At 34.3% G+C, this 1,153,433-nt stretch overlaps 2 protein-coding genes and 2 pseudogenes across 2 annotated transcripts; 2 read left to right on the plus strand and 2 right to left on the minus strand.

Moving 5' to 3' along the window:
- Nucleotides 1-84,958: 84,958 nt before the first annotated feature.
- On the minus strand, nucleotides 84,959-138,901 carry LOC114085461 (ADP-ribosylation factor-like protein 2-binding protein pseudogene; annotated as a pseudogene).
- Nucleotides 138,902-150,031: 11,130 nt separating this feature from the next.
- On the plus strand, nucleotides 150,032-717,614 carry Stpg2 (sperm tail PG-rich repeat containing 2). The gene is made up of 13 exons (XM_034636578.2): nucleotides 150,032-150,140; nucleotides 159,477-159,589; nucleotides 160,908-161,051; nucleotides 165,528-165,692; nucleotides 174,373-174,485; nucleotides 179,552-179,663; nucleotides 295,976-296,083; nucleotides 300,541-300,700; nucleotides 309,016-309,167; nucleotides 318,771-318,863; nucleotides 405,846-406,005; nucleotides 500,447-500,562; nucleotides 717,444-717,614. The coding sequence occupies exons 1-13, from the start codon at nucleotides 150,032-150,034 to the stop codon at nucleotides 717,612-717,614; spliced, it is 1,716 nt and encodes a 571-aa protein (XP_034492469.2).
- Nucleotides 180,734-187,276, plus strand: LOC139706438 (endogenous retrovirus group K member 10 Gag polyprotein-like). Its single transcript, XM_071614528.1, has 2 exons — nucleotides 180,734-185,300; nucleotides 186,839-187,276. The coding sequence occupies exon 1, from the start codon at nucleotides 181,337-181,339 to the stop codon at nucleotides 183,209-183,211; it is 1,875 nt and encodes a 624-aa protein (XP_071470629.1). The 5' UTR covers nucleotides 180,734-181,336; the 3' UTR covers nucleotides 183,212-185,300; nucleotides 186,839-187,276.
- A 230,759-nt stretch (nucleotides 717,615-948,373) lies between the features above and the next one.
- LOC114085459 (poly(rC)-binding protein 2 pseudogene) lies at nucleotides 948,374-949,391 on the minus strand (annotated as a pseudogene).
- Between the last annotated feature and the right edge of the window lie 204,042 nt (nucleotides 949,392-1,153,433).

Consider the following 1,153,433-nt stretch of genomic DNA (forward strand, 5'->3'; position numbering starts at 1 on the left):
TTCTAAGTTGCTAGTTCCAAGTAATCACTTATTCAATGACTATTACTTGCCTACTATGACTTAAGCATTGAGGATACAATGGTAAACAAGAAAAACACATGTCTTTATTAGATACATTCAACTGAGGATGACAAACAATAAGTAAATAAATAACACATGAAGAAGTGATGTTTACTTTGAGAGATGCAGATAAGGAACTGTGACAGAACAAAATTGCAGTGGACAAACAATCTTTTTTTTTTTGCAGTGCTGGGAATCAAACCCAGGACCTCCCACATGCTAGGCAAGTACTGTACCACTGAGCAACATCCCCAGCCCTAGGGAAGCAATTTTATGTAACATTGTGTAGGAAGGCTACTCTTAGAATGTGATAATTAATCTAAATCCTGAAGATAAGAAAGAGCCAATCATGTAAAAAGCCTGAGGAGCAAATTTTCAGACAGAGATGCAAGTATGAAGTGCAGCAGGAAAATTATGGCTCTTTTATGAAATGGAAGAAGGCCAGAGTGATTGAAGCCTCCTCAACAGGGAATAGTAGCAAAAATGAAGTTGCAGAATTAGTGAGAGTTTAATAATGTAGAAGTTGGGACTTTAGTGGGTGCCAATAAATAAAAGCCCTCTACGTTACTTCAGAATTTAAGACCAAGTGGGTGATAGGATTCAGGAGTCAGTAGACAGAGATCAAAATAGCAGCTTCGTTACTGATTCTGCTGACTGGAGAACTGCAGCCAAATGGCCTTCCCAGTGCCTCCCCCCACTTGCATAACCCTGATACATTTACTTCCTCTAGTGTCCCAGGCAGAAATGAACTTCAGGCTTTCACCCCAGGGACAGGCGAGTTACTGAGTAGCCTAGGAGAATTAAGTCTTTTGAAAGAACCCACAAATCCTGTGAGCCACACATGCTCAGTTTCTCTTCCTGTTTCTCCAATGAGAGAATTCTCTCTCCCCTCCTCAGGGGAATAGAGGAGTACTGAGGAATGAGAATAGAGGAGGCAGATGCTGAGAGAGGAGAATTTCTATGATTTTCTTCCTGTGGAGAGAATGTTGTCTCCTCTCTATGACATGTGTGGAGTGGGGGGATAAATATTACCCTGACACTCCCATCAGATGGATCTTATAGGCTCTGAGACACAGTTTGAATTTCATTCTAAGTACAAACAGGAAGCATTGAGAGAGTCTCAGCAGTGGAGCTTCATAGGCTGATTGATGATTTGGAAAGATCACTCTGGCTGCTTCAGAAACAAGTGGGGAAAAGCGACTTCTAGGAGTCTGTTGCAGTGGCTAGGATGAGAGGGAGATGTGGTGTTATGGTTTGGATGTAAACCCCCTCACCCTTACCCAGGGAGATGTGGTGTTATGGTTTGGATGTAAACCCCCTCACCCTTACCCAGAAGCTTCTGTGTTAAGGTAGAAATGTTCAGAGGCGAAATGATTGGATTGTGAAAGCTGTAACCTAATTAATCCATTTTAGTTTGAACAGACTATCTGGGTAATAATGGTAGGCAGGTGGGGTGTTGTTAGAAGGGGTGGGTCAGTGGGGGCATGCCCTGGAAGAGTGCATCTTCCCTGTAGCCCTGTGGAGAGGAGAGCAGGTTGTACCCTGCTCAGAGTTACAGCAGATGTATAGAACAGCAATCTTCAGGTTATGCCAGTACCTGTATTATGCCATTTTGTAAAGCAGTAATTTGCCATAGGCTACTCCATTTTGAGTTTAAGCACTGAAGTGGGGTGACTCTATCTTGTTTGTACAAGTAAACAAACACCATCTGCCTGGCACAACCATAAGGCACAAATTGATAAATAAATTAATATGCTAATAAAAATGACCACCTGTGGACTTATCGAATCAATCAGAAGTATGTGAATGCATGGCAAATCAACTCATATTAGAAAAGCCAGGCCCATAAGCTTATTGAATACACTAAACCACTGGATGAATCAACTGCTTTAAAAAAAGAAGCACCGCAAGACTGGACTTGGTAGTACCCTGATCCTTTCACCTGGTCACTCCTTATGAGCCTTACCCAGGAAAATTGCCAAAGCAATGAACTTCTGATTTTCTTTCCCACTGGACTTTAGCGGAGTGCAGTTTCTCCTGTCTATAATGACCAGTCATGGCCCACTCCAACTGATATCTCAAGGTGATACTCCAAGCTAATGCTCTGAAACTGTCAGCACCTTTGGCAACTCTATGCCTCTTTGGTTGGTTTATAATCTTATCTGACTCCCACAGTGACTCTTTGTCTTTGTTCTCAGTTCAGCCTTCTGAACCCTTGGGGCTTCCCTTAGCCTCTCTGTTACATGTATATGTACGTGTGCACACACACATACACACACACACACAGAGAAAGAGACAGGTGTAAAGTGTGATGTGTGACTTGAGTATTATAAGCATCAGAAATTAAGATTAGAATAAAAGAACTTGAATTTGCCTGGCTTGTTACTACCAGGTGGCCCACAAGTATTTGGTGAACTGCCAGTGATAAAAGTAGTGTAGCATGTGAATTTATTGTTATTCAGTAAATTCTAAAATTATGGAAAGACACACACATGTTTGGTCCATGTTAATGGCACAGATCATTCATGACAGGCTCTTTCCCTTCTCTCTCTTCCTCTATCCATCTCCCTCTCCCTCTCTCCCTACACCTCTCCCTCTCCCTCTCCCTCTCTCTGCTTCCTGGCTGCCATAAATGGAGTATCACTCCTCCACTGATGTTCTGCTTCACCTTAGGCTCACAGCAATGGAGCCAGCACATTCTGGACTAAATCTTTGAAACCATGAGTCAAAATAAACCTTTCCTTCTGTAAGTTGTTCTTTTTGAGTATTTTAGTCACAGTGACAAAAAACTAACACATTATGGAAATGAAGAAAAGCAAAAGGTGGAGAGGCCTAGAGGAGATGGCTGGATTTGCTGACAAATTGGATTTAGGGAAGCACATCAAGGAGGAATTCAGAATTCAGGAATATGGGACTTCTGGTGGACTAATGCCATGTATTGAAATGAAGAGAACTGAGAGAAAAATAAAATGGTAATACTCCTTAGATTTGGGGACATGAAGATTGTTGGTGATTCAGCAAGAAGAGTTTTGGGGAAGGGAAGGGAAGCCACATTTAGAATTTGAAGAAGGACCAACAGGTGATTGCTTTTTTTTTTTTTTTTTGGTGTTGGGGATTGAACCCACGGCCTTGTACATGCAACGCAAGCACTCTACCAACTGAACTATATCCCCAGCCCCAGGTGTTTGCTTCTATTCATTTTTAAAAGAAGTTTTTCTGTGGAAATAAGCAAAGAAATGGCATGATAAACGACTTTAAATCTTTAAATGTTTGTTTTGTTTTGTTTTTCCATTGAATGGAGAAAAGAAAGTGATACATTGATTAAAACAAAAAGGTAGACAAAATAACTGGAGGTACAAAACTTTTGGACAGGCCAGAGGGGATGTGACCTAAGCTTGTAGTGTGAAGGGCCTGAGAGAAGGAATCTTGATGTGAGTTTTTGTCACAGGAGAGAAGGTTAAACAGCTACAGATGGGCTGGTAGATTTGATGATAGAGAGAATTGAAAGTCCCCACTGAATAGCATCTTCTTTATTTCTGAAGCTTGAGGGACTATCATTCATGGAAGTAAAAAAAATATAAGGTGAGGGAGAAAGGAGATTTGAAGAGAGAAGAGAGCATGAAGTAGTCATGTTTAAAAATATGAAGGTAAAACTAAAGTAGAAATTAAGTACTATCACTGGGCTACGTTTGAGATTTATATCTCTTTCTCTTTTTCTTTCTTTTCTTTTTTTTTTTTTTTTAGTACAGAGGATTGAACTCAGGGGTACTCTGCCCCTGAATTACACTCCAGCCTTTTTTATTTTTTTAATATTCATTTTTTTGTTGTTTTAGATGGACACAATGTTTATTTTTATGTGGTGCTGAGTATCAAACCCAGTGCCTCTCGCATGCCAGGCCAGTGTGCTACCACTTGAGCCACATCCCCAGCCCCTTTATTTTTATTTTGAGACAGGACTCACTAAGTTGCTTAGGGCCTTGCAAAGCTTCCAAGGCTGGCCTAGAACTTGAGATCCTCCTGCCTCAGGCTCCCAATTCGCTGAGATTACAGGCATATGCCACTGTGCCCAGCTGAGGTTTGTAATTATTGATGAGAAAAGTGTAATGTGTCAGTCTGATTGTGTTTTCTTCAAAGATATTTTATTGCTTGTTGGAAATCCTGATGGGATCCAAGAATTGTGGCAATGCAGGTAATAGCAAAATGTCAAGAAAGGATGAAAGGTTTAACATTTGTATTTTGGAGGTGGATCAATTTATACTTTCTAGGGTATGACTACAAAAGCAGGTGGCTTAAGAGAGCAGAGCAGCACTTAAGAAGTCAAGGAACCCAAAGAAAGGGTATAGGCTGAGTCATCCACATGAAATGTTGAAATCACAGAGTGTGATGAAAAAGGTAGGAATGGAACATGAGCCAGGACTAGGCTATCTGTGAGCAAAGAGGAGTGGCCAAGAGATCAACTAATGGCAGCAACAAGATTTAGAGAAAGAGGTAGTCAGATGGTGTGAATTTCAAAAATGCAGAGGTCTCTGCAAGAAGACAATGGGGAACAAGGAGAAAACCTACTCTCTTCACTGTAATAGGTGAACTGTGAGGGGGAAAAGGAGATATTACTTAAGAGAGCTATAAAATATTGTTCTCCAGTGAAAGTTACTTTACAGTCAAAAGCTGGGAGGGCAACGTCCCAAAAGGTTTTGTTATTTATTGATTTTCAATAAACCACACCAAAACTTGATGTCTTAACAATTTTTATTATCTTTCAAAATACCATAGATTGACTGGGTCCAACTGGGTGATTCTTCTGATTCACAGGATACCAGATGGGACTGACATCATCTGGGGCTTTGAATGGGTTGGAACATTCAAGGTGACTCATTTCCATATCTGGTGTCCTTGTGGAGGTGGCTAGAAAGCTGGGTTCAGCCAGCAGGGCTAGGTCAGTCTGTCTGTCTCTGTCTCTGTCTCTGTCTCTCTCTCTCTCTCTCTCTCTCACACACACACACACACACCCTGTTTTTACCTCCTTTCTCAGGGTTTCTCCCTCTCCACATGAACTTTCCTGAACTGTAGCTCAAGCAGTTCAGGATTCCTAAAAGTGCAAAAGTGGAAACTGCCAGGACTTCTTGAGGCTTAGACCTAGAATTGGCACAGTATGGCTTTTGCTGCATTCTCTTTATTGAAGTAGGTTACAGGGCCAGTCCAGATTCAAGGGAGGGGACTCACAATGATCTCCATGCCTGTAGGTGTGAATCATGGGAAACATCTAAGGAGATCAAAACAAACGAAAGTTTATTGATACCAGATTCAGAACTTTTTGAGGGTAGAGAAGAAAGGTGGACTTGGGAGTGGGGATTCAGTCAGTTTAAATTACAGAGCAGTATGGAAATGGAAGAGCAGGTGAAGTAGATAACAAGAGGGACTTGTACTTCCAAAGATGACTAAAGTAAGCAAGAATTTGAGGCAAGTTTGGACTGGTTCTACTAAAACATCACTTCGAATTTCTTTTTGATCATGCACCCCTAACTAAAAACTTGTGAACATTCCTCAAGTTTAATAACTACATAATTATTAATTCTATATTTAATAATGCTTCACTATAATCCATACCCTGTAAGACAAATATAAAAATAAAGGCTAAAGAGGATGAGATAAAATTTAAATAATAATCTTTAAATTGTTTTATTTTATCAATAGTTTAATGACCTTTTTGTTCTGATTAGAACAATTCTGTTAAAAATGACTCACCAGTTTAAAAATCTTGGTTTAAAACCTTGTGATATAATGCACAGAGGTCTGGTTCTAAGTTCAGTGTATTCCCATGTCTGTTTTAAGGGCTGTTTCAGCTCAAAGAAAGATCTCACAAAAATAAGTACAGCCAGATGGAAGAAGTGCACCATTGATTGTGCTTGCTAAATCATAACACTCCATTTTGAATCCCATCCCCAATTATGCAAAGGACTTCATTGAAATTCTGCTGGCAAATATAAACCACTCCCAGTATCAGTTGTACTTGCAAACTTTCAGAAATTTTTGCATTTTAAAGAAATGTCTTCAAAGCACACTGAAATTACTTCCTTGAAAGATTTCTTGAAACATTTTTAAAACTCTATTTCCATGTTTTTAAGTGGGCAGATATTAAGAGTTTTTACTTTTAAATTGTTTTCAGTAACAAAATTACATATTAATGGAACATTTCCAAGTATCTATTTTTAATATGCTCTTTATGTAGCACAAATGTCCCGAAGAATAGTCACTTTCTCCTTCATTATTAGAAATATTACTTTTACCTTGAAGGAAAGATAAGATTATTATTTTTTCTTAATCTGATAATCACTTGTATTCATAGAAATGGTCAGCACATTGGAAACATCTGTCAATTTATTAAAAAGATAAGTATTACCCAGCTTTTAGTTTGTGAATTCTTTCTATAAGACCAACAGTGAATGGGTCAATATAGACCTCCATGGACAGCCCTTGTCTTATTGCAAAGACTCTGTTATTATTTTGAAAATCTTGTTTTAAAAAACCAACTACTTGGACAACATCCTACAGCACATAAACTATGGTACAATGGAGTTCAGGGAAAATGATTGAATTTAGGAGGGTCTCACTGCCAACCCCTACTGGGGCTTGTTTACAAGTTTGAATATGGGAGCAAGTAAAGACAGCAGTGTTAGCACATCAAATAGTATTAGAACCACATCACTGTATTTATTTATTTACTTCTAGTACCAGGGATCGAACCCAATGGCACTTAACCACTGAAACATATCCCTAATCCTGTTTTTTTTTTTTTAGACAGTGCCTCATTAAGTTGCTTAAGGCCTTGCTAAGTTGCTGAGGCTGCCTTAAACTTGTGATCATCCTTCCTCAGCCTCTCAAACGGCTGGGATTAAAGGTGTGCACTACCATGCCCAGCTCTTTTCATATTTTTAAACACAAAATGGATATAAGTGTGAAATCTACTACTTTTCTCTGATCACTGTTGTTTTGTTTTGCACACTGCCCTTTGGAGCCACCCATGTTCCTGGAGGAGGATGAGGAGGGAGTGGGACACTTTGCTCCAGGAACATGTCTTTGAGTAAAACAGCAAAACAGAAACTTCAGGGTACCCTCTGGAAATACCTAGAGTAAAGGATTCATGCCAAAAAGTGTCACTGCAGCACAATTATTAGGTTCCAACTATATGCAGACAAAGGTTTTAGCAGTGCCTTACATTGAGAGAAAGGACTCGGGAGGAGTAAGAAGGATGAATAGATTAATACTAGTAGCTTATTTTTTTCACACAAAATTCTTAACTACCAAATCAGAGAGAAGAAAACCCAATAATGTTGGACCAGACTCCAGATGATAAAGAGATCTGATACAACCTATAGCCTTTGGGAACATATCAAATACATTTATGAATGCACTCATGCACTTAACATTTTTTAAAACTTTTGACATACATTTTAGATGCAAGGAAAATGGGTTTCACACATTAATGGCTAGTAGTAAACACTGAGCTAAGTGCCCAGGTTTTCTATCTAAAACATTCTTCTCAAGCACTTCAGTTACTGAGATAGAATTTAATCAGGCATGAAATGCTAAAAACAAAAAGAGAAAACATACATCTCTCCCCAAACAAAGGGCACAGCAGGACTTATGCCATCAGAGAAAAGCATGAACATCCAGATGCTGACGTCAGATAACAGTATGCTGAGTTCAGAAATGACTGGTGGGTGGTTCACTGGACGAGAAGTACCAGTCAAAAGAAGGAAGTGGTTAGAAACATTTGTCTTTTTAAGACAAATAAGCACATTGGACCAGTGGCTCTCAGGCAAATCCTGAGTAATATAGGAAAAGAAGATTTTTGCTGGCTGTTTCAGAAGGATCATGAAGTGGGCAATGGATGCAGCAGTCCAGCTCAGTGGAGAAGAATTTGTACTTGGCATCTCCTCATAGCTCAGAGGCTTCTCCTCTGCTGACCTCTAAATAACTGTAGACGCTCCCCCACACTTTTTTTTTCTTTTCTCTCCTCTGCACTCTCTCCCTGAATGTCTTTATTTACTCCCAAGACTATAAGTCATGTTTGGTCCAGATGTGTATCAGCTACTATAATTATAACTACTAATATAACTCAGGGGCACTCAACCACTGAGCCACATCCCCAGTGCTTTTTTCTATTTTATTTATAGACAGGGTTTCACTGAGTTGCTTAGTGTCTTGCTTTTGCTGAAGCTGGCTTTGAACTCGTGATCTTCCTGCCTCAGCCTCCCAAGCTGCTGGGATTACAGTCATGTACCACCACGCCTGACACAAAATGAATTCTGATTGTGTTTCCATCCCTAGGCTCCTTTCCCAGTCTTTACTATCTCTTCATTTTGTTTAAACCAAACACCTGGAAGTCATGTTGATTCTTTTCTTTGCCTGTCACCTCCATCCTACCCCTGCATCCTGTCCATCTATGTCTTCCTTCTTTCAACACATTTTTTACACCTGTCCACTTCTATTGCTACACCACCCTTGTCCAAGCCACCATCATCTCATTCTAGACTTCTTCAAGATCGTCCTAGCTGTTAGGCCCTAATTTCTCACTTGCTCCCTTATAATTTAATCTCCACACAACAGCCAGAATCATTACAAAATGTAAATCAGACACACCACTCTTGTGCTTAAAAACTTCCAGATATTTCCTGCTTCACTTAGAAGGAAACCAAAACTCCTTACCCTGCTTATAAGACCTCAAGTGATCTATCCCCCTTGCATTTACTCCATCTTTTTAAACCTTTTCTCTCTTATATTGCCTTTCTTTCTGTTTCCTGAACATGTCAAATTCATTCCTGCTTTACAGCCACTAAAATCGCTGTTCCTTCAGCTGGGAATGCTCTTTCCTCAGATATTTCCATAACAACCTCCTTGTCATTCAGGTCACAGATGGAGTATCTCAGAAGAACTAAGTTGCCTCACTTCTGTAATGTACACAAATAAATCTAAAATACTCACTCTACCACAGCACTCTGTTTTATTATTTTTTCCCCATAGCTTCACTGTTACCTGATATTTTCTTGTTCTATTTATTTGTTTTCTCCCTGTACTGGATGTAACAACAATGAGAACAAGGATTTTTTGTCTTTCTTGTTAACTAGTCTTGTAAGGACAGTCTCTGGCATGATTTTCTTTTAAAAAGCCATTGCATATCCGAATTGACTGCTGTGGAAGAGAGAGCTTTAAAGATAGAATAGCATGAGCCTCATTAAAATGTGTCATATCTAATACTATTTAATGGGTGAAGGGGTCATGTCCAACAACGGTTTTGTTTTGTTTTTGTTGACACAAGAGATGTCTAACAGAATAACCATTTCCTAAAGAGTCTTAATTAGCTTTAGACTTCTGATCAGGGAATGAATAGGTTCAAGGAGCTCTTCTGAACATGTGCTATGCTAGTGACAGTGATAGAATTATACAGGAGATAAGACTGGGGAAGGGTGCCAGCTCATTTGTTCAGCTGGTTGTACTGTGAGGGGTTGGGAGAATAGAATGAAAGATAGCAATAATAGGAGAAGTAGAGGATAAACCTGGGTAGGATTCAAATCATTTGCATAAACAGATCAGTTACTATGAAATATGATCATGCTTTCAAGGAAATTTTCAATATAAAGGTGGAGGTAAACATATACATAGTTAAATGGAATCCAATTCTTAAATTCACTTCATATACACCTCTGGGCCAGATCATTCAACTTTATCCCTTACGTAAATCTAACTCTGAGAGTATTGCTGAGAAATATAGACTTATAAAGGTGTAAGTGGAAAACAGAGGAAGGAGTCATTTTAAAATATAGCCTAGAACTCTGTTCTGTCTGCAAAGTTTTTCCTCACATAAATTGTTTTATTCCTTCTGGTTCTTGCTCAGAATATCCTCAGAAGGTTTTCTAACTATGCTGTTTAGGTCTCCTTTTCAAAAGCCAGTCACCTTGCATGAGTTTCTCTGCAAAGCCAGGTCTAATCTTCTGCCAAACTGTGACCATTTATTGTCCCTCCAGTGCATCATAGGATGGACAGCATAGTGGTGTGTGTGTGTGGGGGGGGGAATAACTCAACTATTCTGCCACAAATGTGTTGGAAAATAGAAAACAATCCAATTTATTAGAGTTTCAGTTTCATGATGGGGTTTTAGTTGAGAAAAATCTGAACAGGTAGCTCAGGCATAATTAAATTTGAATGCCACTCCTAACATTTTTGTTTTGCAGGTCTTGAAGATTTTCGAGGAATAATGTTTAATGATCAGATTTGTGTTATAGGAAGATAACTCTGAGAACAACTTGAGAGCTAAATTAGAGAAATAACCAATTAAGATCAGAACACAGGTTCTAGGCATTCTAAAGGTATTCAGTGATAAGGATTTAAAATAGTGTATTGGAAATGAAATGGCAGAGGTAATTTCTAAATATAGTGCAAACTCAAGCATATTCAGAATTTTAAGTTTGGTTGAATGTAGATGGTGAGAGTTTCCCTTTCTGGCTTTAGCAACCAGTGGGGGAGTAATACAATTAACAGAGTTAGGAATGTAAACAATGAATAGCTGAGCTATTTTAGTACACATTTTATGATTTGTTTTTGTGGGCAGAAAAAACGATTTAGATGTCAAACCAGACAAGTGTGAGTAGGAATATAACAAGCCCACATGAAGACGTACAGTATTTGGAAATGCAGGTATGAGGTTTTAAAAAGGTTAAAGCAAAAGGGAATTAGTTGTACAGAATGATGGTAAAAACTTTGGAAGCAGATAAATGATGCATGAATAAGTTTGAGCCATAAGAAAATATTGCTTAGATCAGGTACACTTTTTTATTTAAGAAAATTGTGGAAAAAAGAAGAGCAGAGAAGCAGATCAACTATGTGTTGTCAGAAGAAGGGTTATCAAGAAAAAAGAGACCATTATTTTTGAAAAAGTGAGAACTATGTGAGAATTTAGGAAAAATAATTGGGATAAGTTACAAGTGGATATGGAATTTCAACATGCTATATAGGCTGTCAATCACAAAGTTTAATTACCATAAACTGTTCGTCATAAGCCCTGATTACAGTGAAATTGTGGGAGGGCAAGAAGATAAGGGAGACTTTTTAGCTCTGAGAGTGGGAAAGAAAGAACAAAAGAACTCCTATTTCGGAACCTTTTTGTACAAGTCTAGCCATCTAAATTAGACCTTTCTGCTTTCTCTGTATCTGCTTGGCTAGGAGTCAGCAAACTCTTTATGTGAAGAGTCATACTAAATATTTTCGGCTCTTTGTGTCTGTGTCACTGCTATTCAACTCTACCTTTGTAGAGCAAAAGCAGCCATAGATGTTACAGATGGGCACAGCTGTGTTCCAATAATACTGTATTTATAAAAACAGATGATGGGCTGGGGTGGTGGCTCAGAGGTAGAGTGCTCACCTGGCATGCGTGGGGCACTGGGTTCGATCCTCAGCACCACATAAAAATAAAATAAAGGTATTGTGTCCACCTACAATTAAAAGAAAATGCTTTTTAAAAAAGATGATGGGCTAGATTTGGTCCACTGGCTGAAGATCTGTGACCCCTGTTCCTGATCAAGCAATGCCTGTGAGACAGCTATCTGACCAGGTAGAAGCATATTTGATCTTGATATAAATATTATTTAACTATAAATCTCCTGCAGAGCTGAGTCAGTTTTGTCCAGGTGAAACTCACTTTTATAATTTCAGATTCTGGTCTAGGTATGGTAAACATTAAGCTGGTGAACCTTGATGGTACATAAAAGTGAGACAATACTGTTAAACCAACAAGGGGACTTTTAATGTTGCTGAGGTAAAGACTGGTACAGTTAACTGAATATACACAGGACTTTCAGTGTTCTTTGGGCTGTTGACAGCTACATGCAGTTTCTAGCTCCTTCATTATCTTTTTATCCTCTAATTTAATAGATAAATCAAAATGTTAACAAACAGGTCAATCCCATTGATGTGTTTAAGTTATAAAACAATTAGTTGTCTTATTTGTATGCAGTAATCAATATGATTTGCTTATATGCATGCCATTATTAATCATTATAATTAAAATAGGCTCATAACACTCAACTGGATTATTGTCACTTTTTCATTATTCAACTAATATTTCCTGTGTGCTTTATTCAATTAAGCTTTCTTCTTTAGTCATAATTAAAAATACAAATGTATTAATTCATTTATTCATTGAAATCTCATTGAGTGCCATGTCTTAGGCAAAATGCAATGTGATAATAAAAAGACAATCCTGATCAATCTTTGCCCTCAAGATGTTCTCCAATGTCATATATGGCAGAAAGTTTAACCTTGGGAAGTAGACAGAGGTCATTAGATTTAGCAGGAAGAAAATCAGGAGGGAAACTCAGAGAGAACAGTTTCAGTATAAGTGGGCATAACTCTTTGATTTTTCACACTTTCCATAATGGCACCCTGTTGAGATTCCCAACCGTACATACAGCACAAGGGCATAGTCTTTGTTTCTTCACAGAGCTTCTATGTTGAACCCTTTATTTACTTTCCTGGTGGGTTGGACCTCAGAGCTTTCTCAGTTAAAGACTTTTATTTGTAACCAATAGAAATCAGCTCTGCTTAGCATAAGCTGAAACAGAATTTAGTAAAGGAGATTGGCTAGTTCTCAGAATCTCAAGAAGGACGTTGGACCTTAGCTTGGAAGCTACATGGATAACTGAATTTGAACTTGGAAGCCAAGCTATACCCATGATGTCACCATTGCCCATACATTGCATCTTGAATAGCTGTCAATACTGATAAGAAATATTAGATATGGTAACAGGACTACTATCACTAAGGCTTCTGGGTTATACGCTACACAGTCCCTGCTTCCTTATGTTACTAACTCCTGAATCAAGTGAAGCCTGGTACATTTTATCCTACCTGTAAAGGAGACTAGAAAGGAGAGCACCCAGCTTCTACATTGGGCAGGGAGGCATGTTCTCCCATCAAGATTTATAAAGAGTAGAATTCCCCAAATCCAGGAAAGGGCTCAAATGCTGAGCAGACAAAAGAAGTACCTACAAAAATTCAGAGAGGCATATCCTGGTATCCTTACTTCTTTGATTTAAACCTAAATTAAGTCTAAGTTTCAGAATCAATCCTGAACAATTAGTTCTCTACTTTTTCCATCCTTGCATCTTTAAGAAAACAGAATTCTTCAGTCCAAAAGATACAAAATAGTCCCCAAGTCTCAAAGGTCCCAAAAGACTCCAAAGTCCAAAGGATAAAACCCTAAAAGCACACAGATTAAATGATTAAAAGATACAAAAGTGAAAAGATTTTTTAAAAAAATCCCTTTCTTCTTCAGTCTCCTTTAATTCTCCTATAAATGTGTATTGTTTGGATCTTGAATGTCCCCCAAAGTCCCTTGTGTTGAAGATTTGGTTCCCAGCCCATGGTGCCATTAAGAGATTAGAACCTTTAGGAGGTAGGGCCTAATAGAAAGGAGTTAGGTCACTTGGGGCATCCCCTTGGAGAGGATATTAAGACCTTGGCCCCTTCCTGTCTCCTGTTTTTGCTTCCCAACTGCCTTGAGGTCAACAGACCTCATCAGTCACATACTGCCCATCATGATATACTGTGCTGCCTCAGGCCCAAAGCAACAGGTCCAACTAACCAAGAACTGAAACTTCTAAAGCCATGAGCCAAAATAAACCTTTTATCTTTTTAACTTGATTTTCTCAGGTATTTTGTCATAGTAAAAGAGCTGATTAACATAAAAGTTTTAATATAGTCATATATTTAATTTATGTTCCAGAGATATAAAGGGAGAGGAAAAAAATCTTCTTTTCTCTTGTTCTCTTCCTTCTTCCTGTACCTTGAAAGAAGAGTAGCTTGCATATGAGTCAAGGATAAAAACAGCACTGGATTGGAGCCCATCTCTCAGCTCTCTCCTCATCTTCTACCCTCCTGGCTCCTCCTTTGTGCCTACCTTTCTTCCTGTCATATCATTGGAATGTATGCACCCCCATCTTTTTAGAATGTTTCCCTGTTTTTAAAACTTCACTTTTAGCATTGTTCCAGGTTTGGAATATTTTTATGATGGCTCCATGTTCTTCTCTTCATACCTTCTCCTACTGTGTATTTGTAATACCTCTTTTCTTCATCTTTCTCTGAAGTTAATGCAAGAGGGTCAGGATGTGGAATGAATAGCAACCATGATTTTTAACAACACCAATATTTATGTTTTTTGAAAAAGGTAGATAGCATTTATTTTCCCAGATCCTTATCCACTTGTGGTACAAAGCGAATTAGATTGGGTTGATAGGATCTTTTCCTTTGTTTCATGTTGTACATAGCTAATCTGTAGATGGGAGTTCATCATTGCTTTGTATAAATAGGTTCCAAAATTACATCCCTTGGGTCAAATTCTGCCTGCAGATTTGTTTTGCACAGCACACATGGTTTTTAACATTTTAAAATTTGAATACTCTCATTCTCTGCAGGCTGCACCATTCTCTACTATTTATATGCTTATATTTTCTGACTTGATCTTTGAAAACATTTGCATTAAGTCCCTTGCTAATGCTAATCTACACTGATCAGATCTTACTTCCACATTTTTGCAGTTAGATTCAATTGCCTTTAGATGTTAGTCTATGGACAACTTAATTTTTTTTCATTACCCTTCTCCTCCTTGGAATAATTTGGCAATGAGTATATATAGCGGTTATTTTTTTTTTTAACTAACAGTTGATTAACTTTGGATTTTTTATTCCCTTTACATTGAATCCCAACAGTTCCAACTCTGAATTGTATAAAAATTCTTTTTATTTGTTCTAATTGGATATCTCTTCCTTTCTGTCTGGTAGCTATTTCTATCCCTAGATGAATTGCAGATAATGTGATGTATCAGTTGCTATCAATTCCTCCTGTACAACAGGGAGAGGCCCAGACCCATCCGAACAGAGGATCCACCTGTTTCTAGAGCCTGTGCTTCTTCCACACCTCTGCTTCCTGCAGGCATCTTGTGAGCACTTGTGATCACATCTGCCAGCTTTGCCACCTATCTTTAGATTTCCAATGAATTCTTCCTGTTGGCAAGAATCAAATAAGCTGTTCAGAAAGCCTTCTTAAAATGTAGATAATCTATGGTTATTTTAATTGATTTCAGAGAAGATATTTTAGGAGTAAATATATTTTGTCTTTACTAATGATTCAAATAAATCATATTCTTCTTTTTTCCTTGTCTCCTCGATGAGGAGGAGCTTGCATACAGGTAAAGGATATAAACAGGTCTGGATTGGAGCCCATCTTGTCCTGTCTATTTTCTGCATCTTCTACCCTCTGGCTCTCCTTTGTGCCTACCTTTCTTCCTGTCAAGTCACTGGGGTAGTAAGGTGGAGGCTGGAGGAATTTTCAGGCCTCCCTTACCTTGGGAAGCTATGTGGACCAGATGGTGGCCTAATTCTGATATAGACCTTAAGATAAAGGGGTCAAAAAGTCCTTGAGGCTTTTGTGTGAGTTCAGACAGATTCACAGTTTCATCAGAGTGAGAAACAAAATAGTAAACACAGCAGAGAGTGCTTTTGCCTGAAATGCACCTTGTGATTTGAACATGGCAGCTGGCTAGGAATTAGGGCTCAGAATGCTGACCATATGTCTTTCTTCAGAGACGCATTAAAAACATACTCTACTTTCTGGACTTTAAGTCACGGTTGATTTGCTTGCTATAAAAGACTCATTTTGTCCTATTATTTTAGATTTTCTACTCTGCATTTCTAATTTCTATTATCAAATGATAAGTTAACTTCACCTTAATTCTCATAGTGTCCTATGTTATTCAGCATAATTTTTGGATCTGCTATGCTGGCCTTGCTCCAAGCTCTCAGAGAGGTACAGAATATTACTTTTATTTTCCCTTTGTTGCCTTTGCCTACATTTTTTTTTCTTTTTTAAAATTGTAAAAGTAAAACATGCTATTAACATTTTTTAAGCATCTTACTATAATTTCTCTCTCAATATTAGACTTTGGATTTTCTTCCAATGCATGTTTTATGATAATCCGTCTCTATGAAATCTAGGATAGGGTTCTTTTCACTTCCTTCTTTAACTAGCCATTGTATATGAAGCAATTTGGTTTTGGAAATAATTATTAGGTACATATAACTAGATTTTTTTATTGTAGAAGACTCCTGGTTTTCTTTTCTTTACTTCTTTTTTCACTTTAAATTCTTCAAAGATAAGAGTCCCCATGGGACTGGGGAAACTATAATAGCACCATCTAATAGAAGTTTTTACAGCGATCGAAATGTTCTATGGTTATGTTGTCAAACATAATAAACACCAGCCACCAGGCTATTGAGCATTAAGATGTGGTCAGTGCAACTAAATAACTAAAAATTTAATTTAATTTGAATTTCAATAGTCATATCTAGCTAGTGGCTTATTACTGGATAGCACTAACTGGAACATATTTTCTAAAATTAGTTTGTTTAGTATATGCCTTCTATTTCATTCCTTAACATTTTAGACTTGATGTATCAACAACATATTAACATTTTATTACCCTTGAGTCTGTGTAGACAATGAAAGCAAAGCTCTAAGATACTTTGAGATTAAAGACTGTAGTCTAAAAGAAAAAGTTCAAGTCTGAATAGATTCTTCTGTCTCTCTGTATCCCCAGGAACATTCAGCTCCAATTGAATTCAAAAGCATGAATAACCTCATTTCAAAGTTGAGTGATACAATCATGGTTTCAATTTTCCTATCAAACCAGCATATATTTCACTCTTGTGCATGAGGTAGTGGAAAGAATACTGGTTTAGCATTATAAAATTCATGTTCTACTTAAAGCTCTGCTATCTAGTAAATGAAAGGCTTTGGCCAGATCACTCACTCAACTGAGTTTCAGTTTTCTTATCTGTAGCATGAGGATAATGATCCTTTTCCGCCACAATAAGAAGCTTGGTGAACTATTAAATGCTAAATAAATATAAGATATTATAAACACTCTTTATCATTACTTTTATAGTTATCATATTAAATAAATAAGTCTAGGAATTTTGGGGCTCCTAATTCATAGTTACTGGATTTTTTTGGCTATTAACTGTGGGGAAACCAGATTTTTGTTGTTGTTGTTTGCACTGGGGATTCAACCCAAGGGCCTTTTACCACTGAGCTACATTCCCAGTTCTTTTTATGTTTTCATTTTATATTGATACAGGGTTTTGCTGAATTGCTGAGGCTGACCTGGAATGTGTGATCCTCCTGCCATAGTCTCCCGAGTTGCTGGGATTATAGTTATGTACTACCTCTCCTAGCAACAACCAGGTTTTTAAATTTTCAAGCAGTTGTGGACCAATCGAAATACAACAGAAATGGACTGCCAGAGAAGATAATAAACATGATGTTTCTTTTTAAATTCTGTAGACAAAAAATTATGGTCAAATGCTATAAAAGATTCCTAAGGTATATTCTTGATTCCCGAACTTAAGAAACCACAGATCACAAACAGTTTTTGAATTAGTCCCAGTCTTTAGAAATTTGAGCAGAACTGTCCTAAGCAATCCAGAGCTACATAATTAATAAGATATTTAATATAATATTTGCATTAAATAACCCACTACACCTAAGACACCATATTAATAACACAGTAAAACAAGTAAATAAGTGAATTAAGAATTTTTAATCCTTTTCTTATAAAAATCAACTTTTTTTTTCTTTTCAGTGTTGGGAATTGAATCCATGGCCTTGTGCGTGCTAAACACATGTTGGCCCAGAGTCTTAATGATTTATTTGTGTGGAATTTGTCATTGAAATAGGACCATATTCATTCTTATATAAAATGAATAAAAATGAAATCAATAGAACTATTGAAGCATATAGATACTAAATATATGGTCTACCTGTCGACTATTTATTTAAAATCACACAATACTATATTCAATACTATGCTTAGTTACACAGATATTTATATGCTCAATTCATAAGTTTGGGCAATTGTTTGTGGAATAGTGCTTAACACAGATTCTATTGGTTTATTAAACAGGTTTAGGAAATTCTAACAATTTAGCAGATATGTATTCATTATTTTTTAAACATTACATTTAAAGCTTCCTGTCTATCCTTCTTCATCTCTTTTCCTTCTCTTTTTTCCTAGAGATAAACACTTTTTTTTTCCATTTTAGCTCTGTTTTGGCAGAGATAGCTGATGGGGTCCCAGTACATTATTTTCTCTAACAGTGCATTCTATCTGGGCATGTGGCCACATAAATGAACCACATTTCCAAGCCTCTCATGCAGCAAGGCATGACTAAATTAAGGACAGTTGCAACTTTCAGGTAAATTCCTTAAAGACGCTTGCCCTCTAAATTTTCCTCCTTCCCACTGGCTGGAAATGTGGTAACTGAAACAACTTTGGCACAATCTAAGAAGCCAGAGCTACCCTGCTCATTGGCATTCTTGGAGGAACCTCATGAAGCAAAGCATCTACCTATCCTGGAAGGCTGTGTAGACAAATAATCCTTAGTCGTCTTCTTGAGGACACTTAGTTTCTAAAATGTTTATTATCTGCAAACTGATATATTTATATGGATTTATGTAATACAGCCAATGCGTCACATTTATAATGGTGGTCCCATAAAATTACAATGGTACTGAACAATCCCTATTGCCTGTGAACACATAGCTGAAAAAGAGGAAAGAGAAAAGGAAACTGCAGGAAAAGAAAAAGAAGAACCCTAAGAAAATCCACAATGAAAGGTTTAGCAGAAGGTTTTGCTGATCTCAATGACCTGCACCTAATGCCAAAAGGTTCTCATTAATAGAGAGACATGTTTATGGTACATTATCTTCTCACAAGCAAAATTATGATTAAAAAAAGAAGAAGAAGAAAGAAATCAAGGAGAGAATCACGGATATATCTCTACAAAGAGCAATACTTCCTCCGGAAGATCCTTAGGCAGGTTCTTCAAGAGGTATTACAGAGGAGACACTGTTCTCATGGGAGACAACAGTTCTTCAATAACAGTGTGTTATTGAAGAACTTCCAGTGGGACAAGATGTGGAGATGGAAGACATTGATATACTGATGATCCTGACTCTGGGTAGACCTAGGCTAATGTGTGCTGTCTTAGTTTTTTTTTTTTTTTTTTTAGCAAAATAGCTTAAAAATAAAAGAAATTTTAAAAACAGAATAAGGATGTAAAGATTTTTCTTTAGTGGAGCTGTGCAATATGTTTGTGATTTAACCTAAATATTACAAAAGAGTAAAAAAGTTAAAAATTTTTAAAGTTTATAAAGTAAAAAAAAAGATATAGTAAGGTAAATTTATTATTGATGGAAGAAATTTTTAGAATAAATTTAGTGTAGCCTAAATGTACAATGTTTATAAGGTTTATAGTAGTGGATGGTAATATCCTAAGCTTTACATTAACTCACCACTCACTGAGTCACCCCAAGCAACTTGCATTCCTACATGGTAAGTGCCTTCTATGGAATGCCAATTTTTAAAATCTTTTAGACCTTATTTTTACTGTACCTTTCTATGTTTAGATACTCAGATATTTACCAGTGTGTAACAACTGTATGCAGTATTCAGCATGGGAATATGCTGAACAGGACCGTAGACTAAGAGCAGTGGGCTACACCCTATTGCCTGGGTGTGCAGTAGGCTACACCATCTAGGTTTATATGAGCACAATCTATGATGTTAGCACAGTGAATGAAATTGTTTAACAATGCAGCTGTCAGAGTGTATCCTGTTGTTAACCAATATATGACTTTATACATATGATTTTATATATATATGTGTGTCCATAAGCAATGTTATAGAAATATTTTGCATATTTAAAACTTTATGTAAATTGTTTCTTTAGTGCTATTCTGCATTTTCACCCCACAATAGATTTTTAAAATATTTATTTACAATTTTTTACATGTCAGTAGAGTATATTTTGAGATATTATACATACATAGAATAAGTATAACTTATTCGAATTAGGTTCCCATTATTGTGGTTGTACATGATGTGGAATTACATTGGTGTGTAATCATATATGTGGATAGGAAAGCTATGTCCAGTTCATTCTACTGTCTTTTCTATTCCCAATCCTGCTCCCTTTCCTTCATTCCCCTTTGTCTAGTTCAATGAATTCCTAATCTTCTCCTACCTTGTTGTGGGTTAGCCTCCACATATCAGAGCAAACATTCTGCCTTTGGTTTTTGGGGACTGTCTTATTTCATTTAGTATAATTTCTACAGTTCCATCCATTTACTGGCAAATGCCATAATTTCATTCTTCCTTAAGGCTGAATATTCCCCTCTATATATATGCCAGAGTTTCTTTATCCATTCACCTGTTGAAAGACATCTAGGTTGGTTCCATAGCTTGGCTCTTGTGAATGGAGCTGATATAAACATGGAAGTGGCTGTGTCATAGTACTGATTGTAAGTCCTTTGGATATAAACCAAGGAGTGGGATAAGTGGGTCAAATGTGTTTCTATACTGCTTCCCATAGTGGTTACACCAACTTGCAATCCCACCAACAATGTATGAAGGATCTTTTCCCCTACATCCTTGTCAGCATTTATTGTTGCTCATATTCTTGATAATTGCCATACTTCTAACTGCAGTGAGATGGAATCTCAGTGTAATTTTGACTTGCATTTCTCTAATTGCTAGAGATGTTGAACATTTTTTTCATGTATTTGTTGACAGATCTCATTTCTTCTTTTGTAAAGTGCCTTAGCCCATTTATTGACTATGTTATTTGTTTTTGTTTGTTTGGTGTTAAGTTTTTTGAGTTCTTTATATATTCTGGAGATTAATGCTCTGTTTGAGGTGCCAGTAGTAAAGATTTTCTCCCATTCTGTAGGCTCTCTCTTCACATTCTTGAATGTTTCCTTTGCTGTTAAGAAGATTTTTAGTTTGATGCCACCTCATTTGATTCTTGATTTTACTTCTTGAGCTTTAGGAGTCTTGTTGAGGAAGTCAGTTCCTAAGCTGACATAGTGGAAAGTTGGGCCTACTTTTTCTTCTAGTAGGTGCCCTATCTGGTCTAATGCCTAAATACTTGATCCACTTTGAGTTGACTTTTGTGCAGGGTGAGAGTTAAAAAGGTTTAGATTTTTAAAAGTTACCTATGTTAACTTATGTAACCTTAGTCATTCAACTTGACGTGGTATTGCATTATTAGGATATGCATTTGATGTTTTTATTTTGCCTTTCTGGCTCTACTTCTGTGCTCATCCCTGTGTGTCTCATGGTTTTGTGGTTGTCTCAAATTCCCTGGATCCAAGGGAAAAATCAGGTTTTATCATATTATTTGGAATCCTTGCTATATGCTGAATTAACAATAGTGCAGATCAAGCCAACTGGTACTTCATAGTCAAAGACCTGTACCTATTTTCTCCCTGTCTAAGCCTGAAGCTTCATGTGCACCGGGGCCAGAGCAGCAGATATAATAATTTTTGTTGTTTGTTTTATTTTAGGAGGTGAGTTCCCCCTCAGACCCTAGCTCTGTGTGGTGGTTGTCGTTTCAGTCCTCCACCTTGAGTGATATGTTTTCTGTCCCAGTTAGTCTTTAGAAAGTGAATTTCAGCCGTTAGTATTTATTTTTGGATTTAAAGTCCAGCAAAGCTTGTGGCTTTTCTCATCTTCTTCCTATCCCTGGATATGTATCTCTTTGAATCTGACTAGGTCTTTTTGGTTTTCTTTCTTAATGTTTTTATCTATTACTGTTACATTTTTGGTTCTGTGTGAATACATGAAAGTCTAAATTTACAGTGCCATCTTCACTATAAATCTCTCAACAGTCTTCTCAGGGCTAATACATCATATTTCCTCTGCACCAGATGAAATGAGAAAGACAGAACATTTAGAAAGAATCTCTCTGCTTACACTACAGAAACTATGAAAACTATGCTTTTTGTTGGTATGTGAGCTTACTTTGCCCAACCTTCATGTGGAAGGGAAATCATACTTTCGTTAAAAGATAAAATTATATAATCTACTCTCATAGCTTCTCATGAGTAGAAGTTTATTTTAATGTAATATTTTTGTGACCACTCATTTGTGTGGCCCCAGAAATTCTAAAAATGTCAGATACACCCATATGCCACTATATTCTGACTATCTAATCCTTAAGATAATCTACTATAACTCTCCAAAATACTGTGGAATTCCACAGTAGTTGCCTCCTATCTTTTAATAATTATTTATAGTTTAATTATTTATGTTATTTTTTGAAGTTTATCTTTGTACTCATTCCTTTATTGTATTTTGTCATTTATAAATTAAGAGGCTTAACAATAAATACGTAAATTTAAGGGTAAAGATCTCTTCAGATTAGCCAAAATTTGCCATTAATCAGCAAATTAATGTCACTTTAACTTGATATTTCTTTGTATCTGAAAGAAGGCTTTCAATTGCTCCCATAACAAACTATCACAAACTTTCTGGCTTACACCAATACAAACCTGTTATCTTACAGTCCTGGAGGACAGAAGACCCAAACAGTTCTCAGCTAAAATTGAGATAGTGGCAATAGTGTGTTCCTTCTGGAAGTCTAGGGGAGAACCTATCCTTTCCAGCTTCTTGAGGCTTCTGGGGGTTGTAGCCCCTCTTCTGCCTTCAAAACCCGGTGCAGAGCATCTTCAAATTTCTCACTGGCTCTGACTTTTTTTTTTCCTCTTCTGCTTATAAGCACACTTGTGATTTTACTAGGCCCACCTGGATAATCCAGGGTCCGCTTCACATCACAAGTCCATTTGATTAGGAATCTTAATTTTATCTACAACCTCAATTTGCTTTTGTTAATGTCACCCAACATATTCACACGTCCTGGGAATCAGGACATGGACATCTGTGAGAGAATCATGATTCTATCTACTATAGAGATATTAGCATCTTATGTCAGAGGGGGAAAGTCAATATAAATGATAGTGAAATAAGCAGCTAGCCACTTGGAAATTAAAAATAGGGATATCTACTTTAATCTCAATAACATAATCAAAATAGTTGAATTAAACAAAATCATAAATATATAAGAAGGAAAATTCAAAGATGGCCAAAGAGAGTTGTCCAGCACTCATCTCCTTCTCCACAAGGAAGAGTGAGAGCAACAGGTAAATAGCTGTATTTTGAGGTAAAGGACCATGATAGAACACTGGAACTCATCAAGGGAGAGACTGGAACCAAGACTTGGAGACTTGAAATGGCAGCATAGGAAGAAGAATAAGATACAAAGGCAACTCCTATCTCAGTTCTCCAGCCACAAAGGAGAGACTTTTCTTTGCAGGGGAAAGGGCAAGAGGAGGAGTCCCAGCAAACCTTATCAATACAGATGCTGGCAATTCTAGCTACTGGAAAGTTTTGTAATCATCACAGGCTTGCAGCCCAGGTAGGGGAGCAACTTGGAGTCTGCATACCAGCCTTGCTTTGGAGAAGGAATTACCTTATTCCCCCATTAACCTCAGATGCCAGGCTGCTGTAGCTTGATGCCTTCTTGAGAAAGGAGCTATTGACTGAATTCATACTATCTCAAGGGTCAGAAAGCTCCATATATCCCAATCCCTGGAACCCCACAGATATTCCACCACACTAACACAGAGGACTATGCCTCACAAGCCCAACTTGATCCAGCAAAGTATCTGTGACCCCAATGCCCAAGCCTGTGCAATGCCCTACAAGAGATATGTGTTTTATCACAGAAGGGGATGACAGTGCCACTCTCAAGAAGTGAGAAATAAAATGCTTGTCCTCTGAGACCTAAGGTGTGGCAGCCCATGGACTGAAAGCCAGCATGATCAATGTTCCTTGCTGCTGTCTACCCCTGTAGGTGGCTGGATGGGGCCTGTTCCACTACCAGGTCTGGGACTGAGACAGTGTTTAGTGCCAAGGACATCTGATGCTGCCTCCCTTCACACACATGTAAAGAAAGAAAGTAAGACAGAAGTCAGCCTCTGGGACTGTTGGAACATGATTAAAAAAACAATTACTCTTGTTTTGGGAGTACCTGAAGGGGAAAGAAAGGGAAGACAGAGAAAACCTATTCAATGACATATTATCTGCAAATTTACCCAACCTTAAGAAAGATATGGACATCCAAGTACAGGAGGCTCATAGGCCTCAAATAAATTGACTAATGTAAGAGTGGTAAGGGTGGACATACTTTATCATATCATGCTCTAGATCTTAGAAGAAAAGTAAAACCTTTAGCTTTATGATATGATGCTGGCTGTGAGTTTGAAATATATGTATATAATGTTGAGGTATGTTCCTTCTAAATTTAATTTGTTCAGATTTTTTTTTGGGGGGTGGGGTTACTGGGGATTGAATTCAGGAATGCTTTACCACTGAGATATCTTTTTATTTTGAGACAGGGTCTTCCTAAGTTTCGAAGCCTGGCCTCCAACTTGCTATCCTCTTGCCTCAGCCTCCCAAGTCACTGTGATTATTGCCATGTGCTACTGCCTGACCAGAATTTGTATCAAAAAGGGATGTTGGATTTTTTTTTAACCAAATGCTTTATTCTGCGCCCATTTCTAAAATTTCTTTTGTTGTTTATTTCTAATTTTATTCTATTGTGGTCAGAAAAGCACAATTAGGCAAGAAAAATAAAAGGCATGCAAATAGTAAAGGGAGGAGTCAAATTATCCCTGTTTGCAGATGACATGATTCTATACACAGAAAAGTCTAAAGACATCTTCAAAAGTCTATTAGAACTGATAATGAATTCAGTAAATTTGCATAAAATCAACATAAAAATGAGTAGAAATTTTGTACATTAATTATGTGACTTCTGAGATAGAAATCATGAAAGGAATTCTATTCAAAATAACTAACAAAAATAAAATAAAATCCCTAGAATAAATTTAACCAGGAATATGAAAGAAAAATCTCTAAAACAACAACAAAAACTATAAATATCTCCCATGTTCATGGAGTAGAAGAATTAATATTATTAAAATGTCCATAATAACCAGAACAATCTACAGGTTTAATTCAATCCTCATAAAAATATCAATGACCTTCTTTATATAACTAGGGAAAAAATCCTAAAATTCACACGGAAGCACAAAAGACCCAAAAATAGCCAAAGTGATCTTCAGCAAAAAGAGCAAAGCTAAAAATACCAATCTCTTCCCTTCAAAACATACTACAAAGCAAGAGTCACAAAAAAACAGCACTGGATTGGCATAAAACAGACACAAAGACCCGTGGAATGAAACAATTCCTAGTGGCTTTGACCGTAGGTCAACAGTAGAGTACTTACTTAGCAATATGCAAGGCTAATGGGTTCATTTCCAGTCACTAACGCACAAACTCTCTCTCTCTCTCACACACACACACACACAAAAAAAAAAAAAAAAAAAAAAAAAAGAAAGAAAAGAAAAAAGAAAGTAGAATGCCAGAAAATAACTCCATACATCACAGTCAAAATTATACATAGGAGAATAGTTGCTTCCATAAATGGTGCTGGAAAACTGGTTATCCCACATTCAGAAGACTGAACTTGACTCCTCTCTCTCACCCTGTGCAAAAATCAACTCAAAATGATCAAAGACCTAAATGTAAGACCTGAACTACTAAAATAAAATACAGGGGAAACACTTGAAGATATCAGCATATGCAATCAATTTTTTTTTTTGATAAGATCCCAAAGCACAGAAACAAAAGCAAAAATAGACAAATAGGATTATATCAAATTAAGAACAATTAATAGAGTGAAGATACAACCTAAAAAATTGCAAATGATTCATCTGATAAAAAATAATATCCACAATACACAAGGAATGTAAAAAATTCAATAACAAAACCCAAATAATCCAGTGTAAAATGGTCCAAGCGCAGTGGCACACACCTGTAATCCCAGTGGCTTGGGAGGCTGAGGCAGGAGGATCGTGAGTTCAAAGCCAGCATCAGCAAAAATGAGGTGCTAAGCAACTCAGTGAGACCCTGTTTCTAAATAAAATACAAAAAAGGACTGGGGATGTGGCTCAGTGATAGAGTGCTCCTGAGTTAAATCCCCTGTTCCCCCACTCCAGAAAAGAATAAATTCAAATGGCTAAACTTTTTTGAAAAAAATGCTCAACTTTGGTTAAAATCACAATGAGTTATCACTTCATCCTAGTTAGAATGGCTATTATTGAAAAATGAAAAAATAAATGCTATCAAGGGTGTGGAGAAAAGGCAACCCTTCTACACTGTTGATGAGAATGCAAATTAGTGTACCTATTATAAAGAACACTATGGAGGTTCTTCAAAAAAAATGAAAAATAGAACTATCACATAATCTAGCTATTCCTATGGATATATATCCACAGGAAAAGAAATCAACATATGAAAGAAACTTGTACACCATGATTTTTATAGCACTATTCACTAAAGTTAATAGATGTCCATCATTGGATGCACGGATAAAGACAATGTAGCATATTACACAATGGAATATTATTCAGCCATAGAAAAGAATAATATCCTATCATTTGCCACAAAACAAATGGAACTAGAGGTCATTATGTTTAGTGAAATAAATTAGATAGTTGTTGCAAAGATAACTATTGCAATTTCTCTCTCATATGTGCATGTTTAAAAATTGATTAGAATATATACCATAGTAATTACTAGGGGTTAAAAAGTGTGAGGGGGTGAGGAGACAGGGAGATTAGATAATAGGTACCAAGACAGAGAAATAATAAGTTCTACAGCACAGTAGGGTGTTTATAGTTCACAATATTATATATTTTATTAATAACTAGAAGAGAGAGCCTTGAAGACTCCAAATATAAAGTAATGATAAGGAGACAACAAAACTATTAATTGCTTGGATTTGAAATATTAATTATCAGATTACAGTACATATTCTATACATGTATTGAAATATCACAGTATACTTCATAAATATGTATAGTTATTACATATTAATCAAAATATTAAAAAATGTTTTCAAAGAAGAAAAATGTTAACTACTTTAATTTGTTTATTATACACTATATAAACATATCAAATCGACAGTGTACCCAAACATTTGTACAATTAAAATTTTAAAATTCAATATATAAGACGAAAATGTCAGTAAATAAAGTTGATATTTAAAAGAATATCATGAAAATTAGAAGTCATTAAATAATTCTGAAGTCAGTATAAAAAAAGTTATATGTAAAAATCAGCTGAAGTATAGCAAACAGGAATCAACAAACCACAAACTAGAAAAAAATTTGCCACACAGTTGTTAAACAAATGACTTATATCTACAATAAACAAAGAGCTCTTAAAATCAATAAGAAATGAAATTATGGTATTTGCTGGTAAATGGATGGAACTAAGGACTATAATTCTAAGTGAAATAAGCAATCCCCCCCAAACCAAAGGCCAAATAGACTCCTTGATATGTGGATATGCTAACACACAATAAGGGGAGGAGATGGATAGAAGTTCATTGGATTAGACAAAGGGAAATGAAGGGAAGGGAGGAGGGAGGTGAATAGGAAAGACAGTGGAATGAATCAGACATAACTTTCCTATGTTCGCATATGAATACACCACCAATGTAACGCCACATCATGTACAACCATAAGAATGGGAAGTTAGGGGCTGGGGTTGTGGCTCAGTGGTAGAGGGCTTGCCTAGCAAGTGTGAGGCACTGGGTTCGATTCTCAGCACCACATATGAATAAATAAAATAAAGGTCCGTTGACAACTAAAAAGTATTTTTAAGAAGAATGGGAAGTTATATGTATAATATACCAAAATACATTCTACTTTCATGTATAATTAAAAAAAACAAACAAAAAAAATCAGTAGGAAAGAGGCAAATAACTCAATAGAAAAATAAAGGTGGACAAAGACAATCAAAGAAGTCTGAATGGGCACCAACCATATAATACTTTTACTTTTAGCATGATAGATTTCATATTTCAGAACAAGTTTTTAATGTAGATTTAATGGTAAGTATATTAAGAGTTCTTCCTGTTGTGGCAAGGCTTCTAAATTTTTTAAGTACTCTGTGAGATTGCTATTTGTACCAATGTAAGATGACAGTATATTAGTACTGAATAATGCATAAGGTTTTAACTACAGAAATCATCACAAGTTTTTACATCTTGCTAAATTCATAGAGCTAAATTTTTTATTTGGTACATTAAAAGTAAAAAACAAATATCAGGGAGATTATTTGTACTGGTAATTCAGAAGATAATCTAATTATTGCATATTAACATTTTAAACTGTAAACTAAAGTTAAGGAGATAATTCTTTATACTTCTGGAAAACTACTTAAAATTAAAAATTAAAAACATTTTTTTTCCATGTTAACTAGTCAATGAGAACATTATCATAATGGTTTGGTTGGTATTCAAGCATTACAATTTGGTGAAATGTTTTAAATTATCTCTACCTTATTTACAATTTTGAGTTGTGTTTTATGCAGTGACAAAATGTAAATGTGTTATAGAAACTTAATATTCAAACTCATAAAAATATTCTCACATCCTGTGGGATTTATTATGAACATTAATCTTTCCTTAATCTTTTTAGATGTCTGCATCCAAAATGGGAGTTATTTAAATAATATCAAAGTTTTTGGTGAGTTTTTCATTTTACTACTTTTATTATGCTAAAAGCTATCATAAAAACAATACTATTTTTTTAAACTAAGGTAGACAAAAAAAAATACTACAGCTTTCAAGTTTCAGATAAGAGTTGTATTCTTGTAATTACTCTAAACAGAGAGGATGATTTAATGTGATAATGTGAAATAATTTTACTTTTATGATCTAGTATTGCTTTTAGCTTTAACATTTTGGTTTAAATTCTTGAACACAATTCATTTGATATGCTTGTTTTGTAGATGTTCTTTTCCCTAGAGGATTTTTCAGAATATTGCATCAGCTTATGCTGCCCAATTCCCCTATCTGAGAATTTGAATAAAACCTTCCAAAGAGATTATAGCTAAGAGGGACCTCATTATCTAAGTACATTTGGTTTGAATATAGGCCTTAGGTTTGAATCAATTTATTGTCATCCCTTTTCTGACCCCAATTATCAAGATAGTTTTATACTTTTCACAGTCACCATTTTTTGTAATAGAAATAATATTTTTTTAAAACAGCACACCTATCATACCAGAAATACAACTAATTCTAATTTCATTGTAATTGTAATTGAAATAGAATAATGACGACTTGTGCTTATTTATTTGTACAATCAAATATACTATTAACTAAAAACACTTGCAGTTTGGTGGGTGCAGTTGTACACAACTGTAATCCCAGTGATTTGGGAGGCAAAAGCAGGAGGATTGAAAACTCAAGGCCAGCCTCAGCAACTTAGTGAGACCCTGTCTCAAAATTAAAAATAAAAGCTGGGGATGTAGCTTAGTGGTAAAGCACCCCTGAGTTTCATCCATAATATCACTGCTTATAAGAAATACTCAGAAATGGATGTGGTGGCAAATGCCTGTGATCTCAGCAATTTGGGAAGCCAAGGCATGAAGACTGCAAGTTTGAGGCCAGTTTGAGCAATTTAGTGAGACCCTGTCTCAAAACAAACAAACAAAAAAGGTGGGGGTGGGGCTGGGGATGTACCTCAGGGGTAGAGCAATTTCCTACCATGTGTGAAGCTCTGGGTTCAATTCCCAGTACCACTAAAACCAAAACAAAAAAAAAATGATTTGGAGTATTTTAATACATAATTTCCACTATTTTCTAATTAGACATCAAAACAAATTAATTACTCCAATTCTTTAGGTATTTGATAGACACATCGGCTGTATGAAGACATGCAGGTATCTTTAGTTTTCAAATGGTCAATGATGATAGGAAAATATTACAAATGCAAAACAGTCCTCTTATTCTCTGGGAGCATCCTTATTCAAGATTCCCAAATCTTTTAATCACTTAGGTTTTCTTAACAGAACTACCATATGTTTACAGGATGGTTGGGGGCTTTATTAATTTATGATCTTTTAGCTCTAAAAAGATGTTTTTAAAAGGTGATAGATGTTAAACTTTTTTTCTACTCTAGCTTAAATTATATTTTATATAAATTTTTTCTATTAAGTAAAATATGGTGTATGTGTTAGCTACAGTCTGGGTCTATGGGCAAAATTCAGAAGTTCATACAAATGCTGTTTGTTTCAAACTGAGAAAGTAGTAGTAACCTATTTATTAAATTATGTTTAAAGTACAGTTTTGCAGTGAGAATCACATTTCTCCTTATGTCGATACTATGATTCTTGTCCAGTTCAATATTGAATGATTTAAAAATAGATGATGTTAACATTAGTTTGCCAGATTATAGGAAGAGAAACTTCGTTTATCCACAAGAGTCGTCTAACTCCTTAAAGTCCACTTTATGCAGTGCTCTCCCTTTTGTTCCAAAAAGATTTGACTTTATCTTTGAGAAATTGCTACACCAGCTTTTCTTCACAAGGTTTAAGTGAGGAGGGAGGAATTCCCTTGGGATACAACCTCCTTTGGGGCCTTGGGGAGTATTAGGTAATCGAAAGAATTCTAGCTAAGGACCTGCTAATTTTACTGGAAATGTTTTGCAATTTTATTATACTGGCCTGTCTGGTTTTCCAATCTTATAAATGTTGCTGTTCTCATACAATTTCTGAGAGAACCAGTTTCTCATTGGCTGCCTATATTAATCAGGAAAATAGAGTTTACGGGGATAGTGGGAGATGTGTCATTCAGATGCAGGTCCTAACAAATTCTCTGGCATAGGGAAACAGGTATGAGAAGCTGGTTCCAGGGTTGGACCTGAAACTTAAAAAGGTCACTTTCCTTCATGACCCTATAAAGAGTTAGGGGTGTTTTGTAATAAAACATTTGAATTTCAAGAGGAAAAAAATATTGTTTTACTCCCCCACCCCCCGTAGTGAGTTTAAGTTGTGTCTACTATGTAGTTATAGAATAGATAGCAACTTCCTTCTCACATGAAAGAACTATGGATCATAATGTTACAGGCCTGGGTTAGAGGCCACAAGACAATAGCTGAGGATATATCATGTTTTTTCAACCAGTGTCATACCCTACCAGTAAAGTGGGATGTAAAGAAATGTGGTTGAGAGACTGGAAAGCATAAAAGTTGCTGGCACCTGCCAGGCAGGGATCATTTCTTTACTGCCCACACTAATTAGTTCAGCCTTCCAATGGATGTCTATCTCTTTATTGCACCCATCACAAGTCCACTGTAAGTATGTGCACAATTAGTTGGAAATCTTTCTCTCTCATTAGAGAGAAAGGTAGGGAGCATGACTCTCCTATGCTCTGCTACAGTGTTGGTACCAGGGAAATAGCTGATAATAAATAGTTTTTGAATGAATTAATGGTAGTAAATTGGGTAAATTCAAAATTAACCTGTAATTCTTTCAAGCTATATATGCATGAGATTGAATTTAACGTATCTTCTACCTCCTTGTCTTTCAAATCTGCTTTTCTTCCTCTAGTCATTAATATTATTAATTTATCATTGGCATTATCATTTATCTGGTCTCCCAAATTAGAAAGCTCAGAGCCATCCTGAATTCCTGTCTCCTCTCCAATCTATGTCTAATGGTCTGGAAATTTTTTCATTTTGCTTCACATTGTCTCTAGGTTTTTATTCTTCTCTCTCTTTATAATGACATGATTTTAATCTAGCTATTATTATCTATCATCTGAAACATTGCAACAGCCACTGAATGGGACTGTAATTTCTACTCACTTCAATGTATGTGCACAATTGGTTACATATTCCAAAGCAATGATATATGGGCAACACTCTGCTTATCATTTTATTCCATTGACTTCCTGTTAACTAAAAAAGAGTCTTACATCACTTAAAGAGTGGGCCTCAACAGAATTGGTGCTGTTCCTTAGGGAACATGTGCAAATTTGTGGATGTACTTTAACCCAGGGATTGACAGTATTACTGGCTCTTATTGGGCAGAGTACTGGGAAATTAGAAGTCTTACAATATGTGGGCAGTCTGTCTCAATGAAAAATTGATTCATATCATGCACAACTTTCAAATATCTCCTCATAAATTAATGTAAGTGATAAACTTGTTTGAGCACTTAAATACAGTTTTCCAGGAATGGAAGTATTGTGTAAATTGAGGGGAGCTGTACCTCATTTTTTTTTTCAGAATGGTACAAAAGTTGTTTGCCATTTTGGGAAACCATGTCACTGATGGTATATCCTACTTGGGGTATTTGAGTTGCCAAAAATATATCTACATTTGTGGCTGACACATTCTGGTGAGTTTATATATAGATGCAGGCATCTGACTACTTCATGTTTCCCAGTGTAGTTGTACTCAAGCAGTGATATATTGAAATGTACATTATTTTATTGTAAATTACTTTTCTTTCTTATATATGACATTAAGTATTACATTGATTCTTTTTAAAACCACATTAGGTCATTATTATCTATAAATTTCATTTCAGGAGAGTAATAGAAGCAAATATTTAATAACAGTAACGATTGCTGGGCTTAAAATAATATATATAAGACTGGCATATATTCAGGTAAGCAAAGAAAATGAAATTCTTTTATTTTCTCTAGGGCAGACTTGGTATTTCCCATAAGTCCTGATTTATTATGTAGTGGATAAAATAAAACCTAATTTTTATCCATATCTGAAGACATAGTCCAATAAGATAATTTAAAATATCCCTTTGGCTATATGTATAGTCACTTGAGGTATAGGGTTCAGTTCCTCAGGTTTCTTTTCCCTCCACTATTCCTAAAAGTCTCTGAAGTGGGAGGAGAAGGTTGTGCTGCTCACACAACCTCATTCCCCCATCAAGATTATCAAGATTACCTCGTCAGAAGTGACATTTGGCATTAAATAAGATCTTTATTCTACAGATGACCTATAACTAATTTCATATCTCCAACACTCAATTCTCCTTCTCTGAACTTGTACATCTATGTCCAACTTGATATATCTACTTGGATATCTAACTCGTACTTCAAACTTGACATGATCAAAACAGAACACTTGATTCTACTTCTTCCCCAATCCATTCATCTCCCACCAAACCTCCCCCATGTCAGGAAAGTCACTATACCCTATTGTTCATACCAACGCCTAAATCCAACATTATCTATTCCTCTTTTACCTCACACCCCAATCAGATCCATCAGTAAGACCTACTGGCTGTCTTTGAGAATATATGTGCAATTCCAACAGCATTCACTATCTCCACTGTTACAACTTGTTCTAAGCCTCCATTATCCCTCATTTAGAGCACTACAGTAGCTTCCTAATTGGCCTCCCTCTTTTCACGTTTGTCTCTTACAATCTATCCTTCACACAGCACCCAGAATTATCTTGACTATGTCATTCCCCTTCAGAAAACCCCTCATTGACTCCTATTGTAATCAGAATAAAATACAAACCCTTTACCATGGTTTACAAGGCCTTATGTCTTCCAGGCACTGCCTACCTCTCTCACTTCATCGTGGGTCACTATCCTCATTCACAATGCTCTATTCCACTCCAGATCTTTCCCCAGTTCTTCACCTGTTGACTGTTTATGGGACTCGACTAAATAATCACTTCATCAGAAAGCTCTGCCTGTCTTGTTCATCTCTAATATTTCCATATCACATTATCTGATCTCAGCTGGCCAGATCTTGTGTTGTAAAAATGATGGATGAATGTGTACACTCCTCAGATTGGTGACCATCAGCAATTTTGGTGGTGATACAGTGATGCCTTTTGCTGAAGCCTGGCCATTTGCTGTGAACCTTACAGTACTCTCATAGACTGTCCTTTTGAGTAACCCCAGGCTATCCTGGCCTGCTAGCACTCTCCCTTCCTAAAACATTCAGGAGCTTCTGGGATCCCTATAGGACATTCATTAGCCATGAAGGGCCAGGAGCTATGCCTCAGGTAGCCTCCATACCCTGATTCCCAAGCCACTTTGGACACTGCACTGAGAAAACAGGTATCTTTTGGCCTGAGGCCTCCCCAAAACTGCTCCTAAGGAGTGAGTCCCTATATTCATAGTCCTTGGTCTTTGCCATTTTTGTTTTGATTTTTCCAAGTCCCCTTTTCTTTCACACTTAACCCTCCACTTCCAGTCCTTCTCTGTCTCAAAGCACAAACTGGGAGGAAAGCGGAGACAGGTTCCTGATGTTTGCCCTCTTCTCTCTTCCTGTTTCTCTTCCTTCTACTTGAACCCACAAAGATCAAAAGAGGAAGTTTTCTCCAATTTAACTTTCCTGCCTAGATCTCCCTTACAAAAACTATATAGGCTAGCTTTTGAAATATTAAGGGGAGAGATCAAGGAATTTCATAAATCCTTTAATCTCTCTTATGGAACTTGGATGTCTCAACTACTATCTTCCTAATGAGGTAGAAAAGTCTGCTTTGAGATTCAAAGCTACTCAAAAGTTGCTCTATATCTTATAGTATTTTCTCTTCCCTGGGAAGATAAACCCAGTAGCTTGACTTTGGAAGTGGAAGAATGCAAAGAAACACATTTAAACAGAGACTTACAAAGCATTAGTTTAGTATTTAAAAAGTATTATCCCTGCTATTTATACAAAGCACATCATAACCTGATTTCAATCTACCTTACCATCTTATACTCAATTCATACTATGTTCCATCTGTGGTACAAGCCCTATTCTTTAGGTACAATAAATTTCTTACATTTTCTGAACAGAGCATGAGTCCATGAATTAACACAGCTGTTTGTTTTGCCTAGAATATCCTTTTCCCACTTATCCTTTGCTTGGCGAAGCCTGTCTTATCCTTTCAGATTTAGCTCAAATGTCAATTCCCAGTGAAGCCTTCCTCAACCAACTTGTCTCCTATAATGTCATAGCAATATATAAATAGAACCATCGTAGCATGGATCACATTATGCTCTTTGTAATTATTTGTTTATCACTAGTTTGTTCAGCACTTTAATAGCAGGGACCAAGTTTTACCCATCTTTTTACCATTAGACCCAGGATTCTAGATAAACATGTCTTCTCTGTTCTTATTATTTAACTCTGACAGTGGAACAAATTTGATCTTACTTAAGAAAAGGTTACTGAATTTCTACAATGATGTAATTCTTCTTTTTATTTGCTACATGAAAATGTGAAAGCAACAAAGAGTAAGAAGGTAGATTTATAAATCCAAAATCCTTTCTCCTATTAACTCCCTTCTTATGCAAAGGATAAAGAATTCATGTTAGGAAAATATTGTGATGAATTTTTTAAAACCCATCATTTTATAAAAACTTCAAAAAGAATTATAAACAAAAATTTTAAAAGTCCCACACATTCTAGTCTACATTAATAAACAATCAGAACGTTTCAGATAAAATAAAATATTTCAATCAAGCCTGAATATGCTAAACTAGAAAAAGAAGGAAAGATCAAGATAATAACTAATTGTACAATTTTAAACATCAATTAACAACAAAATAAAAGGTTTTTGTTTTATGAAAAGAGTTAGATAACATGCCTGTGGAATTGTAGCCTATCTTTTTTCTTTTTATTCTTTCATAATGAAATAAAAACAGAACTCATCTATCACAAGTAGGCAAAGGCATGTAAGAAGAATGCATGTACCAGGCATTACTCAAGGGAAGACTGGGTTCTCAAGAGGTTAAAGGAGGAGAGATGGAAGACCTTGATTGTTCTTTAATGCCCTGAGCTGCTCTGCCCCTGTTGTAGCCTTGTGGCTGTTATTTTCCTATTTGAGCTTCAGAATCAGAACACATTGCTTCTTTACCTTTGCAAGACTCAGCCACTATAAGTTTATAGCATTTGCTTTGAGAGACATGACAGCCTGGCTGTGAAATCTTGAGGTTTTTCACATAGACACATAGATATACGTAGTGGATTGGGTGGTGTTCCCAACATAAACCCATGCCCACCTGGAATATCCTAATGTAGTCTCATTGGAAATAGTCTTTGTAGATGCAATTAGTAAAGGAGATTGAGATAGATTCATTCTAGATTCTGGTAGGCCCTGTGTACAATGACAGCTGTTTTCACAAGAAGAGGAGATACGCAGAGAGACACAGAGAAGAAGACTATGTAAAGATGGAGTCAGAGACTGGGACAGTACAGGACAAGCCAAGGAATATCATGGATTGCTGAAAAGCATCAAAACTGGGAGAGGATAGCAGTGATTATTTGTTTCCATATTTTTCTTGTACATAATGGTAGGATTTGTTGCTACATATTCACACATGTACATGATATAACAATATAATTTGGTCAATGTCACTCCCCAGTATTTCCTGTTTCCCTCTTCTCCTTCCTCTCCCTAGTTACTTTCCTCTACTTACTGATCTCTCTTGGATTTTCATGAGATCCTCCTCCCCCATCTTCCCCCATCGTTCACTTTTTCCTCTCCAGCTTCTACATGAGAGTAAACATATGACCCTTGACTTTCCTAACTTGGCTTATTTTTGCTTAATGTAAAGTTCTCAAGTTCTATTCATTTTTCTGCAAATGACATACTATCATTCTTTGTGGTTGAATAAAACTCCACCGTGTCTATATATTACATTTTCTTTATCTGTTCATCATTCTAGGCTGATTCTATAGTTGAACTATTGTGAACTATATGGCTATAAATATGGGTATGCATGTATCACTGTAGTATGAGGACTTTAATCTTTAAGATAAATAGATTAAAGAAATGGTACATCTAGGTCACATGGTTGTTCCATGCCTAGTCCTTTGAGGAATGTCTATATTGATTTCCATAGTGGTTGCAATAATCTACAACCCCACCAACAAATGTAAAATTATTTCTTTTTCTCCACATCTTCTTCAGAATTTATTGTTTTCTTTATGACTGCCATTCTGACTTAAGTGAGATAATATCTTAATATAGTATTAATTTGCATTTCCCTAGTTGCTAAAGTTGTTGGATTTTTAAAATATATTTTTTGGCCATTTGTATTTCTACTTTTGAGAATTATCATATTAGCTTATTTTCCCATTATTAATTGTATTTATTTTGGTCTTTGTAGGTGTTAAGTTTTTGAGTTCTTTATATATTCTGGATTTTAATCATTTGTCAGAAGAATAACTAGCAAATATTTTCTTCTATTCTGTAGGTTCTTTCTTTATATTCCTTGCTATGCAGAAGCTTTTTAACTTGGTACCATCCCATTTGTTAATTCTTGGCATTATTTCCTGATTTTTAGGGGTCCTATTGAGAAAGTTGTTGCTTCTACTTATATGTTGGAATGTTGACCCTATGTTTTCTTCTAGAAGTTGCATAGTTTCTGGTCTAATTCCTAGGTCTTTGATCCATTTGGGGTTGACTTTTGTGAAGGGTGTGAGATAGGAATTTAGTCTCACTCTTCCACCTATGGACAACCAGTTTCCCCAGCACTGCTTGTTAAAAAGACTATCTTTCCTCCAAGGTATGCTTTTGACATCTTTGTTAAGAATCAGATAACTGTATCTGTGTGGGTTTATCTCCGTATATTCTATTCTGTACCATTGGTCCATGTGTCAGTTTTTATGCCTGAACCAAGTAATTTTTGCTACTGTAAGTTTGTAGTATAAGTTGAAGTCAGTCAGGTATTATGATATCTCCAACAATGCATTTTTGGCTTAGAATTGCTTTGACTATTCTGAGTCTTTTGTTTTTTCAAATGAATTTTAGGATTTTTTTTAAAAAAGTGCTAAAAATGTCACTGGGTATTTTGATGGGAGAGTGCATTTAATCTGTATATTACTTTTAGTAGTTTACCATTGTAACAATATGAACTCTGCCTAATCATGAGCATCTAAGTTCATCAGAGATATTGATTTGCCATTCTTTTCTTGATGTGTCCTTACCTGGTTTGTATATGAATGTGATACTGGTTCATAGAATAAATTTGGAAGTGATCCACCCCTTTTTATTTCATGGAATAATTTGAGTAGCTTTGGTATTAGTTCTTCTTTAAAGATCTGGCAGAATTAAGCTGAAAATCAATCTGGTCCTAAGCTTTTCTTTGTTGGAAGCCTTTTTAAAAAAAAATAGTGCTTATATCTCATTACTAGTTATTGGTCTGTTTGTGTTTTCTATGTCCTCTTGATTCAACTTTTGGGGGTTGTATGTATCTAGAAATATATCTATTTCTTCTAGATTTTCCAATTTATTGGAGCGTAAGTTTTCAAAATAGTCCCTAATGATCTTCTGGGTTTGTGATATCTGTGATGATTTCTCCTTTTTCATTTCTAATTTTATTAATTTGGGTCTTCTCTCTTCTTCTTTTGGTTAGTGTGGCTAAGGGCTTATTAATGTCATTTATCTTTTCAAAGAACCAGCTCTTCATTTCATTGATCCTCTGTATTTTTTTTAAATCTTCAATTTCATTGATTTTGGCTCTGATCTTAATTATTTTCTTCTTTCTACTAGTTTTTAAATTGGTTTGTCCTTCTTTTTCAAAGGCCTTGAGATACATCATTAAATTGTTTATTTAGGATCTTTCTGATATTCTTATGTAGGCACTTACAGCTGCAAACTTTGAATTGCCTTCATTGTTGTCCCACACATTCTGGTATGGTGTCTCATTATTCTTGTTTGATTGTAAGAATTTTTAAATTTCTCTCCTGATTTCTTCTACCACCCATTTGTCATTCTAAAGTGTATTGTTAAAACTCCATATATTTATATATTGTCTGTAGGGTTTTTGTCCTCGCCTTCTAATTTTATTCCCTTATAACCTGATAAGACATAAGAAATTATGCCCTTTTTTTTTTTGCATTTGCTAAGAGTTGCTTTGTTTCATAAAATGTGGTCTATTTTGGAGAAGGTTCTATGAGCCCCCGAGAAGAAAGTATATTTAGATGTTGTTAGATGAAATATTTATAGATGACTGTTAAGTTCATTTGATATAGTATTTTCAAGCGCAAATATTATTCACTGAGTTTATGTCTGCATGGCCTATCTATTGGTGAGAGAGGCATGTTGAAATCACCAGTATTATTGTACTGGGGTCAATCTGAGGTTTTAATTCAAGTAGTGTCTCTTTCATGTAATTGGATGCATCAATATTTGAGGTATGAATATTTACTATTGTTATAGCTTCTTGTTGGGTTGTTCTGTTTTTTATGAAGTGAATTTCTTTGTTTCTTCTGATTAATTTTGGTTTGAAATGTGCTTTGTTGAATATGAGAGTAGCTATCCTTGCTTGTTTGGGGGTTCATTTGCATGATATATCAATTTCCATCTTTTTACTTTCAGTCTGTGGCCATCTTTAACTATAGGGTGGGTCTTTTTCAAACAATATAGTTTTTTTTTTAATCTATACTGTCAGCCTATGGCTTTTAACTGGAGAGGTGAGGCTATTTACATTCAATGTTATTATGGAGAGATGTTTACAAATTCCTGCCATTTTGATTTATGTCTAATGTTTAATTTGGTCCTATTTCTCATTTGCTTACATACTCTTTAAATGAGATTTGTTCATTAGTGAGCTTTGGAGTTTGTTTTTTATTTCTTCTGTGTGGAGTATTTCTTTGAGTAAATTCTGTAGTGCTAACTGAGTAGTCTTATCTGAAGGTTTTAAAAATTTCTTATTGATTTTGAAGGATAGCTTTTCTGAATATAACAGTCTTGGTTGACAGTCATTTTCTTTCAGGATTTGGAACACATCATTCCAAGTCATCCTGGCTTGTAGAATTTGTGCTAAGAAATCATAAAGTGATTCTGATAGGCTTGCCTCTAAATGTGATCTGATGTTTTTCCAAAAAAAATTTGATTTTTTTAGTTGTAGATGGACACAATACCTTTGTTTTATTTACTTATTTTTATGTGGTGCTGAGGATCAAACCCAGTTCCTTATACATGCTAAGCAAGTGCTCTACCTCTGAGCTACAATCGCAGCCCTTCTCTTGAGGTTTTAAAAAGTCTATCTTTGTTCTGTATGTTAGGCATTTTAATTATAATGTGTTCTGGAGTGTTTTTCTTTTGATCTTGTGTATTTGGATTCTGAATGTCTCCTGTGTCTGGATGTCCATCTTATTCCCAATGTTTGGAATTTTTTTCCTGTTTTTATTTCCCTGAAGAGATTATCCATTCCATTAACCTCCATCTCACAACCCTCCTTAATTACAATGATTCTTAATATTTGGTCTCAAAATATCTCAGAGTTCTTATATATTCTGATCATGAATATTTATTTTCTTTTCTTTAATATTGTTGAATATTTAATGCTGACCACTTTGTCTTCCAACTTTGAGATTCTGTCTTCAGTATGGTCTACCACATTAAAGAGACTTTCATTAAAGAGAAATGATTTATTTGATTGTTGTGTCTTTCATTTCCAAAATTTCTGTTTGGTTATTTTTCAATATTTTTATCTCCTTATTGAAGTTCTTATTTGTATCCTATACTCACTTCCTTATCGGAATTCATTGATTTATATAATCGTCCTTTTGAATTCTTTATCTGGCATTTCATCCATTTCAATATCTTTGAAATCAGTTGCTGGTGAAATATGAACTTTATAAAATGTATTTTTAAACATTTATTTTTTTAGAAGTAGTTGGACAAAATACCTTTATTTTATTTATTTATTTTTATTTGGTGATGAGGATCGAAACTAGGACCTCGCACGTGTTAGACAAGTGCTCTACTGCTGAGCCACAATCCCAGCCCTGGTGAAATATGAACTTTAAGAGGCATTGTGTTAACTTGGTTTTTCATATTTCGTATATTCATGTGTTCAGTTTTAGGCATTTATTGGGATGGATTTATCTTCTACTCTTGTATGTGGGCCATTTTAGGGCATGACATTTGCTTGCCAAAGTATCTTTGAATGATCTAGATTGAGATCCTCTTGTAGGTGTAGTATCCATAGGCATTGTTTTAATTCTTTCTATTTTTATTTTAGGAGTGGATATCTGTGAATGGGACCTGAGAGCCCATACCTAGCCATTCCTATTTTTATTTAGTTTGAGTTTTTGTCTCTTCTATTCTTTATATTAAAGTATAGCTGAAGTTTGAGTGTCATTAACTTGTGCACGGAGCAAGGTATACTGTCTTTTGGCTGGATTTAATTCAGTAGCAGAATCGCTACCCTTTGAACTTGTAGTGTACCTGTTTATCCAGCACCTCACAGAAAATGGGGAAATAAACAATTGCAACAACTGAAGCAAACAATATACAGCATTAAAATAAATACCTGCTGCCTACTATTACATCTACAACACTAATTACCACAAAAACAGGGATGGTAGGGTCAGCAATTGGCAACAACAACAAAAATAAATAAATAACTGTGAGGTGGATCTGGTGTTAAAGTAAACAGCAGGGGTCAACTATGTCACCCACAGCACTAATAAGTGCAACACTATAAATGGGGGGGGGGGCAGGAGTTATATAAACTAAATAGTTGTAAAAGATGGAAAAAATACCATTCATTAAGAGAACAGAAAATGGAAGGTAGAAGAAAGTTTAGAATGTTCAAAATGTGAACCGAGAAAGCAGAAGAGATGTAGCAAGTGATGGTTATAAAGAAGGAGGATTAAAACTAGGAAAAGCAAAGTAAAGGGAAAGAGAGAGAACAAGAGAATTTGATTGTTAGGAGAAGAAAGCAGAGAAAGAGAAACAAACAAAACCAAAATAAACAAACCCCAAACCCTATCCCTCAAAAGATGAGACAAGGTAAAATAATGATAAAAATGCTAAAATGAGGGAGAATATGTATATATGTTCATGAACCAACCAGCACAGCAAGAAACTACCTCTCTACCCCCCCCCCCCAAAAAAAAAGAGGGAAAAAATAGATTCTTAATGAAAAATGAAAGAATTGTTTTCACTGAGGTGGTCAGAACAGTTGACAAAAATGAATGGTCATTGCCTCTGCCCAACTGTCCTTCCTTCTGTTTCTCTGAGGGAGGGAGAGTAAGACAGAGAGAGAGAAAAAAAACAGACAGACAGACAGACAGCCATGCCACATGCGCAAGGGCTGGGGACTGTTAACTCCTTCTCCTTTTGTTTTGCTCACCAAGCTGCCATTTGGTGGTCTAAAACTAAAATTAGTTGAAATTGCTCTTAGCTTCCCTTTTCACCAGCATAAGGTGGGATAGAATGGGAAGTACAGCCGAAATGGAGTTTTATCTGCACAATTTTGATCAATCCTCTACCAGGGTGGGGCTGCTGCAGAGTTCTAGGAGCATTCTAGTGGCTGGGGCTTATGTCTAATAAGGCCATAGGGACTTTGCTCAGTGGTTTCTGCTCTGAAGAGGTTAGATCAGCACACCCATAAGACCAGGCAGATGCTAGTCTCTGCTGGGAGTCTGGATCTCAGGAGCCTCCAAAGAATTCTGAGTAGGAAAGGGAAGCCAATCCTCCACACACTCTGCTGCCTAAAAATACAGCCTTTCCAGGCTTAGTCCCTGAGTGTATTCACACCTGCCTGTATGTCAGATTCCTTACCCTCTTCAGTGGTTGTATGAGCTGCTAGACTCAAAGGGAAAACAGTTGGACTCCTCTTCATTTTTCTGTCTTGAATTCCCCTGGGTAAAATCTCCGTGCTTATTTCACTCACATTCTGTAAAGTACACCCTAAGCCACATGTTAGGTGCTTTCCATGGCAGTAGGACAATGTTTGCTATGATCTCCTGGGCTCCCACAGCAGCAAGAAGCAGCCTGGAATCTTCAAGATGGCTACTGCCTCAGATCTCCACTTGACAGTTGAGAAATACTGAACACTTTCAACCACCAGTTTGCTATGCAGCCTCTGGATTCACTAAATTCAGGCTGCTTTTCTGATGTACAAGTTTTTCCATGCCAAATATGTCCATTGTGTTTCTCTGTGTTATCCTTCCCCTCTGTGGTGAACCAACACCACAGTTGCTGCCACAACTGGCTTGGCTCCAATGTACTCTTTCTTGTTCTTTGTTAAATGAACCCAAATTTCTGGATCTCTAAGACACTCTGACTGATCAATATTGAATTTTAGTTAAGTCCCTCTTTGACACTGAGAAACAGTACTCCTGCTGCTTGAATCCTGAGCCATGAAGTTGCTAGAAATGCAGCCTTCCTTTAATACACCATTTTATACCTCTCAGGCTAGTAATGATCCTTCTTAGAGCCATCAGAGAAGCTATGGCCTTATTGACATCTTAATTTTGGACTGTAGACTTCAAAATTGTGAGTAAATAAATTTCTGTTATTTTAATAGACCAGGTTTTTGATAATTTGTTATAGCAGCCCTAGGAAACTAATAGTAAAATTATTCCTTCTATAATCATTCTCATCACTGTTCACAGCAATATCATATTTTTCCTCCTCTTATTGATATGGATGACTATTCCCTGGGAAATGAGAGTCCTTGCATATCATCCCTGGAGGCATTTTGAATGTTATAGTATTTGAGAACTGAATAAATGGAGTTTCCTTAACTGTTTCCAAAGGTATGTAGAAGCTATAGTCATGGCCACTGTGTACAGTTGGATATGTTATGCATTGTAGAACTCCAAGGGTAGCTTTAATATGAATGTCAATATGTAGAAGAGTCAATGCTCAATGTAAACAGACCTATAGCTGTTGAGATTCATAAAATAGAATTTCACTTAAAGGCATTATTGAATTAAAGGCAGTCATTTGTTTTGTATTTGTCTCCATTATTGGATTTTTAAATTATAAATGCTATTTTCAAGGAAACTATGACTTTCTTCAAAACATGTCTTTACACACACACAAAAAAAATATTGTTAACTTTGCTGTACTAATAATGCCAGAGACTAGAAGTCTCTTATTTTTCCTTCTTATATGTGACCCATACCAATCAGTCCTAAAGCATGGTCCATTCCTCCTCCTCCTCCTTCTCTTCCTTCTTCTTTTTTTTTTTCTTTTAGAGAAGGAAAAGCCTATTTTGGCTCACAGTTTCAGATGTTCAGTCTATGGTCAGATGTTTCCATAGCTCCAGGTCCAAAGCAAGGCAGAACATCTGCTAGAAGGGCATGGTGGAAGAAAGTTGCTCAGTTCATAATAGCCAGGAAGCAAAGAGAAATGCGGGGGGTAGTAGTGCTTGAAACTGTTCTACTCAGTAGGAATAAAGCCATAATTTACCTGCCTACAATTACCACCCAGTTAGTCCATATCAGTGGATCAATTCACCAATTAGGTTTATGACTCTTATAATTTAATCATCTCACCTCTGAACATTCTTGCACTGTCTCACACATGAGATTTTGGGTGACATCTTATTTCTATACCACAATAGTCTTCCCCTGGACCCCCAAAGCCATGCCCATCTCATAATGCAAAATGTATTTAATCAATTTCCAAAAGTTTCCATAGTCATAACAGTTCCAATATTGCCCAAAAATCAAGTCCAAAATCTCATCTGAGACTCAAAGCAAACTCTTGGATGTTTTCTCCTGTAAAGATCAAAACCAAGTTACATATATCCAATATATAAGAACACAGAGTAAACATATCCATTCCAAAAGGGGCATAGAAAGACAGCATGGAACCGAAGCAAGACCAAAATCCTGCTGGTCAAACAAGTTCTATAGCTTTAAATCCACCATTTGGGGCACATGGCATTGTGATGTCCTCTCCAAAAGGTTCATGTAACTCTACCCCTAATGTCCTTGCTAGTATCAGTCCATATTGCCTCTCTCTTGGCTTGTTCCTGTTCAATTTATGCACCTTTCCTCAGCAGATGTCCCACAGTACTGGCATCTCTTAATTTTAGGAGTCTGTACTACAGCTTTGGCTTCCTTCTCATTTCTTCATATATCACCTTCTCAGGGTCTGCCTGCCAGACTCTGACCCTGAACATTTTGCCTGGTCCCTTTCCCCAGGCCTTCCTTTGAAATCTCAATGGAAGCCTACATGATCTCCTAACCCTAGGATCCTACAATCCTGTAGAATGAAACACCACATCATCTCAACACCAGTCCTCTAACAGCAGCCTCTAGTTCCAGGTCAGCTGAGCACAGCAAAATAACTTTCTAGGCTCCCCTGTGCAAGCAGAGTGCCCCCATTGTCTTTTTTTTTCAAAGAAACTTTTCCCTTGACACTTTTGAGCTTGAGATGGGTATGGTCTTGCCAATTCCTAAAATGCCCTCAAACCAACTTTCCTACTGCTCCTGGCTAAGTATTTAGCATCTCTTTAGTGGCTATACTTTGTTTAATGACTACAACTTCCTTAGCCTCTATTTTACTTGCAGTTTTCTGGCCCAAGTGCAAGTTTTCCAAATATTTCTACTCTGCTTTTTGCTCCCGATTATCACAGTAAACTTGGTTTAAAGCTGCCAGCAATATTCATGCCATTTACTGACTGCCTTGCTGCCTTGAAATGTTATCTACCAGATTAATTAGTCCATCATCTTTAAATTCAGTCTCACACAAAGTCTTAGGACATGAGCACAATGTAGACAACTTCTTTGACAGAATGTAACATGAAAGGCCTCTGAAACCTTAAAAGCCAGTCTTTACTGTGCATAGCCCTATTGACATTCTGATCTTCTGAACTCCCCCCAGAATCACCCATTAGCCCCTGCTTACAACATTCAAAAGCTTTTCCAGCTTGCTTTTCTTTTCTTTTTTCTTTCTTTTTTTTTTAAATTTTATAACCAATGTGATCCTGCAATCTGTACACGTGGTAAAAATAAGAATTCATAACCCACTTGAATCAAATGTATGAAATATGATATGTCAAGATCATTGTAATGTTTTGAGCATCCAGCTTGCTTTTCTAATCTTCAAAACTTCTTCAGAAACGACTCCAAAGACTTTAGAACTACATGGTCAGTTTAATCACAGCAACGACTCCACTTCTCAGTACCAAATTCTGTTTTAGTGCCACTGGGACAAAACAAACAAACAAAAACAAAAAAACACCTGTTAAGAACAACTTAGAGGAGGAAAAAATTATTTTGGCTCATGGTTTCAGAGGTTCCATCAATGGTTGGCCAACTAACAGTTCCAGACTCAAGGTGAAGCAAAATATCACGGCAGAGGAACATCATTTCTTGTGGTGGGGGAAAGCTGCTCAGTTCATGACAGCCAGAAAGCAGAGCCCATTTCTTAAATACTATTTGCCTTGTTTATTATAACCACTTTAGTCCCAGCATTCAGGACTTGTGGCTACAGTGATTTTAACCAGATTCCTATACATTTGGTTTCCTATCTCCTGACTTCTATGTGTGACAGAGTTGCAGATTAATTTTTGCAAAACAAACTTCTTATTATGTCAATCCCCCGATGAGGAACTTATTTACTTTCTTTTACATGTAAAATTCAATCCAAGTTCCTCAATCTTTCATTCAAACCTGTTTACTTATTTAGTAGTTTTTTCTCACTACTTCCTATGACTATCCTTTTGAAGTTGGTGAATTCACTTTACAACACTAAAGTTGCAGCAGCAAAATTTTGATTCCCCCCGCTATTGCTTATCATTTCTATCTTTTGGCCTGTCACCACTTCAAAGGGATTTCTAGAAAGATACATGAAGCATATAGAGGAAGAAGATCTGGTTCAAATTATTTATTCACTGATAGCTTTAGATATTCTTCTTTATAAAGGCATTTGAAAAGAAAAGCCAAATGTAACTGGTTGTTCTTAGAAATGTTAAGGTCATATAGCTAGTAAAGAAGCAAAAAGTTGACATTTATTAGTAATTATCAATTATTATATTTGATCATAAAAATACAGCTAACAAATCAGTTAATTAAAAGTGAATTTCAAGAAACTGTCCATCTATATTGAAATGCATTTTTCTCAATTTTAAGTACCTATTTTTAAAAACAATATAAGCATTTTAATTTATTATTCAATCATATTTTTAAAAAACTTTAGAAAGACAATGGCATTGTTATCACTTCCCAATATTATACTAATGTGAAATTGTCAATCTTTTCCTTTTATATCTCAGATAAAATAGATCTTCACATAAAAATTAATAGTAAAAAAGAATTAAAGCCATCATCCTATACTGATACATGCATACCCATGTTTATCACAGTATAATTCACAGTAGCCAAGTTATAAAATCAGCATAGGTACCCATCATCAGATGAATGGATAAAGATAATAACCTGGGGTGTGTGTGTGTGTGTGTGTGTGTGTGTGTGTGTGTGTGTGTATTAGAGAACTGGAGACTATAATTTTGAGCAAAATAAATCAGAATCAGAGAGAAAAATTTTGTTATGTGTTCTCTCTAATATGTGGAAGCTAAGCGCGGGGGGAAACAATAACAGAAAAAAAAGGGACTCCATGAAAGTAGGGAGACCTTTAGGGTAGAGAGGAAAGAAGTTTAGGGGATGGGGCGGGTAGAAGGGAGTGCAACTGATCAGATTAAGTTTTTATGTATATGCAACAATAAAACCTAACATTCTGTATAAATGATATGTACCAAAAAAATAAGTAAATAAGTAAAATGGCTTTAAAACAGAAACACATTAAAAACAAACAAACAATAGTAGCATCCCTTCTAACACTAGGTTGAATGTTAAAGTTCTCTTGCTAATATTTCATACTTTACATATTAATAGGTTTGTCATATGTGAAATGTTATTTATAGTAGATGTCATTCATTTACTTAATATATAAAACTTCAAATTTGCAAAGTTGATAAAATAGGGAACTAACAGATTGTAGGAGGGTAAGAAATTTTCCAGTACAATCATCTTTCTATTCATGCCTATTAGTATATTTTGAAAGTGTAGGAGATAGGAGGAAAATTCTATATAGAATCTGAATGTACTCAGGCAACACAGAGATTCCTAGGGTTTTTCAATGAAAGATAATAATGAAAAGGTAGATCATGAAGTAGGGAAGGCATTGCTAAGATCTTTCCAAATGTTCAAAAACTGAAGGCAAGATTGCTGATCCCTAGGTGTAATGGCGATCTGGAAAGCTTTTATCTGACAACACCCAACAAATCACAATAATGATCACCATAGCAATAGTTTCTTTCTGAAAGCTGTTGACTCAACCAATTGCAAAATTTGTTTGCCATGGCAATATCTTGCCTATTCTAGGATTTCATCAAATTAACTTTTCAGACAGTTTCATAGGATCCCATTAGTCCTTAAATAATAGGGTACCGAGAGCTATTTTTGATACTCTCTTAATATAATTAGCAAAACAATAACTGTGTTTTGGCAGCAGCAATCCACATTTATTAATTGTAGCTGCAATTCTACTACTGACGTTGGCAGAATAGATGAAAAAATATGTTATTTAGATTGGTTCTGAGTATCTGGTTTTTCCTCTTTAGTGTTTATTCACTTTGAGCTGAAGAAAGTATAAAGGCCAAATGGGAATCTGACAGTTACTCTGCCAGGAAATGCCAACAAATCAGTATTTTTTTTTTAAATCTAGAAAATTACTCAGAAAAGGATGTTAGAAATAAAGGCAAAAAATAAAGTTTAGAAAAACATGAAGCGTGGTTGAACATCAAAAAATTGACAGGTACACCTATGTACATTGTTTTATTCCTTGTGAAAATGTCAGGAATGCCATCATTTATTATTGGCTACATGTTAACAACTCAGGGTGACCTATCACAGTAGCAGAGATGAAAAATACTCAGCTGAGACTTGGGAGGTGGGTGTATTGGACAGGAAAATGGTATTTAAGAAGAAGCCAACCAGTGGGTAGCTTAGAATAGGAAATTCTTCCTTGAAAACTATATATGGCCCGAGGTCAATTTAAAACAATATTCTAATAGATTCTCTGACCCACATGGCACAAAAAATGGGCCCATTGAAGGCCAGTAACAAAAATATTACCAACTTCATCTACTATTTTTCAGTTATGTTTGTTGTATGTCATGAGTGAAGATGAAAGACTTAAGCATGCATCTTCTTGCACAGATCTCAACCATTATAAAATCCACAATAAATATATAATTTCACAATTAAAACATGAGGGTTACCACCTAAAGGTTACCACCTTTAACTCTAAATAGGATGCAATACAATTATTGAACATCTTAATGAAGTCTATTTCTATTAAACACTACAATAACATTGCCTACATGATAGCATTATTTACCTATAATTGTCAATTTTATGAACTTTCCCCTTTACCCCTCTTGTAGAAGACCAGGTTGGGGGTTAGGTAGGAGATGGACCATAGGTTGATTACATGAGGTGGTTACCTGGAATACTAAGAAGAATAGGGGCCTATGTGAATGCAGATGGAGTTTTAGAAAATTAAGAATAAAAATTGAGAAAACCAAATGTCTTCCCAAGAAGTAATCCTGCCAGGAATAGGAAACAGGCCAAGAGGATAGGAATTTAGAATCATTGATTTAGGGACTGCCCATGGAATGGCACTGGATATTTAAAAAGATTCTCATTTTAACTTAAATTACTAATATAATGAAAAGTAGACACATAATAAAAAAAATCAAACAACATAAAGGTATAAAATGAAATGTAAAATCTCCTAGCACCCCTTGCTTCTAATTCCACTCTCCAGAGAAAACCATTCTTAACAGTTTCTTATACATATTTCCAGGAATTTTCTATCCATATAGAAACATAGAATTTTTACTTTAAAATTATCTTTATTTAAAATTATACTAAAATATGAGGTATTTTGTAATACCTCACAAAAGCAGAATTTTCAAATGTAAATCTACAAAATAAGCAAAGTTCTAAAAATCAAACATCTAAGCAAAAGAAACCATTCATTAGTAAGCACTTTTTAAAATTATATTCAATGAAAATCATAGGGAACAACCAGTTAATTGGAACCAGATACAAAGAAAATGAATATCCTGAAGGCAATGTGCCTTTCAAATTCTTTTTAAAATGATGGAATTATATGAAGAGTTTTTTGTTGTTGTTTGTTTGTTTGTACTTAGATTTATTTTTCTTAGACTATATTTTTGGAGATATTGCCATATTGATCTACCTTAATTTTTTTTATTACTGTGCAGTTACTATTATTGGATTTGCTGTAATTTTTATAACTAGCCCAATATTAGTGAACCTATAAGTGTCAGTTTTATGAACTTTCCCCTTTACCCCTCTTGTAGAAGACCAGGTTGGGGGTTAGGTAGGCAGATGGACCATAGGTTGATTACATGAGGTGGTTACCTGGAATATTAAGAAGAATAGGAGCCTATGTGAATGCAGATGGAGTTTTAGAGAATTAAGAATAAAAATTGAGAAAACCAAATGTCTTCCCAAGAAGTAATCCTGCAAAATAGTGTTTTTCTTATTTCAAACAATACTGCAATAATAATTTTCATATGTTTTTACACAAATGTGTGTAGATCTATATGTTAAGTTCCTTTCAACCATAACTACTACATCAATTTTTAAATTTTAATAGATGTTGACAAATTGTCCTCCAAAGAAGTTGTGCCATTTTACATCCATTAAAAGCAGAGGAATATGCCTATCTCTCCAGAGATTCACCATCACTGTATATTTCAATTTTCTAATCTTTGCTAAAGTCCCAAGTGAAAAGAGAGGTATATCAATTTTTTAAAGTCTTTTGAATTAATTACAACTGTAGTTGATTATTTTTTCATAAGAATCTATTTTTGTTCCTTTTCTTTATTCTGTTAACATCAGTCTTCTCTCAAAAACCTCCTAAGGGTTTTTAATTTTATCTAAAATAATACTCAAAAGTTCTTACTGTGGTGTGTAAGACCCAAAAAGATCTAGCTCCTGGTTTCCTCTCTGACCTTATTTATAATCCTTTTCTTTCTCTCTCTGCTCCAAAATACTGGTTTTCTCACTAATCCTCCAGCTTGCCAGATATACTCATTTTTCAGGGTCTTTGTTCTTGCTGTTTTCTTTATATAGAATTCTGTGTCCTTCAAAGCAGCATTACTCATACATTTGCCTTTGCAGAGAGCTGTTACCTTACCACTGAACTGAAGGTAGTACATGCCTCCCTCCATTCTCCCTCTCCTCGTCCAATTTTATTTTTCCTTTTAACATTCCATAACATTCCACCACAAGTATATAAATAAATAAATATCTCAGTAATTGTCAACAGAGGGTCAGATATTTAGCAAGGTCTAGAAACATTTTTGATTGTCATGATTCGGGAGGGAGGATTGCTTCTAGTGGGTAGAGGTCAGACATTCTGTTAAACATTCCACAGGGTTCCAGGAAGCCCCCCACACAAATAATTATCTGGTAGAGTATGTTAATTCTGCAGAGATGATAAACTATGATGCCATTCAGTCAATCTTGTGTCTCAGCATTTTTTTCCAGTTAGCCAAGTCCCTAGTATTCAGCTGAACACTTTAATATTTTTTAAAAAGCTATTTTTTATTAAAAATATTATTTTCTGATTAAATTTGGTAATACTTTCAAACATTTTGAGTGATGCAATTTAAAAAACAAATTTATCAACTATATTTTTCTGCTTAATTTTTACATTCCCATTAGAACTGTGGCCTAAGTTTTACAATCTGTGGCTTATACTCATGGACATAATCTATGTAGCTTATACACAGAGACATGGGAAAAGAGGGGAGCTGCCAAAACACTAAAAGTGAGCAGAGTTGGAAACCACAATTTACTTTATTGGCTTGGCATGTGTCTATCAGCAACCTCCTTCTCATATTTGCAGCAATGCTAATATCTGTCTTTTGTGGTCTCCCCGCATGTATGAAAGAATTCCCCACGCAAAGACACTTCGCTGGGAGAATTCCAATTTTATTGCAAAAAGCAGTGTGCTTATATAGAACTAAGGGGGAGATGGTAGGGTTTAGATAAATGGCAGGCAACCCGTTTATTGGCAAGTTCTTTCAGATATCAGCTCCGGAGCCCAGGAATTAGTTCTCATTGGGGCTAAGGTTCCCCGCCAGCGAGATTTGAAATTGGCGCCGGCGGGAGAGTTCACACGGGCGGGAACTTTTCGCGCCACTGCAGAAAAGAAGAAGGTAGGAAGAAGAGGTGCTTAGGCGCCATGTTGGGGTTTTTTTCTCTGGGGTATGGCTGCCGTTTATACTTTTCCCAACATTCCTCCCTTTTTGTTTTCTTAGGAAGTGGGACGTCGTTGGTCAGATCCGGCTGCTTCCTGCTGTGTGGGGGCGCTGTGGGGCCTAGAAAGGGAAGTGGAGGAATGCTCGGGGGGCAGGTCTGGGGATATCATGGCAGCCAGAAATAAAACCCAGTGGCTATAGACAGCTACTTCCGTAGGGGTGAAGTCTGTGAAAGTTCCCTGAAGCCACAAGTCGTCGATGGCAAAAACCAGTCCTGGATGGAGGAGATTGTTGGTATCAGCCACTGGTCCTATAACAGAGACTCTAGGAAATACTGGAAGCGTTGCCTGGACATGGCGTCACCAGCACCTGAAGAAGATCAGAGCGAATAAAAACAGAATGAAGATAAAAATTAAAGCAAAGGTCAATTTTTTGCAGAAGTTCCATGTTGGGGGACTGACAGAGAAGAGGCCAAGGGCCATGAGGAAGCTTAGAAGGACATAAAGACTCATGAATCCAGGATGGCAGATTAAGAGGTTCTCCGAGCTCGTTGTCTCCCGCTGTCTGATGTCCGTTGCATTCCATCGTGCCTGGTAGTGAGCTTCAGCACTGAGTGAACTGTTCTCTTGGAGATGTTGGGGGTTCATCGGTCATCAGAGGCTGGTAGTGCCTAAGCAGAAGCTGGTTGAAAGTTTGATTAGAAATTTTTTGCAATTGGGTTTGAAGGAACTTCATTATACAGGGCAAGAGAGCACAAAAAAGGAGCATCCCAATAAGGGGCCCCAAGATAGGTAGTAAGTACGTGGCAAGAGAGGATTGGAAGAACCCCATTATGGGATTAGAGGAGGTGGGTTTGAGCAGTTGGGTCGATAATTCCTGCAATTTAACAACATTTTTTTCTATTAGCCCAGACTCATTAACATAGTAGCAACATTCCTCTCTGAGGAACAGGCATGTACCCCCTTTTTCTGCAGTGAGAAGATCAATCGCCCTTCGGTTTTGTAAAGCCACTTGTGCCAATGAAGTAACCTGTCGCTGCAAGGAGCCCAGAGACTCAGCAGTGGTATCGAGTGCTTCCTGCAGTTTTTGTTGCAGGTCATTGGATGCCCATAGAGCATGACCTATAGCTCCACCAGAGAGTCCGAGACTTGCCACTGAGGTTGTTAAAGTGAGGCCTACCAGAACCAGCAGAAAGACTGCCCTACGGGTGCGGGAAGGTAGGGCCAGCTGCCGGAATTCGGTGGGAGTATACAAAGACAGCTGAGGAACTACAGTAACCAAGAAACAGGTGCCAGAGACATTGATTGTTGAGGTACTTAAAGACCCGTTACACCAGAGGAAATGTCCAGGTTGCATAAACGCAGGGCTCAATGGGGTGCTATAGCTCAAGGAACAAATGGGTAAAGGATTCATTGTTGGCAGGTGGAAACAGATGAAAGGAAATGAAGTATTGGTGGAATAACTTTCCCACAGTGGGATACGTGTCACATGTAGGGGTTGTCCTTTCTTAGAGAAATTGTAGGTTTTTGCTGAAATATTTCCTGCCGCTAATGGGACTGCTGCTAGAAGTGGACGACTAAGTGAAGCACAGAGAAAGCACTGAGAAGTAGGCACAGAAAGAGGGGTGGAGTTTAATAATCGAAGAGTTTGGTGTAGCAAATTGAGCCATGTGGGAGGGGGGCCTAAGGGGGTTGAAGGCTCTGAATCTTCTTTGGATGGGCTATGGATAAGATCTCGAAGTTTTGATTCTGACTCCTTGATGTGTTTGACTACTTGGATGGTTGCTTTAGGTGGCGTAATCAGGGTGCGGCCAACAGTCATCCACCCTGTGGGTCTGGCTGAGGTTGTCCGAGTATAGACAGCAAACTCAACATAGTCCCAACGTTTGGCCTTGGGGTCAGGTATATCTAAAGTATACCATCCATTGTTATCGGATGAAGAGCCTTTATGTCACTTTAGGTAACTAGAAGTCCACCCTTCAGGGTAACCAAGTGAGTGGTAAGAATAGCTACCACGTTCATCATGGAACCTGCATGACCAATAGGGGCACCCATTATATATCTCAGGCCACCAATGACAATAGTCTTTGGTTTGATCAAAAAGGAAGCAAATGAAAGGCCAGTTCCAGCTACCAGGGACGAAGGTCCTTGAAGGTGACAATTTTAGGGAAATAGAGGTGCAGTTGTGGATGAAGCAAGTAGTTGCATCCACTGCGCGGAACTTCTGCATGCCATGTTCTGAGTATCGTTCCCGAAGAGTGAATAAATACATGGTAGGAGAGGAGGGTAAAGGCCAGTCCCGACAGAGCACAGAAAATAAGCAGAGCACAAAAAACAAGCAGAGAGAGAAGACTAGGGTGTTGGGAGAGCTCATTGTGCCTTCTTTAAGAGGAATTGGGCTGTGGAGAACACCGTGTGAGCCGCAACTTAAAGGGGTGAGATGGGTGTGGAGAGCAGGAGTAAAGGGGAGGTTCAGGAGGTGATTCTTAGAGTTCCTCTGGGGTGGTCCTGTCGTCAGCAGGTGGGGCCTCCTGGTGATATGGCTTCAACCTAGAAATGTGAATCCAGGGAGTGAGACGGTTGTCTGGTAAGGAGAGTTTGGCAGCGGTGGGGGTACAGAGAATGACAGGATAGGGGCCTTCCCATTTTGGGGCAAGAGGCCCTTTCTCCTCTGGGGTGTTATAATAGACTAGACTCCCAGGTGTTAAGGGAGGAGTGTTTGGAGAGGAGACTGGGTCCAGAAGAAGCCAGTCCTGATATTTCCAGAGTTCTGAGCGGAGATGAAACAAGAGAGGCAAAGACAAATCTTGGGTGAGAGGTCCTTGTGAAACGACCAGCCCAGGGGGTATAAGAGGTCTTCCATATATTATCTCAAAGGGAGACAGTAAAGATGTTTCTTAGGGAGAGCTCTGATTCGAAGCAAAGTCAAGGGAAGGAGTTTGACCCAGTCTAAGTTTAATTCCATTGTCAATTTGGTAAGGACTTCCTTTAGAGTACGATTTACCCTTTCTACTTTCCCTGAAGCCTGGGGGCGATATGGACAGTGGAAATGCCACTTGAAGGAGAGGGCTTGAGAGACCTTTTGTGTGATCCTAGAAATAAACTCAGGGCCATTGTCAGATTGTAAGGAAGTGGGCATACCAAACCTGGGGATAATGTCTGTCAGTAAGATTGAAGCTACAGTGGAAGCCTTTTTATTGGAAGTGGGAAATGCCTCAACCCAACCAGAGAAAGTGTCCACAAAGACAAGGAGGTATTTAGTGCGCCGTACTGTGGGCATGTTGGTGAAGTCTACCTGCCAGTCAGCAGCGGGAATGTGTCCCCGGGCTTGGTGGGAAGGGAAAGGTTTGGGCCTTAAAGGAGTATGAGGGTTGGTCCGCTGACAGATCTGACAATTAGAGGCTATATTTTGGAGCATGGCTTTGTCAGAGGGGGTGAGGGAGAAGAAGCTCTGTAAAAAGAGGGTTAAAGACTGAGAATTGGAATGGAATAGAGTATGAAGGAACTTGAAAAGATCCTTGTTCTTACTGGAAGAAGTAGGGGCTTCAGATGAGCTGTCTAAAGTGGCCATTATATGTCCCCCAGGGGGGCCATAATTGGAAGTGGTAGCAGCCATTCGTGCCGCCTGGTCAGCTTTGGCATTGCCCTCAGTGATGAGAGAGCCGTCCTTCTGATGGGACCTACAATGGACAACTCCCAACTGGGTGGGTAAGTGGGAGGCCTCTATCAGATTGGTTATAAGAGCCGAATTAGTGATCGCATTACCTTTGGTGGTAAGTAGGCCTCGCTCCTTCCATATTGCAGCATGGGATAATAAGATATGGAAGACATATTTTGAGTCAGTATAAAGGGTGAGGGATTTGCCTTGTGCTAGAAGGCAGGCACGAGTGGCTGCTATAAGTTCAGCCTGCTGGTTGGTAGTTCCTGAAGGCAGAGCTTTGGCCTCTATAATCTCAGTGGCTAAAACTACAGCGTATCCAGAGTAATGAGTGCCGTTCTGCCTAAAGGAACTGCCGTCAGTGAACCAGATAAGGTCAGGCTTGGTGAGTGGTCCCTCAGAAATGGAAGAATGACAGGGGAGGAAATCATCTAAGGTTTCCAAGCAATTATGAGTTGGTGTGTTAGACATGGGAGTCATTGGGAGCAGTGAGGCAGGGTTCAGTGCAGAGCAGGGGAGGAAAGTAATATTAGGGTTTTCCAGAAAGGAAGTGAGGAGGGACAGAACTCTGGATGGAGGAAGGGTTTGAAGGCCCTTATAAGCTAAAAGATCCTTCAAGTGATGTGGGGAGTGGATAGTTAAAGGGGCCCCAAAAGTCAGCTTAGAGTCTTCTTTGTGTAAAATTTGTCCAGCAGCCAGAGCTCTTAAGCAAGGGGCCCACCCACGGATGGTAGGGTCTAGTTGTTTGGACAAATTTGCCACAGGTGCAAATGTAGGCCCATAGTTTTGACCTAAGACCCCAAGTGCTTGTCCCCCTTTTTCATGAACATATAGATGAAATGGTCTTGAAAGATCAGGAAGGTAAAGGGCGGGTGCCTTTAGGAGGAGTTGCTGAAGCCTGCTGAAGTGGTAGTTGGGGGAGGAGGCAAGAGATTCACTAGGGGGTCCCTTTGCTAGGTCATACAGGGGTTTGGCTAGAAGAGAATAATTTGGGATCCAGGCCCTAAAATAACCTGCTAGTCCTAGGAATGATAGTATTTCGGCTTTCGTATGGGGCACTGGAAGATTAGAGAGGAGTTGCCTCCTATCCAGTGTTATTTCCTTTTTCCCAGGTGTAAGACGAAAACCAAGATAGGTGACAGAAGACTGGGAAACCTGGGCCTTGTGGGGAGACACCCTATATCCCTTATCTGCTAGGAAATTGAGAAGCTGGGCGGTGTGGGATTGAGAGTGTTCCCAAGAGGGACTACATAGAAGAAGGTCATCGACATATTGAAGGAGAGTAGAGTCAGGACAGGTGGGGTGAAAGGATGTGAGGTCCTGGGCAAGAACTTGGCCAAAGAGATGGGGGCTATCCCTGAATCCCTGTGGGAGGACAGTCCAGGTAAGCTGACGAGAATGGTGGGTGTGAGGGTCAGTCCACGTAAAAGCAAAGATATCCTGAGATTCTGAGGACAAGGGAATAGAAAAGAATGCATCTTTTAAATCTAGGACCGAGAAGTGGGTAGTAGTGGCAGGGATCTGAGAGAGGAGGGTGTAAGGGTTGGGCACTAGTGGGTGGATGGGGACCACAGAGGAGTTGACAAGGCGAAGGTCTTGAACCAGCCTGTAGGACCCGTTAGGTTTCTTAACTGCCAGAATGGGGGTGTTGAAAGGAGAGTGTGTAGGCCTAAGATACCCCTTTCGTAATAAATCCTGGATGATGGGTTCTAATCCGAGGAGGGCTGTGGTTGTGAGTGGATATTGTGGTTGACTAATATATCTTGAAGGGTCCCGTAAGACAATATGAATAGGACTGCATTTAGCCATAGAGTGTGTAGTTGTGTCCCAAACCTCAGGGTTAACTGGTTTAGATAGTTGTGGAAGAGTGCGTGAAGGAGGTGTATCTGCCCCTAGGAACATCATGAGGAAATGAGAGGTAGGAGAGGTGTGGGGTGATATGTGAATGGTGACTTTCAATAGTGAGAGTATGTCCCTTCCCAGAAGGGGAATGGGGCAATGGCTCATAATGAGAAAGGAGTGTGTGAAGGACAAAAGGGATCCCTGCATATAACATGATGGGGGGTGGGTTTCGAGGGAAAATCTGTTTACCTCCTACCCCGACAATAGAAGTTTTTGAGGGTGTGGTAGGACCCCAATACTCCCTCAAGACCGAAAAAGCAGCACCAGTATCCAAGAGGAAGGTAATGAAGCGTCCATCCACCAGGAAGGTGACCCTAGGCTCTTGCTTCTTGATGGTAATAGTCGGGAGGGAAGGCCCAGGGCTCCGTCAATCCTCCTCTGCCAAGCCCAGGAGAGGCTGGGGTTGCCGGGAAGCTGACCAACCTCCCTTCCCGGTTGTTGGGCAGTCTGCCCCCCAGTGTCCCCTTTGATGGCATTTTGGGCAGGGGTTGGAGGGTGTCCTCGGCGAAGGACAATCCCTGGCCCAATGTCCCTCCTTACCACATTTGAAGCAAGCTCCAGGGGTGTCTTATTAGGACGGCGTGGTGATGACCTTCTCTGAATGACCTGGGCCAACATTTGGAATTTGGCATTTTCAGCCCTCTGCCTATGGCGTTCACTTTCATCTTCTCTACCATGAAAGACCTTGAAAGCGACAGCAAGGATTTCGGTCTGAGGAGTAGCAGGGCCCTGTTCAAGCTTTTTAAGCTTGGCTTTAATGTCAGGGTAGCTTTGGGCCAGAAAATATGTCATTAAGACATGACGACCATCAGGGGTTTCTGGGTCGAGGTTTGTGTACTGTTGAAGGGCCTTGGTTAGTCTATCCAGGAATTCTGAAGGTGTTTCCTCCTTCCTTTGAATGACCTCCTGCACCTTTTGAAAGTTAACAGCCTTGCGGGTGGCCTTTTTTAGGCCCGCCAAGAGGCAGGATGTAAAAAGGTCACGAGACTGTAAGCCTTCAGGGGTGTTGTAATCCCATAGGGGATCCTGCTCTGGGACAGCATGAGGGGCCCGTGGGGTGGTTAGGATTGGTCCTATGATTTTCATCAGCATGGGCTTGGGCTAGCTCCCAGACCCGTCGCCTTTCCTTGGGGAGAAGTGTATTGGCCAAGAGCATGTAGATGTCATGATGAGTGAGGCTATATGCTTGTAGGACCCATTGAAACTCCCGAATGTAAGTGGTGGGGTCAGTGGTGAATGAGCCTAACTTCCTCTCTAGCTGAGTAATGTCCGATATGGAGAAGGGCACGTGGACTCTGATGACACCCTAGGGACCAGCTACCTCACGAAGGGGTGCGATTGTCTTGGGGGTGGGAAGGAGTCCCTTAGACCTGGTAACAGGAGGACTGAAAGAGGCAGGCGGCAGACAGGAAGGAGAGGGAGGGGAAGGGAGTGTCTCTGTGGAGGAGGAGGAGGTGGAGCAGGCAGAATAGGGCGGAGAGGAGGGGGATGAAACGGAAGGCTGAGGATCTGTGGAATCAGGCAGAGGAAGAGGAGGGTATAGTGGGAGAGAAGGGGCAGATGGGGCTGGGGGATAAGGTGGGGGTTCATCTGCTGGGTCAAATGAGGAAGAATCTGCGAAGTCAGGAGTAGAAGTAGGGAAAGAGAGGGGTTTGCAAGCAAGGAGGACCTGAGAGGGAGGGCAGGAGGAGCAGAGAGCAGGGTGCTGTGCGAGAAGGCTAAAACCTTCAACGCAGGGACTCTCCTTCCACTTTTTCAGACGCTGGCAATAGTTAAAATGGTCCCGGAGGAGGTTTGGATCTAAGGAGCCTTCTGGAGGCCAATGATTGCCATTATCCAGTGGATATGTAGGCCAATCTTGGGTACAGAATTTGATTAGAAGTTTGGGCTTGATGTCTGGTGTGAGGGAGAGTGTGGCCAGATTTTTTATTAAACATTTGAGAGGTGAGGCTTCAGGTATAGACGAAGAGGTGCCCATAGTCACAGGGAAAGATGGAAGAGAGAGAGAGAGAGAGAGAGAATAAGAGTAAGCAAGAGAGACAAAGAGAAAACCCAGGCTGGACCAGCTTTCAGGAAGCCCAGGGCGAACGGGGGTCAGGTGGGCGTCCCCAAAATGACCAGCCGTCGTGAGGAAATACAGAGGGCACTACCTGGTCGTCACCAGTGAAGTGCGATCTGTGAGACCCAATGGGGTCGGAGCCACGGGCAACCTGACGTCAGGAGAGTTTTTGACCGCAGTGGAAGAAGTCAGTAATGAAAACAGAACTCCGGCTCCGGCAGAATGCAGTTCCAGGCCGGGAGTTCAGTTTTCCGCGAGCAGAGAGTCAGCTTCAGCCAGACACAGCAGCCCCGCAGGAAACAGCAACTCTTAGCTGGCAGCGGCAGCGGCAGCGGAGGAGGGAAAAAAACCACAGAGCCTCTTGTGTAAATTCAGAAGCCTCACGCCCCAAAGGGAAACGGATCACTAGAGGGTCCACTTCAACCAGTAAAGGTCTTAGTGGGGTGGATTCCCTCCCCCCCACCGGGCGTCTGGAGTGTGCCGGACGATCATGGTCACAAATCCAGCGATAGCCCAAAGGGAGTTGGCGAGCCGGGGTCAGGGGATCCTTACCACGCAGATCAGTGTTGAGTGCAGGCAGCCGGAGTCTGAAAAGAGCGGACCAGGGTCGGCGGAGCGGGGGACGGGGCTCTTGTTGGAAAGAGCTCCCCCGTATCCAAGTCACGGCACCAGAATGAAAGAATTCCCCACTCAAAGACACTTCGTCGGGAGAATTCCAATTTTATTGCAAAAAGCAGTGTGCTTATATAGAACTAAGGGGGAGATGGTAGGGTTTAGATAAATGGCAGGCAACCCGTTTATTGGCAAGTTCTTTCAGATATCAGCTCCGGAGCCCAGGAATTAGTTCTCATTGGGGCTAAGGTTCCCCGCCAGCGAGATTTGAAATTGGCGCCGGCGGGAGAGTTCACACGGGAACTTTTCGCGCCACTGCAGAAAAGAAGAAGGTAGGAAGAAGAGGTGCTTAGGCGCCATGTTGGGGTTTTTTTCTCTGGGGTATGGCTGCCGTTTATACTTTTCCCAACAATGTATAGTCCACAATGGTCAGTTCAGCTTCCAAAAAGAAGGGAGGAGAGAGAATTAGTATGTCTGTAGAAGCCTTTGGCATGAGAGATGTTCTGCCATTGCCCTTGATGTCTCTATTGGACAGTCATTCTACCTAAGGAACAGCTATTTAATACTGCTCCAAATATCCTTTATTGTACAGATGTCTCTAGCACTAGAGAGTTATACCACAGTTAGGCTTCAAGTTTATGCTTATACAAACACCCAGCTATTGGCTCCTCAGCTGACAAGATGCTTGGTGGTTAGGAACTGAAGTAGCATCCTATTTCTTACATGTACTTTGACCAAAGTTGTTTCTGGAGGCTAGATTCTTGAATTGGCTACATCTGAAGCCTACATCACTAAGGAAGAAGTCTACTTCATAACTCTTGGTTCTATTTTCCAATTAAAAATCTTGGGCAGGGCTGGGGATGTGGCTCAAGCAGTAGCGTGCTTGCCTGGCATGCATGCGGCCCAGGTTCGATCCTAAGCACCACATACAAAGATGTTGTGTCCGCCGAAAACTGAAAAATAAATATTAAAAAAATTCTCTCTCTCTCTTTAAAAAAATAAAAAAATCTTGGGCAAGGGGCTGGGGTTGTGGCTCAGTGGTAGAGCACTTGCCTAGCACATGCGAGGCCCTGGGTTCAATTCTGAGCACCACATAAAAATAAATAAAATAAAGATTGTGTTCAACTACAACTAAAAAATGAATATTTAAAAACAAATGTTGGGCAAAACCATTTCAAATCATTAGATTTTTTTTAAAACAATGTTAAACCTCAAGAAGTTGTTTAGAAAAAAAAAAAGAAGTTGTTTAGATCCTGATTCATTTTTTCCTCAAGAGACTACTTCATTAGTATGCAAATTTCCCCTCACCTTACCCCAGAGGCAAGCTCTGTGTACAAAGACTTGAGGAAAAACATCAGGCTATGAGACTTTTGCCCCAAGAGAACAGGTGCCTGAAAATCTTACACAACTAAGAGCAAAACAGAGATCTTCAAGAGAACCAGAATGGGGAGACCAGTACCTAAATCAAGAAGTACTGCCAGCTTATCACTCATGTTCTAAATTCAGCTTCACCAGGAACTCTGTTACACATGCATGCATCAAAAATGAAAGCAGGGCAGAAGGGGGTGTGAGAGTTAAGGGGAAAAGAAGTGTGAAGGTAGGAGGTAATTGTCTAAAACTTGAAAACTTCTCTTGGTGCTTTCAGTGTGACTTCATGGTATGTGGGTGGATTAGCCAGGTGTTAAAGACTATAGACAGAAGAGACACTATATAAATCTGAGTGTAGTATGGAAGTTGTTAAAACAGTCCACATGAGCTCTGTTATGATTAGAATACAAATATCATCTCTCTTAAACATTAATAAAATTATATTCTATCCCCATACATTGCTTTAGGCTTCTCATTTACCAATACACTTGGACATCAGACAGGCATAAATTCAAGTAAATAATTTATAGTGCATAAAAATCACAGAAATGCTTATTGATTCCTAAATTAGGATAATATATTTTAGCTGGTGCAGTCTTTTATCAATAAATCTTAATTGAATTTTCAGTTAGAGCCTGCAGGGAAAATGTACTCTAGTTTTTTTTTTTTTTTTTTAAGTTTCCTAAATGCTGTGAATATTCCCTGACTAAATGTAACTAGATCACTTTGCAACAAAGATGAGTCAATTCTCTTAATTTTCTCAAATGAAAATCATTCACATATTCTAGGCATAAGGTTTTCATCTACTCTGTAAAAGTAATTAGCTTTTCTTGTAAACTACATTCCAAGCACTAGAATATTATTAAATCTTCTTCCTTTAAAAGCATTCTGAAATTTCAGCACTATTTTCAGTGCAATCACACATTAAAACTTTACCTCTGGGATAAACAAAAAAAGATGAATTGATATATTAAAAAGACAATTTCCTTTAGGGAATTTTGCCAACTCTTTTTGGAAATAAATAATGTATATCAAATACATTAATGGCATAGGAAATCATGGGAATAATTCCACAATTTAAAATATAATATTTAGTATTTTAGCACTTTGACTTTAAGAAAGCAATGGTTGAAACATTGCTTTGGAATTTTAGTTTTAAATGGGTCTTCTTATGGGAAATGTTCAAAGTTAATGTGTACTATTGTCTTAAAATTGAGCTTCCATCAATATGGTATGTCTTTACTAGGCTCCCTTAGGAGCAGATGTAGTTAGTGTATTTAGAAGAAGATCCTATGTAGCAGGCAAGTAGAGGAAGCCAAATTGAGACAGGGAAAGAAGAAAGCCAATAAAGATAGCATTAATGAGCAAAGTGCAGCAGCAGGCTACTGGGAATTAATTGTATTGGGACTCCCGGAGAAATTATGTCTGCCATGTTTGGAAATAAATGAAGACAAACCAAAGGAGAGCAGACAAAGGTTACATTCGGAGCTTACCATAGCAACAGACTCAGGCATCCTCACTTGGTTTTGGTAGACTCATCACTTATAGCTGGAAAAGGCAGGCAGAGGAGTGGGAAAACTTTATACTGGGAAAAAGGGGGAAAGTTTCAGATATGCTCTGATTGGGGGTTGTTGGTAAGTGGAGGCTGTAGGATGTAACTGAGGCACCTGTGTGATTGGTTAGTGGTGCACATTTGGCTATCTCTGGTTGGAAGCGGGGAATAAAACTTAAGAAAGTTGTCAATTATTATCCTGGCCATTTGGGGCTAATTGTTATAGGAATTATTGTTTGACTTCATGGATTGTTTGATAGGGCTAGTAGTCTGACTTCTTACAAGTCTGACTTACAGAGAGTAGTCCAGCTTTCCATAGGCAATGGGTTGGTTTCCTGGGCTGTTTGCTGCTTATTGTAGGTCAGAGCTCTATTTTTATATATGGTCTGGTCACCGTCTATATGTTCAGTGTCTTATATGCTATAGAATTATCTTGCTGCGGGCTAGGAAGCTTGGGAGCACTTATCTACCTATTTCTAGCAGTCATTGGTGTTGCTTTAGAACTCTCAGTCTAAGAGAAAATCCTTAGGAAAGGAAGAGATACATGTGCTTGAGGTGGGACACTGTCAGAGTGTTGGAACTGTCTTCCGCAGTTGGCCTCATTATAACATGATTACATACAACCCTATTTTCAAGTAAGGAAATATTCTGAAGTCCCAGGTAGAAATGGATTTGGGAGAGACACTATTCAATCCTTACCAAGAGGTAAGAACGAGCTTGCCTAAAATGGATTCTCTGCAGACTAGTTACAAGAAAAAGGAGTTGGTTTTCTGCAGAACTCCATAAAAACAGGCCACAACCAAATCTTAAGGTAGTCAATCCTGGTCAACTATAAGGTCTGCACTTGAGCTCCTGATCATATCAGGTTAAAGGCTCATGGTATCTATAAATATAAAATCTGGGTTCAGAGAATAGGGCTGGAGTCAATAATTTGCCTTGCCATCTTGTTATAGCATTCTGTTCCCTGACCACCTGCTTCCTTGATGATGGATTTTAAAAAATCTATAAATAATGGGTTGGGTGTCCCCCTCTGAGAGTGTGACCATTCTAGCACTCTTTTCTTATTTACAATGCAACAGGTTTCTTGCATGCCTGTTACTGCTCCTGTCTCCACAAATTTTCCCCAATAAACTTCACTTTAGCAGGTCTTGAATATATGCTGATTGGCCATTAGCCCTTTTTTTGGCGGGGGGGGTGGTGGGGGGTGCAGGTAGTAGGGATTGAACTCAGGAGTCCTTAACCGCTAAGCCATATACCCAACCCTTTTTTATTTTTTATTTTGAGACAGTCTCCCTGAGTTGCTTAGGGATTCACTAGATTGTTGAGACTGGCATTGTGATCTCCTGCCTCAGTCTCCTGGAATTACAGATGTACACCACTATGCTCAGTTCCATTAGTACTTTTTTTCAGGACAATATAACATTTTATTGAATTCTAACACCAACTCTCTAAGGTAGATATGTAGTCATTGCCTGTAATTTCAAGCGACTGAACATAACTATCTTTAGCAAATTAAACAGAAAAGGGATTTTTTTTTAAGCACATTGATTAGCTCACAGAAATGTTTGGAATCCTGGACAAACAGACTTGAAATTAAGCTCCTGGGAATAACCCTGAAACCATATGGCAGAGTTGCCCAAAGGGGAAATTGTCCTACAGAGCACTAGGGTAGGCAGTGCCAACTCACAGCTTTCTACCTTGGCCACTTCTGTGCCAGGAACTTGACCTTGAAACCACTGAGAAAATGCATACCCCATCGCAGCTCCTACTAAAGGAAGCAGTATTGCTGCCCAGCCCCCATCATGCCAGAAAATGGATTCTGAGTGGGGCCTCCTTTCTCTTGTTGCCCATTTACTGCTCAAACTCTCATGCATAAGAGTCTGATTGGAAAAGCCAAAGCCACTTTCATCTCTAGGCCTGGTTGCAAGAGAGACTGCAAACTTGGTTTTCTCTGCATTGTCCTTTGTGGAAGCAAGACTCTCAAGGCTGGGAATTTTCCAACAGAGTAACAATGTTTTGAAACATGCTGGGTAGTAACCAGCATGACAAATATCCACCACAGCTACTGTGGTAAACAACCTTATCCTATCAATGAGGAAACTGAAAATCAGGAAATTTCAATAATATGAGATTTTTGTATTCTGGCTATTCTGACTGTCACTGTACTGTCAGAAGGGGTAGAATCATTCCATAAAATGCAAGTCTGTCTGATTTTACATCTTACACCCTATTCATTGCTTATTTTTTTCTTTGTCAAAAATAAAAAACAGAAACAAGTACATACTATAATATATGGAGTTCTTAAAGAAGAACAGTCCTGTTTATGATCACTGAAGAATGTCAACAGCACGATTCAAATGGGCATCTCTCCTGTTTTTGCATTTTGTTGTTGTTGTTGCTGTTTTCTTCTGCTCCTATAGTAACAGCTCTTCCTCTGGATACCTATCCCTCTCCACACACATATGGACCTGTTGGGAACATTGTCATAATTTTCTTTTCCATCTCTGAGGAGTGGGCATGAAAATTTGTCTGACGAGTCCTTGACCTCATGCCTTTGGCCATAGTGGTTGGATTGGGGATATGTCTGTTACTCAAGCTGGATGTTTAAGAGATTTGCCCAGGAGACCTATGCTGGAGCTCAGACCCTGGGCCCAGGACTGCCCCTGCCACCTCTGGGGAGCCCAGGCCCAAGGTAGGCCCAGGTCAGTGCCCCATCCACTCCTCTTGGAGTCCAGGCCTCCATAATGGGATACCTACCTCCATAATGGGATACTTCAGCCATCACCATAGCCCTCCCCATGCAGTAGCTTTCACCTTGCACCCAAAGACAGGGCCTTGCATCTTGTTACAGGCATCCCACAGCCAGTGTAAGGCCCACCCTTTCAGCCCCATCTCTGAAAGAGGTTGCATCCATCTTGGGTAACTCCCACTGCTATTTCGAGTCACCTCCACTATTGCTGCTGCCACCTATAGTTGCACTAGCATCCATCACAGGACACTGGCAGGGTTTGGAAGCCCAACACTAAGGTGAGGCACAGATAATCTGTACAGATACTACAAGATTTTGGGGTAGAAACTGTAATACCTCAGATCCACACTGCAAGAAAGAAAGACACATAGACAACATGAAAAAACAACGGAAGAAAGTGCCTCAAACAAACCAGGATACTATAGTAACAGAACCCATGAATAGCACATTTGATGAAATGTCAGAGAAAGAGTTCAGAATGTACATAATTAAAATGATCTGTGAATTGAAGAATGACCTAAATGATCAAATACATGTAACCATTGATCACATCAATCAAGAAATAAGAGAGCAAATACAGGTAGCTAAAGATTACTTAAAGAAAGAGATAGAGATTCTGAAAAAAAAATCAGAAATCCTTGAAATGAAGGAAATAATAAACCAAATAAAAAACTCAGTAGAAAGCATCACCAACAGACTAGATCACTTGGAAGACAGAACATCAGATAATGAAGAAAAAGTATAAAATCTGGAAAATAAAGCTGACCACACAGTGATGATAGTAAGAAACCAGGAACAGAACATCCAAGAATTATAGGATAGCATCAAAAGACCAAATCTAAGAGTTATTGGGATAGAGGAAGGCATAGAGACTCAATCCAAAGGAATGCACAATCTCTTCAATGAAATAATTTCAGAAAATTTCCCAAACATGAAGAATGAATTGGAAAATCAAATACAAGAGGCTTACAGGACACCAAATGTAGAAAATACAACAAATCTACCCAAGGTACATTATAATGAAAATACTTAGCATATAAAATAAGGATAGAATCTTAAAGGCCACAAGAGAGAGGAATCAAATAACATATAGGGGGAGACCAATTCATATCTCAGCAGATATTTCAACCCAGACCCTCAAAGCCAGGAGATCGTGGAACAACATTTACCAAGCTCTGAAAGAAAATAGATGCCAACCAAGAATCTTATACCAACAAAATTAAGCTTCAGAATTGATGATGATAAGCAAAAGTTAAAATAATTTACAGTAAGAAAACCCCCATTACAGAGCATTCTCAGCAAATTATTTCAGGAGGAGTAAATGAAAAACAACAATGAAAATTAGCAAAGGTAAGAACTACACCAAAGAAAAGGCCAATCAAAGGAGAAACCAAGTCACATTAAAAACCAAACGTAAACGAAAATGTCCAGGAATATAAATCACATTTCAACAATAATCCTGAAAGTGACTGGCCTAAATTTGTCAATTAAAAGACATAGACTGACAGATTGGCTTTAAAAAAAAAAGACCCAAAAGGGTCAATAATTTGGACTTAATACACATATATAGAATATTCCATCCATCAATGAGCAAATTCACTTTCTTATCAGCAGCACATGGGTCCTTCTCCAAAATAGACTATATGTTATGCCACAAAGCGAGTAATAGCAAATACCAAAAAAAATTAAAAATAAATAAATAAATAAAATAAAGAGAGATACTACCGTGCATTCTTTTTTTAAAAAAATCTGACCTTAATGGAATGAAATTAGAATTCAATGATAAAATCAAAAAGAGATGTTACTGCAACAACTGGAGACAAAACAATATGCTATTGAATGATACATGGATAACAGAAGACAGGAGGGAGGAGACAAAAAAAATCTTAGAGGTAAATGAGAACTCAGATACAGCTTATCAAAATCTCTGGGACACTATGAAGGCAGTGCTAAGAGGAAAGTTCATTGCATGGAGTTCATTCCTTGAAAGAAGAAAAAGTCAACAAATAAATGACCTGACATTACAGCTCAAAGCCCTAGAAAAAGAAGAACAAATCAACACCCAAAGCAGCAGAAGAAAGGAAATAATTAAAATCAGAGCTGAAATCAATGAAGTTGAAACTAAAGAAACAATTGAAAAACTTGACAAAACACAAAGCTTGTTCTTTGAAAAACTAAATAAAATTGACAAATCCACTCAAATTACTAAAATTTGTGGTAAAAAATGAAATATCACAATAGACACTATTGAAATACAGAAGACAATTAGAAACTATTTTGAAATTTATACTCCAGTAAAATAGAAAACCTCAAAGACACCAACAAATTTCTAGAGGCATTTAATCAACCCAAACTGAGTCAAGAGGACATTCACAATTTAAATAGATCAGTTTCAAGCAAGGAAATAGAAGACACCATCAAAAGACTGCCAACAAAGAAAAGCCCTGGACCAGACAGATTCACAGCTGAGTTCTACAAGACCTACAAAGAAGAGTTAATACCAATACTCCTCAAATTATTCCATGAAATAGAAAAGGAAGGAAGCCTTCCAAACTCATTATATGAAGCTAGTATCATCCTAATACCAAAACCAGGCACAGACCCATTAAAGAAAGAAAATTTCAGACCAATATCCCTGATGAACATTGATGCAAAAATTCTCAATAAAATTCTGGCAAATTGCATACAAAAACATATTTAAAAAATGCTAAACCATGATCAAGTGGGATTCATTCCAGGGATGCAAGGTTGGTTCAACATACAGAAATCAATAAATATAATTCATCACATCAGTAGACTTAAAGATAAGAATCATACTATCATATCAACTGATGCAGAGAAATCATTTGACAAAATACAGCAAACTTTCATGTTCAAAACACTAGAAAAACTGGGAATAGTAGGAACATACCCCAACATCGTAAAACCTATCTATTCTAAACCCAAAGCCAACATCATTCTAAATGGAGAAAAATTGGAAGCATTCCTTCTAAAACCAGAAAAAGACAAGGATGCTCTCTTTCTCCACTTCTAGTCAACATAGTCCCTGAAACTCTAGCCAGAACAATTAGACAAACAAAAGAAATGAAAGGGATTCAGATATGAAAAGAAGAACTCGAACTATCATTATTTGCTTACAACATGATTCTATACTTAGAGGATCCAAAAAACTCCATCAGAAAACTTCTAGAATTAAATAATTAATTCAGCAAAGTAACAGGATATAAAATCAATACCCATAAATCAAATGCATTTCTATACATTAGTGATGAATCCTCTGAAAGTGAAATTAGGAAAACTACTCCATTCACAGTAGCCTCAATCAATCAATCAATCAATCAATCAATAAAACACTTGGGAATCAACTTAACAAAAGAGTTGAAAGATCTCTACAATGAAAACTACAGAACACTAAAGAAAGAAATTGAAGAAGACCTTAGAAGATGGAAAGATCTCCCATGCTCTTGGATAGGCAAAATTAATATTGTCAAAATGGCCATACTATCCAAAGAGCTATGCAGATTAAAATCCCACATTATTCCTTATAGAAATAGAAAAAGCAATCATGAAATTCATTTGGAAAAATAAGAGATCCAAAATAGCCAAAGCAGGGACTGGGGATGTGGCTCAAGCGGTAGTGCGCTCGCCTGGCATGCGTGTGGCCCGGGTTCAATCCTCAGCACCACATACAAACAAAGATGTGTGTCTGCCGAAAACTAAAAAAATAAATATTAAAAAATTCTCTCTCTCTCTCAAAAAAAATAGCTAAAGCAATTCTTGGCAAGAAGAGTGAAGCAAAGACCTTAAACTATACTACAAAGCTATACTCATAAAAACATCATGGTATTGGCACCAAAATAGACATGTAGACCAATGGTACAGAATAGAAGACACAGAGATAAACCCACATAAATACAGTTACCTCATACTAGACAAAGATGCCCAAAACATACATTGGAGAAAAGATAGCCTCTTCTACAAATGGTGCAGGAAAACAGGAAATCCATATGCAACAAAATGAAATTAAACCCCTATCTCTCACCATGCACAAAACTCAACTCAAAGTGGATCAAGGACTTAGGAATTAAACCAGAGACCCTGTGCCAAATAGAGAAAAAAGTAGGCCCAAACCTTCATCACATCGGACTAGGCCCTGACTTCCTTAACCAGACGCCTAAAGCACAAGAAATAAAACCAAGAATTAATAAGTGGGATGTTCTCAAACTAAAAAGCTTCTTTTCAGCAAAAGAAACAATCAATGAGGTGAACAGACAGCTTACATTTTGGGAGCAAATTTTTACTCCTCACACATCAGATGGAGCACTAATTTCCAGGATATATAAAGAACTCAAAAAACTTAATACCAAAAAAACAAACAAACAAACAAAAAAAAACAAAAACAAAAACCGAAACAACTCAATCAATAAATGGGCTAAGGAGCTGAACAGACACATCTCAGAAGATATACATTTGATCAACAAATACATGGAAAAAATGTTCAACATCGCTAGCAATTAGAGACATGCAAATCAAAACGCCCAGTCGGAATGGTAGTTATCAAGAATAGGCAACAATAAATGTTGGCAAGGATGTGGTGGAAAAGGCACACTCATACATTGCTGGCAGGACTGCAAATTGGTACAACCAATCTGGAAAGCAGTATGGAGATTCCTTAGAAAACTTGGAATGGAACCACCATTTGACCCAGCTATCTCAGTCCTTGGTCTATACCCAAAGGACTTAAAATCAGTATACTATAGTGACGCAGCCACATCAATGTTCATAGCAGCTCAATTACAATAGCTAAACTGTGTAAGCAAGCTAGATACCCTTCAACAGATGAATGGATAAAGAAATGTGGTATATATACAAATGGAATATTACTTAGCATTGAAAGAGAATAAAATTATGGCATTTGCAGGTAAGTGGATGGAGTTGGAGAATATCATGCTAAGTGAAGTAAGCTAATCCCAAAATACCAAAGGCCGATTGTTCTCTCTGATAAGTTGATGTTGATCCATAATAGGGATGCGGGAATCATGAGGAAAATGGAGGAACTGTGATTGGGCAAAGGGGAGGGAGGGAAGGTGGGGAGGTGCATGGGGGCAGGAAAGATGGTGGAATGAGATGAATATCATTACCCTAGGTACATGTATAACTGCACATATGGTGTGATTCTATGTCATGCAAACTAGAGAAATGAAAAGTTGTGCTGCAATTGTGTATAATGAATCAAAATGTATTCTGGTGTCTTATATTCCTAATTAAAATAAATAAATTAATAAAATTTTGCCTAATATATTTTTCTATAGTTAGAGTAAGAGACACCATCTGTGGTTGACTGATAATGGAGCCCCAAAGATGTTGACATCAGAATCTCTAGAATGGTGAATGAATGGTACCTTATACCATAAAAGAGATTTGGTAGAAAGGATCAAATTGAGGATTTTGAGATGAAAAGCCTATCCTGGATTATCTAGCAATTTCATTTTAGGAGAACTTGATGTAATCTTAAGACTTACTTGAAGAGGTATTCAGGAAAACAGAAAGAGTATAAGGCAATGTGACTGTGGAAGCAGAGATTGTAATCATGTATCCACAAGCCAAGGAATTCTGGTAGCTTCTAGAAGCTGGAATAGACATGGAACAAACTCTCCCCTGAAAACTTTAGAAGAAAGCTTTGCCCCCATCTTCAGTGTTAGCCCTAGAAGATGCATTTTGAACTTCTGACTTGCAGAACGTCAAAAGAATAAATTTGTATTGTTTTAAGCCGCTAAAATTGTGGCCATTTGTTAAAGCAACAAGAAGAGAACCAATGGCTCATCTTTCCAGAGAGATAAAAGAGAAGAATGAGAGACACAGAAAGAACAATGAAGTAAAGATGGTAGTGATTAGGTAGTTTGGTTCAGGTGTGTCTAAGCACCATCTCTGCACATTGCAATTACTTGGCAATTCAAGATTTTGAGGCCCAGATAATTTATATTGCATTTTTACTACCTCTAACTGAAAGATACTTTAATGACACAGGATAGTTGTCTCATTTTAAAATTTTCCAATTTGTAAAAGATAAGGAAAGTGAGAGTATAAAGCAAAAAAATTCCTTTTTTTCTCATGCACATTGGTAAAATGGGTTAGCTGAACAAAGAAGAATGTTTTTAGAACAACCAATAATAGAATTGCTCCCATGAGCAAGTGAAAACACATGTCTTAGAATTCCAACTAACAAAAGGATCCTTAAAAAATTAAAATAAAGTAAATCATAAATTTAATTGTGAAAGTTAAAATGATAAAATTTCTGGACTAAGTAATAACAAGAAACTCTTGTAACAGTCTCAGGGTAAACAATTATTTTTTAAACAAAATATTATAACAATAACAGATAATATTGAAAATTTAGACTTGATTAAATTAAGAATATATGTTCATCAAAAGACACATTAGGGGCTGGGGATATAGCTCAGTTCATAGAGTGCTTGCCTTGAATGCACAAAGCCCTGGGTTCAATCCCCAGCTCACAAGAAAAAAAAAAGACAGTATTAAGGAGAAAAAAGGAAATCAAAGATCAGAAGAATGAAATTGCTGGGTTACATAGTAGACTCTTTGATATATAGGGCCAAACAAATATCCAAATTGGTTGTACCCGCTAATATAAACGTTAACAAAACTACTTTAATATATTTCACAAGATGTAGATCCCCCAAAAGATTGTTATCCACCAGACAGGCTAAGAATAAAAGACCCACTATAGCAAAGTTAGAATGTGGAGAAACTGAAACTCTCATACATTGATAATGGGAATGTTAATTTGTATAACCAGTTTGGAAATTTATTTGGCAGTATATATTAAAGGATTTACCATAAATAATGCTACTTTTACCATATGTATTTAAAAGAATGTCCATAGCAAGTTTATTCATAATTTCAAACATTTGGAAACAACCCAAGCTTATGTCAACATAATAATGGAGAAACTAACTGTAGTAAATTGATACCATGTAATATTCAGAAAAGTGCTCTGAGCAACAAAGTGAATGACTCCCACACACACAATGTTACACAAAATAAACTAGGGACAAACAGAGTCAATTTATATAAAGAACAAGAAGAGGCAAATCTAATTTATGGTCATAAAAGTAAGAACAGTTTTAAGTTTGATGAGGAGAGGCAAAACAGAGTGCTAGAAATGTTTGTAGTGCTAGAAATGTTTCATCACTTGATTCGGTTGTGATTATAAGTATATTTACAAATACAAGTATTTGTGTTAGCTTTCCATTTCTGTGACAAAATACCTGAGATAAATGACTTAAAGGAAGAAAGGTTTATTTTACCTAATGGTTTAAGAGGTTTCAGCCCAAGGTCAAATGGCTCTGTTGCTTTTGGGTCTGTGGCAAGGCAGTGCATCATGGCAGGGAGTGCATGGTGGCCAAAGCTGCTAATCTCATGGTGGCTGGGAAACAAACAGAGAGAGGAAGGGGCTGAGGTCCCAATATCACATTCCAGAGCATGCCTCCATGACATAACTTCCTTCCACTAGACCCCACTTCCTAAAGTTTATACCGCCTCCTAATAGTGTCATCAGCTGGGGACTGAACCTTTAACACACACACCTTTGAGGGAGACTTAAGATCCAAACCTTACCAGTATTCATATGTAAAACTACATTTGATTATAGAAAAAAGCCTTTCAGAAGAGCAAAAATTAATCTTTTAGTAGACATGCATTAAGAGAAATAACAGAAAAAGTTATTTAGTGAGAAATATAATGATTCCATGGAAATGCAGGAGCAACAGAAAAAGTCAAATGTGGGCAAAATTAGCTGTATAAAATAATAATAGTAATCTCAAGTAATGTTTATTAAAATACTTGGCAACAGTAACAGAATAATGGAAAGAGTAATTAATAGTAGTTAAAATGTTATGAAGATCTGTTTATTTTTTTAAAATTATATCCAGTTTTTACAATCTGGCAACTATTTACCCTTTACAGCATAAATCCATTTACACTAGCCACATTTCAAGTGCTCACAAGTGGCTACTAGCTAGTAATGCACTGGATAGCCCAGCTCTTGAGCAGGGTTCTCATGAAGGAGGATTTTTTCCTTAAGGAAATATTTGGCAATATCTGAGGACACTTTGATTGTCACAATTCAGGAAGCAAGGATGGTGCTAGTGGTATCTGACAAGTAGAGATATTATTATCTCTGCTGTGGGTGCTGCTGAATATCGAATATATATATATATATATATATATATATATATATATATATATATATATATATTCACACACATATATATACACACATATCAATAATAGCCTTCCTCAATTCCAATAAAGCATTACTAAGTCCAAAATATCAGTTGTAACACAGTTAAGAGAATTTGCTATAGAGTAATCCCTAAAATAATAGTTAAAATTATATATATATACTAAGCAAATGGTCGGAAAGGAAAGTATAAATAGTAAAAATCATTTGACTAACAAAAAAGAGTAAAAGAATGGAAAGAAAACAACATAGAATAGATGGGACAAATAAAACCAAGAGTAATTTAGTGACATTACATTAAATATTAGTGGATAAATATTCCAATTAAAAAACAAAGTTGTCAGAGAAAAAGTCTCCAACTGTATGTTGCAAAGGAAACATTTTAAATATAAGGCTATTGAAAAGTTGAAAGTAAATGATTAAAAAGTCCAGACCATATAAACTCTAACCAAAACAAGACTGGTATAGCTATCTTAATATCAAAATGGATTTTAATGCAAGCTGTATTACTACCAGGGAGATATTTCATATCAATACAAGGGTCTTTCATTAATGTGATGAAAGTGGTTGACTTAAGATGCCAGATGACCATATTACTTTGCTGATGTAAATCTTTCAGTGTCTTCTGTTAACCTCGGATAAAGCTCAAATTGCAATTATGGCAGACAAGATTCTTCAAGAATCACTTCCTTCACTTCTAACATCTCATAGCTTTTCTTTCCTCAAAATTTGAGTGCCGAAGAATATGCAATTACTCAAAATCATCCAATTGTTTTATACTCTGTGCTTTTGTTCCCATCAGCCCCTCTGCCTGGAATGCTTTTCTTTGTAGAAATCATTTATCTTTTAAAGGTGTATTCTACTATATCCTACTTAAAGTTTTTTTTTTTTTTACCTCCACAGATAATCCTTCACTCCTCTGTATATCTCATCTCTCATAAACTCTTTGAAAGAATCACTTTTTGTACCAAATTTATTTCTAAATTCTGTCTTTTCAGCTAACCAGTTGGTAGATGTCAGGCATTCTTTAGCTTTTACTGAAATTCATTTATTTGTGTTGGTAAATGCAAATGGTTAGAGAGATACTTGCTATAAAGTAGCCTAAATTTTTTGCTAGTATATTTTCCCAATATAGTCCTTTTATGTTCAGTTAACTTATAAATTATTTATATGATTTTAATTACCATTTTCAAAACTAAAATCTCATTATTTTTTCCTCATTTTATTAACTGTATACTTGTGAATGGATTCATAGGAACAATTACATCATTGGTTAGGCTAGTACAATATCTGAGAAAGATTACCTACTTATATTTCTTTCAAGCTACAGGTTACTTGATTTTTTTCATAGCATTGTTAGTTTTCTAGGCTAACCTAACCAAATTATAATGAATCATAAATTAACTTGAAAACACTTCATTTTTATAAAATTATCAATCCATATTTTTTGAAAATTTGGAGTAGAATTTCCAGAAATTGTTCAACACAGGGTGCTGTCATTAGGGAAATCTGCAATAACAATATTTGAATTTCTGGATGTGATTCAAAAGGTATTCAGCTCATTCTATAGTTCTTTTTTTCTAGACTTGCAAATAGTCAAAAGTAATTTACATTGAACTGATTTGCAACTGGGTTTATGATGCTTTCATAATTTCAATAAAGGAATTTCATGTTTGGGCTATAATACACTGGCTAAAAATTAAAACCTTTAGGTCAAATTGCCTGTATCAGAATTCAAGCTTTGCTGCACATTACTATATAATTTTGGACAATTTTCTTAATTTCCCTAAGCCTTGGTTTTTCATCTGTAAAATCCAGATAGTAATATAACCTGTTTCATAGATTATTTTGAGCTTTAAATGACTTATTATAGATTAGATACCCAGTATAGTTCTGTTATATAGCAAATGCTCAATAAAAGTGAGCCAAAATAAGAAACAGTGTTAGGTAAAATTCATAAATCATATAGTTAATTAAAAGGGCTATTTCACTGGGTGCAGTTGTGCACACCTGTAATCCCAGTGGCTCTGGAGGCTGAGGCAGGAGGATCACAAATTCAAAGCCACCTCAGCAAAAAGCGAGGCGCTAAACAACTCAGTGAGATCCTGTCTCTAAATAAAATACAGAATAGGGCTGGGGATGTGGCTCAGTGGTGCAGTGCCCCTGAGTTCAATCCCGGGTATGCCCACCCCAAATTAAAGGTCTATTTCACATGTTCCATGTATCTATGTACTACTAATAACAGTTACCATTTAGTGAGCAGTGTGCTAAATATTTTTTTATACATTGTTTTATTTAAGGTAACCTCATTTTTAATACCTTTGGGAGTTGGGTATAATGTCCTTATTTTGCATATACAAGTTAACTGAGGCTCAGAGAGTTTGCACCTGAAGTTATATATTCATAAGAATATTTGACATGATCATTTGAAGCAGACTTTTAATGTCAATAATATTTTGGTGAAACCTATAAAAGCAAATCTGCAAACTTTCTGTTTTCCTCTGCAAAGTAAAAAAATAGTTTTATTATGCTCTTTTCAACTTAAAAAAAAAGGGTTGAAAACAATTCAAGAAGACATAAGAATCATTCAATTTCACCACTCAAAGGCAGCCCTTGTTAATGTATTTGGTAAACCTAAGCAGCAGACGCTGCTAATTGTCTAACAAATATCCATTGTCACCCTTTTTCTTATTAGCAGATTCAAAGTTTTGCTGGGATGAAGTTAAAGTACTCAATTCCCCAGATAAACAGTAGCACTCTTCACTAGGTCCAGTCAAAGATTTGTCAGCATAGATAGGTAGACAGGCATTGTTTGAGAGTGGCAGTCTTGTTTGGTAATCGCCTTCTGCCTTTCCCGGTTTCCTTCTGTTTCCTACATGGAGTACAAATGTACTAGGTGTGAAGCAGCCACTGTGTGGCTCAAAGGAAGAAAACTGCACAGATCTGGCATAAAGAACCCTGGGTCCCTGGTGGCTTCACGGGTCATTTGGTTGGTTCTGAACTGCCTACTTTTGTGCATTTTTGTTATAAGGGGGAAATTAAAAACTCTGTGATCAATCATAGATTGAAACGCCTTATTTTCTGTTATATATAACTAAATACAACCTTAATTGATGTACTATTTTTTCTGAAATAAAAGTAACCTTATTGTAACCTTATTATAGTGCTTACTGTAAAAAGGTAACCTTATCATATAATTATAATTTTGCAGTAAACTATTTAATATGTCATCCAGGTGGGCATGATTAACTCCATACCCAACCATTTCTTCTAATTCTTTAACAGAGTTCCAATTTTGTTTAGATGGCACTTTGTCCAGTCCCTAGGATGAATCTTGATTGGTGGGTATGTTAATGTTAGCTATCTATTCTGTTTTGTCCATAACTTGCCTAGAAATGAAAATGCAATTCCATTCTGGCTATTTTAGTCAGATTTTTTGCTACTCTGATCAAAAGACCTGACAAGCACAATTAGGGGAGGAAAGATTAATTAGGAGAGGAAAGGTTTATTTGGGGGCTCATGGTTTCAGAGGTCTCAGTGCACAGAAAGCCAGCTCCATTCCTTGGGGCTTGAGGTGAGGCAGAACATCATGAAGAAAAGTATGGCAGAGGGAAGCAGCTCAAGACATTACACCAGGAAGCAGAGAGAGAACTTCTCTTAACAAGGACAAAATATATACCCCAAAGGCAGCCCCCTGGAGGCCCATCTCCTCCAGCCACAGTTACCACCCAGTCAATCCCTATCAGGGGATTAATTCACTGATTGGGTTAAGGATCTCATAACCCAACCATTTTACCCAACCATTGTCTCACACATGAGCTTTTGGGAACCATAATACTGACCAATGAGACCTAAGACTAGGTCTACTCTAGCATCCTGAAAAGAGACATGTGAGAAGACACTTTTCCCCTCCTTCACAGTTTCTTCTATTACAGATTCTATTGTATGAAAACAACGTGTCTGGCACTATAACAGCCACTTGCAAAACTAAGGGGATACATCCCTGGAACTCCCATGAAGAAACAATGCAGAACATCTTTGATACTAACCAGGATTTCTTACAACAAACCATAAGTGTATATGTTTTAAGGTTCTGTTATTTTTTATTCATAGACTCAAGCATTCCTAATGATGTATCTATTTAAAAACATTATTATGCTCCTTCTGTATGTTAGGTGCTGCACTGGGAAAGTACTGGCAAACAAAACAGATTCTTTTCCCTTCAGAGCTTACCTTTGGAAATAAATATATGAAAATAAATAAATTATACCATAAGTAATTAAGTTATATTGTATATTAGAAAGCAATCCAGGCTAAGGAAAATGATAAAACAGGAAAGGTACTAAGGCAGTGTGAGAATATTGGGTAGTCAGGGAAGGTTCATTGAGAAAGACACATCTGAGCAAATACTCAGAGTTGAAAAGAGAATGAGCTTTGTGGATTTCAAGAGAGATTCATGCATAGAGAATGGCAAATGCAAAGTCCTTATGGTAGGGCAGTGCCTGGGATAGTCAAAGAGTGCCAAACAAGCCCCTCAGGATAGAAGAGAGTGAATGGGAAGAGAGACTGGGTTAAAGAGATAAGGGAGGACAAGGTTGTATAGATCCATGTTAAGATCTGGGCTTTTGCTCTGAATGAGATGAATTCATTTGAGAATTTTGTAGAAAGAAATAACATGATCCAACTGACATCTTTTCAGGAGGCTGAGAGGATAGTTCAGTGGTGAAGCACATGGTTAGTATGCGTGAGGTCCTGGGTTCAATCCCTAGCACAACTAAGGGGAAGAAAAAAGAAAGAATTTTGTGGTCTGCTGTTTTGAGAAGACATGAAGGAGAATGTAGTAGTTATGGTAAAGGATTAGCTGCTCAAAGACAAATATAGAATATTAAATGAGGTTATGGAGGTAGTTGTAGTATGGCTGTGTTCCATGTGCTCAATCAGAAAACACAGTCCATTTATTTTGTTTACCCTCATAGTTAGACATTGTCCAAATCTTGCTTGTGTTTACAGGATCATGACATCTTACAGAATGGGAAAAGAGAGTTTCTAGGGCAAATTTCTTGCTGTTTAATAGATGAACCCAAGATCAACACAATGTCTAATTACTTCCTTAAGCTACATTCTCAATACAAAAATTGCTGCACATTTTCAGTCTGATATATAATACTGATCTACTACCCACAATGTTGCTATATTTAGCCTTTAAAATTTTTACATAGTGGGTAAAAAATGGAATATTTTTGTTGTTTTAATTCCTATTTTTAAACTTTTATCTGAAATCTTTTTCTTATGTTTATTAATCATTTATTTATTTTTAGCAAAGAAACATACTTTTTTCGTTTATGTTGTATTCAAAACTATAATTAAAAACTTTAATCCTGCTATGTAGTCTAATTTTTTTCCTTAAAGCTACTTAAGAATCCCCAAAGTCAGAAGTCATTGAATTCTTTAAAATATGCCCCCCTTTTTGTCTATGTATTTTTTATTTAAGAACTAAATGGTAGAGATTCAAGACAAGGGGGAAATTTAGAATCTTCTGATTGTTAACTTTATGTTGAGGAGAGAAAAGCTACACATTGATTTCATTTGTTACAGTGCAGAGACCCACCATGAAACTGAGGCAGTGTGGAGACCCTCTCTTCAGACTTTGATTCTTTCAATCATGCCAGAGATTTAAGGCCTCACTTAGAGCAACAGGCATAAGTTTATTAGAAGGGTAGGAAAAGTAGAAGGGGGTACTCTCAAGGAAGAGAGTGGGTCTTCTCAGATAAGAGAGGGGCAATGCCTCTTTCTGGCTTCTGCCCCCAGAAGTTCCCAGAAATGTTTTCAGAAAGTCCCACCCAGGTTCATATCTTGACTTTTAACTGACAGCAGAATGACATCAGACTTTGAAGTCCCCAATGCCACAACTCTAGGTCACTTGGGCACTTGCTGAGCAGTTCTAATTGGAACCTGTTCTTAGAGATTTTATGGTTAGGGGAAATTACATTTACAAAACTGCATTCTGGGACCTGATCTGTGTAAAGGTCACAAAGTCCTCTCCCCCTTCAGAGTAATTTGTGCGGTTTTTATTAGCATTTTGGATTTGTATTTCTTTGCATATAATAGGCAGTTTGCTGAGGAATTTAACATACCCTGTTGACTTCAGCCAGGCAGGGCTGCAGGTAAACTGGTTTTTTTTTTTTTTAAATGTGGGGTTCAGCACAGTGGGCCCAGTTTATGGAATTATTCCCTGAACCTCATGTTCCCACCACTCTGTCTGTTCCCTATCAGACTTGAACAATTTTCTGTGCATCTGGACAGTTGAAAAGGCATGGGCATGTACTTTCAAAATTCCAAGTGAAAGAGATAATGGAAATGCTTCATCTTGGGGCAGTTTCCCAAAATTTTATTGCTCCAATAGTTGCAAAGTGGGAAGGAATATACAGAAGTTTGAACTATTTGTTACAGTTTTTAAAGTCTTTGCTCATGGTGAGAGGATTAGTCTGATCTATTGAGAATACTCAGTTCTTCAACATGTTTTCCCTTCCTCAATTCTCCCATATAAAAAAATGGAGAACATAACAACAACAACAACAACAAATGGGCAGGGATCAGAGTAAACAGGCTCAATCCCTTTTCTCGGTAATCTCTTTCTGAGTCCTTTTTCTGATTTGGCTTGCTTTATTGTGGTAGAAGTTTGTTCTCTGCCTAGCCTGCTCTTGTTTTACCTGGACAGTTTATTTCTCAGTGACAACCTCCTACCCCTCCTCAAAGTCCAGACTCCTAACTGTTCCTGGCTGCAAAAGAAAAACTTTTTTTCCACTTCTTCTAAGAACTGCCTTTTAAGCCTTTTTTGTTTGTTTGTCATGAAGTTCTGTTCCTAGGAAAATTAACACTGGCAATGTGATGCAGTCTCATCAAAGTAAACCCCATCCTCTAAGATGTGGTCTTATCCTTTGGTTCTCCCAAATAGGAATGCTCTGTGGTACACAAGGCAGTGCATGTCCCAAATTTGGCTTATTCAGTCTTTATAAATGCCAAGTGTGGGTCACAAAATACATGACACTGATAGAGGTCAAGCCCAATCTGGCTGCTTTACAGCCACTTGATGTAAACCAACCTGCACAAATGGCCAATTCTTGCTTTGTCTTCCTGCTTTATTTGAGCAACATAAGCTCACACACACATGCGCGCACACACACACACACCACTAGCAATAATATCCTGTGTATAAATTTATCTCATTGGAAACTTAATTTGTGGTAGACATAGATTTGGTAAAACATATACCTCGGTTACATTTTAAACAGAACTTCTAATATCTCAGTATGAGGAGTTTAACTATCTACCTTTTAGTAGGTGGAAACTTGTAAGTTTAAGAGTAAGAGAGAAATACTGGGGAATAATGTTGAAAAATTTATATTGTTAAATCGTGTATATATGAATATGTAACAACAAACCCCACAGTTATGTATAATTATAAGGCACCAATAAAAATATGGAAAATACAATAAAATTCAAACCATTCAGATATTCAAAAGAGAAAGAAACTTGTAAGTTGCAATGCAGCAGTTCTCAAAGGGGACTCTCTTAGAAAGGGTTTGGAATTTGTGAGGTGCTTTTTAGTCACAATGATTGGGTTGCACTACTGGTATTCAGTGATTGGGAGCAAGGCATGTTGGATATGCTGAACTGTGAAAGACAGTCTCATATAACAAAGAACTGCCCTGTCTTTTGCATCACTCTTAAATGTTCCACTGCATATTCATGAGTTGGAAAGCCTGCTTATAATTTTCTAAGCCTGAAATCCAATACCATTTTACATACAAACAAAAGTCTTTTCAGAGGTTTTTATGCTTGGATTTTTTCAGGAATGCAACTACTGGGCAAATTGAGGGAAAACTACATTTTTTTCTCCCTTGTAAACCTCACCCAGAATTGTTTATTATTGTGGAAAATCATGTCACTGACATTCCATACTCTTCATGCATTTAAATTGCTAGTATAACTTACTCTGATAGGTTTGCATTTGTTCTTTCCATGGTGATTTCAAATGTCAAGCAAAAGTAAAGAAAGGCGTCAACAGTATTCATCTGAATATTTCTTTTTGTTTTTTAGTGGCAAATTATTCAGTGTAAGTAGGTACAAGCATTTACCTACATTCCATGTATTCTTGTCTAGTTGTGTTCATACATTTATAACAGTAAAACATGCATTATTTTTAATTAAATTCCTTTTACTGCTTTCTTGGTGAAATGATATATTTGTTGGTTATGCAACCAATGGATTGCATTTCAGATGATGATAAAGTGTTTATTTCAAAGTACTTGTTCTTAAGAAAGTCTGTTCTGACAGGCCTAATGAGTTCTGAATCACTGACTTGAGGTTTTAGCTCAATGGTACAGTGTTAATCTAGCATGCATTAGGACCCTGGGTTCCATGCATAGCATTGCAAAAAAAAAAAGTTCTAAATAGTCTAGATATCCATTCTCAGTTTAGGATTACTTCATCACAATATATTTAAAGCATCTTAAGAAATTTGCAATCTAGTTGGGGTGATAAAACAAATACATAGGAATATCAGAGAACAATGAAGTACTCATTGATGCTGACCAATGCTTTCTCCAGATTTTTATTTCAGAACTATAGGAGATGACTATGCAATATGACCAAAAAAAAAAAAAAATTCTTGACAACTAAGATTTCTGAACTAAGCCCCCATGGAATTTACAAAGGTAAATTTGGCTCAGACTTCATCATAATGTATAATTGTTATTGCCCAAGAGTGATAATTAGGAATCGTGGTAAGCAATTTTTAAAAAGCTGACTGTAATTATATTACTGTTACAGAGTCAAACTATTTTTTCCCTATCTCCATTTTTTTTTCATGGTACAAATTATTTAAAGACCCACATCTGTACAGAAAAACACATAGCTTGTAGCTCATGCTTTATAACCAGAATAGCCAAGTGGAAGTCAATACAGATTATTTTTACTTAAGAAAAAGAAAATACATACATTGGAATTGAAGAACTGTGCTATGCTTTTTTCCTTCTTTTTAGAAATGTGACATATACATGTTTTCTGGTCAGTAATATTTTACCAAACATTGATCCTAAACCATGAAACAGACAAATGACCAATAAAACTTTTCACTAGCTTCTACTCATGCTGAGCTACCCCAGGGGAATGCCATTTTGGCAGGATTTTTTGTAGGAAAAAGAAATTATAGACTCCTTACCTATCCTAATGGAAAATCAAATAAACTGTTTCATACAAAGTGGATTTTAAGCAAATGTACACAAACACACTTAATATGCTATGAGATCTGGACAGCTTTCAGTCTGTGTCTAGGCCATAATATAGCCTAGCACTAATAACTAAAAAGCACACAACATATAATACTTTTATCTTTAAGTGGCATGTTCATTTTCCATATTTAGTAGAACTAATACCTGAGATAATAAACTTATAAAAAGAAAAGATTTGTTTTGGCTCACATTTTTGCAGATTTCAGCCCATAATCAGTTGTTGCTGTTGCTTTTGGGACCTATGCTGAGGAACATCATGATGGGCAGCTCATGGCAGAGCAAAACCACTCACCTCATGACTGGGAAGCAAAGAAAGGAAGAGAAATGGACTGAGGTGCCACAATTTTCTTCACAGGGTGCCCACAGTGACTTCAACACCTCCTACTAGACTCCACTTCTTAAAGGTTCCACTGTTTCCCTATAGTATCACCCTAGGGTCAAGCCTTTAGCAAAGGCTTTGGGGGAACATTTAAGTTCTGACTATAGCAAATGGGTAATCATGAAAGTTCCAAGATCATATCTATCAAGTTAGCCTGAGTATCATATAATATAAATATATATATGTACATGTATATACATATTTTAATAAGGCTTAAAGCTGAGCACAGTGGCACATGTCTGCAATCCCAGCTAATAGAGATTCTGAGCCAGGAGGATGACAAAATCAAGGCCAGCCTTAACAACTTAATGAGACCCAGTCTCCAAATAAAATAAAAAGGCCTGGGGATGTAGCTCAGTGGTAGAGTGCTTGCCTAACGTGTGAGATCCTAGGTTCAATCCCTAGTAACACACACACACACACATGATTAAAGAGATTTCTAGAAATAGTAGGACTACATCAAGACCAGCAGAAGACACAGTGATATAAGGACTGTGGTTGTAAGACTAAGAGATAATTTTCAAATTTAGCTTTTAGGTAACAGACATCTCTCTCTTTCAGTTGATTCCTACAGCTAAGAGAAGCTATGATTATAGGAGATTCAGAAATCTTAGGACAAGCATCCACTTTGAGTGAGTGACTCCCTAGATAAATACTCACAACACAAACCCCATTGAGGTTGATAAAATAAAACTCTAACCCAGATGTAAAAGGAGCTGTGAATTTCAAAAGATTCATATAGAGCCAATGGAAAAAAGAGGGATTATGGTGGTGGGTTATTCTACATTGTTGATGCTCTAATGTGTACACTGGGGGAAAGGAACCCAGGTAGAGTGCTTGACACGGTTTTCTCCAGAGGAGTCTGCCTCAGAGTCCCTATTTAGGGAGGAGAGGAACACTGGGATTACTTATACAAGAAGGTGTTTCAGGAAAAACAGTTCTAGGGAATCCAGGTCATTTTGGTTCAGGCCTATCAATATTTAACATGAAGGGGCTGATGATGTAATTCAGTGACAGAGCACTTGCCTACCATGTGCAAGGCCTTGGGTTCAATCTCCAGCACTACAAAGTTAAAAATCAAACTTAATGTGAATGAAGAGTTGTAGAACAGAGTCAGTCTTTTCAAGATGTGTTCTCTCATTAGCTGAAGCCTCTCTGAGCCTACTTGGATCGTAACATTCAAAATGATTCTATTCATTGCTTGGAGGTGGGACTTAGTGTCACAGATAGTTCTGGGAAGCTGGTATAGAAGATGATTTGCACAGTGAAATCGCTAGTAAACCACCGCTAAAGCCCAGTCCCCAGTCTTATTTTTCTGCCCTGAAGTCCAGAAACTTTTCTTTAAAAGCCAGAAAATCTATAGATGTGAGCAGCTTGTCAAATATGTCTTCAACTATCTACCTCATCTTTCTGGTGTTGTGATGTTGCTGTGAAAGCCACCATGTTAAATCTGGAAATCCACTCCAGGTTTCCAATGTACTTTTCTACCAAAAATACATATTGATTAAAAATAGGCATGTAGGGGTTGGGGGGTGGGGGATCTGGCCTAGCATACTTGAGCTCCCGGGTTTCCACTCCAAACACCAGATTTAAAAAAAAAAAAAAATGGGTGGGGCGGGGAGGCATGTAGGTGACTTTATTAAATTCTGTATCTTCAAAATCCTGAGAATACTTGTCCATTAAATTTATTTTTTATAACTAGAATTTGTTTTCCACGACAAGGTCTCCTATATATCTAACCAAATTCTGCATCAGAGGCAGGGGACAGACAGAAGCTCTCTCCCTCGGAGGCTTCTAAGGGAGCCTGCCACTTCTACAGAGTGGGCCAGCTGGTGAGGAGACCTTCTACCCTGCCGGTAGCCCCTCCCAGTTGGTTGTGGTCAGCAAGCCCCCATCCTCATGCAGGCAACCAAGGTCGATTGACTGACTTTCAGGCTTGGAGGTGACCTCGCCACGCAGCTGAGTCAGCGAATGTGAGACCTGGCTCAGGCTGAGGCCTCCAGGTGCTGCCCAGCTGCTTTGTGTCAGTGGCTGCAGCCCCTGCCACTACCATCATGGATCCCAACGTTGGTTTCCCTCTCTTTTAAAATCAATTTTCCTGAGATTTTTGAATAAAAAAAAAGTATTAAAAGTTTATCTGACCCTATAAGTGATTTAAACTTGATCACACTCACACTAATATTTCAAAATCTAAGATCTTGGATTCCTAATTTACAGACTATGAGCATTAAATGGGCCAACATCTCATCTGTTTTAGAGTCATGTCTCAGGGCAGACAAAATGACATTGCTCTTACAGGTATCTGCTGATATAAAGAAAAGGAATGAATGAAAAGAATAGCTTACAGAGAAAGACCAGGGCTGGGATACAAAGCATCAGGATTTTCATTCATCCTTTCATTCACAAGTATTTGTGGGCCCTTCTTAGTGCTAGTGTTCAAGCATTTAGACATGTATATTCTTTCTTTCCTACAAAGCAGCACAGATGGGGCGTGGAAGCTGTGGGTATACACCCAGAGTTAAAATATAGGTCTTACTCAACTTTTCAAAAATACAAGTGCCAGCATTTTTTTTTTTTTTTTGCTGCCAAGTACATTGACCAAACCACTGGCCAACTCCAGATCCTTCTCTGGGGATGTGGCTTAGACTAGATTAATGAGGATACTTTTTCCTCTGGTGAGATAGGTCATGTGCCCCTATTCACGTTATTTCATCAGGATTATTATAGAAGGAGCTAGCAAGGAGGGCCTTGCTTCGAATACCAGAATTAGAAGTTTATGATACATAGATGCTAGTGGTCCTATTTCTAGGTTTTAAGGAGAATGCTTGTTTGCAGTAGGAGATAATAAAGCTACCAGAGATGGCAGAGATTAGAGAAGAGAGGTGTTAGATGCTGTTTCCAGGTCTCAGGTTCTAAAAGCTAACAACATTCCTCAGGAGTGTTAGTTGATGAAAGATTCTGGGCAGAGGAAGCTGCCTCCTCAACTCTGCATGACACTTCACCATCTGGAGCTCAAAGCAGCATTGTTCCTGCCCAGGGCTCAGAATGTGTCTTATATAAAAGTTCCTTCAACCTCTGGTCCCAGGTCCTTATCTTCTACCAGCCATGTCCTTAATACACCTCCTGAGAAAAGCAACTACATTCAGGCATAGAGAGTCTTAATCTCTGGGGAGATGTTCCCTCAAAGGAACCAAATCTGTGGAAATGTGACTCTTGCCTACAAAGTAAATAACCTTTCATATCATTAAACAAAACCATTGTTCTTTTTCTAACTATAATTTTTCTGTATGTTTACATAACAAAAACATAAGAGGTTTAATCAGAACAAGGAGTAATTTGTCCCAAATCTGTTTTCATGTTTTTGTGGAAAAAAAAGAAAAGAAAACCAAAACTGTTGGCAGCTTTGCCACTTGACTGAATTTTTTCAGCTCCCACTCTTCTAAACCTGGGTGCTAAGATTCAGTGCAAGCTCAAGCGCAAGCTCAAGGTACCCTGTACCTTCCTTCCTCCTAGTACTCTGTGTGAAAAGCTCTTCACAGTTAATTCCCCACAAATGGGAACTGAGCCCACAGGGATGGCAGTGCAGGTGACTTTCTTTTCCATTTTGATCCAGATATCACCATAGTATTTCTGGGAGGATCATAAATATCGGAGTGGAGTTATTGTGTGAGTAATTAGAAATGTAAGACTGAAACTAGTGAAATGCCAAGGAAAGAAACAGAAATTTAGGAGCAGCTCCAGTGGAGTTAAGAGTTGAATTAATCTGTCATGTGGTAGGTTCAGAATACTGTGACTTCAAGTACAACTGTGGCATGTTCTTGAGGGTAGGGCCAGAAGCCTTCAAAAGGGACCAGGTTAGAGCCTACTGTAGTCAAAATAGCTCTATTTGATTGTACCTCAAATTCCTTGCCCACCTCTTCACTTCATTGCTAAATAACAGCTGCAATGTCCATCAGCCCCCTTCAACTTGAGTTTTCATTATAGCCCTCTCCTTAGTGACAGTGTTTTTGCCACTTGACTGGATTCCTGAACTGACCTTACTCTTTGTTCTGCTTTTGGTATCAATAGAATAAAGGGACTTTGACTTAATATATGACATGATAAATGACTTGAGACTGTTTAAATTTGTTTCTGTGGTAAAAGTGGGCATTTTAAAAGAAAGTTCCATAATACCTACAATTAAGATTGGATTGGAAAGTTCCTTAGTTACTTAGTGGGAAGCTTGGCTGCAATTGGAGAGTGTGAATGGTCAGATTGGCTCAGTCTTCCTCTGGTATGGTGGTGTTGTTCAGTAAAAGGCTAGAAGCACACACTAGGGAAGTCTCGGGGTTGAGTGTATAGCAGAGGTACCTTGCATGGTTAGGAGAGTCTAGGGTGTCAAACTGTTAGAGATGGCTATATTCAGTATTGTCGTCTGGGATTCTAGCTGTATCAGATACTATTTTGGGCTCACATAATGCCCATTCTATTCTCTCCACTCACCATCTGCATTTGTTCTTTACCTATTATTGTGGCTGGAAACCTAAAAATCCCTTTTCCTAGCCTCTTAAAGTTAAGGTAGCCATGTGATATGATCCAGGGCGAGAAAGTATGAGCAGATGTGATTTGGTGCCACTTCTTCCTCTTCTTTTTGCCTGGTTTGTGATTTTGAGTACTAGAGACATTGATGCCATTTGATTCCATATTAGTTGGTACCAGGTAAGAAAACAAGTGAGAGTAGGATAAAGATGGCAGACCAAAAAGGTAGAAAGTGTCCAGGTGCCCAGTGGCATTTTAAGGGCCAACTCAGGACTGCCTTAACCTGGACTTATGAAATGTGAGGACCTCAAGTCCTTTAAGCCAGTGCTTCTGGTCCTTTTCCAAGTTTCAGCACATGTATTCATATGTTGTACTGTAGATAATCTCCCATAACTCAAGTGGTTCCCCCCAAGACTACATGATCAATGTCTAAGCTTTTAATCACTGCAGCACTCAGATAATTCTGACTTAAGCACCTTTAAAAAGTTATTTGTTCTTTTTAGTTATACATGACAGTAGAATGTATTTTAACATACATGGAGTATAACTTCCTGTTTTTATGGTTGTTCATGATGTGGAGTTACACTGGTCATGTATTCATATAAAAGCATAGGAAAGTTATGTTCAATTTATTCTACAGTCTTTTCTATTTTCATCCCTCCTTTTCCTCCCTTTATTATCCTTTGTCTAATCCAGTGAACTTCTACTCTATCTTCTCCCAACCCCAAAATGCATTATTGTGAGTTAGCATCCACTTATCAGAGAAAACATTCCGCATTTGTTCTTTAGTTTTGGTTTATTTCACTTAGCATGATAGTCTCCAGGTATATCCATTTACCAGAAAATGGCATAATTTCATTCTTCTTTATGGCTGAGTAATATTCTACTGTGCATATAAACCACATTTTCTTTATCCACTCATCTGTTGTAGGGCATCTAGGTTGCTTCCACAGTTTAGCTATTGTGAATTGAGCTGCTATAAACATTAATGTGGCTGTATCACTATAGTATGCTGATTTTAAGTCCCCCGGGTATATACCAAGGAGTGGGATACTTGGGTCAAATGGTGGTTCCATTCCAAGTTTTATGAGGACTTTCCATACTGCTTTCCAGAGTGATTGCACCAACTTGCAGTCAAACCCACCAGGAATGTGTGAGTGTGCCTTGGGTAGTAATGATCATCACATTTCACCATCAATAATGACCCCATGCTCCCTCTCTTCCCCTCCCACCCCTCTGACCTATGTAAAGTTAGTCTATTCCTCCCATGCTTCCTATCCCACTATGAATCAGCATCCTTATATCAAAGAAAACATTCGGCATTTGGTTTTTTGGGATTGGCTAACTTCACTTAGCATTATCTTCTCTAATTCCTCCATTCATGGCATTATAAAATGCCATGATTTTATTCTCTTTTAATGCTAAAAAATTCAATTGTGTATATATACCACATTTTCTTTATTCATTCATCTACTGAAGGGCATCTAGGTTGGCTCCACAGTTTAGCTATTGTGAATTGTGCTGCTATAAACATTGATGTGGCTGTGTAATATGCTATTTTTAAGTCCTTTGGGCATAGACTGAGGAATGGGATAGCTGGGTTAAACGGCAGTTCCATCCCCAGTTTTCCAAGGAATCTCCATACTGCTTTCTATATTGGCTGCACCAATTTACAGTCCCACCAGAAATGTATGAGAATGCCTTTTCTCCACATTCTTGCCAACATTTATTGTTGTTTGTATTCTTGGTAGCTGCCATTCTGATTGGAGTGAGATGAAATCTGAGAGTAGTTTTGATTTGTATTTCTCTAATTGCTAGTGATGATGAACATTTTTTCATATATTTGTTGATTGAGTGTATATCCTGTTCTGAGAAGCATCTGTTCAGTTCCTTGGCCCATTTATTGATTGGGTTATTTTTTTTTATGGTGTTAAGATTTTTGAGTTCTTTATATGTCCTAGAGATTAGTGCTCTATCTGTTGTGTATGTGGTAAAAATTTGTTCCCAAAAAATATAGGCTTTCTCTTCACCTGATTGTTTCTTTTGCTGAAAAGATGCTTTTTAGTTTGAATTCATCTTATTTATTGATTCTTGATATTAATTCTTACACTATAGGAGTCTTATTAAGGAAGTTGGGGTATAATCTGACATGATTATGCCTACTTTTTCTTCTAGTAGACACAGGGTCTCTGATTTAATTCCTAGGCCCTTGATCCACTTTGAGTTGAGTTTTGTGCATGGTGAGAGATAGGGGTTTAATTTCATTTTGTTGCATATGGATTTCCAGTTTTCCTAGCACCATTTGTTGAAGAGACTATCTTTTCTCCAATGTATGTTTTTTTGGTGCCTTTGTCTAATATAACTGTAATGATGTAGGTTATTCTCTGTGTCATCTATTCTGTACCATTGGTCTACCAGTCTATTTCAGTGCCAATACCATGCTGCTACTGTTACTATTGCTCTGTAGTACAGTTTAAGGTGTGGTACAGTGATGCCAGTTTCTTCACTCTTCCTGCTAAAGATTGCTTTAGCTATTTTTGGCTCTCTTATTTTCCCAGATGAATTTTATTTCATGACTGCTTTTTCTATTTCTATAAGGAATGTCATTGGAATTTTGATTGGAATTGCATTAAATCTGTATAGTGCTTTTGGTAGTATGGTTATTTTGACAATATTAATTCTGCCTATCAAAGAACAAAGGAGATCTTTCCATCTTCTAAGGTCTTCTTTGATTTCTTTCTTTAGGGTTCTGTAGTTTTCACTGTATAGATCTTTCAACTCTTTCATTGATTCCCAAGTATTTTATTTTATTTTTGAGGCTATTTTAAATGGGTTAGTTTTCCTCATTTCTCTTTCTGAGGATTTTTCACTGATATACATAAATGTTTTTGATTTATGGATGTTGATTTTGTATCCTGCTACTTTTCTAAATTCATTTACTAGTTCTAGAAGTTGTCTGGTGGAACTTTTTGGGTCTTTTAGGTTTAGAATCATATCATCAGCAAATAGTGCTAATTTTAGTTCTTCTTTTCCCATCTGTGTCCCTTTAATTTCTTTAGTCTGTCTAATTGCTTTGGCCAGTGTTTCAAGAACTATGTTAAATAGAAATGGTGAAAGAGAGCATCCCTATCTTGTTCCAGGTTTTTAGAGGGAATGTCTTAAATTTTTCTCCATTTAGAATGATGTTGGCCTGGGGCTTAGCATAGATAGCTTTAACAGTGTTGAGATATGCTCCTGTTATCCCTAATTTTTCTAATGTTTTGAACATGAAGAGGTGCTGTATTTTGTCAAATGCTTTTTCTGCATCTATTTAGATGATCAGATGATTCTTATCTTTCTGTCTATTGATGTGATGAATGACATTTATTGATTTCTGTATCTTGAACCAAACTTGCATCCCTGGGATTAATCCCACTTGATCATGGTGCACTCTCTTTTTGATATGTTTGTATTGGATTTGCCAGAATTTTATTGATAATTTTTGCGTCTATATTCATTAGAGATACTGGTCTGAAGTTCTCTTTCTTTGATGTGTCTTTGCCTGATTTTTAAATCAGGGTGATATTGGTCTCATAGAATGAATTTGGAAGTGCTCCCTCTTTTTCTGTTTCCTGAAATAAATTGAAGAGTATTGGTATTAGTTCTTCTTTAAAGGTCTTGTAGAACTCGGCTGTGTATCTCTCTGGTCCTGGGCTTTTTGTGGTTCCTATGCTTCTGATAGCATCTTCTATTTCATCACTTGATATTGGTCTATTTAAATTGTGTATATCATCCTGATTCAATTTGGGCAAATCATATAACTTAAGAAATTTGTCAATGCCTTCAATATTTTCTACTTTATTGGAGTACAAGTTTTCAAAATAATTTCTAATTATCTTCTGCATTTCTGTAGTGTTTATTGTGATATTTCCCTTTTCATCATATATGTTAGTAAATTGGGTTTTCTCTCCTTCTCTTTGTTAGCATGACTAAGGGTTTGTCAGTTTTATTTATTTTTTCAAAGAAACAAATTTTTGTTCTCTCACTTTTTTCAATTGTTTGTTTAGTATCAATATCATTGATTTCAGCTCCAATTTCAATTATTTCCTGTCTTCTACTGCTTTTGTTGTTGATTTGTTCATCCTTTTCTAGGCCTTTGAGATGTAATGTTAAGTCATTTATTTGTTGACTTTTTCTTCTTTTAAGGAATGAGGTCCATGCAATGAACTTTCCTCATAGTACTGCTTTCATAGTGTCCCAGAGATTTCTATATGTTGTATCTGTGTTCTCATTCACCTCTAAGAATTTTTAATCTCTTCCTTGATGTCTTTTGCAACCCATTGTTCATTCATTAGCCTATTATTTAGTGTCCAGGTGTTGGAGTAGTTTTATTTCTAATTTTATCATTGATTTGCAATTTCATTCCATTATGATCTGATAGAATGCAGGGTAGTATCTCTATTTTTGTGAATTTGCTAAGAGTTGCTGTGGGAGACGAACCTCACATGTGACTAATTTAACTCCCTGCTGGGCGATGTGACGTCAGGCACCCATGCTGCTAGACTGCCTGCTGGTCTAGGGTTCTAGTGACTGTGTCTTTGTGCTCAGGCATGTCTTGCTACAGCCCCTTGGGTGGAGCTACGCTCACCTGTTTCTTTGTAATATTACCCCTTGCCCTGTTTAAGTTAGAATGTTCCTTGGAAGTGCCTTGTGTTGTTTCCTTCTCTTACTGTGCCCTTGGGTGTGGCCTACCTAGATGTCAGTCAACCTGCTGACAGTGGACATCATGAAGATAGACTCAGCCCCATGAAACCTGACCTCTTGCCTCATTTGAATAGCTTATCCTCAATAAAAAGGGTCAGGGCATGCTTTCTCTCTCTCTCTCTTCCTGTCGACCCTTAAGGTCAGAGGAGCCATCATAGCGATCCCAAAGAAAAAGGTATTTGTGTCTCTTGTGTAGTTATTTTGTGCAGCCCAGTTATCCCAATTTACCTGGAGTGACCCCTGAGCCTTTTAGTCATGAACAGAAACCCGGCAAGTTGCTTTGTGGCATAATATATGGTCTATTTTAGAGAAGAATCCATGTGCTGCTGAGAAGAAAGTGTATTCATTCATTGAAGGATGAAATATTCTATATATGTCAGTTAAGTCTAAGTATTATTGAGTTCTATAGTTTCTTAGTTCAGCTTTGGTTTGGAAGATCTATCCAATGGTGAAAGATGTGTGTTAAAGTCATCTAGAATTATTGTGTTGTGGTCTATTTGACTCTTGAACTTGAAAATAGTTTGTTTGATGAATGTAGATGCTCCATTGTTTGGGGCATATCAATTTATTATTGCTATGTCTTGTTGATAAATGATTTCCTTAAGCAGTATGAAGTGTCCTTCTTTATCCTTTTTGTTTAACTTTGGCTTGACGTGTACTTTATTTGATATGAGAATGGAAACCCCTGCTTGCTTCCAAAGTCCATGGAAATGATGTGATTCTTCCCAACCTTTCTCCTTTAGTCTGTGGATGTCTTTTCCTTTGAGATGAGTCTCTTGGAGGCAGCATATTGTTGGGTCTTTTTTTAAATCCAATCTGCCAGTTCATGTCTTTTAATTGGTGAGTTTAGGCCATTAACATTCAGGGTTATTAATAAGACATGATTTGTATTCCCAGTCATATTTGTTTATTTTTGGTATTTAACTTGATTTGGTTTATTCTTTGGGTTTTCCTTTAGTGTAATATCTCCCTTTGCTGATTTTCATTGTTGTTTTTTGTTTTCTCCTCATGGAGTATTTGGCCAAGGATGTTCTGTAGTGCAGGCTTTCTAGTTGTAAATTCTTTTAACTTTTGTCTATCCTGCAAGGTTTTTATTTCATTATCAAATTTAAAATTTAATTTTGCTGCATATAAGGTTCTTTGTTGGCATCCATTTTCTTTCAGAGCTTGGTATATGTTATTCTAGGATCTTCTAACTTTCATGGTCTGGGTTGAAAAATATGCAGATATCCTAATTGGTTCCCCCTTTTATGTAATCTGATTTCTTTCTCTTGTGGCTTTTAAAATTCTCTCCTAATTCTGTATGCTAGACATTTTCATTATAATGTTCTTTGGTGTGGATCTGTTGTGATTTTGTACATTTGGTGTCCTGTAAGCCTCTTGTGTTTAATTTTCTAATTCATTCTTCATTTTGGGGAAATTTTCTGATATTATCTCATTGAACAGATTGTGCATTCCTTTGGTTTGAAACTCTATGCCTTCCTCTATTGCAATAACTCTTATATTTGGTCTTTTGATGTTATCCCATAATTCTTGGATGTTCTGCTCATGGTTTCTTACAATCTTCACTGTGTGGTCTACTTTATTTTTCAGATTGTACACTTTGGCTTCATTATCTGACATTCTGTCTTCCAAGTGATCCAATCTGTTGGTGATGCTTTCTACTGAGTTTTTTTTTTAATTTATTTTTTTGTTTCCTTCATTTCAAGGATTTCTGATTGTTTTTTTAGTTTTTCCCCAGAATCTCTATCTCTTTCTCGAAGTAATTCTTTGCTACCTGTATTTGCTCTCTTAATTCTTGGTTAATGTGATCAATGATTGTATGTATTTGCTCATATAGGTCATTCTTTAATTCACAGATCATTATAATTATGTACATTCTGAACTACTTCTCTGACATTTCATCAACTGTGCTGTCCATGAGTTCTGTTATTATGGTATCCTGGTTTGTTTGGGGCACTTTCATCCCTTGTGTTTTCATGTTGTTTATGTGATTTTCTTTTTTGCAGTGTGGATCTGCAGTATTACAGTTTCTACCCTATAATCTTGTAGTATCTGTGTAGATTATCTGTATGTCACCTTAGTGTTGGGCTTGCAGACCCTTCCATGTCTCATGATGGATGCTCCTGCAACTATAGGATGTCATGGCAATAGCAGCAGATAATTCCAGTTAACAGTGGAGGTGCCCCAAAATGGATGCAACGTCTTTCAGAGATGGGGCTGAATGTGTAGGCCTTACACTGTTTGGGATGCCTGCTCCAAGATGCAGCTGATTCTAGGTTGTGTCTGTTGGTGCAAGGTGGAGGCTACTTTCCATTTATTGATTCTTGATTTCACTTCTTGTGCTGTAGGGGGTCTTCTTGAGGTATTCAGTTCCTAAGCTGACATGATGGAGATTTGGGCCTACTTTTTCTCATAGGAGGTGCAGGGACTCTGGTCTAATTTAAGCCATCTTTAGTTATGGTTTCTCTTCTGTGAGGTTGAACACCTCATGAACCCTTTGGAGTTTTAACAGAGTCTTGGGAGGCAAGGAAGTAACAACCTGAAAAAGAGAAAATGATCTGGTAACCGAAAGTCACAATAAAAGCACAAAGCAAGTCAGTCTTTGTGAGATTAAAGTGGGAAATGTGGCAATTAAAAAATAAATTCTGTTAAAGCAGGGGTTTCCAAGTTAAAAAAATCTGAGAATTGAGCATTATGATGAGAAGATCTAAAGGCTCTGCAGGCACCTAGCTAATGGAATGGAGAGGGAGGCCTACAGTCAAGGAAGGAAAGCAACATGAACTAAAGGAACTGGAGCTGTGAAATTCTCTAAGCATGTAGATGGCGTGTCAGCTTTTTGTCACTTGTGACAAATGCCTGAGAAGAATAACTTAGAGAAGGAAAGATGTATTTTGGTTTACTCTTTAGGAGGTTTCAGGGCATGGTGTAGGAAAGCTGCTCCCTTCGTGGCAGATGGAAGGATGGGGAGAAAGAATAAGAAATACCTTTCCAAGTCATGCCCACAGTGACCTACTTCTTCCAACCAGGCTCTAGCTTCAACAGTTTTCACCACCTCCCACTAATGTCATCCAATTATTAATCCACTTATGGATTGATATATTCATGAGGTAAGAGCCCTCAGGGTCCAATTATTTTCCAAAGGCCCGTTTCTGAACATTGCTGTATTGAGGACCAACACTTCAACACATGTACCTTTGGAGGATATTCCAGATTCAAACCATAAGAGGTATTGGTGTACAGAAAAAAATGTTCTATTGTAAGTTGAAGGTATTAAAGGAGAAGAAATTGGCTTCTACTAGATGAGAACTACAACACTGTGAAGTGGAGGAAAGGATTCAGACTAAGGATGTACAGTTCAAATGATGAGACTTGAAGGGAGGTTGCTGGCTGTATTCTCTATAAGCAGCATTGCAAGTCTAGAATAAAACAGTTTTGAGGAATGGATCATATCTTTTTGCCTTTTCTCACCCTTATTATATCTCTAGTTCTTCTCTCACCCTTGTTATGTCCCTAGTCCTTCCCACTTGTCATTTTCCGGCTCCTTCTTCTCTGATCAGATTATAGCACTACAAACAAAATTGAATACAGCTAAAATAAAATAGACTCTATAAAATATATAGAATATCCCACATCTCTGAAACATTTTCCCTGATTACAAATTAATAAAAATTTAAAATAAGAATTATTGCTTTAAAGTATAATATAGATATATTACATAATATATTATATATAATATATTATGCAATACACAGATAATATAGGTCTCTTCCAGAGGCAAGGAGTCCACTTTCTTTCCATTCTTGTTTGGGGCTGATTTCAAATGGGGTCAGTAGTGGACTGGATCAAGATAGTATTGGCAGGCCAGAATTTTAACAGGGCCATAGATTACCGGGAGATGAATAGCAGGTCCACATAGGATCCTTTATGGCTGAAATTGGTTTTGTCAGGTTTCATTCTGCATCTGGTTTCACGAACACCTCAGAGGTCCCAGATCTTTGCATGACTAGCTAGATGGGGGTCTAGTATGGAACAGAACACTGGTTGGCAGAAAGGATTGTTTCTCAGGATTTGAGAGTGCATTTGCCTGATGACACAGATAATTACATTGTTGAATACATAATAGGTTTCTGACACCATCCAAAGTGTTAAATGTGTATAAACTCATTTAATCCTCACAAAAACCTAATCAATTTTGCATTAAAGAGGCATCAAGTATTATAATTTGTTGTGTGAAGGACAAAATGCTCTGGACAATTGAGATGATTTTATTTGGGCATTTGCAATGGGAAAAAATATTAATGAGGAATGTCAAACAGCTCAAAGAATAGAGAGGAGCTGTGGGCTTATAGTGGCAGATAAAGAAAAGAGCCATGGGGGCGGGGCTAAAGTGGGAAATGAGGAAGGATGGAGCCACCTTGGAACACTGGAGGTCAGATTGTGCTTTGCAATTAGCCATTTCCCTGAACACAAAAGATTACAGGAATTTCTTAACAATTGCTGCTCAGAACACAGGGATAAGATAAAAGTTTAACACTGTCAGGCCACAGAAGACTGAGAGGAGCATGACAACTTTCAAAATATGTACCCCTAATTCAAACCTTTGACATGAATTAAGTGCAAGGTCTATTATTCTACAAGTCATCTAAAGTTTTCTACTATTAAATTTCTGGGAACTGAAAACTTAAGATCATCCTCAGTGCTCCTTCTCTTTTTTTCTTTCTTCCCTTTTGCAGTACTGGGGATCGAACCCAGAGCCTCCAACCACGCTAAGCACTCACTGTACCACTGGGTTACATGTGCCCAGCCTTTCGTGCTACCTTTGAAGAAATGTCAAGTATTTGATAGATAATTGAGAAGTGATTATTTATGATACAAAGTGATTGAAGTTATGAGAAAGCCTCCCACTGATATATTTTTGGTGTCAACAGTGAGAGGCCACCAAGAACTTAACAAGAAGAAAATAAACATTGTACCAGGTGCAGTGGCACATGCCTGTAATCCCAGTGGCTCAGGACACTGAGGCAGGATGATCACGAATTCAAAGCCAGCCTCAGCAAAAAGGCAAGACACTAAGTAACTCAGTGTGACCCTGTCTCTAAATAAAATACAGAATAGGACTGGGGATGTGGCTCAGTGGTTGAGAGGCCCTGAGTTCAATCCCTGGTAAGCCCCACCCCACTCCCAAGTCCCCCCAAAAGAAAAGAAACATTGCCCTCAGGGAAAGCTACTCTCTCTTTCTGATTTTATGGTACTGCAGATTCTGGGGTACTTTTACTAAGACACCCAGGCTTCCCCAAGACTTGTCATCCTCTTGCCTCAGCCTCCCAAATTGCTGGAAATACAAGCATGTGCCAGAGTGCTAGATAAAAACTATTCTTAATAGCTTAAAACAACAACAATGAGAGACAAGAACTGTGCCTGCCTAGGTCATAGGTTATATCCTGAGCAACAAATCATGCTTCATATAGAATAGGTAATCAGCTATTTGTTTAAATTAGTGACTTTGCTGAAACTTGGAGACTACATAGAACAGCAGGACGAAAGTAATTCAGAATATCCTGAATTTCATTCAAAATAACTTGAGTGTAGGCAGGTCTGAAATGTGATCACAATTTAATAAGTAAAGCTCCATGCAGTGGTTTTGTGCCTTAGTTAGAAAGACTATGTAAACAAAAAAGGTAAGTTCTATTCAGAGTAGAGAAAATGGAAACCCAAAATGAACAGTTGCTAACAGCCCTCCAAGGATTGTCAAGGTAGGAATATTCAGACAGATGAAAATGGCCTGGGGAGGTGAAAGCTCCCAGCCTTAACCTGATTCCATTAACCATTTGAATTGTATAACTAATGTTCCTATTCTAATTCCATGCTTATTAAGCATTATTGTAATTCTAATTCAGCTTCCTGTGGATGTCAGAGGAACAAATCTCGGATGTAGTGAGATTTGTATTGTCTGTACTAACCATAGCAGAATTGAGCTGCAACCATGCATTTAGCTATTTCTTTACAGATATATCATTAACTACTCTACCTCGGAAACTGAGCAGCTGAGAAACCCAAGTGGTAATTTGACTAGAATTATATTTTAGAAATATATCACAGGCTTTAGTGTGAAGACAGGATTTAAGAAATACAAGACTGGAATCAGGCAAACAAGGTAGAAGTGAATTGCTGAAATTGTCCAAGCAGGAGATAATGAGGACCTGAATTAGGGGTGTATAGGGCTGTAAGAATGTGGAATAGAAATAGGAAACATTTCTCTGCACCCTTACCAGAACTGGGTATTGTTTTTTAAATCTTCATCTTATAGGTGAACAATGTAATGTCATTGAGATCTTAATATCTCTCATTACTAAAAGATGATGAAAATGTATTAGTTCGTTAATTCTTTGTTTAACTATTGTTTATATTATTATTATTTCTGTGTGTTGTGTGTGTGTGTGTGTGTGTGTGTGTCTAGGGATTGAACCCTGAGCTTCACATGTTAAGCACATGTTCTTTCACTGAGTTATATCCCCAGGCCCCTGTTTAATTTTTTGAATTTAAATTTTATTTCATAAACTTTTTAGACCTTAAATTTATAAGAGGTTGAAAGTACCAAGAATAATCAATACTGGCAATAGCAGCATTTAAACATGCAAAACCAAATAGAACAAATTGAAATTCAAAACAATTATATTTTACTATAATGTAATGCATTAACTTTGGTGTGACCTTCAGCTTTGATTTACACAAAGTTGCCAGGGAGACAGAATTTACTAATTCAGCATACAGTAAGGGACTTGTGTTGTAAGAGTCCAAAAAAAAATTAATTCTAAGAAATGGAGTATGTTCTTCCATACAGTTTTAAAGCTCAGGGGAAAAAATTATCCAATGAGACTAGAAGAGCAATCCATAAGCGAATTCCAATGTAATATTCTTCCTGGTGTTTATTTATTGCAAACATATTAGCAATACTCAAAGCAAAGATAATAGCAATAAAGGACTTTTTTTTTGACAAAAAATTAAATCATCCACAATCCCATAACCATAATTCATGGTTCATTTTAACTTTCTTATATTGTAGCTTTTGTGTTTGTGTAGCTGGTGTGAGTTGGAGGCCTTTAACAGTGTTTGAGAGTTCCGTCAAATGGATTTCTTCCCTCTTAAATGCCTCCTAAATGCCTACCTCTACAGAAGCTGCTGGGTTTTCTGGAGCAATTATACCCCCTATTCCATTATAACTATAATGGTATGCTGAACAATTTCTTTCCATGGACCAAAGATTTTTACAACCAGAATTTAAATTTGAAAGATGTGCAAATAACATCTTTTAATCACATTACAAATCGTTTTGCCCTTAGTCATTTCTTTTTCTTCTGTAGCTCTCAATACTTGTTATTATGAAAGTAATGGAGTAAGCACTATAGCACTGTGAAAATGTTGCAGAGGAGACCTGTCTGCAGAGGCAAAGCAACCATGGGGATCCACAGTCACTAGTCCTCACGATCCTTCCTGCTGGAAGAATCCCAAACAAGTCACAGAGTATATATAGGAAGAAGAGTTTCCGACAAATGAGAAATGAGGATAACATACAGTATAGGCACTGCACAGACCGCTGATGGAAAGAATGGTAAGGCTCTTACAGAGTCTGGGGTTTTATAAGGATTTTGGGTCCCTTGGTTCTTGTCATATTGTCTCATACACCCTTAAGTTTCTTACCCCTTTATTTAGAGGGTCATGGTAACCTAGTCACAAGGGATGGATGTGAATGGTTTCAATGACCACCCTTCACAAGAGAGAGACTGTGAAAACATGGTCACAAGGGATGGGAATGACATGAATTCCCTTAAGGGTTATAATTAACTATGGCTGGGAAAGGTCTAACACATCAGTTCCCATTTTCCAGATGTTCTTCTGTTTCAATGAGATTCCCTGTGACTCCCAGTCCTGTGACCTGTGGGCACTCTTTGATGAATATGTCTGATGTTCTTTGTTGAATATGTCCAGTAAGTTACTGCCTTCATTGTCCTTCCTCCACCCATTTGCTCATGGCTGACTTACCTAACAAAATGTACTCTGGTATCAGATCTTAACCACAGGATTTATAAAGCACACACTTGGAGCAATATTTTTAACTTGTTTTCTCTTCAGTTAATAAAAAATTTTGCAAGATTTTTCTGAGGATTAGATACTGCCAAAGGATAGATTATATACTTAGTGAAATTTAATTTACTTTTAATTATGAGTTATTTTAAAATATGATGCTGTTTGATACTGGATTATGAATAGACTTTATGGGTGTAATGAAAAAAGATCAATGAAGAAAAAACCATGCATATTTTGGCTTTCCTGATTACATGTAAGACTTGTCTTTGATTAATGGCTATATTGATATTTGAAATACTTTTACCTAATTTTTCAGTACTGCCTCCAATTCTTAAGATTCCTTGATCAACTGCAAATACAAAAAAACAAAACAAAACAAATTTAAGGCCTATAACAAAGAAAAATTTATGAAATTATAAAAATTCTTGAAAATTATGAATACAATACTGATTATATTTAAAATTTCTTAAAGTCTTCTCATTTATGTCATCTTTTTGTTGTAAATATTACTCCTCCACCCTTGCTTTGGTACTAGGGATTGAACCCAGGGGCACTTTACCACTGAGCTACATCCCCAGTTCTTTATTTTATTTTATTTTTAAGATAGGATCTTGCTAAGTATAGGGTATTGATTTAACATCTGAGAAACCATCTTAAATGTTAGCTGCCATCTTATGAGATAAGCTTCACTTTCCTGTACTGCCTCTTACTCGCACTTCCCCCACCCCTATTAGTGACCTACTTCATGGTACCATACCCTAAGCCAATCCCATGAGGATAGGACCCCTTGACTCTGGAAAGCCCCATGGTGCCATAGACCTAAGCCAATCCCGTGCTATTCCTGCCGCCTAGCTCTGATGAAAGCACCCTGAGCCTATCCCACAACTCCACAGCCTCAACTCCAAACCCCTACCCTACAAAAGCTCAACACCCCAATATCTCGGGGCCACTCTACACTCTATAGAGAGATGGCCTTTATTTGTCAGCTTTGACAAATAAACCTTTGTGTGGGTCTTTGCCTGGTCTCTGTCCTTCATTTCTTGCTTGCCCATCTCTCTCTTTCTCAATTTCCTTTTACTATGTTGCTTAGGGTCTTGCTAAATTGCTGAGGCTGGCCTCAAACTTGTGATCTTCCTGCCTCAGTCTCCTGAGTTGCTGGAATTACAGGCATGTGCCACTGTGTCCAGTCATACTGGATATAGCTTGAAGGAGCCCCATATATATGCTGCCCATCTTATGGAGGGAAAGGGAAATAAACATCAAGCATTATCTGTAAAACTAGGTTCTGGTAAGCTGAGATGGATTTTGGTTCTTATGCCTTGTCCTTTGCAAACATTCTCTTTTCTTTTCTTCATTTTTGTAAATTTTAATTTGTTATATATGAAAGCAGAATGCATTATAATTCATATTACACATATAGGACACAATTTTTCATATCTCTGGTTGTATACAAAGTAAAGTCACACCATTTGTGTCTTCATACATGTACTTAGGGTAATGATGTCCATCTCATTCCACCATCTTTCCTATCCTCATGTCCCCTTTTTCTCCTCTCCCCCCATCCTACAAAAATATCAGTGTCATGAAAGGTTAATGAATTTTTCTAGATTAAAGATGGAAAAAGAGACATAAAAATCAAACATAGAGTATAACCTAGGGCTGAGCATATGTCTCAGTGGTGTTCTTGCCTAGCATGTGGAAGGCCCTGGATGTAGATCCCCATCCCAGAAAAAAAAATTAGACACAATAAAATAAACATGCACACACACACGTGGAAAAGCATTCAGCAGTAAAGGGAATGCTGTCTACACCCTTCTCTCAAGAAGAAGGGTGTATATATGTATACATGTTTATATATATATATATATATATATATATATATATATATATATTGAGAAAGCAAATATGTCAAAATATTAAAAATTATATATCTGAGTAAAGATTATATGTGAGATTTTTGTAGTGCTAATAACTTTTTTGTATATTTAATATTTTCTGAAAACTTAAAAATATTTTACTAATGCTTAATAACATTAATTAAAAAAATAAATTAACAGAAATAATTTCCATTATGTAAGCATGGAAGCAGGAAGGTATTAAACCAGGAATGAGCAGGCTTTGTGTGTGTGTGTGTGTGTGTGTGTGTGTATGCGTGAAAAGCTAAATAGTATATTTTAGACTTTGCAGGCACTGTGGTCTCTGTTGTTGCTCTTTAACTGGCTACAGTCACTGGGAAGTCATCATTGACAATACAAAAACTAATGAGTGTGATTGTGTTACAATGAGATGTTAGATAAAACAGGTCATCAAATGGATTTGTCCCATTGTCTGCTATTTGCCTACCCCTGTACTATACTATAATATCTTTGAAACTATCATTGCTTCTTCAGTGCCCTACTAAGACCTAGCACTCAGGAAGTCCTCAATAAGTTTGTCAGTTAAATGAAGATTGTCCCTCTCTATCTTAGTTCCAGGTCTTTGATTCTCACAGATAGTAAGACCTTATTCAAATTGCTTTCTTTTTATGATTGAAAGATCTTACCCTTAAGTATGACAGAAATGAAGTAGGATAGAAGAAATATAAGATAGGTAGAAAAAAGATATACAGGAACTGGGGATATAGCTCAATTGGTAGAATGCTTACCTTACATGTCCAAGGCCCTGGGTTCAATCCCCAGCACCACCACCACCACCAAAAAAAAAGACAAGAAAATAGGATTTTTGTTGTTGTTGTTGTTGGGGGGGGTGGTACTCAGAAGCACTTGACCACTGAGCCACATCACCAGCCTTATTTTGTATTTTATTTACACTCAGGGTCTCACAGAGTTGCTTAGGACCTCACTTTTGCTGAAGCTGGCTTTGAACTCACAATTCTCCTGCCTCAGGCCCCCATGCCGCTGTGATTATAGGCGTGTGCCACTGTGCCTGGCAAGAAAATAGGATTTTTTGTTTGTTTGTTTTTAGGTGGACACAATATCTTTATTATTATTATTATTTTCTAATGTGATGCTGAGGATAGAACCCAGTGCCCTATGCTTGCTAGGTGAGGGCTCTACCTCTGAGCCACAACCTCAGCCTGAAAAGAGGATTTTTTAATTCGGAAGTTCCACACACTTTTCCAGGCTTCTCACTCTCTATGTCTGTTTGCTTTCTGGGCCTTCTATTTCCAAATTTGAGGGAAATCTATAAATCTACCTGTGCACTGTTTACTAAACCCCCAATAAATTAAGTAATTTGCAATATTTTTGAGAAACTTATAATCTAGGAGATGTTTCAGTATGATATACTGATCAGAAAATGAAGATCCCATCAACCTGAGGATCCAGAGATTGTCCAAACCACCAGAAACCATCTTGAGAACACAAGATTTCTATTCTTACATACCTTCCCACACCTACCTCTCACCAAGTTTCCTTTAAAAGAAAAGCAGAGAATGCGCCAAAACACATCTGTCACTCTCAAGATGACTAGGATTCTCCCTTGAATGCATATCCCTTGCTTTACCCTCATAGGCATCTCTCTCTCTCCCTCTCCCTCTCACCAGTATTCTCCCTTCACTAAATAAACATCTCTAATTGTTGCCTGCTGAGATTCTTTTTCATCACATAGCCAAGGACCCTGCTGGTCCTGGGTTGAGTTCCCCCTTTCCTCCAGGAACTCCTTGGACCTTTCTCTGAAGACACTTCTCTCATGACTATAATATGGTATCAACTGTGTCTACCTTTAAGGCTGCTGGAAGAAAACAGTATACTATTCTTGTGAAGGAACAAATTGATCATGGGAACAGGTGTATTCTACCTATTTTCTGGTAAACCTCTTGGAGTTGAGTTGTAATCCCTCTTCAGAGCAAGTGATGTTGAGATTTTCTTTTTCTTTATAATGTTACTATGGGTTCCTTACCAGAAGGAATTTGGTAATCTTGTTGGAGGACAAAATACAGATAGAGATGAAAAAATTATAGAGCAGTAGGAAATTCTTCCAAATACCTGATTTTAATTTTCTTCCTTCTTGCCTCAAGGTTAATATGTTATTGACTAATTAGAAGTCATTTCCATTTTCTCTTAATAGTACTCATTTTCTATGGATTGAATTGTGTTTCTTCAAAATTCATAAATTAATATCCTAATTTCTAATGTGCTTGTGTTTGGAGACAGGACTTTTAGGTAGTAATAAATGTTAAATGAGGCCTTAAGCAATTCAGTGAGACCCTGTCTCTAAATAAAATATAAAAAGGGCTGGGATGTTTTCTTCCTTGACCCTACCATTTATAAGGATTCAGTAAAAAGGTAACTGTCTACAAGATGAAATGAGAACCTTCCTCACCAAGAACAGGATCAGCTGGCACATTTTTTGTTTTTGTTTTTCCTTTTTGCAGTACTAGGGTTGAACCTAGGGGTGCTCTTCCACTGAACTACATCCTCAGACCTTCTTATTTTTTATTTTAAGATAGTCTCATAAAGTTGTCTAGTCAGACCTTGAACTTTTGATTCTCTTGCTTCAGCCTCTTGAGTTGCTGGGATTAAAGGTGTGTACCACTGTGCCCAGTTGGCACCTTGTTCTTGACTTTCCAGTGTTTAGAACAGTGAAAAAAAAAATTTCCCACTGAGTTTAATATATTTTGTTACGGCATTCTGAGCAGACTAATACATCTGTCTATACCTTGAGTTATACAATTGTCCTCCTTTATCCAGAGGAATTAATTCTAAGACCCTCAGTAGATGCCTGAAACTGCAGATTGTACTGTACTCTATACATACTATGTTTTTTCCCCATACATACATACTTATAATAAAGTTTAACTTATAAATTAGACACAATAAGAGATTAACAACTAATAATTGAACAATTATTACAATGTTCTGTAATAAAATATATGTGAATGTGGGCACTCTGTCTCTCTCTGTAATTTTCCATGTAATTATTTTAGATTATAGTTGACCTCAAGTAACTGAAACAGAAGGAAGTATAACCTTGGGGATTACTCTAATAATTTTTGTGCACATATGTTCTCTGTTGATTCTTGTGATAATTTTATGTGTCAGCTTACTTATGCCATGGTAACCAGATATTTGATCCAATATTATTCTAGATGCTTCTAAAAAGATTAGACTAACATTAAATCAGTAGACTTTGAGTTAAGCAGATTATCCGCATAATCTGAATGGGCCTCATTCAATCCATTGCAGGCTTTAAGAGAAAAATTCTATGGTCCCCTGAAGTGGGAATTTTGCCAGCAGATTCAAACCTTTTTCCCACGGTCTGTGTTTTAGTCAGCTTTTTCGCTGCTTGGCTAAAAGACTTGACAACAACAACTTTAGAGGAGGAAAAATTTATTTGAGGGCTCATGGTTTCAGAGGTCTCAGTTCATAGACCGCTGGCTCCATTCCTCAGGCTTGAATAAGGTAGAACATCATGGTGGAAGAGTGTGGTGGAGGGAAGCAGCTCACATGATGATCAGAAAACAGGGAGAGACTCCACTATCCAGATACAAAATATATACCCCAAAGGCACAGCCCCAGTGCCCACCTTCTCCACCTTACAGCCTTCAGTCACCACTCAGTTAATGCCATCAAGGGATTAATTCACTAATTGGGTTAAGATTCTCATAACCCAATAACTTCTCTAAACTTTCTTGCATTGTCTCACACATGAGGTTTTGGGGGACATCTCATATCTAAACCATAACAGTCTGTGATCTACCTGGCAGATGTTGGACATGCCTGACCACACAATTTATTAAAACAAATCTCTATGAACAGATCTTGTTGGTCTTCTTTCTCTGGAGACACTAATATAGTTCTTTTAACTAGCAGAACAGGTATACTTACCCTTGTGCGTGGGTGGGCTTTTACAAGTGATTTTTCTTTCACTCTACCTCAATAGCAGATCAACACCTTTTTCTTCTTTTTATGGATACATTTGATTATTGCCTATGCTGATATATACAATAATGTACAGTAAGATCTTGCTGACCTGACTTGGCAAGAACTCTGTTTTTCAAGCAACTTTGCCTATAAATCAATCACATATATGAAAGTACACAGTTTAAATTTTGGAGGACAATCTTATTTACCCAATATTCACATTCTTGTGAAACCACCCACTGCATCTCTCTGTACTGACAAATGTATAAAGTAAATTAATGTTTATTTATAGCTGCACTTGAAGTTTGGGAATCAGCCATTTCCTGGACATCAACAGCTATTCTGATTGTGTAAGATAGTGTTTTAGGAAATCTCTTATGCATTGTTCTTCCTTATAATTATTTCACTTGAGCTTAGGTACCCTGCTGTTGTATTATTTCCATGTGCCCACATTTGCATATTTCCATTGTGATAAACATCTGCATGCATCCTTACTTCCTTCTTCCCTGTCTCATAAGATGAAGTGTCCCTCCTACTGCTCAACCCACCGCAATCTGGCTTTTGCCTATTCCCCACCTGCTTCACCCTAAGACTGAAATTATCTTTACTGAAATAAAATAATACATTATGCTGGCCAAATTCAGTACAGCCATTTAAAATCCTTGTCTTACCGAATCACTCTTCTGCTTCTGATTGTTGGATAAGCATTTCTCAAAATTCTATCTTCTCTACTCTTGGCTTCCCTGATATTATTTATTTTAATTCTAATCACATATGTCCATATCCTAACCAATTTTATTTTTTCCTATATAGGCTCCTCCTCTTTTGCCTACAAATATCTTGTAGGCAAAATCTTTGTTTGTTTTTGTCTTCAGGCTTTGCTTTTTCTTTCATTATCTCCTCATGTTGAGTGATCACTGAAATGGTTTTACTGCCTTTTGTATGTTGAATTCCAACACTTCCTGTACTCTGCCTTAGATTCCTAACCAGAGTCAAATTCCTAGTATGGATAATAGAAATGAGGTCATAGTTGGGATAAGGTCTCACCAGAGATTGCATTGTGTTCTCAGGTCTTATATCTTGGCTTGGGAAGCTTTCAAGCAAGATATGAGACTTAGTAAAAGTGCTGAGAGCCATGGCCAAGTCTGTATGGCCCTTGGCATTTTGCCAACAGTATTGATTGACAGGCGAGGCATCACTAATCCGCCTCTGCCGCTATTTTTGAGTTCTCGCACTATTTTAGAGTTCTCGTGGGGATTTCCGCGGATTCCCCGAGAGTTCCCATTGGTTGGGGAAGTGCAGGAGGAGGGATTTCTGGGAGAGATATTTCCGGCTGGGGGTTCCTGGACGAGCCGCGTGGTGTTCGGGAGGATTCCCCGGGAGCTGTGTGAAGTGTTTTCCTGCAGTTCAAAAATAAAGTTTGTTCCTGCTTCAGTGGTTCGTGATTTGTGCCCAGCCAGACTGCGGCATTTGGCGGCCCGTGCGGGGAACGTCTGAAGCTTCGGGGTAAGTGAAATTGCTTGCCCCTAAGGGAAGGCGAGAGAATGGGTGACCATTTTAAAAAACAATGTGTTCTTGTTTTGATTTGTTCTGTGTTTGTTTCAAGCTGCCTATCCCTAGAATTTTCTCAGGCAGATTGGGAAAAATGGTTGGCTCAAGGTTTGAAGTTGTTCGCCCCTGAGGAAGAGATAGAAATAGACCACAAATGCACATGTCAAGAAAATAGGAAAATTGATACAACAATTTTTTGTTCCGTTTTTGTTTCATTCTGTTTTGGTTTTGTTTTGTGTTATCTTATTGGGTTGCGTTATCTTTATAACAGATTAGAAATTAGTAAAAAACAAACTGAAAGAGTGTTAAGTAAATTGTTAGAGGTTCAGACCATGGAGAAAGACATTTTAGATCAAGCAAAAGAGAAGGTCTCTCAAGCTAGTCAGACAGAGGAAGAACATTTAAAGGAAGAAAGCTTAGAGGAGAAACAGCTATTAGGGAAAAAGCTACAACAGGAGGCTGCTACTAACACCATTCTATCACCAGAGGGCGTAATTCAACCAACAGCTCCACCTATGGAGATAGCTGAGTGGCCCTCAACCCCCGTAGTTGATCGATGGGATCCTGAGACAGGACCTCAAAGATTAGCATGCCCTGTACTTGAGCAGGCAGGAGGGCAGCGAATTCACTGTGCTTTAGATTTCAAAACAGTGAAGCAGTTAAAGGAGGCTGTAACAACCTATGGTCCTCAAGCACCGTTCACTGTAAGCATGGTTGAATCCATTACCAACTTGGACATGACGCCAGCAGATTGGGCTAGTATGTGTAAATCTGTGCTAAATGGAGGACAATATTTGTTATGGAAGGTTGCCAATGAGGAATTTTGCAGGGAGACAGCTAGGCGAAATGCAGCAGCCGGTTACCCTCAAAGAAATCTAGATATGCTGTTAGGAAAAGGACCTTATGAGGGTCAACGGCAACAAATTGAATATGATCCTGGCGTATACGCACAAATTGCTGTAGATGCGGTTAGGGCATGGAAAACTTTACAGGGGCATGGAGATTTACAAGGTCAATTATCTAAGGTAATACAAGGAACTAATGAACCTTACGCTGAATTTGTAGATAGGCTTATTCAAGCAGCTTCCAGAATTTTTGGGGATACAGAACAAGCAATGCCATTTATAAAACAACTGGCTTATGACCAAGCAAATCGTTGCTGCAGAGAGGTCATTAGACCATGGAGACATGAAGATTTAAACACATATATTAAATTATGTAGAGACATTAATGAACAAGGACAAGTCTTGGCAGCAGTACAACAGGCTTTAGATGCCAGGCCAAAAACATGCTACAATTGTGAACAAACAGGACATTTTAAAAGGAGTTGCCCCATAGGAGGAGGTTTTAACAAAGCTAGGTATCAAAGGAATAGAATACCGGGTATTTGCCCACGATGCCATAGAGGGAGACATTGGGCTAATGAATGCCGTTCTCAAACCACCATAGAGGGTACTCCATTATCAAAAAATGGACAAGGACCAGGTGTGTACCCACGATATCGTGGAGAAAGGCATCGGGCTCCATTGCCAAAAAACGGACAGGGGGGCCCAATGCTCCGGGGCCCACGACCACAAATGTACGGGGCACTGGAGGAACCCAGAAACACCATGGAGGAACCCAGCAACACCATCAGGGTAGTGCCCAGGACACATTATCCATCAGATCTCTCATCAGACGAACCAGAGGGAGCACAGGGTTGGACATCTGCGCCTCCGCCAGAGCAGTACTAACTCCAGAGATGGGAGTTCAAATCATTCCCACAGGAGTAAAAGGACCTCTTCCCCAAGGAACAGTAGGCTTATTGTTAGGACGCAGTTCTATGCTAAAAGGACTTATGATAAGTCCCGGGGTAATTGATCCCGATTATGAAGGTGAAATAAAAATTATAGCTAGTTCTCCAAAGGGTATATCAGTAATTTCACCAGGAGATAGAATAGCACAATTATTAATAATACCCAGCCTACATGATAAATTTTCCAGTAATAGTATAGAAAGAGGTTCCAGGGGATTAGGCTCCACAGGTGTAGATTGGGCTATGCTGTCTTTAAATTTAGATTCTCACCCAATGCTAAAACTAAATATTCAAGGACATGAATTTAATGGGTTACTGGATACAGGTGCAGACCTTAGCATCATATCTCGTCAAGAATGGCCAAAACATTGGCTGTTACAACAAGCCACTCAAACGCTTCGAGGCCTAGGAGTGGCAACTAATCCCCATAGAAGTGCAATGGTATTAGATTGGAAGGATCCTGAAGGATGTGAAGGAACTATACAGCCATATGTATTGGATCATCTTCCTATAAATTTATGGGGACGAGATGTCCTAGATCAGTTAGGTTTGACATTAACAAATAACATCAATCCAAATGCGCCCACTATTAGGGCTAGACAAGGTTTCAGGAAAGAAAAAAGATTAGGAGAACAAAGTATAGCAGCACCAATTCAAATAGATCAAGGAATAAATAGACATGGACTGGGTTTTCAGAAGGGGTCACTGAGGCAATAAAAATTACTTGGAAATCAGATAGACCAGTATGGGTTCCTCAGTGGCCCCTGACTAAAGAAAAGATACAAGCAGTCCATGACCTGGTCAAACAACAATTAGCGGAGGGACATATACAACCTTCCGTATCTCCCTACAATACTCCCATTTTTGTCATTAAAAAGAAATCTGGTAGGGGCTGGGGATGTGGCTCAAGCAGTAGCGCGCTCCTCTGGCATGCGAGCAGCCCGGGTTCGATCCTCAGCACCACATACAAACAAAGATGTTGTGTCCGCCAAAAGCTAAAAAATAAATATTAAAAAAATTCTCTCTCTCTTTCTCTCTCCTCTCTCACTCTCTCTTTAAAAAAAAAGAAATCTGGTAAATGGAGATTATTGTAAGATTTAAGAGCCATTAATAATGAGATGGTTATTATGGGACCTGCTCAATCGGGGATTCCTCAATTGTCTGGTTTGCCAAAAACCTGGTATGTTTTAGTTATAGATATTAAAGATTGGTTTTTTTCAATTCCAATTCATCCTGAGGACAGTCCACGTTTTGCATTTACTATCCCTGCACTGAATCATGAAGGTCCTGATCAGAGATATGAATGGAAAGTACTCCCTCAAGGGATGGCTAACAGCCCAACTATGTGTCAAATTTATGTTAACAAAGCAATCTAGCCACTTAGAAATCAAAATCCTGAACTACAAATATTTCACTATGTGGATGATGTATTGTTAGCACACAAAGATAAAAACACATTGCTAGAATCTTATGCCACACTTACAAATTTATTAAAAAATTATAATCTAGAGATAGCAATAGATAAAGTACAATTAAATTTTCCAATTAATTATTTAGGAGTTCTATTATCCTCAACCATGGTCCGTCCACCAAAAATTCAAATACGAGTAGATCAACTCAAATCACTTAACGAGTTTCAAAAGTTATTAGGAGACATAAATTGGATAAGGCCTTATCTAGGCATACCAACAGGAGAGTTGGGACCTTTATTTGATATCCTAAAAGGTCCATCAGATCCAAATTCACCCCGCATGTTAACGCCTGAAGCAAGAAAGGCATTAAAAATTATTGAAACATATATGGAAAATATGCATTTGGATAGAATTGATATAAGTTTGCCTTTATTATTTATTGTACTACCAAAAAAATATTCCTACAGGAGTATTTTGGCAAGAAGGTCCATTATTGTGGATACATTTATCTTATTCTCCTAACACTATTCTTACTAGGTATCCTGAGGCTGTAGGACAATTAATATTCAAAGGAATAAAAGCAGCAAAGGGAGTGTTCGGAATTTCTCCCAATAAAATTATTACTCCATATACTATGGATCAAATTGATGAGTTAGCTAATGAGTTAAATACTTGGGCAATAATCATGTGTAAATCTAATGTTTCATTTGATAATCACTTACCATCTAATCCTTTGTTGTCTTTTTGGTCTTCGCATCCTGTACTTTTTCCAAAAATGACAAGAAAAACCCCTATCATGAATGCTCCAAATGTATTCACTGATGGGTCAAATAATGGTACAGCAGCAGTAGTTACCCCTGATCAAACTTTTACATTTTTAGTACCCAAACAATCAGCTCAAAAGGTAGAGCTTAATGCAGTTTTACAAGCTTTTGTGATGTTTAAAGATTCTGTATTTAATTTATTTTCTGATAGTCAGTACATAGTTAATGCTATAGTATCCCTTGAAGATGCTGGTAGGATTTCCCCTTCCTCTACTGTTTTCTCTTTGTTTTCTGCTATACAAAGTCTAATCTGGGACAGAAAAGATCCATTCTTTATAGGACATATCAGAGCACATACAGGATTGCCTGGAGCCCTTAGTTTGGGCAACGATTTAGCAGATAAAACTACACATGACATACATATTTTCTCTACACTAGAAGAAGCTACAAATTTTCATAAAAGGTTCCATGTCAATGCTAATACTTTACAAAAGCGTTTTAAAATAACTAAGGAACAAGCTAGGCAAATAATAAAACAATGTCAAAATTGTGTGACCTTTTTACCACAAGTTAATCTTGGAGTCAATCCTAGAGGACTGATACCTAACCATATTTGGCAGATGGACGTCACACACTTGCCAGAATTTGGAAAGTTAAAATATTTGCATGTTACAGTTGATACTTCTTCCTGATTTTTGATGGGCTCCCTTCATTCCGGAGAAAAAACTAAAGATGTTATAGCTCATTGCTTACAAAATTTTGCCACTGTGGGCATTCCAAAACAGTTAAAAACAGATAATGGTCCTGGTTATACTTCTACCTCTTTTAAACAATTTTGCTCATCATTTGGCATTACTCATATAACAGGAATCCCATACAATCCTCAGGGACAAGGCATAGTTGAAAGAGCTCATCAAACTATTAAAATGTACTTATTAAAGCAAAAAGAGGGAATTGGAAAGGGGTATATATCACCCAAAGATAAACTTAAAATAACCCTTTTTACTCTAAACTTTTTAAATTTGGATTCATCAGGGCTTAGTGCTGCAGAAAGGCATATGTGTCCAAAAAATGTACATAAGCCTAAGGTACTTTGGAAGGATATTCTAACAGGACAATGGAAAGGTCCTGACCCAGTGATTGTCTGGAGTCGGGGTTCTGTTTGTTTGTTTCCACAGGGAGAACAACAGCCGATTTGGATTCCAGAGAAACTAACCAAAGCGAATTCTACGGACAAAAAAAAAAAAAAAAGGTGATTTGACTCAAATACATAACAGCTGATATCCAGAGCTCCAGTTTGGCTATTCTTACATCTGTGACAGTGATTAACCAGGATGCTTTTTTCAATATTTATTTTATTATTGCCTTTTCGAACATCATAAAGTTCTATTTTATTTTTGAGCTCATACAGACCTAGGTTAATGTTTTTCTGATCAGTTTTATTTTTTGACTGTGGAGTTTTTAAACATTGCAATGGAGATTTCACCTAGGTAAAGCTACAAGGCCTTTACTATTGTCTTATGTGTTGTATGTTATGTGTGCACACTTCTGTTTTGTGTTGTATGTCTGTATGTGTATATGTCCACCATATATCACATATGAGGAGCGCTCATGAATAAATGGATCCGAATTTTTTTTTTATTCATGTGATTTTAATGGTTTAATTTAGATTGGGTAAACAACTGTTGAAAATTGTTTTAATATGTGAACAAATAAGGAGGCTAACAGATCTGTTTGTTTACTTTCACCTTTCCTTCTCATTATATTTAATAATTCTGTTCAGGATAATGTAAATTGTTCAAAAATTGTTTTCTTAGTGCCTGTTGGAATGTTACATAATTTTTTTCTTAGCATCATTGCCAGAATTCCTATCTTCATCCCAGTGCCGGTGAAGACAAAGATAAAACCAAACTACAGCTTCTTCGATAGTTATCACAACAAACTGTATAAACTGATGCATCAATGAATAATAACTCAACAAGTAATGCTCAATCAAGGAGTCGATTTACTTTGGGAGGAAATGGACATATTGACAGATTCCTCTGCTTTGAACTGCTTGCAGAACTTGCCTGGACTATGTATCACTTGTATGCATTGTGAACTATCTGTTGGTGCAGCGAATTGTGGTAGTGCTAGAGTATTTTTGCTGATGGTGTCACCGGTGGTACAATTTTTCAAAGGAGCCCTAAATTGGCTTAGTGTCATGGCATTTTGCATCCTCCTCCCTTCTACTAGTGATGGTCTAAAATTTTGGGGCCAACAGAGGTGAGGTAAAGAACCTCACCCCCCCCACTGGCACCAAGGCCAAATTTGGGGGCCAACAGAGGTGAGGCAAAGAACCTCACCGCCCCACTGGTGCAAAGGCCTATCCACAAGTATGGCTGTATGCTGGACCGGTAGTCAGTGACAGGTATGATCCAATTGCAGTGGTACCAGCCTAAGACAGGAGGCTGACACCTAGAGGTCAGTTCATCCGATGACGGGTAAGGACCATATGTTGAATTGGACTACCTAACAGGCACGGTCCCTAAGCCACATTGCTTGTTGTTTAATTAAACAGAAGGGGGGAGATGCTGAGAGCCATGGCCGAGTCTGTATGGCCCCTGGCATTTTGCCAACAGTATTGATTGACAGGCGAGGCATTACTATCCGCCTCTGCCGCTACTTTTGAGTTCTCGCACTATTTTAGAGTTCTCGTGGGGATTTCCGCAGATTCCCCGAGAGTTCCCATTGGTCGGGGAAGTGCAGGAGGAGGGATTTCTGGGAGAGATATTTCCAGCTGGGGGTTCATGGAAGAGCCGCGAGGCGTTTGGGAGGATTCCCCGGGAGCTGTGTGAAGTGTTTTCCTGCAGTTCAGAAATAAAGTTTGTTCCTGCTTCAGTGGTTCGTGATTTGTGCCCAGCCAGACTGCGGCATAAAAGTATAGCAAAATTTATTAGAAGACAAAAAAGGAGAAGGAGAAAACACCCTCAAGGGAGAGAGTGGGTCCTCTCAGAGAAGGGAGTGACAATTTTCTCCTTGTGTCCCAGGTTTTATTGGGGTAGGAGGGAGAGTTTTAGAAGATCCAACCCAAGTATCATCTCTTGGCTCTATATTGACAGATTACATAAGCTAATAATCTAAGCACAACTTTTGGTCATCTTGGCTTGGTTGACAGGTCCTAATTGGAATTGGTTTTATAGAATTTATGATCAGTCATCTCCAGTCTAAATCATCCTGCTTTCCTAGTCTGGGAATCTGATCCGTATTGTTTGTATAGGGTTTTGTTTAAGACATCTTAGCATATTAGCCAGGTATGGTAGTCAGGCTTCTAATATTAGCATTTTGGGAGGCTGAGGTAGGAAGATTAAGAATTTGAGATAAGTCTTAGCAATTTAGTGAGGCCCTAAGTAACTTAATGAGATCCTTTGTCCAAAAAAAAAAAAAAAAAAAAAGATTAAAGAGGATAGTAGGCAATGCATGTTAGTTGTAAAGCATCCCTGGGTTCAAGCCTCAGTACAAAAAAAAAAAAAAGATGTTTTTGCAATTAGGCCCTTCAGAGTACCTTAGTACTCCCCTAAACTTGCCTATCTTTCTCCTATTGTGAGAGGACTAGTTTATAAGACTGAGATAGGCAAGGGTCCTGAAATAGCTATCTTGTCAGACCTGGATATACTACTGAGGCAGGGCTGATTTACTGATTTACTCTGTATTAAGGATTTTCTCCTGACCCATTGCTCATGTTTAATGGCTACATAACAATATTGAAAATATTTTGATATTTCATACTATAATAATAACATATCACTTTTTAAAAATATTTTTGTAGTTGTAGATGGACACAATGCCTTTATTTATTTATTTATTTTTATGTGGTGCTGAGGATCAAACCCAGTGCCTCACACACATGAGACAGGTGCTCTGTCACCAAGCCACAATCCTAGCCCCAACATATCACTTTTGTTGAAAAAAATTTTTAAATTTTCAACCATATGCATTGACATTAGGTAGAAATTTTTCATGTCATCATAAAGTTATCTTCTATATAACCTTATCTTGAATTTGTTCAATTTATTTAGGTATGTGGATTGAAAAGGAAAGAAAATAAGATACTGTCTTTTTTTCAGTACTGGGGATTGAATCCAGTGGTGCTCTGAGCTACATCCCCAACCCTTTCTAATTTTAATTTTTAGGAAGGGTCTCACTATGTTACAGCAATCTTCCTGCTTCAACCTCCCAAGTAGTTGGGATTGTAGTGTGCACCATCATGCCTTGTCTAGATGTTTTCTTAAATTTGTGAGAAATAAAATATATAACCAGGGTTGGATGTATTTAGATTAAAATACAATTACTAAGATAAAATGAATAATAATTTAATTCAAGCATTTACTGAGATTTGTGTTTAAGTTTATTATTTTTGGAAAGTATCAATCTGATATTGTATCAAATACACCAGAGAAACAATTGATAAAATGTGACTAATTAACATTGTCATTATTACAAAAGCAACTTTTTCTTTTCTCTTAAATGAAATGTTTATTAAATATAAGAAATAGAATAAATTTATATAACTTTATTTATATAATTTTATAATAACTTATATTCTCTGCCTAAGGGCAGAGAATGTGTCTTCAGAAGTGTTACGTGTTGAGTTGTGTCCTTCTCAATTTTGTACATTGAATTCTTCATTTTCAGTACTTCAAAATATGACTTTATTTGGAGAGAGGACCTTTATAGAGGTAAACAAGTTATAATAAGGTCATTAGGGTGATCCCTAATTCAATAATTGTGGTAGTTATAAGAAGAGTAACTTTGGACACACAGAAGAAAGATGATGTGAAGAACCCTATGAAGAAGATGACCATCCCTAAATGAAGGACAAAGGACTGGTCAATGGGCTTTCTTCATAGACCTCAGAAGGAATCAACCCTGCTGGCTCCTTGATTTTGGACTTTAAGTCTCCAGAACTGTGAAACAATACATTTCTGTTGCATAAGTCACCCAGTTGTGGTAATTTGTTATAGTATTCCTAGGAAAGTAAACAGTTGGAGTATCTACTGACTGGATTTGGTTCTTGAAGCACAACAATTACTTCATAACTGGTTATTTTAAAGTTGAAACATCTCTTTTTGTTCTCCAAACAACCAGTGGCTTCTTTAAAAAATTAAGTAAAGCAATCAGAGAAGATAATGAAGAAAAATAATCTGTCAATTTAATTTTTTTTGGTACTGTATATTTAAGCTGGGGTTGGGGGGCTTTACCACTGAGCTACATCCCCAGCCCTCTTAATTTTTTTTTTAATTTCCATATAGAGTCTTACAGGATTGCTTAGGGCATCATTATGTTTCTGAGGCTGGCCTGAAAATTGTGATCCTCCTGCCTTAGCCTACCGAGTAGCTGGGATGACAGACATGCACCACTATGCCCAGCTTAATTTGTTCTATCAGTTGCTTTGACTGCAAGCTCAATTTTTTTTTAGAGAGAGAGAGAGAGAGAGAGAGAGAGAGAGAGAGAGAGAGAGAGAGACAAAGAGAGTTTTTTAATATTTATTTTTTTTAGTTTTCGACGGACACAACATCTTTATTTGTATGTGGTGCTGAAGATTGAACCCGGCACCGCACACATGCCAGGCGAGCACGCTATGGCTTGAGCCACATTCCCAGCCCAATAAGCTCAATTTTTGACTTAGGAAATTATTTTATCTTTCTCTTAATGTTGAAATTTGGTTCCTAACATAGCTAAGGCATAATACTTTAAAAAATTCTCTTTTTGACACTTTTGCGTACATTAAAGTTGAACCATTTTAGCTAGTAATGTAACAATACAATTCTATTATTTGGTTCTAATATTCAACATTTTCAACACTTATTCTTTACTACCTTTAAAAAAAGCTTTCCATTTTTCTTGATTAACAATTTTCTTCCTGAACTTTGCTTCTTTGCTTTTTATTTTATGAGGGTAATATTCTCTTATTGAATAATTATTATATCTCGTATACTATGTAATTTGTAGTATAATTTCACATTTTGCATCATATTTAGTCTTTACAATAATCCAGTGAACTGGTTATTTCTTCCAACATTTAATTGAGGAAATAGAGGCAATGCTCAAATATTGAGCTACATCCATGATTGTGATTTCTAATCTCTGAATTCACTATCTAGTGTTCTTTCAACTAAAATGTATTTCTAGATGTAATTTACTAGTTTTAAATAAAAAGGTCCATCAGTTCAAACATATTACCTATAAATAACAGCAACCCTGACTCAAACAGGTTTAGAAATAAAGACAGTTATCATCTCACTTATCAGTAATTCCAGAGGTAGGCTGGGCTTCAGAATTAATTTCTTCATTGGCTTATGAACATGTGTATTTGCTCCAATGTCTAATAGCTCCAACTTTTAATTTATATATGTCCCAAACATTATTACCATGTAGGTTTTATTTTATGATTTGTAAAGGTGATTTAGTTTCCAAAAATCCATCAACACAATCCTTTACATTATAAATCAGCTCTAGCCATAAAATCTAAACACAGCAACACCCAAAGAGAGAAGTGACACCATTTTATCCTGGGGCTTTTTCTCAGAATTAAGCAAAATTTCTTTATAATCCCTAGCAGATTACATATTTTATTTTATTTTTAAGTTGTTATAAACAGTTTACTCATGACAGTAGAATGCATTTTAACACACTGTACACAAATTGAGCACAACTTCTCCTTCCTCTGGCTGAACATGGTGCAGAATTGCACCAGTTGTGTAATCATACACGTATATAGGGTAATAATGTATTTAGTTCCACTGTCCTTCCCATCCCCACAACCCCTCCCCTCCCTTCACTCCTGTCTGCACAATCCAAAGTCCCTTCCTTATCCCTCTCCCTCACTATGAATCAGTTTCCTCTTATCAGAGAAAACATTTGGCCTTTGGTTTTTTGGGTTGGGCCTATTTCACTTAGCATGATATTCTCCTGCTCCATCCATTTATCTGCAAATGCAATCATTTCATTCTTCTTTACATCTGAGTAATATTCTGTTGTATGTGTGTGTATATAAATTATATATATATATATTTTTATCCATTCATCTGTTGAAGGGCACCTAGATTAGTTCCATAGTTTAGCTATTGTGAATTGAGCTAGCAGGTTATATTTTGCAACTCTTTGGTCACTGTATTAGTATTAGTTTCCTATTGCTGACATAACAAATTGCCAAAGGTTTAGTAATTTAAAATAATACATTTCTTATTTCACAGTTCTTGTAGGTTGGAAGTGCATGCAGGCTCTCTTGGGTTCTTTTCACAAGGCTGAAGTCAAAGTAGAAGTGAGACTGGCCTAGACTTCTATCTGCAGGATTTGAGGAAGAATCTACTTCCTAGCTCAACCAGGTCACTGACAAAATCAAGTTCTGGGTGGTTCTAAGACCAATGATGTCCCTGTTTCCTTGCTGACTATTAGTCAGGTGTTACAGGAGGTAACTTCACAGGGTTTCCTGCATTCTTCATCAAATGGTCCCCTTGAATTCTTCTTGTGCTCACATCTCTCTGGATTTACCTTACTTCTGCATTTAGTTAAATAAATCTCTGCTTTCTAGTGCTTGTGTGATCAGATTAACCCACTCAGACATTCTCCCTGTTTTAAGATAAACTGTTCCTTTTAACATAATCTAATCATGGGAATGACATCTCTTTGATGACAGTATTGAAGGATTAGTGTGTGATGGGGGTGTGTGACATGCATTTTAGAATTATCCCTACCACAGCTGCAGTTGGATCACATGTCCTTTTCTGAACTAATTGCTGGCAAGGGGAATTAATTATTGTAATTTGCTCAGATAGTCTTCTGGGATGGAATAGAAACACTGAGGAATAAGCCATAATGTTCATTATGTATCCACATTAAAATGCTTCTCTTAAAGAATGCTGGCTTCTGGATATAGAATACTATTTTCCCATTATTTTTATAATGCATAGTACATGTTGCTTAGGGTATTGGTTAACCATTATTCTAGGGGAAACATTAAAGACTTTTGATGTTAAACCTAGTGTTTTAGAATTAAAAAAGTATTTTTCCTACCCTATCCTGGTCAATTATCTTAAAAAGAGAGAGAGTTGATTAATTGTTGTGGCTACAATTTAAGTTTTCTTATAGGTCTTAAAACTTGTAGCAGAATTATGGCAGATATAGAGAATATTGGTCCAGATGTTATATAGGTAAGATACATGGCAAGGAGATATATAGTAAGGAGATGTCTGGAAACCACTTCCAATAAGAAACCACTGTCTACTTAGCATTTCTAGAGAAGCATTTACAGACTGATTAATCTTCAATGGTCTCCAGTACTGATTTCAGAGTTCCTCTGCAGGAATCATCCAACTTCTCTATTCCCTCCCTCCCTGTCATTCACCAACCTGCTATGTCTAGCTTGTTGAAGTGTAAGGAAAATAAGGCTGTATCATTTCACTCCCAGTGTGGCTTGGGAAGTATAGCTACCAAGGAAGATGTCATTTTCCCTATTCCTCTCTTCATATATGACCTTTCAGAAACTGTTCCTTTGCCTGAGATGATGACTTTCTTCATCAGCCCAGAGTATCTTTTCATCAGCCAAGACTCTCTAAGCTTGGGCATTTCCCTCTAGAATATAGTTCTACCACTATTTTTTCCCCCTTACCACTGTTAATTGTACCATCTGACAGGAGAGTCCACCAAAAATGGTTAGGCAGGACAGCTTTGAGATTCTGAACCAAGGGCAGAATTTAGTACAGGGGAATTGTACATTCTGCTTGTTGTGTTGATGTGCTATGACTTATGCCGAAAGGTTGCTCAAGGGCTGATAAACATTTTTTGTTTGTTTTTTTCAGGGGCTGAACTCAGGGGTACTTGACCACTGAGCCATATCCACAGCCCTGTTTTTTTTATTTAGAGACAGGGTCTCACTGAGTTGCTTAGTGCCTCTCTTTTGTTGAGGCTGGCTTTGAACTCTGAATCCTCCTGCCTCAGCCTCCCGAGCCGCTGGGATTAAAGGTGTGTGCCACTATGCCAGGCTAAACTTTTTGAAGTATGAGTAATTCCAGGATATTATGTGAAAATGAAAAAATTAGAAAGATCTGGAACTTTGGCTATAATCATGGGACTTTTAACAAATAAAAAGGGTCAACTGAATGCTAAATCTGGTAGATCATCATCATTTCCTATTGTTTTTAGATTTTTCATTTAAGTTTTTGATTTGGGTTATTTAAATTATTCATCCAGTGTTGGAACTGTCATTACTCTGTTTGCAAATAAGGACATAAAAGATAGTATATTAGAAATATTACATTCTAGCTGGGTGCTGTCGTGTACCTGTAATCCCAGTGACTCAGGAAGCTGAAGCAGGGTGATGGCAAGTTAGAGGCCAGCTTCAACAATTTAGAGAGAATCTCAGCAACTTAGTGAGACCCTGTGTTAAAATAAATAATCAGCTGGGCTTGGTGGTGCACATATGTAATCCCAGTGGCAGGAGGAGGGTGAGGCAGGAGGATTGTGAGTTCAAAGCCAGCCTTTGCAAATGTGAGGTGCTCAGTGAGACCCTGTCTCTAAATAAAATACAAAATAGAGTTGGGGATGTGTCTCAATTGTTGAGTGCCCCTGAATTCAATTCCCAGTACAATAAATAAATAAATAAAATAAAATAAAAATAAAAAATGACTGTGGATGTAGCTCACTGATAAAGTACCCTGGGTTCAATCCCTAGTACCAAACAAACACACACAAGAAAGAGAGAGAGAGAGAGAGAGAGAGAGAGAGAGAGAGAGAAATATATTCTAAAGAATGCTTTTATTTATTGTTATGTAGGATTCCTGTTGAATTATTTAGCTCTAAGTATAAGGCTAAATTATTTTTTATGTGAAGTAATAGGAGGATGAATATACTTTATTAGCATAAATTGGTGAAATTGTGCCATCTAGTGCCCTTTACTAAAACAAGTATTTTCTTAAGATTTGTTTTTCTGTTGCTAGAATCTTAAACATAACAGATTAAAATGTGTCTAGAAATCTATTTGTTTGATACCTAATGTTATAGATAAAGAATATGAGTACAAAAATGAAAATAAAATTAGGTCATACATTTCTGGAAGAGTATATTCCGGGGACAGGAGAAAATCCAGCCAATCCCTGAGAATTAATGTGGTCATTCTAAAGCACTTACCAAGATTTGTTTACCATCGAGTATAACATTCTCTGTGGATTGTTTGTGTTAGTGAGGAGTGAGAAGATGTGATGAGACTGGATAATGAGATTCACCGTGGTTGGTGGTAGAAGGGAAGGAAGATCTCCTGGACGCTGAGGTTTCTTCTCCCTTCTCACCTTTCCTCTGACAAGTGTGTTGCCACTCAAGCTCTATCCTGAGATCTAGGGGAAATAGAGTTGTGCTGGGTTTTGATAGGAGGAGAAAGAGAGGAGTTACAGGCTGCATTAGTATAAATGGGGGAATGTGAGGAAGAGTGTGGATAACAATGATTTTTTTTTTTTTTTTTTTTTTTTTTTTTTGCGCTGGTAGCTGTGTTGCTTGATACAACTTTATTCATTTATCCAGGTTTGGCTTTGTGTGAATTTGAAATTACTTAATTACTTTTGGAGACCTGTTTTAATTTATGTGTTAACAAAAAGTCTATGTGGAAGATAAAAGGGTAAATCTGGTACCTTATAAAATAATTATGCATAGGGCTGGGGTTGTGGCTCATAGGTAGAGTGTTTGCCTAGCATGCATGAGGCACTGAGTTCAATTCTCAGCACCACATAAAAATAAAGATATTGTGTCTAATTATAACTAAAAAATAAATATTTAAAAAATAGTTGTATATGAACAGAATGAATTCTTTGTAACCATAAATGTGTTAAAAATTCCTGGAGCTAACTACCTTTCTATATAGGATATATGAACATCATTTCTGTTAGCCATTGTGCCTATTCAATTAGGCTGATTAGGAGTAATCTTCACTTAAAAATTAATCATATATTGTGACTTGTTATTTTTTAACATTGAATTATATAACTTATGTTTTGGGGATTTGCATCAAAAATTATATATTCATATCTCCAGATCTAGAAAAATGTTTTCAATGTCTTGTTGATAGTAGGTAAGTGATAAATACCTGCTATTTACTGGATTTCAGTAGAATTTGCCTTTATCTGTGTAAAGATAGATTGTCAACAAATGCTTTACATTATAATCATGAAAAGAAAGTATGCTTTGTGTCAAACACCTCTGAGATTTCACATAGCACTCATGTGATTTAAGGTAATTTTTAATTGTAATAGAAAACACAACACAAAAGTTAATGTCTTAATCTTTTTAAGTATACAGCCCAGTGGTTCAGCATATTTACATGGCAGTGACTCTCCAGAACCTTTTCATCTTGCAAAACTGAAACTCTATTCTCCTCAAACAGCTAGTCTCCATTTTCTTCTCCTCAGCCCTTGGCAACCACAATTCTACTTTCTGTTTCTATGAATTTGACTCCTTTGGATACCTCATATAATACAGTCCTTGTCTTTTTGTGACTTATTTAATTTAGTTTGATTTTCTTAGGATTTGTTCATGTTATATTTTGTGACAATATTTCCTTCCCTTGTAAAGCTGAACAATACACAGGCAATTCTTTTTAAAGTACTGAAGTTGCAGTTGGAAGACTTATTTAATCAATGAGAACTATAAATCAATTTAACATTGTGCCCATACATAACAGAAAAATACAGCTACCTTTATTTACTAGAACTTAGCACAAAGCTGAGATAGAATTCCAAAAACTGATAATATAAAACTGTAATAAGCTCCTTTGGTACCATTATGCAAGACAATCATTTTTTAAATGCTGTGAAAATATGTTGTTAAAATTTTTATTAACACTTTTTAATCTATAAAATTGGAGTCACATGAGATTTGTTCTCAATACCCATGTAGTTTCCAATTCACCAATTTTTAAAGTTTTTAAAAGTACATGACATATTTTCAAAAGTGCTTTCTTTGTATAACTCCTTAGAAGGAAAATTAAAATGCTGTACACTTTCAAAAAGAATTTTACTTTACCAATATATTGCATTTTATAATGTAATACCAATACATTTTGTATTGCAATACCAATACTTTTGATATTGCTTCCCTTGTATTCATATCATAAAAAGTAAAAAACTAGTAAACTATGAATTAGAATTACCCATCCTAGGAAGACCTAATCCATAAGAAGGACAGAATGTACAACCAGTGGATAAAGCTGTGCATTTGCCTTGATTTCAAACCCAGTTTCCACAGGGCACCAGAAGAACAGCAGCTGCCATTTCTCTCAGGTAGATGATTTACTATCTGCATTGATTTTGATGAGTTAGTAAAAGAAACATTAGATCTGGCCTTTTCTGAGGTCCTCCTAAGTGTACAAACTTCAGTAAACTTACTGTTTCATAACTTCTGTTATTCACTTCTTGACCCTACACTTTGTAGCAAAAGCTCTCCCAACTGCCTCTCTACATCTTCTGCCATGATGGATTACGTGTGGTTTTGCCTACAATTACTGTTTTCTTTATTTGACTTTGATTTTTTTCTCACTGTAGTGTCACTTGACTCAGTGTGAGACCTTATTTCCCAAATTAACCCATATATGTTTATATGGTACAACATTTATTGCAAACTCTACCTGATTTAACTCTTGCTGTGTTCTTGCTTTATCTCACTCATGGCAAGGAATTAACATTTCATAGCTATACCTGCTTTCTTTCCCTGTATTGTCCCTTTAAACCAAGGTTTCACACATTATATTTTATTAATCATAAAATATTTTATAAACAGCATGTAAATGTGATTATTTATTCTTTCCTCAGTGTGTCTTCCCCACCTCTACCCACTGTTTATGCATACATTCTGTACTTTTTTCCATTCTTCCTAATAATAACTATATATGTACAATACATTTGACATGTGGGGTTTGCTTTCTTTGTAATTCCTTGATTCTAAAATACTGTATCATATACACTTTTCTGAATCTTGCTTTTCTCAACCATACCTCATAGAAACCATGCTCATTAACTGGAATGATGAATCTTTAAAATGTCTAGGACTACCTAGATATTTTTGTGTTGAGTCATTCCCCTTATTAATAGGCAATTCGTTTGTTTCTCTCTCTTTTTTTCTGGGTAATTTTATTTTATTTTAATTTTTATTCTAATTTGTTATATATGACAGCAGAATGCATTACAATTCATATTACACATATAGAGCACATTTTTCATATTTCTGGTTGTACACAAACTAGAGTCACACCATTCATGTCTTCATACATGTACTTAGGGTAATGATGTCCATCTCATTCCATCATCTTTACTATTTCCATGCCCCCTCCATTCCCCTTCCTCCCATTGTTTTCTTTGCCCTCTCTAGAGTTTATCTAATCCTCCCACGCACCCCCACTACCACATTATGAAGCAGCAAACTTAAATCAGAGAAAACATTTGGCATTTGGTTTTTTGGGATTGGCTAATTTCACTTAGCATTATATTTTCCAGCTTCTTCTATTTACCTGCAAATGCCAAGATTTTATTCTCTTTTAAAGCTGAATAAATTTCATTGTGTATATAAGCCACATTTTCTTCATCCATTCATTCATTGAAGGGCATCAAGTTTGGTTCCACAGATTAGCTATTGTGAATTATGCTGCTATAAACATTGATGTGGCTGTGTCCCAGTAATATGCCATTTTTAAGTCCTTTGAGCATAGACCAGGGAGTAAGATAGCTAGGTCAAATGGCAGTTCCAGTCCCAGTTTTGCAAGGATTCTCTATACTGCTTTCCATATTGGCCACACCAATTTACAGTCCCACCAGCAATGTATGAGTATGCCTTTTCCCCCATATTCTTGCTAACACTTATTGTTGTTTTTATTCTTAATAGGTGCCGTTCTGACTGGAGTGAGATAAAATTTTAGAGTAGTTTTGATTTGCATTTCTCTAATTGCTAGCAATGATGAACATTTTTTCATACATTTGTTGATTGATTGTATATGCTCTTCTAAGAAGTGTCTTTTCAGGTCCTTGGCCCATTTATTGATTGGATTATTTGTTCTTTTGGTGTTAAGATTTTTGAGTTCTTTATATGTCCTAGAGATTACTGTTGTATCTGTTATGCATGTGGTAAAAATTTGTTCCCAAATTGTAGAATTTCTCTTCACCTTGCTGATTGTTTCTTTTGCTGAAAAGAAGCTTTTTAGTTTGAATCCATCCCATTTATTGATTCTTGATTTTAATTCTTGCACTACAGGAGTCTCATTAAGGAAGTTGGGGCATAATCTGAACATGATGGAGATTTGGGCCTACTTTTTCTTCTAGTAGACACAGGGTCTCTAGTTTAATTCCTAGGCCCTTGATCCACTTTGAGTTGATTTTTTGTGTGCATGGTGAGAGAAAAGGGTTTAATTTTATTTTGTTGCATAAGGATTTCCAGTTCTCCCAGCACCATTTGTTGAAGAGGCTATCTTTTCTTCAATGTATATATTTTTGGTGCCTTTGTCTAATATAAGATAACTGTAATGATGTAGGTTATTCTCTGTGTCATCTATTCTGTACCATTGGTCTACATGACTATTTTGGTGCCAATATCATGCTATTTTTGTTACTATTGCTCTGTAGTACAGTTTAAGGTGTGGTACAGTGATGCCAGTTGCTTCACTCTTTCTGCAAAGGATTGTTTTAGCTATTTTGGCTCTCTTATTTTCCCAGATGTATTTTATTTTATGACTGCCTTTTCTATTTCTATAAGGAATGTCATTGGGATTTTGATTGGAATTGCATTAAATCTGTATAGTGCTTTTGATAGTATGGTCATTTTGACAATATTAATTCTGCCTATCCAAGAACAAGGGAGATCTTTCCATCTTCTAAGGTCTTCTTTGATTTCTTTCTTTAGGGTTCTGTAGTTTTCACTGTATAGATCTTTCACCTCTTTCATTGATTCCCAAGTATTTTATTTTATTTTTTGAGGCTATTTTAAATGGGTTAGTTTTCCTCATTTCCCTTTCTGAGGATTTTTCACTGATATACAGAAATGCTTTTGATTTATGGGTGTTGATTTTGTATCCTGCTACTTTTCTGAATTCATTTACTAGTTCTAGAAGTTTTCTGGTGGAACTTTTGGATCTTCTAGGTATAGAATCATGTCATCAGCAAATAGTGCTAATTTGAGTTCTTCTTTTCCTATCTCTGTCCCTTTAATTTCGTTAGTCTAATTGCTTTGGCCAGTGTTTCAAGAATTGTGTTAAATAGAAGTGGTGAAAGAGGGCATCTCTGTATTGTCCCAGTTTTTAGAAGGAATACTTTCAATTTTTCTCCATTTAGAATGATGTTAGTTTGGGCATAGCATAGATAGCTTTTACAATGTTGAGATATGTTCCTATTATCCCTAATTTTTCTAGTGTTTTGAACATGAAGGAGTGCTGTATTTTGTCAAACGCTTTTTCTGTGTCTATTAAGATGATCATATAGTTCTTAGCTTTAAGTCTATTGATGTCATGAATTACATTTGTTGATTTCTGTATGTTGAACCAACCTTGCATTCCTTGGATGAACCCCACTTGATCGTGGTGCATGATCTTTTTGATATGTGTTTGTACTAGATTGGCCAGAATTTTATTGAGGATTTTTAATCTATGTTTATTAGGGATATTGATGTAAAGTTTTCTTTCTTTGATGTGTCTTTGCCTGGTTTTGGTATCAGAGTGATATTGACCTCATAGAATGAGTTTGGAAGTGCTGTCTCTTTTTGTATTTTCTGAAATAAATTGAAAAGTATTGGTATTAATTCTTCTTTAAAGGTCTTGTAGAACTTGGCTGTGTATCCATCTGGTCCTGGGCTTTTCTTGGTTGGTAGGCTTCTGATGGCATCTTGTATTTCACTGCTTGATATTGATCTGTTTAACTTGTGTGTATCATGCTGATTCAATTTGGGCAAATCATATGACTTAAGAAATTTGTCAATGCCTTCAACATTTTTTATTTTATTGGAGTAAAAGTTTTCAAAATAATTTCTAATTATCTTCTGTATTTCTGTAGTGTCTGTTTTGATATTTCCTTTTAATCACGTATGTTAGTAATATGAATTTTCTCTCTCCTTTTCTTCATTAGCATGGCTAAGGGTCTGTCAATTTTATTTATTTTTTTCAAAGAATCAACTTTTTGTTCTGTCAATTTTTTCAATTGTGTCTTTTGTTTTGATTTCATGGATTTCAGCTCTGATTTTAATTATTTCCTGTCTTCTACTGCTTTTGGTGTTGATTTGTTCTTCCTTTTCTAGGACTTTGAGATGTAATGTTAAGTCATTTATTTGTTGACTTTTTCTTCTTTTAAGGAATGAAGTCCATGCAATGAACTTTCCTCTTAGTACTGCCTTCATAGTGTCCCAGAGATTTTGATATGTTGTATCTGTGTTCTCATTCACCTCTCAGAATTTTTTAATCTCCCCTGTCTTTTGCAACTCATTGATCATTCATTAGCCTATTATTTAGTGTCCAGGTGTTGTAGTAGCTTTTATTTTTTTATTTTATCATTGATTTGAAATTTCATTTCATTATGATCTGATAGAATGCAGGGTAGTATCTCTACTTTTGTGTATCTGCTAAGAGTTGCTTTGTGGCATAATATATGGTCTATTTTAGAGAAGGATCCATGTGCTACTGAGATGAATGCATATTAATTCACTGAAGGATGAAATATTCTTTATATGTCAGTTAAGTCTAAGTTACTGATTGCATTATTGAGTTATATAGTTTCTTTGTTCAGCTTTTGTTTGGATGATCCATCCAATGGTGTAAGAAGTGTGGTTAAAGTCACCCAGAATTATTATGGTGTGGTCTATTTGACTCTTGTACTTGAGAAGTTTGTTTGATGTACGTAGATGCTCCATGTTTGGGGCATATCAATTTATTATTATGCCTTGTTGATGAATGGTTCCCTTAAGCAGTATGAAATGTCCTTCTTTATCCTTTTTGTTTAACTTTGGCTTGAAGTCTATTTTATTTAATATGAGGATGGAAACTCCTGCTTGCTTCCACTGTCCATCGGAGTGGTATGATTTTTCCCAAACTTTCACCTTCATTCTGTGGATGTGTTTTCATATGAGATGAGTCTCTTGGAGGCAGCATATTGTTGGATCTTTTTTTCTAACCCAATATGCCAGTCTATGTCTTTTGACTGGTAAGTTTAGGCCATTAACATTCAGGGTTATTATTGAGCCATTTTTGTTTATTTTTGGTATTTAACTTGACTTTGTTTCTCCTTTGATTAGTCTTTTGTTTAGTGTCATACCTCCCTTTGCTGATTTTCATTGTTATTTTTTAATTCTTATTCATATAATATTTTGCCAAGGATGTTCTGTAGTGCAGGCTTTTGAGTTGTACATTCTTTTAACTTTTGTTTATCATGGAACATTTTTATTTCATCTCCAATCTAAAGCTTTATTTTGCTTTATATAATATTCTTGGTTCGCATCCATTTTCTTTCAGAGCTTGGTGTATGTCATTTCTAGGATCTTCTAGCTTTCAGGGTCTGGGTTAAAAAAATCTGCACATAATCTAATTGGTTTCCCCTAATGGTAATCTGATTCCTTTCTCTCATGGCTTTTAATATTCTCTCCTTATGTTAGGCATTTTCAGTACAATGTGCCTTGGTGTGGATCTGTTGTGATTTTGTACATTTGGTGTCCTATAAGCCTCTTGAATTTGTTTTTCCAATTCATTCTTCATGTTTGGAAAATTTTCTGATATTATTTCATTGAATAGATTTCTCATTCCTTTTGTTTCAAATTCTATTCCTTACTCTATCCCAATAACTCTTAAATTTGGTCTTTTTATGCTCTCCCATATTTCTTGAATGTTCTGTTTATTTTTTTTTTTTTTACCATTTTCACTGTGTTGTCTATATACTCTTTAAGATTATATATTTTGTCTTCATTGTCTGCTGTTTTCCAAGTAAGTAGTCTAATCTGTTGGTGATGCTTTCAATTGAACTTTTAATTTGGTTTATTGTTTCTTTCATTTCAAGGATTTCTGTTTTTTTTTTTTTTTTGGAACCTCTATCTACCTAATTATTTCCTGTGTTTGTTTTTGTAGCTCTTTGTCAAAATGACCTTTTGCTGTCTCTATTGTCATTTATATCTTCCTTTAATTCACAGAACATTTTAATCACGTACATCCTGAACTCCTTCTCTGTAATTGCTTGTGCTGTTGTGGCCATGGATTCTAATAATGTTGTATCTTGATATGTTTGGGGAACTTTCTTCCCTTGACTTTTCATATTGCCTTTGTGTCTTCCCTTATAGCACTGTGGATCCAAAATATTGCCGTTTTTACCTTATAGGCTTATAGTGCCCCTGTTTGGATCCAATACCACTCCTTTGAAGTGAAGGACAATGTTATCAGATCCCATTATAAACAGTATACACCCTAATATACTATTCAGATGTCCCAGTCCTCAAAATCCTAATTTATGCAAAGTACTTGGTTTCACATATGTTGGGAATGTGAGGGTGGGAGAATGGAGAGGGAGAGGGAAAGAAAAAATCTTGAAGGAAGAAACAGGATTGTTTTTGATGGAGATCAGTATTGCTTCTGCTTTCCTTCTCATCCAATAGGTGGGGTCATCTGTTAGCTGGTATCTCCACCCTGAAGATGGTGAAGGTAACCAGGGTGTCACTGTGCCAGGGCAGCAGCTGCTTTGAAGAGGGGGGAGTTAGAAACTGGGTAACCAGCCAGCTGGAGTTCCAAACTGGGTGTTGCCCCCCACTGAAGATGGTGATGAAGGTGACCCAAGATGGATGTACCCTCTTTCAGTGGTGGCCTGTCCGATTGTGTGGGGGGAGCCAAGTGATGGCATTGGATGATGAATTCAGAGATGAGCTCTGTGACATGCAGTATGTGGCTATCAGCTGACCTCAGAGCCTGTGTAAAGTTCTCAGGTGCAGGCAGGCCACTGAGCCCAGTATCTCTGCTGCTGCTGAGTCCCAAGATGGTACCAATGGGGGAGCCCCAAGTTGGGAGCTGGAGGTCAACATGGGAATGGAGGCTGGAATTCTGCATGTTGGGAAACTGCTGGGTGTCCTTCGTGGGCGCGGCGTTAGTGATTTCTGCTCAAGTGTGTGGCCAAAATTTCCTGGTCCTGCTCAGATACCTGATAGTCCTGCGTGGGCACCTGATAGTCCTACGTGGGTGAGTAGTTGGGAGACCTATTCTGATGCTGAGGCCTGAAGCCTTGGATAGGCACGGGACTGTGATTCCTGTGTGGGAGCAGGAATATCATTGGCAGAGAATCAGAATTCTCACTACTTGAGTCCCAGGTCATGAACAGAATGCTGCCTCACTCTGGCCCACCATCTTGGATCCATCTCTCATTTATTTCTCTTTTTGACATTTGACATGAGAAGAAATTAAAAATTATGTTTAAATATATGTGTTTTTTATACCACTGTATGATAGAGCCCTGTTAATGTGTGTGTGTGTGTGTGTGTGTGTGTGTGTGTGTATGTGGGTGTACACACACATACATATATACTTTAAGAGTATCTCTATTAATCTATATATCTATATAGATATATATCACATATAACTTTCAAAACTGAAAGCAAATAAAAGGGAAAATAAAAGAAATGGAGACAAATCTCAATGGATCAGCAATGCTTTATTAAGCAGCAGAGGGGCACATTTTCAAGAGGAAAATGGCAACTCGTTACAGTAGGGGTCTGAGTTTTATAGGGTTCAGTGAAACTGGGTCATAGCAGAATGCATTGGTTGGGCAGATAGGGGGAATGATTGTAGAAACAGGAAATTGTTAAAGTTCAGAGCCAATTGTTTTCCTTTTCTCCTTGAGGGTTGTTGTTTTTCATATCGTTCAAAAACAGTAATAACTCATGTTTCTGTCATGTATAACTATGAAATTATAATTTCCTGCGTTCTCCCCAGAAAACAGATTTTATTGGTATTTTAAATCTTTGCAATTTTGTTGGATAAAAAAGTGATATTTCATTGTGACCCAGATAGAAATTTCCTCACTACTAGTGGGTCAAATATATATTTTAGGTTATTTCACTTAGATCCTCTGTAAATACCTCTGTATATCCTTTTCCATTTCTCTACTGGGTTTTCTTTCTTTTTCTCATACTTTGTGAGAACTGTGTGATTACCATGGCTTGTATGTGATTTGAGTGCATGCCTCAAAGATACATGTACTGAAAGATTGGCCCCCAGTATGGCAGTGTTGAGGTGGCAGAAACTTTAAGAAGGTGGGGCTCAGTGGGAGGTCTAACCAGACCACTGGGGACTAGCCTTGAAAGGAATTAATAGTTAATAGTTAATAATTAATAGTTCTAATAGGATCCTAGTTAGTTTCCGCAAGTGTGGATTGTTATAAAAAGAGCAAGTCCAGCCCCTGTTTCTTTTTTGCTTTCTATCTTTGCATGTGACTGCTTTCTTTCTTGCTTGCATTCTCACTATGGTGTCATATACCATGTTGTGACAGTCAAGAAGATGTATGCTGGGAACCTGCTTTTAAATATCTAGAATTGAGAGCTAATGAAATCTCTTTTCTTTATAAAGTACTGACCTCATGTATTTTGCTCTAACAATAGAAAACAGATTAAGACAATGATAGTACAGATATTAAACTTCTTTCTGCACACTGCATTGTACATAATTTTTCCAAATTTGCTGTTTATCTATTGATGTTCATTTATAGCATTTACATAATGTAAAATTTAAAATTTTTTATATCGTCATACCTTTTTTTCTTGAAGCTTCTAAGTTTTAAGAGTTAAGAAGCCCTTCCTTGCCCATACATATGATTTTCTAGATTTATTTTTGTGTGTGTTGTTGAGAGCCACAGCCAAGTCGGGATGGCGCCTGGCATTGCCAGAAGGAGTGGTTGAGAGGTGACACCAGTGAACCATTAAGATGATGATAAGTAAGTGAAGCTGTGTAGAATTGCTGTGACTGGATGATGCTGGATTGAAACAGATTGTGTATTCAGTTGTATATGGACCCCTGCTGTCCGGCAATAGGGTGGCTCCTGCTGCCTGGGCACCCACTACTTTTGAGTTCTCGCGGAGTTTCCCCTTGAGTTCCCGTTGAGTTCTCACGGGGTTCCTGTAGAGTTCGCAGGGAGCCCTGTGGAGAGCTGAGGGAGTTCCTGGGGAGTGTGCATGGAGTGAAAGGAGTTCCTGTTTGAACCTACAAGTGCCTTGTGGCGGCTCAGTTATTTTGTGCCCAGCCAGACAGCAGCATGTGTGGTACTGAAGATTGAACTCTAAGATACTTTACCATTAAGCTACATCTCCAGCACATTTTATTTTTCATTTTAAGATAGTGTCTTCATAAATTGCCAATATGGCTTCAAATTTGGGATCCTTTCTCAGCCTCCTGAATCACTAGGATTATAGACATGTGCTACCAAGCCTGTCTTAATGTTTTATTTATGCATGAATTTTATTGTTTCATTTATTGTATTTCAGCCTTAAAATATTTGGAAATTATTTTTCTAAATGTTCAAAATTTGGATTAATTCTATTTTCTTATAAATGTGCAATCAGTTATGCCAGCAGAGTTATGAGACTGCCTCCTTTTCTAATGTAATAAAAATACTATCTTTGTCTTATGTTAAATGTTTACATATATTGGGAAACATTCTGGATTCTTTCTTTAGTTCTCCTGATCAATTTGTCTATTTTTCTGTTAGCAGTGTATTGATTTTATTATAGTTGCTTTATTATTTATTACTTTTTATTATAGTCTCTCTTCTGATTTTTTGGGAGTGGGAGTTATTCCTCACCATCCTACTTTTTCATAATTATTTTCCTATACTTATTATAACAAAAACCAACTGAGATTTTAACTGAAATTATATAATATTGTATACTGATTCTAACTGGAATTTTATAAGATTACATTAAGAATTTTTTTGAAAATTAATATTTTATTATATTGTTTTACTCTTTAACTTTGGTGTGTCTCCACTTTTTTATATCTTATTTATATTTTGTGTCTTTCATATTGCATAATTCTATGTAATTATTTTTATTATAAATGAAATATTTTTCCAATTTCATTTTTGAAGTACATGTTTGGATAGATAAAATGACTGGTTTTTATATGTCTAAGCTAAATTTAGTCACTTCATTTAATTTTCTTATTCATTCTAGGGTAATTTTTAATACATTTTCTTGTGCTCTTTTGGTATTCAATCACATCATAGACAAGAAGATAAATTTTTTAATCTCTTTGTTTCCAGTTCAGCACCAATTATTCTATTTTGTTACCTCCAACGGTTACATTATTATTAAATTTGCTTTTTAAAAAATTCTGTAAGTATTCTTTATTAAATAGTACCCTTCAATTTCCTTTATAAGTAGAATTCTTGTTAAGAATACTCTTTTATTATATCATGCCTTTTCTGCATCTGTTGATATGAACATATATGATTTTCTCTGACAATTTGTTAATGTAGAAGATTATGCTAATAGTCTTCTAAAATGTAATCATCCTTCTAATTAAAGAATATGACTGTTTAATTTTAATGTATTATACTATAAAAGCATTGTTGGATTGTTTGCTATTATTTCATTAGAATTTTTCCATATGTACTTATGATACAGATCAATACTTTGGTAATATTTATTATGTTTTAGTATTAAAATGTTATAAATTAGTATTAGTATTAAAGTTATATAGATTCATGAAATAAAATGGAAGTAATCTATCTTTGTGATATGGAATATTTTTATTTTGTTATACTGGAACCACTGTTTTCCTCTTTTAGGTTATCTAAGACTTAGTTGTGGTTTTTATTTGGTATTTATATCTGCTTTTAAAATAATTTTTAAAAATTTAAAAATAGTTTTAGATTTCCAGAAAGGTTGTGAAATACAGAGAAACCCCATCCATACCCCAAGCTCAGTTTCCCCTATGGTTAACAACTTATATTAGCAGAGTGTATTTGCTATAATTAGTGAACCCATGTTGATACCTTTTTTATTAACTAAAGTCCAAACTATTTGGATTTCTTTATTTTTTATTCTATAATTCTTTTTCTTTTCCCATCCAGTATACCACATTAGATTTTATGTTGTGTCTACTTAGCTACTTTAGGTTGTGATAGTTTTTCATACTTTGCATGTTTTAGATGATCTTGACAGTTTTGAGGAATCCTGCTCAGATATTTTGTAGGATGCCCTTCAATTTACAAATGTCTAATGAGTTCTTCATGATCAGATGTGTTAATAGATTCTGGGGAAGAAGATCTAGGGGTAAAGTGCCATTTTCATCATTTCATATGAATGGCACATTCTATCAACATAACTTATCACTTTGACGTTAATCTTGATCAACCACAGTTGTAGAGGGCTTATCAAGTTTTCTACTATAAAGTTACTTTTTTCCTATTTCAAAAATGTATTCTTTGGGAGTAAGTCACTTTGTACAACTGAACTTATGCAGAGGAGAACTATTCTTTCTTCCTTTATGGAGTGTGACTACCTAAATTATTTGGTGTTTGTAATAATTTTATGTTTTAAAATTTCTTAAGGTTTCTTTATGATCAATGAAAAAATTTTAAGTATAAAGTTTAATAATTTTATTATTTAATAGTTATTTTCATTCTATCTGATCTATCAGTTCTGGAAGAAGTACACTGAAATATCCAGAAATATCTATTATATTTGCCTGTTAATCAAGTTTTTGTATTTGTATTAGACTTTGCTTTATGTATTCATTTGTTTTGTCATTTGATGCATAAAATTTTATCATTGTTTTATCATCTTTATAGACTTGTATATGACTAGGTATCTCTCTTACTCTTGCTTACTTCTTTTATCCTTAAATTCCCTATTGTCTTCTACCTTGTTTCAATTTTGTTGGCATTTTCCTGATATAATTTGGTCTGATCCTTTATTTTCAACTGTCATCAAAGTATTTTAGTGACTGTTGTGAAGAGCATCTAAGATTTTAAAAAGAACTCAGTCTGGTAATCTCTTAGGCTTTACTAGTAATTATTATTAATTTTATTTTTTCTCCTTGTCAATGTAGAAGTTCTACTCTAAGGTTTTCATTCTATGGGTTACTTCTTTTCCTGTGCTTAAAATCAGAAACATATTTCTTTACTATTACTTGAAACTAAGACATTATTTCTCTTAATAAGATATTTTATTTCTTACTTAATCTTCTAAGCATCTTTAGAATATTTTCATTTTCTGCATTCTTATCTCTTCTCTTCCTAATCAGCCATTATGTTTGGGACATGCTGTGTCATGTCTTTCTGCAACTCCTCAATTCCTAGTTTTTATCCAATATTATTTATTATATTATTATTAATTTTTTAATTAGTTCTTTATAGACTATAGTTTTTTCACGTCTTTTAAGTTTTTTGAATCCTTACTTAGACATATTTATATAGTTTTGGTCCATCTGTTATCATATATTTGTATTTAAATATTTAGTAATCTGTAATCTGTATATGTCATTCCTTTGCCTACTATAGGGTTGAAGTTGAGGACTCTGATTTCATTCTGATCTTTTCACTTTATAGGTAACTTATTCTGTCAGCTTCTATATAAATTTTTCAGATATGTTCAATGTATGTCACCTATCAATAATCTCAACTCAATCTTGGTCACTTTAGCCTGAAGTTATAGATTTTGCTCTCCAAGACTATTTTTTTCCTTCCTTCCTTCCTTCCTTCCTTCCTTCCTTCCTTCCTTCCTTCCTTCCTTCCCTCCTTCCCTCCTTCCCTCCTTTCCCTCTGCCTGCTTATCTTTTCTGCTTTTATCTTGCCTATTATTTGCATATTACTTCTTCTGGACTCATCTGCCAAGTCTGCTATTTCGTCCTTTAGATTTCTGTGTTTTTATATTTATTGCTCTCCATTTTGACATATTCATTTTATTTGGTCTTCCAAGATAATGTGGGTCACAACAATAACTAATCTTCCTTCTTGACTAACTTTCCTTCTCTAATCTACATAGTTGTTTATCTGGGGAATCATGTTTAGCTCTAGAATCTCTTTCCTCTGTATTGCACTAAATTTCTTTTTCTTTTCTTTCTACCAGTGATTGAACCTTGGGGCACTTAACCACTGAGCCACATCCCCACCCTTTTTTATTTTTTATTTTGAGACAGGGTCTCACTAAATTGCTTCAGACTTTACTAAGTTGCTGAGGCTGACATTGAACTAACTCCTGCCTCAGCCTTCCAAGTTGCTAGGATTACAGGAGTGTGCCACTGTGCCTGGCCAGCTGCACTGAAATTTCTTAAGTGCTCTTCTTATTTTGCTAGTTGCCATCTATCTCCTCTAGCAACTTAATTTCATGTTCTGAATTTTATTTGACAAAAATCTTCCTCTCTTTGGAAATGACCTTTATTTATTAGTAACGGGGTCAGACATGCTGGTTGACACTCTCAGTGGCAATAGTTTTGAAAATGGTGGAAGGTAAGTATCCCATGTGAAAGGAAGCCTTTCTTTCATTGCATCTATTGGAACATTTTGAGAACTTAAGGCTTCATGGCTTCAAAAGGCCTTAGAAACAGTTTTAGATACATTAAAGTTGGTAGTGGAGGGGAGAGAAGGCACATTTAGATTATTATATTCCCAGATTCCCTGTGTAAAACTCACTTTTCAATTACTTTTTAAACCATAGGATTTCAGAAATTCAATTTAATAAACATTTATTAAGCTTTCTATTACACTTGTAAGACTCATAATGATAGCATGATAAGGTAAATTGGTATCATCATCTGATTCTCTAATACATTTTTACTTAGACTTATGACCTTATATATCTTCTTATTAATAATCAGTAGTTAACTGGTACATATGTACTTATTGGTATAGACATATTTGATGTGGCCGGACAAGTAGAAAACTGATTCTTCATGCTATTTATAAAAATCTGGCTTCCTAAATTCCCAAACTTTTCTTCTTGGCCTCTTTGTTTTCTTTCATCTAACAGAACAGTATTTTTAAAAAAGCTATCAGAAAACATGGATGATTATGAAGACTTTTGGGAGATGAATTAATTACTGTAATTGTAATTTATTTTATTTTGAAGGAATAGCTACTTATTTGATTGTTCTATAACATTTTCCCTTTTATTCTGCAGTGCTGGAGCAATAGAACCCAGGCCATGGCCTTGTGCATACTACACTGTCGCGACCCCCTCGCCAGCAAGGAAGACATGACACAGGATCCTTCTTTCAACGGTTTATTCAGGCCTTAACTCTAGTCTTCTCTCAAGCGCGCGCTCCTTCCGCACCCCCACACAGCCTAATAAAGCTTACTCCAGTCCAATCCAAAGCTGCCACGCGGCGTTTTCTCATAGGGTATTGAGAGACAGCGCGCCAACTCTCCCAAATAAGGAGTTGTTTACCAAGATCCACAACGGAGACCGGCGCCATCTTCTAATGGCGGCAACGGTCTACAAACACGGCTCACCACAGTTCCCCCTTATCTCTTAAAAAACAATGCAGGCGAAAGTAGAGGTCCTATCCCACTGTGCAAACATGGCTGCAATGTATGGCTCAGTCCTAAGGAGGCGCCTTCCCTAGATCTGACACCATATCAGCTGACGCCTTTTTTCGTGGGACGGGGCGTGGACGCCAAACCCGTATGCTATAGGACATGCTTCCCTTGAGGTCCGGCAACCGGATCACTCAAGTGCAGTGCCTTGCCTCGCATCCTGCATCGTGATGACGGTGAAAAAGAAAGGGGATTTTACAAGTAGCCGGTCAGTGACTATGAGGTTGGAAGTGGCAACACCATCCCTCAGCCCCTGAGAAAACGAAGGGTCCAAAGCATAAAGTGCAGCACCAGCATGGAAGCCCACCTGCGTGCAATGGCAACAAGGCCTGCAGAGTGCATGGGCCTTCCAAAACTGGGAAGGCAGGAAGAGGAGGGCATGCCAAACCCAGTGCAATGTCAAAGATGACTTGGGGTGCAATGGCCAAAACCCAGGAAATGATTGCTTAAGTTGCGCAAGCCAAACTTGTGGAGAGATACCATTCTCTAGGGCTGCAAAAGCCTGGACGATCATAGCCTTTTCTTGGCTATGGCGAGCTCTTAGGCGACAGAAAAGCCACAGACAAAGGACAACCCCAAAACAACATATCGCTCCAAAAATGCCTACTCCCACCCATTCCTTAAAGAAAGAAAAGGCAGAAGACAGCCAATTCGTAAATTGGCCCAATGTCACAGGTTCCACACGAGTGTTGTTCAACATGGCAATTTGTGTCAGTTGGGTCTGGATCAACTTCTCTGCTTCCATGGACCAGTTTCCGGCCAGGTACTGTCCAATGATTTGAGAGGTATTTCTGGAATCATTAAATCTGAGAGATGTTATACATAGATGTGCACGATGATCAACACAACCCAAATGTACTAGGTCTGACAATTCCTCAATCTGAGCTTGGAGGAGATCCACCCTTTGATTAATGGCCAAAATTCCTGATAAAATATGTTGATTGATTTTACTTTGAGACTCTAAAATGCTGGAAGTTTGTTGGATGACCTGATTAACCGTGGCCGCAGTCTGCACTTGACTAGCCATGGCCACTCCGGCAGTGACCGCTGCAGCAGCAGACACGGCAACCGCTGTCACAATAGCTGCCGCGATTCCAAAATCCCTACGGCTCCTGAGCACCTCAATAATAGGGAAGGAGTCCGGATCCGCAGTAACCGGAATCGGGACGAAAGTCGGGACCTTCATAACAACTGCCGTGCTCCAGGATCCAGTCCAACACTCAGACAAGACACATGTACAATTAGAACAGTCAATCATATCCGATTCTGTAGTATTGGTATCATTGATCAAAAGGAACAGAAACGGAGAATGAAGACAGACTGCTGCAGGGGGCAGTGTAGCATTGGACACCTGAGAATTGTATGAAATGTTTTTAAGCCTCCTACCATTAACAGTGTCCTGTACAGAGCCAGACACATTAAACAGCCAACTCTGGACTCCTCTCAATTGAGCCAGAGCAGAGACATCGGCTGTGGCCCCCTTTTCATTGGAAATCAACCATTGAAACCAAGACCAGCCTGTTCCTGTAGTGGAATTAGCCTTGGAAGAGTTATACAAATACCTTTTAAGAGAAGGGGAAAGAGAGAAACCCACAGCAACTTGGCGCTTCTCCCAAGAATGATCTTGACAAGGCGTGAATGTAGGGGGGAAAGAATAGTATGGGGTACAATAAGGAGAGGCCTTAAAATAAGTGGCATTACTAGCGTTAGAAAAAGCCACCGGGAGTGACACCTGGGAAATCATAGCCAAAGTGGTGATATTCATTTCGGTCGAATTTGTAGTCTCTCCTGAGCCCTCCTGTACCCCACTACTCACTTGGCTAAGCACCGCAGACAAGGTTCCCAGTGAGACCCTACTGTTCTGTAAGGGGTCCTCCCAATTGGTCAAATTGTTGCGCTGTAAGCGAATACAACGGGTTCTCAAGAAACTGAAGCAGAAAGTTCCCGTGATATTAACACGAGAAAGGTTGAAAACCTGTTCCCCGTCTCCTCTAGGGGAGACACAAGGGGCAGACATCTCACATGAAGTAGAAAAAAGAGTGGGGAGGACACTAGAATTTTTATGGACCGGCATCGGCATCGGCCATGTCCGAGCTACCGCCCACCACTGCATCGGTAACATCTGGACCATCATCGTCTGTGATAGGGCCAGGATACTCAGCAGAATGAAGGGTCTCATCGTTGGACTCTTGTAGGGTCCCCCGTTGTTGGTCAGTTGTCTTCGAGACTTTTCTCGTTAGTCGTTCAGGGATCCACACCGGTTCCGCTCGGTCCTGTGGGAAAACACAGACAGAACCTCGTGCCCATGCCAGCATGGGATCAGGCCCATACCATTGTCCGGAAAGGACATCTTTCCACTTAACATACCCAAAATTCGGGGCAGAGGGCGAACAATGCCTATCTGCAGCAGAGCGCCCTTGGATGTCCAGATTTAAAAAATTGATAGTAAATAGAGCCAGGGAGAGGCGCTCTTTTGGGGAGTGGCCTAAGCCAATTCCCCCTTTTTGTTTTAGTAACATCTCTTTTAGAGTCTTATGAGCGCGCTCTACAATGCCCTGGCCTTGTGGATTGTAAGGTAAACCATGGACAAGTTGGATACCCATCTTGCTGCAAAAGGAAGAAAATTGTCGCCCAGTATATGCTGGACCATTGTCCGTCTTAATGGACTGTGGTAAGCCCCAGGCTGCCCAAGCTTCCAAGCAATGTGTGATAACATTTCCAGCTTTTTCCCCAGACAAAGCGGAAGCATAGATAATGCCAGAACAAGTATCTACAGATACATGGACATATTTAAGTTTACCAAAGTCAGGAACATGAGTAACATCCATTTGCCATATAGTTAAAGGCCGTAAACCACGAGGATTTACGCCTATAGAGGGAGGATGATGTAAAATCACACAATTAGGACAATCCAACACAATCTGTCGAGCATCAGCACGGGAGATGGTAAAACGTTTCTGAAGTGCTCATGCATTAATATGAAACTTACTATGAAAGTTTCTAGCTTGATCTAAGGAGGAAATAGGGAACACCCAAGAAGGACGAGTAGCAAGATCTGCCTGGGCATTGCCCGCAGAAAGAGCACCCGGTAAACCTGTGTGGGCTCGAATATGCAAGGGGTAAAAACAGGCGGAACGATTCCAAATCAATGTTTGAAGATGGAGAAAAAGGGAAGACATTACTCCTGATGTGTGTATGGGACCCACTGCTTCCAACACCTTTAAAGCTTGAACTACATAGACAGAATCTGAGATTAAATTAAAAGGAAATGGACATTGTTCAAAAACTTTTATGACAATTTGCAGCTCCACCCATTGTGGATTACCAGGAGCAAACTGATGTTGGATAGGAGGTTGATCATTTATCACATAAGCTCCAATACCAGTCTTAGATCCATCTGTAAAGATATTTGCAGCTCCTGGAATAGGCGTGGAAGAAGTGATTTTAGGGAAAATGACAGGATGTTCCTTAATAAATGTAATAAGAGGATGTGATGGATAGTGATTATCTATCTCTCCTGGAAAAGAGCATCGTAATATAGCCCAATTATCCAAGTTAGCACATAAGACCAGAATTTGTTGACATGTATAAGGAACAATCACAAACGTTGGAGAGAAACCAAAAAATTGTACACTTTGTTGTATCCCTAACATAGCTAAGGAAGCAACTGCATCAGGATAATACTCAAGGGATTTTCCAGGGGACATACGTGGATGTATCCACAGTAAAGGACCATCTTGCCATAAAACTCCAGTAGGTTGTCGCACAGTGGCGAGCACACATAGTTGGAGAGGTTTATCCTCTTGAAACCTACAAAGGCTAGCATGTTGTATAGCCTCTTCCACTTTAAGCAACACTGACCTGGCTTCCTCAGTAAGATGTCGAGGGGAAGTAAGATCTGAATCGCCTTTAAGAATTTCATACAAAGGTTTTAATTCAACATTGGGAATATGTAGGTAGCTTCTAATCCAATTTATATCACCCAATAATTTTTGGAAATCATTTAGTGTCTGTAATTTATCAGTCCTCAGAGTTATCTTTTGGGGTGTGATAGCTTTACAAGAGATAGTAGCACCAAGATAATTAATGGAGTCCCCTATCTGTACCTTATCAGGTGAAATAAGCAAGCCTTTTAACTGTAGCAAATGTACTAAGTCAGTATAAGCAGCCTCCAACATACATTGGGTCTTTGCTGCTAACAAAATATCATCCATATAATGTACACACCTTAATGTTGGATATTTTTGTCTGATTGGAGCAATAGTCGCACCGACAAACATTTGACACATGGTAGGACTATTTGCCATGCCCTGCGGCAGAACCACCCACTCAAACCTCTGATCAGGCTCCTCGTGATTACACGAAGGCAAGGTGAAGGCAAAACGTTCTGAATCTAGAGGATGTAATGGGATGGAAAAGAAACAATCCTTAATATCTATACATATCACTGGCCAATTATTAGGGATAGTAGAAAGCAAAGGCAACCCTCTCTGAATAGATCCCATGAGTTGCATTTGAGCATTAATAGCCCGTAAATCGTGCAGCAACCGCCATTTTCCAGTCTTTTTTTTAATGACAAATATGGGTGTATTCCAAGGAGAAGTGGATGGCCTTATATGTCCTAACTTTAACTGTTCTTGAATTAAAACATGTGCTGCAGTCAGTTTCTCAGAGGAGAGTGGCCACTGAGGCACCCATACTGGCTCCCCTGATTTCCAGGTAATGGGCACCTGATCCTCAGCGGCCCCTAAGAAAAACCCAACCCATGTCTGTTAAGGTTTGGTATTGATTGTATGGGACGTCTATGTCCCTGTAAATTTTTACCTAATCCAAGACCTGGTCTATATCCCATGTCTTGCATTATCTTTTGGGCAACAGCTGAGTATTCATTACTAAGTTGAAACCCCATGGCCTTCATAAGATCACGTCCCCATAGGGAGATTGGAAGATCAAGTACATATGGTTGAAAAATGCCAGAATGTCCTTCAGAATCTTTCCATGATAGATGTCTACAGCTGACTTGTGGAGCTTGAGCATATCCTAAACCCCTCAGCGATTGATCCGAGAGTTGCACCGGCCACCCCTTTGACCAGTCCTTCATTGCTATTATGCTACGATCTGCTCCAGTATCCAGTAATCCTAAAATTGATTTGCCTTCTATAGTTAATTTTAATGTGGGACGGTCATCCATTTCTAAGGACAAAAATACACAATTTCCCCCCCCGTTGCTCCAATCTTATCGTTTAATCTCAAATGGGAGCCAGAAGGAAAATGGGTATGTAGACTGGGTAAAATTAACAATTGAGCAATCCGGTCTCCTGGGGAGATGGACACAATACCTTTTGGAGCTTCTACCATAACCTTTACTGTTCCTATTGTATCCAGATTAATAATTCCAGGGAAGATGTAAAGGCCTTGTAAAGCGGAAGAAGCACGCCCCACTAGCAACCCTACAGTACCAGGTGGCAAAGGTCCTTTAAAGTCAGTTTCCACCAATTGGACTCCCATTTTAGGTGTTAATACGAGTCGGGAGGCGGAACAGAGGTCCAGCCCCATGGCACCTGTAGTGGTTCTCCGCGATCTTTGGGATGTCGTAGAGATGGCCATGTTTCGCTCTCCATGGTCCCATTCTCCATTGCCCCATATATTTGCGGGCCCTGAGGTCGAGGGCCCTTCCGGCCATTTTTTGGCACCTGTCTATCTGATATTGGCTGTCCATGGATATCCTTGACTGATCTGCATTCATTAGCCCAATGTTTACCCTTCTTGCAACGAGGACATAGTCCCGGCTGTCGAACAATTGAGGATGACCCTTTTTTGTCCTGTAACTGACATGTTCGGGGACAATCACGCTTAAAATGTCCCTCCTGGCCACATCTAAAGCACTTTCCTGTATGAGGTGGTGGTTTTCGGGTTAGCTGGAGAACGGCAGCAGCCAACCCTGCATTAGTAAGTGGCCCACCTATTTCCCTACAGACTTTCATCCATGCCTCTATTCCTTTATTTTTATATGGGGTTATAGCTGCTTTGCATTCCTTAGTACATTGTTCAAAAACAAGTTGTTTGATCAAAGGCATAGCTCTATCGGGGTCCCCAAATATCTTCCCTGCTGCATCCACCATCCGAGCCACAAAGTCAGAAAAAGGCTCTGTGGGGCCTTGGATGATCTTAGTTAGATTACCAGATACTTCCCCTCTGTTAGGCAAGGACTTCCAGGCTAGGATGCAGATGTTGTTGATTTGCTCATATACTTCAGGTGGGTACCCTGTTTGTTGATTGGCAAATCTGCCCTGTCCCAAAAGCATGTCCTTATCCCAGGCAGGGCGTCCCGCCGCATGGTTTTGGGCCGCCTGCTCTACTGCCCCCTCTAACATAAATGCTCTCCAATCCAGATACTTTCCTGGAGAAACACAGGCGCGCACTAGGCTCGCCCAATCAGACGGAGTCATACAAAAGCGAGAAAGGCCCTCCACCTGGGTAAGTGTAAATGCAGCATCCACACCATAGGTTCGGACTGATTCAGCCAATGTCTTGACAATTTTAAAGTCAAGGGGTTCATGATATCGCCCCCGATTGGCATCTTGAAACACAGGGAATGCTAGACCCATGTCTGAATGAACCTTTCTCCATGTTTGTGCATGAAACGTCCTATTGAGTCCTGGGTTAGGATAGGGTGGAGGGTCAGGAGGAATCTCCAAAGCATCCTCCCCCTCTTCCTCATATCCCACATCTGTCTTTGGGTACTTATGTTCTGTGTAGACAGCCTTGCGGGGATCACTTCGCCCTTTAGTTTCACCTTTTCCCCTTTTCTCTCTAGCTTGCCGTGATAGCAATTCCAATACTTCCTCATTGTCTGAACTACTGTCTTCCTCAACGGCTTTCAATTCAGTCAAATCTGGATAAAGTCTAGTCTTTGGCTGACTTGAACGTTTATTATCTCTATCACTTCCCCCACTATTAATACTTTCAGCTCCCTCGGACCTCTCCTCATGCAATTGTTCAAGAACCTCCTGTCCTTTGGTTAGGGCATCCTGACATCTACTGTCAGATAAACAACCCCTTACTAACTTCCATAAAGGGATCACCCCACCTTCGAGGGTCCCTTGTTCGTATGCAAAATCTAAATCCTTACCTAGTTTTTCCCAGCTGGGGGTCGTGAGACTGCCCGAGTAAGCAAACCACGGGGCCGCTAGATCTACTTGTTTTAAAAACATCTGCAAAGTACTCTGTTTAACTTTTAAACCTTTAGATCGTAGCAGTCCATCCAGGGCTAACAGAATAGGGCTAGAAGCAGAAGCGCCCATGGCGTTAATGCCGAAAGCGAAAGCAAAGAAATAAAGCGAAAGTCCAAAAAAAAATCCCCGCTCTCTCTTTTTACAGAGGAGCGACCCGCTAATTTTTCTGCGGATTCCCACTTACCTGGGAACTTACCGGTGCACCACCCTGACCGCTGAAAGTTCTGGATCCTGGGATTGAGAGGTATTCGGTTCCCCGTCCGGGCCACCAATTGTCGCGACCCCCTCGCCAGCAAGGAAGACACGACACAGGATCCTTCTTTCAACGGTTTATTCAGGCCTTAACTCTAGTCTTCTCTCAAGCGCGCGCTCCTTCCGCACCCCCACACAGCCTAATAAAGCTTACTCCAGTCCAATCCAAAGCTGCCAAGCGGCGTTTTCTCATAGGGTATTGAGAGACAGCGCGCCAACTCTCCCAAATAAGGAGTTGTTTACCAAGATCCACAACGGAGACCGGCGCCATCTTCTAATGGCGGCAACGGTCTACAAACACGGCTCACCACACTACACAAACACTCTACCATCGAATTACATTTCCAGCTCTGTTTCATACTATTTTAAAGAGTTTTCTACTCTCATAACATTTAAACTACTAAACTGGCATCAAAAGTAATATTATTTGGCTTATATTTCATTATATATTTTGCTGTGCTTCTAATCATAAGTTCAATAAACATAACAATATACTCTTTAAAATGTGCTATGCTAAATGCTGTAAGGAATCAAAAAAATAAATATTCTACACAGTTTAGCATTAATAGCTGAAGAAGAAAAAAACAGTATTTCCAAGCAGAGATAAGCCTTGGACAAAAGTACCTGTATGGGAAATGCAAGGTTTACTTGACCAATATGTAACTTGTGTGACAGTGGAATAGTGAAAAATACAGAATAGAATGTATATTGGCTTCCTTGATAAACTTACTTAGTGAGCAACAGGAGATTTGGTTGACCCTAGTACCTCCTTTTCCTCAACAAATGTTCATTCTGAAGAGAACCAGCAGGTAGAAATGAAAATAACTCCAATTTTGAAGTCAAATAAAATCTTAGTTCAAATTTAAGTTTCATCTCTTATTAATACTGTAGAAATGGTCGGCTAATGTGTGGCTAATTAGCATTAAACATGTTTTGCAGGAATTATGAAGTAGTGAGCCAAAATCTTGTGTTTGTAGATAATTATAATTTTGTGCTAATGTATTTATTTTGTTTTTTAGCATATACTCATTCCAGACTATCCAAGAGATGTTTACCACAATGTAAGACAATGGAAATTATTTACTTTTCTCATTTAAAAATATTTGCCAAACCTGAAACATGTGTATCATTCTGGTTGCTGAGCCATAAGAAATAAATAACAGCTGGGAAATATGAAGAAGAGCAACCACAGTAATAAGTAAGTGGTTGTTTTCATACTATAAAATATATACGTATTTCATGCTAAATATATAAAAATATATATTATATATACATATTTTATATCTACCAATCTATCTATCAATATATATATATATATCGATAGATAGACTGGGGATTGAAACCAGGTCTTGCTAAATTGCTAAAATGTGGAGGCTGGCTTTGAACTTGTAATCCTCTGCTTTGGCCTCCCAAGTCACTCAGATTATAGGCATGTGCCACCATGCCTGGCTTTCAAATTTTTTAAAAGACTTTTTGTTAAAATTCTTAGAATTCTATATTCTTAAGAGACTCTGATTGATCAAGTATTACAAATTAGATGTGTCTGCAGGTGGTACAATACCTCAGTGGTGTGATATTCAGATAGAATTTGCCTTGGGAATCCAAAATCACTGAAGTTCTGCCATTGATAAGTTACGCATTCCTGTGAAGTCCTTGAGGAAAGAACATTGACCCAGGAGGCATGGCAGTAAGATGTAAAGAACCACTGTATTTCCAGTTGGCACGTCAGACACAATTTCCTTTTAGAGGTCTATGAATGAGCTAGGAGAGATTCTATAAAGAACTTCCTTTGTCTAAGTTAGTTTAGACTCAATGGCCCAAAAAACCAAATTAGACAGAAAGCAGATAAAGCATTACAACTACCATTTCAAATTTTTAAACCTAAATATATCAAAGGGAAGAGTAGTCTAGGTTGCTGAGCAGCCAGAGAAGGGTATGAGTCTGCACCAGTGTTTATAGCAATTGTCTTGGCATGCATTTGCTCTCTGAGTTAACAGTCTGGTTTGAGTCATCAAGGGTAAATGAGGTCCTAAGGAATGTCTAATAGTATTAAAACAAGCACCAGTGGATCATCCTCTGAAGCATATGGATTTTTCTCCTTTAACCTCTGTGACATTTTTCCTCATATATCATTGTAAATACTAGATTTTCTCAGTGGGAATCTGGGGCAGCTTGGGAAAATAAGTTTAAAATAACATGCAGAGAACTATGAGGGTTTCTGTAAGAATGAAAGAAGAACCAAAGTCAGTCACAAAGGATTACTGATCATTACCTATTCTTTAATAGGAAGAGGTTTCTAAAATACTGCAATACTGGATCTCTTACTATTTTATATACCTCGCTTGTTACCTGGTCTTTAGGATTATTTCATGGGTTTTTCCACATACAAGGACTTTCCTATATCTTTGTGACCCTATAACTTAGCAGGGTATTGAACTTATGGAATACACCAACAAGCATTTTAAAATGAGTAAATAAATTACTCAGGTAGCTACTGATTAGGAAAAAAGGGATTAAGAGACACATCATTTAGAAGCACATAGCCTTATATATATTCTAATATATGAAGAATATTCTATATAATTGTGGCACAATTAAGCCAAAGTAAATAGTGCACAGAATTGAGAAGTGAATTAGGTATCACTGAGTATAAATGCATTAAAATTTTTAGTAGGGACAAATTCAAATACTATAGCTCTTTGGGTGGCAAGGCATGGTCAAGGTAGGATTTGTCTAAATCTTTAAGGATGTTTAGAATCTAGATAAGATTTTTTTTTTTTTTTTTTGACGGGCAAACTGTTTGAGACAGAACTGGATTCTGACATTAACTTCTTAAGCCCTTTGCAGAAACCAGATTAGTTTTGCTTATGGTTGGGTGATTCATCAGTTTAGTGCGGGTGGATTGGGATTTTTCTCATGGCTTCGCTTTCTTTTATAAACAGAGATAAATCAATGTTGCTGTTGCCTGGCATTTGACAGTAGAAACAACTTTCAGTCACTTGCACTTGCCTTGGTTCAGTTGGTGAACTTTTTTTCTGGTTCCTGATTTCTTGTCACCTCACTTCCCCGATCGACCCCCGATGGGTTTCTCTTAGCAGTTTGGATTACCTAAGGGTCAAGATCATAGGTGATCTTTCTCTGTGGATGCGAGTAGCGCCACAGAGTCGGCCCCCAAACTTCCGGGGCAGAGAGAAGTGGGCGAGGCCAAGTCCGGAAGCTCCCTGTAGAGAGTTTAAACTCAGGAGTTGTTCCTCCTCGAAGGAGTGTCTTGAGTTCTTAGCTGGTTAACATGATGGTGTGGGAAGTTTAATCTGTGGTTGCTCTCCCTTCAACTTGACCATGGGGCTAGAAATCCACTTTGGGGAAATCTGACACCAATAAGCGGGTCTGGAGATAGTTCCTTTGCTAGCTTCTAGGTTTGAGTGATTTTTCCGCAGGCCTCCGATTAGTGCTTGCCTCCATTTGCTCCGCACACCTTTAGCCAACTTGTTTTCACCTTCCACAGTCCTGTCCACCCTCGTTATGTATGACCGGGCTCCCCGTTTGCTCAGATTGGCTGAAGGTGGCAGCACTGAGGAGCATGTGGGTCCTGGATCCTACCAGGTACTTACCTTGAAGCGGCAGGCAACAGGTAAGATATAGGAAAGGCCAGTTTTCCGGCGTCAAACAACTAACAGCCTGCTCGGCTTCTGTGTGCTTGGGAGTTAAATAAAGTGAAATGATGCCACTTAATAAATGAAAGAAAACTTAAAGTAACTAGGGAAAATGCTACATCTAGAAGATTGGTTTTCTGTCTCTGTTGACCATATAATCCAAATCCTGTGTACTCTGTCTCTTGTGTCTCTGTCTCTCTCAGTCTCAGTCTTTCATTTTTTGTAGTCCTGTGTGCCTTACACACTTTCCCTTCAATTAATCAGATATTTATTTACAAAGATGTAACTTTTATATTCTTATTTCACAGTATCACTTAAAGATAGTCCTATCAATTTTTTTTTTTTAAATTATCTGACCATCCTCTCTAGAAACACGTTTCACAAGAGGGTCTTTTCCTGCATTCTGTAAAGACGTTACATTCTTGAGCGGTGGAGTGGGGCTGGATAATTTAAATAGCTACTTGTTTGCAGTTAGTGACTTAGGCCAAACTTTTAACAAATATTTCCAACTTACTTTCTACTTTTTCTATTCTGATGATTTTGGGGAGCCTAATACCATCCAAATAATTTTTTCCTTGGTTGACCCACATTTTCCCCTATAAATTCACTACATCTGTATTCTTTAACAGATGTCAGAATCATTTTTTCTGTTAACATGAGTTGATCAGCTTTGGGTTGGTTTAGGTTTCTTTGGGTGCAGTAAAACTTGTCAGCTGTCGATATTTTAAATCTTGAAATTTTCTGCTTTTTAGTACCCAATTTCAGTATTTTGGAAGTTTGTTATGCATATATTTTAATGCAGTTGAAGTATTAGAAACATTTACTCCCCAACAACCTACTGGTGACTAATAACTGCCCCAAATGCTCACAGCTATGATACTTTGTGATCCTAATTGATACAATTGACCATTTTCTTCCTAGAAACACTTCTTCCCAGGTATCTTTAACAGCATCATTTCTCTTGATCTCCCTGCCCCACATTTTTTTTTTTTTTACTGTGCCAATAATTAACTTACTGTCCCTTGGCTTTAAATCTGTGGTTCACTACTTTGCTTGTAATAATGATGCTGGACCCTGTAAACATTTCTCCTTTGCCAGTTGTAGGAGGTTCCACTTAGTAGAAGTTCCTGGAGGAAGGGTCTTTTCCTCCTGGTTCCAGTGTGCTTTCTATTTTCTTGCTTCCAAGTTGCTCTTATGCGAAGAACACCCAACAATGCTCACCCCAACAAGTTTTAGTGGACACTCCAGTGGGCACCTTCCCAGACAAGGTCTTGCTGTGCCCCCAAATGGATTGCTCGTAACTTAGTAGCATCTCTATACATGGCTTCCTGTTTGTCTACCTTGACCTGCAGCGACTTGCCAAACATCTTCAGCATTCAGTGGAGACCTCTCTGTTATTCCCTTTTATTTTATGGTCACCATTGGCTAGCACAGTCATTTTAGAAGATGGAGTACCTTCAACCTGGGTGGTATCTGAGCATAGTTTCTTTTTTGACTCAGAATTCCCAGTTTTATCATCCACATCTAGGAGAAAAATATAGTCTGTTTTTCTAACAGTTTTCTCCACAACATTATCAAAGTCCTTTGCCTCCAGTGTGGTAATGAAGTCTCACTTTATTTCTTCCTTAATTTCTGGAGTTGGCTCTTATTGCAAGACTGAGGTGAGCCATTCTATACTGCTGCAACTGCCCAAGATAAGTTACTACTGTTCACTTTTTTCCTTCACATTTCTGGGAAGGATTTGTCCTTTGTATTAATAAGTAAGATTAAGTATAGAAAATCATCATCTTATTCAAAGTTACAGCTGGTAAGATTCAAATTGAGATTTTTTTATTTCAAGTCATGCACTCTTTTAACTATCCCATACATCTTAATTTTAAGATCATGTCCCAGAATAGTTTTTGAAAGAATATATTAAAAGAGGTCAGAATAATTCTCATAAAAAGATATTATTATCAGGCAAATGAAATCACCTGACTGAAGATTGAGTACTGCTTCCATCAATCACTTGGAAATAGCTCTGTCAACTAAACTACAACATTTAGCACTGCTGGCATGAAAAATACAGACATATTCCCTGAATTAGGTAGGGAAGGTGGCCACATGGATTCCCATATTTATAGAATACCACACTCTTAATTTTAAACATAATCTGAAGTTAAGAAGTGTAACTGACTATAGGCAAAACTACTGGTGACTAGCCTAGAAAATATAAAAATCATGTGAAAGGAGCCAACAGGCCCACAATAAGCTAAATGCCTACTACTTGGAGAATCTAAAAGTGTTCAGAGTACTAACCCTGATTTCAAAGAGTTTAATAGAAGCTCCAAGACACTCATAAGGATAAGTTGACATATGAGCTATGCTGTTGGCTAGGTAAATGTAAGTCAAACATCAATCCTTTGTTGCATTGTGTAGCTTCCCTTATTGTTTTGGAAAAGTATCTAACACATGGTTAAATAGTGAATCAGGAAATCATTTTTCCCGCTCTTGTACCAATCCTTCACAGTCTTCTTTAAAGATTTTATTTTTTCTAAATACCTTTAAAATATTTATATACTGGGCATTCCATCTTTTGCTTGTTGCTTTTCTCATATCTAGAAACTCAACTGCTTCTAGAAACTCAACTGCTGAATGATTCTGATCATTCAGGTGAAAATTGAGATTTAGATCTCCAAGATGAGCTTTCTTTTGATATTAAGGCCTTTAGCATTGTTAGTTACTTTTTTGGACATATCAATCTGGATGGTCTCTGGCACCTGAAATTCCAAGTGTTTGAACTCATTATTTTCCCCACCAATAGTGGCCCCTTTACAAAAGTTCCCTATCTATTCATCTGTTGTACACTTCAAGCTTTGGAACCATTCCAGCCTCCTCTGCCTAATCATTCCTGTTGATCATTAAGACCTATCCATTCTATTTTCACAGTCTTTCTGAAATTGGTTCCCTCTTTCCATTTAACTGACTCTTAGTTCAAGTCCTCATTATTTTATTTTGAACCAAACCAATAAAATATTATGTATTTTCTTTTATTTCAGTCTCCAGTCCATCTTCTTGTTGTGGCTAGAGTGATCTTTCTATGATATACTTATTTATTTGTTAAAAAGAAAACAACTTTTGAAACACCAAGTTTAAAAATATAAATTCTTTAATATGATAAATAATGTTCTTCTTCCTAACTTGGTCTCCCACTTAACCTGATATTTCCAGGCATCCACAATTCCTCCTATACTTGAATTACATTTCAGAAGTTCCAACTTTGCAATTTTCATAAGTTCATGCATGCTCATGTTTCTGTTTTTGTACCTGTTAATACATATTCTCAGTATACTCTGTCTTCTTCACCTGGCTAATTCCTATTATTATCATTGTAAACATTTCAATATTCTTTTATTTTTACTTGTGCTCAGTATTTCATATGTACTTTCAGTTTATTGACAGAAGTCTATGTAATTAATTTTGTAATACTAGAATGAGGGTGTTATGAATGTTGGCTTTATTGATTCTTTGTTTCCCACTTATGTATATAGAGTATATTTATTTTGTCATTGACATAATATATTGGATACATGAGGTTGTGTGCTTGCTTTTAACATTTTTAAATGAATTTTAGTACTTTCCCATTATTTTTACAATTATTGGGTAGATTCAGTTAGGTGCTCTGCCATGTTCTGATGACAACTGCCTCAGAACTAGCCTTGAATTTAGCTTTCTTAGTTTTCATATTTGTTTATCTTATACTACAATAATGAATGTATGACCTTAAAAATACACCTTTGTGAGGTGTAATAATGTTTGTATAGAAATTTGCACAAAATATAAATATAGACTTTTTTTGGTGAAAGGTCAATTCAAGAAATGGAACATTGTCAAACTTTCCTTTTTAGTCATAATCCTTTTACCTGCAGGTAAGCACTATTCCACAGATAAGCACTTCAGGTAAGCACTATCTTGATTTTTATAGTATTGCTTCCTTGCTTTTCTTTACGAATTATTAAACCCTTTTATTATTATGAATCATTTTTCTTTTTCCTGATACTCCTTGTTCTAAAATCTGCTTTGTTGAGTTTTAATATAGTCACTCTAGCTTTCATTGAGTGTTGGATGCATGATGTATCTTTCCCATCATTTTATTATTTAATTTTAATTTTATTTTTGAAGTACTGGTTATTGAGCATAGGGCCTTGTACATGCTAGGTAAGTGCTCTACCACCAAGCTACATCCTACTCCCCATGTCTAAATTTTATTTTGAGATGAGAGCTTGCTTAGACAGGCTGGCCTTGAATTTGATATTCTTCTGCTTTAGCCTCTTGAATAGCTGAGATCACAGGTGTGTGCCACCACACCTGGCTTTCATCCTTTTATATTTTAAGAAACTCTGTGTCTTTATGTTTTGAAAGGGTTTCTTAATTAACATTATCTAGCAGATAATGTTAGGTCTTGGTTATCCTATGTGATAATCTCTGCCTCTCAATTTAAGTGTTTAGAACTTTTACCTTTAATTTCATTATCAATATCACTGGGTTTACATTAACTCTTTTGCTATTTGTTTTCTTATTTATTTCATTTGTTCTTTTTCTACCTTTGTTGTATTAATTGAGTTTTTAAACAAGTGATTCTCTTCTTACTCCATTATTGGCTTATTTGCTACCTTTTTCTTTCTTTCTTTGTTTTAAAGTGGATAATATATTTCAATTCACCCATTTCAATCAAAGGAAGGAAACATCCATAATTGAATTAATGATCAATGGACATATAGTAACCAAGTTTTATTTGTAGAAAAAATTTCATTCAGTTTATGTGCACACAGCACAAACATATTTTTGAGGTGCCTTTTCCCCCATTAGTCCACTTTGCTTTATATTTAAGTAGTTTCCTAGGGTTTACAATATATGTTTCTTATTCCATCTTCAAATAATGTTTCACTGCTTTGCACACAGCACATGAGCTTTTCAACAATACACTTCCCTTTTCTCCATCTCATCCTTTGGACTATTGTGATTGTACATTTACTTTTACATACACTATAATGTATATGTAATAATATGCATATGTGAAATTCAGATTATTTTAGTTTCAAACATTTATATTCAAAGTGATTAAAGGGCTGAGAAAAACATGTTGCTAACCTACCTAAAATTTTTTGTTAATCTCCAGTGTATGTTTCACTCCAGAAGTGTGATGAGTCCTTTTTATATCTTTTCATCATGTTTCTCTTTCCTCTGCCTTGTTGAATATATGAAGCGTATTTATAATAGAAACTTTTTTGTCTTCTAATTCCACCTTCAATTTTTAATCTATTTTATTAACTTTTCTTGTGTATGGGTCATCTTTTTTTGGACGCTGATAGTTTGTATGATTCACTTTATATAATCTGTTTTGGTTTGTGGATACATAAGTGTGTATTTATGTGTGCATATTGGAATGAAATCTCTATCTTGACCTCTGATTATTTACCCTGATTTGGAATGTTCCACTAGTATGCTGGGGTTCTCAGCTCTACCAGAAATTGGTGGCCTTTTCAAAATGAACCTTGGCTTACTTTAAATAATTTTTGTTCTTGTGGTCTTTGTTACTTAAGTATCTTTTTGCCTCCACTCTCTTGTTCTTTCTTTCATTTTCTTCCTTTTCTGCTGCTTTGGGACAGTTAACACCCAGAGGGCTTTGTGTACATGTGTGTGTGCTTGTGTGCTTGTGCTGAGATTTGAAACTAAAGGCCTTACATACCCTTAGTACATGCTGTACTACTGAGCCACACATTTGGCCTTAAATTAACACTTGAATTTTTTTCCCCTCTTCCCTTCAATATTGAGGATTAAACCCAGACCTTATGCAGGCTAAGCAACCTCTCTATCATTGTGGTATATCCCCAGCCCTTTTTATTTTGTTTTATTTTATTTTTATTTTGTTTTGAGACAGTGTCTAACTGAGTTGCTTAGGCTGGATACTAGTTTGTGATCTTCCTGCCTCAGTCTCCTCAATATCTGGGTTTACAGGCATGTACCACTGACCCAGGCAACACCCACTATCATCGTTCATGAAACTTTCCTAATCACCTCAATGTGGACAAAGAATTCCCTTCTTTTTAAGTTTCTGGGAATATGTTTTGTGATGCTTATCTTTGTTTTAAGTTATTTTAATATTTTTTTAATGCTTGCAAGAAATTATTATTTTTTTTTAAAGGAATGATGTCTGTAGAGTAGAGGAAGGGGACTAGTGAAAAGGAGGAAGTGAGGATTTAGGGGAAGTAGTAGGAATTAAAATGGAGCAAATTATGTTAGATGCATTTATAAATATGTCAAAATGATTTCCACTATTATATATAGCTGTATTACACTAATTAAAACATAAAAAAGATAAAAAGAAGACATCTGTATTTTTCTTTCATCTTTTATACTGTAACAATATGATCTTTTATGCCAATAGTATGATTCTATACCTAGAAGACCCAAAAAATTCCACCAGAAAACTTCTAGAACTGGTAAATGAATTAAGCAAATTAGCAGAATACAAAATCAATACCCATAAATCAAAAGCATTTCCGTATACCAGTGACAAATCCTCTGAAAGGGAAATGAGGAAAACAAACTACCCCATTTACAATAGCCTCAAAAAAAAAAAACAGTGAAAGACCTCTACAATGAAAACTACAGAATGCTAAAGAAAGAAATTAAAGAAGACCTCAGAAGATGGAAAGATCTCCATTGTTCTTAGATAGGCAGAACTAATATTGTCAAAATGACCATACTACCAAAAGCACTATGTAGATTTAATGCCAATCAAAATCCCAAAGACATTCCTCATAGAAATAGAAAAAGCAGTCATGAAATGAAATTCATTTGGGAAAATAAGAGACCCAGAATAGCTAAAGCAATTCTTAGTAGGAAGAGTGAAGCAGGTAGCATCACTATTTCAGATCTTAAACTATACTATAGAGCAATAGTAACAAAAACAGCATGGTATTGGCACCAAAATAGACTGGTAGACCAATGGTACAGAACAGAGGACACAGAGAATAACCTACATCATTACAGTTATCTTATATTAGACAAAGGCACCAAAAACATGCATTGGAGAAAAGATAGCCTCTTCAACAAGTGGTGCTGGGAAAACTGAAAATCCATACACAACAAAATGAAATTAAACCCTATCTCTCACCATGCACAAAAACTCAACTCAAAGTGGATCAAGGACCTAGCAATTAAACCAGAGACTCTGCATCTACTAGAAGAAAAAGTAGGGCCAAATCTCCATCATGTTGGAATAGGCTCCTACTTCCTTAATAATACTCCTATAGTGCCAGAATTAATATCAAGAATCAATAAATGGGATGGATTCAAACTAAAAAGTTTCTTAGCAAAAGAAACAATCAGTGAGGTGAATACAGACCCTACAATTTGGGAACAAATTTTTACCACATGCATGTCAGAGCACTAATCTCTAGGATATATAAAGAACTCAAAATTCTTAACACCAAAAAACCAAACAACCCAATCAATAAATGGGTTAAGAAACTGAACTCTTCTTAGAAGAAGTTATACAATTAATCAATAAAATATATGAAAAAATGTTCAACATCTCTAGCAATTAGAGAAATGCAAATCAAAACTACTCTAAGATTTCATCTCCAGTCAGAATAGCAGCTATTAAGAATACAAACAACAATAAGTGTTGGTGAGAATGTGGGGAAAAAAGGCACACTCATACAGTGCTGGTGAGATTAAAAATGGTGTAGCCAATATGGGAAGCAGTATGGAGAATCCTGGAAAACAGGGAATGAAACCACCATTTGACCTAGCTATCCTACTCCTCGGTCTATATTCAAAGGGCTTTAAATAGCATACTACAGGGACATAGCCACATCAATGTTTATAGTAGCACAATTCACAATAGCTAAACTGTGGAACGAACCTAGATGCCCTTCAATAGATGAATGGATAAAGAAAATGTGGTGTATATATACACATGGAATATTACTCAACTTTAAAAGAGACTAAAATAATAGCATTTGCAGGTAAATGGATAGAGATGGAGAATATAATGCTAAGTGAAATTAGCCCATCCCAAAAAACCAAATGCCAAATGTTTTCTCTGATTTAAGGCTGCTGATTCATAATGTGGTGGTGGAGGTGCATGGGAGCATTAGATGAACTCTAGATAGGGCAAAGGGGAAAATGGGAGGGGGGTTCATGGAGGTAGGAAAGACAGTGGAATGAGATGGACATCATTACCCTAAGTACATGTATGAATGGTGTGACTCTAGTTTGTGTACAACTGGAGATATGAAAAATTGTGCTGTATATGTGTAATATGAATTGTAATGCATTCTGCTGTCATATATAACAAATTAAAATTAAAAATGAAAAAAGCAAACAAAATCCCCTAAAATAAACAAATAATTCTTGATTCATTTGCATCTCAATACATGTGGGCCTCAAAAATGTTTAAAATAAGGTATCATCTACTATTAATTGAGATTAGTAAGATTTTATATAACTAATTATCATGATAAATTTTTAATGTAGCACACGTTTTTCTTTAGGGTACCAGATTTAGTGTTCAAGTTATGAGTGCTCACTGTTAAATATAGCTGTTCTATTCTTTCCCATCTGTTTCAATGTACGTATTAATTAAGTGATATTAGTTCTCTATATAGTTTATAAATTTTTTATAAATTAGTTTTTCAGTAGACTACACAAATTTGTCTGATTTTATGATTCTTTGTTCCAATGAAGTTTGCATCTTGGGTTTGTAAATCTTTGTTTAAAGTCCAGGAATCAAGAATTATTTACTGAGTACCAACTAGGTGCTAAGGCAAGGAAACAATATCAGTGCATGTGTTGAAATTCTGCTTGCATCTACTTGAAATTCTCTTTGTATAGGCTGTTTATATATGTTTATGAATATATAAGTTTATATATGCTGTATATATGTTTATATATGCTATTTTATATAAATAATATATTCTATTTCAAATAGTAAAGCAGTGGTCTTCTGAGGGTAAAAATGTTTTATCAGTTAAATATAAATACCACTTTCATGCCAAACAAATATGATTAGAAGACAAAAGTCTTTTGTATTTTATTTTCTTTAGGCATTTTTTTCTATTGTTCAGTAAGTCCACTCCTTTAGGTTCTTATTTTAATATATTAATAAAATCTGATATTATAATAATAACTTCTGTGGTACCCATTAATTCTAAAAATATAGTCTTAATGTTAAGAGTACTAAATGATTATATGCTTCTGTTTTTTTTCTCCAAAATCTTTGGAATCCTATTGAATCGGCCAGTGATGCAATTTTTTTTTAATAGGTGGCTGTGCACCATTTCTTTCTTCAAGTACCAGAGAAAGTACTTTTACTATTGCTTCTGACACTGAAAAAGCTGTTCCAGGTCCAGGGCAGTATAATGTTTCAGAAGCTCAGGTACATTTATATTGTTATTGTCTTGTTTAATAAAGGCTCATGATTTTTTCCTCTGGTAGTCTAAAATATCATTGACATATTTTATCCTTATAATAATCTTATTTTTCTTTTCAATCTATATTTTATGATTAAAATAAAATAAAATAAATGCATTTGATGTTGATTGCCTGATTGGGTAGTATTCATTGTTCCATGTCTTCTATAAGACACAAAACATGATTACATGCTATGTGGTCCATGAGATTAGGAGATTAATAAGAGTCTTGAGTGGATTATGGTTCCTTGACACTATCCTGGTCAGGCTCTTGAGATTGTACAGAAACAAGAGACAGATGAGACAATGGCAATGACTTTAGCTTTGGAGTACGATACAAAAATCAATTTTTGGTCAAGTCACGTAGAAGAGGGATGGCAGTAGAGTGAAGAGGTTAGTTTTAGTGCCATATTCTAAAGCTATAGTCATGCCATTGTCTCATCTGTCTTCTGTTTTTTACAGTCTTGAGTCTATAATCAGAATATCTTCAAGGGTCTCCATTCATGTTCATAAGTGGTGGCTATAACTCCAGTATCCTCATAATCATGAATATCAACTTTTACCCTTTTGAAATTTTATTTGAATTAGCTGGCTATTAGTTGATAATTTTCTAATTCTGGAGAATGCACATATGTTCCATAATGAGCTATGTAAGATTCCTCCAGAGTGTTCTATGCATTAAACAATGTTTAAAACTAATGTAAGCATAAAATAAAACTTTGCCAATAAGTGACATAAATCTTGCTGAAAATTATCAATATGTTATTTATGAAAATAACTGATCCTAAGCAAACTTGAAAGGTTTGCCTTTTCACTGCAATATGAATGCCAACATTTAAAAAGCTCATATCAGAAAAACGTTTCCAATAGCCTGGAAAGCATATATTCTATTCCTTCTTCACAACTTTGGAAATTCCTCTTTGATTTCTGTTCTTAAACTGCATTTTCATGTATTGTCTTAGAGTGCTCTAAGTACAGTATATTTTAGTTTGAGTTCAAAGTTAAAACTTGACAACTCATTGTCCTCTTTTATTAGAACTGTGTTTTTAATCAAAAGTCTTAACTTTTTGGGTTTTTTTTTTTTTGGTGCTACTAGGGATTGAACTCAGGGCCTTGCACATGCTAGGTAAGCACTCTACCTCTGACCTATATCCCTAGGCTCTCCCCTTTTTTTCAGGTTGTGTTTAAAGCTGTTTGTTTATAATATTTAATACTTGTCAAATAGAAATTAATTGTAAAACATTTCTTTTAATTATTCAATAAATAATTTTCTTTCCAAATTAGTATAATATAAAAGGAGGCCGTAGTCTACAAAACCGAGAGAAACGTTTTAAGAAGTTTATTTCAGACAATCCGGGACCTGCAAGCTATGATCAGTCTTATCCTAGAACATTAAAGATCCTGAACAGAAAAGGACTAGAAACTAAAGTGAGTCTTCAATCAGTATGTTGCTGTTTTATGTTATGCTTCTAATGACATTTCTTTTATTTAAAATGAAATAGAAAAGGTTTAAGTGATGTTAAGTACACTTAAAATGACATACTATAACCAGGTGCAGTAACTCACGCTTGTATCCCAGTAGCTTAGGAGGCTGAGACAGGAGGATCCTGAGTTCAAAGATAGCCTCAGCAAAATCAAGGCACTAAGAAGCTCAGTGAGACCCTGTCTGTAAAATATAAAATACGGCTGGGGATGTGGCTCAGTGGTCGAGTGCCTCTGAGTCAAATCCCCTGTAACAAAAACAAAAAAGACATTATAAAAATTAGTAAATTTGCTCATATCCATATTATAGTTTATAATTTAATGTTCAATGATGTTTATAAAGTTCAGTTTTTAAGAGTTTTATCATCTGACTTCATTTTTGCTCTTGATAAATCTGTAATCACTTCCAATGTCTTTGTTGAATTAGTAAGGTAATATTAAATACCATCTATTTAACTATATATAGAGTATTTATATAGAAAGTATTTACCTGTATATAAAGGAGACTGTGTTCAAAGTACTGTTAATAATACAGAGAAATTAAGAACATCATTTCTGAATTAAAAAACCTTCAGGTTTAGATGGGTAGCTTCTAATTCAAGGCTAAATGAATGATCATGTCAGTAAATGTCATAGGAATTTAGAGAAGGGAGGGAATAGGAAAAGAATTGAAATTGACTTTAAAGAATGATTCACTAAGGGACATAAGACCTGCCCAAATTGAACCAGGATGATGTAGAAAATTTAAACAGATGAATTTTCAGTAATTAAATTGAAGATGCCATCAAAAGCCTTCCAACAAAGAAAAGCCCAGGATCAGATGAATTCTCAGCCAAGTTCTACCAGACCTATAGAGAAGAACTAACACTACTAATACCATTCTTCTTCAAATTATTCCATGAAATAGAAAAGGAGGGAACCATTCCAAACTCATTCTATGAAGCTAGTATTACCCTGGTACCAACACCAGACAAAGATACATCAAGCAAAGAAAACTTTAGACCAATATTCTTGATAAACATAGATATAAAAATTCTTAATAAAATATTAGCAAACCACATACCAAAACACATTAAAAAGATAGTGCACCATGATCAAGTGGGTTTTATCACAGGAATGCAAGTTTGGTTCAACATATGGAAATCAATAAATGTAATTCACCACACAAATAGATTTGAAGACAAAAATTACATGGTTATCCCAATAGATGCAGAAAAAGCATTTGACAAAATATAGCATCCATTTATGTTTAATACACAAGAAAAACTAGGGATGGTAAGAACATACCTCAATATTGTAAAAGTTACATATGACAAACCAAAGGCCAACATCATTTAAAAGGAAAAAAATTGAAAGCATTCCATCTAAAAACTGGAATAAGACAGGGATACCCACTTTTACCACTTCTATTCAACATAGTCCTTGAAACTCTAGCCAAAGCAATTAAAATGAAAGAAATTAAAGGGATACAAATAGGAAAAGAAGAGCTCAAACTATCTGTTTGCTAATGACATGATCCTATATTTAGAAGACCAAAAACAACAAACTTCACTATAAAATTTGTAGAACTCATAAATGAATTCAGCAAATTAGGATACAAAATTAACACCCATACATCATTGCATTCCTATATACCAATGATGAATCAGCTGAAAGAGAAATTAGGAAAACTATCCCATTCACAATAGCCTCAACAAAATAAAACAAAACTTGGGAATCTGGGAATCGATTTAACAAACGAGGTAAAAGACCACTACAATGAAAACTACAGGCCACTAAAGAAACAAATTGAAGAAGACCTTAGAAGAAGGAAAGATCTCCCATGTTCTTGGATAGGCTGAGTTAATATTGTCAAAATGGCCATACTAACAAAAGTGTTATACAGATTTAATGCAATTCCTATTAAAATTCCAATGACATTCTTTATAGAAATAGAAAAAGCAGTCATAAAATTTATTTGGAAAAAATAAGAGGCCCAAAATAGGCAAAAAATGAAGCAAGAGGCATCACAATACTAGACCTTAAGTTATGCTACAGAGCTATAGTATTTGCACCAAAACAGGCATGAAGACCAATGCAATAGAACAGCCACAAAAATACAGTTATCTCATACTAGACAAAAGTGCCAAAAACATACACTGGATAAAAGATAGCCTCTTCAATAAATGGTGCTGGGAAAACTGAGATTCCATATGTAGTAGAATGAAATTTAATCCCTATTTCTTACTCTGCACAAAACTCAAAGTGGATCAAAGACTTTGGTATTAGATCAGAAACCCTGCACCTACAGATTGTATAGACCCAACACTCCAATATGTTGGCTTAGGAACTGACTTCCTTAATTGGATTCCTAAGCATGAGAAGTAAAATAAAAAAATCAGTAATTGGAATGGCATCAAACTAAAAAGCTTCTTTCTAGCAAAGGATACAAGAGCAGGAAGAGAGAGCCTACAGAATGGGGGAAAATCTTTGCTACTTGCACCACAGATAGAGCATTAATATCCAGGATATATAAAGAACTCAAAAAACTTAACACCAAAAATAAATAAAAGAACAAATGAGCAAAGGAACTAAACAGACACTTCTCAAAAGAAGACATATGAATGGTCAACAAATATATAAAAAAGTTAAACATCTCTAGCAGTTAGAGAAATGTAAATTAAAACTACACTGAGATTTCATCTCACTCCAACCAGAATGGCAATTATCAAGAATACAAGTTATAATATATGTTGGTGAGGATGTAGGGAAAATTGCTAGTGGGGCTGCAAATTGGTGCAACTCTGGAAAACAATATGGAGATTTCTCAAAAAAAACCAAAAACCAAAAAACTAGGAATGAAACCACCATTTCACCCAGTTATCCCATTACTTGGTGTATATCCAAAGGAGTTAAAATGTGCATACTACAGTGACAGAGCCATATCAGTGTTTATAGCAGCACAGTTCACAATAGGTAATATATGGAACCAACCTAGATGCCCATCAACAGGTGAATGGATAAAGAAATTGTGGTATATATACACAATGAATATTACTATTTCATAAAGAAGAATGAGCTCGTGCAGTGGTGCACTCTTTTAATCTCAGTGGCTTAGGACACTGAGGCAGGAGGATTGCGAGTTTAAAGCCAGCCTCAGCAACTTAGTCCCTAAGCAACTTACCAAGACCCTCTTTAAATAAAATGTAAAAATGGCTGGGGATGTGGCTCAGTGGTTAAGTGTTCCTGAGTTCAATCCCTGGTGTTAAAATAAATAAATAAATAAAAGAAGGAAATTTTATGACATTTTTTTGGTAAATGGAAGGATTTGGAAACTACTGTGCTAAGTGAAATAAGCTAATCCAAAACAAACAAACAAATAAATAAATAAATAGCAAATATTTTCTCTGATAGTGCAACTAAACCAAAGGGGAAGAATAGAAGTTCATTAGATTAGACCAAGGGGAATGAATGGAAGAGAGGGGGGATAGGAATAAAATATTCAATGAAAAGAATCTGACATAATTTTCCTATGTACATATATGAATATACCACAATCAATCTTACCATTGTGTGCATCTACAGGAATAGGGCCCTAATTAGAATAAGATATATTGCGTGCATTTATAATTTTATCAAATGGATTCTACTGTCATATATAACTAAAAAGAACCAGTAAAAAAAAAAAAAGGAAAAAGAAAAAAGCGTGATTCACTAAGTAGTTAAAAACATTAAGATTGATAAATCCACATGAATGAAGATATTGAGGTGTTTAGTAGCATGATATGTTCAGAACAGTACAGAGTTCTTTGGAATATTTGTAGTACAGGATTTAAGGGAAAGCAGCAGGAGGATGGGATGAGGAAGGAGATAAGGGCTGTATTTTGGAAAGCCTTGACATGCCAAAAACACTATTTGAAAGTACAACTTGGTAATTAATGTCAAAGTATCATTAAAATCACTTTTTTTGTTTCTATTTCCATGCAATATTATATTGTAGACATTTTCCTGCTATGTAGCCTTCATAATTAGTGTATTTATACAAAACAACAGTAATATGGAGATAAATCAGGAGTTTCAAGGAATGAAGTCAGGAAATATTATTGAAAAATAAAAAGTTTGTTTTTCTATGGCAGGTACTATAATAGTGTTTGTGTGGCATTTTTTTTTTCTTTTTGAATTAATAATTTTTGCTTTACTAAGCAAGTTGCAAATGAGAGAGAATCCTCTTATGATAGCTTCAATAATAATAGTATATATTCTCATTGTTTATAATGGAGACTTGAATTCACTCCTTTAAGTTACTTTTATTAAGCAAACATTTTTGGCTTTATTTATTTATTAGGTTAATATTTAATAGTTGCCTTTTTAGAAATTTAGTATTTTTTTTATTCCCTTTGTGCTTGCCTTGGAATAAAAAATCATAAAATGTTTTCCTTAAAGAAAATTTCAAGAGCACCTACAATTAATAAAAGTATTGATGTTCCTTCAATTCCTTCTTGTGGACAGTCATATGGTTATAATATTAATGAGGATGGAAGTATTATAAAACGTTTTCCACCTGCTAGTGACCCCACACTTGGGCCAGCATACTACAAACCTCAATTTGTAAGTATAATGCATTTCAGAATGAAAGTTTGGAAATTAGTTTATAATTGTATATGTTTCAATTCATGTAACACTAATTGCAGTAGAAATAGACTTCAAATTTCAGTGGCTTCATACAGTTGAATTTCTTTTTATCATGCATATGAGAATCTACATTCAACTAGCAGAAGTGTATGAAGGATTACGAGTGAGAGGTTTCTGTAAGCAAGGCTAAATCTCAGTCACATGGCTGTATTTTACTAACAAAGAGACTAACAATCTCACTGTGGCAGAGTGCTTGCCTAGCATGTGTAAGGCACTGGGTTCGATCCTCAGCACCACATAAAAATAAACAGATAAGTTTTGGGGTATGATATCCTTCAAATTGTTAACAGCTTTTTTCTTAAAATATTTTTATTATAATTTATGTAATATATGAAAAACAGATGATGCAACAAAAAATGACATCAATGGGTACACGTGGCAGAGAATACAGAATTTAGAGAAGGAGTACAGGCAAAACATTAAAACAAACAACAAATTCTGAGGAAGGATGGATTTCTGATTTTCATAGTTGACACATTATATTATAAAACAGGACTGTTTTCAACAAAAATTTATGAAACACTGAGATTTAAAATATGGCTTATATACCGTAAGAGAAACTGTTATTGAGGAGGCCAGGACGTTGGACTTACTAAACCAAGTGTTTAAATCAACTATTTAAAATATGTTCAAAGAACTAAAAGAAACTATGTCTAAAGAACTAAATGAAAGTGTAAAAACAGTATATACCAAATAGTATCATTAAAGAAGAGATTGACATTATAGAGAAAGAAAACAAGTAGAAATTTTAGAATTGAAAAGATCATAATGGAAATGAAAAATTTGATACAGGAATCCAACAGCAGATTTGAACTAGTAGAGGAAATAATCAATCAACTTGAAGACAAGTAAGTTGATATTATGCAATTTGATGAACAGAAAGAAAATAGGATGAAGAAGAATATACATAGTTTTAGAGACCTGTGGTTGACGTCGAACATATCAACATAGGCATAATGGGAATTCTAAGGAGAGGAGAAAGAGAGGAAAGGGAATAAAGAATATTGAAAAAATAATGCTTGAAAGCATTTTCAATATGATGAAAAACATTAATCTACTCATACAAGAAACTCAACAAACTCCTACTAGGATAAATACAAAGAGATGTGATTAGTGATTAACATTGGGAGCTACTGATGGCTGTAGTGTGTTATCTTTTTGTGACTGTGAATAAAATACTTGACAAAGAACAACTTAGAGGTGAAAAATTTTATTTTGAGTTCTCTGTTTCAGAGGTTCAATCCATGGTCAGCCATCTCCATTACGCTGGGCTTGAGGTGGTGCAGAACATCCTGGCAGAAGGGAAATGCTGGAGGAAAACTACTCACCCCATGGTAGCCAGGAAGCAGAGAAAAGGAGGAGCTGGGGATAAGAAATAATCCTCAAGGGATTATTGATCCTCATTGACCCACCTCCTTCAGGCAGGCCCCACCTGCATGCAGTTACCACACAGTAAAGTAGTCCTTTCAAGTGTTTAACCAACCAAATGGTTTAATCCACTGATTAGGTTATAGCTCTCATAATCTAATCATTTGTGCTGAACATTCTTGCATTAACACAGGAGCTTTTGGGGATACCTCATATCCAGACTACAACATGTGGGATGATATAACAAGAGAGAGAAATGAATTACAGTAGATGGGGTAGAGAGTGAAGATGGGAGGGGAGGGGAGAGGGGATAGTAGAGGATAGGAAGGGCAGCAGAATACAACAGACACTAGTATGGCAGTATGTAAAAAAGTGGATGTGGAACCGATGTGAATCTGCAATATGTATACGGGGTAAAAATGGGAGTTCATAATCTGCTTGAATCAAATGTATGAAATATGATATGTCAAGAGCTTTGTAATGTTTTGAACAAGTAATAATAAATAAAAAAGAAAAAAAAAACAAAGTGAGGGAAAATACTGTCAATCATGAATTTTATTATAACTAAAACTATTCTATGAAAATTAATGAAAACTAAGACATTCCCAAATAAGTGGAAATGGAAAGAGTTTTTTTATTTACAAGAAATACTAAAAAGTGTAGGCTGAAATGAAAAGTTATTAGCTAGTAAAGAATTAAAGAATGGTAAGATAAATACATAAGACGAAATTATTTAACTTTTGTAATGCTTTGATTCCTATTATGTAAAAAATTAGAAATGATATATTTTTTGTTCAAATATAAGTAGTAGGCGAATATTTTAAGACCTAGTGAACTTTCTACACTATGAAACTTTTGAAGAAACTGGTTACTTCTGGTAAAATAGAGTAAGGGATCTTATAAATTGTATAATAATTTTTTTCTTCCTCCTGAGAGTTCCTACTCCTTTCTGGTAATGAGACTTTAGTCTCAAGAATATTTCACATTCCCTTTTTATGCCAGACCTGTTCTTTCAGGCCTTGACAAGCCTATCACCTGTTAATAATAACTAATTATTAGTTCTCATCAATAGACAGTGGCAAGTATCTTAGATGTTTGATTAAGATATGCCTAAGAGAACAACAGAGATCATTTTTGTAAAAATTACAGTGAACTCAATAAAAGTGCAGTGGTCCTGATATCAGGATATTCTCTACAAGGTGAAAGACAAGTTATGAGCAGCAGTGTAATGGAGCCAGGCTGCCTATGTTTGTTTCTTGAGTCCATTACCTAATAGTTAATGGCTCATTGTCAAATTATTTAGCCTCTTTTTGCTTAATTGCCTTATCAGAAATATTCTTGAGAAAAACTGTAGTCTGATATACTCAAATTAGTATTTAGTTTTCACAATAGCCATAAATATTTGGCTTTAACTTAATTACTTAATTCCCTGATTCCTCTTTTTTTTTATTGGTTATTCAAAACATTACAAAGCTTCTCGGACTATTCCCTGATTCCTCTTAACTTAAATATCAAAATATAGTTCTTGCTCTAAAATTATATTTTCTATATAAATGATTTCTTTGATTTGGAATAATGTATCATTAATTAGAAGGCCTAAATAATGCCTCCAAGCTTCTTTAGATATATAAAACTTTTTCCCCATATGACTAAGCATTACTTTGATATATAAACTAGATTTCTTTCTGGACGAATTATTCAGACAGAAAGAAGAAGAAAATTTATTACATAACATTAATATTAATAGGGCCAATTTATTAGATAACCTGTTTTAGTAATTTTGTGTCAATCTAGCTTATACTTCCTAGAATAAAAATCCAAATTTAATTTTAAAAAACACATAAAACATAGATTAACATACAAATTAAAGGAAGTTTTTAATATTCAGGAAGATTCAGTAAAGTTTAATTGGAATTGAACTTTGATGTTTTGTGAAATCCCCATCTTGAACTTGAGAGAGAAATAAGAGGGTGGGTGTCGGAGCTTAGTGGCTAACAGCTTTATTTTCTTCTGTAGAATAACAGGTTTTCACAGACTGCTGCATAAGTAATACCTTAGTAATGTTAAATCTTATTCACATTTCTGATAATTCTGTGGAGCCCTTTATGTGCATTTTGAGATAATACTATATGTGGGCTCAGTTTCCAGATGTAAATTATTAGTAGAAAATAAAGAAAATAATCTAAAAGATGAGTATTTATTGTGGTTCTTCTTTAACTGGTGAGTCACATCTACTGAAGGAATCTGATAAATCTTAAATATAGAATCAAGTGTTTTACAAAAACTTTAGCAAAATTTAATTTGTAAAGATACATTGTTTTGTATAATATTTTAAGTGATAAAATTTAGTTTTTATCATTTTTCAGAAAAACCCAGGAAACTGTTAGATGTAAATTTTTTCAGGGGTGGATTTCACAAGCAAGGTTGGCAGTTAGAATTATGATACTGACATTTAGTAATGATAGCATGCTGTGAGCTACCTGTGCACGGCCTAACTGAAAAGCAGTCCATTAGTGTTTAAATTGATGCTCTTTGGGACTTCTAATTTTTCACAAATCCTACTTTCATATATAATTATGAAAGGATTGGGGGTAAAAGTTACAAAGTCCCTTCTTCATTCATTTAATTGTCAATGAGAATGGCAGTTAGTAATTCTTCTTCAAATTTTATTATAGCGTTCATTTAAAATAATGCAGCTCCATGCTGAGTTTGCTTCAATTAAGTCATATTTTATTTGCTAATGACTTTCCAAGTTGACAGTGACCTTGAAGTGAGCACCGTCAACACTTCTTGATGTAATAGAGAGTGTGATTTAGAATTGAGTGTATCAATTTGTTTTGCAGTTTTGTCTATATTTTTAAGAGGTTTTTAAATTAAATTTCATTTACTTGAGTACTATAGAGGTTAGTGAGTTAAGTAGTCATCAGCTCACATGGTTTAAATGAGATTAATTTTATTGTATACAAAGAAAGGATTTTGCTAAAGTCTTGAGTTTTTATGTGTGCATTTATGCACATATACATATATGCGTACATATGTGTTCTTTCCTTTGACTCTATTAATTTTATAATTGTTCAATTGCTGACCCATAAAATCTCAATAATGTAAATTCAACTGAAAAAAGCTTCTCTGACACAATTCTCCTCAAGGTCCTGAATTGCTGTGGTAAAATAGTTACTATAAAAGGTTTCCATGGGCCTGGGGGTATAGTTCAGTGTTAGAGTACTTGCTTAGCATGAAGAAAGCCTTTGATTTGATCCTTAGCACTGGGGGAAAATAGGCTTAACTTGATGTTTTAGGCTAAAAAAAAAAAGATAGAAAAGGTGACTTAACACAATGCTCTTTTAAAATACTGACTTTTTTGACAAATCTGTAGACTACAGTAAATATATTAGGTATGTAGAACAATTAATGAAATTCTGCTTTATTTCTAAGTAAAAATAAAGTACAATATAAATGGCAAAAATTTTCTTTCTATCATCAAAACATCCTGTGTAGTTTTAGCAAAAAGAAAGGGTTGTGTGGTGAGGTACTGTGTCTTCAAGTTCTATTGAATGTAATAGTCTGAACGCAGCACTGACCTTATAGCAACAAGCTGCTTTTCAGCTGCTCCAATGGATGCCCTGGTTTGTGTTAGTATATGTCTACTAGTATCTGCTTCTGTGCTAAATATGTCAGGCTCTGCCACTTTTGTGTGCCATTCAGCTATGTGTTACAGCATTTGCGTCTCCAACCCTAGACCCTTTGGATGTTCATCTATCTTATTTCATTCATCATGGTTATTATTAGGATTCCCAAAACTGTGTGGTTTGTGTGTGTGTGTGTATGTGTGTGTGTGTGTGTGTGTGTGTGTGTGTATGTATAAATGTCTTACAGAGTTTGGTGGGATAGTTCTTTGAATTATTCAAGTTTTTATTCATAGCCATAGTCTTTCAAGGATCTGACAGGGAAGGGGTTAAGCTTCAGAATCATGTATTAATTAGAATCCCTACTTACAATAATAATAACAACAACAATATCTTACTTTGATATAGTGATTTATAGGACTAAATCATCCATCACTCATGGTGTTAAAACTAAATGTCCATAGTAAGGAGGGGAAAATACCTCTCTGTTCTTTATGTTATAATGCAGTAGAAGAAATCTGTAGATAATAATCTAAGCACACTGAGACCATGTACAATGCTGGAAATATTTCTAAAAGAAATAAGGATTCATCCTTTTTATTTATATAACACATCTTTCATGCTTCATTGGATTACAAGTAATGAATAAAATAATAACAACAAACAATAATGTTTGTTTATTGGTCAAGCATCAGGGTTTACCAATGTAGAGGACCTCAAGCCTTCCACACAGTTCCCTTTCCCAAGTATTTCTAGAAGTCCTCAGGGGCTGTCCCAGCCATGCTCTTGAGTAAGTCTGTTTGCACTGAGTACAGCGGTAGCTCCATCAGGCTTTTCAGTCTCTTGCTAGATGGTGCTCTCTGCTGGGCATTTCCATCAGTGTTCTCTAGCACAGTTAAAACTGCAGGATGAGCTGGGGTGAAGTGAGGAGGATAATACCCTTCTTTCCTCATACTCTAATAGAAGGGTTTAAAAGTAGCAATGCTTTTAATGAAACAGTTCTTTTAGATTTTTCTTCATAGCATAATTGCATACTGCAAGAATACAGGCATAAATCCAGTCTGTGTTAGGAGGTAAATTCAGTCAACAGAAAATTCTTAGTGTTTGGTGTTGCCACTCTTTTGACACAAATATTTTCTCACTGGGTGAAAGTCATCATGATTAACAGTGGATTAGTTTTCACATTCACCTTCTGATTGGTTTGCTCTTAGTTCCAAAACATCCCAATGTATGTCTGAATCCTACCTGGACATAGCTGGTGACTCTGTGTTTCTTTACCTTTAGCTCTAACATCCAGCTGTGCCAGCTTCTGTTTGTATTTTGTTGTTGAATCCCATAGCATTTAGAGTGGTGTATCTCTAACTAGAAATTGCTACCTACTCACAGTCCAGGAGTCTATCATTTTCTCCAGTTTCTGTCTTTCTGGGGATGTTAATAAGAGTTCCACTGAGGTTCCTTTCACATGTAGTAGATTTCTTTTCTGGTTCCAGTTTCTATTGTTCTGCATCTTATAGAAATTCCTTAAAGTGTCTCTCATGTGAATGATATTTTCTATTTTTAAATTGATTTTATTTTTTTAAATACATGACAGCAGAATGTATTACAATTTTTATTACATATATAGAGCACAATTTTTCATATCTTTGTATAAAGTATGTTCATGCCAATTCATGTATTTATACATGTACTTGTTTTTTTTGCATTACAATTCTTATTACACATATATACCACAATTTTTTATATCTATGTTTGTATATAAAGTAGGTTGACACCCAATTATTGTCTTTATACATGTACTTTGGATAATGATGTCCATCACATTCATTCTACTATCCTTGCTAATCCCCTGCCTTCTTCCTTTCCCTCCCTCCACTCTTCCCTATCTAGAATTCATCTTTTCCTCCCATGTTCCTCCTCCCTACCCCACTATGAGTCAGCTTCCTTATATCAGAGAAAACATTCAGCATTTTTTTTTTTTTGGATTGGCTATCTTCACTTACCATTATCTTCTCCAATGCCATCTATTAAACTGCAAATGCCATGATTTTATTCTCTTTTATTGCTGAGTAAAATTTCATTGTGTATATATGCCACATTTTTTTTTTTATCCATTCATCCACTGAAGGGCATCTAGGTTGGCTCCACAGTTTAGCTATTGTGAATTGTGCTGCTATAAGCATTGATGTGGCTGTGTCCCTGTAGTATGCTGTTTTTAAGCCCTTTGGGTATAGTTCGAGGAGATGGATAGCTGGGTCAAATGTTGGTTTTATTCCCTGATTTCCAAGGAATCTCCATACTGCTTCCATATTAGCTGCACCAATTTGCAGTCCCACCAGCAATGTATGAGTGTACCTTTTTTCCCACATCCTCACCAACGCTTATTGTTGTTTGTCTTCATAATAGCTGCCATTCTGAACAAATATATGAAAAAATGTTCATCATCTCTAGCAATAAGAAAAATACAAATTAGTACTACTCTATGATATTTTCTATTTTTAAGCCTGATAATTTGTGCTTATTTTATGTACTTTTGAAATGTGGGGTTGAGGTGAAGGGGTATGAATTTGAACTGAATTTATGCTTTTTATCACTAATATTTGCCATTTACTTCATTAATATTATTTATAATGATAATTGACAGAAGTTGATTCTACTGCCTTAAAATAATCAACCAGAATACTTGACACTATACATTATGTTAATTTTATTCAATATATACTGTTTTACTAATCCAAGCTTGTTTTAATGCTGTATTTTTATAAACATAGTTTTTCAAATGCATTGAAAAAAATAAACTAGAGTTTCTTCTACTATTAGTTAAAAATGAGTTGTTTTTTTTAAAAAAAATTCTTATGGTTGCTTAATGAAGTAAGTATTAGTTCAAGAGAATTCCTTCAAGAGATGCTACTATTATTGCATTGTACTTCATTATTTTAGTTTCTGTAGAAACCAGTTACTTTAATTTTTATGGTTCATGCATAATTTTGGCATTTATTATAGTGGAAGTAAAGGAAAAATAATGGTTGATTTCTCATGTTACAAATTATTTGGTATTAAAAAGACTGATTCTGTCCTCAAACATTAGTATAAAATGAACTAGCTATTATTTTAACTTATTGTTTACTATTTGTTACTCTTTGAAAAGTTTACATGAACATATTTTAAAATACCAGTTAGTTAGAAATTGTCTAATATCAGTTGGTAACGTTTGCATTTTCTCTGTTTAATTAAAGTAATTTTCAATAGGCTTTTTCTTTCTCTAAATAATACAATTCTTTCCCTTCCTTTTATTAAAGATGGGAAGCTAATTTCATTGACCTCTGTTATTTAGAGTATTGACTCTACTTCCAAGAGCACAGCTATTCAAATTGGTTGGGGATATATGTTTGAGGCATTTCTCTGAGAATTCTGGCTGATGCAGGAATGGGATGGGGCACCTTAGTGACAACTGAGCTTGGGATCTGTCAAAGAACATAGCATTTACCAATGGAACCCTTTTGACCAAGACTACCCTTGCTTTAGATTTAGACTTAAGTAAAATTTGAACCTTGTTTCAGAACATATTTAAACTATGTCTCATCTTTACTTTTATTTTTTTTTAGGGTGTTTCCAATGCAACTTTGAAATACAAAGGCATACATTTTGGCAACTCTACAGGAAGACTAGAGTTCCCTAAAGTGTCTGGTCCTGGCCCTGGAGAGTATGATATAATCCAGTAAGTATATGTGTAAAAAATGTGTGTCTTTAATGTAGTTCTTGAGTATAAATTGATCTAATTTAGACTAGGCTATTTGGTTTAGAAAGGTAAATTAATATGAAGAACTCAAAGAAATATTATATATTGGAATAACCTATTTAAAACTGTTGATTTTTTTAATGAGTCAGATCCTGTGCCACTTATTTTATGTGTATTACCTCATTTAATCTTAACAAGTCTCTGTGGTTACTATTGTTATATGTATATTTTGTCAGTGAAAAATCCAGGGATCAGAGAGGATAAAGAACATATTCAAGATCATGTGGCCATTTACATGATAGAGCTGGATTTAAGTGAGGCCAGTTTGATTACACAGCTCATGTTATATCTAAGTACTAAGATATACTGTGCTTAATTTTAAATTAGATGAAAAGTCAGATGATGACCCAGGGATTCCCCATGTTATCCCTAGCTCTGATCTTCATTCTTTTGACTATAAGATGGTTTTAAAAAGCATTTTCATTCACTGTGAATCAGATCTATAACATTAAGTTCAGGGTTTACAAAGATTAATTATTAAATTTCTGGTAAAATAACTTTATCTTTGTTTTATACTAGGAAGGCAAAATGATCAACCATCATATTGTTCTCATATTCTGTTATTTCTTCCTGTGATTAATTTTTAAAATGGATTCCAACTTGATTTTTGCTTACTTCTTTCTCTGAGAGCACAAGTTTTCTCCTGAAAAGACCCATAATGATTACCTATTCAATTATTTTGCTTGAAACAGTCAGACATCTCTGTGTCCCAGGAATGGACATAGCTATTTCTTTAGACTCCCCTGCTATAGTTCATTCATTGAACAAATATAGTTTGAATATTTATTGTGCATCATACTGAACCTAATAATTAAGAATAAAAGGAATAAAACAACACCTTTGTTTTTGGGAATTTATACTCTAGCCCATTGTCCTTTTTAGTTTTTTACTTTCCTAACATGAATGGGGTACATCTATATTATTTATTTATTTATTTTTTAGTAATAACAGTGGAAACTGCTTCATTCTTCTTGCTAAGGATTGCTTTAGCTATTCTGGGTCTCTTATTTTTCCAGCTGAATTTCATGATTGCTTTTTCTATTTCTATGAAGAATGCCATTGGTATTTTGATTTGAATTGCATTAAATCTGTATAATGCTTTTGGAAGTATGGTCATCTTGATAATATTAATTCTGCCTATTCAAGAGCAACATAGATCTTTCCATCTTCTAAGGTCTTTTTTGACTTCTTTATTTAGAGTTCTGTAATTTTCATTTTATAGATATTTCACCTCTTTTGTTAAGTTGATTCCCAAGTATTTTTTTGAGGCTATTTTAAATGGGGTAGTTTTCCTTTCTGAGGATTTGTCACTGATATACAGAAATGCTTTTGATTTATGGGTGTTGATCTTATATCCTGCTGCTTTGCTGAATTCATTTACTAGTTCTAGAAGTTTTCTGGTGGAACTTTTAGGGTCTTCTAGGTATAGAATCATATTATCAGCAAATAGTACCAATTTGATTTCTTCTATTTCTATGTGTATCCCTTTCATTTCTTTCATCTGTCTAATTGCTCTGGCCAGTGTTTTAAGAACTATGTTAAATAGAAGTGGTGAAAGAGAGTGTACCTGTCTTGTTCCAGTTTTTAGAGGGAATGCCTTCAATTTTTCTCCATTTAGAATGATGTTGGCCTGTGGCTTAGCATAGGTAGCCTTGAGATATGTTCCTGTTATCCCTAGTTTTTCTAGTGCTTTGAACTTAAAGGGTACTGTATTTTGTCAAATGCTTTTTCTGCGTCTATTGAGATGATCATATGATTTTTATCTTTAAGTTTATTGATACTACAGAGCAATAGTAACAAAAACAGCATGGTATTGGCAGCAAAATAAACTGGTAAACCAATGGTACAGAATAGAGGACACAGAGAATAACCCACAAAATTACAATTATATTAGACAAATGTGTCAAAAACATGCATTGGAGAAAAGATAGCCTCTTCAACAAATGGTGCTGGGTAAACTGGAAATCCATATGCAACAAAATGAAATTAAGCCCCTATCTCTCACAATGCACAAAACTCAACTCAAAATGGATCAAGGACTTAGGAATAAAACTAGAGACCCTGCGTCTAATGGAAGAAAAAGTAGACCCTAATCTCCATCATGTGGGATCAGGCCCCAACTTCCTTAATAAGACTCCTTTGATGCAAGAATTAAAATAAAGAATTAATAAATGGGATGGACTCAAACTAAAAAGTTTCTTCTCAGCAAAAGAAACAATATGTGAGGTGAATAGAGAGCCTACATCTCAGGAGCAAATTTTTACTCCTCACACATCAGATAGAGCACTAATCTCTAGGGTATATAAAAAACTCAAAAAGCTAAGCACCACAAAAACAAATAACTCAATGAATAAATGGGCCAAGGACCTGAACAGACACTTCTCAGAAGATGATATACAATCAATCAACAAACATATGAAAACATGTCCATCATCACTAGCAATTGGAGAAATGAAAATCAAAACCACTCAAAGATTTCATTTCACTCCAGTCAGAATGGTAGCTATTATAAAGACAAACAACAATAAGTGTTAGTGAGGATGTGGGGAAAAAGGTACATTTATACACTGCTGGTGAGACTGCAAATTGGTGCAGCCAATATGGAAAGCAGCATGGAGATTTCTTGGAAAATTGGGAATGGAACCACCATTGGACCCAGCTATCCCTCTCCTTGGTCTATACCCAAAGGACTTAAAAACAGCATACTACAGGGAGACAGTCATATCCATGTTTATAGCAGCACAATTCACAATAGCTAAACTTTGGAACCAACCTAGATGCTCTTCAATAGATATATGTATAAAAAAGTGGCCTATATACAGAATGGAATATTACTCAGAAATGAAAGAGAATAAAATCATGGCATTTGCAGGTAAATGGATGGAGTTAGAGAAGATAATGCTAAGTGAAGTTAGCTAATCCCAAAAATCCAAATGCCCAATGTTTTTTTTTTTTTATATAGGAGGTTGATTCACAGTGGGATAGGGAGTGGGAGCAGGGGAAGAATAGAGAAACGCTATCCAGGGCAGAGGGGTTGGAGGGGAAGTGAGGGGGCATGGGGTTAGAAATGATGGTGGCATGTGATGATCATTGTTATCCAAAGTACATGTATGAAGACAGGAATTGGTGTGAATGTACTTTGTATACAACCAGAAATATGAAAAATTGTGCCCTATATGTGTAATAAGAATTGTAACACATTCTGCTGCCATATATAAATTAAAAAAATAAAATTAAAAAAAACACTGGAAACTAAGCATGCATATTTGGCTTACTGTAGTTTAACTTTATTTTCATTCTTCTAAACAAGATTAGGTCTACAGAATATTTTAATTCTGATCATTCCATTTTTAACATAAACTTTTGTTGTTGGATATTTTCATCATATCCTTTTCTTCTCCCAGATTGGCTGGTTTGCCCTTTCTTCCTTCCCTGCTCTCTCATTGAGGTTTAAAGCAACACTAAAAACTGTATGAAATATTTCTGCTTGAACACTTCTTGTTATAAGGAACTCAACTACTGCTAAGTTTTTTTTGTTGTTGTTTCAGTAGTAGACAACTCTTTTTTCTTAAAATGTCCTTCTTAAATGGACCTTTGCTTAAAAGTTTTCCCTGCCAGTTCTTTTCCCCAACCTTGTCCCATTTCTATTCTCCCTGTTTTGTGATATTTCTTTCTTTGATCTTTTTTCTCTATTTCTCCTCTTCTTACATTTGTGTTTTTTTTTTTACTTCTGCTTACATGCATGAATTCTTGTACATTGCATTCCTACTGCTTCAGTTATTTCATTATTTTCATAATTTGCTTGCCTTCACTGTATCTTTTTATTTGGAGTTGTCTTTGTTCCATTCTGGCAATTTACATTTTCTACTTTTTTTTTGGTTGAGTCAGAATTATTATGAAAGACTTGATAGAGAACCAAAGAGGAAATAATAAGGAGATAATAAGGAGTCACCTAAATGGAAAGATAAGCCTATAGGTTTCATTTTGGGAAACACACAGACCTAAATGGTATCTGACAATTCTGATATCCCGAGTTTATATTTGTGATTGATAAACACAACTTGAGGTTTTGAAAACAAGTTCTTATGTTGAATTTTGAGCAAATAAAAATCATTGAAAAAGTGAGTATTTAATAGTGAGCTGGGTTGGTAAATGAACATTTAAATTAACACTGCTGAACAAAGAAAATAATGACAAGTATTATGAAATTTTAACTTTGTTTTATGTTTCTCTGTTATCTAATTTTAATCTTTATATGTTTAGTATAGTTTGTTAGAAATTTTGGATATCATATTCTTTTAAAATTCTATTTAAGAAATAGAAAAACCAGTATAGTCAGTATAGCCTGTTTTAATATAACTTTCATTCATGAGAATTGGCTATTAGTATTTCAAATTACAGATGAAGAATATGAAGCTTAGAAAAGTTAGGTGATTTACATAAGGTAATACAGCTAACAGGTGGCAATGCTAGGATTTCTATCAGACTGTCAGACTCCAAGGCTTGAACTATTATTAATCACTCCTTAGTACATTCTTGAGGTTGTTTAATTTTCAATGAAAATAAACTTCTATTTCATTCTCAAAGGTCTTTAAGTCACTTTCTAGATTGTTGTATGATATAAATATTATTTTAGAAGTAATTGAAATCCCTAGGAATTTGGAATTTTAAAGACTTTTTATGATAAATAGAATATAGGAAACTTTTGTTGATAGCTTTGTATTTTAAGTCATGATGCAACTCACATCTCATTTTGTTTTTGGAATCATTGAAACAGGTTTATAATAATGTTTTGAAATGGAAAAAGCAGAACAAACATAAAAGTACATTTTTTTTACAAAATTTTAAATATGTTAGTCTAATCTAACCTATTGGTCTTATCACATACTTCTAACCTAGGAAATGTTACTGTATTCTTTTTGCTTATATAAATGTTTATATGTTTAAAACTGAGAATTATAATTTTCTATCTGAATTTTCGAAAGGGAAAAGACATTATATTGTGAAAATATTAATATCAAGAAAGATCAACAGGAAAATTATTGTTCATTTATCCCAAGATTTTATGAAGTAATAATGTTGCAGGAGGAAAAAAAGGTAAGTTGAAAAGTGGCTATTTTATCTCTTTTCCAGGTTTTAATGTCACTGAACCCATTGTTGTAAGGTTAAAGTTCTCTTAGATCTACTGTGTCCTATAGCTTTATTGCTGAGTGAATATTGTAGAAAAAAAGTGTATTAAATATTTCTGCTTGAACACTTCTTGTTATGAGGAACTCAACTACTGCTAAGTTTTTTTTTTTTGTTTGTTTCAGTAGTAGACAACTCTTTTTTCTTAAAATGTCCTGTCTTCTGCCTACTTATTATTTTCCCTTTCACTATGATTTCTTTTTAGTTTTTCTTGCTTTTATTGTAAGGATGAATGTTCTAGGTGTGTTTGGATTTTATTTACCTTCATGGTTACTACTGTCCTTTGAAGTTACATAGGAACTACCTTCTATTTGTGAATTTATTTCATAGTATTTGTTTCTGTATCTAAAACTAAACATACTATTCTGCTTGTAGGCTTTATAGTATATAGTGAAATTTTTATCTTCTTTGTTCTGGATAGTGTGTACTTATTAACACAAGGTCATTTAGATCTACATTCCATTTTTTATAGCTATAATTCAGTTTATTCATTTGAAACATAGTAAAATAAGTCTCTGGATTTTTTCAATTTACAATTAAAGTTTAAAGATTATAGTATAAAATTTTAAAAATGTATACATTTAGACTAAAGATAAATGATTCTCTTGAAAAATCAGTAATTATTTTTATAAGAAATTTCTTCAAAATTTCCTTGGTCTTCTCTTGAATTTTAATCAGTAATGAAAAATATTGTGTATCAGAAACAAGACATAATACTAGAAAAAGATGTATCAACAAAGTAGCAATATAATCGTTTTTTTTTGTGTGTATAAGTTTTATTTATTTATTTATTTATTTATTGGTTGTTCAAAACATTATAAAGCTATTGACATATCATATTTCATACATTAGATTCAAGTTGGTTATGAACTCCCAATTTTACCCCAAATACAGATTGCAGAATCACATCGGTTACACATCCACATTTTTACATAATGCCCTATTAGTAACTGTTGTATTCTGCTACCTTTCCTATCTGTGGGAAGCCATCCTGACACGTGACTGGGCGACTCCCGTTAAGGGTCTGAGGCTTCTGGCTGTGTCGGAATTTTCCCGGCCCTTTCCTGATGAGAGAACCCGTCCGTGTGGGGGTGTGACTGACCACTGACCCCGGGGGCCCAATCACTGACCCTGACCTTGGAGTGCAGTCCCCCCTCAACCTTCATTGGATGGAATTATCCCCTGAATTTCTTGTTCCCCAATAAAAGGCTACTCCCTGGCGTGTTCACTCTCTCTCTCTCCTGCTAGCCCTGAGTAATCCTTGCTGCCCTGCTGGGCGGTTAGAGGTCGGAGCCAGAGAGGGGAGCCGTCTCGGACCTAGCAATAGAAATAAGGTAACTGTGTCTGTGTGTTTTATTTCGATCTCTTCTAACTAACTTTATGCCTAGAACCTCATTAATGAAACCATTGCGCAGGCCGCGTGGTAGAATTGGCGCCCACGAGGGGGGCATTCTAGATTAGTTAGATTGAGTGGGAGCGCGCTATAAAGATAAGGATAAAGATAAAGATAAAGGAAGAGGTGACAATTTGGGTCACAAAAGTACCTGGAGCTATTGAAGGAAAGAGACGTTAAATTAATTAAAATGGGAAATTCAACTTCTACGGATAAGGAAATGTATCTGAGTATTTTAGACAGTATAATTAATCAGAAAGGAAAACAGATAAAGAAAGCTCAGTTATTACAATTCTTAAAGATTGTAGGTGAATATTGTCCTTGGTTTTGTGAACAAGAGTCTCCAAATTTATCTACTTGGGAGAAATTAGGAAGAAAGTTACAAAAGGTTTATTTTTCTAATGAACTACCTGGAGGCATAGAAAGTATTCAGAAAACTTGGACAGCTCTAGAAATTTGTCTTTTTGAATATATGGGTCAAAGTTCGTGGCCCCCTGAAGACCTGTTAAAAGGCTTGCAAAGGGCTATTAAGTCTATTCAAATGGAAAATTCGCCTGAGGCTAAGTTAATTCCTTTTCCCTTAGGCCGTTTAAAAACAAAGACAACGCTAAAAGCCAAACCCAAGGTTAGGAATGTGACTTTAAACTCGCAGGACTATACTAGCCCGCAGGGAGATTCTAGGGACGAATATCATAGAGGACAAACCTCCGAGATCTTAGAAAGCCCTCAGGAAGAGGTAGAGGATCTTCCTACAGAGGAAAATCCGGAAGAGATTCCTAGAGGGGCTCAGAGTTCTTCTCCGCCACGTGGTTTAGAAACCCAAATTCAAAATGACGATAGTACAGAGTCTGACCATGACTTGCAATCTGAGGGAGAAGAATCAGACATGGAAATTCAGGACTTACAGAGGAATCTTAACAGGCTGCGTTTAACACCGCCTGTCCAGACTATTCGAATTCAGCCGGTACCTGCTAAAAGGACAAAAATTAACAGGTGCGCTGGGTTAACAATGACTTTTCTTACCCCGTTCCAGCGAGGTATTAAGAAAGCACAGGAAGATGGGGAGGATACTAGCGGTTTTCAACTTTTTCCAGTTTTTGAGCAAGTTAATGAACAAGATCAGAGAGTTAGAGTTCATGCTGTAATCCCATTTAAAACCATTAAGGAACTAAAAAGTGCATGTGAGACGTATGGTCCCAATTCGCCTTTTGTACAGAGCCTGATAGAAAATATTTGCTCACAACCCCTTCCTCCTAGCGATTGGATTTCTTTAGCCAGATCTTGTCTGAGCGGGGGAGATTTCTTACTTTGGAGGACTTACTGGACTGATTTCTGTACTGAACAGGCAGAAAAGAACAAAAGACAGGATATAGAAACGCCAGTAGAAATGTTTCTAGGGACAGGTGAATTTACTGACCTAGAAAGACAGTTAAATTATGATTTTGTAGTGTACAATCAAATAACTAATTGTGCAAAACGGGCCTGGAGGCAGATTGTCTCCAAGGACCAGTCCAATTTAGTTCTTAGCAAAATCAGGCAAGGTGCGAGTGAACCTTACTCAGATTTCGTAGCCCGGTTGTACCAGGCTGCAAACAGGTCAATCGGGGACTCGGGAGCGAGTGAGTTCATTGTTAGGCAATTGGCATTCGAAAACGCAAATAAATACTGTCAGGATATTCTTAGACCGCACCGTAAAAAAGGGACAGTTTCTGAGTTTATTCGCTTATGTTCTGACATAGACTCTACTCATTTACAAACAGTGGCCCTAGCTGCAGCAATAAAAGAAACTTTGAAACCACAGGATTTAGTACGAAAACCCCGCGGAAAATGTTACATTTGCGGGAGAAATAATCATTTTGCGCGGGAGTGTCGCATGCGCAATTTTAAGTTCAGGGCTCCATCTACTGGCGATAATAGATATTGCAAGGCTCAGCCCCATGCGGCGGATCAAGATGGCGCGGATGAGCCCGCCTTCTTGTCATCATTTCCGCCTGGCCGGAACACAAACTTCCGGTCGGCCCGCCCCCGGGCCGAAAATGAGGAAGTAGGTGGTCGCGCAATGTGACGTCATCGCGCCGACCATGGGGGCCGCCATCTTTAATTTTACCGGAGCGAAACGAACAGTTTCCGTACAAACCCCTAATGATTTTCAAGGCTTTTAAGAGATACTAATCGGCTGAAGCCATCTTTAAAACTAACTACTTCTAATTTAAGTCCCTTATTTCAGATATTACAAGGAAATCCCTCTCCAACCTCTCCACGTCAGCTAACCTTAGAGGCTAGAATGGCTTTAAGGAGAGTTGAACATGCAATTAAAAATGCACAGCTTACTAGAGTTGATCCTAAAGAAATAGTGTATTTATTAATATTTCCAACTGAACATACCCCAACAGGAGCCATATGGCAAAGATTAGGAGTTATTGAGTGGATTTATTTATCCCACTCTCCTCAAAAGACATTAATTCCTTTTCATGATTCTATAGCTCAATTAGTAATTAAAGGTAGAACTAGGATTTTACAATTAATTGGATCTGAGCCTGATATCATAATTATTCCATTTTCTATTCAACAGACTAATTGGCTTTTTCAAACTTCTAGCTCATGGCAGATAGCTTTTGCTGATTTTCCTGGCCAGATAGATAGCCATTATCCTCGTGATAAGATTATACAATTTGCATCATTAACGTCACTTATTTTTCCAAAGATTGTACGTGCACATCCTATAGATGAAGCTTTATCAGTGTTCACGGATGGTTCTAACTCAGGTAAAGCAGGTTTTTATAGTCGTGTTCACACAGAGGTAATACAAACTTCTTATACTTCTGCCCAAAGAGCAGAGCTTCAAGCTCTGATTTGTGCCTTAAATTACTTTTCAAATGAGCCTATTAATGTTTATTCTGACAGCTTATATGCAGTCGGAGTTACTAAAAATATTGAAACTTCAGTTATTGGGTATACTTCATCACAAGAGTTATTTGAGTTATTTCATAATTTACAAAAGACAGTGCTAATGCGAAAGTACCCATGTTTCATAGGGCACATACGGGCTCATACTAATCTTCCAGGACCCTTAGTTTCTGGTAATGACAAGATTGATAAATTAGTAGCTTTTTGTCAACAGATGTCTTCATATGACTGTGCACTAGCTTCCCATTCCTTACATCATCAAAATGCTTCTAGCTTACGTAAAAAATTTAATATTACTAGAGAACAAGCTCGTCAGATTGTAAGCCAATGCCCTAAGTGTGTTATTCACACTCCATCTCTGCCATCAGGGGTAAATCCCCGTGGATTAAAACCAAATCAAATATGGCAAATGGATGTAACTCATATTCCTCAATTTGGTAAGCAATGTTATGTACATGTCATAGTGGACACTTATTCTAGATTTATTTTTGCCACAGCACGTACTAAGGAAAATACTCAACATGTAATTTCTCATTGCCTAGCAGCTTTTTCTGTTTTAGGGTGCCCTATGCAGATTAAAACAGATAATGCTCCAGCTTATGTAAGCTCTTCTTTTCAACAATTTTGCCAAGAGTTTAAAATTAATCATAAAACAGGAATTCCTTATAACCCTCAAGGCCAAGCCATTGTGGAACGAGCTCATTTATCTATTAAGCTTCAATTACAAAAATTAAAGGGGGGGAATAGGTTTATGACTCCCCAAAATAGCCTTAATCATGCCTTGTTTGTTTTAAATTTTTTAAACTGTGACGCAGAAGGTCACACTGCTGCTGAGAGACAAATGTCTCCCTCAGTAACAGGCCCTTTAGGCAGAATTTTGTGGAAAGATTTACAGACTGGTCAGTGGAAGGGCCCAGACCCAGTGATAATGTGGGGTAGAGGTCATGCTTGTATTTTCCCAGAAGGTGCATTCCGTCCTATTTGGGTACCTGAACGTGCTATCAGACATGGAAGAGATAGAACCCAGATTCAAGCGACTGAGGATTGACCAGGAGGAGGCCCTATCCAGAAGGAGGAGATATCGGAAAAGGATGAAGAAAGACCAGATTGACCCAGCCGAAAAGCTGATTTCATGGGAAGACTTGAAGAAGCTAACAACCCAGGCTTCCCGAATACTTCGACACCTAGGAGAGAACAGGACCCCAGTGATGATGGTAGCAACAGTAATTGCCCTGTTGGGCTGTCAGGTAAAGGGGGATCAAGTAGACACTTACTGGACATATTTCCCAGATCCACCCCTGGTACACCCAGCTGTGTGGACTGGAGAATCTATTCCAGTATTTACTAATGACTCATTCATGATGGGAGGATTTACAGATACCCATATTACTCCCAATCATGTGACTAGATTTAATTATTCTGGCTACAGTGCCCAATTACCTTTGTGTTGGTCACATGATAAACATGCTGGCTGTCTAAAAGTATCATTCGAAGAAAAGACAGCGATTGGTAGACATAGACTGACAAATAATTCTTTTTATGGGGACTTAAGACCTTATACTAGATCAGTAATTTAAGATGGGACTTTCCCATAACAAGCCAGTCATTTCTGCAAAACCTCCACGGATGCCCCACTGTCCAAATAGTTCTACAATTGAGATTGGCACCTTTCCTAGATGGATGGATTGTGTAAATACCTTTCCTGTACAACATAAGGTGTCTAAAGATAGTGGGTATATTTTAGACTGGTCTCCAAAAATTGATAAAAGACAATTACGAAGAAATTCTGCTATGACACCTGCAGGATTTGTTAGTAATATTTTGACTTATAGTAAAGGAGGTGTTCAGAAAGATGTTTGGCGTTTAATTGCTGCCTCAGAATTCTTACATTTTACAGACAAACCTTTACCAAAATTTGTTGGCAAGAACTGTAAAGAGGGATCATGCTATGGCTTACGAGCCTGTGTCCAATCTCCTTATGTTTTAATTATTGGAAATGTAAAAGTTAAATGGATAGATGACAGATATATTGTTACTTGTAATAAATGCAACCTAACCAATTGTATTACTAGGTATAATGGAGGAAAAGGAGTGCTGATACTTCATCAGCCCTCTTTTGTTTTATTACCTGCTAATATTTCAGAGCCATGGTATGCTGATACTGGTTTACAAGTCTTACAGCAAATTCATGCCCAGTTAGCAAGACCAAAACGTGCTATTGGAGTTATAATTGTTGGTGTTTTGGCGCTAGTCTCCTTTATTGCCTCAACTGTCTCTGCGTCTCTGACATTGTCTCAAAATATTCAGCATGCCAAATTTCTTAATAATTTAGCTCAAAATACTTCCAAGGCTCTGCGTAATCAAGTAAATATTGATGAAAGGATTGAGACTAAATTAAACGCCTTAGAGGCGACTGTTATAGACATAGGTAATGAACTTTCAGCCTTAAAATTTAAGGAAAGGCTTAAATGCCATGCCAATTATAAGTATGTTTGTGTTACAGCTGCCAAGTACAATGCTTCTCTCTGGGATTGGGAGAAGGTTAAAAACCATTTATTAGGTATTTGGCAAAATAGTAATAATAGCTTGGATATTCTGGAACTTCATCACCATATCCAAGACATTCAAAATAATAAAGCTGATTTTTCAGATCCTTCTTCTCTGGCAAACCAAATATTGAAGGAGTTAAATGGATTCAACCCTGGAAATATTCTTAAACACTCGGCCTGGTACATTATTGGATTATTCTCTTTGCTGTTAATTCTCTTTTGTGTTATAATTATAGGATGGCGAGTCTTCGGAACAAGAATACAGAAACTCCAAAGAGTGAACCGCCGCCTCATTTTTAAGAATAGAAAGGGGGAATATGTGGGAAGCCATCCTGACACGTGACTGGGCGACTCCCGTTAAGGGTCTGAGGCTTCTGGCTGTGTCGGAATTTTCCCGGCCCTTTCCTGATGAGAGAACCCGTCCGTGTGGGGGTGTGACTGACCACTGACCCCGGGGGCCCAATCACTGACCCTGACCTTGGAGTGCAGTCCCCCCTCAACCTTCATTGGATGGAATTATCCCCTGAATTTCTTGTTCCCCAATAAAAGGCTACTCCCTGGCGTGTTCACTCTCTCTCTCTCCTGCTAGCCCTGAGTAATCCTTGCTGCCCTGCTGGGCGGTTAGAGGTCGGAGCCAGAGAGGGGAGCCGTCTCGGACCTAGCAATAGAAATAAGGTAACTGTGTCTGTGTGTTTTATTTCGATCTCTTCTAACTAACTTTATGCCTAGAACCTCATTAATGAAACCATTGCGCAGGCCGCGTGGTAGACCTATCCTCTACTATCCCCCCTCCCTCCCCTCCCATCTTCTCTCACTACCCCATCCACTGTAATTCATTTCTCTCCTTGTTTATTTTCCCATTCCCCTCACAACCTCTTATATGTAATTTTGTATAACAATGAGGGTCTCCCTCCATTACCATGCAATTTCCCTTTCTCTCCCTTTCCATCCCACTTCATGTATCTGTTTAATGTTAATCTTTTCTTCCTGCTCTTCCTCCCTGCTCTGTTCTTAGTTGCTCTCATTATATCAAAGAAGACATTTGGTATTTGTTTTTTAGGGATTGGCTAGCTTCACTAAGCATAATCTGCTCTAGCGCCATCCATTTCCCTGCAAATTCTATGATTTTGTCATTTTTTAGTGCTGCGTAATACTCCATGGTGTATAAATGCCACATTTTTTTTTATCCATTCATCAATATAATCGTTTTTATAAAATCATTTTTATAAAATAACAATTATAAATTTAAAAGCAGATAAAATATCAGTTTTAACTCAGTAGAATTTAATGAACATAATAAAAAAGGAAAAGGTGAAAAAGGTTTTGGTTTCACATTAGGATTTTATTCCTAAATAGAACTTATGTGTAATATGCTTTGAATATCAGTAAAATGTCAGTAAAAATACACAAAAATTAAAGTAAAACAATTGTTTTCTGTTATAAATTGATGTTTAATGGAAACCTTATTTATTTAGATATCTTACTGTTATATATTTTAAGAGCCTTTTTTCATAGTGGTACCCTGCATTTTTTGAAAGGAGGAGTTTTTATTAGATGATTTTCAAATTAATATTAGTGTGCCTGTACCATTGTAACCATTGCATTGTTTACTGTATTGTTAGATTTCTGTAATCTGAGATAATTTTCTTTTGAAATTGTAGAATGGTAAATTTAAACATGAAGAATTATAATTGGTAAGAATGAAGTAAACTGGAATTATTTTTAAATATTAGCATCTGTGTGTTTTTTCTCATTCTTTTTATATTAACTATAAAATCTCTACTTGATTACATTTCCTGAGCAGGGAGATTTTGCTTCTATTGTTTAGCATAGTGCCTAGAACATGAAAAGGGCTTAATCAGTATTTAATAAATGCATCATTTTTCAAACACTAACATTGTTTTATATTTAATAGTAACAAATGTTTTTAAACCATAAATATTATTTTCTGTATTTGTATAAAGATTTTTAATGTCTTAATATTTTAGTTCATTTTCAAAAAAGGAATCTCTGAATTTGATAGTCCTTTCTCATATTCAGGTACTACTCCCACTACCATTTTACTTTCCTCTTGAATTCTTTTCCATTTATAATTATTGTAAGTCAGGTCAAAATATTATCTCATTATTATCCTAGTGTATATCATTGTTATTTGCTACACATGGTAAAATGCTAGAAGATATGGATGGTAATACTAGAAATCTTGGTTTGTTGGGTGAATGGATGTGAGAAGATGTGAATGTTCTAAAGTTAGGATTTTATTGCTTCTTGGTGTGTTCTTTTCTATTGAGATCTAACATACAGCTAGATTTGACTATATTTAAGGGTAATTTACCTCCAATTATTTGTATTGAAATACATTTTTTTTAAAAATGTGACTTTTCCCAGGAGTTTATGTATCTTTTTAAATTATATGTAATGTGTCTCTTACTCTAAAGATCAAATCTGTGGAAATAATTCTGACAAAATCAGAATATTGAGGTACTAAAAGGTGTTTGCAATTAAAACAGACATATAAAGTATTATTATTTTCTGCATATTTGATATAAAACTAATAAATGTTTTGTTCAAGATGATTTGTGCAACCACTTTTTTTTTTTTTAAAAAAAGAACGTCCTGAAACTAGAAAAATAAAATAGAAAGAATCACTTTTTCTGTAATTCCAGCTAGTCAGGATGCTGAGGCAGGATGATTACAAGTTAGAGGCTAGCCAGGGCAACTTAGTGAGACCCTGGCTCAAACTAAAAATAAATAAATAAATAAATAGACACAGGGTCTCTGGTTTAATTCCTAGGTCCTTGATCCACTTTGAGTTAAGTTTTGTGTATGATGAGAGATAGGGGTTTAATTTCATTTTGTTGCATATGGATTTCTAGTTCTCCCAGCACCATTTGTTGAAGAGGCTGTCTTTTTTCCCAATGTATGTTTTTGGCACCTTTGTCTAATATAACATTACTGTAATTATGTGGGTTAGTCTCTGTGTCCTCTGTTCTGTACCATTGTCCTACCAGTCTATTTTGGTGCCAATACCATGCTGTTTTATTACTATTGCTATGTAATATAGTTTAAAGTCTGGTATAGTGATGCCACCTACTTCACTCTTCTTGCTAAGAATTGATTTAGCTATTCTGGGTCTCTTATTTTTCCAGATGAATTTCATTTCATGACTGCTTTTTCTATTTCTGTGAGGAATGCTATTGGGATTTTGATTGGCATTACATTAAATCTGTATAGTGCTTTTGGTAGTGTGGTCATTTTGGCACTATTAATTCTGCCTACCCAAGACCAATGGAAATATTTCTATCTTCTAAGGTCTTCTTTAATTTATTTCTCTAGTGTTCTTTAGTTTTTGCTGCAAAGATCTTTCACCTTCATTGTATCAGATTAGGCCACTACTTCCTTAATAAGACTCCTATAGTGCAAGAATTAAAATAAAGAATTCATAAATGGGATGGATTCAAATTAAAAAGATTCTTTTCAGCATAATAAATAGTCAGTGAGGTGAATAGAGAGCCTATAAATTTTTGCCACTTGCACATCAGATAGAGAACTAATCTCTAGGGTATATAAAGAACTAAAAATGCTAAACACCAAAATAACAAATAACCCAATCAATAAATGGGTCAAGGAACTGAACAGACACTTCTCAGAAGAGGATACACAATCAATCAACAAATATATGAAAAAATGCTCATCATCTCTAGCAATCAGAGAAATGCAAATCAAAACCACTCTCAGATACTATCTCACTCCAGTCAGAATGGCAGCTATTATGAAGACAAATAACAAGTGTTGGCGAGGATGTGGGGAAAAAGGCACACTCATACAATGCTTGTGGGACTGCAAAATGGTGCAGCCAATATGGAAAGCAGTATGGAGATTCCTTGGAAAACTGGGAATGGAACCACCATTTGAACCAGCTATCCCACCCCTTGGTCTACACCCAATGGACTTAAAAATAACATACTACGGGAGCACAGCCACATCAATGTTTACAGCAACACAATTCACCACAGCTAAACTGTGGAACCAACTTAGATGCCCTTCAATAGATGAATGGATAAAAAATGTTGCATATATACACAATGGAATATTACTCAGCAATAAAAGAGAATAAAATCATGGCATTTTCACGTAAATGGATGGAGTTGGAGAAGATAATTCTAAATGTAGTTAGCCAATCTCCAAAATACAAATGCTGAATATTTTCTCTGATACAAGGAGACTGATTCATAGTGGGGTAGGGAGGTGGAGCATGGGAGGAATAGACAAGCTCTAGATAGGGCACAGGGGTGGGAGGGAAGGGAGGGGGGACGTGTGGTTAGAAATGATGGTGGAATGTGATGGACATCATTATCCAAAGTACAAGTGTGAAGACATGAATTGGTATGAATATACTTTATATATAACCAGATATATGAAAAAATGAACTCTATTAGTATAATATGAATAGTAATGCATTTTGCTGTCATATATTAAAAAATCAATAATTAAAATAAAGGAAAAAAAAGATTCTGGAATGAGATGGATGTCATTATCCTAAGTACATGTATGAAGACATGAATGATGTGAATATACTTTGTATACAACCAGAGATATGAAAAATTGTGCTCTTTCTATATATATGAATTGTAATGCCTTCTGCTGTCTTATATAACAAATTAGAATAAATAAGTAAATAAATAAGTAAATAAATAAAAATTAATGAATTAAAAGGGCTGGGCATCTAGCTCAGTGGTACAGTTCTTGCCTAGCAGGTCCAATGGCCTGGATTCAGTCCACAGTACATGAAAAAAAAAGCAAATACCCTTTTATTTCTTTGCCCTATAAGTATAAAAAGAACAAGAATTTGATTGGGGTACTTGAAATAATAGGGATTTTAATGTATGTGTCATTTCTGAATGTTTTATTGACATTCAGAAATCATAATCTGTAAATTTGGATTTGAATTTTAAGGTAATGAGGGAAGATGAACTCTGCTTTTTCATAAACTACAGATTTCTTGGCTCATATAATGCTAAATGAATGTGTAATCCCAATGATTATTATGACATGGGATTACTAAACTTTCTGTTATTTTGTTATGTTCACAACCAATTCTGACTCTGTATTTTTAAGTGTAAGTAAGCAAGTAGGAAAAATCTGCTTACTAGAGATGACTTACAAGTGTTGAGTTTGAATGACTGTTGTCATTATCGGAAGTGGTTATCACAGACATTGCTCACTGTGATGAGCAGATGATGAGTTCAGTTTTAGACAGTTGAATTTGGAGAAAAATTACTAATAGTGTCAATTTTAAAATAGAATTTATAATACAAATTTGGAATAGAGATACACATTTTTCAGTCTGTTCCATGAAGGTGATAATTGAAGTGATGAAATGGCTACAGAAGAGAATGTAGAGATGAGAGGAAATTTCAGAATGAACCTTTGAGAAACAAGCACAAAAGGGAGTGAGTGAGGCATGATAGATATGCCAGAGGAGAAATAATTAATGAAGTAAGAAGTGAGTTGGGGAATTTAGATACCAAATGATAGAGTTTCAAAAAAGAGAGGGTATAGAAATATACTTATTTTTATAGGACAATGATTCTGGTAAATCATTAAACAAAAAAGCAGATTATAAAATGGCATACATATTGTCATTTTTAAAATTTTATGAGTATATTTCCTTGCATTCATAGTCAAATATTTGTATTGATTAACTCAGAGTGGTGAGGTTATGAGTGATTTTTCTGGTCAACTTTTATTTTCCTCTACTATTTAGTTTTGTTTTTGGTGCTGGTAGTGATCAAAATCAGGGCCTTGTGCCCACAAGTGCTATACCAATAAACTATACCCCTAGCTTTATGATTGATTTTAATTTACCCTCCTTGCATGGTTGAATTTTCTATTGTTCTAAAGGCACATGTAATATAATTTAAAAGAAATAATGAAGCTGCAAGAAAGGTTTTAAGAGGAAGAAATAGATGCTGGAGAAGGTGCAGATCAAGAACAGGCTTTGTTAATAAAAGAAATTTGGAGAGTAAATATTTTAAGGCTTGTTGAGTATTGAGAGAGAAGTTCTGATGGCAGATGCAAGTTAGATTCCATGCAGTGAGTTAAATGGGGTCAGGCAGTAGAAGCACTGAATATATATTAATACTACACTTTCCAGAATTTTGCTGTTAAAGAGAAGAAGAAAAACTGGAGTAGATTAAGAAGATAGCACAATAGAGGACAATTTATTTTTAGATGGATGTATATTCTTAGAATAGTTGAAGGATACTGTAGAAATAGAGGAGTGGCAAAAATACATAGATGAGATAATTAGTATAGTAAGGTTCTATATAGAAACAGGTAATAAGCAAAGGAATTCAATGCATAAACAGTTGGTTTACATTAGAGAGGAAGAGAAACCTCTTTATGAAAAAGGAGAAAGAATGAATGATGAAATAAGTAAGGGGTCAGGCATCTTTTTCTATAAAGGGCCAGATAGTAAATATTTAGTTAGGACTATATAGTCTCTTTCACGCATATTCAACTCTGTTGTTGTAGTATGAAAGAGCCATAGACAATGTATAAACCAATTATGTTCCAGTAAAATTTTCACTTATAAAAGCAGACAGTAGGTTAGATTTGACTCATAGGATATAGTTTGCTGACCCCTGAAAGAGACATATTGATGTGTATAGGAGATACATTAAATAATTTTATTTTGGATGGCCTATGTTATTTTGTTGACATAGACAGCAAGGTCTTTTTTTTTTACCTTTTAAATTTTTTAATTTTTTTTTATTGGTTGTTCAAAACATTACAAAGCTCTTGACATATCATATTTCATACATTAGATTCAAGTTGGTTATGAACTCCCAATTTTACCCCAAATACAGATTGCAGAATCACATCGGTTACACATCCACATTTTTACATAATGCCCTATTAGTAACTGTTGTATTCTGCTACCTTTCCTATCCTCTACTATCCCCCCTCCCCTCCCCTCCCCTCCCATCTTCTCTCTCTACCCCATGTACTGTAATTCATTTCTCTCCTTGTTTATTTTCCCATTCCCCTCACAACCTCTTATATGTAATTTTGTATAACAATGAGGGTCTCCCTCCATTACCATGCAATTTCCCTTTTCTCTCCCTTTCCCTCCCACCTCATGTCTCTGTTTAATGTTAATCTTTTCTTCCTGCTCTTCCTCCCTGCTCTGTTCTTAGTTGCTCTCATTATATCAAAGAAGACATTTGGTATTTGTTTTTTAGGGATTGGCTAGCTTCACTAAGCATAATCTGCTCTAGTGCCATCCATTTCCCTGCAAATTCCATGATTTTGTCATTTTTTAGTGCTGCGTAATACTCCATGGTGTATAAATGCCACATTTTTTAAAACCATTCATCTATTGAAGGGCATCTGGGTTGGTTCCACAGTCTAGCAATTGTGAATTGTGCTGCTATGAACATCGATGTAGCAGTATCCCTGTAGTACGCTCTTTTAAGGTCTTCAGGGAATAGTCCGAGAAGGGCAATAGCTGGGTCAAATGGTGGTTCCATTCCCAGCTTTCCCAGGAATCTCCATATTGCTTTCCAAATTGGCCGCACCAGTTTGCAGTCCCACCAGCAATGTGCAAGAGTACCCTTTTCCCCACATCCTCTCCAGCACTTGTTGTTGTTTGACTTCATAATGGCTGCCAATCTTACTGGAGTGAGATGGTATCTTAGGGTGGTTTTGATTTGCATTTCTCTGGCTGCTAGAGATGGTGAGCATTTTTTCATGTACTTGTTGATTGATTGTATGTCCTCCTCTGAGAAGTGTCTGTTCAGGTCCTGAATCCCCTCCTCTCGCCATGCACAAAAGTTAACTCAAAGTGGATCAAGGAGCTAGATATCAAATCAGAGACTCTGCGTCTGATAGAAGAAAAAGTTGGCTCCAATCTACATATTGTGTGGTTGGTTTCCAAATTCCTTAATAGGACACCCATAGCACAAGAGTTAATAACAAGAATCAACAAATGGGACTTACTTAAACTGAAAAGTTTTTTCTCAGCAAGAGAAACAATAAGAGAGGTAAATAGGGAGCCTACATCATGGGAACAAATTTTTACTCTTCACACTTCAGATAGAGCCCTAATATCCAGAGTATACAAAGAACTCAAAAAATTAGACAATAAGATAACAAATAACCCAATCAACAAATGGGCCAAGCAAGGTCTTCTTGAGAGCACCTGGAGATCAAGGTCCATTAAGAGGAGCAGAATTAGTTACTGCTTAGGAAGTATGAGCTGGTAAATTTGATGTGGGGAGGCTGAATATCTTTGCTTCAGTTCTTGGTTTTTAAGATTCAGGTGATGCACTGACTTCTACAATAGATGGCATATAAAAATTAGTTATAGGCAGTGATATCTTGAAATTGTCTTATATCAAGCCAGTTGCTTTTTCCTTATTTTCCAGAATTTCAGATTTCTGACTTGTATTTGCCCTTATATATTCCTCCTTTTGGGCTTAGAAAGTTTCTCTTTCTCTTGGTAACTCAGAACTTTCTGGGCTTGGCAAATCCAGGGTATTTGTGTCTTACTGTCTGTAAATGGAAAATAACTACATGGTAGAAGAGGGAATTTAGTTTTTTCAAATTATTTTCTTAACATGTTTATCTTTGTTTCCTATATCTTTCCAAGTTTTCCTTAAAATTCATTTCTTTTTAAATTAGAAATTTGCTTTACTTTTTAAAAAATAGCTTTATTGAGATCTACTTCACATATCATACAGTTTATTCATTTAAAGTATACAATTCAATGGTTTAATATATTCACAAAATTGTGTAACCATCATCATAATCAATTGCACAATGTTTAATTTACTCTAATTGCAAATCATTCCTTGTTCTCCTCAACCTTGCTAACTATAAGCAATCACCAGTTTACTTTCTATTTTTGTAGATTTTTCTATTCTAGACATTTCAAAAACAAAATTGTGCTATATTTGTGCTTTGTGACTGGCTTCTTTCACTTGTCATAATGTTTTCTATGTTTTACCGTGTATTAGTTAATAATTAATTTCTTTATATGACTAACTAGTATTCATTCTGTGGCTATGCTGTATCTTGTTTATCCATTCATCAGGTGATGAACTTTTGGGCTATTTCTACTTTATGGGCAAGAACAAAAATAGTAAGTATAATTACTAAATGAAAGTATAATAATAATACACATAAAACTAAAGCTGCTGTAAACATTTGTGTACAAGTCTTTGGCTGTAGGTTTTCATTTACCTTGAATCTGTACCTGTAGGTGGGTGGAATTGTTAGATAATATGTGTTTCTAGGGCTGGAGTTGTGGCTCAGCTGTAGAGTGCTTGCCTAGCACATGTGAGGCCCTGGGTTGGATCTTCAGCAGTACATAAAAATAAATAAATAAAATAAAGTTATTGTGTCCAACTACAACTAAAAAATAAATATTTAAAAAATATTGTGGTTCTATGTTTATCTTATTGTGGAACTGTCTTATAAATCGGTAGCATTTACATTATGTTCAGCAAAGTATGAAAGTTACAATTTCTTTAATACTTGATATTATTGTTGGTATTTTTATTATAGGCATCCAAGGGTACATGAATAGTGTCTCATTGTGGTTTCAATTTTCATTTTCCTAAGGACTGATGATATTAAATATCTTCCATGTATTTGCTTGACATATTTATATCTTCTTAAGAAAAATGTCTAGTTAGATCTTTGCCCATTTTTACATTGAATTATTTGTCCTTTTATTATTAATTTAAGAGTTCTATTGGTTTGCTTTTGTCTGAATTTACAATTAATAATATTAAATAACATTTCTTGTAGATGTAATCTTTTATGGATGTTTATGTTCCCAATTCAAACATAGTTGTTAGAGTGTAAGATTCTTGCATTATATTGTATACCTATAGTTAGCAAAATACATACATTTAATAATCCTTTCTTGAATGAATTTATTGCAGTTATGAAAAATGGGCATATTTATTTTCAAGTTACAATTAGGAAAAGAATTCTTAGGATTTCTCTTTCCTCCCATTTATACTATTTACTTAGCAATGTAGGTGTTAAATCAATAAGATGATTTTATTTTTATTTATTTATTTATTTTTATTGTTGGTTGTTCAAAACATTACATAGTTCTTGATATATCATCTTTCACACTTTGCTTCAAGTGGGTTATGAACTCCCATTTTTAGCCCATATACAGATTGCAGAATCACATCAATTACACATCCATTGATTTACATATTGCCATACTAGTGACTGTCATGTTCTGCTACCTTTCCTATCCTCTACTATCCCCCCTCCCCTCCCCTCCCCTCCCCTCCCCACCCCTCTTCTCTCTCTACCCCCTCTACTGACCTTCATTTCTCCCCCTTGTATTATTTTTCCCTTTCTCCTCATTTCCTCTTGTATGTTCTTTTGTAACCCTGAGGGTCTCCTTCCATTTCCATGCAATTTCCCTTCTCTCTCCCTTTCCCTCCCACCTCTCATCTCTGTTTAATGTTAATCTTCTTCTCATGCTCTTCGTCCCTACTCTGTTCTTAGTTACTCTCCTTATATCAAAGTAGACATTTGGCATTTGTTTTTTAGGGATTGGCTAGCTTCACTTAGCATAATCTGCTCTAGTGCCATCCATTTCCCTTCAAATTCTATGATTTTGTCATTTTTTAATGCAGAGTAATACTCCATTGTGTATAAATGCCACATTTTTTTTAATCCATTCGTCTATTGAAGGGCATCTGGGTTGGTTCCACAGTCTTGCTATTGTGAATTGAGCTGCTATGAACATCGATGTAGCAGTGTCCCTGTAGCATGCTCTTTTTAGGTCTTTAGGGAATAGACCAAGAAGGGGAATAGCTGGGTCAAATGGTGGCTCCATTCCCAGCTTCCCAGGAAATCTCCATACTGCTTTCCAAATTGGCTGCACCAATTTGCAGTGCCACCAGCAATGTACAAGTGTACCCTTTTCCCCACATCCTCGCCAGCACTTGTTGTTGTTTGACTTCATAATGGCTGCCAATCTTACTGGAGTGAGATGGTATCTTAGGGTGGTTTTGATTTGCATTTCTCTGACTGCTAGAGATGGTGAGCATTTTTTCATGTACTTGTGGATTGATTGTATGTCCTCCTCTGAGAAGTGTCTGTTCAGGTCCTTGGCCCATTTGTTGATTGGGTTGTTTGTTCTCTTATTGTCTAATTTTTGGAGTTCTTTGTATACTCTGGATATTAGGGCTCTATCTGAAGTGTGAGGAGTAAAGATTTGTTCCCAGGATGTAGGCTCTCTATTTACCTCTCTTATTGTTTCTTTTGCTGAGAAAAAACTTTTTCGTTTGAGTAAGTCCCATTTGTGGATTCTAGTTATTAACTTTTGTGCTATGGGTGTCCTATTGAGGAATTTGGAGCCCGACCCCACAGAATGTAGATCGTAGCCAACTTTTTCTTCTATCAGACGGCGTGTCTCTGATTTGATATCAAGCTCCTTGATCCATTTTGAATTAACTTTTGTGCATGGCAAGAGAAAGGGATTCAGTTTCATTTTGTTGCATATGGATTTCCAGTTTTCCCAGCACCATTTGTTGAAGATGCTATCCTTCCTCCATTGCATGCTTTTAGCCCCTTTATCAAATATAAGATAGTTGTAGTTTTGTGGATTGGTTTCTGTGTCCTCTATTCTGTACCATTGGTCCACCCGCCTGTTTTGGTACCAGTACCATGCTGTTTTTGTTACTATTGCTCTGTAGTATAGTTTGAAGTCTGGTATCGCTATACCGCCTGATTCACACTTCCTGCTTAGCATTGTTTTTGCTATTCTGGGTCTTTTATTTTTCCATATGAATTTCATGATTGCTTTCTCTATTTCTACAAGAAATGCCGTTGGGATTTTGATTGGCATTGCATTAAACCTATAGAGAACTTTTTGTAATATCGCCATTTTGATGATGTTAGTTCTGCCTATCCATGAACAGGGTATATTTTTCCATCTTCTAAGATCTTCTTCTATTTCTCTCTTTAGGGTTCTGTAGTTTTCATTGTATAAGTCTTTCACCTCTTTTGTTAGGTTGATTCCCAAGTATTTTATTTTTTTTGAAGATATTGTGAATGGAGTGGTTGTCCTCATTTCCATTTCAGAGGATTTGTTGCTGATATACAGGAATGCCTTTGATTTATGCGTGTTGATTTTATATCCTGCCACTTTGCTGAATTCATTTATTAGCTCTAATAGTTTCTTTGTAGAGCCTTTTGGGTCTGCTAGGTATAGAATCATATCATCTGCAAATAGTGATAATTTAAGTTCTTCTTTTCCTATTTTGATGCCTTTAATTTCTTTCGTCTGTCTAATTGCTCTGGCCAGTGTTTCGAGAACTATGTTGAACAGAAGTGGTGATAGAGGGCATCCCTGTCTTGTTCCAGATTTTAGAGGGAATGCCTTCAATTTTTCTCCATTCAGAATGATGCTAGCCTGAGGCTTAGCATAGATTGCTTTTACAAAATTGAGGTATGTTCCTGTTATCCCTAGTTTTTCTAGAGTTTTGAACATAAAGGGATGCTGTACTTTGTCGAATGCTTTTTCCGCATCTATCGAGATGGTCATATGGTTCTTATTTTTAAGTCTATTGATGTGGAGAATAACATTTATTGATTTCCATATATTGAACCAGCCTTGCATCCCAGGGATGAATCCTACTTGATCATGGTGCACTATTTTTTTGATATGTTTTTGTATCCAATTCGCCAGAATTTTATTGAGGATTTTTGCATCTAGGTTCATTAGAGATATTGGTCTGTAGTTTTCTTTCTTTGAAGTGTCTTTGTCTGGTTTAGGAATCAGGGTGATGTTGGCCTCGTAGAATGAATTTGGAAGTTCTCCCTCTTTTTCTATTTCCTGAAGTAGCTTGAAAAGTATTGGTATTAGTTCCTCTTTAAAGGTTTTGTAAAATTCTGCTGTATACCCATCCGGTCCTGGGCTTTTCTTAGTTGGTAGTCTTTTGATGGTTTCTTCTATTTCCTCAATTGATATTGGTCTGTTTAGGTTGTCTATATCCTCCTGACTCAATCTGGGCAGATCATATGACTTCAGAAATTTATCGATGCCTTCACTATCTTCTAATTTATTGGAGTATAAGGATTCAAAATAATTTTTGATTATCTTCTGTATTTCTGAAGTGTCTGTTATGATATTGCCTTTTTCATCCCGTATGCTAGTAATTTGAGTTCTCTCTCTTCTTCTCTTCGCTAGTATGGCTAAGGGTCTGTCGATTTTGTTTATTTTTTCAAAGAACCCAACTTTTAGTTTTGTCAATTTTTTCAATTGTTTCTTTTGTTTTGATTTCATTAATTTCAGCTCTGATTTTAATTATTTCTTGCCTTCTACTTCTTTTGCTGTTGTTTTGCTCTTCTTTTTCTAGGATTTTGAGATGAAGTATGAGATCATTTATTTGTTGGTTTTTTTTGTTTTTTTAAGGAATAAACTCCGAGCAATGAATTTTCCTCTTAGAACTGCTTTCAATGTGTCCCATAGATTCCGATATGTTGTGTCTGTGTTTTCATTAATCTCTAAGAATTTTTTAATTTCCTCCTTGATGTCTTCTATAACCCATTGATCATTCAGTAACCTATTGTTCATTCTCCAAGTGATGTATGCTTTTTCCTTCCTTCTTTTATCGTTGATTTTCAGTTTCATTCCATTATGATCAGATAGGATGCATGGTATTATCTCTACTCCTTTATATTGTCTAAGAGTTGCCCTGTGACATAATATATGATCTATTTTTGAGAAGGATCCATGTGCTGCTGAGAAAAAAGTGTAACTGCTTGATGTTGGGTGGTATATTCTATATATGTCAATTAAGTCTAGGTTATTAATTGTGTTATTGAGTTCTATAGTTTCCTTATTCAACTTTTGTTTGGAAGATCTGTCCAGTGGCGAGAGAGGTGTGTTGAAGTCTCCCATGATTATTGTATGGTGGTCTATTAGACTCTTGAACTTGAGAAGAGTTTGTTTGATGAACATAGCTGCACCATTGTTTGGGGCATATATATTTATGATTGTTATGTCTTGTTGGTGTATGGTTCCCTTAAGCAGTATGTAGTGTCCCTCTTTATCCCTTTTGATTAACTTTGGCTTGAAATCTATTTTATTTGATATGAGTATGGATACTCCTGCTTGTTTCCGAAGTCCATATGAGTGATATGATTTTTTCCAACCTTTCACCTTCAGCCTATGTATGTCTTTTCCTATCAAATGCGTCTCCTGTAGGCAGCATATTGTTGGGTCTTGTTTTGAGATCCATTCTACTAGCCTGTGTCTCTTGATTGGTGAGTTTAAGCCATTAACATTTAGGGTTATTATTGAGATATGGGTTGTTGTTCCAGCCATATTTGTTTATTTATGTTAATAAACATGGTTTGTTTTCCTCTTTGATTATTCCCCCCCCCCTCTTTACTGTCCTACCTCCCACTGTTGGTTTTCATTGTTATTTTCCATTTCCTCTTCCTGTAATGTTTTGCCAAGGATGTTTTGAAGAGATGGTTTTCTAGCTGCATATTCTTTTAACTTTTGTTTGTCGTGGAAGGTTTTAATTTCATCTTCCATCCTGAAGCTTAATTTTGCTGGATACACAATTCTTGGTTGGAACCCATTTTCTTTCAGTGTTTGAAATATGTTATTCCAGGATCTTCTAGCTTTCAGAGTCTGTGTTGAAAGATCAGCTGTTATCCTGATTGGCTTGCCCCTAAATGTAATCTGCTTCCTTTCTCTTGTAGCTTTTAAAATTCTCTCCTTATTCTGTATGTTGGGCATCTTCATTATAATGTGTCTAGGTGTTGATCTCTTATAATTTTGCACATTCGGCGTCCTGTAGGCTTCTAGAATTTGGGATTCTGTCTCATTCTTCAAGTCTGGGAAGTTTTCTCGTATTATTTCATTGAATAAATTGCTCATTCCTTTGATATGGAGTTCTATACCTTCCTGTATCCCAATGACTCTTAAGTTTGGTCTCTTAATGTTATCCCATATTTCTTGGATGTTCTGCTCATGGTTTCTTAAGAGTCTTGCTGAGCTGTCTATGTTCTTTTCCAGTTGAAATACTTTGTCTTCATTGTCTGATGTTCTATCTTCTAAGTGTTCTACTCTGCTGGTAGTACTCTCAATTGAGTTTTTAAGTTGGTTTATTGCTTCCTGCATTTCTAGGATTTCTGTTTGTTTGTTTTTTATAACCTCTATCTCCCTGTGTAGTTGATCCTTTGCTTCCTGGATTTGTTTGTGTAATTCCTTGTCGAAGTGATCTTTCATTGTCTGATTTTGCTGTCTAATGTCTTCCTTGATACTCCAGATCATCTGAAGCATATATATCCTGAATTCTTTATCTGACATTCCATCTGCTGCAGCTGTTACCTCTTCTAAAGTTGAGCTGAGCTGCATTGCTTGTAGTCCTTTCTTTCCTTGTCTCTTCATACTGCTTGCGTTTCTTTCTTCTTGGTGAAACTGTTGTGTTTTTGAAATTTTCCCCCCCTATATATTTATATTGCTCTTGTATAGTTGAAAAGTCTCCCTTGCAGGTGCGGGCGGGGCCTCTGCTCTGCCCCTCCTCCAATTGGTGTGAGGTGTCTACCACGCCCGCTGACCCCTGGGCCTGATCCGCCGTTCTGTCGCAGGTCTGCCTACCTTGCAGGTGGGGGCGAAGGCTCTGCCCTGCCCCTCCTACCATGCCCGGGGACCGCTAGGCCTGATCTGCAGGTTGGTCGCAGGTCTGCCCACCTTGCGGGCACGGGTGTCAGTTCCGCTCTGCCCCCACTCGAATTGGGGTCACTTGCCCACCACACAGGCGGGCCGCTGGGCCTGATCTGGGCGCGGGCGAAGGCTCTGCTCTGCCCCGCCCCTACTCCAGTTGGGGTGAAGTGTGTACCACGCTGGCAGGCCACTGGGCCTGATCCGCCGGTCTGTCGCTGGTCTGCTTACCTTGCCGGCGCGGGTGGTGGCTCTGCCCTGCCCCTCCTACCACGCCTGAGGACCGCTGGGCCTGATCTGCAGGTTGGTCGCAGGTCTGCCTACCTTGTGGGCGCAGGTGGCGGCCCCGCTCCTCCCCTCTGGCTCGACGACAAAGCGAGAGAGACTCAGGTATCTGTGACTCACCCTCCCTACCAGGGGACCAACTGTTTCCGTTGCCGCTGGCACCGATGAAGTTTTCTCCTCGGCCGCTCTCCGATGACATCAGATCTCTGCCATGCTGGTATCCCCTGTTCAATGGCTGAATCCCATTTTCTTCTCTTCCAATAGGCGGAGCTGTGCCCTCTGAGCCGAGCTTCTGCCCTCTATGTGCTGACAGAAATCCCTGCATGGTGGCTCCTGGGAGTCTCTCAATCCTGTTAGTCCAGAGCCCTTTCACTTATCCGGCCCCTCCCCCTGTTCCTCCTCCCAGCCAGCCAGCCAGGTCCTGTTCACCAGAGGTGGTTCCCCAAGGATCTGATTACACTTGCAGCCCCACCGCGTGTCCTATATCCCGAACGATGAACACCCTGTCATTCATCTAAGCCCCAGTGCTGTGGTGGGGTGATCTGGGAACCAACAGTTTAATTTTTCCTGACCCCTTTGGTGGGCACGCTCCCAGAAACTGGCGGCTAAGATCTTGGGTGTCGCCGCTGGTGTTAAGGGGAGGTGGGGATCTGGAATCCCCTCTGCTTCCCTACAGACACGCCCCCGGTGGTTTCCTGGCTGCTTGTATCTGGAGGGGGTGGGAGTCACACACCTGCTAATGTGGATTCCGCTGGGAAGGAATTCTGTCGGTGGAACTCTGGTGATGTCACCACTCTGCTATGGCGGGCCCCAGGCTCCTTGCCAGAGTGTCCAAAGGGAGGGGTGGGACTGGTCTGTTTCTGGTTGGTTTCAGCTCCTGGTTTACTATTTCATGAAGGCTTGGCGAGAGACCTCTTCCTAGAGTCCCTGCACCGCTCCTGCTGCGCTGCGCCTCGGAGGCTATTCGCCCTGACGCGGGGGCCGGTGCAGGCAGCCGACAGTCGCCAAGTCGCACGGGCAGCGGCTGGCGGGTCTGGACCTCTGTGCTGCGTGGCGGAGATTCACTCGTCTAGCGCAGACTGTCACCTCCAAAAATCCTACCGATTCCCGGCCGATCTCTCTTTAGTGGAATTTTGCTAGGAGTTTCTCAGCAGGTCGTATCTAAGCGTATCCATGCGTCTCTCTGACCCCATTGTTGAGGAGGTACTGAAAGCGCTGCCTCCCCTCTCGCCGCCATGTTCTCACAATAAGATGATTTTAAAAGGGCTGTTTTATCTTTGGATTTAAACATTTTTCTGATTTACAACCATAAAATAATAAAAATATAATTTAATGAATGTGTTTTTTATCATCATAACTATCCTTAAGATCTATTTTATTCTGTTACATACATAATGTTTTTCAACACATATTTTGAAAATCAATGGTATTCTGATTCTCCAAGAATTTCTGTTAAAAACACAAATATTAACTTTCATTCAACCTGAATATTTTCTTTAGGAGTTTGTTTTGCCTTTGGTAATAAAAAAATCATCTTAACATTTTAATTAATATAAATCTCTAAGAAAATTCTCTACTTTGCAAAACACTTAACAGTTGCATCTATTGAAGTGCTTTGATTTGGTAATACAAAGTGCATGAAGTTGTATTGACTTTTTAATAAAAAAAATTCAAAAAACAGTAAAATTTCACTAGGTGGCGCCAATACTTTGGATCTTTACTAACATAAAACCTTATTTATCCATTAATTTCTCATATTTATTAAAACAAACATTTAAAAATGACATGGCAAGGGCTGGGGTTGTGGTTCAGTGGTAGAGCACTTGCCTAGCACTACAGTATGTTGGCACTGGGTTCAATCCTCAGAACCACATAAAAATGAAATAAAGATATTGTATGTCCACCTACAGCTAAAAAATAAATATTAAAATAAATAAATAAATAAAAATGATATGGCAAGATATAAAACTTTCCTTTGTAATTCATTTGAGCAAATTTATATTGGAAATTTTATCTCTTTTGTTAATTCTGTCTCATGGAAATAACCCAGACTATTCATTTAAAATTTTTATTAATATTCCATGTTACAGTTTAGATATGAGGTGTCCCCCAAAAGCTCATGTGTGATATAATGCAAGAAAGTTTAGAGATGAAATGATTGGGTTATGATAACCTTACCTATCAGTGCATTAATCCATGGATATGGATTATTGTAGTGGTTACTGTAGATAGGTAGGGTGTAACTGGAGGTGGTGGGTCATTGGGACTGTGACTTTGGGGTATATATTTTGTCCTTGATGAAGGAGTGTCTCTCTCTGTTTCCTGGTTCCACGTTCTGGGCTGCTTTCTTTCACAGTGCTCTTCCAGCATGATGTGGTGCCTTATCTTGGGCCCAGAGCAACGGAGCTGGACATCTATGGACTGAGACCTCTGAAACTGTGATCTCCCCGAAAACTTTTTCTCCTCTAGTGTTTTTGTCAGGTCTTTTGGTCACAGCAGCAAGAAAGCTTACTAAAATATTCTACTTGCAAACAAACTTTTTCCTACTTATTTTTTGTAAAAATTTATAAAAATTGTTAGTTTTAAAAGCTTTATTTTAAGATGTAATTAATAACCTAGTGTTTTCCTAGGATTAGTATAAGATCACCTAAAAATAATTTATTAATATTAAGTAGATTTTAGGAAGTTGTAATTCTAAATGATTTTAAATTATGATTTTTTAAAAAACTTTAGTCATGAGGACATAAAAGGCAGAAAAGCTTGTAGTCTTTTTAAAAATATTTTTGGTTTCTATTATAAGTGGATTATGCCATCATTAATGATGTGAAATTTTTACTTTTTTGATTATCATTATTAGTCTTTAATACTTATTGAATTACCTGATTGCTTGGCTTTATAATAGACACTTAGCAATTTATTGCATTTAGAAGTAGTTGTGGCCCTGGTAGAGCTTGTTTTGAGAATCAACAGAGATTTAAGAAGACTTGCACACAATTAACTATATTTTCCTCCCAACACATATTAGTTGTTCATGTTAGAGTTACTGCCTCCAAAAGCTTTGAGTGTTTACTTTTCTCATTATCTAAAAAAACTTTTATAGTGTATAAGTTGGATTTCAAAGAGGAAAAAACAGATGGGACGAAAGATTCGAATCATTGAAAGAAAAGGGGACAAAATTATGAGTGGGTAAAGAATGAAGAAAAGATTAAAATATTTAGTTATTGATTAAACAGATATTCAATACCCTTTGTAAGAGTACTCAATGTCTTTTAAGTCTAACTGTAAAATAGTTTGTACTATCACTGATGAATTTAACACAGTGAGGTCATGTTCATTCATGGTAAAATGTTAGGAGCTATATAAAATAAGTAAAGCTTTGGACTTATGGTTTAGTGGTGAAGAGTTCAGGTTTTAGAATCACATAGCATTCAATTACTTCCTCTGTTACACACTAGCTGGGTAACTAGCCATTCCTGCCATTCTGAGCCTCAATATTTTCCTTTCAAATCTCTACATGTAAGTAATAATATATATGAAGAAGTTATTGTGAGAATTTACTGAACTCTGATTACATACAAACACACACACATAGGCACATATACTCATACTACCTAATAGTATCTGAGTTATTAAAGCTAAGTAAATGATATTAATTTTCATTTAATGAACAATGGATTAAGCATTTACTGTGTACTGTAAGATAGGAAGATGATGAATAGGGCAAAGTTTCTTTTTTTCTTTTTTCTTTTCTTGATGGGCAAAGCTTCTTGAATTGAAGAATTCATATTCTTTGTTGGAAGATAGAATTTTGTAAACAATTAGCAATGAAATACAAATAAGTTTTAGTGGGACTTTTAGGGTAGAACCAGTTTGATCCTGCTTGAGGGATGACAGAAGTCAATAAAGAATTCCAAAGTATGTTTGGGTTATATTTTGAAGGACAAGTAGGGATTTATCATATGGAGTGTAACTTTCCAGGCAATGAGGATGTATGTGTAAAGCCATGAAAGTGTGAGAAGGCAATTTTAAGTTTACTTATCGATGGTGATGATCCAGTAAATGTTTTCAGCAGGTGATTCATGAACAGATTTGTAATTTCAGAAAGAGGACAATCAACTGGATGGGATTTTGGGAAATGGGACAGAGAGCTCATGACATGAAGAACAGAGATTCACATAGTGGATGGCTGTACTAACAGTGAAATGAGGGAGAAGTGACACAAATTTTGTTGTTAGCATTGATTTTATCTAATGATTAATTCTATGTCTGAGGATAAATGAAAAGGAAGTATTAATGATTTGTTATAGATTTTTCACTTAGAATACTGGGTGAGTGGTGTTGTAAAGAATTGGAGAGAGAGAATATAGAAAGTATATCATATTGTGTGCATATGTGTGTGTACACCACTGGGTAATCAATATTTTAAGCATATTTTTGTTATATAGGCAGAAATATCAGGAAGGCAGTTAGAAAACTGGAAAAATCTGGACAAGAGGTTTATGGAATCAGTCTTTGCAATAAATTATATAATCCATAGGGAGTGAGCATTCAATATAGGTGAAAGAAGGTTAAGCTAGGAAAGAAGTGAAGGATAAAATTATGGCAGGATTAGAAAGAGGAGGCATGATCTCACAGAGCCAGAGGAGGATTGAATTTTAAGAAAGTTGCTGCCACCTGTATTATATACTTTGGGTAGGTTAATAAGAATGAGAGTTGAAAATTATCCAATGAGTTTTGAAGAATTAAAAAATTTTTCTTAGTTATAGATGGATACAATATCCTTATTTATTTATTTTTTTATGGTGCTGAGAATAGAACCTAGTGCCTCACGCATGTGAGTCAAGCACTCTACCACTGAGCTACAGCCCCAGCCCCAATTTTGAAGAATTTTGAGATCATCGGTTACTTTAGCAAAGTACATCTGATGGCCAGATGGAAGTAGACTGAAAAAAGAATGAATGATAACAAAGATAATTCTAGGACTATAGATATATATTCATATATTTCAGAGATCTCTCCTGGAATGAGGGCAGGGAATAAGCTCTTAAATGTCTAGTCATCAGTCCTTCTCCTGGAACACCCATTTCTGATCATGTGGCTGACTCCCATTCATCCTTTGAGATTCCATTTTCTGGTGGTCAATGTATACTTCAGTTGTGGCATTTATAATGTTGTAATATTATCATCTATTTCTTTGTTCCTGCCAGGAGACCATTGCCATTCTTGAGGTCAGAGATTGTGTTTTAACTGATTATTAATCCTTAACATATGGTGGATTAAAAGAATTTTTGAATGAAGGAATAAAATTATATTGAGCTGATTTTTAAGGGAAATATTGGATTGGTGGAAAGTAGATAAGGAAATTTTGAGTAGAAGTTGAAAACAAAAGATATGTATAGCTAGCAGACTAATGACTTGGTGAGTGTGAATAATGTAAGCTGGAGAGGTCCAGAGTACATATGAAATTATATTAGTCATTCTTAAGCAGAAAAATATGAAGAAGTTATTCATATTGTTTATTGTGATAGGGTTTGCTTTAAAAAACTTCTTTATTGTTTATATCTAACTCATTCCTGAAGATATGTTGGAAAGCAAATATTGGGGTAGCAGGACCCTGTATTATATTGAAAAAATAATAATATATCTGGCCCATGCAAAATTCTAGATGAATTTCTCAAATAAAATACCTATGCTCATCTATATTACAGTTGCCCAAAGATTTCTTCTAAGTATATAAAATATTATTTACTTAATTTTTAAAGAAACCTCTAGAGCTCACTTGTATATGTGTAGAACAGTGATATTGTTCTGAATCAGATATTACTTTTTAATTTGAAAAAAAACATGTCCTGTAATATAAATAAACAATGAAATAGAATGCTACAGATTCTAAAAGTATGTAAAATGTCCCAGTTGCTTCTTTCCTCAGCCACCTGGAAGAAGCAAAAACTGAAACCAGTGAAGTGCTAAATCTGGAGCAGGTGAGAATGGGAGGAGGTGGAAGATAATAATTGCAGCAATGTGTACTGTACTTTAAACAAAACCATACAGTAGTGCTTTTATCAGGAAAAAAGCCAAGATGAAGCTTCAAACCACTCTATATCCCTTATAAACCACATATATCCTTATTTATATAAGGTCAGTGTTTTGCTGGCATGAGTCTATAGATTCATTATAGTATATTGAATTTTGGGTAAGTTTGGCAAGTTATTATTTAAATATTTGGATTCAGGTAGTGATAGTTTGAGTAATGATGGAAATCTATATTTAATTATGTTATTTTAAAAATAAAATGAAATGTTTTTTTTGGTGAAGTTGTGTGTTTTTTAAAAAAATTGTCAAATCTTATTATTCTGAAAATATAAAAAGGCAGAATTATTTCTTACTATTGTGTATTTTTAAAAATTCTATTTATGCCTCTTTTTGATATAAAGTCATAAATAATGAAAAATTATAGCATGAACTTTATAGAAGTCAGATTTCAGTTTGAGTTTTACTCTAATGTTTGCTAGTCATGGGCCCCTGTACAAATTACTTAACTTTTTTTTTTTTTTTTTAAATCAGGGAATGAATCCAGGGGCCCTTAACCACTGAGTCACTTTCCCATATCTTTTTTATTTTTTTGTTATTACTCTTTTTTTATTTTTTATTTTTTTTCATTTTTTTAAAAATTTTTATTGTTGGTTGTTCAAAACATTACATAGTTCTTGACATATCATATTTCACACTTTGATTCAAGTGGGTTATGAACTCCCATTTTTACCCCGAATACAGATTGCAGAATCACATCGGTTACACATCCACTGATTTACATACTGCCATACTAGTGTCTGTTGTATTCTGCTGCCTGTCCTATCCTCTACCGTCCCCCCTTCCCTCCCCTCCCCTCCCCTCTTCTCTCTCTACCCCATCTACTGTTATTCATTTCTCACCCTTGTTTTTTTTTTCCCTTTCCCCTCACTCCTCTTGTATGTAATTTTGTATAACCCTGAGGGTCTCCTTCCATTTCCATGCAATTTCCCTTCTCTCTCCCTTTCCCTCCCACCTCTCTTCCCTGTTTAATGTTAATGAAGATTAATGCTCTCATGCTCTTCGTCCCTACTCTGTTCTTAGTTACTCTCCTTATATCAAAGAAGACATTTGGCATTTGTTTTTTAGGGATTGGCTAGCTTCAGTTAGCATAATCTGCTCTAATGCCATCCATTTCCCTGCAAATTCTATGATTTTGTCATTTTTTAATGCAGAGTAATACTCCATTGTGTATAAATGCCACATTTTTTTTTATCCATTCGTCTATTGAAGGACATCTAGGTTGGTTCCACAGTCTTGCTATTGTGAATTGTGCTGCTATGAACATCGATGTAGCAGTATCTTTTTATTTTTTATTTTGAGAGAGAGTCTCAATGAGGGTCTCAATAAGTTGCTTAGGGTCTCACTAAATTGTGGGGGTGGCTTTGAACTTGAGATCATTCTACCTCAGCCTTCTGAGCTACTGGGCTACTGGTATTACAGGTTTGTGCCATCATGTCTACCAAATTACTTTACTTTTTTTTTTTTTTTTTTTTTTTAAAGAGAGAGAAAGGGGGGGAGGGAGGAGAGGAGAGAGAGAGAGAGAATTTTTAAAAATATTTATTTTTCATTTTTCAGTGGACACAACATCTTTATTTTTATTTTATGTGGTGCTGAGGATCAAACCCAGCGCCCTGTGCATGCCAGGCAAGCACGTTACCGCTTAAGCTACATCCCCAGCCCCCAATTACTTCACTTTTGTAAGGCTTTCCTGTAACATGTAGAGTAGCTTATAACTTGTTATAAGAATTTAAGAATGCAGGGAGATGTACATACAGTAGTGCTTATTTTAGTGATAAATATGCTGCTAAAATTTTATTGTTTTCTATAATACCAAAATATAGTGAGTTTAAAGACAGAATGTGTCAAATTTTCTTTTGGATTGTACCTACTGATATGCATTCATTTAATTTAACTGAATCAAGGTAGTATACTTGTATTTTTGTTTTCAGTTCTTAATTTTTTTTCCTGTGTTCATCTGGTCTATTGACCAATCCTGACATAAATCTGTTATATTTTTATGCTGGAACAAACATTTTAAAAAGGAAGATTAGAACTGTCATGCCCCTGATCATGCCACACACAACAATTATTTGTAAATTAATCATAGACCAAAATGTAAAAACTAAATTATAGAACTTCTGGAAGGAAAAATATGGGATAAATCTTTACAGCTTTGGAGAAGGAATATATTTTTAGACCACACAGAAAATATAAAAGGAAAAAATTGATAAATGAACTTCAGAATTAAATACTTTCGCTCATTGAGTCACTGTCAGAATAATGGAAAGACTGGTTGAGAGTGGGAGAAAGTATTCGAAAAACATCTATCTGACAAAATAATTGTACCTAGAATAAAAAAGAACTCTTACAACTCAATAATACTAAGACCAAAATATCAGCAAAAGATTTTGCACTGACATCTTATAAAAGAGAACAGAAAAATGTCAAATAAGCACAAGAAAAGTTGCTCTGAATTATTAGTTACTAGGGAAATGCAAATTTAAACCACAATGACATGCCAAATGCCCCCTTATTTGAATGGCTATAATTAAAAACACTGGCAATGTCAAGTGCTTATGCCTAATATGCAACTGGAAATCTTCATACATTGCTGTGGGAATATAGAATAATAATCCTACTTTGGACAATATTTGACAGTTTCTTAAAAGTTAAAATATACATACTATATGGTGTAGCTACTCCATTCCTAAATATTTATGTAACAAAACAAAAATTCACCAAATACTTGTGTAAGTATTTTTATGGTAACCTTTATTTGTTAATATGGATGTTTTAGAAAACTGGAAACAACTCAAATGTCATCACTAGGTGAATGGATAAATAATTTGTGTGATATTCATACAATGTAATGCTATTAGGCACTGGAAAGAACTAGCCATAGAGTGACTCATTCACAAAACCATATGGTCAATCTCAAGAACATCTTCCTGAGGAAAAGAAACCAGATATTAAAAAAACACATTATATGATTCCATTTATGTAAAACTCTAGAAAAAACTAATCTATAGGGCTGGGGATGTGGCTCAAGTGGCATGCGCAGGGCGCTGGGTTTGATCCTCAGCACCACATAAAAATAAAATAAAGATGTTGTGTCCACCGAAAACTAAAATAAATAAATAAATAAATAAATAAATAAACATTAAAAAATTTTTTCTCTCTCCCTCTTTCTTTGAAAGAAAAACATAACTAATCTATATTAACATAAAACAATTTAACTGTTGCCTGTGGTCTATGTGAAAGAATTATTTGAAAAGTAGCACAAGCAAACTTTTTGGGGTAGTGGAAACTTTCTATGTCTTGGTTTTGATGGTGATTACCAAAGCTATGGATTTGTCAAAATTCTATATATTGTTTTTAGTTACATCATTGGGTATGCAGATTGTATGATATATACGGTTTACTAGAATGTAAGCTGTGAGAGGGCATAGATTTCTGTATTTTTAATTCACTGTTGTATCCTTACTTCCCAGACTAGTCATTCTGTGCTTACCATATTTTATATATGAAGAATGAATTGGTAAATTCGATAGTATTTGACTTGAATAACCTATAAACACTTATTTTTCAGTACTATTTTTGTGTGATCTTTTTAACTTGTCAATCTTGCATATTTTTCCCATTAGGAAAAATTATTATTATATACTAAAAATTATTTTTGATGTGCTAGTTAATACTTTATAAGAATTCCTATGAATAAAAGAGTTAAACTTCCCTAATGATTGCTTGGCCTATTCACACTAAAAGGAAATTGGTATCATTGTGATATTTATATCAATTTTTTGGAAAGGAATAATTCTGATATTCCTAAATACTTATTTAATAGTGAATTATAAAGTAATCTTTTCACCATAATTTAAATTCACAGGAGATTTACTATTTATTTTTCAGAATTTTAGCTTAAGGACCATTATTGAATGTGTGGGTTTCTGAGATGGAGATGTACAAGATTAAAAGACCAGCGGGACTGGTGTTCAGTGAGGAAGTGGAATGGTATGGGATGACACAGGTAGGGAGAGACCAAATTAGGCAGGTTTTATTGGCCTTGGTAAGAAGTTTTAATTTTATTCTTAGGGTAATAAAATGTTTTGCATAGGGGAATAACATGACATTTCTGCTGTAGGGATACTAGAATGGAAGGGATAGAAGTAGAAAGAAAATTATGGCAATAGTGGCATTAGAGGTGAACAGATTTATTCAGGGTACAATTTGAATTGTGATGAGGGCTTTGTGTGCCAATGTAAGGACTTTGCACTTTATTGCATTGTCAAAAGGGAGTCAGTGAAGAGTTTATCAAGGGAGTGACATGATTAGATTTGTCATTTTGAAAATGTCTAAAGTGAACTTGCGTAGGGATGAGATGGGGAGAAGGAAGGCCAGGTACAAATTTCTTTTAGTCCATATAAGAAATGTTGTAGCTCTGAAGTCTTAGGTATGAAAGTAGTTCTGATCTTTTCATAAGAATAAATTAGGTCTAAAGGCATTTATCTGTGCAGTGGTTACAAAGTGGGTAAGACCTAACGGAGACTAACCTTGTTTCTAGTGCTATGATGGGAGTAGGTATCCCTTATATATTAAGTAGATTCAAAATAAAGGATAGCAAGTAGAAGCTGGAGAAATTCCCTGAGGCAGTAGAGTAGGATATAGTTATATACTTGCATTGTGTTCAGTGGCCTCATTGGTAAGTGAGAAGTGTGCTGGTAAGGATAGCTCAACTGTCTTCATAAATTTTTCATAATCTTACTTCCTCCTATTTGATAGAGCTTCACAGTTCTTAATGCTTGACTATGTCTCTCAGTAATGTCTTGTAGTACTTAGTATACTTAAACTTTTATCATAGCCTCTATTGAACTAAACTATTTACCATGAATCTTGTTTTAGCTTTCTGTGCTATTTCTATCAAGATCAAGTTTTGATTTTGGCCTCCTATATTTTTATTCTGCATTGGAAGATTTGGCAGCATGCTAGCTATTCTCAAGATTGAAATATTTTCAAGGATTGGAAATAGTGACTCAGGACAGAGAATCTAGACTTTCTGGCAAAGATACAGGGGAACTTGACCTATGAATATAAGCCATGCCCCTAGAAAAAATTGCTTAACCAAATCTTTAACTTTTAATAAAATTTGATGCTTTATCAGAATAGTAGAATCAAAGGAATCCAGAAATTCTTATTATTTTGAGATTCTTGGAATGATGGTCCTTTTTTAGATTTTTTTTTTTAGAATTTAATTTTGAAGAAAGATTGATCATGATCTGTTTTAGTTAGCTTTTTTTTTTGCTGCTAAGACCTGACCAGAATAATTATAGAGGATGAAAAGTTTATTTGGAGGTTCTTGGGTCTCAATTCAGCTGGCTCCATTCCCTGGGGCTCAAGGTGAGGCAGAACTTCTCAGAGAAGACATGGCAGAGGGAAATAGTTCACATAATTATCAGGAAGCAGAGAGAGACTCCACTCCCCACATACCAAATATATACTCCAAAGGCATTGCCCCCTAGGGACTTACCTGCTCCAGCCACACCCTACCTGCCTTCAGTTAGCACTCAGAATTCATCCACTGATTGGGTAAAGCTCTCGGGACCCAATCATTCTCCTCTGAACCTTCTCGCATTGTCTCACACAGGAGATTTTGGGGAACATCTCACATCCAAATCATAACATGATCTCATAAATTACTTGATTACTTTGTAACTCTTGTTTTACCTTGCCCCAGGTATCCAGGAAGGGGGAGGTCAATGGAAAATGACTACCTTGTGTTGGGGAAAAAAAAATAAAGGCACATTTTCTGACTTTGAAGAAACTGTAGTTTCATGAGGTGGTTCAGTACCCATTGATATTCAAATCTGATGTCACAGATAAAAGGATTGACAAGAGAATTAGACTTTGAGCAGTATGGTAATTCCTTTTTTAAAACTTTGATGCTTTCAGCTTTTATTGTAGAACCCCTAATTCCAAGCTGTCTCAGCTTATAGAGTACTCTGAATTTCACAGAACACCACTCATTTCAATGGATACTCTGATCTGAGAACTTGGCTTATTTGGTACAGCTCTCAGAGCTAAAGGGATATGGCAGAGGGCAGCATTTCTTTGAAGGCCAGGGCAAAGGCATTAACATAGCAAAGGTAGCATCTAAAATATAGATATGGAGGGAACGGAAAGTCCAAAGTATACTACTGGTTCTGACGAATGAAATTAAATTAGAAGTAGATAGGTAAGTATCTAGTAATTTAGTATCTTTGAAGATCAATAATTAGTTGGTAAATATAGTATTTTATGATAAATTAGGTGGTAAACATAGAGATGTTGGAAGATGGCCGCTGCGTACGGGGGTTGCTGAAGTGCTGAGCGTGGTGCTCAGAACAGCGGCTTTAATAGAGATTTCGCACAGTCTGTTAGAGCTCCTTTCACCGTTAATCTGTAGCGGACCACTTTGCCAAGCAGCAGAAAAAACAAAGAAATCGAAAAAGAGACGCTTGGCTCCCGGACGCTTGGCTGCTCAGAGCCGCGGGCGCTTTGCTCCCATCTGCTTCCTCTTTCGCTTCACTCCGGGCAGAGAAGCTGAATGTGTAATCAGCAGTGGATTGTAAGTACCCGAGGCAAAGAAAGCTCAGTGCGCCCCGCCTTTTTTTCTTTTTTTTTTTTTTGAATATTTTTTATACAGGGAGAGTTTGTGGATTGGGATTGTTGGCGGGGCTGTGGTTTCTGTGCCGAAAATCCACTCTGCAGGAGCCGCCATTTGCTTTCTGCTTGCTGTCTTGATGGCTCTGTATACATTGTCCGGCAGCCGCACCTAGAGGTTGGAGCTGGGCTGCGTGCCGAGCCCTGTCCTCCGAATGCTGGACTGCAGCCTCGAGCGCCTCGGTGGCCTGTTCGCCGCTGCACCTTCGGGCAGAGCCTGCTCTGGGGTCGTTCTGCACCCCCCTGCCAGGGGACCCGTGCTCCGGAGGAGGGGGACGGAGAGCCGCGGCGGCAGCCACTTGGGCCCCAGGGGCCGGGCACCGGGCTGAAGAGCTGTGGAGGCCAGGGCGGCTCTGCTACGGTCACAGACGAGCGCAGTGCCCGTGAGCACGGCCCAGAGACGGCGGCGACGGCGGCAGGGTTTCATTTCTAGAAATCTGGACTGGAAACAGAAGCAGCAGTTTGTATAATCCCAAGAACTTGCTTATGCCAGGAAGCTGTAAGGGCAACATGAATATCATTGAGGAGATCTAACATGGTGGCAGGTGCAGAGAGATCAAGTCTCTGACATCTTCAACTGCGCGGGCATAGAGAGCCATAAACTGTCTAAATGCTGTTTGCTCAGGATCACTAGGCAATGCTGAGCTGACATGGATCTGGGGTGTACAGGCTGGGCCCCTCAGAACACACACACAGAGCCCGAATCGGAGGCAATTAAGCTCCGGTTCACCTGCTTCGTGTGACTCAGCACTAACGATCCCACTGAAATAATTGGTCGGCCCTTAGGAACTTGCAGAGGTAAAAGCCAACCGAGCCTTCATAGGCAGTGGCCACAGGACTGAAACAGGGATTGGGAGAGACAGTCAGGACCCACCCGTTGCATTGGTCACCCGGCAAAGGGAACGAACGGTCACCATTTGCATGGGATACCACCATGGCAGAGAAATGGTGTCACGGGCGGAGGAGATAACTGCATTGAAACCAGCGCGACAGGTGTGTAATCCCCTAGTCATCTCTCTCCACACAGCGGGGAAACCCTAAGGGCCACTCCCAGCTCTCCTGTGAACGCAATAACCAGACCGAGGGAATCAGGAGTGGCGCGGGACTCGCGGCGCCAAACTCCCGGCTACCGCTCCCACCAGTGCTGACAACTGAGGTCTCTTGCACCAGCTACTGGGGGCGTGGCTACAGGAGGGCAAGCAAATTCGCTGGGGGATCTCAGCCCCAAGCTCTACAAACTTAGGGTCTGAGGGAGGCAAACAGGGAGAGTGAGCCCAGGTGTTCATGAAAACAGGGCTCCCAGGAGCAGCAGACCTGGCGTGTAGCCAGTACTGTGGTGAGCGCCACAGGTGAGCACGGCCTGGCTTGAGGAAACACAAGACAAGGCCCTAGACACTCAGGATTGGAGACCCGCCCAGTCTAGGAGAAAGAGCTGCTGCACAGTGAATGGTTCCCACCTATTGAGAGGAGAAGCTTGGCCCAGTGGGCACAGCTCCACCTACTGGAAGAGAAGTTAATAGAACTCTAGGACTGCATTTATTATTATTATTATTATCATTTTTTTCTTTTTCTTTTTTTTTCTTCTTTTTCTTTCATTTTCAATTTTTATTTGTTGTTGTTCTTTAACTTTTTTCAATGTTTCTAATTTTTATTTATTTTATTATTATTATTATTTTTTAAATTTTAATTTTCATTTTTTATTATCATTATTATTTTTGTTAAAATTTTTTTTCTCGTCTTTTCTTTCTTTCTTTATTATCTAATCTTTGTTATTTTTGTTTCTTTTGTCTTTTCATTTCTTTTCAATTTTCTTATTCCCCCTTCCTTGAATTCTACCTGCCTACTCTCATTTTCTTTAGTGACTTCTTCCCTTCCCTTCTAATATCTTTCCTCCCAAGCATCAAATAAATCTATAAGAGTAAACAGAAACTCAGCAGTCAAACAGAACAAGAAGTAACATGAGCAGCATAAAAAAGCAAGGAAGAAAAGGAGTACAAACAATGAAGGACAGCCTAAATATTCAGGAGGACCTAGAGTCAGCAGAAAAATGGTCATATAAAGAACTCAAGGAATACCTTAGACAGATGGAATGGAACCTTAAAGAGGATACGAGACAGCAAATCCAAACAGTGAAAGAACACTTTGAAAATGAATTACATAAACAGATAAAAGAAGAAGTTAAGCATCTTTATCAGGAGATAGAGATTATAAAAAAAAAAACCAAACACTAATTCTAGAAATGAAGGAAACGATAAACCAAATTAAAAACTCAATTGAGAGTATCACCAACAGAGTGGAGCAAGTAGAAGCCAGAACATCAGATAATGAAGACAAAATATATCATCTTGAAAAGAGCCTAGCCAACTCAGAAAGGCTGGTTAAAAACCACGAGAAAAACATCCAAGAGATATGGGATAACATAAAAAAACCAAACCTACGAGTCATCGGGATAGAAGAAGGTACAGAGATTCAAACCAAGGGAATGAGTAGCCTGCTGAATGAAATAATTACAGAAAACTTTCCAGAAATAAAAAAGGAAATGGATATACAAGTTGTAGATGCATACAGGACACCGAGCACACAAAATCACAGTAGACCAACGCCAAGACACATTGTTATGAAGATATCCAATATACAGAACAAAGAGAAAATATTAAAAGCTACAAGAGAAAGGAGGCAGATTACATTCAGGGGTAAACCAATAAGGTTAACAACGGATTTTTCATCACAGACGCTGAAAGCGAGAAGATCCTGGAACAACGTATTTCAAACACTGAAAGACAATGGATGCCAACCAAGAATTCTGTATCCAGCAAAATTAAGCTTCAGGTACGACAACGAAATAAAAATCTTTCATGATAAACAAAAGCTAAAAGAATTTGCAGCCAGAAAACCAGCATTGCAAAGCATCTTGAGCAAAACACTACACGAGGAAGAAATGAAAAACAATAACCAAAACCATCAGTGGGAAGTGCCTCTATAAAGACAGAGGGCGGGGGGAAAGCTAACCATGGAGAAACAAACTAAATTAAAAAAAAAGAAGAAGATAAATAATCAAACATGGCTGGAAGTACAAACCATATATCAATAGTAACTCTAAACGTTAATGGCTTAAACTCTCCAATAAAGCGACATAGGCTGGTAACATGGATTAGAAAAACAAATCCAACAATATGCTGCCTCCAGGAGACACATCTGATTGGAAAAGACATACACAGGCTGAAGGTGAAAGGTTGGGAAAAAATATACCACGCACACGGTCCTCGTAAGCAAGCAGGGGTGGCCATCCGCATATCGAATAAAATTGACTTCAAGACTAAATTAATCAAAAGGGATAAGGAAGGACATTATATACTGTTAAAAGGAACCATTCACCAACAAGACATAACAATTATCAATATTTATGCACCAAATAATGGTGCTGCGACATTCATAAAACAAATTCTCCTCAAGTTCAAGAATCAAATAGACCACAACACAATAATTATGGGTGACTTCAACACACCTCTCTCACAATTGGACAGATCCTCCAAACAAAAGCTGAATAAAGAAACTATAGAACTCAATATCACAATCAACAACCTAGACTTAACTGACATATATAGAATATATCAACCATCATCAAGTGGATATACTTTTTTCTCAGCAGCACATGGATCCTTCTCAAAAATAGACCATATATTATGCCATAGGGCAACCCTCAGTAAATATACAGGGGTGGAGATAATACCATGCATTTTATCTGATCATAATGGAATGAAACTGGAAATCAATGATAAAAGAAGGAAGGAAAAATCCTACATCACATGGAAAATGAACAATATGTTACTGAATGATCAATGGGTTACAGAAGACATAAAGGAGGAAATCAAAAAATTCTTAGAGATAAATGAAAATACAGACACAACATATCAGAATCTATGGGACACAATGAAAGCAGTTTTAAGAGGGAAATTCATCGCTTGGAGATCATTCCTCAAAAAAAGGAAAAACCAACAAATAAATGAGCTCATACTTCATCTCAAAGCCCTAGAAAAGGAAGAGCAAAACAACAGCAAATGTAGCAGAAGGCAAGAAATAATTAAAATCAGAGCGGAAATCAACGAAATTGAAACAAAAGAAACCATTGAAAAAGTTAACAAAACTGAAAGTTGGTTCTTTGAAAAAATAAATAAGATTGACAGAGCCTTAGCCATGCTAACGAAGAGAAGAAGAGAGAGAACTCAAATTACTAAAATACGGGATGAAAAAGGCAATATCACAACAGACGCTACAGAAATACAGAAGACAATTAGAAATTATTTTGAAAACCTATATTCCAATAAAATAGAAGATAGTGAAGACATCAATAAATTCCTTAAGTCATATGATTTGCCCAGACTGAGTCAGGAGGATACTCACAACTTAAACAGACCAATAACAATAGATGAAATAGAAGAAGCAATCAAAAGACTTCCAACCAAGAAAAGCCCAGGACCGGATGGGTATACAGCGGAGTTTTACAAAACCTTTAAGGAAGAATTAATACCAATACTTTTCAAGTTATTTCAGGAAATAGGAAAAGAAGGAGCTCTGCCAAATTCATTCTATGAGGCCAACATCACCCTGATTCCGAAACCAGACAAAGACACCTCAAAGAAAGAAAACTACAGACCAATATCTCTGATGAACCTAGATGCAAAAATCCTCAATAAAATTCTGGCGAATCGGATACAAAGGCACATCAAAAAAATTGTGCACCATGATCAAGTAGGATTCATCCCTGGGATGCAAGGCTGGTTCAGTATACGGAAATCAATAAATGTTATTCACCACATCAATAGACTTAAAAATAAGAACCATATGATCATCTCAATAGACGCAGAAAAAGCATTCGACAAAGTACAGCATCCCTTTATGTTCAAAACATTAGAAAAACTAGGGATAACAGGAACTTACCTCGACATTGTAAAAGCTATCTATGCTAAGCCTCAGGCTAGCATCATTCTCAATGGAGAAAAATTGAAGGCATTCCCCCTAAAATCTGGAACAAGACAGGGATGCCCTCTATCACCACTTCTATTCAATATAGTTCTCGAAACACTGGCCAGAGCAATTAGACAGACAAAAGAAATTAAAGGCATAAAAATAGGAATGGAAGAACTTAAATTATCACTATTTGCAGATGACATGATTCTATACCTAGAAGACCCAAAAGGGTCTACAAAAAAACTACTGGAACTAATAAATGAATTCAGCAAAGTGGCAGGATATAAAATCAACACGCATAAATCAAAGGCATTTCTGTATATCAGCGACAAAACTTCTGAAATGGAAATGAGGAAAAACACTCCATTCACAATATCCTCAAAAAAAATAAAATACTTGGGAATCAACCTAACAAAAGAGGTGAAAGATTTATACAATGAAAACTACAAAACTCTAAAAAGAGAAGTAGAAGAAGATCTTAGAAGATGGAAAAATATACCCTGTTCTCGGATAGGCAGAACTAACATCATCAAAATGGCGATATTACCAAAAGTTCTCTATAGGTTTAATGCAATGCCAATCAAAATCCCAATGGCATTTCTTGTAGAAATAGAGAAAGCAGTCATGAAATTCATATGGAAAAATAAAAGACCTAGAATAGCAAAAACAATGCTAAGCAGGAAGTGTGAATCAGGCGGTATAGCGATACCAGACTTCAAACTATATTACAGAGCAATAGTAACAAAAACAGCATGGTACTGGTACCAACACAGGAGGGTGGACCAATGGTACAGAATAGAGGACACAGAGACTAATCCACAAAACTACAACTATCTTATATTTGATAAAGGAGCTAAAAGCATGCAATGGAGGGAGGATAGCATCTTCAACAAATGGTGCTGGGAAAACTGGAAATCCATATGCAACAAAATGAAACTGAATCCCCTCCTCTCGCCATGCACAAAAGTTAACTCAAAGTGGATCAAGGAGCTAGATATCAAATCAGAGACTCTGTGTCTGATAGAAGAAAAAGTTGGCGCCGATCTACATATTGTAGGGTCGGGCTCCAAATTCCTTAATAGGACACCCATAGCACAAAAGATGATAACAAGAATCAACAAATGGGACTTACTTAAACTGAAAAGTTTTCTCTCAGCAAGAGAAACAATAAAAGAGGTAAATAGGGAGCCTACATCATGGGAACAAATTTTTACTCCTCACACTTCAGATAGAGCCCTAATATTCAGAGTATACAAAGAACTCAAAAAATTAAACAATAAGAAAACAAATAACCCAATCAACAAATGGGCCAAAGACCTGAACAGACACTTCTCAGAGGAGGACATACAATCAATCAACAAGTACATGAAAAAATGCTCACCATCTCTAGCAGTCAGAGAAATGCAAATCAAAACCACCCTAAGATACCATCTCACTCCAGTAAGATTGGCAACCATTATGAAGTCAAACAACAACAAGTGCTGGAGAGGATGTGGGGAAATGGATACTCTTGTACATTGCTGGTGGGACTGCAAACTGGTGCGGCCAATCTGGAAAGCAGTATGGAGATTCCTGGGAAAGCTGGGAATGGAACCACCATTTGACCCAGCTATTGCCCTTCTCGGACTATTCCCTGAAGACCTTAAAAGAGCGTACTACAGGGATACTGCTACATCGATGTTCATAGCAGCACAATTCACAATTGCTAGACTGTGGAACCAACCCAGATGCCCTTCAATAGATGAATGGTTTTAAAAAATGTGGCATTTATACACCATGGAGTATTACGCAGCACTAAAAAATGACAAAATCATGGAATTTGCAGGGAAATGGATGGCACTAGAGCAGATTATGCTTAGTGAAGCTAGCCAATCCCTAAAAAACAAATACCAAATGTCTTCTTTGATATAATGAGAGCAACTAAGAACAGAGCAGGGAGGAAGAGCAGGAAGAAAAGATTAACATTAAACAGAGACATGAGGTGGGAGGGAAAGGGAGAGAAAAGGGAAATTGCATGGTAATGGAGGGAGACCCTCATTGTTATACAAAATTACATATAAGAGGTTGTGAGGGGAATGGGAAAATAAACAAGGAGAGAAATGAATTACAGTGGATGGGGTAGAGAGAGAAGATGGGAGGGGAGGGAGGGGGGATAGTAGAGGATAGGAAAGGTAGCAGAATACAACAGTTACTAATAGGGCATTATGTAAAAATGTGGATGTGTAACCGATGTGATTCTGCAATCTGTATTTGGGGTAAAATTGGGAGTTCATAACCAACTTGAATCTAATGTATGAAATATGATATGTCAATAGCTTTATAATGTTTTGAACAACCAATAAAAAAATAAATTAAAAAAAAAACAAGCAATCTAAAAAAAAAATAAAAAAAATAAAGGTTTAAAATTGAGTGGGAAGAAATCAGCTAAAAAAGGGTCGAGATGCATTCATTTTGCTAAGCAGAATCTTTGTTTTGTGTAGTTGTAACAATCACAAATTTATTTTACCAGAAAATTGGCTTTTGAAAATGCACATAAATTGAGATTAAAGGATAATTCACCTACCTTCATGAAAAATTCATAGCATTTCCTATATTTTTCATATTTCATTTTTTTCGTGAATATTTTGTCATGGACCAGGTCTAGTCTTAGGCTATTCTTCCAGAATACTACCTCATCTGACAAGTTGGTACAATGTGTTGGATTGTTCTTTTCATCTTTTATTTAATAGTTTCTAGATGATAATGTGTATTTTTCCTTATCTGTATTTGGACATACATACCCAACTATATCTTTGCATTTTATGTTTTACTGGGGAAGAGACTCATCAAAAGCTCTTTGTTATATGTATCAACAATCAAACATTTAGAGCATGCAATTATTCTTAATTTTGCATGAAAATATCTTTGTACCATTTTTCTTATAAAGATTTAGAATTATTAATAATGTCCCTACTGTAATAAGTAAGTACTTACAAGAAGAATTAAACAATTGACTTTATATCAATTATGAATATGAAAAGTACTAAAATAACTATTTGGCAATTAATACACAATTGATAGAAACTGAAATCACAAGAAAGCCATTTAAAATGTCAGTGCATATGGTCCTTAAATAATAGGTTGTTCAAAAAAAATTTCTCTAATTCATAAGAGTTAATATGCCATATTACAGCTTAATGTGATATAAAACCTTAAATTATCAGTATTGATAAATAAAAATGATACCTGTTTACTTAAAAAAAAACACAGAGATGTTTTAGGTAGAGTCAGACTAGAGAACATAAATAATATAAATATTACCACTGTTTACTGGTGACAAGTTCTTGCTTCCCCAAATGCTGAATTATAACACCAGAGAAGCACACTGAGGCAAGTGTAGAGTGGAAAGTGGAAGGCTTCATTAAAGAATCACAGAAAAGACTCCCCCCACCCAGGAAGGAAAAGGTGGAATCAGTAGAAAGGGAAGGTGTTCTCTTTTTTATCTCTAAGGTCTTCTTTTAGTTCTCGCACATTCCTTGTCCTTTGTTTTCCTCTATCCAGCAGTGATAGAATGCAGGGGGGAAGACCAAAAGGTGGGAAATAGGTAGATCAATGGGGCAGGGAGGAGTAATCTGGGCAGGAAGGGCCTGGGGTGGTTTGATTAGCACCTCCCTGTTTGCTGAGAGCTATTTCATTAATAATTCTTTAGGTTGGGCCTTGGGAACATTAACATTTAATTTCCCCAGGTATTGTTCTGGTTTCCCAGGCTCAGATCAGACTCCATCTTCTTTATGGACTCCATTCTCTATATTGTCTCCATTTTCTTTATCATACTGGATATTAGACCCGATTTACCTAACTACACTAACTACCTGTCTTTAAATTTGGTTTCATAAATATTGTGAGATTCATTTTAGTGCAGTACTGGCTCTATGTTTTGAAGATTGGCAAATTGTCTTAAAGGCTACAATAGAAATCATTCCACTGAGCTTGTACTACACCTTCTCCTTTCTAAAAGCATGAACACACCAATCTGTTTTCCAGTGTTTTCACCTTAGTTTATTATTTGTAATGGGTCTTCTTTGTTGATAGCCTGCTATATGTACATGAACCCCAGTACTTGTAATTGATCTATGCCATGCTATATACTTTTTACTAGAAGATATTGAACACTTTCAAGGTGTCTTGAGCTTGAATAGTCTCCAATTTTCAGTAAAAAAATTATCTTTAAATAATTATTTTGACTTGAGCCTAGGAAGAATGCTGGTTTCAATTGTCTTGACATTATAAAAGCTAAATGAAAATTTCTGCAACTCTTCTGTGTTCTAAAACTAATGGCTTTCTATCACCAGTGTCAAGAAAGTATACTTTCTTGGCCAGTGAATTCATCAAGGAGTCTATAACCTTAAGTCAACTTCAGAAGTAATAAAACAGAATATTTAATCTTTTGTTTCTCTACCCTTAGGACCTTGCTCCTTCTCCATATTAATTTAATGAGATCTTTAGAAAGGACCTATTGAACAATTTGGTTCCAGTTGATGCTTATCTCAAGGAATGTCATTTATTACTAAGACAAAATTCATGAATTTAACTTCATTAGCTGTCCTTCCTTCCTTTCTCCCCTTTCTTCTTTTCTCCTTCTATCCTTCTTCAAATTGACGAATAATGATATCTATAAATGGTGTTCCACATGATGTTTTGATATATATATTTTATATGTATATACACATACATACAAATATCAATTAAGAAATGTTTTATCTCATATACCTTTTTATTGGTATATTTAGCAATTTCAAGTACATGATGTATTGTTATTAACCAAAGTCACCATGCTCTACAATTCAGCTTGTGAACTATTTCTTTTGTCCAGCTAAAATGTTTTATCCTTTGACCAACATTGTTTCCCAACTCCGTATTACCTCTAGTAACCAATGTTCTATTTTCTGCTTCTGTGAATTTCATTTTTAGATTCCACATAAAAGTAAGGCCATGTGCTATTTGTCTCTCTGTACCTGGCTAGTTTCACTTAACATAATATCTTCCAAGTTTATCCATGTTGTTGTGAATGACACGGTTTCCTCCTTTTTTATCTCATCTTAATTAAACGGGAATTCCACATACATTAGGAGGGACCTTTATTACTCGAAAGTCTCTGACATTGTAGGCACATTCTCTGAAAGTCCAAGAAATTCAAACCTAGTTAGAGAAGAGGGCAGGGGTTGTGGCACAGGGGGCATAGTCAAATATTAGGAGGCACAGTCAAATATTAGGAGGCACCATAAAGAAACTACAGAACAAAAGCCATGTCAAGCCTAGGTGGACAATTTAAAGCAGCTTTGAACCAGAAAGAGATTCTTAGAAGAATTAGATTGCTCTTAGAAGAATTAGATTGCTCTGAGATCTGTTCTTTTGTAATTATTTCCCAATACTTTGACTGACAGTTTCTGATACCATGCTCTCTCTATACTTTCTTTACCTGCCCAGATCATAACCTTGTCTATATATTACACACTGAATCTGCTATTAAAATTTTAATCTTTAGTAGAGACCCTACAGTCTCTTTTTTCATTTTTGGAAGAATTATATGTGGGCTTGGAATACTAAAACTTTGTGAGATTTGGAAATACAATATAAGCAAATATGATTTGAATGAAAATTGTTGGTATTTAACTGAAAAATAAATAAAACCTTATTTTTTTTTGCCTATCAGATATTTCTTATACTTACTCAGAGTTGTTTTGCTCTTTGTCTGATATTTGGACTGTTTCATGTATAAAACTAACTGAATAAATGGCCATTAAGTAAGTAAAGTGTTGCTGTAAAACAAGGCACAATTATGGTATAAATCAAATGGATCTCACATGGTGATTATAAATTAGAAAAAAATTTGCATCATTTCTGATTTATAGGTATGAATGTTGAAAAGTAACTTATTTTCTCTGAGTTTCTTAAATTTATAAAATGGGAGTTATGATACTTCCTTTTTTTCTTTTTAAAAATCTTTTAATTGACTTTTTAAAAATAAATGACAGCAGAATGCATTATAATTCTTATTACACATATACAGCACAGTTTTTCATATCTCTGGTTGTATATAAAGTAAGTTGCTTCCTACTTCACAGGATTATGAAAAATGAGATAAAGCATATGAAATCACTCATTGTAGTTAAGGCATTACGTGGATATTAATTTTTGCTATTTGGAAAAAATCCATGTCTACTATTCTAACTGTAATATCCTAGTGTTATTTGAGTGACATGAGCAATCTTGTATAATTTATCTTTGTTCATTATTTTTAAAGATAGAAGTTGTGAGAGCAACTTGATTGCCTTTATACAAATAATGATGTTACTACTGCATTTCATAATGTTATTATTTTGTTGCTGTGTTTAGGATTATACTTCGAATTTGCCAGACTTTAAATTGAGTGGTCTAATTCTTTTTTCCTCTTCAGAATATTTACATTCAGTTTCCTTATTGAGTAGTTTAGATTTATTAGCCTAAAAGGATACCTTTCTCTCTAAAAATAGTTTGTGTCTATGTGTGTCTCTCTGTGTGTGCATCTTTTCATATGAATTGTTACTGTTAAGGATTGTAAAATAATATCAGTGAAGTTCAGTAAGTTACCCACTCTAGTAAACTGATTTGCTATAAGAATAAATCACCTGTTTGTGACAAGCAAAAGTTAACTTTAAATCTCTGTATAGAAAGTTAAATTTGTAGCAATATAGTTTAGAAACTCCTTCAAACTTAAAAATATTTTTACATTAAACAATATTTCTCATAGTTTTATTTATACATAAATGTGCATATATTTAAAATATACATTTTCTTTTTTTGATAATATATTTTTACTTTTCATATATAGTAATTTTTCTAAGAACTAGTTTTAACAGGGTCATATTTTCTTTAAGAACTTTGGTATAATGTAATACAGATTTTATTCTGAAAAATAACTGCATAGTTTTTATAACTATGAAAATATTTCATAAATTGGTTCCTGTAAGTGAATTTTCTTTTTGGAATCTGGAATGAATTGATAACTATTTCAAAGAAGCTAGTGACATTTAATAATATTTCAATAGTAACATTTTAGAGAAATTGATATTATAAAATGACATGTAAGTGTACCTAAGAGTTTTATGACAAGAAAATATTACCTTTTGTGTTTCATATATACAGTACTGCTGTATCATAATATGTAATTCATAGTTTGTGAGTTAGTCCATGGAGAAATTTAGGAGAAATTAGTTTCACAAAAGTGCTAGCAAGGTTATTTTAGAATACTTAGTCTAATAATATTTTTCTAAGGATTGATAAAGACAGGTAGTGTAGAGTGAGTATGCAAGAGAAAGTGAGAACAGTGTCATGGTAAGACTAATGAGTGCCTGAAATACTCGTCTTTGCTTTTCAAACTAAACCTTTTAGGCCATCAATCAGTCAAGAGTGGCAGATAGTGACCATTAGGTGGATTCATTAACACCCTGCAGTCTGTTTGTATGGGGTGACCCACATCTGTCTTCATTAGAAGTTTTCTAGTTGCCGGTAGTGAACAGATGGGTCATTATTGCCAACACTACCCTCTGGGCCTACCTGGAGGACATGCAAAGTCATCCCATCCAGAACACATATCCACATTTACCTACTCTGATGTTAGAACAATATTTTGAGTACTGGTGATTAAGATATTTTAGTTCTTAGGCTGCTTATGTAGATTCATATTTGTAAATAGTTTGTAAAAATATTATTTTGGAGGAGAGGGAAATTATTTGATGTATATTATATATTATAGATATTCAGAAAAGCTAGGCTGTACTTGAATTGTAAATTGGGAGTACTTTGATTATATATTTTTATTTATATTTCTAGAATTTAATAATAAAATTGAAAGACTTTAGTAGAGACCAAATATATAATGAGTATGGTTTTTATTGGTGACATGTCTACATCAAAAATACCTTGTATTTCGTGATTTCCTTCATTGATCTAATGGACTTTAAGTAGGACTATACCATTTAATGTGATAAAATTTAAAATTCATGCTATTAAAAGCATGCATATATATATATAACTAGTCGGTTTTAAATAAAAGGCAAATCATGCTTATAGCCTTAAAACATGCACTTTTAGCATTGAATTATATCTTTTTTTTAAAAAAAGAGAGAGAATTTTTTAATATTTGTATTTTTTTTTTTTTTTAGTTTTTGGTGGACACAACATCTTTATTTTACCTTTATGTGGTGCTGAGGATCAAACCCAGCACCCCGCACATGCCAGGAGAGCACGCTACCACTTGAGCCACATCCCCAGCCCTTGAATTATATCTTTAAAAAGACTCTCAGTGACAGCAAGCACTTTTGTAAGAATAGATTAAGTATAGTCATTGTAACATCCTGAGTGTAAATGATGAGAAGATATTGACTGTGCACATTTATCATTGAACTCCTGCTTCTCTTTCTCTCTCTTTTAATCTACTGAGAGATTTTGTTCTTTAATCCTCAGGGTCACCACAAGTGCAGTATATACTTAGAACACTGAACAATGAAACGGTGCCACTCTTCTCATAGTACTGTAGAGCAATGTTTTAAATCTAGTATTCTTTATTTAGAAATTTGGAGGCTAGGTTTCTGGGAAATTGTATTAAGAAATATTAGACATTTTTAGAAAAGATATGACTAGTGATTTTATTTTCTTTCATGTAGATTCTGAGAGAAATATATCATGTCTCTCAAATAATAATAATAATACCAAAGGGCTAGATTAGCCTTTCTATTTTCTTAGGTGCAGGTATTCTTTGCCCAAGGAGTCTAATAAAGAAAATTATGTCCCCTTTTTGTTAAAATGTATTTTTTTGTAGTGATGAACTCATGTTAGAATAGGAAGAGAAATGAAGATTTTTAAGAATCATAACATTCAAATTCTGTGGTGATTTCATGCATTGATTTTCAAGTTATGGAAAAAAGCAAAGAAAATAAAAGAATAGGAACGTGTATGGGGGGGCACTTGCACAATACTTTACTTATACCATCAGGATTCTCACTGAAGCAACTGAAAATGACAAAAGATCATATCAATCACATGAAAATATTTCATTCTGAGAGTAGGAATTTCAATATTGGTGAACTTTGCTTTTTGATTTAGCTTATTATATTTTATTGGTATTTGATTTTTAGGATTTATCATTACATGTGACATGTGACAGTCTTTTACTGTTTTTATCTTGTGTGATATTTAAAATAGTACCATATATAGTAACATTTCTTTGTTTTATCATTTTATCTCTTAATTTATCTTACATGTTGGCCTCAAGATCTCTTTATACTCTTAAAAACATTAAGAACACAAAATAACTTTTATGTTAGTTATATCTATTGATACTCATTATTAGAAATTAAAACTGAAAAAAACTTAAAACACAAGAAGAGTACTCAAGTATCTCTAAGAGGACAAAATTCAAATAGATAAATAGTCTTAATATTATGAAAATAATCTTGGGCTTGAAAGTTCTCTGAAGGGATAGCAGGAACTCCCCAGGGGTCACTGTAGCAAACTTTGATAATCATGACTGTAATATGTTTGAAGTTGGAGGTAGCATCATTTTTTTTTTTTGTTTGTTGACTAAATGCCTATACCAGAGGAGAGTCCTCAATGTGTATATTAGCTAATAGCAGCACAGATTATATTACCACATATATTATAAAATTGTGTTTTAATATATATAGTTTTTAATATAACTATTTTTTAGTTTAAAAGTAAAATTGTATCTTTTCCCCAAATATACAGTGAAAGAGTAATTTAGAATGAGTATATATTTCCTAACTATACCTGTTGGAATTATAGTGACCTTTAGATATATTGCTGACATTTGCAACTCTTATATCAAATGTCTTCTAACATTATACTGTCAGCAGGTAATATGAGAATTGACTAGTTTGAAATGGCAGTCTTAGGGAAAGTCATAAACTTTGAAACACCCATAACTACTTTTAATGTCAAAAATCACACATGGTCAACTTCAATATTTATTTTAATTCTTCTAATATCTCTACAAAATTTCAAAATTATTACTTTAAAGAGTAACATCTTTTTTTCTGTTAATTTATTTAAAATTGGCATATAAAATTGTACTTATTTAAAAAACAATATCCTGAAGAGAGAGAGAGAGAGAGAGAGAGAAAGAGAGAGAGTGTGTGTATATATATATATATATATATACACACACACACACACACATATATTTATATTTATATCTTGTACAGTGGTTAAATATAAATAATTAATAATTACATCACCTTGTAGTTTTTATTTTGAGGACAAAAACTTAATATTCACTCTCTTGGCATTTTTCAAGAATATATTGTTATTAACTATAGTCACTACACTTTACAAAAGATTTCTTGAAGGCACTCATCCTATCTAACTGAAAACATACATCTTTTGACTAATATCCTCCCACCCCGAACACCTTTGATAACTACTGTTATGCACTCTTTTATTTGTCATCTTTTTAGATTCTCACATGAGTGAGATCATCCAGTATTTGTCCTTTGTGTCTGGCTTATTTCACTTAACAATGTTGTCCAGGTTCATCTATTATTGTAAACAACAGCATTTCATTCTTTTTAATGGCTGAATAACATTCCATTTACTTACACAGTTCTTCTTTAGAAGAATCCTTGTGCAAAGTGCCTATTAATGTCTGCATGTATGTGGAAATGTGAGAGATTTGTGGAGAATTGCTTTGTTCTCCAAACACCAAATTTTTTTAGCCACCAAATTTCATTCTAGAAAATATGACAAGTTATTCTTCTTCTTTAGACATCTGTTATCAAACTTTCTATTATGATACTTAAGACCACAGAAAATTGAGAGCTGACTAGGGGCACACTGACTACCACAGGTTGTGATTATGGATAGGGAGAAGGTAAAACTTTATAAATGATATGCAGGAATTAAAAATAACTTCTCAAAAGAAGTTATGTGTCTCTTCAACAAATGGTTCTGGAAAAACTGGAAGTCCATATGTAGGCAAAATGAAATTAATCCCCTACCTCTCACTCTGCATAAACCTCAACTCAAAGTGTGGGTCAAGGACTTAGACACTAGAACAGAGACTGTGTGCCTAATATAAGAAAAAATGGGCCCAAATCTTTAGCATGCCGGCTTGGGAAATGACTTTCTTAACAAGACCCCTAAAGCACAAGAAGTAAAACCAAGAATTGATAAATGGGATGGTATCAAATTAAAAAGCTTCTTCAGAGAAAGGAAACAATAACGTGAAGAGAAAGACTATAGAATGGGAGAAAATCTTTACCACCTGCACCTCAGAGCATTAATCTCCAGGATATATAAAGAACTCTAAAAACTTAACACCAAAAAATAACCTAATCAATAAATGGGCTAAGGAACTGGACACTTCAGAGATGAAGAAATACAAATATATGAAAAAAATGTTCATCTCTAGTAATCAGAGGAATGAAAATTAAAACTGCACTGAGATTTCATCTCACTCCAGTCAGAATGGCAATTACCAAGAATATAAGTAACAATAAATGTTGGTGAGGATGTGGGAAAAAAAATACATTGAAAACAGTATGGAGATTATTCAGAAAACTTAGGATGGAGCCACCATTTTACTCAGTTATCTCACTTCTCAGTTTATACCCAAAGGACTAAAAATCAGCATACTACAGAGACAAAGCCACATCAATGTTTATAGCAGCTCAATTCACAATAGGTAAGTAATGGAACCAACCTACGTGCCCTTCAACAGATGAATGGATAAAGAAAATGTGATACATATACACAATGAAATAGTACTCAGCCTTAAAGAAGACTGAAATCATGACATCGGCTGGAATATCATGCTAAGCAAAATAAACCAATCCAAAGAATCAAAAGTCGAATGTTTTCTTTGATAGGTGGATTCTAATTCACAATAAAGGGGGTGGCTAGGGATGAGTAGAGGTACTTTGGATTACACAGAGAGGAGTGAGGGAAGAGGAGGGAGTATGGGAGTAGGAAGGCTAGGTTAATGAATTGGACATTATTAACCTATGTGCATATATGAATTCATGACTGGTGTAACTACACCCATGTACAAGGAGAAGAATGAGAAGCTATACTGCATTTAGGTATGATGTATCAAAATACATTGTACTGTCATGTATAACTAATTAGAACAAATAAAAAATAATATAAAAATAAATAAAAAATAACTTCTCAGAGCTATTTATTGTGGTGTTGGGCTCATATACCAGTCATTTCTATGATATTTACTGACCAATATCTATAACTACTTAAGTAAAAAAGTCAATTATTTTAAGATTACTTTTTAATTATCTAGAAAATATATGTGAATGGAATACCAAATTATCCAGTGATGAAAAGTAAAGTATACATTACAGTGCAAATGTTTTAAAAAAATGGTGATAAATACACTTACAAATGTTCAAGTAGAGTAAAATGAACAAACATTCATATCTTTGAACATAATTTCAAAAAAATTCAAAGATGTTTGGTGCTCATCCATATTCAGAAAAACAGTAGCATATAGTGGTTGTCACTTAACACAATTTTTGGAACTAATTGTGAGTCCAGACTCAGAGAGCCCATAAACTTAGATAGTTTTTTTTAACCTTGATTTTGGTTCATTTTAATATTTTCATGAAACTTGGAAGCCATTTAGATTAGTGGCCACTTTCAAATATTTGTGCGTCATTCACAGATTTATTAAACAGATATTGAATAAGTTTTTATTAAATTCCAGGTACTGTGCTAACCTGCATAGATACAATGGTGAGCAAAAAAGCATGTGTAGTCTCTGTCCTCCAAGATTTTATAGTCAGTCAGTTTAGCAAAAAAGTAAGTTTTTGTGGAAACAAATCTAAGGAGAAAAGTTACCTAGAATTTTGAGAGTTTAGCTAAAGAAATTTGGTCTAGTCATGGATATGAGCATACAAATTGCTGTCCATTAGAAGTGAGGTTTAGAGCTTTGATTTGGGAGAACATAAAATGAAGAGGTCAGGAAAGTATATTTCAGGTAGAGGAAACATCAAAGTTCCCAAGGTGTCAAAAAGCATAGGATAGTCAAAGGAACACAGTCTCTGTGTTTCTTGGTATACATAATAAGATATCCAATATCAATAAGATATATCCTGCATGGATAGGGAGTAGGTAACCCTTGGAGGTGTGGGCAGGCTGGAAATAAAAGCTAGGAAAGCAGTATTAAGAAATAAACACAAAAGATGAGAAATATATTATTCAAAGGGGGGTGGGGAGTGCATTTACCTGTGGAAGAGACCTGATAGGTCTGGTCCTATCAAAGGGAAAAGCCTGAGAACTCTTTATTTATAGTGAAACACATCAAAGCAATTCCATGAGGAGCTTCTTCAGGAAAACAGGGTGAAAATGAGGAAAACAAGTTGTTTGGAGCTTCTCAGGTTATGCCAATCTCTGGGCAGATGCATTTGAAGCTAGGATTGTGAGCTAAGGCAGGGCACTAGCATGATCTAGGCTTTCTCAGACCACGGAATTTCACCCAGGAGTTCCTAGAAAAGCAATCTTCCTGCCTTATGATGGCTCAAACAAACCCATAATTCAAACATGACTTCCAACAATGCATTACTTGTGAAAGTGACACTTTGCAAAATAACAGGGTTAGGCAATCTGGGTCTTCTGGAGCACGTCTTGGAGAAAACTTATCAAAGAAGTGAACAAAACAAAACAAAAACAAAAACCCTGTATTTGTTTTCTTCTAACAAATGACTGATGAGATTCTGGATGATGATAGGGAAAAAAATATGGGTTTAAGAAGAAAAAGATTCTTATACATAATAACCAACAAACTGTAATAATAGCAAGGGTTCAAGTATCAAAACTAAGTTGAATGTGCTCATTGTTAAAAACCTTTCTAAAATGCATTAGCCTTACTCTCCATCTGTTTTTAAGTATATACCTAATAATTTAGTACAAATAAGTATTTGAGTGTGGATTCTTTATATAAAATGAGATATCAGACATATTCTACATTTTGATATTTATCTTCTTTTCTGCTCCAAAAACTTTGCGAAGGTGAAATCTTTTTGATATTATTGGCTTGAATACTATAAAGACAACCTATTTTAATATCAGAAGCATAGGCTTTCTGGCTTCTCGATGTATAATAATAAGCAATAGCATTAAAAATGATGGATCAAATGTTTATTTTTAATAGCTAGATAACCCTAATTGGCTCATTGGATTTATTTTTTTAAAATTGAATATTATAGGATCTATATTAATAATTCTTTCAGGCTCATGTAATTTCTATGGTGTTTTGCATTGTAGAATTTCAAATTTTTATCAAGCACTTATTTCAAAGAACAGTTTCAGAATTGCTTTCTGTTAAAAGCACCTTCCCCTGATAATTGAATGTATAATTTTGTCTCCCATTGTATAATTATTTTCACCTGAGGAGAATGATCACCTCTTTGTAAACTAGACTGATTGCTTAGATTCCTTAAAAGGAGAGAGGTGGGGAGGAAACATTTCATTAATGCCTTATTAATATATTGTTACAATTAATGAGGCTATGTTTGAATATTGAATCTTTTGACATCCATAAATGCTAACCTCTTAGAAAATGTAGTGGTTTTCTTCATGTTTCTAAATGTATATTACATTTAATAAAAATAACTATACTCATATTGATTGTCAGAAATAATAAACTTGTGAATAAATAAAGAAGTCATTTATGCTTACAGGTACAGAGAATGAGTTAGGTGATTTGAGAACATGTGATACACTTAATGCTGAAAGTGATTTATGGATATTACATCTTCCTGACTCATGGATGGAAACATTAATAGTTGGTCTGGTAGAAAAAAGTGTATATTTGCTGCCATTTCTGCTGTCTCTTATCAGTATTCCTACAGATGAAGATATATTTTTCTTGTTAGATATGGGTAAGGGAATGTGATATCATATTTACCCCAAATGGAGTAAATATTAAATCATAATTTTCTCTATAGATTTTTGACAAGTAACTTCTGCATTAATGCGTACTGTATGCCATACTAGATTTGCCCTTTCTCAAGAGTCATATTGGGTTGAATTTTCCACCAAATGTGCAATTTTGTAAAATCTTTACCCAATAAAGTAATTTACATATTTAGGTTTACATATTTAGGTAGATTACATATTTAAATATAAACATTGTACTTTTGACATGTGAAATAAACTTCTCTCTGCTTTGATATGTTCTGATTCATATATTTTTGCTTCAAAAAATCTGAACTCTGATGCATCAGAATTTTTTTTTATTGAGCGACATTTCTAGCCCTTTTTAATATTTATTTAGAGATAGAGTCTCACTGAGTTACTTAGGGCATTGCTAAATTGCTGAGGCTGCCTTTGAACTTGTGGTCCTCCTGCCTCAGCCTCCCAAGTTTTGGGAATTACAGGTGGGTGCAACTGCACCCAAATCTAATGCATCAGATTATTGAGTTATGTTCAAGTCAGCATAATCCAATAAAAGACATTAAATAAAATTAAAAAATATTAATTTCTTGTCTTTGCTCATTAATGAACTGCAGAGAGATATACAGATTGAATATTGGTACATACATTAGCAAAGTTATTACTACCAAGTAAGTAAGTTGTAGTCATAAAAACATGCAGTTTAAAACACTGTCATCATCATAATTAAAAGTGACCTTCTCAATGCATTCCTTTTCTTAGTTGTTATGATTAAATACCAGAAACAGGCTAGAGATGGGGGCAGTTCTTTAAGCAAAGTAGCTCTGTGTTTTTGAAATTAAGTATTGGTGGTAAGAGAATTCCTAATTTATCTGTATTATTGGATAGAATTACTCAAATATGTAATTTCTACTTTACATGTTCCTTATAAATATATACTTTTCTTGGTAGGTATATTAAGTGACAGTAACTCACTCACTGACCGAGTGAACACAGTATCTTAAATAGAAAGGGAATTTATTGGTAAGGTTTAGAAATTGGGTTGGCTCTGGCATTGTTTCAGGCCCCAGTGATGTCATCAGGATCTGGTTTCTTATTTTCACTTCTGGAAATCACTTCTATGGTTTTATTCACAGATAGGATTTTCCATTATAGTTGCATATTTTTATAGCCTCGTTTTCCCTTTATAGTTGGAAAATAGTGACTTTAACTTCTGGGTAAGTAAAATAAAAGTTCATTTTGAATAATCTCATATCCCATAGGTTTATGTTATTGATTTTTCATATGTTAGATTCTTATATAAATAGGAACCATTTTCCATGCTATTTAGATTATTCACATAGGAAGAAATATTTTTTTTTTAATTTTTTTAACTGTTAGAATTTCTAGCTGGAATAAATGGCAGAGAAAAAATATTTATTTTATATAGTTATCCAGTAATTAGACTGAACACAACTCTTAATTTTGAGAGATTTTCAAGTTAGATTTTCTATATATGTTGCCCCTATTTGAGTTAGTATTATTTTTGGTTTTCTAGGGAAGAAGTTGTAGGACAATGTTAAATTATGGTGATGTCTAATATTTATTCTGTGTTTAATGAGAATTCCTTTAGTTTCCCGCATTAAGCATAAGATAGACTTCTAGTTTAAGATGAATATCATGTATCAATTGGAAATATCTTTTATTCTTGGTTTTATAAGATTTTTCAATTTGGAGCATGTTTGTGGTGCTTTTTTTTTTCCTTTTAAATCTAAAAATGTCATCATGTGGTGAATCTCACTAAACCTACTAATATAATAGATATGTTTAGAGATTTTCTGATATTGAGCCATTCTTGAATTCCTGAAATAAGATAGACAATTCTCTAACTATACTTCTTGATGAATCAGTTTTGCATGCATGCAGCTGCCTCTAAGAAGATCTTCTAGGTAAACATTTTCACAGTAGAAAAAGCCTATTTCTTATGAATATACTAATGTCATAGAATATATAGCCTTCAAATCCAATTGAGTAGTTTTAAGCAAAATATATACAGGGAAAGTCTGGAGGTACATTCTAAATATAATTTTGGTAGAAAAGCAAATTCATCTATAGTGATTTCGAAAAGTGAGCTGAGTAATTGGAGCAGTTGTGACAGAAAAGAAGCCTGTGTTATATGAAATGGTTTGATATTTCTCATCACTTGAATTCTATATACACGTTACTTTTCTATATCCAGGAGTGTAAGAATCCTCATTATTTGTTCTCCAAGGTCATTTCCTTATGGGATTTCTTTTTGGAAAACGTTGTGACCCCATGATCTACCATTCCTCTTTAGCAAGCAAAGGAGTAGGGAAGACTGGTGGTGATGGTATTTACTGCTTAATGTAGCCACTTGTAATTTTCAGCTACTTGACATCTGAGCCAGTGTTTTCTGACCTATATCATGATACTGTCATAGAAAACAATCTGATCTATTTCAAAATACTTACTGTGAGAAGCTAAGGTGTTTCATTATTTTCTCTAAGTACAGATGATGCATTTTACTCATCAGAGTTCATTTTACTTTAATTAATCTTGCCTAATAAACTACTAAGCAATTTCTCTTTTCAGATTATCATGGAAATAAAGCTAGCAAAGGTGAAAAGGTATTTTTAATTTTTTTTTGCCCACAGTTTGCTCCCTATCCTTTAGTGAACAATTTTCACAAAGAAAAAGAAAATCAGCAATTTTATGATCAGCAGTATTTCTTTTTTTATTTTATTATTTATTTATTTTTATGTGGTGCTGAGGATTGAACCCAGTGCCTCACATGTATGAGGCAAGTGCTCTATCACTGAGCTATAGCCCCAGCCCCACCAGTATTTCTTTCTTTATAATCACCTCATTTATTTATTCAATGAGGCATTAGTGTTAGCTCTCTACCCTAATCAATTGAATTAGTCTTTTGGCCAATTGATTTTATGGATCCCAACATATCTTTTTATTTTGTGGATAATAGGTAAATTTATAATAGGAAACAATACATAATAAGGTTTAGTAAAACAAAGTGGCATAATGATTTAAAACTATTATTTTATCAAAAATTTCCATTTCAATGTCTATGTCATTTTTGGTAAAGTATTTCAAAAAGATACTATCAGTACATCTGAGAGTCTAGGTAGTCAGAGATAATAGTCAAAGTTTTACTTAATTTTTCTTTGCCTGGGCTTTTAAAACACTGTACAAGTTACTTTATGAAATTTCTTTATTTTTATTGATATCACAGCAAGCAGCACTGTATATTGATCAACTAAGAATGCCTTGTATTCCTGTCTGGCTTTGTTGGCTGATATACATGGAGGCATAAGGGGTCACCAACTGGTGACCCACACCCCTTATTAGAATAGTTACAAATATGGATTCTGCAGACTTGTGTGCTTACTTTTACTCTTAAGCTAGGTGTCATTAAACCCAGCTAGAGTTTAATTGGTCATTAGTCATCATTCCTACCACTCCACCTATGTCTGGATTCTTGACTAGATACATCTCACAGATCTCTGTAGGAGGGAGGAGGGAGTTTTTCTTCTTGGCACAAGTTCAGACTCACTCCAACCTTTAATTGTTCCTACAAGCAGACAAATTATCTTCTATTATGTGTCATAGAACTTTTTTTATCACTAAGAGTATATTCTATTATGTGTCATAGAACTTTTGTTATCACTAAGAATAAATGAGATTCTCCCATCCAGACACCAATATTAGCATCTCCTTCCTTATTTACAAAAACAAAAACAAAAACAACTCTTCTCCTTCCCAATCTTTTTTTCTCTCATATTTGCCTTGGACATTTGGGTCCAAGGTCTGAAAGTCTAGTCTACATTGTCATGCCTTAAACTAGTCTACTCAGAAGAATGTAGCACAGAAACCTTAGCTTGGCAGCAGGGCATCATGAGACCTTTGTCTTCTTAGAGAATTACAGTCTCACAGCAATACAACGCAGGTGCAAGAAAAACAAATCCACATTGCATGGGTATAGGAGTTCTGACTTAAAGGCCTTATGTCCAGTTGAAGCCAGTATCTCTTGAACAACTTCATAGGCATGGCTTCTGAGATCATCATAAGGGACATATCACTCATAAGAATTATCATACTCTGGGAAGACCAAAACAATGGTATCCCCATTAAGTATTTGTAATTCTCATTCCAGATACAATGTATATCAGGTATCATTTTTACTCCAGGTAATATTGCCTGAAACACAGTTGACTAATTATTCTTATCACATTACCCATGCATCAGAGCCTGACTTCTGCCATATTTGCACTTACCAATAATCCTATGGTAATTAATTAAATAATAATTTAATTAAATAATAATATTTCATTTATCCTAACATTCCAGAATTCATTATACTACTTGTCATGAAATAAGTACCTATATTAATTTAAGTATAATTAAATTTTAAAGAGGATTTCCTGGACCTTCTCAATCACAGTAATAATTATGTATTATATTACCATTTCTTTTGTCTCTTCAGTCATTCATTTCACTCTTTATTTTTTTGTTCAGCTTGTTTTGAAATGCCTTTTCTCTACACCGGTACATTTCATAGTAAAGATCTTATTCATTTTCATGGATTTAGATACCATTTATGTGCTGGCTACTTGCAAATTTCTATTTGATACCTTCACTCTCTCTCTCTCTCTATATATATTTAATTGCACATTAAACATCTCTGCTTGGATAGACATACCATATCATCCATGTCCAAAGTAGAATTCTTTTCCTTGTATTTGTCTTTCTTACCCAATTCTGCAAGTCTGTCATGAAATAATACCAATATATTTTTCTAAAACACTTAAGAGTTTTAATTGGTCTCTCGCTATAGAATCTGTTACTGTATTCTTTCAACCTCTCTGTTTTTATAATATACCTTTAACATGCTCTTATCAATTTTATAACTGTTATCCTGGTTGAAATCATATAATCATTTCTTTTTCAGATAGGCTTATAAATTGCCCCCAGTTCCACACTATACCCTCTTATGTATTCTACATAGAGCATTTATAGATCTTTTAAAACAACATCAGATCATGTGTTTTCCTTACTCTAAACCCTCTTAATTCTTAAGATAAAGTCCATATATTTTATTATGTTTATTAGGTTTTCAGTTTCATCATTTGCTACTTTTTTCCTACTTCTTATGTATTCCACTGAGCTTTTTTTCATTTTCTTTGAATATGACAAGCTGATTCCTGTTTCCAGCTATTTTGAATTTATTATTTCTTCTGATGGAGTGCCTTTGCTGTTGAAAGGTTTACCCCTGATTTTATTCAGATTTATGCTGAAATATTATTCCTTTTGACAGGCCTTCTCTGACCACTCACTCTAGTCACCCATCACTATGTAACATTTTCCATTATTCAACATTATATGTACTATTATGCATTATATATTCATATGTTTGTTTAACATTCCAGGTCCAAGAAAGAAGATTGTTTACTTTGTTAATTTTATTTAGAGACCTTAGGAAAGAGCTTGGCCTATAGTAGATTTTTAAGTAAGATTTGTTAAATGAATCAAACAATGATCAAGGATAGGGGGTTGAGATATACTGTAAGATGCCTGGAGACCTTGTGGCACTGAAACCAATTTTACTGGATAACATAGTGAGGGGAGAGGAGTGCAGTATGGCAGTATTAGGTATTTCATAAGGTAAGGGTATGGTAGGTGATCTTTGCTGTATATCTAGTAATTTTTTAAATGCAGGGTTTTAATACTCTCTAGCTCTTTACAGATTTAGTTTTGAGCTACTTAATGAGACCTGCTGTGCTGTTATGGTTTTCATTTGGAATGTCTTCCAAAGTTTCATGTGTTGAAAGCTTGGTCCCCAATACAGCAGTATTTAGAGGTGGGACTTTTGGGAAGTGATTGGATCTTGAGGACTCTGATATGATCAGTGGATTATTCTGTTGATAGCTGAGTGGACTACAGGGAGGTAGTGGCAACTGTATGTGGTTGGGCATGGCTCGAACAAGTAGGTTACAGGGGATGTGTCCTGGAAAGGGATTTCTTTTCTCTGGCTCCTTCCTTTCTCTGTCTCTGCTTCTTAGCTCATGAGCTAAGCAGGTGATGATATTTCTTTGTTGGAACTAGTCTACTATGGATTGAAACCTGTGAAGCTATGAGCCCAAATAAAATCTTCATCCTTTAAATTATCTATGCCAGGTATTTTGGTCCTAGTGATGAAAAGCTAATACATACGTATAATAAACTCTTCATTCTCCTATTCATAGGCTTAGCATGTCTCTTTTTAAAAATTTTTTTTTTAGTTGTCAATGTACCTTTATTTATTTATTTATATGCGGTGCTGATATTTGAACCCAGTGCCTCACACGTGCTGGGCAAGTGCTCTACCACTGAGCTACAACCCAACCCCTACCATGTCTCTTTATGCTCAGAAAAAACTTCATGAGTGTCAACCAGTGTGGTTTCACAGAGCCCCATATTGAGAAGGGTACCATATGTGGTTTAATTCTCTACCATTGTTGCCTTGAAATGATTTGTGAAAAAAATCTAAATGATTTTTGAACAAAAATCTCACATTTTCATTTTTAAACTTATTAAGATTGGTTAAAAATTTAATATTACATTAAGACTTTTTTAGGGAAATAAAATAGATCATTTGCCAAGGAATTTTGAACTTCAGATATCTAGAGAGGACACATTAAATAGCCCTTAACAAAAGACACCTTTTATGTAAGATTTCTTTTGCTCATAGTAATGCAAAGATCATTTTCCCTCACATTCATAATTGTTTAAGGTATTTCTTTTAAAGAAAAACTTTTCTAATTTATATTTTGGCTCTTTGGAGTAAATTATAAAAAAACATGAAGTATGAAATTAAATATTATATGGAGTAACATCTGTGCTTTTTGTACCCTATTCCATGGGGTTATGCATTTTAATTTGATTTCTTGCTAAATATCAGCTGTTTTACATGAAAGTTATAAAAACATAATGATCATGAAAGGATGGTGAAAAGCAATAATTAGGACATAATCTAATCTGTATCTTTAAAAATTTATGTTCTGGAACTATAATATTTCTCCCCTATATCATACAATTTTAGTTTGTTTATAAGGAATATATCTTACATAGATCAGAGAAAGAATTTGGCTACATTTTAGAGGCTTTAGGATGAACTAAACAAGTAGATAATAAATTTGATGTGAATCAAGATCAAAGCCCCAAATTGAAGACTAATTAAAAAATCATTAATACTTCATAAACTGGAAGCATATCATCCAACAAATGAATTTTCAGATTAAAGAATCTGAAAAATCAGATATATATCTATCATTTCTTATTTTTAAAAATAAGATATATGTGTAGGATTTATAGATCTTTAGCATTCATGGAAATGCACAAAATATTTCTCTCATAATGATGTCAAAAGAAGCTAATCAATACCTTTATAATTATGTCTCAAGACAATTTATATGTCTTGTGAAGGACAGATAAAAGTATTTATTTGCCATCTAAGGTGATATAAGAATAAAATTGGAGAATGAAGTTCATTACGACACTGGTACTTAAATTCTAAAGTCAGGAACTATATTTACTTATACTACAATTTTTATTTTTAATTATATGCTTATACAGGTATTTGGGGATTGATTTTTAAAGATTTTATATGTTTAATTTGTGGCTCTTTCACAATTGGTACCTGTAAATGTTTCTACAGAAACCAGAATGTTAAAAGATATGAGATGCTGTGTACCTGTACTTTAAGCAAGGGTTTACCAAAGTATGATCAACAAGAGATGGGTTCTCATAAAGCTGATCTCCAATTACCTGTTCTCTTTTGGTTCTTATCAAAATCAATGACGTTCTAGAGAGGCTTATGATATTGTAGGGAAGGAGGTTAATTGAAAATAAATCCTATTCTATGGTCAACAAATATATGAAAAAAATGTTCAACATCAGTAACAATTAGAAATATAAATTAAAACTACACTGAGATTCCATCTTGTTCCAACCAGAATGGCAATTATCAAGAATACAAGTAATAATAAATATTGGTGAGGGTGTGGGGGAAAAGGTACACTCAAACATTACTAGTGGGACTGCAAATTGGTGCAACCACTCTGGAAAGCAGTATGGAGATTCCTTGGAAAACTAGGAATGGAGCCACCTTTTGACCCAGTTATCCTACTTCTTTGCATATACCCAAAGGACTTAAAATCAGCATATTATAGTGATGTGGATGCATCAATGTTCATAGCAGTTTAGTTCAAAGTAGCTAAACCATGGAACTAACCTAGGTGTCCTTCCATAGATGAATGGATAAAGAAAATATATACACAGTGGAATATTAGTCATAAAGAAGAATGAAATTATTTTTTGGTAGATGGGTGGAAATGGAGACTATCATGCTAAGTGAAATATACCAATCCCCCCAAATCAAAGGCCAGATATTCTCTCTGATAGGCAGATGCTGACTCACAATAGGCTGTGGGGAGGTAGGTTTGGAGGTTCACTGGATTGTACAGGGGGCAAAGGGGGAAATGGAAGGGGGAGGGGAATGAGAAAGACAGTAGAATGAATTGGACTTAACTTTCCTATGTTCATATATGACTATATGACCAGTGTGACTCCATATCATGTTCAACCACAAGAATGAGAAGTTTTACTGCATGTATGTATGATTTGTCAATACATTCTATTGTCATGTATAACTAAAAATAACAAATAAATTAAAAGAAGAATCTATTTGGCATAAATTTGGTGATTTTTCTCTTTATATAAAAATTGAGAGTAAGGTGAATAATGAGGACAATGTATTTTAATTTTCTTTTTAGTTACACACAACATTAGGATTTATTTTGACAAAATTATAAAAGCATGTAATATAATTTCTTCTAATTCAAAAAGTACTTCCTGTTTGCCTCCCCTACTACCTCCCCCTGTTTCCTTCCCTCTACTCTACTAATCTTACTTAGTTTTAAAAAATATCCTTTTATTTTTGTCTTCACAGATTTATCTCTACTGGTACTTTCTTCTCATCATAATAAATATTTAATACTCTTCCTTTTAACACACAACCAACCCCAAATCTTTTGACCCTTTAACAGTCCAATGTTTCTGCTTTCCTTTTCTACATTTTGCATACCAAAGGTATACCTGTATGAAAGTGTCTTTCTGAATATCCTGTGATCATTGATTTTTTCCCTTATTAGACTCTTAGCTTCATTAAATCTTAGTTACCATAGAATAATGTTTGGCATATGGTAGATAGCCATTAAAAGTTATTAAGTTAATGAATGAATGGATGTTTTGTATTAGAGTCAATATAATTCTAGGTTAAAGAAGATAAATAAACATGCCATTATTAAATTAAAAAATTGTATTCTGATATGCTTAGATTTTTCTATTACTTATTTTTTCCAGTTATTTGTAATCACTTTGTTATAAGAAATTGGGAATGTTTAGTTTAAGTGGGCCTTAGATCTTTTATCAAGCTTAACAAATTGTTAAGGAAACTAATCAACCAAAAAAAAAAAAAACCCTTTGAAAACTGCTGTCTTTGATGTTGCATTAGTCCTTATGTTTTCCCAAAACTGAGGAGGTAAAGTATACCTTGAAATATTTTCTTTCTGATAAAAACATTATGTTATCCCTTCTTCATTGAGGATATGAATGGAAAGGATTGGATTCAGTTCCTGAATTTACTAGCTACCTCTTAGTAGGTGATGCCTTTAAATGAATGTATAGCTATTCTTGATTCTTTTCCAGAATGGGTCATTAGTTCAATGTCTACTAAGTGATAACCTCTGTGTTAAGCATTTAAAATATGTGATCTTATTTAATTATTTGAGATATCACCTCTATTAATTATCTTAATTACAATGTAAGGTATTTATTGTTAGCCTTTCTTATTTCCACTATCCATATATCTTTTTATTAAATGAAGTCAAGAACATAGTATTAAATTTTTAAATGGGCAAAAGAACTAAACAGACAGTTCTCAAAAGAAGAAATATGAATGGTCAACAAATATATAAAAAAGTTCAACATCTCTACCAATTAGAGAAATGCAAATTAAAACTACAATGAGATTCCATCTCACTTCAACCAGAATGGCAATTATGAAGAACACAAGTTACAATAAATGTTGGTGAGGATGTGGGGAAAAAGGTATACTCATACATTACTGGTGGGGCTGTAAATTGCTGCAGCCACTCCTCATAAAACTAGGAATGGACTCACCATTTGACCCAGTTATCCCACAACTTGGTATATATCCAAAGGAGTTAAAATATGCATACTATAGTGATGTAGCCACATCAATGTTTATAGTGGCATAATTCACAATGGTTAAGCTATAGAACCAACCTAGATACCCATCAACACATAGATGGATAAAGAAAATGTGGACTATATACACAATAGAATATTATTCAGCCATATAAATGGATAGATTTGTGGACAGTCGCACAAAGTAAAATAGGCCAATTCCTAAAACCACTGTCAAATTTTTTAATATGTGGATGCTAATCCACAATAAGGATTGGGGAGAGGAAGAACAGAATTTCAGTGGGTTAGCCAAAGGGGAATGAAGGGAAGGGAGGGGGGATAGAAATAAGAAAGACAGTGTAATGAATTTGATGTAACTTTCCTATATACATATATGAATACATCACAGTGAATCTCACCATTGTGTACATCCATGAGAGTTAGAATAAGATATTCCAAGCTTCTATAAATATATCAAAACAGATTCTACTGTCATGTGTAACTGAGAAGAACCAATAAAAAGAACATAGTATTGAGTTTTTAAAAAGTTATAATAGAGCAAAACTATTTGATTAAAAACTCATATACATTTATATGTATGTATATGCCTATACACACACACATAAAAACACATATGTGTTTAGATAGAGGTCTGGAAGGATATTTACTAAAATTCTAACTGTTAACAATGGTAAATTATTTGTGATGGGGTGGTGGAAGGTATGGGAATTCAATGAACTGTTAATATTAAGAAAAAACTAATAAGCAATTTTAATTTTAATACAAAAGATTAAGGCCAGTGAACCCAAGTTTTATTTGAGAAGTTCAAGGATATTTAAATTCCTTCTCATATCAAGAGATAAATAATAGGAACAAAAGGAAAATTTTCTCCAAAAAATACATCAAGCATAAGTTACATGCACATCCAAAAAGAAGAGCTTCCTGAGAAGAGAGGATCTTTATCAGTTTATTCTCTTTTACCCAAGGAATTTTAGGAAGAGGGTAGATTTTATACACCATTTTATAGTTAATTGTGAATTTGTTTCTCTTTTATATATAACAAAGAGCTCCTGTACCTCTATGATGGTATAAAGCCATTTCTTCTCTATTCTATTCCTTAATATCTTCACAATCTCCAAAACCATTGTCTTGTATTTACTTTTCTTACATTATAAAACTTTTTCTAAAGAAAGCTAAAGTGACATCTATATAGAAGATCATTTAGACTACAGTTTTGATAGAATCATCTTTATATTTGATAGAATGCCTTTTAACTTTGTCAGGTTAGAGAACTTTCTCAACATCTTAGCCATCTAACTATGGTCGGATATGTCATGTTAGTAAATGATAGACTTGAACAGAATTCAGTAGTTGTTTGAATCTTTTAAGAATCTTCACAATCAATATCTATTCTTTTGCATTGTCTAAAGAAAGACCTGAAGGAGGTTTGTATAAGAAGGAGGACATGGGACCATCATTTTGCATGGGCCAAATGGTCAGTAATTATTACTGGTTAGTAATAATTCATGTTCCATTGCCTTGCAGTATAGTACATTGTAAACTTGGCACTAACAGAGATGTTTTTTCCAGCCCTGGTAAATCTTAACTAAACTATATGCATCTTTGATGAAATCCTTTCTAACTAGTTGCCTGTATTGTATATTATAGTTATTGGTTAATGTTTGCAGGCTTTACACTTGCAAATTTTATAGGCCATCTTTAACAGGTGGCAAACTGTTGTCCATGGACCAAACCATGGCCCATGGGTCTGCTCTTTGTTCAAGTCTGTAAACTAACAATTAATTTTATTATTTATCTAGGGTTGTAAAATAATACAGAAGACTATTCAACAGAGGCATGCAAAGCCTTAAATACTTTTTGGTCATTTACAGAAAAGTTTTTTCCATTTCTGATCCATGTAGTAGGACCCTGGTTATACATCTCTGAGAATGATACATATGGTTCTCAGGACACTTAAAATGTTTCCTGTTCTGAATGGTCTTGAATGTTTCAGTCCAATCTTTTCTTCTTTTTCCTTCTCCCTTTTCTCCTCCTTCTCCTTCTTCAACAGTACATAAGATGAGGTTCTTACATGGAATGATGGCCACAAAATGTTGATACTAGATTTATTTTGTGTCAGCTCCACCTTGTCAAATATTTTTGTCTGTTATTTTTGCATAGTAAACTCATTGTCAATGTTCAATTGTCTTTCTACTTGTTTTAGTCTGTGTTTTCTGCTATAATAGGATGTCACATACTAGATAAGTTATAAAAAATAGTAGTTTGTTTGGCTCACAGTTTCTGGAGACTGGGAAGTCTGGGTGGTACCTTCCTGCTGATGGTGAGAGAACTTGTAAGAGCAAGAAAATGAGGGCTAAGTTTATTGTTTATCATAAACTCATTCCCATGATAACTAATCTACTCTTATCAAAACAGCTCTGGGGTGTGTGTGGAGAAGATGGCAGAATGGAGGGAGACAGTGATTCCCAACCTTCTCACAACATAGAAAGGAGGCAATGAAGGAAAAGAATTGAGAGATGGGTGACAAAACAAATTCTCTAAGACTCAATATTGTAAAGTTTGATATCTAGAGAGACTTGAAGATTGGTTATCATAGTAGAAAATAAGTGTTGAGTTCCCTAACCCTGAATTCAAACCAGGGTGGGGGAAGTGGGGAGGAGAAACAGAGAGAGAGAAAGAGGAGTGGAAAAACTCTGAAGTTCACCTACTTAAAAACATTTGGTTTTATGTCTTGTGCTTTAGTAGTCTTGTTAAGGAAGTCAGGGCCTAATCTGGCATGATGAAGATTTGGGCCTACTTTTTCCTCTATTAGGTGCAGGGTCTCTAGTCTAATTCCTAGGTCCTTGATCCACTTTGAGTTGAGTCTTGTACATGATGAGAGATATGGGTTTAGTTTTGTTTTGCTGCATATGGATTTCCAGTTTTCCCAGCACAATTTGTTGAAGAGGCCATATTTGCTCCAATATATGTTTTTGGTACCTTTGTCTAGTATGAGATAACTGTATTTATGTGGGGTTGTCTCTGTGTCTTCTATTCTGTACCATTAATCGACATGAGTATTTTGGTATCAATACTATGCTGTTTTTGATACTATAGTTTTCTAGTAATAGTTTAAGTTCTGATATTTTGATGCCTCCTGTTTCACTCTTCTTGCTAAGGATTGCTTTGGCTATTCTGGGTTTCTTATTTTTCCAAATAAATTTCATGATTGCTTTTTCTATTTCTATAAGGAATGATATTGAGATTTTAATTGGAATCACATTGAATCTGTAAATTGCTTTGGGTAGTATGGCCATTTTGACAATATTAATTTTGCCTTTCCAGGAGCATGGGAGATATTTCCATTTTCTACTTCACAATAGTTAGACTATGGAATTAACCTAGATGCTCTTCAGTAGATGAATGGATAAAGAAACTGGTATATAGACACAATAGAATATTACTCAGCATTAAAAGAGAATAAAATTATGGCATTAGCAGGAAAATGGATGGAATTGGAGGCTATCGTGCTAAGTGAAGTAAGCCAATCCCCCAAACCAAAGGCTAAATGTTCTCTCTGATAAGTGGATGGTGATCCATATGGAGAAGCATGGGAAAAATGCAGAAAGTTTGATTGGGCAAAGGGGAGGGAGTGGAAAGGAGGAGCATGGGGACAGGAAAGATGGTGGAGTGAGATGGACATGATTACCCAAGGTACATGTATGACTGCACACATGGTGTGACTGTACATCATGTATAACCAGAGAAATGAAAAGTTGTACTGCAGCTGTGTACAATAAATCAAAATGCATTCTGTCATCATATATACCTAATTAAAATAAATAAATTAATTAATTTAAAAATAAAAAAATGAAAAAAAAGAAAATTAAAAAAGAAAGGCATTTGGGAAGGCAGACAAAAGTAAAGTGTAAATTGAACAGCACTTGCTTTGAGGCAGAGCAGTTTAAAACGAAATCATGAATAGAAAGCTGTGCTGGGGACTGCAGCCATTTTCTGGAATCCTCTGCCAATTAGTCACCCCTTATATCAACATGGCATCTTCCCATGCCCACAAAGTTGCAAATTAAACCAGAGGAATGTCCCCTGCAGTGAGATCTCTTAAGAATCTGGCTAGAAAGAACTTCTAGAGGGATTGGTTAGCTGGAAATTGCTGAAACCCATTCCCCTGAATAAGGGGAGTGGATGGAGCAGACCTGTGCAGGTAAGTATAGCAACCCAGGCAGAGGCACAGTGTTCAGTGCAGCCACCCTGGACCCATGCAGAGGTGGAATGGCAAGGCAGCTTTAGCTCTGAGTAGAGGAAAGCAGGACCACACCAGCCCTGACCACTGACATTGGGGGAAGGCACCATGCAAAATAAGTCCTAAGTCTGAGTCCTAAGAAGCCTAGAGGGACTGTCCTCTTGATCGCGGGGCCCATACCATAGGGAAGCTGCCTGAATATATAGTGACATAGAGGTCCAGTTCCCAGATGGTGGCAGCCAGCAGAAGATGGCTAGGACAAGTTGCCTGAGTATCCAAGGAAATTTAAGGGAAAGGCACCTAGATTGCTACTATAGCCAGAGGAAGGTCTGTCAAGGTGGAAAGTTACCTCGTCCAAGGTAGCAGTGAGTGACTGCTCCCAGCCTGATGCATGGTCACAACTGGTGAGTGAAAGGAAATTGTTTGGATACTGACATCAATCAAAACCAACAGAGGGGAATTTGCACATGCCATTCACAACCTGGTCTGGTCAGTAGAAATTAGAACCCAAGTGAACCACCTGAGTTCATATACTAAGTAGTCTAGAGAGTGGCATTGGCTAGGGAAACACTGCACTATAGAACACCTGTGGAAAATTCACAACCAGAGGATCTGTGCTTATAGACCCCACCAGATTCTACATCACCATGAAAAGAGTCCTGTAGAGCACAGCAGATACATGGTGACTCACATCAATTGTAGGGACACTCCAGAACCCTGCATCCTGAACTCCTATATACAATAGAAATAATCAAGACACAACACTGCCCACTTGGAGCAGTCAGCCACAGGCTCCTGAGCTGACAGGCCAGAACTGACAAGTGGATCATCCTTAGCAGCTAGGGAAAGTGGCTCCTGTGTTCTAGTAACTCTGGAGAGATCCACAGCCAAAGAAGATGGACTTCTGCTAAATATCCCAAACAATAATGAAATCCAAACCAAGATTAAACAAGAATTTTCTTCACCCTGGCATGATTTACTATAAATAACTCTAACATCAATGTTGATCATAAAAATCACTCTTTGACTTGATTGATAGTTGTTACCCTAATAGCCAATATTAGTGTATCTTCAATATTCCAAGGGTTTAAAACATTAATTGGAATAATTTTTTCCTATCTATAGTTTATACTTACTACTTTTATCCCTTGTTTACCATCTTACATTATCTGCTACTACCCAAAATATCCACCATCCTTTTCTTCTTTCTTGGTGCATATTATTCTTTTCTTTCTCTCTTTTACCCAATATTTCTTCTTCCCCCCCTTTAGCTCTTTTTTAATATTATAGCAAGTTTACTAATTTTTGACATATTCTAAATTGTTGCTACAAGCTTATATCTGGATTTAAAGAACTGTGGAGAACAATATCAGCAGGTTTTTTGTTTTTCATAAGGTTGAATAGTTGAGGTTTGGCTCTGAAGTAATTCTAGTGAACAAGGTTGGAACTCTCAAAGTGGTGCTGTTACAGGGATTAGCAGAGGACACACATTAAGTTAGAGTATCAGTATCTGGATATTTGCCCAACACATAGGGCTCTTAGGAGAAAGCAATTTGCAAAATACTCCCTTCCTTAAAAGAAGAAGTGATACTTATGGGTAGACATATAAACAATGAAAAATCAAGGGAACAAAGAACCCTAAACAGCTTATAATACTTTAATAACTGACTTCATTGACACTACAGTTGAAGAAGTGTCAGAAAATTTAGAAAGTTGAAAGTTACAATATTCTAAGAACAAAACAGATGCAAGGAGTGAAATTACAGAGAAAATACAGGAGGTGAATATAACTTTAATAAAGAGATTGAAATTCTGAAAAAGAACAAAGCAGAAATTTTCAAAATGAAAATCTCAGTAAACCAAATTAAAAATTCAATGGGAAGCATCACCAATAGATCAGACTATGTTGAAGGTAGATATTCATGCCTTCATGAAATAGTATATAATCTTGAAAATAAAGTTGACCATAAAGAAAAGATGTTAAAAACACCACAAACAGAATATTCAAGAAATCTGAGATAACTTCAAGAGACAAAATCTAGAAATCATTGGGGTAGGTGAAGAAACTGAAATAAAAACTAAATGGATGAACAATATTTTCAATGAAATAATATTAGAAAAATGTTCATATCTTAGAAATGAGGTGGAAATTCAAATATGAGAGGTCTATAGGACCCCAAATAGAATAAAAGCAGATCTATTCCAAGACCCATTATAATGAAAATGCCTAACATACAGAATAAGGATAGAATTTTAAAAACTGTAAGGGGAAAATAACTGGTCACATTTAGAGGCAAACCAATCTGGATTTCAACTGATTTCTCAACCCAGATACTAAAATCCAGGAGGGCTTGGAATAATATATACCAAGCACTGAAAGAAAATGGATACCAACTAAGATTACTGTACCCAGCAAGATGAAGCTTTAAGATTAAAAACAAAATAAAAATCTTCCAGGATAAACAGAAGCTAAAAAGAAATTCATAACCAGAAAGCTTGCACTACAAACATATTCAACAAAATATTTAATGCAGAGTAAATGAAAAATAAAAATGAAAATCAGCATAGGAATGAATTTTTCTAGCACTCTACCAACTGAGCTATATCCCCAGCCCAAGGAGAAGCAAGTCTGATTTACATATTAGGCATACATCAAAATGGCACAACATAAGGAGCATCTCTCTATAATAAGATTCAATGGAAATCATCTAAACACTTTAATCAAAAGACATATGTTGATAGGTTGGAAGATTGGATTATAAAAAAACCTAATAATATATGGTCTGCAAGAGACTTACCTCACAGGTGAAAATATCCACAGACTGAAGGTGAAAGGATGGGGATGCCATACAATGCAAATGTTACTTGTAAGAAGCAGGGGAAGCTATTTCTGTATCAGGTAAAGTGGAGTTCAAACCAAAATTAATCAGAAGAGAAAAGAAGGTCACTTCATACTGATTAAGGGAACCATGCAATGAGAAGATATAAATATTATAAATATTTATGCCCCAAACAGTGGTTCACCTATGTACATAAAAAAACCCTTCTCAATATTAAGAATCAAATAGACCACAGTGCAATAATACTGGGTGACTTTAATATACCACTCACAACTAGATAGTTTATCCAGACATAAACTAAGTGAAGCTTCTACAGAACTAAAAAATACAATTAATACTATGGGCCTAACAGATGTATAAAGTATTCATTCATTAATGACTGAATTTACTTTCTTGTCAGTAGCACATGGAACATTTTCAAAAACAGACCATATATTATGTCTCAAAGGAAATATTAGCAAACACAAAAAATAGAGATAACAGCTTGCATTCTATCAGATCACAATAAAATAAAATTAGAAATCAACAATAAGAAAAAAACAGAAACTAACATCTGAAGATTAAATAATACACTTTTTATTGATGAGTGGATATCAGAAGAAAACAGGGGTGAAATTAAAAAACTACTTAAAGAAAAATGAGAATAATGATACAATATATTAAAATCTCTGGGACAGTATGAAGAAGTTCTGAGAGGAAACTTTATACCACTAAATTCATACATTAAAGAAAAGATTCAAAATAAATGATCTATTCAAATTATAACTCAAGACCCTATAAAAAGAACAACAAATGAATACTGAAATCAGTGAAATTCAGGAAATAATTGAAATTGAGTCAAAGTCAATGAAATTTAGATAAAAAATTACCAAAGATCAATAAAACAAAGATTTTGGTTTTTGAAAGGATAAAGGAGATTGATAACCTGTTAGCCAAATTAAGCAAACGAAAGAGTACACTCAAATAAACAAAATTAGAGATGCAAAAGGAAATATCAACAAGGATAGAATCTTAAAAGCTGTAAGATAGAGGATTCAGATTACATATAGGGGAAAACAAATTTGTATCTCAGCAGATTTTTCAACCCAGACCCTCAAAGCCGGGAGATTGTAGAACAACATATACCAAACTCTGAAACAAAATGGATGCCAATCAAGAATCTTATATTCACTAAAACTAAGCTTTAGATTTGAGATAAAATAAAAACCTTCCATTATAAATAAAAGTTAAAAGAATTTACAACTAGAAATCCTGCACTACAGAACATCTTCAGCAAACTATGCCAAGAAGAGAAAATGAAAAACAATGATGAAAATCAGCAGAGGGGAGGTATTATACTAAAGGAAAATCTAGTCAGAGGAGAAACCAAGTCACATTAAAATACCAAAAATAAACAAAAATGGTTGGGAGTACAAATCATGTTTCAATAATCCTGAATGTTAATGGCCTAAACTCACCACTCAAAAAACATACAGTAGCAGATTGGATTAAAAAAAAAAGACCCAATATGCTGCCTCCAAGAGACTCATCTCATAGGAAAAGACATCCACACTGAAGGTGAAATGTTGGGAAAAAAATACCACTCACATGGACTGCAGAAGCAAGCAGGGGTTTCCATACTCATATCAAATAAAGTAGACTTCAAACTAAAGTCAATCAAAAAGGATAAAGAAGGACACTACATACTGCTCAAGGGAAACATACACCAACAAGACTTAAAAATTATAAATATATATGCCCAAACAATGAAGCATCTACATACATCAAAAAAACTCTTCTCAAGTTCAAGAGTCAAATAGAGCACAAAATAATAATTTGGGGTGACTTTACCACACCTCTTTCATCACTAGATAGATCTTCCATACAAAAGCTGAACAAAAGAACTATACAAATCAATAATGCAATCAATAACTTAGACATAACTGACATATATAGAATATTTTATTCTTCAATGAGAGAACACACTTTCTTCTCATCAGCACATGGATTCTTCTCTAAAATAGACCATATACTATGCCACAAAGCAACTCAGCAAATATAAAAAAGTAGAGATACTACCCTGCATTCTATCAGATCATAATGGAATGAAATTACAAATCAATGATAAAATAAGAAATAAAGTTCATTCCAACACTTGAAGACTACATAATATGCTACTGAATGAACAATGGGTTGCAGAAGACATCAAGGAGGAGATTAAAAATTTTTAGATGTGAATGAGAACACAGATAGAACATATCAAAACTCTGGGACACTATGAAGGCAGTGCTAAGAGGAAAGTTCATTGAATGGAGTTTATTCCTTAAAATAAGACAAAGTCAACAAATAAATGAGTTAACATTACAGAAAAAGAAGAACAAATCAATGCCAAAAGCAGCAAAGAAGGAAATAATTAAAATCAGAGCTGAAATCAATAAAATTGAAACAAAATAAACAATTGAAAAAATAGAACAAAAAGTTGGTTCTTTGAAAAAATAAATAAAATTGATAGACCCTAAGCCATGCTAACAAAGAGAAGAAGAAATAAAACTTGAATCAATAACATATGTGATGAAAAGGAAATATCAAAACAGACACTACAGATATGCAGAAGACAATTAGACATTATTTTGAAAACTTGTACTTCAATAAAATAGAAAATATTGAAGGCATTGACAAATTTCTAGAGTCATATAATTTGCCCCAATTGAATCAGGATGCTATACACGATTTAAACAGATCAATTTCAAGTGACAAAATAGCAGATGCCAGATAGATAAACAGCTGAGTTCTACAATACCTTTAAAGATGAACTAATACCAATACTCTTCAATTTATTTCATGAAATAAAAAAGAGGCAACAGTTCCAAACTCATTCTTTGAGGCTAATATCACTGTGATCCCCAAACCAGGCAAAGACACATCAAAAAAAAAAATAAAAGAAAACTTCAGACCAATATCTTTAATGAACATAGATGCAAAAAATTCTCAATAAAATTCTGGTAAATCAAATACAAAAACATATCAAAAAGATCATGCACCTTGATCAAGTGGGATTCATCCCAGGGATGCAAGGTTGGTTCAACCTACAGAAATCAATAAATGTAATTCATCACATCAATAGACTGAAAGATAAGAATCATATGATAATTTCAATAGATGCAGAAAAAGCATTTGACAAAATACAGCACCCCTTTATGTTCAAAACACTAGAAAAACTATGAATAACAGGAACATATCTCAACATCATAAAGGCTATCTATGCTAAGCCCCAGGCCAACATCATTCTAAATGGAGAAAAATTGAAGACATTTCCTCTAAAAACTGGAATAAGACAGGGATGTTCTCTTTTACCATTTCTATTTAACATAATTCTTGAAACACTGGCTGAGCAATTAGACAGATGAAAGAAACGAAAGGGATACACATAGGAAAAGAAGAACTCAAATTGGCACTATTTACTGATGGTATGATTCTATACCTAGAAGACCCTAAAAGTTCCACCAAAAAACTTCTAGAACTAGTAAATGAATTTATCAAAGTAGCAGGATATAAAATCAACACCCATAAATCAAAGACATTTCTGTAAATCAGTGACAAATCCTCAGAAGGGGAAACAAGGAAAACTACTCCATTTACAATAGCCTAAAAAAATACTTGGGAATCAATTTAATGAAAGAGGTGAAAGATCTATATAATGAAAATTACACAACCCTAAAGAAAGAAGTCAAAGAAGACCTTAGAAGATGGAAAGATCTACCTTGCTCTTGGAGAGGCAGAAGTAATATTTTCAAAATGAACATACTTCCAAAAGCACTGTACAGATTTAATACAATTCCAATCAAAATTCCAATGTCATTCCTCATGGAAATAGAAAAAGTAGTCATGAAATTCATCTGGAAAAATAAGAGACCCAGAATAGCTAAATGAATCCTTAGCAGGAAGACTGAAGCAGACCTTAAACTATGCTACAGAGCACTAGTAAGAAAACCAGCATGGTTTGGCACCAAAACAGACTGGTAGACCAATGGTACAGAATTGAGGACACAGAGACTAATCCACAAAATTACAATTATCTTATATTAGACAAATTAGCCAAAAATATGTATTGGAGAAAAGATAGCCTCTTCAACAAATGGTGCTGGGAAAACTGGAAATCCATATGCAACAAAATAAAATTAAACCCCTATCTCTCACCATGCACAAATCTCAACTCAAAATGGATCAAGAGTTAGGAATAAAACCAGAGACCCTGTGTATAATAGAAGAAAAGTAGGCCCTAATCTCCATCATGTGGGATGAGGCCCCAAGTTTCTTAATAAGACTCCTGTGGTGCAATAATTAAAATCAAGAATGAATAATTGGGATGGGCTCAAACTAAAAGTTTCTTCTCAGCAAAAAAAAACAATCTGTGAGGTAAATAGAGAGCCTACATCTCAGAAGCATATCTTTATCCCTCACACATCAGATAGAGCACTAATCTCTAGGATATATAAAGAACTCAAAAAGCTAAGCACCACAAAAATAAATAAATGAATAAATGGGCCAAGGACCTGAACAGACACTTCTCAGAATATGATATTCACTCAATCAACAAATATATGAAAAAATGTTCATCATCACTAGCAATTAGAGAAATGCAAATCAAAATCACTCTAAGATTTCATTTCACTCCAGTCAGAATGGCAGCTATCATGAAGACAAACAACAATAAATGTTGGCGAGGATGTGGAGAAAACGGTACACTCATACACTGGTGGTGGGACTGCAAATTGGTGCAGCCAATATGGAAAGCAGTATGAAGATATCTTGGAAAATTGGGAATGAAACCACCATTAGACCCAGCTATTCCTCTCCTCGGTCTATACCCAAAGGATTTAAAAACAGCATACTACAAGGACACAGCCACAACTATGTTTATAGCAGCACAATTCACAATAGCTAAACTGTGGAACCAACCTACATGCCCTTCAATAGATGAATGGATCAAAAAAATGTGGCATTTATCATAATAGAATATTACTCAGCAATAAAAGAAAATAAAATCATGGCATTTGCAGGTAAATGGATGAAGTTAGAGAAGATAATGCTAAGTGAAGTTAGCCAATCCCCCCAAACCAAATGCTGAATGTTTTCTTTTGGTATAAGGAGGCTGATTCATAGTTGGATAGGGAGAGGGAGCATGGGAGGAATAGATGAACTCTAGATAGGTCACAGGGATTGGAGGGGGAGGGAGGGAACATGGTGTTATAAATGATGGCAGAATGTGATGATCATTTATTGTTTAAAGTACATGTATGAAGACACAAATTGGTGTGAATATACTTTGTATACAACTAGAGATATGAAAAATTTTGCTGTACAGGTATAACAAGAATTTTAATGCAAAAAAAAATTTTAAAAGGAAATATTTCCACAGGTACTATTGAAATCCATAGGGTCATCAGAAAGTATTTTGAAAATTTATACTCCAAATAAGGTAGAAAATCTTAAAGATATTGATAAATCCCTAGAGATATTTGCCTACCCAAATTGAACCATGAGAATATATAACATGTATACAAATCAATATCAATATCATTAAATAAATTTCAGCACCTATCAAAAAACTTCTAACAATGAAAAGCCCAGGACTGGACAGATTCTCAGCAAAGTTCTCCAGACCTTTAAAGAAGAACTGATAACAATCTCTTCAAATTATTTTATGCAATAGAAAAGGAGGGAACACTGCCAAACTCATTCTACTAAGCCAGGATTCCCTGATACCAATGCAGACAAAGACGTATCAAGGAAAGAAAACTTCAGTCTAGTATCTTTGATGAACAAAGAAAAGTCTGAATAAAATATTTACAAACCACATACTACAACACATTAAAAAGATTGCACATCATGAATGAGTAGATTTTAATTTATTTATTTATTCTAATTTGTTTTACATGATAGCAGAATGCATTTCAATTTATAGTGTACATATAGACACAATTTTCTATATCTCTGGTTATTCCAAACTAGAGTCACATTATTTGTGTCTTCATACATTTACTAAGGGTAATGATAGCCATCTCATTCCACCATCTTAAGTAAATGAATGTCATGATTCTATTCTTTTTTTAAGGCTGAGTAATATTCAATTGTGTACATACACCACAATGTCTTTATCCATTTATCTACTTAAGGGCATGTAGTTTGGTTTCACAATTTAGCTATTGTGAATTGTGCTGCTATAAACATTGATGTGGCTGTGTCCCTGTAGTATGGTGTTATGACTTAACATTACATCTCAAAGCCCTAGAAAAAGAAGAACAAATCAACACCAACTATTTAATAAAATAATTTCAGAAGTATTGGTATTAGTTCTTCTCTGAAGGTGTTTTAGAACTCAGCTATGTATCCATCTCTGATGCTGGGTTTTTCTTCGTAGGCTTCTGATGGCATCTTCTATTTCATTGCTTGAAATTGTTCTGTTTAACTTGTAAATATCATCCTGATTCAGTTTGGGCAAATCATTGACTCTAGAAATTTGTCAATGCCATTGATATTTTCTATTTTATTGGAATACAAATTTTCAAAATAATTTATATTTCTCTTCTGTATTTCTGTAGTGTCCATGGTGATATTGTCTTTTTCATCATGTATGTTAGTTATTTGAGTTTCTTTCTCATTCTTTTTGTTAATATGGCTAAATGTTTATCAATTTATTTATTTTTTCAAAGAAATAATTTTTTGTTTTGTCAATCTTTTCAATTGTTTCTTTTGTTTCAATTTCATTGATTTCAGCCCTGATTTTAGTTATTTCTTGTCTTCTACTGCTTTTGGTGTTGATTTGTTCTTCTTTTTCTAGGGCTTTGAGATGTAATGTTAAGTCACTTATTTGTTGACTCTTTCTTTTAACGAATGAATTTTTGCATGCAATGAACTTTTCTCTTTGTACTGCTTTCATAGTTTCTGAGAGATTTTGATATGTTGTATCATTATACCATTTGTTGAAGAGGCTTTTAAAAAATATCCTCTTTGATGTGTTTTGCAACACATTGTTCATTTAATAGCATATTATTTAGTCTTCAGATATTGGTGTAGCTTCTATTTATTATTTTCTCATTTTTAATTTTATCCCATTACTATCTGATAGAATGCAGGATAGTATCTGTATTTTTTTTTGTATTTGCTAAAAGTTGCTTTGTAGCATAATATATGGTCTATTTTAATTTTTTTTAAAGATAGAGAGAGAGGGAGAGAAAGAGAGAGAATTTTAATATTTATTTTTTAGTTTTTGGCGGACACAACATCTTTGTTTGTATGTGGTGCTGAGGATCGAACCCGGGCCGCACGCATGCCAGGCGAGCGCGCTACCGCTTGAGCCACATCCCCAGCCCCAAATATGGTCTATTTTAGAGAAGTGTTCATGTGCTGCTGAAAAGAAAGTGTATTCACTTATTGATGGATGAAATATTCTGTATATGTCTGTTAAGTCTAATTATTGATTATATTCTTAAGTGCTGTAGTTTCTTTGTTTAGCTTTTATTTGGAAGATTTATCCAGTGGTGAAAGAGGTATGTTAAGCTCACCCAGAATTATTGTGTTGTGGTCTGTTTAACTCTTGAACTTGAGAAGAGTTTGTTTGATGAATGTGTATGCATCCAAGTGGGGCATAAATATTTATAATTGTTATGTCTTGTTGATGTATATTTCCCATAAGCAATATGAAATGTTCTTCTTTATCCCTTTTGATTAACTTTTGCTTGAAGTCTACTTTATTTGATATGAGGATGGAAACCCCTGCTTGCTCTGCAGTCCATGTGAGTGGTATGTTTTTTCCCAACCTTTCACCTTCAGTCTGTGGATATCTCTTCCTATGAGATGAGTCTCTCGAAGGCAGCATATTGTTGCATCTTTTTTTTTTTTTAACCCAATCTGCCAGTCTATGTCTTTTGATTTTGAGTTTAGGCTAGTAACATTCAGGATTATTTTTGAGACAGAATTTGTATTCCCAGTCATATTTGTTTATTTATGATAGTTAACTTGACTTGGTTTCTTCTTTGGTTTTTCCTTTAGTGTAGTACCTCCCTTTGCTGATTTTTATTGTTATTTTTTCTCCTCATGGAATATTTTGCAAAGGATGTTCTGTAGTGCAGGCTTTCTAGTTGTAAATTCTTTTAATGTTTATTTATCATGTAAGGTTTTTATTTCATCATCAAATCTGAAGCTTAATTTTGCTGGATATAAGATTCTTGGTTGGAATCCATTTGTTTTCAGAGCATGGTATATGTTGTTCTAGGATCTTCTAGCTTTTAGGGTCTGGGTTGAAAAACCTGCAAATATAGTAATTTGTTTCCCCCTATATGTAATCTGATTCCTTTTCTTCTGGCTTTTAAAATTTTGTCCTTATCCTGTATGGTAGGCATTTTCATTATAATGTTTCTTGGTTTGAATCTGTTGTGATTTTGTATATTTGGTGTCCCGTGGGCCTCTTTTATTTATTTGATTTTCCAATTCATTCTTCATGTTTGGAAATTTTTCTGTTATTATGTCATTTAATAGATTGTTTATTTCTTCAGTTTGGAACTCCATGCCTTCCTCTAACCCAATGATTCTTATATTTGGTCTTTTTACAGTATCACATAATTCTTGAATGTTTGCTCTTGGTTTCTTACAATCTTCACTGTGTGGGCAACATCCTTTTCAAGATTATATATTTTGTCTTAATTGTCTGAGGTCATGTCTTCCAAATGATCTAATCTATTGGTGACACTTTCTATTGAGTTTTTAATTTGGTTTATTGTTTCCTTCATTTCAATGATTTCTATTTGTTTGTTTTCTTTTTTATTCAGAATCTCTCTTTATTGAAGTAATCTTTTGCTTCCTATATTTGCTTATGTAGCTCTTTATCAAAATGATCTTTTGCTACCACTATTTGCTCTCTTATATCATTCTTTAATTCACATAATATTTTAATTATGTCCATCCTGAACTCCTTCTCTGTCATTTCTTCTATTATGCTAGCTATGGATTCTAATAAAGTAGTATCTTGGTTTGTTTGGGGTACTTTCTCACCTTGTTTTTTATGTTGTTCTTGTGTCTTCCCTTCTGCACTTGATATTGCTTCTAAGCCCCAGCTGGTGTTCCAAGGTGAGGGTTGCCCCCACTAAAAATGGCTATGAAGGTGTCCCAAGATGGAGGCAGCTGCTTTCAGTGATGGGGAGTTGGATTGGGTGGGGTTGGGTGGTACCCCAGGTGGTGGACATTGTGTTTCAGAGATATAGCTCTGTGGTGTGTTGTGTGTTGCTGGTGGCTGTCTCCAGACCCTGTGTGGTGTCCCCAGATACAGGTTACCATGTATAGTGGATAATGGAAGTGGTTGCAGTGTCCCAAGATGGAGGCAACCTGGAAAGCCCCACATTGGTAGATGGGGGTCCACATGGGTGTGGTAGCTGGAGATCTTGTGCATGGGTAGCAGCCAGGAACACTGCATGTGTGCTGATGCTGGTGGTCCTGCGAAGGCACCCAGAGGCCCTGTGTGTGTGAGTGGCCCTGAGTTTTGTGCTTAAGCTGAGGTCTGGAGACCTGTGTGGGCATTGTTGTCCTGATTCCTGCATGGCAGCAGCTGTCAGGGGTCCTCTGATAACTCACAGAGAAACAGTGTTTACTACTTGAATTCCAGGTCATGGAGCAACACGGAATGCAGCCTCCCTCTAGCCTATCATCTTGGATCTCTCTAGAGTGGATTTCATCCTAGGGATGCAAGGTTGGTTCAACATACAAAAAGCAATAAATGTAATTCACTACATTAAACAGACTTATGGACAAGAACATCTCAATAGATGCAGAAAAAGCATTTGATGAAATGCAATACATTTATATTTAAAACACTTGAGAAACTAGTATATATAGTTTAAAAAATCAATAAAAACTAACAGCTGTTCCCTCATGACCTAATCACCTTTTAAAAGTCCCACCTCTTCAGACTGTTACAATGGCAATTATATTTTGAAATGAATTTTGGAGGGGACATTCAAAGTATAATGATATCTCCCTGGAACCCTACCCCCCGTTTTTTAAAAATAAAATCTTTGGTATGGATTTTTTTTTTGTTTCATTAACATCATGTTGTGATGATTATCTTTTATCTCTGCTGTCTCAAGGTGTAAACCTTATAGATGGACTTCTACAGGAACCTAGACTCATCCTTGAGTTGGTCATCTGTCAACTGCCCTGAGAATGGTAGAGGATACAAGGAGTCCTCTGATGGGTGCCTTTTCATTGGCAAGACTTGCTGGGGGGTGGGTGTGGGGAACAGGTGTAGATCCCTATTTCTAAAAATGTGATTTTTAAAAATTATATGTATTGAATGTACATAGTAATAGGATTCAAGGTGATATTTTAAAACATGAATACAGCATGCATTGATCAAACCAGTATAATTAGCATTTGCCTCTTCTTTTCATTTTTTTAATGTTTGTAGCCTTCCAGATGCTCTTTTCCAGATCTTTAATTAATATCTATGTATATATGTATACATATTATATATGTTATATTATTAATCATATACATATTATACATATATATATATTATGTATAATTTATATATGTGTGTGTGTACAGTTATTTTTTTAAATCCTATTTATATATAACAGATGAACTATAGTCATCTTATTGTGCTGTGGAACACAAGAAGTTGTTCCTTTTATCTCACTGTGTTTAGAACCTGTTAAATGATGTCCCTATTTTAGTCAAACTCTTCTTTGATGTGACCAAAAATATGACAAAAAATGTAGAGAAGAAAAAGTTTATTTTGGCTCATGTTCCAAAGGTTTAGTGCATGGTTGACTGACTCTGTATCTCTGTCCCCAAGATGAGGCAGAATATCATGGCAGAAGTGTATGGTGGGATCAATGTTAATAGTAGCTCAATTCACCACAGCTAAACTATGCAACCAACCTAGGCGCCTTTCAACAGATCACTGGATAAAGGAAATGTGGTGTATATGCATAAGAATATTAGTCTTAAAGAATGTAGCTGGCATTTGCTTGTAAATGAATGAAACTGGTGAATATTATGCTAAGCCAGTCCCAAAGAAGCTAAGGCTGAATGTTTTCTTCATAATGTGAATTATGCAGATGCTAATTCACAATAAAGGGTTGGGGAGAATAGAAGTACTTTGGATTAGACAGAGGGGAGTGAAGGGAGGAAAGGGAGTAAGGGGATAGGACTAATAATAGGATGCATCAGACATTACTACCCTATGTGCATATATGATTGTATGACCAGTGTAATTCTACATCATGTACAACCAGAAGAATGAGAAGTTATACTCCATTTATGTATGATGTGTCAAGATACATTCTTCTATCATGTATTAGAACAAATAAAATTAGAACAAATTAAAAAAAAAAAAAGATTGCATGGTGGAGAAAAGCAAGTAGCTCAGGATATGGCAACCAGCAAGGAGAGAGAGAGGGAGAGGGCTCCACTTACCAGTGAAAAATTATAACTCACAAAAGCATACCCCTAGTGACTTACCTCCTTCAGCCCCTCACACATGTCAACAGTTACCACTCAATTAATCCATATGAGTGGATTTATCCATTGATTATGTTGCAGCTCTCACAATCCAACCATTTGACCTCTAAACATTCTTACATTGTCTCACAGGTGAGCTTTTCAGGTACATATCATTCCAACTCATAACACCCCTTTACCCACTCTTAGCCTGATCCTTATTTTTTATTAAAAAGCTTAATGTGAATGATACAAGTATACAAAAGTGGGGAGACAAAAATAATGAATATTTCATGTATCCATCACCGAGCAATTTTCAAATTATGGTTAATCATATTTTATTTCTTTATTCTCCCTTCTGAATTATTTTGATGTAGATACTAGATATCATATTGTCAATATGTAAACATTTCAATATGTATATCTGAAATATTACAATTCCACTATCACAGCTACAAAATGAAAATAATATTCTCAGCTAGGCATTGGTGTTTACATTTTCCAAATTGTCTCATATTTTTAAAAAGTTTGTTTCAATCATAATTCAAATAATATCTATGCATTGTAATTGGTTGATATGTTTCTTTCATTTCTTTTAATATATAGGGTCCCTATCCATCTTTATATATTTATAGAAAAAAACCAAGTTGTTCTTTTTTTGAATTTCCCACAATCTGGCTTTGATGAGTTTAAATATTCATCAAAATGATGGGTCTGATATTTTGATCCATACCTAATGTATTCCCAATCTTTATGTATTCATTACAGACTTTTGTAGCTCCCACATAAATTTATTCTTTTTTTTTTAATTTTTTATTGTTGGCTGTTCAAAACATTACATAGTTCTTGATATATCATATTTCACAATTTGATTCAAGTGGGTTATGAGCTCCCATTTTTTCCCCATATACAGATTGCAGAATCACATCAGTTACACATCCATTGATTTACATATTGCCATACTAGTGTCTGTTGTATTCTGCTGCCTTTCCTATCCTCTACTATCACCCCTCCCCTCCCCTCCCCTCCCCTCTTCTCTCTCTGCCCCCTCTACTGACATTCGTTTGTCCCCCTTGTATTATTTTTCCCCTTCCCCTCACTTCCTCTTGTATGTACTTTTGTATAACTCTGAGGGTCTCCTTCCGTTTCCATGCATTTTCCCTTCTCTCTCCCTTTCCCTCCCACCTCTCATCCCTGTTTAATGTTAATCTTCTTCTCATGCTCTTCGACCCTACTCTGTTCTTAGTTACTCTCCTTATATCAAAGAAGACATTTGGCATTTGTTTTTTAGGGATTGGCTAGCTTCACTTAGCATAATCTGCTCTAATGCCATCCATTTCCCTGTAAATTCTATGATTTTGTCATTTTTTAATGCAGAGTAATACTCCATTGTGTATAAATGCCACATTTTTTTTATCCATTCATCCACTGAAGGGCATCTAGGTTGGTTCCACAGTCTAGCTATTGTGAATTGTGCTGCTATGAACATCGATGTAGCAGTGTCCCTGTAGCATGCTCTTTTTAGGTCTTTAGGGAATAGACCGAGAAGGGGAATAGCTGGGTCAAATGGTGGCTCCATAACCAGCTTTCCAAGAAATCTCCATACTGCTTTCCAAATTGGCTGCACCAATTTGCAGTCCCACCAGCAATGTACAAGTGTACCCTTTCCCCCACATCCTCGCCAGCACTTGTTGTTGTTTGACTTCATAATGGCTGCCAATCTAACTGGAGTGAGATGGTATCTTAGGGTGGTTTTGATTTGCATTTCTCTGACTGCTAGAGATGGTGAGCATTTTTTCATGTACTTGTTGATTGATTGTATGTCCTCCTCTGAGAAGTGTCTGTTCAGGTCCTTGGCCCATTTGTTGATTGGGTTGTTTGTTCTCTTATTGTCTAATTTTTGGAGTTCTTTGTATACTCTGGATATTAGGGCTCTATCTGAAGTGTGAGGAGTAAAGATTTGTTCCCAGAATGTAGGCTCTCTATTTACCTCTCTTATTGTATCTTTTGCTGAGAAAAAACTTTTTAGTTTGAGTAAGTCCCATTTGTTGATTCTAGTTATTAACTTTTGTGCTATGGGTGTCCTATTGAGGAATTTGGAGCCCGACCCCACAGTATGTAGATCATAGCCAACTTTTTCTTCTATCAGACGGCGTGTCTCTGATTTGATATCAAGCTCCTTGATCCATTTTGAATTAACTTTTGTGCATGGCAAGAGAAAGGGATTCAGTTTCATTTTGTTGCATATGGATTTCCAGTTTTCCCAGCACCATTTGTTGAAGATGCTATCCTTCCTCCATTGCATGCTTTTAGCCCCTTTATCAAATATAAGATAGTTGTAGTTTTGTGGATTGGTTTCTGTGTCCTCTATTCTGTACCATTGGTCCACCCGCCTGTTTTGGTACCAGTACCATGCTGTTTTTGTTACTATTGCTCTGTAATATAGTTTGAAGTCTGGTATCGCTATACCGCCTGATTCACACTTCCTGCTTAGCATTGTTTTTGCTATTCTGGGTCTTTTATTTTTCCATATGAATTTCATGATTGCTTTCTCTATTTCTACAAGAAATGCCGTTGGGATTTTGATTGGCATTGCATTAAACCTATAGAGAACTTTTGGTAATATCGCCATTTTGATGATGTTAGTTCTGCCTATCCATGAACAGGGTATATTTTTCCATCTTCTAAGATCTTCTTCTATTTCTCTCTTTAGGGTTCTGTAGTTTTCATTGTATAAGTCTTTCACCTCTTTTGTTAGGTTGATTCCCAAGTATTTTATTTTTTTTGAAGATATTGTGAATGGAGTGGTTGTCCTCATTTCCATTTCAGAGGATTTGTCGCTGATATACAGGAATGCCTTTGATTTATGCGTGTTGATTTTATATCCTGCCACTTTGCTGAATTCATTTATTAGCTCTAATAGTTTCTTTGTAGACCCTTTTGGGTCTGCTAGGTATAGAATCATGTCATCTGCAAATAGTGATAATTTAAGTTCTTCTTTTCCTATTTTGATGCCTTTAATTTCTTTCATCTGTCTAATTGCTCTGGCCAGTGTTTCGAGAACTATGTTGAACAGAAGTGGTGAGAGAGGGCATCCCTGTCTTGTTCCAGATTTTAGAGGGAATGCCTTCGATTTTTCTCCATTCAGAATGATGCTAGCCTGAGGCTTAGCATAGATTGCTTTTACAAAATTGAGGTATGTTCCTGTTATCCCTAGTTTTTCTAGAGTTTTGAACATAAAGGGATGCTGTACTTTGTCGAATGCTTTTTCCGCATCTATCGAGATGATCATATGGTTCTTATTTTTAAGTCTATTGATGTGGTGAATAACATTTATTGATTTCCGTATATTGAACCAGCCTTGCATCCCAGGGATGAATCCTACTTGATCATGGTGCACAATTTTTTTGATATGTTTTTGTATCCGAGTGGCCAGAATTTTATTGAGGATTTTTGCATCTAGGTTCATTAGAGATATTGGTCTGTAGTTTTCTTTCTTTGAAGTGTCTTTGTCTGGTTTAGGTATCAGGGTGATGTTGGCCTCGTAGAATGAATTTGGAAGTTCTCCCTCTTTTTCTATTTCCCGAAGTAGCTTGAAAAGTATTGGTATTAGTTCCTCTTTAAAGGTTTTGTAAAACTCTGCTGTATACCCATCCGGTCCTGGGCTTTTCTTAGTTGGTAGTCTTTTGATGGTTTCTTCTATTTCCTCAATTGATATTGGTCTGTTTAGGTTGTCTATATCCTCCTGACTCAATCTGGGCAGATCATATGACTTCAGAAATTTATCGATGCCTTCACTATCTTCTAATTTATTGGAGTATAAGGATTCAAAATAATTTTTGATTATCTTCTGTATTTCTGAAGTGTCTGTTGTGATATTGCCTCTTTCATCCCGTATGTTAGTGATTTGAGTTCTCTCTCTTCTTCTCTTCGCTAGCATGGCTAAGGGTCTGTCGATTTTGTTTATTTTTTCAAAGAACCAACTTTTAGTTTTGTCAATTTTTTCAATTGTTTCTTTTGTTTCGATTTCATTAATTTCAGCTCTGATTTTAATTATTTCTTGCCTTCTACTTCTTTTGCTGTTGTTTTGCTCTTCTTTTTCTAGGATTTTGAGATGAAGTATGAGATCATTTATTTGTTGGTTTTTTCTTTTTTTAAGGAATGAACTCCAAGCAATGAATTTTCCTCTTAGAACTGCTTTCAATGTGTCCCATAGATTCCGATATGTTGTGTCTGTGTTTTCATTAATCTCTAAGAATTTTTTAATTTCCTCCTTGATGTCTTCTATAACCCATTGATCATTCAGTAACCTATTGTTCATTCTCCAAGTGATGTATTCTTTTTCCTTCCTTCTTTTATCGTTGATTTTCAGTTCCATTCCATTATGATCAGATAGGATGCATGGTATTATCTCTACTCCTTTGTATTGTCTAAGAGTTTCCCTGTGACATAATATATGATCTATTTTTGAGAAGGATCCATGTGCTGCTGAGAAAAAAGTGTAACTGCTTGATGTTGGGTGGTATATTCTATATATGTCAATTAAGTCTAGGTTATTAATTGTGTTATTGAGTTCTATAGCTTCCTTATTCAACTTTTGTTTGGAAGATCTGTCCAGTGGTGATAGAGGTGTGTTGAAGTCTCCCATGATTATTGTATGGTGGTCTATTAGACTCTTGAACTTGAGAAGAGTTTGTTTGATGAACATAGCTGCACCATTGTTTGGGGCATATATATTTATGATTGTTATGTCTTGTTGGTGTATGGTTCCCTTGAGCAGTATGTAGTGTCCCTCTTTATCCCTTTTGATTAACTTTGGCTTAAAATGTATTTTATTTGATATGAGTATGGATACTCCTGCTTGTTTCCGAAGTCCATATGAGTGATATGATTTTTCCCAACCTTTCACCTTCAGCCTATGTATGTCTTTTCCTATCAAATGCGTCTCCTGTAGGCAGCATATTGTTGGGTCTTGTTTTGTGATCCATTCTACTAGCCTGTGTCTCTTGATTGGTGAGTTTAAGCCATTAACATTTAGGGTTATTATTGAGATATGGGTTGTTCTTCCAGCCATATTTGTTTATTTATGTTACTAAACATGGTTTGTTTTCCACTTTGATTATTTTCCCCCCCTTTAGTGTCCTACCTCCCACTGTTGGTTTTCATTGTTATTTTCCATTTCCTCTTCCTGTAATGTTTTGCCAAGGATGTTTTGAAGAGATGGTTTTCTAGCTGCAAATTCTTTTAACTTTTGTTTATCGTGGAAGGTTTTAATTTCATCTTCCATCCTGAAGCTTAATTTCGCTGGTAACACAATTCTTGGTTGGAACCCATTTTCTTTCAGTGTTTGAAATATGTTATTCCAGGATCTTCTAGCTTTCAGAGTCTGTGTTGAAAGATCAGCTGTTATCCTGATTGGCTTACCCCTAAATGTGATCTGCTTCCTTTCTCTTGTAGCTTTTAAAATTCTCTCCTTATTCTGTATGTTGGGCATCTTCATTATAATGTGTCTAGGTGTGGGTCTCTTATGATTTTGCACACTCGGTGTCCTGTAGGCTTCTAGGATTTGGGGTTCTGTCTCCTTCTTCAAGTCTGGGAAGTTTTCTCGGATTATTTCATTGAATAGATTGCTCATTCCTTTGGTTTGAAACTCTGTTCCTTCCTGTATCCCAATGACTCTTAAATTTGGTCTCTTGATGTTATCCCATATTTCTTGGATGTTCTGCTCATGGTTTCTTAACAGTCTTGCTGAGCTGTCTATGTTCTTTTCAAGTTGAAATACTTTATCTTCATTGTCTGATGTTCTGTCTTCTAAGTGTTCTACTCTGCTGGTAGTATTCTCAATTGAGTTTTTAAGTTGGCTTATTGCTTCCTGCATTTCTAGGATTTCTGTTTGTTTGTTTTTTATAACCTCTATTTCCCTGTATAGTTGATCTTTTGCTTCTTGGATTTGTTTATGTAATTCATTGTTGAAGTGATCTTTCATTGTCTGATTTTGCTGTCTGATGTCTTCCTTGAGACTCCAGATCATCTGAAGCATGTATATCCTGAATTCTTTATCTGACATTCCATCAGCTGCAGCTATTACCTCTTCTAACGTTGAGTTGACCTGCAATGCTTGTGGTCCTTTCTTTCCTTGTCTCTTCATACTGTTCGCGTTCCTTTCTTCTTGGTGAAACTGTTGTGCTATTGAATTTTCCCCCTATATATTTATATTGGTCTTGTATAGTTGCAAAGTCTCCCTCGCAGGCGCGGGCGGCGGCTCTGCACCTCCTCCAATTTAGGCAATGTGCCTACCACGCCGGCAGGCCGCTGGGCCTGCTCTGCCAGTCGGTAGCAGGTCCGCCGACCTTGCAGGCGCGGGCGGCGGCTCTGTCCCTCTGCGGGCCGCTAGGCTTGTTCTGTCGGTGGTCGCAGTTCTGTCTACTTTGCAGGCGCAGGCAGCGGCACTGCCCCTCTGCAGGCCTCTGGGGCTGTACTGCCAGTGGGTCGCAGGTCCGCCTACTTTGCAGGCGTGTGTGGGGGGGGGCGGCTCTACCCTTCCTCAGGCCACTGGGCCTGTTCTGTCTCTCGGTTGCAGGTCTGACCTGTTCTGATGGTGGTCTCAGTTCCGACTACCTTGCAGGCGCGGGGGGGAGGGGGCGGCTCTGCCTCTCAGCAGGCCGCTGCTCTTCTTCTGCCGGTGGGTCGCAGGCCCGCCTACCTTGCAGGAGTGATTGGAAGCTCTGTCCCGCCGCGGGCCACTGGGCCTTTTCTGTCGGTGGTCACCCTTCCCCTACCTGGCAGGCGAGGGGGGTGGGGGGCGGCTCTGCCCCTCAGCAGGCCGCTGGGCCTGCTCTGTGTTTGGTCCCAGTTCCCTCTACTATGCCGGCGCAGGGGGAGGGGGCGGCTCAGCCTCTCAGCAGGCGGCTGCTCCTCTTCTGCATGTGGGTCGCAGGCCCGCCTACCTTGCAGGAGTGATTGGAAGCTCTGTCCCGCCGCGGGCCACTGGGCCTTTTCTGTTGGTGGTCACCCTTCCCCTACCTGGCAGGCGAGGGGGGGTGGGGGGCGGCTCTGCCCCTCAGCAGGCCGCTGGGCCTGCTCTGTGTTTGGTCCCAGTTCCCTCTACTATGCCGGCGCAGGGGGAGGGGGCGGCTCAGCCTCTTAGCAGGCGGCTGCTCCTCTTCTGCAGGTGGGTCGCAGGCCCGCCTACCTTGCAGGAGTGATTGGAAGCTCTGTCCCGCCGCGGGCCACTGGGCCTTTTCTGTCGGTGGTCACCCTTCCCCTACCTGGCAGGCGAGGGGGGTGGGGGGCGGCTCTGCCCCTCAGCAGGCCGCTGGGCCTGCTCTGTGTTTGGTCCCAGTTCCCTCTACTATGCCGGCGCAGGGGGAGGGGGCGGCTCAGCCTCTCAGCAGGCGGCTGCTCCTCTTCTGCTGGTGGGTCCCAGGCCCGCCTACCTTGCAGGAGTGATTGGAAGCTCTGTCCCGCCGCGGGCCACTGGGCCTTTTCTGTCGGTGGTCACCCTTCCCCTACCTGGCAGGCGAGGGGGGTGGGGGGCGGCTCTGCCCCTCAGCAGGCCGCTGGGCCTGCTCTGTGTTTGGTCCCAGTTCCCTCTACTATGCCGGCGCAGGGGGAGGGGGCGGCTCAGCCTCTCAGCAGGCGGCTGCTCCTCTTCTGCTGGTGGGTCCCAGGCCCGCCTACCTTGCAGGAGTGATTGGAAGCTCTGTCCCGCCGCGGGCCACTGGGCCTTTTCTGTCGGTGGTCACCCTTCCCCTCCCTGGCAGGCGAGGGGGGTGGGGGGCGGCTCTGCCCCTCAGCAGGCCGCTGGGCCTCATCAATTTATTCTTGTTTAACTAATTTAAGTTTTGAAAAATTGCACTTTAACATAGAAAGTAAGTTGAAACTTTTTACATGTACTTTCTTTTGCTTTGTATACCAAAAGCTTACATACAAATTGCCTGCTCTTTCAATTTTTAGTTTAATATAAACTTCGTTATTCAGGCAGGATAAATTGCTTTGCTGCTATCTCTAATTACACCAAATTTTATCCAGGATAGTGTCTTTTTATTTTTTAGAATCTAGAGTTTCTCTGTACACTCTTGTACCTATTTTATCTTGTGGGTTAAAATAGAAAGCCAAGAGAAATGGGGCCAGAATATAATATATTGTTTCATCCTTTCTAGCCTTGAAAATTATTCCTTCTGCCTCCTTGCTCTGAACATTCTTGGGTGCCCTTGTTGTTTTATACAGTGGAAGTGCATTAGAATAATACTTTTCAACAACTATATATGCTTTTGTCACTAGCTTCTGGATCGGTAGGATTGGTAGATGGACTTGTGTAATTTTAGAGAATTTTTCTGGTGACACTGATAACCATATTTAATTGAGAACCAATGTTGAAGGGGCTTTGTAATATTTATGAGAGTTTCTTCCTCACCAGGAATAACTTTAAGCTACAATTATATATCACATGTCCATTCACCTTTGAGATCATGCTTAAAACATACTTCATTAATATTTTAAATTCTCAGAATAATTTTTTTGAAATACTTTTATAATGCAGAAAAATATAAAAAATAATGTAACAAAATCTGTGTAGTCAAAATACAGAATTTTTCTTTGGTTATTTTTCAAAAAACAAGTAATAACTTCTATCCCTGGCTGGTTTCAGTAATAAAACTGGGATTCCAGTTTCTCCCTGAAAGGAGTTTGTTTCCATATCAAATATTGCCACTTTTATAGCCCCTACCTGAATGACTGGCTCCTAAATCATGTAGATTTGGAATCTGACAAGATGCAGAGAACAATTAGGTGTGTTTAAACAGGGTTATGAGCACTTTCAGCAGCTATTCCCCAGGTACACAGCACATACAGTGAACAAACATAAACTCCCAGATCCTGATTTCTCTCTGGAAAGGATTTGTCTGCACACTTCCCTAGTTGCTGCCCAAGGATTGGACTTCTTAACTAGCCTATATCTGGGAGGTGATGGTGGAGGTAATGAGTAGACCACTAGGATGCATAAATTGATGTGTAGGTACTTCTTATTTCATCTACTCCCAGTTTCCTCCAGTGATAAAATCAGGTCTACAGTTTCTCCCTGGAAGGAGTTTATTCATACAAGAGTACTCTGGTTAGTACTTTTAGACCTCCGGAGTACTTTCAGACCTCCTGTGTAAGGTCTGGTTCCTGAAGAAGCTAGCCTGATGAACAAAATGAGGCTTGGCATTCATGAATCCCCTGTAACCAAGGAGAATGAAGAGGAAGGTTTAAACTGGTATGTGATCACTTCCAGTAGCTATTCCCCTAGCTCAGCACAGAAAAACAAACAAAACAACAAGCAAACAAAAAACAGGAAAACTCCTTGGAGGGGGCTTGACTACACATCTAATGTTCTGATAACCCCAGCTGCTTCTATTGATTCAGCATTTAATTTGGCAGCTGGCAGGGCAGTCAATCAATACTTCTTTCAGAGCCCATATGTGTGTGTGGGTATTTCCTATAGCTTTACCCCTGGCTTACTCCAGATATAGAAACAAGCCTTTTAGTTAACCCACCTGTCTCCTAAGTGCTGATGCAATCTGAGTGGTGATAAGGGAATAGAAGCTTGGCTGTGGCAAAGAAAAAAGCAACAGATTGAAAGAATGTGAGTTCTGAATCAAATTGCAGGGTATTTCACAGATTCCTTCTCCAGTATAGTGCAGAATGACTGGAAGATAAACCAGCTACTGCTTTTCCCTGAGAAGAGAAGGAACTGAGGCACAAATCTAATACCCTAACATTTCCAGCTGCATCTTGAGGACCTGGCTTCTATCTTGCCTGTTTTGGGCAGTGATAATATTCATCACACCCTACTCTCCTGGGTCCACTAAGAATAGACTCAACAGTTTAGACAAACACTAAGATTTGAGAGGCACTCAGAATCTCTGGTCAGGCTAATTGGTGACGTTCATCTGCTACACACTTCCTGTCAGATAAAACTGAGATTGTGGCTATCTAATCTGATAGGTAGAAATCAACAAAAAGAGACAAAGATGATGAAGAAAAAGGGAAGTATGTTTCCGGTAAAGAACAGGACAAATCTCCAGAAACTGGCCCTAATGAAATTGAGATAAGTGATTTACTTGACAAAGAATTTATTAGTCATCAAGATACTCAGGTCAGGAGAGCATTGCATGAACAAAGTTAAAATTTCAGCAGAGATAGAAAAAATAAAGAACCAAAGAGAAACCACAGAGCTGAGGAATATAATAATTAAACTGAAAAATTCAATAAAGGGGTTCAGCAGCAGGCTAACTCAAACAGAAGAAATGATCAGCAAACTCAAAGACATATCATTGGAAAATGTCCAGTCAGGGAAGCAAAGAAAATAATGAATGAAAAAAGAGTGAAGATTGCTTCGAGGACTGTGATACCACAAAGAGAATCCATATACACAGTGGAACTTTAGAAGAAGAGAGATAAAGAGACAAAAACTTACCCAAAGAAATAATGGCTGAAAACTTTTCAAAGCTGAGGAAGGAGATGGAAATCTAGATCCAGGAAGACCAAATGACAACAATTAAAATGAATTTAAGGAGACCCACACTGTAAAACATTTTAATAAAATGGACAAAAGTTAAAAACAATTCTGAAAGCAGCAAGAGAAGAGCAACTTGTTTAAAAGGACTATCAGTGAATACATATGACTCTCAGTGGGTTTTTCAGCAGAAAAATTTTGCCTAAGTAATCTTCAGAAAGAAGAACAAAGTCGTAGGTTTCACATTTTTCTGATTTCAAATTATACTACAAAGATGTGATAGTTCAAAATGGTATGGTACTGGCATAAAAATGGAAATGTAGACCAATGGAACAGAATGGAGAGTCTAGAAATAAACTGAAGCATATAGTCAGCTAATTTTCAACAAAGGAACTAAGAGGTCTTGATGGTGTTGGGAAATCACAAGTCTACTTGCAGAAAAATAATATTGGATGTTCATTTTACATAGTACACAAGCATTAATCCCCTAAGTAAGTTAAAGGCTTACACAAACCGCAAACTTTCAAACCCTTAAAAGAAAACATAGGGGTAAATCTCCTTGACATTGACTTTGGCAATAATGTTTTGGATATGATCCCCAAAGATGGGGCAACAAAAGCTAAAGTAAACAAATCAGACTGTAACACATTAAAAAAATTCTTTCACAGCAAAGGAAACAACGGGAAGAAAAAGCAAACTATGGATGGGGATAAAATATTTACAAGCCATATATCTGATAAGACAATAATGTTCAAGTATATAAAAAACTCAAAATTCAATAGTAAAAAGCAACCTGATTAAAAAATGTACAAAGGATCTGAATGGACATTTTTCTAAAGAAGACATGCAAATATCAATGGGTATGTGAGATGATGCACAACATCATTAGTAATTAGGGGAATACAAATTAAAAACAAAATGAAATATCTGTTATAATGGTAGTTATTAAAAAGATAATAGATAAGTGTTGGCAAGTATGCAGAGAAAAGAGAAAACTTAAATACTATTGATTGGATTGTAAATTCATGCAACCACATAGAAACAGTTTTGAAGGTCTTAATTAAAATTGCAACACCCTGAAAGGATCAAATACCATGATCATGTAGGACTTATGTTGGAATGTAATGATACTTCAGCATATCAAATCAATAAATGTGTTACTATATTACCAGAACAAAAGATTAAAACCACCTCAAAAGATGCAGAAAAAGCATTTTTTTTTCTACAAAATTCAACATCAATTGATTAAAAAATCCTAAATTAAGTCTGGAAGAAGTGAACCTCAGCTTAATAAAAACCATGTATGGCAAGTGTACTGCTAACATCAAAGTTAGTGGTGAATATTGCTAAAACTTTTTCCTTTAAGATCAAGAGCAAGGCAAAGATGCCCACTCTCCTACTTCTATTCAATATAAGTATTTAAAGAGTATGGAAAAAGAATAAGTGAGTAATTGACAACACAGTTTGACCACATTAATAAAAGAAATTTTGATGAAGAGCAGATGATCAGATGAGCTATTGGAATTAAGCATAAAGCCAATGCCGATAAAGGTCATTAAGATTTCTTGTGGTCTTTTCATATGATGTATTAGTGTCTTTAGTGGCCTGAACTAATTGCCTGGGTTTTAATATTGAAGATATTAAACAATTAGGTTTTAATATTGAAGATATTTTCTCAACATTTTTGAAGATAATCAAACGGCACTCCAACTAGCTTGCATCTGAAATTTGGACTTTTTCTTAGTTCAATGTCTTCTTGGGTCTTTGAAGAAAGAAACTTAAATGTATTATTTAATTAACATATATATGACTTCCGAATGTTGCAACAGAGCATGAGGAAATAATTTCCAGGACTGAAAGCCATTTAAGAGTGGATTAGAAATCCACTCAATTGTTGTTTTACAAGTTGAAATACCCACCCTTCCAACTTTTGCTTATAAAATGTTGTAACTTATTATCTGTTAGAGTGCTGACAGTAGTCTTCAGTGAGCCATCTCTCCATAATTTCTGGCCTATTTGTGTTTAATATGAATATTGAGCCATATCTGACAGCCACTAAACTCTTTGTACCATTCATAATGATATATAATTGTAAATCTAAAATTTAAGATTTAATAGAAGCTAGCATGATAAATCAACTGAAAATATAATCTAAATTATGAATTAGGCTATCCATCATCATGTTGCATACAGCCTTGAATAAAGAGTGCAAATAATATTATCCCTCACATTGAAATAAAACATTTCATTACTAATTTAAAAGGTGTATGCTTGATTTTTATAATCAAGAAAATTAAAAATATATTTTAAAAACATTACCTAAAATTGATGACATTAATGTGCACTGATTGATCATTAAGGAGTGCGAAGGTTCGAAACTTTAAGAAGCATTATTACTGAAGGTATAGACAAGGAATTTCCACATCTTAAATATTAAATGCCATCTTAGTCCATTTTCTTTTTGCATAAATAATACATAAGTTTGGATAATTTATAAAGAAAAGAAGTTTTTTGTTTTGGCACATAGTTAAAGAGACTGGAAAGTCCAAGATTGAGCAGCCACATCTAGTAAGGGCCTCAGAGTGCTTCAACTCATAGCAGAAAGTGAAAGGGCAAGTGTCCATGTGCAGAAGAGAGAAACAGGGCCAAATTCCCATGATAGCTAACTCCTTCCAGTGAGAAAGACATCTTGAAGGGATCCTCACCCAGGATCTCCACCCTCCAACCCAATAGACACTACCTCCTAACATTGCTGCATTGAGGAATTTAAATTCTAATACATGAACTTTTGGGGTATACTCTCAAATCATAGCAAATAGCTTATTTGTTTCAATGATCTTAAATAATTATATGTAGCCTCAGTTTAGGAAATGAGAATTTTCTTAACATCTTTTTGATTCTACATTCTTAGGAAATTGATGTGGAGATTTCATCAGAGTTAGAAAGTTCTTATTCTGGTGTGTTCATGAATTTATGACTTGATCTGCTATCTTATTCATCTGGTAAATAAATCTGGTCATCTGAGCCTATATTCATACTACATTTTTTGATTGATACCAACCCTTCCTTCATAATTTCTGAGGACTGGAGCACAGGAAATTCTAATTTACTGATTCACTAACTTGTGCATATAATAGGAAGTTCTATATTCTGTCTCATAATGATGAGAATTATGAAGAAAAAATCATTCTCTTTATACAACGAGGCAATGTTTGATGTGACTCAGTAGTCTTATCACTGCACAATAATCTAGTGAAAGTAAACATTAGTAATTGGATCCCTTTATTTCACAGTTTCAGAGATTATTTCAGCCCTAGAAAATCCTAGTTATAATAACTATCAGTATCTATAAAGATCATGAGTCCTTGCTGACCACTTATAATTATAAACATTATAATTTCACTGATAATACTATAGGCATAAAAATTGAAATTCATTTGTCAAACCTCTTTTAGACTTTAATTTTGCAAAATCTAGAGCTATATGAAGGAATTTATATTTAATTTAGACATATTTAGAGATATGTTTTCAAAATATTTTTACTTAAATATTAAAAAGAAGAATGTGGTGGAACTTTTACGGTCTTCTAGGTATAGAATCATATTATCAGCAAATAGTGCCAATTTGAGTTCTTCTTTTCCTATGTGTATCCCTTTCATTTCTTTCATCTATCTGATTGCTTGGCCAATGTTTCAAGAACTATGTTAATTAAAAGTGGTGAAAGAGGACATCCCTGTTTTGTTCCAGTTTTTAGGGGGAATGCCTTCATTATTTCTACATCTAGAATAATGTTGGCCCGGGACTTAGCATAGATAGCCTTTATGACGTTGGGATATGTTCCTGTTATCCCTAATTTTTCTAGTGTTTTGAACATAAAGGGGTGCTGTATTTTGTCAAATGCTTTTTCTGCATCTATTGAGATGATCATATGATTCTTATCTTTCAGTCTATTGATGTAATTTAATTACATTTATTGATTTCTGTATGTTGAGCCAACCTTAAATCCCTGGGATGAATCCCACTGGATCAAGGTGCATGATCTTTTTGATATGTTTTTGTATTCGATTTGCCAGAATTTTATTGAGAATTTTTGCATCTATGTTCATTAAACATATTGGTCTAAAGTCTTCTTTTTCTTTTTCTTTTTTTTGATGTGTCTTTGCCTGGTTTTGGGATGAGGGTGATATTAGCCTCATAGAATGAGTTTGGAAGTGTTCCCTCTTTTTTATTTCATGAAATAAATTGAAGAGTATTGGTATTAGTTCTTCTTTAAAGGTCTTGTAGAACTTGGCTGTGTATCCATCTGGTCCTGGGCTTTTCTTGGTTGCTAGACTTTTGATGGCTTCTGCTATCTCATCACTTGAAATTGATCTGTTTATGAATTCAGCAAAGTAGCAGGATATAAAATAAACACCACAAATCAAAGGCATTTCTGTATATCAGTGATAAATCCACAGAAATGGAAATTAGGAAAACTACCCCATTTACAATAGCCTCAAAAAATAAAATACTCAGGAATCAACTTAACAAAAAGGTGAAAGATCTATATAATGAAAATTACAGAACCCTAAAGAAAGAAGTCAAAGAAGATTTTAGAAGATGGAAAGATCTACCTTGTTCTTGGAGAGGCAGAAGTAATATTCTCAAAATGAACATACTTCCAAAAGCACTATACAGATTCAATGCAATTCTGATCAAAATTCCAATGACATTCCTCATAGAAATAGAAAAAGCAATCATGAAATTCATCTGGAAAAATAAGAGACCCAGAATAGCTAAATGAATCCTTAACAGGAAGACTGAAGCAGGTGGCATCACTATACCAGAACTTAAACTTTACTACAGAGAAATAGTAACAAAAACAGCATGGTTTGGCACCAAAACAGACTGGTAGACCAATGGTATAGAACAGAGGACACAGAGACTAACTCACAAAATTACACTTATATTAGACAAAGGGGAGCCAAAAACATGCATTAGAGAAAAGATAGTGTCTTCAACAAATGGTGCTGGGAAAACTGGAAATCCATATGCAACAAAATAAAATTAAAACCCTATCTCTTACCATGCACAAATCTCAACTCAAAATGGATCAAGAGTTAGGAATAAAACCAGAGACCCTGTGTATAATAGAAGAAAAGTAGGCCCTAATCTCCATCATGTGGGATGAGGCCCCAAGTTTCTTAATAAGACTCCTGTGGTGCAATAATTAAAATCAAGAATGAATAAATGGGATGGGCTCAAACTAAAAAGTTTCTTCTCAGCAAAAGAAACAATCTTTGAAGTAAATAGAGAGCGTACATCTCAGAAGCAAATTTTTACCCCTCACACATCAGATAGAGCACTAATCTCTAGGGTATATAAAGAACTCAAAAAGCTAAGCACCACAAAAACAAATAACCCAATGAATAAATGGGCCAAGGACCTGAGCAGACACTTCTCAGAAGATGATATACACTCAATCAACAAATATATGAAAAATGTTCATCATTAGATAAATGCAAATCAAAACTACTCTAAGATTTCATTTCACTCCAGTCAGAATGGTAGCTATTATGAAGACAAACAACAATAAATGTTGGTGAGGATGTGGGGAAAAAAGTACACTCATACACTGGTGGTGGGACTGCGAATTGGTGTAGCCAATATGGAAAGCAGTATGGAGATTCCTTGGAAATCTGGAATAGAATCCCCATTTGACCCAACTATTCCTCTCCTCGTTCTGTACCCAAAGGACTTAAAAACAGCATGCTACAGGGACACAGCCACATCCATGTTTATAGCAGCACAATTCACAATAGCTAAACTGTGAAACCAACCTATATGCCCTTCAATAGATGAATGGATAAAAAGAATATCGCATATATACACAATGGAATATTACTCAGCACTAAAAGACGATAAAATCATGGCATTTGCAAGTAAATTGATGGAGTTAGAGAAGACAATTCTAAATAAAGTTAGCTAATCCCAAAAAACCAAATGCTGAATGTTTTCTTTGATATAAGGAGGCTGATTCATAGTGGGATAGGGAGAGGGAGCATGGGAGGAATAGATGAACTCTTGATAGGGCAGAGGGGTTGGAAGGGAAGGGAGAGAGCATGGTGTTATAAATGATGGCAGAATGTGATGATCATTTATTGTTTAAAGTACATGTATGAAGACACGAATTGGTGTGAATATACTTTGTATACAACCAGAGTTATGAAAAATTGTGCTCTATATGTGTAATAAGAATTTTAATGCATTCTGCTATCAATATAAATAAAAAAGAGAGAAGAATGTGGAATCCATTGGCCTATGAACTGAATTTAATTCATAGGTGTATTTTATGGACAATTTATAATTGTTAAAAATTGAGTGAATTTGGCAACACTTGTGGCTTGTGGCATTTCCTATACAAATCCAGATTTTCACTTTTTTTCCATGAAAAAAATTAACAATATTCAATTGGGGTTGATTAAATGTTGCCCTTGGGGATAAAGATGAATGGTATGATTTTCACTATACCATTTTCCATTCAACACTTGTTTACCATCCTGGCCCTAGTAGGCATTTGAATTCTCTTTGTGACTATAATATTAATTAATCTTATATGGGTTCTCCAATTTCAAGATTTATAACACTTAATATTATTTCATTTAGATGTATTCACTTGTCTGCACATATTAATTAAATGTTAGCATTACTCTCCCCTTAAAAAGAAGAATTTGGGTTATTTATTTTTGCGGTATAAGGGATTGAAATCAAGGGAATCGACCACTGAGCTACTCCCAGTCCTTTTTATTGTTTATTTTGAGACAGGTTCTTGATAAGTTGCTGAGGGTCTCACTGAGTTTCTGAGGCTGGCCTTATCCTCATGCCTTAGCCTTCTGAATTGCCTGGATTATAGTCATGCGCTTACTATGCCTGGTAGAATTCAGGTTTTGAAAAGCAGATTATGCTCACACATGGATGTTCTTGTTTCATTGTATAGTAATAAATGTTAATGAACTGTAAATATTTACTTAGCACTAATTTACCAAAATAGATGTTATAAATATTGACTACTACTAGAAAACCCACCACATTTGTGATATAATAATTACAGCAAAATATTTGTATATGGTTCTTCTTGGTAAAAAAAAAAAGCACAAAAAACTTCTGTAATTCTTTAATATCATAATGAGATATCCAGGATGGCCACATCTACTCATATTTACTTCATCTTAGAACTTGGTAGTATGGCTTCAGACTTGCTGTATTAAATATTTCACTCAGTCAAATTGCTAATACCAGTGTTGACATGGTTGTTATTATGTAATCTAAATAACTTTTCATCAGCATTATTTGATTTCTTTTTTATTTGGTTGTTACTGCCTATTACAGCTCTCTATTCCAAACAATAATACATAGTCAAACTTTTAGTTTACCTTTGAATTTTGACTCTTCTAATTTACTTGCCTAGATTTACATAGAAAAGCTACTTCCTGCAATCTGTACACATGGAAAAATAAGATTACGCATCCCATTTGAATCAAATGTATGATATGTCAAGATCATTGTAATGTTTTGAGCAACTAATAAAAAAATTAAAAAAAGAAAAGCTACTTTTGTTTTCTATTTCTGTTACTGAACATAACCTTCAGCTAACTAGTATGTGATTTATCCTACAAAGCACTTCCTGTCACTAATTTTTTGATTTGAATGACATATACTTGTTTTTAGTGAATTTATGCAAACACATGTAATAGACACATGTTCTTTTCTTTAGTCTCAGATCAAAGTTATTTATTACTGTTTAATAATGATGAGGGTTGGGGTCACTTAAAATTGTCAACTATACATGGGGCGTATTTTAAAAATATATTTCATTTACAATTACAAGGCTGTTTTTTATGAATGTAATATTGAGAATCATATAAATATGACATAATATTCTTAGCCTTTTTCTCTTTCTCTATGTTGTTTCCCCAGAAACCACATTTAGTTTCATGGTTTCACATACTATTTATATATACTTACCACTTCCAAACACAAAGATCACTTCCAATGTGTATTTTACAGCCCTGACTGTCCACTGAGACTTAGTCCTCTATGAATTATTGTCTGTATGATATTTTCACTTTGATGTTTTACAGGAACTACAAAACTAACATTTTGAAATTGAACTAATCTTCCATCAACTTTTCTCATGCCTCTAGTTTCTCCACCTGAAAATAGTTTACGATTGTTAGGACGTTTTCACATAGTCACCCCTATCTGGAAGTTGGCCAGGAAAGGGAAAATGGGGAATTGGGATTGTGCTGGTAACTAATAATATCTGGCTCAACCACCTACAAGCTATGATACTTTTGGAAAAATTTAATGTCTTTGTGTCATGTTTTTCTTATCTGTGAATCAAAATAGTGCCTACAAATAGTAGGTGCTTAGTAAATATTAGTGATTGTTTTGTTGCTACATAGCCAGTAACTCCAAAACATAGTGCCTTAAAATAACAATCTGTCATTTTTCAGGATTACACTAGTATTGGCAGACAAGGTTTTGTTACTAAAGCAAAATGACAATCTGAATATCTGTAGTTCATTGCACAAAAATAATCAAATAGCAACAGCATTAATTAAATTAATTAAATAAAAGCTATTCTTTATAGTCAAAGGCTGCAAAGGTTCCAGAGAGGACAGGAGTGATTTCTAGTTGTCTTCCCTTTTCTGAGTATACCAGAACTTTCTTTTGCATCAGAAATGACAGATATGCGCATAGAACACCTTAGAACTAAGGAGTACAAAGTGGAGTCTTGCCAAAATTTCTTATATTGTAAGCATATTGTTAGAAAACCAGCACCAACAGTAAAAACCTTCTTGAGTCTCACTAACAGCATATATAAATCATCCATTTCACTGTTGTCAATTAACAATGCTTATAAATGGATACAAACCACTCCAAAACTTACTGGACTCACAATTACAAAACAAGGCTATTAATAATTTCATGCCTTAACCAGGGACCAATATTTTGTAGATAGTTTTACTAATTCTAAGCCAACTGGACTTTCACAATAAACTGATTCTCTGTGTCCAATGGGCTCAGTTAGGTAGTTTTGTAATCATGTGGTATCAGCTGGAGTGACTCATTTGGCATTCATTTGGGGTTAGAGCTGGAATATCCCAGATATTTACATGTGTCGCACTTCAGATGGGTTTACTGTAGCAACTGGGAGCTGACTGGGCTTTGGTTTCCTTCCAGATAGTTGGACTTACTAGATGGAGGCTCAGGGCTCTGAGAATATGAATGTGGAATATATAATGCCTATTAAGCCCTAAGCTCAAAAGAGGGACTGTAATTTCCAATGTATTGTCTGTCATGTCAAGTCATAAGCCTGCTTCAATTCAAAGGGAAATGGACACCATCTTTTGATGGGATATGTCATGGGGATATGTCATGAAATTACAAGGTTATGAGGAATTTTGGGTGGCCATCTTTGTAGACAATCTATCATGACTTCTTGTTGTTATAATTATTGTTTTATCTTTACTACAACTACTCTATAGTCAAATAATTTAGTGCCCCTTTCCTGGATTTTTGAAGTATCCTTTTAATTGGTATCTCTACTTCCAATCTTACTCCATTATTCTTCATAGGTGTTTAGATTTATCTTCTTAAAATGAAGCCTGACAACTCCTCCCCCAAATAGGCAAAGGTTGTGAATCAGTATTCTTTAAGGAAGTATGCAAATGGCCAATAAACACATGAAAATATTCCCCAAATTATTTATCATTAGGGAAATGAAAATAAAAGTCATGGTCATTTATTATCTTACATCTACTAAGATGTTATTGTTAGTTAGCTTTTCATAGCTGTGACCAAAAAACCTGAGATAATCAACTTATATGGACAAAAGGTTTATTTTGGTTCATGATCTCAGAGGTTCTCATGGTTCTTTGCCCTATTGCTTTGGACCTGTGGCAGCCTTGTACATCATGGGTAGGAATATGTGGTCAAGGAGGCCTGTTACCTCATGGTAGAAGGGAAGCAAAGAGAGAAGAGACAGAAAGGGTCAGGGTCCTACTGTCCCCTTTAGGGTTATATCTCCCATGACCTTTTCCCACTAGGCTCTATATCCTAAAGGTTCCAACAACCCCCAATAGTGTCCCAGGCTGGCAAAAAAGCCATTGACATGTGGGTCTTTAAGGGACATATAAAATCCGAATTATAGCAAGTGGCTTTAACAAAAAAGTTTTTAAAATGGAAAATAGCAAGTGTTGGTGAGGATGTGGAGAAACTGGAATCTTCATTCCATTGGAATTTATATTGCTGGTGGGAATGTAAAATGGTGTAATCTGTATGGAAAACAAAAGGTTACTTTAAAAAAAATTTTTTGATGGTTCTTCAGGCAGCTAAGTGTAGAATTATTATATGACCCAGTAATTTTACTCCTAGGCATAAACTTCTTCTTCAGGACCTTTGAACATTCTTTTTATTTTTGGAACTGGGGATTGAACCCAGGGGGGCTTTGCTAGTAAGCTATATCCCCAGGCTTTTTTATTTTTTAAATTTTGAGATAAAATGTCACTAAGTTGCTGAGGCTGGCCTGGAACTTGCTATACATTTGCTTCAACTTCCCAAGTGACTGAGATTATAGGTGTATGCCACCATGCCTGGCTGCACATACACATGCTTTTTATTCTACCAGGAATGTGATTCTGACCAATTTTCCCATGGCCTTTGCATATGCTTCCATAATAGAAATGCTAATCCTTCCATTCATTTTAAAAGAATCTCCTTGTGTTTGGTTTCAGCATAAATCATCTTTCCTGTCCATATTCTAGTATTATTTTCTATTTCAGCAATTTATATCCTTTGTGGCACTAATTATAGTTTGCAATTTGTTTTTATGTGATTAGTTATTATTTGTCTGTCTTTTTACCTGGAATTTTCATTTTATGAAGGCAGATCTCTATCTTGTTACCCATCTAAAGCTAGCTTGTGCCTGACACATTAGATAGTTCAATAAATACCTTTAAAAGAATAAATATACAACCAAAGAAATTTTGCTCTGAAATATAAAGCAGGATGTATTTTTATTAATAGGCCAATGAACATTTAATATATTTTTTAATTAGTCTTTTCATAATTTCTGTAGTATTGCACTTTTGTAATACTCATTGAAAAAGAGGAGGGGCTTGGTAATTAGTCAGATCTTAGTTTGATTTCTGTCCCTACTGATTGTGTATAAGTTACTTAATTTCTAGTAATCTTATTTTTTCCACTGGGAAAATTTATGACTAGTATTGTCTACCTTGCACGATTTTTAAGGATGAACTATCACATAAAAATTGTATCAAGTATAGTGCTGGCCACAGGGTGGTGCTCAGTAACTACAGGGAATAATGTTTCTACATCTCATTTGACAGAAGGATCATCAATAGGAAGAACTTAAAACATTATCTGAGTGTTGATTGCAGAGAATTTTATAGACCAATAGAAAACTCTAAGCTAAAACAAAACCTTTTTTTGGTAACACCTAAATTGATGCTATTAAAAAAATAAATTTTTTTCCTTTTCTATGCCCTTCTGTAACATTATTCCATTATACTTTGGATATCAGCTAAATTATACTTGAGACATCCACAAGTTAGATACGAAACTATAACATGTAGAAATAAATGAAAATCTTAAAATTAGAATTCCTTCTGTATCTTACTGTACCAAATCACATTTGGTAATTATTACAATTTCCTTAGTTTTAGTATTTTTTATTTAGTTCAGTATTTGAATAATCACAGGTAAAGTTTACTGCATAGTTTTAGGTGCTATATAATTTTATGATGTTCCTGTGCAAATATCAAATCTTGAAAAGTATCTTCTGCATTTGAAATAGAGAAGCAGAAAAGTCAAGAGTTATGGAGCTAGAGAGCCATGGTATAGGTTCAGTCTGAGTCTGAAGACCTGAGAACTTGGAGTACTAAGGACAGAAGATTGATGTTCCAGCTTTAGCAGTCCAAAGGGAGACAGAGAAAATACACAAGCACTTTTCTTTATTCCACTTTTGCCTTTTAAATGACTAGCTTGAAATCTCTTAGTCTACTAGAAAACAAAAAAGTATGAAAGACTATTGAGATCATTTGAAAAGAATTGAGACATATTAAAATATTTATTCACTGGTCAAAATGGGATAATGTTAGCATAAATGAGCAACACAACTCCAATAGATTAATTAAAATATTGAAATCCATGAATTTAAAATTTAAAAAATTAAAATGCTCACTTATGAGTATTGGAGAATGCAAATGGGAAAAACCATTTATTTTACTTTTCCTATATGAACTGTTCTTTGAGGTAAATAGAACTGATGAAGTAAGTCAATCTTTATAAAAGTATTTCACCCAACAGATGAGAAGTTATAATGGAATTATAATTTCTCCATTTTGTAACCCAAAAGTGATTGTACTGAGTGAGGACAGCAGTTTTAAGTCTCAATCCTGGTTGTGCATTAGAATCAACTGGGGAGCGCTTTCCCCCAGATAACTCTTGTGCAGAGAGTGGATTGAAAACCAGTAATTTAGTGTGAGCTTTTTAAAAGCATAGCTCATGCTTTATATATTAATTTATACCAGTGCTTTGCACAAAGTAAGGTTTTAGTATTTTAAAAGCTGAAAATCATAATCATCACTGATGATGGCTCCATGTTAGAGGAATCAAGGTAAAGCCGTTTGGGGCTTTCCCTACTCCCAGATTGCCAGCACAACATCTGATCCAATGGACGATTATACTTCAGATTTTAAAGAAAGAAGGCCATTCTTATTATATTGCAGATGAAAAATGCCATAAACTTGTTTCCATAATTTTAACCCTGTGTTTCCTTGGCAAAATACTCTTAAGATCTGGGCCTTCTTTGGAAATGATGCTGTGGTAGCAACTCCTTTGGGCTTGGCTATGATTCTTTATTGTGCACAAGAATCAACTGTGGGGCTTATTTAAAGTAGATTCATGGGCATAATAAAATGCTGATTCACCAGATCTCAGGGTGGTGGGTGGCAATGTCTTAAATAGGCCAATTTCAATACAGGTGATTTGTTGACCACAGTTTGAAAAAGCAGGGTAAGCTCCCCAGCATTTTCAGCCTGTGCCAAGGGCTTGGTCTTCTCAAGGTCTTGATGCCTTCTTTATAATGGTGTACAGAGACCTACCCTTCAGTGGTCAGTTTTCACAAAGCCTATTTTGGAGCTTGTTTCAGATTTTCTTATTAAATTCTAAAGTTAAACTGTTTTGAAGAAAATACCTAATTATATTGTTCTATCTTATTTTAACAAAGCAAAGTTCAGTAACTTCAGGAAAAAGCAGAAGATAAGGAAAAGGAAGTATTTGTTGAAGGATTCATGATTTCATTTGTTCAATCCCCAGGACCACCAAAAAAAAAAAAAGCTGGGGCAGGCGGTGGGGGCCTGGCTTAGTTGGTAGAGTACTTGCTTCTCATTTTTACTTTTATGTGAAATATTTTCCCTAAGACTAACTATGGTCACTTATCCTATTATTAAATTTTAATATTTTCTTTATGATTCATAGTAATGACCACTTACACAACTGTTGAAGACAGTGGGAACATAATCTTTGTTTATTTGTTTCTGATTATTTGTAACCATATCTGTCTGCATAGGTAAAAGACAGCCATTCCTTATGTGTAATATTCCACAAAAATAAGTTAACAGTGTATATTTTAAGTTATGCTCTCTATATTTCTATATTTGATGCATATTTAATAGGTTTATATATAATAAAATTATTTTTCTACATAGAATTATGTAGAATTTTCTTCCAAACTTACTTTATTAAAAGTTGATAGATAAAACTATACAAATTTGCTTAACCAAGGCAAGGCAAAGAAGCCTGTTGCTATACCAACTGTTATCAAAGCAAAAACCTCCCCCTTCAACCTTGGTAAAGGGCCAGTATAGCCAACCTGCCATTGTGTTAAGTGGATGAATATACTCATTACCTGGCCATCTGTGAATCCAAGGCACTGGAGGTGTGGCTACTCCAGAGTACAAGCCACACATGCCTAGTAGGCCTCTCCTGGGGCACTCTATGTTAAAGGTATACCCCATTGTTTGACTATATTCCACATAGGTTTCACATATGCATGTTATAGGCAATGGTGCAACCAAGTCACCAGGTCAGTGGGAGACGTCTGCTTTAACCACCCCTTTCTAGCCAAATATCTGCTTTGTCATTCATTGGGGTAGTCAGCTGACCCCTGCCAACTCCTAGCACATTTTTTTTCTTTCTGGTCATGGCCAGTAACATGCCCTATAGTTGTCACTTGTTGCTGGTGGCCTAGCACCCAGAACTCTTACTAAAGAACTTGCCCCCTATACATCACACAACTGTTGTACATATCACTATGGGGGTTACTTCATTTGGTTTCATTTCCAGACAGTGTATAGCTCAGCTATTTTGTCTTGTAAAAATATCAAACCAGACAGTGTCTATCTGTGACTCCACAGTTACCCCTGTCTACATATGTGGTTGTTCATGACTGGAGACATTAGTGTACCAAACACTGAACAGAATAGGTGTCTTGCCTTCAAGGTATAGGCTTGTTTCTGGTTTTCCTACATAGGTAACAAGTCCTACAACATCCTGAAGTGTCTTGTCCCTGTTGACTGCTAGCACACTTGAGCTCTCTTGGCCCCTGCCAGTTCCTAGCACATTTGGGTGTTCCTTTGGCCTTTGCCCAGATCCTGGAACACTTGGGATCTCTCTGTTGGCTTGTGCTGGCTTCTAGCATATCTGGGTTTTCTTGGCTCTTGTTGATTCCTAGTACAGGACCAATAACATATAGCACATGGGGCTCCCAGAAGCCTTGACTTTTACAGGCATAATAAGAAAGCAGTTGGGAGCTTTGTTGGCCTCTGTCTGAATTATTTTCCCAAGTCTACCAACTCTGCCTGACAGGTAGAAAGTGATGAACTTGATTACCTGAGCTGGCCCTGCCAGTAGCTGCCTATTGGAGCCATAAGCTGCTGCTCTTTCATTTTCTGCATTACCATTGGCCAGGATTGTATTCTTCCTTGTCCTTTTCAGATTCCATCAGCACTATGAGGGAGGCCAAGGGGCATTTTCAAGGCATAAAGATCCTCCTCTAGCAACCATATGCTGCCTTCCAAGATTTCTTTTTTTTTTATCTTGCCACTCCTTCATCTTGGCAGTCTCTGGTAAAGCTACATCAGTTTTTGCTCTCAAAACTAAAAGAATCATTTATGTCATGGCCCCAATGGCCATGCATGCTGCGCATCAGTCCATCTCCATCTTGTCTGCACTGCTGTTGTGGAGTGTCTATCTTTGACACAGATGTGTGGAGAGCTGTGACAGAGAATGGGAGAGCAGTGTCTGAGATTGGGGTCTCTGATGATCTCATGGCTGTGGCATGCTTGGTACCTGGGGATATTTCTGTGCAAAGTTGCAGGATGCCTAGTTGCTGTGGTAATGCCCAGCATGAGGAGACTCTGTGCTAGAGTCTTATTAGCCTGGACCTTGATCTCAGGCACATAGCTCCTGGGAATAGAGAAACTCTCCTGCTAGACAACCACAATGTTTCACAAGTTCTGCTATTCCTGAAACTGCTCCCCTAACAGTAACTTTAAACAATGGACTTTCTTGAGAACTACACAAAACTTCTAACATTGCACAACGCAACTGTAGAATGTAACTGCAGAATAAGCTGCATAATGTTGCTAGCCCTGAAACTTCTCCTGAATACAAAGAATAATGCATAGTTTTTAATCTGTTAATGAGACATATATAAATAAAGATTCCTGGCATAACTCTTTCCACATGCTTCTCCATTGGCTCCACCTGAACACAGCTGTATCTTCAAAAGCATCTATACGTGTTTGAGTCTTTATTTTTCTTATCCCCCTTTGCCCCTTGCTGGAACCTGCTTGATTGACTACTCTGGTCATGGCAGTCATCTTTCTCCTTCACTCCAGGCCACTACTTGGGATCTGCCACTCCATTTACAGTCTGACTTGTTGGTTCCTTGTTCACTTTCAGGGCAATCAGAGGTCTTTTCCATGCTCACAGGGAATCCATCCATTGTATCCCAACTCTCCAGAGGAGTCTATGCTAATAGGACCTCCTTAACGAAGTGCTTATGTTGGTTGGTGGCCATAGGTCTCTCCTGTCTGCCAGGGTTGAGGTATTGCTCACTCTTATGGGATTCAGCCAACTACGTCAATTGTCAGGGAACAGATTCAGGATCCCAGGAGGTGGAAGAAGATGCAAGGTGCAGTTGAGAGAGTAGATGTTCTTTATTTAAAGGTGGCAGCAGCCCCTAGTCTCCAGTTCTATCTTTATTTAGCCCCAGCCAGTTTCATTTAGCTCCCTGAACCATTTAATAGTTTTTTAAAATATGCAAGCCATATGAAGAATGCATATTGCCAACAGGTGCATGCTCAAAAGCAAATGTTTCTGACGTTGAGTACATATACTGAATCAGGGTGTTCATGACCTTGGCTGTAGACTAAAAACATAACCTGTTGGAAACCTTAGGGATCCTAAATATAACCATTTTGGGATGCCCTACACTGCACTTTCCAATTGCTCTATGGTTTGGATTCAACAGTCAGAGTACTGCTTCTTAGTGAGGCGGTGACAGAATAACTTCACTGAAATTCAATATTGGACAATTAGAGAATCATAAAGACACAGAAATCTGGGTGCTTTGAACAGAGGACTCTGGAACCAAGCTGGTGGTGGCAGTAGTGTAACACAAACTGAAATAGAAAAACAGTGGACAAATTTGGTATGGGGAAAACTTATAGAACACAAGAATAATTGGAACTTAGTTTAACTAGAGGCTGCATAGAGAACTGATATTCAAAAATTGCTCTGTGTTTCTGAATTGGCAAGCAGAGAGCTAAAGTTTGGAAACATTTTGAGTCTGCACTACAGCTTGCTGCTGCAGGAGCCCAGAAGATTATGGCAAATACTGCTATACTTTCCAGGCAGTTGCATATCAGGTGGCCTAGTGCTTACCTAGCAGAACATGGTGGAAACAGGTACTAAGAAAATTGTACCCAGAGGGATTCAGGTCAGAGATATGTAGGGGAGTGCCACTCTCTTTCCCTCTGCAATTTGCAGCTCACATGACCAGCTAAAGAAGGTCCAGAAACTGAAAAGGTGGTTGCAATTACACTTAGAGTCTATTCCTGGGAAAGCTAGATTTATGGTGGATTGTGCAAGAATGGTGGAGGGTTAGTTTGTTTTGCCCTATAACTAGAGTTCTTGCAGTGAGGTGAGGCACTGAGGTCCACCAGAGATTGGAATCTGTACAGCCCTACTGATATGTTGATCTATTCTCTCTGTAGCAGATACCACCCAACAAAGTTCCAAAGGTCTGACCAGAGCCAAATCCCAGCTGCCAAAGCTTCTCATTTAGAATTCTGTAACAGAGTTCATCAATTTAGTTTCTGGACAAAACTCCAAGTGTCAGTTCTTCCCATTATATCATACCTGTTCTGCTGAAGAGAGAAACTGAGAGCTCTCAACCAGCTTCTGTTACAGGGTACTCCAGGTGGCAGCTCAATGAGCAACACAAAAAGCAGAAGAGTTTCTCATCCCCAGTCCTTGCTCTTTCTAAGGAATAAATAGCCCAAGAAGAAATGAAAAGAAGAACAATCTTTCAAAGGCAATGAATATCCAAAGGTTTTGACTACCTCAGTAGAGACAATATTTTAATTTTGCATTAAGAATTGCCTCCTTTTTTTTTTTTTTTTTGGTGTTCTTGTACTGATTGTTTTGTAGTTATACATGCATAGAACTTGTTTCTTTTTCATTACCTTTATTTTGTTTCTTTTAACTATTTTTTCTCCTCCTTTATAGCTGTCACCTGCTACCTATACTCTTCTGATATTCAAAAATTGCTATACTCTTCTATTTGTATTTTGAATATTCTAAACTTTCTTTTGTCTTCCAACTCCTTTTCTTTTCCTTTAGTGAACTATAATTTTATCATCTTTCAGAACTATTCCTGTCCTCAACATTTATGTTGTTGTAGTTATTAGTACTGTGGAAGGCATAGTTGATACCTGCTGTATTATGTATTGTGGGTGTAATAATTAACACCTGCTGTTTACTTCAGTGGATCTAATTCATGGCTATTTATTATTGCTACTGTTAATTTCTGACACTGCCATTTCTCTTTTTTATGGTAATTAGTGTTGTAGATGTGATAGTAGGCACTGGTATTTACTTTACTGTTTTATATTATTCATTTCTCTTGTTTGTTACCTGTTTTCCTGAGAGGTGCTAGGGATTTACTGGGATATATTAGTCAGCTTTTTATTGCTGTGACCAAAATACCTTAAGAAATTTAGAAATTTAAGACCCCTAAAAACATGGGAAAACAGGCAAACAAGCCTCCACCCCAATCCAAATTTACAGTTCTACAAAAAGAATCCACAGATATTGAAGGGAATGAAATTCCAGAGAAAGACTACAAAAATTGATTATTAAAATAATTAATTAACTAAAAGGTGATCTGAGCAATGAATTAAGGGTGAAAATATAGGAGGTAAAATACTATTTCAACATAGATATTCTGAATAGAAATTAATCAGAACTCCTGGATATGAAAGACACAATAAATAAAGTTAAAAAAATCAGTTGAAAGCATTAACAAGAGATTATATTTTTCAGAAAAGAGAACTGCAGTCCTCAAAGGGTCTATGAACTTGAGCACTCTTTTATACAGTAAAGAAAAAAATAATAAAAGACTATGATAAGAATGTACAAGAACCATGGGAAAACATTAAGAGACCAACTTTAAGAGTCATTAGGATTGAAGAGGGCATGGAGATACAGAGTCATGGAATTAAGAATCTTTTCAGTGATGTAAAAGACAAATTTCCAAAGCTTAGGAATGAGATGGACATCTACCTACAGGAGTGGAATAGAACCTCACATAGATAAGATCAAAAAAGAACCTCTCTAAGACACATCATAATCAAAATGTCTAAAAGAGAATAAGGATAGAATATTAAAAGCTGCAAGAGAAAAATATCAGGTCACATTTAGAGGTAACCAATCAGGTTATATTTAGAATTTCAGTTCAGACTCTGAAATCCAGGAGGGCTATCAATGAGATAATCCAAGCTCTGAAAGAAAACAATTGCCAGCCAAGATTGCTGTATTCCAAAAGCTATCATTTAGAATCAAAGAAGAAATAAATATTTTCCAAGATAAAGATGAATAAAAATAATTCCTAACCAATAAGCAAGCACTACAGCAAATACTTAAAAGAAACCCCAGAGCTTCAGAAATAATGAAGCTTACTAGAACAATTTAAAAAATGAAAATTGAGATCACATTAAATATATGAAGGAAGTAAAAATGGCAAGTAATAAAACATCTCTTCATAATAACTCTGAATGCAAATGATTTCAATTCTCCAATTAAAAGACATAGAGTGGCAGAGTGATTAAAAACATGACTTGGTTGTGTGTGGTGATACATACTTGTAATCCCAGATACTTAAGAGACTAAGGCATGAGTATTTCAAGTTTGAGGCCAGCTGGTACAACTTAGGAAGACTGTCTTGTAAAATAAGGGCTGAGGATGTAGCTCAGTGGTAGAGCACCCCTGGGTTTAATCCATAGTACCACAAATAAAACAAAACACACATCAAAAACAACAAAAAACCATGACCCAACCCTATGCTGTTTGCAAGAGATTGATAGACAAATAAATTTACAGACTGAAAGTAAACAGGTAGAAAAATATATTTTATGCAAATAGAGTCAGAAAATAAGCAGGAATCACTATTGTTATACCAGATAATGCATGCAGATTTCAAGCAAAAATCAATCAGAAGAGACAAGAAATGTCATAATACTGGTAAAGGGAACAATTCAACAAGAAGATATAATGATAGTAAATATTTATTCCCTAAATATTGGTTCACCTCACTACATAAGACAATACTTCTTAATACATACCCTTTTTCTCATCCTGCACAAAAATCAATTCGAAGTGTTTCAAGGACCTAGAAGTTAGAGCAAAAACACTGCAACGGCCCATAGAAAATGTAGAGTTAACACTTTAACATACTTCTGCAAGCTGACTTTCTTAATAAGATTCTCAAAGCTCAAGACGTAAAGTCAAGTATCTATGAGTGGGACAGAATCATATTAAAAAGTGTCTGAGCAGCAAAAGGAACAAGTACGAGCATTAAAAGAATGCCTGAAGAATGGGATAAATCTTTGCTAGATACTCCTTTACAGGGTATTAATATCCAGAACTCAAAAAACTTGACATGTGCACACACACACACACACACAAAAAAAAAAAAACAACAAAAATGAAACCAAAGCATTTAATAAATGGACAAATGATGTAGACACTTATTTTTCAAAAGAAGAAATACAATTGGCCAATAAATATACGAAAAAAAATCAGCATCCTTAGCAATCAGGGAAATGTAAATCAAAACTATAGAGATTAAATTTCACTCCAGTTACATGGCAAACCTCAAGAATACAGATAACAATAATTGCTGGCAAGATATATAAAGTATAATAATAATAAAAGGGAGATCTGCAGAGTTGAGTAAGTGGGCCAGGAAGAAGATAGGGATTGGAAGGGAAAGAATGGTACTGGGGATTGAGATTGATCAAATTATGTGTATGTATGAATATGGCATAGTGAATTCTATAATTATAATGCACCAATAAAAAAATAAGAAATAATAAAGAACTTAGTCTCAGGATTTACAGAATTAATTGTTCATCTATTTTAAGGTATTTACTTAAAAGCTCAATGTGGTACATCAAACATTTGTGCTTAAAATGTTTCATAAAGCTAATGTGTTGGAAAAAAACTGCAGGCTATTGATTAATGGAAATTGAAAAGAGCAAAATTTTTGTTGTTGCTGAGGATTGAACCCAGGGCCTTGGACATGCTGAGCCGGAATTCTCCACTTAGCCCTAACCAGACAGTAAATTTTTTATGAGGAATCTAATTGTGTACTTTTACGTGGAAGAATTATAGAAGTCATTTAAAAATATTTCTTCATTTTAATATTTAATCATTTAAAGAGGTGAATAATTTTTTTCTGAGCTTTATCAGTAGAGGGCAGCAAAGTTTCAGGTAGTGTTTCAGATTCAAGGGTAGCTTTGCTAAGGAAAATTTTCTTTTTTGTTGCTCTTAAGAAGTTTGTTCTGGCTTAGCTTTTAATGAAGTGCTTTGGTAATATCATATAGGAATTTGCTTAAAAACTCTGTTGCTTTGGTTCAGATATTTATTCAACTCTTCCCTTAGGTGCTATATAGATCCTTTCTTAATGAGAACATGTATTTCTTTCTTTCTGTAATTTAGGGAGTACCAGGGCCTGGAAGATATGACATTAAAAGTCAATTTCAGAAGACTGAAAGTGTGACACCGAGTGTAAATGATACATCCCTTGCTTTTCTTTCTCAATCCCAGGTAATGGTCTGTAGCCATTTTCATATATAGAGTCTAATAGGCATAATGTGAGGCCAGCAACAAATTCAGTGGTGTTTAAGAAGATTATGAAAGTAAAAGTGGTCTTTAAGCAAATTGGAAGTGGACATGGTCTGGGCAAAACATAATGCCTAAAAACGTGGGTAAAATGAAGTAAAATAAGATTAGAAGGTGAATATTTGAATTAAGCAAATTTGCATATGTAAGCATTCAATTCAGATTATAAGAAAGGTCTATTTTACTCTGAATTTTAAAATGTACTTTGCTGATGAATATGTAACCTATGAGGTCATGCATATTTTTCAGAGTAAGTTCTGTGGAACCTGGCCATAGGTCATATCTACAACTGCCTCTGGGACCTCCTTAATGATGCTGCAGTTATATCATATATTCTGCAGTAACCATTTTATATTCTCCAAGGAATATACTAAGGGATCTTGAAGGTTGATAAGATATTTCTTAGGCAAGACTGTTAAAATACTGGCAACATTTTTAATGTTCCAGCCTCCAGACCAAGGTAATTGTGATACTTATATCTGTGTAGAGTTCTGATTATGTTATTTAACTTGAGAAGGTTATTAACCTTCAGCTGAGTATAGATGACTGCTTTGGTTTTATTTTACTTAAGAGACATCTCTTGGGAGAAAAGTATATGGATTGCAGGTATATTTTGTAGATATAATTAAGATGTCTTTTTAATGGGTTAGATGTTATAGTGTGGGACAGGGAAGAATCAAGAATGAACATTAGGTTTCTGCCTTGAGCAACTTAATGGTACTTAAGGAACTACACGCGATGGGTCTGTGGGGGACAGGGTTTTTTTGTTGTTGTTATTGTTGTTTCTGTGTGTATATGTGTTCTTGATTTTTTTAAAAAATACAGTTTTGTAGCTAGAACTCTGTATTTAAGTTATTTTTGTTTATCACATATATCCCTAATTTTTTATCAATTGGCAACTATCATATTTTAAATATATTTTCAGAAATGGAAAAGAAAAAAAATGATATCAGTATTGTTTAAGAAGATATGTAGAAACAAATAATGGTTAGGTGAAAGATGTGGAGAAGTTAATACCAATCATGACTATCTGATAGAGATAACGTTAGTGTTTAATTGAACATGAGCAGCTAAATAATGCCATTAACAATGTAGACTTAGGACACAGAATTTCTGGTTATAGGAATAAAGACAGATATGTTTCTGGGACAATTTAATCATTGATTAAGGAATTTGTTCAATATTTTACATTAATGCATTAAATTACATTGCTTCTTCAAGTATTAAGTTTTCAAACATACTTTTATAACACTGGTTCTCAGATCTGGATGTGCATTAGAAATACCTGGGGGGATTTTAATACATTCACATGACCAGGTGCTAACCTGCCTTTCTACTCTTTCTCATAGAGAATGATTCAGTTGGTCTAAGATAGGGCCCAGTTACCAATATTTAATGCCTCAAGTGATTCTAGTATGCATCTGGGGTTTGGGATGATAATTTTTAAACATTATATTTTACATATGAATAGTAAGATGGTATTTAGAAAAAATTTAAATAGCTCTTTTTGATACTTACAGTAATAAATTATTTTTGATAATGTTAATATTTACTTGTTTTACAAAGTAAAAAAGAGCACATTTGAAATACTTACCTTTTGTAAGTAAGAAGGAAGAATAGGAAGGCATACTAATAACCACTTTTCATATATATATATATATATATATATATATATATATATATATATATATATATATATATAAAATAAATCAGAAATCATTGACATTGATTACTTATAAGGGGTGGTAAGGAGATATAGTGGAAACACTGGTGTGCTGTAGCTTACTTGTACTGTTTCAGAAGCCAATTGTTAATTTTCTATGACTTTTGTAAATTGGTTGCTGTTATGTTGGTAGTATGAAATTAGCCATTGCTTTGGGCATAATTACTTCATGGAAATCAGAAAATGTTACAAATTGAGGCACTTTTTTTGTCAGTGGTTCAGCATCCCATGGGACAGAATAGAAATGGAAGAAAGCAATACTTCTTTTTTATATTTTTATCTTTTATGAATATATATTTTGTCTTTTGGAGGCATGTCAATGTTTCATACATTAAAAATGAAAATGAATCAGTAAGAATAGACAAGGATTAAAAAACCCCTCTGGAACTGAAAGAAAATGGAAGCAAATGAGTGATTGTATTCCAAATGAATTCCTTTAACCAAATTGAAAAAGGGGAGGGTTGGGGGAAGAAGGAATAATCCAGCTATCCACAGTATTTGACTATATCAGTCTTGGATGGGATTGGAGGGATGGGTAGTGAGTTTAGCATTGAAGACAAATTCTGAACTATTTTCAGTAGGTTGGTGTATTGGAATGGTATGGATAAAACAATCATTATAGAGGTAGCACAGTTTTAAGCAAAATAATTGTTATTGTGAACTAGGATTTTTAATGCAGAAAAGGTGTGTACAAATATGGATTGGGGGAATGTGGAAAAAGAACCTGTGGGATAGATATGAATGGAAGATTTTGATGTGAATTTATGATTTCTAATATATATGTACATATATATATGCATGCACTTATATGTGTATGCATGTATCTATGTGCACATGTATATGTAGGTATCTATATTTTTGTAGCTTGGTCTGATAAATGAATCAAGGAACAGAGACACCCCAGTATCAAGGAGAATTTCTAATGCCTGGATCTTGGTCACTAATTATATTCCCCATTAAACAGAACAGGATTCTTCTGAAAAATGACTGATTTTAATGTAGAAAGAAGGTGAATCTGTAATATCTTATTGTATCAGAAAGTGAGTTTTAAGAAACAAATAAAAAATGAGAGTATATCATAGGTACATAGGAACTAACTTGAAACCTTCCTCATCCCCACCACTGTTCCAAAGTTCAGCAATGAGTTATAAATCATTAAAATGGCATCCTTGAGACAATTTGGACAATAAATAGATAAGTAAATAGATTAAATAATGAAAAAATAATTGAAGAAGAAAGCAGATCTCTTGCTTACAGTAGAATACTGAGTGCTTGCTGATAAATGTAGAGGGAATATTGGATTTGATCAAAACTAAAATCAATGGTGAGGATCAGAGACTATCATGTACCTCCAAATATGATACCCTTAGAAAGCCATATCATCTATTTCCTGTTCTTCTCAAGAATACATAATACGGATATAATCATGGGGAACCCTAGGATAAATTCCAAATAAGAAAGGTTTATTGTACCAAAGGGGAACACAATGTTCTCCCAAGATGTTAAAAGTCTCAAAACACAAAGAAAAGCTGTGGAAATATCTTTGTATTAAAAGAGGCTAAAAAGACATGATGTCTAAGAGCAATATCTGATGCCATATGAGATCATGTATCTCATGGTAAAAATCAGTATAGTCATTTTAGACCAGTTTGGATTATGAATGGTAGATCATATGTATTATATCATTGATATGTTTACTGAATTTAATAACTGTACTATAATATATAAGGAAACATTCCTATTTTTCATTTATATATATAAAAGTGTTTAGAGGTGAAGGATCAATGCATATATATTTTTCATGTATGTGAATATACACACATACGTGTATGTGTATGTGTATATATATGTGTGTGTGTGTATATATGTATGTATGTATATATATATATATATATATATATATATATATATATATATATATATATATGGAGGGAAGCTGGTAGACAAAAAGAGAGAGGATACGTAAATAAAAAAAAGCAAATGGTGTAACATGTTAGAATTAGGTGAAACTAGGTAAACTTCCTACAGTTATTTTCTGTATTTTTTAATTTTTAAAACCTTTTTGTGAAACTCAAAGTTATTTTAAAATAAAAAGTTAAAAAGTAATATACAATATATTATGAGTTCATAGTTACACACATATGTATATATTTAATGTTAGTAAATTTATTAGTTAAGCTGAATTTATAAACCACTTGAATCTAAGATTTTATTTTTCTTAAGATGCTTAATAATATTGTTGTGTTAATTGAATATGTGTGTTGAGAAACATTGCTAATATAGTGTAATTTGTTTACTTAAAGCAATCATATTAGATCATATAGTTTTTATTTATGATCTTAATTTTCAGAATATTTTAAATGTTGAAATTGTTCATATGCTATCATTTAGAATATCATATTGAGATTATTCCTTTCTAGAAGTTTATATGCCTTGGTAAGGCATTTAATATATTACTATATTAGTATATAGGAATTTGATTAAAAGCTATATATTTTGTTTTGATGTGTGTAAGATCTTAATTCATCTACATTTTCTTCACTCCATTAAGAAATAAATTAAACTCTGATGTTATATACTCAGTAGCTTAGCTTTTAACTTGTGAAGTATCAAAATGTTCTATAGTTTCTCAATGGCATGTTTTCCTGTTCTTCACTAGAGATTTGTACCTATTAAATCAATCACCCCAGCTCCTGGCACATATAATGAAATTAGAACAGCTCTCAAGTACTCAAAGAAAACATCAGGACAGAAACACACCCCATTTGGTCAAAGAGCTGCCCGATTCATAGAGGACTGCAAGGCAGCGGAAATGCCAGGTTAGTAATTAATCCAAATATTTCTACTCTTTACTTTTATGTAGCTTAATATTCTTAACAAGATGGAAGCACCAGAGAGTACGATTGATGGTTATCATTTTAAGTTAACATTTTTTTAAGCATCAACTATGCACTAAACACATATAAGTCAAAATAAAGTACAGTTTTATTTAGATTTCACTTTTAATGTGTCGCACACCTTAATTGTAATTTGAAACTGTTTTTCTTTACTCAGTAAATCTCCTAATTTCCTCTTGGTAGATTAATAGATATAGATATAATTCATAACATTCATTTTTGTTAAAACATTTGTTTATATCAAATCACATTTTCTGATTTTTTTTTTATTGATTTTTAAAAAATAAACAGTGGGGCTGGGGATGTGGCTCAAGCGGTAGCACGCTCACCTGGCATGCGTGTGGCCCGGGTTCGATCCTCAGCACCACATACAAAGAAAGATGTTGTGTCTGCCGAAAACTAAAACATAAATAAAAAAAAATTCTCTCTCTCTCTTAAAAAAAAATAAATGACAGTGGAATGCATTACAATTCTTGTTACACATAATGAGCACAATTTTTCATATCTCTGGTTGTATACAAAGTATGTTCATCATACATGTACTTTGGATAATGGTGTTCATCACATTCCACCATCCTTGCTAACCCCCGGCCCCCTCCCTTCCCTTCCCAACCCTTTACCCTATGTAGAGTTCATCTATTCCTCCCATGCTCACCCTCCCTACTCGACTATAAGTCAGTCACCTTATATAAGAGAAAACATTCGGCATTTGTTTTTTTCTGGAATTGGCTAACTTTACATAGCATTATCTTCTTTAATGCCAACCTTTACCTGAAAATGCCATGATTTTATTCTCTTTTATTACTGAGTAATATTTTATTGTGTATATATGCCACATTTTTTTTATCCATTCATCTATTGAAGGGCATCTAGATTGGTTCCACAGTTTAGCTGTTGTGAATTTTGCTGCTATAAACATTGATGTGGCTGTGTCCCTGTAGTATGCTGTTTTTTAAGTCCTTTGGGTATAGACCAAGGAGAGGGATAGCTGGGTCAAATGGTGGTTTTATTACCAGATTTCCAAGGAATCTCCATATTTCTTTCCATATTGGCTGCACCAATTTGCAGTCCCACCAGCAGTGCATGAATGTACCTTATTCCCCACATCCTCTCCAACACTTATTGTTGTTTGTCTTCATGATAGCTGCCATTCTCACTGGAGTGAGATAATATCTTAGAGTAATTTTGATTTGCATTTCTTTAATTGCTAGAGATGATGAACATTTTTTCATATATTTTTTGATTGAATGTATATCATCTTCTGGGAAGTCTCTGTTCAGGTCTTGTCTCATTTATTGATTCTATTATTTGTTTTGTTGGTGTTTGGCTTTAAATTCATATGGAAAAATAAGAGACCCAGAATAGCTAAAGCAATCCTTAGCAGGAAGAGTGAAGCAGGTGGCATCACTATACCAGATCTTAAACTATACTAAAAAGCAATAGTAACAAAAACAGCATGGTATTGGCACCAAAACAGAGTAGTAGACCAATGGTACAGAATAGAGGACACCAGAGACTAACCCACAAAATTACAATTATCTTATATTAGACAAAGGAGCCAAAAACATGCATTGGAGAAAAGATAGCCTCTTCAACAAATGGTGCTGGGAAAACTGAAAATCCATATGCAACAAAATGAAATTAAACCCCTATCTCTCACCATGCACAAAACTCAACTCAAAGTGGATCAATGACCTAGGAATTAAACCAGAGACTCTGCGTCTAATAGAATAAAAAGTAGGTCCTTATCTTCATCATGTGGGATTAGGCCCCAACTTCTTTAGTAAGACACCTTTAGTGCAAGACTTAAAACCAAGAATCAATAAATGGGTGGGATCAAACTAAAAAGTTTCTTCTCAGCAAAAGAAAGAATCATATAGACAGCCTACATTTTGGGAGCAAATTTTTACCCCTCAAACACATCAGATAGAGCACATTTTCTGATATTTTCAATGGTTATTCTAGTATCTAGAGCTAAGAATATAGAACTAACATAACATATACTATTTTTATCCTATAGTTCTAATTATCTACTGCTGTATTAAAGAATGGCTTAAAAATAAATCATTTGTATTATATCTCATTTTTTGAGAAGACTAGAATGCAGGGCTCCAGTGGGACTGTCATAGCTTCATCATGTCTGACTTTTAAATGGTGTCATGGCCCCACAATACATGGCTAGAGCCAGGCATTGTGGCACATGCCTGTAATCCCAGTGATTCAGGAGGATGAGGCTGGAGGATGACAACTTTGGGGCTATCCTTAGCAACTTGGTCACTAAGTAGTTTAGTAAGATCCTGTCTCAAAATTTATATATATATATATATATATATGCCTGAGGATGTAGCTCAGTGATAAAGTACCCCCTAAGTTCACCTGAGTGAATCCCCCTCCCCCCAAAAAAGCCTTGACTAGATGCTGCAAGGCTTTTATTGACTCAACCATAGCACACCCATGATATCCCCTCTTCTGCATTCTATTAGTCAATGAGATCACTCAGTACAGCACATACTAAAGGCAAAGATGTGAAACTTTATCTCTCAGTGACAGGAGTAGCAAACAAATTATAGCTATATTTAATCTACTATATAGTCTACTCTCTGACCACAAAGTATGTGAATTCTTCCTATATGCTTCCATCCCTTCTTCTCAAGGACTCTAGAGCCCTATGCGATTATGGCCTGATCTTGGATTCTGGGATCTTGTCATCTAAATCAGGTGTAGCTGAGGATCTTAAGTATAGCTTAGTATGCCTCATTTTGAGTATGTCTCCTCTCTGTCAGAAGAGTTATAAAACAAGAAATGTGTTGTTTCATCTAACATACAAGGGTGAGGGAGAGAGAGAGAGAGAGAGAGAGAAATTGTTCCAGATACACCTATGTAAAAAGGAGAAAACTGTAAGTCCACAGCAGTCACATCACAATTCTGAAATACAACCAGATACAGATTGCTATTTTCTTCATTTGAGCTGAGGTAGACCAGAGAGGAAAAGTTTTCCATGGTTTCTAGTTTTACCTTTTGGGCTCTTGTTTGTATCCCCTAATTCATCCTTCATTTCTATGAGAAATAGGCTGTATTCACAGCTAGAACTTTCTCAGTCTTCTTCCTACCTGTAGATGAATAAGCTACTTTACATTTTGTCCAGTTAATATATCTTTCTTAAACCTGGTTGAATTGCTTATAAAATTTTTGTGAGTTTTTTATTGTATTAAATTATAATAAAATCTATTAGACAAAGTCACACATATATTTTATTGTAAAAGTCTTTTTCTACTTTGAGGCAGCTTGTTTGAACATCCTTAAATTCTTAGAAGCTCTATTGTCATAGTCAAGTGGGCCTAAGATTCTCATAAGCTCTTTTATTTAGTTGAATGATTCTATAAAGCACCACCCTAAATCTTTCTGAAACTGTAACAAAGAGTTTTACAGACACATCCTGCTTTTGGTCTTTTCCCTCAAACTACTTGTTCCTTTAAGAGATTTTTGTTGTCTAGAGAGGCTAGGAATGAAAAACATTATTTTAAAATTCAGAAAATCCTTATTCCTTTTTATTTTCTATAAATTCTTCTTGAAAAGTAAAAAGTTAAAGTGTTTAACTTTAAATTCAATTTGTTCTATCCATGTCTTCTCATATGTGGATAAAAGCAACTACTGACATATTTACATTCAGCCTGGAAATTTTTCTAGTTAGAATTTACTTGTTCATTAGGTATTTTCTTTATTATATCAAGTATGAGTTTTGCTAAATTTCTACTTTTATATGAGCAATTTTTTCTCCAGCCTCCCATAACATTTTTGTCAAGTCATCAACATCAGTATCCTCAAGGCCATTTTGAGAAGTCTTGAGGTTGCTCTGGCTTTGCATCCATTGTCAGGTTGTAAAGTCATTGCTACTATTATTTTTGGCTTTGTTATGGCATTACTCCATTTCTTGTTTAACTATTTGTTATTCATTTCATTGAGAAGTTGAATCTCACTCTTCTCCCTTTCAATCCTGGCTAGCCTTGGTGACTTTCTTGACCAGTGCAAAGTGATATATATATATATATATATATCAATCAGTGGAAGTGATATTCTAAATTTCCTGCAATTCTGATCAAAATCCCAATGGAATTCCTCATAGAAATAGAAAAAGCAATCATGAAATTCATCTGGAAAAATAAAAGACCCAGAATAGCCAAAGCAATCCTTAGCAAGAAGAGTGAAATAGGAGGCATCAGAATACCAGACCTTAAACTATACTACAGAGCAATAGTAACAAAAATGTCATGGTATTGGCACCAAAATAGAAATGTCGACCAGTGATACAGAATTGAAGACACAGAGATAAACCCACATAAATAGAGTTATCTCACACTAGACAAAGGCGCCAAAAACACATATTGGAGAAAAGATGGCCTCTTCACTGATTGGTGCTGGGAAAACTGGAAATCCATATGCAACAAAATGAAATTAAACTCCTGTCTCTGACCATGCGCAGAACTCAACTCAAAGTGGATCAAGGATCTAGGAATTAGAAGAGACCCTGCACCTAATATAAGAAAAAGTAGGACCAAATCCATATCATGGTGGATTAGGTCCTGACTTCCTTAACCAAACTCTTAAAGCTAGTGAAATAAAATCAAGAATTAACATATGGGATGGATTCAAACTAAAAAGCTTCTTCTCAGCAAAGGAAACAATCAATAATGTGAAGAGAGAGCCCACAAGTGGGAGAACATCTTCATTTCATGCACATCAGATAGAGCACTAATTTCCAGGATATATAAAGAACTCAAAAAGCTAACAGCAAAAAAAAATAAATAACCCAATCAATAAATGGGCTAAGGAACTGAACAGACACTTCCCAGAAGAAGATATACAATTCAGTCATCAAATATATGAAACAATGTTCAACATCTCTAGCAATTAGAGAAATGCAAATCAAAACTAAGATTTCACCTCACTCTAGTCAGAATAGCAGTTATCAAGAATACAAGCAATAATAAGTATTGGCGATGATGTGGGGAAAAGGGTAAACTGCCACATCAGTGTTCATAGCAGCTCAATTCACAATAGCTAAATTGTGGCACCAACCTAGATGCCCTTAAACAGATGAATGGATAAAGAAACTGTGGTATATGTACACAATGGAATATCACTCAGCATTAAAATAGAATAAAATTATGGCATTTGCAGGTAAAGGGATGGAGTTGGAGAATATTGTGCTAAGTGAATTTACTCAATGCCAAAATACAAAGGTTGAATGTTCTCTCTGATAAGTGGATGCTGATCCATAATGATGGGGTATTGTGGGGAAATTTAAGGAACTTTGATTGCAAAGGGGAGGGGACATAGGTGGGTAGGAAAAATGATGGAATGAGATGGGCGTCATTACCCTAGGAACAGATGGTGCGATTCTACATCATGTACAATCAGAGAATGAAAAGTTGTGCTCCATTTGTGTATAATGAATCGAAATGCATTCTGCTGTCATGTATAACTAATTAAAAACAAATAAAAAATGATCATATGGAAATTTGGCTTCTTTCAATGTAGCTATTAGAGTACAGTAATGCATTAGACCTGTCAAGAAGTTATGGGGCAAATTTGACTACTTATTGGATAGCTGCAATTTACTGCTAGAAGTCCTCCCCTAAACTTTCTAACTCTCCATTAGCAGATCTGATCAAGGATTCCTGGGCATTTCCTTACTTAATGATTAGAAAATGAATATGTAAAACTTTGATTTGAGTGAATCATATAATCATAATGACTTTTTATGCCAGAAGCTTAAAAATATAGTACCTGTGATGTATAGGCCATGGATATCCTGAGTCCTGAGGTCAGGCTATGGTTAATTACTTAAGCTTACCTACAGAATGTTATGTTGTGCTCTTGCACCAGAGTGATTATAGATCTGACATACTTTTCTTTTATGTACCTTAAATGGTTGTACAAATAGTTTTTATTATACTTTGTTTTTATCTTCCTAAACATTACTAGTAGAAGAAATATTGGAAGACACCAAGAATAATATAATTAACACTTAGGTTTTCTAAGAATTGATACAACAGAATTTTGGTAGGGACATTTGGTGTATAGATTTTGAAATTGGAATATTTTAAAAATTGGGGAGTTTGCTGCTTCAGACAAACTTGAATGTATCAAGAATATGAAGGATTTGCTTATATGGGATGATTTGATCACTTTAACATCTAGAATTAACCAAAGGATCATTTAGCAACTCAAAGACTCCTTTGTCTATTGTTTGTTTCTTGCCCATGATAAGAAAAGAGATTACACAGAGTATATAGCAATGCAATGATTTCTTCATCAAGGAGTTGTTGCAGAGTGCTTGGTGAAATGGTAAATTTGCAATTAGTTGTAAACTCTTTATCTTGTAGATTCATTTTGGAGAGTCAGTAGTCCACAGATCAGATTTTGAATAGTTTGATTTAGTCAATCCCTATTATTTCTAGATGATGAACTTGAAGCCCAGAAAAATAAGATTTAAGTGTGGTCTCATACCTGTCAATTTGCAGAGCTAATTTAGTAAAATCAACATGAGTACAACCAAGTTTAGTGTTGACTTTCAAGTATATCATATTTTATATAGTAGATATTACTGCTCACAGCAATAACTTTTTTTTAAAAAAAAGGGAGGAAGGGGCAAGGGGGGGCATAGGGTTAGTGAGAAATGATGGTGGAATGTGGTGGATATTATTATCCAAAGTGCATGTATAAAGACATGAATGGTGTGACTGTACTTTGTGAAGACAAGAGACATGAAAAAAATGTGCTCTATATGTGTGTTATAAATTGAAATGCATTCTGCTGTCATGTATAATAAATTAAAATGAATAAAATAAAAACAAGAAAAATTGAATTATAAAGAACAAACTCAAATATTTGCTTAAAATATTTGTATTAATAAAATTTTTTTGATAGCAAAGAATGTTGTTTGTATTTTTTGAATGAAAAATATTATGAATCTTTATTCATACTGTCACTGTAGAAAATATTACAGTTTATAATTATGTGCTCAAAGGTAAAGGGCAAAAATTAAAATAACTGCCATGATAAGGAGATCCGACGATAATGATTTTAATTTTTATTGTTTTTATGAAATTCAATTTACTTGCTATGTCAACCTTTGAACACTTTTTAGCTTTGAGATTTTTTTTCTGTTCTATTAAAGTATAATTTTCACAAAATAATGACTATTCATTTTGAGAGTACAGTTTGATAATTTTTTAGTAAATGTATGTAGTCAACTGTCATCCAAAGAGACTCAAATGCTATGTTAAGCAAAAAAGACATTTATATGGAATCTTAAATAGAAATTCATGGAATACAGATTCTAGTAAAGACCAGGGTGTGTTTCATTAGGTATAGTGTTAGAGGATTTTTTTGAAAATAAAGAGATATTTTAAGTGAGTGACTTAAGTTGCTTGTCAGGAATTTATGACTGGGATAAATTTACTTCTATTGCTCATTGTTCTAGCACAGAGCAGCTCAGAGGATATCATTGTTATTGGGGAAAAGTTCATTTTATACAATTATTAGGATCTTCCTTTTCAGCAAATAATTTTCTTTTGGTATGTTCAACAAGTTGACAAAGTAGTTGGCATAGCATTATGAGGTGTATAGTCACAAAAATGGAGTCATAGGTGTCAACTTTCTTTCAGACAGGCAACAACCATTAAAGTCAAGTTTTCAGAACATTTCCATAATTTCTAAAAAGTTCCCTCATGCTTCTTTGTATGATTTCTACCCTTACTCCTGACCTCAGGCAACTGTTTCTGATTCTGTGAATTTTGTTTTTATAAAATTTTATATAAGTGGAATAATGTATTATTCAGGAGTTTGTGACTGCCTTCTTTTACTTGGCATCAAATGTTTTTGAGATTCATTCCCATCATTGCATTTATCTTTTATTTTTTATTGCTGAGCTATATTTCATTATTTGAGTATAGTATTCCTATTCCATTATTTTCTTTACCTATTCATCAGCTGATGGACATTAGGTTGTTTTATTTTTGGAAATGCCTAGGAGTAAAATTTCTGGGTCATATGGTAAGAATATTTTTAATTTTATATGAACTTGACAAATATTTTAAAAGGGTTTATACCATTTTTGTATACCAATCAAAATATGAGAGCTTTTTCTAAAAAAAAGTTTCTTAATTTATTCAATTTGAAAAAGTAATTATCTGTATATTTATTCTTATGTATAATATTCTTTATAATTTTAGGTCCTGGGTTTTATAATATCCGAAACAAAACTGTAATCACCAATGTCAGCTTAGAGAATAAAAAGAAAAGTGCATTTGGTTCTTCTGTCCCTAGAACCTCGTTCCTGGTTCAGGAAAATGCTTGCACTACTCCTGGGCCTTCTCATTACCAGGTAACATGTTAATACAAAAATAATATTTTTATATCTAATGTCAAGCCCTTAGTGGTCTCTTAAAATCATGTCTGATAATAGAACTTGTAGATAGGACATTAATTATTATGACTATATTCCATATGTTAAGTAAAGATTGAGCATATTTTAGGAAAATGGCAGAAATAAGAAGATACAAATTTAGATGTATCTAGAGATGACAAATGTAACATTTGAAAAAATGTGCACTGGAGATTTCTTTTCTATGTAAACATCACACCCAAAAATTTGTTTTCTATAAAAATATCTATTTTTATTTTTTTATAAGACTCAATTCTCTTTTATTTTATTTATTTATTTATTTATTTATTTATTTATTTATTTATTTATTTATTTATTTATTTATTTATTTATTTTTATTGGTTGTTCAAAACATTACAAATCTCATGACATATCATCTTTCATGCATTTGATTCAAGTGGGTTATGAACTCCCATTTTTACCCCAAATACAAGTTGCAGAATCACATCGGTTACACATCCACATTTTTACATAATGCCATATTAGTGACTGTTGTATTCTGCTACCTTTCCTAGCCCCTACTATCCCCCCTCCCCTTCCCTCTCATCTTCCCTCTCTACCCCATCTGCTGTTATTCAATTCTCTCCCTTGTTTTCTTTTCCCCTTTCCCCTTACAAACTCTTATATGTAATTTTGTGTAACAATGAGGATCTCCTTCCATTTCCATACAGTTTCCCTTCTCTCTCCCTTTCTCTCCCCCCACTCGTCTCTGTTTAATGTTAATCTTTTCCTCATGCTCTTCCTCCCTGTTCTGTTCTTAGTTGCTCTCTTTATATCAAAGAAGACATTTGGCATTTGTTTTTTAAGGATTGGCTAGCTTCACTTAGCATAATCTGCTCTAATACCATCCATTTCCCTGCAAATTCCATGATTTTGTCATTTTTTAGTGCTGCGTAATACTCCATTGTGTATAAATGCCACATTTTTTTTATCCATTCATCTATTGAAGGGCATCTAGGTTGATTCCAGAGTCTAGCTATTGTGAATTGTGCTGCTATGATCATTGATGTGGCAGTATCCCTATAGTATGCTCTTTTAAGGTCCTCAGGGAATAGACCGAGAAGGGCGATAGCTGGGTCAAATGGAGGTTCCATTCCCAGCTTTCCCAGGAATCTCCATACTGCTTTCCAAATTGGCCGCACCAATTTGCAGTCCCACTAGCAATGTACAAGTGTACCCTTTTCCCCACATCCTCGCCAGCACTTATTGTTGTTTGACTTCATAATGGCTGCCAATCTTACAGGAGTGAGATGGTATCTTAGGGTGGTTTTGATTTGCATTTCTCTGACTGCTAGAGATGGTGAGCATTTTTTCATGTACTTATTGATTGATTGTATGTCCTCCTCTGAGAAGTGTCTGTTCAGGTCCTTGGCCCATTTGTTGATATGGTTATTTGTTATCTTATTGTTTAATTTTTTGAGTTCTTTGTATATTCTGGATATTAGGGCTCTATCTGAAGTGTGAGGAGTAAAAATTTGTTCCCAGGATGTAGGTTCCCTATTTACCTCTCTTATTGTTTCTCTTGCTGAGAAAAAACTTTTTAGTTTAAGTAAGTCCCATTTGTTTATTCTTGTATTTAACTCTTGGGCTATGGGCGTCATATTAAGGAATTTGGAGCCCGACCCCACAATATGTAGATCGGAGCCAACTTTTTCTTTTATCAGGCTTAGAGTCTCTGATTTGATATCAAGCTCTTTGATCCATTTTGAATTAACTTTTGTGCATGGCGAGAGAAAGGGGTTCAGCTTCATTTTGTTGCATATGGATTTCCAGTTTTCCCAGCACCATTTGTTGAAGATGCTATCCTTTCTCCATTGCATGCTTTTAGCCCCTTTATCAAATATAAGAAAGTTGTAATTTTGTGGATTGGTCTCTGTGTCCTCTATTCTGTACCATTGGTCCACCTGCCTGTTTTGGTACCAGTACCATGCTGTTTTTGTTACTGTTGCTCTGTAGTACAGTTTGAAATCTGGTATCGCTATACCTCCAGATTCACACTTCCTGCTTAGAATTGCTTTTGCTATTCTGGGTCTTTTATTTTTCCATATGAATTTCATGATAGCTTTATCTATTTCTACAAGAAATGCCGTTGGGATTTTGATTGGCATTGCGTTGAACCTGTAGAGAACTTTGGGTAATATCGCCATTTTGATGATGTTGTTTCTACCTATCCATGAACAGGGTACATTTTTTCCATCTTCTAAGATCTTCTATCTCTCTCTTTAGGATTCTTTAGTTTTCATTGTATAAATCTTTCACCTCTTTTGTTAGGTTGATTCCCAAGTATTTTATTTTTTTTGAGGATATTGTGAATGGGGTGGTTTTCCTCATTTCCATTTCAGAAGTTTTGTTGCTGATATACAGGAATGCCTTTGATTTATGTGTGTTGATTTTATATCCTGCCACTTTGCTGAATTCATTTATTAGCTCTAATAGTTTCTTTGTAGAGCCTTTTGGGTCTGCTAGGTATAGAATCATGTCATCGGCAAATAGTGATATTTTAAGTTCTTCTTTTCCTATTTTTATGCCTTTAATTTCTTTTGTCTGTCTAATTGCTCTGGGTAGTATTTCAAGGACTAAATTAAATAGAAGTGGTGAGAGAGGGCATCCCTGTCTCGTTCCAGATTTTAGCGGGAATGCCTTCAGTTTTTCTCCATTTAGAATGATGCTAGCCTGAGGCTTAGCATATATAGCTTTTACAATGTCGAGGTAAGTTCCTGTTATCCCTAGTTTTTCTAGTGTTTTGAACATAAAGGGATGCTGTACTTTGTCGAATGCTTTTTCTGTATCTATCGAGACGATCATATGGTTCCTATCTTTAAGTCTATTGATGTGGTGAATAACATTTATTGATTTCCGTATATTGAACCAACCTTGCATCCCAGGGATGAATCCTACTTGATCATGGTGCACAATTTTTTTTATATGCTTTTGTATTCGATTCGCCAGGATTTTATTGAGAATTTTTGCATCTATGTTCATTAGAGATATTGGTCTGTAGTTTTCTTTCTTTGAAGTGTCTTTGTCTGGTTTCGGGATCAGGGTAACGTTGGCCTCATAGAATGAATTTGGAAGAGCTCCTTATTTTTCTATTTCTTGAAATAGCTTGAAAAGTGTTGGTATTAATTCTTCTTTGAAGGTTTTGTAAAACTCCGCTGTATACCCATCCGGTCCAGGGCTTTTCTTGGTTGGTAGTCTTTTGATGGCTTCTTCTATTTCTTCCTTTGTTATTGGTCTGTTTAAATTGTGTGTGTCTTCCTGACTGAATCTGGGCAGATCATATGACTTAAGAAATTTATCGATATCTTCACTGTCTTCTATTTTATTAGAATATAGGGTTTCAAAATACTTTCTAATTATCTTCTGTATTTCTGTAGTGTCTGTTGTGATATTGCCTTTTTCATCCTGTATGTTAGTAATTTGACTCTCTTCTTCTCTTCGTTAGCATGGCTAAGGGTCTGTCGATCTTATTTATTTTTTCAAAGAACCAACTTTTAGTTTTATCAATTTTTTCAATGGTTTTTTTTGTTTCAATTTCATTGATTTCCGCTCTGATTTTAATTATTTCTTGTCTTCTGCTATATTTGCTGTTGCTTCCTTTTCTAGGGTTTTGAGATGTAGTGTGAGTTCATTTATTTGTTGGTTTTTTCTTTTTTTGAGGAATGAACTCCAGGAAATGTCAATTCTCTATATTTTGTTTTCTGCAGAATTTTTTTTGTTGTTGTTTTTCAGAACTACCTTTTCAAGGATGATTATATACCAAATATCTTTCAAGGATCTATTATCTTTCTCCCAAGCAAAGAATATTGTTCTTACCCATTATAAAAGATATTTTTTGTAGTGCTTGGTGGGGATTGAACTGAGGGCCTTGTTCATGTGAGGCAAGCACTCTACCAACTGAGTCATATCCCTTGCCCCATAGGTATCCATTTTTTACCATCTATCTTGCCTTCATTAGGGTTTGAGGGTAAGGAGGACTGACTAAGTGTTTGTTTGTTTATTTATTTATTTATTTAATGTGGTGCTGAGTATTGAGCCCAGGGCCTAATGCATGTGAGGCAAGTGCTCTACCACTGAGCTACAACCCCAGCCCTCATTTATTCTTTTTTTTAATTTTTTTTTTTAGTTGTAGTTGGACACAATACCTTTATTGCATTCATTTATTTTTATGTGGTGCTGAGGATCAAACTCAGGGTCCTGTGCATGCTAGGCAAGCCCTCTGCCACTGATCCACAATCCCAGCCCACATTTATTATTTTTTTAATATTATGTTTTAAATGTCTGTATTAGTGCTTTATAATTGTACAGAATCGTGAGGTTCTTTGTGATATAATCATATATGCATACAACATAATTTGCTCTATTTCAGTCCCTATTACTACTTCTTTCCCTTTCTTCTTCCCTCCTCTCATTCCTAGTATTCTACTGATATTCCTTCTATTGGTTATTTTTTAAATTGGTGCTTTATAGATATACATAAAGGTGAAATTCACCATGGTACATTCAAATATGTATCTAGCATAATTTGGTCAATTTCATTCTGCATTTCCTCCCTTTTCCTCTCTTTCCTCACTCTTCTCAATCCCCTTATATTTCACTAATCTTCCTTCTATTTTCATAAGTTCATCCCCTTTTCTCCCCCCCCTTATTTTGCTGTAGCTTCTGCATATGAGAGAAGACATTCAACTCTTGACAAAACTGAGTCTGTCTTATTTCACTTGACATGATGTTCTCCAGTTCCATAAATTTATCAGCAAATGCCATAATTTTATTCTTCTTTATGGCTGAGTAAAACTCTTTGTATATACATACCACATTTTCTTTATCTATTCATCTGTTTACAGGTACCTAAATTGGTTCCATATTGTGGCTACTGTGAATTGTGCTGCTACAAAATTTGATGTGCTTATATCACTATAATTTTCTGATTTTAGGAACTAAATACCAAGGAGTGTGATAACTGGGTCATATGGGAATTGTCTTCCTAGTCTTTTGAGGAATTTTCATACTGCTTTCCAAAGTTGTTGTACTAATTTACAGTCCTACCACCAATGTGTGAGTGGACCCTTTCCTCCGTTTCCTCACCCATTTATTATTATTTGTATTCCTGATAATTGCCATTCTGAGTGGAGTAAGATGAAATTTCAGTATAGTTTTGATTTGTAGTTCCCTGATTTCTAGGGATATTAAACATTTTTTCATATATTTATTGGCCAATGTATTTCATCTTTTGAGAAATGACTATTTAGTTCTTTTGCCCATTTATTGATTGGGTTATTTGAATTTTTGATGTTAAGTTGTTTGAATCCTTTGCATATTCTAGCCATCAATCCAGTGTCAGAGGGCAGCTGGCAAAGATTTTCTTTCGTTCTGTAGGCTGTCTTTATGTTTCCTTTTCTGTGCAGAAATTTTTAATTTGATGCTGTGCCATTCATTGATTCTTGGTTTTATTTTTTTAGCACTAGGGATCTGGTTAAGAAAGTCAGTTCCAATGCCAATATGTTGTAATGTTGAGCCTATGTTTTCTTCCAACATCTGCTAAGTTTCTGGTCTAAATACTAGGTTTTTGATCCACTTTGACTTGACTTTTGTGCAAGGCCAAAGACAGGGATCTAGCTTCATTCTTCTACATATGGATATGTACTTTCCTAATACCATTTGTTAAAAAGTATATCTTCTGTAATGTATGTTTTTCCACCCTTTTCGAGTATCAGATGACTGCCTGTATATAAACGGGTTTCTTTCTGTGTCTTTTGTTCTGTTTCACTGGTCTTTATGTCTATTTCAGTGCTATTACCATGCTGCTTTTTGTTACTGTAGCTCTGTTGTATTTGGCATTCAGTATTGTGATGCCTATTTTTATTGAAGTACCTATGGTTGTAACTCAGACTCTGGTAGATTACAGAAAATTTGACAAACTCTATAGTCAAGAGTGAAAGATCATAAACATGTCTAAATTTAAAAAATTCAGTCTGATATCTTTGTGTTTAGTTGTAATATTAATCCATTCATGCTTAATTTGATTATTTTTTATTAGTATTGTGTATACACAGACACCTCCCCTCACCCCGTATTAAGGAGATACCATATAGGCCAGTTTATTTTGACATACTGGTCTCAAAATTTTTTTCTGATTAATAAAATATTTATTTTATTCTATTATAGCTACCTCTATTACATTTTTAGTTATGCATTGTTTTACTATTTTTAATGCTTGTCATTAAACTATGAGGCATCCATTAATTACTGCAGTTTGATGAAAAGATAAGTTTTACCACTTCCTCAATAATGCTTAGAACATTTTAACTCCATTTTGCTATATCCTGTTTTTGTTTAATTATTGTCACACATTTTAAATTTATATCTTAAAAGCCATTTGAATATTATTGTTTTGTATTCATTTATATGTATCCACATGTTTACACTTTGTGTTGTGCTTCTTTGTTTTCTGCATTTCCATGTTTTAATGTGGAATCATTTATCTTCTGTCTGAAAAACTCCCTATCCTGTTGATTCAGGTCTGCTGTTGCTGAATTATTGTTAAGTTTGGTTTGTATGACAATGTCATTATTTTGCAATTTTTGAATGATTTTCTTAGATATAGACTTTTTAGGTAATTACTTCCAGCCCTTTAATGGTGTCATCCCATTTTTTTTTTTTTTTGGCTTTTATTTCCATTGAGAAGTAAATTATTGGGTATAATTTTCTTCTTTGAAAGAAATTGACTTTTGTTTTTGGTCTTTTTTCTTTGTCTTTGATATATTTTATTTTTAATACATTTGCCTGATGTTTACAGACACTTTAAGTCTCTGGATTGATGTCTTTTATCAGTTTGGAAGAATTCTTGACTGTTACTTCATACTTTTTTTGTCCTATCCTTTGTTACTGTCTTTCTGTATATGTTAGACCTACACAGCATGCCCCAAACATATCTTAGAATGACTCTGTATTAAGCCTTCTTTTTCCTCTTCATGCTTTGGTTTAGATATTTTCTACAGGGTTAGCTTTCAATTTACTAATCTTTTATTCAACTGTGTTTCAACTGCTGTTTAGTCACTCTATTGAATTTTAATCTCAGATATTCTATTTTTTAGTTCTAGCATTATTTATTAATGGGTTCAATTCTCAGGTAAAATTCTCCATGTTTAAGTCTTTTTATCTATTTTCCCTTTGTTTTGTTGAACACAGATTAATCATAGTTATTTAAAAATTCTATTTATTTATTTATTTATATATTTAGATACCAGGATTGAACCCAGAGGTGCTTAATTACTGAGCCACATCCCAAACACTTTTTATTTTATGTTTTTTATTTTGAGACAGGGTCTCCTTGCTTAGTGTCTTGCTAAGTTGCTGAGGTTGGCTTTGATCTTGTGATCCTCCTGCCTCAGGCTCCCAAACTGCTGGGATTATAGGCATGTGCCTCCACGCCTGAGCAATCATAGTTATTTTAAAGTCCTTGTTTAGTATTATATCTGTGTCACCTTATTGGTTTATTGTTGAATTCTGTTAATTGTTTTCTGTTGATATTTAACCATACATTATAACTTTTGGAAAGCCCTGTACTTTTTAATATAATGACATGTATTATGTATAAAACATAGTCCAGATTCTAAATTGTGTTTTTATCTACTCAATAGGCTTCATGCTTTCCTCTGTAAGGCATATAAGGGTGAGAGATCAGCTTAATACAATCATGTGTAGTACTGATTACATTTTTGCCAGTGCTTTGTTTACCTTTGGTTGTTTCATTTTCTTAAGTATAATCCCTCTGGGACCTCCAAGGTGAACCTGATGTATTTAGGGTCCTTCTTTCTGGCAGGTCCTGAACTACATCTTCGATGCTTTTGTGTTTCAGTATTTTGGCTTACATTTTTAACTTTGCCCTGCTTTTACCTCTCACAGATATTCTGATGAGAAAACAGACCAGGTGTTTTTAGGTACTTCAAGTCTGCAATTTTGTCATTTTGTCCCAATAAAAGACAATAAGATAATTTCTCAGTTCCTTAGCAGCAGCAGCCTTGCGCTAGGCCTAAGCCCAGATTCCTATTGTATTATCTAGTCTATTATCAGCACATGCTCCAGTGAGAAAGCACCTGCTGATTGACAGTTCACCACTCAGAGGCTCTACCCTTTTCAGAATTTTAGCCCTCTGATCTGTGTTACTTCTATTACTCTATGAGGCCTTTCAAAATAAGACTTTGTTATATTTTATCTGGATTAATTGTAAATTGTTCATGGTTGGAAATGTGGTGTGCTACAAACTACTTATTCCCTTTAAAGTCAAAATCATCCAAAGAGGAATTCACTTATTATTATTTAAGCTTGGATACTTCTACTCCTTAAATAGTAAAAATTGCAGAATGCTTTAGAAATTTCTTATAGCATAACTTCTAGTACCACGTACATGACATTGATAATACATTGATAAAAAAATTATTTTTCAATTGAAAAAATTTAAAAGCTACACAATAATGATATTAGCTTATATATTCTTTATTTGAAGGCGTTTGCATTTTTAAAAAATGTGACTGTGATTGTTCTGTTTTCTTTTGAGTGACTACATAGAAATACCATGAAAAAACGAGTGGAAAAGTTACATTTTAGCATTTACGCTAAAGAACTGATACAGTGTCACAGATACAGTATATGGGGATGGACTTTTTCCCCCACTGAATTAATGTTAAAAATGTGAAAAGTGGAAGAGAGAAACCTCTAACTATTTTCTACTATGTGTCAAAATCTGAAATATTAAAGATGAATAAAAAGTGTGAATACACAAAAACATTGTGAATATACAAAAACAAATATGAGAATGGAAAATAAATCCTATCCCTTTTGTATAAACAAATAGTATTGTTACTATTATACAGTTTAAATTATTAAATGAATGCAAATGAATAAATTATGATAAGTCAGAGAAAGTATAATATCACAAAGGTTAATTAATTGCTAATTAAAGTTTTAGATTACCAGCTTCCTCTAGCCTATTAATTTATATCTTCAATGCATATTAGGGATTATGGTATTTAAGAGCATTGATTACTTTGCATAGGAAATGTATTAATACATTACCACATAATTTAGTTATAGCTAATACATTTTATTTTATGCATTAATAATAAATCATTAGCAGATAATACTACATAAATGTATAAATACATTATACTCATATATTATTGAGATTAAAACCCTCTGGTTGTAAAATGGAACAAGAATTGATGTCTGAATTAGATATCAGAATATATCTAGAAATTCACCCCTAATATTTTTAAATAATGTATACAGATCCATCATACTTACCTACAAGTTCATATAATCAACTGTTTCCATTGTAATATTTCACTGAATTAAATCTTTTTAAATTCTATATCCTATTTAAAATTATAGTTTTTTATGAGTACATGTCTATTTCTATTTAGTGACAAAGCATTATTGATGATCTTCATTGCAAACAATTTTTAGAGTGCTACATATATTGATAAAAATAAATGGTATACTAGTTTTAACCACTTCTTTCAACATGCCTTTTTGAATTCATAGGTTTGTGGACTTTGTGATGCATTACCTAACTTGACTAGCCAATATGCTGCCTTCTTATCAAGAACAGAAAGAACTACTAAAGTATTAGATACGGTAAGCAGACTTTTATAATTAAACTTATTTGTAATCTAGGAAACAAGGAGGAGACTGCATAACATAAATATTATATTATTAATTGATAGATGTACCTGAACACCTGTTGTGAAATCTTTGCTAACTGATAATTCCATATTTTTAAAGTTGAACAAAATTATTGAAACTCAGAGTAAATTGTTTTTCTACGAGGGAATCACTTGTAGTTGAGGTCTTACCAGAAATTTTATTCATAGAATAGATGTGAAAGTTAAACTTAAGTGTGTTGAATATGGAATAGAAAGTTTACCCATAGTATAATTTATTTCCCTCTACAATTTAAATTCATCTTGAACCCTAAACCTCTTCAGTTATTTTTCACTCCTGTTAACTACATTATAAACTCTGTTTATGTGATTTTTTAAACTGAAGTATCATTATTTTACAAATAGTTAAAATTGAGTAGATTGAAAATTATAAAGCAGACTAAATTTAAAAATGAATAGTGACTATTTCAGATTGAATTTGCAAGAAGATCAAGGTAAAATTTACAGTTAAAAAGTTATATCCACAGATAATGCTACTATAGTTTGAATGTTTACCTCATTATCCCTAATTCATATGTTGAAATTAATACCCAAGGTGATAGTATTAGGAGGTAAGACCTTCTGGGAAGTAATTAGATCATGAGGACAGATCTCTTTCAAATAGGATTAGTGGCCTTATGAAATAGGCCCAAGGGAGCTGCTCCCTGTGAGGTCATAGGGAAAAGGAAGGAGACACTGAATCTGCTTGTTCTTTGATCTTAAACTTTCCAGCCTCCAGAACTATGAGAAATAAATTTTTGTCATTAATAAGCTACCTAGTTTATGTTATTTCATTATAGTGGCCGAAACAAATTAAGACAAATGTCACAGTTTAGTCCTGTGTTTATGAAGTACAAGACTATCTTTACAAGATATTATTAATAACAAATGATCAAGACAGGATCATTAAACAGAGTTTAAAATGCAGCTAAACATCTATATCAGAGCATTGCTTAGTAAAATAAATACTGCTAAATGAGACAATGCCAAGAATTTATCTATAATGTTTTTAATAGTAAAATCAGCAGTATGAAATCAGGGTGCACTGATTTAAGGAAATGATAAATGCACTGCTAATTAATATAACTATATGAAATGTAAGGGATTAGATTAATTTAGTGAGGCATTCAGGAATGGATTTGTTTTTTTTCTGAGGCACTAACTGAATTTGAGATAGGGTCAAAATTAGTATCAGGTTCTATGAGTTTTTTTTTTTTTTGCTTTGTTTATTTTGTAGCTCTTAATTCAAAAGACAGATTAAAATCATCTAGCAGTCTTTCTTTCCTTCCTTCCTTCCTTTCTTCCTTCCTTCCTTTCTCCTTCCTTCCTTTCTCCCTCCCTCCCTCCCTCCCTCCCTTCCTTTCTTCCTTCCTCCCTTCCTTCCTTCCTTCCTTCCTTTCCTCGGGATTGAATCCAGGGGCACTTAACTGAGCCACATCCCCAGTCCTTTTTTTGTTTTTTAATTTTAGCCTGGTGCAGTGGTACATGCCTTTAATTTCAGTGGCTTGGGCTGAGAAAGGAGGATCACAAGTTCAAAGCCAACCTCAGCAATGGCAAGGCACTAAGCAACTCAGGGAAACCTTGTCTCTACATAAAAATACAAAATAGGGCTGGGACCAGTGGCTGAGTGCCTCTGAGTTCAATCCCCAGCATCCACCCCTAAATAAAAATAAAATAAATTTTTATTTAGAGATAGGGTCTTGCTATGTTGCTTAGGGCCTTCTAAATTGCTAAGGCTGGCTTTGTATTTGTGATCCTCCTACTTAGCCTCTCCAGCTGCTGGATTACAGGCATGTGCCACTGCTCTTGGCATCTAGCAATATTCTTAACATATAATATTGTTAAATAAGTGTGTTATTTCAGTAAATTATTTCTTCATGCCAGGGAATTTTGGATTTGGTTGTATGTCTGATTTACATATCTCAGGGTCTGTGACATAAATCATTAAGTGTTTTAATACTAATAAAATTATTTTAAATTTATGAATATTTAGATTACAAAGTCTTTTTTTAAAGAAAGAGAGAGAGAGAGAAATTTTTTTTAATATTTATTTTTTAGTTTCAGTGGACACAACATCTTTATTTTATTTGTATGTGGTGCTGAGGATCAAACCCAGCACCCTGTGCATGCCAGGCAAGTGCGCTACCGCATGAGCCAAATCCCCAGCCCTTAAAGTCATTTTTATCATAAAATTATGGGTACTAGGAAAGAAAAATGGAAATCTCTGATGGCATCTAGAGGAGTACATATGTATATTATACTTTATGTTTATAGTAGAAAAAGATAGTATAGATTTATTAAAAAGAAGAGTTGTTCCACCAATTTCTTTGACCTAATTTAAATTTTTTATCTTGCAACTTAATCTGTCTTTGGATATGCAATCTACTTTTTGGTGATCTCTCTCTTTTCACAAAAACATTTGCAATTAAAACTATTGGGTAGGAATCTGATTTCCCAAGAAGCAAAATAGTTTAATCATATAGAAAACCTGGATTTTTGAATCCCTTCTGCAAATGAAAATGCTATTTGAGCAGGTAAGTGCATATGTAGATGATGAAAAATCCAAATGATGACCTCAAAACAAAATTGAAATAATTTTTCAAATAATGGAATTTTATAAGTTTCATTTAACATGAAACTACTAGAAAATTTATGTCCTAGATATTTTAGGTATTCCATATATGTGGATATGTATACTGCAACCTTAAAGGAGGTTATACTATTCAAATTATTAAGTTTTTTTTTATATAAAAACATAAAAATCTCTTTGACCTCTGGTTTAATATGAGCCAATTTTTATACCCCTCTTCCTTTTTAAGGTCCCAATATAATATTTTTTTATTTCAAATAAACTAAAACATAAGCATTATGTGAATAAAAATTGAAAATATAAGAAATGGAGGATGGATACAAAACAATTATCTATTTATTATGTGCTCTAGAAGCAGAATGTTGAGAAAATCGTTGAGAGTATAGGATATAAAAACCAATCATCCTAAGTTGAGCAAAGACATTAGTTTTATTTGAGGAGCTCCACAAAATACCAAGGAGAATGAATTTTAAGAGTTATACATTTTTTTCACATTCTTTTACATTTCTAGAAGACCATAAATAAGGAGAATATTCTTGAAGCTTCCACAGAGAAATGTAAATAGGTATCCTACAAATGGAGGACAAATATAAGTAATATCAGCCACTTGCTTAGCAGCATTACCAATAGTAAAGAGCTAGGAGGTAATGGAATAATATTTTGTCAAATTTCTCAGAGGAAATAATTTTTGATGTAGAATTCTGTCTGTGTCCCAAGATGAATCAAGAAATTTCTGGCATGCAAGAGCTCAGAATGTTTCATAAGCTTACATCCCCATGTAAAGAATTGCTTTAGCAAAGTAAATAAATACAAATAAAAAGAGGACACTGAAGAATGCTGACATAAATACAGAGAATAGAAACTTAGTATTTCCTGTTTGAAATAACAAAAAGTAAAAAAAAATTAATAAGGAATGTATTTCAGCTCATGCTTGAAATATTCAAGAGGCAGGGATTTGGTAACAGAATATCATTTATTTTTCTCTGTGTTTGGTTATATTATGTGGTTATATAGTGAATAATAATGATAATTTAAATCTCTTTTATAATTTAAACAACATAAAATAATCTTGTTTATAATTAAAACAACATATAAAAATCCCAAGAGGTCTTATTATAAGAAAGACTTTAATTATTAGTAATAATAAAAAATAAAATCAAGAGGTTAAGAGGTGGTTTGTGTGCCAAATTTCACATTTCATAGTTAACAGATATAAATAAAACCCTGAAAGATCAGTATTACTCCTTATATTAAATTTGTGATGGTAAATACAACAAACACACAAAACGAAAGGTGGGACATGTCTGTAATCTCGGCTATTCAGGAGGCTAAGGCAGGAGGATTGCAAGTTGGATCCACCCTGAGCAACTTAGTAAGACCTTGTCTCAAAATTAAAACAAGCAAACAAACAAAATAGGCTGGGGATGTGGTTCAGTGTTAGAACACTTGCCTAGTATGCATGGAAGCCCTGGGTTTGATCTCTGATACTGAAAAAGAAAAAGAAACAAAAAGATTCTGTCATTTGTTTAAAGGAATTATTTTCTAGAATGGAACCAGGGAAAGGTTAAAGGTAGATAATTGTTCTGTTTATTTTAAAACACTGAATATGATTTGATTTTTATTTGTGAAATGAAGATATTTTAAAAGAAAAGTAAAAAACAGTACTTAAATGATTTAATATGATAAACCTATGCTTGTACTGACCAACTCTCTGAAAATAATAAAAAATTTTTTAAAAAACATATTCATGAATATTTTTGAGTATAGATTTCCACAGTATACAGACTAAAGGCTAAAGGAGGGAGAGTTCTATTGGAGTGGCAAGTAGAATGCTGAAGCGAGCTTTCTCCTTAAGGGTGTTTGCGAACCATTTGAGTTTGAGTTAATTTTTATACCTTCAGAAACCTCCTGGGGGTGAGATAAAGCCTAAGACTTTCTCACAGTAGGTAGTCCTAAAGAAAAAAATGTTAAAACTAAAGAAAAAAATGTTAAAACTCTAATGGACAAACTACACAGATTAAGAGTAAAATGCAAAAAAAAAAAAAAAAAAAAAAAAAAATTACCTTCCCTATATCACCAGAGGATTTAATGGAATATTGCCTGTGAATTTTGGTTTTGAACCTGTGAGAAAGAAATTACCCCTGAGTATATGTCATATTTCACCTTCATTTAATGAGATGAATTATTAGAAACCACAAAACACTTCTATAGACATTAATGAAATTAATTTTATTAATATACATAAGAGCCAGTGCTTTTATAGTGCTTATTCTATGCCAGGTACTATTTCAAATGCATATTAACTCATTTGAGTACCGTAATTATGATTATTTTTAAATTTTTTTTTAAATACACAATAATAGTGGAATGCATTACACTCATTATTATACATAAACAGCACAATTTTTCATAACTCTGTATATAAAGTATGTTCACGCCAAATTATGCCATTATACGTGTACTCTTTTTTTTGCATTACAATTCTTAATACATATATATACCACAATTTTCATATCTCTGTTTGTATATAAGGTAAGTTGACAGCAAATTCAAATCCTCATACATGTATTTTGTATAATGATGACCATCACATTCCATCATCCGTGCTAATCCTCTTCCCCATCTCTTTCCCTCCCACCCCTCTTCCCTATCTAGAAATAATCTTCCTCCCATGCTCTCCCTCTCTACCCGACTTTGAGTCATCCCCCCCTTATATCAGAGAAAACATTCGGCATTTGTTTTTTTCAGATTGGCTAACTTCACTTAGTGTTATCTTTTCTAATGCCATCCATTTACCTGCAAATGCCATGATTTTGTTCTTTTTTTAGTGTTGAGTAATATTCCAATGTGTATAAATGCCACATTTTTTTTTTTTATGCATTCATCCACTGAAGGACATCTAGGTTGGCTCCACAGTTTATCTATTGAGGAAATTGAAGCATAGAATTTGAGGCTTAAAGGGCAGAGCCAGCATTCAAACTGAGGCAGTGCAGCAATAGAAGTTACTCTTAAGCATATTTTTTATGGCATTCCTCTCTGGCTTGAAAAATTTGGCTCAACTAGAATAAATATTATAGTATTATCACTGATTTTTTTTGTAATTTAAAATAAAAAATAAATGAATGTCAAGGTCTTAGACATTTTATAAGTTACAGAACTTTTTTTTTTTTTTTCTAAATTGCTGTCATTTAGCAGAAACAGAGAGGATTCAGTATTAGGAATAACATTGTTGAAAGTTAATTTTCTTCCAGTTATTGAGAGATTAAAATTAAGTAATGGCTATGACTTTAAAGGGGAAGTCATTGGAAGAGTTTGATATACTTTCTTAGGTTAATTAAGGGTTCATAAAAGGCTATCATTTGGCTAGTGCCAACTGGTATCTAAACATATTACAAAAAATTGTGCTTTCTATTGAGCTTTTTTATTTGGTTTATTGTTTCTTTCATTTCAAGGATTTCTGACTGGATTTTTTTGGAGTCTCTATTTCTTGAAGTAATCTTTTGCTACCTGTATTTGCTGTCTTATCTCTTTGTTGGAGTGATCAATTTTTGCCTGTATTTGCTCTTTTAGGTCATTCTTTAATTTGCAGATCATTTTGATTATGAATCTTCTGAACTCCTTCTCTGACATTTCATCAACTTTACTGTCCATGGGTTCTATTATTGTAGTATCCTTGTTGGTTTGGGGCACTTTCCTCCCTTGTTTTTTCATGTTGTCTATGTGTCTTCCTTTCTTACAGTGTTGATCTTGGGTATTACACTTTCTTGTAATATCTGTGCAGATTATCTGTATCTCACCTTGATGTTGGGCTTCAAGACTCTGCTGATGTTCCTCCATCTATGCTACTGCAACTAAAGGTGGTGGCAGCAATAGCCGAGGTAACTCTAGATAATAGTGGAGGTGCTCCAAGATGAATGCAATATCTCACAGGGTAGGGCTGAAAGGATGCACCTTTCACTGTTTTGGGGATGCCTGCTCTGAGATGCAGCTGCTTCTAGGCCATGTCTGTTGTCAAAAGGTAGGGGCTACTGCATGGGGAAGGCTATGGCGATGTCTGCAGTGTCCCAAGATGGAAGGGGGTTAGGCTTGGGCTCCCAGGTGGGGTGGGGTGGCGGACTTGAACATACCCTGAGCCTGTATCCTGCTTATGTCAGTGTGGGCTGGGCCTGAGCTCCCAAGGTGGTCTGTTGATCAGAAGAGGCAGTCCTGTGCCTGAGCATGAGTGGACCCGGGCCTACTGTTGAGGCTCCTGTCTTATAGATTGGGATAGTTGCCGCAGTCTGGCTGGGCACAAAATCACGAGCCACTCAAGCAGGAACAAACTTTATTTTTGAAACTGCCGCCAATGCCCTGTATGCTCCTGGGAAAATTGCCTACCGACACACGCGGCATTCTCCCGGACCCCAACAGGAAGTCCCTCCTCCGAATTCCCTCCTACCGCACTTCCCCAACCAATGGGAACTCTCCAGGAGCCCCTTAGCAGGCCTAGGTAGACAGCAGGGGCCTAATATCCATAAGAATGCAGATCTTAACATAATCATATCATCTCAATGGCTTGCTGACTTCACTTATCAACCAAAAATGCCATACATCTTACTACTTGGCTATGGCTCTTAGCAGATAGTAATGTCAGAAATGCAAAGGAATGGAAAGAAAACGTTTTCAGTTTTGATTTTGGAAATCTTGACGCCATTGCAGAGATGGGAGTTTTGGGTGTGTGTGTGTGAGATATTGGACCTTTATGTAAAGAGTAGAAAGGGTTTTCTAATTTCAAAAGTTTTCTTTCATATTCTCAAACCAGAGTTTGTCTAAAAATTCCAACTTCTGTGTTAAATTATCTATTTCTGAAAAGTGAACAAACTCAAACACTTAGTAGCACACAACAAAAAGATATTTACTATTTATTCTTAAGTTTGCGGATCAACAGGAGACTCTCATTATATTAGGCTGCAGCTTTGCTATGGAAGGTCTGCTTCATATTGCTCTTTGACTGGGTGGGCTCTTGAGACTAGCAGGATAACTGAGACATGTTCTTCTCACGGTAATGGCAGAAAACAACAGCTTTACTATAAGAAAGAAAGTAGGGAAATTTCACAATAGAAGAAGTCTCCTGTCACACTGAAAGAAAGTCATTCCTGAACTGAAAAGACAGGGATGGAGGGGGCAGAAGAACTAGGGCTTTTGAGATCTAAGTATGAGGACTGGTTCATTTTCTCCTACCTTGTGGGCAACTCTGGTTAAGATTGAGGCTTTGGTGGTAGTGGTAGCTATAATCAGAGACTCTGGTGTAGAAATCCTAAGAATTTCTATAGTATCCCTTCATTTCATATGATGTATGAACTCCATTTCATATTTGACAGTCTAGGAGAATATTAGAGTAATATCCTCCTTCCCTCATAATGATGACTCCTACAGATAGAAATGCTATAATGGTAATTTTAGGCAGAGAGGGCCTGTATCAGTCAGGGACTAGTCATAAGACAGAACTTTAGAAGTTATTTGAGATAAAGTAATATAGGAAGTGATAGAAATTAGAGAACTGAAAAGGCAAAGAGGAACCACTAAGATATCAAGGAGATAGTAACCAGAAGAGAGTGCCATTGCTAGGCTTTGGGGGAACCAAAGGAATAGGTTAGAATTATGAAAGTTTGGAGAGAATTTATGGAGGTGAGATTCACAGTTAAGGCTTCTGAAGAGGGGTCACAGCTTGTAATAGTGTCTCAGGAGCTCAAAATAAAGACCCCCTGGGCAGATTGTTAGGATCTTGAGGACAGTGCAAATATATTAGGAATGATTTCAGTTGAATTGTAAGAATCCAAGTTACTCTGTTTAAAAACTACATTCTATTGCTCTCTTTCTTCCATTATACCTTCTTGCTAGTATGTTTACGTATAATTATTTGATTTTGGCATAGTTTTTAAAGTTTCCTTTACTGCTTGGTTAGTTTGTTGGTATCTTATATATCTATTCTTTGGTGGAGAACATATTACAAAAAGTTTTGTTACTGCCTGATCGTTAATGCAAGTAAAGGATTTTAGGTAAACAATTTTTTACATTGAAGAGTAAATTGGCCTGCATTTCCATTATACTTTAAAGCCTATAAATTTTTCATTTAATTATCTAACTTTATTAGTTCAGAAAATAACTTTGATGAGCAAACAACAAGAAAAAGTGTTGGTGGTTGGTCTGTTCATCAAGGAGAAATAGTATGAAGACAATTGAGGGGCAGGATACACTGGGATAAATCAGATTCTAACAGCATAATATTCAAATGGGCATTATTGCCATTCAGTAGATAAATAGATTGTGAAAAGAATGAAATTCTTTCCTAGATTAGTGATCTGAAATGTATTTTTAGTTATTTTTATCCTATGTAAATTTCAGAAATAAATAATTTTCATAAAGAAATGGTTATATTCTTACCCCTTGGTTGATAAAAACTTTTATAGTTTCATGTTTTTTTTTTGTTGTTGTTGTTATTGTTTGTTTTATACCAGGGATTGAATCTGGGGTTGCTTAATCACTGAGACACATCCCCAGCCCTTTTTATTTTTATTTTGAGACAGGGTCTCAGTAAGTTGGTTGGGGACCTCACTAAGTTGCTGAGCCTGGCTTTGAATTTGTGATCCTCCTGCTTCAGCCTCCCTAGTTGCTGGAATTGTAGGCATGTATCACCATTCCCAGCCACTTTAACATGTTTTTAGAATGAAATCTGTTTTCATTTTGAAGGTGACATACTAATTCAAAATGAACAAAAGCAAAATGATTTATTCTCCACATGCTATCTGAGGCTTAAATTATGCTGCATTTATGGCATCCATCCCAATCTGGTTCCTACATCTTATACTAACCATCTGTTGTTTTGTAGAACATGTGGAAGTTAAAAGAAGAACAGTATGTTAAAAATTATTTGGAGATGATTAGTTAAGACCTTTGACTTAATCATTTAAGTTCCTTGATGGCAACATGTTTATATTTGTCACCCTTCCATATTATATAAGATAGTATTAATACTGTTAAAACCTCTTTATAAAAAATTCATGACTGATGAAACATGACATTTAAAAATTGACTTAAAATGCTTAATTACTTAGATGAACACATTTATGAGGAGTGAACTTTGTTTCAGTATATTTAAATATTTGGGATTTCATATATCTTTCTGAAATTACCTCTACTGTGGAACAAAGCTGTTGTCTGCAATGCTGGATGTGTGTACAGCAACCTGGCCCCTGAAATGGTTAACACTACCATTTTTTTAAAACAATTCAGGCCATAAAACTTTGGGCATTATATATAAAGTATGTGCTAATAACCTTTCTGTTGAGAGTTTTTAAGAGCAATACATTGTATTGTTACAACATGTCTAGGGGAAGAGACATTTTTTTCCATTAAATATTTTGAAATGTTTGTACTAAGTAGCATTGTATTAGTATTACTAACACAAGTATACAGGAAACAAATGTGGAAACTAACAGTTTAAAATGATACTGGCAGAAAATGAACATGACATAGGTAGAGAAAAGAGAGGAAGGTTAAAGGCCAGGAATGTGACAAGGAGTATAAAGAAGGGAAATAATAAGTCTTATTAGAAAGTTTGAGAGGGAAAATAATGATGTAAGAAAACATGCAGAAGAATTTTGGAAAAACTTCATATGGATTCGGAAAAATTACAACTATGGGAAGGAAATACTGCTTCTGGAATAAAGAAGTTAGAAAGAGGGAAGCCCCTTTTTTCTCTAGCCTTGCATATATACTCTCTAGCACCTCCTACTGGCAGGGCTCAACAAGGAGCCCTCTGGCAAAGTGGAAATTTGTTTGGAGCTGAGAAATAGTAGTTTAAAATCTAGCATATTTCCTTCTTTATATATATATTTGGATTTTCACGTAGCATTGTAAGCAATTTGGTGTATGCCTAATTGTAACCTTCCTTTTTACAATAAAAGTACTCTCATTCTCTAAAATGAAGAGAGACATGTTTTCACCAATTATTTTGTTTATCTCTTGAATAAATTATAAATTATACAATTTTAATTGTTGCCTAAATACTAAATTAGTTTGTTCTGTGCTATTATATAAGAATACTAATACTGGGTAATTTAAAAAGGACAAGGGATTTATTTATTATGGTTCTTGGAGACTCAGAATTTCAAGATTGAGAATATCACATCTGGCAAGAATTTTTCTGCAGTGCCATCATGTGCTAAAGGCAGAAAGGCAAGAGGACATGAACATGAGAGAGTGGGAAGGGGTCCAAATTAATCAGAAATCTACTCCAGAGAACTAATCCATTCCTGTGATAACAGAATTAGTTAATTCTTAAATTAAAAGGTTTTTACCTCTCAAAATGGTTGCATGAGGGATTAACTATTTAACACATGAATTTTGGGGGATATGCGAATTGTACCATGTACATTATTAATATATTCCCCTCAGCTTCATTAAGGTATAATTTATAAAGTACTATATATTTACAGTTATAATATGTTTTGATAAATGTAAATATTATGAAACCATTACATCAAGCTTATTAACATTTATCATTTCACATTTTTTTGGTGTTGAGAATATTTAAGATCTACTCTCTTAGCAATAATAGTATATAATATATTATTGTAAACTATAGTCACATGCTGAACAGTAAATCTCTAGAAGCCATTCATCTTGTCTAACACAAATTTTGTACCCTTTTCCTCACATTTCTTCATTTCATCCCTGCCCCACATCTGCTATTTTCCTGCAACCACTAGTTTCTTCTTTGAATTTTATGAGTTCAGCTTCTACATATGAGTGAGACTATGTAGTAATTGCCTTGCTGTGACTTGTTTATTTTTATATATTTATTTAATTTTATTGTTTTTTTATTTATATATGACAGTAGAATACATTTTGATATAATTATAGAAGCAAGGACTACATCTTATTCTAATTAGGTTCCCATGCTTGTGGATATATATGATGGTGGGATTCACTCTGCTGTATTCATATATGTACATAAGAAGGTTATTTCAGATTAATTCCACTATTTTTACTTTTCCTATCTCCCCTCCTTTCCTTTCAGTCCCCTTTGTCTACTGAATTTCTATTCTTTCCCTCTCCTTATTTATTGTAGCTTAGCTTCCACATATCAGCAAAAACATTTGACCTTTGGCTTTTGGGACTGGCTTCTTTTACTTAGCATAATAGTCTCAAGATCCATTCCTTTGCTGGAAAATTGTTCTAAAGTCATTATTTTTTAATGGTTGACTAATATTCAATTTATTTAACATAATATTCTGCAGTTTTTTCCATGTTTTTGCAAATGACAATTTCCTTGTTTTTATTTTAAGGTTGAATAGTATTCCATGGTATGTACCTATACTGTATTTTCTTTATTAAATAATTTGTCATTAGATAGGTTGTTTATATACCTTAGCTATTGTAAATAATATGCATGAACATGAGAGATTAGATTTTTCTTTGATATGCTGATTTTATTATATGAATTATATATTTTAATTTAATTATATATAGTTATATATTTAATTATAAATTATAAATTTTTGATTTATAATTGTTGCTTAAATACTAAATTAGTTTATTCTGTGCTACTATAGCAGAATACCTAATCCTGGGTAATTTATAAAGAACAAGAGAAGAGATATATAAAGAGAAGACATATACATACATACACACTCAGGAGTGGGATTTCTAGATCCCATGGTAGTTCTAGTTTTAAGTTTTAAAAACTTTTAAAATTTTTATTTATTAATTTTTATTGGTGCTTATTAATTATACAGAATGGCAGATTTTATCATAGCATATTCCTACACGCATAACAGTTTGATTAAATACATTTCCCATATCCTCCCCTTCCTCTATACTAATAGTCTCCCTTTTATATTCATGATGCCCTCCACTTTTCTTTCTCTAGATTTCTCATGAGAAAAACATGATACTTGTTTGAGATTTATTTATTTTGCTTAACATGATATGGTGTTCTCATGTTCCATGCATTTTCCTCTGAATGACATGGTTTTATTCTTAGCTGAATAAAGCTAAATATGTATATATGTGTATATGTACCGTATTTTTTATACATTCATCTGTATGGGAGCACCTAAGGTGATTATGTAACAAGGCTGTTGCAAATTGTGCTGGGATAAATGTGGTCATACATGTATCACTAAAAAATGCTCACTTTAATTCTTCTGGGTGAATACCAAGGAGTGGAGTTGCTCAAATATATTTTAGTTCTACTTTTTTTTTTTTAAGGATCTCCATTTACTTATTTCCAAAGTGACTGTACTAATTTACATTCCAACCAATGTATAAGAGTTCCTTTCTCTCTGCATCCTTGTAAGAATTTGTTGTTATTTGTGTTCCTGATAATTATGATGATTACCATTCTGATTGGAATGAGATAGAACCTTGGATTTCCCTGATGGCTTGATGTTGAACATTGGTACTTCTTTTTAGAAGTGTCTTTTCATTTCATCTGCCCATTTTATTGAATGTATTATTTTTTAAATTGGTGTTGAGTTTTTTGAGTACTTTATATATTCTGGATAATAGTTCTCTGTCAAAGAGTAGCTGGCAACTACTTTTTTCCCATTATGTAGTGTACTGTTAATTATTTCCTTGACAGTGTGGAAGATTTTAAATTTGATGTCATCTCATTTATTGAGTTTTGCTATTCATTCCTAGGAGTCCTATTTAGGAAATTATTGTCTCTGCCTGTACATTGAAGTGTTTTCCCTATGTAGTCTTCTAGCAATTGCAAAGTTTTCAGTCTTACACCTTTGTCTTTGTGACTCAAAGATGCATGAAATTATGTCTTTTTTCTTTCTTTCTTTTATATTTGGCCAAGATATACTTTGTGTCCTAATATATGATTAATTTTGGAAAAAGCACCATGAGTGGCTGAGAAGAAATTGAACTTAGCTTCTGTTAGATGCATACTCTGTAGATGTTTGTTAAGTCCAGTTGATCTATAGTATAGATTAAATTGTTTTTGTTGATTTTTTTTTTTGCCTGGGTATTTGTCTGTTAATTAGAGTGGCATTTTGAAATTCTTCACTCTTACTGTGTTGATGCCTATTTCTCCCTTTAGGTCAAGTAATATTTGTCTTATGAAATCGGATATATATCAATATTTGTGGCATGCATGTTTATAATTGTTATATTTTTTTTTGTTAGATTATTCCATTACCTCTATGTAAGTATCTTTTTTTGTCTGTTCTGGATGATTTTGGCTTGAATTGTGTTTTGTAAGATATGAGAGTAGCTACTTCTATTTGCTGTTGGATTCCATTTGCATGGAATATAATTTTCCTTCCTTTTGTTTTTAGTCTGTGAACGTCTCCCTGTGTGGTATGTTTCCTAGTGGCAACACACAGCATCATCTTGTGTTCAATCCAATCTGCCAGTTTGTATCTTTTAACTGGAAAATGAAGACCATTTAAATTCATTGCTTTTATAGAGAAATATGCATTACTTCCTATTATTTTGTTTTATTTCTAATATTTGACTTGTTGCTATTTCTCATATGCTTATGTATTCTTCTAATGAGATTCTAATACTTTCTTGATGATTTTTATCTTCTGTTTTTGGAATTTCTTTAAGTATCTTATGCAGTGTTAGATTTGTGGTCATGAATTTGTTTAGTTTACCTTTGGAGGTTTTTATTTCTTTTTTGATTCTGAAGGATAGCTTTGTTGGATATAGTAGTCTAGGTTTACTATGAGTGTCTTTCAGGGCTTAAAATATATCATTCCATGCCTTCCTGGCTTTTAGAGGTTCTGTGGAAAACTCTACTGTTATTCTGATAGGTGTGCCTTTATATGTGACCTGGAATCTAATTTCTGACTCATAAAATTTCTTATTTGTTTTGAATTTTTTGGCATTTTAAATATAATATGTTATTGAGGGATTTCTTTTATGATCCTGTCTTCAGAGTTTTAAATGCTTCCAGTACCTGCATATCCGTCTCTTTCTTAAGAATGGGATTTTTTTTTGCTATTATTTCCTTTAATGAATTTTCTCTTCCATTTTTTGTATCTCTTCTTCTTTAAGACCTATGAAATAATCCCCCCAACCCCCTCTTTTGTACTGCAGTTTGGATCCAGGGGCACATAATCACTAAGTCACATCCCCAACCCTTTTATTTTTATTTTGAGGCAAGAGGCAGGGCCTTATTGATTTTTTTAGGGCCTCACTAAGTTGCTGAGGCTGGCTTCAAACTTGTAATCTTCCTGCCTCAGCCTCAAGAGTTCCTGGGATTCCAGGTATGTGCCACCACACCTTCTGAGACAAATTATGTTTGTCTTCTTAATGTCATCCTGGAGCTCTTATACGTTCTGTTCATAGTTTTGTTATTTTTTCTTTACTATTGTCTGAATGTTCCATTATCCACCTTGTCTTTGAGCCCTGATATTCTTTCTTCTGCTTTATCTAGTCTATTGCTGAGACTCTTGATTTTAAAATAGTTTCCTGATTTCCTTCTCAGAAGATTTATTACTGAAATATAGGAAAGATTTTGGCTTTTGTATGTTGATCTTTTGTCCTGATGCTTTGTTGAATTTGCTTATCTGCTTTAGAACTCTTCTGATGGAGTTTTTTGGGTATTCTAGGATCATGTCAATAGCAAGCAGAGATAAGATGACTTCTTTTCCTATTTGTATCCCTTTAATTTCCTTTTCTTGCCTGCTTGCTCTGCCTAGTTTCAAGAACTTTGCTGAACTGAAGTGGTGAAATTGGACATCTTGTCTTGTTCCTGATTTTAGAGGACATGCTTGCAGTCTTTCTCTGTTTAGTATGATATTGGGTTTGGGTTTGTCATATATAGCCTTTATAATGTTGAAGTAAGTTCCTTTTAGTCCTAGTTTCTCTAGCATTTTTAACATGAATGCATGCTTTAACTTTCATTAAAGTATTTTTTTTTAATTTTTTTCTACATCTATTAAGATGATCATGTGATTCTTGTCCTTAATTCTATTTATGTGGTAAATTGTACTGATTTGTAAATGTGGAACCAACCCTGCATTACTGGGATGAAACCTGCTTGATCATGGCGTGTTGTCTTCTTAATGTGTTTTCACAATATTTTACTAAAATTTTTGCATATGTGTTTGTCAGGGACATTGGTATGTAGGTTTCTTTCCTTAATGTGTCTTTATCTGGTTTTGATATCAAGGTAAAACTGGCTTTATAGAGTGAATTTGGGAGTGTTTTATTTCTTTCTATTTTATGGAAGAATTTGAGTAGGATTGGCATTATTTCATTGAAGGTCCAACCTGTATAGAATATTTTACCCATCAATAACTGAATTATTTTCTTATTAGTGGCACATGGGACCTACTTTAAAATAGACCAAGTCTGACACAAAGCAAGTATTACTAAATACAAAAATAGACATAATATCTTGCATCCTATCAGATAATAGTGGGATGAAATTAGAAATCAAGATTAAAAAATAAATAATTTTAACATCTGGAGATCAAATAATATAGTTTCAACAAGGATTGGATCATGGGAGAAAGAGGGAAGAAATAAATTCAGAAACAAATGAGAACAGAGAACAAAATCTCTGGGACCATATGGACACATTTCTAAGAGGAAAATTTACAGTATTGATTGCCTCCCATGAGAAAAATAGAAAGATCTCAAATAAATAATCTGATGTTAACCTCAATGCCCTAGACAAAGAAGAACAAACTAATTCCAAATTCAGAAGAAGACAGGAAATAAATTGAATTAGAGTCAAAATAAATGAAATTGAGAATAAAAAATATAAAGAGTCAAAGGAACAAAGAATTCTTAGAAAAGACAAACAAGATTGATAAACTCTTAGCCAAAGTAACCAAAAAAAATCAAACCCAAAAAATTAGAGATGAAAAAGGAGATATCATCGCAGACACTTCTGAAATCCAGAGGATCATTAGAAACTACTTTGGTAATTTACACTCCAGTAAACTGGAACATCTAGAACACACTGACAAACTTCTAGATACATGTGACTTTCCCCAATTGAAACTTGAGGATATAAAAAATATAAATAGAGCAACATTAAGCAAGAAGATTGAAGTAATAATTAAAAGTCTTAAAACAAAGAATAATTCAGAATGGATTCTCAGCTGAGTTATTTTGCAAAATTTTGTAGTGAGGGCAGGCCATTATTACAGTGTTTCTAATTAGGCTTTATAGATTAGTTGTTAGCTTTCAAAGGAATTTCCAGGAATTTATACTTAGCATCAGTTTAATTGAGATAAGAATTTGCTCTCAATGATTAGCCTTTATAGAGGAAAGCTTTATAGAAAGAGGTATGTTTTATTTTGGTTTTTGTTTTTGTCAGTAGCAAACATTATGTATATCTAGTTCAGATAATTCATTTCAAAGATTTGATTATCTTGCATGTGTCATGTGTATGTCTGTATTTCATAACATTTATTTTAGAAATTTTATGCTAGTATCTTGTTCTAAAAATACAGCTTTGATTTGAACTTGAATGTTCTCAGGATTTGCAATTATAATTTTGTTATTTCTGATTAAAATAAACACTGAAAATCTGGAAATAACCTAAAAATCATATCATTGTAAATGTTAAAATTTTTCTTTAACTAACTCATTTTAATTTCCTTATTAAATTTAAAATATTCACACTTCAGTTTTAAATTTAGCATCAAAGTTTATAGAACATTTTAGGGTTTATGTATGTAATAGGAAATTTTGATTTTGAAACCCTTTGATTCTGTATGTCACTTGTTATATTTAGCAAGGTGATGAAACACTTATGTAGAATAAGATATTATTTATTACATCGTATTTAGGTGGAAGTTCCAATATTAATGACTTTTGGCAATATTGCAAAATTTGGAATTATTTATCACCATGTTATATTAGTTGAAAATTCAAAAGTATACTTTCATCATTACATCCAGAAGGATTAGGAGATTTTTCTATACAAGAACTCAGTAGATCATCCCTTGACTTTATATACATGTGTCCAACTGCCTATTTGACATTTGTACCTGGATTTCTAATTTGTTATGTCTAATTTTAATGCATCTCAAACCAGAAGTTACACATTTTAGCTCTTGTAACTTCTGAATTTTTTCTAATTCCAGAAAAGTAGCATATAATTATTGTAAAACACAACTCAAATGATAGGTTTATGCAGAGAAAGTTTTTGAATGAAGTGAACTTTAAGATGATTCTTAGAGTTAATACAGGTTGATCATCCTAATCTGAAAATCTGAAATCTGAAATGCTCCCAAATTATAACTCTTTGAATGTTAACACATTTTCCCAAGTGGGAAATTCAACACCTGATCTCATGTGGTGGGTTGTGGTCAAAATACAGGTGTGGTAAAAATATCATATGAAATTACCTTCAGGCTATGTAAGTGGATTGTGAATGAAACATAAATATTTAATTTTGTTTAAACTTGAGTCTCATCCTCAGTATAGCTCATCATATATACCTAAATAATCTGAAACCTCAAAAACTTCTGTTCCCAATCATTTTACATAATGGATACTCCACTTTTATAGTAATTGATAGAGATGAATAAAACTAGAATCATTTGTTTACTTACAAGGGCAGATATTTATTTTCCCTTTCTTGTTCCTGTTTCTTTCAAGGCTGTCTAGGTTTTCCTTGAATCTTAAATTGTAAAAAGTTCCTTCAAGATGAAGCCATTTTAGCATCATTATAACACATGTGTTGTATTTTCAGTATTCTTAGAATACTAATAACAGTATTAATTTATTTTGCTAATTTGCAGGTAAATAGATGCAGTTGGAGAAGATAATGCTAAGTGAAGTTAGCCAGTCCCATAAAAACAAATGGTGAATGTTTTCTCTGATATAAGGTGACTGACTCATATTGGGGTAGGGAGATGGAGCATGGGAGGAATAGAGGAACTCTAGATAGGGCAGAAGGGTAGGAGGGGATGGGAGAGGTCAGGGGGTTAGCAATGATGGTGGAATGTGATGGACATCATTATCCAAAGTACATGTATCAAGGCATGAATTGGTGTGAACATACTTTATATACAAACAGAGATGAAAAATTGTGCTCTATATGTGTAATAAGAATTGTGATGCATTCCACTGTCATGTGTTTAAAAAATAAAAACAATTAAAAAGCAAAACAAAAAAAGTTTATTTTGTTAAAAGAGATTTTTACCAGGTATTATCAACTCATTCCAAACTTCATAATAAAGGCACCCCTCTTCTCTTTAGAATTGTATTATTAGATCACTATTAGAACTAGTTTCTCCATTTGATGGTAGAGAAAACAGTGTTTCTCACTACTGCCTTAAAATGTTTCTTAGAACCTTTTATGGAGTTCTGTATCACACCAGTGCCAAGTGTCTCACTCTAGATATTGTGAATTAATTGTTGTGGGATATGGATCTAAATATCTGTATTTTTAAAGCTCTCAGAATTGCCTCTAAGGCAGGTAAATATTGAAAATTACTATCAGAATATGCTATAACTTACAGTAAACTTCATTGAATATTAGCCATCTCCTCTATTAACCTCTGATTAATTTTAAACATTGCTCCATTTATTCATTTTATTAATTCATCACTCAGTAGGTACCTGTTGAAAGTTAACTATGAGTAATTCTAAGTATTAGGAAAGTAAAAGTGAATAAAACATATATTTGCCCTCATAGAACTATCTTTTTAATGGAGAGGGGAAAGGAGACCACAAATGAAAAACAAAATAAAATAGTGAATTTAAAAAAAATTTTGGTGTTAAAAGTCAGGAAAAAAATTAAGGAATTTTGAAAGCAATGGGTGACAGATATATGGGTTGGATTGATAGTTTTGAGGGGAAATTCAGTAAGTTTTCTCAAAGAAATAATGTTTGAGTTAAAACATTAAGAAGAAACAGCACCAATGATGAGAAGAAAATATGAAAATTGATCCAGATGTGAGGAGCATGTACCATCAGAGCCCTGAAGAGGAAAAGACATAGTAGAAACCAAATGAAAAATTTAAGTTGAAAAAAAAAAAATCAGTTCTGATTTGAAATGCTGTTTCTCTAAATGTAATGTGTTATTTTTTTCTGTCTGTTTTGAAGATTATTTTGGGACTTTAGCTTTCATAAAATTTCTTTTGAAATATGGATTTATTAGGTTTTAATTTTTAAAATGTATTCTAATTTGTTCTATATGAGAGCAGAATGCATTTCAATTCATAGTAGACTTATAGAGCACAATTTTTCATATCTCTGGTTGTACACAATCTAGCGTTACACCATTTGTGTCTTCATACATGTCTTAGGGTAATGCTGTCCATCTCATTCCACCATCTTTCCTACTCCACCCCATCCCTTCCCCTTCCTCTCCTTTGCCCTATCCAAATTTTGTCCATTCCTCCAGTGCTTCCTCCCATCACCATTATGGATCAGCATCCTCATGTTAGAGAAAACATTTGGCATTTGGTTTTGGGGATTGGCTTACTTCACTTAGCATAATATTTTCTAACTCCATGCACTTCCCTGCAAATGCCATGATTTTATTATATTTTAATGCTGAGTGATATTCCATTGTACATATATACCACAGTTTCTTTATCCATTCATCTATTGCAGGGCATCTAGGTTGGTTCTACAGTTTAGCTATTGTGAATTGTTCTGCTAAAAACATTGATGTGGCTGTGTCCCTATAGTATGCTGTGTTTTGTCCTTTGGGTATAGACTGAGGAGTGGGATAGTTGGGGCAAATCGTGGTTCCATTTCCAGTTTTCCAAGGATTCTCCATACTGTTTTCCATATTGGCTGTACCAATTTGCAGCCAATATATGAATGTGCATTTTTCCCCACATCCTCGCCAATACTTATTGTTGTTTGTATTCTTAATAGCTGCCATTCTGACTGCAGTGATATGAAATCTTAGAGTAGTTTTGATTTGCATTTCTCTAATTACTAGAGATATTGAACTTTTTAATATATTTATTTATTGATGTGTCTCATTTTCTGAGAAGTGTCTGTTCATTTCCTTGGCCTATTTATTGATTGGGTCATTTTTTTGGTGTTAAGATTTTTGAATTCTTTATATAACCTATATATTAGTGCTCTATCTGTTGTGCATGTGGTAAAAGTTTGCTGCCATTCTGTAGGCTCTCTATTCACCTCACTGATTGTTTCCTTTGTTGAGAAGAAACTTTTTAGTTTGAGTCCATCCCATTTATTCATTCTTAATTTTATTTCTTGTGCTATAGGAGTCTTATTAAGTAGGTGGGGGCCTAATTCAACATGATGAAGGTTGGGACTTACTTTTTATTTGATTAGGTACAGGGTCTCTGGTATAATTCTTAGGTCCTTGATTCACTTTGAGTTGAATTTTTGTGCATGGTGAGAGATAGGGGCTTAATTTCATTTTGTTGTATATGGATTTCCAGTTTTCCCAGCACCATTTGTTGAAGAGGCTATCTTTTCTCCAATATATGTTTTTGGCACTTTTGTCTAATATAAGATAACTGTATTTATGTAGGTTAGTCTCTGTGTCCTCTATTCTGTACCATTGGTCTGCATCTCTATTTTGGTGCCAATACCGCACTATTTTGTTACTATTGCTCTGTAATATAGTTTAAGATCTGGTGTCGTGATGCCACCTGCTTCACTCTTCTTTCTAAGGATCACTTAACTATTCTGGTTCTCTTATTTTTCCAGATGAATTTCATGACTGCTTTGTCTATTTCTATGAGGAGTGTCATTGGGATTTTGATTGGAATTGCATTAAATTTGTGTAATGGCCATTTTGACTATATTAATCCTGCTTACCCAAGAACAAAATAGATCTTTCCATCTTCGAAGGTTGTCTTTAATTACTTTCTTTATTTTTTTAAATTTTTATTTTATTTTTTTATTGTTGGTTGTTCAAAACATTACATAGTTCTTGATATATCATATTTCACACTTTGATTCAAGTGGGTTATGAACTCCCATTTTTAGCCCATATACAGATTGCAGAATCACATCAAATACACATCCATTGATTTACATATTGCCATACTAGTGTCTGTTGTGTTATGCTACATTTCCTATCCTCTACTATCCCCGCTCCCCTCCCCTCCCCTCCCCTCTTCTCTCTCTACCCTCTCTACTGTCCTTCATTTCTCCCCCTTGTATTATTTTTCCCTTTCCCCTCATTTCCTCTTGTATGTTCTTTTGTATAACCCTGAGGGTCTCCTTCCATTTCCATGCAATTTCCCTTTTCTCTCCCTTTCCCTCCCACCTCTCATCTCTGTTTAATGTTAATCTTCTTCTCATGCTCTTCGTCCCTACTCTGTTCTTAGTTACTCTCCTTATATCAAAGAAGACATTTGGCATTTGTTTTTTAGGGATTGGCTAGCTTCACTTAGCATAATCTGCTCTAATGCCATCCATTTCCCTGCAAATTCCATGATTTTGTCATTTTTTAATGCAGAGTAGTACTCCATTGTGTATAAATGCCACATTTTTTTAATCCATTCGTCTATTGAAGGGCATCTGGGTTGGTTCCACAGTCTTGCTATTGTGAATTGAGCTGCTATGAACATCGATGTAGCAGTGTCCCTGTAGCATGCTCTTTTTAGGTCTTTAGGGAATAGACCAAGAAGGGGAATAGCTGGGTCAAATGGTGGCTCCATTCCCAGCTTTCCAAGAAATCTCCATACTGCTTTCCAAATTGGCTGCACCAATTTGCAGTCCCACCAGCAATGTACAAGTGTACCCTTTTCCCCACATCCTCGCCAGCACTTGTTGTTGTTTGACTTCATAATGTCTGCCAATCTAACTGGAGTGAGATGGTATCTTAGGGTGGTTTTGATTTGCATTTCTCTGACTGCTAGAGATGGTGAGCATTTTTTCATGTACTTGTTGATTGATTGTATGTCCTCCTCTGAGAAGTGTCTGTTCAGGTCCTTGGCCCATTTGTTGATTGGGTTGTTTGTTCTCTTATTGTCTAATTTTTGGAGTTCTTTGTATACTCTGGATATTAGGGCTCTATCTGAAGTGTGAGGAGTAAAGATTTGTTCCCAGGATGTAGGCTCCCTATTTACCTCTCTTATTGTTTCTTTTGCTGAGAAAAAACTTTTTAGTTTGAGTAAGTCCCATTTGTTGATTCTAGTTATTAACTTTTGTGCTATGGGTGTCCTATTGAGGAATTTGGAGCCCGACCCCACCATATGTAGATCGTAGCCAACTTTTTCTTCTATCAGACGGCGTGTCTCTGATTTGATATCAAGCTCCTTGATCCATTTTGAATTAACTTTTGTGCATGGCGAGATAAAGGGATTCAGTTTCATTTTGTTGCATATGGATTTCCAGTTTTCCCAGCACCATTTGTTGAAGATGCTATCCTTCCTCCATTGGATGCTTTTAGCCCCTTTATCAAATATAAGATAGTTGTAGTTTTGTGGATTAGTTTCTGTGTCCTCTATTCTGTACCATTGGTCCACCCGCCTGTTTTGGTACCAGTACCATGCTGTTTTTGTTACTATTGCTCTGTAGTATAGTTTGAAGTCTGGTATCGCTATACCGCCTGATTCACACTTCCTGCTTAGCATTGTTTTTGCTATTCTGGGTCTTTTATTTTTCCATATGAATTTCATGATTGCTTTCTCTATTTCTACAAGAAATGCCGTTGGGATTTTGATTGGCATTGCATTAAACCTATAGAGAACTTTTGGTAATATCGCCATTTTGATGATGTTAGTTCTGCCTATCCATGAACAGGGTATATTTTTCCATCTTCTAAGATCTTCTTCTATTTCTCTCTTTAGGGTTCTGTAGTTTTCATTGTATAAGTCTTTCACCTCTTTTGTTAGGTTGATTCCCAAGTATTTTATTTTTTTTGAAGATATTTTGAATGGAGTGGTTGTCCTCATTTCCATTTCAGAGGATTTGTCACTGATATACAGGAATGCCTTTGATTTATGCATGTTGATTTTATATCCTGCCACTTTGCTGAATTCATTTATTAGCTCTAATAGTTTCTTTGTAGAGCCTTTTGGGTCTGCTAGGTATAGAATCATGTCATCTGCAAATAGTGATAATTTAAGTTCTTCTTTTCCTATTTTTATGCCTTTAATTTCTTTCGTCTGTCTAATTGCTCTGGCCAGCGTTTCGAGAACTATGTTGAACAGAAGTGGTGAGAGAGGGCATCCCTGTCTTGTTCCAGATTTTAGAGGGAATGCCTTCAATTTTTCTCCATTCAGAATGATGCTAGCCTGAGGCTTAGCATAGATTGCTTTTACAAAATTGAGGTATGTTCCTGTTATCCCTAGTTTTTCTAGAGTTTTGAACATAAAGGGATGCTGTACTTTGTCGAGTGCTTTTTCCGCATCTATCGAGATGATCATATGGTTCTTATTTTTAAGTCTATTGATGTGGTGAATAACATTTATTGATTTCCGTATATTGAACCAGCCTTGCATCCCAGGGATGAATCCTACTTGATCATGGTGCACTATTTTTTTGATATGTTTTTGTATCCGATTCGCCAGAATTTTATTGAGGATTTTTGCATCTAGGTTCATTAGAGATATTGGTCTGTAGTTTTCTTTCTTTGAAGTGTCTTTGTCTGGTTTAGGTATCAGGGTGATGTTGGCCTCGTAGAATGAATTTGGAAGTTCTCCCTCTTTTTCTATTTCCTGAAGTAGCTTGAAAAGTATTGTTATTAGTTCGTCTTTAAAGGTTTTGTAAAACTCTGCTGTATACCCATCCGGTCCTGGGCTTTTCTTAGTTGGTAGTCTTTTGATGGTTTCTTCTATTTCCTCAATTGATATTGGTCTGTTTAGGTTGTCTATATCCTCCTGACTCAATCTGGGCAGATCATATGACTTAAGAAATTTATCGATGCCTTCACTATCTTCTAATTTATTGGAGTATAAGGATTCAAAATAATTTTTGATTATCTTCTGTATTTCTGAAGTGTCTGTTGTGATATTGCCTTTTTCATCCCGTATGCTAGTAATTTGAGTTCTCTCTCTTCTTCTCTTCGCTAGCATGGCTAAGGGTCTGTCGATTTTGTTTATTTTTTCAAAGAACCAACTTTTAGTTTTGTCAATTTTTTCTTTTGTTTCAATTTCATTAATTTCAGCTCTGATTTTAATTATTTCTTGCCTTCTACTTCTTTTGCTGTTGTTTTGCTCTTCTTTTTCTAGGATTTTGAGATGATGTATGAGATCATTTATTTGTTGGTTTTTTCTTTTTTTAAGGAATGAATTTTCCTCTTAGAACTGCTTTCAATGTGTCCCATAGATTGCGATATGTTGTGTCTGTGTTTTCATTAATCTCTAAGAATTTTTTAATTTCCTCCTTGATGTCTTCTATAACCCATTGATCATTCAGTAACCTATTGTTCATTCTCCAAGTGATGTATGCTTTTTCCTTCCTTCTTTTATCGTTGATTTTTCAGTTTCATTCCATTATGATCAGATAGGATGCATGGTATTATCTCTACTCCTTTATATTGTCTAAGAGTTGCCCTGTGACATAATATATGATCTATTTTTGAGAAGGATCCATGTGCTGCTGAGAAAAAAGTGTAACTGCTTGATGTTGGATGGTATATTCTATATATGTCAATTAAGTCTAGGTTATTAATTGTGTTATTGAGTTCTATAGTTTCCTTATTCAACTTTTGCTTGGAAGATCTGTCCAGTGGCGAGAGAGGTGTGTTGAAGTCTCCCATGATTATTGTATGGTGGTCTATTAGACTCTTGAACTTGAAAAGAGTTTGTTTGATGAACATAGCTGCACCATTGTTTGGGGCATATATATTTATGATTGTTATGTCTTGTTGGTGTATGGTTCCCTTAAGCAGTATGTAGTGTCCCTCTTTATCCCTTTTGATTAACTTTGGCTTGAAATCTATTTTATTTGATATGAGTATGGACACTCCTGCTTGTTTCCGAAGTCCATATGAGTGATATGATTTTTCCCAACCTTTCACCTTCAGCCTATGTATGTCTTTTCCTATCAAATGCGTCTCCTGTAGGCAGCATATTGTTGGGTCTTGTTTTGTGATCCATTCTACTAGCCTGTGTCTCTTAATTGGTGAGTTTAAGCCATTAACATTTAGGGTTATTATTGAGATATGGGTTGTTGTTCCAGCCATATTTGTTTATTTATGTTAATAAACATGGTTTGTTTTCCTCTTTGATTATCCCCCCCCCCTTTTACTGTCCTACCTCCCACTGTTGGTTTTCATTGTTATTTTCCATTTCCTCTTCCTGTAATGTTTTGCCAAGGATGTTTTGAAGAGATGGTTTTCTAGCTGCATATTCTTTTAACTTTTGTTTGTCGTGGAAGGTTTTAATTTCATCTTCCATCCTGAAGATTAATTTTGCTGGATACACAATTATTGGTTGGAACCCATTTTCTTTCAGTGTTTGAAATATGTTATTCCAGGATCTTCTAGCTTTCAGAGTCTGTGTTGAAAGATCAGCTGTTATCCTGATTGGCTTACCCCTAAATGTAATCTGCTTCGTTTCTCTTGTAGCTTTTAAAATTCTCTCCTTATTCTGTATGTTGGGCATCTTCATTATAATGTGTCTAGGTGTGGATCTCTTATAATTTTGCACATTCGGCGTCCTGTAGGCTTCTAGGATTTGGGATTCTGTCTCATTCTTCAAGTCTGGGAATTTTCTCGTATTATTTCATTGAATAAATTGCTCATTCCTTTGGTATGGAGTTCTATACCTTCCTGTATCCCAATGACTCTTAAGTTTGGTCTCTTAATGTTATCCCATATTTCTTGGATGTTCTGCTCATGGTTTCTTAAGAGTCTTGCTGAGCTGTCTGTGTTCTTTTCAAGTTGAAAAACTTTGTCTTCATTGTCTGATGTTCTATCTTCTAAGTGTTCTACTCTGCTGGTAGTATTCTCAATTGAGTTTTTAAGTTGGTTTATTGCTTCCTGCATTTCTAGGATTTCTGTTTGTTTGTTTTTTATAACCTCTATCTCCCTGTGTAGTTGATCCTTTGCTTCCTGGATTTGTTTGTGTAATTCCTTGTCGAAGTGATCTTTCATTGTCTGATTTTGCTGTCTAATATCTTCCCTGATACTCCAGATCATCTGAAGCATGTATATCCTGAATTCTTTATCTGACATTCCATCTGCTGCAGCTGTTACCTCTTCTAAAGTTGAGTTGACCTGCATTGCTTGTGGTCCTTTCTTTCCTCGTCTTTTCATACTGCTTGCGTTTCTTTCTGCTTGGTGAAACTGTTGTGTTTTTGAAAATTTTCCCCCCCTATATATTTATATTGCTATTGTATAGTTGAAAAGTCTCCCTTGCAGGCACAGGCGGGGGCTCTGCTCTGCCCCTCCTCCAATTGGTGAGAGGTGTCTACCACGCCCGCGGACCCCTGGGCCTGATCCGCCAGTCTGTCGCAAGTCTGCCTACCTTGCCGGCGCGGGCGAAGGCTCTGCCCTGCCCCTCCTACCACGCCCGCGGACCGCTGGGCCTGATCTTCAGGTTGGTTGCCGGTCTGCCCACCCTGCGGGCACGGGTGGCAGTTCCGCTCTGCCCCGCCCCCACTCCAATTTTAGTCACTTGACCACCACACAGGCGGGCCGCTGGGCCTGATCTGGGCGCGGGCGAAGGCTCTGCTCCGCCCCTACTCCAGTTGGGGTGAAGTGTGTACCACGCTGGCAGGCCGCTGGGCCTGATCCGCTGGTCTGTCGCAGGTCTGCTTACCTTGCAGGCGCGGGCGGCGGCTCTGCCCTGCCCCTCCTACCACGCCAGCAGACCGCTGGGCCTGATCTGAAGGTTGGTCGCAGGTCTGCCTACCTTGTGGGCGCGGGCGGCGGCCCCGCTCCTCCCCTCTGGCTCCATGACAAATCGAGAGAGACTCGGGTATCTGTGACTCACCCTCCCTACCAGGAGACCAACTGTTTCCGTCGCCGCTGGCACCGATGAAGTTCTCTCCTCGGCCGCTCTCCGATGACATCAGATCTCTGCCATGCTGCATCCCCTGCGAACAGCGGCATCTCGTTCCCTCTGCTAACGTGGATTCCGCTGGGAAGGAATTCCCTCGGCAGAACTCCGGTGATGTCACCTCTCTGCTATATTGGGCCCCAGGCTCCTTGCCGGAGTGTCTGAAGGGAGGGGTGGGACTGGTCTGTCTCTGGTTGGTTTCAGCTCCCGGTTCGCTATTTCATGAAGGCTTGGCAAGAGACCTCTTCCTAGAGTCCCTGCACTGCTCCTGCTGTGCTGCGCCTCGGATGCTATCCGCCCAGACGCGGGGGCCGCGTGCAGGCATCCGACAGTCACCGAGTTGCGTGGGCAGCGGCTGGCGGGTCTGGACCTCTGCGCTGCGTGGCAGAGATTCACTCGTCTGGGGCAAACTGTCACCTCAAAAAATCCTATCAATTCCCGGCCAGTCTCTCTTTAGTGGAATTTTGCTAGGAGTTTCTCAGCAGGTCGAATCTAAGCGTATCAATGCGTCTCTCTGACCCCGTTATTGAGGAGGTACTGAAAGCGCTGCCTCCCCACTCACCGCCATGTTGGATCCCCCTAATTTCTTTATTTAATGTTGTATAATTTTCATTGTAGAGGTCTTTCATTAAGTTTATTCCCAAGGTTTTTTTTTTTTTTTTTTTTAAGGCTATTGTAAATGGGGCAGTGGGGTAGTTTTTCTAGTTTCTCTTTGAGAGGATTTGTCATTGATGTACAGAAATGTCTTTGATTTATAGGTGTTGAATTTATAACCAGCTACTTTGCTGAATTTATTAGTTTTAGAAGTTTTCTGGTAGAATTTTTTGGATCTTCTAGGTATAGAATCATATTGTTGGCACATAGTGATCATTTGAGTTCTTTCTTTTTTTTGTCTAATTGTTCTGACTAGAATTTCAAGAACTATGTTAAATAGCAGTGGTGAAAGAGGGCATCCTTGTCTTGATGCAATTTTTAGAGGGAATGCTTTCAGTTTTTCTCCATTCATAATGATGTTGGCCTTGCGTCTAGCATAGATAGCTTTTACAATGTTGAGATGTTCCTGTTATCCCTAGTTTTTCTAGTGTTTAGAACATAAAGGGTTGCTGTATTTTGTTGAGAGCTTTTTATCCATCTATTGAGATGATTATACTATTCTTATCTTTAAGTCTATTTATGTAATGTATTACATTTATTGATTTCTGTATGTTGAACCACATTTGCATTTGAGATAAACCTCACTATCACGGTACACTATCTTTTTGATATGTTTTTGTATTTGATTTATCAGAATTTTGTTGAGAATTTTTGCATATATGTTCATTAGAGATATTGGTCTGAGGTTTTCTTCTTTGATGTGTCTTTGTCTGGTTTTGGAATCAGGGTGATATTGGCCTCATAGAATGAGTTTGGAAGTGTTCCCTCTTTTTATATTTTATGAAATAATTTGAGGAGTACTGGTATTAGTTCTTCTTTGAAAGTCTTGTAGAACTCAGTTGTGTATCCACCTGGTCCTGTGCTTTTCTTGGTTGGTAGGATTCTGATGGTTTCTTCTATTTCTTGCTTGACATTGATCTGTTTAACTTGTGTATATCATCCAGATTCAATTTTGTCAAATATATGACTCTAGAAATTTGTTGATGCCTTCAATATTTTCTATTTTATTAGAGTAAAAATTTTCAAAATAATTTCTAATTTTCTTCTGTGTTTCTGTAGTGTCCATCAGACTTATCCAGTGGCGAAAGAGGTATGCTAAAGTCACCCAGAATTTTTGTGTTGTGGTCTATTTGACTCTTGAACTTGAGAAGAGTTTGTTTGATGACATATATGCTCCATTGTTTGGGGCACATATATTTATAATTATTATGTCTTGTTGATGTATGGTTCCCTTAATCAGTATGAAATGTCCTTTTTCATCCCTTTTGATTAACTTTGATTTGAAGTCTACTTTATTTGATATAAAGATGGAAGCCCCTGGTCTTTTCCATAGTACACATGAGTAGTATGTTTTTTCTCAAACTTTTATCTTCCATCTGTGGATATCTTTTTCTAGGAGATGAGTCTCTTGAAAGCAGCATATTGCTGGGTCTCTTCCTCCTCCCTCCTCCTCCTCCTCCTCCTCCTCCTCCTCCTCCTCCCCCCCCTCCTCCTCCTCCTCCTCCTCCTTCTTCTTCTCCTTCATCAAATCTGCCAGTCTATGTTTTTTGATTTTGAGTTTAAGCCATTAACATTCAGGATTATTATTGAGACATGATTTGTATTTCCAGTCATGTTTGTTTATTTTTGGTATTTAACTTGACTTGGTTTCTCCTTTGGTTTGTCCTTTAGTGTAATACCTCCTTTTGTTGACTTTCATTGTTGTTTTTCATTTTCTCTTCCTGGAATATTTTACCAAGGATGTTCTATAGTGCAGGCTTTCTAGTTGTAAATTCTTTTAATGTTTGTTTATCATGGAAGGCTTTTACTTTGTCATCAAATATAAAGTTTAATTTTTCTGGATATAAGATTCTTGGTCAGCATCCATTTTATTTCAGAGCTTCATATATGTTGTTCCAGGATTTTCTAGCTTTCAGCGTCTAGGTTGAAAAGTCTGCAGATATCCTAATTGGTTTCCCCCTATATGTGGTTTCCTTTCTTTGTGGGTTTCAAAATATCTCTCCTTAAAATGCTAGGCATTTTCATTATAAAGTGCCTTCGTGTGGTTTCTGTTGTGATTTTGTATATTTGGTGTCCTATAAGCCTCTTGTGTTTGATTTTCCAATTCATTCTTCATGTTTGGAAAATTTTCTTATATCATTGAATAGATTGTTCATTCCTTTGATTTGGAATTCTGTTTTCCTCTATCCTCATAATTCTTAAATTTGGTCTTTTTATGGTATCTCATAATTCTTGAATGTTCTGCTCATGGTTGTTTACCATCTATACTGTGTGGTCAACATTCTTTTCAAGATTATATATTTTGTGTTTATTGTCTTAGGTCATGTCTTTTAAGTGATATAATCTTTTGTTGATGCTTTCTATTGAGCTTTTAATTTGGTTTTTTGTTTCTTTCATTTCAAAGTTTTCTGTTTTTTTTTTCCAGAACCTCCATCTCCTTATTGAACTAATCTTTTGCTTCCTGTATTTGCTTATGTAGCTGTTTATTGAAATGATCTTTTTCTCCCTGTATATACTCTCTTATATCATCCTTTAATTCACAGAAGAATATTTTAATTATGTACATCTTGAACTCCTTCTCTGTCATTTCTTCTGTTGTGCTGGTCATAGATTTTAATAATGTAATATCCTTGTTTGTTGGGGGCACTTTTTTCCCTTGTTTTTTTCATGTTGTTCTTGTATCTTCCTTTCTAGCACTGTGGATTCAATGTGCTATAGTTTTTACCCTATAGGCTTATAGTGTCCTTGTAGTTTTCCAATATCTCTCTTTTAAGGGGAAAATAATGTGAACAGATCCCAATACAAGCAACATAAAAACTTAAATGAAATAGCTGCTAATAAGATGTTTATGGTTTTGTCAGAATATATAGAAATGGTAAGTTCAATTATTATCTACAATATAAACAGTAGATTTGCGAAAGGGCCTACAGTTTCTGATGGTGGACAAAGAATCAGGGGCGAGGTGTAGGATGACATGTTAAGGCAGTAGGAGGTGAGGATACAGAGTTATTAATTCTTAGAAAGTGTAAAAGAGGAAACTAAAGAGGTTGGTTAGTAGCAGAAGAGAGAGAAAGTGATATGAGGGTGACAAGTAAGTGGGAAGACAGTAGAGTATAAAGAACAAACATAAATATTAAGAAAAAGAAAAAATGGGCCAAGGATCTGAACAGACACTTCTCAGAGGAGGATATACAATCAATCAACAATTACATGAAAAAATGCTCACCATCTCTAGCAATCAGAGAAATGCAAATTAAAACCACTCCAAGATACCATCTCACTCCAGTAAGAGTGGCAGCCATTATGAAGTCAAACAATAACAAGTGCTGGCGAGGATGTGGGGAAAAAGGTACAGTTGTACACTGTTGGTGGGACTGCAAATTGGTGCAGCCAATTTGGAGGGCAGTATGGAGATTCCTTGGAAAACTGGGAATATAACCACCATTTGACCCAGCTATTCCCCTTCTTGGACTATTCCCAAAATACCTAAAAAGAGAATACTACAGGGACACAGCTACATCAATGTTTATAGCAGCACAATTCACAATAGCTAGACTGTGGAACCAACCTAGATGCCCTTCAATAGATGAATGGATTAAAAAAATGTGGCATTTATACACAATGGAATATTATGCAGCACTAAAAATAACAAGATTATGGCATTTGCAGGGAAATGGATGGCATTAGATTGTGGATTGACAGATTATGCTAAGCGAAGTTAGCCAATCCCTAAAAAACAAATGCTGAATGTCTTCTCTGATATAAGGGAGGTGACTCAAAACAGAGTAGGGAGGAAGAGCATGAGAAAAAGATTACCACTAAACAAGGAAGAGAGATGGGAGGGAATGAGAGGGAGAAAAGGAATTGCACGGAAGGTGGAAGGAGACCCTCACTGTTACACAAAATACATATATGACAGTGTGAGGGGGAAGGGAAAGAGAGAGAGAGAGAAAAGAGTCACAGTAGATTGGGTGATGGGAGGGGAGGGGAAGGGAGGGGAAAATAGGGAGAGCAGCAGAATACAACTGACACTAGTATTGCAGTATGTATATACATGACTGTATAACCAATGTGATCCTGCAATCTGTACGTGTGGAAAAATGAGAATTCATACCCTATTTGAATCAAATGTACGATATGTCAAGATCATTGTATTGTCTTGAGCAACTAATTTAAAAAATAAATATTTTCCTTTATAAATTACTCAATCTCTGTTATCCTGTTATAGAAACACAAAACAGACTTAGGCACATTCTAACAGGTGTGAAGTGATGTGTCATTGTGGTTTTAATTTTCATTTTTCTGATGATTAGAGATATTGAATATTTTTTATGTATCCATTAACCATTCTTATCTCCTCTTTTGAGAAATATCTGTTTAGATCCTTTGCTCATTTTTCAATCAAGTTATTCATATTCTTGTCATTAAGAACTTTGTTTCTGATAGTGATTTCTTAGGGAAGATGGGTAGGAGAAAGGAGTAGGAATGGAGAAAGGGAAGCTATTGATCAAATAATATAAATTTTCAGTTAGACTAAAGAAAAAAGTTTTAATGATCTAAATTGCATCTTGTTGATTATAGTTCATAATAATGCATTGTATGTTACAAAAATTCTAAAAAATAGACTTTTAACATTCTCACCACAAAATTAGGTTGGTAAAGTGATAGATATGTTTATCAGTTTGTTTGAATCTTTTTATGTACATATGTTGATCAAAACATTACCTCTTTCTCCAATAACATGCATAATTGTTACTTGTCAATTAGAAACAAATAAAAAGATCTTTCATGAAACATTTTATTGTTTTATTATTTACTTTTTATCTGTTCTTTTTACATGTATATACATGATAGTAGAGTGTATCTTGATGTATTATACATAAATAGACTATAACTTTTCTAAGTAGGATCACATTTTTGTGATTGTATATTATGTGAATTTCACTGGTGTTATATTAATATATGAACATAGGAATGTTATGTCCAATCCATTCTATTGTCTTTCCCATTCCCATCTCTCCTCCCTTCCTTTAATTCCCCTTTGTCTAATCCACTAAACTTTTATTCTTTCCCTCTCCCCTATTGTGTGTTAGCATCATCATATTGGAGAAAATATTCAACCTTTGGTTTTTGGGATTGGTTTATTTCACTTAGCATGACTATCTCTGGATCCATCCATTTACCAGCAGAAGTATAAAATAATTCTTTTTGATGGCTAATACTCCATTGTGTACATATACACATTTTCTTTATTGATCTGTTGAGAGACCCTCAGTTGCTTCCATACCTTAGCTATTGTGAATTGAGGGGCTATAAACATTAATGTGGCTGCCTCATGGTAGTATGCTGATTTTAAGTCCTTTGGGTATATACTGAGGAATGGGATTGCTTGATATACTGGTGGTTCCATTCCTAGTTTTCTGAGGATCTCCATACTGCCTTCCAGAGTGGTGCACCAATTTTCAGTGCCCTTAGCAATGTACATTTCTCCCACATCTTTGCCAACATTTATTGTTACTTGTATTCTTGATAATTGCTATTCTAGCTGGAGTGAGGTAGAATCTTGGTGTAGGTTTTTTTTAAAAATAGTTTTTAGTTGTTGTTATTTAATTAATTGATTGATACATATGCGGTGCTGAGACTTGAACCCAGTGCTTCACACATGCTAGGCAAGTGCTCTGCCACTGAGCCACAACCTCAGCCCTTGGTGTAGTTTTCATTTGCATTTCCCTAATTGCTAGAGTTGTTGAACGTTTTTTCATATGCTTTTTGATCATTTATATTTCTTCTTCTGTGAAGTGCTTGTTTATTTCCTTTGCCCCATTATTTATTGGCTTTTTTTTTTTTTTTTGGTGTTTTTTGAGTTCTCTATATATCCTAGAGATGAATGCTCTATCTTAGGTGCACATTTTCTCTCATTCTATAGGTGAACATTTTCTCTTATTCTATAGGCTCTCTCCTCATGTTCTTGATTGTTTCCTTTGCTATGAAGAAAATTTTTAGTTTGATACCACCCCATTTATTGAGTCATGAAATATTTTATACATATTTTAAATCCTGGTGTGTCTTAGTCCAAAATTTTCTGTTCTTTTTTTCATGCTTATTTCTAGACTAAGAACAGTTATTTTTTACAAAAAATAATTTGGAATTCGTGTTTATATAAAATGCAAACTTTTATGAAATCTTGTTTATATAGTAATAATAAAAGGAAAAATATATTTTATGATTTTTATTCTATTTTATGTTTCCTTAAAAACTTTCAAAAATACTTTTAAAAAAGCATTTTAAAATTTATATATTAAACTATTCTCAACTTACAAATTTATATTATAATTATTATGGAAAGATGTTCAAATAAAAGTAAAGCAGTTCCCTAACCACTAGAAAACAAAGGAAGCATCATGTAATTTAATGATAGATCTCTCAGAAGGCTTTCTAATTACCTTCTAATATGGCATTTATATTTAGAAAATTAATTTATCCATTTTTATGGTCCCACATTCAATTCCAGAAATATGATTTTAAGACACTATTGCTTAGTTGTAAAAGAAACACTAACAGAATAGATTTTGAAAACCCTAATTTGCATATTTGAGCCTTTCCAGTAGGGTTTAAGACATTTTCTAGACTTTGATTTGCTGTATATAAAAAAAATATGTATACACATTTCTCACATATTATGCATTTGCCAACAATTTGCTAATGTGCATTGTAAGTACATGATTATATCTGTTTCTTCATATGAGTCTCATAGTGCACACTTAGGGGGCTTTTCTTCTACTGATATTCAGTTGATTTAATTAAGCAAGTCCTACTAATGTGCTAATTGGAAGACAGACTTTTTAGCATTCACTTGAGATTAGATCCCACTCATGGAATCATAATTATTTTGATGGCTTGCCACAGTGAAATAGATGAACTGTGTACCAGCTAAATTTTAATGAAGTTAACCTTTCAATATCATTCCTATGTAATTTCTCTTTTTATCTTGCATTCAGGGTTGTTTTTCAAAGTGTCCTTTGTTTTTAATTTTCATTCAGTTATTGCTGTTCTAATATTTCATTTTTCAAATTGTTAATAATAAGAATAAGAAATGAATAAAGACAATGTTGATGCAAAGACTGAACATTGAGAAATTGCAGTATAAAACTATATTAGAACCTGATTATGGAATAAAATATTTCACCTTAAAATTTTATGTACATACTGATTTTATAATTTATGTTTACTTAAACTTTATATTAGTTTATGTATATTTAATATTCCACAAATCACTGTTATGACTTTTCTATGTTCTAATCACTGTGATAACATTTGGGATACAGAGGTAACTGTAATCTATTCTCTGGAAGAACTTCAGACAAAAATGAAGTTAGTATCTTAAACGAAAGATTCTTTGTAACATTACAAATTTTTTACAGTATCTAGGATATTCTTTTTTCAATTATATGTAGATTCTACTTATAAAGTCACAATGAATTAACAATGACTTTCATCTATTTTTTTTTTCTTAAAAGTCATTAAATTCTAATTTTTTTCTCATCCTAGCATTGGACCTCTAGAGAAAAATACATAAAAAATATTGATGTAATTATATAAAAATATAATCCTGTACAGCCATATTGGAAAAAATTTTCCCCCAAATCTAATAGTTAATTCACCTATTATAGACTTAGATATTCCAGTCCTAGGACATTACTCAAGAGACATAAAAGTAACTATTCATTCAAAGAGACAGATATAAATGTTTATGGCAGCATTATTAAGTTAAACCTTTCCTATTTTTTGTGGGGTGTGTGTGTACTGGGGATTGAGCTCAGGTACACTTGAACACCGATTCACATCCCCAGCTCTATTTTGTTTTTTGTTTAGAGACAGGGTCTCACTGAATTGCTTAGCACATAGCTGTTGCTGAGACTGGTTTGAACTCTTGCCTCTGACTCTGGAGCTGCTGGGATTACAAGAGTGTACCGTGATACCCAGCAACTCAAACCATTATTAAATTCAAACTAGAAACAACCCAAATGTTCCTTAGCTAGTTAATGAACAACAAACTAGTTTATTAACATTATGGAATATTTCTCAACAATTAAAACCAATGAAATACAGTGCCTTAAGTCAGGCCACTATAACAAATTGTCATAGATTATGTGGCTTAATCAATAGGCATTTATTTCTCAATAGGTTTAGAGGATGAGAAGTCCAATGTTAAGGAGTCTTCTTGATATATCCATACCATACGTAAGATCTCTCTCAGTTCACATCTTTTAAGGTGTCACTAATCCTGTTGTGAGAGGCCCAACTTTGTGACATAATTATCTCCTAAAATCCCAGCTTCAAGAACCATCACATCAAGAATTAAGTCTAAATAGAATAAGATATATTCCATGCTTGTATAATTATATCAAAATGGATTCTACTGTCCTGTGTAACTAAAAAGAACCAATAAAATACAAAAAAGAATTAGGGCTACAACATATGAATTTGGGGGGACACATTGCTCTAGCATGTGGATATACATAAAGACATAGATGAATCTGAAAATCAAGTGAAGGAAGCTAGAAACAGAATATTACTTTAATATATGATTCCATTTATATAAAACTCCAGAAAATTGAAACTATGTAGAATTTGAGAGAACAGATCAGTTTACATCTGATAATCTGTGGTGGGTAGAATGGCTTATAAAGGAATTCAAAAACTAAAATTATATAAAAATGTTTATTATCTTGATTATTGTGAATGTTTTTTGCATATGACATTTCAAAACTAAACAAATTGTACACTTTAGATATATGATGTTTATTACCAGTCAATTATACATGAACAACGTTTCAAAATCTACTTAGTGTGATAAGACAAATTGGTATGTCATAAAAGAGAAAACTTCATCAATGGCAAACAAAAAACAAGTCATTAAGATGATCATGGACATGAATTGGCAACTGCAGGGAATAATGGATTTCATAAAGTGCTTCCAGCAGAGTTTTAAATGACTAATTTCCCTTTCAAAATTTCAAAGTTATAAAATTACCCTTCATTTTGATTTATAAGAGAATAGAACTTACTTTTGTTATTCTGCATTTATTCTTTTTTGTTCTGATGTAAAGTTGTACACAAAAGATTGATTAAGCTCTTTTTTATTATTTCAATTTCTGCTTATCCATTATTTCAACTACATAATTTGATGAAAATATAAGAAATACTCCCCTCACTTTAAAAATTTTTTTTTTTTACAATTTTATGAGTATGCTATAGAACAAAAATTTTCAAAGGCACTTTTAATTTAATAGAACCCAATCAATTCTAAGGGTAAATATGTGTAATGGAATTAATATATTAAGCTACTATCTTAATTATTTTATTTTAAAAGAAATTAAATATCTGTAATTCAAGCATGATAATGGTACTCAAGTAGAATGATTTAACTTTTTGGTTCTCTCCTTGGCAAAATAAGTTAAATATAAGGATTTTGGTAATAGGATACTTTTGAATATTTTGAAATGAAATTATATGACATATTGTGTCTTTTGTATGGCATGAAATTTTTGTAGTGTTGTGTAACACCACTCCTTAAAATTAGAAGAAACGGATGAGAAATATTTTATGTTTAAGAGTGCTATTGTAATTACCTGCGATTTAACAAATATTATAAATAAGAATCTGTGTAAGGTTTAAATACAATGCTTTGACTATAGACAAAAGGAACTGTAAAAAAATATTCAATTGTATTTAGTAGGTCCGGTTTCACAGTGTCTTAAGTTAACAAATTTTTAACTGCATTTTTTGTGGGAGCATATTGAAAATAATGGAAACTAACATTCTTACTGTTGGAGAAGGAATTTATAAACATGGAAAGTAGAAAGTCCAAAATTAATGCTGTGGAATTAATTTGAAGTTGGTGGCTTCATGTATATATGAATGTGTATATTCTTTTCCTTATTATCTTAGCTAACAGGGCCCTGGTAGAAATGAACATCCTACTTTTCTAAAAACTATGTATCACTGAAAGGTTTCAGAACTCTATAGAGAAATCACTACTTCCAGGGCACAGACATGGATATTTTGCTGAATTAATAATTAACACACACTATAAAACAAATGGAACATGACAGAATAAGAACTAGCTTGAAGGTTCTCTCACTGGCTAAATCTAGAATAATTTGAGCATCAAAATTACGTAATTATAGTAATGCTTTATAATACTTAGAATAAAAAGAGAATATAGAGTCGGCCTATCTAAATTCGTAAAAATTTTTGTGCTTTTTTCATTACATTCATAAATTAACTTAAGGATATCTGTCATCTTTACAGTGTTGATCATTTTATATAGATGAGAGATATCTTTTCATATTTTGAAATTTGATTTTATAACATCCAGAGTGTTTTAAAGTGTTTTTTCATGTTTGCATATTTTTGTTGAGTTTATTTTTAACATTTTGTTCCTTTTTACTATTGTAAATAGGGGTTTTCTCTACATACTATGTCTTCTAAATGGTAATTGCTTGGATATTTGAACCATATTGATTTCTCTGTAATTATATCCTCTACCTTACTACCATGTTTTATTCCTATTGAGTCTCTGGTATTTTCTGTTTTATTCTACTATTTGAAAATAGAGATAATTTTGCTTCTTTAAACATTTTTATTTCTCTAGTTGTTTCTCTTGTTGTTATCGAATAGCCTGATATTTTCAGCACAATATTTAATATTAGTGGAGATGTTCCTTGCCTTTTCCCCACTGATGTTAGTAGAAATACTCTTAATGTTTCCTTAGAAAGTGGAATGGGTAGTGTAAAATTTAAAAAAATATTATTGCTGCAACCTGCATGCAAGTGAATAATTCTTTGAACACAGGCAGTTGGTGGATTGGGAAAATAAGAAGTTATTTGAAATAAAGGCAAAGACTCAATTATAGGTAAAATGTGGGACTTGATGGGTGAATCAGCCCTGGTGGGATCTGATCCAACAATGAGTGAGGCTCCCCATGTGTATTATATAGGTTTTAAACATCAAAGGAATTCAATGTAAAAAGGCTTCTTGAAATAAACGAGAGGAAGTCAGCAAAACAGCTTAGTTGGGGTTATCAGTTTAGGCCCTTCTTTTCTTCTCTTCTACCTTAGGGCAATTGGGATTTGAATTCAAGGACTTTGAACTAGTAAATTTGATGACAGGCATGGAATTTTCTCTACCAATAGGAGTCACCTGCAAATGGGTGTTTTCCTTAGATGCCCTCTTGGGAAGTATTCTCAGGAGAAGTATATCACTGTCTAGTGTTAACATAATTCAAAGCAATGATTCATTTGCAGCTGCTGGTATTTATAATATAAAAAAGTACCCATTAATTTTTATTTATTGGGTGCCTTAAAAAGTGTGAGATCTGCTTGTTCTCTTAGATATATTAATATCATTTTATTTATTTTAATTTGTTATATATGACAGCAGAATGCATTACAATTCATATTACATATATACAGCATAATATTTCATATCTCTTGTACACAAAGTAGAGTCACACCATTCATGTCTTCATACATGTACTTAGGGTAATGATGTCCATCTCATTCCACTGTCTTTGCTACCCCCATTCCCCCTCTCTTTTCCTGCCTCCCCTTTATCCTATCTAAACTTATTCTAATCCTGCTCCCCCCACTCCCAACCACATTATGAATCAGGATCCTTAAATTTTGCCTTTGGTCTTTTGGGATTGTCTAACTTTACTAGCATTATATTCTCCAACTCCATTAATTAACGTGCAAATACAATGATTTTATTCTCTTTTAATGCTGGATAATATTCCTTTGTGCATATATACCACATTTATGTATCACAATTAACTTCCTAATCAGGAACAAATATTACATTCCTAGAATACATCCTATTTCTCACATGGTGTAATATTTTATTAATATGGTTTGGGATTCTGTTCACCATTATTTTATTTAGTATTTTTGCAAAATTTTCACAAGTATGATTGATCCATAATTTTCTTTTTAATAGTATCCCCATCAGATTTAAGAATGTTATACTTTTGTGAAAATAATTTGAAAGTTTGTTCTTCATTTTTATATGCTCTAAAACAGTTTTGAAACTAGGTTGAACAACTTTGTAGTTAGAATTCCTCTATGACATCTGGGCATGATTTTGATAATTATGTTAACTTTTAGTTTTCTACAAAAATTACCATATTTAGTTTTGCATTTCTAACACCATTGATTTCAGTAAACTATTTTTAAAAGAGCTTACCCATTTTATTGAAATTTTCAGACTTGAATAGAGGTCTGAAAGTAGACTAGTATGATTTCTTTTATTTCTTCTGATTTAATGGTTATTTCTCTTATCAGTTTCCTATTTTTTTAAAAAATTTTCTAGTTGTTGATGTACCTTTATTATTTATTTATTTATATGGTGCTGAGGATTTAACCTGGTGCCTCACACATATTAGGCAAGTGCTCTGCCACTGAGCCATAACACCAGCCCCAGTTTTCAATTTTTAATTAAAAAAGTTTGTTTCACTTATTTTGTTGATAAATTAATTACTGGTGCATGTATTTTGTTAGTTCTTTCAAAGAATCAAAAGTTTGATATTTTTAAAATTAGATTTATTATTTTCCTATTCTCTGCCTCCTAAGTTCCTGATTTTTTCTTTGATGTTTTCTTTATTGTTTGCTCTTTCTTTGTTTGGTTGTTGTTTTCCTAGATCCTTTATGTGGGAATTTAGCTTATTTTTATGGTTTCACATTCACATTGGGTGATTAAGATCCAATCACTTCTTTTAGCATACTTGTCCTTATTTTTTTCAGAAACTCTGTAATTCAAGATATTTTTTGGTCTGGGGACTAAAACTAGGATCTTGCACATGCTAAGGACATTCTCTACCCACTGAGCTTTTCTTCTGCCTATTTTGCATTTAAGACATGTTCACTAGGAAGTTCTTTACATTTTTTATAGAAAGGTTTTATTTTTATTTTTTCTATTTTGCTACTTCTTGTTTTATTTGGTTGTGATTAGGGAGTATTTACAGTAATATTTATATTTCATGAACTTTATTGGCACATTCTTTATGACATAAATATTATGATTTTGGGTGGAATGAATTTTCCATGTGGTATTTGAGAAGTTGTATTTGTCATTATTAGTTTGTAAAGGTCAATGTGTATCCTTAAGATTCATATTACTAAGATTTATATTATTAATTATATTGTTTAGGTCTCCTACATTTTTCTTTGTTTTCTAGTTATATGAACTATCTTGAACTGACATTGATATTTTAATGTCTGTTATTAGTGTGCTTCCACTTATTTATTTTCATGTTTCTTGTAGTTTTTGCTTTATAATTGTTATTATTTTGTTATTTATTGCACATATAGTCATGACTTTTATATCTTCAAATAAATCTTGTCTTTTGCAACTAAAAGTGATCTTCATTATAATTAATACTGTTTGGCTTCAATTATAATTTTTCTGATATTGTGATCAGAACTTTATAATTTTGTTTAATTTGTGTGGTATGTCTTCATCTTTCCCATCCTTTTATTTTTTTGACTTTTGAATCACTTTATTTCATATTTGATTCTTATATTTTCTTCCATATAGTTGTTTGTTGGTCATTTTTTTAACCCAGTTTGAAAATCATTTTATTTTACTAAGTACATTCATATTTGTTACTACGAACAACATGTATAGATTCTATTTTGTTCTAATATATAATTATTTATATATTATATACAATATATTATATATTATGTGTGTGTGTGTGTGTGTGTGTGTGTGTATATATATATATATATATATATATATATATATATATATATATATATATATATTTTTTTTTTTTTTTTTTTTTGTACTGGGGATTGATCTCAGGGGCATTGGACCACTGAACCACATCCCCAGGCCTATTTGGTATTTTGTTTAGAGACAGGGTCTCGTTGAGTTGGTTAGGGACGTGCTAAGTTGCTGAAGCTGGCTTTGAACTTGTCATATCCTGCCTCAGCTGCCTGAGCTGCTGGGTGTTATAATATTTTTTATAATTAGTACATATTACATTTATTGAAGTTTTTTTAATCAATATTACATTTTTCTTATGGTCTTTAATGATTTCTGTTTATTGAGAAATATTTCTTTTTTTGCATTTGTTACTTTTGTACTTAGACCTTTTGAATTCTTAGTTCCACTATTTTATTAAAATTTTTAGGATCTAGTTTGTCATTTTTAACAATATCCATTGACTACCTACCATCTATAGCCTGTATAGCAATCAATGTGATTCTTCTGTTTTGTACCTGTCACTTTTTTATTATTTTTCATTTTGCAATATTTCTACATTTTGTCAACTATTGCTTATAGTAAATATGATTTTAAGTCATTTTTCCAATGTTTTGCCTGTTGTTTCTGGAATGACTGAAATTATTATCTTGCAGATTTCTCAACAATGCAATATTACTTGAGTTCTCATGTTTAGTATTGGTTTTCTATGATATTGATACTTTAAGGACAGCTTGGTTTGATATATTAGTTGATAAATTCTGTGTGTGTATGTATGTGTGTGTGTGTGTGTGTGTGTGTGTGTTTATGGAACATACTACTCAGTATTACATTGATACATTATTCTTCAGAAATCTGCAGCCAGCCTAATTTTATTATCTTTGTAAGTTTTAGGTCCTTGGTACTTTGCTTAAAGATCTTAAGAGATTTTTCTTTAAATAATTAAAGTATAGTAGATTTACTTGTATGTTTCCAGTATGTAATTTGGTTCCCTTTCAATGAGTATATTCAAAAAATTTTTTAATCTCAAGAGATTTCCCCCTTCATTATAGTTTTAAACAATAGGTTCTTAAATTTATTTTTAATTTTCAGGGATTATTTACACTTAAATTGTATCTTCTCTGCCTATCTTCTATTTCAAACTACTTTCTTCTGTCTTTATCCTAAATCTTGTTCTTGATTTCCTAATATACTTCAATACTTCTTATGAAATTTGTATGTGAACCCATTTTTATTTCATGAGAATTAGTTTGTATAACTAATTTAGTTCGTCATTAGCTTGTCTTTTGAAAACTATTTTCTCTTCTATACTTAGTCATATAGGTGAAGACTGATCTTATGATCTTATGTTTTAATTTTGTGGTTAAAAATATCTCAGAAGGAATAAAAATGGTTTATGCTGTACACATTAGTCTTTTTTCTTCATTTAATGCATATGAGTCTCATTTTTTTTGAAAATGAGTAGGAAAGAATTTATTGTTTTCTTTTTTTTTAATTTTTTATTGTTGGCTGTTCAAAACATTACATAATTCTTGATATATCATATTTGAATTTATTGTTTTCTTGTCAATGTCAGTTGATTTAGTTACACAGTGAGCTATGAGCATTTAAACAAGGATATACACATTAAGCTTTCTGGAGGAATTCATTCTAATCTTTTGGGATATGACATAATGATCTTAGAAGAGAGTATTTTGCAGAAGATATTGTGCACAGTGATCAGAAATTATTGTATGCTGGTTGAATGAAATACCTGAACAGTGTTTCAAATGATTGAGAAAGATGTAATTTATCGGGCACTGAATTACAAATGGAAGACTTGGGTTGTTGTCTTGACTTTGCCAAGCAGTGATATGAAACAAAGTCATATTATTGGTAGACAGAATGGTCTACAACTTGGAGATAAATATTTAAGGCCTTAATCCATTCATAGACATGAAAATAAATTATCTGAAATTCTTTCAGGAAATTACTGAAATACTACTTGATTAGCTTCTGGAATTAGATGGCAGGGCAATACTTTTAAGGGTTGTGTTTGAGTAATAATAGAAAGTAAGTGACAGAACTGCATTCTAAAGTGGCAGCATATGCTTAATGATAGGAGTTTGGCTCCTGAGTGGATTTGTGCAAATTTAGGACCACATATATGTTATCTGTATGAAAAGGAATGACTGAATAGCACTAATACAGTGCTATCTTTTCTAATCCTTGCATACTGTGTTCAATCCCTCATATAATTAAATATTTTTAAAGTATCTAAATGATTTAAAAATATCAAAAGCTTATCTGTTTAGAAGTGTATTCAGGGGTTACTAAACAGTCTATGTGGGCTTTGTGCAATTCTCAGCCTAGTTCTGATCTGGAACAAATAATTTAACCTTTTACTCTTAGTTTTAATGCTAGGCAAATTAGAGTTAATTTTAGTTTTAAGATCCTACACTAATTTAATAAGAGAATTTGATTGTTCAGCCCATCCTAATTTACTACCCATCAAAATTTTGAAAATAGTACTAAGGTGTTTTTATTTATAAACTGAGAGTATCTAGTACTCAGCAATTTAACTAAACAAATAATTAAACAGAACTCTTTATGCTGTTTTGTTTCCTATTCATTAGATTTTTCTCATCATAGTCATATTTTTCAAAATAATCATGTGGTTAAGACAAAAAAATCCCAAAGCTGACATTGCAAACTTTATCAAAGTACTTCTAGTTCTGTAATAATATTAGATTATATAACTCAAAAATGCTCTTACCACAAATGTTTTGAAATGCTAGGTAAATTATAAAAAACAACTTAAGAATGATCTTTTAAGAAAATGAGGGTGCTTCCAGGGATCAGAAAGAATAGGCAACTAAAATCTGATTGATAAACATATAATTTTATAGTTTGTATATTCTGGTCTTTGGAGAGGGTAGGAGAGTTATTCAATACATATCTCATATGCGTTTCAATATCTGTATGGGGGGAAATAATGTGGACTAAGAGCTGTATGAGATGGGAAATTTTAAGTGTCATAGAACCAAATCAGATAATTTAAAGGAAAACACTCTATGTGAAAGTGGATCCAGAGAATTTACTAGCATACACAAAAATTTGACAAAAAAGCTTTTTGCTGGCATTTAAGCTCTAAGAATTAAAAAATTAAAATTACATAAACTTCCTTGAGAATTCTAATTGTGGGTCTATGTATAACACAGGTTTGTGGTCCTAATTTCTACTATTTCCAATGTCTGGGAATTTATATTCTAAGAAATTGACATAAAAATTCCCCTGTAATGGAGTTTTTTGAGAAAAATATAAATTATTCTGAAAGGATATGACTGCAGGACTGGATGTCCAAAATATCCACAAATAAACCTTTGACAAAAATGAACGACAAGCCAAAATTACAGTGTCAGTTAGGGAATAATCCGGGATGAATGTGATTCAGACAGTACAACAAATATCAGGCACAGGCACCAGTGAACTTCGATAGTAGAATGATCAGATAAAAACTGTAGAAAACTTTTGAATGGGTAATAACATAAATGAAGAAATTAAAACATAAGGTAATAGACTGAAAAAAATGGGTATATGAAAAGTAATCAAATAGAATTTGAGAACTAAATTATTTAGAAATTAGAATAATATTTTTTTAAAAATTAAAAGCTCAAGGGATGTGTGTGGCAGGAATGTAAGTTACTTTCTCAATATCCATTTCACCCTTTCTTCTTTATTTATTGAGGATAATTTACATTTAATAAGATATACAAATCCTTAGTGTACTCCTATAGAACTTTGGCCTATGTCTATAACCTGGTAACTATTACCCATTCGGAGATACAGAATGTTTCCAGCAACCCTGAAGGTTACCTCAGGCCCCTTCTCAGTTAATACCCCCATGAATATTCTTCAACTTTTCATTTCTTTTTCAAACTATTTGTAATAAAATACATAAAAAATAAAAAAAGAAAAAAAAAGAATACCCACATAATTTGCTTTTTGAAAAAAATTGACAACTGTACATAATAACATGGGGCACAGTGTGATAATTAGACAATGTATACAATATATAATGATCAAATCAGGATAATTATAATTTTTGTTGCCTCAAACTTTAAAAATTTCTTTGAGTTGAGAAGCTTTGAACACCTCTTTTCTAGTTATTTTTAAAATAAAATATATAATAAACTAGTATGAACTATAGTCACCCCCCTATTCCTGGCTATAGAACACTAGAACTTATTCCTCCTACATGAGTATAATTTAGTGTTCATTATCTAACCTCACTCTATACCTCATTCCTAACTTTTAGCTATCACTATGATACTATCTACTTCTATGAAATCAACTTTTTTAGGCTTCACATGAGTGAGAACATGTGGCATATGTCTTTCTGTATTATTTCACTTAACATAATGTCCTCTTGTTCTATCCAAGTTGCTGACAATGACAGGATTTCATGTTTTTTTTTTAATGGCTGATTAATATTTTATTCTCTCTCCCCCCATATATTTTTACCTATATATCTCTATCTATTTATCTATCTAATAATGCTGCAAGAAACAGGTGTGCAATTCTCTTTGATATAATTCTTTGATTTTCTTTGGATATAATTCAGTAGTGGGATAACTGTATCAGGAAATAGTTTCATTTTTAATTTTCTAAGCAACCACTATACTTTTTTTTTCTTTCTCAACCTCCTTGCCAGCATTTGTCATTTTTATTATTATCATTTTAACCGGGGTGAGTGATATCTCATATGGTTTTGGTTTGTATTTCCCTGAAGTTTACTAATTTTAAGCATTTTTTCATATAAATATTGTTCTTTTGTATACCTTCTTTTGTGAAATATTTATCCAAATAATTTATTTATTTTAAAATTGGATTATTTTTGGATGTTCAGTTTTTTATTTGAGTTCCATTTTCATTCTAAATATTAATCACTTGTTGGATGAATACTTTGCAAATATTTTCTTTAAATCTTTAGATTGTCTCTTTGTTGATTGTTTCATTTACTCTGCAGAAGCTCCTTAGTTTAACCCTATTCGTTTTTTTTTTTTTTTTTTTTTTGGTTTTTTTTGCCTTTACTTGTGGGTTTTATCAAAAATACCATTGTCTGTAAAGATGTCTTTAAGTGTTTCCTTTTGTTTTCTTTTAGTACTTTAATAAGAGTTTCAGGGCTTACATTTAGGTTTTTGCTCCATTTTAAGTTAGGTTTTTTTTTTGTGTGTGTGTGTGTGTGATAACAGCTAGGGATTAGTTTCATTCTTCTGCATATGGATATCCAGTTTCCCAAAAACCACTTATTAAAAGAATAGATCTCTATTCTCTTCCACTGTACTTTGGGTCACTTTTAAATTCCAGTATCATGCTGTTTTAGAGACTACAGTTTTGTAGTCACATATTGTGATGCCTTCAACTCTATTATTGTTGGTTAAGAATTCTTTGGCTATTTGGAGGACTTCTGTGGTTCCAAATGAATTTCAATTTTTTTTCTACTTTTACAAAGAATGCCCTTTGTATTTTGATGGGAATTGTATTGAATCTATAGTGTCTTTTCTCTTCCAGATGATACCTTTGTTCTTATTGATGTCTGTGTAAGAGAATCCAATGCTGACTTAATAGTTGAAGTTTTGTCAATTTTATTTATCTTTCCAAATCAATCAATCATCTCCATTTTGTTGATCTTTTGCATTTTTTTAGTTTATCTTTTGTTTATGTCTTCTCTGTTCTGTGTTGCCTCTTTTTGTTCTACTAATTTTGGTTTCCTTTTGATTTTTCTTTTACCTGACTTGTGTCTTTGGATGATTTAAATGAAATTTTTCTTTCTTTCTTTCTTTTTGATGTAGGCACTTATTGTGATAATCTTCCCCGTTAATTATGCTTTTGTGTTTGTATGTCATATTTCCATTTTCAGTTGTTTCAATACATTTAAAAATTTCTCTTTTGATTTCTTCATTGATTGAAGGATGTTGGATAGCGCTATCTGTGTGCTTCTGAGACTACAGGTGTGTAGGTAGCTCTTCCCAGATGCATCCCAGTGCCTGGGCAGGCTGATCTGATCTGGGTACCCTGTAGAGTTTCTTCTTCAAGTGAAGGGTGAGTTGATAGGTCCACCCAGCTACTTCTAATAGCTTTGGCCAGCCAAAGCACTGAGGGTGAGATACTTAGTACTCTGTGGGGCCTTGCTGGTTGAGCCTGAGTAGATTTCTACCTGTTTCTCAGAGCTAAGAATAGGTTGTCAAGGACATCTGGCAGCTTCCTATAGTCTCATTGGGATAATCTACTCTTCACAGACTCCTGGCTGCTTCCCAGGGCTGTAAGAGGGTAGATGAGGCCACCAGGCATTGCATGGGGCTATGGGAGAGTGAGCAGGACCACCTGATAGTTTTGCATGGTAATGAGACCAGTTGGCTTGTTCAGAAAGTCTAATGGCCAAGCTGCTGGAGGTAGCCACTTGAATGCTTCACAGGAAGGTAGATGGGCAGGTCTTAAGATGGCTCTGTGAAGCAGAAGCCTGGGTGAGAGTAGCAGATAAGTAGGCTTATTTTTCTAGGGCAATACAGCAATGTAGATTACTCAGCTGTTCTTCAAACTGGACTATTAAGGTCTGTCAAGCAGACTTCTCCAGCAACAAATAATTCAGTGTCCGTGTTAGTATGGTCTCCTGGATATTTTTGCTTACTCTTTCCCTGCTATACTCTATATATACCCTCTTGGTTTAGGTTTGATCTTGATTGAAGAGGTGGGTTAGTAGAAGCTTTGTATTTAGTAGCCCTCTTTTTCTTTTTGTGATGTCAGGGGTGCTTTATCACTGAGATTCATCCTCAGTACATTTTTTTTAATCCTTAGACAGGGTCTCACCAAGTTGCCAAGGCTGGCCACAAAGTTGCAGAGGCTGGCCTCAAACTATTGATTCTCTTGCCTCTGCCTCCCGAGTCACTGGGATTATAGGCACTGTGCCCAGCAAGTTTCCTTTTTTATGACTGTTCTGTCTCCATGGTATGCAACATCTCTGTCATATCCTCACTGTATGCACTCTGGTGTTCTACCTCAAACACTCCACTGGAATAGTAATTCCTTTTGTTTGTTTTTGGGGAGGGAAGTGTGTCATAAACTTCTAGTCAGCCATCTTGTTGACGTTACTCCCTTTCTTAGTAAAATGCCTCATTTTGCTTGAGTTGGCAATGTAATCCTTATAAAAAATACTACATTTCTCAGCATCCTTGTAGTCATGGATAAATCATGTGATATTGTTCTGGCCAAAGAGCTATTGGTGATTCTTTGCCTCTTTGTCATTTTCTTCTTTTTGTTTCCTGAAAAGCAAAGAGAATGAATGAAATAAAGTTTTCCTTTTTCCATTATAAGGCAATTATAAGGATAAATCACATGTTAGGGTTTGCAGAATAGAAAATAGGAAATGTTGGACCAAGATCCTCAATAACTCTTAGACCACACAGTCTCATTCCAATTAAGCCTTTATTGCTGGCCAGTGGCAGACACTTTGTTCTCTAAAGAACAAGATGGTCAGAGTAGCGCAACCGCCTTCATTTGACCCCATATTTAAGCCCCCAAACCACAAAAGGGACATTTAGGGGTTCAGCCAATGCAAGCAAGACAAGTTACAGAAGCAGGATTTGTGGTGAGATAGTTCCATGTTCTTGGGGGATTTCCATGAACAAAAGAAGAACAACTTGCCCCAGCCATGATCTTTCTGTCTGTCATGGTGGAATTCATAAAATGGAGTCACTGTACAAATTGGAGTTACTATAGTTAAGATTTCTGTCATATCACAGAATAGCTTGGGCATTGATGTTATAGTGGAGCTGCTGCATCAATCTTGAGCCCAATTTTCAGAAGTAATGATATATGTTAAACATGTTCAGATGTCACATTACATGTTAATAGTTAAACTGGTAAAGTAAAGAGCTTAGGAGAAAATTATTATACTGGAACATAAGTCTGAAAAAATTTCTCAAAATGTGTTAAAGAGATAACAAGTTGTTGATTGAGTTATTTGTGGTTTTTGTGCTTAGCTTTTTGAGTTCTTTAACCTAGAGGTTAGTGCTCTATTTGATGTGTGAGGGGTAAAACTTTACGCCCAGGATGTAGTCTCTCTGTTTACCTCACAGATTGTTTCTTTTGCTGAGAAGAAATATTTTAGTTTGATTTCATTTCATTTATTGATCCTTGGTTTTAATTCTTGTGCTATAGGTGTCTTATTAAAGAAGCTTTGGCCTAATCCCACATGATAGAGATTAGGGCCTACTTTTTCTTCTATTAGACGCAGAGTCTCTGGTTTAATTCCTAGGTCCTTGATCCACTTTGAGTTGAATTTTGTGCATGGTGAGAGATAGGGACTTTTTTTTTCATTTTGTTGCATATGGATTTCCAGTTTTCTTAGCACCATTTGTTGAAGATGCTATCCACTATTATGAAGACAAACAACAATAAGTGTTGGCGAGGATGTGGGGTAAAAGATACACTCAAACATTGCTGGTGGGAGTGGAAATTGGTGCAGCCAATATGGAAAGCAGTATGGAGATTCCTTGGAAATCTGGGAATGGAATCACCATTTGACCCAGCTATCCCTGTCCTCAGTCTATACCTAAAGGACTTAAAAACAGCATACTATAGGGACACAGCCACATTAATGTTTATAGCAGCAAAATTCACAAAAGCTAAACTGTAGAGCCAACCTAGATGTCCTTCAGTGGATGAATGGATAAACAAAATGTGGTATATATACACAATGGAATATTCATGAGCAATAAAAGAGAATAAAATCATGGCACTTGCAGGTAAAGAATGGCACTGGAGTAGATAATGCTAAATGAAATTAGCCAATTCCCAAAAAAACAAATGCCAAATGTTTTATCTTATATAAAGAGGCAGACTCATAGTAGGGTAAGGAGGGGGAGCATGAGAGGAATAGATGAATACTAAATAGGGCAGAAGGCTAAGAGGGAAGAGAAAGGGAGGGGACAGGGGATTAGCAAGGATGGTGGAATGTGATAAACATCATTATCCAAAGTACATGTATGAAGACATGAATTAGTGTCAACATATTTTATATGCAACCAGAGATATGAAAAATTGTGCTGTATATGTGTAACAAGAATTGTAATGCATCCCGCTGTCATTTATTTTTCTAAAAAATCAGTAAAAAAAAGAAATAAACACACACATACACACACACACAGATAACCAGTTGGAAAATTCAATAGAGATACTAGGAGAAAAGAATGGGAATTGCCAGAATGTATCTGATAGTAATTCTAGAAGGAGTTCATTGAGAGAATTTGGTAGAGAAAAAAGAGGGGTCATGACTGAGATTTTTTTTAATATAATTGAAAGTTTGAATCCACAGATTTATGCAACTTTTCAGTTCTAAGGTTAGGTGAAAAATAAGTACATATCTAGATGTATCATAGCAGGATACCAAAAGTAAAGAAGATTGTCAAAAAACAAAAAAGCAGTTTAGATAAAAGGTAATAAATAATTTTAGATTGAATATTAAATTCTAGAAGGTTTAAACAAAAATTGTTTTATTACAGCATGTTAGTAGCATATTTCAAAAGTGCTACCAGTAAACAGAACTGGGACTAACTTGTAGGATTGTATCCAAAGTTATAACTGAGCACAGCTACCATGGAAATTATTTTTTGCCCTTGTGCATTAGGAACTTACTTGTCTAAATGTGAAGTTGCCACTGTAGCTGCTGGCTTCAGAATTTTTCCACTGCTACTTGATCAGAAAGAAAGCTGCATGAAAAAATTATTTTATCTTGTCAGTTTGAGTCACATTGTATTTTCCTCAGAAAGGATTTACTCATGGCTTGCCTCCTCTTTCATAACTCAGTTCTAAATTTAAACTTACACAAATATATTTGAGGAAATACAGTTATCAGTTTTATAGTTTCTAAAATACAGCAAGGCAGAGTAGAAGGAAGTTGAAAAAGATGCTAACAAGCCAATCCATAGTCAATGTTATATATATATGAAAGAAAGATAACCAGTCAACAGCATAATTATTAGTATCAAAATGAAGCCAGAAAACAATGGGATAATACCCTCAAAGTGCTGAATAACACAAGTAGATTTTTCAAAAATAAGGAATTTACCTTAAGAGTTTCTTTCTGGAAGAGCTATGAAACAGTGTCTTTCACTAAGTTAAGAATATATTAATCCTAGAGAAAAGGAATAATATGCAAGGATAAATGATTTTCTTTGATAAGTTCATTTCACTTTTTAATATTTATTTTTTAGTTGTAGTTGGACACAATACCTTTATTTATTTATTTTTATGTGATGCTGAGGATTGAACCAGGGCCTCACACGTGCTAGTCAAGTGCTCTGCTGATGAGCCATAACCCCAGCCCTCATTTTACTTTTATCATAAGAAAATATTACCCTTAAAATAAACATCAAAGTAGGAAATGCATTTCATTTAGTAGTTGAAGGAAATAATGCCGATATCCAAAAAGAACCATACATGAGGTCTCCTTTTAATTTTAATGTAATTGTAACTTGGTAGATTTTGTAAACCTATTCCCCCAGGGCCCTGAACAAACAGATCTACCATCATTGCATATACACTTAGGAAAAATGGAAAGTAGGATTGTAGGTGCTCTACATTTTTACCCAAGCACTGATGGTAAACAATATTTTTATAATTTCAAATCTCTTCATGCCCATGAATATAAGAATGACAATAGCATAATTTTACATGATAATAGGTTTTCAATGAATACTTTGTTAAACTACTAGAAACATAAAATACTATCTGCATGTTAATAAGCCCATTATTAAGTGGCAGACTTAACATAGTTTTAGCTCAATATTTCAACATTTAATTTTTCTAGCTCTAGGGCTCAAGATATATTGACTATTAACAGTGGTTGTTGTGGGTTGTTCTCATTTTGTAAGCAATCCTTTATTTGTGAAATAATAAAACTTTATTTGTTAGTGATGGCAGGCAGAATTTCTAAAATGTCTCCCAAAGATAATGCATCCTAATTCCTAGAATATGAGTATGGTGAGTTGTTCTTCTATGATTAAATCACGATACATGATTATTCTGGATTATCTGGATATGCCCATTATAATCATATAACTCATTAGAAACAGGTCTTTCTCCAGTGGGAGCAGTAGACAGATATATTAGGATTATGAGAACTCAAGAATTTGCTTCTTTTATATATATATATATATATATATATATATATATATATATATATTTAACATGACATTTATTCTAAGAAAAATAAGTAAATTACTACAAGGTAGATCCAGTAAGTGCATTGTAAAGTCTAGAATGTCCCAGGATAAAACACGTGGATGCAGTTCAGTGAAGCTTTACTTTCCCATCCTGGATCCAATCACTATTATTTATTTATTTATTTATTTTAAACTTTTTTATTAGCTACACATGACATTACAATGATCTTGGCAATTCATACATTTGAATCAATTGGGGTATAATTTCTCATTTTTCTGATTGTACAGGTTGCAGAATCACACTGGTCATACAGTCACCTATATACATACAGCAATCATAATGTCTATTCTATTCTGCTGCTCTTCCTTTCCCCCCTTCCCCTTCCCTCCCCTCCCATAACTTCTCTCTATCCAATCTAATGTGACACTCTTTTTTCTTTTTCTCCTTACAACATCATACATGTATTCTGTATAACGATGAGGGTCTCCTTCCATCTTCCGTGCAACTCCCCTTCTCCCTCCTTTTCCCTCCCACCTCTCTTTCCTATTTAGTGGTAATCTTCTTCTCATGCTCTTTCTCCCTATTCCATTTTGAGTCACCCACCTTATATCAGAGAAGACATTCGGCATTTGTTTTTTAGGGATTGACTAACTTCACTTAGCATAATCTGCTCTAATGCCATCCATTTCCCTGCAAATGCCATGATCTTGTTATTTTTTAGTGCTGAGTAATATACCATTGTGTATAAATGCCACATTTTTTAATCCATTCATCTATTGAAGAGCATCTAGGTTGGTTCCACAGTCTAGTTATTGTGAATTGCGCTGCTATAAATATCGATGTGGCTGTGTCCCTGTAGTATGCTCTTTTTAGGTCTTTTGGGTATAGTCCAAGAAGGGGAATAGCTGAGTCAAATGGTGGTTCCATTCCCAGTTTTCCAAGGAATCTCCATACTGCTTTCCAAATTGGCTGCACCAATTTGCAGTCCCACCAGCAATGTATGAGTGTACCTTTTTCCCTGCATCCTCGCCAGCACTTATTGTTGTTTGACATCATAATGGCTGCCATTCTTATTGGAGGGAGATGGTATCTTGGAGTGGTTTTAATTTGCATTTCTCTGATTGCTAGAGATGGTGAGCATTTTTTCATGTATTTGTTGATTGCTTGTATATCCTCTTCTGAGAAGTGTCTGTTCACGTCCTTGGCCCATTTGTTGATTGGGTTATTTTTGTTGTTGTTGTTTAACTTTGAGTTCTTTGTATACTCTAGAGATTACAGCTCTATCTGATGTTTGAGGGGTAAAAAATTGTTCCCAGGATGTAGGCTCCCTATTCATCTCACATATTATTTCTCTTGCTGAGAAAAAAACATTTTAGTTTGAATTCGTCCCATTTGTTGATTCTTGGTTTTAATTCTTGTGCTATAGGTGTCTTATTAATGAATTTGGGGCCTGCCCCCACATGATGTAGATTAGGAACAACTTTATCTTCTATTAGACACAGAGTCTCTGGTTTGATTCCTTGCTGCATGATCCATTTTGAGTTGACTTTTGTGCATGGTGAGAAAAAGGGATTCAATTTCATTTTGTTGCATATGGATTTCCAGTTTTCCCAGCACTATTTGTTGAAGATGCTATCCTTTCTCCATTGCATGTTTTTAGCACCTTTGTCTAATATAAGGTAGTTGTAATTTTGTGGATTTGTCTCTGTGTCCTCTATTCTGTACCATTGGTCTACCAGCCTGTTTTGGTGCCAGTACCATGCTGTTTTTGTTACTATTGCTCTATAGTATAGTTTAAAATCTGGAATCGCGATAACACCAGTTTCACTCTTCCTGCTTAGAATTACTTTAGCTATTCTGGGTCTCTTATTTTTCCAGATGAATTTCATGATTGATTTTTCTATTTCTATGAGGAATGCCATTGGGATTTTGATGGGAATTGCATTGAATCTGTAAAGTGCTTTTGGTAATATGGCCATTTTAATAATATTAATTCTATCTATCCATGAGCAAGGTATATCCTTCCATCTTCTAAGGTCTTCTTCTATTTCTTTCTTTAGGGTTCTGTAGTTTTCATTATATAGATCTTTCACCTCTTTTGTTAGGTTGATTCCCAGGTATTTTTTTGAGGATATTGTGAGTGGGGTAGTTGTTCTCATTTCCATTTCAGAGAATTTGTCAATGATATACAGGAATGCCTTTGATGTATGGATATTGATTTTATATCCTGCCATCTTGCTGAATTCATTTAGTAGTTCTAGAAGTTTCTTGGTTGAAATTTTTGGGTCTGCTAGGTATAGGATCATGTCATCAGGAAATAGTGCTAATTTAAATTCTTCTTTTCCTATATTTATGCCTTTAATTTCTTTCGTCTGTCTAATTGCTCTGGCTAGTGTTTCAAGAACTAAATTGAATAGAAGTGGTGAGAGAGGGCATCCCTGTCTTGTTCCAGTTTTTAGAGGGAATGCCTTCAATTTTTCTCCATTTAGAATGATTCTGGCCTGAGGCTTAGCATATATAGCTTTTACCATGTTGAGGTAATTTAGTGTTATCCCTAATTTTTCTAATGTTTTGAACATAAAGAGACGCTGTATTTGTCAAATGCTTTTTCTGCATCTATCGAGATGATCATATGGTTCTTATCTTTAAGTCTATCGATGTGGTCAATTGCATTTATTGATTTCCATATATTGAACCAGCCTTGCATCCTGGGGATGAATCCCACTTGGTCATGGTGCATGATCTTTTTGATATGTTTTTGTATCCAATTTGCCAGAATTTTATTGAGGATTTTTGCATCTATATTCATTAGGGATATTGGTCTGAAGTTTTCTTTCTTTGAAGTGGCTTTATCTGGTTTTGGAATCAGGGTGATGTTGGCCTTGTAGAATTAATTTGGAAGTACTCCCTCTTTTTCTATTTCCTGAAATAGATTGAAGAATATTGGTATTAGTTCTTCTTTAAAGTTCTTGTAAACCTCTGCTGTATATCTGTCCAGTCCTGGTCTTTTCTTGGTTGGTAATCTTTTTATGGCTTCTTCTATTTCCTCACTTGATATTGGCCTGTTTAGGTTGTTTATATCATCTTGACTCAATCTGGGTAGCTCATATGCCTTAAGGAATTTATTGATGCCTTCACTATCCTCTATTTTATTAGAGTATAGGGTTTCAAAATAATTTCTAATTATCTTCTGTATTTCTGAAGTGTCTATTGTGATGTTGCCTTTTTCATCCCGTAAGCTAGTAATTTGAGTTCTCTCTCTTCTTCTCTTTGTTAGAATGGCTAATGGTCTATCAATCTTATTTATTTTTTCAAAGAATAAACTTTTAGTTTGATCTATTTTTTCGATTGTTTCTTTTGTTTCGATTTCATTGATATCAGCTCTGATTTTAATTATTTCTTGCCTTCTACTGTATTTGCTGCTGATTTGTTCTTCTTTTTCTAGGGCTTCGAGATGTAGTGTGAGGTCATTTATTTGTTGGCTTTTCCTTCTTTTAAGGAATGAACTCCATGAGATGAATTTTCCTCTTAGTACTGCTTTCATAGTGTCCCAGAGATTTCAATGTTGTGTCTGAGTTTTCATTTACCTCTAAGAATTTTTTAATTTCCTCTTTGATGTCTTCTGTAACCCTTTGTTCATTCAGCAGCATATTGTTTATTCTCCATGTGATGTAGGAATTTTTCTTCCTTATTTTATCATTGATTTCCAATTTCATTGCATTATGATCAGATAAAATGCATGGTAGTATCTCTACTCCTTTGTATTTGCTAAGATTTGCCCTGTGACATAATATATGGTCTATTTTTAAGAAGGATCCATGTGCTGCTGAGAAAAAAGTGTATCTGCTTGATGTTGGGTGGTATATTCTGTATATACCAATTAAGTCTAAGTTATTAATTGTATTATTGAGCTCTATAGTTTCTTTATTCAACTTTTGTTTGGAAGATCTCTCCAGTGGTGAGAGAGGTGTGTTAAAATCTCCCATGATTATTGTGTTGTGGTCTATTTGACTCTTGAACTTGAGAAGAGTTTGTTTGAGGAATGTAGCTGCACCATTGTTTGGGGCATATATATTAATGATCATTAAGTCTTGTTGGTGTATGGTTCCCTTGAGCAGTATGTAGTGTCCTTCTTTATCCCTTTTGATTAACTTTGGCTTGAAGTCTATTTTATTTGATATGAGTATGGACACTCCTGCTTGCTTCCGAGGTCCATGTGAGTAGTATGATTTTTCCCAACCTTTCACCTTCAGTCTGTGTATGTCTTTTCCTATCAGATGAGTCTCCTGTAGGCAGCATATTGTTGGATCTTGGATCTTTTTTTTAATCCAGTCTACTAGCCTATGTCTTTTTATTGGTGCATTTAAGCCATTAACATTTAGGGTTACTGTTGAGATATGGTTTGTACTTCCAGCCATATTTGTTTATTTATTTTACTTAACATGATTTGTTTTTCCTCTTTGATTAGTTTTTCTTTTACTGTACTACTTCCCACTGTTGGTTTTCATTGTTATTTTTCATTTCCTCTTCCTGTAATGTTTTGCCAAGGATGTTTTGAAGTGCTGGTTTTCTAGTTGCAAATTCCTTTAACATTTGTTTATCATGGAAGATTTTTATTTCATCTTCAATCCTGAAGCTTAATTTCACTGGATACCCAATTCTTGGTTGGAACCCATTTTCTTTCAGCATTTGAAATATGTTGTTCCAGGATCTTCTAGCTTTCAGAGTCTATGTTGAAAGATCAGCCATTATCCTGATTGGTTTACCCCTAAGTGTAATCTTCTTCCTTTCTCTTGTGGCTTTTAAGATTCTCTCCTTATTCTGTATGTAGGGCATCTTCATTATAATGAGTCTTGGTGTAGATCTCTTATGATTTTGACATTCAGTGTCCTATAGGCTTCTAGGATTTGGATTTCTGTTTTATTTTTCAAGTCTGGGAAGTTTCCTAGTATTATTTCATTGAACAGATTGCTCATTCTTTTGGTTTGGACCTCGATACCCTCCTGTATCCCAATAACTCTTAAGTTTGGTCTCTTTATGTTATCCCATATTTCTTGGATGTTCTGCTCATGGTTTCTTAACATTCTTACTGAGCTGTATATGTTCTTTTCAAGTAGAAATACTTTGTCTTCGTTGTCTGATGTTCTATTCTCTAAGTGTTCTTCCTCTTCCAGTAATACTCTCATTTGAGTTTTTAATTTGGTTTATTGTTTCCTTCATTTCCAGGATTTCTGTTTGTTTGTTTGTTTTATAACCTCTATCTCCCTGTAGAGTTGATCTTTTGCTTCTTGAATTTGTTTATGTAATTCATTGTCAAAGTGATCTTTCATTGATTTTGCTGTCTAATGTCTTCCTTGAGACTCCAGATCATCTTAAGCATGTATATCCTGAACTCTTTTTCTGACATTCCATCTGCTGCAGATATTACCCTCTTCTAATATTGAATTGACCTGCATTGTTTGTGGTCCTTTCTTTCCTGTCTTCTCATACTGCTCATGTTTCTTTCCAGCTTTGTGAAACTGTTGTGTTAATGATTTTCCCCTTATATATTTATATCGCTCTTGTATAGCTCCAAAATCTCTCTTTTATGGAGAAAGACAATGTTAACAGTTCCCAATATCAATAGTACATCATCTAAGCACAAGTTTTCATTATTAATACATTTATAGTAAGATCCTAGGTCCGCAGATATTGGCTTTAATTATTATTTAAAATATAGTTATTAGTTTTATAAAAGGCATACCATTTGTGGTGGCATATAGAAAACTGAATTTCAGACGATGGATGTTATGCTTAGGGGGAAAGGAGTGAGGGTATGAGATTAATCTAACTTATTAACTTTGGAGAACTCTAACCAATAGACTGGTAATTTATGGAAGAATGTATAGATCCAACCTCCTATCTGTATTTAGAAAGTTAACGTACATACAGATAGTAAAAGTTAGGGGGTTGAAAGTGGGATAGAGGAAGTAAGAATGAAGAAAAAAAATAACAAGGAAAAAAAGAGAAAAAAAGAGAGAGGGAAAAAGAAAATAAGGAAGAAAAAAGGAGGGGAGGTGGGGCATATGCAATTCCTCTATATTATATTATTTTGGTGATTCAGTTGTTAAAGTCCTATTTTTTTTTTTTTTTGATTTTTTTTTTTTTTTATTGTTGGCTGTTCAAAACATTGCATAGTTCTTGATATATCATATTTCACAATTTGATTCAAGTGGGTTATGAGCTCCTATTTCATGCACAGTTCTTTGTTTCAAATATGTTGAGGTTGTGAAAAAGAGAGAAGATAGAAAAAAAAGTCTCTCAGAACTGTTTTCCTTTCTTCCAGTAGGTGGCGTTGTCTATTCCTAGCTTGAGCCCACAGGGTGGTGGATGTAGTCAGAGTGAAAGGACATGAGCTTCCACCTGTAGCCTCCCTACTCTAGTCTCTTAGGTGGAAACCAGGTGCTTGTACAGTTGTTGTTTTGCGTTGATAGCTACACCCCCCAAAAGCTTGTGTGAAAATTTTTGAGTTATTGCAGCTGAGGATGGGGGAGTTGGAAACTGGGTACCTGGATCAGCTGCAGAACTGTGCTGGTAGCCACACCCTGGTTGATGGGTTTTAAGGGTTGATGGGCTTCCTCCCGTCTGGCTCGCGGGGCCGCAAAGGGCTTCCTCCCCCAGTCTGGCAAAGTGGGGGCCGAGCCAGACTTCCTCCTCCAGTCTGGCCAAGAAGTTGCTTCTTTAAAGATGAAGAGAATTATGTGAAAAGAAACATGAGCTTCTAGGAATAGAGAGCAGTCCCAGCGAATTGAATGGATATATAGACTTTGGACCTATAACCCAAATATTCCTGTATGAAGAATTTCCCCTGAGTTTCCAGGTTAAGAGTAAGCTTAGCTGACAACTTGATTTTGGGCTTAGAGTAGAACCCATATGTGCCTACCCAGACTTCTGTCTGTCTATAGGACTGTGATCTAAAAATAAACAGACATCATTTTAAGCCACAAAGTTTGTTGGTATTTTGTTATAAAGCACCAGTCTACTAAATGAAACATATAACCCTTATTTTTTTCATATTAAATTATTTTTGTGTACTTAAGAAATAAACTGACTTGATCTGTTCAAATATGTTTGAAATCTAATAAGAGAACAGGAGCATGTGTTTTGATTCCAATTCAGACTTATAATTCCCTACTCATCTAAAATATCCTTTAATTTTTTCTTATATTTTATATGTTGAAAAATATCAATGTATAATAGTATCATGGATATTTTTGATACTTAGGAACATCATCAAAAGATGATATAATCACTGATTAATATAACAATACCATTTGAACTAGATGAGTGCTAAAAGTGCAGAAATTATAAGGAAATGCAGATACTGAAATATAGATGTCTCTATTAACATTATTCATTTGAAAAAATTATACCAGAAGCATTTTTAATAATATGTTTGAAATCTAATAAGAGAACAGGAGCATATGTTCAAAAATAGCATGTGTTCAAAATGTATTCAAAAACTCAGGGGAAATTCTTCATATTGGCATATTTCAGGTATAGTCCAAAGTCCATGTTTCCATTCTATTAGCGGGGACTGCTTTCTATTCCTAGAAGCTCATGTTCCTTTTGAAAATAATAAAACATATTCACAAAATCAAGGATAGGGAATATAATGTATTATTAGCTTTTCATCATTTACAAGTAATATATAAGAATGCCACATTGTGCTGTTGTTTGCTTAGAACTTTTCTACATTTTCAAGTGGCACTGTATATTAATTTATACGGTATAGGTTTTAATGTTATACTTTGAAAATGATTGGTATGAAAATATTATTTGTCTTCAAATAATCAAATTTTCAGAGATCCTAGGTAATATATAGTTTAGCTTAAAACCTTTTGAGTGTTATGTTTTATTATTAGGTTAAATATTTTCTTGGAAAAAGGGAGAGGTATACACAGTTATTTTGTTACCTTTGGAAGGGAGTCAAGATGAATGAAGGAATAATAGAATACTAAGAATATTAAAAATTATGCCACTTCTTTTTATTTTGAAAAACATAATCATTTTGGTTTGCTAAAATTAAACCTTTAGAATTGTTTTGAAAACCTAATACTGAAATCCAATGTCTAATTTGTAAATATATTAGGATTAATCAAGTACTGAATGGAATCAGAATTATACTTGAAGATTTTAAAAATTCATATATGTTTTTTAATTATTTTATATTTTCTAATTAGGTATATGTGACAACAGAATAAATTTTGATTCATTGTAAACAATTGCAGCACAACTTTTCATTTCTTTGGTTGTACATAATGTAATGTTGCACCATATGTGCAGTCATATATGTACTAGAGTGATGATGTCGATCTAATTCTACCATCTTTCCTGCCCCTATGTCCCCTCCCCTCCCATTCCCCCCTTTGCCAAGTCACAGTTCATTAGTATTTTTAGTAATGCATTCTGACAATAGATCGACCAGGAATTTTAGAGTATATAATTTTTATTTTGAAGTGATAATAATTTCTAAAAAGAATGAATCAATTTTTTTCTTATTTAATGAAATAAGAGAGGCAAAACAATGCTTTGTTCACTCATACCTCAGGAATATATTTTAACTAGAATTCTTTGCTTTTAGAATTTATATTTATCTAATAATCAGAAACATGTCAAATGTAGATTATTCTGATAATCTGTTTATCCACCAAACCTCTGAAATGGCAGTACATTTTTCATTAAGGAAAACTTTGGAAGAATTTAAAGGACTCAAAGGAAATGAAGAAATGAAAAAGCGTGTGTGAATATATGTGTGTGTGTGTGTGTGTGTATCTATCTGCCTCCTTGGAAATTATAAACTGAAAACATTGTGCAAATATACTCTATGCATAGAATGTATCTTTTTCATTGTTTGGTATTGTCAGAAATTCTGATGATATATAATAACTTGCTAACTATTTGTGGGCTGTTTTCATAAACTAAAGATCACTACTCTCCAGCCTCCCTAACTAACCCTACCCCCACCCCCACTAAACTTCTATAGTCATTCTCTTTTTAACCTGTGAAACTCCTCTTCTCACAGTTTTATTTTGGGGATCTTATTACAACCTTGGATTTTAATGTTTACTTTAGTTGTATTATTTGAAGGAGAGAGCATATCCAGCTAGCACGAATCTTACTGCTCTGGTAGTAACATACTAATTTCTTCATGAGTTTATATTATTATAAATATTTAGTACATATTATTATTTTTGGTAGAAAGTTGGTTTTATTAGAGCATTACAATTATTTATAGTATTTGTATTCATTTTAAAAAACTTATACATAAAAGGAACTTAATTTTGGTCCCCATTTCCCCCATTTCCTCTGCTCCTCCCTCCTGTATTCTACTGATCTTCCCTTTTCTTCTATTTACCTTTAACTGGTACTTTCTACATATACATAAAGGTGAAATACCCTTTGGTACATTTATATACCTATATATAACATGATCTTGTAAAATTGATTCCTTATCTTTTTCCCTTTCCCTTCCTTCTGCCCTCCCTCTCCTTCACCTATTTCTTCTTCACCAATCTTCCCTATATCTTTATGATATCTAATCTCCTCCCCCATCATCTTCTCTAGCATCCACAAACACATAACAGAGAACATTTGAAACTTCTCTTTCTGTCTGGCTTATTTCACTTAATATGTTTTTTTCATTTCTATTGATTTACAAGTAAACACCACTTTACAAGCAAACATTTCTTTGTGGCTAAGTAAAACTCCATTGTGTATATATACTACATTTTCTTCTTTTCCCACTGTCTTTTCTATTCCTATTCTTCCTCCCTTCCCTTTGTCTAATCTGCTGAATTTCTATTCTCCCCCACTCCTTGTTGGGTGTTAGCATCCACATAGAACATTTGACCTTTGTTTTTCTTTCTTTGGAAGTGGCTTATTATACTTAGTCTGATAGTCTCCAGATCCATCCATTTACTCGCAAATGTCACCAGTTTTTTTTTTTTTTTTTTTTTTTTTTTAGGAATCTTCATTCTGCTTTCCAGAGTAGTTGAGTAGTTGCACCAATTTGCAGTCCAACTAGCAATGTTTGTATTTTTTCCCCATATACTCACCAACATTTATTATTACTAGTATTCTTGATAATTCCATTTCAGACTGGAGTGAGGTGAAATCTCAGTGTAGTTTTAGTTTGCATTTCTGTAATTGATAGAGATGTTGAACATTTTTTAATATATTTGTTGACCATTTGCATTTCTCTTTCTGTGAAGTGCCTGTTCAGTTTCTTTACCAATTTATTGATTTTTTGTGTGATTTTGGTGTTTTTTGAGTTCATCTAGATCTCTTCATCTATTGACGGACATCTGGGTTGATTCCATAATTTTACTATTGTGAATTGAGCTACTATAAACATTGTAGTGGCTGTATTAGTATAGTAGGATAATTTTAGATCATTGGATAAATACCTAATCATGAGATAGGAGAGTCATATGGTGGTTCCATTGCCAGTTTTTTGAGGAATCTCCACACTGCTTTCCAAAGTGATTGTACTAATTTGCAGTCCTACCAACAATGTGTGAGTATTTGGTTCAAAGTTTTGAATACTCCTAAATACAACTTTGAATACATACATACCCCTAAATTCAGGGAAAAGGTTGAAACTAGGGGAAAAGAGTTTTAATAAAATGATTATGGAAAGAGGTTTTGGTAGCAAAAATAATGAGGGCCAAAGGAAAGGAGAGATCTGTGGTCTTTTTTGGTATCAATGTTAGTCAGTTCTTATTTGACCTCAAAATAAGGGAGTCAGAGAATGATGAAGAATTGAGAACCACTAAAATAATTTTTAACATCTTATTCTCCTTCTCCTGTTAAATCATTTTTAGATTGAGTAAGTAGATTGACACATTGAAATATTATTTTGCTTTGTGTCTCTGGTAGAATGTGTAGAAGATGTTAAGATTTTCTCCATTTTATTTTCATTAGATTATACTAAATAAAAACATAAACCTTGTAGTCTAACAGCAAAGGGTGCCTAATGAACCCAGTAAATGTAATGTTTTTGTGTGTGTGTGTGTGTGTGTGATGTGATATAATATATACCTTGTGTTAATTTATGTTAAAATTTAGCAAAAGGGAAAGATTAATATCTTTGCTTCATCTACAATACTTCATTGAGGAATAAGCATTAAATAAACTGTAAAGTGTAAGATTGAATGGTACAAGAGGGGTTAGGGGGTTGTTCTGTAGATGAAGAGAGATATCATTGTGCTTAAAAGCACAGGAATGAACTTGGCATGGATGAGAGAAAGATTAGAGTCCAACCTAATTAGACAAGGAGACCATAGAGAATGGGGCAAGTTTATAGAAGTCCTTCAACTTCAAACTGACCCTTTTAGATGTTATTTCTTCTGAATGATATTTTAGGCTGACGAAATAAAGTGTAAAGTGTAACATATTGAAATAAGAATATGTTTATCTAAAAATAGGACTGGCTAAAATGGGCTAAACACCCTGTTAGAAAAGCTCCACATTCCTGTGTTACTAATGAAGTCATTAAGATGCAGACTGTGGAATAGGAAGTCTGGTTCTTAACACTTGTTGTGACAGGTATTCCCTAGGTGACATTAAACAACATAGTTAATCTCTCTATGCTTCTGTTCCTTTTATTTTTGTAAAAAAAGGTATAATGATTATATTTAGAGCTGATAGAATTAAATGACTTTACAGTTGCAAATATTTAGAAAAACCCCAAAGAGACTAAGCACTCATAAATACTAACCATTATTATTGTATATATAAAAACATGCATTTGCACACATATATACTTATGTGCACAGACATCTAAAAAACTGAATTTTCTATTTTTAACTTTTTGGCTTGTGACAGTAAATACATGAAGAAAATTTTTATATTTCAGCAATTCTTAATATTGCTTCTGAGTGATGACTTGATATAGAAATTTAGGATACGAAAATTTGAACTTTTAAGATATAGTACTTATTACTAAAGGCTCTATAGTTCTCTATGGAAGTATAAGTGTAATAATATTGTTTCAACTTTTATTATTTTTCTTCTTAATTGTTTTTATGGTTACTAATTTTATTTGTTTTGAAAATTACTCACTCATGTCATCTTCCATTAATCTATTGCAAAGCATAGGTTTCCTTGAGGTATTCATTTATTACAGAGAAAAAAAAAAACACTAACCACAGCTGTAACTAATAATAATAGCTATTAATTGACATTTTTTGTCTTCAATTTATTTTTCAATGTTGTTGGCATGTGAAAGTCTTATGTTTTTATTTAGACATTCATTGATTTTTTTCCCTTTAGGTTTATTCTACTTGTTTTGCATTTACAGGGAGCTTTTTGTCTTGAAATTAGCTAATTAAATGTTTGCATTAGTTTTTATTTTGTCCCCTTTTCACCACCTTTTTAAATATGGGTTAGGAAATATTCCAGACATATGAAAAAATACAGAATAACTTAATAAAGACTTTCACAGTCAGCCTCCTGCTTCATCTAACTTTTGTACATTGCCATGCATTTTAATCACCCTCAGCCAGTAATGGTGGCATACACATGTAATCCTAGTAACTTTGGAGGCTATGGTAGGAGGATCACAACTTTGAGGCCAGCTTCAGCAATTTAGTGAGACCCTTAGCAACTTAGCAAGGTCCTGTCTCAAAATTAAAAAAAACAAAACAAAATTTTAAAAAAATGACTGGTGATGTAGTTTGGTGGTAAAGTGTCCCTGAGTTTAATAACCAGCACCAAATTGGGGGAAAAAAATCATCATCATCAACAACAACCCTCCACTGAGTATAAAGCAATCTAAACCCATTATCTGTCGACCTTTCTTTTCTAACCCTTCTTACTATGGGCAAAACTATGAAATATTATGGGTTCATCTCCAGAGCAAATGCCAAAATAAAGTTATGTATATTAACTTTTTGGTTTTCTAGTTCATATAAAAATTATATTTATACTATACTGTAGTCTGTTAAGTGTGTAATAGGATTATGTAAAAAAACAATATATATATACTTTAATAAAAATTGCTTATCGCTCAAAAATGCTAACAATCATCTGAATAATTAGTGAATTGTAATCTTTGATGGTATAGAGTCTTTTCTAGATGTTAATAGTTGAGCTGATTAAGGCACAGGTTGCTGAAAGTTGGGGAGGCTCTGGCAATTTTGATGAATAAGACAACAGTGGAGTTTTCCATGGCCACTGGATTGCCTCTTCCTTTTGTGAAATTTTTCTGTGTAGCATGCATTTTTGTTTGATAGCATTTTACCCACAGTAGAATACTTTCAAAATTGGAGTCAATTTGAACTGTATTCACAGTATCCTGACCAGGATTAGGTCACATCTCAAGTAATGATGTTCATTGCTCATCCAGAAGAAATAATTTCACATCCGTTAGTGTTTACCATGAGATTTCAGAAATTCAGCCCCATCTTTAGGCTTCACTTTTAATTCTAGTTATCTTGCAATTCCCACCATATTTGCAATTACTTCACCCACTCAAGTATTAAACCTCTTTAAGTCATCCATTAAGGTCTCAATCAACTTCTTTCAAACTCCTGTCAGGGTTAATATTTTTACCTTTCATGAACTACAAACATTCTTAATGTCATTATCATGGGAATGTTAGGAATAGTGAGAATGGATATATTATAAAAGTGTGTTGGGTCCTCTCTGGCTTGCTTACTCTTGCCTTCTCTTGCCCTTCTGCCTTTTACAATGGGATAATGCAGAAAAAGTCTCTCTCCAGAAGCAGACCCTTGATTTTAAACTTCCTAGATTGCAGAAGCACAAGCCAAATAAATTTATGTCCACAATAAAATATTTAAATATTCTATTATAGCAGCAGAAAATAGAGTAAAACAATAATAGAGTAGACTAATATAGTGATATCAGCAAGATGATGGGCTAGGAAAACCTCCCATTCATATCCTCCCACAGCAACAATAATTTGGCAGTTTTCCATAGGCTTGCTTTAAGTCTTGTTCATCCAGGGACCTAGAAATGGCCATCCATGCTCTTGTTGCCCAGCCTACTGACTAATCTATGCCAGTTTTGTACCCAATAGACTGTAATGACCCTGAGACTCAGTTTTTTAGCTATAATCCAAATACATTCTTGCTGTCCAGTGGGGAATATGCACATCTGAACTCAGTGATAAGCTTGTTCTTTCCCAGGTGTAGACCCCAAAGTAACCATATAATCCATTCCAGCACTTCTCTTATATGGTTCTAGAAATAATCCTGCCTATTTGGGGACCTGCACAGGGATAAAAAAATGAACCCATTCAGGCATCTGACAAAGATATATTCTCTGTTCTTGATAATAGACCTGTTGTATGCTAATTTGTCTGTGGACCTATAAGCAGACATATGACCTGACTCTGGTCCTCTTTGACCATAGTCCAGGACCCAGTCCCATTTGCCTGAAGAGTTCAGCAGGAATCAAACCTGCCCATGTTCTCAATAAAAAGCCTTCCAACTATGCACCCAGCTGCGCAGTTGGCAACAATCACATGACTAGGCTTCAGCTCTGTTTGACTTCATAAGAGAGAAAGTTCTATTGGTGTAGGAACACAGCAGGGAAAGATCTTTGTTTGATGAAATCAATTTATAAAGATCAGAAGGGATATTGCTCCTGTCAAATATTTAGACATTAACCAAGGCAAGATAAATCAGAAGGAATCAAGCAAACCTGAGACAATCAAATAAAACTAGTAAAGCTCTAATAACTGATCCCAAAGAAATGGACATCTAGAAATAGTCTGACAAATGATTCAAAGTAATTTTAAGGATGCCCAGAAGGCTATCAGAGAACATAGAAAAACAACTCAATGAAATCAGGTAATAATACAGGAACAAAATAAAAAGGCCATTAAGAAGATAAAAATTATAATAATAAAAGAACCAAACAAAAATTTTGGAGCTGAAGAATATAGTGAAAGATATGAAAAATGAAATAGAGAATGGACAGCAGACTTGACCAAGAAGAAGAAAGAATCTGTGAACTCAAATACAGGTAATTGGAAATTATACAATCTGTTTTAGTCAGCTATTTTGCTGCTGTGACTAAAGGATCTGACCATAACAACTATAGAGGAGAAAGAGTTTATTAAGTCATCCATTAAGGTCTGAATCAACTTTTTCAAACTCCTGTCAGAGTTAATATTTTTATCTTTCATAAACTACAATGTCATTATCATGGGAATGGTTAGGAATAGTGAGAATGGATATATTATAAAAGTGTGTTGGGTCCTCTCTTGCTTGCTTACTTTTGCCTTTTCTTGCCCTTCTGCCTTTCATGGTTTTGGTTTTAGAGGTCTTAGTCCATAGAAGGGAGCTTCTTTTCTCAGGGCTCAAGATGAGGCTGAACATTATGGTAAAGTGTGTGGCAGAGGGAATCAGCTCACATCATGGTGATCAAGAAGCAGAGAGAGAGAGAGACTACTCTCCAGACACAAATATATACACCAAAGCCACACCCCAATTCCCACCTTTTCCAGCCATACCCTACCACTTTATTAATCCCAGCAGGGATTAACTCACTGATTAGGCTAAGGCTATAACCCAATAATTTCTCCTCCAAACCTTTTTGCATTGTCTCACATGTGAGCTTTCGGGGGACAACACTGTAGGAATTCCGTGTTTGGGATTGGGTTCTACAAACTTCATGATTGTGACATGCTTGGTGACTAGGAAATTTCTGTGCAAAGACGCAGAATATCTGGATGCTAGGTAATACCTGGCCACTCAGAAACTCCTGTGCAAAAGCACAAAATGCCTGGATACCATAGCATTGTCCTTCACAAGTTTACCCTGCTTCCCAGACCTTGGATGCCCAGCCTCTTCCCTCTGAGCTAATAATACAACTATGCAGACACTATCCTTTCTCCATGGTAATGTCCCAGAGAATAGGGGCCCCATGTTTATTCTAACCTGGACCTTATCTCAGTTAGCTAGCACTCGGGTTACAGAAATATTAATTAGAATATAATCATGGTAATGGGAGGTATATGTTCTTTGAGTTAATAAACTCCCAGGCAGGGAGCAGTGCACACTTTACTTTCTGCACTTCTTCTTCACCACTTTACTTCACTCCTCTCCTCTCCATCCTGTCTGTCTGCTTGTACTTTGTGTCTGTGTCTATTCTTTGTGTGCCTCCTCATAGGTATTCCTCCACAGATATTCCTTTACACACTGCATTTAAACCATAACACAGTCAGAAGAGAAAAAAGGACAGACAAATGAAAAGAAATTAAGAAAACCCATGGAAATTTATGAAATACTAGGAAGAGAATAAATATGTTCATTATGGAAATAAAAAAAGAAGAAAGAAAAGAATAGAAAGCTTATTTATAGAAATACTGGTTGAAAAAAACCCTTCAAATCTTGGGAAAGAAAGAGACATCCAGGTAAACAAACTCAGTGGCTCCAAAAAATATTCAGCTCAAAGAGAACTTTTTGAAGACAAAGATAATTTTGAAAACAATAATATGAATATTCATACACAAGGGAACTTTGCAGACCTGGAGAGTGGGATATATATTTATATTAAAATGCTTTAAAAAATGACTCCGTCAAACAATACTTTATCCAGCAAATCTACATCAGAAATGAAGAAGAGATGAAGACCTTTCAGATAAACAAAACTGAGGGATTTCATTACAAAATATGTTAAAGGAAATTCTTCAAGCTGGAACAGAAGAAATATAATAACATGAAAACATGTGAGCATATAAAACTCACTGGTAAATATGTAGCGAAATGTGAAGTACATTAATAGTGGAAGGGTGATATATAAATTCCTTTTGACTCTTTACAAAGTTCAAAATATAAAAGCATTAAAAATGATGATAGCTGAAATAATTTTTAATGTTTACACAATATTTGAAGATAAAATTTTTAAATAAACAATATAAAAGTAGGAATGAAAGTGTACAGTTTTTGTATATATGATATGTGGAAGCTAATCCAAAATAAGGGGTGGTTAAAAAAAAGATAACAGAATAGAAGAAAGATCAGTGGAGTAGACCCTGTACCACAGTGAATCTCATCATTATGTACATTCAGAAGACACCAATTTAAAAAATCAAACTATAAGTAAATAGCAGAAAGATCAGTAGAGTAGAAGGAAGGGAACAGGGATAAAGAGAAGAGAATTTACTGGGGACTGAAGTAGAACAAATTATATTCTATGTTTTCATGATTATGTCTAAATGAATTCTATTGTAATGGATGACTAAAAAGAACCAATAAAAATAAAAATATTAAATATGTGGGAATAAATTTAACCAAGGAAGGGAAATATTTGTGTACTGTAAAATGTGAATTATAGATGAAAAAAATTGAAGAAGACATAAATAAGTGGAAAATTATCCCTTGTTGTAGATTTAAAGAATTTTTTTATTGTTAAAATGTCTGTATTACTCAACCTACAGATTCAATATCATACCTATCAAATGTCCATTAACAGTTTTTCATCAAAATAGAAAAGAAAAATTCTAATATTTGTATTAAATGACAAAAATCCTGGAAAAGCAAGATCAATCTTGAGCCACATGAACAAATATGGAGGTCACATAATTCTTGTTTTCAAATTTTATTGCAAATTGATAGTAATTAAAACAGTATAACACTGTCATACAAATAGACATGTGATAAATGGAACCAAATAAAAAGTCTAGAAATTAATTTCAGTCTACTAATATTTGAAAAAGTTTGCAAATTGTGTCGAGAATATACACTGGGGAAAGGAAAGCATTTTTAATAAATATTGGGAAAAACGGATATCCATATACAAAAAAACAAAAACAAAAACACAGAAAATAGGACCCTTATTTAACACCATACACAAAAATAAACTTAAATGGATTAAAATTTAAATGAAAATCTGGAATTCATAGAATTACTAGAAGAAAGCATGGGGGAAAATCTCTATGATGTTAATTTTAGCAATGAGTTTTTGGATATGATACCCCAAATACCGGCATCAAAAGCAAAATAAACACATATGACTACACAAATCTGTTTTTCAAAGCACTTAATCAACAAAAGAAAAGGTAATCATATGGAATGGAAGAAAATATATGCAAACCATATATCTCATATGGGGTTAATATAAAAAATGTGAGTCAATACAAGTCAATAGTGAAACAAAACACCCAGATCCACCATCAAAAAATCAAGACACTGAAAAACAAAGATAATCTGATTGAGAAATGGGCAAAGGAGCTGAACAAGCATTTTTTTTCCAAAAGGGACATACAAATGACCAACAGCTAGATGAACAGGTGCTCAAAATCACTAATTATCAGGAAAATGCAGATCATAAGATGTTGCCTCATACCTGTTAGAATAGGCTATTATTTAAAAAAGAAGATAACAGGATCTTGAGAAAAAAAGATCCTTATACATAGTTAGCTGAAATGTAAATTGGTACAGCCATAATGGAAAACAGTATGAAGTTTTCTTAAAAAAATTAAAAATAGATTTCTCAGGGGCTGGGGCTGTATATAGCTCAGTGGCAGAGTGCTTGCCCAGGATGCATGAGACACTGGGTTCGATTCTCAGCACCACATAACAAACACATAAAATAAAGGCATTCTGTCCATCTACAACTTCAAAAAAATAGAACTATCATATTATCATGCAATACTACTTCTGGGCATATATCCAAAGTAATTAAAATAACTATTTAGAAGAGATATCTTCACTTTCAGGCTCAATGAAATATAATAGCCAAGATATGAAAACAACCTACATGTCTCATAGGATGAGTGAATAAAGACAATATAGGGTGTGTGTGTTGTGGGATTGGATATGTGCATACAAAATTTTTAGTCTTAAAAAATAAGGAAATTCTGTCATCTGCGACATCATGAATGAATCTGGAGGACATAGTGCTAAGTATAATAAGTAAGCCAGTAACAGAAAGATAAATACTGGTCTTATTTATATGTGAAATCTAAAAACGTTGAACTCAGAAACAGAATGTAGAATAATGGTTACCCGGTACTGGGGAGTGGTGGAAATGACAAGATGTTGGTCAAAAGTTATATAGTTTTAGTTATAAGACACATAAGATGTATAAGTTCTGAATACTTAATTTATAGCATGTGATTATAGTTAATAGTTTATATATTGTAGTTTTGAAATTTACTAGGGGAATAACTTTGAAGTGTTTCTACTATATACCTCATAAAATAATTATGTGAGGTAATGGAAATAAGGCTAATAATGGTAATTTTTTCACAATGTTTATAAATATCAATACATTAAATTGTATGCCTTAACTATATACAATTTATATCTATCAATCATAGTACGAAAAGGTAGAAAAGAAAGAATGATTTGGCAACTAATAATGTGAAGTTTGAGAGGAAGACTTCTTTTTTCACTTTATGTTTCAAATTCTTAGAATATTATTTAAAATGCAGTAGTATAGTGATGGGAAGAAAAAATATAACAATTCTTGATTTTATCAATGATCATCTGTATAGTGACAGCATCTAATAATTTGTGTGATATATATCTTGATTCTTTGAGACAGGAACATCTAATAATGTGTATCATTAAGAAAGTGCTGTTAAATTTGACTCTCATTATATAAGCTAATTTGCATGATTTTTAAATATCCACAAGCATTATAAATCTGAAGGAACATGGGAGTGTATAAAATATATTTAATTCACCAGTAAAGATTTTTATAGAAACATTAAAGGAAAATAAGTTCCCTACACTTCAAAAGTACTTTTTTCTGTTGAGATCTGCAATCTTTGTAGATCTAATAAAATGGAAAACAGTCATTTTGGGTTGTGGTTAACGTTTTCAGAGTTCTCTCTGGATAATATTCCATTTCTGTTATTTCATACCTCTTTTTGTCTTAATCACTTTTCTTTCTCTCTCTCTTTTTGTTTAGTCATATATTCTTCCCTGTCACCATCTTTACTTTCATAGTTATTTTTAAGTAGGTAATGGGATTATAAATTATTTATGGCTCACAAAGAGCAATACTCAATTATCCTGCCCACTTTTAGCCTTACTGTGGTGGAGGTAGCTTCCAAATATGAATTGTTCTACAACTGCTACCACTGACAGTCTCTTAGGAAGAATATAGAGAAATATCTCCTGCATATTGACCTTTAGCATCCATCAATGGCCAGAAGAGGAAAGATAAATAAATGGGTGACATTTCTGATGGCCTTTTAAAGGATTTATTAATAAGATTGTGAATAAATCACAGAGATTTTTACTTCAAGTTCTGTGGTATGTTAGTAAAATTACTTTGAAATGATCTCTCTCTATATATAATGGGTAGCTTTGACATGTTGAACATAAGTAGATAACAATAGGATTCATTTGAGTTTTAGAAAATTTGAACATAACAGACTCCTCAGAATCTTACTTGTAAATATTTCTCTAGGGTTATTGAACAGTTTTCCCAACTCTAGTATTTAAATTCACATGTCCCTTACAGCTCACATTCAAGATTTACCTCTTCTAAATTTATCAAGATGATTTTTAATGCCTTATCCAAATCTGTTCAAGTGGTTCTGAGAGCAGTTATGTCATTTTTTAAGAGTAATTTTATTCTGTTCATACTCAGTACTACAAAAGAGGTAACTTTTGGCTTAAAATTAAAACTGAAAAAATTATGTCAATTGCAGCTATTGTAATTGGTGATAATCTATGTTATTTTTTCTTGCCTTAGTAGCATTAGCTTTTGCTGGAAGACAAAAGTTATATACACCATTTCTGTTTACATGTTTTACTTTAATCTCAGATACACCTTTTTTCTATAAAACCAGTGTCACTGGTAGTCATGAAAATTCAAACATCAAAAATAAAAGTCTACTTTTTGATAGCAAAGAGAAGGAAATGCATCTCACATCAAATGTTAATCAAATTATAATGATTTTACAAAAGTTAGTCATTGATCAAAATTTGAATGGATATATTCATATTTCTGCATCAATCCTGAGATTATAAATTATTTCCGTCTTTATCGGAAATCTTTATAGGTGCATCTTTAGGGAAAGAGTATTTGAACAATTTTTGCACAACACACATTTATTATAGAACTGTTTATAGGCAAGGCAAATTTAAGCATGTATGGATTGAAAACACTTTAAAGGCATGCAGACAAATCTACTGTTATGGTGCAACTCAATGAGAAGGCTAACCATGGAAAGAAAGGCCAGATGATTCATTTATTTACTCACCTATATATATACTCATTGGTTAAAAATATTCATTGAGCACTTACTGTGTGCCATCACTGAAGATATAGTAATGAGCAAAACAGGCTTTCAGGACACTCAAAAGAATTTACACATTTCTATTGAGATGTTATGATATTTAATAAATAATTTAAGAGTTGTTAATTCCAAGTGTAACAATTGATGCAAAGGTAAAGGTATTCTGAGAAAATATCATAGGAAATCTAACAGAACTAATAGATTTGAAGATTTGATACCTGAAGGATGAGCAAAAGTTGAAGAATAAATTTAAGCCTTGAATCAAAAGCTTTTATAGAGATGATTGTATATCCTGTATGGTATCTGAATTGGGTTAATTTTATAGTTCTAATGTCTGCAATAGAGCTATTATGATGAACATTATCAGTCACCTACCCCATATTCATTCTGTTTTCCTTGCTAACAGAACCTGATTTTCTTAGGATAATAATGTACCCAGGTAAAACAACTGCTCTTTTTCATGTTCCTTTGTAGCTATACAATGATTATTTGACATAGTTTTAACCAAGAAAGCAGTTTGTTACTAAATTAGAATCAATGCAAATAAAGCAGAAATTACTAGATTAGATTTCCAGAAAAGTTCCACAGAAAAGGTTGTTTCAGGCATTAAAGGAATTTTTTTTTAATATTTATTTTTTAGGTGTAGATGAACACAACACAATGCCTTTATTTTTATGTGGTGCTGAGGATTGAACCCAGGTCCTGCCTGTGCTAGGTGAGTGCTCTACCACTGAGCCACAGACCCGGCCCCATAAGGCAATTTTTGTTTTTTGCTATTTATTTTCTTCATTTCCAAAATGAGAATATTAGCACAGGAAATATGGTCATATATATGATCAAATATATATCTTGAGAATATAATCATGAGAAACACAACTAAATTTGATTCCTATTGTCAATTTTTATTAATTTGAGAGAATAAGAGAAAAATTAATCTGTAAATTAATCTGTGGTGTTGAGAATTGAATCCAATACGTCACACATGCTAGGTGAGCACTCTACCACTGAGCCCCAGCCCCAGCCCTAATCTGCAAATTTATAAGATAAACATAATCCCCTCTGAGAAAACTTTGTCTTCTTATCAGACATCTTATCTTCTTCCTGCCTTTATGTTAGAAATAAAGTAATAAATTTTTGAAGAATTATATGTAGTATTTATATATGTGTGTTTATATAAACAATAATAAAAGAATAAAAAAGTGAGAGACATCACTTTCAGCTAGTGATCAAGAATGCTTCATGCAAGAGGTTCTATTTGGTCTGGGTTTTACAATTGTAAATTTCCCTTTAAATTGAAGAAAGCACTAGTGAGAGTTTTCTGAAATTTTTCCCATAGTAACTGGAGAATCATTGAGGGATTCCAGCTGGTTTTGTGTCCTGTTTTTAGTATAATACCATATTGTCTACTGGCATGCATATGTTTGGGGACTAAAAGACCTAAAAGTGAAATATGTAGTTGTCAAATATAAGTATTTTAGATGCCAATCCTAGAATATCTTGATAGAAAGAAAGGTTTAAGGTAAGAGAGTTACAATGGATATAATCTTGGTAATTTGAGAAGTTGAAGAAAAGTAAGAGCCAGTTTTTTGTTGTTAATCCTGGGTATATAAGGAATTATTGTAAGCAATTGGGAAAGGATAGATGGTTGGGTAGTTGGAGATAACAGAAGATAATGAGCTTGATTTTGAGGTTGTTAGGATAATGAAATTGAAATGTCTAGTAAACAACTGGAAATTTGTGACTTGAATGTGACATGTAAAATGTTATATGGGAGAAATTAGGTGAATTTGGTGGTTTTGTTGCTCAACATGATTTTGTCCACAAGCTCCTTTTGTTATTGTTTACTGAGTCTTGAAGCATCAAGATGTAGATAATTCTAGTTCCTTTTATGAAACAGCATTAATATAAAATGTATTTTCTATTGTGCCAGCAGTGTGCAAAATAAAATCAATATTTTCTTTATTTTGCTTGTCACTTATAATTAACTATATAATTTTATATCTGAATTAATGTATTTTTTCTTATAAAATATGACTTCTTATTTTCTAAGTCATATATTTTCAGAGGCATGTGTTTATAATGATGAATATTAGGGATGCTGAAAAATGGCAAGGACAACATGTTCCTAATTATACTTTGCAGTATGCAAAACAAAGATAATTTGATTATCATCTAAAATGTCTTTCTTATTTATTAGGACAAAATTAAACAACTTGGATAAGCATATTTGAAAATTGCTTTAATCAAAGTTTTCTGTACTTTCAGAAAAACTTCACCATATACATGGCCTACAATTTTTATTTTACCATATATATTTGATGAAAGATTTTGACTTAAAGCTTTAATTGAAAGTTTAATTGAAGTTGCTTCACTGATACAAGAAGTTTCATTATAAAAGAAATTCTAAGTGATTTTTGTAATTACATATTTGCGATATTAAGATGAAATTTTAGACCTGAATACACTTAGCTATGAAATAACAACTAAAACATGTTACAAGTTACCCCAAAGCACAATTAGCATTAGTTTAAATGCAAATCATTTAGTGAGTGATTTTATTATAAAGCATATATGTAATATACATCAGAAGAAATATAAATGGAGAAAGATTATTTCAGAACTTGAAAGAGGAAGTAGTTCTTAAAGTCCAGGATTTTAACTCTCTTGCATCATATGAATTCTGTCACTTAGTGCTATTAAACCTGTTTTATACTGTTGCAGGCTGTTTCTCTAGTGAGAGGTTTGTTCCTAGGCACAGGATTGAGAGATTCTACTGTGTCTTTGTGACCCTACACTCTCTCTCTCCCTTTCATGACCTTGTTTTCTGTTCAAGGCTAGGATGTCTCTCTCTTCTCTGCAAATCCTACTCTTCAGATGTTTTTAACTTCACTTATCTTCCCACTTCATTCATGTTAAAAATATGACAACTATCTTGAGGAAGAAGCTTATATTTATGCCAGTCCTTGTTCTGGTGTTCTTAGGTAGTAGTAATGAGCAGTGAAATGTGAACAACTAACATAGCAGGATCATAAGGTTTCTTTGAATTGTTTTTCATAAATAATTAAGTAAATTGTAGAACCACATGTGTACTAACCCTGAGATTAAACACAAGGAAACAAAGTGATTCAATTAAGAAATACATCAAGAAGGAAAGATCAATGATGACAACTCCTGGCAGAATTTGGGAGGTAAAATCCTCTTGCTTCTACATGTCTTTGATATTTTTAAAACTATGATTTAAAAATTTTACAAATTTTTAAAGATGATGCTTATGTAATAATTTTAAGACAAAAAATAGTTTTAAGAGATAAACAGTCTCTGTCAGTATTTTTCTTCGGAGGTCATTATAAAGTAAGGATTTATGGCCATAGGTTTCTCAGTGTATTTCAGAAAGGAAATTTTATTAATAGTGCAGTCCCACTAAAATAAAGTCTTCCTTTTCATTTACTCCAGCACCTGCTTTAAGAAGATTGACATACAGGTGAAGCCCCAGTGGGATAGACACCATGCCAGTTCTGGAGAGGATCAATTAGGGTCAAAAACTCCCTTCCCTAAGTGAAGCAGGAGATAAACATCTGAAAGACTGTAGAAGGTGGAACCCAGTTCTTCTGGCAAACATTGAACAGCAATAAATTTGGGAGTAGCATTATTTCCTTTGTCATTCTGTTCTGAGAGATGGCCCACTCTCTTGAGAGTGTTCTTTGCTTGAGCCTTACTTTACTTTCACACATAATAAAATTCTCTTGGTTGGATCTTAATATCTGAATTTAAATTTTCTTTTCTTGGAACACAAGAACTGAGATTTGAAGCTTTAGATCCCCACTCTCCTATGCTAGTGTGGTTCCTAAACATCACTAGACTATGCAAGAATATATTCCCTCCTTCCATCCCAGACTCATATAATTTTGCTTACTCTAGCATTCATGAAATACTCTGTAATAAGGAATAGATGATGAGTTTTGTATCCCCTTAGTTTTTGATCTCTCATGCTAGATTAGGTGACTTTAAAAATCTCTATTAATTATTTTTTCCCCTTAGAATAATTTCTGACAAGCCCATTCAGAATTTGGTACATATACTTCTCTTGCTTCCACAGATCTCTGATATTCTTAAAAGTATAATTTAAACCAGTTTTGAAAGTTGATGCTTAGGCAATAATGTTAAGACAAAAAATAGTTAAGAAATAAACGGTCACTGTAAATATTTTTCAAAGGATAAATTTATCAGAATATTATAATTTTAAATTTATATACCCAGCTCTCAATTATTTAAGTGAAGGTTATATTAATAATAGTAATTATAGTTTAGGAATACAGAGAATACAGGCAGTTTCATGTATCTGAGGTCACAGAGTATACATGAAATTTTACATGTCAGTGGGGAGGGAACATTGGAGTTGAAAAAAAAATCTGAATTTGGATGAATTGAATTTCTGATCTCTGGGGCTACATACAAGTCAGCCAGGCTTGGGTTGTAAGTGTGTTAATGCAGGGGTACTAAGCATGGGGAATTTTTCAGAAATTTGATTTGACAGGATTAAATAAAATGAAGTATATCACATGGTTGTGGCAAAATGCAAACAGGCTCAACTAACTCCTGGGTAGTTCATTGAAACCAGTGAATTTATTTTTGAACTGCCTGGGACACAATCTTTTTTTTATTTAATTGATTTTTATTTTTAAAAATACACAACTGAGGAATGCAATACAATTCTTACTACACATATAAATTATGATTTTTCATATCTTTGTATATAAAATATGTTCACACCAATTCATGTCTTTATACATGACTTTGGGGTTTTTTGCATTACAATTCTTATTATACATATAAACCACAATTTTTCATATCTCTGTATATAAAGTATGTTGACACCCAATTTGTGTCTTCATACATGTACTTTGGATAATGATGTCCATCACATTCCACCATCCTTGCTAAACCCCTGCCCCCTTCCCTTCAACCCCTCTTCCCTATCTAGAATTCATCTATTCCTCCCATGTTCCCCCTCCCACTCCACTATGAGTCAGCCTCCTTATATTCAGAGAGAACATTCAGCATTTGTTTTTTAGTGGGGGGGGGATTGGCTAACTTCATTTAGCATTATTTTCTCCAGTGCCATCCATTTATCTCAAATGCCATGATTTTATTATTTTTTTATTTCTGAGTAAATTTCCATTGTGTATATATGCCACATTTTTTTATCCATTCAGCCACTGAAGGGCATCTAGGTTGGCTCCACAGTTTAGCTATTGTGAATTGTGCTGCTATAAACATTGATATGGCTGTGTGGGACAATCTTTATGTGAGCCATGTCAACTATTTTTAAATTTTTTTTTCTGTTTGCTTTGGGCTTAAGAATACAAGAGTACTAGAGGCTTTTCCTTTAAAAGTCCAGTTACCATCTCTGTTCAGGCAAGGCAGATAACATTGAGGATAGCATATAGTTCCATCCACATTAATGATAATAATTCTAATGACAAAGATGGTATCAATGAAAGCAAACAGTAGGGTGTCTTATGTGTTCAGAACATAATTCTAAGAATTTTACAAATATTAATTATTTAAAATATGTGATTCTTATGTCATTTTGGGGTAGGGCCTCACTTTTCCATATGAGGAATTCTGGACACCTTCAATTTACCTTCAATTTGCACTGGGGCATATATTTTATTTGTCATATATTTTATGACTTTTTTACTTTCATGTTTAATTGCCTCTTTCAGTTTTTCCTCCCATTGTTGCCTCTGGGAAGATAATGGCTGGTAGCACTGCCAGTCTCCTCACTAGAATGAATATTTTATTGTCCTGTTTCTTTGAATAACTGGCTGCCAATTCAAAGGCTAGCACTTAAGCTCATGACCTAGATTCATGTCCTAGCTGGGAAAAAAAAATGAGGCCATGAAGATGAGTATCATATTTTTTTTAAAACAATAATTTTTTCTTTTTCTTTTTAGATATACATGACAGTAGAGCGTATTTTGACATATTATACACACATGGAATATAACTTATTTTAATTAGGATCCCATTCTTGTGGTTATACATGACATTGGGTTTCACTTCTGGTGTATTCATCTACGAACACAGAAAAGTTACATCCTGAGAAACAGATACTCTAAGCTTTTGTGTCAGGACCCAGATTCTGCTGCTTAATATGTGAAATTTTCTAAACATAGGAACAGGATTCAAATATTGAGCATAATGGGAAATATAGACATGAGAAATGTCTATATTATCTGCTCTTCATGTGTGTTTTCTATCTTCTGTGATATATGATTACCAACAGAGATTTGATGATCTTATTTATACCTACTATTTTTTCCTGACATGTTGTCCATCTCTTTTAGGGTACTATCTATATATATTGCTTAAGTTATTGCTACTAGACAAAGTTTCAGATTATTCTTACTAATCATGAATCTAGGATATTTACTTAAAATATTAAACTTTTGGTCAGATAAAATGCAAAGTGAAGATAAGTAAGAAGAAGAGTAGCATAAATAAATAGAAAAACAGGAAATAAGTTTTCAGGGAAATATAAATTTATTATATAGAGAGGTGATCATGAAAAGGGTAGTATACACTTAATAGATAGAGCCATGAATCTATTAGAATTTAAGGTAACTAGATTGATAACTCTTCTAGATAGAGCAAATTATTGTTGAGGAAAACTGATCACTGATGTAGCTTCTTGCTTTTGCTTCAAAACATTAAAAAAAGGTTCTTGTGTAGCAGAGTATCAGTCATATCTTGTCTGAAAGAAGGAATAGATAGTGACACCAGAGTGTTAAGTGAAGCCAAAAAAATATGAAACCTTAAAAATATGAAGGATTTATAAGAATCTGAAAATATATAGTAAGCACAACCAAAATCCCCCAGAACTTGCCTTAATACTTGGGGTATATTGTATACTCCTGCTTTCTTTGTACTTTTACACTCTTCTTCCTCTTTTCATATAACACAGAAGCAATACAAAAAGATAAAAAGTCATTTATGGAATATTCTTATGATTGCTTATTCTTAGCAATATTTATTATATATGCTGTTGAGTCAGGCAAGAAGAAATAGTGCTGACATTTCTTAATTTCCTTGCTTTTTATGACATCAGATTTTGACACTGGACTCAATAAAGAAATGTAAATTTTCATATATGAATCTAGTCATGGTCAGTATTCTTACCTTATCTAGTGATTTTTCTTATTTTTTAAATAATTTACTTATTTATTCTAATTTGTTGTACAGGACAACAAATTCAATTCACAGTACACATATAGAGCAAAATTTTTGATATATCTGGTTGTATACAAAGTAGAGTCACACAATTCGAGTTTTCATACATGTCTTTAGGGTAATGATGACCATTGCATTCCACCTTCTTTCCATCCCCTCATGCCCCCTCCTTTCCCCTCCATCCCCTTTGTCCTATCTAAAGTTCCTGCATTCCTCCCATGCTGCCCTCAAAACCCCCATTATGGATCAGCAGCCACATATCAGTGAAAACATTCAGCCTTTGGTTTTCTGGGATTGGCTTACTTAATGTAGCATGATGTGCTCCAATTCCATGCATTTACCTGCAAATGACATGATTTTATTCCTTTTAATGCTGAGTAATATTCCATTGTGTATATATACCACAGTTTCTTTATCCATTCATCTATTGAGGGCATTTAGGTTGATTCCACAATTTAACTATTGTGAATTGTGCTTCTATAAACATTGATGTGGCTGTCTCCCTATAGTATGCTGTTTCTAAGTCTTTTGGGTATAGAGACTGAGGGGTGGGATAGATGGGTCAAATTGTTTTTCCATCCCCAGTTTTCCAAGGAATCTCCATACTGCTTTCCATATTGCCTGCACCAATTTGTAGTCTCACTAGCAATGAGCGTGCCTTTCCCCCCACATCCTCACCAACACTTATTGTTGTTTGTTTTCTAAATAGCTGCCATTCTGACTGGAATGAGATGAAATCTTAGAGTAGTTTTGATTTGCATTTCTCTAATTGCTAGCGATGTTGAACTTTTTAAAATATATTTGTTAATTGATAGTGTATCTTATTCTGAGAAGTGTCTATTCAGTTCCTTGGTCCATTTATTGATTGGGTTATTTCTTTTTTTTGATACTTACCTTTTTGAGTTTTTTATATATCCTAGAGATTAGTGCTCTATCTGATGTGTGAGTGGTAAAGATTTGCTCCCAAGATGTAGGCTCTCTACTCACATCACAGATTGTTTATTTTTCTGAGAAGAAACTTTTTAGTTTGAGTCCATCCCATTTATTGATTCTTGACTTTAATTCTTATACTAGAAGAGTCTTATGAAGGAAATTGGGGCCTAATCTGACATGATGAAGATTGGAGCCTACATTTTATTTTATTAGGTACAGAAACTCTGGTTAAATTCCTAGGCCCTTGATCTACTTTGAATTGAGTTTTGTGCATGGTGAGAGATAGGGACTTAATTTCATTTTGTTGCATATGAATTTCTAGTTTTCCCAGCACCATTTGTTGAAGAGGTTATTCTTTCTCCAATATATGTTTTTGTTGCCTTTGTCTAATATGAGATAACTGTATATAATTGTTTGTCTGTGTGTCTTCTGTTCTGTACCATTGGTCTACATGTCTATTTTGGTGCCAATACCATGCTCTTTTTGTTACTATTGCTCTGTAGTATAGTTTAAGGTCTGGTATAGTGAGGCCAGTTGCTTCATTCCTATTTCTAAGGATTTCTTAAGCAATTCTGGTTCTCTTATTTTTCCAGATGAATTTCATGACAGCTTTTTCTATTTCTATGATGAGTGTCATTGGAATTTTGATTGGAATTGCATTATATCTGTATAATGATTTTGGTAGTATGGTCATTTCGAGAATATTATTTCTGTCTTTCCAAGAGCAAGGTAGATCTTTCTACCATCTTCTTGGGTATTCTTTAATTTCTTTTCTTTAGTGTTCTGTACTTTTCATTGTAGAGGTCATTCACCTCTTTCATTTAATTGATTCCCTAGTATGTTATTTATTTATTTATTTGTTTATTTTAAGGCTATTGTAAAGGGGGTAGTTTTCCTCATTTCCCTTTTAGTGGATTTGCCACTGATGTATGGAATACCTTTGATTTATGGGTGTTGATTTTATATTCTGCTACTTTCCTAAATTCATTTATTAGTTTTAGAAGTTTTCTGGTGGAATTTTTTGGATCATCTAGGTATAGAATCATGTTGTCAGCAAAGAGTGATAATTTGAGTTCTTTTGTCTGTCTAATTGCTCTGGCTAGAGTTTCAAGAACTGTGTTAAATAGTAGTGGTGAAAGAGAGCATCCCTGTGTAGACCCAGTTTTCAGAGGGGATGCTTTCCTTTTTTTTTTCCATTTAGACTGATGTTCTCCTGGGGCTTAGCATAGATAGCTTTTACAATGTTGAGATATGTTCCTGTTATCCCTAATTTTTCTAGTGTTTTGAACATAAAGGGGTGCTGTATTTTTAAATGCTTTTTCTCATCTATTGAGATTATTATATGATTCTTATCTTTAAGTCTATTGATGTGATGAATTATATTTATTGATTTCTTTATGTTGAACCAACCTTCCATCCTGGGGATGAGCCCCATTTGATCATGGTGCACTATCTTTTTGATGTTTTTGTATTTGATTTGCCAGAATTTTATTGAGAATTTTTGTATCTATGTTCATTAGGTATATTGATCTGAAGTTTTCTTTCTTTGATGTATCTTTGCCTGGTTTTGGAATCAAGGTGATATGGGCCTCATAGAATTAGTTTGGAAGTGCTCGCTCCTTTTCTATTTCATGAAATAATTTGAGGAGTGGTATTAGTTCTTCTTTGAAATTCTTGTAGAACTCATCTGTGTATCCATCTGGTCCTGGGCTTTTCTTGATTGTTAGGCTTCTGATGGAGTCTTCTGTTTCAGTTCTTGACATTGATCTGTTTAACTTGTGTATATCATCTTGATTCATTTTGGGGCAAATCATATGACTCTAGAAATTTGTTGATGCCTTCAATATTTTCTATTTTATTGGAGTACAAATTTTCAAAATAATTTCTAATTATCTTGTGTATTTCTGTAGTGACTGTTGTGATATTTTCTTTTTCATCAAGGATGTTAGTAATCTTTTTTAAATATTTATTTTTTAGATTTAGGTAGACACAATATCTTTATTTTATTTTTATATGGTGCTGAGGATCAAACCCAGTGCCTCATGCATGCCAGGCGAGCGTGCTACTACTTGAGCCATATCCCCAGTCCCAAGGATGTTAGTAATTTAAGTTTTTTCTTTCCTTCTCTTTGTTAGCATGGCTAAGGATTTAGCCAACTTTTGTTTTGTCAATTTTTTCAATTGTTTCTTTTGTTTCAGTTTCATTGATTTCAGCCCTGGTTTTATTTATTTTGTGTCTTCTACTGCTTTTGATATTGATTTGTTCTTCTTTTCCTAGGCCTTTGAGATATGATGTTACGTCATTTATTTGTTGACTTTTAAGGAATGAACTCCATGCAATGAACTTTCCTCTTAGTACTGCCTTATAGTTTCTCATAAATTTTGCTATGTTGTATCAGTGTTCTCATTTAACTCTAAGAATTTTTTTAAAAATACTTTTTTAGTTGTCAGTGGACCTTTGTTTAATTAATTTATTTATATATAGTGTTGAGAATTGAACCCAGTGCCTCACACATACTAGGCAAGTGCTCTACCACTGAGCTAAAACACCAGCCTTAAGAATGTTTAATCTCTTTTTTAATGTTTTCTGTAATTCATTGTTCATTGAATAGCATATTATTTAGTCTCCAGGTGTTGGAGTAGCTTCTATTTTTTATTTTATCATTGATTTCTAATTTCATTCCATTATGATCTGATAGAATGCAGGGCAGTATCTCTACTTTTTTATTTGCTAAGAGTTGCTTTGAACATGATATATGGTATATTTTAGAGAAGGATTTATGTGCTGCTGAGAAGAAACTGTATTCATTCACTCATTGATGGATGAGATATTCAATATATGTCTGTTAAGTCTAATTACTGGTTGTATTATTGAGTTCTATTGTTTCTTTGTTTAGCTTTTGTTTGGAAGATCTATCCAGTGGTTAAAGAGTTGTGGTAAAGTCACCCAGAATTATTGTGTTGTGGTCATTTTGACAGTTGAACTTGAGAAGAATTTTTTTGAGGAATGTAGATGTTCTTATGTAATAATTCTATGCAAATGAAAGATAATGTTGGTTTGTGCTTGAGGTTGATAATATGGATGTAAGAAGACATAGTATGTTTTATAAAGTATGCCTCCCAACATACTTTATAAACAGAGACTTCAACAGTATGCTTTCTCAGTACCCACATTTGTTTGACTTGAAACTTTAAAACACTTCTCTATTTGCCTAAACCCTGTTTAACCTTTTTTTTTTTTTTTACATTGAAATTAGTTTCTCTAGAGTAACAAGATTAGCTTAACATTTATATTGATCAGGTATCAATCTAAGTGTTTTACATTTTAATTCATTTAATCCTCACAGTAACCTTGTAACACAAATATTATTTTTCCTTCTAGATGAGGAAACTGAGGATTACAAAAGTTAAGTGGTTTGCCTCAGGTCTTGAGCATAGTTAGTAATTAGTGAATATTTGGTAACCTCGAAATATAATGGTAGGGTCCTTAGACTCAGCCACAACATTTTCCTGTCTGCCAAGGAAATCATGAAAACTTAAAAAATGTTGTCTTTTATACATAATATAGGTGAACAGATTTTAAAATAATATTCTATTTTAAAGTAATTTGAGGAAAAATTAGTTTTAAAAAGTTTTCATTGAAATAATTAGCTAATGGTTTAAGGTATTAAATGTGCAACAAATATATAACATATGTATATATTTGCTAATTTATTTTACACATGATCTTAGCCAAAAGGCCGAGAAGCGATGCTAATTTATTTTAATATTATTATGATTAATATCTATGTTGGTTTACATTGATTAAAATATTAATGTAACTGCAGATCATAGGAAGAACTGTAAGTGATAAAATGGGAAGCCTTTTAATTTGAAATCCATTAAAAATAAAATAAGTTTTCTCATTGTTTAGAATATGTTCACATAGAACAGTAAAGCAGAAATAGTTTTGCTGGTTACGAAAACATATAATCAATGTTCTTATTTTTGTCTGAAATTTTATTTTTTTATTAAATTTGAATGAGAGTTTGATCAATATCACTTTGGTTATTTTTATAAAAGAATTTGTCCCTAAATTTCACAATTATTTTTATTTTACCATAATTACTGACAAGTGAGTTTACACATTTTATTATGAGAATATAGATTTGGGAATCCTCTTTAGCATTTTTATTTTAATGATTAATTAAAGAAATTAATACCATTGCTTGAATATCTATTTGGATATATTTATATAAAGTATATTTCAAATAAATGATATACCTTATTAATAGATTATATGAAATAAGTATAAAGTATGGTTATTTATATTTCATGTCAAGTACATAAAGTATTAATATTTTTCTAGGTTATTCCAGCACCAGGCAGCTATGATGTTCAAAAATCATATGAGATGTCTCAACTTAAGCATAAATACATGCCACCTTGTAATTTGGTGGCTAAAAGAAAACATGCCTCATTTCTTAGTGCAACTCCTCGGTGCCTGGATAAAACTATTGATGGCCCAGGTAAGTCTAGATTATTCTTTTAAGGTTTTGGGGATAATTCTAAGGCTTCCATTAGAATAGATGATTGTAAACCCACATTTATATTTATCATGCCTCTTTTAAGCTTGTAAGGAAATTAAATACCAAAAGCCAAAATACTTAATGAAAGAGTTAAGCCTTTTTTCTCAAATATAAGAAGACTAATCTGGGGCTTTGTATTTATTAATTTTATCAAGAATAATTTTACTAACTAAAGCTGGTAAAATCATGTAGCATTTTATTACATGAAAAGTGTGAAACTTTTATGAGAAAGGTGTTAAAAGAGAAAGACGTGTTACCCAGGTTTGGAAAATCAGTACTATATGAGAAACACATTATGCCAGTTAACAGAATTAAGTTGATTTTTGTCAAACATCACTAAAGAAGATAATATAAAAAGATAAATATTTGAGAGTTTAAAATTCCAAAAATAATTTTGATTTTTAAAATTGGAATTGTGTCAGCTATTAGTAATAGTATTCTTGTTCTGAAAGTTAATGTAATAACTTTCTCTGTTAATAGAGATAAATCACTATGATATTTTATATAAGAAAACTAGATAGAAAATAGGAACAATAGGTTTCAATAATAATTTACTAAGGTATCATCACTAAACAAGCAAATTGTTGTAATGAATTATTATGAGAATATGAAGAAATAAAGTAAAACAGGATGAATGAAACATTTTTCCCCCCAGAAGTTTAAATGAAAATATAAAGCAGGAATATAACTTGCTAGGTAAATAAGAATCTTTGGAGAGCCTGAGATCCATGCAGACTTCCTTTGCATTTTATTGTCTTAAGAATCAGTCATATTGCCAGCTTGAAGATCCATTTTAAGTTAAAATTAAACTATGTTTGTTTTCTCTTTCTTCTCTTGAGTTATTTATTGCACCACTATTGATTTATCAAGTTTTGGCTTTGATAGAGAGAAGAATTCAAAGTCTTTTAGTGTATTATTGACTACACTTAATATGTGGTCACCAAGAAATGATGCAGAGAAATGAGTTCTTTGAAGTTCTAGTACTGTCACTATCATCAAGCACAATCAGATAACAAATACATATCCATATCAAGGTCTTTTGAAGAAGTCTTTTAATCTTCATAGTTCTTGAAGTTTTTTCTCTATGCTTTTATTCTTTTTCACATAAAAATTTGTGTAGATACAATACATAATAAAAGTTTAAGTGCCAGAGTTGGTGCTACTTTTCATTGCTTCAGTATTTAGCTTATGGTAAGTAAATTTGCTAATGCTTTCAAGAGTTTGTGTTTTCCAAAGTTGAGATAATATTTTGTGTCTACTTACTTATCATAAGAATAGAAAAAATTAATAACTGTATGTCAAAATTATTTTCAGAACCTCTGAAACTCTTTAGTATTATAAAATCTTATCATATAAAACATGTTTTTTCTTCATGTTAAGACAATACTAGCTTTAAAAGACTTTGATATATCGGGGGAATGTTTTTATTGAAGACAGTAATTGTTGGAAGTCAAAGACCTAATGACTGTCAAAGTCACTATGCAACTGCAGAGTAGCCAGCCTTCTAAATGAAGAGATAATAATATTGATTATTAACAGTAATTCATCAAATTTGCCAGCATATGAACAAATCTCAAAATTGAAATATAGGAAACATGGGAACACAATGTAATAAGATACCTTCAATAGTTCATAAATTTTGAATAACTGAACCCATAGATATCAATGTGGCAGAAATGTGAACAAAGCATTCACAAGTTGATTGTTGATTAATGAATTAAAAGAAGATCTAAGGAGTGAACTGAGGAAGAAAATACAGGATATGCAAGAACATTTCAATGCAGAAATAATGATTCTGAAAGAACCAAACAGAAATCTTGGAAAGGAAAAACTCAGTCGAATAAAAAGCTCAATGAAAAGTTTCATTAATGAGATAAATATATGGAAGGATAGCAGAGTTCAAAGTCAAGATGGACAAATTAGGATATTCTGACAGTAATAAAGGGAAAAACGTTATGAACAGCATATACAAGTGTTTTGGGAGAAAATTAAAAGACCAAAGTTAAGACTCATAAGTCTTGAAGAAGGAGGGGAAATGCAGACTAACAGCATAGAAGACATTAAATGAAAGAGTAGCAGAAAATTTCTTTAATTTTGGGAATGAGGTGGACATATAGGTATTGGTTGCACTTAGTACTCCAGATAGATTTGACCAACAAAGAAATTCTTCATGTTATAATTCAAATGCAAATATTTGAAATATAGAAATCATGTTAAAATCTGCAAAAGAGAAGCTTCAAGTCAATTATAAAGGCAAACCTATCAGAATAAAAGCAGAGGGGGGATCCAACATGGCGGCGAGAGGGGAGGCAGCGCTTTCAGTACCTCCTCAACAACGGGGTCAGAGAGACGCATGGATACGCTTAGATTCGACCTGTTGAGAAACTCCTAGCAAAATTCCACTAAAGAGAGACCGGCCGGGAATTGATAGGATTTTTGGAGGTGACAGTTTGCGCTAGACGAGTGAATCTCCGCCACGCAGCCAGAGGTCCAGACCCGCCAGCCGCTGCCCGCGCCTCGGCAACTGTCAGCTGCCTGCACGCGGCCCCTGCGTCAGGGCGGATGGCCTCAGAGGCGCAGCTCAGCAGGAGCGATGCAGGGACTCTAGGAAGAGGTCTCTCGCCAAGCCTTCATGAAATAGCGAACCGGGAGCTAAAACCAACCAGAGACAGACCAGTCCCACCCCTCCCTTCGGACACTCTGGCAAGGAGCATGGGGCCCGCCATAGCAGACAGGTGACATCACCAGAGTTCCGCCAACAGAATTCCTTCCCAGCAGAATCCACGTTAGCAGGTGTGTGACTCCCACCCCCTCCAGATACAAGCAGCCAGGAAACCTTGGGAATCTCTCCGGGGGTGTGTCTGTAGGGAAGCAGAGGGGATTCCAGATCCCCACCTCCCCTTAACACCAGCGGCGACACCCAAGATCTTAGCTGCCAGTTTCTGGGAGCGTGCCCACCAAAGGGGTCCGGAAAAATTAAACTGTTGGTTCCCAGATCACCCCACCACAGCACTGGGGCTTAGATGAATGACAGAGAGGGTGTTGATCGTTCGGGATATAGGACACGCGGTGGGGCTGCAAGTGTAATCAGATCCTTGGGGAACCGCCTCTGGTGAACAGGACCTGGCTGGCTGGCTGGGAGGAGGAACAGGGGGAGGGGCCGGATAAGTGAAAGGGCTCTGGACTAACAGGATTGAGAGACTCCCAGGAGCCACCGTACAGGGATTTCTGTCAGCACATAGAGGGCAGAAGCTCGGGTCAGAGGGCACAGCTCCGCCTATTGGAAGAGAAGAAAATGGGATTCAGCCATAGAACAGGGGATGCCAGCATGGCAGAGATCTGATGTCATTAGAGAGAGGCCGAGGAGAGAACTTCATCGGTGCCAGCGGCGACGGAAACAGTTGGTCCAGTGGTAGGGAGGGTGAGTCACAGATACCCGAGTCTCTCTCGATTTGTCGTCGAGCCAGAGGGGAGGAGCGGGGCCGCCGCCCGCGCCCGCAAGGTAGGCAGACCTGCGACCAACCTGCAGATCAGGCCCAGCGGTCTGCTGGCGTGGTAGGAGGGGCAGGGCAGAGCCGCCGCCTGCGCCGGCAAGGTAAGCAGACCTGCGACAGACCGGCGGATCAGGCCCAGCGGCCTGCCAGCGTGGTACACACTTCACCCCAACTGGAGTAGGGGCAGAGCAGAGCCTTCGCCCGCGCCCAGATCAGGCCCAGCAGCCCGCCTGTGTGGTGGTCAAGTGACCCCAATTGGAGTGGGGGTGGAGCGGAACTGACACCCATGCCCGCAAGGTGGGCAGACCGGCGACCAACCTGCAGATCAGGCCTAGCGGTCCCCGGGCGTGGTAGGAGGGGCAGGGCAGAGCCTTCGCCCACACCTGCAAGGTAGGCAGACCTGCGACAGACTGGCGAATCAGGCCCAGGGGTCCGCGGGCATGGTAGACACCTCACACCAATTGGAGGAGGGGCAGAGCAGAGCCCCCGCCCACACCTGCAAGGGAGACTTTTCAACTATACAAGAGCAATATAAATATATGGGGGGGGGGGAATTTCAAAAACACAACAGTTTCACCAAGAAGAAAGAAACGCAAGCAGTATGAAAAGACAAGGAAAGAAAGGACTACAAGCAATGATGGTCAACTCAACTTTAGAAGAGGTAACAGCTGCAGCAGATGGAATGTCAGATAAAGAATTCAGGATATACATGCTTCAGATGATCTGGAGTCTCAAGGAAGACATTAGACAGCAAAATCAGACAATGAAAGATCACTTCGACAAGGAATTACACAAACAAATCCAGGAAGCAAAGGATCAACTATACAGGGAGATAGAGGTTATAAAAAACAAACAAACAGAAATCCTAGAAATGCAGGAAGCAATAAACCAACTTAAAAACTAAATTGAGAATACTACCAGCAGAGTAGAACACTTAGAAGATAGAACGTCAGACAATGAAGACAAAGTATTTCAACTTGAAAAGAACATAGACAGCTCAGCAAGACTGTTAAGAAACCATGAGCAGAACATCCAAGAAATATGGGATAACATTAAGAGACCAAACTTAAGAGTCATTGGGATACAGGAAGGTATAGAACTCCATACCAAAGGAATGAGCAATTTATTCAATGAAATAATAGGAGAAAACTTCCCAGACTTGAAGAATGAGACAGAATCCCAAATTCTAGAAGCCTACAGGACGCCGAATGTTCAAAATTATAAGAGATCCACACCTAGACACATTATAATGAAGATGCCCAACATACAGAATAAGGAGAGAATTTTAAAAGCTAAAGAGAAAGGAAGCAGATTACATTTAGGGGCAAGCCAATCAGGATAACAGCTGATCTTTCAACACAGACTCTGAAAGCTAGAAGATCCTGGAATAACATATTTCAAACACTGAAAGAAAATGGGTTCCAACCAAGAATTGTGTATCCAGCAAAATTAAGCTTCAGGATGGAAGATGAAATTAAAACCTTCCACGACAAACAAAAGTTAAAAGAATATGCAGCTAGAAAACCATCTCTTCAAAACATCCTTGGCAAACCATTACAGGAAGAGGAAATGGAAAATAACAATGAAAACCAACAGTGGGAGGTAGGAGAGTAAAGGGGGGGGGATAATCAAAGAGGAAACCAAACCATGTTTAGTAACATAAATAAACAAATATGGCTGGAACAACAACCCATATCTCAATAATAACCCTAAATGTTAATGGCTTAAACTCACCAATTAAGAGACACAGGCTAGTAGAATGGATCACAAAACAAGACCCAACAATATGCTGCCTACAGGAGACGCATTTGATAGGAAAAGACATACATAGGCTGAAGGTGAAAGGTTGGGAAAAATCATATCACTCATATGGACTTCGGAAACAAGCAGGAGTGTCCATACTCATATCAAATAAAATAGATTTCAAGCCAAAGTTAATCAAAAGGGATGAAGAGGGACACTACATACTGCTTAAGGGAACCATACACCAACAAGACATAACAATCATAAATATATATGCCCCAAACAATGGTGCAGCTATTTTCATCAAACAAACTCTTCTCAAGTTCAAGAGTCTAATAGACCACCATACCATAATCATGGGAGACTTCAACACACCTCTCTCGCCACTGGACAGATCTTCCAAGCAAAAGTTGAATAAGGAAACTATAGAACTCAATAACACAATTAATAACCTAGACTTAATTGACATATATAAAATATACCACCCAACATCAAGCAGTTACACTTTTTTCTCAGCAGCACATGGATCCTTCTCAAAAATAGATCATATATTATGTCACAGGGCAACTCTTAGACAATGTAAAGGAGTAGAGATAATACCATGCATCCTATCTGATCATAATGGAATGAAACTGAAAATCAACGATAAAAGAAGGAAGGAAAAAGCATACATCACTTGGAGAATGAACAATAGGTTACTGAATGATCAATGGGTTATAGAAGACATCAAGGAGGAAATTAAAAAATTCTTAGAGATTAATGAAAACACAGACACAACATATCGGAATCTATGGGACACATTGAAAGCAGTTCTAAGAGGAAAATTCATTCCTTAAAAAAAGAAAAAAACCAACAAATAAATGATCTCATACATCATCTCAAAATCCTAGAAAAAGAAGAGCAAAACAACAGCAAAAGAAGTAGAAGGCAAGAAATAATTAAAATCAGAGCTGAAATTAATGAAATTGAAACAAAAGAAACAATTGAAAAAATTGACAAAACTAAAAGTTGGTTCTTTGAAAAAATAAACAAAATCGACAGACCCTTAGCCATGCTAGCGAAGAAAAGAAGAGAGAGAACTCAAATTACTAGCATACGGGATGAAAAAGGCAATATCACAACAGACACTTCAGAAATACAGAAGATAATCAAAAATTATTTTGAATCCTTATACTCCAATAAATTAGAAGATAGTGAAGGCATAGATAAATTTCTTAAGTCATATGATCTTCCCAGATTGAGTCAGGAGGATATAGACAACCTAAAGAGACCAATATCAATCGAGGAAATAGAAGAAACCATCAAAAGACTACCAATTAAGAAAAGCCCAGGACCGGATGGGTATACAGCAGAATTTTACAAAACCTTTAAAGAGGAACTAATACCAATACTTTTCAAGCTACTTCAGGAAATAGAAAAAGAGGGAGAACTTCCAAATTCATTCTACGAGGCCAACATCACCCTGATACCTAAACCAGAGAAAGACACTTCAACGAAAGAAAACTTCAGACCAATATCTCTAAGGAACCTGACGCAAAAATCCTCAATAAAATTCTGGTGAATCGGATACAAAAACATATCAAAAAAATTGTGCACCATGATCAAGTAGGATTCATCCCTGGGATGCAAGGCTGGTTCAATATATGGAAATCAATAAATGTTATTCACCACATCAATAGACTTAAAAATAAGAACCATATGATCATCTCGATAGATGCAGAAAAAGCATTCGACAAAGTACAGCATCCCTTTATGTTCAAAACTCTAGAAAAACTAGGGATAACAGGAACATACCTCAATATTGTAAAAGCAATCTATGCTAAGCCTCAGGCTAGCATCATTCTGAATGGAGAAAAATTGAAGGCATTCCCTCTAAAATCTGGAACAAGACAGGGATGCCCTCTTTCACCACTTCTGTTCAACATATTTCTCGAAACACTGGCCAGAGCAATTAGACAGACGAAAGAAATTAAAGGCATAAAAATAGGAAAAGAAGAACTTAAATTATCACTATTTGCAGATGATATGATTCTATACCTAGCAGACCCAAAAGTCTCTACAAAGAAACTATTAGAACTAATAAATGAATTCAGCAAAGTGGCAGGATATAAAATCAACACGCATAAATCAAAGGCATTCCTGTATATCAGTGACAAATCCTCTGAAATGGAAATGAGGACAACCACTCCATTCACAATATCTTCAAAAAAAATAAAATACTTCAAAAAAAATAAAATACAACCTAACAAAAGAGGTGAAAGACTTATACAATGAAAACTACAGAACCCTAAAGAGAGAAAAAGAAGAAGATCTTAGAAGATGGAAAGATATACCCTGTTCATGGATAGGCAGAACTTACATCATCAAAATGGCGATATTACCAAAAGTCCTCTATAGGTTTAATGCAATGCCAATCAAAATCCCAACGGCATTTCTTGAAGAAATAGAGAAAGCAATCATGAAATTCATATGGAAAAATAAAAGACCCAGAATAGCAAAAACAATGCTAAGCAGGAAGTGTGAATCAGGCGGTATAGCGATTCCAGACTTCAAACTATACTACAGAGCAATAGTAAGAAAAACAGCATGGTACTGGTACCAAAACAGGCGGGTGGACCAATGGTACAGAATAGAGGACACAGAAACCAATCCACAAAACTACAACTATCTTATATTTGATAAAGGGGCTAAAAGCATGCAATGGAGGAAGGATAGCATCTTCAACAAATGGTGCTGGGAAAACTGGAAATCTATATGCAACAAAATGAAACTGAATCCCTTTCTCTTGCCATGCACAAAAGTTAATTCAAAATGGATCAAGGAGCTTGATATCAAATCAGAGACACGCCGTCTGATAGAAGAAAAAGTTGGCTATGATCTACATACTGTGGGGTCGGGCTCCAAATTCCTCAATAGGACACCCATAGCACAAAAGTTAATAACTAGAATCAACAAATGGGACTTACTCAAACTAAAAAGTTTTTTCTCAGCTAAAGAAACAATAAGAGAGGTAAATAGAGAGCCTACATCCTGGGAACAAATCTTTACTCCTCACACTTCAGATAGAGCCCTAATATCCAGAGTATACAAAGAACTCCAAAAATTAGACAATAAGATAACAAACAACCCAATCAACAAATGGGCCAAGGACCTGAACAGACACTTCTCAGAGGAGGACATACAATCAATCCACAAGTACATGAAAAAATGCTCACCATCTCTAGCTGTCAGAGAAATGCAAATCAAAACCACCCTAAGATACCATCTCACTCCAGTAAGATTGGCAGCCATTATGAAGTCAAACAACAATAAGTGCTGGCGAGGATGTGGGGAAAAGGGTACACTTGTACATTGCTGGTGGGACTGCAAATTGGTGCAGCCAATTTGGAAAGCAGTATGGAGATTTCTTGGAAAGCTGGGAATGGAGCCACCATTTGACCCAGCTATTCCCCTTCTTGGTCTATTCCCTAAAGACCTAAAAAGAGCATGCTACAGGGACACTGCTACATCGATGTTCATAGCAGCTCAATTCACAATAGCAAGACTGTGGAACCAACCCAGATGCCCTTCAATAGATGAATGGATTAAAAAAATGTGGCATTTATACACAATGGAGTATTACTCTGCATTAAAAAGTGACAAAATCATAGAATTTGCAGGGAAATGGATGGCATTAGAGCAGATTATGCTAAGTGAAGCTAGCCAATCCCTAAAAAACAAATGCCAAATGTCTTCTTTGATATAAGGAGAGTAACTAAGAACAGAGTAGGGACGAAGAGCATGAGAAGAAGATTAACATTAAACAGAGATGAGAGGTGGGAGGGAAAGGGAGAGAAAAGGGAAATTGCATGGAAATGGAAGGAGACCCTCAGGGTTATACAAAAGAACATACAAGAGGAAATGAGGGGAAAGGGAAAAATAATACAAGGGGGAGAAATGTAGGTCAGTAGAGGGGGTAGAGAGAGAAGAGGGGAGGGGAGGGGGGATAGTAGAGGATAGGAAAGTTAGCAGAACACTACAGTCACTAGTATGGCAATATGTAAATCAATGGATGTGTAATTGATGTGATTCTGCAATCTGTATATGGGCTAAAAATGGGAGTTCATAACCCACTTGAAGCAAAGTGTGTAAGATGATATATCAAGGACTATGTAATGTTTTGAACAACCAACAATAAAAAAAAAGAATAAAAGCAGAATTCTCAGCAGAAACTCTAAAGGACAGGATGGCATGGAATAATGTATTTTAAGCTCAAAATACAGTAACTGCCAACCTAGATTACCACATGCAGAACTATTATAATTAAAGATCAAAGGAGAAATTAAACTTCCCAAGAAAAGAATAAACCAAAGGAATATATGGGCATTAAGACAAGATTGTATAAAATACAAGATTGTATGAAATCCGAATCACAGGAGGAAAGTAAAAGAGTATGAGAAAGAGTAAAACATAAAATATTAGAAGAATAGATTAGCAAATGTGAATTAGAGTGACTAAAACTTTAGAAGTAAAACAAAATGGTATACTTCTCTACAATAACATTGAATATAAATGGTCTTAATTCTCTAATTAAAAGATACAGTGGCTGATTGAAGTGAAAAAGAAGAGCCAACTCTATGTTGTTTCCAAGAAACATACCCATAGGCAAAGTTGTTCACAGATTGAAAGTAAAAGGGTGGAAAATGATTTTTCTTGCAAATAGAATATGAAAGTGAGCAAGGGTAGAATTTCTCATAACAGATAAAGTAGACTTCAAGCCAAAATTAGAACTGACAAAGGAAATTACATATTAGTAAATGGAATAATCAAAAAGAAGATATAATAATTGTAAACATGCCTCAAATATGTGAACCATTTTCATAAAACAAACTTTATTCAACATAAGTGGACTGACAGGATCCAATGTAGTAATAGTAGAGGACTTCCAATATTACTCTCACTAGCAGACATGTCATCAAGACAGAAAATCAAAAACACACAAGATATAAACAGTATAGTAGACACCTACAGATTATTATTGTCCAATAACAGCTGAATATACTTAACTTTTCAGTCAAACTTAATCATATATTAGGCCACAAAGCCAGTCTTAGCTAATGCAAAATAATTGATAAGATCTCATGCATCTTTTCACATCATAATGGAATGAAACTATCTCTGAAGAACGAGTAAAACTATGGAAACTCTACAAACACATGGGGAATAAATAATATACTTTTGAATGATGATCATTTCATTGAAGAAATCAGGAAGGAAATAAAAATTTCTTAGAAGAATTGAAAATGAAATAGCACAACAAAACCTGGGATGCTGTAAAAGAGCTATGAGTGATACATAAAACAAACAAAACAGAGGTCTCAAAAACAAACCAATTTTAAAACTAGTGGTATCAAAGAAATTATAAAGATCAGAGGCAAAATTAATGAAATAGAAACTAAAGAAATCATAATAAATTTATCAGTGAAACAAAGAGTTTTTTCTTTGAAAAAAGAAATGATATTGATTAATTCTAGAATAAACCAATCAAAGCAGAGAGAATACTCAGATTAATAAAACTAAAAACAAAAAAAGGGAATATTACAAGAGACACAACTCCAATCCATAGAATCATTAGGAGCTATTTCACAAACTTAAATTCCAGTATATTGGGAAATTGAAAAATCAATGTAAAGTCTCACCAACAAGTCAAATTAAGCAGAAGTAAAAATTTAAAGAGAAATTCTCAATAGAATGGATGAATTTGTAGATACATGTGCCCTACCAACATTGAACCAAGAAAGCCTAAACAGATCAATAGCAACCAATGAGACTGAAGTAGTAATTGAAAATCTCCCAACAACAACAATAACAACAACAAAAATATCCCAGAATCAGGTGAATTCACAGCTGAATTTTATCGATCTTTAAAGAAGAACTAATCCCTATGCTCCTCAAATTAGGAATGGAGGGAACAATATTGAACTTATTCTACAAAGTATTATCATGATACCAAAACTGGATTAGGAACTTCAAGGAAAGAAAACTAAAGATCAATAGCTTTGTTGAATAGATGCAAAATCCTTAATAAAATCAGAGCAAATCTATTCAATAACACATTCAAAATATCATACACTAAATTCAATTTTGTTTCTTTCTAAGGATTCAAAGATGATTCCATATATGCAAATTAGCTAATGCATATAAGTAGTACCAAGGACAAATATCAAATGATCATCTCAATATACATGGAGAAAACATTTGAACAAATTCAACACAGCTTCATGACAGCAACTCTGAAGACAGTCATTATAGAAGGAATTTATCTCAACATCATAAAGATTGTATATGACAAAGTCTAAGTCAAACTCATATTTAATGGAGAAAGAAGAGAATGATGTCCACTCTCACCACTCCTATTCAGTATACTACTGAAAGCGTAGCCAGAGCAATTAGGCAAGGGAAGGAAATAAAAGGGGATAAAGAAAAAGCCAAATTATTACTATTTTCAGGTAATATGATCTTATACTTAGAAACCAGTAAAAGTTCCAGAAGATGGGTTCTAGAACTGATAAATTCAGCAGAGTTGCAGGATAGAAAATCAACATATAAAAATCAGTAATTTTCTATACAAAAATGATGGGTCTGCCAAGAAAGAAATAAGGACAACAATTTCATTCACGATAGCATGTGCCACCATGCCATATTAAAATTTATCATTCTGCAAAATTAGTATGAATACATAAATGAACAAATAACATTTATAGAGTGTGATGTGCCTATTTGTTACTTGGGTTATGGCATTACTAAGAAGTGAGAATTTTGCCTAAGAAATTAAAGAAAATTCATGTTATTATTTTTCTATATATAAATAAATGAATGGCCCAATTAAAATTGATTACTGGATATCTTAAATTTATAGATAAAATTGTTAAGAACAGAAGTTGGTATATGAGTAACCTTCTCAATGAATTTACAAACTTATAGGAAATTTATTTAGTCAATCAACATTTTTAGTCATGTATTTATTTTAAATTACTTTAGAACTTTTATTAACAAATTTGGAAGTGGTTTTGTTTTATTTATAAATGAAGACTTTTCTTTGCAAATATTGAAGAAAGATAAAACTAATTTTCATTAGTCTAAATTAAAGAGGGAAATAGCATATTTGCCATCAGCATGCTATATAATATTCAATGTTGTGTAACCAATAAAAACACATTAGAATCATTTAATGAAAAAATTATTAAATGAGGTGTATCACATTATAAAGCAATCTCCTGTTATTACACCAAGTTTTAATTCTTGGTTATGTAAATGATTTTGTGATTAATCTCACTCAGGTAAAGTACTTAAATATTACTTTATCTCTTATATTGACCTATTAGGGGGCATTTAAAGAGAGAAAATTAAAAAAGAAAATAGGTGAAATAATTATTGAGATTATGGAAAACTGGGAAGTATTGTAAACTGAGCTTGAACTGTAAATTTCTTTTTTTTTTTTACAGAGAGAGAGAGGAGAGGGAGGGAGAGAGAGAGAGAGAGAGAGAGAATTTTTTTAACATTTATTTTTCAGTTTTTGGTGGACACAACTTCTTTATTTTATTTTATGTGGTGCTGAGGATCGAACCCAGTGCCCCTCGCATGCCAGGCGAGCGCGTTACTGCTTGAGCCACATCCCCAGCCCTGGAACTGTAAATTTCTATCAATGTTTTTACGGGGCATGTTTGCAGAATATTTCAAATATCATGCCAGTTCATCCCAAAATTCTATTTATGGGATTACTCTAAGGAATTAATTAATGATTTGCTCAAAATTTAAGCATCAATGATATTCATAATAAAAGAGTAGTAATGAAAGTTTAAGATATCCTCAGTGATAATAAAAAATGGGTTTAGTTAATTTTTACACATCAGCTTCAATAGGGTCCTAGGAAAATTTTAGCCATGGTATATATTTTATAAATCTGGACAATCTTGGTGAAAAGACAGGATTTATTCATTCAATCATTTCACAGATATGTACTAAAATTCTCTTATGTATCAAGTTCTTCTCTAGGGATTTGTTTTACAGCAGTGAACAAAATTTATTCCTGTTCTTCAGAGCTTAATTTCAGGTGTAAGAGACACTTAATAAATGGAAGAAGAACTAGATGGGAATATTGCGAGATGAAAAACAGAGGGAAAAAAGGAACCAAGGCAAGAAATCAGGTTTTTATAAATGCTGTAGGAAAAAATTAGAGAAGGAAGGGTGGATGTTTAGAATAAGTTGTGCATCAATTTCAAATGATATTATTAATGAAGGACTACTAAATATTTTTGAGTAACAAACTTTGGCTTATTAAAGAGTTCATTTTTGTTTTACTTTTCAACTTTAAATTGTTTTATCTATGTGAACATATGCTGGTTTTTAGTAAATAAAAATGCATTTTAAAATAAACACTTTTATTTTTAAATAGAATTTTAAAAATATAAATTATTTTAATTTCAAAGTAAAATATTAAAATTTAAAAGTTCTAATTATTTTAAAATTTTTAAATGAAGAAAAACAATGAAAGTTTACAGCACAATTTTTATTAGAAACCAAATGCTTAAATGATGATAGATTCAACAATGTAACATATAACATTGATAGACTGAATTTCCCAGGTACTGAGACTTACTTCACTCAGCAAGTATAGCTCATGTCTTATGAAATTAACATTGTGATTTCTGAATCACATTCCCACAGGAAATTATTTTAGGAAACAAATATAATTTATCTTAGAAGTTAATTGAACATATCCCATGAAGGTAGTTTTGTTCACTTTTTTAATAAACATAAGTAACACCTTTGATATAAAAATCACTGTAGTGTGAAAACTAATTATTTCTTCTATTTTCTCAGTGACTTGTAATATTCTAGCTTCAGAAGTACTATAAAGCTTATCAAAATGCAGTTCATCTCTCTTGTTGAGTGCTGTTAACTGATTGCAATAAATGTGTATTTTTTTCTAGCTTCCAGTAATGTTTCTGAACTATTAAAATGCAAGATAACTTTGAAAGGCAAAATTGATCAGATCAGTTGGGGATTTGTTGATTCTATATCTTTATTCAACATAATAGAAATTTTATCATTGAAAATGAGTTAATTTTATTAGTTTTTGGTTTCAAGTTGTTTGTTTCTTTGGATGCCTCTGAATATTTTTCAGTAAAAGCTAATTTTTTATATCTATTCTAAGAATGATCATATTTGTTAATTAATGTGTATCATAGATAAAATTTATTCTGTATAGTAATACAGATTTCTTGTTTTCTGTATTATAATAAAATAATTCACTTTTTGAATACTAAAGAATCTTGGAAGATTTTGAGAAAAACTTCATTGAGAAGGAGAGATTGAATATTCATGGGGTGGAAGAGAGAACTGAGGTAGCAATATTTTAGAACTTAAAGGGTAATAGAATCTGTCTAAAGTAGAATGGTTAGCTGTAAAGCAGAAAGCTGACTTTATTTATTGAAAACATAGATTATATATATATATATATATATATATATATATATATATATATATATAAATAGATTATATATATAAACATAGATTATATATATATAATATATATATTATATATATATATAAACATAGATTATATATATATTATATATATTATATATACATAGATTATATATATATATATATATATATATATATATATATATATATAAAATCTATCTATCTATCTATATATATAGAGAGAGAGAGAGAGAGAGAGAGGAGGGAACACCTTAAATATTTTGAATGTATGAGCCTTTGAATAATTGAGAGATGTAAAAGTTGATGCCACAAAGCTTTTATAGTTTCTAAAATGATTATTTTAGCTTTTAGATAAAATGAAAAGAGGCCTTTAGACTCTCCAATTTATACACACTGGAAGTTGAGTAAAAAAAGTTTTTAACTGCTAACATGAGTTTCTTTTTATGGAAAAGAAAATGTCTTTAGAGGTCATAACAACAGGGTGGACTCATAAAACATCTTGAAAAAGTACCAGGAAGTACAACTGAACCTTACCTATGAATTGGCAACATGTGCCTAGCTGGATTTGAGTTGCTATGACCCTGTGACTGCTATATCTTTCTTGCTTTTCTCCTTTTGGACATTGGTTATGTTAGTCATCTTTGCCTAACCATGACAAAAACACGTAGAGTCAACAACTTAGATGAGGGAAAGTTTATTTTGGCTCATGGTTTCAAAAATATAGTCCATGGTCAACTGACTCCATTCCTCTGGGACCAAGGTGATACAGAACACCATGGCAGAAGGGTGGTGGAGGAAAACTACTTAACTCACGGCAGCCTGGAAGTATAGAGAGAGAAGGGAAGAGGCTGCGTGGGAAGATAAATTCTTCCAGAGCATAACCCCAGTGACCCAGATCCTCTAGCCTGCTTTTGTTAACCACCCAGTTAGTTCATTGAAGCTAGGATCTGCAGATTAGGTTACAGCTCTCATAATCCAATAATTTCATTTTTGAATGTTCCTGCCTTACTACAGGAGATTTGTGGTGGGGGAGACACCTCATATCCAAACCATAATAGAGATATTCATAGCATTTATACTATGTGTCTATCACTAGGTTTTTAAAAATATTTATGGGGTAGATAATATGTATATCTTTAGTTTAAGGTTTTAGATGGAGAGGAATGTTAGTAAAGAGCTGTGATAGAAGAACCACAACAGGGGAATCTCATTCACATATGAACCTGATTTAGATGACAAAATCCTGGACTTTTAGTTGATGACATAATTGGGTAAAACTTGGGGATCCTTATAGTGGAGGTGCTTGTATTTTTGCAATAGGAAGAAATATGAAATACTGTAGCCAGAGAATGGACTGTAGTATATTGTATTTTTAAAAATAATGTATGTTCTTCACACAATGCAATGTTGACAATATTATCATCAAGTAGCAAAATATGTTTATAGTTCCCTGTTTGGACCTATGGTATTGCCTCTACCAACAGAAAACATGGGAAAAGAGTTGCTATATGACTTTAAAGACTAGATCATAAAAAAACGTCTACTCTTTAATTGGACCATCATGTTGTGCAAAAGACAAGCAGTCTTGGCAAGGACTATGTGAGGAATAATTGAGGTCCTAAGCCTCAGACTTGGCTGAAATTCCAGCCAACAGCTGGTATGGACTTGCCAGCCATGTGAGCGAGCTACTTGGAAAAGTAACTTCCAGCATCCAGTTAAGGTGCCTCAGCTTATACCATGTAGAGCAGGGCTGTGCCTTCCTCCCAGTGATTCATGATTAAAAATGCAGATTTATGAACACAATAAATGATTATTGTTGAAAGCCATTACTTATTTTGTTTGGGAAGTTAGTTCTTTATATAGCAATAAATGAATAGAACAAATTCTGAGCAGAGAAAGGAGAAAAGTAAAGGTTAATGAGCTCATATTAAAAATATGGAATAACTGTGTGGGTAAAACAAAGCTGAAATATATATCTTTAGAAGTAATGTGGTCAAGGAACCTGAAGTTAATATACTATGTAATGAATAAATTGAAGATATAGTTATGCCTATAATTTCAAGGGAATCATTGTTAAGGTCAAACACAGGCTTAGAAGGGCTATTAACAATAATAGTGAACTATCCATGAATAATGTTTGATAGAGGGGTGTAATAAAATTATTAATATATTGTTTTTCTTTTTGAACAGATAATATGAGCCAGGCATTATGCTATGAATATATTTAAAACAACTCAATCCTTTCCTTGAGTATATTATAAATGGGCAAGAGATAATTATGAATATGCACAAATAATTTAAAAATATAATTAGTAGCTTTTCCTTTATCACGGTAATTTAAAAATCGTGCATATTGTCTTGGGGCAGGAATTCTTTAAAATATGTACCTATTCATTATTGAACTTTATTTTTTGAAATATTTTTATACCTTTATTTTATTTATTTATTTTTATGTGGTGCTAAGGATTGAACCCAGTATCTCACACATGCTAGGTGAATGCTCTACCACTATGTCACAATCCCAGCCCCTCATTGTTCAACTTTTAATTTTGTTTTTCTTCATTTGTTTTTAATGAACTACATTTTTGGTGAAAAATACAAACAAAAATTATATACGCATTTAGTGGCAAATGGAGCAGTTGTTAACATAAACTTCTTCAACACAGAAAATAAGGTCACAAAACTTTATGTAACTTATAGTATATTAACAATCCAGGAAGATAGTAACAAATCCTCATAGAATTCTAATGTAATTATAACAAATATGAATTTCCATTATTTTATTTGTATATAATTATTTAGTAGTAAAAAACTATATTATTTAAAATTTAGATTTTATTTATATCATAAAGATAATGTATTTTGCTTATTATAGTTTATGGCATCTCAAAAAGAAAATAACTGTCTTATGAAAATATATGTATATAAAATAATCCTTGGTAGAGCTAATGAATAAGTAGACTTTTAGCTCTTAGTTTTGGTACTGATTTTCAAATCTAAATGAAGCTGAATGAGTTCTAGGGATAATGAGGGAAATTTTTAGGGAAATATAAGTAAATTTTAAATAGGCTTGTCTTTCTATGGAAGAAATTGCCTCAATGGTTTGGAGGTTTCTGATCAGTGTAGCAAGTTGTGTCACTCCCATTTCCACCCCTTGATTCTTGAACCTGTGAAAACTGCTATGGTTGAAACAGTAACCTGTATTTGACACTGGTTAAGCGTATATACAGTCTTATAGAGAACCTTTTCCCAAACCTACAAGGTAATATCACATAGCTGGTTTTGTAATTGGGCTTTGAAAGGACATTTCACTATTCTGTCAAACAAACTGCTTCAGGATGTTGGGAAACATGAGAAGGAAGGATAGATAATTCCATGTGAGGGCCCATTGCCATCCTTATTCACTGTGAATGGAATTTCTTTATCAAAAACAATGCTGTATGGAATAACTTCATCACAGATATTATATTTTACAAATCCATGGATGGTAGTTTTGACAGTAGCATTACATACCTGGAAGATAAATCCCTATCCCAGGTAAGCATCTGTTCCAGTAGAAACAAAATTTCACTCCTTCAATGGCAGAAGCAGTCCAAAGTTGACAACCTTACATGAGACATTGGCCAATAATCCAGGGAATGTTGCTATATTGGGGACTCTGCCAGTATCTGTATGTTGGACATGGGTGCATATCAGATACCAGGAGATGTGACAGTTTGCTTAAGCCAGATGAAATCACATCTGGTATAGCAGTTATATTGAACTCACTCCCTTGTTAAGCTTAAGAAAATCCATCATTTTCCCCAAATCCACCTGTCTATTTCATAGGCCAGGTAGGCAAGTTGAATGAATATGTGACTATCACCACTCTGTATAATTTAAGTCAGTGATGGTGGCACTGGATTTTACAATTCCTCTTAAATATAGTATGCTTTTGGTTCAATTTTTCCCCAGGTATAGGAAGTTCTCATGACTCACCCTTGATCTTTGCCACAATAACTCTTATTCCATAAGCCAGGGAACAAACATGAGAATTCTGTCAGCTATTATTTCTATTCCAATAATGCATTTCAGAATTAAACACCATAATCAATTAGCACCATAGCCAATTCACCCAAGTTAGGTATTCCGATTACTGCTTTGGACAGTAGTTCATTATGAAAACTATGTTTATCTTGCCTTTAGTGGTTAAATGCTGTCACTTAGGCCCTGCCATCAAAGAATCCATGTACTCCCATTGCATTTAGATTTCCAATTCAATGGTTGAAGTGTGTATTGTGAAATCTGACATAGAGAGAAGAGCAATCATTTTGCTCTTCAAGTGAGCTTAGGGTTCCTTTCACAGGTTTATTTCTCATAGTATTGATGAAATATTTTGGAACCTCTCATTGTGGGTGAGAAGGTATTAAATTACATATACACTATAATATTCTAGTTTCTTTAAACCTTTGAATGCCTTCTTCTACAATAAACCAACGCAGGTTCAGAAATTTCTAATTTTCTCACTATGGGAAATATTTTGGTCAATATTTCATCCATACAACCACAGAACCTTATCCTTTTCTAACTCTCCAAATTGCTACATTGATGAAGAATGCCATCTTAGCTCATATCAATAAATTTGTCATGATCCAACTTTATGGTTTTCAATCATTTTCCCACACCCTTAATATCTACTCCCATCCCTATTCCTTGCATTTCTGTCTGTATCAATTAGAAAACTCAGTTCTTTTGCAGTGTAAAATGAGCCCACTCATGGTTACGCTTTGTACCTCACCTTTTAACATAGAAAAAATGGTCACACACTCCCTACTTTTAATTAAATAGGCATTTAATTAATAAATTCTTTCATAACGAGTTCGTTAGCATGAATCTTTTCTTGTTCCTTGGGATGTCTATATTAATAAGTAAATGATACAATTGATGTTATTTCAGAGCCTGTATAGCTGGATTAGTCACAAGATAGAGACTTCATCTAGAATAATTGTTGGGTTAATTCCAAGACAAAATTTTAACTTTACCTTGTATAGAAGGAGAAAGTCAATGAAGCAGTTTTCAATGTAGACCTTTTCATAATTTCCTGGCACTTTTTTCATATTCTTTTGTGTGCAGGGGTAATTTCTTTGTAACTGAAGGATAGAGGAAGAATTGAGGGCTCTTTTTATCAGAAGAGTAGAAGAGAATGGAATGAATGACAGATCTTTTATTTAATCTCAGACGTGCTTCTTGTGGAAGGTTGAAGCTACAATGGTTAAATGAGCAATAACTAGAAAGGTATTAAATTACATATACACTATAATATTCTAGTTTAAGACAGAAATGCAAGGAATAGGTATGGGAGTAGATACTAACGGTGTGGGATAATGATTGGAAAGCATTGAAAGATTTGATAAATTGGATAAATGGTGAAAGCCAGAAGTTTCAGAGTATTTAAAAGCAACTCTGTGAGACTGTGGATTCAAATAGTATTTCTTCAGGGTTCAAACGTGATGCAATGCTGTAGACACTGTTCTACAGGGAATAATTTATTAGGATGTAAATTGAGGCAGTATCTACATTTTTAAAAAAAAATCATCAGTTGTTTCAGACAAAAATGAAACAGAATCTACTTTCACAATGTAGTCACAGAGGTCATCTGATAGGGAATTACCTCTCATGGTCTTTAAAGCTCTTCATGATTTTGAGTTATTCTGTAATTAATGAATATGGAATTCTGACTAGTGTAGGTTCCAGCACAAGCTAACAAAATGAGAGCTTGTATTTATTCCATTTATGTTTCTATACCCTGCTCTCTCTTGGGCCTTGAGAAAAATTAAAGAAACACCAAAAAGCTTAGTGTTAAGTTAGGTTCCCCAGAAGCAGATCCTGGGTAAAGAATCCATGTGCAAATGATTATTAGGAAAGTATTTCTATGGAAAACTTGTATCAAATTTGGAAAAACAGCAACAGGAAGGACAGGAAGCCCAGCAAAAGTATAGTTTGAGGCATAATACTGCAGAGGTTAGCTTAGTTTCAGCCTGATCTTATAGGATATCTCTCTAGTATAAGTAATATGTTGAAGTTATTCTGTTGTCCCATCACCAGGTAATATATCTGTAGCTTTTATACTCCTATTTCCATCAATTATGGATTAAAGATTGTTCTTGGGGGCAGAAGAATTCTCACACACATATTGATTTATGTGTTTGTAGGCATGCTAGTTTCTTGATAGCATTCCTCTTTAAAAGAGGTGGATACTGGTGGGAGAAGCATACATAGCTGTAGGTATGTAATTGTGTAAAAGGGATATCAGAAACCTGGGGGGAGCCCTGACATTACCATTTAACTTAAACTTAAAATAAACAAATATTAAGATTCTACTATGTCCCTATAATATGCAGGGTACAATATTTTAGGAAATTCCAAAGGAAATTCAATTCAGTTTAGTTAAACATCTGTAAGATTAATCAATCTATCTACCTATCTACCTATTTTGTAGTTAATCTTGAAAGAAATTTTACAAAATACACCTTAGAAAGACCTAAATTTGATAATAGCCAGAATAATTCATAAGTTAGTATTTAAGATAAATGCACCCAAAAGAATTATGTTTTGATTCTATCTCATCATACCAATGTAAGGAATGAAAATTATAACAGCCAGAATAATTCATAAGTTAACATTGAAGATAAATGTACTCAAAAAAGGATTTTTTGATGATTCTATCTCATCATATCAATGTAATAAATGAAAATAAAATACTAAAATATATCTAAAAAATACAAGACTAAACATATTGGTTGTAAATATTGATAACTTAATGTTAGTCTAGAGTAGCTATTAGATCTAGTTACTTTTTGAATCCTGTGTGCTTTCCTATTTGTATGTTAAAATATCTTAATGTTATGAATATATGCAGTTTTTCTAGAACAGATAATATTAAAAGCAACTTGGTGTACTTGACTAAAATAGGCTCTGGCTTCCTATAAATATATTGCAATTGTGGTTACTGGGCAAGTATCTCAATTTACATACATATTGTTTATCATAAAAGACTATATAGATTAATATAAATTTCATAAAGTTGTAAAGTTTAAATTAAAGTATACTTATTTTTTAGAATATTGACAAAATCATATGTACTTATTGTGTACAAGTTGTTTTGAAATCTGAGCTAATTATCCTATGCATTACTTGCATACTTACTTTTTGTGGTAAGGATAAAATGTATTAAAATTTTCTCATGTAAGAGAAAGAAAAGAAACTAGTACCAAAAGCAGTAGAAGATGGGAAATAATAAAGTCAGAAGTGAAATTAAGGAAATTTAAACAAAAAAAATTCAAAAAATCAATGAAACAAAAAGTTGATTTTTTGAAAAAAATGTACAAAATTTATAAACTTTTAGCCGAGCTAACAAAAAAAAAAGAGAGAGAGAATACCCAAATTACTAAAATTTGTGATAAAAAGGAAATATCACTACAGATATCATTGAAATACAGATGATAATCAGAAGTTTTTTGAAAATCTATACTTCAATAAATAAGAAAAATCTGAAGACATCAACAAATTTCTAGAGACATTGACCTATACAAATTCAATCAAGGGGTCATAGAAAATATAAACAGATCAATTTCAAGCAATGATTGAACACACCATCAGAAGCCTACCAACAAAGAAAAGCCCAGGACCAGATGAAGTCTCAAAGGAGTTCTACAAGAAGATCTTATACCAATACTCCTCAAATTATTCCATGAAGTAGAAAAGGAGGAACTCTTTCAAACTCATTCTTTGAAGCTACTAACATCCTGATGCCAAAACATTACAAAAACACATCAAGGAAAAAAAATCAAAACAATATCCCTTATGAACATTTATGCAAAAATTCTCAAAACAGCAATAAGATACATACAAAAACATGAAAAGTGCACCATGATCAAGTGGGTTCCTCCCCGCAAAGTTGATTCAACATATGGAAATCAATAAGTGTAATTTACCACAGCAATAGACTAGAATCACATGATTTTATCAATAAATGCAGAAACAGTGTTTGATAAAATTTAGCATCCATTCATACACCAAACACTAGAAAATCTAGGGATAATAGGAACATAGCTCAATGCTGTAAATGCTAGCTATGTTAAACCCAAAGCTAACATCATTCTAAATGGAGAAAAATTGAAAGCATTCCCTCTAAAAACTGGAACACGACAGGGATGCCCTCTTCCACCACTTCTATGCAACATAGTCCTGGAAACTCTAGCCAAAGCAATTAAACAGATGAAAGAAAATAAAGGGATACAAATTGGAAAAGAAGAACTCAAACTATTCTTATTTGCATGATTCTATATTTGGAAGACCCACAAAACTCCATCAGAGAACTTCTAGAACTCATAAATGAATTCAGAAAAGTAGCAGGATATAAAATCAACATAAAAATTGCATTTGTATAAAATAATCATATATAAGCTGAAAGAGAAGTCAGGAAAACTATCCCTTTTAAAATACCCTCAAAGAATATAAGATATTTGGGAATCAACCAAACAAAGAGGTAAAATAACTCTATAATGGAAACTATAGAACACTCAAGAAAGAAACTGAAGAAGACCTCAGAAAATTGAAAGACCTCCTATGTTCCTGGATAGGCAGAATTAATATTGTCAAAATGTCTATATTACCAAAAGCATTACACAGATTTTATGTAATTCTTATCAATATCCCAGTGATGTTGTTCATAGAAATAGAAAAAGCAATCATGAAATTCACTGGGAAAAATAAGAGGCCCAGAATAGACAAAGCAATCCTTAGCATGAAAGTGATGCAGGAGGCATCACAATACCAGACCTTAAATTGTACTACAGAGCTATAACAAAAACAGCATGGTATTGGCACCAACACAAACATGAAGACAAGTGGTACAGAATAGAACAGAGAGAAACCCTCATACATACAGTTATGGCATCCTAGACAAAGGTACCATAAACATACATTGGAGAAAAGATAGCCTCTTCAACAAATGGTGCTGGGAATAGAATGAAATTGAACCCCTCTCTCCCACCCTGCACAAAACTCAACTCTAGGCCTTAGACCAGAGACCCTGATCTTACTAGAAGAAAAAGTAGGCTCAACTTTTTTTATCATGTTGGCTTAGGAACCAATTTCCTCAACAAGACTATGAAAGCACAAGAAATAAAATCAAGAATCAATAAATGGGATGGTAAGACCCAGAAAGCACAACAAATAAAATCAAGAGTCAATCAATAGGATGGTATCAAACTAAAAAGTTTCTTCACAGCAAAGGAAACAATCAAGATTGTGAACAGAGATCCTAGAGTATGGGAGAAAATTTTTACCATATGAACCTCAGATAAGGCATTAATTTCTATGATATACAAAGGATTAAAAAAACTTAACACCAGAAAAATAAATAACCCAAATCAGTAAGTGGGCAAAGGAACTGAATAGACACTTTACAGAAAAAGAAATATGAATGGTCAAAAATGTATGAAAAAATTTTCAACATCTCTAGCAATTAGAGAAATGTGAATTAAAATCACACTGAGAGATTCCATGGCAAAGATAAAGAATATAAGTAACAATAAATGTTGGTGAGGATGTGGGGAGAAATGTACTCTCATGCATCGTTGGTGGGACTGCCAATTGGTACAACATCTATGAAAATCAGTATGGAGGTTCCTTAGAAAACTTCAAATGTAATCACATTTGACCTAGTTATCCCACTCTTTGGTCTAAACCCAATAGACTTAAAATCAGCATATTACAGAGAAGCAGCCACATCAGTTAGCAGTTCAGCTCACAATGGATGAATGGATAAAGAAAGTGTGATTTATATACAAAATAGAATATTATTAAGCTATAAAGATGAATGAAATTATGGCATTTGCTGGTAAATGGATGGAACTGGAGAATAGCCTGCTAAATGAAATAAGACAGTCTCCCTCCCAAAAACAAAGGCTCAATATTGTCTCTAATTTGTGGATGCTAACCCAAAACAAATGTGGTTGGGGAGTGGAATAATAGAAATTCATTGAATTAGACAATGGGAAACAAATGGATGAGAGGGAGAAGCAGAATAAGAAAGACTGTTGAATTAATCAGACATAACTTTCCTAGCCTTTTATTTGAATTCTCGACCAGGGTAACTCCACATCGTGTACAACCACAAGAGTGGGACCCTAAATAGAAGAAATTATACTCTATGTATGTATAATCTTCCAAAATATATTCTACTGTCATGTATAATTAAAATGAACAAATAAAAAAATGGAAAGAAAAAAAGTAAAAATACAAAAACTGGGGATGTTGCTCTGTGGTTAAGCACCTCTGGGTTCAATCCCTGGTTAGACTGATCTATGATTTGAGGGTTCAGGTTAGTAATTACCTTTATTGGAATAAGACTGAAAAGAAGTACAAGAGAGGCTTCTTTGTTGATAGGAATGCTCTGTTTCTTGATCTGGTTACTGGTTACATGTCCACTTTGTAAAAATTAATTTAGGCTGTACACTTATAATGTGACCTCTTCCATATGCATACTTTCAATAAAATTTACATTAAAAATTAAGGAAAAATTTCTAGGATAGTATTTATAATTCAGTAATTGCTTAATAAATGCTAATTTCTCCTCAACTTTAAAAAAATTTCCTCCAACCCTGTCATTATATAACATATTATTCAAGAAAAGATGTTAGAATTGAGACATAGAGGATTAAATGCAAGCAGTAGGATAGAGACTAGTACAAGAGAGCAGAGAACTTGGAAATAATGGTTAAATCATTAATATTGGGATGCACTTGACAGTAGAGATAACAGAAGTTTCAAAAACATTGTATATGGTGATGAAGAAAAGATGACTCCAAGGTTTTATACTTGAGCAACTGATATTACTATTTTAAATAGTGACAGTTATGGGAGGATGCTTTAAGAGTGAAGTAGGGTAAGAAATATATTCTGTTTTGGACATGTTATATGTGAGATTCTATGAGGTGAATAAAGAGCCTACATCTTGGGAGCAAATCTTTACTCCTCACACATCAGATAGAGCACTAATCTCTAGGGTATATAAAGAACTCAAAAAGTTAAGTAAATAACCCAGTCAATAAATGGGTCAAGGACCTGAACAGACACTTCTCAGAAGAAGATACACAATCAACAAATATATGAAAAAAAAATGTTTATCATCTTTAGCAATTAGAGAAATGCAAATCAAAACTACTCCAAGATTTCATCTTGCTCCAGTCAGAATGGCAACTATTATGAAAACAAACAACAATAAGTGTTGGCGAGGATGAGGGGAAAAAGGTACACTCATATACTGCTGGTGGGACTGCAAATTGGTGCAGCCATTATGGAAAGCAGTATGGAGATTTCTTGGAAAATTGGAAATGGACCCACCATTTGACCCAGCTATCCCTCTCCTCAGTCTATACACAAAGAACTTAAAAACAACATACTACAGGTTCACAGCCACATAATTGTTTATAGCAGCACGATTCACAATAGCTAAATTGTGGAACCAACCTAGGTGTTCTTCAGTAGATGAATGGTTAAAAAGAAAACATGGCATATATACACAATGGGATATTATTCAGCAATAAAAGAGAGTAAAATTATGGCATTTGCAGGTAGAGAAGATAGTGCTAAGTGAAGTTTCCAATCTCCAAAAACCAAATGCTGAATGTTTTATTTGATAAGGAGGCAGATACATAGTGGGGTAGGGAGGAGGAGCACGGGAGGAATAGACAAACTCTAGATAGGGCAGAGGAGGTGGAGGGCATGGGAGGGGCATGGGGTTACTTAGAACTTAAATTATTTTCTTTTCCTACAATAATTTTTATAAATAATATCTTTTTGTCACATTTTATTTAAATATAAAATAATAGCATAACATTCAAAGTATTGTATTTCTCAGAGTTTATTTTTATTATGAGATATATGCCTGCTTTCCAGTTATACTTTACTTAAAATTCATTAGCTTAGCACAGAGTTATTGAATAACTGACAGTGTATAAACACTGTGAGCTTCCTGAAGGTAGGGTCTATGTCTGTTCCTCTTTGTATCCAAAAGTCCAGCATATGGAGTAGGAGGGCTTTAAGAAATATTAAATGTGTATAAAAGTGAATATTCAAAATTTTTCCTATTCATTTAATATTAATTGAACTTATTATTCTTGTAACTATATTTTTGTACATAGTAGTGGGATTCCTGATGTCATAATTGTTCATGCATCTAATTTGATCATTCTTATTTTCCAATACCTTTTCCTTCCTCCCCATCCCATTTGCTTGCTCTACTTTAGTGATCTTTTATTATTATTATTTATACTAGACTGACTTTTTAAAAGCCATTTTTAATGGAATGGAGCAATATTGGTTAAGGCTATGGTTATTAAATCTTTTAATTTTAGAAAGGTCTATTTCAATTCAATATTTCTCATAAACATCTTTATTTTTACTGGAAGAATTTGAAAAACAGATTTTCAGGAACACACTTGTGTGGTTATAGCAGAATCACCTGACCTTAATAAAACCAATGAAGGTATATGTATGTTGAGGATAGCATATTAGATAAAGAAAGCAGGTATAAAATTATTTTTACCTCATGATGATAATAACCTGTCCAATTTATATTTTAGTCATATAGACAAGGAATCGAAAACAAAGGCAAAAATAAAAATGCTAACATTATTGATTTTTAATACTGTCATTATTGTTATTGTGTTGGAGCTAAGCATTACAGGTAGGAGACTCTTTTCTATAGTATAGAGTTGTTTCTAGAAAGCATCATTTCACCAGTGACCACATTTTTAAAAACTCTTTGCTTAGGTTGCATATTGTGATTCATTCTTATCCACAGAGAAATAATGTGATAATGTGACTTTTGAACAAAGATGATTAAGAAGTGGGTATTCTTCCTCCAGTCTTTCTCCATCTGTCAGTTTGATCCAGGAAAACTTGGAATATCTCTTGTAAAATGTGGCAGGACTGGAGCTGGGGTTATAGCTCAGCAGTAGAACACTTGCCTCACACATGTGAGACACTGGGTTCTATCCTCAGCACCATATAAAAATAAATACAGTAAATATGTTAAAATAAAAAGGTGGCAGGACCACTGACAGCCTGGGTCCTTGAATACCTGGTGATAAACCTTTCCCACCTCTACCTCTGCCCTCACTGACCTATAGTCATGTATATGAGAAACATTTACTGGATTTTTTCTCTCTCTTTCTTTCATTCTTTTTCCTTAGATCTCACATATACAATTATCTTATTTCTAAAAGCATGAACTTTTAATTATTATTTTCAATACATGATTCTATTATTTGGATATGGTTTGAGTATATCCCTCAAGGATTCATGTATAGGAAGCTTGATCAACAGTATGTCAATGCCAAAAGATAGTAGGACCTTTAAGAGGTGAGTCTAGGGAGAGGGAACTACTAGTGATGTGACCTCTCCCTCTTATTCCAGGCACAATTTGAAAACAGAGACAAGAGCAGCAGTATTATTATTATTATTATTATTATTATTATTATTATTATTAATATTCTCCTCCTCATCATCATCATTGGATGGAGGAGCAAGTTAGGTGGTTAATTGAAAAGTGTGAGTGAAACTCATTGTAACATGTGGCATTGCAAATTATGAGGGAATTCACAATAACTGGTTTAATCTTTTTTAGTTTGAACATATTGCTGTTATTTATAATATATGTTGATGGTAAAAGCATACAGATATGGTATTGTGTGTGTGAACATGTACATGTGGTTCAATATTTTCTAGATAAAACTAGAAAAAAATAACTCATGTTATCAGTATGGAGTAAACACTGAAGGTAAACTATAATAGAACCCCAGTGAGCACCTTGGTGTCATCCGCAATCATCAAGAATATTATTGAATACTTAAGAAATTATTTTACATCAATTAATTTAGACATGCAGAAATGAACCTGAGGCAAAACCATACCCTTCAAAGCCTTTCTGAAATTATAGAGGCTTGTCTATCTAAAATTTGAGAAGAGTGTTCTCTTACAGAGAGATGGGTCCAAGGATAGGGCACAAGAGGAAAGCATACCTGGAGTTTGATTCATGATGCCACTTTTCCCTTGAAATAAAACAGTGTTTCTCTCATTGTGGTTCTTGGAGTAACACTATCAGCATCACCTCAATCTATTTAGAAATGCAAATTCTCAGACCCTAACCAGTAGGCCAATTCAAGTATTTCAAATTCAATGATCTTTTTTTTTTTTTTTAAACAAGTCCTCTGGTGGGTCTGATGCATGCTTAATATTGAGAATCACTGACTAAAGTTTAATTTTTTATATATATTTAAATAAAGTTAAAATGTTTCTTTTCCTGTATTGCAATTCCTGTTTGTTATGCTAATTCCTTATTAAAGTTTGAAATGCCTGTTCAGTCCACATTGATAGCATTGCAGAGAATAAATAGGACAGGAAAAGATAAATGAGGGAATGAGGATCATTGTAAAAGAGAGAGTGGATGAGGGACCCTTGAAAAAGTGAATGGATGATTGACTCCCATATTTTGGAGAAAGTAAAGCAAAGGGTGAGGCAACTTCAATACTTCCTTCTCCAATACATATTATGAGGAAGGAGAAAGAAAAAGAAACAAAATTGTTATCGGGTTTGAATATGATTTACTTTCTGTTATTTTAATTTTAATTCTGAATGGCACCCACCTATGTCACTGGCCAAATGCTACAGTAGATTTGTGTTTGGCTTGAATATTTACTGTAGCTTCTATATTGTTGGTCAAAGGGAATCAAGTCATGCTAGTCTTTGAAATACCACTCCAGAATGAAAGGTTGTTTTTGTTTTTATTTTTAAATAGAGTGGCATTAGCATTAGGAAGCAAGGATAGGAAAGAAGGAAGGAAGGAGATAAATTATCTTGAGTTAGCTGAATAATAAAGACAGTGTATTAATGTGTCCTTTTGGAGAGGAAAGCCCATGGAATACAATTGTAGAAATTAGGAGAATCAAATGAGGAAGTGTTATTAACTAAATGTCAAAAATGTTTAAGAAAATAGAGAAGAGGAAAACTGAAGAATGTGATATTCTTGAAGTGGTTTTACTTTTTATGCATAATTAGTACAATTTTTGCAGTCAGAAATTATCATTTTTGCAACTGTTAATTTTACACTCCAGGAATTAGAAAACCTGGGTTCTAATTTAAGTTTATAATTTTCATGTAATGTACTGTTATAGTTGGATATATAAAAATATATTTTAGTCAGATAAAATATTCTTTTTAAGCAAACCCTGTCTAATTTTGTTAGAGCAGGTCCTCTTTGGAAATGCTATATTCTTGTTCTAAAATGAAATTAAAGATCATACTGTTGGAACACAGAAAAACGACTACTTTTATATTTGAAGACATAATAAAGGTTTTAACATAGTGCAGGACAGTTGTTATATAAGGTGTAGCTACACAATGCTGCAAATGTATTGAAACTGAACACTGCATGTTATGATAGTTATGTATGGTAACTTTATAGGAAGCTCATATCATTCAATTTGTTAGACTTATTGGAGTTGCATTTCAATTAAAACACTCTGAAATTTCCTTATTCTTTTTGAAACATTTTGAAACCCATTAGTGTGTCAGTGACTTGGCATTACTCTCTAATTGCAATAGATTTCAAGTGATAAAAATTGATTTTAGTAGCCTACTTTGTAGAGTCAGCATTGGTTACCTGAATACATTACAGTACCCTATAACTTAAGACATCATTCTGTGTTAGAAGCTTTCATTGTCTGAACTTGAGATTGTGTGGGCAGTTTATTCTTCATTAAGATAGATATTTGCATTTAGAGGAAGTGTAATGAAATGTGAAATTCTAAGAAATGTTAGGATATTAAAGATACATTTTAAAGGCCTTCTTTTTATACATAAAGCTAAATTATGTTAACATAGTTTTTAATGTCTCCATCTTTTAAAAACTGTAGAATTCTGGGAAACATATATATAGCTTTTTAATATAAATATATTACCAAGCAGTAGCAGAAATGATAAAATTTTATATTTCTATACAACATGTAGCTCTACCTCTTAATTATAATCAACAACCTCAAAGCCATACATGTTTTAAAATAAAAATATCACATTCAAATATGTGTGGAGAAGTAGATAAATCATTGGTGTACATCTCAAGCATTTCTTTTGGTGAACCATCCATGTAACCACATCAAGACAAGGAAACAGACAATTATAAATACCCCTAGTCCCAGATCCTCCCCTAACTCTCTTCAAGTTAATTGCCACAGTTCCAAACTAGGTATAATTCTGGCTTCTGTCACCATTGGTTACTTTTGGCTGTTTTCAATTTATGTATAAATCAAATAATATGGAGTGCACAGTTTTCTCTTTCTTGTTTTCCACTCCAGCTTGTAATTTGTGGGCTATAATTCATGTTATTGCAGGAAACAATAATTAGTTGGTTCTCAATATAATAATATATTGTAATTTCCTTATCCATTTTACTTCTGATGGAATTTGGTTCATTTCCAGTTTGTTGCTTTTATTAATACTGTCACAGTGAACATTCTTGTATGTATTTCTTGGTACACATAAGTATATATTACTTTTTATTGTATACCCTGGAATGGATTTCTGTGTCATGAGGTTCGTAAATGTTTCATCCTAATGGCTCTCAGTTTTCCAAGGGAAGATAGTGATTTATATTTCCACACTTTGTGTATGAGATTTCCAGTTGCTCCAAAATTTCATCAAGTGATATTGATATTCTCTTTAATTTTGTCCATTTAGATTCAGGAGTATTTCACCAAGGCTCAAATACACATTTTCTTATGACTAACAAAATGTAATTTTTCTTTTCTTTCTTTCTTTTTTGTCATTTGGATATCCTCTTGTGAAGTGCCTCTTCTAGTCTCTTGCCTTCTAATTAGACCACTTTCGTTATTGATCTGTAACAGTTCTTTATATGTTATGATTATACTTGACAGTTGTACATATTGTAAGTATTGTATTCTCTGTAATATGTCTTTTATTTTCTTAATAATTTATACTGATGACCATAACTTCTTAATTTTAATATGATCTAATTTGTCTTTCTCTTATAGTTATAGCTTTTAGCATCTTGTTTAGGAAGACTTTGCCTATCAAAGTTCATAAGCATTTTTCTTTCTTGTTTTGCTTTTCACAACTAGACACAATATTATCTCAAGTAATATTGCACATGTACATGAATGATACTAGCGTGTAATATTTCTCTGTTTAATTTTCCTTGTCAGTCTTTGTTATCGAATTTTGTTTGTTCCTTTCTAGCTTTAAGAAAAAAAAACTTGGGACGTTTTTAACCACCTCTTGCTCTGTTTTCAATAAACAATTACAAACCCTTCATGATGAAAAATACGGCATTTATTTTTTAATTTTAACTACTTCTATATTTCTCTTATAGTGTTTACAGTATCATTGACCTATACATCATTTAAAATTGTGTTTAAAATTTGCATGTTTTCAGCTTTGTTTTTAAAAGGATAGTATTTTGATAACTGATTATTAACTAAAGAGCCCTTTTAATAAAGAAATGTGATCTAGTCACTGCCCAGTATCTGAAATTTTTTAATATTTGATTTATACCCTAATTCTTAATATTTTTGTAAATTCTTTATTTATTTGTTAAAATAATGTATATTGGGCAGCAGTAAGATATAATGTTCTATAGATATCACCTAAATCAAGCTTATCAATCAAAGTTTTCATATCTTATTTATCTGCTTAATGTATTACTTTCAGTAGTATGTTTTAAACTCCTGCTATGACATATTTTAGAATTACTCCTTATGCTTATGTTTAATTTTTGCTTAATAGTTTTGAATCAATATTATTAATTGCCTATAAATTATAGCTTCCAGGTACTTTTTATCATGTTAAAATGATTCTTTTTATCTCTGCTATGTTTTTTTTTTCTGTATTTGCTTTTTTCTTGTTTTGTTTCTGTATAGATTTTTGTCTGATTTAACAGTTTTCATCCTTTCATTTTTAACTATGCTCTGACCATATGTTTTGAATTGGGTTCTTTCTGTTTCTAACACATTAAAAAAATTGGTGGATTTTTTTTTAACCAGGTTACAAAATCTGCTTTCTATTTTTTTTCACATATTCCCTCTCTTCCTTCCTCTCTTTTCTTTCCTTTCTCCCTCTCTCCCTTCTTCCCTCCTCTTTTTTTTTGTCCTCACTCTCATATACTCCTGCCCCTATTTCTTCTTTATTAGTTTAGAACACATATACATATGCTTTAGGTTTACTCTTTTAGCAAATACCCTTGATGTTGCTGTATGCAGGTGTAATAAAATTTATATTTCATCAAAATCCTTGCTATCCTCCTTAATAATGCTTTAACTTTACTTTTTTTAAAAATTACATTGTCTTATATAATGATTTAATATTTGTATTCACCTACATTTATTATTCTTCATTTATCAGATAATTATTACTTTTTTGCATTTTAGATCTTTTTTAGGAACCTTTTCCTTCTTGAATAGATAATAAATTTATTGCTTATAAATTCTTAGGTATCTTTTAGAAATCCCTTTGGTAATAGACTTTTAGTAATAGGTACTCTCAGTCGTTCATTCAAATCAGTAGTATTGTGCACTGGATATTAATATATGTATAAAATTCAGTATTTTATGAGATAGGTAACAAACAGAATAAAATTAACGTATATAGTCTGTACTATGTTTTATACTTGTAGTAGAAAAAATAAAGTTTGAAGATGTGATATGAGATTTTAGATAAGTTATTCAAAGTAGGCCTTATTTGAGAGGGTGACTTCTTGATACAGTCCAGAAAGTCTAGTGGGATTGAAGGAATTTATCACAGATAAAGAGAACAGATACTACAAGAAAACCTGGAAACTTCGATATAAAGATAGGAAGCCAATAAGTCTACTGCAAAAAGAAAATTTGGAGATTACTCCATGTATCCAGAGATGTAATGTTCACCTAGATGATACATGGCTTGGTAGGTCATGCTTCATAGTGAGATGGAAAGCCATTAGAGGGTTTTGAATAGATAATTGATATAGCCTGACATGTTTCCAGTCTCTTCTATAGAAACTTCACTCTAATTCTATCTGGAAGGGATCAAGTGTGGAAACAACCAATAGTCTATTGTCACAATATGATTCAGTGAGAGATGACAGTGGCTTGGAGTGGATGTAAGCAGTGAGGGAAGTGTTATAGTCTAGATATATTTGGAAGGCAAAGCTGATAGTATATGCCTGTGGTTCTGATCTAGTTTGTGAGTAAAAGGAGATGTCGAAAGGAAGAAGTCAAAGATGATTTTAAGGTATAGTGCTGAATAGAAGTGGGGATTTTCCATTAACAGAGATGAAGATGAATTTAAAAAGTGCTGATTTTGAAAGGAGTACCAGAAGTTCAGTTTTGGACAATTTTAAATTTGAGATGCATAAAATTATATAGTATATGCTACATATATAGTTGTTTTTTAAACATAAAAGTCTTAAGTTATAAGTTATTCATTTGCAAAGCTATATTCGTTTTGCTATTTGAGCCAGAATTAAGTCATATTTCTATTCTTGCAATTTATTTTTGCTGGCTTATATCACTGTATTTGATATTTATTTTTTCTTAGTACTCTAAAGAGCCACTCCACTTATTTCATACTTATATTGTCACTTCTGATCATTTGGTTCTCAAATTAATTTTCTTGTTTTTGTAGGTAATCCGTATTTCTTCTGTTTCTAAAGTTTGTCTTTCACATTGCGTATGGTTGCCTTACATCATGTGCTGGTATTTTTCTGACACTGTAATTTTCTTCCTTTTCTTGTAATCATTCAGTGATTTTTCTTTGTCATTAATTTTTATTAACTTGAGTACATATGAGGATCTGCTTTATATATTTTTTGGGGTTTATTTTTCCTGCTCGAATGTTTTTGGCCCCTCTCAAATCTGAGTACATATGGCCTTTTCTCCTTAAGAAAATTGTTATTACTATTATTTAAATGCAAAACTAAATTCATGTTGTAGTTGATAATCCTAGAAATAGGGTTACTTTGCTAATTGTGTGAAGATGCATATTATAAAATTCAACAAGTCTACGCACATATAGTAGTTCTATCTTAGTAAGGACATAAGAAGAATCAACTCCAAATTTGATGAGGTTACTAAACAGCTAGAAACATCTGCTAAACAATAATAACAATGAATTTAATGACTGTCAGGTTTAAGATATAAACATTAGAAATGAATTTAATCTTGAAAATTATAACAATTTTTCTCCCCCAGACTTCTATTTTATTTTATTTTTTAATTTTTTTTTGAGAGAGAGAGAGAGAGAGAGAGAGAGAGAGAGAGAGAGAGAGAGAGAGAGAATTTCAATATTTATTTTTCAGTTTTCGGCAGACACAACATCTTTGTATGTGGTGCTGAGTATCGAACCCAGGCCGCACGCATGCCAGGCAAGCGCGCTACCACTTGAGCCACATCCCCAGCCCAATTTTATTTATTTTTTAATTAGCTAATTTTGGAACATCTAGCCTCTAGATCACTTTTTATTTCAATAACTTCTAACTATATTTTTGTTATGTATTCTTGGGTTATAATTTGGTCCATTTTCAAACTCATTCATTTGCAAAGCTATATTCATTCTGCTATTTGAGCCATTTGTATATATTTTTATTTTATAATCCTACAAGCTTTTCTATCTCTATAAATATTTTTATGAATTTCTGAGTTTATTTGATCCCACATTTTCTAGTGTTTTATATGTTAGCTTATCCCTCTTAGGACATTATCTCTCTTAGGACAATCAATGTTTTGATTTAAATATTCTGTGATTCTGAATGTTGCTTAAACTTTGTTTCTTTGGTTATGAGACTTGATTTATAAGCATATTATATCAATTTAATTGGTTTGTCTTTCCTCAAATACTTGACAATATTTGAATCTGTGCTCATCTTTATTATTCAGATTTCTTCCTTTGTGATATATTATTTAAACTTGGCCACTAGTTTCAAAGGTAAATGGGTTAAAGCTGAATGGGACACCAAAACTATAGGCAAATCAAAGTCCTAGACCTACCAGGACACATGTCTCCCAGTTGTTAATCTCTAGATTGTTAGACTCTGCTGGCATAGCATACCTGGGCCAGGAGAAGGAGTTACTGATATTAGGGCTTTATTTCTGATTTGTTTCCAGTAAGAGGGAAAGATAGCTAATGGATATCACTAAATGGGGTACATTGACATTTGATCTTCACTTTTATATTTCAATGGCCATCTGAAAAACTGCCCTCAATCTCTGTCTAAAGTTCTTCACTTATATTCCTCTTCTTGTCCTTCCCCTGTCCCATGGACAGAGCCCTTTTTGGAAGAGGAAAGTGACAGTACCTTATTGTTTTTGCTCAGGTACCTGACTCTGCCAATTCTCCCTTGCACGTTTGTTCCTCCTTTAATGAATGTCCTGGACTGAAGTTTTTTTTTTTTTTTTTTTTTTTTTTTTTTTCAATCATACCTGCTTTGGGTCCCTCAGAAAATTTTCAGGAACTCTATTATGGATTATCTCTTCTGTTCTTAATAATAGCTATCCAAACCAGGCATGGTGGTGTATGCCTGTTATCCCAGTGGCTCAGGAGGCTGAGACAGGAAGATTTCGAGTGCAAAACAAGCTTCAGCAACTTAGTGAGACATTAAGCAACTCAGTGAGACCCTGTCTCTAAATAAAACACAAAATAGGGCTGCCGATGTAGCTCAGTGGTTGAGTGACCCTGAGTTCAATCTCTGGTACCCACCTCCCCCCAAAAAAGAATAGCTATCCAGGACATATAGTAGAGCTTATACCTTAAACCTGATAGTCACTAAATTCATGTTACTATTGTTTAGGAGATATTTCCAGCTATTTAGTACCCTATTGATTTTAGAGTAGATATCATGTTCTTGTTTACTGTGGTAGAGCTGGGAGCTATGCATTCTTGATTATGACTTTAAATATTGTGGACTAGTTGAATTTTATGATATATATACTTTACTCAACAAAGTGAGATAGTAATCTGTTGGCTGGGGATGTGGCTTAGTGGTATACTGCTTGCCTAGCATGCATGATGCCCTGAATTTGATCCTCAGCACCACATATACACACACACAAAATATTGATCTGCAATATGAAAGTTTTATTTTTTAAGGATTAGTGCTGGTAAACAAATTATGCAGGTCTATTTACTTTAAAAAAATCAGAAATCACAGCTTTAACTTGCAATAAAATATATCAATACATAAATATATACATATTTATATAAATATATATGTAGTATTTTGTATATATATTTGCAGGAAAAAATGGACTGTTGTAAATTGAAGTTACCTTGCAAAAATAGGTTCTTATATGATCGCTATCTCTATAAATTTGCAACAGTTTTATTTATGTGATTCATAATTCTGATCAAAGTCAAGGTTTTGAAGTTTGCCTAATCTTTGTTAACTGAAATTGAACATAGCAAGATAAATGAGATTGTTATATTTCCAAAACTTTGGAAGAAAAGCTATCAGCTTGAGACTTACTGTGATATACACTGTTTCACAGGGATTATTTGTATTCTAAAGTTTTTTTGACATTGACAACTTTAAAATTGCATTTCATGCTAGTCAGAAAAATGGTATTACATAAAATCATAACATCAGTATAGTATATGAAGTAGAGATTACAGTTTTTCTCTTAGCCATTTTATTTTGCCATAAATGAAATTCATTGTTCAGCATGGCCTCCTGAACTGTGTTTTCCAGTCAAGTTATTTTGTAAAGATTAAATTAAATTCATTGCAGGGTACATGTTTTCAGGACTATAACAGTTCCTATCTGTTTGAACTATACAATGAACTTTTTTTAGTGTGGGAAAGACAGTTTGCCATCACATTGCACCTTTTCAAAACAGTTCTCATACCTCAACCATAAGGTTTTATTAAATATAAATTGAAGTGAACCTATGTCAGCAAGAATTCATGAAAACTTACCTTCAAACATCTGCTTTGCTTTTTCAGAGTAGGAGCATAAAGTATACCTCCAGGTTTGAGGAATATGTGAAAGTTTGGTAGAATTTGAGTAACTGGTATATTTAGAATATTCTGTATGTTAACTAACTGTTGTAAATCATTTGTTTTATAGAAGGAATTATGACCTCTCACCAGATCTACTCCTTAAGCTCTGGAACCCTTTAATGTGTTGTGACATGGCAAAGGGATTTTTGAAGATGGAATTAAAGCCTGCTAATTTAGGGGCCATTAAAATAAGGGTATTAACCTGGATTATTCAGGTGGGCCTGGTCTAATCACATGGACCCTTAAAATAGAAAGAAGAAGGCAGCAGACTCAGTGGGAGAGGTGCAGCAGAACGTCAACTTTCTTTTACTGGTCTTAGTGTCTTGGTGTATCTAAGTTCAGTATCTTAGCATGATGAGTGTACATCTAAGCTGGTTTGGTTCAGATAGCCAGATTGGCTAGTGTTTTTGATATTAATCTTCATTAGTAGGAGTTTAAATAAGAAACACATTAGGAAACTATGAAATTTAAGTCTTTCTGAAAATTTCTGTAAAAATTTTAATTCAGTCACCAGAAAACTATGAGACTTAACTTTAGTCATTACATAAGTAGTTCTAATTTAATCATTCATATTTCAGAATTTGAAAGTTAATTATTTTGACTATATTAATTTGAATCTCATAATGCAAATAACAAGCTATGTATACCTGTTTTTTTTTAAATCCTTTAGTTAAATTAACTTATGTGACAGGTATTATTTTCTCTATTTTATTGATGAAGAAAGGAATAAAATAGTAACATATCTAGAAATAAGCAATATCAAAATTGGAACACAGATAAATCTCAATGTCAACATTGATGATTTTTCCCTTATACTATATTGTAAATCAAGAGTCTTAATATTTATATTAGAAAAGAAAAATTATTTGAAAATCAGTTGAACAAAAAATGAAACCTGAAAAGTAAAACCAACTTTTTATTTTAAAGAGTGAGATTAATAACCATATCGGTAGACTCATTAAGGTAAGGAAGATATACTAAAAAGATAATGGGATATATAAAGTAAAATTCAACAATATTTCTGTATACTAACAATAAGTATTTTTTAATTGAATTAAAAAGAAAATATGTAATATCAGAAATTAAAGAGTGGATATAGTGAATAGCTTTCATATTCTCTACATACAATAATAATGAAATATTAGGAATAATTATATGCCAATAACTACTTGACAAAGAATTTAACAACTTAGATGAAATGGACAAATTTTAAAAGTTCGTTCATTATAGTTAAATGTAATATTGGTGTTCATTTTGACACAATTACAAAAAGGTTTTAGTCAGCTTTTTTGCTGCTGTGACCAAAAGATCTGAAAAACAATTAGAAAAGGAAAAAATTATTTTGGAGTTTATGGTTTCAGAGCTCTCTATACATAGATGGCCAGTTCCATTGCTCTGGGCACATCATGGCAGAATGATGTGATAGAGGAAAGTAACTCAGGATATGAGATCAGGATGCAGAAAGAGCTCCTGCTAACCAAGGACAAAGTGTAGCCCACCACCAATTACCCGCTACCTTCATCCATACCCTACTTACTTACCTTTACCATCCTATTGGTGCATTAATACCGTGATTAGGTTAAAGCTCTCACAAACCAATCATTTCTTCTCTAAACTTTCATGCATTATCTCACACATGAGCTTTTGGGGAACATCTAATATTTGAATTATAATAACAAGCATCAAATATAATTTGCTCCAATTCAGTCCCCAGTATTTCCATTTTCTGCTCTTCCTCATACCACCTGTTCCATTTCATATACTCTACTGAGATTTCTCCCATTTATTTAGATTTTTTTTTTTACTTAGTACATCATGGATTAACATAAATGTGAAATTTACTGTGGTATATTCACATATGTACATAAGAAGGTTCAATCACATTCATTCCATTGTTCTTTCATTTTCCTGTCCCTCCTTTCACTCATTAATCCTCTTTCTCTACTCCACTGATCTGTCTTCTATTTTCATGGAATTTTTCTCTTACCCCTTTTCTCCCACTCCCCCTTATTTGGGTCTAGTTTCCATTTGTGAGAGAAAACATTGGATCTCTGGGTTTGTGGGTCTGAATTACTTCACTTAGATAATAGATACATCCATTTACCAGAAAATGCCACAATTTCATTTTTCCTTATGACTTAGAAAATGCTTTTGTGTGTGTGTGTGTGTGTTTTATATATATATATATATATATATATATATATATATATATATATATATATGTATGTATATATAAAATATTTTCTTTATTCATTCATCTATTGATGGGCACCTAGGCTAGTTCCATAGAGTAGCTGTTGTGAATTTCACTGCTCTAAAATTTGATGTGGCTGCATCCCTATAGTATGCTGATTTTAGATCTTTTGTACATATATGAAGGAGTGGGTCATATGTGCTTTCATTCCTAGTTTTTTGAAGAATCTTCATACCGCTTTCCAGAGTGGTTGCACAAATCTGTAGATACATCAATAGTGTGAGTGTACATTTTCCCCCACATCCTCACCAGCATTTATTATTATTTATGTTTTTAGTAATTGCCATTCTGACCGGAGTGAGATGATATTTCAATGTAGTTTTGATTTGCACATCCCTGATTAGAGAGGTTAATATTTTTTCATATATTTACTGGCCATTTTTATTCTTTTGAGAAATGTCTATTTTTAGTTATTTTTCCAAAATGGACAAATTTTTCAAAGACATAAATTACTAAATTGTCTCAAGAAGAAATACAAAATCTCCATAGTTCAATTTTATATTTTCTAAAGAAATTTAATTCTTAAAATCTCAAACAAGAAAATATTAGGTACAAACATTTAAGCAACAAAGGATAGTGATCTTACTCAAACTTTTCTAGAAAATTGAAAAGGTGGGAATATTACCTACCCTTTCTGGGTCTGACTTACTTCACTTAGCATAATGTTTCTTGAATAACAAACCATATATATATTGATTACAATATTAAAAATCTTACAAATTAGTGTTTTTCATGAACACAACACAAAATCCATAATTAAACATTATTAAATAGAATTCAACAAATTATGAAAAGAATAATAGAACTTCACCAAAATCATAGATTCCTGAGATGTAAGCTTGTATGACACTTGGAAAAACATGAATCCAATTTGCCATGTTGTTAAAATAAATATAAAACAAAACAAAACTCTATAATCTCAATATGTACTCCAAAAGCATCTGACAAAATTAAATCCCCATTTATGTTAAAAATTATCAGAAAACTAGGAATATAAGTGGCCTTCCTCAATATGATAGAGGACATCTTTGGAAAAACCTATAGCTATTGCCATACTTAGTGGTTAAAAACTGAATATTTTACCCCTAAAATTGGGACTATTACAAGAATGCCCACTGTCAACATTTTTATCTGTAGTTTTATGTAAGATATATTTATTTATCATTTTTTCTAGCTTCAGCATTCAAGCAAAAATAAATTAAAATTTCATAGGATGAGTATACTATTTGCAGCTGACATCTCATTTGTATATCATCATAAATGATCTACAAAAAAGTTTCTATAAATATTAAGTAAAAGTAGTAAGGTCATAGAACAAAAGGTCAGTATAAAATGAATTATATTTAAATTCACTAGCAATGCAACAGCTGAAAATTGAAATAAAAAGATTTATAATTGCATAAAAATGTAAAATATTTAGAGAATTTTACAAAAATGCACAAAACCTGAGCCCTAAAACTAAAAAATATTGAGAAAAATATTTAAAAAATAAATAGATATACTGTGTCCATACATCAGAAAATGTATTTCTATGATGTAAATTGTTTCACATATTCAAAGCAACTTGAATCAAAAATCCCTATAATATTAATTTTGATTATTGACAAACTTGTGTATGTGAGAAGCAGGTGTTTGGCCAGAGAGTAATATAAAGAAAATTCTGAGGTGATACAAATATTCTATATGTTGATTATAATATATAAGTTTGTCAAATTGTTTAAGCTATCCTAGTCCCTTTTCCTTTCCATGTAAAATTTAGCATAATCTTCTCTGTATTTACAAAAAATATCTCTGGGAGTTTGGTAGGAAGAGGATTATACCTATGTGTCAATTTAGCCCAGAACTGACATCTTTACTATGTTGAATATGGTTTGTCCAAATCGTGAACATGGAATGTTTCTTTAGGTATTTAGATCTTGGATTCCTTTTACAAATATTTTGTAGTTTTCAGCATTTTACAAAGATCTGTGGATAGTTTCATAGTTTACACCTAAGTATTTTATCTTTTAGTGAGCAATTGCAATGTCGTTTTTTAAGTTTTGGTGTTCATGTATTCACTGATTGAATACAGAAATATAATTTTTTGTGTAAAAGAATTTAATGAAATTTCATAATTAATTATATTTAGCTTATGCCCCAAAGTTAATTTTTAAATATTAAATATTAGATGCCTGAATTTCTAAATGTTCTTTTGTTCTTTTGCCACATCCACTGTAGCAGCTCCCACTGTACACCATGTTGAGTAGCTCCTTTCTTGGTCCTTCCCTTCTTCCTGATTATTATCAAAAGATATGCCCATTGAAATTTCTGTTCTCAACTCTCACAGTTAATCAAGGCATTTCTCTAAACTACAATTGGTCTTAGAGAAAGTCTGAAAAAAATGTTCAATATCACTAGCAATTAGAGAAATGCAGATTAAAACTACACTGAGTCAGAATGGCAATTATTAAGAATACAAGTAACAGTAAATGTTGTAAAGGATGTGGGGAAAATGTTACATTCATACATTGTGTGTGGGGGGCGGGGTGGGACTGCAAATTGGTGCAACCACTCTGGAAAGCAGTATGTTGATTCCTCAGTAAACTAGAAATGGAACCACAATATGACCCAGCTATTCCACTAGATATATATATCCAAAGAATTTTAACTCAGCATACTACAGTGACACAGACACATCAGTGTTTATAGCAGCACAATTCACAATAGCCAAGCTATGAAAAGAAGCTAGGTGCCCTTCAACAGATGAATGGATAAAGAAAATGTGGTTTATATACACAAAGAAATATTACTCAGCCAAAACCAAGAATTACTTCAAGGCATTTGCAGGTAAATGGATAGTACTAGACACTATATTTCTAAGTGAAATAAGCAAGTTGGTAAAAGTAAAAGGTAGAATGTTTGCTCTGATATGTGGAAGCTAATGCAAATAAGGGATTAGGAAAGAATAGAAGAAGGACCAGTGTATTAGACAAAGGGCAATGAAGGGCAGGGTGGGAGGGATGGAAAAATGAAAATGAATCTGACCAAGCTTTCCCATGTACATATATGAATATACCACAGTACATCTCAGCATCATGTATATCCAGAAGATACTAATTAAAAAAAACTATGAGTAAATAGAAAAATCAGTAGAGTAGAGGGAAGGGAAGAGGGTTTGGAAGAAGGGAGGAGAAAGAGAAGTACTAAATTAGAACAAATTACATTACATGCTTTTAGAATTATGTCAAAATGAATTCCATTTCATAACTAAAAAGAATCAATTAAAAAAGAGAGGAAGAAAGTGTGGTGCCATATGGTGAAAATATTTTTTTTGTTTTTGTTTTTTTCTTTAATTAAAAAAACAAAGGGGTACATATTTTGGTTCTGCCCTCCTGGCTTTTTTTTCTTCACATTTATTTTTGTCATAACCATTATAACATTTGAACACAATTTTTTTTTTTTAGAGGGAGAGAGAGAGAGAATTTTTTTTTAATATTTATTTTTTTAATTTTCGGCGGACACAACATCTTTGTTTGTATGTGGTGCTGAGGATCATCCCGGGCCGCACACATGCCAGGCGAGCGTGCTACGCTTGAGCCACATCCCCAGCCCTAAAAATTATATCTTATTACAAATTTTAATCTAACTTGAAGTAGAAAATTCTTAGGAAAACTCCTAAATGGCTTAAAATTATTCTTTTCGTGGTGAGGGGAAACTTGTAGAATAGATAATAACATAGTTTTATGATATATCTCACCTTTTAGTTATAATAAATAAGTCATATGGAAGTATTATTAACTTTCATAATACATTCTGCCAAGGTTCTCTGTACTTCTTAATGAGAAATTTTAAAATTTATGCCAAATTTTGTTTCCATCTAATTTCCATTAATTAAATGATTCTCTTATAGAAAAATATTATATGATTTAAGTACTAGTAAAATTGTACTGCTTGCATTTATATTTTTTGTAAAAGAAAGTTACAGAAAATTATAAGAATTTTGTAGTGCTTTTATTTTTTTCTCATGCAGAATATTTTCTTTGATCATAAAACTCAAAAGCATCTCTGGCAGAATTCTTTTAAAAACATTTTATAACTGATCTTTCTTTTGAAGAAGTACAGAAAGATTGAATTAGAATAAATTTTGTGAACAATTATGGATGCAATTCGAATTAGACTTCTCATGCATTTTGTTGTTTAGCAATGCTAAATAAATTTTGAAATATAACATCCTCTATCATAATGTCATCTTATGCTTTAGTAGTTCTTTTTAACTATTGAATGAAATGACACAATAAAGGGCGAAATTTCCAATCTTTTTTTCTCTCTGTTTGCTGTTTATTAAGCCTAATACTATGAATATCATCACTGTGCTATCCCAATTGTTGTCTGTGTTACAGACCAAAGTTCAACCATAAGAATCTAGGGGGAAAATGTTACTCATTCACATTTGGAAAATGGTTTTCAAATAAGTTCATGATGAAAATTTGATTGTATACATTCCTTCAAATGTGTTATTCAAAATATTAGCAAAATTAATTCACACCTTATAGGACAGTGTTGCCAAGGCAATATGTTATTGAGATTAAAGTTGTAAGCAGGAATGAGGTGGAATAAACACTAATAAAATTTTTATTCACCAGTACTTTATGGTCGTTAAGAATGTGAATGGTGCACTTTTAAATCAGAAATTATATTTGATAGGCATTTAGGTTAGAGTTGATGGAATGCTTTGTCACAATGAAGAATTTAATAAATTGTTTTTATCAGTTTTACTCATCTTTGATCAAAGTGAGAAAAAGATGACTCTGAATTTTATCTAAGTAACATAAAGGATTTGGACACATCTTAAATTATAGTTGATGGAATTGCAAGTTTCTTAAGGTAGACAAAATTGTATATATGTCTTGATCCATTCTCTGATTATCATTCAGGAATACAGAGCACAACTGTTAAGGGATATGCAAACCATCACATAGCATTTGAGGAACAGGGTTAAGAATGAAATCTAGCTTTCTTAATATTTAGTATAATAACTGTTCCCCCACTATAGACATTCTCAGAGAAATTATGCAAACCTACATATATTATACATATATGTTTTTATGCAAATGATATGTGATTAAATAAGTATGCCCATAAAACAAGTAACAAGGAATCATTCAATATCACAACATTATGTTAGTGAGATAAACATCAGTATTTATATCTCTTTTGGTGAAATGTTATTATCATACGTGATTTGCAAAGGCAATTTAAAAGAATATTTAGTTCAGAAAAAAAAGTAGCAAATAGTCCTTTAGTTAAAAAGAAATTTCTGAGATTTAGAAAATTGTGTACACTTTGGTGCTATTTTACCAGTTAGACCTAATTTTATGCATTAAAATCTAATTCTACAGGCCAGAAATTGGCCATAGATGGAACAGATAGATATACCAATCAGCTTTCTGTCATTGTAACCAAAATATGTGACAAGACTATTTAGAAAGGAAAAATGTGCTCATGTTTTCATAGGTTCAGCCCATTATTAGCCAACTCCATTCCTCTGGGCCCAAGGTAAGGCAGACAGCATCATGGCAGAAGGGCCGAGCAGGGGAAAGGTTTCTGAGCTCATGGCAACCAGGAAGCAAAGAGAGTGATCAAGGATCCAGGGACAAAATATAATCTCCAAAGGCATGTGACCAGTAACCTACTTCCTCCTTCCACACCCTACCTGCTTATAGTCACTATCCATAGAGTAATTTTTTCAAGATATTAATTCATCAAGTAGATCAGTACACTGATTAAGTTATAGCTCTCACAGTCTAATAATTTCACCTCTTAAATATTTGAGCATTGTCTTTCACATGAGTTTTCAGGGGACATCTCATATCCAAATCATAATAGCATATAATTCTCATCTTGGGCTGATGGCCTGTAAAAGCAGAAATTTGATAGGTTGTAAATATATATTCTAGGTTGAGAGTCTACCAGAAATATAATATGAGGAATAAAGGAGAATGGTTAATTCTTTATGAAATGAACAACTGAGAGACAATTTTTATCCCACATAAAAGAAGTATTATAGCTCAAAGTTTTTAATCTAAAATAATGAAATGTAGAGTACAGAAGTTAGCTGATTTTATCTTTTCATTTAGCAAAAAGAAGGGGTTCAAAATAGTTTTTACATTTAACTGTAAAATCAAATAATAGACAGCTTTTAAATGCAAAATGAAAAAAAAACTGAAATCTTTATATTCATTTTTCAATCCTGTCTTTTTAAAATTCTTATTCTTTATTACACCAGCTATAGCAACATGGTTGAGAAAATCTTGAGCTGGACCAGGAAACTGTATTATTTTTCTTACAGCACAGAGTTCATATGGGATATCCCAGGTAGAATTTGGAATTTTTGGCACATTATTATTATTTTTTTGCTGCCTGGGAATAATGAATCAATTACCCTTTGACTCAATTCCAAATAAAAATTCATAAGGAAAAAAGTGACAAAGCCATATAAGCTATTGTTGGTATAATTCAAGTATAAGCTATAATCTGAAGGATTGTATTATTTCACCTAAATAGAAACATTGGTTACTGCATTTTTATAGAGTTACTCTTGAATTCACTAGTCTAGTGTGAAGTACATTGTGACCATTCTCATGTATAATGATGGCGATTAATCATCATGACCTAATCTTTTATTTGTACTACAATTAATAATTTTCAAAGTGTTTAAATTTTTTCTTTCAATTTTTAATACAGATTTATGATGTTGGCACATGGATTGACATAATTACTCTCCTGTTACTCCTAAAATTAGTGAACAAAATTACCTGCATAAAATTCTAAGATTTTTGGCATGGACTACAGTGTTCTTTTAGTATCATGGTGTTGTTTCCAAAAATCCCACTATAGTGAAAATGGCAACAATGATAATAAAGAATATTATCTTTAGGATGTAGTTCAGAGATTATCTTTCTATGATTGATTGATCATTTAATTTTGTTAAAATGATAGATATTAATGATCTTAATGATATTAAAATAGCCTTCTTTCCTCTAGGTCTCATTTCCTATTAAAATCATATCTATCATTCCAGAACATAATAAATGTCACTTCCTCCAAACACTTGACAGATTTCAACAAAATGAAATTTGTTTACCTTATTATTTCTCTATCTAATCCATTCAGTTGTCTTCAATGTTTTATTTTTAGAATGCTACTTTACAGTTTCTGAGGTTAAAAAAATTTAATAGTATCAAAATTAAAATTAATGAGAGTGGAAAATAATATTAAGGAGACCAAATAAACAAAATAGAGAAAGTTTAATGGATTGGATAAGAGCATAGACTTTGGAACCAGACTCTTGAACTTCAGCTATGCCCTTTATGAATCTATACATACATACACATGTATAAGATGAAAATCCTTGGTTTTTGCTAAATTAAAGTAATAAAAAAGCATTCTAAAAATTGAAACATCAATGATGTTTTGCATATTTTAAAATAGTAATAATCAGTAATGAGTTCTTTATTTTATTGTATTTGTTAATAATTTTGAAGACTCTTTTCTTGCTAATATTTTAGTATTATTTTGAGTGTTTCTTTTATTCTTGGAGATAATAAAATATTAAGGGGCATTTTACTCTGTGGCTGGTTCTTCAAACAATTATTTATAATCACTGTGTTTTTATCACTCTCTAAGTATTAGAATATGAATTCCATGAAGACAAGGGTTGTATCTCTTGTTTGCCATGGTACATTCAGTAAACTAGTGTCATGCTTAGTAAATAGTAGGTGAATAAATAAATGATTGCTTTTTGTTTTTATCTTATCCTCTTCACCTTTTTTCCTTAGTCAATTTCTCTTTTCATTGAATTGCTGTTCCTCTCTCCAAGGACACTATTTACTTACATTTATCTCTTTTTATTGTTCCCAATAATCTTCTACTATTTCTCTTTCATAATGTTTTGCATCCATTATCTACTTATTAGCCTTGTACTATAAGAGGATGGTAGATAGAATGGACTAATTACATTTCAGTTTTCCTTAGTCAGAATCTAATTCTATTCAGAGCATTGTATATCCAGCTAAAAGACTGTAAGTCTAGTAGGTCATCACAGCTGGATGTAACCATGGTTGATGTCTGGATATCATTGTGTGGGACATATGAGAAGACTCCTTAAATGTGAAGACAAACATCTGGTTGATGACATTTTTCGTCCCTTCTACCTCATCTTCTTTTTATTCTCCCTGGAGCTCCAGTAGTGATTTTTGGAGTTTGATGTGATTTTGAGTTTAAAAGGAATGTTCCAATATGTTAGGAGAGGAAAATATGCAAGAGTTGGTTTCTTCACTTGTGTGGAATCAACACTCTGATCCCCCTATTTTTGGTGAGAAAGAGATAAAACTCTAATCATAAGTGCTAGAGTGAGCAAAGAAACTGAAAGAGAAAGTCAATGGGAAGAATAAGATGGTGGACAATATCAGACACCCTGATTTCAAACTTAATCTCTCATTATAAATGTAATTTTTTTCACCAAGAATAGAATGATGCTATGTGTGATGTGAGTGAATTCTTCTGGAAGCCAGTGAATGGTAGAATTGTTAAAGTATTTGCTGGTGTGGTTTGATGAAGTCTAGTAGTGAGGATGGGGGAATTAAATGGTTTTCTAGGCCATACATCGAGAGTAAGAGAATCATAAGGAAGTTCAGAGATATATTTTCAGAAGTGGTAGAAAGGTCCTATACCCCAGAGGTTGCACCATATGATTTTTTGCCAAATTTACTTGAAACTCAAAAGGATTGGTGGACTACAAAGAGATATGAAAGTAACAAATTATTGTCAGAATAATTTAAAGTTAGTGTTTCATACAGTTACTGTTTCACAGATAATAGAAAAAAAACTTGAGTACTGCTGAAAAGTGCTACATAATTAAAATTTTATTTTGATAGAGATTTGTATAAATAAAAGATGAACTTGTTTAAAGGGGAGGAATATGATCACTGAAGCTCCAGTTATTATATTTACACATATACCTTGAATTTTTAAAAGAAAATGTCAATTTAAAAATAATTATCTAATAAAATATGGATTTTATGTTAATATTTATGGATGTTATGATATCACAATTCTGGAAGTTAATTATATTCATTAATTTTCTTGAGTGTTGAGATCTGAATGACACAGTTAAAGGATGATTTGATTTCTTTTTTTATTAATTTTTTTTAAATGAAAGCAGAATACATTATAATTCTTATTACATATATACAGCACAATTTTTCATATCTCTGGTTGTATATAAAGTATGTTGACACCCAAATCATGTCTTCATACATGTATTTGGATAATGATGTCTATCATATTCCACCATCCTGCTAATCCCCTGCAGCCCCCTTAACTCCCATCTCTCTGCCCTACCTAGAATTCATCTATTCTTCCCATGCTCCCCCTCCATCCCCCACTATGAGTTAGCCTCCTTATGTCAGAAAAAATATGCGGCATTTGTTTTTTTGGGATTGGCTAACTTCACTTAACATTATCTTCTCCAACGCCATCCATTTACCTGCAAATGCCATTGATTTTATTCTCTTTTATTGCTGAGTAATATTCCATTGTGTATATATGCCACATTTTTTTATCCATTCACCTACTGAAGGGCATAAATGTTGGCTCCACAGTTTAGCTATTGTGAATTGTGCTGCTATCAACATTGATGTGGCTGTGTCCCTGTAGTATGCTGTTTTTAAGTCTTTAGGGCATAGACCCAGGAGAGGGATAGCTAGGTCAAATGGTGGTTTCATTCCAAGATTTCCAAGGAATCTTCATTTCTTTTCATATTGGCTGCACCAATCTGCAGTACTACCAGAAATGTATGAGTGTACCTTTTACCCACGTCCTCCCCAACACTTATTGTTGTTTGTATTCATAATAGCTGCCATTCTGACTGGAGTGAGATGATATCTTAGAGTAGTTTTGATTTGCATTTCTCAGATTGCTAGAGATGATGAACATTTTTCATATATTTGTTGATTGATTGTATATCCTCTTCTGAGAAGTGTCTTTTCAGGTCCTTGGCCCATTTATTGATTGGGTTATTTATTTTTTCAGTGCTTAGCTTTTTGAGTTCTTTATATACCCTAGAGATTAGTGCTCTATCTGATGTGTGAGGAGTAAAAATTTGCTCCCAGGATGTAGGCTCTCTATTCACCTCACAGATTGTTTCTTTTGTTGAGAAGAAATTTTTAGTTTGAGACCATGCCATTTATTGATTCTTGGCTTTAATTCTTGTGCTATAGGAGTCTTATTAAGAAAGTTGGAGCCTAATCCCACATGATGGAGATTAGGCCTACTTTTTCTTCTATTAGACACAGAGTTTCTGGTTGTATTCCTAGTTCCTTGATCCACTTTGACTTGATTTTTGTGCATGGTGAGAGATAGGGACTTAATTTCATTTTGTTGCATATGGATTTCCAGTTTTCCCAGCACCATTTGTTGAAATTGCTATCTTTTCTCCAATGCATGTTTTTGGCACCTTTTTAAATATAGGATAATTGTAATTTTGTGGGTTAGTCTCTGTGTCCTCTATTCTGTACCACTGGTCTACCAGTCTATTTTGGTGCCAATACCATGCTGTTTTTGTTAGTATTGCTCTGTAGTATAGTTTAAGGTCTGGTATAGTGATGCCACCTGCTTCACTCTTCTTGCTAAGGATTGCTTTAGCTATTCTGGGTCTCTTATTTTTCCAGATGAATTTCATGATTGCTTTTTCTATTTCTATGAGGAATGCCACTGGAATTTTGATCAGAAGTGCATTAAATCTGTATAGTAGTTTTGGCAGTATGGTCATTTTGATAATATTAATTCTGCCTATCCAAGAGCAAGGTAGATCTTTACATCTTCTAAGCTCTTCTTTGATTTCTTTCTTTAGGGTTCTGTAGTTTTCATTGTATAAATCTTTCACCTCTTCTGTTAAGTTGATTCCCAAGTGTCTTTTTTTTGAGGCTATTGTAAATGGGGTAGTTTTTTTTTTTCATTTCCTTCTCAGAGAATTTGTTGCTGATGTACAGAAATGCCTTTGATTTATTGGTATTGATTTTATATCCTTCTACTTTGATGAATTTATTTACTAGTTCCAGAAGTTTTCTAGTGGAATTTTTGGGGTCTTCTAGGTATAGAATCATATGACCAGCAAATAGTGTTAATTTAAGTTCTTCTTTTCCTATACATATCCCTTTAATATACCCACAAAATTACAATTATCCTATGTTAGATAAAGGTGCCAAAAACATGCACTGGAGAAAAGATAGCATTTTCAACAAATGGTGCTAGGAAAACTGGAAATCCATATGCAACAAAATGAAATTAAGTCCCTATCTCTCACCATGCACAAAACTCAACTCAAAGTGGATCAAGGACCTAGGAATTAAACTAGAAACTCTGTGTCTAATAGAAGAAAATGTAGGCCTAATCTCCATCGTGTGGGATTAGGCCTCAACTTCCTTAATAAGACTCCTATAGCAAAAGAATTAAAACTAAGAATTAATAAATGGCATGGTCTCAAACTAAAATGTTTCTTCTCAGCAAAAGAAACAATCTGTGAGGTGAATAGAGAGCCTACATCCTGGGAGCAAATTTTTACTCCTCACACATCAGATAGAGCACTAATCTCTAGGGTATATAAAGAACTCAAAAAGCTAAGCACTGAAAAAACAAATAACCCAATCAATAAATGGGCCAAGGACCTGAACTGACACTTCTCAGAAGAAGATATACAATCAATAAATAAATATATGAAAAATGTTCATCATCTCTAGCAATCTGAGAAATGCAAATCAAAACTACTCTAATATATCATCTCATTCCAGTCAGAATGGCAGCTATTATGAATACAAACAACAATAAGTGTTGGGGAGGATGTGGGAAAAAAGGTACACTCATACATTTCTGGTAGGACTGCAAATTGGTGCAGTCAATGTGGAAAGCAGTATGGAGATTCCCTGGAAAACTCAAAATGAAACCACCATTTGACCTAGCTATCCTTCTCCTGGGTCTATACCCCAAAGACTTAAAAACAGCATACTACAGGGACACAGCCAAATCAATATTTATATCAGCACAATTCATAATAGCTAAACCGTGGAGCCAACCTAGATGCCCCTCAGTGGATGAATGGATAAAAGAAAAATGTGGCATAGATACTCAATGGAATATTTCTCAGCAATAAAATAGAATAAGATCATGGCATTTGCAGGTAAATGGATGGCATTGGAGAAGATAATGCTAAGTGAAGTTTCCAATCCCAAAGAAACAAATGCCGAATGTTCTCTCTGATATAAGGAGGCTGACTCATAGTGGGATAGGGAGGAGGAGCATGGGAGGAATAGATTTAATTCTAGATCGGGCAGAGGGGTGGGTGGAAAAGAATGGGGACAGGGATTAGCATGGATGGTGGATTGTGATGGACATAATTATCCAAAGTAATGTATGAAGACATGAATTGGGTGTCAACATACTTTTTATAAAACAGAGAAATGAAAAATTGTGTTATATATGTGTAATAAGAATTGTAATGCAAAAAAAACAAAGTACATATAAAGATATGAATTTGCATGAACATACTTTCTATACAAAGATATGAAAAATTGTGGTCTATATGTGTAATAAGAATTGTAATTCATTCTGCTGTTGTGTATTTAAAATTATAAAATCAGCTAAATAAAAAAAATTAAAAAAACTTTTCACCTGTTTCATTAGCATATAAAACTTAAAAAAAAGAATTTCTTCTTTACAGTGCATTTGATGCTGAGGTTTTGTAGTAGAGGATGCTGAAGGAACATTGCAGGAGGAAGGGGCTCTCCTTTTTCTGCTTTAGTGCTATGGTTGGAAAGACATCTGAGAATCCCTTGACTCTCCTGGTAATAACTTTCCTATTCATCTTTCAAAAAGACACCACATGGTCAACCCTCCTGCCCAAACTCTCAGCCCTATCCATTCATTCTCTTACCCCTACCCTAAGTTTGTTTTCTATGGTCCTTCTTATGCCATGGACCTCGCCAGTGTTGACATTCTGTGCTCCAAGTCTCCTGCCATGCCAAGGCTCCTGTTCCCTTTGCAATTCTACATTTGCATCCTACCTGCTGTGTGGTTAGGTTAGTCTATGCCTTAACTCTCTATTCTCTCTGAATTTACCCTGTGTACTGAAAGTTCTTTGTTACCTCAGAACCCCCATTGCCTCTGCATGCTCACATGCCTGACTATCCTCATGTACATCTAACCTGTGTCTCCCTTTTGTCCTTTCTGTACTTCAGAAGGATTCTTCCTATTTGTCTATCAACTACAGACCAGCCCTGGACTAAGAAAGTCAGAAAACCTCTTTGTCTCTATTAAAGCTAAACTTCTCTAAATAGTCTGAACTCCAACTTTAGGAAGAAGGGTTGCCTTCCAACTTTGCCCTTCCTTATGTACTCTCCCTTTTCTCTAGGGCATGATGTGTAGTATTTTTATATCCTAGAGTTAGTCTTTTATCAAAATGATTTTTTATGTTAAATTTTCCCTTGTTTCCAATCATTCCTGATTGGTCCAACATCGATATAGTTAATGTACCTTGTTTTTATTATAGTTGTTAGACTGATAGAATCTGATAGCATCCATGATCATAAGCACCAGTAATAATGCCAGCATTCATTGTATTCACTTTTTTGTAGTTAAATTACAGAATTTTCCTTAAAATGAAAGCTGAAACTAAATCAGAGTTCTCCTGCTATTAGCTTTCAACTTCGAAATTTATATATATACGGCCTATGTTTCTTTCTTGAACTCCAGACTTAAATATCCATGTGCCCTTAAACATTTTATTTGCTGGTTAATGGACCTCTCAAAACAAATCAAAACACAGACACAAAGAAAATGAATACTTGTCCAAAGAACTTTTGCATTTCAACCTTACCTCCTACATTCTGATTTTTGTCTTTGCCATCTCAATAATGGCAGTTTCATTCTTCATGTTTCTTAGATCAAAAACTTCATGGTTGGTTTCTCTGATTCTCTCAATTACTAATCAAATCCATCTGCAAATCCTATAGGCTTTATCTTAAAAATACATCCAGATTCTAAGAGTACTTTCCAGATCTCAAATGTTAACTCTTTGGCCCAAACTGCTGTCTTAGCTAGATCTTTCCAAGTGTTTACTAACAAGTCTCCTTGTTTCTTGCCTTTACTGACCATTCTCCTGTCAGTCATCTGGCCCGAACCTATAACTGCTTCCAGTCTAATTTAGATTAAAAAAACAATATTCTCATGTGGCCAACATTGAAGAAGAGTCTTTCCTGACAATTCCACAATCAGTACTCATAAGTTGCCTTTATCCTGCTTATTTTGTCTGGAGTACTTTTTTTCATAGCTCTAATTTAATATTTCATTTTAATTTATAGACTATCAATCTTCTATTCCTAGAATGTGAGGTCCATAAGGAAAAGACCATGTCTGATTAATTCACTGCAGAATCTTATGGTGCTTGGGATGAGGTGTGGTAGATGCTCAAAATTTTTTTTGAATGAATGAAATAATGACTGAATTGGTTGTCTGTAATATTTTATTTAAGTGTCAGTATTTATTTTATAAAGTAATTTATTTTATAAGGTATCCCAACTAATAGACAGGAAACTAGAAGAGAAAAATTTTCTTATGGCAATAATAAATGAGCAGCTGATAATAATTTTTAAATATTAATGATAAATAACAGGCAAAATTTGAATTCAGGCCAATCTATAACCAAAGTTCATAAATGATTTTAAATAAAATCATACTTTTCCTCAGAATTCCTAATGCATATATGAATAGCTATTTCAAATCAATGAATATGCATGCATATGTATATATATATGTATATATGAATCTATGTTTTTAATAATTTTAATATATCCATAAATGTATTAGTAATAATTAATTGAAATGAAGGATTGTCTTTATAACTTATTTTGTAAAAATAGTCTCTTCTAATGTTTAAGTGTTATATTACATATATTTTATTCTAGTTAGTATACAAGTTATGCTTTTAAAATGTCCAAAAATTGTATCTGATAATAGCAAATATGGTACTATTTTTATTCTTACTCTATGACAAATACCATAAAGTTCTGTGGCATTTATGTTTATTGCTCATTTGAAGGAGAAAAGCACGGTGTGATGCAGAGGCTTATCATGACTGGCTAGAATTTCTCAAATGTTCAGGATCAGCTGAATGTTGACCAATCTAGGCTGGCCATTTTTGGGACATTTAGGGCAATTTAGATCTCCTCTATATGGTTTTCATTCTTTAGCAAGTTAACATGGGTACGTTCTGTTACCTGTCTCCTAGCTTAGACAAAATATAACATTTTATGGTAATATTGCTTCTAAAGTTGCAGGTTTATAAATGCTAAATATGAATAACTACACAGTTATGTAACTATGCAATATTTATTTCCTTATTTCTATTTGTATTCAAATATACAAATGCTGGAAAATTTCAACTCTAATGCAAAATAATTTATTAATAAATCATATTGTCACATTTCATTGTCAGATATTCAGCCTCTTCTAAAGTAATTGTTTCATACCATATGAAATTGATTTCATTGGATATAGTTAGTAAAACTGTAAAAAATTAACTATGAGAAATTAAAATAAAATCAAACTTCCCAGGTTTAGTTCTGTATTCTTTTGTGTGTGTGTGTGTGTGTGTGTGTGTGTTTTATGAAAGGAAGAGCTGATGAAAAGAATACATTATTTTTGGTATTTAGCCAACTATTTAGTATTAGGAAAAGCAATTTAATTAGTAAGAAACACTATAAAACTTCCTTTTCAAATTATAAACAGCTGAGCTTAATTTGCCTTTAGTATATAAAATCATTGGGCTAAATTTGAGGTTAATTTTTTTGAGTGTCATAAATGTATTAGTTATTCATGCTGAATATGTTGAAGTTTAGGTCTTCTTCATATTTTTAAGATCTTTTTGATTATTATTTAAAGTTAATAAATATTTATTTGTTGTAAATCACTTCCTTGAAAAAGGAAATTGTAGTGGGTGATAAAATTGAATGTATTATGCCTATAATAACTAAAAATTAAAATATAGCAAATAATTAGAAGAGGTGGAAGAAACAATGATTGTAGCTAAAATTTTGCATGTTGATTATTTAAGATGACATGAACTTTATTTGCTTGACAAAAACAGGTACCAAAACCTTGTTAAACAGTTCTTATTTTCCTGATAAAAGGTATTATGGAAATTCTTCTGAAGATGGATTGATTAATTTTTTATTTAAAAAGTTGGCTCATCTTGATATTAAGATTCTTTAGTTTGACAATTCCTATATTAGATGGAAAAATTAACATTACTCAAATAACATATTTGTTGTATTCTAAGGCCTGCAAATATACTTAGATTCACAAATAAAGCAGAAATCCTATTCTTCTAGCAGAAAATGAAGGATTATTTTGCAAATTTTCCATGATTTTCAGTAGGATTATTTAACTCTAGAATGATATTTAGAGTCAAAGGATTTTTAATCTTTTTTATTTCTGATTTTATTTAAGATATGTAATTGAAATCTTTGTGAATGAAATGTTTGTCATATTTGACTTTTCCACCCAGTCTGAGACTTACTTTTGCATATGACTTCTTAAAAAGAAATTCTTTTCTCTTTGCCAGTCACTGTTCATAATAGTTGAACAAGAATACGATGAGGAAGAAAACCAGGTCATAATGGGCCTTTCACAGTCTTTTCTTAGATCACATCAGTGCTTCCTGAATCTAAATTTTAAACTGCATTACTTTTCTGGGTTATATGACATCCAAAGCAGTAGACTTGAATTGTTTTTATGTTTGGATTTCTAAGGTGATAGGTACATTCCCATTTGGATTTTTATTTCTCTTCCTATCAGCCTTTACCTGCCCTTTTCAATTTATTCAAAGTATGTCAAACTGATGATGAGAAAACCAGCTTATTATTGGAGCCTATGTAGAGCAGAGGACTTTGCTACCTCTAAATTGATAATATACTATCAATAAATCATTGATTGTCAGTATTATATCTTTCTTTTCTAGATTTTTTAATACTTCAAATTGTAAAATAATTTTTTTAAGATCAGCTCATTTGGGGATTGTTTTTTGATTTAGTTCTTTTGGATTGAATAACTATATAAAATTTTCGTCCATAAGGTGTATATATATATATATATATATATATATATATATATATATATATATAGAGAGAGAGAGAGAGAGAGAGAGAGAGAGAGAAAGGAACTCTGTTAATATTGGTAAACAAGTCTTTAAAAAAGACTTTACTGGAAAAACTAGAACATTTTATCACCTACTTGTAGATTTTATGTTTGTCTTTAGTTTTGTGTTATCTTTCATAAAGCTTTGGGCTGAAATCCAGTAAACTAAATAATAGAATCATGTTGAATGAACTGACATTTAAATTCTGTCTGTTGTATTTAAATTTCGTGTTTCATAGAATTTTGGCTTGTCTTTGTATATTCTTTTATTACTCTCTTATTTTCTAGAATCCAAGGTGCAGATGATGAGGGCACCATGTTTAAATTGACCACTTGTTACTTATATGTTATACATTTAATTATTTCTATAATATGTCTATTATATATGCTACTTTGTTTTCTTCCTGGAATTTGTGGAGGGCTCTTATGATTTCTAGTGTTAATATTTGTGTCAAAAATATAACATTATTGTATTCTCAAGGTCAAATTGAGAGAACATTAGCAAGGTTTATTTAGAAAGCTTTAAATATCAGAGAAAGGAAATAAACATTATATGAATAAATATCTTTTCATAATCTAATGATAGCTATGGAAATGAAAATATTCCTGAAGAATTTGAAGAGTTCTTGAGTTACCTTTTTTTTTTTTTAATCTTAAGGCACTTTTTGTTTTGTTTTGTTTTCAATTTGGAATACTTCAACTATGTAGTTAGTCTTGGATTTAATGTAAAATATTTTTCAAATAGGAGAAATTCAATAGCTTTGATTTCCTTTTCCATTCCTATTATAAAGATTTTCTTTTATACTTTTTTTCCTGAGGCATTTTAGCTACATGTTCTTATTAATCAAAATAAGCATATGTGTGTGTGTGTGTGTGTGTGTATAAATGGTGTGCACATGTATAAGGTAAATGGAACCTTTTTTCATGGAGTAAAATCTTTCTTTTATGCTAAAAACTCTTATTCTTTTAGGTGTTTCCATTCACATTTTTCTGTCCCTTCCATTTTTAGCTACTACTGTGGGCAAAACAGATTTAATGTTCCTAAAATAATTAGTCACTATGGAACAGGGTAGAATGTGTCTTATCTCAAAATACCAATGCATTAATCCTACTCTGTTAAAAAAGAAAAAGATAAATCTGACAAACTAAAAAAAAGGGGGGGGTGGGTGGAGGGAAACAGTCATTTTACTCCTGTGGTGTAAGGGTCCAGCGAACGTCGGAGGAAGAGACCACCAAGAGACCGGCTCATGCAAAAGCAAGTGGGGTTTATTGAGGATCCAATCCAGCATGCTGGGGCTCTGTGCTCACTCAAGAAGGGAGAGCAGCCCAGAGCCCTGAGCAGGAGTTGGGCAGTGCTTAAGTACACTTTTTGGGGAGGGCCGGGATTTTACATACATCACAGTCTCCTTTAACAAATCATCATACACCACGGGACAATCAAACAACAACTCCTAAACATGATTAGTTCATTCATTGGCGGGAACAGGTCGGGCGGGGGTGATAGGTCAGTTCTAAGGGGGGAGTTACATTCAAACTGATTGGTTTAGGCCCTGCGATGTCTATGTGCAAGGTCGCACAGAGTTCTGGGTTATTAAACAACCCGATGGTCAGGGGGAATGTTTACTGGGTAGTTCCGGTATTGTCCTAACAGCTACAGGAATTTCAGGTTTTGCGTGTAGCATAGGAACTTAACAATACCTGGTCCTTTACATTTTAACTCAGGCCTTGCAGCTTAGAAACTTTACAGTGCCCGGTCTTTTATACTTTAACTTTTACACTTTAACTTCAATTTCTTTTACCCTTACAGTGGGGTTAAAAGATCTTTGGAAATATATATTGGAAGGAAGGAAGGAAGGAAGGAAGGAAGGAAGGGAGGAAGGAAGGGAAATTCTAAAAGTTTTGTTAGGTATTAGTTGTGTTAAAAAAAGATTTAAGTATGTCTTTAAAACCTCCAAGTAAAATTAGAATTATCTTTTCTCTTTTGTTAATTCAAGGACACTGGGTTGGCAGATTTTTTTTTCTTTCCCTTCTCTTTAGACTCTGTCATCGAGACTTGTTATACTTCAAATGTGAATTTTCTATTTAAGTTGGGTGTTTGTCTAATCTGAACTTAAAATAGCAACATATAGAATATAAGCACTTAATTAATCTAATAATAAAATCAACCAAATGTAGCCATTGAAAATTGTTGCTAAGTGATCTGGAATACTTAATAGAAGTGCTAGGAAGATGAAAGTCTCAGGACACTATGTAAATTAGAAGAAAAAAATAGATCATCATTGTTCTTTTTAACTAGAGGGTGTTATAGTTTCAATATGAGGTGTATCCCAAAAGTTCCTGTGTTAATGCAGGAATATTCAAAGGTGAAATTATTAGATTATGAGAGCTGTAGCTTAATCGGTTCATTCTGGTTTGAGTGGACTTACTGGGATGTAGTACTGTAGGCATGGATGGAGGAGGTAGTTCACTGGGAGTGTGCCATGGAAGGTTTCTTCTTCCCTGTAAACCCTCCCCCCGTCTCTCTGCTATTTGTCCTCAATGGGTAGAGTAGCACTCTACCATCATACCCTTCTGTCATGATGTTCTGCATCACTTTTTGGGCCTACAGCAATAAAGTTGGATGATGACAGACTGAACCTCTGAAACAGTGATCCAAAATAAACTTTCTCTTCTAAGTTGTTAAGAATTTTGGTCACAGTGATGAAAAACTGATTAACACAGAAGGCAAATATCTTCTATTTTTATCAATTCCCTATAGACCCATAGGCAGAATATCTCCCAACCCTAAGAGATACTCATGTTCTGATTTTCAACCTGTAAATACATTTTGTTACATGATGCATTAGTTTTCCAGAACTGCTGTAACAAAGTATCACAATCTGGGGGATTTATATTAACAGAACTTTGCTGTCTTAAAATTTTAGAGTCAAGAAGTGCACACAGTGTCAGAAGTGCAGAAGGGCAATGCTTCCTCTGAAAGTTGTAGGGGGCATTCCTTCCTTGTCTCTTCTATCTTCTGGTTTTTGCTGATTATCCTGGCATTCCTTGTCTTGTAATGCATTACTCCGTTGTCATATGACCATCTTCCTTCTCTGTGTCTGTGTCTCTTTTTATTTAAGCACTCCAGTCATGTTGGATTAAGGACCCACCCTATTCCGGCATAAACTTGTTTTAAACACATACAAGTGGAATAAACTTGTTTCCAAATAAGGTCACATTATGAAGTCATCCAGACTGTCAATGTATCATATATTAGGACACAATTTAGCCCATAGTACATGCAAGGGGCAATTAAAGTTGCAGGTTGCTAATCAGATGACTATGAGATGGAAAGATTATCTTGGATTATTTCCATGAGTTCAATGTAGTTATAAGAGTTCTTTTAAATAAAAAGAAGAAAGCAGAGAAGTCAGAACCAAAATGTTGCTTTGTGAGAAAGACTTAACCTGTTAATTCTGGCTTTGAAAATTGAGGGGACGAGGAGCCAAGGAATGGGAATAAGCTCTAGAAACTGGAAAAGGCAAACAAAATGGATTCTCTCCTAGAGCCTCTAGAAAGCATTGTAGCCCTATAGACAACTTGATTTTAGCCTAATATGATCCATTTCAATTTCTGATCTCCAGAGTTATAGTGCAATAAATTTATGTTAAGCCACTGAATTTGCAGTAGTTTGTTACAGCAGCAAGAGGAAACTAATACACTGATTTTTCTAATGATGTATATACATAGAAAGTGATGATCTGGTTTAGAGTATCTTTCTAGTATGATCTTCTATTGATTTTTTGTGTTATATTTGCTTTCTGATTCTCTTTGGTGTCCATTCCAATTTAATTAATAAAATTAATGAATAATAAATTAATAATAGTAAGATTATTGACTAGTAGAGTTGTGGGGAACTTTAAACATTATGTAGTTTAATTCATTGTTTCAAGCTGATATCCTTTATAATCCTTGAGAGGTTATCATATTTTAATATTTATGCTGTATAAAATGAAATTTACATGAATACATGTATTACTTCCTAAGTACATGGCTATGCCTTGACTCATATACAGAGTAGAGGTACTTATAACACCTTGGCTTATTCATTCAAAAACATTTACTGAACCTCTACCTAGAGCTGGGTTCTTAGAAAGCCATAGACCATAATTTGGGTACATAAAATTGAAACTATAGTTCTAGCCTTGAGTTCTTAGTCTGTTGGGGTATTCTAAACTTCAGCAGCTAGGACTCTATTGTGATGAGTTTGTTAATAGAATACATTGTGAAAAAAATATATTCTATTTTAGTGTATGAAGTACAGTAGATGAACATCAGAACATTAAATGATCAAAACACTGGAGAGATAGTGGATAATTTAATGTTGCAGGTGTTGGTGAGACTGTTGGAAGACGAGACTGTAGCTATGTTGGACTAAATCGTGAATGATCTTCTTGTACCATCAGAGGGTATAAGTAAAATGATGACATGGATTCATACTTGAGAACTTTTATGCTTGTTTTGAGAAGGAATGGGAAAAATTACCAGTAGATTAACACATTAGGAGGTTCTTAGGATAATTCAGTTTTCTCTAATCCCTGGAATCATACAGCATCTCCCAAACCCTCTGGCTTTTTATCTAGATATAGAAAGAAATCCAGCATCCTTCCTTGGAGTTTACCATTTGATTCCATCTGAAATTCAAGCAAACAAGTTCCTAAAACTCCAGCAAACAATTATTTTCCTGACCCTCTTAAATATTTTTATATTTCATATGGTTATTTGATCTTTTCTAGTGAATCTGTTTCCCAAATATTAACAATATGACATTGTTAAATACTCCAACCTTCTTTTACACATACTGTGAAAAATCCATCCCTATATTCCCTGCCTATTATATTGCTACACACTTGTGTGGGTTACATTGTTTTTGACCACCTCTAATATTAATTGCCTCTCTTCACTCAATCCTTCACTCAAGTCTTATTATCTGTATTCCTTTTCATTTTCTATTCTTTAATCCATATTCTGAAACATAAAATGCAACTTTCTTTTCTTTTACTTTCCCCAAAATACACTAAAACCTTTATTAAAGGTAAGTGGCAAAGAAGAGGGATCATTTGAAAAGAATAGTAGCAATGTTGACTCTTTTCTGAACTCTGTGCTCTGAGAAAGCAGAAAAGGTTAAGAGATTCCCCACATTTTTGTGTTCAGGGTAAAGGATAAAGGCAGAGGACATCCCTGATCTCACAGACCAACATTTATCCTTTCTAATAACTTCAGTAAGACTCATATAAGATGTTTGTTTTCCTGCCTATATAACACTTTAGGCCCTTTCTTGTCTTTGAGACTTTCCTCATTAATTCTTTGCAATAGCTTAAATAGAGTATCTCCTTATTTTGACCAATGCATTTAGTCTTCTAATCAGCAAATAATTAAAAATAAATATATTATGTCCATTTTTTTTCTAAATGCTTTTTGCAGTGCATTGACCTTGTCTGGTACATTTATTAGCCCAGCTTCCTGCTAACTTGCTAAATTCTTTTTTTCTGTTCTTTTCCACTTAAAACTTCATGATCTTTTTATTGAGTTTTTCACCTCTTTCATTCCTGAAATGCCAGAGGTAATCCACTCTCATTTGTGTGCATGTGTGATAATAAGGGACAAGACTATATATATGCAGATGCTGGCAGTTGGGCAAATGGATCTCTTCCTACTGTTTTAATTTTCTCAGTAGTAGTAGGAAGTACTGTCATTGGCTGAGAGTGATGATTAATGGGGTGATTGAGAAGAGAGAATGTGTGAGTAGGAGAGTAGGAGGCTATTTAGACCAGATGAATATACTATGATTGATCAACAGCATTTATTTATTTATTTATTTATTTTTATTTATTTTTTTTAATTTTTTATTGTTGGCTGTTCAAAACATTACATAGTTCTTGATATATCATATTTCACAATTTGATTCAAGTGGGTTATGAGCTCCCATTTTTACCCCATATACAGATTGAAGAATCACATCAGTTACACATCCATTGATTTACATATTGCCATACTAGTGTCTGTTGTATTCTGCTGCCTTTCCTATCCTCTACTATCACCCCTCCCCTCCCCTCCCCTCCCCTCTTCTCTCTCTGCCCCCTCTACTGACATTCGTTTGTCCCCCTTGTATTATTTTTCCCCTTCCCCGATCAACAGCATTTAGAGCTCATCTAAGTGGGAGTTAAATATTTGAGTCAGCGTTAGGTGAGAAGTCCGGTGTGGATATATAAATTTGGTAATTAAGAAACCATTGATAAGGAGTGAAGTCAGGGAACAAGTGTCAATGATCTCTCTCTCCACAAATTGTGCTGGCAGAAGAAGAAATGGTTATATTGTAACTCTGGAGTCTGTTTGAACACCTGCAGCATCATTGGGGGAAACTTGGCTGGCAAAATGCATTTCATGTCTCTGAATGTCAGTCTTAAATAAGGTAGTGGCTACCTATCCTCAACCCTTAGCCCAATGTCAGGCAGCTGTGGAGATGGCATCCCATATCTTTGGTTTGGATTGCTGGAGTAGGGAGGGCACTTAGGATAGTGTCTTTCAAATATATGGGCTCTGTTTTGATTGCAGATTAATGTTTCTGATCATTCTGGTGCACAGAGGCAAACCACCCTTGTTTTAATCCATTCTAGTTAAGGCAGCTTCTATAGGATTTAAAAGTAAACCTCTATTGTTTATTTGACATTCAAAACAACTCCATAAATACGCAATTTAGAAAGCCTTAAGGCATATCTAGGGAATGATGCAGACTTCGAAAAAAACTGAGAAGACTAAGCTTTCACCTGTGTTAAATGTTAAGAATTGTAAGATATCAGAGATATCTTAAAGAGATCTAAGGCTCAACACAATCTCTACCAAAATTTCACAGCCCTTTTCACAGAAAGAGAAAGGCATATCCTTGAATTAGTAAGGAATTGCTGGGATCTTTGAGTAGCTAACACAACTTTAAAAAAGAAAAATCTAGCCAGATTACTCACATTCTCAACTTCAAAAATTTACAACAAAACTAGCCATTAAAGCAGTTAATGGTGCTGGAAGTGGTAGTGCAGGCCTGTAATCACAGCAACTCAAGAGGCAGAGGCAGGAGGATCATAAGTTCAAAGCCAGTCTAAGCAATTTAATGAGGTCCTAAACAACTTATTAAGACCCTGTTTCCAAAAACAAACAAACAAACAACACCAACCAAAAAAATAAAGAGTTGGAGATGTGGCTCAGTGGCCAAGTGCCCCTACATTCAGTCCAAGTTACCAAAAATTCACAACTAAAAATTTAAAAAAGCAAAACAGCTATGGTACTAGTATTTGGAAGACATATAGACCAATGGAATAAACAGCCCAGAAATAAACCCTAATGTGTAATGATCAATTGATTTTTTGGAGTGTCAAGATCATTGACTATTCAATGTTGAAAAGACGGTCTTTTCAATAGATGGTACAGTAAGAACTGCATATCCATATGCAAAAGAGCAAACTTTTATCTTATACCATATAAAAAAAGAACTTTTATCTTATACCATATACAAAAATTAGCTCAAAATGGATTGAATACCTAAGAGCTAAAAATACAAAATTCTTAAAAAAAAAATTGGAAAATCTTCAACATAGTAGATTGGTGAAAATACCTTGGTTATGACGTCAGCAAGTTAACAAAGAAGAAATAAAGGAACTTCATTAAAATTAAGGACATTTGTTCATTAAAGAATACTACCAAGAAGGGAAAAAATCCCACTGAATAGGAGAAAAAATTTGTAAATTATACATCTGATATAGAATTTATATCCCCAATATATAAAGAATTTCTAAAACCGAGTGTGTGCTTGCAGGCACAAACACAGACACACACACAATATAATAAAATTATCAAAAGACTCAAAGAGATATTTGTCCAGGGTTGTAGATATAGCTCAGTTGGTAGAGTACTTGCCTCACATGCACAATGTCAATGGGTTCAATCCCCAGCACCACAATAAATATCAAAAAACAAAAAAGAGATATTTGTCCAAAGAAGATATACAAATAGTAAATGAGCACATGAAAAGATTCAAACTATCATTAGTCATTAAGGAAATGCAAATCAAAACTACAGTGAGATACAATGTCATGCACAGTAGGATGTCTACAATCCAAAAAATAGAAAATAAGTGTTGGCAGGAAGGTAGAGAAAGTGGAATCTTTGTGCATTGCTAGTTGGAATGTAATATGGTGCAGCTGTTGTGGAAAACAATTTGGTGGTCTCTCAAAGGATTAAATAGAGAACTGCATATATCCCAACAACTCCACTCTAGGTATACATTAAATAGAATTAAAAACAGCAATTTGAACAGATATTTGTACACCAGTATCAAAGCTAAAGATGGAAACAATGAAAATGCTGATCAACAATGAAATAATAAATAAAATATGTTATATACATAGGAGAGAATATTATTCAGCTATAAAATTGAATGAAATTTTCATATATGCCACAACATGGATCAATCTTGAAAACATTATGCTTAGTGAAATAATCCAGAAAAAGAAGAACAGATATTGAATAATTCCACTTATTGAGGTTCCAAAAATAGACAAATTCATAAACTCTGAAAGTAGATTGGTAGTTACCAGGGACTGGGTGGAATGTGGAAAAGGAATTATTGTTTAATGGATATATTTTTTTTCTTGAGGAAGATGGTTAGTATAGAGATAGTGGTGATGGTAACATACTTTGTAAATGAATTTAGTGCCCTTGAATGTACACTTACAAATGGTTAGATGTTTAATGTACTGCTATATATATGTTACCACAATAAAAATAAGAATTCATTTGTTTGCATTCATTAATTCAAAGTGAGTGAGTCAGTCCAGTTGAATATTTTTCTTTGCATTGTATGAGAGATTGACATGGCAATGAATAATTGAAATAGTTTACGTCTGCTGGGAAAATGCTCTATATTCACAAGAAAAGAGGCATCCTGAATACAGAGAACTAAAGATATTAGAGCTGTGTGATAGTAGTTGGGAAAGACTTTATGAAGGATAATGGGTCTGAATAGAACTTTGAATGATTATAGTGTTTAGATAATGAAAGAAGTGAAAATTGAATCTTGGTAAGGGAAACAAGGTACATAAATCCTGTATTCTATAGTAAGAGTGTTATATACCAGGGTAATTGTATAGGATATGTTTGGGCCAATGACCAATGCAAAGTGGTATGGAATAAGGATGTGAAAGGTGATGTAAAAGTAATTTTTAGAATCTTGACTACTTATATGAAGTCTGGACATTTTCCTCTATAGAGTTGGGAACCAGAGCTTAAAGATGATGTGATACATAAATATAATATTTTAAGACAATTAAATGAGTGGAATTATGCGGGGTAGATGAAAGTGAGGTCAGGAAATACTAAATAAGAAATCTGGAGAAATTATTTATTTTTTCTCTCTAAGTCTAATGTGACTAACTCTGTGACTAGGAAAATTTCTTAAACTCACTTGTCTTCAGATTTCTCATCTGTGAAATTAAGAGATTGAATGTTTCATTTGATGTAATACAATAAATTCAGTTAAAGTACATAATTGTAAAATATATTTAGGACCTACTATAGACTGCTGATATCAAAATATTAATTGAAGAAAAAAGAGTATACAAAAATTAATGGAGAACATGATCCCATTAAAAACAAAACCCTAAGTTAGCATAAATGTAATAATGAATATTATTCATTTAAGAGCAATGAGAGTAAATGAGAAAAATTGTTTTCACATTTTTATTGTTTTATATTTTATGTATCCTAAGTAATGAAAATGTACATTTTTTTCACTACTCACATGCTATTTTTACTTATTTATTTGAAAATGTACTCTTTTTTAAATCAAAAATCAAAAATAAATGGTTTTGTTTTTGTAGATTTGATCTTGGGATTCTAGAATGTTAAGAATTATTGGTAAGATGTTTTAGGGACTTAAAATGGTAACATGGCAATGTGTATGCATAAAAAAGAGATCTGAGAGAAAATCAGAGCACAATTTGCAGTAACTGGAAGTTTTAATTAGTAATTAGGTGAGAATTAGAAGCCCTCTTCATGATCTATGTTCTTTTCCTTTAATTCTGAATATTACTGGAACAATTTCCATTTATTCAATATCTGAATTATTCTGAATTGATGCTCAAGAATACAATTAGGCCTTGACTGATGTTTTTAAATCAGCTATATTTATTTGTTTTACTCAATGAATTCTGTTAACATTGGCTGTCCCAATGTTTTGGCTCTTTTCTTCAGGTGCCTAATTTATCTACTGGACTCTTTTATCTCTATTCTATTCATGGGAGAAATTTCTTGTAGAAATATGTTCAATTTGACCTTTATTTTCTCTTGTATTGTGTAGCTATCAATAGTGCTCCATTTCACTCCAAAAATATATCTATTTGGAAAATGAATTACACTTTCACCATAACTTTAGGAAACCTAAGATGCTCTTTTGTATTTGTCTCAGGGTCCCTAAGACTGCTCTCAGGGTTAATTACTAATTAGGGCTCCCAGACTCAGAACAGCTGTTATCCTCAAATTAATACTCAGTATAACAAGAGGATACAGAATAAAATCAAGAAAGGGAAAAGGTACATGGGGAAAAGTCCTGGAGAAACTAGGTCCTATGTTGCCTCTTTCAGTGCAGTTGCATGGGTGTCCTTAGTTTCCTAGTATTATGTGAACACAGATGAGAAATGTCAAGAAGCCTACCTGTATGGTAACCATACAATTTATTTTCCACATGGGTATACTTCTCAAAATGAAATGGGACACTTTCAATAATTATACATAGGACAAGTGTTCTAATTTGATGCTGGCCTTGGCCAATGGCAAAGTATGGTCATTGTATCTAAAATATATTACCCAAAGTTTCTTAGTTAGGCTTACCTTTGATAGATTAATAAGGGACATTCATTTAAATTATTTGATTTAATTTATAATTTTTATTAATTTAGATTGAAGTATTTCTTATTTTAACTTGGTAAGTTCTTACTATGCTGCTATTACTTGTTTGGCATAGGTACTTTTTCTAAGCTATTTACTACAAAATACCAAATAAAATGGTGAATAATGGATGAATAGAATATACTCATATAGTGATATTGAATAAGCAAAAGTAGTGGAAACATACTCTGTAATCAGCATAACAAATAAAGATATCAGGTATATAGGGTCTTAAGATTATAGATTTGAATTAAGAAACATAAAAGTTAGTAGGGCTAAGAAGAATGGAAGATCTCTTACATTTTCCCTAGGTAACTGTGAATCCATTTATCTAACTTGTCCATTATTTGATGTATACATTAATTTAAAGTCCCTTGTAATAATTCTCCTGAAACTGAGAACAGCTACTATATTGAGTCTTCCCTATAGAATAGACACCCAAAGCAGACTTTCTCGCAGCCCTGTAGGGGTATTACACTGCTTTTCATGAAGGTGGGAAAGTAGGAGCAAACAAATCATACTACTATAATTCTTCTCATACAGGCTTGCACACCAAATTTGGCTATTTTAATCCCAGTTTAAGATATTTTAAACAGAACAAATAAAATTAAGAATACTATTTTGCATCAGATTATATGAAATTTCAGTTCTAGTGTCAACAAATAAAAGGTTTTATTGGAATATAGCCATGGTCATTCATTAAAACATTTTCTACTTTGTGCTACAACATCAGAGATGAGCATCAGGATCATATGGTCCACAAAACCTAAAATATTTACTCTCTGACCCTTTGCACAAAAAGCTTGTTGATTCCTGATCTGTTCAATCAGGAAAATAATGTGTCCTCCCCTTTTTACTCTATGACTTTTATAACTGGAAATTTTCAAGATCAGAAGTGAAATTACTCTTGTGAGAAAAGCATTAGGTTAGTATTATAAGTCACTGAGCAATTCAATTTCCTTTCAATAAACTAACCTTTCTGTATTTCTAACTTATATTTCAAATATCTGGCATGTGCAGTGTACTTTAGTAAGATTGAGTTTTCACTAAATCATTGGAACAATGACAAAACAATAACCTATATTACATTAAAACTGTCAATTTTTAATATTTCATATTTATTAAAAGTTTATATTTCCACATAGAAATAATACTCTGGTTTGGGGATTCCAGTTACAGGTAATTCAGTGGTAGAAATTAAGGATGAAGGTGCTCTTTTGCTTTCTGGTCTATAAACCTCAGAGTACTTCTTTTTATCCTTTCATTGATGGTAGCAAGGAGTTAAAGCAGCTCTAAACATGACATATAGGAATGGGAGAACTTTTTTTGTGTAACTCTTTTGCAAAGGCTAAAACTTGCCCAATCCAGCCAGAAGGCATCCTTTTAGGTATTATTAACCACGGTTTTAAAATATTTCTATAGCTAATTTTGCTTGGAAACAAAAAATAAAACTAATTAAAGTTCACTCTCTTGGGGTGTGTTCTAATCAGGTTTTATATACCACTGTGATCAAAATACCTAACAAGAACAATTTTAGAAGAGGAAAAGATTATTTGGTGCTCATAGTTTCAGAGGTCTCAGTCCACAGATGGCCAACTTCATAGCTCTGGGCCCAAGGTGAGGCAGAGCATCATGATGGAAGAGTGTGGGGTAGGAAAGCAGTTCAGGACATGGCAACAGGAAGCAGAGAGAACTGTGCTCACTAAGGACAAAATATAAACCCCCAAAACATGCCCCCTGTCTCCTCCAGCCATACCCTACCTGCCTCCCGTTATCACCCAGTTAATCCCTATCAGTGGATTAATTACAACCCTCATAATCTAATCATTTACTTGTGAACATTCTTGCATTGTCTCACACATGAGATATTGGGGGATATCACATATCCAAAACATACCAGAGTATTGAAAAGATATTCAAACATCTCAATGAAATCAATAATCTGTAAGTAATGATGAAACTATCAATAGCTATGGAACCAGAAACCAACAATATCTGTTCCAACTTCTAAATTTATATTTCCATTTTTGTAAATTTCCATGTGAAATTTAGACAGCATTTAAATTAGGAAAATATAAGTTTCATGAAATTCTAAAAGAGAAAATGTCTCTTTGGGAGTAAAAATATTTCCAAAAATATATAAATAAGAAAATGAGAGTGATTTCAGAAAGGAAGTAAAGGAATGGTAATTTTAACATATTAATATGCCAATGGAATTGGCAAAGAAGCTCTTCAAATTTGTAAAATGTTCAATTACAAAGGATGTAAAGGAACGCACATAACCAAGAAAATTTGGGTGTAAATTAAATTGTATGCCCTGTGCTGAACTCTTTAATCTTCTTAATTGAGTACACTGGTTGACAATAAGGAATTAGGAATTTGATAGAATGGATTAAAACCCTGGCATTGCCATATATGTGGGACTGCTATGATTTTCATGTGGTTTGTGTCCCCTAAAATGTTCATGGAGATTTGGTCCCTTGGGTGGTGCCACTGGGAGGTGGTAGAAAATTAAAATAGTGAGGCCTATTGGGAGATATTTAGGTCATTGTGGGTAGTTGTGGGTAGGCTCATAGAAGGTAGTTCTAATTGAGTTTTCCTAAGAAAGTTGTTACAACAGGAGGAAGCCTGGTTTTTCTCATTCTCTCAGCTCTTGGTTCCATATATAATCATTTATTTGCCCCCATACATGCTTCTGCCATTGCCATTCATGCTGTGAGATGATACAGCTTTGCCCTTGCCATAGAACCTGCATTATATCCTTTGGACTTTGAACTTCCAGAACTATGAGTTAAGTAAAGCTCTTTTCTTTATAAGTAACTGTGTCAGGCATTTCATTAGAGTAACTAAATGCTGTCTAAAACAGGGACATTGGACAAGTTGTTTAACAATTGAGTTATGCATTAAATATACAGATTTAATAAAAGTATGTACTATGAGGTTTTAAAACTTTACTAAATAATATATTGCAGTGGTTGAAGATGCTGTTGGTTGGTCAATATCACACTTCTTTACAATGCCCTTTATTTCTTATTCTCTTCGTTACAAAGACCAGAAAGCTAAATATTCTCTTTTTTATCCTTTCTTATATCTTGGGTTGATTATGTAACCCTATGATAATTAAGTTTTTTGAGAATTTTTTTTAAAAAATATATTTTTTCCATTGATTGGGATCAAATCAGGGGCCTTGTGCATGCTAATTGGTGTTCTACAACTGAACCCAAGCCCATGTTGTACTTTTTACACACAGAGATGCTTCATGTTATCCTTCTACCATTTTTCTTAACCTCATATTGATTCATTCATATATTTAACATTTGTTTGTTGAGTACCTCTTATGAGACACACACAGGTATAGGTAATATAAACAGTATTCAGAAGATGTGATAGGGTACTTTAGGAGTTTTTGAGTTTCTTATTACTGTGATAATTGGTGGGGTACCTTAGATTTGCTGGATAGTTCAATTTTCTGTGCCCTTTGCAAAGTTAATTAAAGAAAGTAAAATAAGATAGTAATATTGCGGTCAGTATAATAGTTAAGCCTTTATAAAATCCTCTTTTCTATCATACTGATAGTCATTGATACATTTATGATTTCACTGATTAGATTTTGGATACACTCTCATCTCTTAGTTTTTATTCATTCTGTATTAAATTCTGACAAACCACAACCCAGGAATTGAGCACTTTGCATATAGTCTAAGGTTGAAATTAAAGTAACTTGTCTTTCTGTTTTATAGCAATAGGAGAAACTATGGGGGAAGTTCATTGTCAAGTTGGATAGTCACATTATGAGCATATTGCAGAGGAAATCCCATTGGGTAAAGCTTGTGAATAAATTATGTTTCTGAACTTTTAACTTTAAAATATATGAACTTACATATTAATATCATTGCAGGAAGTTTATATATAAGTTGTATTTTTAAACTTTTTATGGTGGCCTTTAAAACTTAAATCAATGTTTTTTAATTGATTTTATTTTTTTAAATACATGACAGTGGAATGCATTACAATTCTTATTACATATATAGAGCACAATTTTTCATATCTTTGTATATAAAGTATGTTCACACCAATTCTTGTCTTGAATTGGGTGTCAACATACCTTATATACAAACAGAGATATGAAAAATTATGGTATATATGTGTATTAAGAATTGTAATGCAAAAAAGTACATGTATAATGGCATAAATTGACATTAACATACTTTATATACAGAGATACGAAAAATTGCATTTTATATGTGTAATAAGGATTGTAATGCATTCCACTGTTGTCATGTATTTAAAAAATAATAAAATCAATTAAAAAATGCAGACAATTTATGTCTTTATACATGTACTTTTTGCATTACAATTCTTATTACACATATATACCACATTTTTTCATATCTCTGTATATAAAGTATGTTGACACCCAATTTATTTCTTCATACATGTACTTTGGATAATGATATCCATCACATTCCACCATCCTTGCTAACCCCCTGTCCCCTCCCTTTCCTTCCCACCTCTCTGCCCTATCTGGAATTTATCTATTCCTCCCATGTTCCCCCTCCCTAACCCACTATGAGTCAGCCTCCTTATATCAGAGAAAACATTTGTTTTTTGGGGATTGGCTAACTTCACTTAGAATTATGTTCTCCAGCTCCATCCATTTATCTGCAAATATTCTCTTTTATTGCTGAGTAATATTCCATTGTGTATCTATGCCACATTTTGTTTTCATCCATTCATCCACTGAAGGGCATCTAGGTTGGCTCCACGGTTTAGTTATTGTGAATTGTGCTGCTATAAACATTGATGTGGCTGTGTCCCTATAGTATGCTGATTTTAAGTCTTTTGGGTTCCATTCCCAAATTTCCCAGATTTCCTGGGACTCTCCATACTGCTTTCCATATTGGCTGCACCAATTTGCAGTCCTACCAGCAATGTGTGAGTGTACCACATCCTTTCCAACATTTATTGTTGTTTGTCTTCATAATAGCTGCCATTCTGACAGGAGTGAGATGAAATCTTAGAGTAGTTTTGATTTGCACTTCTCAGATTGCTAAAGATTATGAGCATTTTTTCATATATTTGGAGACTGATTGTATATCCTCTTCTGAGAAGTGTCTATTCAGGTCTTTGGTCCATTTGTTGATGGGTTATTTGTTTTTTTGGTGCTTAGCATTTTGAGTTCTTTATATATCCTAGAGATTAGTGCTCTATTTGATGTGTGAGGGGTAAAAATTTGCTCCAAGGGTGTAGGCTGTCTGTTAAAACAATTGACAAAAACATAAGTTGTTTCTTTGAAATATTAAATAAAATTCATAGACCTTTAGCATCACTAATGAAGAGGAGAGAGAAAACTCAAATTACCAGCACATGTGATGAAAAAGGTAATATCACAACAGACACTACAGAAATACAGAGAATAATTAGAAATTATTTTGAAAACTTATACTCCAATAAAATAGAAGACACTGAAGGCATTGACAAATTTCTTAAGTCATACAATTTGCCCAGATTGAATCAGGAAGATAACACAATTTAAACAGACTAATCTTGAGTGATGAAATAGTAGATGCCATCAGAAGCCTACAAACCAAGAAAATCCCAGGACCAGATGGATACACAGCTGAGTTCTACAAGACCTTTAAAGAAGAACTAATACCAATACTCTACAATTTATTTCAGGAAATAGAAAAAGAGGCAGCACTTCCAAACTCATTCTATGAGGCCAATATTACCCTGATCCCAAAACCAGGCAAAGACACATCAAAGAAAGAAAACTTCAGAGTAATATTTCTCATGAACAGATTTTCTTTCAACCTAAAAGCAAATAATTTTCACTTATTTAGAAGACTTTTATTTCTTGCCTCATTAGAAATTTTAAAAATACCAACAGCATTAAAAATGTCATTAATGTTATAAAAGATCTTTATAAACCACTATTTAGAATTAAATGAACTTCTGGACATACTTCTCATGTATTTCATTTTTCTGATTACCCATATTTGCCTTTAGTATTGTATCATGAGAGTTTCACACTTATCACAGATACTATGCTGTTGAGATTTTTTTTGATTAGAAGATAGATTGAAGAGAATATAAAGGAATAAGTTCCTTGCAGCTGTGACCAATTATAGATAATACTATTCACTAATGATGAAATTTTTTTGGTTCATATTTTATGGTCACCTGAAGATATTACATGCTGAACTGATGAAGCTATTGTTTGACTAGATAATATGCAATTGCTAAAAATGATTAATGATACAAATTAAAGAATATATAGTTTCATAATATCCCAAACCCAAAATCATATAAATGGCTGTTTCATGTGAAGTATTTAGCTTTAATTTACTTTGTATTTGTGCTTTTTACCAATATTATAACTAAGACTTTAATTTAAATTTTAGAATTGCTATGTTGAAAATAACACTAGAAATTGAGTAACTTATGTGCCTATCCTGGAAATCAATAATTCCTAAAGTTTTTTATACAAATCCTAGTTTTTTGAGAAGATTGTTAAAAAAGAAACAAACAAAAAGCAGAAAGAAAAGCAGTCCATGATCAAAAGTCTTGGAAATTCACACCAGTGTACTTGTTCTTTATGTATGAATTACCATATCAGAGATTCTTACATGAACTACAGTGAAGAAACTTATTTTTAACCATGTTTAATCTAAATTTATTTGACCACAGAACACTTTACCATTTTTGATAGCAACTAACATCCTGTGAAAATCTTCATTCTGTAGCAAAGACCTGGGGGAATAATGCTTCAGGGCTTAGAAAGACTTGATTGAAGTTGTGTCTGATAAATGATTGGCATTGCCATCTTCACCTGTCTTTAGACTATTTATATAGCAAACATGTTTATTGAAATACAACAAAACTCATGCTGAAAAATTAAGAATACATGATCATATATAAATATACATGATCAAATATAAATGACAGTTTATTTTAATTTTTAAATAGTTTTATTGAGAAATATAAGTAAAATGGTAAATATAAAGTTAATTTGTAATCATGAAGTGATAAGTTATTATTATCAAGGAATATATATGCACACACACAGTATATGACTAAAATATATATAATTTTACCTTTTTAATGATATATTACTATAGATATTAAACTATGAATAATTATGTATCTAATTTTCACCCACTCTTTCTGATGCCTTTATGAGTTTTGAATACATTTAAAGACTCAGATATTTCAGTTCAAAGCATATCCCTTATTTTCAAAACTGTTTCTATCTCTTTAAAATTCAGTTTTAGAAACCAACCACAAAGACTAAAATAGCATATAACTAGGATTTCATTCTCAGTATGCATGTTTTTTTACAATTTTCTTCCAAACAAGAAACATCATAGCAGATTGAATGAAAGGAATAAGTTGGAGGAGGCATCTGGGAACTTGGTTGTATTGTATACGTTTCTACATGTATATATTGTGGTGTGTGTGTATATGATACATTCATACAGTAACAAACCAAAATGTATAGAGGAATTTAGAAAAAAGCAATAGATTGTTTTTTGCCTTATTTCTTCAAACTACCAAACATTTGAAATTACTCAATGGTGAGGCAAGTAGAATGCAAGTATTAATTTTCTTTCTGTGGCTTCAGAGTCATGACATTTTATTTTCTCAAAGTAGAATATTATTGGCATAGAATATCATTTGTATTTTCTCTTCTGTAACTAATGGAATCAGTTGTTTAGATTTTTATGTATTATTTTTTTTTTAGTTGTTGATAGACCTTTATTTTATTTATTTATATGTGGTGCTGAGAATTGAACCCAGTGCCTCATGCATGCCAGGCAAGTTCGCTACTGCTGAGCCACAGCCCCTGCCCAAAATTTTTCTGCATTTTTATTAGTATCATATATGCACCATTATGTTCTTAGTCAGTTATCTATAACTTAAAATTATCTTCTAAAAAATTGTGGTAAAATACACATAAAGTTTACTATCTTAGCCATTTTAAACCATGCAATTCAGTGGCATTAAATACACTCATATCATGAGCTATCATTATCATCATCTCCCCATAGAAACTTTTTCATCTTGCAAAACACGAAATTTTTGTCACGTTGTTGAAAAACAGTTTTGACTTGCAAATCTATGTTGGTTAGCAGACCGCAAGGATATATTGATTTGTGGACTTTGCTTTAGGAGAAATACATACCTGATTGTCTTTCTGCCATAATAGGTTATCCTCACTTCCCTATTCTCTTTCTTCTGAAGAGCCAGCATGAAGCATAGTGAGGAATGATAGGTAGAAGAATGTTGCATCCCAAACTGCTTAATCTCCTAAGGGAAAAGATGAACCAACAGGTTAGAGTCAAGAACACTTTGGCTAGCAGCACATCCTACCGTGTGTTTTTGTTTTTCTGTACTGTCCGTTTTAAGGAAGGACTTTAATAAATAACTACAGAGACAATCTTTTAATTACATTCATTTATTTGTGATAAAAGCACACACACACACACACACAAAAAAAAAAAAAAAAAACCTCAAGAAAACTGTGAACACAAGTTTCTAAACTTGACAAAGGCTATAAGCCTAAGACCTACACAATTTTTCTTAAAGGAAGGAAGATACCCACAATTACCATACCTTCTCAACTAAGTAGGTTGTTCATATCAATACCTAAGGATAGCGTACCTTAAGAATGCAAAAGAAAATTAAAGATGGGAAGAAAAGAGTTAAAACTACCTTAAATTGAAGATTATAGCATTTTATAGCTTTTCTTTTTGTAATGGGAACTGAATGCAGGTCTCGCCGAGTTGCTTAGGGCCTCACAACATTGTTTTGAACTCCCTATCCTTCTGCCTCAGTCCCCAAACCACTGGGATCACAGTTGCGCAGCACCACACTCAGTTTTAACAATTTTTTTTTAAATCCCAGAAACCACTAGAAGTAATTAGAATACTCTTCACAATTTGCTGGAAAAGTTTCTAGAAATTAACTAGATTCTATTAATGGACATAAATAATGATCTGTTTAATTGAAGAATATCCTACACTTTTGAATAGGATATAATTTAATAAAGATTTCAATTTTCTCTATCTTAATGTATAAATATAATTGCACATAAGATTCCCCTGGACTTTTTGAAGAAATTGATAAACACACTCCAATGTATGTAAGGATAAAGGTAAGTGAAGAGCTAAGAAAAAGAAGAGTTATGAAGGGAAGGAATTCTTATATCATTTACTAAAACACATAACAAATCTATATTAATAAAATCATTGCAATTTTGACACAAAAGCAAGGCAAATGAATTATGAAACAGAAAGAATATCCTCAGAGATAGATGCATGCATATATGTAGATAATTTATTGTAAATATGTCATCATGAATCAGTGGGTAAAGAAAAATTATTTAGTAGGACATACCGGGAACACTGACACACTTACTGAAGAAGGTAAGATTAGTTCTTTACAAAATAGCATATACAAAGATGGAATACAGATGGATGAAACACATAAATAAAAAATTAAAACTATAAAGATAATAGGGAAAAAATCTTAGAGAATGTCATTGCAATCTACGAAGTGAAGGAAGACTTCTTACTAAAAATCTCAAAAGTAAACACCATAAGACAAAATAAGAATGATCTTAATTTTATCAGAATGAGGGATTTCAGTTCAGCATTGGACATCTGCAAAGATAAGCAGATGTCAGAAAGAATTATCTTCAGAAAAAGAAGTTCAAATATGGTCAAACAAAGAATTTATGAACTAAAGAACAAAGCAAGAAACTCAAAAAGAAAATGGCTAAGGCATTAGAAATTACTTTATAGGTGTATTGATTATGGCTTACTTTATTCTTCTCATGGATATCCATCTTATATCAGAAAGGCTCATGCTTCTTCTTAAAACTCACCTATTTGTACATTATTATTAAAGTATAAAAACGGTTGATATTTTAGATCCCAAGAAATAACAATTGTAACAGAACAAAAATACCTCCTCCTCAAAGTCTGGCAATTAGGGAAAAAACCCAGAGGACTTGGATTTCAATGATGAAGTTCTCTAAAAAGACTCACTGGAATTACATTTATCCTTTCTAAGGAAAGGATAAATGCATTTTATAAAACAAATTGGCATGGGAAATAATTTAGTATCAGGTTTCATCTAAGTGTAGAACTCACTATTTCCCCTGGAGGCTTAAACAAATATTACATGAGTGAGGGCTCTTGTAAAATGTTATGTTTTGAAATAGATTTCATTAATGGCTTCTAGTGATAATTTATTTCTCCCTTTATGCACAAGTCTCTTCTCATACTAATAATGGATAGCTTATTTGCATATAAATAGATTTCAGCATTTGCTGAAGCAAAGAACAAATATGACCCCCCCTCACCACATTGTTTAAAAAAAAAGAGGGGAAGGAGATTTTGCAATAATTAGCAATCAGGGTTTATAATATGTTTGTAGACAACTTTAATATTTTTATTGGTGTATTTCAAGTCAAAAGTCTTTATTTCTAATAAAATCATAAAGAGAAGGAATCTGCAGTTATCTCATGCTTTTTGGTATACCTATGCTTTAAAAAATACATCTTGATGTTGGTTATTAAAAGGTTTGCTATCACCCTCTGGGTATCTTATCCTAATTAGTTCTTACTGTTTCTGATAAGGAAGCATATTCCATTTTAGAGAAAGTAAATGTCAGATTTGTGACTATATTGCTTAATTAAATAAATCCTTTATTTATGAGACATAACAAGTCACATGGTTATGATGGAGAGATTTGTTCCTTTTAGTTAAAAGTATACCGATGCTAATCTTCCATTTGTTACATGGTTTAAAATATTTAAAAAATAAAATGTTTTATTACAGAATATATTTCCTTCCTAGGTAATTATTATAATAAGACCTCTGATGCCCACTTTCATTTAAACTAAAATTGGTTATTAGTGGAGAACAATATTAACTTATTTTTTAAAGACATTAATTTGATATTTGCTTCTTGACTTTTAGTCCCTGAAATGTGTATTCCTGTATTATTCTGCAGTAAATGAATAGCAGGCATCATCTTATGACACACATATAAATGAGTAATTCATAAATTAAGGTCACAACTGCTTCTTGGTAGGTGTGCAGTCTATTAATTGTGTCTTTCTGACCAGCAGAGGTCACTCAGTGTAAAGTGAATAATGGCTTCAGTTTTCAAAACAGGGCACATGACCATTTTATTTGAGCAATTCTATTTTGCTTTATTTCCGTTACTTACAGAAAGAATATTTTTTTACCTAAGTCAGTGAGGCTTTTCCTTGAGGTCCCAAGATCTCTTTAAACATGAAGCAAAAAACAGATCCTGAAAGAAGCAGTAAAAATACTGTATTTAAATCTATATATTTTTAGTTTCATGCAGATCTTTTCTAGTAAAAAAAAAAAAAGAGAGAGAAAATTATACCTTAGAGAACATGACACATTACGTTCTGCCACAGAGAGGCAGCCTCCACCAGAAGATGGGATGTAGTACTGTTGTATTCCAGACTATTATATTCTAAGAAAATAACATTTAAGCTTAGATTTTTTTTAAAAAAAAAATAGTTTTTTAGAACAAGCTTAGGAAGTAGCAATGTGCAGAAACCTTGATACCTAACAGTACAGCAGTATGGAGATTTGAAGACACCTTGATTTTTATGATAGTAACATATATGTTTCCCTTATATGTGTTTATATTTATTATCACTTAGAACATAGATTTAAAAGAAAAATTAAATCTACTTTTGGTTATGCTAATGAGTTAATAATCTAGGGACAAAATCCCTGAATTTATCAACTAGACTTCAGTCTATTCCACCTCCTATACCCAATTTACCTGTTAGGAAAATGTCATGTTCAGATAGAATCCTAATATTCTCATTTAATTAATCTGATGTTTGTTTGGTGTATTTGATGTTTTGGGAGGTGGTAAAGATTAAATGGCACTGTGAATTAGTGAAAAGTGCTGTTAAAAATCACAGTCAAAACTCTGCTATTTAAAAACTTAGTTTCCTGTAAAATTTAAATAATCATTTCCACCATCCTCATTTTAGGGATGTTTCAAGGATTAAAACACTTGAATGATTTTTTTTTCCTTATTGTGTAACTTAGCAAACTTGCTTAACTTCTCTGGGCTATTTTATTCCTCTTTTCAAAGGAGGAAACTAAAGCTTAACTAGGTTTAGAGAATTTATCAAGTTCACATCACATGTATAGTGAAAAGAAAGATTGAACTTAAATTTAAGTTTAAGATTTATTCTGGAAAATAATAGGCTTAGGTATAATAGAGATGAAAATATGTATGTTCTTGAAAAAATTACATCTTCCATTATCATGAAATAAGTTTTATAAAATTGGTCCAAGATTAAAATAGGACAAAATTTATACTATATTAAAGGATATACACTAAAAAGTAAGTCTCTTTCTTATCTTCATAAAACCAATCTCCCATTAATTAGTCTTTCTTCTCAAGTTACCATTGTTCTACACATATTTGAAAACATTCATATGCCATATCACCTATTACTAAAAATAATTTACAATGAAAGAGGAAGGCTAACATGTTTAAAATTACATGAATAAATTCAAGGTGATTCTTAAATTGACTCTTCCCAGATTCATCTCATTTCAGCATTTGTTGTTGTGATAGGTAGGCACAGAGACATGAGAGTTTCTGATAACATTCCAGATTACAGTCTCATCAAGAATTTTAGGATTACTAGTTCTTGAAATTATTAGAAAAGAAAAAAGAATTTAATATTTAAATATACTTGAGAATAGCAACATACTAAATTTTTGTAGTTTAGAAAGCAATGAGTTTTATTGAACTTGTATTTTTTGGTCCAATTTTCAGAGAATATTATTTATTAATTTTGGCATGAACCTAAAGAATCTACATCTTAATACTTATTGGGATGATTCTGATGCCTTTGGCTCATAAGTCATACTTTGAAGAAGATTAGTTTGAAATATGTGGTGGTACATATAATCTTCTTTTTTCCCCTTATGTTTCAAACCATGTAACACAGACAGAGGTCAGAGGCTAACATGTTCAAAGTTATTTAAGGGTAATGAAGGAGCTCTATGAAGCCAGATGTCCTTAACTATTTGGAAGTAGTCATTAATATAAAAAATCCAATCTTATTAGTGTTGGTTAAACTTAACCAGTGGTAGACTATGAGAAGCCTTGAAAAAGAGGAATCCTTCTGAATTCTTAGTCTGTTGTATATTATTCCAAGTATTTATGGTAACAATATTAGAAAATATTTACATTATATGTCCATAGGATCAGAGTAAACAGAAAGCACAGTTAGAGTGAAAGAAAAAAATCTTCGATTTATATGTGTAAATAGATTTAGGTTCATTAAATAGAGTTACCTTAGATTAAGTAGAGGAGAATGAAGGGAAGTGAGGGTATATGGGGACAGGAAGAATAGAAGAATGAAACAGACATTATTACCTTATGTACATATAGTACTGCATGACCGGTGTGATTCTACAACATGTACAATCAGAAAAATGAGAAATTATACCCTATCTATTTGTGATATCTAAAAGTGCATAAATGCATTCTATTTTCATGTATAACTAATTAAAAATTAATAAATTAAAAAATATTAAAAAAAGAAACACAAAGCTTGCTAAGATATTCAGTGGTTAACCTATTCTTTATTCTCTGATAAATGTAAACATCTAGTGAATGATGACATCAAATTATGAAAACCACACCAAAGTATAAAAATCATTTCTTTCATTTATAAAATGTATTTGTTTTAGGATGCAGAAACTGTTAATTTAAGTTAGAGATGATCTTTTTTTTTTTTAAATTTTTTATTGTTGACTGTTCAAAACATTACATAGTTCTTGATATATCATATTTCACACTTTGATTCAAGTGGGTTATGAGCTCCAATTTTTACCCCATATACAGATTGCAGAATTACATCAGTTACACATCCATTGATTTACATATTGCCATACTAGTGTCTGTTGTGTTCTGCTGCCTTTCCTATCCTCTACTATCCCCCCTCCCATCCCCTCCCCTCCCCTCTTCTCTCTCTGCCCCCTCTACTGGCATTCAGTTTTCCCCCTTGTATTATTTTTCCCTTTCCCCTCACTTCCTCTTATATGTACTTTTGTATAACTCTGAGGGTCTCCTTCCATTTCCATGCAATTTCCCTTCTCTCTCCCTTTCCCTCCCACCTCTCATCCCTGTTTAATGTTAATCTTCTTCTCATGCTCTTCGACCCTACTCTGTTCTTAGTTACTCTCCTTATATCAAAGAAGACATTTGGCATTTGTTTTTTAGGGATTGGCTAGCTTCACTTAGCATAATCTGCTCTAATGCCATCCATTTCCCTGTAAATTCTATGATTTTGTCATTTTTTAATGCAGAGTAATACTCCATTGTGTATAAATGCCACATTTTTTTATCCATTCATCTATTGAAGGGCATCTAGGTTGGTTCCACAGTCTTGCTATTGTGAATTGTGCTGCTATGAACATCGATGTAGCAGTGTCCCTGTAGCATGCTCTTTTTAGGTCTTTAGGGAATAGACCGAGAAGGGGAATAGCTGGGTCAAATGGTGGCTCCATTCCCAGCTTTCCAAGAAATCTCCATGCTGCTTTCCAAATTGGCTGCACCAATTTGCAGTCCCACCAGCAATGTACAAGTGTACCCTTTTCCCCACATCCTCGCCAGCACTTGTTGTTGTTTGACTTCATAATGGCTGCCAATCTAACTGGAGTGAGATGGTATCTTAGGGTGGTTTTGATTTGCATTTCTCTGACTGCTAGAGATGGTGAGCATTTTTTCATGTACTTGTTGATTGATTGTATATCCTCCTCTGAGAAGTGTCTGTTCAGGTCCTTGGCCCATTTGTTGATTGGGTTGTTTGTTATCTTATTGTCTAATTTTTTGAGTTCTTTGTATACTCTGGATATTAGGGCTCTATCTGAAGTGTGAGGAGTAAAGATTTGTTCCCAGGATGTAGGCTCTCTATTTACCTCTCTTATTGTTTCTTTGGCTGAGAAAAAACTTTTTAGTTTGAGTAAGTCCCATTTGTTGATTCTAGTTATTAACTTTTGTGCTATGGGTGTCCTATTGAGGAATTTGGAGCCCGACCCCACAGTATGTAGATCGTAGCCAACTTTTTCTTCTATCAGACGGCGTGTCTCTGATTTGATATCAAGCTCCTTGATCCATTTTGAATTAACTTTTGTGCATGGTGAGAGAAAGGGATTCAGTTTCATTTTGTTGTATATGGATTTCCAGTTTTCCCAGCACCATTTGTTGAAGATGCTATCCTTCCTCCATTGCATGCTTTTAGCCCCTTTATCAAATATAAGGTAGTTGTAGTTTTGTGGATTGGTTTCTGTGTCCTCTATTCTATACCATTGGTCCACCTGCCTGTTTTGGTACCAGTACCATGCTGTTTTTGTTACTATTGCTCTGTAGTATAGTTTGAAGTCTGGTATCGCTATACCGCCTGATTCACACTTCCTGCTTAGCATTGTTTTTGCTATTCTGGGTCTTTTATTTTTCCATATGAATTTCATGATTGCTTTCTCTATTTCTACAAGAAATGCCGTTGGGATTTTGATTGGCATCGCATTAAACCTATAGAGAACTTTTGGTAATATCGCCATTTTGATGATGTTAGTTCTGCCTATCCATGAACAGGGTATATTTTTCCATCTTCTAAGATCTTCTTCTATTTCTCTCTTTAGGGTTCTGTAGTTTTCATTGTATAAGTCTTTCACCTCTTTTGTTAGGTTGATTCCCAAGTATTTTATTTTTTTTGAAGATATTGTGAATGGAGTGGTTGTCCTCATTTCCATTTCAGAGGATTTGTCGCTGATATACAGGAATGCCTTTGATTTATGCATGTTGATTTTATATCCTGCCACTTTGCTGAATTCATTTATTAGCTCTAATAGTTTCTTTGTAGACCCTTTTGGGTCTGCTAGGTATAGAATCATGTCATCTGCAAATTGTGATAATTTAAGTTCTTCTTTTCCTATTTTGATGCCTTTAATTTCTTTCGTCTGTATAATTGCTCTGGCCAGTGTTTCGAGAACTATGTTGAACAGAAGTGGTGATAGAGGGCATCCCTGTCTTGTTCCAGATTTTAGAGGGAATGCCTTCAGTTTTCCTCCATTCAGAATGATGCTAGCCTGAGGCTTAGCATAGATTGCTTTTACAATATTGTGGTATGTTCCTGTTATCCCTAGTTTTTCTAGAGTTTTGAACATAAAGGGATGCTGTACTTTGTCGAATGCTTATTCCGCATCTATCGAGATGATCATATGGTTCTTATTTTTAAGTCTATTGATGTGGTGAATAACATTTATTGATTTCCGTATATTGAACCAGCCTTGCATCCCAGGGATGAATCCTACTTGATCATGGTGCACAATTTTTTTGATATGTTTTTGTATCCGATTCGCCAGAATTTTATTGAGGATTTTTGCATCTAGGTTCATTAGAGATATTGGTCTGTAGTTTTCTTTCTTTGAAGTGTCTTTGTCTGGTTTAGGTATCAGGGTGATGTTGGCCTCGTAGAATGAATTTGGAAGTTCTCCCTCTTTTTCTATTTCCTGAAATAGCTTGAAAAGTATTGGTATTAGTTCCTCTTTAAAGGTTTTGTAAAACTCTGCTGTATACCCATCCGGTCCTGGGCCTTTCTTAGTTGGTAGTCTTTTGATGGTTTCTTCTATTTCCTCAATTGATATTGGTCTGTTTAGGTTGTCTATATCCTCCTGACTCAATATGGGCAGATCATATGCCTTAAGAAATTTATCGATGCCTTCACTATCTTCAAATTTATTGGAGTATAATGATTCAAAATAATTTCTAATTATCTTCTGTATATCTGAGGTGTCTGTTGTGATATTGCCTTTTTCATCCCGTATGCTAGTAATTTGAGTTCTCTCTCTTCTTTTCTTCGCTAGCATGGCTAAGGGTCTGTCGATTTTGTTTATTTTTTCAAAGAACCAATTTTTAGTTTTGTCAATTTTTTCAATTGTTTCTTTTGTTTCGATTTCATTAATTTCAGCTCTGATTTTAATTATTTCTTGCCTTCTACTTCTTTTGCTGTTGTTTTGCTCTTCTTTTTCTAGGATTTTGAGATGAAGTATGAGATCATTTATTTGTTGGTTTTTTCTTTTTTTAAGGAATGAACTCCAAGCAATGAATTTTCCTCTTAGAACTGCTTTCAATGTGTCCCATAGATTCTGATATGTTGTGTCAGTGTTTTCATTAATCTCTAAGAATTTTTTAATTTCCTCCTTGATGTCTTCTATAACCCATTGATCATTCAGTAACCTATTGTTCATTTTCCAAGTGATGTATTCTTTTTCCTTCCTTCTTTTATCATTGATTTTTAGTTCCATTCCATTATGATCAGATAGGATGCATGGTATTATCTCTACTCCTTTGTATTGTCTAAGAGTTTCCCTGTGACATAATATGTGATCTATTTTTGAGAAGGATCCATGTGCTGCTGAGAAAAAAGTGTAACTGCTTGATGTTGGGTGGTGTATTCTATATATGTCAATTAAGTCTAGGTTATTAATTGTGTTATTGAGTTCTATAGTTTCCTTATTCAACTTTTGTTTTGAAGATCTGTCCAGTGGCGAGAGAGGTGTGTTGAAGTCTCCCATGATTATTGTATGGTGGTCTATTAGACTCTTGAACTTGAGAAGAGTTTGTTTGATGAACATAGGTGCACCATTGTTTGGGGCATATATATTTATGATTGTTATGTCTTGTTGGTGTATGGTTCCCTTAAGCAGTATGTAGTGTCCCTCTTTATCCCTTTTGATTAACTTTGGCTTGAAATCTATTTTATTTGATATGAGTATGGACACTCCTGCTTGTTTCCGAAGTCCATATGAGTGATATGATTTTTCCCAACCTTTCACCTTCAGCCTTTGTATGTCTTTTCCTATCAAATGCGTCTCCTGTAGGCAGCATATTGTTGGGTCTTGTTTTGTGATCCATTCTACTAGCCTGTGTCTCTTGATTGGTGAGGTTAAGCCATTAACATTTAGGGTTATTATTGAGATATGGGTTGTTGTTCCAGCCATATTTGTTTATTTCTGTTACTAAACATGGTTAATTTTCCTCTTTGATTATTTTCCCCCCTTTACTGTCCTACCTCCCACTGTTGGTTTTCATTGTTATTTTCCATTTCCTCTTCCTGTAATGTTTTGCCAAGGATGTTTAGAAGAGATGGTTTTCTAGCTGCAAATTCTTTTAACTTTTGTTTATCGTGGAAGGTTTTAATTTCATCTTCCATCCTGAAGCTTAATTTCGCTGGAAACACAATTCTTGGTTGGAACCCATTTTCTTTCAGTGTTTGAAATATGTTATTCCAGGATCTTCTAGCTTTCAGAGTCTGTGTTGAAAGATCAGCTGTTATCCTGATTGGCTTACCCCTAAATGTGATCTGCTTCCTTTCTCTTGTAGCTTTTAAAATTCTCTCCTTATTCTGTATGTTGGGCATCTTCATTATAATGTGTCTAGGTGTGGGTCTCTTATGATTTTGCACATTCGGCGTCCTGTAGGCTTCTAGGATTTGGGATTCTGTCTCATTCTTCAAGTCTGGGAAGTTTTCTCGTATTATTTCATTGAATAGATTGCTCATTCCTTTTGTTTGAAACTCTGTCCCTTCCTGTATCCCAATGACTCTTGAATTTGGTCTCTTGATGTTATCCCATATTTCTTGGATGTTCTGCTCATGGTTTCTTAACAGTCTTGCTGAGCTGTCTATGTTCTTTTCAAGTTGAAATACTTTATCTTCATTGTCTGATGTTCTATCTTCTAAGTGTTCTACTCTGCTGGTAGTATTCTCAATTGAGTTTTTAAGTTGGTTTATTGCTTCCTGCATTTCTAGGATTTCTGTTTGTTTGTTTTTTATAACCTCTATCTCCCTTTATAGTTGATCTTTTGCTTCTTGGATTTGTTTATGTAATTCATTGTTGAAGTGATCTTTCATTGTCTGATTTTGCTGTCTGATGTCTTCCTTGAGACTCCAGATCATCTGAAGCATGTATATCCTGAATTCTTTATCTGACATTCCATCTGCTGCAGCTATTACCTCTTCTAACGTTGAGTTGACCTGCATTGCTTGTGGTCCTTTCTTTCCTTGTCTCTTCATACTGTTCGCGTTCCTTTCTACTTGGTGAAACTGTTGTGCTATTGAATCTTCCCCCTATATATTTATATTGGTCTTGTATAGTTGCAAAGTCTCCCTCGCAGGCGCAGGCGGCGGCTCTGCCCCTCCTCCAATTGGGGCAATGTGCCTACCACGCCGGCAGGCCACTGGGCCTGCTCTGCCGGTCGGTAGCAGGTCCGCCTACCTTGCAGGCGCGGGCGGCGGCTCTGTCCCTCTGCGGGCCGCTAGGCTTGTTATGTCGGTGGTCGCAGTTCTGCCTACTTTGCAGGCGCAGGCAGCGGCACTGCCCCTCTGCAGGCCTCTGGGGCTGTTCTGCCAGTGGGTCTCAGGTCTGCCTACCTTGCAGGCACGGGGGGCGTGGCGGCTCTACCCTTCCTCAGGCCACTGGGCCTGTTCTGTCTGTCGGTTGCAGGTCTGGCCTGTTCTGATGGTGGTCACAGTTCCGTCTACCTTGCAGGATCGGGGGGAGGGGGCGGCTCTGCCTCTCAGGAGGCCGCTGCTCCTCTTATGCTGGTGGGTTGCAGGCCCGCCTACCTTGCAGGAGTGATTGGAAGCTCTGCCCGTCCACGGGCCACTGGGCCTTCTCTGTCGGTGGTCACAGTTCCGCCTACCTGGCAGGCGCGGGGGGTGGGGGGCGGCTCTGCCCCTCAGCAGGCCGCTGGGCCTGCTCTGTGGGTGGTCACAGTTCCCTCTACCTTGCCGGCGCAGGGGGAGCGGGCGGCTCTGCCTCTCAGCAGGCCGCTGCTCCTCTTCTGCCAGTGGGTCGCAGGCCTGCCTACCTTGCAGGAGTGATTGGAAGCTCTGTCCCACCGCGGGCCACTGGGCCTTTTCTGTCGGTGGTCACGGTTCCACCTACCTGGCAGGCGCGGGGGGTGGGGGACGGCTCTGCCCCTCAGCAGGCCACTGGGCCTGCTCTGTGGGTGGTCACAGTTCCCTCTACCTTGCCGGCGCAGGGGGAGGGGGCGGCTCTGCCTCTCAGCAGGCCGCTGCTCCTCTTCTGCAGGTGGGTCGCAGGCCCGCCTACCTTGCAGGAGTGATTGGAAGCTCTGTCAGAGATGATATCTTAACCTTGGCTTATCACTAAATAAATTATGTAGGCTCTTCTTTCAGATTAACTGTAAACTCTGTAAGTCTAGCTTTATTCTATCAAGGCTATTCAAATAAAGATGGTAGCAGCATATTCAAATCCAAACATACTTAGGAGATTACAGTTTTTTAGCAAGTTGAGAAATGTCAAGTAGTCATAATTTAAATGGTAAAAATTAGTCATTTACTTTAATATTTGCTTTAAATTATAGCTCACTTACTGTAACTTTCTTAAACAATTTAGTTTGATTTAATATTAATCAAAAGTTTTGATTATTTAAAAAATAAATTAAGTATTTCTATTAGGTAGCTTCATCTGTGATATGACTGTCTTACAAAGACATATATCATTACCCTGATTTTTACATATAATATTTCCAGAGATAAGTGCCTGTAAAGGAATGCTTTATTAATTGAGTCTGAAATGAGTGTTAAAATAATGATGGCGATCTAAGAGAACTTTGAATGTGTATTGGAACTTATTTGACTTTTTTGTTTAAATGATTTTCTTGGCATACAGGTTCAAAATTATAAAATGTGAACAATAGAATATAAAACTGAAGTGATATGTCAGTTATGAAATAAAAATTTTCTACTGATATTTCAAGCTAATTGTGTGATTTTATTTGATTTGAAGAAAATTTTAGATTATTTGATAACTTTGTTCATTCATTTATAAAAATCATTCATGTGTTTCTTATTTTTATACTGTAAATACAAATTGGTTTTAGGTTATTATTCTTCTAATAGTTCCTTTATAATTTATATAAAACCATGTTATACCTACATTTTTAAGACTAGTGAGATTCATTCAAATTTACTTATAATACACTCATGTTATTAGAGAGTAAAATTATCTTTTTATAGCAGCAGTTCAAAGAGTTCAAAGACTTCATTTGACAGGGCTATGGATGCAATTTTTGATAATTATTTACTTAAAAGTACACAGATAAACAGACATTGCTGTCTGAAGAGACAATTATGTCAAGCCAAATGTTTGTGATTTTGTATATATGATTTTTGTTTTGTTTTAGTGCTTTGATTTAATTTTTATACATCATCTATCTAGAGACTAGATTGCTTCACCTTACACATTGGAACATATATCCATAAATTGAAGCATTGTGGCCATCCCAGGTAACTGTAGAATTAGAACACAGTCAGTCAGTTACAGTAGTTGGACTAAGATATTACACAGATAATTGTGTAACTTTAGAACTTATTTAAATTGTTAACACTGTATGATGCTCTATAAAATATATGACTAGATCTAAGTTTCCCAGAAACCACTGAGAAGCAAGTAACTTAAATAATTATTTAATGTTCTGTAGAAATTCAGATCAAGTATATGGTAACAGCCTTATTGCTGAATCAATGCTAGAAACACACATCTTAACAAGTGCATGATTTAGATAGACTTCAACAGTTGCATTTCTCAGTCTGCTTGGTTTAGAATGTATTATAATATTCCATTTCTTAAGGATGGTATTGGTAACAATTCCTGGATATTCTGTAGTAACTTTAAGATATCATTCTTAAATAGTTAAAGAAGGAATTAAAGTTTTTTATTATTTAAAATATATAATATCATTTTGGTTTTTGACAGATAAGTTAATGGGATGGTAAATATATGAAGAATTTATTTAAAAATTATGCAATTTTGGAATTTATTTTTTTTCTTATTACCTACAATCTCAATTTCATAGACTCTGTTAGTCAGTGGTCATAATCTGAAGTTCCATTTAATCAAACCTATTCTTAGAAGCAGTAGAGGACCTTTAAATCTAAAGTCTCTGAGTTTTGTAACACTTCTTTGTATATTAACCTTTTGTCTTTGCTGTTACTTTATTTGTAAAGCTGTAAAATAAAATCAGTGAGAGAAAATGTGTCCTATAAGAATTTAATCTATCTACATAGCATTTCAAAGCCATGCCATTTCAACGATTTTCTAAATGCTTTTTAATTCATAAAGAGACTCTCACATATGGAATATTCACTTTCATTCAATTTCTGTCACCATCACATGAAAAGTGAGCTCAGTATTCAGAAGTATAATGAATGCATTATTTAAAAAATCTTAGCTCATGAAGACAGTGATTTTTTTTTAATTTGAGATTTTGAAGTTTTGTAGAAGTTATTTTAGAGTCCACTATAGTGTACCAAAGTGGTCATATTGAAGGGCCAGGAGCATAGATTTTTATTTTAAATTACTCATTGTTCCTGTTACCTTCCATTTTTGCCCTGTAGCATTGGTTGACATTTCATAAAGACTGAGTTGGCATAGGGCTGGAAAAGATGTAATTATAAGAATCACCTGCTCTTGAGTTTCCTATTATATACTAGTCATGATTCAGGCAGACGTTTCATAGGTGCTTGGTTTAGAATGAGAAGTTTTCTTCTTCTATGACCTGTGATTAAAATGTGGTATTTTGATATATAAATAGAAGATGGATTCTGCATAATCCAGCTGTGAATCAGAGCTGGTGAAGCAATGTAAGTCTTTGACCTGTATCACATAAGCAGTAGAATATGTAATTGAAAATATATTTTAAGATTAAGTGAAATAAACCTTTTTTAATACTCTGTAGCTTAAAGCAGGCTAAGTGCTAAAATGTACCAAGATTAATATTAAAGGAAGTTTTGCTTCACTTAATGCTCCTCAAAGGAATTCAAATACAAAAAAATTCTACTATGACAACATTTGAAAATGAAACTTACTTTTACAATACTGTTTGCATAACAGACTTACCTGTTGCACTAATCTTTATAAATTATTTCGGTTATTGTTGAAAGTTTGAATTAACCGACTGTGGAATTATACATTGAGTTCCTGATGACAGTTTGTGTCTTTTCTAGGTACTCAGTAATGGATACATTTTTCCATACATAATTAATTTGTGGATGATAATCTATCTGTAAAGATATTTTGTATAAATAAACACACAAAAATATCTTTACAGATATATCAAAACACATTAGCTTTTTACAAAGATTTTATACCTTTGTATATCTAAACCATTAATTTAATTTATATTAGAAAGATTAGACTACAGTATCAATGCTATCTTCTATTTAAAATTTTGAAATGTTCTATATTAATAAAACAAAACCCTTAGGATGATCCATATGAACCATCTAATTTTAAAACATTTTTGACTTTATGTAGCAACAGGAATGTATTCTTAGAGTAGGTATCTTTGAATTGCATGCTGTTTAGAGAGAGAGAGAGGCATTCATTTGTATTCCATTAATATCATTATATCTACTCTGTTGTTTCACTGTGTTCATTATAAATATTCTGTGCCCAAAGTTTTTATTTTCTCTTCACATAGTATCTCTAGAATTTCCCTTAATTATATTCATCAATACTATTCTGTAGTTATATACCCTATGTATTTCACCATGTTATCATTGCAGATATTATGCCAACTTTTTTTTTGCAAAAAAAAGTGGGATGCCATCATTATGTGAAGTTTATTTTTTAAAACTGTGCTGGTATTACTTTAATATAATTTATTATGAAACAGTCTTTGGCACAAGATTAGATGCATGGAATAATTTTAAATGTACATTAAAATGAGGTAGTCCAAATTGATGCACATCATTTCTTTGTGACAGTTTAGCAAGGATTTTTCCCATATGAAATAAAAGTTAACACATTAGTTGTTATTGATTTGTGAATTTTGGCCAAAATATTACACTTAAGAAAATTTACTATACTATAGTTTTACAAAGTATGAACTTACAAAATTTAATCTTCTGTGTCCGAAGATCCTGTTCCACTATCATTAGTTTCTTTACCTGATGTAGCATCCTCAGTGCCACTTATAAAAGAGGTGTTTACTGTTGGTACTCCAGTGCTCCAAACAAACCATTCATGTTGGCTTTTTGAAATATGCTGACAGTGCACATGCACTGAGAATTCTAGGCACCTAGTGGGTAAAAAGACAAATGTGCTTCCATATGCTACTGGTAAATACATCACTGTTCTGTTTATCTTTTAACAGCATGAGGTTCAGAATTATACCATGAGACAAATATGCAATGAAAGGTTATAAACCAATTTTTGGACTGAAAAATAGGGTGTGGCAATTATGTGGCAGCAACAATTATGTGGTGAAATTTTGTATTCCATATGCTCTGTAGTGAAGAAAAGTCTTCCTATGAAGTCTTTTCTCTTGAAACATTTGATTTGGTAGACCTCTCACTCTTTCTCAAAATACCAGGTTTGGAATATGATAGTCACTCAATGAATGTTAGTTAAACTATGAATGGAAAAAACCTAAATTCTCCCTATCTTGTTTCAGTGAGGTTTTACTAGCCAGATTCTATTCACTGCTTTATCTTCCTCTTTGACTCCTCTCATTCTTTCTTTTTTAAATATTTTTTATTTGTAGATGGACACAATGCCTTTATTTTATTTGTTTTTTTTTTATGTGGTGCTGAGTTTCAAACCTAGTGTCTCACATGTGCTAGGCAAGTGCTTTACCACTGAGCCACAAACCCAGCCCCCTCTCTCTTCCTTTCTGATATATAGCCCTGAAAGTTTCAGTCTGTATTTGTTTTTTTTTTTTTCCTTTCATTACTCTTTCATTTACTGAAAATTTAAAGTTGACTAAGCAGCTAGCTGCATTCTTTTCTTCCATACCATCTTTTCTGCAAAGCTTTTCAAACAATCTCCAATAGTCTTCTGAACATTACTATTTGGGGTATCATGTCATTATTATTTTTTTCCAAAATAATTGAAACACAACTCATAATATTCCTACAGTACTGTATTCTTTATGTATTTTCTTATTGTTGTCACAGTACTACTCTTTTAATAGCCACTGCTCATTTTTATCCTTTTTGAATCATTATTCATACTAAATGTCTGTTCTCTTAGACAATTTGAGTTTTTCTTCCATTCTCTTACCAATGTTTGTAAATATATTATTAGTGTTCTTGAAACTAGTCATCTTGAAGTCATATCCTATGAAGTACTGCTTGATTTTACTTCTTAAACTAATACTTTCTTCATGAATCTCTTTTCATCTAAAACTTTTAAGAACTGCCCACTGTCAATGGAAGTGATTCTCAAAAGTTATTTGTTTGTGTGTGTGTGTGTGTGCACGTGTTTGTGTGTTTGTTTTGTTTTGTTTTTTACTATAAATCTTTTGTTAAATCTTACATGAGTTGTACACAAGAAAACATTAACTCTAGAGATGTTTTGAATAAAAGTAGTTCAAACCTTTTTACTTGGGCTTCACCTGCAAAACCTGTTCTGGTCACTTTCAAAGAATTTTGGGGCATTATAGAATACAATTTGAAACCCATTGTTTTATGTATAAAAATCTTATTTAGGGTTAGACTCTGTTCCACTCAATGTGTTCACTACATCCAGTTTTCCACTGAATTTTCATCTTTGTGTCTTGGTTCCTATTATGTTTAAATCTCAGAGTGTTGTTAAATCACCTTTCTGCCTTAAAAATCCTATTCATATTTCCAAATGAAACTCAAAAAACTACCTCCTCATGGAAAAAGTAAATGAACATTTGGGAAATAAAGGAGTTATGTGTTATTTTAATGATATATATGTATCTTGTGGAAGTATTATTTTCTACTTCTTGGAAATTGCTGCTGTATTACATTTAGTTACATTTAATTAGATGTCACCATTTTATGCTTTATGTTTCAAAACCCTGAACTGAATGATTTTAAGTATTCAGAAAGAATGGGCTCAACATTGTTTGTTCCTAACTTTATGCATTAAGAGTACCAACCTAAGAATAACATACATATGACTCAAATCAATAATTTTATAATACATACTTTATTATGATTTTTATGTTTCCTTTTCTCCAGGGCCTGCAGCATACAATCCTGTTTTAAGGAAATCTTGCCCCATACCCTTATTTGTTAAAGCATCAAAGAGGTTTGAAGATACCAAGGAGATTACTCCTGGCCCAGCATCATATGAGGTTTGTCAATGATATCGTACTATTAGCAGTGACACAAGAATAGAATGATTTCCAGAGAGTTCCGAAAATGTATACATTATGTTATTCTCCTATTTTTTTCATATTAGTGGCTAATCAAATTGTTTTACTCAAGGAAGATTTATCAAGATATATTTGACATTTTAAAAAGAATTATTAGAGAATTATTTGAGTTCAATAATATGTATCAACGAATGTCCTCTATAGCATTTAGATATAATTTATTTATATTTCTCCAAGTTTTAAAATTGGTTACAGTTTTGTATTATAACCCCCTAATATTTATTAAAATCAGATGCTATTAAAAGGCTTAGAAGAAAGCCTAGGGGATTGAATAAAGTTGAGTATTGATATTTTATTATATTTTATTAAATGTGAATACTGCACTTTTGACTGTAATAAATAAGGATCTCTTAAATAATGAGCCTTTTAATTATAAGAAGGAGGTCTGTTTAAACTTGCAGAATTTTAGAATATGTTTCTGCAATAGGTCTTTATTGTTTTTATGAGAGTTAGGATGAAATAACTCCTTCATTCTTGCCATACTAACTATTGAGAATTAAATATTTAACAGTGTTTTTAAATAATTAATTTAAAAGTCAATTCTGAGTGCAAAATAGATGTTCCTTTTGGAGTTAATTACAAGCCTATTTTATTGAATATATATTTTCAATTTATTTTAATTTCATAATCTAAGTCATTTTTCAGTGTCTGTCACAGGTAGGTTTATAACATAATATCAGGAAACAAAATAAAAATATGTGAATAATCAAAAAGTTGATGTTTTAATTGTTGGCTATTGATTCCTCCAAATAATGGTCTCTAATACTTGATGATTAAACAAACTGATTGAATAGACTTAACTTCAGAAAGTGAGAATCTGCTAGAATCTTTCAAGTATTCCAGAAGGCAGAAGTCAAAGGAGGATATTTATAAGGTTTAGGGAGTAGACTGGATAAAGAAAGGCAAATCCTGCAAATGGAGAACTGGTTGGGACTGGACAAAGTTTATGACATACCAGATCTTTAGCTGAATACTTTTCTTTCCTTTTAATAACTGTTTTAATACTATTCACAAATAATAAATGCCAGAAAATCTAAATTTATATTTTTTTCATTTTGTGATGTATACTTCATAATTGATACTCTCATTAGTGTTTATAAATCTAATATGATATTTATAGATATCTTTCATCATAGTCTTTATTATGTAAAATCATTTTCAATGTTATTAGAAAACATTTATAGATTTAACAATGTTTATTCAAATATTGCCTGAAATTTCACCCTAATACATACAATCTGCATTACAAAGTAACTTTTATGTTCAGAACTGAGTCTGTAATTATTTTTTTGTCTTCTTAATATGATAATTGAAAAGTTTTTGAACAAACATTTGTCTTTCATACTTTTCCTTTTTTAAAGTTGCTTCTGAACTTATAGGCTGATAAATTACTAGTCTTCTTATTATGATTTGATCTTATGTATTTTTTATACCCTTATGACTTCAGTAAGTTTAAATTGCACTTTTTGGAGAACATGCTTCTTTTACCATTGTACATTTTTTTGTGAAAAAGGAGAATTCTAATATTTCTTTAAATATAAATGTACTTTTAGTTGTAGGTAGACACAATCTTGTACTTTGGAGTCTTATTAAGGAAGTTGGGGCCTAATCCCACATGATGGAGATTAGAGCCTACTTTTTCTTCTATTAGATGCAGAGTCTCTGGTTGAATTCCTAGGTCCTTGGTCCACTTTGAGTTGAGTTTTGTGCATGGTGAGAGATAGGGGTTTAATTTCATTTTGTTGCATATGGATTTCCAGTTTTCCCAGCACTATTTGTTGAAGAGGCTATCTTTTCTCCAATGCATGTTTTTGGCACTTTTGTCTAATATAAGATAATTGTAATTTTGTGGGTTATTCTCTGTGTCCTCTATTCTGTACCATTGGTCTACCAGTCTGTTTTGGTGCCAATACCATGCTGTTTTTCTTACTATTGCTTTGTAATATAGTTTAAGGTCTGGTATGGTGATGCCACCTGCTTCATTCTTCCTGCTAAGGACTGCTTTAGCTATTCTGGGTCTCTCATTTTTCCAGATGAATTTCATGATTGCTTTTCCTATTTCTATGAGGAATGTCATTGGAATTTTGATTGGAATTGCATTAAATCTGTATAGTGCTTTTGGCATTATGGTCATTTGGATAATATTAATTCTGACTATCTAAGAGCAAGGTAGATCCATGTGCTTATGAAAAGAATCTGTACTCTGTACCTGGTGGATAAAATGTCCTTTAAATTTCTCTTAGTTTTATTTGGTCTACCCTATCATTTAAATATGATTTTTTTGTTGATTTTTCTGATTATATAATCTTTCCATTGATGAAAGTGAGGTGTTGAAATCCTCAACTATCACTGTGTTGGATTTTATCACTAATGTTTTTTTTTTTTTTTTTTTACATGATTGAGTGGTTGTGTTCATATATATTTACAATTGTTATGTTTTCTTTTGTCTTGATCTCTTTATTATTAAAAGTGATTTCATCTGTCTTTGCTTACAGTGTTTTTTCTTAGGAGGGTTGAACCCATGCTAAAAAAGTGCTCTACTCTTGAGCTATACCACTAACATGCCCATCTTTGTACCTTTTTAAACTTACAGTTTAATTTATCTGATATAGGTATAGTTATTCCTTCTTGATTTTGGTTTCTATTTGTGTGAAATATTTGTTTTCACCTCTTCACTTTCATTCTGTGAGTCTTTACTGTTTAAATGTGTTTCTTGGGAATAACATATCATTTGTTCTCATGTTTTTATCCTTTTAGTCAGTTTAAAACTTGACATTGGGGATTTTAATCCATTTACTTTCAAAGCTAGTATCGATAGGTAAGAACTCCTGTCATTTCATTATTATTTTTTTCTTGTTGTTTTGTATAGCCTTTTTTCTCTTTGTGGTTTGATGATGTTCTATATTGATAAGGTTTGATTCTCTTGTCTTTCTCAGTGTATCAGCTATATGTTGAATTTTATATTTTCAAATGTTTCCATAGGGTCGTTACTTTCCTTTTGCTTCTCGATGTGGAGATTCTTTAAGCATTTCTTTTATGGATGGTCTGGTGGTAGTATTTTATTTCTTGTAAAGACTATTTCTTTTTTATTTCTGAATTATGGACTTTCTGGTTATAGTATTGTTGGTTCGAAGTTTTTTCCTTTAAACTTGAATACATCATCCTGACCTGTAATGTTTCTGCTGAGAAATTTCTTTGTCCAATTGTGATTCTCTTATATTTGACTTGATGTTTGTTGTTGTTGTTGTTTGCTGTTTTTAGAATATCTTTTTTGTTGTACTTTTACCAGTTTGACTATAATATGTCAAAGAGGACCTTTTTTTGTCTGAATTCAGTTGGGGTTCTTTGAGCTTCATGGATGTTTGTATTTGACCTAGGATTTGGAATATTTTCACTGACTATTTCATTAAATAGGTTTTTCTATGCCTTCCTTTCTTTTCTCTTTCTGGAAAACTAATACTTAAAATATGTTTAATTGTATTTCATGAAGCTTTCTTCATTATTTTTTTTTGTCTGATATGGTTATTTCAAAAATCCATGTTGCTTTTTGAGTCCTTTGGTTGATTAGGAGAGCCAGTAAGCAGCCTCCCAGAGTCCTGGGAAGTGGGTGGGTACAATAAGCATCTTCCCAGGCTGGAATGGTAATCAAAGCCTCTTTATGAGATTGAGGATGGATATGGTTTGAAGATGGCACTGTGCAACAGAAGCCAGGGTGGCATATGGCCCAGCATGGGCTGGTTCTTTTACTGTGTTAATACATTGGCATATATTCCTGGTTTCTCTCCAAACTGGATCAAGGATAGTGATGGACATAGGCTACTCTAACAGCACATTCTTTTGGTGTACATAGGGTTAGTAAAGGTTGGTGCACTCACCAGGGACAAAATATGAACCCCAATGGCACACAAATGGTTACTCATCTCCTCCAGCCACTCCCACTTACCTAGTTACTACCCAGGTAATCCAGCCAATTGGGTTAATGCACCAATTAGGTTAAGGCTGTCAAAACTCAGTCATTTCACCTCTAAATTTTCTTGTATTGTCTTAAATATGCACTGTGGGGAGATATCACCTACCTAAACTATAACAGGATCTGAGAATTCAAAAATGAAACTAAGTACATCCAAATATGTACCAATATAATAATAAAAAATTAATATAAATATTTTAATTTTAATAAGATTATTGTACTGGGAATAGATGAAAGGTACCAAGATATATGGATTAAGGAATCCCTAAGTTAGTCAAAGGGCACCAGAAAAACTTCACAAAGTCTTTGTTTTAAAATACAATAGAATAATAGGACTTTTCTCTTTAGATATGTCAAAAGAGCATGTTCCAGGCACAGAAGACAATATATGCAAAATCAGAGAGGCACTGAGGAATAGAATATTCTTGGAAAGCTTTTATTATCAGTAGTGCTTAAATATAAAATAGTTTGATAGTAGATATTTACACAGTATGAAATCACAGTTATTATTATTCTGCTGAACTTTAGGTAGACATTGAGAATTCCTAAGTAGAATTATGTTATATATTTATGTAAATCAATCCAAACTCAATTTTATTTTTAATATTTACACATTTATTTTTCTTATTTATCTTGATAAATTGCTAATAAAGAATGATAAAAGGGTTATTTAAATATATATATTGTTTAATACTTGGTGAAGGTTAGTTCCATAGTCCATTTCCAAATGTTTATATTATTTTTGTAGAAAAAATTTGGTTTAGTTATTGTATATTTGTTTTAAAATGTGACTTACATGTCTGCTTTTAAAAATTCAATTTTATTCCTTAGTTTTAAAGTTTGTAGCACAGTATTTCATATCATTCAGAAATGTAACTTAAACTTTTGCTTTTAGAAATTGGTTTTACACTTCAATTGTAAAGGTCATAGCATATTACTTAATACCTCAAAGTGAATGCTTAAAAGCTACCTGTCATTTGCCATTCTAAAAAAGAAGGTCTTTGATTCTCCATGGACTACAGTCTTAACTTTAATTCTCCTCCTTCACTTCTGCTTACAGAAATCTTGATATTCCCTTAAACTTCCTAAGTTACTAAGTTTGGGGGAGATTTGTTAAGTTCTGTCCTAGAAAAATCTGTCTTCAGCCTATGTATTAGGCCTTGGGAGGTCTGTATCATATACTCTGTGTTATGTTGAGAGGATTCCCATTTCATCATATATGCAGCTATTGTATTAGAATGAAGATTGATCTTTGGACATTAAGAATAGATTTCAATTTATATGATGTTTGGGTGATTATATATTACAGATCATTTTTAAGGAGTACATAAACTCTTTCACGGATACAAAATATATATTGCTCATTTATGTGTGTTTTTCTTAGATAGTTTTCTTTTTTTTATTGGTTGTTCAAAACATTACAAAGCTCTTGACATATCATATTTCATACATTAGATTCAAGTTGGTTATGAACTCCCAATTTTACCCCAAATACAGATTGCAGAATCACATCGGTTACACATCCACATTTTTACATAATGCCCTATTAGTAACTGTTGTATTCTGCTACCTTTCCTATCCTCTACTATCTCTCCTCCCCTGCCCTCCCATCTTCTCTCTCTACCCCATCTACTGTAATTCATTTCTCTCCTTGTTTATTTTCCCATTTCCCTCACAACCTCTTATATGTAATTTTGTATAACCATGCGGGTCTCCCTCCATTACCATGCAATTTCCCTTTTCTCTCCCTTTCCCTCCCACCTCATGTATCTGTTTAATGTTAATCTTCTCTTCCTGCTCTTCCTCCCTGCTTTGTTCTTAGTTGCTCTCATTATATCAAAGAATACATTTGGTATTTGGTTTTTAGGGATTGGCTAGCTTCACTAAGCATAATCTGCTCTAGTGCCATCCATTTCCCTGCAAATTCCATGATTTTGTCATTTTTTTTGTGCTGCGTAATACTCCATGGTGTATAAATGCCACATTTTTTTTTATCCATTCATCTATTGAAGGGCATCTGGGTTGGTTCCACAGTCTAGCAATTGTGAATTGTGCTGCTATGAACATCGATGTAGCAGTATCCCTGTAGTACGCTCTTAAGGTCTTCAGGGAATAGTCCGAGAAGGGCAATAGCTGGGTCAAATGGTGGTTCCATTCCCAGCTTTCCCAGGAATCTCCATACTGCTTTCCAAATTGGCCGTACCAGTTTGCAGTCCCACCAGCAATGTACAAGAGTACCCTTTTCCCCACATCCTCTCCAGCACTTGTTGTTGTTTGACTTCATAATGGCTGCCAATCTTACTGGAGTGAGATGGTATCTTAGGGTGGTTTTGATTTGCATTTCTCTGACTGCTAGTGATGGTGAGCATTTTTTCATGTACTTGTTGATTGATTGTATGTCCTCCTCTGAGAAGTGTCTGTTCAGGTCTTTGGCCCATTTGTTGATTGGGTTATTTGTTTTCTTATTGTTTAATTTTTTGAGTTCTTTGTATACTCTGGATATTAGGGCTCTATCTGAAGTGTGAGGAGTAAAAATTTGTTCCCATGATGTAGGCTCCCTATTTACCTCTCTTATTGTTTCTCTTGCTGAGAAAAAAACTTTTCAGTTTAAGTAAGTCCCATTTGTTGATTCTTGTTATTAACTTTTGTGCTATGGGTGTCTATTGAGGAATTTGGAGCCCAACCCCACAGTATGTAGATCCTATTTTTATGCCTTTAATTTCTTTCGTCTGTCTAATTGCTCTGGCCAGTGTTTCGAGAACTATATTGAATAGAAGTGGTGATAGAGGGCATCCCTGTCTTGTTCCAGATTTTAGGGGGAATGCCTTCAATTTTTCTCCATTGAGAATGATGCTAGCCTGAGGCTTAGCATAGATAGCTTTTATAATGTCGACGTAAATTCCTGTTATCCCTAGTTTTTCTAAAGTTTTGAACATAAAGGGATGCTGTACTTTGTCAAATGCTTTTTCTGCGTCTATTGAGATGATCATATGGTTCTTATCTTTAAGTCTATTGATGTGGTGAATAACATTTATTGATTTCCATATATTGAACCATCCTTGCATCCCAGGGATGAATCCTACTTGATCATGGTGCACAATTTTTTTGATGTGCCTTTGTATCTGATTCGCCAGAATTTTATTGAGGATTTTTGCATCTAGGTTCATCAGAGATATTGGTCTGTAGTTTTCTTTCTTTGAGGTGTCTTTGTCTGGTTTCGGAATCAGGGTGATGTTGGCCTCATAGAATGAATTTGGCAGAGCTCCCTCTTTTTCTATTTCCTGAAATAGCTTGAAAAGTATTGGTATTAATTCTTCCTTAAAGGTTTTGTAAAACTCCGCTGTATACCCATCCGGTCCTGGGCTTTACTTGGTTGGAAGTCTTTTGATTGCTTCTTCTATTTCATCTATTGATATTGGTCTGTTTAAGTTGTGAGTATCCTCCTGACTCAGTCTGGGCAAATCATATGACTTAAGGAATTTATCCATGTCTTCACTATCTTCTATTTTATTGGAATATAGGTTTTCAAAATAATTTCTAATTGTCTTCTGTATTTCTGTAGTGTCTGTTATGATATTGCCTTTTTCATCCCGTATGTTAGTAATTTGAGTTCTCTCTCTTCTTCTCTTCGTTAGCATGGCTAAGGGTCTGTCGATCTTATTTATTTTTTTAAAGAGCCAACTTTTAGTTTTGTTAAGTTTTTCAATAGTTTCTTTTGTTTCAATTTCGTTGATTTCTGCTCTGATTTTAATTATTTCTTGCCTTCTGCTACATTTTCTGTTGTTTTGCTCTTCCTTTTCTAGGGCTTTGAGATGAAGTGTGAGCTCATTTATTTGTTGGTTTTTCCTTTTTTTGAGGAATGACCTCCAGGCGATGAATTTCCCTCTTAAAACTGCTTTCCATTGTGTCCCATAGATTCCGATATGTTGTGTCTGTATTTTCATTTATCTCTAAGAATTTTTTGATTTCCTCCTTTATGTCTTCTGTAACCCACTGATCATTCAGTAACATATTGTTCATTTTCCATGTGATGTAGGATTTTTCCTTCCTTCTTTTATCATTGATTTCCAGTTTCATTCCATTATGATCAGATAAAATGCATGGCATTATCTGCACCCCTGTATATTTACTGAGGGTTGCCCTATGGCATAATATATGGTTTATTTTTGAGAAGGATCCATGTGCTGTTGAGAAAAAAGTATATCCACTTGATGATGGTTGATATATTCTATATATCAGTTAAGTCTAGGTTGTTGATTGTGATATTGAATTCTATAGTTTCTTTATTCAACTTTTGTTTGGAGGATCTGTCCAATGGTGAGAGAGGTGTGTTGAAGTCACCCATAATTATTGTGTTGTGGTCTATTTGATTCTTGAACTTGAGGAGAATTTGTTTTATGAACATCGCAGCACCATTATTTGGTGCATAAATATTGATAATTGTTATGTCTTGTTGGTGAATGGTTCCTTTTAACAGTATATAATGTCCTTCCTTATCCCTTTTGATTAACTTAGTCTTGAAGTCGTTTTTATTCGATATGAGGATGGCCACCCCTGCTTGCTTACGAGGACCGTGTGCGTGGTATATTTTTTCCCAACCTTTCACCTTCAGCCTGTGTATGTCCTTTGCAATCAGATGTGTCTCCTGGAGGCAGCATATTGTTGGATTTGTTTTTTTAATCCATGTTACCAGCCTATGTCGCTTTATTGGAGAGTTTAAGCCATTAACGTTTAGAGTTACTATTGATATATGGTTTGTACTTCCAGCCATGTTTGATTATTTATCTTCTTTTTTTTTTTTATTTAATTTAGTTTGTTTCTCCATGGTTAGCTTTCCCTCCGCCCTCTGTTTTTATAGAGGCACTTCCCACTGATGGTTTTGGTTATTGTTTTTCATTTCTTCCTCATGTAGTGTTTTGCTCAAGATGCTTTGCAATGCTGGTTTTCTGGCTGCAAATTCTTTTAGCTTTTGTTTATCATGAAAGATTTTTATTTCGTTGTCCTACCTGAAGCTTAATTTTGCTGGATACAGAATTCTTGGTTGGCATCCACTGTCTTTCAGTGTTTGAAATACGTTGTTCCAGGATCTTCTCGCTTTCAGCGTCTGTGATGAAAAATCCGTTGTTAACCTTATTGGTTTACCCCTGAATGTAATCTGCCTCCTTTCTCTTGTAGCTTTTAATATTTTCTCTTTGTTCTGTATATTGGATATCTTCATAACACTGTGTCTTGGCGTTGGTCTACTGTTATTTTGTGTGCTCGGTGTCCTGTATGCATCTACAATTTGTATATCCGTTTCCTTTTTTATTTCTGGAAAGTTTTCTGTAATTATTTCATTCAGCAGGTTACTCATTCCCTTGGTTTGAATCTCTGTACCTTCTTCTATCCCGATGACTGATAGGTTTGGTTTTTTTATGTTATCCCATATCTCTTGAATGTTTCTCTCGTGATTTTTAACCAGCCTTTCTGAGTTGGCTAGGCTCTTTTCAAGATGATATATTTTGTCTTCATTATCTTTAGTTCTGGCTTCTACTTGCTCCACTCTGTTAGTGATACTCTCAATTGAGTTTTTAATTTGGTTTATCTTTTCCTTCATTTCTAGAATTATTGTTTGATTTTTTTTATAATCTCTATCTCCTGATAAAGATGCTTAACTTCTTCTTTTATCTGTTTATGTAATTCATTTTCAAAGTGTTCTTTCACTGTTTGGATTTGCTGTCTCGTATCCTCTTTAAGGTTCCATTCCATCTGTCTAAGGTATTCCTTGAGTTCTTTATATGACCATTTGAGTTCTTTATATGACCATTTTTCTGCTGACTCTAGGTCCGCCTGAATATTTAGGCTGTCCTTCATTGTTTGTACTCCTTTTCTTCCTTGCTTTTTTATGCTGCTCATGTTACTTCTTGTTCTGTTTGACTGCTGAGTTACTGTTTACTCTTATAAATTTATTTGATGCTTGGGAGGAAAGATATTAGAAGGGAAGGGAAGAAGTCACTAAAGAGAATGAGAATAGGCAGGTAGAATTCATGGAAGGGGGAATAAGAAAATTGAAAAGAAATGAAAAGACAAAAGAAACAAAAACAAAACACACACAAAATATTAGAAAATAAAGAAAGAAAGAAAAGAAAAAAAATTTATAAAAATAATCATGATAATAAGAATAATGAAAATTAAAATTTAAAAAAAACAATAATAATAATAAAATTAAAAAATAAAAAAAATTAAAAACATTAAAAAAAAGTTAAAGAACAACAACAACAAAATTGAAAATGAAAGAAAAAAAAGAAAAAGAAAAAGAAAAAAAAATGATAATAATAATAATATTAATAAATGCAGTCATAGAGTTTGATTAATTTCTCTTCCAGTAGGTGGAGCTGTGCCCACTGGGTCAAGCTTCTCCTCTCAATAGGTGGGAACCAATCACTGTGCAGCAGCTCTTCCTCACAGACTGGGCGGGTCTCCAATCCTGAGTGCCTCTTGTGTTTCCTCAAGCCAGGCCGCGCTCACCTGTGATGCTCACCACAATACTGGCTACACGCCAGGTCTGCTGCTCCTGGGAGCCCTGTCACACTGGTTTCAATGCAGTTATCTCCTCCACCCATGACGTCAGTTCTCTGCCAAGGTGGTATCCCATGCAAATGGTGACCATTCGTTCCCTTTGCCGGGTGACCAATGCAATGGGTGGGTCCTGAATGTCTCTCCCAATCCCCGTTTCAATCCTGTGGCCACTGCCTATGAAGGCTCGGTTGGCTTTTACCTTTGTAAGTTCATAAGGGCCAACCAGTTATTTCAGCGGGATCATTAGTGCTGAGTCAAGAGAAGCAGGCGAACCGGAGCTTGAATGCAGCCGATCCGGGCTAGGTGTGTGTGTTCTGAGGGGCTCAGACTGTACGCCCCAGATCCACGTCAGCTCAGCATTGCCTAGTGATCCTGAGCAAACAGCATTTATACAATTTACAGCTCCCTATGCCCGCGCAGTTGAAGATGTCAGAGACTTGATCTCTCCCCTCCTGCTGCCATGTTAGATCTCCTCAATGATATTCATGTTGCCCTTACAGCTTCTTGGCATAAGCAAGTTCTTGGGATTATACAAACTGCTGCTTCTGTTTCCAGTCCAGATTTCTAGAAATTAAACCCTGCTGCCATCGCCTCTGCCCCGGGGCCGCGCTCAAGGGCGCCATGCTCGTCCGCCACCGTAGCGGCGCTGGCGCCTGGTGCCCGGCCCCCGGGGCCCAAGCGGCTGCCTCCGTGGCTCTCAGGCCCCCTCCTCTGGAACATGGGTCCCCTCGCAGGGGGATGCAGAACGACCCCAGAGCAGGCTCTGCCCGAAGGTGCAGCGGCGAACAGGCCACCGAGGCACTCAACGCCATGGTCCAGCCTTCGGAGGACAGGGCTCGGCACGCAGCCCAGCTCCAACCTCTAGATGCAGCTGCCGGACAATGTAGACAGAGCCATCAAGACAGCAATCAGAGAGCAAATGGCGGCTCCCGCGGAGTGGTTTTTCGGCACAGAAACCACAGCCCAGCCAACAATCCCAATCCACAAACTCTCCCTGTATAAAAAATATTCAAAAAAAAAAAAAAAAGAAAGAAAGAAAAAGAAAGGCGGGGCGCACTGAGCTTTCTTTGCCTCGGGTACTTACAATCCACTGCTGATTACACATTCAGCTTCTCTGCCAGGAGCGAAGCGAAAGAGGAAGCAGATGGGAGCAAAGCGCCCACGGCTCTGAGCGGCAAAGCGTCCGGGAGCCAAGCGTCTCTTTTTCGATCTCTTTGTTCTTTCTGCTGCTTGGCAAAGTGGTCCGCTACAGATTAACAGTGAAAGGAGCTCTTACAAACTGCGCGAAATCTCGATTAAAGCTGCTGCTCTAAGCACCACGCTCAGCACTTCAGCAACCCCCATGCACAGCGACCATCTTCTCCAGTCATGCCACTTCATATTTCGATAGTTTTCATAATGATCTCGAAAGGAGATGTAAATCCCACTACTCATCCTCTGTGCCAAATAATAATAATAATAAAATAAAATAAAAATAAAAAGTTTAAGAATCACTGCTTGTTACCAAAAGGTCACCTCTTGGTACTTACTAATTCAGAGCAAGAACAGAGAATCACAATTCTATGCCACTTGCTATCAAGCAATGCTGTCAAGAAGGAAAACAAAGCTTTGGGTATACCAGGTGTCATAACTTCAACTACTTTAGGTAATAACCATTGCTTTCCTGTATATGTATACTTGATTTAAGATCCCATAGTTATTTATGGAATTACCTGACATACATTTACAACTGGGAAAATCACACATGTTATTTTACATACACAATGAAGTACTGTGGTTAAAGAGATGGATGAAATATACAATTTTTGCATTGCCATTGGATGATGATTTGAATGTAGCAATTCCAAAATCAGGGAGACTGTAACGGAACCAGTTTCATATCTCTCTAACTCAGTTTTACTTTGAATAAGTATTATTTTAGTGCAATACATTAAAACATATCTATCCTTCTTTGTATTTCAGTATGCTACAAAATGATACCTACATCATTACTATTTTTATTACCAAAAGTACTTTTGTCTAAGACATATTGTCAGTTTAATCAATAAAGGGAAAATTATTATCCGAATGAGAATTGTGTTTTTCTACTCTATATTTCTAGTTGCAAACATGCAAATTTTATTATTTGTGCAAAATAGCTTCAACTTTCTGAATAAAGATCTATGTTTATAGCCATGGAAAGAATATTTTGTGAAGAGTTACCAAATTTTTATCTCTGGTTTTCATAATAACTCATGTCTTTCTTTTAAAATATAAACTTAAGTTTACCAGGCCACAATATCTTATTTTTAAGTTAAGCAATGTGGATTAGAATCACTGTTAGAGGGGCTGGGGATGTGGCTCAAGTGGTAGCGTGCTCGCCTAGCATGCGTGAGGCACTGGGTTTGATTCTCAGCACCACATAAAAATAAAATAAAGATATTGTGTCCACCTAAAACTAAAAAATAAATATGTTTTTTAAAAAGAACCACTGTTAGAAGGTTGTCAATAATAATAAATGTAGCAAGGAAAGCAGGCTTTTTTATGAATTCTCAACAGTAAAGTCATTGGGACTATAAGCAGTTTTCTTCTCCAAAAAGTCTGAAATGTGTTCATGTTCTTTTTGACAGTCAAAAAGTAATTTGCTGAGAAATACCAAAACCTACACCCTCTAGGCTTCTCTCTCCTGAAACCTCTCAGTTGCAAGTATGATGCCCCTCAAGGTTTGGTGGGTTCTTCCTCTTTGCCTTACTGAACTAATTACATTCTTATTGGATATTGGCACTGGGTGCAGTAATGTTTCATCTTCACTGATTCTGTCACTGATTTTGACCTAGTCATCCCTAGGGCAATTGATATTGACCTGTTTACAGGTAACAATTCAAACTTTTCAGAACAAGGAATGTAGTTTGGGTGGAATATATACTTAAGACTCATTTCAGTTTTTCATAGTCTCAAGTTTAGTTATTTACCTGGTCTTTTCTTTTCTTCTCAGTTTTTCTTTCTTTGCTATAGAGGAGTTAGAAGAAAGAATTATTAGTGAAATCATATAAATTAACAGCCTCAGAGAGAAGCTGATGCAACCCATGGTCATTAGGGGTTATTTAAATAAGCTTAAGCACTGAAACTCACTCTCTTCCTTTAGATTAAGTTCTCTGCTTATCATATATGTTAGGGAGAGAGCTGTAGGTGACTGTTTTCCTTATCGCTGATTAAGAATATTGGAGTAGATCTTCCCCTATCAGTTTGTATAACCATTACACATCTGGAATGGTCTTTGGTTTATATATATATATATATATATATATATATATATATATATATATATATATATATATACTGATTAACTACTTTTGGTGGTCTTAGATTAGTCCTAACTTAGCAAATAGATTGAAATTTTTGCCTTGAATTTGGGAATAAATTCCAAATTGAAACTCTGGCTACCTTCTATGCCAGTGGTATTATGATCTTCTAAGATAGTCCATTTTGTGTCCTAGAAAACATTAATTTCTTGATAATAAACTCTGATAGGCTAACTCAAACTTAGTTATCATAAACCAGACATGTCATTTTGAATAGCTGTTGTCAGTAAAATGTAAAAAAAAAAAAAAAGCAATCACTCTAATTTACTAAGAAAATGGGGATGATAGCATTCACCTTGTAAAAGTAAAGTGCTACTTTTATTTCTATTTATTAGAAGGTGCATTTTAAAAGTGCTGGCCTAGATAAAGTGATATTCCTTCATTAACTGTTTTATTGATTTAAATATCTTTGAAATATAAATAGTTTTAAGCCTCTCAAACTCTGAAATATTAGTGATGATTTTTGAGAAATTATAAGACAAAAGGAAAGTTAAAAATTCCTTTTAAGGATGGTTGTAAGAACATAACATCACACAGAGAAGGTATACATAGTTTTAGAGTTTTCTCTCCTAGTTTATTTTTTTAAAGTATTTTTAGTTGTAGATGGACACAACACCTATATTTTTATGTGGTGCTGAGGATCAAACCCAGTGCCTCATACATGTGAGGTAAGCACTCCACCCCTGAGCTACAACCCCAACCCTCTTCTAATGAAATTTTAAAGTGATAAACTGAATTCTCCTTTTAACTTATATTCATGAAGATTCAAAAATTCCTAAGTAAGACTTTCTTTTGAGAGACTTGTGTCTTAAATGGAATTAAGTGGTTCAAAACTAAACACAGCATATAAGGATTATTTTTTAATAGTAGGATACTTTTGTTATAAATATTTCTATTGTCAGATTTATGTTATCATTCATTTAATCTCTCTCCTGTGGTTTGTATTATTAAATTTTCATTAACTTTTTTTTCTTCCAGAAGTAGGAAAGTCTTTTTGCACTTTCTAACAAATGCACTGTTTAATACTCATATAAAATATCAATCTACTTTCTTATTTGAAAGCTACTCATAATTATTTTTAATGTATCAACTAGCCATTATTGCAACCATTATGTGTTTTTGTGACATTTTCTCTTTAATAATAAACATTTGCCTTTGAAAAAGAGAAAAAAGAGAAGTAAATCTCTTAAATATACTTCTTTATTTGTAGACACTATACTTTTTTCTGTATGTGACATATTATATTTGGTTAAAATATATGTGCTTATTATAATTAATATCAAAATATTTATAATGTTTATTAGTTTTTTGAGGATGACAAGGAAGATGAGATCTAACTTTTTGGGAATATCAAGAACTTCCTGTCATTTATTTTAAAGCCAATCTTTTTTGGGGGGGCGAGGGGGTTACTGGGGATTAAACTCCGGGGCACTCAACCACTGAGCCACATCCCCAGCCTATTTTATATTTTATTAAGAGACAGGTTCTCACCAAGTTAATTAACGAGTGCATTTCAGTTGTTGAGGCTAGCTCTGAATTTGCGATTCTCCTGCCTCAGCCTCCCAAGCCACCAGGATTACAGGCATGTGCCCACCATGCCAGGCCAGTTTCAGTCTTGTATTAATTTTTGTGTGGTAGTCAAAAGTTTGACTACAAAAGTAAAACCAGCATCAGTCAGCATGTTCTATTGCATGTAAATACTATTTGGCTCTTTTTTAAATACAGTATATTGGAGGTATGGAGGAAATATGTGGCTAGGCTTTAAAATTTCTTCCTACAGAAAATAGATCCATTGCTAAGTTTGAAGTGTTATTTCATTTTTATGAGTCCCTAAATATTGGGTATATATTTATTTATGGTCTCTGTCTAGAGTGAGGGAAAGACTTTAGATTAGATTTCCTGGTATAGCAAATAAAAAATTATGATTTGTTGAATGAGTGCCAGTTTATCCTGTAATAGTAAATTTTTGTTTTCTTCATTATCCTGGAAGATTCTTCTTTCATTTCTGTTTTTCCAGTAATTTCCTTTGACTGCTGAAAGATCAAAGACATATGTGGCCTGTACTTTTTAAAAAAAAAACTGTACTTTAAAAAAAAAAAACTCTAAGCCTGCTGTTTCAGTCAGTTTTGCGTCATTGCTGTGACCAAAAATCCTGAAAAGAACAATTTAAGAGGAGTTACAATTTATTTGTAACTCAGAGGTCTCAGTCACAGACAGGTAAGGTAGCTCCATTGCTCTGCATCCAACATGAGGCAGAACATCATGACAAAAGAGTGTGGTGGAGGAAAGTAGTGCTCAGGATTTGACAGTGAGGAAGCAGAGAACACACTATGCTCAACAGGGATAAAATATATACCCCAAAGATATGCTCTGTGACTAATACAACTTCCAGCTACAACCTAACTGCCTACAGTCACCACCCAATAATCCAGTCAAGTGGATTAATGCAATGATTGGTCAAAACTCTTGTAACCCAATCATTTTGCCTTTAAACTTTCTTGCATTGTTTCACAGATGAGATTTTGAGGGACAATAGTTATCTAAACCACAATCCCTACTGACTATAACTAAGACCTTGTATTGTGTTATTAGAAACCTTGCTATTGTTATCATTTTCAAGAAAATCTGAATTGTTTTATTAGAGATCTAGTATTTTGGCATGCATGCATCTATTTTTTAATGTGCATTTGCCTTAATTGAGGAAAATTTATAATTTCACTTATATTTCATATCATTTCTTAATAACTTGGTACAAATAGTAGACAAGAAAGTAGATTTTTCAGAATTTTTCATATAATGATTAAGCTTAATGATATATTTAAGGAATTCATTAAAATTTTTTTGAGTTTTAAATAAGTACTTGTTTAAATTATAGCCTAATATCCGATTAAATATTACAATTAAAATATAACTAGATTATTAGTCTGAATAACTTCTTAGTCATACGTATCAAATGAAGGTTGCTTTTAGTTCATAAAATTTGGGAGTTGACAACTTGGGACATTACCTAATTCCTTTTATACTCTAATTCTATTATTCTATTAACATCTCAGCATGCAGATAACTAAAATAGGCACTGCAGGGGAGCCATATTAGTACATTTAGAACAAATTACAAATTCTTTTCATGTTATATACAAATTATCATATATTAAAAAACCTCTTTTTAGTCTTTACTATGGCATTGTTAATTTTTAAAGAAGCAGATCATCCTCAAATCTCTCAATCCACAGTCAGGTGAAGGAAAAGTTGAGAATCATATGATTCAATGCATATATTTTACTTATTCCCTTTATTCTGGATTTAAATTAGAGAACATATTACAAAGTTCAGCTTATAATTTGACAGAAAAAGAAAAATTACATTTAGGAAATTTGTTATATTTTTAGAGAAAAAATATATCAATTTATAACACTAAATACAGTGCATGTCCTCAGATATATTTTATCTAGTGTGGTGGAAAGATCTTTAGCTAATTAAAAAATGATCTAAAATTACAAATTAAAAATCACCAAGGAAATGAAAATATTATTTTCTGGTCAATGAATTTAACATTCTCAAAATTAAAAAGGTATAGGTAATATACAAAAAATGGAGAGTAAGTAAATGAATATGTGATACAACTTGAGAATAACAGTCTTCTTCTGCTTTACTCTTAGAAGGCTAGCATCCAGGATTCCACCTGCAAGGTGGAAAATGGAGGATTCTTCTTTAAGGATATAATTGGTCTTAAAGAATAAAAACAACAAAGTTACTGTCATTGAGGTTTTGGTGGCCATATTACCCAGAATCAGATTAATCAACTCTCCCAACCAGGCCTGGGAAGCTTCTAATTAACTTTGTCTCCAAGAGGGTAGGGCAAAATATCAAGTAGACAATGATCAAGAGACATTTTATTCCACATAAGAGGTGGGGAAAGAAAAAGAAATAGAGAAAAAGAATATTTTGGGAGACATAGACCAGGAATCTAACATTAATAATTTTTAGATAAGACACTATATCCATGACATAAAAGCACTCAATAGACTTGTTTTGTAACAAGTGCTTGGGAGGACTGATTGCTCCTACCTAAAATAAGTAACATGCTTTTCCCACTCTTTTCTTTTAACAGTCCACATTTTCTGACTTCATCTATAGTTCAGTTTCAACGATATAAAATTATGAAGTTTGAGGGCCAACAATGGTAAAATATTGGCAATTTTGTCCTAACACTGTTCTTCATTTTTATGTTATACACTGTCAGCCAGACCACTTTCCTTGCCTTTTTACAAAAATAGATATTACTTTTTAGAGCAGTATAGGTTTACAGAAAAAAATTGTGCTGAAGTAGAGCTCTCAATTACCCTTTCTTTAAGCTGTGCTGTTATTAAACATCTTGCATTAGTTTGGTACTTTTATTACAGATGCTGAAAAAATACTCAGACCTCATTATTAAATAAAGTTCTTAATTTACATTAGTGTTTACACCTTGTATTTTATAACTTTGTGGATTTTCAAAACTGCAGTGTCCTGTATCAGCCATTACAGTATCAGAGACAGTGGTTTACTGCTTTTTAAAGGCCCTGTGCTCCACCAATACATCTCTTTTCCCCTTCCTCTGACCTCTGAGAAATCACTGATTTTTTACTGACTTTATAGTTCTGCTTTCTTGAGAATATCATATACTTGGAATCACATGGTATGTCACTGCTTCAGTCTGCCTTCTTTCACTTAATAGACATGTAAGGCTCTTCTATATCTTTTCATAGCTTCGTAGCACATTTCTTTCTTTCACTGAACAATATTTCATTGTATGGATGTTCCATGGTTTATTCATTCACCTTCTGAAGCACAGCGAAGTTGCTTCTAATTTTTGACAATAAAATTTCTATAAAGTTTTATATATTCACATGCAAGTTCTTTGTGTGGATATAAATTTTCAGTTCAATTGAGTAAATAGATATATGATTACTGGATCATATGGCAAGACTATATTTAGCTTTGTAAGAAATTGCTACACTGTCTTTCAAAGTGGCGGAAACATTTTGCATTCCTACCAAGGATGAAGGAATTCATTTTTTTCTGCATCCTCAGCATTTTGTGTTGTCAGTATTGGAGATTTTAGCCATCCTAGTAGGTATGTAGTGTTATTTTCTGGTTTTAATTTGGCAATCTTCTAATGAAATTATTTTGAACATTTTTTTCATACACTTGATACCTGTTTATCTTCTTTGGTGAGGTGTCTGGATTTTTAATCAATTTTTTATAATTTAAAAAAATACTGTTGATTCTCTTCCCCCCTACCACATATAGTATACACACACACACACACACACACACACACACACACACACACACATATATATATTTGTGTATATATACATGTACATATACAAACACATATAGAACTATATGCATAGACAAACACACAAATCAGGGGTGCTTTACCACCAAGACACATTCCCAACCCTTTTTTATTTTATTTTTTAAATTTTGAGACAGTATGTCACTAAGTTTCTGAGACCTGTCTTGAACTTGTTCCCCTACTGCCTCTGTTTCCAGAGTCGCTGGAATTAGATGTATGTCCAAAAGCCAAATGTTTTCTCTGATAAGTGGATGCTGATCCATAGTGGGGGGCATGGGAAAAATGGAGGAACTGTGATTGGACAAAGCAGAGGGAGGGTTGCGGAGGGGGATTAGGGGCAGAAAAGATGGAATGAGTTGTACATCATCATTACCCTAGGTGCATGTATGACTGCACATATGGTGCAATGCTACATTGTGTTCAACCAGAGAAATGAAAAGTTGTGCTGCAATTGTGTAGAATGAATCAAAATGCATTCTGCTATCATATATATCTAATTAAAATGAATAAATTAATTGATTAAAAAAAGAAGTACATGCTACTGTGTCTATCTCTGAGTCTCTGTATATGTTAGGTAAAAATCCATTATTAGATGCTTGTTTTTTTACTATTTATCCCAGTATGTGGCTTGGCTTTTCATTCCCCCAATAATGTCTTTCTCAGAGTAGTTTTTCATTTAATGAAGTATAACTTACCAATTGGGGTTGTCTCATGGATCTTTCTTTCAGTATTTTATCTAAAAGTTATTGTAAATGCAAGGTCACTTAGATTTTCTCCTGTATTATCTTATGAAGTTGTTTAGTTTTGCACTTTGCATTTAGGTTTCTGATCCACTTGAGATATTTTTTGTAAAATATGAACATGCCTATGTCTGGATTTTATTTTTTTTGCCTCTGAATGTACACTCATTCTAGCTCCATTTGTTGAAAAGACTTTCTTTATTCCACAAAATTATCTTTGTTTCCTTGCCAAAGATAAGTTAAATAAATTTGTATCATTCTATTTCTGGGATCTATTTGGTTCCATTCATCTATTTGTCTCTTCTTTAGTCAATACCACACTCTCTTGATGACTATAACTTTACAGCTGTCTTGAAGTCAGTGTTAATGCTCTGATTTTGTTCTATTTAGTATTATATTGTGTTGGCTATTCTGCATATGGTTTTCTATCTAAATTTTAAAATCAGTTTGTTGATATCCACAAAATAACTTTCTGGACTTTTTATTGGGAATACATTGACTCTATAAATGAATTTGGGGATATCTGACATCTTATTAAATTTTTCTATCCATGAACTTGGAATAGTTCTTCATTGTTTATTGTACCTTTATTTTTTCACAATAATATATAATTTCCTTCTATAGACCTTGTACATATTTTGTCAGTTTGACTTAAGATTTTCATTTTTTGTGGTGATGATATCAATGACATTTCATTTTTAATCTCTATGTACAATTCTTCACCTCCATGTAAAGGAAAGCAACAGGTCATTGCATATATATTTTATATCCTGCAACCTTGAATTATTTATTATGTTCAGAAGGCTTTTCCTGATTCATTGAGTTTTTTATAGACAATCATATCATCTCTCATAAGAACAATTATATTTCTTCCTTCCCAATCCACATACCTTTATTTACTTTTGTTTGTTTTATTGCATTAAGTCAGATTTCCACTAAAACACTGATTAGAAATGGTGAGTGGTTACAGATATCCCTTTTTTGTGGTCTTATTATGAACTATGATGTTACCTATAGATTTTTTTGTAGATGTTCTTCATTTAGTTGAGAAGCTTCTCATTTATTCCTATTTTGCTGAAAGTTTTTTGTTATGAATAGATTTTGGATTTTATTAAATGCTCATCTACTTATTGATATGACTACATGATGATTCTTCTGGTCATATGTCCTTATAAACACATAGATAGCAGACATCCTTACAATCACACTAGTGGTATTACTAGTTCAGGTCCTTATCTATGAAATGCTTTTATAGCAAAATGTATCTGGTCTGTGTTTCTAATTATAAATAAATCCATTATTTATTGATTTATGAAGCATGACTAGAAAAATATCCCTCATTTGATGCAGTGATAGGAGTATAAAATTGACATCTTTAATGACTGACTAACTTTATTTCCTGTAAGTAAATTCATCATTTAGCAAACACACATGTTAAATCTGGGTCATGGCTCATCTTAGTGTGGCAAGAAAGAAACGGATACAAATGTATTAATGATCATGCTGCTTGCTATGCTTTGAGAAGCAAAAATCTTAGTATCTAACCAAGGTACCTCATTTCTTTTGCCAGGATTATGGACTAGTAACTGGATAATACATTTCTGCATAACAAAAGTTGGCTGGAGCTGCATAGTACCTACTCTTTTTAATGAATCATTCAATTTCCAGTTTGCTTTTGTCCTCACAACTCTGCCCCACCATCAATCACTTTATTTTACAATTCAGTATTTTATTTTCTTACCTTAATGTTAAGGCATATAGAATAATGGTTAGCACCAAGGGCACAACTAAGATGACTGAATCATATCTGAGTTTTATTACATATTGCAGATGAATAATTTAAGGTTAATTTCCTCTGTTTCTCTAACTTATAACGATGATGGGGACAATAGTGTTTTCTTCACAGTTGCTGAAATTCACTAAGTTAATATGCTTAAAGGGCTTAGAATAGTGCTGGGCATAGTATAAATTTTAGTTACTACTACTAAAAAGCACGTCCCTATTTAAAAAAAAAAAAGAAAAGAAAGAGATACTTGGTCAAAAAAGTAGGAACAAGATATTATCTGTGGAATAGTTCTGTGTGCATGTGCAAAGTGTTTCTTCATTGGAGAATTAATTTAGACATATGTCAGGTGATTATAGGCAGCTGGAATGATACCTTTACATGATTGTTTTTGTGATCTGATTTTTCTAATTATTATTTATCTTTATGTAAACTTATACCAGAGACCTAAAATGTGAAAAAAACTTTACATAACAGAAACCTAGGTATAATTTCAACAATGAGAGAGAAGTATCATTTAGAACACTCAAGCTTTAACAATGTAAAAGAATACCACAAAATATCATCAGAATGCTTATTGATAATTAAATTATGTTATTGATATGTTCAGTGGTAACATAGTCTTATGGTTAGAAGTTTACCTTTTCTAATAAGAAAGATACAGGAACTACACCCGCTCCTTTGCTTCACCCTCTATTCTACTTATATCTAGAGAATTTGAAAACTAAGATAAGAATTTTCATCTTTAAGATGAGCATGATAAAATTAACTTATAGGACATTGCAAGCACTTTGAACAAATTATGCTTCCTGGCACATTTAACACTTTTTAAGAACCATTGGTGAGTCCTATCTCTCTCTCTCTCTCTCTATCTATCCATTCATATTTTTCTAAATATACATATATGTGTACATATATATGAATATACATATATCCTAATCTGTTAGTTAAGTAATTTATATTATATATTGACTTTATTCGTTTTAAATGAGTCTTTCTTCAGTTTTTCTTTTGTGTGTTAGCAGAAAAATCTTTTATTGAATAACCATTATTTAGCTATATATGCTCACTAATGGCATGGTCTTATAATGATTCCAATTAGAAAACAGAAAAGTTACTCTGAGTTCCAAATTATGTATTAAAATTATGTATGATTAAAAAAAAACTTTGGATGTTTTAGTTGAGGTATATACTTTCTACAATATCTAGCATTTCTTATTTTTTGTCCTAGAATATTTGCACATATAAATCTAACATCTACAAGATATTTAAAGAAATAGTTACATAACCTTTTTTCAAGGAATAATGTGTAATTACATATGTGTGTGTATATATATATATATATATATATATATATATATATATATATATATATATATTGTTTTTTTATGGTTTTTAAAGAAAAACTTTTGTGCAATTTGGATGAGAATTGAGAATTAAAACAGTCTCCTAATCTTAAAGATGCCTATGATGATTAAGAATAGGCTCAGTTGCATGTAAAATAAAATGCAAAATAACTACAGAAATTTCTTCCTCTCATCCAAAAGAGGTTGGCAATGTAGGACTCATATGGAGGCTCCATGAAATCAACAGGATCATGGGCTTCAGCCAGCCTACCACTTAGCAAACTGGCTGTGTGGCCTTCATCCTTGTTGTCTAAGTAACCTATTCTAGACATCGAATCCTAGGTCCATGTGTCGAAAGGAGCAAAAGGAAAGGATGTCCTTTCTCCTTTTGAAGGCAATAACCCCAATTTTGCCAAAAAGTTGCTTTTGTATTATGATAACTATTTTCTTTGCTGACCAGTACTAACTACCTCTACTTATTAAGGGTCTAGTTAAAAGTTGGGATATTAAAAATCACTTGGTAGACTCTGCCACATATCTTTTAAAAAATACGACTGAAAAGAGTTACGGACAACTGTTAAATCTGGCTTTATAAACTATAGAAAATTGGTCAGGCTATTACATCCTCCTTGTCATTTGTTTTTCATGATTAAATTATTATAATAGCTATACTTAGTTCTACATCATCTACTAAGAAAATAGAAGGGTTATTATAAAACAAAATTCCATGTCATGCTAATCAACTGTTTAGTACATCAAACCATTTTAGTGTTACTTTAAAGCATTTTTATAGAATAGGGGACAACCTTGGTTGCAAAGACATTTTTATGGTTTATAAGGTGAGAGTGTCTGACCATCCATTAAGAGTATTGCTTTAGGACAATATTCATATTGTCATATAGTTCAGAAATTGACTTTAAAGGATTTTTTACCTCATAGTTTTAATTTTGAAAAAAATAAAATCTAAAAAAGTGTACTAGTCTAAATTTGCTAAGGATTTAAATAGAAATAGCTAACTCAGAATGTTGTTTATATGAGCAATTCTCTGCTTATTCTTACTCTGTGATGAAAGTACTAAGAGAGAAGTCATAAGAAAATTTAAAATGCCTTTTTTTTCCTGTTGTGGTTAAGGGAAAAAAGTCCTTTGCCTTAGGATTTAAGAACCTGTGGCAGTACAGTTTAAGATTTAAATTTAATTTATTTATCAACTCACCTAATTTTACAATTTGTGGAAATCTTCAAGGATATATCCTGTAATGTTGACACTTTATGGTTGAAGCACTGGGGTCTGGAAACTTTGTGATGGTAAGGTTTCATTAATGAATTAATGGTTGTGCTGAAATCAGGATAAGAATTGCCTTTAACCTAGTGCATTCTTTACCTTTCTCTCTCTCCACTCCATTCCTTATACTTTTCTCTAAACTGTCTTATGTGTTTTAATAATATTAACATTAAATGTTTGTATATCATTCATGTTTCAAATGCAGAAAAAGTAAGTCAAGTTCTTTTGGCAAAAATCAATTTAATACAGGGAATATGGTATAATACATGGTGCAATATAATATTGTTGAAAAGTTAGTGTAGGGAAATCCGTGGTGGACTTCCAGAAATAACTAACAGAGCACCATGATACTGTCTAGCAGAGGAACTGAGACTGTGAGACTGCTGCTACACATTTCTCTCCGTGTCCTCGAAATCACTGATTGGAATCTGAAATATTGGCAGGTAACCAGTTGTCCCAAACTTCATAATTGCCACTTGACATGCAAGGCTACTGAATGGACCCTGGAATATTGTAGCAGGAAACTCTATGTATCAACTATGTCTGTCAGTAGAACTAGGGAAAAATAAATAAATAAATAAATACATAAATAAATAAACAAACAAACAAATAAATAAAATAATGGCCTTCACTTTAATACTCCTAATATTCCATTCATGTGCATTTAATTGTTGGAATCCCAAATTCACATCCAGAATCAAAAGTGTGAGGAAATTGGACAAATGTCTTCTTAAGTTGGCATCTTTTATAGTGAAGGGGTTTATAGAAGGAAACTGGCTTTATATGTAAAACACACACACATATATAAACAAAAAAACCGCATAAGAGAGAAAACAGAGCCAAGAAGAAAATACTGCTGTGACTACAGCTGGAGAGCCTTCTTTTGTTCTTTGCATACGCAATGAGATACCACTTTAAAAGCAGCACAAGTCAGCACATCCAAATATAGAATGTGTTGTTCCAAAATCCATAGAGGATGAACAAAAAGTCTATGATAGGAAGTAGATTTTTTGGTTTTGTTTTCCTTTTTCCCATGTCAGTGGAGCCCCAGAGTGTCCATAAAGGTGACAAGGTGACAAGTATTGAATTTTCATGAAGTTTCTTCTAAACTAACAAATATAATGAATTCATAAAGTCATAGAAACTTAGTTAGAATTCATAGAAACCTTGAAGTAAGTGTATTTCCTTGCTATCAATATGTACTTGAGACAGTTGAGGTCTAAAGCGGAGTGACTTTACTTTAGGTCATAAAGATTAGTTGATCACAGTGCTAACGGGAAAACTGGAGATTTCTACCCCCTGTAATTTTTTTTATTATACAATTTCCCATAAATGTATTATTATCACTCATATTTTGAGAATTTTATTTTTTGTAACAATTTAATTGCAGAATTTAGATCAAAATTACTGGGAAAATATATGAATATATGTGAGATGAATGAATACCAGCATTGATTAATCTCTTTAAAACTGTTCATATTTTTATCGATAACAATGTAATGCTTTGTGGTTTAAGGCAAATTATGTCAGAATGATAAAAATGATCACATGAAGCTAGGGGAATTTGAGCATTCGTCCACTGTAAAACTCTGGACATATTTAAAGTTTGATTAGAGAGGAGTCACCACCATCTTTTTATTATGCTGCTCTATTTAGTAGTGAGAAAAACTCACTTGGGGATCAGGAAAATTATACATGGGATAAACCTATTCATGTGACCATTGCTTTAGCAGTTTGAAGTATTTTACTTTATTTTTTTTTCACTAGTCTGATGCTCAATCATATCAGGTCTCCAAATAATCATTGAAAATCCTATATTCCCATGTCCTGAATATTACAAATCACATTTTGAATTTTCAGTATCCCTGTAAAAATTCATTTTCTAATTTTGTTTTTCTCTTCTTCCTCCTCTACTTTCTTGTCTCTTTCATTGCCAACAGTGCATATAATTTTATGAACTTTTGTTATGCTAATGACCTATTACTATCTTTTACTGGGGTTGTGAAAAAGTAAGGCATTCTTGTCTTTTAAAAGATTTCCACTCTAATTAGAGAGATAGGAACTATCCTTGCAAAATGGAGTTAAAAAATGGCTTGAATGATAAGCACTAGAGAAAGTCAGAAAAGGGAAATAAATATCACTGGTGAGCAGTTAAGGCAAGTTACAGACTTTTTCAGAGAAGAATATCTGTTTTAATCTAGATTTGAAATACTTAATCAGGATATATTATAAAATGCATAGATTCTGTTAAATCTCTTGAGTCAATGTTAGATCGTTATGGACACTTCGAGTAAATTTGTGGTAATCTACTTGACACTTAAATTTATGATGAAATAAATTATACTTTAAAGAAAATTTAAAATTAAAACAACATTAGAAACTTTCATTCAAATGATATAAACTAGTTACAAAAGGATACCTTTAAAATATGTGTGTATATATTACAAAATGCCAGAAATTTTATAAATTAAAGAGATAGGATGTGACAGAAGAAGCATGTGTATTTCTGCATTTCCATTCATCTCATACTTAATTATGGAACTCTGCCAACATGGAATGAAAAACAATATAAATCCCTGTATTCTTTAATAAAATCCTCATAGAAAATATAACTGAAGCCAGAGGCTACAAGCCTCAGTTAACAGTTTAATATAGATTTGAAATAATGGGAGAATATGGATGCTTTGGGAAGAGAAGCTGGTTAGCCATTATATCTGTTTAGACAAAGAAAATACTAGTGAATATTTATATGTCAGAAATATTTAAGTTTAATGTATGTTTATTTTATGTCTAGTTATGAGTTTGAATTTTTATTGATTTTTTAAAAAATAAATGACAGAAGAATGCTTTACAATTCTTATTACACATAAAAAGCACAATTTTTCATATCTCCAGTTGTATATAAAGTATATTGACACCAATTTGTGTCTTCATACATGTACTTCAGATAATATCTATCACATTCCACCATCCTTGCTAACCCCCTGCCCTCTCCCTTTCCCTCCCACCCCTCTGCCTTATCTAGAATTCATCTATTCCTCCCATGCTCCCCTCCCTAACCCACTATGAGTCAGTCTCCTTATATAAGAGAGAACATTTGGCATTTGTTTTTTTCACTTAGCATTATCTTCTCCAACACCATCCATTTATCTGAAAATGCCATGATTTTATTCTCTTTTATTGCTGAGTAAAATTCCATTGTGTATAAATGCCACATTTTTTAATCTATTCATCTACTGAAGAGCATCTATAAACATTGATGCTATAAATATTGATGTGGCTGAGTCCCTATAGTATGCTGATTTTAAGTTCTTTGGGTATAGACCCAGGAGAGAGATAGCTGGGTCAAATGGTGGTTCCATTCCCAGATTTCCAAGGAATCTCCATACTGATTTCATACTGGCTGCACCAATTTGCTGTCCCACCAGGAATCCATTAGTGTATGTTTTTACCCACATCCTTGCCAACACTTATTGTCATTTGTATTCCTGATAGCTGCCATTCTGACTGGAGAGAGATGAAATCTTAGAGAAGTTATGATTTGCATTTCTCTAATTCCTAGAGATGATGAAATTTTTTTTTCATATATTTGGAGATTGATTGTATCATCTGAGAAGTGACTGTTCAGGTCGTTGGCCCATTAATTGATTTGGTTATTTTTTTATTTTTATTTTTATTTGTGTGTGTGTGTGTGTGTGTGTGTGTGTGTTTGGTGTTTAGCTTTTTTTTTCTTTATATACCCGAGAGATTAGTGGTCTATCTGATATGTAAGGGGTAAAAATTTGCTCCCAGGATGTAGGCTCTCTGTTCATCTCACAGATTGTTTCTTTTGCTGAGAAGAAATTCTTTAGTTTGAATCCATCCCATTTATTGATTCTTGGTTTTAATTCTTATACATTGGAGTCTTCTTAAGGAAGTTGGGGCCTAATTCCTCATGATGAAGACTAGAGCCTACTTTTTTTTCTATTAGACACAGAGTCTCTGGTTGTATTCCTAGGTCCTTGATCCACTTTGATTTGAGTTTTGTGCATGGTGAGAGATAGGGGTTTAATTTCATTTTGTTGCATATGGATTTCCTGTTTTCCCAGCACCATTTATTGAAGAGGCTATCTTTTTTCCAATGCATGTTTTGTCTAATATAAGATAATTGTAATTTTTTCTAATATAAGATAATTGTAATTTTATGGGCTAGTCTCTGTGTCCTCTATTTTGTACCATTGGTCTACCAGTCTGTTTTGGTGCCAATACCATGCTGTTTTTGTTACTATTGCTCTGTAGTATAGTTTAAGGTCTGGTATAGTGACACCACCTACTTCACTCTTCTTGCTAAGGATTGCTTTAGCTATTCTGGGTCTCTTATTTTTCCAGATGGATTTCATGATTGCTTTTTCTGTTTCTATGAGGAATGCCATTGGGATTTTGATCAGATTGCATTAAATCTGTACAGTGCTTTTGGTAGTATGGTCATTTTGATAATATTAATACTGCCTATCCAAGAGCAAGGTAGATATTTTCATCTTCTGAGGTCTTCTTTGATTTTTTTCTTTAGGGTTCTGTAATTTTCATTGTATAGATCTCTCACCTCCCTTCTACTCCATTTACAATACCTCAAAAGAATTTGAATTTTTTTAAAAGTCTCAATGGCTATTGACTTGTGACTGTGAAACCAAACATATTCTTTATAGAAGACTATATGCTAAAATATTTGCTGTGAAATAACTACCTTTTCACTTTAAATTGTATATTCTATTGTTGATTGAATGCTGATTTTACCTATCACACTGTAACATCAACCATGAAACCACTGACATTTATTTCTTATAAGTTTATTAGCATATAAGTGGCCTGAGTTTGTTTGTTACATTACATAAGGGTTTTCTCCCTACAGACTTACTTATAATAAACCTAATGGCATCTAATACATTAATTTTTGGAAAGCATCAAAAGTTTGAGTTTTTCCTCACACCTTATCATATACTACAGTCAGTGTGGGTCATTACTCAGGTTCAGGTTCAAAGATTGCTGTTAATGGTAGAGGAGAATAACTGGAGAATTTTAAAAGGCAGTGATTATTTGGATTTAAGAAACAACATAGAAATCAGAAACAAGCAACCTCCAACTGCCTGTATCTTCCTCCCACTAATGGATTTTAGCATGAATTTTATAGTCTGCTGTCATCTTGCATTCACTGTCATCATGTGCCTTCCTATGACTCCAAAAGATAACTACCTCCCTCCTCCAAGCATTCAAATACATGCTGACTTTGTTAGGAGAAACTTGGTTATGTTCTCCTAAATTCTACCCTTAAAATTCCTTTTCTTTGACTTTATGTGTCTTTGCAACCCTGTTAAAATTGTAGTTCCTTGAGTATCTTTGACACTAAATACAAAATGTTACAAAATCTGAAACTTTGAGCTTCCACATGATGCTGCACACTTTACCTTATCTGAACAGTCAAAATGCAGGTGCACCAAAATATTCTATAATATTACCTTCAGGAAATGTGGAAAAGGTTTATATGAAATATAAATTAATTTCATGTTTAGACTTGCATTTCATCCCCAAGATATCTCATTATGGGCATGCAGATATGCCAAAATCTAGAAAAAAAAAACCAAAACATGAAGTAGTAAACACTCTTGTCCCGAGATTTTTGGATTAAAGGATACTCGAAATTTTTATGACCACCTTATGTCCCATCTCTTTTTTGGACATATTTTACATTGTTTATACTTCTTACTATGTTGTACGGTTCTTAATTGGTAGAAAATGCATTGCACTGTATTTTATATCCCCTAGAATTCTTAATTCTAAGTAAAGACATTAGAATTCCTAGTTGTGCAAATAATTTAACCTGCTTGACATTTATTTTCTTACTATATAAAAAGAAAGTAACAACAATCTACTGGTAAGTTGTTTGTGGCAATCCAAATTATTGAAAGTTCCTTTACAGTGCCTGTTGTATAATACAGCAGCCAAAGCAGAAGCAATTAAAAAAGTGATAGTAATGGAATAATGGTAGTAGTAGTGGTGGATACTACTAAAGACTGCTGTATGTAGTTTTAACTTTTTAATGTTAGAAAAATATATAAATGTTATATTTTTGACTGTAGTTTTTAAGAATATAACAATAATTTTAAAAGATTGTTGAAGAGTTTTCTTGGCCACTGTTTTGGGTGCTCTTCAAAACACAATCCTATGTACAAAGATTCATCATTACATTGTTTTAAAGATGTGGAACCTGAAAAAGAGGATGAAGTAATTTTTCTATGTCTGTTTAGGTGATAAGTGACAAAGGAAGGCTTCAACTTTATGTAGCCCAATTTCTTTGTAGGCCATCTGTCACCTGATAGATACCTAATAGGTATTTGTTGAATGGTTGATCTCTGTATGATGTCAAAATATCTATTTGACTACTGTTTTGCATTCTTTCTATATGAATATTTTGCAGTCTCATAAATTCAATTGTTTTGTGAAGAATTAGTACAATGGGAGTTGCATAGTTGATTTCTAAAAGGCATTGATGCTTTATTATGGGAAATCTTGTTAACAGGAAATTTCAAAATAAAAAAGTGCTATTGGTAAATACAGGCCTGCATGTGTAAGTTGTAAATATGTAGAGTATATGCTTTCCACTTATTGCTGTCATTTGGATAATCCACACAGACTTGGTCCTGTTACTTTTCACTCACATCTCCTATCAAAATATTGGTAGATTTTTATGACATAAAATAGGGGAGCAAAATGTGTGAGATGGTATAAAAATATTATTTGCCTTTCTGATGAAATCTTTTGATCTTTTTTTTTTGGTCTCAATTGAGACCACTTTTAGAGAAGCTGAATATAAGAGCTTGAGGTATAGTATCTATTGTTTGGTCTTATTACAGTCATTAACTGCAGTCAAGGTGCCTTTCAGGAAGAAAGGATGATAGATAGGCTGAATTCTCAGGATCACATTCACTGTCATGGAAAACAAAAGTCAGGGAGGCAGGAGGTAGCAGAAGATAGAGTGCAGTGGGATACAGGTGCACCTTTTCCAGAGAAGAACAAGATGAATGTTCCCATTGTCACTGCTCCTTGCATTTCCTTAGTCATTAGTGTGACAGGTCTATAATTGATGACATGACATGGGACCAGTTGTGAAGCTTCTTTCTCCTCCTTTGAAGCTACTTCTGTGTCCTTTAAACAGTATATGGTTATCTAATGTGTCAGTACATCTGCTTTCATATCTCAATCTAAGCTATTTTGGTAATGACAGAAAATCATACCACTTGTAAAAAGGGAAGATGATATTAAAGTTTCATAACTGTGTTAACTGCAGTTCTCAGCAGTGTTTTTTTATGTAATAATAGGCAAGGTCAAGAATAAATTGATAAAAGTAAGAGAAAATAGTATAATTTGAGCTCTCAATCTACTGCAAAAGAATGCTTTGTAGTCTTAATGCTCATCCTTTTACTTCTATGCTTTCTTCAGTTGCACTATTTAGGGCTTCAAATTTTGTTTTAAAAATACATTATATTGATTATTTTAATAGATTAATTTAAATAACGAGAATAAGAATTGAATGTCCAAATTATGATTAATCAATTTTAATTTTGTTTTAATAATTATTTGAAATTGTTGAATCTTTGGGGAATTATGAAAAAATATTTAATGATATATTTAAGCTTATTTTGTGATTATTTTAATTAATAATTATTATCCATCTGGGAATTTTATTGAAAAAATAACTATAAGAAACCACAAAGGTACAATGTATGGGTCATTGTTTGAATAAATGTCAAAATTTTGTAATATGAATCCTGAATATTGGAACTTTATTACTCATCTGGAGATATTACCAACTATTTATAATAAAGTCTGTTTTTCTTGAGTAAGTTTTTTTAAAAACATGTCATAATGTGTCAGGTAAGGTGGGGCACACCTGTAATTCCAGCAACTCAAGAGACTCAGGCAAGAAGATAGAAGATAGATAGCAACTTAGAGAGACTCTATTTCAGAATAAAAAATAAGATGTGCTAGGGATGTTGTTCAGTGGTAAAGCACCCCTGGGTTCCACCCCCAGTACCATACACACACAAAAAGTTTATGTACACATATGTACATAAGAAAGTTATTTCAGATATGTTTACCTTTTTTCTCTTTTAGTTGTTCAGAATGTGTTATCTCTAATGAAAAGTCTTCCACATTGGGAAGAAATCCAATTTGTTATATATTAAATTTGGCTGCTACACATGTAGAGTTGCTTTACTATAACTCTTTTAATATGTGTAATTTTATTAGCATTATAAATGACTTCATGCTAAAACTTGTTACAATAAGTTTCCAATGGAATGTTCAATTAAAAAATAACATCAGTGTAATGCAAATCAAGGTTTGTCTTATTAGTGTATTTTTGGTTTCCTTATCATTTTCTAAACTGTACTCCAATATCTGATTCTATAAGATTATATTTTTCATGAAACAGTATCAGTCACTTCCTTCGGATATGTACCAAAGTATTAATATACTTGGTATGAGACTGGAACATATGACATCTAGGTGACCTTAAAGAGTCATAAAAGTAATAACTGTGTGTGTATATGTGTGTGTGTGCGCGCGTGTGCACTAGTTACATCAGAGTTTGTGAAGTATTGCCTTACCTTAGCAAACATTTCAAAAAATTTTGGAATGATCCTTCAAACACATTTGGTCAGTCTTTTTTTTATTGCCAAGTACACATTTTCTCTCTCTGAAACAAGATTTCCTCCTGGCTTTTGCTCACCTCTCTGACCTTTCTCCATAATCTCCCTCTCTTTTATTAGTTCTTTTTAGTTATATATGACAATAGAATCCATTTTGACATGATTATAAAAGCATATAATAGTACTTATTCTAATTCAGTCCTTACTACTTTCCCTCCCTCCACTGCCTTCTCCCTTCCCTCTACTATACTGATGTTCCTGTCATTTAACTATAGTTTTTTAAAATTAATTTCTTATGTTCACAATGGAGAGATTTACTATAGTATATTCATATATGTACAAAAGAAAGTTATTTCAGATTCATTCTGCTGTCTTTCCTTTTTCTATTCTTCTTCCCTTACTTGCATTCCCCTTTGTCTACTGAACTTTCATTTTTTAACTGCTCCCCCCAACACACATTGTGGATTAACTTCCACTTGTCAGAGAACATTTGACCTTTGGCATTTTAGGACTGGCTTATTTCACTTAGCATGATAGTCTTCAGATCCATTCATTTATTGGCAAATGTCATAAAGTCATTCTTCTTTGTGGCTGAGTAATTTTCCATTGTGTATATATACCATATTTTCTTTATCCATTCATCTGTTGAAGGGCACCCTGGTTGGCTCCATAGCTTAGCTATTGTGAATTGTGCTGTATAAACACCGAAGTGGCTGCATCATTGTAGTATGCTGAGTTTAAACCCTCTGGTTATATACAGAAGAGTGGGTTATGATAACTGGGTCAAATTGTTATTCCATTCCTAGTTTTCTGAGGAATTTCCATACTGCTTTCCAGAGTGGTTGCATTAATTTGCAGTTCTAACAATATAAGAATATACCCTTTCCCCCATATCCTCATCAACATTTATTGTTACTTGTATTCTTGATAATTGCTATTCTGACTGGAGTGACATAAAATTTCAGTGTAGTTTTAATTTGCATTTCTCTAGTAGCTAGAAATATTGAACATTTTTTCATATATTTGTTGATTATTCATATTTCTTCTTTTCAGAAGTATCAGTTTAGTTCCTTTGCCCGTGATTGGGTTATTTGTGGTTTTGGTGTTCAGTTTTTTGTGTTCTTTGTATATCCTGGATATTAATGCCCTATTTGAGGAGCAGGTGGCAAAAACTTTTCCCTCTTTAAACTCATACTCTTTTCTTTAAATATTTATTTTTTAGTTTTTTGGGTGGAAACAATATCTTTATTTTATTTTTATGTGTTGCTGAGGATCAAACCCAGTGCCTCACACATACAAGGTGAATGCTCTACCACTTGAGCTACAACCCCAGCCCATAATCTTGAGTGTATTATTTGCTGTGAAAAAACTTTTTAAATTTGATGCCATCTCATTTACCGTTTTTTTTATTTTTATTTTTTATTTTACTTCTTGTGTTTTAAGAGTTTTGTTAAGGAAGGGTGCTCCATGATCTCTTCTTCCTTTGTCTGAAATTTAAATGCCAGTCTATAGATGTTCCTCAGAATTCTGTCTTGTCCTGTTTTCTTCTCAGGTGCCATGAGTTCATTTTTAGGTTTTCATCACTTAATGCAGACTTTTAAAATACCCCCTCTTTTGTTTTCATTTGAGCATTTGATAAATGTTTCTAATCTTCTACTAAGATCTGTTCCTGAAAGACTTGCAGATAATGCAAATTCAGCTTTCTCTTCAAACATACACATCTTGCCACCCATTATTTTAAATTAGAAATTTTGTTGTCATCCCCAATTTCTTCTTTCATTCTTCAATTTTTGGTGACTGTGAAGCTCTATAAATTATATCTGCACAACTACTCTTGAATTCATGCTATTTTTCCTCTTTTAGAATTACTTATTTTCTTTTACTTGGTATTGCAACAACCTCTGTAGGTTCTGTAACAATCTCTCCATCTGAAAGTCACAGTTATCTTCCTATGTTATATATCTGATTATTTAGTTTTCCTATTAAATAACTTTTTGACATCAGTTTGAGTATGGTAAAATTCAGATGTCTTGGCACAGCCATTGAGATGTTTCAGTCTACTTACTTTTTATATTTTTCTACTGAGGTAAAATAGGTTGTTATTACCTTTTTTCTCTCTCATTTCTTTATATAAAGAATGCCATAGTGAACAATCGTTTGTGTCTTTGAGCATATGTGCACAATTCATTAAGTAATTAATGAATTAGTTTCAAATGGCTAATCTGGGGACTTGTGGAGAGTAATGAGAGGATGGTAAAATGTAGACACCTGCCATCATTTTCCAAATATTCTTCACTTGAAATGTCCTTGTATGAAGTATGATAGTGTCAAAATACCCATGATATGCTTGGTTTGGCATGTAGTTGTATCATGCAAATAAGTGTAAGGAATGGGAAGTGTGAAAATAAATCTATTAATGTGTTTTTTGTTTTGTTTTGTTTTCTGTGCCATGTCAAGGTATGATGTTATTTTACCTAATTAGGCTGTCATTAGCATTACCTGCAGATACAAATTCAAATTTGAAAAGTAAATATATATTGCTTTTTCATGCTAAAGTATGGAAATAAATTAGAGTTTTTATTGATTTTCATTCTGAAATCTTACATATACTTGCCTGAAAAATTGTGCTAGGTCATACTATTCCAAATGCCACAAAATGCAAAAATATTATCAATTGCATCAGTACTTAAAATATTATGCAATTTACTCTGCTTTGTTTGTGGCCTTTAAATGTTTTTGTTGAAATATTTTAATAATTGAAACACTCCCATATATACTGAAACCCTACTGCATAGTATAGTTGTCTTTTCATTTTATTCTGTGTAAAAATTATCTGTGGAGTGTGTTAATGTATACATTTGTAATTGTCATTCTGTAAGATTCCGTGTTAGCTGTTTTAGGGGTTTTATTTTATGTTTTTTATTCATTGTACTTACCATATCAACCACTACCCCACTTTTGCTCTAGAAACTGACTGCTTCAGAAACATATATTGAGGGTAGGAGTGAAGTGGTGATGAAGGTCATGATAGTAGAGACCATTTTTATAGTGGTTTTTATTTTGGTTCTGATGATGATTTTGGAAGTGGCATGTGGTGATGATCATAGAATAGAATTGGAGTAGGTCAGGCTTTTGGAATCAAAGAGTCCTGTGTTTGAATCTCAGTTCTAATATTCTCCTTGTGATGTTTGTTCAGATTAGTTAACTCTCTAACCTTTTGTATTCTTCTCTATAACATGGAGGTATTAAGTCACACAATTCACGTGGCTTAACAACATTCCTGTCGTGTAGTAAGTACATAATAAATGTCGATTGTTAAATATTCCTAAAGTGATTTATTTTAAAATAACAATTTGAGGCTTGTCACAAGCCATCCATGGGCTGTGTGTGGACTGTTGCTCTTAGTAGCTTGCTGATGGGATAAGTCTGGCATTGGGAACACACCATGGCACCCCCCACAGAGACTGACCACCTGATGCAGGTGAACTTCCCCCTCAAGCTCTGCCAAAGATCCCACGCAGCACCTGAGATGGGTGTAACTTGCCAAGATGTCAGTCAACCTGTTGACTACAAGATATCAAAAAGCAAGACTCCACCCTTGAAACCTTATCCCTGCCTTTAATGTACCCCCTTAAATAAACCACCTGAGCCATTTTGTCTTTTGTCTAGTTCCAGAACCCAGTGGACTAGATCTACCAGAGGCTTTGCATTCTGTAAATATATTTCTGAATATTTGAGCTTTGTTATTTACTGATTATTTGAGACTGTAAGACTTAGGGTGGCTTGGGTTATCCTGGGACCCCTTAATGAGATGCTGGCCATCGTCCCTTTGATATAGAGGCTGAATTGTTTTAGTGAAAGAATGGGAATAAATCTGCAAGGGATATTTTAGCATCTTATTGTCCTTATCTGTAAATATTACTGATTGTTTAATATCAGAAAATGTCAAAGACATTTCTTTAGGAAATATTGTTGAAGTGTATATTTTTCATTATAAATATGAAAGAATAAGTCACATGTTAGCTTGCATGTTCTGAGGATTAAATTTCACCCTTTTCTCCCAGTCCATGAGCATCCTATATTCTATTAGGAGATATTCAGTTGAAATACTTGAAAGTTTTTCTTCAATATACCCACACACACTATTGGAAACTTTGAAATACTGCACAGGGAAAGTTGTTAAAAGCTCCTTTCCCAGACTTTGGGTGGGGCTCAGTGGTAGAGAACTTTCCTAGTATATGTGAGGTACTGAGTTCAAATCTTAGCACCATATATAAATAAATGAAATAAAGGTCCACTGACAACTTAAAAAAATTCCTTTCCCTAGATATATACAACTTCTTTCCCTGAAAATAATACTCAAGAATTGGACTTTTAAAAATAGTATATGGTAAATTTGTGGTCTATAGACCATACGTTGAAAAAACTGTGACAGTAGAGAAAGAACTATAATTTTAGTACTAACAAGTAATAACTTCTGTGAATTTGTTCATCTGTAAAATGAGAAATACATGGAGTTCCTGACATATATTAGACTGTCATTAATTTCATTCACTTTATGGAAGGCAGAATGCATATTGGAATCAGACAGACTCAAGCTTAAATCCTAGTGCTGCCACTGCTGAGCTAAGTGACTTTAAATAATAAAGTTCCCTGTGTACATATTTTTTATTTATGAAATGGAATAATATTTGCAACTGCATTATAGGATTTTTCTGAAGATTAAGTGAGAGAAAGGATGCAAAACTATTGAACTGCAATTGGACTGCAATATATTAGAATTTAATAAATTGTATTTATCTAAGAATAATAAAGATTATTATTATGTCCTATTTTTCTATCTGAATATACTATGCCATTTATGTGTATATATATATATATATTTATATATACGTATATATATATATATATATATATATATATATATATATACACATGTATACACACACACATACATACATACACATAGTCTCATTAACTATATTCACACATAAAGGTGTACTCATGATATAATAATTTAATACCTACATAAGGAGTTTTTTCATGTAGTATATCATTATGATGTAGTATATCATCAATAATACAAACATTAACATGTAATTAATATTATTTTTTAAGAATAAAACTTCATTGTATTTCAAGGAGTTTATTACTATTTTGTATCTTTTGGCTACTGTTTGAAATAGCATCAAATGATACATTCTATGAATCATTATTTTCAAGAGTTTTATATTCATCTGTAAAGATCATTAGACATTACACTGTCACTAATTTCATTGGTTTGAAATGGATTAGAGAAGAAATAAATTTCAAAAGACTTTATATGTAAGAAAAAGTTATTTATGGTTATAAAATATGATATTTAAAATTATGATTATTGGTTATTTCCTTTTGTAACCTTAATGATTTAAGCTATATTACTTTAAATTTGTTTATTGATAACTATAACGTTGTATCTTTTAAAAATTATTTTACTTTTGCTAATTTCCTTTTCTTTGGTGTATCACCTCAGATTTTAAAGAATGGGTTTATTTTTCCAGCATGAGCTGATACTAACATTTACAATGATGATAATAATGGCTGACATATAGTGAATGTTAAATATGTGTAGACATTAGGCTAAGCACTTCATCTACATTCTTTTAATTTATCTGTCCCATAATACTATAAAGGTAGACACATTCATGATGCTATTTGTTTTGATTTACAATGCATTTGTATGAATGCATTCTTAAAAATGGCAACATGAAGCATTGGTAAACTCAGTTACATTCATTTTTCTGAGGACTTGCATGAGTTCTAATATCTTTAGATCTAAATTTCTATTTTTCTAAATCCAAAGTAACAATTCATGATTTAAATGTTAAATAATTTTTAAATTAAACAGAGGGAATTTTAGTTGTAACTTTATCAGGGATTCTTAATTAACAATCTGTGAATTTTTAGGAGATGATGAAATTGAATGTGAAATATTGAAAGTTTGAATTATGAATGTAGACTTTACCAGGTTCTCAAACAAACCTATGAACATAAAATTCTTAAATGAAATTAATGTATTCTGGTAAATTTTGCAGATTTTTATAAAATGAAAATGAATAAAATCCCTATGTCCAATATTAGTTTTAGACAACTTGATCCTATGATTTGTCCTATGAATTGATTTTTATTTACTTTCACTCTCGTAACAATTTAAAACCATTTTTTTTTTATTCTTAGTTAATTTATTTTTTTCTGATTTATTGCCTTCTCAGGTTATAATGAGAAATTTGTGTGATAGCTATCTCTTCATTGTTGGCTAATTATTTTTTTCATATTTTAATAGTTACTCTGTAATAAAAACTAGACTCTGGAATTTTGTAAACCAAGTGTTAAGAAACATTTAATAAGAAATGTTCAAAAATTAGGGAAGTCCTTAGGGTGAGAAAGCATACTATAGGACAATGTTTTTCAAAATATACTGTGGGAACCTACACTGTGTCAGTCAGCTTTTCATTACTGTCACCAAAATACGTGGCCAGAACAAGTTAGAGGAGGAAAAGTTTACTTGGGATTCATGATTTTAGAGGTCTCTGTTGATAGATGGCTGACTCCATTGATTTGGGCCCAAGTTGAGGTAGAACATAATGGCTGAAAGGCAAGGTGGAGGGGCACTGCTCTGCTTATGGCAGCCTGGAAGCAGAGGGAGAGAGAGAAGAGGGAAGGGCGAAAGGACTGATGAATCCTTCCAGGACATGTCCCTAACCTCCTCTAGCCACACCCCACCTGCCTATAGTTACCACCCAGTCAGTCCATTCAAAGCAGGCTTAGGTTACAGTTCAACAACTAAATTCACATCACCTCTCAACATCCCTGCATTAACACAAGCTTTGGGAGGATAACTCATATTCAAACCATAACATAATCCACTTAGGTGCATGAATTCTGTTACCAATCCATAACTAGATGATAGCAGAAATTGAGCTTTCATAGAAAGTTTCATAGAAATTTGGCATTGTTTGGAATTCAAGTGCATGACCATTTTTTGTATTACCTGTAATGTTATTATATAAGAATTTTGATCTATAATGTAGATTGGAACTTTTAAAACATAACTCTTCATCCACAGATACTTTAATAATCATTGGTGTAAAACTCTTGACTTACAAGCTATATTATATGTTGTTCTAATATAACTGTAAACAGAAAAAAAAGAAAAATCATAATTTCTACCACAATTTTATATTTCAACTTTAGAAAACACGGAATGATATTTTACATTTTCCCACATGTAAGATGTATTTTGAATTATAGTAGTACTTTGCTAATATGCTGTTAAATTGCCAGTGTTTACATAGGGGAAATATTTATCATGTATCTCATTTTAAAAATTAGGAAAATATCTTATTAAAAATATAAACTGTTATGAAAGATCTTAGAGAGGTAGAGTGAGTTGTAAGTACAGAGGTGATAGCTAATATTTTTGTTTGTTTTTGAGAACATTAAAAAAAAGGAAAGTAGTGAGGGCAGAGAGCTGAGCATTCAGCCTTAGCATGCAAATCTTTTAAGGGTCACTAGTATAATGATGGGGAAATTTAGAAGGTCAGCCAGGAAATATGTGAGTTCTATAAACTTATTAAAAATCATCTAAATATTATTTATTAATTATATATAATAATATTGGTGAAAGAATATTATGTTAATATTTGTTAATAGAATTCTGAGAAGAAAAATAATGATTAAGATGATCAGGTAGTGATGAAGGAAATCAATTTGGGCAAATAGTTTTAATTCATAGTAGAAAGGAGTCAGTCAAGTTGGAAGTGACAAGAAGCATTTTGGTCAAGTAACAATTTTTTAAGGGAGAAAAAATATATAAAGATGACAGAAATGGGGCTTAAATTACTTCAAAAGAAGTAGTATTTGCCTGAGGAAGAAGTAGATTTGAACAACAAATCTAGAAAGAACTGCTACTTTATACACTGTGAACATTAAGAAGAATTGCCATGAATTCTATGAAACTTCTCCAGTTGATAGGTGGGAGTCTAGGTACCTTTCCCATTTTGGGTGGGCTTGCAAATTATTACCAATAAAATATGGCAGGAGCAACACTGCATAATTTCAGAAGTTGTACCATAAATAAGTCATGCAGCTTCTACCTTATTCTGTGGAATATTTGTTTTGGAGGTCAGAGATTAAATGTAAGAAGTCTGACTTCCTCGAGATCAGCGTGTGGGGAGGAAGTCAGGTCACATCTATATAGATGCTCCAAGTAGTCACATCTTTGAGTTACTCTGACCTAGGCATCAGACATGCACGTAAGTAAGAGTAAAGGAACACATATGCGGGGAGACTTGTGGAACAGGTGCACAAAGGACAGACACAGACACACAGGAAAAGTACAGATAAACAGAAGGATGGCAGACAAAAGGAATGTCTACCACTCTCTGCTGTCATCTTCAATAATTCAAAAATTTACATATTACCCACCACCAGTGACTACAGTCACTGACCAGTATTCCTTTAACCCTGAGTGCTAGCTAACTGAGAGAAGGTCCAGGTTAATGCAAACACAGAGCCTCTCTCCTTCAAAGGATGTCACTATGGAAACCAGGTAATGCATCCACATAGTTTTCTTAACAGCCTCAGCAGGGAATAGCTGGGCATTCCAATAGTGGGAATCAGGGCACCAGTTACACCTGGGAGTTTGCTCACCAGGGAAACACTTCACACTTTCATGTCTATTTCCAGGGTCTCAGAATGTGTAGAGTGAGAGTCAATATGATTCCAGCCCTCAGATGGCAAGTTAGTCTTACCTTCAAATCTTTCTAGTTGAGGTATAATACAGAAATATTCTTTCTGGCATGCCTGTAGTTTGGATACATAGAATCCATGGATTCAATAAATATTATGTTAAGCCACTAAATTTTGTGTTACTTTGTTACATAGTAGCAGAAATAGAAATAGATGTTAATTACATTGTTTCCAACTTTTGAGCTAAGATTGTGACAAGTGTGTTTTAAAGATAATCATGCAATTGATTATCTATCAAATCATATATACACATTTAAATATTATATATATTTTAAAATATCACAGGTAGAGGGTACTATAGGATGGGATATTATATGGTAACATTCAGAGCCTATTAGTATAAATGATTTTGCAAGAGCACTCACTGCGTTAAATTTTGTTTTTACTTATGGATTTGTTACATTGCATTCACAGATCATAATTTATTAGCTCTTCAGAGATAACCACCTTAAAATCACAAAGAAACTATGCCTTCAATTACAAATCCTTAAATTTTTCTACTTAAGGTTTCTACTATTTTGCTTTTTATTACACTAAAACTGCCCTTTTATCAGAAATTGTTTCCCTAAACTGTCAAGAATGACTCCATGTTACCCATGGATTTATTGCTGTATTCATGGTAGCTACAGGTGGTTTTCATCTGTTATTTCTTTAATCATTTTAACAAGTTTGGCACTTAAGATATTTGTGCCTTCATAGAAATATTTGTGAATTCCAGTTTTATAAAATAAACTTTCCATCCCAAAGTACATGTTTTTGTTTATTTTAGTGGTATAGGCAAGTGTGCTTCATTCGTATCAAGATTGTGAATTCCTAATTTAAATAGATCTCATTAGTCTGATTATAGCTAATGGAATTATATATGTGTGTGTATACATTAATTTCAGATACATCAATTTCATATACATATTTTACACACATATATATGGAATGATTGTAATTGAAACATCCATCAATATAACCTCTTTCAATTTGCTAATATTTGACTGAGGGCAATTTATTTAACATTTAGAGCCTCAATTTTCTCATCTATAAGATGAGGATGATGACAGTAACCCATTTCTATGATTTCTGTGGATCATATGAGATAATACATATCAATCCCTTGTGTAATCTCTGACCCAGAATAGAGTACTCAATAAACCTTCCAACAAGACCTGTGCTGTATGTGGACTTAACAATTTTAGCAGTATTTCCAGATCTGGAAATATTGCCATATTTAGTGGATGTATTTCATGTAAGAGCTATGAATAAAGAATTCACTCTATTTCATCCCTTCTTGGAGATAAGAGATCCCTCACATCATGTGTCACAGTCTGTCTTTGATTTTGAGAAAATCATTGTAGTATTCTGATCCTGGTACTTGTATGTGATAAAGAATACAATAATTATTGTCAAAAAATGTGTGTGGGTGGGTGTGTGTGTAGTAGATCAATTGCTTAGTACCTACCAGGAAAAGCCTAATTTAACAGATCCACAATAAAATATAAAGCTTCATCTACAAATGTCTCTCTCCCTCAGGAGAATCATGTCCAAATTACTGGTCAAAGGCTGAAAGGAACCATATTGTGATGAATTGTTGTTGAGATGATAGATGTGTTCTGTCTCAAGTTAACAGAACATACACTAGAGTGCTACAGCTTACTTCCTCCTGTCTTTTAAATTTGTGTCCACTAGGTCAGCAGGGCTTTAGCAACTCAACTTTTTCCCACTATTTATTTTTTTAACAAAAAGGGGTCATGTTCAGTATTCTAGGTAAAACTGTTCAGAACGTAACATATTCATTATTATATCACTGAACTGACACTGAAACCTGTAAGTATCTGTAGTAGGCCAAAGTACTTTTATTTGCTCTCCTCATTGTTCAGATAAAGCTTTATCTGGAATAGATACTTCAAATATAAAAAGGTCATTTGTTCCCCAGCTTTCCAGCAAGTTTCATGAGCTGACAGAAAGTCTGAGAGTGTATGAGAATACACTGCTATATGAGAGTCTTCCTAGAAAAGAAAACTTTCCTTCTTTTTATAAAGTAGATTCCTCTCCAATTTTGTAGGGATCTAATATGTATTTTTATAAATGAAATGGAAGACTATTGAATTAAGCTGTAACTCTGTCTTTAATGGTTTGTAGTAGTTAATCCAGAACCTGCATATACTCAATTCAAGCCAAATAACAATTAAAATACTATAATATACTGAAGTTATTTTGTTGTTTGTTACAAATATATAAGAGTTAATAGATTTATATGTTTTGAGGGGTGATATCTAACAGGCCCTCTTCCATTCCACCCAAGTAAAGATATGGAACCATCTTGATTTTGAAGAAGTGATTCAAACTACATCATTTTGTTTTCAAGATCATTTACATCAAAGGTCTTTCCTTTGATAATTCAAGAATGCATTTCTAGGAACTGTCCTTTCCATCCATGTCACATTTCCCTGCAGCATACATACCAGGGCATGTCTGTCTCTATATCAATGTATAACAATATTTTTGCATATTGGTTCCATTTTGCAGAAGTTTTCAATTGACTACATTTTAAGCTAGAAATATAAAGCATTTAATGATTGATATACTTATAGACAATGGATGAAACTTGTTGTATTTTTCCTAAAGAACAAAATCTCAAATATTAAGATTGTAAGAATATATCATATTTAAAAATTATGGCATTTGCAGGTAAATAGATGGAGTTGGAGAATATAGTTCTAAACAAAGCAAGCCAATCCCCTAAAAACAAAGGCTAAATGTTTTCTCTGATAAGTGGATGCTGATCCACAATGTGTGTGGGGGCGGGCATGGGAAAAATGAAGAAAGTTTGGGCAAAGGAGAGGAAGGGGAGTAGAGGGGAGGGAGCATGGGGGCAGGAAAGAAGGTAGAAAAGATGGTGGAATGAGATGAATATAATTATATAATTACCCTAGGTACATGTACGACTGCACATATGGTATGATGGTACATCATGCACAATCAGAGAAATGAAAAGTTGTGCTGCAGTTGTGTACAATGAATCAAAATGCATTCTGCTGTCATATATACCTAACTGAAATAAATAAATTTTAAAAAGAATATATCATTTTTAATACTGCCACGGAAATTTGAGGACATGATCACAAATTTCTTTGATTTGTCATCTTGAAAATTTGACATTCTAATTGACAGAAAGTATGCCTGTGCATAGGATAAAGGAAATGATAAAATCTGGATATTTTAGAATAAGCCAGTATCATGGAATTCTCCATCTAGGTAGGTAACTAATAAGTACATATATTGTTGCTGGAGAGTTTCATCATTTTGTGCAAGTTATATTTCCTGATGAATAAATAATCTTGACCATTTCTCATATAATGTCTATGCTTGGCTATGCAAATCAAACTGAAACTAATATGTATTCATAGATGTATTACATAGATGAAGCTTGCTTTATTTTAATTGGTTTTAAAATTATACCATTACATAAAATTCTATTTACATATAATCTAGTTTGTTGAGTTTTAGCTATAACTCAGAGAATTCATGGCATACCATGACAATAATTTACAAACTGCATAGTGTGGAAAAAGTGGCCCTCTACCTTCTAAGAGTTCAATAATGGAGTCTATGAAATGTACCAACAGTGGACAGATTAACAAGATAAAAGGAATATGTGGTAGTCCATTTTTCTTCACTGCAATCAAAATAGCCAACAAGATATTTTGAGTTTATGGTTTCAAAGGTTTTGTCCATGGTCATCCAAGTTCATTAATGTAGGCCCCAGGTGAAGCAGAGCATCATGGCCAAAAGATAAGGGGGTGCATGGGTTGGGTGCAGAAGGTGGTGGGTTGGGCGGCTATCCAGCTCATGGCAGCTGGGAAGCAGAGAAAGAGACAGAGGAGCCAGGGGGACAGGCTATAATCCCCAAGACCATGCCCCTACTGACCTAACTTCCTTCAGTTGTACCCACCTGCCAATCAAATTAGGATAGACCAATTAAGTTATGACTGTTATAATCTATCATTTCCCCTCTGGGATCACTACAAGACCTTTTGGGGGATACCTGATATCCAAACTATAAAAGCATACGTATTACTTGTATGGAGGCATCATATGAAAATAAATGGTTATCCCAAAGTCTAGAAGCTTATATGAGATCTAGAAGCTTATATTCGCTTTATTATTTTGTATTGGGGATTGAATCCAAAGGTGCTTAACTGTTGGGATCTTTAGCCACCCCCCTCCTCCCGACCAGTGGGTGAAGTGGGGAAAGCACGCCCAGACCAGGACAAGCCAAGAAAGGTAAAGGTTGACTGGTGGCCCGCACCCAGCCCTCCTTCACAGGAGGACAATCAGACGCGCCAGAGAGACGAGTCAAAGCAGGATCTCGTTTATTGAGGAAGTACACACAGCTTATATACTGCATAGGAACCAATCAGGATAAAGGTCAGAGGGGTGGAGCGAGTTCAAGTGTACATCCATCCCATAGTCTGTAAGGGAAGGCACGAGCTGTCCACGAGGGTGGAAGAGTCCTGGACCTATCCTGGAGGTGGTCCGCCTTTTTCATCACCACCCACAGCACGGCCTCCTGCCTGATCACTAGGCGCCATCCCAGCCACATGTGCGGCCCCAAGACCAGGAAGTGGGCAGCAAGTCATGCCCTACACTTAACCAGTGGGTCATATTCCCAGACCTCTTTATTTTTATTTTGAGACAAAGTCTCACTAAGTTGCTTGGGGCCTGGAATTACATGTGTGTGCCACCATACCCAGCTTGTGGATTCTTTTATGTGGTAGAAGGAAAGAGGGGATGTAGGCAACTAGGGGAGAATAAACAGTTTGGGAGACAGATGAATGAGACCTCAGAAGAATAAGTGATACCCTGTGACAAAATGTCTATGCATGGTGTCAACTTTGTCTTCTCTCCTGTGATCACAGTTAATCTCCCCTGGTTGATAAGATTCCTGGAAGGGGATTCATGACAATTGAGTTCCTTTTAGAGAACCCACTTGTAAGCAGATAAGGGGAACGCAGAAGTTTCTGCCTGTACCTGTCAAAGTAATTATGATACAAAAATGGAATATTTTATGGTGGATTTTCTAAACTCTCTCAACTAGATTGGCTGAAGAGATATTTTGAGTTCACTGTGGTAAAGCTAAAATATTTTGAATACTGTGGTAAAGCTAAAGTCTAAAATAAACCACTGTAGTGATTTCTTATTTGAAGATTAGATATATAGGTTGAATCTTGAATGAATTCAGAATGAGGTGAAGAAGCCTAATGAAGTTTACCAGTTGAGCCCAAGATCTGAAAGCTTACTCCTTGGGGAACTAAAAATGGAGGTTCACAATTCTTACTTCTAAATATTTAAAGTTCTACATCAAGCTAAAAACTTTTAAATACAACATGTTCTACCATTGTACCTTAACAGATATACATTCATAATCACCAAATTAAGAAAAAATGTGTAAACTAAAATTTTATATTTTGGAGTTTGTTTTATAGTAAAGTTGATGGAATTTAATAATACTTGCCTATCTGATCTGCTGATTGGTCAACAGTGTTTATCTAAATAGTGATGATGTACATAAATCATGTCTCCCAGCCATGATGACTCTGCACACTTAGTGTTTCAGCTCTGAACTAGCAAAGAGTGTTAGCAACTCTCAGCATTTAGTGTCACTCTATGCCCAGCAGCTGGTGTTGATAGTTGTCCAGCTGTTCTTGACTATTCCTAAGCAGCCAGAGACTGCTCCTGGCAACTCTCTGAAGATCCTCTAGCAGCCAGGGCTGACAGTTTCCAGCAGCTCCCACCTCTTCTGCACTTAATCTGCATCAGCTCTTGGCTGTTTTCTGGAGCTTTTAGAAGCTCTTTGCTGAACACCCTTGTTGGGTGTTTTCAGGGTTAGCAAAACTTAGAATTAACAGCTCTTTTGGCAAGTATTTCATACAACTTTACTGAGGTAGTAATCACATGTAGGCAACAAAATCTTCCCAACAAGGCTTTATTGGGGCCATTGCAGCATGGGGGAAGAGGCCAGTGTACAGGATGGAATTCACAGACTGACCTACCGAAGGAGAGTGAGAGGAAGGCTGCTTATATATCCAAAGAAGGGTGGTGCTACCCATGCCCATGGTCTTTTGCCTGGTAACCAGACTTTCTTTCTTAGTCATGCCAGCCTGAACAGGTATAGTGGGCCCACTTATCTTGACTATCAAAGGTGAGGGAGGTGATCCTCAATCAATGAAATAGGGACAGGTGAAGGTGGTAAAAGTGGTGTAAATATCCCAAGCAGCTGCAAGATGGGGTCATTGGTAGTCTTCCTGAGTGATTACAGTGCATCTCTTGCTAAAGCAGAGTCTCCTGTTACAGGTATATCAAGGATCATTATACTAAATTCAGACAATAAGTCCTCTTTTAGCACCAATAAATCATACCAAGTGATGATCATTTTTGTCCATGTAGGTTTAAGAATTACTTAGTAATATCAATAATCTAAGTTGTAGAATATTATATTTAGTTAGGACTGATCTCAGTTTTGCACATTTTCTTGTCATCAAAAGTTCTCACGCTCTCATGAAACTTCATTTTTGTGTTTTTATGCTTTGGATGTGAAGTCTCTCCCAAAAGCTCAAATGTGAGACAATGCAAGAAAGTTCAGAGGAGAAATGACTGGGTTCTAAGAGGCTTAACACAAGCAGTGAATTAATTCTGTGATGACAATTAAGTGGTAACTGAAGTGGTAGGGTATGGCTGGGAATTGGTGGTTGGAATTGGGGGCATGGCTTTGGGGTGCATATTTGTATGTTGCAAATGGAGACCTCTCTCTGCTTTCTGATCATCATGTGAGATGCTTCCCTCTGCCACACTCTTCTGCCTGATATTGACATCACAGTATCAATTTTTCTATTTCAGATTATATATTTGTTTTTAGTGTATGACAACCAGTACAATTCACAATGGTCAGGAATGCAGGCAGCCTTCTATGGACTAAGACTTATGAAAACGTGATCCCCTAAATAAATATTTTCTCCTTTACAGTTATTCTGGTTGGGTCCTTTAGTCACAACAGTCAAAAAACTGACTAAAACATGCATATAAGTTTTCATTAAGGTTTTGATGGTAGAAGAATTTCTGTTATATTTTACTATTTTATATGTATATGCATTATCTCTCTTAATGGCTTTCTACTATCTTTTAGGACAGATATTTAATTTTATTTTCAATTACCTTCCCCATGTACACTGCAGAGAATTAGGTAGATATATTATTTCATAGTTTTTAGATAAGAATTGTAAGTTTAAAAGGTTTAAAATCATGTTTAAGTTATAAAATATAATTTATTGTAACATAAAAAACTTATGGATAAATGTAATTTTGTAATTTGTTCCCTGTAGGAATATGTCCTTATAACAGTTTTCCAGTACTTTTCTGTTAATATTTTAAATCATAAAGAGAATATTCAGTGGTCAGAGACAAAAACAGACAGATTACAAATATTTACTCTACAAAAAAAAATGCTTGATTTTGTTTATGTTTGTCAACATTTCAGTTTTCTCCTCATAAGTTATAAACAGTTATAGAATGAAATGTATTTGTTGGACATGGTAGAAGACACACTAGCAATTTTAACAATATTTTGTATGCTTTGCTTTCTTTATTACACTAAGCAAATCAGATTATTTGTCAGAAACCTTATAAAACTTTCATCATAAGTGATATCTCAAGGTCTTTAGATAAAAATTTGGACTTAGGCAAGTCTGTAATAGTAATATAAACATGAGTATCAATTTTTATATTTAAGATTATATACTTATTTTTACTGTATGTCAACCAATACAACTCAAAATAATCAGAATTACTAAAAATTTCACTCAAGATATTTTCAGCATAACTACATTCACAAAATATGAGCTCTTCCTATGGAAAGAATCATTTCCTTTGAATTTACTGAGAGTCAGTGAAGAAACTTCAAGTGTGCAACAGGCAAATTTTGTAGAAATGTGGGAACTTATTTTGAACAAAGTGTATCTGTTTTTCATTTCTTCTTATTGCACTTGAGCTACTTCTTTTTTAAAATTGATTTCTTAAAAACAAATGACATCAGGTGCATTACAATTTTTATTACACATACATACCACAATTTTTCATATCTCTGTTTGTATATAAAGTATGTTGACACTCAATTTGTGTCTTCAACATATACTTTGGATAATGATGTCCATCACATTCTACCATCCTTGTTAATCCCCTGCCCCCTCCTTTCTCTCCCACCCCTCTGCCCTATCTAGAATTCATCTATTTTTCCCATGCTCCCCCTCCCTACTCCACTATGAATCAGCCTCCTTATATCAGAGAAAATATTCAGCATTTGTTTTTTTGGGGATTGGCTAACTTCACTTAGCATTATCTTTTCTAACTCTGTCCATTTGCCTGCAAATGCCATGATTTTATTCTCCTTTTTGCTGAGTAAAATTCAACTGTGTATATATGCCACATTTTTTTTATCCATTCATTCACAGAAGGGCATCTAGGTTGGTTCCACAGTTTAGCTATTGTGAATTGTGCTGCTATAAACATTGATGTGGCTGTATCCCTGTTTTTAAGTCTTTGGGGAATAGACCGAGGAGAGGAATAGCTGGGTCAAATGGTGGTTTCATTCCCAGATTTCCAAGGAATCTCCATACTGCTTTCCATATTGGCTGCACCATTTTGCAGTCCCACCAGCAATGTATGAGCTTACGTTTTCTTCAACATCCTTGCCAACACTTATTGTTGTTTGTCTTCATTCACAATAGCTGCCATTCTGACTAGAGTGAGAAGATATCTTAGAGTAATTTTGATTTGCATTTCTCTAATTGCTAGAGTTGATGAACATTTTTTCATATATTTGTTGATTGATTGTATATCCTCCTCTGAGAAGTGGCTGTTCAGGTCCTTGGCCCATTTATTGATTGGGTTATTTTATTTTATTTTTTAATTTTTTTGTTTGTGCTTAGCTTTTTGAGTTCTTTATATATCCTACAGATTAGTGTTCTATATGATGTGTGAGGGGTAAAAATTTGCTCCCAGATGTAGGCTGTCTATTCACCTCACAGATTGTTTCTTTTGCTGAGAAGAAACGTTTTAGTTTGAGTCCATCCCATTTATTGATTCTTGATTTTAATTCTTCGGCTATAAGAGTCTTATTAAGGAAGGTGGGCCTCATCCCACATGATGGAGATTAGGGCCTACTTTTTCTTCTATTAGACACAGAATCTCTCATTGTATTCCTAGGTCCTTGATCCACTTTGACTTGAGTTTTGTGCATGGTGAGAGATAGGGGTTTAATTTCATTTTGTTGCATATGGATTTCCAGTTTTTCTAGCACCATTTGTTGAAAAGGCTATCTTTTCTCCAATGCATGTTTTGGGCACCTTTGTCTAATATAAAATAATTGTAGTTTTGTGGGTTAATATCTTTTGTGGTATTCCTCTATTCTGTACCATTGGTCTACCACTCTAATTTGGTGCCAATACCATACTGTTTTTGTTACTATTGATCTGTAGTATAGTTTAAGATCTGTTATAGTGATGCCACCTGCTTCACTCTTCCTGCTAAGGATTCATTTAGCTATTCTGGATCTCTTATTTTTCCAGATGAATTTCATGATTGCTTTTTCTATTTCTATGAGGAATACCATTGTGATTTTGATCAGAATTGCATTAAATCTGTACAGTGCTTTTGGTAGTATGTTCATTTTGATAATATTAATTTTGCCTCTCCAAGAAGAAGACCTTAGAAGATAAAAAGATCAAGCTACTTCTTTATGTTGTTGTCCACAGAACTTTCATCAGTTTATTCCTAATTGTTTCTCATCTTTCACTGTTCTACCACGTATCTTGTTTGCTTGTATCTGTTGTCTAAAAATGATAAAAGACATGAAGTTGTGCTTTTTCTTTGTTGTACAATAAAGAATTACATATAATGAAGTTTAAAATGTAGTTTACTTGATCAAAATATACATTACTTTGTTCTTTAAATTTTCTTTTTTAAACATTTATCTGCTTTATATAGGTTTCATACTCAATTCAAATTCTAACTTGGTGATATTAATTTTAAATGTTTTATATATTTTAATTAGTGATATAAATTTTAGCATTATAATTCTTTTAAAACTTTCCTTATGATTTTAATTTTGGACCTATTTTACACTGAATATTGGTATATATAATAGTGATTTAAATAGTTGGTATTCAGATGACAAGTATTCATGACAATGTGTTCTTTTTCAACTGATAGTTTTCTTCATATTTTTAGATTTTTGAAATATTTTCTTTTTGCACATAAAGATAAACAATTTTACCTCCTTCCTATTGAGAAAAGCACTTATCTAACAAGAATCATGTTATATTGGAAAGTTATTCACATGTACAATATTTTGAAAACGTAATGATTTTAAAGGGTAGGTGATTTTAGTTTAATTGCTAGGAAGCAACAGTAAGCTCATCTTGAGGTTTTTTTTACTGTCTTTTGCATATACACACCAAACTGTTTATTCTCTTTGGTTCTCTAGAGGAAGCAAATACCACTGAGGTATAATTGGGCCAAATTATTAATAATTCCTAAAGTCCTCAACAAAATCAACAAAATAAAAAAAATAAAATCTTATAAGCTATTCTTTGTTGAAAAAATATCCCACAGTTAAAACCATTTCAAATTAAAGCCTGTTCAAAATCTAAAGAAGTAGTGTTCTATAAAGAGTATTTTAGAACACCTATTTCTCCAGTTCAACATTAGTCCAATTTCAGAAACAAAATAAACTGTACCTGAGATTTTAAACTGAACTCTGGGTCCACAGGTCTGCTGAGTGAAAAAATAAATTACCTGACTTCTAGAAAAATACTACCTATATTTAATATTTTATTATTCTGTTTTGATAAAAATCATCAGGATGTCTGCAGATCAGGACAGTGTATATCAGAAAGCATTATTTTTCTTCTCTTTCTTTCCTCAAAATATTTTCTGACAATTGGTAGGGAGTTCTTCAATTACATCTTGTTTTAGTGAGAAAGAAGGAGTCAAGCACCATGTTCTGAATTATCATTAGACAAGCAGATTTAAGTTCTAGATATGCAAAAACTTAAAACCTAAATGCATAGGATAGAAATCAAAACTAGCATTTAGCTAATTGAAACAATGAGAGAGTGACCTGACAACATTTTATTTTCCCAGATAAAGGAATACTGACAGTCTAATGCATTCTATTGATAACATAACCAATAATATAACATCAATAACAAGTTCACATATTTTATGTACATTTCTGAATCTTCTAATAGTAGACATTATTACCTGTAATAATGAGAAAATTAGTTTTATTGATTCACAGCTTCACAGAGTAGAAATGATTTCCTTTAACACTAAAGATGGTAGAAACAATATTAAGATTTGAATTATGATGTATTTTACTTTAAAGTTTATGCTTATTCCTCAATTTTCAGTTTCACTTTTGATAAGAGGGTGTTCAAACATTTCAAACACTAGATCTTTTTGAGAAACTACAAATACCAATAGTAAATGGTCAAACTTTCCAGGAAGGTAAAGCAGGAAATTCTTTCTTCCTATAGGCACACTTTTTCACCTGGTCACTCGTTTGGCAAATATCTGTTGAGTACCATTTGTGTACCAAGCAATACTTAAAGACAGATGGATGCCAGCATTGTGGTTCTTTGAGGGATGCATGTTGTAACTATATCAGTCAGCTCTTTATGACTATGACTCAAATCCCTGATAAGAACAACTTAAAAGAAGGAAAGTTTATTTGGGCTCAGGATTTCAGAGGTTCACTACATGACTTTGAGCCTGAAGTGAGTCAGAATATCATGGTGAAAGGAAAACTGCTCACCTCATAACAGCCAGGCAAGAAACAGAGAAAGAGAGAGCCAGGAATAGACTACAAACCCCAAAGGCACACTTCCAGAGACCTACTTCATCCAGCCATGCCCCACCTGCCTACATTTACCACCAGTAGTTCATTTCAGATTATTAATGCATCATATGAATTAATCATCCAATTAGGTATGTCATAATATAATAATTTCATCTCTGAACATTCCTGCATTAACAAAGGAGCTCTGGGGGTAAATCTCATATACAAACCATAATAGTAGCTTAGTACTAGCCTATGCCTGAGGAATGGGGGTATGGTGAAAAGTTCATGCATAGTCTAGATCAGAGTGATCTTTAACCAACACACAATGGGATAGCTCTTTCTTTTGTTGAAATATGTCCATAGTTGCTAATAGTCTTTGTCTCATGTTCCTTAAAGCCTTTGCTACGCTTTTGACCCTGTGCTCCCTTAAGACTACTTCAGACCTACACAGCAACTACATAGTTAATGTCTATCTTAATGGGGGCATTTAGAACCCTGGTTTTTCTCTAAGACTTTTACCTGTTATGATTGGTTAGTTCCCTTCCTGGAAAAGCTCTTGGATGACATCTTAGGTAACAACATGTGCTTCCCCTCCTAGTAATATCCAAGGTCTTATGTTTAATCCATGTCCTGTGTTCTGGAATCCTCAGATGACTCACTGTAGCTCTTGAACTGGCCCAGCCATTTCTGTTTCTTTTTGCCCAGAGCAAACCCAAAGAGCAAAAGGAAATATGGTATCCTTCCTATCTTGGAGGACTAAGCATTTTAGTGTCATTCTTCCCCCATGAAATTGGTCTGGTCCTGCTATGGGTATCCTTAAGTTCTTGGGTAGACAGTAACATCCATAGGACTTTGAGAAAGCAGGCAGAGATGGAGCAAGATGGTAGATAGAAGGTGATGAGACTAGCCTTAGGCAAAGACCAGGGGCTGCTGGCCATCCTGGAAGAATGGGGGTTCCCACAAAGGAGGAAAAAGCAGAGGATGAGGGAGGCCCATGGGAGTAATATGAGACCAGGAGATACTAGGAGTGGAATATTCATTTTCAATTAAATATCACTTCTATTTAATTCTCTGCATGAGAACTAGTTACAGAAATTAACAGCATTAACATTAAAAATAAATGAAAGCCAGATACCATTCCAAGACATTTGAGTCCTCCTCACTCAATAAGCAAGGAAACAGAAAAACTGGAATTTAAAATTTGAATGTCACAGCCAGTGTTATAATTTGGGGAACTTGGCAACATGTCCTTGCTCTCAATCTCCACTTTATGCCACTTTTCACCTGACCTAAATGATTAATTTAATCCTATTAAATATGAGATTCAGATTTTTTATTGTTATATTTTAGTTGATAATAGAAAATTAAATATAAAAATGTGTCTCAAACCAAAGCTAGAGAATAATTAAATGCCATTGTTATAAATTAAGTGGAATCTTCAAGAAAAGTCAGCACTAACAATGTTGTTGATCTGCAGAGAAATTCTCTACTGATTGAGACAGCTAATGACTATCATCATAATATCTAATACCCATCAATTGAATGGGAGAAATTGTTAGAAAGTTTCTGCTTCAAATCATGGATTGGTACTCAGTGTTTGTCATATCAAACAGATTGTTTCAAACATTTCTAAAAATCAACAAGTGAGTTTGAAATTATTAGAGTAAATTTCAAATAGTTTGCATTATGATTTCAATCACTTATTGAGAATTTGTATTATATGTATGATCCTATTTATTTATAGAACAAAAGTAAATTTATTTTAAGTTTTACATTCATGTATTGGATTTAAATGAAGCAAAAAATATTTTGGTGAGTGCTTAGAGTGGATAAATAGGGAAATGATGATATGAATTGAAAGTATGAATGTATATGCATATGGGACTTTTTCATAGGTCCTTATGTCTTGATTTCCATCATAGAGTTACATTTAATTAGTATTAATGTATAAATCAAGTTTTGTGTGAATTTTATATGCTTTTCCAAATAATACTTATTACTGATTTCCTCTATGAAATGAAACAGAAGAAGGTGGCTAAATAAATAAATAAATAAATGGGTCCTTTGGAACTTCAATGAGCCTAATAATGAGACTATAATATAAACATTCATTAATATACAAATGGTGGGTAAAGAGGTAATTTTATAATAAATCTAACTCTTTACCTTGAAGCATGTGCAGATAAAATTAGTTTCTCATCAAAATTCAAAATTTCTACGTGTCATTGAACTTCAAGGACTCACAAATCTTCACAACCATACATTTTAATTTGTGAAAGCTAAGCAAGGATTTACTTAAAACAAAACAAACAAACAAAAAACATAAAGTTTGTGATTGATCACACATAAGAAAACTTAAAGAACCATGGATTTTCCAAATAGGAATAATCAGATCATTAAACTCAATTTGTTCATTTTTACCATTCTCTTTCTTTTTCAAGTTCTGGGGATTGAACCCAGGGTCTTGTACATGCTAAGCACATGCTTATCACTGGGTTGTATCCCAGCCCTACCATTCTTTGAACATAACTGAGACCCAGAAGCAGAGACTAAAGCAACTGTGATCAAGAGAAAGTGATCCCAAAATCAAGAAGTGTGTTGATGTCAGAGTTTGAAATGAAATTTGTATATAATGGCAATACTTTCTCCAATATCTATGTTGCCTTTTCACCAAGCTATACTATTTACTTTATATCTATGTGGCTATAACAAGTAAAGTAAAACCATAAATGAATGAACTAAGGCAGGAGCCATGAAGTTTGCCATAAAGGATTTGAAAGTGTCCTGAAAAGACTATCTTCCACGTTGCAATTTGCTAGTAAGACATACCATCTGGCCAAATTCTCAGAGTCTGGAATAAAAGTAACAAAGGGTTGCCAACCCCCCATGATCATAAATGAGAGTCACTGACAATGCCTATTAATTATACCATAAAACTCACTAAACAAGCCACATTTACCTGCCATATTTGAAATGCAGCCAATGAACTCCAAAGGATTCTTGAGTATTTAAAAGTCTTATTACTGCAATCTTATTGAATATCAGTGACTAAATAAAATGAGTTCTTGGTATGATTTTATGAACTCTATCTTTAAAATCCTAACTTCAAGTCCTCCATCTAAGGAAGAGTGTAAAGCTTAGCTATCACATTGCTGAACTGCTGTTTCCTCTGTTTTCTCAGCAAGATGCTTTGTGACCTTCTATTCAGCAGCTGCCACGTAACAGAGGTTTTTCTGTATGAGTGAGGATTTTTTTTTTAAAAAAACATAGCTATGAAAAACAAAAGGCTACACTCAGTTCTCCATCTGTCGTTTATGTTCCTCTGCATTACTTAAAGAGGCAATGGTTTATTTATTACCTACAAATTATACTCTAAATAATATTTGATGAAGGCTCACTTTGAGTTAGAGAAATTTCATACTTGTACATTTAGGATAGGAGAAAAATCACATTGCAATGTCCTGTGACTTTCTCAATACTGCTGAGCCATGCAGCTTGCTTGTTTACTTTATCCAATTTTGAACATAACATTGTTGGAAACAAAAGATGATAGCAGTTCATCCAAATTCTAGTGTTATTACTGACAAAAGCATTATATTTCTTAAATTCATGCTTGAGGTGAGGAATCAGAATAATCTTACCTGTCTTTACCAAAAGTTCATAATAAAGAAGCATTGCACTCTTCCCAAGTAAAATCTGCTTAACTGAAAAATAGATTATATTTTGTTCAGGGATTCCAAATTCTTGAGTGTCAGATTTAACCTAGGAGTTCCCATGAATAATCGTAACCATGTGATGTTCACTTTCCTTCATTCAATTTGGAATTAAAAGTTAGGATACACCAAATATTTGATTAAGTAATACATATTCCTGCAGTATAATGTCCAGTTTGTCGCAGAAAATGATCCATTTGAAGAGTGTTTATTTGTTCCTTTTAAGGTGCTTATTTGTTTGACTTGGGACTAACAAAAGAAAATTTATTTGTCAAAAGGAGTGACACTAGAGAGAGAGCAAATGCTTATTTTCTTATGAGTTCTTGTGATAATTTGGGTTTTATTTTTTTTAAAGTTGAAGGACCTAATGTATCCTATGCCCTGTGTGTATGAGATGCTTTATAAACATTTTGACATTTTATTGTCAAAATAAATATGTGAGGCAGGTATTTCTCTTAAATAAGGTATAAGTATGCCCATATTAAAATGAAAGATTTTACTAAAGTTATATTTTTATTTCATAGATTTTTGAAAATAAAAAGACCAAAAGTTATATCAAATAAAGCATTATATCCTCTTTCAGTTTTACTCTCTTAAATCACAAAGTGGCAAGACATGAACTTTACCATATCAATTCAAATCTTGACCTTCAGAATTTAAAATCCTTGAAACTGCAATGATTGGAAAACACTTTTAAAATAAACTTATCTCTATTATTTGAGGTAAATTCCATATACCTTATTTCCTGGCGATTCCAGTTTGTGTGTCTTGGTTTTTCTCCTGTAAGTATTATCAGAAAAGTAAATATTCTGGCAATAATCTGAGTTTTATCAAAATTATCTTTGTAGTAAAGGAGGTAGTCTCACATTCTTTTATAAAATCAGACACTCTTAAAATTAAAAGTCTTATTTGGAAAAGAAACCTTAATCTAATATCAAGCTCTGCTAGATATATATGGTAATAGAACTCAACTGAGCATTCCTTAAACAAAGAATCAAAAAAAAAAAATTAACGAAATCAAAGAAATTTAACATTTAGTATGTTACACTGTTAACATTTAAATTATGTTTAGTATGTTAAATTGTTAAATTTAACATTTAGTATGTCTGTATAATCCCAAAACTGTATGTTTAGTGTTGCTAAAAACAGTCATTTAAAGTAATTTAAAGAAATAAATAATCAAGTGGTTATGTTGTAGACATTACTTGTATAAAATACAGAATGAATGAAAGAAAAACATTGTACAATAATATACAGATAAATACATATGATCTGGTATAAAATTTTCCATGAAAATTTTTTTTTTTAAAAAAATGCAGTACCTTAAACTACTTAGATAGAAATGAGGAAATTATACACTATAGCAAACTTGATATGATTAGAAATGTGACTGTACCATGATAAAACTAATGCCTAAACTGTATATAAAGAGTCTTAATGAAATAGTTTTACTGGCTTAGCGGGGTGGTACATGTCTGTAATCCTAGCAGTTTGGGATACTGAGGCAGGCCAGCCTTGGCAACTTAAGAAGACCCTGTCTCAAAAATAAAATAAAATAATGCTGGGGATGTAAATCAGATGTAGAGTCCCTAGGGTTCAGTCCCCACCAACACACACACACACACACACACACACACACACCAATGAAAACAACAATGAAAAAACATTTTTTTAATTAAATGTAAAAACAGAAACAAAGAAATTCTCCATTAATAATTTAATAGGTTGAGCAGGGAATTGAGATTATTTTATCAATATCTTTAAAGGATTCTGTATTTAAATTCAACAGCATGCTCTTTTAACACTGTCATTACAATTTCTACTGGACTATAAACTCTATGATGTCACATTTCTGGAACATAGTAGACATTCAGTGAATAACAAATAACACGTTATTTTTATTCATTCCAATGAAAAATAGGTTCAGTTTCATAATTTGATTGGTTCATCTATTTATCATATACTCCTATTGGGATCCAGGCATTTTTCAAAGTGCTGAGTAATATTGCCTTAATTCTGAAAAGTTCTCTTGTTTAATTCTAAAAAAGTCTCTTGTTCAACTCTTTGAATTTATTTGATAGATGTTCTCCAAAGTTTAATTTCCTGTTTCTCATCTTGATTATTTTATTCTTTGCTGACATTTCAATTAATATATTTCATTGCAACTTGAGGTGTATATGTACTATTTATGTATATCATAAGAAAGTTTCAGATATAACAGAAATTTTCTTATATTTCATTGACTTATTTTTTTAAATTTCTTCAATTCAGAAATGAAAATCTGAAGATGTATCACATTCTATTCATAAAAAAATGTTTCAGTAAAATAATTTAAATTTTACCATAATCATCTCCATGAGAATATGTTATATACTGCTTTGATATTTTTAGAAAATAATTTAACATTATATAGAATGACATGGACATAAAATATTTTCACATTAAGAAATTAAAATAATTTTCCCTGTGGTCTTTGTTATAGTATTTATAGATTAAGATTTATCATGATGTATGTTTTATATATTTTTTCAAATGCTATTTATCATTAATCTTAATTATAGTATTTATCAAGTCAAATATATCAATTTATTTATCACAAATTATGTGATACAAGGATATTAATGGGGGGCTGGGGTCGTGGCTCAGTGATAGAGTGTTTGCCTGGCATGTGTGAGGTCCTGGGATTGATCCTCAGCACCACATATAAATAAATAAATCAACTAAAAAATCCATTGACAACTAAAACATATTTTTAAAAGATATGAATGTATTCTAATGTGCATTTTAATGGTGTTTCCTGGGTATTAAATATATGATTATATGGTTTATTGAGGTAATGCAGAGGAAATAGCATATTATATGATAACATCTGATTCTTTTTATCCTGATTTGCAGTTTACATTTTCCTAAAAATATCCTATAAGTAGGTACTAATTTAGTTTTTAGTAATCAATTTATTTTTAGTAGTAAGTCACAGACAAGTCACTTTCAATTGTCATAATTGCCAACAAAATCATTTGGGAAAGAAAACAAGTTTATAGTATTATTGGTTAGAGCATAAATTAGGTAAATGCCAAATATATTGAGAAAAAATAAATTAATATTATTATTTTTATGAATGTAATCATGCTTTTTTCAAACAGACTATACCTGTAATTTTTTTGTCATGTTCATTCCTACATATTGATAAAAATGAACTATTAAATAAAGAGATAAAAAAATTTGTTTAGTAGGTACTATTGCTTTTTTTTAGCAAATATTGCACATTTAGGAAAAAATAAAACATGATGGATTGTTTAAAAGACTTAATATATAATATTTATATGTTTAATCAAATTTTTTTCATTTTGCTCATTTGGAAATTTAAAAGTTAAAAGAAGTAACCTCTAGATTTTTAAGAGGCTTCTTGGTATAACTGCTATGCTGTCATGATCTATGAAAAGATGAAATAAATAATAGTAAAAGCTATAAAGTTATGTTGTAATCAAGATATAATATAAACATTTAAATATATAACTGTTGATAGATTATATAAATATATGATTATTCATATATATTTGTGTGTGTATGTGCAAACATGTGCTATGATGCTTAATGAATTTTGAAGCATTGATTCCTGTGGTTAATTCTAATTATAAATAAAATTATTTTTAATTACTTGCTGATAAAATATTTTTGTATGTTGATTTGAGTCTTATAAACTTACCCAATGAACTTATTAGTTTTAGTATTTGCATTGTATAATCCTTAGGGTTTTTTTTAACCTTGATAATGATAGTGTATGCTAAAAAGAGAAGTATTACTTTAAAAATTGTATGCTTATTTATTTTTTCTTCTTTTATTTTATTGGATATTACCTCCAGTATAGCATCAAATAGAAATGATAAATAATGTCTTTAACTTTTTCTCAATTTTAGAGGTAAAGTCACCAGTGTTTTACTTTATTTATAAGTTTTTATAAATGAGGGTTTCACATAAATGTTCTATATTCATGACACAATTATTTCTTAAATGAAATTGAGTGTTTTGTCCTTTCCAATGCTTTTGAGTTTACATGCTACTTTTTATGATACTATGTTTTTCCCTTTTATTTTCATTTTATTTATTCATTTATTTATTTCATAATAACTTTAAACTATTATCATCACTATACCTCAGCCCATCTTTTGCTATTTATTCTCATTTTTCTTTGATCTACATACTTATTTTGAAGCACATCCAAATATTTGACTTACCTTATGAAATTTTAATAGTTACACATGTATTCTTTAATATGATATTTAGAATTTTATATTAGTATTTTTAATTCTTTCTGTTTTGATTTTTAAATTTAGTGTTTGTTTATCTCTTTTATCTTCAAAGAGCTTGAAAGCCATATAGCCTGTTTTTCATACTACTAGTTTTAATACTAAATGTTTGTAGCATAAAAATATTTGAACCGATATTTATCAAATTATCATTATAAAGAATAAAATTGTATTTTAGGTAAAAATATTGGTTTATTCATTAAATATTTATCAGGTAATTACTTCATGTTCATCTTCCTTTTATCATTTTTGGCTTTCTAATTAAACAGATTGTTTCAAAAGTTTTTAAAAGTATTATGCCTCACTTCTTTTAATAATATGTTTTAACTTTAATATTTAGGTTTGCAACTATAAATCTAAATCTAAAAATCTAAAAAAAAAAACAAAAAAACACTAAAGATATTTAGCTTTAACTTTGAGGATTTCAAACACTCATCATGTGTCAGGGTTTTTAAACACCACCCCCCAACCCCCCACCCCAGTTTCCTCCTGACCTGCTGGAGAGATGGGGAGAGCACACCCTGACAAGGATGAGCCAAGAAAGGAGAGGGCCGATTGACCACCGGCACCCAGCCCTCCCTCGCCAGAGGACAGTCAAAGCAAGATCTCCTTTATTGAGAAAACACACACAGCTAATATAATGTACAGGAGCCAATCAGGATAAAGGTCAGCAGGGTGGGGAGAGTTCATGTGTACACCCATCCTACAGGCAGTAATGGGAGACAAGAGCTGTCCATGAGGGCGGAAGGGCCTATCCTAGAGGTCATCTGATTTTTCGTCACCACCCACAGCACTGCCTCCTGGCTGATGGTCAGGCGCTATCTTAGCCACATGTGGCCCTAGGACTGGGAAGTGGGTAGCAAGTTAGGTTTTCCTCTTTTTTGATGCAACATGCCCCACATGTTACATTATGCCCTACAATCATGGTTCCTTTGAAGCCACCATTTCAACCCGATTTCCTCTCTTGATGAAGTGTTCATTGGTTAGTATATTTGGGGGGCATATTGTGTATGAATGTGACTTTGTGCTGTTGGCATATCAATGTCAAGCTAACCTTTAGATTTCCTGCTGAGTTCATTGTGTGGAGCCTAAATAACTCACATTTTCTGTGTTAATAATATATTTACATGTTTCTTTTTCTATACAAATAATATATTACAAAAATTGTCTTTATGTGGTTGTTATAGAAGTTAATTGAGTTAGTATATGTAAATAAGATTCTGACATATAGTAAATGCTAAAAGTGATTAGTTTATATTATTATTATAATCATTGCTGTGATTACTTATTGTTATTTTTAGTTGTATGTCAATTATTATTATCATTGTTATTCCCAAGTAATCATACTTTAATTTGTTTTTTAAGAATTATTGATACATACTGAAAAATTACTATAAATAAAGATGTGTAAAATCACTGAAATTCATATTTTACCAAATTTGCTCTCATAAAAAAAACCATTTAAAACCTGGAAAACTTGGAATAATTGTGTTAAATATTGTATATTTTTAAAATATTTATATCATTTTCAACTACGATACATAGCTAAGTTTTGTTTTGACTATTGTAGTTCACTAAATATCAAAGGATTCAACAATATTGTCATAGGATTTTTAATTTCTTACAATGAAATCATTTTTTTAAAATTTTATGTGTACATTTGCATATAATATTGTTATTTTGAAAAATTGTTTCACTTGAATTGCCACATAAAAATAAAAAAATATAATTTTCTTTTGGGAGATTATATTTGTATCAAACAATATTCCAAAGTTTTAGTTCATATCCAGAATTAAGGCAATAAAAGTTAAAAAAAAAGAACATTCATGTTTTATTTTGAAAATGTGGAGATATCACAGTTTTAATTATCTAAAAGTTTATCATTATATAAATCTTAGATTAATTTAACTGTTACATGATTATACTAATGTATTGGTGCTAGAGAGTAATTAATAATGCCTATAGGCCATATTTAATAAAACATCCAGTTATAGTATATAAACTACTTTGCCTTCTGATCACTCTTGCATTTTATCATTCTATTATTGATATAGGAATTAATTGTTCCGTTTTTTACATTCTTTACTAAACTTCAGCACATTGGCACCAGTTCTATACTTCACTATATTCTTATATTATCATTTTTTTATACCTTTATTTTATTTATTTTTTTATGTAGTGCTGAGGATTGAACCCAGGGCCTCACATGTACTAGGGGAGCACTCTACCCACTAAGCCACAATCCCAGCCCTATATTATCACTCTTTGTCACAGTGACTAATACAGCATTCTTTTTTGTTCTCTCATATTAATTGTGACTTTCAAAAAGATATTGGTTCCTATGAACTAGTAAATGTGTTAAATTTTTGTCCTTGAGTAGTGAATTTTGTGGATGTATACTTTGTATTTCAGAGCAAGGACCTAAGATCATAACAAAGTCATTTTTTGACACATAAAGTGTAGAGTAACATTAGATAATCAGATTTCCCTCCCAAATAAATAGTAAATATCAACGTTAATTTATGAGTTTATCAAAATTCTTACTGTTATTCTGAGTCTTAACTGGTATTTAGCCTTAAAAAAAAATGGTGATGGGCATTGTACCTAATGCCTGATGTATGGTTGACAAGTGCTCTACCACTGAGCTACATCCCCAACTCTGGTATTTGGTCTTTATTGTCTTAATACTAAATCTTTCCAGAATATAGCTTTCATCTAACTATTTTAATTTTCTCATTCCAGTAGTAAACTAAGAAATAAAAAACCCCAATAAGCATGTTAAAATTTCTGTGAAATTTTAGTAAGCTAAAAAGTACAATAAAACAAAATACTATTATTACTTATGTATTTTAAGCTTTAATAGTGATTTTTAGGAATATAATTTATTCTCCTAAAAAGGACACTTATTTTTAATTTTAAACATTTTTGATAGTAATATAAGTCAGTATCAAAAGGGAAAGAGATTTTGTTGTTCTTAAATGTCTGTGTTAAAGTAAGGAATGTTTTAATGTATCTCTTAAATATAGACTAACATGATATACTTTGTTAATGTATTATAATTTGAGAATGAATACTTACATAAATTAAAACTCTATTATTCAAGAGAGGATTATTATTATCTCTTTATGTCATTCATTAAAATATTTTATCTATCTTTCCTTTTTTCTATTATAAATTGAAAGATAACAAAGAAAAAAACCAGTCTACTTTTCTCACAGCCACAGTCTTGCACTGTCAAAAATGTCACAGGTTAATGGTAGGACTCAGCTCCATTTATCTTATTCTGACAACTCAACCAACCTAGCACAATCTAACAGAAACATCCTTCCTAGACTAGGTGAAATTCTTGGCCTTTGTTCCTTTAATATGGTGACTGTGAGAGCATTAGTGTAGAATAACTTTGTACAGAAACTTTTTGCTTTAAGAATTTCTTCATTTTTCTTCATGAATTTCCATTAAAGGCAAGAGATTTTAGGATTTCAAAAATCACTCATAAAATATAAATTAACAGACTTCTATTTTACTTTCTACTGGCCTGCAGATTATCTAAAAACTATCTGTAAAATTTTATAATTTGGTAGATGTAGAAAAATTATAAAATATGTTTTCATTCTTAAAACTTTAAATTTTTAAATTTTTTTCTTTACATTTTTAATTGATGCATTATAGTTGTACATGATGGTAAAATTGTTGTTATATATTAGTACATGTGCAAAACATAACACTGTAGAATATTCTCTAATTTGCTTATTGCTTAAACTTAATTATTTCTAATGTCAAAAGAAGCTAATTTTACTATTAGCTTTGATATGAAGTCTTATAAACATTATCCAGGTCACTTGGTAAACAAATCTGAGTATCAGAGTCATATGTTTTCAATGTATTGATGAAAATTTGAACAAGTTATAACACTTGAATATTTTTAAACCCATTTATTCTGAATTTTATATTGAATGTTATCTTATTTCTCTGTCAGGCAAATAATTACATTAAAATAGTTGACTGTAATAATTTTCTATTTTTGTTTGCTGAGGTTTGGTAAAATATTTTCTTTATTATAATAAAAAATGAGTATTAAAAAGGTAAGCAATGTTTTGATTTTACAAATGATATTTGCATAAATATATGTATAAATTTTTTTCTATCATTTTCTCTGTAGCTTTTGTATTTTTAAACACAAATTTTATTTGATAAAGTATTTGCCTCTTGTCTCATCACAGAATCATAAACATGTTATTATATTCTGCATTTATATTTTTTATGGAACCAGTGTTATAAATGATTTTGTATAGTGTATTAACTGAAGAAATTGCATTTTGTTCAATTTCACCTTATTTTTTCTTATATTTTGTAGGACTTTTTAGGATAAATAAGACAAAATGATAAGCTACTTTTAAGTTTGAATGCCTCCTTCAATAAAGCATTCATGTTTTTGGATAGGGAGAATTAATGTGGTCAAAATGGCCATATTACCAAAAGTGCTATTCAGATTTAATACAATTCCTGTTAAAATTCCAATAATATTCTTCATAGAAATAGAAAGAGCAGTCATGAAATTCCTTTGGATAAGAGGCTCAGACTAGCCAAAACAATCCTTAGCAAGAAAAATGAAACAGGATGCATCACAATATCAGACCTTGAATTATACTACAGTCCTATAGTGACAAAAATAAGATGGTATTACCACCAAAACAGACACAAAGAGCCACGGAATAGAATTATTTTAATATTTAACTATTTTCATATGTCTGATTTCAATCCAATTAGTTTTTTGCAGAAAGCTATATTTATTTTTGGTGAGTAACAAATGTATTTTTATGTCTTTTCTATTTGAATTTTAGATTAATATTATCATAAGATGTGTAAAATACAGTTGTGATTTATTTTTAATATATTTTTTAGTTGTAGATGGACGCAATATCTTTATTTTATTTATTTATTTTTATGTGGTGCTGAGGATCCAACCCAGTGTCTCACGCATGCGAAGCAAGCACTCTACCACTGAGCTACAATCCCAGCTGCAGTTGTGATTTAAATGTATACGTGATAATGAAAAATCGTAATAATAAAACATCAGGCCAAGAAGCAGAGTCAAATTTCAATATATTTTACAATTTTTTAAAATGAAAGAACTACTTTATTCCATACTAAATTGTAATAAATTCTGCTTTTTTAACATAAAGGAAATTGTAAGATAATTACTACAATATCTTCAGGTATATTCTTAAAGCAGATTTTTATGTTGAAAATAACCACATTTATTTTATTTTAGGATTACTAGTAACTCTAAGGAATTAATCAATCAAATGGAGTCCTTGAATTTTTATGTTTTTGGTGGATATAAGCATTACTTTGTAGCTCTGCCTCAAAATTTCCATATCTTACTTCATTATCATTTTGTTTTTAAAATTAGTCAGTAATTCCTATTATTATTTTTCACTGATAAATTGAATTAGTTTAAATTGGAAAAAAATTCATATGTTTATATGGATTATGACTAACAGCTGATGATAAATATATAGATAATTATTACTCTATTTCACAGCAACTCCATGTTGGAAAGATTGATTTACTCTCTGGTTAGCAGATTGATATTCTGTCTCAATTAATAAGTATATTAGCTTCACAGTGAACTTTTCAAAGTTTGTTTGCCTTTGAAAATTCTGTTTTACTTACAACATTTCCTTTTTCTTGGCCATGTTAATGACGATTCCCATTTTGTTTATTCTCCAGTACTAATTCCAGTTTTTTTTTATTCCATTACTCTTCTCATATTTCAAAAAGCTCCTACTATTTCAAGTCTTTGTAGATACAATTATGTTGTTGCCCAAAAATATATACATTTTTCAAGTTTTATTGTCTTTATAATCCTAACATTGTTTCAGATGTTCATTGCAATAATAGTTGTTGAATACCTACCTGGTGCAAATTAATGTTCTCATAAATTCACTGTAATTGCTTAAGTCATTTCTAGAATTTCTTCTCTTATTTAATATGAGTTTTGGCATTCTTAAAGTATGTGTCCAATATTGACAACTGAGTAAGTGTTGGAAAAAAGCCACCATTCCCTATCTATTTATCTTGCTGTGTTTTTAAGGGACTTCCCATCTGTTTATCAAACTTTCTATAGTATATTTGTGATTGTGTGTCCTGAATCCAAATTTTTATCCAAATATTTACCAGCAATATATTCATGTATCAAAGTATTCAAAATGTATTTTTGTATTATTAATGAAAGTTGTTGATTATATAAGCCCTTTATATATATATATATATATGACTTGTTACTAATGTAGCTTTATAATGTGCTTTCTTATATAATGTTTACATTTGAAATGATTATTTGAGTACTTCAATAGCTCATGTTGTTGGTGTTTTTCAAGGTCTATCCATTACTAATATTACTGGAAATTTATAACTCCAAATTCTTTTTTTTTTAGTCCCTTCCCACCCAGTATTATATATAACATATTTAATGTGGTTACTTTACTGATTTAAAGTTTATACACATATGAATAAATATGGAGACCCAAATCAGATAACATTGTTATATTTAAAGACCTAAATGTCTAGGTAGAACAAAATATGCTTCTAATTTTTCTTTTGAAGAGTTTGGTTATGAGACTTTGTCTTTAAGAAAGATGAGCCTTTGGGATTGCTATCCTTCACAATGTATACAGATTCTTTTTTTCAGCAAAACTTTAATGTTGCAACAGTGTGATTATGGTTGAGAATATTATAAAATTCACCATTAATTTATGCATAACTAAGAAGAAAAGATATAATAGCTCTTTATTTCTGGTCCTTATGTATTTTTTTTTTTGACTGAGCTGATTTCTGATACTGGCATGTCAAACAGTGATTTTTAAGACATATTCCAGTTTAGAGGTTTAAAATTTGAAAACAAAATTCCTAAGAATTGTTGAAACTTAGTAATGAATATTAAATTCTAAGAACAATGCCTGATATAAAATAAATATATAACAAATATTAGAGTAATGTTATTGAAAACAAGGAAACACAAATTGGTAATATATTTATTTTCCATTGCTTGCATACTATATGTTTGTTTTGGTAATACTGAATTTATTTACAGTGTTTTCAAAAATTTAGGCTTGCTAATTAGAACTATGTAGTTTAAATTATTCACTCTGGTTCAGCTTTATTTATTCATTTATTTTTGTGGTATTGGGGATATAACCCAAGACCTTGCTCATGGTATGCAAGCGCTCTGCCACTGAGTCATATCCCTAGTCCAGCTTTACCTATGAGTAACTTAAATGTTATTGAGAAATAGATTCACTTGAACAATTTATCATCCAACTTACGAAGGATTTTTAATGTCATATTTCATCTTACAGGAGGTCTTGATAAATAACCTTTGGAAAATAAGAAGCAATAACTTAACTGAAAGTTTTCAAAGTATAGTGTTTCTCTGACTATACTACATAGCTGTGTAGAATACAAAATTATGATGGTTAATTTCACTGAATTGACTGAAACATGGTATACTTCAATTAATATAAAAATTCTCTATGCACTTATTTTAAAAAATTTATTTACAGTAGAATGCATTTTGACATATTGTACACAAAATGGAGCATTACTTCTCATTCCTCTGGCTGTGCATGGTGCAGAGTCACTCTACTAGTGTAATTATACATGTATATAGGGTAATAATGTCTGTCTCATTCTAACTTCTTTCCCATCCCCACAACCCCATCTTTATGTACTTATAAGCAATTATATTATTTAAACAATTCATTATGGAACATAAAACAGAGAGAAAACCCATTTTGTAACTGTTTGTGTAATTATATAACTTCCCTCCATAAACACATATAACAGAACCCATCAAGATACTCAATATTATGTTTTTTTCTGTATCATACATGAAAGTTTCAGAAATGGATAGTTTTCCTTAGATCAGTATTTTTCTTTTAAATTCAGCTTAAGTAAGTTAATTATCTAGTTTCAATATCTTGGTTTTAGCATAAAAAAATTATTTTATAATGACATTTTGAAAAATCAACTCAAGAACATTAGATACCATAAAAAACAAATATTTTCTGTATTTTTAGAATCATATACTCAGCTGTGTAATGAATCACAAGGGGATGAAAACTTTAGTCCCTAGAATATCAGTGTATGCTTTATATATTTTGACTGAATAGGTAATGATGTCTTTTATGTTGTGAAATTTTCCAAATACGGACTCTTTCAATTTACCAAGTAATCATGTTTTTCATTATAAATGTGCTGAATTGAAAACCATCAGGTAAAATAAAGTGAAAAAAAGACAGTAGGAAGAGAAGGAGGAGAAGGAGAAGAAGAAAAGATGGAGGAAAGAGAAGGGAGAAAAAAATCCAATATTTTTAATTAAGGATAATAAATATATTTGAAAATAAACTCCCAAAGAATTTTAGAAGATTTTGGAATATTCCAGTTTCCACTGGGAATAAGACATACATTGCCCTAGAAAGAGTCATAGTTTAAAAGGAGACTAATTACCAGCATAAATTATAATAAGGAAAGGTATCCATAAGGAGTACATGTGTTCTTAGAAATGGAAGCCAGAAACCAGCAATTCTGTTCATGTGAGAATAGGATAGATTTGAAGATGTCTTCACAAAAGAGGTAATACTTTTTCTGAGTTACATAGAATAAATAGTTGTTTATGATAGTGATAAAGGAAGAGAGTATATTTCAGATAAAACACTGAGAAGTATCTGAGTATGTAATGTTCTGAATATATTATGAGTACCTGTATATATTATCTGAGTATTTTATAGTGTAAAGTATGAAAGAGCATGGCATACATTGGGGACTGAACCCCAGGATCATTATGACATATATGGGACATTTTATGCAAAGATTTCTATAAAAGATAGATTATGATAAGTTTTATTATAATAATCCAAAACATTATTTTATATTAAGACAAAGAAAGAAGTGGAGTATAGTATTTGTAGAGCATGTAGCTTTCACAAGGCCCAGGGTGTAGCTTTCACAAGGCCCTGTGTTCAATTCACGCCACACATACCAAAACAAAAACCCCCACAAAACCCAAAATCAAACATCATGACAAAGGCAAACATATTATTGAGTAGAGAATAATATTTATGTGAATTCAAATAAATTTTGTACTTGTAAATGACCTCTTTGCTCATGATATTAGCCTCAAACCTTTTGTTAAATTAAACTTTTCTTTGTAGTTATGGAAACTTTGTCATAAGACTTTAAGAGGCTCAAATGTAGGTGGGAAAAGTCAGTGTCCAAATATTAGAGAAATCACTATTTCACCTAGGATCAGTAATATTCATGGGCCAGAGTGTGGTCAAGATATATAAAAGGTGTCCACAAAAAGCTTAAAATTTTCATGCTTGGGGAAGGTTTGCTCCATGGAGTCACAGTGTATTCTCATTTTAATTATCTCCACATTAACTAGAGGAAAGGGTACATAAATATATATTCAGAGATTATTTCTCAGCTGATATTTCACTGTAGCTAGTATACACACATAGACTATTTATCCACAAAAGAGCCTTTTAATTGCAAGATTCTTGTGCCTCAAAAGAAAGAAAGAATAGAGGTTTGGTTGATACCTTACATTCATCCACCTCTAATTGATGCAATGACAAAAATTCCTACCTGGATTATTTTACTTTAAGTATAAGTAGTCCTGTTTGTTGTAGCTAGATTTATTCAAGTATGTATATCAGAATTGTCATTACTTTCCATTGAAAGATATAGAGCTGATTTTCTAAGATGCTTATTATATTCATCTGTTTGGCTGCCATAACAAAATACCTCAGACTATGTACCTTAAACAACAGAAATTTATTTTCTCACAGTTTTTGACATGAAAAGTTCAAGATCGAGGTTCTGTAAATTTGATTTCTGGCAGAGACTTTCTCTATGGCTAGCAAATGGTTGTCTTCTCAACTAAGGCCTCACAAGACTTTACCTTATACATGTGCAAGGGAAGAGAGTGAGAGTGATATCTCTGTATTAGTTGTCTTATAAAGACATCAGTCCTATCAGATTGGGGTCCTATAACCTCATTTAACTTTAGTTACCTTCTGTAGACCCTGTTTCTAAATATTGTTATGTTGGGGGTTAGGGTTTCAATATATGAATTTTAAGGTGGCATAGGTCATTCCATATATAATTCATTGTTTTTACCCACAGAACGGACTTCTCCCTTACTTTTCATAATTGTTCTAATACCAGTTTTAAAATTCCATTTTATGTAGAAAGAATGTTTATACTTGGTCACTGTAAGTAATTCATGAGACCAGAAAGGATATATTTTAACTCTTAAACTAAGCCAACTATATAATGAAGAGGCTTTTTGGAGTTAGAATGAGAAAAAAATATATTAAAGACTTGTCTTTTTTCACTCATTAAATTTTCATAGCAGTGCATAATTATAGATTAGTACACCAAAATAATGTTTTTGAAAAATCAAACATCACAAATAAGGAATTTTCTTGCAATACCTACTACTCTAGTCAAGCAATACTTATTAAGATTTTATGTGTGATAATTATTGTTCACAGCATTAAGAATATAACTTCAAAACCTATCTTCATGGAACTTTAATTCTTGTGCATAAAATGGTATGTGAACAGGAAATTACAAAATGTAATGAAGACTGTCTGTGAAAAGTATAAGGCATTTTAGCAGTACACAGGAAGGGAAAAAGACCTGAACTTTAAGGCATGTGGAAGAAATGCTTCTTGAAATGGTTCACACCTTGTAAAGGGAAAATATTTAGTCTGGATATCATGTATGTTGGGTGTGGGGGTATGCAGTTTGTGCCTTGGGAAAAAGAGATAAGAGTAACATCATTCCTGTCAGAGAAACAGCAAGTCCTGGTGGTGAGAAAAAACAAAAAAACAAAAAAAATGGAAAATATGTTAAAATATCTTCCTGCCAACCCTGAAACCAAAACATATACTAGCTCCATAATAATTATCATATCATGTATAAATTTTTCAAAAATTTTAGAACCTCTTTATGTTAGGAACTATAAAGAGTTTGATATTTTACTTAGAAACTAACAAATTAGCCTGCTACAATTCTATACATGTTGGTGAAAGATTCAAAATACCTGAATCTAAGACTTAAGACCATTTATTACTCACAGCAATAGCAGTAGCAGTAGTCAGAGTGTAAGTATTTTCATCATTTCCTACAGAAATTAGGTTCCATAGGGTGGTATAAAGAAGGCCAGGTGATGACTGCATATAGTTAGTTTCATTACAGAAGAGGAGTATCAAAATAATGGAATTTGAATATTTTATAAAGTACAATATACTTACCTGGACTTTGCTTCAGATGTAGACATTATTTTTATTCCACTAAACAGTAAACAAATTTTACCTTTGCTTTTGATGAGTATACTAAATCTGTCAAGGCTATTGATTCTATAAACATCTTTAAAAAATTAGTATACAAACAATAATTGCCTCTGCTTGCAAGAAGTGAAAGAGTCCCATGGAAATGTATTAACAATTTTAAGGCCCTCTATAACCATGTTTTTCTCTGAACATGCAATTTATTTATTTATTTTTCCCAATAAGAGTCCAATTTTAGCTTGTTGTCCTTGTCTAGAATGCATCTCACCTTTCTCCTTGCTAATCTACACCTCTACTAAAATAAATAAGTTTGAAGAAAGCTTTTTTTCTATATTAGGAATTATGTAGAGCTGGAGACATTTCCTTACTTTCAAGATGATATTTCAGTCTGTTAACTATTTCATTTATACTGAGAAAAGACATGACACTCCTTGTCAGAGACAAAGGACAATATTAGTTTCAGCAAAAGCAGTCAGAACTTCATGTTTGTTTTCATGGTTCTCATGCTTCTCATATTCCTTGGACATATACTTAATAAAAATATAAGATACCCAATTGAATTTGAATTTTAGTTAAATATTTTCTCATTATTTACATAATCCATGCAATATTTAAAACATAATAAAAATTACTTTTTATCTGAAATTCAAATTTAACTTGACATCTTATATTTTGTCTGGTAACCATACATGAGGCTATGAAGGCTTTAGTATAGAAGCATTAACACTCAATGGGCTATACCACAGGAGAGAAAACCTGAGCCTTGGAGTTTGATTGCTTTTATAAGAAAGGTTACTCTTGTGAAGAAATGTTACTTCAGTGTTGCTCACTGCAAACAAAACCCTAAAAGATTATCAGGTAAAGAGTGGTCAGGGCCTTGAATTTTTCACATACCAGAACAAATATGCAGGAATTCTTCTAGTTTATGGTGAATTTTCTCTACCAGTATTCTGGAACCTATAATTTAAATCACCACTCTGTTGATGATTGTCAAGTAATAACACATAACAATGAAGACTTACTATTAATGGATACCATTGCTTTAATTCTACTTACCTGACAACAAATGAGAATATAAAATATACAGTAAAACAGCCACCATGGAATGAGTCCTCCAATTGAGTCTAGCAAGTAAACTCCTTATAGTGAATGAACCACTTGATTAATAAGAAAATAGCATTCTACTGAAAAACATAGTGCATCATGTATCTATATACAGGTCACTCATTCATGATATTAAAATTTTATGGATGAGCTGTGCTCTGAATGAGCTGGAGCCATGAATGGATTCATTTATTCAATGTTTTATCATTCCCTGAAATTCTTTACATTCTTAATGAGTTAAAAGCACTTCATTCCCATGTCTTTTATTTATTGCTATTTTATCAAGCTACTCAAATGGTTAGTAGCTTTGAAACATTTTTTTTCTTTCTCATGATCCTGTGATCATGAGATCTATTTGAGCTGGAATGTTTTTCACTGGTGTCTCCCATTGAGTTTCACTAGGATGTTAGCTATATCTGCCATAATCTAAAAGCCTGATGGAGCTGACTGTCCAGGAAGGATCACGCTTACTAGAAGAAGTTGACACTGGCTCTTTATTGTTCTTTTTTTTTCTTTTTTTAATTTTTTTATTAGTTGTTCAAAACATTACAAAGCTCATGACATATCATCTTCCATACATTTGATTCAAGTGGGTTATGAACTCCCATTTTTTACCCCAAATACAAGTTGCATATAGCTTGGCAGCTGAGTTCCCAGAGGAAGTTTTCTAAAAAGAAGAATTCTAAGAAACTTAGGAAAAGCTGGATGATTCTTAGACCCTAGCTTCGTAAATCTCAAAATATTTCTACTGCCATGTTCTGTAGGTAATGCAAGTCATGAAAGCCAACCCTGACTCAAGGGCAAATGAAAAAAGTTCCAATTCTTGTTGGAAGAGTAGCAAGGCTATACTGCAGAAGAGCATGTTGGATAATACAGCCTCCTATGTAGGGTTACTCACTTTCACTTAATAATCAAGTCTAGATTTTTATAGTAAAGATTACTTGCTACCAGAAGCAAGCTGAACCTTATAGTCTAAAGGAGGGATTAAGTTTATACATATATGATATGTTTAAATTAATATATATTTAAGATCTATATTTTCAAACTAAACAAGCTGTTTTATCCTTCACCTTCTTCTTCAGAAGGAACTGATATGGAAAATTTTGAATAGTAAGTTTTATAAACCAATATATTTAAACAATATGGTATTCAAAAAACTTTTAAAACCTGAGAAAATGTAGTAGAGTTATTAATTGTATTTATAATGTTTTAAATATTCATGTATTTAATGTAATGTGTCCTTTTGCTTCCTGCAAATGAAAATCATTCTTACCTCTTGATTATTTTATAATCTAGTAAGAGTCTTTAGAGGAAAAATATAAATTGGCATGCACTGGTCACATTTTGCTAAGAAATAAGTCTCTAAAATGTAACCTTTCTCATTATACAAATGTAAATCACTCAAGGAGGATGGGAATTTAGAGGTAACACATAGTTGAGCCTCAGATAGCAAATGCTATTCCTCAAGCCATACTGATATGTTTTTGACAAAAACAAATTAAACAATTAGTCCTCATTCAGTTCTGTGCTCAGGAATAAATAGAGTAGAAAGAAATCAATAATGCCAAATAGAAAAAGACAAAAACAATAATAAAATAAAAATAATTTCCTAGTCTCCTGAGAATGTTACAAATACTGGAAAGAAGACTCATATGTGTAACTCTAAAGTGTTCTCTTTCTAGATAGGTGGAAAATCATTTTCTTTTTCAAAATTTTTATGGATGTTTACTTTTCTGTTGCTACTCTGCCTGTGAAAATAGGACTATAAAAATCGAAGCCTTAGTGAGACGAGAAAATGAAAAGTTAGGACTGTATTGATCCATTTCTTTCCTTACTAATTAAGGTTGTATTGCTTAATATTTTTTTCTTCCTGATCTCACTGAAAGGATGTAGAAAATAATATGGAATGTTTCCAGAACCAAAGAATTAACTGGGTATTTTAATCATCATGACTTTTTAAGAAACCTTCATATTTCTCTGTGGTTTTCCAAGTGATCTCATCTTTATATCATCTTCCACTAAAAGTACTCATAAAATGGGTTGATTTTGTCTTACTATTGAAGGGATATTAAAAATCCTTTTTATGCCAGCTCAATAATACAAAGTATGTCATTGCATAATTCACTACCTATGACAACATTTCTTAACATATGAGCAGAAATCTTGAGATATCAATAAAAATATGCAGTTTAACTTCCACCTGGTATACTATGGTAATGTTGAGAATTTAAAAGATACTATGAGTGAGTTAAACAGTGAATAACTACAAATTAAAAATGATATAAATTATTATACCAAAGGAATTATCAACATATTATCAAATCAAGGATTAGTCCTTATATAAAAATATGTTTACATACAGTACACCCTCATTTCAAGGTGATAAATTATCATTGATGTAGCATTTTCTGTCATGATAATTATCAGTAACAAGCCTTTATTAGTGGTAGCTGTAAATGAAGGCAGGCTAAGGCACAGATCTTGTTTCCCACATTCCATTTTTCAATAAAGTAAACAAGAGCTCCTTGGAATAATTGATTATATGAGCATGACAAGATTAAACTGGGAGCAGTGCTACATGCCTGTAATCCCAGCTGTTCAGGAGGCTGAGTCAGGAGGATCAAGATTTTAAAGCCAGCCTCAGTAACTTAGTGAGACCCTATCTTGAAATAAAAAATGAAAAAGGGCTGGGGATGTGGCTTAGTGGTTAAGTGCCACTGGGTGCAATTCTCAGTACAGGGGGAAAATAAAGGAGTAAAGGAATAAACTTACATGACTGTAGGACAGCTTATATTAACCAGAAAATAAAAGAATGCTGAAAAAGTCTGAAAAGGATAAAAGCATCCCAGTGGTCCAAAATCAGCAATTTGAGGAACAAAACAAAGATGATTGGGTTGTATTAGATTAAAATCCACAGTATAAAATGAATATATATCAGTCCAGGACAAAATTTAATGACTGAATAAATGAGAGATAAGGGACAAATCTTCCTTAGATCCATGCTTAAATATTCTCATATAGATACTCCCCCCTCCTGGAGATAGATCATAAACTGATTACTTTCAATGCTACAACACATGCACACACATACGCATGCACACCATCAGGCAAAAGCAAACACATGTGCTTTGCCTGAACTTAGTGACTCCTTTTCAAACAGTGAAGTATGGAAAGGGGAAAAAAAAGAACTTTAACCAAGTTATGAAGGTTAGTATCAGTATTGGTTAGGTTATGTTATATCATGTGCTTTCTTACGCGTTGTGATAGGAAGGACATTTTGCCTTTTTGCTATCCTTTCTGTAAACTCATAATCTCAGTTTAATCATGAGAATAGCATCACACCATCACATTACTAAAGGACATTCTACAAAGAAACCTGACAGGTACTCTTCAAAACTCTCCATGATATGAAAAACAAGGAAGGACTGAGAAACTGTGACAGAACAGAGGAAATTAAGGAAACATTACTAAATGCAGTTTGGTACCCTGAATCCATGTATTAGAACAGAAAAAGAACATTAGTGGCAAAACTGGTGGGGAAAAAGTCTGGAATTCAGTTAATAGTGATGTACTAAAGTTAATGTTTTTATTTGTGAATAGTTATATAAAATGCTAACAGTAGGAGAAACTAGGTAAAGCATACATAGGAGCTGTCTGTATACCTTTGCAATTTGCATGCAAATGTAAAATTAGTCCCAGATAAAACACTTATTTAAAAATAGGCATCAAAAAATCCCTTAGTGTTTATTATTAGATAAAAAAATTTAAATCATGAAAATAAATAACTGATACAGTTTGTTATGCCAATATCATGACACAATTTATTATTGTTGCTTTGGAGTCCTCGCACCATTATCTATTTACAACTATACTTTGCTATTGTAATTGGGAAAAATGATGTGGCAGTTTTTTCTTTGTGTTAACTAAAATCTGTTTGATTCACTATGTTAAACATGTCAAACCATTTCCAGTCTTGTATTTTACAATTATTGCATCGTTTCTTCCATTTTTAATATTTTTATTTTTACATTTTAAATAGTAATTCATGTAAAATTACTTTTACTATTGTGAAGTAAAGATTTAGTTTTCTTTCTGGTCCTAAATAACTAAGAGTCTCATAACTAGTTATTGACCAATACTTTCCTCACTAATTGTAATGTCATTTCTGTTGTATATTAGATCTATGTTTTTAAAATCTTTTTTATTTATTTATTTTTATGTGGTATTGAAGATTGAACCCAGTGGCTCACATGTGCTAGGCAAGTGCCCTACCACTGAGCCACAACTCCAGCCCCTGGATCTATATTTTAAAATGCCCAGTTCTTACATTATTATATTTAACCCATTTTACAAAAATTATCATCCATTTTAGTCATTGATTTTGTGTCTTTACTTTTGCCAAATGTAACATTTTGCAATCTATTTAACTAAATACATGGACCTGGTCTAATTATGTTATATATATATATATATATATATATATATATATATATATATATATATATATATATAGTAATATATTTTCTAAAATCTTTCCAAGACATTAATGTTGAAATAAACCAAACTTGCTCATGGATTATTCTTTTATTATTATAAGCCTACACATTTTTTTACTAGCATTTTATTCCTCAAATTAGCACCTTTAAAAAATTAGTTATACATGGGCACAATATCTTTATTTTGTTTGTTTATTTTTATGTGGTGCTGAACCCAGGGTCTCACACGTGCGAGGCAAGCACTCTACCACTGAGCCACAACCCCAAATAAAACTCAATAGCTGAGTTTTATTTCTTTTGTGTGTATGTGTTACTGTTACCAGGTTTTTATATCATGGTTATACTAGTGAAGAAATTTGAAGTATCCCATCTTTATCCATACTGTGGATCTGTGGTCTCTTTGCACACTACATTGTAAGCTCCATGAGGATGGAGATTATGATTTTCTTCCCACACCTTAATCTTGGTGCTTATCAGCACCTATTATGTAAAACTATATAACTGAATTTACTAAGTGTATACTTTACCTATTATTTGGAGATTAAAAACATTCATGGTTAAAATTCTTTTGAGATAAGAACATTTGAAGGCAGGAATTCTGTGGCAATTTAACAAAGAAATCATCATGAATTTTTAAATTTCATTTCACAATTTCATTATTTTCCTAGAATATATTATTTAATTCAAATTTTAAATAGATAAGTACTGATTTATGACATAGTATTATGTATGTAGAAGTATTAACTGATTTCTAAAATTATCTTTACTTGCTATAGTTCATATTATTCAAGAATAATATTCTAATTCCTCCAACTCAGTTGCATTATTCTTCATTTGTATTGTAACTGTCATATTATTTTGTTCTCACAATTGAATGAAAACAATCATATTTTCCAGTCACCACATACATTAGTTTTACTTGCTCTACTTCACTAATATCTAGTGTTGAAAAAAATCTTCCTGCCAAATCTAACATTAAAAGTTTCACTCTTTAGTCATTAATGTAATGAATTTTTCTGGAGTGGGCTGGATCTTTTGTTTCCATTGCCTAATTGGCTATGTGAAAACTATATCCATGGGTATATACTCTTCTCATGTCTATTCTGGCCTTCATATCCCTGCTACTGACTTCTCTCTATAGGATGGCTTGTTGTTTCCAGTCCAATTCTATTGTGATTTCTTCTGACTATTGGATATGTAGTCTCAGTTGTAGTAATGGACAATAGCATGAAATGTCTTTGAGTTGCTTAGAACATTGTTCCTACTCAAAAATTATGATTTTTTGCTGTATTCAGCGATGGTACCATATTCTGGTGGTAAGAATGTGAATAAATATTTGATGGACATAATTTATTTCCTTCTTCCTAAATGATCTCAATGTCTTTATCTAACCTTTATTTATTAGAAATTCTCTCTGAAGTCTGTTAGAGATGCCTGACCATTTATCCTGATTTTCACTATATAGGTCGTTTTGCTTTCTTTATTAGTTTTCAATATATTTATATGGAACAATTCAGGAAGAAAAATTAGGATCTACTAACTAGCCAATATTTATATGTGAGCCTCCTCAGAAAAGTTCTTCTTTTTTCAATTGAGGAAAAATTTCTTTAAATAGTGCTGTATGTATATACACATTTATAATATAAAAATATATGCATATGTTTTGCATATACCTTTTAACTCATTTTTAAGTCATGACAAATCAAGATATAAGAATTATGTGTGATTTTCAATATAAACCCACTTAGGGATAGAGGATATTGGTTATGAAATTAATTAAATATGTAAACAATTTTTTTAGAGAGAGAGAGAATTTTTTTAAATATTTATTTTCTGGTTTTAAGTGGATACAACATCTTTACTTTTATTTGTATGTGGTGCTGAGGATCGAATCCAGCTCCCCGCACATGCCAGGTGAGTGCGCTACCACTTGAGCCACAACCCCAGCCCCTGTAAATAATTTAATTCTAATATAAATTCTATTATGATATAGCATGAATTATACTTCCGATCCCCTAAATTTTTATTGATCTCTTGCTAGAAGAGAAATTTTAATTTTAATTAAGCAGTATATGGAAATTATAAGTGATTTTATTAACTACACTCTTAATAAGGCAATAGAGACATTTCTTAGATGCCATGTGAATGAAAGCCCATAGAAACTGGGTGTAAAAATGCCCTTTTCTTTTTTATGATGAAGACTTCTGAACTTTTAGTTATTCACTGATACACTTAGGGTATTATGATGATATTGTTCCTTCTGCTCATTTGCTGCTTTTGTCTTTCACTTCCTCTACTGTTCTTATGGCAATAGAGTTCCTTTTCCTGAAGGAATAGGAAACTAATCCATCCTTGATCAGAGTACACATCTCTGGCTAGAGCAATTGAGTTGAGGATGATCAAAAGATTTGTAAGGTCTTATCATACATCACACTGAAATTTTTCAAGATAGTAAGAAATATCACATATTTTCATTATGGTAGAAGGTAAACTAAGATGTTCATATGATAAATATGCTAAATAAGCATAATGTGTGGATTTCTTTTCTTTTACCATTCTTTAAACTTTAATCAAGAATGATATTCCCTGGTCTTTGCTTAAAAAAAAAATTAACAAGTTCCATGGCAAGTGCTAAAACTTGGTTTTGAAATCACACTAAGGGCTAGGGTTGTGGCTCAGTGGCAGAATGCTTTCCTCAAACATGTAGCCAATATGGAAAGCAATATAGAGATTCCTTGGAAATCTGGGAATGGAACCACCATTTGACCCAGCTATCCCTCTCCTCGGACTATACCCAAAGGACTTAAAAACAGCATACTACAGGGACACAGCCACATCAATGTTTATAGCAGCACAATTCACATAGCTAAACTGTGGAACCAACCTAGATGCCCTTCACTGGATGAATTCATAAAAATAATGTGGCATATATACACAATCGAATATTACTCAGCACTAAAAAAGAATAAGATCATGGCATTTGAGGTAAATGGATGGTGTTGGAGAAGATAATGGTAAGTGAAGTTAGCCAATCCCAAAAAAACAAATGCCGAATATTTTCTCTGATATCAGGAGACTGACTCATAGTGGGGTAGGGAGGGGAAGCATGGGAGGAATAGATGAACTCTAGATAGGTCAGATGGGTAGGAGGGAAAGGGAGGGGACAGGGGATTAGCAAGGATGGTGGAATGTGATAGACATCATTATCCAAAGTACATGTATGAAGACACAAATTGGGTGTCAACATACTTTACATACAAACAGAGGTATGAAAAATTGTGGCATATTTCTAATAAGAATTGTAATGCAAAAAAAACCCCAAAAGTACATGTATAAAGACATTAATTGGTGAGAACATACTTTATACACAAAGATATGAAAAATTGTGCTCTATATGTGTAATAGAATTGTAATGCATTCTGCTGTCACGTATTTAAAAAAATTAAATCAATTAAAAAAATACATGTGAGGCACTGGGTTTGATCCTCAGCACCACATAAAAATAAAATAAAGATATTGTGTCCATGTAAAAAAAAAAAGAAAACACATTAAAATATATTTGTAAACATATAGATTTGGAATGAAAAAAATGTTCTTTTTTAACTATAGTGATTGAATTTTTGGAGATATAAACAGTGGGGTAAATTCTATTTCATTGAAAATGTTAATAATGCTGTATTATTCTCATGAAACAAAAATTTTGCTATAATTTTAGGGATTTTTATCCATTTCAGGTAAAAAAAATTCTGCTAAACTGAAAGTCATGAGAACCCCATATAGCCAAAGCAGTAATGAACAATTAAAAAATATAAAATAAACACATGCCAGCAATTTAAAACATTGATTATAAGGGAACCAGTAAGATGTTAAGATCAGTTCACAGTTTTTTAGTCAGGTTTTTCACTGATGTGACCAACAGACATGACAAGAACAATTTTAGAGGAGGAAAAGTTTATTTGGGGGCTCACAGTTTCAGAGATCTCAATCCATAGACAGCAGGCTCCATTCCTTAGGGTGTGAGGTGAGGCTGAATGTCATGGTGGAAAAGTGTGGTGAAGGAAAGCAGGTCAGGACATGACCACCAAGAAGTAGAGAGACTACTCACCAGATTTAAAAATATATACTGCAAAGGCATGTATGTCCCTAGTGATTCACCTCCTCCTTCCGCACTACCTGAGTTCAGTTGCCACTCATAAACCAATCATTTCACCTATAAACCTTCTAGCATTGTCTCATACATGAAGTTTTGGGGGACACCTCACATCCAAACCATAATACATGTGTCTGCTTGTTTATTACTTTGTCTATATATCTATCTTTCAAAATCAGAAGTACTGAAATAAATGTGCCCATATATACAAAGTGTTTAGTATACTAAAGGGCAATACAATAATTTTGTGCACATTAGGTGTCTAAAATGGTTAGATTGCTACCAGACAAAATTAGTTTGCTGTGGAGTGAAGTTATTACATCATTGTGTAGTTTTTACCAGTTAATTCCTAACTATAGAGCAGTGAAATAATCTGGTCAGCAGGTTCTCAGACTTTTCGTTCTCAAGAATATTTGACCCTGTCAGAAATATATATATGAAATTTATATTTAAAAAATACATAGCCACAGGAGTCACTCAAATAAAAGGGAAATAATTTTGCATTTCCTCCAAAGGGAAAGATATTGCATGTTAGTATTTTAAATGATGACAACAAATACAAATCACCAAGACCTTTTATTATTTTCTTGACTCATAGCCTTCTCCAGTCACTGGGTAAACCTTATTCTCATTTTGCTGATATCCCGTCACTATTTTAGATAACACTCAACAGAAATTTCATTTGTAGTTTACTGTTTTTCTAATCGAGTCCAAATTTATGAGAATAATTTGTGTATTTCTAGCCCATTTAAAGTCTTGCAGTACAGACCAATCTCATCATCCTACAAAGGAGTCTAATAGGAGTCTAGTAGGAGTCTTCCTACACAGGGAAGACTTTTCAAAAATATGAGTGATTATTTGTTTTTGATTTTCTTTGTTGGTGGGGAGCCGCTGGGTATGGAACCCATGGCAATGCAAATGCTAGGCAAGTGTTCGCTTATTACTCAGCTACATCCCCAGCCCTTCTGAATGTTTTTCTTTTTAAAGCTTTTTTTTTCTAGTTTTCTTAAAAGGATACACCCCTCATACTTCCTCTAAATATGTGGAGTTTGGGAATCACAGCATAGTGCTAGTTTTCTCCATCAATATTTTATTCTCCACTTTGTAATTCCTTCGTTTTTCTTTCATTTAGGCATTGAATCCAAGAACTATGAAACAAGTTTGCTCTTACAAATTCTTCATATCCACAATATGGTACCCAGAAGAGCTTTAAGTCTGGGCTGCTGTGAAAGAGAGACATTTAGATTCAATATAAATGATTAAAATCTGTATTTTAAATAACATAATAGTGTATACTGATATATTATGATTTAAAGGGTATCTTTTGCCAAGTGCATGCCTGTAATCCAGGCAGCTTGGGAGGCTGAGATAGGAGGATTGTGAGTTCAAAGCCAGCTCAGTAAAAGTGAGACACTAAGCTACTCAGTGAAAGCCTGTCTCTAAGTAAAATACAAAATAGGCTGGGGATGTGGCTCAGTGGCCAAGTGCCCTTGAGTTCATTCCCCATTACCTCTCTACCCCACCCCACCCCATATTGAATATCTTTCACAAAAATTGCTATGCTAGGAAAAATACTGCTAGTTCATGAATCAAAATTTTCTTGTTGAAGCACATCTATAAGAGAAAATGACTATAGAATTTATATCTCTGAACTTGATTAATATGTTTATGTGTATTTATGGGACATTTTGCCTTTATCCAATAAAATGTTTTAAAATAACTCATCTATATTTGGCATAATGCAGTTCATTGATAAGACAGTGTTACTTATGTGATTAGCAGAAAATGTACAGTATAGAACAGCCTTACTGGTTATGTTCATATTTAGTAAGGGCATCAGTTAGGTATTAATATTATTTTGAAATAGGAATATTTAAACAAATTTTGATTTAGAAAATAACATCCATCTAGAAAGTTTTCCTCCTCTTAGGAATACATACCATGATGTGATTGCAAAGGCCGTGTAATAAAATCACAGTCAGAAGACCAAAATGCCTCATGTGATGGGAAGTGCAAACATTTAAATATAGACATCATCAACATTCTATATTCTGGAAGATCCTAGACCATTTCAAATCATCCTGAAGAAGGTGAATAGAGCTGAGCTGCTGCTTAAAAGTAATTTGTCTTTCAGTTCTTATCTAGGAATGAAAATTAGATCTAAAAATTCTATAGCAGTAGGCTTTATGACACATATAAAACTCATAGCAGTAAAATTGCCATGGCTTTCAACTGGTTTTTCAAATGATTCTTTGTAGAATATTTTGAGATGAGACTGAGGAAACTTTACTTTCTTTTTTCCATCCTTGTTTTTAACACAATTTATTTTTTCATTTTTGTAGAAATGCAAACAAAATTGTAGTACCTGAATTGCCTCCAATGAATGTCGGAATTAGCTACTAAATATTGAATTTCTCTTAATTTATAAGTATAGTTTCTCATTTTAAAGTAGGAATCATGATGATTCTATTCTTACACATTTTGATTGCTAAATTTTCATTGAAACTATTAAAAGCAATACCTCTATGCAAAACTTCCATCATTCATTTCCAAAATATTAATTTAATTATGAAACAATATTAGTGATTGTGAAAATATTTTATTCAATACAAAAAATGTGGGTTTGAAAGCATTAATTGGATTTTAGTCCCAGGTTCATTAATTAGTAATTTTGCACTTTTTGACAGTTGACAGAAGGTTGTTAGACCTCTGATATTTACTTCTTAAAATGTTTCTGGGAGATGCTTAAGTTTAATGAAATAGTTTGTAATATATTGAAGAGACATTCTAAATTCTAATCTAAATGTTTTCAGCTCTATCAGCTATATTGTTTATTGAAATATTTTGTATATATTTTTGACTGGGTTGAAATTTTCTTATGTTTACTTTTAAAAAGTGTATTTGAGAACCATGCCAGAGCTCAGGTCCTGGCCCAGGAGAGCCCCTGTAGACCTGCGCGGGAGCTTATGGGAGCCCAGGCCTAATCCACCTCCATCTTTGGATGGTGCAGTTATTGCCATAGTCCTCCCCACACAGTAGCCTCCACCTTGCCACAGGGTCTAGAAACAGTTGCATCTCCGAACAGGCAGCTCAAAGCCATTGTAAGGCCCACTCTTTCAGCCTCATCTGTGAAAGAGGTTGCCTCCATCTCAGGAAACCCCCACTGCTATCTCAAGTCACCTCCTATTGCCACCACTACCTATAGTTGCAGTAGCATCCATCATGAGTCATCAGCAGTGTCTGGAAGCCCAACATTAAGGTGAAGTACAGATAATCTGCAGGGAATATATAAGATTATAAGGTAGAAATTGTAATACCTGTGATCCATACTGCAAGAAAGGAAGACACATAGACAACATGAAAAAACAAGGGAGGAAAGTGCTCCAAACAAACCAAGATACTACAATAACAGAATCCTTTTTTTAAACACAATTTATTTTTTGATGAAATGTTTGAGAAGGAGTTCAGAATGTACATAATTAAAATGATCTGTGAATTAAAGAATGACCTAAGTGAGCAAATAGAGGCAATACTTTATCACTCCAACAAAGAGACAAGAGAGCAAATACAAGTAGCAAATGATTACTTCAAGAAAGAGAGATTCTGGGAAAAAAATCAGACATCCTTGAAGTGAAGGAAATAATAAACCAAATAAAAAACTCAATAGAAAGAATCACCAACAGACTATATCACTTGGAAGACAGAACACCAGATAATAAAGGCAAAGTATACAATCTGGAAAATAAAATTGACCACATAGTGAAGATGGTAAGAATATATAAACAGAACATCCAAGAATTATGGAATAACATCAAAAGGCCAAATCTAAGAGTTACTAGGATAGAGGAAGGCACAGAGTTTCAAACCAAAGGAATGAACAATCTCTTCAATGAGAAAATTTCAGAAAATTTTCCAAACATGAAAAATGGAATGGAAAACCAAACACAAGAGGCTTACAGGACACAAAATTACAGCAGATCTATATCTAGGCACATTATAATGAAAATGCCTAGCATACAGAATAAGGTTAGAATCTTAAAGGCCACAGGGAGAGGAATCAGATCACATATAGGGGGAGACCAATTCTCATCTCACCAGATTTTTCAACCCAGACCCTCAAAGTCAGGAGATCCTGGAACAACATATACCAAACTCTGAAAGAAAATGGATGCCAACCAAAAATCTTATATCCAGAAAAATTAAGCTTCATATTTGATGATGAAATAAAAACCTTTCATGATAAACAAAAGTGAAAAGAATTTACAGTGAGAAAGCCCACTCTACAAACCATCCTCAGCAAAATATTCCAGGAGGAGGAAATGAAAAACAATAATGAAAATCAGCAAAGGGATGAAATACACTAAAGGAAAGTCTCATCAAAGGAGAAACCAAGTAACGTTAAATACCCAAAATAAACAAAAATGGCTGGGAATACAAATCATATTTCAATAATAACCCTGATTCTGAATGGCCTAAACTCATCAATCAAGACTCCAACTGACCGATTGGATTAAAAAAAAAAAAAGATCCAACTATACGTTGCTCTCAAGAGACTCATCTCACAGGAAAAGACATCCACAGACTGAAGGTTAAATGGTGGGTAAAAGGTGGTAACTCACATGGACCATGTAAATAAGCAGGGGTTTCCATCCTCATATCAGATAAAGTGAAATTTAAACCAAAGCTAGATAAATAGGGATAAAAACGACATTTCATACTGCTTAAGGGATTTAAACATCAACAAGACATAACAATCATACATATCTGTGCCCCAAACAATGGGGCATCTAGGTATGTCAAACAAACCCTTCTCAGAGACAAGATCCAAATAAACCATAACACAATAATACAGGGTGACTTTAATACACCTCTCTCACCATTGGACAGATCTTCCAAATAAAAACTAAACAAAGAAACTATAGAACTCAATAATACAATCAATAATTTGGACTTTATATATATAATATTCCATCCAACAAAAAGTGAATACACTTTCTTCTCGGCAGCACATGCACCCTTCTCTAAAATAGACCATATGTTATGCCCAAAACAAGTCTTATCAAATACAAAAAAAATTCTATTTTTTATTCTATCTGACCATAATGAAATGAAATTAGAAATCAATGATAAAATTTAAAAAGAAGCTATTCTAACACCTGGAGACTCAACAATATGATATTGAATAATGCATGGATGACAGAAGACATTAGGGATGAGAAAAAAATTCTTAGGGGTAAATGAGAACATTGTGATAGTATGAAGTCAGTGCTAAGAGGAAAGTTCATTGCATGGAGCTCATTCATTAAAAGAAGAAAATGTCTGACATCATACCTCTAAGCCCTAGAAAAAAAAGAATAAATAAACACCAAAAGTAGTGAAAGATAGGAAATAATTAAAATCAGGGCACAATTCAAAAAAATGACAAAACAAAAAGGTGGTTCTTTGCAAAAATAAATAAAATTGACAAACCCTTAGCCAATCTAATAAGAAGAAAGAGGGAGAAAACTCGAGTTACTAAAATTTGTGATGAAAAAGAAAATATAACAACAGACACTATTGAAATATAGAAGACAATTAGGAACTATTTTGAAAATTTATACTCCAATAAAATAGATAACCTCAAAGATATAAAAAAATTTCTAGAGGCATATGATCAACCCAAACTGAGTCAAGAGGATATACAAAATTTAAACAGATCAATTTTAAGCAAGGAAATAGAAGACATCATTCAAAGCCTACCAACCAAGGAAAGACAGAACCAGATGGATTCACAGCTGAGTTCTACAAAATCTACAAAAAAGATTAATACCAATACTCCTCAAATTATTCCATGAATTGAAAAGGAAGGAAGCATTCCAAACTTATTCTACGAAGCCAGTATCCTGATACCAAAACAAGGCAGAGACACATCAAGGAAAGAAAATTTCAGGTCAATATCCCCTATGAACATTGATGCAAAAGTTCTCAATAAAATTCTGGCAAATTGTATACAAAAACATATTAAAAAATAGTGCACCATGATCAAGTGGGGTTCATTTCTGTGATTCAAGGTTCGTTCAACATATGGAAATCAAAAAATATAATTCATCACATCAATAGACTTAAAGATAAGAATCATGATTATATCAATTGATACAGAGAAAGAATTTGACAAAATATAACACCCTTTCATGTTCAAAACACTGGAAAAACTAGGGATAGTAGGAAAATACCCCATTGTAATAGCTATCTATGCTAAACCCAAGGCCAACATCATTCTAAATGGAGAGAAATTGGAAACATTTCTTCTAAACACTGCAATGAAACAGGATGCCCTCTTTCTCCACTTCTATTCAACATAGTCCTTGAAACTCTAGCCATAGCAATTAGACAGACAAAAGAAATTAAAGTGATTCAGATAGGAAAAGAAGAACTCAAGTTCTCATTATTTGATGATGAAATGATTCTATATTTACAGTATCCAAAAAAAAAAAAACTCCACCAGAAGCTTCTAGAATTAATTAATGAATTCAACAAAGTAGCAGGATATAAAATCAATGCCCATAAATAAAATGCATTTCTATACACCAGTGATGAATCCTCTGAAAGACAAATTAGGAAAACTATCCCCATTCACAGTAGCCTCAAATAAAATAAAATACTTGGGAATCAACAAAAGAGGTGGAAGACCTCTACCTTGTAAACTACAGAACACTAAAGAAAGAAATTGAAGAAGACTTTAGAAGATGGAAAGATTGCCTATGCTCTTGGATAGGCAAAATTAATATTGTCAAAATGGCCATACTACCCAAAGTGCTATACATATTCAATGCAATTCCAATTAAAATACCAACGTCATTCCTTATAGAAATAGAAAAAGCAATTATGAAATTCATTTAGAAAAATAACATACCCAGATTAACCAAAGCAATCCTTAACAAGAAGAGTGAAGTAGATGGCATCACAATACCAGACCTTGAACTATACTACAAAGCTATAGTAATGAATGTGGCATGGTATTGGCACCAAAATAGACATGTAGAACAGTGCTATAGAATAGAAGACACAGAGACAAACCCACATAAATACAGTTATCTCATACTAGCAAAGGTTCCAAAAACATACATTGGAGAAAACATAGCCTCTTCAACAAATGGTGCTGAGAGAACTGGAAATCAATATGCAGTAGAATGAAAATAATCCCTATCTCTCATCATACACAAAACCCAACTCAAAGTGAATTAAGTACCTAGGAATTATTCCAGAGACCCTGTGCCTAATAGAGGAAAATGTAGGACCAAATCTTCACCACATCAGATTAAGCCCCAACTTCCTTAACAAGATTCCTAAAGCTCAATCTGTAAAATCCAGAATTTTTCAATGGGATGGATTCAAACTAAAAAGCTTCTTCTCAGCAACATAAACAGTGAGGTAAACAGAGAGCCTACATTTTGAGAGCAAATGTCAGATAGCACACTATTCTCCAGGATATATAAAGAATTCAAAAACCTTAACACCAAGGAAATAAACAGACACTATACAGAAGAAGATATACATTTGGCCAACAAATATATAAAAAAAGTTCAACATTTTTAGTAACTAGAGAAATGCAAATCAAAACTACTTGAAGATTTCATCTTATGCCAGTCAGAATGCAGTTATCAAAAATACAGACAACAAAAAGTGTTGACGAGGATGTGGAGGAAAAGTCACACTCATACATTGCTGGTAGGACTGCAAATTGGTATAAAACCAATCTGGAAAGCAGTGTGGAGATACCTTAGAAAACTTGGAACGGAACCACCATTTGACCCAGCAATCCCACTCCTCAGACTTAAAATCAGCATCCTATAATAACACAGCCACATCAAATGTATATTGCAGCTTGGTTTACAATAGCTAAACTGTGGAAGAAACCTACATGCCATTCAATGAATGGATAAAGAAACTGTGGCATATATATACAATGGAATATTACTCAGCATTAAAAGAGAATAAAATTATGGCATTTTCAGGTAAATGGATGGAGTTGGAGAATATCATGCTAAGCAAAGTAGGCCAATCCCCCAAAATCAAAGGTTGAATGTTTTCTCTGATAAGTGGATGCTGATCCATAACAGGGAGGGAAAAGTGGGAAACTTTGGGCAAAGGGAAGGGAGGGTTAGGGAAGGCACATGGGGGCGGGAAAGATGGTGAATGAGGTGGACAATATTACCCTAGGTGCATGTATGACTGCACATGGTGTGATGCTACATTGTGTACAAGGATAGAAATGTAAAGTTGTGCTGCAATTGTATACAATGAATCAAAATGCATTCTGCTGTCGTATATACCCAATTAAAATAAATAAATTAATAAAAAATTAAAAAGCCAAAAAAGAAAGTTTATTTGATATGGAAGTTCCCTTCACAGTGTCTCTATTAGTACTAAAGCCTATAAAGGTAATAGAATATTATAGTGTAGAACTGGATGATTTATTTATTTATTTATCAAGAAATAAAGAACTCTTGGTATAACTGTAGAGCTAGTTGATTAACATACATCATAAAGTTGTGAATAGCTATTAAAGAGTTATTTTTGTTCTTATAAACAGTATAAATGTTAATGTAAGGTCAGTATAATGGCTTTGGTTTATTTTTGGAAAGAAGTTTGGAAAGAAGCAATATATTCCTAAATTTTGCTTTTTTTTAAAAATCTTTCCTCAAGAAAAGAATGAAAAAGTTAAGAATATGTCCTTTCTGGAGTATTTCTTAAAGACACTATAGAGGTTATCTTGCCTTTAAAATGAAGAAGGGAAAAACATATTAAATATGGTTATTTTCAGATATTTTGTCTGTTTGGTTTAGAATATAACATAAAAATTCAGAAGTAACTTTTACTTGATGTCCTGATCTGGCCATTAAAGTATTTCAGTTGTCTAAGCTATTGAAAAGTTGTTTCCTCTTCCATGCTAAAGTATATCCCTTTGAATGGATCTTGGAAAAAAATGAGTCAATTAATAAATAGCATCCAAATATGAACATCTACTTTTGGCAAGAACTGGTGAAGGTCTGGATTAGCAGAAGGTTAGGGTAGCTCTGAGATTTAGCACATTCAGATGGTATTTGGACTCTCTACAACTAAGTTTTTATTGGCTCTTTTTATTTATATATGACAGAATTCATTTTGATATCAATATAAAAGCATGGAATATATCTTGTTCTAATTCAGTTCCCAGTACCTTTCCTTCCCTTTCCCTCTCATCAGCCCCTACTGCTTTCCCTCTCTTGTTCTTTCTATCATTTACCCATAGGGTTTTTTTTTTAATTAATTTCTTATGGATGTACACAATGGTGAGATTCATTGTGGTATATTTATATACAGAAAAGTAATTGTTAAAGAGGGACAATATGTTATTCAACACTCACATTCCTTCTTAGAGAGTGCTTAGTCTGTCTTTAAACTAGTGATTTGATACTAAAAACCTAAATTACTAGGCCACTACGTCTTTGTCTTTCTAGAATAAATAATATTTATTTTAATTTATTTTCCCTTTTAAATATCTTTTGTCAAGAATCTTCATTTCAATGTGGATCTGAAATAAAAATCTTCAAATATTTTATTTTTGATTAGCATGTGTCCATTATACCTATTAATGACATTCTATGTAATATATCAACATATGTATACAACATGCACTGATCTAATTGAACCTCATATTGTTTGCCCTCCCCCTCCCCCTTCACAGACTACTAATCATGAGTTTTTGATATGTCATTTTTCTCTGGCCAAATTTTTCCTGAAAACTCAGAAGACTTGCAAGATACAGAGCTATTCTTCCAGAATATGGATTATTAGGTCACCTCTAGAGTAAAATTGAGTCCAAAGATCAGTGTAAGAACGTACTCAAATTCCCAGCTTCCACACTTGAGTCTTTTCTATTATGAAAAGTATTTTCCCGTGTGAAGTGCTCATAAAAAATAGTGTAAAATTAATTATTTATATTTTTAACTGTGGCAAAAAATACATTAATAAAATTTACCATCTTAGACCCATTTTGAAATGTATACTTTAGTAATGTTAAGTACACTCACATTGTTATGCAACCAATTTCTAGAACAATTTTCATTTTGCAAAATTGACATTCTGTAACTATTCAACAATTCACTATTCTTTCATCTGGTCAGTCCATGGTAATTACCAATCTATCCTACCTACCTTGTCTCTGGGGATTGAACTCAGGGGCAATGACCACTGAGCAACACCCCCAACCCTGTTTTGTATTGTATTTAGAGACAGGGTCTCACTGAGTTGCTTATCGCCTCGCTTTTTGGCTTTGAACTTGTGATCCTCCTGTCTTAGCCTCCTGAGTTGCTGGGATTACAGGCATGTGCCACTGAGCCCAATACAATATTGCTTTCTTGTGGCTTACTTGTTTAACTTCGAGTGAAGCCCTCAAGGTTCATGTTTGACATAATGTATGTTATAATTTTCTTCCTGAATATAATTGTATCATATGTATGTAACAATTTGTTTATCCATTTATTTGTTGATGAACATTTGTGTTAGTTTCATATTTTAGCTATTGTAAACAATGCTGCAACGGGTGTATTGATATCTCTTCAAAGAATCTACCTTCTTTTATTTGGGATATATAGTCAGAAGTAACATTACTGGATCAGATAGTTCTGCTTTTTATATTTTGAGAAGTGGCCATACTATTTGTGTGTAGTATTGGCTCCATCATACTTTCCTACCAACAATATAGAAGTTTTCAGTTTCCTCTTCTTTGACATCACTTATTATTTTCTATTTTTTGGAGGGGAGGCAGGTAGCAGCCATTCTCTTGAATCTGAGGTGCCATTTTGTTGTAATTTTAATGTTTATTTCCTTGATGATTAGTAACATGGAGTATCTTTTCATGTGTTCTTTGGTCTTTTATATTTTGTTCTTTTATATAACTTATTTGAAGAAATAGTTTAATTCTTTGAATATTTTTGAACTAGGTTGTTTGGCATTTTTGTTATTGTCAAGTTGTAGAATTTTTTTTCAGTGTCAGAGATTGAAACCAGGCCCTTGTACATACTGGAAAAGTGCTCTACAGCCCAGCCTATAGAAGTCATTCATATATTCTGGATATTAACCCTTTATCAGATATATGATATGCAAATATTTTCTCCTATTCCATAGATTACTTTTTCACTGTGTTAATTGTATTCTTTGATGTACCTTTTAAGATTAATTTAAAATAAACTCTTTTTTTCCCCTTGCAATACTGAGACTAGAACCAAAGGGCACTTTACCAATGAGCTATATCCTCAAGCTTTTTATTTTACATTTTGAAACAGGTTCTCACTGAGTTGCTGAGGCTGATCTTGAATTTGTATTCCTCCTGCCTCAGCCTCCCAAGTAGCTGGGATTACAAGTGTGTGACACTTAAACTCTTCAAATAACTATAGCAAAATTCATTATGTCGGTAAAGTTATGTATTTCTCTTTTTTTTCCCGTGTTATTCACATTTTCGGAAATTTCAAAACCACTCATACTTTTTTTACTTAATACATTGCAAATATTTTTCTATAACATTATCTACTTATAGTTATTTAAAATTATATATCTCTATATAATAAATGTATGTATGTATGTATATATATATATATATATATACCGAATCAATATTTGAAATTTAATTAATCATTTTCTTATTTTTGGTCATTCAAATTGCCTTCATAATTTTGTTATCATCACCCATGTTCCTTATATACCCAAATTATGTGCTGGAGTTTTATCTTTTTTCAAAAATTTTTTTTAGTTGTAGATGGACATAATACCTTTGTTTCTTTATGTTTATATGGTGCTGGGGATTGAACCCAGTGCCTCACACATGCGAGGCAAGCACTCTACCACTGAGCCATAACTTTAGCCCCTGGAGTTTTTTCTTAATGGCTTAATTTCTTAAAAGTAGAACATTGATTCAAAGTGTATGTACATTTTTTTTTTTATTTCAATAGAAATGGCTCTATTAGTTTCCAAGCAACTGGTATGAATTTATATATGTCCACCAGAAATGTATGAAAGTGCACATTTTCCCATAATATTACCGGCATTAAATGTTATCAATTTAAAAAATTTTCCTAGTCAAATGTACAATGAAAATACCTTGTTTTAATCACAATTTTCTGAAATTTTGTATCTTTTAAAAATATATATTACTTCTTCGTAATTTCTTCTATAAAGTTACACAAATATGTTTGCCCCTTTTATTTTCTTGCTTTTTGGGTAATACAAATGATAAAGAGCTCATCATACATTAAAGATAAAACATTGATTGTATTTACTGAACACTAAATGATTCTTCTTTTTTATTTTAGAGTCTATTGACATTAAGAATTTTTAATTCTTATGTTTAAATCTAGGTCTGTTACTTCATATTTCCTGAGTTTATTCTCTTTTTAAGAATGACTCTTTCATTCCAAAAGTATGAAAATATTTTTCTAATTTAAATTTTAAAGTTATCAGTTTGTCATATCTTTGCTATTATAAGAAGGAAGTTCATTTTTGTGTGTGGCTTAAGGTCAAAATATTTTTTATTTGAAATATATAAGCAGTTATGCCAAGAGCATTATTAGATAACCTTTCTCTTTACATTTTTTTCATCTTATTTGATTATTATATCTAATATAATCTATTTCTGAAACCTATTCTATACCTCCAAATTATTTCCAGTTCATGTCAGAGTATAGTCCTCTATTCACTCAGATAACTTTCTTTAGTTAGGAATGTGACATAAAGATTTGACCTTTCTCAAAAGAAATAGTAAAATTAAAGGGGGCAGATAAGGGGAGGAAAAAATAAGGAAAAATGAATACTTTTGCCTTATCTTCCCTACCATTTTCCTTGCTTTTTCAGATTTTGCAGTGTATTTACTGTCAAGAGAAGTAGACATTTGTCATTCAACCTTTCACATACTTCGGTGAACATGTGGCATTTTTTTTTGTTGTTGTTGTTGTTTTGTTTTGTTTAAATCCAGGGAAAGAAAACTATGATATAACTGTCTTGAATTTCTGTTGCTTTTCCCTCCATTTGTCCTTTGCTTATTCATTTATATCAGTTTTTTTCCTTTGTCCCTCATGTGTAGTAATTCCTATTACGGAGCAAAAATAACAAGATATTTAATTTATATGCTATACAAGAATTTTTGATGTAGTGTCTATGACCCCTATACAGGAATATATGAATGTTATTGTAACACTTTAATAATATGGCTGCTTCTGTGTTTTTTATGTAGAGAAGGTAGAATATTAATTTTTGAAATATTTTTTAGTTGTAGATGGGCACAATAGCTTTATTTATTTTCATGTGGTGCTGAGGATTGAACCCAGTGCTTCACACATGCTAGGCAAGCCCTCTACCACTGAGCTATAACCTCAACCCAAGAAGGTAGATTATTATTTTGATATTCAAATTTTGATATTCAAATCATTCAGATGTCCTTAGGTTAGAACCCTTATTTGTCCTATCTTTAATAGACAGGAAGAATCTCTTATCTTTAGGTTTTTCTAAAGATTATCCCACACCACATAGCAAGTTTTGTATTTATTCAAGTTATTAAAAAAAAAAAAAAAACTTTAGTTGGTTCTGCATGGATCAATGTTATCCAGGAAATTTTTTCCCCTAAGAATTGAATGGACATGATTATTTCATCATTTAAAAACTTAACTGTGCTGCACTCAACATTGTCTTTATTTTCAGGTTTTCTTTGGCCATGATACCTTTAATAAAGAACTTTGTAAAGTTTTCCTTTTTCTTACCGTAGAGGCCAAAGTCCAAATGATATTACACCAAAAGTTCATTTCATATTATTTTACTCATTTATTTTTTTGTGTTCAGGGTTTCAAAGTTATTTCAAAGTTATTGCTAAGATATCTGAAGCTTTTTGTTAAATGTTCTTGGAAACCAATTGTCATTTCATAGTCAAGCATTAATTCATTTCAAGTGCATGACAAGTTTGGTAAGTTATGGATAACCTACTAGAAAACCTTGATTCTATTCCATCTAATGAAAATATAATAACAAATTAGTCACCATTAATGATTAGTGTGGAATAAGTCACTTTTATTATTTAAAAATTTAAAGATAGAGGCCATCTCATAAGGCCTTTTATTGTTAGCTCTTCAGACATTTCCTAATAAAATGCCTTCCGATGAAGCAAGCCTGGTAATTTAGATGTATACTAATAATCTTTACATATCAATTTATGTTGCTCATATAAACTGTTGAAATGTAAATGCTGTTGCACTCTGATACAACAAATAGTCTTGCTTAGTACAGTCTGAGACACACGTCTTAAAGTTTTCTTTTTGAATAGAAAAATAGTATATACTTTACATGGACATTTTAAAATGGGAAAATAATATAGAAAAAAAAAAGTCATCCATTATCTAATCTCTCAGAATCAATGCATATTTATATTTCACTGTATGTTCCTTTCTCCTTTTTTTCTAAAATGTTTTTATGCAGTAAAGAGCATATTTTTTCATTAAAAATTTTCAGATATTTTATCATTAAAAATAATAGCACAGACCTTCCATTTCATTCTGAAGACTTCATGATGTGAGTAAATTTATTTTTCTTTAGGCTCAATAAGAAATTATGTTCAAACATTATTAAATAAATCACACTAGTCAATATTATAAATTTTTTAAATTTACTGCTTATATATTACTTTCCACATGTTGAACATTTACTTCATTGATAATATTTGTTATTAGTAATAGCACTGCATTGAAGATCATTGTGCATAAAACTTTTCCTATCATTGAAATTGACTGCTTTGTTCAATTTTTAGTATTATAATGTCTGGCTTAGGCCTATATCATTAAGTTGACTTTTTAAAAACTGTTGTCAATTTATGTTCCCACTCATAGTATGAAAAATAATACAACATCAATATATCATCTAATGTTTAAAAAAGAATATTTCTGATTTTATAAATTAAAATCTTTTTAAATAATTTTAATATTAATTAGTATTCACTTTAAAAAGTAGCTTCATAGTCAATCTTTTATTTAATGTTTGCTTGTCTCACATAAACTATCCATACCTGTCAAGTATAGATTTTGTTATCAAGGTCTTAGTCTTTTACTAATGTTGTCACTGAGTCTTCATCATTTTATAAATATCCCTGTATTTCTGATTGAAAATAGCAAATTGATCATATGCACTTTAATTTATCCAACTTTCAAAAATTTGATAAGTAATAGAGGAATAAAAACTTATCGCTGTAATGACTAAGGTAGAGAATTATAAAATACATGAGTGAAATTAATATGTCAACAGATAAAAGGAGGGAATTGTACAATAATATCATTAGGTACAAATAAATACACAATGAGAAAGAGTACTTTAAAATACTCTTTATAAAAAACACTCTCAAAAAAAAATCCTAGCAATTCAAAAAAAGGAAGAAGCTTTGTAATGTGATTAAGAATATTACCCCAAATATGGGGATAAGCATATATTCAGTGTTATCATCTTAGAAGCATTTCATTTAAAATAAGGGAAAAGTTAAGAAAACATCTTATTTCTGCTCCTATTTAAGTAATGGAGGCATGTTTGGAACAATAAGAAAAGGGAAACAGTGTGGATAAATATTAGTATAGAATGGGTCTATCAAAGCCAGATGTGGTGGCATACAACTGTAATCCCAGCAGCTCAGGATGCTAAAGCCAGAGGATTGTAAGTTCAAAGCCAATTTCAGAAACTTAGCAAGGCCCTAAGCAACTGAGTGAGACCCTGTCTCTAAATAAAATACAAAAAAGAAAAATGGGCTGCAGATGTGGCTCAGTGGTTAAGTGCCTCTGGGTTCAATCTCTGGTACCAAAAAAAAAAAAAAAAAAAAGGATCAATCAAGATTTTAGGAGGATGAACAGTGAATGTGATTGACAGTTATAAGATGCATTTTAGAATTCATAGGCATAGACTTGGTGGAAAATGTGGGAAACATTAGTGATAGATACATAGTGAGTAAAATGAAAAAATAAGTCAACAACTGGAATTATTTGAATATATTAGTACTATAAGGGAGGAAAAATAATTTATGTACAAATAATATTTAGATAATCTCCCATAATAAGATCATTGTATAAAAGTTTCATTTCTGTATCATACTATTATTTAGAAAATGTAAAATTATTTAAAAATTACTATATTATTCTATTTTGTTATTGTAACAAAAATAATGGATACTGGTATTTTAAAAAGAAATGAAATTCATTTAGCTCACTGCTTTGGAGGTTAAAAGTCCAAAATCAGGGAGCAACTTTGGTATGGCTCCTAGTGAGAGCATTCTAGTCACATTACTACATGGTCGATGGCATTATGGTAGAAGTATCCCCAAGAGGGCAGGGTCACATGGAAAGACAAGAATTAAGAAGGATTCAGTAGCCAGGCTTGCTCTTTGTATAACAACTCACTCTTGTAGGAACTAACTGGATTCCTATGAAAACTACATTAATCCCTCCAAGAGTGACACCTCCACAGTGTTCTGATCATTTTCTGCTAGGCCCCACCTCATCACATCATCACACTTGGGATCAAATTTTCAGCACACAAATCTGTTGGGAGCATACTCAAATCACATCCAAACCTTAGCAGTTACTATGTAAAGTAAATGGAAAGACATTAAAATGACCTAAATAGATGAGAAATTGTACTATGTTCACAAATAGGAAAAGTCCCAAGTTTCAGTTCTCCCAAACTGATCTATAAATTTAGAAACAATTTTTTTTCTCTCAAAGAACTTGCCAAGATTATTTAAAATTTACTTAAAATAATAAATAATATACAAGATACTCCTAAGGAAGGTCATTTTGAGGGAATCCTGTACCATATAACAAGATTTTATAGTGCAATGGTAATTAAGTCAGTGTAATATAGGTGTGGTGATAAACACACAGGTTAATGAGACAATATCATACCTCAAAATCCAGGTATGTGTATTTGTATACTTGACACGTAAGAGAGGTGGCCTTACAGGTCACTCAGATTGACTTTTTGAAGCAGAAAAAAAATTAATCATTACTATTGTGAAAAAGGAAACTGGATTTATATAACATGCAAAAGTCAATTCTGGTTGAATATTTAACTTAAAAAGCATAATAACTTTTTTCTTTTTTTAATTGATTTTATTTTTTAAATACACAATCACGGGGTGCATTACAATTCTTATTACACATATAGAGCACAGTTTTTCATATCTTTGTATATAAAGTATGTTTACACCAATTCATGTCTTCATACATGTACTCTGTTTTTTTTATTTTTTTGCATTACAATTCTTATTACTCATAGAGTGATAGGGAGTGGGAGCATGGGAGGAATAGATGAATTCTAGATAGGGCAGAGGGTGGGAGGGAAAGGGAGGGGGCAGGGGATTAGCAAGGATGGTGGAATGTGATGAACTTCATTATCCAAAGTACATGTATTAAGACATGAATTGGGTACATACTTTATATACAAACTTTATTTCAAAAATATATAGAAACCACATTTTGTGTGTGCATGTGTATGTGTGTTTTCTTTTTAAACAATTTATAAAAAGCACTTATAAAGAAATCTGGGATGCCAAATGTGTAATTAATAGGAGTTTCAGAAAGAGAGAACAGAGCAAATGAAGGTCAAGAATTTATTAAAGAATATATATGAAAAAAATCTTCATGAATTTAAAGGCATGATGTTTTAGAGTAAAAGGGTCCACTAGTCACTTGCTATAATGAAGAAGCACATGAAAACAAGTACACAAACATAATGGCATATTATTTTGAAGTTCCCAGGACAACTAGAATAATGAAATTATAAAAAATCTTAAGGTCAATTGTTGCTTTATCTCATTCAGCCCATTCCCATCCTTAATCAACATAGATGCTCAGTGTTCTAGGTTCTACTTTTATCATATTTTTCACAGCATTTCTTTCCGTCTATTCTTTCTATGCCATGTTGTTCAAGTTTGTATCCTCACTTACTAGGTTATTTCAATAATGTCCAAATGAATCTTTTCCTAAATTCTCTTTGAATTCTAATCTATCAGTCCTGTGCATCTAAATATTCAGATTAACTCCAATTACTGGAAAAATTCTTATTAATTTACTCATGTTATTTCATCCACATAGAGTATCCTGTTTATATATTGCACTTGGAAGACCTCCTATCTACTCTTTAAAGCCCTATTCAAATGCTATTTCCTTTATGAAATCCTTTCTGAAGCTACACCAATGTGGCATAGGCCATTATTTTTAGAGATCCATATTTATTTGAACACTTTGAAAACATTTACTCTTTTTTTTTGCTTTATGACTATTTACACATTTGTATAATTGACTGTATTTGTTTTTAAGCCCTTTGAAGAAAGGAATTTATCTTACACATATTTATACGTCAGTACCTAGCATGTGTCTGAACAATGGGAGCATTTGATAAACATGTTTTCTATTAAATTAAGTTTTTAACTTTGTTCAATTACACATTTAATATCAAAAATATAAATTTAATTAAAAATACCATAATAAAATAAACTGATATGTGTGAATTAAGTACTTGAGCTTATTGAATTGATATTGCATAGGCCTGAACCAAGGTATTAAATATGTGTATAATCATTGCATTATCCTATTATTTAGCTTTAATGAAGAAACTTTCAAAATGAGCATTATAATATTTTGTTTTTCATTGATTATATTTTAAAATTGGATAACTATATTGTCTTAGATAATGAAACATACTGCTGGTATTAGTTTAGGTTCTGAAGTCCCTTTCTGGTTATTTTACCAATATTTAATGTTATTACTTAAGGTTTAATTGTATTTATTGTAATGATTATTTTTGTTGCCCTTTCCAGTTACTAATTCTTCTGAATTTTATTTTTAATATGTTTCCTTTGGTACTATTCAATTGCTTGAGTTTTAGATATTTTAGTTCAATAAACAATTTTAAGGCACTAGGGTAGTTTTTAAAAATATTTCATCAAAAGGGTAGTACACTCAGGAGATTATTTAAAAGTACACGTATATATCAAGTAGTTAAGAGGATATTTTCAAACATTTCTTAAGATTTACAACAAATTTTACACTGGAAATCTTAATATACATCCTATAAGAGGGAAATATGGATTAACCTTAAGAATCCTGACTGATGACATTCACGGGTTTAATGAGAAGTTTACTGTACACCTTCTGAAAAAAAAAAACATGATTTGGATATTGATATAAGAAGAGAAAACCAATTTGGTTGCAGTGAACCATGGCAGACTGGGATACAACATGTGCTTTCAAGAAGTAAAAGGTACATTGTTCAGAATTTTATCCCCTTATCTCTTATTTCACATCAATTTTTCATCTTCAAGTGTGATGATCTGTGGAAGAATCAGGGTTATCCCAAAAGTGTACCATTTATTTATAACTACAAAAATTTTTCAAACTGCTAAAACTTTGTTTCCTTTAGTTTAAAAAAATCAATCAAGTCATTTATGGTCTGACTTTCATGGGATAATTTAACTTTTTTTTTATTGTAAACAGGTTAACGTTAGAGAAAATGGAAGAGCAAATTTTCATCTATTATTGCCAAAGTTGTATCCCTTCTTTTATGTGTTCAACCACTTTTTTTCTAGTTTGCTACTGGAAATTAATTTATAGGATATAAATGTTACAATTTTATTTAAATTCTTTAAACATTTCTGATAAATAGATTTGCTTTCTTTAGTTTTAAAATGCTTTGTTGTTAGACAGCTGTTCCTTAACTGATCTTTATTACTTCAGCAGCTAAAATCTGTTTATTCTGTCTTTGAACATTTTTATTGTTGTTCTGTGAACGATTTGCAGTATTATTCTCTATGCTTCTGACACTGAGGTATGCAGTTGAAATAAATATTCCAAATATTTAAGTGAGGATAATTCTCAAGGTAATTCTTTAGTGAAGCGTTTTACCTTATAGTTTGATGTGTGATGTCTTGCATTTATCCCAAAATAGCAATGGCCTATTCTGTGATTCATTTTAATTTAAAATCAAACAGAAATTAATTTGCTTTTCACTTCTGTCTCCTATTTCTTTGTGCAAAATTTGACAGAAAAGCTTCATCGTATTTTCTAAATGCTGTTATTTAATATCCCTTAAGTACATTATGATTGATATTATAGAATTTTTTCTTGTTACATCTTCATCTTATTATACTTAAATCAGGTATAACTTTGTTGGCTCTTCCACTGTGTGTGTGTGTGTGTGTGTGTGTGTGTGTGCATGTGTGTATGCGCACTGTGGGCATATATGAATTGTATAGGCAGTTTTACATTACAAATATACATATTTCTGGCATCATAGGCTAAAGATTCTTATACAAACTAAATATTGCTACCTGAGATAGGAGATGTCTGTCAGTGGCCCCTGGGCTTCATCTCATCTGATGCCTATTTTTGTAGACAAATTTAATTAAAACAGTCATAGTCATTTCTTATATATATTATCTGTGGTGCATTTGTACTACAAAGACAGAGTTCAATAGTTGTGACTAAGACCATATGACCCATGGACCTGAAATATTTGTTAGCTAGCCTTTTACAGAAGAAGTTTGTTAACTCCAATCTTAGAAAATGGTTATATGGTTAAGTGCTTAACAAATAAGTAAAAGATGCTTAAATTAATATATCAATGAATATATTTAGTCATTGTTAGTGTAAAAATTACTGATTCATAGTTTACTATTTGCTTTTATTGCTTTAAAATATAACATGTATCTTTAATACATAAAAGTACAAAGATATTGATAAAATAGGATATGATCTTTCCCATTTAATGTCTATTTATATTGCAAAATAAAATTGATACACATAAAATTTAATAACTGGATATCTGTTAAATTCTTTTTATGATTCTTGACAGAACATACAGTCCTTCTATAAAATACATACACAAACACACATGAGAATATACCTTTCAGTACATTTTACATCTTGTTTTTCCTCTTGGAAATTTTTCTATATAAATACATATATATCTATTTTCTACCAATTTAACTATGTAGATTTTAATTGAGTTGAAACTCTGGAATCAGACCACAGGATTTTTTTTAACCTTCCATCTCTACCACTTCATAGTTGTAGAAGCTTGGGCAAGATTTCCTCATGTTTGTGTTTTTCATCTTTAGGGAGATACTACCACTTTTTTGTGTGTGCTTTTGATAAAATCATACAAATTAAGTGCTTCGGTGCATATGTAAGAGAAAATGCTGTTAGATATTTCATTTTTTTCATGTTTTCCAGAATTATAGATTCTTTAGTTGTTCCCAGTATTTTGTCATTATAGTTTTACAAAGGATGTATTTGAAATAATATTTTGGAAAATGTTGATAGTCATATCTATAAGGTAAATTAAGTTATGAGTTTTTTGAGTCAAAGGGGTGTTCATTTCAATTTTTATAAAATAGTATAAGATTATTTTTTGGAAATGGTTCTCCAATTAATAGTTTCACCAATAGCATGAGCTTTCCCCACACTTGTCTGCAGTTGATATCATTAATCTTTTAAATTTGCCAGTGAAATTAGTGAAAATGATACCTTTTTAATTTCCTTATTGTAATGAAGGTGAATATCTTTTTCTCATATTCATTATTGAGGTATATCAGTCTACAAAATACCTATTTGTTGGGAGCAGTGAATGAATTATGGATCTTTGAACTGCCCAGAGACAGAGGCTGACACCTCCCTTGGGAATCTCTCCATGCAAAGGTGCCAAGAAAACCACCCAGTTGTATGGTGATCAGCCCTGTTCAAAGGGCTATTCTGTGGTTGCCATGAAGTTTATCAATTCTTATCTATGGTTTAATTGCCAGCTGCTCTGGGGGAGAACTGTGGATGTAAGCTGATGAGTATAATTGGGCTGTTCAAACTTCTGACCTAGGTTCTGTTTTAAAGTAACTTTCTCACAATCTATCCTTTTGATGTAAAAACCTATTTAATAAATGTGCAGAGCCTGCACATTATCAATCTCTACCAGAGGCAGGCTGAAGCGCCAGGTCCCGATTTCTCTATTTTTATGTTTGTTTGTCTTTTTTCCAATCCCCTCATCATCCTGAGTAAATGGTCACACTGGTAGTGACACCTATTCATATTCTGTATTCAATTTCCATTATGATAGCTTTCCTCCTTCATATTGGATATATGAGCTCTTTTATATGTTAACCAAAATACTTGTGTCTGTCATGTATAATATAAATGTGTTTTCCTTGGATAATGTAAGTTTTTCAGTTGTAGTCAATGTACTTTTCTTTATACGAGACTTTAAATTTTCATCAAATTTATCAAGTTTGTTAAAAACTGGCCCTTATTTACTTCTTACATATGTCCCTTTTTTGTTGTGTTATTGTTCACAACATTATTCATTTGAAACTTGGCTTGAGGAAGAAAATCTCAGGAACGTCTTTTTTTCATAATTCTCAAGAATTTCATATTTTTATATTATTACAAGTAATATTGTTGAAAACAATTTTTGTTCTTTACCTTCATATAGAAATGCAATTGATTTTTATAAGTCAATATGATATGTTGATATTATAATTTACAATTCTGAAGAATAATTTAAAGTAATAGCTTTTCTTACAGATTTTACAAGATTTTCTACTTAAATTATCATGCCTAGTAAAAATTAGTTTTACTATTTTTTCACTATGGGTTGTTATTGTCTGGATATGAGATCTCCCCCAAAGGATTACATATTGAAGACTTGTGCATCAGTGTTCAAAGATGGGGCTTTGGGAAGTGTATATATCATGAAGGTTCTGACTTTATCAGTGGATTAATCCATTAATAGCTGAATAGGCTACTGAGAGGTGGTGGAAACTATAGGCAGGTGATCCGTGGTTGGAGGAAATAGGTCACTGGGGTATACCCTTGGAGAATGAATCTTGTCCCTGGCCTCTTTCTGTTTCCTGGCTACCATAGCTGAACAGTTTCTCAGCCATGCCTTTTCACCTTAATGTTCTGCCTAGGATTAGGCCCAAAGTAATGGACTTGGCCAAATCATGGTCTTTTTTTTTTTTTTTTTTTTGTTAAAGAGAGAGAGATTGTGTGTGTGTGTGTGTGTGTGTGTGTGTGTGTGTGTGTGAGAGAGAGAGAGAGAGAGAGAGAGAGAGAGATTTTTTTTAAATATTTATTATTTAGTTTTCAGCGGACACAACATCTTTGTTTGTATGTGGTGCTGAGGATTGAACCCAGACCACACGCATGCCAGGCGAGCGCGCTACTGCTTGAGCCACATCCCCAGCCCCCAAATCATGGTCTTAAACCTCTGAAGCCAAAATAATATTTTTCTCTTTCCTCATCTCAGTTGTTTTTCTCAAATATTTGTTTGCAGCAACAAAAATCTGACTGACACATGGATTCTGTTTATTTCTCTTAAATTCTTCTTTTAGAATACATGCTTTTATTTATTTTTTTCCAATGAAATAGTCCTAATTGATCCTCTTTACTGAATAAAGTTCTTCCTATACTTTAGCTTTGGAATTCTAGGTTGGTTTCCTACTGGTTTATGTGAAACTAGCAGGAACTCTTTGATTAAAAAAAAAAAAAAAAAAAAAAAAAAAAATTATCCTTCAAGCAAACTTTTGCCCAGTTGAGTTGGCTTGTTTTGTTTAAACAAAAATATTTTTCTAACTTGTAAAATTAAAGCTCAGTATTATTATTTTTAAAATAATTCCTGTCAATAGTCTCTTTGTATACATGCATCTTGATTAGACTCATTCTCTACTTCACTCCAGCAATCTAATGGACCTATTATTTGAGCAATAAGATATAGTTATTATTATTTCACCTTGTTCCAGGTTATCTTAGATAGGCTCTTTCTGTCAGCACTTTACTGTTTTTGTAGCTCATACTAGGATGGAACAGATAGCTGGTCTCTGTAAAAGTGGTGTTCTGGACATTAAATCTCTTCTTCCAGTGGTAGAACTTCCCTGTAATTTTCTTGGTAGGCTTGGCAAGCAAACATGACAACTGAGATCTTAAAGCCTAAATTTGCTTATAAATCTGCAAATGATAAGGACTTAAAAAGGAGCATCACAATAATAAAAGAACATTTCATCAGTAATATAAAATTATAGATTTGTGTCGAAAATATATCACCAGCTTATTTCACTGATAAGCATACTACAGTATCTAAAAAAAATTAAGAGGACTGTCATATTCTTGATATGATTTTTCACTTTGTAGACCTCCTTTTCTCCCAGTGTATGTAGCATTTCAGATAAGCATGACCTCATTTATTTTCATGCTGCAACATAAATAATGCAAAACTTGCTAGTGAGTCAGTTAACCTAAAATTTGTTTTCAGGTCACTTTTAAGTTTATTGTTGGCATTTTGATCGACTTAGTAAATAGAGTAGTTAAAAGTATATTTGTGCCAATAGTTTATTATTCTAAACTATATCTTTTAGTCAGTTATACATACTATCTTTTGATTTAGGCTTTTTCTTTACCTAAAAAACATACCTCAAAAACATTCTTTTCTAAAACATTGTAAGAGGTTTAACTTTTTTTTTTTTTTCCCCTAGTATTGGGAATCAATCCCAGGGCTGTTTTGCATGATAAGCAAGTGCTCTACCATTAAGCTATACCCCTAGTCCCCAGATTAAGTATTTATTAGAGAAAAAGATTTATTGAGGGTTGAGAACATAAATTAATGACATTCATAATTATAATTAGCATATACAAGAGAAAGAATTATGGGCAAGTAAATTTTAATTAGTAAAACAATATATTTATTATTGGATTGGCTCACTTTTTTCGTTGTTCACTATCATTCATTTACCATAAGATTTGTAATTAAAAATATTTTTGTGTGTTGCATTCTCATGTTTACTGTATTTTCAAGGTTATTTTTCACTAAATTGATTTTTTAAATTTCTAACCTAATTCAACCTAAAAATTGACAGATGCACTGAAATAGGCACATGCATATTCTACAGATCTGTGTATTTTGTGACTTAGAAAATTTTGGAGGAATTGCTTGTTCAAAAGTCAATGTTTGGGACTAGGGACATGGCTCAATTGGTAGAGTGCTTGCCTTGCATGTGCAAGGCCCTGGGTTCAATCCCCAGCACGGCTCACCCCCCAAAAAAAGTCAGTGTTTGACTTCTTGTACAGTTAGAAGAAATCTTGTAGCAGAAGTGGGAGCTAGGGTAGAGGGGTTAGGATTCTAGGACCTAATGATTAATGTAACTGCAGAGCCCAGGCAAAATAAAATTATTTTAAGATTCTACTTAAAACAGATAGATCTCATATAATAAAGCCAAATAATAAATAAGGTAGGAACAGAATAAGTGGGATAATTATCTTTCCATATTGAAATCTAAAAAGATTTTTAGAGTTATTCCTAGAGTTATTAGATATAGGGAATAGGAATTTATAAACCAACTGAAAGAGTAATGTGAAGAATTCCAGATTAGGTCAATGACTTTAACTGATTTAACAAATGTATTATAAGATAATCTCATTTTCTAAACATTTTCCAAGCACATTAGAGTTATTTTCAAAAGAATTGCAAGAATTTGGTTTTAGGGTATATAATTTTTTCCACATTTACTTTTCCCATGATAATAAATAAATAATTTTCCACTCAGTGATCTGCAAAATGAGATAAAAATTCAATTTATGAGTTAAATTATAAATATTCTGATAAGATACTACATATTTAGACATTAGAGTAGGGTCAAATTATTTTGTTTATTTTTCTAGTACTAGGGATTAAACACAAGGGCATTTTATTACTGAGTTATATCCCCAGTCATTATAATTTTTAAATTTGAAAGTCTCACTAAATTGCTGTAGTTGGCCTTGAACTTGCAAGATTCTCATTCTTCAGCCTCCCTTGTAACTAGGACTATGGGCATGTGCTGAAGTGCCCACCTTCCAAATACTTTTGAAAGTAAGCTGAATCCAGACTAAACATGAAACTATCATCTTTATTACTTAAGGATAAATTAATCTAAGTTTGCATAGCCTGATCTGCTTTTAAAATATTTCTGCATTGGTCTTTAGTTACTAATTTGAACAAAATATGACTTTTAAAGCATTGTTTCATCACTAGCAACTATAGCATTATCCAAGGTATTTTGGTTAATAGGTACTACTAGTTTTCATTGAGTGGAATAAGCAGAGACTCTAAAAACAAAACTGGGGTTGATTCTTGGCTGCTGTTTTACCTAAGGATTCTAATTGCCTAACCCTTCTAATCTTTTGGTCTTTACTCGTTGTGGCACTTGTAGAGAAGTACTGTTCAAAAGTACTTTCTGAGATAATGAAAATGTTCCACCTTATCTGTAAACTGAACAACTAAAAATGTAGTAAGAATGAGAAAGGAAATAAGTTTTTAATTTAATTCTAATTAATATGAATTTAAAAGGCCATTCATGGCTATTGGCTACTTTAATACCACTGCTTTAGAGTATAAAAGTAAAAAAATAATGACCATTACAATCTCCTCAAAATAAGTAAAATGGAAGGTGAAAAACATCTTAACTGTAATTAGAACTGTTTATAATTCTATTTTTTTTCTGATTCTGAAAATCTATGATATTCCTAATAAGTAAGTGCTAAGGAAAGCCTATTGTTATATTATAATCTTGAAAATGAGCTTTAATGCTTTTTTGAAGTAATCATGACTCCCTGAAAATTAAATTATATTTCACATAATGAATCAGATCCTCCTTCAACATATCTGAAGAATTAGTAGGAATAAACTGTTTCATTAAATGATCAATCCCACAATAATTGTGATTTTCTTACCCTTAAATATTGACATAGTATAATATAGGATTACATTGTTAGATTTCCCTTTTTCTTTAAATCAGTTTATAATTACCTGGATACTGAAGCATTTATTCTTGATTAGGAACTGAAAAAGAATTTTATTGAGAAATTTAAATGACTCTGTCTGTCTGTCTGTCTCTCTCTCTCTCTCTCTCTCTCTCTCTCTCTCTGTGTGTGTGTGTGTGTGTGTGTGTGTGTGTGAGTGACAGTGTCAGAGATTTTTATTATAGCTTCTAATTGTCTACGTAGAAAATTATCAATGACTGGTATTTTTTAAACAGACAAGTAGCAGAAGAATCCTGTCAATTTCTTTTAGGGATAGGTACCCAATATTTATTCTAAGTAATGGTCTATCAGTTAATCTGTATGGCTCATCCTATAATAGTAATTATCAATGATCATATCAGATAATTATAAATTACATGTGTGTCTTACCTGGTGATTCTTTATAGATATAATGAATGAGTTAATGCTGTCTGTGGACTTTAGAGTAATAGGTAATAAGTGCCTTCATTCTGACCACTGCTAAAGAGTTGCATAATTCCTGTATTATGGTTTAGTAACTGCCTAGGTGGAATGATATTAGTGTTGTTTACTACAAACTAGAGTATTAAATACCTATTGAAAAAGTTAACTTACCAGAGTGAAGAAGATTGAGTATGCCCTTCATTCAAACTTGCTTTCACTATTTCCATTTGTTCAGTGAATAGGACATTTATAATTGGTGATTAAAATAACTGCTCATATTGTAAACTATATTTTGATGGCTACACATGTATAAATATATAACTTATGAGGAATAGTGATTTTAAGAAAATTTTGGTTAATTATGAAACATAACTTTTTCAATTATGCAGTTTACCCAGTTGCTCTATAAAATTGTATAAATCTGGTTAAATGAGAGAAAATCAAAATTCATTATTAAGACCAAAGCATGAGTTTAATGTAGATTTCCTTAGTTTGGTAGACTTTAAAGCACAGAGTGATTTATACAAGTAAATAGAGAGAACTAAAATTATTTAATTTTTTTTTTCTTTTATGAAGGTGGCAACAGTTCTCAAGTTTCTACTTAGGAAATGAAGGGCCATAATTTTGAAGTTTTCCCACAAATATTTCATTTTAATCCCTTACCCTGGGATTATTTTAAAATGGTGTTTGAACATAAATAGTGCTTGTAAAGTGAAGCAACAAACTAAGTAACAAAGAAATATTTTAAGCAAAAGATAAATATTTACATTTTATTTATAATCAAACTTTTATTTAAACATATGTTGAATCCTTTTTCTAAGGCATTAAATCTGAAAACTTTCCCCCCAACCCCAATTTAACATTTCACTTTGAATTTTCAAGAGAAAGTAATCAGTGCCTAAAAGAAAAAAACAAGTATTATTTGTTATTTTTCCTTCTGTTTTCCAGAATAGAATAATTAGTAAAAGTAGTTAATATTTTAACTCAAGTAGGAAATGTTTTGTGTTTTCAGGGTGTACATGTATGTGCATGTATTTATTTAATATGATAATACTGAATATCTTTAGTTGTTATTGATGATGTTGGGAATAAACTCAAAGTCTTGTTCATGCTAAAATAAGCACTCAACCCTTGAGCTGCATCTCTAGTTTAGTATCTTAATATGTATACTTTTATTAATAGGAAAGCAACTTTGAAACATGCAAATATTTAGTAGTAGTAAGGATGATTATTACAAACTTATTAAAATGCATACAAGTTTTTTCAGAGAAGTAGGTAATTAGTTTGTTTAGAAGTCAGTTGCATCTTAAAGAGTGTATTTTTAGAAGTCATTTGCATCTTAAAGATAGTGTGTATTTTCTTCTTTTCTCACTTAATCCTGGGTTTTTAACTAAAAACACATTGGTATTTTAATTTTTAGATAATTTATCATATATTTGTTATTATATATTTGATACTAAACAAATAAGAATCTTCCAAATTCATAAATCTTTACTAATTTTTTCCCTCAGACTTTTAGATTTTTAGTTTCTAGGCAGAAGAGGCCATCCATGGCTATGCTTTAGCTCTGAACCTAATATTTACATAGTGAGGTGCTTAATATAGATAAATTCAACTTTGGGTTGAAGTCATACTTTTTCACACCTGTCTATAAAAATAGTTTTTCTGTGTCTTTTGGTCTTCATTTCTCAAGACTTTGTGTTACATAAAACTTATATTAAATAAACATGCATGCTTTTCTCTCGTTAATGAAAGAAGGGATCCTCTCATTATTAGAGTTTATAATTAAATAAATGTTTATTAAAAACTGTTTTAAACTTTGTTGTAAATTGCAAGGAAATTGGTTTTCTATTATCTAGATAAAAGGAAAATCAACACAGATAATTTGTTTTTTTTCCCTCTACTGAATTCATATCAATAATTTTGACCAAAAAATGTTGTTTGTTTGTTTTTTACACCAAGAAATTCTCTAAATCTCCATAGACACCAGCTAGGTATACAATATAATTCAATTTTGATACCGTCTGCTTGGAGTTACTTTAAGATTCTACCACATGAAGGTTCAATTCCAAAGGAGTGCTCCCTACTTCAGATGCCAATAGCAAGTGGTTGATATCCAGATTATCCACAAATTAGAGGTTCCCATGACCTCCTTAAAGCTTGATAATTCTCTCTCTCTCTCTCTCTCTCTCTCTCTCTCTCTCTCTCCTCCCCCTCTCCCCCCCACACACAAACACACCCACAGCTCAGCAAGTGAACCTAGAGAGTTTACATTACATTTCTACTGACTAGTAGTCATAAGATCATACGCATTTACACAAGTATAATATCATTAGCTCAAGCAAGGCATGCTATTTGCTTTTATGTTAACATCCAAAGATTCATTTTTTTTCTTTTTTTTTAATTGGTTGTTCAAAACATTACAAAGCTCTTGACATATCATATTTCATACATTAGATTCAAGTGGGTTATGAACTCCCATTTTTACCCCAAATATAGATTGCAGAATCACATTGGTTACACATCCACATTTTTACATAATGCCATATTAGTGACTGTTGTATTCTGCTACCTTTCCTATCCTCATTTTTAAATATACATAAACATACAAGATGTATTTTAGAAAATGCTTTATATTTTGAAGTATAACATAATATGTTTTGGAAACTTTTTATATGAGATGTTCAATTAAGATATAATATTAGCTATTGCATGATACTTGAAAGAGAAAATCATGTCACATTCAGTGTAACAGGAATAACCAACAAGCAGTGGCTGCTAGAGAAAAAAAAATTTTTTCTTTGTGGAAACTGCTGAATAACTATGAGTCCCTAGAACATGCTACTCCAAAATATATTTCTTTGATTTTGACTGATTTTGAGATGGTTATTCAGAGAAAACTACAGAAACATTTAGCTCTGAAAGGATGCTCTTTTGTAAAAGGAAATTTATAACCATTTACATTAGTGAGGTAGACAGCAGATATAAACAGGTATTCTTTTCAGAGTTCTCTCTTTTGTAGAAACAATCCCTAACACAAGAAGAAAGAGATCAGGGCTAACATAGGGCTCAGTGATTTCCTGTTGTTTAAGAGATTTTTTTAGTGTATAATAAGACAACATTTTTGTTTGTCTAAACATTCCTCTCTTCAGCCTTTAAGAGATTGTCGTCTCTTTCCACCAAAAACCCCAACTTGAAATTTATATATTTTCTGTAACTCAGAATGCCATAGTAGTTTCATCCATCTTAATTTTTGAATCTCATATTTTGTGTATGGCTCCATTTCTGCATGTTAATAAATTTATGCATATTCTCCTGTAAATCTGTCAGTTATCAGATCATTTCATAGACTAAAGTTATCAGGACTTTCATAAAGAAAAACGCAAATTTAAAATGTCCCTTATAACCACTGGTTATGCCTTAATAGTGCAAGTTATTTTTTATATGATTAATCCTTCCCAGATTCTCCTATCATTTGAATCCATGGTCATACTTAAAATGTACATAAAATAAAAGCTAAAATGGGAACAAGTGATCATGTTAAAAAGAAACTAGCACATATAAAAGTATTAGAAATAAAATAAAGCATCAAAAATTCCTTTGTAGAAAACCTCTACTGAATAGTGAAAAAGTATAAGGAATATATGACAGGGATTCAGTGATCAACAGAAGATAAAAGAATGCATGCAATTAATGAAAATATCCATAAAATAAGGAATCTAAGAGCTCCTTGAAATGCATCTGGACATAATGTAATTATCAGGTTATTCCAGTAGTTCCAGATGGTTATAGTAAAAGGATGAAGGTAATCAAAAGTTCACATTACTTAGGCAATAGCTTGAAACATTTATAAGTCTTATTCTCTTAATGCATTTTGATTTCACTTTGAAAACTCTCTCAATGTTGTTTTCATTCTATTTCACATCTATTACTAAATTTGTGAAATAGAAGGAAAGCTCAATGAAAAATTTCACTCACAACTGATATTAGTAAGAAATGATTGTCCCCATACTGTTATGTCACACTTTTTTATAATTACTACTAATAGTGTTAGTAATTTTTTAAATACATAAAATGGGTTTAATTGCATTTCAAATATATTATACCATATGTATATTCACTGTTACATTAAACATCTTAACCTTTAATTTGAAATATTGTTACACATACAGAAAAATTACAAGGAAAGTACAAGTGTTACCAGAGTCCTAGAATAATCCATGGTCCAGGCTCTGGGAATCACAACAGAACAGGCTTGACCACTCTAATAGAGGAGGAGCAGTGTTGAAGGGTAGGAAAGAAGCTTTATCAGCATGGCCATGCTGGGAAGAACACCTATAGGGGTACAATGACTAAATATCTCTCTTCAAGGGGTTGGTAGAAACCTTAAGGTTTTATTATTGGGAGTTTTCATGCCTGGGGCTTTACACAAATAGCTATAGGTCATCTTGGTACCATAGTTTGGTTAATCATCTCAGAACAAGTTCTGTGAATTTCTGGGAAGGTCATCAGTACTTGAGGGGGAATCCAGTTCCCATCATGAGATGATTACTCCTTCTTAGAGGAGCAGCCTTAATTTTATCATGAGGTAATTGCTCTCATTTAGGGGAATATTTCGTCATGGGGTTGTTTGTTCTGTGAGGCTTGCCTTTGCTCTTTGGTAGTTTTGTTTCTCTATTAGAAAGATGCTTTTGAATCACATTTGTTTTCCCTGACACCCAAGGTAACTGCAGAAGAAAGTGGCTTAGAAGGGCTGGGTGAGGGAGGGAGAACAGAAGCAAATGGAGTCAAAAAAGGAACAAAATGGAGTTAATTCAGTAACTGGACCCTCCTTCACAAAGTTTTCTGAACCATTTGAAAATAGATTGTACAACAGAAGAATGATCGCCATGGTGTTTTAATGGGCCCCTCTAATAAAAGACATTATAGCAAGAGGAAAACATAAGTTTTATTAACATTTGTGAGATATATTGACATATACTTGGCAGATACCCAGGAAATGAATAGTTCTCAAGAAGGTTGCTCTAAATTTCAGTTTATATAACATTATCAGAAAAGAATAGCAAACACTTAAACAACAAGACAAAGGTAAATAACTTTAGGTTTGTAGTGACAGAAATGGGAAAAGGCAAACAAATGGCAAATAAAGAGTAGTCACTAAATTTATTTTAATGTAGATTTTCTGGTAGAAGTTCCAGGCCCATACATTTCCAAAGCTGTCCTTAGATGTTAATTTTTTTCTCCTCTAGAAGGGACTTGGGTGGGGGTAGGATACCTTTTGTCCTATAAATCTATATACTGCTTTTAGGCCCTTAGAGAGAAGGCAGAGAGCTTTTATATATCTGCTTCTTAATTTTCCTCAGCTTTACAAACCTTCATATGTTGGAAATGCATGTCCTTGTTTTCCAACTTGTATACACCATTCCTTATAACTTATAATTTTAGTGTGCATTTCCAAAGAATAAGGATATTATTTAGATAATACAGTTTTTATGGCTTGGATCTGGACTACTCCCCCCAAAGCTCAGGTGTTGAAAGCATGGTCTCCAGTGAAGTAAGGTTCTTTTAGGCAATGATTGGGTCATGAGGGCTTTGACCTCATCAGTCGATTAATCCATTGATAAATTAATGGAATATTGATCATTCAGTTATCAATGGATTACGTTTTATCAAAAGATCACATGGGACTTAGTTGGATAAAGTAGGTTAATAGGGACTTGCCCTGGAAGGGTCTCCTTTCCCTGGGCCCACTCTCTACTTCTTATATGCCATGAAGTGAGCAGCTTTCCTCTGCCATGTCTTTCCTTTTGTCATGATATTTCTGCAAGATGGTCAGTTGATTATGGGTCTAACCAGGAGCTAAAATAAATCTTTCTTCCTCTTAGTCATTCTTATTGGTCACAGCAATGAAAAACTAACACATCAGTATAGTTATTAAGTTAAGGAAATTTAACACTGATACAATAACTTTATCTTATTGTAAGTATGGACTAATGAATTGTTATTATATTCAGTTAATTCTAATCCATTACTCTATTTTTTGATGCTTATTCATATAAGTCCAGTGCCTGCCCTTTCAAACAACTCCTAAGATATTTTGACATGTCTTTTACAAGCACTCTTGGACACTTAGTTTTGGTATAACAAATGTTCTGGAATCATTTTATACCTACTTTACTAAAATTCCTGATTCAGAAATTTATCTAAACTCTGGTTTTCTTTTAGTGGGTATTAGTGGATACTAGTGGGCATTAGTGATAATATAGTATATATTTAGAAACTAATATCTGGACACCAAATGTGCTCATTGCTATTGGGGTATGGGTTTGGTAACTATTTCAGCAGAAGGGGAGGGGTGAAGGTAAGAGAGAGAGGTTTGTTTGTAAATTGTAAGTCTATACTCACTTCCAATTTCAGTCACATGATCACTCACCATAGTGTTCCTCTTTGCCTTTCCCCATTGCTCTATTCCAGTCATAACTTGCTGTTTTGAATCTGAGAAGCAGTATCAACATATTTACTGATTTTCTTAACCATCTCTTAACATCAACACATGTACTTACTTGCCCAATAATACTGTCTTGATCTGTTTTTTCTTGCTACAACAGAATACCTGACACTGAAGATTACATAAAGAAAAGATGTTTATTTTGCTCATGATTCTGATGGTTAGAAAATACAAACAGCATGGTACCAGCATCTGGTGGAGGCCCCCAGATGCATTACAGTATGGCATATGGTATCACTTAGTGGGAGTGCATGGGAAAAGATCACATGGAAAGAGATAGGCAAAAACTCAAGAGGAGCCAGGCTCACACTTTTATAACCACCCATTCTCACAGGAAGTAACCCACTCCTAAAGATCTTTATGAGGACAGTCATGGCCCAATTACCTGCCCCTAGGCTTCACTTCCTAAAGATCCCACTACTTTACAATGCCATTATATTGGGAATACTAAGTTTCCAGTACATGAACCTTTGAAGGACAAAGCTTGTCCAAACCATAGCAAGTACCATGAACAATAACAACAAAAAAAGTTTCAGAATTGTAATACACATATCACTGTTACAACAACAACAAACCTATTTAAAAAAGTTTGTAGTTCAAAATTTGTAGTTTTCTTTTTCTTTTGAGTAAATAAAAAATGTATATATATATGTATGTATAGATATACATATATATAAATATGTATGCTCAAGACACTATGGATTAGGTTTTCCCCTCCCCAGTAGAGTTATGTCATTGGTTTTAAATAGAGTTGGATTCATTTGTTTCTGTTTATATTTGATATTTTTTAAATATAAAGAAATTTGATATGCTTCTAAAAGACAAACCTGTGTAATAATAATATGTACTTAATAGAATTAAGACTCCCCTCAACCTTTTCCAGTACATTTAGCATGACCTCTACTCTATTTTTTAAAAATATTTGTTTTGTTCTACATGAACACAATATCTTTATTTATTTATTTTTATGTGGTGCTGAGGACCGAACCCAGTGCCTCACATGTACATGGCAAGTGCTCTACAACTGAGCTACAGCCCCAGTCTAGGACCTTTACTCTTTATAGGTAATTAATTTCATTGACTTTTAGTTTATCATTCTCACCTTCCTTTTTCATAGCAAGCATGTACATTTATATTTTTATTTGTATTTTTTATACAAAATCAATATAATACATGCTGTATATACACAATATTTGTATTTTATCCTTTATCCACGTACAATGTAAAGTATGCCTTTTGTTCTTTGCTTTTAAAAGTTAGTGAAGATCACTCCATATCAATTCATAGAAATCTTCATTTTTATAGCTCTGTGAAAGTTTATGGATCTAACATAGTTAACCCAGCCAATTTTGCAACTATAAAAAAATTCTAAAATTAATGATCTTATATAAATATCTTTTCTTATTGTTGACCAAATATCTTGAGATTTATGGGAGAAGAGGAAAATCTATATGTAGTTTTATTAAATATTATTAAATTCCTCTATTTGGAAATTACAGCAATTTCTGTTCCCATCACAAACCAGCATAATATATCGTCTGTTTTGAATTTTTCAATCTGATGATTGAGAAATGGTTTCTTAGTATAGTTTTAATTAAATGGATATTTATATTTGGCATAGCTATTACAATCTTAAAGTAAAGCTACTATTGTCTTGGGGTTTGTGGAATAAAAAAAATAAAAATAAAAATAAATAATAATAGTGTAAATTGCAGCATGACAACTACATAAGGATTGGCTTAATTTTATAAAATTTCAGGGGAGACATTTATATTTATATTCCTTTTAATGATAAGAATGAGTGAAATATTTCCTAATAGTCTTGTCTTCTGCCTCCCCCAGGCGTTCTTTCCCTATTTATTGTCATCTTCTGTGAATACTGGTATTGGGGTAGGAGTCTCCGATATTTTCTGTCTTGTGTGGGCTCTTCTAAAGCCTCTTCTAGACTATCAGAGGTTCTCTCTCTGGATTTATGCTTTCTATTTTTTTTTATTTTGCTTTGATTATGTACTATGGCAAATTTTTATTCTTTTCTTATAGATGGAAAAACTGGTTGTTTAGAGCTATAGTTCTAATAATACATACTCATCCCTTAATCCAGAGTTAGATTAAAGAGGGACATATTTTCTATAACTATATCATCTTGGATGCCTTCTCTTCTTTTTTATCTCCAAAAAAAAACACCCAGTCCTTCCATTCTCTTAAAGAACATGGAGCTAAGTCTTCAACAATCATGTCTTTCACTTTTTCCTTGTGTATACACTACTAGTACTGTAAGAAGAAAAGGAAGGAAGTCTTTTTGTCATTACAAAAATTTTTGACATATAATGATAAAAGAATCTATCTTTGTTTTCAGACTCTCTAGTAATAAGTCTGTTGAGTATTACTTCATAATTAAGAAACTTGAGTAATTTTCCCCAAGATCTCATAGTTGCAAAATGTTGGAGTTAGAATTTTAACTCAGACTAATCTGCCTCCAAGATCAGTTTCCACTGTAGTGTACTGTTTTGGAAAACAAATTACTCTAGAAATCAGCCACAGAATCAGAAGTCTGGTAGGACATCATCTGTTAAGACCTAGCCAATAGGAATTAACACTGTCTAAATATTATTTCCCTACAATTCAGATTTTTCTGGCAAGGAAATATAGGAATTTTGGAGTGGGAATCATTTAGGTCAACTAAGGGATCTTGCAAAAAGAAGAGCAAAGAAATTAGGGAAATGTTTTGTATATAATAAACTCTTATACTATGTGTGCATCAAGTATTTATTGTGAAATTAAGATTTGGTTGATTTTTCCCCTTTTTGTTGAAACTGCATTAGTTATGGGAAGTAGCATAGGATACTTTTAAGGTAAGATTATTCAAGGAGGAGCTGAAACTGTATCATCAAAACTCCAGACTGAAGCTAGGGGATTGAAGTTGAAGTATACTGAACTAAATGCAAAATAAGTAAAGTTCAGGAAATCAGAAAATCAGGACAAAGGTCTATGAGATCATGCCTTAATTTGCTCAAAGAAATCAGAAAATTAGTTGATATGTAGTGGCTATTGGAGATTTCAGGGGACAAATAAAGAACAAACAGTGATTGTAGAAAGGCAGTGGTTTGAAGAAAATTTCAACAGTGAATAGAAACACCAGATAAGTGTATCTTACCACAGTAGGCTAACCCGAGTCCCACTCATGTTATCCTTTCTGCTACCTGTGTATGAGCATAGGCCACAGGTTATTGCAAGTGAATAAGTGAATGTACAATATTCCTAACTTGAATGAAAAAATTTTAAAAAATATTGGACTTGGAGATAAAATAATTTTTAAAATATTTATAATGACCAGAAATTTATTTCTCACAGTTCTTGAAGCTGAGCAAAAATAAAATGTTGATTGTATTTTAAAAATATATAATTAAATTTTGAATCAAGAAATACAACAGGTTCTCTTATTTTAAAAATGTTGTTTTATTTCATATATTTAATCTCAATTTTATATAAATTACTAGTCTTTAGTTATTTTAAAAAATATATATTAGATTAAATTTCTGGTTGTTTTTTCCTTCTGAGAAAAACAAAGAAAATCTCACTGGTAAAGTGACCACTCATAATGTATCACAAATTTATAGCAAACAACCCCAGTTTTTTTGGAGTTCAGTTGTTTGTTTATCTTTAATAGAGTTTATTATAAAGATAGCAGTAATGAATATATATTTTTACTTGTTCATCCATTTATTTAGACTTCATGATCATGTAACATAATCACAGAGAAATAAACCTGATTGAGATAAAATATTTTAAAGAATGATATTATAGTATTTATCTATCATTGTTTAACACTTTACCCCAGTGTTAGTGGTATCAAACAAGTTTTGTCATCTCAGAATATTTTGTTTACAAATATGGGCATGGTTTTGCTGGTCATCTGGCTCTAATTCTATAGTCCACATGTCTCCTATGCTGCAGTACCAATGAGGTATGACTGGGAAGGAACCATTTCCTATTGGTAGGATTTACTTCCTCATGGGCTGATGGACTAAGGCCTCAATTTCTATATTGCTGTTGGCAGGAGGGTGGCCTCTATACATACAACAAGACTGCTGGACTCCCTCTTGGGAGGTGAGCCAAGAAGAGCCAGATACAGTGTAGGCAAGATACATGATGCAGCCTTTTGTAACATATTCTCAGAAGTGATTTCCCATCACTATCTTCCTTAGAGAAGAGTCACCAGGCCCAGCCCACACACCAGGAGACGATTATACAAGGTTCAGTATATGGATAGGTGACAATCCTTGTGGCCATCTTAGAAGGCTCCCTATTGTATGTTTCCTATACCACACTCACCCCCATTATAAGATTTAGACTAATTATAAGGTAGGATTTACATGATCCACAAAGAATAAGTAATATTTTCCTTACTATTACATTAATTATCAACTTTATTAATTAATAGAACATAAATATTTGTTGACAATATCTGAACTCATACCGTGGAATGACACTGTATATGACATTGTATGGATTTTATCATATAGATTTATATATATATATATATATATATATATATATATATATATATATATATATTATATGGATTTATTAGGAATGTATACCTAAAACCACTCTAAAAGATATATCCTATAGAGTTCTAATATAAAGTTACAACCATTCCTTGTTTAAAAAAATGCAAGAAAGGATAGTTTGACTTTGGAAGTAATCTGTGTTGTGCTTTAATCTGGATTCCTCATTTGTGTCTCCCTTCTATGTCTTTCTTATTTGTGTTGATGTTTCTTGTATCAGAATCCTTATTCTATTTGCAAGAAATTCTCAGTCCCTGCTAATGCAATTGCTCAAAGGTCACTTTAAGTACAGTGTTTATAAATTGATTCCTGCAGAGTCTTTGCTTCTTTTGCTCCAATATGCCCTGCAAAATGGTTGCTGCCTGCGTTAGTTGTTAACCTCAGGAATGACTTTTGTCTGTTTGCTTGGCCCGGTGGCTGCTTCTCTTGCCTGAGAAATCTGTATCTGCCCTTATGTCTTTTCTGCCATTTTATTTCTCTTTCTGATGCTAAGGTTAAAAGAATGTTTTACATTCTATTCCCTTTGGCACAATGAAGCAGTTTTTGGGTGTCTGAGCTGAAATGTGATCCTGCCATGTTTGCAGTACCAGGACACCAGAAGAATATCAAGAGATCCTCTTTACAGCATTTTGTAGTCACTGTTTTTGTATGTCACTTGTGATGATGATAAGATAGAAATAAATGATAGTCTGCTGATTTCATTTGACATATTGTGAAAAATATTTATTATCATAATGGCAAGTGCTTCATTTGACTGCCTTTATTCCAATCTCTGATAGCTGACTAGGGAATTACAAATAAAGAAGCCTTGTTTATAAGTCTTGTTTTCTAAATGAGGAACCATATTCAGTTTATACAATGTAGTTTTATACTGGCACAAACTTCCTAAAGGATATGAGGTTTTTTGTTTTTTTTTTTTAAATAAATGAATATACTCTATTGGAATGTAAATCTTTTCTCTTTGGTCCTGTTATTTAGTAAACTTTAATTTTAAAAAAGGATGGACTTAATAAAATAAATATATACATGATTTTAAGTTCTTGTTTTAGTTTTTATTTTTTAAGGCATACTAAAAAATAACTAGAGATGGGGGAAGGGACATGTAATATTATTCCAAGACAGAGAGAAATGGTTATAGTGTTTTTAAAGTTACTGTTTGTTTCTCAAATAGTGCTAGATGTCGTATCTTTCTGTTTTAGTTCAATGTAGAAAAATCTTTTAAGTTAGTGTTCTGGCTTATTAAAGATTTGAATTTTTGTTGAGGGAACTGCATAAAAATATGCAGATTGTGTGAATTCAGGTGTGTGATGTTTTCAACAGCCTACAAATCATAAATGCAATTTTCCCCTTTTAGTGCCAAGTTCATGATACTAAATGGCTTAGAAAATTGTATTAGGTAATTTTCTCTAGTGCATTTGATGCAAATTGCACTAATATTATGAAGTGCCTTTGTTTAACACATTTTCTTTTAAGTTAGATAAATTAAAATTTCTAAAAGACAGAATTAGATCAAGATGATTATGATTAGGAAGATGGCATATTCCTCTCCAGTAACATTAAATATGGTTAATTCCATGCATTCCTGATGTAAACCTAAGTAACTTCACCATTTACTCTAATGACTACTTTCTTGCATCTCTATTAGAAAATGAAGAGTGCTTTGTCTAATATTTATGTAATAAAGCTTCCTTATTTCTTAGGATTATGTAGGAAATGTTACCAGTAGTTTCCATATACATATTTTTCAACGTGTTATTTTCAGAGATACCTAATAATGATGCCATCCTTTTTAGGGGTTTCAAAAAAATACACTAGAATATGAAGCAAAATAAAATGCTTGTACCTTATTATACTGAGAAAAAAGATGTATTTATGTTGAAAATTTTATGGAAATAAATATCTTTGTGAAATGATATGAAATGATGGAATGATATAGGCAGAAAAGAATAACTTACTCATAGCAAGACTTTGTCTTTGTTGTCTTCTATCTATAAAGATATCTATCTTGGGGCTAAGGTTGTAGCTCAGTGGTAGAGTGCTCATCTCACATGTGAGAGGCACTGGGTTCAATCCTCAGCACCACATACAAATATAAAATAATAAAGGTATTGTGTCTATCTACAAATAAAAATATGTTTTAAAAAGGTGTCTATTTTATCATATATTTCTAGAAGACTATTTTGTTCATGCTGTTCTAAATCTGTTCTATGCTCCCATTTGGGGGGTTCTACTTTGGTAGGACCTAGCATATGTTGAATGCTTAACATACTGTGAACATTCAATTAATAAATGTGGGTTTTTCAAATTAATCTCTGAAAGTATCATCCTCCCTTAGTCTTATGATAGCATAACTGTAAATAATTGTTTTTGTTAATTTTTAGGTTAAAATGACAGATAAGGTGTTATCTACCTCCCTTCTCATCATTATATTTTACACAGTACTTTTATATGAATGAAAACCTATCATGGTAATTAACATTATAGTAATTTCAGCAGTTTTGACAGTCTAAGATTCAGGGAGATCCTACAACTCTCCTCAGTATCACATTACCAAATGTAGGGAAAGAAAAATAAAACTTCCTCCATCCTTCATAAGTTTTTAGCTGGGATTCACAGTTGTTATGGTTTAGAGTAACCATTCATAGAACTAATTGTATAACCTATATCTCAGTTTCACCTGAAGAAATTTTGAAATATTTCATAATGATACAAATGGGATGAATTGCCTTCACTGTATCTATAATAGTCTAGTGATTATATTTTGAGTATTTACAGCAACATATTTTTACATTAAACAAATGAAGTAGCCATGATATACCAATATGGTAGAAAGCAGAAGAAAACAACAACAATTTTGTTTTCTGTCATGACTAGGAATGCTTCCAAGAAAACAATTCATTCCAGATTGAGTCACTTTCTCACAGACCCTTGCTGTTAACATTTATGTTATAATGAAATAGAATGTAAACTATTAACTACATCTGTAATAGAGAAAATTAGCGGTGTACTCAAGAACTGTAGAGAGGAACACTGCTGCCTACTTCCATAATGGGGCTAGATTACCCACAAAAAAGCTTCATTGAAAAGAGTCTTGTGATTGCAGGTATTACTCTAATAGGTAGTCTTGATATGATTTGATTTGCTTTAGAACATAACTTGGTACGACTTGATTTTTCTTAAGACTTAGGGCCCAGTTATCAGTAATGTCAAATAAACTAATTTTGCTGAACTGCTGCTATCTTGATGGAAAGTAACTACTTGTATGTTTTTGAGAACTTGAAACAATACTTTTTATATTACTCCACCATTTGTATTCAAATCTGACAGCTCAGGATCTTCCATTTTTTCTTCCTTAATGTTTTCTCCAAAAGTATAAAGGTTTGATGTATAGTTTTCATGGATTTTAAAAATACAAATTCTAAAAATATTCCAAACTGCAACAGGTATCTTTTTGTTTCCCCTAGTCTATAATTAAACTCATTTTGTATATTTTCTAATTTTGAAAAGAATTCAATTGCAGAAAAACCATATTTTGATAACTTAAGGCTAATCTTTCTTTTGATATGATATTTTATATATGATATTCAGTCAGAGAAAGGAGAATATCTAAGAAATCAGAATCAAAGCAGGTCAAAATGTAGAAGAAAAAGACAGAAGTAAATACCAATTGGCTAGGAAAATCACTGTTTTTTACATTTCTAAACCCACAATGGCTCTAATTGATAACAAAACCCTATTACATAATTATGATTTCTTTAGTGTGTATTCTATGTAAGAACTATTCTAAGTGATTCTCATATGGTTTGTTTACTTCTCATAATTTTATGTGATTTTATTATACATATTTTACAAGTAAGTAAACTGAGACCAAGAGAAGTGAAAAAACTTTTCCGAGTTCACCCTGATATGGCCTGAGCTACTCAGAAAAGAGTAGAATACGTATCAGTCATTATTTGAATATTGGCTACACAAAGTTCCTTCTATTTAAGTAGACTAAAATTAGATTATCTTTCTTGTCTATTAAAGTATATCTCAATTCCAGAAAGGTTTATTGACAAACCCAATCCCCAAGTCTTTTTGATATGAAAGGAACTAATATGGATATTTATTGTGCTTTATTTGTATTTTAAAACTGTGTGTATTTAAATTCATCCCCATTAAATTTATTATCTATCTTCCAAATTTAAAGAAATATTGAGAATGTGGATAATACTATATAACATTAATTAGACATCTGAGGTTTTGGTCTTCTGTTAAATTTATTTAATGAGCATAAAAAGAGCTACTTCAACTTGAAACTGACAGTTAAAGTAGCTATAAGCAAAAACTAGGGTATGAGAGACACACCAATCCTAAGTACAGCCTTGAATTCTTCCTTAAATAAATATCTACATGTTTGAAAACTGTCAAAGACATCTAGTAAAATAATTTTATAGTAGAGTATATGATTAAGAGTTCATCATTTTGAAGTTAAATTTTGCATAGTAATAACTATAATCACATAGTCATTCATGAGGGAGCAGAGAGAAGAATTTAGGTCTCCTATGGAGACATTCAATGGAGATTGAAATTTGTTTTGTCCTAATGCAAATTGAAAAATCAATAGCAGATGCTAAAAAAGGTGATTACAGAACCACATTTTAAGAAGAAATTATAAGTAAAAACTCAGAAATGGTGTAGTGTGGTATTTACTTGTAGCAATGATTGAGCAAATTGAGAGTCTTCTTTCATGTAGCAAAGTGATTGTTTCAAAATTACTCTATTTACTACATTTATTGTACAGTCATAGAAACCTTTGTTAATAACATAGGTAATAATGACTATTCATTTTGTAACATTGTGTACATGGTGGCAAATAGAGAACTATTGCAAGATTTCCCTAAACAAAACATTTTTACTAAACAGAACTTCCAAACCTAAAGCATTCTTCTCTGTAATCCTATCACTCCAAATATGCCCAGGATTTATTTGTAATATATAAACTGTCTTGTTCTAAAAAGAATGCATTTTATTTTTTTCTTTGCTTATTTCTTAGGCATATGAGATCTGTCCCCCACTATATTACAAACATTAAAGCACTATTCTTTCTTTTTTTATATCTTTCTACCACCAAACAATTATTAAAGACATCATACCACAGATTAGAAAGCATCATAAATCTTTAAGAATGAGTAGCAGTCAAAATACTTTTATATACATCATTTCATTTAATCAGTGCATCAACCCTATGTCCCTATGTGACAGGATATACTTTTAGTACTTTATTGAGAAGGAAATTGAAGTTCATATAGGTTAAACTGTAGGTCAAAGTCATAAATATACCATTTTATTTTCTTAGGGATGCTACAATAAATTACCACTAACTTGGTAGCTTAAAACAATAGGAATTTATTCTTTCATAGTTCTAGAGGCCAGAAGTCTGATATCAAGAAGTCAGCAGGTCCACATTCCCACTCAGAGCTTTGAAGAACTTTTTCTTCCTCTTCCGCTTCCTTGACTCTTCCATCTTCTAGTGGCTTTGGAATTCTTTGACTTGAAGAATCTTAATTCCAAACTCCTTCTCCATCTTCACATACATAGCCTTCTTCTCTGTTGGTCTCTACATGGCCTTGTTTTATTATTAATATCATCCTAATCTAAGATTATTTTTACATTCCTAATTTTATCTGCAAAGAACCTTTTTCCATATAAGGTCTGTTCCTAGGTTCTGGATGGACATTGGGGCCCACAATTCAACCCACTCCATCTTCATATACTAATGAGTCATGCTAGGTCTTAAACCTATGTATCCATACTCCAAAGTCAATAATATTTCTTTATATCTAGGGTCTTAAGAGATATTTATTATAAGATAAAAAAGGATATTTTGGAGTTACTTTCATCCACTTTGATATAGTCAAGTTTTAATTTTAGCAAAATATTCACATTTTTGTTCTTGCCTTATTTATTTTTAACTAGCTCTACACATTGTGCTGTTGAACTAAATATATATAGGAAATATAATATTTCATTTAATTCTCATAACTATGGTGATACACACACATATTCTTATACTTTACAGATAGACATTGTGATTGAGATTGGCTAAATAACATACAAAAGTCACAGTTGAAAAATAGCAGTGATTGATTAAACTTATACCCTGATCTCTTCACCATAAAAGTCATCTATGATACCATATTTGAACATATTTTATTTCATATCCTGAGTAAAGTCATATGCTAGATGTCTTATAACCTCTCAATTCAGTTTGTCCAGAGTGATGATCTCTTTAAGCCAACTCAGAGTCTTCTAGTGGTTCCTAGCTCACTCTTCATTCATCCTTGTGTTTTCTGCATTCCATCTCTACAGTTCCCTTTCAGTTTTTTGAGCATATCATGTCCCTCTTACAACAGGTCCTTTTTACCTGATATACATCTCCCTGACTCTCTTTTGTATTCTGTTTGTAAGAATTTAAGGTCTAAATGAATAATGTAAATTATAGATTCAAAATGGATGAAAGACAAATAACAACAAAGAGTTTGTTCTTTAATACCTCATTGTTTATTCTTTTTGGCTCAAACTATTGAGAAGATAGCAGTGAACCAAACAAACTAGATAACTGCTTATTGGAGCCAGTATTATGGTGAAAATCATAAATTTCTCTATCACTGTGGCCATGCTGATATTCCCTCATTTTCATTTTTTGTCTTTTGCTTTCATCACATCAATATCATGTTCTAATAGTTTTTCTCTTATCTGGGTATTTTTTTTCTACTCCATGCTTTAAAGACTTTTCTAATCTACTTTCTTATCTCATTTTGAAAAATTTGCTGAGGAGACTTTACACATATTTCTCATGCTTAATTATGGAATGAAATCTCCTTGACTTTTAGTATCATATATTTAACTGCCCACTAACATCTCTCTTGGGAGTACTTGCTGGAAACTCTAACTCAATATATCTCTGAACCTTTTCTCTCCCCCAAATTTGTCCTCCACTTTGATTTTCTATTTGAGCAAATGATATCAAATTTAAAACTAGAAGTTGGGCGGGGATGTGGCTCAAGCAGTAGCGCACTCGCCTGGCATGCATGTGGCCCGGGTTTGATCCTCAGCACCACATACAAACAAAGATGTTGTGTCCGCCAAGAACTGAAAAATAAATATTAAAAAAATTCTCTCTCTCTCTTTAAAAAAAATAAGAATAAAAATAGAAGTTTTTTGTCCTTTTTATTCACTACCAACCCTACTATTCAATCAATGAAACTTGATGGTTTTACTTACTAAATGTTTCATTAAGCTTCTTTATTCATGCTGATAATCAGCTCTACTCATGATCATTTATCTCACAGAAACTGTACAAACTCCCAGGCTTCAGTCTTTCTCCTCATTTCTATCCCCAGTCTATGTTGCCATTTATAACCAAAGGACTTTCTATAATTAAGATCTATATGTGTGTATGTGTGTGTGTTTTTCAAGACCCCTTATATTAGGAAATGGGTTTTCCAGAAAGTTTTATGATACCCTAAATTTGTTATCTTTTCTATGTGTTCTTATAGTACTATATACTTATATACTTTGTTGTTTCATTTCGAACTTTGTAGTATAACTGCCTGTGGGGTTGGTTTAATGACATCAGAGATGATGTCTTTTCTGTTCATTAGTTTATTTCTAGCACCTAGCACAAGTACTGGCACATAGAATATAATGCTTACTCAATGAGTGCTTATAAATTCTTAGGCTTTTTCAATAATATCTACTTAATTTTAACTTATATTTCCTTTATAATACATGTTAAATGAGTCTTTAAAAGGTCTTATGTTTTTGGACTATATGATGTAAAGAATTAGATAAACCCTACTTGTCATATTGAATACACCAAACATTTCCCCCTTCATCATCCTTGCCTATTCTATACTGCAAAATATAGGAACAGTCAAGAAAAAATATATTCCTACTTATAACTGATCATATTATTTAATGTACTTCATATCATCTTCAGATATACCTACAGGCCATTATTTTTAAATTCCTAATCTTTTTCTGTCATTTTATTTATAATACCACTTATGAAGGGAGTTATAAATTATTACAGTACCCTTTACAATGGAATTTTCATAGAAAGACATTAATAATCAATACACATTTTATCTATAATATTTGTCTACCCTCTAATATAATTGGATTATATTTTTTCTATTACCACAAGATGGTCTTTAGAAACATAGGTAGAGTACCCAATTGGTTTTGTTATTGATATTCATTATCTTATATACTATTACATATCATTTTAATTTTTCCCTTTCTCTATTAAATGTGTCCTTTAACCTTTTATTATAAAGACTGCCTCATTTTCCTTATGAGTGTAATGATTTCTCATTGCTTTGCTTCTTCTGTTTTTCCATATAGCTTCAAAAAGGTGAGCTAAGATGACTACTATAGTACCATATTTAAAATAAAAAGATATTATTGATTCAGAATTTGAGGTATTATACTATGTGTGTCCTATTTCTGGCCTCTTTTAATATGGTTTAATATCTCATTCCATTTTTATTGCCTCTAGGTAGTGAATGAATGTCTTCATTGAATTGTACAAAGAGATACATAAATCTTATTCCTGAGAAAATTACATTTAGTTCAGAGCTCATCAATGTGTATGAGTAATTTGAATTTATTTTTTAAAAGTGTTTTGGCTTTACATATTTTAAATGGATTTTTATCAACCTTTGTGTTTCTTAATTCTCTTATGCTGTTAGAACTTTTTGGAATTCAACCAATTTCCCTAATCTTAAGAAAATTAAAATGAATTTTTTTTCTGCAAATTTTAAACTTCACCTTTTTTTTTTCCAGATCATTAACAAAAGTGTTGAATAAAAGACACAGGGTTCTGGATCCTAGACTAACCATGCTAATTAACCTCTTTGCTTCCTGAGGATTTGAAACTTATTTCCACTCAATTTCTACCACTTAACTTGTTTTTAATGGTTTAGGGCCATCCCTAGGGGGTAGAGTGCCCTGAGTAAATCATTTTGCAATATCACTGCTACATTTCTAATTTTATGAAATTCTGTGAAAGTTAACATCAAGGACATTCTTAAAGTGTAAAATGCCTAGGAATTATGTGTAAAAACAGCTACTGCTTATTGGTGGTAATTCTCTTCCCCAACCCTCCTCTGGTGCTTCTCAAATTTTAGAATTCATGGAGATTTGTATGCCTTCCCTTAAATGTACTGATTCATAGTTTGGTTTACTCTAACTTAGAAAAAAAAGAGTCTCAAATTCCATTTGTCTAAGCTTTCGCTCAAAATGCAGTCCAAGAATCAGAAGAATCAGCATCACCTGGGATTTTGTTTTTTAGAAACAATCTCAGGATCTTCCCCAGGCCACTGAATTAGAAGTCAATTTTTTTTGACAATGCATTTAGTTGAATGTTTGCCCATGAAGATTTGAGAAGCACTCTATAGACCATACTTTAAGTAAGTACTGAATAAGAAAACTCATGTCAATTATGTAAGTTTGCATTGCCAGTTATAAATTCCATTTCTCCCTCAACTCCCTTCTATCCTCCAATATTTACCACTTTATGTAAAGACCTAGGTCCTGGCATTATGTATGGTATGACTGCTTTCTCTTGGATACTGAACTCTAGACTGATCATAAGTATTTCCTGCCTTTTAGAAGTTACCACGTAGGACATTATGTTAATTTCCTGTTATGATTTTTTTTTAAAAATAAAGATTAAACATGATGTGTCCTTTATCCTGGCATTACTTATATATTTTATAGCTTTCAATATATTAACAAATGTTAATATATTTAATTTATATTTCAATAAATTAACAAAAAGCCATGCTAATTTCCTGCTTTTATAATATTCTGACTGCCTGGAAGTCACCTTATCCTCATCTTTCTTGTAAATATTTTTATATAATGATGTTTTACAATTCTAATTGCTTCAGGCTATTTATTTTACACAATTATCCTCCCCCACAACATTCTATTTTTCTAGTTCTCTGGAGCAGTTCATTTGGTTTCTGCATTTTCCCAGTGAATGTCCCATGAATATTTGAAGATAACTAGCTATTCCCATTATCCTTTTTAAAATCACTAATCCATTTAGCTTGACTTTCTTTCAATACACGAATCCCACAGTAAATACTGGAGCATATAAATATAATCTACAAAACCCAAAGAGTTTATGGCACTGTTATCTGAATCTGAGCTCTGTACTTTTATGGAGATTTTCATAGATTCCATTAACTTGGAGATCATGTACTCTGATATACTGACATGTGTTTTAATTAATTGAAATTATATCCTTATCATTTTGTATACATAACACTCTTTTTAAAAATGTGTTTCCTGTTGTATGCAGTGGTTCACACATATAATCCCAGCAGTTTCGGAGGCTAAGGCAGAAAAACAACTGGGGCAGGGGATGTAGCTCAGTGGTTAAGACCTGAAGGATCAATCCCTGGTATGCATAGATAGATAGACAAACAAGTATTTTTTTTTCCAATGAAATAAGTGTATTTGGTTATTTAATTTTATCAAACTTCCCATGACTTCTTTGTAGAATTTCCTTTCTGATAAATCATATTATGGGAAACAACTCCTGAGCTATTTAGCATCTTCACTTGGCCTTGAGCAAGGAGATTTGGTCTAGCATTGTACACTATTTTGTGGTCCCTTCCACTTTTCCACTTGATGGATTACACAATGCATATGACTTCAGTCTTAGCTGACAGTCTTAGCTAAACTGGAAAGACTGGCACTGATCTCCTAGCTCTGGTGTTGGCTGTGACCCAATGGGAACTGGACAGCCCACCTCCTACCTCAACTGGCTAAGAACATTCTAAAGAAAACCCTTTGAAATTCCCCCATATAAATAAAACAAACAGGGTCTCTGGCTGTCTTTCCAGCATGGAACTCTACCCTTAAGGTCAAAGTGCCGTCCTGCCTCTGCTCTTCAAAACTATTTTCTGTGTTATGTGATTTTTTTGCCATATTTCTCAGCCATCAGGGGCTGCAGGGACTTCAGACGAGATCACATTATATTATGATGGGGTGGGGAGTAAGTTCTAAACCTTTTTGGATGATATCCATTGTAGTACACATATATGTGGACAGTAAGTCACATATATCAAGGGACCATTAATAACAAATATTTGAGCCCTAACAGAATCTATGCCTAGCATGTTTACTTATTAAAAATTAAGACAATATAGTTCTAATATTTATTTAAGTTTATCATATTAATACTACATTTAACCTGTATTGTGAGAATTAAAGCAGAAGCTACCTTAGATAAGAAAACTGACTATATACTTATATGCTTTCTCTTTTTATAAATGTATTTTTCAGCTATTCAGTCCCTTTCTTTAATAAGTCAGAAAGATTGATTTCTTTTTTTTCTACAAGTTCTGCCAAAGGGATTTTTTTCTTTATACATTAAGTTTCTGTTTCACTCCCTAGGAACTGAGTCTTCTGTTGTATTTGCCTGGAATAGTAGTGATTAAGTTCAGAAATAAATAATTATTTTTGATTGTTTTCTTTTATCTGAGTAATCTAGAAAAGCAAGGGTAGTACTATACTGAGTTCATATTTGTGTGAAAGAATGAGTATGCTTTCTATTACTAATATAAAAATCAATGCATAGGTAAATGTCTTGATTATTCTTTTAGGGAATTTTTTAAAATAATCACAATAAAGTGGCACTCTAAAATCAGTTGGTATTTAACATTAATTTATGTGTCTGTATGCATAGTTCAATGATTCAGGTACATGTGTATGAGAGAGAGAGAGAGAGAGAGAGAGAGAGAGAGAGAGAGAGAGAGAGAGAGATATGGATGGGGAGAGAGAGAGAAAGAAGAGGGGAGGAGAGGGAAGGCCCCAGTTGGTAGATAAAGAGAATTATTTATTGAAGTATACTTTTACTTTCTCAGTCTTGAGCCAGAAATAGCAAAGATCTAAGAATAATTTATAGAATTTTATTTGCTATGAAATATTATCTAGCTATTTCCTAATAATTTTATAGGTAGTTGCTGGGAGCCATTAGCCAAGTAGGTATGACAATTTCCTTGCCAGCGTACCCCATGTTGCAGTGACATTGAATGTAGGTGACCTTGCTCAAGGACCAGGGCGGATTAGGGTGTTCCGGGTTTAAGATAATCGTGTTTAGGGCGTTCCCAGTTTAGGTTCCAGGTTTAAGGTTTAAGATTATTCCTCCTGGGAATAGGGCGTATCCTGCTGCCTGAGTTCCCCTTGAGTTCTCACGGGATTCAGACAGTATATTTTGGAGATAGAAGCCCAGTGGAGGTGGATTTGGGCAGAGAACGTGGATTTGGGCAGAGAACGTGGATTTCCCCAGAACGTGATTGTAGACGGCTGGTGTGAGTTCGGGAATAAAGAGTTGCTGTTTGAATCTACAAGCTGTGTGGTGGCTCGTGATTGTGTGCCCAGCCAGACTGAGGCAGGTAGTCTTAGCATAAAAATTCTAGCACTCAGATTAGAAAGACATATCATTTAATCCAGTAGTAATATGATTATTTTAGTAGAAATATTTTTTGAATTTTAGTGAGTCAAAATGAAAATGTATTTCAAGAAAATATATTTTATAAATTTCAGATTTCTTAAAATTTCAGTGTGTCTATAATTGCAGTCAAAATATTCATATAACATAAAAATGTGAAATATTTTACTACCAACAAAATCAACATTGTATATGTTCTAGTTTAAAATTTTTTTGTAGGGTTTTAAAATATCATGACTGTATCTTTTCAAGGAAAATAAAATAGAAAGGTTTTCTTTTACTTGATAGCATAAAGCAGTATACAAAAGAAAATGAAATAAAGCTCTGTCGTCAGACACATAACCAAAATAAAAGGTTGCTTTTCTCAAATAAAGAAAACCAGGTGGAAAGAGCACGTTGTGTAACACATGATGAAATAAAATGTAGATTAATTATATTAATTACAGTGTAGGAGGGAAATAGAATGTGCCTTAAAGGGGTGATAGAAATGATTTATTCAGTGAAATAAGCTTGTGCTAGGTTAAATTTGATTGAATATACTTACTATAAAAATGAATAAGAAAACAAGTTCAATTTTTTAGAGATGATAAGCATTAAAAACTCATGTTAGTAATAAAAGTATATGTGACACAGTTGTGACAACTGCTTAGAAATATCTGTTATACTTAGCATATTTTCTTATAGAATATAGGAATTTAGAGATACAAATAATCACATAAAGAGTCACAAAAATGCATATTAGGGATTCACAACACTATTCAGAGAATGCATAAATTCAATCGTGGGATATAAATTCATGTGTTCACTTTAATATCTATAGCCTCCTTGTAATATTCAATTTGTTTTTGAACAAAAATGTATTTTAAAATTTGTTGCATTAATTTTTTTTACTGTTCTTTCTTTTTTCTTAGTTAATTTTATTTAAGTATCTACAAAGTTGACTCATTGGTTTTTATAAATGATTGTGAATATATGGTATTTGTCTTTCTGTGTTCTTTTTTTAATTAATTTTTTAAAATTTCTATATGACAGCAGAATGCATTATAATTCTTATTACACATAAAGAGCAAAATTTTTCATATCTTTGGTTGTATACAAAGTATATTCACACCAATTTGTATCTTCATACATGTACTTTGGACAATAATGTCCATCACATTCCACCATCATTTCTAACCCCATGCCTCCTCCCTTCCCTTTCCACCCCTCTGTCCTATCTAGAATCTGTCTATTCCTCCCATGCTCCCCCTTTTTACCCACTATAAATCAGCCTCCTTATATCAGAGAAAACATTCAGCATTTGATGTTTTGGATTGGCTAACTTCACTTAGCATTATCTTCTCTAACTCCCTCCATTTACCTGCAAATGCCATGATTTTATTTTCTTTTATTGCTGAGTAATATCCCATTGTGTATATATGCCACATTTTTTAAATCCATTCATCTATTGAAGGGCACCTAGGTTGGTTCTAGAGTTTAGCTATTGTAAATTGTGCAACTGTAAACATTGTTGTGGCTATGTTCCTGTAGTATGCGTTTTTTTTTAAAGCTTTTATATTTTATTTATCTAAAACCATATATGACAAAAGTAGTTTTCAAATTTTTTACAAACATTAAGTATTTTTATATTAAATGTTTTAAAATATGTAACTTTTCATGATGTGAAATATTTTCAAGTTATATTTAGTACAATTTAGTCATCTAACATGGGAAATTACAATACTCAGATGTTTTTATCAGGGGTATTACTTGTGGAGGTATTTAATTATAAAAAAAACAAGGCAGGAGCTAAGCACAGTGGTTTATTCTCTAATCCCAGTGACTTGGGAGCTTGAGGCAGGAGGATTGCAAGTTTGAGGCCAGCCTTAGAAACTTAGTGAGACCTTGTCTCAAAAAAATGCATACTTCCTTCCTACTTAAGAAGTATGCGGTTTTTAAGTCCTTTGGGTATAGACCGAGGAGAGGGATAGCTGGGTCAAATGGTGGTTCCATTCCCAATTTTCCAAGAAATCTCCATACTGCTTTCCATATTGGCTGCACCAATTTGCAGTCCCATCAGAAGTGTTTACCGTTTTCCCCACATCCTCACCAACACTTACTGTTTTTTTATCTTCATAATAGCTGCCATTCTTACTGCAGTGAGATGAAATTTTAGAGTGGTTTTGATTTGCATTTCTCTAATTGCTAGAGATGATGAACATGTTTTCATATATTTGTTGATTGACTGTACATCATCTTCTGAGAAGTGTCTGTTCAGGTCCTTGGCCCATTTATTGATTGGATTATTTGTTTTTTTGGTGCTTAGTTTTTCGAGTTCTTTATATAGCCTACTAGAGGTTAGTGCTCTATCTGATGTGTGAGGAGTAAAGATTTGCTCTAAAGATGTAGGCTCGCTATTCACCTCACAGATTGTTTCTTTTGCTGAGAAAAAAACTTTTTAGTTTGAGTCCATCCCATTTATTTGTTCTTGATTTTAATTCTTGTGCCAAAGGAGTCTTATCAAGGAAGTTGGGGCCTAATCCACATGATGGAGATTAGGGCCTACTTTTTTTCTATTAGATGCAGAGTCTTTGGTTTAATTCCTAGATCCTTCGTCCATTTTGAGTTGAGTGTTGTGCATGGTGAGAGATAAGTGTTTAATTTCATTTTGTTGCATATGAATTTCCAGTTTTCCCAGCACCATTTTTTGAAGAGGCTATATTTTCTCCCATGCACATTTTTGGCACCTTTGTCTAATATAGGATAATTGTAATTTTGTGGGTTAGTCTCTGTGTCCTCTATTCTGTACCATTGGGCTACCAGTCTGTTTTGGTGTCAATACCATGCTGTTTTTGTTACTATTGCTGTGTATTATAGTTTAAAGTTTGGTATAGTGATGTCACCTGCTTCACTCTTCCTGCTAAGTATTTCTTTAGCTATACTAGGTCTCTTATTTTTCCAGATGAATTTTATAACTGCTTTTCTATTTCTATGAGGTATGTCATTGGTATTTTGGTCATTTTGATAATATCAGTTCTGCCTATCCAAGAGCAAGATAGATCTTTCCGTCTTCTAAGGTCTTCTTTGACTTCTTTCTTTAGGATTGTGTAATTTTCATTATACAGATCATTCACCTCTTTCATTAAGTTGATTCCCAAGTATTTTATTTTAGTTAAGACTATTGTAAATAGGGTAGTTTTTCTTGTTTCCCTTTTAGAGGATTTGTCACTGATATACAGTAATGCGTTTGATTTATGGGTATTGATTTTATATCCTGCTACTTTGCTGAATTCATTTACTAGTTCTAGAAGTTTTCTGGTGGAACTTTTAGAGTCTTCTAGGCATAGAATCATGTCATCAGCAAATAGTGCCAATTTGAGTTCTTCTTTTCCTATGTGTATCCCTTTCATTTCTTTCATCTGTCTAATTGCTCTGGCCAGTATTTCAAGAACTTTGTTAAATAGAAGTGGTGAAAGAGGGCATCCCTTTCTTCTTTAGTTTTCAGAGGTAATGCTTTCAATTTTTCTCCATTTAGATTGATGTTGGCCTGGCGCTTAGCATAATAGCCTTTATGATGTTGAGGTATGTTCCTGTTATTCCTATTTTTTCTAGTGTTTTGAACATGAAGGAGTGCTGTATTTTGTCAACTTCTTTTTCTGTGTCTATTGAGATGATCATATGATTCTTCTCTTTAAGTCTATTGATGTGATGAATTACATTTATTGATTTCCACATGTCGAACCAACCGTGTATCCCTGGGATGAACCTCACTTGATCATGGTGCATGATATTTTTGATATGTTTTTGTATTAAATTTGCCAGAATTTTATTGATTTTATTGAGAATTTTTGCATCTATGTTCATTAGTGATATTGGTCTGAAGTTTTCTTTCTTTGATGTGTCTTTGCCTGGTTTTGGAATCAGGGTGATATTGGCCTCATAAAATGAGTTTTGAAGTGCTTTCTTTTTTTCTATTTCCTGAAATAAATTGAAGAGTATTGGTATTAGTTCTTCCTTAAAGGTCTTGTAGAACTTGGTTGTGTATCCATTCAGTCCCAGGCTTTTCTTGGTTGGTAGACTTTTGATGACATCTTCTGTTTCATCGCTTAAAATTTATATGTTTAAATTATGTATATCATCATGAGTCAATTTGGGAAAATTATATGACTCTAGAAATATATCAATGCCTTCAATTTTTTTTTATTTTATTGGAGTACAAGTTTTCAAACTAATTTCTACTTATCATCTGTATTTCTGTAATTTCTTGTGATATTTCCTTTTTCATCACATATGTTAGTCTTACTAATTCCCGGCAGGTCTCATTTCAGTGGAATTTTGCTAGAAGTTTTTAAGCAGGTAGAATCTAAGTGTATTAATGCGTCTCTCTGACCCCGTTAATGAGGAGGTACCGAAAGTGCTGCCTCCCCGCCTGCCGCCATGTTGGGTCTCCCATCACATATGTTAGTAATTTGAGTTTTTTCTCTCCTCTTTGTCAGCATGGCTAAGGGTCTGTCAATTTTATTTATTTTTTCAAAGAACCAACTTTTTGTTTTATCAATTTTTTCAATTATTTCTTTTGTTTCAATTTTATTGATTTCAGCCCTGATTTTAATTATTTTCTGTTTTCTACTGCTTTTGTTGTTGATTTGTTTTTCTTTTTCTAGAGCTTTGAGATGTAATGTTAAGTCATTTATTTGTTGACTTTTTCTTCTTTTAAGGAATGAACTCCATGCAATGAACTTTCCTCTTAGAACTGCTTTCATAGTGTTCCAGAGATTTCTATATGTTGAGCAGGGGTTGTGGCTCAGTGGTAGAGCACCTGCCTGGCATTTGTGAGGCACTGAGTTCAATTCTCAGCAACACATATAAACAAACAAATAAATAAAGGATCATCATAACTAATAAAAATATTTTTTTCAAAAAAAAGAGATTTTCATATGTTGTATCTGTGTTCTCATTCACCTCTAAAAATTTTTTTAATCTCATCCTTGATGTCTTTTTCAACCCATTGTTTATTCAGTAGCATATTATTTATTTTCCAGGTGTTGGAGTAGCTTTTATTTCTTATTTTATCATTTATTTCTAATTTCATTCCATTATGATTTAATAGAATACAGGGTGGTATCTCTACTTTTTTATTTGCTAAGAGTTACTTTGTGGCATAGTATATGATCTATTTTAGAGAAGGATCCATGTGCTGCTGGGAAGAAGGTATATTCTTTCATTGAAGAATGAACTATTCTATATATGTCAATTAAGTCTAAGTTATTGATTGTATTATTGAGTTCTATAGTTTCTTTGTTCAGTTTTCTTTGGGAGATCTATCTAGTGATGAAAGAGGTGGGTTAAAGTCACTCAAAATTATTGTGTTGTGGTCTATTTGACTCTTGAACTTGAGAAGACTTTGTTTGGTGAATGTAGATGCTCCATTATTTGGGGGCATTTATATTTATAATTGTTAAGTCTTGTTGGTGTATGGTTCCCTTGGGAAGTACATAGTGTCCTTCTTTATCCTTCTTGATTGACTTTAGCTTGAAGTCTACTTTATTTGATATGAGGTTGGAAACCCCTGCTTGCTTCCACAGTCCATGTAAGTGGTATGATTTTTCCCAACCCTTCACCTGCAGTCTGTGGATGTCTTTTCCTATGATATGAGTCTCTTGGAGGCAGCATATTGTTGTTATATATACAATCTGATAGTCTGTGTCTTTTGATTGGTGATTTTAGGCCATTAATTTTCAGGGTTATTATTGAGACATGTTTTGTATTATTTTGGGTATTTAACATTACTTGGTTTCTCCTCTAAATAGATTTTCCTTTAGTGTAATACCTCCCTCTGGTGTTTTTCATGATTATTTTTCATTTCCTTTTCATGGACTATTTTGTTGAGGATGTTCTTTAGTGCAGGCTTTCTAGTTATAAATTCTTTTAACTTTTGTTTATCATGGTAGGCTTTTATTTCATCATCCTATCTAAAGTTTAGTTTTGCTGGATATAAGATTCTTGGTTGGCATCCATTTTCTTTCAGAGCTTGGTATATTTTGTTCCATGATCTCCTGGCTTTGAGGGTTTGGGTTGAAAAATCTGCTGAGATACGAATTGGTCTCCCCCTATATGTGATCTGATTCCTCTCCCTTGTGGCCTTTAAGATTCTGTTCTTATTCTGTATGGTAGGCATTTTCATTATAATGTGGCTTGGTGTAGATCTCTTGTAATTTTGTACATTTGGTATCCTGTAAGCCACTTGTATTTGGTTTCCCAGTTTGTTCTTCATGCTTGGGAAATATTCTGATATGATCTCATTGAAGAGCTTGTGCATTTCTTTGGTTTGAATCTCTGTGCCCTCCTCTATCTCAATAACTGTTAGATCTGGTCTTTTGATGCTGTGCCATAATTCTTGGATATTCTGTTCATGGTTTCTAACTTTATTCACTGTATGTTCAAATTCATTGTCCAGATTGTATACTTTGTCTTCATTATCTGACGTTCTTTCTTCCAAGTGATCTAGTCTGTTGGTGATGATTTCTGTAGAGTTTTTTATTTGGTTTATTGTATCCTTCATTTCAAGGATTTCTGACTGTTTTTATTTTCAGAGTCTCTACCTCTCTCTTGAAGTAATCTTTTGCTACCTATATTTTCCCTCTTATCTCTTTGTTGCAGTGATCAATTTTTGCCTGTATTTGCTATTTTGGGGTCATTCTTTAATTAACAAATCATTTTAATTATGAATCTTCTGAACTCCTTCTGTGACATTTCATCAACTTTGCTGTCCATAGGTTCTCTTATTATAGTATCTGGGTTCATTTGGGGCACTTTCCTCCCTTGTTTTTTCATGTTGTTTATGTGTCTTTCTTTCTTGCATCATGGATCTGAGATATTACAGTTTCTTCCCTATATTCTTGTAGTATCCATTCAGATTGTCTATACCTCACCTTGATGTTGGGCTTCCATATTCTGCTGGTGTCCCTCATTGTATGCTACTGGATCTAAAGGTGGTGGCAGCAATAGCCAAGTAACTCAAGATAATATTGAAAAAGTGTCCCAAGAAGAAAGCAATATCTTACAGAGATGGGGTGAAAGGGTGGACCTCACACTCTCTTTGGGATGCCTGCTCTGAGATTCAGGTGTTTCTAGGCCCTGTCTACTGTCAAAAAGTTAGGGAGTACTGTGTGGGGAAGGCTATGGTGATGACGGTAGTGTCCCACGATGAAAGTGGGTTACACTTAGGCTCCCAGGTTGGGGGGGCAAACTCAGACCTACTCTGGCCCTGGGTCTTGCACAAGTCAGTGTGTAAGCAGATCTGGGCCAAGCCTGGGCTTCTGCAGTAGTCTTCTGGTTGGAAGATGTGGTCTTGTGCCTGACACTGGGACCTGGTGGGTGTCTGCTTCACCAGTAAAGGGGTGAACCTGGGCTTACTGTGAGCCTGGGTCTTCTGTAGGCTGGTGTGCACAGATCTGGGTTGGACCTGGGTTCCTTCTGTGTTCATCATATATCATTTAACATCATATTCTTCAGATTAAACCATATTGCTGAAAATAACAGTATTTCATTATTTTCATGACAGAGTAGTATTCCCATTGGGTAAACATACCATATTTTCTTTATTTGATTGTACACTAAAAGGCTTCTGGGCCTATTCCATAGATTAAGTATTGTGAATAGTGCAACAGTAATCATGAGGATACAAATATCTTTTTAGTATGATTATTATATCTCCTTTGGGTATATACTGCCTTATGGAATTGTTAGACTATATGATAGTTCTATTTTTATTTTTCATTTTTTCATGAAATATTTCATTAAGTATGTTTTATAGTGCAGCATTTCTGATTATGAATTCCTTAAGCTTCTGTATATCATGGTAGGTTTTTATTTCATCCTCAATTCTGAATCTTAGTTTTCTGAGCATAGTATTCTTGTTTGGCATCCATTTTCTTTCAGAGCTTGGCATATATTATTTCAGGCCCTTCTGTCTTTTAAGGTCTGTGTTGAGATATCAGTTGAAATCCATATTTGCTTCAACTTAGTAAAGGATATATATGACAACCCCCAGGCCAACATTTTACTGAATAGAGAAAAGCCAAAAGCATTTCCTTTAAAAACAGGAGAAAGACAAGAATGTGTATTTTTACTACTTCTCTTCAACGTAGTCCTTGAAACTCTAGCCAGAGCTAGAGGAAGAAAATTAAACTGATACATATAAGAAAAAAAAAGTTCAAACAATCTCTCTTTGCTTATGACATGATCCTATATTTAGATGACCAAAAAACTCCACCAGAAGACTTCTAGAGTTGATAAACAAATTCAGTAAAATAGTAGGACACAAGATCAACACTCATAAATTAATTACTTTCATACCCCAATAATTAATCTGCTAAAAAAAATTAGAAAAACTTTCCCATTCACGATAACCTAAAAAAAAATCCTTTCAGAATCAATCTAACAAAAGAGGTGAAGGACATCTACAATGCAAGCTATAGAACACTAAAGAAAGAAATTGAAGAATACATTAGAAGATGGAAATACCTTCCATATTCTTAGGCAGAATTAATGTTGTCAAAATGGCCATACACCTTGTTAAGTTGCTGAGTCTAGCTTTGAATTTGTGAAACGCCTTCTGCAGCCTCCTAAGTCATTCAGATTACAAGCATGGACCACCAAGCATAGGCTACAGTGCATTTTTACCTATATTTCCATTTTGTATGTAGTTTGTTCCTAAATGAAAGTAAATGTTTGTTACATGTAAAAAAAAATGGACATACAATCATAAGTGCTGTACAGATTCAATACAATCTCCATCAAAATAACAATGCTGTTATTCACAGAACTAGAAAAAAACAGTGCTGAAATTCATTTGGAAAAATAAGAGACCCAGAATACCAAAGCAATCCATATCAAGAAGAGCTGAGCTGCAGGAATCACACTATTGGACCTCAAAGTATACTATAGAGCTTTAGGAACAAAAACAGAATGGTACTGGCACCAAAACGGAAATGAAGATGAATGGAATAAAATAGAAGACACAGAGACAAATCCACAAATACAGTTACCTGTTATTAGACAAAGGTGCCCACCCATGCATTGGAGAAAAGATAGCCTTTTAAACAAATGATGCTGAGGAAAATGGAATCCATTTGTAGTAGAATGAAATTTAACCCCTCTCACTCTGCACAAAAGTCAACTCAACATAGGTCAAATACATAGAAATTAGACCAGAAACTCTACAATTGCTAGAAGAAACTGTAAGACCAACACTCCAGCCTGTCAGTGCAGGAAATAATTTCCTTAAGACTCCTAAAGAATAAGAAGTAAAATAAAAAATTGATAAGTAGGATGGCGTCAAATTTAAAAACTTCTGTATAGCAAAAGAATCAAGTGTGAGTAGAGAGCCTATACAATGGGAGAAGATCTTTGCCACCTGCTCCTCAGATAGGGCATTAATATCCAGGATATACAAAGAACTCAAAAAACATAACATCAAAACAAAACCAAACAACAAACACACACATACACACACACACACACACACAAAATTACCCAATCAATAAGTGGAGAAAAGAACCAGACACTTCTCAAAAGAAGAAATACAAATGGTTAATAAATATATGAAAAAAATATTCAACATCTCTAGAAATTAGGGAAATGCAGATCAAAACTACTTTGAGATTTCATCTCACTCCAGTCAGAATGGTAATTATCAAGGATACAAATAATAATAAATGTTGACGAGGATGTGAAAAAGGTACCCTCACACATTGTTTGTAAGACAGCAAATTAGTGCAACCACTCTGGAAAGCACTATGGAGATTCCTCAAAAGTAGGAATGGAACCAGCATCTGACCCAGTTATCCCACTCCTCGGTATATACCCAAAAGACTTAAAATCAGCATACTACTGTAATGCAGGCACATCGATATTTATAGCAGGAGAATTCACAAAAGCCAAACTATGGAAACAACCCAGGGCACCTTCAACAGATGAACAGATAAAATAATGTCTTCTCTCTCTCTCTCTCTCTCTCTCTCTCTCTCTCTCTCTACACACACACACACACACACACACACACACACACACGAATTACTCAGCCACGGAGAAGTATGACTTTATGGCATTTGCCAGTAAATGGATGGAACTGGAGACTATCATGCTGAGTGAAATAAACTAGTTCCAAAAAATAGCATTTAAATGCTTTTTCTGATATGCAGAGGTAATTTGAAATTATGCTGGGGAGTAGGGGGAGAAAGAGTAAGAGAAAGGAAAACAAAGGGGAGGGTATCTCATTAAAACAGAGGAAACCTCAGTGGAGTAGATGAAGGGGATTGAGGGGAAGGAAGGGCGGGCAGGTAAAGGGAAGAATAGTGAAATGAATCTCACTGAAACTTTGTATGTACATACATGAATATAGCATAGTGAATCTCAAACATCAAGTATTACTACAAGACACAACTTTTAAAAATTATAAATAAATATAGAAAGATTAGGAGGGAGGGAGAGAGAGAGAGAGAGAGGAGAGCAGCCAAAGAGATTGGGTGAGCGCTGGGCATTGAATTAGAGCAAATTATATTCCATGCTTTGGTGATTATATCAAAATGTATCCTAAAGTTATATATAACTAAAAAGAATCAAAATCTTTTAAAAAAATTTAAAACTATAATAGCCTTTACTCTCAGGTTACTATTTCTACTATTGAAGCAGCACATCTCTTCTGCATATTACCAAGTTCACCAGTTGTTCCACAAAGTCTCTATATCTGACTTTTTTGAACTTAAACTTCTCATAGTTCTTTATAAATTCTGGATACTGTTCAGATTATAGATTATAGAGGAATTTGCTGGTAGTTCTTTGCAAAAATCTATGGCATCTTTATAGGCATGCATAATTTACTGTTAAATAACAATGGATGGGACCTTTCTCCAGACTATTGGAGTTTTTCTCTTCACAGATTTTGCTTCTCCTGTTCTATAATTCTCATTTTCTAGCTGCTTCAAATTCTCTATCTGTACTGTGAATGTCCTCAGCTCAGTGAACCCTTAATGTTCTACTTGTATTTCTGTTTCTTGTACTTCAGGAAGAAATCCAGGTAATTACAAGGTTCACTTTGTTTCCCTTCTCTTGTGTCAACTTCCTGTTTGGGCTTTTTTCCAATGTCTCCAAACAGTAGTTTTATATTTTCTTCTCTTTTTCAGTTGTTTAAGTCAGTAGAATTAGAGTGGTATTGGTTGCTGGCAATTAATTTTTATCAAAATATGTCTATACAGGAATTTTAAGAAGTTTTGTTATATTTAGTATATTTTCTCTGTCACAAATCAAATATCAGTTTTATAACTCTTTTTTTAAAGATAGAGGGAGAGGAGAGAGAGAGAGAATTTTTAAATATTTCTTTTTCAGTTTTCGGTGGACACAACATCTTTATTTTATTTTTATGAAATAAAAAGGATCGAATCCAGCACCCTGCGCATGCCAGGCGAGTGTGTTACGGCTTGAGCCACATCCCCAGCCCCTAATTCTTTTTTTTTTTTTTTGCTATCATTATTTATACCCAAATCATAGTCTCCAAAATTTATACATTGTTCTTAAGCCAACATAAGCTTAAACATAATCATGGTATTGCAGGAAAAAAGGATTTATAGATGAGTTGGATGCATGAAAGGCCATATTTGAATAACTTATACTAACCCTTGAAATAGATGCAAGTGATGATATTTTGACCCAAAGTATTTTCAATACTTTGCAATAGTGCAATTGCAGTTTCCTAAAAAAGCAGTGGAAATTGGATATTTTTAAGTAATAGTAAATTATACTAAATTTTAAAATATTCCATATAAAAACACAGATGAACTTAATGTTTATTGTTTTCTCTAAAGCATGTAATAGTGAAATTAAAGCAAAATGCTAATATGGTCCAAATGTTCACCTTTCTATAAATCATATCTTCAAAGAATCACTCTTGTAATTTGAAGAAAAATGGATCATTCAATAATGTGTTTTTACAGAATATAGGAAAATCTCTGATGAAATATAGTTTGCTTTTAATTGTTAAACAGTTCATTTTTATTCAACATGCAAAGTTCTATATTAAGAGGTTTACAATTTAGAAGTCAACTTGTTATTTCACTGAGTTTGAATATTTAAAAAGGAAAATCAACAACATAGCCCTCTATGTAAGAAGAGCAAATAATTCCAGTATAAAGAATCATTCTCAGAATATTAGCTGTTTCATATCAAAAGTTCAGTGATGGTTATAGAAAACTTCTCAGAGAAAACCTGAGAAATGGAGATTAGGATGTCCTTCACTTGGAAAAAATTCAGATTATTCCCTGAAGGAGAGAATTGCTGCAGGATGAGGAATATGTTAGTCGCTCATTAAAGAAAAAAATAATGGGCTGACTTGAAACCTAGAAGAGTAAGAGGCCTGCTGTAACAACATTGCTGATCTTTTGTATTTGAGCAAAATAAGATGTAAGTCATCATTAATATGAATAGAAACAATAAGAAATTACTGAAAGAGAAATGAGGAACTACCTGTATGTTGAGACAAAAAAGTATCATAACACCAAATGGATCTTGCTCATAAAAGAAATTTTAAAATGTTCTCTCAACAAAATCAGCTCTAAAAATTTTGTAATTTTTTGTTTATTTACACTGTGCTGAAAAGGTCAGATTAACAACCAAAAAAGGAACAAATCTAACATAAATATAATGATAAATTCAGAGATTAATTCAAACAGTTCTATCAGAGAGAGAGACAGTGTTTAAATTAAGCATATTAGTAGAGTAGAGAGAAGGGAATAGGGGGAGGGAAGAGAGGAAGGAAAGGGGAAGTACTGGAGACTGAATTAGAACAAATTATATTCCATGCCTTTATAATTATGTCAAAATGAATCCTATTGTCATGTGTAACTAAAAAGAACTATTAAAAAAAGATGTTCTCTCAAAAAACAACAACAACACATTAAACAGTAGTAGCCAAATTTATCTTAATTTCTTTTGTTTTATATTTTTCTGGCTTTCCTAATGTTGAAAAATAAACTTCTTAATATTTTGCCATAGTTCAAGTTTACTAGTATGCTATATCTCCATTGCTTATGCCTATCACCAAAACTTTATCACTTTGTTAAATGCCTATTCAGAAAGGTCTCTTTTTTTCAGAAAGTCTTCCATTTCGACTAAACCCAGGTCTGATTCCTCTGCTAGATATTTAGATTTCTTACCTGTGGCTTTGATCATGTACTCACAATTATGATTATTTTAATCTTCACCATCTTTCTCACTTTCTTATAAATCCTGTGCCCCCTTACAATCTGTATTTATGTTACTGCTTTACCAACATTGAATTGAATATAGTGTCTAACATAACAGACACAAATAAATGAATGGTAAATGATTGACCATACTTTGTTATTGGATGAAATAAGGTAATTAATTTAACCTAGAGAGGACATAGTTACTACCCATTTTTTTCTCTGATGTTAAGCATTTTTTTCTGCACTCTAGTTTAATAATTTGACCTGGTGGAAAACAAATAATTACATAGGGAACTATATTGTTATCTAGTAAACATTTCTTTCTAATAACTCTTCCTTTGAAGAGTGTTGAATCTAATAATGTTTTGAGTATCCATTCTCCCTTTACTGCAACTAGTTTGCTGATAGTTTCATAATTAGTTTCACATATTCTTGCCTTCAGAGGACATGGAAAATGTAGCAGAATAAGATAAATAATACGTTTTGAGCATTATTTTGTGCTTACTAGGTCTTCATATAATAATATTTTACTTACTTATTAAAACTACCCTAGAATGTATAGATATGGTACCTATTTTTATAGATAACTAAAGGAGACTAAATATTTAAAACATTTACCTAGCTTATAAATAGAAGAGGCCTATCTTGTAATATCAATCTATCCAATACCAAAACTGCTGAATGCTCTGTCCACTCCAGCATAGTGAAAAATTTTTGTATTGAAAATTTCAGGTTGTGTATCTAAATCCATAAAATAGTAGGAAAATGTCAAATAACACATGCATTTATACAGTGGATGAAAATGCTTTTAATTACATTAAAGTTGTAACTTTAAAGCAGCATGACATTTTAAATTGTTTGACTAGCTGGCTTCTTTAAAGAGCTACTTCACTGTAGTGGAGGAAATGCCTTTGTTTACCTGTGGTACACATTCTTGTACCACATCTTAGGTGGCACAAGAATACATGATATTTCAAGAATTAAATTATAAAATCATAGCTGAGAGGACTTATGAATGATTAGTCTCTTGAAACCTGTGCCTTGAGACACGAGATTAAGTTATTCAGCAAAGAAGGTGAAACATTGTCCTTAACTTACAATATCCCCACGCCATGTAGGTATTTAATCTATTCATCATCTGTCCAACCACAACTTCTGACAGTCTACTATAAACCTTTTCTTTTTCCATACATGGCACAACTTCCTAAAATTTTTATATGTGTGTGTTTAAACTCCATTCTCTGAGCTAAGACTATTTCTTAAGATGAGACAAAGACCAAGCATCTATCTTCTACAGGATAGTTTGTCAGGTGTGTCTAGTAAAAAATTGTGTTATTATGGAAAATTCATGTTTCTAAAGTGATTCCTTAAAAATGTATATTACCATATTGAATTCAAATAGCTATGTGAATCTTACTTGTGTCATATAATTCTAACAGTTTACAATGATTTCATATTCTACCAAATTTCATTGTAAAACACTGAGGAAATTATTTTGCTCCTTAAAATTATAAAAGTCAAAAACTTATAAAATAAATATCCCAAAATCCACACTAAAATAAAAATAGTAATAGTTTTGTCAAAATTGCAACCTTTTCTTCTTATTCCTAGAAAAATATGGAAATTATAGTACTACAGTTCTGTTAGTTTATGCTTTTCCTGTTTTATTAGCAGCATTAAAGTACTAAATAATAGCATACTAATGATTTGCATGTTATTCAATTAATTAGATATTATTTTAATTTGTTTTTTTTAGTTAAATATGAACACTATATTTATTTTGTTTTGTTTTCCATTTTTATGTGGTGCTGAGGATCAAACCCAGTGCCTCACATTGCTAGGCAAGTGCTCTGCCACTGAGCCACAACCTTAGCCTCAACTAATTAGATACTTAATTATTATTACGTTTTGCTATCCTGTCCCCCCACCATGGAGGTAGGTAGTCATGTCTGAAATATAATGTATCCTTTGATTATAGGAGATAGCTAAATTCAAGCTTTTGTTTGAAAAGATCTTTGCCCCAGTGTTTATTAGTACTGGTAGATATACCATTACAGTGAATATTTTAAATAAAATACAATTAGATTGGATATGTTTTTAGATGATAAATTATACTTAGATATGAATAATACTTTTCTATAATGTTAATTTCAATTCATCCTGTTTTTCATTTTAGGTTTCTGCTCTTGACTGCTCATACATGCATGCTAATATTAGTTCAATTCTTAAACATAATTTTGGTGTAAATTTTATCCAAGAAATTGAATCAAACCTGTGTTTCTGTTGAAAAAGAGATCCTAGTTTAATTTTTTAAAAACCTTTATAGACAGAAAGAAATAATATAAAATAAATAATAAGTCTCTGTTGTTAATAATCATTTCATCATCAAATTCATGTCCTGGTGTCAAAAGTACAATTGTGAATATTGACTTACTAATTTGTCAGTTCTAGATAATGTTTCCAAGGAGTGTACAAATGACCACTGCTCTAGGCATTAGAAACCATTACTTATAATACTAGCTCTGTCTCTATCTCGAACTGGATAATGTATTTAAAAATATATGGAAGGCTTCCAATCTACTAAATTAGTATATTGGCTTAATCAATTTATCAAGTTTCCTTAAACTCTACACTTCTTTGACTCACAGTTATTGATCTGTTGTCCCTGTATGAAACCATTATTTGTTTGGGCAAATGCTATTCTCATTGTGGAATACAAGTTTGAAATGGTATATTTAGTATTATTTTTTTCCTATGTACAGGTTAATAGTGTACAATAATAATAGTAAACCAACAATTTGAGTGTAAAAATCACATCACATGAAATTAAAAAAAAAAACTTTAACAACATAAACATCAAAAGACTATAATATTCGGAAATTGTAGCTGATTATTTAAAAAGCAAACACTATGCTTGTCTTTTCAAACCAAGAACCATCTTATTATTTCTTTTGTTTCATAATTGCTCATACTCTGCAAAAAAAACCCCTACAGCCTTTGTTGTTTTAAATTAAAGTTTACCCTTTAAATTCTAATACATCTGATTTATTACTAGCTTTCTTCTCTGTGTAGGATAACTTCTTAAAATAAAAAGAATATGTGTGCTTCTTCTAAATGCTATAAAGATTAATTAAATTTTACAATAGATCTGTGAAGTGGAAATTAATGAAATCAGTGTTTCTGAAATATTGGCTTGTCCAGAACACAAAGCTAAAACTTTCTTGGCAAGTTGTATAGCATTCCTTAATATCAAAATGAGGAATTTAAAAGGATTCTCTGCTCAATATATACACAGAATAAATTTGCAAGAGTTTAACTGAATTATATGTGAGTAAATATTATGGTAAAATCTCAACATATAGTTTTTTAATTTTTTTAAGTGAAGGATATAAAGGTGATTAGAATTTGAATTTTTCCAACTTGCTCATTTAGTCATGCAGAGTTTTCAAATCGTGATTGATGCAACAAGTTGTACTATTGACTTGTGGATTAGTCAAGGTTAGTACATAGTGCACAATTTAGGGACTTAATATAGACTTATTTTAAATATTTACATAGATGCAAAAATATCTTCAGTATTAAACAGAATGTTTCTTTTATTTTTCTTTCTTTTAATCTATGTAAATCACATTATTTGTGGGTATATAATTTTCACAATGTTATCTTCCTGCTATTTTTTCTGATTTAGAACTCTAATGATAAACTCCTTTCAATTCCAAGTACCTGTATCCTTATCAATATTTTATCATATTATTATGAAAATGTATGTGTACCTTAAAATGTCTGCCCCCTGTTCTCAATATAACTTTGCAGGGTACTCTTCCAAAATCTAGTGATTTTTAAAAAAAAAAATTTTCCTCATATTTGAAAGTCTTCATTAACATCTTACTGTCCATATGTGCATGCACTGATCACATACCTACTTGGCATGGAGAATGTACTAGGCATTGAGAATGAACTAGGCATGTATAGGTGCATGTACTTGCACCTCTCCATATAGAATATAGTATCTAGACCTAAGCCTTTGCCTGCCCTTTTGTACTCCGATTTCCTTCTAGTGCTCATACTCAGCTTGTTTCCTTGTCATTACAATTATTCCATTTCAATCAACCCTCTTCTTGGCTGGAAACACTATGATCATTTAAATGGCCTTGAACAGAATGTCCTCTCCACTTGCTCAAAAGTATTACCATTCTTATTTTTAAACTCTTCAAATGCATTGATTCTTTTAATTTTATAGCATCTTTATGAAGTAGATACTATTTTTTTAAAGATAAAGACATCGAGACAGATTATTAGGTAACTTGTTGAATGTTACACAGCAAATAAGAAAGACTAGAAATTGAACTTTGACATTCTGACTCAACAGAATGTGTTTTCAACTAGTCTACTTCAGTATTTACCCATCCCTCTTCCACTCTTCCCTTTTATCCTTATCTACCTCTTGTCCCCACCCTTTTTTTTCCTTCCCCCCCTTTTTTTTTCTGGAACTCACTTAAGTTTCTAGATGTGTTGTATCCTGTCCACAGATACAAAGTAGTATTTGCTTTACAGCCATCTTCTGTTCAGAGCTATCATTTACTGGGCTAGTACATTTTTGACTGGAGTCATCTATCCATGATAGCATTTGCAGAAGTGTCTGCATCATTTGATACTACTTTCCTCTTCAGCATTTCTCCTATGATAAGGACCCCTCAATGTCTGATGGATCTATGTTTCCTTTTTTCTTCTTCTTCTCCTCCTCCTCCTCCTCTACTTCCTCTCCTTTTAAAATTCTCAGAATAGGGCCATTCCCAGAGGCACTCATCTGTAATCCCAGCAGCTTAGAAGGCTGAGTCAGGAGGACAGCAAGTTTGAAGCCAGCCTCAGCAACTTAATGGGTCTCTAAGCAACTTAGTGAGACCCTGTCTCAAAATAAATAATAATAATAATAATAATAATAATAATAATAATAATAATAATAATAATGGCTTGGGATGTAGTTCAGTGATAATACTCTCTGGGTTCAATCCCCAGTACTAAATAAATACATAATAAAAAAATTTGAAATCCTCAAAAAAATCCTGGAGTTCTGAGCATCTCAATGAACTTGCCTATATCATCTCTCCACATAGCTATTTCAGCTCTGTTTTCCTATTACATGAAATTCTGGAAAATTTTCTGGTCTTGATGCCTCACAAGACAAGAAGATTGGAAAGAGTACTGATATTCTTCACTCTGGTTCCTCACAGTTATCAGAGATGGTAAGGACCCTTCCCCACCATCTTTGAAGGCTTTCCTACAGTAGTGAAAAGCAGTGCAGTGTCCTTATCAGTTTCAAACCCTTTAATTTCTCTAATATTTCTATGCTCTATGGCCTCATTTCTTATCTCTTCTGCATTACAAATTCTTTAAAAATTGTTGTTTTAAATATCTGTCTTAAAGCACTGATTTTTGTTAGCCTGCCATTTGAAATTTTTCAAAGCCAAGATTTAATATCTCTGTTTTGGGTCCATTGTTTCTTTGAGTACCAAAGATCTACAAATAACTGGATCATTTATAGTATATGAAGAAAGTAGGAATGAAAAATACTTCTATGAAAAGATTATGATGTCATTCCCTCACATTTACTTCAGATTAGAAGCAAAATTAGTGTTGCTGGGATTTAGCTAGTAAGGATCCAATATGGCAGAACATTGTTTGAAAGTGAGAAGGTAGATAATAGGAAGGCTTTTAATATTTTTTATAAAAGTAAGGTTAACAGGAAGTTTACTTGGAGAAATTTTGTGCATTTAGCCTGAGACAGGATAAAGTGAAGGAGGAAGGCTAGAGATAAGAGATTATTAAGTACCTTTGTGCCAATAGCCAATTTTTCCTCAGAAGTGTCTCATATTTATTAATTTATATTAATATTTCAGTTTTTCACAGAATAGTGTCTTCCAACTAAAGTTGAAATGATTTTTAAAGATGATTCCACTTTTACAATATTATATACTTCTTAAGTATATACTCATTTATAAAATTGGTAATAACTTATAGGATTTTAATATGTGATTTGTGTTGTCATGTCATAACTTTTAACCTTATTTTATAAAAAGAAAATGAATACTTGAATGTGCCTTTTCTAAGTGACTGTCTCTTTTATTCATGGTTTGTTTCCTCTGACTAGGTTCTTAGCAGACGTTTTTATCTTGATGTTTTTATAGTTTCCTAATTATTCACTGTCATTTTTAAATGGTTGCTTCAGGAATACTGGAGTATTTACATACTCTTTGTCACCTTTCTTAACTTTGCATGTCTCATAGAAGGGTCCTGATAATTATTGTAATAGAACTTGAGAGAAGTTATGTCAGCCTGCCCATACCATTAGTGCATTAATGTGTCAAAATAGCAGTGAATGACACAGCTCTAGGCAGTCTTAAAAGCTACTAATGGCAGACCAACTCTAAGAAATTGATTTGTAAGCAATACTAAAGCTATAAAACTTTCTCCGTGATATATAGTTTCAGAAAGCCTTGTTCTATTATTCACCTTATTTTTAGTAGATGAGTAATAGCTATTTGAATAAGTGAACAATCTATAAAGACAACATAGTTGATGTTCTTTTTGTTAAAGTAGCTATAGAAAACTTCAAATAGGAAAACTAACAAGGTGGCAGCATATTAAAGTTAATTCAGTTGTTAACGTTTAAATTGTAATTTAATCGTGGTTTGAATATTTTGATTATTGTTTTGTGGTTAATAGAAATATATTTGGTAATGCAGTTTGTCAAACTAACAGCTTTTTGACACTTAGAATTATTGAAGAGAAAAATACTTGAAAAGTAAATTTCATTGGTAGGAATTTATGATAAATAATAAAATAAATATAAATGTAGTATATATATGACTTTAAAACTGAAAAAAAAATTAAAACTAAGACCATATAAATTTCAAAAACCATATGAACTGACGTAGTTGATGTTGAGTTATAGGTAAAAACTTACTGGGCATTACTTTTCATACATAAATCAGAGCTTCTTAGGACACTACAGTGTTGTTGTTGGGTCCAAGTGGTCTCTCTCCAAGGAAGTTACATTAACTCTAGATAAAAACACTATAAAAAGACAAATTTGTTGACCATCATGCTTGCCATTGTAGCTTCTAGGCCTAAGCACACTGTCTACAACAAAGTAAGAATTCAAGAATATTTTTAAATAAATAAAGATGTGTTCTTTTAAGGGCCAATTATATCATTTTAGTAAAAGTCAAATTTTAAATAAATGGCACAAAGGAAAATGCAAACTTGAGGAACATTGTTTCATATCTCCTTAAATTCATTCCCAGCAGACAGCTGTTGAAAGAAAAGAGAGTGTTATTGGATACAGCATGCCATTACAATGGCCATTCAAGTTAGACAAAAAAATGGGTGAGATTAGATTAGTTGAAAGGGTCATTTCAGCCCTAAAATTTGCAGCTCTGATTTAGATATGAGTTCATGGTTAAAGTTAATGAAAATGAATAAAATAAATGCTACTGCAAAACACATGATATTTTGAATAATTCTAGAAATAAATTTTCTAGAGCTCAGAATCAGGCAGTTTCATAGCACAGGGATTTTATTCCATTATTGAGTGGCAAGAAGGAGTAATATTAAGAAGGCCTAAAAGAACTTTGAAGCTTCACAGAATGTCCTGGGAGACCATGTTGGCCAAAAACAGCTGACTTGCATCATTTAATTTTATTTCAATCTTTCACTTTTATTTCCGTGTTCCGATTTCATGGTTTTTTGGTAGGTGTTGAAAATACAGTGACTTTTTAAAGCAATTCTTTAATCAAGTTGAAAATATAGTATCAATGTAACAATATTATGTAAGAAATATTTACCAAAACATTTAACATTTTCATGTCAATAACAAATTGTGTTTTTGTGTTTATTAAGTTTGTCTATATAAAGGAAGTAAAAATACATTTCCAACATATTATCCTAACAGGTTGAATTTATAGGGAATGTTACACTCAATATTACAGAAATTAAAAGAAGTAGAATAAAATGACATAATTTCAAAAATTTTCGTATCTTATAATTGCTTAAAAATTCTTTATTCCAATTTTACAATATTTTAACTTTAAAAACTATGCATTCTATTCTAACTTCCTGTTATAAATTGTTCCCTGAACTTATAGTTTACTACTCTAGGGACTGTGGATGACTTTTTATGAGGTGATTGTTTTCTAGTTGTTTCTTCTTTCAATTCCCTTTTCTCCTTTTCCCTTCTAAGCACCTACAAAAACATGTATGGGTCTTTTCTCATTTACTTTATATGCAGTGTTTACAATGAGGCTGTCTTTCTGTGAAAATGAAATTTTATATCTTGTTAGAAATTCCAGAATGCTTAGTCCCAAGTGTATATATATTTATGAATACAAGACCTTAAATCTGGAAAGCCAGAAGGACAAATGGCTTGTTTGTAATATCAATGATTACTTATAATAATGCACGCTTACAGATTTATTTACTAAGGACAATGATTTATAGACATGTAAATTCCTATAAGTAAGGTTTTCATCTCTGAAAGTGTTCTACATCACCACAAAACAGATTTGTTGTTCACTTAATTTTAACTGTATATCTTCATAGCGCTTACTAGTCATGTCTCATATTCACCTTAGGGAGATCATGTTCCAGATAAATTTTTGATTTTGTGAAAAGATCTGATTATTTTGCACTTGGAGTGATTTCACTGAGTCCTTGGGCTTAAAAGCCCATGAATGTTTTTAAAAATTTAATCTCTAAACTCATTTTCCATTTCTTTGAAGTTAGATGATTATTGCCTAATTCATAAGGTTGCTAGGATTAAATTTTTGAAAGAAATATTAAAGTGCCTTGTGATATTGTGATTTCTAGTAAGTTTTACAAATACATGTAAACATACATGTGTATACATGTTTATATAACATATTAGTGTGCATGTATGATTGTGTATGTGTATATATATATATATATATATATATATATATATATATATATATATATATATGAGACAGAGAGAGGAGAAAGAGGACAGAGATCTCATCCTTGTTATCTTTGTCCTGTTTCCTGGCCCATAACTTGGAATCCCAAGTGGCAAGAATGATTTACTATATTTATGAGATGACTGGGGACTGGGGACCCCAAAATAACATCAGGATGGGATCTGGTCACTTGAGAAACTGAAACATGACTATAGGGTTGAACTTTTTGTTTCACCCCATAATCTCCGGAGATAGAGAAACCACTGTACACTGAATTGATCACTAGTGACAAGTGAGTTAATAAATCATGATTATATAATGAAGCTGCGCTAAACCCCCCAAAGGACAGAATTTGGATGGGTTTTTGGATAGTTGAACTTATGGAGGCTCATGGTAGGTGTCATGCCCAGAATGGGCATGAAAGCTTTTGGCCCCCTTTGCTCTTTCTTTCCTTGCTCTCTGCATCTTTTCCATCTGGCTACTCATATATAATTCTTTGTCATATCCTTTATTATAGTTAGGTAAATAGAAGTTAAGTATTTCCTGTTCTGTGATCTACTATAACAAATTAATTTTAACCAATTAAGGAAAAGGTCATGTTAATCCTGATTTATACCCAGTCAGATACAACTGGCATTTGAAACGAGGGTCATTTTTGTGGGATTGAGCCTTCAACCTTTGGGATTTGATAGTATCACAATTTAATCGAATTAGAGGACACCAAGTTGGTGTTGTGGAGAATCATCTGCAAAATTGGTTAGTATGAGTGAGGGCCTTCTCTGGGGACATGGAATTTTTTTGTGTTGTTAGTTTAGTAGGAGAAAACACACTTATTTTCTATATCCTAGCACTGTAGTGTATGCTTAGTCCTTAATAAGTGGTAGCAATTAGTTTTTTAAACCATGAGGACACTATACCCAACCCCCAAGTCTGCCCTTCTCTTCTTTCCTCTTTCACTTCTATTCCTTACCTTTTTTTCCTGCCTTTCCCTCTCTCTGCTCTTCAGTTCTACTCTCTCCTGACTTGTATTCTCTCTTCTCAGTCATCTTCTGTCTTTAGCACCTTCCTGTCCTTCAGTCATGATCATTGTTTTAGCTATTGATAAATCCCAAATCTTTTGGTCATGTTTTCCATGTCCATTCTTGCTTCTCCAGTTCATATTCTTATTATTCTTCACCTAGATTACACAATATAGCTTTCCTACTGACAGTCTGGCACACTTTTTAAATTTCTTTTTTGGTAGCACCAATTTAACCCAAGTACAAAACTTGAAAGTGCAAGTCTAATTTTTCTATATTATCTCATTAATTTTTTGATTGAACCTTATACAATTTCAAAATTTGAAACAAACAAATAAATAAATAAACTCCTCCAAACTTAGCAAGGCATTCAGGGACTTTTATAATGTAATGACTGCTCAGAATTTGACCCTCATCTCTTACCATCTTCCACATGTAACTGCTCAATGCCGATGAAGGACTTGCAGTTCTCAAAATATAGCTCACTTTTCGCACATTTGTCTCTATGCCATGAATGAATGTTCTTTTCTTTCTACCAGTCTGTGGACATTATTTTTTCAATGTTGGAAAATAATCACATTAATCAATTGTTTGTTTTCTCTCTCCCTTTCCTTCCACTTCTCCCCGCCCCGGCATCTCTCCATGTATATATTTGATGGTTACTATTTGTGGTAAATGATTGTCTAGTGATGAATTTTGGTAATAAATCTACATGTGCTTGAAAATATTTTCATCTGCAAGTATTATGTGTAATGTTTTATATATGCCAATTAAATCAAGTTCTTTGTCAGATTGTTTAGATCTTCTATGATGTTACTGTTTTTTAAGTCTGTTTATTATACCAGTTACTGAAAGGGGTTCATTAAAATCTATGATTGCATATGTACATGTTTCTACTTATAGCTCTGTTAACATTTTCTTTATATATTTTACTGTGAGCTACATCAAAACTAAAGATTATTTTACATTCTTGTTAAAAATTATTTTATCAATATTAATTATCCTGCTTTTTAACCCTAGTAATTTTTGTTACCTTAAAGTCTCCTTAGTCAGATTTTAATATAGCCATATCTTTTTATTTTAATTGGTATTTTCTGGCATGTCTTTTTTCATTGTAATTTCATTTTCTGGGTCCTCATATTTTAAGTATAGTTTCTATTAAGAACATGTACTTTGGTCTTTAGTAATATTCATTTTATGTAACCAATAATAAAGTTGTGTTTAAATCTATTTTGCTATGTATTTTCCATATCTTCTATATACTTTTTGTTATAATTTCCCCTTCTCTTTCTTATGTTTAATTTCATATTTTTATTCCATGTTTTGTGCTCTGTTAACATTAAGATATATTGTTGTAGTTTTTTATTTCTTTTTGTATTTCTTTTCAGGAATTATATTTGAGATTTCAATATTCATTCTTGACTTCTTATAATCTACCTAAGGTAGTTCAATTAAAATTATTTACTAAACAATGTTAAAGCCATATAGCTGGCTTAGCTTCTATCTTCCTCCTACCTTTTTACACGATGGTTTTTATACATTTTTCTTCTACCCTTGTTGTATGTCCATAAAATACAAATAATATTGTTCTTCTAAGCATTCATTTTTTTTTCTAATTATCTTCATATTTGCCTTTTCTAGTTACTTTTTCTAGTTCTTATTCCCTTTTGCAGGTTTATCTTTCTGTTTGGAATTGTTTTTCTTTTAGTCCAAAAACTTCCTGTAATATTTGTCACTTAAAAAACAATTATCTCAGCTGTTGACTAATTCTTTTATCTTTTTGCCCAAAAATATTTTTATTGCATACTTTGAAGAATATTTTCACTAGGTTAAAATCTATAGTTTTCTATTGTTTGGAAGTTCTTCAATATCTTTCAGAGCTCAACGCATTTTGTATTGACTTCCATATTTCTATTAATAAGCCAGCCATCAGTTTTACTGTTATTTCTATTAGTCTTTGGATTTTAACAGCTTAACCTTAATGTGATTAGGTGTGGTCTTCATTTATCCTGCTTGCTGTTCTCTGATCTTCTAGAATACATGGAAAATTGAAAAATTCTTTATTATCATCTGTTCTTCTTTTACCAAAATCTCCTATTATTTCCTTTGGGTAATTTAATTACAACTAAGTTAGACTTTCCTTTGTTCTATAGATTTATTGCACTATATTTTGTTCTTTCTATGATTTTTGTCTTTTTATGTTTTAGTTTATAATAGGTTACAATTTTGTGTGTGCGTGTGTGTGTGTGTTACTGGGAATTAAACCCAGGGGTGCTCCGTCACTGACTTACATCCCAACCCTTTTTAATTTTGATACAGGGTCTTGACGTATTGCCCAGGCTGGCCTTGAACTTGTGATCCTCTTGCCACAGCCTCCAGAGACCCTGAAATTAGAATTACTGAGATTCCAGGTCTGCTCTACCAAGCCCTGCTCAGTTTAGAGTTTTTTTATTGAACAGTTTTTTTAGTTTATCAAACCTGTTTTCTTTTCTGTTCTGTTTACTCTTAAACTCATTCCAGTAAAATTCATTGGAATGTAAAATTCACATTTCAAATATTATATTTTTAAAAATGTAAATGTCCACTTGATACTTATTTTTTAGATTCCAACTCCTTATAGAAAGTTTTGATCTTTCATCAGTTTTGTCAGTATTTAAATTTTAATAACATATTGATCTCAGTTATTTTAGTTTTCTTCTTGGATAACCCTCTATTTGGGTCATTGGTTCATGTGCTTCTTTTGCTTCCTTCTTGTCTTGATTGATGGTCACATTTTCCTGTCTCTTTGCATGAGTAGTAACTTTTGATTGTATGTCAGACCTTGTATATAAAATAATTATAAAAGCTTTAGCTTTATAATTTATTGGTAATGGGGAGGGTTCCCCCAGGAGAGGCTAATCCCTTCATCCCAATTCAGAAAAGAGCTGTTTCCAATCTTGGTTATAACTAAATTCCCCTTTGGTCTATTCGTGTTCCTTGGACCTGACCATTGTGACATCTTGATTGAAAGTCTGTGAGATTTATGTTTCATTACCCATGAAAGACAGTGGGAGATTTAACTTTGACTTTTTGCCCTACAATATTTCCAAATATGCCAGATATATGTGTTAATGTGAAGGACTCTTCCCTTAGCAGCACTTTGCTTCACAAACACAGCCATAAGCAAAAGATTTCACTCTTTCAGGCTCAATATCATTCTTGTCTGCTTAGCCACGTAAATTTGACCCATCTAAAACTGACCACATTTTAATGGCTTTTCTCACTTCCAAACTTATCACCTTGGATGCATGTACTCACCAAATTTTCTGTTGTTTTCTCCTTATTTCAGTTAAGTCTGTTTGTGTGATTGTACTCTGATTTTCAGAATACACACAGAATCTAATGTTCTTAGTAAGGAAATCAGATAGTGATTATCAGATCACCCAGAAAAAGCTCATGCCTCTGGAATTTTAACCTATCTATTTTAACTTATTATTGCCTCAGCATTCCAGTATCTTAAAAATAGTCAACTTTTTCAAATTATTCATTTTATTAGTTGTTGCATTATATTAGCTTTCTGAAGCTTATTAAACCTATCCAGAAATGGAAATTCATCATCAATATTTTCCTAAAACCTTCTGTTTGGGTGTTCCTAGAATTCCTGTAACACTGTAATAATCTATTCTTATCTTTGTCATAAAGTTTTCTCATTTGATAGTAATGACTGTGTGTGTATATATGTATGTGTGTGTGCAGGGAACAGGGGCTATTGGTTGTGTATGAAAGCTGTGTTTATTTGTCTCTGCATGTAGACTGTAGAGTTTCCAGGGTCAGTATTACTATCCTTGTGTCGTGATGCACAGAAGGTCAAGCACATGGAATGAATCACTGATTGGCAATTATCTACATACTAGCACACAGAGTATTGAAATTTAGAATCGTGTGTTCCATACTTTTATTCCTTTCAGTCTCCATGATCTCAATACAAGCCTTTATCAGTTTTTTGTCTAAAATATTTTAAATGTCTCATTGCAAAGATTTTTAGTAAACATTCTTTTTCCATGTCATCATATACTTTAGTGCCCAAATGCAATTTTGACTTTGGCAAGAGTTTATCAACTGGGCTGGGGATGTGGCTCAAGCGGTAGCATGCTCACCTGGCATGCGTGCGGACTGGGTTCGATCCTCAGCACCACATACAAAGATGTTGTGTTCGCCAAAAACTAAAAAATAAATATTAAAAAAAATTTCTTTCTTTCTCTCTCTCAAAAAAAATTATTTAAAAAAGAGTTTATCAACTTACCATGATAATGATAACACCTCCAATTTGTATGGTTACAGCGCTATAGCAGAATGCTATGTTCTTGGTAGGTACTTGATGGTATATGTAAAGCAATCATTATGGTTTCAATGTTCTTAAAATTTTCAATTATAATTCTAATAGCCATTGAATAACATTTGTTCCCTGGACTACCTGATTATTATGTCATTTATAATTCTGAGTTACTATTTACTGTTTTTCCCCATCATTTCTCATCTCTTGATAGTGTGACAAAAATGGGGAAAACAATAGCAGTGTAATATATTTTGTATACTCTTATATCACAATGTTAAAAGTGCAGATTTATCTTCATTTAAAGTCAAATTCTGTGAGTAACTTTTCAGTGTTAACACCTAAGAAAGGTATTGTTTTAATTTTTTAATATTATATACTACAAATCCTCATTAAGTTATTCTTTATCACATTATTCTTTCTTATTTGTAACTTCCCTATGATTCCCTGAACAATGTGCTAATGAAATTTCACTGTTCTTTTTTTTTAAGGCAAGACACTGTTGCAATTTCTTGTAAGATTTTTCTGAACTTAATTAAAATTTAGAACATCAATTTTCATTTTTAGATTGGATTCTAAAGCTCATAAGACTGAAAGAAGTTTCATCTTGAAAACTTAAATAGAAACTTTTGCTGTATTATGTACATTTATTCCTGAAGCTGCTTCAAATTTTCTCAAAAATTAGAATTAATTGGTAAATTGTTTTTGGTTTCATATCCTGATGTAGTCAAAGTATACATAATGTCTTAACATTTTTGCTTCTGTGACCAAAAGACCTGACAAGAAAAATTAGAGGGGGAAAAGTTATTTGGGGGCTCGCAGTGTCTAAGATCTTAATCTAAAGACAGCTGCTTCCATTCCTCAGGACTCAAGATGAGGCTGAACATCATGGTGGAAGGGTGTGGTGGAGGAAAGTGACTCAGAAATTACATATGACATGGGGAAGCAGATGGAGAGAACCACCACTTACTAGGTATACAACATAAACCCCAAAGGCACGCCCCCAGTGACTTTCCTCTTTGAGCCATGTTCACTTACCACTCATTTAATTTAACTTCAGTTACCACTCATTTAATCCCTATCAGGGGACTGAGGGAATGATTAGGTTAAGATTCTCATAACCCAATCATTTCACCTCTAAGCTTTCTTGCATTGTCTCACATATAAGCTTTGGGTGACACCTCATATTCAAACTATAACACTTAGTAAACTTTTTTCAACTAAAATTCTTTTGTTAATTTAAATATTAAGAACTTCTCACTAGTTTTTTAGGAAAAGAAAACAAATCCCACTGGTTAAGTGATTAATAATGGGATATTACAAATCTATGAGAAGCTGGGTTCCCAGGGCTTTCTTTTAAGCTTCCTGCCTCCTTCTTATGCAAATGTTACCTTATTTCAATGTAAATAATATTAATAGCCTATAAAATACATTTTAATTTTTATGATAAATTGAAGATAAATGACTTCACAAATGTACATCACAATAAAATCTTAATTCTTGAAGGATGCAATGGATTAAATTTTTCATTGTGTACACTGAAATATTGATAAATGATTTCTTTCTATCCTCCAAAGCAAACAGCTCACTTCATCAGAAACCTTCCACTGTTTTTTAGACAACTTTTAGATGGTGCTATTTCTCTCTATTGACTCTAATACTTTTACTGCTCTACTTCCACAGGAAAGTATCAGGTATTTTTAATTGTTTTGTTCTTTGTACATATTTCTCTTATTTCAATTTTTTACATAAAATTATATTTATTTACCTCTGTCTCCTATAGATACCATTAAAAATATGGATCATTTGTTTTTTGTTCCAATCTTCATACCCTTTCCTTTGCCCTGGTCAAGACAGACAGACACACACACACACACACACACACACACACACACACACCACACACACTTTTATGTCACAAACTCACAAGGAAAACTAAAGCCATTTTAAGGGTTTATATTTCCAGAATCTACAGCAATGATATCATCTTCTCACTCTATTCTCCACAAACTTCTTATTATTCTGTCACACTGACATCTTAAAATTTCTTGGAAAAAGCATCTTTTTCCTCCTTTGGGAAACAGCTATAGATTCTCAGAACTGTAAAGACAGAGGTGAGCCAGGTTCTTGTTTGAACATAGGAATGTGATAAGCCCATAGACTTAGATTGGGTCTAGTTGGCTTCAGAGTAAAGATTATGGTATAGAGTCTAAATTTTTTTCTAAGTACATTGGTAACTTGTTGAAGAGTTTAAATGTACAACAATAGGAAAATGGTTATTTAATTACAGTTAATTTACTAAGAAGAATATTATGCAGACTTTAAAAAGCAAATGAAAATAGTAGAGAAATATGAAGAATCCTTATGATAAAAAAGGATAGAGTATTTTGCTTCTCTATAGTCACAATAATTTGACCCTCTCTTATAATCTAAGCACGCGTGCCCAGACACACACATTACCAGAAATTGAACTCAGAGGTACTTAACCACTGAACCATATCCCCAGTGCATGTGTGTGTGTGTGTGTGTGTGTGTGTGTGTATGTATGTATGTATGTGTGTGTTGGCTTTGAACTCATGATCCTCCTGACTCAGCCCCCTGAGCCTGGGATTACAGGTGTGTGCCACAGCATCTGGCTTTGTGAATTGATAATTAAAATAAAATAAATTTAGTTTATAATGCTGTATTCAAATTTTATATTTTTAATATTTTTAAATGTGAGGTATGTCATATACCGTCATCTATAAAAGACCAGCAATGGCTGACTCTTATGAATATCCTATGTGTGTTTGAAAATACTAGGTATCTTTTTATATTTTTAATTTTTTTGAGATGGATTCCATATTATCAAAATATCAATTATATCAATTTCTTAAATCATGCTTAGATTTTATATGCCCTTACTAATGTATTTTCTCTATTGATTACTGTGGTATAATAGTTTGGTCTTGGTCCCAGGTTCTTGGCATAGAGCTTCAAAAAAGCCTTTGGAATTTTCTGAGTTATAGTAACAAAGTGACTCATGGTAGACTCTAAGATAGGTTCAAGATGGGACTTGGTCACTAGAAAGAAAAACCATGTGACTAGAGGGTGAGACTTTGAGCATATGACATCCAGAGCAAGGAGGGGAACTGAAGACCTGGTTTAATCACTTGATCAATAATTTAATCAATCATCCCTACATAAAGAAACCCCAATAAAATCTCAGACACTGAAGCTTATTTAAATTTCCTGTTGACAAACACATTGATATATAGAAAAGATGATATGTCCTGACCCTTAAGGGAAAGGACATGGATGCTTTACATTCAAGAACTTGCAAGACTTTACCTTAAATCCACATTCACACACACACACACACATATATATATATATATATATATATATATATATATATATATATATATATATATATGCAAGACTTTACCTTAAGCCCACCCTCACATACATATATATATGTATATACACACACACTCACATACATATATATGCATGCGAGATATTTTTATATGATATATCATATGCTTAACATAAGGACTTATGAAGTATTGAATGTAAAGCATCCGTGTCCTTTTGTTTGAATATATGCATGTGTATATATATGTACACACATACAAATATACATATATATATATATATATATGCATATACACACATACATATATTCATATACCTACATATAGGTGAGTGTGTGTGTGTGTGTGTATATATATATATAGAGATATATATAGATATATATGCATGCATATATATACACACATACACATTCATAAACTATAATAATAGGTTTAGCAATTTTCTCAGTTTTAGCCACATATCAAATTTGAGAAGGTTGTGGGAATCCCCAATATAGTGGTTGGCTACAATACAGATGGCATGAGGATCCATTGGGATTTCCAGCCGGTATCTGAAGTAAGTTTAGTCTCATGGAGGATTTTGCCCGTAAGATATGGGGTGTGAACTAACTGACTAGTTGGTGTGACAATTGTATGGTACAATGTCCAGTAGGGTTTATAATAGAATAGATACTGAGAAAGATTTGTTAAAAGCTACAACTTATTGTGGACTTGTTTTTTTAGTTCTTATAATTTGTTCTTTTCACATTGTGAAGCTATGTCATATCTATACAAATTTAGAATTGTATCTTCTTTAAGAAGCGATTCCTTGGTAATTAAGTAAAATTACTGTTCATCACTAATGATAATTCTGGTTTTAAAGTTATATTGATGTTTTGGTTTGTGTTCACATGGTTTAACTTTACTTTCTTTCTTTTTTTTAAATTTCAGCTATGTGTACTTATCTCCTCTGTGTGTATGCATGTACTTGCATTTGTACACATGTGGTACTGGGAATTTGACTCAGAGGCATTTTACCACTGAGCTAAACCACCGGCTCTTTTTATTTATTTATTTATTTATTTATTTTTGAAATTTGAGTCAGTGTCTTGCCAAGTTGCCCAGGCTGGCCTTGAATTTGTGATCCTTCTAATTCTGTTTACCCAATTCCTGGGATTACAAATGTATACCACATTGTCCAGCTCTGCATCCTTGTCTTTAAAATTTATCTCTGGTTAGCAGCATATAGTCATATTGGATTTTTTTTTAAACTCCGATCTGGTGAGTTTTTAATATTTGGATAATTATAGCCTACTAATTATTAATATAATCACTGTTTTATTTGCATTTATATTCTCCTTGCTATTTATAGATCTGTTAATCTCTCAGTTTCATTTTCGTTTCCCTGTTTCTTGTGTTTGAGGTGAACAGTTTTTTTTAAACTATTTTGTTCTTTCCGTCTATTCACTTATTAGTAATACATTTTTTACATTTTTTAGTGATTTATAAATCACAACAAACCTTTGAACTTATTCGAATTTAATATAACTTAACATTTTTACCTCTTGTTGAAAAATGTGGAGAACTTAGAATATTTTATTCTCTTCTAAGATTTTCATTATTTTTGTCAGGCATTCTAATTTTCACATGCATTAATATTTTGTATAGTCATTATTTATTTAGGTTTAACTACATATATACTCTTTCATCTGTGATTTTAACTAAGATTTTATTTTTATGCCTCAATAATTTCTTTTAATTTTTCATTTAGTCAGCTGACATAAAACTTTTCAGTTTTTATTTTCCTGGATTTTTTTTTTATTCTACCTTCATTTTTGAAATATATTTTCTTAGTGTGTACAGTTTTCTAAGTAGAAAGTTTCTTGACTTTGTTTTATTTTTGTTTTCTATTGTCTCTGGCCTCCTCGGGATATTAATTTTTAGTGTGCTGCTAATTTGAAAAGAATATGCTTGTATTCTAACTGTTTTTTTAAAAAATAAACATTTTGAGACAACCTCCAGAGCTCAGGCTCAGGCACAGGACCAACTTTTCCAACCAGCAGACCCCCACTGGAGCTCAGGCCAGGCCCAAATCCACATACACTGACCTGCATGGGACTCAGGCCCAGTGGAGGGCTGGGTGCATCCTGCCACTGGTAGACACCTGCCAGGGCTCAGGCTCCAGCACAAGACTGCCTCCTCTGACCAGAAGACCCCGCCCCAGGCCCAGGGTAGGTCTGAGTCAGCCATCCCCCCCCACACACACCTGGGAACAGGCCTAACTCACTTTTATCTTGGTACATGCAGTTATCTTCATAGCCTTCACCCTGTAGTAGCCTCTACCTTTCGATAACAGACAGGGCCCAGAAGCAACTGTATCTTGGAACAGGCAACCCAAAGACAATGTAAGGCCCACCTTTTCAGCCCCATCTCTGAAAGCTATTTCATCCAACTTGGCGCACCTCCACTGCTATCTCGAGTTACCTGTTATTGACAACACCACCTTTAGATGCAGTAGCATACATCGAGGGACACCTGCAAGGTCTGGAAGCCCAACATCAAGGTGAGGTACAGATAATCTGTAGGGATAATATAAGATTATAGGGTAGAAATGGTAATATCTCAGATCCACACTGCAAGAAAGGAAGACACATCTACAACATGAAAAACAAGGGAGGAAAGTGCCCCAAACAAACCAGGACATTATAATAACAGAATGTATGGACAGTAAAGTTGATGAAACATTCTAATTATGAACCTTCTGAAAGGAGTTCAGAAGGTTCATAATTAGAATGATTTGTGAATTAAAGGTTGACCTAAATGAGCAAATACATGCAAAAATTTATTACTCCAACAAAGAGATAAGAGAGCAAATACAGGGCTGGGGATGTGGCTCAAGCAGTAGCGTGCTCGCCTGGCATGCGCGCGGCCCTGGGTTCAATCCTCAGCACCACGTACAAATAAAGATGTTGTGTCCGCTGAAAACTAAATAATAAATATTATAAAAAAATATCTCTCTCTCTCTCTAAAAAAAAAAAAAAGAGAGCAAATACAGGTGCCAAATGATTACTTCAAGAGAGAGATAGAGACTCTGAAAAAAATATTTGAAATTCCTTAAATGAAGGAAACAATAAACCAAATAAAAAACTCAATATAAATCATCACCAACAGACTAGATCACTTGGAAGGCAGAACATCAGATAATGAAGACAAAGTATACCATCTGGAAAATAAAGTTGGCCACACAGTGAAGATTCATCATCACTAGCAATTAGAGAAATGTAAATCAAAACCACTCTAAGATTTCATCTCACTCCAGTCAGAATGGCAACTATTAAGAATACAAACAACAATAAGTGTTGGTGAGGATGTGGGGAAAAAGGTACACTCATACACTGCTGGTGGGACTGCAAATTGGTGCAGCCAATATGAAAAGCAGTATGGAGATTCCTTGGAAAACTGGGAATGGAGCCACCTTTTGACCCACCTATCCCATTCCTCGGTTTATACCTAAAGGACTTAAAAACAGCATACTACAGGGACACAGCCACATCAATGTTTATACCAGCACAATTCACAATAGCTATACTGTGGAACCAACGTAGATATCCAATAGATGAATGGATACAGAAAATGTGGTATATATACACGTGGAATAATATTTAGCATTAAAAGAGAATAAAATGATGGCATTTGCAGGTAAATGGATGGAGTTGGAGAATATAATGCTAAGTGAAGTTAGCCAATCCCAAAAACCAAATGCTAAATGTTTTCTCTGATATTAATATGCTGATTCATAATGGGCTTTCGGGGAGGATCATGGTAGGATTAGACAAACTCTAGATAGAGCAAGGGGAAAGGAGGGAAATTGAGGGGGCCTGGGGTAGGAAAGACGGTAGAATGAGATGGACATCAATACTCTAATACATGTATGAAGACACAAATGGTGTGACTCTACTTTGTGTACAACTAGAGATATGAAAAAGTGTGCTGTATATGTATAATATGGACTGTAATGCATTCTGCTGTCATACATAACAAATTAGAATTTAAAAACAGAAAAAAAGCTAAAAAAAAAAAAAGAAAAACAGTTGACCATAAAAATAAAAAAAATGAAATAAAATAAACATTTTACTTTCATTTTGTCTTGATCAGACTTATGATGATGTGTCTGGGTTTTCTTCATATGTCTACCACTTAGTGGTCAATGTGCTTCATGAATTGCTGATTTGGTGGTAGGAACATTCTTGGCCAATATCATTTCAAATATTGCTTCAGTCCCACTTTAACTCTTCATCCAAACTCCTATTCCAGTTACATATATTAGATCTTTCACTACATTCCATGTGTCCCTTATGTCCTTTTGCATTTTCTAAACTTATTGTTTGTCATGCTTTAGTTTTTGCATTTTCTACTCATCCATTTTACATTTTCCAGTGTATTTTTCATGTATTTCCAGGCATCTTTTAAACCCATTCATTCAGTTCTTAATTTCAGTAATTTTATTTTTTCAGTTCTACATTTTCCATATTACTTTTTATATATTCTACTCCTTTGGTATAAATCTCCATCTTGTCATTTTTTTTTCTTGGAAATCTTGAGCATCATTTATCTTAACACTCCTGTGTCATTACCTCCATATCCTGGTCAGTTGTAAGTCTGTCTCCATTGTTCCTTTTTCTGTTGAACCTTTTTTCTTGTTCTAACTGGATTTTTTATTAAGATTAGGAATTACACATAAAAGACTATAGTGTCTCTGGCTAAAAATTTTATTTCTCCAGAGAAGATTTACCCTAATTGCAAGCAGCTGAAGTAAGTGTATTAACTTAATACAATCAATAACTGTCTCTAGACTTTGTAAACAAGGCTATGCGTGGTTCATAGCCACTCCTGCTTTTCTGCAGGTCTAACTTAGAGCCTGAAATCTTTTCTTTGTTCCCCCTTTTGTTGCTGTTCTTAAAATCTTGATGACTTTAAGATCAGGAGAGAGTTGGCTGAGACTCTTCTTTGTGCTATAGCTGCTTTCTACTTACTTCATGATTCATTATTCTGAAGAGCTTTAAAATTTATGAATTGTCACAGAGCAAAACTGTCAGATAATAGTGTAAATGTTTAAATGTTTTTGGCCTTTGGTCTCTCAGGAATTTTGACTCTTTGAGCACTGGTTATCTTTCTAACCTTATTTATTATTTTTCTTTCCTAGATTTTTCTTTGAGAGATTGCAGAACGCTGTCTTCTTGTCTCTTAGCAGCTATCTTCTTCCGGGTTTCTTAGCTTTTGTGTGTGTGTGCTAAGAAAAAGCAAAATACTTTGAAAGGGAAAAGCAGTCAGGAGAATGCTGGGCTCATTTTTAGCTAGGTTCTTAGTGTTGGGATATTTTCTCCTTAAGTCTTTGCTGCCTCATATTCTCTCTCTCTCTCTCTCTCTCTCTCTCTCTCTCTCTCTCTCTCTGTCTCTCTCTCTCTCTCTTCCTCTCTTCTTTCTTAGTTACATATAACATTGACTTGTCTGACTTTTCTAATTGCTTTTTGTAAAAGTTGTGATGTGCCATAACAGGAAGTAAAAATTTCTGTTTGTTTTAAAATAACTACTTGATATAATTTTTAGGAACAAACTTTTCATTTAATATCTTTAGAGATGTTTTTATAACTAAATTAGGATATATATATCCATATATGTAACTCTAGTTTACTTATAGTGTAGAATAATTTTGATACTATAGAATAATTTTGATACTATCATTAATTCAGTCATTTGTTTATAATTAGATGTTTAGGTTGTTTTATTTTTTTGTTTTACAATTATAAACATTGCTTCATAAAACATAAACATTTATGTTTATGTAAATCATTAAGACATAACTGCAAGTGAAATTACTAGATCAGAGGGTTTGAAAATTTAAAATATTGATAAATACAAATTATTCTCTACAATTCTTTAATATTTTACTAGTTTTCAATAAGCAGTAAATTTCAGTACCCTGAGGTTTTGCATATATAATGAGCAAAATATGATGCTTACTTTTTATTTAGCATTTTCCTAATTACAAATGAAATTGAACATCTATTTACATGTTATCATTTTTTTATTTTGAAAATTGCCTGATATGCTTTTCCCAATTTTCCAATGTGCTGTTTTTTTTTTTTTTTCAAATTGACTTGTGGGCATTATTTACATATTTTAAATACTACTGCTTTCTTTGTTATGCATAATAAAAATATTTTCTCCTTGTATATTCTCTTAATTTTCTCTTTTAGTATCTTTTAGTGTCTCTTGGTCACATCAATCTTTTTGTGTTGATTCACAATTTATTTCATTATGTTAAATATTGTAGCCTATATGAATGCTTCTTTCTTATTTGCAAATTATTGAGATTTTTATTTGTAATGTATATGTATTGTTGATGTTATGAGTTTTCAATGGTTGTATAAAAAGAATGTGTTTTCTTCTGTTTGCTGATATGTTAGAAAGTTTTCTACAACTACAGTAAAATACTGGATAAAATTAAATAATGAAAAGATTTACTTTGCTTTATTGTTTGGGAGGTTCCAGACTATGACTGAGTGACCTCAAATGCTTTGGGCCTCTGGTAAGGCAGCACATCATCGGAACATGAAATAGAACAAAGCTGCCGAGGCCAGTGTTCCACAATCCTTGGAGGGCATACTGCAACACCCTAGGGATCTCTCACTGGGCCCATCTTCTAAAGATTCTACCATCTGCCAATGGCAACTTGCTGGAGAAAAAGACTTTAACATGTGGACCTTTGGGGGACACTACACATATTCAAATTATACCAGTTGAGAACAGAAAAGAAAACAAAATTCTTTATTCGTCTGCAGTCCTTCTTCTTACTCTGCCTCTGCTTCTAACTGTCTTCTTGGTAATTGCTTTGCACTACCTCTCTTCCAATATTTGCTGTGAGTATATATGTATGTTAAAATTGCATGGGAGCCATACATTAGATCAAATTTACTTATTGTTATAACCCAGAAGATTTACTCAAAATGTTCCTTCACTGTCTCTTGATACACAAAGCCTATATATGTGTTAGCATTCTTAACAGATATCATCTATATCTTCCTAAATGTGTTTTGTTGTCTGCTTTTAGAAGATGGTGTGAAGTATGAGAGTAGACATTCACATTTCTTCATATATTTCTTTTTCTTTTTTTTTAAGAGAGAGAGAATTTTTTAATATTTAGTTTTCTTTAGTTTTCGGCAGACACAACATCTTTATTTGTATGTGGTGCTGAGGATCGAACCCAGCGCTGCGCGCATGCCAGGCAAGCGTGCTACTGCTTGAGACACATCCCCAGCCCTTCTCCATATATTTCTAAAATTTTTTCTTCTGCATATACTTTCAAACACAATTGTTAGGGAAGTACAGTTTAATGTATTTCATGATTGTTGATTCATGCTTTGATAAAAAACAATACATAACATCAACTTCATGCATGATGCCTTGTATTTTGACTGATATTAATATTATAATTTTTTACCTATTTTGTTTCCTTCTTTTTGGTTTACCTTTAAGCAGTGCTTCATATAAATAGTATTTATCTAATTTTAGCATAAACTGAAATATCTTTATCAAGAAAGATTGTATTGACAATACAATTCTCATATTTACTTGGCTTTAAAAAATACAATTTGTATCTTATACATTTATGATGTCTGTAACAGGTTAGGAGAAATGACCTGTTCTTGTGATTATTCAGGTGCCAGACTATAGGGACCTATCATCTGGAGTATTGACAATTACCTGCTAAAAGTAAACAATACTCTGGTGGTCCTTACATCAGACATTTTCACTCAAAACAAGTCACTTACACTCATTGGCAAGAACCTATATGATTCTGCCAATCCAAGATGAGGTGAGGAAGGCATATTATTAAATCCTACTGTGTGTTGGTAGATAGAGACCTAGAGGATTAGGTTATTTGAGTAAAGGTCTATCAAAAAAATATAAATTTTATTAGAAAATTTTGGCACATTCACCTTGGTTATTAATAGTATTTTTGGAGCTAGTCAAGTAGCATTATTTAATATTTACTCTCCACATAGGATTTCTTTCACCTCTTTACCTCTCACTTGATAAATTAAATTGCTATAATAACTACTGGAGAAAAGTAGGCCTAGAATTTTAGATGTTTTGACTCATGAAATATATATAATTTTTATTAATCCAATTTTATTCATTTTAATTGAGATTTAAATATATTTAGAAATTTGTGATGTTTTGATAGTGCATATGTTGTGAAATTATTATAACTATCAACCTAATTAACATATATATCATCTCACATAGTTACTTTGTATATGTAGCAAGAAATCTGCCCTTTTAGAAGTTTTAAAGGATGTATCATTATTAATGATTGTTATAATGATTTATATATTGCAGTACATTCTTACGTCTCCAAAAATTATTAATCTTATAACAGAAGGTTTTTACACGTGGGCCAGTGCTTCCCCTGTTTTCCCATTCCCAAACCACTGTCTGCTTCTATAAATTCAACATTTTTGGGAATTCACATTTAAGTGAAGTCATGACTCATATCACATTGCATATTGTACTCAAATTTTGTTGCTGTTGTCACAAATAATAGGATTTTCTTCTTATTTAAAGCTAAATAATATTTCATTATAATGTTCTATTTTCTTTATCAACTGAAATGCTGACAAACACTTAGGTTGCAGCCAAATAATTCTGCAATAAATATGGAATTGCACACATCTTTTTGAGAGACTGATTTTACTTTCTTTGGATATATACTGAGAAATGAGAGAGACTGATCATATGGTAGTTCTGTTGTTAATTGTTAGGAACCTCCATACTGTTTTCCATAATGGTTTATTAATTTACATTCTATGTTCACACCAACACAAATTTAAACTTTTTGATAATTGTCTTATGGGTATAAGGTAATATCTTATAGTAGTTTTGATTTGCATTTCCCTGATGATTATTATAATAGTCAGTGTTCTCTAGAGACATCAGAAACGATTGGCTGTATGAATTTTTATGTAGGTAGGAGCAAAAGGATTTTTAGAAGAATTAGCTCACACATTTATGAAGTCTACAAGGTAGAGAAACAGAAAGTCCTCCAGTGTAGAAAAGTATGTAACTCTGAGTTTAAATTTGAAGGCTTGTGAGACTGGGAGACAGCTTGTACCGGTCTAAGAGTTCAGAAATTGGAGGACCTGGATTTGCACTGTCCAAAGACAGAAGAATATCAAAGCTCCTGAAGAAAGAGAGGGGATTTGTTTGTTCTCTTTCTTTTAGCTGTATTTGGGCTCTAGGCCAATTTGATTTCGGTGTCCACCTGTACTGCATGAGGGAAATTCTTCCTTATTTAGCCCACTTATTCAAATATAAACACCCTCACAGACATACCCAGAAATAAAGCTTTACCAGCTATCTGGAAATCCTTTAATTTAGTTAAGGTGACACCTAAGATTAACCATGACAATTAATGATGTTAAAAATATGTACCCTTATAACTGCTAGCTGTTTGTATATCTTTTTTTTGGGGGGGGGATGCCTATTTAGGTACTTTGCCTAATTTTAAACTTGTGTGTTTTTGTTTTCTATTTTTGCTATTGAGTTGTATGAGTTCCTTATATATTTTTGTTTTCAACCCTTTTGTGGAAATATGGTTTTCAACTGTGTTCTTCCATTCTGTAAGTTACCTTAGCTTTTTTTGTTGTTGTTGTTGTTGTTGTTTTGTTTTTGTTTGCTTTGCAGAGGGATAATTTTTAGTTGATGTAGCCCTACTTATTTGATTTTTATTTTGTTGTCTTTGCTTTGCAATGACCAATGTCAAGGAGCTTTCCCCATTATTTCATAATTTTATCCTATTTTGGCCTAAGGGTTGTGAGTAGTAGTAGGGTGGGAAGAGGCAAATGGCTGAACCTGTTTTAGTATGAGGTTATTCTAATAAAATGTATTAATATTTAAGGTGAAATACTTCAAATTGTTTAAAACTATGATTTTATATACATGAATTGAAATTGATACAGAAGTTTTAGAATTTAACCAGATATTTTTATTTGCTTATAATAAAATCTATAATTGGTTTGACTAAAGATAGAAGTAGGTTACCTAGGGAAGCCTGGAAGAAGAACTCCCCAAAATTTTAAAATATGGTACAACATTTGGAAATTTATCATTACTCAGGTCCTGAGTCTCAAACATTCTATCTTAGAAATCCTAGTTTTCAGTACACCAATAACAGATAAAAATCATGGACAGTCATGTAGTCAAGCTCAGGAGATTGATATATAACACCCAAATGTCAATTTGCAAGAACAAACTTAATTACTAAAGATACCAAATAAGGCAAGCTATGGAGGAAGTCTAATTATAATCAAGGTGCTATTTTATAAATTTACAATGAGAAATGTAAATATTAAGGAGACTAAACTCTTGAGTCTTCAAATAACCACATTTTCCCTAGGTACAGTGTGAGAAACTACACTAAATCAAAAGATGGTTTGCTGAGCATATAATCAGAAGAAGGCAAATTAGTTATGTGATTTGAAGTTTGATAGCTTCAAGTTAAGTTCCTTCTCAAGGACAGTGAGGGTGCTATTCATTTTTTATCCTTATTGCATGAAACATGCTAGGGGTTAAAAAAGACCAATGGATCAATGAACACTCTATAAAGAATAAATATGTACATATATATCAGGTGCTAAAAATAATGTTTGCTACATCAAAGATTTTGCCTTTAAAAATATATTATTGCTAGCAAAGAGAAAGTATCTATGCAAATAATATTTAATTTTAAATAAAAACCTCTTTAAAGTGAACATAAATATCTACTGCAAAACTAAATATCTATAGTAAATTAATTAGCACCTAATAAGTGTGCTAAAAAAATATATGTTGATTGCACAATTCCAGGAGTACCACTTAGCATACCATGAGCCCTCTGGAGTTGCAAAATATAGTAATCTGTAGTTAGGTTGGTTTTATGTTTTGAAAAGAGGAATAAGAAATGTAGAGTGAATTATTTGAAATATTAACTGTTACACATCAGGTTTTGAGATTACATATGCACAGTAGATAATTCACTATGGTACTATCAGTACACAATTTGAGTACATAGCAGTCAAAATAATGCCATTGAGTATTCAGAACCTTGGCATTCTCCAGCAATTAAATTGAATTTTTCACTGCACATTCTTTTGTGCCTGACTTATTTTTTGCTATTTTGTCATTTGCTTTTCTTACCAACTATCATTCTTTCAATAACCAATGTCCCTGGAAATGTATTGTCAATTTTCTATTTTCATCTTCTGATTTTAAGAAAACTTAATTACTTGAAGATTATGTATTAGTGATATTATTCATTTAGGGGAGGTAGTAAGACAAGAGCATCCGAGGGTAATAATTATTATAGTTGCAAGATCACAGCTTGGGGAAAATGGAATCATTTAAAGTACACGATTTTTTCTTACGGATTAAAAAAAGAGAGAGAGAAAGAGAAAAATTAAAGTTTTAGACCCTTTACATGTCTCCCAGCCCATCTTTCTCTAAAAAATATATTATTTATTTATTCTAATCAGTTATATATGGCAACAGAATCTTCTTAGATTCATTGTATACAAATGGGGCACAATTTTTCACTCCTCTGTATATGAAGTAGAGTCACACCATTTGTGCAATCATACATGTACCTAGCGTAATCTTATTCCACCATCTTTCCTACCCCATGCCCCATCCCTTTCCCTCCCACCCCTTTGCCCTATCCAGAGTTGCACCATTCATCCAATGCTCCTCCCCATTATGGATCAGCATCCACTTATCAGGGAGAACATTTCAGCCTTTGTTTTTTGGGGGATTGGTTTACTTTTCTTAGCATGATATTCTCTAGCTCCATTCATTTACCTGCAAATGTCATAATTTTATTCTCTTTTAGTGCTGAGTAATATTCCATTGTGTATATATACCACAGTTTTTTTTTTTTATCCATTGATCTATTCAAGGACATCTAGGTTGGTTCCATAGTTTACTATTGTGAATTGAGCTATAAACATGAGGCTGTGTCCCTGTAGTATGCTGTTTTTAAGTTCTTTGGGTATAAACTGAGCAGTGGGATACCTGGGTCAAATGGTGATTCTATTCCAAGTGTTCAAAGGAATCCCCATAGTACATTCCAGTTTGGTTGTACCATTTTGCAGTCCCACCAGCAATGTATGAGTGTTCCTTTTCCCCCACATCCTGGCCAACAATTATTGTTGCTTGTATTCTTGATAATTGCCATTCTGACTGGAATGGAGATGAAACCATAGTGTTTAATTTTCATTTCTCTAATTGCTAGTGATGTTGAACATTTTTTCATATATTTGTTGAAAACTCTTATTTCTTATACTGTGAATTATCTGTTCTGTTCATTAGCCCATTTATTGCTTGTTTTTTTGTTTGTTTGTTTGTTTGTTTGTTTTGGTGTTAAGTTTTCTGAGTTCTGGTGATTAGTGCTCTATCTGATGTGTATGTGGTAAAAATTTGCTTCCATTCTGTAGGCTTGCTCTTTACCTCATTTGATTATTTATTTTGCTGAAAAGAAGCTTTTTGGTATGAATCCATCCCATTTATTGATTCTTGATTTTATTTCTTGTGCTATAGAAGTCTTATTATGGAAGTTGGGGCCTAATCCGACATGATGAAGATTTGGGCCTACTTTTCCTCTATTAGGCATAGGGTCTCTGGTTTAATTCCTAGGTCCTTGATCCACTTTGAGTTGAGTGTTGTGCATGGTGAGAGATAGGGGTTTAATTTCATTTTTCTTCATATGGATCTCCAGTTTTCCCAGTACCATTTTTTGAAGAGGTTATCTTTTCACAAATGTATAATTTTGGTACCTTTGTTTAATACAAGATAGCTGTATAAATGCCCCAGCTTATCTTGAGTAAATGCTTTGACATTTAGTTGGATTGGTACTTGAGTACAGTCTTATTTATTTATTTGAGCTTTTTGGGGGACTAAGTATCTGACTCAGATTTTCTAAATGAAGGTATAATCTCTGACTGAACTAGACTACCATTGTGATTGTCCTTGGATCTCAGACTTTCCCTTTTTACCTCTTTTATTTTGGGCAAGCCTAATGCCTATAAATGTCAGTCTTGCCCTGTCTATAACAAGATGATAACAATTACTTCCTTTCAGAATTGTAAAAAGCAAAATGTATTCCATTAGATCAGAGTTACCACTGAATAGTCACTGTGACAAAGTAGGTTTTTCTTTTGACATTCAACTATTTATAAATTAAAAGGAATTCTTTTAATTAAAATGCTAATAACATTTCTTTCTATTTGCGTTCTAACAATCTCAAAGGAAATTCCAAATTAATACTTTATCACCCTACAACATTGTAATTTTAATTGTTGTTTTCCCATATTTCAAATAAATAGTTAAAATAGAATATGCAGACATTAGGTTTTAGAGTAGAAAGTTTATATATATAGTAATAATTGTTCTATGGAACATAGCTTAGAATTTTAAATATATGAAAGGTGTTATTTTTCTCATATTATTTCCCATGGGTGTGATTTATTTTTTTCATTATCTAGTTCTATTCTCCCCGCCCCCCCCATATCCTTTCCCTGCCCCCAACTACTATAAATTTCATTTAAATGCAGAAGTGTAACTTTGATGTCAAAACTAGAATTAGTTGAGTAGTTTTAGCTAGACAAGTTTCAACTATTTAGACACATAGCAGCAATCATTTTGATTATTTTTCTGGGGTGGGGTGGGGTGGTGTGTCCCGGAGATTGAACCCAGGGGCATTTAACCACTGAGCTACATCCCCAGCCTCCAACCACTTTTTAAAATATATTTTATTTACAGACAGGGTCTTGCTGAGTTGCTTATAGCCTTGCTGGACTCATTAAGTTGCTTTGAACTCTGGATCCTCCTCTTGCCTTAGCTTCTGAAGCCACTGGGATTACAGACATGTGCTACTACACCTGGCAGCAATCTTAAAGTTAATATTGCCTTCCCATATAATCTAAAACCCTGAATACATTTTAAAGAAACAACCCTAAAATAGCAGGAATAAGCATAATTGTGAATATTTTGGAAATTTTTAAATATTCCTTAAAGTCTGGAAGATTGATATACTGTTATTTTCATATAGTGGAGTAGCTTATTAAAAGGTTGCTATTGAATAAATGTAGGAAGATATGTATATTAAAGTGCAAACCATGAAAAACAGAATTAAATTTTTTATTTGAATTTTTATAAACATATATATTAAAATCTTATAGAGAAATACACCAAAATATTAGCAGCAATTATAATTAGTTGTTATATTTTGAAATATATTTATTTTTTTCTGCTTTTAAAATATTTTTTCCAATGTGCATTCTTTTTAAGAATAGCTTTGTTCAAGTCTTTTATTTGCTCTGGCTTCATGTGATTAACTTATCCTTGACACATTTTCCACCTTTTCAGAAATTGTTTCTACATTATTGTATTTAAAGGCTAAATATTCTGATCCACACATTTTGTCTAGCTTGCATTTTTGGTACTGTTCATGAACATTTCCTGTACCTCCCTAAGAGCTCATCTCTACTAATATACTAAGTTGGGTCCCTCCTCTTTTAAAGTCATCTCTTCAGAAATTCCCTTCCCCCCTTTTATCGTCAGTATTTTCCTTCCTTAACTTGAGTCTAGTAGCTTGCTTTCCCTTTCTACACTGCACAGAAACTGCTTTTGCCATGGCCAACACTAATTACCATGTGGCTAAATCCAGTGTTCTTTTCTCAGTCCTCATCTAATCTCTAGCATTTAGCACTCATTCTTGCTTGAAATTTTTGAGCTTGTTATCAAGGAGACCATTGTTTCTCACAGAACACTCATTTTCAATTTTTTTTCTGATTTCCTCTGATTTTTTTCAACTTATTAAAGTTGCAGTGTGCTTTGGTTCTGCATTTTATCTTCTTTTCTAACAGCCTTGGTAATAGCTTTAAATGTTGTGTTGACAAGATCTTACTTTTTTCTTTAGTCCAGATCTCTTTACAAAACTCCAAATATTGAATCTTCATGGGATGTTAAATGGGCATTTCAAAATTTAAATATCCAAAGCCAAACTCCTGATTTTCACAAGACCTACTTTTCCCATATTTTTTCATACCTCAACAGCAACTTTATCCTTTTGGTTTTCAGGACACAACTTTCCAGACAAAATTGACCCGTATCTTTCACACCCTCATCCAATAAGTCAGAAAATCCTATTAGCTGCATGCTCCAGGTATAAACAAATTTCAGTTCTTTTTATAACTTCAACTGCCACTATTGTTATCATATTTTCTCTGAATTATAGATATAGTTTCATAACTGGTCCCTGTGCTTCTATACTTGTTGCTTATATTGTCTGTTTTTGTGATCATAGTCAAAAGTATGTCCCAATTAAAATTTATGCATGGTTTGAGATATCACACTCTATCCCATTAATATGTATTATTATTACATGTTAAACAATTTAAAAAAAAGTTAGATCAAGTCCTCAGATCAAAACTCTCCATAGCTTTACTTCTCATTCCACGTAAAAGTCCAAATACAGAATGACAGAATGCCCATGTAGTGTTTCCTATCTCTAGCTCTACCCCCATTTTTTTTAATTTCTATTTTTTATCTTTTCCCTTACTTGCCTTCACCTAGCTCACTCTGTGTAAGTGGCACTATCTAGCTAACTGTTTCTCATTCATGCCTTTGTACCAGCCATTTTTGCTGCCTGGAATCTTCGCCTCCAACTGCTAGTGTAGATTATTCCTTTCTAATCTGCTCATGTATTACTCTCACCTTCCCTGACTACGTGTTAGTTTTCCATTACTGTGAAAAAATACTGGATAAATCCACTTAAAAAAGGAAAGGGCTTTTTGTTTGTTTGTTTGTTTGTTTGTTTCATAATTTCAGAGGTTTCAGTCCAAGGTAGATTAGCTCCATTGCTTTGGACCTGAAGTGAGGCAGAATATCATGATTTTAGAAGTATACAGCAGAGGAGGCTGCTTACCTCATGGCAGCTAGGAAGACAGAGTTGGGGAGTCCAGAGATAAAATATGCTCTTCAGAGGCATGCCCCCAGTGACCCATCTCTTTCAACTATGTCCCACCTCCTAAAGAGTTCACTCCCTCCCAATAGTGCCACCATATGGAGGCCAAGTCTTTAACACATTTGCCTATGGGGAATATTCCGTATCCAAACTTTAATACCAGCCTATTAAAATTGGAATCTTTCTCCTAAGACCTCTTTTTCCTGTCTTTTTTACTCTTTCTTTTCATACCATTTATCATATTAAAAGGTAAACTGTAGATTTATTTGGTTTGCTTTTTAATATCTTCTTCTAACTATTACAGTGTAAATTGTATAAAACTAGAGGTTTCAGTCTGGTTAGTTTACTGCTATTTCTTCAGTGTCTGGAATGATGCTAAATATATAAGAGATTCTCAATAAAGAATGGTTGATTAAATAAATAAATAAATAAATAAATAAATGTACAAATTAATCGTGGAAAAACTTGCCTCAGCTGCATGTGGTTGTCATCTATGCTCTGTGACATGGACTCCATTCCATATTGTTCCATTAATTGCCATGTCGGGGCACACTGCTCCCACTTAAAGGTATGGCACTACTTAAGTATTTTTGTTCTTTTGTTTAACTCAGTATAGTGCACCAGACAATAGAAACCCCTTGTGACATTTTCTTATGTTTCCTGCATCGTGGAAGTTATTTGTACTTCTTGGATTTATCCTGATTTTCCTGACCCATCACTCCCTCAGGCAGCTTTAATCAAAATTAGAAAGTATTGATGAAAATTTAAAGAATTTTCTTGACTAATCATCCCCTGAATATTGTTTTAAGGAGATATAGGGCAAGGAGTGATGCAGATTTTTACTGAGATCATCTGTTTTCTTGCCTTTTTCAGATTGTACATTCCATTGTACCCATTTCTCAAGAATAGGTTCTGCTGATAAGGTTCTTTTCTTTCCCTTTGGTACTGAGAAGTGAATTCAGGGGCGCTTAACCACTGAGCCACATCCTCAGCCCTTTTTTGTATCTAATTTAGAGACAGGATCTCACTGAGTTACTTAAAGCCCCGCTAAGTTGCTGAGGATGGCTTTGAATATGTGATTCCCCTGCCTCACCTCCTGAGCCCCTGGGATTACAGGCATGCACCACCATGCCTGGCTCTACTGATGAATTTTGTTGGTTATATTTTTAATGTTTTTCTTTATGTTTTTAAATATGAAAGAAGAGAAATTTTCAATCTTGTTTCTGTTCTCTGTCTTTGCAAGATGTCCATATATTATTAATTTTAAAAACTGAAAGAACTTGTAAAACTTACTCAGTACTCTGTGCTATTAACATGTTGTTTCTTATATCTGTTCAAATGTGCAACTTTTTATTATTAGGTATTTTTAAATGAAAATTTCTAGGTAACATCTTTCTAAACCATGATTATGCATTTTCTTTTGTTGTATTATGAAAGGACTTGGGTTTTGATTTATAAAAGCCTTTATAATTTAATAACAGCAATATTAAATAATAGTATGTATAATCAAGAACAAAACAGTCTTCTCAAATATTAAAGCAAATCTTTAAGAAAGGGTTTTTCTTAACCTTAGACTTAGAAAAAGTTGAACATGAACCTTTTATTACTAACTTACATGGAAATGGCATATACCATCAAAAATACTTTAGTCACTTAAGCAAATTGTGCCTTGTGAGTATATCCTTTGCTATTTAAAGATAGTCAGTATGGTTTGCTTCAGAAATGACAACTGAGTCATGATTTGACATTTTGCCTAACCCACAGTGGACTGACTTAAGATTAGATTAGTCCTTTCCTTAAATTCCTTCATTTTGCTAAACATATGTCTTAATCATATATTACTATTTTTTTTTTTAAAAGACAAGGTCTGGAAGATCTGAATTTCTGATCTTTCATTAGGGCTCACTTAGTAATGATTGCCTATAACTACATCATTCTACTCTACTTCCTATACACATTCAAAAGAACTGGTTCCGGGTCTGTCAGCATTAAAATTTGTTAAGCCTCAGTATTATTAAGTTCTATTGAGTCAAGAAAAGAAAAGGAATAAATAACAAAAAACAGGGTTAATAAAAAAATGAAGGAATCAGAATATATAAATGAATGCAAAAGTCATAGACATTATAATGGTAATTTATGAATTTGTCTTTCCTTATCAATATTTAAAAATCAAATGCATTTACCTTACAGATATACTCTAACATGTCTCTTTAAGATATAGAAAAAAGAAGGCAAACTAGTGTCATATGGACATTGGGAGTATTATTCTGACATTACTGAAATTCAAAAATTCTAACTCAGTTTATCAATCCTCTAATTATAGTTTCTAAGTAATTATTTTGGATAAAATGTAAGATAACTGAAGTTAATTTAACTGAACAGAAATTGTCAGAAATATATATATGTATTTAAGCTGAAGGCTTTAAATAAAATACCTCTCTATTAATTTGAAATTTTCTATTGGTAGATGATGCCTCGAAAGTTTTAAATTAACTTGGGAAAAATATGATGGGGCAAAAGTTTTTGCCTTTTCATGTCACATTCAGAAATGAACTGGAGTGTTTTTTTATAAATGTTACATAATTTGTTTATTAACCTAATCAATATGGTTAAATTTTTGACCTTATTTCTATTTCCCTTAAACACTCAGTAAGATGATTATAATTGGGAATGGAGTAAAGAATGTGTTCATCAACAGTTTTCTATAATTAATTTCTAGCTTTCTTGAAGACAAATTGGCAAGAAATCAGAATTGTTTGTGTTGCCTGCACATGTTGCTTTCTGATTTGGTTCTCTTTACTACTTGATGAGTAATAGAAGTAAATAAAATTTCAAAATTTTATCCTTATTTTTACTTTAAATAATGCTTATTTATCCTATACAACTCATCTTGAATAATACTTTTTTGTCCTATGTAAAATGGTCACAGAAATATTTGGTTTAAAAGGTGGAATTAAGCATGAAAAATTTGCTTAATTATTTTTTGTAGGACTTAATTTTTAATATTACTATCTTTCCTTTCATGGAGTTATAAACTTCTACCCGAAGTAAAAAAGCAGAAAAACAACTCCTGAAGAAATATGTGGTAATATGTGGTAGACAAAATGAATGCCCCATGGTGAGTCTCACCTTTTCGGAAAGTCAAACAACCAAAGGTATATTTGTAAGAGATTATTAGATAAGAGAAATGATTCACATACTGCTGGGCGACACAGACTTCTCTGTGGGAACTTCCTTTAGACTTCGAATGCTTCTGAGAGAAAGTGCTAAACTGTACAGAAGCCTACACAAGCATAGGGGGCATGCCCATGACTTTCCAACAGAAGATCATTTTATTTTCTTGCTACTGCCTAGATTATGCAATCTATTTTACTGGGAAACCATGGCAGTGCAGTAATTCTCAGGTTAAAGCTATTCATGAAATAAAGCTTACATTTTTTCTAACAGCAAGAAGCATTTGACTGAAAAGTAAATCACAATCTTTTGAGACTAGATGCATGCTGTGTAATTCTGAGTTCAGCATGTGTCTTGGGGGCATGTTTAATATTTTTTTTTCCCCAGGAAGGTATGTTTTGTTTGACTAGAGATACAAAAGACATTCTGTTCGACTGTAAAAACTCCATATTGATCTAGGCAAGAACTTATAATTGTTTAAGTCAAATGAAAAATTGTAAAATTTTTCTACTCTCTTTACAATATATTTTGATTGAAAAGACTTTCGTCTTTTTTAAATATATAAGTAGGTTCTTCTAAGATATTTTCAAGTTTAGGGTAATAGAATTAAAGTAAAAAATTATACTAATAATTTTTTAATCTTTTTAATGTTAGTTGTCTGTAATTTATTTTTTTTTAATTTTTTATTGTTGGCTGTTCAAAACATTACATAGTTCTTGATATATCATATTTCACAATTTGATTCAAGTGGGTTATGAGCTCCCATTTTTACCCCATATACAGATTGCAGAACCACATCAGTTACACATCCATTGATTTACATATTGCCATACTAGTGTCTGTTGTATTCTGCTGCCTCTCCTATCCTCTACTATCACCCCTCCCCTCCCCTCCCCTCCCCTCTTCTCTCTCTGCCCCCTCTACTGACATTCGTTTGTCCCCCTTGTATTATTTTTCCCCTGCCCCTCACTTCCTCTTGTATGAACTTTTATAAAACATGTTTGTTCTTTCTCATTTTTCAACATATGTATGCATATTTTTGAGTATTTATTTAATGTGTCCATGAAATCTGAGGCACACAAAAAACTATTCTTTCCTCTCATGAAAGGAACCTTGAAGAAAAAACACCATAAACATTTAGGCTCATGTAGATAATTTTCACTTACTGACATATATATATTAATTAACTCAATAAAGTAAATCATTTCAGCATTTTTAAAACAAACTCTTGATAGAATTCAATGGAAACTTGCTTATAAATTTTGTTTATAATTCCCTTGTTTCCCTCAATATTACTTTATTCAACAATAATTTTATAATATTGGGTAAAAATGATTTTTTATTTATTTTAAAGTAAAGCAGCTTTATTGCTGAGAGGCTGTTTCCTTTGAACATTGTAAATAAAGATAATTAATACAGTGTCTACCTGTGTTTATGACATTTTTGGGATCTAAATTATATTTCAAACCGAACTTCATAATATATCACTCTCAAAGAAAGGATATTGCTTTACTGAATTTAAACACTAAATACAGAGTTGGAAAGTAAATTCAAAAAATGATATCTTGTCCAATATGATGTATTAATGCACAAAATTTGTGTGACTTGTTTTAAGTTTAATATTTAAATCCTAATATTTAATTTGAGATTTTAGCATTAAAAACTGATGTTTTGGGATTATGTGTCAGATTTTATGTCATATTTTAGGCTAGTAAGAATAATGGAAAACATGGAAACAAGAAGATAAGAAAAAAATAGAAGAACATAAATAAAATTGTGGTTTAAAAAAGGAAATATAGAGAAAAAACTAAATAGGATGAATGAGAGAAAAATACAATTCAGAATAGGAAATATTCTCTGTATAAAAGAAAAAGTATTCAACTAGAAGAAGCATATGACATTTAAAAATTTATTTGCCATTTAAAATGCTTATTATATACATGTATGTTTTCAATTGTTACCAAAACAAAAATATGAATTCTAAAATTATAGAGATTAACTGTATTATAGAGATTAACTGAAACACTGTCCTTTATTAATTATTTTAGAAATATTTGTTAATTGTTTTGTATCCTCTTTTTTTCTCATATATTCTATCAATAATGGGGATGATTTAGGATTAGGGATAAGTTAGTATATAGTGTATATCTATCTATCTATCTATATATATATGCTTGATTTTGCATCATTTAATACATTTAATTATTATGATAGGAGAATGGTAATGTCACAAAATCTCGAGTACTTGGAGAGATTGTTGAAGCTATCCTTTGAAAATACAGTTTAACAGTATCTGTTTTCTGGCCATAAATGTTCAAATCCTTCCCACATTGGCAAGCTTTATTTTACCCCAAGACACAAATCCTGTTATTTCAAGCATTAGCCTGAAGTCTATCATCTCATCATCCATGTCATATCAATTTGTGGATAGGATGTCATATGGATAGTGCAGCTCCTTGGCTATAGCTTTTTTTAATGCAAAGATTTACAAACTAAAAGGACAATTTATTTGCCTTCCATTCATCCAGCATATAATAGGGAAACAAAACAAGTTAGCATTAGTAGATCCACATAAGGGAAAGAAAGGATGGAAGAATATAGAAAACACTGGTTCATAGCAGTTTCAAAATTCAGCTAGTAGTTCTTTAATGGACAAATTTTGAGAGTTCTTTGTTTAGGGCAGTTTTGTTGTCTGGGAATACTTCTTGGTTACTCTTCATTCTGTCCACTGAGTGAGTCTTCCTTTAATGTCAAGAAGGCATTTATTTGAAGTCAAAAAGCTTAGTTAGCTTGAAGGAGTTTAAGAAGTCATACACACACATATTTCAGCATCTCAGCTCATGTATGTACATTAATATATCACTGAACTATGAGAATAAGTTATGAAAAATGCATCATTAGTTTATTTCATCTTTGTGAAAGCATCGTAGAGCATATGTATATAAACCTATATTTTATAGCCTACTAAACATCTAGGCTAGCTGGTGTAGCCTCTTGCTCCTAGGCTACAAATCTGAGTTGAATACTGCAGACAGGTGTAACACAATGTCAAATATCTGACTAAACATATCTAACAGGTTTGTTCACACTAGAATTACCACAAATGTGTGAATAATATATTGTACTATGAGGTTACAATCACTATGACATCACTAAGTTATAAGAAATTTTTAATTTCATTATAATCTTATGGTACCATTGTCATATATGCAGTCCACTGTTGATGGGAATGTTTTTATGTAGTGTGTTACTATATGAATTCTCTTTAAGATGTGTGGGTATCCTATGTTTCAAAATATAAATTCACTCCATTTAACATAGGAAATAAAGAAAATGTTTTATCATTGAATGAGCATTAAGCCAGACTATGAGGCACACCACAGACAATCCCTAAAGATATTGCAAAGAATAAAAGGAATCAAACCTGTTAATTTTATGCAGGTACGTGCAAATTATTGCATACATTTCAAATGCTTTTACCCAAGCTAAAAATAAAACTTGCATGTTTTCAAAAAGTAGGAAGTTACATCTTGAAGTTCAGTATCTAGGCTAAAACTTCCAAGGAGATTGAAAGAAAGGGCATTCCATTTCTTAATGTTCACATTTCAAAAAAGATGGATTCAGAATTTCCCTGTAAGATATTCCTGGAATGCAAAACTGGCAAGAGACTCATTAAGTTTTAAAAAAGGCCAACATATATCCCAAAGAAATAGATATTTCACAATTTCAAGTGTTCAAAAAGAAACAGGGAGTAGTTCTTTAATGAGCGAGAAAGGAGTTCTTTTCTTTTTTGGCATAAGGAAAAATTTTAAATGTAATTATTTTTAGATTTGTATTTACACTTACATTCCTACTATTCTTATGAGATAGTTATCTAGGCATACACTCAGTGCTTTTAAAAAGAAGATTGCTATGGCATTATAAATTGTGCCATTGCTAGATACTAATCATAGGAAAGTATTCTTTACATTAAATAGAAAAGTTATATCAACTTTTATGCATTTATCATTTATTTCCTTCCTTATCTACTTGCTTTCTAATTGCTTGCTTACATTATTGTTTCCTATCAAATTTATCTTCTTCACTGCAACTCTAGAATTCTTTGCAAATCTGATCATGTCACTACCCTTCTCAACTTGTCTATCAGGTCTTCAGTGCTTTCAGAATAAACTCCACACTTCTTTATTTATCACACAGGGACCTTTGTGAGTTTTCCTTTGCCTCCTTCCTCACACTTGTGCAATTCTTTGGTTATAAATTAATATCTTCAGTTCCTCAAGGGTCTCATGCCTTCTTACATTTTTGTGCATTTTCATATACTCTTAGTTTCACATTAAGTATCCCCTTATCCCTTTTCCATTTATCTAATGGCTGTTTATCATTAAAAGATTCAAATGATGCTTTAATCTCCTCTAACAGGCCATTTTCTTACATCTCTAGTTTATATTTAATGGCATGATCCCCTATATTTTTCCTATGTCTTCTGAATCTCTGTAACTCTGGCACCAAGAAAAGCATTTGGTGCACAGATTTACCAAATAAATGTTTGATAACTTAATAAAGAAATAAGTTATTTGAGGTAGGTATTCTGATTCTGTTGGGTGCTGAGATAAGAAGTTATAAATTTATTAGAGGTGTGTTTTAGATTTTAGAGACAGAAATGAAAAATATGAGAACAGTTTATTTCTTCTGGAAAGGGTAAGATCAGGATTGCCAATATTAGGGCTTTATGGGAAAAAATACTTACTAGGATAGTTTTAGATTGATTCATGAAAGAAAAATGTCTGCTGGATATTGAAATGATGGACTTCAAACTCATCCCAGTAAGGTTAATACGCCTCCAGAGTTAGACTACATTAGGAAGATGATAACCTTAAGTATCAAAGTTAAGGAACAAAAAGAACTTATACATTTACAAGTTAGTAAATCAGAAAGGGAATAAGTAATGCATTTTCCAAGCCAGTTGAGATCAAATTAGTTAAATCCCCCATTCTAAAATGGGATTTAGCTACACATTTGCTTGCTTTTTAGTTTTGAGTTTTGACTCATATAAGGGCACGTTTCTGTCACCTCTGTACTGTAAGTTTTCTTTGCAGAGTCCCTTACCTGTAGCAGCCACTATTTTGTTTTCTGAAATTATTTCCTTTCCTAGAAATTAATATAAATGTTATAACACCAAATTTTATCTAGTTTATATTACTTAGTATAATGGTTTTCAGATTAATCTATGTTGTTGTATGAATAGTTTGTTCTTTTTATTGCTCAGTAATTTTCTATTGTGTAGTTATATAGTATTGTGTTAATCCATTCACCAACTGATTAGGCATTAGATTTGCTTTTAATTTTGAATCATTATGACTGAAGCAGTTATGAATATATATGAGGATAAGTCTTTATATAAACATATGTTTTTATTTCTCTTGTGCAAATGAGGAGCAGGGCTGGTGAGTGAATATGTACTTATCAAACAACTGCCAAATTTTTCAACAGTCGTTGAAAAATTGTATATTTTTACTAGAAGAGTGTGTGAATATCAATTGTTTCTTGTCATCAATACTAGATTTTGCCTTTTTTATTTAAACTGTCATGGTAGGTATGTAATATAGTAGTTTTTTTCTTTCTTTCTTTCATCCTTTTGGCACCAGGCTCTTTTCATATTTTGGGAGTGGGTCTCAATAAGTTACATAGGGCGCCACTAAATTGCTGAGGCTGGCTTGGAACTTGCTATTTGATTCTCCTGCTTCAGCCTCTGAGGATGAATAGAATATATACCACATTTTCTTTATCCATTCATCTGTTGAAGGGCAAGTAGGTTGGTTCCATAATTTAGCTATTTTGAATTGTGCTGCTATAAATATTGATGTTGCTGTGTCCCTGTAGTATGCTGATTTTAAGTCCTTTGGGAATAAACTGAGGAGTGGGATAACTGAGTCAAATGGTGGTTCCATTCCAAATTTTCTTAGGAATCTCCATACAGTTTTCCAGAGTGGTTGCACCAATTTGCAATTGTACCTGCAATGTCTGACTGTACCTTTTTTCTCCACATCCTCACCAGCATTTATTACTGCTTATACTCTTGCTAAATGCCATTCTGACTGGAGTGAGATGAAATTTCAGTATAGTTTTATTTTGCAATTCTTTACTTGCCAAAGATGTTGATATTTTTTTCATATATTTATTGATCAATTATATTTCTTCTTCTGTGAAATTTCTGTTCAGTTTTTTTGCACATGTATTGATGATGATGATGATGATGATGATTTTGGTGTTAAGTTTCTTGAGTTCTTTATATATCCTGGAGATTAATGTTCTATCTGAGGTGCAGGTAGCAAAGATTTTCTTCCATTCTGTAGGCTTTCTCTTCATGTTCTTGACTACTTTCTTTTTTGTGAAGAAACTTTTTAGTTTAAAATCATCCCATTTATTGATTCTTGATTTTACTTCTTGTGCTTTAGGGGTCTTATTGAGGAAGTCAGTTTCTAAGCCAACATGATGTAGATTTAGGCCTACTTTTTTTTCTAGTAGGTGTAGTCTCTGATCTAATGCCTAGGTCCTTGATCCACTTTGAGTTGAGTTTTGTGCAGGGTGAGAGATAAGAGTTTAATTTCATTTTGCTACATATGGATTTCCAATTTTCCCAGGACCATTTGTCAAACAGACTATCTTTCCTCCAATGTATATTTTTGGCAATTTTACTGTGAGATAACTGTATTTAGTGTGGGCTTATCTCTGTGTCTTCTATTCTGTACCATTGGTCTTCATTTCTATTTTTGTGCCAATACCATGCTGTTTTGTTACTATAGCTCTATGGTATAATTTAAATTCTGGCATTGTGATACCTCCTGGTTTTGTTTTCTCAGTAAGGTTTGCTTTGGCTATTCTGAGCCTCTTATTTTTCCAAATGAATTTCATGACTGCTTTTTTTTATTTCTCTGAAGAACATCATTGGAATTTTTATAGGAATTGCATTAAATCTGTGTACTGCTTTTGGTAGTATGGCCATTTTGACAATGTTAATTCTGCCTATCCAAAAACATGAGAAATATATTCATTTTCTGAGATCTTCTTCAATTTCTTCCTTTAGTGTTCTGTAGTTTTCAATGTAGAGTTCTTTTACCTCTTTTGTTAGATTGATTCTCAAGTATTTTAGTTTATTTGAGGCAATCAATATGGGATAAATTTTTGAATTTCTCTTTCAGTTGATTCATCATTAATGTATAGGAACCCAATTGATTTATGGGTGTTAATGTTATATCCTGCTACTTTTCTCCTGCTATTAATTCTCTGTTTACATCTTATTTTATCTTCCTGAACATTTCAACTATGAACTTTCTAATTTTTTTTCTTTGACATTTCCTCCACTGTGTATCTATGAAGTCAGTTGTTGAAGTATTGTGGGCTGTTTGGGATATTTTTTTTCCATTACTTTTTTATACTACTTGTATGTTACTCATCTATTGGATGATTTATTGCTTATTCTTTTATGCAAGGGACTATGTAGTGATCTTCTTTCCCTTAAGAGCCCCTGGATAGGTGGTGTTAAAGTAAGCTGTTCTCAGTATTAGTGTTGCTTTGAGAGAAGCCACTAAACTGTATTTATTACAATCACTTCAGAGCAAAGTCATGTATTATTCAATTTTATGAAAAACAAAATAATTGTTGATATTTTGCTCCACAGTTCTTCTAATCCAGGTATAAACTTGAAATAAAGTTCTGGATAGGTGTAAAAATCAGTTACTATATAAAGATAACTTGTTATAATATTATACAGGGGCTTAAAGGAGGAGGAGAGAAAACTTTTTAAAAAAGAAAAAAATATTTTTAAAAGAATAATACACAGCAAAGTGAAAAGGAGGAAAAGATGAATGAGGGAGGATTTTATTCAGTACAGGTAATGTAAGATGGAAAAGATGGGGTAAGTTGAGCAAGTGTAAACCTGAGCTAAGAAAACAAGGATAGAGAGAATGATTCCAATTAATACTTTAAAACATAAGAAATACAATCAATGCTTGAGGGCATAGTGTTGGCTATTAGAGTAACAACTATCATATCAAAATGAGGAGTGATATGTATGTGTGTATGTATATGTGTGTGTGTGTTTGTATGTGTGTGTATATATATAACTTGATATATATCAATCTTGATCATATGTAAATATATGATCAAGACTTATGTAAGAGCTATTTCTAATAAACCATGCCAAGATGAGGAAAATTGTTATTGAATCTTAGTTTAGATTTCATCAGGATTTGAGACTTTAAGAAGATGCCAATCATTCTTTGGCTCTGGATCCCTCCAGAGTTGCTGGGGCACAGGAGCCACTCCCCTAGTTTTGTTTCACTACCCAACCCCACTAGGTGGTTCTTGTTTTTCAGTCTTATAGGCTGAGGCTGAATCTCAGAGGGTGCAGTGTTTTATTTGTTGGTTGTTTCTATCATGTGCAGATAGATGCTTAGGATTCAGGGTTCTAGGCTGCTGCCCTGATTGGTACTACTCACCATGTACATGCTCTCCTTCACAGGATCTTTTCCAAAGTGGCCTAGAGCCTGTGGCTCTCTGCAAGCATGGGTCCTGTGGGGTCTCAGTGGGTGTTCAGTGGTGCAGAAGTGTTCCCCTGATAAACCTATCTTGATAAGATACTATCCCTACTACTGGGTAAAGAGACTCAGATGGTTCATCTGAGTTCTAACTTCCACTGCCCAAGGTTGTTATTGTGAGCATGCTATGTCATTAACACAGACAAAACACATTTGTGTCTTTGTGTCTTTCCACAAAGTCAGAATGCATTGAATAAAATTAAATTCATAGGCCACACCACTTTCATCAGTGGTAGTTCACTGAATATTTGTGGGTCACAGAAAGATAGTCATAAGCTCGACAAATACAATTTCTTTTATTCCAATATTAATTTTAAATATCTATAACAAGTCACCTATACTTTACACAATGATACTTAAATAGTTCACAGAAAGATTAAGCAGCCACAGAGTGACAGGGTTCTTTGCCAAGAGCATAGCCAGAGAGAGATATGAATGCAGAGTCAAAAAGCCACTGCAGGAGGTCAGATATGAATTTTTAAGGAACAAATTCCACAGAGTTGTCAAAGCAGAGGTTCCAGACAGAAAGCGGTTTCAATTTCAGAGTGTCATCTCGAGGTGTAAACTTAGAACAGGCCATGAAAAGTCATCACAGGCAGGAGAAATGGCCCTTTACAGGGATAGGAAATCAGAGGTTCGTTGTAGTGGTGATTTTCCTGATGAGGGTTGTGTTGAGAGACCAGGTGACAAGATTGAAGTGCCAACATGATCAGTCTTGGGGGCTCCTCTTTTCATGGTTATCAAGTGAGAGGTTCTCATCAGGTGAGGTTGATAAGTCTCTATATCTGGTGTTCCTGATATGATTTGGGATGTCTTCCTGTCCAAGTATTTCTTGATTTAATTTGATGTGCCTTATGGTGGTGGTAGGCAGATGGTGGTTATTTACTTTTACAATCAAGGTGTGGAGTACCTTGGCACTTATACTCAAAATGGAGTAGCTCATGTCAAATTATTCCTTTACAAAAATGGAGTAACTAAGGTTTAGGCATAGCCTGAAAACTATAGTTTACTACATCCAAGCAAAATTCAGAGCAGGGCATGGCCTCCCGACCACAGTTGTTAACCATGGGCACTGTTTTCCTCCACTGACTAGTACAAAGCCAGCATCCTGCCCATAGCTGTGGCTGTGGTCCAGGGACCTTCCCTCTTTGCTGCTGGGACAAGATTGCCTTCCCACCTGGATCTGAGCTCTCATTTCCCATTGTGATGAATCTTCAATATCTGTTCTGTCTCTGCCCAGGCTTCTGTGGAGGTTGTGTGCTGTGCAGAGCACTAGGTTAAATTAGCAATTCCCAGGGTAGGTCTACTCCACCTTTCTCCCCTTGTTTTCAAAAAGTGGGAGGTGTTTTAGCAAATTTCAGCTAGTAGTGATTCCTTTACAAGTTCTTTCTAGACATATTATTGAGACTGGAGGTGGGGAGATCCCCTGTTGATTTAATTTCTTCTAGGGCAGTTGGTCTGCTGGAGGCTACACCAAATGGCTGCCATGACTGACATGACTTTCTTTCCATTATTTGGTTAAACTACTTGATCTTCAATGACCCTGATGCTCTTACCACATTTTAATTTGGTCTGTTTTTCTTTCCAGCTGTTGTTAAGGGAATTAGCTTATATGCCTTCATCTCTCCCTCTTTCTTTCTCTGTTGCCACTCCTCCTGCCCGCACCCTAGACCAGGTTTAGGTTGAGGAACTCTGTCCACTTTCTGCTCTGGTAACAAACATTAAGTCTTTCAAGGTATCAGACTAATATTTAGTCTTAGACCATTTATTCCATCACCCACCCCTCCAGTTTGCTGTTCCTTTACTGCCTCCTTTCTATGCTGTGGTAAGATCTGGTATCATCATTTAGCTCAACTCTTCCAAAGTCCTCTGTATAAATTTTAGAATCAACTTGTTTATTTTTATAAAGAGGACTCCTGGTATTTCTAATCTGTTCCATCTACAGATGAATTCAGGGAGAATTAACATTTCATCTTCCACCCTATAAATATTTTTTAGGACTTTTAAAGTTTTTCTCATTGTAGTATACATGTTTTATACACCTTGTTAATTTATCCCTAACTGTTTTATATATTTTAATGCTAATATTTATAATATTATTTCATCATCAAATATTTCCTGGCTAGTGTTAAGAGACACAATTGATTTTTGTGTATCAACCTTCTATCCTGTTTATTAATAGATAATAAACTTATCTATTAATTTTGGTGTTCTTTTAATTATTATGCATGAACTTTCATTTTTGTTTATGAAAAATATTTTAGTTATTAATTTTAAGTCAGCATGTTTATTTTTTCTTGCCTTATAACAGTGTCTAGGAATTCCAGTGCTGTATTCAATAGAAGACATCCTTATCTTGCTCCTTATTTGGGAGAAAATACCATAAAAGATGATGAATTTGGATGACTAGTAAAAAGAGAATCCATGTAGGGCCATACACACATGTATGTGTTAGATTGTATTAAGATTTTTTTCTAATATCATTTTGTTTAAGCAGTGAAAATCTCTAGTATAAAAAATTCTCAAAACATCTAATATACACTTATGTGATTTACTGGAAGAAGGTTAAATGAACATAATCATAACTTCAAATTCCTTAACAGATAAATATAAATCAAAACAAAAGTCTATTATTTTCATCAGATTTGGGCAAAATGACAAACAATACAAGCATTCAGTATAATAATATTTTTGGAGAAACTATATATTTTCTTCAACAAAACCTATTTTAGAAAGTATCCCAAGAAACACATTGTATGTAAGGATTATTTGAAAGACTTTTTAAAATATTTTTGTAAAGCAACACAAAATAGCCTATACATCTACCCATTGGCACAATGTATACCTATCCATTTGCTTAAATGGATAGTAATGTATGTATACTAAGAATATACTTTAAGAATGAAGGAATAGATTAAGAAAATTAATTGGTGCTTTATGAAATGACATGCTGAGGGGTCTATTAACAAATCTAAGTTAACAAATTATGTATAATTTATAATGAGATATATATCTCATTATAGATGTCCATCTATTTGAGCAAGAGAAAAAACTAAGGGTAGGTCCTCATGAAAAATTTATTATGTGCTACCTGCTAGAGAAGAGTTAGCTATTAAAGAATATTCAGTGATTAATTATTTTTTATAATGCAAACTTGTTTTATTTTACTTGTTCCAATGAATTTTCATTACTTAATATTTTATTAAAAAATTAATAAATGAAAGTAAAGAGAAACATAATGACATCAAGGCTTTTTATCTTTAAAAGTCATAAACGGCTCTGGGTAAGCTTCATATTTCCATTACCCTAATATATATAGTACGAGGTATTGTGAAGTTGCCCTACTTGGAAGTAATAGGGAAGTATATTATAGAAAAAAAATTAAAATAATTATCTAATCCAGTAAAAGTAGGTGAATTAGTTTTATTTACAATTAAGAGCCCTTTGTCTGTAAAATCAAATGTTTGCTTCTATAAAAACTTTGGTTTGTATCATATGTTAATTTAAAAAAATAACCTCACTCAGGTAAATCAATAAACACTCAAAAATGTTTTGTTCAAATTCTAATGATATTATATTTAACATATTAAGCCTTAACTGACATGAACATCTTCTTAGAATATTAGTTATCATTTTTCCCAATGATATTTTAATAAGATTCCAAATAGGATAAAAAGATACAATTGCAGTTGTTCTGAAAGAAAGTTGAGTGCTGATCTAAATGTCACACTTCTTTTCAGTTACCCCATACAAGATCATCCCTAAAGTAGCTTCTCAAATTTATGATGGATACCCAGAGCATTCTTTTAGTATTTCACTGTGGATGAAATGTGATTCCTATATCGCTTCAATGACTGGAAATATCCTGAGGATTTTTTTAAATGAAAATAATAGTGGCATTATTCTAATATGAATATGACTCTTTGCATCATTTCAATGAGAGACTGTGGTCAGGATACTTTCACTCAGATAAATGACATTAATGTTTTACCTATGGGATAATCTACATATTTTACATTATATAATTGTATATAATAATTCTATAAAGATGCACTGTGTACCATAAATCAATTATATTAAGAATTATATATTTCTTAATATATATTATAAAACAATATAATTAAGTTATGTAACATACAAATTCTCCTTTGCAAAATAATATATTTTTTCTGTCATTATATTCCACAGAACATGTTTAATGAAAAACTTTGACAAAGTAGCACAAATAAGAAAAGCAAATGAGACTTATGTCTCAGTCTATCATCTGTATTTTAAAATTATCTAGCTTTCATTAATTATAATTTCATTAATTAAATTTTTTAAATTATAATTTTTCCATAATCTCCTTACCCCATATTTTGTTTCATTATTAATTATTTATCCCCTAAAGGAAAATATGTTAACAAATTATGTATAATTTATAATTAGATATCTATCTCATTGTAGATATCCATCTACCTGAGCAAGAGAAAAAACTAAGGGTAGGTCCTCATGAAAAATTTCAAAATAATTTCAAAGAGTGATCCAAAATCACAAAATAATTATATTAAATTTTATTTTAATTTTATTTTATTTTATAATATTAAAACATGTCATTTTATAAGTACAAAGCATTCTCAATCATAGCTTATTGTATACAGTGGTTCTTGTAGTATCTGATGCTATAATAGGTATTTGTCATCCAGATGTCAAATTCTATTTCTGTATAGACTAACCCGTGGCCTAGAAATATGACATTCTAGAACCTCCTTAATTATCTATTTTTTATTGTTATTGGACCTTTAAATTCTGTCAGATAATTCTTGTATGGTTCTCTGACCTGCATTTAAAAGTAGACAATGATTAACAAAACCTGTTTTAAGTATTTTTGCTGGAACCTGACTTCCTGACATAGAGATCTCTGCCTCTCTGTTTTAACCTCTGTATCTAAGTCTTTCTGTAGCATTTCCTCAGATTTCCTTTTTGGCACTTTGAAATTGGTTTAATTGATTTCGTTTGGGTCTCTGTCATTTCATCTTCCTTGCAGGCACAAATCATAAACAACTATTTCACTTCTCCTGAATTCTAAAATGAAATGTATAACTGCTATTGTCTTCCTTGTCCTAGTTCTCCTCCAGATGTTTCATACTCAAGATGTCTAGAACTGAATCTAGTCTCCTCCTGATTTTGCTCTCTATTGTACTGTCTCTATTAGTGAATTCTAGCAACATGTTATGCATTATATTTGGTTCCTTTCTCTATATAATTGCTATATCTAAGTGGACAACTGAATTTTTCTGTCAAGCCTGTTCCCATCATTCTCTTCTATTTGTTACATATTATCATTGGTACATCATTTCAGGTTTTGGTTCATTTTATCCCACAATAAGTGGGAAATGACCTATTATTCCAAATCAGATTCTTTAGAGTAAACTCAGTTCCTTAATATAATATAGTAACCTTTTTATAAATGCTAATAAGTTGATATTACAGAAAACTGAAGAGTCACTTAAGCCAATAAACACACAGACTTTTAATAGAACTGTTGGAATATCATGCTGATATATGTTTGCCTGGGTTTTAAAAAATATTTACAAAAATATTTTCAACCTATTTTTCTGACACATATTGCCTAGAAAGGTGGAAGCTAATTCAGTTGCTTGACCTACGATTATAATATTTTGAAGGTACTAAATGTTGGTTATGTGTGGTCTTTCTTTTGATTCTATTATAGTTTTTGTTAATGTGTAGAAAGAGAAGCTAAATAATAGAGAGAAGGAAGTTTGTGGTTTTTAGTTATCTGTGAGAAACCTGAAAGTAGCTTGACTAAACAAAATATTTTTCTCAAATATCTTTTTCTTCATTCCCCAGTTCCACTGAATAGGCCAAATTACTACAAGTCTATTTGATATATGGAAGAGCTTTCTCTGCCTAAGGGGAAGGAAACAGGAATCAATTGGACTAAGATGGAGTTGATTTGCTGCCTTATAGTGTTTATAGGGCAGAGGGCAGAAGAAAAAAAATGATCAGTCTAGGGATAATGTGTATAATGACTACCTCCAGAGAAACTGTTTGAACTATTATTACCACTTTTATGTATCATTTCTTCTAAAGAACTTGAAGGTAAGAGATATAGAACTTTAGATAGTAGTGCATGCTATACATTTAGAAATTTGAGACAGAAAAATGGCATAAAGCATGAAAAAGACACGCATTTAGGGAACTCTCATTCTAGATGATGTCAATGATAGCAAATGATCCAACTACATTCTCATTTCCAGATAATACAGGAGTCACGGGAGTTTTTCTTTCTTCTTAGTCCCTTATTGTCAATTATAAAAGGGGGGGGGGAGCGTTTAACATTGATAAAATAAACAAATAAAAAAAAACCCTGGTAGGATATAAATATGAATTTTGAAAACCCAAAGAAATAACTTTCCATTATTGTTTTCAAATATTTTTTAAAAAATTTATTAATTTTCACAAGTTTGTCCCTAACAGAAATTTTTAAAGAAATCATTAAATCAGAAAAAAGTTTGACAGAAATATTTTATATTTTGTGGAATAACTTCTTAAAGTCTTATAAAAATTTATCTAGAAGTTTTTCCTTCAGTCTTCATTGGTTATACAAGAAATCAATAACAGGTAGTTATAGTATAATTTGATCACAGGATTAATCTTAAAGAAGATATATAGTAAAATCATTTAAATATGCTACTGTCTTTTTGCCTATTATTTTATTCCAGTTTTATGGATAATATAGTGCTCACTCTCTGTAGTGGATAGCATTTCATGTAGATGCCTTATAGATGCTGTACCAAGTAGAAAATCCATTCATCTGGAAGTAAATGGAGTCTTGTCTTTAAAAACCAATTGCAAAAGCAGTTTCAACAACTCCATCAGCCATATTCTGACTCAAACTGTGGGCTGACTTTTATTTAGTCTGGATTTCCTGGCAGTGTTCCTTTCTCACAATTTAATTATTTTGCATTAGTCTATTCTGAGTTTGCATTTATCTCCTGACCCAGTCAACAAATAGTCTAAAAATTTTAACCTATTTGCCTGCTTTTTTCATTATTTTTTTCTCTAATTCTATTTTTTGTATAATCAGTTAACAGACTGAAATCCTTTAATAGGTTTTTAAAAAATCACTTTATTATTAATATGCTTAGTGGTTCATATAACATGAATACTGTATGAATGTAAGATGAAATCTTGAACTCATTATACATGTAATTTATTTTCAAGTTGAAAACTTCTGTTGAGTCATCATATGGTTATTCTGTTTTACTTTTGCCATTAGAATTGAATGATGATGCTTTTGGATATTTTTAAATAAGAATAAAGGAAGAAGTGTATTCAATTATGATAATATACAATTAAGAATTTATATGCTTTTACCATTTAAAATATTAAAATCATCAAAGTAAAATCTTATACTTTTAACATTTTAAAGAAATAAAGAAAACCTCTTACATTTGCCATAAAAACTAAAAATTATCATATTGTAAGTTTTTGACTGTAAGCAATGAATCTGGCTCATTTCCTGCACCTGTAATAATGTCAAAGTAGGGTCTGATAATTTCTTCCCTGGAAGATCAGGTTAAATTCAGTGGCTAGGCAAATCTTATGACCTTTTCAGATGCTGGAGATAACTTAGTCATTTTCTATTTCTCAGCTATAGTATTTCCTTTGAATGTTGTGAACTTTTAAAAAATGTCACTAAAATGTTAACTATTTTTTTTCTTCACACATTTGTGGGTTTTAACTATACTAGTATGAGTACCAGAAAGTCTATTGCAAATATCTTTAGCAAACTCTATAACTATTACTGAACTTACAGGTAATCCTATTTCACACTTGAATGCATGATTAATGCCATAAAACCATCTATTATGTAGTCTTCTGAAAAGACCTGAAAAATGATCACCAGTTTCCTTTTTATATTTATTAATTTAACAACTTTATTTTAAGTACATCATTATTTATTCTAACATTTTTACTATATTTATATATTTTGTATGGTTTGATAAAATAAATCCTGGAAGAATATAAAAATATACTGATAAATGCAATAGAAAAATTGAACAGAGAAATATACTTATCTAGCTAAAAAGTAAAATCTTTTGAATGAAGAATAAGCAAATACACTTAAATAGAAAGAAATAGAAAACTGTCATTAGCAAGTTGTACTGATAAGTAATAGATATAGATCACTTACCGTGTTCTAAGTTCTTTTCTAAGAACTCATTCCCATTATTAGAAAATTAAAATGAGCACCTAGAATCATTTGCAAAACCATTAAGAGGTGGACCTTGGCTCTAAAAATAGCCAGCACAACTCCAGAAAAACACTCTTCTTAACCACTCCAGTAAGAGTCAAAATAGTTTACAATGATTTCCATGACTATTAAACTAAACAAATTATTTAAAAGAACTAGATAACAATGCATTTTAATCAAGTTAGTAAAAAATATTTTCAAAAAGATACATAGTAACAAGAAGTATAAGAAAACAACAGTGTGAATCAGGTCTTCTAACAAATTCAAAATATTCACTCTGATTGAATAATTCTTTGTTCTATGATCTATCTTAAAAGGGAAAAACTTAAAACAATATAAATCATATTAGGTAATAGTTGAAGTAATATATGATATGACCACACAGTGGCATATTATGCAATCCTAAAATATGTTTCTGAAGAGTTTGAAGAGCCTTGTGGAAAACTTTGCATTGTACATATGTACAGTATAATCATTATTATATAACACAAAAAATAAACAAGGAACAGTAACAAAAATCCATAAAGGAATGCACAGAATAATAATTAGGGAAGATCTGTATGTTAACAAATTAAACTGATACAGATGAATCTTAACATCTATCAACTATACTACTCAGTAAGGCTCTAAAAGAAATGTTTTATCAAAGACATAGGCTCTGTGGCCTGGCTGCTGGAGACTAGATATAGTTGGGTATTTATCAGAAGGAATTGATGTGATAGTACTAAATCATAGGTTTGGATACAGTTTTTATTATATTTTGCTATAATAATAAATAGATACAACTATTTTAAAACCCTGAAATCTTATAGAATAAAACAATGCTTTTTTGTAGGACTACTTTCAATTTTGAACAGTCTTTTCTTCTGTAACCATTGTTGAAAATAAACTAACAATAAAAAAATTCACAAAGTTCTCTAAAGGAAAATAAATATACATAAACACTTTGAGAATCAACACTCAAGACAGTATGTAACAAAATGATCTGATAAAAGACTAAAATTTTCATGATTTATATGATTAAATGAGATAATGGAACTCAGGATAAAAAGCCTAGAAAACATCCACCCATTCAAAAAGAGCAGAATTTTTAAATAAGTAAATAAATGTTTGCCTTCAGCTATAATATGTGGAAAGCTTAGAAGTTGTCTTTGTTGCCTTTACAAGAAAAAGTTGGACAAACTGAAAACTAATGACTTTCCTTGAACCCATCTAAAAATTAAAGTTATAGTGATATAAACCACTTTGAAATGTGGAGAGAGAGGCAAATGCACAGTTATCCAAGTGAGAACTGGAGCTGGAGTCAGTGGAGTAAAACTGGAAGAAGTATTTATATGGTAATTTTGACAAATTACTGGTGGTCGAGTATGGACTAGCCTAAAATGAGAGAGTTAAAGAGGCCGCACACTTAGTGGGTCCCCACACATCCAAGTGTTCTCTCTCCTGTAGCTGAATACAAGGTTCTCCTACTGAGAATACCAGAAGTATCACTTTAAAGAACCTGCCTGGCGAGAACAATTATCATTGTAATGCCCATAGTCTTCTCCATAATAAAAGTCTACTCTCTAGGAGAAAGAACATTGCTAAAATGATTCTGAAGCTTCATATCAGGTGAAGAAAACTGAAGCACCAGAAAATTAAGTGATTTTTAAGGATGTGTTAAACTCACAAAATTTTTGAATTGACCTAGATATAATAAATATGCCTTTTTTGATTATTGTTATATAACTATAAAATAATGTGTTTAGGTTTCTTTCAAATATTCTGTTAAAAACTTCAGTTTATCCGCTGTTTATTACCATTTATTCATGATGACAAGTATCAGGCACAATAACTGGGCAAATATACATTTCAAAAAAGATTAACATTATTATTAGAATATGCAAATTAAAACAGTGATAAGATTCTACTGCATATCAATAAAAAATCACTAAGAACCTAAGAACCTATGATACAGATTGCTGGTGAGAATGCACAGCAACAAATCCAGGAACTCATTCTTGTTAGGAGTCCACACCACTACAACTAGTTTGGAAAATCATATTTAGATATAATCATAAATAAAGTCTGGCAATCATGCCTACAGATATTTACCCAACTGATCTGATCCCATACAGAATCTTCAAGCAAATATTATAGCAGTTTTTTGCTTAATGACCAAAGAGTAGACTGGAAGAAAATATGTATAAACAACTAAGATATTGTTCAGCAGATAAATAGAAAAACAAATTGTGTCACATCTATGTAATGGAATAATATATAGTAATAAATAGGAATGAAGTATGAAGCTACAGAAAAATATAGCTATGAAATGTCTTATGATATCAAGATGAGACCCTGAAATAGAAAAGAATATTAGGTTAAAAATGAAGAAAAACTGAATAAAATGTTGAATTTGTCAAAAATAATGCATATGTTATGATTTGGATAAGTGTCTCCCAAAGGCCCATGTGGTGAAAATTTGGTTTCTAGCCAGTGATGCTCTTATGAGGTGGTAGATCTCTTAGGAGGCAGGACCTAATGGAAGGAAGTTAGGCCACTGGGGACATGCCCTAGAAAAGGGTATTGTTTTCCCAGTCCCTGATTTCCTTCTTTGTTTCCCAGCTGTGGTGTACTGCCTTGCTATAGGTTCAAAGCAATAGGAACTGTCAGTCATGGACTAAAATCTCTGAAACTATAAGACAAAATAGACCTATCCTATTTTTAAGTTGAGTATCTCAGGAATTTTGTTTCAGGAATGGAAATCTGACTAATTGCATTAATATTGATATATTAATTACAACAAAAATACTGTAATATTAAAAAATATTAATAATGAAGAAGGTAGGGGTTTTGTATATGGGAACTCTAGGTAACATCTTTGCAATTTTTCAGTAAACCTAAAACTATACTTAAACAAACTATTTATTTAAAAGACAATACAGGAGTGGGAAGATGGCGGCGAGGGGAGTGCATTGCCCCCGTGTGCTGCTTCACTGTGTGGGAGTATGACAAGTCAGGACGGCTAAAGGATATCTTGTTAGGAATTTCCAGCAATAGTGGGGTGCTCCGGAACCTGGAGGAAGGATTTCCATCGCACGAGGATCAGCTACGGGGACTCAAACGCGAGAGGTTTGTCGCACGGAGGGTAACACTGCTTATTCAGCAAATCGCCCCGCGGCTAGAATCTGCAGCGTGCGCTGGGATAGAGACGCAGGGTTATAGCGCTGCAGTTTCTGCCAGCCGCGCAAGCACCGTACTCAGGGCTGAATTCTGGGTTCGAGACGGGGGAAGGAAGCGGTCCATCTCGGTTCTCCACACCGGTCAGACCACAGAGGAGGCCAGCAGCCACCATGTTGGTAAACTGACGTCACCACCCCTGTTTTCGACTGACCGCAGCTCATTCAGCCATAGAACAGGTAATTTCAGGCTGCAATTCGCCTGCGGCTTGCAGACAGATTGCTAGGGCTCAGCGCCTGGGTGCTTCTTAGAACCTGATCTTATCGGAGTGAATACCGAGCGCGGGGCGGCCGAGTTCCGGCTCCCGGAACCGCCCTGGCCCAGGGCTGCTGAGCCTGCGGAGGCTGCTTTTTGGACCCTGCTCCTACCAGAGCATACAACAAGCACTAAGCAGCCGAATTACAGCTCCCAGAACTGAGCCCGCGGGGACTGCTTCTTGGAGCTTACATTTATAGGAGCTTACACCGAGCACGGAGCGGCCGAGTTCCGGCTCCCGGAACTTCCCTGGCCCGGGGCCAGGAGCCCGCGGAAACTGCTTCTCGGTCCGGGTCCTGCTGAGGGCCGGTCAGGACTCACCCGGTGCTTTGGTTGCCCGGCAAGGGGAACGAAATGCTGCCATTCGCATAGGATACCAACATGGCAGAGATCTGATGTCTGCAGAAAGCGGCGGAGGAGGGAACTTCATCAATACCAGTGGTGACATAAGCAGTTGGTCTCCTGGTGGGGGGGTGAGGCACAGACACCCGAGTCTCCTCAATTTGTCGTCCAGCCAGAGGGAAGGAGCCGGGCCGCCGCCAGCGCCCGGAGCAGGCCCAGCGGCTCGCCAGCGTGGTGACCGCGTGACCCCAATTGGAGAGGGGGCGGAGCGGAGCCGCCACCCACAACCGCAAGGTGGGCAGACCCGCGACCCAGTGGTAGATGGGCGTGGTAGGAGGGGCAGGGCAGAGCCGCGATTCTCGCTGTGACGAATGAGCGTGCAAGGTAAACAGACCTGTGACAGCCTGGCGGGTCAGGCCCAGTGGCCTGCCAGTGTGGTACACACGTCACCCCAACTGGAGTAGGGGCAGAGCAAATCCTTCTCCCACGCCCGGATCAGGCCCTGCCGGTGTGGTGGTCACGTGACCCCAATTGGAGTGGGGGCGGAGCGGAACCGCCACCCGTGCCCGCAGGGTGAGCAGACCAGTGATCAACCTGCAGATCAGGCCCAGGGGTCTGCAGGCGTGGTAGGAGGGGCAGGGCAGATCCGCCGCCCGCGCCTCCAAGGTAGGCAGACCTACAACAGACCGGCGGATCAGGCCCAGGAGCCTGCCGGCGTGGTACACACACCACCATAATTTGAGTAGTGGCAGAGCACAGTCGCCGCCCGTGCCAGGAACAGGCCCAGCGTCCTGCAGGAGGGGTAGTCACGACACCCCAATTGGAGTAGGGGCAGAGCAGAGCCTCCACCCGTGCCCGAAAGGTGGGCAGATCTGCGACCGACCAGCGGGACAGGCCCAGTGGCCTGCCGGTACGACAGACACGTCCCCCCATTTGCAGTAGGGGCAGAGTAGAGCCGCCGCCCGCGCCTGCAGGGTAGGCAAACCTGCAACCGACCGGCGGATCAGGCCCAGTGGCCTGCCGGCGTGGTACACTCGTCACCCCAATTGGAGTAGGGGCAGAACAGAGCCACCGCCAGCTCCCAGAACAGGCCCAGTGACCTGCCGGCGTGGTAGCCACGACACCCCAATTGGAATAAGGAGAGAGCAGAGCCGCCGCCCGCACCTGCAGGAAAGATACGCAAGCAGTATGAAAAGACAAGGAAAGAAAGGACCACAAGCAATGCAGGTCAACGCAACTTTAGAAGAGGTAACAGCTGCAGCAGATGGAATGTCAGATAAAGAATTCAGGATATACATGCTTCAGATGATCTGGAGTATCAAGGAAGACATTGAACAGCAAAATCAGACAATGAAAGATCACTTTGACAACGAATTACGCAAACAAATCCAGGAAGCAAAGGATCAACTATACAGGGAGATGGAAGTTATAAAAAACAAACAAACAGAAATCCTAGAAATGCAGGAAGCAATAAACCAACTTAAAAACTCAATGGAGAATACTACCAGCAGAGTAGAACACTTAGAAGATAGAACATCAGACAATGAAGACAAAGTATTTCAACTGGAAAAGAACATAGACAGCTCAGCAAGACTGTTAAGAAACCATGAGCAGAACATCCAAGAAATATGGGATAACATTAAGAGACCAAACTTAAGAGTCATTGGGATACAGGAAGGTACAGAGCTCCAAACCAAAGGAATGAGCAGTCTATTCAATGAAATAATACAAGAAAACTTCCCAGACTTGAAGAATGAGACAGAATCCCAAATCCTAGAAGCCTACAGGACGCCGAATGTGCAAAATCATAAGAGACCCACACCTAGACACATTATAATGAAGATGCCCAACATACAGAATAAGGAGAGAATTTTAAAAGCTACAAGAGAAAGGAAGCAGATTACATTTAGGGGTAAGCCAATCAGGATAACAGCTGATCTTTCAACACAGACTCTGAAAGCTAGAAGATCCTGGAATAACATATTTCAAACACTGAAAGAAAATGGGTTCCAACCAAGAATTGTGTATCCAGCGAAATTAAGCTTCAGGATGGAGGATGAAATTAAAACCTTCCACGATAAACAAAAGTTTAAAGAATTCGCAGCTAGAAAACCATCTCTTCAAAACATCCTCGCCAAAGCATTACAGGAAGAGGAAATGGAAAATAACAATGAAAACCAACAGTGGGAGGTAGGACAGTAAAGGGGGGGGCGAATAATCAAAGAGGAAAACAAACCATGTTTAGTAACAGAAATAAACACATATGGCTGGAAGAACAACCCATATCTCAATAGTAACCCTAAATGTTAATGGCTTAAACTCACCAATTAAGAGACACAGGCTAGTAGAATGGATCACAAAACAAGACCCAACAATATGCTGCCTACAGGAGACGCATTTGATAGGAAAAGACATACATAGGCTGAAGGTGAAAGGTTGGGAAAAATCATATCACTCATATGGACTTCGGAAACAAGCAGGAGTGTCCATACTCATATCAAATAAAATAGATTTCAAGCCAAAGTTAATCAAAAGAGATAAAGAGGGACACTACATACTGCTTAAGGGAACCATACACCAACAAGACATAACAATCATAAATATTTATGCCCCAAACAATGGTGCAGCTATGTTCGTCAAACAAACTCTTCTCAAGTTCAAGAGTCTAATAGACCACCATACCATAATCATGGGAGACTTCAACACACCTCTCTCGCCACTGGACAGATCTTCCAAACAAAAGTTGAATAAGGAAACTATAGAACTCAATAACACTATTAATAACCTAGACCTAATTGACATATATAGAATATACCACCCAACATCAAGCAGTTACACTTTTTTCTCAGCAGCACATGGATCCTTCTCAAAAATAGATCATATATTATGTCACAGGGCAACTCTTAGACAATATAAAGGAGTAGAGATAATACCATGCATCTTATCTGATCATAATGGAATGAAACTGAAAATCAACGATAAAAGAAGGAAGGAAAAAGCATACATCACTTGGAGAATGAACAATAGGTTACTGAATGATCAATGGGTTATAGAAGACATAAAGAAGGAAATTAAAAAATTCTTAGAGATAAATGAAAACACAGACACAACATATCGAAATCTATGGGACACATTGAAAGCAGTTCTAAGAGGAAAATTCATTGCTTGGAGTTCATTCCTTAAAAAAAGAAAAAAACAACAAATAAATGATCTCATACTTCATCTCAAAATCCTTGAAAAAGAAGAGCAAAACAACAGCAAAAGAAGTAGAAGGCAAGAAATAATTAAAATCAGAGCTGAAATTAATGAAATCGAAACAAAAGAAACAATTGAAAAAATTGACAAAACTAAAAGTTGGTTCTTTGAAAAAATAAACAAAATCGACAGACCCTTAGCGATGCTAGCGAAGAGAAGAAGAGAGAGAACTCAAATTACTAGCATACGGGATGAAAAAGGCAATATCACAACAGACACTTCAGAAATACAGAAGATAATCAAAAACTATTTTGAATCCTTATACTCCAACAAATTAGAAGATAGTGAAGGCATAGATAAATTTCTTAAGTCATATGATCTGCCCAGATTGAGTCAGGAGGATATAGAAAACCTAAACAGACCAATATCAATTGAGGAAATAGAAGAAACCATAAAAAGACTACCAACTAAGAAAAGCCCAGGTCCAGATGGGTATACAGCAGAATTTTACAAAACCTTTAAAGAAGAACTAATACCAATACTTTTCAAGCTACTTCAGGAAATAGAAAAGGAGGGAGAACTTCCAAATTCATTCTATGAGGCCAACATCACCCTGATACCTAAACCAGACAAAGACACTTCAAAGAAAGAAAACTACAGACCAATATCTCTAATGAACCTAGATGCAAAAATCCTCAATAAAATTCTGGCGAATCGGATACAAAAACATATCAAAAAAATTGTACACCATGATCAAGTAGGATTCATCCCTGGGATGCAAGGTTGGTTCAATATACAGAAATCAATAAATGTTATTCACCACATCAATAGACTTAAAAATAAGAACCATATGATCATCTCGATAGATGCGGAAAAAGCATTCGACAAAATACAGCATCCCTTTATGTTCAAAACTCTAGAAAAACTAGGGATAACAGGAACATACCTCAATATTGTAAAAGCAATCTATGCTAAGCCTCAGGCTAGCATCATTCTGAATGGGGAAAAACTGAAGGCATTCCCTCTAAAATCTGGAACTAGACAGGGATGCCCTCTCTCTCCACTTCTGTTCAACATAGTTATCGAAACACTGGCCAGAGCAATTAGACAGACGAAAGAAATTAAAGGCATAAAAATAGGAAAAGAAGAACTTAAATTATCACTATTTGCAGATGATATGATTCTATACCTAGCAGACCCAAAAGGCTCTACAAAGAAACTATTAGAGCTAATAAATGAATTCAGCAAAGTGGCAGGATATAAAATCAACACGCATAAATCAAAGGCATTCCTGTATATCAGCGACAAATCCTCTGAAATGGAAATGAGGACAACCACTCCATTCAAAATATCTTCAAAAAAAATAAAATACTTGGGAATCAACCTAACAAAAGAGGTGAAAGACTTATACAATGAAAACTACAGAACCCTAAAGAGAGAAATAGAAGAAGATCTTAGAAGATGGAAAAATATACCCTGTTCATGGATAGGCAGAACTAATATCATCAAAATGGCGATATTACCAAAAGTTCTCTATAGGTTTAATGCAATGCCAATCAAAATCCCAACGGCATTTCTTGTAGAAATAGAGAAAGCAATCATGAAATTCATATGGAAAAATAAAAGACCCAGAATAGCAAAAACAATGCTAAGCAGGAAGTGTGAATCAGGCGGTATAGCGATACCAGACTTCAAACTATACTACAGAGCAATAGTAACAAAAACAGCATGGTACTGGTACCAAAACAGGCGGGTGGACCAATGGTACAGAATAGAGGACACAGAAACCAATCCACAAAACTACAACTATCTTATATTTGATAAAGGGGCTAAAAGCATGCAATGGAGGAAGGATAGCATCTTCAACAAATGGTGCTGGGAAAACTGGAAATCCATATGCAACAAAATGAAACTGAATCCCTTTCTCTCGCCATGCACAAAAGTAAATTCAAAATGGATCAAGGAGCTTGATATCAAATCAGAGACGCGCCATCTGATAGAAGAAAAAGTTGGCTACGATCTACAGTCGGTGGGGTCGGGTTCCAAATTCCTCAATAGGACACCCATAGCACAAAAGTTAATAACTAGAATCAACAAATGGGACTTACTCAAACTAAAAAGTTTTTTCTCAGCAAAAGAAACAATAAGAGAGGTAAATAGGGAGCCTACATCCTGGGAACAAATCTTTACTCCTCACACTTCAGATAGAGCCCTAATATCCAGAGTATACAAAGAACTCAAAAAATTAGACAATAAGAAAACAAACAACCCAATCAACAAATGGGCCAAGGACCTGAACAGACACTTCTCAGAGGAGGACATACAGTCAATCAACAAGTACATGAAAAAATGCTCAACATCTCTAGCTGTCAGAGAAATGCAAATCAAAACCACCCTAAGATACCATCTCACTCCAGTAAGATTGGCAGCCATTAGGAAGTCAAACAACAACAAGTGCTGGCGAGGATGTGGGGAAAAGGGTACACTTGTACATTGCTGGTGGGACTGCAGATTGGTGCAGCCAATTTGGAAAGCAGTATGGAGATTTCTTGGAAATCTGGGAATGGAGCCACCATTTGACCCAGCTATTCCCCTTCTTGGTCTATTCCCTAAAGACCTAAAAAGAGCATGCTACAGGGACACTGCTACATCGATGTTCATAGCAGCACAGTTCACAATAGCAAGACTGTGGAACCAACCTAGATGCCCTTCAATAGACGAATGGATAAAAAAAAATGTGGCATTTATACACAGTGGAGTATTACTCTGCATTAAAAAATGACAAAATCATAGAATTTACAGGGAAATGGATGGCATTAGAGCAGATTATGCTAAGTGAAGCTAGCCAATCCCTAAAAAACAAATGCCAAATGTCTTCTTTGATATAAGGAGAGTAATTAAGAACAGTGTAGGGACGAAGAACAGGAGAAGAAGATTAACATTTAACAGGGATGAGAGGTGGGAGGGAAAGGGAGAGAGAAGGAAAATTGCATGGTAATGGAGGGAGACCCTCAGGGTTATACAGTGGAGGAGGTAGAGAGAGGGGGGGGATGGGAGGGGAGAGGTGGGGAGGGGGGAGGGTGGAGGATGGGAAAGGCAGTGGAGCACAAAAAAAAAAAAAGACAATACAACTTCTGGAACTTATATACACATCTATGAAAAAGTGTACTTAAATAAAAAAATTATGGAGGCTATGTACAATTGAGGGATGAATTGAAGCTACATGTGAGGAATCAGAATATAATTCAAAGAGGCAAAGAATGAAAAGTATAAAAGACTCCTTTAAAACATGAAGAAAAATAAGAGTAACAAAAATAAAATATTCAAAATCATAATTTACCACATTTATAAATTGAATAAAGATAAAAAACTATGTGTTCATTTCAATAGATTCGGGAGGGATAAAATTCCTGCTCACTCTTCTAGTTTAGATTTTAAATGCCCCCAAAAGCCAGATGTTGAAAATTTGGCTTCCAACCTGTGCCAAGATAGAAGATGGAGATTGTACAAGAGTGTTCACTTTTTGAAAATTTATTATGTCATATTTGCATAAATTTCTATAATGTATGTTATAATTTGAATAAATATTTACTTAAATACATGATTAATTTTAGAAGGTTAAATATGTAATAGCAGCTGCTGGGAGAAATGGTACATGCTTGTAATCCCAGTAACCCAGGAGGCTAAGGCAGGAGAATCTGGTTCAAGTCTTTCCCTGGAAACCACATTAAAGATTTTCAGATTGCTCTCCAAATCCAGCTTGTAATAGCTTCCTTCTCTTACTTTTCTACTTATTACGAGCTTGTGTACTATGTATTGGGTTATTTTTTTATTTTGCTTTATTTCTCCTCTAGTGAACCAGAAGCTCCTTTTTTCTATTCTATATTACTTAGAACTATGCCTAATGTAGACATATGACTCTATTTTTTCCTTCAAATGGAAGACTTTGGCCTTAATTCATTTCTAGAAAATTCTCAGTTAAGATTATTTTGTGTAATACTTATCCATTTTCTTTATTTCTTTCTAATTATTTGAAAGACTGAAATGTCAGAGGAAGATATTATATAATAACACAAGGAAAAAAATAGAACATGTGTCCCTTCAGTACCTGTAAGAGAGTGTTGGGTAGAATTTTTCCAAATAGACTAGATGAATGGAAAGACCAAAACAGCTCAATAATACAAATTTTATAAAACATTAGGTGAAAAATAAATTTGAAGCCCTTTAACATCAAGGCTAACATTGTTGGGAGTGCAGTATAGTTCAGTGATATAGCATGTGCTTAGCATGCATGAGGCCCTGGGTTAAAGTCCCAGAATTTTTTTTAAAAGCCTGACTTCTTTGTTTTTAAAGAGGCTTACATTTCATTGCTTGGTGCTAGACTGAGTAGAGGACTTTTTTCAGGGGAAGATGATTTGCAACCATAGAAGTGAAAGGGCAGTTTAACACATGATAGTCATAGAGAAGAGTCTTAATTTTGAGGTTACATTTCATTTCAACATTTATTTTGAAAAAAATTCAAATGTTGAATTTCACTTTTAAACACTGCAGTTTTTTTTTACCTAACAATGAAGATATTCTCTTGTGTAACCAAAAGCTATTATTAAATACAAGAAATTTTAAATTGTTACAATACTATTATTGATCTTTCTAATATGCATTCAGAATCATCCATTACATTCAATTACCACGTACTTTTAATCTCCTTTAACCTAGGACAAGTCTTCAGTCTTTGTTTTTTATTATAGTGACTTTTAAAAAACTATCTGGTAAGCTTTGTTTTAATATTTATTTATACTGTCTTCTAAAATTTGTACTTCTAATCACTAGGACAAAAGTTAACAGGTCACTGTCCTCTCATTTTTCTCAGGGAACAATGTTTTGAATTATTTTTTTCCTTACTATACTTTGAAAAGGCATTAATCACCCCACAGTTGTCAGGGGGGAGCGGGGAATATATATGGTTTTATCCTAAAAACATAGAAATAAAAAATGCCCTAATAACCTGTGACTAGAATGTTTTAAGTAGTGTAATTTACTGCACGATATACACTATGTTATAATTTCAGTGAAAACTATAAATGATGGCAAATTAGAATATATTCTAATATATTTCATTATGAGTTGGAGCCAGAAACATAGCTTTTAACATTGTATTGATTTTACCTCAATTGTAATTCATATTTCAAACACATTTATCATAATTTCAATGAAATGGCATATATAAATTGTTCTTTAGCTCTGATTAATTTTAAATCAGTTTTGCAAACCATAGAACACAGAATATAAAAAGCCTAAGTGGACATTAGACTGCTCTTTGCTGCAGTCAAGTACTTTCAGATACTTTGGTATTCTGAAAGCTACAATCTGAACATGATTTCAATGCACATCAAATACACTGAAGACCCATCTCATATTCATTCCTATCTTCAGGTGGAAAATGCTTTGAATTTAAAATAACTATTTTCATCTCTCTAGTAAGAATGCCACTTTTTTTTTTTTACTTCAGCCACTTTCATATGATTTCAGAGGAAGCAAGTTGTTAATTAGATGTTTTTGCATAGTTAAGAACTTATGATTATGTGCTGTCATCCATATCACTTCATTTTTTTTTCACTCAATGTAATAATCTTAAAGTTTAGCTTTTTGGTCATTGCCACATATTCATCATGGTTATTTATGTCATTAAATATTAATTCTGTATAGCTTCCTGTTGATATTGCCTAAAGACTATCTTTATGCTCTAATTATTGCCTCTGCTCCTTTGTCAAAGGTCAGTTGAATATATTTGGGTAGGTATATTCCTGGGCTCTGTGTTCTGTTTCATTGATCTATTTGTTGTTCTTTCACCAATACCATAGTGTCTTAATTGCTTTAGCTTTATCATAAGTCTTGAATTAGAGCACATAAATTTTGATATTAAATAGTAGCCTTGTTTTCAAATCAGATATTCTAACTGTATAAAATAGCTTCATATTTTAGGAATAATTTCTAAAACATTGTCAAAAGTTCTTTTTTAGAAAATTTGAAAGACTTTACTAGAGTTCTTATTATGTAAAAGGAGCAATATAATAAATACTATTTCAGGTACCTTCCAGAGAAGAATCAAAATAATTTCCTAAAATAAATTCTAAATCGAATATGCATTAGCATTTTATTCTAGGTATTCTAATATTCCATTTTTCAAACATTTAAACATTTACATTTGCACGAGCCTTTAATGTCTAGAAATAATAATCATTTATTTCTTTAGAAATATGAAATTGACATTCCAGTACTTGTGACCTTTGAATATATCCTTTCCGATTGAAATATCAATTTTATTATACACTAAATGCCTACATGCATATTACCCTAGAAAACTACTTTCTACTGAATTTACCACCTGTTTGGGGGATTTAGCCACATTTTAAAAAAATTTTAAAATATATGATACCATCTTAGTCTCCTAATCTTTCTCATATGAACTTTCAATATCAGACCTCTTTAGAGCCAGGAGCCTTTGGGGAAGGATATAGAAAGAACTCATGTGGTGCATAGCCACAGGAATAATTTAATTTGTTGCCTCTACTATAGACGAAACCTCACACTTCCATTCTACTTCGATTTCCCTGGTGTCCAGCTTCAGACATGCTAGTATCTCAGCTTGATCTTGATCCTATGCCAGAAACAAAGTTGACTATGCTTATTTCTATGATTGTGCAGAGTGTTGAGTCAGGACTTAAAGTTGCAGCCTCTCAATATTATATTAACTCTGATATTTCACTCCCAATTACATTACTTGATTTATTCATTTCTAAAGAACAACCAATTTTCAACTTTCTGAAGTCAGCATTTCTGCTTGGAAGAAAGTTTTGGGAATGGTAGATAGGAGTGCTGAATTGGTTCTCTAACTCTCCCTTCAGGACATTGCCATCTTCATTACATCTTTCAGTAATTCTTTAAAAATCTCAATTGATCAGTATTCTATCCCTGTTTTTCAAATTAGGATTTTCCCTAATACATATTTCTTGGGTCATTTATTTCTATGATAATTTGAGTGAAAAAGAAAAGCAAACAAGAAGACAAAATGGAAATTCCCTCAGTATCTTTTATTTATTTCAAAACATAATGGTTTTATCCTATAATCCTTTCAACAAAAGACAACACTTTTTACCAATGCCAATACCTCCAAATATCTTATGCTGTTGGAAATAATATTCTTTCTAATTTTACTTTAGGGGTATGCTTGGGTAATCTATCTCAATGAACATTCAGTATTGTGTACATTGCTGAGCTCAGGTCTCATTTTACCTTGCCAGTTATTTTTCTCTATCTACAAGAATGAAATTTGTTTTTAAATAACTTAATACAAATATTTACTCTCAGGAGGATACTATGCAAGATATTAATAGTTGCATAACAGTTTTGGTACAATAGATTGATATGCTTTACACTTATTTGTTTGTTTGTTTATTTTTGGTACCAGGGAACCCCTAGAGGCTTTATTTATTTATTTATTTTTGATATCTTTGAACCCCTAGGGGGCTAGCCAATGAACCCCATCACCAGCCCTTTGTATTTTTATTTTGAGACAGAGTCTCTAAGTTGCTTAGGGCCTTGCTAAATTGCAGAGGTTGGCTTTGAACTTTCAATCCTCTTGCCTTGGCCTCCTGAGCCTCTGGGGTCACAGGTATGTGCCACTATGCTGGGCTCACATACTCACTCATTGAATCCTCATAACAATACTAAAAGATAGGTATTATTTTATCATTCTTATTTCCAAACAAAACACAGAGAGGTTAAGAGGTTACTCATGAAGACACAGAAAAATTTCAAGCTGTTATCTACTAAATCATATTGTTTCTAAACCCAGGAATACTTTATATATTTTAATTCAATTAGTATACCTACAAAACATATATAAAGTAGGTAGCATTGAGTCCTTTTGAAAAATGAGGACATTGAAGTTCAGGAAGTAGTGGCAACCTTCCTGAGGTCACAGATAATTGGAAGTGTCCAAGAGTCTAAATTTGTACTGAGAGCTGTTAATTTTACTTCTTCAAAAAACTGACTTTAAACCTGTAGCTATCATCTTATAACATGCAGGCAACAGTGGAAAACTATAAACCTAACATGTACTTGGAAACTTAATCTCAGTTCTCAACTTCTTCATGTATCCTACTGTATATGTTCTTGGGGAAGGGAGTGTGAATCAGAAAGAAAAGTTATTGTCCTCAGAGATATTTATAAGTGCACCATTTAATTTTGCTGTAGTTGAGAAGTGGGGATGGGGTTCTGAATTCTTAAGGTGATTGATTTCTAAGGTAATAAATCCATGCAGGTAACACAGTCTGTTAAAAAAGTAAAAACAAAACAAAAAAAAAAAAACTTTTCATATTGATTGTATTAGTTACATATATGTCAAAACTCATCAAATTGCATGGTTCAAATATGTGCATTTTATTGTACTTCAATTTTACCTCATTAAATCTATAGAAAAGAAAAAGAAAAAAAAAAGAAAGGGAGGTGTTGATAGAGTTATGTTAAGGACTGGTACTGGTCACAAAGAAGGCACTCAAGTAAATATTGGCTAAATGAAAACTCAATTATTTTAATATTGTCTTTAATTCTTGTTTTATCTCAATGTTCTCATTGGTATGTTAAATAGTTGAAGGTAAATACACTCATATTAGTACTGCATGTCCACAGTACTAAAAAAGTTTGGACATATGTATATAGTAAATACTTGTTGAAAGGATCAATGTTGAGAGAAAATTAGTATATGACTTTATTGGAAACAAAATGTATTTTAAGAATAGCAATTGTTGATATTAATATATAAAAAATGCACATTTAAAAAAATATTATAGGTTTCACCAAATTCCTAAAATATTATTATGACTTTTGTTAAGACTATTAATATACTTTAGTTAAATTTATGGCTAATAACATTTTATATTTTCAAATGTATTTATAACTATTAACCCTAGGAATCCATATGTAAGATATTAATGAGTGGTGTTGATAAGTTAGTTTACATTAATGAGCTCATTATTCATTATGAAAAACAATTTTTCAAAGTTTATGAGTTGTATGATTAAAATATGCTTTTGTTGTGTTTGAATCTCCACAGCTCAGTCCATTTATAAGACATTCTGTCCTGAAGAGAACATTCAATGTTACTCTGCTAAATTCTTTCCTGACTAAGAGAGAAAATTCTCCTACTACAGAACAAAAAGCCAAAAAAAGAACAACCAGGAGGCAAATAGAAGCTTCTAATGGTGAGTGTGCCTATACTCACTGAATCATATAGTTGCTATGTATTTACAATACTAAATTAACTGTCATTCATATAATTTTTCTGTTTTCCAAATAGTATATTTACATCCCTATTCGAGATATTGGCTATGTTTATGACCCTGAGAAGTAACTAACACATTTTAACAAAGGATAATTTACATAATTCTAGAAATAAGTGCTGATCTGATATTTATAAAGTCTGTTTTTCATTTTGCCTTTGATCCCAAGATGGAAGAGTTACCTTAATGAGGTGTGACAGCCTTTTAATCAACATACTTTTTGAATATAAACAAATAAAAATTTTATGTTATGCTTTCATTAATTATTCTGGAATTGCATCACATTGTAATATTTAGGCACTTTTTTTTGCCAAATTATTCGATCAAGAAAATTTGGACTAAGGGTAGATATTTTCATATAAAGAACTAATAGATACTGAACTATGAGTTAAACATTAAGTATATCATAATGACTTTAGGTTTTGATTTTTTTTTTGGAAGATGGTATGGAACTTAAACAATATGATGCTATTGTATTCCAGAGATTCCTTCTCATTTCAGTTATCTAATCAATGAAATAGTATTGAATTTTTGTAATCTACCATGATTAGATTAATTACTAGAGAACTAGATTCTAAACAAAATTATACATTAAAGCAATAAAATATGTTTTGTGTCTTATATATCATTAAACTATTTATTGGAATAATAGATCAACTTTATATACTGGAGATGCCATCTAAGTTTATTCTTGCTACAGATAAGAACCACTGTTATTAACAATAGTAGTCACTAGCCATGTAAGACCACTGAGTAATTAAAATGTGAGTATATTTCAAATTGACATATGCTCTAAGTCACCAGATTTTGAAGATGGAGTTTTATAAAAAGATATAAAATATCTTATTAGTAATATTTTGTATTTATTACATGTTAAAAAATATTTCTGACATACTGGGTTAAATAATTTTTTTATTAAGATTATATACATTTAGCTGGGCATGGTAGCACATGCCTAGAATCCCAGCTGCTCAGGAGGCTGAGTCAGGAGAATTTCAAATTCAAAACCAGTCTCAGCAATTTAGCAAGACCCTTAGCAACTTAGTGAGAACCCTGTCCCAAAATTTTAAAAAATCAAATAAAAAGGAGGGAGGCTCTAGGGATATGGCTCAGTGATTAAGCATCCCTTGGTTTAATCCCTGGTACCAAAAAAATAAATAAATAAACGTTTATATATACTTTTTATTCTGTATGATCATTAGAAAGCATAACATTTTTCTATGGCTAAAATCATATTTTTGTTAGTCAGTGACAGTCTAGAACTACCAAGTTTAGGAGTAGTGAATTTATCAATAAATTCGATAGAAAAACAATGTCTTTACTTCCTTTCCTTTCCCTTCCTTCCTTCCTTCCTTCCTTCCTGCCTTCCTTCCTTCCTTCCTTCCTTCCTTCCTTTCTTTCTGGATATTTTTGCTAGATAAATAATTCCAGGTTGGCACCAATTGTCTTTCAGCATTTTTTAGATATTAGTGTATTATGTCCTGCTTTCTGATGAAATATTTTTTTCTTTAAAGATTGTGTTTTTATTATCTGTTTGTATAACTTTTCTTTATAAATTAAAAAAATAAGTTTGCACTAATGTTCTAGGTTTTTGCCTTCTGTCTCAGTGCTCCCCAATGTTTGTTAATATTCTGACTCATGTGGGTTGATGTCTTTTTATCAGTCATGGAAAATTCTCACTTATTTTCTTTTAAAACTTTTTTTTATAATACCCTTCCCTCCTAGTATGAAAATGCAGTTACAGGTTCTAAATCCTTTACCATGTCCTATGTATCTCATGTTCTTTTGTATATTGTCACTCTACTTTTCTGTTTGTATTTCAATCTTTTTATTCTCCTCCTGACATGCCTAATAAATTTGATCAAATGTTGCACATTGCTTATGAAAAATTACAATTTGATTCTTTGCCTCACACTGCCTCCAGACAGGATATCCTTTTGCTGTCTCTCAGGTACCTTAAATGTGACAGATCCATTTTTCTAGAGTTGGATTGTGTTTACTGAGAGCTAGATTTCCCATTTTTTTAGAGCTGATGTAATTCTCATTACCCCTATTCCTAGGTTGTAATCTTTGTAGATTCTATCAAAAAGTCAGGGATAGTCACTAGAGCATCTCTTGCAATTTCTTTTTCGTCACCCTTTGAAACTCTAAGTACTCTGTCAGGCTGCCCAAATCTTTAGCTGCCACTTACGATGCTACAAGTTAGCTTTTTGACCTCATACCAAATAACATTTGGCAAATACCTTGAGGATCCCAAATGATACAATGTCAAGTTCCCTCCATGTTTTCCCCTTCTCTGTAATCTGGCCTGCTCAAATCTTACTTTCTTTTTGTCTCTATTCATCCTGAGCATGCCAAAATGTCAGGTTAGATTTCTACCAACTTTGTGTTTGTCTCATACTTTTCATATTGTACTATTTAGGAAGTTATTCCTCAAGCACAAAATAAGGCTCACTTCAGTGTTGTTCCCTCCTCACCTTTCTCACCAGGTTCCTGACCTTTCAAGACCAGGCATGCTGATGGCATGCTGAAACACCCATTCACTTAAATAGATTTAGGCAGAAATCATTTCTCTAATTTTTTCAGTAATATACTCTGCAATATATTACCCTCTGCTACATCTGAAATTCCCTCTTTATCACAATTTATCAAACTCTTTTCTTTTATCTATCAAATAATTCCTAAAAATCTTATATCTTCAGTGAACATTTTCAACTGGAGCAGAATATCTTCTAGACAATGTATCCTGACACATAACCACTTACTCATCATCCCACTGAAAGCACTTGTCCTTTTTATAAGTGCTACTGTTACCGCTGTTGACCGGTGACGAGTTCTTGCTTCCCCAATGTTGAAGAATAACACCAAAGAAGCACGCCGAGGCAAGGTCAGAGTAGAAATTAGAAGTTTATTAAAGGACAGCAGAAAAGACTTCTCCCGGAGGAAGAAGGGGACCCAAGAGGTGGAATCCGTGGAAGGGATGTTGTCTCCCCTTTTTATAGTTCTTTCAGTGATGGAATGTAGGTGAGAAGGACGGAGGGGTGGGACACAGTTGGGCCAAAGAAGTAATCTGGTCAGGAAGGACTTCTGAGTCAGCACCTTTTTGCTGGGGGCTGTTCATTAACATTTCTTTGAGGTGGACTTTGGCCTAGGGCCTTTTTGGGACTTCATTAACATTCCATGAGTTGTCCTGCATTTCCCGGAATCATTGCCAGCATGGCCTCCATTTTAGATTTCACTCGGCATTAGACCCGATTTACCTAACTACACTGACTACCTAACTTTAAATCTGGCTTCACTACTGGGAATGGAATCCAGGGCCTCATGCATACTGGAGCAAGCACGTGTACTTCATAAGGAAATACATTTACTTGTTAAACTTATTTGCATATTTATTAGTTCTAAGAATTATTATTGTCACATTATAAACCAAAGCAATACATCAAGGCTATGTGTTTAATTATTTAACTATTTTTACATGGTGTTATACAAAAACAGTTCCTTCCAAAAGGGTTTAGCATTCCAGATATGCCCACATCCTGAACTCTCTGTGAAGAAAGGCTTCAGAAGGCAAAGCCCTCTATTTAATTTTTCCATTATACATGACAGAGACACCTTTCTATCTTTTCTATATGTACACATGCCTATCATTACTATTGGAGACTCAAAAAAAAAAAAAACCTACTAGATTTGCATTCATAATTGTTCTGCATTTCAGTAAATATAGTGCCGTTTTTGAGGCTCCCTATTTTAATTAACTTTCATGAGAAACAATTTTATTCCACAATTAGCAGTTTAATGCTTGGCTGAGCTACTATACTAACTCAAAATGAAAGTAAATGAGTTGACATGTTCAGATGACTGCTATCAGCTTAACTCAAGTTTGCATGAATGAAGAGGGAAAAAGATAACAGAAGAGTGTGTGTTGCATGATTGAAAATGGGGAGAATCACCATCTGAACAGGAAAATCATGTCAGATAGCAACAGTGATGTCACCAGAACAAATTCTCTAGACTATGTAGGTCTACCTTGTGTCAAGTCAAATTTTCTTCAATGTTCCTATTCACAGAAGAAACCAGCATAAACTATTTTTTTCATATGCATGAAGCTTGGTGAAAAAAAAATTGATATAATTTTTTCACCAAGCTAAGGTAGAAAATAGTAGAGCCTCTTATATGTTACAAGTGCATCTTATAAGTAACTTCATTATAAAAAGAACCTCATTCCTAAAATATTTATCAATGATCAGGTCAATGTATTAATTTATGTTCTGACAGATTTAATAGCTCATTTTGTTGGTATTTTTTTTTGCTCTCTCAGTCAACACATCATCTTATTAGGTACCCTACTATCATGATATAATGTCTACACAATTTCAGGTATAATTGTAGTTATTACTTTAATATTCATTTTTAACAAGCTCAAGTCCCCAGCACAGTCATTAAAACAAACTAAATGGCAGGATTATGACATAGTATGAGTTACCTGATTATGCTTAATTAATTTACTTAGTAGAAAGGGGCATTTTATAAAATGTGCCTTTTATTTCAGGTAATTAACTAGAGGAGAAATCTGAAAGACTATTTTGGCTTTGGTAGATAAGTACAATAGAAATACCATTTACTAAAAACCTTTTCTTTCCCTACAGATATATTATGAAGGTAATATCTATTAATATAAAGGTAAGCTGACAGTTCTCTTATAAAGAAATACTTCTAGTTTGATGATGTCCTCCATCACTTGCTCAAAGGGACATAATTGCTCTTCTAACCTCTAGAGATAGAAAAATCTGTTCTTATAAGATTTAATTCTTTTTCCCCTCAAAAATTTTCCTGTTATAAAAGCATTATATATATTCATTGCCTTTTTTCTAAAAACAAACTACTGATGTTTCAGTATAAAATACAATGCTAAATAAAGACATGTGATGAAAAAATTTTCAGTTTTAGAATTTCAATCTCTAAGCATAGAATGAAGTTACTTTTCAAATTCCAGGCATGCTGAAACAAAGTAAATGATGCTATTATGTGTATGGGCCTTTCACCTGACTTATTTTCTTATGCTTTCTTTCTGAAAACTTTAAAACTAGATTATTCAATTATGAAAAGAATATTCAATATGTTTTATTTATGTAAATTTTATGTGCAAATAACATAACAAGGAAAATGAGATTTATATGAAACAACAATAAATTTTCTTTAATAACCTACATATTTGGTGTATAAAAATGCTACTTTTTTAATATGTATCCTATGACTTCTGAATTTGTTCAGCAGTTTAAACAGCTTTTTTTGTAGAGTATTTAGATTTTTATGTGTATAAAGTCATGTCTTCTGCAAACAAGGATAATTTAGTTTCTTCCTTTCCAACTTTGATGGCTTTTATTTCTTTCTCTTGTCTGATTGTTCGTGCTAAGACATCCAGTATTATATTAAATAGAAGTAGTGAAAGTGGACATCTTAGTCTTGTTCCTGGTCTTAGGGGAAATATTTTTAGTTTTTCCCGTGCAGTGTGATATTGGCTATGGGTTTTTCATATATACACTTAGGTATTTAGAGCTTTATTCCTTTTACATCTAATTGTTGAGTTTTTATTATGAAGATATACTGAATCTATCAAATGCTTTTGTTGCACCTATTGAAATGACCAGGATTTATCCTTCATTCTGTGAATGTGTTTGTCACATTTATTGATTTGTGTATGTTGAATCATCCTTTTATCCCTGGAATGAATCCTATTTGATCATGGTATATGATATTTTTGATGTGATGCTGAATTTGTTTGTATTTTTTATTGGAAATTTGTGCATCTATGGACACCTATGATATGGATATTTCATTTTTTTTAGTTGTATTTTTGTCTGATTTTGGTATCAGAGTACCACTGACCTCATAAAGAGTTTGGCAGAGTTCCTTCCATTTCAACTTTTGGAACAGTTTAAGAAGAATTGGAATTAGAAATTCTATAATGTTTTATAAAATTTATCAGTAAATTCTTCAGGTCTGAACTTTTTTTTTGATGGAAGACTTTGAATTGCTGCTTTATTTTCATTGCTCATTATTGGTCTGTTTAGATCTTCTATTTCTTCTTAATTCAGTTTTGGTAAGTTGTGTATTTTCAGGAATTTATTAATTTCTTCTAGGTTTTCTAAGTTTTTAGCATGTAATTGTTCATAATAGTTTCTTATGATCCTTTGCATTTCTTTTTTTTTTCAGTTCAAAGTCCTTTATTTTCTACTGGTAATCTAATAGCTAAAAATATGATGTTTAACATGTCAATTGTTATTCTGAATGCTTTTCATTTATTAACTACCTTATCCCCACAATGACCTAAGGCAGAAGTAACATTGACACATAATTTTACAGAATGCATTACATTTTTATGCCCAAGACCCACGACATAAAATAAACAAATAGTAAAAAGAGACTACTTACAGTAAAATGATTCCAGTAATGAACAATTTCCTCAACATTTCTGACAGGTTTAAATAGGAAATGCTTCTTCCATTCATCCCAGTCCACTGTCATTGACCCATCAAGATCTGTGCTGTACATTTTTTTTTTTTAAAAATATGCTCAAATAGAAATTGTGCTTCATAAGTTTCAGAAACATCAAAATGAAATCGAGTCAGAAAATCTGGATTATAGTAAATCTCTGTCCATTGTTACTTTTGTGATATGGAGGCCACCTAACAGCCCTGATCTCCAATTTGTGTGGGAATAATTCCTACAATAAGGAACTATTCAGAATATTAAATGAGATGATATATACAATGTCACCATAAATCATAAAGAATTTCAAAAAATGATCCTTTGTATTTCTGTACTATCAGTTGTAGTCTTTTCTTTTTCATCCCTAGTTTTTATTTTGGGTCTTTATTTTTTTTCTTGGTTAGTCTAGCTAAAGCTTTGTAAATTTTATCCCTCTCAAAAAATAACTCTTGGTTTCATTGATCTTTATAGTGCTTTTTCAGATTCAGTTTATTTCAGTTTTGATATCTGCTATTATTTCTTTCCTTATATCAACTTGGGTTTTGATTTGTTCTTGCAGTTCTCAGTCCTTAAACTGTATTATTAGATCTGTTATCTGAGACTAATTTTTGTTGTATTTGTTGCTATAAATTACTTTATCTGTGGTGCTTTTATTGTATTCTGCAAATTCTTTGCTGTTTTGTCATTTTCTTTATTTCTACATTTTTTTTTACTTCCCTTTTTATTTCTTCTGTTACCCATTGGTCATTTAAGATTATGTTATTCAATTTTCATATATTTCTATACTTTCCATTCTTTTTGTCATTGATTTATAATTTTGTTCCATTTTGGTCTGAGAAGATAAATAGTATGATTTCAATTTTAAAAATTTGTTGAGACTATTATAGCCTAATAAATGATCTATGCTGGAGAATGTTATATGAACTGATGAAAAAAATTCTCATGTATTCTGCTACTGTTGGATGAAATGTTTCTTAAGTATCTATTAGGTTCATTTGCTCTACAGTTTGGTTCAACTCAGGTGTTTGTTGATTTTCTGTCAGGAAAATTTGTTGAGGAAATTGGGGTATTGAAGTCCTCACTATTATTGTGGTGAAGTCCATATCTCCCTTTAGATCTAATATTATTTGTCTTCCATATTTGGGTTCCATGTTGGGGGCATATATATAATTGCTATATCTTTTGCCAAATTGAACTTTTATCAATATATATGATATTTTTAGTCTCATTTTGTTTTTAATTTGAAGTCTGTTCACTTTCTGTTTCCAATTGCATGATATATCTTTTTCCAACTCTTCACTCTTAGACTCTGGGTGACTTTTTCAGTAAAATGAGTTTCTTTCAGGTAGTATGTAGTTTGGTATTTAAAGAAAAAATCTTATCAGCCTATATCTTTTGATTGAATTTAATTTATTTATAGTCAAGTGTATTATACATAGGTATAAACTTCCTCCATTCATTTTGTTAATTATTTTTTCCTTGATTTTAACATTTTTGTTCCTTTCTACCTTTCTCATGTTTTTTTTTTATGATTTGATAGGTTTGATTCTCTTTATTTTCTCTTTGGAGTATCTATTTTTCTAGTTAGTTTTATATATTTATGTCTGTCCATAATGATGGTTATTATCCTTCTATCTCTAGGACTCTGTTAAGTATTTCTTATAGGTCTTATCTGATGGTGACATATTTTCTCAGTTTCAGCTTATCTGGGAAAGACTATTTCTCCTTTATTGTTTTGAAAAGTAGTTTTGCTGGGTATAATATTCTTAGATGGCAGGGTTTTTATTTTTTTTTTCTTTTATTACTTTGAAGAGATCATCCAATTTTTTCTCTGGTCAGTAAAGATCTGCTGAGATTTCTGGTGTATATCTAATGGGTACCCTCTTATATGTGGCTTGACACATTTCTCTTGCTATTTTTAGGATTCTCTCTTTGTCTAATACTTTTGATATTTTGACTATGATATGCCTTGATGAAGGTTTAGTTTGGATAAATATGATTGGGATTCTTTGACATTCATGTATATGGACATCCATATCTCTGAAAATTTGGGAGGTTTTCAGTTATTATTTCATGAAGTAGGTTTTCAGTGCCTTTCTCTCCATGTTCTGAAATCTCTATAGTGCAAACATTTGTTTAGTTAGTGTTTCATAAATCTCATAGGCCTTATTCATTCTTTTAAATTATCTTCCCCTCCTCTTCCTTCTTTTTCTTCTCTTCTTCTTCCCCTCCTTCTTCTTGTTTTCCTACTTCTTCTTTCTGACTGGATTAATTCTAAAATCTGTCTTCAAGTGTAGAAATGTATTCTTCTACTTAGTCTAATCTTTTTTGAAAGCTCATCATCATATTTTTATTGTTATTGATTTAAGTTTCAACTCCATGTTTTTATATACTTTTTAATGATTTCTATTTCTTAGTGAATTTCTCATTTACATTTTGAATTGTTTTTTCTTATTTCTTAGTATAGCATTCTCTTGTATCTTACTTAGTTTCCTTGAGATTAATATTTTGAATTTTTCAGGCATTTCATAGATTTCCTTCAAATTGTGATCTATTCCTGCAGAATTATTGCTCTTCATTGGAGGTATCATTTCCTTTCATGTCTCTTGTGGTCCTATATTGATGTATGAACATCTGTCATAACATCTGCCTCTTCTAGTGTTATGGAGTAACTTTTGTAAGACAAAATTTATTTATTTATTCATTTAGATGGAATATAGGATGTCAACTGGAATGGTACTAATACTTTAGTTACAAAGGAACTCAAAATTGTAGTAAGTATGTGATTTATTCATCTTTATTGTTGTCATTGGTGTATTTGTATACCTCAGTGATCTAGTGCAGCAGTGCGTGAAGGTAGTTGTACAACTCTGCAGTGGTGTAGACTTGCAAAGGTGCTTATCCTCAGCTTCCACAGAGTAAAGCACTGATGGCACTTGAACTTGAATAGCATTTCTCATAGTCTAATTAGTGAATATTATGGAGAGAACTGTTTTCAGGTCCCTGTTTTCAGGAAAAGTTGATGCCAGGATTGTGGCACAATCAGCCACAGTTTTGAAGCCATAGAATGACATGGGACATTCTTCATATTCCACAGGATGAGAACAGGTAATGTTGAAGTCTATGGTATCAAAAACTTTAGATTTGAGGTTGTAGATCAAAAAGATAATATACTTTTTGATCTGTATACTGTATACTGTGGGTCCAGTGACATTGATGTTGATCACACTATAAGCTGATTTTTTGAAGTTGTGGTAAACAAATGATTATCAGTACTGTCAGGGGTTTTTATACCAGAAATTGTGGTTTGAAGTCCAAGAGCTTGTGAAGGAAGCCTTTCCTACTTTCCCAGGGCATGCACAGGTAGTGTTTGGACTTGCAGCACTGGCACTGATATCCATGATCCTGAAGGTGTAGGATGTGAAGGAGACCTTTCCTAGATCCCTCAGGTCAAGTTCTGAAACTTGTAGCACTGATATTTGCAGTTCTGGATCTGAAGGATATGGATGGGAATATCCCTAGGTAACACAGGCAAGCTCCAGTAGGAATAAGGTTTGTGGCATTGGTAGTCTGTCCTAGGATGTCAGGATATGTATGGGACCTTTCATTGAGCTCCAGAGACACTTTGGGTGATGCCATGGCTTTTTGCACAAGCATCTGTAGCTTTAAGGTCATGCAATGAGAAGGATGAGAAGGAGACTTTCCCTAGCTCCCACCAAGATGAGCACAGGTGGTACAGCAGTTGGGGCCACTAGTAGCCATGATTTTGGAGCTGCAGGATGCTGCTGGAACCCTTCTAACCTCCTGATGCCTGAGCATGGCAGGAGTCTGCACCAGTAGCCACAATAGCAAGGCTGTGGACTAGGGAGGAACATTTCCCTGGTTGTCATAATGTGACAAGGTGGATAGAACTCAGATTTGTGGCTGTGGTGACTGCTGGTTCTGAAGCTATGGGACACTGAAATGGACTGTCTTATGCCTAGTAAGGCACACACCAGCCCAAGGCTTCTGGCAGCACTGGGGCTAGCTGCTGGCTCTCTAGGCAAAATGGCAACTAGCAGTGGATTTTGTAGCAGTTTGGGTTCTAGGGTTGAGTTAGTTCTTTCTTTGAAGGACAACAGTCATTTTCAGACCATCTAGCTCCTCAAAGTGGATTTAAAGCCTGTGAAGACTGTAGAATCCTGCAGTTAGGACTGCTGGTATATCGCTATGACTGGGGTTGTAGCCAGTTTTTCACTGACCTTATAAGCCCCAGCAGTGTGGGGTAGCTCCTTTCTCCCTGGATAGGGGAGTTGAAGTTATAATTTCCTTTCTTCTTTTCTCTATCTAGGTTGCCTTTCTGGCTCTCCTTGCTGGTTTAGGTTTCTGTCATTTTCTTGCTGATTTCTAGGGCTCTCCCTCATTCACTCTCCTTGAAATACATTTTTCTCCTGTGTTGTCCTTGTTCTTCTCTGTGACAGATTCATGTTCAGGGAATTTTTATGCAGTCACCTTCGCCACAGTAAGTTTAGATATTAAATATGAAAACTTAAGTGTTAATGCTCTTCTTCTATTTTGGCTTCAAAGACAAATCCATCACAGATAAGGATTTAGATCATTGGTTCATGTTTTAGGAGGGTTATAGCCTCTTCAAAAATCTGACAAAAGCTATGGAAAATTTATTGATGAAAATAGTTTTGTACAAATAATCTAAAATTATTATAATTTCAAAAGATTTAAGTACTCCAGAAATCTTTCAATGTATTCTGATTTTAGAATTTTGTTTTAAAATATCTCCATTAATGTACTTAAAATTAATCATCAAAGATGATAACAATAAACTCCAGAGTAAATGGTCAGTGAATACTCACTTGTCCATTAGACTAAATAAATTGAATAGAATTAAATTCAGAAAACAACACAGATCTGTTGGATGGTGAATACTGAGCTCCTGTCCTAGCTATAGAATTCTGAGTAAATTACTTAATTAAATAGTTCTTTGTTCTATTGCTATAAAATAAATCAGTGTTATAGGTCAATCATTTTCAAACACATAGGCTGTTTCACATTCACTAAGTGATTTTGTTAAACAGCTTTCCAACCTCTAATCCCTTACTTACTATGGTGTGTATCCTGGGATTGGTCACAAAATCATGTTTTTCCTCTGGGTATTCACATGTATGATTAGGATATAGCTATTTCATTAATAAGGTTTCTCTCAATCTTATGGTTTTTCTTTCAGAATTAGCTATTTTTATGTCATGTGGACCATGTAAAACACATTTCTTTTTACAAAACCTTCAAACAACCAAGAATATTTGAAATACATTATATAGATTTTTAACACCTTTGCATCTATTTTTTTAATTTTTTAAAGTCAAACTTTGTAGAATGATTTTATTATCTTTTTCTTAATTCTATTCCTTTATATTGAATCATATAACATGTACGTCTATTCATAAATGAATAGAAAAGTGAAAATCCTAAATGGGGGAGAACATTGCCAGTCAAATTTTAAGGTAATGTTTTAATTGTTCAAAGGATACGTTTTATGTCCATAATATCATTTAAAAATTTTTTAGACCAGACACACATCCTACTACCATAACAAAACAATATAAACCTCTTGTCACCTAAAAGCAAATAAAGTTGAGAATAAAATATATAAATATTTCATGTGAAGCATCAGTATTTTGACATTTTTTGGAAAGGAAAATTGTGTCTTCAAAGTACTAGCCTTTTAAAACTCTTTCAAAATAATAACATTGTGAGGACTACAGAAGAGATAAGCAGAAAATGTAGAATAGTAAAATAGAACAGGCATAGGTACACACACGTGTCTTTAGAAAGGTGTAAAAATGTCAACATCAAACAAAATTGGAGATTATGAAGAAGTTATGTATCATTAAAAATGTAAATAAAACAGAAGGTCTTGGAAAATTTATCTGCCTCAAACACTTACTACAAGAACTAAGGAATTATTCAGAAATATAGATGATTCTTGTCTTACAATAGTTCAGTTTACCACAAAAAATGTGTTTGTTGTAGGATTTAAATGAATTTTGACAATATATTTTAACATAATCTGTTTATTGGGAAGTAACCTCACTGCAAGTCAAGGAGCATCTGATATCTGCTTTGAGGCTCTAAAATATTTGAAGAATTCTCTTCTATTAAAGAAAAGTAAGCAGTTTTTGAGATGGGACAAGCTAAAGTGAAGTAAAAACTCAAGATAGTCAGAATAAACACAACATTATGGACAAGGCATTTAGCAATTCAAAAAATTAAATTGATATTCAGCTTTAAGCCAGGTATTATGGAGTACAACCATAGTTCCAGCTACTTGGGAGGCTGAGGCAAGAAAATTGCTCAAGCCTGAGAGTTGGGGGCTAGACTGGGAATATAGTAAGGCCCTGTCTCTAAAAAGTAAATAAATAGATAGATAAAAATTCATTTTAATAGTGCTTACTATATTCACAGGAAAACAGTAATAAAAATAATGAGTAAATTAGGTTGCTTAGGGGATCCCAAGTTTGCCTCCTTCTGCATTCTTAACCATTTCAGTGGTTATTAACTCTAGGGAAATAGATTTTTCTTTTTCAAAAGTTTAGACCAGAAGTCTCAAGAGGAAGATATTTAGGCCATTTTCTGAGAATATATTATGCAGAACATAGCAAATGTTTCAAATTAGAAAGGTCAAAAGGAATGGCTAATCTCTATAATTTAGACTAAAAATGTATATATTAGAAAACAAAACAGCTGTTTTTTTTAGCCCTAATATCAACACAACTGGAGTATCATACTGATTGATCAATATCTTTCACATCCAGCTTTTAAAAGTATGTGTAAGTACTCATTTTCTCTTTTACAGCTATAGTAAGATGAACATCTAGGCTACTTCCTGTGTAAGTGATTGTATGAATAAAGATTGAATATTTTCAAGAATAATGTTTAGTTTATAAAGTTTTATGACTGTAGAAAGTTTTATTTTCTCCTTATGGTACCACCTGGCCCTTGTTAATCAGATCAGTTTCTCTTTTTACCTGATAATTATCTGCAGAAACATGACTGAACTGTGGCCAATGAACTATGGAAAGAAATGACAGATATACCACTTCCAACTTTAAACCATAAACAACTTCTCAGTTAAGGCTTCCTTTCCTCTCTTCCACCTGGAGGCAAAAGAATTCATGGAGAGCAACAAGGAAGCACTGAGAAGAAAGAAGAGGAAAGGAGGGTGGATTATGAGTGACCATCTGGATTACCCACAGTGGACTTTACAAGAATAAGAAATAAAGTTGCTGAGTTACTAAGATTTCAGGATTTTTTGATTATAGCCTTACCTTAACTAATGTACTCTAATGTACTCTTGTCCCATACACACATATATAACAGAATAGATCTCTCCATATTTAGGGCATCCAAACTTAGATGGTGACCACTACCCACAGGAATCAAATAAAATAAATATAGGGACAGTGTTCTGGAAGAGCAGACACCAAATTTAATCATTAGTTCAGAATCCTTTGCCTTAGAGCCAGGTATTGGATTTGAAATTTTCTATTTCCAAGTACCTTATATAGGTTATGACACCCTCTATTCTTAAAAAAAAAAATGCTTACAGGTCACACAAATTTTAATTTCCTATAATTGTCATGATTGAAATCAGCTGTCAGAATTGTATCTTATCTCAACTTAAAGAGGAAGTTTACCAAAAATTAGTAATAATAGTAAAATATTTATAAAATGAAATTTAAATTGTTGATCAAATTGATCATTTTGTGGAGTTTTACTAGTTTCCACTTACACATTCCCTTCATTTTTAATAACTGAGTAGGTTGGTTAGTCTCACATATGTGAATGCTGTCAATCCTCCCAAAATGAAGCCATATGTTAGGAAACCATGTGGGTCTAAGATTTTAAATTATGTTCACACTTGTATTTGTTGTTTGGATCAAAATTTATTCTATGTTATATTTTCTATTGAATTTATATTTACTTAAAAATTATCTATATGTATTTAAATATTTCTGATATATTATATATAAATATATAACACATAAATATATGTTATATATTATTTATATCATATAGTTTGCTTTGTAAGTGAAAGATTATTTATTGTTGCTATTGTTTTTGACTAATCAACACACCCTTATGCTTACCCCACCTCCTCTTGCCTTTATTCTCTTCTCTCTTTTACACATAGGTTTGTGTGTACACACCCCCGTGTGTGCATATACAGGTCCTCTGGGAAAGGGTTTCCCCCATTATCACAGGCTCAAACAAAGCAGATGGCATATGATTCAAGCCTTTTAGCTTAAAAATATCTAAGACCTTGTATAAAGTGGATGAACATATGATCCAGAAAAAAATCAAATTTATTCTTTTCTCAGGGACTTATTTTTATTCTATTGGAAGAATGTAATTCTGAGTCTGCTAGAAACCTTCTTTTGGTTGGAGATTATTCCTAGCAAAATGAGGGAACCATCAAGAGGCAGGGAGGGAAGGAGGAAGTAAGGGAGAAAGGGTGGTGGGCAAGAAACAGAAACAGAAAATTGATGGGAGCCTTTTCTCATTCCCAAGAGATTCTTTCTAATAATGTCCTCTAAGAAATCTCTTAATTTATTTTAGTCTGCTTTCCTTTCTTTCAACTTAATTAATACTATCATTTAACATTAGATTTTCTTTAAAAATGCATCTTTTTTTGATAATTACAGAGCTCATTTTGATGAGGCAGCTCTATTGTCAAGTTATATACTTTTTTCTCCTGTGCTGTTTTTTTTTTCTATTATCTCTATGGAGGTAAAATTGATAAATACCAATTGTGGTCTATGTTTATGAAGTGCAGTGCAATGTTTTGATATATTATTACATTGTAAAATGATTAATATGCTCAAGTCAATTTACATATCCTTCATTTCACATAACTAACATTGTGTGTGAAGAGAAACTTAAATTCCAATCTTTGCAATTTTCAAGTAACATTATGAAGTATAGTCACCATCTTGTACAATAGATCTCTGAAATTTATACCTCTTGTCTAATTTAAACTCTGTTATTTTTGCTCAACTTTTCTTCATTCCTATTCCACTGACCAACCCTTGACAATCACCATTCTTTTTTTTTAAACAGTCAATTAAATTGACAAAAATTATCTATACTTATTATGGTCAACACAATATTTTGAATGTGTCACTGTGGTTAAATAGAACAAATTAACATATCTTTTCTTGGGGTGAAACACTTAAACCTGCTCTTTCAGTGATTTTTAGGAAGACAAAGCATTGTTATTAATTATAGTCACCATGTTGTATAGATATCTTGAACTAATTCCTCCCTGAATGAAATTTGTATGCTTTAACCCACATCTCCCCAAAACAATCTGATCTCAGCCCCTGATAATTAACAGTCTCTGAGATATTTTTTTAACATAACTGAGATTATATGGTGTGTCTTTGAATGACTGATTTATTTCACTTAGTGTCATGTCTTTGTGTTAGTCAACTTTCTGTTTCTATAAAAAATGAAGTAATCAACTGATAAAGGAAAAGTTTATCTTAGCTCACATAGGAGAAGTCCATGATCAATTGCCTCCATTGTTTTGGGGCCTGTGGCAAGGCAGTGCATCATGGTGGGAGTGTGTGATGGAAAAAACATGGCTTACCTCTGGCTCAGAAGTAAAAAGGGAGAAAGAGGAAGGGGATAGGGTCTCACTCTCCCCTTCAAGGGCATACTCTAATAACTGGAAGAACTCCCCAAAGGGTCTACCTCTTAAAGTTCCCACCATACCTCTGAAAAATATAGGAATTTGGGAAATGTTTCACAGCCAAACTGTAGCAGTTCGCTGGATTCGCCTTGTTCGCATAAATGACAAGATTTTATTTTGTAAGGCTGAATACTATTCCACTGTAGTGTGTGTGTGTATATATAGAGACATACAAACACACACAAATAAATATGTGTGAGTGTGTGTGTGTGTGTGTATATATTTATATATATAATTTTCTTTATCTTTTCATCCATTTATGGATGCTTAGGTTGCCTCTCACCTCTTGGCTATTGTGATTAATACTATAATGAACATGAGAGTGCAAACCTCTCTTCAACATACTGGTTTCATTTTCTCTGAATATAATCTCAGTAGGAGATTTTATGGTAGTGCTGTATTTGATTTTTGGGGAACTCTCCATGCTGTTTTTCATAATGGCTGAACCAATATACATTACCACTGAGAATGAGAAAAGAGTCCCTTTTTCATATTTTTCATTATCAACACTCATTTTTATTTTTAAATAATAGCTATTCTAACCAGTATGCAGTTATATCTCGTTATGGTTTTAATTTGCATTTATTTGATAATTTATGCTATGGTCTAAATGTGGTTTGTCTTTTCTGGAATTCAAGTTAAAATTTAATACCCATATGGATTCATACTAAAAAGCTTCTTCTCAGCAGAATGAACAATCAGTGAGGTAAATAGAAAACCAGCTTGGGAGCAAATTTTTACCACTTGCACATCAGATACAGCACTAATTTCTAGGATATATAAAGAACTCAAAAAGCTAAACTCCAAAAAAACAAATAACACAATAAAAAATGGGCCGAAGACTGAACCACACTTCTCAGAAGGTGATACACAATCAATCAATAAATATATGAAAAAATGTTCACATCTCTACCAATTAGAGAAATGCAAATCAAAACTACTCTAAGATTTCATCTCACCCCAGTCAGAATGACAGCTATTAAGAATACAAACAACAATAAGTGTTGTGGAGAAAGTGGGGGAAAAGGTACACTCACACATTGCTGGTGGGTCTGCAAAATAGTGCAGCCAATATGGAAAGCAGTATGGAGATTCCTTGGAAAACTAGGAATAGAACCACTTTTTGACCCAGTTATCCCGCTTCTCAGTCTATACTCAAAGGACTTAAAAACAGCATACTACAGGGACACAGCCACATCATTGTTTATAGCAGCACAATTCACAATAGCTAAACTGTGGAACCATCCTAGTTGGATAATGAAAATTATATATATATATATATATATATATATATATATATATATATATATATACACATACACACACACACAATTGAATATTTCTCAGCAATTAAAGAGAATAAAATCATGGCATTTTTTAGGTAAATGGATGAAGTTGGAGAATATAGTGCTAAGTGAAGTAAGTCAATCCCCCAAAACCAAATGTTGAATGTTTTCTGTGATATAAGGAGGCTGATTCATAGGGGGGGTTGGGAGGGGGACAATTGATGATTAGACAAACTGTAGATAGGGAAAAGTAAGGGAGAAAGGAGGTAAAAAAAGATGGTGGAATGAGATGGACATCACTACCCTAAATACATATATGAAAAAGACACGAATGGTGTGAATATACTTTGTATATACAAGTAGAGAGATGAAAAATTGTGCTCTATATATGTAACATGAATTGTAATGCATTCTGCTGTCATATATAGCAAATTAGAATAAAAAAATTTTAAAAAAAGGAAAAGAGAAATCAATCATATAATTGCCAATATGGACTTAGTATAAAGTAATAAGATTAATTTCTATGTAAGAAACATTAGCAAGAGTTACATAACATAAATTGGAGGATCAAAGAAAGCCCATTTAAGGAAATGTAATATAAATTTAAATTTTAAAAAATAAATTGTCAATTGTTTTTCTCCTCTTAAAAAAAAAAATCCCCATTGTGAGATATAAAGAGTTGGGACCTTTAAATGATGATTAGGGTTCTGCCCTAGTAAATACATTCATACATCCCTTCAGTTATTTAATTAATTTATTAATAGGTTACCTAAAGAGTGTGTCTGTTATAAAAGCCAGATTGACTAGGTCTCTCTAATTCTCCCCATCTCTCACCATGTGATGTCCTGCCCTGTCTCAGTCTGCTAGCAAGAATGCCATCACCAAATTTGGCCCATTGACCTTGGTCCAGAATTGTGAGCAAAAATAAACCTCTCTTCTTATAACTTAGCTGGTTTATGGTACTGTGTTATTAGCAGTGGAATATGGGCCAAAGAAATTAGTGATGTTGAACATTTTTTTTTTCATGTACCTGTTACCCATTTATATGACTTCTTTTGAGAAATGTATATTCAGGTTCTTTAAGAGTTTTTAGTCTAGTTGTTTTTCTTTCTTGATTTGTTTGAATAGGTATATTTTTAATCATATCTTATCCATTAATGTTGTTGACCAATAATCTTTTCTTAAGGTGTTATTGTTTGAACACTGTTATTATGAAAGGGATTTCATGTGCAGGAAAATCCATCAGGCATGTAGTATCAAGATTCATATTGTTAACTGGTACTCTGTTAGGCTTTCCCCATGTTGCCAGGGTTGTATTAAACATGTAACAAATAAATGTGTGCTCTTACACTTGAGTATGTTACCCAGAAATTCCTTTATGAGACAGTTAAATTGACAACAGGACCTATAATTTTAATAATCTTCTCTAGTGACTTCTATTTCCAATTTCAAACACACTGTGTTTTCCCACTCTATAGCATATTAATTGTAGTGATATGTGTCTCTCTCTTCTGCCGCAGTCTGTCTGGGCACAAAATCACGAGCCACTCAAGCAGGAACAAAGTTTATTTTTTGAAACTGCCGCCAATGTCCGGTACCGCCCGGGAAGAATTTTTTCTTCCACCCACGCGGCCTCCTCTCGGACCGCAGAGAGCTCCTCCCCCGGAACTCCCTCCTACTGTACTTCCCCAACCAATGGGAACTCTCCAGGAGTCCCATAGCCGGCCTAGGTGAACAGCAGGAGTCCAATATCCATATGAATGCAAATCTTAACATAATCATATCATCTCAATGGCTAGCTGGCATCACCTTTCGACCAAAAATGCCATGCATCATATACTTGGCTCTTAGCACTCTTCCTTTTCCATCCATCCTCACCAACACTTATTTTTCATCATTTTAATAATAGTTATTCTAACAAGTAATAAGGTAATATCTCATTATGGTTTTAAATTGAATTTACCTAATAATTAGTGCTATTTAAAAACTTGTACTGTACCTCAGTTTTAGCAGTTATAAAAATGACTCCCTTTATCTTTGAGAGGTAGCCAAGGTTGATTAATGTATGTGCGCGCGCACACATGGGCGCACTGCTGGGAATTGAACCCCTGGACCTGTACATGTGAGGCAAGCACTCTACCAACTGAGCTATATCCCCAGCCCAATCAAAGTATATTTTATATGTCCCATTTTCCATTATTTTAAATCAGGCCTTCTCAGTGATTACTGCTAAATTTGGAGGAAAATCCATTGAGTGGTTTTTATGGGAATTGGTAATAAACCCCCAGAAATTAAAAATATATCTATGGGATGATTTTGTTCCCCAGGCTAAAGAAGTGTTCTGAACATGTTTAAGGGAAGATAGGATAAATCATGATGTCCAGCAGATTAAGTATATTAAATGTATTTTTGACTTCAGGTGTTTCATTTCACAATGGGACAAAACATCAGTTGTAAAGCATCTGTATATTCTATATATTCATGTCTTTGTAGATATATGCTTTTCAAATATTTTATTCTATTCTGTGACCTGCCTTTTACTTTGTTAGTGTTATTTGATTCACGAAATTTTAACATTTTCATGAAGTCAATTGTTTTAGTCAGATTTTTCGATGCTGCAACTTAAAGATCTGCCCAGAACAGTTTTAAGGAAGGAAAAGTTTATTTGAGGAGTCACTGTTTCAGAGATCTCAATCCATAGACATCTGGCACCATTTCTCAGGTCTCGAGGTGAGGCTGAACATCATGGTAGAAGAGTGTAGCAGAGGAAAGTGGCTCCTGTGATAATCAGGAAGCAGAGAGAGACAGCAACTCTTCCCCAGATACAAAATATACACCCCAAAGCCATGCCTCCATGGAACCAATTCCTCCTGCCACACCCCCACCTGCCTCCAGCTACCACCCAGTTAATCCTATCAGGGATAAATTTGTTGATTAGATTAATGCTACAGCCCAATCATTTTTCCCCCATACCTTCTGGCATCATCTCACACAAGAGCTTTGGGTGAGGGGGGGGAGCACTTCACATCCAAACCATAACATCAATTTACCTAATATTTTTGGCTGTTGGTGCCTTTGGTGGGATATCAAAGAAATCATTGCCAAATATAAAACATTTGTCCTATTAAAACTTTTGGAGTCTTCTCTCTAGAATTACGTCATGAATACACAAACACAGAATAGAATTTATAGCAAGCTATCTCTAATTCTTTAAAACTACTTTAAAAAATGAGAAATATATTTATGTGATATTGAAAGCAAGGTAATTCAGAGGAGAAAGGATAAAAGTTTTTCAGAGTGCTCAGTTGGAGATGTTCAAAACTTTGAATGATGTTGATGAACTAGGGAAGAATAAGTTTTTCTGGACAACATAAAAGTCACACAAGAGAAGATAAATTCCATCAACTCATGTTTTATCAATTAAAATTGGTGTGTTTTTTTTCACAAGGCATCTTTTGTTGAAAGACAGCAGATAATTTGAAAAGCAAAATTTAGACCTACATCTTGATCATAGACCTCTCAGAATTAAATGTCTTCATTACATATCCTAAACTCATGTTTTCTTATATTAAATAACAAATATTACATAAGGATGATTGATGTGTCTAGAAAGTTTTACTAGACTCTACTTAATATGGTAGTAAAAGAACACAATATATTTACGACAAGTAGACATTAAAAACAATGAAAAAATTTAATAGTAGCTATAGCTCTATCTATATAATTTGGATATCCAGAATGATGCATACTTTAAGGATTTTGATTTAACTTCATTTTTGTGAGGTGGGTCTTATTAATCAACTATCTTCATTCACTTTGGTGCCAATATATATGATTTTCTCTACAGACAGTAATAAAAGGTCTGTAGTTTTGTTTAACACCATTCTTGGCAGATGGTATCACAGGAGATAGATAAATTCATTGCTGAAGTTTATCTTCCTTTTCCTGGGTGTTAGTATGTCTTATATCTTGTAGCAAAATGATTTATAAAAGGAAGTCTATATTTCAAAATACAAATTGTTTCAATTTAAATTTAATCTTATAAATGGCTTCGGAAGCAAAATATAATCTATAGAATTGTGTGCAACTTGACTTTTAAACCCATTTTCTTACTTGCCTCATTTCTTATTCTTTTTAAAATAATAGTAAGATAAATAAATCAGAGGTAACATTAGTTATTTTTTAAATATACAAATAATAATGTATTGCTTATTGTTTTGCTAAATGGCCACAAGCAGTTTTAGAAGAGGAAAGATGACTTTCCCAAATCTTCTACCTAAAGTTGTTGCCCTCACCTAAAGCCATGAAATTAATACCTAAGGTTAATTTCTTATATTAGTCAAATAAATATAAACTGCCAATCTTAAATCAACAAGGAATTCTATCAGTTCAAAATTTTGTTTTTATTTTGATTATTATTTTGTCCAACAACAAAAATGCTTTAAATTTTCTTTAATGATTGATAAGTTCTTGTTCTATTTTAATCCTTCCCAACATAATTAATTTAAAAAAAATTACAGAATTTCAAGATTCAAGTACTTTTAACAATTTCCAGAGTTCAGAGTAAAACCCAAATATAACAATAATGAAATGTGTGCATAACTGAAGAACTATATAATATTTTTCTTAAACTACAAAGAGTAAACTTTATTTTCTTTGTGGCATTTTTACAAACACAAGAATATAAACTTTCAAAATCATCAATTTGTATGTCTTCTCATCACCCAAAAAACATACGAAAATATTTTGTATGTAACGGGCAATCAATTATATGTTGACATACTAAGATGAATTCTGCCCATGCCAGATATATGCTAACATAAGAAAGTAAGCAAAACAAAGTAAGGTGTTTTTTTTTTTTTTTTTTTTTTTTTTTTAAATCAGGCTAACTGTTACAGCAATGTGATCATAAGGATTAGGCTACCCACAATGTACATGTCTTCTAGAACTTGTAGTTTTTCCATATGAAAAATAATCTTTTTAAGCATGTGTGATTTGAATGGTGAATCTAAAAAAAAAAAAAGAAAAGAAAAGAAAATGGCTTCCTGACTTCTAGTATCAATGAATGTGAACTTCATGCAAAAAGATGTTTGCAGATAATTAAATATGTGATCATTAGAGTGACTGTGTAAGGGTTTAGTATAGCTGTGCCCATATGACAAGGGGAAATGTGGACACAGAAATACATACTCAGAGAGAACACTGTGAAAATGAAGCTGATGCAGCAGAAGCTAAGGAATGCCACATATTGCCTGCCACCAGAAAAGAGACAGAGGCACAGAACAGTTTCTGCTCCCCCACCAGTAAGAAACCAGTCCTGCCTATAATTTGACTATAATTCAGACTTCTGGCCTCCAGAACCATAAGACAATAAACTTCTGTTGTTTATGTCTCTCAGTTTGTGACAATTCTGAATATGTACAAATCATGAACAACTAAAATTTAGATACAGCTACTGAGGCTTTCTTAGAATGAATTCAGTAATTAGCTTTTACAATGGGTTTCTTGAGGCAAGAGAGACCATTTGTGATTCAAAGTCAACCAAAATCTTTTGCAACACCATATTTTTAAAAAAAAAATGTGTATAGACCAGTGTTGGAAGTAAAAATCAAAAAGAGCCATAGATGAACTAGTACTGTAAATTGATCAACAAATTCATCCCTTTTTCCATTCCATTTTTTTCCTCTTTAAAAGTTTGTTAATATTTCTTATTTTGCATGTCAACAATAAAATGTAAGCAAATTCTATTTCCTTATTCATGGTGGAGTAGAAGAGAATTATCTTTTTACTTTCAGTAATTTTCATTTTAAAAGTTGAAAGACATATTATTCAAAGTATATTCCCATATATTTCCTCTAACCACTATATTTAAATATCCTGAGACTTAACCCTCTATTGCATATTATCTAAGTCCTTAAAATTTTTAAAAATAATTTCCCCTAGACCTGTATTTTCTTCTATGTGTTTTCCATAATGTGATATGTTGGACTTCTTGGAAAATAGTCTCAGATGTGGAATTTAACATGGTGAAAGCTTTTTAAGCATCTTTGGAATCTACATTGATGTAGGGAGAAGTAGGAAGGGGGATGGATCAGAGGGAGAAGTGGGGCTGCCATCCAAATTCTGCAGTAGCCCTAGTCAACTCCCCAGAGTGCTCTGGAGGTAGAATGGACCTTCAGGGCTGTATTAAATTGGGTTAATTGGCTGACCTTAATATCCCAGTATGGATTAGCCCTAGATATGGGGTACCTCAGGAACAAGTGTGTCCTTATATGAGGTGACTTTCTGGCTGAGTCAATTCTTTGAAAGGTTGATCATTCAGACTGTCTGTTAACTAAGCAGCTGACGTAGTGAGTCCTTCACTGAAAGGAAACTGAGTACTAAATTACAACATCTACTACATAGAAGACCAAGTATCCCTAGGAGTTTATCTTACCTTAGTATAAAAATTTTCTAATACTCTATAGTAACTGACGTTTTTAAAAGGTTGAAATCTTTTTTTTTTTTTCTTTTTTCCTTTTTGGTACCAGGGATTAAGCCACTCAACCTCTGAGCCACATCCCCAGCCCTTTTTTGTATTTTATTTAGAGACAGGGTCTCACTGAGTTGCTTAGGGTCTCACTAAGTTGCTGAGGCCAGCTTTGAACTTGCAATCCCCATGCCTCAATCTCCTGAGCCACTGGGATTAAAGGCGAGCACCATTGTGCCCAGCTAAAGGATTGAAATCTTTTTGATTACTAGTTCTTTATGAATGAACATCTATTTATTTCATGAAGGTATCCCATCCACAAATCTTCATTTTTAGTTTTAAGTTGACTAGTATATTCATACAGTGATCTTGCTGGAGGCCAAGATTACCTGTATATACAAATTCCCTATTAAATTTTGAGAGCCAAGTTACTCCATACACTGATAGATGCTGACGTGAACTTTCAAATGCTACTAAATTCACATTCTCAGTGTTCTAAATATGCTTAGAGCAACCCCTAGAATAGTTCCCCCTGTTATTTTGCCACCAGTCACCTGTTACTACTATTGTTCAAGGGAATATAGGATGCACCCTTAACAAGAAATTACTTTAAGTAACATGCTATTTTTTATATTTTTTATTCTAATTTGTTATATATGACAACAGAATGCATTACAATTCATGTAGCATATAGAACACAATGTTTTATATTTCTGGTTGTTTACGGGCTAGGGTTGTGGCTCAGCAGTGGAGCACTCGCCTAGCACATGCGAGGTGCTGGGTTCAATCCTCAGCACCATTTAAAAATTAATAAATAAAATAAAGGTATTGTGTCCAACTACAACTTAAAAAATATTAAAAAAACAAAGTATATTCACACCATTCATGACTTCATACATGTACTTAGAGTAATAATGCCATCTCATTCCACCATCTTTTCTACACTCATGCCCCCTCCTTTCCCTATCTAGAGTTGTCTAATTCTCCCATGATCCCCCTCCCAACCCCTCTATAAATCAGCCTCCTTATATCAGAAAAAAAACCAACATTCAGCATTTGTTTTTTGGGGATTGGCTTACTTCACTTAGCATTATATTCTCCAACTCCATCCATTTACTTAAAAATGCCATGATTTTATTCTCTTTAATTGCCAAGTAATATTCCATTATGTATATATTCCACATTTTCTTTAATCCATTTATCTACTCAGGGGCATCTAGGTTGGCTCCACAGTTTAGCTATTGTGAATTGTGCTGCTATAAACATTGATGTAGCTGTGTCCCTGTAATATGCTATTTTTAAGTCTTTTGGTTATACACTGAGGAGAGGGGTAGCTGGGTTAAAAGGTGGTTCCATTCTCAGTTTTCCAAGGAATCTCCATACTGCTTTCCATATGGGCTTCACCAATTTGCAGTCCTGCTAGCAATGTGTGAGTGTGCCTTTTTCCCCACATTCTCGCCAATATTTATTATTGTTTGTATTCTTAATAGTTGCATTCTGACTGGAATGAGATGAAATTTTAGAGTAGTTTTGATTTGCATTTCTCTAATTGCTAGAGATGTTGAACATTTTTTCATATATTTATTGCTTTTTTGAGTTTAGCTTTTTGATTTTTTTATATACCCTAGAGATTAGTGCTCTATCTGATGTGCAAGTGGTAAAAATTTGCTCCCAAAATGTAGGCTCTCTATTTACCTCACTGTTTCTTTTGCTGAGAAAAAGCTTTTTGCTTGAATGCATCCCATTTATTGATTCTTGATTATAATTCTTGCACTACAGGAACTTATTTATTTATCCCTAAACTTATTTATGCCTTGAGCTCTTATTAAGGAAGTCGAGGCCTAATCCGACATGATGGAAATTTGAGCCTACTTTTTTTTCTATTAGACGCAGGGTCTCTGGTTTAATTCCTGGGTCCTTGATCCACTTTGAGTTGAGTTTTGTGCACAGTGAGAGATAGGAGTTTAATTTCATTTTGTTTCATATGGATTTCCAGCTTTCCCAGCACAATTTGTTGAAGAGGCTATCTTTTCTCCAATGTATGTTTTTGGTGCCTTTATCTAATATAAGATAACTGTAGTTATGTGGTTAGTCTCTGTGTCCTCTATTCTGTATCATTTGTCTACAAGTCTATTTTGTTGTCAGTACTATGCTGTTTTTGTTACTATTGCTCTGTGCTATAGTTTAAGGTCTGGTATGGTGATGCCACCTGCTTCACTCTTCTTGTTAAGGATTGCTTTAGCCATTCTGGGTCTCATTTTTCCAGATGAATTTCATGACTTCTTCTACTATTTCTATGAGGATTGTCATTAGGATTTTGATTGGAATTGCATTAAATCTGTATAGTTCTTTTAGTAGTATGGTCATTTTGACAATATTAATTCTGCCTATCCAAGAACAAAGGAAATCTTTTCATCTTCTAACATCTTCTTTAATTTCTTTAGTGAGTAACATGCTATTGTCCATATAAACTTTGTTCATTTTACTCTACTGACTTTAAAGTATTTTTAGCCAATTACTTCACACTTCAGCCTAGAGACCTCAAGTACTAGAAGTTTGATAGACAAGTGTATTATAGGTTCATAATTATATTGCTAAAGCTCTCTATACATTGTTTACTTAGTTCATGGAAATCTGATTGAACTTGCAGTTCTTCCTCAGATTTTTATCTCCTGTATTTGTCCACGAGTCATCTAGCTCCATCAGTGTTTCCTTGTTATCAGTCTCATCTCTGAACTTATTTATGCCTTGAGCTCTTTTTATTTATTGCTATAAAATTAGATTCTTACTCCTACCCTTTCTGGTAATAAACTTATCTCAGAGTTAGATTTTTGCCATAGCATTAAGTCTTTTCTCTTTTGTCATCTTTAAGCTTTTAAATGATTATAAATCCTTCTTGCTTACTGATTAAATTTGCTTAACCCTTTATGACATGAATTTTGGGTATTTATTTTCTGTGTAGTCATAGATTTTCTGGTGGTCTGGTTTAAATTAGTCTGTTGTAAGTACTATGATTTTTTTTAAACCAATAAATGCAAACATAGGAGTTATGATCCTACCATATCTGAAGTGCCATTTAAGATAAATTTTCCCAAGAAATATCTACCAGTCTGAGAGGATTATAATAACATTTCTTTGTATTCAAATGTATTTTGCTAAACTACAAGTTTCTCTTTATTTCTCCAAAGGTTCATAAGTCTTGACCTAGCAGGCTTATTATTTACAAACTATAGTTTTGCAACCATAAATAATAGTCATTCTGAAAGTCAGCTTACATTATGATTCTTTTGGATACAGGTCAGAAGGGTTTATCTTAAATCAATTCTTATTTTATAGATAAAGTATATTATGATAACCATTGCTAACTTCTGGATCTTCAATGTACCCTAAGGCCTATGTGTTCAAAGCTTGATTACAAGCTTGGTGCTATTGGGAGGTGATGGCAGCTTTAAGAGATGGGATCTAGGGAGAGGTTTTATGTCACTGGGGCTGTGCCCTCAAAGGAGATTGTGGGATGCCCTTTGTCTTTCTCTTTTTCTCTCTTTGCTCCCTGACTGCCATGAAGTGAACAACTTATTTCACCATATGCTCTGGAAGGAATGGGCCAAGAAAACAAGCAACTGAAACTTCTGCAAAAGAATAAAACTTTCATCCTCAGACACTAATTATATCAGGTATTTGTTACAGTAACAGCCAACTAACATACTCATAATATCAATTAAATAGAATCATTGAAAGAAAATATCACTTTTTTTAAAAGAATTTTTTCTTTAATAGTTTGCTATCCTCAAGTTATGAAGCTCTTCTCTGGTTTTTTTTTTTTTTTTGGTACTGTAACAAAAATTGATTGATAAAATGAATTAAAGTTGTAGGATATAAGATCAACATGCAAAACTGAGTTTTATTTCTATATTCTAGCAATTGGCAATGATGTGGAGAAATTCAAACTCTAATATATGGATTGCTGATATGAATGTAAAATGGTGCAACTACTATGGAAAACATTTTGGTGGTTAAATATAAATGACTATTTGGATCCAGCTATTCTACTTCTAAGTATATCCTCCAAACAATTAAAAACTCAAACTTAATTCTGTGTGTGAATGTTCATAGCAGCATATTCATATTCAGTCAAAAGAGGAAATATCTCCGATATCAATGAAGGTTGAATACATAAGCAAAATATGTTACATCCATACAGTAGTTTATTTTCTAGCCATAAAAAGGAATAAAGCATTGGCACATGTCATAGCATGCTTGCTGGTTATGAGATTTCCTTTTGAGATGATGTAAGTGTTCAGAAACCAATTAATGATGATTGTTGAGCAGCATTGTAAATACTCTAAATGTCACTGAATTGTATGTTTTAAAATAGTTATGATGGTGAGTAATTCAACATTTTAGTCTCTACTGGAATTGTAGGCATTAGGCTACGATGTCAAGGTGAATGGCTGATACAAATTGTGCCTCAATTAAAAAAAATGTTTAATGAAAAAAGGTCTTACAATTTAAATGGATTATTTACATTCTTTTGAAATTTAGTTTCTCCTTAAAATAGGCACTTCTTCTCAAATATTTGTAAGGTGTAGGATTTTGTCTGTAATCCAAGTGAAAGAATATTTGAGGACTATTCCCCATTTATTGTATATAATAACCTTTAAGGTAATCAATCTACTTGTTCTATCAGAAAGTTATTTAGCTCAGTAGATACCATGAGCCACCACCAAACCAGATACTGTATATATTAAAAGAATGATTTTTATCATACAATTAACTTTAAATATGTGTTCTTTGTACTAAATTCTAAGTTAACTAAAAGAAAGTGTGTATTCTGTATCATAGATTTGTGGCAATTTTTTCTCTACTTGTTACTAAACAAACTATAACTTCAATATCTAAGTGTGTATGCTAATAGACCCTTCAACCTGAGTGTCTTCATTATAAATAGATTATTGAATTGATTCTCAACTGTACTGCATCTTTGTGGTAGAAAATTGAAACAAATTTAGAAAGACCACATTTACCCAGCAGCTTGTTTGTGTTTTTATACTTTATTCAAATTTGTTATATAGGACATAATATGAATTGAAATGCATTCAACAGCTTGTTTTGAAAGAGCAATCATGCTTTCTAAGCATGGGCAGCATAATCATTGATTTTAGATTCAGTGAGACATCAGGGCTAACACCCAGTCTCTGATTGGCAGAATGAAAATGGGTTAGAACATTTCAAACTATATGAAAGAAAAGCAAGTAAACATTATGTTACATAAAATTACATCTGTTTTGTCTGCTTATATCTTAGGCTTTACCTTGAAATATACATGATATGTGCAACATTCAGCTTTAGAAATTAGAAATTCAGTCATCTACCTTGACTTTAGAGCCTAATGCCTAAGATTCCAGTTGAAACTCAATTCTTGATTTATTCTGAAGTACTCTTTCAGATATCTCAGTTGAAATTTTTATCAGTTTTTGAAGATCTGGAATATTAGAATGTAGACTTGAATATGAATTTTTCCCCCAAAACATTCACAACAAAAATTCAGCATTGTTTTATAAGTAATAACCTCACAAATGCTGAGTTTATATGCTACAAAAAACAGGTCATAATTGCTTATTTGAATAAACATCAAGTCATAGATCTCACAAGTAAGTGACAAAGTAAAAATAGTGATTCTTTTTCAAGTTTATATGTATTTTTAGATAAAATTATATGGAGTAATGGAAAAATTTGTTGTTTTATCTTTTTTCCTAAGCATCTCTTTGTCCTCTACATGCCCTTGTTCTGATGCTTTTAACTAGATTCAGTTGTAAAAATAATGACCAATGGGAAAATATATTTGTCCTTAGTCCTCCTTACATAGTTTTAGAGAGTCAACACTAAGTTATCATGCATTTCATTTTAATTTTGCAGGCATTTTTGATCTTGAATATCTAAAATTCCAACACACTGTACATGATTTATTCTTAACTTTCTTTGTACCTTTAGTGTTTGACAGATGGCTGCTGCCAAAAATCAGCTTGGGTGGGGAGCTAAAGTTCCAAGAAACACAAGAATTTGTATGCATAGCTAATATCCCTTAGGTTTATTCCTGCACTTCACATGATAAACAGAGACCTGAGCCAGAGTTCCTGCCTGCTGGGATGGCCCTTGCCAATGATGGCTTTGTCTCTTGTTTGAGTCTCAGTTCCCAAGTCTGTAAATCAGACGTAATTGTGTTTGTCATCCCTTTTACTTCACTGGGGGATTTTAAGGATTGCAAAAACACATAGCACTTGACAATATAAAATACTAAGGTAATGGTTAAAATGAAGAATGACCTTGTCCTGCCAATGAGCAATCTACTCCCAGGGAGGAAGTTAGGCATCTGGGATATGAATTAACTCTCTCTGGCCATCAGGGCACCATTTTTAGCTGAGTGCTGGAGGGCATGAAAGAATATACTATTTCCATGTGAATTCAGAGTACTTCTGCCTTCCCACTATGCCTGCATTTTTAAAGTAACTAAAAATATACAAGGAGATATTAGATGATCTTAGGAAATTCTAAAAATTAAATCTGAAAAATTATTCTCTTCATAATTATTAAAGTAATTAATCTCCAATGATTGTCCCTTTAAAATAAAGAACTAAAATCTTAGCATGCTTTCTATCAAGTTCTCCCTGAAATCAGTCTCAGCCTAGAAGCAATATTGCAATTGATGAATTATTATCACTCTGCAGTAATATGTATTTTTAAGTTTATAACTTATTTTTGAAGTTAACAATCAATTTATATTAATCTGTTAGTTTATTATAATAAAGAACCACAAGGTAGGCAGTTTGAACAAAATAAAATATTATATATGGTTCTGGAGACTAGAAAACAGTTAAGTAACTGGCAGGATTGTTTCCTTCTGAGGGCTGCTTGATATCTATTTCATGCCTCTCCCACTTTCTGGTCCTTTACCTACACTCTCTGGAGTTCCCAAATTTCTGCTGCACCACCCTGAACTCTGTCTTCATCTTCACATAGTGTTTTTTGTACAAGTCTGTTTCAGATTTCTCTTTCGTAAAGATACCCATTCCAATGTGTTAGGAGCCTACCTTACTCCAATATGACCTCATTTTAAATTAGCTAATTACCTCTGTAATAACCTTATTTTCAAATAAGGCTGTCTTCTGAGGCACTAGAGGTTAGAATCTTAACCTCTGAATTTGGCAGGGTTGGGGAGCAGACATAATTCATCCCATAACACAGTTTTATTAAATCTACATTAAGCAATAAGAATTAGTAACTCAGTAATGTCTATACTTGAGGCCATGTATTTTTTTCATATATTTTATTAATTTTGAGATTTCAATAATATTTCCCTTCAGTTTTTATTTTCCATCTTTATAGTATTCCAAATGGTTTCACTCAGGAAACTTACAGATACACTTTCCTACCCTTCCTAGAGTCATTTCTGCAGTAATAGGGCCCTCAGATCTGTTACCATTGTTTGCATTAGCTCTTAGTACATATGTTAAGTATGAACTATGCATTGTGAAATTCATAAATGCTTGAAAGCAGGCACTTGAAACCCAGGTTTTAATTTGCTTGGTAATAGATATATAACCTTGAGGAAGTAAGTTTCATTACCTGTGAAGGAATTAATAATATTTTAAGTAGAATGTTAGAGAGGACTAAATGAGGTACTGAAAAATGCAGTAAAAAAACCTCTTAGCATAATGCTTAGTAAATTCTCATGTAATTTACTTATTTTGTGTTCAAAATTGCTTAGTTTTATCTGAATATTAAAAGGAAAACTATGCAGCTCATTCTGTAGAACATTCAACAAAATTTACATAAGACTGTGTCAGCTTTTTGCAATGTTAGATTGCTATGAACCTCTCCAACTGGACTCAAGTAACTTGTAAGAACAGTGGTTATTGGTTTTGTCTTTTAGGCCCTGGTTCATGTTCTGTATTAGCTGTTTGACAGTAGTAGTTCTACTTCTGCCCCACATTGCTTCCTTTTTCCAGAATCCAGGATGAAAATAGAGCCTGGAGTCCCCAAATCAGATGTGCTGTTCTTATATCAGAATAAAAGATACCAAACCAAAGAATGCAATGTACCTTAAGCCTTTTGCTCACAATTGACATATTGTCATGTCTACTCACATTTCATTGGCCAAAGCAAATCATTTGGATAAACATGGGACCATGGAGATTGGCAAGTATTCCCCTTCCATAGGAAGACACTGCAAGTCACAGATGAAAGGTAGGAACGTATAATCTTTCAACAGGAAGGATGGAGAAAATAATTTGAAACATAATACTTAAAAGACATCAACAGTATTTTTCTCTTCAGTGGTATACCCTTTAATTTCTATATTAGTTCGCCCTTATCTTCAGCTTCACTTTCTGTGGTATAAGTTACCTTTTGGTCAACCATGGTCTAAAATATTAAGTGGAAAATTCCAGAAATAATTCAAAAAGTTTTAAATTATGTTATTTTCTGCACAGCATGATGAAATCTCACACTCTCTTGCTCTATCCCCATCTGCATCTGGCATATACACACTGTACTTGCTATCCACCCATTTTGGTTATCATACCAACTCCATGGCTCCATAGTGCTTATGTTCAATAACCTTTATCTCACTAAGTAATGGCCTCCAAGAACAAGAGTAGTGATGTTGACAATTTGAATATGCCAAAGAGTAACCATAAAGTGCTTCTTTTAGGTGGAAAGGTAGAAGTATGATAAGATATCTTGAAAGAGAAAAAGAGACCACATCATACAACTTTTATTACTATATATTATTATAGTTATATTTTATTAATAGTTATTGCTATAAATCTCTTAGTTGCTAGTTTATAAATTAATGTTATTATTGTTATTTATTATATATAGGATAAACACAGTTTACATGGGATTTGGTACAATTCTCACTCTCAGGCATTCATTGAAGGTCTTAGAAACAATGACCCTCAGATAAAGAGAGAAATAATATATCTATGTTTTATTTATTATTGTTTCTTATCTCATAGAAAAATGCAGCAATTGTAATCTTTGAGATGATTAATATAGTTCTCATCAAAGATTTTTTGAAAATCATCTAATAAACATACTTTCATTCACACACATTTTATCTTCAAATCCTCAAAACCAACATAGTGTTTCTTTACATGGAGATTTGTATTGCCTTTTTCATAATTCATATCCAAATATTTAGAGGTCTATTACATATTATGATTTTCCTACTCAGGAAAATTTCCTCACTTTTCATAATAGTATCCAATTTTATTTTGGAAAAATTCCCTCTTAATCAATTTCAATCCCCATATCTCATTTGAGTATTCTGCATGTTAAAGTGTCACAATGATTGTTTATTCAGTGGGCATGTGACTTAAACTGGGCCAATCAGAAAAAAAAAGGTCTGAGTCTGATAACTTTTATGGGAACTATGGGAATAGATAATCTCTGTTTTTATGGGGTTCATGACTACTAATATTCATTCCTAGAGCTAGTGGAGACTTAGCATATAGAGCTTATATGAAAATTTTCCACACCAGAGGCAGGAAACAATTATAGAATTGCTAGCATCTAAAGATAAAATACAAGTATTATCAGTATTGTTTAAATACCCAGATACTCCTGAAGTGAAGCTCAACTTCTCCACTGGATTGAGTTGTTGTTATTGTTTTCTTCAAGCTAATTTGAGTTAAATTTTCTGTTATTTGCAACCAAAATAGTCTTGCCTCACATATATGATTTTATATCATTTTCTGAATCAGCAGTGATGTGAACATGCTTTCTTTTCTGTTTCCTTTCCAATCTCCTTTCTTCTGTAAAATTTTTTATTTGGTCAGAGTTGTACAGAACCATATTCTTTTTTTTTACCCATTTGACATCAGATTCAAATAATCAAAGATTAATAAATAAGTTTACTCTATGATAAGAAAATATTATTGTTGAGTTCCAGGATGGCAGAAAACAAAAAATGTTTTAACAACAAATGAATTTCTAGATATTATTTTTAAGATTCAAGAAAGGCACTTGACAATATGATGTCAAGGAAAAGAATAGAACTGGGAATTAGTGGACCCGAGTTGGAAAGCTGGCTCTGCTACAGACTAGAAGTGACTATGGAAAATCATTTAAAATTCCTACATATCCTTCTTTATTTTTAAAATGGGGACAATACTAGAAATCTAATAGAGATATTCTAGGGATCAAACTAAATCATATTTGTCAAAAGCATATGTAAAATTTTATAGAAATTGCCATTATTTTTACTATTGTGTAAAAGTGTAGTACCAGGATTATCAGTCTTTGCTTCACCCAAGAGCTTTAAAAAAAATACAGATTCTCAGATCTACTGATTAAGAATTTGTAAGAGTGAGGCCCAGGAACATATGCTTTAAGAAGACCTCCAGGGGATAATTGTGACAGCTGTAGATTGAAAACTATAACTTTAAAATTACTGGAAACAACAGAGGCAAGTTGCCTGGATGTCTATATATCTGAGTGAGCTGGATTTGGTGGGCTATAAGAAGCCCATGTACTGAAAAGTTTCTGATCTAGCCATAAAATGGGTGCTGATTTAATGATCATAAAATAACGGTAAGAGAGATATCTTATAAGGCACTATATTTGTGAAAGGAATGTGTGTTAGTCAGCTTTTTTTTTTCACTGTGACCAAAATACCTGACAAGAACAACTTAGATCAGGAACTGTTCACTTTGGCTCCTGGTTTCAGAGGTCTCAGTCCATTGTCTACTGAACTCATTGATTTGGGCCTGAGATGAGGCAGAACATGATAATGGGAGGATGTAGCAGAAGAAAGCTGCTTAACTAATGGCAACTGGGGAGAGAGAGAGAGAGAGAGAGAGAGAGAGAGAGAGAGAGAGAGAGAGAAAAGGGATCAGGGACAGATTTAATTCAAGGCTACACACCCTCTGACCTGCCTAATCTCTCCTGCCAAGCTCCATCTGCCTGCAATTATCACCCCCTTGTCCATTCAACTATCAGTGGACTAATCCATTGATGAAGTCAAAACCCTAGTCATCATCGCCTGAAATCTCCACCTCTGAACCTTGCTGTCATGGGAATCATGCTTTCAACACATGAGCTTTCTGGGGGATGTTCCAGATCCAAATCATAAAAGAATAATATACAATAGGGTGATATAGCATTAAAAAGAAAGGATTCTTGTATTCTACACTTAGAGAAAAAGATATTTTGAGAATAAATTCTCCAGAATATTAAAAGAATTTGGGTAAGTTAAGTGAATAAGAAGAATTCCAGATGAAATAGTTATGGTGGAAAATAAGATGGACAAGATCAGGAATAAGTTCAGTACAAATGGAGTGCAGAGTGCTTTGAGGGAGAAAAAGAAAAAAATATGAAAAAGGAGCTTGGGACTGTAAAGAAACACCTGTGGAGGAATACCTGTGAGGAGGTGCACAAAGAACAGACACAGACACAGAAAGTGCAAGAGACAGACAGAGGAGCAGAAAGGAGTGAAGTGAAGTGGTGAAGAAGAGGAGTTTATTAACTCAAAGAACACATACCTCCCATTACCATGACAATATTCTAATTAGTATTTCTGTAACCCAAATAGTAGCTAAACTGAGATAAGGTCCAAGTTAATACAAACACAGAGCCCCTTTTCTCCAAGGACATTGCTAAGGGAACCAGATAGTGGCTGCATAGTTGTCAAATTAACTCAGAGGGAGGAGGCTGATCATTCCAATCCTGGGAATCAGGTCACCAGTCCACCCCTACCCCTGGAGTTTGCTCACAGGGGGAATGCTTTCCTGTCTATTTCCATGGTCAGAATACCTACATAGGACAAAATAAAAATGATTTCGGTGACAAGAAAAGGGATTTGGACTTCTTATTTATAGGATTTGTATGGGGGAAATTGAGTAGAGAAAGGGCGTGAACTTTTTCCACAGTGATTAAAAGCATGGTTTTAGTTCTGTCTGGATTGAATCCTAAAGTTCTACTTACAACTTAGATAAATTTAAGAGCAATTTAACTACTCTGGCTCAGATACATGGATATGTATTTAGTCCTCAGCAGTTAGCATAATACACTTTGCCTAGTTTATTATTATTATTATTATTTAATTTATATATGACAGTGGAATGCATTATAATTTTTATTACACATATAGAGCACAATTTTTCATATCTCTGGTTATATACAAAGTATATTCACACCAATTCATGTCTTCATACATGTACTTTGGATGATAATGGTCATCACATTCCACCATCATTTATAACCATATGCCCCCTCCTTCCCCTCCAATCCCTCTGTCCTATCTAGAGTTCATCTATTCCTCCCATACTCCCTCTCCCTACCCAACTATGAATCAGCCTCCCTATGTCAAAGAAAACATTCGACACTTGGTTTTTTGGGGATTGGCTAACTTCACTTAGCATTATCTTCTCTAACTCCATCCATTTACCTGCAAATGCCATGATTTCATTTTCTTTTTTTACTGAGTAATATTCCATTGTGTATATATGCCACATTTTTTAAGCCTTTATCTTGGGAACAAATCTTTACCCCTCACACATCAGATAGCACACTATCTCTAGGGTATATAAAGAACTCAAAAAGCTAAAAACAAACAAACAAACAAATAAACAAAAAAAAAAACAAATAACCCAATCAATAAATGGGCCAAGAATCAGAACAAACACTTCTCAGAAGATGATATACAATCAATCAACAATTATATGAAAACATGTTCATTATCTCTAGCAATCAGAGAAATGCAAATCAAAGCCACTCTAAGATTTTATCTCAATCCAGTCAGAATGGCAGCTATTATGAAGACAAACAACAATAAGTGTTGGTGAGGATGTGGGGAAAAAGGTACACTCATACACTGCTGGTAGGCCTACAAATTGGTGTAGCCAATATGGAAAGCAGTATGGAGATTTCTTGGAAAATTGGGACTGGAACCACCATTTGACCCAGCTATCCCTCTCCTTTGTCTATACTCAAAAATAGCATACTATAGGGACACAGCCACATCCATGTTTATAGCAGCACAATTCACAATAGCTAACCTGTAGAACCAACTTAGATGCCCTTCAATAGATGAATGGATTAAAAAATGTGGCATATATACACTTTGCCTAGTTTAAGCATGGCAAGAATTACCATAGAATCTTAAATGATCTTAGGAAGCATTGACTGGATGGAAGAAAATAGTTTTAATACTGAAATTTTTAAATAATGTCCAAAGCCACACCATAGAACCAGACCCCCATGAAAACACCTGTTCCTGTCACAATCAGGATGTTCCTACCAAAAGTCACCATTATATCATTTTCATCCAGAATCACAGAAACTTTGCTATAGTTTACAACAGAAATATAGGCACTTCCATTTAGTATCTTTCTAGACTTTATTCAGTTCTGGTTATTTTGCATAAAGCATGTGGACAATGCACTGAATAATGTCTGAAATTTTAGTTGGTTTCTAATCTGAGGGATGTGGCATATGGATTGTCTATCTGAAACGCACACAAAGAAGAATTAAGAATAAAGGGTAAAAGAGCCATCTAAATTATCACCTCTTAACTCTCAACATGACTAAGGATTAGATGATATTTTCACCTAATTCAAAATGATGATGTCTAGCATATAGTAAATCCTCAACAGATGGTACTTTAAGGATTATGGATTTGAATAAAGAGAAAAAAGAAGAAAATGGAGCCATTTGTGAAATAATTTCTATAGTTTAGAATAAAAGAAATAATGCCACAAAATGAAAATAAAAGTTTTGAGTATAAACAAATTAATAGGTATCTATGTTATGTCAGAGTTATCATGGACAGGAATCAATGACAGAAAACGATAGTGTCAAAGTTAGTTATTCAGATAGTTCATGATTTTCAATGTAACACTACTTGTTTTATTTCAAGAAGTATACTAGAAAGGAAAGCAAATCAGTTTCAGATAGGAAAATTGATTATGCATAGGCTTTTTGTGTTCTTAAACTCAAATATTTTTGGCACAGAGATCTGAAAAGTTTGTGGTAATTTATTCTCTCAAAAAGAGTAAATCTTAATAAATATATTAATGATGTCAATGGTAGATGTATGGAATATCTAGGATTTACTAGGAAGAACCTAGAAAGATGTTTACCTGGAACCAGAAATGAAATTAACATGCTGTTTTCTTATTTCAAAAATTCAAAACATTTTAAGGTAGAAACTATTTGCACAAAGTACTTTGAGCTATTTTAAACCCCAATAAATTATTTCTTTGAAAAATGATTCCTCAAAGACCAAAGAATGTATTGAATCCAAATGCTCAGTAGGATGTCTAGTTTAACTATAAAGCCAGTGGCAGATTTTGTAGTAATTTCTTACAGTTTGGAAGGGAAACCTATCATTCACTTAGCACCTTTTTTCATGTACTTAGAACTTGAATAGTGGCCTTTTTCTCTGATCTCTTGTCAGGGCCTTTGGCTCTCAACCTTCTGCTGGCGTCTGTTCCTGGCCCTCCCCCTCCCCCTTTCTTCTGTTTACTTGAAAGCAAAGCAGACTAGTTAATTTAACTAATGCCTTTTTACAGATCACTATTTTATCTGCTTCACTGGTTTGTTTAGCTAGTGCAAAGTGACACAGTGTTTCGAGTTACCCTGATTAATCCTCTGAGGGATGCTGATTCTTCAAGTAATAAACTCAATATTTACTTAATATTGTTCTAATCTCTAAGCCCTGATATTATAGCAGATTAGAGGAATATTGCACCCTTTCTCTTAAGAACATTCACTGTTAATTTTCCTACGTACAGGAAGAAAATGCACAAGTTTAATGATGAAAAGTTTAGATATGATGTGAAAGATTAGAACATGTTTATAGTAAATAAGTAGATCATTATTCAATGTAGTTATAGAAAAAAATATAATACAAACCAGAAAAATGAACACTTATTGAACATCTCTTCTGTACCCTTTACTGAGAGGAACACTTTATATATATTCTTCTAATTATTCCTTTGAAAATTATACGTGTTATAGACTAGTATGGCCATTTTACAGACGGCAAACTGGGACTTGGAGGGATCAAGACTTACCCAATGTCACACCCATACAGTTAGGAAAGAGCAGTGAAGGTATTCAAATCAAACAGCCTGATTCCAGGGGAAGAGTGTGTGTGTGTGTGTGTGTGTGTGTGTGTGTGTACCCGTGCACGCACGTAAGAGTATAAAGTGAACTAAGATCTTAATTTCTTAATGCTAATATGAAATTGATTAACTAAGCAGTTTCTCAGGGAAAGCAAAAAGCAAATACTAAATGTCACAACAGATGGAGAGCTCATTTGTTGTCTTATTCTACCCTTTGGATGTTTCATACTGCTGCTTCCTCCTTCAAAATTTCGAAGAGGAAAGTCAAAATTAGGAAAAGTAGATGAGAAAGAATAGAACCATAAGGGACCGATCTATCAGAAAAACACATTCAGGAAGTTCTTCAATAAGGAAATGAAAACAGAATACTGCTTATTTCTAAAATCCTTTTTAAAGAACAAGAGTTTTGGGAAAATTTTAGAGGAACAACAAGGAAATGAAATTTTATGTTAAAAGTTCCACATACTTTTCCAGGCCTGCACTCCCTAAGCCAGTCTCTTTCCCAGGCCTGTTACTTAAAAGTCTCTGGGAAATCTATAAATCTACCTCTGAACTGTTAATTAAGACCCAATAAATAAATTACATGAAGAAATGTATGGTATCCCCAGGAGCCTATAATTTTAGGGATTTTCTAGCATTATCTTGATCAGATAATGAAGACCACATCAGTCTAAGGATCCTGAGATTGACCAGACTACTAAAAACTGTCTTGAGATCACCAGACTGTTTGGAGAGCCTACATACTTTCCTATACCCACCCTTCACCAAGTTACACATTCCCCTTGAATGTGTAACCGCTTTCCTAAATCATCTTCTTTGTATCCACCTGATGTATCCACCTGATAGGTGCTGAGAAATTCTTTTCCATCACATGGGCCTAGGACCCCACTGTCCTAGATTTCCCCCTTCTCTCTAGGAATTCCCTGGACCAGGGTACTGAGAACTCTTTTTTTTTCTCCTGTGACTTGCTTTGCTTTACTTGTTTGAATATTTCATCACACATAATGAGAAAGCTGTAATTGTAGCCAATGAAATGTCCATTCCAAAGCCTCTGGACAAGCAGAGTGGTTTTCAGTATGTTTACTTCTCCTGAAAGTCATTTGGACACTGCAAGCAAAGACACATGAGCTATTGGCCTGCATTTTAGGTTTCATCCCACCAAACTAATCTCATAAATTTAGTGGTCACTATCAGAGAAGGTGTTCATGCAATTTCCCTTTGATTTCTTACTATTTCCAGATTTTACAATAGCTGATGGCCACTGAGCTAGCTAAAGGCTTTGTTTGATTAAATCCCAAGAATCTTTCTGTCTTTCTTTGGCCCAACTTATGACAGTGAAATCAGCCTGAAGGGCCTAGCCTGGCAAGGTATATCCTCAGTGATTTATGTAATGTCACTGTCTTGATGATTAACCTGAATAAATCATGCTGGTATTTTCAGCAGTGATATAGCCGGCCTTTATATTCTTATCAATTTTCAGAGCAAGAAGAAATTAGCCTGGTCCTCCCATTGATCTTGTGAGGAAAATTGTACTTCACAAAAGGGGTTCTACTGATAAACAATGAACTCTACAAATAACTCGCTGGTTTACTTTTAATCAATAAAATTTCTTGAGATGCATAATGCTAGTAATTGACTTAAATCATTGTGCCTATAACTGTTGTTTTTCAAAACCTTTTAATCTAATTGGAAAATCTTCCTTTGCACTAATAATAAACACCCACTAGACTGTCTGCACCTAATTGAGCTATACTAATTTATGGGTGTTCCCCACTGTTGTTCCCCTCTTTAATCAGACAGACTGCTTTATGTCTTTACCTAATGAAACCTAAGAATCCACCTAGAAGATCTGATCAAATGTCACTAGTGAATAAATCTTCATTAACACTGGTCCATACTGACTCAATTATGGTCTCACAACTGTACTTTTGTCAGATGGCAAATACTTTTTCCCCATTTTTTCAAATAGCGCCTTCATCTGGAAGCAAAAGTCTGTGATGGCCTGATGACCGGAAGCAGAGACCATTAGCTGGTATGATCAAGCCCATGTCACCTGACTGTGGTCATCGCAATTGCTCTTTCCACTTGCTGTGCGACTATTCTGCTTCTGACCTTTGCCAATGCAAAAACATACTTCTACCAATTCACATAAGTGAAATGGGAAACAAATGTTTGATCCCCAAATTTACAAAAGAACAATATATATATACCAAAATACTATTAGGTGAAAGAATATCCCAGAGTTGGTTCTTATCCCAGTAGAAAAGTTTCTTGGAATATCAGGTTGATTTCTTAAATGTGTCTGTGTAATCTAAGATCAGTGCAAATGGAGTTAGATAGTACTAAGCTTGTGATAGTTATAAAACTGGCATCTGTGATCAAATAGGCCCCCTTGGAGGACTTAATTAACTATATTCATAATAAACTGACTGGGAACTTACTTATTTCCCTACACTGTTCTCAGAAATACTGATAGATGAAATTAATTTTGAGGGTTCCTTTTTATCCCCCCTACTTCATTTTGAAATATGCCCTTATTCATATCATTCATATAATTCCAAAGAACTATCTACTCACTAATGACTTGGGTACATACAATTAATAAAAAGAAATACACACAGACAAGCAGGAACTGGATCCTAACATAACACAATAATAGTAGCTATGAAAATGAGTTTAATTCTTATTTAACAAATGCTTTCATAGTATTTACTATGTTCCAGATACTGTTCTAAATACTTCACAAATTTTATTCTTCAAAACAATGCTAAGATATTGCTCTTCTTTAAAAACCACATTTTCCAATCATGGGAACAGGGACACAGAGCATTCAGTTTGTTGCTAGAGTCCCATAACTAAAAAGTGGTAGAACTGGGATTGGAGTCCAGATAGACAGGTTTTGGAGTTATTGCCTTTTCTCCTACATTATGCTCTCTCTTTGCACAAGTGAATAGTTAACTTGATTTTTATTTCTAATATATAGGGAAAAACATAGAGCATAATGATACCTCAGGATATCTGATATTTAATTATAAAATGATATCCTATACCTATTCCAGAGAACCCTTGTGTTATGATTTAGATGCCTTTTGTCCCTGTAAAGTTTCATGTATTTATAGGTTTGCTCTCCAGAATGGTGGTGTCTGGAGATGTTAGATAATTTTAAGAGGATTAGCCTAGGAAGAAGTCCTTTGGTCATTGGGGGATGTGCTCCCAGAAGCAATTAAGGAATATTTTTCTTTTATACTGGTCAGTTCTTAAAAGAGGGTTGATACAAAAGCCTGATCCCAGGCCCAGATTCTTGGATTTCTTCTCTGACGAATGATCATCTGCACTGACATACTCTCCTGATGTTGCCATCAACCATGGAGTGATATAGTCAACGGGGTTGTCATCAGAGCTGAAAAGATATTTGTGCCATAATCTTAAATCTTCATTTATAGCAACCAAAACTGGATTAATATATCTAGTCTCTCATAATGATCATCTATAAAAGATGCCATGAATTTCTTGAACATTTCTTCTATTATAACTCCCTTGGAAATTCACAAAGCAAGTTAAAGTCTTTTGAGAAGATGTATAATGAAAACATTAATATACGGAGGTGTAATCTAGTTTTTGCAGACCTATTTAACAGATCCACATTTTCTTCAAGATTTACTATGATCTTGCAGAACTTGTGTCTCACCATGAATCCTATTTATGAAAAAGTCTATTACTTTCTTGTTTTATGTGGGTTCTTTGAGGGACACTGAATGATACCTTCAACATTTGCTTTATACAACTCCAAAAATCAAATGCCAAACATCCCCCCCACCCCCACCCATGGACTAGCTATCTTCAACTTCCCACCTTCCTTGAGTTAAGTTTTTGGCACTAAAATACAATGTGTTAAAGATGGCACTAAAGAGAAGCTAAACTACATGTACTCTTCAAATGGTCACTAGATAGAATAAAGAAGGAATACAGGAGCCACTTGCTACAATTTCTAAGATTATGGATGATAAATTTATGTGCCAGATTACTTGCTTTCCAATTGAAATTTTGGAATGCACTTGTTAACATAATCTTAAATCATGTTTTAAAATAGGCACACCTTCTTTATTCCACAGTGTAGAAGTTCTTGTTTCCATATGGAGGTCATTTTTTCTCAGCATTGACTCTCAGACCCCCCCTTTTTTTTTGCAAAGATTCTATAACCTTCTTTGAGTTATAGTTAACATTCTATTATCTGTACTGTGTATCCATACAAAATTAGGGAAGTTCTTCTTCTTTTTTTTGTTATTAAATATTCTTCAGTAGTTAAAAATATGAGTGTCACACTGGTCAGAATGGAATTGGAAACCCAGTTACTGTTTGTCATCTCAGTGACTTTGACCAAGTTATTTGGTATGGACAAATTTCTGATTTCTGACCTATACAATAGAGATAATAATAAAGCTTTTTTTTTTGCATGGTTATTGTGATGATTAACTAACATAATGCTTGTGGAAGATCTAGTATATAGTTCATGACATGATCCAGTAACTGCTATCAATTTCTAATATCATTACTAAACTTCAGTTTTCATAAGAAATATTGGATGCTTATTAAAACACAAATTTTTGACACTTGTACCCATAGTTTCCGATTCAGTGGATCTGGGGTGAGGCCTGAGAATCTGCATTTCTAATAACTTTGTGGGTTGTGCTAAAGCTGCTGTTTTGGGGTTACATGATGAAAATTACTGCTGTGAGTAACTGACAAATGCTTTATACAAGAGAAGCTATCAAAGTCATCAATTTGTATCAGGGATATTTTTCAGGGGTTTTGATCAGATGTGTATTTCAGAGGCATTTAAGAGAATTTTAGAAATAATTATTATCTTCCCTAGAGCTGGCTGAGTATGTCTAGTGAAGATGTATAAAAACAAAAACAAAAACAAAAAAACTTCATTGCTCAGCACTCGTCTTACACTGGCCTGGGTTGGTGTCCTTCTTCCAAATAGCATGGCATTCAAGATGGATACTTAGCAGTAGTATTTTGCTTCACTGTTGTTTTGCATCAAATTGCCTTGCTATGACATAATGGTCATCTGACATTTCGGAGCCCATTTTTCTTTCTCCCAGGTCTGTCTCATTTGCTTAGTTAGGATGGCTGTCTCCTAAAAGTTATCCAACAAGAAGTAGGATTCATGAGTCATTGGGGGCCCCTGAGTGTGCAACCTGGACTAGAATCATAGAATAGTTCATCTTTTCACCTTAGAACAGATGGAAGCAGCTTGAGTAAATGATAGACAGAAGGGGAACAGACTTCATTATACCCTCTGAGTTAATATTGACCTGGGAAAAATATGATGATTTCGAAGTTTGTCCTGATAGCTGAGAAAGTCTTCTTAATTAGAAGTAATGTTGAAAAGGTGGCTATTCCCAAAAATTCCCGCTCACCTGCCATCTGCTGCTGATAAAGATATGTCAATTAAGGAATGTTAAGAATAAGTTCTAATTACCTTCCTACTCTTGTATTTGTTCCCTTGATGCTCTTTGATGGCCTTAATTGAAGCTCACATGTGAATCACATCTTCTGCTACATGCCAACTCCCACCTGGATATGCAGAAATCATCATAAATCGAGTTGCCCTCTGCTAAATGTCTGATATTTTAAGAACATAGTCTTAGATTTCTCCTTTTGTGGCTACTAATTATATTTTACCTGAATTATTCTAAATCATGTAATGTTGACAGCAGTTCAAATCGAATGTCCTAGGAATGACACTCATCAGTTGTCCTAAATCTCTTTGGTGAACATGATGACACAGTAGAAGTGGCAGCCTTTCTCATCAATCCATACATATTGAGATTTGTGTGGTCACATATTATTGGTAGCAATTCTTGTTTCAAAAGTCACTGAAACAAATTAGAGAATCTCCATTTTCACAGGGAAACTTTGCTTCCTGTACTTTGAGAACAGCCAAAAAAGAACAGAGAAAAGAGCAACAATATTTTGGAAGTAATTTAAGGCTGCTGAGTCTCTGGTTGTATAGGAAAAAAGCTTGTTTGTTCCCCTAGTTCCAGATAAAAATGATGACATTCTGATTCTGTGTTGTTTTGGAGTTTGGGGGAGAGAGTCACCTCATTGCACTGACCTGGAAAAGTACAAAACAATTGTTTGACTGAGGCACTCATGAACATTTCTCCAAAGTGGTGCCTAGAATCCATAGAAAATCTCTAAATATCTGAGTTTATAAAATTTATCTATATTGAGCATCTGTTCAATTTTTTCAGTAATTATTTTAACAAGAGCTGGGGAGCCAGATTCTGATAGTTTTCCACTTTATCACACAATCAAAAAAATGCAGCAACATGCAGGCAGTTATTTTTCATGGAGCACTTATAGAAGCAAAACCATATGCTGTACTTGTTTGGGATAATTGTAAATCTTTAAAAATCTAAATGTCGTTGTCTTTAAAATGTTGTTAACTCCAAAACAAACAATTTAATGTGAACAACTCAACACCTAGAATGTCATTGTGCAAACAGTTAATTAGGTTTATGCATGTATTAATGCAGACAAGTACAAATGGCTTTTATGTGCTTACATAAATAATCATGGTAGAGCTATAAATTAATACATTTAAAATTTCCACCAGAACTTTAAGTCATTGAATTTTAGAATTAAGCCTTCAAGATTATCTAGTTCAGTTGTTGTCAAGATTGACAAGGCATTATAGACTTTGGAGTTAAGTTTGCATATATCTCAGCCCCACATTTGAGACTTTCATTCATTAAGTCTTTTCAATAGGAATTTTGTACACATGGATATTTTTAGATGTAGATCATCTATTGGAACCTGTAATTTAATAGAGTTACCATTACAAATTACCACAAGCTGTGTGGATTGAAAAAAAAAAGTTATTATCTCACAGTTCTGAATGCTAGAAGTCCATAATCAAGGCTCTGTCAGAGCCATACTCCTTCTGAAAGCATTAGGGGTTATTTTTTTCCCCTTGGTTCTTCCTAGTCCCTCTAGTTGCTGGCAATCCTTGGCATTAGTTGATTTACAGCTGTGTAAGTCCCATCCTGTCCCTGACTTTGTTGTCACGTGGCCTTCCTCCCTGTGCATTTCTGTCTCTACACCTCTCCTTACATGTACATTTTCATTATATTTAGAGACTAACCTGATCCAGAATGATTTCATATAAATTTGTCAATATTTCCAAAAAAGGTCACATTCCTGTTTACTAAGGGCTAGCAATTGAACTTATTTCTGTGGTAGGGATGGAGTGACAATTCAATCCAAAGTGAAAATGGCATCCAAAGCAAAAAAATTGGTGATACAAATTCTTTGTAACTCACTGGTATTATTGAGTTTGAAATAGAGAAGTTAAGCAACTTACATTGGTTCTCTGTTAACCAAGAGTGTCACCCAAGTTAAAATAATAGTTTTCTTGTCCAGTAGTTCCTGAAGAGCATCTTAGTTGGGTGATTATAGCTCTGGTTCTCTCATAAGTTTACCTGGAAAGTCTTTGAATGTCATTGGAGGATCCACTTTCAATCTAACTTTGTTCCTCACCCTCATTTGGCAACAGTCCTCAGTTGATTATCATGTTGGTGTCTTCATGGGAATGTTACTTATATGACTGTTAGCGTCCACCAGAGTATGTTATCTGAAATAGAAAAAGAGATAAAGAAAGGCAGAAACCACAGTATATTTGGTAACCCAATCTTGGATGTGACATACCATCACTTCTGCCAAATTTGCTTAATCATACAGAATAACTATGGTGCAGTACTTGTTTATATATAATATAAACAATGGGTCAATGGAGCCATCCTGGGATTTACCCACCATAATAAGAAGGGCTAGGAGAATAAACCATTATTATTCAAAATATAATCCAAAGGTGGACATAACTTGGAAGCTCCATAGAAATGCAAAATCTCAGGCCTCACTCCACACTTATTGAATCAGAACCTATACTTTTAATAATATTCTAGGGGATGTGTATACCTATTGTATTTTCAGAAGCATAAGACCATAATAAGTTGCTGATTATATTGTTCTTTTCAAAGTAATTGCCTTAGGTGGCAGCACCTAGCCCAAAGAGACTTGTCATTGCTTAAAATCCACCATGAACTTTGATTCATATCATGACACATGAGGAAATCAGTATCTTTCCATTGTGTCCATACTACTTTACTGTACTGGTAGTAGTATTTCTTATCTATTGTATTAACTTTAACAGAGTTGACACAAAAGGTTTTCTTATTTTTAAAACACCTTTAGTACATGTGAAGAGTAAGAATTCATTTTACAATAAGAATGTTAAAAGTATATTGCATCTTCAGAGCTCTTCTACAAATCATAATGCTATTTTCATAAACAACACCATGCATTTCTAGCTCTTCAGTTTATTCTGAAAGAAAGATTATAATCATCTTGCACTCAAATAACTTGAAGCAAGTGGTTAATTGAACCTAATTAGAAGTACAATAAAACTCATACCCAAATCAAATGCAAGTTACATTAATTCAGGCCACTATACTAGCAACCTAGTGGAAAAAAGAAATAAGCTTTTCTGAGTGAAAAATAATATTTAAATTATTTAATTTCATATTGTTTTTGAGTGAATTTACATACAGTAATTATCATATGATCAAAATTTCTATGACATTTTAAGAAGGAGAACAAAGACATATAGTTATAAGAGTAAAGTGTCAATGAAAATTTAGAGATGGCCCAGATGTTGACACTTTTAGTTAGTATTTAAAATAACTATTAGAAGTATATCACATCTTCTAGAGAAAAGTTTAAAAACATATGATAACAACAAGAAAGAGAAAAACTAAGGGAATTCCTAAGGGGGGGGGGAAGATCTAAAACTTAAAGAATTTAGTTGATGACTTAGTGTAATATAGGTGCAAATAGGAAAGAGTCAGTACACATAAACTGATATCAGTAGAACATATCAAATCTGAAAATTGAACCTAGACACAAATTTTTCAACAAAACATTAGCAAATAAAATTAGGCAATATATAAGAAGGATAATACATCATAATCAAGCAGAGTTTATCTCAGGAATACTAAATTTGTCCAGCACTAAAATATTTATCAATTTTATTCACCATGTTAAAAAGAAAATATAAAATAACTTCAATAGTATCAGAATAGACTCAGCACCCATTTTAATAAGAACTTTCAGAAAATGAGAGGTAAAATTCCTTACTTCCATTGATTTAGAGCATCTATGATAACCCTATAGCCAACATCATAGTTAATGATGAGACCAGGAACAATGCAAGGATGTCAACTCTGATCATAAGGTGATAGAATAATGCTGTTAATATATTGTAACCACAGGTTCTCACCAAGTAGTATTACACATTCTTATTCAGGGAGGTCTTGTCCTATAGTTGTTCCTCCTCTCCCAACTTAGCAATTTGAGGATAAGTATAGTATAATGATAATCTCAATCTTTGATTTCCTTCAAGGTCTCAAGACTTCATTCATTTTATTAATTCATAATTCACTATTTAGCAGACACTGTGCAAGTGTAGGGGGCAAAATAATAAACAAGAATTCATAGTACAGGTTGCATGCTACTAGAGAGACAAGCAGAGGCTACCAAGTAGCACAAAGAAAGTGGAAAGGGTGCGGGGAAAGGAAGGAATGTTTTCTATGACTGGGTGAATATTAATCTTGATTTGGCCTCCAGCTAGCAGTTTCCTGCTGTAAGATCCAAATCACAAGTACCAAACCCAGTATAACCAGAAGATTTTCCCAGAGACCCTATGTGCACTTAGTCTTCTTCATTGGCTATAAGCCAGAGACAATATGGGAAATATATTAGTTTATCCCCACTTGAGAGCAAGGGAACCAAGCCCAGCAAGACTCAATGGTACAGTAAAACAGACTGTCAGATTTTCTCTCAAACCTGGGTATTGTATGTGACTACTCATGCTGATCAGATCTTCCTTGTGATGATACTATTCCTTCCTTGTCTGGAACCATCTAACTTACTCATATTTTCGTTTTCATTGTGCCCAATTCATGCACATTTATATGTTTCCACAGAAGAAAGGGGAAGTCTAGAGGTATATTGACAGAAGGAATCACAAGAGCAAAGTTTTGGAGTTAAAAAAAAAGAGGATGGCTCTTTCCAAAGACTGTACATGCTTCAGAGTAGCTTGAATTAAGTAATACATGCAGGAGACAAGCAAAAGAGGTAGGGTGGAGCTGGAGGGGGTAGCAGGAGCTGGGTCATAAAAGGGCATGGATTTCACACTAGGGAGTTTACACTTTTATTTCCCTGAGGCCAATGGGCAGCTATTGAAGGGCTTTAAGAAGGGAATTGTGTCACTGTATGATTCACTTTCATTTTAAGAAATATTACTCTAGTGACAATGTCAAAAGTGAACTTAAGGGGCAAGATAGGAGTCTTGGAAACCATTTAGGAAATTGTTACTATGGTGGACTGCAAAATGATGATGGCATAATTCAAGGTGCTGGGGCTCTGGTGGAGAAAAAAGGACAGATTCAGAGATTGAATAGATGGCACTTAGTGGTTAATTGGACATGAGAAGTGACATAGGATAATTGTGTTTTAGCCCTTCCTCCCTCATCATTCATCAAAGGACATTTTTGTAATGCTGTATGTAACCCTCCTACATTTTATACTTCTTCCCGAAGGATGTGTTTCTTCTCAATTACCTTGTTAAAAGCCTGAAAATGTTCATCCATTTATAATGTTTTTTATTGTCAGTTCTTCAGAGAGCAAAAATAAAATGTATCTTCGAACAAACTATCATACCACTTTCAGCACAAAACCTTGAATGTAATATTCAAAAATTTATAAGATAAATAAAAGAAGCAATTTTCATCTACTGTGAGACAGCTTTACATGTTTATTTCAGTGGAACTTGAACTAAAAGAAGTATAAGGAAAGAGATATTTCAAATTATTTCCTGGTTAGCCTAAATCACCTAGCATTCTCTCTTTACATTAATATCTATTATTGAAAATCTTTAAAAAATTAAGTTGTTGTTCCCTGCCTTACTAATTATACCAAACATAATCTAATTTACAATGAGTCAAAGATATTTTCAGACTCTTAAGTCATTATTATAAATATCAATGATTAATCACCCTTCAACCCACTTTATATTCAATAATGACTTGATCCATTAAGCATACCAAAGGAAGAGTGAGACAAAATTTTTTTAAGAAACTAATGACATTGTATGACATAGTACAGAACATAACATAATTTCAAGGGAGAATTTTAGATTTAGCTTTCAGGATCACTGCTGAATACAGACAGTGTGTATTGGGGGAGAGAAGGGAACATTTGAATTATGGGACTAGCGTAAAACAGTAGTATAAAGGCCTAAGGAAAGAGCATGCCTGTTGTGTTCCAGGGACAGCAAGGAGGTAAGTAGGACCTGATTGAGCAAGGAGAGGAAAAGGAAATAAGGTCTGAGAAGTAACCAGTTACAGTGGTTTTGAAATGTGACTCCCAAGTTATTTGACACTTTTCCATTTGAGAAAGAAGGCTCAGAGCCTGTTCCTTAGAAAAGACTCAGTGGCTGACAAGTACTGTACGGCAGGAGTGGTGCCCTACCATTGTGCAGGTCTAGAACCAGGGAAAATGGCAACTTCTTCTTTCTACACCTTAAGATGCTTGCTCTTGAAACATAGCTGCCAGGCTATTGGGAGTGCAGTCCACATGGAGAGGCTACCTATGGGTTGTGTCTAACAACCCACTGATAGCCAACATCAACTGTTAGACTTGTAATTAAGCAAACCTCCCAGGTGATTCCAGCCCCATCAGCCACCATCAGATGAAATGCAAGAGAAAACCTGAGTGGAAATCACCTAACTGAACTCAATCAACTCCGGAATCCTGAGGTGAAATAATAAAGTATTGCTGAAGCTTTTGTCCATTGGGGTGATTTGTCACACAGCAAGAGATGACTAATTACAATAGACAGATCTGCACATAGCAAGGATCTTTAGGCCATTGTGAGGCCTTGACTTTGACTTTGAGTGAAAGACTGTCAAGTTTGGGCTGAAAATTGCTTGAATTTGATTTATATTTTAAAAGAAAACTATAATGCTGATATGACAAAAACACTTTGAGAGTAATACGTGGAAGAAAAGAAAATTAGTCCATGGATGTAACTGAGATGTAAATTCAGTGTTATGGACCAAAGTGGTGAACACTAGTCACCACCAAGATATATTTAAAGAAGGGTTTAACAAGATTTCCTGGAAATATTGATGTGACTGTATCCCATTTGTATATCTGTGGTCTCCTGGAAGTGATCTTTATTTGTAAACATTCTCTCTTTGCACAGAGTATATGCTCACATTTATGGCTTTTGTCTTTCTTTTTATTTGCGTTTTTAAGGGGTATGTTGTTTTTCAAGAACTTGCTTTTTCTATATATTCTGTGGAACCTATTTTACCTGGTCCCTGGTGCCCACTTTTATAGCTTTCTATAAACTTTTACAAATAACTAGTCCCTCTTCCCTCTTTGCTTAAAGTAAGACAAATTAAAATTAGAGAAAGAGTGGACTAGATGCTACCTGGAGCCCACCTAAATGTTTCCACCTGATATCTAGCACCTAGGGGAGAGTTTTAATTAGATGGCTACTATTCTCACAATAACACTGGGAAACTTTTATTTGAGCAGATCACTTTGTTCAATAAAAAAGAAATATATAATTAAGGCCTCTGGGAAACTATGATATTTGATAGGAGTTTCCATATTTGTTACACTCTTATAAAAATGCAGCAGGTCAATGCAACTGCATTAAATTATAGTTTTGCTTCTATGAGTACTTTGTTCAAAAATGGAAAATAGAATGAGTAAGAGCAGGGCCTAGGAGGTGAAAAAAAAACACAATAAAACAAAAAGAAGTAGTAGTAAAATGAATGTAAAAGTAATACAAGAAAACAGAAAGGAAAGATTCTGTGATTTCATGTACAGAAAGAAAGGCTAATAAAAATATGAGCTGTCATCACAAAGACAAGTAAACTCTCTGAGTTGAGCTGCTCACAAGCTTTCCTGTGACACTGAAAGGTGAGCATACGGCTTGAGATATGTGTCATATCAAATCAGAGCCTGATTGTTGAATCACATCAATCATCATTTACAGGAATTTCAAGCACAACTTCTCAACCAGGAGAACAACCAGTCCACCAAGTAATGCTTAATTTTTCTAGATGAGATTTCAAAATTCAATCTATGAGTCGTGAAATGAGAGATCCAATACTTGAATCTGAAAATATTTATTATGGAAAATGGAAAAGTAATATTTTTACTTTGACTTTGCATTTAAAGATAAGATGACTAAGTCATAATTTCTATAAAATGGTAAAAAGGAAAATTTGATGTCTGGTTAAAACAGCTGATGGACCATGTGGGGAGGCATGTAGGAAACGAAGCATGAAAATATATTAGAGTCACCATCCAAGAGCCACTTGAAGAACCTTTTGAAATTATAACCTAATTAGGCCTCTGGGAAGAGGCTGCCTTGCCAAATGCAGGTATTTATTTGTCACATTCAGAAATATCATTTTCTTCTCTTCATTATTCAAATGTATGTATTGAGAATAAGTGTTGGAATACTTGCTGTCAATTAGGAAAAAAAGTGAAGCACCATATGGTGAGAAGAATTTTTAGAGTTCTAGAACTTCCTTTATAATTAACATAAAAACCTGGGCTATTCATGACCTGTCTGGTTGTAGTTTTCCCCACTTCAATTTAAACACCTTTTCCCATATTTCTCCCCAGTCCCCTGTTTGTTGAGGCTGGACTGTGGTGGGGAAATGTGAGTGTTGGACCTTGACTGATTTGACTTGCACAATACCCAGCCAGCATCTCTGGGCCTCCACTTGACAATGCTGGCCACCTTGCAGACTCCTCTCTGTCATACAGCCTGCTGTCCAGGAGTTACTGCAAAACTTCAGGTAAACCAGACCTTCGTTCCTCTTTGTTATTTATGTCCTTCAAATAAAATCAAGACCAGAAGGGAGCAGAGTCAAAGAACTGTTTCACTGAAGAACTGGGGTACATTGAAAGGGTAATTATTATAAAGGAGGGCAAAAGTGAATATTATTCATTCAATAATATCTTTTCCAGAGTAAGTACTGCTCAGGGAGAAAATATAGCCACCCTCACCCACCGTCCATGTTTCACCTTCCACAGTTTTAGCTACCTGTAGTCAATTACAGTCTAAAAATATTAAATAGAAATTTCCAGAAATAAACAATTCATAAATTTCAAATTGTTTGAGGTCAGAGTAATGTTAAATCCCATGACAGCCCATTCTGTCTTGCCTGGGACTGGGAATCATCCCTTTTCCAGCATATCCATTCTGTTGATGTTACCTTATCATGAGGTGGCCAGCACCTCGTCAGGGTGATTTTTCCTGCTCAGAAGGAGATGAGCAACCTGAGAAAAATAAAGTCTGAGATAGTTAGTGAAGAATTAAGAGACAGAACCAAAAATTAGTTTTAAAAGCAGAGCGCCTAATAGTTTCTTCCAGCCCATACAGGAACTGGGACAGAACAGCCAAAAAAAAAATGGCTCTAGTTCTTTATTTAAGGAGTACATCAAAGGCTGAGATAAGGTTTAAGTGGGTGGAATCTTGCTTCATGGTGTGTTGCAGTCAATAGGTTGATTGGCATCTTGGCAAGCCACATCTATCTCTGAGAGGCTGTATGTCTATGTGGCTGCAGCAGTCACCCCATCTCCAAGTTGTATGGGAACTTTGACAAGCTGGGTGGGCGTTCACATGTATTTGGACCATCTCACCAGCAGGAGTGCTGCTGTGAATTCCTAGATCCTAGACTTTCCTACTCGATGGCTTCTATGCCGATCTGATTCACACACATTTCATGGATGGCTGTTGACACTACCTGCCTGTGAGTCACCTAATAGCTGCCTGATTATCATCTCAATATGAGCAGGCTCAGTTGTGCATTAGCCCATGTGCATTAGACAAACAGGACACCTGCACCATCCACCTCACTTCATCTCATCATGTAGGCATTGTACCATCTCACATGGTCACAGACAGAAGAGTGTGTACAGTAAGATATTTTAAAAGAGAGAGAGACCACATACACATACTTTTATTACGTTATACTATTATAATTGCTCTATTTTATAATTAGTTACTATTGTTAATCTCTTTCTGTGCCCAATCTATGAAGTAGATTTTATCATAGATATATATGTAAAGGATAAAACAGTATATGTAGTGTTCAGAACTATCTTCAGTTTCAGGCATCTACTGGGGGTCTTAGAAAGTAATCAGGGTGTTACAATAGCACTCAGGAGTGCATCTTTTTTCTTTAGACTGGCTTCACAGCTCTTAGGCTCCTTAGGACATTGGATGTGGTAGCCAGGAAAGTGTTTGAACATTAGGTCTCTTCAGCAGGTGTAGAAATGCCTCTTTCAGGTTCTGATGCTTTTTGTAGTGGTGTAAACTACAGTAACAGCCATCTCTGGAGTTTTTATTTTTAAATTACTAATGGTTACATTGTGTGTGATTATCACATCTACTCACTAGAGCAGATTATGCTAAGTGAAGCTAGCCAATCCCTGAAAAACAAATGCCAAATGTCTTCTTTGATATAAGGAGAGTAACTAAGAACAGAGTAGGGACGAAGAGCATGAGAAGAAGATTAACATTAAACAGGGATAAGAGGTGGGAGGCAAAGGGAGAGAGAAGGGAAATTGCATGGAAATGGAAGGAGACCCTCAGGGTTATATAAAATTACATACAAGAGGAAGTGAGGGGAAAGGGAAAAATAATACAAGGGGGAGAAATGAATGACAGTAGAGGGGGTAGAGAGAGAAGAGGGGAGGGGAGGGGAGGGGAGGGGGGATAGTAGAGGATAGGAAAGGCAGCAGAATATAACAGACACTAGTATGGCAATATGTAAATCAATGGATCTGTAACTGATGTGATTCTGCAATCTGTATACGGGGTAAAAATGGGAGTTCATAACCCACTTGAATCAAAGTGTGAAATATGATATATCAAGAACTATGTAATGTTTTGAACAACCAACAATAAAAATTAAAAAAAAAAACAAGTTCTGCTTATTCGTTTATCCATTCATTCATCAAGTATTGCATGAGAGCCTACTCTCTGCCAGGTTAATAGGGAAATGGAGACAAGTCATTTAAGCAAGGTGCTTTTGATTAGTGCTCTTTAAGATATTAAACAGAGCAGTGAAAGTTGCATAGAGATGCTGTTTTAGGTAAGATGATTAAGAATGATCTCTCTGAGAAAATGATATCTGATATAAAATTCTGTCCATAAAATCAGGGTAATAATATTATCTTCCTTGAAGATTTGGTGAGTATTAAATGACATAATGTGTGCAAAGTGATAACTGCTATGTGACTCATAGCACTCAATAAATACCACCATTATGCATAATATTATCATTAGTCTCCATAACTTCCTGGCAAGACAGGCAGAGTAGAAATTATTGATTCTATTTTATAGATGAGGAAATTCTAACTCAGAGAAGTTAAAAGACTTTCTGTGTCTGCACCAATAGTAAATGTAAAGCCAGGACTTAAATCCCAGTCTTTTGTTTATTATCCCAATACTCTTTCAGCACATGAACTCCAATCACTTGGAAGCAACCTTAATTTATCTATCTATCTATCTCCCCATCCACATTCATTCACCTCTCTGTCCATCTATCTAACATGTATTTTTAAAAATTGACTAGCACAACTACGGGGCTAGCAAGTCTGAAATTTTTTAAGGCATGCTGGGAGGAGGCTGGGTATGAGTTCATGTCATGGTCTTCAGTCCAAAGTTTGTCAGGATTGCCCTCTTTTACAGGGGATCTCAGTCTTTCAGTTTAAGGTCTGCTGTGGCTTGAATGTTTGTGTCCCTTGCAAATTCATACCTTGAAATCTAGTCCTCAATGTGATGGTATTAGAAGGTGGGCCCTTGGAAGGTGATTAGGTCATGAAGGTTCTGCCTCATTGCTTGTTACAGTTTAGATGTGATGTCTGAAAAAAGCTCATGTGTGAGACAATGCAAGAATGCTCAGAGAAGAAATCATCAGGCTGTGAGAGTCTTAATCCAATCAGTGAACTGATTTCTTGATGGGATTAATGGGGTTGTGACTTAAGTAGTTAGGTGTGGCTGAAGGAGGTTAGGATGTGACTTTGGGGTATATATTTGCATCTGACAAATGGAGGTTTCTCTGTTTTCTTATCACCATGTGAACTGTTTCTATCTGCCACACTCTTCCACCATGGTATTCTGCCTCAACCTGGAAACCTGAGGAATAAACCTGGCTGTCTTTGTTTTGAGACCTCTGAAACCACGTGCCCTTAAATGAACTTTTTTTTTTCTACAATTGTTCTGGTCAGGTTTTTAAGTCACAGCAGTGAAAAAGCTGAATAAAGTATTGCCTTTATAAAAACAAAAAGACCAAAGAGAATTAGCTAATCTTTTTGCCACATGAGGACATTACCAGACAGCGTCATTTATGTGAAAGAGGATCTTCATCAGATAGAATCTGCCAACATCATGATCTTCAACTTCTCAGAACTATGTGAAATAAACTTATGTTGTTATAAGCTACCCAATCTAAGGTATTTTGTTCTATTAGCACAAAAAGGCCACAAGGCCTTCAATTGATTGGATAAGCCTGATCATATTATGGAGGGTAATCTGCTCACTTAGTCTATGAATTTCAAAATGTTATGTCTAAAAATACCTTTACAAAAACATCTAGAGTGTTCTTTGACTAAACAACTGGACAGCCTTAGCCTAGCTAACTTGATACAGAAGATTAAATTACTCTCTCTACCTGTTAATCAATAAAATCAATCAATGGCTCCATTAATCAATGCATATTGCACTTTGTCATGGAATTTACATTAAACTTTTGAATAAAAGGAAACTTGCTTTAGTTTCAGCTTTGGGTTTAGGAGGCAGAAGCACTCAGATTTCTGACAATGCATCTTCCATGGATGCTTCTTGACAGAATGTACTTTTTGTTCTAAATGCTATCATAAATCATATTTTATTTTAGCTGTATGCATCACTATGGATATGCACCACTGTTTCAGGTATCTACTCTGATTCTGTTTCTTCAGCTCAATTGAACAAAAGAAGTGCTTTCACAAAATGATTTTTTCACCAACTTGATCTAACATTATAATACCAAAGAGACTCCCCCACGAGAAAACTAGCCTTCCTTTTCTATGTAAGGTAGTAATGGTTTGCTTCTTATCCATTTATTAAATTATATAAAACAATGTTCTGGGGGGTTTGTTAAAGAAGTTAGTTGTTAAAATAAAATAAAACATATCAAATGCATTAATTGATACTATAGTATAATTCATAGAACCTTATTATAAGATAATAAGATGAAATAATAAGATGATTTAAGCACATACATAGTATTTAGAAGTTGAAAATAAATACAAACTGAATATTTAATAATTGGAAAATGGCTAAATATATTAGAATATGTTTTAAAGCTCCAGTTTGTTTTATGAGACTCTCAAGGATATGGAAATTTCTTATACATTTATGTAATGAAAGAGAATTCTCTCTATATTTTTCTAATTGTAATATTTCAGTTGTGTAAAAAGTGCATAGACTAGAAGGAATTTTACCCCCTGAAAACTATGATCTATAGTGGCTATTATCTTTGTATGAAGTAGTGTGAATGACTATTTTTTAAAAAAATAAGAATTACAACATAATAGCCAGCATGCATGAGGTAGAAGAGTCTGTCTAGCTGTGTTCCCATTACTGTCATATTTGTATATTCTGAGACAAATACATATGTATAAAACAGTGAGAATTTGATTAAATTGTTAATTCTTTAGCCTATCCAAAAAATAATTTTTATACCATATATGTTTGCTTCTATAACAATTAAAAGTAAAAATAAAATTAGCCTATAATTAAAATAAAAGTAAATTAAATAAACTTAGTTATCTTTGTGTGGTGGGTTTCAGTGGCATAGTTTGTGGCATGTGTTCTTCCCTTTTGGATTCTGTTTTATAGAATAATATAAGAAGAACAACATGGCAAAGTGCCATAGTCCATTCCATTGTCTATCTAACTCTTATACATTAATTTAACTTAGTTTAAAACTCTTATAGATAAATTCTAGAAAAAATGGAATCATTTCTCAGTTGCTGTTTGTACCTCCACATCCTCACTTGAAGTTTCACTGAAAATTGATGAGCAGCTGTGTGACTGTCTTGCATTGGTTCCCTGCCTGGAATTGAGCATTGTACTATGACTCGAATGAACTTGATCTTCCTTCAAGGTTCTGAACAAGCCTTGATACCTCTAAAAATGCTCTTAGATTCCTCTAGCCTCTAGTAATCTTTCTTTTTCACATTCAGCACATCATGTGTTCACCTAAATTTTGAGACTCTGTACTTGAGCCCTTGATTCCATCTCAACTCCTTCATGTGTTGTCCTTTATTTCCATTAATAAGTCCTTATATTTCTTAAAAGTCGGGCCCTTTTCTGTAATTCAGACTTGAAGCTTCTCATCCAGTGACCTTTCAGCAAGCAGTCCTGCTTCTCCTGGTCTTCTCAGCCAGGCCAGACCATGGTGCTACTATTACTCTATCTTCAAGTCATAGAGGCAGGTTTTGACATCATGATGTGGCTGTATAACTGAAGGCTACCCAAACCTTCTAATTCTTAAATCAATTGGCAATTTTCAGCATGTCCTATATGACTTTTAATTTATATTGTCATTTACTACTTTGTGCACAGTCTTTTATTTGACTGCTGCCCTACACTTCGTCTACTATTTAGGTGTACTTTATAAATCTTCTTTACTGGATTCTCTCTTCCTTCTCATTTAAAGCTACATTTCCTTGGGAGTATAGGGTTTTTTTTGTTGTTGTTGTTGTGTTTTTTTTTTTTTTTTAGTCCTATTTTTTATAGTTATCACTGTTCTTGACTCAGGCTCCAAGATTAAGTTCCAGTTTCTCAGAAGGGCAAAGGAGAACTTTCTTGATTGAACTTCTCCAAACTCAATGGGTTTAACTCTTGCTTTATGGTTAGATACTGCCCTGCTAGTTCCTATATTTGTTTTATTTTGTTTCAATCTGCTTCTGTTCTTGAAACATAACACACTTTGTTACAAATATACTGCCACGATTTGCCTATAAACTCACTATGTATTTCCTTCTTGAAAATAATCTATGGAAAAAAATCTTTCTTGAAATACTTGTTCATTAAGAACTAGTGAATCTCAGGTGTTTCTGAGATTCTGTTCATTTTCTTCATCTTTTATATCTGAATGAAATTATATATATATATATATTTATATTCCATTCACATATGTATAATATATATATATATATATATATATATATATATATATATATATTCTACCTAAATTTATCTTTATTACTAAAATGTGAAAATGTATATTAAAATACATAATGCAATTATTATAAGCATAATTATATATAATATAAACATAATTGTAAGATTCATGAAGATAGTCTGATTCTGAAAGCCCTGCTATTTTCATGTTGTCTGTCTTAAGAGGAATGAGTTTAGGAAGACTTTCTTACAAAAAGAAACAAATATGCATTGAATCTTATAGGGATTTTGAGACTACCTGTTCTTAATTCAAAATGCATTGTTACCTTCAGGCAAAATGATTAAGTTGGTGATTTGCCCTGTTTGTACTCTCACTGTGTTCTTTTAACATTTTGTCCCATCTTTCTACAATCTCATTTTTTTTATTTAGAACTCCAGAATATATGATGCCTTCTAGCATCATGAAAACCCAAATCTGAAAATTTTCTGTGTACTATCCTTTCTTGAAACTATTCTTCACATTGTGATTACAAGTTGCTTTTATTCATCTTACAGAATAAACAACCTAGACATAGGTAATTAACAACACTATGATGTGTTTCCAATCACAGATATATTTGGATTTTAAAAGACATATCTGAAGATACAGGACTTTAAATTGCATCTCTTTGATGTAATTTCAGTTGCTTGACTTTCGGGGTTGAGGCACCAGGAAATTCTGGCCTCTGATTACCTAGTTATTTCCTTTGTAATACAGTATTTGAATAGGTACTAGGATCTGGCATGTTATGGTTTGAATGTGAGGTGTCCCCCAAAATCTCATGTGTGAGACAATGCAAGAAAGTTCAGAGGAGAAATGATTGAGTTGTGAGAGTCTTAACTCATCAGGGAATTAATCCTGATAGAGATTAACTGATAAGGGGCTGTGGTTGTGGCTCAGTGGTAGAGTGCTTGCCTAGCATCCATGAGGCACTGGGTTCAATCCTTGGCACCACATAAAATAAAATAAAATAAAATAAAGGTATTGTGTCCTTCTACAACTAAAATAATAATAATAATAATAAAGAGATAAACTGAATGATAACTGAAGTGGTAGGGTGTGGCTGGAGGAGGTGGGAATTGGGGCATGGCTTGTGGGTATATATTTGTATCTCGCAAGTAGAGTATGTTTCTGTTTTCTGATCATGATGTGGGCTGCTTCTCTCTGCCATACTTTCCCACCATGATGTTCAGCCTCACCTTGAGCCCTGAAAAATAGAGCTGGCCTTCTATAGACCCAGGCCTCTGAAACCACAAACCCTTAAATAAACATTTTTTTTCTCTATTATTGTGCTGATTGGGTCCTTTAGTCACAGCAGTGAAAAAGCTGACTAAAACATGGTGAAACTAGAATAGAAGGGCACAGACCTCCACCATACTGCCCTTACTTCAGATATTGGCTACATGTTGGCGGATTCTGAGAGCCACCTTCAATTCTGACCCACTGTCTCTGGGGTTCCCATGACTGCTTTTAGTTAAATAATTTATGGAAAAGGCTTACAGAACTTACTGAAAACCCCATACATGTGGTTCTAGGTTTAATGTTGAAACAGAATACCAACTAGAACCAACCAGAAGAAGAGATGCATAGGGTTTGGGAGAGTTTCAAATGCAAAGCTTCTACTGTCCTCAGAAATGTTTTATCCTTTCAGTATTAAGATATAATGTTTCTTGACTTGTGATAGGGTTACATTGAAATAAAGTCATCATAAATCATAAGTAAAAGTGCATTTAACACAACTTATCAACCCAGCACCACAATTTGGCCTAGTCTACCTTAAACATGCTCAGAAATTTACATTAGCCTACACTTGGGCAAAAATCATCTAAAACGGGGCTGGGGATATAGCTCAGTTATTAAAGTGCTTGCCTCCCAGGTGCAAGGTCCTGGGTTCAATCCACAGTACCACACACACAAAAAATCATCTAACAAAATTTTTTTCATGACAAAGTGTTAAATACTCATGTAATTTATTGAATACTGTACTTAAAATGAAAAACAGAGTGGTTATATAATCATGCTTTCAAACTACTGTAAAGTTGAAAACTCATTAAGTAAAACTTTTATTAGGTTGAGAAATGTCTGTGTAAACAATCAAGTTTCAGTGTACAGTTATTTTGGGCTTCATTATGTAGACATTTTTCACTGAAAATTTGATCATGTGGTTGAACTCAATTTCGGATCTCCCTCCTCTTCCTATGTGTAGGACTAATATCATGTGGTTCAAAGCCCAACCCCCTAATTACAAGGTTAGTTTCTATGACAAGACCAGCTCCCATCCCAAGTAATCTCATTAGCATAAAGTATCCATGGGTGATCCATTAGTCACTTCATTAGCACAAACTATAAAATGTAATCCAGAGACCCTCTATAGATAACAAAAAAAAAAAAAAAAAAAAAAAAAAAAAGAAAGAAAGAAAACTTGTTACACAAATTCCAATTCTTAAAAGATTACTGTTATGGTTTGGATGAGTGTTCCCCCAAAATCCATGTGATAAAGGCTTAGTTTTCTGGGTAGTGCTGTTGGAATGGGGTGAAAACTTTCAGATGTGGGGCCTAGTGGGAGGTCCTTAGGTCACTCCCCAGAGGATTACTGTGGAAACTAGATCTCTTCCTCTCTTTTCTTTGCTCCCTGGATCATGAGGTGAGATATTTGCTCCACCATGCATTCCTTCTATGATGTCCTACCATCACCAGAAGCCCAAAGCAATGGGGCCACTCCATCTTGAACTAGAAACTCTACTACCAAAATAATTCTTTTCTCTTTATAAGTTAGTTTCTTCACATTATTTCATTATTGTAATTGGAAACTGACTGATACAGTTACCTTGGATGTGAGGTCAGACAATTTTTTTTTTTTTTTTTGTACTGGGGATTGAACTCAGGGGCACTCAACCACTGAACCACATCCCCAGTCCTATTTTGTATTCTATTTAGAGACAGGATATCACTGAGTTGCTTAGCACCTCACTTTTGCTGAGGCTGGATTTGAACTCAAGATCCTACTGCCTCAGCCTCCCCAGATGCTGGGATTACAGGCGTGCACCACTATGCCCAAATTTCCTATTAAGCAGAAGAAAATTTAGCTCCCTAGAGTTCTCTTTGTGTATCTTGAAACCATACAAGGAAAAGTCAGGCATCTATAATTTATAAATTGTCAATATCTTCATTCTGTACTACTTTTATTAAAACAAATAAAACACAATATCAAGTAACCAAATATTATTTGTTCCCTAGATTTCCTTTTGAAACAGAAGAAGGGGGTTTCTTTCTTGTGACAATCTATTACAAATAATAATAATGTGAACACTTTTTATCTGAATTGAAATATTAAAATATGGAATAGTAAACTGTTTTAGTCAGCTTTTTCACCACTGTGACTAAAAGACCAAACCAGATCAATTATAGAGGAGGAAAAGTTTATTTGAGGGCTTGTGTTTTCAGAGGTTATCCATAGAAGACCAGCTCCATTCATCAGGGCCCAAGGTGAAGCAGAACATCATGGTGAAAGAGTGTGGTAGAAGGAAGTGGCTCACATGATGATCAAGAAGCAGAGAGAGAGAGGTTTCCACTTGTCAGATACAAATATATACCCCAAAGCCATGTCCCAATTCCCACCTCCTCCAGCCACACCCTACCACTTCAATTATCACTGGGTTAATCCCAATCAGGGGATAAATGCGCTGATTATTTTAAGACTCTCACAACTCAATCATTTCTCCTCTGAACCTTCTGGCATTTTCTCACACATGAGATTTGGGGGACAATTCACATCTCTACCATAGCATAAACTGTAAGCTTGATAGTCATGAAAACTCAAAATACATCAAAGACTTAAATTGTAGAGTTGAAACTATAAAACTTGTAGGAAAACAAAAAGAGAGATAATTAATCTTCACGTCCTTGAATGTGGCAATAGTTTTTTCAAATATGGCACCAGGAATGTGCACAACAAAAGAAAAACTAGATAAATTGGACTTCTTTAAATCAAAGACATTTGCATATCAGAGGACATTATAAAGAGAAAGATAACTCAGAGGAGAAAAAATGTTTTCAAGTAATATATATGCATAGGTTTAATATTAAGAATAGATGAAGAACTCCTAGAATTCAATAAAAATATAAGCAAAATAAAAATAATAAAAAATATAAGCAAAGGATTTGAATAGATATTTTTCTAAATAAAATATCCAGAGAGAAAATAAACACATAACAAGACATTCAACAATTCAACATCACTAATTATCCCATTCTTTTTAGTTTGTTGTAACAAAGTACCTTAGGCTACATAATTTATAAATAATAAATTTTTTTTTCTCCCACTTGTGGAGATTGAGAGGTCCAAGATTAAGGCATCAGCAAATCCAGTTACTGATGGAAGTGCTTATGGGAGCTCTCTACTTCATAAATGGTACTTTCTGTGTGTTCTTTCAAAGTGAAGGAGCAAACAGGCTCTTTGGTCCTCTCCTTCTGGGCACTTATCCCATTTATAAGGGTGAAGCCCTTACAATTTAATCATCCCATTAAAGCCTACTTCTTAATAATATCACATTTTTTATATGGTTTCAATTCATGAATTTTGGGGTATATTCAGTATATAGTACTAATAATTAGGCAAATGCAAATCAAAAGCACGGAAATATATCATTTCACCCTGTAGCAAACTTCAATTAAGTTGAGAATGTCTGTGTTAACTATTCAAAAAAAAAAATGTATAAGATAACAAGTGTTCAAGTACTGGCAAGAATGTGGAGAAATTGGAATCCTTGTATATTGGTGGTGAAAATGTAGGAAGGTCCATTCTAAGGGTGGGAAAAAAAAAGTTCCTTAGAAAATAAAAAATAAAATTTACCACATTATCCAGAAAATTTACTTCTGCTTGTATACTTCCAGAAAATAAAGCAAGGTCTCAAAGATCTATTTGTACACTCATGTTTGTAGCATTATTCACTATAAAGAAAATGTTAAATTGATCCAAGTATTTACAGACAAATGATCAAGAAAATGTGGTATAAACATATTATGAAATTTTATTTAGCAATGAAAAGAGATTAAGTCCAACAATAGCAATGGATCTTGAAAACATTATGCTAACCAAAATATCCAAAAACAAAAGCAAAATTATTGCATGATTCCACTTAAAGAGGTTTCTAAAAGGGAAAATTTTAGAGACATAAGGTTACTAGAGTTGAAGAATAGGGGTGGAAATTGGGATAGTTTTTTTTTCCAACTTTTTTTTAATCAGCAGCAAATCTCTGTCAGCTCCTCTTCTATTCTTCCTGTGATTTTTTTTACTTCTAGTTTCTCTCTTCCTCCCTCACAAATATCATATACTAGACTACCTCTATTCTCTCATCCACCAGTTGAAATTATGAACCGTTTTAACAAATTTTCTGTTTATACTATAAATAGTTATTTAACTCATCATTTTGGTTTAATACAAAAAAGGAGTACATGCCTTAGTGGGAGCTATTAGGTTTAAAGCTATATAGTGTGTACACTGGGTGCTATTGATATTGGTCTCACCATTAAAGGTGAGATGCTGGAAACATTCAGGGACACTATAGATCTACAGGGTAGAATTTATGCTGCCTTAGATCCATATTTCTAGATGGGAAAACACACTAACAACATGAAAAAACAAGGGAATAAATCATCCTAAACAAACCAAGATGCTTCAACAACATAAGCCACTGATAACACAATAGAAGAAATGTACAAGAAGGAGTTTAGATTGTACATAAATTGATATGTGAAGTAAAGGATAGTATAAGGAGTGAAATCAAATAAAAAATACAGGAAGTGAAAGATCAATTCAATAAAGAGTTAGAGATTGTGAAAACAAACAAACAGAAATCCTTGAAATGAAGGAATCAATAAACCAAATTATAAATTCAATAGAATCATAAATTCACTAGACCACTTGGAAGATAGAACCTCAAACAATGAAGAAAAAATATACAATCTTGAAAGTAGAGTTGATCATGTAGAGAAGGTGATAAGAAACCATGAACAGAACATTCAAGAATTATGGGATAACATGAAAAGTCAAATTTAAGAGTTATCAGAATAAATGAAGGAGCAGAAATACAAACCAAAGGAATGAACAACCTTTTCAATGATATAATAGCATAAAATTTCCCAAACCTAATGAAGGGAATGGTAAATCAAATACAAGAGGCTTACAGGACTCCAAATGCACAAAATTACAGCAGACCCACACCAAGACACATTATAATGAGAATGACTTACACACAGAATACAGATAAAATCTTAAAGACTGGGTGAGAGAAAAAAATCAAATTACATATAGGGGGAAACTAATTCAGATCTCAACTCATTTCTCAGCCCAGACCCTCAAAGCTAGGAGGTCCTGGAATAATATATTTCAAATTCTGAAAGAAAATGATGCCAACCAAGAATTTTATATCCAGTAAAATTAAGTTTCAGATTTGAAGATGAAATTAAAACCTTCCATGATAAACAAAAAATAAAAGAATTCACAACTAGAAAACCTTCTTAACAAAGCATTATTAACAAAATATTTCATGAGGATGAAGTGTGAAAAAAAGTGAAAACCAGAAAAGGAAGGATCTACACTAAAGGGACATTCAACCAAATGAGAAACAAAGACAAATCAAAAACCAGAAATGAATCAAAATGTCAGGGACTACAAAACATATCTCAATAATAACCTTGAATGTTAATGGCCTAAACTTTTCAATCAAGGCATAGATTGGCAGATTAGATTAAAAAGCAAGAGCCAACAATATGCTGTCTTCAAAAGACTCACCTCGTGGGCAAAAACATCCACGGACTGAAGGTGAATGGATGGGAAAAAATTTATCACTTGTGTGAACTTGTATGAACAAGCAGGGGTTTTCATTCTCATCTCAGATAAAGTAGACTTCAAACCAAAGTTAATCAGAAGAGACAAAGAAGAACACTTTATACTTCATAAGAGAAGTATATATAAGCAGGACATAACAGTTACAAATATTTATGCCCCAACCAATGGAGCATCTATGTACATCAAACAAACCCTTCTCAATTCAAGAGTCAAATAGACCACAATACAATAATACTGGGTGACTTTAACACAACTCTCTTACTACTGACAGATCTTCCAAACAAAAACTAAATAAGAAAACTATAGAACTAAATAACACAATCAATAATTTAAACTTAACAGACATCTATAGAATGTTTCATCCATCAATGAGCAAATATAATTTCTTCTTAGCCGCACATGGCTCCTTCTCTAAAATAGACCATATCTTACGCCACAAAGCAACTCTTAGTAAAAAAAAAAAAAAAATAGAGATAATACCCTGTATTCTATCAGACCACAATGAATGAAGTTAGAAATCAATGATATAATAAAAAATACAAGGTATTGTAACAAATTGAGACTAAATAACACACTATTGAATGATGACTGGATAGTAGAAGAAGTCAAGAATGAAATAAAAAAAATATTAGAGTTAAATGAGAATGAGAACACTGCTACAACATGTCAAAATCTCTGGGACACTTTGAAGGCAGTACTAAGAGAAAAGTGTATTGCATTGAGCACATTTATGAAAAGAATAAAAAGTCAACAAATAAATGACCTAACAGTACATCTCAAAGCCCTAGAAAAAGAAGAAAAACTCAACACCAAAAGCAGTAGAAGACAGGAAATAATTAAAATCAGAGCTGAAATCAATGAAATTGAAACAAAAGAAACAATTGAAAAAATTTACAAAACAAAAAGTTAGTTCTTTGAAAAAATAATTAAAATAGATAAACCCCTGGTCATGTTAACAAAGAGAACAAGAGACAAAACTCAAAATATTAAAATATAAGATAAGAAGAAAATATCACAACAGACATGTCTGAAATACAGAAGATAATTAGAAATTATATTTATATTTATATTACAATAAAATAGAAAATATGAAGACATTGACAAATTTCTAGACATAGGACCTACCCAAACTGAATGAGGAGGTCACACATGATTTAAATAGATCAATTTCAAGTAATTAAATAGAAAATGTCATCAAAAGCTTACCAACCAAGAAAAGCCCAGGACCAGATGAATTCTCAGCCAAGTTGTACAAGAATTTCAAAGAAGAATTAACACCAATACTTCTCAAAGTATTCCCTGAAATAGAAAAGGAAGGAACTCTTCCAAACTCATTCTACGAGGCTAACATCACCCTGATACCAAAACCAGACAAAGAAACATCAAGGAAAGAAAACTTCAGGCTAATATTCCTAATGAACATACATGCAAAAATTCTCAATATAATTCTGGCAAATCACATACAGAAGCATATTGAAAAGCTAGTACACCATGATCAATTGGGGTTCATACCAGGAATGCAGGGTTGGTTCAAGATATGGAAATCAATAAACATAATTCATCATATTAATAGACTTAAAAACAAGAATCATATGATCATCTCAAAAGATGCAAAAAAAAGCATTTGACAAAATACAGTAAATCTTCATGATGTCTCATTTTAAAACAAAAAATCATATGGTTTTCTGCTATGAATTTTTGTTATTATGTATAATCAAAATTGTCTGCCCTACTCAAGACTGACTTCATCAATTCTAAATCAAGATTAGGAAGTGTGCACCCAGTACTCCTTTGAGATACAATTTCCTCCAATTTAAAGAGGTTTCTGGATTTATATGTATTTCTATAATTTATGTTGCCAAGTTAAATCTCAATTTACCTGAAGAATAATAAGGTAGACAGAATAATGGCCCTCCAAAACTGTCTACTCTCTGATTCACCAAACCTTTGAACCTGCTGTTTATATTGCAGATATTAGTCAAGTTCCAGTGCTTCAGAAGGGAAAGTAATCATGGTATATCAGGTATACACAATGTGATCATCTGAGCACTTGAAAACGGAAATTTCTCTGACTATATCCAGAGAGATGCAGCAGAAGAGAATGCCAAGGAAGAGGTGAAACAGAGGGATTGGAACTGTGAGAAGGGCTTGAGCCATCTTGCTAACTTTAAAGATGGAGGGCAGTGTTCCTGAGTCAGGAAATACAGTTAGCTACTAGACTGAAAACTGCATTCTCATTCAACAGCCAGCAAGGAAAGAGGAGCCTGTGTAGGACAATCCTGAAGGACTGAATTCTGCCAATGGGTGGGATTCTAAATGAGCCAGGTAATAGTTTCTCCCCTAGGATTTCCAGGGAAAACAGCCTTGATGACACCCTGATTTGGCTTTGTGGGACTCAGAACAAAAGCCTACTGGATTTCTTACCTACAGCAGTGTGATAATAAATTTGTGATGTTTTAAGGTGCTAGCTTTCTGGTTTATTATGGCAGTGATAGAAACAGCACAGATAATAAATCAGGAAACACTACATTGCCAGTCTTTACATCTAGCTAAATTTCTCTGAAATACTATTCACAATTTAGCAACCAAAGAAATATAATTTTCTAATATTTTTAAACTTCCTATCAGATAATTCTCTGACATTTAATAGTCTCTGAAATTAAGTATTATGAGTCTAAAGTCTCTGATATTCAGTTCATTTTCCCTTGGTATGTCTTGACTTTTTATAAAGGGCACCCAAGAAAATCAAGGGAAAATAATAAAAATAAAAGAATATTGTTATTTTTTTCTAATGAGCTGGCAAAATCTCAGTTCAAATATTGCATATTTGATGTTGAATAATAATGACTCAGGAGATGATTTCTCATTTTCAGAATAAAAAAATACTTTGGAGAAAAAGAAAACTTCTGCATTCTATCCATGATGGTACCTTGGGTACTATTCATGTTGGAATTTGCTCCAAACCTCAAGGCCAAAACTGTTGTGGTAACCCCAGAAGTCTAGAGTAAATTTCTCAGGATGGAGAAAGTACACAAATATGATTCAGATGCAGAAATCTGAAATAGAGATGTCTTCTTTTCCTTCTGAAATGTTCCTGCCAATTCTGTTTCCCATACAGAAAATTAGTTTTATATTACTTCATGCAAATTAATATAAATGGTTAAAACAAAAGATGTTTATTTCCTCATAAACTCGATAGGGCAGGAGTCCCAACTCAGACATATGGGTTCAACAGGCTCCAGTCAAGGCATTCACTGAATACCTTTCATCTGCAAGCTCAAGTGGGAAAATATCTGCTTTTAAGCTCAGAAAAGTTGCAGAATTCATTTCCTTGTGACTGTGTGACTGAAGGCCCCAACTTTTTCTGGCTGTCAGCTATCAATGTAGACTGCCCTCAGATCCTATAGGCCATCAGCTTGGCCTTGTGTCCTTTCCCAATATGACCACTTCATTGATCCAGCCAGCAGCTGATCTAAAAAAAGTTAGCTAGTTTATACAATGTGATTCATCCTAAGGGGAACATTTCATCACTTTTTATATACTATTAGTTGAAAACAAGGTGCAGGTCCCACCCACACTCAAGAGGAGGGGATTATGCAAGGTGCATATACCAACAGGCAGGAATTTTACAGTGAGGGTAGAGTCACCAGTGGAGTCCATCTGTCAGACAAATGTCATGATTCTATGTTGCTTTCTATGCTTAAAACATAGACTTGGGTTGCTTAAAAACAAAAACAACAACAAGAACAATATATATATATATATATATATATATATATATATATATATATATATATATGTATATATGTATATTTACACATATACTCATTTAGAAAAAATATAGCGATCTAGCAAGCATGGGTTAGGAGTACTGTTGTTGAACTATTTACATAGACCTGGGTTCTAATGTGGGATTTGGGAATAGTTTAATTAATCTAAATGTTGACTTACTTGTATGGAAAGTGCAGATAAATTATCTATTTATTAGGTGTTTTTGATGAGAATTGCATGATAGAATACATGTAACATATTTAGTAAAGTGAGAAAATAAAAAATTATTTCATATGTTTTCTTTTCATAAAAAATGATTTCCTCCTGATTCTTAGGCAAGGATCAAAATTAGTAAAATGACACATGTTTTTCATAGTATCTGTAGCATAATCCAGTCTGTCAATAAGGATGCAATATGTGCTATGTTAAAAGATTTTATTGAGAATATATTGAATTTTAAGTCATTTTTATTCATTAATACAAGGTTTTGGAAATTTGAATTTTATAAATTTCAATCTTAAAAAATACCAAAATTCAAACTTACATTTTAAATGATGTCATTTTTAAATTGGTTTGAAATTAAATGACTTAATATTTATTTAGTAGATATACAAAATAATTGAACTTTGAAGGAGTTTTATTGTTCTTTCTTCATTAACCCCTCCACTTTAAGTAATGAGTTTGTCTGCATGAAGTATGAAATCATACAAATCCTTAAATATACAAATCAAGTGACAGGGATGGGTACAATTTTCCTAAAATCCACTGTTTCATTATGCCATGTGGGTCCCATTCAGTTTCACATAAATTGTTGAAATATAAAGCTTGGTTCATGGTATGAGTTCATGTGCCAGCTGAATTTATTTTTGTCAATTAACAGCTGCATATGCTGATGAGATTTTTTGGCAAATATACTGCATTTTGTTTTTATTACAGCATCCAAATCACATCACACCAGGCTAAGGCTGTCTTACAGAGAAAAAATTTATTGTATTCATTTTTGTGGTCAGAGAATATTTCCTTTAAGCTTTTGATTCTTGTGCTGTGCTCAAAGGAGATATAGAGATAACTAGACAGGTAGATAGGCAAATAGATGTTTCTCACGAGTAATTCATACTGGATCCTTTACATACTTGAGCAATATTAAAAGTTCTCTACTGACAAAATTTATTGCAATAAATTTTTATAAATCAGAAAAATTATATGTTAGAATTAGGAAAGAACGTCATTTCCTGATTTGTTGATTAGGTACCTTATTGTCTATGTTTCAACCACCTTTTTCTTATGATTCTTTGTCCATCATGAAAAAGAAGCAAACATGAAATTCAAGATTTAGATATGCAGTTCAAAGACCTGGTACTGGGTCTCACATTTAATAACTCATTCTTCTATGGTAACCACCAAATTCATTTTCACTTCCTCTCTCTAAAAACGGGATTGCTAAATCTGCCCTAACTACCACACAGTCTTAGAATGATTAAAGTGATATAAATAACACATTTAGTGGATCACATGGTTTTCTACTTTAGTATGTCTCAAGCTTCTATGGATGTAGACATGTCATTCCGGGAGTGGGTGGCTAAGTCTGAATCAGTCACACAAATACAACACTTCTTTATTTTTTTACAAAAAATAGATATAACTTTTTAATTCTACCACCTATTACACTGCATTGCATTGCTTTAATAAAAATGTTTTCTATTCACTTCTGAGTAAAATTGAAGTTATGCAAAGAGGTGCTTTGACTTTAAGAATGTTCTGACATATGGTTGCTTTGTAAATATAATTGCTTTATAAATTATAAATATTTTACATATCTGAATTATTATTATAGATAAAGGAAGATTGATATCACAGACTTTCTCTGAGAAATAAGATATTGCTAATTTTATCTCTCTAATAAAATAATGTGTATGGGTGAAATTTAGGAAGACCAAAAATATGCAATAAAGGGATAAATATGAATATTTTATAATGGTTACTAAAAGCACACTCAAAGTAGTTACTCACAGCCGACGGAACATCTTAAAATTGTAAGTCAGATCTTAGAAGATAAATATCTTTTAAGCAAGGTAATACTAAATGCTTCCTACATCTCTTTGTGCAATAGCATTAGACACCATCTTATGAAGTGTAGTGAGCCTTTCACTGATCATGACAAAGTAATTGAAAGGGGCAATTTAGTGTCAATTTAAGTAATTCAGTCTTATCAACAGTTAAAATGGCTATTTCTAAGGCCGGTGGGTATATTAACCACCTTAATTTGACACTCAAGATGAAGAATGGGTTCAAGGTACAATGTGACTGACTTTTGGTTGGGAGTCCACCACATTATTCGTGACTCATACTGGCAGCCCTGTGAAATAGCTAGGGCTATATTGCTTTCCAAATGTGTACATTTTCCAGACTCCTTCTTTACCCAAGAAAAATCTTAGGTTAGTGAACATTTAAAAGTCATCATTTGACTGATGTCCAAAGGGCTTCTTTGCATTTCAAAATGATGGAAGAATCATGGAAGGTCATCTGGAGCATATATGAGGTCACGTATTCTTATGTTCCTCCTCTGGAGTTACATAGCTGTATCACTGGCACTATACTTATAAAAATGGGTTTCCAAGGAAGCAGAATCATTTGATATATGGTACAATAAATAGAGGAGAGAGCATAAATATGAAATCAAGAAAATTTACAAGGTGACTAAAGTCTTTCAATTTTTATGCTTCTACATTATATCATTACAATTCTGTTCAGCAGTTCATTCTTTTAAAGTTGGTTAAACTGCCCCATTTAAAGATTTATGTACTAGATTTCTTACAAATATGGAACATAATTGTCTGTGAATTATATTCTGAATATGGCACTTCTGAATCATTGTCACGTAGGCCTCAGAGAAAGAAACAGAAGGTCATATTTATGTTTGCTTGAGACTACTACAGCTAACAGATGATTCTTATTAAATATGGCTAAAAAAATCCTATCAGGTGATCTTGTTGAAATACAAAACTAAGTCTAACTTTTAATACCTCATTTTCTAATTATTCATCCCCATTTTACAGCCTCAAACTGGATACACAGAGTATTTTCCAAAAGAATTTCCAGCTAATTAAAAGAATTGCAAATGTAAATGCTCTGATGATTGTGTTTATCATCTTCAATATATTAACTCCTTTAAGGTAAATTCTGACACTGAAAAGTGTACCCTTCATTTCTAGATATTGTTGGAAAGTCTCCTTTCTAATTCTTCATTATCTGGGAGGAGGGTGCTATAAGAACATTTTGGTTGTAGAAAAACTACCAGAAGCTACCAGTACAAAGCAATTCAGTCTCTAAAGACTTGGCTGGTAAGTAGAGCAGATAAATGTAAAATTGGTTAATAGTAATTTATTTCAGCACCCATTAAGCCATTTGATGGGAAAAAATTATACCATATTCTCCAGATGTTCTTAACAAGCTCTTTTGCTTCCTACATTCCTTCCTTTCTTTCTCTCACCTTCCCTCCCTCTTTGCACGATATTAAGATTTCCATCCAGGTTACCATCATCATTTCATGTGTCATTTATTAATTCAACAAATATTTGTTGTATATCAACTATGTGTCAGCCATCTCTATTATGCATTTGGGTGTGGCAATAAACCAAACAAGTGAAAATAAGCTGCCTTCATGATGCTTATCTAGGTGGGGTGAGGTACTAGGTATAAAAATAATAATAGGTGCTAGAAGAAAAGCAGAGCTGAGAAGATGGTTAGGAAATTTCAGTGTGGGGTAGGGATTGTGATATGGGACAGGTATGGTCTCACGAAGATGAGGGTGTTTGAGGGAAAATAGAAAGAATAGTAGGGGTGAGACATGTGATGATTAGAAATGAACCTTGGGCACAGTACAAATACCCTTTGAAGTCAGAGTCTGCTGTTGAAAAGAATTATGATTACAGCCGCAAACCAGACCAGAGTGAACTAGCAAGAAGAGGAAATGAAATCAGAGAGGTCATGGGAAAGGCAAATCACAGGAAGAGTTGAATGGCATTGTCAGGGCTTCAACTTTTGCTCAGAGTGATGTACAAAACCAGTGAAGAATGTTGCACAATGATGAGACATTTGACTTATGTTTTAAAATGATCACTCTGATTTGAGAAGAGAACGAGGATAGGCTAAATGGAAACCACATTTTAAGTGAGAGATAACAGCAGAGGAGATAGAACTGGTTACATTCAGGACACATTTTAAAGGTAGATCCAATAGGATTTGCTAACATATTAGGTATGAATGGGAAGGACACACACACACACACACACACTCCAATAAAAAGAGAAAATAGAAGTGAATCTTAGGATATGGGCTTGAGCCTTTGGGATAATAGAATTAAAGTTAAATTAAATTAAATAGATTACCTAATCTATTACTCTTCCCTAGCTCCCTCTCCATTGTGAATTAGCATCCACATACTGAGAAAACATTCAGCTTTTGTTTTTTTGGGATTGGCTTATTTCACTTAGCATGATATTCTCCAGCTCCATTCATTTACCTGCAAATGCCACATTTCATTCTTCTTTAAGGCTGAGTAATATATATGATGTATCAAAGCACATTCTACTGTCATGTATAACTAATCAAAACAAATTAAAAATTTTTAAATGAAGTAAAAAAGGAGATATTTGTGATTCTAGGTCTGGTGTTCTGAATAACATCTAGCACATTACATTGTATTAAATGTAGGATGTGCTTATTGAATGTTAATTGAATGAACATCTATGTGTATGCTAAATTAATTTGTACATGAGATATTTGAAGAAGAAATTTTATTAATAGAATTGAAAAATATAGCTTCCCAATTACTCCTTATGGTAAGAATATTAAAGTTTTTTTTTTAATTTTGAAAGTTATGTAATTATAAAAGTATGGTTAAAACCATGTGTAAAAAAAGAAAAAGAAAAAAATTAACCCAGTCTCAAGAATACTACACCACTACTATTATCATCCTGCTACATTATTTTCCACATATGCTTTTAAAAATAGTTATGATTTTTTTTATATATAATTCATTTAGTATTTACTGCTTTAGCAACATAATAACTTAAAATGTTTTCTGATTATTTTTTAAGGCTATAGTGATTTCATTAAACCATTACTCTCTTTAAAGGATACTATTGATAGTTCTAATTTTTCATTACAAAAATCAATGCTCTATGAATATCATTCCATATAAATTTCTTTTCTGAAATAAAAATTATTTCCTTGAGCTGGGGTTGTAGCTCAGTGTAAGAGCACTTGCCTAGCATGTATGAGGCACTGGGTTCAATTTTCAGCACCCCATATAAATAAAAAAAAAAATAAAGGTCCAAAAACAACTAAAAAATATATTAAAAATATTTTCTTAGGAGATATTCTAGACTTAGAATATAATACAATTTAAAAGGTATTTTAAACTATTTTAGAGTCTCAATATCAGGATCTATCTGTTCATACAGTATATGTCATATTGTAATAGTCCTCAAAAATAAAGTCTAATATTCTGATTGAATGTTTAAACTTATATGTTGAACATATCCATGCCTATATCTCTCTATACTATCTATAATTTGATATATGTGCAAGGTAACACAAACATTTTAATGCTTTAAAGAGAAAGTGATAAGTAAGATATTGTGCCAGGTGCACTGGTGCAAACTAGTGATCCTAGAGACATGGGAGACCAAGCAGGAGGATCATAAGTTCACAGTCAGCCTCAGCAACTTTGAGAGATCCTCAACAATTTAGCAAGACCCTATATCAAAATAAAAAAGACTGTGGTGTAGCTCAGTGGTAAAGCACCTCTGGGAACAATCCCCAGTACCAAAATATAAAAATAAAAATAAAACAAAAGATATTTTAAAATAAGTAATGATTTAAAATACCATAGAAATCTTGGATACTTGTTGAAGTAATCACTCTTCAGTGATAGTCAGAAATCAGGTGAATAAAACATGACTGTCCTTGTGAAGAAGACTAGAAAGAAAGAAATACTAATAGAGTATTATAGCCCATAACTTCTGAGGTATTGCTGATGTGCACTTACAGGATCACATTTAGAGAATGTGATACCACTGTTCAATGACCTATGGAAGTAAAAAAAACTTTCATGTATAAACATATATCCTGAAGAATCCAGGCCTACACATCTCAAATGCCCCATTCATCTACCATAACTGATATGGAAACTCATATCCCCAATCATTCTTTCCATTTTGAGTTTTCTTCTTCTCAGTTTCTCCCATTACTCCAGTTGATTTAGCCCTTGTAATCAAGTTTTTCATCTTGCCTCCATTCTTTCTTGGAATCTTGTTCCTTCAGTTCATAATTATCCAAGAAGTTTTATTTTTCCCTTGGGAAAGGGGGAAATAAAGCAGACCATGGAGCAGAAACATTCATATGGTAATAAGTCTAGTTCCTGTGTCATATTTCTTCCATCATTATTTGAAATTTATATAAAAAGGCTCAGTATTTAATTGTGCCACTAAAAGCACAAGTCTTTTTTTTCTAGAGTAAATGGAATTTCACACGGTCATTTCTGGAGGTGCTACCAAGCCTTGATCTATTTGTGGCAGTCAAGATTCTTTCTCTGGGGTTTTGGAGATGGGTGTCAGGTGGGAAGGGAGAGGAACCCAGTTATCAGGATTTGAGTATAGGAGTTCTTCAGAAGAGTGATCTATCCTTACAAATCCCTCCTGGTTAAAATCAAATACACACAACTTTGGGGGTGTGGATTTGGATATTTTATATACCCATCCCCCAAAGGAGACTTCTTTCCTAAGCCACACTAACACATGGGAAGCAAATGAACTGCAAATGACTGACCCTGAGAACCCCCGATTGGGCTTCCTTTTCTTTTTATTACCCATGTGTACCTTAACAAAGTCCAAACTCGTGTCCTAAATCTAAACTGTATAAGAATCCTATATACCAGCAGATTCCTTCTCCAATTACTAGCATTCAGATAAACTATTGGTAGAACAAAACTGGATAAAAAAAATTCTTGGATTCCTGCTTTTTGGTTTTATTTTATCATAAGTATTTTCCCTACTGGTTAAATTCTAGATGCTTAGATTTTGTGCACATGAAAGCAACCATATGAAAATTTCAAGAGTGAATTTAAAGAGGCCAAAAAGAGACACAGAGGTGTGAAAATTTGTAGAATATTTGTGAAAAGTAAAAAGGAAATTCAGTAATCAAAAAATGGAAATGGAAGATAATTGATAGACCCAGTGGGTTTTGACCGTGTGATGAGATATTACATAGCTTGCCCTGGAATTCAATACATATTACTTTAGTAAATGAACCGATCTCCTGTCAAAACTTTAAACAAAAAAATCTTAGTTTAGAGAGTTACATCAATAGAAACGTCAAATCCTCTGTGAAGAATTTGATATAACTTTTCCTGAAGGGGAAAAAATAAATAAAAATACTCATCTTGAATTCTCATTCAGCCTCATGATTTTATGTATAACTTCATCTTTCTTTCTTTATTAGCATGTCTGAGTAACTTTCTAGGAGCAGATGTTGATTTGTCAGAATTTTTTTTTAAGTCTCAAAATAATTTGCAAAGTTGATTCCCATTTGCATTTGTTATCAACTATGAATTTTTCATATTTGTTTTTAATGTACAATTTTCTAACAAATAGTTTGTTTCAAAATAATAACAAAAAAATAATAGTTATGAGCACATAGAAATAACTTTCATTTTCTTTCTGTATCATTTCTCTAAGAATTAACAGGATTTAAATTTTTTTTTTTAGATGTTGATGGACCTTTATTTTATTCATTTATTTATATGGGGTGCTGAGAATTGAACCCAGTGCCTCACACATGCCAGGCAAGCACTCTACCACTGAGCCACAACCCCAGCCCCAGGATTTTAATATTGATAAATATCTCAGAATCCTGTCCAATCACATACAGCAGTGCAAAAGCTGGAAATGCTGTTAATTGTTCCATACACAGGCCATCATGAATTGATTACCCTAGCACCAAGATTTGATACCCAGAGGGTGTTCAATAAACATTTGTGAATTTAAGTGAATTGACTCAATAAACTTGAATTGAGCCTCTTGTGGTTTGTTCATTTCTTTACATAATTCTGAATTTTATAAAGAAAGCCACCAATTCACTAAGGAAAGAGGATGGTATTTTCTCATGTTATCGAAGTTACATATAACACCTCTTGGAAAGGTATTGTAAGATACACACACAAATATTTATGTATGTATACATATATTTTTAAAATCATCTAGGATTCAACAAGAATGATGATACTATAATAATTCCATTTTGCTTTCCCTACTTTCTTTCTATTCTGTATATGAGTAATGGAAATGCTATCATTGTAAACTTTTTAACAATATTTAAATCAAATCTAGTAGTCACAAGATTATTAGTTGAAAATGAAGAATAAAAGAGAAAAAGAAAAAAATGCCACTAAATGAGTTTAAAGTTATATGATCCCTAGATAAAAATATTTTTTATCTTCAAGTTGCTTACTGCATAGTGTCTTATGATGATAAGAGAGAAAAATAATGGAATTAGCATTTTTTTTCTTTACCAAGTTCTTTTGATCATTGGTAAGAGTTACTTTTAGACATCAACTTATATATATATAGTTCTTTTACATTTAGGCTTCACTTTTGGGTCTGTGCCTGATACAGTAGATGCTTCATCAACATTTGACAATAAATGGAAATGTGAGTTAGCATTAATTTTATTATTCACTTATTTAGTTTGCTATTTGATGAAAAAAATAAGGTAGAAAATTTTAGCAAAATAATTGAGATAAGCTTTTACTGTTTGCAGCCTAATGATATGTCTTGAAACACTTTACAAAACATAAGGAATTGCAGAATAATTTTAAAGGGTAGAGTTAGAAGAGACTTCAGATTTCAGAAACAGTTTTTTCCTTCATTGCTCACCCTACCCATGACAGGGAGAATAGAACTTAAGAACTTACTCAGAGGGCTAGATGTATAACTCAGTGGTAGAGTGTGCTCAGCATCCACAGGGCTCTGGCTTCTGTTCCTAGCAACACACACATGCTCACACAAACTTACAAAGAAATAAATAGTTTAGTAAGATTTAATTTGCCTGTCAGGGAATTATATGACCCATGTAAATAGTATAGGGAAATGCACTTTCCCTCTGGAGACTTGATAATTGAGTCTCTGAAACAAACTGAAAATAGATTAGCAGGAGAAAAGACATACAAATTTATTAACGTACACGGGAGCCACCTAAAATATGAAACTCAAAGAAGAGTATGTTAGCTTTTCATTGCCATGACAAAATGCCTAAGATAAACAACTTAATGGAATAAAGTTTTATTTTGGCCCATAATTTCAGAAGTTTCAGTCCCTGGTTGCTTGGTTTCATTGCTTTGGGGCTGTGGCAGCACAATAAATCCTGGTAGAAGTGTATGGCAGAGGAAACTGTTCACCTCATGGTTGAGATGCATCAAAAGAAAGAGGAAGAGACAGGCATCCCCAAATCCCTCTGAAGGCTTGCCCACAATGACTTAACTTCCTTCAAATATGCCCCACCTCTTAAAGGTTCTACCCTTTCCCAAAATTCCACAGGCTGGTGACCCAGCCTTTAACACACAGGCCTTTAGGGAATATCTTAGATCAAAACTAGAGCAAAGAGTCAAATAGTTGTGGTTTAAATAATCTTTTTGTAGGGAAGAGGGACATGGGGAATTTGGGCTACTTTAGAGGGTTAGTGAATGATTTTAGAGGACATGAATGGGTCCAATGTACAGACATTTGCTTTAGACAATATGATTCTAGGGTATAGGTGTGATGTTTGATTTTTAGTGTCTTCCTCTCTGACATGAATATAATCTTTCTTGGTTAATGAAACTACAGTAAGAAGACTGAATAAATTGTGTTTCTCTATGGTGAATCCTGTCTTTAATTAGATAAGGGAACTTCAGATAAAGGCTTTATCCAGCATCTTCTGAACCCCTAATCACCTTTAAAATAATCAGCACACCAAGATGCTATATTTGGGGTGTTGTTCTCGGACTTCCAACAATATGCATTAACATGTACCCCTTGACATGGTGAAAGGTGTTATTTTTATAATCAGGAGATATATACAGATGCTCCTTGACTTATGATGGGGTTATGTTTTGATAAACCCTTTCAGGTTGACAATATCACAGGTTGGCAGTGCATGAATACACCTACACTTCCAAACAATGGTGGCTGAGCAACATAATACGCTATGGAATATCAGTTGTTTATTCTCATGATTGTGTAGCTAACAGAGACCTGTGGCTCTCTGCCACTGCCCCCGATCCCACCATTGCAAGAAAGTATAATATCACATATCACTTGCCTGGAAACAATCAAAATTCAAAATTTGAAGTCTGATTTCTACTGAATATGCATTGTTTCCATGATTCGAGGACTTTTTGTATGATGTGGAATGTTTATTTCTTTCTCAAGATCATGCAAACATTGAGTAGAATCATTTAAACCTTTGACTTAATAATAACTGAAATTATCATTGTTATTTTAATGATCATTTTTACAGTAGCTAGCAGTTTTTGAATTCTGGTCATGTGTCAGCCAACAATGTATTCATCAAGTGATTCTCAGAGAACCCTGTGAGGTAAGAACTAACACTGGTTTTCTTTTATGAAAGAGAGAGAGAGAGAGAGAGAGAGAGAGAGAGAGAGAGAGAGAGAGAGAGAGAATGCCTTATGTCTCTTGCTGTGGACTTTGCTCATTCTAGAGCTATGCTCTCAACAGGAAGCCATTGGCCTCTCCTCCTGAAAATAAACATTCACAAACTCATGTCCTTGTTGCTGGTATATTATAATACCTGTTTCTTATTTCCTCTGAATTGTCTATAAATTTTCTTGCTGATTTGAAAGATATTTAAATCTAAGGCAATAATTCAGTCCTACCATATTTTGGTTTGCTTTTGAATCTTATTCACCATTAGGCAATAATTTGGTATATCCAAAGGATTCTGCAAGATTTCCATATATTAGAAATAACTGATATAGATTGTTCAGAATTTGTGACTTCAGATGAAGTAAAACACAGCTTGAGTTGAAATGGTTTAACATAAATTCCTTCTAAAGAATTTCAACTATCATCTATTTTTTAAATTTGTTTTAATTAGATACACATGACACTACAATGATCTTGACATATCATACATTTGAATCAAATGGTATCAGCTATTTTTAACGATATTCCAAATTATAATCCAGGCATTAAACAACTAAATTTATCTTCCATAGTTTTCCTTCTATGAATAGTAAAGTTCATGACTGGCTTCTTAAATCTTTCCAGATAAAATGTATGTTATTCTTTAAAGTGCTAACACAACAACCACCATCATCACTAAGTAAGGGTAACATTTAGTTTTAAAAAATGTATTTGTAAGGCATCATTTTAGACAGAGAAATTATCATCATTTTTAAATTAAATGGAAAAATGGACCATATATATATATATATATCAATGTGTGTACACACACACATATATATATATATATATATATATATATATATATATATATATATATATATATATTTATATTTATATAAAATTAGCAAGTAAAGAGGTTATAAATTGTGCTGATAAAATGGCTCACATGAAGGGCGAATGCTTGACAGCAAGGGTCTTAAAAACTGCTTAGCCTCCCTGTGAGTTTTTGAATGCAATTTCTAGATAGAATTAAGTTTTTCCATGATGGAGTACTACCTTAAATTTATTGGAAAGCTTCCTGAAGTTATTCAGCAGGAGTTCTATAAAATGTATCTTTAACCCCATTTTTCCTTCTTTTCTCTCATCTAAAAACAGCTTGAGGATACTTGCCCAGTTGGTTGTTACTTTGAGAGGGTCCTTTAGTAAACATGTGCTGTGCAGGAACTCTGACTCTTGTAAGAGACAGCTGGCTCTTATTAACAAACTTTGCATTACAAAAACAGTCAAGGATATCACACTTGGGGGCTCATGCATCTATTTTTCTTGCATCCCAGGCAGGTGTTCTTCCCACAGAGGCCAACTTCCAGGCACTTTCATTTTAACTACAGATGAGTTATAGGGAGCATGTGCTCTCCTTTTGACAGTACTGGGTAGCCCAGAAACATAGTTACCTATCTTATACCTTAGAGGTGGAATGATAGTCCACCAGAGCAAAGATAAAATAGGACTCAATATTCTTGGAAAAGAAAAAAAAAGCTAATAAACTATATAAAAAGATGTAACAAAACAATAATAAAAGCGATAGTTTGAGGGGTTTTGTGAAGTTTTTTAAATTTCATTTATTTTTATTTTTTTGCAAAAATCATTGGTAAGAGTATATAAGAAGAAATATTCTCATGTGTGTTTGCAAGATTTTTATTTGCAAAGATCACTAAGTGACAGCACAAAGAAATTATGTAATTGAAAAAATATTTTTTTTACTCATATTTCCTAGAGAGAAAGGGAGATACCATTCATGTCATAGAGGGTCATCGAGAAAACACTAGAAGAGTGGTGCCAGCAGGAGTAGATCAGAACCTTTCTTGAATTTTCCAGACAAGGTGGGCGGGGGTGGAAGGGCATTCCAGGATAGTCTAGTTTAACTAATTCTAGAAAGATTTGGAATATGGTTGTGATTTTTAGTTGCCTGGTATCCAGCCCTGGGATGGATGATCTAGAATAGGGGATATACTAGCTTAGTGTTTGAGAAGTACCATAAGTGTGTGAGAGTTGGGGCTATAGAGTCCTCAATGTTTGATTTGCAACTAAAATTCTCCCAGTAAATTGTTTACTATCTTTATTGTTAGGTCTTCATCCTTCCCTCTCCCCTCCCACTTCATGACCACTGTGGGCAGGGACTTTCCATCTGGCTGAGGAGAAGCCAAATGGTCAATCAGAAGCTGACATGGCAACAGACCCCAACCACCACAGGTTCCCAAGTTGAAGCAATCTACCTGTCATCTCACAACAGACGCCATCCCCCTAAACTTAGCCTAGGCCCTCCTACCTCCGGTTTCCCTTATTAGCATTGTTCTTGCCTTTCCTGCCTGAGACTTCCCTGGCCTTCACCCTTTGAGGTCTGGTGAAATCCCTCCCCCACTCCGAAGGCCTCCCAATAAACCTTCTTTTGGTGCCTCATTCTTATTCCTTGGTTCCTGATCTCCCGCACCCCTTTCTGCTTTACATTTAGGAATTAGGATATCCTTGATACCACCTGTCATCGGTGATGAGTCCTGCTTCCCCACATGTTGAAGTCTGAACATTAGAGAAGCATGCTGAGGCAAGCATATAAAGCAGGGTTTATTAAAAAACACGTAACATAGATTTCTCCCGGGAGGGAGGAGGGGGCTATAGCTTGCATTCTGGTATTCCAAGAAGCCAGGTGTTCGGCCCTATTTATATGTCCTAGGCTTCCTTTTCTCTCCTGCCTTCTTATCTTTCTCCTTCTTGAGTACTGACTAGGCCCAGGAACGCTAGGAGGGATGGCCAAAAAGTGGGAAGCAGGTGGGCTGAAGGGGGAAGGGCAGGATGGAGCAGCCTAGGACACATTAATTAACAACCTTATAGCTTCCTGTAGGGAGGAGCAATTCCTGGAACAGGTTACTTTAGCAACAGTTTGGAGCAGGGGCAGGTTCTGTATATAAGGGTGGAGGAATAAAGGAATTCACATTTCAATCCCTCAGGGGACAGTCTCCAACTTGCTGGAAGCACTCAGAATTGGCCTCCTCGATCTGACCTGACTCGATTTACCCCTCTATACTGACTTCCTGTCTAATTCTGGCTTCATCCTTAGGAATTAGCTAATCCTGATGGTCTTTCCTAGGTCTATAAGGTTCCCAAATGCCATAGAATAAAAAATGCTTACTGTAACATTTACCATCATAATAAAACTAGCTTAAATGATCATTCGTGTGGGATTAATTAAAGAGGTCAAATCACATTTCCTAGCTGATGTTCAAGAGGATGAGGGCCTCTGTTAGTGATGTAACCTTAGACAATTTTCCTGACCTCTTTGCACTTCATTTTTCTCATGTGTAAACAAAGATAATACTTGTATCTAACACAGTGGTTATTGTAAAAATAAAATTAGTTAATTTCTGTCAAGGACTGAGAAAGATGTCCAACATATAGCTTTTATAAATGCCAGATTTTATTATCTGTGATATATTTTAAAATACAGTTGCATTGTGCAGTTGGTACTGTGGATAAATCACAGTACAGGACAGCCCATGATTGTATATGCATATACATGTATAATTACATGCATGCACAATGAATATTTTATACACATATGCAAATATAAGTCCTTTTTAATTTATATACATAAACAAAACTGAATAGATATTTGCTGACTCTTAAATGCAATGGTCTCTAGGATGATCTAAGGAGCAAATTCAGTTTTTCCTTTACACATTTTTTCAGTTTAGAATTTTCCACATATGATATCTTTAGTAAGTTTTTTATAAACAAAACAAGGTCATTTTGACAATAGACTATAGTCTGGAGAGCAAAAACATCTTCCAAATATGGGATAAAATTAAATCTTACAAAATAGGCCCAATATTTACTAGTAATTTAAAATAAAATATTTGCGGTAAGATGTTATTCTGCAGACTCAAGTATTATGATAAGATATACAATCTTTTCATTTTTATATACTTTACTAATTTCCATCAAGTATTTTTTTCTTTTTTAATTTATTCTAATTAGTTACACATGGCAGTGGAATGCACTATGATACATCATACATAAATGGAGTGTAATTTCTCATTCTTCTGGGTGTACATGATATAGAATTCCACTGGTTTTGTAGTTACGTGTGTACATAGGGCAATAATGTCTGATTTGTTCTTCCTACTCTTGTACCTACTCCCCTCACTTCACTCCCCTCTATCCAGTCTCAAGTAACTCTGTTCTTCCCTAGTCCCCCCACCCCTTTAGTGTAAGTTAGCATCCACACATCAGAGAGGACATTTGGCATTTGTTTTTTGGGGAATGGCTTATTTTGCTTAGCATGATATTCTCCAGCTCCTTCCATTTACCAGCAAATGCCATAATTTTATTCTTCCTTAAGGCTGAGTAATATTCCATTGTATATTTATTTATACCACATTTTCTGAATCCATTTTTCTGTTGAAGGGTTGCTAGGTTGGTTCTATGGTTTAGCTATCATGAATTGAACTGCTATAAACATTGATGTGGCTGCATCACTGTAATATGCTGCTTTTAAATCCTTTGGGTATTAACTGAGCAATAGGGTAGCCAGGTCAAATGGTAGTTCCATTTCAGGTTTTCTAAGGACTCTCCATACTGCTTTCCATAATGCACCAATTTGCAGTCCCACTAGCAACATATGAGTGTACCTTTTTCACCACATCCTTGCCAACACTTATTATTGCTCCAACAAATATTCATATGGAAGTCAAAGTAAAATATTTTATACACATTTGTTTCATAAGCAATTCATCTTGGTTTTTATGATCAGCCCACTTAGTTTGATGCATTTATGAATATGGTTGTCATCTTCAAGTTTGTTTTATTTTTGTCCTATTTGGTTTTTGTAAATTCTCTTTTTTGTCTTCCTTAATATAAGTTAAATATTTTTTATTATGCCATTTTATCATCTTCAACAGCGTTATATAGTTATATATACAACTTCATATGTTAAAATATGTGTCTTTAATTTACCACAGAATATCTTCAAATATTTTGCAATTTCATTAGCAATGTAAAAATATATAACAGTATAATATGCTGTTATTGTCATATATTTTACATCTACATAATATGTATATGTATATACAATATTATAAACATGATATAATATGCTATTTCTTTTTTGGTACTGGGGATTGAACTCAGGGGCACTCAACCACTGAGCCATACCCCCAGCTCTATTTTTTATTTTATTTAGAGTCAGGGTCTCACTGAGTTGTTTAGTGGCTCGCCATTGCTGAGGCTGGCTTTGAACTTGAAATTCTCCGGCCTCAGCCTCCCGAACTACTGGCACTACATGTGTGTGCCACCACACCTGGTTTAATATGCTCTTACTATCATATATTTTCTTCTATATATGATACAAAATTATTTAATGTCAATAAATTTTTAAAATATTTAAAAATAAAATTGTATTGTAAAATAAAACAAAAGTTTATTTTACATTTATTCATATTTTTACCCTATCTGGTCCCTTTATGTATTTGTTCATTTACTCTGGCCAAATGCTGTCAATTTCTGAAGAATATTTTTTAGCACTACATATAATGCATGCCTGTTAGAGACAGATTTTCTCAGCTTATATTGGTCTGAAAATGTTCTATTTTGCTTATATTTTTGAAGACTTTTCACTTGGTATGGAATTCCAATTTGACAGTTCTTTTTTTTTTTTTTTTTTCTATCAGCACTTTAAAAATGTCATTCAGTTGTACTTAGTCTTCATTATTTCTGGTGAGAAGTCAGCCTCAAATTCAGCTCTACATGAGTACTCTATTTTCTTTAGCTGTTTCTGATTTTTTTCTGTCTGTTTAGTTTTTACCAGTTTGATTATAATGAAACAAGTTAGGGTTTTCTTTTCACTTATGCTGATTGGGGATTATTCAGTTTTTTTCTGGATTATATGTTATCATAATATCTTCAGATATATCTGGCCCATTTTTTATTTTCTATCTTTCTGGAATCTCAGTGACCCATATATCATTTGATACTGTTCCATGGATTTCACTCAGGTGTTATAGTCCTTTGTAATTTTTTCTTTCTTTCTTGGGTTTACTCTTTGGACAATTTCTATTGATAATGCCCTTCCAATTCACTGAGTCTTCTGTTGCGACTGATCGGTTGTTAATTTCATGGAAAAATTTAATACCGTATTTTCCCTTTCTAGATCTTTCCATTTTGTTTGTTTTCATGGTATCCACATCTCTGCTGAAATTCTCCATCTGTGCATGCAAGTTATCCTTCTCTTTCAGGCTTTTTCCTTCTGTTTAAGTTCTTATCTGATAATTCCAGCATCAGAGCCAAAGCTAGTTGTTTCCCATTATTTCCTCTCTTCCCCAAAGGTCACATTTCTTGTTTCTTTTTCTCTCATCATTATTTTTAAATGACAGACATTGTATTGTAAGTAAGAGGCCAAATAAATAGCAGTTGTTTCCAGAAAGTTTATTTTTTCAGTCCTTAGTGATATGACTAAATCAGTGTACTCTGTATTTGACCTCCATCTGGACTTTCTTGCAGCTTTAGTTAAATTCAGTTCATCACTGGCTTAAAATATGTTGAAGAACCAACTTCAGATGCCTTCCTCTGGCAAGGCTCCGAAGGACCACTGGCAAGAGGCTAGTAATCTCCTTCCAGCTGTCTGGTCACAGGGAAGATCTCTTTGTTGTCCAGTCCTGCTCCCTGGGAGAGCTTTCTCCATCCAGCAGTTCAGCCTCCAGATTTGGGGAGGCCTGCTGCTGTACCCTTGGTGAAAGTCCAGAATTTCTCAAAGGGACTTCGTTCTGTTCTATGGCCTTGTCTTAAGCCTTTGGCATGCTATAGTGCAGTCAGCAAAATTCCAGAAATGCTATAGATTTTACTTCTTGTGGCCAGATCTACTTTTAGGGGTACTGCTTTGCACTTGGAAAAGTCCCATACACTTTTGAGGGTATCTCTCTCAGCTTTCTTCTGTCTCCAGGCTTGGGCATAACCTATTTTAGTATCCCAAGATTTGGCAAGTAGGTACAAAGTGTGGCTGAAACTCCACATGATTCTCATCAGTCATAGCTGTCTAACTGCTGCTGTGACAGTTCAATAATGATTGGTCAAGTGTCTGTATACCTTACTCTTATCTCTGCAAAATTCCTCTTCTTTTTATCTCTCCGTCAGTGGTGAAAGCAGCTGCCCAGATGTTCTTAACTTTCTGGATCTTAATTCATTTTAATTTCTTTGCATGCTGTGATACTTTTTAAACTATTATTTTTTAGCTTACCTCGTTGTTCTTGTTGTTTGGTGGATTAATATTCACTTGTGATTTCCTACATTCTAACTTCAGCTGATGATTTTAGGGGATCGAGCCTTAAAAAGTACTATTAATTTGAACTCTGTTACTCTGTAACACTGTGAAATTCACAGCCAACCTCAGGAAAATATCAAACATACAAATTTGTCTATTCCTTATCTCTTCCTTTGTCTTGCTTCAGGTTCCTGTTTCATACTCAATGTTTGCTCTGATGAATTCCAGCTCATTTCTTCAGTATTTTGCTTTGTGTTGACTTCCTCAATTGATTTGAATTCAGTTTCTTTCTTTAAGGCAATATATATATATATATATATATATATATATATATATATATATATATACACACACACACACAAATTGTCTTCTCTTTAACCTCCTTCCCATCTCTTAGTGACTTAATGTAATTAGACATTCAGCAGACTTACTATTCATATTTTTTTGTATATTATGCTTTAAATAAAGCATGCCCCTATGAATCTATCATATAAGTATGCTGCTATGCTTAATTCACAATATTTTCTCAATTGTTTTTACCTGATTTAATTCTATTTGTTAAGAATCATAATAAATAGGGTGATCCATTCTATGAAATTTCTCTTTTCTTAAGATATTTTTTAGTGTTTATTTTATTTGTTTATTTTTCTATGTAGTGCTAAGAATCAAACCCAATGCCTCACACATACTAGGCAAACACTCTACCACTGAGCCAGAACCCCAGGCCTGGAATTTCTTTTTATCTACTGTTATATTTTTATATGTTCCTAAATTTCATAAATATGTGATATGGATGAGCACAGATTATTTGATGATTTATAAACACATTTTTTTAATTTTCAAAATTATTGAAGTAATTGAACATTTGCTTCAACTCTATGTAAGTGCAAATGTTTATTTCAACTATTATAGTTAAATTAAGGTGGATTTATGAAAACTAATATGAAAAAAATGAATTCTTCTTTTCATTAAAGTTAAACTGTTATGCTGGAGAGTTTACTCCACCATATGGAAAAATCCAGTTTCTAAAATATAGTGGGAAGATTTACAGATTAAACCGCATATAGTCAGTAATGCTGCCTAAATATGTGATGTACTTAGACAATTTTAAGTTTAAAAAATTGGCTTTGATTAGGAAATAAAAATCTATATAATTTCATTGATTAAAACATCACTTAGCTAATTCTGACTCTAATTAAATGTTGAAATTCCTGTGTTCAGTTCTTCTGTAAATCCCATTATTACACATTTGCTCAAGGCATATAATCCAAACTGGATATATTTAAATTTGAAAAACATTTGGTAAAAATTTGAAATTTGACTGAAGTCCAGATGTTTGAGTTTCCCTGATTACTATTCAAATAGATATTTGAATGTCTATATATGTTTTAGTCACATGATGGTCCTGAGCTAATCAGAGTGGGATGTCTTGTATAGTTGCTGTAACACTTTTCAATTCCTCAATTTTCAGAGGAAGGGAGAAAACTGTCATTCTTTTGTATTGATTAGAATATTTTGAGATAAAAATCTTAATGAAGACTGGAATGAGAGTTGCTTTGCATTATCATCTAGGGAAATTTTCTAGCTAGGAAAATAAAAGTTGTAGGAACATCTGGATTGGATTTTTGGCATAAGAAACCAAACATTATGCTCATGAGGAACAAACCTTCCCAAAGAAAACACCACTGAAGCTGTCTGCTTTTATTAATGTGCCTCACTGGTGAATCTCCACTGGTGACGGATCACCCTCATTTAAGGAATGATGTGCTGGAACAATGCATTATTTTCAAGAGTAAGAGAGTGGATTAATGCAAGTGTGTACAGAAAAAGAAACTCAAGACTCTCATGATATGTGCTGATTTTGGGGTGTTTCCCATTTGCACGGCTGTTTAAGCAAGCACTCTAAATGGAAATGCACTTGACATTTTTGCAACTGGATCTGATCAAACAACATTAGAATTTAGCTGATTTTTCAGAAAATTATTAAACCAATTTCTTCCTCATTTTCAATACTTGCAAGGGAAAATAGATGAATGAAAGAAATATTAATAAAATAGACCTTATAAATGAAAAACTGCCTGGAAACATGTAAGGTTTGATATCTTTTTTTGCCCCCCATACCCTCCCTTCCTTCTTCTGTCACAATAGTACTGAGCTGCATGCATCATCAGAGGAAAATGTTGATCACCTGTTTCCAGGCCTTGGTAAAGCAATTCAGGATAAATGTTCCATAAGGTACCTTGAGACTGAATTATGCTTTCCATTAATGTTTATGTCACAAGGACTTGTTAATACAGAAATATTCTTAAGCATTTTATAATAAATGACTTTGGCCTTGCAGTGCCACAGAGTAGACAACTGAGCATTAAATTCTGCCAGGGAAGTAAGAGAGAACACAATAAGATCACTTTGTCTGCCCCACAAGACAACCAGTCACAACTGCTTATTCAAGGACTCAGTACAACAAGGTAAGTTGGCTTCTGAAGCAGGAGGATAAGGTAAGCATGATTGTTAGGCCTCTTTGTAGCTTTTACCTACAAAAGGATTCTTGTTGCATTGAAATGCAAGTGGTCAAATTACTGCTTAGTTGTTCATTGCTGCATAAAAAATGATCACAAATGCAGTGGCTTAACCAACCCATATTTATTACCTAGCCATTCCTGTGATCAGGAATCAGGGCTTGGTTTATCTGGGGCCTCTGTTTTAGGTTCTCTCTCTAGGCTGCAGTCAAGGTGTCCATCTTGCTGGGGATGGGATTTCAGCAGAGATTTGACTGAGGAAAGATCCTCATCCAAGCTCATATGGTTATTGGAAGGATTCAGTCACTTTCTGGCTGCTGGTTAAAGGTCTCCTTCACTTCCTTTCCATGTAGCCTTTCCATATGGCAGTTTGTTCCATTAATGCCAGCAAGAAAGAGAGCCAATAATAAAAGCCTGCCAGAAAATGGAAATTATAGTCTCATGTAATGTAATAATGGACTTGACATCTATCATCTTTGCTGTATTTGTTGGACAGAAGCAAGTCATAGGTCCTTTCCAAACTCAAAGGAAAGGGCTCAGACAAGGCAGGGAACATTGGGAGGCATCTTAGGATCTGCCCACCCCAATTACTAAGCCCTGAAGTATTTCTCTATTTTTGGAATCCAGTTATGTATAAATAACTTCATATTCCTACAAAGTTTTATATAAATATTTCTGTGAAAAAGAATTTGTAGGCTTGAGGAATTCTAAGTGATGTATTACTAAAACAGTCTAGAAATCAGAGACCATAGTGTTTTGAACAAATAAGTTGCCTATAATTGTAATATATATGCACAGGTAATCTGCATTTCAGAAGTTTCACTAGTCTGAGACCTCATGTACAGTAATGATTGGAAGCAATTTTGAATTATATCTCACAAGTTCACACCCCCTCTAGAAAATTTCCTTCTTGAGTTTTTCTGTGCATTTTCACTTCTCATATTCCCATAAACATTCTCAGTCAGTTGTCAAAAGCCATCTAGTGTTCCTCCCATCCTGGCCTCCTCTTTGTGATCCTGGGCAGCTTCTAGGTCCATTGTCTTCCCTAGGAACCATCCTTGGAGTTTCAGAAGGTGCAAAATTGTAAGCTGTGGGTTTATGCACTTTGCACTCCCCACCCCCCAGTTCAAAAATAGAAACAGGTGTTTGGTATAAAACTAGCATATCAACTCTATTGTAATGGAGATAGATTACTAAACATAGCTTGGGTTGTGATGGTGCAGGGACATCCTCATAGCCTTTGCCTGAATTGTAATATTGGAAAACCCTCTTCAGTGATACAGGGTAGGCAGGTTGTTTACAAAGATAGGGTATAAGGGGAAATCATATTCTCATACCCAGCAAGTCCTGGGACAGAGCGAGTAGGGTCTTAGGACAAAGGCCTTGCTAACCAGTTGAGGATCATGAATTCAGTACTGTCAGATCCTCCTCATCTCACTGATCAAGTCAGTCAATCTTTTTCTGTGCAGAGAAGCAACTAAAGGAAGGACAGATTGTCTGGACAAGCAAACTCATGTAAAGTTGGGCTAGCACATCCCCTAATGCTAGGAAGTGCTCTAGGTAAAGGTGGAGGCTGATTAGTCTCCCTTGCATTTGGTTGCCCTAAGATAGAAGGTACTAATAGTGCTACTCTTGTCCTGGTGAGGAGTCTGAGAGGCGTGAGCCAGCCAGGGTCTAGCTCTGCTACCCATATGTAATAGAATTGAACATTTCCAGTATGTCCCAGGCTCTTTACTTACTCTCTGTGGAATGGACCAGGACCTGGACTAAAAGGTGCAGCAACAGCAGCAACTCTTTCTAACACAGATCTCCTCTTGTTGATCGTTTTTATAAATCAACACCTCAATCGATTGAAAGTCAGTGGTCACAGTTAACTGAAAACCTGAATCCAATAATACATGGTATGGTGCTGTTAAGTGGGAGTAATGTTCTTCTTTTATTATCGAAGTTTAATGTGCCTTTCAAGAAGTTTTGGAAAATCATAGTAGAACAAAGAAGAACAAGTTCTAACAAAGGTGAGATGGTTTTGCAAGCCATTTTCAAAATACCAGGTCTGACTCAGTGGAAAAGAAATACTAAATGAATTCATTTTTAAACAATGTAAAGAAAAAAATCAATTTATTTTCCCCCCTTTAGTGTACACTGAATGGAAAAATATATTAAAGCTGTTTGAAGAAGCATCGAATAAAATCAGTCCAGGGAACTCATAGTCTTACTTTGGTCTCACTGTGTCTTATCATCTTATCAAGTTCTTAGTCAAGCAGATTTTTTGGCTTTTATTTTTTGGACATTCAACTTAACAACATATCCATTGGGTAATCTCAGTAACTGCCTCTTTTTGCTCTTTTCCTTCAAAGAATAGTGCTTGTCTCCAAGCCTGAATTATTTCCAAGGAAATTTTTAGTGGTTTCACTGCTCTTCAAGTTTCCTAGTTATGACCAAGAATTTTAACAGCTTATGTTAAATCCAGAACTTCTGCTATTTCCACATTACTCTACTTTACCTATTTCTAGTAATAATTGGGAATGTGATGGTAGACACAAAACTGGAATTAGGAGACAGGAATAAAATGTGCTTACTCAGCAATTTTTTCTATCAATGGGGGTGAGGTTCTGTCATTTTGATTAGATAAATTTCTCAAATTCTGAATGTAAGCAAGTTGGGATCACCATATGCTAAGAGTTTGTCATAACTTGGCATATTTTCAGCCTGTGATTTCTGGCCCTGTGTGTTTTGTTCCCTAGTTACACAATGGCTGCACAAAGCCCAAGGTGGAGTCTAATGCAGCATTTTTCACTCCTTGGTTCAGGGTGATCTTGCCTTTGAGATTTAAAATGCATTATATTGCAGGTGTTGACCCAACCCTTGCTAATGTAGAGGAAAGTGCACCCCCATGACAGGAAAGGGAACTAAAAATGTTTCCTGCTGTGCTTATAGCTCTGTCATCACTGTCCATTAGTCTTTGTAGATGGTTTTATTGGCTGCTTTGCCCCATAACTCTTCCGCTAAGCAGTTCTTATCTCAAAAACAACTCAATCATTCACCTGTCCATCACCCATCATGAGGCCCATTGTGTCATGACTAGATGGAAAATTGCTGAATAAAGTACCTCACTTTTAATATAGAACCAGAGCATGACAATAAAGATTGTGTTTTGATCTTTGCATAAAACAGATAGAGCCTCTAAGAATGGATGTTGCCACAGCTAAGCATATTTATGTTCATAGTATAGCTCCTCGGATTGGAGCACTAATTTATACCTCTTCCCCAAATGCTGGCAGGACATTAACAAGAGGAAGGTCTTTCATAGAGTGAAGAGAATGTCTTGTCTTAGGGTTTCAGAGTTTTGACTTGTTTCTTGTCACCTAAAGTTACTTGGTGTTTTGTCACATAAAATGACCTGAGCCAGGAGGGTTTGTAAGAGACTGTTAAATATCATGTTATATAAAATCAGTCATGTTGTGATTTTATTTTTGATTAAGTAAGTGTATTTTGGACATTTAAATGAAATTGCTAAAAAAGAAAAAAAGTAGATTTTCAATAATACCGAAAAACGAATAAAAAACGAACCACCCATTCATTCTGTTTTTTTTTTTTTTTCCAGATTTCAAGTCAGAGAATTATATTTGTGTGTTATATACTCTTCTTTTGCAATGGTTTCTTTCCTGTAAAGGACTCAAATTAAAACCAGGCAGAGTTGTGGAAGTTGGGACAGCAGCCAGGGTCTCCATGCCCCCTCAATTCTTATGTTAATGTTAGTCATTTATGGTTTTGTTTTTTTTTTCATTGAGGTTGAAACTGTTGAGATATGTTAGATAATGTACTCAGAGCACAACTCTGATTAGTTATAGGCTCTAGGATATTAATTTATTTGTTCAAACTAGAGAGAATACTTTGATTGAAATGGGCCTATAAATCCTGAACCACAGAATCTTATAACTGATCATATTTTCTTTGTTACCACTTGGAAACAGAAAGACACTTCTGAAAAGTTCTGTGTTGTGTTTTTTTCAGATTCAAAGTAGCCTGACTTTATTGTGTATTTGGGTGTATGTTGTGTTTGCACCCACACCACATATGTATTTTGCATGTTTTGCATATTAGAAATGTGTTTTGTATTAAACTGGACAATTATTAATTTATTAATTGGCTAATTAATTAAGGACTGGAGTCACACCAACAGCATAAATCACCCTCCCAGTTAGATTAAGTCTTTGTTTCACTGCCTTGTTTCAAATCTCCTGATAGATGGTGCCGGTGCTTTATTTTGTCATGCTAAAAAAGGATCAGATATTTCTTTGTTTTTTCTTTTCTTCCCCACTCCAAATCTCATGGGTTTGATTTTGTTTAATAGATTCTTTCAAAAAGGTGGGATCTTGCCCTTGGTTTCTAAGGAAGTCTTTTGTTAAGTTCGAGCCCAGTAATCACAGACAATGTAGAAAGTAATGGAGTGTGGTAGACATAGTTTGCTCTCCTAAGGATTTCAACTGCACTTCAGTTTTTATATTCAGCAAATGAGAATGCCTTTAAAACCTCTCATCTGTATGTAAAAGTGAGTAAAAAATGAAAAGAATAGGCAGTTTGGCCACGGAATTTGTGAAAGAAATACAGAAAGCATTGATCCATGAAAGAAAGAGAACAGCATCTTTAATATTTTCATAAGCAAGAAACCTCTCTGGATTACAATTTGCATCACATGTTTAATATAGTTAATTTAAGTGATGTTTGATAGTGGTGATATCATAATCAGCTTGTGCTTGGGCAGAAGGAGAAGGGGAGGAAACAATCTGACTATGCAGACACTCATTCCTTCACCCTCCGCTACCCTACATCAGGTAGCCTGCCACCATCTGAGGTCCCTCCATCCTCCAGCACCCAAAGCACAGACAGTTCTCTTCAGCTGGGTGTTGTATATTCAGGTACTCTGTTTGACTAACCTGGGCTTATTGCTCACACATGGATAGTTTCCTCCTACCACACAAGGGCTATATTGGGTACGTAGGTTTCAAAGTTCTGATTAAACTCCTCTCCTTTTTTGCATCCTTCCTCTGTCTCTTTCTCTTTTTTCCCTTCCCTTTTCTTCCTCTCTTCTTTCTTTCTTCTCTTCCTCCCTCCCTCTGTCCCTTTCTTTTTCTTTCCTTCAGTTCTATCTCCCTTCCCACCCTCCCTGGCTTCACGATGGCTATTGTTTAGTGCCTTGTGCACACTAAACCTGTACTCTATGACTGAACTATACCCTAAGCTCAACTGCAGATTTTTTTTTCCTAAACTACAAAGCTCATTAGAAAATAACTGAGGCAAAGAAAATTTGAGCTGATTTAAACTATTTTCATTCTTCCTTCTGAAAAGCAAAGAGAAATAAAGGAGGAGGACAAGCATAGAGCTACTAGCCTGTCATTCCCCTCCTTAAGACTTGAAGGTGAAATCTGTGCTTCAGTTCTTCAATGAATGTGGCAGCCACCTATTGCAAAGTGTGCTCATGAGATAATTCCATGTAGCTGTAGGGTGCTAGACACAGAATGAAGGTCCTATTGCCTGTTTTTCTGTTGAACCCTGTACCCATCCTTCTGGTCTCTAGGTTAAAGGGATCCAGAGTTTGCCACTGTGGCATAAAAGTTATTTTGAGCTGAAGGCATTTGATTTCCTGAAATCCCCTATCTGTCCAAAAGCAAAGTCCCTCAAAAGAATATAAGAGATTCAATTATCATAAATTCCTGTCCCTGATAGCAGCCAGGGAAGATAGACTCTAGTCATGAAAGACCATCAGAAGTTGGCACTGCACCTAAGCAGACATGTCACAAAATGGTACTGTCTCCCATCTGTTCTCCTAAGTGTCAATTTATATTTTCAAAATGTAATTTGTTTTCCCATAAGTGTGCCCATTTTCCCTGCTTCTCACCTTCTTTGAAGTCATTTGGTTTTTCAGAAGTGTCCTTCACATACTAAGAGGGTATATAAACCCTGAACTCTAACCACCCAGGCTGAGTCACATTTCTTTGTAAACTCTCTTATGCACATGTATGGTCAAATGTACATGTATGTTTTTTCTCTTACTAATCTGTTCTTTTGTCAGTTTAATGCACAGGCCCCCAATTTAAGAATCTGAGAGTATAGAGAAAAGTATTTTCTTCCTTACAGGTCTTCTTGTTTACATCTAACAATTTTAGCAAAATTTTCTTTGTCAATTTTTTAATTGGTTTCATAAATTCATACATATATATACATATTCACATATATGCTTAATTCCCATATATATATATATATATATATATATATATATATATATATATATATATAAAGTTATTCCATGTATGAATATATGAATGCATACATTTTATTTTATAAAGTTTTCACAAATATCCACCCATATAAAACTCATTCTGATATAACCTTGAAACAAAAGGCAGATCATAAAATCAATGTTCTTATTGGAAACTGTGCTCTCTTGTTAATGAAGATTTTCTTCAAATCATTTTTTACTATAGAGCCCAGTGATTCAAAGGGAGATCATTTTATTTCAAATGCATAGAAACTTTAAATTTGAGCTTATGTTAATAAAGAATATTTGAGGGGCTGTGGCTGTGGCTCAGTGGTAGAGCACTCGCCTAGCATGTGCAAGACACTGGTTCGAACCTCAGCACCACATAAAAATAAATAAATAAAATAAAGGTATTGTGTCCGACTACAACTAAAAAAAAAAATTAAATTTTTTTAAAAGAATATTTGATACTTTCCCTTTCTACATTTTTACAGTTGGATGCGCATAGGAAGGATAGAAACGTGGCTCTCCTTATTTGTTTGCTATCACTTGTTTAGTGGCTAAATTATGGATGGTGATAAAAAGCAGAACATGGAAGTAATGCCTTTCAAAGGACATATGGATATGGATGCATGAAAATATGGACTTAAAATGAGAAAATGATTGGCATTGCCCTGTCTGAAGTACTCTCCATTCTTCAATAATGTGCTCTACAGGAATCTTTTTTACTAATAATGTCTAATCATTTCACTTCCCTGTGTACTTGTCTTTATGGTATTTCCATGTCACTTAACATGGTCTTCAGGCTTAATTGTTTCTCTTCATCTGCTCATTAATAGCTCCATCGTAGTAGTTATCACATTCTATTATGATTATCTGCTTACTTTTCTGTTTTCCTTGCTAAATTAACATTCCATCAAGACAGGAGCATACAATGTCTGTATCCCCAGACACCAACACAAATTATATCTGTATGCCAGCTCCTAACTCTTATGTTTAGCACACAGCAGGTGCCCAATATATGCGTGTTAAATGGACTTGTATTTGGAATGTCTCATCTGATCTTTCTGCCTGGATACTCTTATACTCCATCAGAATTAAGTTCAAATTTGTCTTGTAATGCTTTGTGTGATCTCACTGGCTGAATTAATCACACTTCAATCTGTACTCCCAGGGCATTCTGCTTTTACCACTAGTATCACACTTGAAGGTGATATTTTAATGCATTTGTTTCCATATGTCTTTATAGGTAAGAAATAGGACTAGTTTATTTATTTTTTCACTCAGAATATAGTATTGTGTCTAAAGTTACTAAATAAATGACTTCTAAATAAATAAAGGAGCAACCTCCAATGGCAGGAAGTTTAGAAGATTTTATATCCCTAGTATATGAGTTTAATTGTGTCACCCAATATTTTGAAATTCTGAGTCCTAGTACCTCAGAATGCGACCTTATTTGGAAATAAGGTTTTCGCAAGTATAATTTCATTAAATGAGATCAAGATGTAAGGGTGTGAGCTCATAATTATATTTCACTGGTGTCCTTACAAGAAATGAGAGATAGACACAAAGATGGTCAGTGGAAAAGAGATAAAGATCAAAATTATACTACCACATGCCAAGGAATACCTGGGACTACCAGAAGCTAGAAAAGGCCAGAAAAGGGCTTCTGGGGCTATAGAGGGAGGAAGGCCTTGCCAATATCTTGACTTCAGACTTACGGTTTCCAGAACTGTGAATGAATATATTTGTGTTTTCTAAAACTTCCTAATTTCTTAATTTCTGGGGCTTTTTAAAGGCAATATTAGGAAACAAACACAGGTAGTGTATTGAAACCATCTTACTTTTATTACTCATGGTTATCTCTAAATTAAAACTGATTGAAGCAAGAGAATAAAAGAAAATGTCATATTTAAGGATTGTCCATGATCTGAAAGGTGTTCAGTGTTGTTATTGATCCCTAAACATGGTGTCCATTTGGAAGGCAAGTTCTTTGAAGTGAACAAATGAATGAACTCAAAAGTATACAACACAACGTGTAGCATGTGATGACCTTTGTTTCCACATGTGTCAAAACTGGGAGCAAACTCTCTTTAGAACCATGAAAATGTAAGGATTCTTAAGTGCATTTTTACTTGGATTCTACAGTAAAGGGTAAAACAGAAGTGGGGATAATATATTCATCTACCCAACTATATTCATCTATTTGTTCATTCACCTCTGTTTCAGGGTGATAACAATGGAAAAAAAAGAGTCAAGATCTCTTCTCGCGGAGATTCCATTCCATTGAAATAGAGCAGAAAAACAACAACAACACACAATCCTTGGGACAGATTGCAGGATGTTGTAAAAAAAATAAAATAGGATAAGAAGATGAATAATATTTGAGATGGGTTATACTTTTACTTGGGATTGTCATATGAGGTGTAATTCATAAGGTGGCATTTGAATATAGTGAGGGAATGAACCCTATGGATGTATGTATCTGTCTAGCTATCTATCTGTCATTTATGTATCACCTACTAGGGATTCAGATCACACCACCCCAAAATATGACACTTTGACATATTGATTATTTTAGATTAAAGGCACTTAAACAGCACATGCAAGAGTTTTCTGGCTTCCCTATTTCTTCCTAAGATTAGGTGATGAAACTCCCACATGAAAAGTTCTCTCCTGGTATCAGAAGGAAAGAAGACATCCTTAATACTAAAGATGAGGAGCACAGTCTGGGAAACATCTTTACAAGCAAATTTTGTCACGTTAACTCTGACTTTCCTTGTCCCTTTTCCACAAATAACTGCCTTAGCCCAAACCTTTTATTTTGTCATGTTTCTACAATTTACTACTCTTTGTCCAGCCTAGTGTTAAGATTTCAGATCCAACTACATCTTTGGATCCTCATTGTTCTTTTTTTACAGAAAGCTCCCAAGTACATAAAAGTCTTATTTTAAAAGGCACATACACTTTTTTTTTTCTTTTTTTCCTGTTAACCTGTCTTATGTCAGTTTAATTCTTAGGCCTTGTCAAAGGATACAGGAGAAATTTTATCTTCCCTAGAATATATAGTTAAGTCTATCAATATATGTATACATGAGCTATAAGCTATATAGGTAGGAGTGGGGGATACGGAGTGGGCAGAGGGGGAAAGTGCTAAGGCATAATTGTGTTGCTGGAAGAGCAAAGGAACCAGTATTGCAGATGTAATATGAAGGCTGAGAAGAAGCGTGACATGAGACCAGAAAGGTAATTGGGCATCAGATCATGTGGACTGTGTAGACTTTGTAAGGATTTAGATTTTGAGCTCAATTATTGGTTATAAGCAGAGAAGAATAGCAGTCTCCATTTGTCTGTAGTTTTGCCTCCTATGGTTTTAGTTACGCATGGTCAATTGTGGTTTAAAAATATTAAACGAAAAATTCCAGAAATAAACAATTCATTAAGTTTTAAATTACATGCTGTTCTGAGCAGCATCATGAAATTTCACTCTGTTCTGGGACATGAATCATGCCAGAGTCTGGCATATCTATGCTGCATATGCCAACTCTCTGGTAGCATCTTAACAGCTATCTTTGTCATCAGGTTAACTGTCATAATATTGTATTTACATTTCAGTAACCTTTATTTTACTTCATAATGGCCATAAAGTTAAAAAAACAAAAAACAAAATAAAACAAACAAACAAAAAACCCCAAACCTAATGATGCTGGCAATTTCTCCATGTGCAAGAGAAACCACACAATGCTTCTTTTAAGTGAAAAGATAAAACCATAATAATATATTTTGAGAGAAAGAGAGCAAGCTCATTCATATAACTTTTATTAGAGTGTGTTGTTTTATTATAATATGTTGTTTTAATTGTCCTAGTTTATACTTTGTTAACATCATTAATCTCTTTCTATGCCTTACTTATAAATTGAACTTTATCATTGGTATATATGTATGGTAAAAAATACAGTATATTTTGGATTTGGTACTATCTGCAGTTTCAAGCATCCACTTCAGTTCTTGGAGTATGTCTTCCATGGATAAAGGGAGACTACTGTAATCTGACAGGATTTTTAAGGGCTCTTCTATCTGCTGCTTGTGAGAGGAATACATCTGGGGCTGATCAAGGGTAGAAGTCAATGGAATAGCTAGATAAATATTACAGTCATTTCATTTGAAAGTTCATGGTGACTTCAATTCAGCTGTTAGAAGAGTTGGTGAGGAAATGGTTGAAGTCTGAATGTGCTCTGAAGATGGAATCTGTAAGGTTGATGTATGGTGCATGGGGATAGATACCAGCGGAGTTTGGGCAGATAATTAAACATCATGATGAAGGTGGGATTGAAAATGAAAAACATTCTACACATGTTAGAAGGCACAGATGATTACACAGAGAGCTATGCTTGAAGAATTAGAAATCCTTCAAGCATTAGAAATGAGAAGAAGTCAGTATGCTGGTACCTATAATTCCAGCTGCTCAGGAGCTGAAGCAGGAGGATAGGAGGTTCAAAGTGAACCTCGACAACTTAGCCAGATGCTGTCTCAAAATAAAACATAAAAAAGGTTGGGAATGTGGCTCAATGGTTAAGTGCTCTTTGGTTAAATCCCTGGTACACCCCCCCCCCCAAAAAAAAAGAGAGAGAGAGAGAAAAGGAAAAAGAAATGATAAATGGAGAAAGGTAGCATCATGTTTATATTTTGTGATATTCATGATGATAGTTGAATGTAGAATTATCTTGAGAAAATGAACAGTGTGAGGTTAGAGACTGGGTTGAAGACTTACAGTTGTTTATCTGAGAGATAATAGGTGGCAACAGCATTTGAATTAGAGAAGAATGTATAGATAAAATATATTTAATGAGGAGAAATGGCTAGACTTAATCTTATGTTGAGTATAGGTTATAAGTCAGAAAAATGGTAAAGAAAATACCAAATATTACAACTTGGGTAATTGGGTTGTGGTGGGCCATGGCTAGGATTGTCCATAAATAGCTCTTAAGCGCACATAAATGATACATAAATGGTAACAGAGACATAGAATAAGGAATATAGCTGAAGTGCTGGTACAATAATAATATCAAATCTGGGGGTTACACAGGAACCTTATGTGATAATTTTTATCAGGGTGCTGATGTAGCAATAGTGAAGAGCTAGTGAGCCCAGGGCTTTATTATTTTCTTACCTGGCTGTTATCTCTCTCCTTGTGGGTTAATAAGAACACCAAATTTTGAATAATTTTTCTCATAAGAAAAGGGAAGCTAGGGAGCATATCTACCATTTTTATCCTTTTTATTTCTTATTATCACTTCATGAATAGACAGAGAAAAGTACACTTGAGCCAAGGTGAAGTCATTACTATGTCTAGTCTTTCAGTGTAACCAGACTTCAGTATGCCCTATCTCCTGGGTGGATAAAGATGCTATTAATCACAGTTGTGACTATTAAAGAAGGAACATGCTAGTTTGTAAGCATGGAAGGTGGGGAGAGAGGACAGGATATTCACAGAGATTTCCCAGGTGTGTCATTCAAGTGGAAAACCTGTGTGAGGACCTCAAAAGTGAGTCCTAGCTTCAAGAATGAGGGGATACCATTAGGGGACATGGAGAGAGACCCCAAAGAGGTTAACATTAGGAGAGAAAAAAATCAAGGATTAATTTTAGGAAAAAACAGAATTCAAGCTCTCAAGGCAGAAAGAACATTCTAGAAGAAGAGACAAAGATGGAATGACTATCAAGAAAAGGAAGCAAAGAGAGAGTGAATCTTGGCACCCAAAGGGACAAGAAATATGTGTGAAGTTGCAAACACTGAGGTAAAGAGTGAAGACTCTCCATCTCCATAGGTGATGTTAGGTATAGAAAGTGAGGCATGAGACATAAAAATCAGAGTTTGATAGGTACATTATAGGGCAGGTGAAGTCCTGGAGACAGTGTGTACTACTGTTCCTGAGATACAGGCTTTGAAAAGAAAGAAGAGATTAAATGATGGTAACATGAGGTCAAAGATTTATCAGAAATGGTAAAAACTGGAGAGTGTTTATATGTTCAAAGAAGCAAGTCTTAAGTGTGTATAGAGGCATCATTTGAAAATGCAATGTTAAGGTCTGTAAACAAGTCTGGATGGCGCCTGGCATTTTGCCAGAGGGAGTGGTTTGTGAAGTAAAGCCAGCGAGCCATTAAGTGTGGAGATTCCTTATTGGTTGACTGCTGTATCTAGTTTATGTTAATTAAGATAAGCTGTGTGGAATGTATAAATACCTCTGTTGTCCTACAATAAACGGCTCTCACTCCTGCTGTATCAATCTACACAAGTTGCTCTGGTCACCCCCTGGTTATTTTGCTGCAGCCGGACTGTGGCAATGCAACAGATGGGATGAGCTATAGAATGAAGTAATGGAGAATGCAGATAGTTACATTGTTTTGAGATTTGGGTTTGCCTGTGATTTTGATGAGAAAATATTTGTATTGGGTGTTAGAGATGTGGAAGAGGAAGAGGTGAGAGGTTGAGATCTGTTTTTTTATTTTTTATTTTTTTTCACAGAATACCAAATTTCTGCAAGTTAGAACTAAAACGTGACCTCCGTGTTGTCAATGCTACTTGGTGACTAATAAAGAGGATTAACTAAAATCATCCTTTCATCCAACATATACTGGGAGGCTATAGTTGGAAAACAATATTATGGCACATAGTATACTTTTAATTAATATTATTTTCTTTTATGAATATTCAGAATAGATAAAAGAACAGGAGATGCCAAAAGGTGTTAAAATTGGAACTCATTATGAACTCCAAGCAAACTGTCTTAAATCAGATGCTGTAGAAATAGGACAGAGGAGACTTAACAAAGGCAAATCAGTTATGCACAGCCCAGTCATGCACCTTAATGAAGGTAAATGCTTGAGGAAATCCAAGATAAAATGGCACATGATTCAGACAGCTTATCAAGAGTTTATGAAATGCTGCATTTGTGAGTCCTCTTCCAGTAGATACTATAAATGCTAGATTCTTAGGAGAAGAAGAAGTACTAGAAATATATCAAGTAATCTCTGAGAGAAATGGGGCAGAACAGTTATGTGACTGATTTAGGCCTATTTCCCTCTCAAGGTAGATGCCACTAAGTGTGGACCCATTTGCAGTTGAACTTTTCTCATCATGTATGCATTTTAAAATAGACTTTTCTTTTTTTGCTCATCTTTACATCTCATACTTTCATTTTTTTTTCTTTACCTTTTCCCAAAAGGCTTTGAAGAAAGATTCTTTGCTGAAAGAACCTAGATTTCAAATCACCCATCTCTCTTCTCCAGTTTGGTATTTCTTTCCCTTCGTTGTCCTTTCCTAGTTTTTTAATGACTTGCTCAGGTCAGTCAATGAACCTTGCTCTTTGCACTTCTCAGGGCATCATTAGTTCTTTCAAAATATTACATAGAAATGATAAAAGAAACAGTCATTTGAAGGATTTAAGGCTCTTTGTTATTATTATTTTGACCCTTGGTAATGAAGACTTCAAAAAGACTTCATTGAGATCTAAGAAAGGAATAGTGGGAAAGTTAATTACCTGGAGCCCAAAATCCTACTTTCACTTTAACAACCCAGGGCTGCACTTTAAAGGCAATCAAATGCAGTGCTGTTTGGCAAATAGTCAGCCTTCTTGACATGCTGAGTGTAATTAGATGCTCTCTTGTCTGTCATTAAAGACAAATTGTTTGTAAATGGTTAACATTTTAGTACTGCTCTGTGTCTTCAACCTTTATCATAATTATATTTCCAATATTGAACGGAATATTCTAAACTAAGAAATGGGAGCTTATTACAAGGCTAATTGCTTGATAATGAATTAGTGCTGCTCTTAAGAAAACTCGCACTATTTATGTATTATTTTGGCTTCGTTTTCTTTAGGGATTTTGACATTTGCAATTCAAATACACTCAGAAGAAGTCTTCTGTGACAAGAATCATCTATCCTGTGATAGTGGCTAATTTTGTTCCTAATTGGGGCTATGAACCATTCAAAGACAAAACTCTCAACCCTGTCCAAAAGCCACTGACTTGAAAGAAACCCAGATGTCATTAGGGTTGTCAATGCTCCTTGGTGACAGATAAAGAGGAATAAAGCAGTTTTGACTTTTAGGGAATGTTTTGAGGCTGTGATGTCATCATCAACTTCTCCCATGCTTCATGGCAATTTATTTCATTACATTATGACCTAATTATTTTAGTGCACATGATTCAGTTAGTAGTCACCCTACATAGAGCTAGGAAGTCCAAACAAAAGGACACTAGATCACAACTGCTGACTATACTATGGTTATTCAAAAGTAAACTCTGTTGTATCTTAATAATGACAGCTTTTCAACAGCTATTTGTGCCTATTTTATCTTACTTACTACAGAATTATGAACAGAATAGGAAGGACCTGCTCCTAGTTATAGAATACATTGTTTAAATTCTTAGCCTCACCTATTGTCTTCAAGTATGGTTATCATTAAAACAGTATGTTCTAAGGTGCAGATATCAAGTCTATTACAGGGACATTAGAGCCTAAATTCATACTTATCCATTGTCTGAACTTTAAAAGCATTTAATAAAAATAAAGTGTAAACAATAATTTATTCATTAATGATTTAGTAGTTACTAATGCTAGAAAATATGTTAACTATTTTTATTTGTTTCCCATTAGTTTTCACAGTGACTGTATGAAGTAGATTTTTTAAAATATAATTAACAAAGAAAGTGAACTCTGGAGACATTATTTCCCCTGTAATTGTAGAGAGTAGGTGGTTTCCAGCAATGAGAGCCCAGAGAGCTGTATCTTGTCTAAAGGAAGTATATCACTGTTGCAAAAGTTCCTTCTACCAAATGTGCCTAATTCAAATTCCAATCTGATCTACAGTGTGTATATAGCACAATAAATACTTAGTGGTTTGTGTTGAAAAATCACTATATTCTATATTTTAATTTAGTTCATTTAATGCTTAGTCAAGCATGCTTCCTCATCCATTAATGTTCTGGTCAATGACATATGCACAGGTGAATATTTATTTTACTATTGAATGCTCCTTTTGTATAAAAAATTATTTTTTTAAACTAATAACATCTGTGTTTCCATATGTATGTACAAATATTTATTTAGATATTTGTGCATTTAGAAATACTTAGCCTATCCTATAATTTTTTGTTATATTTTCTTATGATATATTTAAAATTTTTCAATTAGTTCTAACCATGTGCCATTGATGAAATGTGTTGAGGACTGGAGAGTTGGTAGAAATTCTAAGGAGAAGATGAGAGGAAATAGAGGGTTCAGTGAATTTTGAAGAAAGCAGTAGGTCAATGTGATGCTATTTTCTTCACCTTTTGCAGAACTATGAGATGCTTAAAGTCACTGATTTTATTATTTTGCAAATCAATTCAGGCCTCATAATGTGACATCTAAATATAAGAGACATAATGAAAATCAACAAAAGTGGTGGAAAAACAAGATCTCATCTCGTACTTCTGGGTCATTGGAGTAGAAAAACAATGAAGAGTGTCCTCAGTTTTTGTTTTGCTTTTTACATCTCAGACTTGGAGCAGAAGAGGTTGTCAACCCAGAAATATCTGGACCAAAACCCAAAACTTAACACACTTGAAATAATTAAATTTATACAGTGTGTATTTTATGACCACTATAAAATTAAACTAGAAATCAATAAGAAAAAGATAATGAGAACAATCTCCAAACACTTGGAAACTAGACAACACACTTCAAAGAAACACATAGGTCAATACATATATGGAAATTAAAATGAAATGTTAAAATTAGTATGATACAGCTGAAGCAGTATAGCCATATAACCAAAAGGCAAATATAATTCAACATTGAAAAATTCCCCCCAAAGAAATTTATATGTCTAGATGGTTTCATTGGAAAATTCTATAAAAGTTTAAAGAAGAATTAACATCAGTTCCATACGATTTCTTCCAGAAAATACCAAAGGAAGTAACACTTCATTTTTATGAAGATAGTATTTTCCTTATACCAAAACCAGATAATAACAATATTTTTAAAAATTTCCCAAACAGAAAAAGAAAGAAAACTGTAGGTAAATATTCCTCATGAAAACAAATAAAAAAATCTTTTAAAATGTTTTCAAATAAAATATAACAATGTAAAACATATACATCATGACCAACTGAAGCTTATTCTAGGAATAAAACAATTGTTCTATATGGAGAATGCAATATTATCCACTAACTTGAGAAATTTAAAAAGAAAAAATAAATCATTAGATAAAATGCAAGCTTATTCATGATTAAAAACTTCTTAAGAGTAAGTAAATAGGGAAACTTTCTTAACTTGATAATAACTATCTATGAAACAAACAAACAAAAATTCCCTATAGCTACCCTTATATTGAATGCTTTTGCTCAGAGATCAGGAATAAGGGAAAGAGGCCTGCTTTTTGCTTTTATTTAACATAGTGTTTGAAGTGCTAGTATAAAAAAGTAAGAAAAGTAAACAATAAAGATTGGAATGGAAGAAACAAAACTGTTCCTATTTTCAGATGACATGATTGTCTATATAGAAAACTCCAAGTAATCTACCAAAAAACTCCTAGAAATAATAAATGATTTAAGTAAGGTCAAAAGACAAAAGATAAACAAAGTTCACTAGTTCCTTCATTTATCAGTACATAGATTTCAAAATTAATAAAATATCACCATTAGCAATCACTCAAAAAAATTAAATTCTTAGGTGTGAATCTAGAAAATCTTGTGCAGTACCTGAATGCTGAAGACTATACAAGATTGATGAAAGAAATCAAGGTAAATCTAAATATATAAGTGAATGACTATATTCAGTTCATGGATTGGAAGACTCAACACAGTAATATGTCAATTCTTCCCAAATTAATTTCCAGATTTAATGTAATTTCTATCAAAATTCTGACAAGTTTATTTTTGTACACAATGGCAAGATTGTTCTAAAAATATATATGAAAAGGCAAAGACATTATAATAAAGCAATTTTGAAAAAGAGAAATAAAGTGAGTGGTATTGACTTACTTAATTTCAAGGTACTATATGGCTACAATAATCAAGACTGCATGGTATTGTCAGAGATGAATAGGAAAGACAAGAGAACCAAGAAATAACCCTTCATAAACATGCTTATGATATTATGATATAGATCTCTGTCCTTGGTTCCTGGCATACAGTTCCTAAATCCCTTAGAATTTACTGGGTGATGTAAATTTTTTTTGTTCTAATAAAGTGACTCTTGGTGGGCTTCTAGATGGTTCCAGGATGAGGGCTAGCTGCCACAAGATCCACCCATGTTGTTAGAGCATTACAACTTCAGCTCCACTCTTGATCTTTGAAGAGAGGAGAGGAACTGAGGTTGAATAGAGGTGAAAAATGCTTTGATTTTTTTTTTTTTATTCTGAAATGCCAAGTGACATTTGACAATTTTGCAAGAATAATCCATTGGAGCAAAAATATGGCATGTAAAAAAATGGTGCTGTGGTAATTGGACGTTCTTAGATGCATGCAGAGCAATCAGCACAACAAAAATGCCTCAACCCAAGTTTCCCATCTCATGCAAAAAATGAACTCAAAATGCATCATGGACCTAAATGTGAAACCTGAAACTATTTTTAAGAAAGTCTGGGGCTAGGTAAAGAGTTCTTAGGTTTGACACCAAAAGCATAACACGTATAGAAAAAAAAAATGAACTTCATCTAAATTAAGTGAACAAGTGATCTTTGTTCATCTTTTGTCTTTTGACCTTACTTAAATCATTTATTATTTCTAGGAGGTTTTTTTTTTGTAGATTACTTGGAGTTTTCTTTATAGACAACCATGTCATCTCCACAGAAGACCCTTTTGACTTGATGAAATGACAAGATTCAGACCTGGTAAAAATATTTGCAAACCATATATTGTCAAAGGACTAGTACACAGAACACATAAGACTGTCTGAAATCTCAAAAGTGAAAACCACAGAAAATTTTTAAAAAGGGAAAGGGACACTCCAATTTCAAAATTAGCCAAAGACATAAGATGCATTTTATCAGAGGATATACAAATGACACATAAGAAGAGCAAAAGCTGTTGGACCATAAATAATCATTAGGGAGATACATATTAAAACCACAGTGAGATATAATAATATCTGTCAGAAAGGCTAAAAGAATAATAATTTTAAAAGTGAAAACATACTGGCAAGGAGGTGGGAAAACTGGATCATTCATACTTGTTGATGGGAATACAAAATAGTATAGACTTACTTTAAAACAATTTATAAGTTTCTTAATAAATAAAATGTATAATTACTATGTGATACTAATACGGTCACTAATCTCAGAGAAATGAAGACTTACGTGCAGACAAAGAACTATACACAAATATTTACAGCACTGTTATTCATAATATCCCTGAACTGGAAACAACCCAGTTGAATTCATTAAATAAATAATTAAGAACCTGAGGTAAATGCATGCTATAGCATATTATTAAAAAATGGAACACATTTTTGAAACACACAACAACCTAGATGAATTCCTGAAAATGATTCTGAGTAAAAAAAAGCCAGTTCAGGTATATAACTGAATGTGTTCTATTTATATAACACTTTTGAAAGACAAACTTCTAGAAATTATAGTAGAATACTGGTTGCTAGGGAATGTGAACACAAAGTTGTACTATAGGTGCTTGCAATCTATGGTGAGAGACAGAGATGTGCAGGAATAAATATTCTATGGCAAATAATGGCAAATGTAGTGGTGGAAATCTGAGGAAAAACAAAATGTAATGAGAAGGATAGATAAGCCACATTTGAGAGAAATGACATAGGAATTGGGTATAGAAGAGAGTAGATGGTATGATCTGAACAGGTTTCCGATGATAGGCATGATTTCCTTAATAGATTACACAAATATTTGCATTTCCTTTAACTGGCTAATATAGATGCTTCAAGAAAATCTGGATTGTGCTGAAATTCTGTGATGCTTGTTTACCAATTTCTCTTCAGTGCAACAGCAAACGTGGTGATGATAGTGTATTCTAATTCTCCTTCAAATGTTTGCAGAAAGGAGGCTGCATCCTCTTTTCAACTTTTAGGATAAATTCAGTGTACAAAATCCACATCAGTGGCTGTTGTGATTTCGGGTATCCCCGTAGTCACTGATGAGCCAAACTGAAATTAATGATCACATCTTTATTCACTTACTGCAATAGTGGGAATAAAAGGCAAGAAGCATACATAGATAAAAACATCACATTGTACGCCATAAACTTACAGTTATGATTTGTCAATTAAAACTGAATTTAAAAAAGGAGAGAGGCCCCGGTTCCCTATTGTTTGTTTTTTCTCCACAAGAAGGGCTCAGGGTGAGTGTCAGGTGGATGCGGCACAGACAGAGGGAATCATCTTACACCTGAGCATCCCCAAAGGAGTTTCCTTCCTTCTGATGGACTTGTGGGCCCAGTGACAGAAACAGGGAAGATCTAGAAGTGAAAGAGTATTGAGTCAAATGGATAAAATAATCTCAGCGGGAGGCCCCTAAAGGAAGCGGCATCTGAATGAAGGACCATGGTTAGGATGCTGATATGGCTGTGAGAGTGTAAGTGTGCCTGGCTTAGGAAGGTGGGCGGGGCTCAGACCTTGACTACAACTCCCTCCATAACACTGCAGTGCTCTGGTTATGGTGCAGGGTGGACAGTTTCCTCCTATTTGGCCTACCAGACAAAACCTTGAAATTGCCTAAATCTGAAGAATCGCACGTAAGTTTTTGGCTTAGAGCTCAACTTCTCCAAAGCCAAGCAATGTTTTGACTTTGGAAAAATATCCTGTAGTCACATCTGTACGTTTTTAGTGAATCTTTCATCAGAAACATATTTTTTTTTTGTTTCTTGTGTAAAGTATTAAGCTAGTTCTGCAAATGATTAAGAATTTAGCAATACTATGGGATGATTCATTTACTTTCTTTTCTTATCAATGTTTTAAGTAATTTAGAATTTAATTTTGATAAATAGGAGAGCTTCGGATTATATCAGAAACTCTAATTTAACAAACTATCCTGACAGAATTACAATGAACATCAGAAGTTGCCACATTGAGCAACATTAAAGGTGCCTCCTATCCTAATTTTGACACTTTCAATTCTTTGTTGTACCCTAATATAGACAATTTCAATATGGCCAACCAATAATTGTAGATAATGTATATTTCATTAGTGCTGTTTTATAAGAATGTAAATCTATAGTAGGAATATATATAAAATGTACATATATGTATATATATATATATATATATAGTAGGAATATATATATATAATGTACATATATGTATATATATATACATATAGTAGGAATATATATATATATATATATATATATATATATATATATACATATAGTAGGAATATATATATATATATATATATATATATATATATATATATACACATGTACATATATATGTGTGACACACATATACATGTATAAAGCTATATCAATACATAGGTAGATATATCACATGCTTGTCTCTTAATAAATATGGTTTTAAAGAAAAGAGCTTGACAGTTGAAAGATTACCCCTTTGGCACATTTGTGCTGGACTTTCTGGTTTTTTAACTGTTGATCTCCTTGTCCAGTCTTGGGTGTCTGTGCTGTCAGATTTCATACTGGCTTCAGATGATGCATGCCTTCTGACAGCAAAAACCTAGGAAATAAATTCATGGATGAGCACACATGAAGGAAATGGTGCAAGTACAATCAATCACTCCGATTTGCATAGTCCTACCTCCCAAGTATATAATAAAGACTAAGAGGACAGTAAAGATAATTAAAGAAACTTCATAATAGGTTTCTTTTGATGTATTTGGGTTTAAAATTTTTGTTTTGTATTTTATTTTGTTTTTATATTTTACAACTATGGAATACTTAGAAAATCAACAGACAATATATAAGCATCATAGGAAAAGTTGATAAATAAAATGGGTCATTCTAAATTCAAAGAATTCTGATAAGAAAGTACATTGTAATGAGTCAAAGCAGTTTTCTGAGTTTAATGAGATTAAATTTATATTCAAAATTTCTAATATTGTCCTACAAGTAGCAATAGTTATCTCAAATCTAATGTATGAAATATGATATGTCAAGAGCTTTGTAATGTTTTGAACAACCAATAAAAAATAAAAAAAATAGTTATCTCATTTATTATAAGATAATTATAACATTAGTTTATTTCCTCATGAAACCAGAAAAATTTAAGAGTGGATGGTTAAGTTATATGTGATTATGTCTGGGCAACATGCACATGGCTCCAAATGAACATATATCATCATGCCCTGATGGTATTCTATAACTATGAGATTAATTACAGAATTCAACCCATATTTCAAGGCTTTGTGGGCTTATTTTCCTCTTATTTGTTCTTGTCTTTCCTATGGCTTGGAGTGTGTGTTCCCTCATATCTTCAAATGATGACTATTATTCAAATTTGTTTCTAGAGAGCCTTTTCCTAGATATCTTTATTTAAAGACATTTTCTCCCTTGCCTACCTACAGGACTCTGTCATTCCATTGCTGTCTTTATTTTATAGTTTCAGTCATGATCTGAAGTTATTTGATTTATTTAGTTAGTTGTTAGTTCTTTTGCAAATGCAACCTCCATGAAAAGGGGATTACTCTCATACACAGCTACATCTTTAGAACATGGGAGAACTTCTGACTCAATGAAAATATGTCCAGTTCAAGAACAAAGAACAAAGCAGCATAACTAATTTATATGGTGTTTAGTTCTGGAACTAGGAAGATTGAGAAATAACTTGAACTGATTGTATAGATGACTTGAGGTTTGTACACTATTTGATTGTGGTTTTGAAAAATTTCAAATTGTTTCTATGTTAACAGGATCTGAAGTTTAAATTAATCTGAATGAAAGACACAGGTTTTGGTTTGGAATAGAACATAATGATGTTATTTTCAAACTGTTCAGATTATAATTTACCTTTGTGGAAGATGTAAATAACACATGAAGTATTCCAGGATGAGTGCCTTCCACATGGAAGTCTTGATAATAAATCAAAGTCATTTCATGTTGTTAGGAAAGTATAGAAATAACTAAATAAATGCTAATCAAGGGGGAGATTTAACATTTGCTTGCAAACTCCAGGATATTTCTAAGTTAGTATTATTAATATGCAATTACAACCCAAAAGTCATCTATCATCCATGTTAGGAAAAACAACTTGAAATCCTAAGTGGTATATTCTGCTGTCTTCTTGGACATGGGACATACTAACTTTTCAAAAGTGCTCCTATTATCTTAATATTAATTAAATCAAAATTCCTTGATAAATACATTACATGCCATTGAAAGAAAGGGAAAAATTTCTGAAATTTTCTGATGACTTTACTATTTTTTTTTCAAATTAAGTAACTTGTTAAAATAATAAATTCATAAATAATACTTAAAAGTTGAGGAAGAGAATTGTGATTCTTCAAGTTTTACAGGTTTCAAGATTCTTAAAATAAAAGAAAGATAACTGAAAATGAACTTAATCTTTATAAGACACAATTGTCTAGCTGGGTCTAAATCCAGTAACAGTACTAGACACTGCATAAATAGAGCCAGCAGCACTCTACATCTTTAGGACATTGGAAGGTCAACCTGTCTAAAAATCTCTTAAGTGTTATTGTCCTTATCCCCCCGCCTTTTTTTAATTTTGCTCTTAAAATATTACCTCAAGTTAAGATTTTTATCTACAATGTCTTTGATAAGACATTGTCTTTTTGTTCTTTTTCACTGTGTTTTTCTCTCAGCTCCTTCCATCTCACATTTTCTTATGTTATTAATAAGAGTATTTTAAGTTGTAAGTCTGCCATGAATCCCTGGTGACATCTTTGTAAACAATATTTTAAAGGTTATTTCTAGATCTTAGCTAAATGTTGCCAAGCCTTTAGGGAAAGTGACAAGCATACTTAGTGATACAGAGTAAGAAACTTTCAGTTTCCAGTAACAGTTAATAGGAAAAACTGCTTCTGATTCCTGACAAGTTGAACTAGATTGGCAGCTGGCTTGCTCCTCAAAAATAGAAAAGAGAATGACACTGATAATTCCATGACCCAATACAAATGGTAAGAAATCCCTGGGAACGGAAAACATCTGGGACTCCATCTGCAATGGGAATATCTGGAGTTGAGATTGGAGGAGAATTAGAGACTACAAACTTGATGAGAAATGTACAATTATTGTCTTTTCCTCTCCCCGACTTACCCATGGGGGACAGTTGCCTACATCTATACCACTGTGGTCATAAAAGCCAGTGATAGCAGAGCAAAGACAGCCAGAGATGGCACTGTTGGGGTCCAGCTGAGATAGTGAGAGGATAATATCAAAAGCCCCAAACTTGGCCATGACCTGAGAATTTTCTTCTCTTTCTTTGTCTCTGTGATTTTAATTGAGAGTAGCAACTCAGGGAAAAGAACAAGTATCTGATAGAAAAAGTGGTAACAGGAAAATACCTATTTAAAGGAAATTTGTGACATTGATTTTATACTTAATCAAAATAGAATTTAAAAGAAAATCATCATAGTAGCATAAGTATAGGAATTTTGGTTTGAGGGAAGATAATCCTGTAGGGGTGAAGCCTGGGCAGTTATTGGGTTAGAATGTTTCCAGAAAAATACAGGATCACAAGAAAATATAAACTTATAAATGAAGAAATTATTAATTGAAGCAAAAAAATAACCAGAAAGACTCATGATTTAATTTATTTATTCTATTTCTTTATATATGAATATATACATTCATTTTTATCATGTTATAAATACAACATCAAAAAACTGAGATGACATTTCAGATGATGGAGAAAATATTAATAAAATATCTGATTATTAAACAGCATATGTAATAGAATATGTAAAGAACTCTTGACTAAATAATAAAAGACAACCCAATTTAAAAATGGGTAAAGAATCTGAGTAAAATATATAGGAACTATCAATATGCATATGAAAAAAAGTTTAATATCATTAGACTTTGGAGAAATGCAAATTAAACCCATCAGGAGATACTATTTTCACGTGTACCAGGATGGCTATAACCAAAAACAAAGTAAAAGTAGAAAATGAAAAGGAATTGTGAGGATGTGGCAGACTGTTTAAAATTGGTTAAAAATGGAGTTTGTATATAATCCAACAGCTCCACTCCTAGGTATGTATCCAAGGATATAAATAAAAAACACAATGATCATAGAAAATTTTGTACATTAATGTTATTGGTAGCACTATTCCTAATAGCAAAAAGTAGATATAACTGAGCGTTGATCAACTGAAGAAAAAATAAATAAAACAGGCAATACTTGTACAATGGAATATTATTCAACAAAAATTTTAAAAAGGAAAAGAAATGAAGTACTGATGCACAGTACAACATGTTTGAACCTTGGAAACAGTATGCCAAAAAAAAAAAAAAAAAAAGAATCCAGTCACATTAGACTGCATATAGTATGACTCTACTTACAGGAAATGTTAGGATAAACAAATCTTTAGAGGCAGAAAGTATATCAGAATTGCTTAAGTTTGAGGGGGTTGCAAAGAAATTGGGAGTGAGAAATGGGTATAAGGAATACTTGGAATAACAAAAATGTTCAAACATGAATTGTGGTGATTCTGCAACTGTGAACATAATAAAAATACTGTTGAGTGCTATTCCTTAAATGGTGAATTATGTGGTATGTGCATTATATCTCAAAAATTGTTATATTTTTAAAAGTGCAAAAAAGAGTGGATAAAGCAAAAAAAAAAAAAAAACAAGTTAGTAACTGAGCACTTTAGGTTGAGAAATTATCATAGAAGATATCAGGAACACTAAGAAGAGATTAAAAATATGGGAATTATGAAAAGCCTGGAGGATAGACTTGACAGGATCAATATCCAGCTACTGGAGTTGTAGAAGAAGAGAGAAAAAATTTGGAGTGTATTTGGACACGAGAAGGTAGAAACACAGGAGGTGAAGAATCTGCAAAGATACTTGTTTTGTTTAAAGAAACAGCTTGACAAACAAAGGGGACAATACATACAGATATGAGTATTAATAAGTTATCTCTACAACCCCAAGAATGAAAATCAAATGTATAATTAAAACTGTCAGTTAAAAATGATACCTGTAAAGGAAGGAAGAAAAAGAGAAAATTAGAAATAAAAACTGCAGGGATATATGAAATGTGAAATAAGATGTCAAAAAGAAATCCATATGAAATAATAATTATAATGAATGAATATAGATTAGACTCAACAATTAAAAACAACCCACAGAGTCCCAAGTTGTGTGAAATAAAAAAACATGATCCTGCAATATGTTTATCAGGAAAGACATCCTATAATTTAGAATTATAGAATGAAAAGGTTTAGAAATGAAGGATGTACTTACTCAGCTTTAGCTCCTATTCTTTTTTCAAAATCTATTTAATATTTGGTTTTATCTAAGACACTGGAAGGGCAGTAGCTGACTGCTCACTTCAATATTATTCTGCCATCCCATATTGATTTATATTCATATAAGGTTTCAAACAAGATGAAATATCGGTTTTACACATCTAAAAGACTGCTTGAGGGAAATATATTCTTTAATACTAACTTAACAGAACTTATTAACAATGATGCGTGGCTTGTATATAAAGTAGGCTGATTGTTAGTACCTGATGAAATTTCTTTGCCTAATGGCTCAAATATTTCTTCATGAGTCTAATCAGCTGTTCTTGTCGGTACAGATTCAGACTCAAATCTCTCAATCACATGTGTGTGTGTGTATGTGTGTTTGTATTATGCACTCATTTTAAACATATATTTAAAAATATTTGTAAATCTTAAAGAATACACAAGCCTTGGCAGGAATGCACAAATTATACTGCACTACAACCCTGTTTAAATCTGGATTTGAAAGAGTGACAAATTTTTAATCTGATGAAAAATAACTTGTTGGCTGTATGAACACCTACACCCAAGGAAGCTGTTATGAGATATGTTTGTTTTTCTACCAGCCTCAATGGGAAGTGGGCATCTATTTCATTTATCCAAGGACATCATGACTGCAGGGACAGGACAACAGCCAACAGTGCTGACAATTATTTTCTACATTAAAATTCAAACTATTCAATTTTGACCACTAAATAAAATTGTTCTAATAGAATTATAAATTTCAGGCAAAGGAACAGATTATTGCTTTTATTATTGATGATATTTGACTTTTGCTTCAATCTTGGACAAATATTAAATTTCACATCTGGCTATTTTTTTGTATGGTAAAATAATGTGTTGAGAAATGTGTGGAAAAAGACAAATGAGGCAATTGTCATTCAAAAGAAAATCTCAGGTAGAAATTATAAAATCAAGCTAATAAAAACTTCATAGCCAGTAAATAATATTTCAGGCACACATGGCCTAGCCAAAAATATGACCATGCAAAGAAGTCTCAAAAAATGAAAAACAAAATCTCAAAAAATGAAAAACAAATTCATACAGTTTTAAAATTTATTATGCAATAAAATTTGAAATATAAAGTGATAGCTAAGAAAATGTAATATACCTAAAAACAGAAAAAAATAATAATATTGGAATTAAATAAAATAGAAAATTAAAAATATTAAAACTGAATAATGTGAAAACATTATCAAATGTTAGGAGACACAAATGAAATGGCATGTAGGAAAATTTGTATCTCCAGCTTTGCAAATATTGAAAATAAAAGAGCCAAATGGTTACCCCAGAAAAAAAAATAACAACCAAATAAACTCTCAAAATAAAATAGAACAAATACAAGAAATTTTAAAATAGACTTTTATATTCTGTCCTGCTGGGATTGAAAATAGTACCTCATTTTTGCTCAGTGAGTGCTCTACCCTGAGCTGCTCTTCCAGTCCTAAACTAGTTGTATTGGAAAGATTATTAGGCAATGTGTAGCAAGACAGATAATAATTTTAAAAATATATATAAACAGATTACAGAATGGTAAAAGAATGTAAGAATATAAGGTCCAGATATTTTTACATATTATATATAACTAACATGTAATATCAACCAAACTTTTCTATGCCGACTCATCTCTATTTTTGATTAGCTGTTCCATAAAAAGTGGAAAGCTCTTGACTTTATAATTCTAATAAAACTTCGATTCCAAACTGATGAAAGACAATAGTAGGAGTGTTTTTAGTTTCACATCAGATAAAAACTAATTTAAAATGGTTTAAATAAATATTTTTTTCTTCATAAGAAGATATTGGGAGGTATGATATTATTATTTTTTAGCTACATAATGATAAAATAAGCAAAGCAGGCACATTGTAATCTCTTCACTCATGTAACCAATTGTTTGACTTTCACCCTCAGCCTGGTAATCTCATGGCTTAAGGGGGCAATTAAAACTCTCATATCATGACCACCTTTCAGACAAGAAAGGAGGAGCCAGGAAGAGTCAGGCAAATTCTCCCTTTTATCAATGAAGTAAGAGTTCTTCCAGAAACCTTCCCACTTGGTTTCTGCCTAAGTCCCATTGGTTACAATTATATCCCAGGGTATACCTGGTTTAAGAAGATTTGAAAACTAGGGACATGACTATTTTGATTTAGTTTCATCAGTACCTCTCAAAGTGTGATCTGGGGACTTCTCATTTTCAAAGGATTTGCAAGGTCAAAACAACTTTCATAATTAAATATTTAGATGTTATTTTGCCCTATTGCAAGTGTACAGTGGCATTTCAAGAGACTATGTAATATGTGATAATGTCATTGCCCTAATGATTATGAAATGTAATGCTTATGCATTTTTGCATTGCAAATATCTATCAGTTTTCATTTTTAGTACAATAACTATTAATAGACTTAACCCTCATAATAAGAGCTTTTGGGGTCCTCCAGACTTTTAAAAAATGTAAAGGCATTCTATGAAAAAAGGTTTGAATATTGATGGCTTAGACTGATCAATTTCCACAAGCTGTCAAGATGATCACTATGCTGAACAAATTAGTTTTATTAACAGTGAAGACATGAGGGTTTGATATTGAGTAGGGACTAATAAAGGGTGACTAGTCCATATAAAAAAATTATAGTACTACTCAACCACAAGTATAGACAATTATTAAATTAATTGTTTGAAAAATGACTATGATTTCATGTAAAAATTAATATATATGACCAAGTAGACTTATTTCTGTAATGGATAAATGGATCGTTATAAAAAACTGTATTAATATAATTCAACACATACATAGTCTAAATTATTAAAATCATATGACTACCTCAATGTATGAGTTGAAGTTCAAAGTAAATTTTATAATACAAATTACTAGAAAATTATGAACAAAAGGAACATTTCATTGAATAAGGAATATTTACCAAAGCATTTTAATCAAACACCATATTAAATACATTTTAAAGGATCAGAAACTAGACAGAGATGTGATTTATCACTATTGCTATATAATATATGTTTGGAGAACCTGACTAAAATATATATAGATATACATATATTTTTTTTTCTTTTTTTAGTTGATATAATTATCATCCAAAATCCAACAGAATCAACAAGTTATTCAAGTTAAATGAGAGTATGCCAAATACAAAATAATCTCATAAACATCATTTGATTTCTTCTATTTTAGCAATTATCAACTAGAAATTAAAATTGACAACATAGAAACTGATTGATGTAAATAGAGGAACTCAGGCCTTTGGTCTCTTGTTGGATTTTAAGAGAGAGCAAATATATCATTTAATTAAAATTTATTGACAAGCAAATAACTGGTTTTGGCTCAAGGTGTAGAAAACAATACTCTTGTTTTCCTCTTGCAAACACTAGTAATTTATTTTAAAATATGTATCCAATTCTCTGCCATCAATTAAACTTAAACTGTAATTATACACCAGGTAGTACATGCAGGTCTTTTAGACAGCAAATAAAAAATATGATTCTTTACTGTGAGGCCCTTAGAAACTAGCCAAGGAATTAGAATGTGGGCATGTGAAACAACTTGGTAGCAATTACAACACAACTATCACCTGTGCAGGAACGTCTCCATAATGAGAGCTCAGTAGAAATAATCCAGGCTAAATTAGTTGAGTATATATTTTCTTCTTTCAATGTACATAACAACTCACACTAGGCTAAATAATGCTCCATAAATTAAAGTGTGCTAAATAATTATGCAGGAATAGGAGTGATTTAATTTCAAAGTATTAATTCACATGACTGAATATGTTTTCCAAATTCCAAAACTGTGTCTATCTCTGGTTAAATATTCAAAAATTATCTTTTTTTTTTTTTTGATACTGGGTGTTGAACCCAGTGGTATTTAGCCATTGAGCCACATCCACAGTCGTCATTGTTGTTGCTGTTGTTGTTTTTATTATTATTACTTTTATTATTGACTTTGAGACAGGATCTCCCTAAATTTTTTTGTTTTGGGGCCTTGGTAACTTGCTGAGGCTGGCCTTTAACTTGCAATCCTCCTGCCTCAGCCTCCCTAGTCACTGGAATTATAGGTGTGTAACACCACACCTGGTTTAAAAAACTGATCTTTATGTGAATGAGATGATTAAGTGTTGGCTCCTTAAAAACAACCTATTTTCAACCACTTTCATATCCCTTATCGATGTGCATACCTATTTCTCTAGTAGTTGTTTCCAAGAAAAAAAAAAAAGTAAACAGTAGTCTCAAATTTTTCTCAACCATAATTTACATATGGTGGTAAAATCCAACTAAAAGCAGTTTCACTTTTGTACAAAATAGAATCACTGACTCTTTAAATAATATTTCCAGTTGTTTTTATGTATAATTGTACAATAACCTTGATTAAAAAAATAATCTCTAATTTCACATAGATCTATTGAGCAAGCAAAACCAGTTATTAAAGTATTCTCTTGGTGACCTGCTGGTTAAGTGTTTGGGGTGGGTAGATAGCCATGTCCTAATATAGTTTGCTGATTTCCCTGGTGTAAATGCCCACACTGTGGAAAATTTCAAACTACCAATTCCTTAATATTTATAAAATTTTCTCAATAATCACAACCCAGCAAATCACAGCTTATATTTTAAAAGCATACTCTTTTTATCATTTCTTAAAGTTACTGTTTCCCTTGCCACTGATTTTCAGAGAGAGGTGGGGAAATATATTCTTTATGGACAGGGAAAGTGTCAAAATGTCTTATTTTTCATGTATTTTATCAGGAAAAAAATCTGCAAATGTCATCTGAGATATTTCAAATCTCACAATCTATGAAATCATACCTTAACCAATGTTTATATTTAAAACACTTTAAATTTGTGACAACATATAGAAATAGGTTTTATATTTATGATGATACATTTTCTGCTTTTCACTAATACTATTTTCATACTTCAGGGAGTTGCCTCATCTGAAAGACTTCATCTTCTCAGTATCCTCCAGCCAAATTCATTTTTCTCAAATGTTCTTTTTCAGATTAGCTTTAAAAACTCTTTCAGTGTTTCATAAAAACTGAAGCACTTGGTTGTTATAAAACATCTCAGGCTTGGTTTATCTGAGGTAGCACAATAGTGTGGGTTGTGATAGGAATGTTAGAGTGTTAGAGCAACATACTATTCTTTGTGACAGTGGTTTCCTTGATGTGTTTTCATTAGGCTTGGGCAAAGCTGCCAGTTCTCTGGAGCCCTTTGGTGTCACTGTGTTAGTACCACAAGCAAGTGGTGGTGTCACTGGCTTTGAGCTTGGGGCTTATTCAAAGTAAGGGGAAATCATAGACAGCTTGACTGCCTGATATTCTAGCTGTCTACCTCCTGTGTACGTAGAGAAACAAGGTTGACACCCAGATTATTTTAGTTTCCAGGAAATACTATGGGAGTTGCATTCTTTTAAATTGCCAAAACAGTTTCACATCAGATCGTTTACTAAGGTCTTTACAGTTTAGTATCCATAAATCTTGATAGGCCACTTAGAGAAATAAGGGTATGACATACTACAATATAATGTGAGCAGGGGTAAAGATGAGATTTTAGATGAAAAGGAGGAAGTAAATGTATTGAAAATGCATTTATATAAAAAAGATTTAAACTGCCATGTTTTGATAAAAAAGTAAAAAAAAAAATAACTAATTTTTATCCAGGGCCATGGGCAGGTACATATATGTAACATATATTGAAATCTCAGAGAAACAGTACCCTGCAGGAAATTTTATTTCAAATTTCATTGTCATATAATCTAAGCCAAGGTGATGAGGGAGGGCACAATCTTAGGTTTGAAAGCATGTGTAAAGATGTTTATATGTTCAAAAATATGATTTAATAGAGGTTGGTGATTATTAGATGGTAATTTCAATTTGAATTGTACAATTATTTTTTGATTATGCGATACATACAGATTACCCTATAGATTGGTGACCACGGGTTTGAAAAAGCTGAACATTCTTAACTATTAAGAACTTATAAATTAGCAGAGAAAATAAAATCCATATAATTAGTTTTACTATGAAACCACCAGTGACAAGAGCTCTATAGTGGTACAAATAGGCCATGAGAATTAAAAAAATAGAACGTAGTTCTGGACAGAGTGTACCTAGCAAAATATTGGTGAATTCTAGCTTTGAAATGAACGAGATATCTAGGGATCAAGGACATCAAACTATAAACCTTCTGTTTTTATTGTTCATTTATTAATCAAACTTAATTAATGGATCTCTTAGGTGTTCACCTGGTCTGTTTGATGTCAGGGGAAGGATGAATAGGGCATGATCTCTGACCTCTGAGAAATAACAATGACTGTCCATGTTATGAAACAACTTATTTTTCCCCCTCTTTCCCTTTATAGTATAAATATATTGATACCATTTTTTACAATGAATTTAACCCAGTTAGGGTTATAAATGGAGAATAGAGAGAGAACAGAGATAGGAAATTAATACATCACAGAAGATGGTATGTCAATGGAATAGAATAAGGAAGGGCTTGAGAGTATGCTGTTCAATGCCACTAGAATCATTGAACTTTAGATCCAGCGCTGTAATAGATTGAGAATATTTGACTTCTTCTTTAATACTCTTGTGATAAAAATTATTTTGTGTAATAGTTATATTTAGAAATAATCACTTTGTTGATTCATTCTTTATTAATAAACAATGAACAATTTAAAAGAATATTATTTTCAATTTTAAAGCTATTCTAAAAGGGAACTAGTGCAATCAGTTATACACCAACCAATTGCATTTGTTCCCTATTGTTGTTGTTACAGATTCCCACACACTTAACAACTTAAGCAACACAAATTTACTACCTTATGCTGGAGACCATAAGTATTAAGCAAGTCTCAGTGGGGTGACATCAAGCTGTTCAGAGCTGTGTGCCTTCTGGGGCCTGTAGAGGAGGGTCCCTTTCCTACCTCTTCCTGCTTCTGTGGTCACCTTCCTTCTCAAAATTCAGCCATTGCATCACCCCATCCCCTCCTTCCTTGATTACTTCTCCCACTCTCTTGATGTTCTCTTTCACTTATAAAGACCTTGTGATTACATTGGGCTCACTTGGATAATCCACCATACATACTCTCCCTGTTGAGGTCCTTAACTGAAATCAGACTCAAGGTCTCCTTTGCCATGTAAGGTGATATATTCACAGATTCTAGGGATTAGGGCAAGGGTATCATAGGAGGGTGTGTCATTATTTATTATTTTGTCATCCATTCCAATCAAAATTATTATGTCATATAATTCACCCCTTGTTTCACTAATCTACAATTTTTACACAAATAAAAACTCCCGGATCCTCAAATGGGCTGACAGAATTAAAGGAACTTAAATTTTTCTTCTTCTTCTTTTTGTCTTCATAATTGTTTCGCTCTATTTCTAATCTACAAATTAAATATGCATATTTAATTTGTAGATTAAGAATAAGCTAACTAAAAACAGAGGTTTTAGAGAGATGAAGTACACCAAAAATTAGTTTGAAGAATTCTGAGCTGCTATAAGCTTATACTTGTAATGAATTTACATAGTTAAGTTCATGTGCTTTGTGCCAATTGTGTAAGTGGAATTTGCCAAAAATCACTTTAGTATAGAAAATAACCTTTATTAAAAGATAAAGCAAAAAATGTGCTAGTGCTCAACTTATTGGTAGATTAATAAAACTACAGTAACTACAGCAATTGTTTAAAATTTAGGCCACAGAATGATTTTTTATGGGAGATAATTTACCACTCATGTATTTTGCTTATAATTATTGGTGTATGGTGATAATTCAAAACGGAATGATACACATCCTCTTTTGCAGGTACCCAAGGGCAACTGTTCCTGCTGCTCATCCTTGATTTACCACTGAACCAATTGTATTCTTTCCAGGTATGCATTTTTTAAAAATGCTTGTTTATTAAAGTTGTTAGCCAGATTTTCATTGCTGCAACCAAAATAGATGACACAAACAATATAAAGGTGGAATAACTTTTTTTAGCTTACAGTTTCAGACTTTTCAGTGTGTTTTTGGCTGGTCCTTTTGCTGAGGTCCTGGAATGTAGCAAAACATCATGGTAGAAGAGCAGAGAGGAAAGCTGCTAAGCTCATGGCAGCTAAATCAGAGAGAAAGGAAGCATCACGGACAAAAGATGGAGACCCCAAGAGCATACCCCAGTGACCTACTTCCTCCAACCATGCCCCACCTGCCTACAGTTTCCACCATCTCAACAGTCTAATCAGATTAATCCACTGATTATAAACCCTCATTATCCAATTATTTTCCCAAACCCATCTCTGAAAATTGCAACATTGAGAACCAAGACTTCAACACATGAGTGTTTGGGGAACACTTCAGATCCAAACAATAACAAAAATCTATTTTGGTTATTTCTGTACAAAAAGTGCTGGTATAAAAAGAAATCTGCATTGTGAAAAATTACTATGTAAATATCCACAATCAAATTCTTAAGGATTATGAGGAAAATGAGATTGGAGGCACAATATTCAAAACACTTCTTAAGTTATAAGTAAAAAAGAACAAACTCTAATATACACAAAACCATAACTTACACATTTAAGATGTATAAGAGATAGATAAATAATTAATGTGGTACTTTACCTTGACATAGACCTGAAGTTTACTTGGGAGTTGTCCTTGGAAGGGTGACAGCCTGAGGGTTGCTGAGAGATGGTGCAGGGCAGGCTTTCTGAGACCAGTCAGAAAGCAGAAACACCAGATATGGACATCCAGGTGTGGCTTGACAAACACTTGTGAACTTAGATAATGGGCAGGTGTTTCAGTAATGTGTGTGTGTGTGTGTTTTAGGAATGTGTGTGCGTTTCAGGAATTTGTGTGTGTGTGTGTGTGTGTGTGTGTGTGAGAGAGAGAGAGAGAGAGAGAGAGAGCACATGTGTATGAATTTTATTTTTTATTTTAAATTTATTTTTATTCTAATTTGTTATACATGACAGCAGAATGCATTTCCATTCACAGTACACACATAGAGCACAATTTTTCATGTCTCTGGTTGTTCACAAAGTAGAGTCACACCATTTATGTGTTCATACATATACTTAGGGTAATGATGTCCATCTCATTCCACCATATTTCCTACCCACATCCTCCCTCCCTTCCCCTTCCTCACCTTTGCCTTATCTAAAGTTCCCCCATTCCTCCCATGATCCTCCCACGACTTCCCCATTATGGATCAGCCTCCATATATCAGAGAAAACATCCAGCCTTTGTTTATTTTATTATTTTTTGGATTGGCTTATTTCACTTAGCATTATATTATTATAGCAATAAATAATAAATTATTGCTGCTGATTTGTTCTTCTTTTTCTAGGGCTTTGAGATGTAGTGTGAGGACATTTATTTGTTGACTTTTTCTTCTTTTCAGAAATGAACTCCATGCAATGAATTTTCCTCTTAGTACTGCTTTCATAGTGTCCCAGAGATTTCGGTATGTAGTGTCTGTGTTCTCATTTACCTCTAAGAATTCTTTAATCTCCTCCTTTATGTCTTCTGTAACCCACTGTTCATTCAGTAGCATATTGTTTAGTCTCCATGTGATGCATACATTTTTATTTATTTGTCATTGATTTCCAATTTCATTCCATTATGATCTGATAAAATACATGGTAGTATCTCTTTTTTTGTATTTGCTCAGAGTTGCTTTGTGGCATAGTATATGGTCTGTTTTAGAGAAGGATTCATGTGCTGCTGAGAAGAAAATGTATCCGCTTGATGCCAGTTGAAATATTCTATATATGTCAGTTAAGTCTAAGTTATTAATTGTGTTATTGAGCTCTATAGTTTCTTTATTCAGATTTTGTTTGGATTATCTATCCAGTGGTGAGAGAGGTGTGTTAAAGTCACCCATGATTATTGTGTTGTGGTCAATTTGACTCTTGAACTTGAGAAGAGTTTGTTTGATGAACATAGCTGCACCATTGTTTGGGGCATATATATTTATGATTGTTATGTCTTGTTGGTGTATGGTTCCCTTGAGCAATATGTAATGTCCATCTTTATCCCTTTAGATTAACTTTGGCTTAAAGTCTTCTTTATTTGATATGAGTATGAAAACCCCTGCTTGCTTCTATAGTCCATGTGAGTGGTATGATTTTTCCCAACCTTTCACCTTCAGTCTATGTATGCCTTTTCTTAGCAGATGAGTCTCCTGTAGGCAGCATATTGTTGGATCATTTTTCAATCCAATCTGCTAGCCTATGTCTTTTGATTGGTCAGTTTAAGCCATTAATATTTAGGGTTACTATGGAGACATTTTTGTATTTCCAGCCATACTTGTTTATATTTGTTATTTAATTTGACTTGGTTTTCCTCTTTGATTAGTTTTTCCTTTAGTGTGCCACCTCCCTCTGTTGGTTTTCATTGTTGTTTTTCGTTTCCTCTTCATGAAATATTTTGCCATGGATGTTTTGTAGTGCCAGTTTTCTAGCTATAAATTCTTTTAACTTTTGTTTATCATGGAAGATTTGTATTTCATCTTCAAATTTGAAGCTTAATTTTGCTGGATACAAGATTCTTAGTTGGCACCCATTATCTTTCAGAGCTTGAAATATGTTGCTCCAGGATTTTCTAGCTTTCAGGGTCTGTGTTGAAAAATCTGCCGTTATCCTAATTGGTTTACCCCTATATGTATTCTGATTTCTTTCTCTTGTGTCTTTTAAAAGTCTCTCCTTATTCTGTATGTTGGTCATTTTCATTATAATGTGTCTTGGTATGGATCTATTGTGATTTTGCACATTTGGCATCCTGTAGGCTTCTTGGATATGGATTTCTGTTACATTCTTCATGTCTGGAAAGTTTTCTGATATTATTTAATTGAACAGATTGCTCATTACTTTGGTTTGGACCTCTATGTCTTCCTCTATCTTAAATTAAAGATAAAAACTCTTAAATTTTTTTTTATGGTATCCCATATTTCTTAGATGTTCTGCTCATGGTTTCTTATCATTTTCACTATGTGGTCTACATTGTTTTCAAGATGATATAATATATCTTTATTGTCTTATGTCCTATCTTCTAAGTGATCTACTCTATTGGTGATACTCTTGCTTGAGTTTTTAATTTGGTTTATTATTTCCTTCATTTCAAGGGTTTCTGTTTTTTTTTTTTTTTTTTTTTTTTGTATAACCTCTATCTCCCTGTTGAGTTGATCTTTTGCTTCTTGGATTTGTTTATGTAGCTCATTGCCAAAGTGATCTTTTGCTACCTGTATTTGTTGTATAACGTCTTCTTTGAGATCCCAAAGCATTTTATTCATGTATATCCTGAAGTCTTTCTCTGTTATTCTTTCTGCTGTAGCTGCCAATTCTTCTAATGATGTGTTGTCTTGAATTATTTGTGATACTTTCTTCCCTTGTCTTTTCATGTTGCTCATGTTTCTTTTTTTCCCCTGCTTTATGGGACTTGTGTGTTATTGTTTTTACCCTATAGATTCGTAGTGCTCCTGTATGGTTCCAAGATCCCTCCTTTGTGGGGAAGCACAATATTAACAGACCCTAATATCAACAATACATCACCTATGAACAAATTATTGTTATTAAGATATTTATATTTAGTCTCAATGTCCAAAAATTTTGGATTTAATTATTATTTAAAATATAATCAGTAGTTTTGTAAAAATGTGTACAGTTTCTAGTGGCAGACAGTGATGGGCGTAGGACAATATGCTAAGGGGGAATAATGTGAGGGTATGGGGTTAATTTACCTTAGGAAATTTGAAGGAGAACTCTAATGAAGAGGGATAGAAGCAGGGGAATAGACAGGAGGTAATTTAGAGTAGACAAGTACATGGGAGGACAGTAAAGTACATAAAAACAGATGCACACATGTATTTAGAAAATTACAGGCTGTTAAAATAGTAAAGTTTTAAGGGTGCAAGAAGAAAAAAAGGGAAAGAAAGAAAGAAAAAAGAGAGAGAAGAAAGAGAAAAAAAGAAAGAAAAGAGCATTAAAAAACAAAACAAAACAAAACAAAAAAAAAACAACACCATCACCACCAACAACAAACAAAACTCTTAGAATTCCATTTCCTTTCTGCTTCTCTTCTCTTCTAGTAGGTGGAGTTGTCTTAACCAGGGTGAGAGGACTTGAGCCCCTGGTATTGTCTCCCTCTCCTGCCTAGAGCTTCCCAATCCTGGTTTCTCTAATTTGCTTCAGGTTTTTCACTCTTACATCACTAGACCTCCTCCCTGCCTTTGCTTATCAGGTCTCAACTTCAGTGCCTCTCACTCTTGAGCTCCTGCCAAGTGGGCAGTACCCTGGTCACACTGCGCTACTGCTCCCATTCAGCTGAGAGCAGTTTTTGTGTTGGGTAGTCAGTGTGCCCAGTAATTGCAGCTGGGGAAGGGTGAGGGGGAGGAAGTTGGGAACCAGGTACCTGTTCAAACAGAGGTCCACCCTGATAGCCATGCCCACCAAAAAATGGTGAGAGGGGTTTTCCAAGATGGAGACGATCTGTTTCCAATGCCCTGGTGTCTGGTGAGGTAGGGGGAGCTGGGATGGCTTTGTGCAATGGCTAGATTGCAGCCCTGTGGCCTGAGAGGGAGCGGGCACAGCTGATTAGGTGATTCTGTTCTGCAGCTTGAGTGCAGTGTGTGCTAGAACTGCGGGCTTTGGGTCCAGAGTCCTGAGTCTTACTGGAACGCAGAGGCTCTGATTTCTGCTCAGATGGTCACAGGTCTGATGGTTTCTATGAAAACCCGCTGTTCAGGGGTCCTGTAAATGCTCTGAGATGTTGAACTCGGTCTAGGTGAGACCTTGTGGAGACAAAACCTGACTGTTTTCTTGTTTTAATTCCACAGAACAGCCAGAAACAGAGCCTTTTCTTCTGCCATCTTGGACCCCCCAGCATTTTCTATTCCATTGCTTGAAATTGATCTGTTTAACTTGTGTATATCATCCTGATGCAGTTTGGGCAAATCATATGACTCTAGAAATTTGTTGATGCATTCAGTATTTTCTATTTTATTGGCGTAAAAATTTTCAAAATAATTTCTAATTATCCTCAATATTTCTGTAGTGTCTGTCGTGATATTTCCTTTTTCATTACGGATGTTAGTAATTAGAGTTTTCTCTCTTCTTCTCTTTGTTAGCATGGCTAAGGGTGTTCCAAGATGGATGCAATCACTTTCAGAGATGGGGCTGAAAGGGTGGGCTACCTATTGGGAGATGCAGCTGTCTTCAGGCCCTATCTGTTGTACCAAGGTGTAGGCTAGTTTATGGGGAGGGCTATAGTGATGGCCACAGTGTTCCAAGATGGAGGTGGGGTGGTCCTAAGCCTGAGGCTTGGTGGGGGTCAGTCCTGGGCTGGGGCTTGGGCCTTGGCTCCCACACGGATAGGCAGGACAATCCTGGGCCCGGGCCTGGTTCCAGTGTGTTCTGCTGATTGGCTGGGCCGTCTTGGGGCTAACCTTGGCCTTGGCTTCTGCGCTAGTTGGTGGAACAGTCCTGGGCCAGGGCCTGTGTTCTGGCATGGGTCTGCTGGTTGGCCTGGGCCTTGGTTCCCGCATGGGTTGGTGGGGCGATCCTCTGAGTATGCATTTTATATATGCCTATATGTCTTGTTTCAATAAGTTACATTTTTCTGCCTTCACCTAGCTTTTCTCATGGATTAAATTCTGGATAAGTATATGTGAAACTACATTATGCTCAAGTTGTTCCTTAACATATCAATCTCATTGGATGAAATTTGTGTTTTCAAAGCAAGTATTAAAACTGAACCCTCTGAATGTCACCTTCACTATGAGTGGCTGCATAAAGAAATCCAAAACCCTGTTTTCCAACATATAGATTAAAGGCCATGTCTGGTACTAGGAAACCCAATAATGTCAAATCAACAACATAGCACATGTGACAAAACACCCCCTCCACTAGCATACAGATCCTTTTCCCCCAGAGGGAAAAGAATCCTGACTTCAGAATCCTTTCAAAGACAATTTTCTGGAAAACCCCTTAGAGTTGGCATCATTGATAATGACAGGACAAGACATCACTGAGATATGGGTTCAAATATTGTCCCTTGCCTCTTACTTCTAAGTATGAGTCTTGAAGTGTTCCCTAAACTCTCTTGGCCTTTAGTCTCTGAACTATAAAACTAAGTTAATACTTCCTACTTGAAATGGTTGTTGTAAAAATAAAATAAGACTGTATGGATGAAGTATCTGGTAGAATGCCTATTTCCATTTGCCTTCGGGTAGTTTCCTTAACTTCCTTTTGACCACAGAGGCAAAGAAATGTAGTTTGGGCATTGGTTTGGAAGTAATGGTTAATGACCGTTGTTCTTTCAGGGTGTATGCCTACCTTATCCTTTCATGAAGACAGACCAAACTGTATAATGTCACTCATCAAACCGTAAACCCATGAACTATGTGTTATTGGTTCACATAACAGTCCTAGGTGAAATATTTCTTTCTTTTTCTTGTACTAGGGATTGATTGAGCCCAGGGTGAACCCAGGGGTCCTTAATCACTGATCCACATCACCTAGCACTTTTATTTTATTTTTTAAAATTTTGAAACAGGGTCTCATTAAGTTACTTAGGGCCTCGCTAAATTGCTGAGGCTAGCTTTGAACTTGCAGTCCTCCTGCTTCAGCCCTCCAAACCACTGGGATTAAAGGCATGCTTTAATGTGTGGCTGCAGTCTTTCTTATGACTTCTTATCATCCACCTTAGACACCAGACAATGCTCTACAGAATTTGAATTTGAACAAAGTATATTGGCTGCTCTTTAGAGTAGGCCAATATATTTAAAATACATGACTTGGGTTTTAAAGCTAACCCAAAGCAAAGATGCCAATGTCAAATGCTTGGTTCATTTCTCTCTAAAAATGTTGATGATTTGCTATGTGAAATAAGGCACTCTGTATTGAAGGTGAAAGGTCACACTCATTTCTTAAAGACATCACAGAAAATTAAGTACAGGAAGCAGGGGTGTGCTAATTTTATTCAAAGAATAATGAAACAGTGAGACATTTAAATAATTTTAAAAGATGCTATTGGAAGGATATCTGTATGTTTCTTTCAGCTGGAAAAATAGAGACCATTTTAAAACTGATTACAATCTGGCTAAAAGGTAAGTACTCTTGCTCTGGGATGTAAATTGCCCAGCTACAATTTTTGCTATCAAAGGCACTCTGTGTTCTAAAAGCTTTAGTTTTTCTTTCAGAGGCAGAGACCTATTTCTTTTGTACTGTAGTCCTTATATAAGAAAATTCATGCCTATAAACATATGCACGATCATAAAGCTGCCCAGGAAAGATGGAATGGAATGTTGGCAGAGCACTGAGTTGCATCTGCCATGCCAGTTACATGATGCCTACTGGAATCATTGGCTTAGACATTATTTCAATTCAAAGGAACTGAATACCAGGGAGGGCTCTTGCTCATGTATAAAAATGGCAGTACTGAGCTAAACTTAAATAAAAGTCAGAGCTCCAGGAAAGTATAAGGGGAAATCATTTCTGCTTCAAGGTAATGGTAAGGTTGTACAAGTTCTTGTCAAATTTAGACTGAATTTAAACTAAAAGTGTCAGGCATGTTTTCATTTGCCATGAGTATAATACTGATGAGGAATTTTATTTCTTATTACTTTGATTATTTCACTGAAAATGAAATAATGCCCTTGAAAGTGATGATTTTCAATTATTTGAGGTAGCTATACTTCATGGGGGAAAGAGAAGTGCTGTATCACTCAGTTTTTTTTCAGCTTTTATGAAAAGCTGTAGATTGTTTGTCTGATGCTATAGAGAAGATACAGTCTAGCCTGTTAAACCAATAGTTTTTCCAGAGTGTGGAATAGAATTATACTCCCTTCTCTGTTTGAACATTAAAAGGCAGAAATTCACCTGGAAGCTAGAATGTTTTGTCATAAGTCTCCAGGTGTACACTGTTTGAATAGCCCAATGACTGCCCCAGATTCTTTATTTTCATGTGTCAGCAGCAACAGGTCTGATGGAAAGCAGCAGACAGCCTGGTGGTGTGTCAAGGTGGCACCAATGTCCAATGAAATTGACTTCCTGCTGGAAGATGTCACTTAATATGGCATTATCTAGACTACCTACCTAAACCCAGTTGACTTGCCATCTGCTCCAAAGTGGAACTGGCACAGTCTCTGTGAGGAAACATACTGCCATCCTATATAATGGCCTTTGGGATGAAAAGCAAATTGACCATGATAAGTTATGTTGATTAATTGTTGATGTTAAAATCAAGATTGCAAGCCAAAAAGGGAAAATAATTATTAAGAATCTTGTTTGTTCTGAATTTATTTTCTCACTATAAATGTTTATGCTGAAAATGATTTCAGGTTATCTGCTAAGGTACCACATTCTTAGAATTCACATTTACAATAAAGTACTTTTATCTATAGATTCTTGCAACTAATAAATCAAGTTTATGACATCATAATTACATGCTTCCTGGTCTTGAGACAGAATACTGACTTTGTAGTTATCTACACATTGCACATATACACAGATAAGAGCACATGGACGCATGTTTGTGTTTGGACTTACCAAACCATGACTTATCTCAACATTCAAAGATATCATCCCAATAGGCAATTATTCCACTGCTGAGAGAAAATGACCTTTGTGGCCATGCCCCTTGATTTACATCATTGTACACTAAATACTATTCCCTTACAAAGGAATTACCATGTAGGGACTAGCATAGCATTATGAACACAGAATGAGCTTTGTAATATCTGTTGGATACTAACAAAATGTTCTATGTGAATTCCTCAGCTATAGTTTGATAGCACTTGGATTCTGAAGCCACCAGAGTTTGGATTTTTCTTAATGTGTTCCATAACCATCTCACCCTGATCCCCTGTTGCACTGAAGTCTGTATTCATTCTATAGTTTATGGTCAGGATTAGTATCCTATGTAAAAGGATGTCCATCTTGTAGTTTAAGTTTATGCCTTTTTAGAGTTTAAATATGTGCTCTTATTACAGTTTAACTCATTGTGTTCCTTTTGTTTGTATGACATTTAAAATTTATTCTATTAGTTTCTTTATGAAGTTTCTAATGGATCCATGTTTCATCACAATGATAGGTGAATCCATGTTTGGTACTGGAGGCAGCTCTATCTGAAAGAGCAGTAGAGAGACAGTAACAAATCTGAATGGCCCTTGGTTACACATGGGCAGGTGCACCAATCAACCCCACAGTGAGAAAGCCATAATGATGAGATATGTTATGGACTTGTTTGCTTTGACTCCATCAATTTTGGGAAACACTGAGAGCAATTAGATTTGACATTGATAGACCTTCATACTCAAAACTTAGGGGGAGGGATCCCCCCTGCCACTGCTTTGCAAACAGGATCCTTTACTGTTTGTCTAAAATATCTGGCTCCTTAAAGAGTGAAGTTATCCAAATTAAACATAAACAAGGGGCTGTATTAATTCTGAATGTAGCTTTATTTTAGGTACGAAGACAAGTGGAAAAGATTGTAAGATGACCCTTGAAAATGCTTCTGTGCTTTGTCATTCCAGTATGTAGAGAGAAATTTATAAAACATCAAGGAGGAAAATTGTGTTGGCAATTTACCAAATTGCTTTTCTGGTTTTATCAGTACCTTTGAACTTTACTTTCCTGCAACCCGTGAAGTATAAAATCTTCTATGAATGTTTTATATTTATAAATGCACAACTGGTTTTTTCTTTTTGTTACAGAAGATTTGGGTAATACATATTTAGAATATTCACTTATGTATAATATAGATGTGTTATGGATGAAGACAAAGCAAGCAGGAAAACATCTTTAGTAAATTTATATACAGAGTAAATATTTCAGTTTTGTCATTACTGTGAAGATAATGTGAAGTATTTTGCACATTTCAAAGTTCAGTGGATTAGACAAAAGGAAATGGAGGGAAGGGAGGGGTATAGGACTAGGAAAGACGGTGGAATGAATCAGACATAACTTTATTATATTCATATATTAGTACACCAACCAGAGAAATGCCACTTCATGCCCAAACACAAGAAGGGGATCCTAAGTAGCTATACTACATGAATATATAACATGTCAAATATACTATACTGTCATGTATACCTAAAATTAACAAATTAAAACTAAGGAAAATAAATGAATAAAATATACTTAATAATTTTGGCTGTTAAACATGTAAGGAATGTTTCTCTAAGAAGCAAATTTTTAAAAATTCTAAGAATTAGTTCATGTTAGTCTTTGCTTAAGATTCCCCACCTAAGATAAATCATAATGTGTCAATAATTGAAAGATGATATAATTGTTTTTAATATGCAACTTCATTACTAAGCTTTTTTAAAGAAATTGCTTTGTTATTTCCATTGGCTGAATTTTTTGAATATCTGATTTCACCTCAGCTATATATTTTTAATTTCCTATATGGTTCCATTTTGTAAGTAATATTCTATTTAAATGTATTTATAGATTTTTTTGAACAAAGCACACAAGGATTAAATTATTTTTGACCACTTGATCTTCATAGCAAAATTGATGTTTGAAATTGGCCTCTATTTTATCAATTAAAAAAACAATTCAATCCAAATCATTGCACATTTGAGATCATCTTAGGAAATAACATCAAGAAAAAAAGTAATATTTTTGCCCCTTTTCTAGTGTGGAATTCCTGGTAATAGATATAGTCTTTTTCATATTTCCACCAACGAAGCCAATATAAAGAAAAATTCTCATTTTATGTCTCAGACAGCAAGACTTCCTCTTCCTATCTCTACCTGTGTTTATTATAGACATTAGTTTAGGTTTGGCTGCCTATTTTTAAATGGTAGAACTATGTGTGAAATAGGAGTTTATTACTTTCTATCACAGTTTGAATCTTCAAATTGCTCCAAGGGCCCATAGACTAAAAGTTTGATTGCCAGCATGTGGAGCTATTGGGGGTAGTAGAACTTTTAGGAGGCTAGGCCTAATGGAAGGAAGTTAGGCCACAGGGGGAGAATCATGCCCTGAAAGGGGATATTGGTACCTTGATTCCTTCCTTCTCTGTCCTTTGCTTTTTGGCTTCCATTGTATTCTCCATTAAGTCTTTACTAGAATATTTACAGAAATGCTCATTTTTAGGAGACTATGGCTATATAGTCGTTTTTTTTTTTTTTTTTTTTTTTTTTTTTTTTTTTTGTAATACATTTACACTTTTGTTATATAGGATGTAAATTAGTTCATTCCAAAACAACAGGTCAATCCTTTTCAAGGTTTCCCCACCTATCCCATTCCTTATTCTGTAAGAGTCAATGTTGAGAGAATCCCTCTTGGTAAACTCAAGAGGAAGTACCATGTTTGCTGACTCACTATTCTGGCAATCTGACTGTTTCTAGCATAAAAACACCATATCTCACATGATGCTGGTGGAACTAAAATCCTGTTTAACTAGGAGTTCTTACAAATGAATGTAGTCCCCATCACCAGCTTACTGCTAAAATTTGAAGTAGAAACAGTGTCAACATATTTCTATTTTCAACTTGAAAATCCTGTAGTGGGTTTTGGGCTCTGAGAACACACCCAAATCTAAGTTTGATGTAGTTTACTTTCTTTGAGAAGCCTGTTGAGAAGCAGAGTGTATGAGGAGAAATTTACAAAAGGACCAAGACTAATATTTGTTTATGAAACTCTAAGGTGTGTTGGTCTGACTAAAATCTCAGAGTGTTCTCTGACAACAGTACTCCTTCATTTAATCCCAATACACCACTTTTCTGTTATAGTGTTCTAATTTTGTTTGTGAATGCACCTATTCCCCATTTGAGTAGGGGGAAACTGACAGGGACACCAGGTCCTGTTTTATCTAAGCCAATAAATGCACATGACACTGCCTGGTGGCATTATTTATCCAGAAGTGAACATATGAACTGAATTTGTCTAATTATAGTCATAATTGGAAGGATGATTCTCTGTTTTCTTCAAAAGATATGAACAAAGATAGACAATAATTCACTTGAAACTGTCAATACTGTTGGGACTCTGAGATCTAAACAAATAAAATGCTGATTAAGGATGACAAACAGATTTAAAATATTTATTTATTTAGTTAGTTTTTTAGTTTTAGATGGACACAATATCTTTATTTTTTTATTTTTATTTTTATGTGGTGTTGAGAATCAAACCCAGTGGTTCATGCATGCTAGGCAAGCGCGCCACCACTTGAGCCACATCCCCAGCCCAACAAACAGATTTTTAAAAACCTGTGCTGTCAATTATATCACTGGGATAGTGAATCTATAACCTGGGCACAAACATTCCCTAATTCTGAGCTTCTTCTTGCAGGAGATGATAAATACACTCAATATTTAAGTAAGTGTGAATAAATGCCCTGACTTATAGTCAAAGTAATTATTTCTTATAAAACAGTGTTATGAATAGATGTTTATGTTAATCACATGACTAAATACTGGAAAGTAAATAGAAAAAAGTTTATAAGAGATGCCATTCTTATATTGAGGGTTTAATTGAAGTTTTTCTAGTTCCTTGCATGAAAACACCATACTTCATATGATGCTGGTAGCACTAAAATCTTGTTGAACTAGGAGTTCTTACAAATGAACCAGTCCCTGCCACCAATAAATAATTTTATTGGTTTAGATCTCAGAGTCCCAACAGTATTGACAGTATCAAGTGAATTATTGTTCATTCTTGCATGTGCAGGCTATATTTTTTGTAAATGTGACTTGAAAGGCTATATATATACACACACACACACACATATATATAATATTCATTTAATAAATATTTATGAATCACCTACTATATACTAGACACATACTGGACCTGAGAGTACATTAGTAAGTAAAAACAGGTAATGCCTTAACTTCCTAGAGCTTCATTGAGCGCAAAGTCCAGGGAAGAGCCATGTTTATAAAATAATCATTAAAAATGCATTGTCCCAAATAAATTGTTGTACGATAAGGTACATGATGTTACAAGTGCCACTGACAAGGAAACACAACCTACTAATTAGTCATGGAAAGATTTGGTGAAGTTAACTCATGAGCCAAGCTTTGAAGAATGATTCAAAGAGCAGGTGGGCTTGAGTATGCTCTAATCTCTGTAGATGGAAGATTTGTGGTACCTTTGAACAATTGGAATGAGGTCACTACTATTGGATCTCAAGGAAGAAGGCTATACCAGAGGAAAAAAGGGAAGGTTTGATCATACAGCATTTAGAAGAAAGCTTATCTGTATTAAATGATCAGTGGAGAACCACTGAAAGTTTGAGGATAGGGGTAAGGGCAGGGATATGATTGTTAAAAGATATTAATTCTGGCTTCACATGGAAGCTGTATTGCAGGAAGAAAAGTACAGGTGGGAATAAAACTGATGTTGAAAATAAATGGGATTGATAAAAAATTGGGGTTATAGTTGGTGCTAAATTGGTGCAAAGGAATAATGGTGCACTTTCTTGTGCTCTTTTCCTTTTTTATGTTTTTACATTACTTCTATGCTTCCTAAATCGAATAACATGGCTTTCATTCTATATGCTCTTATTGCATGAAATTTTCATTTATAAAATCTTAAATCTTTAATATATTTCAAAATTAATCAGAGGTAAGGCTGTAATTTTAAAAAATGAAATTCATTGCAGTTGTGTCTGATTATGTTAATTGTAGAATATTTTTAAATTATAAAAATATTAAAATGGTTAATTTTAACACAATATTATTATTAACAATTACAATAACACTGCTTTTTCAGACCTATTTCTACTATGTAGACTAATTTTTAGAAACTTAAAACCATGAAAGATAGTGTTTACTATTTTATTTTCACTTACGTTATGATCAGTTTTCCATTGCATTTCTCTTTAATGTTTTGATTATTATTTTATACTTCCCTTGTAAGAACATATTTTAAATTATTACTTAGCCATTGTTACTAAATAATGTTGCCATGGATATCTTTAAATAACAATATTTGAATACTTATTTTGACAAATTTTTGGAGGCTTAGAAGAGTTTTATGATCCATGAATAAAATATTGATTTATATATCTTAAAATATAGATTTTTTATTCCTCATCACTAAGGTAGAATAAAAAAAATGCACTTAGTATTATGTGAGTTTAATAGGACACTTATTGCATTTTTTGAAAGTAATCAGTATAGAGAGTCAAAACTTTATATGGTGTCTGTCTTAAATTCAGTGCATAACTTGTCTGTGAACAATTTGTGACTTGATTCCTTCTCTTGAGAACACCAAAATCTCAGAGGCTTAAACAACAGAAATGTACTCTCTTACAGGTCTGGTGGCTCAGAAGACCAAGATGAAGTTTCTTGCAAGGTGGGTTTCATTCTGAGATCTGTTCTCTTGTCTTTAGTAATCTGTTATCTCCCTGGGGTTGCTTACCTGGCCTTTCCTTGGTGTGTGGAAAGAGAGAGAAAGGAAGAGATAGCAGCCTCTGTAGGGTATTATTCCCTTTTAGTGTCTATTCTTGTAGGATATGAATTCTGCAGATTAGGGCTCCAACTCTATGCCTTCTTTATCCTTAATTGCTTCCTTAGAAGCCCCATCTACAAGTATAGTCACATTGAGGGTTAGGGCTTCAATGTAGAAATTTGGGGGAACTACAAAATTTCAATCTATAACACTAAGAAAATATTTTCTCTGTTAGCATATGTCTTTTACCATAATATGAATATAGAAAAATAATAGGGATTCGTTATAGATGATATGGAAAATAAAACAACAAATAAAAACAAATTAAAAAAAGTGAATCTAAAATTCTTCAAGATTCTACTGCTGACAGGTAGATGTAATTTCTTTAAGTCTTTTCCCATAGGAAATTTATTTTGAGTTTTTCCTTTCCAAAGTTATAATTATGTACTATAAGTTATATTTTACATACATATTGAATTTTACTTTTATGTAATACCATTGTTTTGCATTGTTGTTATTGATGGTGTTAAAGACATAGCCTTATGTTGATACCACATATAATTTGCATTCACCCTTCATTCAGCTAATGTTTATTGGATATTTAGTATGCACCTGTTCTAGTAGGGTAGACAGATAAATAATAAATACATAAAATAGAAATCCCACTGGTATTTGCATCTTAAGGTAAATCAAGGATGGGAATTACTTGATATGCGGTGGAGGAGGGAAGATCATTTTCCACAGGGAGATCAGGAAAACTTCTCTAAGGAGTATCATTTGAGCAGAAATATGAATGAAGAGAGAAAACAAAACAACATGAAAATATACAGGGATTTTCAGGCAGAAGAACATCAAGTTCAAAAACTTGAGGGTTATAAAAGTGTCTTAAGTCTTAGGAGCAGCACAGGAGAATGAAAGCAAAAGAGATTAAGAGATGAAATCAAGGACATAATTTCAGGCTCACTCATGTAATATATTTTAAGGTGTGGTAATGGCTTTATAATTTACCCTAAGTGTACAGGAAGCTGTTGCCAAATTTTGAGCAAAGGAATGATGTAAAAGGCTAAATGTTTTTAAAAAGATATTTGAAATAAATGGTAAATATTTGTAATATGCTGGGTGCTATAGTTTCTACTTGTAATTCAGCTCTTCAGGAAGCTGAAACAGGAGGGTCATAAATTTGAGGGTAGGCTTTGCAATTTAGTGAGACCCTGTATTAAGATAAATTTAAAAAGAGCTCAGTAGTAGAGTGCACTTGTGTTCAATCTCCAGTACTGAAAAAAAAAAGCCTTTCTACTACCTATGAATATTCTTTTTCTTTTTGTCATGATAATGTGATTAATTGTAGAGATAATTTTTTAAAAACCATTGACATTCCTGGAGTAAACTGTGATTGATCATATGGATACCATATGCAATATAAAGCTTCTTTCACCAACATCAATTGTTTTTAGAATCTCACAACATTTTTATAATAAACACTCTGTGAAGCTTGCTATTCTAAGATTTTAAGAGAGGCATTATATTAAAGTGGCTAAGAACATGCAGAATGTTGAAATACAAATTCCATCTTTACTTCTTATCAAATGTGTAATTTCTGGTAAATTAAGTATTTCCCCACCCAATTCCATTTTTTCTAAGACAAAGATAAATATATCACGGTTTTATTGTGTTACTTGAAGTAAGGCATTTAGAATAACTTCTATAATATAACATGTGTTCAATAAATATTAGCTTACAAAGATGTTAGGGGTATTAAAGGGCAGTTGGAGTTGTATGAAATAGATCTAGCCTCAAACTGAGACAGAAGTTGTCTTGTGTTAGTATTCTTTCCATTACAGAAATCGAAGGAAAATACAATCATAAAGGGCATACTAAATAATTTTCTCTATCAGCTCAATGTTCTCATGTAAAGAGAAAATGAATGTTTAGCACTATGCACAGTAACTGGCACATAAGTGTAATGGTTATTATAAGTGCATTTAGCTAAATTAAGGACCTAACTATTTTAAAGCTAAAACATTTATATAAATACAGCAGGTTGTTAGAGAGAACATGGAAAACTATCCCCTAGTCAGAGATTTTGCTACTTGTCTCTACTGACTACAGACAGTTCTTTTCAAAGCACAGCTTGTTCTATCTTCTAAAAGCCATTCAACCCAGTTTTCCTCTAGGTGTCCATATGGATGATGGTATTTTGCAATGTTACTCATTTGATCAGAAAACAATGTCATTTTCAGATACTGGTGATCACTATGTGATCTAGCCAAGGTTGTTTGTTGTTCCCCTACATTCATCAGTAAGCATGGCAAGAGGGAATTCTGCATAAACTGGCACCTGTGTATTCAAAAGCTTTTACTCCCCTTTGCTCAGAATTTGGAAGCTTGTCCAGGTTCTGAAAGTCACATAACAGCTGGGTAGGAGGAGAAGATAAAAGTCAATCTAGAAAAATTCATCCCTGACCACCTGAAGATAGATTTCTAAACATAACCCTTAACCTGAAATGTTCTTCCTGAAATAAATGCATGTACTTACGAACAGGAATGAATGTACAACACAGAATATTTTTTTCATAGTGTAATAAAATTAAAAGAAAGATTTGAATAATGAGTCCTGCTTATGCTATTATCTCCAATATTTGGCAGTGATAATTATAGTTTAACTAAAATTTGACATTTGGGAAGTTCTTTGTATATCTTTGTATGTGTATATACATGTATGTGTGTGTGTGTTCTTATATTTGTGGTCAAATAGACACATATTTTAGCCAAATATATGTTTTCCAGAGGTCGCCTCTCCTTTTGGAGATGTAGAGAGAGACAGAATTTCACATTGATTCTTTATTTTGGTATTGAAATATTGTCTTTTATGGTAAATTCTTTATGGTGTATTTTAGATACAGTTAATAATAAATGAATATACTTACATTAATAATTATGTAAGCATAAACAGGGAAGAGCTGTTGGTTTAGTATTTAAAACTATAAATATGTGCTAACATTTTTTAGAATTCACAGTCTCTTGAAGTACTTCTTCGATAATACTTTCCCATTACTCATTCTTCTGTGTGGAAAAATAAGTTATCCAGTATACCCTTCTGCAAATATAAAGTCGGGCTCAACTTAGTGAGCTTGCTTTTAAATTTAGTTATTTCTTGTGTTCTTTTAAATGAATCTTGTTAATACAGTTTTAATCATAAGAAAATTAGGTGAACCCATGACGAAAGCTCTTTAGAGAATAGTCTGAAAAGTCTGGCATCATATTTCCCCAGCAATCTTTCTGCCTTGGAAAATGATTTATTAACCAGAGTTCAGTTGCCTTTTGCTTTTGTGGTCGGTGACAAAAGACATGTTTAAGCATGTTAAATTGGCTTAACAGAGTGGACAGAAATGATGGTTTCCTGTAGCAGAATTTGCTGCCAATGCATATTTCTTCTTTGTGTTGCATATAAGGAATAGTTAATCTGACCTCAAAGAAAAGAAACATGTGCTCCCCCAGATAAGGTTCTAGAGATGAATGAGTCTGTCTGCTATACAGCATTTTTTGGTCTGGGAGAAGAAGGAAAAAAGGAAGGTGGGAAATAAGCGAAAAATGACTTACTGAAAGCCTGATTCCAAAGGGAAAAAAGTGAAGTAAAATAGAAAAATGGCACATAAAACAGATCGGAGGTAGAGGGGAATGGAGGGGGAATGTAAAATAAAGCACAGGTATATTGGCAGTCAGCAGTCTCTCGGGGGTCATGTTTGTTATTTGTCCCTTAGCAAATGGTTCTGGAATGTTAAACAGTCAATGTGCTTGCTCTAATGAATTAGGCTGTCAAAAATAAATAAATAAGTTCAATTTGGGGACTATGGACCATCAATTATATAATTCCGACAGGCGCAAGCACCGTCCAGGTTCTATTTAGGGCTCTGCCTATACGTACCAAATGAACTCATTTAAGACTGCAAACTTCTTGGTCCAGTTTGGTGTGGTTCATGTGGAAGCTGAGAGTGATGATTTCACCTCTGCACAGCATTAAAACAAGTTAGGATGGCCCTATTGCAATCACACACCTGCTTTAGCTTTAATGACATTGTCTCATTGAAAGTCTGCATCTCTTACTAGTCTTTTCCAATTTTCTTCCATTCCACCACATTTTTCTGAACTGGTTATATCAATTTTGTTAGAAATACTTATGAACGTCGAATCCTCCTTGATCTTCCTACATTACTCAAATTCATTAAACACACTTTAAAATTGGACCTTTATATTCAAGATTTTTTCTTACTTATTTTTGTTCCCTTTTTACGTTTCCTATCACTTTTTGTTTAGTTTTCGTTCTTCCTCTTTAAATGCTCATAAACTAGTGATGGTTAGTGAGAAAAATGGTTTTTGATCAAGTAACTTCTTGAGGATTTACCATAAAATATTAAGATTTTTCCAACTCTGAGAATAATTAAACCTGCTTAAATGTGTTTAACCCAACTTCTAGCACTATTTTAAACACTCTTCTTGGTTGTCATCTGCTGCTATGCTTCCAAATATCATTTGTTTGCAGGTAACCCAAAAATCTATGTAATGGACTCTAGTTTCCAACTCAAACATCAATTCAACATTTCCAGTTGCCTATTGGACATATCGTTCTAAATCTTGGGCCAGAAATTTGAATTCAATATTTTCAAATAAAGACTCACCATTTGCCCCCTTAATGAGAACAATTACCAATATGCTTTGATAAGCCAGGCCCAGCTGTATGCTAAGGATAAAAGAGGATATTGTGTGTGAAGATAAGTAAACCAAAAGCAATGTGAGGGTTGAGAAACTGGGGAGCTAAATCAAGATTAAATCATGGAAAGCACTGAAAGTCTTTCTAAGAGTTGGAAGTTTTTCTTGATAGCAAATGGAACCCTTGAAGGGTTTTAAAGTAAGCAATGATCTGATTTGCAGATTTAAGACCATTCTGACTCCAGGATGAGGTATACATTAGAGCAAGGCAAGACCAGAGATTATGAAATCAGTTACCATAAGTCAGTGAGACTTTATGGAATTTACCAGAATATGTCTTGTATTATTCTTTGATATGAGTACTTTCCTATTTTATTCTATCAAATATGATATCCTTATGGACATTAACTTTATCTTGTTTATCCTATACTGGCCTATCCTTAACACATCTTTTTTGCACACTTTAGATGTCTCTTAATGTTTCTTGGTGAGCAAATAAATATGAACTTGTTATTGTTTAAAATATTTTATGGATTATTTTTGTCTTGATAGACAAAAAGATAGAAAGAAAACAGTGAGAACCAGCAGCCATAGAAAATTAGTGATGGGTAAAATACCATCATAACCAAAGAAAATAAAATTTGATGACAGAAATTGCATATTTAGGAGACACAGGAGTTGAAAGGATTGGCAATTTAATACAAAGACTTCTAAGTCACAGAAGCCCAGTTCTCCAATGAAGATAATAGCTAGTAGCTAATTTTGTTCGTTATGTTTGATGAATATGCTGGACACACCCTTAGTTAATGCTTTATGTCTTCTGGTAGACCACTTAAAAATTCTCTTATTTTTAGCTTTTTAAATATGGTCTTGGCCTCTGAGTGAATAAAACTGGTACTGAGATTGGTTTCGTACCCTGTGCTTAAAAGGAAACAAATACACTGTTTTAAAGTATCAGGTGAGGTGTGTGCAAAGACTGTAAGTGAATTACTCTGATGAAGAGTAGAGGTGTCTCACAGCCTTAGGTTGGCTCATCTAGTATCACAACCAGTGCTCTGAGAAAATATATGCTTTTCTATTCTGTGGGCAAGAAATAGCTATGTCATATTTTAAAGGAAACTATTGATCCTGGATCCTTTTTCAACCTTGAAATACATAATAGAGTAAGGAAAAGAGAAAAGAAAGTTGTTCTGGTTATTTTCCATGAAACATGGGGTGGAAAGGCCTAGGTCTAATAGGCAGGTTGTTTTGGAAAAGCTATGACTGTCTCACTTTCAAAGTAGTGTGAATAGATGTGCAACCTTGAACAGTATGAATGAAACACTGCAGAACTCCTAGATGCCCAGGGAGCACCTGTAGAAGACGATGAACAAAGCCTTTCAGGTAGCTCATACATTTTTTCTTAAGTTTTCTGTTGAAGCTGAAGGCTGAAGTAGAATAAAAACAGACAATTCTCACCTTTGTGACATTTACTGACAGCAAAAAAAAAAAAAAATTGATATTATTAGTAGAGTTCATTCTAGGAACTATCAGGCACCAAGCCTTTTACTCCTGGAAATATTTGTATAGACAGAGGTTATGTTGTATAAATACATAGAGCAAGGACTATATCCCTTTTATAATACTATCCTGCTCAGAATAGTTCCTTTGTAGAGGTGGTTTTGAGAGTTTTGCTTATTTAAGCCATAAAAATTTCTACCTTTAACCCTGTTCAGTAAAGTTTTATCTTCTTTTTAATGAAGAACCAGGAATTTTTGTTTTCATGATTAGAGGAATAGCTTAAGTAGCTAGAGAAGCATCACTAATTTATATTAAACAAAAAACAATTTGTGTTAAATTGATCCATTTTGCTTTGTTGATTAAGGGAGACAAGTAAGAAAAGACCTCTGTCTTCCTGGAGTTCAGATGCTGAATGGTAAAGATAACATGTAGGCAGAAGAATAAGGAAAAATGTTTAGTTACTTGGTAAGGGGCAATATACACTTTTGTAATGCTTGCAGAGGCATTTCTCATGGAGAATTCTACTTATATGTTGAGTTCAGGACCCCTGAATGGATGAGCTAAAGGAAGAACTGAAGTTCAAAAACTCATTTCACCTGACTCTCACAAAAATCAGGATTCCTTCTTAGAATGAGGATATATTTTAATAATATAAAAACTGTAGAAATAAGGTTATGTCAGTTTATCACCTAGGCAGACATTTTCCCACGCCAATATTAACAGGTAGTACTCCCTAAAGAAGGGGACTAATGCTAATAGCCAAGTGGGAACACATACACCCACCCCATGCCCAAATATAGATTACTGCATAAGCCACTGAGGAAAATGTCCACCTCCCTAGTAGTGATCAATCTGAATGCAGTGGGAAAGCAATATATCTATTGTGCTTTAAGAAACTTCCTAATACCAGATGACCTAAAACGGTTTGAGCTTTAAGAAAATATACCAGTCTAATAATTTGTTTCTCATGTTACTATTAAGGTAGGAAAAAAAAAATGACCTTTTAATTTTTATTTTAAAAGCAATCACAAAAGTTATTTGCTAAGACTGGCTTAACACCTTATTGTATTCAAAAGTGAACATTGATCTTGTCTATATAATTTGCTGGCTAATATTTTGGAAAGATTATCTTTAATTGAATAAATTGGTTCTCATAAAAATAATACAGGTTTTTAACCTCTAAGTTGCCACTCTCTGAAGCCTTTGGCTCATAGGTTTCCAGCTGGTGCATCTGGCTCCATGACAGGATGTGTCACATTGTATCAATCTTGATGCTCCACATGATATTGCGGATCAGACAATGAAAGGCATTGGTGTCACTTCACAATATGAGATCTCAGCTGGAGAAAGTCTCAGAAATCCTCCAATCTATTATTAAAAGGAATACAAATTGGAGAAACTCCAGTTTGCTTGGCTCCTTGAACTCATTTGATTCAAAATTTTACCTCAATTTTTTTTTTTTTTTTGAGAATGCCTGGAGTAAACAAATATTTCCCAATTGGGTTCAGAGACATTGATTAGTTTGGAGCTGGATTATAGAATTCTCCCATTAACTCAGCCTAGGTTTCACCTCATGGAATATTTGCTGAATTCTTTAACTTATCTAAACATTATTATAAAATATATATGTCAAGTTAGGTAGGGAAATCTATTTTGATGATAAAATCTATTCTGGTATTACTTAAATTGAAACAAACAATACTTATTACCCTTCAGGAACAAACACTTGGTTTAGCATTTTTAAATTTTTATTGTTAGTGCAAAATATCCCCTATGATATTCACGATGACTGAGTTTATGAAATATCCTCTCCATGGAAGAAATTGAGATCTGCCTTGGTCAAGAAGAAGATCCAGATTTAAAGAGAAGAGAGATCTTGTTATAAGGGTAGGTATGAAACTATAGAATGTAAGAATTGGAAATTTTTTTAAACATCATCTGATTTCTAAGTTTTATAGACTTAGTTTACTATTAGCATAAGATGTTCTGTTGAATCAAAGAAATATGAGTAGTGCCTCTTTCTCTTCCTCTTGTGGAGAGGCTCATTGTATTAAAGAGAATTTTTTTTAAAAAGTCAAAACTTCTAAAGTAAAGATTTTTAAACTAATTTATTCGTAGTTTTTCCAAGATATTGCAGTCTAGTGGTGACACTTCAAATAGATTTGGTTCACAATCCTAATTTTATTATTCATTAACTGTATTTATCTGGCAAATCAATTTACAAACCTCAATCTCAATTTCCTCAACTATTCATGAAAATGCTGTATAAACCAGAAAGCTATCTTCAAATATTAATTAACATGGCCAGTTAATGCTATTGACCACCATAGGGTTTCTGTGTAATTAACTAAATATGTATATCATTATGGTGTCTCGAAATTTTGTTGTAGGAAAAAAAAGAGAATAGACTCTTAAAAAGTTTAAAAGTCTATTTTAATAACACATCCAAGAATCCAGGTTCATCTTGTTCTGTGTTTCACTGGGATTGTGATTTGTAGCTCAAAACTTAAGGGTACCTTTTTTTAAGCAACTGTGGACATGGACTTGTCATAAAATATGTGAAAGGACCCACTAAAATTTCAAACATATTAGTATTCGAATATTTTCTTATGAGGGAGCTATAGTTCAGACAAACCAACAAAGTTTGTGGAGTCAAGACATGAATATAGTATTTAAATTCAAAATATAAGTTATCTTCTTATGTGTTTGAATTATGAAGAAGAAAAAAAATTAGCAGATAATTTTTTAGAACTCAGTCTTTATCATATCAATTTTATTTAAGTGTTAAGCTAATTTACTTTAAATATAATCCCTGAGCATATATTATGGTTTAAAATTTATATAAATTTAATTCTTTTATATTTATAACTAGTTACCAAACTTGTTTGGGAAATGCTCATCTTCACATTTTTTGAGAACAAGAATTATAACCATCTAAACTATCTCTGTACAGATATAAAGTATGCTGGTTAAATCTTTGTTCAACTCTGAGGCTACATTTATTTATTTTTTTAAAGTATTTTATTTTAGGACAATTTTTGGCCCATGCCCAAAGCAGAGATTTTCCATGTACCCACTGCTAGCACACATTCATACCCTCCCACATTATCAACATCCTGTAGCATAGTGATAAATTTATCACAACAGATGAGCCTACATTGACACATCATCTGGCATATTATCATCCAAAGTTCATGGTTTACATTGTGATTCACTCTTTGAGTTATACATTTTATGGGTTTGGACAAATGTATAATGACATATTTTTAATCATTACAGAATCACACAGAATAGTTTCACTACCCTAAGATCCTAAAATTTATTTGTGCTCTGCCAACTCACCTCTTCTTCACCCCAAATCTTTTCATTGATTTATTTGTCTCTTTTTCCACCCAGGATTTTGATTACTACAGCTTAATAGTAAATCTTGAAATCAGGGAGTCAGGCCTCCAATTTTGTTTTTTTTACTATTGTGTTAGATATTCTGGGATTTTTTTCTTTGTTTAAACCTGAAAATCAGCTTTTCAGCATCCACATAGTAAACTTCTGAGATTTTGAGACTGCATAGAATTCAGAGATCAAGTTAGAAAAAGTGACCTTTTGATAATATTGTTTTCCGGATCATAAACATGGAATGTCTCCCTATTTATGTAGTCTTCAATTTTATCATAGTTTATAGATTTTCCTTATATAAATATATGTATACATACAAAATATTTTATTATTTTGGTAGTAATGTAAATGGAAATATTTTAATTTAAAATTCCTTGTGTTAATTATTTCTGGTGTATATGAAAGCAATTATCATTTGTATATTAATCTTCTATCCTGCAACCTTGCTATAGTTACTTATTAGTTCCAGGAGTATTTTTGTTGATTTTACCTGATTTTTTACATAAGTTTCATATCATCTACAACCAAAATAAGTTTGGTTTTCTACTTTATAACTTTACTTACTCATTTTTCCCAATATTCTTCTCTTTTCTTGTCTTATTACATTTGCAAAGACTTCCAGAATAATGTTTAAAAGCACTGGTAGGAGGGACAACTTTGACTCAATTCTGATTTTAGCAGGAAACTTCTAATTTTCCACCATTAAATATGATTTTAGCTGTAGGTTTTTATAAAGTTGAGAAAGTTCTATTTCTAATGAGCTTTATTGAATGGAAATTTTCAAGTGTTATTTCTGTATCTTTAATATGATCAAGTGGTTTCTTATTTAACCTGTTGATCTGCTGGATTATATTGATTTATTTTTAACTGTTGAAACAACCTGGCATAACTCGCACTTGGTTGTGGTGTATAATTCTATCTATACATTACTGGATTTGACTTGTGAATATTTTGCTCAGAACATTTGCATCTATTTTATGAGTGATATCATTTCATACTTTTATTTTCTTTCTTGTAATTTTAATTTTTGGTTATTAAAGAAATGAAGCTGGCCTCATAGAGTTAGTTGGAAAGAATTCCTTCTCTTTCTATCTTCTGAAAGAGATTATAGAATTGGTATTATTTCTTCCTTTACATGGTTGGTATAATTCATTTGTGAACCCATTTTGCTGGTGCTTTTTATTTATTTATTTATTTATTTATTTTTTGCTGGTGCTTTTTAAAAACGATGATTAATTATTTAATCCAACATCTTAACAGATATAAAACTATTTAAATTATCTATTTCTTCTTGTGTAAATTTTGGCAGGTTGCTTCTTTTAAGATGTTATTCCATTTTATCTAGGGCTTCAAATTTATGGGGCAATGGGATGTTCCCTCCTTTCCAAATTCATATGTTGAAATTTTAATCTCCATAATGATAGCATTAGGAAGTGGGGGGCAATTAGATAATGAGGGTAAAGCCTTCCTGATTGGGATTCATGCCTCCATAAAAGAGAATGAAGTGAACTTAATTTAGCCCCTCTCACCCTGTGAGGAAGTTGAGTAGGTGCTAGGAAATGGGCCTTGCCTAGACACTGAATCTGCTAGTGACTTGATCTTGGATTTGCCAGGTTTAAAAACCATGAAAAATTTATTGATGTTGTTTATAAATCATCTAGTTAGTGGAATTTCATTGTAGAAACCTGAATGGACTAAGATGGTGGGCATAGAGTTACAACATTTCCCTTTTAATGTCCATGATATTTGAAGTTTAGTTTCATTTTCATTTCTGATTTGGATAATTTGTATCTTCTTTTTTTTCCCTCTGTTAGCCTGACTGGAAGCTTATCAATTTTATTGTTCTTTTCAAACAACGAGCTTTGGGTTTGATTTTCTTTATTGATATCTTGTTTTCAATTTTACTAAATCTACTCTAATTTTTATTATTTCTTTTTCTGCGTTGTTTGCACTAGATTAAATTTGTGTTTTTTTCCTATTTAAGGTGAAAGCATAGATGGTTGATTTTATAATTGTTATTTTTAAATACATGCATTCAATATTATGAAATTTCTCTAAGCACTGTTTTCACTATACCCCACACATTTAGATAACATACAGTTTCTTTTCACTTTGTCCAAATATTTAGAATTTCTGTTTAAAGAGTTTTATTGGCCTGAAACCGCATACTACAGGGACATAGCCACATCAATGTTTATAGCAGCACAATTCACAATAGCTAAACTGTGGAGCCAACCTAGATGACTTTCAGTGGATGAATGTATAAAGAAAAATGTGGCATATATACACAATGAATATTACTCAGCACTAAAAAAGATAAGATCATGGCATTTGCAAGGAAATGGATGGCATTAGAGAAGATTATGCTAAGTGAAGTTAGCCAATCCCAAAAAAACAAATGACAAATGTTTTCTCTGATATAAGGGGGTGATTCAAAGTGGATTAGGGAGGGAGTAGTAGCATGGGAGGAAGATTATCTCTAGATAGGGAATAGGGGTGGGAGGGAAAGGGAGGGAGAAGGGGAATAGCAAGGATGGTGGAAGGAGATGATCATCAGATCATCATTATATAAAATACATGCATGAAGATGTGAATTTGGTGTCAAATTCACATCTTCATACGTGTATACAAACAGAGATATGATAAATTGTGGTATAAAGGTGTATTAAGAATTGTAGGGGGAAGGAAGATGACGGCGAGGGGAGTGCATTGCCCCCGTGTGCTGCTTCACTGTGTGGGAGTATGACAAGTCAGGACGGCTAAAGGATATCTTGTTAGGAATTTCCAGCAATAGTGGGGTGCTCCGGAACCTGGAGGAAGGATTTCCATCGCAGGAGGATCGGCTACGGGGACTCAAACGCGAGAGGTTTGTCGCACGGAGGGTAACACTGCTTATTCAGCAAATCGCCCCGCGGCTAGAGTCTGCAGCGCGCGCTGGGAAACGAGGAGATAGCGACGCAGGGATACAGTGCTGCAGTTTCTGCCAGCCGTGCAAGCACCGTACTCAGGGCTGAATTCTGGGTTCGAGACGGGGGAAGGAAGCGGTCCATCTCGGTTCTCCACACCGGTCAGACCACAGAGGAGGCCAGCAGCCACCATGTTGGAAAGCTGACGTCACCATCCCTGTTTTCGACTGACTGCAGCTCATTCAGCCATAGAACAGGTAATTTCAGGCTGCAATTCGCCTGTGGCTTGCAGACAGATTGCTAGGGTTCAGTGCCTGGGTGCTTCTTAGAACCTGATCTTATCGGAGCGAACACCGAGCACGGGGCGGCCGAGTTCTGGCTCCCGGAACCGTCCCAGAACCGCCCTGGCCCAGGGCTGCGGAGCCTGCGGTGGCTGCTTCTTGGACCCTGCTCCTATCAGAGCATACACCAAGCACTAAGCGGCCGAATTCCGGCTCCTGGAACTGAGCCCGCGGGGACTGCTTCTTGGAGCCTACTCTTATAGGAGCTTACACCGAGCACGGAGTGGCCGAGTTCCGGCTCCCGGAACTTCCCTGGCCCGGAGCTAGGAGCCCGCAGAAACTGCTTCTCGGCCCGGGTCCTGCTGAGGGCCGGTCAGGACTCACCCGTTGCTTTAGTTGCCCAGCAAGGGGAACGAAATGCTGCCATTCGCATAGGATACCAACATGGCAGAGATCTGATGTCATCAGAAAGCGGCGGAGGAGAGAACTTCATCAATACCAGTGGCGACATAAACAGTTGGTCTCCTGGTAGGGGGGGTGAGGCACAGACACCCGAGTCTCCTCAATTTGTCGTCGAGCCAGAGGGGAGGAGCCGGGCCGCCGCCAGCGCCCGGAGCAGGTCCAGCGGCTCGCCAGCGTGGTGACCGCGTGACCCCAATTGGAGAGGGGGCGGAGCGGAGCCGCCACCCGCACCCGCAAGGTGGGCAGACCCACGACCCAGTGGTACATGGGCGTGGTAGGAGGGGCAGGGCAGAGCCGCCGTTTGCGCTTGCAAGGTAAACAGACCTGTGACAGCCTGGCGGGTCAGGCCCAGTGGCCTGCCAGTGTGGTACACACGTCACCCCAACTGGAGTAGGGGCAGAGCAGATCCTTCTCCCACGCCCGGATAAGGCCCTGCCGGTGTGGTGATCACGTGACCCCAATTGGAGTGGGGGCGGAGCGGAACCGCCACCCGTGCCTGCAGGGTAAGCAGACCTGTGACCAACCTGCAGATCAGGCCCAGGGGTCTGCAGGCATGGTAGGAGGGGCAGGGCAGATCCGCCGCCTGCGCCTCCAAGGTAGGCAGACCTGCAACAGACCGGCGGATGAGGCCCAGGAGCCTGCCGGCGTGGTACACACACCACCCTAATTGGAGTAGGGGCAGAGCAAAGTCGCCGCCCGTGCCAGGAACAGGCCCAGCGTCCTGCAGGCGGGGTAGTCACGACACCCTAATTGGAGTAGGGGCAGAGCAGAGCCTCCACCCGTGCCCGAAAGGTGGCCTGCCGGTACGACAGACACGTCACCCCATTTGGAGTAGGGGCAGAGTAGAGCCGTTGCCCGCGCCTGCAGGGTAAGCAAACCTGCAACCGACCTGCGGATCAGGCCCGGTGGCCTGCTGGCGTGGTACACTCGTCACCCCAATTGGAGTAGGGGCAGAACAGAGCCGCCGCCAGCGCCCAGAACAGGCCCAGTGACCTGCCAGCATGGTAGCCATGATACCCCAATTGGAATAAGGAGAGAGCAGAGCCGCCGCCCGCGCCTGCAGGAAAGATACGCAAGCAGTATGAAAAGACAAGGAAAGAAAGGACCACAAGCAATGCAGGTCAACGCAACTTTAGAAGAGGTAACAGCTGCAGCAGATGGAATGTCAGATAAAGAATTCAGGATATACATGCTTCAGATGATCTGGAGTATCAAGGAAGACATTAAACAGCAAAATCAGACAATGAAAGATCACTTCGACAATGAATTACGCAAACAAATCCAGGAAGCAAAGGATCAACTATACAGGGAGATAGAGGTTATAAAAAACAAACAAACAGAAATCCTAGAAATGCAGGAAGCAATAAACCAACTTAAAAACTCAATGGAGAATACTACCAGCAGAGTAGAACACTTAGAACATCAGACAATGAAGACAAAGTATTTCAACTGGAAAAGAACATAGACAGCTCAGCAAGACTGTTAAGAAACCATGAGCAGAACATCCAAGAAATATGGGATAACATTAACAGACCAAACTTAAGTCATTGGGATACAGGAAGGTACAGAGCTCCAAACCAAAGGAATGAGCAGTCTATTCAATGAAATAATACGAGAAAACTTCCCAGACTTGAAGAATGAGACAGAACCCCAAATCCTAGAAGCCTACAGGACGCCGAATGTGCAAAATCATAAGAGATCCACACCTAGACACATTATAATGAAGATGCCCAACATACAGAATAAGGAGAGAATTTTAAAAGCTACAAGAGAAAGGAAGCAGATTACATTTAGGGGTAAGCCAATCAGGATAACAGCTGATCTTTCAACACAGACTCTGAAAGCTAGAAGATCCTGGAATAACATATTTCAAACACTGAAAGAAAATGGGTTCCAACCAAGAATTGTGTATCCAGCAAAATTAAGTTTCAGGATGGAAGATGAAATTAAAACCTTCCACGATAAACAAAAGTTTAAAGAATTCGCAGCTAGAAAACCATCTCTTCAAAACATCCTCGCCAAAGCATTACAGGAAGAGGAAATGGAAAATAACAATGAAAACCAACAGTGGGAGGTAGGACAGTAAAGGGGGGGAAAATAATCAAAGAGGAAAACAAACCATGTCTAGTATCAGAAATAAACAAATATGGCTGGAAGAACAACCCATATCTCAATAATAACCCTAAATGTTAATGGCTTAAACTCACCAATTAAGAGACACAGGCTAGCAGAATGGATCACAAAACAAGACCCAACAATATGCTGCCTACAGGAGACACATTTGATAGGAAAAGACATACATAGGCTGAAGGTGAAAGGTTGGGAAAAATCATATCACTCATATGGACTTCGGAAACAAGCAGGAGTGTCCATACTCATATCAAATAAAATAGATTTCAAGCCAAAGTTAATCAAAAGGGATAAAGAGGGACACTACATACTGCTTAAGGGAACCATACACCAACAAGACATAACAATCATAAATATTTATGCCCCAAACAATGGTGCAGCTATGTTCGTCAAACAAACTCTTCTCAAGTTCAAGAGTCTAATAGACCACCATACCATAATCATGGGAGACTTCAACACACCTCTCTCGCCACTGGACAGATCTTCCAAACAAAAGTTGAATAAGGAAACTATAGAACTCAATAACACTATTAATAACCTAGACCTAATTGACATATATAGAGTATACCACCCAACATCAAGCAGTTACACTTTTTTCTCAGCAGCACATGGATCCTTCTCAAAAATAGATCATATATTATGTCACAGGGCAACTCTTAGACAATATAAAGGAGTAGAGATAATACCATGCATCTTATCTGATCATAATGGAATGAAACTGAAAATCAACGATAAAAGAAGGAAGGAAAAAGCATACATCACTTGGAGAATGAACAATAGGTTACCGAATGATCAATGGGTTATAGAAGACATCAAGGAGGAAATTAAAAAATTCTTAGAGATAAATGAAAACACAGACACAACATATCGGAATCTATGGGACACATTGAAAGCAGTTCTAAGAGGAAAATTCATTGCTTGGAGTTCATTCCTTAAAAAAAGAAAAAATCAACAAATAAATGATCTCATACTTCATCTCAAAATCCTAGAAAAAGAAGAGCAAAACAACAGCAAAAGAAGTAGAAGGCAAGAAATAATTAAAATCAGAGCTGAAATTAATGAAATCGAAACAAAAGAAACAATTGAAAAAATTGACAAAACTAAAAGTTGGTTCTTTGAAAAAATAAACAAAATCGACAGACCCTTAGCGATGCTAGCAAAGAGAAGAAGAGAGAGAACTCAAATTACTAGCATACGGGATGAAAAAGGCAATATCACACCAGACACTTCAGAAATACAGAAGATAATCAAAAACTATTTTGAATCCTTATACTCCAAAAAATTAGAAGATAGTGAAGGCATAGATAAATTTCTTAAGTCATATGATCTGCCCAGATTGAGTCAGGAGGATATAGAAAACCTAAACAGACCAATATCAATTGAGGAAATAGAAGAAACCATAAAAAGACGACCAACTAAGAAAAGCCCAGGACCGGATGGTTATACAGTAGAATTTTACAAAACCTTTAAAGAAGAACTAATACCAATACTTTTCAAGCTACTTCAGGAAATAGAAAAGGAGGGAGAACTTCCAAATTCATTCTATGAGGCCAACATCACCCTGATACCTAAACCGGACAAAGACACTTCAACGAAAGAAAACTACAGACCAATATCTCTAATGAACCTAGATGCAAAAATCCTCAATAAAATTCTGGCGAATCGGATACAAAAACATATCAAAAAAATTGTACACCATGATCAAGTAGGATTCATCCCTGGGATGCAAGGCTGGTTCAATATACGGAAATCAATAAATGTTATTCACCACATCAATAGACTTAAAAATAAGAACCATATGATCATCTCGATAGATGCGGAAAAAGCATTCGACAAAGTACAGCATCCCTTTATGTTCAAAACTCTAGAAAAACTAGGGATAACAGGAACATACCTCAATATTGTAAAAGCAATCTATGCTAAGCCTCAGGCTAGCATCATTCTGAATGGAGAAAAACTGAAGGCATTCCCTCTAAAATCTGGAACAAGACAGGGATGCCCTCTCTCTCTCCACTTCTGTTCAACATAGTTCTCGAAACACTGGCCAGAGCAATTAGACAGACGAAAGAAATTAAAGGCATAAAAATAGGAAAAGAAGAACTTAAATTATCACTATTTGCAGATGATATGATTCTATACCTAGCAGACCCAAAAGGCTCTACAAAGAAACTATTAGAGCTAATAAATGAATTCAGCAAAGTGGCAGGATATAAAATCAACACGCATAAATCAAAGGCATCCCTGTATATCAGCGACAAATCCTCTGAAATGGAAATGAGGACAACCACTCCATTCAAAATATCTTCAAAAAAAATAAAATACTTGGGAATCAACCTAACAAAAGAGGTGAAAGACTTATACAATGAAAACTACAGAACCCTAAAGAGAGAAATAGAAGAAGATCTTAGAAGATGGAAAAATATACCCTGTTCATGGATAGGCAGAACTAACATCATCAAAATGGCGATATTACCAAAAGTTCTCTATAGGTTTAATGCAATGCCAATCAAAATCCCATCGGCATTTCTTGTAGAAATAGAGAAAGCAATCATGAAATTCATATGGAAAAATAAAAGACCCAGAATAGCAAAAACAATGCTAAGCAGGAAGTGTGAATCAGGCGGTATAGCGATACCAGACTTCAAACTATACTACAGAGCAATAGTAACAAAAACAGCATGGTACTGGTACCAAAACAGGCGGGTGGACCAATGGTACAGAATAGAGGACACAGAAACCAATCCACAAAACTACAACTATCTTATATTTGATAAAGGGTCTAAAAGCATGCAATGGAGGAAGGATAGCATCTTCAACAAATGGTGCTGGGAAAACTGGAAATCCATATGCAACAAAATGAAACTGAATCCCTTTCTCTCGCCATGCACAAAAGTGAATTCAAAATGGATCAAGGAGCTTGATATCAAATCAGAGACGCGCCGTCTGATAGAAGAAAAAGTTGGCTACGATCTACAGTCGGTGGGGTCGGGCTCCAAATTCCTCAATAGGACACCCATAGCACAAAAGTTAATAACTAGAATCAACAAATGGGACTTACTCAAACTAAAAAGTTTTTTTCTCAGCAAAAGAAACAATAAGAGAGGTAAATAGGGAGCCTACACCCTGGGAACAAATCTTTACTCCTCACACTTCAGATAGAGCCCTAATATCCAGAGTATACAAAGAACTCCAAAAATTAGACAATAAGAGAACAAACAACCCAATCAACAAATGGGCCAAGGACCTGAACAGACACTTCTCAGAGGAGGACATACAGTCAATCAACAAGTACATGAAAAAATGCTCAACATCTCTAGCCGTCAGAGAAATGCAAATCAAAACCACCCTAAGATACCATCTCACTCCAGTAAGATTGGCAGCCATTATGAAGTCAAACAACAACAAGTGCTGGCGAGGATGTGGGGAAAAGGGTACACTTGTACATTGCTGGTGGGACTGCAGATTGGTGCAGCCAATTTGGAAAGCAGTATGGAGATTTCTTGGAAATCTGGGAATGGAGCCACCATTTGACCCAGCTATTCCCCTTCTTGGTCTATTCCCTAAAGACCTAAAAAGAGCATGCTACAGGGACACTGCTACATCGATGTTCATAGCAGCACAGTTCACAATAGCAAGACTGTGGAACCAACCTAGATGCCCTTCAATAGACGAATGGATAAAAAAAATGTGGCATTTATACACAATGGAGTATTACTCTGCATTAAAAAATGACAAAATCATAGAATTTACAGGGAAATGGATGGCATTAGAGCAGATTATGCTAAGTGAAGCTAGCCAATCCCTAAAAAACAAATGCCAAATGTCTTCTTTGATATAAGGAGAGTAACTAAGATCAGAGTAGGGACGAAGAGCAGGAGAAGAAGATTAACATTTAACAGGGATGAGAGGTGGGAGGGAAAGGGAGAGAGAAGGGAAATTGCATGGTAATGGAAGGAGACCCTCAGGGTTATACAGTGGAGGGGGTAGAGAGAGAGGAGGGGAGGGGAGGGGAGAGGTGGGGAGGGGGGAGGGTGGAGGATGGGAAAGGCAGCAGAGCACAACAGACACTAGTATGGCAATATGTAAATCAATGGATGTGTAACTGATGTGATTCTGCAATCTGTGTATGGGGTGAAGGTGGGAGTTCATAACCCACTTGAATCAAAGTGTGGAATATGATATGTCAAGAAATTTGTAACGTTTTGAACAACCCACAATAAAAAATTAAAAAAAAAAATTGTAATCCCCCCCAAAAAAGAGAGAGAGCTCATGTATAATGGCATAATTTGACATGAACATATTTTATATACAAAGTTACGAAAAATTGTGCTGGGAATGGATAATTATGAATGTAATTCCACTATTGTCAAGTATGTAAGAAATAAATTAAAGAAAAAGATTTTTACTTGGACCTAGGTGCTCTTTAGAAGTGTGTTTTTAAATCTCTGATTATTTTTTCTAGCGAAATGTTATTGGTTTCTCATTTATTTTCATTGTGTCCTTAAAGGACTCATTTTATGATTTCTCGTTAAAACTTTTAAAGCTGTATTTTTTTCTCAGAATGCACAGAATATGTTCGTTTGTTTGGTAGTGGGGATTGGGAATTGAACTCAAGGTTACTTTACCACTGAACTACATCCCCAGAACTTTTCATTTTTTTAATCTGAGACAGATTTCACTAAATTGACCAGGTTAGTCTCAAATTGCAAAGCTCCTACTTTAGCCTCCTGAGTTGCTCAGATTACAGGAGTGCACCACAGTGGAGCTTGAGAAGAATATGTATTCTGCTGTTGTTGGATGAACTTGTCTAGTCATCACTTATATTCAGTCAACTAGTGATGTTTCTCATTTCTGCTCTGTCCTTACTGATTTTCTGCTTGCTCAATCTGTTAATTTCTCATAGAGGGGTATTGACATTTCTAACTATGTGAATAGACTGATTTACTTTTCCAGGTAGAGCTACAATTTTTTAAAAAACTATGTTTTTATTTGATACATGAAACGATAAAAATTGTGCATATTAATGAAGTTTGATGCATCTGTATGTTCTATAATACTTAAATCAAGTTAAACATACATATCTTCTCCAGTTTTTCTTAAGGGTAAAAACTTTTAAAATCTTTTCTTCTAGCTTTTTAAAGTTTGTAGTATAGTGTTGCTCTCTTTTGTCCAATAGCACACCCTGTTATCCAATAGCACACCAAAATTTCTTGTTCCTATAACACACTGTGAAGTATTATTATTTTTTGCCTCACAAATTTTGATACTCTGTCATTAGGTGTGCAGATTTTAAAAACTGTGATATCTTCTTGCAGACTTGACCCCTTTATCATTTTGTAATTCCAAATTATTTCTCACTCCTATTTTTTGTGCATCAACTGTCATTCACTTTGCTTAAGCATAAGCACACAAAATAATATAAGCATACTGAATGTTGTTGCTATTTTTTTATTTTTTGAACAAATATTAACTTTTAAATCAATTAAAAATAAGAAAAACCAAGTTTTTAATTTAGTTTCACTTTCTTCTTCTCCAATGCTCTTTCATTCCTTATGTGTCTATGAACTTTTGACCTATATCATTTCCTTCTCTTTAAAATGCTTCTTTTAGCATCACTTTGAGAGCACTGACAATGAATTCCTTCAATTTTAGCTTGTCTGAGAAAATATTTTTTCATAATTTTTGAAGCTCTGACACAGTGCTTTTGATTTTCAACATTTCTACTAGTTATTTTCATAATTTTGAAGGAATTCTGGACTCTGCTTTTTTTTATCTCTTAACATTTTTCATATTTGACCCCACTGTCCTGCTGGTTTATGTGGTTTCTTTTATAGTTCATAAATTGAATGTACCACAAAAGTGCATGTGTTGAAGGCTTGGGTTCCAGTCTATGGTGTTAATGGGAGATGGCGGAACACTTTTAGGAAGTGAGCCTAGTGAAAGAAGTTAGGTCACTGGGGGCATGCCCTTGAAGAGGATAATAATCGGACCATAACCCCTCCTTTTCCATTTTCTTTTTGCTTCCCAGATGCTATGAGGCAAGAAGCTTCCTCTGCCACGTGCTCTAAACATGAGATATGTCTCTCCACAGGACCAAAAAGAATAGGCCAATGGGCCATGGGTTGAAACCTTCAAAACTGTGAGCCAAAATAAACCTTTTCTCTTTTTCATTGATTATCCCTGACATTTTGTTATAGTAATGGAAAGCTGTCTAATAGTTTCTGAGGAGAAGTTAGGTAGAGTTCTTAATATGACTCCTTCATATGTAAGCCTTTTATATTTCTTTATCATCTTTTAGAATTTTTTCTTTTCTTTTTTAATTTTCTGCAGTTTGAAAATGATATTCATAAGAAAAACTTTTGAGTATTTATTCTAGTTGGTGTTTTCTGAATTTCCTGGCTGTGTGGTTTTTGTGTCTGACAGTAATTGGGGGGAAATTCTTAGTAGTGTCATTACAAAGTTTCTCTGTTCTTTTACCTCTTTCAAGTATTCTCACTATGTGTATGGTTTCCACCTTTTATAGTTGTGCCATATTTCTTAGCTATTTGTCTCTTTTTGGGTCTTTTTTCACTATGAATTTCAGTTTTGAAATTTTCTATTGAGATGTTCTCAAACTCAGAGATTCTTTCCTTAGCTGTTTCCATTCTATTAATGTACAACAAAGGTCCTTCATTTCTGATGCAGTGCCTTTGATTTTCAACATTTCTAGTTAGTTCTTTCTCAGATTATTATCTCTGTGTTCACATTGCCCAACTTCTTGTATGCTATTTTGCCTATGAGAGCTCTTATGATAGTAATTGCAGTTTTGAAAAATAATTTCACCATCTGAATGAAATTATACTGGCATATCTGACTGGTTTGGATGTGATGCTTGTTCCATCTCTCAACCCACATTTTTTTTTTTTTGCCTTTTAGTATAACGTGTAATTTTTTCTTGATAGCTAGACACACAATACTGAGCAAAAGGAGCTGCTGTAAGTGTTTGGGTATGTGGTGGTAAAGTTCAGGGGGACAAGGAATGCACTGTGTGGTCCCATGATTGGGTCTCTCAGTATTTTAGTGAGGCTCACTAAACTTCACCAGTAACCTTCACAAAGGCTTTTCATTATTTCATACTTCCTTGGGTAGAATGGGATAGTTGAGAGTTCAACAGTTAGGTGTTTTCCTTCCTCAGGTAGCTTTGGCTATGATAAAGCCCTAGCAGCTTAGGGTTTGGCTAGTTTCTTCTGAAGGTAGAATTTGTTAAGGAGAACAGAATGTTCTGGCTTATTTGACAGAAGAACAAAGGGATTTTTCTTTGATCTTCCCTGTAAGAACCTGGTTGAGCTCAAGAAGGTAAGACATACAAGTGTGGAAACACCCTACAGCTGGTTCCTCTTGGAGTTTTGAATTGGATTCACAGTGGGCCTCCAGTAATTTATCAATTATATTTTAAGATTTTTTTTTTTTTGCCTTGGCACTGATTCTTCTTCAGGTTTCTGTTTGTGTTTTTCTGTTCTTAAGGCTTTTAAATTATCAGGGACTTTATAACAGTGACGCATATCTAACAAGTTACTGATTAATTGGTTCCTCCTATCAGGACTATTCCTGGGAAGGAATATCCTTGGGAAGTTTTTCGAGATAAACAAAACAAAAAAGAGCCCATGCTTGCATGATTTGCAGTTTATTTGTACTTCTTCTTTTGCAGCACTCCCTTTAACCTTCGCTTACTTTTGATTATTCATTGTCTCTCACCCTGAATATGAGTTTCAGAAGGGTCATGGTCATCTTGTTGCAGACTGAGGAGCCGTTTCCCCTGAGTTTCCCAGCACCTGCAGCACTGAGTTAACACTGATTTGGATTAGCTCTGGGTCAGTTGTGCTGCAAGAAGAGGGATTTAACCCCTTGTGGACTTGGTTTCTTTCTTGGAGTGAGTCAAGAAAACCTATTCACGGGGCTCCTCTCTCCCTGATGTTTCCAGCTTGCTCCCTGTCCCCTCTCCTGAGCAGGCCATATTTCCCCTCCTCAGCCTGCAAGCTTCTGTTTTCTGCCTGGCTGCTCACCGCCTTCCTATGGCACCTCAGGGAATTGCCCTCTTATTACCACAATTACAATCTGTACACATTTCATTAAACTAATATCGCTTTGCACAGGCTTTCTCCACAGAACTGCACAGCTGGAGGCCCATTTCTTTTCCTCAGCTTAAACACTTTGACAGGTTAAGAAAGCTATTATGGCTGAATAACAGGTGTTGCAAAACAATGTGCATTTGATGTTTAAATGAGAGAGCTTCTTTATTGACTGCCTTTATTGCAGCTAAGGCTCTCCTTTTTCACGATGACTGGATTTTTATTGTTTTTACTGCTTTTTAAAGTGTATTCTGTTGTTTCAGAATAGGTCCGAAGTGACTGTGTGTGGTTATTTGTTATTCTGCTGTCCTTTCCTTTTTATTATTATTAGTATTATTTGTGCTGCCTGCTTTCCTTTCCAGGTGAAGAATAGTTGCAGAAATAGAAGGATTTTATTTTTGCAACTCTCTCTCTCTCTCTCTCTCTCTCTCTCTCTCTCTCTCTCTCTTTTTTCCTGATAGAAGCACACTCACTTCATGAACAACTCCCCCAGGGCCGTTGAGCAAGCTCCTTCTCCATTATTTTGCCTTTGTTTATATTATCTTCCTTAGTCTACACATTTACCTTCCAGTGACCCAGTGAACTGGCTCCCAAATGAGAAATGATAAAATACAGAGGGATGGTTTATGGTAGGAGTTTCCTTATCTGAATATTCTATCTTGTTCTCTGTTCAGAACCTCAGAGCATAGAACACATACACAGACTGAGGCACAGTATTTGGTATTTATCCTTTATCTCATGACATTTTGTTTTTCTTTCCACTCATCAACATTAAGCAAGTCTTTATTCCTTTTCTCTAGTTCCTCACAGAATATCATGCTCAGCAGGATGTAGTCTGTTTTATTATTTTAATAAGATGACTTTTGCTGAAGAGACAGTCAAGTGTTAAAATACCATTTTTCAAAGCAAGTGCTCAGTGAGAGAGAACATACGATTATGAAAGCATAGAAATGGATGGAAATAAAAGATGGCTTTGAAATATTTAGATTTGTGCTTTGGAAATGTCTATGGTAGTGCTCTTCATATTATAGGCACTCAAAAATGCTTATTAACTTTGACTATAAGCATAACATACTTTTCTAAAGCAAAATTTAGATTTCATGCTTACTTACATTTTATGCTAGTAAAAAGCAACAAGAAGAAGAAAAAAAAAAAACACCAAAGGAAAAGAAAAAGCTAATTGTCTTTATTAGGTGAATATTTACTGTACTCAAAATTGTACTCAATTTAATCACTTGCTGTTCATTTTTGTGAGAGCAAATAAAGTAATTTATGTGAGGAGGTGTGATCCTTGTTTTCCCCAGTACATGTACCTTACCTGCCACAATTGAGACAGTGCCTTTTTTTTTTTTTCACGTCCTCATTATCAAGAGCCTTTCTTAGAACACTTTAAGGTCTCAGTAAATGATTATTGACAAAATCAATCATATGCACTTCGGACATGAAGAATTCTTCATGTAGATTTCAAATAGGTTGAAGACCTCTTGAAATTCTAAGTACAATTTTTTGTATACACACAGAAGTAATGGCAGTGAGAAATCTTGGTTTTCATTTGGTTCTCAGAGAAATCTATGGCTCAAAAAATTTTCTGAACACCTACTTTAGAAAGAAATGCTGTGAAGGATAATTTGATGAACATTTGGTTAATAAAATAATTACTTGAACCAATAGCTTAAGTAATTTTTCCATTATAAAGTTATACCAAGTTGTATATGGGATTTAGTAAACCTGGTAAGCTTTACTTGATTTTATAAAAATATAGTCTTAAGTTGGTGAATGGTTTGTCCCCAGAGCTAGAAACTAGCATCTCCAATCCACAATTGTGACATAGATACATATTTTTAATAATAACACTAATACTTGTACTCTCTATAAGCTTATTACAGTTCAAAAAGTGCTTTCTAATTTCAAAGATTACCAAAATCCATCCCACTAATATTCTGGGAACAAGGGAAGCCAGTTCTACTTCCAAGTATAGTGTGTCTAAATCCCTGTGGTGTCTGACTCAATTATTTAAAAAAAAATGTTAGTACTTTACAGTTATGAGGCACATTTCTCCTAAGAATTTTAATAAACTTCATAATATAGAGAAGGACTGTTATTCTCCTCACTTAACAGGTATGGAAATTAAAATGCAGATAGTGCTCAGTGATTTTTCTCATGGCTATTTGGGCTAGCAGTAGAGATGCAAATCAAAAATATTAGCCCTGAATTTTTAGCTGCTTGGTTGCTTCTACAATAATAAGTTTAGAAAAATTTTAAAATATATATTTATAGCTTTAAGAATATGTTTGAAAAAACATCCCCTAAAACTTATTTCTCCCGTAGGTCTCAAACTGAAGGAAAAGTAAATTTACTTTAGGAAATTGGTTATAAAATGAAAGAAAAATATTTTTATATGTTTAAGCCAATAAAGCTCAATAAGATGTTACAAATACTTATCAATATATAAAGTGCAATAAAATAGTTTATGACACAGTAAGTGTTCATTGTAAGTGTTAAGAATTAACTGCTTTTTCATATAATTCCTTAGATATGTAAGTAATGCATGGACTTTCAGGAAGAGGTCTTGTTTTAATGAAAGATGGCTATCAGATGGAGAGAATTTGATTTTTCCCCTTTAAGTTTCAATTAAGATAATTAAATGCTTTATCAAGACATGGATTCCATTTATCAGGTTTATACTTTGGGCCATTTTGAAATGTTTCATCTTTATATATTCATGTGAATGAGTATGAAAAAGTTAAATTAAAAAAAAATCACTTTTGCCTCTGTACCTCCCTTTTGGATACTATTACAAGGCATGCCTGTTTGAACAGATTCTCTGATTCAGCCTACTGAAAATAATAGAATCAGTTGCCCATAACTGTCTGCCAGTTAAGATTGTATTTGTGCTGTCTTCTTCTTTTCCTAGAAATTCATCATCTTGAAAGCATTTGTATTATTGAAAGCAACAGAGCCTGGTTAGGCTGCCCATTTCCTTTACTTCATTTGCATTTTTTGTCCAATATTTTTCCCGAGTTCCTTTCTCTCCCCCGAAGTCTCCATCACTCCACTGCATCTCATAAAGTGCCATCTCAGCCACCCAGTGGCAGCTTGCTGTGCGAAAATGAACTGGGTACAAAACACAGGTTCCCAGGAGTCTGGGGCTTCCCAGCCTTGTCCCTAAGCCAGCAGCAGCTGAGGTGACCCAGATACAGGAACTGCTTTCCCCTCCCTGCGTTTTACCATTTCCAGGAATGACCACTGTTGCATTACCACTAGAATTTGAAAAAACAGCATGATTTCTGTGGGTGGTACAATTTCCTCTGCTGGAAGAATGAAGGCACAACGGGAAACTTAAAGCCCTAAAGAGCGAAGGGGTGAGTGTAACAAAGCAGAAAATATTTGCCCAGTGTTCCATTGTGCCAGCAAGTGTTCTTGCTGTATGTGTGGGAATAGTAAAGAGAATTACACACTCACCTGCCTGGTTGTGGGCAACAGGCGTGAAGATTCAACACAGCTTTCAAATACAATGAGAAAATGAAGAATTAATTCAGTCTGGGAGTTAAGTCTAAGCAGAAAATGAAATGTCACAAAGAAAAAGAAATAATGATTTAATTATGTATATAATAATATGAGTCTTTTTTTTACCTAATAAATTCTAAATAGCATTTAAAAATACAATCCCTGAATCCTTGGTCATAGAACATGACTATTAATCAATACCCCTAAGAGACTGTATTTATTTAATTCATTGGTTCTAAAACTCAGGCATATATTAAAATCACTGGGGAAATTGATGAAACTACACAGACTCAATGCTATCCTGCACCAGTGGGCCTGGGCTTATGCATGCTCTGTTAGATCTCCAGATGATTCTGCTATACACTTACACTTACAAAACTGATTTACACTGATTTATTTTTTTAAAATTTATGTCATTTTAATTCATGTAATTTAGTGATAACTTGGAGACATCTCTGACTCTTACTTTCATATTCTACATCCAATCCCTTCTCTTGGCTTCTCATTTTATTATAAATTGACAAGCTGTAATTAGATATATTAATAGGGTACACAATGATGTTAAGATATTTGTATATAATGTGTAACGATAAAATAAAGCTGACTTATCCATCACTTCTTTTGTGGTAAGAATATATGAAATATACTTTCAGCAATTTTGAAATATAGAATATATTACCACTAACTTGAGTTACCATGCTGTACAATCGATTTCAAAAAAATACTCCTCTTGTCTAGCTGAAATTTTCTACCTTTCAGCTCATGTTTTCCCATTCCTCTCAGCCCCCCAGCCTCTAGTGAGCACAATCCTACTCTCTCCTGAATCCAGTTGTTTTAAACTCTACATGCAAATGAGATCATGTGGTATTTGTCTTTTTGTGCTTGGCTTTTTCACTTAGCATGCTGTCCTGTAGGTTCATCCTGTTGTCACAAACTACAGGATTTTTTTCTATATACAGTTGGTATTTCATTGTGTACATATACATCTTTTATGTGAATATATAACACATTTTCTTTATCTATTCATCCATCAATGAATATAGTTTGATCAAATATCTTGGCTATTGTGAATAATGCCAGAATAAACATAAGTACATGGATAATTCTTTGATATTCTGATTTTTATCCTTTGGATACCTAGGACATATCCCATAGAAGGGGAATTTGTTGGATCATATGTTAATTCTATTTTTAGTGTTTTGAGGAAACTTCATACAGTTTTCCATAATGGCTAAACTAATTTACATTCCCACTACTAGTGTACAGGGGTTACTTTTTTTTTTTTTTTTTTGTTACCGGGTGGGGGTTAAACTCAGGAGCACTTGGCCACTGAGCCACATCCCCAGCCCTATTTCGTATTTTATTTAGAGACAGGGTCTCACTGAGTTGCTTAGTGCCTCACTTTTGCTGAGGCTGTCTTTGAACAGGATTACAACATGTGCCACCATGCCTGTCGCGACCCCTTGCCCGCAAGGAAGACGCAACTCAGGAATCTTCTTTCAGCAGTTTATTCAGGCCCTTGATATTTTTTCTTCTCCCTCCCGGATGCCCCTCCCAGCCTTAATAAAGCATCTCAAGCCCCAATGCAAAGCTGCCACGTGGAGCTTTCTCATAGGGTGATAAGGGATTACGTGCCAACTCTCCAAAAAAGGAGTTGTTTATCACAGGCCACAGTGGAAGCCGGCGCCATCTTCTAATGGCGGCCACGGTCTATAGGAACGGCTCACCACAGTTCCCCCTTCTGTTTTATAAAACAATACAGGTGAGAGTAGAGGTCCTATCCCACTGTGCAGAAGTGGCTGCAATGTATGGTTCAGTCCTAAGGAGGCGCCTTCCCCAGACCTGATCCCATATCAGCCGACGCCTTTTTTCGTAGGGCGGGGCGTGGACGTCAAACCCGCATGCAATAGGACATGCTTTCCTTGAGGTCCGTTGAGGGATCACTCAAGTGCAGTGCCTTGCCTCGCATCCTGCATCGTGACGACGGTGAGAAGTAGGATAACACAGGTAGCCTGGTAATAATGACAAAATTTAAGTTGGCAACACAATCCCTAAGCCCCAGAGGAAGGTAAAAAGTCTGCAGCCGAGAAGAAAGACCAGTCCTGAAACCCATCTGCGTGCAATGGTAACAAGACCTGCAGAGTGCAAGGGCTATTCAGCACTGGGAGAGAGTAAGGAAGAGGACATGCCAATCCCAGTGCAATGTGAAATTAACTTGGGGTGCAATGGCCATGCCCAGAAATCACTGTTTAAGATGTGCAAGCCAGATTTGTGGAGAAATGCCATTTTCTAAGGCCGCAAGAGCCTGTACGATCATAGCCTTCTCTTTTGCATGGCGAGTTTTAAGGCGACAGAGAAGTCACAAACAAAGTACAACACCGAAGCAACACATTGCCCCAAAAATGCCCACTCCCACCCATTCCTTAAAAAAGGAAAAGGCAGAGGACAGCCAACTGGTGAATTGACCCAAAGTCACTGGATCGACACGGGTACTATTCAAAACAGCAATCTGAGTTGGTTGAGACTGGATCAAGTTTTCTGCTTCCAAGGACCAGGTTCCGGATAGATATTCCCCGATGATGCAGGAGGCATTTCTGGAATCATTAAATCTGACAGAGGTTATACATAAATGTGCACATTGATCAATACAACCCAAATGTACTAGGTTAGACAATTCCTCAACTTGAGCTTGAAGCAGATCTATCCTTTGATTAGCAGCCAAAATCCCAGATAAAATGTGTTGATTAATTTTACTTTGGGATTCAAGTACGGTGGATGTTTGTTGAATAACCTGATTAATAGTGGCAGCAGTTTGTACCTGGCTGGCCATGGCTACTCCAACTGTAACTGCTGCAGCAGCAGATACCGCCACAGCTGTCACTATAGCTGCCGTAATTCCAAAATCTCTACGGGTTCTAATCAATTCAACAATAGGAAAGGATTCTGGATCTGCAGTAACCGGGATCGGGACAAAGGTTGGAATTTTCATAATCACTGCCATAGTCCAGGAGCCATTCCAACACTCAGACAAGTAGCAAGTAACATTAGAACAATTAAGCATCCCCTGTAATGTAACATTAGCCAAAAGAAACAGGAACGGAGATTGGAGACAGACTGCTGCGGAGGGTAATGTAGCATTAGATAATTGTGAATTATTTGCAAAAATTTTAAGCCTCCTACCTCGCTCCGAGTCTTGGGTACTGCCAGAAACATTAAACAGCCAACTTTGGACTCCTAATATTTCCCTGGGGAAACACAAGCGCGGACTAGACTAGCCCAATCTGAGGGAGTCATACAAAATCTAGTAAGTCCCTCCACCTGAGTGAGAGTGAAAGCAGCATCTATGCCATAAGTGCGGACGGATTCTGCCAAGGTTTTAACTATCTTAAAGTCTAAAGGCTCATGATATCTTCCCCTATTATTGTCCTGAAACACCGGGTACGCAAGTCCCATATCTGTATTAACTGTCCTCCAAACTTGCGCATGAAAAGACCTCCCGGAACTTTGGCTCCCCCCCACATACGGGGGTGGGGCAACAGGCGTCATATCTTCTTCTAAATTTTCAACCTCCTCCTCCTCAGAATTCTGTTGACCAATATTAGATCCCTCCCCCTTCTTACAGTAGGCATGCGCGCCTTGTGTCTCCTTTTTCTTCTTTTTTACTTTTATCTTATGTAGTTGTTGCAACAATATATCAAGGTCCTCAGAACTCTCTGAGTCGCTTGTGTTCTCAGGCGTTCTGAATTCGGTCAAGTCTGGATAGAGCCTTCTCCTATTTTTATCTTCAGGCTCTTTTGCCTTCTCACTACTGTTACTTTTGATACTCTCTGCCACTTCACTATGTGATCCTTCAGATTTTTCCTCATGTAGTTGCTCAAGAACAGCTTGACCCTCACTCACAGCTTCTTGGCATTTACTATCTGCTATACAACCTCTAACTAACTTCCAAAGTGGTATAACGCCACCCTCTAAGGTGCCTTGCTCACGAGCGAAATCTAGATCTTTCCCTAATTTGTCCCAGCTGGGAACCGTAAGACTCCCTGAAAAAGCAAACCAAGGAGCCACTATATCAGCTTCTCTTAAAAACATCTGCAAAGTACTCTGCTTTATCTTAAGTCCTTTTGAATGTAACAACCCATCTAGGGCCAACAAAATTGGGCTTGAAGAAGCAACACCCATAATGTTTTTAGAGCTATAAAGAAAGTGAAAGTACAAAAGTCCCCGCTCTCTTCCTTTTACAGGGGAGCGTCCCTGTCGTCACAACAACAAAAGAAGCACAAAAAACAAAAGCGAAATGACACAACAAAAGAAACACAGAAAACAAAAGCGAAAGTACACAGTGCAGCTGCAATAAAATGTAATGCTCTCTCTTTCTTTACAGAGGAGCTGCCCCGCTTTGGTCGCGGGTCCCACTTACTAGGGACTAACCCCGCTTTGGTCGCGGATCCCACTCACCTGGGACTAACCCCGCTTTGGTCGCGGATCCCACTTACCTGGGACTAACCGGTGCACCACCCCTGACTGCTGAAAGTTCTGGTTCCCGGGTTTCGGCACCACTTGTCGCGACCCCTTGCCCGCAAGGAAGACGCAACTCAGGAATCTTCTTTCAGCAGTTTATTCAGGCCCTTGATATTTTTTCTTCTCCCTCCCGGATGCCCCTCCCAGCCTTAATAAAGCATCTCAAGCCCCAATGCAAAGCTGCCACGTGGAGCTTTCTCATAGGGTGATAAGGGATTACGTGCCAACTCTCCAAAAAAGGAGTTGTTTATCACAGGCCACAGTGGAAGCCGGCGCCATCTTCTAATGGCGGCCACGGTCTATAGGAACGGCTCACCACACATGCCTATCCAGGGCTTACTTTTTTATACATCCTCACCTATACTTGTTACTATTTATCTTCTTGATTATAGTCATTCTGACACATATGAGGTGATATCTCATTATGATTTTAATTTGCATTTCCCTGATGATTAATGATATTGAACATTTGCTCATATATTTGATGACCATTTGTATGTCTTCTTTTGAGAAATGTCTATGAATGTCCTTTGCCAATTTGTAAATTGGGTTGTTTTCTTATGTATTTTAGATTTTAACTCTTTATCAGATATTTACTTTACAAATATTTTCTCCTACTCTGAGTGTTAAGTCTTTAGGTAAAGCTTATTAGTTTGAAGTGATGCCACCTATCTAATTTTGATGGTCTCACAGAAAATTTTGAGGACAAATAGAAAAAAAAAATCATTGCCCAGACTCATGTTGTGTGGTTTTTGACCCATATTCCTTTTTCCTTTTATATTTTAATGTCTTAAATTTAAGTCAGTAATCCATTTTTGAATAGTTTTTTTTTTTTTTTTTTTTTTTTTTGTAGGTGGTATAAGAGTCCATTTCCCTTCTTGGGCATGTGAATACCTACTTTTCCTAATATTCATTATTGAAGAGACTGTCTTTATCCTATTTTGGTTTTTTGGCAACTTTGTTGAATCCAATTGGCTATAAATGCATGAGTTCTTTTCTGGGGTCTCTAGTATTCTAGTCCATAATTCAATTTCTCTATTTTACATTAGTATTATGTACTAGCTGTATTACAGCTTTGTAACATAGTTTGAAATCAGCATGATGACTCTAGACTTGTTATTTCTGCTCAGGATTACCTAAGTTATTCAGAATTATTGTGAATCCATATGAACTTTATGATTTTTTTTCTGTTTCTGTGAAAAATTAAATTTTTATAGATATTCTATTGAATCTTCATATCACCTGGGACACTATTTTATTTTATTTTACTGTACCTATCATAAATGAGTGTTTTCTTAACCTCCTTATTGTATAGTTTGTTGTTGGTGTATAACACCATTACTAATTTCCATGCATTGATTTTATATTCTGCAAATTGGCCATATTCATTTGTCAGTTCTAGTGGCTTTAGGGTGGAGTTTTAGTGTTTACTCTGTATAAAATCATGTCAGACACCTGGAAATTTTGCATATTCCTTTTCTATTTAGGTGGCTCTTATTTCTTTTTCTTGCCTAGTTGTTCTGGGAAGAAATTAGAGTACTGTCTTGAATAGATCTGGTAAGAGTAGTCATCCTTGTCTTGTCCCTGTTCCTAAAGGAACAAGGGGCAATATTCACCAATGAATGTAACATTAGCTGGCTTTAATAGTGTTGAGGTAAATTCCTTCTATATACAATCTATTGAGAGTTTTTATCATATAAAGACATTGAGTTTGTTAAATGATTTTTCTATTTCTTATGAAATCATGTTTCTTGTTCTTTCTGTAAACATGATATATCATATTTCTTAATTTGTGTATGTTGAGCCATTCTTACATCCCACTTGATCATGGTGATTCATCTTTTGATGGGCTGTTGAATTTGCTTCTAGTACTTTGTTGAAGACTTGGTTCTTTCTTTGATGTAGACCGAATTTGACAATTTTTCACTATCTTTATTTCTATGCAGTGTCACCAAGGCTATCACAGTAGAACAATTTTCTTAGTCCCTCACCCCGAGTCATTCTTTCACTTAGCAGCCTAAGTGAGCCTGCTAACCTTAATGTAAACCATGTTCTTCCCTTTTAAGAGTCACACATGACTTGTAGTGTAATCAGAGTAAAATCTCATGCATTCTGGATCCCAATACTTCTCTTTCCCTGCAACTTTCTTCTCTTAGTTGCACTATCTTCCTTATGTTTGAACACGCCACTCTTACTTCTAGTATTTTGGAACACCTTCATTTACCTGAATTACTCTAACTCCGTGAAATCACCTCAATCAATAGCTTGCTTCCTTGAAACCACTTCACAGTTCACTCCTTGCCAGAGAAGATTTCTGACATTCCTTTGTAGGATAGAACCCACGTTCAAACTAACTTCATTTTCTTTGTGTGTGTGTGTGTGTGTGTGTATGTGTGTGTGTGTGTGTGTGTGTTTACATGTATTGTCATATGGTATAGTATATTTTTATCACTCTGTTACCCATGATAGAATGTTAACTTTCAGGTCTAAGTCATATCACATATTGTCTCATTTGGACTTTACATTTAAATTTGAGATGACTTGTGAAATTTAATTATACATGTTAATAAGATCTGGAATTTGGTAGTCATTCTGTAGGCCTGCAAAAATGTATTTAGTTGCTTAAAAATACTTGGTTCCCAAAAATGTATTTAATTGCTTAAAACTACTTGGAGAATGTGAAACTTAAACTAATTTATTAAGAATTCAAATCAATGCATGTTCTCAGGAAAAATGTGTAAATAAGAGTGATTAACTTACATCATTCATGCACCTCTATCTCTGTTTCTTCATCTATGAATTATGGTCATCAGGACTCATCATTCATAGAAATCCCTATTTGTCCCTAAATAATATCCCAGTTCTCCAAGCTCATTGTTTTACAGTCAGAAAAAAAATCTAACTTAACATAAGATGCTAATAACCAAAATAGGTTTTAACATAATAACCAAGGGTCAAATTCTTTTCTGAACCCAATACCAGAGCCTATTGTTTGACAAATAATGTTTGTGTTACCATTGTGCATAAGAGGTACTTTGCATCTTTGATTTTTCAGTATGTTTATTTAATTATAAGGATAACACAGCAGAATGAGACGTGGACACTTTTGGATAATATATGTTACATGAAAATTACCCTCAAAGTATTTTATTTTTCATGATTTAATACTTGTAGAATTTTAGATTGTCACCATTGGAGAGAATATTTACAGGTAAAGACAGTATAAAATGCCACAGATACTTATGATACTAAATGAAAGCAGTAAAAAAAATACTAAGTAAGTATGTTAGTAATGTATTTACATTTATTAAATATAAAAGTGGATTAATATGCAATTTACCAATGTCAATTGGCTGGATGCATAATAGTATGTTTTGTTTTTTTTTTTTCTTCTGAAAGAGGATTTTCACCTGATGGTATACTTTACAAGAGTCTATTCATAACACTTAAGGTTATATTATATTGAATATTTTTGGAATTGTGAAAACTAGATTATAGACTTCAAGCTGCTGTGTGACATGAGAAAGGCAGGTGAGGAGATGGAGTGGAAGTTGCATCACTCATATAAACATTTGGATTGAGATTTCTAGAACAACTTGCCCATCTGCTAAGAAAGTCAGAAGTGGTTTCAACAAGCCTCATGTCACTACTTTCCTCTTCCATAAGTCCTAGTTTTAGGGCACAGGGAACTCAGAGAAAAACTACAGACGTATTTTCAGAATTAGAGTTCAACAAATTTCCTCCAAATAAGATTAGTATAAAAAGTATTTTCTCTATACTAGTAACAGTTATAAAAGGCAATTTATATTAAAAATAACAAATGCTATAAAATAGTGAAGAAAAATCTACCTGAAGATATGCACAAAATGATAATAGATTTTTGCTTTATGGCCTGATACTAATTTTCCTATTTTTTCTATGTGCTTATAAGAAGTATGTTTCTGTAATTATTAGAGACATGGATATGTCCATTTCTGTTACTGTAAGTTTATCAAGTATGCTGTTTCAATGTTTTGTATTTTCACTATTTTTTACATAATGTATTTTATATGAGAAGAATTATTTTTGGTGAACATCTTTTTTAAGTATCACGAATATAGTGCAATGGATACTGTAGAGGAAACACAATTGTGAATAGAGTGTAATTGTCTTTGAGATCATAACCTAAGATGAATCAAAATATGAATGCCACCACCAAATGAATGCTATCACTTGGAGGAAATAAAACAGGCAGAAACAAATGAACAAAGGAAAAAAAAAAACAACTTCTATTTTCATATGCATAACTAATAAAACCTTAATATAGTTGTACATTGGCATTTTCCCATTTGCTAGGACAAAAATGGAGCTTTGAAACAAAGAACTTTCTTTATTGCTCCTTGTGCTTCCAATGTATGACTTTAATTGTGTCTCAGTCTTGCCCAAGTTATTTACTGGTCTGAGGTTTTAGCAGCAAGGAAAAAAAAAACATGAAAGGCAAGTATAAAATAGGTCACATTTGTTTTTCATTACAATTGCGATTTTTAACTACTTCTACATATCAATGCATAGAGTGGTGCTTTTGATAATAGGTATTTACTTTAGATAATAAGTTTTAGGCAATTTAACAAGCCTAGTAATTCAAAAATTGGTTTACCTTTTAAAAGAGAAATAAGTAAAGATGACAATGAGTCCTCTGGTTATCCAAGATAGCTGTGTTAAAGTAAGATAAGTAGGTAAAGGAATTAAGTTTAAATAATTTTTGTCAAATTGACAAGATTAATTTTTTGCCATATATTTTTAGGATAAAGGTATAGCATATTGCATTTTTCAAAGGGAGTATATGTTAATATTTCCGTTCCATATGCTTTTCCAGATTTGTCACTTCCTCAATGAAGAGATAGAAACTTTAAGCCCTCTTAAAATTGGTCAGGACTTTGTGACTGACTGCCTTGTCAAATGGAATGAAGTAGAAGCAATGCTACAAAAATATCAAGGAAAAGTCACAAAAATGATAAGCTTTCTCTCAGAATGTCCACATTTGGTACTCAACTAAATGTCATGAAGAATTTGATGCACATTTAGTTGTCCTAATATCCCCAGTTAAGGTTTCAAATGATTGACCGCACCAGCTTCAAGACACTTGAGGTATCAAGCCTTCAGATGATTATAACTTCCAGCTTTTGAGCCACTCTACATGGTAAAGAATAGAGTGGATGAGACAAGTTATTTTGGCTAAGCCATGTTGAAATTGCACATTCAAGAAAGAAATTAAAAAATGTATGGTGCTAATACTTGATATAGTTTGTTGAATAAAATTAAGTAACTAAAAAAAGAAGAAATAAGAATTTAATATCATAAAACAAAATTATAAACTCATCACTATTTTTCATACATTAACAATATCAATTGAATTTTTTATTTCTCCTAGTTCTGTTAACTTTTGTTTAATATATTTTGGAATTATGTTACTAGGTACATGCATGTTTAGAATCATATTCCTGGGAATTCAATTAATATTTATTATATCAAAAGCATTTTATTTCTAATAGGTTATTTTTAAATCTTAGAGCATCAGTTAGTTAATTTTTATACAGTCAGACCAGTTGTGTATTAGAGAGTATACAAATAGTCTATTTTATCCATTCTGTTTTTTTTCCCCAAACTTCCTTTTTGTTTTTATGATTTAGGCATATTTATTTTAAAAATGTATAACATTGGATTGTTTGAAAAATGTTAATCTTTGAATTATAACTGGTAAATTTAATCCATTTATACTTATTGTGATTATCAACATATTTTATTTATTATATCATTTTTCTACTATCTTTTTATCCAGGTATTTCCATGTTTCTTCCCACTCTTTCTTGCTATCATTTTATCTACTTTATTGATTTCTTCTCTTTTGGTTTATAAATTATACATTATTTCTCTATTTTATTAGTGAATACTCAATTTTTAGGTTTCATTTATAACAACATCTGAAATGAATCCATATCGCAACACAACTGCAGAATAATGCAAGGAACTTAGAAGGGTTTTAACCTTTCTCATCTCTTGATATTTTTTCATGTCATTATTTTTCTATTTTAATCCCATCTAGTTAAGACTAGTCAGGTTTTGTCATTGCTTTATGTTGTAAATATTTACCACATGCTAGACATTTTTCTTCTTATAACAGTCCAGATATTGAGATTCAATTTTCATTTTCCTAAGATGGAGATCTTTTTATTTTTACATTTTTTAAAACATGATTTCAGTTTTATACAACAATATCAAAGCCCAGTTATGTATAATGGCAACCTATTCAATAATTCACAGCTTATTTGCTCTCTCTTCCTCCCTGTTTCATTTCTGTGTTCTCTTGCCACAGCTCCCTAGGATCATATGCCAAATGTACTGGTAGCACTCAGATGATTTTCTCAAAATTTTTCTTTTTGGGAAAACCCAACTTAAGAGAGTCTGATCCCATATTATTCTTTTGATAATATAGTAGTAACCACTGCAAGACAAAAATCTGATTTTTAATAGCCAGCCACATTATTCTATCTCAAATCTCTGTGTGGTGGATATCTCAGCCATGGCCTACTTTGACAGATATATTTTTTTCTTTCTTCCTATATATATTCTTGTAAAACATTTCTGTAAATTTGAACCCCCAATCATCTTTCACTCTAGTCATTGTAACCCCTTTACTATTTTTGCCTATTTTATGTTCATTTATAAGTTACTACACCTTTTTAAAAAAGTTTCTCATAAACTTAAAATGTGTTTTCATTATTAAAATCTCAACCCATATGATGCACAATATATTGCTAAAGAATCAGTATTGATAGGTTGTGTTCTCACAATTGCAGTGAACTCCATTTTATGCAACAGCTCAGGTTTATTTACATTGGATAAATTTGGTGATTTTACAAAATGAAGAGTTGTAAGAAAAAGATCTTTCATTCAAGAATATGTAAAACCTTCCTTTCTTTTTCTTCTTCTTCTTCTTCTTTTTAATCAATTCTTCTTAGCAATGTATTCCATGATGCATTTCCCAGTTATCTCTTTCAGGCTGAAAGATATATTTCCCCAGTTACTGAGACTGAGTCTGGTTTATAGCACTCATCTTCAAACCCTCTCTGTATTTGCCCTCAGGTGAAGAGAGCTGCTTCAACCAGGTTATGTTCCTTTCTCAGGGGTAAACTACACTCAATGATTGATTGATAAGGAGGTATAAAGGTCTGGCCTCCATTCCACAAGATGGTTAAGTCTAAAGGTTATTCTAGCTTTACAGTTCTGCATGGGGTCATCTAAGTCTTGTGTGGATTATATGACAACTTAACTTCCCCCTTGCTCTGTCCTACTTCCTTCCTTTTCCTGGATTGGGTGTTGACTCCAAGAGCACTTCCTAATAGACATTTTGAATATTGATGTTCATCTCTTGATCTCTTTCCCAAACCCAACCTGCACTATTTGATTCAATAAGATGTTTTAAGGACGATGTTAGAAAGAAAATGTTAAAGATAGGATTCTGGAGAAGATCTTCCTAAACTCTCTGGCACCGAGGACTTGTCCTCTAGCAGTAGGTGGAACCCAAAGGGATGATGGCATAGGCAGTAATGGAATCTTAAAACTCTCACTGATGGTGAGCTAGGAAATATGACTAGGGACGTGGTGGTTATGATGAGGATATATGTTAGGTATTTAAGGACGATGGAGAAACCAAAAGGTGGGAGGATTAACTGGGATTCAAAACTAAACATGAAAACCTGTGAGGATCTGAGCATCTTACTTCTTTAAGCTTAAAGGATATAAAATGTGTAGATCAGGTCTAGGACTTAAGCATAATCATAGCAAAGTTCCAACAAAGATCAGGACCCAGAGTTATGGAATGGGGCACTCAAATATTGAATCCTCAACTATTCCTGAACACCCAAGGCTTGGTGAATTGGACACTCCTTAGTAAGAGTTAATGATTCCCCTGGTTTGAAGAAAATACAAATGGCTCTATAGTAAGAAAACAATACTCATGACTCCTCCAATCCTTCTTGATCTTCACAACCTCCACTCAAGGGCAATTAGACAACACTAAAGGCTGAATCCTAAAATAATTTGGCTAGGGAATTACTGTACTTGCTAAAGGAAGAAAAGAACTATAGCACCAAGGAAGTAGAGAACCCAGGGAACATGTGCAAGTATGCTGGGAGGACATTCAGAGAATCGGATTCTGAGAGTGCTACATCAATAGAGGGAAAGAACACAAAGTTGGATAAGTTAACAATATGGGTGCTCTTTCCTAGGATATAGGATTTAACACTCTAATACATAGGGATAGTACAAAGTGAGGTGAAAATGCTGAAAATGTCATAGCAGACAGAGAAGAAGGGATTTAAAACCTCACAACATAGGGTATGTTGGAATGATTATACCATGTGAAATCTGAAATATCACCACAGATTATGTTCCATGGGAGTACCAGAGGATTGTTTAGCAAAGCAATTAGGGATGTATTTGTGATAAGGGAACCAGTAACATTAAGTAGCTCGGTTGTACCTCTTCTCTCTAATGCCAGGGCTATGCCTTTAAAGAGCTGCATTCTCTAGAGCAATGGAGAGGCAGAGCTCCCTAACAATAGAAGACAGGTGTGGAGGCTTAACCAACAGAATCCAGGTGGATGCAATTACTGTAATTAGTGGCAAAGCCATGGTGAGGAAGGAAAAGGATGTTTTGACACACACAGAGTTATGGAGACGGTTAATGGTACAAGGATCCCTTAGGAACAAGACAGATGGTAGCTAATAATCATATGACTCAGTCTGAATAACCAAAAGTAATCAAGGATGATGATCAGGAGGTTGAGGGCAGTTGTCCCAATAAAATTTCATGATGCCTTGCCCAGTTTTCACAACAGGAACACACTGCCTGTACATATCATATGCCAGACCATCCAGAAACTTTTGGCCAGATAGAGTGATGGAATAATCTATTAAAGGCATCTAAGTGTCCCAGCATATAGATAATAACTTAAGATCATGGGGTGCTATTCTTCAGGATTCTACATAAACTGAATGATCTGTATCTCCAATATGTCAGATATCTATATCTATGTCTATGTCTATGTCTATGTCTATATCTCTCTCATTTTTATGTACATCTACATTTATCCAGAAACCAAGGGGTAGAAGGAGGAATGGTTTTGCCTCCCATCACTTCCAGTAACTCGCTTAGGAAATTTATCTTTATCATTCCATCAGCTTTAGTCTTTTTAGAATTAAAGGTTCTAATTTCCAAAGGGAGACTGTTTCTGCTTTGCACATACCAAAGTCCCATTGAAACACATGTTATGACTGTTATCTGGGGATCTGTGGATTTGGATCCTTGTGATGAAAGACCAGAGGACAAGTAAAGGAATCACCATCCTGGCAAGGGTAGTTGACTGACACTGTAACAGAGGGCAGGTAGGAAAGTTTTTGGCAGCAGTGATTCACTTTAGTACCTATTATTACTCCCTTGCTCCGTTTGATAGTAAATGGACTAGTGCATACAAAGATCATGGCCAAAGAAGACATGCTCATGTCCTATAGTGTCATGGCCACATTACTTGGTAACTCACCTAGACTAGCTGAAATTTCATATATAAATACGAAATTTCATATATATATATATATATATATATATATATATATATATATATATATATATGAGAATGAAACTAGAATATGAGGAAAGTCATGAGTTATCAGTTGTGGTCCCTGAAACCAACTGCAGTAATGGGGCTGTAGTTTGTCTCATCAATCTTTTCTCCTACATTTTCCTAAGCAAAATAGATATACCAAAGTCCTCAAGAGTTTGCTCTAAGCTTTTATGTTAAAAACTAGATCTAAGAAATACAAGGAGTGTAGTGTAGCATATGCCATAATATTGGCTGTTTTCCAAGGACAGAATCTCTTGGCTACCAGCCAGCTGCCAGGCTTCTCTGGAAATTGTCCTTCCTTCCTAGGGGAATTTTGCATTCAATGTTTGGGTCAGCAAAACACTATAGAGACTAAGTCCATCTTCTGCTGAAGTTTATCCCAGCTTTTGCATTTCCTCTAGGGTTAAGTGAGGCTTTGTTGAGCTTGGAGCTTGCCTTCTCTCTCTGCTCAATCTTATTGCTCTTTCTTTGGGGCCAGGGATGTTGATCCTGAGAGAAACCCTTAATTTGTCTCTTGAATGCTAATTTTCATCTCTGCTTTTAAGATCTCCTTCCTGGGGCACCCAGCACCCTTTAATTCTCTTTCCTCTTCAATCTATCTTATTCAAGTACAATTAATTTGTTTCCTGCTGTAAAAATGTGCCATGTTAAACTAATTCATATTGTTTGCTTAGAATGGCTGGACCCAGTGTCTCAGTTCACCCTGCATTTCCATGTGTTGATTATCTGCAAAGTTATTTGGAATCTGCCATTTCAGCTAAGTATGAGTTTAAGAGTCTTTGCTGATGAACATGAGGGGCATTTCCTACAATTTGAGAGTAATTTTTTAAAACTTTTCTGGAGCTCTCTAATGACTCCTGTGTAAAACTACACAAATTATGAAAAGGCAAGAAGTTGTTTGTTGATGATCTAAAGGAACACAGTCTACACCATTACTTCTCTTCCTCTTAGCTCACTGAATTTGAATCTTTAAGTTCTCTAAACCATCCTCCCCACCATCCATCTCTAGCATCAATTAGCAAATCACTTATGGTTTTTTAATAAATTTTCAAAAATTAGCATCTGGATGAAAAAAATGATCAACTAGATTATGTCAAATTTCCCCAGACCTAGAATCCACAGACTGAGTTCTAATTTATGGATCCTTTAAAAATATCTATATACCTCCTGAACCCTCCTTACCTCTCCACAAATTTATCAACATCCTCACATCTTGTCTATGGCCATATAGATAAAGGATCTAATGCACTGGTAAAGAGAATAGTAAAATAGAAGGAAGCCAAGTCTTATGCAGGCCTGCCGTGTAGCATTTCCTAGCTTTACATGATGCTGGGAATCTGCTTGTTCTCCATCCTAGTCTACTGGGTAATTAAGGATTGTAGTTGTGGCCTAAACTTCAGTCAATGCCTGAGGCCTGAATACAAGAACCTGCTGACTTTCTTTTCCTATACCTAAATCCTGCTTGGCTTGACTGGCCTGCATTAGAAGGTCCTTCTTTTCATGGATAAAAGCCTGAAACAGTACAACACTCCTTGTTTAAAAGTTAATTTAGTGCTTAATCTCCCTATTTTGCCACATGCCAGATGCAGATTGGGATGCTGGGTATGTAATATTGCCCAAGTTTATACTTCTTGGCACAGGGCTTCAAATGCAAACTTACTCTCTTCTCCTCTTTCCTAGTTCCACATGGGGTGGAAGAAACATAAATACAAATATCACTTCCTCATTTTCCATCCTGGATTCCATGGCCTTGATGGTTAATGGGCCTTAGTCTTTCCTAGTATTTTAGTTTGCTAGGGATGCCAAAGTACACTGGGTGGCTTAAAGAACAGAAATTTATTTTCTTACAGTTCTGGAGGTTAGAAATTCAAGATCAAGGTTCTGGCTGTAGGACAGTTTCTTCTGAGGCTTCTCTCCTTGGCCTGCAGATGGCTGCCTTTTTGCTCTGTCCTCATGTGATCTTTCCTGTGTGGGTGCATCACTGCTGTCTCTTTTTGTGATTTAATCTTTCCCTTAAAGGACATGCCAGTTTGGATCTGGGCTCATCTTAATAGTTTCTTTTTAACTTAATTATATCTTTAAAATCTGTCCAAATATAGTCACATTCTGAGGTACAATTTGTTAGGACATCAACATGGATTTTTGAGGGGACACAATTCAGGCCCTGACACTTAGCATGCATGTCACCCTGTGTTCCTGAGTTCTTAGCAGTCCTTACGTTCAAGCTATCTCAAATGTCAACAATTAAAGTCTTCCAAAGCAGCTCATTACTACTGAAAAATGAACTAAATAGCTTTCCCAAATGCTTTGAGGGAATTGCTACTTTTAATCCAGTATTGGTTTTATAAATAAATCAGATTAATTTGGTTTGTCAAATAAAAGCTCTTAACAATTAAAAAATACAACACTCTTGCTCCCTTAAGATTATAACTATTTTTGTACATTCCAAGGAAAAATATTATATATTTTATGTATTTTTCATAATATATATGTGTTTTATTATATAAATACATATTTCAAAGATAGTAAACTTTAACTGTTTAAATTTGGAGATTTTCCTTCTTCCACTTCAGTTATTTTCTGTCTAAAATTAGTTTTATTCATTTTATTGTAATCTATCTGGCATATTATGCTCTTCTGGATGAGTAAATCAAAATTTTATTGTTTAAATAGTCAAAATATGTATAAGAGATTTCTAAAAACCACAATGAGTATTTGAGAGAATGTAGAGATCCTGAAAATTTGGAAACATTAGTGTAAGATATCATATGTTCATACATTCTCTCATAAACTTATCAAATCTATGGCTGCATTTCAATCCTAGAGTACTCAGATACAGACATAGGTAAGGATATAAGAATACAGAGCCACCATAGGATCTGTAAAGATTGCCTCTTTGTTACAATGCTAAGGAAGTACTAGGATTTGTGCTATTTTATTGCTGCCTGGAGACTGACTATTGCTGATGGTAAATCTTAGATGATAGATTTGTCAGGAAATTAAAATACCCAGGAGTGGATATCAAGGGCTGGCTGAAAAACCCCCATTATTGACATCAGAGAAGAGAAAACTCGCAATGATACATAATTTTAATTGGATTCTGTTATGACAGGCTGACCATTTGCCAATGGTTATCCTAAGGAAAAATAATAATATTTGGGGCTATAAAATATATTTTGTATCTTTCCATGTTGCTTAGAACAGTTGTGACAGTTTTCAGTTTGTTTAGAATGTACTTTGTCCTGGGATTTCATTTAAAAAATTTCTTTGACAAAGAAGTAATTGAGGGAGGCTCTGTCTAATCAGTGTGAGATTGTCTAATGAGGACCCTGTATATTTGATTTCATTTGGGTAATGGAAACTGACCTCAGTCTGTGCACTGTAAAAGCCTGTTTTCTCATTTCACATTTTAATATGTGTCAAAAAAAGAAAATATTTAAAAATCTCTCCTAGAACTTGTTATTTTAGGATTGAAAACCAAAGATTAGAAGTTAAATAAGACACTGGGTTTACATTGATAATATTGATTTGGGGCCCTACTGGCCCTCAACTTAGGTAAATTTAATTATTTATTTTTCTGGTAGTTCCTGGCAAACAGAGATAGTTCTCCTGGTCTCAGAGCTATGGGTTTTGGCCCTCTAATGTTGGATCTTGTAGAATTTTTGAAAATAAGATTTTAGCCAACTATTTTCAGATGGAATAGTTTTTTTTCCTTGTCAAAGAAAATTACCAGATTTGATAATATCTCTGTCTTATTTGAACATCACTTGTGAATACATCACCATTGAGTTTATCCTTAGAGTATTAAAGGTAGACTGAGTTTTGATTTGCTTTTTTAACTATAAATTTTATTTCCTGACTCTAAAAAATGTTACTCATAATCAAATTTTGAGTTTTAATTTTGTTTACCTCTCCAAAATATGGTTATAAGCGAAAGGAAAGATAGTACTTGTAACCTTTGCCTTAAGGTCCTCCAAAAGATACACCTGAGATCATGCAATATTAAGGGAAACTTAAAGTCATTAAATATATGGGTTTGATCATCCTGTTATTTTTTCCTTTTCATTTTGAGCTATTATTGAGCACCTGGACTGAGGTTACAATTGTGCAGTGGCTTTGGGTGACAAAAAAGGATATGCAGCAGTATTTTTAAATAAGGATATAAAAGCTTTTAAGAGTAATAACAAATGTAAAAATGGAAAGGCACTAAAATAACATGAGAACTTGCATATTTAGAAACCAAAACAAATTGTACAGATAATGTTAGAAGCTTGGGAAAGTTCAGTGTCAATCCAAAGCAGAGTGAATGGAAAAAACATCAAGGAAGGAATGATTCATAAATTGCATATAATAGGCCTCTGTTCTCAAAAACAAAAATAGGAAAGAGTATTCAAAATAGTGAAAATGTGGAAGCTCTGCAGCAGAAATCTGTCATTGTGTTATTGAAATATTCATAAAAAAACTGAAGAAGTCTAGCCAATTCCTTAAAACCCATCTTAAGCAGCTATGATGGGATGGATATGATATGATGTGAAATGATGTAATAAAGGATATATTATAGAGGTGTACTGATGTTCCTTTCTTACTCTCTGACACCCAGACTTCAGGAGCAAGGAAAATAAATTCTTTTCTTACAAAATATTCAGGCTAGATTACAAAAAAATTCAAGGTGGACATACACATGTTGCACACACATTCATTCAAAAAAAAGAAGACATGCTTGTCTTGAACAATTACACAACTGTGTAGATGAGATAAAACTCATATACATGTTAAAGTTCTTTGTATATCAAGACAGATATGTGTTTATTACCATAAGACATTTAAGTAAAAGCCATAAAGAAGTGTGGCCATGCTACACATCATGGCAAAGTTATCAAAATGGAAAAGGTGGTTTCTTAATCAGGATTTAAACCAGGGAATAAGGTTGCATATGACATATTGAGATGTATTCTAAGCAAGGTAAATGGACAAAGTCAGAGAGGTTCAATGCTTGTAAAGTTAAAGGGACCAGAGGTGTTTTGATCTTGAACTTGGAAAATGGTAGAAGGGTAGTACTAAGAAGTAGTCAGAGACCTGATCATTATGTAGTCATAGCTTCATTCTCTAGGCCAGGGAGAGCCACTGAAGTATTTAAGCTGGGAAGAAACATGATCAGATTTCCATGTTAAAAAGATCATTCTGGGATTGAGGTTCTGTTTGGGGGAAGAGTCTCTGTGCTGTGTATGTACTAACAAGGGACACCCAGAAGGACATTCAATTCCCAAAGCAGCAGCCAAGGAGATATATCTGTGGAGAAAGTCACATAGAAAATGAAATAAAATACAGGGATTTAGTCAGATGCAGAGAATATGAATACAGAATAATGTACAAGAAAATAACCAACAGATTGATAGTTTCTGATGCTCACTGAAACCTGGGAATTCAGAGCACTGTCTTCATTTCTACTTGGACTTGACTCACCGATGTTTCTCATTGTTGTCTAGCTTTTGATTTAGCACACTTATCTAATGAATACAGGTATATATATATATGATTCCATTTTATTTCATTTTCCAAACTAGTATCTATTAATAATTTGTATAAAGAATATTTTGTTTAATTATATAGCTTTTAATTTAATTTTATTGTATTATGTAATCTGACATAAAGTGAAAGTTTAAATTGCTTCCCCAAACCATGTTGTTAATCAAAGGAGCAAGGAAAATAAAAAGGTTTGTTAAAAATGCAGATTTCTAGAACCCTGTAAAGGCCTGGTTAAATAAGTTCCTTGGAAACCACAAAAAGAAAAGAAAAAAGGAAGAGGCCAAAAATTCTAGTAGATTGTCACTGCAAGAATCCAAGTAGACATTATTGAGGGCTTAAACCAAAGCACAACAGTGAGTGTGGAGAGAAAGATGTGCATCTGAGACCTACTTAGAAAACTAAATTTATACAACCTGGTTAATTAGTAATTATAATAATAGTGATCATGATGATCATAACAATTGGTAAAATTTATTGAAGGCTTAGTTTAGGCCACACTTCACTGAATGCTTTCATTTTTATATTAAACCTAAGAGATTAATACTTTTAATGCCCCTAAAAATTATTCCCCTTACTGTGTACTGGCTTAGTAATTGGGACAACCTTTCACCTAAAAGCTTAGGACAAATGTCATCACCCTGGAACATCTTTCTTTTCGGTCTCCATCCAAATCATCGGCAAAGAACACTATCACTTCTCAGTTCCCCCATGACAACTGTCCAGTGCACTCTCATCTTTCTCCAGGATTACTTGAAATTGCCCCTTCCTGGTTTCCTTGCCCCTGCCTTGTTTCCCTGTCCCTTACTCTTCCTATTAGGTGTTAATCAACTGACTTCCCTGGTAACATAAGTGGGGATTATATTTGGCTCGTTTTCTGTTGCATTTCTAGGCCTGAGGGCAGTATCTCATACTATTGCTACATAGTACTTGCATAATGTATATATGAAAGAATTCATGGACCCCCTTTAATAGATGAAGAAACTGAAGTACAGAGAAACGAGTAACTTTCCTAAGTTTATACAGCTACTAGATGTCAGGAGCTAGGTTTCAATCCCAGCAGTGTACCATGGAACAAGCATGTTCAACCACTATAAATAGCTTTATGTACCTAGTAACTCAAAAGGAAACCACTGTTTACAAAAGAAGGTATTAGGGGAAGCATAACAAATTTCTCCTATCATAGTTAAAACTTTAAAACTAGATATGATTTCATAAAGCATCTTTAGTGTGGCAAAAATAGAGGAGGGAGTCAGTCCTTGTGGTGTGTTCAAAAATGAGAACTTTGAGTCAAAATGTTGCTTCCAAATTTATCTGGACCACATGGGTGGCCTCACTCCTCCTGTATATAAAGTGGGTAAGGATAATTCTGACCTTAAATATTATGAGATCAAATGGGTTAATAAGCAAGATAGTTTATAAAAATTAACATGGCAGTTTTCCTATTCATTGTAATGAGGGCATGATCTTATGTAGATATATACAATAACTGTGGGTGAGAACATATAACATAGTTGCTTTGTCGAATGTGCCATGGTGTCTACTGTATAGATGTGTTAGATGACCAAACACTTGTTTAGATTCTTCTGGCTCTTGCAGACTTAGTCACTCTCCTGAGGAACCACTTACATACTGTGGAAATTTGGCTCAATATGTGCTAACTACATGATGTAATTGACCTTCTGTCTTATACTGTATAATTGCAGTCCTTGTATCAGTACTTGCTAACAGTGAGATCCACAAAGAAGTTCAGAGACAAACTAACCCTTTTCACTATTTTCCCCGTTTTATTGAATTCATTGCAAATTGTTGTAGCTAGATAATTTAAATAAGCTCTTATGTGCACAAAAGACATGAAGAGCAAAGTGGTATCTGTAGAATTGTTCAATGTTTATTCAAATCAGAGGTTTTTAAAGGACTTGTTTCGTGAGGAGCAATGGGAAAAGTTTAAAAGCTTAGCTGTGGCAATTACAGGGAACATGTTTTCTGTCTCTTCTTGTAGAAACGCATGCATCTTATCCGCAGTGGCTGCCAGCCTTCTTGTCAGACCAATTACTTTAAAACAATTGTTTCATTTGGAATAGATGCCACAGCCCAAGTGATTGTCCCTTGTCAGTGACACATTCAATTAAAACAGTTCTGAATAGGAATTCTGGAGGGCCTACTGTGCCTTGTCCAATCTTATCAGTCAACAAAGAACAACCTCAGAGACTTCAGCACTGACTGGTTCCACTGTCAGGTGGTTTGAACATGTTGCACCTTCCCAGGGTTCCTCAGAGTCTTTCGTCCCTGTGCCTTTTGCAGCCAATGACAGGCGCCATCTCAGCAGTGTCTGGGTCCACAATGCCAAGAAAGCTTATGGCAGTAAATAAGATGGCAGCTGTGACAGTCCTGACAGCTGGCTAGAGCTCAGGGTGGCAGGCTGAACCGGACTGTGAGCAGTTGGAGTAGCAGTGAGGTATGACCACCATTACTGGTTGGCAGATGTCAGTTTCCACACTACTAGTTACAACATGATGTGACGGACACACACATCGTTACATAGGCAGGCAGAACTTTAAACAAACTCCTGGCACCTAGCAGGTTTTATATCTTCTTTTGAGTGCAGGAAAATTTGAATATTCTCACATAAAAATTCTTCACCTCTGTCATACTGGTGCAACTGGAGAACGATTTTAGGAAGTAGCAGTAGGAGAGAACTGACTCTTCCAGGTAAGAGTGGCATCAAAAGCAAAACTGATTTCAAAGAATGTTTTCTTGTGTAGGTCATCATTTTAGAAGCACTACTCTAGGTGCAGATTTACACACCAGAGGATCCCTATGTGGAGAAATTATACGTGCCCATTCCTTTGAGTATCCTCCTGTATCTTTTTTTCTTATGCAAATCCCCAGCACTTTTGACTCCTAATTAACTTTCCTATTTTCTGAATAGTTTATGATAAAATGATTCCTTATTAGAGGAGAGAGGTATTTAAAATATACAGGATCAAAACAGGTAAAATGCAAGGAAATAGTTATATTAAATAGTGTGTAAAAGACATTTCCATGGGCTCCTCAAGTCTGTGCAGAACAGATTCTCACTATTTCATCCTAGGGTCAACCAACGTGGGCAAGCAGGTGCCAAGTCTGGAAATTTGTGATAGATCTCAGGTTGAAAGCTGTCACAGGGAATCTGGCAGCAGAGCTGAACCTAGTCATAGATAGAAGTCAGCAAAATGACACGGGTACAAAATGATGGCGCTGTTTTCACACTCAATTCTTTAAGAGATTTGAGGTCAGTCACCTAAAACCAATTCTCCTAATGTCCAATCCCCAGGAATACCCATTAGCCTAATAATCATGCTCCTAAGACAAATCTATCTTTGATATTTCATATATAATAAGATGCCATTCTAAGCATTTTTAGATAAGTTGTTTTGTGTTTTAAAGTGTGTTTTATAATATTTTAAATATTCAGCCTTAAATGGGTAAGATGCCTTAGAAGCCCTCAAAGGAAGGCAAAATAGTCACTATGAAAGTTTTCACAGATGCCTGTAAGCTAACACTATTTTAGCACAAATGAAAAGTATATTTGATAAATGGGCTTTTAAAATAAATATGTGATTAGGAAAATTGATAATTATGCCAATTGATTTTAAGTAAATTGGTCTTAGGCAATTTGACATTCTTCCCCAAAAGGTGTCTTCCTTCTCTGAAATTCTAGGATTCCTGACACATGCAACAAACTCACTGCCTAAGACTGGATGTGCTAAAAATGAGTATCAACTTTTGCTTGGTTCTATCCTCACATGAGGCCAAAAATTTCTAATATAAAGTAATAATGATAAAAAAATAACAAAATAACCACGTTTACTGTTGACTTCTTTCATCCAATATGTACATATTGAATATCTACTATATGCTAGGTAGTGTTCTGAATCAACTCATGTCATCCTCCCAATGACCCTGTGAATCATCCCCAATACAACTGGACATAGATATGGTAGTTGAAGCAAAGAGAAGTTAAATAATTGCCTAATTAAGCGGTAGAGGTGGGCTTTGAACCCAGGCAGCTTGGGTCAGTGCTTTACTGCATCAGCAGAGAGGCTCTGCTAAGTCATTAACTACGCTGCTCTAGGTGATTTTTCAAACTGGTCAAAACACAAGGGCACGTTGTGGGAATGCAGATGATATTCCCTGAATGGTTCACAACAAAAGTAAGGGCTCTGCCTTCTCAGTGATGGTTTTTCTGGAAGATCAGAAATCATTGCTTAAGAATGGTTCACATTCTCTCTGCGTATATCTGAGAATCTGAGGTGAAAGAGATTGCCTATCAAAAGGAGAAGGTGATGTGCAAGAAATTCTAGACAAATCCTATTAAAAGAGCAACAGCATGACATGTTGGAGGGGTGTGTGTGTGTGTGTGTGTGTGTGTGTGTGTGTGTGTCTTCTTTTTCCTGGTTAGTTGTTTATGGAGACCTGAACTCCATTTCCTCATTTCTTTACCTTAATATCTCTGCAATATAAATGAGTTGAATGTTGGGAGACTGCTACTTCAAGAAGGACTTCTGTGCTGGCCCTGTGAGTAGTGTGCATCAGCAGAAGCTGGTGTGGGGCCTTATATCTGTATCTTTTATGCTGTTGAACTAGTGAGTGACCAGAACTATCAGAAGTCCATTATATTGAGATATTATCTAGCTTTTGGTGCTAAACATTGGACACAATTCTAAACAATAGAAACTGTTTAGCTCCTGTATTACTATGACAATAACATTATGTGTTATTCAAACAAATGTTCCATTCTTAAATGACAATAATGAAAATACTACTATATATTTCACATGTAAATTTTTAGTAAACAAAGAGGATGCACACAGTGACACATGCCTGTAATTCCAGCAACGTGGAAGCTGAGGCAGAAGGATTACAATTTTGAGGCTGGCCTGAACAATTTAGGGACACCCTGTTTCAAAATAAAATTTTAAAAAAAGGGCTAAGAGTATATTTCAGTGGTAGAGGGTCCCTGGGTTTAATCCAAGTACCCCTAAAACTTAATAAACAACCACAACCACAACAAATACAATAAAATAAAAATAGACTACTAATTGGAAATTTAGGAAACAATTTTTTAAAAGTTAGAGAAACAGGTAAACGTTAGATAGGATTTAAAAATTACAAATAACTTTATAGTATTGCTGAATGATTTGAGAAATTTGCAAAATGAAGAAAAAAGACTCAAAGACACTCTGGTATGGTGAAGAATATTTGCAAGATGTGAAACGTACCTGCAATGTCACTGACCCGCTGGGACCAGTCTTTCCACAGAAGCAAAATGTCTTCTAGAGCTCAGCTGGTGATCGGTTTATGCCCTGAAGCATGATTATAATGTTAACCTTGAAAGGTCCTAATGAAATGAGTTTGGTGGTCTCAGCCTATATATTTTTATATGCACTGGTGCATGCCTTGGAACATATCGTGATGGACTGTCTGCGGAATAGCACAGCATGTTTCTGAGATTACGGCATGACCCACAGTCTCCACACCATAATTCCTATTTTTCCCACATGATGCACCTTTCAAAATTCAGCCCAGAAGGGAGAAATGACTTCTTAATGACAGTCTGTACATTATTGATGGGGCAATAGCGTGGTAAAGAGATAACCCTAGGTGTCTTGTTTGCCAGTTGATTAACCAGAGTGAGTGCATTCCCTAGGGAAAACATGCTTTGCAGAAAGCCAGTTATCCATTCTGTCTCACTAATAACAATATTGTGAAATTTGAGATGTGCTCCCCACCTCTGTTCCTCAAAATTTTCGTGGAGTCAGACTCTTTAAGGGTTATACATTAAGACATAAAATTGAGATGTATATATACCATTTGGGTCAATAGAGTACTATTACAAATGTAGGTTGAGGTAAATGACAGAACTCTATTATATGCCCTTCATAGGGAGATGACAGGTCTCCCAAGTGATCTTCCTAATTTTTTAAGACAAGAAATCTATATATACCTGGAAGGGAGAGGAGGTTGCTATGTCTATTACATTGGATTGAAATAAAATATTTAAAAGTGAAGTAATCCCTTGAGGACATTATAAGTCAAGGCTTTAGAATAAAGGGATTGTCTAGTGAAGTTCTAATGTGACCATGTTATTCTTTCATAAAAACAGAGGAAGTCTAGCTGTAGCTATCCAGTCTTCCTATCAATTTTGGAATCAGTGCAGCAATGTCAGCAGTTTATTCTCTCTCCTGGTGGAAGAGATATTAACTTCTCTTGATTTCACTGCTTTATGACATAAACCAGCCCAGGATGGCCCTTCTGTTATATTACATGGGACTCAAATGTTGGGTAAAATTCTGTAGCAAAACTTTTGCACAACTTAGAACTTTGTATGTCTTTCTTCTTTGAATGTGAATGTCAGGCTGATAAATAGCTTGCATTCTTTGTATTTAAGTTCCCTGAATGGAATTCAAGATTTTTTTTCTCTGAGGCCATTAGGAATTTATGAACCATTTTTCTTTTCTCTAGTCTTCAGAGAAGACTCTACTTTTACAGAGAAGACTCCAAGGCAATTGTCATTTTATAGAGTGAACCTACTTAGCGGGTATTAAACAGGAAAATTTTTGGAGTTGTGACAAGCTATAAAACAGGGCCACATATATTTAAGGAATATTGACTAAGCACCAAAACCTTTTATTCTCCCTCATTGAGCATCATATTTTTTCTGTGTTTTACAGAGAAATAAAATTGTAAGATTATTCAGATATTAGCAATTTTTAGATGATTTCTATTAGTTATCCTGTATTAATAGTGATATCTCCACATATCACTTCTGTTTTTTCATTATTCTTAATATACTTAAGGAGTGTTAGGTTAAAATCCTCTGTGACTACAGCGTTTCTTCTCCTGGCTAATGCGAGAAACCCAGACAAGACTGAAGCAGAAAAGGGAGATGAATTATTTAGCCTGCAGAAGAGAAGTCTAAGTGGGTTTGAGGATCATGAAGAAGATTTAATAATAGTCTTTGTGTAAGAAACAGATATAGTACAAAGATTGATGGCTAGGCAGTCTCTACATTTACTGAGATCATAATAAGAGGAAATAAGATAGGAAGGACCTAGAGTAGCAATGAGGAAGCATTTCCTGATGTCAAAGCTTGTTGGTTATGAATGGGTTCAGTTCATCATTCAATATTTATTAAGTTTCTATTATATGAGGTCATACTTGCTCAGGGTTGAATGGTTTACTTGGAGGTCTTTTTTAGAATATATTTACATTTGAAATTATTCAGATGGTCTTATTTAGAGATAGAGAAACAGATCAGAGGCTTTATGATTTTTGTGATTCCTTTAAAGATACAGAAGAAAAATTGTGATGCTGAATCAAATCAAATGTCACACTATGGTTTTCCCCTATGTTCATCTTCAGAAGCATGAAAACTAAAGCATACTAGAATTGTCACTATAGATAAACTGTTTAGTCAACTGACAAGTCAGTCTATGGCAGTGAACTACTGCACATGTTATAAGGGCATGGAATTACAAGGTTGTAGATTGCAAGTTTAATTTGCACAGAATTCAGTAGCTCATTGAGACTAAGGGATTCTTTACACACACACACATACAGAGAGAGAGAGAGAGAGAGAGAGAGAGAGAGAGAGAGAGAGAGAGTTAGTTTTTGAGAAACTAGAGGCCTTGAGATGTGGCATAAACCACTGTGGGAGAAGTTCAATATAGAATTTAAAAAATAAAGAAATTTCACATTATTATGTAAATCACCTGGGTTTATTAGAGAATTTCTAGAGAGCTGCAAATGAGCTGAACTCCTTGTTGATTGTGGTCAGTATAGCCTGGTTAATAAATTATATAGCTGTATATAAACAAGAACTCATCTGTTCTCATCCTTTACTGCAGCTTGGAGAAGTCCCAACACCACCCCATCCCCTCACTATTTGGGAAACTGGAGTGTTCTAGGCTGCCTGTGGTGTTACATACCTTCTGCCTTTGATCTCTTTGTCACCCAGGAAGCAGGAGGAGGACTTCAAGACAGCAGAGCCTGTCACAGTGTGTATACACTGTTCCAAAAAGGATGGGCTTGAGGCTGAGGGTGCATGTGAACTCTGCATGGCTAACCTTCCCTTATGGGTGTATTCACTGTCTGGAGGAGGGGCTGAGGGAAGGTTTAACTCACAGCCAAATTCCACAAATAGAATCATCTACCTACTGGGTTACTTTGGTGAATGAAGCAGGTGACTTAAATTGCATTCTCATTGACTGTCTTGTGAGAGTGAACATTGACCAAGGATTGTGTTCTTAAGTGTTGTGTTTTCTGGAATAGTCTTTCAGTGACTACTTTGGAATTTATGGATGTATTAAATAGTATGGCCTGGAAGGAAAACATTACTCCATTTGTTTGTATTTAGGCTGAAAGCAGTAAAATTAGCACTTCTTTATATTTGGATGATGGTGACTTTCTCTGACACCCAGGGCCTCCCTGCACCCTTGGAATTGATTTAATCAACTGCTTGTTGTTATATTCAACAACTTTTATTTGAGGTAATATTTCTACATAGCTAACTCACCATGTCTTCATCATGTCAAGCCACCATTCAACCCCCAAATCCTGTCATTTATTTTTGTTATTTCCTATTATTACCCCTTGAAATTAGTAATCCTATAGATGAATATATCTCAATTTCCCAGAAAAGTTCCTGGCATCTTGTTCATGCTAAAAATATATATTTTGTAAATAAACAACAAATATATAGAGAAAAGAGTCTTCATTGATTTTTTTTAAAGAATTGCATGTTATTCCAATAAAAATATTTTAAGATTTATCAAAAACTTGATCATGCATTGGCATTAAACATATAAACACTAATTTATTCCCTTTGATTCATCTCAACATAATTTATGATCAAGCACATCGGAACATTAAAATGGGTTATGCATAATGGTCATCACTTTTGCTTTGAGTATGTATAACTAATTTTTTAGATATTAACAAAGGATATATATGCATCTATTTTTTCCTTGGTTTTCTTACAAATTTCATCTAGATATTCTATCTTAATTAGTTTTTATGGATGCTGTTTTTTTTTATTATTTTTGTGGATCAAAGTGCATTCTACTGTCATGTATAACTAATAAAAAATAAAAATAAAAAATTTTAATTTTAAGGGCTGGGGATGTGGCTCAAGTGGTAGCGCGCTTGCCTGGCATGCGCGGAGCACTGGGTTCAATCCTCAACACCACATAAAAATAAAATAAAGATATTCTGTCCACCTAAAAAAAAACCCTAAAAAATAAACATTAAAAATGTAATTTTAAGCTACTTATGACAGAATTTGGGGGTTTGGTTAATATTTTACAATCCAGTAATTAGTAAAAACCTAGAAGATCTGATGGTTTTCTAGTCCCAGATTTGAGAAAGTAGTCTACCTGAAATTCTTTTGCTAGGTGAGGATTTAAAACAACCCCTTCACACCACAACATCTCTATTGTATTTTGGAACAGTGAAACTGATCACATCCATTTTTAGGACATATTCTTTGACAATTTTCAGCTCTCTTGATTCCTTCCTCTCTTTGTCAACAACCATGTATTATTTGTGCACATTTCTGCCTTTCTTTGAAGGTAGAACATTTCTTTTCCTATCCAATAACTAAGAGTGTTCTGTGAAAAATGGATACAGAATTCATTTGATTAAATTGCAGATAATTTGTAAAGTGAGTAAAATTAACATTGTACTGTTTCTACTAAAATTTATAATTCTTCAACATTCTGCCAAAGGGCTAAGAGTATTCTTCATTGATTTCCTGTCAATCATTAAATTCATATTTTACTGTTCTATTTTACTCCATTGTTCGGAATTACCCATTTCAGCCTAATTTATTACTTACTCTGTGCTATTTAGGTCTGCATGCTGGTTTTGAATGACCAAAATATCATTTTACAGATATAATTCACATGAGATAGAAAGCTTAATATAGATCATCAACATTTGATCACTTCATAATGTCATGTTTTTGGATTAATGGTATATTGTATCCTATTTCACTAAGTTAAAATGAGAGTCTAATAAAAATTATGGTGGCTAAAAAGTAAAATTTAGTATATAAAATAACCTAGGTGATATATATCCTGTTTCCCTTAATTGGTCACCATAGGAATATTCTGATGGAACTGTTGCTAAAATTATGTCATTGTCAGAGAACATGATTCTATTAAATCATGAAGAACTTATGGGAAGATATAAATTGAAACTGACTTTTTTAGAATCTCCCTGTCTTTCCTTTATTCCATCATAAACATATATATATATATATATATATATATATATATACACACACACACACACACACACACCTAATTTTAGTTTTCATTATCTTATAAACTTTTTGCATGTAAGACTAAAAATTTTGGCTGAGAACACTATATGGAATCACTTTTTAAAAAATTTTTGGTCAATTCATTTGCTACAATACAATACAAATTTCAAATTGAATCTAATGCTAGTTATTTTATTCTTATGAACAGAAGCTCAATAAATATTAAGCCAATAAAAGTGTAGTTCTTTTGAGAAGAAATATTTTAGATAGAATAATTATGAAAAAAATACGAGATCACAGAAGCAAGAGTTTAATGGCATGAGAAAATGTCTCATGGATGAAAAGAATGTCTCATTGGTGAAAAGAAAGATGAGTGTCATGTGTAACAAACCAATTAACTTTCATCAAGCAATAGAGTCAATGTGTTCCTGACAGAGGTAAAGCATTAGGCATAATTTGTAGATTAAAAAGCCTCTTTGACATACTACCACATTATAGAAATATGAAATTATCAACTTATGTATGGAGAAATTATATATCGAATGAAAAAAGTTCATAGTGTTGAAGAACATTGACAGGCATTTTGTGTTAGGACAAAGATCTAAATAGAAGGAGGGGGCTGCAGATGTGCCTACATGCCATCCTTGCCCAGACAATTAAAGGGAAATAATTGAAACCTAGGAGTAATTAGCATTGTCAATCAATAGTAATGTCAAATAAATGATGATCAAATTGGATGTGTTATTAGAAATTTATTTCATTGCCTTTCCTTAGAAAATGTGAAAGAACTTTACTTCAAGTTAACTATATCTTCCAAGCCAAATGTATTTCACACTAATAGATGATTAGAAAGTTCTGCCCAAGGATACACACAAATGATACTAGGTCAGATCTTTACTATACGCCTTCAGTAAAGAATCATATATTTATATAGATTTTTTTCATATTCTTCTGTCATGAATTTATATATATTTTCTCTTTCTTTTTCACTTCATGTTTTTCCAGACTTACAAGCCCAGTATAGCACAGCACAACATCTGTCTTAACATTTTGTATCAGCAAACTCCAATGGAGTCATATTTTTCACGTTGGTATTGGAATAGATTACAGTATTGTTGTATTCAAATATTTTAATAAATTTCCAATGCAAGCTCACTCCAGTTGCATTGGAGCTATAATTTATGTAACTCCAAGATTATTTCCTTTTTCTGTAATTCCAAACTAGATTAGTGGTATTATCCTCCAGAATGTTATTTTTTATACCACCCTCTCCTTCACCAACCTGAGGCTTCCTTAATCTGTCAAACTTTATTTTTCTCCATTATCCACAAAATAATTAATTAATACCTCCAATCTTTCTAGCCAGTATTATTGCAATCAGTAATAACAGCTTCTAATTATATTTATAGTTTTTGAAACATGCGTTTTGCTAGTTATTGTACAAACAATATTTTCCATAATTTTTATAATGCCATATAAAGAAAAGTATTACTATGCTTGCTTTACAAATGAAGTACAAAATTCAGAAAGGCTAATATATGTACAATTAATAAGAGAAGGAGTCAAGATTCTGAACTCTGATGCTCTAATGCTTTGATTTGGTAGTATTTCTCATATTTTGTTTGTTGTCTTTGATTTATGTAGTGGATCCTTAATAATATTACCTTTTCCCCATGTGTTGGGTATTGAACCCAGGACTTTGCACATGCTGGGCAAGTACTCTAGCACTGGTTAAATCCTCAGTCCCCCAAATACTTAAAATGGGATGAGTAAGTTAAAATTTAAATTCTGTCAGTGTATCCCACTGTTTCATCTATATTGCCTTCTACATAAATATAAGCTCCTTAACATATCATATCAAGCTCTCCACGTTCTGGCCTAGTTGGCCTTGTCTGTCCCCTTAACCCTTCAAACAACTCCAGCCTTACTGGAATATCAACTTTCTTCATGTCAGAGTCTTCTGATCTTCATAGTGTTATTGCTCTCTTGGACTCTTCTCCTTCATTGTCCACTAAGAAATGTATCACAATATCATCTTCTCCATCATATTCCAATGTTTGTCTATAAGGTTCTTTCAGGGGAAGGTTTTGCCTATTTCTGTGACCCCAATGCCCAGCACATTGACTTTAACATAAGAGATGGTAAGTAAGAGACTGCTGATTGAATGCATGGATATGCTCTTGTGATTTTCTTTTGTCTTAAGTATATAAATTTTGAAAAATTTTAACTTATATTTCTACTTTGAACTTTTAAAAGATTATGGTTTTGTTGCCTGTCCTTATGTACACACTTTTATGTGTGTTGCATTTTTCAATATTATGCATTTTTCATAAGTTAGTTTAGGCAGATGCATAGTTACCTTTAGTCAATCTGCTTGACTGTTTCTTTGTTGTTAAATTAGAAATGTTAACCAGTTAACATTTCTTCCCAGTTGGATAGCATTTCAATGAATACTAAGGGGTTAATGTTTCTTAAAAATTATTCTTGGAAATACATTGCTTAGGTTACAACTGGCAATAGGATTAGTTGATCTAATTACTAATTAATTAGACATTAATTTATACTTTATACCAGAAAAGGGAGTTAACAAACTACAGTGCACAAACCACTACTTGTTTTTATAAATAAAGTGTTATTGTAGTACAGCTAGACTTTTTCATTTGTATACTGGCTATGGCTGTTTTCAAAGGGAAGAGTTGAATAGTTTAGCTTACAAAGCTGAAAATATATGCTTTCAGGCTCTTCATAGAAAAATTTTCTAACCCCCAAGTAACAAAATAGTGTTTGGCTTATTTCTATGATGCATTTTTCACTTCAAACAAGAAAGTTAAGGAGTGACGGATTTCATGATACTCTTGTTGGTAATGGGAATCATGATTGTATGTATGATATTTATGAATTGTCTTTTCTCAGTGATAATCTCACAACTTTTCCTTGAGAGATAAAGTGAGAGATAGACTCTGTAGCATGGGAAACTGGCAGCTTAGAAAACTTCCCTGAATTTGGTCATGTGTGCTTCCAAACAAAGTATGTAGCTTTTGGAGTTACCACTAGTATTTTGGTGATTGCCAGATGCTTACTATCTCCAGCTAATGAGTCCTGTGAAAATCACTCCCTCAACTAGTTTACAATGCTAACAAATCCAAGAGAAATATAAAAGCTGTATCCACCAGCTTTGTTATCTGCTTTAGCACATTGAATTGCAGATGTTTTGTCTTCCAATAGCACAGTTTAATATAAACAAAAGTGCCTTAAAGCAAAATTTAGGTTATTGCATAAAGGTCTGCTAACTTGCTCCAGCATGGAATTATGCTGAGATGGTATGCCAGGTGCAGAGGGGCTATCACATCTCATCATTTCTGTGTTACAAAATCAAGCAACATAGGCATGTTATAGGCCAGATAATTTTCTTGTAATACAGTGTGACCCAATTTGCCAAATAAAAATGAAATGAAAGCAGCAGCTTGTAGTGACACCTAAAATATCTTTTGAGTCATTATCTCTTTAATGAAAGGCAGCACTGGACAATTTCAACACAAATTGTAGTTTAGCATCTCATTAACTGAATAATGACTTATACCCACCATGCATTTCTAAGTACCTTAAGTGTTATAAAAATGTACTTCAAAATGAATCAATAGTTCATTCTTCTTTCCATGCTCAGATAACAATTAAAATCTTTTTGTCCTTCAGTATTTCATAATTTTAATTTGTTTCTTTTATCTTCATCAGGTGTTAAGTAGATCGGAATGAGATTTCCAAGCAGCCTATTTACTACATTCCTAGGAATTTGAATAATTTGTTGCATTGTGGGTTATATGACTATTTGATTCTGATTTGTCATTTGATTGATATTTTTTTTCCTTGGGAGACTGAAATAAATAAAATAAAAAAAGAAGGAACTGACTTTGTATAAGAAAGACATCCCAGCACATAAATCACTACTGGGCATCCCCTAGTGCTAGTAAAACAAATCTTGCAACTTTTTAATTGAAGCCTACTGAGAGCAGAATGTTTTTCTTTCTTAGTTCATTTAGAACATTCCTCTCCATAAGTGATATTTTCCTTTCAGTAATCAAGTAATTACTAAGCTGATATCACTTCTTTTGTACAAACTTTGTCTTGTGTTCATCAGCTTGGATCTTTCACCCTGATAAACCTGGGCATTTTGGGTTGGAATGGCTGATCCCTACCAGGCTTGAATATCTGCAGGCATTTTGCTCCAGTTTCACACTGAGATAGCAATCAATCCCATCTGTTCTTTATCATTAGGAATTCACAGTGTACCCAAAGCCATTCTTCAAGTAAGGATGCAAACTTTCAAGGGAGTTTTCTAGGTACACACACATACACACACACACACATCAGCAGCATCATCATCATCATCATCTAGATATATATTCACGTGACTTTTTATACTCTACATTTCTAATATAGAATTTGAATAAGAAGAATATATACGCATCTAAAAATGAGTATTTGTGAATAAACCTCATTTGTATATACTGATAGGATTGATGAGAAAAAAATATTATGTTCTATCGACATTATTGTTTTCCATGAAACAGTATCAGATGACTAATTGTGTCATGTACCATGCTTATGCTATTAGTAAAAGGGGGCAAGTTGCTTTTCAAAACACTTATGGATTTAGGCCAGATCATCAATCAGATATTAACATTCTTTGATTTTTGCTTTAAGCAACTGATCGTTGACTTAGTATTCTTGTTTGATAGGTTGTCAAAGTCAAGAATAATCAGTATTAAATTCTTCACACTTCATTCACTTAGTATGTCTAAAATAATAATAAATTATAAAATTATAATATTAATATTAAAATATGTCAGCATATTAATTAGCTACTGTACTACATGTTTTTTTTTCAAAAAAGTACAAGAAACCATGAAATTTACGAGTCCTGTTATACAGTCTTCCTACTTTATAGTATAATTGAAAATAAAATCCCTTAAAATTTACTTTAAACTATAGACTAACTTGAATTAATATAAATTCTTCTAAGTACTGGTCTAGTGTGTGTGGTATGAAGGCATTTTAATCTAATACCTTGCTTGATCCAGTGAATACTTCCTACTTTTACAGGCTAGTACACATTTTGAATAAATAATGTTATTTAATCTCTTTAACATATCTCAAAGAATACCTAATACTTGATAATCTTAAAGCCATCTTCAAAGTCTTTAAAACTACTTAAGTGTTGGTCAAAATATTAGATGTTTCTGTAAGAGATTTAATAACACTTCTGTTGAAGATATCACTTCTTATTTTAATTTTTCAATAAAACTAAAGCTATAAAAATTAATCATACCACTTACAAAAACATAACAAAATGTCCTATGTTTTAAAAAATAATTTCAAAAAACTCCTTGAAACCACAAACAAAAACATGGGAAAATCCAAAGAATTAAAAAGTATCCACTTCACACAAATTATATTTTCTATTACTTATCAAGATATTCCTTACTCTCTAAATGAATGTAAAATACACTTACTTTAAAATATCATATTTGAATTACAACTTTTGTACAAAACATGGGAATTTACTAAATGAATTTCCCTTAGCATTTGCTAATATGCAGCTCTCAAATATGTCTCAGTAAAGAGAGAACAAATGTAAAAGCCTTTGAAATAAGATCTAGGAACTTTTAAAAGCATGTCTTTTGTATAATATTCATTAAACCATAATAATCGAAACCCCCTAAATTCAATTTACGTAAATGAAAAAATTATGAAAGCATGAACAGAAAATTTTAATTGTGAAATTTCTAAGGTCTTCATTGGTGATTTAGCTCCAGGGAACAAAGCAGACTTGTGTATATTTTCTTTGATGTTTCATATTTCTTTCCATTATATAAATTTTGGGGCATTTTTTCCTTCATTGATCTTTTAGTTACTTTAAAATATTAAGCTTGTGAATATGTGATCTGAAAGTACAGTGGGAACTGTGACAAAAGTGTCAATTAGAAGCAGTTAGCACTACAATTTGCCTCATAATTCCATCAGAAACTGAACAGACCAGAGAAGAACAGACATAATATAGGGGAAGCATAGCAGGAGGCTATAAGCTTCTCTCTTTATTTTTTTAATTTTTTAAATTTGTTTTAATCAGTTACACATGACAGTACAATGATCTTGACATATCATACATTTGAGTCAGGTGGGGTATAATTTCTCATTTTTCTGAGTGTACAGGTTGCAGAATCACATTGGTCATGCAGTCACGTACATACCCACAGCAACAATAATGTCTGGGGATATAGTTCAGTTGGTAGAATGCTTGCCTCGAGTGCATATGGCCCTGGGTTCAATCCCCAGCCCCACCAAAAAACAAACAAACAAACAAAAAACTTCTCTCTTTGTGTGCTTTTGTTTCAGTACCTGAAGAGAGGAGAAAAAAAATAGAGTCTATTTCTCCTGTTTATTTTTAAGACCTAATGGAAAGGGAGACAACACATTACAAATAATTTTTCTTTCTGGCTTATTAAATTTTGGTTAGCCATATTTATTGAAAAATTCTTACTTCTCAGTCTTCATTCAAATGAGTCTTCCAAGTCTCCAAATTTTAAATAATATGTTACTCATCCCACCCTATTTTTTAAAGATTCAGCAACGCATCCAATTTTATCAATTTTTATTTTAAGATATCTTCTATCCAGAGTAATTTCACTTTATGTTCATTGTAGTATCCTAATCCATAATATCATCACCTTACAAGAGATCAAAGAACTTCACAGGTATTCTAATTCCATTTGGTCTCTTTGGTCTGGACCATTATACATGCAACTGAGAGATGAAAACTTACTTAAATACTTTTAAAAAATGTTATCTACTCACTCTTCACAACCAGTGTCAAAAGTACATTCCATCTTTTCTTTCCTAGCACACATTCATATGTCATATGATTTCTCAAATGCGACTTTAGCTTAGGTTACCCCAGCCCCTACACTTCAGGGTTTAATATTGCCTAGGCTTTGTTTGGATTTTGTGTTTGAATTGACTTTTAAAACAGAATGTAATGCCATTACTAGAAAATAAGAGGATTTTTTAAGCTGATATTTACTTAATGGTTATCTTGGCTGCATTGATTCTTCCCACCACTGTGATCTAGCTTTTGATTTAACACTAATAACTTATTATTCATCTATTTCTCATCCAGCAATTTTCAAGGTACACATATGTTTTAGACAATATTGGGAGGCACCAAATTAGAGATGGTAAAATGATCACAAATAGGTCTAAATACAAGAATATTTTCCCCATTGTTATGCAAATGTTAAACTCTCTTTATCATTTTTTTTTACAATATAAGACAAAGTTAACACCTATTTCCTAAGGTCTGGAATAGAGGAAGTCTGGGTCATTATACTTCAGATTTTTCTAGTTAAGATAATCATGATGGATACTCTTTCTCTGAAACTCTAAGAAAGATATTCAATGAATTGAGATGAAAATGTTACTGTGCATAATCAAGTGTTCATTTTTGTTGAAAATCAACCTAAGCATATAAAATAGATTTTTGTTTTGTGTTGAATGGTGTCCACCAAAAACATATATTGAACCTTAATCCCCATTCTTGTGGTGTTATTTGGAAATTGAGTATTTGCAGCTGTAATCCAGTTATGATTATATTGATTTGGGTGGGCCCTGGCCCAGTCAGATGACTTGTAAGAGGGGAACTAGGACACAGAGTAAACAAACACACAGGGAATAAAACCATGTGGCAATAAAGACAGAGATGGCAGCCAGGCATCCTCCAGCATGCATACATCCTTCATTGTCATCTATCAATCTATTGAAATTTCATCTACCCATCTATTTATTTATTTATCCTAATAAAAAAGCACCAATATTAGTCAAAGTCAAGTTGCAGAATTTTATTGAGTTTTTAATTTTTCAAAGCCTGTTTCCTCCTATGAAACATGAATAACTTTTAGGATTAAATAATATAGAATTTAGGATAGTGCCAAAAACACTAGTCAGGGATCAGTAATTTCACACGTGCACGCGTGCGCACACACGTAACATGATTTTGTAGCAGCTGCTGGGTGCTCATATTTATGTCCCCTATATTCATTAGCAATACGTGTCTAGGAAACTATGTGTGTATTACCTACATGTCCATCTATGTATACAAATGTTTAAGTGACTTTGCAGCAGAAAATACTAATTTTCCTCAATATCAATTTTCTACTCACAGATTCACTTTGAGTAGATAAAAATCTGTAATAGAAATTATATTTTTCATCTGCTCAAACTCACAATTTGTGGCCATAGAATTGTATTTGGCCACTGGAATATGTGTGGATATGTTGCCTTACTGTCACTGTATTTAAAGGAGACAATGCACTCTTCCTTGTCATGTTGGATTCTGTTTTCTGGTACAGCAGGAGCTCAAGTGGTCTTCTTGACTATCAGGTAGGTATTCCTTTCTCTATTTAGAGTGGTAGAACAAAAGGTAGAAGGAAGAGGGCTCAGTTACAGTTTCTGTAAGAGTTAATTGATTCTAACTGATGTCTATGCACTAATAACTTGAGAATAATAACACTTCAATCCCTAGCAGTTAGAGAAATGCAAATTAAAACTATACAGAGATTTCATATCACTCCAGTCAGAATGGCAATTATCAGGAATACAAGGATGTTCATGAGGATGTGGAGAAAAGGGTACCCTCAAACATTGCTGGTGGAACTGCAAATTGGTACAACTCCTCTGGAAAGCAGTATGGAAATTCCTCAAAAATAGTGGAATGGAACCACTATTTGACTCAGTTACCCCAGTTCTTTGTATGTATCTAAAGGACTTAAAATCATCATACTACAGTGACACAGCCACATCAATGTTAATAGCAACATAATTCACAATACCTAAGCTATGGAACCAATCTAGGTGCCCTTCAACAGATGCATGGATAAAGAATTGTGGTTTATATACACAATGGAGTATTACTTAGCCATAAAGAAGAATGATATTATGACATTTGCAGGTAAATGAGTGGATATGGAGACAATCATGCTAAATGAAATAAGTCAGTGCCAAAAACCACAGGTCACATTTTCTGTCTAATATGTGGATACTAATACACAACAAGGGGGAGGAGAATAGAAGTTAGACAAAGGGTAATAAAAGGAAGAGAGGGGATGTGAATATGAAAGACAACACAATGAATCTAGCACAAATTTCATATGTATGTGTGTGTGTGTGTGTGTGTGTTTATAAAATACTTCACAGTGATTCTCAACATCATGTACATCCACGAGACTAGGATCTTAATTAGAATGATATACTCCATATTTGTATAAATGTATCAAAATGGATTCTGCTGTCACATATAATTTAAAAGAAAATATAAAAATTTGAAAAAGTATAAATTAGAAACTACAAATAGCAAAAGAAATTCCATATAAACAATAAAACATAAATATGAATGGGTTGAATACAGGGACATTCTGCAAGTGCACTCATTCATAACCAAGTTCTTCATATTTATAATTAGGTTCCTGATGAATATGGAATTGTCAAACTATTCCCAAACTGCAAACATGTCCTCATTTTGTAGGAAACAAATTTTTTCTTATTTAGAAAACATGTTGACTGTTGCACTAATCTCTATAATTTCTGTCTTAGTATTAATATTTATAAGCGCGAATCTCTATACTTGCTTAAGATTATTCTTAAATAGTGTATATAAGAGGAAAAATATGCAGTTAATTTTATGACCCTTCTCAAATTTCTTTGGCCAGGGCTCTCCATAGCAGAACTACAGGCCCTTTAGTTTCTAGAATAGAGCAAGCTTCAGCAATCCTAGAACTGGATCTTTTTCACTTTGATTTGTTACATGTTGTCTTGCATTTTATTTTATTTTTTTAGTCTCATGCTGATTTTGAATAATTGACAGCACCTTTGACTTTCTCTGCTTTGAAGGTTGTTACAGAATTTTGGAATTATCTATTTTAAGTACATAGAAATAATTTTGACTTTTTCCTCTTGTTTTTCTATCTCTGTGCTCATCTCCCCCACACTCCGCCCTTTCTCTCCTTCCCTCAATTAGAGGGGTAGTAATTAGCTGGAAGAACTTATTCATTGACTACAGAGGTTTTATATAAGAGAAGAATAACTTGTGAGAAGTTTTCTAGGAATATCATGTTTCAAAAGCATTTTCTGTATTGTGCTTTATTATTATTTTCAAGACAACAATAGAGAAAAAACAAAATTAAGACCAAAAGTTATTATCTGCTCTTGGTCTGGAGTATGACCAGAGCCCCTATTCACAGGCATGTTGACTATCTGCTCCACCCATTCACATGTGCTCATGTTTAGCCATGTGCTGGGCTCTGTTAGGTCATGAGATGACCAGTGTGCTTTGATTAATGTAAATTTCAGGAGTTTGTCTTTGAGTATAGTTGTCTATTATATGCAAATGAGAAAAAATGTATCCCTGTGACTGGATAATAAACATAGTAAATAAATTTAGCTTAAATAGAAAGGCAATTAATTGACTATAAAATGCCAATCAATAAACTGTGGTCACCAATTATTCCTGCATATTCTTCAAAGAAAAAAGAAACCACAGAACATTTCTTTGAATTGACTGGATCTTAGAAAAACAGTGACAAATTAATAAGCATGATAACTATAAATTATGTTACATTGAGATTCTTATTTTGAATTGTAATTTCTATGTATTAAATCAATCTAAAATGAGAAATTCATTTTTATTTTATATCCTTAAGAATTATTCCTTTTATGAAATAATTATGTGAGAATACCTTAAAACTAGTACCTTAAAACCTTACTAGTACCTTAAAACTAGACATTGTTCCACAAATTTATTATTATATTTATCATTTAATTATGTATATTAAATAGATATGTATACATAATTATATCATGCATCACATATCTTATAGATATATAACAATAATACCTTTTATGTTAATCAATATTTCATTAATATCAATATTAATTGATAGTTCATTACTGATTATATTTGGCTATATAATTTGGCTTAATATTGAGAAAAATAAATCCAGAAATAAGTACTTTCTGATAGCAAGAAAACATAAAAAAAAAAAAAACATCAAACATGGGAAAAAATAATGAGGAAATTTGGGTTATAAGTGAGAAATGCAACCCTTCTCTTAAAGCCAAATCTCCCATTTGCTCCTGATTTCCTCATGGTGCTTGTCTTTTTGAGAACTCTATCCCAGCAATCATGTTGCCATTTTTTGATGCATCTTAATATTTTTTCTCTTTGTAGTGAATATTTTGTGTTTGGAAATTTTTCATTAAAATTGAAAAATAAACTTCCCTGACCCTATGTTCCAGCCAAACAACTTTCCATCTTCCCACTCTCTTTTACAGTAAAACTTCATAAAAGTGTTAGTTCTCAAAAGGGACCTGAACCACCATCAACATCTGACCTGTGTTCTCTCCTCTACTACCTGGCAGCAGGCATGTCTCTTGCCACTGCACATAAAAGACTTCTGTTATGAAATCCAGTGATGTTTGTTTTGCCAAATCCTACATTTCATCCTTTGTTCTCATCGTAGTCTCTCAGAAATTTTCAGCACAGTTGGTGTACTGCTTGACTTTCACATCAAAATCATAGTTCCTCCTGTCTCATGTGATGTTAGGTCTTAATCTTCTTGGCTTGTTTCTTTCTGTGAGTGACCTCTAAGTCTTGGAGGCCCCAGGTTTGACTACTGATTCATGTCATTCCTGAACATACATTGACTTCTTGATGATCTAGCAGTATCATGACTTCATAAACCCCTGGCATGCTTTTGCTTCCCACCCTTACATTTCAATTCCATGGTATCATTCATTATTCAACTGCCTACCAGGGATCGCCACTTGAATATCTATTAAGTGTTGCAAACTTAGCATGATCCAAAAATAATTTTTGGTTCTTCTCTTTCTTATATCCCATTTCTGAACATCACTTTTCACCAATATTCTGTATCTCAGTAGATACTACAGACAGCCATTCCCATTTGATGAGGCCCAAATGCCCTTGGAAAAATTATACCAGCAATGACAACATTTGCAAAGATACCGAGTTACAATTTGTTGTAGATTACAGTTTGTTGTCTCAGTCCAGGTAAAGTAGTATCTCAATAGATTAACTCACAGTCCAGGTAAATCACAGTCCAGGTAAGTTCTGCAGGCAGCTAGCTTAAATCACAGTCCAGGTAAGTTTTGCAGGCAGCTAGCTTGATCCGAAGTCTCGTCCGGTTTTCAGCAACACTGGAAATTCTTCCACCTTGGTCTTTACCGGCACTGGGACGAAGGCAGGAACTCCAGATGGCTAAAGAAAATCCTGTAGCATTCTACTAAGAAAACAACCTTCTGAACAATTTAGTACATTATCTCAAGTTTTTTTTTTGCATTTGAAATAAGCATTAATAGTGCTCATTACTCATCAGCTTCCAGGTGTGGGAGAACCATTGTAGTTACTTGCCTTGGAAACATTAAACTTCAGGGACGCCGGTAGCGTCTTCTGCCGGCTGTAGAGTCCCAGGCAGCCCCAGATGGCCCTGGGGAGAGTCCCGGTTTCAAACTGCTTCCAGGAACAGGTTTGGATTTGGGCTCTTGCCCTGGCATCCCGCTCCCCAGGTGGGGGGCGGGGAAGAGCCAGCTGCTGCAGCTTGGAAAGCCCTTGCTGTGCCATGACCAGCTTCCGCAAGTGGAAGCCGCAGCGCCGATTCACGCACCCTCCGGTAATGAAAAGTATTTAGTAATAGCCTTTTGCTGCAACTTTTTTCCTGATAACCTTTCTTCTTCTGAACTTTTTTCTTCTTTCTGACTAGAGTTCCTGGGCTCTTATCAACACATGCCCTAACTATTCTTGGTTCCACTGGGGTGCCTTCTTCCCTTGGTAATTTACTTTTCACCCCTTCCATATTTTCATCACAAAGACAATACAACATTTCAAGACAAAACAAGACATAAACATACTGTATCAATCTTCTCCATTTTCTCAAAATGGTCATTTTTCCTCTCACCCTATCTGCCTAGGGACAAGCAGATTTGCTCCCGGGCAGCTTTTTTTTTTTTTTTTCATCACTTACCCCTGAGTGTCCTGGGGCTCCCCATACGGGCCACCATCTGCCGCAGTCCGGCTGCAGCAAAATAATCAGGGGTGACGAATAACTTGTGTACGTTGATACAGCAGGAGTGGGAGCCATTTATTGTAGGACAGGAGCGGTATTTATACATTCCACACAGCTTATCTAATTAGCATAAACTAGATACATCAGTCAACCAATAAGGAATCTCCACACTTAATGGCTTGCTGGTGTTACTTCTCAAACCACTCCCTCTGGCATTTTGCCAGGCACCATCCAGACTTGTTTACGAACTCTAACATTCCCCTGGCAAAATGCCAGGTGTTATTTTGACTTGTTTACAGACTCTAACAACCACAAGCAGGATTACTGTAGAGAGGATTTAGGCTTCTGATAGACAGTATACCTATATTTTATATAAGACCCCTTCCTTCTTATACATAAAGTCTTTCTCCCTATTAGTTATCATAACAGAATGTAATATCAAGTCCCACTGATGTCACATAACTAATATAATTAAATAGAATTTATTTTCATCATCAAGTCAATGAGGTGTTTTGAATGGGATTATCATGTGTCATACCTACCTTAACAGAATACCAAGACCTATGTATGTTATGAGAAATCCAGCTCCTCACAAAACTTTTTTTTTTTAATAATGTAGTCCCATTTTTCTTTTCCTTATTAATTCACCATCAAAATTGTGGCATTAGTTTTTGAGGACTATGGGAGAAATATTATTAAGAGAGGCAGTATAAATCAGCTTACTCCTGGAGCCATTACTTGTCCCCCAAGAAGAGTCTTTCCATCTTTTTCTTATGGATGCCTATAGGGAATATAGGATCTAATAGGCATTTTTGCCCTTTGGTGTTAATCATAATCGGTATTGTATGGAAGGAAAGATACTCCTTCTTCCCTCAATAGCTAAATTCAAAAGCTGAAACTATAAAATAAGCTGATCATAGAAGATTAAAAAGAAAATATGTATACTAATGTGTTAATTCTTAATAATAATAAAACATGGGGGAATCACAAGAAAAAATTTGAACCCAACAACAAAGTGCTGAGATTTGAGAGCTTATATGTCATCGTAATTAGAGACAGGAAGGAGATGTAGGGCAGTTGAAGAGAGCAAATGATTCTGAGGATACAAAAAGGACCCTAAGAAAAAATAGATGGGAGATATGAAAATTTATAACAAACTTTGTCTGGGTGTGGTGTTGACTTCCAGGCAACACTTTTAAAATTTTATTTTATCTTTTATTTGTTCTTTTAGATATACATGGCAGTAGAGTGTATTTTGATATACTATGCAACCATGGAGTATAATTTATCCTGATTAGGATCTCATTCTTGTGGTTGTACTTGATATAGAATTTCACAGGTTGTGTATTAATACATGAACTTAGGAAAGTTATGTCTGAATTCATTTTACTATCTTCCCTATTCCCATTCCATCTCCCTTCTCTTTATTTCTCTGTCTAACCCACTGAACTTCTATTCTCCCCCTCACCACCTTGTTTTATTGTGTATCAGCATCCACATATCAGAGAGAACATTTGGCCTTTTTTTGGGACTAGCTCAGCATGATAGTCTCCAGTTTTATCCATTTACTGGAAAATGCCATAATTTCATTCTTCCTTATGACTTAGGAATATTATGTTGTGTTTATATATGCTATATTTTCTTTTTCCATTCTTACTATTAAAGGGCATCTAGATTGGTTCCATAATTTAGCAATTGTGAATTGTGTTGCTATAAAAACTGATGTGGCTGCATCACTGTAACATGCTGTTTTTAAGTCCATTGTGTATAGACCCAGGAATGGGATAACAGCATCAAATGGTGGTTCTTTTCAAATTTTCTGAAGAATCTCCATACTGCTCTATAGAGTGGTTGCACCAATCTGCAGTCCCACCAGCAATATATGAGTGAACTTTTTCCCCCACATCCTCATGAACATTTATTAATACTTGTATTCTTGATAATTGCAATTCTAACTGGAGTTTGATGGAATCTTAGTATAGTTTTAATTTGCATTTTTCTTAATTGCTAGAGATATTGAACATTTTTTCCATACATTTACTATTTAATATTTCTTCTGTGAAGTGTCTGTTCTATTCCTTTGCCCATTTATTGATTGGTTTCAATTTTGTTGTTGTTGTTTTAGTTTTGGTGTTAAGTTTTTGAGTTCTTTGTATATCCTGGAGATTAATGTTCTATCTGAGGTGCACATGGCAAAATTTCTCTCCCATTCTATAGGTTCTATCTTCATGTTCTTGAATGTTTCCTTTGCTGTAAAGAAGCTTTTTAGTTTGATACCATCCCATTTATTGCTTCATGATTTTACTTCTTGTGCTTTAGGAATATTATTGAGGAGGTTGGTTCCTAAGCTCACCTGATGGATATTTGGGCCTACTTTCTCTTCTAGTAGGGTCTCTGGCTTAATGTCCAGGCATCTCTTTTGAGATAACATTTAATCTTCCCTGGCTGATGAAACTTCCAGGTAGAGGATGTATGACAATTGAATTCCTGTTGGAGACTCTGTCTTTAGGTAGTGTACTAGTCATCTTTGTTTTGCATACCAAAATACTTGACAGGAGCAACTTAGAGGAGGGGAAGTTTATTTTGGCTCATGGTTTCAGAGATTTAGACCAGGGTCAGCTTATTCCATTTCTCTAGGTCCAAAGTAAGGCTGAACATCATGACAGAAGGGCCTGGTGGAGGGAAGCTGTTGTGGTCATGTTGGTCAGGAAGGAGAGAGATGGGGGAGGTAGCCTAATGGAAGATAAACCCTACCAGAGCAAGCTCTGAGTGACCCACCTCCTACAGCAACACCTCACCTGCCTGGAGTTAGCAGTGTATTAGTCCATTCAAACTAGGATGGACTGATTAATTTCACCACTCACAATTCAATCATTTTACCTCTGAATATTCCTGCATTAACACAGTAATTTTGGGGGGACTCCTTTCATCAAAACAATGATAGGTTGATAAAGGTAGAGAAAATGACTGCCTGTTTTTCAAGTGTTTTTATCTTAAAATAACCAATATGCCAAAGTGGCATATTCTGGTCTTCAACAGTGTTAATTATCCCATAATCAAATAGCTAGCATAGCATGGAGTCTGTATAATATATTAACTGAGGAAGATCAAAAGTATAGAAAATTTCCCAATGCATAAGACAGTCTAAGCAGCGAGGATAAAGAACTTCAAGCTGAAGTACTGTAATTGTGCTGAGTGCACAGTGACAAGGAACAGAAATACCAGCTTCTCTCTCAATTACACTGAAACCAATTTAACTAGTGAGGAAAGTTGCTTGGGATCGGAGGTCACCCAAAAGGCTGGAATCTCTGTATTCTCACTTAACTAGCTGCAAGAATTTAGGCAAGTGACTCCTCTCATTTATTGCACCTAATGGTGGCACTCACGTAGTATGGAGGAACAAATAAAGTTTCATGTAAAATACTTATCAAGGTGCTAGATGTATCATAAATGGCCCTCAAATAATATTATCTGCTATGCATGCTTTTCGAAGACTTTCCTAATCCTGCTTCCTTTATCCTTTCACTTGGTGAATATTTCTTATCATGTTGGGAATAAAGAGAAAATGGTGACATTAAACATCAAAAAAAATTAGAGAAAGAAAAAAGCAAAAAGAGAATGATGATTCAGGATAACAGAGTATAAGTAATGAGGTTGACAATTTTCTTCCACAGTAAATTGTAAAGGCAAATTCTTAAGAGGAGTTTCATTCTGAAAATGCTCTGAGCAAAGACAGTGAAATGGAATAAAATTCTGTCCCCCTAAAGGGACCCTTTGAAGTAGAATCGTCATTTCAGTTATGTTGTCTGTAAAATATCCTAAAAAAGCCCACTTGCCTTGTAATTTTATTGACAAACTAATCATTAAAATTGCATTAGAATCTTTTGCAAATAAAAGACACATATATATGCGTGTGCACACCACACACACACACACACACACACACACAAACACACAGACACACCATTTTTCTACAGTAATTGCAGAAATTCCTATCATAAGGCAGAGATCAAAGTGTAGATGGAAATACATTTGATGTTATGAATCAGGAGCAAATTACACTGCAGTCTTTTCAGCTTGGTCAGATTCAAACAACTGCTTTGATATTTCAACAAACATTTATTGAGTTTTTATTCTATTCAGGTATTGAAGTAGGTGCAGAGGGATATTAAACAACAAAAACCTATTCTGCCATAGTTCTTCTATGATCCAGTGGGTGAATCAGAGACATAAACAACTAAAACTGCTGCTGAGGGCTCTTTTGATAGAAACAGGAAATGTATAATAAGAGGGTACAATGGACGAGGACAACAGTCAGGACAGTAAAAGGGGATTTGAGGTTTTCCTTCAACAGGTGTAGCTTGACCTATGCCTTGAAGAATGGATGGAACTCTGTTAGGTAGAAAAAGTGAGAGAAGCTGAGGATTTGAAAGACATAAACATGTTTCCTTGAAGTCATTGTCCCTTAACCATCTTTAACTTTGATGTCTTCTGATGCTAATCGCAGATGTTAGATGTCCTGTAGTCCTGGTTCCAGAGAACGACACCATAGTCATCTACACTACTCCTACATAGCCTATTAGTCTTAGGATATTTTCAAATGATGGACTTGGCAGATAAGGTGGTTGGAGACCATTTGGAGAGGCAGATTTTCAGTTCTGAAGAAACTCTGTATCTGATATGAGCAAAAATACCTATAAAAGATGCTGGCAAGAGTCCTCCCAGATCATGGGAAACATAGATCTGTGTATCATCTCACATTTTCATCACCAGCCAGAAAATTCCTATTAATACTTTTCTTCAGAGCCTGGATGCTGAGTTATCAATTACTGTCTAAGCCAAGCAAGGGACTACAAAGCAATTTGCTGATTCTCTGCCATAGTCCTAAACGAAGCACCAGCTCTGCTCAATGCATATGCTATTTTTTCTTTTGCCATGCTTCATTTTAATTAAAAGTCATAAATATCTTATATTTAATGGCAGGTCATTTTGTTTATTTTTTGCTTCAGGTGAACCACAGAAGAAAGCCTTTGTGGACTGAAGGTGCAAATATGGTGCATGGAGGTGTTATGGACCACTTGTTTCTTCAGGAACATCTAGAAAGAACAGAAAAGCTCAGTCTAAGAGTTGGGTTTAAAAGGAAAGCCCAGTGCTCTTACAGTGAGGGAGAAATTTGTCATACAAATGCACCTAATAAGAAAAGTAGTGCAGAGAATGATGTGACAAAATTAAACAATAAGAAAGTGAATGATTAAGAGGGACAGAGAAAAGTGATAACAGTTTCATTATGATGCAAAAAAGATTCCACAAACTCATCCAAGAAAATAACCAACTTCTTCTTAGTCTTCCTATTAGCTTAACAATTTAAAATAAAAATGAATAATTACTCTGCTTTCATGTGTCTCATCTGGCTAAATATTTAAGTAGGGAATAGTTTAATTAGCAAATTCCTATTTTGGATTTCTATTTGTAACATGTTGCAATAATTTCTTCAGTTAAACTTCATGTCTTTTGAAATGTCTTTAAGTGAATACATTGACCGGAAATGGGTAATTTGGGAATGATGTAGAAAGGTGGATAATTGAGAAAAGTCTTAATAATGGCTGAATTTGCATAATTCACATGTACAATGAAAATAGGAATATAGTCCATATTAATTCTTAATAATGCTTTTATTTTTGAAGATAAAAATAAGAGTATCTCTAGAGACACTATAATTATGTACAAGGGGGGAAATATTTTTCTGAGAATGCTTGTGGAATTTCCTCAAAGTTCAGTTTCCAAGCTTGTTTTATTTTATTTATTATTTGCTATCTATATTTAATACACATGACAACCTTGTAGATAATGAGAAGTTACTTTAACATAGGGAATAACCACTTTGAGTTAAATCTTAAACAAACAATAAGTATCTTCGACATTTTTAAGGTAAGAAATAGTGTTGAGAAGAAGAAATGAGATAAGTGATGGGGTGAGGAATCAGAATGAGGCTGAGCAAAAGGGAATAAATGGATAAGGTTTCCAGGATGGAGTTGACCAAATGACACAGAGCCAGGACACCTGACTCCTGACCTAATTATTTACATATAATCAATGTTTATATTTTAGCACAGAAATTATATATGTATCCACTTATTTCAGGTAGGACAATGTTTATGAATTCTGTCACACTGTTTTTTGGGGGGAGGAATTCTAAATTATCATTGTTTTATTCTTCTGGGTTATAATGGAATTAAACATTTGAGCTGTGTTGGGTAGATTTTCTTTAAAAATAAATGGTCCCATTCTGTCATTTTCTTCTCAGCATTTAAACCTGCAGTGTTTTGTTCTTTCTGGATGTCAAGCTGATAGGAGTCATCCTGCAGTTAGTACACCTGCCACAGAAGTCACCTCTTTTCTTCCCAGGGGAAACAGGACAGTATACTTACAGTGAAAACAGAATTAACCTCAGAATTGGACACACCATAGCTCCAGATCTCTTCTAGTGGACAGGTTACTTCAAACGAGGCTCATTCTTTATCTACAAAATGAGGAGCTCACATTCTTTTTATGTGAATTAAATGAATAAAATCTATGAAATTTGTAATACAATTCCTGATACATAAAAAACACTCAATACTTTTGTCCCCACATATCTTCCCATACAGGTGACAGTGCTACTGTTGGAGAACACTAAGCTAGCTCCATTAACTCCTGCCTAAAAGAGTGAATTGCCTGTGATTGAATGCATAAGAGACTGAATTCACATTTGTCTATTTTGATTACTTATTTCTAGGTTTTTGGCTATATTCCAAAGAATTGAGATTATTTGAATAAGTGAACTGTTACAATACTATTGCAAAATCTTAACATTCAATGTTCTTCATGTTCCTATATTAAGACAAAATGTCTATGCACTAAATTGAGAATCTGAGTTTCCCTGCTCACCTATACCATAAGAAAATTAGTGAAAAGTAAAATGTACCATTTTTTTTATCATAGAGACCATAAAATTTTCCAGATTGTTTATTGTATTAAATATTTTTCCTCAAAAACATTTTAATTTAAACTGTTTTAGTCTATATGTTACTAGGTATGCCTCAGATGATAGCAGTCTAACATTTCTAATTTCTTTTTTATAGACAATAATAATAACATTTAAATTGTTATTGAGTTCTATGTTTTCAATAAATTAAAAAAAATTTGAGCTGGGCCTGGTAGACTACATCTGTAATCCTAGCTATCTGGGAGACAGAGACAGAAAGATCATAAGTTTGAGGCCAGCCTGGGCAATTTAGCAAGACCCTGTTTCAAAATAAAATAAAAGGGCTGAAGTATATCTCAGCAGTAGAATGATACTTATTTTTCTCAACACACACACGCACACACACACAAAAGAAAAACACGCACACATACAATCTGAAAAATAAAATCCCCACAACATGAGTTCCAAAATAATTTCTTTTAATGAATGAGAGCTCATGTTAAGGGTTTTAACATTTTAAATATAAATATCCTCCAAGGTCCATGTATTGAAGATCTGGTTCCAAATCATGGTGAGGTTGGGAGGAAGTGAAACCTTTAGGAGATGGGATTTAGTGAAAGGAAATTAGGTCACTAGGGGTGTGTCCTTGTAGTGGCTATTGGGACCCTGGCCCCTCCTCTCTCCCTCTTTACTCCTGGCAACCATGAGGTGAAGTTTTCTCTGCCAGATTCTTACCACCCTAACATTCTGCCTTACCACAAGCCCAAAACAAAGAAGTTAACTGCCCATCAACTGAAACTTCTGAAACGATAAGCAAAAACAAACTTTTCCTTCTTTTAAGTTTATTTTTCTCAGTCATTTTGTCATAACAACAGAAAGGTGACTAACACCAAGACTTTATTTATAATCTGGCATTTTACAATTTGGTAATTTACAGCAACAATAGGATGCTTATGTGTAAGAATGCACGAACAGCAATAAAAAAAAGCTTAAATTCCATCTGTTAATATGTGAATCTCTCTCCCACCCCCCCTTTTTTTTTGGGATCAATAAACATTTGCTGTTCTCCTAATAGTTAAAAAGTTATCTTCTTTTAACATTTTGTTTAACTTTTTCTCTTTTTTTTCTATTATGGTTTTAGTTTTATCTACATAAAATTGACAAAAATTATATGTGTGTTTGATATTAAATTATTTCAAATATTGAAGCAAAAAGGCATGTGGAAATCACAGAACAAAGATATAAAATGTACAAAATGAAAATTGAAAATAGACATTAAACAGAGAAGAAAACTTTCAATTGATTTTGCTTATATCTAGATTTTATCTTTCTCATGATTTACTCAAGTGAGTGACTCTAAGGAAATTACTTGACTTGTTCTTTCAAATATACAGTGTTTATTGAAATTTCACAAAGATTGTCTTGTGTTTTTTCTTCTTCAGAAACACATATCAAGAAAGAAAATTGGAAGAATAAATATCTATGGATTTTTTTAAACTACTTTCTCTTGAATTTCATAGATCTGGGACCAAGGCTACGAATGAGATTATTTTAACAACATAGACAATAATATTTTGCAAAAATAACCACAGAATTCTCTCCCATTACACATTTTCCTCATATAATATGATTTGAACTTTCTTTTATCAAGATACAATGTCCATTTTCCCTTTCTTTGCATCTGGATGTGATTATGTCTATAGCAGAAGTGAGGCTATGTGACTTCTGAGTCCACATAATAAACAGTGACAAAACTTCTGAATAATATTCTTGAATTCTAATTCTAGAAATTCAGCCAATATGCTGTGGGTAAGAACAAGCAGCAAGTAGAATTGTGCACAGGTAGAAAAAACAAGACCTCCTGGGCTACAGCTGAGCTCCTCTTTAACCGCCACCATTGACTTTGCAGTCAGGTGCATAAGCAATCTAGAAAGTGGATTCTACAACTTTTACTTAGGGAATCCCTGCTGTTCTGATTGAGAACAGTGATAGACTGTCCCTCTGAAACCTGTTCTAAGTGAAGATTTGTGAGCAAATTAAATGGTTGCTGTTATTTTAAGCCACTAAGTTTTAAGATAACTGTCACATATGATTTCTTTAAATGATACCTAATATTTTGACTATTAACTTTGTATGAGTTAAGAAGAATAAGCACTGGCCAGTTTCCCAGCTGTGAGTCAAGCAATTTGTCTTTATAACCTTTAAGTGTTTTTCTACAATTGACATACAGTCTTCCATGATGACATGCCATTTAAATATGTCAGTGTTAAAAAGGTTTTTATTTTTTTTACTTGCAGAAAATTCTAAGAAAGCCCCTTCACCTATCTGAATAACATTTTTACTTTAAATTTTCTAGCTAATATCTCACTGTTATGTAAGAACTGTCAACACCATGGAGTTATCTTTTAGCTCCATTTGAAAAGTATAGACTCTAGAATTTTCTATCCTCAAGAATGTGTCTCCTATGTGCCTTCGACTACCACTAAACAGCAACAAATGTAAAGGTAACTTTATCAAGAAAGAGTGTTTGTCATCAGTAAAATAGCCTACCTCTTCTCTAACCAAAGAAACTTTATTAAATTATAGATCAAATAGAATCACTGTCTAATAGGGTAAGGTGCCTCTACTTAGTGGCATTTTCTCCATTATAGTGGGTTCAACAAATGTCAAAACTCAGACAATTCCAAATACTATTATTATTCATTATCTCATCTTTCTCAGGCAGCTGAAAGGTAGAATGGATTGAATAAAGCCACAAAATCCTCCCTGTATATCCGAAATTTTAGAGACGGTTTTAAATTGAACTCAGAGAAAAACACAGAAGGAGATTAAAAATAGAATCTACATATAGTTTGGGGATCATACAAAGGCCAAAAGAGTGATGTTCCAATTCAAATATGAAAAAAATATATAAACTCTCTATAAAAAGCAAGTTGTAATTAGCAAGGCAAGGTGATGCCAAATAAAGACGATAATCTCAAAAGTGATATATATGCAAAGAAACATAATTGCTTTGAATGTCATGGAAATTAAAGGATTTATTTATTATAATAAGTAAGAGATTATAGATGAGATTACATAATAGTTACATAAAGTGATTTGGCAAATTAAGAAAATATTTCAGAGTAAAAATAATGATAATTTAGAATAATTTTAAAAATAGGAATTAAACTGATATGTAAAGAAAGAATTCATAAAAACTATCAACATACAGACAAACCATTAGTAGAAAAAATAAATACATATGCAAAAAGGGCAATATGCACTGGGTTTAGTTACCTTGATTAAAAAAAGCTGAATAAATGATACCAAAGGTGCAAATATGAACAGATAAAAATCACTCATGGTTAATAAATGGTAAATATTTCAAACTCATAAAAACAAATGCATGTTTAAAAATTATAAGTTTATTTTTTTGTATTCTAAAATGATAGTTATTAAGCATATGAATAATACCAAGTGTGGAAAGATTGTAAGGAATATGTTAACTCTCATACAATGCTGATAAAAAGACAATCTAGATATTCCTTTTTGTAATCTTTATTTATTTATTATTAATTTTTTAATTTATATATGACAGCTGAATGCATTAAAATTCTTATTCCATGATGGTGAAATGTGATAGACAATATTATCCAAAGTCCATGTATAAAGACATGAATTGGTGTGAATATACTTTCTATACAACCAGAGATATGAAAATTCTACTATATTTCTAATGAATAATACAGTTTTTGTTAAAGTACTATGATGTAAAACTTTGATAGAGATGGCTATGTGTTCAACAAACCCTGTTTCCCTCTTCTTTCTGGGTACCATAGCTAGATAAAGATTTTTGTGAGATAGTAGACCTGCTGTTAGATAGTAATGTGGTTAAGATTTGTCCAATGGAATGTGGCTAGAAATGCTTTATACCACATTAAATTCTGACCACTAAAAACTATCTTTCATGTTGTGTGTGGTCACACACACCTTTAATCCTGGTGACATAGGAGCCTGAGGCAGGAGAGTTGCAAGTTCAAGGCCAGCCTCAGAAATTTGGTGAAGCTCCAAACAATTTTGCAAGACTACCTGAAAATTAAAAACATAAAGGTCTATGGATGTACCTCAGTGGTAAAGTGACTGTGGGTTCAATCCTCAGTACCCCCACCACACACACACAAAAAAAAACCTCACATGGTCCATTATGTATGCTCTCTCTTTTCTGCCTATTATCAGTTAAATTATGACAATCCAGCAAAAGATTTGATGGTAGAAAATGGAGAAATGAGTTGGAGGGTGTCTACATGCCTGATTCACCCTTTGTGGAAGAGAACTACTCAGGGCCGCCAGACAACAACAAAAATCATATGTTCCACGATTACATGATTAAAAATAAATACTTGTATTAATTCACTAAAATTTGGGGCTTGTTTGTAATAAACACTGACTTATACAAAAATTGCTCCCTTGAAAATATGGTGCTGCCATGAAAAAAATCTAGTACAGAAGGTATTGATTGGGTAAAGTGTCATTAAGGAAACTTAAATCAGAGGCTGAGAAGAGGGCATCCCAGTGGTGAAGATGTTAACACACTTCTAGAAAATTTCAACTGTGAAATATTTGGTAAAATTCTTGTCTATGGTAACTTGGAAAGCAGACCATATGTCTTTTTTAGATGGGAGGGGTACCGGGAATTGAACTCAGAGGTCCTTTACCACTTAGCTAAAGGCCCCCAGCCCTTTTTATTTTTTATTTTGAGATAGGGTCTCACTAAGTTGCTTAGGGCATTGCTAAGTTGCTGAGGCTGCCTTCAAACTTGAGATGCTCCTAAGCAGCCTCCTGAGCCACTGGGATTACAGGTATGCACCACGGTTCCCAGCCAGATCCCATGTCTTACAGATCTTTTAGTTTTAGAAATAGTGATTGGAGCATTTTTTCATGTACTTGTTGATTGACTGTATGTCCTCCTCTGAGAAGTGTCTGTTCAGGTCCTTGGCCCATTTGTTGATTGGGTTGTTTGTTTTCTTATTGTCTAATTTTTTGAGTTCTTTGTATACTCTGGATATTAGGGCTCTATCTGAAGTGTGAGGAGTAAAGATTTGTTCCCAGGGTGTAGGCTCCCTATTTACCTCTCTTATTGTTTCTTTTGCTGAGAAAAAAACTTTTTAGTTTGAGTAAGTCCCATTTGTTGATTCTAGTTATTAACTTTTGTGCTATGGGTGTCCTATTGAGGAATTTGGAGCCCGACCCCACCGACTGTAGATCGTAGCCAACTTTTTCTTCTATCAGACGGCGCGTCTCTGATTTGATATCAAGCTCCTTGATCCATTTTGAATTCACTTTTGTGCATGGCGAGAGAAAGGGATTCAGTTTCATTTTGTTGCATATGGATTTCCAGTTTTCCCAGCACCATTTGTTGAAGATGCTATCCTTCCTCCATTGCATGCTTTTAGCCCCTTTATCAAATATAAGATAGTTGTAGTTTTGTGGATTGGTTTCTGTGTCCTCTATTCTGTACCATTGGTCCACCCGCCTGTTTTGGTACCAGTACCATGCTGTTTTTGTTACTATTGCTCTGTAGTATAGTTTGAAGTCTGGTATCGCTATACCGCCTGATTCACACTTCCTGCTTAGCATTGTTTTTGCTATTCTGGGTCTTTTATTTTTCCATATGAATTTCATGATTGCTTTCTCTATTTCTACAAGAAATGCCGATGGGATTTTGATTGGCATTGCATTAAACCTATAGAGAACTTTTGGTAATATCGCCATTTTGATGATGTTAGTTCTGCCTATCCATGAACAGGGTATATTTTTCCATCTTCTAAGATCTTCTTCTATTTCTCTCTTTAGGGTTCTGTAGTTTTCATTGTATAAGTCTTTCACCTCTTTTGTTAGGTTGATTCCCAAGTATTTTATTTTTTTTGAAGATATTTTGAATGGAGTGGTTGTCCTCATTTCCAATTCAGAGGATTTGTCGCTGATATACAGGAATGCCTTTGATTTATGTGTGTTGATTTTATATCCTGCCACTTTGCTGAATTCATTTATTAGCTCTAATAGTTTCTTTGTAGAGCCTTTTGGGTCTGCTAGGTATAGAATCATATCATCTGCAAATAGTGATAATTTAAGTTCTTCTTTTCCTATTTTTATGCCTTTAATTTCTTTCGTCTGTCTAATTGCTCTGGCCAGTGTTTCGAGAACTATGTTGAACAGAAGTGGTGAGAGAGGGCATCCCTGTCTAGTTCCAGATTTTAGAGGGATGAAAAAATGCTCAACATCTCTAGCTGTCAGAGAAATGCAAATCAAAACCACCCTAAGATACCATCTCACTCCAGTAAGATTGTCAGCCATTAGGAAGTCAAACAACAACAAGTGCTGGCGAGGATGTGGGGAAAAGGGTACACTTGTACATTGCTGGTGGGACTGCAGATTGGTGCAGCCAATTTGGAAAGCAGTATGGAGATTTCTTGGAAAGCTGGGAATGGAGCCACCATTTGACCCAGCTATTCCCCTTCTTGGTCTATTCCCTAAAGACCTAAAAAGAGCATGCTACAGGGACACTGCTACATCGATGTTCATAGCAGCACAGTTCACAATAGCAAGACTGTGGAACCAACCTAGATGCCCTTCAATAGACGAATGGATAAAAAAAATGTGGCATTTATACACAATGGAGTATTACTCTGCATTAAAAAATGACAAAATCATAGAATTTACAGGGAAATGGATGGCATTAGAGCAGATTATGCTAAGTGAAGCTAGCCAATCCCTAAAAAACAAATGCCAAATTTCTTCTTTGATATAAGGAGAGTAACTAAGAACAGTGTAGGGACGAAGAACAGGAGAAGAAGATTAACATTTAACAGGGATGAGAGGTGGGAGGGAAAGGGAGAGAGAAGGGAAATTGCATGGTAATGGAAGGAGACCCTCAGGGTTATACAGTGGAGGAGGTAGAGAGAGAGGAGGGGAGGGGAGGGGAGAGGTGGGGAGGGGGGAGGGGGGAGGATGGGAAAGGCAGTGGAGCACAACAGACACTAGTATGGCAATTTGTAAATCAATGGATGTGTAACTGATGTGATTCTGCAATCTGTGTATGGGGTGAAGGTGGGAGTTCATAACCCACTTGAATCAAAGTGTGGAATATGATATGTCAAGAAATTTGTAATGTTTTGAACAACCCACAATAAAAAATTAAAAAAAAAAAAAAAAAAAAAAAAGAAAGAAATAGTGATTGGAGAAATGAATGTTTGTTTGTGTTGGCTATTATTGCCTGCCTTTGGCAAACTACAAAAAAGAGATGAGCTCAAGAAAATCTGAGGTGTTTTATAGTTGAAAGTAAAAAGGAATGTAGAGTGTACAGATATTTGGAACAATACAGAGATTTGTAAAACCATGTTTCCTAGACCTAAGCTGTGAAAAGGCAAGATTAATCAAACTGTCAAGCACCAAAGATCGTAAAGCTTCTAAACTGAAAAGAATGAGTCATTTCTATGGCAAATACCAGATTAAGCATAGAGACTTCCAATCTCTTGTTTATGTTGGCCGAAGTAATGTTCACTGTGCTGAGGCTACCATGTGGCCGCGGTCACATTCTCCTTACTTATGCAGACACTTGTCACTTGCTGAACTTCCTTCACTTCCAAAATATTAAACAACCTATACAGACTATAGCCTAATTTGTTTCCTTTTCACTTGTTTTCCACTGTGTCTTCTATTTTTGTCACTCTTTGGGGCTTCCAGTTCATTGGTCCTCCTAATTCCCCTGATCTTATGTTGTCTGTTCATATTTCTATCCATTCTCAATTCTGTGGTCTGTCTTTACCTTGGCCCTGCCTTACTTCTGTCTTTGTGTGACACACATCTATTATAACCCCAAATTTTGAATGAATTCAACTATACTTTTGTGCTTATATCTGGGATTTTCAGTCTTTGTGCACAATAACTTGCAGAATCATTTTTTTGTTATTATTGTGAAACTGGCATAAAATATAGATTGACATTTAAACACTCCCTAATAATTATGATTGATACCTAACTTATATAGGACCCTTTCTCATTTTATTCACTTATGACTAAATTCTGCTATAATTTTTTATCTCAGCAGATGATCCTTGGCCTATAGACTGCTTTGGGAAATGTTCTGTCCCATGGCTTTTATGATTTTTTCCTGGGCACTCTTTCTGTGATGTTGGTGTATATGTAAAACCCAAGATGCTTTCTAAACCTATTCAAACCTGTTCTTATTCTATACACACACTATCAAAGCAATACTATCCACTTCCATGGTTTTAATTAAAATTTATATGTTGAAGAATTTCTATTTTTTATCTCCAATTATGTGTATTTTCTAAGCATCGGGGCTACATATCAAATGATCTACTGGATGTATTTTCTTGGTCTTAAGGATATATCAACTATAATACATTATATAATTATCTCCTTGCTTCTACAAATAAACCTGTTTTATGTGTTGTAGAATCATGTCAATGTTAATCCTCATAATCCAAATGAAAAGGCTTAATCTTATATTTGCCTTCTTCAAACACCAAACTTTGTCATGTGGTCATTTCAAAATACTTGAACATCTACAGTATTTCAGACAATGTGTTGGACGCAGGGTCAACTATAAGCAGGAATAGGTGTGATTCCATCCCCACTGGAGTTCTCATTCTGTTGTTGGACATAAATCATAAATATTAATCTGATAAACAAATATATAAAATATAACAATTTTTATTAGTTTTATGAATGAGATGGACATGGCATTAACATAAAAATTTAACTTAGGGATGTCAGGGAAAGATACTTGGAAAGTAAAGATTGGTTAAGGTGTGAAATAAGAGTAAGTTGTAAAGGAAAGAAGAGAAGGAACAGGTAGCAAAGGCCCTGTGGCAAAGGAAGTATCATCAGGGCAAGACTTGTAAAACAGGAGAGTGGTGTGAGATGAGATTGACAAGGTAGAGCAAAGTCTGAACAGCGTCTAGTGGGTCTTGTTCAATTAATCTTCTTTCAAAGAGGTGAAAAGTTTTGAAGCATTTTAAGCATGGACTGTGATAGGATTACATTTTATCTCAGAATGATAATTATATCTGCAGTGAGGAGAGTAGGTCATAGAAGGCCAAAGTAGCCCCGTTAGGAGGCTATCATCACTTGTCCAGAAAAGAGATAATGGTAACTTGGACCAGAGGGATATCATTGGGAAATGGAGCAAAGAAGACAGATATAATGAATTTTTATGAAGTAAAATTGACAAGATCTATGGTGGTCTATACTTGGTGAGGGGAGGTGGGAAAAGATGTCAAAAAGAATCTGAACTTGATGGTTGGCATAATTGGGCACATAGCAAATGACCCTTTAAATGCTCATTCTCTTTAGAATATCTACTTAGATCTTCACACCAGCTTTCTGACAGGATTCCCAGAATTCCCACTGCTTCCTTATAGTTTCTTTGCCTTATTTTGTCAGGATCCTCTTTGTAAACCAAAATTTAATCTATTTATGCCTCTAGTACCCAGGAGAAAGCCCCAATACTCCATCATACCCTCAGAAAAATCTTGTCATAATTCAATCTTTGTGTATCTTCCCAAACTCACTTCTTGGTTGGTTCCCCGTAAGTGTCATATTAAGTGATCAGCGATCATCATAGTGAGCTGTTTGAGTGCTCCATGTATTTTCTTTTTTTTAATTTAAAATTTTAATTAATTAATTATAATTGGATATATATATAACGTCAGAATTCACTTTGATTCATTGTACACAATTGAAACACAGCTTTTCATTTCTCTGGTTGTACATAATGTAGCGTTGCACCATATGTGCAGTCATACATTTACCTAGGGGTAATGATGTCCATCTCATTCCACCATCTTTCTTGCTCCCATGCACCCTCCCCATTCCTCCCTCCCCTTTATCCCATCAAAGTTTCTCCATTTTTCCTATGCCCCCGCCATTATGGATCAGCATCCACTTATCAGAAAGAACATTTGGCTTTTTTTTTTTTTTTTTAGGATAGGCTTACTTCACTTAGAATGCATGATATTCTTCAATTTCATTCATTTACCTGCAAATGCCATAATTTTATTTCTTCTTAATACTGAGTAATATTTCATTGTGTATATATACCACAGTTTCTTTATCCATTCATCTATTGAAAGGGCATGTTGCTTCTACAATTTAGCTATTGTGAATTGAGCTGTGGTAAACATTGATGTGGCTGCATTACTATAGTATGCTGATTTTAAGTCCTTTGGGTATAAACCAAGGAGTGGGATAGCTGGGTCAAATGGTGGTTCCATTCCAAGTTTTCTAAGAAATCTCCAGACTGCTTTTGAGATTGGTTGCACCAAGGTGTAGTCCCACCAACAATGTATGATTGTGCCTTTCCCCCCACATCCTCACCAACATTTATTATTGTCTGTGTTCTTGATAACTGCCATTCTTCCATGTATTTTCTTGATCTTAGGAATTAAGAAGATATGTTATTCTGTCTAATGAGAGTATGCTCCCACTTCTTATTTTACTTTTTCTAATTGTCATTCATTTATTAAGGGTGGTTCTCAACTTCATTCCTGCAGAAAGGTGACTCCTGAAATGCCTCATTGTGAATATGGGATATGGTACTCTAATTTGTTTATATATATATATATAATATTTCCTAATTTTTTGTGATTATTTGTCTTTTTTTCTGAACTACATAAATGTTGAGTGTAGAATTCGTTTTGTGGTCATTATGTCTCTGGAATCTAGCATTGTAAGACCACAATAAGTCATTTTTGAAGAAAAATTGCATTTATAAATAAATGAATGAATAAAATTTTAAATCATATGATTGAGAACTTAAACTTAATTTTCAAACTACAGTAAAAATATGACCAATGGTGCACAGGAAGAATTCCTTAATATGAGACAAATATTATAATATGTTTTTGAACTTTCTATCTATAGGCCCACATTATTTTAAATCACTAACTAGTTTCTCAGAGAATTTTCCTATTTTTCAACATATAACTTGCATGTAATTCTTTTTGTGAATATATTATTGTTATGATTTAGATATGAGGTGTCACTCAAAAGCTCATGTGTAAGATGATGCAAGAAAGTTTAGAGGTGAAATGATTGGGCTATGAGAGCCTTCACCTAATCAGTGCATGAATTCACTAATATGAATAAACTGGATCATAATTGTAGGGTGGTAGGGTATGGCTGGAGAAGATATGTTCCTGGGAGCTTGCCTTTGAGGTTTACATTTTGTCCCTGGTAAACATAGCACTCGCTTTCTCTCTCTGCAACCTGGTGGCCATGTCCTGAGCAGCTTTTCTCCTCTGCAGTCTTCTGCCATGAGGCTCTGCCTCACTTAGGGCCCAGAGCAATGGAGTCAGCTGTCTATGGACCGAGACCCCTGAAATCATGAGTGACAAATAAACTTTTACTTATCTCAAATTTTTCTTGTCAAGTCTTTTGGCCATAGTGAGGAAAAAGTTGAGTGAAATATACTATCATGGGAAAATGGCTTATATTTTATTAATAAGAGATATTAAATAACATTATAATACATAGCCTATATAATAGCAATAATAGTTCATCTATTGAACAAATATTACACTATACACATTTAGGAGCTGTTCCAAATGCTTTTCATGTATTAATTAAATTCTCACAACAATGTTATTAGAAGATATTATTAATACTCCCATTTTACAGAAGGGGAAAATGAGACACTAAGAGATCAAGTAACTTCTCCAAGCTCACACATTTAGCAGGCCCTAGAGTTATGATTTGAATCCAGAAATGCTGTCTCTAGAATCTCTTCTTTCAATCCCTATCATAGTCCATTCAATCTCAAATAAGAAGTAGGATAACAAGGATATATATATATATATATATATATATATATATATATATATATATATATATATATATCAAGTTAGGCTCAGAAAAAGGCATGGAAAATCTGTAGAATATTATTAGATAACATGAGTGCATGTTTTTTCCAAGATGATAGTTGGCATTTTTCCTCTGCAATTACATTTGTTCCAAACATTGCCATAGTGTCTAAATATATCTGCATACAAAAACAAAAAAGAAATTTTGTTCAGGATATAGTACAAGAATAAATGAGTGAAGCTCATATGAAAATCATAGGAGGGAAAATAGAAAGATAAATTAAGGATCTATGGATAGAATTCAAATTTGTTTGTGCCCTAGGCATAAATAAAAGTAGTATGAGGAGTTATGTCTTTAACTTTTATTGAAGAGGGTACTTGATGGAGACACTGAGAATGTTTGAGAGTGATTTTCATTTGCTGTATGTGTCAAAGTTTATGTTTTAGAGCTATTTTTTTCAAGACTATATAAAAAGGGAAGAAGGAGTTATTGGATGATATCTTTTTCTATTGGAATTTGTGTTTTTTTTTTACCTATCTGTAGTTATAGATGTCAATTATGTGCAAATATTATATAATAGGGGTAGGCTTGTTAATATGAAGCTGTAACTACAGTAATCATTATTCTAATTAGTTATTTTGCAAATACTAATGGAATGAGTATTTAAAACATTAGGAGTTTCTTGTTGGATGTGTTAGTCTTTGATGCATATTAGGTATTCAAATGTAAATATCAAGAAATTATTTTTGTATAAAAGTATGAAATTTGGAGAAGAGATCTGGCCTTATAAATTTGGAAGTCATCATCCAATATAATAGATGATGTTTAACACCATGAAAGAGTAAGGGGAACTTCAAAGGAGGGGAAAGTAGAACTGCACTGTCTAGTATGGTACCACATCACATGTTTCTATTGGACACTTGAATGTAGCCAAGCTACTTCCAATTAAGATGTTCTGTTAAGTATGAAATATAAACCATATCGCAAAGATTTATTATGCAAAACAAGAATGAAATGTAATTTTTATTAACATGTTTACAATATTAAAAGTTGAAATTATAGGTAGACATATTGGAGTAAGCATATTATTAAAATTGCTTTCAAGTCTTTATTTTTACTTTCTAGTGTAGCAACTAGAACATTTAAAATTACACATAAGGCTCATTTTTGTGGTTCATATTTCAATTGGAGAATGAAGATATTGAGAAAAATAAATCCATAGATTAAGCCCTGTACAATTCCTAGATTAATATATTCAAGAGATGAAGGAGAACAACAACAACAAAAAAACATATTTAGATGGAGCAGCTAGTGATGTGAGAAAAATGCCAGAAGATGGTTTTATCCAGAATGTCAAATGAAGAAAGTGTCTCAAGAAAGAAGGGGTGATCTATCATAACAAGTTTTTAGTTGACTTTGATGCTCCAAATAAATTTGGGGTTGAGGTTTAACAATTGGATGGGCAGCAATAAGATCATTAGTATTGAGAGAAGAGTAATATCTGTAGATCTGAAGAATAAAAACCCAGTTGAAAGGTTTATTAGAGAGAATTAGGGGGAAAAGATTGGAGAAAATTATTTTAAAAAATATTTAAAGTGTATTGTGGCAAAGGAGAGGATATAAATACAATGATAATTGAAAGTGGCAGGGCAGTAAAATCTAGAGATAATGGTTTTAGAAGGTTTTCTTTTAGGAAGAAATCTTTATTAATGTGATGGATACAGGACAAAGAAAGTACCTGTTCATGAAGGACAATCTATTTGGTGATTTCCTGGTTAATCTACAGGGATTGAAATTGAGAGCAAAATGCAGACCAACATGATGAACTGATCTTCTCACAGTAGAGGCTATGAAAAAGCAAATCAGCTTAGAGATTTGCTACTTAAGGATAAAGGCAAGCTAGGGATGAGAGTGTGAGATTCTCCATTTAAAATATGAAGAGATGAGATATGAAAGGGAGGTAGTTTAATAGTCATAAAATTCAAAACCTTAATGTGAAAATCTGCCTTTAATTAATAAACAACAACAAAAATTGTTCTTGGGAAATAACAGATTAGTGTGTTCCAAAATATTACTTATTTTATTTGAACAAGTGATGAATTGTAAGGGAGTAAAGAGAACAATTACGTTTCATTTCAGTGATGATGGATAACACTGTGGCTTTTCCTTGCTTTACTTCCATGAGTACATTTTGAAGATTTTGTTTTTTTACTATTTATTGGAATTACATAAACTAATTAATAATGAATATATTTTGACATTAAAATCAACATAAAAACCATGGATGCTTGAAGATGAAGGAAAATTAATAGGCTGAATCATGAAAAAAGCCTTTTAACTTTTATATAAAGAAATAAATGCAGAAAATCCAGATTCTGCTTTTGCAATTGCTATTAAAATAACTAAGAATCCAAAGTGCCATATGTGTTTGAATACTTGTTTTTAAAAGAAATAATTCTAATGCTTATTTTCTGTTGCTTAAATAAGTTTTAATTGCAAATAAGGCTTCGATTCACAACCCAATCAGGGTTTGGTAAGGAATATAATGCACAAAAGCAACAGGAAGAAAACAGGAATAAACCCCATATGAATCACTTGGCAGGCAGTTTCCATTAACAAGGAAAAAGCTCCCATCCATCTTTTAATTTTTTTTTTTGAAAAATTCCTACCATCACAAAAAGTAAACTGAATTGTATTAATATTCCACTTTTACATTTTCTTAACAAGCAGAAAAAAAATCAGGAATCAATAAAACAAAACAAAAACATGAAGATACTTACAAAACTAAATATGGATTTCAGCATTAACAGAAGACCAAAAAAAGGACTAAATTCTTTAATTAAAAAAATACATGTGGATGATAAAGTATAGAAACTGAAAATTTGCAAACTATTTAAAACCTGGAATCACTGACTGACTGAAGACTATTCAGATGGGTCATGGGTGGTGGTGAACAGTAGAACAAAATTATGCATGAATCTGTATTGCTCTCTCTGATTCCTATGCCACCCACCTTTGGATGAGCCTGATGTTGATTAGAGATTGAGCCAAGCCAATGCTGGCAGCAGATTCAGTGATGGTAATCTACCTATCAGTACATCCTGCACCCCAAACACCGGATGGATGGATCTCATTGATTTTGGCACCTATACAGCCAGTCAAATCATCTGGAAAGGTGACTTCTTGAGAAATAGTCTGAGCAGATGCATCCAAATCCCCAATAGCCTCTCACCTCTTGAGAGCTGAATTCAATGTCACTGAATGTATTGTTGCCACATGCCACAGGAAAATCAGACTATTGCATTCCCAACTGGATGTGGAGGGTCATACTGTCCTTGAATGGTGTAGGCCTCCTGAGATGTTCCTCTAGGTCAGGGCTGAGGAACATGGATGGGGTGATATGGGGAAACTCCTCCCTGTCATTGCCTGTGTTGTACCCGTCCTGACCACTTGTAAAGATGACTGGAGAACTTAAAGGCTTGGAAAGGTCACACCCTTCACAGGGGACACCAGCATGACCACTCAGATCTGTTTGACACACTCAGTGATGGATTGTGGAATGCCAGCAACAGAGACAGCCCACTCAATTGAATTGGGGAGCATATTCTCTGCCATCTGGACTTGAGCTTCTGGACTCTCTCTTATTTCCTTGGTCTTGCAACCACCTTTTCCAATGAGGGAACCACCTTGACTAAGAGGGACCACTAGGCTCAGAATGATCAGTGTTCCACTGACAGCTGTGCTGTTTGTCATGGAGTTGATGGTGTCCTTTTCCAGTTTGTCAACAATAGTAAATCAAAGTCTTTGAAGATGGGATCAGTGGGTCCAACCAAAGTGATAATTCTTTCAGGACAATTCTCTTCTTAGATGTTGACACATACACCACTCTCCTTGAACATCATGTTAACTGACTCTCTTTTTTTTCCCCACTAATGATACTGCCAACTTCATTTTCATGCATGAATAGCCAAATGGTGAGGATGACATTTAATCTGCCTTTAATCACACCTATGCCCATGTTGAGCGGTGTTATGGGGAGTGGACTTTGAGTGATCAGGTCTTTGGTCATTGGTTGGGGTGAATGTTAAAAACTGTAGGCAGAATTTGATTGAGGGGAAAAAAGGGAGTCAGAAGGAAGGAGAAGAAAACATCTGTGGGTAGGTGAAAGAGGAAGGAAATAAAGGAGAAAAAGAGACCTCAATGTGGGTGGAGGATGGCATAAATCAGGCAGGCAGGAAAGAACTCATTCTCCAGCTGCTCCAATTATTGCCTCTGCCAGTCTCTGCTTAAGTATTTTAAGTTCGACATTTATTATTGAATACCATATGCCAACTGATGAGATACAAGTATAGATGAAGACATTCTTTGTTTTTAAGAATCTAATACCTAAGAAGAGTGATTCCTATTAACAAATACTATACTAACAATAATATTAAGCATCTATTATTTGTGAGGCATGGTTCTTACAGCAAACATGCAACATAGATATTACATTTAATCAGTAAGGAAACTAATTTGTCCAAATCTACTATGTTAACAATATAGCAGCAGAAGAATTTAATTCAGTTTGGTTTAGTTCCAAATCTTGTATTATTTCCTTTAATCCACATTCCTCTTCATAAGCCTCAAAACTTAATGGACTTAAAACAGTAAAATTTATTATCTCGAGTTCTCATAGGTCAGGGATCTGGATATAGTTTTGCTGGGTCCTCATTCTTGTCCTTCACAGACTACAAGAGAGTGGACTCAAGCTGTGGCCTCCTCAAGGCTTCACTGGAGGGAGGCCAATTTCAGGCTCACCCATGTGGTGTTAACACAATTCAGTTCTTCTTGGATTGTTGGGTTGAGGATGTTGTTAAACAGAGTCCTACCTTAGTTCTTTTTCTCCTGCACCTCTCCATTGAGCATTTCACAGTATAATGGATTTCTTCATCAAAATGAGCAAATGAGAGAGAAAGCAAGACTGAGCAATAGGGAAGTTGGAGCCTTTTTGTAACTAATGTTAGATGTGATGTTCCATTGCTGTAGCTGTTTTGTCTTATTCATTAGAAACAAAGAACTAGGTTCAGCTCACACCCAAAGGGAGGAAATTACATAAGAACACCAATACTAAGAATCAGGCATCATGTGGAAACTGCACTTTAGATGCAGTTTACCAAAGGAAAATAAAAATATATGGTAATGACTCAGACGACAAGTCAGTAAATCTGTTGGAGTGAGAAGCACTGAAAATAAACAGTACCTAAATTGAAGGCTGAAGATTATATAGAAGTTAATAAGTAATTTTGTTTTAAGAATTTATTTTTTGTCTGGCGAGGAGATAGAAGTAAAACATAAAATAGGAGGGGGAAGTCACTCCTGGAACCTTGAACAATATGAGAAAACGTGTTGAGTCACAGCCATGGAGGCAAATTTGGATTTGAAATTGCAGAACCACAGACATTAGAATATGGAGAGGATGTTAATCTACTTGAATAGTTGATGAAAAATATGATACTGTTCTCAGAAGGAAAGTGTACATAAATACATTTGCTGCTTTTCTGAGATTCTCTATGGACTCCATTTTAAAACAAAAATCTTGTAGTTAATTAAGCCTGCAGAAAATTTTGAAGACTAAGGAATTAGAATTTTATGCACAAAGCGGTGATCAGTTTCCAAAAAACTACAAGGAGGAGAGTCATTAACAATGAATGCAATAACACTAACTGATTAGGGCAAAAGGATCCATATATGAAGCTATTACAGTAACCAAGACAAAAGGATAAAAAGATCTGAATAGGGCAAGGGATTGGGAGAGATATAGCTGATCACTTAGAGGTATAAGAAATTGAATTTGCTTAGTTAATATAGAAAGAAATGGCTAGCTTTCTAGTTTTAGAAAGATATGTTTAGAGATATAATATGTGGGGATAAGAAGACAAAATTTACCAACATATTGTGTGTGTACAATATTGTTAGAAATAAAATAATAAAAGTACTATCAATAAAAATAATCTTATATTAAGTATTTACAAGTCACTAGGTATTACATTTGATTGCAATAAAAATGGAACTCATACACTATAATGGTACCTGTAGGAAATTAAAATAGACAGGAACTGTTGACCATAGAAATTAGAAATAAAAATGCTGAGCTGTTCATTAGCTCTATTAGAATACTGTAGTCTAAATTAATTAATGGAATTGCACTTCTTTATGTAATTAATGAGGTTTGAGCCAGAAAGTGCTTCTCACTCTGCTATTACTCTGACAGTCCATTGACTTACATACATCAAAGAATATTCCAACTCACCTTTGGCTCATGGTCATTCCCCTTATTTCATTATTTGCTTCTTGTTCCTCCTCTTCCTATCCTCTTGAGAAGCCCTGCATTAGCTATGGTAGAAAGGAAGGACAGATAGTAAATATGAATTTATTTCTTTCTCTTGGCGATAATAAACAGGTGATATTTTGAAAATCATGGCTAGGAGAATGACCAGAAAGATCCAAGTTTTGGAAAGCAATTGCATGTCCTTCTGTTCTCCAGCCACTTCCTTTACCACTGCAGATTTAGAGGCTGTAATTTAGAGAGCAGTACTTTGGCCCTTATAGAAGCATGTCACTGTGACAAAATGCCTTATGAATTCTGATGTTCTCTTATTTGAACTTTGGCCTGATGATGACTTCAATTTAATTCACTAAGAATATTAAGGCCATTTGGCTGAACTATCAACAATAAAATGTATGTTTACAGAGTTGTTGTGTTGGAATACAGGAATGAACTTAACATATTTATTAGCTATGACCACCCTCTTCCAGGGCTATAAACCTAGTAAGAGGTCATAAGAGTACATAAACAACATGAAAAATGTTATAATGATAATATTTTTTATGAAGTATTATGGAGGTCCAGAAAATAAAGAGACATAATCCCTGTCATTAGGAATCAAAAGAGTCTCATTTAGCTCGGTTTGGTGGCACACACCTGTAATCACAGCAGCTTGGGAGGCTGAGGCAGGAGGATCTAGAGTTCAAAGCCAGCCTCAGCAAAAGAGAGAAGCTAAGCAACTCAATGTGATCCTGTCTCTAAATAAAACACACAATAGGGCTGGAGATGTGGCCTAGTGGTCAGGTGCCCCTGAGTTCAATCCCCAGTATTACTCCCCCCCAAAAAATCCACATTTAAAAATTGGCATCTGAGGTAGTCTATGAGTGGTAGAATTGGGAAGTAGAGATAGAACAGAAAAAAATAGGAGAAAATATAATCACAGAACTTTTCACTATGTTCCAAGGCAATTCAATGGAGAAATGTCAGTCTTTTCAATAAATGATACTGGAACAACTGTATAACCATAATAAAAAATAAAGATTAAAAAAAACAGGAAATGGGTCTCAACATATATTTCATACCTCTTACAGAAGTTAAGTGAAAATGGAAGTCTAATGTAAAATATAAAATTCTATTCTGGTGTGGTAGCCCATGCCTGTAATCCCAGCAGCTTGGAAAGCTGAGGCAAGAGGATTGCAAGTTCAAAGTCTTTAACAATTTAGGGAGAGTCTGATACACTTAGTAAGACTCTGTCTCAAAATAAAAAATAAGAAGGGGTGGGGATGTGGCTCCATGGTTATTAAACCCATGGCTCCTAGGTTTAGCACCCAGCATAAATAAATAAATAAATAAATCTAAAATTTCTGGAAAAAATCATAGGTGAAAGTTTTTATGATCTTGAGTTAGGATGAGTACTTACATAAAACAATAATTTAGAGAAAACAATAATTTATAAATTAGATTTTATCAAAATTAATACTTTGTCCCTTGAAAGAACTAGTAAGAAAATGAAAAGATCAACCATAGAGCTGAATAATGTGTTTGCAGATCACATTTCTGTCAAAGGACTTGTATCTAGAATTCCAAATATCTAAAAAAAAAAAAAAAATAGGAAAATAAACCAATCTAACAAAGGAGCAAGAAGAGATGACATACATGAGCATATAAAAAGATACTCAACAAAATTACTGATTAGATAAATGCAAATTAAAATAACATAAAATGCTGTTGTACACTAATTAGCATAGCTAAAACAAAAGCAGAAACAAAGATACAAAATCTTAAGTCCTGGTGAAGATGTGGAATGTCTGACCATCTTTGCTGGTGGGAAAATTGAAATGACACAACTGCTATAGAAAGCAGCTTGGCCATTCTTGCAATGTTCAACACTTGCCATATGACCTTGCACTCCCCCCAATTTTTTCTTAGAAGAAAACATAATCATAGAACTTTTTACTATGTTCCAAGGCAATTCAATGGAGAAATGAATTTTAATTTAATTTCACAAAACTTGTTTCTGAATATATAGCAGTTTTATTCTTAAATTTGAAAACACCATAACTGTAACTTATTTTAATAGTTCTTTCACAGGAATAAGGTTTTAATTTTGATAAAACCTAATTTATAAATTATTGTCTTCTGTCTTCATGCTTCTGGTGTCTTATGTAAGTAGTTGGTCTAACTCAAGATCATAAAGATTTGCACCTATATTTATTCTAAAAGTATTAGAGTTTTACATTTTAGTTTTGAATTTCAATAATTAAACAAATTGCAGTACATCAATATGTACAGCAATGAAAGGTACAAAATATTGATTCATGAAATGATAAACACAAAGCTCAAATGCATTTTGCTGAGTGGAAAAAATTAAATCTCTACAGGTTACATATTATGTGATTCCATTTTAATAACATTCTGGAAAATGCAAAATCATTGCAATGAGATCGTATCAGTGTTTTCCAAAGATTTGGGACAGGGAAGGCAGATAGGCCATAAAAGAGAATTTTTAGGGTAATGTCACCATTCAATATTATAACTGTGTTGGTGAACATTCAGCTCTACCCATTTGTTAAAAGCTACCAAAGTTTATAGTAAAGAGAAGTAATTTTACTATATGTAAAATGAAATTTAATAATTCAAAAATTAAAAAAATGTAAGAACAAAGAATCCCATAGTTTCAACTTTCCTGGTGCTAGAAAACCTATTACACTTCTATAAACCCAATTCACAGATAATATTAATACATTCTAATTGACAAAAAAATTAGCAACAAAGTGCATTCTTGGGTCTACACATTCTCCTTTCCAAAATAGGTTAAGGATGTCAATAAACAAAAAGATATGGGAAATAGACTGCTTGACTGAGAGTAGGAAGATGTCAAATCAGAACTCTGCCCTAAAATTTCATCTCCATGTAACCTTGAGCTAGATTCTCGAACTTGTTTTACCACCTATAAAATGAGATAATAGAATCCTCAGAACTTTCCTGAAGATTGGATTCATCTATTTACATGCAGGTGTTTTGGAGAGTGCCTGGCATATGAAACTTGTCAATCAATGTTTGGCAAATCTAAATCTGAGAGTGTTTGTGAATGATACCATTTATGGTAACATAACCTCTAAAGGAGAGATTCATTATAAACTTAATCTATTCAATCTGCATGACAGAGACTTTTCTATGATTACAAAAGAATTATCTCTCCTAACAAACCTTTTTGACTTTTTCTACTGTCTTAACTCAGGGATCTGTAACAAAGTACCATAGACTGGGTGGCTTAAACAATGGACATTCATTTCTCACAGTTCTGGAGTTTGGGAAATCCATGATCAAAGTGCTGAGAATTCTAGTTCTTGGTGAGAGATCTCCTTCTCTTTGTGGATGGCTACCATATCCCTGTGTGCTTACATGGCATTTCCTCAATGTGTACTAGAGTGGTTGTATTTGTTGAGGGCCCCATATCAGGACCTCATCTAAACCTAATTGTCTTCCAAGGACTTTCCTCCAAATAGTATTACATTGGAGGTTAGATCTTCAACATACAACTTTTAGGAGAATAAAAACATTCAGTCTCTAACACCCTCTATGAATTGCTCTGGTCTTTGACTATAAATGCTACCAGAAAGAGTTCCAACATGTGTGACAAAATAGAACAAAACAAAACACCCAGAAAATTTAACATTAGTCAGGCTTGAAGTTTAACTCTATGTTGAGCACCTATTAGCTTTGTCAACTTAAGTTAGGAAATCAGTATTAACCTGAAGATCCTTATCTATATGATGGACATAATAATAGGTACATTAAAATTTTGCTCTAAGGATCAAATGAGAAATGGTAATTAAAGTACACCATTCAAGTACATTAAAGATAAAAGTAACTTTATTATTATAATTTTTATTAATAGTATTTTCATATTCCTAAGTTTATGAAATACTATTTTTTCTAAATCATACACAATAATGTTGAGAAAAAAATTTTAAAGAATGTTTGTATAGTTTTCAAAATATTAAACGTGTTTCAATTAATTTCTTTTTTTATTATTTGCTCAAAACATTACAATGATCTTGACATATCATATATCATACATTTGATTCAAATGGTGTATGAATTCTTATTTTTCCTACGTGTAGAAATTGCAGGATCACATTGATTATACAGCCACGTTTATACATACTGCCATCACCCCAATTTGTCAAAGATGAGTTTGCAAGTAGAAAATAAGTGAATAGTAAGATAGTTTATATGCATTTGGTGAAGGAACTTCTGTGTATGAATTAACCATAAGATTGTGAGTTTGGAATGCTATATCCTTGGTAATAATAACAATTCTCTCATTTAGCATTATATATTATTGTAATTGGACCTTTTTTCAGTATATTTATTTGAGCATCGTGCCTGATTACATTTTTAGAACGGTTGGTGGTGATATATGTGCTATCCAACTCTTCAAATGATACCGTGGTGCCTTTATAAATAGCAAACTAAACAAAGAAGTAAAATTATCTAAAATAATAGCTAAGCTTATTAATCAAATTCTCTCTGGGATACATTTGTCTTTCTCTTCTTAAGCGGAATATCTATGTATTTTAAATGTATTTCCAGGAAAAACACTTTAGTATTAATTTCCATGCATAATTCAACAAGGTCAATTCTGACATTTAAAAAATCTGACAGTAGGTGCTAAAAAAAGAGTTCAGGAATCATATTATCAGATATAGGAAAGCCATGGTCATCACTTACTATTAGAAATTTTGCATGTTAGGCATTTTACCCAATCACATGATATGCAAACGTACAAGAAATCACGTATTTTGCAGTTTCTGATTTTACTACTCTCATTCATGAATTCATCGATTTCTTTCACTCTGTCGAAACACTTAAATAGAAAATATTTTTAAAGTTATCTTTTTAAACTTGTAGTCCTTTATATTGTCTTTAATTGAAAGAAAAAACAACGGAGGGGGAAGGGGAGGTGTGGTAAGTAGGAAGGAGGAGGAAAAGAAAGAAACCTAAATGAAAACTTTAACATTCAATTTTAAGTTGAGTTTTGATTTAACCTACTAACATCTTGATTGAAACTAAAATGCCCATCACAAATATGAATGTCTTTTGTTCCCAACAATTTACAGCATTTTATGGCCTATTTCATTGCATCATAAATGTCATAATGACCAAATGTTCCATGAAATGTCATAAAATGACATGAATTACAGCTCTCATCTACATCTATGCCTGGAAAACCGAGTTTCTGGCTCATGCTCAGGTAACATTCTGCTTTTTGTGTTTCAAAAATCTCTGTGTACTGTGACACTGAGTTAATTAATTTTACTTCATCATCCAGATGTACTATGGTTCTCTCTGAAAAAGTAATTCATTAGTCTGAAGAGTACATACGTAACTGAATTAGGCATCTTCCAAATATAAGCTATTATTTTTTTTAACATCGGCTAAAGATTCTTAAAATCTTGTCTTAAGAATTCTGTCATGATAGTACCTTACAAGTACTGTTTCATTTTTAATATTAGAACATGTGCTGCTCTGGGACTTATTAAGGTGTATGAGGCTTCATCAAACTGTTCCAATTCAGTAATGAATGCCATGTTCTTTGGCTACCCCATTCTCCCATTATCCTGTATGAGCCAGAATGTAATTTGATGGTTTCCTAAATGCAAGCAAGGAAAGAAGGGAAAGGATCATAATGATGCTATTCACACAATGATGCTGCTTATGCTTGCATCACTAAACCTATTTTCACAGGTTAGTTTTACTACATAGCTTTGATCCAGCTGGAAATTTAGCTTGCTAGATAAGAAACAGTTTTTAAAATATTAATTTTCAACTTATGTCAACACTTCTAAAGCATTGGCTTATCTTTTTTCTTAATTCAAACAAGGAAATGATGCAGTTCATAGACTGGGTTTTAACGCATCTATTCATTTATTCGACAAGCATTTATCAAGCCCTTACTGAATCTGCACATTGTGGCTTGGAGGAGGAAATAGGCATGGCAATTTTTGTTTTTCCTTCATGACACTTATCCAGAAACTCAGAAAACAAACATATATTCATAAGTCCAGTTCCAAGCATCTGGCTTTGGTAAAGTAGGACATTTTCTACAGAATACCCTTTTCTAAATCTGTAGAGGAATAAAAATTTTAATACTTGAGCCAGCATTTCATTTTTTATTCTGAAGGCTATTATTATTCCTTTCTACTTTCTGCTGAATTTTCCCCATTCTTTATCATTGAATAAATTATAGGCAAACTAACTCAATCCTTCCTTCCCAGTAGGAGTTCGTGCTATGGAGAACCAATATAAATGTAATAATGGAAACTTTGGTACTCTTGATTTTTCCCATCTCACTTAGTATATTCTGGAGGAAAGGAGTAAACAAACAGAGACACCAACAATAATCTGAACTAATGGGGTTAACTAAATCCTCCCTAGTTGTTTTTTTTTTTTTTTTTTAACCATTCCATCATACCCTTTTGCCCTCCAATCAGACTTCAAAGCATGACTATCCATAAAAAGTTTTCCATGTCTCTTTAGGCATTCATTTCTAAGGGCTCCTGGGTCATGTAAAATTTATATGAAATAAATTTGTATGCAATTCTCTTGTTAGTTTGCTTTTTTGTTAAAGGGGCCTCATCTATGAACTTTTTGATGGAAAAGATGTTAGCTTTACTCCCCTATGCCTTTATGTAGGAAAATTACAAAATGATTTTTTGACATTTTATTAGAATTAGAGAAAAGAATCTAAAATAATGAGAGCTGTTATATTGTTGAATAATGAGTTTTAAAACAAATAAAAGTGCTTAGCTTATTATAATTCCCCAAGAGAAAAGTCTAAAGCCCAACTCAGCAAAAATAGTCAGGTATATGCAATTTATATATTCAGAGGTGGGGTGGTATTTACTACAGAGCTTGGGGCACTTTATAATGTGGAAGAATACAGTGAGAATACTTGTCAAACCAATATTTCAAATTACTAAGTACATATGTGAATAATTCCCTTGACTTCACTTTCTATAAAATGAATTTAATCACCAAGGGGAAAGATTGGGGGGGAAATGTCTATTTAAGGATTTTTTTAAAATTTTGAAACTTCCCATCTGTGTCCATTTGCCTAAAATGTGTCTGTCGTGCCAATATAGGTTTCAATTTTCTTCTTAACCTTGTGTTTTTTAACCTTAACATATCATATTTTTTTTTACAAATGAGGAGACTACATAATCTTAAGCCTGAATTCTATTTTTTATGATTAGTAATTCTAATTGTAATATCTTTTGATTCAGAATAATACAAACAAACAAAAGCCCCTGTAGAAACATTTAAGTCTTTGGAGAAAAGGCCAATTTTAAATGAGGTATTTAGGCTTGTATGACCAAGCCACTGGGGAACATGTACATTATATATAGAGAGAGATATTAAACTTTGTAAGTCATGTTTCCCATATGGTTTGTGAAAGTCTTTTGAATCATAGAACTTTTCTATTTAATGTAATCTCTTGATGTTATTGTTTTGACACTTTTACATTTGTGAAAATTTTTAAAAAGAAAATTCAACTACGTTTACAGGATGCTTTGCTTGTAAATGATATTAAGCTATGCTTACTAAAGAATATGAAGATAAAAGAGACATAGTCTATTCCATGGAAGAGTTTAAGCAGTCTATACGGAGAAATGAGCTGAGTATACTTAATAAAGAAGAAAAATGTATAGGGAAATATGGTAGGAAAATGTTGCGAATATTAAAGACTTTTCTCAGGTTTTTACTTTCAAGTGTATGCTAAATTCTTCAGTTGTTAATAACAGAGGAAAAAATCCATTAAGAGTTCATCTCCAAAACATGAGCAACAAATATATGTGCATTCATTATAGTCTCAGTCTTTTTTAGTTCTTTTGTTTTGAAGGAGCAGAATATAGGTAGAGATTTTCAGGTCTTTGAAAACATTTCACACCTTTATTTATTTTATCTTAATGTTTCCTGGGAAAGCCTGTCATTTCTTAAAAGACAGAATTAACATTTTAAGGTTTAATGTGGGATAGTCAAGACTTGTGAAAACTAATTGAAAGTCAAATTGAAAAGATGTTCAGGGAGCTGTAGAATTTGAACTTTGAACTAAAACACTGTTGTTTGTATGTTACATTTTAACCTCTTTTTGTTAACTTTTTGGCATGAAAAACAAAATATGTTCTTCTGGTCTTCATTGTTTCCATAAGATGAGTGATGTTAATGACTTGCTGTGATAATAGAATGTGACTGCTTACAGGGCAAAGTGAGCTAACTTGTTATCTTGAGGTTCCATTTTATTATCCCTCATTTTCACTGAGGAAAGCAGTCTGAAACAGCCCACTTTTGAACTCTGGTTTTCAATTTGAAGTCGTTCAGATTTCAATCTGTGCTTATTCTTTGTGTGACAATAAAGTTTAACATTTCCTTTACTAATTTAATTTGATTTTTATTTTCGACATACTTTCCTTTCATTATTAACAGGTTAAAAAGGAAACAATAGTATCATTTAGTTGATAGATATTTAATGTTGTATAATATATTTTAGGACCAATCACTGAAATATCTTTTTTTTTTAAACAAAGAATGGGATATTCTAGCCTGGCACAGTGCACATGCTTATAATCCCAGAGGCTTGGGAGGCTGAGGCAGGAGGATCCTGAGTTCAAAGCCAGCCTCAGCAAAAGCAAGGTGATAAGCAGTGAGACCCTGTCTCTAAATAAAATACAAAATAGGGCTGGGGATGTGACTCAGTGGTCAAGTGCCCCTGAGCTTAATCCCTGGTACTAAAAAAAAAAAAAACAACAACAAAAAAAGAATTTTCTGTTGATACCTCAAGTCTCTCCTTGCAGGGAAGAACATGCCTCCATTCACATGTCTTCGTTTTGCACTGAAGAATATGCTAAAATTTAAATAAATTTGCTTGATAAGTTAACTCCTCCCAAAGTTGTTGTTGTGTAAACCTTTATTTTTCTTTAACAATTCATTATATATCGTTTTAAAAAAAATATTTATTTATTTTTTTAGGTGTAGATGGACACAACACAATGCCTTTTATTTTTTATTTTATTTTATTTTATTTTTAAATATTTATTGTTTAGTTATTGGCAGACACAACATCTTCGTTTGTATGTGGTGCTGAGGATCAAACCTGGGTACCGCCCGCGCTAGGTGAGCGCTCTACCACTGAGCCACAATCCTAGCCTTCCATTATATATCCTTAATCCTTGAATTATTGGAGTTATTTGGACCTCCTTTATGATTATATATGATTAGATTGAATTATTTTTCTGAAATTAACCTCAATTAAAGGTGTTTGCAATCCAACAGACTTGATTAATTATTTGATATTTAGAGTGCATTTTTTTTTTTTGTAGAAAATAATGTTTCTAGACTGGCACATGAAGTGTTATTGATACTGTAAAATGGACTTGATGAGATAAAAATAATTGATACATTCAATGTAAGTGAAAAGCAGGAGTGATACTGAAATAGTGAACTAAAATACTTTTGTTACCATTAGTAAATTATAGATGTAAAGCATATAATGGAAAGTTTAACTATATGGAGGCTTGCTACAAGGTTTTGATAATTGCATTAAGTGAATGGAATATAACCACCTAAAAATAAAATTTATAAATTAGTATTCTGTAGCTAAATTTACTTGTATGTTCACCAGCTTTAGTTTAACCAGAAAACATGAGAACACAATGATAATTTGTTGTTTTGTAGTAAAAACTAGCAATATATTTCATCATTCCTCTGAATTAAATACTATGACAACTACTACTAATTGTCATCGTCATCATTATCATCATCATCATCATCATCATCATCATCATCATCATCATCATTATAAAGGCTTGTGGTATGAGTAAAAAACAAACAAACAAAAAAATGGCCATAGGGTACTTGAGCAAAGTGGCCAAGAGCATGAATTGTGGTTGGAGCCAAATCATGCTTTCACGTTATTCTGAATATAACCAGGAGGCTAAGGGTATGATGATATTATAGCCATGATGTGCATTTTCTCTCTTTCTAGTTGGAGGGATCAAATAACCAGATAATAAATTAAATAAAGGGTTCTCAATGTTACCTCAGGGTGATTAGTCCAAGAAATGGGATAGGAGCTTAAAGGTGAGATAGACATGTGCCAGGTAAGTAGAACTCCAGAATCTACCACTGAGAATGACAGAAGCACAACAAAGGGAGTTTATGGATACATGTAACAGAAAAGGCAGTGGGAATTCCAGCTCCAGTCACAGCTGGATACATGTGCTCAAAGGATGGCTGCAGAAAGCTATTGTTGGGGCTTGGAAAATGATGCCCCAAAATCTTGTGCTTTGAATTTCAAAGTGAGAGCACCTGGGGAAGAGCAAATGCAGGGAAGGGATGTCTCTGAAGCTCCCTTATCTACCTAAAGACTGGATCTGCCAAACAGGAACATAATTGCCTTCAATCTTCTTACTGAAATACCATTAACCAAGGATGATTAAACTCATATCAAAGAGGAAGAGACTGAAATTTAAATCCCAGGGGAATTTTGTCCCAGCCCATTGTCTGTTCTATGGGTCCATTCATCTCCCCTAAAAATCATTTACTCCCTCTCTAGAAGGGGCTTTGAAAAGGGTATCTAAGCCTAAAACATCTGGTCCCTTTTGATTCTGTTATTTTGTGCGGCTTCCCTGAACAACTGCATGTTAATAAATCTGTATGCCTTTTCTCCTGCTAATCTTTTGTTAGGTTATTGCAGCAAGCTCAATGACCAAACCATCAAAAAGAAAGTTTAAACTCCCTAGACTATATTTCACTGTCTCTGAACTCTGTTTTTATGTATGTGATTTTGTTTTTCATAAGGAGTGACGCAGATGGGCAATAGCATCTCCAAGGTCATATTTTTCCAGTTAAATGAATCCAAGAAGATAGTGCTTCTTCTTCAATTATTCTCACAATAAAAAGCCTCCTTCAATTTCAGATCAACTACCCATTCTTGAACCAATCACTATCAGCTGGGAAACAGAATACCCTTTCCTGTGCAGGCCTGTAACACGCCCAACCCTCAAATAGGTATAAGGTTGGCCTTTTCTGAATCACATTGTCTCAACACAACAAGTTTCAGAGATGTTCATCAAAGGCAAAACCAGGATGATACTATTGGAAAATGTAAAAATGGATTAATGCTGGATGACAGATGAGAAAGCAGAAAATTATAGACAATCAAAATACTGAGAATCTGAGAAAGGGCTGTAAGAAATTAAAGGATGGGAGACGGGTTCCAATGGAATTTCTAAAGCAAGTCCAAGAATAGCATACAAGTTCATATTCTAGATCTCTACCCAAGATCCAGAGAATCAGTTTCTCTGGGGTGTAACATGTTGATGTGCATTTAAAAATAAGAATCCAGTGATTCTTCAGTACTCTAACGTTTGAGAGCCACTGGATAAAATGATAACCATTTGAATTATAACCAAGGGAAGGCTTGAGGCTTTCATTAATTTCAGTGGGTATAATGTCTCTGTTCTGTGAATTTATATGATTTGTATGTTGCTTATTATCTGAGGGGAAGACAATAACTACATAGAGAATGTAGACATCTATCACATAATACTAAAATAATAAATGGAGGTATTTTAATTAGTTTGCTTATATGTAGAAGTAGATGTATTTAAGATCAATTAAGACTTTTTGGTGATTTTGCTTTGGCCCTCAACCTCCCAGATTTTCTCAACTAGTAAATTATAGCTGATGAATTGAGTTCTTAAAAACTCATTTTTCAAGTTTTAAGGTGTGAAAACTTGAAAAATGAATATCCAAGAATGTCTTTGAACATGAAAAAATTATAAAATTTACTTTGAATTTCTTACCCCCTTAGACTGGAGTAAAGTGTCTAGTGTTCCCTCAGGTGTGTTGCAAACTCTGGATCTTTCTGGAGGGCAGTGAGGGATAGGGTTGGGGAGATGCTCTTCTTTATTTATTGCAAAGACTGTTGAGATTTGGCCACAAGGTGTCAGTAAGACTTGAAAAACAATAGAGTTTTGCGAAGTCCAATAATTTTTTTTCATTTGGTTTCTAGAAGCAAATTAATATAGTCTTTGGATATATATATATTTCCAGGGAAAGAAAGGCAATTCATTGACAGACTCATTGAAGAACACAGAATTTGAATCCTTTTTTTTAAAAAAATCTTTCTCTGTGCCAAAGCTTTGCTTCACCACACTTATAGAATATGGGCTTGTTTTTAATTTCTAAAAATTGAGTACCTCAAGATTCATAGTACAACCAGACAGTTTAACACCCCCAGAAGGGATATGGTACATCTGAAGCAGGTGATCAGCAGGCAGGGTACCTTACCAATTACATATAAATTGTCACGCAGAATGGATTAACAAGGGAATAGTAGAAAAGGCAACCATTCCTATTCAGTGTATAATAATATACACTGAATAGCCAATATCCTCTGGCAATTTCAAAACTCAAATGAAATTTCTCTTTCTTATTAACCATCTAGGTGTCTGTGTTAGCATTTGAGAATAGTGAGCTATTACTGTCTCTACTTTTTCCCTCTGCTGTTTTTATAAGACTTGAACATTAATCCATTTGACCTTGCACCAAATCACTTAAATACTTTGAGTTTATTTTACCTGTTTAAATAAACCATAAGTTAAAACTTGAAGCTAAATGTCCTAGCATATCCATAATATCACGATCAAAATTTATTTTATTATCTATTGTTCTGGGTCCCAGAAGAGATTTGTGTGGTGTTCGGAGAAATCATTTGCTTCAATCCTGCTTCACTCTCAGTTTCTTCTGAGGCAGACATTTCAAGTGCTTGTTGCAATAGCCTATCTAGTCAAAGTCTGAGCAAGGTCACAAAGTCTGTTGACTCATGTGGCAATTCTTGTGTAGAACACAAAATTCTACATCATCTTTGAATCAAATCCAATAGAGCAAGATCCCAGCTGTCCTAGTATCTGCTGAAAACATAAGATTGACCTAGTTTAAATTGGTTCTCAGCATTATTTTAGAAAGCATAATTTTTCAAGACTGCAAGGATAATACAAGTTTATTTTAGAAAATTTGAAAAAGACCAAGTAAAGAGATAGCAGCTATTAATGTGTTACCCAATAATCCTCAAGATTTTGTTTTGTTTTGTTTTTTTACTTGTTTCAGTGTTCACATTTTTTAAAAAGAAGAAGCAATGGGTACTGCTAATTTTGAATCAGAAATTACTTACTTGTGAATCAAAGGAAAGACTTTATAGAGCTTTCTTCCCATCATAATACACAGAAAGCTACAGTGGAAAGATTGCATTGTTCCCACTCCTCAGCAAGACTCAATCCCTTACAGCTGTTGCCAGAAAAAAAAAAAAAAAAAAAAAAAAAAAACTAACATACATTTTGTTCTCTTCATTCAAATACAGCATGTTTCTAGAAATTGAAGTAGAAAAGAAATAGTGTACAAAGAGAGACAGGGGGCGGGGGAAAGGTTAAAACAGATTTGGATGCTAGTTCTGGATGTGAGGTCCAGTGTTATAAGGGAGTGGCTTATTTCCCTCTGTCAGAAAAATTTCTGGGGCTTGGGGGCAGGTGTGCTGGTGAGTGCTTACACAAGTGGTGAATGAACAGAAATGCATCCTGATGTTTCTTTGTCTGCACCTGCTGTTTTGCCTCAAGGCTTCATCAAAACTTTGGTTAGTGAACCTTATATTGGTATTTGACAGATTTTTAAAACTATTTTTAATTTTCAGTGTCATTGAACCTTTCTATATCACTTATTGTTTTGTGTTGGTTTTTTTGGAGAAGTGAAGAAGGGTCAACCAGGCACATCTAACTTTCTGCTCTTTAACTCAGGAGGTTTTTATCATGGTTGCTATGGATGTTCTTATTCTGAATAATTAGTGAGCACTTTCCCATTTAGGGCTTTTCAGTGTATTTTCAATGCCTAATAGTGCCCAGGACATAGTAGGCACTGAAAATACATGAAAAGTGCCAGTAAATTAAAATTTTATTGTATTGGAGATAGTGATCTATTGCTAGGTATTAATAATATAAGATAGATCTATTTTTCATTTTGTCATATGTAATCAATTTAGTTGTGGCCTCAGTAGACAGAGTCCATGGCAGACACTGTTCCTATATATAAGTGGCAGAGGGCACAGACACATTTGAATATGAAACATCAGACAAAATTATAAAAACAGAATATTGGAATTTAGATTATATACAATGTAAGTACAGTTATTTGGCGGGGGAGCAATGAAAGACAAAGGAACTAGTGGAATTCAGGGTTTTTTTTAGGAGTAAGTGGAACCCCCGTTAACAAAAAGTTATACTGTCAAGAAGGAAACCATACTTTGGTAGTATGTAGGAGAGAAATTGGATTGCAAATTGAACTTTGGTTATACTCAAACTGTGAAGTTGGAACATGACCTGAGAATATCACTAGATTTATCACTTTTGATGGTTTTCAGATTGCTTAGGCAGCCAGGATGCCCTTTTAAACTCTCCATCTGACTGACTGTCTGCATCCTTTCCTACAGAGCCCAGGACTCTGCTACAGTGAGCCCTACATTTATCATGTTCAGATGTGTCTATTGCAATGTGTTTTACTGAAACTGGAGCAGAAAACCATGTGGAGATTGCAGCTGGTACCAAATGCAGTGCCTTGTTCATGGTATAAGACATTCTTTCAGAAAACATTACTCCGACTTCTGTGTACACAAAGAGAAAGTATCCCCCAGGGAGGATTATATAGCTCACTGCATGAATATGCTAGTTGAAGATTTTTCCAAAGTAATAGGAAACTTCTAAAAAGCCGCACAGATATCTTAAAAATATTACTCACAATATCCAAGTACTTTAAGACAACTTGTATCTTCTCAAGAAATGCCATCATTAAAAGATACAAAGTTGAAATATTTAGGAAGGAATCAGTTTTGATATTAACATCTTCCTCCACAGTGGGCACAGTCCTTTTTATTTTAAGTTTTTCAGTTCTAATATGCATTAGTGATTTTGACTTCACAGAATAAGAACATACACAATTTGACTTACTCTTTGTTTGCTCAATAAATATTTACTGAGCACCTCTGCCTTTAGACAAGTTGGGTATACCCTAAGGGAGATATAAAAATGTTTAACACATAAAAATAAGTAGATCCTCCAGGAAATTATAGGCCAGGTCTGAAAATGAGAAAATCACACAAATCTCTATAATGCAAGATATAAAGTAGTAAGCTACATGAAAAAGGTGTAAATCAGTCATTCTCAGTTGGGCCATTGGGGATAGTGGAATTTTCCACAGTTTTTTTTTTTTTGGGGGGGGGAGTGAGTATTAAAATAATATGTTGAATTTTTAAAATGTGATAAATTTGAAATCAAGCCAGTAATTAATTGAAGTTGAAACTAGTAAGTATAACAGTCCTGGAGAGTCAGGCTTATGTGTTTATATTTAATTGGCAAAAGTTACCTGATTGAAAACCTGTCAATCATGGCAATGTGAATGGCTAACTCCATCACCTGAGTGACTAATGCAGTGAAAACATTGTTATTAAAGTAACTGGGAAAACTGTTTGCTATAAAAAAACCAATTAGTTATCTGTCTCAAACTTATGTAGCAGATAGGAATCTCTGTTTAACCAAAAGTTTGTCTATTTTCTATTACTCAATTACATTTTTACTAGAATGACAGAAACACAACTTTATTCAAGGTATACCAACCTCTCCATTTTTCCTGAAGTGGTACTGTTTTATAAAATTTTCCATAAAGGAAGACATTGGAGGGGCTCACTGAGTCTTCAATCTTCCTTTTTTATGGGCAAAATCCATTGTTTTATCTGGAACATTTACCAATCTGTATACCACTAACACTAAATAGCCACATAGGGCATCTCATTCCTCCCTGGCTTGTCCAGAGGCTCCATCTCCTCCACTTCCATGAAACATTCATAGATACACAATTATCCTGTAATTTCTCTGCAAAAGTAGGGCACAGAAATCCCTGGAAGTCTAAGTGGCTGTCTTTTCTCTCAGTGTTTGTGGTACCACCTGGGAAGTAAGTATCAGGCTCCATTTGGGAGGAAACAACCTATTTTAATATCCCATCATGAGCACAACTAACTTCCCATCTCTTACTTACCTCTTTTCCAAGGGAAAACATTCTACTTTGTATAACAGTGGAGATTTCCCTTTTAAATATTTATTATAGACATAGTATTTATCTATTTATGAAGAAACTCACCTATTGCAAAATAAGAGGAAGAGAAAGTTTTCTTTCCACCTTGTTTCATTTCTCCCATGAGGTATTGAGTAACAAAAGGTCTAGCTGCTTGAAATAGAACATAAAAAAAGTAAAAAAGAGGCTATCCGAGAAAAATATTACAATAGGCTTTACAAATATGGCTCTTTCTACATTTGGGTGTGTAATGATCACCTTATGAGTTCTTTATCCCCCCCCCCAAAATCAAATGTAATAAATGAAGCTATAAAATGGAATAACATTTTGGAGCATGTATTGATTATTTCAATATCAATCCTTGAATAGACATTTGGACACTGTGTCTAAGTGTTCAAGATGCAAAACAAAATAGGTCATAGGCTTCATTTCAGAAGCCTATGACCTATTTGGGTATGATAGCACATATGTAAGTCCCAGAAAAATATCACAAATGATGAAGACATGTAGAAAGTAGGCTTTGGATAAAATTCTAGAAGTGGTCAATTCTATTTGGCTGGGGAATAATTAGAAAGTCTACACAGAAGCCTAACCTTGAGTTGAGTATTGAGAGATGGCTAGATGTCTTCAGAGGGTCAGAAATGCAAAGATCTTGCAGGGATAACAGAAATAGAAAAAAAAAAAAAAAGCAGCAGCCAGCATAACCAGGTAAAGTGTAGACCAGAGTGAGGAAACCTAAGCAGTTTCACAAAGCAATAGCTCAAGGTAGGTTAGGTTAGGAGAAAAGATGGCTGACTGAAGATAGGAATTCTGAAGGACATTGCATGCCATTCTTCAGGAATGCATATGCCATTTTAAAGACTGGATATTTAGTACAAATATATTGAGAAACAATGGTTTTAGAGGAGTTGGCTTGGTAAGACTAAACTTGATCTTAGAGATATGTTGATTTCAATCATGGAGGAAAGACATGAGAGATGCACAGAAGATGCAGAGAGACAATATTGAAGAATATTACAGAAGTATAGGCTAGCCATCCTTAAAAGGAATTTGAAAAGCTGGGAAAACTGAATTCTCAGTGTTGTAAAGAGGTTGGGTTAAAAAAAAATCCTTGAGAGCTAAAACATATATAGAGGTTAACAGAGAAGTGAAACCCTGGAATGACTCTAGATCTTTGGCTTGGGTCTCTGATGTAAGGCAGTATTTTTCACAAAGAAAATAAAAAGAAAGAAACAAGTCTATTTGGGGAAAGAAATAGTTCAGTGTATAAATAAAGTCTAGATTAATAATGTGAAGTTGACCTTTTTAATGCTGAGAAAGACTTTTTTTCATGTCCTACAATAAATGAAGGTTTTGAAATGCTAAATTTAGAGCACATATTCCCAAACTGACCATATATTACTCTTCTCAATGATCCATTGTGCATAGTTTCAGTATTTTATGTTAAATTCTAACTGCCATTTAGAGGTTATAGATCTAGTGTGACCTCAACATCTAATATAATTATTCTCCTCATAACATAATATACCAGTGAATATTTTTGTGTAAGTATGAAGAAAATATTTCAGATTTACTAAAATTGACCTGCTTTTAAAGATTTATTTGCTTTGTAAAAGTCTTTATATTTCACCTGGCCAGTTGGACTGTGTCATTTTTCTGTGTTATGTTCCTCATATTATGCCCCATAAACATTATGCCAAAGCTGTCAACAGCACCAACAATACCACCTTATAAGAGAAAGCTGTAAAATCTTTGAGGGATACAATTATGTTTATGCATATTATACAGTGCTATTATATATTTCTCTGTGTGTGTGTGTGTGTGTGTGTGTGTGTATTTTTTTCCCCGATACTAAAGATGAAACCCAGGGCTGCTCTAATACCAAGGTACATCTTTAGTCCATTTTATTTTTGTGTTGAGACAAGGTGTTGCCAAGTTTCCAAGGCTGGCCTTGAACTTGTGATCCTCCTACCTCAACCTCCTGTGTCACTGAGATTATAGGTTCATGCCACCATGCCCAGTTCTATAATATTTTAAAATTAATAAAACTTAATCTTAACCCACCCACTAAACAGATAGTATTAGTCAGGGATATCTTTTAAGTAAATAAGATAATTCTTTTAATTTCACACTTACAATAAAGTTAGCCAGAGCATTTATGGGAGATTTCTGACTCTAGACCTGTTAAATGTAAATGGTGTTAGCTCATGGAGTGTCAGTTTGCTTTAGCTGCGCCTTAATATTAAGACAGATTTTAACTTTCTGACAAAAGGGTGGGGGGAAGAAGCAGCAGCTCTACATACTCTCTTTGTCCTCAACATTCTCTCCTGTGTTAGTTCTTTCTGATGGTTGTCACTGTCCAGCAATCTCTACTCTAAAGGAAATCAATCTGATGACTGTTTATTTATTTTGTTTATTAAACAAGCATCACTGAGCCAGTGCATAAGCATGAAAAAGGAAATAGAAGTTGTTTTATAAACTGTAAGGACTCTGACAAAGGACCAAAAAGTAAGAACCTCATGCTGGCCATTGCATTTGACTAACAGACTGGATTGGATAGTGTTAGGTTATTTGGGTGTGGCTCCATGTGTGGGTATGTGTCTGTGTATGCACATGCACTTCTAAGAAAGAACAAACCATGGAATTAGACTGGTAGCCATGTATCTACTTTTTCTGAGTGTATTGTGTGTAGTGAGTAATGTAACTGCTTTAATGGACAGTCTTGGGAGTCGTGATCATGATCCAGTGCAGAATAGGATATGATAAAACCAAGCAAAAAGCTCATACTTAGGCTATATCATTTGTTCTTTGGGGAAAAAAAAAGGTACTATATGTCCATCTTGAGAAAGAATACTCAGTCTGTGGAAATATTACAGCTTAAACCATAGATAAAAGTAGGAGAAAGTTGATTGGTGCCAATATACCACTATTATGTTGCCATTACAGACTATATATGCCTTGTTACTATTTGCACTAATTATCTATGGCTGCATAGCAAATTACTATAAATTTTGTGCCAAAAATGGCACATATTTATTATTTCACAGTTTCTGTGTCAGGGATCCTGATATAGGTAGAGGGTCTTCTGTTTCAGGGCTTCTAACAAAGTTGCAATCAAGAATTGGCCAGAGTGGGAAACTCATATGAGGTTCAAATGGTTATTAGCAGTCTCAGAACCTTGCTGATGGTCAGTCCCTTTCTGATTGTTGGTCCAAGGCCATTCTCAGTTCCTTGTCATGTGGGCCTTTCCATTAGCTAGTTTAGTTCATGAAAGTCAGCAAGAGGGAGAGAAAATAAAGCATCTCTTTGCAGGATAGAAAGTACAATCCTATGAAATGTAATCATGGAAGTGCTTTCTAAGCCTTTGCTACATTTTATTGGTTAAAAGTAACTAATAGGTCCCTTCCACATTCAAAAGAAATCATTGTATTGACTACAACCCCACTTGGACACAACTGTGACCTGAAGGTACTGCTTAGACCTGGCTCTAGCCACTGTCCATCATCATAATACCTCTCTCACCTCTCTCCCTCTCCCTAGCAAATGACCTCTTTCTTCTCCAAAGAAACCAGGATCTTTCTTGCTCAGGAACCTTGCAGGTGCTCTTTCTTCCAATTAAAACACACTTTACATAATGAGATTCCACAATGGCATGAATGCTAAAGAGTGGATACAATTTGGGGTAACCTTAGAGTCTGCTTGGGACACTACTTATCTTTTTCATTAGAAAATATTGCAAATTACAAGCAGCATTGTACAGACATCAGTGATGTGTCTAGAAACATAAACTTTGGAGACAGGCAACCTGTGTTCAAACCCATCTCTGCTAATCACTGGCTGTGTACTTAACATTGGGTTAGTTACTTCTTTTTGCCTCATTTTCTCTACCAAAGATAAGTAAAATAATCATGCTCACTACTTAAGATTATTTTGAGGGTTAAACGAGTTCATATGTTTAAGCAGCAGTGCCATTCCACCAAGTGTTTGTTGCTATACTTTTTAGATAATATGCTAAAAACACAGATGTACTCACCACCAGGCCAGACCGTGGAACATGCACACTCAAGAGAATGTGTGAGTTTAAAAAGAAGGCCTGGATAGCTAGAATCACTCTTCCACAAAAAAAGACCAACTGACAATCTGCCTCTGGAAATCAGGCCTAGAACCTGACTTTCCTCATGGAGGACAGCAGGATATGGATGGAACTGCACCCATTCTCCAAGTTGTACTGTGAACCAGGATGCTATTGGGAATGAGTCCAACATGCTCCTTTTTTGTTCCCAGGTGTTATTGTTTAGATATGTAGTGTCCCCCAAAAGCTCATGTGTGTGACAATGAGAGAAGGTTTAGAAGTGGAATGACTGGGTTATGAAATCCTTAACCCAATTAGTGAATTTATCCCTTGATTGGAATTAACTGAGTGATAACTGAAGGCAGGTATGGTGTGGGTGGAGGTGGGTCCTTGGGGCATGCCTATTGGATTTATATTTTGTTATGTTTAGGAGGGCTCTGTCTCTGTGCTTCTCAGTTATCATGTCCTGAGCCACTTTCCTGCACTGCACTCTTCCGCCATGATGTTCTGCCTCACCGTGGGTACTGGGGAATGGAGTTGGCCTTGGCCATCTATGGACTGAAATGGTGAATCCCTAAATAAATGTTTCCTATTCTAGTTATTTTTGTTAGGTCTTTTGGTTACAGCAGTGAAAAAGCTGACTAAAACACCAAGTAAAGTGATCAGAATCTTTATACTATGTTTTCCTTCTGAGAAGTGGAAATTCTTTTTTTGTGGAATCACAAGGAACATAAATCAGTGTATTGACTATAACTTGGACACCTCTGTGACCTGAGGTACTGCTTAAACCTGGCTGTAGCCGCTGTTCATCATCACAATACCCCTCTCACCTCACTCATTCTCCCCAGCAAATGACCTCTTGCTTCCCCAAAGAAGCCAGGATCTTTGTTGCCTAGGAACTTTGCAGGTGCTCCTTCTTCCAATTAAAACACACTTTCCACATCTCTTTTCACTGTCACAGAATGGCTTCAACTTCAATGTTCACCTTCAATGGCTTCACCTTCTCTTGGAGATCTGCCATGAGAGGAGTTTTACCTCTTCCAGAAAGCTTCCTAGCCCATGTCTCTTTCTTCCCTACTTGCTTTACTTTCTCGCCTTATTAGAAAGTGAGCTACATGAGTGCCAAGCTCTTTTCTATTGGTTTCTGCAGTTTGGGAAACATTTACATTTTTCTGGTAACAAATATCATTGAATGAATAAATGAATGAATGAATGCTTGAATGGAGTTGACTATATCATTACAAAGGTTGGAGGGGAGCTGTTTAAACATTTTAAACTTTGAAAATTTCACATAAAATATACTCAGTAAAATGTTCAGACAAAGTTAGAGTTTATTATTTTTCCTCTAACATGATCTAATGTTCTATTTTACTTTTCACATGAAAAGCATTTTAATAAGTGATAAGATAGTTAATTTAATAATTTTATTCAAGAGCTTAGAATCAATGATTTATCCATCCTTATAGTCATAGTAGCCAGGAGGCTGGATTTAACATTAGCTGTTAGTCATGTGTTGATTGGCTTTGTAACAACTAATTGTTTGATCTGGAATATCTATTGGGGGTACCACATTCTGCATGTCCAATATTGGACAGCCAATAGAAGTCACATCTCCAATATCATGAAAAAATTCTCTCAATATGTTGTTAAAAAGAAAGAGTAACATAAAATTTCTATTTATGATGTGGCCTCAATTATTTTAGAAATATTGTCTAGAAATATAAACAGTTATTAAAAGTGTCTCTTTTTTGGTGGGGAAGGGTACCAGGGATTGAACTCAGGGACACTCAACCACTGAGCCACATCCCAAACCCTATTTTATATTTTAATTTAGAGGCAGGTTCTCACTGAGTTGCTTAGCACCTCACTGTTGCTGAGGCTGGCTTTGAAACCGCAATCCTGTCTCAACCTCCAGAGCCACTGGGATTATAGGCGTGCGTCACTGTGCCTGGCAAAAGATTCTATTTGTATGGGTTGTTTGACTTTAGGGTGATTTTGGTTTAATTTAATTTGCTTTATTTTCCAAAAGTCTTTCTACTGCATAATTATTAATAAAGGAATTTTCTAATGCAACTACAAAAATTATTTCTCTGTGTGAATATCTTCCTAGTTGAAAAAAAAGTCAATGAATCGTTGTGACTAATGTGGATTTAGGTCTTTTTAAATGAGAAGGGGATACAAACCAGCTATATTAATTAGCACCCTAGGGCAGGGACAAATGGACTAGCAATGGTTAAACAAAGTTTGGACAGAAATCTCAAGGAAGCATTTCAAGCAGTGGGTGGTGTCTGTGTAAGAAACACCCTGCCAAGAGAAGCAGTGAAGCAGTCCCCGGATGCCACTTCAGGAGAACAGAAAGAGCACTTAGCAGGAAAAACCCCTGAGGACTGTTGGTATATTAATGACTACTTACTAAAGAAATCAGGTAGGAAGTTGCAAGGGTTCTGCCAAGTTTTGGTGCTTGATGTATCTGTGTTTAGACAAAAATTACATATTTTCCAGAAAATATGCAGGCCAAGTTCACAATTTGGTGGATTGTTTTTTCTAAAAGATTTGTCCATTCCCAAGACAGTTCTGCACATCCGTTTGAAATTATTTCTGAACCTTCTTATTTGCTAATTAATTCTCTAAGTAGCACAAAGGAAGGGGAAAAAAACTTTTAGAAAAAATATATATAAATATATATCATTCATTTTTACATTTCTTTTTCTACTCTACCCCTTCTCCATTAACACAAAGATTCTGTCAATTTCATATAGCTGTAAAAACCAGCAGGCTTATTTCTTAATCAGTGTTGTCTAAGGTTCATTGCCTGAAGGCCCAGGTCGTTAGTAATAAAGGTCATTAGTTGATGTTTCCAACATACAGAGACTGTCAAATGATCCCCTCATTTAATCTCCCCATGATTAGAAACAGGCCCACGCTTGTAGTATTTAGTAATCTTATTTTCTTGTTGTGGGAGAGGTAAAAGGCTACCTCCTGGAAACGAAAGCTTTTAAAACTAATAGCTGCTTCACAGTAGACTTGAAGGAATTGCAGACTATATAAAGACATTCAAAGCGAAAGGAAGGGAGAAAATGCAAGGAGCTAGCATCTACTGCACCCCAGGTTTCTTCAAGGAGTTGAATTAAACGTGAAAGGAATCTTTCCATGGAGCCCTAAGCAGCCCTAACTTGCCTGCCCCCGTTACCTTACATCTTCCCAGTGTCTGATTTCCAGCATTCTAATTGAAAAGGCACTTTGTAGTAAAAAGCTCTGTTTGAGTCACTTTGAAATCGTGATCCTCAGGTTTTCTTTTTGGCAAATGTTTCTTAGAGATCACTGAGCTTATTATAAACAATTCTCTGTTCAGAAGCTTCTAATGTCAGAACAGGCTTAATCCAGAGACCTTGGTACAGGAAAAATAGCAGTCAATTACCAGTGGGCTCTTTGGAAAAGGGGCGTGTGCAGGTCTCCCTGCCTTGATATGTTTCTTGGGGACCTCAGTGCCATGAACACAGGAAGCACCGGTGTCTAAGGTGTTAGATCATAAGTACATAGACCAATCCTTTTTCTCTGGGAATCATCTTATTTCTTCCCTGCAGCCTTAGGAAGAAGGGGAACTTATAGAACATTAAAAACTTTGTAAGGGAGAAAAAAAAAATGGTTGCATTGCCTAGAATTTAAATAATCTTTAGGGAGATAAAGTGCTTATGAAGTCTGGACCTAACAAATTTCTTTTTGCAATTCATTTTCAAATGTTGAAAATAAGATTAATGAATGTAATTATAGGTTTGTTTCCCTATTCTTCTAACACTTTCTTCAGCATTGTTATGCAATGAATTTTGCTGTATAATAATTGTCCTAAGAAAGTGATTTTTAATGAAAAGTCTTTGTTTACATAAATCTTCTGCAGTACAGAAAAATGGCCTATTTGATTTTTTAAAGTTTCTTGAGACAGGACAATATGCAAGCCAAATAAAAAGAAAATGGCGAGCTTAAAGAATTTAAAGTGCAGCCTAATAAAAAGCATAGTTTCATCAAAGGTGACCGCCATTGAACAAATACTCAGCTGATTTAGCTGCTCTGGGGAATTCCGGTCCGGTATGCTTAGTCAGCACATCTTTGAGCTTTCTGGGCTTCACTAACTTGAAAGTGAAGAAGAGAATTACAGTCACCTGCTTGTTGCTACACATATCATGTGATGGTTAATTTTATGCATCCACTTGGCTGGGATAAGGCATAGCTGGGAAACATTATATCTGAGGGAGACTTGAAGGTGTTTCCAAAAGAGAGAAGCATTTAAATCAGTAAATGAGTAAAAAAGATTTGCCCTCACTAATATCATGCAATCCATTGAGGGCCCACTAGAACAAAAAGGTGAAGGAGAGGCAAATTTGCTCTCTGCTTCAGACAGTAAACCCATCTTTTCTCATCCTTAGATATCAGCACTCCCAGCTCTTGGGCGCTGGGACTTGGATCTGGACTTACACCAGCAGCCACCCAGGCCTTTCACTCAGGCTGATGACCCCAATGACTTTTTTTTTTTTTTTAATTCTCTGGCTTTTAGACAGATCTTAGAAGTTATTGGGCTCTATATCTCATAATGTCTCATGAGTCAATTTGGATAGTCTCTCTCTCTCTCTCTCTCTCTCTCTCTCTCTCTCTCTCTCACACACACACACACACACACACACACACACTACTAATACACTATCTTTAGGGAATTTGGTGGAAAAGAAAATGAAGGAAAAATAACACACTTAATTTCTATGTGCCAGAAACTTTTCCTACTTTATCTTTTTTAGTCTTAATGAGAGTTAAACCCACTACACCCATCATTTTTCTCACTTTACAAGTAAAGATAGTGAGACTGTGAATTTTGTCTTTCCCAGGGCCTGAAAGCTGGATAGGAAAGGGAAACAGATTTCAACCCTACATTTTTCTGATTTTTAATTTCATAGTCTCTTTTCAATTCCATGTTGTTAAAACAACAGGCTTTGTACATCTATGACATTTATTCCCCCCTGCTAGAGGGTTGGCAGCAATAAAGATTGTGATTGATGAAAGTCAGAGTCTAAGGGAGGAAAACATGCTTTAAGCACAATGGAGACCCCTTTGGGTTTTTCAGTCTTCAACAGAAGGGCAGGTATGGAGTAAAAAGGCTAGAACCTATTTTATTCTGTTAACTGTCACTAGTCAGCACAAGGTCATGGTCTTAAGTCATGAATGTGCTTTTCTATTTATAGATAACACAAAACTTCCCTAATCTCCTATGCATTCCTAGTCCTTTATGCTGACTCTTCACTTCTGACTAGGCGATATCTTGATTGGTGACTGAACTATTTAATAGTTGATCATGGTACTATTAATTAGGACACCTCTGACTAGAGACTAGAGAACTATGAAACAGAAAATTCTAATCTATTTTTAAAATTATGAGGCTGGGGTTGTGCTGAGTGGTAGAGTGCTTGTTTAGCAATATACAAGGCTCTGGGTTTGATCACCAGCACCCCTCTACTCTTTCCTATTTAATGTCTAGACAATCAGATTGTGGATTATATAGAACTGATAATCAAATTTCTGGTTATATGAAACCATTTGAAATAATCAGAAATTCATGAGTCTTTTGGCAGACTTTGAACTAATGTTTGATATAACTTGATATCTATGATATATGACAACTCAATAAAATAGATGGTAAGTTTGTATACACGTATATATATATACGTATATATACGTGTATATATATATATATAATGCCTAATATTTATCTCAATGTTAATATGTTCAAACGTAAGCTCTTGATTATCTTCTCTAAAAGATAGTCTATTTATGATCTTCTCTCAGTTAAGGCAACTCCATTCTTCCAAATTTTTCAACTAAGAAACTTGATATTTGGAAAATCCTACAGTTATATTTTCAAATAAGTTCAGAATCTTACCGCTTTTTGAGGGCTTCAAGTTTGGTATTAGTTCTCAAAAAGAATGAGGCAATAATATGGAAAGATCAGTTTGTATGTTAAGTATAATCATCAATTTACAAATTAATTATCATTTGCTGTAATTTGTGTTTCATAAATTCTCAATATCTATAATAATTTATAGATAATACTTGAATATGAATTTGTTTTGCTTATACAAAAATAGATAAAAAATACTTTGGAAGATTTCTAGAGAAATTGGAGTAATGAGTTGCTTGGGAATAAAGTGTATAAAAGACTTTTCTTTTAATTGTATAACATCTTCTACTATCCAAAATTACACCAAGTGAATATTTTTCCAACTTTTAAACATGAAATTTAAAAGAATGTAATTATCCAAGAAAACATTGTGTTTATCTTTCTCTCACAAGGTACTTTAACTCTATGGTACTTTTGAAAGGTAACTGTCTCAAGATATAGTTCCATTTGCACAATGTAATTGGTGAAAAAAAACAATTTGGTGTTATGTGGTATAGATAAAATTACACTATGATCATTTTATGTCACTATCTTATGTAGTGAAAGTAGTTGTTAGAAAATGGAGAGAAATTACTTAGGCCATTATGAGGTCTCATATCTAGTGAAAATGAGTTCAAATTAAGAAAATGGAATGTCTGTTTTGTGTATAAGAGGAAAAAATCATAAAAATCCATTAAATTAATAATGGGTCAAATGATGTTTCAGGGAAAATGATAAAAATCACGTCTCTGGAGACAATTGTAACTGAAATGGACAATGTGCTAGAAATGTCCTTTGGGGAATAATCCTGCTATCAGCAGGGAAAATACATGGCTTCAGAGAATGTTTTTTTCCTTCTTTCCTAATGATCCAATTCTATGGTTATGAACAGTAATTAACTTTAAACCAACAGAGAAGTTGGATGGAAAGAACCATCCCTAAAATGTAGGATAATTAAAGAGAATGGAACAGGAAGCATCCACTGGGGACATAAAATGTGCTACTCTCATAGAGCTATTAACTATTGCATTAGAGCCCCTAAATCATACGCAATTTTTCCAGTGACTTAGGTCAATCTGGATCTTTCTATAGAAGAAGTCAAAGAGCTTAATGTTTCAGCTACTTGATGCCAATGGGAAAGAGACCTTAAGATAAACTTTTAGGGAGATGTATGATAAGGTGGCATATGCTTTTCTCCATTAGTGTATTAGGTCAAAATATCATTTAATTTATTTCTTAAAGTGTTTTTTATGGTAACACATACTGTTCATCATTCAACTCAGTTCACCACACATTATACACTAATGTTTTATTATCATTTTAGGAATAAAAAGGGAAGGCCTTCTAGGCCTTTGACTCATATTTGAAAAGGCCCATCATTGCTTCAGAATTCCTAAAATGATAAATATAGGTTTGAATGGAGAACATATGAATGCTCCAATTAAAGCTTTCTGTTGCAGTTTTAAGCACATGTTGTACAATAAATATTTATAGAATCCACAGAAAACATTTTTAAATTTCAGAGAGGATATTAAAATAGAATCAGTGCCACCATTGAATGCCAAAGGGAGGTAATAATAATGGCATCAGATATCAGAAATACACTATTACTAATATGATATTGCTAAATATTGTCTAATTTTTAAGGTATCTGTATACGTAATTCATATTTTCTCATGCCACAGATTACTTGTTTGAATAGAACCAATGACCCAGATGATACATTTAGTTTCATATAAGAGAAAAAAATTGAGGGTCCAATTTTGCAGTTTTATTCTTTTTATACTTTAATAACAGATGACATAGATACTATTTTATTTGTTTTTTTGTCCAAAAACAACAAGAAGTTTGGGGATATAGATGAAGCAAAAAACATGATTTGAGTGAAATAGGGAATAAAGTAGTTATGTTGTGAATCTAAAAAATAAAATGAGCAGTTAAATACTTTGACATGGTGTTGTATATACGTGGCAGTTATTGAATAACAATGCAGTATTTTTGGATGCAGTTTTTCATAAGAACATCTGGATTAGAATCAGAAAATTTTGGTTCATATCTTGCTGATATTATTTTCTTACTTTGGAAATTTAACAAGTTATTAAAACATCACTGAATCTCTACTTATAAGGAAGTTAAAATAATAATAGTAATAATAATTTCTACATGATAGTTATATTATAGATGTTAATTTGATAGTCATTATCCAAAATAAAATAAGTGCTGAACACCATTTTTTTTCTGTGAGAATTTTGCTGTATTATGAATCTCTTGAAAGGGCTGAGGCTGGGGCTCAGTGGTAGAGCACTTGCCTAGCATGCATGAGGCACTGGGTTCGATCCTCAGCACCACATAAAAATAAACAAATAAAATAAAGGCATTGTGTCCATCACAACTACAAAATAAATAAATAAATAAATAAAATGAAAAATAATCTCTTAAAATGTAATAGTTAACATACTTTGTTTTGGTAATGACCTAATTATAACTACTAATCAGGTATCAGCTTCTTAATGTATATGTACGAAATAAGCTTGTCTTTAAAAAAGCATATGCTTTAAAAATTAGAGCTTTAGATTTGGCGCCAAACTGAGGTTGACCCACTTTCCCCCATCATTCATTTTCAAGGGATTTGTAGTTTCACCTTATAGATGCACTCTGGAGCCCTTTAGATGTTCCCATCAAGCTACGGGCCCAGGAGGTGGCAAGATCCTAGAGGAAAATTTGAATAAAGAGGATCCTGAGTCCCAGAGGACTTGAAATCTTCTAAGATTGCAAAGAAATCAACTAAATCAATAATGAAAGGATCATGTATTGCTTTAAAAGTTTCTGACATATCCACTCCCAGGGACTTCCTCATCAAAGTACACATTCAAGCCACACCAAATAAAACACACAGTAATTTGCTACAAACTTCCTTTGGAGAAGAGTGACTCAGAAATAACCTGGATTTAGTATCAGAACATTCATTTGATTTCTGCCTCAATTCCTGCTCCAACTTTCATAGTTCTTAACTGGGGCAAACCAAAGATAACCAAAGGTGAATTAGCAAGAGAAAAGAAAACAGAAATTCATTAACAAATAAGTTTCAAATACATGGAAGAAGATTCACAGTGAATGAGTATCATAAACTGCCTTAAACATCTGATTTATACAGTTTCTTCAACAATGAAAACAATAAACTTTTAGAGAAATGAATAGACAAGGAAAAAAACACTTCAAGTCTCTGGGAGCAGTAACTTTGTAGAAGGCAAATAAATTGAAATTTGTTATGTAAGTTCATTTGGCACTGCATAGGCTGATAAAGGTCACAATCATCCTCAGTGATCGGCCTTCCTGGTAGAAAGGAGAGGAAGTTGAGGGGTTTCTTTCTAAATGTGTCCTGTTTTAAGCAAATGGAGGAAAACAGAAAGCGACTCTTGGTTTCACTGCTTCTCAATTGCTCTCAGCTCAAAATTGCCTTGTGCCAAAGTGGCCTATTTGGTGTAGTGTATTCTGATGTCTTATATTATTAAACTTCTTCAATCAAAACTTAGTGTATCTTTCCCTGATTTTTTCTTGATTATTCTTGTAACCATAACTTTGTTGATCAAGTGGGAGAATTTGATGACCCAGGCACATGAGCAATACCTGATCCCTGCCTACTTCCCTGTCTCTGCCTGTACTGCACTGTATAAATTTCCTCTCCCCCATGAACTAGAGTCACCACACTTAGGTTATAGCCCCTAGTATAGCTACAGTCAAACTGAATAATAGAACAGTTGTTTTCCTACCATTCATGATAGTTACATATTATTAAAGCAAACAAGCAAAGTACAGTTTTGAAAAATGTTCATTGGAACAGCTACCAGTTAGATGTGGTTATCCCATTCTCCCAGCCCGTTATAGTAAACTGTTACATTATTTTCCCAAATGTTTATGTAGTACACTGTAAGCACCAGTTTAATGAACCTTCATAAAGTAAACAAAATACTTCCTTCAGGCCAGCAGAACCCTGTCTAGTGCACATATAATTAGACATGTGCATTTTCTGAATCCTAATACCTTTTAAGCAAGAATTCATTTCTCTTTGTCTCACTTTCTGTTCGAACAAACAAACAAACAAACAAACAAACAAAAAAACAGTGGTATTCCAGGAAAATGTATTTGTCTTAAAGATTTTCAAGTCAGCTTTAGCTGCTTTTACACAGAGCAACATGTAGCTTACATTAGATTAAGTGCAATATGAAATTATTTTTTCTTTCCTTTCTCATAATTTACCTTGAGTGAAAGAGTTGTCTTCTGCACATCTGGTTGCAATGGAGAACAATACAATATTCAAAACAAATAATGTTGCATAATGAGGCATTTCAGGTATATGAAAAGTGAATCTTTATAGTGATTAGAGTGGTGATTTATATTTGGTTCTCAGGATGAACACCTGTAATTGTCATTTCCCCCCATGGTAACTATCTTCATAAAATTAAAAGTGATTCAGATTTATATTTGAAGATTAATCTGTATTAAAGTTGAGCGTTAGGGAAATTTCAAGCAAGTGAAAAATGTTTTTTTTTTTCCTGTATAGGACAAAAACAGATATTGTGAGGGTACAAGACTGTGTTTAAAAGTGAAATAGTAGTTTTTAGAAAAGTGGCATCCATCTCTGGCTGCAAATGTTCTCTTTGAATGTCCAAATGGCTATTAAGAAAAGAGACGAGGTTATTTGTCATTAACATCTCACTGTATCTTAGTTGAATCAGATGCTTTTTTTCTGAACATCTAATTGAGATGATGTAGTAGAATGTTGGTGAAATATTCTTTTTTAAAAATAATATTTCTCTTTAAGACAATACCCAATGTATAACTGTATACTAATTCTCTCCTTGCATTGAAACATACTTGATCTTTGATTAATATAAAAGAAAAATATTGGGGCTATTACTAAATATAAATAGGTGAGTACAATTCACTGTGGTATCTATTGTATTTAAGAAATTAAATAATTCAAAAGAATTTATTATGGATTCTTAATTTGACCATACAACCCTGTGTGTAACCACTTAAAAGCATAGTGATTATGAGCATTAGGTCTAGAACCTGCTCATCTGTATTTAAATCTAGTCTACTCTTGTTCTTAGCTCTTTCACCCAGTGCTGATGCTTAACTTCTCAAAAATCTCAGTTTCCCCTTTCTGAAACAGGGATAATGAGAGCTTCCACTTAATGAGGTCAAGGTTGGAATTCAGTATATTAGCACACATAAAGACCTCAAAACAATGCCCAGCACATGGTAGCAATTATTAAGTCATAGTTATCACGATTATTATAAGGGCTTATGAACACAATCCTCCAAAGTTGACACCTTGGCATGCTGAGTATTTTATGCTAAAAGAAATTGGGAAAAGCACAGAAGCATGAAGGTGTCTCTGACCTTTTCCCACCACCTCGCTCCCTGAAGCAGGCTAAAGAAAGACACTTTCTGACCTTCTCTCTCTCTCCTCTCTCTCCCCTGAAGACTCTCATGTGGCAGGTGTTCTGCCCTATATCCAGAGGGAAGAAATGTCAACACAGGGACACCAAAAAGAATCTGAATAAAAGTCCTTGCTAGTTCCTCCAGTCTGTTGCTATTAGATCATACCTTCTGCCCTCCGATCACACTTAGGCCCGACTCTCTAGAAAATTTACACAATTTCCCCTGAGTCTTGTTGTAACTTAACACAATGATTTCAATCCCAGTGAGTGGAAATCCTATAAACACAACTGGAAGATAGAAGAATAAAGAAACGTTTATTACTTGCAGTAATTAAGGAGAGCACTGGGAATAATTCCCAAAGATATCTCTCCAAACAAAGAGAGCCAGAGACTTTTGTTGGGGAAACATACATATTCATGTAAGAAAGACTTGTCATAACATGCAGAGGTGAGCATGTCCTTGAGCATGCTCAGTTTAACATCACACAGCACATGTTTAAAAAGATGGCTGCCAGGAATGCCTGTGGGCTGGGAATTGAGTGTTAAAATGAGCAAAGTGTACACTAAGTCACCTAAAGAGTGAGTCAAAGTAACTTGGAGACTTTTCTGGTTCCCTGTACATTTTTGTGGAGGGCCTTAAGTGGAACAAAAGAACAATTTTGAAGGAATATTAACAATCTTTTAAAGAAGCAGTAGCTCCTCTTCTTCACCTTTATGCAAGCATAAAAGTACCTACAATACCCAAAAGTACCTGCCTAGTGTTTATGCTTTGGGTTTTCATTTATGGTTCATCTTGTATCACATAAAACTTACACTAAATTAATTTGAATTTTTTTCTCTTATTAATCTGTCTTTTGTTATAGAGGTGTCAGTCTTGAACCTTTAAGCAGTGGAGGAAAATTATTAATTTTTTTCTCCCCTACATTATCATTTGAAGTGACAGCATATAGAAAATAATATAATGATATGTCATATTTTTATCTTAAGTAAATTAATTTGCAAGTAAGGACAATCAGGACATCATCCTTAAGGTGCTACAGATGTTTAAAGTTCCAGATCTAGAGCTGGGAATGTGGCTCAAGTGGTAACGTGCTTGCCTGGCATGAGTGGGGTGCTGGGTTCGATCCTCAGCACCACATACAAATAAAATAAAGATGTTGTGTCCACCGAAAAACTAAAAATAAATATTAAAAAATTCTCTCTCTCTCTCTCTCTCTCTCTCTCTCTCTCTCTCTCTCTCTCTCTCTCCTATCTCTCTCTTTAAAAAAATAAAAAAAATAAAGTTCCAGATCTAGATCTTGACATAAGACTGAACACAAATATCTGCTTTATACTGTATAAAACAATTCTGTAGTCATTGTGTCTTTCAACATTGTTTGTTATAGTACTCAAATTTTTAAAGAAAATAACAGGTACCCAAGCAAGTAATTAATCAATACTGAAGGCATTAACTACAATAATGGGTGAATAATAAAGTTACCATATCATCTTGGAATTTAAAGTAGGCATATATAAATGAACTTATATTCAGATAGTCAATTCAGATTTTAAGAAAACTTGCCTCAAAAGCTTTAAGAAAATAGAGGTGTGATCTCAGAACTGGATACTCTCAAAGGAGATGGCATAGGAAGGATGGATAGGAATATAAAAATCAAATTCTTAAAATCTAATTATAAATAATTATAAAAATAAGCATGAAAGTGTTTTTCTAATTTTTGTCATGTACTATGTGTATCAAAATCACATGGGACATTGAATTAAAATGTGCTGAGTCAAATTATCTGAAGCTAGGTTTGAGATTGATAACATTTTCTTAACAGCTTATTGGGTGATCTTTATACAGACCAAACTTTGATCTAAGGAATGTGTGGAGTACACTACAAGTAATGTAGAGTACACTGATGAGAGGTGTCCATCCCTTCAAGATCAGAAGCTACAAGTTGAAGAACTTTATTGGGAGTCTCGGGAATTGCTAACTGGGGTAAGGGGTTCAGAGAGCCCTAAATTAGTGTTCTGAGGAAGACAGGAACAGTGGGAACTTGTATAGGCTATTGAATGTTAAAAAGGCACAGTGCTGCATATATATGGAACATGACGAATGAATGTATAAACATAATGGCAATGTTCACAAAGCAAGAGCCCAGTAGCCTGTTAAGTGCCTCTTGAGCCTCTGGGTCCAATGTAATGGATTGTTCAGCTTGTTCTGGATACCACTGCCCCAGGGTAGAGGTGACCAAAGATCACATCCAGGCAGCAGCTGGCACGATGTTTGAGCTCTGTTTCCTAATGGCTTCCCGACTTCCTTTTGAAAGACCCTTTTAATGTTGCTTTCATTGTTTAATTTTCCTTTTATTTTCAAAGAGGCAAAACAGGAACCACTTAACTTCTACCGACCTCTTCAATCAAACGATGTTTAAGGTAAAAGAATAAATAAAACTGAATTAAGAAAAAAAATACTTCAGCAGTGAATTATTAAATATTAACTGATTAATTATATAAGTTCAAACTGCTTGCCAAGATTATATTCAAGAAATAAGAAAGAACATTATGTGTGTATTCAATACCCACTTTGGGGGATAACTGAAGAATTACGTATAATTTGAAAGATTGGAATAAAGTTGTCTTTTCTTCCTATTTTCTTCCTTCCTTCCTTCCTATAGAGGTTTGGTGTGTTAAATATATAGACAAGTGAGTTCATCAACAATGAACAAGATTACACAAAATCATGTTAGGACTTAGCAAAGAAAGTATTGATACTTAGGACTTTGATGATCATTAAGAATAAAACTACATCTCCTAATTTTTATTCTGTTTTAAATAGAATTATTTAACTGGGAATGCCATAGACATCTAGATTCAATAAGTCTTCTGAAAAGTTTTCTCATTATGTTTTTCAGAAAACTTGCTTAAATGAATTTCAAATATGATTTATTTAGTGATATTAAATGACTATAAACTAGTACTAAGATATCAGTACCTATGGTGCAAATAGGAAAAAAAAATATTTTAGGAAGCATTATTAGAAGTGCAGTGTTTTAAGCAAGAGATATTGTTATGGGAGATGTCAGATCCAAAGAGTTTGGATCTGAAATGTTCCCTGAAATTTTAGGTGTTTAAGGCTTTATCTTCATTGCAGCAATGTCAAAAAGGGCTTTGGGGAAATGATTGGATTGTGAGGGTTCTGATCTCATCAATGGATGAACCTATTTGGTGGGGTCATAAATGAATAAAGTATTAGGTGATAGTGGAAACTGTAGGATTAGGTCACTGAGGGTGTACCTCAGAAAGATATATTCTGATTAGACCTTTCTCTCTCTCTCTCTCTCTCTCTCTCTCTCTCTCTCTCTCTCTCTCTCTCTCCTTCCTAGCTGCCAGGAAATGAGCATTTTTTTGCACCACCACATGCTCCCTGCCATTATATTCTGTCTCATCATGAGCCTAGAAACAAAGGATTCAAGTCACCTTGGACTGAAACCTCTGAAACTATGAGACAAAATAAATGTTCCCTCTTTTAATTGGATGTTCTCAGGTATTTTGTCACAGTGACAGCACATTTACTATCACTGAAGTAAAAATTCTCTGTGTAAGGGAAATCAGGTCATCTGTTGATTCTTTTGTTTGTATAAAGCATACTTTAATTAGAAATTTTTTCCTAAAATTCTGAGGTTTATACAAACTAGATAATGATCTATTAAAGTGATACAGAGGAATTTTTTATTGAATTTCAAATAAGAATTATTTGAATATTTGTTAAAAACATACACAAACAACAAAATATTTCACATAGCTCACAGTTATTACAGTACTGATGCTTAGTTTACTAACACTTATTCTAATTATTAAAGAGGATGACCATTCACCTGAATATATTACCTGATTATTTTAGATCATCTACAACTATGATTTAGTTTTTAATGATCTCATATTTCACACATGAATTTAATTCTTTGTGGTTTTTAAGAAGTTATTATTTACATTATGTTATATTTAGTGAATTGAAATAATTATAATATCAAATGTAAAGTCACTTTTTAAATGAAGAATCACATAAGAATAAACAGATTTCTCATTTACTCATCACTGAAACTGAACCAAAACCCCAATTATTTTCCCCATGATTCATAATGTTTTTCAGATTTTAACTTTTATGTTATCCATTTCTTAATAATCTGAAACATTATTATTTCCTCAACAAAGTTTTTGCTTTCTGCCTATTTCACTGAGTGAAAAGAAGTTTATAGAGTTTATAGCATTCCTCTAAATTATTTTAATATGATGTTATCAAATAAATTAAACTTGCCTCCATTCATTTTCTAAATAAATAAATAAATAAATCAACAGGTAACACTTTCCTGAGCACATCACTGAGTGTATATTTCATATTCCATAAACTATGTTGACCATGAGAATGCAGAGTTAGGAAATAGTATAATTAAAAACATGAAGTCATAAAAGTAATAATTGAATAGAACATAATAAGTGAATAGAACACTTGATAAATTGTAGGCCAATTTACCAAAAACTGCTAGTTACTCTTAATATTCTTTGTCCCCTTTCTTAGAAGAAATACTCTGATTTTATTCAGCTGGCACCATGTATAGCTAAGAGACTAAAAGCTCCCTTCTCTTCTAATTATGGCATCTAAGTCAGTCCTGAATAAGGCAGTGTGCACACAGCTGTTGTTGGTACTTCTGAAAAGACCTTAAATGCAGTTAGTTGGCTGGAAAGAGTCCTTTTGCCCCCGTCCTTTCTTTTTTCTTGTCTTTCTTCATGAGGCAACATGCACATGATATTTGGAGTCCTGGTGCCATCTTCTCCTGTGGGTAGACACAGAGGGATTTGTAGCAGAAGAATGCAAGGAGCCTGAGTGCTTGATGATGTCATGAAGCCACCTAGCCAACCTGTCATGTCTGCTGCTGCTCTCCTTCTTTTGTGAGGTGATAAACATTAATTTATTTCTGGCGCAGCCATCTTACTTATGAGTGATCAAGCACAACACCTAGGTGATACTGACACTCAGTGTAGTAACAGGGGGTGAACACAACTTTCAGGTCTCTAATGGTGGTGAAGGGATTTAATTTACTTTGCTCAAAAGATCACAATGCAGAAAACCTTTGGAGTAAATAAAGGGCTGCACACACACACACACACACACACACACACAAAATCACTTTAATGTGATCTAATAGAACAATTGTGATGAAACAATATAAAAACTCTGTGATTTAATAATTTTTTTTTAACTAAAACATCGGCCATGGGTCAAATGACAAAATTATGGAATTTGCAGGGAAATGGATGGCACTAGAGCAGATTATGCTAAGTGAAGCTAGCCAATCCCTAAAAAACAAATGCCAAATGTCTTCTTTGATATAAGGAGAGCAACTAAGAACAGAATGGGGAGGAAGAGCATGAGAAGAAGATCACCATTAAACAGGGTCGAGAGGGGGGAGGGAAAGAAAGAGAGAAGGGAAATTGCATAGTAAAGGAAGGAGACCCTCATTGTTATACAAAATTACATATAAGAGGAAGTAAGGGGAAAGGGAAAAAAAAACGAGAGAGAGAAATGAATTACAGTAGATGGGGTAGAGAGAGAAGATGGGAGGGGAGGGGAGGGGAGGGGAGGGGAAGGGGGATAGTAGAGGATAGGAAGGGCAGCAGAATACAACAGACACTAGTATGGCAGTATGTAAAAAAGTGGATGTGGAACCGATGTGAATCTGCAATATGTATACGCGGTAAAAATGGGAGTTCATAATCTGCTTGAATCAAATGTATGAAATATGATATGTCAAGAGCTTTGTAATGTTTTGAACAACTAATAATAAAAAAATAAAAAAAATAATAAAAAATTTAAAAAAATAAATAAATATGAATGGGTATGAACTTTGTCAAAAAAAAAAAAAAAAAAAAGAAAGAAACATCTGGGTCAAGCTGGGCATGGTGGTGCATGACTGTAATCCCAGCTGCTCTGGAGGCGGAGACAGGAGGAACTTGAGTTCAAAGCCAACCTCACAAAAAGCCAGGTGCTAAGCAACTCAGTGAGACCTTGTCTCTAAATAAAATGCAAAATAGGGCTGAGATGTGGCTCAGTGGCTGAGAACCCTGAGTTCAATAATCCCTGTTACCAGAAAACAAAACAACAACAACAAAAATCTGGGTCAGAAATAAGTTTCTAGAGTACTCATCCATGAACAGGTTCTCAAATATTTCTTCCAAGAAAATATAAAGAGGGAGGACTTCCCATAGAGCAGAGATGACCATAGATTACTACATAGAAACATAGACTTAGTGTTGGAAAACTGATTAGCATGTTAACCCAAACAGGATCCAATCTACAGCATTGTCTGGAATGAATTCTTTGTTGCTTTTTGGCATAAGAATTGATTAGTCTCGGATAGTAATAATAAATATTCAACAAAATATGAGGTCATTGGAGAACAACTGTTTCTAATTAAATATTTGCCCACAGCAAAAATACCTTATGATACTTGATTAAAGATAAAATGTAATAATTCAGTGATTTCTGTTACTACACACCGTATCCCCCATTTCTTTTTCTCTTTCAGATAAAAGAAAAATAATTGATTAAAAAAACTGATTTTAAAAATTCACCAATTTATATTCATTCCTTGAAGCAGTAATTCTTGAATTTTGGATACCTTGAAACACATTTGGCCCTTTCTCTTTATTATTAATCCAGCTTCTAGATGTTTTGACCATAAAAGATATGAAGCCAGGAAAGGTTGTGTCAGATATGGGTTGTATTTGCTGGTAGGGACCAGAAGACCTAAGTGGTGAGTTCTCAGGTTCCTCTAATTTGGACACTTCTTCATGGTGTTATGTTCAGGTTCTGGCACTGTGTGAGCTGGTTCATTATTGAAGGAGTCATTTAGGCAAGATTTAGGCAAAATGCAAGGTAACAATAACTTCTTCAATCAATCAGAATATCATCTATTTGTCATCAACGGTGTGCAGAATTCTGAAGAATAGGAAAGAATCATAAGACAAAGTACCTGACCCTAAGGAATTAACTATTTTGTTAGACAATTTTTTACACATGTAGGATATGTGTGTGTGTGTGCACATGTATGCATGTACAATCATGTGCATGTATGTGTTTTTGAATAGATCAGTTACTCTATAGAATTTCATTGTAATTCATGAAAAGGAGGAAGAAAATTATATTCTCTCACTTATCAATGAAAAATGGGAGAGAAGAAGGAGGCTCAGGTTAAGGAGGAAGAGGGAAAGGTGGTTGAGAAATTCAGTCTTTGGACTTTGAAGCTGTCCACAGGTTGGTGCATCAATGGCTGTTCAAAGTCTCTTGGCCAAACTCCTGGAGAGAAGAAGCTTAGAATTTGGCAAGAAAGATGGACCACATGGGGGTAAAGTGATTTGATATAAAAAGAGAAATGAAAAGGAAGCAAGCAGAAATGGAACCAGGAACTTAGAATGTTCTAATGACTCTATTTCCTGAAATTTTACTCAAAAAATTTCCTTACAAAAATTTAGATTTATGACACACTTCATAAACTTGCATAGAGGGCTTAAGTAATTTTCAAATATTTTTAGGAAGTCATAATAAATAAATATAAATTATCTATGAGAGTATATAGCAGATTATATAGTATACAGAAATATATATATTATATATAATATGATCTATATATTATTATGATGTTAAAATATTATAAGTTTTTGGTGCCCAGAATTTACACAGTTAAAGTTACAAAAAGAAAAATTCAAAACTGCTGTACTTTTCAATGTATTGTGCAATGAAAAACATTGAGTGGCATTTTGGAGCTGAAACCTTTGGTCCCATTTCTTTCACCAAGTGTTCAGTTGCCCTTGGATAAGATAAAGGTTTGGAAGCCTCAATTTTCTTTCTGATGATCAGGGAGAAGATGGGTGATTTCAAAGATGTTTTCTAGCTTTAAGTTTATGTAAATCTAAGGATCAATCGAAGGTCTACAAGTATCTATAAGATGTGTCCTGTGAAAGCTTTCATTCATAAACTTGTGTGACTTAGAAAAAGAGAAAAAAAAATGTTTTTTTTTTTCCTCAGTGTGGACTCCTTTTTCATATCAGCTTCCCAGCTTTGTACTGCATGTGTAAACTCATTTTAGAGACTTCCAAATAATTATCACTGATTAGGGAAAAAGGGAAATTTAGTTTCTACATCATATCATGGGGGATGAATATGCTTGTTTTCCTTGGCATTAACAGGATCTTAATTCCATCTGAAAAGCTGACTTAACACAAGTTTAATCTTGTATATGTGTTATTATTGAGAATGAATCTGCTTTTACATTTGATAGAAAATATGATTGTTTTCTGATGAGAGTGACATTTAAAATTGGTTTCCTAGACCCGATGTGCCCACAGAAACCTCACAGATGGAAGAGGAGAAAAATGTCAGAGAAGCTCATACATTTGGATTTGTTTCTGCTGCCTACACTTTTCTCCTGATACCTGCTTCTTGGCATTGCCTCTAGTGCCTCAAAAGGAAAACATGTTGCGAAATGATATATTATAGCATTGTACAATATGTTAATGCATTTTAAAAAAGGAACAGCTTTCTCTGCTCTCCTATCTCATCTTTTTCCCTTCCCTGGATTCTTCAGGACACTATTCTGTTTTCCTTGGGGACAAAAGCAAAAGGAAACTTAGTGTTTTAACAAGGCTTAGATCCTGCAGGCAATTCCCATTTCTCACCTTGCACCTTTCAACAGCAGTTCAAGAACTTACTGTTACAGAGACTAATGTATATATTTTGAACAAAAACAAAGAGGGGAAAAACAAGAAGTTGAGGACTTTTCTATATGTCACAGTGTTTTTAAATTGCCCAATCACTTGATAACATATCTTCCTCTCTGAGGCAAAAGTTAAGAGGTTCCAATTCTAGGATAAGTCTGACAAGTGACTTCTATGGTTCTAGTGGTTAGAATTGTTAACAACCTGTAAGTCACGTGGCATGAGGAGAAAAAAAATTCTGACCAGAAGCAAAAGGTTATTTTATTTATTAGATAACCTCTATTGAAAGAAATAAATTCAAAATGGAACAAATTGATTTAATCTAGCAAAATTACAGTACATTTTGAATTCATGTATTCCTCAGTAATGACTTTATGCTTCCTTTTGAATTCCTTATCATTCTATTTTCTGGGTCTTGGATATGAAATCCATATGTATTTATCTGTTCTCAGTGACATCGCTCTAAACAAATTTCATGTTAAATTTCTGTGGAATACTAATCTCATCCAAATATCCTAAAAGAAACAATCGTCAATATTAAAATTCCAATCTTTAAATGCAATAGAAAAATGTTTAAGTGCAGTTTAGTAAAAATGCAAATGTACTTTCCCTAGTCAATTTTCCAAATGTGCATCCTTCTCATTGTGACTTAGCCAGACGGACTGAAACTATGTTGGTTTTAATAACAGCTTTGGAGCTAAATGCTTTTAAGTAACAGAAATCAGAGGCAAAGGATCAGAGTGACCCTGTCCCTTAACAAACCTGTGGCACTCAACAGGAGAGAACTCCAGGCTGTTCACTGAAACTGAAGAGAAAACATCATTGTTATGATCATGAAAGAGGTGGAGATAAGGGATTACAAGTTAAATGAGGTTTTTCCTTCAAGAAATGAAAAGCAAGTTAATCCAAATGACAAATTGGATGGACAATCTTACAAAATTGTGGGCTCCCCATTACTGGAAGTGTTCAGAGAACAGATGGCCACTAATCCATGGGAATCCTGCACTGGGTGGAAGTTACACCAGGTGAGCTCTAAGCCCTGTCTGAGGCTGAGATTCTGTGGTTCTAGGAACCATATGGTGAGGGTATTAAAACAGGACTGAGAGGAAAGAGTCAATGTTAATCCTCCAGTTTTCTTCCAATTTTTCTCCACTTGCTGGGATTTGGAAAGGCAATTATATTTGCAACAGAGATGGTAAATCTAACTGGTATTTCTAACTTTATCTATAATGAGCTAGCCAATATTCTAAGTTTGTTTCTATATGATTATAGTCATCATTAAAAATACATTAATAATTGTGTCTGTGAACTATATTTCCAAATGTTCTGAAGCATGGTCTCAGAGATGAGTCATGTGAGGTGGCTGAAGCTTAGAATGAAGAAGAATATGAATAGTAGTCCATTTGTAGCAGAAGGGAAATCACAGGAGATTATTCCCCAGTTCACTTGATTTTTACCTGATGATTTACAAGGTATGTAAATTAGGAGACAACCACAGAAGGTACATTTAATGACATCTTAATGCATCATGGAATTTACGACAAGGCATGAATAGCTTGTGCACTCAACCATTGGAAGCAGATGCTGCAATAATTCTACTTAATACTTAGAAGCAAAGTAAAGCATATTGTTTTTTGTACAAATGTTTATGAAACATTAATAATAATAATATGCACCATTCAATGTTGAACATATAATCTGAAATCCTTTCCTATAAATATTTATAAAGGAGACAGTTTTGGTCTAACATAAATTGATTTCAAGCCCAGATTCTAAGATGCTGCATGATTTTCTTTCTCTTGGTATATATTTAACTAGAGTAAGACTAACTGACTCATAGGGTAGCATCACTTTTTACTGTACCTACTTAGCAAAACCCTAAAGGATTTGCTTTGAATCAATTCATAAAATAGAGTCTCAGCAACAATAGCTCAGTTAGTGGCTTGGAAATGGAACTTTTACTATTGTGTTAGCTAGTAACTGCTGTGTTTGGAAGAAATAATGAGCTTCATTAAGCTCAAGGAAGTACATGGTTTCTAAATCATGTGGTAATAGTTGAAATTTAAAATATAAATAATTTTAAAAATGGCTTTTTTCATCAATGTCTAAAATGTTGGCTTGGTTATTCACAATGACCAATTATGGATATGAAAAGGGGGAGAATATATTTGCGAAAAATCACTACATTCCAATATTACAGTAAATTTGATTTACTGTTCAGAGTGCTGTAGTTCTTCCCTGCTAACAGCACCGGCAGGGCTCTTAGTCACACAATTTTCTTTCTGGCAGTATCTTTTCTATTTCCAGTTGTATCAAGTTTCTCTTAATGACTATTACTAGCCAATGTCGGGGTTCCCCCCTCTTTAATGGAGAAACTGTTTTAGAGAAATAGGATACTCTTAACTGTGACTTTCTGCCAGTTAAAATGGTCCTAATTGCTAATTGCTCTTCAACATGTGGCACTGTCTATCCTTGGCTTCCTGAGTTTGGTTGAAAATGGTCAAGATTATGAAATTAATCATTTTTATAACTTTATTTGTGTAAGTATTTAAATATGGAGTAAGGGTAACATGGCAATACAGTGGATTTTGAAAAGCATCAGATGTAATGTGACTCTTGGGAAAAGTGAAAATGCTTTATGTTCTAAAGACTATCTCATAGCAATGAAGGAGAGAAAAGACAGATTGAAGGTATTCAGAGCTACAAACAGAAGTGATTTTAAAAGTCATGCTGTCCTGGCATGGTGGTGCATGCCTGTAATCCCAGTAGCTCAGGTGGATGAGACAGGAGGATCACCAATTCAAAGCGAACCTCAGCATTAGCAACATGCTAAACAACATGCTAAACCACTCACTCTGTGAGACCCTGTCTCTAAATAAAATACAAAATAGGGCTGGGGCTGTGGCTCAGTGTTTGAGTGCCCCTGAATTGAATCCCCAATACCAATAAATAAATAAATAGTGATGCTTATTAGCACCTCTTAAATCTATCCAACCCATCTAAACACAATGTAATTGATTATTTAAATCAGTCTTGAGACATTTTATCCTAACATAATGATGTCTACAATTTTCTAATCCATCGCCTCATGTCTCATCACTTAAAAATGCTGACATTTGTAAAATCTTCTCTGAATTTTGTGTTTATATTAGATTTTCAAATATTGCTAAGCACATGAAATATCCAAATCTAAAGAGATCTCTAATCATGTCTTAGAAAATTATTCCACCTCTTTTTAAACATTTAAAAAGCTGTTTTTGACCTACCCTTGTCATACTAACTGCTAGAAACTGAGAAATTATGAAACAGAATTGATGAGATTTCTTCTTTTCCATCATGTGGATCTACTCCATATTGTAGACTTGTTTAACATAATGTCATTTTTTAACAAGTTTACCTCAACTGCATCTAGTCTATCCCTGTGAAATAAATTGTAGCACCAAAGTAAATGTTCACAAAATAGTACTAAAAATGATGTAATTTTTAGATGTATATTTGTTTTAAATGGTATGAAGTAGGATAAGTTGAATTCATATTAGAAAAGAACAGTGGTTATTGTAAGATAAAGGATTAAAAAATATTTGAATTTTCTCAGTCTCATTGCAAACTTTGTTTTGCAATGGGAAGAAAAAAATTGCAAATAGTGAATATGTACAACATCCCACTAAGATTGGAGAGAGGCAGAAATGATGATTTAAACAAGTTTTAAAGTGAACATATGATAGTAATATTTCAGAGCCCAATTGTGTTCTAATTCTACATAAATGTCTTTCTTTTAAGGCTATGCTCTGTATTCCTTCTTTAAACTCCATGCCCATTAACAACCTTATAGGGCTTGAGCCCCATGCCAGCCCTAGTTAGTTACACATACTGGATCATATGACTCCAACAGTCACTGAAGTATTATCCTTCTCTTCTCTATGATCATTAGCATCATTTGTGATCTGAGGTTAGAGAATCTACCGTCTGCTTGTCCTTGTCCCAAATCCTTCTTGAGCATGTCCTTCATCTGCTGCTCCAACTGGAGTGTGGCAGATACCAGAATGACAATACTAGTAGGAGGAAGGAATAAGAAATTTTATATATTCTATTGAATTTAATGCTCACTGCAAACACATTTTAGAGATGAAAGAAAATGCATGGGAAAGTTAAGTACCTGTACAAAGTCACATAATTATGACATGATGAAGCTGGTGTTGGGACAAGTTTCTGAGTCAAAGTCAAAGTCAAAGTCAAAGTCAACAATGATCAGGACATCATACCATTTAATTTGATAAACTAACCTGAAATCTTACCTTAGTGTGGGAAGTCAACCAATAGAAAATATAAGTATTTCTCAAAGAGAGTTTTCACTTGGTAGTTTTGAAATGTGAAAACTAATAATCAAGTTTCTGTAGCCTAAAGTTTCTGATCAATTACTTCTATAAGAGTTTATCTTTTGTGAGAAGTTACCCTTACATTTGACATTTGGCATATGAATAGAAGTTTGAAAAAAAGGATGAGCTGGGGGTAACAAAGGAATAAATGATTCTAGGAAAAAGCTCGAGGAAATGTCAAACTGAGATTATAGATTGCTGGACCTGCTCTTGTAATAACTTATTTTTCTGGATATTCCCTTTGACATGCCTTCATAAATATTGTCTTTGTCTCTTCAATTGAAGTTCAAATTCCTGAAGCTTAGAGGGCAAATAAAGTGTTTTGTTAACACTATATCTCCAACGTCTCTCATATAGTTACTACTTAAGTATTCTTTAAATATTAATGAACAAATGAATATGAATAGAAAAGTAAACTTTAGCTCTTGTATATGGTATATTACAACATATTTGCTTAATGGGGAACTGTCCTTTAAACATGAGTATAAGGAAATATAATAAAATCTATGGAGCAAAGGTATATTAATCAGAACAGTCTTTCAAAATATTGAAATTTTGTGTAGATGTATGCAAGAATATGTACATTTATGTTGCAAGTAGGTATGTCATGGTTTGGTTATGAAATGCCCCTTTAAACAGTGCACAAGTTTTCATAGGTGAAATGATTACAGTATGAGACCTATAACCTAATCAGTGGATTGATCTGCTTGACAGATTGGTAATTTGAAAGCAATATTGTACTGGATGACAATTGTAGGCAAGTAGAGTGACTGGAGGAAGTAGATTTCTGGGGACATGCCTTCCATTATATTTTGTCTCTGGCACCTCACTATAATTCCTCCTGCCTTGGACTAAGCTTCTTTCTTCTGCCATGCTTTTCTCTCATGATGTTCTGCTCACTTTAGGCCCAGAGCAATGGAGTTGGCCAACCACAGAATGAACCTCTGGAACCATGACCCATAATAAATCTTTCCTCCTCTAAGTTGTTCTTGTCAGGTGTTTTGGACACAGTTATGCAAAGCTAACACAGTGTTTATAGGCATATTGTCTACATGGTGGGTTCTTTAGTGTTCATTATTTTTAACATTTGATTGAACAAAATATTCACATTATGCTTTTACTGTCAGCTACAATGTATAGGCAATCTAGAACCAGCTAACCAGCTCTTTACCTTAGGGAGTTGAGAAGAAAGCTCCTGGATGCTATTTCAACATACCAATGCTGATAGCAATGATAAAGGTGAAGGAAGGTGTCAGTGTTGGAAACCCTGGGCTCTCATATCGCTTCTGATGATAAAAAATATTAAGGCCATTAGTGTTGAACAGGAGCTGGAACCATTAAATGATGGATTTGTTCAGGGACCCTGAATTTTATTCTTTACTTGTATCACAGTTAAAGGTTTATTATTAAACTTCTAATTAATAATTACTATTTATTTTGTAAAGCTATTTTTAAAATTTTTGATAAATTATTATCTAACAGAAATGCATTATACTTTCAATATCAGTGAAATCTAGGGATTTTTGATGTGAATGTAGATGCAATAGATTCATTTCTTCTTGTTCCTGAGAAGTGCAGCTAAAACCCCTGAAGATTATATACAAATCAAACATAAGGAACCTCTGAAAGAAGAGAAGTGGACAGACAGCTATGGACCTTGGGCCAAGGAATAACACAGAGAAAGTTCACAGTTTTTTTTTTTTGTTGTTGTCGTTGTTGTTGTTCCTTTATGTCTCATATATTCCTTATATGTCCAGAACTGGACACTGAAGAGGACAGAAACTTTGAAAAATCAAAAGAAGCATACTAAAAACTAACTTACAAAAATTTTTTAAAAAATTTGAAGCCTTTTACTTTAGCCAAAGCATCAGAAAAGGTCCATCTGCAAGAAAGAAAACTTCTTGACAATAACTCCCCTCTCCAAGCCAAACACCATAGCAAAAAGCCCTGATCTGACCCACCTCTGTTCATAAAACCTGACCAGGGATTATAGACTTTTAGCACTACTGTCCAAAATGAGTGCACCTCCCCACCAACAGTCTTGTTCTGGATTTCCAGGAGAAGAGAAAAAGAGCATGAGTAAAAATTATTCAAATAAATGATGGTCAGATATTTTCTAAATTGGCAAAAGATATATGTCTACAGATTGAGTAAACTCTTAACATCATAAACCCAAAGAAAGCCATGACAAAAGAAATCATGATTCAATTTCTGAAAAACAAAGAGATGCAAAAGAAAAAGAACCCCTTTCCCTACAAATGAAAACCAAGGCAAATGCCCCCGTCTTCTATCTCCATTCCTTAAATACCCTTCAGGAATGGAAGGGTGATCAAGAAATCCTCAAGTGCAATAAGCCAATCCCCAAATACTCAAGGCTAAATGTTCTCTCTGATATGTGGATGCTAACACACAATAAGGGTTGGGGGAAGAATAGAAGTTCATTGCATTATAAAAAGGGTAATGGGGGAAAAGAATGAGGTGGGAATAGGAAAGACAGTAGAATGAATTGGACATAATTTTCCTTTGTTCATATAAGAATATGCGACCAGTATAACTCCATATCATATACAACCACAAAAATGGGAAGTTTGACTCCATGAATATAGAATATGTCAGAACGCACTGTACTGCATGTATGTCTAAAAAGAACAAATAAAAAATAAATAAAACAAAAAAAGGAAATTCTCAAGTAAAGGAAACTATGAGAATTTGTCACTGATACATTCACTCTGAAAGAATGGATAATAATAAATTTTGAAACAAAATGAGCATAAAAAGAAAATCGTGGAACATGAAGATAAAGAGAAGACAACTGAAAAAATTAAAAATATGAGCAAATACATACTTTCTAAAGTTTGCTGAATGACTGAAGCAAAATTTCAACATTTGTTTGATATTGTTCTCTTTACATGCTGAGGGAATATTTAACTATTGTATTCCCAACTAAAAATGGTAAAGAAACTCAAAAAAAGATAAGAGGATTTCTGTGACTACAAAAGAGTTACTTTTCATATTAATTACACAAATTTGATAAAATGGCATGAAACTATACACCAACATATTAATTTCCTGTTTTTGACATTTTGCTATACTTAGGTAAATATAACCGCAGGGGGAAACTGGGTAATGGGTAAGCCAGATCTCTCTGATATTTTTGTAAATTCCTCTAAATCTCTAGTTATTACAAAGTAGTATTTAAAAGATAAATTTTGTGATATGTATGCTTGTTATATAGTTTCTTCTTTGAAATTCACTTGCTACACACAAAGAAGTGCTCTAGGTTGTTCATTTTGACTTGTGTGCAGATTGGGTCCTTACTCATCATTTCATCTATGGAGATCACAGACTGGAGATATGTTGTAGGATATGTTTAGGTTCCATTCAACCTGATCTTTACAAACACAAGAGGTCAGGATGAAATGGAATTATCAAGTAAAATTTTGAAATGAGAATGATAGTTCTCTAGCCAACATTTAATCAACTGAACTATCTCTTTGTAGCTTCACACAAAGAATTAACTCAGTTAACTTTACTATGTTATATATATAATAAAAGGCTATTAGATATAAAAGGGAGTGCCATGGAAATATATAATTAAGATACCCCCTAATAATAATAATAATTTTTGAATGCTATTATGTGCCTTGAGCTTTAAATATATTATCAATAAAGTTTGCAACAGTTCTGCAATGTAGATATCATTTTTTCTGTTTTCTTATCAGAGATAAAGATGACACTAAGAAAATTCAAATAATGTATCTATTCATCATTTTAGTGGCCAAAGGCAATGTTTAAACCCAAGTTTCTTTCAGTCAGCTTACAAACAGGAAAACACAAACCATGGTAGGTATTTCAAATAGAAAAAGTTTAACACAAGGAATTGGTTTTGTGGGGTTTTTGAATATGGAAAAAACAAAAATTGCAGTGTGGGGCTGGGGCCATAGCTCAGTGGTAGAGCTCTTGCCTAGCATGTGTGAGGCACTGGGTTTGATTCTAAGCACCACATATAAATAAATAAAATAAAGGTACATTGACAAAAAAAATTAACAAAAATTGCAGTATGAGTTTCAGACATTAGAAACTAAGAAGCAGTCCTCTCTGAAGGGCCTAGAGTATAGTGAAGGAGTGTTAGTACCAGAACTTTGGAGCCCAGAGGACCTTTCATGATCTTTGGTGGTCAATGCTCTAGAAGCAACGTCATAATAAGAAAGAGATTTAGAGGGAGAATAAGAATAGAGCAGGAGGAAGAGAGATGACTGTGTCTGTTCCTCTCCTCTTGATCGTCTCGTCTCCCAGTAGTATATCTTATGAAATTATTCTCAAAGAGTTAGTTGATAGAAAAATACCCTGGAAATGTGAGTTTTCAGCCGCCTCCCCCCACAACAAAGATAGGAGTGGGATTAATAAACACAAAAACTGGTACAGATTTTTTTTAAGCCATAGTATTTACACGTTATCATGCTTTCTTCTAATTAGGCTTTGTGCCCTAATACTTAAACCATGAAATCTACAGTCAGAAATTACTTCATTACATTACTTCCTTCTAAGGATCCTAAAACTAGGTAATATATACTTCAGACTTTTTTTTTCTCCTTTTCCCATCAGCCTTCCATAAATGCATAGATATACAATTTTACTTTTATATTTAAACAATTGTATACAAACCTTTAACATTAAGAAATAGTTCTAACTTTTGACATGGTCCAAAAGACAAAAAACTATTGTGCTGACCTGCTTCACTTTCTTTCCATAGATCATTGGTTAGCACTCAAGGTACTGAAGAGGCTGAATTTTCAGGCCCATATCCTTAATGGGCCAGTTAACATCAGTGCCCTCCTGGTTCACAGGTGACTTTCCTAAACTTAGACATGTTAGCAGAGTGTGATGCTCACTGGAAATGCCTGAGATGTTGACTGGTCAGTGCAAAACTCCCTGGTGTTTTTGGTAGATATATTTGGGCCTTAAAATTAATAATCATCTAAACATCTAGGAAGTAGTGTTAGTGTATTGAAATTCAAAGGGGAAAATAATTCTAGTTATCTTTGGAATAAAAACATTATTTTTTAAACTCGATCTCAAAAGATGTCAGTGCATTTGACCCAGTGGATTCCTTCTGTCTCTTTTTTCTCTACATATTTTGTTCTCTTTTGGATTAACATTAGATAAAGGTAAAATTTCTTTCTATTTTCTGAACTTCTTATGTAAAAAGTCAATGCTATCAATTTATAATTTGTATTCTGTAGGAAAATGAGTAAGGTATGCTAGAAGTTGCTGAATTTTATCCCTGAGAAGTGTACAATTATTATTTATATGGATAATGAAGAGGCAGAAATTGCATGGACAAGAATGCAGTTGCATTTTCAGTGGCTGAAAGGAGAGCGAAAAAGATGAGATGTTCATTTCACCACATAAGGAGGTTTATCATTATTAATGCTAAATTATGGTATGTAATAAATAAGATAATTTGATGGAAGAAAAAGCTTTTTTCTCACTTGAGCTTTTAAAACTATCTTACTTAGATGTCCATGAAAGCACAATGTAATGGGAGATTGTTTCTAACTGTATCTCTACACTCTGACTCAATCTCGTGAATATGATTACTTATGAGAGAGAACTTGAGCTACTCAGAGTGGGTAAGTGGTTTCCAAACAGACAGTCAATATCAATTAGTGGGACATGAAATCAATTTAATGATTCAGTAGATCTTGACCATCATTTTTGAAAATGAAATGGAATATAATAAGATAAAAATCAGATATAAGACAGACTGTACTAGACTAGAATAGGATAAAATCAGAATAGATCAGGGGTGTATGGGTGTAATGTTTTGTGAAGTGATTATTTAAGTTGTATGTGTGCATGTGTGTATGTGTTTTGAGTCTTGATATAAAAATATGCTTCTCACTATATATTGTGACTTAAAAATAGTTTGAAAAATGCAATGAGAGAAACCTAACAACTATAAACATATGTGCTATTCTGTCTAAGTCAAACCACTCTGGCTAATTTTCTACTGTTAGCTGAACAGAAATAGGAATAAACTTGATGTCTTAAAATGCTTACTAATTATAAAAATATTTATTTTGGCATAGCTGTATCTTTCATCTTCACTTTGTTCTTTATTAAAGTAAGAATCAGAGCTTGTTTCAAAGTCAGAATTTTTTATCACCCTGTAGGATTATCTCCATGCCAAATCATTTGTATGGATGTATCTTGTTGATTTGAAACCTCTTTTATTTGGAGGCTAGTTCTTTATGCTGTGTTTATATCATAATCATACAATGTACACATTTCTGATTATTCAGCATGGCAAGGGTATGGAGGGCAGTTGTTATTGCTCCAAAAAGCAGATAACTATATAATAGAGATGTAGTTTGTGAGCTATCAAGTTTTTTCCACTTGATTGTAGTAGACAAACCCTAAAATGACCCCCCAATATATCCCACCTTCTAGTATTCCTGGCTTTAGATAATCTCCTCAACTTGAAGCTTGATTCTTACTGATAGAATACAGCAACAATAGGGGAAGCCATTTAAAGTACAAAAGATTGTGACTTCTGTCTTGCTTGTCAGATCTCTAGCTATTGAGAATTAATGCATTGAGGAGTGCTTCCATTCTCAGAGGACATTTGAGATTCATTGCCTGCTCAGCTTGCACAATTTGATGATGAATGTGCCCATGTGGGAAAAGTCCACATGGAAAGAAACTAGGGGTGGCCTCCAGTCTACAGCCATCAGGGACCTGAGCCCCTCAATAGCCACAGGAACAGCTCTGCAAGAACTGAATGCTGCCAAATTGAATGAGCTCAGAAGTAGATCTTTTTCCAGTTGAGCCTTTAGGTGAGTCCCCAGATCTGCCCAACAACTCGATTGAGTCTTGAGACCTACCTGTGTGACCTATCTATGACAGCCAAATTTTTAATTCATAGAAATTAGGTGATAATAAATGGGTCTTCTTTTAAGCAGCTAAACTTGGATGTCATTTGTTACATAGCTATTGATAATTAATGCATTGGTGTGTACTCCAATTCTCAAGCAGAGGACATTTGGGAATTTGTAATTATTTGCAAGTGTTTTTGTTTTTCACAAAGGTCATAGATGCTACTAAACATCACATAGCACATCAGACAGCCTCCCAATGCCAAAGAATTTTGTAACCCAAATATCAATAGTACCAGGATTGTGAAACCCTGGTCTAATATTCTAGAGTGGATTTCTACACCTTTAGATAAGTGATTCTAGATCCCATATTCCTCACACTTTTCCTAGAGTCTACTAATGAAAGAAAATTCCTTGTAAGTACATTTCTGGGAAAACTATTGTAGAATCAATGGAATTTTGGTAATTTTTCAAGGAACCACTATATTTTTTTCTTTAAAAATATACCAGAAAGAAAAGTGTGAAATGTGTCTCAATTAAAATGCAAAGTTTATTAATTCCACAGATCTGTCCATTCTGAAATATATGGGTGAGCTAGAAGTTGACAATAAAATGCCCAGATGAGCTAGCGAACTTTTACATATTAATCCCTCTATGGTAACACCTGAGCAGCCAAATTTATCTTTCTCTATATTTGGCAAGTTCTGCTCCCCCCTCAGGCTAAGTCTCATTATGCCAAGTTCTATCTTATACTGAAATGGTTGATATACAACGAAAGGAGCTCCTAAAATCCTGGTGGGTGTGTCTATAACTTTTCACACTCAGGCTAAAATGATTCATGAATAAATCAATGCAGTTGTCACAGAGAGAAGGCATATGGTCTTCCACAAATTAAACTGTAAGCAACCAGTTCACATTGGGAACAGCCAGTATGTTTCATTTATGACCTCTCCTGTCAGAGAAACAGCATAATTTGTATCACTCACCAATTGATATATTTCCAGTACATAAAAACAATCTAAACGGTAAGGAAATAAATTCTGATATGTTTGTGCTTTCTGTCTTCTTCAGAGCAATACTATAATTACCAATTATTGTTATTATTATTATTTTGTTTTTGTAAGGAAACAGGAGTGGTTGCAGATATTCCATGGAAGAAATAGATTCTCAAGCCAAAGTCAAGAATTGTTATACTCAAGTTACCATAAACACACAGACTCAGCATTGCCACAAGCCAGTCTCCCTTGTCAAATAAGCTAGGTAGCCCTGAGTCTAGACTGCATATGATAGCACTTCACTTTATCCCCGACACACTAGGAAATGTTGGTTAAGAGTATAACTGCCAGTGTCTGTTGACTTGCATGAACATTTCTTGCTTAATTTATTCTATAGACTACAGACAGGTGAAAGGTTGAGACCACATTATGACTTTGCTTTGACCATGATCATGAGTAATTGTGATTGACAGCACAGATTCTAAAAGAGATTAAATTGCACAATGTTAAGTTTAAAAAAAAAGTTTTAAAAAAGGTACTTTAATTTCTTCTCTTTTATTAACTCTTCAGAAACTTCAATGGCTCCTTATTCTCTGTAAATATTTTAATCTCTGCCTATAATTTAGTGATTTTACTCTGATAACTTACTTAAAATGAATATTACTTAGTACTTTCTCCTTTCAATCCTTCAATTTAGTCCAATTCAACCAGACTCTTTTCTCCTTCTTATGTCTGTCTCACGGCTCATGGGTTCCCTCCACCTAACTAACCTTTTCTCTTCCTGTGCAAATCTTAACCATCTTCAAATGTTGAGTTAATATTTCTCCCTCTAATGATTCCATCTTAAATCTCTGGCAGGATTATAGTTTTCTCCCCTAAAATCACATGTATTTTGTATTGTATTGCAGATCTGAATTGTTTTTGCATTTCTCAAGTAAAAAAAAAATGCATGCAAAACACTTAACAAAATTTTCAAGTGTAGATTTTTGTTGCTCAGTTATCACATCTATATTTCTTATTTGACTGGTTGGACTCAATTATTCCTTGAGTATATCATTCACAGTATAAAAATCAAATAAGGCTAACAGCAGCACTCATATGATAATTAACTAACAGTGGCCTAAAGAAGCACCTTCCTATCATGCATCGACCTTAAATCTGGCATCATCTAAATAACATGCTGATCTTCATTATTTCTTTTCTTGGTCATAAAATATGACTAATTCATCTTAAAGAGTACCAGGTTGACTTTGAAAGTCTAAAACTGTTAGATTGCCTGAAAGAGGTTTTCTTTCTGAGGACAGGAAAGGAAATGTGGTTAGTGTGCAATTGCTGTTTTATGGGGGGGGGGAAACACAATTAAATTTAATTAAGCAGCTTTAATGACCAAATTGTTAATACTGCTCTAGTTTATAATATCCAGTCTGAATGTGTGTTTTTTCTGATGAATTCATAGTGCTGCTCAACCTTTATTTGGCTCTGTTGCCTGTCAAAGAAGGAAGTTGAATGGTTCAGAGGAAAGAATAAACAATTCTCCTTCTTGTATAAAGTGTTAATTTATTGCGTATTTGGCTTATGGTAAAATAGAAGAGTTAGGAAGAAAGTGTTAATCCTAAAAAGTAAGACATAAAGAAGCTCAAAATGAAAATGAAGGAAGAGAATATAAACATGAATCAGATAATTATGCTTCCTCATTAACTCTCATTGCAATCTTGTAAATGGAAGTAAATACCCTGGCATGCTTAGAGAACTGAACATATTCCGTTACCAGGATTTACCTGCTAATGAAACGAAAATATTCTATTTTATAGATAGAAATTTAGGTTTATTCTTATTGCCTTGCCATCTTATCCTAATGATTCCAGGCAATTAATACTTACTAATCGCATCAAGAGAACCAGTATAAGATCATAAATGTTTTATAAATTGCAGTGGTAGGTATTTTGTCGGTACGTGTTTTGTGCATTTGCCTCTTACAATTAAATATGTGACTCTCCAAAGAGAATTACACAGTGAGTCTTCTTTTGACTTCAGGAAAAATATCCATAAACATGATAGAAAAAAAGAAAATTTATTGTATTTTTTTTTGCGTGTGGGACAAAGGTTTTTTGAAATATATAACCCTTCACTTAAATGAGTAACTTACTTTAAATACAATCTATTCAGTACTATTTTCTCTTTTGGAAATTATAGGTACATGGTTGATAAGAAACTAGATACAGGACAATCAGAGAGAGAATTTTATTACTTGCTTCACATAATATTATATGTACTAAATGTATATAGTGGTTAAAAAAAAGAGAGAGAGATTTGGTTTTTGGAGAGTGGTTAGATGATGAGGAGTCGGGGAAAGAGACTGGAAGATGGGACCTGGAGGAAGAAGTACAGAAAGAACTTGATCCAGAGGAGCACTTTCAAGAAGTGGCTCTCACTCTGCCTGCACTAAGATTATATGCGATGCCTAAGAAATACATCAATTTCAGGGCTATTCAAAGCACACTGGGTCAAAAATCTTTCAGGACTTGACAGTTGTATCCAAATATATAACAGATACATTTGATGATCTGAGAAAATTAAAATTGACACTGAATGATTACAGGAAGTATACATCTTTTTATCTTTATAAGTATAATAAAAATGTGTTTAAAAGCACCCAGGGAACTCATCATCAGGTATTTATTCATCTCTTCTTACCTTTTAATTCATCATGTCTGCTTCATGGATCTCCTCACTCTTCATCTGCTAGAGAGTTTACCAGGTAGAAGATGGTCACATGACAAGTTCATATTTTTACATCTCTGTTGAAGAGATTAGCCATCTCTGAGATGACATGCACTTAACTTGAATTTCAGATTCCTAGGGAAGGGATTCTTATGGGCTAATGTTGAACTAAGTGCTAATCCCTGGTTTAAGAAGTTATGGCCAGCAAGACAAAGTCATGAAATAAAACATGCTTAAAAATTTCTCAGAAATCATTCAAAAAGATATTGAACATATACTGTTTAACAAATACAGGACACAGCATCAGAAATAAAATTGTGAACAACTAGGGATGAGGAAAGAATGTTCCCAAAGATGGTACATCAGTATTTTTGGGACATATAACTGAAAACCTGTTGGCCAAAATCAGGAAATGGTAAGAGTCTTACGTCCTACAAGAAGGCTTAGTTAAAGGATACATCTGTGAAAGAGAACATAAAACAATTCTGTCTTGGAATAATATTAAGAATGAGGGAACACTACTTAAGATATATTATGACACTGAAAGTATGCACAAATTGTAAAATGTATGCAATATGATTCTATTTAAAATCACACAAGAACTGAAAAGACATAGAAAGATGCCAAAGTGGCATGAATGTATGTCATGTAACTGGATTTCAGGTGTTATTCTCTTCTCCAAATTTCACAATTTTACAAATTTATACACTCAATACATATTATTTTTATAATTAATAGGAAATAAAAGAGGAAGAAATGAAATTTGCTGTGCAGCTTGCTGGTCATCAGGCACTTGTAATATTAAACAAGACACTTCTGTTGGGACTAACAGCCACCAAAAATGCAATACTTGCTTTCAGTATTTGCAGAGCCACACAGCTCATTGACTCACTGAATGCATCTCTTCCAGAAGCCAATCATGGGCATAGAACAGAACTTGCACTTTCTGCAGGATATAGGCTAACCATTGAGAATACAATAGAATAAATACTCCTCAAAAATCCTTCCTCAAGATGCTATGAAACTGCAGGGCTTTTTCCTGAATCAATGTGGGTTGACATCCATATAAAAATTACCTCTATTTAACTGAACACATAAAAATATATCAACTATAGCTTACAAATTACTTATGCGATTATTAGTTGGCCATGTACCATTTGTATATTCTTTTTATTTTGAGAAAATTGCAAGATAGTTGGTTAGTATTATTCTATCTCCCATCACAAAATGGAATAAATATTGTTTTCTGCCATTGCAGAGAAAGCTATCATGTCAACCTGAGGCAGTAGTGTATGCAAATACATGTTCCTATCCAGGATTTTAACTTCTTAGATAATTGCATAATGGAATTTTCAGCCACTGCCTTGCCTTTTGTGGATATGAGTGGCATTTGGAAACTCTCTGATAGCAATAACATAAGAGCTGTACTGCCCACAGATATTGGGGACACCTTAGTTCTACCTCCCTTTACTTGATCAATTCGGTTAGCCAGTCTTCTTGAGGATTCTGTGGAGTAAACATTGTTATTCTACTAAGCACAATTGGTACCCAAGGTCATTTAGTTCTGTATTAATATTAAATTAAATTCAATGACTGCCATAATTAATTTTCATACTTATATTTCTAACTTCCAATAAAGTCTTACTAACAGTTTTATAGCTCATCTCGGGATCTTAATGATCACAAAAAAACCCTTTTTAGTTTTTTTTTAATATCATGTGTAGTAAAACATGAGTTGTGATAGTCAAAATTATAATTTACACATGGTATAAAAATTCAGGAGGTATGTGAAGAAAAGTATGAAGAGTTGCAGAAGGACTTAAAAGAAATGCCAGATAAATAAATAGGAAGAATTATGTGAAGTTCAGTACACCTCAATTCAAAATCATGAAAGGATTTTGTCATAAAAATTGATCAATTGATTCTAATATTAAAAAGAAGAAAAATGGCTTCTTATGTCAAGGCAATTATGAAATAAAAAATAAGGGCATGAATCTTACAATTAGAGGTAATTATACTTGATAAGCAAATGAACGATACCATAATAATTTAAAGTGAGGTATAAAGATAATTAAAGAAATAGAACATAAACCCTAGTTCCATATCTACAAAAGGGAAAACTTTACTATAGGGAAACTTTACTCTATGCAATGTATAAATCTGTACAAAGATAGACTGGTCATAAGTTTTATTTGTTAAGGAAGAGATACATTCCTACCACATCATACTCTAAAAATCTAAGTAAAATAAATATCTAAAATTGAAAATAATATTAAAACTTTATAAAATGCACAATATGATTCTGAAAGGAATAAATGTACCAACAAATAATTTAATAGTATCAAAATTATTAAAAATTAATTTCTGTATTAGAGAAGATAGCCCTAATGATAAAGAACAGATTAAAAGAATATATTCATAAATTATATAATAAGGCAAATAATAAATATCAAAAACTTATAAGGGATTTAGACACTGAATTTTAAGAGTAGCAAAATAGATAATGATAACAACAGTTAACTCTTAAAAATGAAAAACTTGGCTAGTGCTGTGACTCACTGGTAATAATAATTAGTTCTATATTGTATTGTTTTACATTCATTGAGCTCTCAAAATTTCTGTTTTCTACTTTAGAGGTATTAGATTATATATGTATATATGTATGTATATATGTGTGTGTGTATATATATATATATATATATATATATATATATATATATATATATACACAGAGTAGTAGCCTAGCACATGTGAGACACTGGGTTTGATTCTCAGCACCACATAAAATGAATAAATAAGTAAATAAAGATATTGTGTCCATTCACAACTAAATATATTTTAAAAATGAAACCCAAAATTGCTGATGAACGTAAGAATATATTCTCAAATTCAGAAAAAATCATCAAATACCATTCCATTCTCACATGGTAACAGTAAATATTAATGAAAATGGCAAGTGTTAATGAGAATGTGGGGAAATGGTAACTCTCATACTCTGTTACTGGAAGTGTCAATTAATACCACCAATTTGAAGATAAGTTTGCTAATATCTAATAATGTTGAGGATGTGAGGATTTTGTACCCTAACACAATCCTCTCTAAAACAGTGCTTCTTATAAGTTTTTTATTTCAACTCACAGTAAGAAATTAATTCTAATGGGCATTTAGAATGTGTATTTGTATAATATGTATATATATATATATATATATATATATATATATACAGATTCATAAGACAGTGGGTGCTTTTATTCTGTGATGCACTTTGATATTCTTATTCTACTTAAAAATCTATAATTATTACCTCTTGTCCTAGTTTTCTGTCACTATAACAAACACTGCAGATAATCAACTCATAAAGAGGAGAGGTTCAGTTTGGTTCACAGTTTATGGGTGACCTATTGGTCCTGCTATTTTTGGTTCTGAGATGAGGCATCACTTCATGGCAGCAATGAAGTGATGGAGCAGAACCAAAAACCTTATGAGCAGGAAGAGAAAGAGGGAGAGAAGAAAGGACGTGTCTTTCTCTCTCCATCTAGGAAATGTCTTTGATGACCTGAAGACCTCCTACTCAGCCCAACTTCCCTATAGCATCACACTTAATACTAAGTCTTTACCACATGAAATTTTAGGGGATACTTAAGATCCAAAGCATTTGCCCTAGCCCACAATAGTTCAGACCCATTACAATAGTTCAGACCCATTACAAAATGCAAAATACAGTCTTAACTGTTCCAACCTTGCTCAAGAGTCCAAGTCCAAAAGCTCCACCAAGACTCAAGGCAAACCTTTAGCTATGAGTTTGTTAAAATCAAGAAATTACATACTTCCAAGACACAATGGTGGGACAGTCCCTGGATATACATTCCCATTACATAAGTGAGGAATACAGCAATAGAAAGAAACTGGCCCAAATCCAGACCAAAATTCAGCAGGACAAACATTAAGTCCCCAAACTCTGGCATATGGGACACACTGTAGCAGGATGTAGACTCTCAATGGCTTGGGCAGCCTCAGCTCTAAGTCCTTACTGGTTGTATCTGGTTGTCACTTTCCCAGACTGGCTTTGCATGATGCCTGTAGTTTCCCTTGGCAGGAGTTCCCTGGACTCTTTTGCTTCCTGGGGTCTCCATTGCAGCTTGAATGTCACCTTCATACCTATGCCACATTTGACCCCACTGTAGACTGCTTGCAAGGATTCCAGTGTTGCAACAACTGTACAATTTGTTTCATGAGGCATATTTTGAAAAATGCAGAAATTTATCTCTAAATATAAACATGCACAGCAGGCAGAGAACTATTCCCTTAAATATGTTTGGATCCTAATTCTGTGATCATGGTAACTTAGATGGCAAAGGAACTATGTAGATATCACTTGGAAGCTTACAGGTTCCTGAATTATCCAGATATGCCCAATAAAATCATGTGAATCCAAAAATATTAAGAAAAACAGAGAGATGGCAGCTTGAGAAGGACTTGATCCTTTATTTCTGGTTTTGAAAGGGGAGAAAATCAAGCAGGATTCTTGAGGCTGAAAAAAAGCCATGAAACACTTCCTTTCCCAAAACTTCCAGAGATAACCAGTCTATGGACACCTTGACTTTAGTCCAGAGAGACTCACGTTGGACTACTGAACTCCAGAAATATAAGGCAATATGTTTGTTGTTTTAAGACACTAAATCTGTTGTTTAAAAAAGAAGAGAGTAGATAGAGCATATCAATAGATATAGTGCAATTATCATAAGTATGTCTAATCATTTTATATTATTTAAACTTCAATTTAAATGTGCACTATAAAGGAATAAGTGAATGATAGTATATTTATGCTCAATATGGTATATTTCAATTAAAACAGAATGAGCCAATTGTATCAACATAATAAGATCCCCCAAACATCCTCTTAAATAATCATAACAACATATAATAGCAAATTTATTTCCATAACATGTTTGAAATTAGTATGTTAAAATTAAAAACACCATAATTACATATGAATATTTACATTTAGTAGAATTCACTGGAAAATTCATTGGAAAAGACCAAATTTATTATAGTAATGTCTACTGTGAAGATAGGACAAGAAGTGGGTTTAAAGAAGATCACAAAAATAATTTCAAATATATCTGAAATAGCTCAAGTTTTTAATTTTTAGAATCTGAAAAAAATAGAAAAAAAAATGGAAGGAAGGATTGGAACAAACATTTTGAGACCAAGGGCCCTAAGATTAAGCTAACATGTACTGTGGTTATGAAAACTTAGGAAAATTATGGGAGTTATCTGAATTTTAGTTTTCCATGCCTGTAAAACAAAGATGTAATAATTTCAATTCAGGCTATTAGAGGAATTGGAAGAGATCGTTTATGTAGTGCAGATAATAAAAATAAAATCATGGTATATGTTATACTTAACTGATATTAGTTGCTTTGTCTTTCTCCAGTTTTGTACCTGATTTCTCTAGGTATGTCTTTGTCAGATAATGGGAGGAATGGACTCTAAATAAAACTCATTCAAGAAATAGTTAACCTGACTCACAGAGACATGTGGACAGCTGACCTGTATTGTAGTTCTATAAGAATATATTCAGGCAGGAATTGGCCAAAGCTGTAAAAATTTGGGGAGACTGAGTGTGAAGAATGAGAAATTTCTTCAGAGATGAGATATAGCCTCTAGGAATGTAGTAATATTAGTTGGGCTTTTGGGATAGAAGATTCTTTTATATTGTACCTGACCATGAAATAATAAAATTATGATGTTTATGGTAGCCATACAGCATTTAAGAGGAGTTTTGAATTTAGCCAAAATGTGGGGGGAAAAGTCAACCAGTAGCAATAAACACATTCTGAAAAATTTAACCCTCCATATCAAGCTAAAATTGATCATATCTTTTCCTTGCATGCTTAGTTATATAAAAACCATTATAGAAAGCAGTATGGAGGTTCCTCAGAAAGCTTGGAATGGAACCATCATTGGACCCAGGTATCCCATTCCTTGGATTATACCCAAAGGAATTAAAATCAGCATACTACAATGATGCGGCTACGTCAGTATTTATGGCAGCTCAATTCACAATAACCAAACTATAGAACCAAACTAGATGGCTTTTAACAGATGAATGGATGAAGAAAATGTGGTATGTACACACAATGGGATATTACACAACCTTAAAGAAGAATAAAATTATGGAGTTTGCAGATAAATGGATGAACCTGGAGAACATCATGCTTAGTGAAATAAGTGAATCCCCAAAAACCAAAGGCTGGATGTTTTCTCTGATATGTGGATGCTAATTCACCATAAGTGGGTAGAGGTAGGAAAAAATAGTACTTTGGTTTAGGCAGAGGAGAGTGAAGGGAGGGGAGGGTGAATGGAGGTAAGAAGGATAATAGAATAAATTGGACATTATAGCCCTATGTACTTATATGATTACACAACTGGCACAATTCTATATCATGTACAACCAGAAGAATGAGAAGTTATAGTCCACTTATGTATGATGTGTTGAAATGCATTCTCCTGTCACGTATAACTAATTCGAACAAATAAAAATACATTATCATTTTTACTTTGGAGTGTTTAAATAGGGTTCGTGTGTGTGTGTGTGCATGTGCATGTGCGTGTGTGTGCATGTGTGTCTTTAAAATAAACATAGGACTCTTTTATTATGGAATATGGCAACCAAAGGAATTTACCTGGTAGCTTCATGTATTTGTTTTCTGCTGCTATAACAGAATATCTGAGACAGAGACATTTATAAAGAGCAAAGAATTATTTCTTACAGTTCTGGAGGCCAGGGGCTCCAATATTAAGGTGATAGCATCTGGAGAGGGTTTTGCAGCTGTGTCATCAGATGATGGGAGTCATCACATGGTGTCAGAGCAAGCATACTAGCCCAAGATTCTCTTCCTCTTCTCATAAATGACTAATTTCACCATGGGTTTCCCATCTTTATGACCTCATTTAACCCTAATTACCTCCCAAAAGCCTTACCTCCAAAAACTATCAACATATGAATCTAGACATTAAGTTTCTAGCACACAAATTTTGGTGGAAACATTCAAACCATAGCACTATATTTCATAAAATCTTTTGGGGCCTGTGGATTTATTCTAGTAAAATTGAGTGATGTCTGGTTGATATTTGAGCTTTCATTTAGGATTTAATTGTGGGTCCTATCTTCACTTACTCCATCCCTTCTTTCTTCTCTGGGTCTTCATCTTGCTTTCTATAAACACAAATTATTCAAGAGGTAGAAGTGGAGCCTTGACAGTTATATTCAGTTTAAATTTTGTCTCCAAAATTTTGTCTCCAACAGCCTACTGGGATTCGTTAGTGATGTGTTATGCTTCAAGTATTTAACTTTCTGGTACTTCTGATTGCCTAAAGTTTTCCTGAGAATATTTCCCTAGTCTATTTGTTTATTATTCTGGAAGTAATAGACTTACTTTTAGATATTTTGGGATATTTCTGGACAGTTGAAAATAGTGGCTTTGAAAATTATTTAGTCTAAAAGGGGATGAACTTTAGTCTAAAGGGGATGAACTTAGAAACAACAGATGTTTCAGTGAAAAATGTAGGGACTGAGAACAAGCTACAGAGGGTGACAAAACTAGTTCCCTGAAACATGGCCAAAAGGAAACTAAATGTTAAATATCTGTGGAAGAAGCTGACTTCAGAGGGAAGAGCCAAAGAACAAAAATTGGCCAAAGCCAATGGAGAACCTACAAGGATAAGGGGACCCAAATAATTTAATGAAGAATATCTGCCACAATCATAAGGAATAAAGCAAGCAAATATACTTGTTGCTATTTCTGACACTCTTCTTACAGCTTCTTTCATGTGTGCAAATTTGAATGGCTTTCACATGGACTTCCCACCCTCTGAGAAAGGACACTTTTCTATATTCTAATCAGCATGTGGTTTTTATGTATCTCCTACCAATCACATGTTGCATTTCTTAATCACTGCTTTGTCCATATTTGGACTTCCTACTTCTAGTATGGCCTAATGTACTTTGGTTTCAGAGAAGAATGGAATGTTTTCTTCTCCCATTTTCTGAGGCTGGAACTAAGTCTTTTTCCAACAATTTTCTGACACAAACTGGGGTGTTCAACTATTCAATTAAATGCCGACATAGTCTGAAGTTAGTATAGATCCCCAAGGGATAAGGAATTCAGTTGTCCAAGATTGTCACCACTTCAGATGCCAGCCTCAAATGGGCTCACTAGGATTTGAGCACTTCTTGGCTCCCTAAATATTTAGGAATTACCACATCATTCCTCTCAGATTCAATAATTCAGTGGAATAACCCATATAACTCAGTAAAGTGCTATATTTATGCCTACAGTTTTATCATAAAGGATACAACTCAGGAGTAACCAAATGAAAGGGCTAGATATGGGGTGTGGTGGTATTCCATGCCCTCTTCAGGTGCAGAACTATCTCAGAATCTCCATGTGTTCACCAGCCCAGAAGTGTCCCCTGCCCCCCAAACCTCATCATTCTCAGTTTTTAGAAAGGATTTTATTAGAGAATAATGATTGGTTAAGTCATTGGCTATTGATGAATGAACTCACTCTCCACTCCCATTTCCTGGTACCTGAGGTGGTGGTGTTAAAAGTTGCAACCCTCTAATCAAATAATTGATTCCTTCAGTGACCAGTCCCCATTCTGAAACTATCCAGGGCTCCTACTTAAGTCAGTTTATTAACATGATCTCAGACATGGGTCAAAGGTGTTTCTTATGAATATTGGAAAACACTCAGTTATCAGTTATATGGGCTCTGCACCATAAATCTGGAACAAAGAACAAGTATATTTTTTATTATACTGCAAGATCTTTCCCTGAAGTTCTAGAGGAGACATGTAGACCAATCAGACTCTCCATTTCACCCTCATGCATGCTTCTTTATGTTTGCACATTCATTCTTTTCTGGACAGGTCTGAAAATTATTTAATGTTTCATGGAATGTTTACTCATTTTCAATGGAAAACATTTACTCAAAATCATTATGCAAAATTGAAATGTAAAAGTCTTCCCAATCTTTTTCTCTAACCAGTATATTGAAAAAGGCTATACATAAGCCTGAAGGATTGCCCCCAGTCACTTTGCCTTGGACCCATTTGTTCCTGCCTCTCCTCTTTGTATATTATTTGCCTGTTATGGATTCACTTGTTCAGTTTGTGTTTCCATAGTTACTGTGATAATGCATAACACCTTTAGTTCCAAAAGTTGATCATTGACTTGTATTATTCAAGATGTTAGGTGGTAATAAACAATCCCAAAACTCGGCAGCTTAATAGAACTAAATGCTGTCTCTACCTCTTCATGTCTGAAAGACCAGCTACAGTCACAGGGAACCTAGGCCTTCAGCGTGTCATCCTGGCACCTGCTTCTCAAGTTGCCCTGGCAGAGGGAATAGAAACTGGCAATTCATGTGTTGGCTTTAAGAGCTCTGCCCAGAACTAATGGGTCTCATCTGCTCACATTTTACTGACTAAAGCCCCATGAATCTCTCTTGATTTAATTGCAGGTACCGTGATCCTATCAGGTTTTGGTAGGAAATCCAAACATTTAATTTATTTTCCTGGAGAGATTTTGACCAATTTAAAGGATTTTTTTTTCATGTGCAGCCCCAAACCATTCAGAGGTTTTAATAATGAGCTTAATGGCCATACTCTTGGTTTGATGCTTGCCAAGACCCTGAGTTTTAATTAGTATTTTTAATGCAAAGCATTTCTCCATTTTATTTTTTACTGTTTGGAGTGGAGAAGCAGTTTTGCTTCCAATTCAACAAATCCCTGGATTTGTGGACTCTTCCTGTTTTCTTTAAAATTTATTTTCCTGAGCTTATCTTTTTCCTCTGATACTTGCCAAATACAGTCAATAACAATTCTCATAACGTTAATAGTCTATTTTTTTTTCCATTTCTTTTCCTATGACTGCATGAGCTGGCTTTCAGGCAAAGGAAGATATATTTACAAAATGTTTGACCCTGGGTAACAACAGACCATCCTTTCAGACTCCTCCATTAGCCCATCAGCTATCTCCGTCCTTGCCACCAGTCCTTACGGGTGGAAATGTTTCATCTCTGTTGTTAGCACCATCACATCAATTTCTCTATGAATTATGATTGTCACTATGGTAGGAGTGAATGGCTTGATATTATATGCATCAATGGATTTCTTTATCTCTGAGCTTCTAAGAGTGTTCATGAGTAGAAGTCACTGGAAGAAGACTGGAGGATAAAAGGATAATAGGATTTAGAGTACTTCTCTCTAAGATCACTGCAGGTTGAGTGGATGCTCCACATAACTACCATCCAAATTCTAGTAATGAACACTCCTTTTTCTTGCTCTTTCAGGTCTAGTGGTCAGAATATCTCTCTAGTATTAGAACCCCAGCATCATCTCTAAATTTGGATGTCCTAAATTTGGATGTCCCCAACTTTGTAAATACTTCCTTCTTGTAAGTCTCTTCAATCACGTCTGGACTAGAGATGGTTTGAGAAATCTCCTTTTAGCACTCCAACTGATTAGGTCATGTTTATGTAGTATATATTCTCCATATATTTGTGGCTTAGCACAAGAAAAGTTTATTTTCTTTCTGGGCCACCTACCAACATGTGTGAATAGGAAGCTCTGTTCTCCCAATTCATTCAGCATTAAAGGCTCAGCCTGGCTCCTCCTTCTCTGATCAACCAAGCTGTATAAAGGATCTATGATGACCCATATGTGCTCCTTTCTCTTTGCCTGTATGGGACACATGCCACTTTGGCTTATATTTCTAATCTCAACAGAGCACCAGGACCAATCTAACATGCAACCCAAAAGAAGAAAACAGAGGCAACTGAATAATTACAAATTGTTCAAATATGGTTTTTCTGGAGCATGAAGTTTTGATTAAATTAAGACAAGCAGAACTCCTCTCAACTTCATATATGCTAATCATAAGAAAGATTACAGTGAAAACATGGAATATGATTCTATTTGTGTTCAATAAACATCTGCTAATATCAGAATGATGTACAATTAGTCAAAAATAAAAACAACTGATCACCAATAGCTGACAGTTGAGTTCTATTCATCTCAGTTTATGAGTCTTCCATATCTGCTCAGCTGTATCTCAATCCTTGGCCAGGGACTGTCCATTATCTGTGCTTCACACCCAGCGCAGTCCCAGTGATTGGATTCACTCTTCCCAGGATTTAAAACCCCACTTGAATCATCACTGCATTTATTTCCATTTTAACATTTCAGATTGTCTTATCACACCAAGAATGAGACAGGAGTTTCAACATTTATTCTCATGGTATGAGATGAAGCATTTCTAGCTTTTCATTGAGAACCAAAATGACCCATTGGACTCATGGAAATACTAGTTTCCCTCAAAGATCATCACAGGATACAGTGGGCAAAATGTAGAAAAAGTGAGAGAGGAAACAGCACATGAAATGATCTTTGACAAAACAAAGACCAAAAATCATTTTTTCTTCCTCTCCTGGTAATTTGGGGATGGAATCAGCCTCCTTACTGACTTTCTCTAAGACTAAGCCGTCAATTGCACTTCCTGTGAACCCAATGCTGTTCGGTAGCACATGACTACATATCTGATTTTCCTTCACTGTCTCAGTTTCCTCTACCTTCATCCTTAATTCCCCATTATTGTACTGCTTCTTTCAATGCTTTACCTCAGAACTTGTTTACTCAGAAACCTAAGCTCAGAAGACTAGGACTAGAGATTGTCACAGACAGAAGATGTTCAAGAAGAAACTTGGGAGTTGAATTTCTAAAAGGAATAAATATCTGATTGTGTGGGTATTAAGTAGAGTGATAAAAGTCACTGGAATGCAATAGCAGCACAATTATTAACAATTTTAGCAGTGATTAATAGGAGTTAGGTAAATATGACTTGTTTTTCATTGTTCTATTTTCAGTTTATTTTCAACATATCTTACAATTTTGCCGTTAGAATTCCTTTCTTTTTCTCTGACACCTATATTTTCATGTAGGTCTACAAAAATCCTTCCTCAGATTCTTTTGATGACAGATTTATACACTCTTCATTAGAAGGCACAAAAAATGTTGGAATACTGCAATATCTATAGAGGAGTCCCCATTTAATCACATTCCAAGAGAGAATATCATTTGTTAACAGTTTGGCTCCAAAAAAGAAATTGAATTTTGTTTTAAATTAATCACCATTTCATGTTCATTTTGCTACTGTCAATTGGAGTCGCTGACCCAAATCTGGCTGTTTTATTTCATGTGGATAGACAAGTAGCATATCGGTCTAGATTTTGGTGATAAGATTCTTCTAATGCCTATATTCTGAATCAGGTCAAACTCATTTGGGAGAAAAATAAAAAGAGGGTTCTAGGTACTAACTGAAATCAAACTCATTTTAGATGGATGAAAAAGTAGGGATTATTTATTTCTCATGAAAATCTGGAGATAAATGGCTACTGGTATTGGTTTTCAGCTCATGTAGCTGACCCATTAAGAGCCATTGACTTGACTGTCATTGACTGCAAGAGAGGCTGGACAAGGGACAGGACTTTTCAGTATCTACAGTTAAGAATACAAAGGAGAAGATGATTAATTCTTGAGTTTTGGGTCACTTACTATAAAATATGTTGCAGATAATTTCATAGAGTATTTAAACCCTGTCATACTCTTTATTTTAAGGGTTTACTTTTACTCATTTAATTCTCACAAGAATTAAAGGAGATAGAGATTATTTTTGTCTTCATTCTGCACAGGGAGAATTTCAGACATTGAAAAAATTAAGTGATTTGCTGAAGGTCAATGAGCAAAGCTCTGTTGATTGTACTCTATTTCTGATATTTATTTTAAATGATGTCAAGAATATATCAGATGAAAACAATAATCTTTCCTGATGTCTGAACTCCTGTCTCTGGAAGTTACCTGCTACTATACTACTTTAAAAATATAAATACTTTTAAATAACGATAGGAGTAAGTATTATCTACTGAAATGGCAAATTCAGAAGAATCTGGATATGTTTCATCAGCACATTAAATGACTTAGTTTCCCTAAGACTGGCCATTTTCTCCACTCATGCTTTCTCTTGCTCTGTGATATACTGTTACTTGAGCTCTCAAACCACTTGAATACTAGATTATAGAAATTGTTTTTGGTTCTTCTGAGCAATGAAATATAGAGACTTTGTCTTAATATAGCAAACACCTCTTGTTTCATCTGTTTATAGTTATTGTTTTTGTATTTTGTTTTATTTTTATCTAAACTTAACTTGTTTTCTATTTAGTCCTTTGTTATAAGATATAATAGAAGGAAATATATTCACTAACTGAGGTTTTTACTTCAATTTTCCAGTGACATACTTTTGAGAGTTAGTGAAATACCAATTTACTTTACTTGATGCTGGTTGGAAGTAGAGGCTGCCAAGGTGTCTGTCATAAGCAAAAACTGAATTTGAAGAATACACTGGAGAAACAAAAGAAAGGAGAATTTGTCTTTGTTTTCTTGTCCAACATCAATTACTGAATGTCTATGTAGCCCTGGCAATTACACTGAATCAAATTCTATGCTTTACTAAATCAGCAAATCCACAATCCTAGAAATGCCAGTCATTTTAATTCAAGTGTCCATTGTGTATAAACCATGGTGACTCAAATAACTGGATTTCTCTTTGGATTCAAAAATATAATGCTGTAACGTGGAAATGTCTATGGGTAGGTTCTTTGTATCACAAAGTCAAAGAATAAAATACAGGGACACAAGGATGAGAGTAAAGTGACAGGATTTAATAGTGTAGTAGAAAGAAAGCAGAGCTTCCCAAGAGGGAGGATCCTAAGAATAGGTTCACAACAGATGTCTGTTTTCTAGGGGTTTTTAAAGGCCCATCTAATGGCCTAATGCAAGTGATTGGTGAAGCCTATGTAAATGAGGGATGCTGGCATGGACCAATTGAGTTCTCCAAGCTATGAGTTTAATAGGCCAATCAGAAGTATATACATTTAATCCATTATTTACGTAATTAAAAGAATGGGCTCAACCTTGTGTTTTGGCACACCTATTGGTGAAAAGAAGTACTTCAGATAAAGGTAGATTTTGTTGTTGGCTCTTGCTAGGGATGGGGGTGGGAGTAGGGGTAACTAAGGAACAGCCATTGCAACAGAATGCTCCCTAGGCCCAATGTCTCCTTCCAGGTAGCATAATCTTCTTCCCTCTTTCCCTTCTTTGATGCAATTATCCTATCTGAATATGGGTGGTCTACCTTCCAGCCTCAGTGTTAGCAAGCTTTTAAATCTAGATTTTAGAGCTTGCTCCCACATAAAACTCATTTTCAGTTTCCTTATCTGAGTATTTTGTACAATTCAATTTTTTAAATTTCCAGTTAATATACAAAGCTTTCATGACTTTCTCACCATTTATGCTAATTGAAGTTTTACAAAATGAATAAAGTATAAAATATTTTATCAAGAATTATCAAGATCCCTGGTAACTTGCAAGGATGTGCTCTTTTAATTGTTATTATGCTATTATTTCCATTTTACCTTGACTCAGTAGCACATAGTTTTTATGTTACTTGTGATAAAGTATGATTTCTATTAAAATTGAAATTGATTCTGTGTAATAACTACATTTTGAAACAAATCTTCTCAGCTTTCTCTCTGCAAAGACTGTTTATATTTTAGAGTCTATATGGACTTAGTGTTTGAATTCAGTTTTTATTATATTTTAATTTCCCCAATACTATGATGGTGTAAATTAACATCTGACATGTTTCAGGCTTGCTATTGAGACTTGACAAACAAAACTTTCTTATGACTGTGATGGTTGCAATATTCTAGCTCTTTTCATGTTCAGCAGTGCAATGTTGGGGGTCTCAGTGTCGTTCTGAGACTTAAATTTCTCATCTCTAAAACCGTAATGTCTGTCCCTGGCATGGCTTTCACTGAGTGGCTGTCAAGGTTGAATGAAATGGGGTTAAGGCTTGGCTTCTTAAGACAGAAAGCAGGGAGTCCCCGGAAGAAACAGAGGCAAGCCAGTAACTTAGCTAGAATTCTGAGGAAAAGAGGTACATTTTTCAACAGCAAGGATTTTACTGAAAAATTTTGGGGAGAAAAATAAAATAATTTAAATTAAAAGTAATATATATGTATTGTGGCATTTAATTCAAAACTTAGGGGAATGTTTAAAATAGACTACTAAAAAGTAAAAATGAGGAAAACCCTGCATGGGTACTAAAACTCCCTTTTGTCACTTGACTCTCTTTCTCTTAACCCCTTCTACTTCTACAAAACTTGTGTATTTGTTTTTCTCTATGTCTATGGGCACTTGACTTGAGAAATATGCATAAAATGTGCTTCTATATGCATAATATAACATTCAAATATGGCATTAATGTCACCTTTGATCTTTCTGAAATTGTCTGCACTATATTACAAACCCTTCCACATTTCTGCAGTTTACTACCTAATTCGACTTGCCATCATCTCCCTTATAAGTCACTGTAACTGCCTTTCAAATGAATTTTAAGGAAAATTCTAATACAGTTGTGGCAACTTCCCACTTAAAATCCAGCTGTGGCTTTCCATTTCTCATGGGATGAAGGTGAAAGTCTTTAACACGTCTTCCTGGGCCCACCACAGCCCATTCCCCATACTTTCTCCCACTGAAATGGTCTTTCCTCCCTTCCTCACCCAATGGCTCCTCCCCTTGCTTAATATCTTACATGAAAAAGTAAATAAATTTTTAAAATAAACATTTCCCTGCCCTCTACATTTAGGTAAAACAACACCAAAAAGGCCTATAACACCTCTTAGAGCTCTTGGCAGCCCTTAACACAGTTGTAACCAATCATCATTTATATCATAATTTCATTAAGATTTTCCTTTATTGCTACCTTACTAAGACTCCATAAGTCAATCTGGTTTCATGACAATTCATAATGAATCTGCTATGTATATGTAATGAATAAATGCTACAACTATACTTTGCACAACAATTTTTACCACTGCCATTTTTCTCATCATCTTCCAACAGGAAGAACTTTACTGGAAGCTTTTTGGGAGAAAAATAAAATAGCTTAAATGAAAACCAATACATATTTGAATACTAGAAAAATAAAGATCTATAAATGAATACTAGAAAAATAAAGATCTATAAATGAATACTAGAAAAATAAAGATCTATAAATTAGAATTATAATATTTTCCCTGACTTGTAATATTTCATATTGCATATTCATTTAGATCAAATTTGATTGCTGACATAACATTATACATATTGGACAATATGAATTTTTAGGAAAATGTATTCAATGATACAATTTATAGGGAAATTAGTGGTTTTATATTTGATTTAAAAATTTTTATAGAGATATTCATTTTTAAAGTTAGAACTACGTATATCCCACTCAGAAAGAGTATGTCACATTTTTATGTAACTTCTATTCACTGTCATATAGAAATCAAGAACAAGTCTACACGGAACTAACAATGATGTGTGAAAATGTAAAAAAGTTATGTTTTTAATACCAGATGAGTAATTACCTTTCCAAGAAAATTAGACATACACATTTGAAAAGCTGGATTGCCAATATGATGATTTAATTATGGGTGTGTTAAGCATCTATTATAGGTAAGAAATAGTGCTAGAAATTATAGTGAAAACAAGATAAATAAGGGATTTTTGTCCACAAGATCAGGAACTTAGAGCCACATCAATGTGATAAGTGCTATAGAATAATGTTAGGGGCTGAATGGTGTCCCTCCCCTCCCCGGGATTTATATGTGGAGGTCCTTACTTCAAATATCTCATAATGTGACTGTATTTTAACATAAGGACCCATAAAGTGTAAATAAGGTAAAATGAAGTATTATGGGTAGGCCTTAATATGACTGGTGTCCTTATAATAAAGAAAGAAAGAGAAAGAAAACCCTGTGAAGATCCTGGAAGAAGACAGTCACCTACAAGTCTAGGAGGTGATTCATGAAAACACATCAGGCCTGTCAAACCTTATCTTGGACTTACCATTCTCCAGAATGGTGAGGGAATCAATTTCCTTTTTTTTTTTTTTACTGGTTAATACTTTTTAATTTTATTTTTAATCGATACATAGAAATATAAAAATTGAACACACTAATGACACACCCTGATATGTTTTGATACATATGCAAAAAAAAGAGAGCTCATATATAATGGCATAATTTGGCGTGAACATACTTTATATAGAGGGGGAATCAATTTCTATTGTTGGGGTCACCCAATCTGTGGTGCTTTGTTATGTTAGTCCAAGAAAAATGACACGCACAATTATAATAAAAATGTTTTGGGAGAACAGAGATGAAAAAGTTTGGTTTTACTAATGCTTTATAGTGGAGGTAATATCTCTATTTACTGAATTCTGAGGACCTTCACAGCAAGATAACGTTGTTTTCTGTTTCCATGAATCACTTAGCAAATATATCAAATTCAAATCTTGGAATTTAACTGTAATTTTGGTAACATACCTGCTAAACCTAGGAGCTGCAAGTCCTCTGTATCACTTTCTTAAGATTGCTATGATAATTTACAACACACTTAGTGACCTAACACAATACAAATTTCTTCTCTTATGGTTATGGAGGTCAGAAGTCTAAAATTAGTCTCCCAGTGCTAAATCGAGATGTCAAGCAGCCTTGTTCCTTCTGAAGTCTCTAGAGGAGAATTTCATTACCTGTCTCTTCAGTTTTTAGAGAATGCCTGCATTTCTCATGTCCTCTTTTTCACATTCTCCAACTACTAGCTTCCTTCTGCACATCTGCTACTGCCTTTGATCTTTTCTTCTTTTAAGGATTTTACTTAGTAGAATACTAAACACTAGTGCATATATTATTTCTTTTGCACCCCCACCAGCCCTGAATTTAGGTGTAATTATTATCCCTGTTATTGCTCTAGACTTTTGAGTTTTTGTAGAGTACTTAAGTGTTTTGCCCAAGGCCACACCAATCCAGGATTTATTCTCAGATCTGTGGGACCCAACATTTGACTAAAAGCTGTGTTCTGTTAGCTCCTTTGCAAATTTATTGCATTAATTGCAAGGCTACTTACGCTATACTATAGATCACATACTCTGTAGGGAATAAGCAATTTCTGTGGAACAATTTATGTCAGATTGGTAATTCAAATTATTTTCCTTTGTCTGATTGCCAAACTTGTGTCTTACTAGGGGAATGGTATATGAAAAGCAATTGCTATTAGTTAAAGTATGCGCTTTCTTATGTAAATTGAGGTCCTAGAAACCTCACATAGGTAAATGTAATCTCCTATCTCACTAATACCTTTCATATTCCTGGTGAGTGGGCAAATGCTACCATAAGTATTTATAATACCCTCATACTCTTCTTTGTGTAAATCATATAAATTTGTTTAGAAATAGTTAAGATTAGAAATACCCCATAGGTCTAATTACAATACAGAGAATGAGACAAAATTATAGTACTAACAGTTAGGATTATTTTCCCCTCCTTTTTATCTTTTTACTTTTAAACTCATTAAACATCTGCAATTTCATATACAATACACAGTGCCATTTCTGAAAGTTTCCTGTTTATAGAAAATATTTCTAATCAGCACACCAGATTAAAGATTTTAAATCCTCCATCTGTGATATCTTAGTCTGGCTGATGCTAATCTTGCAAGTTGCATTACTGCACATTTAAGTTAAAAAAAAAAATAGTCATCACCTTGCAAATTATCTTCTCATTTACAGCCCATGGAGGGGCATCAGGAGATGGACTGCCAGCCTTTGAGTGCTCCCCCAAGGATAAAGATTACCAATTATATTCTAACCCACAGCACTGAGCACAACAGACAATAGAATGCAGAGCACTACCTCTCTGCCAACAGATACCACTCTTTAACAAATCCTGGTACAATTGGCTTTTATGGATAACATTTCCCAAAAGAGCTAGAGTTTAAAATTTCCTAAAGCCAAGCCCACTGTGTATCTACTTCAATATCTGACAGACTTGACTGGGGATCTAAGCAATAAAACCTAAACCAAATGGCATTATATTAGAAGCCATATATCAGATTCATAACTATATAGGTTCATCTCATCCTGAAAATGAATAAATGAAAATCCATGGCTACATGGTTGACTAACAAAACATTACTGCCTTATTCATGCTTATAATTAAATGTTGATAGTTTAGAAAGCTTGAAAAAAATCTCTTTTTTTAAAATTTTTTAATATTTATTTTTCAGTTTTCGGCTGACACAACATCTTTGTTTGTATGTGGTACTGAGGATCCAACCCAGGCCGCACGCATGCCAGGCGAGCGCGCTACCACTTGAGCCACATCCCCAGCCCCAGAAAAAAATCTCTTAATAATCTTGGAAACCATGTCTTTTAAACTGAATATGTGGATGTACTATGGCTTGTCCCAAATTTGTTTCAAAGATCTTCGTGAGTTACTTTGAGGGTTAAACTGTATATTACGTGTCGTCATTCCTGAAAGATCCTTCCTTTATTTTCTTCACTGAATATAATGTCTCATATTCATTACATAAAAGCAACAGAGTTCCAGGTAGAACATTTTACTGAAATGCATAGAAAATTGACATAGCACACATATTTGAGCATGTATTGAAAGAAGAGTTTGTAAGAGCATTGTTTTTAATAAATCAAAGAATGAGAAACTATGAAGAACTATAGCAAGATTTTACCTTTAGAAAACCATACATTATAGAGGCAAGTTGTATGTGTAACTAAAGGAATGGGAAGTTAGGTTGGAACAATAATATAACAGTAACTTCTTTCATAGATTTAGACAAATTGCCTGAGTTAGTGCCCAACAATGTTCTATTTACTTTTAAATTATTGCCTTTGTCATTCCCCCCCAGACTGTGCATTGTGAATGCTTATATGTTCTTACCCATACAATCTACACTTTGGTAAGGGCCTGAACTGCTTTGAGGACTTTATAAGAATATTTATACATCATTACCCTAAGCACATGTATGAAGCCATTAATGGTATAACTCTACTTTGTGTACAATCAGAAGCATGGAAAATTGTGCTCTGTATGTGTACTATGAATCAAAATGCATTCTGCTCCCATGTGTAACAAATTAGAATAAATAAATTAATTAAAAAAAGAATATTTACAAAATAATGAAAAATTCCAGTTGCTAAGTTTTAAAAGGAAACATCAGCATGGCTTAGCAGAAGAATCACAAGAACAGAGGCATCAGGTTTAGATACCACAGGTTATCTTTATACTCTTATACAAGTACTTACCTTTTTTTAGAGCTAAAGCTGATGATCTTTCATATTCAGTTTATATATTACACTTAATGATTCAATTTTGTGTTTTTTATAGCACATCATCTATCTCTGTCTACATATTATTTCTCCATATCCCATTACCCAGGAAATCCAGATTAAAAAGTATTTATTTTATTTTACATTTGGTTCACACTATAGTTCCTCAACTCTAATCATGTTCTTAAGGAATTTGGAAGTGTGGTTAAGACTCCAGATTGATGAAAATATTTCCAAATTATAATATATTATGCAATTTAAAATATGCTAAATTGAGACAGTTGTTTTAATTAAGATAATAAGTTTGATACCAGAAAGAACAACTGTTTATAAATTTAATGGGCTTATCATGGAGCAAAGGCAAAGGATTAACATAGTAGATTCAAGAGTTCAGAGACTGAATAGATTAACTTAAGAAATGATGGCACATTAAGAAAAAAACAATTTTTAGAGCTTAGGGGCTTTATCTGTTTAAAAATAAATCTCCTAGTATCCCTTCTCTTGCCTTTTTTAATGAAGACTTATTGTTCTATGACTTGTGTACATTGATAGGGTAAGAAGAATAGAATATTTTATTTTTTATCTATTGTATTTACTACATTAAACATTCTAATACTCATATTTCTACCTACCAAGTTCTTTTTTTTTTAAAAAAGACTCCAACAAGAAAAATATTGATAGGGCAATAAAATAAACAAGATGCATATGTGATAGCAGCAAAGGGATTATTTTGAGGAGTTTTTTTTTTAAGTTGCCTTGCTTAATTATGTTTTTGAGATAAGCTTTCAAATATGTATCTTCAGATCTTTACAAGCTTTTTTTGATAAATTATAAAAGTGAAGAAAAATGGTAAAGAAAACATCCAATGGGGAAATGGTAGGTCTCTAGATATGAGCAGAAAATCCTACACATACAGCAATATTAACCGCTTCCACGCTGCGGTGGGAGGCCATCGAGACAGTCATTTGAGCCTCGAACTGAAAAGTGGCTGCTGCACTTGTATATGGAACATCCTGTATGCTCTTTGCCTTGTGGAAATAATACCTTTGTTCTCTTTTGGGGAGTCTCTGCTTTTATTTTCACTATCTGCATCCATAGTCATCCTCAAAATTGAAATTATTCTTTAATAAAGCATGGCTAAGAGGGATCATCTTTTTATCCATCTTTGAATAACCTAAAATGAAATCATCTTTGAAGAAATAAAAGAAAGGGACTATTATTGAATTTGCCACTAATGTGACAAAAAACTTACTGCATTAGCTGCCATGAGGAAGACTTTATGTCGACTCTCAAGATATGTTACAGTTGTTAAAAGTGTTAACATGATTTTTTTTTTAAGCCAGGAAACTAGAAGAAACTTTGCAAATATGGTATTAAAATTTCCTTTGTGAATCTCACTTCTTTTTCTTTGGGGATTCTTATTAGTTACTGGTATTTATAAACCAGCAAGAACATGCCAGAATCTTTATATATGTTACTTATTCAAGGTTTGCAGTATGCACTCCATTGTTTGATAAGGAAGTTAAGAATACATAATGTTGAACAATTTGCCTGAGATCACATTGTGGATGACAGATTCTAGGGTGGCTTCCTATGATTGCTACCTCCTAGTATTCAGAGCTTTATGAATCCCTTTACCTTGAGAATGATCAGAAGCTATTACATTTTTCTAACTAATAGAATATGCCAAATATGGCATGCGATCACTTCTTCACTTATGGTTTACTGTGCAAAACTCAGTATTGCCAATGCATTTCTGCTATGGACTCATCTTGCTGGGCTGATGAAATGAGCAGCCATGTTGGAGAAGTCAAAGTATCAGGGTACTGTGGGCAACTCTGGAAACTGTGGACAGACTTTAGCAGTGGCCTCTGCTAAAGTTCTCAATCAAAACACTAAAAGGTAATGATTTCCTTGAATCAGTTTAAGGAGCTTGAAACTGATCATTCTTCGATTGAGCCTCCATATCAGAATCTAGTGATGGTTAATACCTTGTCCTTAGTCCCATACAAACTATGTTCTTAATGATGACTCACACAATCTCTGATAGATGTGCATTTTTTTACATTGCTAGAGTATATTTTCACTTGTGTTATCATGCAAAAATGAATAAAATAAATAAAATACACTTATATTATGGCTTCAAATAAAATGGGAAAAATTGAGTAGGAGATATTTGAGTCATTAGTAGCTTAAGACATTGTGAACAAATCTCGATAGCATTCTTTTAAACATTGGTAATTATTCCTTTTGAAATGTCTATCTTAAATCAAATTTTACCTGTTACACAATAATAAGAATGACTAAGGTTTATGGGCATCACATTGAGAAATTTGTCAGAAATGTTTTGAACTCAACATTAACCCAGACCTGCATAGAATATTGGTGATTACTAGGCAATTCAAGGAGTTACCTCCCTTTCAGAGTCACTTATATAAATTTCATGTATAGATTCAGAGTTGGAATGTCATCTTTCTTTAAAGTTCAATTTAATGTGTTAGACAAAAACATGATGTTCATCTCTAGTGTATGTACTCATAGTTCTGTGCTTGCTTACACAAAGGGAATAGATACATATTTTTCAATGGCCGACTATAAAACAGCAAACTTATCAGTTTACCTTTTTTAAGACATGATTTCTCACGACAGAAATTTTTAACCTGAGTTACAGGTATACTGATACAAAAACAGGGCCAAGTGAGGCTAGAGGACCCACATAAATAGCATTATCTATTGACTTCATTGTGCCTCTTACTACTAATTGTGTGTTTTGTGACCTTATGCAGAATGGGAGAGATTTATTATTAGGGTTTATAAAATGCAAAGGAAAAAAAATTCAACAAACTTTTGCTGAAAGAGTATTATAAAAATTATAAAGCCTAACTGCTTAAATTGTCTTTATTGATTTAATTCCTGAGTGTGGCAGGCCAGTATCCCAGAAATGTTACTAAAATGGTTTTGCAAAACAAGGAGATAAAAATCACCCTCAGTCCAGAAGGTGTTAGTTTAAGAATTAAGAGATTCCCATACTAAGACTATAATATCATAACATGTTAGTCTGTAAAAAAGCTCTTTTATTTTTTTCTTATAAAAGACAAATCTAAGAGAGAGAGAGAGAGAGAGAGACTGACTAATCTTAGCCCAAAAGAGTAAAGAAACATGTTAAATTCAAGAGGCTATTTTATAATCTTCTGATATTCATCTTTAATGCTGACTTTAAGTTTCAAACAAAACAAACCTTAAAGATATTGGAAATTAAAGAATAGACCAGTTGGACTGTGATAGTACTTAGAAAATAATGAAAAATCATTTCCTCATTACAGATAAATTCACAATCTCTCAAGGGAGATACATATATAGACAAATAGAAAACTATAAGCTAAGAGGCTTTAGCATTTCAATGGCTTCTCTATGCAATGTCCTCCATGAAAGTCAAATGCCACTTCAGTGTTTCTGTATGTACAAACATATAAATGGTGGGTTTTTCTCTTTCAACTGTCAAATGTACACACACACACACACACACACACACACTATACCTCTCTAGTGGTGGGGCAATTACTATTCCATTATTATATGCACATAGAAGATTCCACTTCTTGGGTCTTCTTGAAATTAGACCACAAAGTGACATACTTTGAGTAAAAGAGAGAGCAGATACCAGTATATGTGCTTCCTAAAGGACTTCATTCCCTGGGCTTAGATCTTTAACGATCTCTTCTTACATCAATTGACCACAGCAAAAATTGGTGGGAAAATGTTTTTAAGTAAAACAGCCTGGAATGCTGAGCCAACACATGGAGACATTTGACCTGAAGGGAGTAAGAGAGTACAAAATATGCAGAATCATAAATATGATGAATAAGAAATGTATTATGTATTGTTGAATCATTGATAATTTGGGATTATATGTTACTACAGCACAATGATGTCCAATCTGACCAAAATATCTATTAAAAATAAATATTAATCCGTAAAGAGAAATTAATCTTAACTTAGAAGTAAACTGTGAATTTGTCTTATTATTTTCAGTGTTAATTTTGTCTCGAGATTAAAAAAAAAGGTGTGAATTTTATTATATAGGCCTACAATATCATTTATAGTCTGATTATATTCTTTCATTATTTCTGGTCCCCACCCTTCTTGCACTTTCAATTCATATCTCTTGATACACTTTTAGGATAAGGTAATAGAATATTTTAATTTTAACTTGTTCTTTATTTATAAAATCCAACCAACATTTTGAAATTATTCTTGATTAAAATAGACTCACATAGCTCCTAATAGAATGCTGTTCACTAAATTTATATTTTACAATGGTATGGGAAATAATGGTTCATTTTTTTCAAGTCTCATGTATAAATTTGACAGAATTCAACAAAAAACAACTGTAAGTTAAATTGTACAAAATGATAATAAAATGAAAAGAAAGAAATAATTAATTTTGTCTCAGTGGGGTGGGGAAAACTTTCTGTAGTTAACATAGTACTTAAAGTAAAGGTACAATGGAAAATGGATAAGTAAAGAATTATATACATGTTGTTATAACAATTATGTACTGTATGTATATAAACTATTCATGTATAGAGTATGTTTATAGTATCAATGAGTACAAACGCACACATATATACACCATGGACAGCTACACATCAATTAGAAGCAATTGGCCTTTTGTACACTCAGTGGTGAAGATTTCTTAAAAATGTAACACTACTGAAAGGAGTAAGGAACAATACCATCAAAATAATGTGCAATTTGTAAAAATACATACAATCAAAAGTTACATATCAAGCATTAGAATGGTTATCTGTGACAGGGAAATTAAATAATGAATGGAGATTAAAAAGAAGAAAAATAAAGTTGGCAGAAGGAATCTGTAAAGATAAGGGATGATGTTGTATCATCAACTAAATATATTGTTGAACTAACCCCCACCCTGCAACTTGTAGCTAGCTGCCCAAGCCCTATAAAAATGTATAGAAAATGTGTTGCCTTGGTAAATGTTCCCCATTTAAGATCAAAGGTACATGACTAATTATGGAATGAAAGGACTGGTTGCAAGAAAACCTATAGAGAGCATTGAGAATACAGGAAAGATCAAGAAGAGCTTCTCATATGCAGGAGAAAAGAATGAAAAAAGAACTGAGTCTACTGGACAGATTTTGTTGCTAACAGAATTCATCAAAGGGGTAGAAGAAGGAATGCTGAATCATGAAGCATATTATGGCTACTAGATTCTTACATTGGGTTAATCACCACACATACTTATGAAATTCTAAAAGGTAATGATCCTCACATCTCACTATCTGTAGAATGAAAATATAAGAAAGATTACATGATCATCTTTGTGTGTGGAAACAAAAAATGAAATTCTGGACAATTGAAGAAACATTGTGAAAAATAAAGAGGAAAGGGAAGATTTTCTTAAAGCTAAGAAATAAAAAATAAAAATAAAATTCAAATTGATATTTATGTTTGTCTATATAAAACTCTTGAATTTATATATCAATAACATTGATTAAATTATGATTTTATGTTTTTAATACTAAATTGGAAATAGATGATACCTAACCTCCCTGGAACTATGCATCAAATTCTAACATTCTTCAAATTTCTACTCAGTTTCATAAAATCTATTGAAGTATTAAGATACAAAAATGTTGATAGAAAATACTACTAACATAGTATAATACTTTACTAGACCTATAACATAAATAAAATCTAGTTTTTAGTCTTTCTGATAACATTTGTTTTTGTTTTTATTGGCCTCTGAACAGGCATTTACCTCAAGTTTACATTTTCTAAATACTACAAATTTTGTGTTTCAGGAAAGAGAGAACAAAGTGAGAAACAAAAATACATGAATTATATTATTTTCTACACTGACTGTAGGAAATTCCCATTGCTACTTCCTCTGAAGGTTTGCAATTGAAAATAAAACAATATTTCACCAGATTTTATTAGTAATATAAATTGCCTTTAATGTTAACATAAGAAATGGAAACTTGGAATCTGCTTATGTTATATAGGACTGGAGAAAAAGAAATTGTTTATTTTAAGAAGTATATTTTACTTATTTATTGAAATAGTATTTCCTCACAAAAATATGTATCTTTCACTTGTTCACAAATTTTGAGGTCCATTTATTACCTACTTAATACTAACAAGATGATAATATATAGCTTTTACTGAGCTTAAGCACTTACTACATACCAAACACTGCTCTAAGCAATTGGCACATTTTAAATCACTCAATTTTTATTATAACTCTACGAAATATTTACTGTTAGAAAGAAATTGAAGCACTTCAGGGCCCTACTTCTCAGAGTGAGTTAAGGACTGAATTGGGTCCAACATGTGATCTGGTTTCAGAATCTAAACCCTAACCACCTGCCATCTTTCTTCTTCAAGAGTTACAGTGATGGCTCTTCTTATCTGGCATAAGGGAACCTTTCTAGAATTCTTCATACTTATTATTCTGCTATGTTTCCTCAAGTCCTGTGGTTATACTGCCTTTCCTTTTTTAATGCTGGACCCACTTTTAATAGCAAGTCAAAAGTCACTTATGGTTTCTCTTGCTAGTTCTGTTACTCAGAATGGATTCCACCTTCCTCTTTCATCCCACTTTCCTGATACTTAGCTAAAGCCACTCCTAGATCTTTTCCCATGTATTACTTTCTACTTTGTTTTTTGATTGTATGTACACATTTTTATCTCTCTAAATAATCTTACAGTGTTTGAAGTTTTTTTTTTTTCTTTTTAATCAGTATATCTTCTAGTTTCATCCTTGAAAGCATATCTCTTGAATGAATAGATAAGTGATTTTAATAAAAGAGATCAAAAGCACTGAATTGAATCAATCTGATAGAAGTAATTAAGGTATTTACTTTTGGACAGTGCATTATCTGTTTTTTTTTTTTTCAGATCACTGAGAGTATTTTATAGATAAATTTGAATGACAGTTAAAAACTCTTTCCCACATGAGGAAACAATGTATTTTTTTTAATATTGTAAGATTCTGAGTAAAAAAAATATGCAAAAATAAGGTATAAGACATCCAAACTTGATGTTCTAGATATTTTATGTTATGCCTGATTATAGAAGCTTTATGATTTTCTATACAATTACAGTGATTTATAGAACATATCCTTAGAAAGTGATAAAAATATTCCAGCTAAATGTAAAAGTGTATGAACAAAAACTTAATAAGAAGAAAACTTCAATAATTAACTAAAGCATACAAATGTGCTTAACTTTGAACCTAGAAAAATGTATTCCTTAGTTAGAGAAATAAGAAAGTTTACTGTTGCTTGCAGTCTTTCTGTTTATCCAAGATGTTGTTAATGTAAACAGTTGACATTTGTGATATAAAACCAAAAGACTGAACAGGCAGGCTAATATATCAAACAAGGACTTGTTATACTTACCTGATGATTTATGTTTGATTCTGATTCTTTAGGGCATTAACATTCACCATTTTCTCCAATAAATAGTTACTATAGGTAGCTGTCCATTGGAAGGACAAGTTTAAAATGTAATTCCAAAATAAATAAATAAATAAATAAATAACCTGCTCATGGTAAAACATTATCCAAAATTCAAAAATAATAGCCAGCAGAAAAAAAATAATGAACATAATCAGCAGTTTAGAGAGATCAAACATTGGTATTATTAGACACTAAATAAATATAAAATGTGTATTTGAACAAATGTCAAATTGAGACCAAATATATTTAAAAAAGAGAAAAACTATGCAACTAAAGACGAGAATAAGAGTAAAGTAAATGGAATGGAAAGTATGCATAGACACAGTTAAAGAGAGATTAGTAAGCAGGAAAACATCACCAAATAAATATTGAGAGTATAGTATGGAAAATCAAAATATATGCAAAATATGAAAAATGTCAATAAAAGAACTGGAGGATTAAAAGAAGTTATGCTTAGTTTGAATTGACCTGAAAGTAAAACCTCAAGCAATAAGTTAGGTTAAGTTTATTTTTGAGTAATTTGATATTGACATGGCTTTCCAGCTGCCAAACCATGTAACCAGCCAGTTATCTAGACTGAGAAGCTGTGGTGGCTCAGGTGGGCTGGAAGCAGCTTGGACCCCTGTAGTTGAGCCCGCCATACCAGTTTGGCCCTGAGGTGGAGGGCATAAGGCATGATTGGCCAGCATCAAGGCAAACCAGGGCAGGCCAGCCTGTTGTCCTGGGGAGCAAGCCTGGGCCTGTTATGAAAATCTGCTCCATGCAGCATTGAAGCTCTGGACCCCTGACCATGCATTACCTGCTGACCTCAACTTTCTGGGAAGCTGGGATTGCAGATGAGCTACAGGAAAATGGAAGTGGGGCAGACCTGAAAGACCTGAAAGGATTATGGGGCTAACCAAAACCTTTGGTACTTTTCCAAACCCTGATTAGCATAAATATGGACCAACAGCCTTGACCCAAGTGCAATATAAACCCCTACACTAACACCCTCAAGTGGCAACCCCTCTGAGGCCCCTCTTGCCTAGCAGGAGTTCTGTTTCTATTCACACTTGAAAAAATCCTACTCTTACACACACTTATCCTGATCTATGGGATTCCATTCTTTGAATTTACAAAATAAGAACCCAGATCAAAGAAATTGGTAGAGTTCTTTTGGAATCTGATGCAATGATGGAGCGCATAGTTCACCATAAAGAGCTTGTTGGTTACAGAACCCTGTAGCCTATGTAAGTTACTTCTTCAGGAAAGTGGAAAAACTCCAGCAGAAGTAGAAAAACTCCCGTGGTAATATTAAGGAACAGAAATGAAAAAATAGAGTGCAAGAAAAGAGAGAAAAATTGTGATTTACTATTAAATTACTATTATAGACAACAGGGATACAATTTCATTGTGTATCCTCTAGGTACCATGTCACATAAGAAATACTTCAGAACTGAACTTCTGAAGTATGGAAAGTCTGGGAGTTTTTAACAGGTCTTCAATCCCTTTAAGGAAGAACTATTCCTGGAAGTATTAAATTCCCTGACATCACAAATGTGTTATATATAAACAGACCATCATTCCATAGCTAAGGAAATGCTGTGCAATGGAAAGCAAAGAGATACTACTATTATGTGTACTCTGGAGGTAAGGCATTGATTGGCAATGTGCAAGGAAGTCACAAACACTGCTCTGGTGAAGTGAGGTCATACAAAAGGATGTGTGGTGCAATGCAACAAAAATGTATGTCCTAGCTGTCACAACCATAATAAGAGCTACAAAGAGAACATGAGAAGAAAGAAATCAGTATTCAAGATATAAAAAACAAAAGGCACCAGGTATCGAAAAAAAAATTAACAAAACCAACACAAAGATTTGAAAAACAGTAAAAATATATAGGTGGAGAACAAAAATGTACCTTGTACAGAGTAGAAGACACAGAGACAAACCCACACAAATACAATTATCTCATACCAGACAAAGGGGCCCAAAACATACACTGGAGTAAAGATAGCCCCTTCAACAAATGGTGCTGGGAAAACTGGAAATACTTATGCAGCAAAATAAAATTAAATCCCTATCTGTCAAGATGCACAAAAACCAACTCAAAGTGGATCGAGGACTTAGCACTATAACAGAGATCCTGCACCTAATAGAAGAAAAAATAGGCCCAAATCTACATCATGTTGGTTTAGGACCTGATTTCCTTAATAAGACTCTTAAAGCACAAGAAGTGAAATCAAGAATCAATAAATGGAATGGAGTCAAACTAAAAAACTTCTTTACAGTGAAGGAAACAATCAGGAATGTGAATAAATGTAAAGAGAGAGCCTACAAAATGGGAGAAAATCTTTATCATATGCGCCTCAGATATAGCATTAATTTCCAGGATATATTAAGAACTTAAAAAACTTAATAACAAAAAAAAAAAAACAAATAACCCAATCAATAAATGGGCAAAGGAACTGAACAGATGCTTCACATAAGAAGAAATACAATTGATCAACAAGTATATAAAAAAATTTTCAATGTCTCTAGCAATTAGAGAAATGCAAATCAAAACTACACTGAGATAATTACCATCTCACTCTGTCAGAATGTCAATTATAAGAACACAAGCAACAATAAATGTTGGAGAAGATCTGAGAAAAAAGATACACTCATACACTTCCAGTGGGACTTCAAATTGGTGCAATGACTCTGGAAAGCAGTATAGAGATTTCTTAGAAAACTTAAAATGGTACCACCATTTGACCCAGTTATCCCACTCCTTGATTTATACCCAAAGGACTTAAAATCAGCGTACTACAGATGCAGCCACATCAATGTTTAGCTGCTCAATTCACAATAGCTAAAATATGGAGCCAACCTAAGTGCCCTTCAAAAGATGAATGGATAAAGAAAATGTAGTATATATACACAATGAAATATTACTCAGTCTTAAAGAAGAATGAAATTATGGCATTTGCTAATAAATGGGTGGAACTGTAGACTATCATGCTAAGCAAAATAAGCCAATTCCAAAGAACCAAAAGCCAAACGATTTCTCTGATATGTGGATGCTAATTTACAAATTAATGGGGAGTGAATAGAGGTACTTGGGATTAGACAGAGGGAAGTGAAGGGAGGGAAGGAGGTATGGGGATAGGAATTATAGTAGAATAAATCATACATTATTACTTTATATGCATATATGATTACCCAACCTGTGTAACTCTACATTACTTACAACCAGAAGAATGAGAAATTATACTCCATTTATGTATGATGTGCCAAAATGCATTCTACTATCATGTGCACCTAATTTAAACAAATTTTTAAAAATTTAAAAATTACCTTATAAAACTCTAAAGTGATTTATCAATAGCAAGAAGTGAAGTGAGATAAAATTTCAGTGTATTTTAATTTGCATTTTCTAGTTGCTAGAAAAGTTTAACATTTTTTTATTTGTTATTTGTTGATTAAGCATATTTCTTCTGTGAAGTGTCTGTTCAGCTCCTTTGCCCATTTATTGACTGAGTTATTTGTTTTTTGATGTTAAGTTTTTTGAGTTCTTAATATATCCAAGAGATAAATACTCTATCTAAGGTGCAGATGGAAAAGATTTACTCCCATTCTGCAGGCTCTCTCTTCACATTCTTGATTGTTTCCTTTGCTCTGAAGAAGCTTTTCAGTTCGATTCCATCCCATATGTTGATTATTGATTTTACTTCTTGTGCTTTAGGAGTCTTTGTTAAGGAAGTCAGTTTCTAAGCCAACATGATATAGCTTTGGGCTATATCTGTTAGATGCAGGGTCTCTCATCTAATACCTAAGTCCTTGATCCACTTTGAGTCAAGTTTTGTGCAGGGTGAGAGATAGGGGTTTAATTTCATTTTACTATATATGTATTTCCAGTTTTCCCAGCACCATTTTTTAAATAGGCTGCCTTTTCTCCAGGGAATGTTTTGGCACCCTTGTCTAATATGAAATAACAACTGTATTTATGTGGGTTTGTCTCTGTGTTTTCTATTCTGTGCTATTGGTCTACATGTCTGTTTTGGTGCCAATAGCATGGTCTTTTTGTTACTATAACTCTGTAGTATAATTTAAGGCTATTTTAATGCCTCCTGCCACTTTTCTTGCTAATGATTGTTTTGGCTATTCTGGGTCTCTTATTTATTCCAAATGAATTTCATTGAGATTTCATCTCACTCCAGTCAGTTATCAAGAATACAAGTAATAATAAATGTTGGCAAGGATGTAGGAAAAAAGGTACACTCATACAATTCTAGTGAGACTGCAAATCGATACAACCACTGTGAAAAGCAGTATGGATATAAATGGATAAATAAAATGTGGTATATATGCATAATGGAATATTACTCAGCCATAAAGATAACTGAAAGTATAGTTTGTAGCTACTTTTGGTCACTTCAACAACTTTAAGAGTGTTGGAACCACTCTGCTTATTTTGAACTTTGTAACAGTTATTGCTAATTTCTGGGTATCCATCACCTACATGTTTGTCTAAGTGGTGCATCCATGAGGATTTCTCCATTTTACCTATAACCTCCTTTCATGTTGACTCAGTTACACTGAAATTACCAAACAAGAATACTTCCCATATGGCATTAGCTACCCTACCTATAACCTCTTATAAAGGCATGGGCCTATTGATCTTTGCCCTATTTTCTCTCAGGCTGCTAAAAACAAACCTCAGGCTTACAGTTGATTTTTATATTTCTCTGGGTGTGCATGTACTCCCTCCCTAGGACCTGTGAGTGTAATCAATCCTTTAATTTTGAATGCTTCTCAGTGTAATTTACACAGCTGTGTTGGATTATCCTTACAGACCCCATCAGGAGTCATTTACAAAACATGTATTCTCAAAGTAAGTATGTACATGTATTGACTAAAAGGTGACTAGCAGAATTGTCAGAGAAGGAATATTTCTAGCAGCTAAACACTGGAAATTACCAACATGTTTGTGAATGTTGTAATGGTTAATTATGCTATTGTGTACAATCAAATATATAAAACTGTAAATATAAATCAACTGCAACTTTTGTATACTATAGCTTGAATGAATTTTACAAATAAAAAAATATAGGGGAAAAGAGCCTCCAAAAAGGAGGGGGGGGGCATGTCATGTATAATCCAGCTTCACTACAAACAAAACTATAGCACCAGAAATGAGAATATTGCTACTTTTGATTGTAGTAGCATCTAAAGTGAGGCATCTAGGTTTCTGGTGATGCTGTATTTCTTGAACTGAATGCTTGTTATATGGGTATATTCAGTTAGTGAATGTCCATTGAGTTGTACACTAGATATGTACCACTTTATATGGATGCTACTTTTTAAGCTCATAAAGTTATAAAGTCTGTTTTATAATCTAAGAATAAGTTACAATAAATATTTTAAAATTGTTAGAGTAAAGCCAAAACATATTACATGCAGCAGAGCTCTTTTTAAAGCAAACTTTGCAACAGTAGAGATATTCGTTTTAGAAAAAAAAAAAGCACACAATAAAATTTATTCAAATAAGTAGAAAATTAATATGTGAGAATATAGCAACATAATAAATGTAAACAAAGTAAGAAGAAATACAAAAAATACTAAAAATACTAAAATATAGAGTAGGTTTAAAAAAAGAATGAATTTTAAAATCCCCCCTCATTTTTTAAAGATCAAATTTATAAATTTGCAGCAGTCTTCAAAAGATACAAACTTTTTGCAAATAAAATATTAAATAATTTTTGGAATGGAAAGTAATGCATCAAGTGGTAGATATTAAAAATATAATGAAATGCTATAGTCAGAAACTTAATGATAACAAATATGTTATAGTAATTAAAAGCTGACTAATACCTGCAATGGTTATTAAGTCTTCATTCTTAAAAAGAGGTACTTTTATTCATGTAAATATTTGAAGCACAATTCATAGAGTTATTCTTATCTACTTTCTTTCTCTTGTACCTTCCATCTGATTCAGAGCAAATTTCACTATTTCTATAACTTGAAAGTACATTCAAAGCCCAGTTGCTACTGGGAAGCTCCAGAATAACCACTCTACCCAAGACACCACTATCCATCCAAAGAACTATTTAAATAGCACCCCTGGCTTGTCCTCTTGCTTCTATGCCTTTCCAACTACTTCTGAATTACCCGCATGATATCCTGTTTTTTTTTTTTTTTTGTTAAATATAACTACGATCACATGTGCCCAATCAAAGCCCTCCATTATGTACTCATTATATTATAATAAAATCTAATCTTCATGCGACAGCTTATAAGTGCCTGTATATTTTGCCAATGACTACATTTTTAAAAAATTTCACTTTCAAACACTTTCCTAATCTTAAATTTCCATCAGACTGATCTCTTGTTTCTTTTTTTAAATACATTTCACCAGTTTAGAGATAATCTAAAACAAACAAAACACACATGGAAACAAAAAGTTTAAATAAGTTGTGAAAGAGAATGTAAAATTTGATAACATCAAATTAAAAACTTAATTGATATAGAGCAAGGGGTCCATATGTGGATGAGGCAAAGCCCCTTTGTATTTGACAAATAGTATCATTTTTAACAAATATCATTTATGGGAGCAAGCTACTATAATAAAGCAGAAAATAATTTTCATATAAAATTATATAGATTTTCTATTTATGTGTTATATTTGAATATATCTGTATACAGATGAATGGGCAGTAAGATGTCAGCCAGGCCCAGTTAGCATGGCTGCAGATCTTAAAGCTAAGGAGATCAGACTACAGGACATTCCAGCTGACCTATGGGCTTATAATGAACAGTAAATGATTGTTTTAAATCCACTAAACCTTAGGAATATGAGTCATATAATATTAGTTCACTAATATAATGGCTTAAAGATACTTTCAATTAAAAAATCTTAATGGTGGTGAATTAGAAAATTGGTAATAAGGAAAAATGGATATACCTGTATATAACTATTGAAAACAAAAACAAAATACTATAGAGAGTACTAGTAAATAAGGGCTGAATTCATGGGTGAAAGGGTGGGTGAGCATATGAGAGTCAGGATTCTTAGATCAACTTGTTGCTTTTGTACAGTATAATTTCAGTGTCTATAGTGGAATGATGAATTGCTTTTCTTTATTGAATAATGACTAGATAAATGATGCAGTAAAGTATAATTAAGCAATGCTTTTGTTTTGCCTTTTATAACTCTCATATCTTCCTGCCTGCCCCCAGTTGGTCTTCAAGTAACAGGAACATTAATGATGGCAGAATTTACTACAGACTTTTTATTCTATAATGTGCACTCTCAAATTAATTCTGGATCAGTATTTTTTGATTAGACATAGATAAACTGAGTCATATTGGCTTACATGATGGGAAGGAAATGCTTGAAATACCTGAATGCAGCACATAACTAGGTACCATCCAGATGAGCAAGGGAACTGATTTTACCAACCAAATAAAAATGCATTAACAGAAAAGAAATTTAAAGGCATGTTCTGCAGAAATTCAAATATATATATATACACACACACACACACACACAAATGAATAAAATTAGAGCAGAAAAGTCAGGATATGTTTTCTATTCAGAACTGGATAATGCAGAAATAGGTCCCTGGAAACCATCATTGTCAAATTATCTATAGTGAGTTAAAGGTTATACAAATATAAATGATAGCATTTTGAAAAATATCAACAAAACAGGGAAATGCTAGATTTGCATCATAAAAGATGCACACCTTGCTGAGCTTTGAGCAGGACAGAAGAAATGCATTTACATGAAGAACAGGAAGATGCTGTGTCAATATGAGCAAAGTGATGTGGAAAATTGGAATAATTATCTGGATAATTCAGGCCAAATATGCTAATAAAGTTAAAGAGTTCTTTACAACTTGATTTATCTACATTACCTGTCTACATTTATTAAATTAACTAGACAATTATTAAAGTCCCCATTTTTCCAAGCTTGAGTAGACTTTAGTATTGATTTCTTATTTTCAGGCTGAGGCAGAAAAACCTTGGTGCATTATTGATATTTCCATATTGGTTACAGTTAACATTCATTTTTAATCTCACTAGGCACTAAATTATAGTTTAATAGATTGGCATATCATATGTAAATATTCATGCCACTTTAAAAAGTTTATTAAATATCAGTATCTAACTTAGATTCATATTAAATCATTTCCCTAAGCACAGAGCGAGCTGAGCTCCAATTGAATGGCTGAAAGCCACCAGATAGTTTTTCTAAGTGTTGTAAATCCTCGACAAACTCATTTAAGATAGGGTTTTGCAAATAACTGTTTGACTCTAGTGTTTTGATTCAATTAGTCATAGTAGTATCACTTCAATGATTACATTTATCTTTCTAAACAATACAAATGTTGAAAAAAATTTCCTTTGACAATTGTTATTTAGGAATAAATGGAATATAATATGTGGCTTCTACAGATAAGTGGAAGAAAAGAATGAAACAGAAAACTATAATACTATTTGGAAAGAGCCACTTAAGATGCAACAATTTCAAGCATTATATCACAAGTAACAATTAAGCATATATTTTATTTTAAATACTAATGCCCTGAAGATGGAAGATATGTCTTAAACTCAAATTTATAAAGACCTCATGACTTGGTAAGTTCAATCAGACTGCGAAAGATTCCTTCTGAGCCTGTTCATACAATTAAGACAAAAAAAAGAAAATACTTTCCAAGATTTTATGACTTGGCTGATACCACAAAACAAGTACATGTTTTGAAAGATCACCTCTAAAGAGTTCTTATCTCAGGTATGTTCTGCATATCTTATTATAAATGTGAAATTTGGGAAAAAAATCTGTATTATGTTTATGAATATAAATGAACCCCTTGATCAGGGTTTTGCAGCCTTGTTAGTATTGACATTTGGGGTTAGATAGTTCTTTGTTGTAAGGGTCCATCCTTTTCATTGTAGAATATTTAGTAGTAGTGTGCCTGGTTTCCCCCCCACTAAATACAGGTAGTAATCTTCCCACAAAATGTGACAACTAAAGTGTCTCTGGATATTGACAAATGTCCTCTGGGGGTCAAAATCAACCTGACTGATAATCACTGCCACAGGGGTGCACTTGGTAATAATCTCAGCGCCACTAGCCCTGTGTAATTGTCCTAGGAATTCCAGTCAAATTTCAGATTGCAACTTTTCTGCTTTATCTTAGATGGAGGATAGATTTGGAGACTGAAAGGAAAATGTGGCTTAATGATGATTTCACAATAAAGAATCTAGCTTGAACACCCCATAAGCAAAACATAATCAATTAGCCCTTTAATTGTCTTAAGCTCCTGGAGAACTCCCAAGGAAAACAATGAAGCCCACCCTGGGTATTTGGGCTCAAGGCCATTCTCTGTGAAATAAACCCTCCTGCTGGGAGAGCTCTGGTCAAATTGGGAATGTTGCATTAATTAGGTTCTACAAATAGTGTGCCTTCCTGCCCGCACTTGAATTTTCCCATCAAGATCAAAACCTGAACTCTAAAATTCTTAAAAAAGAAATTACCAGAGACCCTTGCTAAGTCCAAATAGGGTCATTAGGGATGCCTGATTTCCTTCAATTCCTGCCATCCCTTGCTAGTGGTGTTGATTTTCTCAATAATAAAAGTTTGTGAAAACCCTAACTGTTTAAGTGTTGCACTTATACCTGGCTCAAAACATTTGTTTCCCTGGATCCACTGAAATAATGTTTCTGTTTGAAAATATCTGATAGTGAAGCAAAGGTTTAGCTTTTAATTATCTATGCTTTTGCTATTAGAATGCTGAGAATTCTTGTTGGTAAAAAACTGTCTTTGTTATTTATATCATCCATATTAAATGATACTAATCAAAACTTTGTTTCTTTTGATTAGTTAGATTAGTGGAAAATGATTTCTAAAGTGTCTGATACATGGGGAGAAAAATGTTCCACATTGAACAGCTTTCTCCACCTGAGTAATGTTGATATTTTGGACCATGTAATTATCATAGGTGGAGGCTATCTCATTCACTGTAAAACATGTAGCATTTACACAGCTTCAACCCACTATATGTTAGTTGCACTGTCAACATTCCTTCTTCTCAATTTCCTTATTAACGTCTTTCAGCACCCTACATAGTGTGGTACATGTGTTACAGTTGATGAATATAAATAAATATGTTTATATACACATGCATATATTTTTAATTATTATTAACTAAAATTCATAGTTCATGCAAGTCTCAATATTTGGGTTGATTCTGTGGATTTTACTAAAAGGATAAATATTACATATTCATCATTATGGTATAGTACAGCATAGTTTCAATACCCTAAAAAATCCGTCTCTCTTCTTATTCATCCACACTACTCCCTCTACATCCATGGAGATCACTGATCTTTTTTTACTGTCTTTATAGTTTTGCCTTTTCTTAAATGTCATGTATTTTGAATCATATAGTGAGTAACCTTTTAAAGTTGGTTTCTTCCACTTAGCAATATGCTTTTTAAGGTACAACCATTTCTTTTTGTGGCTTAATAACATTTATGTTTGCCATGGAATTATATTCCTTTGTATAGGTCATGGTCTGTCCATTCATACCTTGAAGGGCATCATGTTTGCTTTCAAGGTTTAATGATTATAAATAAAACTGCTGATCATATTCATGTGTTAGTCTTTCTGTGGATGTGTGATTCAGTTTTTTGTTGATGTGACCAAAATTCTTGACATAAACAAGTTCAAGAAGGAAAGGTTTATTTTGGGTTGGTTTCAGAGGTTTTAGTCCATAGTTGCCTGACACTGTTGCTTTGTGCCTGAGACAAGGTAAAACATGGTGGAAGGGCATGGTGGAGGAAAAGTTCTCAGCTCATGGTGGGAGGGAGGGAGGGAGGAAGAGAGAGAGAGAGAGAGAGAGAGAGAGAGAGAGAGAGAGAGAGAGAGAGAGATTTTCAGGGGACAATAATTATTTCTTGTCCTTACAGTGCACACTCCCAGTGACACACCCTTCAACCATGTCCTACCATCTACAGTTTCCACTTAATCCATCAAGATTAATCCAGTGATGAGGTCTGACCCACAAAATCCAACCACTTCCTCCAAACCCAATTAGTTCATTGGGGAACAAACCTTCAATACATGGAACTTGGGTTAGATTCCAGATCCAAATTATAAAATATATATATAATTTTTCAAATCATTTGGGTAAATACCAAGGAATGTTTGCTGAATCATATAGTAAGGGTATGTATAATTTTGTAAGAAACCTGTTTTCTAAAGTAGTTGTATTGTTTTCCATTCCAACCTACAATGAATGAAAATTCCTGGTGCTTCATATCCTCCCAGCATTTGGTGTTAGTGTTCCGGACCCAGGCAACTTATTTAGGTATGTAGAGCTATTTCATTGTTTTAACTTTCAATTTTCTATTGATGTATGATCAGAACATATTTTCTTGTACTTAGTTGTAATCTATATATCTTCTTTGGTGAGGTTTGGACTCAAACTTTTGCCCACACTTCGATTTTCTTGTTGTTGAGTTTTAAGAGTTCTTTGCATATTTTGGATACTAGTTCTTTATCAGATCTTATTTTTTTGCCAAAAATATTCTCCCACTCTCATTTTCATCTCTTAATGTTATTATAGAGCAGAAGCTTATAGTTTTAATGAAGTTCAACTTATCAGTTCTTTTCAGTAACAGATTGTGATTGTGCTGTTATATCTAAGATGCAATTGCTAAATTCAGATCACCTGGATTTTCCCCTGTTTTTATCCAAAAGCTTTATAGTTTTATTATAGTTTTGATGATAGTTGCAAAGAACTTAAAAGTAATATGTGAAAAATAAATGCTATTTCTTGTTATTGAAAAATAATAAATTCATTACAAATTTCAAAGTTGTTCTCCATCAGTAGCTTCTAGTTGAATTTATTTTACTTGCTTTCAGTTTTTAATCTTTATTTATAATTGACTACCCTAAATTATAAAATATAACATTGTGTGAATATTTTTTGTCTCACTGCAACTTAAGTTGTCAATGATGATGGACACATTTTTTATGATTGCTATAATCTCCAAAATACCTGCACTAAATATGCACAAGTTACTTTTAATCACACACTCCCAAAATAACAACACCAAAACGTTTTTGTATACTTTGGTAAACTATGAAAGGATATATAGGAATATTTCCATATTTTTATATTTATTATATATTTTGAAAGTTGTCTTCTGTCACAGAAAAGTAATAGAGGACAATATAGCCCATGTTTGTTACCAAAGTTCCACTTACCTAGTTGCCTTTTAAAATGAGGAGATTCATTATGTGATCCCTTCTAGCAGTTAGCTACTCATGACATACATACTTTTGTTGTGGTAAGAAAAATTTCATTCATATATCATATTTAATTTTAGCAGAAAACTTACTTGTGTATCAGCTTGGAAGTATACAGATGAGATGAGGTTGTGGAGGCAAGACTTCATGATATGAAGATGGATTGATGAAAAGATACTTTTGTCTAGAAATGCCTCTGTGTACACAAAACTTCAGAAACATTAGAATGCAAATATCAGCCAATCTCTGAGGAGACCAATTACATAATGGACTGTTTAGGTGTTTAAAGCATGAGCAGATGTGGCAAATCTTTATGAAATAATGCTGAAATACATGTGATTTCATTATTTGCTTTTATTTAAGATATTTTAAATGTCAAGCATGTCTTTGAGGGCATTATTTTTAAAACAACTAGACAAGTAATCCTCTTTTTGAAAACAACATTTTTTTTTTTTTTTTTTTGGTCAGGAGAAGATTTAGCAATAAATCTTTATGATGTTAAGGGACCAAAGTAATGTATTAAATTCTAGAAAACCTAATAATTTTATTAAACCTATGATTACAAAATCAAAAAGTACATTTTATATAAGCCAAAGGTCAAAGAAACATAAACTAGGAGTTTATATCCCATATAGGTAAATTTCTACTAGAGGTAGGGATAGAATATGACCTTGATGCAGAATTATGAAAGATGGAAAGTTGGTAAGTTCATAGTTCCTTTATATAAAGCAGCAGGTTCTATTTCAGTCTTAATTGCTAAATTGCTAAAATGAGTTGAGTAGTATATTGACTTTTATACTCACACTTAGTCTTTTCTTATGTGCTTTCTGAAAATCTACCACCCTTAAATAGCCTTTGAAGAATTGACTACACAAGTATATAGAATGCAAAAGTGTTTGATCTTTCTGGGATCCTTATCACGATGTTTTCTCTGTGAATTCATTTTTGTCTGCAGACTTTAGCATGCCAATTATTGATCTGTGTTGATGATATAGGGGAACATTTTGAACTGGCTTTCTATTTGTAAATCTTGCTATAGATAGAGACCTTAGATGCCTTAGTTTGGCATTTCTTGTATAGGAGAGGAACATCAAATAGGAGTAGCAGCAGTTTGGGTCAAACCATATTCAACATCTCTTCAGCAACATGAGCAAATTGTTCCGACTTAGGCATAACTAGATGGGACTTAGATAATGGGACTAAAATAGGTGGGATTTAAGTAGCTGTGACTAATATGAGGGATTCTGAGGTCTGGGGTCTTATGATTATTGTGGAATTGTATGTGGAAAGAAATTATTAAACATTAGGTTCTAAGAGAAAAGTCACCCTCAGAGAGGTGGTACCCAAATCCTCTGCTTAGACAAGCAACGATTCAGTCAGCGCTCTGGATTAGTCCTCAGTGGCAGTAGTTGGTTGAAACAGCCATAGATGGAGACCACCGAAGATTTAGAGGAGTAGGTATCCACCTTTCAGGCAGTGGTCTGAGTCCCTCAATTTTCTATGTGCTTACTACTGGGTAGGTGCTTAGTGCCAGACACCACACTAGGGATGCAAAATAGAGCTGTGAAAAGGTAGACCTGATAGTTCCCCTCACAGAGCCAATGGTTTAGTAGAGAGATGAAGAAAGATAAATTTACATATGCAATTATATAACTATAATCAGTGCAAGAGTATTTTGAATACATGCCATACTGTGCTCAGAGACCATATGGCAAGAAAATATAACCTAGTCAACAGAATTATGGAAGGTTTCCCTGCGGAGGTGATATTTAAGCAGACTCCAAACTGTAGAAAAGAGGCTGTCAAGAATACGACAGGGACAATTCCACAGAGATTGGGCTACTAGGTCATTGCTAAGACACAGGAATGGGATGGGAAGAAGCCAAGTTTTAAAAAATCGAAGCAGAAGGACGAAGTCAGTACAGCTGTAAGAGTGATTTGATGCCAAATCAGAGCAAGGTTAGTACAATTTAGATTACTTTGTCCTTACTCTCCTGCCTTTATATAGTCACACATCTCTAACCAGCTTAGGCTGAGGATTGATCTCAGGCATTAAAAGAACTAAATGAATTAAATGGCTTCAACTACAGGAAAAGAGAGCAGCAAGGGCCTTGGATCATCTGGGATCTGAGAATAATTTCTTTTTAACGTAAAAGATATTATATTTCCACAATCTATAGAATGAGGAGATATTGAGGATGCCCCATTATTCCAATCAGATTTTTAACTATCAACAAATGTTTATTGGGTGGCCAGTGCATGTGTGACATGGTGCTATTCGTTGGGTCATGGTAGAGAATAGGATCAGTTTTTATATTGAGATGCTCATCGTAAAGTACAGGAAAAAATAATCACAGTTGAAATGGATATGTAACATTTCAAGGTTTGGTTTTAAAAGATTACACAAAAGGACAAATAATCTAAACTCAGAGAGTCCAGAAGAATTTTCTGGAGAAAGCAGTGTTCAAATTGATCTAATTGGTGAATTATAAAACATGCATGATTATGGAAACTACAGGATCACCCAGAAGAATGTATGGCATGAAAAGGAAACAGGAAGAAGGAGAATTAGCAAAAAAAGACAAAAATAAAAAAATGGCTTTTAGGAAATGAGTAGAGTGAAGAAGGCTAAAAGTTGTCTCTGAAGGATCCTCATAGATAAGAGAAAAAATTGGACACACAGTACACAAGCACATTCACATACAGTGTCACAGAACCGAAGGCAAGAAAGATTTCAAGAAGAAAGGAACTATAAACTATTGCAAAGTAGCAAATTCAAATAAATCCCTGAATAATAAATTTTCTTCAGTTTTAGCAGCAAAAGGATTAGTGGTCATTTAGGCTAAAGCTGTTTTGATGACAGGTGTAAGTCAGAAGCCAAACTGTAGTTCACCAAGAATTGTTTAGGATGGAAGAACATAGAGATTTTAAAAATGTGAGGTTTGAGGTTGTGGCTCAGAGGTAGAGTGCTTGCCTAGCATGTGTGAGGTATTGGGTTTGATCCTCAGCACCACATAAAAATAAAATAACAGTATGTGTCCACCTACAATTAAAAACTAAATATTAAAAAAAATTGTGGCTGGTATTGGTGGTGTATGTCTGTACTCCTACCTCCTTGGGAGGCTGGGGCAGGAGCCAGACTCTGTAATTTAGTGAGACTCTGTACCAATAAATAAGTAAATAAATAAACAAAATAATAAATAAATGGGCTTGCAATGTAACTCAGTGGTAAAGCACCCCTGGGTTTACTCTCCAGTTCAGGGAGAGAGAAAAAGGTGAGGGCGGGGAGCAAGCTTCCTGGGTCACTCTGGGTCTCTGCAGAACATTTGGAGAAGGGCTATTTAATTTTCCCCATTGGTCACAGTTAGTGTACTCAGTATCTGAACTACCTTAGCCTTAAGAAAGCAATTGCCAAGCTCAGGTGTTATTGACTTGCAGCCTTGTGACATTTGCTTTCTGTTGTCATCCTCCCTGAAGACAGCACGTGCTCATTCTCTATGGCAATCTTGCCATTCCCAGCCTCTGAAGGGACTCATATAGCCCTTGTGCCTATCACAACTTAGAAAGTAGATTCTCACAACATCTCCCATCTAGTAACTTTGGCTTTCTCTATTCTTATTATTCTGAGACAATTTCATAAAATCCCATAACTCTTAAAAACAAAACCTGGGAGAGGACTTACCTGCTTGAGTCTGGGACTCTTTCTTTGGATCTAACTAATCCAGAGTTCCTGTTTCTATAGCATTGACCATCTTGGAATCTGAAAGGGAAAGTATTTGTAGCACTCCAAGCAAAACCCAAGCTAATGTCTCAGTAGATCACCTACCATAATTGTCATCCTTTGTGCAAATTTGATACCTTCTCTATAGTTTACACTGTTGACCTTTGTTTATTGTTTTGTTTTGTTTCTGCATGTGAGTTTGTGTGTATTTTTCTGGGATTTAGAGACAGTTTATTATTATTATTAAACCACATTAAATATATTAAAGACTATATGACCCTTCTAATCTTATACTTTCAAAGTCCAACCCCTTTGAGTTTACATTACTTTAGTAACATGTGCTTTAGTATGAAAAATCTCCCTAAGTTTTTCTTCTCTTAAACATATATGTACATAGTTTCCATGCACTGAGAGCACTATCTTGTTTAAAGAATCAATGCATAGATTCAGCCCAGTTTTATTTTCACCCAAATTAGTTAACTGTGCCAATATTTTGAATTAAAAGAACCTAGATACTTAGTATTTTTAACTATAATGGAAGAAGCAGCTGCCACTACCTTAGGAAATTCATTTAAATGCAATCTCTGAGGGAGTTAGACCTAGTCATTATCATAAGGAAGCCTTTTCTTTTTTTTTTAAGACTTTTCTTATTGTACTGAGATCCTTAAAGATAGAAATCTCTCATGAACTTTCTGACCCTTTATTTGTTTACACTGCCCTCTCACCTATTGGTAAGTTTATGGAAGATGGTGTTTCTGGCATAAACAACTTGCCTTTTTCTATTGGGGTTCATGAACCTGATAAGAAGTTGTAGAGTTCATGGGATTTCTCTTCACCTAGAATATCCTGTTCAATTTCTTCTAGTTTATAAGAATATAATATTAAGTAAACTCATTCTGTATAATTTCTATTTACTTCAAAAAAGTTTTCAAAAACACACCTTATAATTCAAATTGAACATTTATTTATAGCAATTAAAAGGCAGACATACATTATAGATAGACTTAGTTTGACTTGCATACTTTTAATTATTTAATTTATTGATTGATTGATTGATCCTTTGCAAGTATTACAAATTCAAGATTTCACATGAAAACATATGAAGTTTTAGGCTATTATTGAAAAATGAGATTTGCCACAGTGTTGTGATACATTTGGATCTGAGCATGTCTAGAGTGAATAGCCCCATCCAGTCATCACTTTCACATTGTCTCTTCATAAAGTGGCCTGGCTACCATGGGCCCTTGAACTTACAATAGTCATCTATGTAGTTGATTTCTGGCATAGAGGCTTTTACTTCCAAAGTAAAAGGCATACTAATGTTTCTATTTTCTTAAAAAAATGAAAGCAACAACAAATTTTCACTTTGTCTACAGTGTGAGGTTTGAGTGTGTTTAAGTTCACTTTTCATCTTCCTTTATAACCTTTCCTAAGTCTTTGAGAGTTCCCACATGGTATCTTTATGTGTCATATATATATATATATATATATATATTTGTTCATCACTATCTGTGTATCTGTGTCGGGGGGGCGCTGGAGTTGTGGCTAATTGGTAGCGTGCTCGCCTAGCAAGTGTGAGGCCCTGGGTTCGATCCTTAGCACCACATACAAACAAATAAAGGTATTGTACCCAACTACAACTAAAAAAAAAAAAATATATCTGTGGGGGATTGTTCCAGGACTCCTGTAGTTACTCAAATCTGATGATACTCAAGTCCCTTATAATGTTAATATTCTACCACATGCTCATTCATACTTTAAATTTTATTACTTATGATACCTAAAGCAAAGTAAATGCTACATAGAAACTGCATTGTTTAGGGAACAATGGTAATGAAAAGGGTAATCTGTTCAGTGATCTGTCAGTAATATACATTTAAAAACTATATATTTTCATTTCATAGTTGGTTAAATCCATGGATGCATAACCTGTGGAGTTGGTTGCTAGGTAGATAAAAATAAAATTGCCAGTTTGTATTTCACAATTCATTTGGAAAAACATTCAAGGATACTTGAGGCAAAGTTTTGTGCTGGTTGTATGCAAACTACATTTCTCCTAACATCCTATGTGTCTTAGCACATCAATAACGATATTCTCTTATGCTATAGTAGGAGCTTAAAGCTTTTTTGCTCTTTCTCACTTTATTTGGTTCTATACTTAAACACTTGGAATGTTGACTTTTTAAAAAACATATTGAGCCAAGCTATGTCTAACAAGAAATAAGTATCTTCTTCTTTATTCATTTGTTAGGTAATGTGTCTCCTACCATTGACATGGCTCCCCACTGCCAAGTTGCACAGCTGTCCCCTGCCCAGTAGCAGCAGCAGAGTGGTCAAGCAGTGGAGGCCCAGTTGGCAAGCACAGTCTCTGGAATTGGCCAGACAGCAAAGGTGTTTCTGTGGCCTGTCAGCCAAAGTGCACTTTTAGACCTGTCACCCTTCCATGGCTAGGTCTGGGAAAAGTAAGGATATTGGTTGTAGAACCCCACTCCGGGAAGAATCTGCTAGTATAAACCATCCCATGATCTCAACCTCCAGCTTCCTCACTAGGGATAAGGAAATCAAAGTGTAGCAGAGCTGAATGAAAGTTGGGATTCAAGAGTTGACCAATAGTGGTAGTACTTTCCCAAACCCAAATTGGTAAGTTTGGAACAACAGCAATGACCCGAGAGCTATATAAACTCCTAGACTAGCACACTCAGATGGTGAAAACATCATGGGGTCCCTTCTTTCACTGCAAAAGTTATGTTCCTGTTTCTATTCTTCAATAAACCCTACCCCTACACTTATTCATCCTGGTTTGTGGATTTCATTCTTTGAATTTGTGAGACAAGAACTCAGAAAGAAGAAATTGACATTGAGTTGCTGGGGGCTGGCAACCTTACACAGGCCCCACTCAGCAACAGAAGTGAGCAATGATTTTCATCTCTAAACTTTAGTTTCACCATCACAATCAGACTTGTCTCTTCCAGCTCAATGAGAATATGGTTACATAATTCAAAATATGTGCTGGATCTAGTGTGTGTAAGAGAAATATATCCTATCCAAGGTCACTACCAAGAGTTTACACTGAAAATATGAACACATGAAAAATGGAAACCAACTTGCTGAATCTTTTAATGTCCTATGGTTTTGTCTGTCCATGATTCATGGTAATTTAAATTATATATTGGCATAGCAATGACAAAGCCCTCAAATGCAAAACTTTTATATTTTATCCATTTTTGTCTTTTAAAATTATTTTTCCTTGTTCTAATTGATATAACCTAGGCGAGATTTGCTTTTATGTTTGTATTCTGTTTCGAGAGATGGAGCTATGAAGAATCTAACAAACACATAAATTTAGAACATAAAAATGTGCAGTGACCAGGTTTGGGCCTTTTTGTAAACTCACAATATCTAGAAATCCTTTTCTTCCTGCCTTTGGCCAAGAGAGCAGATGGATAATTATGCTCCTCAAAAGATAAATTAAAGGAAGATTTGGACCAACTGGGCGAATGAAATATATTGCTAATGGAGGGTTGTGACGAAATGGCCAAATAAGAGTTGCAGATGACCTTATTTCCCTCCTGGTGACAGTGCTTTCCAGATTAAAAGCTGTTTTCTTTTATTGAAATAGAATAGTGCCAAACACTGAACCTGCTTTGTAAGACATACATCAAGAGGGAAAATATTTCACCATTATGACATGACCTGACATTTTAAAGCAGATAACAAATGACATCTTGTCAATGGCACCAATTTATTATTCCCTCTCTTGTACCTTGGTGCCACAGCAGGATACACATTCCTTTTAATCATGAGACTGTGTTAAACAAATTTTTACCAGCAGAGACTATAAAATGCCCCTCATCGTTTCCAAGTATCCTGACCTCTTGGCTGTCCCCACTGTAGCATATAAAGACAAAGGCTAAGCTAAATTTTTCATCATTTTATTCAATTTCAGATCCAATTATGTGAGGGTCTTCCATCACTTACATGGGAGTCTATGCTGTAGCATGAAGTGCCCCACATTAATCAGATTCTTTTTATCCTGCAGACACCAGTGCTAAATCACATTACTCCCCAAAAAGGAACATGAAATAGATGCAAATGTATGAGGAGGGTTCTCTCTGCAGTTATAATAGGAAGTGACTCCTGGGGCTGGCCTTCCCATCTCAAAGTGTCTGTTGTTTTTCATGTTTTCTACCACATTCCTCTCCAAAAGGACCCCCTTCTCCCACTTGCTTTAATATCCCTCTGCCAGTTTATATCCTAGAGTCTACTACTTTGAACACTGCCCTGGGCAATGACTTTCTAGTTGAACTGTTGTAACTAATCAGTCTGCAAGCTGAAAAATGACCAGCTCCACACTCACTCATCGTTTTCAGCAATAAAAACTTCCCACTTTATTTCAACAGTCTTTGACAACCGTGCAGGACCAAGATCTTAGATGCTGCATATGTTTAACTGATAACATTAAAACCGTGGGTCTGAGGGAAGCAGAAAAATCTATGTAACTAAGTAATCTTAATGTTATTTGAAACTAGCAGCATATTCTTAATGATATCTTAAAGTATTTTTAGATAATCTTTTCACACCTTATCATGAAGATGGGTTGCTCATAGTTTCAAAAGAAATATAAAATATGTTGTAAAATTAAATAAATGTCATATAAAAACTGATAGAGACTTTTAGAAATGTTTTCTTTGTACAGTATAAGTTTAGTCATTCAGACAGACATAGCCTTAAATACTGCTAAGATAACTTTATAATTATGTGTGTTCTGTAACCTTTTGAAGTCTCAGTTTGTCCCTTTGCAAAACAGGGACAACAGTGCTTGAGAGGGTTAAATGAGATAATATGTCAGTATAGAGGACAGTGCTAAGCACCCAAGAACTATTTAATTTTCAGTATTATTATCATGAAATCCTAAAATAGGCCTAGAAGAAAACAAAATGTACTTGTGAATTTGACCTCAGAGGACTCATTGAAAGGCATAATCCCCCTTGCTCTGAATTTGATTGAAGATGTAAAAGTTTTGTCGCAGAAAATACTTTAATTTTTAAGAAAGCTCTCTATAGAAAAGCTTAATAGCCTAAAAAACATAATAATTCCACAATATTAATGAGTGGAACATTCAATTCATATAGAAAATATTAAAAAGATTTTAGAAATCTACGTGTTTTTAGGAATATTGGTTTTATCTTCTGACTTGAATTCTGAAAACACATAAGAAATGCACAGATCATACCTCGCGCTTACACCTCACACTTCACATCACACCTGTCCTTCAGGGACAATCTGATCTGTGTGTTTCATTTATTTCAGATTTACCTAAAGGTCTGAAATAATTATAATTTTTGACTTTCAGTTAAAATATACTTTCACACATTGAACAGATTTTCAGAGAGGAAATACAGGTAAAGCAAAATAAGCAAAAAGAATCAGTGACTCTCAGGAAATAGTCACTTCCTATATATATCTAGCCCACAAGAAATAAAGGAGGTCAGATTTACACTATGAATGTTTTTTGTGTATGCAACATATACTCTTATCCTCATCCTTTACTCTTCAGAAAAATTAGAATAAGTTATACTCCATGAATGTATAACTTTTGAAAATACACTCTACTGTTACATATATCTAAAAAGAACAAATTTTAAAAGTCCATAAACCAAACAATTGGGTAGCTGTGAACTAAAATAATTTTTTACCCTAAATTGTATAATTTAGATAAATGTGACCAGACATTAGTTAAATGTATGAAACCTTCTGTTTTAATTTGTGTCTTAGAATGTCTATTAACATACTGGAAAATTTTAAGTCTAAGTTATGCAAGGCATTCATAACATGTTATGAACTCAACTGATTCTTTCACTAGAAATATTTATAGCTATGTATGTATGTGGGACATTTCAGGGTGTTTTTACTCATTTCTATCAACTGTTCCTTTGGGTTTGTGAGCATCAGTTAACAGGACTGGTAACAGTATATACACAATAAGGAATTTAGACAAATGTTTAAGGAATAAGCATACTGTAGAATTTAAATTAAGATGGAATTTTGTGCATTGTATCATCTTGCATTTCACTCAGAATAAAGAAGAAAATGGAATTACATTTTCTTAATGTATTTCCTATAATAATTATGGATATCCTTTATCTACTTCAGTAGTATGGTCCTAATTGCTTGTTAACAATACTTTATAACATAGATTTATGAATTTACTCATCTCTATTCCTTATTTACCTAATGTAGTTCTGTCTTTTTTATTTCTTCCTCTTCATTTTAATTCATTCTGCAACAAAGAGAGTTCAGTTCCTTAAATTCTTACCTTTTAGTTATTGCAATAACATCCTAGCTCCCTTTTCTTATTTGCCTTTTCAATTTGGACCAATATAACTTACTCTGCTCTCTTAGATTTGCCTTCTTTCATACTGTTTAATTAGACTTAGATCCTATTTAATAAAAAGCTGACAAATAGGTTATTAAAATAACCATCAATGACAAATGCACATTATAGTTTATTACAACAGCCTTTTCAATGAGGAGGAGAGTGAGAAAATCCTTCTAAAATGAGGTGGCTCTAAAATAAAACTAGAGACTTTGGTTTGCTGATTAGGGTGGAGCTAGGAGTCATTCTGGGGAAGGTGCTGAGAAAAAGGCATGAGAAAAATAAGGGAGGAACTGCACATTGTGTAGCAGGAGTGTTGTGAGCTGATTTTACTGCCTGGCACAGTGAATTTAGAGTGGTTGACAGTGGAGCAGGTATAGCCCTGGATCCTAAACTAAGGAGAACTGGACTTTATTCTATATGCAGCTGAAATAAAAATTCATACAAAACTTCTTTTTGTTGAATAGAAGACACATTAGGAAAAAGAAGTAGTATTTACTCAGCATCTTCTGTAGTTTCATATATTTCATCAACTATTCTTGAGTTAGGGAATGAGGGTACAAATGTTAACACACAATGGTCTTTCATCTCTAGAAAGTCACAGGTCAGTGGGACATTAGGTACATTATTTTAATGTACAACCACTCCTGTCATCATTTCCTATATATGTTCCTGAAAAATCCTATGTGTTTCAAAATTACACATTACAAAACCAGGGCTTAATGGAAAAATGGGATTGCATAGACCATTCCCAGCTTATGTAACTTTGAAGCCAGAGCACTAACAAAAGTAATAACAGTCTTAATGAAAACAGAAGCAAAGCTATAACTTCACTGTTTATTTCATGCACTCCACATTTGTACCAATAATATAGTCAGTTGATCCTTTGCTGACTTAATTCCTGAGCTCATGATTCCCTCTAATATCTTTGAGAAGATTCACTTAAAATAGAGAACAAGTACATTACAATTAAAATTTCCTATCCAGTGTATTTAACTCAAGAGATACATCTTCACAGCTACTTCATCTGTATTTTCAAATTCTCTGGATTGTTTAATATTGTGGAAAGTATAACAGCTCTTGAAGCAACTAATTCTACAACTAATGTAAGATACAGTTCTTACATTTTCAGCTTTTCTTCCCCCCTAAAGGTTTCAACATATTACTTACAGGTTTCCAGGGATACTGAGAAAGTTTGCCCTTGATCTTTTCAAACTATTAATAGCCTTAGAAAATTTATGAGTGAACCAGCATTACTTTGACTTCTACATTACATTGAATTGACACACCTATTTAGTTATCACAAGTGAGCTAATTTGCATTAAAGAAACACACATTGTAGGATAGCTATAACATAAATATATTAGGATAGCTGCAACAATGGTTATCAAGGTATCACAGAAAATATTGATTTAACTTGTTGTGTTTGAGAAGGGCTTCCTGAAAAAACATGAAATCTCAATCAAACCTTGGAGAATAAGCAATAATTGACCAAGTAAAGATGATGATAAGTGCATTCTTCCTGATGGAGAGGAAACTGAAGCACAGAGAACTTGCATAAATTGCTTATGATTGTACAGCCAATGAGTTATTGGGGTTCATATTTAAACATAAGCAATATTATTCCAGTGTACCCTCTTTACCACTATACTATATTACCTTTTCTTAGGATTGCTATTTGAAACATTATTCCATAGTCCAGGTGAGAAATGTTGAGTATCTAAATAATACCATTGATGCCAGAAATGAAGATAATATGAATAGGAAAAAAATTTAGCAAGTTAGTTATGCAAATTTCAGTCATTGATTCAACATTCTCCTTTGTAAAACATTCCCCTTTATCAAAAGAGGAAAATTAGTTTCTAACAAGGAGAAATGGTTATTGCAATGACAACATCAGTAACTGAAATTTGGAATAAAAGAGGAACAGTTTTTGAGAAAGGATTCTAAGTTATTGTTTGAACAATTTGAAATGCATGGACTTGAGAAGGAGTTAAATGATGAGGTATAGCTGAGACTGAGTCAAGGATTGCTTATGGAGGAAAACCTCTGAGAAGAATTCAAGTTTAAAAATGTAATTATATAACTGGTAACAATTTGCATACAAATGATGTTTTAAGGATGAGAAAACATAAGATTTTACTCTAGACCAACACAGGTCAAGCCTTGAGCAGAGAAGACTGAGCTTGAAAAAAAGAACATACAGTGATAGTTCTGTTAAGTAGAAATGAGTACAGTCACAAATACCAGAGAAAAAGAGAATTCAGGAATGGATAAAAACTATCTCTGTCCATTCAGAATGTTATAACAGGAAAGTGTAAGTTGGATGGTTTATAAACAATGGGAATTTATTTCTTACAGTCTGAAGGCGGGGAAGTCCAAATTTGGTGTCTGGTGAGGACCCATTTCCTGGATTATAGATTTATAGATAGCTAATTTTTTTTTTTTTTTACTATAACCAACATGGCAGAAGGGGCAATGAACCTCCCTAGAGTTTTCTTTTTTTAAATGAGGGCACTAATTCCATTCATGAGGGCTCCACCATTTTGACTTCATCACCTCCCAAAGAACTCATCTCTAAATAGTATTACCTTTGGGGTTAGATGTCAAAATATGGATTTGGGGGAACATAAACATTTGTTCCATTTTAAGTGGTTCATGGAGGTTTTGTAGAGAGGCCTATTTTAAAATAGGTCACTCACAGTCTAGATATGGCCTAGGTGAGAGAGTGGATAGAGAAGCAAGACTGATTCCAGTAGGCTAAGAAATGAAGGACGTGGAGTTGTGTCAGAGAATTTCAATATATCTTTTTATGAAATTTTTCCTGAGAAGGCAAAAGGGCTAGAATTGTCAAATTTAGATATTAGAATCCAGGGAAGAATATTTTAGGATGAGAAGACCCAAATGTACTTAAAGGTTAAGGCAAAGAGTTAAGTAGTCATGGATGTTTAGGTTGTGGCAGAGGTACGGCATGATTAAGGGAATGAATTCCTGAATTAGATAATAGAGATGAAGGGTGGACTTTGAGGAAAGAAAGAAATTTCTGTTTCTGAGACTGGAAGCAAATGAATAAGAAAGTGGACTGAGGTCAGCTTATTGCTGTGAAGGTAGGAAAATGAGATGCATTGGTTTTGACAGCCTTGATTGCATAGATCAAATAAAAGGCAAAAATCATACCTGAGAGCAAATGCTTGAGAACAGGTAAAACAGCTTACAGAGAATAGTGAAGAGTGACAACTGCTCCTAAGGAAAAAGAGTTTTAAGATTAATGAATTATTATGGAGAACATTATAGAATTGTGCAATATTCCTAAATAATTCTCGGCAGCCTGAGGTAGAAGAAAGGAAAATCAAATTTTGGAAATAATTGAAATGACAGGCTTTCCTGAATGGTATTAGACTGAATGGTATGTGTTAGATCTTCAGATAAGTTATATCTGTTCATCCTCACAGGAAACCTGTAAAGTCTTTTTTTTACAGATGAGGAAACTATAAGTTTAGATAAGTTGATGAAGGTCACACAGGGAGTTTAACTCAGGTTCATTTGAACACCAAAATCTATGTTCTGTACAACACAGCTAGACATAGAAATGGAGAGACCTGATTTAATCTTTTCTTTGGATATGACAGTGTAAACAGAGTGGATGTGAAGTTAATAAAAAGGTTTTGACTCAATTTATATGGGAGAAAAGTAAAAAATAAATGACATGTATTTTGATTGGGGCCTGAGAGTATGGTGAGGATTGGACATTAAGAAGATGTGTAACATAGGAGTATGGATTTGGGGAAAATTCCATTTTAAAATGTTGTGTGGACAGTATCATGATATGGAAGGAATGTCAAGAAAACCATTTAAGGTTTAGAGCAAGAATTTGAGAAAGATAGAGTTGGGCATAAAATTCATGTCTCATTTTTGCTGAGATAGAATAAAATCTCCATTAGAGAAAATAGGAAAAGGAGAAAGTTACTGGTCAGAAAAATTTGAGTGGCACATATTCAAGCTTATGACTGAGAAAATATAGGAATGGAATGTTTAAAATAATAGAAGGAAATCTAAGGCAGACCAGTGCCTTATAATCTAAAAAATATTGGGTGTTCAGGAATTGCTCCTAGAAGCCTAAGAATATAAGAATAACGATTTAGATATGGCATTATTTCATTACTGGACTAAAAAAACAATAACTAATGGAGACATCATAGGTAGACAATGGAGATTACAGGTTTATATGTACACTTACATGTAAGCATCATTCATTTACTTGACAGACACATATGTCAGTTGCTATCTGCAAAAATATAACTCCTTTAATTTTCTCACATTAAGGGGTTAACTGATTTAATGAGAGGCATATTGCCCTAGTTCTTTATGGACTTTGTAATCACAAGACTTTTTCATTCATGTTCAGTTTAAGGTAGTCTCATTCCCATTTCCTGTTCTCAGGATCCTCTTGGCTCTCATACTTATTCCACTTCTTTTTTATTTCTTTTTATTTCTTTTAGCTATACAGAACATTGGATTAATTTGACATAATTATAAAGGCATGGAATATAATTTGTTTTAATTCAGTTCCCAGTACTTCCCCTTTCAATTCCTTCCTCCCTCCCCCTGTCCCTTCTCTCTATTCTACTGATTGTTAGGCTACTTATAGTTATTTTTGTTTTAAATTAGTGTCTTATGGAGGTACATGATGGTGAGATCCACTGTGCTGTATTCATATATGCACGTAGGAAAGTTAGGTCAGATTCATTCCCCTGTTTTCCCTATTCCAGTCTTCTACCCTTCATGTCCTTTGTCTACTCCCCTGATATTTCTTAGAAAAACTATTCAACCTTTGATTTTGGAACTGGCTTATTTCAATTAGAATGACAGTTTCTAGTTCCATTCATTTGCTGGCAAATGCCATAAAGTCATTTTTCTTTATGGTTGAGTAATACTCCTTTGTGCATATATACTACCTTTTCTTTATCCATTCATATGTTGAAAGGCACCTAGATTGGCTCCATAACTTGGCAATTGTGAATTGTACTGCTATAAACATTGATGTAGCTACATCACTGTAAAATGCTAATTTTACATATTTTGATATGGATAGCCAGGTCATAGGGTAGTTCTACTCCTACTCTTTTGAGGAATCTCCATAGTGTTTTCCACATTGGTGGCACTAATTTGCATTCCCACCAACAATGTATGAGAATATTTTTCCCCAGATCCTAGCCAACATTTATAGTTACTTGTATTCTTGAAAATTGCCATTCTGACAGCAGAGAGAAGAAATCTCAGTGTAGTTTTAATTTAAATTTCTCTAATTGCTAGAGATGTTGAACATTTATTAATTTGTTGATCGCTTGTATTTCTTCTTTTGAGAAGTGTCTATTTCATTCCTTTGGCCATTTATTGATTGGGCTATTTGCTTTTTATGGTGTTAATTTTTTGGAATACTTTTTATAACCTGGATATTAATGTCCTGAAAAGAAATTGGTAATTTTTTTCCCATTGTAAGCTCTCTCATCACACTCTTGTTTCCCTTGCTGTAGGTAACTATGTAACTTGATGTTATCCTGCTTATTATATTATTTATTTATTTATTTATGGTACTGAGGATTGAACCCAGGGTCATTTAAATACTGAGTCACATCCCCAGACCTTTTTTATATTTTTATTTTGAGACAGGGTTTAGTTAACATGCTTAGAACCTTGCTAAGTTGATGAGGCTGGCTTTGAACTTGTGATCCTCCTGCCTCAGCCTCATGAGCCAATGAGATTACAGGCCACTTATTAATTTTTGATTTTGCTTCTTGTGCTTTGTAGTTTTGTTATGGAAATCAGTTCCTGAGCTGACACATTGGAGTGTTGGGCCTACATTTTCTTCTATCAGTTGCAGGGGTTCCTGGTCTAATTCTTAGGTGTCTACTTTGAGTTCATTTTAGGGGTTGAATTTTATTATACTACATACGGATTTCCAATTTTACCAGCACCATGTGTTAAAAAGGCTATCTCTTCTCCAGTGCATGTTTTTTTTTTTTTTGGCAACTTTGTACTGTATCAGACAACTGTATTTATATGGGTTGTCTCTGAGTCTTCTATTCTATTCCATTGGTTTTCATTCCTGTTTTGGTGCAAGTAAAATGATGTTTTGTTACTAGAGGTCTGTAGTATAATTTGAGGTCCATTATGAGGAGTCACCTGCTTTGCTTTTCTTGCTAGGGATTGCTTTGGTTATTCTGTGTCTCTTGTATTACCAAATGAATTTTATATTTTTTTCTATTTCTGTGAAGAATGTCATTAGAATTTTGATGGAAATTGGATTGAATCTGCATAGCACTTTTGATAGTAAAGTCATTTTGACAATATTAATTCCACCTATCTAAGAACATTGAAGCCCTTTCCATTTTCTAAAGTCTTCTTCAATTTCTTTTCTTAGTGTTCTGTAGTTTTCATTTTAGAGATTCTTAAATTTTTTTTAAGATTAATTCCCAAGTATCTTATTTTTTTCTTTTGAGCTATTGTGCATGGGATAGTTTTCTTAGTTTCCTTTTCAACCAATTATTATTAGATTATAGAAATGTGATGGATTTATGAGTGTTGATCTTGTATCTTGCTACTATTCTGAATTCATTTATGAGCTATGGAAGCCTTCTGATGGAGGTTTTGGGGTCTTCTAAATATAGGACCATGTCATCAGCAGAGATAATTTGAGCTCTTCTTTCCCTCTTTTCCTATTTATATCACTTTAGTTTTTCTCCTTTTGCCTGATTGCTCTGTTTAGTTTCAAGGACTATGTTGAATAGGAGTGGTAAAAGTGGGCATCCTTGTCTTGTTCCTGTATTTAGAGAAAATGTTTTCAGCTTTTCTCTGTTAAGTATAATGTTGGCCTTGGGTTTGACATATATAGCCTTTACAATGTTGCAGTAAATTCTTTCTAATCCTGCTTTTTCTAGAGTTTGAAACAAAAGTAAGTGCTGGACTTTGTCAAATGCTTTTTCTGCATCTGTTGAGATAATAATGTGATTCTTCTTCTTCAGTCTATTTATTAGGTGAATTGCACTTATTGATTTTCATATGTTGAACCAATCTTGCATCCCTGGGATTAAACCTACTTAATCATGATTAAACCTACCTTTTTGACATGTTTTTGTATGCAGATTTGCCAGTATTTTATTAAGAATATTTTGCATCAATGTTAACCAGGGGTACTGGATTGAAGTATTCTTTTTTTCATGTATCTTTGGTTTTGGTATCACGGTGATACTGTCTTCATAAAATGAGTTTGGCAATGTCCTCTCCTACTTTTGTATTTCATGGAAATGTTGGAGGAAGATTGGTATTAGTTCTGTGTTGAAGGTATTATAGAACTTGGCTGAGAATACATCTGGTCTTGGACATTTTTTTTTGTTGAAAAGGTTTTGATAGTTTCTTCAATTTCATTACTGTATATTGATCAGCTTAAGTTTTCTATATCTTTAGAGTTCAACTTGTGTAGGTCATAAATCTCTAGGAATTGTCAACATCTTCAATATTTTCTAGCTTTTGAAGTATAAATTTTCAAAATAGTTTCCCATGATCCTTTGTATTTCCATAATGTCTGTGCAAATATTTTCTCTTTCAGTTCAAATTTTCTTAATTTGTTTTTCCCTTTTTATTTTGGTTAGTTTGGCAAAGGATTTATCAATTTTGTCTTTCAAAATATCAACTCATAAGGCTCACTGCACTGTTTCACTAATGTAATCCAGAGGCTCCAGCGGCTGAGGCAGGAGAATGATAAGTTCAAAGTCAGCTTCAGTAACTTAGTGAGGTCCTAAGCAACTCAGTGAGACCCTTTCTCTAAATTAAATATAAAAAGGAGCTGGGGATGAGACTCAATGTTTCAGCACCTCTGGGGTCAATTCCCCCTGACCCTCATCCCCACACACATAAAGCCAAACAAATGAGAAAAACAACTCTATTTTGTTGATATTTTGTATTTTCCCCCCTCAAATTCATTTATTTGGGCTCTAATTTTAATTGTTTCCTGTCTTCTGCTGAGTTTGGTGTTAGTTTGTTCTTTTTCTAGGGCCTTGAGATGTAATGTTGGAATATTTATTTATTATTTCTCATCCTTTTAATGTATGAGCTCAATGATATAATCATTTTTCTTAGAACTGCCTTTATACTGTCCCAGAGATTTTGGGATCATTGTTTTGATTTACTTCAAAGAAATTTTTCTATTTCTCCCTTGATACCTTCTGCTATCCATTCATCATTCAAAAGTGTATTATTTAATTTCCAGATGTTAGAGTGTTTTCTATTTCTTATCATTTCATTTCATTATATTCTGATAGAATGCAAGGTATTATCTCTACTTTTTGTATTTTAGAAGATTTTCTTTGTGACCTAAAATATGGTCTATTTTATAAAATATTCCATGTACTGCTCAGAAAGTGAATTCAGTCACTAATGGATGAACTATTTTCTAGATATCAGTTAAGTCCATATTATGAATTCTATTTTTTAAGTTCTGTAGAATCTCTACTTAGTTTGTTTGGATAATCTATCTAGTGGTAAGGTACTGATGTTAAAGTCTCCCAGTATTATTGTAGTGTGGTCTATTTGATTCTAAATATTGGGAAGAGTTTGTTTAATGTATGTAGATCTCTTGTTTTGGGGGGCATAAATATTTATGATCTTGTTGATGTGATTCCTTTAAGCAGTAATAAGTGACTTTCTTTGTCTCTTCTGTTTAATTTTGGTTTAGTTCACTTTATCTGATATGAGAATAGCTATCCCTGCCTGTTTATGAGACCCATATGAATGGTATTTTTTCCCCATCCTTTCACCTCGGTCTTTGGATGTCTTTGTCTGTGAGTGAGTCTCTTGCAAGTAGTATATTGTTGGGTCTTGTTTTTTTTTAATCCAATCTTTCAACCTATGTCTTTCAGTTTAAAAGTTTAGACCATTTACATTCAATGTTATTATTATAAATGCTTTTTATTTCGTGATGTTTTGATTATTTCTGATGTTTAAATCAGACTTGATTCTCCTTTAAGTGACTCTTCTACTAGTGTAATTTCTCCTTAATCTACTAGTGATGCTTTCCATCAAATCTTTAATTTGGTTTATTGAGTCTTTCATTTCCAGGTTTTCCATTTCATTGTTTTTCAGAATGTTTCTTTATTGAAGTGATCTTTCACTTTCTGCATTTTATCTTTGATTTCACTCATTACATATTTTAGCTCCTAGAAGAGTTTAACTATGAACTTTCTAAATTCTTCTCTGACATTTCTTCTACTGTGCTGTGACTTAAGTCAGTTGTTGAAGCATTATGGGCTGTTTGGGATGATATGCTCCCTAGCTTTTTCAAATTTGTTGTGTATCTACCTATCTATTGGTAAGTTCTCCCTTGTTCTTTTAGTGAAGGACTACTTTGTGAGCTTTTTTCTCTTAAGAACCCTGAGCTGGGTGAATACTCAGATAATGATAGCTTAAGCCAATGTGCGAACACTACTGATCACAATATCAGCACTGCTTTAAGATATGCCGCTGAACTCTGTTCACTATAATCACTTCAAAGCCAAGCCTTGTTATATTTAAACCTACAAGAAATAAAAATTGTTATTGTTTTTCATGGTACTCAAATCCAGGTATGAACTTTTAATAAAGTTATGGAATAAGCAAAAATACAAGATGCTAAATTTAGTAAACTTACTAGAACCGTAAATGAGTGCTAAAAAGGGGGAGAAAGAAAGATTGGGCCAAAAGGAGAGGAAAAAATAGACACACACAAAGAGAGGGAGAGGGGAGAGAGAGAGAAAGAGAGAGGGAGAGGGAGAAGAAGAGAATAAAAAATAATAATTTACACAGAGGCAGAAAGAAGAAATAGATGAGGCACTAGCTGGTAGTACAAGAGGATAAATGGGGGATAAGTAAAGCAACTATAAAATAGAGCTAGGAAAATAAAGTCGGGAAGATTGATTCCAATTAGTACTTTAAACCATTAGATGAAGTATATTCAAGTGGATTGAAAGTACAATGTTGACTATTGGGTTAACAATTATCTTCAAGTAAAATAATTGTTTATATGATTAAAGCTGACATTAGAAATATTTATAATAAACCATGCCAAGGTAAAGAAAATTATTGGTGAATCTTGCATTGGATTTCATCAGGGTTTAGACATTTAGCAGATGTCCATCAGTTTTAGCTGTTGATTTTTCCAGAGTTGCAGGGACACAGCAGCCAACTACCTAGTTGCTATGAACCTTCTATGAGCAGCTTCTGGTTTGTTTGTAGGAGCCTGCAGCTGATTGCTGGGAGGGTACAATGTTGTTGCTTGGCCATTTCTTTTGTGTGCAGGAGTTCAGGATGCAGGTCCCTGTGATTGCTCGTAGGTTATCATCTGCTGCTACCATCTTTAGGATCCTTTTCACAGAGTGAAGATTCTTGTGGCTATCTATGAGCTCAGGTACTTTGGTTATGGGTTTTCCACTGGTATTCTATGGCATACATGTATTCCTCCAGCTGACTCTGCTCTCTGGGGAACTGTAGTAAAGGGACTCAGTTGGTTCACCTGAACTAGTTTCCACTGCCTCAGTTTGTGAATGATGGGCATCGATTCCCTCTGTTTTCTAAGTCTTATGCAAGGTCCTGCAAATATCCAAACAATGCCCTTTCATTTGCCAATTGTGATGACAGGTCAGCTGGGCACTAGTTAAGACTGGGAGCAGCCACTTCCTATTACCTGGTAATTTTCCACCTTAACTGGCTAACTTCATGGGTGCTTTCAGCTTAAGTTTTCTGGGAGTATTCCGGCAACTTGTTCCAGTAGCCTTCTCTCTGTGGCTGCCCCCAGTTTTAGGAACTGGTTCTCTATGTCACTGAATATTCGGGCGGCTTTCCTCTAATATGGCCCCACAATTCTGGGGACCATCCCTAGACATTCCATGGTGCCTACTTCCAGTGTCAGTGGTCATGGACTGATAAATCCACTTTCTTCTGCTCAGGACTAAAGCTATCTGGTGCTGTCTGTGTCTGAGTTAAGCAGATGCTGTACAGAGCTTTCTGCCCTTGCCTGAGTTGCAGAGGCTGAACAGGGTTAACTTCAGTTCCCAGTAGAGATCCCCACCACCCAACTCCCCTTGTTCATGGTGAGGGAGAGGTAGTTGGGGTTTCAGTGATTTGGGGTTAGTAGTGCTCTTTCTAGAAATTCTTTTTGGCTGGATTCTTAAAAGATCCCGCTGCAGGTAACTTTCTTCAGGGTTAATTTGCTGCTGTCTGGGTATGGGAAGACACCATGTTGATCGAAGGGGGTAACTAGTTGGTTGATGTCTCCACAAAATGGCTGCAGACTCTCAGATCAATTTTCTTTGCAGTATTCAATTTTAAACTCTTTGCTGTTTTAAGGAACCTGCTGTTTCCATCACACTTCAAATTTTGTCTCTCCACAGATTTTTAAGTGGGTGAGCTTAAGAAATTTTCTTCTCCCATCCTTTCTTTCTCTGTTGCCCCTCCCCCTTTCCCATACCCAAGTTTAGGTTTGGGGTTAGGGAACTCTTCATTTATTTTCTACTCTAGTAACCTATCTCCCAGTCTCCCAGGTCTCAGAATTGTTAATATTAAGTCTTAGAGCATTTATTTTGTTACACATCTCTCAATTCTTCTTTTCAATGGCTACCTGCTTTCTGTGTTGTGAGTTGATCAGGACTCACTGCCTAGTTCACTTCTACCATCCTCCTCTGTGGGCATCTTAAACCTGCTTTCACTTCTAAATCCCGGCAACCTGACCATTGCCAGTTTCTACTTCACATTCCCTAAAGGCCCATGTTTCCTTTTAATGTAGTTTGCCCCACTACAGTTATTCATGTTGACATTTCTGTGGCATTTGTCTGTTTAGTTGTGTTATAACCCAAGCCCTGCCATTTTCCCTTGATGTCAATTTCTATAGTCTTAGCCATGTTTTCCTGAGCTGGCTACGGGGAGATCTGATCATGGTCCCCTTCTGAGAATTTTAGGACCTCAGCCATCAATATTTACACTTTTACAGGAACCCTCTCTACCGGCTTCAACCAGGGCAGAAAAGTTTAGTAGTTTAGTCCCTGTGAGATGTGACATGCAAAAGGGACAGATCCCTACACTATGTCTAAGTATCTTATTTTTCCCTTCCCTTCCTCTTCCTTTCTCCTCTCCTCTATCTTCTCCTCCCTCACTTTCCCTTTTCTTTTTCTGTTTCTGTTTTTTTTAATGTGGTCCTAGGACTAGAATTGAAGCATCATCTTGATGTTCATTTTGAAATCTTTTTATTATTTTTTTGGCTTATTTCCTTTTGTTTTTGTTTTGTTTTTTGTTTTTATTTTGGCTCCCATTTTCTGGTACTTCCCAATGAATTCTTTTACAATTAAAAGCTAGGAGGTTTTTTTAAAATCTATTTTTATTTTATTGGTCTATTGATGATAACTGTACACAGGGCAAATGCTGATGCATTGACTCAGCTATTAAGGAGGGATCATGTGGGAAAATGGAAAATGTGCTGCTTATTGTCTGTCATTATTAATCTTCTTTATTTATCACATTTTATTCCTGAAAAGGATTTATGATGGCAGCTTTTTTATATAGAGAAATTGAAGCAAAAACTAATCGGATGGGGACAGAGAGGGTAGCATAGAAAGGCAAAAAAGGAAAGAGGAGATGAATTCCTGAGTACCATGATGTCATCTGAAATTTGCTTGAGATAGGCCACATACTTGACTGTGGAGTTTTGAGGTTGCCTAAGAAGAGGACAATATTACAAGAAACAAGATGCATAGTGTCCATAAAAACAGAAGCTCACCTGTTGCTTAGAAGAAGTATAATTATTCCTGGCACTGAGTCAAGAGCAAAATTTCTCCTTTGAGTCCTCATAAAAAGGACACCACAACCTGGTGAAGAATGTTCTCCAGAAATTGTTATAGTTACTACCTCAATGAGTTTTATGGTTCTGTTTGTACAGAGTCCTTCAGTGCAGGACCAAGGCACCGTGCCAAGGAGAAAGCACGATTTATTAGAAGTGTTTCTGTAGGGACAACATTTTGCAGTCCATGTGTGCATTTTTCTCTTCATGAGGCTTAGTCCATGGGTATGCTTTAGTGGTTCCTCTATGAGGATTGAATTATGCTTCAGGAAATCTTTCACAGACGTTATTCTCTTAACTAAAGTTTGGATAAGTACTGAGTGGCAGTAAATTTGTCGTTGGGCTCCCTAACAAGTACTTGGGGTGCAACTATTTTGTGTTATTGATGGAGAACAGAGTTGCATGCTCTGTTGTTTTGTGTGCTGGGAGAGGATCAGCATCTAATAAAGAAGAAGTGGTGTTTGAATGAGCTGGGATAATAGCTAACCCATTTCAACCCAGAAAATGGCTGCTAGGAAAAGGTGGTAAAAATAATCCCCTCATGAGACAGTTTGGTATGTACTTTAACTCACTGTTAAAAAAAAAAAAAAGCCCCTTGAATCTGGTTGTAATAATTTCAGCCTGAAGGGAGAAAAAAAGTACAATGTGTGTATTTAAATACTCAGAGCAATTATGAAACTCAGCATGGTCTCCACTGGCCATTTAACCTTGAGCATTGTAATTTCCGATGAGTCTCACAAAATAAATTGGCTTTGAATCCTATACAGAAGTAAATAAATGAGTCAAATGTGTCTAAAATTAAATTATGATAAAAAGTTTTGTCTTCTATTTATCAAAAGTAATGTTTGTTTTTAGTGGAGTCAATAAGTAGCACTTCTTTATTGGCAGTAATTAAATAGTTGATAAACTGAAGTTTAGAATCATAAATGTGAAACTCTTCTATTTTTAGGTAGGTATCAATTTTGTTTTTTAAAAAAATATTTGAAATAGAATTAAATATGTCAATTATGTTATTTCTTAGCATGACAGAATCAGCTATGGAAAAGAATCATTCTTCCCCAACACTGTGAACAGGTTGTCTTATATTAATAGTTAGGTTATAAGCTTCAGTAGAGCATAAACCCTTTTTCCTTGTTTGTTTTATCCCTGCCTCTCAGCAGAGTGCTTGGTACATAGTAGAAATTAATAGCTGAATTAGCTACTGTTATTACATTGAATATTGCTCTTTGGTATGATAAAAAATATAAACATCATCAAGAGATGTTATTGTTTTTATGTAAATATTATGTATTTAAAAGTAACAAGACATACATTTCTATAAAAATACACATCTAATTTTAATCAGTGACTTTTGATTCCTTTATTTAAGTAAGAGTTTGTAGCATTTTAATCAATGGTCTGATTTATGAGGAGGTATGCTATACCAACACATTTTGCTCCTTTGAAATCATATACTTTCACAAATATGATCTGAACAAAATATATAGTCCAATTATTATACAACTTAGAATTTTTAAAAAATGCAGAAAATTTTATTATAATATATTAGAAAGCTTAATATGATGAAGCAAAAGCAGCTGCTAAAGTGTCAGAGACAGTGGCTCTACATTTGCAGATCATTATGTTAATTGAAATATGGCAAATGCCAGATGTTTTTTATGCTTTCAAATTATCTGTTCATGCTACCATGATGTTTTCTGTGAAGTTGATTATGTGCAGAATATTAGACAAAGGTCTTCCAGGCTTGAAGACCAAAATTACAACCTTGAATTTAAGTTTGAATAAATCTACATTGCCACTTACATATTTGCTGCATGACAATGGTCCACACACAATGGTGCAAATAATAGAAATTTTTACCTTTGAATGATATTTCTGCCAGCACCACCAACTGTTGAATGTTAAATATGAGATTTGGCAGGTGCAGAGATTTTCAGTCACCTTCAAAAAACAGTATAATACACACTAACAAAATCTGCATCTGAACCATCCGGCAATGGAACAAACATGTCAATCATCTTTCCATCTTTAATTGGCAGTGTTTCTTGTAATGCACAATTTAAAAATTATTCTGATCTTCAAAGGAGAGAAAGAGAGTGAGAGAGAGACAAGAGAGAGAGAGAGAAAGAGAGAGAGTAGAGGACAAGATTTTTTTGTTGATGTTTACTTGACAATTGATCTGGTTCTGGGCAAAATAATGAAGTTGAAGAATGTTGCTGGCTTCTTGCCCCTACTCTTTCATTCCTGCTCCACATTACTACTTTATAACCTACACACTCATCCTAGCACCCTTAATTAATTATTAATTTGTGGTTGCTGCCATACCACATTGACCAGAAAGAGTTAACGCTTGCAAATGATTTATCCTTTTTCAGCCAACACATTTTTTTAAATTAAAAAATGAACTTTACCTCTAAGTTATTATATGTAATAATTTAATTATATGTAAATAATTTAATTACATATAAAGCAATTATATGTAATAATTAATTAGGTCAACTAAATCCTGATGGTTATCTATCTAGCAAATTATAATTTTGAGGTTAAAATGATCAGATATATAAAACATAATTTTTTTCTTCTGAAAGTTTTAAAAAGTAAGCATAATTTTAAAAAAAATTCTCATTTCTCTCCAGTATGCTTAGGAAATGTTTGGGAAATTGTTAGCTTCACAATCCCTGATATTACATATAATTTCTACTGAGGTACCCTGCTAACTAACCCTGTTTAGAAAATTCCTTTGACAAATGACTGGTAGAATTTGGTGGTAATAGCAGAAGGTCAGAGTCTTTGGGTCTCTCAGATTTCTTGAGGACCTCATTTCTCACTACTGAAATTTCTTATTAACTCAAAGAAATGCTTAACTGAATTAACCATAGCAACAACAAAAATTGAAGTTTTTATCTGTATATTTCAATTAGGAACTTTTGAATCAGAGATAAAACAAAATAGATATTCATTTCAATCACTTTATATTTTATTTTCTACTTTTATGAAAGCTTATACAATTTATTTTTACTTTTTAAGAGACAGGAATTAGGTATAGAGAATTCTGTAATATTTATCCTGTCTTTCTTTCAGCATAGAGTATCCAATTATGTCTTTTGCATAATGCAAAATAATCATCACAGAGAACATATTTTAAATTTATGGCTCAGAGGGATCTCAATCATCTTTGGCATTCAACACTCAAAGCATTTCAGATATTTATTCAGAGCAGTATAACAGAAAGTACACAACAGATTGAAACTTTTTGGCAACATACATTTGCAATGAAAGCTTGAGAAACGTGTACAAATAAGAATGCATTATGGATTTTGCATGTTTTGACTATACACTGTGATAAGGGAATGATCATATGCTTTGTTTAACTGAGATTTTCTCAGTAGCTTTATGTTAAGGGCATAGAAGGACACCGTCCTCATATTCTGTTCTTATGGCAGTGTGCATGTCCACTTTAGGGTATGTTCACCTACATGTGGAGAACATTGCTCTATGTGATAGAGCTGAAAGAAGCTCTATGGCCTCTGTAAACACACAAAAGTGTTAAAGGAAAGAAAAGAGAACTATTGGAAACAAAAGCAAGTAAATAAGGAGCCTCACACAAAAGAATTTAATGGTTGACAATAGAAACAAAAGCTTAAGATCTCAAAGGGTTAGAAAACAAAATCATTAGACCTGGAAATTAGAATATCCTGTAATTTCTCAATTTTTAAAACCATTCTCAATTTTATTAGAATGGTGGTGATAGAAATAAAAGTGTAGGGCTGGGGACATAGCTCAGTTGGTAGAGTACTTGCTTTGCATGCACAAGGCCCTGGGCTCAATCCCTAGCACCACACACACACACACACACACACACACACACACACACAAAGGTGTAATTGACATAGGTTATAAGGAATTAGGGAAATTGGGCCAACAAGTATGACCAATTTATTTTGCATAATTTTATGCCTAAGATCTAGGAAAAGGTGGAGCTAGAATACCTAGAAAAAAATGAGAGGATTTTAGTGAAGTAATTCAAGAAGGGACAAAAAGCAGAGTCAAAGTATGAATCTTTGGAGGAGGAAAGGTGATACTGTGAGGTGTAGACAAGAACTGGGGAAAGAGGTCACCTGGATTCCATTTTATTTGTGAAGTAACAAGGAATGTGCTGACAGCACGACAAGAGTACATTGTTCAGCAATCTTGAGGAAAGAGAAAGCCAGAATTGGAACACCAGACACACTGGATGCAGCAAACACCTGATTAAGGATAAATACCCCTGTCACTAAGGCACCTCTGAGAACAGTGGCTATTTTCATACTATTCTCACTGGTGCTTATCATCATACTCTTTATGAGTCTCACAAATATTTATTGAGCTCAGCCTAGGTGCCTGGAACTATATTAAAGTCTAGAAGGTTTCATAATACTAGGAAAAGAAATGACTCTTCAAGGAGCTTGAGTTTCTGTACTGTCAGGGAGCATTTGGTCAAGGAAAATAGTTTATTTCAGCCCATTCTTTTCTTGTCTTGAATAGCATGTCATTGTCACATTATTCCATTTGTGCTTACATGTGACAGCTTCCTGATTTCTTTGCACTTTCCTGGGCATGTTATCTGTATTTTGTGAAAGGATAAAGGATTCATAATGTTAGCATTTATTTTTTCTCCTTATGCTTTCAAATATTGCTAGGCTGCATGATTATCAGTGCTGCCTGCTGTGAGCATCTTTGTCCCAATATAGCATCATCAGTAATGATTATATTAAGGTGATGTCCCTTCACAAGATCTGTAACCAGGGTACTAGCTGCAAAGCTCATTCCGCTAATTATGTGAACAATATTCATTTATTTTTAGCACATCAAATAATCTTCAAATTGCTTTTCCAGGCATGCATTCTCAAAACATTTCCTATATCTGTAATGTTTCAACTCTTCTTTTTATACCACTAATTTAGAATGTCTCCCTCAGGTTTTATGAAGTGAAACTGCAACCATTAAACTTTTGCCATTACACTGATTTTTTGGTTAATTTTATTCATATATTTATGACAAATAAATACTTACACATCATTAGAATAGAGTTATCAAATTAAGAATAATATATACAAGCTGCAACAAAAATTATCAGACAGAAAAATTTTTAAATAATCAATTTTTCTTTATTAATCCCACATTTATGAAAAATTTGGTGTGAAGATTTTTGATTTCTCTTTTTCCCCTAGTTGTGTCACTTTCTTTATTTGCCACTGGGAAGCAATGATTTAGTTCTGATAAACTGATTGAACTTTCAACAATAAAAGAGACTTTGGATGGCTTTAACTATTAAACAGTACTCTCCATTTCACCTTAATGACTGTTCAGGGCACTTGGAATAAGTTGGTCCAATCAAAATTAAATGCAGAGCTCTTGTTCTCTGACTGAAAGGATTTATGTTTTCCTCCTGATGGTGTGGTGCCCAGAAGTGAGATTTGGACCTATTGCGGGCGGTTTGAGAATGGAAGCAATATGCAAGACTGACTTACAAAACAGCAGAACTCAATCATCCATCAAATAAACCAAATCTGCCCTATCACTGATAATTTCCAGCATGTGAATTATATAACCCCTATACAGTTTGTGATTGTTAATTTCATGTATCAACTTGAGTAGACTGCAGAGTGCCCAGTTTAAAAATTGTCTGGGTGTGCCTCTAAGGTGTTTCATAAAATTAACATTGAATTCTGGGACTTACTTTGTAGGTTATCCTCCCCAATGTGGGTGGAAATAATTCAATCCACTGATGATGTAAATAGAATAAAAGGTGGCAGACAGAGGGATTTGACACCTTTTCCTGCCTCAATGCACTATAGTTGGGGTACCTCATCTCATTATATCATGACATTTAGCTGGGGTTTATATTACTGACTCTTTGGTTTCTCTCCTTTGGACTTGGACTGAGTTAATAAAACCTTCCTGGTTCTTTCTTGTCAACAGCAAATTGAGAAATTCTCCCTTTCATAAATGTGTGATCCAATTCCTCCTTATATATAAACATACGTCTCTTATTGGTTCATATTGAAAAGTCTAATATCCACTCAGCCAAAAAGCAAATTTCTGCAGATAAGGAGGGGGCATACTTGTTGTGTGTTACTCATCAACTAGAACTGGTTTTATAATCTTGACTACTTTGTGTAATAGTAAGAGTTCTAGAAGTTTCTGTGCCTACTGAGTGAAAGCCCTCCTCCTGCCTTCCATCGCAATGTATTTTACTAGCTTCACTGGATACTTTCCAATGTATTTCATTAGCTTCACCTGTATAAAAATTCTCATTGTATCTCAAATTTTCTAAAAAAAAAGAGTACTTGCTGCCACTTCAGATTTTTATTTGCCATATAAACTTTGACCTACCTATAGTTACTAGTTATTATTCTATTAGTTTAGAATCTTGTCTTCTAAACTCTCACCTAAAGCTCAGGGTCATCTACAAATTAGAGAGTTTACCTGTGACCACTTTTCCACCACTTCTGTGAGCCCTAGAACTCCTGTAGCTATGTAACTTCTCTGCCATCAGAGTCCAGGCACTGCCTCAGGACAAATTTGAATTTGTCATTCTCCTTTCTACACTGCAGTTGAACCTGAGATCACTTCCCTATTCCATCCTTAGAAACTATTCTCATTTAGGGTCAAATTTTCACGGCTGAAAACCCAATGAACCAAAGGCCAAATGTTTTCTCTGATATGTGGATACTAATTCAAAATAAGGGTCCAGGGCTAGGGAAGAACAGAGGTGGGAAGGACGGTGGAATGAATTGGTCATTATTACCTTCTGTGCATGTATGACTACATTACTGGTATAATTTTACATCATGTACAACCAGAAGAATAAGAAGTCATACTCCATTTATATAGGACATGTCAAAATGCATTCTACTGTCATGTATAACCAATTAAAACAAATAAAAAAATTTCAGGGCTGAGTAATACCTACTTTTTTGCATCTTCTTTCCCTTAGAAATACTATTTGGAAAGCTTGGTGGGCTTTATGACTGTATTCTTTAAATTCAGAATAAAAAGTTGAATTATCAGCAGTTTAAATGTGTTAGTTTCTTAAATTGATTGAAATACATTTCAATCATTTCCTTAATTTTAAATAATTTTAGCTCAAACTTCTTGAACTATATGCTGTGATAGTTTGTGGAACATTTCACCCCTGCCTCCAATAAAAAAAACCTTGAAGACCTCTGTTGTTTTTCCTAGATTGAATTAGTTGGAAGGTTAGATTTCACCAACATAATATGACCAAATTGAAAAGTAGAATATATTAATAAGGAAAAAGCAAAGGAATTTTTTTCAATTTCTCCCTATTGTTTAGGTGGTCAAAATCAAAACAGAAATAAAAGTTAGTGACCTAAATCTAAGAGACAGAGTATCTTTGCACTGTGAGAAATTTGGAAATAGAAAATCTTATGAAGAAGCCACTGTGTTAATCAGTTTTTACACTGTAACCAAAATACCTGACAAGAATAACTTAGAGAAGAAAAAGTTTATTTTGTGCTCATGGTTTCAGAGACTCATTCTATGGTCAGTTGTCTCCATTGCTCCCTGAGGTGAGGTAGAACAACATGGCAGAAGGGCATGGTGGAAGAAGGCTGCTAAGCTCATGGCAGTCAGGAAGCAGAGAGAGAAAAAGAACATGGAACCACCGACAAGATGTAATTCCCAAGGGAACTCTACTACTTCCTCCAGCCACATGCCACCTGCCTACAGTTACCACCTAGTAGTTCATTCAAAGTATTAATCCATCAAATGGATTCATCCTCTGATGAGGTTAAATATTTCATTTATTCATGTCACCTCTGAATATTCTTGCCTTGTCTGACACATGAACTGGGTGATGTCTCGTATACAAAGCATAAGAGTCATTCCCCACAATTTTAAATATAGTAATATATAAGTTTCTCACACTGAATATATTTTAACTTAGAAACTTGAGCAAAATTACCTTGTGTTATATATACTGAATTGAATAAATTAAGCAAAAAATTTCTTTCCTCTTGAGTTGCAAATCATAGATTATTTTTTGTCCAGTAATCAGCAAATTCCAGCTGCAGGTATAAAACTGATGGTTGCCTTTCAGTTTTTGTAGCATTTTTATTTCTACATTTTCCTTGAGTGACTAAAGGATGTTAACTTTGTAGTATATCATTTGGAATGATTCTGATGATGCAATAAGATTTATGACTTAGGGTTTCTCTTTCCAGTTGCTCTAGCAATTAAACAGAAACAATCTTCTATGTGCATAATTCTTTCTTTTTAAGCCTTTAATATGGACAAAACTTAGATTTAGGAACTTTGAGAAGTAGAATCCAGTGAGAATTATTTGAGTAATAATGTAAGCTTCCATAAGTTTTTGCGCAGAGAAGACCAAGAAAATTCTATCTCCTGATCTGTGTACTCATGAGATGTTCTGAAGATTAATGTGTCTCTTTCAGGGCACTAAAGTACATTTAGAGCACTAAAGAAGTCATTTACTAAATGGTGCTCTTGGGATTTGAAAGAGTTAATGTGCCTCTCAGAAGGTGAGCAATGTACTCTCAAATGTATGCAAGGATCAGCACCAAAGCTTATAAAGAATTGTGAGAATGCTGGTTAAAAGCAGCTGGAGGTCCACAGCTTTATTACTTCTAACTATAATCCTAAGTTAATATATTTGCTGGTGTTAGGCAGTACATTCAGACAAATGAGAACATTCTCAAGTTTAAAAATGAAAACAAGAGGTACTATGATTGTTGGAAAATATTGTATATGTAATGCTTGGATTTCAAAGAGATATATTGTCTAAATCTAGACCTTCACTCCAAAAAGTGCTTTTTACTCAAATTAAAATTATAATGGTATTGAATCTTTTGATATTTTGCAGGTTTTCTCCTAAAATGGCAATGACAACAAAACATGTATTATTTGAAGATGATACTGAGAAATTTCACAATATGTAATAAAATACAATACCCAAAAGGAAGGAACAACAAAATATTAATAATCTTTTACCTTAAGTAATGACATTGTAAGTTTGGGGGTATATTTTTCTTCTTAAAATTATTGTCTTTTCTAAATTTTCTGCCATGAACAAATCTTATAAGGCTCTTTTTGATAAGAAATATGTTAAGAAAACATGAACACAGATTAGTAGCATCTATGACTTGCTGAAAGGAGAGTGTTGCTATTTCACTTTAGTTTGTCTGGTGAAAGATGTTTGAATATTACTGTTTTCATGATCCTTGTCAGAGGGAAAATTATGCTCTTCTCAGTGATTCTCATGGATAACTTAGTCATCAGAGCCTGGTCTATATTTCTCAATATTGAAGTTTTTCATAAGTAAGATAGGAAAATCTGTGTGGTGTGGGCCTCCAAAATTTTTCACTACCTTTTATCTCATCATTCTTACTCTCACTGATTGATGCAATCAACATTCATGGCTTCAGTTCCCATCCACATGCTATAAACTTTCAAATTTTTACATTTGGAATAGATTTCTCTTTAGAATACTCTGTTCATATATACCAATACCTGGTACATGTGGATGATCCTCCTAGTCACTGCAGCATGTATACATCTTTAGCTGAACTCAATGCTTCTTCAAAGATCTTTCTTTCCTTTTTTCCTTACTGAGAACATAATATCACTATCTTCTCATTTTCCTAAAGCAGAAATGATACAACCATACTTAATTTCCAACTTCTCCAATCACTCATTTTATAAATGTTATCCCCATATAATTCACAAATCTCTTTATTTCTCTAGAATGCACTTTTGCAGTCCTTATCAGTGTCCTTGATTTATCTTACATGAATTACTGCAATAACCTCTGTAATTGTCTCCCTTCACCTGGCCCCCTCTTTCTATATATGTCATTTATATTGTACATATAGTCACTTGAAGTTAGATTTCAGGCCCATATTTATATCTATTTCCAAAGTCAGAGCTCTTCCCTGCATGATTTTTACTTTCTATAAGGAATTTGAGGAAAGCTTTAATGATCTGTTTGGCAAAAATATAACAGACTTTGAGTTAAAGATCGTGGGTTGAACTCACGCGTTGGCTTTCATTCCTTTCTCAAACTCCGCAAAAACCATATAACATCAAATTTGTTTGTTTTGGCACAAAATCAAAAGGTCAACTAAAACTTAAGATTAGACATCAGTTTGAATTTAGAAGTGCTTTCTTCAGAAAATGAGCTTAAAAAGAAAAAAAAAAGGTAATACCAGGTGTTCTTCTAAAGGAGTGGCGCAAGGTTAAGAACATCATCCAGGATCACACACACAGAGCTTCTACTCAATATCGGGCTGCCCTAATCTTGGGTGTGAATAGGTAGCTAATGTTTACCACACTGTAGGAAACTTCCTAATATCAAGGATAGAGACTAAAGTAAGTAGAAAAAAAAAGAGAATATATCAGAAAAAATACTGAACACAAAGAAAATAAAATTTTAAAATTTATTAGCAGAAGAGAGGTGGGAAACTACCAAGAAAAAAATTAAAAAAAATAATGGGAAAGAAATTAAAGGGTGGTAAAACTTCTCTACGATTGTAGTGGTGAATAAATACATGACTGTATATATATATATATATATATATATATATATATATATATATATATATAATACAGCAGGAAATTAATCAAAGAGAAAAACAGAAGGGAGAGGCTAAGAAAACTAGAAGAGAAGCTCAATATATATATATATATATATATATATATATATATCTCAGGATATGATATACTGAGAAGGGCACATTACCTTGGCATTCTTCTCCAAAAACTACAACCTCAATTTAATCATGGGAAAACATCATACAGACCCAAATTAAGTCATACATTACAAAACAATCGATCAATACCCTTCAAGAATAAGGTCATGAAAGACAAGAAGACTGAGGAATTGCAGAAGACTTGAACAGACTAAAGAGACACAATGATTAAATGTAGTATGAGGTGCTGGAAGAGATAAAGGACAACAGGAGTGGTAGCAGGAGGAAGAGGTAAAATCTGAATGAAGTCTGAAATTTAGTGGATGTATTGTGTCAATGGTAATTTCTCAGTTTTGATCATTGTGTCACAGCTATACATGATGCTAGGATTAGGGGAAAATGAATATAGCTACAGGAGAAATTTCTATGTATTTTTCTACAAATTCAAAATTATTTCAAAATAAAAATTCCAAGAAGAAGAAAGATGCTAATGATGTCCTTAAGGAGATAAGAAAATATGTTGATCCAATAAACAAATAATATAAGACTAAAAAAATGCATTTTTGGAACACAAAACATCCCATAAACATTGAAATGTGGAGAGTAGAAACAAGACTCAGTAAAGGTGCCTATAGCTAAAGATGAGGAAATCTCCTGGACAGCAGGAAATTAATCAAAGAGAAAAACAGAAGGGAGAGGCTAAGAAAACTAGAAGAGAAGCTCAAAATATATAGTATCCAATGGAGAATAGAAAATATCAAATTATTGTCAACATAATTTGAGAATCTATCCTAATTAGAAGACTCTCAATATGCCTTTGTTAATATCAACAAGGATTCATTGATGTTTATTTCATCTTGAGAGGTTATAATCCAATATTGCTATATTAGATGAAAGTAGATTCCATATAGGTATATTTGTGTGAAATTTCAGATCCCTGAAGGCAAAGGAAAGAAATGCTTTTGAGAGAAAAACTGAGAACATAAAGGCCAAAGATGTAAAAATTACATTGGGTTATTTTAGCAGCTGCATTTAAAGCCAAAAAATTAGAGAAATTTTAGCATAACTTTCAAATTAGATCCAAACAAGCTTAACTTAATGTCTCAGAAGTTTATGCCTAATGCATTTATTTTAGGAAATCATGAAGAGAAGTACTTCAAAACCAAGAAATTAAATGCAGTGGAAGTCATCGGTTTCAACAAAAAGGAGAAGCAAAAGAAAATATTAGGGTGCTAGAAAGGTATTCCTGTCCCATTCCCCTAAAATGGGAGGCTCTGGAAGTGATTTTAAAGATCAAAATTGATAGAATACTAAATGTATTTAGTATATCAATAGGATAATTACTCAAGAGAAAGGAGGACATATCAGTGGTAATTATGTAGACTATCAAGCAGACACTAGAGGTAATCATTAAGTTCAAGGAAGCCAAAAATTGTAGAATAAGTAAAAGTTATTCACGTATTACTGTATGGCTCAGCTGTGAACAGCATTAGGACCTACAAAACTGGATACTGAATTGTCCCAATATTGGTATGTTTTTATAGTGGGATAGCAGGAAAATTGGAAACATGAATATGTGATTAAAGAATAGCTGTATGAAAAAGAGCTCAATCTTAATCTTCCATTGTGAGAATTCAATGACAATTCCACCATCCTGAAATATGTAAATAAGAATAAAGGGCAAGATATTTTAGGTATGGAAGAAAATACCAAGAGAATCCATTTAATAAGTCAGTATCAATAGTCTTTAGGGTCTAAAATGTACGAGGACAAAATGTAGAGTTCTTGGAATCTTAAAACCATGTTCATTTAAATTGAAAAAAAAATCACTATATAAAGAAAAAAGAAATAACTAATCAGTTCTCAAATTTAAACGTAAATAAAATTAGATTAAAGAACATTCAAAAATCATGTCCCAGATAATGTTATGAGAACTTTTAGTGACAGGTGCCTCACAATTATTAACTCAATCCTCTTAACGTGATCTATGCTAAAAAAAAAAAAAAATATGCTCCAAAGTCACACAAAATGAAATGGCCATGACAGTCTGAACAATCAGTTTGTGTTCAGAACATAAATTCTTAATAACAATGCCCTGTGAGCTTTCACATGATGTAAATCACCAGGGGAATAACATGATCGTATGCATAGACCCCTGGAGATAGAACAAGAACACCTGAGTCTGTATTTTGATTCTGACATTTACCAACAACGAAGTTTTCTAGTCATTAATCTCTATGTATTTTGATTGTCTCAGCTATATCTACAGTACTAACTACTTCCTGGGGTTTGATGTTAGAATGCAATAAGCTGGCAGAAAGTTAAGCACAGGGCACAAACTGATGTAAAAGCCTAACAGAGAATGGCACATATCACACACTCAATATATGTTTGTTGATTTGCATTAGATATATTATGGAAATGAATACAAAGTTCAACTGTTGGTGTGTCTGAAATTTTTATTCCTATCTGTTGCTTCTTCTGGGTGTCTAAAAAGAATAGTCATAGATTCTGTAGGGAAAGCTAAACCATGCATGTTTTTGCACCACCACTCTCTCTTTGCTACTGAGCTATATCCCCAGTTGTTTTTACTTTTTAGTCTTAGGCAGTGTCATTAAGTTGTGAAGGCTGGCCTCAGCCATCTGAGTAGTTGGAATCATACATATCATTTGATGATTTAAAATAGATGGTCTATATTTTCTTATGTATCTATTAGTTTTCCAAGAATCAATCTAGAATGATTATTAGTTCAGCTATTATGATATATTTGACATTTTTTTCAAATGTTCCTTTTCCAAAAATAGTTTGTTGTTTGAAATTAATTCATGCCTCTGACTTAATTGCACATGTTAAAATTATTCCCTTGGGTTGCTTTGCATGAATAATAAACTCAGTCAGTACTTTTATTCTCCATGGATAAAAATTTGACAACTCTAAAATAAATGTGCTCCAAATAATCAGAATCTACAAAACTGCAGTATAGAAGAGCTATTTATAAGTACTCAGGATATTAAGACATTTTTATTGTATCTGAGCATTTCCCAAGTGGCCAGAGAAACAGTTGTGCCTTAGGATATTAATAGCTGCTGTGAGAAAAAGGTGTTTCGTGATGATAAAATATTTGAAAAATGTTGAATTAAAGTAGAGTTTCTTTTCTGCAATGTTTTCCAGAGTTTCTAATGTGGTAGCTTATGCTTATATCTCTAATGGAACAATAATAAGCAGTTTCTCAAAATTGATTTGACCATTGAATCTTGTTTGTTTGAGTTTGTTTTCTATTTGTTATTTGTTTTTGAAGTTTCCTTGAGTAAAATTATTTCTCAGAAAACACTCCAGAAACTGAAAACCTAACTAATATAAGCAGGAAAGTTGGTCAGTGACACAATGCTGATTAACACAAGGGCACATCCCCTTGACTTAACTTTCTTTCACTAGGCCCCCCTTTCTAAATGTTCTACCACTTCTCAAATGGGACCATGCCATTGACACATAGGCCTTTGCTCTCATTCAAGATCCAAACTTATAGTAGCAATTTTCCTTTGTTTCAGTGACATTACAGGTTTTCTCCTTTTTCTCTGCTGAGTGCAGTAGTAATAAACTTGACCATCAGAATTTATGGAGAAGCCACATCGTTCTCACAGCAAGAGTAGCCACAGAGGTATCCTCTCCTGTATCAAAGCTAGAGCAGAAATCCCTCTTGAAGGAGTTAGGTTTCAAAGATATGAAAGATATTTTTGTTGTGAGGACACCACGATAAATGTAACAACAACATTTATAATTCACATTTTTTTTCATATAGGTTCCCTTTTGCAACAAAAAAAGGACATTTTATAAATTTTATTTCTTTCCAGTGTGTAACATTCATGGAAGTAAAATTATTTTGTGCATACAGATATCCCCAAAATTTTTTCTCTATGGAGCAAATACATCCTTCAAGAAGTGTCACGTGCACATCTCATTTCTTCACAGTTAAAGTTTAACTAAAAGCAAAACGCCACTAATGCGAGGCAAATTTTACAAGGCAAGCAGATGTTGTCATTAGAAGACCATCTTCCAATATTAGCCTCTGGCTCCAGCCACTGCCATCCAAAGAACGGGGTGGAAGAAACAATTTGGCAAGCAAGAGATGCTACTTGCTGGGGGCACAGAACATGATAACTAGTTGGAAGTCATTAAATTAGAAGTGCCTATAAGTGTGATGCATAATCTATTTTTAAATGATTTCAGCTCTAGACTACCTTTTATAAATTTCTCTTTTCATCATTAAATTACTTTAAATATTTCTTAATTCAAAAAAATGTGATAACCTTTTGTATGTGATAATTTAAATGTGATAACGTGCATTCATAGTTTTGCTTAATTAAATCCTTTGGTTTGAATTCTTTCCATTTAACTAGAAAGAATCAAGTAGTATATAGGTTCTTAAATGTAAAGTAAGGAGTAACAGTTTCAGAATTTGTTTCAGTTTTGTCATGGAAACTGAGCCACTAACAAAGCAGGAGTTCTGATCAATAAGAAATGGTTTTGAGTAATGATCCCAGATACTGATTCCTTCAGACTTGTCATCTCTTGCTGATGTTTGCAGTTTGTCAAGTCCAACAAAAAGCTGTGAGACAAGCCTGTTCAGGGCATAGCACAGAATAGGAAAGGACAGAATGGATCTGGAAGAACAAAGACTAACCATCACAGCTGGGGTAGAATGGCTACAATGCTGTTGTTGTATTCTGGCATGTCTCTCCTTGTCACTAAAATACCCTGGAGAACAAGATATCCTCTCTATGTACCAAATGTGGAGTATGAGCAGAGTATTTAACTGTACTGTACACATGCAATAAATATATCAGAACAAAGGCTTTTATAAACACTTGTTAGCGTATGACTTTCTATAACTAGAGAGAGATATGGAGATTAAGCACAGACTATAAATAGTCATTTTTTCTTTTAATCCTGAACTCTCTACTTTTTGGCTGTATAACCTAGAGTAAATAATCTTATGGTTCTTGTTTTGTTTCTTACCTATAGAAGGTAGATAATAATATCTACTGTATAAAATTACTGCAAATATAAAATATAAAGATGATTGTGAAAAAAATGCCCTGAATTTAGTGAAATCTAAATAAGTTTGAGCTATTGTTTTCATAGAAACATGATTAGAGCTGATTACCTTGATTATGGATACTTTCTTAAGAAAATAATTGTCCCTGAAATTGAGTCTCTGGGCTCCAGCAACTTTCTTTCAAAATCTATGGATTCGTGTTTAAAAACCAAAAAATAATTGATAATACACTTAATAACAATTAAACAAATAAAATTAGTTCTAATTTATATTTCATTTTTAATAATAAGATGGACTATCAGGAGTATCTCCCTTTTGATACAAAAAGTTGATGACTTGCATCTGAGGCCAAAGTGGATTAAATTGAAGAACTCATGAGAGTTATTCAGTGTGTTTTATTTGAAATTCTTATTGTTGAGTCCATAAGTTGAAGTGATTGAAGCAATGAACATCTTATTTGGAAGATATTTATGGCAAGTAGAAATACTACTAAGAAATTCATCAAAGCATTTATTGCCTTGAGAATTTTTATATTTGATATTTTAATAAAATAAACTCATATTTGTATAGACAGCATTATTACAATCACAACTTAAATTGGATTTTGTTTTGTTTTTACTTTTGAAGATTTCAGGATAAAACGGTTATGAAGTTCCCTGTCATACCACCAGGCTCTACACTGTGATAAGTTCTCCTGGCTGTTCCTCCATGATGAATAAATGGTACAGGGTACAAAAATTAGATGAGTCAGAGATTAGAACAAAAGAAGTGATGCTCCAAAATATTATATGTTTCGAGAAATCACTGGAGTGTTAAGTGAAGACTTATAAATACGGTCAAACTTTCAACCTCTAAGAAAATCTGGGAAACATTTATCAAAACCAATAAATAGTAATTTCTTCAGGGTACTTTTCAAATGGCATTTCATCACTAGTTTTATTTTGATCTATTTTTTAAAACTTCAATTCCTCATGAAAACAAGTTGTATAGCTATGGTATTACTCTAGCAAAATGATTTCCATAAATAAAGCAAGAAGCAATGGAAAGGAACATATATAAAGATTAATGCATCAGACTTTTAGGTTTATGGTGACTAACTATAATTCCTGAGCCTGAAGTTATTGGAAAGAAAATCTCTCTTATGGAAACAGGCAACAAATCCCAAACTATCTGAGCAACACAAGCAATTTACCTTCTCTTGACTTAAAGAATTGTGGTTTTATAGCCATTTTCCTCAAGTTTATTGATTTCATATGCAGTTTTGTACAATGACATAATGCATCTGGGCTTCACACACGGAGACAGAAAGGATAACTAACATTCGCGTCATTTGTCAACTGAAAGCAATCAATGGAACCTGGTCTCGACTTAGATGGGCAAAGCAACAAGGGGCAAATTCTCTTCAATCAAAGTACCTCTGGGATGAGAATGTTTGGAACATTTAAAGAAGACACAAAAATCCGAAAAAAAAATCCTAAGGTTAATGCTTCTTAGAAAATAAAATTATGTGTGATGTTTTAGCATCTTTTGATCAGTTTTGCCATATTAGTGGCATTGTAAATGGTTAGTCATTTGTATGTTTGTGAATGCCTGTTCTATCTACCCAGAAAAAGGGTGAGTTCTATTACCCCAGAAAAGCTTACGAATGTATCTTCTCAAAGAATGTAGATTTATTCTAATAGAAAATAATTAGAAAGGCAAATGTGCTGCCATATCAAAGCCCTACAATACTTTGTAAATACAAAAGTTTCAGCATGATTTTATTTTAATTACCCCCATCAGTGTACCTAGTGAAAAATTTAAAGTTGGCAAAATCTTTCCTCTTTTTTCTGATTTTTCTTTGCCTTGGGATTCCTTCCACAACTCCAGCCACTCTTCCCAGTACCCAGTACACAGGTGTTTCTCCATTGCTACCCTTTCAGAGGTGACCTGGCCAATTTCTCTATCTGCTCTATCTTTATCTCTTCTCAAGCAACTTGCCCCACCTCCTAGGTGCCACATCCTGACCACATGCTTCTAGTCACAAATAACAGAAACTACTGAAGAACACTGAGGAGCTCTTACTTAAGCATGGTTAAGAGACACACTGACTGGTAACTACTGATTTATGTGATTTTCTTCATCATCAATCAGATCTCCATCTAGGAATTTGAAACAATAGATGAGGGGGAAGCCTTGTTGAGTGTGCATGAATTAAAAAAGAAAAGAAAGATGGGGCTGGGGTTATGGCTCAATGGCAGAACTGTTGCCTAGCATGTGTGAGGCACTGGGCTCAATTCTTAGCATCACATACAAATAAATGAACAAAATAAAGGTCCATCAACATCTAAAATTTTTTTTTAAAAGAGAAGAAAGTACAGTGAGAACTTCACTAGCAAGTGTGAATATTGTGCATGAGAGGTTAGGAGTCACAAAGCCTCAGAGGAAAGTAGTTGAAAGAGAGATAAATGAGATAGATTCCCAGGTAACTGAAGTATAAGAGAAAACATCTGAGCCCAAAGAAGTGAGAGAATAGCTTCAATCCTTAATGTTTCCATGTCGAGATCCTATTTGAATGAGAGATCTGGCTCAGATGATCTCTTGGCCTTTGAGATCTGTGAACTTGGTGCATTCAGAAAATGCCACCTAATTCTTATGCTAGACTGATTAGGTCTTTGTTCTTTGTTACCAAACTATTCAATAAATTATTTAGCAGATTAATTTGGAAAATAGTAATTCTGAAATTTCTAACAGTACATAATACAAACACTTCTGTAAGTATTATCCTGTTTCATTCTTGCAATGAATTTGTCCTTGTGAGGTAGGACAGGACAAGTATTGATGGTCTTCAATTGAGGACAATGGAATCTTGGAAAGCTGCAGTAATTAATGGACTTCCAAGATGAATAGGACCCAGAGCCTAGATTTTTCTATACAGTTGAAGCTACTGAATTCATCCAAGCGAGCACACACACACACACACACACGCTACAGGATTTCTAGACCATTTGATTCTTATTTTTAAAGTATAAAGTTGGTCATAATGATAAACATAAAACTCTTTTCTTGTTCTTCTCTTACCTTCTCTGAGAAAACACAAATTCCTTTATAAATCCTCTGGTAATTGCCACAAACCAGACTTCCTATCTTCCACATAACTTGTATTAAATCTTTCCCACTTCTGGCTGGCCTTATGTGTGATTCTGTTTAAGATGCTAATTAAAGCAGAAATTGCATTCTCAATGGTTTTTGAAGGTGCTCCTAAGACATGGAGACTTGGAACATGGAACTTAGCGTTCTCCTGCACCAAGTGCATGTTCAGTCTGTAGATACTTTCCTGGTGGCTGTGTAGGCCTGAATTTGAAGAAACAAATGCAGGCATGTTGAAGCACTAACTCATAGCCAGTATCAAAAGCTTTGAAGGTACCACTGACAGTGCCTGCTACAAGTGCTATTATGAGGGCCCATTTGAGATTCTGGAGGTATTCAAAACAAGGCTGCAGTTTCTTCTTCAAATGTTTTTTACAGAAATATTCAGTGCAACAACTCATGAAGAATACATCCCAGGATCAAAGAACACGGTGACCCAAAGACCCAAAGTGACCTCCTTCATTTCTGAAGAAAGTTTCTCTGTGTACAATAGCAATTCCAGCACTCCATAGGTTATTGTCATTTGTTCATTCAACAAAGACTGATGACGTAACTATTTATGTATTGTTCTTGCTTTGGTGAATCTATGAACACGGCAGATATACTCCTTGAGTCTGTAAGTTTAAATTCTAGAAAATCAAATTCTGATAGGCTGCTATGCATTTTGTTGGTACATAAATGTCTGCATCAAACATTATAACCCTTTATTCAGGGAAAGTCAGCAATATATAGAAATATCTATGGATTTAGTAGATCCTGAAGGAAGAAGGGTTTTCTCTTTTTCTTTCTTGGATTCTGAAAAGAAAATATGGAAGTTTCTCATACAAATTCTGTGAACAAACAAATCTATTTTACAATTAGCTTACTGGACAGAAGGAGGGTCCAAATTAAATAAATTCTGTATGAAGTAGACAAAAACTCAAAAGATTTCTGAGTATATTAAGGAAGTTAATGAATAATGTGATTGGATGCCTTGACTATGGATTTTGGAAAAGGCAAAATGGACTGAAGCTGAGGGTCAGGTGGCAGACAGCTTGAGTCAGATACACCTGGGGATCACAGACAGATCTCAGGTGGTTCCTAGCCCCAGGAGTATCATAGCCCAGGACCTCGTCATCCTGCCATACCAACAAGATCTAGAGTCAGTGTCTGAGATATACATCCTAGAAATTCTACCAGAAAATCTTTTTAGAACACCAAAGGACAGAGAAATGGAGCTTGAACTACCATTGGCCTTATTTTTAGTCCACACCAATCACATTTAATTGGAAATCAGTGCAGATCCTGAAACCTGGGCTGGATTGGAACCTCTCTGTCTGCTTCCTTCTCATGATATAAGAAGCTTGTTTCTGTCAGTTTTTTGTTTCTATGACCAAAACACCCACCAAGAACAACTTGGAGGAGGGAAAAGTTATCTGTGGTTAATGGTTTCAGAAGTCTCAGTCCACAGATGGATGACTACATTGCTCTGTCCTCAACGTGAGGCAGCACAACACGGGGTAGGAACTCAGCAGAGGAAAACTGTTCAGCTCATGGTGAAGTCAGGAGGAAGAAAGGGCAGGGGAGTGTGGGGGGTGTCCAGTAAACAACACTTCTAGGACATGTCCTAGTGACCCACCTCTTCCAGCCATGCCACACCTGCTTATAGTTACCACCCTGGCAGTCCATTCAAACTATGATGGACTCATTTAGGTCACAGCTCTCATGATCATTTCACCTCTAAATATTCCTGTATGATAGGAGCTTTTGAGGGACAACTAATATCCAAGTTATAATAGACCTATTTCAACAAATGAGTATTTAATACACTGTTTTATTTCACCTTTTCTATATTATATACAGAGTTTTTTTATAATCCCAAGTTATAGATATATTTATGGTCAGATTAAGCTCTAACATATTACTTAAAATTGCCCTTTGGTTGGGGGTTGTCCAATGGTTCTACCTGTAATCAACTAGCTGGGCCACTTTGATGACCCCATCTCAGATAATGGATCTCCCAGCAGAATCTGAGAACTAGAATTTTCTTGGTGCTTTTATTTTAAATATAGATTTGTGGCTGAGCTCTTGGTTTGCCAGAGTTGAACTAGGTGAGTTACAGACTTTCAAGCCTTAGAATATGTAGGGATAGAGCTTGTGCCATAGAAATAGACTGGGAAAAACAGTGGTGCCAGATGACTATCTCCCCCGTGTCCTCAAGAAATAAAATTCACAGGATTAAGAGAAGAAACAGAGTGAGAAATAGGCTATCAGAAGAGATAAAGGTGTGAGAGAGGAATACAAGCACTAAAGTCCATACTGAGAACTATATGTTCTCTACCCAAGTCACAATTATCTGTTGCAAGATTCCAGGGAGCCAAAAGGGAGAGAAGCCCAGTGTCCCAGCCCAACACAGGAGCATATGCTTATATCACCAGTACTCAGGAGCTGTGTTTCAATTTCCTCTCAACATTCCAGAAGGATTTCCCTTTCAGAGCAGTTGTAATATCACTCATAAGTCACATGGTAGCACTGATTCTGTACCATTGAACTGATAGGGCTGCTTGTTCTTGAAGGGTAATTCACATAGGATTTGTTACCCTTCAAGAACAAGCAGCCCTATCAGTTCAATGGTACAGAATCCTCTTAAACTCTAAGAAGGGAATGGCACACCACACACTTCAAGACTTCCCTTGAGCATAAAGACATTCATCTCTATAAAATGAAAAGCCTTTGAAAATAGAACTTGACAGCTTGAGAAGGTATTTCAAGAAGAACCAATGTCATAAATCTAACATACATATAAATATAAATAAATACATATAAATATATAAATGTGTGTATGTACATGTACATGTGCATATACACACATACCTTTATACATATGTATGTCTTTGTGTGTGTATGTATATACATATTATATATATATATATATATATATATATATATATATATATATATATATATACTAAAAAGGACTTTGTAAGTAATGTAATAGATAAAATTACATTGGGAAAAAAGACATTATACAGCTGTGACATTTACTGCTAAGTGGACTCTCCATTTTTAAATACAGTTTTCATGTACACAGTTGTCTCTTTTGTGCAGCTCTCCCTTCCTTTAAGGTTTCCCATATGTATTATAGAGGACATAGGTGTCCACCATTTTTTCACCCACCTCCAAAGTCCTTGTCACACAGATTCTTCTCACACTTACAGCTTTTTGCTTGTCCTGCATTGGGCCAGTGTTTGACCCTGGGACTGTACTTGGCCACTAGTTAATGCCATCAGGAGAGTCTCTTGATCAATGAATAGCAAAAGTTAATGACTCTACAGATGTTTTTTTTTCCCCTTCTATTGTGAAGTAATTCTGTGGAACCTCTTAGAAGGTCCAGATCAGGAGTAAGCTCCCATTTCCCATAGCAATAACCCACTCATCAATAAAAGTTTTATTGACTTTTTTCCTTTGTATTTTTTCACTGTTCACTTCTTAGCTGTGTTTCTTAATATCACCACATAATATTCTCTTATGTCCAAATCCTTGCTTTAGTTATCAAAGAACCCCAACCAAGAAAAACATATTGTATAATCAATATATCCATTTATCACAATCCCACATAACTTCAGTTGTAAGTAGGAAATGTGACATGCTGATATCAATTATCCCTAAAATGAGAAATTCATCTCATTATTCATCTTTATTGATATAATTTATTCAGAGAAAATATTTTTTAACCTTGTAAGGAAATATTAATGCATGTCAATAGGAGAAACTGAAAAGCATGAAGCTCCAACAAATAAGAGGAAACCATTTGCCTGATTATCTCAATCTTTAGAATTGTATTGTCCATACTGCTTCCTCTAAACACATTCCTTTTAGGTTCAAGTTTATGTCTAAGCTGGGTGCCTATCATTTTCTAAAAATAGCTATCAGAATTGTCCTCTAAATCCATTTATAGCAGTCCAAAGTTATGAAGTTCTCATCAGGGGAAAGCACAAAGGAATGCAAGTTTGATTTTGTTGGGTTAGAGAGATCTGTCCTTGGGAAATGTTTGTTATGTTTAATTATGTACCTGTGTGTCTTCAAGAAACACTCTCTCTGTTAAAGCAATATTGATTTACTTCCCTTTCTATCTAGGCATTCTATTTCACAGATCACTGTAGACATGACAGGCATTCAAAGAAATTAAGTCCAAAGAAAAATACATAGGGCCAAAAGATTTTTTTTAAAAGCACTATTTCTTGTTTGTATATGTTTGAATTAGTTTGCTGATAAAATATGAAAGAGTGAAAATAATTTTTTACATTATACATTCTAGAGCTCTTCAAGCTATGAAATTAAATGAAAAAAATCCGATGAAATCAGGAAGTGCATTTTTGGATCAATTTGCATAGCTTTACACTTGGGCCCAATTTACCCAGGGTTATGATGGACAGGTGTCTGTTGGTACCTTCTTGAATTCACCTTCATTTATGGAGCTGAGAAGGCATTTCTCATTCCAACCACATCTAATGCCATTTAGAGACTATAACAGAAAATAAAGAAAGAACAAATACTGAAATTGGGAGGCAGCTGGCATAATTCAAGGTGAATCTTACACTTGAGGATAGTCTGTCTTTATAAGAAAGAAATGTAAACAATAGCTCTAATTTATGTCACAGCACATTCTTGAGTGCTCTCAAATTGTCTAATGGTAAAAATGGGAATGCTGCTAATAAAAAAGATTAAAGAGAAAAAAAAAAACTGAGAGTAACTGGCTGGCTAAGACATTTAATAATGGAACATGACACTCTGCTTCTAGGTCACTGGTTCCAATTCAGCCTAAGTCAGAAGCAGCTGAAAGCTGTGACTGCAGTGTGATGATCTTCGTTTGGGGAAGAGAAGTCTATTGCAGCTGTAAATATTCCAGAGTATCATAATTTTTCATCATTTCTAATTGTTTGGTGATACTAAACAAAGGCTTACTTCTGTTTGATCTCCTTATCAAAATTTCAGCATTTCTTGAAGGGAACCCTCAAAACTTGAGTAACGATCTTTTCCTCAGAGATTTTGCAAAATTTCTCGTAACTTTGGTTTGTTCCAGGTGGTAACTACTAGTTTCACAGAGTTTTTATATCAAAGTTTTAAAAAAGGATTCTGTCATTTAAGTTGATATTTGAAAAGAACTGCATTGGTTAAGCATGTTCTTTTTTTTTCATTTTCTTACTTTTTTAAAGGTTCTTTACAAGCATAGCTGGGGCTTCTGGATAATTTTAGAAATGTGACCAAAAATAACTTGCTAAAAATGCCATCTAGATTCCCGCTGTACTTAGCCCAAGATTCAGTTTCTCTAGAGACTCATCAAGCTTGAAAGGTGCTTACTGATAGGCACATAAATGGATGGTAATATCACAGGAAATGGCACATATGTAATATGTACACACAACATCAATGCAGTGGTTACAAACCCTGGGGAAGCAATATTTTTTTAAGTAAATAGTTATTTAGTCCAGCCTAAAGGGAATAGGTTAAACTTTAAAGACAGCAAATAGCTATGAAGAGATTTATCTTTAAGTTACCAATAAAAGGCTTTCAAAAAGTTATCAGTCCTAAATATATTATCCCTGCATATGACATTCCAAATGAAATTTGTATTTTGAAGGCTTGGGTAGTTTTTGTCATCATGAGATGTTAAGTAGTAGTAATAATAGATCAAGTAAAGTCTGTGCTAACAGAATTATATTGAAAAGTGCTTTGGTGTCTGAATAGACTAGAATCTTGTCTTCATAATTTACTACTAGTAATGCTCTTAAACAAAAAAGTAATCTCTTTAGCCTCAATTGCCAGTTCTTAATTTCAAATCCTTAATCTATGAAACTGAGCATAATAGTATCAGATTTATTTGATCCTTGTGTTTATATAGAGAATGTAGAAATGATTAATATTTGTTAACTAGATTTTAATATCTATTTCCTTTACCATTTATAAAATATATAAAATAAAAGATTATACATGTATATGTGCCACAAATCATCTTCAGAATGTAAAACTTGAATTCAAGATCCTCATTAATATCCTTTGTCCATTATGAATGGCATATAGCTATTTAATAGCACAACATGAATGAGATAAACAAGCACTATCTAAAGTAAAACCAAACAACAATAACAACAACAACAACAAAAACCAATAAGCCAAGAGGGAAAAGCAAGACTAATTGTTTAGTTAGATTTTTCAGTGATGTGACTAAAAGATCTGACCAGAAAATTTTTAGAGGAGGAAATGTTTACGTGAGGGCTCATGGTTTCAGGTCTTAGTCCATAGAAGTCCATTCCTCAGGACTCCAGGTGAGGCAGAACATAATGGTAGAAGAGTGTGGAAGAGGGAAATGTCTCAAATGATGATCCCGAAGCAGTGAGAGAAAGAGATCTCCACTCACCAGATACAAATATACACCCCAAAGCCATGCCCAGTGCCCTACCTCCTCCAGTCATACCCACCTGCCTTTAGCCACCACCAGTTAATCCTATCAGGTGATTGATCATTTATTGAGTTAAGACTCCCACAACCCAATCATTTCTGCTATGAACCTTCTTGCATTATCTTACACATGAGCTTTTGGGGTACATCTCACATCCAAACCATAATAGCAGCAGAACCCAGTTTTTACCACAATAACAGCTGATCAGTTATCAATGCCCAAAGTACATTGTTTATGTTACTTATAATTTTCTCTATGTGTTGTTGTTGTTGTGGTGGTGGTGGTGGTGTGGTGTGTGTGTTTGTTTAAGTCTAATTAAAGTGTTTCTACATCTTAGCATGAGTTCAATATTCTCATCCAATCTGTTGGTAGCTGTATGATGCAATTAAACACTCCTGTCCCACCCCTGGACAATATCATAAGCAAAGGGACAGATGCAAGGTAGCAAATGACTGTTTTAATTTTGGTCAAAAGTCCCAGCAATGCTACATTGTTACTGTAATCTAAGGCCAAGATGGGAGTCTCTTCTGGATATAGTTGTCACTGCAAAGAAGTTTACAAGTGCATTTATCAACATGCTTTCTGGAGGGTCAGGACATTTTACCAAGCTCTTCGTAAGTGGAGAAGCTATTGCCATCAGGTAAGAAGGATGGTGTCCCTCATCCAGGTAGAGTCTCCACGTTCACTATTATTTACAGCACTGTATGAAAAATCTTAACATCTCTATGACTCAATTGCCTCTTCCTTTAAATTGAGATAATTTGAGATGTATTATGAAGGATTGTTGGAAAAATTAAGTGAGGTCAGAGTAATTGTCTTCTCCCCTACATGAAAAACTGGCCTATGGAAAGCAGTGACAGAGAATTGGAAAGCAGTGACTGAAACTGGGGGTCTCTGATGAGCTCATGGCTGTGGCACTCCTAGTGCCTGGGAAAGTCTCTGTACAAGGGTATAAGATGGCTAGCTGCTATGGTAAAGCCTGGCCTGAGGAAGCTCTGTGTTTATCAACTTCAACCTTGATCTCAGGCATATAGCTCCCAGGGATAGAGGAATTCTCATGCTACACACAAAAAAATATTTCACCAGCTTTCCTACTCCTGAGTCTGCCTGCTTAACTGTAGCTAAACAATGGATCTCCTTGAGTGCTACACAGTGCTTCTAACATTGTACATTGCAACTGTGGATTGCAACTGTGGAAAAGCTGCATAAATGTTTCTAGTTCTGTAACTTTTCCAAGTAAAAGAATAATGCTTGCCATAGTCTTTAACCTCATAATGAGACATATATACATAAAGATTGCTGTTGTAACTCTTTAGATCTGCTTCTCTAAAAGAGAGCAGAACTCTACCTGATCCCAGATTTATCTTTACAACCTGTGTGAGTCTTTATTTTCTAACCCCCCATACCCCCTCATCAGAACCACAGGTTTGTCCATGCAAGATGATGCAGTCTGGCCATATATGAAAAGTGTGGGGATGGGACATATTCCTGTATTTGAGGTCCAAGACACTATGAAAAATCAATATTTCTATGATTCAATTACCTTTTCTATGAAATTGAGATAATTTTAGATATATTATGCTCTGGTACATATTGATAATCTGAACTACACTGTTAAAGATAAAATAAAGATCAGAGAGAGAAGCTGAGACTATTCTCTTCCTTAACTGTCATTCCCCCTATTGAAAGATGAGGAGGGACAGACTGCCCTCCTACTTCAGATTATCATTTTATTAGCTTTCCAAAGTTCCAAGGTAAAAGTTTTTCTTTAGGTTTGTGAAATAGACCAATTTATATGTATATGTCATATTTATCTCTTTATATTAGAAACAATGCTAAGAATGCACTTTAAGGAATAGAGAAAAAAACATTTCTACCTGGCTCTTTCACTTTTTGCTGAAAAAAAAAAAGATATATAAAAGTACTTCCATGTAACTTATAGGTGGAGAGTTATACTTATTTTCCAGAATAGGAAATTTTTCAAATATTAAAATCCACAGACTCAGTAAATAACTGAATTTACTTACATTGATTTGTGGTGTTATTTTAAAATGCCTCAGTTTAGTATTTAGTACAAGATTAAATTGATTGAAACAATCAGGGTTTGAGTCATTTCTTCTAAGGAGAATGGGGGAAAATAAGATTCAAATAATTTCCTATAGGAAAGGAAGAATTCTTCTGGTAGTAAAAGTTAACATAGTAACTGAATTTTCAGTGTTTTTATTTTTATTTTTTTTTTGTATGTATTGTTTTATGTGATCATTCCAACTGCTTGGGAGTTAGGACATTTGTTAGCATTTTCTGTGTTGGGCGTGAGAAAATTTCGCCTCAGATTGTTGTGATGGCTCCTGGTCACATAGCTACAAAATGGAATAGACAGGAATCAAACTACAGGGTTCCACATCTCCTTCTGCCTCACCACGCTAGCACTAAACACTGGCACTTATGATTTCACTTTTATTTTATTAGACATTGGGCTAGATAGTTATTCTATAAATATCTCTCAGAAATTACAATGGAAATTAACAGGGGGTCATTCAATACATATTTATGGTATACCTATTATGCTCTCTGATAATGCACTTTCTTTTTTAGTTCTCAGGTACACAAAATGAGATCACTTTACACTATATATTCGCCTCTTGGAAGAAATGTTTATTTAGCATTTCAACTACTGCTGTTCTTGTAGCAGAGATCTAAGGCTAAATATATTCTAAATGGAAAATTGAATGTACAGGCTATATGCTAAAACAAACAAACCAGTGGGCCAAGTAGTAGATTGGTAACATAACTACAAATTATTACAATAGTATCTAAGACACTTGGAGTCTAGAAAGACAGGTTATATCATTTTCAAGGTTATTTCTATTTTACGTGCAGATATGAGAGATTGAATAGTTGATTCACATAGTGGAGGACCTCAGCACAGATGACAGACTGACTGATGTGATGTTGAAGGATGCCCTTGAGGAAAATCCATGGCTTCCTGTATCCTGCTTTGAGCTCCTAACAAAACAGAAGTAGCCTGTATTTTTTTTGGTGGGGGGGTGGTACCAGGGATTGAACTCAGGGGCACTTGACCACTGAACCACATCCCAGCCCCATTTTGTATTATTTATTTATTTATTCTAGAGATGGGGTCTTACTAAGTTGCTTAGTGTCTTGTTTTTGCTGAAATCGGCTTTGAACTTGCAATCCTCCTGCCTCAGCTCCCATGCAACTGGAATTATATGCATGTGGCACCACACCCAGCTGTAGCTTGTTTTTTTTTGACCATATTTGTGATGAGCTGCTCAAGATTCATTAATAAAGGAAAAAATGCTTTATAAATATCTTTATTTTAGAAGGAAGCCTACATATTTTTAATTGCTCAGGTAATAAGTGAATCAGATAATAGAAAAAATTTATAATGAAAATACAAATATTGGAGATTAGTATATCCATAAGTCTTCCATTCAAAAATACATATTGCTTGTTAAATCTTGCATGACCATTTCTTACAACATTGCATCAGCCTTCTCACAGATCAATCTCTTCCACTTTTGTACTTCTCTAGCCTGTTCTCTTTGTAGTCCAAAATTATTAGCTCTCTCTCTCTCTCTCTCTCTCTCTCTCTCTCTCTCTCTCTTCTCTTCTCTTCTCTTCTCTTGTATAAAACACCTCAATGGTTGTAAATCAACATGAGGATAAAACAATGAAAACTAATAGAGGTCATTCAACTACTCCATAATACTTGAACTGACACATATTAATAATCTCAAGTTTTCCTATGGTCCGGCATGCCAGTCTCATTGCAAGCCACTCATTCTTTGTCTTTTTAACCATCAGCCCAACAAATCTACCAAGAATTCTCCCACATCAGGGCCTTCATATAGGCTGACCCCTCATGTACATTCTATGTTGCTGGTTCATTAATATTTTAGGGGGTTTCTTCCCCATTGGAAAGCCACTTCTAAGCAAGAGTAGATCCGTGTCCCTCCTTTCACCACCACCTTTGACTCCACATGAACAAAATATTTTTTTTCAACTTCACATTGTAGACTTATGGTCTATAATGCTTTATCTGAGTCACACTCTTTATACCTTACTTTAAAAAAATTTTATGTTTAAGATATTCTAATGAAAATATTTGCATTTACTTTTTAAAGAAAATATATGGGAAAAGCATGGTATTCAGTTAAGCTTTTCACTTAAGTGTAAAATTAATAGAGACAGACACACATAAAGACTGAATAAATTGATCAACTTTTGTAAATGGAATACACTTTTACAATTGGTACCCGGAACAAGAAATAACTTTACAAGCACCCTGGATGTCCCCTCCAGATTCCTTTCAAGAGCCACTCACCCCAAGTTTCACAGTATCTCAGTTTTTAACTAGATGGTTTCATTTTACATGATTTGGAAACTTTTATAACTAGACACATGGTTTTTTGTGTGTGTCTTTTCTTTCCCTCAATATTATGTTGGTTAGATTATTTTACATCTTTGCTTATGTCTGTACTTTATTCATTTTCATTCTGTGCTGTATTCCATTGTATACTATAATTTATTCATTTTTGGAGTGTAGTTTTCAGCTTTGTTACAAAAAGCGTGGCTATGAACATAATTCTACAGGTCTTTCAGTGAACATGTATATATGTAAGAGTAAAATGTCTGGTTATAGGGCATTCACATGCTAAGTTTTATTATTTTCTAAAGCAGTAGCATCCATTTATATTTCCATTAGCAGTGTAGAAAGTTCTCATTGCAATGTGTCCTTGTCTGACTTTGATTTTTCTTTTTCTTTTTTATTCTAGCGGCTGTGTCATGGTGATACACTATTCTTTCAGTTTGTATTTTCCTAATTACTAGTGAAACTAAACATCCTTTTATAAGTTTATTGGTCATTTAAATATTTTTTTTCCTGTGGCATGCCTATTTGAGTCTCTCAGCTATTCTTTTCAATTGATTTCCCTTAATTTTTCTCTTCATAGAAAATTACATTGTGTGTTCTCCCTCTTTGTGATTTCCATTTTTGAAAAATATTTTCTCTTGAGAGACAGATACTCAAGGTTATCATTGTCTAATCTACTACTTTTCTTTAGTGATATTTGTTTTTTTTTATAAAAGATCTTTGAATACCTTATGAAGATTTATGAAGAGCTTTATTGTTTCAATTTTTCCCTTTGGATCTACAATCCATTTGCAATTTTCTTTTGCACATTTTATGAGCTAAAGGCCAAGATTTTTTTATTTGTATGAATATATTAGTCACCCAGCACCATTAACTAAAAATGTTACCACTCTCCCACTGTTCTGACTACAATGTTATCTTGTCAGAAATAAAATAATAATGCATTTGTGGATTTGATTCTAAATTCTATATTCTGTTTTAATTTTCTATTGTCTATCTTTCTGCCAGTCAGACTCTTGTGTTACGTGCGATAGCTTTATAATAGGTCTTTATATCTGGTAGTCTAAGTTTTCCAACTCTGTTTACCAGGTTTGGTCTTAGTTCTATGGCTTTTGGTATAAATTTTACCACAAGTTTGTCAACTTAAAAAAAAAAAAGAATGAAGAATAAGTTTTAGGATTTTAAACATGGATCATGTTAAATACATCAGATCAGTTGGTTATTATGATTTGTTTATATAGTGAATCTTTTGGTTCATATTTTTTTTCACTAGCAGTGTGACATTTACTTTGAAAATAATCAGCTTATTAAATCTCCATTAGCTCTTATATAAGTCATAAAAAACAAACTTATAGTCCCCAAATGCTCCTTATGTATTTTTAACTATCCTAAATTTCCCCAAATTCCTCTAGTATTTTTTAAAAAATGCTTATCTATTTTTTATTTTTTTCAGTTGTAGATGGACACAATATCTTTATTTATTTATTTCTATGTGGTGCTGAGAATCGAACCCAGTGCCTCCCACATGCAAGGCAGGCGTTGTACCACTAACTATAGCCCCAGCCCATAAAAATGCTCATATTACCATTCATGTCCAAATCTGTTTCCCTTGCCACACAGGCTCACAAAGAAGACCTGAAGCTGCTCTTAAGGTGTTTTGCTCTTGACATCAGGCTACACAAGATATGTCTTGCCCCTCTTTTGTTTCTACCAATTAAATTCACATTTGTCTGTACCAGGCTATTTTTCCCCTTCCCTTTCTCAACCTGCCAACCAGGCCTCCATTGGACATTTTTTCACATGATGCCTGGAGATGCTTTTCATTGCTGGTGTGACCACTTTTTTTTCCACTTGCAAAACTACTTCCTGCCCCTGCCAAACTATGACATGTCCAAGTTATATCTGGGAAGATTCTAAGTGTGATTCCAATGAGTAGATGTCTCAAGCACACAGGAATAAGGGCTACTCACTTATTTGATTCTCAAAGAAAGAAAGACCTCTTTCCTTTTGTGTTCTGCTTAGAGTGGTTTAAACTTGCAACAGGAGGTAAGAGAATATTATGATTCATTCTCAGCCATAACTCTTCTCTCTCATTCCATAACTCATTCTCCCTCAGAAACAAAATGTTTCAGGATGACTTGAATGAAATTAGTTCTAAGAGTACTCAGGCATTAAAATACTCAAAAGGACTACTTGCCTAATATTCAGTAGGCCATTCAGATGAATATGCTTAACTCATTCTTCCGTTGGGTTGTTTTCTCTCTCCATGGCTCAATGTCTCACTAATTTGGCTTTTATCATCTTTATATGTGCCTCTACCCAGGCCTCTATATTTGCTCCCAGATTACTTGTCTACATCTAGCATAAAATAGTGGGTGTACTTAGAAACCCTTCATTAACCTTTTTAAAATTATAATATGTGAAATATAGTGTGGCTGTGTATTTTTTCTCTATTATGAATAGAGCTGATATAATCAACAAGTCTTTGTGTATGTGAACACGCATAAATGAGTATGTTTTTTGTTCATCTTGAATAAATTCCAAGAAGTACAATGTGGTGTGGTTTTTGGTAAAAATTTCACATTTTAAGAGACTACTAAAAGGCTTTACAAAGTGGTTTTTCCATTTTTACATGTTCAAGACTATAATGTGAGATTTCAATTGATTCATATCCATGTCAACACTTGGTACTGTCAATTTTTTTATCTCTTCTAATACAATATTATATAAGTTATATTTGCATTTCCCTTATGAAATTATGGCATCTTTAAATAAACTTATCTCTTATTCAAATATTTTCTTTTGTGATGTGTCTGTTCAAATCTGTTTTTCAAAAATACATGTATGTGGGCTGGGGATATAGCTCAGTTGGTAGAGTGCTTGTCTCACAAGCACAAGACCCTGGGTTTAATCCCCAGCACCACCACCACAACAAAATACATGTATGCATTTTTAGAAATTAGTATGTTTAAATCATATCTTTCTTCCTCAAATATTTATTATTCCTATAGGGTAAAAACATTAGCATTTCTTTCTTCTAGAGTTTTGAAATATATAGTATGTTATCATCCAAATAGTCTTGTCCATTTTAATTGGCTTACTGTTTTAATATTATCACCAATGTTGTGTCCAAAGGCATGGACCCATGGGGATGCCAACCCTTCAGGACCTACCACCCCAAGGAATTATTCAAATGGAAAAGGCATTGGTGACATAGGAAATAAGTCTTTATTCTTAGTGTAAACACACCAGGAATACAGATTTAAAGGCTGTCTTCAAAGTATCAATAATAGCTTTGGGATAGTGCAGGGAAAATATGAAGGCAAGAGTCAAGGGAATTGGCCTAGCTAGTTATCTGGGTCAGATCCTTTTTATTATTATTATTAGTTGTTCAAAACATTACATAGCTCTTGACATATCATATTTCATATATTTGATTCAAGTGGGTTATGAACCCACTTGGGTCAGATCTTGATGTGGATGAGCATTATCCTGAGACTGATTATGCATGTCTTCTAATGGCTAGAATGTCTAGTATAAGAATGAGTTGGGGCTGGTGTTGTAGCTCAGGGGTAGAGTGCTGGGCTTGCATATGTGAGGCACTGGGTATGATCCTCAGAACCACATTAAAATAAATAAAATAAAGGTGTTGTGTCTATCTACAACTAAAAATATATTTAAAAGAAAAAGTATGAGTCATAGTAGTGAAGGCAGACAACATGGTTTTATTGTAATCCTAGGGGAAATATGTTAAACATTTACCATTAATTTTATAGTTATAAATTTCTCATAAGTGTATCTTCTTAGTTTGGAAAATCTACCTGTATGTAGTTAAAAGTTTTAAAAGTTGCCTAATTTTGAATTTTGTCAAATGTACTTCTGTATCTATTAATATTTCATGTTTTTTTCTTTATATTGTGAATATAGCAATTTGCATTGATTGAATTCTTAATGTAAAACCAATCTTACATTACTGAGATAAATATAACTTGATTATGATATACTGACCCCTTTTTGTACTGCTAGATTTGATTTATTGACACAGCCACATCAATATTTATAGCAGCACAATTCACAATAGCTAAACTGTGGAACTAAGCTAGATATCCTTTAGTAGATGAATGGATAAAGAACATGTGGTATATATACACAATGGAATATTACTCTTTTATTAAAAGAGAATAAAATCATGGCATTTACAGGTAAATGAATGGAACTGGAAACTATAATGGTAAGTGAAGTCAGCCAATCCCAAAAAACCAAATGCCAAATGTTTTCTCTGATATAAGGAGACTGATTCATAGTGGGGCTGGGAGGGGCATCATGGGAGGATGAACTCTAGATAGGCAAAGGGGTGGGAGGGGCAGGAAGGTGGCATGGGGATAAAAAAGATGGTGAAATGAGATGGACATCATTATCCTAAGTACATGTATGAAGACACTAATGGTGTAAATATACTTTGTATACAACCAGAGATATGAAAATTGTTCATTATATGTGCAATATGAATTTTAATGCATTCTTCTGTCATATATAACAAATTAGAATAAAAATATCTTGTTGAGGATCTTTGTTTGCATATTCATGAAAGATAGTGGTCTTTTGTTTTTATTCAAATGGTTATCTGAATTTGGTATTAGGCAAACACTGACTTCATCAAGTGAGTTGAGAATTATATCTTCCTTATTCTGAAAGAGTTTATTAGAACTGATATTTATTACCTTAAATGTTTGATAGAATTCACTGGGGTAGCCAACTGAGTCTGGTCTATTCTTATTTAGAACATTTAAAAACATTTTATGTTCTTAAAACTAATGGAATTGCAAGATTGTCTCCTTCATGCTAAAAGATTTTTTTTTAATAAAGGAAAAACTTTGTTTAATCTTATTTATGAACAATGTTTTCTTTTTATATTTAAATTTGTAATAGTATTTCAATAGAAGCATTTTCTGTTTGAATTTGTTTTTTCCTTCTAAAAATATATAAAGTCCTTGAAGGCAGGGATAATGCCTATTTGTATTTGTTCTCTACTCCTTAATATAGGGCCTTGTGCAACAGTATTTAGTACTATAAGTGTTCATTTAAATGAGAAAACAAATAAATGTATGAAATGTTCAATGATAAAATCCATATTTTCTTCCCCCAAGTTACAGCTTTCTCATCCATAATATGAAAGAATGCATATGCATAATATTCTAGCCTCAGTCAGCTTTGAAATCCTTTGAAAAATACTTATGTCCCACTAGTTTGGATGTGAGGAAAGGAGAATTCAACACCAATGATTCTTTCAGGTGTACCTCAAAGTCTTTCCCGTTACAGGCTCTTCTCCCTTTTTATCCTTTTCAGACAAGTTTTAAAATTATTAATATTTGCAAATGTGCCTGTAAGACATTTTGGATCTGTGGTAATTTTTAATTATTTTCTTTAATCATGAAGATTAGTCATAAAGGGGACTAAGAGGCAATCTAATCAAGCCCCATCAGTGTGCAAAATAATTAATTGAGTCTCAGGAAAATAAAGAGACCTCTTGCCAAATGCCAAAGTCCTTTAGCAACAAAGCAGAAGGGCTACTAAATGTGAAAAGAGAACTAAGGTAATTGAAGTTTTTCTCTTCCTCCCTCACTCTCACTTATCTTCCAAAGCAGAAATATTAAGATTATTAAGACCAAAAGAGATTTATAAAATCACTATATGGCATCCCGAAGAGTATAAAGATACCAATCAATGTAAATCTTTTAAAGCCAGGCCAAGGATCCCCATCTGTCTGTGCTGTTTCCTACACTTTAAGATTAAAAACAAGTATTTTCTAATAATTTCTTCTTTAAAATGTTACTTATTCCGATGCCAATCTCAAGGCTTCAAGGAGCCCCTATTTCTTATAACTAAGTTCCACAGTAAAATTGAAATTACCTCATGTTGTGATTTTTTAGGTATGTGTATATACACTCACACATATATGTAACTTTATTCAAAAGAAAAGCTGTTTTAGGGAGCACATTTTCAAGATTGCTTGAATCAGTGTTTTTCTAGATTAAAATACTAATTGGCTTCAAATAAATGTAACTTATTTTGTTGTTAGAAAAATTTGTTTTACATCCCCAGAGTAAAAATAATCTTCCTTCTTTGAAACATTTTTTTTTTTTACAATTAGTACATCTATTCACCTGTTTCTTTCATTTCTGTAACAGAAGGCAAAGAGGTATAGCTAACCTACCTGTACCTTTTTGAATAGACTCATTTTCTAAAACAAATTTATTTTATTTAAATCCTTCCATGATTAATTGAATAATCTTTTTATGGTTTACTTCATAAAGAAAACTTAAAAATTCTGTCCCTCAGTTATCCAGTAACTATTATTATTATGAAACTAGGTCTTTAGTTTTCAGAAATGGGTAAGAATAATTGAAGAGGCAGCTGTTCACTGTGAAGTAGAGGAGCAAAACAGTGGTACACTGATAATATTGGTGGGAGACAATTAAATTGTTCAATTTGTGTCCACTTACAATCTTCCCTATCCTTAATATCATCTGACAATGCTTTTAGTTGTGTCACCTGCTAATTGAGAGTACTTGAAGAAAAATAAAAACTGACAAAACATCTTTGTAGTTTAATAGAGTTATTATGTGCCTGAGAAATAGAAATAGACAGAGAAGGCAGAAGAAAATGGAAGGGAAAGAATCCATTAGGTCCTAAACTATATGTATATTACATATAAATAATTATATTATATATAATTTTATATATATATATATATATATATATATATATATAATTCTAATGTGTCTGATTTTTCTAGAAAAAAAATCAAAAACTGTAGGACTGGATTTTGATAATTGAAATATTTTTCTTAATCTTCAGCTTAAAATAGTTATTGGGTAATATTCACAGGACTTAGACTGTCTTTGGGAAATGTTCTCCTCATACTTATGTCTAACTGTTCTGTCTGTGTCAAATTATAGTTAAAAGGGAAAAGGAAGGAATGAAAAAGAAGTAGCTAAATTATGAATAATATAAATATATTTTTTACTATGTAAATTTCTAGAGACTTCTAATAATGTTAAAAATAAAAATTATTTAATCATTCTTTGGAATATTTAACCATGCTTTATTATTTGAACTCAGTTTTCATTAGGCTTAAGTTGAAATCTAATCAATAAAATAGGTCCCTTTAGAAGGTACATTAATGCTTTAAGTCATCAGTATATTAATTGTAAGTAAGTTTCATACTGATATAGGAATACTTAGAAGAATGCAGATGAGATGTTAAGAGGTGAGCCCAGGGTTTATTCAGTTTTGCTCCCTGCATTTACCTCTCACCAAGAGTATGCTGCCTCTGCTACTGTAGAAATAGTCAACATTACAAGTCTTGAAATGCATTGACAATAATTCCCTTCATAAGACTTATTATCTTTGGTTCTGCATGTGTTTGTGGATCTGAAGTTGTCATTCCTATGGCTCAAAATCTACCATTTGGAATGTAAAAGAAAAAACCAAACAATTCAGATGTTCATCCATTTTATTGTTTCTTAGTCATCTACAGTAGGGGAGAAGGCAATTGCTGAAAATAAACTATAATCAATTTATTCTATCTTAATAATTACCAAATTTAAAAATTGCATCTTAAAACTAATATTTGAGACATATTTTCCATATTAGTTAGATGTATCCTCAATTTGTAAAATTAACCCTGAGTGAAATATGTATACTAAATCAATACTACATCAACACAAATATGTTGCTATAAATATGGGAGCCCAGGAGATAGTAATTAATTAGGAAATTAATGCAATTACTTTTAGTGACTTAGGCAAATGTTAAAAAGTATATTTCTATACTGAGGAAAAATTCTGTTTAGAACTTCAATAGTAAAGTGTAGTAGAGAAATTTTAATATAATTTAGAAAGATATACCATTGAAAAATAAATCCACTGATGATCTATGTCAGAAAAAAATAACATACAAATCAGTATTTAAAGAGGGTAGCGAGTACTAATCACCAAAGAAATAACACCAAGAGAATATGTGTTTGGAAGCTTTCTGGAACAGATCAAATTGTCTCTTGGGAATTCTTGCTGAAAAAAAAATGATTTACAAAATAAAATAATGAAGGAAAGGCTTAAATGAGTAAATGACAATGTGTAGGAAGATATTCATAAATAGTTTGCTTCATAAATAGTTTGCTTCTCCTTTTATACCTGAGATAATGTGTAAATTGTTTAACAGTAGTTGGAACTCAAATGAATTAGTTTTTATAGTTGTTCCATCATTTTCAGAGCCCTCTACTGTTTTTATTTAAAATAACAAGTAACTATAGCTTTTTTGTCCTCTGCATATCAGTTAATTATAAGATGCTCAATTACTGGTTTATTCTGGTTATTAGAAGATCACTGAGACATTTTTACAATATTGTTATAGAAACAGTATACTCTGTCCACACATCAAGATATTTATTTTCTAGCAATTTCTGAAAGCACATCATAAACAACTGTTTGCATTATTTTGAAAAATTATATGCTACTGTTAATACATAATTTGTTATATTTTTAAATATAACTTGTGACTCTGTTATTATTCTGCTGCATTATTTAATCGTAACATTTCTTTTTATTTTTTTCAATTGCTAGGCCAATCTTATTAACTCTGTAAATAAGTTCATAGGGATGTGAATTTGAGTAGTAGCCAAATTTTAGGCATAAGTTACAGAGATAAAACAATTAGGTCCCCCTTCTCTCTTATCCATTTCATTCACTATAAAGGTATGGGTCTTCTTTCGGTTATGATCCATCCACTTGATAATATGTGCTACTGTAATTTACTAGGCCATTACTCATCTTCATTTTATTTGTTAGCACAATGTGTGGGATGGTGATAGGGGAGGGATTCTACTTAAGAGCAGCAGGGGTTCCTGGGGAGATGGTAGGGCTTCTTTCCCACCTACTCTCTCTCTCTGATTTTTTAATTTTTAAATCTTTTTAAGTTGAATTCTGTGCTAGCAGCTGCATGTTTGAGCATGAATTCCTTGGTTCGCAGTGAAATAGCACATCCCTTAGGATAATGCTTTGAAGAGGAGATGACAGAAGTCCTGTTGGTTTGGCTTTGATGCAAATTACAGTCCCTGAATCCTTCAGTTCATGTCACACTTGTGAGTTGTCTTGCCTACATTTTCCTAGGATGAAGAAGAAAACTTATTTTAACCCCAAAGGAAAAATAAAAATACTAAGGTCAGTAAACACTGCTTTTTTCTTCTCCAAAGGAGTATATAGAAGCTCTTAAATTGAACTCCATATGTCTTTTCAGGAAATACTCTTTTCTGCTGCCCTAGTGAATTCTTTAAAACCTAAAACTTAATTCTGGGTGCCATTACAATGACTTAGAAAAATGTAAATAAAGCTTGGATTTAGTCATAAGGCTAATCATGAATATTAATATTGGTTTGATATCACTTTTATGGTATTTAACAGAGAGCTTCTAGCAAAGTAACTGGCAGACATTTTAAATGTTTAAATAAAGCGAGTGGCAAAGGCCTTCTTGGCTGGAATGCTGCATCCATTTCTCATTCATTCTTTTTCTTTTGTTTTTCTCTTGTAGAAAATGGAGATTCTAAGCACTTAGCTTCCTAGCACCTAACTAGGAAGTTTAAAGTCTTAAACTTTCTGTTAAGTGAGGCATAAGTGAAAAATCACTCAATAGGATCTAGGAAGGCTTGATTTTCTTATAAAAGGAATAGACTGAAGGTCTGTGTGACCTTCAAATTTACATGTTGAAATCCTGGCCCCCAATGTAATACTATTAAGCAGTAGAAACATGAAGGCGGGGCAGGTTATAAGACTGAAACCCTCATGATTGGAATTAACGTCCTTATAAAGAAGATCCCAGAAAGCTAGTTACCTGCTTCCTTCATGTAAGGACAGAGAAAAGGTAATAATTATAAGGAAATAGACCCTCAGCAAATACCAAATATGCTGGTGCATTGATTTCGAACTTCCCAGCCTCTAGCACTATGTTTGTTGATTATAAGTCACCCAATTTATGTTATAGTAACCTAAATGGACTAAGGCGACTCTATTCTTTGTTACAGGAGCTGGGTGACAGGGTGATGGCAACTGCACTGAAAATTCATAGAGACAAAGAGAAACAGTTAAGAGTTTATTAGAGGGAGATATGCTGCAAAGGCTCAGCAGGGACATGACAAAGATGTCTGCCCAAAGACTGAGGAAAGGTCTGCACTTACATGAGCTTCTTAGTTCTTTGTTTGCCTTTGGTGGGATTTTTGCTAAGAGTGGTTAATGCTAAATGAGGGATGATTGACAGATTCCTGTGCCTTACTCATAATGACTATTGCATATGCACCAAATGTTCATTCCTGGGTTTGACATTAGTTGCATGAAATGCAAGTACTACCCATGGGGTCTTCAAGACAGATTTTCCCTTCTTAGATTAATAGAGTGAAAACTTGCACCTCTAGATGGTTAGGCAATCTTCTGAAAAACAGGATCTTGTTTACTTTTCAAGGATATTTACTCTTTTAATAACTGCAAGGGGCAGGACAAAAGGGAGGTCCTTAGGCTCCCATGTGGGCTCTGCTAATCAAGGTGGTATGGGACCCTGGGACAGGGTCCCTGATTTATCCTGTCTCATCTCATTTTTCTTCTGTCCTTTTAAGTTTTTCTTTTTATTTTTTGGCGTGGCGTTACTGGGGATTAAACTCAGGGACACTCAACAACTGAACCACATCCCCAGCACTCTTCTGTATTTTATTTAGAGACAGGATCTCGCTGAATTGCTTAGCGCCTTGCCTTTGCTGAGGCTGGCTTTGAACTCATGATCCTTCTGTCTCAGCCTTTCAAGCTGCTGGGATTACAGATGTGCACCACAGTGCCTGGCCCTTTTATGCTTTGGATGGCATGCAGTAGTTGAAATTTCAGTATCCATTGTCTAATCAAGAAAGAAAGGCCAAAAGAATAACAGAAAACTTGTGTTGACATGTGTTCATACACCTTCAAAGAGGAAATGGCTGACAGCTATGGAGAGAAGAGCAAGCAGACCACCTTCAACTAGCCCTTCAGGGTCTAACTCAGCTGCCTAAGGCTGCCTGATGCAAGGCTACCCTCTTTCAGGCACAGTTTATATCCTATAGTGGACAAGGCCATTTCAGGTCAATACAGGTCACTCTGATGGGCATTTTTCACCTTAGAGTGCACTGCCAGTAGGGCCAATATTTTGATTTTTGAGTGTTGTAGTTTTTTTTTTTTTTTTGGCCAATCCTCCTTATTCCCACTTTTCCTCACAGATGTAAATCCCTACTAAGCATCTTAAACCCCAAACTGTGTCTCAGCATCTCTTTGAGAAAATCTAACTTGCAATAAGTGAAAAAAAAAAAAAAGATAAGCAGCTACTTTCAAATACTTTGGTAGATGAACAAACAATTGATTCAACCACAGTTACTTAAAAAGTATGTGTTGCCAAATCATTCCTGTACTAGTGGGATAATTCCAGAATTTCTTTCTTTTTTAAAATTTTTACATGGAAGTAGTAGTATTTATATTATCCTAAGAGTTTTAGAAAGAATAGCAAATACCATTTGCTGCAAATTCCTTAATATACTAATAAGAAATCTAAGGCCCAGAAACAGATGAACCTTTAAGTAGGTCCCAGTGAAGAGGAAAATAAAGAGACCCTAGCAAACAATTTATTTACTGATATAGTCATTTTTATTATATTGTTACTTCATTAATGTTTTTCCAGATTTTAAACTATGGTCTAGAGAACTTTTTCTCAAGTGTGATTTTAAACTAAAGCATAAGCATCACCTGAGAACTTGTTAGAAATTCAATTCAAATGTTCATGTCCTATCATAGACATATTGAGTCAGAAATTCTATCATGGAGAAATTAAATCCTAATAATCTGTATGTTTTAAGAGCTCCCAGTTATTCTGATGATGGTGAAATTAAGGTCCAATGGCTTAGAAAATGATCTACTGCTGAATGGAGAAGCCAAGAGAATTTGCTTCTAGTCCTAGATCACCTACAGAATGTTGAGATGAGACTGACATTTCCCTGCACCCTAGTTTACTTACTGGTTAAAAGAAAGGTTTGAAGCTAGCTGTGCTAGTACCCACCTGTTATTCTATTGACTCTGAAGATTGAGGCAGGAGGATTGAAGTTTGAAGCCATTCTCAGCATCTTAGCTAGTCCCTAGCAACTTAGTGAGACACTGTCTCTAAATAAATAAAATAAAAAGGGCTAGCTTCAGTGGGTGAGCCTAGGTTCAATCCCTGGTACAAAAAAAAATCAAGCCAAATTAATGTTTTCAAAACCTTTTCATGGCAATAAAGTGGCATTAATAAGGGTTCATCAGAGAAACAGAATTATTGTGTGTGTGTGTGTGTGTGTGTGTGTGTGTGTGTATAGGGAATACATAGTGGGTAGGCAGGAGTGGTTGATGTTGCATCTCAAGACCTAAGGCATTCTTAAAGAAGGTATCTCTCTTCCTCAGGGGGACCTCAGTCTGCATTCTCTTAAGGTTTTCCACTGGTAAAATTGGGTCCACCCACATTATAGAGAATAATCTACATTACTCAAAGTTTATTAATTTAAATATTAATTTCACTTTAAAAATAACTTCACAGCAACATCCAGACCAAGGTTTGGACAAATTGACACATCATAACTAATAATTCGAGGACCCTTTGTTCCAATGAATGAAACATCACACCAAAGTCCAATATAGAAAACAAGTAAAGTCTCCATGGTTAAGGCAGAACAGTTCTCTGAAATCTTGTACAATCTACATCTCCTTACTCCCACACCTCTGCTTTCTATTAATGGGTAAGTGACCCAACAAAACCTATGTAGATTTATCAATGCTGTATTTAAAAACCACATCTATACCTAGATGTGGTTCTTTCCATCTCTCAGGAACAAATTGATAAAGAAGGATATTCCAGGAAAGAACCTGAACACATTTCCTTTAGTCTAATTTTTTTAAAAAAAATAATTTTAAATTATTTTTGGTGTTTTGGTGTTAAGTTTTTTGAGTTCTAAGGAACTGAACATACATTTCACAGAATACAATTGATCAACAAAAAAACGTGTTCAGTAACTCTAACAATTAGAGAAATGTATATCAAAACTACTCTAAGATCTCATCTCATTCCTGTCAGAATGACAATCATCAAGAATACAGGCAACAATAAATGTTGGTGAGGATGTGGTGAAAAAGGTACACTCATACACTTCTGGTGGGACTGCAATTGGTGTAACCACTGTGGAAAGCAGTATGGAGATTCCCCAGAATATTGGGAATGGAAGCACCATTTGACCCAGCTATCCCACTCCTTGGTTTATACCTAAAGGACTTAAAATCAGCATTACTATAGTGATGCAGCCACATCAAAGTTTATAGCAGCTCAGTTCACAATATCTAGACTATGAAACTAGCCTAGGTGTCCCTCAATAGATGAATGGATAAAGAAAATGTGGTATATATACTCAATGGAATATTACTCAGCTTTAAAGAAGAGTGAAATTATGGCATTTTACCAGTAAATGCTTGGAGTTGGAAATTACCATGTTAAGTGAAATAGGCCAATCCTACAAAACCAAAGGCCAAATGTTTTCTCTAATATGCAGATGCTAATTCATAATTAGGTGGGGGGGGGGGGCACTAGGGGAGAATAGCATTACTCTAGATTAGGTAGATGAAAGTGATGGGAGAGTAGGAGAGGAAATGTGGAGATAGGAAAGATAGTAGAATGAAATAGACATTATTACTATATGTATTTATGTGACAGCATGACAAATATGATTCTACAACATATACACTCAGAAAAATTAGAAATTACATCCTATATATGTATGATATATCAAAGTGCATAAATGCATTCTACTGTCATGCAAAACTAATTAAAATAATTGAATTATTTTTTACTTGACCAAAAGTATAACAAACCCATGCTTATTGGTGCTCCTCCCACCTAGTAGCATGTTTATTAAACAAAACCATTATTGATTGCCTCACCTACTTTATTCACAGTTCTTTTGCTCTGATAAATATTTCAAAAACTCATTTTATAAAATTATAACAAAGGCAAATTTTCATTCAGTTTGTGAATGAGTTTTTACAGATTTCAAACAAATGGGGTAAGAGTCAGCAAAATTTCGATGTGATAATATGACATTTCTTCACAGTATGGAAAATGCCAATGTTACAAATCCTTAAGGTAAAGCAAGTGTTCCAGATACAGGAATCGGTCACTGTGGGATTAAACAGGAATGATTTCAGAAATAAAACCCGTTAGTAATTTCATTTTAAAATCACTTTGTCTGTTTTATCTAAACTAATGCAAAAGGAACTTCAAAACATCTGAGAACCCATATGTAGAGAAAATTCTTCTGTCTAGGCATCAAATCTTCACTGCCTCTTACATGAGACTCTAAAGTACTATCGAGGTTAATCAAGAATCAGAAAAAATTCAAATGAATTACATTCTTGTTGAAACATTTTTTAGTGTAATAATTATTGCTTTGTGTGTACATGATTTTTTTAAATTAAAGCTTGTTAGTTGATGAAGTTAATATTCTGCCACAAACTTTCCTGTGAGAGAACCTGTGTTCTCTGAGTGATGGTATGTATGTGCATTTAATATGTTGCCTTTAGCCATGTTATATACTCTTTCCCTTTATTATATGTAAATAACAGAAATACAAAGATCATGTGATGTTATGTCTCATGATTAGAAGTTACAACTAGTGATCTAGAAACTGAGATTTGAACCTAAGTTCTCCTACAGAGTTTCTGGGCCTGATTCTGTAAAATAACAGTGATGTGAGTGAAAGAAAAATCATACCTAGGAAACACACCTGAGGCCTTGAAGGAAGAGATGAAGTCTTAAAATGAAATGAAAGAGATTAGGTTAGATCAAGATGGCAAATTGAACGTGCTTGTCTTTCATATCTTACCTCAAGTTTCCTTTAAATAACTGAAAATAAAACTTTAAAAGAATAAGCTTATGAGGGTTTTATATCCAGGATGCTGGTATGGGTAGCTTTGTGGACCATTTCTCAATGATAGAAGCAAAACTGTTGAAATTATAAAACTAATTTGGCCTAAGGGTATCTAGCAATTGGACAAAAATTTATTTGAGAAAAAAAGAAACCGAAGTTTTTTATTTGTCACAGTAAGAACAGGGAGAGACCCTGGCATTGGACTTATGACCCTATCCTGTCTACTCACAAATCCCTGCATGATGAAATTTCTACCTTATTAGATATGGTAGAGAGGAAGTTTCACATTTTCTCCTTAGCCCCCAATCAAGTTTTATAAAACATTTCCAACAACCTTAGGTCATCAATATTTCTCATCTACTCCAAATGCAAGTTGAAGGTTAAATTCCTGAGGGGGCCAGATTAAGAGGTATGAGGCTTCTTTTCCCACTCTACCCTATCCAGAAGATAGAGGCTCTACCCACATACATCAAGCTGAGAATATTGACATTTCTATTGTTCTGATCTCAGCTTACTTCTAAAGAAGAGGTCCCATGCTGAGAGAGGAAAGCTAAGAAGATCAGAGGCTACTGGGTTACCCAGAGGTTACTGTGCCACCCACAGCCCATAGTAGTGGCTCAGGAAGTTTTCCCAGGGAGAAAGATAGTTGTATTTTAAAAAAGAGTACTCTGAAGCTGTACTGAAAAAAAAAAAATGTATTTAAAAAGGAGTTTGGGGAAGTCCAAGTGTGAGGATGGCCTTAGGCCTGAGCCTAACCAACTGTATTTTAAAAACTCCAGTTTGAAACTTGCAGTCTCATGAGGCACACCCACAGAGCCCTCCAGTATTGGTCTCAAACAAGTTACTTCCCCCCACCCTGATAAACAGAGTGAAGCCTCTGCCAGGCTGTCCTCGCCTGGTAAGAGGGAAAGGCAAGAAGATCAGGGTGGAGACTACCAGACCACTTGTTTCTGACCCCAGGGTAAATGATGTCAGGGAGAAATCTGGTGGTAGCTGGTAAGGATTGAAAGGGGGGTCAAAAGCCCCCAAATTTAGTATAAATAATAGAGCAAATGAACAGGGATTCAGCCAGCTGAAACAAGGATGCACTGAGCTGGAGAGCCTGATGAGGACCTGACATTCCATCACTTGTCAATGTTCCTGATCCTCTGGGTGATCCTCACTGCTCTCAAACTCTACCGCCTTGTCTGGACCCTGTTGAGAGCTGCAACTTCTTCCTAGAACCTTCTTCTCAACCAGTTGTCCACTCCACACCAGGAAAAGCCTGGTTCTGGACCTGATCACTGCGGTCTGAGTGTGCATCTGCTGGACATAAAGCCTAAGGCTAAAGACATTTGAACTTAGCATGCAGAAGGAATGTCTGTCATTAGCCTGTCATGATTAAGTGTGTTTTGCAGTGCTTAGAATTAATCTAGAATTGTTTGCTGTGAATTAATTAATCTAGAATTGTTTGCTGTGAATTGATTATGTCTATTGCAGTGCCTAGCATTAAGAATTGTTGTTTTCTTGATCAAGAACCTATAGAGTAAAATTGTATTGAGTAATTTGAGTGAATAAAGCATTGAAAGGGGCAGAAGCACGTGAACATTCTTTCATTTCTCCCCTCGACTGCATACCTCAAAATTTTGCCCCCTTGGGACACCAAGCCAAAAAGATGCTCTCAAAAACAAAAGTTCCTCTAAATCAACAACAACAAGCTAAACCATTGGCCATCTAATTTACCATAGATAATTACAGAAAAACACAACACAAAACTAGGGCTGGGTGTGTTGGCATATGCCTGTAATCCCAGCAGCTTGGAACACTGAGACAACAGGATCTTGAATACAATGCCAACCTCAGCAATGAGAGGCCCTTAGCAACTCATTGAGACCCTGTCTCTAAATAAAAGACAAAATAGGGGCTTTTTGGTCAAGTGCCCCTGAGCTCAATCCCAGATACAAAAAAAAAAAAAAACCAAACAAACAAACAAAAAACTACTAGAGATGAAAAAACCCAAAGACTGGCCTCAGAAACTCTTAATGTCTGAATTTGATGAGAAAGCTAAACAATTGATGCCCCATGGCACCTCTGAGAACAATAGAGCAATCAGCCAGTATTCCTGGAGTCTACTGGGCAGGCTGTAATACAAATGAAGCAGATGGTTTAATAAGAAATCAGAAAGAGACAATCAAAGAGAGTCCTATTAAACCATTGAGATCCCAGAGTGAATGCACATATGCCCAAGGCTGCATTCTCAGAGGAGAGACACCAAATACTTCATACTGTGAGAAAAATAGACTTTGCTAAAGTAGCCTTGTTAAGTCAAAACAAATACACCATTACAAAAACAAGCTTCACCAAGGAGGGGAATCCATATCCAAAACTCCTAAAATATACTATGTAAAATGTCCTATATTTAACAAAAGAAATTAGGAGACAGGCAGTATGTACATATACACATAAAAAATGCAGACAATGGAAGCAGCTTATGAGAGGGCCTAGATACTAGATTTAACAGATAAAGACTTGAAAGTTTCTATTGTAAAGTGCTCAAGGATCCAAGGGAAGCCATGCTTAAGTAATAAAGAAAAGGTGCATAAATACCACCTAGTCAAACAATACAGAAAATATTTAAAAATCCAAATGGAAATTCTGTATGTGAAAACTTCAGCAACTAGAATTAAACAAAACCTCAATAGTGAATTTGAGTTGGCAGAGGAAAAAATAAGTAAACTTGAGGATAGAATGATAGAGATTATACAATCCAAATAATAGAGAAAATAAAATGAAGAAAAATGAATAGATTCTCCTATAAATATGAGGCACCTTTAGATGCATCAAGTGTATAATTGGGATCTCCGAAAAGGGAGAAGAAAGAGAAATCAACTGAAGAAACATATGAGAAACAACTTCCAAAGTCCACAAAGGCTTGCCAAGAGACATGAACTTACACATTCAGGAAGTTCAACAAACTCCAAATAGAAGAAATGAAAGAGATGTACACACAGAGACATTGTGGTTAAACAAATGGTGGAAATTAAAAACAAAGAGAAAAATCTTAAAAGCATCAAGAAAAATTATTTATCATATACTAAGTATCCCTGACAGAACTTACTGTAAACTTCTCATCAGAAGTAATGGAACAAAACTATCTTGCAGAAATGAAGAGAAAGTAAAGGTATTACCAGATAAACAAAACCTGAGAGAATCTGTTGCTAGTAGACTAACTTTATTAGGTGCACACAAAAAATTCTTCAGGCTGAAAGCAAGTAAGCAGAAATATAAGTTGTAATCCTCAAGAAAACTGGAAATCTCTGGTGAGTCAAGAATATAAATACATATTTATCTTTTTTCACTCTTAATTGATTTAAGAAGAAAATGTGTGAAACAATGGAAGTAGATGATGATTGACAGGTAGATAGAGATAGGGATATATTTTATTATTGGTCCAATAGAAAAAAGGTGTCTTGGAGTAGAATTATATTGAAGTTAAGGAAATTATACCAGATGGAAATGACAAATAAGAAGTTAAATATAACAAACTCTAAAATATATACTGACTTTTCTTTCCTCAATGACTTTCACTGACATAACATTTTAGACAGCAATAATTATAATAATTTATTTATGGATCTGATATGTATGTGTATGTATATATTTGTATGCATAAATATGGGGAAGAAGTAGTAGAGTTATATAAAAATAACACTTTTAGATCTCATTATATCTGTACCTATGGAATTAAGTTGGTATAAAGGAAGGTGGATTTTGATGAGTTTAGATGTAAGTAAACCCTTGGGCAGCTACTAAGAAACAAGTAAAAAATTAAAAGGAAAATTCCTAAAGGAATTGATGTGCTATATAGTTTGGACCTGAAATGTCCCCCAAAGTCCACGTGGTAAGGCCTTAGTTCCCACATAGTCACTATTATGCCACAGTCTGGCTGGGCACAAAATCACGAGCCACCACACAGCTTGTAGATTCAAACAGCAACTCTTTATTCCCGAACTCACACCAGCCATCTACAAACACGTTCTGGGGAAATCCACGTTCTCTGCCCAAATCCCCCTCCACTGGGCTTCTATCTCCAAAATATACTGTCTGAATCCCGTGAGAACTCAAGGGGAACTCAGGCAGCAGGATACGCCCTATTCCCAGCAGGAATAATCTTAAACCTTAAACCTGGAACCTAAACCGGGAACGCCCTAATCCGCCTTGGTCCTTGAACAAGGTCACCTACATTCAATGTCACTGCAACATGGGGTACGCTGGCAAGGAAATTGTCATACCTACTTGGCTAATGGCTCCCAGCACTATTACAAGATGGTAGAACTTTTAAGAGGTAGTCCTAATAGGAGATCTTTGGGTCATTGGGGACATGTCTGTAAAGGGGATAGTTTGAAACTAGCCCCTTACTCTTCCTCTTTTTCATTTCCCAGTAAGAGGTGAACAGTTTTGCTTTGTCACAAAGGTCATGATAGGTCACCCCAGTCACAAAGCAATAGGACCATCTAGTCATGGACTGAAACCTCTAAAAACATGAGCCAAATAAACCTTTCCTCTTCATAAGTTGATTATCTCAAGTCCTGTTATAGTGACATCAAACTGGCTAACAGAAAATATTATACTTAATTCAAAAGTAAGCAGCAAAAAAGAAATTTAAAAATGACATGAGACAAAACAAATGTACAGATGGCAGCTGTAAATCAACTTTATTAACAATAACATTAAATATGAATGAATTAACCAGTCCAAACAAAAAGCAGAGGTTCTGGATAAAATATAAAACAAGATTTAAATATAATGTTCTCTATAGGATATTATATTATATTATATTATATTCAATGGTACCAATAGGTGTAAGGCAAAGGGTGAAAACAATATTCATCATGCAAACAAATCCCATAAAAAGTTGTGCCACAGTCCAGCTGCAGCAAAATAACCGGGGGGTTACGAAGAACTTGTGTAGATTGATACAGCAGGAGTGGAAGCCGTTTATTGCAGGACAGGAGCAGTATTTATACATTCCACACAGCTTATCTAATTAGCATAAACTAGATACATCAGTCAACCAATAAGGTATCTCCACACTTAATAGCTCGCTTTTGTTACTTCTCAAACCACTCCCTCTGGCATTTTGCCAGGCACCATCCAGACTTGTTTATGAACTCTAACATTCCCCTGGCAAAATGCCAGGTGTTATTTTGACTTGTTTACAGACTCTAACAAAGTTGGAGTGAATATACTAATACTAAATAATATAGACCTTAAAACAAGTTGATTAGTTTTATTTTATTGATTTGGTTGATTTGATTAAGTTAGGCTTAACATTTTCTTTTTTAAAATGTGATATAGTAGGGGCAGGATAACTGATGAGAATTCCTGACCTTCATATATTATAGAGTGGTGAAAAGAATCAAAGTGAGTATAGTGTTAACATATAAAAAACCAAACTATAAAGTACTGAAGAAATATATTAATAGTATTGGTAATATATACAGCTTAAAACCCTTAATTAAGCTGAAAAAAATAATAACAAAACATTTATTTTAATACTCCACTCTGATGCAGCAAGTCTTACTTACATTTCCTGTGTCTGGAGAAATGTGACAAAACGCATTCCTATTTACATCACTTTAGAATGACTTAAGGGGCTGGGGATGTGGCTCAGTGGTAGAGTGCTTGCCTAGCACATGCGCCGAGTTCCATCCTCAGCACCACATAAAAATAAATAAATAAAATAAATGTATTGTGTCCAACTACAACTAAAAAAAAAAAAGAATGACTTAAGCTGAGTATGATGTGTACTGGTGCATGCTTGTAATCCCAGAGGTTTGGGAGACTGAGGCAGGTGGATTGCAAATTCAAGGCCAGCCTTAGTAACTTAGCAAGGCCCTAAGCAACTTGGCAAGACCCTTTTTCAAAATAAATTAAAAAGACCCTGGATGTGGTTCAGTGGTTAAGTAACACTAGGTTCAATCCCTGGTACTAAAAAATAAAAATGAAAGAAAAAAACAAAGAATGTTTAAAAATGTTTGGTGATAATGAAGAGACTTCATGTCTCAAAACCAGTTCCTCTCGGATTTGTTGGTATTATTAAACTACTTTAAGACTCAATAATACCAAAATTTCCTATTTTGTGTATTATTATAGATAAGAATTTTGTAGTCAACCAGTTAACTTACAAATAAAGCTACATAAGAGTTTCTAAGTGTAGAATGACAAAGAAAGGAGACAGAGATGGGAGGGGGAGGGAGGGAGAGGGAGAGAGAGATTGCCTTGCTGCCATTGGCACAGACACTGTTTGTAGTATGAAGAGCAAGGGCTTCTGAAGACTCTCACAATTAGCATTTTTAGCAATTGCAGAACCTGCCTTCACCTGACTATTGGCACCAAACTCCAAACCTTCCAAACCAGAGAATAAAATTAGATACAGAATTACAATCCTATTTCTGCTTAATAGTATGCATGGTCAAAACTCTGAATCTTAATTGGGTGCTTGAATTTACTCTTTCCACTAGAAAACAGATGATTTTCTTGTGCATTGGAGATTAAGAAGCCTCTGGCCATATATTTTGCTTGTCTTCTCCCTTGATAATCAAGAGGAGTCTCCCCATTCTCCTATCCACACTCCTTCTCCTAGGGTCTTTGTGGATTCTCTTCTCTGGAAAGTTTTGCATTAAAAAATGTCATGCCCTCATTCATCTGTATAATTCTAAGATAGTCATCTTATTTGAAAACTTTAAAATATTGGCATCATCATACATTTGTGCTGTGTATTAAGTCTGAGGAAATACAAAAAGTCTATCTGATGACCTGTCATAAAATTTTATAAGATTTAGCACTATAAAAGGAAAACAGGTTTTTTAATCGTTGACTGATGTCAGACTTTAGGCAGCTTAATTATAGGTGAATTATTAAAAAATAAATGTAGCTGAACTGAATTCAAATCAGTTATAAAATGTATTTAAGACTTCTTCGTGTTTGAATTTTTAAAATAATTCTTGAAATTAATTATTAAATTATTTGAAATTGCAAACTCCAGACGTTCAGGATTTCACATTTTTTTGATCATTCGTACATGAATTCATTCAAATGCTGATTGAAATCTTAAGTGCTGTGGAAGATACAAAGCTACATTAGGTAGAGTTGCTGTTTTACAGGAACTCTGAAATGAGGGACACATGGGAACCATGCCGTGTCACAGTTGTATTGTGTGTATTAGTAGGAATATTTTTGTTTGAGTTGAACAGAGTAGCAAACAGCATGTCATATAAGGTATGAAGTTATCTCTCAAAATCATGAAAGCATTTTTTTCAAAAACTTACAAGTATGTTCAGTTGCTTTATTATTTTTCTTCACAATTCCATTGATGTTATTCGGGCATATCAATATTTTAATTAACTGTGAATGTCCTTTTCTCATATTTTGATGTTCTCTTTTGCAGAGTGTTGACTATAATCAAGTATAGTTTTGTAGGTAGGCCATAGAAAAAAGAAACAAAGGGCTAGGGAGGAAGTTCAGTGGAAGACCATTTGGCTAGCATGTGTGGGGTCCTAGGTTCAATCCCCACTACTGAAAAAAAAATAAATAAAATATATATATATATATATACACATATATATGTGTGTGTGTGTGTGTGTGTGTGTATGTGTGTTGTGTGTATACATATATACATGAAACAAATACATGTATGTGTATTCACTGAAATGTATATTTACACATATATGTATATATATATATATATTATATATATTCATACATATTTATTATATATATAGAGATAGACAGATATGAAACAAAGACATTTTCTTTTGCCACACCAAATTTAGGAACTACATAACTATAAGAATCCTAGTGTGTGAGACAATTATCTGCAAAAGCAATTAATTTGTGGGATAACTTGGATAATTTGTGGGATAATTTGTGGGATAACTGACTTTGTCCCAATGAAACTAGGCTAAATATTCAAAAACAATGCTGAGTCTTTCGTCTTGATTTTTCTTTACATATGCCACCTATGAAAGATTTTTCTTCACCACCTTCATATATTCAAAGAAAATATAAATTATGTTTTATAGTACTGCTATGAATTTCCTAACAATCCCACCCTTTTCAATATACTGGAAAAAAATCTAAATTTTACTTTGTTTTTATAAACATAGTAGACAAAATAGTAGATGCACTAATTAAACCATTCTGTTAGGTAAATGCTTAAGTGTCTTTAAGTAAAACATGCTTAGAGTCCTGCCCCTGCTTCTAACCAAGATATTACCCTAGTATGTGGGTGTGATGTGGAATGAAGGTAGTCTCACCTAGTTCTCCCTGGCTCTGGAAGCCTCTCCTGGTCTCTTGACCTTGTGGTGGCAACCCAGGAAATAAGTCCTTTGCTACAGGAAGACTTTGGCCCTAGCATATGACTCACCTTTGAAAAACTCCCCAGGATTTTATACTTTTTCCATTTTAATTGCCTACTATAGGAAAGTACAAAAATATGCATGAAACATAAATAGTTTGAAAAATGACTATAAGATAAAGAGTAATGTAACTACCATATAGAATGATAATAATAATAATAATAAAAAAATTCCCTACACTCTGGTAGATACTGTGCGCTTTTGTAAGACACCCTCCTTTTCCAATCCCAGAATTAACTGTCATCCTGACAACTGTTGCAATTAATTTAATGTTTTCTGATTGATCACCAAAATATACATCTTGAAACAATATATAGTTACATTTTTCCTGGTTTTTGAATTTATGCAAAAATATCTAAATTAAACTTTTGCATCTTGCTTCTTGTCCTTAATACAATGTTTGCATATCCTTCATATTGTTGCATATAGCTCTAGTATACTTTTTCTCTTTTACGAATGCATCCTTTTGTACGAACATATGAAATATACATTGAAGGTTAATTATATTATATCCCATGATATGGTCACATCAAACAATTCTAATTTTTGGTAGACCATTTATTCCTAATTTTGAACTATTAAAAATGATGCTGCTGGAAATGTTCTTTGAACTATCCATGGGGTGTTTTGAAACCTGTCCTTGTCAAAGAAGAGACAAATGGAGAGAAGATGAATTCCGGGCAGGCTCTGCTTAACTTGTGCTACATTTTACTTAACTGTGCATGAATCTGAAGGGCTGATGCCAATGGCTATCTTTGAGATGATTTCCTGCAGTCCTGTATATTACCTTTTCATTTAGCTTATATAAAATATTTCCTCATCCAGGTAACTATGTTACTGCTATCTTTCCTCCCCTCAATATCCCCATGCAAACTGCATTGTGATGACACCCATCACAGTGAGAAGATGGCCACATGCAGGACTTCTACTACCAGGAGATTTCAGTCTACCTCCCTTCCAGCTCCCCAGTATACCCAGGGATATACACATCTACACTGATCTATGGATCTCTGAATATTTCTGAAGCCCACTCACAGGTTGAGACAGAGGTAAGGTTGAAAGCTGGGACAAGTATCCTGACACTGACAGACTTTTCCCACCTTTTTCCTGTCTGTCCCCCATTCTCACATGTCAGGACTGGAAGAGCTAACTACAGGCTTTTAGGCTTTCCCTTTCTGTACTTCTTCCAATTCCTATGGTAGTAATTTTATGTCTTAAACAAAAGCACGTTTTTATTATATTAAAAGAAAACATAATTAATGATAAATTCCCCCGGCTAAAGCAATTTAAAACTCTCAACACTACTCCTTAACAAAGTCGTCTTTCCAAGCCTATTGTCTCCCTGAAAAATCTAATCTGACACTGAAAGCTGAGAAATGACTATTTGTTCTAGCCTGTATCTGTCCTTTCTTCTGAAGCTTCAGAACCCATTGTTTTTAAGAAAATTAAAAAAAAATTTCTTATAATTTTTTAAGAAAATTTTTCTTAAAATGTGAGAAATTCATATGGTATGGTGGTTTACAAAATATTTAAATTCACGTGAAAATCTTCCAAAAATATTTTTCTCTTCCAGTTTTATCGTGCTGGGGGATGGAGGAAGAAGAGAGGAGAGCCTGCTATACTTTATTTTACCTCTGCTGCACCTGTTCCTTTGTTGAGGTTAAATTGAGAGGTCCTGTCTAAATAACTAACTGCTATAGATGAAAATTGCTTGTGAAGGCTATACAAATTCCATGTGATTTTTTCAAATACAATATATTAGAATTTAAAAAAAATGAAAAGGCATGAATTCATAATATAGTTATTTTATTGTTTACATATACTCAGTATATTTTAATACATGAGAAATAGCATTAGAATTAGGCATGTAGAATTAAGCATCTGGTAACATACTACATGAGACTTGTGAATAGCTTTTTAACTGTCCTGCAAATCTAGAGAGTAATACATAAAATTTATCCTCTTGGGAATTTTTCTCTGTTGCAAATAGGGTCAAAGTGACAACAATCAAGTTTTGTAAATTCCTGATTTTTTTTTACTGTATTTGAAACCAAATATTACCATAAATAACTGCTCTGGAGTTTGGACTAAATGGGAGATGCAGGTGGGTGGAGAAAAATGTCCAGATGGATCTGAGAGGCAACCATCAACCTGAAGTAAGGTAATTTAAGGTGGATAAAAGGGCCTTTTTTATTAACTGTGCAGAGAACATTGATCTACCATATATAAAATTGAAAACATCCAGGTTTTCCACTTTACCTAAGAAGAAGAAAATGGAGTACACTATATCATGGGAAAGGAACATTGGATTTAATTTCCGCCTACAAAATATATTCAGAACATAACTAATCATCAATATAATTAAAAAGATAAATTAAATTGGTTCATGCAATAGCATTTGGCATCATACTCTAGAAAATATTTAGTGAACACAGAGAAATTAATAATTAATAAAATAGAGGAATAATAAACTGTGTACTTTGGTAAAAACCCTAATAGTTTGGCAATATTCTGCTCATATTTAACAATGTTGCCTTTAATAAAATAACATGAGTTGCCAACATGGAGCAATTAGGTCAGACAAAGAAGGAATTAATTACTGTAGACAGGCCCATATGTCACTAAAGCATTGCACATGTTCTCCAAGCTTGAAGAAGGAAAGATTTATTCTGGGAAAACTCTTTGAGATAGTAAAAGGGACATTGCTGCAAAAGTTCAAATCAAAAGTGACTTTGCAGAATTCAAATCATGAAGGCAGAAAGTTGGATTAATTATAAATTAGGTGGATATTTTTCTAGTTCTTATTAAATGACTTAAAATAATTCAAACACTACCTAAATGGTGTAGTTTCAACAGCCACAGTAGTTTTTATATGTGCAGAAGTCAAATTGCAAGAAGGTGTTAGCCACTAATTCCCTTCATCACATTTTAAACCTGGTAAAGGAAAATGATTATTAGCAAATCGTAATCCTTCAATTGAATATATGTGGTCTAGATTGAAGACATGGCCCCAAATTTTGTTTCAAAATAAAGATTATAAACCAGCCTCTGTGCTTTTAATTATTAAATAATCTCCAGTGTAAGCTTTTAGTTCTTAAAAGTCGCCATCAATGCAAAAGGGAGCCAACAATTTTCCTCTAAACTTGCCTTTATTGAAGTTAAAGTTGGTTATTTTGGACTAGTTTCTATCACAGCTCTGATTTCTAATTCTATGAACCCATTTTTTGGAATATAGTTGAAATAGTATTGCTGTTTGCCATGTGAAGTCTTTGAGATGTTTCATATTCCAAAAGGTCCATATTTGGGGGAAAATGTTATAAAAAGACATTACAAACTTACATATCTTCCGGGGATCCAAGCAAGTAATCAATTCTAACCCAGGATTATGAAAACAATACAACCACAAATATAAGTAATGATGGGAAACACCTACAATACTGATAGAGAGGCAATAGGGGGTGGCAGGAACTGTGGAACACTGGAGATCAATTTCTGATAGGTTCAAATTATTGCCATCTTGGAATATGATCCAGATCCTGATTTTACCTAATAATTTAACCACATTTTATGTATTGCAATTCATTCAAACACCAAAATAAAGAACAAATAAAATCAAATGCATTGGGCCAAACAAAAATATTTTAGGACTGAATTCAGTATGCCTCCAAATAAGTTGAGAATTTGACTTTATAGACATGGAAGATACTTTTTCTTATCTTTTAAAATATAGCTGTTATTTTTACCTAGAAGAGTGGTTCTCTAATTTTAATTTGCACCAGAGTCACTTAAAAAGTCTAAAATTCAGTATTACTAGTCAAATTTGAATTTCAGATAAACAAAGTATTTTTTAGTGTAAGTATATCCTAAATATTGCATTGGAGATAATTGTACTAAAATATTACCCACAGTATTTATCTGAAATTCAAATTTAGTTGAATATCCTGCATTTCATTTGCTAAATGTGGCACCTTTAACTGGGCTCAGTGGCTGATGCCATTATCCCAGGGGCTGGAGAGGCTGAGGAAGAAGATTGTAAGATTGCTAGCTTTAGCAACTTAGCAAGGCCAACGTAACTTAGTGAGACCCTGTCTCAAAATAAAAAATAAAAATAAATAAATAGATAAAGGACTGGGGATGGGGTTCAGTGTTTAAGTACCCCTGAGTTCAATCCCTGGTACCAATTAATTAATAAATTAATTAGACAATTTTACATACCTGTAAAGTGTATTTAAGACACAACTGCTGACCCCACCCTAAGTGTTTTCACTTCAGTAGGTTTAGAGAAGTCCCCAAGAATTGGCATTTATGTTTCTTTTATAGATGTTGGGGCTACTGGTTCCACGAACACACTTTGAGAACAAGTACCCTAAACAAATGCTAGACCAATTTTTAAAAATCAACTTAAAGTTGTTTCTCTTTTAATCAAGCATTGGCTGATTATTTCAAATATATATTCTTCAAATTTTCCTAGTGACTGCAGGATAGTGTTACATATGTATTCATGGTTCTGTCTTACTTTAGACTCAGAAGAACCACTTTCTCATTCCTATTTCCAGGGTTATCTAGTAGGATCTTTGCCCAGGATCTTTCAGGCATTTTAATGCTTGACTATAAAATTTTAGTGAATCCATTTAGCCAAAAAAAGATTAAGTTCCTTGAGACAGTTGGGCATGACACCTGCTATCCCTGCACCATCATCTTTTTTTCCCTGTTAAATGTAAATGAGATGTGTTAGTTGTATTTGAAGGGGTAGCAATATCCACACATACGTGAATCATGATTTTATTAATCTGTCTATGCTGTAGATGAAAACTTTGTCAGAATATTATCACAACTCCACTTTTGAAATTCATTGTGTGGGCTATATGTTACTCATATCTTTGTAAACATGTACATTTCATCATAAACTGCCCTGATACTGGCAACCTCACACCTCTTCCTACCCAGGTGTTTTTGCTGGCATCCACACTGCATGAGGCCATTTTTAGACCTTGGCAGGAGGGCGATAGGAATATTAAGCTCTTTTGCCTCTAAACATATATATTATCATCGCCATTGCAATCACGTTCCCTTGTCTCTCATTCTGCCTGAGTTGTTGCCACCCCTCTTGCCTAAATCCTGGCCTCTAAAGAGGCTGTGGAATGTGTTGTCCACTCATTTTGTCCTAACTTCCTGACTGGGACTCTGAGTCTTTGCCCTGTTTCTTGGCCCATGTAATCATCTGCCTGTTTTCTCACCTCTGCCAATCCCACAACTGGAGACATTTAAACACCACCTGCAGCACATCTCAGGTTTTTATCATACAGCCCAGAACCAGAGTGCTGTCCCTGAGATTCCAGCCTCATAACCTGTTGCCATTCATTCTGCCTGCCACTCCATCTCCACCTGTGTGCAAACATTGCAACTGTGCAGGCCATGAGCCTGCTCTGTCAATATGCATGCCCACCTCCTACTGACTTCAGGACCTGCCCCCAAATCACCAGTCTTTCAAGGTGGCTACTAATGATCACTACTGTATGCTTCTGATAACACTCTCTGCTGCCTTAATTTTGTCTTATTCTATTGTTGCCTTCCAAAACAATGTAAGCATGTTCTACACACAGCATAATATTGCCTCCTGAAGAGGTAATACACTTAGAAGCAAAAGTAAACTGTCTACACTTAGCATACATGCCACATAAAAACAAAGAGTGAGAAATAACTAACCATAATATAGTTTAACCAGTTTGGTTTTATAGGTATGAATGAAATATAGCTCATTTCTGGAGGAGTCCACAGGAAGAGGACTTTTGAGTCCAGCAAAACAAAGAATCAGGCTCTCTAGAAATTTTTTAAAAGCTCACACTTTTGGTCAATTTTTATGCCACTGTGACCAAAAATACTGAGCAGCACAATTGTACAGGAGAAAAAGGTTATTTGGGGGATCACAATGTCAGATATTTCAGTGCATAAATAGTAATCTCCATTCCTCAGGGCTCAAGGTTAGGCAGAACAACATGGTGGAAGAGTGTGGGAGAGGGAAGCTGCTCACATGATGGGCAAGTAGCAAAGAAGGAGAGGCTCCACTTGCCAGATATGAAATATACATACCCCAAAGTCATGCCCCAAAGACCCACCTCTAGCCATAACTCACCTGCCTGTAGCTCACAGCAAGTTAATCCCATCACAGGATAGATTCATTGATTGGATTAAGTCTCTTATGGTCCAATCATTCCTCCTCTAGACTTTCTTGCATTGTCTCACACATAATCTTTTGGGGGACACTACACATCCAAACCATAACAATCATGAACATCCAAAATTATTCAGATTTTAGAACTGCATAAATAATTTTGGATTTATACTAGATATTTGAGTAGATAGGGACAAATAATTACCTACCCCACACACTCATTCCTTAAGTCTTAGACACATGAAAATTGGAGAAAAAGGTATCGTAATGATTTAAACATTCATTGGTTCATTAAACTCAGTTATTTCCAATTATTAAAGTTCAGCCCAAGCAACAAAGTTGCTTTATCCAGGGAAGATGTAAGAATCCTTAGAAAGTACTTTATGAGTTCAGCACAATTTCACGGTGACCATAGAAACAGCACACAGAGTTTCGCGCTACATCTGAATCTTTAGTGCATCTTGAATTATTCTTGCCACCGATCATTTCAGCTTTACATCCTCCTGATAGATTTCTCTGCCATTTTTAATGACTTCTTCCTAACTAGACTCTTAGCTCTTGACCACAAAAGCCATATGTTGTTTGTTCTCTTGCCCTCTGCAAAATAATGCTTGTAGATATGCTTGTAGATATGATCGATACTCAATAAATGATAAATGGCTCTTTGGATCCTAATTCTGGTACTAAACTCTTTTTATTTTTCTTTGTAATCAAAAAAGGATTTTCTTGTCAATTGAATGAACCACTGGATTCCTAGTTGTCTTGTGGTAGGGATTCCTGCCAAATGTTCTAGTTCCTCTGGGTCTCATGCTCCTGTTTTCCTCTCCTATGTCTTCTGAGAAATTAGCATAGAGATTTGAAATTCTAGCCCTTGAGACTCCTATAAAACTTCCCCTGCAATGCTTAGTATACTATCACATCCCTTTGTTTACATGAATGTGTTCACAGGAGAATGTCACTGATGCATTAGCATCAGTAGAATCCCAAAGCTGTCCCTGTCACTCTTAGGTACTATGTTGGTTCTCTAGGGTTTCTAACAAATTATCACACACTAAGTGGCTTAAACAGAAGTTTGTTACTCACAGTTCTGGAGGTTATTTGTGTAAGGTCACAAGGTTGGCCCTTTCTGGAGGCTGTGAGAGAGAAGCTGTCAAGCTTGGCTCTAACTTCTGGTAGTGTGCTGGCAATCTGCACATTCCTTAGCTTTTAGAAGATAGAAGTACTCTCTGACTTCTCCTGCCTCTTTAGAAGGATATCAGTCATATTAGACTTAGACTGACCTCCATTATGACCTCATATTAACTAATCAATCTATTCCCAAATAAGATCACATTTTGAGATGGTTGGAGTCAAAACACTCAAATATGAATTTAGGTGGGAAAACAATTCAACGCGCTACAGGTACTGTATTACACTTTAACTTATTCAATTCTCATGACAACTCTGTGAAGTAAGTATATTCATCTGCATTAAATAAAACTGTCTCTGGATTCTGTCTAGCTAGAATTTTCAGGCAACTCTGCCATGTCTGTGTTTGCAAAATGTATTCTCTTGTTTGTAGAGTATCATAAATTCAGCTTCTTCAATAGAACCTCTCCCTGACTGAGAACTCTTACTATGAACTTTTGTGGCTATATTTTTATTTGTTATTGGTTTTCTGGGCTATACAATTGCTTTGTGGGCAAGGTTGTGGGCAACTAGGTGAAGGGATAAAGAAGAAATAATAATTCTTTCTTAGGAAATCATGCCAGCTGACCTCAACCTTTTTTTTTGTTTTGTTGAGGTTACTTTGTTTTATTTGTGGGCCTATTTTACTTTAATAACGCCAATTTCAAACTTTTAATGTCTTTTACAAGGAAACTAATTGTTTATCTTACATTTGAATAATTAGAAAATCTCTGATAAATTTATGTTATCATGTATGTATTATTGATATTGAATATTTTTTCACAAAATCAGATTTAATAATGAGTTTACTCAAGTGACATTTGTTGGAGAACAGAAAATACTTTATTGTACATATGTCACTGTATTTTTTTTCCAGGGCCTAGCTCAATAATCTTTTGTAAGCAGATGATCTTTATAGAAAATTCTACTTTAATTTTACTTTGCTTCTTTTTATTTAATATTGAGAATTTAAGAAACCAATATAAAATAGGCAAAGATCTAGTGAGGCAGTGTTTTATTATAGACTAAAAAAATTTATCAGGTTAATAACTGTAGTACAGAGAACCACTCTGTGACTCAGATGCCTTCAATCTGAAAAGTACAGTTTATACCAAGAAATTTTCTCCATGGACTGTTGTAGAAGATGAAGGTACAGAAGCTCCTTGATTTTTGATGAGGCTACATTATGAAAAATCCATCCAAAACTGAAAATATTTTAAGTCAACAATGCTTTTAATACACTTAACTCACAAAACATAAAAAAACTGAGCCTAGTCTACACTAAATATGCTCAGAACACTTCCACTTACCGATCTTTAGTTGGACAAAAATCATCTATCACAAAGCATATTTTATAACAACTGTTTAATGTCTCATATAATTTACTGAATATGTGCTTAAAGTGAAAAACAAAATGTCTATATATGTATGTGTTTGTATCATCATAAAATGAAAAAAAAATCTCAAGTTGGAACATTCTACGCTGGAGATCATCTGCAAGCAAAATCTTCTCTAACATAGAAATGAAGAGTACCAACATAGCACACTCAGATGTGAAGTCAGTTAGGTTAGAAACCACAGAGAGCTCCATCATCATCAATTTATTTTCTTTTTCATTTTTTGGGGGGTGGGGGTACCAGAGATTGAACTCAGGGGCACATGGCCACCAAGCCACATTGCCCGCCCTATTTTTTATTTTATTTAAAGACAGAGTCTCATTGAATTGCTTAGCACCTTGTTTTTGCTGAGGCTGGCTTTGAACTCAGGATCCTCCTGCCTCAGCCACTGGGATTACAGGCATGTATTACTGTGCCTGGCTATCATCATCAATTTCTGTGTAATAGAAATTGGGGTACAAACCTCATAGGCAAGAACATATCCATGTGGATAAGAAATAAAGTATCATATACTAAAATGGAAAAAAAAATGCAAATAAGTGGACTATCTTCTAGAATAGTTATAGTAGCTAGAGACTGCCACAGTCTGGCTGGGCACAAAATCACGAGCCACCACACAGCTGGAAATCCACGTTCTCTGCCGAAATCCACCTCCACTGGGCTTCTATCTCCCAAAGAATACTGTCATTGAGAACGTGGATTTCCCCAGAACGTGATTGTAGACGGCTGGTGTGAGTTCGGGAATAAAGAGTTGCTGTTTGAATCTACAAGCTGTGTGGTGGCTCGTGATTTTGTGCCCAGCCAGACTGTGGCATTTGGCGGCTCGTACGGGGAACTTCTAAAGCTTGGAGGTAAGTGAAATTGCTCGCCCCTGAGGAAGAGGGAAAGAATGGGTGACCAATTCAAAAAACAATGTGTTATTGTTTTGATTTATCTTGTTTTTGTTTCAAGCTGCCTATCCCTAGAAATTTCTCAGGCAAACTGGAAAAAATGGTTGACTAAAGGTTTGAAGTTTGTCGGCCCTGAGGAAGAGAAAATTGATACAATGATTTTTTATTCCGTTTTTGTTTCATTCAGTTTCGGCTTTGTTTTGTGTTATCTTATTGGGTTGCGTTATCTTTATAGTAGATTAGAAATTAGTAAAAAACAAACCGAAAAGATGTTAAGTAAATTGTTAGAGGTTCAGACCATGGAGAAAGACATTTTAGATCAAGCAAAAGAGAAGGTCTCTCGAGCTAGTCAGACAGAGGAAGAAAATTTAAAGGAAAAGGGGTTGTTAGGAAAAAGGCCACAACAGGAGGCTGTTACTAACTCCGTTTTATCACAAGAGGGCGTAATTCAACCAACAGCCCCACCGATGGAGACAGCTGAATGGCCCTCAAACCCCGTAGTTGATAAATGGGATCCTGAGACAGGACCTCAAAGATTAGCATGCCCTGTACTTGAACAGGCAGGAGGGCAGCGAATTCACCGTGCATTAGATTTTAAAACAGTGAAGCAGTTAAAGGAGGCTGTAACAACCTATGGTCCCCAAGCTCCCTTCACGGTAAGCATGGTTGAGTCCATTACTAACTTGGACATGACGCCAGCAGATTGGGCTAGCATGTGTAAATCTGTACTAAATGGAGGACAATATTTGTTATGGAAGGTTGCCAATGAGGAATTTTGCGCGGAGACAGCTAGGCGAAATGCAGCAGCCGGTTACCCTCAAAGAAATCTAGATATGTTGTTAGGAAAAGGACCTTATGAGGGTCAACGGCAACAAATTGAATATGATCCAATTACAGTGGTATCAACCTAAGACAGGAGGCTGACGCCTAAAGGTCAGTTTTCCGATGACGGGTAAGAACCATATGTTGAATTGGACAACCTACCAGGCATGGTCCTTAAGCCACATTAACCTCACTCCCCCACTGGCACCAAGGCCAAATTTGGGGGCCAACAGAGGTGAGGCAAAGAACCTCACCCCCCCACTGGTGCATAGACCTATCTACAAGTATGGCTGTATGCTGGACCGGTAGTCAGTGACGGGTATGATTCAATTGCAGTGGTATCAACCTAAGACAGGAGGCTGACGCCTAAAGGTCAGTTTTCTGATGACGGGTAAGAACCATATGTTGAATTGGACAACTAACCAGGCATGGTCCTTAAGCCACATTGCTTGTTGTTTAATTAATCAGAAGGGGGGAGATGCTGGGAGCCATTAGCCAAGTAAGTAGGTATGACAATTTCCTTGCCAGCGTACCCCATGTTGCAGTGACATTGAATGTAGGTGACCTTGCTCAAGGACCAGGGCGGATTAGGGTGTTCTGGGTTTAAGATAATCGTGTTTAGGGCGTTCCCAGTTTAGGTTCCAGGTTTAAGGTTTAAGATTATTCCTCCTGGGAATAGGGCGTATCCTGCTGCCTGAGTTCCCCTTGAGTTCTCACGGGATTCAGACAGTATTCTTTGGGAGATAGAAGCCCAGTGGAGGTGGATTTGGGCAGAGAACGTGGATTTCCCCAGAACGTGATTGTAGACGGCTGGTGTGAGTTCGGGAATAAAGAGTTGCTGTTTGAATCTACAAGCTGTGTGGTGGCTCGTGATTGTGTGCCCAGCCAGACTGCGGCAAGAGACAAATAACTAGAGATGAAATCTCTTACTCTATAATAATAGCTATGAGTGATTTATCATAACAATGCATTCAAGCATAGAGTGATGATAGAACTTCATACAGGTGTAGAAACAACAGAAGAATAAGATTAAGACAGAGTCACCACCTGACTTGTGGTCAAAGGTTAACCCAGAAGAAAATGATAATTAAAGCTGAAACTACAGTGTCTTTTGTTTATAATTTGGGATATATGCTGCATTTAAAATAACTCTTGGTAAACCATATATTCTTTCTTTTACAGCTCAGGTTTAGCTTTATTTTTAGTGATTTTTTTTTTATTGTTGTTTTCTCTAATGTCCAAATGAGAAGTCCCTGTATTGCTAAAAGAGTGATAATAAATACTTCTAGTAATTTCTCAGGTAAGCCTGGCCTACTAAGATTACTCCTTACAGAATTATTTCCAGATTAATCTATTTCCACAATTAAATGATAGCCTAATCATTCTTTTTTGCTCATATTTATTTCTCCTTTCACCTCATGCTTGGATTTAGCTGGATTCATGGATTTTTTTTATCTTTCTCCTTAATGTGCTTCATACAGTATAATATATATTAACTAAGTGGAAGGAAATCCTTTGTAAGGACTGCAGTGAAATAATTTGTATAAATGAAATATGAAATGTAATGTTGTTTGCCTTTCAAAACCTAAGAGCAATAAGGTCCTAACAGAAATTCATGTAATCGCTCTGATCAGGGACCTGTACTTAACCATTACCTGTGTTAACCGTTACCACTCTGTGACTCAGATGCCTTTATTTACTGACCCACACACTCAATTAATACTTGATTGAGTACCTCTTATATGCCAGGTAAAGGACATATGATGGTGACTAACAGGTATGGAACTCATACTCTACACATACAGAGTTTATAAATACAAGTAGATAAGAAACTATAATCTATTTTTGCATTATGCTTTTAATTTTTAAGTGCATGCTATATGGGCATTTATTACTTATTCATAGCTGACATAGCAAATATACCAAATTCAGATTTAGAAACCAAAATTAACTGTCCTTAAGAGAGATATCCAACCTTTAAAGTATATAAAAACATAGTTCGGAGATACTTAGTCAACTGGGAGAAGACAGGCACAAGGGTGATTTCTTCTGTGTTCCCACTGACTCAGATATTCAAGCACAGGGAGGCCAGACAGAGTATACTGAGAAACTGGAACGAGGCCCATGGGGTGAAGACTAGCGTATGCAAAAGAGGGAACAGTGTCAAAGGATGATGCTAGATAGGGAAGTAGGGACCAGAGTACAAAGTTTTGTGCAAATTAGTTTCCTAACCTGTTATGTTCTGCAAAAGGTATTACTTAGGTATTCAGCCTCACTCAATTCAGTGATGAAGACACTAGCCTGGAACTACTTGGCAGGAGAAGAGAAAGCAATTGCTTTTGCCTCTGTTTCTATGCAATGTCTGCATATTCTCCATGATTCCAGCTTCCCCAAGTCCCATCAACCCCTATCCCCACTCTTGGCAGGTACGTCTTTGTAGTATTTCAGTTTCTTTCAGGAACACCTGTCTCTTGGCTCTGGTAACATCACATATGCTTTTGCCCACACTGCCGTAGAGTGGCAGGGGCTTCCTGTTGTTGCTCCCCCAAATTTCTGATTGCCTCATCATTCCTTTTTTCTTTTTATTTCTTTTCACCTCTTTGTAACAACTTGCTGCATTTACTTTTCTCCTTTGACCTATCTGCATGGAGCTTATTTTCCTGAATGGAATCTTTGTGACAAAATATCTTAACAGACTTTGTTAAGGAGAACCAGAGGTTTTTTTTTTTTTTTTTTCCCTGAAAGAATGGATGATAAATAAAGTATTTCAAGTTGGGCATAACAGTTAGCTGTGTAGTTACCACAGCGCACCACATTGACTGAAGTATAAAGAATAGAGGGGCAAGATAAGTGGCAATAGGACTAGTTAGGAGGCGCCTATGAAAATCTCAGTGAGAGAAAGAAGCGGGACTATGTAACCTGCAGTGGGCCTGGATATGCATGGGTGACTTCCAGCCATAACGGAGGGCAAGCTCTAGTGGTGATAAATTCTGTGAAGGGTGAGAAGGAAGAGAGATTCAAGGGTGATACCCAAGTTTCCCATCTTACATTTGGCTGAAGGGCAACGCTATTCAATGAGATGGAAAATTAAAAAAAAGCAGGCAGAAGGAAAGCAAGTGAAGAATTCAGTGTTGCTAGGCTGACTTGTGTGTTTTCATGGTATATCAGAATGGAGCTGTTCAGTGCTACTGGGTGTGCCAGCCTGGAGCTCAGGAGACAAATCTGTACTGAAAGACAGGTGCAGGAGTTGCCATAGTGTCATCAGAACAACAAATGTGGAAAATGTTGCTTTTGGAGTTTAAAGCAGTAGTCCTTAACTTGGTTGGATCCCATAATTCTGTGATAATTTCCACAGATTGATGCATATAAGCAGGTAGTGACTCTACTGGAAAAGAAAAGAGCAGGCTAGGAAGGACCCTTCAAACATTGACAGTTAAAGCTTGGGCTGTCCATCTTTCATGAATGGCCATTTCTAACTCACTTATAACTGTCCATTTCTCCTCTTGGATTTTGTTTGCTGAGGGTTTTGTTTATAGCCTAGGAAGATGATGACTAGCAGACTTCTAAAAGGCTGTCCCTGGAAATTCAGGTAAAGCTGCTGTACTATCTTCCTCAGGACCTTCCCCAAACCCTTTGCTTCTAAATATTTCCTTTGACCACTTCTCATCAATGTGCAGTGAGTGGTTAAGTCTCATGAGTCACTCTGTGGTTCTCCCAGTGTCTTGCCTTTCCTAGCATTTTCAGGATAGCAGAGCCACAAAGTGGAAGATTCTGCTCTCAGATTGACTGTGTGCAGAGAGAGCTTCCCACTAACTAGGAACTTCCATTTTGGATGTTTGCATGGAGGAAACATAAACCTTTATTGTTGTGATGTATTTTTCATTGTACCTTTTACAGAGCTTTAGCTCACACCAACGAATACACTGCATTGTCTCAGTTTCTTTAAAATTCGGCTTCATTTTCACTAGTCTTACTCTGTGTATCTTTTAACATTTCCCAAGGGACAGGATCCAACTGGCTTTGTAAATTACCATCTGACAAAGTATTCAACTCTGGGACAGATTTTCCTTCCAATCACCTGGTCCCTCTTATGTTCAGCTGTGAGTGACTGCCTTAAGGTTAGTAGCAGATTCTCAGAATTGATTCTGGCTGTGAGAACAGGGTCAAGTGTAATGTGTGTATGCTCTTTCTGACCATTTTGGTCAGAAGAGTCACTGTTTGCCCTAGTTTCCTTGGAGAAGGCCTGGTTTATGCTCATTCATCCAGTAAAATCACTAAGACTGCCCTCTTTTACTTTCTGAAGTGTCCCATGTTGGAGTATAACTTACATAATAATAACTTTATTCAAAAGAGGCTCATCAACATTTCTCTAGTGCTAAATAGATTCCTATATGTGAACTCCATCTGTATTTACCACACTGATTCTCAAATATCTCATAATTAAGTCAATTAAATATTTGGTGGACTTGGCCCCCTCATTTGTCCAACCTCATTTTTCATGCTGTCTAGTAGATTTCATCCTTGTCATCTAGGCAGTCAGCTTATTCTCCTATGGTCTCCCTCACTCCCCTTGGGCAACCCCTAAGCAGCGTGTTAGGTCAGATGGTGATCATAGGGTTGATCATAGGGTTGATCATAGGCTCCAGGGTTGAGCCTATGATCTCCACAATGCTGGTCAGAGGCTCAGATTTCCCTGGCCAATCTGATCTAGTGAGGTTTGAGCTCATGATGTAAGAAGCATCAAACATGGCTATCCCTACGACTTTTCTTACAATAGCAGAGAGAGTTCTTCCCTACATTAGAGAGGTGGCAAGCGGGCAGACAGACAGCTGGACACACAAAGAGACAGGTGGAGATTCCTGATAGTCATGTCAAAATGAGTCCTAATTTCAGACAACTCATAGAACTTTTCAGTATCAACCTCATAAATTCATTATCTCAGAATTTAAAAGAGTTATGATATATGTTTCTAACGTGTTTCTTTATGCTTTTGCTCATGCCATTTCCTCAAACTGAAGTGATCCCTTTCATGCTTTTCCTAATCCAGCCTCCTTTCTTTGGGATAAGGTACAAGTACTCGTCTGTCTTCAGAGATCCCTTCCTGACAAAACTCATCCCTCTATAATCAGTCATTCACTCTGAGGACATTAGCCTTTATACACAGTTCAAGCTGCAAAGCAACAGATGCTTGTTATTCTGTAGTAACAGGTAGCTCCGTTATTAGGGAGAGAATAGCAGCAGGATTCCATTATGCACTAAAGCCTTTCTAGTAAATTGTAACAATGGAACTAATCAGTATAACACCAGTGTATATCAGAACGCTTCCATTTAAACATGACAGAAATTTAACCTGTACCAAGTTAATTAAGGAAGAATCCAGTGACTTGAATACCTGGGAAATGCTAGAAGAGAGTTCAGTGAGGGATGGAATCAGAGGTTCAAATGAGAACATGTCCTCTTTTTCCATCTCTCAGCTCTCCTGCCCGCTGTATGTTTGTTTAATGTTACAAATAGGCTCTCCAACTAGTGAGGAATTTGGCTATGACCATCCTTTTAGTTTAGCCATTAAATGCAGTGTGTCAAGTTAATTATCATTTACAAGTCCAAGGGAGGACTCTAATTGACCATCTCTGAGCTTGGGCCTGTCCTCGAAAAAGTCACTAAGGTAAGGAGTATAGCGTTCTCTCATTGGCAGGGCCTTGGCTAGTCCATATGGCTCCAGAGCCTTTGTACAAATGAGCAAATGAATTCCCCACTAGGTAGATGCAGCCCTGCAGGTGAACAGCTTGGCAAGCAGATGGAGCCTTTATGAAAATTACAAAAAGGTGACCTTTCTCCGGGCATGTAGACCCCATGCCAAGGTACACAGCTTGGGGAGAGAAGCATGGCTAGATTTCAGACCCCTTTCATTCTCTGGCTGACACCCTGGAGCACAACAAACTGCACCAGGCAGTTTGGTCATTGTGGATCACATGATCACCCTTTGTTGAGGGCAGGTAGTGAGGGTGGGTTGAGAGAGAGGCAGAGAAAGTTACTGTAGATGGGTGGCTCCAAAGGGGACAAAACAAAATGACTAAGAAGACCCACAACGTATCTTAACTTTGCCACAAGCACTGCTAAGATATACTTTTCTCAATTATATAATGCCTTCTTTGTAGTCACAGAACATTGACATTATCTAATATTGAAATAAATAGGAGACATATAGTTAAGAACTATTTTTCAAGAGGGAATATGCAGACAGGTAACTTTTGTCTCTAGTTTTAACTTAAAATTAGTTTAAATTATGAATAATATGATCTTGAGTTATTTTCTTTTTATTTATGTTGTGAAAAACTAATTGCAGGGTGGTGTGACAGCTTCTGCAGCCTGTTTTACTTTTTGATTTGAGATTATGTCAGTGTAAAGCCTACTTCCAGTTTAGTTAACTGAAGAACAAATCTCTAATACTTCATCAAGGAGATCTGAGACTCTTACCTGAGCTCATCTATGTTAAAATAGATGCCAAGCTATGTGATTTTAACTGGAAGTCAAGTGTCTTCCACCTGAGAGTATGACTCTCTCCTTTTGTTTCACCAGCAAATTTGTTTTGTTTTCCTTCTTTTCTATTGAGTTTATCATTATTTATTAGCTCTTTCTCCATTATTCATCTTTCTGAAGCAAAGTTCTTCTCAGAGGAATAATAATTTTTATTAGTATGTTTATATTTTTCTTGATTTTTAAAATGAACACTATGGGAAAATATCATTCTAAAATAGCTCTACATTGGTTTTCTTACAAAATTATTTTATTACAAAATTATTTTCCCCAATAGAAAGATTTGCTACTTTCTATCCTATTTGGATGGGCTACACTATGTATGTTTTGTTATCATATCCAAATCATATCTCCTATTTCTTTTATGATTACATTAGCACTGAAATAAAGGTATATTACAAAAACTAAACAAATACAAAATAAATCATATATTAGTTTCATGAACTAAAATAATCTCAAAGATGGTCATCATAATTATGTGAACTTTACTGTAAAACAATGCATCCTAGGGAAATAGGGAATGCATCCTAGGGAAAAATCCTTGTATTGTTTAAAAATGTGAATCAACTAACAGCAAAATATGGGATTAAAAATTGTGGTGAAATAGACAAACATATAGCCCACAAGGTGTTGCCTTAAGAAGATACTTTACTTTGAATATTTATAAAGAAGAGTTTCCTTATTCGAATCATGTATGTCATGATATGGTTACTGTTGAGAATAATAATGTAGAGTCATATATGAGACTAAGGATCTTGATTAGTGCAGGAAGAGCCAATTCAGTATCTGTGACGCTGAGAACCAAACAGAAGAGACTGTCACAACATTGGAGGGTCATTACTGAAATGCAGGAAAGTGCTCTGCAAGGAGTGAATGTTAGAAAAGCAAACCATCTTCCTAAAATATTTTCCAGAACCAAGATGAGCTATAATGCATAAATGAATATAATGTAGAACATGGGCCTTTTCCAGTTATCTGCCTGCCACTGTGAGAAGAATGGTTTGAGGACAAATAAAAGAGTGCAGAACAATGTGACCGTTCAATGTTTGTATGTGCAAGGTTTTCCTTCTAACCTCAATTCTGTATTTAAAATAAAATTTTAAAAACATTGTTCTAAATTTTTTGATGATCTGTTTAACAAAACTGTTAGGACCTGTACTCTCAGTTCTCTTTCTATCTCAGTGAAATATAATTCTGCTCCATTATAACTTCCCATATAGAATATGATTTTATAAATACTTTTCATGTGGATAATATATTTGTGCATAGTGTCATGAAGCATTAGCCACGTCTACTGTGATACTCTTTTCTTCTTCTTCTAGCCAGCTTTCATAAACAGTTCTAGTTAATTTATTTCAGTTGATTTGTTGTAAACTTATGTCCCTTATCTCTTATAGAATTTTGTTGAAAACAGTATTAAACTACTAAATTGAGTTTCAAAATTTAAACAATCTCTAGACTGCCAGGTATAGAAACCATAGCTCCAAAAACATGAGAGGAAAAAAATTAAAATGTATTAATTCAGAAAAGTATGAAAGAATTTAATAATTGGTGTGTAAGAAGGTCAATTAATGATGGTTGAATGTGATGATTATTATTATCCAAAGTACATGTATGAAGACATGAATTGGTGTGAGTATACTTTGTATATAACCAGAGATGTGAAAAATTGAGCTCTATATATGTAATAAGAATTATAATACATTCCTCTGTTATATATAAATAAAAAATAAATAAAAAGGTCAAGAATGGCAGTTGTACAACAAAATTATGCAAATAGAGCCTCAGCTGTCTCTGAAATTGTTATTAAAATAATTTTCTCTAAAAGTAAAAATATGATCAATTATAAATTATGAATTATGGTAAAAATTTAGTTTATCTGATTTTTCTCAGATTTGATATAAAAAGCCATTGGACAGCTTTGGCTCTAGTTACAGATGCAGTCTGATCCAGAGTTATTAAAGGCTGTTGTCATGTATGTTCACAGCTGACCCTGGGTAATGTACAGCTCCAAGAAGAATGGAGCCGCTATTCCTAAATGAACTGAGGCACTGGACTAAACATCATGGTGGTAGGAAATGGCCAAGCACTGTGATTTAAAAATTGTTTAAGTTGAATCTGTAAAGTACTGAAAATAGGATCTGTTTCAAGTTTCTTTTTTCCCCCCTTAAAATTCTATGGAGGTACATTGTATTGCATATATTAAATAGGAAGTTAAATATAACATTTAAACTGCAACACTGAGGTATAACAGATTTCCCATGCCAAAAGAGTTTTGGAGATATTGAGTTGTGAGAAAGATGGATGGCATTAGTCAAAAACAAAACAAAAAAAAATCCAAGACCTGCTTGAACCCTACTTATACCTCTTAGGGTTATATAGCTAAGAATAAAAAGGGAGAGAGGAAGGAGAACTGGCAAAGACATCATTCAAGGGAATTGCTATTATGTCCCATTTAATTACGTGGTTAGTTTTATCCGATAAAATATAGGACTTCCTTTTAAATTTGAATTTAGATAAACAGTGGATATTTTTTTCTATAAGTTTGTCTAAATGCTGTATAATTTAGTCTTCATTTTAAATTAAAATTTAACTAGGTGTTCTTTACTTTGTGTTTGCTAAATCTGGCCAGCCTAAGTGTGGAAGGACTCTACCTGCTAACTCATAGTCTAGTGGTCCTCCAAAAGGACCACTGAAAGAGTGTGCACCACACTGGGGACATGAACTGAGAAAGAGAAACTCTAGCAGCAGATGGTTGGCCATTCTCTGCAGGAGAAAAAAATTCCTGGAGCATTACCCATGACAAAAACATGAGCCACATGAAAGTCTGCCAGAAGGTAGCCCTCTTGATTTCTGCCCAAGAGGCAAGGAATATGTGGGGCTGTGGAAATAGACTACTACTGCAAAGCCAGGAATTATGGCAGGACGGATTGTGTGGTCCATGTCATTATCTACACTGCTGAAATTGTTGAGTGTATCATTATTTATCATCTCTTTCTCCTCTACTGGTCTTTCTGAAGCAAAGTTCTTTTCAGAGGAATAATATACTTTCATTATTACATTTGTATTTTTCTTGAGTTATTTAAAATGAGTATGAACACTATGGAAAAATATATTAAAAAAAAGTGAAAGTGTTCCACAAAATACAAAGCGTTATGAGCCGAAGAGCTGAATTAAACTTATGACAAGTCAAAGAATGGCAACACATCTTACCATATGCCAATTAATAGGAATATTTTGTTTTTCATCTTCTCCAAAATCTACAAAGCTAGATGTTTGGAGTGGATTATCAGAAGAATAAGGGGGGAGAAATTTAATGATACTCCTTTGCCAAAAAAAGAGACAAGTTTACTTGCTACTCACAAATACTGGTGGATGGGGGATGAGATGGTTGAGGGTTTCAGGGAGAAGGGGCAAAGAATTTTACTTTTTATAGAGTCACTAAGATATAAGCTATTGTATGAAAAATTATATAATTTCACGGGTTTTGTGGGGTTAATTCATGACAGAATATTTTTATAAAAAATGACTATAAGAAAAAGTACCTGAGTATATTTTGAAAGGACCATGAGAGTCCTTGTTGTATTTCTTTAGTCATTTTTTTTCATTCTACCAGTATGTGTGTGTTTACTATATTTTTCATTATTTATGTTGTAGAAATCTATAAAATGGCATTAATATTTGACTTCTTTTTGGTAAAACAAAGCCACTTTTTATGGTAACATCAAATTAACTACTTTATAGAAAAAATGACAGCTTTCTCATTTATCTTTCTTATACAAATTTAATCTTTTGTCTCTGATTAATTTTTAAAAAAGAATGGTGAAAATACTGTTCTCTTCAAGAAATGGCCAGAGAAATTTCTTTTCTAATAAGAGTCTAGAAAATATGTTTTCAAGTAGACCAGAAACTGATGCCACTATAATCCACAGAACACATTGTGTAAAATAAATTGCACACCATTCCCAACAATAGTTTTGGCACTGTTTCTTAAGGTATGAGTTTTCAAGTAGCAGGCTGTCTTTGAAAGTCACTTTTGGTGAACTCCTACTGACATAGATGTGTTGCTCTTTGCCTTTTCTTTCCTCTTCTTCTCTGTGCTATGATAAAGCCCATTTCAGTAAAGTCAGGTGATCTCAGGCTTGAGGTGTACTTCAAAAATACACTGAGAAAAAATGAGTTGTTTCAGAGCTAAAGAAGAAGCACATCTTTACACTGAACTCCTATAATTGTCTGGTGGAAAATGCAGGCTTAGAAAGCATCAATTCAGTGGAATTTGAATGCATCCCAAGGTTTCATAGCATTTTAATCTTATATAAATCAGGAAAATTTTACAAGAAGAGCTACATCTAAATGAGAGATCATTTAACAAACAAACAAGGCAACATAAAAGCAGTATACTGGGAGTTAATGCCTATTATATGCTGAAAATACATACAATTATTATTTAATTATGTGATATCATGATTGACACTTTTAGATTAAATATTGAGAATTTAAATATACATGTATTTAATTTTGTTTTCCACATATTAATAGTACTTAGAGAAAATAAGGTTTTAAGATGATCCAGTTTCCTAAAATTTTCTCATAAATATATTAAAATTATATGTTTAGATGTCAAAATTAGTCATCTTCAAATATGCGTGAAGTTAGGCACTGTGGCACATGCTTATAATCCCAGCTATTTGTGAGGCTGAGGCAGTATCGCAAGTTTGAAACCAGCCCAAGCAATTCAGCATGACCCTGTCTCAAAATGAGAAAATAAAATAAGGATTGGGGATGTTGCTAAGAAATAGAGTGCTTGCCTAGCATGTGTGAGACACTGGGCTCAACCCCAGTACTGTAAAACAAACATAAATGCGTATAGAAATATGGATGACTCCTTCATTTTTATTTCTGGTAGAGAACGGATTGGAGCTGACTCCTTCATTCTTATTCCTGGTAGAGAATGGATTGGAGCCACATTAATTACAATGAAATAGGAAACTTTTACAATCAACTTTTAGTGGAGGAGAACTGTCCTTTTAACTGATCACAGTAGAAACAACTGCTGCTGTATTTGCTCAAGTCCCACTGCAAAGATGATGTCAAACATTCCATGTAGCATTTCCTAGTCATAATGCCCTCTGTCCTTTTTAAAATGAGCTCTTATATTTTTAAGTTCTTATGTATTCCTTGGCTTAATGTTATGTCAAGACTTCCTACACAATAGTCTTCCTACTGGGACTGTTTCAATTTCAAGAGTAAGAATGGCAGAACTGTGTTTAGCTAGGCATTTTGTGCTGGTTAAGGGGCCTGTACAATGTGTTCTAGACCTGAGTTTCATTTCATTTCATTTGTATGTTACAAAATTATAGAAATTATGCAACAGTAAGTTAAAGTTGAGAAGCAAATTTATATAAAAATATGGAAATATAACTTTCCTATTTTAAGGAATGCCATGGGCGAGATTTGTCTATGTTGATAAATGAGTAACTAAAAGCAATCTGAGATATGGTAGAGATGTTCATGAATTTACACTAATTAAAATGGGAAGATTTTAATGCCCATTGAGACCAGCACAAAAAGCTTGCAGTGCAGTTTTTCCATTTCTCCATTTCAGGGAATAAATCTCTTGGATCCAAGAAATGGAGCAAAATTCTCTACCCGACTCTACTACAGAAAGGATCTCATAGTGGTTCCAATTTTAAAGCCTCTGAGAACTCCTTTCCATGACAGACACCTGCTGGTTTACGTCATGGTAAGTAGGTAAGTAGGACATATATTTAAAGGTATGAGAGCTTGGTTAGTTTTAAAAAGGTAAAATAATTGAGTGATATAATTTCCCAGTTTCTAACTGCTTGGCACACAGTACTCATATTCAAGGCTAAAGTTCATCAAATAGTAAAGCTAGCAGCTGTGACTATCTTATTCCTGGTTTTGTGAATAAACAGCTATACCTAACCGATGTTCCACAATTCTGCCAAAACACTTTTGAGCACCAGTTTCTCCAAACTCAAAATATTGCATTATCAGGATTTATCTTCCTTATTCAATCATAGGATAATGACATGGTTAAGTTGATAGACTTATCTAATACTCTCATTTGATGGATGAGGTAAGTGAGGCTCTGAGAGAGTATGTGGTTAGATACTAAACACGTAGGTTTTCTTTTGTTTATATCTTCATTATGATAATAAAAAATAAAATGTGTTTTTCTACCATTGACTTGCGACTAATAAAGTGTCTTTCTCTGTAGACCATACATATGTAATTTAGTTTATCTGGATTTTAACTATAATACAGAGAAAAAAGTTCTAAGTAAAATTTCTCTGGAAAGAAGGACACTTGGTTACTGACCTCATTTGAAGCAAGTAAACAAGATGATGACACACGGATTGTGTTTCAAACTCTGGCAGCAGCTTACTTTCTGACATTGGAAAGGCTTTCTAGATTCTCTATGCTTCACGTTTCCTAAATTGTATAATTTGTTTTCACAATGTACAATACTTACTGAAAATCAAATGTACGCCATGTGCTCTTTCATACGTACTGGTGTAGTTAAAATAATTGCACAGATTAGGAGGCATGGTTCCTGTTTTACAGAAGCAACTAAAGATTAGGGAGTACGAATGACTTGCCAAAATAAAAGAACAAATAAAAGGCAGACCTGCTCTTAGTTCAGGCTCCCTGGGCCTAGAGTACATGCTTTTTTATTTTATTATACTGCCTCCCATCTACACCAAGTGCCAAGATCATGAGTCTCACCCTTTTTAGAGAATATTTTAGTTTGTGCCTTTTTATGTCCATTCATTGTCATGAAGGAACAATAGTAGTAAATATTCACTGATTGTATGCCCGTGTACCTCAAATGTCATACAAAATTTAGGCTACTGATAGAAAAGGAGAAAAACATAGTAATATGATACTAGTCCCCCCTCCCCCACCTTTGGTGAACTTTATTTAGCTGGATTAGAAACAAAGAAACCATGAACTGACTAATACTCAGTAAAGATAATAAATGATCAAGGCATCATGGCATTGAATTCCCAGATGTGGATTCTCAGCCTGAATCCTCATCTGGGCTTCTCTAGTCACAAGCAGAGTCATCTGGAGGGGATTGCTCAGGGCCTTGGAATTCTCTTAGGGAAGGACTTGCCCAACCTACATAGAGGGGATTATGAGAATCAAGTGCTTATGATTTATGTGAAAATACAACTGAAACAAAATGTGAAAGTGGGTAACAAATAATTTAAATATTAAACTCTTAATAACTTCAGGAATGGTCATTCCTGTTAGTGCTGCATTGTAAAGATTACATAAGCTGATGGGTTCTTTACATCTGAAGAGTGAGGATAATATTTTGCAGGAAGAACATTAACTACCTATATGTCGTTTTTGCCCTGAAAACTGCTTTGAACTTGCTGAAAAGCTGCTAGTAATAAAAATTGCTCCATTCTATGATGTCTCGGGGTTAAGACTGTAGAATCTTGAATTTTGATCCAAGAGATATTATAAAGAACTGCAGCACCTTGCAAATAAAGGGACCAGCCATTTCCTGGGTTGTATCTGTGTAATAAGGGATAAGCATCTGCAGTCAGAATTTTATAGAGAAAGTCTTGAAAGAAAAAATATCTTCTTAAATTCCAGCACTGCATAGAGCAGTTATTGAAAAAGGGTGGAATAAAGAATCCCAAGGATTGGTATTAAAAGTTTTACCACATAGGGACTGGGGTGGTGGCTCAGCAGTAGAGCGCTCACCTTGAATGTGCAAGGCCCTGTGTTCTATCTTCAGGACCACATAAAAAAAAATAAATAATAAAATAAAGGTATTGTGTCCAACTACAACTGATTAATAAATATTAAAAAAAATACCACTGCATTGAGTACACAGGAGAGTTCTTCTGGACAACTGAAGATTCAACAATGACCGATGGGGATATAAATATCCCAGAAGAGAGAGATCATCAAACATTCCTGTATAAAATGTCCTGTTAATTCAAGAAAGAAAAAACAGAAAATCAATGTAAATGCCAAATTAAATACTATTTGTAGCTTGTTGGATATATATTTATACTTGAGTTCATAATTGTTTAGTAAAGAGCATATAGTTTTTATTCCACAATGTGCCTTCAGTTATAGCTGACTATTTATGAGGTTTTGGATTTAAAGAAAATCAAACCCCATTAAAACCCAATAGGTAATTTTAGCCAAGAGCCTGGTCCCCAAATCAATAAACAGCAACCCTCCCATTACAGAATGATAATTTAATTACCTCTTCTATGTCTCATATTAAGAAAGTGCTTTGAAAGTTGTTACTATTGATCACATACAATTAAGAAGCATTTGAGTTCTCTTCATTTAGTCTTATCACATCTCTTATGGGGGAAAGGTACAATTATTCTAAGCCATTTACTGATGAGGAAGTTGAAATTTTATGTGATTCAATCACTTGCCCAAGATCATTTGACCAGCAAGAAGCATGCAAAGGTTTGAACTAGGCAGCCCAGCTCCAGAATGTAGGCTCTTGATACTGAATGTATAGTTGGATTTCTTACTATTCTTATCTTATACATGGAAAAGAATAAATGCTTTTTTTAAATAGATGAACATAGAGTTCTGGGCAGAGCGCCAGAACTTGGTTTGCAGCAATGCCTTCATTCCCTTTACCCGGACAGCTTCTTTTTCTTTCTGAGCTATTGATGAGAAAGAACATTGTCTTTGGTTTTATAGCTGGTGAGCATTGAATAAGATATTCTCAGTTATAGACTTGTGCTTTATCACTGGATGAAAACAATCCCAGCCACAGCAGTTGAGTATATGAACACTTCTCACAGTCCTGTCATCTATCAAGTCAAGTGGAGATGCCTTCAGTTTCCTTAGGATTTCCATAAGACACAGCTGGGAAATGCACAGACTGGTATCCAGTCAATATAAGATTGCCAGACAGAAACATCCTGAATGCTTCAGGCCCTCTTCCCTGCTAACTATGTCTCTTCCTGTTGCTGAACACTCCCCAATATAAAGAGTGTAAAAAAGAAAAGTAAAATTATGTTATCTGAACATACTAATTGAATCATATTGATTATCTATTGATTGCAATTGAATGGAAAGACCTGGGTGGTTAACTTTAAAATTCTGATACTCTTTTAGGCCAGAAATGAACTCCACAAGGGCTATTGATACACACATTCATCAAGATATATTGTTGCAAGCTAAAGCTTCATTCTCAGACTTTGACTGCTCTGCTCCTGCTGTTCTCTTTAAGACTAACACCTGCCATTTATTTTCTGTAGCTTTCTAGGGTTATCTTTCCAGGATTATCCTCTAAGTGTAGTATAGATTGGAATCTGGTGTCCTTATTGGTATCCTTACTTCATTCACAGCTCACACACAACCAACCCTCTCATGGTGCTGCCAAATCCAGGAAAACGGACCCTGTTCATTTTGAAGGTTTTATTATCAACACAAATTGATAAGGTGTCTTGGACTAGGACAGTGCTCACTACCAAGGAAAAGATGAAACAGATTAAAATAATATCCCTTCATACAAGCCTGACATTATCCACCATGTTTATTCAGCTCTGTTTCTCTGCCAACTACTCTCTATTTGAATTTACAAATAATTATCCCCATCCCAGTCTCTAGTCTCTCCTGATTATCCCATTTTCTCTCTTTCATATCACCACTACAATCTGAACATACCCATCCCATTTATTGGTTTACTTGTTATCTCTGTCCTATGAAGTATCACTAAATTAAGAGCACTTGGTCAAAAAAGTGTTTATACCACGTTGCAACTGTGTGAATTTAGCAAATTTTTAAACATGACTAAGCTTCAACTTGAACAACTGCAAAATTGAATAATAATTTAATATCTACTGTACAGATTAAAACAACAATGTAAGTGAACTTATGAACACTGCATAGTATGTGTTCAAGACCATTCTCTCTTTCCTCCATTTTCAGTACAGTGACACAATCCAAATCACCATAATCTCTGAAGTAGCTGCCTCTCACTTTGCCCAGTTCTGTTCTATTTCCATATAAAGCTTCTTTCTAAACATAAATAAAATTATCAGTTTCTGACTTAGAATACTGGTGTCTTAGAAGGGATTTTAGATTTAGAATGAATTTTCAGACTCCTTAAAATGGCTTATAGGACCCTGCAGGATCTGGCTATTACCTGTCTGAGAGACTTTCTTTTATGTCATCCTCTTCTTCCCATGCTGACCTCTTATCCATTCCTCAACCTAGGAAGCCCCTTCTCAGTTTTTTTTTTTTCACATGATTTTTATTGCTTACCATTTTATTGCTTGCTATTGAAGGGAATACAGAAATACAAGAGACAAATTTATTTTAAAAATCAGATATTATAAAGATGAAATAAATTTTTATCAACATATCTAACAATGAATGAACTAAATAGAGTGGATGGAAAGAGAGGACAAATTAGTAAATTAAAAGAAACATGATAAGTGTAGCATAATAAAGAAAATAACGAAAGTTTGAAGAAGCCATTGAAGTATGCATAGAATGAAAATCTCTCCATAGTTCTGAGCAGGATATATAATCATAAATCCACAATTGGGTACAGTGGCCTGAACATGTAGTCCCAACCCCTCAGAAGTCTAAGGCAGGAGGATCAATGAGCCCCGGAGTTGAAGGCCAGTCTGGGCAACATAATGAGATCCTGTGTGCGAAGAGAGAGAGAGAGAGAGAGAGAGAGAGAGAGAGAGAGAAGGAAGGAAGGAAGGAGGGAGAGAGAAAGAAAGAAAGGATGGATCACACTTATCTACATTTTTTAAAATTCACTTATTTATTTTTATGTGGTGCTGAGGATCGAACACAGGGTTTCCCATGAGCGAGGCGAGTGCTCTACAGCTGAGCCACAACTCCAGCCCCACTTATCTACATTTAAATGATACTTTAAAGAACCTCAAAGTGGAAAAAAAAAAGTAAATCTTGAAGTGACCAAAGACAATAGACAGATCATCTTCTGGAACCAACAACTAGACAGAAAGCAGATATATCACTGCCAAGAACAGATGCCAGAAGATAATGGGACACATCATATCTTCACAGGTGTTTTCGGAAAAAAAATTACCTAAGTGATCATTCATGAGTAAAAACCTTGGGATACAGATTTTCCTTCCTTCCCTCTTTCTTTCTTTCTCTTCCTTGTTTTTTTTTTTTTTCCAGTTCTGGAGATTGAGCCAAGGCCCTTGCACATATGAGGCAAATTTTCTACACTGAGCCACATCCCTATCCCATACACAGGTTTTCTTTGACAAATATAGCAAAGGACTTATTTCAGAAAAATGAAAAACTGGAACCACAAGGAAGGATTAGATTTCATACACCAGTGGGTAGACAAATAATTGATTACAAAACATGCTGACAATTTTTACTATAGTCTTTGAAAATAAGTCAGAACAGACTGAAAGCAGTTAAAAACAAAGTACAAATAAAAAGAATGCAAATTAAAACTTCAGTAACATTGCATTTTCTCCTGTCAGAATGATCAAAGATTTTGATGATATACTGAGGTGGGAAACATATATGGATGTAATCACTTTGATTTAGTGCTAGTGGGGTATAAATTATCACTTACAGGAGATTACTGTTCAAATTCAAAATGTGCATGCTCTGTCCCTCTACATCTGCTACATTGCCTTATTTTTTCATATAGCCTTTATTACTGTCTAAAATTATGCTATTTATATATTTGCTTAATTGTGCATTTTCTGTCTCTCCCTTCTCAATTGGTTAGAATAGCACGTCCTATATTAGAGTTTAACCAGGATTAGTGTGATGCAATGATTTGGATAAGTGACTTCAAAAGCCCATGTGTTGAAGGCCTGGTCTCCAGTCTACGACACTATTAGAAGGTGGTGAAATCTTAGGAGGTAGGGTCTAGTGGAAGGAAGTTAGGTTATTGGAGGCAGGCAGTTAGTATATTAAAACACTGCCACCTTCTCTTCCTCTCTCTTTGCCTCCTGGCTGCCATGAGGCAAGCATTTTCCTCTGCCATGGGTTCCCACCATAATGTTCTGCCTTACCACAGGCCCACAGGCAAGAGACAACCAACCATGGACTGAAATCTCTGAAACCACGAGCCCAAATAAACCTTTCTTCCCTATAAAATGTTAATCTCAAGTGTTGCTAATACAGTGATAGAAAACTAACACATACATTCATGGTTTTCTTGAGAATTAATTGTTATTTAATTCTCAAATGTTATCTCAGAGGCTTTCATTGTTTATCTTGTCTTCTTCTTAAGGAACACCCTACCTCTACTGCCACTATATTTTCTTGTTTTATTTTATTTATAATGTCCTCACTAAACAAAAGTCTCATAGCATTTATTTGCATGTCTATTGTCTGTGTTTTCCTACCAGAACAAAAGTTTAGTGAGCACCAGGACCTGATCCATTTTGATCATGGTTGCTAGTGTCTAGATTAGATAGTAAGATTTTTTTTGCTATTTTTTTGAATGAATTAATAAGTGAACAAATGAATATGAGCTTTTAAAATTTTTATTAATGTAAATAAAATTACATTAATTAAAATTTAATAAGTACTTGCCCATCTTCCTTCTGAGATGGTATATAACATTTATCATTCTGCAATTATAACTGAAAGAGGGACTAACAAAATTCTTTTCTTCTGCTCAGCTTGAGCACAAACAGAGCTTCCTTCGCCCCAGCATGAGGATGCAGCAATGCAGAGAATGTATAATACCCCTAGTCTCTCAAGAGAACAGTTTGAATTTCTGAGAGGCTTTGCTGAGCTCAATCCAGTTCAGTTCATCACACAAGTTATAGATTTTTTTTCTATTAAGAATCTAAATATTGTATCTACTAGTCATTCTTTTTTATGTTTCTCTTAGGGGTTAAACTGTAATCTATTTTTATGGTATATTGAAGTTGTGGCATATAAATAGATTTCTTTTTTAAGGTATCATTCATAGAATTTAGTGTGTTTATTTCTTCTCTACCCCATGTGATCTGTTCCCCTAGGTTTATGATTTGAAGTGTCATAAAGTATGTGTAATGAGAAATATAAAATAAATACATTCTATACTTTATGATTAGCACTTTTCTTTGAAAACAAAAATAATTTTTATTTGCTATAGATTTCAGTTTTATGTTGCCTTTTGTAATTAATAAACTTTGTTTCTTAGAGAAGTTTTTAATTTACAGAAAAACTGAACGGAAACCACAGGGGTTCCCATTTACCGCTTTTTTTTCTATTGCCCTATCTACAGCTTCCTCC

Source organism: Marmota flaviventris, chromosome 7 (assembly GCF_047511675.1).
Source record: "Marmota flaviventris isolate mMarFla1 chromosome 7, mMarFla1.hap1, whole genome shotgun sequence".
NCBI classification, from domain to species: domain Eukaryota; kingdom Metazoa; phylum Chordata; class Mammalia; order Rodentia; family Sciuridae; genus Marmota; species Marmota flaviventris.

What these genes read in the sequence shown, in the direction of transcription:
- Stpg2 (XM_034636578.2), top strand. Translation starts at nt 150,032, where the DNA reads ATGTATGACCGGGCTCCCCGTTTGCTCAGATTGGCTGAAGGTGGCAGC. An exon ending in ATAATGTTTCAGAAGCTCAG is followed by an intron (nt 159,590 to 160,907) that starts GTACATTTATAT and finishes TTTCCAAATTAG; the next exon opens with TATAATATAAAAGGAGGCCG. An exon ending in GGAGAGTATGATATAATCCA is followed by an intron (nt 174,486 to 179,551) that starts GTAAGTATATGT and finishes AATTTTCGAAAG; the next exon opens with GGAAAAGACATTATATTGTG.
- LOC139706438 (XM_071614528.1), top strand. Translation starts at nt 181,337, where the DNA reads ATGGGAAATTCAACTTCTACGGATAAGGAAATGTATCTGAGTATTTTA.